This window comes from Lissotriton helveticus, chromosome 7 (genome assembly GCF_964261635.1).
Source record: "Lissotriton helveticus chromosome 7, aLisHel1.1, whole genome shotgun sequence".
NCBI classification, from domain to species: Eukaryota; Metazoa; Chordata; class Amphibia; order Caudata; family Salamandridae; genus Lissotriton; species Lissotriton helveticus.
The window spans coordinates 1033373583-1034527015 of record NC_136068.1 but is presented as its reverse complement, the minus strand read 5'-3'; the positions used below and the strand labels follow the sequence as shown (position 1 = coordinate 1034527015).

Sequence of the window (1153433 nt, the reverse complement as noted above, 5' to 3'; positions counted from 1 at the left end):
GAGGTGATCTCCGCACAATGGGTCCAATACGGTTGAGGCAGTTTCCTTCTCTCCTCACAATGAACAACCAGCAAGTGCAGCATCCGAATCTGGCATCTCTCAGGTTATCCGCCTGGCTCCTGAGTTCAAATAATTTCAGAATCTAAATATTACGCCGGATTGTAGGGCCATTCTGGCTCGGGCTCAGGCACACAGTACCAACAAGACATACTCTTTAAAATGGAAGAGGTTTTGCATTTGGTGTAAAACTCAGAAAATACATCCTTTTTCTTCTTCTCCAGTACAAATATTCCCTTACCTTCTCCATTTGGCAAACTCAGGCCTTGCTCATGCCTCCATCAGAGTTCACTAGGCGGCAATATCCTGTTACAGAAGATCTTCTTCTGGACCTTCTCTCTGGTCTCACAAATTGATCAAACAATTTCTTAAAGGCCTCTTCAGGATTTTTCCTCCTGTGAAGACTTTACCTCCTTCTTGGCAGTTCAACACAGTCTTTAATCAACTCATGAAACATCCCTTTGAGCCGATACACAGGGCTGATCTTAAGTACCTCTCTTGGAAAATGGCACTCCTTCTCACACTTACTTCAACAAGACGAGTAAGTGAGCTCCAGGCTTTCTCAATTCAAGAGCCTTTTCCGCAGTTCAAACAGGACAGAGTAATATTACGAACAAACCCAAAATTTGTACCAAAGCTCCCGTCGGACTTCCTTCTCAACAAACCTGTAGTCTTACGCTCTTTCTTTCCAAACCCCCACACCACGGAAAAGAAGACTCTGCATTCTCTGGATCTTAAACGCTGCCTAAAGTTTTATATTGAGAAGACGAAAACCTTCCGCAAATCCAACCAGCTCTTGGTGGCCTACAGTAGACCTAGAAAAGGCCTTCTACTCACTAAATAAAGTATTTCTCGCTGGATCTCTGCAACTATTTCATTCTGACTTTTCAGCTATTTTTCCTGTCAGAAATGCCAGCCTTGTTTAATAAGTGCCCTTCCTGTGGGAAGAAGATGGCTAAGTCCAATCCGTACTTGGTCTGTATTGTTTGCCTACCATATTCACACAGACCTGACAAGTGCTACTACTGCCAGCAGTTTTCCAGAAGAACCCTTTGTGAAAGGGAGAAGATCAAGCTGCATGCCATGCAGGAGAGAGGAAAGGTGTCTGTAAGTGGCCTGGAAGGGCATCCCTCTAAAGAGCCCTTCTCTCAAAGAAGGTCAGAGCACAAGAAAAAGGGAGAAAAAAGAAGGCATTGGTCGAATTCGCCATCGAGGGAAAGATTAACATCGAAAATACCACTGTACTCTCCTTCAGCCTCTAAGTCTCCAGTGTTGCAGTCGGCATCGAAGACCATATCGCCATCAAAACGGACTTGCCAGGTACTGCAAAGTCTAAATCTAGACACGTGGCAGATTCCCATCGGCTGACGTCGACCCCCTCACGTAGACGGTCCAAGTCAGGCTTGCCTACGATGGGCGAGGGCAGACGTTCGATGTCAAAGACTCATTACCAACAGGGGCAGTCGCCATCAAAGACCTCAGTGCCGATGTTGAGGACACTACCGACATCGAGTGCACCTCAGAGATTGACGCCCGAATCCGACGCCAAAGACTCATTGTGGGTAATCCTTGTTCACAGTCTATCGATTACTTCATCGCCGACAGGAGGGCACACTCGATCATCGCTGCAGAGAAGATCGCCGTCGAGAAGATCGCCGTCAAGAATGGCTCAGATGAGCAGGTCCCCTTCCACATCGAGAAGAAGGTCACCTTTGACATCGAGGAGGTCACAGTCGAGGAGGTTGACGTGGAGACCTACATCCGCATGCATGTATCCACCTCATAAAAGACAGAGAATAGATCGGTCACCAGTGCCGGCATCGAGGGGCCCTTTGACATCAAGGGAAATTCAGGATCTAACATCTAAGGGCATGATGTCGAGGAGTGCTTCATCCTCCCTGGACCTATGGATTGTTCAGATCATGCCGGAAGGCTCCCCGGCTCCAGAACACCATACGCCTCAGACTAATCTTTCTCTGAGATGGTTGGAGAGCATAAAGGACTGGAAGATGAGAAAAATTACTCCTGGCTCAGAATATTCTCAAATATATCTGCCTTCTCATTCTCCGGATAGGCAAGTACTACCTGCCACACCTCAAAGGTTTGCAGCTTTGAGGAGACATAGATCAAGGTCTCCTATTAGTCACTCTAAGTCTAGATCTCGGCACTGTTTGCCTACAGAGCAAAGACACAGGTCTTCTTCATGGTCCTCTGATTCCAGATCTTCAAAGGCCGATTATTCTCCTACTCTGTCCTCTACTCCACCAATCAGAGTATCGACAGTGGATGATATTGTTACCTTTAACATGGCACTGTGTAGGGGGACTACAAAGCTCAACATCGAGATGCCTACCTCTTTTCCTTCAACATCGGTCATATTTGAGGCTCTTCATCATAAGTCTTTCTCTAGACCTCTACTCCCTTTGGTTCCTGGGCTGCTAGAACTGGCTCTCCATAAGATTCTAACGCCGGCATCAGTAGAAGCAGCACCATCACGGATAGTGAAAAAATACAGAGCCCCAGAACAGGACCCACTTTTTCTGAGGTCTGATCCTCCACCGGACTCTGTCATATTGTCAGCAGCCAGGAAAGCGCACACAGGGACCTCATCTGCTGTGCCTCCCGACAAAGACAGCAAAGCCATGGACTCTATTGGTAAGAGAATGTGCAACACCTCTGCCTCTTACATGAAAGTGGCCAGAGCTTCTGCACTGCTGGGTCGATATGACCGGTCGCGATGGGACTCTCTCTCAAGGTTTACAGAGAAGTTACCGTAAGAAGATCAGCAGGATTTTCAGGAGATCCTGCTTGAAGGAGGGCTTGTGGCGCATCAGCTTATCAGCGCTGCAGCAGATGCCTCAGACCTTGCTGCTCATGGTTATTGTCATGGTATCTGCACTATGCGATCCTCCTGGCTTAGACTCACAGCCTTGAAACCAGAGGCCCAACACAGAATTCTCAACCTTCCCTTCAATGTTGCCTCCCTCTTTAGCTCTCATGCGGATGATGAGATGTCAAGGATGAGATCAGAATTGGACACCTTGAAGGCTGTTGGTTTAAAGAAAAGGAAGGACTTCCGATGTCGTTACCAACCTTATGATCACTGAGAATACCAGCAGAGGGTTCAAACCCCTCATTGGTCATCGCAGCAACCCCATGCGACATCGCATTACCACCAGCGACGGCCTGGCAGAGGAAAAGGGGGCTCTCGGCAGACAACCCCTGCGGCAAAATAACAGCCTAAGCTGTGAGTTCTTGCTTCCCCCAGCTTTGTTACCCGCTCCGATGGGGGAAGTATACGTTTTCACTTGGACGAGTGGATCAAAATAACGCAGGACAACTGGGTACTCAATATTGTGCGGAATGGGTACTCAATCAGATTCAATTCTCCACCACCGTCTGTGCCTCCTCGGAAAATCCCAGTAAATCGGGTAGATATGCTGCAGGAGGAGGTCTCCATCCTGTTACAAAAACATGCCATTGAAAAGGTTCCCTGGCAACAACATTGGCAGGGGATCTATTCCAGTTACTTCTTGGTTCCAAAGAAAGGTCCAAACAAGGAGGTCAGGCCGATACTCGATCTCAGACTCTTAAACAAATTTGTCCTCAAAGAGAGATTCAGAATGTTGGCATTACACCAAATAATTCCACACATTCATCAAGGGGACTGGATATGCTCCATAAACCTTCAGGATGCTTATTTTCACATCCCAATTTCTCAAAAGCACTAGAAGTTTCTACGATTCAGGATGGAGTCAGACCATTTCCAGTTCAAAGTCTTTCCTTTCTGACTCAAGCCTGCTCCTCGCACCATTTAAAAATGCATGGCAGTGGTGGAGGATTTCCTGCGAAAGCAAAAGATTGTCGTCTGTCCTTACCTAGACGACTGATTACTCAATAGTGCCTCTCCCGGGCTCCTGCAGGAACATCTGAGATACTGCATACAACTCTTAAACCACTTGGGCCTGTGCATTAACTTCAAGAAATCTATCCTCAACCCAACTCAGAGGATACACTACTTAGGCGCTACTCAAGACGCTGCAAACGCAAGAGCGTGTCCTTCAGAGGAGAGACTATTATCAATACTCTTCTGCAAACACTTCATCCCACGGCCAGGCAGGTATCCTCTCTGCTGGGCTCGATGGCGTCATGCATATTCCTTGTTGAAATGCCTGGCTACCGATGAGACTGTTAAAACAAGCTCTATAGGACCAATGGTCTTAAGTGTCCAACTGTTGGGAGAACACCGTAACTCTTCCTCACGCAGTCCAAATCTCAATAAGATGGTGGATGCAATGTTCTCATCTGCTGAAAGGAGCTCCCTTCCACCAGGAAATCTCGAAACAAACTCTTGTCACAGATGCGTCCCTTCAGGGCTGGGGTGCTCACAACGGATCTCTTCAGGTACAGGGCATGTGGTCAGAAAAGGAAAAAATCTACCACATCAACATGTTACAACTAAGAGCGGTACATCTGGCTCTGAAAGGTTTCTTTGCCGCCATAGAGTCACGTTCCCTGTTGGTTCAGATGAACAATACCACAACGATGTATTACCTGAACAAACAGGGAGAGACCAGATCCAGACCCCTGTCTCTGGAGGCTCAAGCGATTTGGAAATGGCTACTGGTGAGCAACATGTCCATATCAGAAGTTCACCTTCCAAGCGTCCTCAATGCACAATCGGACTACCTAAGCTGCAATTTCGTTGGAGCGCATGACTGGGTGCTAAAAGACGAAATAGCACAAGACATTTTTGGGAGCTGGGGTTCTCCAGGCATTGACTTATTTGCAGACGCGGCAAACACAAAATGCCACGCCTTCGCATCCAGGTAACCTCAGCCAAGCTCCAGAGGGAATGCACTTTTGATCGACTGGACAGAGAAAATACTTTACGCCTTTCCACCAGTCCCTCTCATACCACTGGCGATCAACAAACTATACAGATACGGGACAGGGATGATCCTGATTGCACCAGAGTGGCCTCGCCAGTGGTGGTACCGGACCTGCTACACCTGTCCAAGACACCACACAGGAGGCTGCCATGCCATCCGGATCTGTTAACCAAGTCAGGAGGGAAGGTTTTTCATCCCAACCTTCCATCACTGAGATTGGCAGCATGGCTGCTGTGTTCCTCCAATATGGCCACTTAGGCCTCTCGCAGGACTGTATGCAGATCTTAAAGGAAGCGAGAAGGCCTTTGATGAGAAAGTCATACACTTTCAAATGGAAGCGCTCTTATCTGTAATGCACAGCTAGTGGACATAACCCTGTCGTGGGCCAAGACAGGTTTTTCTCCCATATCTTTTGTACTTGGCTAAGGCAGGTTTACAGTTCTCCTCTATTAGAGTATATCTGGCAGCAATTACAGCTTATAGAAAGTCTCCTACTCAGGCTTCTTTCTTTCACATGCCAGTTGTTAAAGACTTTCTGGAAGGGCTAAAAAAGGTCTACCCATCAATTTGGTTACCTTCCCCTGCCTGGGAACTTAATGTTGTTGTCTCGAAATTAATGCCCCCCCCCATTTGAACCCATTCACAAAGCTTCTCTGCAGCACCTCTCTTTGAAGGCCGCTTTTCTAGTGGCAATTACCTCTGCACGCAGAGTGAGCCAGATTCAGGTGGTATGTTTAACAGAGCCTTATCCTGTTTTCCACGCTAACAGAGTGGTTCTGAGTACTCACTCGAGATTCGTACCTAAGGTCATCTCAGATTTTCATATCAATCAGTTGATCACCCTTCCCACATTTTTTCCAAATCTTACCACACCTCCTGAGAGGGTGTTACATACACTTGATCTAAAAAAGGGTGCTAAAATTATATCTGGATAGAACGAAGGATATAAGAAAGTCGGACCGTCCCTTTGTTAAATAGGGTCCATTGCACACTGGTTTTCCCTCTTCTAAAAGGTCCATTGCTTGATGGATAGTATTTTGTGTCACATTATCTTATCAGCTAGCTCACAAGCAGCCCCCTGGCAAGCCAAGTGCTCCCTCTACGAGGGGTAAAGCCGCTACTACGGCTCTGCTTAGAAATGTACCTATTCAAGAGATATACAAAGCAGCTACATGGCGCTCAGTCCACACCTTTGCCCGCTATTAACCCCTTCAGCGCTAATGACAAGGGTAACTCGTCATGGACTTTCCATTGATTTCAATGGAAAGTCAATGAGAGAGTTGGGCATGCCTTAGCGTCCAAGTGATTAATGCTTAGATTCTGATACTTAGGCTGATGCTCAGTTTGGGCAAGCGTCCTTGAGGAATTTATTTGGATAACGAATGGTTCAGAATATGATATTATGCAGGTATTCGTCCGCAGGGTTCAGGGGATGGGCTTGTTACTCTATTCAGTGTTTATGACTATTAAAGAGTATCCCGTAGAAGAGAAGGATAAGTTACCTACCTGTAATCCTAGTTCTCTTCCAGGGGTATACTCATCAAAGTCATAGGCAACCCCCCAACCTCCCCAGACGAAAACCATGTCTATAACAGAATGTTTTTTCCTCATGTTCTTTATACGATGTAATACACAGTTAAAAAGACCTGACCTAACTGTCACCTGTGAGGCATGATGGGAGGCTGGAGGTCTTAAAGGCACAGTGCCAGTTTTCTCTGAGTGTTCTATATGCAGCCTTCTAGGCTAATCTGCCTGCTATCGCCTTGCCTTTTTCTTAGAAAATAAAGGCGATGTTCAAGCAAGTAGGGAGTGCATTTCTCTATGTCATGGAAATGTTATTTAATATGATTTATTGCAAACGAAAAATACAATGCAATTTTGGCATATTTGAGCCTAATTTTGGGTTTTGGGCTGCATATTTATATACATGTGTGTATATTATATATATGCATATTATTTATTTATTTATTTATTTATATATATATATATATATATATATATATATATATATATATATATATATATATATATATATATATATATATATATACATTAGCTCCACACTTGCCTCGTAAGAAGAAAGAGAAAGCACTCTTCAGGGGCGAGTTCAAGATTTTTACTATGAACTCACAGTGGCCAGACGCGTTTCGGCAGTCGCCTTTGTCAATGGTAAGGTAAGGTAATTTTTATTATGCATAGTTAATTAAAACCAGTGCAAACATTTTACAGAACAGGTTAAATATCATAAAAGAAGTTGTATCTTTAAAACGTCATTAAAAAAGCAAACAGTAAAAGCCCAATACAAAGTTCCAGATGCATTCCTTTTGGGTAAGAGCAGGTGTCAATAAGTTCAAATTGGCGTCTATATGTTTTACTGTGTAATGTTTTTTGGCAGTTTCTGCTCAATTAGCGCTAGGAACTTTACATACCTGCAGTTTAGTTTTGTGTTTGCAGGGTTAAGACAAGCCAGTACTGCTTGCCTTCTAGTGCGAGTTCCTAACTGTTTAAGCTGGTCCTTTAAGAACAGCTGGCGTGCTGGCCTGAACTCTTGGCAGAGGCAAGTCATATGAAGTATGTCGCCCTTCTCTGTATTGCAGAAGGTGCAGGCATCGTGGCCATTGATCCTGAGCCATGGTGGAAAGTGCTCTCTAGTAGGCAAGACCCCTAGTCTGTATTTCAGAAACTTCAGTTTTATTGTCTTGGGATAACCCTGGCTGAAGTATGGTTGAGGTGTCAGGGATTTATATGTGTTTATGGTCATCCATGCATGGTTTCTTTTAGCAAATGACTCTTTATCCTCTAGTAGTGAAAGAGTTTTGACAGTTTTCCAAACCAGTTTTTTGAATGCTTTGTGTCCGAGTTGCATATCCCAGATCTCCGTTAGTTTGGTGGCCCCCAAGGCTGTCTTCAGGTAAGATCTTGCCTGAGATGCGTCCCTGCTCTGAATGTCTTGCCATAACAGCTCATTTAAAGTATTAGTAGTAGCAGAACGAAGTTTATGGCAGCAAATGATGTAAGCTCCCTGTCTTGCAAGAGCTTGTTTTTGTAGTCCAAATTCCAGCCTGAGTTGGGCGGGCGATGTATAGGGCGGGAGCGAAAACATTGTTCGGTAAGCTTTTGTCTGGATTAAATCCAGATTCTTGGCATCTCTCCCACGTAGAGCCTCACTGCCATAGCAGATGGATGGTAGTAGCTTAGCCTGGATGATTTTCAGATAAGGAGTCAAAATTGGTCCTATTAGTTGGTTAGCTATGCTTTTTAATGTGGCGGCAATACAAGATGCTCTCCTTTTCGCTTCCAGCTTTTGCTGTGAGAATGAACCGTCTTGGTCGAAGATGACTCCCAGATATTTATAGTCCGAGGCTGGCTCAATTTTTTGGCCGCCCAGAGTCCATATCTTGTGCGGTTTTTTGTGTATGTTTATTGACAGTGCGAGTTTTGCTCTAGTTTATTTTTAGTTTGTTTTCCATGGCATAACTATGCATTTGAATTAATAGTTGCTTGAGGCCGATGTAGGTATGGCTCAGTAGCACGACATCGTCTGCGTACAGAAGGTTGCTCAGAGATTTCCCTCCCAGCCTCGGGGAATGGGAATTGCAAGTGTTTAATATGCCTGGTAGATCCGCCATATACAAATTAAACAATATTGGGGCGAGCACACAACCTTGCTTAAGGCCTTTGGTGGTGCGGACTTTAGATGATAGATGTGTGCCGCCTCCTAGCTTCACCTGCACCCAGGTGTCAGAATGGAGAAGCTTCAGCATGCTTAGCGTGGAATGCGGTATTCCCCATTGTGCCAGTTTCCACCAGAGTCTATCTCTATCAATGTTATCAAATGCCGCACTGAAATCAATGTAGCACATGTGCAGTGGCAATTTCCGTGTTTTAGCTGCGTCGATCATTAGTGAGATGGCCAGAATATTGGTAGTTGTTCCAGTCTTTTTCCGGAAGCCAGTCTGGTTTAAAGGTATAATCTCATTAGAGTCCGCCCATGAGACAATCTCCTCCAGGATTGTACCCGCAAAGTATTTTGCCTCGTTATCAAGAAGGACTACTAGACGGTAGTTGTTTGGATCCGTTTTATCGCCTTTTTTGTATATGGGGACGATTGTCGACCCTCTCCAGGATTCTGGGATTCTATTTAGAAGTCTGACTTCCCAGAATAGCGGTTGCATGATAGTGGCCCATTCTGTGCTCTTTTCCTTGAATAAAGCTGGTGGTATGCCATTGGGACCTGGAGCGCCTTCTTTCCTGCCCTTGCGAATTTGTTTTGATATTAATGATATTTGCTGAGAGGCTGATGCGACCATGATACTTTCCGGTAGGCCTTGCTCCTTCTTAATCTGACACTCCGACGGGGGCGTTATGCAGTGGGGCTTTTTTTTGTTGGATTCTTGAGCTCCTGGCTGTTCCAGGTGATTGTTGAAATGGCTGGAAAGGTGGTTGATCCATGTCTGTTCCATGATGTGTGAGCCTGGTTCTTTATATTCTGGACGCAGAATCCTATTCACTGCTTGCCAAAAGCGTGCGCTATTACTGCTTTTGGTGTCAAATAGCAGTTTTGCCCATGTTTCGTTTTCAGCCTCTTGTTTTATGTTCCATTTTGTGCATCTGAGTTCCGCTCTTTGTTTCCTCAGCTCTATCCGAAGGTACGAATTCTCAGCTGATGATCTTAGCTTCCGTAGAGTTGAGTTAATTTGTTTTTTATGTGACCTTAGTTGTGCTCTCTGACCTCTTTTTAAGTTGGATATGGTGCCCTTATTAGGAAGATTGCTTTTTTGGATGGGGTTGGTTGCCAGATCTCGTAGCAGAGACTCAGTGTATAGCTCCCATTGTTGGATGTGCCCAACCTCGTTGGATTGTAGTGTGTTATGTAATGTAAGGGCAGTTTCTGCCAGAGATGTTAGATTGGTTGGCGTGCATTTAAGTCTTTTTTGATTGATGGAATAAATAGCCCCTATCATTTTGTTTGGCTTAAATGCAGTGGACATTTTTGTCGTTAAATGGCATTCCTGGGGGGCGGTGATCACTTTCGCCCTTGTCCCCCATTCTGAATCCCAGGATGTGGGGAAATAGGGCCAAGCTAGCAAATGTATAATCCAGGATGGAGCTCGCTGTTTGTGAGTAGAATGTTTCTACAGGCGGCGAGTCGGTGGAGAATCTTCCGTTTAGTGCCCGAAGATTATGATGTTCTAGGTCTTTGAGTAGAGCATTGTTTAAATGCCTTTTCCAGCATAGCGGAGAGCTTTGTAAAGGTATGGTGTACATTTTGTTTAAAGCCAGAGCCTCTTCTTCTGATGATGAACCAAGCAAGTTTTGATTGAAATCCCCAGTCAAGAGTAGGAGTGGTTTTTCCATTTGAGAGACATACTCCGCTAGTTGGTCTGAAATTGAGTTAGAGTCATTGACTCTATGTTTGGGGTGAACATATGCGTTAACCAGGCAGATCTCTTCTTCTTTGTTGCCAAGCTGTAATTTTATCTTTACTGATAAAGTTGTCGATGTGGAAGATTTCATAAGAGCTGCCGATGAGATTGTTGTGTTAGATATGTATGTAGCCAGGCCTCCTGACTGGTGACCAAATCTGTTGACTCTAGTTGCTGCAGATGAAAAGCAAGTGAAGCCCATGATGTGTTGTGGAGATGTTAACCATGTTTCTTGCAGCATAACTATGTCAAATCGAGAAATATACTTTTGGAAATGCATGTCATCCATTTTTGATGAGAGGCCGTTTATGTTCCACGAGCAGATGCCTATTAGTGGCACACTGCCCTTTGTATCGTCTGTTGTCTGTTGGTGGCATCAGGTCTCCTCGGGGCGTAAGAAGATTGTTCGAGACAGTAGTTCTCTTGTCAGTGCTTGGTTTTGATGAGGGGCTCCCCTCAGTGTAGCTTCTGTCCGTTCCCACGGTCTACATGTATTGTTGTTTGGCTGGCTTCCTCTCGAAAGGTTAGTCGTAGGGAGGGTGTGTGTCAATGGTAAATTGGCGCGCCCGAAACGGCCATTTTTATGTCATTTCAATTCCGACAGCCCACATGCATAGAAAGAGGACTACACGTACAAATACATGAGCGCCATATTCAAACATGTTTTTACAATGTTAAACATATCATATACTTTTTCATACGCACATTCAACCCATAGATGGGTATTTCTATGTCTGATTTGCAATTATACTTCCATTAATTCTGCAAATTACATCGTACATGGCGGAAACTTCCATAAAGCCCTGAATGGGCATATCCTCAAAATCTATACATGTGTACTCCAAAATCAAACAGAATCAATGCATTTGATACTGATCATACATAAATACATTTCACTGTTCTCTCAGTTCCCCAGATGTACTGCCAGTTCCTCATGAGTATTCAGACCTTCAGGGTGTTTTGTTTGCAGGTCTATAATATACCTAGACTCTAGTCTTCTTAATGTCATCACCCTATCTCCTCCTCTAGGGTGTAATGGGACATGGTCTACTGCAAAGAAAGACAAAAGATTCCTGTCACTATTGTGTTCTTTCTGGAAGTGGCGGGCTACCGGATAATTCAGAACCCTCTTTTTTGTTTCGTGGATGGTACTCCCGATATATTGGAGTCTGCCCTGAGACAACTGTCCGATGAGTCTTTTTATGAGAAATCAAATAAAAGTGTGTATCTTGCAAGCATCAACAATTGTCATGCAATGTTGAAAAGTTGGTATGAAAGGGGTTTGATTGTCACAGAGGAGTACTTGTTTCTAAGAACGCTTAACCCCATCACACCATGTTTTTATCATCTACCCAAAGTCCGACAAGGACATAGTCACACCGCTGGGTAGGCCGATTGTCTCTTCACAATCGAGTCTCCTGGAGCATATCTTCATCTACATTGATCATTTTCTGTTTGAATTCGTGTTGCTATTGAGGTCCTACGTGAAAGACACTAAGGATTTTTTGAAGATTATAGAGAATGTACATTGGCAGGACGGAGACCAAATGATTGTCCTAGATATAACTAGCTTATATACATGCATTGCACATCACGATGGCATGAAGACTGTGAAATATTTCTTGCAGAACAGGCCAGCCAAATTTGCACACCATAATGATATGGTGTTGGAATTTTTAGATTTTTTTATAAATCATAACATCTTCTTGCACCAAGGTCAGTATTACCATCAAACCTCTGGGACTGCGATGGGCACCTGCTTTGCCCCCAGCTATGCGAATTTATTCGTAGGCTGGTGGAAGGAGCAGGTGGCCTGGGCGGTGGAAAACAGCGATGGGATACAGAGGATAGTTGCATGGCATTGGTACATAGATGACCTCTTCATCATTTGGAGAGGGTCTCCCGAGAGCTCTGGGGAGTACATCATGAAATTAAACACAAATGATTTAAATCTCAAATTCAGTGCAGACATAAACTCATCTTCAGTAAATTTTTTGGACCTAGAGGTGTGTGTAATAGATGGTATTTTGAACACCAAATTGTTTCGGAAACCAACCGCGGGTAATTCAATATTACATGCGCGGAGTAGTCATACTGTGAAACTGATACAGAGCATCCCCTATGGGGAGCTCTTGCGTATCAAAAGGAATGATACAAGGGGAGTGGACTTTGAAGTACATGCCTTGGAATGTATGAATAGATTCAGAGCACGGGGATATGAGGAATCTACACTCCAGAATGCATTGAGACGAGTGAATAAAATCCCCAGGAGTCAATTGTTGAAAGAAAAGACCAGAGTAGCTGATGAGAATAAGTTCCGTGTGATCACCACATTCTCAGACGATGTGGGGGTCTTGAGACGGATTTAAAAAAAAAACTGGAACCTTTTGAGATTGAATCCAGTTATAGGGATGGATATACCAAGTCAACCGCTACTCACTTTTAGAAAAGCTAGGTCGCTAAGAGACTCCCTTACCAGCAGCTACCAGAGCAAGGAGGTGTCGATTTAAGGGTGGGCGTAGAATGCGTAGTGGGGCTACGCGAAGCTACGCAAAGTAGGCGTGAAACTACGCCCACCCACGCACTTCGCGTAGCCTCACTACGCGCCGCCTGCCCCCCCCCTCCCCATCATACTTAATTTTTGTAAATAATAAAAGAAAAGTAAATAAAAGGCACTTACCTTGTCCGTTGTGTCCCGGGGCTCCCTCTTCTTGTTCGCGCCGCCGTCTTCGATCCCAATGCGCATGCGCGGGCGGCCGCGCATGCGCATTGGGATCGAAGACGGCGGTGCGAACGAAAAGAGGGAGCCCCGGGACGCAGCGGACAAGGTAAGTGCCTTTTATTTACTTTTACTTTATTATTTACAAAACTTAGGTATGTAGGGGAGGGTGGGAGGGAGGCGGGTGGCGGGCAACTTCGCACCGCCACGGTGTGGGCGTAGTGTTGCCTACTACGCCTACTTTGCAAAGGGCGAAGTAGGCAACACTACGCCCACTCCGTGGGTGGAGCGAAGTCCTTCGCCCAGGGTTAGGGTCGAACCTGTTTGCTAATAGGATGCAGGGATTTTATCTTTTCGGGAAATGCAAGGCCTGCTCTGCAAGCAAAAAAGTCCTATCATACAAGATTCCAGGTACAGAAAAACCTAGGAAAATAAAGAAATTTCTAACGTGCAGTACACCATAAACTGTTTACTGCTTGGTCTGTCCCTGCGGACTCCAATATATCGGGAGTACCATCCACGAAACAAAAAAGAGGGTTCTAGAACACACTAAGGCTATAAAGAACTCTGATATGAATTATCCGGTAGCCCGCCACTTCCAGAAAGAATGATGCAAACAAGGTGGTCCCAGATACTATGTCAATTAAACCAAATATAAATGATATCACAACTAGATTCAAAAAGGATAATACAACATTGTTTTTAATCACAACGTGTACAGAAATATTCAATAAAAACACTTTTCATAAAAATTTATCAATATTTAGTCATCGATAATGCCCCTAACAGAATGGAAAGGGAAGGGTGGTGATTGGAAGGTGAGGGAGCTATGCAACTAAAACAACAAAGTGGTCAGAAAGACCTCAATGAAACGTTACTAATAATTAATTAACACAGGCAAATGATCAAAATTCATAAATCAATATAACAAACACATGCCTAACAAAACAGAATCACAAATGATAAATGGGGAAGAAGGCTGGATGTGAAAAAAGTGTCGACGTTTCGACCTAAACTGATGCAGGCGGAGAATAGGGCCTTGCTAAAGGGTCTTCATCAGGACAGGGATACGGGAGGGGCAATAAATTTGAATTGGAGTCTTGCAGATTGAGTGGAAGCCAGAAATGCTGGAGGTACACCGTTCAGTATAACTCATCAATTTGGCATAATCACATGGTAAGTGAAGGGCCTACTTCATAAGTCACAGTCCTGGGGTCAATGGATGAAAGGCTAACCCAGGACGGGAGTCAATAAAATGCTGAGAATAATGAATTGCTGCAAGGTGGAGCTGTAAGGTCTAAACGGGGATCTGGTGTGTGTAGTATACGTTCGTGGGGATCAGTATCTTTTTAAAAAACAGGAGGGTCCCGTTTCTGAAGACAAGAAATCCACAGTGTACGCGGGGACCTGGTAAGCGTCTTACAGCTTCATGGGGATCGATCAAACGGCCGCGTGAGTCGGTCCGATTTTCTGAAAAGATGATTTCCAAGGCTAGCGTGGGGGTCTGGTTTTGGAATTCCAAAGTGCCTTTTATTTACTTTTACTTTATTATTTACAAAACTTAGGTATGTAGGGGAGGGTGGGAGGGAGGCGGGTGGCGGGCAACTTCGCACCGCCACGGAGTGGGCGTAGTGTTGCCTACTACGCCTACTTTGCAAAGGGCGAAGTAGGCAACACTACGCCCACTCAGTGGGTGGAGCGAAGTCCTTCGCCCAGGGTTAGTGTCGAACCTGTTTGCTAATAGGATGCAGGGATTTTATCCTTTCGGGAAATGCAAGGCCTGCTCTGCAAGCAAAAAAGTCCTATCATACAAGATTCCAGGTACAGATAAACCTAGGAAAATAAAGAAATTTCTAACGTGCAGTACACCATAAACTGTTTACTGCTTGGTCTGTCCCTGCGGACTCCAATATATCGGGAGTACCATCCACGAAACAAAAAAGAGGGTTCTAGAACACACTAAGGCTATAAAGAACTCTGATATGAATTATCCGGTAGCCCGCCACTTCCAGAAAGAACACAATAGTGACAGGAATCTTTTGTCTTTCTTTGCACTAGACCATGTCCCATTACACCCTGGAGGGGGAGATAGGGTGATGACATTAAGAAGACTAGAGTCTAGGTATATTATCGACCTGCAAACAAAACACCCTGAAGGTCTGAATACTCATGAGGAACTGGCAGTACATCTGGGGAACTGAGAGAACAGTGAAATGTATTTATGTATGATCAGCATCAAATGCATTGATTCTGTATGTTTTTGGAGTACACATGTATAGTTTTTGAGGATATGCCCATTCAGGGCTTTATGGAAGTTTTCGCCATGTACGATGTAATTTGCAGAATTAATGGAAGTATAATTGCAAATCAGACATAGAAATACCCATCTATGGGTTGAATGTGCATGTGAAAAAGTATATGATATGTTTAACATCGTAAAAACATGTTTGAATATGGCGCTCATGTATTTGTACGTGTAGTCCTCTTTCTATGCATGTGGGCTGTTGGAATAGAAATGACATAAAAATGGCCGTTTCGGGCGCGCCAATTTACCATCGACAAAGGCGACTGCCGCAACACGTCTGGCCACTGTGAGTTCATAATAAAAATCTTGAACTCGCCCCTGAAGAGTGCTTTCTCTTTCTACTTACGAGGCAAGTGTAGAGCTATTATTGAAGCGGGAGACACCACCCGTGAAAGCACCCGTTCTCGAATGCGTGAAGCTGATGTAACCAAAGGAGCTTTTTATATATATATATTCAACAGTCTTTTCACAAATATCCTCCGTACGCTCTCAGGAAAAGAGCTTAAACAACAAGTTGTCTTAGTAACACAGGTTTATTCCACACAACGTGTTTCGCCTTGCAGCTTGTTCACGTGTAGAATTTGCAAAGACCAAACCATACTAATAAAGTTAAGTGTGAACATAGAAGAAGGACCAAAGAAAGTACATGGTGGCCATCTTGGACTAGTCAATTGCAAACATTTCACAATCATGATCTACTTTCTGTATAAATCCTGACAAAGATCAACATTTCATGAAAGCAAATTGCTAAATCACGAAGTAAGATCAAATGATTAAATGAAATGAAATTACAGTGGAATATTGTTGCAAAGTGTTTTACAAATAAAGCTTCAATGGCAAGTGCCCTGATATTGTAAACACAGAAGAAATCATGTCCAAGTACTGGTTAGCAATATACCATGAATGAAATAATCTTCACATTATGCCGTTGATATACCAATAAATTAGTATACAGCGACGGGTAATTGGCAAGTGCCCACTAACCGCAAAAGTCAAAATTACAAAATAGTCCTCAAGGTCAAATTATCCATTTTCGTAACCGTGAAATAAGTGAAACATACGTGGTCTTCACTAAGAAGTGCAAAGGTTAGGTACGCCCTTGAAAGTGAATGTTCGTGAGTGGGCCCCTTCCTTTCCTCCTAAAAAGAAAGAAGAAAGAATTTAAAGTGAGACAAAAATAAAAAACAAAAGAAAACATTCTAAAAGTTGCATCATAAAACGAATCATTCAATACACTAGAGAACCCAAAATTAATTACCTGAACCAACTACTGTAAATACTGTCAATCTTTTAGATGTATTGCCAGTTCCTCGTCCATGTTAAGACCTCCAGGGGTCTTACTTTGAAAATCAATAATATAACGTGATTCCTTTTTTCTGAGAGCTAGAGTCCTATCCCCTCCTCTCACTTTGTTCGGAATGTGTTCCAAAATCAAATAGCTGCAATCGGAAACACTGGAGAAATGGTATTGTTCGAAGTGTCTAGCTACAGGATATTTTGGATCATGGTTGGTTATTGCCCGAAGATGTTCTAAGACCCGCTTCTTGGCAGCACAGGTCGTGCTGCCAATATACCACAGTCCACAAGTACACATGATAACATAAATGACAAAAGCCATACCACAAGTGAGAAATTGAGTCAACTTTTTGGTCACGCCACTGTAGGTCACTTTATCTTTGTATGTGCTGTTTTTACAGGCCTTGCAGTGGCCACATGGATAAAAGCCAACTAATCCATGCTGTGAGCTGGGAGATAGAATGTTAACATCATTCCTAACCACTAAATCACGTATATTTCTACTACGTCTATACGTGATATTAGGTCTTTCTGGAATTGTGTTCCCCAGTATACCATCCGTTTTTAAAATGTCCCAGATCTTGGTAATGATTATCTTCACTTTCTGAGAATCGGAATTGAAGGTACGGATCGAACGTGTGACATCTGTTTCGTTTGGCACCACCTTATTGTGTTTGTCACCAAGGGTATCACTTCTCTCAACGTCTGCCACTCGTTTAAGTGCCTTGGTAAGAACCCACTGTGGGTAACCCCTTTTTTGAAATCTTTCCACAATATTAGTTTTCTCCTCATTAAATGTTATGTTCGAATTGCAGTTTCTCTTAGCCCTCAGCAGCTCGCCATACGGAATGCTCCATTTCAATGATTCAGGGTGGCTGCTGAGGGCGTGCAGAACACTATTCCCTGCGGTGAGTTTTCGAAACAAAGAGGTGCAGACAGTGTCATTTACAATTTCCAATTTAACATCAAGGTATACAGCCATAGTATTACTGATGTCCCCTGATAGAAAGATGTTATAACTGTTGGAATTCAATTTCTCAATGAAAGATTCTGCTTGTTCCCTGGTGCCATTCCACACAATGAACAAATCATCAATGTAGCACAGCCACATGATGATATTGGTCAGATCTTCTGACAGGGTCGTGCTAGTAAGGATTTCCTGTTCCCAAAACCCCATGAAAAGGTTAGCAAAACTTGGTGCAAAGCACGACCCCATCGCAGTACCCTTGATCTGCCTGTAGAGGGCGCCATTGAACGAAAAAATATTATTTTGCAGACAGAATAGTATCATCTCTATTATCATTTTTGTTTGTTCCCTCCCACATTTGTGTCTGAGATCAATAAGTCCTTTAATCACACATTCGTGAAAAGTATCCACATTGTCGTGGGGGAGTATAGGCATGAAGGTAGATTTTACCTTGAAATTGGTTTTGGCGGCTGCACTATGTTCACATCTCATGTCATTTAGCAACTGTGTGGCTCTGATGTGTGTATCTGGATCTTCGGTGGTGTTCTCTAATTCTGCAATGGTAACAAGAGTGTCCACATCACCTAGTTCCAAATGCAAACTGCTAGTGTCATTATCCGCATTGGACACAGATCTAACATGTTGTCCTAATCTTTTTAGTTTGTGCCATTTCCTCAATTTCAATTTATATATATATAGATGCATGTTTACACAAGACTAGTCCTTAGATTTGGTTAAACACGCATTAATATATATATTTATATAAGTGTATATGCATATATTTTTTATTAATGCTCCGGGGTCCCCGCATGTGGGCGAGACTATTCAGTGCTTATGACTTTGATGAATATGCCCCTGGAAGAGAACTATGATTACAGAAAAGTAACTTATCCTACATGCACATTTATCAGTGCTGTAATGCTTATAGTACATATAGAGCTCATGTGCCTTTATTCATGTATAATACATGAAAAACTACAATACCTAAAAGCCTATCTCTAATATCCATGTTAAAGCAGCTTTTTGAGTTCTGACCTTACAATATGTGGTCTCTAAATGGTACCCCAAATTAGAGACACCCCAACATTTACCTCAATAAGAGTTTCCACATTTCACTATATTGGAGATGGTAGCAAACCTCAGTTTCATGAGGCAATGTGTCCCCATGTTAGGGCACCTCCCAAAGTATAATTAATAACTCAGTAAATACAGTTCATTTAATAAATGAGTTAAGATTGAATGGACCCACTCAATAACATAGTTCTAGACCAATGAAACATAAAGGGTTTTATTACAGAATTAAATAATAAAGCTGTACAGAATCAATGCCATAAAGGCTCAAAATGCATAATTATGCAGGGTATGCATTAATCAGAAATTATTCTAAGTCTCAAGTGGGCAACAAAATCAGGAAAGAAACGGACAGCTTCCATAGAAGTATTCAGAAAAGCTTCTGGCTCATCCTCAAAATCGAGGGTTTTAGTACATTATTTTTACATATGTAATTATAAACCACAGTATCACTATGGTGTAAGCAAATGTAACACTTCATCACCAAATCAGAGAATGTGAAAACTGTGTCACATTGCCTTAACACCGAAGCACTAATCCACCACATGAATAATAATTCAGCTCCCTCTAATCTAATGTCGTCTGGAGACTTTAGAACTAGATACATGAACAATAATACGTTATGTGAATGAGCAGAGTAAAGTGAACTAATAGAAAGAATTGTGATTGTTACAAATCATGGCAGAACAGGGAAATTTTCAACAAGGGCATAATAAACCATTACACCTCAGCTTCAGTGCTGGTGCTATAGAGTTTTGGAGGAGAGAAAGTGGACGGGATGCGTGGACCAGGATGAGTGACAGACGACCTCCATTTTGGACATGTTGGCATTTGCACTAAAATGTGGCCTAGCTAAGAAACACTAGGAATACTCACTTCTACACGTCATTAGAAAATTGGTTTCAAAACTCAATAGCACTAAACCAGTTCATACTTGTAAAATCGCATGTGAAAATGCATTCTGCAAATTATTAATTATGCACAAAAATATACATTCATAAAAATCTTTCAAATTCTCCCTCTGATTATTCTATAATCACTAAAAGCAAATAATAAAAAGTTTAATGAATTAAGAATGATAAAATAGTCTGCATCACTTTCTGTTTCTTCCTGTTTGACTCCTCCATCATCTCTAGTTGATTGTAAACAGAATCCTTGAAATTTTCTATCTCGAGCATGTCTTCTGTCTTTCACCTTAAAGATTTTTCTTCACCTTTACCCTCAAAATATGTAAAACAAAAAGGAAAAAAACATCAGAAAATTTCACCAGGAGAACCAGGACAATTGGACAAATCATTATAATTATTACAGGGGCTATGATTAGTCTTAATGTCACCCTTCCCTAATTATCATTCCATTCACCAACCTTGCCAAAACCCTTCCCTATCTCACTAACCCAGGAACCTACTATTTCCCATACATCATACTCTTTTAAAGCTTGGACTTCATGAGAATCATTAGTAACATTTTGGATATGCACATTAATAAAACTGCTATTATCAGGTATAACAGTGCTCTTTGTGAGAAGGATATCGAGAGCTAAGCGGTTTTGAATATTCATAGCTCACATTGCAGTTAGTTCAGAATTAATTTGAGCCAAGGCTCCAGCTTTATTAGAAGGAAGCCTATCATCAAGTGTAGCCCAATGTCTAATTTTCACATAATTCATAGCCACGCCTATAGTTGGAATAATAGTGTTGGGCCCTGGTTACGAGTATAGGTGTTATATATTGCATGTGATAAATACCTTTACCATGAGGTAAATTACTTACCGGTTGCGATAAATAACATCTGTTACAAGTGGAGAATAACCTGCGGATTTTGATGTTTAATGCACCAAAATCCGCATGGTATGGTTAATACTGTATGATATTCCCCCGCTAGATTTTGGCAGGTTTGACCGGCTGAAATTTAACAAAAGTGGAGGTATTTAATGCATCCGATAATTATCGCATGCGTTAAATACCTACCAACTCGCCATTCCAACCCATGCGTAAACAGGGGTCTGCGCATGGGTCGGAACATACTGACCACCTCAAAATCATTTAAATGTGTAATTTTAGGTAACAGATAATGTGTGTGAATTTGTAATTTTATGATGAATAATAGTAGTAACCAATGAATTAATGATGTTGCATTTAAAATAGATGGCAAAATGACTGAAATTGTTTAGAAGTATAAGTAATAATGTAGTTTAATTTTGCCCACTTTCATGGAGTTACCATTTTATTTAAATGGATGAGTTTTTGTGTGTTCTGTTCATCTTGTTCCTGCTCATTTCCCTCCCACTCAATGTCCCTGGCAAGTTTTCTCTCCCACAGTTGTATGGAGCACAGTGCAGTGCGACGTAATTGTCTTATTCCATAGAGGGTGTGAATTATGAATTGTTCCTGGTGTAATTTTGCTTGAAGGCCATGTCCACTGGAACGGTACGGTAGCACATTAATGTATTTGTGTTTGTTAGAGAATGTTTCATATTATGTTTTGCATCTCCAGATTTCTGTTGCTGTGGAATGTAATGAAAGATTTCAATTATTCTTAGAAGTGGGATTGTGCTTTATACTTGTTTGTGATGATCCATTTTCTGATTGTCGAAAAATGTACTGTTGATAATCACGTTATGCTGAATTTGCAGTTTCTCTCATTGTTTATGTGTAAACGTTGTATGAAAACACCTGTTTTTATGTTGATGGGGGCAACTTTTACTTTTTCTCATGGAACTCTGTGGTTTATTTTTGTCCATAGAACTCTGTTCACGTGGGCAAGTCTTTACATTTCTTCATACTTTTGTAATTTGTCCTTTTAGAAATGCGGTTAGTATTATTTATTGGAATATGACAATTCTGATTTCTAATTTTGTAATGAATTTGAGCCTTCATAACAAGCAAGAATTTATTTGTATTACCTATCTTATATTTATAAGTATAACTTGGATGACTAACTCTAGTCCCATAACCGGATACACGGAATTTCAGAGGCCCGCCGAAATGGCAGGAAAACTAGGGAGAGCCAAAGGAGGTCTTTCAATGTTTGTCTCAACCGATATTCCATGGCAAGCTTCAATAATAGACCTCGAGTCCTCTTGGCTGCAATGCGTTAAACTCGAAGCCCCGCTTCTCACTTGTCTGCTGATACTTAACATCTATATTCATCCAGTGTTCAGCCCTAAAAAGATATGTGTAAACCACTTATTAGCAACAATGACAACTCTAAAACTTGCCTACCAGGACGCAAATATCATCCTGTCAGGGGACTTTAATATGAACTTACTGCAAGCCACTAACGAGCGTACACACGCACCGAAACAACGAGATACGCTCAGCAAGAGATGTGCGGCCAGTCTGGCGGAGCTTTCGATTAGAATGCTAAACGGGAGCAGCACAACAGATTGTCCAGCTGCACACACCACTCACTCATAAATCAGCCTCAACAATAGACTACACCTTCACGGATCACGAGTTCTTCCCCTTTATCACGAATTTCCAAATATTGGATAGGACCGAAAGCGACCACTAACCGCAAACATTTATGTTACTAATTAACACAGACAATGTAGTGCCATCCAGAGTATTATCACACCAAACACAATGCTTCAATTTAAAACTTCTGGCATGGAAATCCGAATCGATTAACGACATCATAGGGACATGCACCAACCTCTTAGAAAGATTTTAAACAGAACCCATAAACACTCAGGCATGGGAGCTCTTTACCCTAGAATTAAATCAAAAATTTTGCAAGCGGGCCATAGGAAAAAAAGGAAAAAGACACCAAGGGGCTGAATGGTTCACAAAAGACCTCAGGATGCAAAAACAACAATTGAACAAACATCTCAGGCGATTACGCACCCAGTGCTCTGCCCCCTCCCAGGACCTCTTGCAACTAATCACCAAAGCCAGAAAAGACCTAAAAAAAGACATTAAGGCAGCAAAAAATGCGTTCCATGAACAACTCTGGGCCAAAATCCACCATTCCACCAAACAAAGGGACTCTAGGCAGTTCTGGGCAATAATCAACCAGTTAGCAAACGGCAATGTTAATGTTAGTGTTAATGTTAATGTTAATTTTGCTTGTATAGCGCATGGCTGCCCCAGCAACAGGGCGTCCCAGCGCTTGCAGACAGACAGGCCGGTGAAGCACAGCCGGGTAGGCGGAAAATGAGATCACTTTAAGGCAGCCGGTGAGTCGACCTCCCTAAATGGAGGCGAACAGACAGGTTTTAATTTGTTTCCGAAAGAGCCAGTGGTCTTGTGTGGCGCGTGCCTCAAATGGGATGGAATTCCATAGGGCTGGGGCCATGGACTTGAAAGATCGGCCACCTGCTCTGCTCCTGCGTACCCTGATGGTTCGTGTCAAGGTGGAGATCTGCAGAGCGTAAGGCCCATATAGGGGCGTAAAGGGTGCAGAGTCCCTACAGTATTTGGGGGCCCTGACCATGTAAAATTGTGGGTTAAACAGAGGGTCTTAAATTCAATTCTTTGTTTCACAGGCAGCCAATGCAGCCAGCGCAGGAGATGTGAGGTGCGACAGTGTTTAGGTAGGGCAAAGATCGTGCGGGCAGCTACATTTTGAGCCTTCTGAAGTCTTTTAGGGACCGTCTTGTTGGTTCCTAGCAATAGTCCATTACAGTAGTCTAGGTGGGATAGGACCAGGGACTGGACTATTACTTGATGGGTGGGTGGCTCGAAGATGCCCAAGATGGGTTTGAGGCAGCGTAGGCGGCCAAAACAGGTACCAGTAACCCTTTTTGCATGCGACTCAAAAGATAGTGAGTTGTCCAGTAAGACCCCCAAATTCTTAACTACCTCCTTGGGTATCGGGGGGACCCATTGATGGAGGCCACCACTGATGGTCCCACTTCTGTGAGTCACGACCCATCAGGAGCACCTCCGTTTAAGAGGAGTTAAGTTGGAGATAGTTCTCCGTCATCCAGTTCGAAATGGCCAAAACGTCTTCCTGAAATTTGGCCTGGTCCAGCATGGTGTTATTAGAGATGGTGAAAATAAGCTGCGTGTCGTCTGCATAGGAGATCATTTTGATCTTTCGTTCCTTGGCCAAGAGGGCCAAGGGGCGGACGTACACGTTAAACAGCGTGGGGCTGAGGGCAGAGCCCTGAGGAACACCGCAATTGAACGGGAACCTGCTAGATGAATAAGGTGGAGCATGAATCTGAAAGGAGCGGTCAGATAGAAAAGACGCGAACCAAGCCAGGGCCCCACCACTGACCCCGATCTCCCCGAGACGATTGAGCAGAATCTCGTGAGAGACCGTGTCGAACACCGCGCTCAGGTCAAGCAGGATCAGAGCTGAGGTGTCCCCTAGGTCTTGTGAGGCCCTCAGTTGTTCCGTGACTGCCAGTAAGGCTGACTCCGTGCTATGTTTAGCCCGGAAGCCATTTTGTGACTCATCTAGGATCCCGTTAGCTTCCAGGTAACTGGTCAGGATGGAGTTCACATGTGCTTCCATCCCCTTGGCCAGGTACGGCAGAAGGGAAATGGGTCTGAAGTTTTCTGGGCGGGAAGGATCCAGAGTGGGCTTCTTCAGCAGAGGGATAACTTTGGCATGTTTCCATGACCTGGGGATTATAGATGACTGAAGTGATCTATTGATCAATTCCCGTCCCTCACTCAGGATGGAGTCCTGGAGTAGCCTAAAGGTGTCAGGTTTAACAGGATCATCGGGAGACCCAGACTTCACCTTTGTGGCCAGGAATTCGAGATCTTTATGGGCCATGGGTGGGAGGGTTTGTAAGGAATAGGGGGAGTCAAGAGGACAGGTCGATTGGCCAGAAGTCGAGGCAGACCTTCTAATATCCAACAAATTATAGATCTCCTGAACTTTATTGATGAAAAAATGGGCCAGATCTTCGCATTACGAGTTGGAGGCAATTGTGTTGTTAGTACCCTCTGGTGCTTTGGTCATGTCTTTTATCAGGGAAAAGATGGTTTTAGAGGGTTTGGGGCTGGAGTTAATCATTTTAGTATAGAATACAGCTTTCGTTTTTTGTGTGAGTTTATGACATGCTTTAGTGGCTGACCTATAACTGTTCTTTGCTAGAGGGTCATAGGAACGCCTCCAGTCGCGTTCGAGGTTCTTGCAGTGCTTTTTTTCTGTTGCTAGTATCTCGGTGTACCATGGGTGCGACTGCTCGCGTTTGGGCCTGGACATTTTTTTGGGGATGTGGTGGTCAAGCGAGTTGTTGATCCACCCCCTATAGGCTTTGTCTGCTTCCTCCAAATTGCTGGGCCAATCCGGGCGTGAAGAATTAAGGCTGGACTCGAAGCTGGTAGTGTCCAGTTTATGCCAGGGGCGCCTCCAGGGGGGGGGGGGGATTCTGCTGAGAGGTGGCTAAGGTGCTAATGCATATGTGGATAAGGAAGTGGTCCGTCCAGATGAGAGGAAGGGGGGCGTGGACTTTAATTCCCTCAATGTTGGAGAACACAGGGTCAAGCAGGTGACCTGCCAGGTGAGATGGACCTTTGACTAACTGAGTTAGCTGGCAGGCTTCCAAGTCTCCCAGGAAGTTAGTAATGTCATGGGAGTCAAGTCGCTCCAAATGCAAGTTTAGGTCTCCCAATATACTGAAGTTGGCTGTCTGCAGGGCAAGGGTAGAGATGGTCTGGGTCATAGCTTCCTGAAAGGTTCTCGCTGACCCAGGGGGTCGGTAGATAAGGAGCCCAGTGAAAGTAAAATTGTCTGATATCTTGATCTTGAATAAAGTGCATTCGCAATCAGGTATTATCACGGGGGAGAGAGTGCAGGACAAGGCGGATTTGGATATCACAGCTAGCCAACCCCCCCTCCCACTAGGCCTGTTCTGAATAAACATCGAGTAGCCTGAAGGGAGGGCCAGGACCCGAGTGGCAGTCGAGTCGCTGGTTAGCCAAGTCTCAGTTAGGAAAAGTAGTCCGGGGACCTATCCATGAGGTGCTCGAGTATTTCTTCATGGTGTTTTACCCGGGACCAGCAGTTCAAGCTATATACATTACGATTTGTAGGCTTGGGTGACTCTGAAGGTGTCTGGGCGTCCTCTGTGGCCCTGAACCCACATTTATTGCACCTTATGCATGGGGTATCTGGGTGCCAGAGATGGTCAGCGCAAGGAGCCCGGTTGCGGAGGGCAAACAGATCCTCTCGGGAGTAAGGGGGCAACTGTACCGTCCGACAGCCATGGGTTCTGGCGTCTGGCGTTGGACTGGCGCGGATGGGTGCAGACGGGCTTGCCTTTGGCGCACCTTCGGCGCGCCCGCTGCGCGGGAGTGCTGGCATGCCGACTATGATGGCGCAGGTTCCGCCTCTGCCGGAAGTGGGACACCCTCGGGGGGCCGAGCCCAGGTCTGTTCACGCCCTCCACTCAATCGGCACAGGCTGTGGTGGAACGGGGCTCAGACCGGAAGTGAGGGGAGCAGGTAGGATCCGAGTTAAAAGTGCAACTTTTAAAAATATATACAAGTTTTAAATGTATCTTTAAATGCAAAAATTTCCAAGTGCAAATACAATCGCCGCACTGCCGCCCACTAGCACCTTACTGAGCTGGCGCGTCCGCAGCGCGGGAGTGCTGGCAGGCTGACTATGAGGGCGCAGGTCCCGCCTCTGCCGGAAGGGCGTCACCCTCGGGGGGCCGAGCCCAGGTCTGTTCACGCCCTCCACTCAGTCGGCACAGGCCGTGGTGGAACGGGGCTCAGACCGGAAGTGAGAGGACCCGGTAGGATCTGAGTTAAAAGTGCAACTTTTAAAAATATTTACAAGTTTTAAACGTATCTTTAAATGCAAGAATTTCCAAGTGCAAATACAATCGCCGCACTGCCGCCCGCTAACGCCTTACTGAGCTGGCACGTCCGCAAGAACCGGCATTACAACTCTGACATCATGGAGGACTCCTGGAGTGCCCACATTGATTACCTATACAACGATATGTCAATGGTTCGTCCGGTAACTCATGGCCCAGAACCAGGCGAGAAGTTAATTGTAGCAGGCCCCATCAAAATCACCCCCAACTCTGAAGCATTCGAATATTCTCCGCAAATCCGGAAGGAGCAATTACTAACAATCATAAAAAAACTGAGACCCGAGGGAGCCCCAGGACCTAACGGGTTGCCAAACGCCTTGTTCCAGCATAATCCCCTATTCTGGTCTGAACTCCTCACGCCACTTTGTTCTTCAATCCTAGCTTCTTCTACCATCCCAGATTCCTGGAGGGGCAGTATTTTAAATCCAATATACAAGTCGGGTGCCCGCTCCGACCCCTCCAACTACCGTCTGATAGCCTTAATTGATGTGGAGGCTAAAATGTATGCATCAAACTTGCTGGCTGACTTGGAGGACTGGGTTGGAAGCAGTAACCTCATCCCCTACACCCAAACAGGATTCAGGGCAGGGATGGGCATACTCACGAACATCTCTGCGGTCACCCTGCTGGCCAACCAAGCACTCGAAAAGTCCAGGCCTTTGTATGCATGCTTCATAGATCTGAACGATTCAGAAAAGGGGGTGGTGATGAACAGAGTGTCTGAATTAAGCAGACCACTCTTACCCAGTCCAAAGATCAGGGCTTGATCCATCACCGTTATTTAGCTCACTGCCCCATCCCAGCTCAGAACCTGGCTATATGCAAATTAGTCTGTCCCTGGCCCAGTGCATCATGGGAACAGGGCAGACCAAACTACCAAGCCAATTCTTCACCAGAAAGGAGACAAGCTACCGGGGACCGGTTTCTGGCATTTCAGCCTCGTCGGCCCGGCTTGCTTGAATCCTGATGGAGCAGTGAGCAAGGGACTCATGTCTGAGTATACCCTGCCACACCTATAGTGGCCAAAAACGATTCAGAAAAGGGGGTGGTGATGAACAGAGTGTCTGAATTAAGCAGACCACTCTTACCCAGTCCAAAGATCAGGGCTTGATCCATCACCGTTATTTAGCTCACTGCCCCATCCCAGCTCAGAACCTGGCTATATGCAAATTAGTCTGTCCCTGGCCCAGTGCATCATGGGAACAGGGCAGACCAAACTACCAAGCCAATTCTTCACCAGAAAGGAGACAAGCTACCGGGGACCGGTTTCTGGCATTTCAGCCTCGTCGGCCCGGCTTGCTTGAATCCTGATGGAGCAGTGAGCAAGGGACTCATGTCTGAGTATACCCTGCCACACCTATAGTGGCAAAAACGATTCAGAATAGGGGGTGGTGATGAACAGAGTGTCTGAATTAAGCAGACCACTCTTACCCAGTCCAAAGATCAGGGCTTGATCCATCACCGTTATTTAGCTCACTGCCCCATCCCAGCTCAGAACCTGGCTATATGCAAATTAGTCTGTCCCTGGCCCAGTGCATCATGGGAACAGGGCAGACCAAACTACCAAGCCAATTCTTCACCAGAAAGGAGACAAGCTACCGGGGACCGGTTTCTGGCATTTCAGCCTCATCGGCCCGGCTTGCTTGAATCCTGATGGAGCAGTGAGTAAGGGACTCATGTCTGAGTATACCCTGCCACACCTATAGTGGCCAAAGACGATTCAGAAAAGGGGGTGGTGATGAACAGAGTGTCTGAATTAGGCAGACCACTCTTACCCAGTCCAAAGATCAGGGCTTGATCCATCACCGTTATTTAGCTCACTGCCCCATCCCAGCTCAGAACCTGGCTATATGCAAATTAGTCTGTCCCTGGCCCAGTGCATCATGGGAACAGGGCAGACCAAACTACCAAGCCAATTCTTCACCAGACAGGAGACAAGCTACCGGGGACCGGTTTCTGGCATTTCAGCCTCGTCGGCCCGGCTTGCTTGAATCCTGATGGAGCAGTGAGCAAGGGACTCATGTCTGAGTATACCCTGCCACACCTATAGTGGCCAAAAACGATTCAGAAAAGGGGATGGGGATGAACAGAGTGTCTGAATTAAGCAGACCACTCTTACCCAGTCCAAAGATCAGGGCTTGATCCACCCCCTTTTCTGAATCATTTTGTCCACCATAAGCGTGGAAGGGTATACTCAGATGTGAGTCCCTTGCTCATTGCACCATCAGGATTCAAGCAAGCCGGGCCGACGACGCCTGAAATGGCAGAAACCGGTCCCCGGAAGCTTGTTTCCTTCCCAGTATAAGAATTGGCTTGGTAGTTTGGTTTGCCCTGTTCCCATCATGCACTGGGACAGGAACAGACTAATTTGCATATAGCCAAGTTCTGAGCTGGGATGGTGCAGTGAGCTAAAAAACGGTGATGGATCAAGCCCTGATCTTTGGACTGGGTAAGAGTGGTCTGCTTAATTCAGGCACTCTGTTCATCACCACCCCCTTTTCTGAATCATAGATCTGAAAGCAGCCTTCGACAAAGTCCCAAGAGCCAATCTATGGGTAAAAATACACAACTGGGGTGTTCCAACCAAACTCCTGGACGCCATTATCAACTTGTATTCCCAGACGTGGGTTCAGGTCAGGAAAGGTGACGGGCACAGCATAACCAAAAAGTTCCAAACCCTTAACGGGTTAAAACAAGGGTGTGTGCTGGCACCCTGCCTCTTTAACATCTATATCGCCAACCTAAATAATCAACTACGGTCAATTCCATCAGACCCCCCCAAAACTGGGTAACGTCCCTACACCCAGTCTTCAATATGCGGGCGATATTGTGCTCCTCGCTCTAACACCTGTAGGTCTGCAGCGATTCATCACCAAACTAGGAGCTTACACCAACAATGCCCAATTAACCATCAATCACCAAAAATCAAAAGTGATGTGTTTTGCCAGACGAGTTAAAATCAAGGCCCACTGCAAATTCACCTGGTACTTGGACGGGCAACCTCTGTCCCCGGTAGACTCATATAAATATCTAGGTTTCCTAATAGACCGCAACCTTAACTTCCAATTACAACTGGGGCAAGGCTGTACCAGACCTAAACAACTGCAGTTCGCCTTCAGAGTCTTAAAGAAAAAACTCACAGGGTGTTCTACATGCCATTTGCTTAAAGTTATTTCAGCAAAATTCTTACCCTCGATTTCATACAGCTCGGAAATCCTAAATATGAAAGATGTCATCTCCCTAAACTCAGCACAATCAACCCTCTTCAAGGTCCGGTTCTCAATCCCCCGACACATTTCACAATCCCAAATTCGTCTTGAGTACGGCCTGAGAAACCAGACTCCCGACAGACAAGGGGCATTAGCTAAATACTACTGGAGAATGAGGGATGCAGAGGACAACACCCTGGCACACTACTGCTGGAAGGAAATTTAAACCCAACCCAAGCTTAGTAACTCAACGTTCAGTGTTCTGAAAGACTCCCTCATGGCATTGCAGGTCGAGAAGGCCTGGCTCACCCTCCCCACCTACTCCAGTTTCAAAACCGTAGTGAATAATGCAATCAAAAGGACCTCCCTATTAATGGACAAAACAGCTGTCTCAAAAAAAAAACACGCCTGGGCCGTGATTCAAGGCTACCAGCGGCTGAAACCTCAACCACATTTACTTGACCACTTCTCCCAGGAGAGAAAACACTACGTAACGTTATTGCGGCTGGGGTCATTCCCATCAAAAGACCTGACACCAAAATGGAAATACCCCTGGCAATCCAAGGATTGTCGCTTATACGGAGGATGGGACGAGTCTCTCTTACACTTACTATGCATATGCCCTTCCCTGGTAGTGACCCAAAGAACGGTCCTCCGGGAAGCCTTCAGGAAGGAACAAATACGGACATGCAAAGCAGCCGTCATCCAATGCCTGGGGGGCTATCAACCCAACTGTCCTGTACAGCAATACATTTTCTCAAAAGAGCAGCAAAAGAACTGGAAAAAAAGGAAATTTTCCACTAATTTAATAAGTTCCAGCATCCCCATCAACGGCATTGTCTAAATGTTTCAAACTCTTCTGTTTTTGAATTTAAAATGTATTTTTACTTATGGTGGTTCCCCACCCTTTTATGATTTTTTAATGAAACTAAATAAAAGCATTTATGACTGACTTATTTCTATTACCTATCTTTTATTTGTCATAAAACTATTTAAATTCCTGTTAAACTAGAACTCAGTTCTTGAGCAGACCCAGTCCCTATTATTGATTTTACTCTGCTATTTTTTCGGGCTGAATGTTGTGGAGAGTGGTGTCTCTTATCGCACAATCAAGGGTGCTTGAGCCAGATCGTGGAGAGGTAAATAAAAGTGATCAAAATATTGGTGTTTCGTAAAATGTTGGGGTTCGGGCTCCCACAATAGCTTCTAATATATTTAATGCTATCTGTCCAAATCTATATTTCACTCTCTTCAAACCAACAGCAGCATCCACTCCATTGACAACTCTAGTATCACCAAAGCAAGAAAACCAAATCCAAACCAATTAAGGGGCGAAGTAAAATAAACAGTTATACCACACACATAATACATTCTCTCAGTAGTGGCTCTTCACCAACCAAGAAATCACTACTTACAACATACCTTTTCACACATTCACTGTCTCCCACATATTTAACGTTTCCAATTCTTGTAGGTTCATGGCACACCATACATATCTCACCTTTTCTGTCCATTCTCAAACTTGGATGCAAATTTGACAATCTGAATTTTTCCTCGTCTTTAATCTGTTCTCTTATCTTTCTCTCTTCTCTCCAACACTTCACTATTTTAACCCTCCTCTCATTGTATTTTTTATTAAACACATGCTCTTCATTCTTCAAACCACATACATCCTTTTGGTTAGCAATTTTTATTTTCTGCTTAATGTGTGCATTCATACTCAGAAATGTATCATAATATTTAAGACCTTATTAACACCTTCATGCTCAGAATATGGAGACCCTCCAGTGAAACTTTGAAATCCGACCGATAAAGAGAAAAAAACAAAACTAATTTTTGTTAAAAATACTACCAAACACATTACACCACAAGCTAAAGGATAACAGCAATTGTAAGTAAGTAGTTGCACCTTCACTTGCAGAAAAGGGAAGAAAATACATAGCAGTTTTTAATATTCATAATCTCAATGTCTTTGTTCGTCATTTTTGCATAAGTATTATGAAATCCGCTTGCTAAACTTTCCCTACGTGTCAATGTGTTATGTTTTACTTCATTATGTACTATAGTTAATTCAACCTTTGTGGCGGTATACCCACCGGATTTATTTATTTATTTTATTTATTTTGAGAGTTTTATATAGCGCGAACAAGATCTTTGCAGATAACAGAGCGCTTTACAAAGGCAGGTGGAGGGCAGGGGAACAAGGGGGCATAGTGGGGAGGTAGCTCAACATGATCATGTACATAGCACCAATACAGTATATAACATAGTACCAATATAACGTATAGTACAGGTATGAGGTAGCGGGCATAGTTGGAGCGTAAGTCATCAACAGGTTCATGTACATAGCACCAATATAGTATATAACATAGTACTCATATAACGTATAGCACCAATATAGTATATAACATAGTACTCATGTAACGTATAGTACAGGTACGAGGTAGCAGGCAAAATTGGAGCGTCGGCCATCCACTCGCTGTAAATAAACACGTGCATAGGAATATATAGGCAGTATCATAGCGCCAGACTGGTAATACTGTTCTTAATGTAAAACACGCGAAATTGTTCAAGTGTATTTAGCCATAAGGATACTTTTAACTTCTTTCTTAAAAAGAAGGGAGGAAGAGATGAGTCTTGTTTCAGGAGGAAGTGCGTTCCAGATCCTGGGCGCCATACCAGAGAAGGAGCGTTTGTAGGTTTTTTCCTTCCGGAATCTTCGCGGTTTCAGCAGAAGATTGTTCGAGCTCCTGGTGGTTCTGGACCCACCTGAGATTGTCAACTTATGAGTGAGGTAGCTGGGTGATTTCAAGTGTATAGCCTTGTGCGTCATGCGGATAAAGTAGACAAAACAACAGACCAACAAAGATTATTAGTACCAAAAATAAAATGAGCAAAAATGACCATGAAACGCCTAAAATTAAAAAAAAATTCATTAAAACAATAATAATTTTTTTCTTATTTTTCTTAACACTATAATCAAAAAACAAATTACATTTCGAAAGTTTTTTTACCTCAAGTTTCAGTACATTCAGTTTATGTTCTTGAAACATTTTCTTTCCTATCTTTCTTTCTTCTGTCTAACCCGTCACAATTTTAACTCTCCTCTCATTGTCCTCTTTATTAAACTCGTACTTTTCATTATTCAAGCCAAATACATACTCTTGGTTAGTATTTTCATTTTCTCCTTAATGTGTGCACCTGTTTCAAAAATATACCATATCTAAGACCCTTATTAACACCTTCATCTTCAGAGATATGTAGATCTTCCAGTGAGATCTTGAGATCTAACAGATCAGGAGACAAAGACAAATATTTGGACAACTAACCCCAAGTTGGTCGTCCGCTTGGTGGCCCGCGTCTTTCGGAACCCTGCCCCAACCTGTTCCGAAAGTAAGGAACTAGGGAGTTGTCTTCGATGAAAACCTTAACTTTGTTGCTCATGCCAACCAAATAGCGACTACAGCCTTTCATAAACTGCGACTAGTAAGGAAAATCATCCCCTTCCTACCTGATAGTGCCGCCAAAACCCTGATAAGTTCCCTGGTGTTATCCTCACTGGACTATTGCAACGGCCTTTTTGCCAATGCTCAGATCCGTGTAATCAACAAAATGCAGACTATTCAAAATGCGGCAGCAAGACTCCTCGCCAGAATTCCCAAACATAAGCCCATTGCTGATACAATCAGAAACCATCACTGGCTCCCAATCAAAAACCGGATCAAGTTTAAGACTCTATGTATCGTATACAAAGCACTGCATAAGCAAGGACCTCAGTTCCTTAAAGACCAGTTGACACCCTACTGCCCCCCCAGATTACTGCGATCCACTACCCTTAATGAACTAGTGGTGCCTCGTACCAAGACCGTCTCCTGAGGAGACCGCCGGTTCATGGTCACGGCACCAAGACTTTGGAATACCTTGCCTCAGTCGATTAGGACAAGTCACTCTCTCTGGTCATTTCGTAAAAAGCTAAAAACTTGGCTGTTTAATCAGTAAACCCTCATGAACTAGCTGTGGAGAATTTTGCAGAAGTCGCAGCGCCGAGACACCTAAGGGCAATTGTTCGCGCTTAATTAAATATCATAAATAAATAAATAAATACATTTTTGCTAAAAATACTAACAAACACTTTACGCCGGTATTTGTAAATAGGTAGTACCTTAACTTGCACAAGAGGGAGGAAAAGCGCATCATGTCAATGTGTTATTGTTACTTCATTATGTATTGAAGTTAATTTAATCTTTCTGGAGTCATACCCCAACGGAGAAAGCAAGACTCAACAACAGACCAACTAAGATCATTAGAGCCATTAATAAAATGAACAGACTGATAATTTTGCAACAACTGCTTTAAGCCATTTTCTGTTGCGACTAAAAGCAAACATTATTGTGAAAACCCCAAAATTAACAAAATGTTTCTTTAAAACAATGATAATCTTTTTCTTCTTATTTCCTTGAAAACAATAATCCAAGACCAAAATAAACTTCAAAGGAGTCTTTTAGTCCCTCGGGGTTTCAGGTCATGATCACAAAAGATTTTCTTTCTTCTTTCTAGCTTTTTGAAACGTTTTCACAGTTCCTATTTTCCCTATTCTTTTAGATTGTTTTCAATGTGGCGCTTCGTCTTCTGATTCACTTTCAGGTTCACTTCCAAAAGTGTATTGGCAATCATTTATTGGTCTCGCACTGACTCCTTCTTCTTCAGATATTGATGCTACATACATCCTCTCAGGTGAAGCATACTTTCTATGCCGAGTTCTTTCTTGCTGGTCTTTTAGGTGCTGGTGATTCATTTTCACTAGAGTAAATAACAAGGAGGCCCCCTTCTGTTTAAGGTCTGGGACCAGGGGAAAATTGTCAAAGAAAAGTACAAAGGTCCCTGAGGGAGCCACAGAAATGGTCTCAGGTGTTCAACAATGCCCATATAAAACCTATATGTTATGATAATACCAATCTCACAGTGATCAGAACCTCCGATACCCTACGAAAGTGCCTCAGGGCGTGTTATAGATACAACAACTCAATGATTGCAGCTCACACTCGTATAAAAATCAAAACATATTAGCAGTAACTCAACATATAATTACTTAAACAAGTGAAATCAAACAGAGAGAAAAAATGTATATTTTCTGGAACATTTGAAAAATGTTATTTATTCAGTGGTTTGTTCAATTATTATTTCATGCACCAGACTGAATAGATGCATATACAATACAACAAAGATTTTATACAATTTTAATTAAAAACACAAAATACGGCGATGATTTAAAATGTTCATGGAGAACAGGTGTCGACGCGTCGTTTCGGTTAAGATTCAAATTAAAACCTTCATCAGGACAGTTTCTATAAAGAATCAACAATTACTAATCCATATGTATAAAGTACAGTTTCACATCATTTAACAACGTTATCATTGTTTTTTCTTTTCTTTTTTGCTCTCTGTTAGCTTCATGCTAAGAGTTACAAGCACAAATTTAAGTGAAAACAGATACATTTTTTGACACATTTCGTTATCCCTAAAACATGAACTCGGGAGGTAAAGTTGTTGGTATTATCAAAAAGAATCGGTAGGGCTAAAACTATATAATATATATTGCTATATCTGCACATTATCTCTACGATAAATGAGTGTGCTTACCTCACTATCTGAGGGTTATGATTTTCTCAGAAGTAGGTAGGATGAGCCCGTTTCCTGGGTTAGGCACAACAGAGCTAGGATGGTATCCTGCTTTCTCAGTTCTAGGTATACTTTGACATGCCTATAAGTCACGTTTCTATGCTCCACTTCACTAGCAACCACCCCCCCTGTCAGGTCAACAACATTCCCTTTGGTCAATTCCTGAGACTTAAAAGAAACTGCACTACTATCCAGGATTTTGATAAGCATGCAGTAGCCTTAAAATCTAAATTCATTGACCGAGGATATCCAAAGCGCATGGTGAGGCACGCCTACAAACGCGCAAAATATTATGACAGAGAAATTTTACTTAAGAATAAGGAGAAAAAGGACACCAACCCCCAGCCTATTATTTTTGTAACAATTTTAATCAAGTGAGTAATAAACTAAAGAATATAATAAACAGGAACTGGCACTCAATAAATAATAAACAACAGGAAAGAGTACCCAAACCGATGTTCTCCTTTCGCCGTAATCGCACAATCCGCAACAGCCTTGTGCATACATATAGAGAAGTGAGAACCAACAACCAACCGTGCATTGATAATGCTCCTCTACCCACTTGAACATTTCCATGCTCTGGTTGTGGTAACTGTAAGGATATTATCCGTGGTAGCACAATTACCAAACAGAACGTAGTGATAAAACCAAGAAGTTTTATGAATTGCAGGACAAGAAATGTAATTTATCTTATAAGCTGTCCCTGCGACCTCATCTATATTGGGGAAACATCCAGAGAAGTACGCACCCGGATGAATGAACATAGATCAGCCATACGAACAGATAAAAAGGGTGCACCCCTGACTGAACACTGGAAGAAAATGAAACATGACATAAGCGACTTGAAATGGTGCTGTTTAGAAACAGTAACCATTAACGCTAGAGGCGGTGACCTCAACCAGAAAAGAAAAAAAAGGGAACAATATTACATGTCCAGATTCAATAGTGTCCGTATGGGCCTCAACAGCAGAGAAGACTGGGAGCGTATTATATGGTATGATACATTAACAATGTGCTGTAAAATCAAGAAGATAGGCATGTCCTCCCTCAGCCTGGTATAAATGAAGAGATAAAGACATTCGTACTTAATAATAAGACACAAGGTCACAAAAAATTATTTTTTATAATGTTAACGCCATCAAAACATTCCAAATTTATATATCAGTCTAGTGTGGGAAACGCGACCACTGGACCACTATTGAATATGTCCCCTGGCATTAATTTAAATGCCTTTTTTTCCAGTTCCATTTCTATCTATTGGAGAAAATAAAATAAAGCAATATACGCGACATTCCTGGCAACTATTGTTCTCTATGTAATACGTTTCATGTAATATATATTTCTTTCGAATATGATAGAGGACAATGCACAACACATGAACATCAGGAGTAGAGTATGACTAAATTATAATTGTAATACAATATCAGCCGTACCACTAGACCTCCTTTATAAATTTGAATGTTGATTTAAGCACTGTATAAAGTTTGCGCAAGTCAACAAACATCACGTGACCCACAGTCGTCTTATCACAAGCCGTAGCACAATAGCCAATCAGTGCCACTCTCATAGACAGGACGAATCTCGGGCAGAATGTTTAATGCTGAATCGCTTAAAGTACGCGCGAGTTAGTAACTATCATGTGACCTATAGTTGACCTATCACCAGTCGCAGCGCAATACCCAATGACTGCCATGTTCACATGAAAGACGAAAAGCTGGCGGCTCTTGACGATTTATTGAAATATACAGAACCCCCGGGACGCTGTTATAACAGGAGCAGGGAGGCCGAATCTATGAAAGAAGGTAAGGAGGGTCTGTAGGATGGGGCTCCGTGTGGCTGAAATACTAATTAGTTTTATATTGCATGGCCTCGATATATAATATGCTCAATCTATGAGTTTTCAACACCATCCCTTATTTTAATATATAACGACTGACCCAGGCATAAGAACAGCCATGTAAAATTGTTTAACCAACGGAAGAAGAAACGTTCCGTCCTTAATAGTAAGGATGTTTCTTGAAAACCCTTTGTAAATTAACGTAATATTGCATGGCCTCGATATATAATATGCTCAATCCGTGAGTTTTCAACACCATCCCTCATTTTAATATATAACGACTGACCCAGGCATAAGAACAGCCATGTAAAATTGTTCTAACCAACGGAAGAAGAAACGTTCCGTCGTTAATAGTAAGGATGTTTCTCGAAAACCCTTTGTAAATTAACGAAATAATGGAACAAGCAAACTATAAGCCCCCAGATTAGAAACCCGGTTAATTTAATGGTAGATAAACAATATATAAAAACATGGCGTGATGGGTAAACGGGCCACCTCGCTAGCAATCTGCACGGACTCCCACTGTGAAAGCTTGGCATCCTTTTTCGTGGAGAAGGTGCGGGTAATCTACCGAGGGTTTTTGCCATCTGTGCAAGATGACGAGCCCAGGGCTGTAAGAGTTTCGGATTGCGAACCTCTGTCCTCCTTACCTGCTTTATCGGTTGAGGCGTTTGATATTCTGAGCCTCAAAATCAAATCTGGCTCTCCTCTAGACCCTTTGAAGCCAGAGTTTATTACCCTTCTCCCGCCTCTATGCCGTGAGCCGATTTTGGAGTTGATCAACCTCTCACTAGTTGAGGGCGTGGTTCCTGCCTCCTGGAAGCAAGCAGTGGTCAGCCCCATTTTGAAGAAGCCTAGTCTTGACCCTCTGTTACCTGAGAACTACCGCCCCATCTCCCTCCTGCCCTGGACCGCCAAGGTCACTGAGGCACACGTAAATTCCATCTTGTCTGCCCATCTCTCTCGCAATAATATTCTTGACAAGAGTCAGAACGGTTTTCGCGCACAACACAGCACCGAAACTGCGCTGCTCTTTATGAGCGAACATCTGCGTTCGGTGCTGGATGCGGGGCAGACAGCGGCGCTCCTTTTGTTAGACCTGAGCGCCGCATTCGACACGGTGTCTCATGACATTCTGCTGCGGAGGCTGGAGGAAGTGGGTCTTGAGGGGAAAGCTCTTCAATGGTTCCGCTCCTTCCTTTCGGACCGGTTTTTTAAAGTGGCCATTCCACCTGGTCAGTCCTCTTTCCACTCTTTGGGACTAGGAGTACCTCAGGGCTCTGCGCTTAGCCCCACTTTGTTTAACCTGTATGTGAAACCGCTGGCTGCTGTCGTCAGACAAACTGGCTTAACTATGACATCGTATGCCGACGACACGCAGCTGGCGGTGACACTCAGTGGGGACCCTGAGGTGACTGCCCCCAGGTTTCGCGCAGGGCTTTTAGCCGTGGCGAATTGGATGCGTACTAACTGCTTGCAGTTAAACGCTAAGAAAACCGAAGTCCTGATCTTAGGAAAGCAAGCGGAACTGTGGGGTGATCAATGGTGGCCTATTGAATTGGGGGTGACTCCCATCCCAGCGGCCGAAGTAAAGAACTTGGGGGTCTGGCTGGATTCCAATCTCTCTTTTACCAGCCATACTAAGAAGATTGCAGCTACCTGCTATGGTATTCTGCGAGGACTGAGACCAGTCCTCAAATTCTTCAACCCCCCAACTCGGCAACTGGTGGTCCAAGCCGTGATTCTCTCTCGGCTGGACTATGGGAGTGTTCTGTTGCTTGGTGTCAACCAGACCGAGGCCACCAGACTGCAGAGGGTGCAGAATGCCGCTGCGCGGGCCATTGTGGGCCTCCCGAGACGGTGCTCTGTATCTGCAGTTTTAACCTCCCTTCATTGGCTGCCGGTCAGACAGAGAATTAAATTCAAGGCACTCTGTCTGACATTCAAGATCTTGAAATTTTCATCACCTCCTGCCTTGGTGGGTCTTGTCTCCCCATATGTTCCCAGGCGGTCTCTCAGGTCGGAATCTCTTCATCTAGTGAGTGCGCCTAGATTCAGACTGAGTAGGATGGGCGGCCGTTCATTTCGAGTTATGGCGGCTGGATTATGGAACTCCCTTCCTGTCCACATCCGTGCCCTTAATAGCCTGACTCTTTTCAGACGCGCGATTAAAACCTATTTGTTCACCTCTGTTGATTGATCGTGTTTCTTTTCAGCGGTGATTTGTTGTGTTGTGGTACTGGATCAGGCGCCAGGACGCCCCTTCGCTGGGGCAGCTGTGCGCTGAATAAAAGTTACTAACATAACATAACATAACATAACATACTGAAGAAAGGTTTTGTATTAACAGAAATCGCTGATTTATTTGGGAGGTTAACCCCCGAACCAGTAAAACGCAACACGACACGTTAAGCCAATTGAAAGGGCCCGTGACTACAGCGATTTACCATACAGCGATAGATGGTGAGTATGAGCATGTCTCATGCATAGAATAGAGGCAACAATGGATTCTAGATACTATAGACAATCTTGTGCCCTTACTTTTTATCTTCAGAAATAGTAAATTGAAAACACAACCCGATACCGGTGGCTCCTGTTTAACTAGCGTGAACTATCAACAAACTACATTAAGGTATTCTTCCTTTCCCTTCTTAAGTTATTGCACAGGAGAAGGTGTATCATAAGAAAAAGGGTATGCACCTCTAATTTACATACTTTCAATTTTACGTGACTTATAGGCATGTCAAGGTATACCTAGAACTGAGAAAGCAGGATACCATCCTAGCTCTGTTGTGCCTAATCCAGGAAACGGGCTCATCCTACCTACTTCTGAGAAAATCATAACCCTCAGATAGTGAGGTAAGCACACTCATTTATCGTAGAGATAATGTGCAGATATAGCAATATATATTATATCGTTTGAGCCCTACCGATTGTTTTTGATAATACCAACAACTTTACCTCCCGAGTTCATGTTTTAGGGATAACAAAATATGTCAAAAAATGTATCTGTTTTCACTTAAATTTGTGCTTGTAACTCTTAGCATGAAGCCAACAGAGAGCAAAAAAGAAAAGAAAAAACAATGATAACGTTGTTAAATGATGTGAAACTGTACTTTATACATATGGATTAGTAATTGTTTGTTTCTTTATAGAAACTGTCCTGATGAAGGTTTTAATTTGAATCTTAACCGAAACGCCGCGTCGACACCTGTTCTCCATGAACATTTTAAATCATCGCCGTATTTTGTGTTTTTAATTAAAATTGTATAAAATCTTTGTTGTATTGTATATGCATCTATTCAGTCTGGTGCATGAAATAATAATTGAACAAACCACTGAATAAATAACATTTTTCAAATGTTCCAGAAAATATACATTTTTTCTCTCTGTTTGATTTCACTTGTTTAAGTAATTATATGTTGAGTTACTGCTAATATGTTTTGATTTTTATACGAGTGTGAGCTGCAATCATTGAGTTGTTGTATCTATAACACGCCCTGAGGCACTTTCGTAGGGTATCGGAGGTTCTGATCACTGTGAGATTGGTATTATCATAAAATATAGGTTTTATATGGGCATTGTTGAACACCTGAGACCATTTCTGTGGCTCCCTCAGGGACCTTTGTACTTTTCTTTGACAATTTTCCACTGGTCCCAGACCTTAAACAGAAGGGGGCCTCCTTGTTATTTACTCATTTTTACTCAGCTTGTTAGCTGAGGAGGCAGTAGGCCAGGAATATTTCTTTTCCCTTTATAGTACGGATACTAGACCACCTAACAATCCCTGTTCCATATTGAACACCATGGAAGGGATTAAAACACTGAGCTATACAGAAGATGAGTTCAATAGGATTATAAACGGTCCTCCAGTAAAGAATATATCTACTGTTCGCCTTGATAAGACAGACGAGGAACAGTGGCGAACACTGTGGAATTTAAAAAAAAAGGGTAGTTAGAGCTGAATTACACGCAGATTTCTTGGTAGAGTACTGCAAGAAAGGGATAATACCCAAAGGTCTTCAAATGGCAAATGAACCAGGTATTTTTATTAACAATAGAAGGTTTATCGAGAATTGGACGCTGGTGGCAAATCGATGTAGCCGCGATTGGATACTTCTCATAATTGAGACAGCTCATGCAGTGTTAGTAGTTGAACGTAAAGAAATAGAAGAACTAGAAACCAAACTTAACGACAATACAGCACTCCTAGAAGCAAAACAGAAGCTAGAAGAAATCGAGAAAGATATCGCAGGCTACAGCGATTACTTAATAAATAAAAAGATCAATAAATTGCGTAAAGACATCACGAACTATAACTTGGAGTATGTTTATCCATATCTCCAGAAAGACTTTTATGATAGACCTAAAGAGAATTATCCACAGCGCAGACATTGGCACAACCAGCCCCGAAATTTTGCAAAGAAAAAGGTTAGATTTTTTGATACCTCCTACACCAGTTCGGATTCGGAAAATGAACAACACAACGAGAGTAGGACCACAAAGGAGAGAGAAACACCATCAGGCTCCAATCAAGAAGGCCTTTCTTTTTTGGAGCAGCGCCAACAAAACTTTGGTCCCCCGAGAGGCAAAGGAAGGGGTCGTGGGAACTACAACGCCACACCCCAATTCCTACGACGTCCTCATACAAGGAGCTAGAAACATTGGGACTAAGTAGTCCCAAGAAAGCCCCTATAATCAACCTTTCTAAACACGTGCTATCTAGTCATGAAATCACACTCTTGGAAAAAGGCTTAGGTTTCGCAGTTTCCTCGACAGTTGACAGATACTCATTAGAAAGAGACCTTCAAGGCTTCTTTAGAAAAATTAGATTGGCAATCTTTTTCGAGGGAAAAGAAAGACAGACCAGAACAAATAAATCTGGCCTCAAAAACAAATCCTCCTGATCCCCAAATATTAACATGGTGCCCAGAGACATCGAAGCCTTTGAACGCAGCGTAGACAAGAGCGTGGATGATCTCCTTAAACGTAAACATTGGACTAACCACAACCTTAGTAAAGACGAAGCGGCAGCATTACAAGCACTACAAAACAATGCCGATCTGACTATCAAACCAGCCGACAAAGGCGGAGGAATTGTGGTGATGGATACTGCGGATTATAATGATAGGATGCAGTATCTACTTCAAAATAGAGATCACTACACATTAGCTAATATGCATGAATGGACATCACTTAAGTCACGCATTAATACTCTCTTGGGACAAGCTAAGGACGATGAGGTCATCTGTGATGAAGAGTTTTCTTTCTTAAATAATCAGAATCCAACCATCCCGGCTCTATATGGGCTTCCTAAAGTCCATAAAGACATCACAAATCCCCCAATGAGGCCCATCGTCTCCAGCATAGGCTCATTAACTGAGCCATTAAGTAAATATGCCGATGTATTTTTACAACCTTTAGTGACAACCCAAAAGGCATACATCAAAGACACAACGGCAATCATTCAAAAATTAGAAGGCTTAGAGTTTAATCCCGAGAATCAGATCCTTGTTACTTTAGAGATCGAGGCGTTATACACAAATATACCTCAAAACGCCACGATAGAAATGATAAATTCCATGGTTAATACTGAGGACAGAGATCACACTGCCCATGAACAGTTTATTATAGATTGTGTCACGATGGTACTCGAAAATAACCTGTTCTTATTTAATAAAGACCTGTATAGACAAACAAAAGGGACCAGCATGGGAGCCACCTGTGCCCCAAGTCTGGCCTGTCTATGTGTATCACAATTCGAGGAACAACATATATTTAACCAGGTATCACCCTTTTATGAGAATATTTCTATGTGGTCCCGTTACATCGACGATGTTTTTTTCATATGGACTGGACCAGTAGATATTCTGATGGAGTTTATCACCTGGCTCAATTTAGGGGATGATAATTTAAACTTTACATCTCACCTAGACAATCAAAGTTGCGAATTCCTCGACCTAATAATTAAACACACTGATGGATTTTTAAATGTGGAATTATTCACAAAACCAACAGATAGGAATACTATGCTCCACTTCACTAGCAACCACCCCCCCTGTCAGGTCAACAACATTCCCTTTGGTCAATTCCTGAGACTTAAAAGAAACTGCACTACTATCCAGGATTTTGATAAGCATGCAGTAGCCTTAAAATCTAAATTCATTGACCGAGGATATCCAAAGCGCATGGTGAGGCACGCCTACAAACGCGCAAAATATTATGACAGAGAAAGTTTACTTAAGAATAAGGAGAAAAAGGACACCAACCCCCAGCCTATTATTTTTGTAACCAATTTTAATCAAGTGAGTAATAAACTAAAGAATATAATAAACAGGAACTGGCACTCAATAAATAATAAACAACAGGAAAGACTACCCAAACCGATGTTCTCCTTTCGCCGTAATCGCACAATCCGCAACAGCCTTGTGCATACATATAGAGAAGTGAGAACCAACAACCAACCGTGCATTGATAATGCTCCTCTACCCACTGGAACATTTCCATGCTCTGGTTGTGGTAACTGTAAGGATATTATCCGTGGTAGCACAATTACCAAACAGAACGTAGTGATAAAACCAAGAAGTTTTATGAATTGCAGGACAAGAAATGTAATTTATCTTATAAGCTGTCCCTGCGACCTCATCTATATTGGGGAAACATCCAGAGAAGTACGCACCCGGATGAATGAACATAGATCAGCCATACGAACAGATAAAAAGGGTGCACCCCTGACTGAACACTGGAAGAAAATGAAACATGACATAAGCGACTTGAAATGGTGCTGTTTAGAAACAGTAACCATTAACGCTAGAGGCGGTGACCTCAACCAGAAAAGAAAAAAAAGGGAACAATATTACATGTCCAGATTCAATAGTGTCCGTATGGGCCTCAACAGCAGAGAAGACTGGGAGCGTATTATATAGTATGATACATTAACAATGTGCTGTAAAATCAAGAAGATAGGCATGTCCTCACTCAGCCTGGTATAAATGAAGAGATAAAGACATTCGTACTTAATAATAAGACACAAGGTCACAAAAAATTATTTTTTATAATGTTAACGCCATCAAAACATTCCAAATTTATATATCAGTCTAGTGTGGGAAACGCGACCACTGGACCACTATTGAATATGTCCCCTGGCATTAATTTAAATGCCTTTTTTTCCAGTTCCATTTCTATCTATTGGAGAAAAGAAAAGAAAGCAATATACGCGACATTCCTGGCAACTATTGTTCTCTATGTAATACGTTTCATGTAATATATATTTCTTTCGAATATGATAGAGGACAATGCACAACACATGTAACATCAGGAGTAGAGTATGACTAAATTATAATTGTAATACAATATCAGCCGTACCACTAGACCTCCTTTATAAATTTGAATGTTGATTTAAGCACTGTATAAAGTTCGCGCAAGTCAACAAACATCACGTGACCCACAGTCGTCTTATCACAAGCCGTAGCACAATAGCCAATCAGTGCCACTCTCATAGACAGGACGAATCTCGGGCAGAATGTTTAATGCTGAATCGCTTAAAGTACGCGCGAGTTAGTAACTATCATGTGACCTATAGTTGACCTATCACCAGTCGCAGCGCAATACCCAATGACTGCCATGTTCACATGAAAGACGAAAAGCTGGCGGCTCTTGACGATTTATTGAAATATACAGAACCCCCGGGACGCTGTTATAACAGGAGCAGGGAGGCCGAATCTATGAAAGAAGGTAAGGAGGGTCTGTAGGATGGGGCTCCGTGTGGCTGAAATACTAATTAGTTTTATATTGCATGGCCTCGATATATAATATGCTCAATCCGTGAGTTTTCAACACCATCCCTTATTTTAATATATAACGACTGACCCAGGCATAAGAACAGCCATGTAAAATTGTTTAACCAACGGAAGATGAAACGTTCCGTCCTTAATAGTAAGGATGTTTCTTGAAAACCCTTTGTAAATTAACGTAATATTGCATGGCCTCGATATATAATATGCTCAATCCGTGAGTTTTCAACACCATCCCTCATTTTAATATATAACGACTGACCCAGGCATAAGAACAGCCATGTAAAATTGTTCTAACCAACGGAAGAAGAAACGTTCCGTCGTTAATAGTAAGGATGTTTCTCGAAAACCCTTTGTAAATTAACGTAATAATGGAACAAGCAAACTATAAGCCCCCAGATTAGAAACCCGGTTAATTTAATGGTAGATAAACAATATATAAAAACATGGCGTGATACTGAAGAAAGGTTTTGTATTAACAGAAATCGCAGATTTATTTGGGAGGTTAACCCCCGAACCAGTAAAACGCAACACGACACGTTAAGCCTATTGAAAGGGCCCGTGACTACAGCGATTTGCCATGCAGCGATAGACGGTGAGTATGAGCATGTCTCATGCATAGAATAGAGGCAACAATGGATTCTAGATACTATAGACAATCTTGTGCCCTTACTTTTTATCTTCAGAAATAGTAAATTGAAAACACAACCCGATACCGGTGGCTCCTGTTTAACTAGCGTGAACTAGCAACAATCTACATTAAGGTATTCTTCCTTTCCCTTCTTAAATTAATGCACAGGAGAAGGTGTATCATAAGAAAAAGGGTATGCACCTCTAATTTACATACTTTCAATTTTACGTGACTTATAGGCATGTCAAGGTATACCTAGAACTGAGAAAGCAGGATACCATCCTAGCTCTGTTGTGCCTAATCCAGGAAACGGGCTCATCCTACCTACTTCTGAGAAAATCATAACCCTCAGATAGTGAGGTAAGCACACTCATTTATCGTAGAGATAATGTGCAGATATAGCAATATATATTATATTGTTTTAGCCCTACCGATTGTTTTTGATAATACCAACAACTTTACCTCCCGAGTTCATGTTTTAGGGATAACAAAATGTGTCAAAAAATGTATCTGTTTTCACTTAAATTTGTGCTTGTAACTCTTAGCATGAAGCCAACAGAGAGCAAAAAAGAAAAGAAAAAACAATGATAACGTTGTTAAATGATGTGAAACTGTACTTTATACATATGGATTAGTAATTGTTTGTTTCTTTATAGAAACTGTCCTGATGAAGGTTTTAATTTGAATCTTAACCGAAACGCCGCGTCGACACCTGTTCTCCATGAACATTTTAAATCATCGCCGTATTTTGTGTTTTTAATTAAAATTGTATAAAATCTTTGTTGTATTGTATATGCATCTATTCAGTCTGGTGCATGAAATAATAATTGAACAAACCACTGAATAAATAACATTTTTCAAATGTTCCAGAAAATATAAATTTTTTCTCTCTGTTTGATTTCACTTGTTTAAGTAATTATATGTTGAGTTACTGTTAATATGTTTTGATTTTTATACGAGTGTGAGCTGCAATCATTGAGTTGTTGTATCTATAACACGCCCTGAGGCACTTTCGTAGGGTATCGGAGGTTCTGATCACTGTGAGATTGGTATTATCATAAAATATAGGTTTTATATGGGCATTGTTGAACACCTGAGACCATTTCTGTGGCTCCCTCAGGGACCTTTGTACTTTTCTTTGACAATTTTCCCCTGGTCCCAGACCTTAAACAGAAGGGGGCCTCCTTGTTATTTACTCATTTTTACTCAGCTTGTTAGCTGAGGAGGCAGTAGGCCAGGAATATTTATTTTCCCTTTATAGTACGGATACTAGACCACCTAACAATCCCTGTTCCATATTGAACACCATGGAAGGGATTAAAACACTGAGCTATACAGAAGATGAATTCAATAGGATTATAAACGGTCCTCCAGTAAAGAATATATCTACTGTTCGCCTTGATAAGACAGACGAGGAACAGTGGCGAACACTGTGGAATTTTAAAAAAAGGGTAGTTAGAGCTGAATTACACGCAGATTTCTTGGTAGAGTACTGCAAGAAAGGGATAATACCCAAAGGTCTTCAAGTGGCAAATGAACCAGGTATTTTTATTAACAATAGAAGGTTTATCGAGAATTGGACGCTGGTGGCAAATCGATGTAGCCGCGATTGGATACTTCTCATAATTGAGACAGCTCATGCAGTGTTAGTAGTTGAACGTAAAGAAATAGAAGAACTAGAAACCAAACTTAACGACAATACAGCACTCCTAGAAGCAAAACAGAAGCTAGAAGAAATCGAGAAAGATATCGCAGGCTACAGCGATTACTTAATAAATAAAAAGATCAATAAATTGCGTAAAGACATCGCGAACTATAACTTGGAGTATGTTTATCCATATCTCCAGAAAGACTTTTATGATAGACCTAAAGAGAATTATCCACAGCGCAGACATTGGCACAACCAGCCCCGAAATTTTGCAAAGAAAAAGGTTAGATTTTTTGATACCTCCTACACCAGTTCGGATTCGGAAAATGAACAACACAACGAGAGTAGGACCACAAAGGAGAGAGAAACACCATCAGGCTCCAATCAAGAAGGCCTTTCTTTTTTGGAGCAGCGCCAACAAAACTTTGGTCCCCCGAGAGGCAAAGGAAGGGGTCGTGGGAACTACAACGCCACACCCCAATTCCTACGACGTCCTCATACAAGGAGCTAGAAACATTGGGACTAAGTAGTCCCAAGAAAGCCCCTATAATCAACCTTTCTAAACACGTGCTATCTAGTCATGAAATCACACTCTTGGAAAAAGGCTTAGGTTTCGCAGTTTCCTCGACAGTTGACAGATACTCATTAGAAAGAGACCTTCAAGGCTTCTTTAGAAAAATTAGATTGGCAATCTTTTTCGAGGGAAAAGAAAGACAGACCAGAACAAATAAATCTGGCCTCAAAAACAAATCCTCCTGGTCCCCAAATATTAACATGGTGCCCAGAGACATCGAAGCCTTTGAACGCAGCGTAGACAAGAGCGTGGATGATCTCCTTAAACGTAAACATTGGACTAACCACAACCTTAGTAAAGACGAAGCAGCAGCATTACAAGCACTACAAAACAATGCCGATCTGACAATCAAAGCAGCCGACAAAGGCGGAGGAATTGTGGTGGTGGATACTGCGGATTATAATGATAGGATGCAGTATCTACTTCAAAATAGAGATCACTACACATTAGCTAATATGCATGAATGGACATCACTTAAGTCACGCATTAATACTCTCTTGAGACAAGCTAAGGACGATGAGGTCATCTGTGATGAAGAGTTTTCTTTCTTAAATAATCAGAATCCAACCATCCCGGCTCTATATGGGCTTCCTAAAGTCCATAAAGACATCACAAATCCCCCAATGAGGCCCATCGTCTCCAGCATAGGCTCATTAACTGAGCCATTAAGTAAATATGCCGATGTATTTTTACAACCTTTAGTGACAACCCAAAAGGCATACATCAAAGACACAACGGCAATCATTCAAAAATTAGAAGGCTTAGAGTTTAATCCCGAGAATCAGATCCTTGTTACTTTAGACATCGAGGCGTTATACACAAATATACCTCAAAACGCCACGATAGAAATGATAAATTCCATGCTTAATACTGAGGACAGAGATCACACTGCCCAGGAACAGTTTATTATAGATTGTGTCACGATGGTACTCGAAAATAACCTGTTCTTATTTAATAAAGACCTGTATAGACAAACAAAAGGGACCAGCATGGGAGCCACCTGTGCCCCAAGTCTGGCCTGTCTATATGTATCACAATTCGAGGAACAACATATATTTAACCAGGTATCACCCTTTTATGAGAATATTTCTATGTGGTCCCGTTACATCGACGATGTTTTTTTCATATGGACTGGACCAGTAGATATTCTGATGGAGTTTATCACCTGGCTCAATTTAGGGGATGATAATTTAAACTTTACATCTCACCTAGACAATCAAAGTTGCGAATTCCTCGACCTAATAATTAAACACACTGATGGATTTTTAAATGTGGAATTATTCACAAAACCAACAGATAGGAATACTATGCTCCACTTCACTAGCAACCACCCCCCCCTGTCAGGTCAACAACATTCCCTTTGGTCAATTCCTGAGACTTAAAAGAAACTGCACAACTATCCAGGATTTTGATAAGCATGCAGTAGCCTTAAAATCTAAATTCATTGACCGAGGATATCCAAAGCGCATGGTGAGGCACGCCTACAAACGCGCAAAATATTATGACAGAGAAAGTTTACTTAAGAATAAGGAGAAAAAGGACACCAACCCCCAGCCTATTATTTTTGTAACCAATTTTAATCAAGTGAGTAATAAACTAAAGAATATAATAAACAGGAACTGGCACTTAATAAATAATAAACAACAGGAAAGACTACCCAAACCGATGTTCTCCTTTCGCCGTAATCACACAATCCGCAACAGCCTTGTGCATACATATAGAGAAGTGAGAACCAACAACCAACCGTGCATTGATAATGCTCCTCTACCCACTGGAACATTTCCATGCTCTGGTTGTGGTAACTGTAAGGATATTATCCGTGGTAGCACAATTACCAAACAGAACGTAGTGATAAAACCAAGAAGTTTTATGAATTGCAGGACAAGAAATGTAATTCATCTTATAAGCTGTCCCTGCGACCTCATCTATATTGGGGAAACATCCAGAGAAGTACGCACCCGGATGAATGAACATAGATCAGCTATACGAACAGATAAAAAGGGTGCACCCCTGACTGAACACTGGAAGAAAATGAAACATGACATAAGCGACTTGAAATGGTGCTGTTTAGAAACAGTAACCATTAACGCTAGAGGCGGTGACCTCAACCAGAAGAGGAAAAAAAGGGAACAATATTACATGTCCAGATTCAATAGTGTCCGTATGGGCCTCAACAGCAGAGAAGACTGGGAGCGTATTATATAGTATGATACATTAACAATGTGCTGTAAAATCAAGAAGATAGGCATGTCCTCCCTCAGCCTGGTATAAATGAAGAGATAAAGACATTCGTACTTAATAATAAGACACAAGGTCACAAAAAATTATTTTGTATAATGTTAACGCCATCAAAACATTCCAAATTTATATATCAGTCTAGTGTGGGAAACGCGACCACTGAACCACTATTGAATATGTCCCCTGGCATTAATTTAAATGCCTTTTTTTCCAGTTCCATTTCTATCTATTGGAGAAAATAAAATAGAGCAATATACGTGACATTCCTGGCAACTATTGTTCTCTATGTAATACGTTTCATGTAATATATATTTCTTTGGAATACGATAGAGGACAATGCACAACACATGAACATCAGGAGTAGAGTATGACTAAATTATAATTGTAATACAATATCAGCCGTACCACTAGACCTCCTTTATAAATTTGAATGTTGATTTAAGCACTGTATAAAGTTCGCGCAAGTCAACAAACATCACGTGACCCCACAGTCGTCTTATCACAAGCCGTAGCACAATAGCCAATCAGTGCCACTCTCATAGACAGGACGAATCTCGGGCAGAATGTTTAATGCTGAATCACTTAAAGTACGCGCGAGTTAGTAACTATCATGTGACCTATAGTTGACCTATCACCAGTCGCAGCGCAATACCCAATGACTGCCATGTTCACATAAGAGACGAAAAGCTGGCGGCTCTTGACGATTTATTGAAATATACAGAACCCCCGGGACGCTGTTATAACAGGAGCAGGGAGGCCGAATCTATGAAAGAAGGTAAGGAGGGTCTGTAGGATGGGGCTCCGTGTGGCTGAAATACGAATTAGTTTTATATTGCATGGCCTCGATATATAATATGCTCAATCCGTGAGTTTTCAACACCATCCCTTATTTTAATATATAACGACTGACCCAGGCATAAGAACAGCCATGTAAAATTGTTTAACCAACGGAAGAAGAAACGTTCCGTCCTTAATAGTAAGGATGTTTCTTGAAAACCCTTTGTAAATTAACGTAATAATGGAACAAGCAAACTATAAGCCCCCAGATTAGAAACCCAGTTAATTTAATGGTAGATAAACAATATATAAAAACATGGCGTGATACTGAAGAAAGGTTTTGTATTAACAGAAATCGCAGATTTATTTGGGAGGTTAACCCCCGAGCCAGTAAAACGCAACACGACACGTTAAGCCAATTAAAAGGGCCCGTGACTACAGCGATTTGCCATACAGCGATAGATGGTGAGTATGAGCATGTCTCATGCATAGAATAGAGGCAACAATGGATTCTAGATACTATAGACAATCTTGTGCCCTTACTTTTTATCTTCAGAAATAGTAAATTGAAAACACAACCCGATACCGGTGGCTCCTGTTTAACTAGCGTGAACTAGCAACAAACTACATTAAGGTATTCTTCCTTTCTCTTCTTAAGTTAATGCACAGGAGAAGGTGTATCATAAGAAAAAGGGTATGCACCTCTAATTTACATACTCTCAATTTTACGTGACTTATAGGCATGTCAAGGTATACCTAGAATTGAGAAAGCAGGATACCATCCTAGCTCTGTTGTGCCTAATCCAGGAAACTGGCTCATCCTACCTCCTTCTGAGAAAATCATAACCCTCAGATAGTGAGGTAAGCACACTTATTTATCGTAGAGATAATGTGCAGATATAGCAATATATATTATATCGTTTTAGGCCTACCGATTGTTTTTGATAATACCAACAACTTTACCTCCCGAGTTCATGTTTTAGGGATAACAAAATGTGTCAAAAAATGTATCTGTTTTCACTTAAATTTGTGCTTGTAACTCTTAGCATGAAGCCAACGGCGAGCAAAAAAGAAAAGAAAAAACAATGATAACGTTGTTAAATGATGTGAAACTGTACTTTATACATATGGATTAGTAATTGTTTGTTTCTTTATAGAAACTGTCCTGATGAAGGTTTTAATTTGAATCTTAACCGAAACGCCGCGTCGACACCTGTTCTCCATGAACATTTTAAATCATCGCCGTATTTTGTGTTTTTAATTAAAATTGTATAAAATCTTTGTTGTATTGTATATGCATCTATTCAGTCTGGTGCATGAAATAATAATTGAACAAACCACTGAATAAATAACATTTTTCAAATGTTCCAGAAAATATACATTTTTTCTCTCTGTTTGATTTCACTTGTTTAAGTAATTATATGTTGCGTTACTGCTAATATGTTTTGATTTTTATACGAGTGTGAGCTGCAATCATTGAGTTGTTGTATCTATAACACGCCCTGAGGCACTTTCGTAGGGTATCGGAGGTTCTGATCACTGTGAGATTGGTATTATAATAAAATATAGGTTTTATATGGGCATTGTTGAACACCTGAGACCATTTCTGTGGCTCCCTCAGGGACCTTTGTACTGATCATTTTCACTAGAGTAAACTTCAATTACTTCAGATTTTTCATTGATCAGTTTCAGTCTCTCATTTTGCCAATAGTTTCTTTAACTGGTTCTTTTCAGTTACTTGTTTACTTCAGCCCTTTTGTCCTCATGAGTGACTACTACTGAATCTTCTCCACTCACTGTTGAAACTCGACCAGCATCAGCAGCACAATTCACTTTGAACTGCTTACTTCATTTGGGGTTTATTGTGACTTGAATTTTTAACTGGAGTTGCTCACTGTTTGGATTAGAGACTACTACTTCTTTTAGCCACTCATGCCTTTGACTTTAACATTGTAACATCTCTTCAGTCTGATCCTTACTTTGAAACTCAATACTGTTATTGGTTCCTTCACCCAGATCTTCACTTTCATCGAACATAACTTCATTAACTTTGTTGTCTCACCAGTTTCAGATTTTCCACCCACCTCTGGATCCACGCTGCAAACTTGAGCTTGTCTCTGTGAATCAGTGGTTGTTTTCTTCACTCTTTTTATGTGAATAGTGCGGATCCATTGTGGAAATCCAGCACACTTCTCAGCATGTTTGGCACTAATGTCACTTGATATAAGCCATCTCCAAGCAACTCTTCCAAACTTGTCTTCTGAGAATCACCCCATCTCCAGGGCCTAAAGTATGGCACTGGTCTTCCTTCCTATTGCCAAGGTCACCTGATGAGATATAAGTTTTACCATATCAGCCAGCCAGCCAGACCTTTGCAGTAATCTACAACGATGTAATTGAACAAGTATCAATCAATTTGTATTTGTAATGCACGCTCATCACCCCAGGGGGTATCCAGGTGCTATGTGGGGAGAGGCTTATTCGAACAGCCAGGTCTTGAGGTCACTCCTAAATTCAGTGATGGTGGTGGCGGTTTAGAGGTGGATTGGGAGGCCGTTCCAAGCCTTGGCAGCGAGGTGGGAGAAAGCGTGTCCTCCATCTCGGATGCGATGAATGCGGGGACGGTGGTGAGGGCCAGGGAGGCCGACCGCAGGTGCCTGGTAGGCTGATGAAAGGCCAAGCGATTGTTCAGGTATTCTGGTCCCCTGTTGTGGAGGGCTTCGTAGGAGTACATGAGAAGTTTGAAGTGGCATCTCTTTTTGATGGGGAGCCAGTGAAGGCTGCGGAGAGGGGGTGATGTGGGATCGTGTAGGCAGGTCCAGGATAACTCTTGCTACATCGTTCTAGCTGGTTTAGAGGTGCTTGAGGAGGAGGGTGGTGGATCCTGCGTAGAGGGCGTCTCTGTAGTCAAGACGACTGGTGATGAGGGCATGTGTGAAGGTTCTTCTGGTGTCTGTTGGGATTTATCTGAAGACCCTATGGAGAATTCTGAGGGTGTTGAAGCAGGTGGAGGTGACCAAGTTGACCTGTAGGCTGATGAAGAGCTCACTGTCAAGGATGATACTGAGATTGCAGGCATGTGCGGTGGGGGTGGGAGCTGGTCCAAAGGCAGACCAGGAGTTGTCCCATGGAGAGGGGGTCTTCCGAAGAGGAGAACTTTGGTTTTGTTGGAGTTGAGTTTGAAGCAGTTGGCTTTCATGCAGTTGGTCATAGCATTCTTGAAATTCGCTTTGGTGGTGTCCGTGTCATTGGTGAGAGAGAGCATGTGCTGGGTGGAGTCCGCATAGGAAATGATGTTGAGGCCACAGCTGCGGGCAATGGGTGCCAGTGGCGTCATGTAGACATTGAACAGTGTGGGGCTGAGTGAGGAGCCCTGGGTTGCGTCGCAGATGATGCTCTTGAGAGCGTAACTGTACGGCAGGAGGTGGATTCTCTGTGTGGGCCTTGTGAGGAAAGAGGATATTAGCTTGATGGCATTCCTGTGGATGAGGAGGTGGTGACAGACTGTGTTGAAGGCCGCTGACAGGTCGAGGAGGATCAGAACTCATGAGTCGTGGTCCAAGATGTCTCTGACGTTGTTCTTGGTGGCTATAAGGGCGGTTTCAGTACTGTGGTTTGAGTGGAAACCATACTGGGAGTGTTTGAAAAGGTGGTTGGATTCCAGGTAGTCTGTGAGTTGGGGCTTGATGACTTTCCCCAGAACCTTGGCCAGGAAGGGGAGAAGCGAGATGGGGTGGTCGTTCTTGAGGTCTGATGGGTCGGCTGTGGGTTTCTTCAGAAGTGGTATGACTTTGGCGTGCTTCCAGGATTCCGGGAAGGTGGCGGAACTGAACGCTGAGTTGACGACACTGGTGAGCGGGTGTCCGATTGCTTTGTGTCCAAGGTTTTTTTTGTTGTTGTAACTTTTTATTATATAAAACAGAAAAAACAAGAACACATCAACATACATTCAAGGCAATACAGCAATAGTACATCCATTAGGTCTGTGCTCAAGAAGGACGGGAGATACATGACAACAGGAGAGAAAAGTCTTCGAATATAGGCAAGGGGGGGTCAAAGGCAAAATTGCATATAACAACACAATGTACCACACCTTAGAAGGAATGCAGGTCAGGGCGATTGAGAAGGACTAGGAATTTCTGTGAGTGGGGGCGTACAGATATCTCCCCGGTACAAGTTCCACTGGTCCCAAATCTTTCCCCATTTTCTGGGTCTGCCTCTTGCTATATATACCGTCTTCTCTCTGAACATGCACCAGTCCATACTCTCTTTCCAAGCAGTCACTGTAGGCGGCCTCGGGGACCCCCACAATTGTGCAATATCCCGTTTGGCAACCATATTGGCAAGAGTCACCCACCGCAGCTGCGACACGTCATAATCATTCGGACCCCATACATTCAACAAACATTGCCGGGCTTCTGGCCTCATCACAACACCCGTTACTTCATTCATCACATCATGTATACGGTTCCAAAATCGCACCACCTCAGGGCATTCCCATATGAAATGGAGATAGGTGCCAAGGAGACCACAACCACGCCTACACAAGCCATCCATGGAATAGCCCATATGGATCAGACGGGGGCCGGTGACATAGATTCTGTGGAGGATCTTGAGTTGGACCAGACGGAGACGGGCCGGAATCGCAACCTCCCTGGGAGAGGAGATCGCGGACTGCCAGTCCTCATCATCTAGTTCAATGCCATCGGCAATCCAGGGTTCACGAAGGCGATCAAGCAAACTCGATCGGTCATTAATCATCTTTTTATAAAACAAGGAGATAGTACTGTCTGGCACATGACCGTCTAATATACGATCTTCGAGGGGGGGAGGATTCCGGAATATCACTACCCACGGGAAACACAGAATTCAAAGCATGGCGTACCTGGACATAACGAAATTTTTCCCTATCACTCAGCTGATATTCCGCTTGCAGGTCCGGAAAGGACTTAACTCCTCCTTTAACCCAGAGATCACGCACTTTACTGATACCGATCGTGTCCCATTTATCAAATCCCTTCGTCTTCCATAGACAACCCAATTTTGCAGAGGCATAAAGCGGAGTTGCGCCAGTTAGTGTATCGCTCCAGCCCATAGCCGCCGTCGCACTATGCGTGACCCGCACGGCTATAGCGGAAGGTCCCGAGAGTTGTGAACGGGAGGATCTCGAGTAAAGCGCCCTGTAGTAATCACCAACCGGGAGCAGCCACTTATCCATTTCAAAAGCCGGATTCAATGCCGGACCATACATCCCGTGATTAATGGCAGCAAGTTGGGAGGCCCAATAATACCTACGAATATCCGGAAGGGCTATGCCGCCATCATACCAGGGAAGTGTTAATTTAGAAAGAGCGATGCGTGAGCGTCCGTCCCATAGCAATTGCCTCTGCAGCGATTCTATCTCCCGGAAATATTTCAACGGGATTACATCAAAACTATTCTGAAGTGCGTAGAGAAACCGCAGTAAGGAAATCATTTTAAAGAGGGCTGCACGCCCTAGGGGAGACAACGGTAATCTGTGCCAGCGCGCTACATCTGAGCGCAACCTATGGAGTGGAGGGAGTAAATTACGTTCGTAGCGAACCGCCGGATCCAACGAAATAAACACACCCAGGTATTTAAAACCAGACTGCAACAACTGGATGGGACAGCACCGCGGTAAACCAGGGACCGCACCCGCGAGCACGTAGATATAGGATTTTGACCAATTGATAACAAGGCCCGAGTTCTTCCCGAAGGAGTTAAGCACATCAAACAATACGTTAAGCGATTTTTGGGGAGATGTGAGGTACAATAAAATATCATCCGCATATAAGGAGATACGATCTTCAAATTCCGGAGTCCAACGGATGCCCTTCATCGAAGGCTCCCACCGTAGCCAAGCAGCGAGTGGCTCCATCGCAAGAGCAAAGAGAAGTGGGGATAACGGACCACCTGCCGTGTGCCCCTCCCGAGAGCAAAAGGCATAGAAACACGACCATTAACCACCACCTGCGCCAGTGGCGTTTCATACAGGAGTTTGACCCAACCAATAAAGCCAGCGCCAAATCCAAACTTGGCGAGTGCGGCCCAGAGATACGACCATTCGATTGTGTCAAAGGCCATCGTGGCGTCTAAGGATGCCAAGATGGCTGGTTCACGCAACGTCGGGGCCCTCGCGAGAACACCATGCAAACGGCGCAAATTTAATGCCGTGTTACGATGAGGGATAAAACCCGACGGATCCGGATGGATCAGGTCACTGATCACCGCAATCAGACGATTAGCGAGCAGCTTGGCGAGGATCTTAGGCTCCGCATTTAAGAGCAAAATGGGTCTATAAGACGAGCAGCGATCCCGTGGCTTGCCCTCCTTGTGGGTCACCACAATGGTCGCAAGACGCTGGTCCCTAGGGAGGGAGCCATTTTCTCGCGCAGCCAAAAACATATCTCGGAGATAGGGAGCTAGAATATCAGGGCGTAATTTATACAATTCTATTGGAAGGCCATTGGGACCCAGAGCCTTGCCGGAATGAATGGAGCGCAGCGCGAGAGCTACCTCATCCACCGAGGGTGCGGCATCTAAACTATCTCGATCTGATTCCGACAAACACAGCAGCGCTATACCTCTAAGCAACAACTGAGAATCCTCCTCGGGCCTGTGGGACACCGAGGTATACACCTCTCGGAAATAGTCAGCAAAGCATTCAACAATTTCAACAGGGTCCGTTACACACATACCATCCAATTTCTCAATCACCGGAACCACACGACTCGCTCTCTCCCGTCTGTCCAGCCAGGCAATCAATTTCCCTGCTTTATCGCCCACGTCATATAACCGTCCCTGCTGTTCCCTACTCATCAGCTTGGCCGCATCAGTAACCAACGTTTTATATTCCAATTGTTTGAGGTGGAGAATATGCAATGCTTCTCGAGTCACATCTCGCTCCAATGCAGTCTCTAATTCTGTAATTTAAGTCTTGAGATGAACAATTGCCTCAGTCTTACATTTCTTGGCACACCCAATCAAAGACAATGCCTGTCCCCTGATAACAGCCTTGAAGGCTTCCCACAGCGAAACAGGCGAGGACACAGAACCCACATTTTCAGTAAAATACAGATGAAATGATTTAATCAGTTCAGTGCGAGTTTTGGGGTTAAGAAGATACCAGGGGTTAATCGGGGCCATCCTCCCTTCAGCGCCTGTGTTAAGAGTAAAATGAAACCAGATAGGGGAATGGTCTGATATACCCCGGGCCAGGTGTTTAATCTCTCCAATCGAAGTGGACAGGGCAGCCGGTATCAGGATATAATCCAGTCTAGAAAGACTACCATGTGCTCCCGAATGGAAGGTAAACTGAGTCTGCCCTGGATGCATTAGCCTCCAACAATCTACAAGCCCCAATGTTTCCAGAAAGTCACCCAACCAGGATTGCGCAGCAGGAAGGTCTCTGGGCGGATAGCGATCCGCTCTTCCAGAAATGACGGAGTTAAAATCACCACCCAATATCAAAACACCCTCCGGGAGACCCAACACCATCCGCCCCAGGTCAGCAAAGGTCGTGGATTGTAGACCAGGAGGAATATACACTGACACTAACGAAACCTTCTTTCCCTCCCACCGCCCAACAAGTGCAACATATCGACCCCTGGCATCAAGGACTACATCATCAACCTCTAAGGGGAGGGAAGTCCTAAGCAATATACCCACCCCTCTAGAACTAGATGTAAATCCAGAATGGGCAGCAAGACGATAACCCCGTCTATTAAGAGCGTGACAAGTATTCCCAATCAAATGCGTCTCTTGTAGCAGAACAACGTCGGGCGAGAGGCGCCGCAAAAGCTGCATAACCACCCCTCTCTTTATCCGATCACCCAGCCCATTCACATTCCAGCACAATACCCTCAACCCCCTACCCCCCATCCAAATCTACAATGAACTCCCATCTCAAAGCGAGCATCACACCAATGTCAGAAATAGTGAAAGTTCTTTGCCTTGAAAAAGAAAAAACAAACAATCCCAAAACAGTTCCCTCCCTCCCCCCAATGTTCCCAGCACAACTCCCCCCCACCCTGCACCCCTGCACAGACTCAGAAGCCACCCCAATTTGCAGTGTGCCTGTCGCCCTAACAAGTACAAACAAACAACTAGTCTACACAAAGACACCCCAGAGGAGGAAAGGGTCCCGCCATCCCCGCTACCTCCCAGGATGCGAAGGGAACGATTAAAGAAGTCAGTGAGTTTCAGCTGTTAACGGTGAATAATGTTCCGGACACAGACGCCATAGTTATTCTTGGTCCATTAGACCCCCCTCAGCGCCACCAGTATGGTCCTGATCAGCACGGCGAGCCGGTAAAGCGTCCAACCAATCACTCGCTTCCTCAGGCCTGACCAAGAAGAATGTTCGATTGTCGTGTTCAACACGGAGTCGGGCCGGAAACAGCATCGCATATTTTAACTCCATGTCCCTAAGCCGTCGTTTCACCCCTTGAAATCCCATTCGTTGTTTCTGGACCGACTGGGAAAAATCCGGGTAAAAGTGCACAGCAGCGTTCTCGAACTGCGTAGGACCGCCTGTCCGTGCCGCCTGCAAGATGGCGTCGCGATCTCTGAAGTTGAAGATCCGTGCAATAATCCGACGGGGGGAAAGCCGGGCTTCGCCTGTCCCCCCGGCACCCTGTGTGCACGTTCAATGGCAAAGAATTTGCTCAGGCCCTTGGGTGCAAGATGATTGAGGATAAGGTCCTCCACTCGAAGATCAGTGGAGAGTGAATTAGAGTCTTCCGGAACACCAATAATACGCACGTTGTTGCGCCGTGCACGGCCTTCAAAATCCTCCAAGCGACGAGTAAAGAAGTCATTGGCAGTTCTAAGATTGCGCACTTCTGTTTGCAGGTCGGACACATCCGTTGTAAGGCTAGATGTCTTTAGGTCAAGGGACTTCACCCTCTCGTTTGTCTTGGCCAAATCAGTTCGAATGAGGTTGACATCAATGGCCACCGTGTCCAGCTTCAGAGCCAGAGCTGCATATTGTTGGCCAATAGAGGACTTGATACCAGCAATGGCGCCCATCACGTCCTGTAGCGTTAAGTCTGCCGATACAGCGGGATCGTCAACAGCCTCCTCGGGTGTCCTAGGTGTGTCACCGGGGGATCCTTTAGAAAGTGTGTAACGATCCATGACATTCGTCTGGGTTGAGCCTCCACGGAAGACGGTCTTGACTTTCCGTTTGTCACCCTCGGGCTTGCCCGACATGGCGAGCCGGGTGCCCCGAAGGGAGGCTTGGGATCTGGTCCAAATGGCTCCTTAGAATTCACCCACAGGAATACCAGAGGCAGAGTTGAGTCAATTTGTGTTCACAGCCAACCCGTCGCTAGCTCTAAGCCCAATGAACCAGCCCGGTCAGCCGTCACCCCGCAGATAGAAGACGATGTGCAGGAGAAACGAAACCGAAAGTGAAGTGAGGCTGTGAACTGATCCCCGCCAGCCGTTGTTGTTGAATTACGACCTGGGTAAAGCCACAACTCAAGGTCCCGGCGGTTCCATGGAGAAGGCCACAAACTTCCGGACGGCATAACTCGGTGACCCTGCGTCCGATCCCGACCCAGAAACCTGCTAGTACATCAGCCGGGTAGTGTCTTCAATGATCTTCCATCAAATCAGGATATTATCCAGGATAAATGGGGGAGGCGACAAGGGTCCTCGGGAGCCCTGTGCTCACGCGGCCATCACGGATGCGTGCGAAGCTCCTCCTCCCCCTTTGTGTTCAAGGTTGATGTGTGGTGTGAGCAGGGATTGGTTGGGGCTCCAGAATGGATGGAGGTTGTGGTTTTGGTGCAGAGAGGTGTCAAATCGGTCAGGAGGTATGGCGGAAGGATGGTGTGAGGAGCAGGGCATGTCTGGCTGCGGCGGTTGGGGTTTGAAGTTTTTGTACATGTTGGCAATCTTGATGTGGAAGAAGTCTCCGAGTGAGGTGCTGAGGGACTGGGAGGGCTAGATGGGGTTTTCAACAGCATCTTGGGAAGAGATTCCTCTGACGATGTGGAATAGTTCTTCGGTGCGATGGGTGGCCTGGAGGTGGGAGGCAAGTGGGCTTTCTTTGCTTCTATGACGGTGTGGTAGTAGGAATCTGAAAGAACAGTTACTTATACATTCCTTACCTTAGAATTACCCCCAGGCAGACTGGATCCGGAAAGTTTTTCGTCAGCAGTACCCCTGCGTATCGAAAGGTGGCGTTGGTCGGCTCCGCGTTTGTCGTTGGCGTCGTGGTCACCAGGATGACATCGCGGTAGCTACATAGACGCCGCCCTCACGCGCTGACATCAGATCTTTCTTTTTCTGCACCAGCCAACGCAGATCTGGAGAGAGCGGTACCTCTAGTAACTTTTTGACTGACTTTTTGCCGAGTTTTGTCGACGTAGTTTTTGAGTCTTCGACTCCTGGTGCACGTCAGGGATGCCCGGCTTCAAGGCTTGCGGTTCCTGTAGCTGACTGATGTCTGTGATGGATCCGCACCGCGTGTGCCTGTTCTGCCTGGAGCACGACCATGACCCCAAGTTGTGCTCCGACTGCCGGACCATGAATCCGAAGACTTTGCGGGAGCGGTCCCGAAAGCTTCTCAAGGCCCGGCAGTCGGCTCCGCGCCGTTCCAGGTCCCGGTTGCGTGGGAGGTCGAGGGACCGGTCGCGGAGTCATCATCATCATTCTACTTCCAAGTCTTTGCACTCGGGATCAGGTAAGTCGAAGCACAAGAAGAAGTCGACGAAGCATTGCCGCTCTTTGACTTCTCCCCATCCGTCGGCCGACTCGACAAGGGATGCAGGTGTTGCCCCTCCCATGGCTCTGCGTGCGGAGCCCGTAGGGTCTACTCTGAGTTTCCCTGCCTTCCTGGTACATGGAGCGAACCCTGCCCAGCTTTGCCAATTTTACAAAGTGATGCATGCCATCTTTGGGCAGCCCGACTCCGCAGCACTCCTTCAAGCCCTGTGGACTTGGCTGGGTGCCCTGAGCCTTCGATGCTGGTGGCTTCGACCCCGGCATCACAGGCTCCCCTTGGATCCAGGCCTGGATCCGGATCAGCGCTGGTCGACCTAGTTATGCCTCCCCCGGAACTGATTCCACCTGCACCCCGTCCGCAACGGGCGTCAGCTGTGTACCCAGCCGATGTCGACCCCGGCCTTTACCTCGATGTAGATATGGAGCCAGACCGGCATCGACTGACGCCGGATTCGGCGCCAAAGGGTACTTTTGTGCTCTAGTTCTACCCTGGCTCTTTTAGACCAGATTGGCAGCCAGAAGAAGGTGAGGAGGACTGGGAAGGTTCTGGAGACTCTTTAACTGACTAGTTGGGTTATGAATCCGACTGGAGAGAGGAACTGGGGGAAGCCAGTGGTCTGGATACTTCACCAGATCTTGGTATGTTGTTTCCTCCTACCATGGCCACGGAGAAGGGTGTGTCTAACGCCGTGGTGTTGCGTAGGGCGGCCGAGGATCTCCACCTCGAGCTACATATGGTGGCAATCAGGAATTACTTCCTGACAGAGGTGCTTCAACCGGCAGCAAGCTCTTCGGAGCCCCTGCTACCGTTTAATTAAGCCCTCGCTGACATCCTTTTGGGCACCTGGTCCAGGCCCAACACAGGCCCCGGGCACCGGGTGACCCCTCTTTCCTCTCCCAACACCCCACCCCTTAGAGCTTGGTGGTCCAGGCCTCCACCTCTAAAGGCGCATTCCTTAACGCACCACCTGATAGGGAATCCAAAAAGCTGGACCATCTGGGGAAGAAGATGTTTTTTTCCTCCTGCTTGGGACTGCGGTCGGTAAACTCCGCATGTCTGTTGGCTGTTACTCCGTGTGGGATACGGTGGCGCAAGTGCTGCACCAGGGTCCGTAGGAGGCCCAGGCCATACTCTCCCACGCAGTTGTTGAAGGGAGGGACGCAGCAAAGTTTACCATCCGCTGTGGGCTGGATATCGCTGACTCACTAGGAAGGACGATTTCCACATCGGTAGCCCTTCGATGCTATGCCTGGTTGAGGGCGACTGGTTTCTCAGGGGATGTCCAATCCACTCTTATGGACATGCCTTTGGTGGTTGTCGACTATTCGGCGACAAGGCAGACAACGCGCTGGATCACTTTAAGGACTCTTAGGCTAAAGCCGGGGCCTTGGGCCTCTCCACCACCTGCCCTGTGCAGTCCGCTTTTCACCCCTTTCGTGGCTGCGGAAGGGGTGCCCCGCCACGTCCCATCTCAAGCCAGCGCAAGCTGTTCATCCCCTGCGCAATAGGGGACATGGGAACCACCGCCTTGGTTCTTGGGGCCAGCGGGCGGGCCAGTCCACTACAGCCCCCTCTGCCGCAGCCTCCAAACCATCCTAGTCCAGCCTTCCAGGGCCACCAATCACCAGTAGGTGGCAGGTTTTGCCATCACCTCCCCCCACTGGCGCACCTTTATGTCGGACAGGTGGGTTTTGCAAATAGTCCGAAGGGGCTACTCCTTCCCCTTCAAGACTACCCCTCCATCCATGCCACCTCAGTACCATCGCATGTCGGAGTATCATCTGGCCCTCCTCCAAAAGGAAGTTTTGGCATTCTTGGCCAAGGGAGCCATCAAGTGAGTTCCTGTCCCAGAAATAGGTTGTGGTTGCTATTCCCACTACTTTCTGATGCCCAATAAGGACAAAGGCCTACGTCCTATCTTGGATCTCAGGAACGTCAACCACTTCCTCCGGAGTAGAAGTTCAAATTGTTGATGCTAGCTCAGGTCCTGTCTGCCCTCGACCCTGGAGACTTGATGGCAGTGTTATACTTGCAGGACCCTTATTTTCACATCCCCATCCTTCCTGCCTACTGGCGTTACCTGTGGTTCACGGTAGGCCACGAGCACTTTCAGTTTACCGTGCTCCCCTCTGGTCTTACCAGCGCCCCTCGGGTGTTCACGAAAGTGATGGCGGTAGTCGAAGCTCATCTGCGCAGATCAGGGTTTCCAGTCCTCCCCTTTCTTGACGACTGTCTGTTGAAGGCGGGCTCGTCCCAGGCTGTCGTCTCCCACCTCCAGACTACAGCCGACCTCCTGCATTCGCTGGGGTTCTCCATCAACGTGCCAAAGGTACATCTGACTCCCTCTCAGAAGCTCCTCCTCATCGCAGCGGTTCTGGACACAACGCAGTTTCGGGTCTATCCTCCCGAACAGTGAGTCCGGGATATTTGGGCTATGATTCCGATCTTTCAGTCTTTATCCCGGGTTTCAGTCAGGATGACCCACCAGCTACTTGGCCTGATGGCCTCCTGCATCCTGCAGATGGCATATGCGTGCTCTGCAGTGGGACCTGAAGTTCCAGTGGGCACAACATCAGGGGTACCTGTTCAATTGCATCCAGATCTCGGTGGGCACTGCACACAAATTGCAGTGGAGGCTAATGAACCAGGATTGGGTCGACAGCAGATCTCTCTCCCTTGCCCCAACCAGAGTTCACAGTGGTGACCGATGCATCACTTCTGGGATGGAGCGGCCACTTGGGGGAGGTGGAGATCAGAGGCCTCTGGTCTCGGACATAGTCCGGGCTCCACATTGACCCTCTGGAGCTTTGGGCGATTCGTCTTGCACTCCAAGCATTCCTTCCCTCTGTCCGGGGAAGAGTATTGCAGGTGTTCACAAACAACAACACTGCCATGTGGTACTGCAACTACCAAGGTGGGGTGGGGTGGGGTCGTGGACCCTATGTCAAGAGGCCCTCTTTGCCTCTGGACATGGCTGGAACATCAGGGCATATCCCTGGTGGTTCAACACCTGGTAGATTCGCTGAACGCCAGGACAAACGAAGTCAGCCGCACATGCATGATGGATCACGAATGGCGTCTTCACTTGGAGGTGGTGCAAGGTCTCTGTCAACAGTGGGGAGATCCTTGGTTAGACCTATTCGCCACCGAAGAGAACACGGCGATGTCAGCAATTCTTTGCGTTGGAATTTCCAAGGTGGCAATCACTAAGCAATGATTTTCGTTGAGAGTGGAGTTGCTGTTTTCTATATGCCTTTCCGCCTATACCACTTCTGCCCAGAGGGCTGAAGAAGATCAAGGGAGACCGGGCCTAAGTCATTCTTGTGGATCCGGATTGGGCACGAACAGTCTGGTATCCTGAGGTGCTACACATGGCTATCGATCCTCCGATCAGACTTCCTCTTCGGGAGGATCTTCTGGCGCAGCAGCTGGAGACGGTCCTTCACCGAAACTGTCCAGCCTCCACCTCCTTGCGTGGAGATTGAGTGGCAGCAGTTGACGTCGTTTGACCTGCCTCCCGAAGTCTGTGATGTTATCTTGGCAGCCCGGCGTCCCTCCACTAAGACAGTATACGCCTGCAGATGGAACACATTTGTGGCATGGTGGACAGCAAAGGCTGTGGAGCCCCTTTCCGCCCCTCTTTCTGAGGTCCTCCTATTCCTCCTTTCTTTGGTCCAGCAGGGCTCTGCTCTGGGCACTCTAGAGGGCTACCTCTTGACCATTTCAGCCTTTCTTGGGCTTCCTGATCAGCCTTCTCTAGTCAAGTCCCATGTTGTAAATCGCTTCGTTAAGGGCATTACTCATCTTTTTCCTCCTGTTCCCTTCGTAATGCCCCAGTGGGATTTGAACTTTTTTCTAACATATCTTATGTCCTCGCCCTTTGAGACGCTACATAACTGTCCTCTCAGGCTTCTGACCTTAAAAACTGCTTTTCTGGTGACCATCACCTCTGCGCGCAGGGTGAGTGAGCTCCAAGCACTTTATTCTAAGCCTACTTTTCTGACTGTTCATCCGGACAAGGTTGTCCTTCTAACTCGTCCTTCCTTCCTTCCTAAAGTGGTTACTCCTTTCCATATTGGACAGACCATCACTTTGCCCACCTTCTTTCCGCCTCCTTCCAAAGAAGAAGAGAAGCTCCACTGACTCGATCCAAAGCGTGTGCTTTCCATTTACTTGGATCGTACAAAACAATTCCGGGTGGATGACCAGCTCTTTGTGGGCTACGTTAGCGCCAAAAAGGTTGGGGCATGCACATCGGACCATTTCTAGATGGGTTGTTTTGTGCATCAAAGCATATTATTCCTTGGCAAAGAAGGAGCCGCAATTGGGGTTGTGCGCCCATTCTACCAGGGTGACAGCAGCTACCACTTCTTTGGGACGTGGAGTCCCCCTTAATGACATCTGTCAGACAGCTACGTGGGCAGCGCTGTACACGTTCACAAGACACTACTGCCTGGACAGCCAAGTCCGGAGAGACGGCTACTTTGGCCGTTCTGTTCTCCAGGACTTTCTGGTGTGAACTTGGTTCACAGACCCACCTCCGGGATTGGTATTGCTGGGGCATTTATTCTAAGGTAAGGAATCTATAACTAACAGTTTCTTTCGGATTAACAAGTTACTTACCTTCGGTATTGATATATCTGTAAGAAACATAGGCTAGTTATAGATTCCTTACCGCCCCACCCATCCTCCTCGTTCTGCGAACTGACTTCTAGGGTTAAGGATTACCTTTCAGAGCCCTAGTTGTGCGCACCAGTGGTCAGTGTCTTGCATGGCTCTGCGCTTCTGGCGTGGAAAGTCGTGTACAGAACTGACGTCAGCGCGCGAGGGCGGCGTCTATGTAGCTACCCCAACGTCATCCCAGCGACCACGACGCCAATGACGAATACGGAGCTGACCGACGCCGCCTTTCGATGCGCAGGGGTACTGCTGACAAAAACTTTCCGGATCCAGTCTGACGCCTGGGGGTAATTCTAAGGTAAGAAATCTATAACTAACCTATGTTTCTTACATGTATATCTTTATTGAAGGTAAGTAACTTGTTCTTTGAGGGCAGTCTTGAAGGCTGTGCTGTCGGCTGGCTCTTTGCTGGCTCACCAGCGTCTCTCCAAAGCTTTGCGTTTTTCTGCTTTGCATTCGGGAGTGAACCGGTTGGCGTGCTTGTTGGTTCTTTTGTTTCTGAGGTCTTTGGTTGAAGCGATAGAGTGTGTGCTAGTGGTGATATATTCTGATGGGTAGGGTGACGGCTTGATTAACGTTGTCGGAAGTTGTTGGATGTTTGTAGGGTGCTGGTGTTGAGGGTGGTCATCCATTGGGATTCGGTAATGCTGTCCAGCAGAGTTGGGGGGGCGAGGTGAAGGTGGCCTGTCAATTGACAGTGATGGTGAAATGGGCAATGCTGTGGTCCATCCAGGTAAGCTCAGTTGTGTGGTTGTACTGGATTTTTTTGCTGGGTGTGAAAATGGGGTCGCGGGTGTGGCCAGCGGTGTGCGTGACGTTGGGGACGATCTGCTTGAGGCCAAGTTTGTCCATGGCGTCTAGCAAGGTGACTGAGTTTGTGTCTGAGGGGTATATATATCAATCTCATTGCTCTGCCCATCAATACTTCATTGGGTGAGAGACCTATCTTTTTGTCAGGGGTACTTCTGATACTCATCTAAACATGAGGGAGAGCATAGCGTCAGGCCAGGTTAAACCTGTGAAGGTCCATTCTGTATCCAATTTGTTCTTTGTGGCTTTAGTTATTCTTTCTTATGCATCAGAAGATTGAGGATGATAACTGTAGGGAAAACTCGGGTCAATTTAAAGAGCTGTACAAATTAACTGAAAAATCTAATTTTTAAAAAGTGAACCACAACAAGTCTCAAACGAAGATGGCAAATTAAATATTGATATTAACTCCCTCAACAAACGTTTGGCAACTGTTAGGCTGTCTTATTTTTGGGTGAGATTAGCTTCAACCCATTTAGAAAACAAGCACATTATCACAATAATATATTTGAGGCTATTATAACCGGGCATCTCGACAAAATCCACTTGAAGTCTCTTGTAAATGGGCCTTCTGATTTGCCAGTGTGAATCATCAAAACGTTTGTCTTGTGGCTCTGATGATTCCTTTCACATATGAAACAACAGCTACACAAATCTTCAGCAACATTTCTAAAATGTATATTTTCCCAATATTTATAAAAAGTTTTCACCATAGAGTTTTTCCCTGAGTGTGACTGGTTGTGTAAATAGCGGGTCATAGAATGTAACATAGTGTCAGGTAGTGTATTCAAAAGTGACACACTGATCCAGATAATTTCTTTTGTAGCCTAATCTTTCCCGTTTTATTTTCTTCTTTTCTCAGGCTTCCGATTCAAGATCTCTTAATTTACCCAAAGATGTCTGAACAGAATTTAATAGGAAACAACTCATACATGCTGTGTTTTCAATAGAGTTTTCTCTTGCTTCAACTTGGTCTGTTCTTTGAGTCTCTGCCTTTCGATCAATATTTATTTACAAGGGTGACCATGTCTTCCAGCTTTATGGGCTGCACACTTGGTTACAACAGTCTCTTTGGCTATTGAACTGCTTTCAACAAATCAAGCATGTAGAGACAATTCTGTTTGGGAGCCAAGAAGATGTCATAAAACCTCTCCGTGATCACAGTTGCCCAAAATCATGAACCACTCCAAAAACATACTGCCTGTCTGTATAAATTGTGACATTTAAAATTTCTGAGAGGCAACAAGCTCTTGTCAATGCAACCAGCTCTGCAAATTGTGCTGGGACTACATTTGGCAGATATAATTCTTCAAGGTTTTCAGAAATGGAACATACTGCATAGGCAGCTTTTAGTGCTTCATACTGATCTCTTTAACAAGAACCATCAACAAATAAAGTCTAAAATCAGATCAGCCAATTCAAGAGGAATTGGCTGATCTGATTCCATGCTCCCATTGGCTGATCTGATTCCATGATCCACTTCCATGCTAATGACAAGGTCAGCTCGTCATGCAGTTTACTGTAGCTGTGCTTATGACGAGTTGACCTTGTCATGAACAATGGGAATTGATGATGTTTAGCACCCAGCGGGAATTGCCTTAGCAGGCAAGGTGTTAATATCTGGTCTTGGTTTTGTACATAATTATGTGACATTGATGCAGTCATGTTCAGGTTCTTCATCATCATCATCATCACTTTTTCCCTTGTCTTCACAATCTTTGTTGAAATAGGAAGCAGTGTCATAGGAATTCGAGAATTACATCTTCTGATTGGGATGTTTTGAGCTGCTATTATGAAGTGTTCATATCTGGTCAGTCGACCGTTCATCATTTTTTCTGCGTTTGTGTATGAGTCAGCAAAATCTCAACAGAATGTGGAACAAATACAATTAATGTGTGTCCCATTACACTTTCTTTACTGTGTTCAATTGCAATGCAAACAGCTGCAGCCAATTTCAAACATCTAGGAAGGCCTAAAGCTACTTGATCCACTTCTCTGATGACAAAAAAGATAACATTTTAAAATATAGTCAGGCATTCCAAGAGTGAGTGCATTACACAAACTGTCTCTTAATACCCGGAAGGCTCCTAAGCATTCCATGTCAAATGGTACGAGATCTTAAATGTCACTATGGGTTAACCTTACTAACGGTTTTGCAATCCAGGAAATAATTTGAATCCACTGACACCAGTAACCTGCAATTCTCTAGAACATTCTCACCTCCCTCTGGGTGGTAAGAGGATTGATTTCTAGAATTTCAGAAAGGTTCTTTTGAGACTTTCCTTGTCCCCTTTTCAATGTGATGACCAAGAGAAACCCCTTCCATTTACTGTACTGGGATTTTGTAAGGGAAACCTTGTGACCACTGACAGCCAAATGATTCAAAAAGGCAATTGTGCCAAGTTTACAGTCTTCTTTTGTCTTGGATGCGACCAGTAGGTCATCAGTGTACTGCAGCAAGACTGACTTACAGGGCAAAGTCAAATTTTATAGATCTTTCTTCAAGATTTAGCTAAAATTGATGGACTTTTCGAATTTTCATGTGGAATTCGACAACAAACAAGAACTTTATTTTAAAATTGGAAAGCGGGTGCGTCGCCAAGATGTCAACAGAGTAGGAGCGGTTCTTTCCCACTCTGTGACCGGCCGCCCGGTTTTTAGCCCTAGTTGCCCCTACCTGCCCATCAGAGCCTCTTCTACAGTAGAGTGAGCAGTACTGACATGGCGGAAGACATATGATTGGCTGCGGGGAGGATACCTGCACTCTCGTTGGTGTATGGAGGCCAGCCTGAGTGGTCTGGGTCCTCTCTGGGGGGGTGCTTGAGCTGGTGAAGGCCATATTTTCCTGGTGCTGGGCTGTAGCAGCTCCTCTTCCTTCGCCTGGGAATCGAAATGCCCCGTGCATTGTCACGGTGTGTCTTCCATTGGGGAGCAGCTGCTGGACTGCAAGGCCTTGTTCCTGTCTGGAGTACTCATATGCCGCTGTTAAACAGATCCCCCTCCTGTCGTGTGGGGGTGGTGCCTTTCCCCTTGCCTGTGGCAGCTAGGGCTTGAGGCCTGGCGGCCCGATTGATTTAGCCCAGGAGTGACTTGACAGGGCCTGCTGCGAGTGTCTGCGGAGCCGCGGAGATCTTGGGGAGCCAGCCCAGGGTTAAATGGAACTACTGCCTTTGCCCCGCATCTGAGTGAAGCTACTGCCTCTGTCTGCCTCCCTCATCTGAGCTGAATCCAGACTGACCCTGGTGCCGCCACCCAGGAGAGCTAAATTTTAACACATCTCGAAGCAGCACCTGGGAGATTTCCTGGGCTTGGTGAGGGCTGTAACAGGGACTGGCATTGGTGCCCCACCCCATCGGGACTGGCATGGTGCCCCACCCCCTGGCAGTGACGGGGGAGCTGAGAGCCGGTGGCCACCTAGCAGTTAGAGAGGATGTTATCTCTGGAACGGGGCTGGGGACCCCTCCCCTGCCCTGTGGACCTGGGGCATGCAGCAGACAGAGGTCTTGCTACACACTGATGAGTCTATGGTTCAGCCGGGATGGGGCCTGTTTCACGCCACGATAGTGCTGTCATAATTGACAGTACACTGTGTCGACATCTGCAAATCTTGGGGCCTGTGGAATAGAGGGGAGACAGGCCTTAGTTGCCTCTGGGACTCACCCTGGGCATGATTTTCTGTGTACATGGTGGCCCACAGGTCACACAAAGACTTGAATATAAAAGAAATGCTCAACAAGGAAAGCAGACTCCCAAGGTGTACAGAGCTCAGAAAGGGGGAATGTAAAGAATCCTCCCCTGGTGGCACCTTGTAAAAAAAGGGCTCGAAATATACGGCACCAAAGTGAGGTACAGTATGAATAGAGTCCAAGGGTCTCCAGAGGTTTGGTAGAGGTTAAAGTTAAATAGAACCTTACTCTCTAAAGTGTTAGCTTGGTTGAGCAGTAAGGCAGTATCAGAGGACAGTGTAAAGCATTTGATCTGTATCAACAACTAGAGAGAGATGGCTAGTACAAATACTCTCCCGCCCCCAGGGTAGAACCAAATTAAACAACAAGAGAGTATGTACAACAACAACAATTATATATAAGCAAAAAAGAGGTTCCTTTTCCAGGAAATAGCAATCGAAAGTGGCTACCGGCGCATACCAGTGCTACATGCAAATAAATCTACTGTGTCAGTCGGAGGGGAAATGGTGTGCAACCCAGATGAAAAGAAGAACCCTCAGGCACCCTCCGCAGATGGGTAGCCGTTTGTCTTCATTGGGTTCTCAAGTTAGTGCATGTGAAAAACATCATACTAAAGAAAGGTGCAAATTAAAATGAGTATAGACCACACCCTCAACCAACATTTTTAATAGAGGGGTGATTCGAACTCAATTAAAAACAATGTGCAAGAACGGACATCGGGAGTTAAGCAGATTTGAGCTCCCTGTCCTAAAATACGGTCGACATGTTTCAGCTATCTGGTCATTTTCAACCCAGCATTCCTCAGGACCAAAATAGTAAACTCACCCAACCGGGCAGTACACGCCCTAAAGTGCCTACTCACGGTGGGTGGATATTCACAAAAGAAACATTGATACCCACTTGAGGATCTATGTCTTGTGCAAACCTCTATTCAACGAGGTGTACGGAATCTGTAAAGAAACCCATAAGACACATTTAACGAACAGACACTCCACTGTCGTATGCATTTAACCATCATATTTTTGAAAAAACATTTTTAATACTTTCGGACCCCATCGCTTGCCCAGTGACACAGTCAAAAGAATAAGGTGATGTGAAGTCCCACCACAAAGTACTTCCAACATTACCATAGCTGTTATGCTTAGGAGGTATAAATCTACCTTTGTTGTTAGCCTTACTCGCTTTGTTCAAGTTTACGCTAATTATCTGAACACTTATTTCAGAGGTGAACAGTATAAGTCCCATATAAAACCTCTGACATTTGTTTCGTCAGTGGTCGGGTTTATGGACTTTAATATTTAAAAATTAACAGAAATCCTTCGAGAAATGTGCGCAGTCTTGAAAGTCTATATACACAACTACATTCAGCCTCATACACTAGAGACTGAAATCTCCCATACATTCTAATCATGTTATGGCACAAAATGGCAACTCACTTAGACGTAATTCCATGATAATCTCACGTATAATGAGGTCTGAAACTCTTCTTACCGGGCTGTATTATAGAGGGAAAAGAAGCAAAAGAACAAAAAGAAACGTCCTTTAAACTACAAAACTCTCTCTACAGATAGAGTCTTAAGAAATATCTAATACAAGAATGCCAGTGCATGTTGTTGGCTTATACCTCCTAAATAGAAAGACTTACTTCAAAACTCCCCAAATGAAGACTCCATAAGACCGTGGAGATGGATATCTTCACGGCAGCACCTGTTGGCAATTAAACGAGGTTGTAATTTAAACCTATTATGACACACTCGACCTACTCGGTTAAAATACCCTTCACAACCCTTCGGAGCTGTCAAAAACTTCACTAGATACTATATCTAGAGAAACGTTAGTGTTTCTAATGAGGAGTCTTTTAGAAACCCCAATATTTGTCACAAACACAAGTGACCAAATACGTATTGTAAACACTCAGTCGGTCAAGCGGCAAAGTATACTAATAAGCCGGTTGTATGTGTTGTGAAAGTATCACTCGGTCGAGTGATACAATAAGCCTCACAGAGTATTCAAAAAACGGGATTAAATGCTCACAATGGCGAAACCACTTACTATTAGGCTGGCGACTCCCCGTATTTCCACCTAGGAACGTCTCATCCACGGCTCGGAAGACGATTCGGGCCGCGATTGAGCCATGTCTTTCTACTTCCTGAATGGGCGTGGTGGTCATGACAAAAAACACTCTCCATTTAAAGGCACAGTATCGCCGTACACTCTCAGCCCTACAAAATGTATAAATTACCAGAGACTGAATTAACCGATAGCGTCTCTCTTTGGAAAGAGGAATAGTATCTTTATTAAAAAAAAGGCAGAGAAAGACGCATGTGATATCTCTCCACAGGGATTTAATAACCTCTCAGTAAATCACAGTGCTGAGTCAAAATTCTATATATATGGTACAAACAGATTATAAAATTATACCGGGTCCTCAAAGGTGAAAAAAGGAACAGAAGGAAAGAAGAGAAGAGCCTCAAATCATTGCACATATAACCAGATGGCACTCAATGTAAGGAAATACCTGTTGGCCTTACTTATTGAAATGGCGGGGCAGATTAGCGCTTCATCACTGTCCCCCACGGTACCTCATCATTGAGTCCTTGTCAGTGGGTTGCCAGACGGTGTACCCACCTTTGCTCCTTTTCAAACAGGGTATTCTCATTACTGTATTCCAGATGTTCTATAATCGACCATTTAACATCATTTGGACTATGTCCTTTCTCCAAATAATGCGCTGTCAATTTGGTTGTATTTCTCTGGCATCTGATATTGCTGCGGTGTTCCCCTATGCGCAGTTTAATTTTTCGCGTGGTCATTCCCACGTAACGAAGCATACAGGGGCACACTATCAGATAAACCACATTGCATGTGTTACAGTTTGTATGAGTCCTCAGATGCCAGGTTTTTCCTTCTTCCAAAGCCAACGTTTTAGTTGCTGTTGTCAGGTGGCAAACACTACACCCTCCACATGGGTAATGTCCCACTACTGGAGGTAGTCCCCAAATGGAGAGTACATTCGCATCCCGATTGGGAACCTTTCTCTCAGTGGGGCGAGTCCGTACAAGTGCATCTTTGAGACTCCTCTCTCGTTTATAAGAGAAAAGCGGTTTTTGCCATTGAATGCCATTGCTTGTCAGGATTCGCCAATGTTTATTTATTGTCCGACTCACTGTGTTGGAAATGTTCGAATAAGTGGTGACACATGTCAGTGGAATTTCAGATTCTTCCTCTCTTACATTTTCCTCCAATAGGGCTTCACGATTTTGGTTTCGTGCTCGCTTGCAACTTTTCCTCAAGATCGGTTCTGGATATCCTCTGTGTGAAAGTTTCTTTGTCAGATCATTGGCCAGGTTCTTAAAATCAGTAATACTACTGCAGTTCCTACGGATACGTAGGTACTGGCCAAATGGGAGATTCTCCCGCAATGGACGCGGATGAAAACTAGTGAAGTGCAGTAAATTGTTCTTACTGGTCGGTTTATAGTATGTTTTGGTAGTGAGGTGGTCACCAGTCCTGGTGATTGTCACATCCAGGAATTCAAAACTATCCCTACTGTGATGGTGAGTGAACCTTAAATGGGGATCACAGGTGTTAACCCAATCAAAGAAGGCCAGTAAGCTCTCCTCTGACCCTTTCCATATTAGTAGCACATCGTCAATGTACCTTTGCCACAGGATAACATTGAGATTGTATGGGTTGGTGTTTGCCAATATGTGGGTCTTTTCAAAATTATGGACATAAAGGCCAGCTATACTTGGAGCAAAAGTACTGCCCATAGATGTACCTGTCTTTTGTAAAAACAAATCGTTTTTATATTGAAAGAAATTCCGTTTTAATGCCAGAGTGGCACACTCAATGACAAATGTTTTGGAGGTGTTATAATCCCAAGGGGTTTCATCCAAAACATCCGCCAAAACCTTCAGGGTGGCATCTTGGGGAATACAAGTATACAGGCTCTCTATGTCTAGAGAGACTAAAAAACAGGGTTCCTCTGGAAGTTTGACAGTTAGGAGCATAGACAATAAACTCTTCGTATCCTTGATATAAGTGCATGTGGACTGTATCAAGGGCTTAAAGAAAAAGTCACAATATTTGGACAAAGGTTCTAACAAGGACCCTATACCCGCCACTATAGGTCGTCCTGGAGGGGGTAGACGGTTCTTGTGTGTTTTAGGTAAACAGTAAAAGTATGGACCTTCCCTTCAGAATTTGTCAGGAAATCCGCTTCATGCTTACTTATACATTTATCATGTTCTGCAGTCATCACCAACTCCACTATCTCATCCTTGAGGGTGGCAGTTGGGTCTTCCATCAGGACTGTGTAACTTGAAGTGTCGCTGAGAAGACGTCTACACTCAGCTTCGTAAGCTATCGTATCCTGTATAACAATTCCCCTGCCTTTGTCGGCACTCTTAATCGTTATGTCAGGATCATTTTTTAACGATTCGATTGCTTTATATTGTGCTCCAGAAAGATTTTTGTACATTGTAGGTTCTTCCACCAGTTCAACTTCCCGGAACACTGCCTGTTCAAAGGCAATTAGTTAGGCAGGAACTAAATGTGCAGGGGGAGTAAAAGAGGACCTATTTCTAAAGTTCGTGTCGCTGTTATTAGTTTGACTGTCTGTTGATTCACGACTAGCAAAAAAAGCTTTCAAACGTAATTTTCTAAAGAACTCAGTAAGTTCACACAAGAGTTTGAAGCGATCTAGTCGTGCTGATGGTATAAAACCTAATCCTTTCTCCAAAACTGATTGTTCATCCGTGTTTAGAACCCTACTAGATAGGTTGGTCACTAAGCTTATGTGTTGCTGGGACCCGCTCTCTGTTCCTGTGTCTTGCTGCGCGTGTTGTCTCCCACCACCTCCGGTGTCTGCCAGTGCACTTGATTCCCTCCCCGTCTCCTCCCCCGCCCTCTCTGGCCAAACCCTAAAAAATGTGGGGGATACATATTAGGTTGGTACTGAGGGGGTGGTGGTGGTGGTGCAAAATGCGGATTCCAACTCATTTGTGGTGGAAAAGGTGTTGGAGGATACGGATAAGACTGGAAATCACCATGTCCAAATTGAAATTCCAGTGGGTCAAGCACAGGTGCCTATCCCAATAAACAAAGGGGAAGGGGACGGGGCAGAAGAGCACAGAACTATTCCAACTGGTCCCCGTATCCACAATTTGAACACGCGCAGCAAGACACAGGAACAGAGAGCGGGTCCCAGCAACACATAAGCTTAGTGACCAACCTATCTAGTAGGGTTCTGAACACGGATGAACAATCAGTTTTGGAGAAAGGATTAGGTTTTATACCGTCAGCACGACTAGATCGCTTCAAACTCTTGTGTGAACTTACTGAGTTCTTTAGAAAATTACGTTTGAAAGCTTTTTTTGCTAGTCGTGAATCAACAGACAGTCAAACTAATAACAGCGACACGAACTTTAGAAATAGGTCCTCTTTTACTCCCCCTGCACATTTAGTTCCTGCCGAACTAATTGCCTTTGAACAGGCAGTGTTCCGGGAAGTTGAACTGGTGGAAGAACCTACAATGTACAAAAATCTTTCTGGAGCACAATATAAAGCAATCGAATCGTTAAAAAATGATCCTGACATAACGATTAAGAGTGCCGACAAAGGCGGGGGAATTGATATACAGGATACGATAGCTTACGAAGCTGAGTGTAGACGTCTTCTCAGCGACACTTCAAGTTACACAGTCCTGATGGAAGACCCAACTGCCACCCTCAAGGATGAGATAGTAGAGTTGGTGATGACTGCAGAACATGATAAATGTATAAGTAAGCATGAAGCGGATTTCCTGACAAATTCTGAAGGGAAGGTCCCATACTTTTACTGTTTACCTAAAACACACAAGAACCGTCTACCCCCTCCAGGACGACCTATAGTGGCGGGTATAGGGTCCTTGTTAGAACCTTTGTCCAAATATTGTGACTTTTTCTTTAAGCCCTTGATACAGTCCACATGCACTTATATCAAGGATACGAAGAGTTTATTGTCTATGCTCCTAACTGTCAAACTTCCAGAGAAACCCTGTTTTTTAGTCTCTCTAGACATAGAGAGCCTGTATACTTGTATTCCCCAAGATGCCACCCTGAAGGTTTTGGCGGATGTTTTGGATGAAACCCCTTGGGATTATAACACCTCCAAAACATTTGTCATTGAGTGTGCCACTCTGGCATTAAAACGGAATTTCTTTCAATACAAAAACTATTTGTTTTTACAAAAGACAGGTACATCTATGGGCAGTACTTTTGCTCCAAGTATAGCTGGCCTTTATGTCCATAATTTTGAAAAGACCCACATATTGGCAAACACCAACCCATACAATCTCAATGTTATCCTGTGGCAGAGGTACATTGACGATGTGCTACTAATATGGAAAGGGTCAGAGGAGAGCTTACTGGCCTTCTTTGATTGGGTTAACACCTGTGATCCCCATTTAAGGTTCACTCACCATCACAGTAGGGATAGCATTGAATTCCTGGATGTGACAATCACCAGGACTGGTGACCACCTCACTACCAAAACATACTATAAACCGACCAGTAAGAACAATTTACTGCACTTCACTAGTTTTCATCTGCGTCCATTGCGGGAGAATCTCCCATTTGGCCAGTACCTACGTATCCGTAGGAACTGCAGTAGTATTACTGATTTTAAGAACCAGGCCAATGATCTGACAAAGAAACTTTCACACAGAGGATATCCAGAACCGATCTTGAGGAAAAGTTGCAAGCGAGCACGAAACCAAAATCGTGAAGCCCTATTGGAGGAAAATGTAAGAGAGGAAGAATCTGAAATTCCACTGACATGTGTCACCACTTATTCGAACATTTCCAACACAGTGAGTCGGACAATAAATAAACATTGGCGAATCCTGACAAGCAATGGCATTCAATGGCAAAAACCGCTTTTCTCTTATAAACGAGAGAGGAGTCTCAAAGATGCACTTGTACGGACTCGCCCCACTGAGAGAAAGGTTCCCAATCGGGATGCGAATGTACTCTCCATTTGGGGACTACCTCCAGTAGTGGGACATTACCCATGTGGAGGGTGTAGTGTTTGCCACCTGACAACAGCAACTAAAACGTTGGCTTTGGAAGAAGGAAAAACCTGGCATCTGAGGACTCATACAAACTGTAACACATGCAATGTGTTTTATCTGATAGTGTGCCCCTGTATGCTTCGTTACGTGGAAATGACCACGTGAAAAATTAAACTGCGCATAGAGGAACACCGCAGCAATATCAGATGCCAGAGAAATACAACCAAATTGACAGCGCATTATTTGGAGAAAGGACATAGTCCAAATGATGTTAAATGGTCGATTATAGAACATCTGGAATACAGTAATGAGAATACCCTGTTTGAAAAGGAGCAAAGGTGGGTACACCGTCTGGCAACCCACCGACAAGGACTCAATGATGAGGTACCGTGGGGGACAGTGATGAAGCGCTAATCTGCCCCGCCATTTCGATAAGTAAGGCCAACAGGTGGGATGCGGCGGGATGCCTGGCTTTCACCTTGGGGATGCCCTGTAGGGGCTATCTCACAGGGAAAAGCCAGGACGGGTTCCCAAGGCAAAGCGCTTAGAGACCCCTGGGTTATAAGCGCTATATAAATCCAAACATACAAACATACATACAGGTATTTCCTTACATTGAGTGCCATCTGGTTATATGTGCAATGATTTGAGGCTCTTCTCTTCTTTCCTTCTGTTCCTTTTTTCACCTTTGAGGACCCCGGTATAATTTTATAATCTGTTTGTACCATATATATAGAATTTTGACTCAGCACTGTGATTTACTGAGAGGTTATTAAATCCCTGTGGAGAGATATCACATGCGTCTTTCTCTGCCTTTTTTTTAATAAAGATACTATTCCTCTTTCCGAAGAGAGACGCTATCGGTTAATTCAGTCTCTGGTAATTTATACATTTTGTAGGGCTGAGAGTGTACGGCGATACTGTGCCTTTAAATGGAGAGTGTTGTTGCCCCGATCACGTGTTTTTTTGTCATGACCACCACGCCCATTCAGGAAGTAGAAAGACATGGCTCAACCGCGGCCCAAATCGTCTTCCGAGCCGTGGATGAGACGTTCCTAGGTGGAAATACAGGGAGTCGCCAGCCTAATAGTAAGTGGTTTCGCCATTGTGAGCATTTAATCCCGTTTTTTGAATACTCTGCGAGGCTTATTTTATCACTCGACCGAGTGATACTTTCACAACACATACAACCGGCTTATTAGTATACTTTGCCGCTTGACCGACTGAGTGTTTACAATACGTATTTGGTCACTTGTGTTTGTGACAAATATTGGGGTTTCTAAAAGACTCCTCATTAGAAACACTAACGTTTCTCTAGATATAGTATCTAGTGAAGTTTTTGACAGCTCCGAAGGGTTGTGAAGGGTATTTTAACCGAGTAGGTCGAGTGTGTCATAATAGGTTTAAATTACAACCTCGTTTAATTGCCAACAGGTGCTGCCGTGAAGATATCCATCTCCACGGTCTTATGGAGTCTTCATATGGGGAGTTTTGAAGTAAGTCTTTCTATTTAGGAGGTATAAGCCAACAACATGCACTGGCATTCTTGTATTAGATATTTCTTAAGACTCTATCTGTAGAGAGAGTTTTGTAGTTTAAAGGACGTTTCTTTTTGTTCTTTTGCTTCTTTTCCCTCTATAATACAGCCCGTAAAGAAGAGTCTCAGACCTCATTATACGTGAGATTATCATGGAATTACGTCTAAGTGAGTTGCCATTTTGTGCCATAACATGATTAGAATGTATGGGAGATTTCAGTCTCTAGTGTATGAGGCTGAATGTAGTTGTGTATATAGACTTTCAAGACTGCGCACATTTCTCGAAGGATTTCTGTTAATTTTTAAATATTAAAGTCCATAAACCCGACCACTGACGAAACAAATGTCAGAGGTTTTATATGGTACTTATACTGTTCACCTCTGAAATAAGTGTTCAGATAATTAGCGTAAACTTGAACAAAGCGAGTAAGGCTAACAACAAAGGTAGATTTATACCTCCTAAGCATAACAGCTATGGTAATGTTGGAAGTACTTTGTGGTGGGACTTCACATCACCTTATTCTTTTGACTGTGTCACTGGGCAAGCGATGGGGTCCGAAAGTATTAAAAATGTTTTTTCAAAAATATGATGGTTAAATGCATACGACAGTGGAGTGTCTGTTCGTTAAATGTGTCTTATGGGTTTCTTTACAGATTCCGTACACCTCGTTGAATAGAGGTTTGCACAAGACATAGATCCTCAAGTGGGTATCAATGTTTCTTTTGTGAATATCCACCCACCGTGAGTAGGCACTTTAGGGCGTGTACTGCCCGGTTGGGTGAGTTTACTATTTTGGTCCTGAGGAATGCTGGGTCGAAAATGACCAGATAGCTGAAACATGTCGACCGTATTTTAGGACAGGGAGCTCAAATTTGCTTAACTCTCGATGTCTGTTCTTGCACATTGTTTTTAATTGAGTTCGAATCACCCCTCTATTAAAAATGTTGGTTGAGGGTGTGGTCTATACTCATTTTAATTTGCACCTTTCTTTAGTATGATGTTTTTCACATGCACTAACTTGAGAACCCAATGAAGACAAACGGCTACCCATCTGCGGAGGGTGCCTGAGGGTTCTTCTTTTCATCTGGGTTGCACACCATTTCCCCTCCGACTGACACAGTAGATTTATTTGCATGTAGCACTGGTATGCGCCGGTAGCCACTTTCGATTGCTATTTCCTGGAAAAGGAACCTCTTTTTTGCTTATATATAATTGTTGTTGTTGTACATACTCTCTTGTTGTTTAATTTAAAGCATTTGATCTACACACTCAGTCAGCAAATGAATCCACACACTCAAGAACTGAACTCTAGGCCAATAGTATTGTATAAAAACATATACTGTTGTTTTATTCCTAGAACCAAGCAAGCCTGGTACAGGTAAGCATAAAAATACTATTCAGTGGTAAATTACTTGTATGAACACATTCAATTGAATGGGATTTTTAAGTAAAATGCAGTTAATTACTTTTCAGATTACTTTTGCCAACACAGGACTGGATCCTAGATTCAGCCCTGGGACATTTCCTGAAAACAGGTGAGTAAATGCGTTTTGGTTAAAGGTATGATTTTTAAAGAATACTATTGCATTTCAAAAGTTGACACTTAGAAACTTTTTCACATAGAATCACCAATGTTATCCTATGGGAGGAAATTCAATTAGCAGGAAAGTTATGTTATCAATATGTTTTCTTACTGAGTGCTGGATCCTAGATTCAGCACTGGGACATTTCCTGAAAACAGTTAAGAAAATGTGTTTTGGTTATTCGGCTGATTTTGAAGGAATATTTGTCGTTTTCAAAAGTCGACACTTTGAATCTTTTTTTATTAAAAACAAAATGTTATTTGTCAAGATGCACATATATTGCAGGGCTTTGCATTCCAGAGACAACTGCTCAATCAAACCATACAAGTATCATGACTTTGACATTTTTCCTCTTGGATATAATAAAGCATAGATAACAATATAAAGATTGCCCCAAGTTCCTCCCGCCCCTGTCCCTCCCCCGATTGCACCGAGTCCTCATAATCCTGCCCAAAGCTTGTGAATATAGCAGGGGGATCTACCCCCCTCCCGAGTCTCCCCCCACACAGCACCTCCGCACTCCAAACATGTGCATATGAGTTATCCCAGCGGGTGAGCCTCTGTTGCTGATATCGGTTTCAACAGCAGACCCCGATAATCCGCCCATCATTTCCAAATCTTGTAGTGTTTGTGCGGGCAGCCCCTAGCAACAAAAATGTGATGTTCCAGCCCCACACAAAAGTCCAGGCCATTCATCCATGCAGCCACCGAGGGTGCCCTCAGCGCTTTCCACGCCTTGGCTATGTCCCTTTTCGCTAGAGTAAAGCCCAATTGCATTAGATGCCACTTGTAAATATTGCCTCCTATTCCTTCCATACCATGGAGCAGGGCCAGCCACGGTGTGCGGGGGAGTTCCCACCCCAGAACCTCATAGAGGCAGGTAAATACCCCCCTCCAGAAACGGTCTTGGGAAAGACAATGCCAGACTGAGTGGATAAATGTGCCTTCCTCTTGGCTGCATCCAAGACACATAGGAGAGGCTATCAGCCCCGCCTTCCACAGGCGCACTCGTGTAAGATAAACCCTGTGTAAATATTTGAACTGGACGAGGCGGAGTCGTATTGCTATTGCCCCCCCGCGGAGCAGCCAGGACCTCAGTCCAGTCATCCTCCTCCAGTGGACATCTCCCTCCCAGCCCCCCGGAGTTTCTGAAGCGTGAGGGAGCAACGGGTAACCAGAGACTGATAAACTGATAAATCTGGGAGATTTTATGGTCTTTTAGGTCCCTCATAAAAACTTTTGCCTCCATTGGGCTAAAATCCGGCAAAGACTCTATGCCTTCCAAGCTGGGAGACAGGACGTGCCTAAATTGAAGATAGCTAGATAACTGTGACTGTGACATGACCAATTCTTTCTGGAGGTCCTGAAAGAATTTGAGCATCAGCCCCCTCATTACATCACCCATCCCCACCCCCGGAAGCCCTATAGGGCCGCCAGCTGTGGCAGGCACCCATTATTACAGAGGGGAGTCTCCCGAGTCAGCGTGTTCCATCACCACATCCGTCGTAGCGCCTGCCTCCAGATCTGGAATACCACCCGTGTAGCCGACGGAAGTCAACCCCGCAGAGGTGCTGAATAAAGAATTGTATGTAGCAAATGGTGTCCCATGAGTTGCCGCTCCACCACGTATGCTGGGAAATCTGTATTGCCGTACCACCACTCATTGAGGACCGGCAGATGCGAGGCTTGATAGTACGAGTGAATATCAGTGGACGCTAGCCCCCCACAATAAGTGGACAAGAAGCAGGTTCTGCAGAGCCACTTGCACCCTTCCCCCCTCCCATAAAAACTGCCCAAGCGCTGCATTCACCTGTCAGAACCATCAGGACGGGATAGGATAGGGGTGATTCTGTAACTGATAGAGGAGCCGGGGAAGCGCCACCATCTTAAAAATAGCCGATCTGCCATATATTGACAGGGACATTCGGGACCAGGACTTGATGTCTTCACATATTCATTCCCACACCGGAACCAGGTTACGCTCCCAGGAGACCGCTGGCACATCTGACCGAAACACGCCTAGGTATTTCAGTCCCCCTACCGCCACCTGGACAGAGGAGATACACGCGCCCACCCCGTCCGAATCCTGAGAATCCATAACGTGGACTTCATATATAGTCCAGATGTCTCCCCAACGATCTCCATGATACACAGTAGCCGTGGCCCCGTTTTTGTCCACAGCTGTGAGAAAAAAAGGGCGTAGTCCGCATATAATGCGATCCTATCTGACAGTCCCGTAGCCCATTCAAATCGCTGTAGCTGTGCATTGATGCGCACCCATGCAGCCAATGGCTCCATAGCTGGAGCAAATAAATAAGGAGACAGGGGACATCACTGCAGCGTGCCCCGCCTGATAGAAATAGAGGATAAGGTCGCAACAGCCACCCGCACCGGTGCTGTCAGGTAAGTGTATAATAGCGTTAGATAGGAAAGGATGTGCGATCCAAGGTTGAGACTTTGCAGCAATGCGAATAAATACACCCAGCTCAGGGAGTCAAACACCCTGTCCATATCGGCCAGTAAGAGCGCCGGTAACACCAACTGCCGGATAGCCGCCATCGCCACATGTGCCCGCCTGATGTTATGTCTGGTCGCCCTCTGGGGCATAAACCAAGCCTGTTCAGGGTGGACTAGGGTAGTAATGTGGGGCAGAAGGTGATTGGCCAAAGCTTTGGCCAGAATTTTTGCCTCCACATTCAAGAGGGAAATGAGGCTATACGAAGCATGCTGCTCCGGGAGTCTGCCTGGCTTATGGAACACAACCACCTCCGCATGTCTCCAGACCGGGGGAAGTGAGCCCCCTCTCACGAGCCTCCTCCTCCACAGATCGATAATGAGGGGCCAACTGCAGGAAATAGCATTTAAAGAATTCACTAGGGAACCCATTGGGCCCCGGCGCCTTCCTGGGATTAAGTTCACCCAAGGCCGTGCCTAGCTCCTCATCCATCAGTGGCAGCTCCAACCGGTCCCTTACCTCATCCGAGACGGCTTTGGGCAGAAGATCAGTTATGAATTTATCTATAGTGGTAGCGTGTAAGCATTCCTTGGAAGCGTACAGATCCGTATAATATGTAGAAAAGCTTTCCGCATGGGTCAGGGGATCCGTAAGTGGTTCACCCGCTTGGCCCAAGACACCTGACAGGGCCTGAGAATGGAATGTCCTCTGACAGAGTCGATGTAGCATCTTGCTGGATTTGTCTCCCCATCGATATACCCTACTACGCGTCGACAGCCAGGCTTGGCAGGCCTCGTCCATCAGAAGGGAGGCATAGTTCAGTTGAGCCAGCAATATCTTTCTCCGAACCTGGCCGCCTCCTGCCTCCTGACTCCTGCTTTGGAATGCCTCTATGCCTGCCTCTACCTGCAGCAGCTCTTCCCTGCGCTCCCTACGTGCTGCCATGCACCAGGCAATGTCTGCCCCCCTCTTTGGGTTTCAGTGCCTCCCATAATGTCTCTGCTCTAGGAACTGGTCCCTTCCCTGGGGTGGGTACACCCCCTATTCTGCCACTCTCCAGTGGGAGAGGGGCAGGAGCCTGTCCCTAGTTGGCTGGTTCTCCCCATCCTCAAGATGGTGGGACTGGAGGTTGTGCTTCACCTCGCCTCCCCCTCCTTAAGGGTAGAGTTGGCAGAGGTGGGCATACCTCTCTTCCTCACTTTGTTTTTCCCGCTGGGTCTCCCGTCCAAAGTGGGGGGTAGAACCAGTGAGGACCAGTTGCTGAGTACAGCAAGTGGTCTGGAGAGGCTCACAAAGACGGTATGCCTTTGAAGCTTCTCCTCCATGAACCCTGCCCATCCTGGGGGAGGAGGCTTGGCACCTCGTCCCAGGATGTGCTTTGTTTCAGGCCCCCGAGAGCAGCAAGCTCTCGGCCCAGGAGTCCAGAAACATGTCTGGTGGTAGCAGCCACTCAGTCAGATCAATGGGAGTTGGTCGAGTTTCAGGGGGCAACTCTAAGAAGCCTTCTATTGTGCATTTTACATTAAATCCCACACTGGCATCAGTGTGGGTTTAATGTGCTGATAAGTTTGATACCCAACTTCCCAGTCTCCAGTGCAGCCATTATGGTGCTGTGGAGTTCGTAATGGCAAACTCTCAGCACCATATACTCTTAATGGCAGCACTGCACTTACAGTTCCCAGGAATGGACCTAGGTACTATAGGAGTACAGGGTGCATGCACCTGTACCCTCATCACTGGCATAGGGCACCCAGCTAGAGTGGTGACTGATGTATGCCAGGGCAGTGTTTTGTGGGCATGGCACACAGGGATGTGTCTCATGTCGACTCTTCACTTTGTTCTGCACAAAACACACAGCCTGCAAAGGCAGTGTGTGAGTGTCAGGGTACAGGGCCTCTAAGGGTGGCACAATAAGTGCTGCAGCCCTTAGGGGCCTTCTCTGGTCACAGTGCCCTGGGTACCTGTGGTAACATTTACCAGGGGCTGACCTGTGGCCAGAGATGCCAATTGGGTTTAGGCTTCAATGCAGTTTTAGGGAAGGAACACAGGCCTTGGGTACCTGATTGGCAGGAGCCCAGGGCACACTCAGTCAAAGCACATCAGCATTTCAGCAAAAAGTGGGGGCATACCATGCAAGACAGAGGGCACTTTCTCACCCTCCCCCCCCACGAAAGATGATGAGACTAACCTTGCCCTAGGAAGTCTTCATTATATAAGTGGAAGAATCTGGAATGTCCCTCTGCATTGGCATGAGCAGTCCCAGGTCTGTGTTCCACTTCAAAGTCCATTCCCTGTAGGGAGATGGACCACCTCAACAGTTTAGGATTTTCTCCTTTCATTTGCATTAGCCATCTGGGGGGTCTGTGATCATTTGAACTAGGAAGTGAGTACCAAACAAGTATGGCCTCAACTTCTTCAGGGACCAAACCACAGTAGAGGCCTCCCTCTCAATTGCACTCCAACGCTGCTCCCTGGGGAGAAGCCTTCTGCTTATAAAAGCAACAAGTTGGTATTGGCCTTCATCATTGGTCTGGGATAGGACCGCCCCTATCCCTAGCTCATAGGCATCAGTCTGCACTATGAACTGCTTGGCATAATCTGGAGCTTTTAGAATTGGTGCTGAGCACATTGCTTATTTAAGGGCGTCAAAAGCCTTTTGGCAATTAACTGTCCAGTTAACCTTTTTGGGCATTTTTATGGAGATGAGTTCTGTGAGGGGAGTCACAATGGAACCATATTCCTTCACAAACCTCCTGTAGTACCCAGTCAAGCCAAGGAATACCCTGACTTGGGTCTGGGTTGTTGGAGCTCCCCAGTCCAGGATGGCCTGGATCTTGGGCTGTGAGGGCTTTACCTGGCCTCCACCAACAAGGTGGCCCAAGTAAACCACAGTGCCCTGCCCTATATGGCATTTTGATGCCTTGATAAGCCTGCAGTTTTCAGAGATTTTAAAACCTTCCCAAGGTGGATCAGGGGACCCTGCTAGGTGGAACTAAAGTTAGCAATATCATCAAGATAAGCTGCACTAAAGGACTGCAATTCAGCAAGGACTCGATTCACCAACCTCTGGAAGGTGATAGGGGCATTCTTTAAACCAAAGGGCATAACAGTGAACTGATGTGCCCATCCGGTGTGGAGAGTACTGTTTTTGCTTTTGCTCCTGGGGCCATGCCAATCTGCCAGTAACCTGTAGTTAAGTCAAAGGTACTTAGAACTTTGGCTGCCCCCAAATTGTCTATCAACTCACCTGCTCTTGGGATAGGGTGAGCATCTGTCTTGGTGACAGAGTTGAGCCCTCCATAGTCCACACAAAACCTCATTTCTCTCTATCCACTCTGTGGATGAGGTTTGGGGACCAGAACCACTGGGCTGGCCCAGGGGCTCTCAGAGGGTTCAATAACCCCTAACTCCAGCATCTTGCTGACTTCAGCTTTGATGCTTTCCTTGACTTGGTCTAACTATCGATAGATCTTGTTTTTGACATGTGCACTGTCACCAGTGTCCACATCATGGGGACACCAGTTTATCAGACCAGGGTTCAGGGAAAAGAGCCTAGAATACTGTTGCAAGACTTACTTGCAGTCCGTCTGCTATTGGGCAGAGAAGGTGTCTGAAAAGACAACTCCCATCTACTGACCCATCTTTTGGGCTATAGGAGAGGAGATCAGGGAGAGGTTCACTCTCTGCTTCCTGTTTCTCATCAGTCACCATCAGCATGGTGATGTCAGCCCTGTCATTGTAGAGCTTGAGGCAGTTCACATGGATAATCCTTTTGGGTGTCCTGCTTGTGCCCAGGTCAACTAAGTAGGCGACCTCACTCTTTTTCTCTAGGATAGGGTAAGGGCCACTCCATCTATCTTGGAGTGCCCAGGTTGAAATTCAACCAGTGCAGCTTTTTGGTCATACCGGTGCTTCGGAAGCTCCTGGCTGGCCTCAAGATTCTTGGATGCCTTTTCCATGTACTCAGCCATTCTGGACCTTAGGCCAAGCACATAGTCCACAATATCTTGTTTGGGTTCTTGGAGAGGCCTCTCCCAACCCTCATTCTCAAGACAAAGTGGTCCCCTCACAGGATGACCAAACAGAAGTTCAAAGGGGGGAAACCCTACTCCCTTCTATGGCACTTCTCTGTAAGCGAAAAGCTGGCATGGCAACAGGACATCCCATCTCCTCTTGAGATTTTCAGAGAGTCCCATGATCATGCCTTCCAATGTCTTGTTGAATCTCTCAACACTCAACAAGGCCACTGGTTTGTGAGTGATATGGTGTAGTAAACTTGTACTGCACTCTACACTCCTTACACATGTGTTTTAGGTAAGCAGACATGAAGTTAGAACCTCTGTCTGAAACCACCTCCTTAGGAAACCCTACCCTGTTTGGGACCCACCCCCCTGTGCAGGTTTTTGGTTCCCTTTGGAAGACTCAGACTTTTTATCTTGGGGATCCTCACCACCTTTCCCCTGGGGAGGTTTTGTAACCACTTTCTTCTGGTCACCCCCAGTGGTTGTCATTGTCACCCTAGTCTTGACCCAGTGGTCTGCCTTCTTTCCCAATTCTTGGAGAGAAATTAGACCTAAGTCTACCAAATGCTGATGTAACTTTTCATTCGTGCAATTACTTAGTATATGTTCCTTCATAAACAAATTGTAAAGTCCAGTAAAGTCATGCACATTGTGTCCAGTTAACCAACCATCCAGTGTCTTTACTGAGTAGTCTACAAAATCAATCCAGAACAGGGTTGGGGTTTTGTGAGCCCCCCTGAATCTAATTCTGTACTCCTCAGTGTTGAGTCCAAATCCCTCAAACAGAGTTTTCTTCATGAGATCATAGGACCCTACATCTGGCCCAGAGAGGGTCAGAAGCCTGTCTCTGCAGTTACCAGAGAGCAGGTCCCACAGGAGTGCCCCCTGAGAGGTTTCGTCACCTTTCTCATGTCACAAGCCCTCTCAAAGGTTGTGAACCATTTGGTGATGTCAGCACCCTCCTCAAATTTAGGGACAATCCCTTTGGGGATTTTAGGATCATAAGATTGCTCTTTATCCTTATTATTTGTATTGCTGCCACCATTGATGGGTGTTAAACCCATCTCCTTTCTTTCTTTTTCTAGAGCCAGCAGTCTGGACTCTAGGTCCACAGTTTTGGCCAGCCTTGCTAATAGGCTGTCCTCCCCATTGGGGGTGTCCCCAATGTCCTCACTGAGGCCTAAGCCACCTGTCTGGCCTCTAGTTCCCCAGGGGTTGATGTTTGGAGTTAATGGTATGGGGGCCTTTCCTCCCTAGGGATGATTGGAGGGGGGCCATTATCCCCCTGATTCACTTCCCTTTTCTCCTCTGACTGGTCATCACCATGTTCAGAGTGATGGGCCTTGACATACTCAGCCAGGAGCTCCTGGAGCCCTTGTTTGGTTGGATGTTGGCCCATTGGTATATTTATAAGTTTACGTAAGGTCCTTATCTCCTTGAAAGACAAGTGTAGATAAGGGGTGAGGTCGAGCTCCTCAACCAGGTCTTGCATGTTAGTGTTACTTTCACTAGTAGCTGGGTTCTTTTGAGACATTCTAACAAAAAGTTCGAACCCCTCTACCCTTGACTACAGTGACGTTTTAATTTTTCTAACAACTCTAAAGGGACTTAAGCAAGGCCCTGACAAGACTTTTAGTAGTTTGGAAAATAAATGCCAATTAAATAAAATCTGAATTCTAACGGCAATTTAAGAGTTCTGTTGTGTGATCAGATGGTAACCAGGTAATCCAACAAATGCAAGTTTGTATCCCACCACTGAGTGTGTATAGATTCCAAGGGTCTGGCAGAGGTTAAAGTTAGATAGAACCTTACTCTCTAAAGTGGTAGCTTGGTCGAGCAGTAAGGCATTATCAGAGGACAGTGTAAAGTATTCGATGTATATACTCATTCAGCAAATGAATCCACACACTCAAGAACTGAACTCTAGGCGAATTGTTTTGGATAAACAAAATATACTGTTGTTTTCTTTAAAGAACCAAGCAAGCTTGGTACATGTAAGCATAAAAATACTTTTCAGTAGTAAATTACTTGTATGAACACAGTTCAAAATTGCAGTGTAGCTTGTACTGGTTTTGATGACAGTTTTAAGTAAGCAGTTTGCAACACATTGCAGGTACAGTACATTCAATTGAATGGGCTTTAAAGTAAAATGCAGTTAATTACTTTTCAGATTACTTTTGCTAACACAGGACTGGATCCTAGATTCAGCCCTGGGACATTTCCTGAAAACAGGTGAGTAAATACATTTTGGATAAAGGTACGATTTTTAAAGAATATTATTGTATTTCAAAAGTTGACACTTAAAAACTTTTTCACATAGAATCACCAATGTTATCCCACGGGAGGAAATTCACTTAGCAGATAAGTTATGTTATCAATACTTTTTCTTACTCATTGCTGGACCCTAGATTCAGCACTGGGACATTTCCTGAAAACATTTAAGAAAATGCGTTTTGGTTATTCGGCTGATTTTTAAGGAATATTTGTAATTTTCAGAAGTCGACACTGACAATTTTTGGGAGAAAATATGTCAATGTTATTCTATGAGGAAAAATGAGTAATCGGTTTCGAGGTAATTAATCGGTATTTTGAGTTAGGGTTCTGGGGTTAGCCTCAGGGGTCTCCCAGGGTGAGTGATGCACTGTTGTTGCACCCTCAGCAGCACTAGGGCGTCCGGGTGCAGAGTGTTGAGGCCCAATGTTATCCTATGGGGGATGGGGGACTCCAGTTGATGGCTGTTGGGAAGCAGGCCACGAGGCTTTGGGAGAAAAGCTTCTAGGGTTAAGCTCAGGGCAAGTTTGGGAACCAGGTTAGCACAAAAGGGGCACCCTCAGCGGCTCTAGGGCGGCCGGGTGCAGTGTGCTGTTTTGAGGTCGGGTGCCCTGTTGATTTCAATGGAGATTCTCCGGGACAAAGAAACACTGCAGGCTCGGGGATGAGGATCTTCCAGGACTGACCACCACTGCGAGGGGTAAGTTGGGATGTAGAGGGGTGGTTAGGCACCGCTGGGTTGGGCACACAAGGCCATGGGGCGTGGCCTTTGGACATCAGATTTTCTTACCCGCTCAGGTCACGGTGGAGGGGGGGGGTCCTCTGGGTTGAGGCTGCAGGCGTCATCTGAAGGCTTGAGGCAGGTCAGGGGTCACCGGAACTCGGTTCAGGATCGCCGGGGGGACCTCTTTATAGTGTTTGTTCACTCAAACACGGGCCAGGCTCGGCGGGTGCAGAGTGGGTGGATTTGCGGTTTCTGGCCGGCACCAGAAGCTGCAGTTTAAACACGTCCGGTGTTCATGGGAAAAACAGCTTGGAAAGTGAATGCAGGGAGGTCCTTCAGGGTTTTTGAGGCTGCTGGCCACTAGACATGCCGGGGTTTCACAGGAGCAGATTCGAGGGGAGACAGGCCTGTCGGGCTGGGGCCAAAGTCAGTGGGCGTTGTCCTCTTGTTAGCTTCTGCACGTCTATTCGTCCGTTTTCTTTTCTTGTGATTGCTGGATTTGAGCAAGGAAGGTTCAGGGTGCCCCTAAATATAAAATGTAGGGGTGTTACAGGTAGGTAAAGGGCAGGGACCAATTGTTCCCTTCCCTGGGGTGGGTACAGCCCCCTATTCTGCCACTCTCCAGTGGGAAGGGGCAGGAGCCTGTACCTGATTGGCTGTGTCCCCCCAGCCTCGAGATGGCGGGACTTGAGGTTGTGCTTCACCTCGCCCTCCCCACCTTAGGGGTGGAGTTGGCAGAGATGGGCACACCTCTCTTCCTCACTTTGTTTTTCCCGCCGGGTCTCCCACCCAAAGTGGGGGGGGTAGAACCAGTGGGGACCAGTTGCTGAGTACAGCAAATTGTCTGGAGCGGCTCACAAAGGCGGTATGCCTTTGAAGCTTCTCCTTCGTGAAACCTGCCCATCCTGGGGGAGGAGGCTTAGCACCTCGACCCAGGATGTGCAATGTTTCAGGCCCCTGAGAGCAGCAAGCTCTCGACCCAGGGGTCCAGAAACATGTCTGGTGGTGGCAGCCTAGGCAGCCACTCAGTCAGGTCTCTGGGAGTTGGTCAAGTTTCAGGGGGCATCTTACATTAAATTCCACACTGGCACCAGTGTGGCTTTAATGTGCTGAGGAGTTTGATACCAAACTTCCCAGTCTTCAGTGCAGCCATTATGGTGCTTTGGAGTTCGTATTGACAAACTCCCAGCACCATATACTCTTAATGGCAGCATTGCACTTACAATGCCCAAGAATGGACCTGGGTACTGTAGGGGTACAGGGCTCATGCACCTGTACTCTCACCACTGGCATAGGGCACCTAGGCTAGAGGGGTGACTGATGTATGCAAGGACAGTGTTTTGTGGGCATGGCACATGGGATGTGTGCCATGTTGACTCTTCACTTTGTTCTGCACCAAGACATGCAGCCTGCAAAGGCAGTGTGTGAATGTCAGGGTACAGGGCCTCTAAGGGTGGCACAATAAGTGCTGCAGCCCTTAGAGGCCTTCTTGGTAAATGGTACCACAGGTAACCAGTGCCCTGGTTACCTGTGGTACCATTTACCAAGGGGCTGACCTGTTGCCAGAGATGCCAAATGGGTTTAGGCTTCAATGCAGTTTTAGGGAAGGATCACAGGCCCTGGGCACCTGATTGGCAGGAGCCCAGGGCACACTCAGTCAAAGCACATCGGAAATTCAGCAAAAAGTGGGGGCATACCATGCAAGAAAGAGGGCACTTTCTCACACACCTCCCCAGGAAGGAAGGAGCCCCCTGTGACAAAGGCCTTCATGGAGGAGCTCTTTGACAAAATGTGTCAATACTTAGCCCTCCTCCGCGCAGAAGTCTACAAAGACATAAAGGAAATTTGGCACGAAATGGGAGACTTGGGACAAAGGATCTGCACTCTGGAGGAGACCAGTCTCACAATGGGAAGAGGAACTAGATGCCTATAGGCAGGAACTGGTGGACTTATGAGACCAAAACCTTATGCTGCAGGCATATATAGAGAACCTGGAGAACAGGTCTAGAAGATCCAACATCCGCATTTGTGGAGTTCCCATGGGGCCGAGAAGGAAGGATAATGAACTGTAGTGAAATGCCTTTTCCACAAGGCTGTCCCCAACCTTGCAATTGCCGACATGCAACTCGACAGAACCCACAGGGTCAATAGAGCCCCCAGCGCAGACAGTGCTCAGCAGGACATCCTGACTTGCTTGCACTACTACAGCCAGCAGGAAGCTATAATGGAAGCTACACGCCAGATGCCTGCCATCCAATTTGAGTGCGCTATAGTACATCTCTACCAAGATCTAGTCTGGGCACACTACAACATTGACAGCAACTGAAACCGCTCACTCAATCAATCAATCAATCAATCAATCAATCAGTAAATCTATCAGGATCTGTGAAGGACGGCTGCTTCACCCATGAGGGTCTCGAGGCGCTGTGGGATCATGCTGCGGGATCGTGCTGCCTGTTGCTATTGGTTGAGCAACCAGGTCTTGAGTTTCTTCCTGAACTGCTGGCGCGAGGGTGAGACTCTGAGATCTAGGGTGAGGGTGTTCCTGGTCTTTGCCGCCAGGTGGGAGAAGGAGAGGACTCTGCTGCTTGTACGCAGAGGTGTTGGGCAGCTGTTAGGGAGAGGGATCTGAAACTGAGTTTTCTTGTGGGTTGGTGGAAATTCACTTGTTGAGATCGGCTAGTCCTTCGTTGTGTAGTGCCTTTTAAGTTGGGGTGAGCAGCTTAAACTGGCATCTCTTTGTGGCTTGTAGCCAGTGGAGTTTCCTGAGGTGGGGGGTGATGTGCATCTGTGCGGGAGGGTCCAGGATGATTTTGGATACTCTGGAGTTTCCTCATGAGTTGGGCAGTGATTCATACATAGACGGAGTGGCTGTACTCGAGTTTACTGGTGATGATTGCTTGCATGTTGGTATGCCTGGTGTTGGATGGGATCTATCTGAATGCCTTGCTGATCATACAGAGCAAGCAGAGGAGACAGTGCTGACTTGCTTCTTCATGGAAAGCTGGTTGTTGAGAATGATGCTGCGCTTATGGGCGTGTTCGGTGAGTTTGGCCCAACCTCAGATGGCCACCATTTGTTGTTCCACAGGGTGTCTTTTCCTTTTCCGAAGATGAGAACTTCTGGTATGTCTGTGTTGAGTTTGATACAGTTGTTGGTCATCGAGACCGTCACATCTTTCATCCATCTTTGGAACTTGTCTTTGATGGTCGTTAGTCAGGGAGAGGATGTATTGGGTGTCGTCGGCGTAGAAAATGTTGAGTACGTGGCTCCTGGTGTCATTTACACATTGAAAAGGGTCGGGCTGAGGGATGAGTCTTGAGGTACACCGCAGGTGATGTTCTTAGGGAGCGAGGAGTAGTGAGGGAGGATGCTCTTCTGTTTCTTTCTGTGAGGTAATATGAGATCCATTTGAGGGCAGCTCCTTGGATTCCGATTTGGTAGAGTCTGTTGATCAGTGTGTGGTGGGATACGGTGTTGAAGGCTGCTGAGAGGTTGAGGAGGATGAGGGTGGCGGTCCCTCCGTGATCTAGCAACATTTTGATGTAGTGTGTGGCTGCAACTAGAGCTGTCTCTGTGCTGTAGTTTGCTCTGAAGCTTGCTGACATCCTCTAGAGTAAATTAGTAAAGTACCGCAGGGTACATAAACCCTTTCCGATTATTCTACACCTGGACTGGGGAGGCACACGCTGTCCGCTCCCTCACAGAGGCTGCTACAATTATCAATCTTCCGGAACTGACAGACTTGGCTGCACACCCAGGCACATCCCCCAGGGTGGAGCATCTGCAGTGGCGAGCCGGGGGTGGACCAGAATGCCACGGAAGACATTGACGGGAAAACCTTCATATGACAAGATCCAGAGAGAATGACAGAAGTTCCTGAACAGGTCACAGGCAGACAACCGTGAGACCGAATTATGAGACTAGAACCAGCGGGCTTGGTAACCACGAGATGGTGGGGGCCGGGTCACTAAACAAAGGTGTTACATTATCCACATCGCTGCTTGGTAGTTTCCCCTCCTGTGCTGGACAGCAACGAAAACGGGTGTGGTCATGACGAGCTCAGCTCGTCATGAGCACCTGAGAGGTATATGCCATGACGAGCTGAGCTTGGAAGGGGTTAAAGCTTACCAGGGGCTGGGCCAGAGGGAGGATGGTAGACACACTGAAGGCTTTATAAGATGGACCACCGACTATATGGGTATATTACTTATTCACAATCAGTATGGATTGCGCAAGTTGGTGGGAGTGTAAGGTTGTTAATGTTTATTGTTATGTTACCAAGGGAATTTGTGTATCACACCTCACTACAACGACACGACTCCCACAATGCACTCGCTTATAAACACATAACCCCTGTCCACATCCACAAATGGGGAGATTTGGCATTCCCATACATACCAAATGCTGTGGAAGCTTATCCTAATTACTACTGGCCTTAACACCCCAGCAAGCGCGGCTCAAGGTTGCGGATGCTTAAAAACTCAGCATATGACATATGTATATTGCAAGAAACCCAATTGCCTAAGGAGGACTGGACCCAGCTGCATTCGCATCGGTTTGCTCAACAGGTCCTATCTTCTGGACCAGCAAAGAAAAGGGGACTGCCCATACTGCTAGCCAACACATTCACAGGTAGATTACCTCCACTGTGGCTGAGCTAGCGGTACACATATTACACCATACCTGAACACTCACACTTTGCAATGTCTTAGCCCCAAATGATAACCAAGAAGGGTTTATTTATGTGGCTCTGTCTCAAATTATCGTAACCCCTGATGCAGAGATTCTTCTGGGGGTAGATTTCAACATGGTATTGAACACAGACCTTGACCTCTCACACACAGAATAGGGTAAAAGGGAGCATTTGTTGTGGCAGCCCGTGAGTGGTTAGTGGATATATGGCAAACACACTGCCCCATAACTAGGGACTATACATTCTTCTCAGCCCCATAACTAGGGACTTTACATTCTTCTCAGCATCACACCAGACTTACGCTTGGTTTGACTATTATCTGAGCACAACACAACTCGTGCTGAAGGTACAGCAAGTTGAAATAGGGGTTAGCTCCCTGTCTGACCATGCTCCGGTGTTGCTTACAATTATTGATCTTGATCTACCCCCTCTCCCGACAGTGACACTGGAGACTAAATGATACTCTCCTGAGGTGGGAAGAGGTTGTGGAGTCCGTCCACACCCGTATTTCATCATAAAGGGTCAAAATGAGGGGTTTGTCTCTCAATTAGCTACACTAAGGCAGTCTTGAGGGGTGAATTTATAGCCACTGCAACCACACTCAATATAGATAGGAGAGTGAAATGAAGACAGTTAGAGGGGTCAGTGAGCAATCTTGAGATCCAACACACAAGAGCATGCTCCCGAAGAGTTTGGCACCAGCTCACAGTAGCGAGGCAACAACTAAAAGTCTTGGATTGGGATGCCACAGAATACGCATTATTTCATAAATATTATATCGAGGACAGAGTGGGCTAACTATTAGTCTGTAAACTCAGGGCAAAACAGCAAAGGAATAACATTTCTTAAATCACCACTCAGACAGGGGACACGACATACGCCCCCAGAGGAAATAGCAGAGGCTTTCTGCGTATACTACTCCACACTTTATTCCGCAGTCCCTCTCCCACCGAAGACACCCAGACATAGCTAGACGCAATATCATTGCTGTCCCTCACAACACCACACACAGAGGATCTGGAGGGAGCCATAAAGGTGGAAGACGTCATCACTAGCATATCCAAACTACACAAATCTTGACTAGGCTAAACAACTCCTTTGCTGATATGGCAGCACTTACCCCAGTGATGCAGACTGCCTTAATTACAGGGATCCCTAAGCCGGGCAAGGACTCCTCCACTTGCTCATCATACTGCCCTATTTCACCGCTCAGTGTAGACATGAAGATCTTCATTGGCATATTGACCTGATGGCTAGCCCCATATATGTAAGATCTTATAAGTCTGGATCAGCCTGGAATCATCCCAGAAAGGAGATGTTCTGATAACACGAAACAAGTCCTACACATTATAGACAAAACTTCTTGTGCCAAATTGTCAGCCTTTTTTCTATCTATCGATGCTAAGAAGGCATTTGACCGAGTACAGTGGCCCTTCCTCAGAGAGGTCCTAACATGAAGTGGAATGGGTCCTAAATTTAAAAAATGGGTGTTTAGTGGCTATAACTGGCCTGATGTTCAGGCCCAGTTCAACTGGAAATCAGGACCCATTGCGATACAGAGTGTCGTGTTTTGGCAGCTCCTGAGTTAGCGTTTAGCACAGCTACACGGTCTTTTCTGTTAACTTGACCAAAACGAACGGGGGCCATTTTGAATCCCTCTGACTTCCGTTTCCTATGAACGCTGCCTCGTGGTCAGTGTGCCCTTTCGTCCTTTCTCGATACCCATGGTCACTAGTCTGCTCGGCAACAGGCTATTTTTAGTACTGGTCAAGCGCACATGCGCACTACGCACCAATTGGTCACTCTTTAGGAATGTTCACACTAACTGACCAGTGCTGTTGAAACTCCTCCCACATGTTGGCTGTGTTCCAAAAATGACCTTATATGTACCTAAAATGTGTAACTTGTACCCGCCTATCTTTTTATTGCTATTAAACTGTATAAAAGAGGTCGCGCATCGATGTTCGGGGTGCTACTTCTTACATTGCCGAAGGGTGCTGTAGGAATGTATCACCACCCCATGGGGTCTTAATAAACTTGTCTTTTACCTTTTCCAGTGTCCGTGCCAACTTCTATACTAAGGTGTTCGAGAGTTTAGCAGAGTATGTAGGCCTGATTTGAACCCTATACCACAATTGGCGACCACGAAGGGACTCATCGGCGACTCGGATGCCCGAAGGAGAGGTCGTGACGAAGGTCAGGAAACTCGCCATGGACGCGTACGCTGCCACTGAGTGACCCGAGTCTCGGCACCCACGGTGTGTTTTCCCGTCCTTCCGATCTGACCTTCCAGGTGGCGCCGGTCTTCGACTGAGATTCTGATCTTGGATTGTCGTGATGTGCCGTTTTGGCTGATTTGACCACAGAACTTGGCAGTTGGACTTTGGACGTTTGAAAAGAAAATTGGTAAGCTTTTGATTGGTGAGGTAGTCTACTGACGCTTACTGTGGCTTTTTGAAACTTTGAATTTGAATTTGAATTTGTTAGCTAACGTTTTGAATCTTTGATTTTGAATTTGAATATGTGAAGTGCACCTCACATAGGCAGGCATGTAGGGATATTTCTCTGATTTATTTGATTTGAACAGTGCACCGTGTTAGGTGGCATTCTTGTAGTATCGCGTTTTCGTGGTACTTTTTGAAACATGCCTGTTTTTAGCACACTCCGTAGGATGTGCTGTTCTGAAAATGGTACCAATTATCGATTAAGTGCAAAACAGCCGGCTCCCCCAGAGGGGACTCCAAATCGTGAAATGTATGTCAAATTCGGTATTCCACCGATAATGTATAGTACATTATGGCATAAGTATACTAAAACTGATCGTGAATTACAGTGGCCACTATATGGGTCGTTTGACCTTCGAAAGGTACAGTATGTAGAACAGTGTTTGTTTCAGCGAAGGTCTAGGCAAGATATGTTTGATTGTGTGCGTATGTGGGAGAAAGAGGTGCGTGAACGAGCGAAGCGTGAGGTAGCCTTGGCGGAGAAAGTGCAGCAGAAGGCTGCACATGACAAAGCTTTACAGCTGCAGGAGAAGGAATTACAGGAAAAGAAAGAGAGGGAGAGACGAGAACGAAATTTACAGGTTAATGGTCAATTCCCTATCAGGCGTCCTCTTTATCCGGTCCTTACTAATGAAATAGATGATTTTTCCTTACTAGATCGTTGTCCGCCTCCGTACGTCGTACCTACGGCTCCGAACGAGGACTCGGACGAGGATAGTGATCGAACACAGCGTACCAGGTTACATGCGGAACGAGCTGCGGAATTACGCTCAGTTGCACGAAAGCTAAATATTAATACTGTTACTGTTTCTGATGTTACTAAACAAATGGAACAGTGGCCTGATAAGGAACGACTGTATTTTTTAGATCATTTTGGAGATGAAGTTGTTGAGCGGTATAGAAAATATTCTCTCGAGTTAGAACCAAAGGAGATATCCAAGAGTCGTGAGAATTTTCGTAAAGGTCTTTTTGTTCTTTCAGATGCGGACGACTTCTTCAAGCGTTTGATTGAACTACGTAATGAGGCGACACGACTACGGGAGGTGGCAAAGTCGAAGAATTCGTCTGCGTCCGGAGCGACGGGGATATCCAAAGAATGCCCTATCTTTGAAACAGATAAGATCGCTGCGATTAATGTTAGACCTATGCGAGAAGCTGCGCCTTTATATGTCCCTCATAAAGGGGATGGCACAGATGATGATAAAAGATCCAAAGACGCGAAAGGGTATTTTGTATATAATTGGGTTTATACGCCTTGGAATAGAGCAGATGTCATGGCGCTTAAGAATGCTTTACCTGATCCCCGTAAAAACCCTGCGGCTTTTTATGAAAATGTTGAAAGTGCAATTTCTTCGTGTATCATGACGTTAGTTGATATTGATCTATTTTTCGGGTTGATATTGCCCCCTGATATGTGGAGAGCGATTCGTAGGTTTGATGACCTCACGACTCTCGGGGCCACTTGGAAAGATCTTGTTCAGGCTGATTTAGATAGAGAACCAGCATGTAAGCCGTGTCAATTAATATTAGACCTTCCAGGGGCCATACTGACAAAGCTAAAAACTCTTGCCCCCGCTAAAAAGATTGATTGGACTATATTAGCCTCTTGTAAGCAGAAAGCGGATGAATCAGTTTCCGATTTTTTCTCTCGCTTCGAGGAAGCATTCCATGATTACAGTGGTCAATTATTGACAGAAGATACTGGCAGGCATCTATTCGTTGATAAGTATGTAGCTAATCTCCTACCGGAGATTGCGAAACGATTAAAAGCGAGTGAAAGTTCATGGACCACAGCAACCCCTGCTTCTTTATTGACTATGGCTCAATATTATGAAAGACAGGAATTGGAGGCGAAAGAAAGTAGTGAAAAGAAGGCGAAGGAATTGAAAACGAAGGTAATGTTAGCTCAGGTTCAGGCTACGAGAGGGAACAATAGAGGGGGGCGAGGATCGTACAGTAATGCTCCTCCCCCTCGTTCTGACATTTCTGTGAATCAATGTGCATACTGCAAACAGTTCGGGCATTGGATTGCAGACTGTCCGGTGTTTCGAGAGCAGCGTAATTTGAGGGGACGAGGAAGTGGAAGGTCTAGAAGTTATTATGGAGGGTCAAGAGGAGGTTATGGCACGAATGATCGTGGGGGATATGGAGCAAGGGGTCGTGGTCAGTCAGATTATAATACGTTTGATAATCGCAATCAATATCAGATAAATGAGGGTGGTCCTGCTGAACTACGGGATGAGCATTACGCATAGGATTGCGTAGGATGGGGTGTGGAATCGGTTGAGGTACCAGTTGATCAAAGGGGTCCATACATAGAAGCACATGTTCTGGGTTCCACTGATCAATTTCTGGTCGATACAGGAGCTACTCGTAGCGCTTTGTCCAAATACTTGGTTCCAAGGGCTCCCCTGTCTGGCGAGGTAATTACAGCAATAGGGTTCGATGGAACACCTACTTCTAGCCCACTGTCTCAACCAGTTACATTTCATGTTGATAAATTTGCTGCCCCTTGTCCCTTTTTGTTGTCTCCAAATACACCAGATAATATTATTGGACTCGATATGTTAAAACACTTTCGAGCTACTACTCGCTGTGCCCCAGAAGGAGTGCGAGTTGTGTTGAATGAGAATTACCCGGAATTAGAGCGAGTGTGTTTTCTCCATGAATCTGAAGTTCTGGCCTCCTTACCGAAAACGTTGTGGGCCACTTCCGATACGGATGTAGGGCAGATGATAATTCCTCCAGTGCGTATTACTGTAAAGGAGGGAGTATCTCTGCCACGTGTCCCACAATATAAGATTTCTAGAGAAGGTGAACTTGCTTTGATACACATTGTAGATGATTTAATTTCGGCAGGAGTAGTTGAGGAAGTCCCCTACAATGTTTGTAATAGCCCAATTTTACCAATCCTTAAAAGAGATACAGATGCTAAGGTTTACCGTTTCATTATTGATTTGAGGGAAATAAACAAGATAGTAGTGCCTCAGTATCCGGTGGTGTCTGACATCACCACATTGCTTACGTTGGTTCCACCGACGGCAACTACTTTTACAGTCATCGATTTGAAGAATGCCTTCTTTTCGATCCCTGTACATCCTGACAGTCGATATCTATTCGGCTTTACATTAAATAATAAATCGTACAGATTCTGTCGAGTTCCTCAAGGCTATACTGAAAGTCCTAGCATTTATAGTCAGGCATTAAAAAGACAGCTTGATTCCTTTGACTTACAGGAGGGAATGGTTCTCATTCAATATGTAGATGATATCTTACTTGCTGCAGACACGCCGGAACAATGTGAGAAGAGTACCTTTTCCTTGCTTTCCTTCCTGGCCAAACATAATCATAAAGTTTCGAAGAAAAAGCTGCAATATTGTAGACCAAAGGTGACCTACCTCGGTCATCTTTTGTCTAAGGAGGGCCGTGCATTGACACCAGATCGAATTCAAGCAATTCTAGATACTCCAGTCCCTCGCACTCAGAAGGATGTTCGCGCCTTTATAGGTTTGACGTCTTTTTGTAGGCAATGGATATTGGGGTTTTCACATATTGTTAAACCATTGTTAGCATTGTTGTCTAAAGATACACCGATTCCCATTGAATGGACGGATGAATGTCAGAATGCTTTTGAACAATTGAGACAAGCTCTTTGTTCTGCACCAGTGTTAGGTACACCTGATTACACGAAGGTTTTCACATTATATGTACACGAGAAGGATGGGTGCGCATTGTCAGTCTTAGTGCAGACACACGGAGACAAACAGAGGCCTTGTGCATACTTCTCGGCGGTACTCGACCCAGTGGCTCGAGGATTGCCTGGATGTTTTCGAGCAGTTGCAGCAACAGCAGTTGCGATACGACAAAGTGAGGGAATAGTTTTGTCGCACAAATTGTTGGTGCTAGTTCCCCATGCGGTAGATGCGTTACTGAATCAAACGAAAACGCAGCATCTAACCAGTGCCCGTCTCACAGGATATGAGCTAACGTTGTTGGCGCCTCACATCACACTAAAACGATGTGCAACACTAAATCCTGCTACTTTATTGCCGGACCCTGTTGCTGAGACCCAGAAGGAAGAACAACATGATTGTGTTTTTCTGACTGAGGAACAGACAAAGGGTCGTATCGACTTACAGGATACGCCATTTCCAGATGTAGATGGGGAACTGTGGGTTGATGGATCGTGCGTGAGGTTACCAGATGGTACGACTTCCGCAGCTTATGCGATCACGACACTTAAGACTGTGGTAGAAGCAGCACGGATACCCCAAAAATCGGCTCAAGCAGCTGAGTTGATAGCCTTAACGAAGGCATGTGAGTTAAGTGCTGGACTATGTGTGAACATTTATACGGATAGTCGTTACGCTTTTGGAGTAGTGCATGATTTTGGCCTACTTTGGAAGGAACGAGGATTCCTGACTTCACACGGAGTACACATCATGCATGGAGAATTGGTACGCGATCTCCTTAATGCACTGTTATGCCCAGAGAAAGTTGCAATAGTCAAGTGCAGTGCACACAAAAAGGTGACGGACAAAATAGGACAAGGCAATGCTTTTGCAGACCGTATTGCAAGAGAGACCGCTATGCTGCAAAATAATTTCCCCATGTATGTGGTGAAGTCACAAGCTGAACGGTGGCATGATGCTAGAGAAGAAATATTAGATATACAGAAGTCAGCATCAGAGGCAGAACTTGTGAAATGGGCCACTGAAGGAGTATTGGATGATGAGGGTTGCTGGCGTAGTAAAGATATGGAGAGATGGAAACTACCAATGGCCTATTTACAAACAATGGTGCAAATGACACACGGGCTGGCACACATTGGAGCTCTCGCAATTACTAAATTGCTTACACGAGTTTGGGAAAATGCTAACATTGCTAGCACGGCTAAGAGAGTAGTGCAGACCTGTCTGATATGTTTGCAGCACAATCCTGGACAAGGGACTCATACTCCTAAAGGTGGGTTTGTTCCACCTACTGCACCATTCGAAGTACTACAAATGGATTACATCCAGCTGGAGCGCTGTAATAATCTCAAGTATGTCCTAGTAGTGGTGTGTGCCTTCAGCAAATGGATTGAGGCTTACCCTACGAAAGACAATACAGCATTGACAACAGCTAAGGTGTTACTCAAGGAATACTTCCCGCGCTACGGAGTTTGTAAACTTATGTGGAGTGATAATGGCCCTCATTTCATTGGAAAAGTAGTGGAATATGTCCTGAAGGGATTGGGAATCAAGCAACGATTCCATGCTGTCTTTCATCCGCAATCAGCAGGTTTAGTAGAACGATACAATGCAACTCTGAAGCTGAAGTTAGCAAAGATAGTGGCATCGACATCTCTGAAATGGCCGGACGCTTTGCCTCTGGCATTGCTGTCCATTCGGTCAGTGCCACATTCTCGATCTGGCCTCACACCCTACGAAGTGGTGTTTGGAAGGCCTATGAATATTTGGGGGGTTCCAAAGCCTCGTTTGATACATGATATGCTTTGTATAATGATGAACGATTATCTGGCACGATTAACAAATGATTTGCTTTCTATTCATCAACAGGTTCGAGAGGCGCTCCCTGATAACTCCACTGGTGAGGCTCACGATCTCCGCCCTGGAGACCACGTGATGGTCAAAGTATTTGAGCGATCCAGCAGTTTGGAACCGAGATGGCATGGCCCTGAGCAAGTGCTGCTGGCTACGCGAACTGCTGTGAGAGTCACCAACAAGAAGCGGTGGATACATTCAACGCATTGCCGACGTGTCTCTCCGGATCTGGTGAGCCCTGTGGTGCTATCCGACTACAGAAAGATTTTGGATACAGAAAAGAGCCCAGCTGTCACGCCTGATGAATTGGAGGGAGCCTTCCCGGACCACGTTGTTTCAGATAAAGTGAAGTACAATCTACGCCCCAGGAAATAAGATTCCTTTTGTGTTTTTGAAACTGGTTGGTAACCGCTCTGAGGTTTGTGAAACGGAAGCCGGGAATATCAAGGGGGGGGGATCAGTTCTGCCCAGTGTAGCGACACCCGTCTTGAATCCCGGAGAACAAATCAACGGCAGCCTCGGTTCAGAACCATCGTTTTATTTTTTCTCGCTTAGTGTTGCTTGTGAAGAGTATTGTTTTGTGAACTATGGCATCTCCTTCGACACAAAAAGGGAGAATTCTTGGTGCTGTTTTGTTTGTCTTGACCGTAGTGGTGATCGCAGTATTAGCCTGGACTATAGAACTATTGTTTCCTGTACGAGAACATTTGCTGCCCACCACTCCAAGTCCATCTGAACATTTTCATTTCACTCTGCCTTTTCACGAAGAAAGACATAGGCAGACTTATTTGAACAACAGCTTTATTAAGATTTTGCATCATACTCATAATATGACCAACACGTCCAATTGTTGGGTATGTGGAATGTTGCCCGGACACCAGAAGAAGGGAGGAACACCACTCATTCCTCTCCCGTTTTCTCATAATGGTTCTTGTCATGCTTGGTACACTCTTCTTTTTACTCTGCGATGGCCAACGAAAGGTGGATTACTTTTTCGGTTGAATAAAATATGCTATAACGATAAAGATGGCTATCCACACGCTGAAGGAACTAAATTCGAATGGGAAGAATATCGTCCGGACAATGTTTCTGCACCTCGTGTATATACGAATCAAAGACTTATAAATGTGACGGGCATGCATATAATAACCGTTATCGATACAAAAGCAGATTTGTGTATTAGAAATAAAGGTACAATCCCTGTAGGCCGCAGTGAATGTAATATTACACTTACCTTTGATACACCAACTGGAATTGCATTTGTAGCTTCACGTAACACATATTTCATTTGTGGAAATAAGGGATACCATCGTCTACCGTTGGGATGGTTAGGAACGTGTTATATAGCTTTTGTATTACCACCTGTATTTATTGCTCCTCCCATGTACCACAATGATTATGTTCTGTACCATGATTTCATACTGAACAGAGTAAAACGAACAATAGATCTTGATGAAATAGACCAGACTGATACCACATTACAACAATATGTAGATTTCAATTTGGGGTTATTTTCATTCGTAGGAGCTGCACTGAATAGCAGGAAGATAAGGCGGCTTACACGTGTGGTGGAAGCCGTCGCTAATGAAACTGCCTCTGCTTTAGGGAATATTACTGAAGAATTACAAATTACCAGAATTGTGGCGCTCCAGAATCGAATGGTTCTAGATGTGATACTAGCTGATAGGGGTGGAGCATGCCGCGTCATCGGAAGTAGTTGTTGCGTTTACGTACCAGATAACTCACCTTCTGTATATGATTCGATTACAAAATTACATAAGATAGCTGCTGAGATCCACCCAGAAAATGGAACATGGACCTTTTCTGGTTGGTTCTGGACCCTGCTGTCATGCCTGTCATGTACACATTGCAGGTCGCCAAGATTCCGTCCGAATTGAGGGAAGTGAGCGGTGGTTGGCGGTGGTTGGCAAAAGACGTGAAGAGCAGAATGCGCATGCGCGGGAGAGTAGCGTTGAAGACAAAAACCCGCCCTAAGCGCACAGGAAATTGCTTCGCGTTTAGCTAGCCTGAGTTTGTCGTTCCGGGTTCTTTGGCGTCCGAGGAGAGAGGAGTTAGGAGTTTGGCGTTCAGGTACCGTGCAGCGTCTTGCTTGCAGTGACGAAGCAACTAGCTTCAATATCCTTCGTTCTGTTGTTTTATTATCCGTTTGGAATTTTATTTACCCGCGGTTTGCGGTTGTCTTCTTGGTTGGTTATTGAGTTTTCCTTTTGGTTATATGTCGACCGGGTTCTTTCTGTTCCTTCATTGATTCCGGTCTTGACTTTGGATTTATTATGGTGCACCTATTCGGTGCTCAGGGTGAGTGAGTATTTCGAGGCATAAGTAAGAACATTACATTGTAGTAATAGCATCTAATGAGAGTTGTTTTTGTATTCAAGGGTTCAGACACTAAGCCTACAGTCAGCGCAGTACAGAGTTCCTGTCGTTTCTTTTCCTATGATACACTGTTCGTGTTTTCCTGCCATAAGGTATTACAGAGAATCAGTATCTAACACATAGAACAGACACGGGGAGGGGTTGGTTTTCATTATTGTTTATTTTATATTTCTGCAGTGCCATAGCAGTGAAGTCTACTGATCCAGCGCTAACGAAGACTGTGGTGTGTCTGTCTTATCTTCCCCCCTCCTACCCTTGTTTTGTTCCCCTGTGTTCCCTGGGTTACGCTTTGGGCGTTAGTGTTTTGTCCTGACGCCCGGAGGGTGATCAGGGGAAGCAGGGTGTTTAGCGTCGTGGATCCAGGACTCTTCTGAGACATAAGGTGCGTGCATGACACCTGCTTAGTACTTGGGGTTGGAAATTATTAACGATTCTCTGTGTTTTTATTGGAGTACTATTTTTCCTTTGTTTATGTATTCAATGTGGCCCTACATTATGTTCTGTATGTATCACAGCCTGTATTCCGTCCAAACGAGCTATTGTCAAGCAAGAGAAAATGATCAATGATGAAGTATTGAAAATAATGGCTATTGACATTGAGGATGAACATTCCGACTACGTTCACTATGAGGTAGCTTTTGCTAAACGCTAAAAGGGCCGTCTGTCGTGTTTTGGCAGCTCCTGAGTTAGCGTTTAGCACAGCTACACGGTCTTTTCTGTTAACTTGACCAAAACGAACGGGGGCCATTTTGAATCCCTCTGACTTCCGTTTCCTATGAACGCTGCCTCGTGGTCAGTGTGCCCTTTCGTCCTTTCTCGATACCCATGGTCACTAGTCTGCTCGGCAACAGGCTATTTTTAGTACTGGTCAAGCGCACATGCGCACTACGCACCAATTGGTCACTCTTTAGGAATGTTCACACTAACTGACCAGTGCTGTTGAAACTCCTCCCACATGTTGGCTGTGTTCCAAAAATGACCTTATATGTACCTAAAATGTGTAACTTGTACCCGCCTATCTTTTTATTGCTATTAAACTGTATAAAAGAGGTCGCGCATCGATGTTCGGGGTGCTACTTCTTACATTGCCGAAGGGTGCTGTAGGAATGTATCACCACCCCATGGGGTCTTAATAAACTTGTCTTTTACCTTTTCCAGTGTCCGTGCCAACTTCTATACTAAGGTGTTCGAGAGTTTAGCAGAGTATGTAGGCCTGATTTGAACCCTATACCACAATAGGGGCAGACGCGGACGGTAGTGGAAGTACCGGCCGGGCGGTGACGTGGGGAGGGGCAGGGTGGGGGGTAGTAATGTATGCATTCAGGACCATAACACGTAAGTAAACATAAAAATAAATTAAACTAATTTTGTTGCGCGCACTGCATCACCAAATGCGATGCAGTGCGCGCAACGAAATTCGTTTTATTTATTTTCATGTTTACTTACCTGTTAAGGTCCGGAATCCATACATTACTACCCCCCACCCTGCCCCTTCCCCTCCCCACGTCACCGCCCGGCCGGTACTCCCACTATCGGCCGCGGCTGCAGAGGGGTACCTGTCAGGGCTGCCACCTGTTTCCGCTTCTCTTTGCCATTTATATGGAACCCCTAGCAGAGCCAATCCGTAGAAATCCAGACATTACTGGGGTAAAATTTAGGCAAACGGAACATAAATAGCGCTTTATGTGGATGTTTTTGTGTGTAAAGTACATGCACAAAAGTTATATGTGCTAGCACTCAGCACTTATTGGATGACACAGGTCACCCATCATTAGCTGAGCCTATTATCTTGGGCATAACTTCACCTCACCAACTTGGGTATTAAACTGTGTTTGACGGTTGAATACACAGCAGTTCAGAATTATGATGATCTTCTGCACATGACTCCAAAAGACCTGCAAAGCTGGCAGATGGGGGCCATTCATATTTAGGGCTTATGCAGCGATTAAGATGACCTTTCTGCCTAAAATACTGTATGTTATGCAAGCGATCCCCCCGAACCACCTCAGGGTGTGTTGCTTGCGATACAATGCTCACTAGAGGGATTCATCTGGAAAGGGAAGAAACCTGAATGTCAAGGCGGCAACAATATGCTCCCCCATCAGATGCAGGACTGGAAATCTCTAACTTCGGCCGTCCAGCTGACCCCTTTTGAGAAATAGCTCCTCACCAAAACCGATGACAAGTACTTGATCTCCGATCTCTATAAACTAATTCTAGAAGCGATCCCGCAGCCATGAACAGCTGCCCAGAAAAGATGGGAAAACGAGCTGGAACGCACACTCACAGACAAAGAGGGGAAGGATATATTCTACCGCACCCACACAACATTGACCTGTGCCGCAGGGTGGGAAGCCATGATTAAGTTCCACATTACTGGCGTTACTCTCCCAACCAGATTTATCAATGGTATCCAGTTATGCCTCAACGGTGTTGGAGAGGATAGGATAAGCATGATACACTCACACACCTCATGTGGAACTGCCTGAGCCTAAGGACATATTGGACAGTAGTCCTTCACAGCATTAACAGTATCTTACATACAGACATCCCCCTGTTTCGAGCCTATACCTTACTGAGTGCCTAATGCGCTCAAATTTCCACTACGCTCACACCAGGAAGAACAATAGCTTTGGCGTAGGTCATAGTTAGGCAGGCCGTTGTGGTACTTTGGGCCAAAGATACTGTCCCGGATTATGAGGTATGGTTGTTCGACTTCTGGAACTTGCTGGGAATGGAAAAGATATTGGCTGCTCTTGCGGCAAAAGAGGCTGTCTTTGAGAAACTTGGGGATTCGGTTTAGCTTTCCTACAACAAGACTATAGCCTCAATGGGCGCTCTGACTCACAGTACTACTGCATAGCTATACCTTCTGATACCTAGAAGATTTATCAGATTCGGGGAACCATATGATATTCACTAGCGGGCCACTCTGAAGTGGACATGGACAATTGTGGGAGTCATGACCAAGGTGGCGTGCCGTGGGCGGTGCAGTTTAAGGAGTGGTGGTGGGATGAGTTTTTGTTAGGAATGGGGCTGCTGTTTTCTTCTATTCCTAATTTTTTCTTGTTTTTGTAATTTCTTGGTTGCTGTGTCCACCAGCCTTTGATTGTAGGTGGTACTGCACTGTATTCCAATATACAGATTTAAACCAAAAATTGGAAAACAAATAAAAACTAACTATCCTCATGAAGAGGAATATAGAAGAATGCTTGGCATAAGTCAGTAACTGAATACCATTCTGCATGTGATGGAATCTGTATTAGATCACTGCTGGATCCTATACCACTCGACAATATGGAATCACTATTCTATTCATTCTTCCTGAATCCTGCACAGTTCATCATTTTCCACTCAATTTCTTAATTTCCATCACGGAAGTGTTGTAAAAAAAATCCCTGTTCAATCATTCTTTCAATTACAGGCTTCTTTCTGCTTCTCTAGAAAGTTTGTAATATTTAGTTCTGGGAAAACAGCATTGGGTTTTACTTATTTAGTACTTTTAATAACATAATCTCTTTATCAGAGAAATGCAAGACCACTTCTTCGACAGCATGTCTTAAATCCTTAGTCAAATCATAATTAGTCAGGACTGAGAACATCTGAACTCTTGAATCACGTGTTTTAATTTTAAGCACAGAATATTCATCTTGCTTTTCAATTGCAACACCATCTGGTTGCAATCATGCAGTTCATCTAGCAGAGTAAGTTTATGCCCAACATGTTTACAGGAATTCAATCACAAAGAATGAACTGATGAGTATTTTCCATTGACCCTATTTTAACAGGTACATCTGATATGACCTGATCAAAAATGTGTTTCTTGCCAATTACTACATCTTGGACTTCTTTTCCTGGGAGAATTAGGTGTGGGACTTCCTCAGAACAAACTGTAGACTGGGTAGCTCCTGTATCCATTAAGTAAGAAACAGGGTGGCCAATGACTTCACCGTCAGTATATGGGCTACTCTGGTCTACCTCCAGGACTGTTCCAAGTAGACATTCTTTCTCCACGCTAGGCACCACCAATGGAAATTATTTCGACAACTGAGGAAAATTATTGCTCATCTTTAATGAACTCTGTTGATACCGTGAATTATATGGTATTTTATTTTCATTTTTTTCTGCAACACTAAGGCTGTATGCATATTCATGGGGAACTATGTTTGATAATACGCACTCTGCACAGAAGTTGGTTGGACTAGGACCAATGACTACACACTTCTCTGCATTTGGAGAACAAAACCATTTTGGAGTCAATCAGGTTTTTGTCTACATACCCACTTCTAGTGCCTGATTTTACAGCAGAAGAGTTTTGCATTGTTTTTCTTCATTATATCAATGTTTTGCATTTATTCCAGAATTATTCACCATCCCCCTTCAAGGACCCTATGCACTTAGCAGGAAGAAAACCAGGAGAATTCACCAATACCCTGTTGCAATGGAGTGGGACCCTCTCCTGCTGGGCTTCCGGGAGCAGCATACACTATATTTAAATCTATCTCAAGCTTTACTCCCTACCACTCTGAGAATGCAGTGAATATCCGCCCCTCCTGCTGGTACCTTTTTTATGGCTTGACTTAGTTGCGCACACTTCACCTGGTGTGATAACACCACAATTTAAAAACAAGTTTTAACAATATATTTCAGTATTTATTTCTGCGTTTTCAAAATTATATTCTTTTAAACTCAAAGACAATTTTACATCATTGTGCATTACATTGTCAATGTATAATTAGATTGATCATTGGATCATTATTAACTTTCATATACATGTACAAAAATAATGTTAACAGTCATTTTTCACAAAATCAATTGCTGTTCAATGTTGGCGCCAACATAGGAGGTACTATACGATTCCTCCTCATCACCTGGTTGTCCAGAATGCTTGACTCTTCCCTAACATTCCAATACTCCTTTGTCTGCTCATCTCGACTGTCATTAGGTTGCCATCCATCCCTAATATTCTCCTTCACCTTTCTCAACACCAAATCATCTTCCATGGCAACATCCCACTCTTCTTTCTTTAAAGCTACACATTCGTGAACTGCACATTCGACATCCACATGAGTTTCTAGATCTACTATTTTAACCATTTGACTCTTGGTAGGTAAACAAGATAGGCAATCTGCCACTACATTCTTGAAACCCTTTAAGTATTCTAATTCAAAATTATACTCTAAAACAGATAAAATCCATGTTGAAATCCTCGGAGTGACTCCACCTTCTAACCCTCTGCCACCCTCAAACATCATATGATATCATGTGCCCCAAATACGTAACACTTTTCCTCCTAAATTGACAATTTTCACGTTTAACAGTCATCCCACACTGTTCCAAGCATCTCATAACCTCTCCCAGCAACTCGTCATGATGTGATTCATTCCTTCCAGCTGGGAAACATCCTAAACAACGAAGTGTGAACTACGACTTACCTGAACAGCGATGTGTTAACAACGAAGAATCTCATTCTACGAAGTCCTGAACCACGAAAGTCTGAACCACGACTTTTGGGAATAACGTAGAATCACATATTACAGACACAGACCACGACAGACTTACGTCTTGTTTGTTTCCAGGAAGCTTACGTCACTTCTCTCCGCCTCCATATCCCTCATCTTCACTTTGATTAGGCAGAGTTGGTGTGTTACGTCACTCATCTCCGCCCCCTCACCCTTCCGAACTGCACAGTAGTGAAAGTGCTAATGCCTCACATCAATCTGTGGCACGGTAATCATTTTCGCCCTCCATTCCATTTGAAAGGCATTTCTTGAATCATGCTGACGGGCAACGTGAACTGCCAAGGTCAGCCAATACGTCTTGTTTGCACCCTGGCTGGCGGACTAAAAAGAGTGTTGGGAAGTAGTCTGTTTATCATCCTGCTTGTTTGTACGAAGTGGGAATTCTCTGGCATTATCAGGTAGGTCATTCATTTGAATCAATGAATTTAAAAACGTTAAAAAAAAACGGTGTTTTGTTTTTCTAAATTCGTGGTATTGAATTTGTATTTAATTTGATTTAAGCACAAACAGGTAGTTAGGACCTAAGGGAATTTTTAAAGACCTAGCTCCAATATGTTCCCTAGAGACTAATAACAACAATTATACCGGAGGGTCTCACACAAAAAAGTACGCAAAATGTATACACAAAAAGGAGTAACCTGAGACAGCCTAGACATGTGTGTATCTAGCTAGGGTCATCCCTGTGCTGGTCAGGGAAGGATGCCCATCAGTCACCACACGGAACCGCCCTTCATCATTTGGGATTCCCACAAGACCACCACCGGAATAGCCCTTCAACTGTCACGGACGGGGGTCCAGATGATAAAAGGAGCTCCACCGCCGATCAGTTGGGTCAAAAAAGTGGTCTTGCTACTCAAATTGTGAGGATCTTAGCACACATACCAAAAAACGGGGGACTGATGTTGCAGTGCTCAAAATGTGTAAAAAGTAATAAAGAACTAGGTGATTCTAAAATAGGATGAGGGGGTACTGATAACTTTATTCTGGTGTTACCCACTCTTCCAGAGTTAAAAAGTAGTCAGTAACAGCCGCTATATTATGGACTGCCTGGATGTTTTATATGGTCGACATGTTTCAGCAATTAGTGACCAGTTTGTCATTGCTTTCTTCAGGATCGTATTTACTGCTAGCTACTGCAAAACTAGTGATAATGAAAACAAAAGAATGTGCTCAAAATCAAAAACAGATACAGAGATCACCTGATAAGACTAGGTGTTCATATTGTTCTTCTTCCCTCCTTTCAAGTGATACGAACTTGTAAGAGGTGAGGACCTCACCCCACCTGGCCACGGCTCAGGAAAAGGGGAGCACCGCTCTCTCCATCGGTACTCCTGGAATTGGCATCTGAGCCGGGGATTTGTGTTAGACCCTCCGGTTTAATTTGATTTAAACATTTTTACTTCAAGACAAAAGGTTGTAGGTATGCTATGGGTAATGGTTGGGAAGTAAATTAATTCTTGTTAGTCCGGTATTTAAAAGTATATCTTTAATTAGGAAAAGACGTTTTATAAAGTAATCATCACTTAAAACGAATTACAAAATATTAATCTATTAATATATATTTTTTTAAATAAAAGCTCGTGCTTAATTTATTTAAGCCTTACGAGTCAACTGTCCTTGATTATGCTTGTGCAGAGGGGCACAGCTTGATGTGTTTGTGTTTGTTACTTGTTAGATGATTAAGAAGATAAGACTTTAATCTCCCTCTGCTTGATTTTGCACGTTGATGGGCTTAAAGATGTTTATTTAAGAGAAAATACTGGCGTGAATTAGTAATGGGAAATGTAAAATATTTTCGTTGTTTAGGAAGTCATTGTAAAATAAGAAGTGGTTAAGCATTGTTCGTTGTTTAAATTTCGTGGTTTAGGAAGTCGTGGTTTGGGAAGTCGTGGTTTAGTCATACATCCCTTCCAGCTATCATAATATCATCCTGGAAATACAATACATCACTTAAACCTTCAAATATTTTTGTCATCACCCTCTAAAAAACTACTAACGCAGATGCCAGCCCAAATGGCATTCGTAGATAACGAAATGTGCCTAATGGAGTGACAAAGGATGTCAGGTGCCTGGAATCCTTGTGCAGGATTGATTTTGTGATACGCTGCTGTCATATCAGCAACCGTAAATACCTTCCCTCTTGACATGGCCCGTCTTTGCCTGCACCACTTGGGAGCCTGCTGAGACTGTGAGCTCACCCCTGCAACAAGCATCACTGTCCCTGTCACCACCATCTTCGCTGCTGCTGGGAGGTAGGTGATTACACCTCCCAGCAAGCCTTGCGCCAGGGACGCCGAAACGACACCAGGGACGCGCCAGGAGGTGCCCGTCCTTACCTGTCATCGCCCGGACGAGGCTGGGCTGGGCCACCCACCTAACACTACAGGGTTGAAACCTCAGGCCACATGTTACAAAGGTACTGTTGTCGACCCACCCTTGTTATTCCACGTATTTTTGGACTCCTAGCTGGACTTGTAGCCTATTTTCGTATTAGCCATTGTAGCTCTGTTGGGGCTATAACTGTCTGCAGCACCATTTTTGATTTCTGATTGTTTAATTGTGTCATGGGGAAAAGGAAAGGGACTGAGACTGGGCTGGGAGGTGCTTCGAGGAAAAGATCTAAAAAACTTCCCCAGCCGCTGGCAGAGGGAACTGGGTGTTATGGGGGGGCAGGAGAGGAAGTCCTCAGCCGCATTGAGAACATTGTTGCCGACTGTGAAGAGCTGCTACTTTCATCTGCACCAATTCCTACCACCCGCACTAACGATACCATCCACACCAAGTCCCCTTGTCCCTTAAGCTCCACTGGACCCACTGCCATAGGGTATGGGAATATCCCTAACCTATTTAAGAAAGCAGCAAAGAAAAGTAAAATGCCCTCAGCCACGGGAGTGCGCAATAGCCACACCTCAAGCCCCCGTGCGCTCAAAGGGAAGCGAGTCCTTCTGCTAGTGTTACACTAGACGAGCTTCCTCTGAGTAATCGATATTCCCTTCTTGCCAACGAGCCACCCACAATAAATGTGCAAACTAACACGGACTGTACTCATATATTTAATAATGACATACGCTTAAACACCTCACAGGGAGCTAGGGAAGCTGACCCCAGCCCTATACCCTCGAACCTTGATCTCCAAAGAGAAATTATAGCCTTAATATGTAGCATAGAGGCACTAACCACCTTGGTATCTAAACTCTACCAGCAATTAGATGGAAATAGAAGATTACACTTGCCGCCGCTACCACTTCAATTACCTACATTATCCCCCAATGCTGGCTCAAAGATGGAACTTCCAAAGCCCCCTAGAAAACAACCTGATTGTAATGACTTGCCCCTGTATTCTGACTATCAACTTTTGCACAGAACAAGAGAAACTAACATTACGCTTCTAGAGCAACATAGGTTAAACACTGAGCACGGTAGGAAAAACTTGGGCTTGCCACAGGACCAAGATGGGCATGGGCTAACGACAGGGCCAGTTTTGTTGAGCATGGCCACAAGTTGCAATAGGGTGTCCCTACTTTGCCAGCTTTCCTCACTATCCCATTGCAAGCAAAACAATCCATTATCGTTACCAATATACATGACCAATGTTCCTAAAGTAGACCCAAAATATAGTAAGTATGAGAATGTTGATGCCTTAAAAAACAAAGCCATCAATTGGTCTGCTGCAGTGATAAGCGTGAATGTTTTGATAATTGTTGCTTATCACTTATTATTTTCGTACATTATCTCTCTTTTCTAAAAGACTCAAGAAGTATTTTTATACTTAACTATAGGAATGTACGTCAAAATTGATTATATACCAGAAGAAAATATTTTCTAAGTGTTTTTGCAGACATTGGCTTTTCTGTTTCTTGTGGATACTGCACTGTATTATACTGTAAATATTGTATGTTTTATCACTTGTTGTAGTTTTCTGATTTAGTGCTTCCCTTCTCTCCATGAATGATTGTTTATCGTATGGTTGTGATATGAGTGTGATGATGAATGTTCATCACTAGTTCTGATTTTGGTCAGGAAATTGTTTTTTATATGTTTGTTTTTGTAAAATGAAAAAGTATCTCTTGATGAAATCATAAATAAGAATAAAAGCTATCAACTAGCATTCAGTCTTGAATATTTTCTCATGTACTGTTTTTGAATTTATGTTACTGCGGTATTATCAGTACTGGTAATTTCTCTTTTGTTATGATCAATTGGTTGAGGCACATTGGGGGGTGTAGATAAGTAATTAGAGACAACATTGTATATGCCAAAAGATGCGTCTCAAACCAGAGTACAGTTGATGCATTCGTGTTAAGACTAGCTTCTGAGCACCTGGTGCACGATCTAATTGCCCTAGAGGCTAGGTCTTACCTAACCCCATTTACGAAAATAAGGCTGAGATTTAGCATCCCCTCAATATCAGACCAAGCCGAAGATGAGTGCCAGTCTCCTGGGGATTCTCCTATGTCATCCTTATCGCAGAGTGACTTACTAACTCCAGTCCCTAATAAGGCTTCCTTGAGCAGCTCTACCATAGGTCCTATGCACATCACTGACCGTGCAAACTCTTAACTTGATGAAACTTCTAGTGAGCGAGAGAGTACGATACATTCCACACAGATGGCACAGGTCTCTGACCCATCATTAGTGTTGAATGATTGCACCAGGGCTAGTGGCCCGGATATAATCATTGATTGCCATGTATCGCCCAAATTGAACGTTCCAACTCCTCTCCCGATTCTCACTCCTAAAGACTATGGGCAAATGTTGAGAATCATCTCTTGAAACGTGGCGGGCATAAGGGGGAAGCTTGATTGCCTGCATTAGCTGGAGCTCATTGCGCAAACTGAGATATGCATTCTCCAAGAAACCTGGAGTTTGACCCCGCGTTCATTCCAGGGTTTATGACCTTTCACAGACCTGCAACACCATCCAAACATGGACGGTTCTCAGGAGAGCTGCTCATACTTGTAAGTCTCACATTAAATTGTGATGTAAAAGAGTTGGTTACTAATAGCCCAGATATTCTCGAGATTAGGTTAATCAACAGCAAGGGTAAGATGTCCGATATATTTAATGTATATGCTAAGAGCACCAGAGGTGGTAGTTCCCAACCCTCCAGGACCTGGATAATTTATTGGAAGCCAGGCACGAAAGCCATCCACTAGTAGTTTGTGGTGATTTCAATATAACGTTTGAGCCACTCGATTAGGCAGAGGCCAATGATGTGAGTGATGAGGACAAACTTTGGAGGGTTCCTCCTTTGGAGCTCACTCCGATCAAAAAATGGTTGCAAGCTGCACTTCAGCTGAATGCGATAACCCTAGAATATAGGTTAAGGGCTACCAACGGTAAAACCATTTCTGACAGAGGAGGAGGAATGACCTTCACTGGACCAAATGGGTCAAGTAGGATTGACTATTAGTGGATTTGACACTTTGGCCCTTGGTACAGGACATGGCTATAGTCCCGTCCTGTGACAGCGATCATAACCTCCTTATTCTGTCTATTGATAACCTTTGGGGTGGCACTGGGAGTGAGCCTCCAACACCATTAAGTACAAAGATTCTAATCCCCTCAAACGATAAGCGCTGACTTAAATGGCCTATGGCTCTGGTGGATGAAACAAAGATCCAATCGATTAAGGACGCCCTTGCTGAGCATTTAGCCTCCCTAATACCAGTGACCACGGAATTTCCTATTTAGAGCAGTTGTAGTACCCTCCATATGGAATTTTTTGATTGCTTGGCCTGCTTCTTCTATGCCCCGATTACCAAGACCAGGTTATCTCAGGGAAGGCCTCTGGGAAGACATTCATGGTATAACAAAGAGTGTAGGGCCCTGAGAAGGAGACTGACTGTTGCTATCAAGAATAGAGAGCTAGCCAGTATTCGCAAAGCTAGGAAAGAATACAAACAGGTGCAGGGCAAAGCCAAAAAAGAATGGGATGATAAAGAGATGGGAAGAGCTAGGAGAGGCAATCGGGCATCCTGACAGTCGGATGTTTTGGTCCCTTGTGTCTAAAAGTAACTTTGAACGCACACCTCTCTTGGCAAACAACATTCCGGCTGTAGAATGGCTTAAACATTTTAGTGAGTTATACTCTAATGGTCATACCAATGACAGTTCCCAGATGTTCCACGATTTAGGTGTTCCTACATGTACATTCACTAGGGAGGAGATAATGCGCTCCCTAGATGCCATTGTTCCTGCAAAAGCCCCCGGTCTCGATGGCATCCCTGGACACCTCTTTCGTGCTGATAGGGACAACTGGGCAACCTATTTCATGAAATTGGCCAATGATATTGCTGGCGGGGGGAGCATTCTGGACACCTGGAAGGGGGCAGAAGTAGTACCCATCTTCAAGAAAGGGGACAGGTTGAAGCCCGCCAACTACCGTCCAATTAGCCTGATAGATTGTGACCAGAAGGTCTTCTGCCGTTCGCTCCTTGATAAAATCCAGACCTTGATGTATGAGAATGACATCCTCTCTCCTCTCCAGGCAGGCTTTCGGCTGAAGACTTGCACCATCGATCATGCGTTTCGCCTTGTTATGCTGTATTGGAAGGTAGTTGTGCTGGGTAAAGGCAGTTTATATCTTGCTTACATAGATCTCAAAACAGCTTTCGACCTCGTCCCCAGGGATCAACTTTGGCAAGTCCTTCGGGACATGGGAATGCCTTTGGAAATCCTAGAACCACTAATTTGGCTGCACGAGGATAATTTTGCCTGTGTGAGGTGGGAAAACCAGGGTCAAACCACTGAGCCATTCAAGATCGACGGGGGGTACGCCAAGGGTGTGTCCTGGCCCCCACCTTCTTTTCCCTATATGTAAATCAGGCGGCCGATCTCTTGTGCTCCATTCTGGCAGACGCTCCCTCGTTGGCAAATCACAAAATAGCTACAATATTGTTTGCGGGCGACACCCTTTTGGTGTCCAAAACTCCCATGGGCCTACGAAAACTTTAAAATTATTTTAAGGCCTTTTGTGATGTGAGGGGTTTGGTCATCAACACTACTAAAACCAAGTTGATGATGCTAAATCCCCACAAATCCTTCAAAGGTAACTTGGTTTTAGATAATGTTCCGCTCGAACGGGTTGGTTCTTTTGACAACCTGGGAATCAAGCTGTCTGAGAAAATGGCCTGGAAGAAACCTAGAGAAGGTGTCCCTGAAATTTTCCCAGCTAACCGGGGCCTTGCGGCGGGAGCATTGCCTTTCTTATACCAAGCCTGTAGCCCCCGCACTCAAGCTGTATAGTTGCCAGGTAGTGAGTAGTGTGCTTTACGGCGCAGATCTGGGGGGGTTCCATAAATGTTAACATTCTTTCAACAGTGGAAAACAAGTTCCTTAGGAGCTTCGTATAACTCCCCCAAAGCACTCCCCTTGAAACTTGACCTGGGTGTCAAGTCAATTAATGACCAGGTGAGCTTACTCCCACTGCTCTTTTGGCATAGAATGGTCACAATCCCTGACCTGGCCCTCTATGCTGCTGCTTTTACTGAAGTTTCTGCCTTGGATAGAAACCATACCATTGGGTGAATTAAACACATAGACACCATCCGGGCAGGCATTGGTGTGCCTAAGGAGCTAGATGGTCTCCCTCCCACATATGCCAGGGATCAACTAAAATCGCAGTATTGGGCATGGATAGAACAGAAGAATTTCATGAAAATCCATCATGGCTGTTTAACTGATGTTTTTACTGACATAAAATCCATCAGCCGGCTAGAAAGCTATTTTGATTTTATTAAAGTGCAGGCAGATATGAAATTGTACACCCAGTTCAGACATGGCTGTCTACCCATTATTGCTTTCACTAATTCCTGGCTAGCAAACAAAACACACACCAAGGGCAGTCCCTCTTGTCCATGCCTGTATGAAACAATAGGCCATGTCTTTTTTGCCTGTGATGCCTATGCCAGACCTAGAAGGAACTGGCTAACTCCGTTATGTAGATAACTTGGGACACGCAGCCACAAAGACGCCCTATGCATTTTAAAGTCAGACGTGAGACCACTCTATGCTTGTGCAACTGCAAAACTTCTGGGCCAGTTCTAGACCATTAGAAGGAGGGTTATATCTACCTCCCCGACTGGTATGAATAAATCAAATTGAAATTATAACGATTAGTCCAGTCGGGTGAGTACTCTGCAGTAGTATTTTGGCCTGTAAATAATTGCTTTTATGTCACTATTTGAAGCTTTTTATCTTTTTTATTGGCCACTTGGGGCACAGGTTTTAAAATGGCTGTTGTTGCATAATCGGGCCTCATTCATTAGCAAAATGAGATATAAACAATATTTATCAATGCACTAGCACTTTAGCTTTGTCCCGATAGGCAGAATCCTTTAATATTGAAATCTGTTTAGCTTTGTTATCTTATTCTGTTTGTACATTTGTATCATGAATTTGCCAATTTTAATTCCTCTCTTTGTATTCCTAAGAGTCTTTATAGGGAGCATTTCACAGTACCTTTCATCCTGAGCACTGTCAACCAAGTTGCATGTGCTTGCTTCTTTTATGGTACTGTAAAACTGAAAATAAAGACTTTGATGATGATGATGATGACATGGCTGAAAACATTTCAGAAATATTAGGGAGTGGTTGTCTGTCAACCCAAATATTTCGATTGAGATCTCTCAAATCTATATATAACCTGATCTTACCACCCTCCTTGGGAGCTACGACGATTAGAGCCAGCCATTCCGATGACTCAATGTGCTCGATTATACCTTGACTCAATAATTTCTCTTCCTCCCCTCGCAAAGATTCTTTCATAAGAAGAGGGACATTGCGTACCTTATGTACCACAGGGATTGCTCCTTTTTTAAGAATAATTTTATGAGAAAATCCTTTCAATAGACCCAAATCATCACTGAATACACAAGGAAATTTCTTCACCACCCACTCATCAAATGTATCCAAAAGAGTTCACACCTCGTGACTCAGGTAATGACAGTATGACAGGGTCTTTCGCATTAGGATTTAACATTATCCCCAAATTCTTCTGATGGCGCCATCTCAAAAGGCTGGAGCCTTAATCAGTTAAATATACTCGTTCATACACTACTTGTCTCTTGAACGATATATCCATCCATCTCATACTCTATTTTTTTCCACCATATCCTACTGCTTTTATGTCCGGTTCGGACCAATCATCATATAATTCTTTCGATAATGTGTCCTTTGACACCAAAGTGTACATACTCCCTGACTCAACCAACAATGTGGTTTCTCTAGCTTCCCATCACTTTCTTTCCTAGCAACATTGGATTCCTTAGTATCTGTTACATTGTTGGAAACAACACACACCTCCTCATAAATAGGTACGATACCTTCGGTGACATCTTCACATACTTCCTCAACTTCTTTAACACTCCCTTGTTTATATCTAGTCCTACACATTTTTAAAAAATGACCCTTCTTCCCACAATTACGGCATACAACTCCTCTTGCTGCACACTTAAAGCTTGTCGCAATATGCCCAGGAGCTCCTCAATGGAAACATTTTATCTCCATTGTAGGAATTTCTTTCTTCCCAACGTCATTTTTTGTATTTTTCTTTATCCCTTCAGTGTCACTTTCTGCAATGTCTTTGGAAACTAGTTCCTGAACTTCACAAATAGGAGTGCACTCTTTTTCAATTTTAGTTCCAGCTTTAAACGAGGTTTCCATTTCCTTCGAACATTTAGCAGCTTGCTCCATGCCCTTGATAACTTGAATAGTTCCCTCAAGATTGAGATCTCGCAACTTCTTTCTCTCGTTTATCATTAGTACATCTCACAATCTGATCTCTAATGAGAGAATCAGCCAAATTCTCAAATTTACATGTTAGAGATAGACCACATAAGGCTGCTACATATGTATCAATATTCTTTTCCAACAATTGTACTTGTGTGAAGAATTTGTCGTTCCATCACAACATTAATCTTAGTAATAAATGGTACATCAAGCATCATTATGGACATTTCATACACATTGTTAGGCTGCCCATCTCCCATACCTAAGGAAACCTCTGGTAAGTTTTCATATAGTCTCCTTCCCTCTACTCACAGATGGTGTAATAAAATAGCTTGACGCCTAACAGGCCCATACCTATCACCACCTATAGCCAAAATGTAGATGAAACATAATTTTTTCCATTGTTCCCAAGGAACAGGTGGCGATCCAGGAGTGGCAAAAATGTCGGTGGTGAAGCCATAGCTTGGTCAGACATGTTGACTGCAAAGGAAAATAAAAGACTAAAACAACTAACTAAAACAAAGTAGTAAAACAACAAATTAACAAAACAGGTTAAATCAATAGATTAAAATAATAAATATTCCAATCTTTATGTGAGCCTATCTTTAGTCTTTCTTCTGTATTTCCTTTGTAACTCTTATTCTTTATTGGTCTTTCTTCCCAGTTTATGATTACATTAGCCCTATTTGCATTTCCACAGTGTTCCACCCAGACTTGTCCCCGGTTTGAACTCAAATTGCAACAGTATGATGTGTTAGATGTGGAGTGGAGAGTGGACACCTCACAGGGAAAGCAGGGATGGGTTCCACAGCGGTATTCGTACAAGCGCCTTGAGACCCTTGCGGGTGAGTAGTGCGCTATACAAAAATCAAATCAATTTACATTAGATATGTGGGGTGCCTTTGAAATCTTCACACACATGTGACACAATCCTTGATTTTAAAGATGTGCTGTGCCTTTAAATCTCTGCATGTCACACATTTCCAACATGAAGTGCTTTGCATTTGTCAATCATTAAATGACTAATGCCAAATTTAATGTACGCATCTTCCGCACTTCAAACTACATGGAGAGCATAAAACTACAATGCACGGCGATGTGATCTTTTTGTTTTTTATTACGCGTTACACTCGCGACTGCACTCGCGCGTCCTTCAATGCTCAAAGCCTGCCTTGCGATCGAGAATGCTGAATGTTCACGCTTCTTGTCCACTGTCGCGCGTTACACTCGCGACTTCACTTGCACTTTCTACAATCCTCAAAGTCTACCTCGCGCTCGGGAAGGCCGAGATCTTCCCGCACAGTTTTAAATGTCCACAACTTTAACGATAACCACAGTTTCTTATGATGAGATGAATTATCACGCAGTAGATAGTTTAAAATCCTTTGAGTATCCACCATGCTTCTTCAACTATAAAACAAAACATATTGGGTGATCTTACCGGAAATGTAGATCGTTCTTATAATTTATAGGGGTGGGCGGAATTTGCATAATCGCAGTACGCAAACCTTCGTGAAAACGTCCTGCGAGCACGCGGAAATGTCGCGTAGACGCGGAAGTGCTTCTTCCGCCTGTTTGTGATGTTTTTTGCGTGATCGCGTTGGAAATGTGTCGCCAACTTGCCCATGCAGTCGCTAATGAGCATGGCCATCTTGTTTTCACTTGTCCCGCCTGCTCGCGATGCTATTTCCTGTTCCGGGTCACGCAATGCATGCCCGCGCCCGTTCGCGATAAGTATTTCTTGTTCGGGAACGCGTATTACGTGTTCGCAATGCTTTCTGCGTGCTCGGGGGGAATATCGCATGAACTTGCCCATGCGGTCGCAATGGGCGCGGCCATCTTGTTTTTCACTCTATTACTATGGTTCTGGGGCCTGATTTTCAATCCTCCCTCTATTTTTTCAATCCTTTGTTTCTGGAAACTTTTTAAAATCTTTTTTATTTATTATCTCTCACTCTATTTTCCTGATACTATATTTTTTGCTTTTGTCTACTTTTTGTGTGTTTTTAACTACTTTTTCAATCTTTTTCTATTACCTGCTTTTTTCATTTCTTTTACTTACTTTTTTAATTTTTACCTTTTCTTTTCCACCCCCCACCTACCCCAGAACCATGGCAAAGGGCCACATGGCTCATCGCAGCCAGAGCCGCGACCGCCTTCCTTGCGGAAGGTGGCGCCCACAAGAGGTGCAGGCACGGACCTTATTTGGGGAGGTAGAGTTGGCCGCACTGGTTTTTTTTGTGCAGCGCCACCTCCCCTTAACCCTGGCAGCAGGCGGCAGGCCTGGGTCCGGGTACGGGCTCCGGGAGAAGCGGCAGCAGTGGGGAAAGGTGCTCCAGGCAGTGTTTCGCTGCTCTGGTGTCCGGCGCACCCGGAACCAGTTGACGCACCGGTGGTCCGATATCCTGGATCGGGAGCAGGACCTGGTGAACTTGCTAGGAGTGGAGGTCCCGGGTCTTGTTGAGTAGCTATTTAATTATTACCACTTTGTGTCTGTTGTTCTGCTCTGTGTTATATATTGTGAATATATTTTTTTCCCTACCAGCTAGAATGCTGCTGCTTACATTACAGGTAAATTACGTTTAAAAGTCTTCTGTGATTGTAATGACATAGGTGCTCTGCGCTACTAATATTACTTATTTCCAACTTTGCGTTTGTGCTCATTTTGCATGATTATGTAAGAGTTTATTTTAGAGAACTTAAGTTAGGTAATGCTAGAGGGACTCTAGTCCTTCCTTTGTCCTGCTCTATAAGATATAGGGGTGGATTGATACTTAGGTTTAGTTACTTATTATGAGTTTGTAATTTTTTAGTGGTCTGCGTGACGCCCCCTCTGTTATGTCATGTGCTACTGAGTGCTGCTAGTGCTTACCCCAGTCCTAAGTAGAACATTTTGTAGTATGTTCAGTGATTGGTAATAGGCTTAGCACTAGCAGAACATCAGCATCAACCAACCAACAATTTGGTGTATGCAAAAATGTAGGCATGTGTCCTCCATTTATGCATTTTTGAGGACTAAAAAAAGTGGAAATGCTTACTTAATGTACAATTGGAATGCCTGGAATAGGTGGGCTAGGTCAGGTGGTACGTACTACTTAGGCTTTGTTAGTATTCTGGAATCAGAATGGAACACTGGATTAGTGTTGATAAATAATAACTAGTCGGTTCGTGAATCCCCCGATACTACTTGTCGACCGGATTAGATAGGTAAATTTTATTGCAATTGTTGTTTACATAAATGTTTTTTGACCGTCTTTTAAAAATATTTTATTTGTTTCACACCAATCATCAATGTTTGTCTCTTTCTTTCTGATATCTTTCATGATCCGCACCCAGGGGAAAGAAGACGGGGTGAGAGTCGGCGGGAGCAGATGAACACCAAGGACAGGAGGACCAGGACGAGGGCTCTTATGCTGGCCACAGTAAGTCTTCCTGATTTTAATATTAATAATTCTTATTCACTAACTTTTTCTGTACCGTATTTTTTCTGAACTATTGTTTCGGTTTCCTTTTTTTTTTTTGTCGTCACAAAGAATATCCAGTTACAATGTGTATTGCAGTTGCATTCTTTTTTTTTTTAAGAGCTCCCCCCCTCCCCGGCACCATATTTTACAATCTGTGCATTCTTTTCAAACAAGCGTATTCGGAGCAACAAGGAAAATTAAAAGAGGAGGAAAAAAGAAAAAAAAGAAAGAAAGGAAATTCCGGATGAGAAAAAAGAGTAGAGAAAGGGAAAAAAGAAAAAAAAAAGATTAAAGAAAATAAAAAAATAAAAACATCAGAAAGAGAAAATAATCAAAAACCTTTGTATAATCAGCAGCATCTTGCTGGACATTGAAGGGGAGACACTTGGGAATGCCAGACCGTTAAAACACCAGTAGTAAGGGTTACTAGAGGGAAGGCATCTTCAGTTTTGTACCCCCTCCATCCAGTTTCCCAGCAGTTCCCAAACCGCCAGTCCATTTTTCCTGGCGCGTTTACCTTTTTTTGCGTAAATAGCCTTTTCTAGTAGAAAGCAATCTGGCCTGCCATTGCGCGAACGAGGGCGGAACCGGATCCTTCCAGTGGGCCGCAATACAGATCCTATAGATAGTCATTGCCACGAAGATCAGAGGGCCCCCTGCCCGATTACTGATATCCAACCCCAATAACACCATAGCCGGAGATAGTTGAATACCTTGTCCTAGCACCACCCCTATAAAAAATTGAATTTCATCTAAAAGTGATTTTAGCTTTGGGCAGGTGGCGAACATGTGTACCTGATCCGCCAAATACTCTAAACACCTAGGGCACAAGGTACCGCTCCCGGTTCCCCACTTTGCAATTCTGCTGGGTGTGATGTAGAGAAAAAACTCTGTCTTGTAAAATTGTGCCTGCAGTTTTGTGGACAAATACAATTTGTGAGCTAGATTTAATGCAGAGCAAAAGACATTCTGGCTAATATTCAATTGTGTTTGCCATTTCAAGTCTAATTTTTCCAAATCATCAGGCATTTTATCGTTCAGGCTTGAGTAGATTGCTCCTATCCGTGGTAGGTTAATCATCTGAAGTCTATCAATAATTTCTATTTTATCAAATCTAGCTCGGCCGCCAGTCGTATGATCTATAAAGTTTCTAACTGCGTTATAGTGAAAGATCTGATTTTCCTCGATTGAGAACTGTGTCATTAGCTCCGAAAAGGACTGGGTCCCCTCCCGGTTAACCAGATCCCCCAGCTTAGCTACCCCAGCATTGTACCATCTCTGAAGATATGCATCATTAAAAATTAAGGGCAGCATTGGGTTATCCCTGGTTGGGGTATAGTAGTTCAATCTGCCTAGCCCCAGAAGTTTCCAGACCTTGCAGAAAACCTGGTATGCATTTTTAAGAGACTTAAACCGGACCCGTTTAAAATATCCAAACTCCAACTGTCTCCAGAGGCATCTCTGAGTTTTTCCCCCAGTAAGACCATATAAGGTGAGGGGAGTTCAGGATGTGTCTGGCTGCTAGTACCATGCAACAAGTAAGGGCTATATTGTAACACCGTTGCCCAATAGTACTGCCTAAGGTTTGGCAGCGCCCAGCCCCCTCTCTCTTTGGGTAAAGACAGCAGTTTGTAAGATCTTCTTATGTTTGAGTACGACCAAATAAACTGGCAAAAAATGTGCTTGAATAACTGGAGGATTGAGTTACTGAATTCTATAGGGATAGTTCTGAAAAAGTATAGTAGTTTTGGTAAATAAGTCTTTTTTACCACATTGCTCCGTCCAATTATGGTTAGATGAAGATTGTCAATTTTTTTCAATGCTTTTTTTGTATCAGCTGCTAATGGGTTCAAGTTCTGTTCGACTATTAAACATAAGTTGGTCATGATAGTCACCCCCAGATATTTTGCTTTTGTTACCACTAGGCTATTAGTCCAGTTTATGTTTTTGTTTAGAATTATTTGCGTTTTCATTTTATTCAGGGCATACCCAGAAATTTTCCCAAATTCCTGTGCTTCGACTTTCAAGGCCTTAATGGCTCTTTTGGGGTCAGGGGTCACTATAGCCAAATCATCGGCATATGCCATAACTTTGGTACTTATACCGTGTCTGACATCTGCGGGAATTTCGGCATTTGCTATTATTCTAGTGATGAGTGGGTTGATATAAAGAGCAAACAAAAGCGGGGGGCAAGGGCAACCCTGCCTCGTTCCACGTGAGATGCTTATAGGTTCTGTCAGATTACCATTGATCATAATTTGGGCTTTGGGGGCTTTGTAAAGTGCCTGAATTGCCTGAAGCATATTGGGGCTGATGCCAGCTCTCTTTACCACTTCCCATAAAAATAGTCAGGAGACCCGATCAAACGCTTTTTCAGCATCTAATAGAATTAAGGAGATCGGGTCTCCTGCTACCCTTGCAGCATCGAGTAGCATGATTGCTCGCCGCACGTGTTCGGTAGTTCTTTCTTGGGTATAAATCCATGCTGCCACTCAGAAACAAGGTTCGGAATACTTTGAGATATCCTACTGGCTATTATTTTGGAGAATATTTTAGAATCTGTATTGATTAGGGTAATTGGCCTGTAGGATGCCATTTCAGTAGGGGACTTATCCTTTTTAGCGAAGATTAAATTTTTTGCCAGAGACCACGAGGCAGGGGGGGGGGCACCGCCAAAGATTGAGCCCACCATTAGAGTAAATATTTCTTTAATTTGTAGTTCAAAGACTTTATAAAATTCTGCGGGTATAGAATCTGGGCCTGTGGCTTTTCCGTCGGGCAAGCTCTTGATTGCGTTAAGTATTTCTTCCCATGCGGGCTGGTGTTCCAACTGGTCTTGCTTGCTCCAATGGGCTAAGTGTGGGAATTGTTACAAGATCTAAATAACCAGAAATGTCTGGACTCCTGCTTTCCACAGGTCGGATATTTTCCTCGGTATAAACATCCCTGTAGAAGCTTTCAAAGGCTTTGTATATTTTAATCGGGTCTCTAGTCACTCCCTCCGAAATAGTGTTAATCTCCGTTATCATATTCATTGTTGTCTGTTGTCTAGTTGCTAGTGCCAGATGGTGCCCTATTTGTTCTCCACATTCATAAACTTTCCCCCTAGTTGCGGCCCATTTTTCCGCCGTTTTTTCTGCAAAAATAGAGCTTATCTCCGCCTTTATCACTGCTATAGCCTGCTGGATTGCCTCTAACCCCCCTCCTGTTTTTATTACTTGTGCCAAATTAGTTTCTTCCGCTATAAGTTTTACCTGAAGTCTCTGTACTTGTATTTTTCCTGTTTTATTTTTCTTGATTGAAAAACTCAGGGTCTCTCCCCTAACCCCAGCTTTAAATGCATCCCACACTATCATAAGAGTGGCTGAGCCTAAGTTTGTCTTCAGGAACTCCTCGATCCAATTCTGCATGTGTGCCTTATAATTGGCGTCGTATAACAGTGCTTTTTCAAAAGACCAGTTATTCCTACTTTCTGTTTTTAAACCTCCCACCTGCAACATTAGTGGATTGTGATCGGACATAAATCTTGGCGAGATTCCAACGCTCGAGGTGCTGATCAGTGGTGGAGAAATAAAAAAATAATCTATTCTGGAGAGTGACGCATGAGGATCAGAGAAAAAAGTGTATCCATCTTGCTTAGGTCTCAGCTCTGCCCAGACATCATCAACTAAGCCATGAGTTTCTGCCAGATTTAGCGTGGCTTGGAACACCCTTGGTTTTCTCCCGGAATAACTCCAGTCCCTCTTTGACTGCCAGGCAATAGGAAGATTTAAATTAAAATCCCCGCAGAGTATAATGGGAGTCGGCCAGTGAGATAGTTCCCCTGTCAGCCAATTTATAACCCCTGGATCGTCCGAATTGCTACCATAAACGGAGCACAACGTAAACTTGCAGTTTGAAGCCTGCGAGCACTCCACAATAACCCATCTGCCAAGGGTGTACGATTTAACTCTATCTACCTGGATAGCAAGTCTGTGGTTTGCCAGTACTGCTACACCTTTTACTCTAGCCCCCTGAGTTGTGGTCCCAATTATTTTATACCCAAGTGAATTAAGAAGATGCTTCTGTCCCCCCTCAATATGGGTCTCCTGAAGACAAACCAGGTCCGGGCCCAGAGACCGTAGCCCTTGTGCGACTTTCTGCCTCTTTGCCGGATCATTTAAACCGCAAATGTTGACAGACATTATTTTAATTTTGTTTGTATTAATCATCCCAACTCTCTGTTTCTTTTAGCCTTTCTCCAGTTCCGTCTTTTTCGAGTTCTTCTTCTACTCATTTTTACCGCTTTTTCCAATACAATACGACTGTGCCCTGTGCCCTACATCAAACTGACCTTTAGTGCCCTTTGTGCCCTTCCCTTTACTTCTCTTTGGTGCACCCTAAACCTCCCACCCCCCTCCCTTATTGAGCAGTCAAGATGAATCTGAATGATGGATGTCAAGTGTGAGGTCCAGCCACCCAGCCCTGAAAAACCAAAACATGAAGAAAAAAAAGGAATCCCAAGCATGCCAAATGTGAAAGGGGTCCTAGTATCTTAATCTAGGCACCGAAATGTTTTAGTACAAGTCGATGTCTTAAGAGTGTTTAGTTCAGTTCTTCCGCTTCCTTTCTGTGATTTCCTTTAAGAACTCCCCAGCTTTGACTTCAGACTGAAAGACTCTCGTTCTCCCCTTGACAATAACCTTCAGTCTAGCCGGGTTCATTAAATAGACTTGGGCACCTAATTGTTGAAATGGGGTGATCATCTGGCGCAGTCTCCATCTTCGCTCTACCGTTGCATGGCAAAAGTCGGGTTTGGAGAAAAACTTTACCCCATTAACCTCTGTCTGAGAATTAGGTCTTGCTTTGTCGTAAACCATCTGCCTTAGTATGAAGTTTCCAAAAAAAAACAAAAAGACTCTGGGTTTGTCGTTGGAGCTACCCTCTCCCCGCCTGGCCTTGATGTTAAAGGGAAACCGATGGGCCCTTTGTATCTCCATGTCCCAGTTCCAGGCAGTCTCTGTAGGAAATGCAGCTAGCAGTAGTTTGACTATGTATCCTCTGGGGTCCTCTCCTTCGACCCCCTCCGGAATCCCCAGCAGTCGCAGATTATTGCGGCGTTGTCTGTTTTCTTGGTCTTCTAGTTTGGTCATTACATCGACTAGACAAGCCTCGTGCGAGCTCCTCTGTTCTTTAGCCTTCTCAGCCTCCCCCTCTAGAATTTCCGTCCTGCTTTCCACCATTGCCACCCTGTCGCCGATCTCCGTACAGGCTTTATTGAGCTTCCTTATCCCGCTCTGCAGTTTCTTGGAGGCCGCCTTGGCGAAGGTATTATCTGAACGCACTTCTTCTTGGAATGCTTTAATGGAGTTTAAGATCGAAGCCAGAGTGGGCAAGTCCGTTTCGCTGCTGCCCCCAGGGGCTGAGTCGTCCTTCCCGGATGGCGGGATGCTAGAGGCAGGTGAGAGAAGGCTGGGGGAGTCACTGTAGTCCCATTTGAGTTGGTTCCTTTTTCGCCTAGAGTGCCTCTTCCTCATAACAGTGTCCGCGGCTTTGTTCTGGTTATTCTCCTCCTCGCTATCGATCTCATCTGATTACACATCCTCAGCTGAAGAGGGGCCTTCTTTTCCGGAGCCTGAGTCAGACAATGATCCGTCTGATACAGAATAGAAATGATCTGTGTTAGGATCTGGAGTGTGTGGCTGTGTGCCCATCCGAGTGCCCCCGTCTGCCAGATTTCCTCCTTGCTCATCTGTTACGATTAGGGCTGTATCTGGGTCTATTATTGGTTCGCCTCCTTCAGTTAGATCCTTTGGCATAGGGTCCTGGGAAGCTGTCACTGTTAAAGCATCTGCCGGTGTTTGCGGGGGTGCGTCTGCTGTAGAGGATTGGTTGTGCTGATCTCCTGGTTAGCTGGGTTTGCGGGTCTTATCACAGGAAAGTGACTGCTAATAGAGAGAGAGTGGCCTTGTATTACCGGGTTTGGTTTGGTAGTCTTTTTAATAGCCCCCAAATCCCTCTTACCTTTCAGAGATCTACCTTCTCTCCCTCTTTTTCACCCTCAGCCTGCATTGCGGATGTTTTGGCTTTCGTTTTCTGACCCCTCGTGGTCATCCTTGTAGCCAGCAGCAGGCTCTTGAGTTTCACGGCTGCTTGTCCAGATCCGAGCTCAGGAGCAGCTGCCTTGCCGCCGAGAGCTGCTAGGATTGACACCGTGACCGTGAGAAAAGCTTGATTATAATATGGTGGTGACCGGGCTCTTAGCAACACTTCACCATATAGCTTCACTCGCAGGTGGTAAAGCCTTCGACCTTTGCTTGTGCTCATTAGGCTTAACACAGTGCTGCTCGGTGATTAATGAACTGGCCGTCAGCCCGCCAATCAGCCTGCTTAGTGCTCCGCATACAATGCTGCTCCGTTATCGAGAAAAGTTTCCCAGTCCTTTGATCCTGCCAGCTGTCAGCCTGTTATCCCGCCAAACAGCCCGCTCAGTGTTCACTTTACTGATAGCTCCGTACTCCACAGGCGTAGCTTCACTCGCAACCCTGCTGCTCCGAATTGTTGTCAGCCCATTAATCAACCCGCTCCGTACTCCACAGTCGATGCCGCTCCGTAGGTGAAAATGCTTTAGCTTCACAGTCCTCCAACTTCAACTTTATCAATAACGTAAAGACAATGTTTAGCCCTGCTGCTCTGTAGACATGAACGAAGATCAGGCTGAATAGCTGTCAGCCCGTAAAGCAGCCTGCTCTGTGCTCCACAGACAATACCGCAAATGTTTAGCTGCACTCGCACAGCCCACTCAGTGACCCTGCTGGCTGTCAGCCTGTCAAGCAGCCCGATCCGTGCCGAGTAGCTGTCAGCCCATCAAACAGCCTGCTCCATACTCCACTCCAATGCCGCTCCGTAAGCAGAAAATGTTTTAACAAACAGCCCGCAGATCCTGCTTTGGAACTTCAACTTTTTATCGATAGCGGCTGACAGCCAGCCCGGCAGCCAGCCCGCTCAGTGCTCGCGCCCAGTGCTGCTTCGTGGACGACGATCGACGAACATCTGGGATCCCCCAGCATGCATCAGTGGCGAGGTGGCTGGATCGCGGCTCCTCCTCACATGAGCTCCATCACTGCTCGCCCTCTATCCTTGTTTCTGTTTCCTAATGCTATTTTTTTACCAACAATGATCCTTTGATCTAGACTATCTGTTTCTAAATTCTTATTATCCCTGCCTCTGCTATGACTCCCTGTACTACTACTATTAGTCTGTCTGTAGCTAAGCTTGCCCAGTTGGCCACTCTTTATTTAAAAGGTTTTAAATGAAACTCAGATTCACCAGTAGCTCTAGCCATTGAGTCCAGTCCTTTGGGTTGTCCTCTTGTACTCCTTCTAGTCTTCTTAATCTTGAGGCTTTATTAATCTTGAGGCTTTTCGACGATTCCCACCAACAAAATGCCCAACCAGATTTTACTATTTTGATAGAATAGGACATACTACTACTGTTGTAGGGATTTTGCACATACAGAACTTTGCACAAGAAAATAGGATGTTGGTGATGGGAGGTTGGTCCTTCCTCACACCTCAATCAGAACCCACCACAATCCCCTGCCCGACTAGTTGTAGTAGTGTCTCATAACTATTAGCTCTCCGAACCCCCACCCAAGATACCCAATGAGTAGCAACCCAGAACATAACACTCCCGACCTCTCTGTCGTGGAAGCAATGCACATGCACACCCTTCCTTTCGCTCGCTCACTTGTGTAAGTCCAGCCACACCAAATACCACCGCGTCTATGTAAGTTCAAAAGTTTTATTTGCAACTGACAAGCTCTGTACGTTGTTCTATAATGCAGCATAAACAGCAAAATGCATAAGATTAAAACAATAAACATTGTTACACTTACAACAAGTCCATAGAACGAAGGAAACAAATGCGAAATCATGATAATAACTGAACAGGGATGGAAGCACCACCATCCTCTTGGTAGGAATTTAGTTTATATAAGATTATAAATGAAGATCTCTTAGCGAATTCTGGGGACCCCTCACCTTAGAAGAACTTATTACTGGTTACTTCATAAGCTCTGCAAAGCTCTGGTTCGTAGAAGGGAATCTTCTGTCTGTTATGAAAAAACGGTGCACGTTAGTATACTGCAAGCATTTCTCAGTCGTGCCAAAAAGTTTAGCATTTTTATGGCTAGCAATATGGACTTTTTTTTTTAAGTCCTCATACATGCCACCAGAAGATATACACTCTAGATGGGATCTCTCTGCGCCTTCCACACAAACAAACTCGATTTCCGCCCCCGGTGTCTGTGTACGGCATACAGGGTTCACCCAGAGGTAAGGCTGTCTCCTTGTCCAACTCCCGTTCCCCTCAATGGACAGTCATAGGTACCAGGGAGGACAGGACAACAAACCTCTGGCATAATCATTGGACCAATATTAGTTCTTCGTCCAGGCCACTAATGCGGACCAGATTTTATTGGCACTCGCTTCGTCACAAGCCATGTCTGACTGACTGATCATCATGATGTTTTTTAAACAATCAGCAAATATGGGTGGAGCCTCCGACTTCCACCCTCTACAGATTTCTCTCCTCACAATAACTGTCACATAGAACAAAAATTGTGAGGCAAAGTTGTTCATATTGTAGCCAGGTGGCAACCCCAAAAAAAACCAATCTAGGGCAGCATTCGATCAGCCTTGATAGGACCTCCTCTAGAAAGCTAGATACAGCCGCCCAATACCTGGAGATCTCTGGACAGTCCATAAACATATGTCGATCGTCCGCTGCCGGATATTTACATCTGGGACAATAGTAAGTATCCGTTGTCACCTTAGATAGTTTAGCCGGGGTCCAATACGCCCTATAAGCTGTAAAAAGGTGATTTCTTTTCAAGTTTGCTGGTTTAATTACTCTCTGAGACATGGAAAATGAGTCACTCCATATTCTCTGTATCTACTCACAACTTCCGGTAAGAACATTACCCTAAAGCAGAGGTCTTCAAACTTTTTTGCTCTAAGCCCCCCCAAATAAAATATTTTGACACCAGGGCCTCCCTCCAAACCTTTATGACAAGGATTGGGGAGGGGTAGGGTAGAGAACAGGGGGCGGGGCTTATGAGATCATTTCTGGGAGATGTTTTTTATGCCATATATTCCACAATAAATGTAAGACTTACAAAATAGCAAATTCATTAAGCAAAAACATGAATTAACCAAGAAAAGCTCTGCTCCCCATAATTTGGTGTCTGTGATCCTTTCTCACTCCTCAGATCAATGCAACTGCACCTGCTATAGTAATGATAACCATGGCCCTGAGCAGCAACAAATATACCCCAATTACATTACCCAAGGTGAGATTTTGTACGACTTAGAAAAATTAAGTGATTCACCAAGAATCACAGGATGTTTAGCAAAAGCTGGGACTTGAACCTTAGTTCCCCTGTTCCAAATTGAGCATCTCTCATAATAAGGCCACATTTCCTCCCCCAGAAAAACATGTGTTGCCCCCCTTTTTGCAGCAAGGGTGCCTGTGGTCCTAATGCTAACAATGTAAATTAGCTCACATACCCTTTTTATTTCTAAAAAGAAATAACTTGAATACAGTCGGCCCCTTAGACCAGTGGACCCTGGTGCTGCTGCACCTATTTCACCTGTGATCAGTACTGCCTCGCCAAGTGGGATGTCTCCTCTGCCCTTCGTTAAAAACATGAGCTCTCATTTTGTCCCATCCTAGTCACTGTCTTCTCTCTGATGCCCCCAGAAAGGTGTCTCCTCTGCTACAATGTAAACAACCTTAGATCATTACTCAGAGGCCCAAAGCAACTCTGCCAAAGCAAGTGGCCACTGGACCCTACTGTAATAATAATCTAATAGTACGCATAGTAAAACAGACATGGGGTTTAGCCCTTTATACCACTGGGACCTGGTGTCACAGCACCTGCTGTACTAATCGTATCTACAAATCTGATTACATAAAAATGTGTCATATTGTGTGTGTGTGTGTATATATATATATCACAATCCAAAACGTCATACATTAGAAATACTGTGCACATCATGCAATTATTGACACTTATGGTATCAAAAAATACCTGCATCATACATCAGTGCATGGAAAATGCATTAGCGTGATTATAATGAGAACACCGAAATCCCCATATCACTATTAGATCACATAATCTCAACATAAACACAGAGTAAGCAGCGTACTGGTGCTCCTCTTAGTTATATTGCCATTGAGTATCCCCAGGCTGGGCACAAAGGCACCAGCGCTTTAAAAATTGGTAATATGGGGAATTTAGTAGTTCACAACGAGGATTGCATTGGCCATGGAATTTGGTGCTGTTTCATCGTAGCCTCAAAGAGACTGTGAAGTCGTTAATTTCTCCCGCTCTGCGAGGAGTATAGTGCAAAAACACTGGGAGTCTTCCAGCTGTAGGCAGAGTGGAGATGCAGGGGCTCTACGAAGGGCCTCATTAACAAGTTAATGGTCTTCTAAAGACCTGTGAAGTACTCGGGTGCGGCTGTGTGTGTGCCCAGGAGCTGTCTCACAGGGGGGGGGAGGGGGCTGAAGCCCTTTGAGCTCACATACCAGTATGGTGCGTTCAGGAATGCGCTCTCTTCAAGCACTCGTCAAGATCGGCCCACACACTTCGACATGGAGCACGTTGTTAGCAAGGCAGCTTCGTTTAGGAGCTGCCTTGCAAGGGGGGTTCTTTTGCGGCTGGCGGCAATGTCACACACAGAGGGATGGTGCCTCCGAGTGGCACTCAACTCTAGTACTGTGCACGTTGTGCCTCTCCTGCCTGGGGGCCGCACTGAAGAACCCACACACCGTCACTCCGTTTATAGGAGGGGGGGCACTCTGTTGTAACATGAAACCAGGTTCTCCCCAGCAAAGCGCTAGACACTCTGTGTGACAAATAGCAAATAGTTGAGGACGCATTCGCGCCCCCCTGGGAATGCAGCCACGGACCCCCAGGGGGGCGCGCCCCACTGTTTGAATACCACTGCCCTAAAGGTTCGCCAGTTCAAAATCCAAGCTATCTTTTACTCCAGTGAATGTCCTATACCAGAAGGAGACCTCCCGTTTCCAAACTCCACCTCTACATATGGAATCGAGGGGCAAGCTATCCTCTCCAGTCCCCCATGTTTGTCTTGCCCACCATGCAGAGAGCTGATAAAACTTAAATCTGGTTAAGGTCCCGTTAGTTAAATTCGTAAAGGACTCCCAATTCATGAGCTGAGAGTTTAGGCAAAGGTCACCCCACATCTTAAAACCAGCCGCTTTAAGTGGCTGTGACAATTGATCTAAGAGACATTCTGGGGTGCCAGGGGAATCCCAAATTGAAGCCTGTAGATTGTAGAATGGTATCCCCAAGACTCTCCGGATGTATCCCCAGGTCTTAAGAGCCGCCAACAAGATCTTAAGACTGACTTTTTTGTAAAATTTGGGGTCCCCGAATTTAAAAAGAAAAAATTCCAGACCCTGTGGCTGATCATGCAACATTGCCTGGAAAAGGCGGCCCTGTGAGGAAAAATCTAATTTATTGGCCAATATTCTGAAATTCTTAAAGTGGAAGGCATGGCAATATAAAATAAATCGGGTAGGGCCAAACCTCCTATCTTGAGCCCTCTCCTCAATTTCTTCCAGGCTATCCTGGGTGTTTTTGCGGCCCTTATGAAAGATCCGATCTTCCCTTGAAGGCTAGCGATATCCTTAGGATTAAATGGTAGCGGGATTGTATTAAAAAGGAAGGTCGTTTTAGGGAGGATCGTCATTTTCACGAGATTAACTCTCCCATAGATATTCAGTGGCAAACTTCCCCACCTTAACATTAACTTACACACTTCATTCGCTACCTTCTGCCAGATGATCTTAGGGATATCAATCAGTTTTTGGGTTAAATATATTCCCAAGTACCTAATCTTTTCTTTAGCCCCCTGTATGGCAGTTAAATTATTCCATCCCATTATATGTTTTCTCCTTGTGGATTTTGTAACCAGATAAACTTCCAAATTCCTCAGCCAGTTCAAATAACCGCGGAATTGCATCAATATGGTTTTAAGTGTACAGGAGAAGGTCATCCGCATATAAAGCGGTTTTAAGCTCTTGATCCGTGATTTTAAAAGGTAAAATAATGCTGTCCGTTCTAAGTGCACAAACAAAAGGCTCGATATAAATATCAAACAATAAGGGGGACAGGGGACATCCCTGCCTGGTACCTCTAGAGATGCTAAACCATTCTGATAATCCCCCATTAACTAGAACCTTTGCTCGAGGGTTCAGATATAAGGATTTAACTACTTCAATAAAAATCGATGGAAACCCGAACCTCGTCATAGCAGCCCAGAGATACGCCCAGTTAACCTGGTCGAACGCCTTAGTGGCGCCGATTGCTATGAAGGCAAGTGGCAACCCCTTCTCCTCCGCAAAATCTATTGCCCCTATTACCTGGAAAGTACGCTCATTGAGCTGCCTCCCAGGTGTAAACCCTCTCTGATCTGGGTGTATAATTGTTTTTATAATTCTGGCTAATCTAGTGGCCAGTATCCCAGAAAAGATCTTCAGATCAGAGTTTAACAATGAGATTGGTCTGTAAGACTCAATTTTTTGTGGGTCTTTATTTTGCTTAGCAATCAAAGTTATAGTGGCTTCTGACCATGATGGGAGGATACTATCACCTTGTATAAGTATTGTATTAAAAAGTGTCAATAGCACTGGGACAACTGTCTCTAGGATGTCGGAATACACTTCAACCGGTAGGCCATCGGGACTGGCGGCTTTACCTTGGTTCATTTTTTTAAGTTGTTCTCTTATTTCCCCCTCCGTGATTTCACTGGCTAAATATATCTTATCTGATTCCGACAACTGGTGTAGATCTCTCCGCTTTAACCAGGTACTAACTTCTTCCGATCCGTGCCTGATCTCTTCTTGGTATAGATCCTGCATAAATGCTCTGGCCTCCTCCCTGATCGACTCATCCTCTGATATCAATAGACCAGACTCTCTTTGGGTCAAAATCTTCCCGTGATACTTGGCATTGGAGCCGCCTTTTAGGAGCCCTCACAGAGGCGGCACAACAGCTAGTTTTTACCAAACCAGGAAAACGAAACGATACTATGGCTCTTCCTACTGTGTATATTATTTTTTATTTTATTTTCTCTTATTTTGAATCCCTGCACCTCTCCTTATGTCTATTTTTTTCTTTTTTCTATTCCCTTCTTGTCTTTTCCCTTCTTCTCTTCTCTTCTTTTTAAAATCTTTTTCCTTTATTTTAATATTCCCACTCACCCCAAAAAAAATTCTCTTTATTTTTCCCTTTCTCCCTTTTCCTTCTTTAAAATTCTCACGCTCTCTTTCCCCCGTCCTCCCCCACTCTCTCCAAGCTCTCCAAACCTCCCTTCTCCCTTGTGATCTAAAGTAAGACTTATCGGCCTTTATTTATTGCCCTTTCATCTGGGATAGGAGGTCATCAACATCTTCGGGTTGGCTGCAGGTATACATTTTGTTCCTCCACATTATTTTCAATAAAGCGGGGAACTTCATTTGAACTTGCGCTCCGAGCGATCTTAGTTCAGGCATTCTGGAGCCCAGTTCCCACTGCCTTTGCGTGGTTCTTCCCCCAATGTCCGAACGGATTTGATAAGGGTTGGCCCGATGATGGAGAGTAGAACGAGATAAGCACCTACCTAAGATTAATTCCTTAACACTATAGGTCTGGAAATTAACAAGAATTTTCCTGGGTGCTTTCCTGTCCGGGTGCAGCCAGAAGGGGTCCCTGTGCACCCTTTGTTTCTCGGCCTCCAAATCAATATCTAGCAGATCTTTTAAGACCCCATCTCTTAATAACTTGCATACAAATCCCTTAATATCATCCATCTCCTCCCCTTCCGGAATCTTCAAGATTCTAAGGTTATTCCTATGGGCCTGCATCCCCAGCCTTTCCATATCCATCAGAAGAGACCGGTTCTGGGTCTTTAGGGCATCAATATCTTTGGAGTTCCCTTGAACAGATTCCAACAATGTGGTAACTTTAAGCTCAAGTGATCCTGTCCGTGTGCAGATGTCATCCAGTCTAGACTCGAGGGCATCAAACTTATCGTGAATACTTTTTTTATTGTTTTCAGATATCTCAAACTTAGTCATAAGGTCCCCCCTTAATTACTGCAGCAAGGAGCCTAAACTGTCCCTATCACTGTTAGGATAGTCCGACTGCGGCAATTCCTCCCGGACCTGGACTTGAGCTTGTGTTTGACATTGGGCATTGCGGTCTGCCTCTAGAGACTCATGTAAAAGCTGAGGGTCAAAAGATACTAAAGGAGCCTGAAGGGCTTGTGGAAGGGGGAAGAGATCGACATGACTAAGTACTGATGGACCCACAGGTGGATTCACAATAGGGTCCTCACTTGGGCTCTCCAAATTCCCTGAGTCCGGCATGCTTTCTAATGATGCATAGCGGTTTTCAAGCACCAAGGGAGGGGCGCTATGCTCCTGAACCGATATAGCCATTTCAGCTGCCCTGTCAGAGCCCACAACCTGCTCCATAATTTTAAAATATGTCTTGAGAGATGGGGTATTCTTTTGAGGTGGTTGAAACGCTTTAGGACCCTTTCATCTTTTGATACCTCCAGGATTTTTCTTTCTTTTATATGTGGTTAATGGTGTCAAACCCTCGCTCTCAAAGCAGTCCAAAACCCCCTTTGACCTCAAGTCTTGTTGAGATTTCAACTGATATCTGTTTCTGTTTTTCCTCGGGGGTGACGGTGATAGCTCTCTCAGGCCCTGCGTACTTAACACTATAGGACCTTTGCTGCTGTTACATTTAGAAAACAATGCTGACTGTAAACTAGACTTCTCTGCCCTTCCTAAGTGCTGTACAACTTCCCCCCCCTACTCGAGGGGTTAACTGAATGGACCTCAGCAGACTCCAGATCCATACAATCCAACTTCAGCACCCCCCTACTTGGAAACTCCTTACCGGGCTTAATTGTGAAGAATTGGGGTACTGTTGTAGATAGTCTCTGCACACCAGCCCACGAAACCGTGTATACACGAGAGCAGCCCGGGCCCGGCACCAAAGACTGCTCCGGCGTTCTTCGAACCGCTGCGCTGCTATGGAGCCTGCTTCCTGCAGCGCTTGCTCCACCTCCACATCGCTGCCCATCCGCCGCTACAGGGTCCTAGCGCCGTGGAGCGCTGCAGCTTCACCGCGAGGTATGGGAGCCGAAAGAAAGAGAGAGGAAACCGGGTTAATCCTGTACCACGCCAAAATGCCACAAAAACATCACCTTCTTACCGGGTAAGTTATAAATAGGGCTCCCGGTTTTCCGTTTAAACAGATTTTTACATATAAATACAGACGGAAAACAAGTTTTCCTTTGTCTGTATTTATATGTAAAAACGGGTAAATACTAGCACATTTTGCAGCGCTGCCGTGCTCCAGCAGAGAGTTGTAAAACAGGATGGTATGGTGATTGCGAGGCGATTTACTCTGTCAGTAAATCATTATTTATAACAAAGCCTCGTTAGCAAGTGAATGGTCTTTTAAAGACCTGTGAAGTACTTGGGTGCGGCTGGAAGCTCAAAAACTGTGTGTGTGCCCGGGAACCTGTCTCTGCCTGGGCTGACACACACAACATAGGGGGAGGTATTGTGAAACTGTCCAGCTGCGTATATAAGGTCAAGCTTGTCCCTCGGTGCTACCTTAGCTTCAGCTCTGGAGCTGTACGCCTGCCAAGTATGGTAAAGTTCAAGTGAAGAAAGTGAACTCTGTAAACTGTGTCAGCGTAACTCCTCTGGTTGTACAGTTCACGCGGTTTGCATACAGTGTGGCCTTCTGTTACCATTCGACACCCTTATCTACACAAGGTAGAAACTAAACTGCGCAGAGGGGGACGTGAACTCTGGGATACATTTTCTAATGGCGTGTCCCTTTTTCATAATAATTAATACATTGTATTCGACCATCACTTTTATGTTGACTTCGGTAACGCTGAGCTCATCCATCTATCAGGAAGCAGCTGTTTTCAAAAACATGAAGTTGTTGAAAATTATCTTCGCTCTGACAATATCTTACCTGGCACAGCAGTCCAACTACCTGATTCTATATGCTGTTTACTGAAATGCTTCAGGTTTGCATCAATTCCATAATTCATTTCAACAAAACTGATGGTTTTCCAAAGACTGTTATGATCAACTAACATTTTTACTGGGTTCCAGCTTTGTATCATATATGTTGAATTATTAAATGAAAAACACACTCCAAGAAAAATTATTTCTGGATCATGCGTTAACCCTTCAATAATTAGGACAATCCACAAACACTTGTCTTAAAGGGGTCTAAAATCTTTTGTAAAAAGTAAGCAAAAAACAGATGGAGGGGTTTAAAGTTTGTGTTTAGAAGCCCACCCCTTGTGCTGATTTATACTCTACTGTGAACAGAGTTCAGTCAAACCTGTACTGTTAAAATGGGGTTTCTTTTGCCCCTGTGTGTCAGGCCATAATTGTGGTCAGGATCTCAAGCTGACAATAGCAAAAACAAAAATATTAATAACTATGGAATTATAAGGAAACAGTAAAGTGCAAGCCACCCTCACTGTGCATTCTGTGTCAGTTACGGTATGGAAAATCCCGAAATTTTTCCCAATTCAAAAATGATAACATGCAGTTTAGAAAGCAGTGTTGGGCACAGACAGACATGCTTTTTCAGGCAGCATATTACACTTGTCTGGCGCGTAATTTGAATTGAGTGTTTATAGTGAGGCAGTGTATTTTGTATCTGAAGGCAGTGTGAGGTTCTCTCAGTGGGGTAGTATGGTGTTCAGTGTGGGAGAGGATGTGGCACTCTGTGCCTATGACAGAAACTGCAAGGCAATAAGACAAATGGTTTTTGATAGCACGTCTAGTTGTATTTGGGACATTCTGCAAATGGCAACGTTTTCAAATGAATGTATTGTGTTGACCAATAACAAACAGGTGAAGGGGGCATTGTCAATTTAAATAAATGTGGAAAAATACTAGCTGCAGCGTCGTCTTGTACTTGTGGGAAAAATAAACGTGGATAAATACAGATAAAATGCCCAAAAAATAAATATGGATAAATACAGACGGAAATGGCAAAAAAATAAATACCATAAAACCGGGAGCTCTAGTTATAAAGATCCGACTGGGCATAATTAATCATTCCATGTCGCTTTTCTGATTATGTGCGCCGTGTACTCTGTGCCGCCTCACTGAGCTCCTGCGACCGGCGTCAGCCTGCCGCCGCCATGGTCCTCCCTCGGCTTGCCTGCCGCCAAGCAATATGGACTAACACCAGAACTCCATAACAAAGTGGCTTGTTTTGGTTGACCGTGTATGCAGCGCTTAGACAGTAGCAGTATGAGCTCATATGGGCTCAAAAGAGTCTTATACACAACAAGTAGCGAGGTAACGTGTGCAAAAATAAAAGACACAAAGGTAAAATGGTTGAATGGCTCGGGCTAACTAAGCAAAGACTAGAATGACCCTAGGGACCATATAACTACGAGTGTCTACTCTACTACTACCTGATTTGTACTAGTGATGTATGTTGTATATGTATGTATTACTATTGACTCATTTTTCAATCTTGCTAGTGAAAAATAGGGGGAGGTGTATATGACACATACAAAATGTATAATGTTTTTTCTAGGCGCATGACCGACCACCATTGCTGGGGCCAGTGGCGAAGGCGACTCGGCTGGTGACAGACAAGAGGATGTGGCAGTTGCAGGAGGAGCTGCAGGGGATGAGCCGGCAGCAGTGGAAGGCGGTGGTAAGTAAGATTCCAAATCCTTACTTATTGGCACTCACTGCAAGGGTGTACTGTTTCCTGTAGTGTTGAGGCTTCCTAAGTAAGAAGTTGTTGTGAACGGTTGAAGACACCCTTTTCTTATTATTAGTAAAGCATTCATGGCGGGAGTAACCAATGGCCTCTTCTATCTGATTTCAAGTCAGCTGTGAAAGTTTTATGGAGAAGACTAAAAGTCAGATCAGATGACCTTGTTGGATGGGTTGAACGAAAAGGAAAAGAAAGGTGGAAGGAAGAAGGACGGGCGAGATTTAATATTTATGACTGACAGAGAAGGATACGTGGGATGCATGCATGCATAGGTGGCTGATAGGAATCAGATGGATGGTTGGTTGAATGCCTGAAACTCCCACAAATGTTAAAGGCCAAGGAAGTGGGAGGATAGATACATACAACAAATGTTATGTACTGTGCTTGCTAGTGCTACCGTGCCACTATGTGTAGAATTAATTTGTCTTACTGCTTTGCTAAGAGTATATTTTACAATAGGCTTGTTTTTTCTTCTTGATATATAGCTACTCCTTCCAAGGGGAAACCTGACAGGAAGGAGTTGGCCGCCAAGGCACGCGCCGGAAGCTGGAGACCATACAACAGGAATACCGTCGGCTGGTGGTTCTGGAAGAGGAGGAGGAGTAGGCGGCAGCAGCTGCAGCCGCCTCCAATACCCCGGGCCCCAGCCACCACCCTTCAGTGTTATGGCACCACCGTCTGGCAGCCGCCCGCCGCCGCCCCTCCTCTGAGATCACTGCTGCCCCCCTGTGGATGCAACTGCCGCGCATTGAAGCGCCGTGTTGCCCGCCTAGAGGAGCAAGTACGTGTCCTCCAGAGTCGAGCCCGCTGAGCATAAGACCCTGTTCTTTGCTCCTTTTTTTGTTTCTTCTTTTGGTGGGTGGGAATGGGGCGTTGGGGTTTCTTTGGACAATTGGACATTAGATTGAACTTTTTCTTTATGTACATTGGTTGGGATTAGAGAGAGGGGTGGGTCAGGTGTTGTGGGATTTTTTTTAACCCTGGGCGTAGTGTGCGGAGTGGGGCTCCGCAGAGCTACGCGAAGTGGGCGCAAAACTACGCCCACCCGCGCACTCCACGTAGCCCCACTACGCGCCGCCCGCCTCCCTCCCGCCCTCCCTAAATATTTAAATAAAAGGATAGAAAGCTTTTAAAAACACTTACCTTGCCCGCCGCGTCCCCGGGGCTCCCTCTCGCCGTCCCTGGATTCGCGCCGCCGCCATTTCGGATACTAATGCGCATGCGCGGGTGCCCGGGCATTCGCATTTCTCATGAGAAATGCGCATGCGCGGCCGCCTGCGCATGCGCATTAGTATCCAAAATGGCGGCGCGAATCCAGGGACGGCGAGAGGGAGCCCCGGGGACGCGGCGGACAAGGTAAGTGTTTTTAAAAGCTTTCTATCCTTTTATTTAAATATTTAGGGAGGGCGGGAGGGAGGCGGGTGGCGGCCGGCTACGCACCGTCTGCGGAGCGCGCGTAGTGCCACCTGGCTACGCCCGCTACGCAAAATGCGTAGGAGACGGCACTACGCGCACTCCGTGCACGGAGCGTAGCTGGCCGCCACCCTTAATTTTTTTACACAGTTTATTTTTGTTAGGGGATTAAATTATATATTTCTACATTACATAGGATGTTGTTAATGTTTTGTGGGTGGAGTTACTGTTTTACATCACACTGTTTCCTTACTGGTGCAGGGCCGCTCACAGCCAGTGTTTGATTTAAATAATTGGCTGACTTTGTAAGACACAAACAGATAGATGCGGCACCCCTCACTGAGTGACTTGTCCTACTAGTACTGTCAGTCTCTTCTAGTCTATGCATTCTGAAACTGGACTCAAAGGGGTGTATGAAATTGAATTAATGAAAACATGTCTATTATTAATTATGTCTCCCCCAAACTTCTCTTACCATTGCTTGATGTTTAACTTAGGCACAGCGATGGCTGCATGGTGATAATGGTTTTCTTTCCTAACATGCTATGGTTGTGGTCATAGTACTAGTAGTAGACATTGGCAGCAGCATTTGCAAAAAAGAAAATGAGACAGTCAGTTGCCTGAGAGAGACTCTTCGAGGAGTAGTACAATGAAGTACACTACAGAACTTACTGCAAAACAATAATATGCAAAAATACAACAAAACATAATGGTGGTGGGGATAGCCTAGTACACGGAGTAACAAACTATAGTTGTGTTGAGTCACTTAACTAGGCCTACAGTACACTGGACACAAGCGTAACCATTAGTGCCGTGAAGGAGGATGACAACAAATCCAATCGATGCCAGCAATTAATGCTGATGTATTAGTTTCCTTTGGTAAAAAGATTACCTCACAAATATACTGCTCATTGGTGGGCAAGCAGAAGAAGATCCGCGCCCTGCCTTATAATTGAAGTACTGTTGCTTTTGCCACATCCGCCCCAGCAAGCGTGTGATAAATTATTGGTGTACATTTAATTTAGTCACACCTCAATAAGTCACACAGCTCGGGGGAAGAGGGTTAGGGTTTGTTGAATGGATGGGAAGGGGGGTTTGGGGAAAGGTTTGACACAGAAAAACAGTACCCATGGACAAACAACAAACAACAGAATCTTTGTAGTCTACCATATCAATATGTTGAGGAGGAAAAAGGAAATGCATGCATGATGATGATGATTGATAAGTAGACCCAGATTACATACAGTTTGTGTTCAGTTGTAATGGGCTTACTTTTACAGATAGCAAAGAAAATTTTAAATATCTGTAAGGATGAATTATAAACAGAGAACAAACCTAATGATAACTATAGTAGTCATCATCATGTTCCACTACTTTTGGAGGGACTAGGAAAGATTTTATTTTTTCTTCTATTTTTGCATCATCCAATCACCAACTGTCTTGAGGGCAATGGATTTAGGGATATTCAGGAGTGTACTGTGAAATGCAGACAGCTGAAACTCGTATATTGCAATAAAAAGAGTAGAAGACAGTGATGATGGATTTGTTGTGATTCGAAGTTTCTAACCAGAAAGACAGACACACAAATAAAAGAAATTAAGGGAGGAGACAGTAAGAAGTGCAAGCCTAATTGTCAGGGAAGTATAGCTCGTCCTTAAACTCTGGGGGTTCAACCAGAAGTAGGTAATCATCATCTAACACACTTCTTCCGTCACTTGATCCGCTGTCCTCATCTTCCTCCCTTGATTCATGTATTGCAGAATTCGGTGTTATAAAGTGCTGATTCATTTTGATCATGGTTAACCTCTCCACGTTTATGGGCGAGAGACTGGTCCTTCTCACTGTTACAATGGAACCAGCAGCACTGAAAACACGTTCAGAAGAGACACTTGCGACAGGGCAAGCCAAATAGTTTATCGCCAGCCTGCTGAGCAGTGGCCATTGGGCCCTTTTCCCATACCAATACCACAATGGGTTTTGATCAATGTACACCTCTGTTGGGTCGTCCAGATAGGCCTGGACTATCCGCTCAATGTTCAATGGTGCTAAACTTTTTTCGGGCTCTTTTCTCTTTGCATCAGCACTGGACTTACCAATGCCTAAATGTAAACAATTTTACTGGGCCTAATGATCCAGTTCTTGCTGTTGTCGATAGTGTTGGTGAGTGTTCTGAGCCAAACGCACTGCCCTCAGGCTCCGAAGTTGAACTTGACGCCGGATGCCCTGCTGCAGTACTTGTTGTGGGTTTATCTAACAGGCTTTTAATTAGCAGCCGTTCATTTTCCAACATACTCGCTGACTCAGCTATCCACGTTTTGTAGCGGGCAACATCCATTTCTGAAAAAGGAATTCATGTCTTCAGTGCCCATTTTGTCCGTGGATCCAGAATTGTGGCACAAATGTAATGTTCTTGTGACAAAATCTTATTTTGCACCCTTGTATTGTCAGCTAAGCGACGGGCTAAGCTCTCCACCAACTCATATGCTTCTTTTTTTTCCTCTACACCTTTGTATGCTTCAGACACCTCCTTCAACTGATGCTCTAGTATTTGCAACAATGGGATAGCTTGGTCCATAGTACAGTCCTCCTTGCTGACTTCACGTGTGAAGACCTCGAAAGGAAGAAGTATCTCAGTCAGACATTTAAATAGGCACCATTGGTCCATCTGAAGGGTCATGCCTTCCACAGTAGCATCCCCTCTTCGCATGACATATTCATTGATTGGCCTGTACTGCTCCAACAGACGGTCAAGCATTTAATAAGTTGAGTTCCAACGTGTTGCCACCTCCTGGATGAGTGTTTTGACTGGCATTCTATAGTCACGTTGAATGATCCTCAGCTGCTTCCGAGTTTTAAAAGAATGGCTGAAATTAGTGCATATTCTTTGGCAGGTGGTCAGTAAGTTGCTGACTATTAGCTTCTTTTTCAGAAAGTCTTGAACTATAATGTTAATGTAGTGCGCCAAACATGGAACCCTGAAAAAGGAACCAAGCTCATTGGTCTTAACTACATTACTGCCATTATCTGTGGAAACAAAACCAATCTTAAGCCCTCTTGGGCGCAGCCATTCAAAAACCTTGCAGCGAAACTCTTCCAATATGTTTACAACAGTATGAGATTTCTCCATGGCGAACATGGCTACAGTTGCATGTTTTCGAGTATCTTTAAAAATCTTAGCTGTGTCAACAGCACCTACTTCAGATAGCTTATCTCTAACCCCCACAAAAGAGACCCAGTGTGCAGTGATGCACATGTAATCAGTGGCTTGACAATTGGTCCATATGTCTCCTGTCAGGTGGATATTGTGAACAGCACTCTGCTGCAAAGCTTGTCCAACCAATTCCAGCACATCTTGATGTAGTGCTGGAACAGCAATTCTTGCGAAATAGGACCGGCTGGGAACCTTCCATTTAGGGCAGATGGCTGACACAAATTCAAGGAAATCCACCCCTTCCACAAATGAAAAAGGGAGAAGGTCCAGCGCTAACATTTTAGCCAGCTTCGCATTGTACAAGCATGCCGTTGGGTGGTTGCATCGGTACTTCCCCTCCAACCTATGCATGCTCTCAATGGTAGGCTGGATTATTTTCCTTTGTGGTGCAGTTGTTTTCTTCAACCCAGTTAGGCTCAACAACATACTTTGTTTCATTGCAGTACTCTGTCACCTTGGTGTCTCAGCCTGACTCTGAGTATGGCTCTTACTGCTGTGCCACTGAGATGTTGTTGAGGATGTGGGCAGTACCACTACACTACTGGGGACAGGGCTAGAAATGTCTCCCTGATGTTCACCTTCCACCGCGATAATATCATCCCCTGATTCTTCATGCCCAACAACAATGGGTTGAGTTTTACTTTGTTCTAAGCGAAGTAGGTGAGCCTCCCACATGATAGTGTGGTGTATTTTGAGATGACTTGTTTGGCCACCGGTACCATAGTTTGTCCCAAGCTTACCCTGCCTAACAGCATGTCGACAAATTGAGCATATAGTTATGTTATGCTCCTTACTGCTAACCGAAAAGAAGTCCCAAACTGGGGAGGAGAACTTTCTGGCGCTGCTGGATGTGCCACTTTCAATACCAGATGAACTGGAGGGTGTGCTTGGAATGTGACTCTGTGCAACTACACTGTGACTTCTACCACTCCCTACTGAGATGGTGGTTGAGCTGGATGTAGGTCCCTGCCGGGCCTTTGTAAATGCAAATATGGAAGCTGGAGGTCGTGGTGGTGTTACCTGTGTTGGTGGTAATCGTGCTACATCCCTCACAGCCATTTTGGATAATGTAATAATGTTGGTCTCCATCTCCTTTGGGCCGGGAGTGATGTTCGTGATGACTGGCTTGTCACAATCATCCCCCTCTTGTACATCTACCTCTATAACTCTAAGGCTTTCTGGAACCTTCCTTTTCACTGGCCTTGTCTTGTGGCGTGCATCACTCTCAGACTGAGCTGGTGGCTTCCAAGTGGCATCTCGATCATCAGAAGCGAGGCTTGAAGAAGAAGATGATGACTAACCCTCCTTTTCCTTGCTGAGGGTCTGGAAGACTGGATCTTCTGAAACAGTGGTTTGCTCCACTTTGTCTGCAGGAAGCTCAATTTCCTGAAATGCCCCTACTTCAGGAGGAACAACTACTATTGTGGGCTGTTGTTGTGGCTGTTCTTACGGCTGCTGCTGTTCTTGCGGCTGCTGCTGTTCTTGCGGCTGCTGCTGTTCTTGTGGCTGCGCCTTCTGTTGCACACTTATCTGCTGAGTTTCCGCCTGCGTTGATTGTCTACTACTTTGCGATAATGACATTTCAACATCGCTGCTCGTTAGTAGACTGGCTACCTCTGCGACATTCATAGGCTTGGGCCTAGGTTGGTGGGGTTGGTCCGCTGGTGCGACGGTGCTGCTCCCAGCTTGGTTCCCGGACAACGCTGCTGCAGGCGTAATTTGTTTGGTCCCAAAAAACACATTGGCCGGCACACCAATCGTGGTTAGTGTCACTTCCTTTTTCTGTTCCTTCTTCTTCTCACCAGCATTTTTCTTGGTACTGGAATAACTTGTACCTTTCTATGGGGCCATCTTCTTCAGATGTCAGGCAGGATGCAGGTGCACAAGTTGCAGCGATGTCTGTGGTCACACATGGACGTCCATCACCACCCCCTTTTGTACCGCTTTGTTCGCCATAAGTTGGCAGGGTATGCTCAGACGTGAGTCCCTTGCTCACTTTGCCACTGTATTCAAGCAAGCCTGGCTGAAGACGGCTGTAATGCCAGAAACTGGTCCTATGAAGCTTGAATCCGGTCCAGGGAAGCCATGGCTTGGCAGTTCGGGCTGGACTGTTCCCATGAGGCACAGGGTCAGACTGATTTGAATATGGCCATGTCTGAACTGGGGTGGCAGAGTGGGCTAAAGAACGATGATGTATTAAACCCAGATCTGTTGACTGGGTGTGAGTGTTTGATTGGTTTAGATGCTCCGTCCATCACCACCCCCTTTTGTTCCGCTTTGTCCGCCATAAGTTGGCAGGGTGTGCTCAGACGTGAGTCCCTTGCTCACTTTGCCTCTGGATTCAAGTAAGCCTGGCTGAAGACGGCTGTAATGCCAGAAACCGGTCCTAGGAAGCTTGAATCCGGTCCAGGGAATGCATGGCTCGGCAGTTCGGGCTGGACTGTTCCCATGAGGCACAGGGTCAGACTGATTTGCATATGGCCATGTCTGAACTGGGGTGGCAGAGTGGGCTAAAAAACGGTGATGGATTAAACACAGATCTGTTGACTGGGTGTGAGTGTTTGATTGGTTCAGATGCTCCGTCCATCACCACCCCCTTTTGTACCGCTTTGTTCGCCATAAGTTAGCAGGGTATGCTCAGACGTGAGTCCCTTGCTCACTTTGCCACTGGATTCAAGCAAGCCTGACTGAAGACGGCTGTAATGCCAGAAACCGGTCCTAGGAAGCTTGAATCCGGTCCAGGGAAGACATGGCTTGGCAGTTCGGGCTGGACTGTTCCCATGAGGCACAGGGACAGACTGATTTGCATATGGCCATGTCTGAACTGGGGTGGCAGAGTGGGCTAAAGAACGGTGATGGATTAAACCCAGATCTGTTGACTGGGTGTGAGTGTTTGATTGGTTCAGGTGCTCCGTCCATCACCAGCCCCTTTTGTACCGTGATGTGGTGCGCAGCAGGACTTCTGTCTGGCAGTACAACGGGTGATGTTGATACCTCCTCCTCTCTCTTTTTGTGCATCTAAAAGCAAATAAGCCAGGAGAAGAACATCAGTGAAATGTTGCATTTGTTGTTGTGGTTCAATTACTACTAGTACAAACAAACAAATAAAAGATATAGTCTAGCCATTTGTGAGACTTTGTCAACAAGGGCTATGGTATACTACTGTGTACACACTACACTCCCAGGAAGTATAGGAAAGAATAAGAATAACAACCAAAATACAAATGTAATGGAAATGAAGTGGACCCTGTTTGGCATTAAATTATGTGACCATCACGTCATTCAGGGAGCTGCTGCTGGCAAAGGGGTTGGATAGAAGCAGTAAGCCAATAGGAAAACCATGCAGGCCTATATGGCAAAAGCTGCACACTAATAACACCCACCAGAAAACGCCACCAGCCACATGGACACTCACAAATCACAAGCAACAAGCAGGAGGCCTGGGAAACAATGAACTGACAAAAGGCCTATAAAAGCCAGGCAAAGGATGCATGCTAAACCACATTGCTTTGCCGTTTTAATGCAATAAAATGCAAAAACGAAAATCCACAGGGCAAAACAAGGTCTGCAGGGTGCACACCAACACACCAGACACACACAACAAAGGCATTTCTTTAACACACACCCAAAAACAGAAATACCCCCCATAAAACACATTTTCCAACACAATCCAATGCCATCTATGCCATAAATGATGTTTAAATTCAACAGAACACACAGAAACACTTGTTTAATGCACCTGTGGCTACATACTCTGAGCCTACTGGATGAAAGCAGGCCTGTTGGCAGACAAGGCCACACAAGCTTGCAGGCCTAGGCTTCAAAATGGCCACCAGCCACATGTCCAGGCCCACCCAACTACAACAAACAGAAGACAGACAATGCAGGCCTATTGCAAAAAGCGCACAACCTGCCTTCAAAATGGCCGCCAGCCTCGTGGCCAGGCCCACAACAAGAAGCCTAGGCCACAAAGGAATACCATGCAGGCCTATAGGCAAAAGCAGCACCCTAATAACTCCCGCCAGAAAAGGCCACCAGCCACATGGACACTCACAAATCACAAGCAACAAGCAGGAGGCCTGAGAAACAATGAACTGACAAAAGGCCTATAAAAGCCAGGCAAAGGATGCATGCTAAACCACACTGCTTTGCCTTTTTAATGCAATAAAATGCAAAGACGCAAATCCACAGGCCAAAACAAGGTCTGCAGGTAGCACACCAAACCACCAGACACACACAACAAAGGAATACACACCCAAAAACAGAAATACCCCCCAAAAACACATTTTCTAACTCAATCCAATGCCATCCATGCCCTAAATGATGTTTGAAATACATTCAACACACACCAAAGGAACAGTTGCTTCATCATGCACCCACCCATGACTAGCTCTGGGCCTACTGGCTGTGAAAAGTTGGCCTGATACATGATGCTCACTAGTTCTAGTGATCACCTTGTATCAGTCCAAACAACCCTTATGGTGATTGGTTGTAAGTCAACCTTATAGACCAGCTATCCTAATGGTAGCATGGACAAAGCAGTCTTAGGCTAAACTCTTTTGGCATGTGAAGCCAGCTGTTTTACCACAATATAACCCCTTGAATACCAGATGAAAGGACACCACACAGGTTGTTATGAAAATAAACAGTCTATTTATTAATAACAACACCTCTGAACTCTTTATGAGGTCAGAGGGCTAAGCACATGACAATCTCTTACGAAAAATACGACAAGTTGCACGAAATTACAATGGTGCCCTAGGGGCACGACAAACCATATACTAAGTAAGTGGAATGTGAAAGTCGATAAAAGGAATGGAGCTGTCCAGAGGCTGTTGGATCGATGGGACCACGCTATACTAACTCTAGGTAAGTAATAGGAGGCCCACGGGACTCGTGTGCAGAGTGTGAACTCACACGCGAGATGTGTAACAACGTCACGTCTCTGGACAGTACAGTTCAAGTTGAAGGTAAGTACGGACAATCCTGACTAGGTAGGACTAAAACAACTGTGGAACTGGACACTAGGACAGTTAGACTACCCTTGAGCACCGAAATGCTCTCATTACCTCACCCACGGGCTGCGGGTGCATAGGTGCCAAAGTGTGTCGGGTTCTCGCATTGAAGTCAATGGAGCCTGAAAGAAAAGATGCTGCAGGCGACCAGGAAGAAGATGTCCGGTGCGATCCAAGGGTGGATCGGTGAAGAAGAGGACCTGAAAGCAGAGGGGACAGTGTTCAAAGTCACTAGCCAGTGACCGGTGTGGAACCAGGAAGGAACCAGGTGCTGTCGTCGCGATCAGGTGAAGAGTGGACGCTTGACTCTAGAGCCACGTGGACCAGGAGGTGTCTTCGACGACCAGAATGGAGGCACGAGCTGTACCACGCAGGCTCTCGCTGTCGGCGGTGTCGGATCCGGATTTGGAGTCAACAGGCCTTGGCAAAGGCAACCCACGCGGTGAGTGGAAAAGACGTCTGGTGCGGACTAGGAGAGTCCGGGGTGCCCCTCTTTTGGAAGGGAGCAAGGGCCAGTCTGGAGCAACCAGACCAGCAGTGAAGATGCAAAGGTTCGTCGTCTAGGAGGCCACTAGCCAGCCGGCAAGTGACCAGACAACGCGTCGAGCAGCAAACAAGCAGAAGGGCCCCACGCAGATCTCGTGAAAGCTGGAGGGCTGATCTTCAGTGCAGGGGCTGCTCGGGGCTGGGGCTTCTCAATCCACAGAGCACTTGGTCGAGTTTACCTCGGGAGTCGTGCTGGAAGCGAAGTGCAGTTTCTTTCAAGATGGCCGGTCCCACGTGTCTCGTCGCACCCACGGGTCTCAGCTTTGCTGCAGATGTGAGTTGAGGTCGGAGAGGTCTGGGAATCCGGGTCTCGTCGGGCTCTGAAGTCTGGATCCTCGAGGGAAGACGACAAAGTGAAGCCACTGGATGCTTGATGGTGCCTGCAGTTGCAGGGTGGACACTCCTTGCCCACAAGGGAGATTTCTTCAGTCTTCTGTGGAGCAGAACGTTGAAGTCCAGAGTTTCTTCTCGTAGAGTAGTTCAGGATTAATCTAACTTGGAATGGGACCAGCTCCTACCTTTATCCTGCTAAAGGGGTCTGCACTACTGACTAGGTCCCTCCCCTGGGTGGGACCAGGAAGGGGGTGGTTACACCCCCTCTCCTTTGTCCGGTTTCCCGCCAGAGCTGGGGCTGGAGTGCCCCAGCAACTGGTTTGAACCGGTGTATGCACAGGGCACCTTGTGTGCCCCAGGCATGTCTCATTCCTTTCAGGCCTATCCTCCCCAATACACAAAATCCTGTCTGGGGTGGTGCTAGCACCTCCCAAGGCAGGAAACCCTTTGTCCAAGCCTCCCTCGCTGGAAGGACTCCCAGCAGCAGGAGGTCAGACTTGTGTCTGTGGTGGCAGCATCCATTTTGTGATGCCAAGGCTCGAGTAACTTTAACTGAGGTTCTCAGTTACATACATGTCGTGCCCCTCTAGAAGGGTGGAATGCTACCCCCGTCGCCAGAATTGGCGAGGGGGTAGTATTCCAATTCATATGACACCTTACTCGACATGTTTTGATAATGTTATACCAGAGTTAGCATTTAACCGCGAGGTTGATAATGCACTTAAGAGTATATGGTATAGCGTTATCATGGAACAGCTATTAGGACTTGGTTCCGCAAGCTGCAAACGGGCTCAGCTCATGCCAGAGCACCATCTCACATAATTCCAAGCACTCTGCCTTCAGGATTGATAAGGCCTTCCATAGGAGTGACTGATAGGAATATATGTGTCCATTTTAGGGTTAGATATAGGTATACTATATCTATAGCAAAGGGTGATTACACCACCTTGCCCCAGCTGTCATGCAGCCAGTTGTGTCAGTTTTAGATGGCCAGCCAGGGGTGGCATAATACATGCTTCAGCCCCTGGTAGGTCCTGGGTATAACCTATGCCCTGGGTACAGGGGCTGATAAGGTGGCCCAGTATCAATTGGTAAATGCACCTAAAGTACATGGTTGTCAATTTAGAGAGAGAACAGTTAGGCTGTGGGTCTGATTAGCTGGCCCACAGCCAGGGAAAGTCGTAAACCAGTGAAGCAAAAAGCAAAAATCTGGGGTGACCATAGGATTGCAGACCCCACTCTCCTACATAACCCCCCCAAACTTAGGGACATTAAACTAACCTTGACCAGGTGAGTCTTCCTGTTCTAAGTGGAAATACCTGGAGAGACCATCTGCATTGCCATGGTCAGTCCCTGGTCTGTGCTCCACTGTAAAGTCCATCCCCTGTAGGGAAATGGACCACCTAAGAAGTTTGGGATTTTCACCCTTCATCTGATTTAGCCATAAGAGGGGCTTATGGTCGGTCTGAATCTTGAAGTGAGTTCCAAACAAGTATGGCCTCAACTTCTTCAGGGCCCAAACCACAGCAAAGGCCTCCCTCTCAATAGCTGACCAACGTTTCTCTCTAGGGGTCAGCCTTCTGCTTATAAAAGCAATGGGCTGGTCATGACCATCAATATTCAGTTGAGATAGAACAGCTCCCACACCCAACTCAAATGCATCTGTTTGGACAATGAAGGTTTTGGAGTAGTCAGGACTCTTGAGAATAGGTGCAGTACACATGACCTGCTTTAGGTCATCAAATGCCTTCTGACAGCTAACTGTCCACTGAACTTTCTTTGGCATTTTCTTGCTTGTCAGGTCATTAAGTGGTGTCACAATGGACCCATAATTCTTGACAAACTTTCTATAGTAACCAGACAGGCCCAAGAAAACTCTGACCTGTGTCTGGGTGGTTGGAGGAGCCCAGTCCTTTATGGCCTGTATCTTGCTCTCCAATGGTTGAACCTGGCCTCCACCCACAAGGTGGCCCAGGTACACAACCTGACTCTGCCCTATCTGGCACTTAGTGGCCTTGATAGTGAAGCCTGCCTTTTGCAGGGCCTCCAAAACTTTCCTCAGGTGGATCAGCTGATCCTCCCAGGTGGAGCTAAAGACAGCAATATCATCTAGATATGCTGCACAAAAGTCATCCAACCCAGTGAGAACTTGGTTCACCAACCTTTGAAAAGTGGCAGGTGCATTTTTCAAACCAAAGGGCATCACCACACATTGGTTATGACCTCCTGGGGTAGAAAATGCTGTTTTGGCCATGGCATCCTCAGCTAACCTGATCTGCCAATAACCAGCTGTTAGGTCAAATGTACTTAAGAAAGTTGCCGAAGCCAACTTGTCTATCAGTTCATCTGCCCTAGGTATTGGATGGGCATCTGTCTTAGTGACAGCATTGAGACCCCTGTAGTCTACACAAAACCTCATCTCTCTCTTACCATCCTGGGTGTGAGGTTTTGGCACTAGAACTACAGGACTAGCCCAAGGGCTCTCTGAGGGTTCAATGACTCCCAATTCCAACATCTTTTGGACTTCTTTCTTAATGCAGTCCCTGACGTGGTCAGGTTGCCTGTAGATTTTACTCTTGACAGGCAGACTGTCACCAGTGTCCACCTCATGGGTGCACCAGTTTGTCTGACTGGGGGTCAGTGAGAACATTTGTCTAAAGGATTGAAGAACCTGTTTACAATCCTCTTGTTGATGTTCAGAGAGGCTGTCAGAAAAGACTACACCATCTACTGACCCATCATCAGGGTTCTGAGTGAGCAGGTCTGGGAGAGGGTCACTCTCTTCCTCCTGCCCCTCATCTGTGGCCATAAGCAAGCCCATGTCTTCCCTGTTGACAAATGCCTTGAGCCTGTTTACATGAAGCACCCTGTGGGGGCTCCTGGGAATTCCCATGTCTACCAAATAGGTGACTTCTCCCTTTTGCTCAATGATGGTATGGGGTCCAGACCATTTGTCTTGGAGTGCTGCTGGGGCCACTGGCTCCAACACCCACACCTTCTGTCCTGCATGGTAAACAGTTAGGACAGCCTTTTGGTCATGCCAAGCTTTTTGAAGTTCTTGGCTGGCCTCAAGGTTTTTGGATGCCTTCTCCATGTACTCTGCCATCCTGGAGCAGAGACCAAGTACATAGTCCACTATGTCAAGCTTAGGCTTTTTGAGAGGTAACTCCCATCCTTCCTTCACAAGACATAGGGGTCCTCTTACAGGATGTCCACACAGAAGCTCAAAAGGACTGTAACCAACCCCCTTCTTTGGGACCTTTCTGTAAGCAAACAGGAGGCAGAGTAAAAGGATGTCCCATCTTCGCCTAAGCTTTTCAGGTAACCCTTTTATCATCCCTTTGAGGGTCTTGTTGAACCTCTCAACAAGCCCCTTGCATTGTGGGTGATAGGGTGTGGTGAATTTATAATTGACACCACACTCGTTCCACATTGCAGTCAAGTATCCTGACATGAAGTTTGCACCTCTGTCAGAGACAACCTCCTTAGGAAACCCCACTCTGGAGAAAACTCCAAGCAGGGCCCTGGCCACAACAGGAGCTGTAGTGGTCCTAAGGGGAATAGCTTCTGGATACCTGGTGGCATGATCCACTACCACCAGTATAAAACTGTGCCCAGATGCTGTTGGGGGGTCCATTGGTCCAACAATGTCTATCCCCACTCTTTCAAAGGGTACCCCCACCACAGGTAGTGGTATGAGGGGGGCCTTTGTTGTGCCACCTGATTTGCCACTGGCTTAGCAGGTGACACATGAGCGACAAAACTCTTTAGTGTCTTCAGACATATGAGGCCAGTGAAAGTGTGGGGCAAGCCTGTCCCAAGTCGTGTTCTGGCCTAAGTGACCTGCAAGGGGAATCTCATGGGCTAAGATGAGAAGGAAACCTCTAAGAGACAAGGGGATGACCAGCCTCCTGGTAGCACCAGGCTTGGGGTCTCTTGCCTCAGAGTATAGGAGTCCATCTTCCCAATATACCTTATGGGCACCTGTAGCATTCCCTGCAGCCTCAGCAGCAGCCTGCTGTCTGAGGGGTTCAAGAGAGGAGCAGTCTAATTGGGCCTGTCTCAAGTCTGCCCTGGAAGGTCCCCCTGTCCCCAGAAACTCAACCTGATCAGGTTCAAGCTCTTCTAGGACAGTTCCTTCTGGGGTCTCTGGGTCAGCATCCTGAGAGGGCTGATCCTCAGCCTGAGGCAGGGGGGAAGGCTCTGCCTTAACCCTACCATTCCTTCTCTTAGGTAGTGTCTGGTCCATTCTTCCAGGATCCAGCACTTGTTCAGCTGGGCATTTCTTGGCCTGTGACATAGTCACAGCAAGGACATGCGAGGAGAGACCTAGCATTTCTACATGAGTCCTGTACTCCACATCTGGCCACAGTGAGGATTCCAAATCACTGCCCAAAAGACAATCTACTGGGAGGTCTGAACTAACTACAACCCTTTTGAGGCCAGTTACCCCTCCCCAGGAGAAATTAACAACTGCCATACTGTGATTGGTAGTGACATTGCTAGCATTGGTCACTAGGTAATCTGAACCTAGCATGATCTGGTCAGGGTCCACAAATGTTGGTGTCACCATGGTGACACTGGCACATGTGTCCCTGTAGGCCTGAGCCATTTTTCCATTGATTAAAGGTGTGTGTCTGTATTTGCCCAGAGTACTAGGACTTACAGTAAAGGTCATATCCATGTCCCCAGTAAAAACAAGAACTGCCTGAGTAGGAATTCTGACTAAGTCAGAACCCACCTCAGTTCCCAGGGTTAACCCAACTATAGCCTTGGGAGGTACACTACCACTACTAACTGTACTAGGGGGTGCAGGTGTCTTAGGGACAGTAGTGGTAAGAGTTTGGCCTTTCTTGGTGCACTCACTAAACCAGTGAGTCTTACTTTTACAGTATTGGCACCATGGTTTCTTGGGACCATCATTCTTCTTCTTTTGGGAATTTTGGGACCCACCCTCCTTAGGTTGTTGGGGCCCTGTTGAAGACTTCTAGTCATTTTGCTTATTCTCATTACCCTTCTGGTCTGCTTTCTTCTGTCCACCGCCCTGGTTCTGGTTCTGCTGCTTGACCCTTGTCCTGACCCATCTGTCTGCCTTCTTTCCCAATTCTTGGGGAGAGGTCAGATCTGAGTCAATCAAGTGCTGATGCAACAACTGGTTCTGACAATTATTTAAGATTTGCTCTCTCATAATTAGATTATACAATCCTGTGTAATCAGTAACTTTACTTCCCAGTAACCAGCCTTCCAAAGCCTTTGTGGCACAATCAACAAAGTCAGTCCAATCTTGAGCCTGAGTTTTCTGGGTGTCTCTGAACATTAACCTGTACTGTTCAGTGGTTAAGCCAAACCCATCAATCAGAGCAGTTTTCAAGACTTGATAATCATTAGCATCCTCATCTCTAACAGTGAGGAGCTTGTCTCTACCTTTACCTTCAAAGGAGAGCCACAATATAGCTGCCCACTGACTCTGGGGTACCTGCTGTACTTTGCAGGCTCTTTCCAAAGCAGTTATCCACTTGTGGATATCATCTCCGGTCTTATAGGAGGGCACTATTTTACTCAGGTTTCTAGTATCAAAACCTCTTTCTTTATCCTTAGGGATATTGCTGCCACCAGTGGGGACTACCCCACTCAACTGTTGCTCCCTAGCAAAGGCAAGCTTTTCTTTGGCTAGGGCAAGTTCTTCCCTTTGGATCCTCAGATTAGCTTCCTTCATCTTTGCCTCATGCTCTCTCCTCTGAGGGGAAGTCATCCTCCTCTGAGCAGATGCATGAGAGGCACGAGAGTGCACAGATCTATTGGAGTCCCTAGAATGATATCTATCTCTTCTAACTCCATAGTTAGGCCTGCTTAGGTTCAGCACTGGGGGTCCCCCAGCTCCTTCCCTATGTAGGTCTAAGTTGGCCCTTGTGAGTCTGCTGACTATCACAGAACCTTTGTCTGCCTCATCCCCAGAGGGTTCCTCATCCTTCTCCTCCTCATCTACATCTTCTGTTTCAGGGAAATCTGGATCACCACGAGTACCTTCTAAGGGGGGCATGCTCCTATCTGGATTAGAGGGGTCTGTGTTAGCAGCCCTTCTGGCATCATATGTCTCTAAGAGACCTAACAGAAAAGGAGTGGTAGGGTTAGAACCCTGTTTCAATTTCCTGGAGGTACACAATTGTCTCATCTCCTGGAAACTGAGAGCTGCATATCTGGAAAGGACCTGCGGAGGGTCACTAACCACTAGGGGAGTCTCTGAAGACTATCCATGGGTAGCCATGCTTTCTAGTGAGGTGTAAGTGATGCACCTACCTACACTATGGGTTTTCCTACCGATCCCTTCCTAAGAGTTGTAGTCAGGGTGTGCTAGGCCCTTTCTACTACAACAGCTGGTTCAGTAGAACTCAGAGTATTTCTAAGCTTGTTATATGTACCTATGGTACCTTATGTGATCTTTCAAATGATATTTCAAGATTATATTTGGTAAAAACAACAGCAAGCTCAAATCCCAACCGCTGCACACCAATGTGAGAAGTTGGCCTGATACATGATGCTCACTAGTTCTAGTGATCCCCTTGTATCAGTCCAAACAACCCTTATGGTGATTGGTTGTAAGTCAACCTTATAGACCAGCTATCCTAATGGTAGCATGGACAAAGCAGTCTTAGGCAAACTCTTTTGGCATGTGAAGCCAGCTGTTTTACCACAATATAACCCCTTGAATACCAGATGAAAGGACACCACACAGGTTGTTATGAAAATAAACAGTCTATTTATTAATAACAACACCTCTGAACTCTTTATGAGGTCAGAGGGCTAAGCACATGACAATCTCTTACGAAAAATACGACAAGTTGCACGAAATTACAATGGCGCCCTAGGGGCACGACAAACCATATACTAAGTAAGTGGAATGTGAAAGTCGATAAAAGGAATGGAGCTGTCCAGAGGCTGTTGGATCGATGGGACCACGCTATACTAACTCTAGGTAAGTAATAGGAGGCCCACAGGACGCGTGTGCAGAGTGTGAACTCACACGCGAGATGCATAACAACGTCTCTGGACAGTACAGTTCAAGTTAAAGGTAAGTACGGACAATCCTGACTAGGTAGGACTAAAACGACTGTGGAACTGGACACTAGGACATTTAGACTACCCTTGAGCACCGAAATGCTCTTGTTACCTCACCCACGGGCTGCGGGTGCATAGGTGCCAAAGTGTGTCGGGTTCTCGCGTTGAAGGCAATGGAGCCTGAAAGAAAAGATGCTGCAGGCGACCAGGAGGAAGATGTCCGGTGCAATCCAAGGGTGGATCGGTGAAGAAGAGGACCTGAAAGCAGAGGGGACAGTGTTCAAAGTCACTAGCCAGTGACCGGTGTGGAACCAGGAAGGAGAGTCCGGGGTGCCCCTCTTTTGGAAGGGAGCAAGGGCCAGTCTGGAGCAACCAGACCAGCAGTGAAGATGCAAAGGTTCGTCCTCTAGGAGGCCAGTAGCCAGCCGGCACGTGACCAGACAACGCGTCGAGCAGCAAACAAGCAGAAGGGCCCCACGCACATCTCGTGGAAGCTGGAGGGCTGATCTTCGGTGCAGGGGGCTGCTCGGTGCTGGGGCTTCTCAATCCCCAAAGCACTTGGTCGAGTTTACCTCGGGAGTCGTGCTGGAAGCGAAGTGCAGTTTCTTTCAAGATGGCCGGTCCCACGTGTCTCGTCGCACCCACGGGTCTCAGCTTTACTGCAGATGTGAGTTGAGGTCGGAGAGGTCTGGGAATCGTCGGGCTCTGAAGTCTGGATCCTCGAGGGAAGACGACAAAGTGAAGCCGCTGGACGCTTGATGGTGCCTGCAGTTGCAGGGTGGACACTCCTTGCCCACAAGGGAGATTTCTTCAGCCTTCTGTGGAGCAGAACGTCGAATTCCAGAGTTTCTACTCATAGAGTAGTTCAGGATTAATCTAACTTGGAATGGGACCAGCTCCTACCTTTATCCTGCTAAAGGAGGCTGCACTACTGACTAGGTCCCTCCCCTGGTGGTTACACCCCCTATCCTTTGTCCGGTTTCCCGCCAGAGCTGGGGTTGGAGTGCCCCAGCAACAGGTTTGAACCGGTGTATGCACAGGGTACCTTGTGTGCCCCAGGCATGTCTCATTCCTTTCAGGCCTATCCTCCCCAATACACAAAATCCTGTCTGGGGTGGTGTTAGCACCTCCCAAGGCAGGAAACCCTTTGTCCAAGCCTCCCTCGCTGGAAGGACTCCCAGCAGCAGGAGGTCAGACTTGTGTCTGTGGTGGCAGCATCCATTTTGTGATGCCAAGGCTCGAGTTAACTTTAACCGGGGTTCTCAGTTACATACATGTCGTGCCCCTCTAGAAGGGTGGAATGCTACCCCCGTCGCCAGAATTGGCGAGGGGGTAGTATTCCAATTCGTATGACACCTTACTCTACATGTTTTGATAATGTTATACCAGAGTTAGCATTTAACCGCAAGGTTGATAATGCACTTAAGAGTATATGGTATAGCGTTATCATGGAACAGCTATTAGGACTTGGTTCCGCAAGCTGCAAACGGGCTCAGCTCATGCCAGAGCACCATCTCACATAATTCCAAGCACTCTGCCTTCAGGATTGATAGGGCCTTCCATAGGAGTGACTGATAGGAATATATGTGACCATTTTAGGGTTAGATATAGGTATACTATATCTATAGCAAAGGGTGATTACACCACCTTGCCCCAGCTGTCATGCAGCCAGTTGTGTCAGTTTTAGATGGCCATCCAGGGGTGGCATAATACATGCTTCAGCCCCTGGTAGGCCCTGGGTACACCTATGCCCTGGGTACAGGGGCTGATAAGGTGGCCCAGTACCAATTGGTAAATGCACCTAAAGTACATGGTTGTCAATTTAGAGAGAGAACAGCTAGGCTGTGGGTCTGATTAGCAGGCCCACAGCCAGGGAAAGTCGTAAACCAGTGAAGCAAAAAGAAAAAATCTGGGGTGACCATAGGATTGCAGACCCCACTCTCCTACACTGGCTACCCACGACAATAAAAAAAAAAAGAATGATAAGTACCAAAATTGTAGTTGCAGCAACTGCAATGCCCCCAATCAAACAGACACAACACCAACTTACTTCTAAAATATCAAATTCAAAAGTCCTCAAATCCAATGATAATGATGCAGCAGACACAAAGAGTGATCCTTCCAGCTCAAAATCCAAAGGCAGAATGAACAGGAGATTGACAAAGCACTGGGAGGAGCCTGCTGGACAGGAACAGGAAGTTGGAGACTCTGTGGCACTTCCTCCCTCTCCACCCCAAAGTTTGTTTTTTTATAAAGGGCTCCTTGCACAAAAAAGGACAGCCAAATGTCCATCTGAGGAGTTTTTTTCATCCAAATCATCATTTACAGAAGGTTTTATGCTGCTAGAGATGATATTCTTCTCCAGATTGAAAATTTTGCGTGTTCGAGGTTGTGAGCTTCACCACACTTCTGCCAGATGTTGATGGCACGTCCAAAATGATGTGTTCGCGATCTCACGCTCTCTGTCGCGATGGAGATTGACGTGTTCGCGACCTCACGCTCTCTCTCGCGTTGGAGAATGACGTGTTTGCGATCTCAGACTCTCGCGGTGTCTGATGGCGAGGCGAATGACGTGATTGCGAACTCACGAGAGATAGTGCGACCGGCTACCAACATCTCGTGGAGCACGCGAATGGATCGGAAAACTCGTCGGTGAACGTGGGGATGCCAGTAAGGCGATCGCACGCGCGTGAATGCATGTTCAAAGCGCGAACATGAAAAAAATCTCCGCTACGCTGCAAATCGCAGACATTTTGGCATTTTCGCGCCCTCCGCGGAACGCGAAAATGTGAAAATATTGCAATTTCCACGAGCGGAACGGAATTTGACGCCCACCCTAGGACCAGGGGTGAGGACATCAGTAGTCCGCCCCCTGCGCAGACACAGCTTGTCGCCAGAAAATGTAGGAATCACACAACAGCAAGTGTGAAATTGTAGAATTTATTCCAAGTGGATGTCCTCAGCAGACAGCTCCCTACACGACGCTGCCACATCAGTATTACCAGTTGCTGTGGAACTTAGAGGAACTAGCACTCTAAGTTCTACTTGGAAATTCTACATCAATTAACAGTATGTGGTAAGTATTACAGTTTCCCTGGGTGGCAGCTTAGCCAAGGTCCAAATACGGAAGCTACTGACATTACAAGTTTGCAAGCTGCAATATTGATGTCTTCATGTTGCGTTTTGGAGACTTTTCTGTTGCAGGCGATAGACCCACCACACAACTGGGGCGCCAGTATTTCAGAAGTGTGGGGACGATATGTGGTAGGAAGTTTGTGGAACCCGCAGAGTCTGGTACTTTCCCTCACAGAAATGTAAAGAAAATGCTACATTATAGTTTATGTATGATGTTTGCAAGGCCTTCTGGGTAAGAAAACTTGGTGACATCTGCACACCCCTCTGAACCTCCCTGGATGTCTACTTACAGAAATGTCTTGAAGTTATCATTCACTGAATTTGAGTGCAGTGTCTCCAATAGAGAAAGCACATTTATACTATCGAGAATATTTGCAAATGGAGAAGTGTTAAATTGATAAATGGTAAATAAACATGTACGTAATAGGTACCAAATTACCATTGATACTTTGCAGTTGTTGGTTTTATTATTTCGACTTTTGGATTAAAATTGCAAATAAAGGTAGACCCTCACTCACAGTGTGGCATACTTCCACTTTGGATCCTTCCATCTAACACACATTTTGTATTCTGTAGCATTTTTATAGCACACAAGTGCTTCAAGCATGCATAGTTTACAGGCAGAGCTGCATACATGGTTAGAGAAGTATGTGTTTATAGTATGACCTATTTGAGTAATAATAAATGCAGTGATAGGTGTGTACCGTTCCTCATTATATGCAGTACCTTGACTTTAATGCACTTATATTGACAAGCACAGAACATTCACCATGTTTTGACGGAGGATAAGGATGACAAGCAGGCCACATTTATAACCTGTCTGACTAGTGGTGGATTCAGTAATCTTTGGGGTACTCTTAATTTGACTGTCTGCCTTCTACCAGCACAAAATTCCTATGAAAACAACCCTAAGCATAAATGTGACTATCTTCATGTCTCTGTCTCACTAGGAATCCTGACTAATGTGGATGCCAAGTGGACCTTTCCTAAGGACTCCCCATGGTAGCCTACTTAGGAAGAATAGTCTTTCATGCTTCTTTAGCTCTATCACTGCCCTAAATCCAACTTCTTCCACTGTGTGGTAGTAATTTGAGGGGCATCTGAGTATGTCCTATGGCCCATTCATTGGACATAGGGAAAATAGATACATTTGAGAATTAGGGTAAAATCCTGGGGCTGGCTCTCCTAAATTCCCTAAAAAGATCTTCCAGAAAGACTAAAGACCTTAGTGATTGGTAGGCTACTCTGTGAAAACATGGCGGATGTACCATCCTTTGTTATAGGCAGTGTATTCACTGTAATGTGCTGATAATATGGTGGACAGAGCATTCATTACGTTTTGACAGAGGAGGAAGGTGGTTGTTACAAGGCAGTATGGGGCCACCATAGGCGTTCATCTGAATATGCAGAAATTATAGAAGACGATACAGTAAGTCTTCCTAATTGACAGAGGGACATGTCACAATTTTCACAAAAACAATGCTGAAGAATATACATTTGAATCAGAAGAGCATGTAGAATTGCTTGGTTTGATTTCTGCACTCAGTTGCCGGCAGGGCAATTTCTACTTATTTATATGACTGCTGTGAGGATTACCTGCAGCACTGGCCACTTTCCAGTGCCTGTATTTTCCAAATTAGGTGGAACAATTTGAAAGACTGCTTAGCAAGTAAAGTAATGAGCAATGAAAGGTATTTAAAATCACATACTCTGACTTCTCCACTTTGAATCAGTTTTCTGGAACTTCACTGTTGTGTGGTATAAAGTGAAGTCAGTTGGCAAGCACATGCCTGGCTGAGATGGGCAGTGGGAACAGTAGTAGGGACTCTCCTACCTCTTTCTTTGCTGAGTACAAACTGCATCTGCCGTACAATTGACTCTTTTACATTGCTGTAAGAATGCCGTCTGCAAAGTGCTGACCATGTAGCCCTGCAATCTTCTTCACAACAAATAAAGTGGGGGTTACTGCTTCTACAGGAGTAAGACCATCAATAGCAGCCAATTCAAAGCCAAAGAAGGACATCAGTCTTCCTGTGGTAGTCTGAAAATAGACAACAAATGCAATATAGGTTGTCAAATGGACATCCCAATTTTGACACCATGTGCCAGCTTTACGAGTTACATCATATGGTTGAAGTAGCTTGTCAGTTTTTCTGACTCTATCCATGTGCTCATTATAATCAAGGATACAGTTGGACTTATGCCAACTGACTTTGACCAGAGAAGTGCTCTCATCTTGACTTGTAGTGAACACTCCTACTTTCCATCTATTTGATAATTTCACAGTCACTAGTTGTTTCAGCACAATGAATTGCTTTGACCTTTTTGAAGTTTATTACAAAAGAAGAAGCTCATGAGGGTATTCTTTGTGGAAACTTTGAAATGTACCTCCAGCCACTGTGCCAGCATTGTATAGCTTAGGAACAACTAGACGCCTATATTGAAATTGCCCTCATTAAAGTTATAGCTTTTATGAAAGAGTGATCGAGCAAGCTTCCATTCAGTCTCGTCAATAATTCCTAACGTGGGAAGGCACTCGTCAGGATTTATACTGGAGTCCTTCCAAGTATACACTCTTAGGCTGTATGCATAACCAGTTGAGGTCTCATGCAACTTGTACATCTTGATGCAGTAAAGAAGTTATCTTGCTTGGTCTGTGCTTCTTAAATAGCAGCTGTCCATTGTACAAGATCAGGCACTCGTTGACCACTGTATTCTTACCTGGAGTATAACTCCATGGAAGCTTGTCAGACAAAGGTTTCATGACAGGTCTAATGTATAACCAGCCATGGCCTGAATGGTCAAATGTAATGCTGCAGAGTTATCATTGAAGTGTAGTATATAAGGCAGAATCAAAAACAATATTTGGTCATGAAAGATGGAAGATGGTGTTACCCAAACCATTCAAGAAGACTGTAGTGTTAGTTTACACAATATCTCCATGAGCAATGTAAGGTTCCAAAATATTTCCAGCTCCCCAAGTAGAGTGGGATTCCCCAGGCTTGCATTACAGCGAGGAACAAGAGTACCTCCATCCTCCCTCAGAAACTGTTTGGCACACTGATATTTTTTAATAGTCTTTTTATTAATGGCTTCAACAGACATCTGCTCAAACAACATTAATATCCCTGGAAACCATGAAACATGTTCTCAGTAAGCAGCCCACAATGAGCCCAAAGCGCCCAACTAACCAGAACAACCCCAGCCGTCCCAAACCAGTACCAGGTAGCCAGCTGCTGTCATTCAGCCAGACGAGAGTTCATCAAGAACACACACCCAAAATCTAAGACCAACATGTACATAGGTCACAGTTGTGGGTTCCATCGCTCTAACCACCTCCTCACGGTACCCAGCATGTCGTTCCACCATGTCCTCCCAAACGCTAGCTCCCATCCTGCGCAGTCTTTTAGGGGTGCCACATTTTCTCAAATGTTCGAGGACAGCCAACCATCTGGTCTGCCTTCTTGCACCAATTGAGATTAATTTCCCTATCCTGAAGTGCGGGTGCGATGGGACTCCCCCATTTCTGAATAACGTCGCGTCGTTCCAGGGCCACATTGCAGAAGAGCAGTGTTCACCTTTCTAGCATTTGCTCCCACCCAGGGAGCCAGGGTAATCAGTTGTACTGAATCTACAGCTCTGTCACCTCAGACATGCGTACTCTCACTTTATTCCAAAATCTCCTCAACGGCGGGCACTCCCAAATTGCATTCAGCCTGGTGCCCTCTGACTGCATCTCCTCAAACATAAGGCAGACTCTCCACGTCCCCATCTCTTTGCAGCAATTTCAGTTGTAACAGGTGGAAGCCCGCCCATATGGCCTCCTCCCTTGGGTAGCGGCAGGCATCCCCCTACCCATCATCCTCCAGCCTCCCCAGGTCCTGCTCTCCACCTGTCTCTGAGTGTGACTAGCGTGGGCAGATTATGGGCCTTCAACGTGGTGTGGATCAGGGAGACAGCATGCGCAAGTAAGGGTGAAGCCAGCACCCGAAACTCCAGAGCCTCGTGTTTCTCAATGATATGCTGCATCTGCACATACTGGAGATATTGCACCCCTGACAAGTCATACTCTTGCCCAAAATCCTGTAGTGCCACCACTACCTGACAAGGGGGCCATTATGTGCGCGAGCAGAAGAGGCATTAAAGTTTTCTCAGACTTATACCCTGATGACCAATTTCTCACACCATGGAATGAAGCCTCTACATTTATGGATACATTATTATATTACCAACTATGAGCAACATGCTGGGTGCTACACAATAACTTCCCTGCCCCTCCACCAACACTCCCCTGCACTGGAGCAGATGCTCGCATGCTCATCCTCGCGGAAACTGATTACCCGCCTATATAATCACATGCAAAGTTCTTTCCCAATTGTTACCCGAGGGTCAGAGAGGTATGGAACATGAATCTGGGCTCTCCCATGTCAGACGAACAGTGGGCCTTCTGCTGTGGCCAATTAGAAATGCTATCCCCAAACTATCGGCTACGTCTCATTCTTTTAAAATGTATTCATAGACTATACTGTACGCTCGTACAGCGGTGAAGTGCCCCACTCAATACCTTTGCCCATCTGGTATGGGACTGTCCAAAAGTGATGGCGTTCTGGCGTGGGGTGTATGCTATCATACATGAGGTCACTGGTACACCTGCTTACTCCCATATGGTTGGGCTGCTTGGATATGAAAAGGACATACCTACTGCGAATCTTCGCGTCACTGCCATTTTACTTTTCCTGGCCAGGCACAGGGTGGCCATGCATTGGGGCAGGACGCAGGCCCCAACCACTCAGGCATGGCTAGAGGATGTGTCGTATTGCCAGAACAAGTCTCCCACTATGCCTATTAGACCTCGTCCTAAAGACATATGGGAGCCTTTCACTGCCTTCCTCTGACGGCGTGCCACTGAACCACCTGAGCCCACGGAACGTGGGCAGGTGCCCCATCACCACCTCCGGAGGACCCTGCCCCAACGTCACATTGACTGCATTTTCATGTATATGGACTAGATCGTACTGACACTATTCTCTGACAGGCTTGCTGCCACTGTGGCTTGTGGGGGCTTCGCATGTGATTATGATATTGATGATTCTTTAAATGTAAAGTGTGCTTGCGGCAACCAGACTAAAGGTGTATGTATTCTTCAATTTAGTATGACTGTAACTGGTATGTTGTTTATTATTGATAAATGCCAATAAAAACACAAAACAATAAAAAGTCTCCCCTCCCAGCCCAAAATCACACTGCCTTCTGCCATATATCCGTATCCACATATGTCGGTGAGGGGAGCGGATGTGTCCTCCCCAGCCATACAGCTACCACAGGTGGCCCAAAGGTCCCCGTCTATCTATCTGCCAGCAAGGAGGATTCCTGTTGGTTAGAGAAAACCCAGTCATTTGCTACCACCAAGTGGGCCGCACAACAGTAGTTTCAGGTTGGGCAGGGCGATACACCTGTCCCATGCCATCCTAGTCTGCATCACCAGGGCAGTATGGGAAGCTCCCCATTCCATAGACGTGTTCCAGTAACCTCGTCCACCTGTATGAATAACCCCTCTGGCACTACAGCTCCTTAGGGGTGACTTGATAATATTTCAAAGGATGATTTAGACTTGTCAAAAGGGGGTTATTTTGACAGGTTGAATTTGCAGTTTTAAACTGCACAGCCAGGCTACAATGATAGGCCTGGAGATATGCCTGACAATGCCACTGCAGTGGATAGGACAGAGAGTGCTGCAGCAGTCCACTTGAAGTGTTTAATTTTCAGCCCCTGGGTGTGCTTGGAAACTTGTATGAGGGACCTAATGGCAAATTTAATACACCAGTTTGGTGTATACCAATTTTACCATGTTGAAAGGAGAAGCACAAGCACTTTACCACTGGTTAGCAGATCTAAAGTGCACAGAGTTCTATCACCAGCAAAAATAGCGTTCAGCAAAAAGGCAAATAAATCCAGGGTGACCTAGCAGAAACTGCAAATTTTCAACTGAGGACCTCTCAGTATTGTCAAGGTGTGAGGAATCTCCCAAAATCGAACAACAAGTAGTAGTGAGGTACATGTTGGCCCTCAGGGCTTAGATGAAACACTTCAGGAAGGAAAACACAGAGAATTGTGAGGCAAGCCAGGAGGTGGTGAAATAGTGGTATGACCAGAAAGCCACTCTGGTTGAATACCAACCTGGCCACAAAGTGTGGGTCATGGATCCACACAGGACTGGTGGGCAGGGTTCTAAGAGGTCAAAGGAAAAAAGAGTAAGGTTACCCACCTAGTGGACCTCCAGGCATACAGGAACCCTTAAGGGAACTACATGTGTGTCATCTCAAGCCACACTTTGAGAGGTCTGAATTAACAATGCTCATGGTGACACGCTGGAGGTGAGGAGGAGGACAGTGAAGCCCTCCCAGACCTACTGTCTTCCAAGAAGCAGGATGCGTCAATGGAGGGAATCATCCTCTTCTCCACCCACAGAACAGCGGAGAGACTGTTGTCAATTATTGGGACCATTCCGTTCTCTTTTCTTACGTACCCTAGGGCTCACCAATTGGTGCACCCATCATATGGATACCGGGCACTGCATGCCTGTCAAAAATAACATTTGCAGTCTGAGTGACAAAGTGAGAGCCAGCATCAAAGATGAGGTTTCTGATTATGGGGTGATTGAGCCCTCCGCTATTCTCTGGCCCATTTGAGTGGTTTTGCTACCAAAGGCTGCCCCCTAGAACTTAGGACCTGTGTAGACTATAGGGACCTCAAATAGGTCACCTAGACAGATGGTCATCCCAGTCCCAGGCCTAACAAGCTCATTGATAGGTTAGGGGCTGTCAAGTTCTGCAGCACCTTTGATTAGACAGCAGTGTATTGTCAGATTGTCCTAAATGAAGTGGCTTAGGGGAAGTCAGCATTTGTACTAGTGAGCATTTATAGTTCAGAGTTATGTCCTTTAAAAGGACAAATTCCCCTCTATTTTCCAGACACTGGTCCACAGGGTCTAGCTGGGCAAAAAGCTCAAGTGCAGCTTACCTGGATAACACTGCTTTATTTAGTTCCAGCTGGGATGACTGCCCTGTACCACCTCAAACAAGCAGACCTGACTATCAAGGCCATTAAGTGCCAGATAGGTCAGCGCTCAATGGTGTATTTGAGTCATCAAATTGGTGGAAGCCATGTTAAACCTCTACAGCCCTAGATACAAACCATTATGGCTTGTGCAACTTTTCAGACCCAGGTAAGAGTCTCCTTAGGCCTCATGGCACCATTGTTACCCACTGATTGAGAGGACTTCCGAAAAACAGTCAAGAAAGGTGATCTGGACAGAGGTGTCCCAGAAAGCATCTGATGCCTTGAAGGAAGACATGTGTTTAGCACAAGTACTTAAACTACCTGTCTTCAGTAAGGAACTCCTTATGCAGACAGATGCTTCAGGGCATGGTATTGGGGCTGTCACAGCTAAATGAGGAGGGCCTGGACCAACTGTAACCTTTATAAGCAGGCAGCCACTACCCAGAGACAGCCGCGGCCGGCATGACTCGCAGGTGGAGGGGGGGTTGCGTGGGGGATAAAAACTTACATTCGGCGGTCCTCCTCGCAGGAAGCAGCCGCAGGCAGCCTCCCTCTCCTCCCTTGGCAGAGTTGTAATTGACTGGGACGCCATTCGCACAGATGTCTATGGGGAGGCCGTTTTCTCCATGCAGGCTGCATGCTGCTTACATGGAGAAAACAGGAGAGTGTGCATGACTGGTTTGGTCGGCCAAACCAAAGCTTCAAAACCACAACGAAGCTGAACTGCGTCACAAGTGCATTTTCAATTTCCATGAACGAAGCCCTTTAAATACACTAGCGGAGGTTGATTATGTCACATACACTACAGGAGTCTTGTGTCTAACACGGAAGTCGGCAGATTGTTTTTACACGCGGTGAGTTGTGGAGGCTATTTTGAGATCAATACCATGGTTTTCACGTTCTACTGTAGTAGCTGACGGGAGGTTTCCATTGTGCCTTACAGAGCCTTGACGAACTGGTTATTTAAACCACGGTGCGGCAATTTTTGAAACTGGTTTGACTGCAACCGGGTAAGATTACTGGCAGTAGATACTGTTAGGCCTGCTTTGACTTTATAACTCGTGTTGCGGTGCGAGTTGTAATACCAGATATCCTTTTTATTTCAGCCTTACTAAGTTCCTTTAATATTCGAATTCATTTGAAAGTTGCTGGGGTAAGGCAGTGTTGTAGCTGTTTATTCACTCACGTTGGGGTGTGGTAATTGGAGACAGCTGACATTCTCAGAGACACACTTTCACATATTGTTTCACATGGCACAGTGATTCACGTAGGTAACTTTCCATTATTAGATTGGGTGAATGGCTTTCCTACACCCTCCTTCACATCTCTTTTTTTCATCTATGAACATTTACGAGTGCAAATCCTATTTAGTGCTTTGTCATTATGGTAACATGTTTCTCATCTGAATATTCATTTCTGTGTTGTAGCTCAGGATGGAGGACATCAAGACACAATTGACTGTTTTATTTCTTATTCCCTGACGAAGGGTTTAGTATTAACCCAAAATGCATTGGAATTGAGTTCATACTTTTCATTTTGTAAATAGGCAAAATATTGTTCTATGTTGACTTGTGTTATCTCAACGAATAACGGTTTTGATTAATATTTACATGGTTATAACTCATGGATGGAAGTGATATTAACTTAGCATGGAGTTGTTAACTAAATTTGCCGTAAAGATGATTCTTGTTTATCAAACATGAATATTCTGTTTAACTCTAATATTTGAAGTGTGTTTACATTTGCAGAGACATTATTGTCGGCAGCTGTGCTTCACGTAGGTTGTGGTTTTTCCACCGCCTTGTTCTTTCATTTTCGTATCTGGTTAGGGAAGTAGGGCTACATCCCTTCACGTGAATATACGCAATAAATAGGTAAAAGATTGGATAAACAATATTTACAGCTAGAATAAATCATCTTAATTCGTGGTGTGCAGGCCCACTCTTTGAATTAGTATTTATAAGTATGGCATCTAAAAGTTTAATGTCACACATATCCTTACAATGTAAATCTCTAAAAGCTATTTTCTCTGTTAGAAGGTAGGTTGTTCCATAAGAAAACACTGGGTCACATTACTTCCTTTGATAATGCTAATTTTATTTTGGGAATATATTTCTTATATAATTCAAGCACTCTTTTTATTAGTCATTTCAAATCTAATTTAATGGTAAAATTGAATTTATGATAACTCTTAAGGAAAAGGCACCTTTAGAAAGTTACCCTTTCCCTGCCTAAAGCTTCTGGTGGCCCCTTTTCATTTTTTCTCCCACTTCTCCTAGCTAGTAAGTAGCATTTGTATAGGTATGAAATGCCTCCTATGAGCAAACAATAGGCTTACATGAATGGATAGAGATTATCATTCTGAACCTGATAGAATATGCAGAGTAGGGCTGTGAAGATCCTTTTTAGGTCGAGCCTGGGCGGCGTATGTGCTGCTCTGTGAGGAATGCTGTATTAAGGAATGGAATAAAAGCTCCTCCCATTTCCCATCCATCTTTTCAATTGGCTCCTGTTGCAGTACTTTTAAAATCATTGCTTTTTATTCCTGAATAGGCTTTCTAGTCCCATAACAACTGGACTTTTTACTTGTGGTATTACACGGTCTGCTTTATCTAGTCGGTGAGCATAAATTTCTTTAATGGTAATTAATGTAAAGAGCACAGAAGGTACGCCAGCTTTAGCAATGGCGGACTTTTTTTTGTTTTTTAGTATTTGCAGTGCGCGCTTTCACGTTCGCTTAATGGGCATTGGCTATAAATATGCCTCCCCAACCCTCTGCACAGACGCCATGCGAAGCAGGCGCTGTTAATTAGAGAAATCTGTGGACACTTCCTCCATTGTTTTCTTATTTGTGGCTCGTGGCACAACTTTATTTTTTTTCTTCTTCAATTTGTTTACTTAATTTTCAGCAGTAACAATGGTGCCTGAGTGTGTATGCGCAGCTTGCCAAAATGCTTTTTTAGTAACTCAGTGCGATAACTTTGAAGTAAGCTCAGTTCCTTGCTCCCTCCCCCACTGCACAGATGCTGCACTTCATGGTTCGTAAAGCGGGCAGTGGTAATTTAATACATCTACGGAGGCTTCCTCCATGTTGCATTGTTCCCCCTCCCTACCCCATCCATGCACTTCGTGAGGCTTCATTTTTTTTGTTTTTTAGCAGACGCAGTTTCCGCTTCATGGTGTTTACATATTTTGTTTGGTTTTATTTTTCCTATTGGGGCAGTCCTCAGCCTCCGTTAAAGGTATCCCCGCATCTGTAGCACAAACGGCATCACTTCTCAAGTTGCAGACTCGCCTTTGCCGCTTTCAGGATCGCCACCCAGACATGGGCGAGGGGGAGGAGGAAGATCAAGGATCTGTGAACCTCTCCGGGGCGTGGGTCAGAACATGGTTAAACTAAATACAGACGTAGAACAGTTGTGTATACACATAAGGTATTTTTTATTTATATTTAATATTCATTTTGATCAAATATACTTGGTTACTTGAGACCATTATTAGTGTGGCCCGCCTTTTTTTTTTCCTATTTGTGGCTCGCGTTTGTTTTGACCCTTTCCCCGCAGTTGCCTGTTCTGTTTTCAGTAGGTGACCTGCATTAAGACAGTTGTCTCCTTTTTCCCATGGGTTTGGCAACTAGCAGTTCAGATGTTTTAGTTGTATCTATTTTTTTGCATTAGCTTTGCATTGCACGCTGCTGTTTTATGTTAGTAAACTAAACTACCTTATCTTCTGCAGTATACAACAAACTGCAATGATGGACCCTTCCTAGAGTCAGCACCTGACTAACTTTCTCCCAATAATATTCGATATCCCTTAGATTAGTATAGGGGATTGTGTGCACACTGAATGGCACCCATCATCACTGTGCCTGTTCCCTCAAGGAATTTCAGTACAATGGAAAAACAACAGCAAAGGTGCACCACAACAAATAAGATAATAAGTGCAAGAAGTATTTGAGCACAATAAAGAAAAATAACATAAAGGAGTATTGTTAGTCTTCTTTTAATCTTTAATTTTCAATTCGCAGTGAAACAAAAACAGCCGACGCGTTTCGTCCCGAGCCGGGACTTCTTCAGGGCTGTCGGTAAAAAACATATACATACAATCAATTTTGTGTTCAACAAATAACTTACAATCTTACAATCTAAACAACGACAGACAAGTTAAAAACTAAAAACTTCCTACGATAGACATGGAGCTATTTACATTGATCCTTGGGCTTAAGTCCACAGACAATCTTTGCTCTTAGGGTCAAAGCCAGGCATCAAGATGTATACATTTGTGAGAGCAATTTGATATGTTAAAAAACAGATATACAGACATTATATACATGTACACAAAATCATTTTCTGATAATTACATTACAACCCAACATATTCTATCTCAGGAGGGATAGATATGTACAAAGCGCCTCCAGTATATGCTTGAAGCACCAGGAGGGACCAAGCTGAAAACGGGAATGAGAAAATTTGAAGAAAAAAGGCAGAGTAAACGAGAGGAGGCCCCATAACATTCATGTCAACAATGTTCATTGGTTCCTTTCCCTGCTTACCATGGCAGGCATACAAAAGGTCCTAATCATTGTTATATATCTCCGTTGTCTCTCTCCTGTCCTTCTGCACTTGCAGACTTTTCCCTCTTCTCTTCTCACACGAACTAGTTGCTATTCAATCACATGAGGCTTGGGGGCCGCAGAATAAAGTGGGCTTTTATTCTAGTTTGGCTTTTCTGAACCGAAGATAGACGTCTTGTTCAGTCTTGCTTTAATTGGACCTTTCCTTTATGGTCACGAGGCCAGGTATATTATTATATTTACCCTGCCTGCAACACCTGTAGTTACGTTTTTTCATCGGTCTTTAACTAGATTAATCCTAGGATTGATGAGACTATATATTTCATGACTCATCGTTTCCCCTTCAGGGATTTATATTGTCTACTGCAATAAAAATAGGAATGCCTTCTAATTACATTCTTCGTGGGAACATAGGCAAAGATGGCCGCCGCCATTTCTTCTCACCTCTTATCCCTTACGTTAGGGATAAATTCACCCATGTACAATAGACGCATTATTCTTTGGAAATGTGTCTTTTCTTCCCATCTGCATTAAGTTATCCTATTAGACAGTACCAGATGTGTTTATTTTTAAGACACATATAGAAATTGGTCTGTTGTTTATCGTTTTTCGTTGCACTAGGATATATATAGCCTACAGGGCCGTTTACAGCATTCAACGGACCCTTGGGGTTAATATTTAAGGGGGTACACTTATCACACAACGAGGTGCTAGGGGGTTAGAATCTAGATATTTATGCCCCACTTAGCTACTCTAAGATGGCCGCCGTCATTATATAGGCGTGTATGGCGAATTGTTGACAAACTGACGCTCCAGTCGGTACTACGTTTGGCTGCTTAAAACTAAGTTCTTCTCACCGGTGTTTTATTCCTGACTTTTTATTTATTCAGTGGGACGTATGGAGAATATTTAGGTCCGTCCATAGGACCATCGCTGCATTGCGGTGATTAGGAAGGGCGGACAGCCTTTTAATAATAAGGCACACAGGGTCGGATCACGGTACCGTATTGATAATTACGGACATCAAGAAGGGCGGGCACCGCTTAGGGGCAAGGAATACTGCGTGAAAGGTAGCTGCCACACACCACTCTAAGATGGCCGCCATCGCCACACAGACTCGTGTGTTGACACTGCGATTCACCGATTCCCGGCGCACAGGAGCCGGCACGACTGCCTCAGGTGCGGCCCCTTAACCTAATTGCTCCCAGTATATAACAGGGAAGATGGGCCCACTACAATCGTACACATCGTCGCTGGGGGTGTTTCGCTGCAACGAGGGGTGTGGATGGACGCCGGTCGTTTTATCAGGAACGGTGAGTTTGTTATGTTACTAGGTAACTCCTTGTAAATATTGGATTTCAGAATTGGTACCTGTTTTAGGTCGTTCTCTTGCATTACCTGCCCAGCAAGAACTTTTGTTATTAAGTTCAAATGCACCATTGCCCATTATTGGTTTTTGGCTAAGGGGATATATCTATGGATAGTCAAATCCCCCCTTTACAATTTGGAAAATTTAAATATAGCCTATTACCATGACTAGCACCCCCACTGAATAAAATCAGAATAGCCAATAGACCATTCACTTTGGTAATATTAGTCACACCACTGGACCATTCACCAGGTGTGATTATGACTGACCAATGCCTAGAGGGTGGGATACTATTTTTAAAATCTATACTGCAATGTATGCTATTAAGAAATATTTTTTGTTGCCTGAGTTAGTGACACCCCACCATAACAGAAGATTATACTTATTCTCTCATTTGCCAGACCTGCTGTAATACAGTGCCCACACCCTAACCTTATGGACAAAGAGGACCTCCAGTCCTCCGCTAGAACCACAGATCACTCAGGTAAAACCTATTCTCTACCAGCTTTGGTCTCTGTGATTTCCCAATTTGAAACACCTTGCAGAGAGTATATTCAATTCTTCCTCCTTAATGTGTTTTCAGTAGTTGACCTAAGAAAGCTATATGATTAAGGTGACAAGATCGTGCTCACCATTCAGGAACATTGGATAAAGACTGCCATCTTCGCCGATTGGCATGTTTCCAGTAAGTAGATTATGGAAGAGGAAAATTAGATTTAAAAGACCGGGCTTTACTGTCCCCCCTCCCGGTCTGCCACTTACTCATTGAGAATTATAAACTTAAATGAATAAACTCTAAGATGTTGATTCTTGCTTTTTCATGTCCCCGCCAAAGGTCCAATTGTCTTAAATTCGACATTGCAACGAAATCATATACATCAGGAGTTAAGTAGCTGGGAAGGTAATCCTTGGACTCCAGTTCCCTTGACATTATCCTGCCTCCATAAGCGACGTATTATAAGACTTAAAGGTAAATGTGCGTTGATTTCGGTTTAACAAGGGTATTGGTCGCTGGACGTAGTTGGTTACTCTTCTCACTGGGTCCCTTACTAGATGTAACTAGCCCACTCCTGTTATGGGGCCTCCTCTCGTTTACTCTGCCTTTTTTCTTCAAATTTTCTCATTCCCGTTTTCAGCTTGGTCCCTCCTGGTGCTTCAAGCATATACTGGAGGCGCTTTGTACATATCTATCCCTCCTGAGATAGAATATGTTGGGTTGTAATGTAATTATCAGAAAATGATTTTGTGTACATGTATATAATGTCTGTATATCTGTTTTTTAACATATCAAATTGCTCTCACAAATGTATACATCTTGATGCCTGGCTTTGACCCTAAGAGCAAAGATTGTCTGTGGACTTAAGCCCAAGGATCAATGTAAATAGCTCCATGTCTATCGTAGGAAGTTTTTAGTTTTTAACTTGTCTGTCGTTGTTTAGATTGTAAGATTGTAAGTTATTTGTTGAACACAAAATTGATTGTATGTATATGTTTTTTACCGACAGCCCTGAAGAAGTCCCGGCTCGGGACGAAACGCGTCGGCTGTTTTTGTTTCACTGCGAATTGAAAATTAAAGATTAAAAGAAGACTAACAATACTCCTTTATGTTATTTTTCTTTATTGTGCTCAAATACTTCTTGCACTTATTATCTTATTTGTTGTGGTGCACCTTTGCTGTTGTTTTTCCATTGTACCTTATCTTCTGCCTTGCAAACTGAGTTGCTTAAAAGTGTTTCACTCACTAAGGGCCCGATGTAGGTAAAACGCATTTACCGATTTTAAAATACCGAATCGTACCAAATCGGTATTTCAAAATCGGTAAATGATATGTAGATAAAAAAAATCGGAAATTTTCCGAATCGGTAGCAATCGGTATCGTGAGTCGATACGTACCGATTCGGCAAGTTCCGAATCGGTATAAACAGAATCTGCCACCACCGAATCGGAAAATACCGAATCGGTAATAGCAATACACCCCTTGGGCCAAAAGGCCAATAGGAATGCATTATAAATACCGAATTCGGTAAATGCCGATTTGTCGAGCAAGGAAACTGAAACTAAAGCCATCAGCCAATGAGGTGGAAGCACCCTCCCCCACAGGGTGTGGCAAGCCAGGCAGGTGCAACTCATCAGAACTTTCTGGAGAGGCAGCCTGAGCTGAGCAGCCACAGTGAGCAGCAGTATCCAGATCCCTGTAAAACATGGCAAGCAGCTCTGAGAGGCAGAAGGCAGAGCGCAAGCGGAAGAGCAAATTCAGCACCATGGAGCTGCAAGTGTTGGTGGAGGAGGTGGTGAGGGTACACAGCCAGCTGTATGGAAGGCTGTCCCTCACTGTTCCAGAGAGCACTAAGAGGAAGCTGTGGATTGAAATTGGGAAAAGAGTAAACGCTGTCGGTGTCACCCACAGGAGCCTGGACGACCTCAAAAAGAGGTTCTACGACATCCGCGGCGTCACTAAAAGGAAACTTGCCGAGCTGCACAAGCAGGCTGGACTAACTGGTGGAGGCAAGAACCGGGCGCCACCCCTCACTGAGCTGGAGGAACTTGTGGCGAATACCATTGAGCGCGCGAGTGTTGTGGGAATTGGGGACCTGGATAGCTCATCCCGAGCTACAGCTACAGGTAAGAAGCATGCGCAACTTGACACACCATACCAGACATCTCCCCTTTAGACCAAATGCACAGCCAAACCCCAGCCCAGTACTGCTAGCAACAGACATGATCAATGCATCATGCTAAATGCAGTCAGCAAAAGTACCCTAAAATGCCACTGCAGAAGCGTAATAAAAAGAACTGTAATACTGCATCAAAGTATTAGTAATGAGATGTGCAATGTTTTAATAGTAGTGAATGTAATACATTAGCAATCAGTTGACAAATGCCTCTTTATACCTAGGGGCACCATCAGGCGGGGGAGCAGCAGCTACTCAAGCACCAGCTCCAGCACCATCAGCCAGTGCGGTGGCAGTGCCAAGCACCAGTGTACATGTACAGGAGGAGGACAACAGCAGCGCCCTGGGCAATGAGGAAGACACTGGACATTCCCCACATTACCACACTCCCCCAGACTGTCTCTGTCTCAGACGCCCCCATTGCATTTCTCCCCGGAGAACTCACCACCACAGACCCACCCTGCACCGGCCACATCTCCTGCCAGGAGGAGAATTGTTGCACCATTAAACCTCATGGAGGGAGCAGCGGGTCAGGCTCCAGCACAAAACCCTGTAACACCTGTGTCACCCCAGCACACACAGCAGGGCAGCAGCAATCCCCGGAGGCCACGTGCATCCAGCAGTGCACATCCAGCACAGGAGGGCAGCGTGTTCCGAGGGCTGGAGGGCAGTATGGTCAGAATCCAGAGAATGCAGGCAAAATCAATCTTGGCCTGCCATCGCCAGTTGCGGCTGCACAACCTGCAGATGGGGGAGATGGCACAGGGATTCAAAACATTTGTTGATAGCAACAAGGACATTGCAACAGGTATAGGGAGAATGACCACTGCCATCACCCAGCTCTGCAATAAAATGGATGAACACGAGCACTGTCGCCGCAGGGATGCCCGCATGCTGAATAGGTCTATGAACCGCCTTGCTGCTGCAACCGCCCAGCTATGCCAACGTGGGGCAAACATGGAGGGCAGCCTCACCCAGAACATGGCAGAGGTGACTAGGGGCATGGCCCGCATTACCAACGCAATGGAGACATTACTGATATCCAACACAGTTGTTAATCCCGCCCTGGGCCTGGGCGAGGCTGGGGACAGCAGCAGCCGCAGCAGCCCGGCCAGCGCAGTGTTTGAGCCGCGCCGGAGCAGCAGGCGCTCAGCTGAGGCTGCTGGTCATACAGAAGGGGGTGAGCCACATCCTAGTGGGGCTGCTAAGCGCAGCAAGAAATAAGACTGCCAGGGCGGGTGAGGCCACCCGGACAATTGACATTTGACCACATCTTGTTTACTTTTTTTTTTGTTGCACATCAGTGCAGTAACGTTGTTGCAACATTATTAAATTTCTTTTTTGAAAACATACATTGACCTGTCTGTGCATCTGTACTCACTCAGAAATAGTTGGCTGTTATCTCCTCACGCCTGTATCTGCCGTCACTTGGTGCACTCCAGCAGGTAGTGGTAGTGGCACAGCATTGTCATCGTCAGGGTCCTCGTAGTCGGACAGATCAACCTCAGTGCCTTTCCTGACTGCAAGGTTGTGCAACATTGCACAGACAGCAATTATTTTGCAGCAGGTGATGGGGGTATATTGTCTAGCACCTCCGCTCTTGTGCAGGCATCTGAACCTGCTCTTCCAGATGCCAAAGGTCCTTTCCACTACATTCCTCGTGCTTTTGTGGGCACGGTTATACCTCCTTTGGCTGGGTGTTGAGGGGTTCAGGTAGGGGGTGAGAATGAACGAGCGGAGGGCATATGCACTGTCGCCTAGAAGGAAAAGGGGTGACATTACTCACATGCATACATGTACTTCATACTGCTATTTACGTTATGGGGGTCTGACACTGTGTCTTACCTAGGAGGTATCCTTCACCAAATTCCCCTGCCATCAGCCGTGCATAAATTCCGCTATTCTGGAAGATATAGGAGTCGTGGGTACTCCCCGGAAACTTCGCCACCAGGTCAGTGATGACACCCTTGGCATTGCAAATCACCTGGACATTTATGGTGTGCCGTGACTTCCGATTGCGGTATACGTATTCCGTGTCAGCAGGGGGGCAAATCGGAATGTGTGTGCCGTCTATGCAGCCAATGATGTGGGGGAATCCTGCCATCTGGTAGAAGTCAGCTTTAGTCTGTACCAGTTCTGCATGGGTTGCAGGGAAGGAAATGTACTGGTCCATCCTCTGGATCATGGCGTCAAGGAACTTGTGGAAGAACCTTGACAGGCTGCTCTGGGTCACCCCTCCTGCCACAGCAACTACACTTTGATAGCTGCCAGACGCCAGCAGGTGTAGGCAGCATAGCACCTGCACATGCACAGGGATTGCGTGTGCCCTTGGGGTGGGGTGCTGCAACAGGGGTTTGAGGTCCCTAATGAGGTCTCTGATGGTCTCTGGGTCCAGCCTGTACCTCTGTAGGATCTCTGCATCAGTGAGCATGGACAGGGTGATCCTCTGTCTGTACACCTGCTCCTCTCTCTGCCATTCCCTCTCTCCTTCCTGCTGTAGCCGTAGCCGTCTTGCTATGACATAGAAAGCTGCCATGTTGCAAGTAGAACTGCATTTTGGGTCCTTTTTTATAGGTTGCACCTGGTTACCACCTGATTCCAATCCATGGTAATTACCGAATCTGAAATACCGAATTTGAAGCAAATTCGGTATTTCAGTGCTTACCTACATCTCAATCTTCAGCTTTTCACAACGAATCGGATTATCACCGATTCGGTAATTATACCGAATCGGTACGTTCACGATTCTGTAAAATCTCCGATTCGGTCGAATACCGATTCGGAAAAAATAAGGATTCTGAAAAATCTCCGATTCGGTATTCTACCGATTCGGAGATTTTTCTGATTCCTTATTTTTTCCGATTCGGGATTTTACCGACTCGGTGACTTTCCGATTCGGTAATTTCACCGATTTTGTCGGATTTCGGCCTCCTACATCCCGATGGCTCAATTCCGATCGGTAACAGCCGAAAATACCGATTTTCGGCCGTTACCGACCGACCTACATCGGGCCATTAGTCTTTAACATGTAATAGTGGCTGAGGCACTTCCTCTATGATACGCTTGTTCGACTAGGACTGCGTATTTGGATGGCTAATCCTAATTAGTAACAAGTATTTGCAATGCAATAGGTCTCGCCTTTGCGAGAGTTTGAGCTATTGGCATTGTAAATGACAATGTCTTTTATTCATGGGTTGTTTTTTAAAACATAAATAAAAGGCATTGTCATTTACAATGCCAATAGCTTTCGCAAATGCGAGACCTATTGCATTGCAAATGCTTGTTTACCTTAATGTGTCAAATTCTTATTCAATGTCAGATCCTGCTTGACAGGTCTGCTGGGGTTTTTTCATATGTACTTGGTGCGCACTTCAAAGAGACCTCCCCATTCACAGGCAAATGTTATCTGAAATTTGGGCAGGGCCCTTCATTTGTCCCCCCCAGACAGACAGGCCCCAATCACAAGGAGTCTCCTTTTGACATGAAAGTGTCAAAGCCTGTTTGACAGGTCTTCGGGGTTTACATATAACACTTCAGGCGCACTGCAAAGGAGGGAAACATGATACCAAAACGATTCATGTGTATTCACTGCTGGGTAGCTGAAAGGACAAACTTCTGTCTCTGAGGTTGGTGTGGGTACAGGACGTGCCTCAAATTGGATTTTAGTGTTAGACCTGGGAGAAAACTTGGATAACCATATTACACTCCCCCAGACACCCCCAGCCCTCAGAGCCCAAGTTTAGGGTGGCCGAGACTTTTGCCATCTTGAAAATACCCAGAGTGGGTATGGTTAGCCTCAGGAACATATACCCTATTGGTTAGGGCAATCCCAGGGGCATTCCTTAGGTCATGCCAGAAATAAATCCGGGACCTACTAAACTTCAGAACACTTTCTGGATCTGTAAAAGAACAGAAGAGGAAGACTGGATTATCTGGACTGCTGTCTGTGACCAGATGAGGGCCCTGAAGACAGGATTGTGCTCGCTCTTGTACCCAGGACAAAGAAGTGGAGTCCAGGGGTCATAAAACTTACATCCTGTTAAACCTGCAAGGTTACAAGCTACAAGAGGATCTTTTCCTAACAGTTCAGCTGGCAAGTTGCAACTGGTCTTGAACTGGACTTTCCTGTTAGCCTTTGCTTGCCACCCTGTGAGTCTTTAAATGCTTCCCATGAAGTCCTGGCGGGCTTTAGAAGTGTACCTACAGTGCATTGGTCAGTGTCAAATTGCACCTAGATTATGTGGTACCATGGCCATTGACTATCACTAGTACTTTGTGCTTTATGACGGTATTTCTATTTAATCTTTATTCATTCATATATCCAATTCTCTTTATTGGAACGTTATCATTTTGAAGTCATTTTAAAAAAATGATTTATTTATTTTATTGTTTAGAGGAACATTGCACATTGTACAGTACAACAAGGTTGAGGATAAAAGTCGCACTGCAAGGACAAATCTAATCACATAAAATATCACATAGCATATCAGTACAATCACATTTCCAGCACATATCTCCACAAAATGTGGGTCTCTGAGCTGATGACAGCGCTCAACAGCAGGTTCAAGGGGCTATAGTTTAGTCTGGGCCTCGGCTCGGCCCTCAGTGGGCATAGGTGAAGTTGCTAAGGGGTCACCATCCCCGGAGCCACCCACTACTTGGTATGGTGCTGCACCTCGCTACTCTGCCAGATAGGCAACCAGCAGGGCCAAATATCCTTTGGTCTTGATCGCACCGATATTAGTTCCCAATAAGTCTGGAGGAGTACTTGGCAATAAGCTGTATCACGCAGCTATTGATTAAGCTGAGGCACGGGGCATCTGCCTCATTGACTAGCGACCCTACCCTTGCCCAGCAGAAGCAGGATTGCGGTCAGCTTGCGGACATCTGAGGGGATATCTTTCACATAGCCTACTAGGTCTGGGCGGTAAATTCCGCTCCCGAAATTTGCGGAATTTGGGTAATTTCGTGTTCCGCTGAGAGTGCAAAATTACCCGAAATTCTGCGTTCCACGACTTCGTGAAACATTTTTGCTTGTTCGCGTTCTCAAAGTGCGTGTTCACGAGATATTTCCCCCGAGCACGCAAACAACGATTGCGAACAGGAAAAAAGCATCGCGAACAAGCAATTCCGCGTGTTCTCGGAGATTTTTACCATTTCGCGAAGATTTGCGTCATGCAATGACGCAAATTCCACCCACCCCTATAGCCTACAAAACTACTAGCGGTGACCGCCAGGGCACAGGACCTGTAATCAACGCAGTAGAATCCAACACCCCCACCCAAAAGCATGCGACTGCCAGGTACTCCCAAACTAGGTGTAAGAAAGTAGTGGTGGGCATAGCACACCGCAAACAGCGGGCATCATTCGTTAGTCCCATCCTATGCCAGTGGCAAGTGTGCAATATACTCTATGCAAGTATTTAATTGATCATTCGCAGTCTATAGTTTGGGTAGAGGGCCCTGGACTGGGAGAAGCAAGGACGCCAATGGTCCTAACTAATAGGAGCTTCCATGTCGGCAGACCAAGCGGATTTTACAGTGGGAACATTATTCAGGGCTCTGTCCTGCAACGTGGCATCAAGTTGAGTGATGAGTTCATATGGGGATGGGTTAGCGAGCAGCAGTTCCAAGGCTTGGATTGTCGGGGAAGGAATTGTGCATAGCTCGGATGGCTTTGTGAAGCTGATGATATGTAAGTACATCTAGAGGCATAAGGTCTGGGTCATCAACTATAGTCGGAATAAGAAGTGGCCTTTTGGTTAGACATCCCCAAAGGTACGGAGTTGTAATTGTCCAAAGTGTACCAGCATCCGTAAGGCCATGGATCAGGGAGTGCCCAGCCAGCGATCTGGTCAGGGTATACATGCATTCTAACCCTGCGTGCAGTCTCAGTCTGTCCCACCCCATATTGCACAGGCTGCCGTGTCAGTCTCAGTCTGGAGGGCACTTCAGTGGGGTGGTACAGGACAGCACCAAGGGAGCTATTCAATCATGTTCAGTGACCAAGTTAGGTTGGTACTGTGTGGGATGCAGTAGGTGGGCAAACCACGCTTGTACACAGTAAAGGTCCATATCTGGAGCACATAGACCATCCTTCTCGAACAGGAGGGCCAACACTTCCCAGGCTACTGGAGCTATTTACCTGCTCAAGTTAAAGTTAGCAGGTTGGACTATAGACGTTTGCAAAAGTGGGGCGTAAGCGCGTGGATGCTGAATAAGTACAAAAAGTTTGGGAGCATTGCCGTTTTAGCAATAGAAACTCTTCCTGCAAGGGATAGCGGTAGCCTTGTTCACTCTGGCACACGATCCTCCAACCACATCAGTAGTCTACCATACTTTGCCCTCCAAAGTTCGTCCACGTCCCTGCTGAGCCAGATTCCTAGGTATCACAGAGGTGCCCTTGCCCACTGCAGGGAGAACTCAGAGTCAAATGGTTGCGTGGCTGGGGTATGCAGAAACATAACAGATTTGGACCAGTTGATTGTGATTCCGGCATGTCCACGAAAGTGAATAATTCCCCGAATGATAAGAGCAATATTGGTTTTGGGGTCACTTACATACATAGCAACATTGCCCGCATACATAGAGACCAGTATTCTTCTAGGGTAAGTGCAAGCTGTCGATGAGACTGGTGCTGCCATAATCTGGCGGCAAAGGGCTCCATTGCACAGGCAAATAGTATGGGTGCCAGATGTCATCCCTGCAGGCTGCTCCTTGATATTGTGAAAGGAAGAGTGATTCAGCCATAACACCCAGATAGGCCATGGTTGAGTGTAAAGCAATTTAATGAGGCGTAGGAAGTTGCTACTTAGTTCAGTGTGGGCCAGATGATGGAAGCCATTCCAAAGAGCCAAATACCTTGGTTGCTTCAAGTAGTACTGCTGTAGTGATAAATTGGGCATCAGCTGAGCGGAGAAGTGCAAATAACATTCACAAGTTTTGTGCAGTTGTTCGGGCAGGAACAAAACCAGATTGGACTGGGCGAACAATGTGGGGAAGTAGTGGAAGAAGGCGGGGGGCAATCAGTTTGGCCAAGATTTTACTATCTATCTCAATCATGCACAGTGGTCTATAGGAGTCACAGTAGTGGGGGGACTTGTCCGGCTTCAGTACAGTAACAATAAGTGTCTCCTGAAGGGAGGGTGGAAGTATTCCACGCCCCAAGGACTCTCCATACATGATCAAAAGGTGGGGGGGGGGGGCAAGTAATGGAGCATATTATTTATAAAAGGCTACTGTTAAGACATCCAGACTTTGTGCCTTGTCTCCAGGCATGCTTTGGATGACCTGCACAATTTATGTAGTTGTGAAAGGGACATCTAGAAACTGACAGTGCAATCATCAAGCCAGAGTAATTGACTGGTATTAAAATAGGAAGTCAGGGCGGTAGGGTCATGTGACAGCAAGGAGGTGTATAGGACAGTGTAGAACATGGCCATGATGCGGCAGATATCGTCGGGACCTATATGGGCTGTCTGTGGGTCATCTACCAGCTCCATGATTTGGTCACTAGCCCAGGGTTTGTGAAGTAGCCTAGCAAGTGTTTTACCCCCCCCGTTCCCTTCCCCAATGCACTAAGCAACTGCCTCCTTACCAAGATAATGTGTCTCCCTGAGCCCCGCCTCCTCATACTCCAATAATTTACTCTTGAGGGACGCTAGGGTGTTAATGTCTTTAGTGTCGTAGAATTGAATTTCTAGTGCTCGTATCGGTTTCCAGTTGTGTAAGGTCCCTATGCAATTCACGGAGCACTTAATGATACAATCCCCACGGATCAACACCTTAAAGGCCTCCCACAACGTGTAGGGAGAATCACCAGAGCAAGCATAATGTTCAAAATAGTCAAGTATGGCCTTTCTGATCTTGTCCCTAAAGATGAGAGCACCATCAGATGCCATACCTAAGTGAAGAAGATCGGGTGGTCTACATTTGGACCATATATCAAGGATAGTATAACAGAGTGCCCTCACAGTGTCCCTGCCAGAATGGTAAACCTACCCTGTGTATTGCACAGGACCTGGCGCATTTACCAAGGCAACACCTTCCCAATGAGTTCAGCTACCCCCACATGCACAATTTGAATAATAAATAGATGTGAGTATCTGCGATCCATCCTGTGTGAAGTTCGGAGCGGCTAGCATCCATCAAGTGTAGCTCCTGTAGCAGGCATGTGTCAGGCATATGTCTGTATGATGTCTTTGCAGGTTCGCAAGCACAAGCAGAGTTTTGTACTGGTTATTGAGCCCCTGACATTCCAGGTTAAACAGTTAATAGTGGCCATCAAGTGTCAGGGAGTGAATCCTCAGAGGCCAGCACATTTCACCCAAGGAGCAGATGTAGCATTTGCAATTGATGACTGTGCACCTAAAATGGGGGAAACAAATTTTGAAGAACAAGCAATAAATAGACCACTCAACACCCACCTCCCTGTCCCTGTAACTCTTCCACCTAGTCAAATGTCCTACTTCCCCACCCAAATAAACATATCAACAGACCAAAGATCTGCGTACTGCTCCAACATCATTGGGGACCATACAAGGCTCATCCTATCCCAGGAGACATGCAGACCTCCGCCAATTAGCACCACTGCCTGTAGTTCAAATAGGGTCAAAGACCAGTTGCCCCACTACTTCCATGGCCACCCTGCAATAAAAGCATTATCGTTTACAGGTAATAGTTCATTGTTGTCACTGAGGCAACCTCTTGGTGAACCCCCTGGGAAGGGGAGTGTTTCACAGTCGAGAAATCTAGGACATGAGCAAACTTTGTTTTAGCTCTGAGGTCTGTGAAGTAGTAGGACTTCTCATTATGGTTGATGCGAAGCTTGGCCAGATAAAGCAGTGAGTAAGGGGCACCAGCCTTCTGCAGGGTTCACATGATGGTAGAAATTCCTGATGTGTAGGCTGTGCACTAAGGTGAGGTCCAGATTCAAGGAGATGGCGTTCCCCTGGTACTGGATAAGCTAGTGTTCCCTCTGCAGTAGCTGGACGGTGTCTCTGTCCCTGCAGTTCAAAAGTCAGGTCACTATTGCATTGGCGGGGCCCCAGGAGGTAGATGTGGGCCCAGGGATTGATGAGCCCGCTCCACAATAAACATAGGTGAGAGGTAATCTCCAAACAGCGCCCTCAGCATGGTTTCAACATAAGTTTCCATCCTGTCCATGGCTGTGGATTCAGGTACTCCAACAATGCACAGGTTGTTCCTGGGAAAGCAGGCCTTGATGTCTTCACTTTTGTTTTTTATGGCTTCCTGTACTTTTTCCATGAGAAGAAGCTGTTCTCCAGAGGGCGTGTACCCTTCCTAAATGTCAGACATGCAGCATTCCGGCTGGTCTAAGCACTCCTCATGTTTTCCACCTTTTTTGAAACCAATGGTATTTAGGCTGTGTTTAAGATCCATGAACATGGATTTTGTGTCCTGAGCACATGTAACATCTCCATTCTCCTCTGCATCTTGCACAGAGTCCCTCAGTTCCAGGTCTGCTGCATGCGTAAGGTGCCGAGGTTCAAACAACAGTTTGGCTTGTTTATTAACACTTTTCCCATAATTAAAGTCTGTGATCTCTGCGGGTCACCAGTAAAGAAGGATGTGTAGCAGAATTTCCAAATCTGGTGAGCCAAAAACTGTAGTGTTCAGGGTCCCACCACTCCCCAAAGGTCAGTCATTGGGGGGGCTCGAGCAGACCCAGCTCCTGTGTCTTGCAGGCCTCCTGTTCCAGGCCTGCAGTGCTTCATAGCACAAAGTTCAATGAAGAATTCTTGCAAGCACTGTTACTCTGAGGGCTGCTAGGTGTACCAGGAGATGGAGCTCTTGTAGTAGCAGCGCTAAGTCGAGGGTGCCCCCAGCTGCCATAGCCAGGGTCCCGACACTCCACAGGGGTCACCTGCGGGGGAGGGCACGAGCAGACACAGTTGCACATGCACAGTGATGGCAGCTCTAGAACCAGCCTCCACATATAACCTCAAAAGGAGCTGACTGGTGTCAGCAGGCCGGTTCCCCAGGCTGCTGTGGGGGGAACCCCTAGTGAGTCCGGAGGAGCCCTCAGCTGCGTTGAAGGTCCCCCAGCGCACCCAGCTCCCCTCTCACAGCGATCGGGTGAAACCCCGTGAGCTGATCCCTGCTCCTCACCTGACAGTCACTGTTTTCAGGCGCACACATGGCCACTATCCGACTTGGCAGCCACTGATGTCGCCTCCCAGTAGTTCTCTGGTGTAATCTGCGTTAAGGGGAGAGCATTGCGCCCTGCTGCACAGCACAACTCACAGACCTCAGATGGATGGGCGAGGCGCACCGTTCAGGCCACTAGGCCCCAGAGTGACGGCCCAGGTTATGTGGCTGCGGCTCAGGTCACGAAGACAGGCAGGAAGACCATGACAAGAGGCATTTAAATGCAGTGCGTCTTGTAAAAGTGTCATAGTCGCTACTTTCCTGCATGATAACCAACAGATTAAGCTCCCAGGCCGGCGGAGGCTCGCTACGTGGTGGCCATCTTGCTGTCAGGCTCTCTAATGCCCCCCATTTTGTTAATTAACTTGTTCTCCATTTTTCTATATCGTTTTGGGATATTTATTGTTTTGCATTTTGACTTCATTACTGCTATAGTCAGGGCACAAGTCCTAAAAAAAGAAGTGGGGGGACGCGGACGTCACAACAGGAAGTGACGTCACGAAAGGTAGCGTGTACTCAGTTGCAGTTTATAGTTACCGAGCTCCCGGTAAAATAAGTGGGGGGACGCCGTCCACCCGCGTGGTACCCCGACTCGAGCCCTGGCTATATAGTACTGCATACATACAAGCTAGTCAGGGCCAGACTGACTACCGGGCAGTTTGGAATGCTGCCGAGCTGGGGGCTGATTTCACTGCAGTGGGAGCTGATTTCGTTCATGGAGACCTGCGTGTGCTTCGAAATAATTAAAGCAAAACGAATTTCGTTTAGCACATGCAGGTCTCCATGAACGAAATCAGCCCCCAGCTTAGCAGCATTCCAAACTGCTCGGTAGCCAGTCCGGCCCCGAAGCTAATGAGTGCTATGGATCCTCAGTGAGACAATGTTGAAGACCTTTCTTGTCACGTGGACCAAGATCTGCATTCCAGCAACTTCAGCAGATGCCTTTTTTGCCTTTATCCACGAGACACTGCTGTCAAGGTAAGGATTATATACTTCTTTTACAGTGTTTGTGAGCTACAGACATGTCTAAACAACAGGAAACATAACAAATCTACCTTAACTGTATAAAACACCAAATACACAGTGATTTTTAAAGATGCAAAATAATATTTATTTTTAAAAAACACCACAGAAATTTACTATAAAAAGTTTGAAGGCATTAGAATGGACAGTCGTTATACAAAAGAGTAAAACACTTATAATGTCCCTTCGGAGAGCTTTAAGCAATTGTATCAAAAGGTTCAATTTCTAGTGAATGCCAACTTTGTGTACACATTTAGATGAAGTGCCTTAAAGCAAAGCCTTTGCTGGCTTATAACTTCAATGTACTTGATCCAGAGTGATATCAAAGTTTATTTTCAGGGTGAGCAACTATTCACTGTCAAAATAGTGACAGCGTCGTATTTTACATCTAGTCCCAGCATAAATAGTAACCAAAGTATACTCCTTCCTTCGTGAGAGATCTGTAAATTGATTGGTCTCTGATGGCCTTTTCTGATACATCACAGTGTAGACCAATGTCAGGGTGTCTTAATCCCACAAGAGCCTTGGATGACCCACGGTTGCTCTTTCACGAAGATGCTAGTCTGCAGCCTTAGTAGGTTTGTGTTAGTTTCCAATATACTGTTGTTTCCCTCAGCAACATTTTAACAAGTATTTAGACACGTAATACTTCTCTGCTGTGAATTTCGTGATATGGGAAGTAGGCCTGGATCGAACACTGTTCCTGGCCAGCAAACCATATTCAGGTATAATGGAGGCTTACTGTGGCTACTTCTTCTGTGTGCCAGTGGTGGTGACTGATAGACTGCCCTGCCCACAGTGACCCTATTGAGGTCTGGGTGAGGTATATCCCCGTAGAAGCTTTGGTCAGGTTTATGAAGGGCCTGTCCTATGAACAAGGTTTAAGGCCTGTGTTTGAAGAAATGGTCCTTGAGTGGTGATGTTATGCAGAATTTATAGGCATCTGCAGATCCTCGCTGAAGACAAACTTTGTAAACCTCTGATGCTCCCAAGCACATGCTCCACGAACATAGACACCATGTGCCCAAAGGTTACAAGCGCATCTGCCATGGTCTGTTAAAACGGTCAAGCTCCAGATATTGAGCGGTAGCTCGGACTTCTTGACTGGACATATACCTACTGAACTAGCCCGGGGTGCCTATTCCATCTACTACGTAGCCTTGTGTGATTTGGCTATGCTGTCAGCTGTCTAAGCCGAGGAGAAACCAGCGTGCCTCTATGCCATCCATTACATTATGTTCTTTTGAATATATCCGTTCTAGATGATCATCTTAAAATGAGTTTCCTTTGCCTGAGTGTTCAACTATCTCCACAGGTGTCGCAAGAATTGGAATGCTTTCAAAGTTATCCAGGAAATGGCCTATGTCAAATTCCCCTATTACAACTGTGTTTGGAAGCCGGTTTGCCACATATTCTTGACGGTGTCTCAGATCAAAGCATCAGTTCCTATCATTTAGCAAGTGTGGAGATGGTGTGCACTAAGCCAGAAGTAAACTATTGCCTTTATTTTTTCTTAGATTGTCATGGTCAATTGTTTCCTTCAATTCAACCCTTGTGGAACTTGTGCTGCTTGTTAGAAGCAGGGCACAGTGTAGTATGTGCAATATAATTCCTGTGAAAAATCTGAGATTTTGACACCCCCTTATCCACATTTAAGAAGCTAAGGCTTCAGGTCTACAGACTTAAGAAGGTCGTGCTGTTTGTAGCCATTCGCGAAATGTTATAGAAAACCCAATACCAGCTCATCCTTTCAGATGAAGCAGGTGCATGCATGCACTGGCAATTTTTTGTTTGAAGCCACTGATATTAACATTACTTAACACAGCTTTTCTCAGACGGACCCGTCTTCTTTAAACCCGCCAATTGACTGTTTTCTGCAGAGTTGGCCACCTAAAAAAAATAAGCCAAACAACTCGTCCCCACCCCTCCCCACCTCCATCTCGTGTTTAACTGCTGTGCACCATAATGGGTTCAAGGTTTTCACCAGACTAGGTAAACATGCTATTTTGTGTTGTGGTACCCCTATCCATTAAACTGCAGGTTTTTTAATGTAATTTGGCACTTGTGTCGGCATATGGCTATGTTACCTCGCCTTATATAAGCACCCGCCATGGCAAATACCACCTTTTACCAGGAACTATGGACCAGTCATTTGCATGCTCTGACACATGGGATATGTTCAATGCAGTTCTGAAAAACATGTGCCTTCTCTTCCCAGGGAGAATGCAGGATATAGTACCACAAACTGGAGAGTGTCACTCATGAACCCACCGAGCATGGGTGTAGCTAAGTAACTGAGGCAAAAAAAAAGTGGAAGAACAGCCAAAATGTACCCTGTTAATAGCATCAAAATACTTAGACAGGCCTGGGAGAAAGAGCCCGATCAAGAGGCCCTTCACAATACTCTTAAAAGGGAAACGTTCGAGACACCCCGTCCCTCCAGCTATGAACAGAGCAGGGACAAAATAGAACAGTTATGGCTGCTTTGTTAGTCGTTCAGCTCCATATACTGGTGTGTCAGTGACATTTCCCCATATTCTATTGGTTGTTCAGGAACACTAGTGAGACAGGAATTATCTTGATCGTCGCCAAATCTGAAACTAGTGTGTTATATTCAGTATTGTTGTATAGTGGTGGGGTGATTGGAACAGTATAAGCAAACAATACCTTGCAAAGTCCTACTGCTGTATAAAGGGTTGTGACCAGTGGGCCTAAGCCGTAAGATCTACCTGCAGAGTACAGATTAAGGGACTGTTCTCCAGTCCTAAGTCCTCCATAGCAAGACTGCGATAACAAAGACATCAGCAGCAACGCCCATACTAACATGACCAGAGGCACACAGTACACAGGTCAGTGTCCCAAAGCACCGGACAGCAGGGTGCAGCCCAGTCAGGACTTAGATGGAAAACCGTTTCTTATGCAGCAATCAATCAAAAATCCGAAAACAATGTATCTTGACCAATGGCATGCATGCCGTTTATGAAATTAAGGCCACGGGTTTCAAGTCTACACAGAAAGGACTTCCTGAAAGGAAATGCCACCTCTCTCTGGTTTTATACAGTAAGCACTGAACATATAATTTTATTTTGTAGCATGTAACACACTGTTATATACATTCGTCAGTAATATCAGTTCCTCCACATGATGGGAGAGACAGTCTTCATATGGACCACGGGTCCTTACCATGTCTAGAAAAGAAGCAAGGGTGAGCTGTGGGAGCGTGAGCAGCAACGAAGGGCCATTGGCATTAGGATAGGATAGGGCTGACTAGAGGCAGCAAGAGCTACTAAGGTCAAACGGGGAGGTCAGGGAGCAGTAGGGGGCTGTGATGACCACTGAGGGATGGATTGGTGGCTGTGGTGAAAGAGACAACGTAGCTGGAGGACAAGAGGCTTGAGGAGGATCAGCAGCAAAAAGGGATGGCTTGGAGCAGCAAAGGAGTAAGGAGCTGGAAAAAGGAGTATGGGGAAGACACGCTGGCACGAAGAAAGGAAGGATTAAACGCAGCAGGGTAGTGGTCAGAAGGAAGGTAAAAGAGGAAACGCAGCAGGTGAAGTAAGGTCACAATTTTATCATGGGAGGAGCAAGAGGGGAAGATAATTGGTGAGAAAGGTAGCATGGTAAGTAAGATGGGAACTGCGTAGAGTGAGGGACAACAGAGGAAGCTAAAGGGCTAGTGTGTGACGGAAAGTGACGGAAAGTGGCAGAAAGTGGCAGAAATGAGGCAATCTGGGAAATACATATGGCTTAAGGGATAATAAGGTGTAGTGAAGATGAGGAGGGCAACCCAGGGGCAAAGAGCAGGGATGGGCACGATAGGCAGATAGCAAGGGTCAGCAAAGTAGGGCATGGGGTAGGAGTTGATGTACAGAGCTGAGGGCAAGTGGGTGGGTGAACGGGAGGGGCAGTAAGTGACAGCAGTATGTGGGGCAGTATGTGGGACAGTATAAGAAGAGTCAGAGCAAAAAGGGGGTGATCAAGAATAAAAGTTGGAAGGGTGAGGAGCAGCAGAGGGAGGATACAGAGATGCCCAGTGAATGGTAGTAGCGGAGGACAAAGGGAAGCAGATGGGGCAGCATGGTAGGGACAGGGGGCGCAAGAGGTAGAAGAGGAGGGAACAGGGCTGAAGGTATGAAGGGCGGTCAGGGAAAAGGTAACCAGAGTGAAAGAAGGTCTATGAGAGAGACAGGGAGCGGTAAGCAGTGGTGGGAGACTACACTTAGTGTGAGAGGTGTCATGGCGCAGCATGCTGCCTCTCAGATGAGGCAGTCTTTACATTTACATATAAATACAATTTGCACAATAACAAAATAAATAAAATCATGTCGCCGTGGCAGCAGCAGAGCACGGGCGGCACGTCCTTCATTCTTTAAAAAAATATGTTACAAAATAATATACTTTTTCATATATTTCTTACTTAGATTTTAGTAGTTAGAAAACACTCTATAAAAGAAACCCATAGTCAGGCTGGACGCAGGAAGCCCTTGACGGGTCTCTTTCAGTCTGTCACTACCTGGGATGGAGGATAGTACTTGGGAAGTGGGGAAATAGGAAGCTCTCTTCTCTTGTCAACGCAAACAAATCCAGTGCTTTCCGTGAAGGTAAGGAGTCTGTGAAGAAAGGGCTCTGTTCTAGTATACTTATTAATGTGGAACTATAAACTTCAAGGTGCAAGGTTTTGGTGAAGTGAGGAGTCCAGCACATCAAGGTGCTTGAAGGTGGCTGAAGGCTTGGATGAGAAGTTGACCATGACTGGCTGAGCACCGTTCCTTCATGCATGACGTTATGGTTTTTGTGACAGTCTTGGTCATGCGTGAGCAAGTGCTCCATATTCATGATAATCTTTGGTGAAAAGTTGCCCGTGGTGGGAAGAGTGTCACACTTTCATGTTATTCTTGTAGAAGATATAGTACACGGCAGGACGAACATTGTCTTTCCACAGTGTGGTGGGGAGACTTAAATAGTAATTTTTTGTGTAGTCAAACACGGTTTGCCCAGTACCAAAATATCTTGGTAATCATGGTAAAAGCGCGATTAAGTGTCATGTTTTCGCTGCATTTTAAAATGAAGGGTTGGCCATCACTGTGGACGTGCAACCTTTTAACAGTAATGTTGGTTGAAGAGTTGGCCACAGTTGCGTGATACGACGTTTTCACTGCATTCTTGGCTTGCCATTCCTAGACAAGTTTTTCTAAGGTTTTCTTGGCTTGGCCATATTTGGACGAGTTCAACATTCTCTTGGTTACCACGGGTGGGAGGTTAGGCTTTTCTGAAGAAGCTGCATGTGTTCCTGTTTCGGTTTGAAGAATTGACCCGTACTTGGCAATTGTTCACATCATTTTGTTGGCTACAGAATTGTACATAGTTGGGTGCATGCCACATGTACAATGTAACCATAGCTGAAATATACGACTTGGATTACCAAGTGGCACATTTTCATTATTATGCTGGGTGAAGAACTGGCCAGAGCTGGGTAAGTTCTTACAACATTATCGTGGCTGATGGTTTGGCTAAAGATTCCTAAAGTGTCCATGCACATTTTGACTGAAGCATGCCATGCTTGACTGACTGCAAGACTTTCAGGGCATCCATGGATAAAAGGTTTGCGGATGAAAGGTTTTCGTGCCAGTCTTACCTTAAGAACTGGACATTAGCATGGGGAGTTCCAAGTCTTAAGTTTAGACATAACTGGACAGTTGGCTATTGCTTAGTGGTACATGTTCATGCAATCTAGGATGAACAGTTGGACTTGGTAAGGCAACTGCAGTTTTCTATATAATTTTGGATAAAGAAATAGCCAAAAGTAGATGACTTTCCAAAGAGTTTGTTTTTGAGAGAGGCTTTGAAGAAATATTTGTTATGGATGTTTGATTGTGACGTTTTTTAACTCAAATTTTCAGATTTGTAGGTTCTAGTTTTCGATCTGAACTGAAAGCAGCATGTTCTTAATAGAGGCATGGACTTGTGGAGGAATGGTAGAACAGTGCCAAGCCTTCATAAAGCAGACCAGTGTCTGCAGTGTGGTTTATCTGGCAAACCATGGGCAAAGAACAAAATCTGGAAGAAAAAAAAGCAGTTTTCAAGACTGTTCTGAATTGCTAGCCAAAGAATGGAGCTGGTGTTGTACAGAGTTCACCTCACCACGTGTTGAACTGCACCCAAGGGATATCAACCCTGGTCTAATCAATGAACACTGTGCTGGAGGCGCAGAGGGAGATCGGGGTAAATAAAAGGGAGCTCTGGGTTTTAACAGGGCCAAGCTTCAGGCAGAAGATGCATCGGTTCCCATAAGTCTTAAGGAGTTGGAGCATGGACGGAAAATGGAAGCTCCAGATGTCAAAGTTACGCAGGCTGGGGTACATCGATGTTCCATAAGAAGAAAAACTGCTTAGGTGCGTATAGTTTCCAGTACCATCTCTTTGGTACTCCCTCACCACTAATGTTACTGGCCCAACACTAAATACCCTTGTACTAGGTGCCCCTGCACCTTATTCCCTGTTTATGTTGTCCTTGCTGCTCCTTCAATCCCCTCCTAGGGTGCCACCTTTCCAGGCCTGTGTTGGATGGTGTTCTCCCCATTGCCGACATTGGTCAGTTCCTCGTAGACACTGCCTCGTCAGCTAATCTTTTCTACTTTGTACCCGATTTCCTTTCCCTTGGTCACTTACTTGTGCCCCAACACCTTTCCTGGACAGATTGGGTGCCTTCCAACCAACCCACCACTACCTCCTCCCTCAGCAGCCACAGCTCAGCACGCCCAGGATCTTAATTGGGTCCAAGCCATGATCCCATTCCCTACAGCCCAGTGGCCCCATCAGTAACCCCAGCCCCTGGCACCTAAACCCCGACAGATGCAGGAGGTTGTTGAGTTAAAATCCATGCCACCCACACTTGGAGCCCTTATCCATCTTCCTTTGAGTGCCTTGGATCAGTCTAATCCCTACCCACTTTATTGGTTGTGCTCAGCATTCACAGGAGCAAGAAGCTTCTAGGGCTCCGTGTCCTGCTCGCCTCCCTGAGTGTCCCAGTCCTCAGGGACTCCTACCTGATGCATACACTGGATAACTCTATCCTCCAGCTGTAATTATTCAGAAAGATCAGGAGCTTTGACTCCATGCCCTACCCCCATTCCAGGAGCACTCCTTCCCTGGTGCATCCTCCTCAGTGCTCCCAGTCCCCCGGTGTCCTCCTTAGCTGCCGCTGCTCAGCATGCCCAGGAGTTTGTTGGGCTCCATGCCCTGCTGCTGGGCCATCTTCTGCACATCAAAGCCCAGGTGCATCAGGAACTGGACAGCATTCATCTCCTGCCCCGTGAACTGGTCCCGGATGGTGGGGCATGAGGGGTTACAATGGGGCCAGGGGCAGCTATCCACCAGATGCGTGGGGCACCCCTTCAAGGGTGTTCTTCCATTTTTGTTGCTGTCGTGGAGACTCCGGTCCCAGCAATGTAGAGCCCGTGGCAGAGATGTGCCCTTCACCTGAATATCCATCCAGTGGCTGCCAAAGCAAGGAGTACAGATTAGTGACCACCAAAGGATGACATTGAAAAGGGGGAAGAGATACATGGACAAGAAAGCTCATGAGTGGAGGAGGTGCATAGACGAAGTAGGGAAGAGAGAGGCACAGCGCAAGAACCACCGAGATTCGCAAAGAAATGTAGAGAGGAACTAATAACTTAGCAAGGAGGACCGGACAGTGATGCGTTGGGGAGAGAAGGAGCAAAGATAAGTAGATTAAGATGAGATGAGGAGAGGAGAGGAGAGAGACAAATAGGAGAGAGGCAAGTAGAAAAAAAAAGAAGACGACAGAGCGAGTAAAGAGCAGGGGAGGGAGAAGTTCATTACCTTTAACTCCCGCTTCCCAGCTCGATAGCTTATCTAAATTAATATGCTCTCTATTCTCTATCAAAATTTCCACTGTTTATTTAATAGTTGTACTCAAAAGCAACAGCAGAAGAGGGAGGGATGTGTGTGTGTCTTGTACTATATATATGTCACCGTAAAAAACCAACGATTATAGTGAAGTTCTAGTTAGCGATGAAAATAAGAGCTTCATTTGTTAAAACAACAGCAATTCACAGAAAAAAAAAAAGGTAATTTGACGTTATAGGTAGGTGTTAATAATGAGATAAAAACTAACGTATAAAAACTGGAAACCACTGAACTAATTATAACTTGCACTCAAATCATGCATTGCTATTCACACATGTATTTAATATAAAAGCCTGGTAATGTCGACTTACTTGTGAGGGCATGCTCTATGCCGTCATGCCCTATGCCGTTTTCCTACAGTTGTACAGTTTGTGTGCTTGACAATCAAGCATCCCAAAGACTGAGACCACAGGGCTTGGCTAGGAGGTGATGATGGTCACTCAAAACGCAACCCTTATAGAGAGAGTGACTGCTATCATCTTACCAGTCTTTGTAAGACTGGCTATGGAGACAGCATAGACGTACAGGGAGGTCACCCCCTCACTGGCATTTCCTCTTTAAAAAGTTCTCCCCGACGCCACTGAGAAACTAGTTACATTCTTGTAACAATAGTTTTGAAGCTTGAAGCTTTTTTTAGATTCACATGTTTTGTATTATCTTACAATCTAGTGGTTGGTCCTAGAAGTGTATATATAAGTAGTGAGAAACATACTTCCCTATTAAGTCATGGAGGTGTCTGCCTGCTTGTCTGCTTGTCTATGGTCAGACTCCCACCACTCTGGCCTGCCTAGCCCAGCCTGCAGCATCTCACAAACTGGAAGGTATAGGAGGCGCACTTTATCTCAGAGAAGGCTTGGGCGTGTGCCATCAGGCCGATGTAAACCTTCCCACCACTGTCGCCTGCCCACTTGACAACCCACATATCTAAGTCTGTGGGAAACCAGGGAAGTAGCTGTTTGCTTACCAATCATCCGTAGGAAGGGGAATAAAAAACAAAAAAGATACTCAAAGATGGATGTACTTTTCTGAATAGTCTCAATTCAAGCACCATACATTAGTGCATTCAGTATCTAGTCCTTGTTTTCGTAATTTATACTACAGGACTCACAATACAATATCCAGAAGACAAATGTAAACATTACTAACAAAACTTTTGAAAACTACAGACCATCGTAAAATAGATGATATAATAGGATTAAAAGCACCCCTGGATAAGACAACAATATTGAATCAGAAGCTAGTACGAAATATTACATAATGAAATACTCTTAATAGATTCTGTGATATGAATAGCTTGAAGGAAGCCTACGTGGATGCTACATCAATATGAGATTAACAATTGTTAAGAGACAAGGAACATTGAATTTCACATGGGACGCAGACGTCACAGTATTAGCCCCATGTGCCACATCAATAAGATTAATCAATCTGTTGACTATAAATGGAACAGTTTGCCCTTAAGTACCAGGCCAAATTTAAATACTTTGAAAATGCAAACACTATTTGTTTACGTGCATCAGATCTAAGAATGCATTGTGTCACAGCGCAATGATTTAATCCCGGAAGTCGGCATATCAGCATGATCCACTTTGAGCAAGGTGGTGTATACTTAGGGCAAAAAATTTAAAGTGGGCCTCAGTTTCCTTAACTGATGGTCAGAAAAGGCACTGGTTAAAAAACTTCAGACCATACAGAATGCCGCGGCCAGACTTCTGTTCAACATCTCCAGAAGATCAAGCATAAGACAGCACCTTCGCGATCTGCACTGGCTCCCTGTAGTATACAGAGTGCAATTTAAAGCTCTCACTCTGGCCCACAGAGCCCTGCACGGCCAGGGTCCATTGTACTTGACGAAGCGCTTTGCGTTATATGCTCCAAGCAGGGCGCTTCGCTCAGCCTCACAACGCCGGCTGGTGATTCCTAGATTTCGGAGAATACGGCTTGGCAGTCAGTCCCTTTCTGTGAAAACAGCTAAAGCATGGAATTCCCTTCCCCTGGATTTATGCAACATTCACGACTTTAGGTTACTTAAAAAACAACTCAAAACCTTCTTCTTTAACCTTCCAGCTTAAACTTCTTTGCCCTGCCAGGATTCGGTAACTTTGCGCGCCAGGATACTCTTGAGTAATTGTGCCCGATACAAAACGCTTATAACATAAAATAACTCCTCTGCTAAACCATTAACCCCTTTCTATTTTGCAGTCACAGAGTTAACGGGGAGGGTACCATTTCTAAAGCGAAAATATAAGTTTTGGCTTTATGGGGGTGGGGGTGAGGGGGGTTATTCTATCCATGTAAGGCTCATATTCTGGAAGGCATATTTGGATTAAGAACCCCACTATCACACCCTCCGGTCAGGCACCCCGCCAAGTTTCAATTACGATGTGCTCTCAGGGGATCCTCTTAATCTGAGTAGCCATGTTACTATCCCACATTTCAAACAAAGGTAAACGACTACAAAGATCATTTACCATCTTTAGCTAAGACTTAGGTCTGTTCTTGTCGAGTGCAATCAACTCTTTCAGCACCATCCTGTATGGGGAGGACCAGACTCTGATCCAATATTTTATGATCCTTAAATGATCAGTATGATCAACCCTCTGTAAATCCAGGTTACATCTCAACAGTAACATCGGGGTACTACTTGGTAAGTTCAGCAGAGACCGTAGGAATTTATTTTCCGTATGTACTAGGGGGCTAGTATCACTGTATCTCCAAATTCAGACCCAGCGCAACTCTATAAATGTCTAGTACTGGGGAAAGTGCCCTACTGGAAGCACAGCTATACTTTATGACTGACAATCGATGTTGCATCACGGATTGGCTTGTTTCAAGTTGAGGCTTACGCAACAATTTGTCTGATCGTGTCACGCCCAAATAATCAAAACTCCGATCATTCGGCCCGGCGACAGCACAGCTCCGCAACCTGGGCATATCCTACTCAGGGGGCCATCCCTTTCACTTAATTTTCCACTTGGAGGGAAAACTCCTCCAACTTCGTTCACTGGCAGAGACATGCCGCGTACTGGGAATAGATCCTCCGGCGAAGCAGCGGTCCGAAGACACACTACCTACCTCACAAAGAGCAATGAAAAGCGGCTGGCAGAGAGTGGGATGACGCAGTGCATTAGCACAGCCAAACCCGGAAGAGTTTGCTAAGGGACGGCAGGCAGCTTTTGACGCTATCCCTTCCACATTGGCTAAACCCGCTACCCCTTCAACCCGGACTCAACTTTTGCATGATGCACAGATAAGAGTGGGGCGGCGGTCGGGGGGAAGGTCGTCGAGCCACTGACCACACTACATCACCCCCTTGGCCCTACCATGTGGTTTTGTTATTCCACAGGACTAGAAGAAAGAATGTATTTCTATTTTTTCTCATTGTTGTTGTTTGTTAATTTGAAAAGGGAATTTGTTGAGGTCCACACTCACCCATACAGGGGTAGCGCTACCTTCATACACTGTGCTGACACCAAGCTCTGTATAGCTTCCTGGGTTCCCGGGGGCATGGGGGAGGTAGAGAGGCGGGGTTAGATGGAGCAGGCACCAGGTCATTGCCCACATGAGAAGAAATACTCTTAGCAATTTAACACTTAATGTGCATGCGATAACAACCCAATCAAAAGGCAGACGATACTTTATTACCTTGAGGCCTCCCGAGCAGATATCTACCTACTGCAAGAAACCCACCTCTTACAAGGGGACTCGTACTACTCTAATGCCCATAAAACTTATGCCAGGCTGGCCTATTTTTTAGGCACCAAGCAAATTCTCCCACTCACACAAGACGTTGATATACACACTGCGGTGCTGTCCGACCACGGAGCAGTCACACTCTCACTTTCTCTTCCCCCGATTGCTCTCCCCCAAGTACTGGCAGTTGCTGGATTCAATGCTACTCCGCAAGGCGGTCAAGAACCAAATCTAGCACGCACTTGAATACTATCTCACACATAATGATACCCCCGGAACTTCACCAGCGACACTATAGGGAGCACTTAAGGCTGTCATTAGAGAGGAATTCATTGCTATTTCGTCAGCAGACAATAAGATGCGCAGGAAAAAAAGGGAGGACCTCACCGGGCAAACCAGGGAACTCTAACGCATATGCACGGGAGCACCACAGGTCTGGCGCCAGCTGTCCAACATGCACACACAATTAGCAGCTCTAGACACAGATAGGGCAGAATACTCAGCCCTCCGCCACTCATATTATATCGGGGGAGGTAAGTGTGGCCGACGCCTGGCTAATATCCTCCGGGCTAAATGACAAGAACAGGGAATAACTGAGATTTATTCCCCTGCAGGGAACCTGGTCATGGACAGCCCAGACATAGCGAAACCTTTCAAGGACTTTTATGAGCAGCTTTATGACTCCCAATGCCTAGACAGTGAGGCCGGATCCCAATATCTGAAGGGGGCCAAGACCTCGCCTCTCATCCCAGATCAGGCAGAGTCCCTCGACGAGGATATTAGCATCGAGGAGTTATCTTCGCGATAGCGTGCCTTAAACCTGCGAAGTCGCCGGGTCCAGATGGGATCTCAGCTGCCTTTTATAGAACCTTTTGCTCAACTCTATCCCCTGTTCTTACAAAACTCTATCATTCTTTTTCAGAGCCTGGGGTGATCCTGCCTGGCATGCTTCAAGCCTCTAAAATAGACCTCCCTAAGCCTGGCAAGGACATACAACGCTGCAGCTCTTATCGGCCGATTTCCCTCTTAAACATCAACCTCAAATTATACACGAGTATCATAGCCCACAGAATCAACGAATGCCTCCCCTACCTAGTAGGCCCTGACCAAGCAGGTTTCATTCCCCCTAGACAGGCCAGCAATAATACAAAGAGAGGCTTGCATATTAGTGACAAGGCAAATAGGTTTCAGAGGGAATATATGCTCTTAGCTGTCGACGCCGAGAAGGCGTTCGACGAGGTCCATTGGCCGTACCTCGATCAGGTACTGACACACTTCGGGTTCCGAGAAAAATGCAGAACTCTCATCCTAAATTGCTACCTAGCCCCTTCAGAGTCGGTCCGGATTAATGGCTTCACCTCAACCCCCCTTTCCACACAAAGAGGCACCTCCAGGGCTGTCCGCTTTCGCCCTTATTATTCGCTTTGTATATGGAACCCATGGCCCAGAGGATCCGAGATCACCCGGACATTGTCGGCCTTCCATTGGGTGGAGATAGGCTTTCCATCAGTCTCTATGCTGACCTGGTATCCCTGGTGAATCAGATTACTTCGCTACCGGCCTTTATAGGGGAGCTGAAGGCTTTCGGGCAGTCTCTGGGTTTCAAATCAACATCAGTAAATCCCAAGCAGTCAACCTCTCGGTGCCTCGGGGTACAGTGGACCTCCTCGCGTCCCAATTCCTAGTGCCTTGGGCCCCAGAGACTATTCCGTATCTGGGGGTACAACTAGCCAGCACAATTCAAGTGACAATAGACAGCAATTAAAGGGCACTTTTCCAACAAATACAAAATGACCTGAGGAGGTGGAAACACCATCGAATTTCTTGGTTGGGACGGATAGCGGCCTGCAAGATGACGCCCCTCCCCAAGATATTGTATCTCTTCCAGACCATGCCCCACTTTCCCCCTCAGGGTACGATTGCTAAACTCCAATCAGAATTTGCGCAGCTCATCTGGCAGGGACGGAAGCCGCGTATGAAGCACTCCTTGAGCTATCTCCCCGCCGGAGGGCTGGGAATCCCGGATCTGCAACTATATTTTAAAGCTGCGCAGCTGTGAATAACTGGCTCTTCTAGGATAGAGTGGTGGCAGGTCCAGCTCTCTGAAAGATCCCATTCCTCCCCAAAACACACAGGTCTTGGAGTCTGTACCTGTCCCCAATAACCTGAACAACAATGTCAGTCTGGGACAGTGTTAGCACCAGAATGGGTCTGACTACACATCCGTCCCCGCTGTCTCCCCCGGTCGAGAACCCGGGACTTCACCCCGGGATCTACAGCAGCGGATTTCACAACTTGGAGGGCATCGGAATGCAGCTCCACAGGACTCAGAGTGCCTGCTCTGATTCCCCCAACTACAGGAGGGCTTTGGGCTCCCTGAAATGAAACAATTTCACTATCTTTAACTGAGACATTGGATCCTGCATTCCTCCCAACTGTGCCAAAGCACAACGTCGCTTGACTCAGTATGAAAGATGGCTCTTGGCCAAATCGTCTGATAAAGGCATGATCTCAGAGTTATATAGGATCTTGCTTCAAACACAGACTCACACCTTCCACGCTGGGAGGGTGCGTTGGGAGCACGTAGTATGGCCCTTACTGAGACACTCACTTAGATCACATCACACTGGTATTACATACCAGTCCAAATAAATAAAACCAAGCCTTCACATAGTGACAGCTGCTGGCGGGGCTGTGGAAACAAAGGGTCCCTAATTCACATTCTTTGGGACAGTCCACAAATTCAGAAATATTGGATACAGGTTATTGATGATATAGATAAACACTTGGACACGCAGCTTCCACGGTTTCCAACTTACGTACTGCTGGGCCTCCCAAACCCATTAACATACCCTCTGAAATCCATTTGCGGCCGACAGATTGGTATGGTGCTGGGAGCGGCAGCACAGGCCATCCTAGCCCTTTGGAGCACAGGGAATATCCCTACATACACAAACTGGTTGCACAGAATATGGCACATTTTAGGAATGGAGAAAATCTCCATGACATTAGCAGGGAAGGGAGACGAATTCCAGGAGGTATGGAACCTTTATGTGTTGCTACTGTCTCACGAATTTCATGAGTTAACATGCCCCAAATAACTCAGACTTTTATGCCTCTCAGAGGTACCCTAACAGGAGTGACCCACAGAGAAATTATCGCATTTATGCACACACATGGGTGCAGACATCGCATATGGGTGAGTGGGGACGAGGCGGTGGGAGTTGGGGGGAATTCGCTCGTGGCCGTTTTTTTTCTCTTGTTTTTCTTTCTTCCTTTTTTGGGTTGTTTATGTACCAGTCGCAGCATGGCATACAGCCAGTCTCGCTTTCAGACGTTTGTATGCCTCAAAGTCTTATATTAGCTGCTGTATTCGCTTGGTATGCTTGAAAATATCAATACAAGATTTAAACCATAAATGCACAGAAAGGGTTTAGGGCCATAAATTTGTTTTTTCCTGCTTTTATTTCGAGACCTCTCATTTCACGTTTTAAAAAAAATTCTTCCAACAATACTTGGAGACCAAAGGGGGTATGTGATTGGAGTAGGGTTTTTTCAGCAGACATTAGCACAGGAATGTGGAAGTTTGCTAATTTAGGTACATCATGTTGGCACCTATTCAACCATTCCACCAGACCTTTAATATATAAACTGAAGAGGATAGGGGCTAATACCCACCTTCTGTAACACCACAGTCTATGGGAATTCTGTTTGTAAAGTCTTCTTAGTTGTTCAACCTCACTTGAGCAAAGGTGCAAGTGTATGATCAATAAAGATTATTAAGAGGTCTTTAGGGATATTATATTGTTTCAAGACATCCCACTGGCCTTTCTTAGGAACTAAATCAAACGTGGCCTTCAAATCCATGAAGGCCACATAGAGGTGATCTTTTCTTAGAGTACTTCAGATAACTGAAAATCAAACACCTGGTCCAGGGTACTAGTTTTCTCTCGAAATCCAGCCCTTACGTATATGCAAGTAAGGACGTTGTGTTGTGACTGCTTGCAACTCACAAACTCTCTGCAGGAATGGGATTATAATCCGAATGGCTATGTTGTGTTATACCATTGAGCCTTGCCTTATGCATAGGCCTGAAAGGAGACTTCATGAGCTGTGTTAGCACTAGGTTTATGTTCTGCAGTGGTATGGGTACAGACCTTGTTTTAGTCCCCCCTTCTAGGAATCGGTTGATCAATGGTGTGGTCAAGAAACTTCTTCCTACAACTCCTATTTATAGGCCATTATGGCTGTGAGGTGTACCATATGCGTAGGCCCTTATATCGCAGGTGGGTAAGGTACTCAATCACTGTAGCGTCCTATGTCCAACTTTCCCCGAGTTCCACCCTATCGCAACAGTGTATGAAAGTGCTCCATTTTTCAGGGTGGCATTTTCACATAGTGAGCCTTCTTGCTTCTCTTAGGACTTCCAAGATTCTCTGTGGAAGCCTTGGGAGTCCGCACTCTAGGTTCTCGGGTACCATGCTCCTAGGTGGAGGATTTCCATCTCCAGGTGATATACCTTCCCCTCTTGGATTGTTACCTAGTCCTGATTAACTATTAGTCTTGCCAATCTGTCTTATGCCATTTCCACAAGATGAGTGAATCAAGTTTTCCTGGCCCACTGCTGTGCGATCAGGATTGCTGTCAGGGTCATTTGTCTGCCTCTCTCCAACAGCACTGGTATCATCAGGATTCAGAGAAAGGTGTACACAATTTTCCCTGTGTATCAGCAAGGCATTCCCACACAGGTGATGGGGTCCCTAAATACAACAATTTGCCATTTTGCTTTCCCCTGTGTTGCAAATAGGTCTAGCTGTAGTTTGCCTCATCTTCTCTCTAATATTTATTGTTTTAGCTCCCACTAGTGTTAGGCACTTACTTGCCTCCTTAGCGTGTCTGCCTCCGTTTTGGGAATCCTGCTCAGTTCACACCTGCTAGTGTTCTTGTTCTCCAAATGGCCCTCTTCCATATGTCCTGAGCTAGCTGGTATAGTGTGTGCAACCTTCTTCCCCAATTTTCAGAGGTACAAATGTGGTTGTGTTGCTTGTCTGAACTTTGACTGTTCTCCCCAGATATGTGTGTGCAAGGCCTCAAGGGCCAAGAAGATATCTTCAGCTCCATTATATTTATGTGTTTCACTCATTCTTCTATGCTCCATAGGCCTCCCATGTTTAGCTTCCCCATGTGGGCCCACAACGTGTTAGATGCATCGGTTGCGATGGTTACAGAGGGAGCTGGTTGTTTGAAATACATGCTCAATGGGTTGTTCTTCACTGTATCTCTTTGTGCCTTCTCTGTGAAAACTACTAGATCCTCCCAACACCTGGTTGCCTATGTGACCATCGGCATCGCTCCTAGAGTGTTCTCCTATGTAATCTTGTGCAGGCTATTAGGAAATGGATGATTGCATCATGGCCATTAGTTTCCCCACCATCCTCACAGTCAGTGGTTACCTTTTCTAGCAAAGGAGAGCTTTATCAGTAAGTGCCAGGTTTCTCTCAGTAACTGGGAAGGCTTTCACCTCCATGGAGGTTAGCCTTACCCCTAAAAAGTATGTTATCTCTTTGGTACTGAGGACGATTTCTCCAGGTTTAAGAAAAACACCAATCTATGGAGTGTCTCCATAACATTGTTTATGCTCTCCTGGCAGAACCTAAAGAATTTATAGCTAGGCGTCCCGGCAAGAATAAACGTGTATTCCCTATCTCTGCAAGTTTGTCACAACTACAGCGAGACACATTGTGAAAACCCTTGATGCAGATTTTATCTTGAGGCACACTACCCTGAACTGGTAGTGTACCTTGTCCATAATGAACTGCATTAGAGTAGACCCATTGGTATTTTTCTTTTTCGGACCCTTTCACTTATTTCCGTTATATAGGTTTGCTTAGACGGTCCTTGATCTCTTGCCGCAGACACATCATCTCTTACTTGTTGCAAGTTTTTGCTTTGACCTGATATCTTGTAGGAATTCAAAAAAGTTCTCTACAATAGCTGCTTTGAATAATAGTCCATTTACCTCAAATGATGGTTTTCCATTTCTGGAGAAAACCTCAGATTCGGTCCCCTGTGAGTGTTGGTTTGGAGAGTGGTGTAACAAGGGACGTGCTCGAGTGCCCTGCTTTTCTTGGAATGGTCTCCTTCTCTGGCTATTTCTCGAATGGGCTGCCTTGGCATACTTACGTATTGCCACTGTGAAAGAACACTTTGAGAGGTAGGTTGCAGCGTGGAGCACACATTAGGAGGGGGAGGGAGGGGTGACAGGTTATAATCCACCTCTAGGAGGCACACTTCTTATAGGTGCTGATACTCCTCGAAAGGCTTCTCTGAATTGTAAGGCACCCCTTGCCTTTTCTGTTTCACTGCCCTTTTCCGTCTTTGCAGTGAATTGTCCACTACTGGCTCAAAGAGGTTTTCGCTTATAAAAGCATGTTTACAACTGCTGCCTACACTTCATGCAAAAAAAAAAAAAAAAAGGAAAATGCTACTTACCAGTATGCATCTGTTCTTGGCATGTAGAGCTGCAGAGTTCTACACTTTGCATTTGATCGCCACCTGGTGTTGGGCTCGGATGATTGCATGATGTTGTCGTCTTGGAAGAAGTCTTTTGTAGTCACGAGATAGGTGACTCCTCCCTTGGACGATAGTGTGCATGGGCATTGGCTCCATCCTTAGATTGTTTTTCGCCATGATGGGAAATGATGGAGTTAGTAGAAATAAAGAAGGGATGTCCATGTGTATATCTAATTAAGATGAAACTGGAACAGATACAGGTCCCGGGGAGGCAGGATGGCATGTAGAACTCTGCAGCTCTACATGCCAAGAACAGATGCATACTGGTAAGTAGCATTTTCCGTTCGAGGAATATGAGCTGCAGATTCTACACTTTGCATCGATTGTGCAGCAGTGTCTCCCCTAGCGGTGGTCACGTGTATCCATTGCATGGTTTGAAAGAGAGTTTTTAGGACAGCTTGGCCTACTGCAGCTTGCTGCTTGGCTTGCACATCAACACAGTAGTGTTTAGTGAAGGTGTGTGTTGTAGACCATGTTGCTGCCTTGCAGATGTCTTCTAGGGGAATGTTCCCTAAGAAAGCCATGGAGGCTCCTAGTTTGCGTGTGGAGTGCGCTCTAGGAGGAACTGTTAATGTACGTTTTTCTTTTTGATAGCATATTTGTATACATTTTACAATCCACCTTGCAATTCCAGCTTTAGAGATGGGGTTGCCCTTACGTGGTGGAGAGAAAGCTACAAACAGTTGCTTTGTTTTGCGAAAGGATTTGGTCCTATCTATATAATAGTGAAGAGCTCTTTTAACGTCTAGGGTGTGTAGAGCTCTTTCTGCTACAGAGTCTGGGTTTTGGAAAAATACCGGTAACTCTACAGATTGGTTTAAATGAAACGGAGTAATGACTTTTGGAAGGAATTTAGGATTTGTTCTGAGAACTACTTTATTACGGTGTAATTGTAAAAAAGGTTCTTGTATAGTGAAAGCTTGAATCTCACTAACTCTCCTAAGAGAGGTAATAGCTACTAGAAAAGCTGTTTTCCATGTGAGGAATTGCAGTTCACATTTGTGTAGAGGTTCAAAAGGTGGTCCCATGAGCCTTGTAAAAACAATGTTTAGGTTCCACACTGGAGAGGGTGGTAACCTGGGAGGAATGATTCTTTTTAATCCTTCCATAAATGCTTTAATAGCAGGCACTTTAAATAAAGACATATGTTGTCTATTTTGTAAATATGCTGCAATTGCTGCCAGATGTAGGTGTATAGATGAATATGCCAAGTTACATCTTTGTAAATGTAGAAGGTAGCAAATTATATTTTGGATGGAAGCCTCTAGGGGATCAATTTGGTTATTGTTGCAGTAAATGCCAAATATTTTCCATTTAGCAGCATAACAAGCTCTAGTAGTAGGTCTCCTGTCTTCTTTAATGATATTCATACAGTCTGGTGGTAGGTTAAGATAACCAAACTCTAAGACCTCAGGAGCCAGATCGCCAGATTCAGTTTGCTTGGGTCTGGATGTCTGATGTCTCCATGGTTCTGCGTTAGCAGGGATGGTGTCAGACGTAGTTTTTGGTGTGGAACTAGGGATAGTTCTAGCAGTGTTGTATACCACGGTTAGCGTGCCCATGTGGGAGCTACTAAAATCAGTTTGAGCGACTTTTGTCGTAGCTTGCGCACTATTAGTGGTATTAGTGGTAGTGGCGGAAAAGCGTACGCAAATCTGCCTGACCAGTTCATCCATATCGCATTGCACTTGGACAGCGGGTGTGGAAACCTGGCGGCGAAGGTTGGGTATTTTGCGTTTGTGTGTGGCGAACAGATCTTTGTCTGAATGACCCCACTTGTGAAAGAATGGTAGAAGAACTTGCGGATGTAGTTCCCATTCGTGAATTTGTTGGTGTCTGTCGACTTAACAGATCTCCTACCTGATTGTGAACTCCTGGAAGGTGTTCTGCTAACAGATATATGTTTTGTGTAATGGCCCATTTCCAAATGTTCTGTGCAAGCTAGGACAGCTGTAGAGAGTGTTTCCCCCCTGTTTTTGTATATAGTACATTGCTCAGAGAAGTCTCGAGGTACCGACGGACAGAGCGGAGCATCCACATCCTGAGCACGGTCCAGGTGAGGTGAGGTCCAGTCCCCGGTCAAGCTGGCTGCCATCTGCATTCCTTGATGCGGAGGATCCGATTTCTACTGGTTGTATTTATTCCAACTTTCTCATGTTATTACTTTCATGAATAACAGCAAGTATTTTGTTTAATGTTTGTCATATGTTCACTAATTAGCACTGTGTATGAAGTAGCAAATTATGAGAGCAGAGGCCCTGAAGAAAGCCTAGGGATTTTTAGCCCGTCTGGCTGAAACATGTCAGCCCTTTTTTGGCAGTTATTTGTTTAAACTGCATTTTGAACTGTCCGGTGTTTAGTTAGGGGATGTGCCCGCATCTTTAATAAAAGGTCCTTTATCTTGGGGCACACCACCCTATTTTAATTCACCACCTCACAGTTTTTTGTGTTTTGCACTGCTTCTCTTCCTTTCTTATCTTCTCGGTGGTCAACTAAGTAGTTGTTCACTACGTTTCTCAGAGTGAATGTGGGTATGATCCAGCCCAGTACTTCTGGAATGGTGTTCTCTATGATCAAGAGATACACCATTCCCTTAGCTGGTTGACCAAATGATAATATTGATCACCACGAGAAGTTGATGGTTATCAAGACTGTGTATAAGGCGGATCTTTACCACATATCACGTGTAGTGTTTTGTTCTTTGGTTTAGAGTTCCTTGTGTTGTGGCTTTTCTCTGCGATATAGGCAACACTTTACCTTAGAGAGAGTGTGATTGGCCTGCCACAATATTGGCATTTGAGACCCCCGGTTTGTTGTGTTGTTTATAAATATAGTACATGGCTGTCATGTTGTCCGTCCAAATTAAGACAGCTTTGTTTTGTACTTGTACTTGTAAAGTTTTGAGCGCTAAGAATATTGCTAGTAGCTCTAGGTGATTGATATGGAACGATCTTTGTTGAATGGACCATTGCCCTTGAGTTGTATGATGTAGGAGATGGGCTCCTCATCCTGTGAGAGATGCGTCTGCTGTAAGTACTATTTGTGGAACGGGTTCGAGGAACGGCCACCCTTTTGTCAAGTTTTTGGTGTTCCACCTCTGCAGAGAGCGATGTGTGCGGCTGTCCACCAACACCAGGTCTGTTAGTTGTCCTTGAGCCGGATTCCACTGTTGTGCTAGACATTCCTGTAATGGACACATTTGCAATCTTGCATATGGTACAATAAAGATGCAAGATGCCATCATGCCTATTAGTCTCGGAACACTCTGGCAGGGGGAGAGAGTGTTGATGTTGAAACTTTGGGACTAAGGCTTGAATGCTCTGTATCCTTGCTGGACTGGGATACGCTAGAGATGTAGACGTGTTTATTGTAGCCCCTAAATATTGATGTATATGAGAGGGCTGTAGGTGCGACTTGGTGTCGTTGATTGTGAACCCTAAGTCGTGCAATGTTTGAATTGTCTGAGATGTGTGTTGGACACACTGATTGAATGACTTGGCTTTTATGAGCCAATCGTCTAGATATGGGAAGACATGTATCTGTTGTCTTCTGAGATGTGCTGCTACTACTGCTAGGCACTTTGTGAACACTCCTGGTGCAGTTGTTACCCCGAATGGAAGGACTTTGAATTGATAATGCTGTCCTTCTAGTACAAACCTCAGATACTTCCTGTGAGAAGGATGTATAGGAATGTGGAAGTAGGCGTCCTTTAGATCTAGTGTTGTAAGGAGGTCGCCTTGTTGCAGCAATGGGAGCACTTGTTGTAAAGTGATCATATGAAAATGATCTGAGTGTATATAGTGATTGAGAGGCCTGAGGTCGAGAATTGGTCTTAGTGTCCCGTCCTTTTTGGGTATTAGAAAATACAGCGAGTAAACCCCTGTTCCTTGATGTTGTAAAGGAACTATTTCTATTGCATCCTTTCGAAGAATTGATAGGACTTCTTGTTTAAGTAGCGGAAGATGTTCTGCGGACATTGGACGCTGCCTGGGAGGTATGTGTGGAGGGGTAGCTGTAAGTTCGAGGCAGTAGCCATACTGGATAATTTGTCTTACCCACCTGTCTGTTATAGAATTCCAGAAAGGTAGGAACTGTGTTAGTCTGCCCCCCACAGGAGTGGAGTGCTGTTGGGGGAGCAGAGGGAAGTCACTGTTTTGTGGTGGAAGAGGTCTGATTATTGTTGTTACCTCCTTTATTGTTGTTGCCTCTATAACCTCCTCTAAAATATCCTTTACTGAAGGATGTCTGTGTATTGGGTTTGAAGGAAGCTGTTTTGTCTGCTCCAGTCTGTTTGGAGCCTCCTGTATAGAAGGAGCGACGAAAGGAGCCTCTAGCTTGTGTGGATTGCAAAGCTCCCATAGATTTGGCTGTATCAGTGTCTTTCTTCATTTTCGCAAGTGCTGCATCTACCTCTGGTCCAAACAATTGATGTTCCTGCTTAAATCCTGAAATGCGTAGCCACGCATGATATCTAAGTAGTACACTAGTGTTTACAGCTCTAGATGCAGTGTCTGTTACGTCAAATGCGCACTTGATTGAGGCATTTGAAATTAACTTGCCTTCTTGTATAAGGTCATTTGCCTGTGCCTTATATTGGTAAGGTAGATGTTGTAGTAGTGTCTCGAACTGATCATAGTGAGCCCTGTCATATCTTGCAAGGAGGGCTTGTGTGTTAGCTATACGCCATGTGTTGCTAGCTTGTACCACTATCCTTTTGCCTGAAGCATCTATCACCTTAGATTCGTTATCAGGGGGTGGTGCTTCACCTGATGTCTGCGAGTTTGCTCTTTTTCTAGCATTTGATACAACTAGGGAATCTAAGGGTAGCTTTCCTTTAATGTAGGCAGGATCCCAGGAGCAGGCATGTACTTTTTCTCAATTCTGGGGTTTAGAATCCTAGCACGTACAGGATCTATAAATACTTCTGGAGCATGTTTGATAACCCCTTTAATCGTAGGCAGAATTTGAACAGACCTTTGTGATTGTTCAAACGTATCTAATAAGAAATCTTCCTCTGTCTCATCTGAATGCATGGTGACCCCATGATAGATGGCAGCCCTATTCAGTAGGTGCCCAAGACTAATATTGTCTTCTGGGGGAGAAGGTTTTGATGGATATGAATGTGGGTCAGGAATATCTGGCACATCTTGTGGGTTTGGGTATTCCCATCTGGATCAATAGGGTAGGGAAAAGGCTCATCTGGGTCTACCCCTCCCCCTATGCTACACTCATCATCATTTGGAGGTGTATTTGGTGAAGAATGAGGAGGAGAGTTTTCAGGAGAATTTTGAGGCGAAATGTTAAGTGGTATTTAGTCAAGCAAAAATTACCTTTGGGACACCTTATTCAAGTGACAAACGTTCAACAGATAAATGTTAAGTGGAACAGGAGATGAAGGAAGTATTGCAGAAAAAGGGTGCATAGGAGATGTGGCAGAGTCCTTCTTCTTGTCAGGCACTGCAGGTGTAGGTGCTGTGTCTGACTTCCTCTTTCTGTGTGGTGTAGTGGATACATGACCCGTCTTTGGGTCAATGTAGATCTTTTTTAGAGGATCAGGTTGGAAAAGGTCTTCTCCTTGTGGAACCTTTGCCGGCGTCGATTTTTTCGGTTCCGGGCGTGGTTGCTGCTGGTCTTTAGCCTTAGGAGTTGTTACTGTGTCCTTTGGCGTAGATTTCGGCACCAAAGGTATTGCCTTCGGAGTCGTAAGCTGTTTCGAGGACTTGAGGTCATCGGAATCAGGCCTTGCAGGTTTCGGTACCAAAGATATTGGCTTCGGAGTAGAAGCTGGTTTCGTCGGCCTCGAGGCGTCAGACGCTGGCTTCATAGTTTTGTCTTTAGAAGTCGACGGTTTTAGCGCCGGGACTTCTTTCGGTTTCGGTGCAGAGGGAGCTGGTGGGATCGGCACGTGAGGCTTGCTCGTTAAGGAGCTACCAGAAGGCTTGAGTATTTTCTTCAGAGCCGGGCTCGATGGTGGGGCTTTCAAAGTGTTTTTCGGTCGCAACTGGGCCCCGGAGGTGGAGTGTTGACCTTTGCCTTCGATTAGGGTGCTGGGTAGGGGCAGTAGTACTCACGCACTGACCCGATGGTATGGAGTCATCGGAGTCGTCTGCCCTGGATACGATTTGGAGATAGTCTGAATCTTCTTCGGGGGCGAGCAGAACTTCTTCGTTGAAGATATCCACCGGTTCCGGAGCCGATCTCTGCATGTCGTGTCGACGGGCCCTCCGATCTCGAATGTTCTTCTTGGATCGAAAGGATGCACAGGCTGTACAGCTGGATTCATCGTGTTCTGGCGATAAGCACAGGTTACAGAACTTGTGATGGTCACTGTGTGGAAACTTTGCTCCACACCCGGGGCATCTTTTGAATGGCGTCCTTTCCATGAGGTGGAGGCCTCACGGCGTGGATAGGCCCAACGGCCCGCGTCGACGACCGGAATTGAGCTAATGGAGTCGAGTTGACGTTTATCGATATCGAAAGTAGTTTGGTGAAGTTTGAATACGTTTTTACGCGTCGAAGTACTTGAAAAGTAGATTTCGGAGCGGAAAAGTTTCATCCGAACCCAGTGGCGGAAAAAAACAATCTAAGGATGGAGCCAATGCCTATGCGCACTATCGTCCAAGGGAGGAGTCACCTATCTCGTGACTGCAAAAGACTTCTTCCAAGACAACAACAACATGAAATCGTCCGAGCCCAACACCAGCTGGCGATCTAATGCAAAGTATAGAATCTGCAGCTCATATGCCTCGAACAAAATGATACTCTTGCCTATGCATGCCTTCATAGAATGGTGCCTGCACATAGCTCTCTGCGTCTGCCACAAACAGTGCCGATTTTAGGCAAGTGTTGGAGATGCTCTTGCCCTCCGGGAAGACCTTCTCTGCATTCTTCATCTACTGCTCAGGTATGGGATTCATTAGTTCTCCACCTCCTTCCATTGTAGGTGGCCATACCTTCAATGTCATTACCATACCATACATTAAAGTTGGCAATGCACCACAGGGTTGAATCAACCTCACGATTTTTTGACCCACCATCTTCATGCTCTTCCTGTCTGCTGCTGGCCTATGGTTGTGGGAACATTGGACTTTTGCGCATTCACGATGATGATGATGATGATGGAGTCTGCTGTTATTCTGTCTTTAAGGTAGGCCATGTCCTGGAAAGAATACCTCTACTTGTTATCCACCCTGGGTGTTGCGACTTTGGCCGAAGCTGGATGCCTAAAGGAGCATTTCGCAGACACTATTGAGGTCGCCCCATGTCGGAATTTCAGCCCAGCTGAATCCTGTGACCCCCTGAGAAGGATGATGCCCAGCTCTTCACTAAGACAGGCTTCCATGTGAAACATACCCACAGTTAACTGGGGAGTTCGATCATCCTAAGGCAGAGGTTTTCGAACTTTTGTAGGTTGAGCCCCCAGCTCAATTTTTTTAGCTGTTGGGCCCCCCCCACCACCTGACAGAAATTTCTGGACTCTGGTACACTACATAATTGACCGCTGCATGCATATCCAGGGCCATATCCAGCAAATAATGTTCAACACAATAAGAGCGTTTAAGAGCAGGTTTATGAGTGGGTGTGCTGAAATGACAGGTTATTACAAAGCTCAAACAACCATTTTCCTAGATAAAATGTGCACAAATTGTTTTTACTAGGATGCTTTGTTTTACACATGACATTGATTGACACCACCAACATAAATGTGACGGGTGTGCCTGTTTTTCGCCACAGACGGCCAATCTGTGGATGGATTTTTGCTACTGCCTTCCACAGGTTGTGCTCCACATCCAGATCTACTAGGAAGTGCCGCAGCATGGCACCGCTAGCCCTTTGGCTGCGGCACTTCCGAAGCACAGGGATGCAACATATTTACAAGAATATGACGCATAGCTGTGCTTCCCCATGCGCTGGCGCACAAACTGCAGCTATGCGCTGGCGTAGGCATCCTTGCATCATGATGCAAGGATGTCTGCGTCATGGGGAGATGGAGAGATTGTTTTTGTGCAGGAAGGGGCACCTTCCTGCACAAACAATCACTACAGGCATTTCCCTCTTTCAATACATGCTGTAGAATGCAGCACGCATTAAAAGAGGAAACAACGAGGAGAAACGCCTCGCTAAGCCACCTCTAGGGTGGCGTAACATTCAGATGCATTTCCAGATTCACGATTCCTCGTAAATCTGGAGATGTGTCTTGTTTCATGGGCGTTGCTTGGGAACACCCACAGCAATACCCATGGTACAACCCTTCAACACAAAGTGCTCAGGATCGAGGCTGCCTCCCGTGGCGCGAGCGGGCAAAAGCTGAAGAATTCACTAAGGACCACATTGCTGTTGATGAGCTCCGCTGCCAGCATGATAATAAATACCCCTGGCCACCAAGCGACCATCCCATCCAGGCCCACCACCGCTTCTGGATGGCGGCGCAGTCTCTCAGAATGTGGTTGTGAGACCTCTCACTGAGCAGCTGAGCCAGCCTGAGAGTCTGATTCAGGTGGGCGGTCACAAAGAGAGGGGAGCCAGGTAGAAGCTGTCGCGTGAAATGCAGCTGCTCTCGAGCTGCAATTTCATTTCAAGTAAGCGCGTGCCTAACGCTGGAGTTAGATAGGGGCGTAAAATAAGAGTACTTGCTGGTCATAAAGTTTCAATTGATTTGTGCTCCCGGCTTACCTTATGACCTTTTCCAAGTTCCACACACACACACACACACACGAGTCACACCCTCACTTGAAGCCACAAACCGATTTGTACATTGCGGCCAGCAGTGACACACACACACACACACACACACACACACAAAACATGCATGGCACGACACCTTTTCAGGCCGGCTGGTTTAATGTGATTTCTCTATGCTGGCCTAAAAGCTCACTTGACACTGTTTTACTAATGCCACTACACATGATCTTCATCTTCCACATAATTGCCCACTGGCTTGAGACTGCCGGCCGTGATCAAGTGTGTACCTCACAGGGCCTTAGGCTGCCTTGCCCAAAAGCCTGTGGTGCGTGCTGCAGTCTGCGGCCATTACTTTTCATTTCACCTTGGGCCTTTCAACAGCTCCAAATATCTTTTTACTCTGGCGATGATAGGCAATTAAATACAGCGCTCACAAGAGGCTGGTGGGTGTCTCTTGAAGGTGGTGCCCATGTTTGTGATGCGGCTGGTAGCTGGACGTATGCGTGTGGTACATGAATGCTAATTAAACTGATTTGAAGTGCATCAAAACTACACAATTAAATGGAGAATGCAGGAGTTTATTCTTTACATTAACTAATTCATGCTGGGCAGGCTCAGGTTGAACGGGCCATTCCTTGAAGCACTTGGAAACAACTGTATTAAGTGTTGAGAGAGACGTGTTTATAAAATTATAAACACTATGGTGCCCTAGCTGCATGTTATGCCTAAGACTTCTCTGCGCTTCAGCCTGGGGCATAATGCATTTCTGGTACTTGGCAGCAGTTTTAAGATTTTCTTGTTGCACAAATTTAATGTAATATGTTTTCCTAGTCTTCATGGCTTGATTTTGTTCGCAAGAAAGTGTCATTCATACGTGTTGAAATGTCACTAATAATTACCCTGAAATTATGAAAATGTCACACAGCAATCTGAAACCTTGGCAGCTACGCAGGTGGGGGTTAATTCATAGAGCTGAAATGCTTCAGCTGCAGTGAGAGGCAGGATGTCTCCTCTACTATAATATCGAATGAAGAACAGGCCTTGTTGTTCGTTTACCTTCGGTTTTAGCAGAGGAGACTTCCTGCCTCCTCACTGCAGCTGAAGCATTTCAGCTCCATGAATTAACCCCCTCCTGGGACGGTTAACATAACAAAGCATGGGCACTTCGTGCCCAGTCGATTTCCCCTCCCTCCTTCCTCCTCCCTCCAGCCGTACCAGAGTTCTCTAAGACGCAGGGAACAAAAGTAAAATTAGAGTGGAGTGCGCGCTCCACAGTTTGAAGAACTCTGCCCTAAGGGATTCTGGCAGATTCACCACCGTAGGCACACTAGGATAGGGAGCACTACGTAGGAGCATAATTATTATATGCAACCATATAATCCATGTAACAGCACAATGGTTGAACTGTTGATTTTCTTTACCATTCTTGGGTTGCAGATTACTCTGTATGGTTTCCTTCTATTAATAACTGCAGCACACATATTCTACACAAGAATCTTATTGCTCCAATAAATGTTTGAAGTGACAATTCGAGAATTTCTTGTGTCTACCTTTGGGCATGCACGAGTTATCAAACCAAAAGGTTTAGATCTGCTTCCACGATTAACTTGGTGAGTCAAGGTTGTCATGTTCCGAGGTTACACATGCCACCCTGTTGCCTTACTAGGTTAGGGGTACAGATGGTACTCTGTGAGCTAGCCATGACTAAGGGCAACATATCCTTATGGTGTGCGTGGACTCAGTCTCATGCAATCTTGATGTTTATGTTGTCCACTTCTTACTGTGAATCATACAACAGTCTTCTTCTTGGGGCTCTGCTATAGCCAGAGATTCCATCTCTCTGTGTTCCTCCTCTGGGTCCTTCTCACTTTGAGGCTTCAAAGTGGAATATGAAATCCCTTATGGGTATTATTGAACAACTTTTCCAGCCTCATAATGGCCTGCATTTTGGTCTAGAGCCTGCCCTTTTCCTCTCGATGTTGAGCGCTCACTGTTTGGCTTTGAGGCCCTCCTCTCTGGCACAGAGCCCTCAATTTCCTGAGGCAATTTTGTCCTGCTCATGCTCCCAATGCCGTTTTGGAGTCCAAGCCATTTCCGTGGTTTTACCACCAATGGTGTCTTTCGACCCTTGACAGTTGGGGTTCTTTATGTTTGCACTTGCCCTTGATCACTTTTGGCTTCAGTGTCGGGCAGCCTTGTAGGACTTTGTGTCCCAATCCTTTGGCTCCTCCCCAACGAGCACCTGTGGTGCTATATGTTGCTTATTTGACGCTCTTTCTTTGGACATCCTCTTCACCATCTTCTCCTTCACTGTTTTGGCAATTGCCTTTAGGTCTGAGCCCTCCTGCGGTCCCATCTTAGTTTCCTCGAGGTTCTCATCTCGCAACAGCCCTCGGTTTTCTGCTGTGACTGTACCAAGACATATTAGCCCATCTCCCTCTCTCTCGCTCCCTCTCCCTCCCACCCTCCCTCATCTACAGGGTCTTGGATAAGAACTCCACACGCACATCACAGCCCTCTTAGCTGTGGTCCTATGACAAAGAAAGGTTCCACACCTCGTGCCTGTCCTTCTGGGTAAACTTGAGGGAAGGGGGGGGGGGGGCAACATCTAAATGGGGTAATGCCCATACCAGATGTTCATTGTCTGACCCTCATAGTTGATGCCCTTCTGATCAAGAAATCTCAAAAACTCTTAATTTTATCCAGATGAAAACTCTGTTCCCTCAACATTATTCTTCTACCCTTTCTTTTTTTGTTGATGATCCCTCTGTCAAATTTCGATTTTCCCCTGAATATCTTCTGTGCTGTTAGCTGCTTTTCCAGACCCAATGGCAGATGGTGACCACACAGAGGGATTTCCGCTGTGCAGTCTGACATCAAAGAAGGTGGACAGGACACCAAATGGTGGATGTTAGCCACAGAGGGGGGAAAAAGAAATCAGACTACAAGAGTCTATTCCAGTCCCAACTGCTAGGGTGGAATGATGCTCAGCATGGTAATCCAGAAAATATTCATGCTGCAAAACTCTTCTTAATGATGCAGTTGCCAACCAGAAGGTGTTTTTCAGTTTTAAACTTATCTTATGCATTGGTTCAAAAGGTGGCTTAATAAGCCATGCCAAAATCAGGTTTCAACATCACGTAGGGGCTGGTATGGCATGAGGTGGGTATTACCTTCTAATCCATTCAAGGAATTGAATAATAAATGGGATTAAAAAATTGGTCTCTGATCCAAACCTTTAGCTTAGGCTAAAATTGCAGATAGAGTCTCATCACCATTCAATTTTCTGCTGAATTTAAATATTGGTAATGCGATTTCAGGAGTAATGCTACCAGTTGAAGCCTGTGAAGATTGAGGTGATAAGATTGCATTTTTAACAAGTCTTTGTATGGTGGCAGCTTGGGCAATTTTAACAGATGAGAGTACCATGTTTCTCACGCACAGTTGTTTTCAGAATTGTCTTCATAAAGGACATTTTGAATAATCAAACATGTTGAAAGGAGTAGCATAATGGGGAAAACAGAAGCAAATATCCCTTACCAACATTTTGTTTCTCTGTAACTGCATACAGGCATTACCACCCTCAAAGTGTTGGCATTTCACAAAATAGTGCACCACACAGGTTGAATATCCTTTCCAGCAGTGCTTTTGTGTTTTTAAGCTCACACTCTAGTGATGTTCATACTTGCCTGCTTAAAAGGGTGTAGGCTGTCCTCTAGTGGCAGGTAGTTTTCTACAAGTGTTATATTACTTTGTATTACCCAATGCCATATTTCTTATGCCAGTGGGCAAGGTCTTGCCATTCCGTTTGTTTAGCTAGAATATTACTATTGTATTGTCTGTCTGAATGTGTACTATCTTGCTCTGACTCTTGAACATTTTTAGTGCATAGAACACAGTCTTAACCAGAGAACTTTATTTCCTTGACTGCATCCTGAGAAGACCACCATTGGCAATCCAGAGTATGGTGCATCTCTAGTGATGGTGGCTGTTGGGACTAGTGTTTTGAAACGTCTGCCCATTCATATATCATTGTCTGTCCTCTATTTCAGTGTCTTTTACACTTTATTTGTAGCAAAAATGACATCTTCCTATACCTTCTGAACCTGAAATAATGGGTGATTTTATCATTCTTAAACGGACTCATGACTTGCATATGGAATTAGGGGAATACAGGACACCCACATCCCTCAATAATCTCACCTGATTGCTCCGTGATCCCTATCCCACCAAACCAGTTCCTACACAGCAACTATAGAATACTTGTCAATTCAACACCACACAGTTCTTTGATGTTTAGTCATAATTAAATAATAGCTATTTTTCAGCTAGACTTCTCTGTACGTGTATTCTTTAAAGCATGGCACACTTATCTACTAAACAGGATAGTGCAACATTGCAAGGTGGAAACGGGTCAGGAGCAGAATTTACTCGAGTTTGACAGTGCTCTATTATTGTGCAAGGCACTATAGGAACCTCTGCATGCAACTCCCTCAGTCTAAATATTTAGACCTCCCAGCTTCCTTTCTCCTGTAAAAGACAATTCTTATTTCAAGATATTGGAAAAATTGCTCTCCATGTTGAAAGACATGTATGGCACAATGAAGGAATACAAGACGTTTTTCTAGGTCTTGAGGCAGGCAGGGAATAATGAGGAGTGGGTACTAATTACCCCTGGTGTCTCAAGGACACTAATTCCCTCGACCATGTACTCCTTTAGTACTAAAGTCTCTAAATTGGTAGCTTGGATGAGATATCAAACTTTATTTGCAGTAGTGGCAACAGGTTTAAAATACAGTATGACAGTAACTGCACAATAAAATACCTAAAGAAATATGATCACATCACTTCCATACTGATGGAACTCCATTTGCTCCCCCTGCCGACCCCTACCATCTTCAAGTCCAGCTGCATAATTTACAAAGCCATCCTGACAGGCACACCCTCTTTATCTTGCAGACAATCTTGCGATCTCTAGTGGTTCACAGCACACCCGCTGCCTGAGACTCCATCAGACTGTTAAAAATACAATTATTTAAAAAACAATTCTTTAAAGAACAGTACATTACAATGTATTCTTGTCCACAAACCAACTACCTCTCCCATTACTCTAAGCAGATGTCCATCAATGACCCGCATGAGGATTGTGTGTGGTGCTTGTCTTCCAACCATGACGTCGATGGATGTCCATGCTGCAGGAAGATGAATCCGAAGGCATTGAAAGTTGAGAGGCGAAGTCATTTATAGCCAAGATAAGAAAGGAAAAGAAAGCGGGTAGGAGAAGATCGAGATTGAGATTGAGATTGAGGTCTCGTTCCGAATCCAGATCGGGGTCAAAGTCGACGTCGGGACACTCGAAGCCGAAGAAGCATAAGAAAAAGAAGCATTCCTCAAGGCATCGATCTGAAAAAGAAGAGGCGCCGAGATCGACCTCGTCTCGACGTCACAGACGTCACAGAAGGGATCATATCTCTCCTTCATTGTCAAATCCAGTCTCTCCAGAGAAGTCAGGCTTCACCTGAAGTCTCTCTGCGTTGATCACCGACGCCGGCTTCATCTCCGGTTCGGTCCATTCTCCGGATCCGAATGAAGATCATCATGTGCCGGAGGAAAAGGAGCAACCAGAAGATGTTTTGATGTCGGCGCCGGCTGGCCCGAATCCAGGAACACCGACTTCGGAGACAGTACCAGGAGCTTACCCTTCATTCCCAGCTCCAGGACAAGACCCATCGCGTTTCCTTAATGCCATGTATGGTGTCTTCGCAAAAGCAATGTTCCCCTCTGGTGCGCCTGCGGGTCCCATGGGTCCATTAGCCTTTAATTTGGGGGTTCCTCAGGCCTATGCTCAGGCCCCTTTCATGCCGTTGGAGTTTCCCGGCACCGAGGGCTCAGACGCTGTTTGCATCTTCACCGGCGCCGTCTGTTCGGCCTCGTTCTGCGCAAGCGGCGCCGTCGGATCCGTGCACGACGCCAGCCCCGAATCCGACGGAGTCGGTTGTGGATCCTTCGACGTCTGTTAAGAGGATTCGATCCAGGAGAGAGGCCCAGAGGGTTTTAGAAGAGGAGCGTTATCATGAGGAAGTTGAAGAAGACGAGCTGCTGGATTCAGAACACTATTTTGCTGAATTGAGGGAGGCCAGTGGCCTGGACATTTCACCTGAATGGGAGTTTTCACCTGATTCCGAAGCACCATCAAAAGATGTAGCCCCCTATCATGTGGGTGTAAGAAAAGCAGCTGAATTGTTAGACATTCAACTCCCTACCACTGAGTTGAAGTCTAATTTGTTAACGGAGATTCTCCATTCGCCTTCTTCAGTTGTTGAGCCTCTTTTGCCTTTCAATGAAGCAATTCTTCAACCAATTATAGAGGTCTGGCGAAAACCTAATTCTGCGCCTGCAGTTTCAAGGTCTATTGCTCGCAGATATAGAGTGGCTCCTAGTGATCCAGAGTTTTTATCTTCTCATGTGTCACCTGAGAGCCTAGTGGTTCAGGCTGCATGCTCAAAGAGATCTTCGGGAGCTTTCCCTCAAGTTCCAGCTGACAGGGAATCTAAAAGAATTGACCAGTCTGCCAAGAAAGTATTTTCCTCTGCAAGCATGGTGTTGAAATCTACGAATGCTACCTGTTTGATGGGAAGGAACATCCATGCTTTGATGGATTCATCTAAGCAGTTGCTGCCTAAACTGAATGAGGAAGATAGGAAAAACTTTCAGGAAGTTTTGAACGATACCCAGGCTGCTGCACGTCAAGCCATTCAGAGTGGCTTGGACACGGCTGACTCGGTGGCAAGGATTATGGGTTCTGCAGTGGCTACTAGAAGGGGCGCATGGTTGAAGTCAACTGACTTTTCATCAGATGTGCAGGCTACTCTGATGGATTTACCATTTGATGTTTCTGGGCTCTTTGGTAAAAAGGCTGACGCTGCCCTCGAGAGGTTTAAAGAAAGCAAGGCCACAGCAAAATCACTTGGCTTGCAAGCGCAATCTAGAGGTTCCTTTCGTAGATACAGAGGATTTGGGAAGTCATCCTTTCGTTCTTTTGGACAGCCTCGTCAGCAGCAACAACAGAACACTCTATACAAGTTGTATAGAGGAAAGAGTAGAGGTCGTCCCCGAGGCCGTCAGCCCTCCTCCTCCTCTTCTTCCTCTACCTCCCGGCCTATCACCGCAGCAAAGCAGCCCTAGATTCTCCATTCTGGATCATGTTTGTCCTGTAGGGGGTCGGCTTACACTTTTTCTGCAAAATTGGGAATCGGTTACTACAGACCTATGGGTACTCAATCTTGTAGAAAATGGGTATGCTCTTCCCTTTCTGGAATTCCCTCCAAATTACCCTCCTTGTCAAGGGGCTTGCTCGGAAGAACATCTCCATCTCCTACAGGAGGAAGTTCTGACCTTGTTAAAGAAAGGTGCGATAGATGTGGTTCCAGAGCAGGAAAGGGGTCAGGGATGCTACTCCCGGTTTTTCCTGATTCCCAAGAAAGATGGCAGGTTACGTCCAATCCTGGATCTTAGGATCTTGAATCTTTATCTGAAACAAGAGAAGTTCAAGCTGCTTACCCTTGCGCAGGTTTTTCAGGCGCTGCTGGAAGAAGACTGGATGGTGTCCATCGACTTACAGGAAGCTTATTTCCACATCCCCATCCTGAAGTCGCATAGGAAGTATCTCCGTTTCACGGTGGGATCGCAACATTATCAGTTTGCGGTTCTCCCGTTTGGACTTACTACTACACCTCGAGTCTTCACCACGGTGATGGCAGTGGTGACAGCCCATCTCAGAAGGTCGGGGATTCCAGTTTTCCCCTATCTGGACGACTGGCTGATCAATGCCGAGTCTCCAGAGAAGGTGCTTCATCATTTGCAGGTGACAACCCAGCTGTTGTACAAATTGGGGTTTTCGATAAATTTACCCAAATCTCACCTGGTGCCCTCACAGCGCAACCTGTTTATAGGGGCGGTACTGGACACTGTCTGTCGAGCATTCCCTCCACCTCAAAGGATTCTCGACATTCAGGAACTGATTCCCTTGTTTTACAATGGAGCGGTCGTTCCAGTCCTGAAGGTCCTTAGCCTGCTCGGTCTGTTTGCTTCCTGCATTTTGTTGGTCAACCATGCACGCTGGCACATGAGGGCGCTCCAGAGGTGCCTCCGCAGGAAGTGGTATCAGCACAACAGAGATCTCAGGGAGTCAGTCAAGATCTCCAGAGAAACTGCAGCGGATCTGTCTTGGTGGAGTGTGGAGGGCAATCTGTCTCAAGGAAAGCCCTTCCATCTGCCTCCATCGGTTGCCACAGTGATAACGGATGCATCCTCCATAGGGTGGGGTGCTCATCTGGGGGATCTGGAGGTCAAGGGTCTTTGGCCTCCAGAGGAAAGGTTGCTTCACATCAACCTTCTAGAGTTACGGGCGATACGTTTGGCACTCAAGGCCTTCCTTCCTTCCCTTCGTGGTCGGTTCAAGTACGGACAACACGACCGAGATGTGGTATGGCAACAAGCAGGGAGGAGTGGGGTCACAGTGTCTCTGCAGAGAGGCTCTGCGTCTCTGGTCCTGGGTTCAGGACCACCAAATTTGTCTGACGGCAAATCATTTGGCCGGAGTGCTGAACGTGCGTGCAGACAGTCTCAGTCGGCAGTTCTCAGCTGACCACGAGTGGAGGCTTCATCCAGAGGTAGTTTGTTTCGTCTTCCGGACGTGGGGAACTCCTCGGGTGGACCTGTTTGCCACTCACGAGAACAATCACTGCGCGTCATTCTGCAGTCTCCAGTATCCGGTGCAGAGAGCTTTGGGGGACGCGTTTCAGTTGAGTTGGGGCTCACAACTGCTTTACGCGTTTCCTCCCAAACCCTTGATTCCTCGGGTTCTGAGGAAGATTCGCCAAGATTGGGCCCAAGTTTTATTAATCGCCCCGGATTGGCCAAGAAGGGTGTGGTACACAGATCTTCTCCACCTCTCCTCGTGCCCGCCACTCCATCTCCCTCTCAGGGCAGACCTCCTCTCTCAGATGGATGGGCAGGTTCTACACCTCCACCTCCAGAGCTTACACCTTCATGCCTGGAGATTGAACGGGACAACCTGAGTTCTTTTTCTCTCCCGCCTGACGTGGTGGATGTTATTCTTTCAGCCAGGCGACTTTCCACCAAGTCAATCTATTCTTATAGATGGTCCAAATTTGTTTTGTGGTGTGGAGAGAAATCTATTGACCCCCTTAAGGGCTCGTTTGTCCAACATACTTCAGTTAGCTCTTTCTTTGGCCCAGCAGGGTTTTGCTGTTGCAACTGTAAAAGGTTATTTATCGGCTTTGTCAGCATTCCTTTGTTTGCAGGACCGGCCGTTTTTGTTTAAGTCACCTATTGTGTTACGTTTTATAAAGGGTCTTATCAACAAATTCCCTCCTACTCCATTTATTGTGCCTCAATGGGACTTGAGTCTTGTTTTAACCTACTTGATGGGTTCACCTTTTGAACCTTTACACAAGTGTCCCATTCTGTCTTTTAAGACTGTTTTTCTTGTAGCAATTACCTCGGCAAAGAGGGTAAGTGAGCTTCAAGCTCTTAGTTCAAAGCCCCCATTCTTGACCATTCATGCTGAAAGAATGGTACTCAGGACCAGGGCTGCTTGTCTGCCTAAGGTGGTAACTCCCTTTCATCTGGAGCAGTCCATTACCCTTCCTACCTTCTATCCTCCCCCTCACCCTTCCAAGGAGGAGGAGCGGCTTCACAGCCTGGACCCTAAGAGGGCGGTGAGCTTTTATCCCGATAGGACTAAAGACTATTGTGTGGATGACCAGCTCTTTGTTGGATTTGCTAAGAGCGGTGCACAAGCGCACGCTATCAAGATGGATTATCCTGTGCATTAAGATCTGCTACCCCCTGGCTGGTAAGGAACCTCCAGAGGGTATAAGAGCTCACTCTACTAGAGCAAAGTCTTCTATATCTGCTTTGTCTAGGGGTGTTCCTGTAGAGGACATTTGCAGAGCGGCAACTTGGGCCTCCCTCCACACTTTCACGAAGCATTACTGCTTAGATTCCAAAGTGAGGAGGGATGGCCATTTTGCTCGTTCTGTTCTTCAGGATTTTCTGGTGTAGAAGAGTGGACGCCCTCATCCGGGAGTGGGGGGCTGCTGTGGGATTCTATTCACAAGGTGAGGAATCCACTGGCAGATGTATCCATCAGAAGAACAAGTTACTTATCTTCGGTAATGCTTTTTCTGGTGGATTCAGTATCTGCCTGTAGATTCCTCACTAACCCACCCGCTTCCCCGTTGTCCACTCTTCTATACCTGATAAGTGTATATTTGTAATTTTCAATGGAAGTGTTTAATTGTTCATTGGTTATTGCATTGATTTCACATTATGTGTGTTGGTCTGAATACTGTGTACTATGTATACTGTGTCTATTTATGTCGGTCCGTCCGTGTGCCTCGGGGGCACGGAAAAAAGGGCGGTACTGACTTCATAACGCCGACGAGGCCCTATTATGGATCCGGTGAAGTCAGCGGGGTCGCGAGCGGAGTCGTACCTTCTGTGACGTCGTCCATGACCTCGCCGGCATGGAGAGCTACAAAAGTTTCCGATTGGCTGCTGCGCAGGGGATATACACAAGGTGAGGAATCCACAGGCAGATACTGTATCCACCAGAAAAAGCGTTACCGAAGGTAAGTAACTTGTTCGTTACACTCACTGTCCACCACTAGGTCTTAGGTCCAGGTGCTCACTACCGGGCTATGGACCAAGCATGCAGAGGGGCAGGTCAAGAGGGCAATCAATGCAGGTTCACCACCAGGTAGTCCATCAGAGTCTCCAGAATACCATAGAATCTCATGAAGGAGATTATAATCTTGCGCTCGGGTCAGTCTAGGTTTTGGAAATATTGCCCTTTCGGCAGGGCCACCCCAGATTTTTGTGTCTTTTGCTGAATCCTATATTTTTCTAGTTGTAGAACTCTGTGCTCTTTACCCCTACTAACCAGTAGTAAAGTGCTCGTGCTCCTCCTTTCTACATGAGGTCATTGGTGTACCTAGAGCCTATATGTTAAATGTTACAAGTGGATTACAGCATCCACTGTGCTATCCGCTACAGTGACAATGTAAATATGAATGTAGGTCTGACACCAGCAGCCTGGCTGTGCACGTGTGAATAGCAAATTTGACCTGTCAAAATAACCCTTTTTTTATGACGGGCCTAAACCGTCCTTTTAAATATTTATAAGTCACTCCAATGTAGGCCTTTTTTCCCCGTAGGTCAGAGTGCATTTTATTTAAAAAGACATGTAAATGTTTAATGCTAAACACGTCCCTACAGTGAAAATGCCCTGAAAGCTATTTTTACTGTAGCAGGGTTGGCCGTTCCATAGGAAAGCCTTGAGGTACAGTATTAAGTTTCATTAATGTCATCTCCTCCTAGGAAACAGTTACAAATTTAATTTTTTGACTTTTTGAAACATTTATTACAAGCCTAATTTACTGGTGAAGTCAGATTTGAGATAAATATTTTGGAAAGATGAGTTTTAGAAAGTAACTTTGTCTTGCTCGACGTTCCTGGAAGCTAAATCTGCAGTTTGCTCTCACCCTTCTTCCAGCCAGTAATTAGCATTTCAGTGGGCATGAGGGAGGTATGAACTTCCTTACAGGATAGGGACAAAATGCTTTGGGAGTGGGGAGGTGATGTTGTTATGGCCTTCACTTGTCCCAAGTACTTGATTATTTTCAAAGAGGTCTACCCTGTCACGAGCAGATATAGCCAAACCCAGGCCTGTACCTTTCTATTGTCCGCCAAGCCAGAACAGCCTCCATCACGGCAGGTCTATTGTTGACATCATAGTGTCCGATTCTGATGAAGTGTCAACCTGCTTGAATGTCTGATGGGGTTTTTCATGCAACATTTGGGACAAACTTCAAAGGAGGGAACCAGAAGACCAAAACATTTTTGCCCAGAGTTTGTTGGAAGTACAAGGAAAGTACAGTACCGTGGTAAAGAATTCAATGTTAGGGCGGATGATCCAGAACCACGACGAGACAAAGTTTGTCCCAAGGTTCAGGAACCGGTTATGGACAGAACCAGACAGGGTGTCCCAAGACCTAGATGGAGAGTCCTGTGGTCAAAGGTAGCAAGGGGCCCAGAATGGGCAGTGGGCAAAGTCCCAGAACCACGAAGGTGTGTCAGAAAAGAAAGCCCACCAAGGGGATCAAGGCCTCAGAATTAGTTCTGGGAGAGGACAGAGCACGTCCCAGGACCTCTGACCCTGCCAGCAGGTAGGTCGCTCCCCCAGCTGCCAGACGGTCCTCCTGACAGTGCCCTCGCTACTGCTGCTGCCGAGTAAGTCCTCTGTGCCTGTCGCCTCCCTCGCTCTGCTGCCTGTGCCCTTGTGACCCCTCTCCCCCCGTTTTTCTTCCGTGCCCCTGCCCCCTGGTGTCCCCTTCGTTTTGCTGCCTGTGCCCTTGTGACCCCTCTCCCCCCGTTTTTCTTCCGTGCCCCTGCCCCCTGGTGTCCCCTTCGTTTTGCTGCCTGTGCCCTTGTGACCCCTCTCCCCCTGTTTTCTTCTGTGCCCCTGCTCCCTGGTGTCCCCTTCGTTTTGCTGCCTGTGCCCTTGTGACCCCTCTCCCCCCGTTTTCTTCTGTGCCCCTGCTCCCTGGTGTCCCCTTCATTTTGCTGCCTGTGCCCTCATGTCCCCCTCCCCCGTTGTCCTCCGTTCCACCTTCCCGCCGCTGCGTCCCCGCCCCCCGCTCTCCCACTCGCTACCCCGCTCTCAACTGCTCCTCCCTCCCACTACCCACTTAAATGGAGGCCGCACAGCGGCCGCGCCGCTGGGGCACCGAAGGCACGCCCGTCTGCGCCCGTCCTCACCTGGATCGCGCCCAGTTCCAGGACCCCTGGCCCCCACCAAAGCCAGTCCACCCGACGGAAATACGACGCCGCCACCCTCCTCGCTATCGAGCTACCCCGAAACGCACCCACGGAGCCTTCACCTGCCATGCCTGCAAATTCACCTGCCCTCGGACCTGCACCGCGCCCGCCAGAACAAGCGCCAACAACAACCACCTCGAGTGCATCCTGCTCAACACCCGCTCCGTCCACAAACACGCCGTCGAACTCTGGGACCTCCTTGACACAACAGCACCGGACGTCGCCTTCCTCACGGAAACCTGGATGAACACCTCCTCAGCCCCCGACATCGCCATAGCCATCCCGGACGGCTACAAGATCACCCGGAGGGACCGCGTCAACCAAGCCGGAGGTGGCACCGCGATTGTCTACAGAAACACCATCCGCATCACGACCAACACCGACGACACCCTCACCGCCGTCGAGCACCTTCACTTCCAGATACACACCGACCCCAAGACCACCCTCAGAGGTACTCTCATCTACAGACCCCCGGGACCACGCACACACTTCAGCGAAGCCATCGCAGACTTCATCAGACCGCTCGCTCTCACCTACTCCGACTACATCCTCCTAGGGGACCTCAACTTCCACCTGGAGAACAACAAGGACAACAACACCACCTTCCTACTAGACAACCTCGCCAACCTCGGACTCAAGCAACTGGTCAACACCCCCACCCACTACGCCGGCCACACGCTCGACCCCGTCTTCTCCTCCAGCTACCACATCTCCTTCAGCCACGCCACTGAACTTCACTGGACCGATCACAGCTGCGTCCATTTCAACTTCAGGAAAACCACGACCCACCACCGCCCGCAACAAGCCCCCTTGTAGATGCTGGAGCAAGATCACCACCGACCAGCTCACCACCTCCCTGAGCCAAAACCCACCCACCAACGAAGCAGCCCGCAACCTCACACAGTGGATCACCGACTGCGCCGATGCCCTTGCACCACTGATTAACCCTCCAAACAACCCCGCCAGCAAGAAAGTCTCATGGTTCATCAACGACCTCAAAGACTCCAAGAAATCTTGCCGCGCCCTCGAGAATGCCTGGCACCACGACCAGTCAACGGAAAACATGACAGCCCTCAAGAACGCCATCCGCAAACACCACCAGCTGATCCGCACCACCAAAAGGTCATCTTTTAGAGAACGACTGGACAACAACACCCACAACAGCAAGGAACTCTTCAGCATCGGTTAAGAGCTCTCCAACCCCAGCGCCAACTACGACATCACGCCATCGCAAGACCTCTACGACTCACTCGTCACGTTCTTCCACCGCAAGATCGCCGATAAACATGACAGCTACAGCGCTCAGACCATGTACCCAACCACCAAGCCAGCGCCCCCCACCACCACCCTCTGCACCTTGACCCCCGTCAGCACGGAAGACACCACCCTCGTGATGAACGCCATCCACTCAGGCTCCCCAGCCGACCCCTGCCCACACCACATCTTCAACAAAGCTGACTCCATCATCGCACCCCAACTCCGGGACATCATTGACAACTCCTTCGCATCCGCCACCTTCCCGGAGAGCTGGAAGCATGCGGAGATCAGCGCCCTCCTGAAGAAACCCACCACAGACCCCACAGACCTCAAGAACTTCCGCCCCAGCTCGCTCCTCCCCTTCCCCGCAAACGTCATCGAGAAAACCGTCAACATTCAGCTGACCGCCTTCCTCGAGACGAACGGCGCCCTCGACCCATCACAGTCCGGATTCCGAGCGAACCACAGCACCGAAACCACCCTCATCGCAGCCACCGACGACATCAGGACCCTGCTTGACAACGGGGAAACTGCTGCCCTCATCCTCCTCGACCTATCGGCTGCTTTCGACACGGTCTGCCACCGCACCCTGACAACCCGCCTCCACCACGCCGGGATCCAGGGTAAGGCCCTGGTATGGATCACCTCCTTCCTCTCCAACAGAACCCAAAGAGTCCGTCTCCCGCCCTTCCGCGCAGCGGCCACCAAGATCATCTGCGGCGTACCCTAAGGCTCCTCGCTCAGCCCCACCCTCTTCAATGTCTACATGAGCCCCCTCGCACGCAAGCACAACCTCAACATCATCTCCTATGCCGACGACACCCAACTGATCCTCTCCCTCACCAATGACCCCGCCACCGCCAAAGCCAGCTTCCAGGAAGGAATGAAAGATGTCGCGGCATGGATATAGCTCAGCCGTCTGAAACTGAAGTCAGACAAGACGGAAGTCCTCATCCTCGGCCCATCCACCTCTGCCTGGGATGACTCCTGGTGGCCCCCTGCATTGGGCACCGCCCCTAAACCCACGAACCACGCACGCAACCTGGGATTCATCCTGGACTCCTCCCTCACGATGACCAGGCAAGTCAACGCCGTTACATCTTCCTGCTTCAACACCCTCCGCATGCTCCGTAAGATCTTCCAGTGGATCCCCACTGGAACCAGGAAGACGGTCACCCAGGCCCTCGTCACCAGCCGACTGGACTACAGGAACGCCCTATATGCTGGGACCACTGCCAAACTACAGAAAAGACTCCAGCGCATACAAAACGCATCTGCACGACTCGTCCTGGACATCTCCGACACAGCCACATCTCTGCCCACCTGAGAGAACTGCACTGGCTCCCCGTCAGCAAGAGGATCACGTTCAGACTCCTCACCCACGCACACAAGGCTCTCCACGACATGGGCCCCGAATACCTCAACAACCGCCTCACGTTCTACACACCTTCCCGCCAGCTCCGCTCCGCCAGCCTCGCCCTCGCCACCATCCCACGGATCCGCAGAACCACCACCGGAGGAAGATCTTTCACCTACTTGGCGGCCAAGACGTGGAACACCCTCCCCACCCACCTACAACTGACCCAGGACCATCTCTCCTTCGGGAAGCAACTCAAGACCTGGGTTTACGAGCAGTAGCGGCCTCCCCCCCCCCCCCCCCAGCGCCTTGAGGTCCTCATGGGTGAGTAGCGCGCTCTATAAATGTTCCCGATTGATTGAGCCCTCCTCTCACACCTGCCCAGGCCCCTTAAGGCCTTGCTGGGTGCATCCCAAATCATTCTCCATCTTGTGAGTTGCAGCCTACCTGTGCCTCAGATTGCAGTGAGCAGAGTCCAGGAAGTGGTTAGGAGACAGACTAGTGCTGTCTCTTCCCAAGACAAAAAGTTGTTTAAAAAACGATTTTCAATTTCTGTGTTTACTGTCTATGCCTGTGGTTGTTACAGTTAAAAATTTTAGTTTTAGCCTCCCTGTAATTGCATATTTTATCACCTGTGTTGTGTTTTAAATGTGTGGTTTCCCCTGCCCATGATTGCCTCCATGTAGTGTGTTGAATTGTGGGATTTCTAGTCCAACCTCTGTAGTTTGTCCCTCTCATTCCTTGGTGACAATTCTGTTTTCTCTCCAAATTTCTCCTTTGCTCTGTGCTAAGACCTGTATGTTAAAACAGTGCACTCCGAGCCACCATTTTGTGGCCAGTGAAACCAGCCCCCCCCCCCCCCCAAGCAACAGGGATTTTTCTACATCAGAGGGTGCTTCTGTAAGCTGTTTAAACTGTGTTTTACTAGGGCCTGTGCACTTCGTTTTTGGGCCAGCAGGGGAGTGAAGTTTTATTCAAACAGTATAGTTAGATTTCAAGTTAGTGAGGCCCTTTACCTGCTGAAGTCCAAAGTGTGGATTGAGCCTGTCTGTCTCCTAGGAGATTCTGAACAGGAGAAGTAGCTTCCAACTCCCTGGCCAGCAAACCTTGTCTGAGGACGCTGGGACCTTATATGGTCTGCTAGTGGTTGGTACATGTCTACACTGATTGGTGGTTGTATCTGGTGTTTCTATTGGATTAGGGTTAATGTCCTCATTGGTTGGGTGTTTGAGGGTTCTGATTGGTTTCTGGGTCTGTAATTCAATCATTGTAGGGTTGGGGCTAGGGTTAGGATTTCTATTGGAAGTAGGGACTAGGGTTTCCTATGTTATTGGCTGTTGGGAGTAGGGTTGGGCTAGGGTTAGACCTTTAATTGGAAGTAATGATTAGGGCTACTGGTGTGATGGGTTGCTGGACTAGGTGTGGGACTTAGAGTGGGGTTAGGCTTTCTATTGGAAGTAGGGACTAGGGCTACCTGTGCCATTGGTTGCATTGACTTGTTTTCGAACTACTGGTAGGACTAGGGCCTTTATTGGATGTAGAGAGCAGGATTTTTTAACTGATGGGGTGCTTGGACTAGGTCTAAGAGTGTCTGTAAGGTCCAGGTCTCCTATTGGTTCCTAGATTTTAGGCCTAGTGTTGTGATTGGATAGTGTTAGGGCTAGTGTTAGGGCTAGGGTTCCCATTGGCTGAAGGGGTCACCTGATTACTAGGGCTATAAAAAAGCCAGGCTTAGGGCATCTCAGCCCGGGCGTCGAGGCTAAGGGCAGAGAAGACAAGGGCAGTTTCCTGTTTGAGCCTGTTAAGGGCAGAGAGGACAAGGGCAGTTGCCTGTTTGAGACAGTCGAGACTGGTCGGGACTAGGGCCAGAAATGCTGCCCTTTTTCTCATTTAGCAATACCCAGCCAACACCATCCACATCCACAAACAGAGCAACACACTCACACCAAATGTACACCTCGCACAACACTATGCCCAGATTAATGTACTAGCCTGCACTAGAAACCCAACCAAACCACATCTACACACCCTACTATCCCAACTACCACACATATCCACCATCACCTACAAACAGTACACAACTCTATCCTATACCACTAAACAATACACTCATCACTAAAACAACACCAATCAACACCATACATAACTACATCCCATTCAGACACACTCTCCCTGCTGTAATTACACCTAACACACCACCTTTTATCACTAACAAACGTATAATCATCCTTCCATCAGTTGTTCAACAAACACCCTCCCCCCTCCCTTCTACCATAATAACACTAATGCACAACACACACACTGCACACCACCACACTTTGTAACTCTTGCAACACATATACTTTCAATGTAATTATGGATCTACAAATGTATCACTTTCTTCTAATTTAGCATTTCCAATCACTACCCTATCTCTCATCCTATACATCTATCAATATATCCTCTACATCCACTCTCATTTATCCCAAACCCCATACCACTACTATGATTGCCAAAATAACCATTTCTAGACCCTCCTACTCTACCCCTCCTTGTATAATCTGACACCTCTTTTACTATACCGATCCCCTAAAACAAACCTTTCTAAACACTTTCCTCTGAGTCCTCCCCTCCAAAACTCCGATTTACTCATCCAAAAGCCTCTTCCTATTGCTAAGACCTAAAAAAAAAAATCTTTCACTCTTTAATCCCTCCACTATCCTTTTCAATAGAAATTAACAGACTAACATGTTCACTTCTCAAATTCCATAATAAACTATACTAATATACTACCCAAATAACTGAATAACATATCCACTACTCAAATTACTTCTTTTTTTTGTTTTTTTACTATACTAATTTTCAACAGTAATCCTTTATGGGTTCCGGAGTGGCGTGCTATTCGCCAGAAAAGCGATTCAACACCCATCAGGGGTAACAAGCGCTATATGAATGCAAATCTTTCTTCCCCTTTTATCCCTCTGCTATCCTTCTCACTCCAAGTAACTGACTAATATCCACCACTGAAATTACTTCATATTTCACCATATTAATTCACCACTAATCCTTTGTAGGCTTCCTAAATAGCATGCGTCAACAAGCGCTATATAAATACAAACCTTTGTCCTCCTCTATCCTTCTGCTATCATTCCAAATCTAAATAACTGACTAACCTATCCACCACTTAAAATGTACTTGCATGTTTCACTATACTAATTCAACAGTAATCCTCTATGGGTCCCGGAGTAGCATGCTACTCGCCGAAAAAACGCTTTGACGCCTCGTCAGGGGTAGTAAGCGCTATATAAATGCAATTGCAATTACAATACAATACAATAGCCAAGAGACTCCATGCAGGGTCAAGGTGATGCTGAAGCGTTAGGGGATGACTCTGCTGAGGCAGTCATGCTGTGAGGAAAATCTGAGCTGAAGTGGTTTGCAGCTCAGAAACCAAGTGCACATTAAATTACTTTCATCCCGGAGGTGCATAGCCCCGGACCTTCTGAACAGATAATGAAATTGGAATCCCCTCAACCCAGCCTTGAGTGTCAGCTGATCAAATACATTTGGGAATTTTCTGGAGCTTCTCTATTGCAGCTAATTCAATAAGAGCTTTCCCTCATCCAGAAGGAATGCCGGTTTCCTCTGTCTTCCTTATCAAAAGAATAATAGTAACTGGTCATGTTCCCCATTGCCTTCTGTCATACCTTACAAACTAAGCCACCAAATAGGTTTTATTAAATGTTTGGAAGGTTGTACAGCACACTTGTCTACTCCATGTACCTATTATGTTTTGAGTCCTAGGAACCTCACGGTGGATACGAAGTTAAACTGACCTTCTCATAGTGGTTTTTGCCATGAGTAAGTCCACTTTAGAATGTCTATGGACATGTCTGGGGAGCTCTGGGGGTGGTAGCAATGTGGAATTTTATAACATCTCGATGAGTCAGGAATATGTGGAGCAGCTCTTACATGGATCTTCTTTTTCCTCAGAGGCACATCTCCAAACCCTCCAACATGATTTGCAGCGTCCCCCAGAGATCTTCTCTCAGTCCACTGCTCTTCATCATCAACAAGACCCCACTTGCCAACATTGTCGGAAAACACTTAGTCTCAACATCATTTTTTACACTGAACACACAGATCATACTCCCCCCCTCAACACCCCCCCATGAAACCGCCAGCACCCGAGCGAAGGTCATCACCCTCTAGATTAACTCAAAGTGCCTAACGTTCAACTCCGAGAAGACTGAGGTGAAACTCTTCGGAAGAGATCACACACTCTGGTCCTTGGCCTGGTGGCAATCTGAACTGGGACCAACCCCTACCCTGTCCAGCCAAATCAGGAATCTAGGGATCATGACTGAAGCATGTACCTCTATCCAGCCAGGTTAACTCAATCACCTCCTGTGGCTTTCAAACCCTCAAGAGAGTCTTCAGATGGATTCCTCTTGACACTAGTTGATCCATCACCCAAGCCATACTACTGGAACATGCTGTACATAGGAATCAACGCCCATCTTACCAAGAGGCTCCAGATCATGCAGAACGCAGCAGGCAGACTCCCTCTCAACCTCCCACTCCGCAACCACATATACCTCAAAGACCTCCACTGGCTTGCCAGCCACAAGTGCACCATTTTCAAACCACTCACACACTGACACACACACAAAGGGTTGCACAACTTGGGTCCCACTTACCTGAGTAACCGCATCAAAATTCACACTCCCAACAGACACCTTTGCTCTACTAGCCTTCTGCTCACTTCCGTACCACACACCTTAAGAGCCCGAGCTGGCAGCTGCTCCTTCTTGTGACTGGCTCCTAAAGCCTAGTGCAAACTCCCCTTTCTCATTAGCACCACCAGCTCAGTCCTATATTTCCACAAGAAACTTAAACAATAGCTCTTCCAATACACCCCAGGTAGGGCTCCTTCCCCTTCTCTAAAGCACCAGGATACACAGCCGGGTGATATACATGCTCAGCAAATACACATATCATAACAAGGGAATTTCTCCACATGGGAAAATATTTCTTACTGCAGAAATAAATAAATAGGCAAGTGAATTTATAACTGTTGAGCAGATTTTCCATCAGCAAATATACACATATACATTTGCTCATGCAAAAGTTGAATTCACAAATGTTTGCTAGGTGTACACCTGGAAACTTACGGCTGTTGCAGATTTCCATACCTTTTGCTATAAACTCTTGTGAATTCCTGAAAGTTGCAAATCTGCAGAACGTCAATGACCTGGGGGGTGGTGGGGGGTGGGGATTTCTTTCAAAACTGGGCCAGTATCAGTTTTGTGCATCCCATATTGGTAGTACACTGATTCCCTGCTATTCTTTTTTGATTACTGGCATGCATCAAACATGTTTGATTAAATTATTTGTTTGAAAAAATGCACTGTAGTTCAGTAAAGCGATCTTCAACCTTATTGTAAAGTTTTTTTTTTTTAAAGTTTCAATAATTATTGGGCACATTTTATTTTGAAAACAAATTTGACAACAGTGTAGCAAACCTGTCTGCAGCCTTCATCATTTTTGTCTCAGTTGCAAATATCTTTGGGGTACATGGTTTTCTTTCCAAATAAGAACACCATTCTGCATGCATTATAAAGCAACATTCTGGAGCAGTATAAATAGCCCCAAACTGGTAGATTTTGCAAAAATATACACCATTTTCTAATGAAAGCACAGTCATACATGCAATCTGAGCTTAGAACTGACTGTATATTCTAAAAATGCTCACCCTAACAGTAAAGGATTTTCAGTAATGAAACATGTATACCATTTTAAACATCGGACATATAGATGCATATTTTTTTCTTAATAGCAGACAATCCTCTTTCTCAAAACCATACAGTGGCACTGTAAACTGATATCCAAATAGTTTATACTGCAAGGGTTGGCTATTCGACTGTGAACAAAATTAACATGCAAACTTTTTGTCCTCAACTCCAAACACTATATCCAGTGTGTTAGGGATAGGACTTCCACGCCCCTGGTCTGGCTCTTGTTTCTTCTTTGGGCTTGAGACACAGTAATGAAAAGGTCTTTAGCAGTTTGAAGTAGATCTGCAGTTAGTGACAAAAAGGTGTTTGCTGTCTGTGCAGATTCTAGAGTTTTTACTAGAGGTTTCTCTGTGGTAAGTTTCTGAATAACATATCTCATCTTGGCAGTACCTCTGAACCAGGACACTGAATACAATTTGGTCATCTGTGAAAAACTATCCTGATCAGAGAATCTCCTCCATATATAGTGAATCTATTCTGAAGCCAATCTATACATTTTTGTGTTTCCTTTCAGATAAAAAGGTCATCAATTATGTTAAGAGATGCACAGTCTTCACTCTCAAGTCTTAGAGTATCAGGCCATATTAAATATTGCTTTCTCTCTCAAAAGAGTTGCCTCTTTATTATTGAAAAATTCTGGTCCATTGGAATATCAAGCAGCAATATATTTAGCACTGTATAGAACATTGGATTGTGTCCAAGAGTGGAGTGGCATTCAATCAATCAATCAATCAGGGAATTGTACGCGCGCTACTCACCTGTGAGGGTCTCAAGGCGCGGAGGGGGTGGGGGGGGGGTCCGTAGAACTGTTTAGCCGGAGAGCCAGGCCTTGAGGGTCTTCTTGAAGGTGTTCAAGAAGGGGGCGGGTCTGATGTCTGCAGCCAAGACCTAGAACGTGCTACCAGCAATGTGAGAGAAGGATCTTCCGTCTGCTCTGGCTCTGTGGATGCGTGGGGTTTCGGCCAGTGCCAGATTGGAAGATTGAAGGTTTCTTTTGGGTACGTGGAAGTTGATTCTGTCATGGAGGTATTTGGGCCTGTTGTTGTGTAGGGATTTGTAGGCGTGAGTGAGGATTTTGAAAGTGACTCTTTACTCCACTGGGGACTTTGTAGGTGTTGGCTGATGCGTTTGTGTCGGGGGATGCCGAGGACAAGTCTGGCAGCGGAGTTCTGCATTGTCTGGAGTTTGTGGAGTAGGGACTTGTTGATGCCGGCGTAGAGTGTGTTTCCATAGTCCAGTCTGCTGGTAATGAGTGCGTAGGTGACAGTCTTCCTTGACTCAGGGGGATCCACTTGAAGGTCTTGCGGAGGGTGTTGAAGCAGCTTGAGGTGACGGCGTGAACTGTCGGTTCATGGTGAGTGATGAGTCAAGTACGATGCCGAAGTTCTTGCCATGGTCTGAGGGGGTAGGTGGGCTTCCGAGGGTGGTCGGCCATCAGGTGCTGTCCCATGCAAAAGGGGTGGTGACGAGGACTATAGTCTTCTCGGCTTTGAGCTTCAGGCAGCTGTTGGTCATCCAGACTGAGACATCTTGCATTCCTTTCTGGAAGTTGAGTTTGGCAGTGGTAGGGTCTTTGGTGAGGGAGAGGAAGAGCTGGGTGTCATCAGCTCATCGTAAGATACGATGTTGAGGCTGTGTTGTCAGATGATGGCTGCGAGGGGGGCCATGTAGATGTTGAAGAGGGTGGGGCTCAAGGATGAAACCTGTAGGACTCTGCAGGTGATTTTCGTGGGGCCAGAGAGGAAGGGTGGGAGTCTGATCCTTTGGCTTCTTCCAGTGAGGAATGATCGGATACACTCCAGGGCTGTTCCTTGGATGCCTGCGTCATGTAGTCTGGTGACTAGTGTGCGGTGGGAGACTGTGTCGAAGGCCACTGATAGGTCGAGTAGAATGAGGGCTGCAGAGTGGCCTTGGTCCAGGAGGGTGCGGATGGCGTCTGTGGCGGTGAGCAGGGCAGTCTCGGTGCTGTGGTTGCGTCGGTATCTGGATTGTGACGGTCGAGGACGGCATTCTCTTCAATAATTTGTGTCAGTTTCCTGTTGACTGTTTTCTCTGCAACTTTGGCTGCAAAGGGGAGGAGCGCGATGGTCCGATAGTTTTGGAGGTCAGTGGGGTCAGCTGTAGGCTTCTTGAGCAGGGGTCGGACTTCTGCGTGCTTCCAGTCGTCTGGGAAGGTGCCCGTTTTGAAGGTGGTGTTGATGGTGCTTTGCAGTTCGGGTGCGATTGCGGCCGCAGCTCTGTGGTAGATGTGAGAGGGGCAGGGGTCAGTGGGCCCCACCCCCCCGAATCCAGTTGGAGATGGTGGGCTGGCTGGTGTTTCTGCTGGGCAAGGGCCATCTGTGGCGCCTGGTGGATGGTCTATGAAGTTGTCGTATAGGTTTTTGATCTTGAGGTGGAAATAGGTTCCAAACTTGTTGCAGAGGTCTTGGGATGGGGGGATGTCTGTGGCTTCGCAGCGTGGGTTGGTGAATTCTTAAATGACACTGAAAATTTCCTTGGAGTTGGCCAGGATTTTGTTGTGGATGAAGTTCCTCTTGGTGGCTCTGATCTGGTTGTGGTAGTCCGTCATGGCGTCCTTGTAGGAGATGTGGTTTTCCGTTGTCTTGGTGTTTCTCCAGTTCTTCTCCAGGCGTCTGCAGGTGCGCCTGGCTTCTTAGAGAGCGGTGGTGAACCAGGTGGCTTTCCTGGGGCGTTGTCTGTCTGGGTTGCGTAGCGGGCAAGCTTGTCTGCGCATTTGGATATACAGGTGTGGAGTTCTCTGGCTGCGTCGTTTGCGTCGGGTGCCCAGGTGTGGTTGTATCGGGTGAGGGTGGAGTTAAGTTGCTCATCGGTAACCTTGCTCCAGTTCCTTCATGGTGGGCATGGGGCTGGTTAGGGTGCCTTGGGTTTGTTGATGGCGAAGTGTACGCAGTGGTGGTCGGTCCATGGCGGTCGCGTTGTGTGGCTGAATTGGACACGGTTTCCTGCCGCGAAGATGGAGTCGAGGGTGTGTCCTGCTCTGTGGGTCTGTGTGTTGACGAGTTGTTTAAGTCCGATGCTGGCAAGGTTGTCACGAAGGATAGTGGAGTTGGGGTCGCTGGGGTTGTCGAGGTGAAAGTTCAGGTCTCCAATGAGTATGTAGTTTGCTGAGGCAATGGCGTGGAGTGCGATGAAGTCGGTGATGGTGGTGGCAAAGGGTGTTCGGGGGTCTGTAGACGAGGGTTCCTCGGAGTGTGGCTTTGGGGGTGGTCTGGCTCTGGAAGTGGAGGTGTTTGGAGGAGGGGAAGGTTTCGCTGGAGGTGGTGAGGCGGAGGATGCTCTTGTGGGCGATGGCGAGGCCCCCTCCTGGGTGGTTTGGGTGGATGCATTTTAGGGTGTCGCTGGCTGGTGCTGGCGTCGGCTGTGTGATGGAGGCCGGGGTAGCGTTGAGGATCTGGCGGCAGGAGAACTGGCCATGGGTCGTGTTCGGCAAGGCCGGTGGGCATTCTTCCAGGGTTGAGTGCAAGGAGGGTGGTTGTGTCGTAGTGATGGGTAGTGGTAGGTCCAGGGTTCCTGGCGCTGGCCGGGAACAGGCGCAGAAGGGCTTGCCTTTGGCGCATCGGCAGCGCGCGACCGCTCAGCGGCTGCCATTAAGTAGGGGAGGTGGGAGGGAGAAAAGACTGGGAGGCGGGAGCGGGGAAATTCCAGGGGGGAATTCCGGGGGGGGAGGGGCCGCAGGGGCAGCAGCGGCGAAAGGAACAGGCTGGTACGAGAAAATCAAAAAGTGGTGTAATTAGAGCAAGACCCAGATGGGCACAATAACAGTGGCCCAACGGGGAATAATTAAAGAAAGAAACGGCTGAGAAAGGTTACGGTGGTTGCAGGCAGTCTGGTCCCAGTTGGAGTGGGCAGCAGGCGCAGGTGCGGGCAGCAGCCTCGTACCTCCCAAGGAAGAGTTCGGGGTCTGGAGGCAAGAGATGGCACAGCAGAGCTGCGGGGATAGAGTGGACCTAGACTGAGGGTCGGAGCACAGCATTGAAACTTGTTGAAGGCGTGGCTTCAGAACAAAATAGTTACCTGTAGGAGTAGTTTGCAGTGAAAGAATTTTCTGGATTCGCATACTGTGCATGATTTCATGGTTTAGTGGTTGGGTCCAGAATTCTTCTGCTACCGCTTTTTTTTTTGGGTTCCTGGGCGACCATTTCGTGTAGTAGTCCTTCCCCGTTCACCTGCTCTAGGAGAGAGTTTATTTGGTCATCATCTTCAGATTCTATTTTTCCGGTCTGTTGGCGACCTTGTTTTGTGGTGGCTTCCTTGTACTTATTTTCTTTGTTTCTTATGGTTTTCCCATAATCCTTATTTCCAGGGAGATTAGAGGGTCGCATGTGAATCCAAAAAAACTCTTCAAGCTGCAATACCACTCCTACAGGTAAGTAACCATTTCATTTTGCAACATGAATTCTTTCTGGATTCAAATACTATGCATTGAGGATATAGCTATATTGTTTTCCCCTAGGAGGCTGGATTGGAAGGAGTATGGAGAGGAAAACAGATGCTTTAGCAACTTTGATCCTACTTGAGTTTCCTTATTCACTTGAATGTCCACGCAGTAATGTTTTGTGAACTTATGTACGGAAGACCATGTGGCTGCCATATAGAGGTTTTTAATGGATATGTTGCCAGATTGGCTCCCTTTTCCCCCTCAGAGAATGGATCTTTGTGTTAGCCATGTGCCAGCTGACTGGTAGTATGTTTGGATAGGTTTCACTATCCATCTTGCGAAGGTTCCTTTAGTGACTGTTGCACCCTTGTTGCTCATGGCAAATGAGGCAAAGAACTGGTTTGTCTTCTTGATCTCTCTTGTTTTCTATAACACATTACTGCCTTATTACGCCTAGCCTGTGTAGGGTTCTCTCCACCTTTCTTAGGGTTTTGGAAGAAGGCTAGTAGCTGCAGTGATTGGTTCACAGGGAAAAGGGAAATTACCTTTGGTAGGAATTGTAGGTTTGTCCTCATTACCACTCCGTCTTTAAGGATCTGTAGGTAGGGTTCTTGTTTTGTGAGCACTTGTAGTGCTATAACCCTTCTTATGGAGGTGATAGAGATTAGGAAGGCCATCGTGAGAGTTCGGTTTTGAAACCGGCTTTGTGCGTCGGCTCCAAAGGGCTATCGATGAGCTGAGTCAGTACTAGGTTCAGGGTCTAAAGTGGTGTGGGCACTATTGGTGGCGGGGTTATTCTTTTTGCCCCCTCCTGGAATCTTGTGTTTTGAAGAAACTTGTACCCTTGATTTAACTGGTGTAATGGACTATGGCTGAGAGGTTCACCTTTAAAAAAGCTTATGACACCCTCATCTAGCAGATGGATAAGTTACTTAAGCACTGTGATGTCTTGAGTCCACCAGTTTTTGACCCCTTGTTTGCTGCACTAGTTTGTGAATCCGCTCCACTTTACAGTGTAGCATGTCATTGTGTTTCCTCTTCTTGCTTCCTGAAGTATCTCCATGCTCCTGTGTGGTAGATATAAGATTGTTAAATTCTACTTCTAAAAAACGCTGCTGCTAAGATGAGTTCTGCTGGTACTGGGTGGTACATTTGCCCTCCTTTCATCATTAACAAGCCCATGTGCAGAGGCAGTTTTATTATTCTGTCCTGTGCCATTTCTACATGCTCAGAGAACCAGGACTCTCTGGCCCATTTTGGGGCAATCCGAATTAGTATCAGTAGGGCCGGTCTGCGTCTGTTCAGTGTCAGCGGCATTATTAGAATTTGCAGAAAGGCACACGCAAATCTCCCTGACCAGTTTATCGACAGGGCATTCCTCTCTGACCCCTCTTGTGGGTAACTGGATGTGCATTTTTTGGCATTTTGCATTGGTTTGTGTTGCGAAAAGGTCTATCTTTGGTGTTCCCTGTTCTTCAGTATTTGCCATTTCAGTTTTCACTCATGTGAGAAGTTTTATTGTGTGCTTAGCCTGTCCACTTCTGTGTTGTGCACACTGGGCACCTTAATGTTTACCAACGTTATCCTCCTTTTGGATAGCCCGTTTTCAAATGTCCACTGCTACCTAGGATAGTGGATGCAACCATGTTCTCCCGTTTTTTTAAGGTAGAGCATTGTGGTTGTGTTGTGCATCTGGATTTGGACTTCTTGTCCCTTGACATGTCTTTGGAAAGCCCTTAGTGCCAGAAAAAAAAAATCAGTTTGCGCTATAGAATGTTTATGTGCTTCACTCGTCCCTCTGGGCTCCATAGGTCTCTGATGTTTAATTTCCTCATGTGCACTCTCCACTCTGTGTGAGATGCATGCATTAGGATGGTCACTGATGGAGTTAGGTGTTTGAAAGGCCTGCCCACTGTGATGTTCTTCATGTTACACCTCTCTATCTCCTTTAGTACCTTTGCAATGGCAACCACTAGACCCTCCAAACATCTGGTTTTCTGTGACATTGTCCTTGTAGCCACTCTTGAAGAGGTTTCATCTGTAACTGTGCATATGGCACCAGGGGGATGCAGGATGCCAACATGCCCATTACCTTCCCAACAGTTCTCACTGTCAGAGACCATCCCTTCTGGTAAAGTGTTAATCTTAGGAATGCTTTGGCATTGTTTGAGTTCAGTGTAGCTCACGGGAAAAGTATTTTCCCTGTGTGATGTCAGTAATGATTTGCCCAGGTTTATGGAGAATCCAAGGTTGTAGAGCGTTTGCATGACAGTTCTTATGCTATTTTGGCACTGTGTGAACGATGATGCTTTCACTAGCCAGCCATCCAGGTAAGGGAAGACATGGATTCTTTACCTTTTCATATGTGCTGTGACTGTCGCCAGGCACTTTGTGAACACCCTTGGTGCTGATTTTATCTTGAAGGGAAACACTGAACTTGTGCCATGTTCGGTTAATGACTAACCTTAGGAGTTTCTTGTGCTTCTTGTTCATTGGGACACGCAGTTACAAATCCTTGTAGTCTATGGCCACAGCATAGTCTCCCTTGCCAAGGAATAGAAGGCCTCCTAAAGTTTTAATGAATTTGTTTAAGGTGCATAGTTCCAGGATCGGTTTGAATGTATTGTTCCGTTTTGGTACCAAGAAGTAAACTGAGAAGATTATTTGAACCTCTTGTGATTTTGGTACCCTTTCTATTGAGTATTTCTTTACAAGGCTTGCCGTCTTCTGAAGTAAGCGCACCTTTTCTTCCTTGTTGCAAGGCCTTTTCCTTGATCTCATGTTTGGAAGATTTAGCAGATCTACTCAATATCCAGCTTGTATTATGTCTAGGACCCACTTGTCGAGGTGAGCTTTGCCCTTCCTTCAGGAATACTCAGACTGCCCCACCCCACTCAACAGGGCACCTTTCCCTCTGGGCCAAAAGGTCTGCCTCTGTGTGCCTGGGTATTTCTACTGGGGTGGTTCATTTTGTGGTGTCACGCGAGTCACAAAGCTAGTGTGGGGACTCCCCTTCCCGACGATTTCCTTCTTTGTCTGTCTCACTCAGGAAAACTCCCATGAACTGGAGTGACCCCATGATCTTCGCTGTGACAGTGTCTCTCTTCATCTTTGGAAGCGACTCTTCCACTGCTGGCCAGTAGACGTTGTCCCCTGTTAGGGGCATGTTCAGTACAGGTGCCTGCACTTCCTGCTCTTGAAACCCTAGATCCACAGTCATGTGTGTCTTCTGAAAGAGCTGCCGGCTGGTAGTGTCAGCAGCGTCCAGTGCTGGCTTGAGGCATGTGTTTGTGATGAATTTGTCTTCTTATACGTGGGTCTTAGCCCTTGCCTGGTACAGTATCCAGGTCCAAAGCATGGACCTCAAGGTCCTTCTCCATCTATTGCTTTTAAGGCATGTAAAAACCCTTGAGGGATTCCATGATTTCCCTCTCTCTTGATGAGGGCTGTATTTCGGCTAAGAGTTTAAGTTTTTCCTCTCAATGTCAAGGGCCTTTTCGTTGATGTCAAGGTCTTTTTCTGCACCAAAGTTTCTTTCTCTCTCTGCTTTTTATTGCTCTTTATTGCTCCTATGCTTGCGTTAAGGTCAGTTCAAAAGGTCAACCGCCAAAGGTGTCTTTTTCAACTTCAACCTTTGCGAGTCTTTTTGTTTTCCCTCGATCACTGTTGGTTTTGGTCTCAGGACAGCGTTCCTTTTTAAGCCAGTGTCTCGACACTACGCCACTGCACCCTTCTGTTACCGGGACTTCTTCTTGTCACCCGTTGAATTTTTCCAACATCTCCTTCTCTGTCTCAATTATCATTTTGATGTCAGAGTCTTCCCTTTGTGCTACTTCTGTGTGTTCGAGCTTCTAATCGCTTCAGAGGTAGAGGTCCATCAGGGATGTCTTTGCCTTCACCATGGCGTAATGTACCTACCTCTGCTTTTTCCTTATTTTCAGTGTATTCAACTGAAATTCAACGCACGCGTTGATGTCCATGCAGTGTGATGTCCTTCTGGCCATTCTTTCCCCTTGTGGTCGATTTCTTCCTGATGGTTATTTTTTTGTTGTTAGTGGAAACGATGATGTCTCCTCGTTATTGCTGTATTTATTGATGTTCATTTTTTGGTATTTTCCTCCAAAATCCTTGGTAAAAAAGAATAGTTATTCTAATAAAAATCTTCTATGTCTTAGCTCTGTTTTCAGACTCAACGGCGGAAAGAAGAATCTGTATATGGCGACCAAACAAATGGGCTTCCAGGGCGGGTGTCTGACGTCACAGGGGAATGACTACTACACCAAATGGACACCACCCAGCAAAAAAAAAAAAAGAAGGAACAGGAGGGGATCCAACATAAGAATTACCAGATGGCGGAATATTGCACAACATGTGAATCCAGAAGAATCACGCTGCAAAATGAAATGTTCAACACTTATTTTGCAGGTTTCCTTTCAACATGTTTATTCTATGCCATTTCAGGACCGTCTACAAGTTTGCATGTTGTCTGACATACAGAGACAATTGGCGTTACATGTGTTGTTGAGGAGGTTAGTAAGTCATGTATTACTGTGGCACTTAGTCATAACTTTCTTAGGCAAGGTCTTCATCAAATTTTCAACAAATGACAATCCCAGTTGCAACCATTAGATAGAAGAGATTGCAAGGGTATGTGATCTATGACACAATCAAGCTAAAAAACCTAGAAAAGGTACCAAGCTGCAAAATCAGGGTAGAAACAAGAGATCGAAAAGTTAGTGACAAGAGACAGGAGGAAACAAAGATATACTGAAGAGAACAGACCCAAGAATGACTTCAACATTTAGAGATATAGCTGTCAAGTGAACAGGCCATGCATTATACCATCAGCCAGTCCTGGACGTTTAACCAGCAGATTGCTAAATATAGCAGGGGAAGCAAAACATTTTCAAAATGAGATGTTTTGAAGAGTGGATACAAGTAGAGACACTCACCTCTGTGTAATCAGCTCATGCGAGAGGCAGGCTGCAGCAAAGGTAGCCCTGCGGGGAAAAAGGCATGGGTCAGATGGCTCTCAACTCTCATTGAACCCATCAAGGGACGTGCGCTATGCCATGTAGTAGCTCAAACATACTGCAGTACTGATAAGCAAGCACTGAAGCAGCACTGTGAAGCACTGCATGGGGTCTGTACTTTAGGCCTTTGTGGTTCCTGTGCCATGCATTCCATGAAAAGAGTTCTGTAGTGATTTCAGGCTACACTGGCATTGTGCAGATCATGCAGGAATGCTACATTACTTCACTTATTTCACCCATGCAAGCACTTCCAAGGAGGCAGCATCGCTCTGCTTGATGGAAGGGAAGCAGTCAGAGTATGTCAGAGGAGGAGTGTGGGAAAAACTCCGTCGTATGAAGAAATGTATGTCTTTTGGGGGTGGTAGGATTGAGATTAAGACATTGCGCTCTAGCAAGAGCAGGGAGTAGTTTGACTCTGCTGCAGAAGGGGGTAACCGTGTAGGATCTGGGAAGGGAAAGGATGAGAGCAGATTAGCTCTGGAATAGGGGTTGGGCTTGGAATTCAGCTCAGGGAAGGAGGGGGTAGGGTTGCTCTTACTAGGGTGAAGGCAGAAAAGTCTAGCTAGGGGAAGTAGAACACTATTCTGGCTCCAACATGTAGAAGAGTAGTCTGGCTGTTCCAATGGAGACCCATGTGGAATTCCAATTGCACCTTAACCAGGGTCTAATGAAATAGAATCCTTACTGCACATTGATTTTGCATACATTGTTGCTGAACAGTCATTATTTAATCAAATCAGAACTGATGGGGTTACATATGTGCACTCAGAAGAAATCTACATGCAGCAGAGGGCCTTTGGTCAAGAAAAAATAGTCCCTACTTGTGACATATGGTTTGCACTGGCTACGTGCAAGCAGATGGTGTTTCGCCAATACATGCACTGAAAAGAGATTTCAGTGGATTCCACCAGTTTGTAGTTCATACTCATCCCAAATAAGTAGACTATTCCTTATTTTGTCTGCCGGGCACATGTAGTAAAATGTCCCCAGTCTCATGTCACATAATATTTATAAGGTTCACTTAAAGTCACTGTAGCACTGTTGCTCCTAAATCTAGTGGAAAACCTTTGCAAATCTTCAAATGAAATGTCAGCAAGGGGCTTTCTCGTTACCACTTCCACAGGACTGCATCCAGAATATGGATCTCTGAACTCTGTTCCTGCAACACAGCTCACCAAATACTGCTCCTCTGGACACTTTCCTCTCACACACCACCCTACCCAAAGCTGCTTTATTATTACTGTGCCTCCACATGCTCACTCACGTGACATCCTTGAGGGTGTTTCTTAGTTCTCGACCCAAGTCTTGGATGTAGACCCACTGGCCCTCCTGCACCCGCTGACCAGTCAGGTGTACATTGTCCACAGTGAGCTGTGCCTCATCAAACAGCCATTGCACCACGAACACTGGGCTACGCAGTGTGGGGTACAGCTTGTATCCGAAGAAGCAGTGCCACTCCTCTCCTTCTGGGTACTGTCGCCGACACCGCTCAGGCACCATTCCACTCCAAAATCTATCAATTAAAGCAAAGAACGGGTGTGAGGACCGCAAACTGCACTGCGCTATCCCCCAGCTTTGAACATGCAATTCCCTTTAAGTTGATTGCCCTGTGAGATAGGACAAACAGTGCCAACACAGTAAGAATACAATATTATCCAAGTTTGAATGTTGAGTGCCCTGTGGGTATGAATATGCATTGCTGGTTAAGTGCAATTATATAATGCCGTCAGTATATGTGTGATGATTTGTGGCTGTAAATGAGTGATGGATAAGAAAGCACAGTATTGAAAGGGTTACTTACCTGTAGTAGTAGTTTTGCAGGTTGAAGACTCTCTGGATTCACATGTTGTGCATCATTTTAACATCTACTGGTTGGGTCCAGAATTGTATCTACTTTTCTTCTTTTTATGTTTTTTTAATGGGCGCTGAACATTGGGCGACATGCTCCTCCTTGATGATGTCAGACTTACTTCCAGGAATCTTCATTGCATGTTTGCAATCTTCAGATTCTTTTTTATCTGACATCCTTCTGTATGTTGCTTCCCTTGTGTCTTCATAAAGTATCTCATCCTTCCCATTGTTAATCTCTGTGCTAGTTTTCTGGCGGAGCTAGGAGGGTGATGTGTAAACCCAGAAAGTCTTCAAGCTGATAAACTACTGCTACAGAAAAGTAACTTTTCATTGTGCATTGTGAACCTTTCTGGATTCACATGCCGTGAATATATCGTGTAGCATGGTGTTCTCTTTTCCTGTGGGAGGTTGGGTAGAGAACATGTTTGTGTTTGCAAACCGGTGTTTCGGTACCATTAGTCCACCCCTTCTTGCTTGCTTGGATGTTAACACATCAATGCTTGGTAAAGGTGTAAGAAGGACCATGTAGATGTTGACTGAGATATTGACCAAGAAAGCTCGAGTTGTCCACTTCTTCCTTGTGGAGAGTGCCCTGGGTTTTTCTTTCAGCATTACTTATGCTGCTGTGTGGTGTCTCTGTATTTTCTGAACTATCTATCTTGGTATGGTTCCCTTTATAACTCTTACATCTGTTTGCTGGGACGAATGAGATTAAGACCTGGTTGGTTTTCCGGATTGATTTAGTTTCCTGTATGTAATACATCACCACTCTCCTGATGACCAGCATGTGTAGGATGCATTCTGCCGAGACTTTGTTTACTGGAAGAACCCTGGCAGTTGTATTGCTCAGTTAACGTGGAAATGTAATACAACTTTGGGCAGGAAATTGGGGTTAGTTCTCATCACTATCCTGTCTTTGTAGATTTGAATGTTCGGTTCCTGCACAGTCAGTGCTTACAGTACGCTCACTCTGCTTAGTGATGTTATGGCTACCATAAAGGCAGTCTTTAAAGGTAAGCAGTTACAGTCCTGTACTGTGCATGCACTCGAATGGTGGTTTCATCAGTTGTGTAAGTACCAGGTTATGGTTCCTTGTGGGCGCTGCTCTTGGCGGCACAGTCTTTTCAATTTTTTGGAGTAATACTTATGTTTTTACTTCCTTTATATTTCCATGTTTATTTGGGCAGCATTGATCTTGAAGATATAAGAATTCTGACCCTAACAACTGAGTGATTTTGTTTCCGGGTGAAAAATATTGTCCTCCTGCATGGTTAGAATGTCCTACTGGGTTGATAGTGGCATCACATGTCCCAGTGCCAGTAGGTCAGATCACCATGCCAGTCTGTCTCATGAGTGTCATGGTTGACTGTTTACATCCCTCTCAAACTCTCTATTACCAGGATGATCAGAGGAATTGATGGAAAAGCATATGAAAATTGCCTTGACTATTCCACCAATAGGGTATGCACCATGGTCCTTGGGTTTAGGTATTTAGACACAAAGCTTTGGCATTTTGCTTTCTCTTAAGTTGCAAATAAGTCCACGTGTCGCCACCTTTTGAAGATCCTGTGTAGTATCCATGGGTTTAGCTTCCTTTTATGGAATGCACTTTTTTTATCTGCTTAGTCTGGCTACCTCTGTGTTCTCCGTTCCCGACAAGTGTATGGTTACCAAAATTATGTTCCTCTGTAACGCCCATTTTCATATCTCCTATACTAGGCTGTGTTGTCCATTTGTATTTGAACAACCTTCCCCCTGTCTTGTGATTGGAAGGCTTTAAGAGCTAGGAAAACAGTCTTGAATTCCAGGGTATTTTTGTTTTACTGCCTTCTCTAGGTTCCACAGGCCCCTGATGTTCAGACTGTTCATATGTGCTCCCCATCCAATGTGGGATGGAACCATTATATGTTAACAGTGGGAGCTGGTTGTTGTAAAGGTCTGCCCACTGTGATGTTCTTCCTGTTCCACCACTATATCCTCTTGTGCACGGTCTGAGTTACAACCACCAGATCTTACCACCTCCCAGTTGTTTGTGACCAGTAGCACTGTAGCAACTTTTGAAACGTCCTCTTGTTGAGCCTGGCATTTGGTATGAGCAGCATACATGATGCCATCATGCTTATCAGTTTTCCCACTGTCCTCACTGTCAGAGCTTGCCCCCTTTGGTAGAGGCGATATTGTTCTGTCATTGCTTGAACTGTCCTTCGTACTGGGAATGCTTTTTCCTGTTCCGAGTCCAATGTGACCCCTAGGAAAATCTTCCCCCTTTCTGGTTCTGTGGACAATTTTTGTCTGTTAAAGGAGAATCAGAGTCTATGCAGTGTTTCTAAGACCATGTCAGTGTTGTCTTTGCACTGCTGGTATGATGGACTTTATGAGCCATCCTACAGGTAGGGGTAGATGGGACTCCCCTTCCTTCATAGGTATGCTGCTACAGTGAACAGGCATTTTGTAAAGACAGAGGGTGCAGATAAGGGCTGAACTGTGAACAATTAATGAACCTTTTCTACTATAAATCTTAAGAATTTCTCATGTCTTCAGTTCATCAATGTTTAGGTACGAGTTCATGAGGTCTATAGCTGTGTAGTCCCCTTTCCGAAGGAGTGGGATGTCCTTTTACAATGTTGTCATCTTTGAAACTTTTGTGTAGTGTTGTACATGTTTAATGCCCTGAGATCCAGGATGGGTCAATGACAAGTCTGCATTCATTACTAGGAAATAGAGGGATTAAACCTCATCCTCTTTTTAAAGCTGCCACCTTTTGAAGGATGCTGATTACTCCTTTTCAAATGTATTGTGTTGATGTTTTGAGGTATCACCCTTAGTGTGATGTTGGGTGGTGCTTTCAAGAGTTTCATACAATATCTGTGTGAATTATGTCGAGTATGCACTAGTCGGAGGCGATGTTATGCCATTCCCATTGGCATCATCGGACTGTGCCTCCTATGGTTGCTATGTGTACGGATGGCTGGTTTGTGGAGTCACTTGCTGGTGTGTGCAACCCCTCTTCCTCATGCCCGCCCTTGAACTGCCTCAGTTCCTGCACTACTGCCTCTGTCTGTGATGGTGTACTGTGGCTTGGTTGCTACCTACTTAAGGACGCAACAGAGGTGGCGCCGCGGCCAGGGCGACTGACGCTGGAATCTGGGGACCACGGTTCGATCCCCGGCTCCGGCGGCAGGTTAGCCCAGCACCATGTGACTCTGGGCAATAGCTCGCTTAATCTTCCCGACGGCCCCCCAGCGCCTAGAGACCCTTACGGGTGATTGTGCGCTTTACAAATGTGGACTTTACTTTAACAGAGGTTGGAGGTTGTGAATCCTCCCTTAAAGGCGTTCTCCTTCAAGGAGTAGATCCTACCTTGAAGTGGCCTCTGAATTGTAGAGTGCGCAGAGTTTAGTCATCTCATTGTCCTTTTTCATTCTTAGGAGGGAGCCATCTACTACTGTTCCAAAGCACGTGAAAGGAACGTTCACCACCACCTCGTTTCAATCCTGATACCCTTAGCAAGAAGTCGCTCCCGAGTGTGGCTCCAGTACACAGTTGTCTGCTGGAAGTGTCTGCAGCATTAATTCAGGCCGGTGTTACTAATGGTCTCCCACTCCGGGTACGAGTACTCTTTTTCAATAGAAGTCGCTCCAGAGTGTGGCACCAGTACACAGTTGTCTGCTGGCAGTGTCTGCAGCATTAATTCAGGCCGGTGTTACTAATGGTCTCCCACTCCGGGTACGAGTACTCTTTTCCAATATTGTTCTGAAAGGTAATGCACAAGGCTCTCCATCTCCTCCCACGGTCGCAATTCTCCATTGACCGGCAGAAGAGTGCTCCATCTTAATGGCCACCATGTAAACCTGCCTTCTCTCCCTTTTGGGTGCTGGGTCCACTGATGTTGGTTAATTTGCCCTCTTCCAGGCCCCACAGACTAAGATGGAGTCAGCAGGCACTGATCCCCTCGTGTAGTTGGTGTCCTGTGTGTAGTGCCTGTATTTGTGGGATAATAGCCTTGGCACAGCTGACCCATTTAAGGCCTTCAGCACACTTGGCAGCATCAGGAAGATCTGGCTCCTTCTTTGAGATGGAAAGACTTCCCTTGTCTTTCTTTAAGCTTGATTCTGTAGGGGTTGCTGCGTGTTTCACCACAATATTGTAAACCTAGAGGTCATGTGGAAGCAAGGGTCCCGAGAGGTAGGTTTCCACGCCTTCCTCAGGTGAGTGAGTGTCGATATGTTGCTAATCCTCAGCGGTGTCTGCTCAAAAACCTATCCTAGTACCATCCGTCGTAGAATTCTTTGTTGAAGCTGAAGACTTCCTCTCCTTCTCTTCGGCCAGCTCGGGTATTTCCGGGGGCTGTAACTCCAGTTCTTTGGCATTCATAGCAACCTCGGCTGGTGTTTCCTGCGAGAGCCGGAGTGGGATCTTGTGTCCCTTCAAGGAAATGTCAAACTCCTTCTACCTCTTGATAAGAGCCTCCATTTTGGTCTGAGGTGCCTTTTCTTCCGTTAAATGTTGAGGACTTTCTTTTTGAAGTGTAACCCTCTTGGGCAATTCCTTCCTCTTGTGTTGTAAATCTCATTTAGGAGTCAAGGCCGGTCTTGAGAGTTTGCCTCCAACTGTGTCTTTCTGCTTAGACCAGAGGGGCTCTTTGGGCTTTTGCTTTGCCTACGGTGCCTTTGAAGTGAAGGTTGTCTTCTGTCTGGAACTGACCCATTCGGCTCTGTCTCTGATCTACCCTGTGGGGTCTTGTGGTTCCACCCTTCAGTGTCTTTTGACAATGGTCTCTTTGGCACCTTCCCCTTCTCAACATCAGCCATTTCATCGTCTGAATCTTACTGCTACACCTTCTCCAGGTCGTTGTTGTAGGTCTCTGTCCTCTAGGTAGATTTCTGTGCCTACCTCTACTTCGACCTCACTTTGGGGATCTTTGGTCACAGGTGTTGCAGCCTTCTGGCATGTGGCCCTTGGATAAGCACAAGATGCGACCTTGATGGTTATCCTTCTACGCAAACTTGTGGTGGCATGTAGGGCAGAACCAGAATTGCATATGCTCCATATGCCAACGCATTCTCCATGCCGCACGATCAAGAACCTTGTGGCCTCCTGGTTTTGTGGAACCCGGAGGTCTTCAATGTGAAAGACACCATTTCGTCAGTGTTGATTGGAATCCAATGGTTTTTTCAGTTTGTCCTAGTTTTTTGATGGAAAAAAACGTCTTTCTCCAGTTCGTCCAGGAGCTATCTTCACTGCCTCCAGATCCAACAGTGAAAAACAGAATCTGAAGATGTCCGCCATGCAATGGAGCTTCCTGTGCGTATATTTGATGTCATCAAGGAGGGATACCAAATGGTCGACGAATAGACCCACTCAAAAAAAGAAAAAAAAAAAAAGAAAAACGACAAGTAGAGACAATTCCATACCCAACCAAGCAATGGCAGAATGATGCGCAGCATGGGAATCTGGAAAGACTGATGCTGAAAAACCTTTCAGTTTAAATAATTTCCTGTGGGTAAAGACTGTGTTCCATGTTGTTATGAAAGCAGTATTTGGTTTTCATGCATACTACTCAGTAAGTGTGACATAAGGTCCTGAAGGTATGAACATGCAGGGTGATAAGAATTTGTATTGCCATGGAGGTTTTTATGATGGTGAGGTGAAAGACCTTAAGAGTAGATAGGAAGCTTTAAAACATGAGTGGCAACAGTGGTGGGTGGAGTTTTATTTTATTTATTTGTGTATTTTATATAGCGCACAGCGGGGTGTCCCGGCGCTCAAGCTCACACTACTAGATCTTGTATTAGGACATTTAGCAGAAGAGATACGTTTTCAAAGCTTTGCGGAATGATGATTCCTCCTCGATCATACGGAGGGAAATAGCGAGTTTATTCCACTGATAGGAAGCACACACCTGAAAAGTTTTGCCCCAGAGCTTTCTTGAATCTGGGGATTGACAGCAGATGTTTTGAGTTAGAGCGAAGATGTCTAATCTTGCTATAGGGTCGAAGGCAGGATGAAAGATAAGCAGATCCCTGACCGTTTATTGCCCTATGGGTTAGTGTGAAGGCTTTAAATTCTGCCCTCTTCTGAACTGGTAGCCAATGCAAACTCCGTCGGTGAGGTGATATATGTTCCCGCAGGGCAATCCCACAGACCAGTCGGACCGCCGCGTTTTGAACAATTTGCAGCCTATGACATAGGCCCGCGGCAAGTCCAAGGTATAATCCATTGGCATAGTCTAGATGAGACGTGATTAATGCCTGGACAATAGTTCTCCTAGTGTTGCTGGGAAGATAATTAATGAATTTTCGAATCATCCTAATTTTTGAAAAGCAGGCAGCTGACACAACCTGTACTTCGTTGTGAAAAGAGAGATTGGTGTCCCATCTAACCCCCAGATTGCGAACTGAATCCCTGAGCGGGGGAGCTACACTCAGATCTACTGGCCACCAAAGATTTGAATCCAGGGGGGAAGATTGATGGAAAAACAAGACTTCAGTTTTCCCAGCATTCAGTCTCAAAAAATTATTATCCAACCAGCAAGCAATATTGGGCAAGCAATCTTTCAATGGGTCAAAGGTAGTTGAGGTCGGGGCATCGTATGAGAACAGGAGCTGAATATCGTCTGCATATGACGTAACTAATTCCTGACTGAAAAATTAGCTCAGCCAAGGGGGCGAAATAAACATTAAAAAGGAGGGGGCTCAAAGAGGAGCCTTGGGGAACACCCCATTTGAGCGGGAAAGGAGGAGTGAACACCGCTTGAGTGCGGTTAGACAGGAAAGAGGACAGCCAGTCCAGAGCTTTACCCTGAATGCCTATTGACCGGAGACGATCTAACAGGACAGGGTGAGAGACGGTGTCGAATGCTGCGGAAAGATCCAGCAGCACCAACACCGCTCTTGAACCCCTGTTGAGCGTCCAGCGTACAGAGTCAGCCATCTCTATCAGGGCCGACTCGGTGCTGTAACCAGATCTAAATCCATGCTGGGAATCATGGAGTAATCCGTGAATTTCTATAAAGTCTGCCAATTGCTGGTGTACCAGCCTTTCGAGGATCTTGGCTGGGGCAGGGAGTAAAGAAATAGGCCTATAATTGGCCGGATTATCGGGGTCGGCGCTGGCTTTTTTGAGAATGGGGACCAACCGAGCATGTTTCCATGAGTCCGGAAATACGCCAGTCCTAAGGGAGTCGTTTCAGATGCTGTTAAGGATAGGATTAGGAAGAGGGGCGAGCACTTTATATTGCTTGGCCGGCCAAGGGTCCTTCGGCGATCCTGATTTACACTTAAAAAGCTCTGCAAGAGAGCGATCTAGCGACATCTCTTCAAATTCTGAAAAAACTGGGGCTGAAGCAGGATGAACAAATAATTTATCTCCTGTTCTATTGCGGTCGCTGTGAGGAAAAGAATCGTAAATAGCAGCTATTTTCTCCTCAAGGTAATCGGAGAGTCGAGTACAGAGAGACTGAGACACCGGGGGTTGGCGATTGAGGGCCTGAGGTTCAGTAAAAGTTTTTACTGTATTGAAGATCTCCCTGGCAGAGCCTTGCGCCTTGTTGATTTTCTCCGCAAGGTAGCATCTTTTATGATTTATAATTTTTTTCCGATATTCCTTGAGGGCAGCCCTGTATTTGGATTTACTGTCTGTGGAATAAGACTGTCTCCAACTACGGGTTAGGAGTTAGGGAGGGCAGCAGTGAGGAGCAAGAAGGCAAAAGGAAAGAGCTATAGCACACATCTATGGTGCTAGAGATGAGAATGGCATTTATGAGTTTATGGTTGGGTTAAAGTAGATGTAAGGAGAGAGCTTAGGTGGACGGTGGAATTGTGGAGTGATGAGAATGGCGCAGTAGTGTAAGTAGTGCGAATGGTGCAAACAGTGTGCTGTGAAGCCCATTCTAACCAGACTTTCAGACATCCTGGGTGGTGGTCTCTGCACTGTGCATAATGTGATGAGAGTAGATGGTCTCAGTAAAGTGAAGTCAACTGTGTTGTATTTTGTCATACTATAAGTGGTGAGGGTGGTACAGGAGTGAGGTTGGCGCAGTAGTAGAACGGTGTCTATTGTGTAGTACTATGGGTGGTGAGGCTTATGCACCTTTATAGGTTGTCCGGGGGATTCATTGCCCTCACCTGACTCCTCTGCGGATGGCTTCTGTAGGAGGGCAGGTGATGGTGTCAATGCAGTCTGTTCTACGGTACTGTTTGTTGTCCAGGAACCAGCCAGAGTCAGACAGGCCCCTCACCTGTATCCCAGGATATCCCAGCTCCTCCAGCTGCTCTGCCACCCGATCCACGTTCAGCAGCACACCAGTGCCACCAGCACTACAACAAAAAGACAACCAATTAAGGATGACCCGACAGAAACTTAACCAAAGAGAAATCAGAATGCAGGTAACCATCTATTAAGAAATTAGTGGGACAATCAGTTGACTGAAGAAGAATTAAAGGCTCAGCCACCATTCATTGGGCAATCAGTCACGCAAATGGGTGGTGTCTGGTGTAAGCAGGCTGAAGACTGCGAGGTAAACAGCTGAGCGCATTCTAAGGTTTTGTCATGAGAAGAAGATTATTTCAGAGGTATAGAGCGTGTCAGGGTGTATGGCATCTGGGGGTTGCAGCCTAGTTTTCCTTGTGTTCTTTTTCTATATTGGTATATTCTTCTATAAAAAGGTTTTGACTCCTCTGCTGTTCGGGAGGTCCGTCTTGCTGGGCAGCAGCTGGAGATTTTTTTTTTTGCTGCTTTAAACATGAGACCCTTCAAGCTTGCACCGCTTTGCTCATTAGACACCAGTGAGTAGGTAATTGACCAATGAAAAATTTCAGAATGAGCATTCACCGGGATTGACAATTGACTCACTCATGAGGAGACACATGGAAGGTAAACAAAAGAGGTAACGAAGAACCCACAATCAACCAATGTGAAATCAGAGGGACAGTCAATCGACCAAGGAGAAACTACAGGAACACTCATACTACTGATGGAAAATGCAGGCAGAAAATGGCTCACTCCGCTACTATGGTAAGAGAGGATTGCACACATTTAGGATTGGTTGGCGATCTGAATGCCAAAGTCTCTACTCGCAGTGTAACGCTGTACTCTAAGGCCTCGAAAGAGGAAGCTTTAAAAATTCCCCCGCTATGTTTCCAAATAATATTCGGGTAGATAAAAGAGGCTTGATCCTATTAGAAGGCTTGAGAAGTACAGATCTAAATGCCAATGAGAGAACAGGAAATTATTTTCCAGCATATGTTATGCATAACTTGACTTCTGGTGGGTCTATTACCAACTACTTAATTATTTCAGCTGATACTTTCAATAGGTTGTCTCATATGGAAGTTCTTGAAAAACTCTTATAGCAATAATATGCAGATCTCTTGTAAAATTGAGGTGACCCCAACAGAAGTAGGCTGGTGGAATTTTAAAGATAAATCTGTAGGTTAAAAAAAAAATTTGAATATACTGGAACATCAAAGCAGCTTCAAAATTAAAAGAGACACTAACAATACTAATAGGCGATTAGCAGCATATGATAACAGGAGACCACCAGCCTGCTCAGCCAGATCCATTGGTATCTTACGGTTGCGTAAAGATACTTTGGTTTCTTTATGTAAAGCTAATTATTGGATACCACATCTAAACCTGGTAAAACTTTTAAATGGGTAAATAAATAAACTAGTGAGGGCTCAAGCAAAAAACATTTCCTAAGGCAAGAAAAGGAAGATTACAGCTTGGTCCAGTTAAGAGGCCGCCTCAAAAAATTATGGTAAAAGGTACTGGGAAATAATCTCAGATAGCTGTGGCTCTAGGGTAAAATCCCTCCCAATTCCCATAAAAGAAGAAGTCTGGAAATCGTATCTCGTAGATCTTTATTCAGCCAACTCTAATTCAGTTTGGTCTTGCTTCTCTAGATTCTGGGAGTGTAGATGTTTTACTTATAGTCATGCTCCTCTGATGAGTGAGGAGGTAGGACTCATTAAAAGAACGAGAGCTTCTAGAGCAATGGGTCTTGATGAAATTCCCAGGTAAATAATTTAAAAAGAGCCGATGTTGTGGGCTACATATCTTGCTCACCTTTTAAATTACTGCTATCAGCAGAGGAAGACTACCCCCCCCCCCCCCCTTCCTGGTCTGGTAGAGTTTTATTTCCACTATTTAAAAAGGGGCCTAGATATCTTCCAGGTAACCACCACCATATAGCTTTACTAGATGCCGTAGGGAAAGTATTTGGACACAGTATTTTGGAACATCTAACTGATTGGGTGGTGGAGGAGAAAATCCTTCCCATAGGACAAGCATGATTTAGAAAAGAACACTGCACCTTGGATAATAACTGTGTGTTGAAATTAATATAGGAGAAGTCCCCTCTTATTCAAGGGTCAAATATATGTGGCATTTATGGATTTTTCAACGGCCTTTGATAAGGTAGACCGGCCAACACTCTGGGATAAATTACAAGAAATGGGAGTGCCTTCCCCTGTGTATCTCTTATTATTGCTTTGCACTTTCATATGTGGTGTCAGGTGCTGCTAGGGGGAGATCAAGGCCTATCATCCAAGCAAGGCAGTTTGTTAGCCCCGCTACTCTTCTCTTTGTACGTAGCAGATCTACTCAAATGCTTCACTCCTCAGGTGAGTGATGCGCCAATGATAGTTGGCTGCCCTTTTTCTTGACTGATGTATGCAGACGATATTGTAATTAAGGATTTGACTCCCAATGAGTTGAATAAGAAATTGATGTCCCTGTAGAAATATACAGTGGTACAGTATTTGAAGATAAACGCCTCTAAAAGTAAAGTCTTGATTTTAAAAAGAAGGAGAAGAAAGATTCACAATTTTATTTGGAGAATTGGCTTAGATAAACTTGAGATTGTCGATTCCTATCACTATTTGGGGAAATTAGTAGCTGGTAAAACAAAGGACAAATGCCACATTAAACACAGCTCTTGTAAAGCTGTCTCACATGCAAATGGTCTACGTGTATTTTATAACGTAATGGGTCGAAGGCATTTTTTGCATATGATATCTTGTTTTTAAAGTGAAAGTCCCTCTAATACCATTATATGCTATTCAATCTAGCAAAGTAGGAAAATGGAGTTTCTTGAGAAGATAGAAGGCCGGATCTTACGTAAATTATGTAATTTTAACACATTGGTCCCTACTCCAGCTATTCAATTGGAATTTGGTCTGATAAGCAATTTTTTCAAGGATTAGCTAGAGTGATTTGGTGGGGCTATCAGCTGAAGAATAGTGAATCAAATACAATAAGGGGTCTCGTAAGTCAGGAACTTTTTGGTGCAAAAGCAGATAAATATTTCTTCTCCCGTGATTTTACTTTTGCGTTGAACCACTTTGACGCATATGAGGAGCTTGTAATTTCTCTTCCACTCTTAGAATTCAAAACTTTTAAAAAAACATTAGTATCATAAGTTTCCAAAGAGATCTCAAGTACTGTAGGATGAAGAAAAGATTGGAGATCATAGCCACATCAAGTAACCCAAGAGTTGCCCAGAAGTATTTAGCCTGGGATTTGAATCATGGTATTCGCAGTTTGTTGATTTTATTTCGTATGAATTTACTTCTGTTAAAAGAACTAACGGCAAATTGGTCTACCTCTGCGAAAACAGGGAGATGCTGTAATATGTGTAATTTTGGCATCCAGAACCTTAATCGTATTCTGTTTGTTTGTCCAGCCCTGTTACCACATCGCCTTCGTCTGTTTCAACCAATGTTTATACAGAATTATATCAAAACTGTAGTGAGTTTCTCTTTAAAGAATTAAATAATATGTACAAAACCATTTATTTCTTTTAAGGAGTTTTTTAATCTGTTTTAATCTCTTAGTATACTGCTATCTGAGAGTAAGCTAATGATAGGACTATTTTTTCAGTAGTATAAACCATCTTTATCATCTATAGTTAGAAAGGAGGAACTTGTTTTAGGAGGTTGTAACTTAATACTGTCATGTGGTTACTAGAGACATTGTGGACATTTTTAAGTTAGCATGAGCCCGGTAGACATGATGCTGCTTTTGCGCACAACCCTGCATGTCTATTTTGCACAACTCAGTTTATGCCTTTCACATGAGAACTCTCTGCTGTGCACATTCTCTGCCTGTTCCTGGAGTTTAGTCTGAACATAGTGAGCAAGGTCGATAAACACAGACTTTTGTTATCTGATCAGTCCCTAGCACTTAGATAAAACATACCAATGCAGCTGTTTTTGCTGGAGACTCGTACTTCAATACTATGAGGATTCATGCTTAGATAAAACATACCAATGCAGCTGTTTTTGCTGGAGACTCGTACTTCGATACTATGAGGATTCATGCTTAGTTAACACAACATGGAGAGGAACCTTTCCAGGGAGAAGATCAACCCGCACCTGTGATGTAGAAATATGATCTATGGCCTGAGTTATGGGGTCTGCTGACAAAGCCCAGAGATCTTCTATTATATAATAATACTTCTGCTTACTAAGTGGAGGGTGGTTAGGCCTTATAGTCCATTATCCACGGTCTTTATAAAATGATATCTCCATTTATGATATATGACCTTGCTGCAATGCTAACTGTATTGATATTATGCCTTTTGCTGCTGATGGTGGCTTGTATACTGCATTTTAGAACAAGTTAGTTAAAATAAATATTTTCAACTATTTTCGTGTTTCGGTCAGATCTTATTGTGGAGAAGTATGAGAATGTGAGTAAAAAGGTGTGTCTTGTTGCCGTGATTCCTGAGAGATCCAGGAGTGTTATGTTCTGGGGTGTCTAATCATTGGTTTCTCCATTTGTGAGTAGGAGAACAAGTAAGACACTTTAGCTAGTCGGTCCTGGGCTTATAGATACTAAGGCGGTAGGAAGGCTTAGCCCCTATACACCGAGGTCCCATAATCCTGCGCATAGTTCTGTGCCGAATCCCTGCAACATGGCGCTCAATGTTTGGTCTGGTACTGATTCGCAAGACCCCTGAATAGTGCTTGTCCATAATACCATATCACTAATTACCGGAGAAGCCCGTGGTGCGAGGGATTGACATCCTATATTAGAGATTATAGGTTTTTAGGTCTCGCGACCTATCGATGCGCGCATGCGCATCGAGCGGAGCGAGAATTCAAGTGGCGAAAACATCATGAAACCACCAGCTTTTTGCTGGCGTTTTCATGCAGTTCATGTGAACCACGTGAGCAAACATGCACGCGCATTCACGGCCAGGGCTTCTCCTCCCCTAATTATTCATGGCCGGCCGCAGGCTGGCCGTACTTTCACTTTCCCGCTTCTCCTCCCCTAATCATTCATTCCCGGCCGCTCACAGCACATCAAAGGGCTTCGCCCAGCGTGCGCTCTGCATTCTCTCCCCAGCCAGCTTCCCCCATCCCTCGCACCCCCTCCTCCTTCAGGCCCCCACCATTTGCTTCCATAGCTTGCAAAGACCTCACAGAGAGCCTTTGACGGTATTGTCCTTGCTGTTTGCAAACATCGCATGTCTGTTTTCTGCCTCAGCAGTCGGTAAGCCAGCTGGCGCTTCATGCTTTTACTGTAATTTGCTACATTAGTATTTTTTCCCAGTGAGTCATTCTCAGCACTCCAATGGAGATCATAGTTTGCTTTCAATTCTCCATCTCTGGTCTGTACTTCGAATGTACGTTTGTGGTCTTTCACTAGCTCCGCTACCTAGTTTCTCTCGTAACCCTCCCACACTAAAATCTGCTGCAGCTCGGTGTCACGTCTGCTTCAGCTCACCCAGTTTTCTCTTTCTTCACCATCACTCTCCCACCACCTTTGCCTCTGCCAAAGTTGATTCTTTTTAAATTGCGCTAGTACAGCACATGAAAAACAATAATTTTTTTTAATCTATAAAATTGCGCTCGTACTTGCAAAGCCATCAATAGCCGAAACCAGTCGTGCTTTTAATTGCTTTCAAATTACCCACAATGCGGAGTCATGCAAGGTGCAGACTCCTTGAAAGATCAGAACTAAAACTTAAAAATGCCTGTCGCCGATACAGGCTTTGCAAATGCGGACAACAATAAAAGCTACTGCCATCCGAAAAGCATTAGCAAAGCAAGAGCAGATTTTGCCAATGCTGGTTCGCTCCCTGTGCCACTACAAAAACTAGCCACCTGCAAATCCGTTTTGGCCCCGCCCCTTAACTGCCAGTCTGCCTCCCCTCTGTAAGAGAACAAGCAACCCCAAAAGCGTTGACCATGTGGGGCTTCACCATTTAGGTGCAGCTCGAGTCCTACGGCACAGCGAGCTACGGTAGCCCTCTTCTTGCGGCACTTAAAGCTGCAACTGTGGCCAATTCACAGCTTCTTTTCAACAGGTAAAAAAAGTGGGAAGAGAAACCTTTTAGGAAATTCACTGCAGCTGATCTTCCAAAACCATTTAAAAACAGAACAAACCCTGATCACTATAGAAGCTGCATGGCACGGGAACCTCCATTTGAAAATGGTCAATGCTTGAATAACTGCATCAGCGTCAACACCGTCGTGAAGCAGTCTCTTAATTGTAGCATCTTAATTCCCAATCACGCTGCGAGCTGGCAGGCAAATAGCTCACCAGATTGAAGTGAACATTAATTACATTTCATCATGACGCAGAGTTCTTCGGTGCCATGCGGGTGTGGGATGCTTAAATAAATAAGTCTTCACCACGGTCGAAATGCCTCTTACATTAGTTAAAACTTGTAGAACTTGCAACAATGGTGATAAGAAACCTGGAAAATTGATTCATCTAGATACGTTACACTGCAGAGGTTACTTTAACTACACGTGGTAGGCGAGCATTAATTAACGCTAAATAGATTAAAAGCACAAGTCTCAAGTAATACATACCAAAATACATTTTCAAAAACAAAGTAAAAAGAAGCATACAATCAAACATCTTGCGAAAATGAAAAATACAAGTGAAAGGTCCGATTCTTAAATCATTACGGACTGTACACACTGCAATTACAAACCACCTGCTTTCAATAGGGAACATGTAGCAACAAGCATTGGCATTGCCAATAGGTCTCGCTTGTGGGACCTTATAAGTATTTAGTTTTGCAGCACAATATCCTTGTTGCATAATCGGATATTGTGCTGCAAAACTAAATACTTATAAGGTCCCACAAGCGAGACCTATTGGCAATGCCAATGCTTGTTTAAGCTTGGATTATAAAAGGTTTTGTTTTTTCATATTTGAAACCCAGGGGAAACATCCTTTACAACGCAACTTTTACCACGCAGTGCTATTACAACGCAGGTTTTACAACGATAACCATTACAACGCATTGCGCTGGGGGGCGCTCTATGATAGGGAATAGATTTAATTTACTATCCAACACCTTCCCTAGTGTCCACGGGGACTGGAGTTGGAATAGTAAATTAAACTATTCACTATCCAGCACCCCAAAGCGCTATGCGTTGTAATGGTATGCGTTGTAAAAACTGCGTTGTAACAGCATGCGTGGTAAAAGCATGCGTTGTAACGTCATACATCCGAAACCCAGTGTTGCCCTTCCATTTTTTGCATTTTCCTCTCTCATTAGATAATGGCTATTGCTACTCATAATCGCACAGCACTGACTGCTCATTTGACACAACATGGAGTCCCAGTTGCGGGGGAAACCATTATATTTGTGGTTGAAGCGAACGCTGCTTTTCTCTTCTAGGTTTTTGTATTCTGGGGTTAAGTTCCCGGCAGTGGAAGGGAATGATGATTTCTTTCATGAATATGAACACATTGCGGTTACCCGGGATTATAGACCTTATCGGTCACTTGAAGTTCCGTTGTCAGCTTGGGAGCCCATAATCTGGTTGAATGGCGCCCTACCTCACCCTGTTACAGTAGTTTGTTTAGGCCCTTTATTGTTCAACGGGCCACATGGCCCTTTTTGGCGGGTTTTACACCACACCCAAATTATTGTGGTGTTTCACACGCAGAGCTGCGAGACTTACATGAATCGTTAGTTAGTATTCACATAAGTGTGGTACAATATATGTCCCGCATGATCCAGGTGACTCCGGCTAGAGCCCCACCTCAGCAACCAGGACATTGTGGCATGGTTATTAGCCCGATCACGATTAATTTAGTGATGGGGAAGCGTCCTCAAAATAGAGATAAATTGCCGTTCTGGTTAGCCGAGCGATTTGAGCAACTTGGTGCTGTATTTCCCAATACTTCTCCTTTGGATAAAAACAGAATTGTTACCATGAGTTTTCCAAAAAACCTTTTCCCACTTTGAATGATTGCACCGCCTGGGGGAAGGTGTTTGCGGCGCTGTATTCTCTATGCTTTGGCACCCCCTCCATGACAGTGCTTCTGACAGTTCTTAAGAAAGTTCAAGAGGAGCACTGGGTATAGGCCGCCCTGGAGTTGGGGATGAGACTGGTTGGGGTGTTCCCTAGAGTCTCTGATATGATACTTGGCAATATAAAAGGAGAAACGGTTAGTTTGCAAGTGAGTCAGCACCTTGAGGCAGTAGCAGACCTTGATAAACAACGCAAATTACCTAAGATTATCACTAAGGTGTATAAAGCATTAGGGCGTAATAATTTGGGGAATAAACCTTTTACTCAGCCACAAAATAAACCCCCTCCTGAAAAGGAGGGGCGTCCATTCTTTCCTAAAAATAAATTGGAACAAGAATAAACAACAACAACAGCAGACGCAAGGTTCACGTGCTGGTTCACAGACACTTGATGCTTCAGAGCATAGGTATGATTTGCGTGACCGCTCTAAGCTTAAGACGCAAGAGTGGTTTCAGGTTCCTGATCCCCGTTCTCCTCATTCCTTGCATGACTCGTCGGATCAACAGTCTGGTGGAGGGGAATGTCAAGATTGTAGAAAAGGCGAGACCACGCAACAACGACGTGATCCGCCACACCAGTTTGATGTAAAAGCCAGACCGGATGGACAACTGCCATATCGTGCCCAGTTTCAGAAGAAAAAAGTTACCGCTTTAACAGCGAAGTATGCCTCAGACGGTGAGAACCCTGCTACTGGATTGGAGATGGGCTGTGACACTCCTAGCTAGCGTGGTGAAAGTTACCAGAGGTTCTCCGTCCTTGTCTGGAGGAGAGAGCATCCGACACATTCATTACTGTGGAAACAGCTGATACACAAGTTGCACCCCCAAATTGAAGGTGATATACAACGTACAATTAAGGGTATCTTTTGAGATAACCTTACCTTGTCTTATGACATATTGTTGGCAGAGGCAGACTGGCCTCCTCCATTTGTTTTAGCGTCTTCCCGCGGAGAGGACAGGATACTCCAGAGCTTTTCAAATTAGGTCTCTGATGAGACTAGCCAGGCTTATGCATCGGAATTGGCTTTAGCCCTAGTGTCCGCTGTGTATCGCAATGAGGTGGGCTGGGATAGAGATTCACTGGCACATGAGATCCCTTTGCGATCAATGCTGCAGCCTCAGGCGCAGTATTAGATCAGACGGGAGGCGAAAGCGTCAGTTAGTGACATTTTGGCCCAGTTGGAATATTAGGGTGTAACAGAACCCTGTGTTTCATCAATGAATAATCCTCTCTTTCCGATATCAAAACCGGACGGTTCATATCGCATAGTTTTGGATCATAGAAATTTGAACAGTCATGTTCGCACTTTTGCCGTACAAAACCCCCACAGCTCTGCGTTAATAAACAATATTGTCCGTAAAAAGTATAAAACCACTTTGGACATGTCCAATGGATTTTACAGTCACAATTTGGCTCCTGAGAGCCGTGACTGAACCGCATTTACTGCGGCTGGCAATCAGAAAAGATTTAAAAGGTTGCCTTTTGGGCTAGAAGAATAGTCCTGGTGCGTTTGCTGCGCGTGTTGTGTCACTTTTACATGACATAGATCCTGATGCTTTCTCTTATGTCGATGACATTTAGTTGACTGATGACAATTTGATACCGCATCTGGTGCCTGTTGACCGCATCATCTGGTCCTTTGCAGACTTACGGCACAAATTTAATTTTGCAAAGTCGCACATCACCTATTTGGTGGTTCTCTTTTTGGGTTACAAACTCAACAGTGAAGGAAGGGGGTTAGCTCCCCACTTTCTGGAAAAATATGCTCTATTAAAGCCTCCTTCCATTCTTAAGAAGTTTGTTGGGTTTTTTGAATTTCGGGAGGACATACATTGCTGATTATGCCCAGCGTATCAAACCACTTTATGATACAACCCTCCTTTTTGTCTTCCAGCTGGCTTCCGGAACATACAGAAATTCTTCGGTCTTTGCAGTTTGGTCTGCAGGCGACCAACTATCGTGACAACACAACTAACTTAGTCATATGGATTGTACCAACTACAGTGGGTTTCACTTACCTAACGTCCAATGAGGGAGATACGGTCCCCATTGCCTACACATCCCATTTGCACACCCCAGCCAAGATGCGTTTTCCACCCGTTGAGAAAATTACTATAGCAGTACAGATGGAGATCCTGAAGGAACACTCTTTGGCTCAGGGAAAACGCATTTGTATGGTATCACCTGTGCCTAATCTAGAAGCGGTCACAAAGGCGAGCGTACCGAATTCTAAAGCCTTACACCTGCGTTGGATACAGTGGGCAAGTTCTTGGACATCGGCTGAGGTCACTTTCATCTTTGACCCATCCTTGCAAACGCAGGAGATTTTACAGTATGAACAGGCTCATACTGAGCCACAGTTTTCGCTTCCTCTTGTCCAATACAAATGTATAGTTTATGAGCAGCCGGCCGTGGATTACAAACATGCTTACTCGGCTGCATATGCTATTGGGGCGGGCTCTATGGTTGACGGTGTGTTTAAGTCTTCCTTAGTCCACACACATTCTCCTGGAGACTGCACAGCTCAGTTGGCTGAGCTGCAGGCTTTAGTATTGGCTCTCAAATTCACTGATCCAGATGTACCTACTCCTACAGTGCGCAATGTTTTCTATTTTGTACAGTCGTTTAAAGACAATAATTATTTTGGTCTCAAAATGACTTGCGTGCAACCTGTGTTCCACTGCCCACGGTACCCTTCTATTGGGCCTTGGATATCTGCCTCTCCACTACATCAGGCGCGGACCTGGATTATGATCTGTTGGTGGGTTCCTTGCTGGCCCATGACCAGGACTGTTCTGGTGACGCCCGTATGATTGTGGACAAGTACGAGAATGTGAGCGAAAAGGTGTGTCTTGTTACTGCATTTCCTGAGAGATCCGGGAGTGTTGTGTTATGGGGTGTCTAATCATTGGTTTCTCAATTTGGGAGTAGGAGAGCGAGTGAGACACTATAGCTAGTCGGTCCTGGGCTCGTGGGTACTAAGGCAGTAGGGAGGCTTAGCCCCTATTTACCGAGGTCCTATAATCCTGCGCATAGTTCTGTGTATGTGCAGAATCCCTGCAACAATACCTGCTTGCATCTTTGGCCCACAATATTGATTACGTCCAAGAATATAAAATATTGGGCTTACTTGCAGACTTTCATTATGGCTGCCAGTGTTTTTATACTGTCTAAAATCATTTTACACACAACTTTTGCTGCTAGGGGTAGTGGAATTATGTTGTTTTAAAATGGGTTTTTCTAATGTAATTACGCATCAATGCCCTTTTACTATCATGGCCCACGGGAACAGTTTTAGTAAGTTTGCAAATTTTGGGGCTATATGAAGATTTAGCCACAAATGTTATCGATTTCGCTCTCTTTAGAATAATTTGCACATACATTTCTGCTGCTATGTGGTTGGATTTGTGCTCGAAACTGTAACTTTTATGAATTGCCCTTATATGGAAGTTTTAATAATAAAATTACGTGTGTATTTGACTCAATTTATCTGTTGCGGTAAAGGATTTAAATATGTAATATTACTATTCGGTTATAATCGGGACCATCTTTTTGTATATTCTGTTTTATGTTAATGTGGACCTCATTAGAAATCCAAATCTTAATAAAAGAATTGAATTGAATTTGCTCACTGACTAAGTAAGATAAGACTTCCTATGGAAGATCTCATGGCAGACAGGACAATTGTCGAGCCGATTAAGTTAGATGCACGTTCCCGACCAACCACTAGATGGCAGGAGTATACAAAGGATAACAATCTATAATCAACCAATTTACAAAACCAGAGAACATTTTTTCTAACACGGGGAAGCATCACGACGAATAGTGGGGTAATAAATAACTCCAAGGGTAATCAGTCAACTTTTGAAATTTACAGGGTCATGCAGACAACCATTAAGAGATAAAAAGGTAGACCATTTTCCAATTAACACCGGTCGGACGGGTCACAACAAATTAAGAGGCATCGAGAAAAGCAATAAATGAGGAACTGAAGTCCTAACCAGGACTAATGATAAACCATTGGACATGTAATCTCCTAACTAAGAACCACTGACCCGGAATGCAACGGTGAAGTGATGATTGGACATTGAATCTAACTTCAGAGATGAACAATGGACCAGCAAGAATCAGAAGCAGGCAACGGGCCATGGAAAACCGATGAGAACTTTGTCAGGGAATCAATGAATGAGGCGATAGAGGAATAAGCAACAGCCACTGATTAGCAAAATTGATCGGCATTCAACCTATGAGCAATCACTGGACAGGCAAACGTGTAATCATCAATCAGGCAAACGGCAGTCACTCACTAACTAAAGAGCAGCAAAAGAAAACAACGGTAAATTCAAATGATAAAGAGGAGCCACACGGGCGGCCAATAATGAAGAAATCAAATGACAAGTAACCGACATATGACAATTCACATGAGTACTTAGACTTGCAATAAGCTAGTGAGAAATCAGAGGACAGGCAGCTGACCAATGAACCCGCAGACAATGAGGAACCTCAACTAGGGAACAGACCAATGAGGAATTGCAGGAAAATTACAAACTAACAACATAAGGATGGGCAATTGACCAATGGAGACTCAAGTAGAAGGAAGTTGCCCAACATAATTGAGTTATAGGCAAGCACCCAGTGAATAATCACTCAGAATATCTATGACAGGCAACTGACAAATAAGGACTCATGGGGACAAGCACTTGGCCAAGTAAGCCTCACAACAACTATCTGCACAATATGCTGGACCCTCCTTTTGTCAGAGAGCAGTAGTTGGTGTAAAAAAGGCAGTGGATCTAATTTGTCCCTCTATCTGGTAGGTTAGGTGCTTGCGAAGTGTCTAACTACAAGACTTGTATTGAAGGCTTGACTCTATTAGAGATAACAAGCCCTGACGAAGTTGATATTCTCGACGAAACTCATTAGCTACTGGGAAGAGTCAGCTTTGGTGAACAAGCAAAATAAATTCTTTGTGAAGGCCAAGATTTGAAATAATAATTGACGTGTGGAGTTCAAAATCTGAATGAATACATCAACTTGAGAATCTATTGTGATTACAAACTGAACATACATACTATCAGTGTGGGCCAATTGGGTTTATCTGAATACTTTATTTAAAGTCACTTAGGTAATTATTAAAATTAAAGTCCTCTCGTTAGAAATGGGATTTCCAGTTGGCTGAGGCTTGCACCAAAGTCAGGCATAAACCACCACTCTAGTCAGGGCAAGGGAGTTTAAAGCCAAAGATAACCCCTGCTCACCCTCTAGGCAACGTGGCGCGAGCAGTAAGGCTTATTGCGCGCGCACCCAGCAACAACACCCAAGGCTCACCACAAAGGAAACTCCACACAACGTTATATATAAAAATAGCCTTTGTATTATACCAAACACATTAGATAAAAATACACACTTTACAATGTGCCAACAGGCACGGGCAGAATTTACGGGGGCTATATGTACAGGACAGGGCCACATGGACCACTGCCAGGAATAAGCACTTTTAGAACTAGAACACTTGTTGGAATTAGCACTTTGCACGGATAACCCTTAGCACATAGAACAATTGTAAAACCAAATAGACAATAAAGCACACAACCAGTAACCACTGGTAACAGGCAAGTACCACCTACGCAACCCTAACCACCTTAGGAAAATATTACGCAGGGAACCAGGACCTCACTAGCAACACCTGTACTAGGAAGAACAACCACCTAAGTATCACAATACATTTAGGGGTATAGGCATAAGAACATTACACTTGATGCATCACAACATTCAGAGGTGTAGGGAAAAACACATGATGCATAAACATACATTCAACGGTGTAGGGAAAAGCACATGACGCATAAAAACACATTCAGAGGTACAGCAAAGAACAATTGCGCAGGCCACAACCTGTAACTGTCCCCAGGCCAACTGGCCTCTCTGGGGCTGAAACGCCCTGTGTCCCAATGGCAGGGGGGCCTAAACTGAGCAGATGCCCACTAAGTGCTGGGCAGCTGTAGGATCTCTTCTGGGCTCTTAACAAACAATGGGACCCAAGCACGACGTGGGAGCCTCGTAGGCTCTAAAAACAAAATGCCCCAGGAGCATTGGAGTCCCCCCTCTGGGGACTCGGAATACCAAAATGCCCCCTGAGCCTCGTGGGCTCTCAAAACAATGCGGGCGGGAAGCCTCGGGGCTCGGAAGAAAGAATGCTCAGTGTGGGGGGGAGCAGCCCGCTGCCTGCCGGGGTCGCTCTACCACCCAGAATGCCCCTGCAATGTAGGAGTCCCTCCCGGGGGACGCGAAATACCTATGATGCCCTGGAGCCTCTCAGGGCTCGTAAACACATATGCCCAGGTCGTGGGAGTCCCACTCGGGGGACTCGAGATTTCCAAAATGACCCCGGAGCCCTCGTGGGCTCGAAAGAGAGATGCCGCCAGCCGTTGGAGTCCCGCTCGGGGGACTCGGAAAATACTGGTGCGGGACAACAGGAGAGCGGCCCTCTGACAACCGGGGCTACTCTACCCTTTTCTTGGACACTGCCCCCAAGATCAGCTCATACCACTGGGGCGGCGGGCACCGGCAATGTGCCCCGACGCCCCCCTCTCCCCCGCGCAGATGCACACTCATCGGGTCACTTTTGGACTCTTCTCGTCCTGCAGCTGGCTGTTCTCGGTGGGGGGACACGCACAGGGCTTGACCGCCGATGCGGAAGCCCTGCCTCCTCTCTCCGGCCGACTTCCTCCTCTCTACACCGGAGCACGGGTGGGCTCCCATCGACTTCCGGTTTTTGGAGGCAGTACTTGCGGCAGCCCTTCCAGGCAATGCAGGCTGGGGGATAAATCAACCGAGGGGTAGGCTTCCTCGAGTTAAATAATAAACTGGGCCACACGAGGGGTAGGCTCCCTCTTTAATTTAAATATAAAGCGGGCTGGCCACCCGCTAGCTAAATTATGCCACGAGCGGCACAAATGCAAGGTGGGCACTCGCTTGGGAGCACAAAGGGGGATCCCCGCGCTGGGGAATCCCTCGAGGACGGGATCACCGCGCCAGCGGTGCAACGCGCTCTCTTGGAGGGGGAGGCCAGCACTCCCCAGGCGCTGCAGGTCAAAGGAGTCCCCAAAAGCCCAAGGACAGAATCCTGTAACAAGAAGGAAGGTAGGGGGGGCCAGGCTGGGCCCATGGTCCAGCTCACGGGGCCCTCCAGGCAGGGAGGCAATCCCAGTGGCGGTATCCTCCTGGTGCCCAGCAGCAGCAGGCCCCCCTCCTCTGATCAGGAACAAGAGAACCTTTTGCAAGGGGACACAGACCCTTTTTATACAGTAAATCTCTTTGTCTGTGTGCAGGGTCGGGGAAAAACCAGTCACAGCTGGTTTTGGAGCACTGTGATGTGCTCAGCCACCCTTCCTATTCACTAGTTAGGCTAGGGTCATCAGTCGCATCACAGGGGGCGGAGCCAGCATTGTGTGGGGAAAGCCCAGCCCTATTCAGGTCCCAGGTGCACTCCTCCCCAGCCATCACACATGCAGATCTCCCATTCACCACTGGGGCAGACCCATCCTGACTCCTGGAGCCTGGCTCACCAGCCAGCTCCAGCCAATCACATGCCAGACACAAATTACACAAACATGCCAACTTCTAGAAGTGGCACTTCCACACTGGACACAATCACGCCGCATACATCATTGCGCAGCATTTAATCACATGAGTCCGCACATACCAAACTCGCACCTGCACTCCCCACGCATCAGGAACTAACATGGTCACACACATTCCCCATGCATTCCTATGGGAGGGCAGGCCAGCCTCACTACACGCACGCACTTTACCCTGGGACACAGGGGAAAAAGTGCGAAGAAACCAAAAATCACTACCACCAATACACATTCATAAGCAAAAAGTTTAGGGGTGAACCTGCCAGAAGGGCCAAGTCCAACACCTCTGTAATATCTTAAAGCAGGGTGGACCAGCTATTATGTTATTTTTTTTCTGACCTCTCCTTTATTTTTCATCTTATGAACGTGACAATCAGAGACTGCTTCTCATGTATTGCATGCAAGGGAGTAGCCAGAAAATTAAAATGTCACCACAAAACCTCTAATTACACTGGGTTGGAGATACAAGTAAGTCCAACCCTTCCTAGAACAATTGGATTCACCCGTATATCCATCTTTCTGTCCATTCTTCCTCATACCTGCCCTCCAACCATCCATATTTCTATTTTTTAATTATTCAGTACATTCTTTCACCTTTCCATCCACCTATCTATTCACACATTCATCCTTTCGCCCACCTAGCCACCATTGGTTTTTCCATCCGCCCATGCTTGATTATTCTATCAATCCATTCTTTCACCATCTCGTCCGGCTAATGTGCATTCTGTTCACACATCCATTCATTCATCCACCCATATCCATCCTTTCAACTCTTTCATCCATTCTTCCTTTCACCCATCCATCCACCCATTCTTTCAAGCGTTCTTGGGCCCTTCTGTCGATCCATCCGTTCTTCCTTCTTTCAGAAATCTTTACTTCATTTGCTCTTTCCAACGTCCCATCCTACCACTATTCCTTTCTTGCAAGTTTCCTTCCACCTTTCCTTCCGACCAACATTTCTTCCTTCTTTCTTTCTCTGCTCTATTCGTTCCAATTTCTATCTACCATCTTTCTTTCTCTCTTGCACTCTCTCGGTTTGCTGCTCTTTGCCCTTTTTTTAATATTTTCATAATTTCTTTCTTAGTCTTCTGGTTCACTTAGCAGACATACCTCAGCTCTGCCATGGTATTACCTTACTGTGTTTTCTGATGCTTTTATGCATACCAACAAATAGGAGAGACCAATAAAAAATTCTTTTTTTTTTGCAAGACCCAGCTTATCAGGCTTTCGGGACCAGTTGGAACCCCCACTTAAGCTGTCAAAGCGGGTGGGTCATGACGCCTCTGGTTACATGTTTATAGCAGAGCCTAGGTTACAGCAGCAAGGTTCCACCAGCATAATTTAGAGAGACTACTGCTTATTCATCCAGGAATATGGTGTGGTGGCAGTGGGGTCACGCTGTGAGTTTCTAAACTCTACTCTCCCCAAGGGTACACATTGACTGCTCAATTCTACTTCCCTTAGGGAGTCAAAGGCGCAACAGAAGTACCTTGGTTAGCCAACTGACGTGTGACAGTATAGGGACCCTTGGACACCTGTAATAAACAGTAACTACACCGGCTCCGATTGCCCCTGCATTCCAAGAAAAGGCCTTTAACAACGCTATACATCTCTATAGCCTGTCTCCTAATTAACTTATTGGACAGAAAAAAAGTTACTTCAGTTCACTGACACATTTAATGATGAATAGCTCAACTTTAGTTTCAGCCTCTAGCTCACTTGAATTATACTTCAGTACTCTATCCTTGAGCCTTCCCGTAGCCAACGTGCCTGCATCATTCCCAACAGTACTTGAAAGACAAAATGCAGGAACACTTGGATCTCTTTGCAGATGTAATCATGCTTGGACATTGCGACTCTCCAAAAGATTGTCAGGGACTGTAGGTCACGGACCACAGCTGTAAATATATCTTAAAATTCCCTGTAGGTGGACTGCCGATTTGGTACTGTAGGGTTCAGATTCTCTTCCTTAGCTAAAACCAAGATCGCTGAAAGCAAGTCCCAGGAACTTCATGCAACTTCCTGCACACTTTAAAACAGATGCTCTCAATCCCATAGCTAGCTCTGGTAAACATCAAAACATGCATTGTTGCCCTGATTTCTGAGCAAGCTAAAAAAAAAAAAAAAAAAAAAAAAAAAAAGTGTGAGATTCCTGATCTCCGTATTGCTAGCTTCCACACATCTTTACACATGTTCAAATCCCTGATCTCATAACTGGCACCTGCATACCTTTAAAAAAAAAAAAAAAAAATCATATAGAGGACTCCCGAATACATAGGAAAATATACAGATGTCCTGATCTCCTCACAGATTACTCTCAAACGCCTCTAAATATGGAGAGTTGTCCAGTTTGAACCCCTTGGCCGCGGCGGTAATTTTGCCGCGGTGCTGAAGGGGAGAGGGGTCCGCGCGGCGCCGCCATGCTCGTTATGGAACCAGTCTATCGCGAGCCACGGGCGCGCTGTGCTTGTGACGGAGTAGTTCCATCACGGCCCCGCCCGCTCATTAGAACGGCTGCGCAGGCATGGAATTCCTGCAGCGTGGGCGGGGCGGCCGCACTGTGACGGAACAACTCGGTCACCAGCACAGCGCGTCCCTGGCTCGTGACGGAGTAGTTCCGTCACGAGCACGGAAGGGATTAAAAATTGCTAACACACACCTTAAAACAAGCCCAGATCCCCTCCTTGCCAGATAAAAGGTTTGATCACTTGCAGGCGCCCATCTCTTCCCGTCTCACATACATAAACAGATGCAGGTGCTCTATTTACCTCAAAACTGGCTCCCTAAATCGTGTGTACATATGCCCGACCCTCTAGCTTTCCAATTTATGTGATAGTGTGTTTCTTCCTCAGGCCACACTTTCACACTCCTCGCCCTTACTGCATCTTCTCTTTAGTGCTGAAACCTTATAGGTACTAACCTGCTTCCAGCCAAGAGCAGCACCTTGGCATTATCCAGGCCCTTTCGAAGAAGCTCCTTCACCACTTCCTGGATGATCAATGCGCCCATAAAAGCAAATCCACCTGGAAACAAATCTTTACATTATTCCAGTTGTCAACGGCCACCCACGCCTTCAATCCTAATAAGGTACTCATCTATAAATATGGATACCAGTGGAAATCAGATCAGTGGTGGGAGGAAAGGGGCAAAGATAGGGTAGGAGCAGCAGAATCAGAGTAAGAGACCAAAGATGCTTGCAAGGCACAACAAGCAAAGGGTAAGCAGCAAAGCAAAGCGTGGTTCATTTTATAGTACAACATAATTTAGAGACATCTGAAAAGGCAGGGCCAGAGAGGTGCATCCAGGGCAGGGCCAAAGACCGCAGAGCGCTGTAAGGATAATGTTACTTACCCAGTAAGCATCTGTTCTTGGAATGTAGAGCTGTAGATCCACATGCTTTGCATACTCCTGCCATCTAGTGTTGGGTCTGGATATTTGCAAGTTGTTTTTCTTCAAAGAAGTCTTTCAAGTCACGAGGTAGGGACGACTCCTTTCGGTGATAGTGTGCATGGGCATCGACTCCATTGTTAGATTGTTTTCCCGCTGAGGTTGAGAATGGAGTTAGTAGGTAAAGAATAGAGATGTCCGTGCAAATGTATATGGAGTAAAGGAGAGAACTGCAACAGGTACAGTTACCCGGGGAGGTGGGTGGGCGCATGTGAATCCACAGCTCTACATGCCATGAACAGATGCTTACTGGGTAAGTAACATTAGCCGTTCGAGGTATGTGAGTTATAGATCACATGCTTTGCATAGATTATACAGCAGTATTCTCCCAAAGCGGTGACTGATCTGTAGCTGTTGGAGTTGTCTGAAAAAGAGTTTTAAGTACTGCCGGGCCCACGTTAGCTTGTTGTCTCGCTAACACATTCACCAAACACTATTGTGTAGATGTGTGCGGTGAAGACCATGTTGCAGCTTTACAAATGTCAACTATGGGGATGTTTCCTAAGAAAGCCATAGTAGTCTCTATTTTGCGAGTGGAATGCGCTCTAGGGCATATTGTTAACGTTCTCTTTGCTTTTGCATAACAAGTTTGAATGCATTTAACAATCCATCTGGCAATACCTGACTTGGATATGGGATTGCCCTTGTGTGGTGGTGCACAAGCAACAAAAAGTTGTTCGGCTTTACAAAATGATTTTGTTCTTTTGATGTAATATAAAAGGGCTCTTCGAACATCTAAGGTGTGTAGACCTCTTTCTGACACTGAATCAGGTTGAGGTAAGATTACAGGTAACTCAACCGACTGATTGATGTGCAAGGAAGAAACTACCTTAGATAGAAACTTGGGGTTAGTACGATGAACCACTTTGTCTCCGTGAAGTTGGAAAAAAGGTTCTTTTGTGGTTAGTGCCTGTAGTTCACCCACTCTCCTCAGTGAAGTGACTGCAATGAGGAAAGCGGTTTTCCAGGAGAGAAACTGTAGTTCACATTAATGCATGGGTTCAAAAGGTGGGCCGGGCCCATTAATCGTGTGAGGACTATGTTAAGATTCCACAATGGGGCAGGTGGAAGTCTTGGTGGGATAACTCTTTTAAGTCCTTCTATGAAAGCTTTGATTACTGGCACTTTAAAAAGAGATAGGTGTTGCCTATTTTGTAGATACGCAGCTATTGCAGCGAGTTGTAGTCGCATAGAAGTTTAAGCTAGCCCTACTGCTGCAAGTATAGCCAATAACAAATTATATTTTGTATTGAAGCATAAAGAGGGTTGATGATGTTATTATTGCAATAGATAACAAAACGTTTCCATTTAGCTGCATAACAGGCTCTTGTAGTAGGCCTTCTGGCCTCTCTAATGAAGTTCATACAGTCTGGTGGGAGATTTAGATAACCACACTATGATTTCAGGAGCCAGATCGGGAGGTTCAGTAGTGTGGAATCTGGGTGTCTGATTTCTCCATGGCTGTGTGTGAGGAGACTGGATGTGAGGTGAGATTTTGGTGTGGAAGTAGTGACAGCTCCAACAGGGTTGTGAACCAAGGTTGACAAACCAATGTCGGAGCTACTAGGATCAGTGTGAGGGATGTTTGCCCGAGTTTCCGAACCACTCATGGAATGAGTGGGAGAGGCGGAAAAGCGTAGGCAAATATCCCTGACCAGTTTATCCATGGTGCATTGCCTTTGGAGAGTGGGTGTGGGTACCTGGAGGCGAAGTTTGGGCCTATTGCGTTTTGGTGTGTTGCAAAAAGATCCATTTGAGGAACTCCCAAACTTTGAAAGTATGGGAGGATAACTTGAGGGTGAAGTTCCCATTTGTGGATTTGCTGTCTCTGTCTGCTGAGATCAGCAATCTGATCGTTCACTCCTGGGAGGTGTTCTGTGAGGAGATAGATTTTGTGGTGAATCACCCACTTCCAAATGTCTTGAGCCAAGTGCCACAGTTGGAGAGAATGTGTCCTCCCCCTGTTTTTGTATATATAATACATAGCTGTCATGTTGTCGGTACGAACTAGGACAGCTTTGCCAATAAGGTGAGTCTGAAATGCTTTGAGAGCTAGAAACACTGCTAGCAACTCTAGATGGTTAATGAGGAGAGTTTTTTTACTGTTGACTCTACAAGCCTTGTACTGTGTGATGCGAAAGTGATCTCCCTCCTCCCCCCAACCAGTGAGGGACGCGTCAGTTGTTCGCATTGTCTGTGGAACAGGATCTATGAGGGGCCGTCCTTTTGATACATTTTGTCAGTTCCACCACTGCAGAGAGCAATGAGTATGTCCACTTACCAACACTAGATCGGTTAAAAGACCCTGTGATTGGTTCCACTGACTAAACATTCCTGGAGGGAACGCATGGGATGCCTGGCATGGGGAAGGATCATGATGCAAGAAGCCATCATTCCCAGCATTTGCATATACACTCGAGCTGGCAGCGAGTGAGTGAGCTGAAACTGGAGAACTAGAGCATGAATATTGCGAATTCTGACTGTATTGGGGAAGGCTAGAGCACTTTGAGTATATAAAGTGGCTCCTAGATAGTTTTGAGTGTTGGAAGGTTGAAGATGTGATTTCAACACATTGGCTGTGAACCCCAGTTGTTGCAGTAACTGCAGTGTCCTGGGAGTGTGCTGGAGACACTTTGGATACGTACTGGCTTTGATGAGCTAGTCGTTCAAGTAGGGGGAAGACATGAATGTGTGGTCTTCTTAGGTGAGCAGCGACCATTGCCAGACAATTTGTAAAGATTCTGGGAGCTGTGATGACTCCGAACGGGAGTATCTTGAACTGGTAATGATGGCCTACTACCACAGATGTGAGAAATTTGCGATCAGCGGGATGTATTAGAATATGGAGGTAAACGTCCTTTAAGTTTAGAGTAGACAGAAAGTCGCCCTGTTGTAGGAGTGGGAGCCCTTGTTGAAGTGTTACCATGTGAAAATGGTCTGATTGTATATAACAATTCAATTCTCAGAGGTCCAAGATAGGTCTGAGAGGACCTTCCTTTTTGGGTATTAGAAAATAGAAAGAGTATATGCCCAACCCTTGGTATTGTAGTGGTAAGGGCTCTATAGCTCCCTTCAAAAGGAAAGACTGAACTTTTTGCTTGAGGAGGTGTAAGTGGTCTGGTGACAGTTTGTGTGAACTTGGAGGAATGTTTGGAGGACTGTTGGTAAACTGCAGGCAATAATCAGAAAAGATAATTTCCAATACCCATTTGTCTGTAGTTATTGACTGCCAGACAGGTAGAAATTGTGACAGACGCCCCCGACAGGTGTTAAATGGTCGGAGGGGAGGGAGTTGAAGTCACTGCTTGGTATTGGAGGGGGGGGCGGGGGGGGGGCACGTGTGTTGGAACCTCTAACTCTACCCTTGCCATTGTTCCCTCTGTAAACCCCCTCTGAAGAAACCCTTAAAGGCAGAGGGTTGATTGTTGCCTTTGTAGGTTGTTCAGGCAGTGTCTGAGGAGGATTTCTATGACTCACCACGATAGAAGGAGCGCCGAAAGGAACCACGGCCTGAAGGTGACTGGAGGACTACCATGGATTTTGCCACCTCTGTGTCCTTTTTCATCTTTTCCAATGATGAGTCTACTACAGGGCCAAAGAGGTGCTGCTTGTCAAATGGTGTGTTAAGGATAGAAGCCTGAACCTCGGGTTTAAAGCCTGAAATGTATAACCAGGCATGCCGTCTTAAGAGGACGCTGGTGTTAATAGCTCTAGCCACAGTGTCAGCTGCTTCTAAAGCGCGCCTGATGGAATTATTGGAGAGAAGCTGTTCCTCCCGCACTAGGTCTTGAGCTTTGGCCTTGCGCAGCAATTGCTTCATTTCATCCCAAAGCGCCCTATCATACCCAACTAAAAGTGCTTGGGTACAGGAAATGCACCAAACGTTTGCAGCTTGGGAGGTTATCCTTTTTACAGAGGCGTCTATTAATTTAGACTCTCTGGGGGTGGAGCATCCCCTGACATTTGGGGAATTGGCCCTCTTGCGTGCATTAGACACAACTAGAGAATCTAATGGTCACTGTCCCCGATTTAAGCTGGGTCCGATGGTGCAGATTTAAATTTCTTAGCTACCCTAGGGTGATGGGATCCTGTTCTTCCTCTGCTCCTATGGCTTCTCCGATTTCCTGTTCCGACTCTTCTCCAAAGAGGTCCGGAATGGAACCTGTGTGTTGGCTCTGCATGTGGTGATGTAGAGCCCGACGATCGCGAAGCATCTTCTCTGATCAGAAAGCCATACGTGCTTCGCAATCCTGTCCTTTGTGCTCCGGTGACAAGCACAAGTTGCACACTTCATTTGAGTCGGTGCACGTAAATTTTGCGTGGCACAGAGGGCAGAATTTTAATGGAGTCTGTTCAATTGACTGTGAGGCAGCCCGATGCGGGTAGGCCCAACTGCCTTACACTAGTTAACCATTTGAAAGAAATTGAGTAAATACGATGCACGGAGAATAGAAATACGCAATCGAAAACAATACAGTCGAGGGTGAGTGTATTGTGCACCGAGGGGACCCGAGAAACAGTGTCGAACCGGAGCGCAGCAACTCATGTCCAAACCCGATGGTGGAAAAAAGCAATCCAACAATGGAGTAGATGCCTATGTGCACTATCACCGAAAGGAGGAGTCACCTACCTCGTCACTGGAAAGACTTCTTCGAAGAAAAACAACCTGCAAACATCCAGACCCAACACTAGATGTCAAGAGTATGCAAAGCATTTGATCTACAGCTCATATGCCTCGAACATATAGTTTTCCACAATCATCTCTGCAATAACTAAAAATAATACCCCTCTCTCATTTACTACATTCAACTTTTTGCTCACCCCTTGTTATTAAAGGAAAAGCCGACAGGTAGCCAGCTATTGCGTATTAGGGGAGGGGAATCTATGTTTAGGGGAGATTATCTCATTCCCAGTGGAGTTCAGTTTATGCTTGGCACTATATACCACCTCCAGTACAGTAAAACTCACCTTTCTCCGATTTAGGTGTAGCTCCACTCCACACATCGCTGGAACAGTACGGAATGAACCTGGAGCAGGGAAGATGCGGTTAGCGAAGCATCAAAAACAGAGGGAGACAACTCTCAGACAGAAGAAAGATGCAAAGCAAAGGTGAGACATGTTACTGACAAATCCTTAAGAGAACAAAATAATGTACAGAGATGGAGACAAACCACAGATAATAAATAACTCTCCTACTGGGGTACGCAAACTATTAGCAGGAAGAAATATTCACAATAAGAGTGACAGAAAAACAACGAGAATTCAAGAACTACAAATGGGGAAGAGGTACAGTTGAAGTCAGCAACAGAAAAAATAAAATCAATAGAAATGAAAATTGCCAACTGATAAAGACAGAACAACAGCGTAAGAGAAGGATAGAATCCCCATAGCCCCCAACAAAGACAGGTCACCCCCAAGCAAAGTACCAGGAGCAGAGAAATATAACCCATGTAGCACCAACAGAGCAAAAATTACACCAAAGTGAGATATACATCCACCACAAACAAATAAACATGCAAAAAAGAGATACACAACCAAGAGGGAGATATTTCCCCGAGAAAAAGAGATGTAACCAACAGTGAGAGCTATATCAACAATAGAGGGGACGAAACCACCAACAGACAATAGGGAAACACTAAAAGAGAATATATAGTGCCTGTGGAAAAAAATAACCACCAACTGCGAGAAAATAAATAACCATCAACAGAGAGAGAACGCTATACCACTAGGTGAGAGAGTTAACAAGAAGAATAGTTATTAATCACCAACACAGAATAAACCTTCCTGTTTCCATACAAACTGCCCCAATGCTTCTCCAGTTTAGGGAAGAATTTACATCTCTTTAAAGAACACTAGATCACAATGCAGTAACAATCCAGTAACTATCTACCTCTCCTATAGCTTGTTGACTGTATGCTTGTTGTACATATGCGAAATTTGATACTATACTGCACAGCGAGCAGAGTGCCAAATCAGATGCTTAGTGAGATAAACAGCCAACAAAAGATTATCAACCCATAGAAATATACACCACAACGTGAAGGCAACAAATCCATAACAGAACAGAGCTACGCCCTTCACAGATTGCCATTTCCCAAGTCCTTGTCCATTTTGCTCCTTACACCATGTTTGCATTCCACCAATGAGGATTCTCTTCGGGCTGAGAGGACAGGATGCCACTTCCTGCAAAATGAAAAAGAGGTGAACATGATCAGCATCTAACTAAAAGGGTCTCTGTGATTATTGGGCCTGGGCAGATATAAGGCAACCAGACTATCATACGGTGTCTGTTTTGATATAAGGGTCCATATAATATATCCGTGTTGTGTGTGGAGACTAAATGCAGCCTGTATTCGTTTTGCATGCGTCAGGAAAAGATCTACAAGAGTACTGTCTTGGTGAGTACTTGAGAAGTGAAGAGGTCTCTGTGGATATTGGAGATATCTACAGGAATTGGGGAGAGGCAAATAGGTTAGGAGTGTACATGTGAACTCTGTAATCCAAGGATTTAGGCAATGGTAACGGTACTTCTGATTAATTATAGGGTTGTGTCACTGCAGGTTCTTGTGATTTGTTTGCGTCTTTGTTATCGTATAGGACACACAAAGGCTCTTAGTTACAGAATACAAAATCCCTTCTCAGGAAGGATTCAGCTTACCAGTTTTTGATCTTGGCCAATCCCTGGAGCTCATGAAACTTCTCATGGTGCGGTACCGGGTGTCACAGTTCTCCCTGCTAATGCAGTACCACCCCCCTAAAAGAAGAAAAGAAAAAAAAGGAATGTGGCGCTTATTGCTACATAGAGAAAGCATGCAAGTCTTGAGCAATGACATAAGTGCAGGGGTGGCAACGAAGATGCAGGGACAATGAGAGAACTTTTTGGAAATGTATTCTTCAAAATAGAGTTATGGTAAGGAGCGCAAGAGAAGAGCTGCTCCCAGGATAAAAGTCAGCACTAGCTGACCTCAGACATTGCACCACTCAAACCTACACATTTCTGTCACCCACACACTAAGGGACATCCTTCACATATACACATTCCATGCTTCACGGACCACGCTACAACAAAAAGGCCCCCAATGAGCAGTAAACTGCTAAAACAGTGGGCCGCTAGTCCTGGCGAAAGGCAGTGCCCTAAGAAAGGAAAGTGCATACAGCGGAGCACAGAGCCCTCAGTGATTGACATGGTACACAAATGAAAGCATGCAGCTACTAGCAGTAACAAGCATTGGCAAAGCGAAACCGTCTGGGTTGCATTTGCGTTCCCGACTAAAACATTTAAACGGCTTGATGGAGAAAAAAAAGCATGATATATATATATATCTATTGCATCAATGAGATAGAGAATTTAATGTGTATTGACTGACTGAGTGAACCTTTTAGATTTCAAAACAGTCCACGGGCATTGCAATGCAAGCAGCCCACAAGAGGCACAATGATACACCAGACAGCCAATAGCAGGAGGTGAAAGAGTGCTACTTCACTGGGTCCAGCCAAAGCCCACTCTGTGTAGATTTTAAAGAGTTAGTAATAGATAATGAGACTGCTGTGGTGTCAAGCCAGATCTAAAAAGGATAGTGCTTGACTACTGATGTGCACAAAAAGCAAACGGGAACAAGCAACACTTGACAAAGAGCACAATACAGTTGCTAACAAGTTTCAAGGTACTAATATAAAAAGTGTGCATCCCATGACAAGCTATACTGCAGGCAAACAGGACAGAATGCCTCTGCCGGTCGGGCCAAGTATTAATAATCCGGAATATGCATTTGTTGGTAGAGTATGGAGGGGGATTATGCACTAACATAGGAGAAATAAAGTATGAGCATCATCTGGAGCACCCCTTCATTTTTTTGTAAAATTAATTGTAGGATAACCGGGCTGGCCCAGAGTCAGTGTGCAATTCTGCATCTACCATCTAGGAAGCACCATCACTGTATGGCTGGTCCACAGAGAAGTGCGGGAGAGCTTCAACCTTCAGATAAAATCGCATGGGTTTGGCGAAAGGTCGAAAGACCCAAGGCACCCAAAATATATATATATATATATATATATATATATATATAAATACATACACACACACACACACACACACACCATTTGGTACCCAATAAAGTGAGTTGTACTCGCTGTCTCACCCTTAACTCCTGCATTGCTTCCTATTTGGTGAACAATGGTTATGGGCCGGGCAAGAAGGGGAAATTACAGAAAATAAACAAGGCTGACAGATACTTGTTCACTTTTTTTGTTCCCGTTTCTCCCTGCATGATCTGCAAGACCAGATGTACCAAATAGCAAGATACACATGATGGTGGGCACACCTAGTGAAGAAAGATCAAACCTAGTAAAGAAATTGGCCCCGTGGAGGAAGGTGCAAGAAGTTATGGAGGAGACCTTAAGGTCCAGGACAAGGGAGAAACAAGTACAGGCTTCCATTTAACCAATTTAGGCTTTTTTGTAGCAAGCATAAAGGGGTGGAGGTATTCCCCAGTGGATGGTTGAGTTAACGAAAAGGAAGCATTCAGGCCCGGACTGGCCGTTGCGGGCACCGGGCAATCCCCCGGTGCGCCGAAAGGGTGGGGGCCGGTTTTGGGCCCTGGGGGCCGTTTTTGTTACAGGGCCGTTTTTTGCAGCATAGCTTCAAAATCGGCCCTGTAACAAAATCGGCCGAAAACCGGCCCTGGCAAAGAGCTCGGTCGCACTCCCAGGGGGCCAGTCGAGCACTTTGCCAGGGCCGGTTTTGGTTCTCAGTCCGGCCCTGGAAGCATTTGAACATGTATATGTATTAGTTTGGTTGACATAGTCTGCAAGGCAAAATAGCTATGTGCAGCAGTTTTGTCAGTACAGAGCATGGAAAAGTCTCCTTTGAAGTGTGTGCTATCAGGCATTTGTTGTGGCTTATGCGGTTAAATCCCATGGAGATTCATGGGAATCACGCCAGCTATGCTTCGTCCTCTGGTTTTGGGGTGGGTGTTTCTAGTGTGTGAGGAGCACCAAGCAGAGACTGGATGCAGACTGATTTGAGGAAGAGCATTTTGTGGCAACTATCTGAGTTTGCCTCTCTGTATTTTACAGGCAACCTCCTGCATTAGAGGAACTGTAAGGGCAGCATGGTGTGTTAATCTGCAATTGTGTTACTTGTTTGTGAAAATGTGTATACAATTGTATATACCTTCTGATTTGAAGATGAAAAAAATGTGTTATTGAACAAGCAAGTAGAAGACCGAAAAGGCATGTAACAATTATAACCAATATGAATAAATGAGTTTGGACTGGAAAGTCCAGGGACAGGAAAGGGGATGATCATTGGGTATTGCATTCAGAGGTGAAGTGGATCAGATTGGTCCCGGACAAGAGAAAAAGGGACAAAGGATAGATTAGGGTTTTATAATCAGCATAAAAAAAGAACTGGAAGGTGCCAAGATAGGGTGAGGGCAGCCCACTTTGATGACTGAGGTAGAGAAGGAAGGTGTATTTAAACATATTGAGTTTATTCAAGGAATTCTGCAAGAAAAAGGAGTCAGGTGCTGCAGTTTTTTGCAGGAGCCGGCGTGTCTCATTAGTCTCTTGATAGCCCTACGGAGGCTAAGTTAATGTGTATTTCTATGCACGTTTTCTAATTTAAAAAAAGTTGTAAAACAACAAAAACCCACAGCACTAAAATGTTCTAGTTTTTCATAAATTACCCAAGTAGAACGTGCACCGTCACAGATTTCAGAGGTCATCATTGACATATGTGATGTCATAAGCAATGCTTCACAGTGGTGCTAGTTATACTTAGGTCATTTATGTATAACCAGTTAGTTTCAGTGTTTTTTGTTTTAAAACTTTTTTCTTTTCATCAGAAGAATTACGTGTAAGTCCCTGTAAATATTCGTTTTTGCAAGTGAATTTCAAATGTATTTTATTTTACGTAAGAAAATGTCACTACCTTACTTGCATAGAACTACTTTAACCTTTGTGTTTTTTCAGTGGGCAATTTGGAGAAAAAACTGCTAGAGAGCATGAAAGAGAGAGAAAGAGAGAGAAAAAGGAAAGACCTTGGGGGCCTCTATTGTGTCCACAAGGTTTGTGTTTTAAACGCCTTGTTTGGAAAGTGAAGTGTTGCAGTGCTACTGGGTGCCTCTTTCAAAGTTATGACACCCAACGTAACTAGGAGTAGAATAAACATGAGTTAAACATAACGATAACGGGTACATAGGTGACGTTACAAAGTTTCTTAACTTCTATCACTGCTGCCTTGGGTGACGTTCCTCCCTTTTGCGGAAGGGAAATCCCTAAAAATAAATTTGCAATGGTCTTTCCTCAGGGTAACCCAGTTTTTCGTGATTAAAACAAGTTTACCGGCAAACGTCAGTACGCCCCACAGTTTGGCACATCACATGTCAATTGAAACGGGACAAAGGGCAATTCTAACAAGGAGACATTACTTCCAAAAGTGTACAGCATGCAGCCCTACAAGAAGCGCCAGGAACTAAAACCCGGGACCATGCGGCGTGAGGGTGTAAAGCGTAAGGGGCGTGAGGCGGGCCGGTCAGCTAGATCTGGGGGAGAGGTGGCGATGAGGGCGGGGGCGAGGAGTCACTCACCTTCTAGGAAGACCAGCCAGCGCCGACTGCCCTTGGACTCTTTAAGGTAGAAGCTGCAAAGAAAAAACAAATAGAACTTTTCAGTGAATGGGCCGATTGATTTCCGGGGGGTAGAGGGTAGTGGGCAAAGGCGTGAGGGAATCCGGAGGAGGGGGTGGGGGTCGTGGCCGGTAACCACAGCCTGCAGCGCGCCCTCATTAGAATATCAAGAGAACGATGAACAAGGAGTAAAAGTGCTCAGCTGTCAGCATCGCTGAGCACGGCTCTGGATGAAAGGCTGCCTGGCGCGGGCAGACCCTCAACCCCGGCCTTTCATCCGCAGCCAGCCGCGCGCCGCCAGCCTTTCATCGGCCGCCAAGAGAAACGCCGCTCCCGAGGCGCTGCCATTCCAGGCGTGTTTGGGGAGCGCGGGAGGGGGCACGCGCACCGGGCGACAGGGAAATCCAGCGGGCGACAGCACTCGCAGTTCACCCGGTCGGCGCGCGACGGCCCATTCAGGATTCAACAGCGCATTAAGGACTCAGCAGATTAATGGTCCGGCATACCTGATCAAAGTCCGTCTGAATGAAGGATACAACAATAACGCACGAACGAATGAAACTAATGTATGGCAGATGTGCAATTAATATTAACAGTAATGCTATATTAATGTACGATTCAATTTTACTGTGGGAACACGTATTAAAGTATCATTCATTTATGCACAACGACCTACAAATATGTATGCACCAATTCATACGAATACACATTTTAATATTAATCATAATTGAGATGATGGCACCGAATGTGCACTTGACTTCTGAATTACAAGTAAAGCGCTATTGCCCTCTAGTCAGGGCAGTAGCGTAACACAAAAAGATGAGGGGGCCTGGAGTCCCATATACCTTAGAGACATGCATTGGCATTAGGTGGAAAGGGTTGGGTCCCCTCCCCCCCGTTGCCGTCGCAGGGGCCAATGTTACTTCCTTGGCTCGGGGTTTTAACACTGTTAGGGGCCACGGGGCTTTACCATGGTTACTTTCAGATCCTGCATTTATGGGCTTCAGTGGAAGTAACATAAGCAGCATAAGGGCACCCAACAGCAGTTAGTGCCCGACAGCAAGCAGGTGGGAATTCAAGCTATAAAAATGCCGGTCTCAATAATCTACCCATCTCCCATTATTGAACACACTTGCACTCAACCTAGAATGTGTGCATAGAGCAATACAATAATAGTTATATTTATGACGGAGTGACTTGGCTAATGTGTATATTAGGTTTCCTAGATCATTGCAGGCCAGACCCAATAACAGGCCTGCCTTTTGGCTAAGTTCGTAGTATAGAAATACCACATACATGTTAGTTCCCCGTTACTTCTTCCTCGGTGTCGGGTGCGCAGCATAACCCATAAGTAACAGCCACTGGAATTTCAGTTAAACTTATGAAGGGCTATCTTTTGCTCCAACTGTATAATGAATACGTACCCGTTGCTTTTTTCCCCCAGTTTCTTGCACTTTATAATGTTTATAGCTGGATTTTGCCGCTGGAACATTTGTTAAACTCATGAAAGGTTATCTTTTTATTCTTATTGTATAATGAATTTGTGTGCGTTGTTTTTATGGATGTTTTGTATGGAGGTAGTTATTGAAACTGTTAATATCTTTTCCTTGTATTTTTTTTAACTACTGTTAGGGCTGATATATTCAACTGAATAAAGCTTTTAAACTGAACAGCCACTCACATCTGTGTTATGATCTGTTACGGAGTACTATAAACTTTGCAGAAATAGAAGTCTGTCCTCGTATTCTCGAACCTCCTATAGCCCGATCCTCCTTTGTAGGAGGACCTGGAGGGCTAGACAACTAGACACACAGAACCGAAGGTCGATTGATGGGATGCGTGCTGTGTAGGGCTGAAGTGAGTGTGTGCGTGTGTGTGTGGGGGGGGGGGGGGGGGGGGGGGATTTCATAGTGAAGGGTTATACATCGCCAGTCCGACTTTCGCTTTCAAGTAAAATGAGTGAGCTTGACTCCTCCTCCCCGATGGGTTCAGAAGAAATCCTTTTTTATAAAAAAAAAATAGGGCCAAATAGTGCATTTTACAGCATAAATTTCACACGCATTTGTTACAAATTAATAGGGTTAGAAGTCAGTTCTGATGGATACTCACAAAATACATTCTTGGGGTACCAATCCATTATGAGCTTCTCAGTGGCGTCGGGGTCAAACACCCTCCAAAAACTTAGACAATATTGGGGTCTTGCTGTGCATGGTTTAGCTAAATAAACCAAAAAGTCTACAGAGCAACACACGTTTGCAGGCAGTTCAAATAACCTAGGTGTGTAGTTGGACAAGGCACAAGACTGTATACAACACCTTTCTTCACTTCTACTTCCCATGTCCTTTCACTTTCCTATACTGCCATCTCATATATAACATATGTGGGAACATGCAACTCATGTGTAAAAGTCGGTCTCTAATTTATTTATTACAGGTGGCATTTGACGTCTCTAGTCTGTAATGAAGAAATTAAGTAGCTGCTTAAGTGTAGTAAACTGAACTTCTGACGCCATAATGCTTGCTGCGTGAGCCAGCAGCCATGGGGAAAGGCAGGATACTGGCAATAAATAAAGCTACAGTTTAAACTGCAAAAAACGAAACCTGGGTTTTCCACCTTCCTTTTTATAGGCGAACAGTAATAAGCAGAAAATATATTCATGGTAACATCTAGTTTTTGCACCTGTAAGTATAAGAAAGGTAGAATCTCTTTCTGCATGTATCTACACATTTCGGGCTACTACATTATTTTTTTAATCAGACTTATTAAACTGATTCAAACTTATTCTTGCAACAAATATCTAACTGATTTTTGGTGCGTTTAATTTCACACTACCAATTCTACATTTATTCTTCATGTCATCAAACATTATTTCTCTTTTATATGAAAGAGCAACACACAAAATATTTAATCAGTTTGTGGGAAGGGTGATAGTGTGGCCATGTATTATAAGGAATAAAGTACTTCCTGCTGTACATTATAAGGATATTGTAAATCACAACGGAGCTCCATGACCTTATAAAGAAACCAACTCTGCCTTCGGCATAGTTCCTCTCTATGGTCACAGAACTCGTCAGTGATTTGCAATGTCCTTATAATTTAAGGCAGGAAGTACGTTATCCAATATGTTATCTCACTCTCTCTTAATATATATATATATATATATATATATATATATATATATATATATATATATATATTTTTTTTTTTTTATTTGCAAATGTGCAGTATGTTATGAAAACTTTCGTTGAGGGTAGGAAGAGGTTATTACCCACAAGAGGCAAAGCCTTGAGTGGGTCATGATGCCCCTCATCAATGGTAGTAGTATATTACACTCTGCTCACCTGCATATATGGTTTATGTTATGGCACTTCTCATGTTTTAATTAGCAATAAAAAGGTATTTCACAAAAAGCCTGATCCAAGTGTTCAAGTTTGTGCAGCGAGGTAAAAGCACACCAAGTGACCTCCTGACTGTTACAATGTCTTCGTGAAGAGAAGCAACTGTAGTATCTAATCTGTAAGGAGGTAAACAGGGTTTTTCCTCACATTAATTTAGCTGTAGTGTAGAATGAGCTAGGAATTCGACCATTGCACCATAGTAATACATGTGTTAATATGAGTTTGTTGGTGTATTTGCTCTAAATACCAAGTCTTATGGACTATGGTTATTTTCACAAACATCAATTGTGGGTTATTTGATTACGGTCCATGGACAGTTCACCCACCTGGGTTAGAGGACTGTTTGTGGACTAATTGACCAGCTATAAATATCTCTAACACTCTAAAAAAAAAAAAAAAAAAAAACCACACACACACACACACACACACACACACACACACACACACACACACCCCCCCCCCCCACCCCCACCCCCCTTTTAACTCTTTTTTTCACGCACACATAACACTTTTTTGCACTACGGTCTATTAAAAAATGACCTGAATTGACTTACACCAAAAGAAATAAAGGCACTTGACTGAGTAAAGTTCTAGTTTCATGCCAAGTTTAGTGTAGTTCCATTCTGCATTAATTTTCTCATTTTTTCTCCTATGGGAGTCAAAATTGGAAACACTGCTTAATTCACCCCACACCACTTTTCAGTGACCCCAATTCGATGATTTTGCATGGAACCCAAAATATCAAGAGTAAGCTTAACATGGTGTCTGGCAGTGGTTGTACAAATCTGTAAACCTATGCCAAGGTTTCTATCAAATCTAATATCTTTTAATTCACCCCTTATACATTTCTCTATAGGTAAGTGATGCCCCGCACCCAAATAGTAGATTACTAGATGACAGGGTTCCCTGGTTTATACAAGGGTAATCACTAGTTGTCAAGGATACCTTCCTGTACTAGTAGTTTGCAGCTGATATCAGACCCACACCCTAATAAGAAGATGCCCACCAGAAGCGGCAGCAAGTAGTTATTGATTTCTTCTGTCTGACAGGGTAGACCTAGAAGTTCCACCTGCCATCAGATGCCATGGAGAGCCCACCTTAGGGTTCCTCGTCACATGCCAAGGATGGCCACCTAATTTAATGGAATGGAATCTCACTATATGCCAAGCATCATCACTTTTAACCAGGTGAAGGTGCTCACCAGATGTCAGTGATCATTCATCTTTGGCACAGATGTCCACCCTGTGCCAATGATGTACACCCTATGCTATTAATGGCTGATTCCTAGCAAGAATAGGCACTTGATGTCAGTGACAGCCCCATCCTGTCACACACACACATATACAATACATTTCTCGCTCCACCTACCTGTCCCTCACTCATCTGTGGTGCTTGGACTATCAACCAAAAATGTTGTTGTGCCCCTCCTTCTTAGGAGCTCTGCTTGACCTAGTCTAGTCAGGTTCTGGTATTGTCTCTGGGCCCACACATCATGGTGCTTGGCATCTCCCAGTGCTGGAGAATTCTTTAATTCCCTTTCTTCAGAACCCAGTATCAAGGATACAGGAACCACCTGCGAGAAAAGGAACAGGTGGAAGCAGCAGAGGCGGCCACACATTCTCTGCCCTCACCCAGGTGAGCTCCTTCTCCCCCTCTTTAGCGGAGCATTGCCTTGGCTCAGCCAAGGAGAAATACAAATCAGGATGCTAGGCCGTGTTTCACCTGATTTAGAGTGACAATTAGAAGTGCCCCACACATTACCTACTGGCGGTCGCCAGTAGGTAGTTACAGTTATGACCCGATCCCCCCCCGGCCAAAATGTAATACAGAAGGGGGGGGCCAAAAACCCCCCTGCCGTGCAGATTTTGGGCATGGCGGATATACTTAAGAGGGAGAGGGGGCCACTCACCCCCTCTCCCGGGCTGATTTGGGGCCCCAGGGACCCCATCCCCCAGAGCCCAGCTGATGTACTTAACAGGGAAGGGAGGGGGCTGCGCAGCCCCCTCAGGTGGACCACATCGCTGGTGCCCGGCCATTATAAAAAAATTAGGGGGGGGGCTGCCCTGTGCAGCTCCACTCCCCGGGTCGCGTTCGACCCCATGGACTCCATCCCCTCGGGTCCGCCTTGCATTGGAAAGGGAGGTGGGCCACGTGCCCCCCCCTCCCTCCCGGAGCCATTATTGAGCCTAGGGACCCAATCCCCCAGGCCTGGGCTCCTATGTCCTGGGGTGCGCACTCTCCGGGATATAGCAGTTTATCTGCCTGCACAGATGGAAAAATTCCTTTTGCTGGGAGCAGCATTTTTTGCTGCTCCCAACGTGCGGGAGCAATACCTGCTGCCAGGTGAGGTGGGCCCATTGGTGCTTCCTCCCGCAGCCCCCCAAAAAACTGGGTGCCTTGGGTGGGGCCAGGGCATCCACTATTGACTGGCCCCAGGGTCAAAATTGGCCCTGCAGGGGAAGCCACATGCCCCCTTCCCTTTCAGTAATTGGCATGGCCCCAGGAGATGCCGTGTACCCTCACCGTTCCTCACCCCGTTTTTCCCGCCGCTGCGTCCCCTGCGGCCCACCCCCTCGCTCGCCAATTCGTCCACTCCCACCTCCCAGCTGCTCCTCCCTCCCACCTCCCCCTCTTATGGTGGCCACGTGCAGCGGGCGCGCTGCTTGCGTGCCTAAGGCAAGCCCGTCTGCGCCTGGACCGCGCCGTGCGCCAGAACCCCTGGCCCCGCGAACGCCGCGATGCCCGACACCGCTACGATGCCAGCACCTCCACGCACTCAACACCAGACAATCACACACCTGCTTCCTGGCCACCCCGAAGCGCAGACAAGGACCCTTCTCCTGCCAGAACTGCAGCTTCAGCATCCAAACCGCCAAGTCACCCACCGTTAACGAACGCAACCACCTCAGATGCATCCTTCTAAACACCCGCTCCGCCCGCAAACACGCCGTTGAACTCTGGGACCTACTTGACACAACATCCCAAGACGTAGCCTTTCTGACAAAGACCTGGATGAACCCCTCCTCGGTATCCGCCATAGCCATCCCAGACGGATACAAGATCACCCGCAGAGACCGCACCAACGGAACAAGAGGAGGAATCCCCATTGTCCACAGGAACACCCTCAGTCTCGACCAACACCGACGACATCCTCGGCACCGCCGAACATCTGCACTTCCAGATCCACACTGACCCCAACACCACCCTCAGAGGAACCCTAGTCTACCTTGGCCACAATTCAGCGACTCCATCGCTGACCTCGTCAGTACACACGCCCTCGCCTCCATAGACTACATCCTCCTCGGGGACTTGAACTTCCACCTCGAGAACAACGACGACACCAACTCCACCCCCCTGATCGCCAACATCGCCAAACCTCGGATTCAGACAGCTCGTCACGACACCCACCCACTCTGCCGGCCACATGCTGAACCCAATCTTCTCTGAAAGCTCTCACCTCTCCTTCAGCCACACCACCGAACTCCATTGGACCGACCATCGCTGCATCCACTTCACAGACCCCCCCAGGATATAGCGGCATGGATTCGCAAATTTAGCGGCACAAATATGGAAATTTAGTGGCACAAATATGGAAATTTAGCGGCATTTTTGTGGCACTTTATTTTACTCATAATCATTTATTTTCAGCCTTAAATCAATGGAAACTGTTTTAGCAGAGTATTCCACTTTGAATAGGCAACCCGAGTTATTTGGCCAATGTCCGATGGAGCTACCTGATAGCTACAGAGGAGATGGGTTTTGGGACTTCCCCTCGACCATCACCTACCCAGCCGGACTTTGGACAGACTTTCCTTTCGTCTCTCTGCTTTTCCTACTATCCTTTTACCCTTACCCCCTTTCCCTCTACACTTCAATCATCTCGTCTTCTATGCTCTTGCATTTGTTTCTCTAGCATCTGATGTAAATTGGAAGTGATGTAATCTTGTAATGTAATTTTTGTGGAACCTCATGTAAAGCGCTCTGATACCTCCGGGTCTAGCCAGCGCTATATAAATCTCTTAAATAATTAAATAAATAAATAAACCTGGAATATGAAACAAAGGAAGCAGCCCACAGGTGACGGCTGTTATCCCTTGGAAATGCAATTCTCCATTTGCTTTAGTATAGGTTGGTAGCAGTTATCACACCTTTTGACTCATTGCGGGACCGGTGTTTGGCACATCCTTAATCCTTTTCTCGCCTGAGAGTCGGAGGGAGGCTGGACACCGCTTTCGTGGACAGGCCATGGCCCGTTGAACAGGTCCGAGAAGGCCCACTGTGAGAAGGTCCAAGGAAACCATCTCGGTATTTACAGATTTTGCATAGGTGACATCAGAGTTGAGTATTTAAGATAACATGTACTGTCTATAAAAGTCAGGAACAATTTAATTGATATTTTATATAAGTGGAATTTAAATATTTATTGTATTGCAAAAAAAAAAAAAAAAGTTGCAAGAGTAATGCTGGTCGCCTCAAATGGATAAGACGGTTGTGTCAAAGTACAAGTACAAAGTGTAAATTAGCTGCTAAAAATTTGAAATATGCCAAGTAGCTACTAGTTCCAGCAAACTTTCTGACAGAATGTGGGTAAAATTAGGTATTGCAGTTTTGGAACAGATACAGATGAATTCTAATGATGGGCGGGTCCCTTAGTTATGGATGTGGTCAATCCTATTTCGTTGCCATCAAGAGAGGGAGTAGGGACTGATCCCAATGAAAATCGAGTAAATGTAGGTAAAATACGAAGCAGTGTGTAAAAGAAGAAGAAAACTAGATGGGTGATGTCAGAATAAATTTGGGTAGAGGTGTCAAAGTTTAATCGAAGTTTGGATGTTGTAAATCAGCTGTTATGGTGGGAACAAATAAGCATGGAACTAACAAAGGATAGCAGAGGTGGAGTCAAACAGGGAAGCAGGCAACTTAAACAAACAATTTAAGGTAGCGAGTCATGGTGTGGTTATGAGAGAACATGATGAACAGAGGCAACAAGAGTTGGGCATCTTCTGTGTTTGGTAGGTGCGTACATCATTACATCAATCAATTAAACACTCTAGTGTGGGGATTTTGTGGCAGTTAGTTCATTTTCTTTTACAAGTCATAGAGATAGTGTCTGACCCTTTACCTTGAGGAGACCTCACATTGACAATGCAAAGACAGTGCACAGGTTATTTTGCTTTAACATTACAAATAGCCAATGTGGCCAACGGTACTTCCACAAAGCGGAAGTACCGCTATATCCTGGGGGTTCTGCCTAACGGTGAGTGACATGCGCGAGTACATGCAGTGAGCTCCCCTCACACCCATCTCCCGTCACTTTCTCTTCTCTGCCACGATCTATCATTCCCTGTTCAGTTATTCATTCTGTCACTGTGTTCTTTTCAGTCACCATTTCCCACTCTCCGTGCCCACTTTATCACTCTACTCGTCTTTCCTCCCTGCCACTATGTCCCCTTCCTTGTCCTCCTCTCTCTCCCTGCCAGTCCCCTTCAAGGTGTAACTTTATCTTGTTCAGTCACTCCATTTTCTGTCCCTCTCTCTTACTCTGTGTATGCATTTATTCCTGTCATTATTCCTTCGTATCATCCTATACTCTCTGCCACTAAGCCCAGATGCCACTACTGTTTGTCACTATCTATGGCAACACTTCTCACCATTTCACCCTTTCCCCGTTTCTATCTCTGTCTTTACCACGACCTCTCTGTCCTTTAAGTGTGACCCCAGATGAATGGCAGTTGCACAGGTCAGTACGAGCAGAAACGGTGATCGTGGGGGTTTGTTCTACTCCCAATGGCAGTGCCTAATTTGAGGCCATCCACGCTATGTGGTAAGGCCTCTGCTGCCCCCACTAAACTGGAAATCCAGGCATGGGGTCAGGGTTCACGGGCGTCTAGCACAGTCTCTGTTCAGACCGCAGCGCCCCATGTGTCGTTAACACAGTTATCACTTCGCAAGTCTGCATTACATCCGGGATGTAAGGGGAAGGTTTAGCCCTGTCGCAGCACCCCCTGAGAAAGATTTCGCAGGCACTTTTGTAAAAATTGCGGCATTTTTTTTTACAAAAGTGCCGATTTCGCGGCAATCTGCGAAATCGCGAAATCCTGACTTCACCTTCTGGAAACCCACCAAGCACCACCGCACCCAACAGATCCCTCGCCGATGCTGGAGCAAAGTCACCGAATACCAGCTAACCACCACCCTTGCCCGGTGCCCACCCGCCAACCCTACACCGCCGCCCACAACCTCAGACAGTGGATCGACGACTGCGCCAACATCCTCGCCCGATAAAGAAACTTGCCAACAGACCCACCAGCAAGAAAGCCAGCTGATTCACAGAGGGCCTCCAAGCAACCGTGCAGAAAACTAGAGAAGAAATGGCTCCGTGAACCGACACCGGACGACTACGCAGCCCACAAGACCGCCACCCGCAGACACCATCACCTCATCAGATCTGCCAAAAGGGTCTCCTTCAAAGACCGCCTAGGTGACAACACACACAACACCAAAGAGCTCTTCAACATCGTGAAGGAAGTCTCCAACCCCAGCTCCAACACCAGTGACATCCCACCCTCACAAGACCTGTGCGACTCTCGCCACCTTCTTCCATCACAAGATCGCAGACATCCACGACAGCTTCAACATAACGATCGCCCCGACAGCCACGGAGGCCCCCGCCCCCACAGTCACCATCTGCACCGATCCCCTGATCTCCTGAACCAACATAAGCGACGACGACACCATCAAAATCATGAACACCATCCACTCTGGATCTCCATCAGACCCATGCTTACACCACATCTTCAACATAACCAGCATCACCATCACACCCCATCTCCTGAAAACCATCAGCATCTCCCGGAGAGCTGGAAGCACGCAGGGATCAACGCCTTACTCAAACAAGCATTTGCAATGCAATAGGTCTCGCATTAGGATAGTTTGAGCTATTGGTATTGTAATTGACAAATTTTGTATTTATGTTTTGTTTTTGAAAATAGCAAAATTAATAGCTTTGTCATTTACAATGCCAATAGTTATAACTTTCGCAAATGTGACACCTATAGCATTTGTAATGCAATATGTGTTGTATTTACGTGACTTACATGTATTGATATTACAAAGAACAATGGGTTTTAATTTTTTTTCAATAATTAATACTTAAATAAAGGTTATTGTAATTTATAATGGCAATAGCTTAAAGTTTTGTAAATAACTTTTGTGAAGATTATGTTTAGTGTATTTTATTGTGACGAAAATCCAAGAACAGAAGTGAAATATTAACATCTTTTTGTTACATTTGTAATAAAGCTTGAAACATTGAGAGAACATATTTGAACCCGGTGTTGTTGAATGGTTGCACATATTTATGCTGTGGTGGCGCTGAGTGATGTGATGGCGAACGAGTGATGCTGTAGCGTACATTGATGCTGTGGTAGCACATAGGGATGTTCTGGTGCCCCTGAGTGATGCTGTGGTGGTGCGGAGTGATGCTGTATGCTATGCTATATTTTGTTTTGCTATCCTATGTTTTGTTTTGTTATGCTATGCTATGTTTTGCTATCCTATGCTTAGATTTGTTATGTTATGCTATGCTGTGTTTTGTTATGCTATGCTATGCTATGTTTTGTTATGCTATGCTATGCTTTGGTATGCTATGCTATGTTTTGTTATGCTATGCTATGTTTTGTTATGCTATGTTTTGTTGTGTTTGGTATGCTATGTTTTGCTATGCTATTATATGTTTTGTTTTGCTATGCTAGGTTTTGTTGTGTTTTGTTAACCCCTTGGCTGCTGGGGAAATTTTCCTGCTGTGCTGGGGGCAGGGGGGGGGGAGGGTGAGGAGGTGTGTGAGTGTGAGGGGGTGTGAGGGGGTGTGAGGGTGAGCGTGTGTGGGGGTGAGGGTGAGTGAGGGTGAGTGTGAGAGGGTTGTGAGGGTGAGGGGGTGAGGGTGTGTGAGGGTGGGTGAGGTTGTGAGGGTGAATGAGGGTGTGTGAGGGTGAGAGGGTGTGTGAGGGTCCGAAGTAAATGGTGGCAGGGCAGACATCATAAGAGAAGAGACTGCGTCGTGATAGCGTTGGTCAGTTTCAGAATCAGGAGGGGCAGAGTCAGCACAGTCTGCGAGGGATCAACGTGCTTAGAGGCAAATCATAGCGGATGTAGCATTGCAGGTAGCAAGTCGAGTGTTTTCAAGCTGAGTGTCCCTAGAGAGATGGCAACACAACAACAGCATTTGAGGAGCAAGGCTACTGTAAACAAGCACAGTAGGCTTTCACCTTCGTCCAGAAAAAAAAAAAAGGAGAAAGGTGCAGAGAGCGCCGAACAAAACACGGCTTCCCCGCGAAATGGATGCAAAAAAACCCCAAGGTCTTGGCATTGCTGGGGCGAGGGATAGCGCATTCCTTTGAAGTTTGATGCCAAGGCTCAGTCAAATGTTGGTGTGCCATGTGCACGCGGGTGGGCGGGGGAGCGGCAGCCTTTGAAGTCTGATGCCGAGGCATAGACAAATGGTGGTGTGTGATGTGGCTGGCTCTGTGCATGCGCATAGCTCACATGAATTGAGGCTAGGTAGACTTTTCTTTTCCGCTTACTAAAATCTCGCCTATTTATCCCTTCGGGATATAATAGGCGAGACCTAAAAACCAAAGGCTGACCTTAAGGACCTCAAGAACTTCCGACCCATCTTCTTGCTCCCATTCCCAGCGAGGGTGATCATTGAAAAGACCGTCAACAGACAACTGACCCGCTACCTCGAGAAGAACAGCATCCTGGACCCGTTCCAGTCCGGGTTCCGCAGCAACCACAGCACCGAAACTGCCCTCATCGCCGCCACCGACGACATCAGGGCCCTGCTGGACAACGGCAAAACCACGGCACTCATCCTCCTGGACCGGTCAGCCGCCTTCGACCCGGTCTGCCACCGCACCCTAAGCACACGCCTCCACGACACTGGAATCCAGGACAAGGCTCTGGACTGGACCAGCTCCTTCCTCTCTGGCAGAACCCAGAGCGTCCGCCTCCCCCTTTCCGCTCCAAAGCCACAAGATCATCTGTTGCGTTCCCCAGGGCTCATCCCTCAGCCCAACATTGTTCAACATCTACATGGCCCCGCTCGGCCACGTCGCCCGACTGCATGACCTCAACATCATCTACGCTGACGACTCCCAGCTGATCCTCTCCCTCGCCAAGGACCCCCTCACCGCCAAAACCAACCTCCACGAAGGAATGAAAGCTTTCGCCGAGTGGATGAAGAACAGCCGTCTGAAGCTAAACTCAGAAGTCCTCATCCTCGGCTCCACCTCCTCGGCCTGGGACGACTCCTGGTGGCGGACCACACTGGAAGCAGCACCAACACCCACCGACCATGCATGCAACTTGGGTTCATCCTAGACTCTACTCTCTCCATGACAAAATAGGTCAACGCAGTCTCATACTCCTGCTTCAACACCCTCCGCATGCTCCGCAAGATCTACAGGTGGATCCCCACCGAAACTAGAAGAACGGTCACCCAGGCCCTCATCAGCAGCAGATTGAGTCCTAGGGGGACGAAATCAGCCCAGGGAGGGGGCCTGTGCATCCCTCCTGAATGATAAATCCAGAGAACCCTGAGTGATGTCGTCCCTGAACCAAATTGGCCTGGGGGGGTGGAGGGGTGACACATGTCCCCCTCCTCCTCATTTTTTATGGCTGGGCCATGGGAGATGGGGTCTTTTGGGCTAAAACCAGCCCAGGGAGGGGACTGTGTGCCTCACTCCCCATTTACTATATGTCTGGCCCCAAGGGATGGGGTCCTCGGGCCGTAATCGTCCCAGGGAGGGGGACTGCGTGCCCTCCTCCTGGGTTGCATGCACTGTGTTGGGTGCCTACAGGGCGGGGGGGGATTGGCCACAGAGTCTGCAGACAACTAGACATTCACGTTGGAGGTTGGATTGACGTAATGTAATTAAATACTACATAACATTAAAAAAACGAGAAATACTCTAAAAAACAAAGGTTATAGCAGGGCACAAGTTGGGGGTACACGCGGGTTGACGGCACCACCCACTACTTTCACAGGGTGAACGCCGTCCACCCTGCCAAGAATTTGGGCGCCACTGAATAATGTGCTGAACTCGTCCCGGTGTACTTTCCAAAGAACCTGGACACTTTCAGCAGCGCCTGCATATTGTCTGCTTTCCATCTGCAACAAGCAACAACGTGCAGGCAGGGACGGGGCTTTCTTATTTAAGACTCCTCCTGGGCCCATAACAAAGGCCGAATTTGAGGAGTCATCAGGCCTCATTTTGTTTCCAGTCTCCTGGCTAGGAGTCAGGAGCCTTACACCTGATGCAAATAAAGCGGAGGGGAAACAAAGGCTCACACCTTGTTAGAACTTCACACATGCTTAGATGCAGCTTTTCACTTTGTTCAGTCCCTGTTTAGGAGATATGCATGCACTGTAAGAATGACATGTGTTGGTCTTTCCCAGTATTTGCACAAAACAAATTGCATTTATATAGAGCTTACTGTCGGTGAGGAGGTGTAGAAATAATTTAAGTACCACTATTTTTTAGGTCTCACCTACGCAGCGCGCAAGTGCTGCATAGGAGACCTTTAGCCGTCGCTCTGCTCTTTTTGGAAGCACATATTTGTGCTTGTGGTGGCATCCACCTTGCGGGAGCGCGCAGGGGCACGCCACAAGCTGGAGTATGTGCTTCCAAAAAGAGCAGACTGCTCTCCCCAGCGCACGCGCACCACTCGTGGGCTCACCTCTGCTCCCTACCTCATCTACCTCTCCTCGCCCACGCGTCCCGGCCACTCACTCGCTCCGCCCTCTCAGTCTTCTTTTTGTTTTGCTTGTTGTTTTTAAACAGCTGTTTGTGCACGTTCGTGCATTTCCTCAATTCATCCATTCCTCAATTCAACCGTAACCCCGCAGGTAACATTTTAATTATAATCAGTGCGACATCATCTGCAGCGAGCGCCAGAAATTCAGATTTATTGGTGGGTTTGTGAAGAATGAAGTACAAGAATTTGTTCGGAGTGTGCGACCGGCAGGATATGGCTAAAAGTCAGATGAAGAAAGATAATGGGCCCACCCTACTAAAACTCTGGCGACATCATTGGAAGGAGATGTGGTCACGTGGCTATGATGGAAGGCGTGTGGGGGCTTGGGTTCGAATCCTTGCATCGGCACTTCAATGAAAATTACCGGAATGTGGCAATTTCCTTGTGCTTAAATTACAAAGGAGTAATTGAAAGGCTCATTTCCTGTACCCGAACTAGTGTAATTTTCTCTCAAGAGCCCCCCCATTAATGTTGGTTTCTCTGGTGCTTGCCAGCTAGGTTTGTGCTTTATAATTATGACTAAAGTGAACTCAACAAGTTCACGTTAACCCCGGAACATCCTAGAATCCACCCCACGCTTTAGAGGGCCGATCTGGTCAAGTGCTTCACATTTGCCCCTTTGTCTTTCTGACGTCACCACAGGAAGGCGTCATTCTAATTCTGGAATCCACCAAGTTGGCCATTGCGCATAAGGAATTGAAAAGCAACTTCCTAATTGGGAACTGTTTGCTAGACAGTTCCTTTGAGGTATTTGGTGGATTAAAAATATATTTTTCGAGCACACATTTCTCCTGAAAATCTTGTTTTTTGGGAGTTAAATTTGTGTAGCGCTTCGGGCCCCTGAAAAGGAGCAGCGGTGCGGAACTGAACAGGTAGCGCTCTGCACCACGAGGGGGTGCTTCGTGGGAAGGTGGCTGCCATTTTTTGTTTGAATATTTTTATTGATATTTCAACTTATGGTAACAATACAGAGCCGTAGTTGGAGGGGGGTAAGGCCAAGGTTATTTTTGCGATGTGCAGCAAGGAACAAGTACAGTGACAGCATTATACATTACAATTTTCTCCATTCCTAACCGTCGTTGCTGAAAAGAAGAAAGACGTCACATGAAACGAACAACAGTTCCTCTCTACGCTCCCCACTGGGATGTGTTGTCTGTATCTACATAGTCCCATAACCATCAGCCAGAATAGAGATGGCTTTGAGTGATCGAGTCAGTGGGACATAGCATGCGATTGTGGCTCATCGCGTGTAGCGAGTGTATGTCCAGTGGGATGGTATAGGGGCAAGGTGCCATTGGAGGTCGTTATAAGCGCGGTACTGACTATTCCGTGTACAGACATCCCTCGTTAATTATTCGGGGGGAGAAGGAAAGTGAAAAGCATGTCAGACATGTTTCTACATCACAAGGATGTAGGTCATGTTCACGAGGCGTAGCGCGCAATGTATCTGTCCGTCACTCAGTGAGTCATAGTGGGGTCTCATCGTTGTCATTCCAGCCTCGTTCGCTCCGTAGGAGGAATATGGAAACAGGGAAGGGGTGGGGTCATCAAGCTCGGTCACGTGTTGTGTGTGTTGCGGTGGGAGCGTCGCGACATGAGCAGGTCTCAGGGAGGTCATCAGGTGTGCTTGTCGCTGCTTGTCTAGTTCAAGGAGGGCGTGGGGGCGTACGCAGGAGGTGTGAGACTTGGGGAAGGCATGGAGGGCGTCATCTCGCCCGTTAGAGTGTGGTGTCATCTGAGGGCGTGGCAGTCTCCCCTTCTGGTGGTGCATGTGTATCTCAGCCAGGGGCGTCAGGGCCGTTGTCCACGTCGGCTGCCTCTTCTATGGCATCTCTATCCCTTCTGGGGGAATTGTCAGGTGTGAGGTCTCCCAGTGATTGGCATTCCCTATGGAAGGAGCTGAGTGTGTTGTCCCATAAAGTTGCTATTGGGAACTGTCACAGACCTGCTATCTCCTCATTGCGGAGGACGATGCTTTCTGCCCTTGCCCAGTTGTCGAGGGAGGCGCGCCAGTGCTGTGTTAGGGGTGGAGTTGTGCGTTTCCAATGTTTGGTGAGCAGTCTTTTGGCTGTAAGGAGGCCAAGGTCCCAAAAACAGGAGGGGACTTTATTAAGGGCGGTCCTCTTGTAGAGGCCCAATAGGCATGCCTCCCATGTGTGCGGCATTAGCATGGCCGTGCATCGCTCGAGAATCAGCAGCACCGACCACCAGTATGTTTGTATTCGTGGGCATTGCCACAGCATATGTAGCAGGTCCGCTCCAGTAAGCGCACATCTCGGGCAGCTAGCCGTGGCACCTGGGAAATATTGGTTGATTTTGTCTGGCGAGAGGTATGCCCTGTGCAAGATGTAAAATTGAATCACCTTAAAGCGTGCGTTGCGAGGGACGTTTTTGGGGCCTGCTAGTACCATCGCCCACTCTTTATCCGTCCAGTTCCTCCCCCTGTCGGTCGCCCATTTGGCACGCAGAGGTTGTAGAGCATGCTGTGTGTGTGACAATAACGCTTGAGCTAGCCAATGTATCACATGCGAACCATTCCCCATGACGTGCAGGTGTTGTATCAGTTGATGTGTGGGGGGCTCATCAGTGATGTTACCCCACCGTCTTGTGTATGCCGCCACAATGGAGGCGTGTTGTAAGAACTGTCCCGCCGGGATGCCCGTGTCGCTGACTAGTGTCGCAAAGGGGATTAGGGTTCCGTCGGCATACAAGTCCGCCATGGTGTCCACTCCAGAGCGTGTCCAGTGCGGCTGTGGGAAGGTGGCTGCCATTGCAATGAGTTCCACGTGGGAAGCAATTTGGGGTGATGTATGAATGACCAGAGTGGCGCTTTTAACCTCTCTTGGGACTTAGCACTTAATATTGTGATGGTGGGAAGGAGAGGGACAGATCAAGTGTGTGAATTGCACATTAAGTAGTTGAAAAGGCACCACATTTTCTCGCATCAGTTTCTCATTCAAAATCAAGCGGCAAACATCTTCAATTCCGCACCTGTAATCAAACTAATGTTTACCGTATGTTGTGTGCAGGTTGCATTATGACAAATCTGCAGTCATTTGTGCTTCCAGTTTCTTGGAAAAACAATCCAAGAAGCTGGAAGCACAAATGACTGCAGACTTGTCATACTGATGCGAGAATATGCGGAGCCTTTTCGGTTATTTTGTAGCTATTCCATTTAGGCTGTGAGAAACTTTGTGAGATTAGCTCTCTCCTATACAACATAATGTCCACATGTACATGAACCACTTTCTTTAACCTCTCGCACTTTCTGATCTAAAACGATTCCATTTCTACTACTGATTTGTATTCGCTCTTTATACTGGGTGTATCTGATGTAGTTTTTAAACAAATGAAAGCAAAACATGTCTCTTGGGTATTGTACCCTCTGTGTGCGCATTGCATGTGATGAAATATCATTCTCTGCTGCCAAAAATCCATGTGCCAATACATTGTATTTGGTATTGTAGGAATGTAAATATAGAGGTTGGTTTTAATTTTAGGATTAGAGGTTTTAAATATTTTGCAATTTTGCATATTACAGCCCTGATGAAGCTCATGTATGAGAGAAACACGTTGGCTGTTTTAAATGTGAACAAATATTGAATGAATAACCTTTTCAAAATACTTCAGCTGGGATAGTCTTGAAACATTGGCCTTTTTTAACCAAAAAGCGTTACTAAAAATTGAACATACATTTCTGTTGCCCTTTGTCATATTGTACAATTTCCCATGCTGGGCTGTTGGATATCTAACCCAGAGAGGTGGGCAACGATTCAATATACAAAAGGGAATTTGCTGGTAGTGCGGTGCTTTGGTCTTTAGCTTTCCTAGTTATTTGACTCTATTTTAAGACTTCTTTCTGAAGTTCTAACAGTGGTTAATTCTGATATCCTGTGTTTTCAACGAACAGCACTAGGCATGTTGGGACTTACAGTTTTACTTTTTAACTTATGAAACTAAAACTCGTTCCCTAAGGTAACTGTAACTCTGGCCCTCGCCATGCACTGCTAACTTCACACATATTACATTACTCATCACATATTACATCACTCATCACATATTCTATGACATTATTGATAATATCACAGCAACATTCGCTAAAAAATGAATGTGCTTGGCGGGGCCGCGATTTATGGTTACCTTAGTGTAGAACATCTAGTTACTTAAGATAACTAGAACCACTGAAGTTCTATGGTTTGTGTAAAATGTGGACCTAACTATAACGTCCCTGTAACCTTTGGCTTTTTAGTGAATATATACATCTGCTTCTGAACAGTTCTGCTGGACTACTATGCTCGCGCTTAGTTGTGGGAATACAGGAGAGCAATTTGTTAACTTTATACTATTCCATCTCACTTCCTCAAGCGGTGCACCATTAGAAGATTCGCCACTCTGAGGGTGGGGAGATCAGCACCCCCCACCCCCTACAAGGACTTGCACCACGACTGGAAGCTGTGCAAGTTCCACTACAGCTCTCTCACCTCTTGCACAGTCTTGAGCCCATACTCAGTAAAACTTGTATTATCTTCATAATATGTATATTATGTAGTTACCAGTACAAACTACTACAGCAGTACAAGCTTCCTTGCATACAAGGGATGCAGCATAGATGTCAACTGTTCAAGTTAGCCTATTACACAAAACAACTTCCCTCACACTCCTAGAATCTGCAGAGCATGTAGCAGAACTAAAGCTCCCAGTAACAGCTACATCACAGGAAGTAGCAGTAAACACTTTATTCTGTCACAGAGACGTAGTGCAAGATTCACACAAAGTGAGCACAGGGCAGCAGCAACACAAGCCCTTCTCATACTAACACAATACATAAAATACAACAGTTTATGTTCAGTTTACACAAGTAAATGCGACTATCGTTAGATAGTTGTGACCTATAAACTCACACACTCGAAACAGCAGAAGGCAAAAGTAATTCAGTAACTTTAAAGTGCTAGAGAGAAAACCCTTGAGGTTTTGCACCCATAAGCCTAAAACGTTCGAGCTAAACCAACAAAGCAACTACCACATCCCAAAAGGAGCAGAAATATTTTCCCTTCACCTCGCAGCTGAAGAGACAGGATTGGAGTGGGGTTGTCTTTCTTATGAAGTACTTACTAGTCAACCCCAGTTACCGAATTATGCTCACATCCTCTCCTGTCACCTTCTTGCCTTTAGCCTGTAAGAATTGCAGCTTTTTCTTTTAGCCTTTTTGGTCTCTTTTCAGTCTTGTCACCCTCCCATCACTTGTTGCTTTTAGGTGGCACCAAAGAAATCACCAAAAATAATTCATTACCAGCAGCGGTGAAAGCTTCAAGCACAGAACAGGAACAGACTTGAACTCCTTTCCTGGACTTGCACAGGTGGTATATGTATGGCTTGGCAGTGGTGGGTGGCACCATGGCAAACCTCTTTACTTCTACTTAAGCTCTAACCAGGGGACTTTGCTTTTGCAGTTGTTTTACTGCAGTAACTGCTTGCCTCTTAAGTGCAGGTCTTCCTGCTTATCTACTGTGCAGCTAGCTGCTGGCTTGTGACTAAAAAAATCGACTAGCTACTAAGCTACTGTCTGTTTATTAACATTCCCTGTGCCAGGTTGGCATTGCCTGCCCCTACTTTAACGTTTGTATTGTTTTGCGGTTTGCACATTAGTGCAGCCCCTACTAGTTATCCCATTAACATTACTTTCTTCTTAATGGGTCTGCTTATACACGTGTTTAATGTGGTCCCTGCTTATTTCCCGCATCGGTTTTGTTTCGATCCACCCTTCTGTTAAATTAGGTGTTTTTGCACATGTTTTTAAAGCAGTCAGTGGAAGCTACAGTGCCCTTTGTTGCATGCAGAACACGCAACAATCAGAAGAACCTGTATTCTTAGTTAGGCAGATCGCTAAACAAAATAGACAGCATAAGCACCCTATCCGGTCTGCCTGCAAGCACTTGCAACAGTCTGAGTTTGAGATCATTCTAGATTAAATATCTCATAGGGCACTACTGAGTCAGACAGAGTAAACTCCACCCCTGATCTGGAGTCAGTGTATATTTTGCAGTGATCCTGCTCACCACTCACATTTTCAATCCAATGACTTACCAAAAAGAGTCCCTCTTGACTCTCTGAAGATGTTAAGGTGGGATGGTAGATAAGACGGCGTGGATGGTAGCTACAGAGTCCAGGAAGGGTTTAACCAACGCTTTCACCAGAACTACGTGATCCTCAGTTGGAATAAACGGCACAGCGGCATGAAAAAACATTTAGCTTATAAAATAAAGATTTCACAACCTGCTCCATTGCATGCTGAGATCTGCATCCAACATTTTTTACCACCTTCTTTATTGGGAAAGAAGACTCAGAGACAGATGGGGTATGTGGGTGGTGTCAGAGTCTTAACCAGATGTTTAGGGCCAAGAACCGTCTTTGTTTGCCATTAATGTTTAAACTGTGAATACTTATCCACTTTGAGAAACTGGTTCTTTGTAATTACTTGGGGCACACTTTGGATAAACCTGATCATCAACAACACAGAATGAAACACCGGTAGTAAGTAATCTTAGATCATGGCAATGACCAGTTTGATGATGTGTATTTTACATTTTTGGCACAAGGGAGATATTTGGAGAGATAATTTGGGTGTTTTAAGTATCTATCCCCTGTCAGCAGGGAAAAGGTCAGCCTAACTAACAGCTTGCTTTGATAACAAATTCACCGAGCAAAGCTGTAACATGGCACCATAATCAAAGGTGTCCAAGATAAGGGACAGTTTGGATAAAGACTCAACAGATAAAAATCTACTCTACGATAGATGGATGTTCCTATCCAAAAACATAGTAAGAGGTGAAACCTGAATTTGTTTGATATCCAGTGCCCGATTTGGCCAAGGACTCTTCCGTTTCCACCTCAGAAATGGAACCAAAAATACTATTCTCACTGTATGGGATAAAATATTGGTGAATGATGATGCCAGATTCCACAACCACCTTTGATTGTTGGTGCTCATCAATACCATCTCAGGGCACATTACCTTGATGCCCACAATTAAGGTAGGCTCAAAAATCCTGCCTCAACCATCAAAAATCAATAGGTCAAAGTCAGACTTTTTTTCTCCGACACAGTAGTAGCCACATGCGTCATCCTTCCAGGTTACTAATCCCATTCATCATCCACATGCTTACCCTCAGACACCATAACCTCATCGTTCACCCCCCCCCCCCATTCTAATGGCATCCAAAACTACCTTTGGTAATGTGGAACCATTGAGGTAAACAGTTACACTGATGATAGATCTGACATGCAGAAGCAAAGAAGCTTTACACATGACTGGCGCTTGACCTCTACCCATTTCCTTAAAAACTACATAGATACTGCACCTCTCGGTCTACTGCTTTGTAGCGATCTTACCGCACGACTGCACCTGGAGGGAATGTGATGGTGCATAAAGAAGACCTACATGTAGTCTGTCTTTCTTCCAGCTTTGAATAAGCTTGAAATGATTTGATGTGACTGACAAATCTGCCTGCTGAAGAGAGTTCCCGAAGGACCAGAATCCGCAATGGAAAGAGGAATCATTGACCAGTTCCAGAATGCCTTCCAGCTCTGTACAAAGATCATGGATGCCTTCTGGGAGAAAACGCGATTGGTCCAGTAGTGGAAAGAGAATGATGATGATGCATGACAAGCAGAGTGAGCAGCTCTTGAACAGCGGTTCTGGCTGGCAAACATACTCCTACTGCAATGAAGACCTAACCCTTTTCAGTCCAGGGAGCAGCCCAAATGAGTACTGTTACCTCTCCCCCACCCCTCTCCCCCAAATCACCTCTAACCAGCAAAGTATAGATCATGGGTCAAAGATCATGGTTAGCTTCTAGGGGTGTAGAGAGAAAACTCTGCATGTCCAAGAACAAGCACAGCATCAAAGGTCCTGTATTGCTGGATGCATTAGATCATGAACTAGAGACATTACAATCCCCTAAACCTCCAGGTTCTAGAGCCTCGTCAGCTCTCAGCGCCACTGAAGGGGTGGCCCAGGTCTGGTGGAACCTACACATGAAACCATTTATGGCTGCAGCCAGTGATACCAGGGAGTGCAGCACTCAAAGTTCCAGTGCCAGAGCTAACCTATCCAACTTGTCTCTAAGTACCCGTAGACAGCAAGCCGGAATCTGAACATTTTTCAAAGGCCTATTCCAAGATAATGGCCCGCAAAGGTTCCATCCCCCCTAGGGTAAAAAAACCAAGACTACTATTTTCTGGGATTCTGGGTAAATGGCAACTAAGAAACTACTCAGTAGCCGGAATGAGAACTGTAAGTTTATGTGGCCACTTGGGCACCATCAGATATTTCTGACCATTGACTTGACTCAGTCTTAAAAGCCCAATGCTATCAAACGTTGTTCCTCCCAATTCTAGTGGGCTCTTCTTGCTTTTTGGCCCAAAGTTAAAATTCATACATTTAAACACATTCACTTTCTGTGTGGTGTAAGCTCTGTTCTAACCCTAAAGCCCTGATCCCGACCAAAGTGCCCATGTAACTTACCCACAGACTTGCAGTGTGTTGTATTTGACACTATAGATTAACACGAGTTTGCATTTTGAGTCAGAACTCAGAAAACCTCAAGCGCAGGCACTTCAGATTTTTGCTACTCTAATTGCCCACCTAGTCCACGGGTGTTTTCAGTACTTATTCATTTCTGAAACAAATCTCAGTTATTGGGCATTGACCCGTTGCGAATGTAGTAATTCCTCTCCTACAGTGTATCTATCCTGATAGCCAACCCCCACACCCTTCATTCGAGTAAAGCATGACTTCAGGACCACACACACCACTGGAGGGTCTGACACTAAGGTGACCTCGGCCATCCTTTCCAAACAAAAGTATCCAGGGCCCTGGGACAAAGAGAAAAGTCCCCAGCAAATAGATACAAACCTGTATTCTGCATGCCAGGGGCTGAAGAAAAGACCCAACACTAGGCTGAACTCACACCCAACTGATGCTTTTCTGCAAGTATTTCTCATTCAAACGTAAGAGCTCCAGTACCTGCAGCCGCAGTGCCACACGCGCACAGAACACGTACAGCAGATAAGGGCTGTACCTTTGCAAGTGTTTCCCACGCATTTACAGGTCACATTCACTTGCTCACAAGAGAGGGGGGTGGAGTGGGTTTTACCGATGTAATCTGCTGCACAGGTGTATGGAGGGGGCAGCCTTCGTGCTCAGCTCATGTCCTGGAAGAGGCTTCCTCTGTGAGCTCACCTCCTAGTCTGGAGCCTTCTACAGAGCTCAGGATTGTGAAACCCTTTGAAAGCCTGGATTATGAGATTTAAGTTGGCATTGTTCACTTAGGGGGTGAAGTGGGGGATGAAATTGAAAGGGGAAGTGAGTGATGAGATCATGGAAGAGCCTGGAAGAAGTCTGCTCGGATTTCAGCACACATTTTAATTCTACTGGAGACTATTACCAAGGCCCTGGGACAGAGAGACATTAGCTTGTTTTGCTGCATCGAATTCATGCCTTGGATGGGTGGGGCATAATATGGAGAATAAGCACTGTATGTACCACATTCTGTTGCATTATCATTCAACTATCACCATTTAACACACTGCGATACTGACCTAAAAATACATTGCAATGCTTTTGAAATTCAGTGGACTACTGTAAGCAAGGAAGTTACTTACCTTGAGATTACATCATACATAATACATTTCACCATAAAGTTAATTTAAATGTGGAAATATATATATTGGTGTTTTAATTTAGTCAAGCACAGAAGTGTCTGCCCTAGCCATCACTTTCATTTTATTAGCACGTTGTTCAGTTATATGGAGACTGCCACACGTTTCTGGCATTCGACTCAGAAATCTGTGGAGATATTAACACATCGGTCCGAAATGCAGGCAACAACGTTTTTACTACGGCCTTTATCTGCAATTAGCATTGCAGCATGAGTTGTAACTTTTGATCAGTTTTAACTAAAATATTTTACAGTGTAATCTGCAGGTCGTGCAGAAAAGGATAGATTTTTGAAACAGACCCCCTGTATTGCAGACTTTGTGCTGCACAGACTAATGCAAGAAACACGTGTGATCTGCACGAGGAATGAAGGCATGCAGCTATGAACAGGGCCTCTGGAAGTATGGGACAATGCAGGACCACCTTATGTGGTGGGAAGAATGAAATATGCAGCTAGAAAGTACAACACCTGTGGAATTATAAAGCTTTTAAAGCGGTTTACACGTATCAATACGAAATGGATCCCGATACTTTAGAGACTGTAGAGGGATTAAGAAAAAATGTTCCCAAGCAGCAAATAGTCAAAATATTCTTCACGGGCAATTTATGAATGTGTCTTTCACGGAACTCAACTAGTTAATGCCACAGTTTCTGCCTGTTAATATAAAAAGCTTAAATCCACATCAACAATGTTCTCTCTCTGGATTACTAATTCCTCCCACCAGTTACTATCTTATGTCGCCAACTGGTCACAGAAAGGAGGCATCGCAGCAGTCCTATGACTTTATTAAGTGCAAAACATGACTGCTATTTTTCGGCAAAGCCTTCAACTGGGGAAATAGATATATACACACACACATAGATACATATGCTGCATGTATATATACACATTAACTTTTGAAATTCTAATGTTCACCTCAGTCTACACGTTTTAAAACTGGTCTCCTGCAGGTCAGCGTAAAGTCTGCTTGCAGTTTTAACAAGGAACTTCTGTGAAAGCAAGCCTTCCAACAAGAAACAGAATTGTGAAACAGTATCACACGTGATAGATTTATCCACTTGTCTCATTAGAAAGTATTTGAAGATTCAAGTCATCGGATTCGAGAAAGAGATGAAAGAATTTTGGCCTTATTGTAAACTGTTCTCTTGAAATAATTGTTTTGCTGCTTTGAGAACACAGTTGTAGACGTTAATTGGCATCAACAGTGGAACTAATATTTTTCATCACAAAGAATATCATTCTTTTCCAGCTTTAAATACGTATGTATTCCATAAATCCATTTGGGAGATTACCACACTCTACAGAAAATGCTCACTTCTTTAATGCCAGAGTACAGGAATCAATGTTAGCGATAGCTACTTAGCTTTTGTAGTGTCATAAGTACTTTATTTCATATACCGTACTTGTAGTAACTTATATGTCTGATCAAAAAAAAATGTTTCTTAACAGTGTATGCAGCCGGTGGCATATTAACAGATGCATGATTTTGCGAAAAACATTGCTAGTTTCCGTGGCCAAGTCTATAACTAATTAATTGTACGGGTTTGCTGAATACATCAAGAAATGCACGAGGTGCGTACGCTTTTCACTATAAAGAATGAACTAGGCCCACATACTCCGAGAAATGCACAAAGCATACTTATCCCTATTACAAGGAATGCACAAGGCTACAGAATTGTAAGAGATCCACTTTAGTTGCACTGTAAGAAAGACACGAGATGTGCATAATGTGTGATGAGACCCACATGCCAAGTTACAGAATAGATGCTGCTGATCTGCAAAAGAACTGAACAAGACATTGATGCTATGCATTATGAGGAAAGCACGGGATAGGATTGGCTCGCACTATAAGAAGTGCATGGAGTAAGAAAGATCAAGATCCATGTTCTGTGCTATAAGGAGTGCACAAGATGAATGTGCTTGCTAGCAGGTCGAATACAGGTGAAGGTCAGCATCTAGTCAAATGTCAATTTTAGGCCAATTAATGTAGCACAAGCAAGCCTGAAGGGTTATAGGACTACCAGCCTCTGATCTGCGGATCTATCATGTCTCAAGATAAAAACTCAAGACTTTTTCTTTCGTTATTTGACAGAAGTTAGGATGAATAGCCATAGGGTCACCGGTTTCATTTGGAGTTTACATATTGTTCTGTCAAGCCATCTCAAGCTCAAAGCCATGGCAATCCAGGAGGAGTGATGCACCAGAAAGTTTGTGTAGGATAAGATATGTACATGCCAAAGTTCGGTACAACCGGTATTGTAAGTTGGGAAGATGGTGAAATCTTAGTAGAGATTGCGGCGAGTAGGCGGCTGCCTGACGCAATCGTATTTTTTTAATCTGTGTTAGCTAGAAAATTGAAATTCTGCGCTTGTGAATTACTAAGTGCTGGCAGCGCTCCTTATCTTTTTAAAATATCGTAATCACTTTTAAACTTCACTTGCCTGCTGGTCTGCTCTCTCCGCTGTTACCCGCCTCGGTCCCCGCAGCTGCGGCTGTTCGAGTGGAGGGCGTGGTTGTCGGAGAGCAGACCACTCACGGAGCATCACCTGGGTAGAGGGGGCGGAGTAGCTTCCCACGTCGCACCCCACATAACTGGATGTCAGAGTGTGGGCGCGCCGAAGGCGCGCCAAAGGCAAGCCTGTCTGCGCCCGTCCGGGCCAAAGGGCTAGGAACCCTGGCCAACGGCGGGTGTATTCACCAGCTTCACTCCAAGCCCTAAACTCTATTGATCTTACTACGAGTACCACACCCTAACGAAACTTAGCCAATTAAACATCTTAAAAAAGAAAGGTGACAACACCCCGAACCAGGAAAACCAGTACATCAAGTAAAATCAACTGCCAATAAACAGACAAAATTAAAAGTGGCTACCCTCAATACTCGTTCGCTACAAAAACACCACCTTGAGGTCTTTTCCCTGCTTCAGGATGGAGACCTTGACATCTTGGCTTTTACCGAAACCTGGTTAGGGGAAACATCTACACCCGACACCCCGTTCACCTGCCCCAGGAACCCTCCTCTGATCTTATGCTTACTAGCTTCCCCACACTGGACCCTGTTTCCCTCCGCCAAATCATGACTTGAATTAAGACAGGTTCCCCTTCAGACCCCTACCCCCCCAAATTCTTCACAATGGCACTCCCTGCCTTGGAAAGCCATATCATCTCCATGCTTAACTACTCCCTGGAGACTGGGCATACGCCATCTAACCTAAAAGAAGCTAGAGTCATACCCCTTCTAAAGAAATCTGGGGCGGATGTGTCCAATCTTAAAAACTATAGGCCCATATCCCAGCTACCCTTCCTTGCAAAAGTCCTGGAGCAACATGTCCTCAAATCACTATCCTCTTTCCTGGAGGACAACCAACTCCTCCACGCTCGCCAAGCAGGCTTCAGAGCACACCACAGCACTGAGCTGGTCATGCTGACGGTGCTTGACGAACTTAGATCCATGGCTGACAGTAAAAAGCCCAGTGCCCTGATCCTATTGGACTTATCAGCGGCGTTTGATACTGTTAGTCATGAGATACTACTGACCAGACTCTCTACCTTGGGCATCAATGGTCAAGCACACCAATGGCTCAAATCCTTTCTATCTGGCCGGTCCCAAAGGATTCAGCAGAGTGAGCAGATATCAGATAACGGGCTGCTTAGTTGCGGCGTCCCTGAAGGTTCCGCTCTATCTCCACTACTTTTTAATATTGATTTGCAACCACTGATAGTAGCTTTAGCCAACATGGACTGCAAAATATTCAATTACGCTGATGACACTCAACTCCTCCTCAGCATACACAACAACCCCCTCGCCCAAACACATGTCCAAAATGTGCTCTGATTCACAGTGGGTTGGATGTCAGCAAACTCGCTGAAAATCAATCCAGACAAAACAGAGATCTTGGTCATCCCTTCTATCAACTCCCCTTGGAATGATCACTTCTGGCCCCAGGAGCTAGGCCCCACTCCTACCCCGGTGCCGGTCGTGAAGAGCCTTGGTCTGAAAATTGACTCAGAGCTCTCAATGGCCAATCAAGTCCCCTCGGTGGTCGGGACATGCACTGGTCTGATCAGACAGATGCGGAAACTCGCCCCCCTTTTAACCACCACCTCACTACAAATGATAGTTTCGGCCACCATCGTTTCAAGGTTGGAGTACGGCAATGCCTTATACATGGGCCTCTCTCAGAAACTATTACATGTAATGGGGTGACCCTATAACCCTCAGAGCCTGGGCGGGTAGTAAATTGAATAATAATGGTTCTGTCGGTGATATAGTACTTTGTCCCTAGTCAGGATACAAAGATAGCAGTATGTTTATCAGAACAATTAAGTACACTGACCACAAGATAAAACAGGAAAGCGAATTTTTACTCAAACACTTTCATATTTTGAATTTGAAACACAAAAAACTACAGATGCTGTCCCTAAAATACACTTAAAACATAATTGACACATAAGCTTTGTGCAACACTTGATATACACTTAAAACAACAAGTAAAATTGTAAATTCAGATACTCATTGACGAAAGCAACTACATATACAATAATCTGATAGGCACAACAATCTGATCTTGGTTCCTAGGAGATTTTGAGTAGTTGGTTCATATGAGGAAGGATTGCGTCTACGTTTCGAGATCCCCTACAGCAATCGGAAGGTTTAAAGACACGAACGGCTTGTACTGTAAGTAAATCAAGAAATAATCGCTTCACTCTGCCTCCTGTATAAATAATCATTGCAGAGGTATGAGGAAGATCTACGCAGTCTGAGTCGGCTGACCGGCAGTAGGTTTGAGAAACAGACCAGGACTCCAAGTGGAGCAAGGTCCACAAGAGGCTGTCCTACATGTATACAGTCCTGATGAAGACCCGCTCTTGATGCGCTAAATCATCGCATCGTTCCCCAGGGTCGAAACGTCGACGCAATCCTTCCTTATATGAACCAACTACTCAAAACTCAAAATCTCCTAGGAACCAAGATCAGATTGTTGTGCCTATCAGATTATTGTATATGTAGTTGTTTTCGTCAATGAGTATATGAATTTACAATTTTACTTGTTGTTTTAAGTGTATATCAAGTGTTGCACAAAGCTTATGTGTCAATTATGTTTTAAGTGTATTTTAGGGACAGCATCTGTAGTTTTTTGTGTTTCAAATTCAAAATATGAAAGTGTTTGAGTAAAAATTCGCTTTCCTGTTTTATCTTGTGGTCAGTGTACTTAATTGTTCTGATAAACATACTGCTATCTTTGTATCCTGACTAGGGACAAAGTACTATATCACCGACAGAACCATTATTATTCAATTCTCTCAGAAACTAGCCAACAGACTTCAGGTGGTCCTCAATGATCCAGCAAGACTGGTCTTCAGGCTTCCTAGAAGATCCCATGCCATCCCGTTGCTACACAAATTACATTGGCTCCCCATTAGGCAGAGAGCGAAATTCAAGGGCCTCTGCATCATCCATAAATCAATCTACGGCCTTGCCCCGAACTATATAAAAGAACGCCTGGAGGCCTATGTGCCTGGTCGCACATTACAGTCCTCCAAGGCTGGTCGTCTATCCTGCCCCCGATATAAGCTTGCATCAAAAGGAGGCAGAGCCTCTCCGTCTTGGCCCGCCAGCTCTGGAACGAGCTTCCTGAACATCTCCGTAAGGAACCTTCCCTGCTTCGTTTCAGAAAACAGCTCAAAACTATCCTGTTCAGAGAATCACTTAGCATCAACCCTGTGTCGTCTAGCGGTCCTCCTTTCTCCCTCCCTAGCGCTGAGAGACCTGCTGGTGATTCAGCGCTATACAAATGTCAATTAACAATAACAATAACAGATGGGGCCCACTGGTGATTCTTTGAAAAATTACTGGTCGCATTGGAGGACTAGCAGGGTGACAATACTAGCAACCAGTCAGGATATGAGCTGGACAACAAAATCAACAGATAATATGGATGAAGGAGAAGGCAGGTCCCACCCATTATAATAAGTGGACCCAAGGAGGGGACTCTTTAGTCCTCTACAGAATTATGGTAGACCCCTTTGTTCATGGAGTTCAGCATTGCTGAAGTGAGGGTGAAAGAATAGATGTCATAGGGTTGTAAATTGTAAGGCAATGGATTTGAAACAGATGAGGATAGACCATGTGCCTCAACCCACCATCTCCCCATTCTCCACCCATTCCCAAGTCCATGCATTGTCCTTACCCAGCTGGGCTGCCGTCGTTGCAGGTGACCGATGTGTTGTGCAGGAGGTGAAGCTTCATGTCGTGCTCCAGCTTCTGTGCTGAGCAGGGGTAGAGTGACTGTGCCAAACTCTTTATTTGGGCCATGAAGCTGTCCATGTTTCCCTCCACTGCTGTGAAGTCCAGTGGGAAGCTCTCCACAGGCTGAGCTCCTGAATCACTCCGGTGAGTGCTGCTGGGCACTGGTGATTGTTGCCCTCGCCTCCGCCAGCTCTTTCTACTCTCACCAGTCCGAGGACCCCCCAGCAGGAGTCCTAGAAACAGCAGCACCTGCATCGCCCCAACGTCCATCGTTCAGTTTTGTCAGCAGGTAGAATTCAAGAGAAGCCACTGGTACCACAACCTACAGGACAAGGAAAATAGCATTATTAAAGTCCCACAGCAGACCAGAGGCAGAAAAAGCCCTCAACTATGAGCAATCTCAGATGTAGGAGACCAGGTATGACTGACGATTATGGACGGTGTATCTTAGTGAACCTAGACACTGTGGTACCTCCTCGGATGATCTGGAAGAACAGGCCTTACAAACCGATCAGGGGAGGTGTTGGGGTGAACAGGGACACCGATAGCTCCTATGAGTGCGGCTATTATTATGGAGGACATTCAGACAGTGGGCAGCCTCAAATGATACAGGGTACAGCCATTACCAAGCAATACAATGGTTAAGCACAGACAGTGGGCATAGATCACACTCTGGGACAGCCATGGAAAGCGGAGTTTAGTAGTTGAGTATTTGAAAGTAAATGGGGTGGCTCCCTAAAATTATTTACAGCTCACTGTTGTAGCAATTTTACCATAGTGTGGAACAAATGGCATATTGTGCACTGCACTATGCTGTTTTACTGGAAGAACCGAAATTAGAATTTGCACTTCTTAAACTTCCCAGTGCTGTGGAGCTGTAAAGTAACGAGCCAAAAAATACATTGCCCTGGATGGATTGTACTGCACTGCTCAAAGAAAGAGCAACCATCTGCACTTCCAGAGACTTCTGCACCGCAGCTGAGGCAGCGCCACAGACTAAGGGTCGACAGAGGGAGCTCCTTCCTCTGAGCTTTGAGCTCAGATACTGGCTCACAGATGTCGCACACACTTCTGTGTGTACCCTCATCAGGTGCACGTAGCACACACCAGGACAGCACAGCAACGGCTATCTCTCCAGAGCCATGGAGAACGTGTAGAGTTGGCACTTGCACTGGACAGAGAATGGCAGCGAAACAGTTTGGAGGTTGCAACTACCGCTCTTTCTCTGCAGGAGCCTTCCCAAACCCTGGACCTGAATGCCCCCTTGAGGTGATCACTCTTCGGGAGGGGTAGTCATGACCCCCCCCCTTCAGAGACTGGCTTGCAGGGTCCACCTGCCAAAAGCACGGAGCACAGTTACTACTAGCCTGTCATTCTACAATACAATCCCCTAAAGACATTATGCTTCTGAACTCAACGATCAGAAGCACCCATCCTGGCTTGCCGATAACCACCACCTCAAACTAAATGCTCTGAAAATTGAGTTCCTTCTGATCTCACCTCCCGCGAAAATCTCTACCACTCAAACTTGGCTTAAGCACCTAACTGCACTCAATGTCCAACCGACCATCGTGGATTCAGCAAAATCCTGAGGCATAACACTTGACGCCAATCTCAACATGCAGCAGCATATCAGCGAGGCAACTAAGGGAGCGAACTTCCAATTAAATACCTTGAGGAAACTTAAACCCTTCCTCCCAGCCAAAGACTTCCAAACTGCAGTACAAGCACTAGTCATCCCTCGCATAGACTACATCACCATCGCCCTCTGCGGTCTCCCCCCAACTACAACTGCACCCCTAAGAGCTTCGCTAAACGCGGCAGCGAGACTCATCACTGGATCTAAAAAACACTCACATATTTCCCCTGACTTTAAATCCCTGAACTGGCTGCCTTTTGAAGCCAGAATACATCTGAAAATTGCCTGCATGACGCACAAGGCTGTACACCTGTACTCACCCGGCTACCTCACTCAGAAACTGACAATCTCTGGCGGCTCCAGAACCACCAGAAGCACAAACAATCTTCTGCTGAAGCCTCGAAGATTCCGGAAGGAAAAAACTTACAAACGCTCCTTCTCAGGAATGGCGCCCAGGATCTGGAACTCACTCCCTCCTGAAACCAGGCTCATCTCCTCCACTCCTCTTTTTAAGAAAGAAGTAAAAGCTATCCTCATGGCTAAATACACTTGAACTATTACTTTGGACCTTTTAAGACTCTGCGTCGATCTGTACTACTTGTTTGATCTCTTTGTCCATTTGTATTACTTGTATTATCGACTTACCGGATTGTCTATGCTCCCTCTTATTTGTACTTTTTGTATTACTGACTTACCTGCCTGACTATGCTCCCTCGTGTACCTACCCTACCACTCACTTATTACCTACAATTACGCTATGCCCAAATGCCTGTTAGGCACTCTCCTGTTCTTACCCCTTGCCTTTGTAAAGCGCTCTGATATCTGCAAAGATCTTGTTCGCGCTATATAAAACTTTAAAAAAAATAAAAAAAAATAAAAAAAAATCTTTGTAGGCACATCTAGCCAGGAGCAGCAACCCCACCAAGGGGACAGACCTGGGGATAGAGTCGAACTATAGCTCTGCTAGTGGAACTACTGGTTGGTCCTTAGAACCAGCCGTTCCCTCTACAGAAGGACGTTCTTTGTGACACACTAAATGTGTGCCACCTGCAGGGTGATACACAGTGAGCGGACTTTTTCAAATGTGCAACAATAATATAGTGGAGGTGCAGGGGCGAAGGCAAATGCTTAATTGCCTGGTGGTACGCCCTCATACAAATAAAGGAGCATCCACTTCACATTACACTGGCACAACTGTGTGCCTGCACCGTGATACACACGTGTCCGAGGCCACAAAAATGCCCCAGTGGTGTTAAAAAGTGTCTGCAGACCTGCCGTGCTCCTGGGAAACTTCCATTTCATAGTTTAGGAGAGTTGTGGATGCCTGTTTTGCTTCGGGGTAGACGACTTAAGACAGGTTCATGTGCTCAAGTGAATAGTGTTATTATGGGGTAACCCAGTATCCCTCAGAACCTGGGCAATACAGTTTAGTGTATACAATGGTTCCGTCGGGTATGTAACCCGATTGCCTCAAGTGAGCAGAAACTGACTGAAGAGAGCGCAGGAAGAGCAACAATTAATTAAGACAACTGTGTGACTAAAATAAGGAAGATAGATAGATGCAGGTGATATATTGTGTTACTAGGAATGTGCTTACTGCACCATTAGCCTTAATCATTTAGAGCTTTTTGGAGCCATTGGTCCATGGGTGAGATACTACTCACTGGGTGTCCTCTTTGGGGAAGATTTCATTCAAAACCATATTTGATGCGGGTAAATGGTTTGGGCTACTCCCACGGAAGAGTTGATTAAGTGGAGAGGGCGACGAAGAACGGATAAGAACTGTTGAGTTTACAGAGTTAACTTCTTTAGTTATAAAATGGAAAAACGAGACGTCATTTGAATGTACAATTGACCTGTGAGCAAGCATGAGGCATATCACGCTGTCTATGCCACTGGGTCTGCTGTTATGGTTAGGAGAGCCATGTACACTTACTATTTGTTTCTTTTTCCCATTCCTCTGATTGTTTTAAAAATTGAAGTGTTGCAGCCGGCCCACAGGGTTGTAGGCTCCGCATTGTGTAATGCTCCCTGCTGCCAATAAACGTCTTACAAAAAAAAAAAAAAAAGTGGAGAGGGCGATTCTTGCGACCTTCCAACAATACTCATGTGGATTTAGCTTCAGTAGTGGGGGTTCTGCACATGGTGTTCTACAGAGCGGATTCAGGTCTTGAGCTCTTTCCATGGGCCTTGTGTGCTGTTTGTCTATTGAAGTGAGTTGTGTCCTATTGTACCTTTTGTAGGCTGTAAGGTGATATTCTACTGAATGGATTTAAGTAGCAAAAGCAGGAGACCGTATTGTTGTGGTTCACTAGATGTTGGGGTCCAGAATTTTGTTTTCCGGATGTTGGGTTTAGTGTACAAACAGGTGATGTCCTAGTGCCTAAGTGATAGTGAATTGCCAACCTTTATACTGAGTCCCTTAATGTCTAGGCTGTGCAACCATAGTGTGATTTGTTTATACACCACTGATCTCAGTGGAAACATTGCCAAAAAGTGGTGCTGCAGCAAAGAGCAACTATAGAAAGGGGTCATTGCCAGATTAAGCAGTAACTGACTGGAGAGGGTTCTAGACTGAAAGAAAATTGTTGAGCCACAGGTTCTAGCTAGAGCAAAGTATTGCTTAAGAGAGTCGCCAACCCTATACAGTGCAGAGAACTGCTGAAGTGTGATACAGGTCCTAGAATGAGTGAAGAACGTTCAATGGAAGATGCAATCCATCGACAGAGCAACAACTGGGTGAAGAAAGTGATAGGCGCTAGAGAGAACAAAGATTTTCTGAAGAGAAGTGCAGTTACTGGGCTGAAAAGAGAAGGGTTAGTGGCATTCTCAGCAAAGAATTACTAAGAATAAAATTGAGGTTTTAAACCAAAAAAAGTCTTGACTGAAGAGACGTGTAGATACTGCAGTATCAAATAATTAAGGGAGATGCAGGTACTAGACTGCGAAAAACACTGACTGAAGAGAAGGACAGAACCTAAACTGTGCAAAGAATTATTTAAGAAAGTGCAGATGATAACGAGAGCAATGCTGACTGTAGACACCAGGCATAGGAATTCCAGAAGAAAAGTGCAGGTTGTTGACTGACCAAAGAGTTGTTGAAGAAAGGTGCAGGTACTAGAATGGGCAAATACTGCTGAGGAAGAAGAAATTACTTAAGAAAGGGACTGATCAATGACCAACATGTCCTTAGCTGTTTAAAAAACATGACGAGCCTGATTCACAGAGGTAAGTTACACTTTTGAGTAAATTCAAACTTTGTAGTAAGTTTTCTAATTTCAGTATTCACAAATTCAGGGTGTACATTTACTACAGAAGAAAGTTACATGTCTCCAACCCCAGAGTGATGCAGTTGGCTTACTCTTGTGTGGAAGGGTCATGTCCCTCCTTAAATGCTGCCCTGACCTTCCCCAAACCCATCTTACTTCTCACTAATCCCATCCCCTTTAGTTGTAACTCTGCCCCTTTTCCCACCCACTCCCCAGTGTTCTTCCCACATTTACTACTAACATCTGAACTTAAATTTGCGGAGAATCCGTAGTCGGTGGAGAATTCAACTCATACATATAGGTAAAACGTACATTTTGTTGTACTACAAAGTGAAGTTTGAGAATCAGTACCATATTCTTTTTTTCCAGTTCAATACAGCATGCATCCTCTATACACAGTGGACACACACTCAGGTCTTGCCTGAACAAGGCAGCCTCAAATCCTACCAATTTAGCAAAGACCAGTATAAAGACCTGGACTCTCCGCAAACTTGTGTTAACTTTAGGGGCCATGAAGATGCCCCATTTAAAAAGAAGTCAGCAAACTGAAGCAGAGTGAGAGAAGGGAAAAAAAGTTTGCTCATGTAAACAACCCAATGCTGGCCTAAAATGAACTGAGACTACACAGATTACCACAATAACCCAAAAGGCTGCCAGCACTCATGCAGCGACCGAAAAAAAGGATTTGACACTTCTGAACACTTGGTGTGTCTCAGATCACGGAGACGCGACCACAAAGCAGGATTTTAGCACTATATAGACCACCTAAATGGGTGTTGAACTGAGCAAAGATCTGAAGAACAGAGGTATGATGGTAGACTCAGCAGAGAGCTGCCGAAGATGGAGATACTAGACAGATTCAAGATTTTCTGAAGAGAGATTCAAGTGCTTGACTTTGGAAAAAGCAGCAGAAGAGTGCTAGACTGAGAATTGAATTGCTGAAGACAAGAACGGGTGCTAGACTGAAGGGAGATATGCACCCCTATGGCTGAAAATGGAGGGGACTGTGCAAAGGATTCCACGTAATAGATTGAGCAAAGACCTGCTGAAGATAGGTGCAGGAGCTAGGCTGATCAAAAAACTACCAAAGAGAAATGCGGGTGCTAAACTGGCTGAAAAGAAAACTATATACTAAGCTGACATTACAAGCTGAATAGAAGAATTGAGCATGTACAATATAGGGCACAGGGTTCAGAACAGATCATTGTTTACTTTATACTGGTACACTGAATATAAGGAAGTCAGTTCTGCACAATCACAAGCACTCCCCAGTGCAACAATCCCCAGTGAACCCAACAGCTACTTCAGCCAGGCTACTTCATCATGCTGCCACCCGGTACCTCTAGCGCTCCTTTTAACTCTGTCTGTCATTGGTACCATGCAATAGAAAAACAACTAAACAAATCCATAATAATCAAAGAGGGTGTCAAAGGGCTTGGTGGCTAGATGTGAAAGGATGGGCATGGAGCAGACGCTGGTGGTGAGAAGAGAGGTAGAGGCTGGTGTTTAGGCAGAGGTTAGGCGTAGTTAAGAAGACTCTGCGGGGAACATGATGAAGTTGGTTGGCTACACTGGGCGAGGATGGGTCAATATACCTTTAGTATATTGGCAATAGTTGATTGGTGGATGGCTCAGAAGTTGGTGGTTAGAGGGATTGATGAATTTGACTGATACAGTGAGAGGTCGGTAGGCGCTTGGAAAGATTGGGTCGGCAGCAGGGTCTCTTGCTGGTGCGTAGAGGAGGCTGGAGTAATATATGGAGTAGTAAGTGGTTGACTAATACAGTTGGTTGGGTTTACGTTTGGAGCATTTCAGTGGTATGTGAAGACCGGTTGGATTGGTATAGGGAGCAGGGGTGGGGCTATGGGTATATCTACTAGACGCAGGTGGCTAGAAGGGGCAGAGATTGGTGGGTATGGTCGGTAGATGGGGCAGTGATAGACTGGTGTAGGGAGCAGGGACGAGTGGGTATGTGGAGACTATGTGCAGATGGGACACAGGCAGTATCAACACAGATAGGCAGTAGCTGGGGTCTAGAGTGAGCAGTTGTCTGTGGATAGAGGATGCAGTGATGGTGGAGTTGGCATTTGAAGAAGAGGTCTGTGGGTACTCCGATACAGGTTGGGCGCGTACATTAGACAGTGGCTGGTGGTTAGATGGTGCGGACAGGAGTTAGTTGATAGCTGGGACAGGGTCTGTGGTTACTACATAGTGGGCACCCGCTGGGTAGACACTCGGGCGGGCTTGGTGTATTCCCCCTTGAGAGGGTCCCGAGCCTGTTACTGGGCAAAGGGAGGGAGGGTCACCTTTGGCAGGCGAGAGATTACCCGTCTTCTCCAAGCGGAGCTCCTGCAGCCGGGTCCTGCGTGCGCCCCTCCAGATGGTTTGAACCGCTGCGGTATTCGTACTGCTCTTAGCCCGGGATCTGTACAACTTCTAGGCCGAAAGGTGGGCATGTCCTAGCCCGGTGTCTGTACATGCCCAAACCTGAGATGCATGCAGTTCCGAATTCATGCAGCCGGTAGCCTGGCACCTTCAAACGCCCACAGCCAGAGCAGGCAACCTTCCTCTCCTGGTGTTTGCTTTGGGCTCCGCAGCTTCTTGCCCAGTAGTTGCCAGTTTGCAGTCCTAGCACGGCGCTCCCAACCCCTATTGGGCTAGTGGGGTCCCTGCAGGCCGGTCCCACATACACTTTTCTGGGGCGTTAGCAGCTTTTATGCTCCAGGCCGGCAGCATACGGTGCTCTTCTGCACGCCCCTGTCCCAGCTCGGCATCTGCGTCTCAGGTTAGACTAGAACCGGCCATGGCAGCGGGGTCACGTCGTTCTGGGTGCCGAGGTTACTGACCTTTGTCCTTGCACTCGGAGCCTTCCTATCCTCTGCGAGCCGTCTTTAGCCTCTGGGTGCTCACTGTGTCTCCCTGTCTCTGGGGTCTCTCAGTGGGGTTCGTTCTCGGCGTCTCCCTGCCCCAGCCTCTGGGGTCCTCCCTCCAGATCGGAGCCTTGAATCACCTCTGGTTTCTGCCTCTCCCTCCCTGGTCTCTTTTTGGCTCAGTGGGGTTCCCTCTCCTCACATTGTCCAGGGTTTCCGAGCCCCAATGATTCCGGGATCTCTGTGAGGTCTCCCGAGTCGCTGCCGCAGCCGTCCCCTCACTGCTCTTCGTGGCTCTGAGGGGCTCGCCCTCTCGGGACCTCCTCCTCACTCACTCTCCAGCAGTCTCTGCCTCCCTCAGTCTCTGTGCGTCTCTCTTGCCTTTGGGGATCTCCTCCCGACTCCCAGGCGGTTCTCCCAGTCTCTGGGCTCACTCTGGCGCGGTCGCTTGTGCAGTTGGTTGCTGCGGGGGCCGGCTCGGGGTGTGGGTAAGGGGGGGCGGGAGTGCCTTTGATGTGGTCGAGGCTCAGTGCGGCCCGGATGAGGCATCTCCCTCAGCAGTAACATGAGGCGGGCAGGGCGGGCTGATGTCAAGGGAGGGGGGAGGCACCAGGGACTCCACAAGACCCCCTTTCATGGGGGCTCTAGAGCAGGGAAATGGGCCTTGGGGGTTGGGTATCGGTACCTGGAGGGGCTCGGCCATTAGGGATGCCGAGTAATGCTCCGGACCCCCTCTCACCCTCCCCCGCAAGTTTATAAAGTACTCTGTTTTCCAACTTTGCTACCCAGTAAACACTGACGAATGTAGATCTATGACTGGAAGGGAAATGAAACCTTTACTCTTTCTAAAACTTCCGCCTCCGACTTCCCACCTATAAACGAAGCCCAGTACCCAGAAACAGCACAGATCTCCTTTACACCTCCGCCGCCTTTGCGATCCACGCTGTGTCCCATGCTCACAAAGCAGAGAGTTTATGCAACACTTAGTATATGGTCCTCATGGTAAATGAACCCCCACATTCTTCAATGCCGCCCCCTCCTTCACCACTTTGGGCCAATAACTGTTGGTTCTTGCAACACCATTGAAGAAGCTTGTTTCAGCGTTTAAAGAGGTCACAGACCTTCCTCACAACTCACCTCTGCATATAGTCGTTGTCCTCCTTACAGAGCTGTGGTGTCAGGATGGGAGCAGCTTTGAAGGACGCCGGTGAAAGCACCCAGACCTGCCCAGAGTCCCTCTGAGCGCAGCGAGGGGCAGTGTAATCCCAGTTCCCTGGGACATGGGGAGTTTAAAGGCAATTGGTCATTCCCCATAGCCAGGATTGTCATGGTCAGTGCGAGCACCATAGTCAGATACTATTTGGAGCTTACTGAATTGTCAAGTGCCTCCTTATTTAGGTCCGAGTCGACAGCACAGCTGTCTGCAGATATAATGTTTACACTATACCCCGAGCGGCTTTCGGTTAGCTTCCTTTCATCATTGGCTCATGACACTGTCAGATTTTAAATCAGACCAAAGGATTATTTCTCTCTCACCTCATATATTGAGTGTTTGGTATATCATTCCACTTGTATGGAGTAACTCCACTGCATTCAATTGCACGAGGGACTGGTTTACAGCTAAAAGTACAGGCAATCATCATGTATTGTCACATTCAAAGCCAATAGGTCTGGCTGTAATGTGCAATCGTATGGATGCAATTTTTTCAGGCCTCTGTTTGCATGCATGCACTAAACCAGTCTGATTGGCAGTGCCAGTGCTTGTTAAGATACAACTTACAGGTCAAACAGTGAAGGCATGGTCTTGGAGTGTGGTTTGAGGTAGAATGTGAGGAATTACCAAGCACTAGTATCATATACAAAATACAGGTACAGGCGGTGCTTTTTCTGTATAAAAAGAGAAGCCCATTTAAATTAAGAAAGATACATAATAGCTATGAAAGTTCAAATTGAATTTTAGTTGATATGAATAGGGTTCTGGACTCTGACTCAGGCTTAAGCATAAGAGATTTTATGTATTTTTTGTAGAAAAAATACAAATCTGACTGCAATGGTTAATATTAGTGAAAGCACAGGGTTTGGTTTGTAGATGACAGAGGTCCGACCAATTCCTTTTTAACTCACCTTTTGTTAAATGGGGCACGCACAACACCAGCTGGTTGCTGAACAGGAGGATTGTGATGTTTCAGCTCTGTTTTCGCTGGTATCTTCTCTGATCGCAGTCGATCACTTCAATGGAAGTGTGTGGCTGTGAGAATCACAGCGCTCTGAAATGGGTGCTGCAGCACTATTCTTTGTGTGGTCAGCAGCCCCATACACTCTTGCAGACCAGTCAGCTTGAGCCACAACGGGGCCAAGGAAAGGGGTGAGGAATGCAGGACAGGTTATGCGCTTGGAGGCTAACAGACCTTCAACAAACAGGTAATAAGAAACACTTATCGTAAAAGGTTGGATGTGATAGGGAAGAACAACTCACTGGCCTCCAGAGCCTAATTGCAGCACATAGTTTGAGTATTGATACACACCAAAGAGTTGGTGGGCTCCGCTCTCTGCAGTCTTTATGGACCAAGGCTCTGGGCTGAAACTGGGCAGATTCTTCTTATGCCATACATTGCATATCCTTCTCTGTTCCTGTTGCAGCAATCAGATGTCCCATAGTGTATACTTTAGTTCTTCAGGGAAAGACAGCAAAAGATACCTGCCTCGAGTTAACAGCCTTTTACTGCACGTGTACAGAACTCTTTCAGGTCAAAAGGTATACTGAGAATAAGCCAAACAATCAGCTAATATTTAGAAACAGCAGCACTAGGCCAGACCACAAGTGACAGCTCAGTCATAAAGTTCTCCTCAAACATTCGGAGGGAACCAAACATGAATAATGCAGTTTCCTGTCCTAGGTGATGTACATTTCAATGGTAACTAGCTAGCACAGGAGCACTTGCCAGTCCAGCACTCTGTTGAGGAGAAATATCCAAAGCATGGAAAGCACCAGTCAGAAAACTGATAAAAAGTTCAATACTGGACCCTCCGAATGAGAAAATGAGGTGCAGAATGGCACTTGGATATTCTGATGGGCACATCCACCCTAAGCCGATGGTTGAAGCATCAAAACCTGCTCAAATCATCATGGGGCTTAGTTAATGGACAAATAAACAGGAGGGGGGAGGTAGAGTAATAGAGAAGGATTCTTACTCCACAGACTTAGTTGCATAAACAAAAGGAATCCAACTAGGGGTGTTAGGGAAGTGTTCACCACAGTGGTATGGGAGCACTTAGTGTTTTGTAAAATACCCCTCACACACCAAAAGGCCCCTTGGTGTCATCCTTCATCATAGGGGTCTTCGTACCCCTCTAACGGAATGCGGCGTGCTACGACCTACGACTACGCGGGAGCACTTTTAGTTATGACTATATGTGGTGCATGTGATTGGGGATATTTTATGTGAGTGGTGGGATTTTAGTGAAAAGATTAAAAAATACCTGGCTCGTGGGTATATTAGAATTTTTTTTAATTCATAACCCCGGGCTGGTACTATTAAAAGAAGTGAAGTGCGAGGTTAAACCTGTCATGTTAATGGACAGTACCTCATGTGTCCGTCAACGCGTAGTCGTAGGTCGTAGCACGCCGCATTCCGTTAGAGGGGTGCGAAGACCCCTATGATGAAGCATGACACCAAGGGGCCTTTTGGTGTGTGAGGGGTATTTTACAAAACACTAAGTGCTCCCATACCACTGTGGTGAACACCTGCTTAGTTAATGGAGACATTACACTGTCTCAACGTAGGTCACCGCTCCTCTCCAAGTCAACCCCACCAATACACTTAGCCTCATACTCTGTACAACTGATCTGCAATGGAGATGGGTGTGGTGTTGTTAAAACATCAGATTATCCTACATACCACCTATGTGGTTTGAGTCTGCAGTCTTTTCATTAAGGTTTTCTTCCGTTTTTTTGTCCTTCGTTTTATTCTACCCCTTGGTCACAACACACCACACCACTAATTGGACTTGCTGCACGTATGTACCTCTGGGTTATTTCAAGGAGCTGTACACCACTATTAAGCTACCTAAAAGCATTTTGAGAGTGGGATTCACCAATGTTTTATGGGTAGGAAGGACAAGCTAAACAGTGCTAAATTGGTGCTCCATAACATTGTTCAATATTACAGCACTGGTGTTCAGAGTTGATGGTGAAGCATCAGTGGGAGAGGATGGGTGCCTGACCGGAGCCTAAATGTGCCCTTAACATTTGACTGCCATGATGAAGATAGCACAAAAAAAGAAGAATGGGACAGTACGTAAGCTGTACTGTGTGGAGCCTTCAGTCCTCTGTGACCTTGACTAAGTCTACCTTCGAGATAAGAATTGGAGCGGTGAAGGCACCTTGGGGCCCAAGAGCATATTTGCGTCATAGCTCTGCAAGCACATCAGATTCTTCTGCTTCTTGGCTTAACCTCCAGGAAGTTTGCCACTTGGTGACAGACCCAAGATTGCATCCTAATACTGGAGGTAGTTCCAGGGGCGTAATGCAAGCTCCTCCAGCCCCTGTGGCGCAGGTTGGCCTCCAACCCTGCCGCGGGCCCCCGAACTGTCAGGGGGCCTCCATTCAGCCTAAGTGAAATGAATATCTGTGAGATATGGGAGACTTAGGAGCCCCTCTTAATATTCTGCAGGGAGTCCCCATCACTTCGCATTATGCCACTGGGTAGTTACAGGCGTCTTCTACATAGATGAGGTATATGAAAGTGTGAACTTTCAAAAGACCAGCAAGTGGGACCTTTCAGACAAATGGGACCAGCCACACTGCTGGCCCTCGCTGGTCTTAGCAAAGCCCACCTTGTCCCATAACCAGCCATTCTGCCAGCCCAGAATCACCATCTCTGTACTCTTGAGGGGTATTTATGAGCTCATACTGTTTCAGTTTATGCTTCCCACTCTCCACTTTACTTCCATAGGGGCACCTCACCCATCCCATGCCATGCCTGTTATTTCCACATGGTCCGCTCTCCTTGACTACCACACAGTATCACGCTATTTGTAAAACACAACCCAGAGAAAAAATTGTTGTTCGATAGGCCCCATATCACTAACAGTTCTCTCAGGGATAACCAAATGTCACCTAGCACGAGTACAGTTGTATTAAACGTTTACACTGAAAAAGGCAACACATAATAATGCTGTGCAATACAATCTCGACCATTGTCAAATCAAGCAGCATTTGAATTTTGCTTAGCTTGTGCTAAAATACTTTTTAATGAAACACCATCAGGGTAAGGAAAATAGGTACTTTCTGTATTTTGAAACAATATTCAGTCAAGCAAATGTGTTGTGAAATATCTAGTATCTCAAGTAAGACCTACTTTAACTACTTCCAAGATGACTACTTGCTGACACAAGCACCGATATTGGGACTAAAGTATCATGGCTGCATCATCATGCTATGATTATGGTTAAAAAGAGGGCGTACTGCACGTTTCTAGAACTCAGTGCTCCTGTTCTGGGTTTTTGTTTACCAACTCTGGGAGTTGTAGTACTGGTTTACTTCAGTTAGTTCAATTGAATCAACACCTGAAAACTCCTAAAAAGTGTCGGGAACAGAAAACTGCAACCGTCTACCTATATGTATTAATTACCCATGTCAATATTGCCTTCAACAAATCTGTGCCAATTTCCGCTTGAGGTACAAAGCAAATGTTGCCTGAAAAATAGTGAGTTTGGGAACACATTGCAGGTGTCATACATTTAAAACAAGTAGGAGGGAGCACTGGACTCCCTGCTAACATCCTCTGCTGCACATATTTTCAGCTCTTATAAAAAGAGACTTTCTAGGAAGAGACCCCCCCCCCTGCCTTTTAGGAGCTCAGTCCTCCCAGGTTTTTGCCCGAGATCCCTATAGACTTGTCCACCATCACAAGAATGATGGCAGCTCACCCATTACTGCCCAGGAAGGCACTCAGTTCTCCCTTTTAGGTGCCAACATCGGTTTCCTGTTCGTGGTCTCTGGCTTCAAGTCACATGCCCCTGAAATCCCTCTCCTCGGCAAGGCCATCAAAAGCAACCTGGACCTTCCTGCCGCGTTTTCAATGTGAGCACTTCCCTTTCTTTGTGTAAACTTCCCTTCAGCCTGATTAAATATCAAAACTAGTGCTTTATTTACAAACACGTTGCTCTAGAGTCTAGACTGTGCAAGGGAGGTGCAAGTGCAGTGCCTTGTTTATCCGTTTCTGCACCGCCAGAGTACAATTGGAGTATTCTCTTCTCACCAGCTACTAGTCTGTGCGATTGGGCTACAGGGAACAGTTCACCCCTTTCACTGCTACCAAGAGGCACGTTGCATGCGTGGCATTTGCCAACTGCCCTAATTTTTTTTAGCCAGAAGCAAGTTGCATTTGTAGTTTTCCATCTAATATACACAATTGCTCTAGCATACCATCATACACCCTGGTGTAGGCTAAAAACCAGGTCTGCTTCAAGATGTTACATGGCATGGACCACTTCGCAACAATGACCCTGAGGGTATGTGCGAGGCCTTTACTAGGAATCCTTGGAAATCAAAGGATACAGGCCAATAGCTGCTAGTATGACTTGTGTCATTTATCACGGGTGTCCCACAGACACAATATTGTGGCACTCCAAGAAAGTACTCACTTTTAACACTGCTCTCTTTCAGAGCAGGTAGAGTGAGCAATGAAGGCCTACTCCAGAAGAGGAAGGTGGAAACTCCGAATAGAATATCTCTTTAATAACTTGAATGTCCAGGCAGTATTTGGCTTTAGAAAAAGGAATTTATTAATAAGTAAGCAAGTACACTTAAAAGTAAAATTTACTAAGATAACCAGATTGTCCTTGCTCTGCCTAGGCCCACGTCAACACCCCGAGCTTTTTTAGATCTACATCACACTTAGTGCTAGAAATCCAGGTACCAATTGAGTTTCACGGAGGAAACTTAGGGTGGACACAGAACAGTTCAGAAGTACTGAGGTTTTGGTCCAGTCAGTGAAGAGGAGGTTCCAGACAGAAAAGCACATGCCACGTGCAGCATAAATTTGGCATCACAGCGCAGCATACATTTGGCATCATAGCAAAATATATTGAATAAACACGAGTGATAATATACACACATATTCGTTTTTAAAAAACTGCATGAATGTATGTATAATTTAATTCATGCAGTCAACGATTTATGATGATATGCCAATACAATTATTTGAGATATTTTAACAAAGTCTGTTTTCACTGCTCGTAAAGACATCACATGCCATTTTTGTAAATACATGAGCAATATGGTGCCTCACTATCAGCGAGCAAGGCTGCAAGGACAGCCGACACGTGTCTGATTCGTGTTATGGTAGCACACAAATACATTTGAAGCTGGGTAATAGTCTGATGCCTGCTTCCATTCAGATTGCGTCAGTACCTTATCCATACCCGGTTGAGGAAGGATAAAAATATATGTTTTAATAATGTTTATATTAAACGCTTGAATATTTTTTCTACATTAATACGGTTATTCATATATGTAATGCGTTTGAAGTGAAGCACTTTCCCCAATGATGCTTAGACTAGAGTTGGAATAGTAAATCTAACCCCTTTGAAGTCCAACACTTTCCCTGCAATTGCGTAAACTAGAGTGGGAACATTTTATCTAATATTCCCAGACTCCAATACTGTTCCTAATATTGGTTAAAGATATTTTATAGCATTAGTTTGTTTACTATTGTTTTTTTTTTTTTTAAAGGATTATAGTATTTTTAGTAAATGTGTTTGTGGGATAAATTTTTTGGGGGATAATCAACTTTATTGAGTATATGAAACAGCAAAAGAAATTAATTGGTTGCAGCTCGTGAATCAACACATACGTCGGATCAGAGTCAGTAAGACATATAGGCAGGGTCAGTCCATTCCAGTCCAGCAGCTCAGCTTGTATTACAGTAACAGCGGAACATAACAGCGGTACATCGAAAATCATGGCGGAATCATGTTGAACTATTTCCCCCATATTTTGTGGAATAATTCTGGAGAGCCTCGGGCTTCGAACAGGGCCTCCTCCTGGGTGCCACACCAGTCAACCCCCGTCCTCCACCCCTTCACAGCCGGTGCTGCGGCACTCGACCAGTACCTCGCTATGTCTCTTTTGGCCACAGCCACCGCCGTCCCCAGCAGGCGCCTGTCCATCCTGGAACCACCCAGGCCATCAAAGACCCCAAGCAGCATCCGCAGTGGGTCATGGGGGACCTCCCATCCCAGGGCTTGTGTGAGTTCCCGCTCCACCCACCTCCAGAACCTCACCACCACCGGGCAAAGCCACACCATGTGGTAAAAATCAGCGGGGGATGAACCTCATTTCGGGCAGTCTGGGGAGGGTCGCAAGCGGGCATGGAAGAGTCGCTCCGGGGTGAGGTACACCGCATGTAGGTAGTGCATCGGCACCAGGCGTAGCCTGGAGGACGTGGTCATGGTTCTGGGCGCCATAAGGGCATCCCTTCAGTCCGCCTCTTCCAAGGGGCCCACCCTGTGCTCCCATCGAGCGCGCAATTTATCAAAACGCAGGGCCGTTGTTCACGAGGACCGTTCTAGTGATTGGCGCCAAGGTCTGTGGCACTGGGCTGCCATATAGGAATGCTTGGAGCTGTGGAAAGTCCGTAGCCTCAAGCTCCACATGGTATGCTGGGTCGGACCAGCTGCCTGTATACCAGTCGTGGATGACAATTAGCTTAGTGGCAAGGTAATAGAGGTAGAGGTGGGTCACCCCTAAGCCCCCATCGAAGGGGGGGGGATGCGGGTGTGCGCCAGGGATATCCACAGACGTCCGCCCCCCAGAGGAATCAGGACAGGAATCCATCAAGTTCGCGAAACCGAGGGGGATGGAGGTGTTTTGTAGAATGTAAAGTAAACGGGGGAGGACCATCATTTTAAAAAGTGCGCTTCTCCCTAGGGGGTTGAGGGCAAGGGTTTGCCACTTTTTAAGATCAGCCTTCATCCGGACAACCAGAGGCGTGATATTCAACGCCCATTCAAGTTCCGGCAGGAGGGCCACCCAGGGATTTAAAATTTTTAATATAGAATTTTTGAGCAAAACTAATATATTTTGTAATTGAATTGTGTATATTTTAATGCTATATCTCTTTCTCTCTCCGTGTTTTTCTGGCTGTCACCATTCACCTGGCCAAAGGGCATGTCGTCTGTGCAGATTCAGCTTGTCCGCTAGAAATTCTTCTAACACGCCTTGTTATCATTCGTATGTACAAGGAAGTCCGATGGTTGTTTGAAAGTTTTAGCATTTATTCACTGAAAGTGCTCATGCTACTCAGGCTCGTTTTGGCTGTATCATATCCTTGTTCACAGTTAGGGAGGTGCCATTTTGTTCGCATATTTACATTGCAATGATCCGTGATATCATCATTAAAAAGGCGGACTTAGACTTTTATCGTACTACTATCAGACACAATCACATATTAAAATTAAAATTAAATGTTTGTGCCACTTGAAATCACATAAAGTTAATTAAAATCATTATAAAAGCATAACATGCCTTTATGCTTTCCAGACATTGAATTTGGTAATAGGGTGTTTTGAAAATGGGTAAAAGCTAACGTTATGCCTTGTAATAGTTTTAATGAATTTTATATGATTTCAAGCGGCACAAATATTTAATTTTAATATATGATCATGTCGGACAGCAGCACGATAGGAATGCAAGTCACCTTTAATTTTCAGGATGATGTCACGGGTCATTGCAATGTAAATATGGGAACAAAATGGTGCCTCGCTAGCTCTGAACAAGGCTGTGATACAGCCGAAATGTGTCAGGGTAGTACGAGCATGTTCAGTGAATAAATGCTAAAACTTTCCAGCAAGCACCAACTTTCTTGGACGAGTGATAACAAGGTGTGTGAGAAGGATGTATATTATTATATATTTTTTTTATAGTCGTACATTTCAAATATTTAAAAAATACAATTCATAAAATATATTTTTTTTATATTTGTATTACACTATATTTATATATGCCTATATAACCACACACACACGTGTTTTTATATAAGTATATATTGTATAAAATATTAGTGGTGTTATTTAATTGACATTATTTTAATGTTATATATTATATTTAAGATTTTCTACTTTAAAATGTATTTTTTTTAAAAAAAGTATATTTTTGTATGTTGTTAGACAATATTTTTTTTACTTACCATTATAAAGTATATACATATTTGACAAAATATTTCTGTCAACTATATTTTTTACCACAATATTGAATCGTGATCCATGTCAGACCTGTCCATATGCGAATCCATCGACATCTGCCAGAATATACATGTGTTTAAGATCTATAAAGGGTTTGATCTAGCCTTTCTTGACTAGTAAGCCTATCATGGTACACTTGTTACACCTCCAATTTAGGAATGCCTTTGGGGAGATGGCTGGTGTAAAATCTGAATTCATGTAGATGGGTGTGAAAGGCAAAGGGAACAAACACAACCCACTTCCCCCAATCACTCGATCCCAGATTGACAGGGTAACCCTGGTGACAGGGTGAAAGTAAAATCCTGATGTCGTTGGTGCATGTTGACCACCATGGTACCTGCCAGAGTGGTATGGCCACAATGCAATCATCTATTAGGAACCAGTGTTTCAATGTTTCTGGGTTCCCCCGTTCAACCAGATGTCTCAGACCTTGCTGTAGTGGGTAGTTGCAAATCTTGCTTGATATCCTAGTGGTCTTTCCAACCAAATGAAGTTATTGTTAGCTACTTGCAATGGTTTTAGAATCGTGAAGGGCAAGGCCAAACCAACGGTCTGAAATAGGTATAAAACCTAAGGAAGAATATTTATCTTCAAAGTCGCCACCCTGCCAAGCCAGTAGGTTTTTCTTTGTCTATGTGAGCAAACAAGCTTAATTCATATTTACTGCATGATGTGGCCCAATTGAATCTCCAGGGTATGTGACAGACTTGGCATTACAATTCAGAGAGATCAGATCTTATAGTAACAATAGTTGTCTTTGCTGCTGAGACAGAATCAAAGCTTCTGACTCGGTTATATTAATTTTAAATCCTGATACTGTTCTGTGTCTCTGAATTTACTCCAACAGTGGAGGTAGCAATTGCTCGGGATGATCCAGGGTCATCATAAGATCTGTGAAAATTGTCAGGTTACACTTTTTTAACCTCCACTCCACACCCTTGATGTTCCATCTGCTCCCCACTGCTTTCGTCAACGGTCCCAGAGTTAGTGCAACGATAAGTGGGCTTAAGGGGCAGCCTTCTCTGGTACCCTCTAAATCCTCATGGGTGTTGACCAAACATCATGTAACTTTGTTGGAGGCCTGTAGAGAGGCATATCTTACTAATACCCATGTAAGAAAGTGTTTCCAAAGCTTATTCTACACAAAACCTCCGACACAAATGACCAGTCCACTATATCAAATCCTTTTTCTGCATCAAGTGAGTACAGTATGGTATTTGTCATTTTCTTTTGGCGCGTTCTATAATGTGAATGAGTTTTTTATAGTATTATCCCCACGTTGCCACTGAGGATTAAAACTAGACTGAACCAGGTCAGCCATATCCAGCATGAGTTTGATAAGGTGCACAGCTAATATAATTGTAAATATCTTGGAGTCCATGTTCAAAAGTGATATGGACCTGTATGAAGAGCAGATCTGCTGATCTTGGCTCTACTTAGGAAACACTATAATCACTACATCCCTCATCGAGGGAGTTACTGGGCTTATATTCCAGAAACTTAAAAACAAAACCTCACAAAAAAAAAAAAAAAGCCAGACCTGGACAAAAGACTGTCGTATACCCATCTGGCCCAGGCGCCGTGCATACTCTTAACTATTGCCATTATAACTTCCTCCACAGAGATAGGCTATTTGAGTGCTGCAATTTTATCCATGGGCAGGCTTGGTTTTAGATTGGTTTCAAAATAGGCTTCCATCTGTAATGCATTTCCCTCCTCTTTAGCGTAGAGAATTTTTCTTTTTTAGGGAAGACAAAAAGGTCCTAGATATTTTGATGTATTCTGTTATCTAATCACCTGTTGGGGAGAGTAAGACCGTTAACCTGTCCTTTGTTATACATGCTCCGAGTTGAGGCTAGTGGTTCCCCGGCCTTCTTATTAATTGAATAATAACTTTTGAGCTAATTCGTAGAAGGATATGCTCTGCTTTATCTATCGAAAGCCTTGAGGTGGACCCATAATGTTGAGAACCAACGCCACACCTTATTGGTCTTCTTTTTCTAGGCTAATGAGTTGCGATCCAATGTTTGCTGTCTTGGCAATCCTTACCTTTTTTAATGTGAGCAGTTTCGGATATAAATATTCCCCATATAATTGTTTTAAGAATATCCCATACCATGGCGGCAGGAGTCTCTGGGTGTGCATTCTCTATATGTTCCTTAATGGCAGTTGACAGCATTTCCTTTACAGTATGGTCATGGAGGAGGAAATCATTAAGTTGCCAGCAGTGGTCTGTAGTTGGGAATTTTGCAGGCCAGTACATGAGTGTTATCAGATATGGTTGACAATCCTACACCGATTGTATGCATACAGTTTTATGTATGAGGAAGTAGTAGGTGTAATCATATTAATCATCATGTATAGCACTGTGTGTTAATCAGCCCCACTTCCTCTAGCCATGCCCTAAATTACCCACTGGTTGCCCCACCCCATCATAAATGGAATGCCATCTATCATATCCGTTACTAAGTTACAACCCCCTTCTATAATAGCATCCCAATCTGCTGCTTTAAAAACTGTCGATAGGTTGGCTTTGAAGAAGTGTTATTGTCCAGAGCTAGGAGGGTAGATTGACAATATGGTATAGGTACAGCCCTCGACTTGTGCTACCACTCCTGACATTTTCCAGCCTCGTCTGCAAAGGATCATTTGAGCCCCAAGAGCTACTACATTAGAAAGCTACTCCCGCTGATTTGGATGTGTGTGAGCATAACAAATGATTGGGAAAAATCTAGATTTTAGTCTGGCCAAATCGGATTTCACAATGTAGGTCTATTGAACGAGGCATATATTCCATTTATCTTCTTTTAATAGGTTTAGTATTGTCTTTTTTTGTCAAACATTTGAGTCCCTTCTCATCTAAGCTAATTATCCTCCCTACCGATAAGTATATGCATCAGGCCTGTGAACACTTTGTTGGTTATCCCCCCACCTTAGCCTTTCCCTCTGCCACCAGAGACAGTCATTCTTCTGCTCTTGGGTGCACTAGGAATTGCTCTCAACTGTCTAAGTAAGGTGTTCTTGGGATGGTTTATCCCCCACCTGATAGGATCATTGAAAATGTTTCCCTTTTAGCCATGGGAAGCCCATCCTCAGCAGAACTGTTCTTCCCACCCTACAGTCCCCACTCAAACATAACTTTAAACTCATCTCCCCTAGACTAGTCCGTGGTCATCAAGTATCCCAAGAGTCCCATGAGGCTCCCCCCTGCTCTTCTAAGTAGGTCTTATGTGTGATACCCAGGAATAATTGACAGTACTTTGCACCAGAAACAGACTCAAAGTTTCCGATTTGCCTGTGGCATCGCCGATGTCCCCTAGGCATTCTGCTTCCTTCTTCTGGAACTTCTCCAATTCTTGTAGAGCATCTATTTTGTCTTTCTTGATCTCCAATGCTCCCTTGTCTGGCAGACCGGTTGCTGTGACGGCTCATTTGATGGACGTCAAGAGACTGATGTCTGTAAGACTCCAAAAATCGGTTAGCTTCGTCCAATGTTTTAACCAGGTGCATTCAGCCTTGTCATGTGAAGATGAGGCAGAAAGGGTGATCCCATAGGTATCAAATGTAGTTTTTTCAAATACAGTCAAATCCTCCTTTTTAATGTTGCAGCCACCAAGTCTTTAAAAGTCGTTACCTATTTGGGTAGCCCTCTCTATTTGGCAGATCAATTCTGCAACCAGTCAGTTGTGTTCTGGTCTGACAATATGGCTGTGGTGGAGTGCATTAATAAACAATGTCCAATGCGCAAAATTATTTTGTGGCTTCTGAAGGAGATTGAGTTGGCAAGCCCGAGGATGAATGTATTATTTAGGGCCAAGCATGTGCCAGGCATCTTGAACAACGCAGCTGATGCATTGTCTTGTTTCAAGGTGCAGGGTTTCAGGTTCCATCACCCAGCAGCAGCAGCTTCACCTACGTCATTCCCGGACCATCTGTGGCAGATTGGTGCCCCAGTTTACCAGACTTTGTGGCAGCCAGCTTATCCCCTAGGACAGTGGTTCCCAAACTTTTGTGACCCGTGGCTCCCTTGATCTAATTGGCAGTTGGCCGTGGCTCCCCTCCATTTTTTTACCGGTGGACGGGTGGGTTGGGATGTAAGCCCGACTTCGGGAGTACTTCCTGTTTTCCTTAAATTAATTGGGATGCAATGAAGGTATTTAATCATATTTGTAACAAAATAAAAAGATAACAGTTGTAAAAGGGGAAAAACAAACTTTTGTTTTATGCGCTGATACCTTTTCTCTCATCGAGAATGTAAATGCGTTGTGAACTCAGGCGTGGGAGACTGTATTGAAGCCAGTGACCATACTGATGTTTCAGTAATATTTGAATGCCTTCCCCTTTCAAGGACCATCCGAGAGTTCTACTGGGTTTGGTCTAGAATAGTTTAGAAAAATGACGAAGGCCCTGTCTGTAAACGCACATTTGAAGATGTTTTTTAAACAAAATACACTTTCGCCCTTAGTCTGCTTCTAGTGTTCATGCCTGCTTCCATCGTGCCCTCAGACTACCCTTCTGTCCGTGCCTGCCCCCATAGCCCTGACTACCCCTTCGGTCCATACCTGCCCCTGTGCACTCTGACTCATCAATAAATAAAGTAAAGTGCAGCATTCCAGACAACCAGTAAAGGTCAGAAAAGTTCACATATGCACAAAGCTCGCAACACCCATTGGACTCAGAGATTCAGCCCCTGACCTCGACCCCCCTCCTCCCCCTCCCCGTCGTGTGTGGCAGCCCAGGATGAGACGGCATCCCGGGTGCACACACAGCCGCACCCGAGCACTTGACAGGTCTTTTAAAGACCATTTACATGTTAATGAGGCCTTGCTAATTTTCACCCCTTCTAAGAGCCCCTGCAGCCCCACTATGCATGTTGCCCAAATCGTGCCGCGGCGTCCCTGGCAACTCTTAACGGCGCACCAGGGAGCCGCGGCGCACAGTTTGGGAACCACGGCCCTAGGACCAGGCGGGCTTACGAAGGGGCGTTCTGTGCTTACTGTGACTTCTTAAGGTGATGGGAGAATGGCTCTTGGTTTAACTGAGCCTCAATTATGGGTTTTTGGTGGCCCTGAAGAGTGAGGGGCATTTTGTGGCTGCATCGGGTGTCACATAGCAGCGATTTCCTTTTTTGCAAAGATGCTCGGGTACCCTGACAGGACCAGGTCCTTCCTAGTTCAGAGGACGGTGAAGGGTTGGGGCGCCTGGAAGATTTTACGCCAGATACCAGGCATCCCATTGACAGGGGCAAACTAACAGCAATATTGAAGTAATTGGGGGCAGTCTGTGGGTTCTTGAGGAAAGTCAGTCTGTTTAAGGCGGCATTTACCCTCACCTTTTTTGGTGCTTTCCAGGTGTGTGAACTGGTGGCCAGGAAAAAGAAGGACTTTAGGGGGGGATTGCAGTTTGCAGACGTCCATTGGTTGGATGGGTATGGCTCCTTGGAGATTAATATTCCCAGGTCCAAGACTGACAAAGCTGGGAGGGGCGACCACATCTTGCTAAAAAGAGCCCCAGATAATTCATGCTGCCCAGTTAAGAAACTGAAGGTGTTTTTGTCTGGCCACAGTCAGGGGGGGGTCTTACTGGTCCATGCTGATGGGACCCCCTGACCAGATACCAATTTTGCAGAATCCTTAACAGTGTCCTACAGGTGGAGGGCTACGATTCCTTGGAGTTTGGGTCTCGCTCCTTTAGGATTGGGGTGGTAACAGCGGCAGCAGTAATGGGGCTCCCAGGCGTAGCAGTGCAGAGGATTGTTAGATGGTCTTCGGATTGTTACAACCGTTATGTGATACTGCATAGGTTATGACTGTGGTACCAGATTCTTGATCCCACTTTCCTTCTGTCCCACATGTTCAGATTGTGGGTGTATTGAGTCACACAATTGTCTGGAAGTCTTGGCGGCCCCTGTCCACGCGGAGGTGACCAGGATCACAGATGTTCAGGTTCTAGGCCATTCCTAGGTCCGCCGTGCTAAGGAGAAATATCTTGCAGGCGACTTTGCAAACAGAGCGCTGCAAGCAGGTTACAGCCTGCAATTTCATGGCCAAGGGGGATTGCAGCTGGCCCAGCTGAGGACTGCTTTGGACATGATGATAACCAAGAGGGTCACGCACCCCAGTGTCATCATACTGTATTTGTGTGGCAACGACTTGGTGCATGTTGGACGTCTCCAGCTGTTGGAGAGGTTGATAACTGAACTGGGTTTCTGGCTCGAAAGTTCCAGCAGGCGGTCATGGCATGGTGACACATTATCCCAAGAGTGGAGGGGTGGTAAACCGATCTGTGCCATGAACCGTTCGGTAAAGCGAGTAAATAATAAAACTAGCAAAAAAAATGTGATCACCTAGATTGTGGTCGATCCCTCAGGGGAGTGTTTTCTTGCAGGATGGTGTGCACCTTTCTAAGGTTGGAAATTATATGTTCATTAAGAATATTTTGGCCTGGCTCGTGCATCACCCTTGGTAGAGGAGCGGTCCAATTTGGCAGGGGGAGGGGAGAAGGTAGTAGATGAACTATGCTGACCTATAGCAGGTAATGTCAATTAGGCAGTACCTTTCCTTACATTTACACGACAGCAGGGTCACCAGCCACCCACGTTGAAAGGATACAGGGATGTGGGGGTTGTGAGCGACTACTGGCACCTGGACCTTATGGCCAACCACCTGCGCATGTGCAATGGGCATGCCTAGCATTGGCCCTTGGGAGGGGGGGGAGGGAGAAGTGATGGGTCAGGGATGGGTATCCGGGCAGACGGGCTCCTTGCACAGGGCACACCCCGAGGGGGGATGTGATGGGGGTGGGTGGGGTACTCCCCCAAGGAAGTTCCCACCTCGTCATTGGGTGGAGAGGCTGGGCCTAGACCAAAGAGGTATCACAGGAATCTATTATGATCTCACTCGAGGCATAAGTTGGGATACCCAGGAACATGTCTAGATGGTGGTAGGACGATGATGTCTTGTGTCTCTGTTAAGGTTAGGCATGCATCACCTGGTGTAGATAATGATGTAAATATGAAGGGTTTACATATGCAAACGGGGAAATGAACTGTGATTTTGCTTTCAATAACGTTTGTAATAAAATACAGCCAGGGGATCGTGCGGGATCCTTGGACAGGTGGTCACTAGGAGAAATATGACAAAATTGTTTATGCAAACTCAAGTTTCACCACAGTACTGTCATATGGAGGTATCTTGTTCTACTTCCGGTAGATACGTGCATTTAAAATAAATAAATAAATAAAGAACAGCTCGTCCTCCCTTTCTTTGTGCTCCTATTGACAAATTAATCATCCCTTTATGTAAAACATTGCTACATAGGCTAACAAAAGGCAGAAAAATGTTGTCATGAATGTGTATTTCCATACAGTGACGCATATAGGTCATTACACCGATTAGTGCCTCCTGTATTTACCCGTTGGTAATTTTTTAATAAACCAAGAATATCATCTAAATAAAGGACACCTTTGTGGTTTTAAAGGGGCGGCTCCTCATTTAGGGCGGAGAAGCGTTGCCCCACTGCTTTCTCGCAGTGTGAGAAGCAGAAATATAAAATGATAATAACTACCATTTTATGTTTCTGCTTCTCGCACTGCAAGAAAATAGAAGGGTTTAGTTGGGGGGCAGGTCTGCTCTAGGGCAGGGGAGGAGTGGCTTGCCCACTGCCGAGGGCGCTGACTGCTTGGTCAGCCCTCTGGGGCCGCCCAAACCAGTCATGCGCACTCTGCCCTTTCTCCATGTAGGCTGCAAAGAAACCTACATGGAGAAAATGGCCTCCCATAGGCACGTGACTGGGTGCCGTCCCGACCTATCACAATGCTGCCATTGGCTTTGGGGAGGGAAGGGAGGCTGTGGGCTTCCTGCTCCTGCCAGAGGCAGGAGAGCAGGTCAGGAGCAGAGACGATGCAGGACCCAAGAAGGTAAGGTTATTTTATTTTTTTAATTAACCCCCCCATGCGACCCCCAGTGCGCCCCACCCGCGAGTCATGCCGGTCGCGACTGTTGGTTTATCCTAAGGCTTTTGTAACCAGCAAACTGGATCATAGCATTATCCAGAAAAAATATGAAATATCAAAGAACTCCCTCAGGTCAGGCACAGCCCGAGTCCACCCTGGTAGTACCATTTTACCAGGGTGGGGCGAGGTGGCAAATGATGAAGCATGTCACATAACTTGAGCGAGCTATCCTCGTCCAATTCTCGAAATTGCCTAGAAACTGGGAGTAAAGTAGGTAGCTGTAGCAGGGATGTCAGTACATCCTTCTTTATGTTTCACTAATTAGCCTACTGGGGTTATAGCGTAATCCAAGGATGCCACACCACTTTGTGGTTTGATAAGTAATTAAGGGCAGGCGTGAGCCCACCAATGCCCTTTATCTCTCCTCTTGTGTGATATAAATCTCTCAGATCTACCCATAGCCAGTCACATTCCTCTATGTTAAGCCTACTTCTGCTCCTCTTTAATAGTGACACCATAGAGTCCCTCTCAGGGGAATATACCACATGTTGTTTATTTCTCTATTGAGCAATAGAATCTGGATGGGCATGGGATAAAGTTACTCTTGGATGGTTTTTGATTAACCGTTAACTGCTTCATAAATATCAAAAAACGTTTCTGTTCATCGCCCACCCAGACATTTAAATTTTCTAGTGTGTTTTCTAATTTGCCCTTTAACTCAGTAGTCCTTCTATAGTCACACTGTGTCCTTTCTGTTTTTTTTGTCAAATTTGGATGAGAACCCATCATATCTTCAGGAACAGGTAGAGGACATACTTAAGCCAGGGAGAAGATCAGCAAACTATGATCACTAATGGGGCATCCACTACCTTCAAATTACCCAATAAATAGAAAGAAGAGCAGCCGACCACCACATAATCAAAAGTTGCACCTCCCCTTGAAGAGTTACCTGTGTATTGTGCAGGAAAGTCTGAAGGGATTCTCCCATTCGCAATCCAGTCATTACGTTTCAATTGATCAAATAGAAGCAACCCTCTCTTATCAGTTATTGGTTAGGAGCATAATTGGATATATTGCAATTTAGATCCCCTACCGAAACTACATGGGGAACCTGATCCTTCTCCTGATGGTTTTTGATAAAGGAAAAAAAAAAGTTATGCATTAGATCATCATAGGATGCATCAAGCAGAATATAAGAATTTACCTAATAAAAAAAAAAAGAGATGCACCGCGCTCTCTGCCAGGATGGAACAAAGTTACCGCCATAAATAAATCAGAGGAATCTCTGTAGCAGTCATACTTCATTTTAATCTATTGGACAGGAGAAATGCTATTCTCCCCATAGCGTGTCCCCTCCTAGAGGGTCTAACTTTACAGTCAAGAGTAAAATAATCGTCACACTGAAATTCCCTATCACACCATTTTCCTGGAGGCAGATCACTTCCGCTTTGAGGGAGCTTAGGAATTGCAGCTTCTCCCAACTATTCTTTATTCCTGCTGCATTCAAGGAGACAACCTTTAGCTCATTGCTAACTATGGAGCAGCAAAGAGCAATTTGTCACATATGCACTTTTTAGAACACCAGGCAACCAATGCCATCTTTTGAGTTTCATATGGTGCACTTCGGTCAAAGATTGTTATAGGTTCCCTGTATGCCACCTGTCTACCATTTTTTCTGCGGTGTACTTGCAGCCCCTGAACACCAACCATCTGAGCACCCCTAGGGGTGTATACGATCACCTGCCCACTCATTACCCTGGCATCAGTTAATGCTTGCCAAACCTCCCCGCACTAAAAAAAATTGAATTCTTCAAGAACTTGTGTGTCATCCTTGCTCAGGGGCTATGCCCCTGATTCTCTCTGTATCATTCAAATTTAAGTATATGTGCCCACGAAGCAAGCACAACTCAGGGGCAGTTCAGAGTTCACCACTAAAAGGTCCGTTTTAGTGCGTTTCCTCTGTAGTGGGCACCGTTTTAACTATATCAAGACAAGCTTTCATTGAGTGGGCCCTCTTCTCTAGCACCTTATAGATTTAACGAAGGGCTAAAATGAGCGCTAATGAGCATTTCCACTGGCGGTGTGTCTTAGTTTGGTGACGTCCTCTTGGTATGGAAATATCCCCTGCCTGGTATACAGGCTTGTGCCCTTGACAAGTGCCTACCTGCATATAAAACTCGTACCCCGACCATTTGGCCCTGGTGTCACTCTAATCTAGTGTGTGCTTGGAGGCCTTCGCTTGTCACTGAAAACAGGAGGTCCAGGACATGTCCTGTGCCCTGAGCGTGCCCTCGTAGGCGACAGTGAATACTGTTGCTGTGTTGGGTCTGTCTCATGAAGCAGTTGTGGAAGGATACGGATTCAAGAATTTTAGTTTGACTTGCCCTTTTTCTCTGCTTCAACTCAATCAATCATTTGTGAAGCGCGCTACTCACCCATGAGGGTCACAAGGCGCGGAGGGGGGTGTGTGGGGGGGAGCTGCTACTGCTCTAACAGCCAGGTCTTGAGAAGTCTCCTGAAGGTCAGCAGGCCCTGGGTCAAAGAGTGTGCAATCCCTCTCGTATAGAGTTCCAGAGTTACGCGAAACCCCGAACCCTGGCACTGTCAAGTACATGTAGAATGAGATGCTAGTAGGACTTTGTATGTGGGCTGTGTGCCAAAGCAAGTGGGATCCCTTTCGGCACAAGACAGGAGGAGAGGACAGTGGAAGTGTAACGCCTGCATTCCAGTGGCGAGAGGAAGGAGACCCAGACACTGAAGTGACTAGGATAGAGACAGGGCGGCCTTTAGAAATTCCATGGACACCTCATTAGCGCGGGACTGTTAATGAGGTCTTCCTAAGCAGGGATGCGCACTGCTATTTAGGGGTGAAGGGTGAGACTGCAGCGACCAGAGCAGGCTGCTGTCAAGGGGTTAAACACGCCTCCGTAATACTAGTGGAAGGAAGGAAGAGTGCAAACCTTCCCCCGATAGCCCCGAGCGGACAGAGGGGCTGAGACTGACCTCCACATGGGGAAGAGGGAACTCCTGCGCGACAGACGGAATTTAAGTCAGGGTTAAAAAAATAAACACTGCAGAGCATCTCCACAGTTGGAGAGCCTTGTTTATTTAGGAAATGGAGACCCGAAACCCTTGAAATATACACTCTCCTTCCTTCCTGGGCGAGAAGGGTCTCTGAACTTTGCTCCACTTAAAAAGAGGCGCTCCACAGACACCTTCAATCACCAGGGCACCCATAAATATAGCATCAAAGCTGGCCAATCCACTAGGCATCCCATTATATTCAGCAACACACCCGGGCCTCCCGTAACATTCGACACCTAGCAATCCTAAAGGCATCCCATAATATTCGAGCATAGCTCGTACTTCTGCTCCTAGCATCGCTTAATACCGCTCAGCATTCATTACATACCCTCCCGCTCCCTCCGACAGACCGCAGTACTAGAACATCACAAACACCCTAAAACCCTGGGGCGTCCCAAAATAATCGTGACCTCCTCCCGGCTTCCCAGAACACACGCCTCAAGTCCCACCGGCATCCTATAACACTCTGAGCATCAGATACCCTTTAAATGCCCTAGGCATCCCTTAATGCTCTGCACCACATACTGGCGCCCCATAACATTTGGCACCTTGAAGCCTTTAAATACATCGAAAGGCACCCCATAATATTCCGAACAACCCCAGCCCTGATCCTATGGACATTGCAGAGTAAACAGTCGCACATTCCCGTCCACCCCTCTGAGCACCACATACTCAGTCCTCGCAGAGGCCCTGAACATTAGAGCGTCGCGTGCTCAGTGCGTCGCAGAATCCTGCGCAGCGCGCTCTTCCAGCCTACCGGGAATACCAGTTCCATTCTACTCCAAATGCCATTCCCTTCTCTTCCTCCTTGTATCCTGGAGCACCACCGCCTTCCAGTTCTCCCACCATTCCATATCCCTCACAACTAATGTTCCAAAACGCGCCCGTGTCACAGGGCGCAGCATCCTTGGTTCAGTTTTCACTTCAGCACTCAATGTATGGGAACACTTGCACCCATTGAGTTTCACTGAGATGAACTCGGACTACAACTCCCAGAAGCCATTGCTATTTTACATTACTCGAAGCGGCATTGAGTCGCACTGGGCGCACACATCCTCCAGTGGCAGGCGGGACAAAGGCAGAGGGCCCTCTCCAGACGTAAGTACTGCCCGCCCCGAGTATCTTACCTGGGACTCCTGCGGCCTGGGTACGGCCTCGGTTGTAAATGGCTCCGGCGATCTGGTTCAGCGGGAACGTGGTGCTTCCTGGGGCTGCCACTTGTGTTCCAGGCTTGACGTTTCCTCCCTCGTGAACTGGTCATCGGTGCTTTATTTTCACGCGGGTCTGTTACGGGACAGAATGAACTTCACGTGCTGCGTTGCTCTTCTCAGTCCTACTGAATGTGATGAACGCTGGGTCCAGCTCGGGAGAGAACCAGCCCAAAGGCCGGCCTAGGTATGGGGTTTGTAATGGGAAGGGGCCCTGATACTAACCCTATGTCAGAGTTCAGCAGGTGCTCCCAGGGAAGCAGCGCCCGGACAGACCCGCTTCTAGGCGCAGCGAACAGGGGGAGGAGATTTGGGGGTGGATTAGGGGGAAACATTAACCCTTTCTATCACCCCCCTCATTTGCTCATTAAGGCCCTGTTAAAGTCATCAGCGCAACCCCGCCCACAGCCCTCTGCGGCTGATTGAGCGGTAATTGGAGGCTTAAAAAGCTTTTCAAAGGGGACCCTGATCCCTCTCCCCAGGGCACAGATTAAACCAGAGCATCGGTTTCCGTTCAGAGGCTTCCCAGAATGCGATCAAGTGTCTCGCCCAGTGGGGCGCCCAAAAGCTTCTGCACCCAGTCAGGAGGGGGACATTATATATCTGTTCTTACTTCAGTTACTTGGGCGCCCCCCTCACCCAGGATTGTACAGTACGCATTTAGTGTCAATCATTTAAGAGTGTTGTTTGGAACCGCCTCCCGATGCTGCAGGCATTATTGGCGGAGTTAAAGGTACTTCAGTTTTATTACAAACATAGACATGTGTAATGAAAAGGGTGACTGTTCCATTCATTTTAACGAGAACCGTCAGTGGTGGTGTTAAATGGCAAGGTCTTCTTTACCCAGCCGCGAGTCTAGGATTTTAGGGCCAGTTTACTAAACCATATTGTTGTTGAGCAGTGCATTACTAAGAGTTTGTGGCCACAAAATGATGTTGGTCCATGCAGTAAGGCACTTTTGTGGGCTCGAGAAGATTTTTAGTCTTTGAAAACACATTTTGAGAATCATTTGGGGGCGTGAAAGGAGCATCATTCCGTAATGCGACTTCCAATGATAGTTACCATTGACAAGTTACGACTCAATGGGTTGGTGAAAACAAAGGCGTCCCAGGGAACAGTTTCCACTATTATGAATCATGTTGGGTATCCTTGTGGAGAAGTTGACCCTGGACCACTACCTGCTCCACCCACTGTGTTCCCAGATGGGAATCCTTATGTTTTTGTATTTTTTTTAAAGCTGTACCTTTCCCTTTAATGGGTACTGGCCGCGTTATAAAAACAATTCCCTTTGGAAAAGCAAATGTAAAGATGGTAGTCTGCTTGCTGTCCCTTTCAGGCCACCACCTCTCCATTCACAGGGGTCGTACATTGCGACCTGCCTGATTAATATTCATTAGGCAAGTCATTTGTGCGGCCCCCTCAAAATGTGCAATTTGTGATGCCACCAATTGGTATATAGAATGCCACATGAACTACCTACCTATTTTCAAACCAGTTAGTGTGTGAATTGCATATCCTAGTTTGTAAATGGCTCTTAATACACTGGGTCCCAGTGTGGAATAACCCAAACCGAATCTCTATGGATGCCCACTACTGCTGGATACTTAGTTCTTTGCATCGTGCAGTCGTTGTGTCACAGATGTTTGTGACTTTCTGTCTAATGAGTTCAGTTGTATTTGTGGTGCATGTGTCTTTTTAAGTAGTTAGTGCTTTACACCCCGGTAGCAGCAGTGCAAGCTTCCTTTAGACATAAAACACATCTATTGCTTGACAGTAGCATGTCTAGCTTCCCTCACACAGGGAGGTGGTCAGCAATGAATGGAAGCCTTTTGTCTGGGCCCTAGAGCAATCCTTGATTATCAGGGCCAAAATGGAAACCAAATTGCCACTGGAGAAACATTTCCAATTTGTCCCACAGTGAACCGTTTGAGTGAACTCAGCAAGCTAATCTAGTTCTGTCCAGGTAGCAGGGCTTTAAGTGGGCCGGGTTTCACCGGGTCTGAGCATCAGCAGTTTTTTTAAGGAGGCCTCGAAACGGGTCTCTATCGGGCTCTGTTTTGTACCCTGGCACAGGCGGTCCGTATTTTTTTCGAACGTTATAGGGGAAGGGAAATCCTTTAAAGAGAGTCATTTTCTCTCTCGATTTCCCTTCTCTTTTTGAAACTCAGGAACAGCAACATTGTCGTGGTGTCACCAGGGCTTTAAGTGGAAGCTTTTTCAATATTAATACAACTCATAGTTGCTGCTTATTTATCTTACGCAACTAACAACCATTGACAAAGTCAATAGTCCTGACTTGAGGTATGATGTTACTTGTTGTATCATATATCCTGAAAGCAATGACAGAAACACCAAAATACCAGTCGGGTGGCACACTATGCTAAGCACAAATTTTTAGCTTACTTGTTTTTAAGCCACGCCCTTATTTACATTGGCCACGCCCCCTTAAGAGACCCCCCAGTTTTGTCATCCCACTTAAAGCCCTGCCAGGAAGTTTGGGCAATATTAAATTGTAGACAAATGGGCTGGACCTGTGTAATGTGCAGTTTACACTCTGACTTTTTCAGCGACATGGGCTAAAATCCTTTGGACTCGCAGGCAGTTCTGAAGGGGTACTGATAAAACATTCCACAACTTTAGGTTCTCCAAAAGTGTGCGGGGTAATATTTCTTCAGAGCACATATGTGGGCTGACTTAGTATATGGTGCACACTTATTTAAGTGAAGCACTTTGCACTAAACCAATCAACCCATATGGTGATTTTAGTGGTCTTATGCAGCCATAGAAAGCTCTCTAAGTGGTAGCTATGGAGAGCAGCCTTCATATGGCCAGGTATTGCAGAGTCCGCTTCTCCCAAGATGACATTCCTTCCCCATCAATGGCCCCTTGGGAACCCCAAACCAACCCCACTTTTCCCAGAGGCATAGAATTTTTTAATATTTACAATACGCAGAAAAAAAAACCTCCTTCAGTACTAAAACTAAATTATGTAAATGTTGTTTTCTGCGTACCCTGAATGAGCCTACAAGCAAGGTCAGGACTGGTCCAGCTATATGCTAGGTCCACCCCGCTTACCAGAGTGACCTTGCACAGGAGGCCCTGTTGCCCAGAAGATCACTTCTCTTGGGCACCCCCACACCCTCAAATACTACCTCCAAGGAACTGTGCATTATGCAAACTTGACGAACATGCGCCTGTGCGGGGATTGGCCCAAAGGCCTGCCAGAAGCGGAACTTCCCACCCGCACCCTCCAGCCTACAGGTCATAAACTGCCCCTGGAGTTCTATGAGAGACCACTGTCCCCCTCAGGCGTCCCCATTAACAATGGTGATGCCTACTAAAGATGGTAAAAATGCCCACCAATCATGACCTTACCGCCACAGGACAGGATAGTTGACCAACTATCTGCCTCCCCCCTCACCTCAGAGACGCTCGAAGGACATGCCCTGTGTCTCATCCCTGCCAATCATGCTAGAAAGTTCTCTATGAACATTGCATTGCCCAGTTTTGAGAGGTGAACTCCATCCTGCAGAAAAACCCTCTCCCCCTGGATGCACCCATGCGCAATGGTTTGAAGCCTTGGAGTCCTAAACAACTTATCAATCCTTTTATTAATTCTTTTAACTGAGTGGTTCAAAGCCCAAACTGACTCACCCCGCCATTGGAACCTGGGAATGATGTGGGACCATGCCATTACCGCCTGGGGGCACTTCTTTCCCAACCATCCTATCCCTGTGATCAGTGCCTCAACTACGCCCTTCCTGCTCAAATGCGCCAGGTCATTGCCCCCAGATGCACAATTACCATGGCGGGGGCATGTGAGTCTTAGCTAGCAGAACCCCCCACCGGGGTGCAAACCTCCTTGCCCATGCAATGATACATAGAAACCTGCCTCACGGGCCCTGTCTTCATAGATGCCTGTGAAAAAATGATGTTTCAACCTGTTCATGGCCAAATGACCTACTATCCAAACTTCTATTCGACCTGGCCGCCCCCAGGTGGGGACCTGGATTGGGCAAGGCTCTGGCAATCAGCACATGATGGTAAGCTTCCTTCCTGCGGCACAGGACATGCAAACTGTGAAAACAGAAACACTGTCATTAGACATAACATACGTCAGAGTATGTGTAAACGCACATATCGATTGTAACAATCAGAAGACCAACGACCGATCCACTGTACCTCCTGCCTGACAGGCCTCTAGCCATGGCCTCAGTGGCTGCCCCAATCCTAAAAGAATGGGTACCGAATTGAGATGGATCCAAACCTGCTGCCCCAAGTGCCAATGCCGAACCTTGCCAAACTGAAATTTTGTAAGTGGGGTGCCATCTTCGTGAATTAAAAGTGGACCCTGTGGTCTGTAGGCCAAAAAAGACTCTTAAGTTGCCCACTGGAAAGCATGCGCTTCCTTGAGCTTTGGGCAGAATGACATGGTCTCCCCTACCCTTTTGGTCTGTTTTGGATCCTGGGATTGATAAAAAATAGTGAGCCCCCTTGCACTTGAGCATGGCCAAATTGGAGCCCCGCGTGCCAGTCTTGCTTGTTACGCGCTACCAGCTCTCCAACCCTGAAAGCGCTGTAGAAGGCCAGGGAAAAAGCCGCCCTGAAAAGATGAACCTCCCTGGTGGATCTACATACCATCCCTAGTGCCCCCAATACGGCTGACAATGTGTCAATGCTAATCGGGCGCCGGACATCAGGCTAGGGACCTTGCAAATGCTGCCACCCCTTCAGAGCCCTTTGCACTATGAAAGTGCTGGTGGGATCGTTATGACCCCACATTTTTGAGAAAAAGATATCGCCACCATGTGGCGTCTAGTAAACGCTGAGGAACACCCCCATCCCTGTTATATTATGTTATGTTAACGTGGCTTGTATAGCAGGCAGCTGCCCCAGCAAAGGGGCGTCCCGGCGCTTTCAGCTACAAGGTGAAAGATGCACAATAATCAGAAACATAGTGACAGCCAGAAGTACCATAAGTTAGGCTAATGGGAAGAGGAAAGTCTTGACAGCTTTTCTAAAGGCAAGTAAACAATCAATACCACGGATCTACTCCGGCAAGGAGTTCCACAGCCTAGCTGCCAGATAGCGGAATGAACGCCCTCCCGCCCGGCTGCGCTTAACCCGAGGGAAAGTGACCAACTGCCAGTCCGCCGACCGCAACCTGCGTGTGGGAACATACAAAGTGAGCAGATTGCTCAACAGGCTGGGATGGGCTGATTTCACGATTTTAACCGATAGGCACAGTGCCTTAAATTGAATCCTACACTCCATAGGAAGCCAGTGCAGTTTCCGGAAAGTGTCAGCAGCAGAGCAGAATCGTGGAAGACCTACAAGCGCTCTTGCTGCGGCATTTTGGACGCGTTGTAACCATTATATTTCGGTCTTATTAGCCCCAAGTAAAAGAGAGCTGGCATAATCAAGGCCTGAAAGAATAGTAGCCTGCATAATCAGCTGACGTGTAGTGGGATAAAAAAATTTCAAAAGGGGCTTAAAACCCCGCAACAGGCCGAAACAGGTGCCGGCGACTTTCCTAGTGTGGTCCCGGAAGCTAAGGGAAGCATCCATCCAGACCCCAAGGTTTTTGACCAGAGTCTTAGGCATAGGAACCGCGCCCAGAACAGTTGGCCACCACTGCTCGTTCCAGATATTAATGTTCTTCCCTACCAACAAAACCTCGGTTTTGTTGGCATTAAGTTGCAAACAGTTAGAAGCCATCCAACGAGCCACAGCCGCCATCCCATCTCTAAACCTAGAGGCATTAGGAGAAAAACCTTCCACCAAGGTGACAACCAACTGCGTATCGTCGGCATATGAGACCATAACAAGGTCCCATTGCCTGGAGACCGCAGCCAAAGGTTGGGCATAAAGATTTAACAAAGCCGGGCTCAGGGCTGAGCCCTGGGGAACTCCCTGATCAATGGGGTGGGCTTGGGAGAGAAACGGAGGAGCGGACACTCTGAAAGATCTCTCGGTCAAAAAATATCTGAACCATTCCAGGGCTGACCCGATCACTCCAGCTTCCTCAAGCCGCTGTAGCAAGATGTTATGTGAGACCGTGTCAAAGGCGGCACTAAGGTCTAACAAAATAAGTGCCGCACTTTGACCGTCATCGAGAATGGACTGCAGATGCTCAAAGGTAGCCAAGAGGGCGGTCTCCGTACTGTGTCCTGGTCGAAACCCATTCTGAGAAACATCCAGAATATCATTGGATTGCAGGAATTGGGTGAGCACGTTGTTAACATGAGCCTCTGCGACCTTTGCCGCCCAAGGGAGCAGGGAAATAGGCCTGAAATGTTCCGGCTTGGATGGGTCCAATGTAGGTTTTTCAAGAATGGGGGACACACAAGCCTGTTTCCAGAGAGCAGGTACAATAGCAGTGGAGAAGGAGGCATTGATTATATTACGGAGAGGGGCCTGAAAGATGGAAAAGGACTCTCTAAATTGAGAAGGCCTCAGAGGGTCAGCAGGTGAGCCAGTTTTAATGTTACCACTCAGCCGAGTGAGCTCCTCCTTCGACAGATGAGGAATGGCTGACAACGTCTGCCTCGGTCCAACGTCTGGGGGCACTGAGATAGAGCAGGAGGGGGCTGAAGGGAACGACTGATAGATGGCACGCACCTTTTCTACAAAAAAGGTGGCTCAATCATCACACTGCTGTGCCGAAGATATAGCAGGCATCGAGGCCTTCTTAGACCTGAGATCTTTAAGGATCTTAAAGATACATTTTGCTGGGTTAGGACTCAGCTTGATTTGACTCGAGTAGTAGTCAGCTCGAGATTTACAGATAGCTTAACGGTACTGTTTGATGGTGGCGAGATAGCACCATTTTTTCTCAGGATCATAGTCCCTTCTCCACTCTCGTTCGGCTTTTTTACATATTTTCCTCAATACACTCAAGGAGTCTGTGTACCAGGGACTAGTAGTGGAAGATCGCCACTTGAACCATTTAGCAGGGATCAAGGAGTCAAGACCGTGTTTTATCCAGTCACAGAATAAGCCATAGTCAGATTTTGAGTCGGATAAAGGGCCCAGAGGGTTCCTGCGTAGAAAGTCGTGGAACTCCTCAATTTTCAATTTACGCCAAGGACGTTTGAGAACAAGTTTTTCAGAATCGTTGAAACAAGGTTCTGTGAGCGGAACAGACATGGCAACCAAGGCATGGTCAGTCCAGCCCATAGGAGAAGGTGTTATCACCTTAAAAAGCTGGATATTATACAATATAGGGTCCAGCAAATGCCCTGCAATGTGGGTGGGACCGGATATAAGTTGATTTAGCTGAAAAGCCGCCATGTCGGCAATAAAACTTCGAATTTCACTGTCGTGGGTTAAGTCAAGATGTAGGTTCAGATGCCCAAAAATACTAAAATTGGCCGGGCCCACAACAAGCGAGCTAACTCTTTCCAGGAGCGCATTTTAAACTTGGCAGGAGACCTGAGAGGGTAAGGTGAGGGCTCACAGAGATCCTAAAACGGGCACATTCGCAGCCTTCAATGGGTTCCTTGATGAACAAGCAAGAGTAACAAGATTTAAAAATAACTGCAATGCCCCCTCCTCTGGATTCCCTATTGACCATGCAAATAGAGTATCCGGTAGATAAAGCTAGGTTGGGCTCCGTTACCATATCCTCGCTTAGCCAGGTTTCACACAAGAAAAACACATCAGGGACTTCCTCCATGACAAGATTGTGAATTTCCAGGTAATGTTTAGCCAGCGACCTCACATTAAGCTGCATAATTTTCAGCCAAGTCTGAGGCTGGGCGCCCGGAGTACATGATATAAGTGCAGGGGTAGGTATAGCGTAACAACAGGCCGGACAGCTGGCAGAATCTTCCCCTAAGTTAAATAAAATTCCTCCACAGCAGATTGATCCAAGTTGATAGCCAGGAGTTCTTCCCTAATGTAAGAGTGCAGACGGAGCTGCTTCCGGCCAGGGGTTCTGGCGAGAGGCGACGTACTGGCACGGACGGGCGCAGACGGGCAGGCGGGCTCCCGCACCATAGCCCCCTTAAGAAGGAGAGTTCAACAGCTAGACCGCCGACCAAGATGGTGGCTAGCCGGAAGTGAGCACTGCGCCGAAAGCGTTCAAGACGCCCTCCACATCAATCAGCCTAAATGGCTGCGGTGGACCGGGGCGTTTTGAGCAAAGTATCAAAGTATGCAAGGTGAGGCAAAAATAGCTTCTGACAAATTGGATTAAAATTTATAAATGCAGGCAAACATGACGCGAAAATGCAAGCGATAAGACAAGAGGTTACAGGTTAAAAATACTGGCAAAGTTACACACACCTCACTAGTAGCAGCAGGAGCACGTCCGAGCACCCGATTAAGTACTCGGGATGCTGGGAAGTGTTCAACAGCTAGACCGCCGACCAAGATGGCGGCTAGCCGGAAGTGAGAACTGCACCGAAAGCGTTCAAGACGCCCTCCACATCAATCAGCCTAAATGGCTGCGGTGGACCGGGGCGTTTTGAGAAAAGTATCAAAGTAGGCAAGGTGAGGCAAAAATAGCTTCTGACAAATTGGATTAAAATTTATAAATGCAGGCAAACATGACACGAAAATGCAAGCGATAAGGCATGAGGTTACAGGTTAAAAATACTGGAGATGGTTAGTACCACCAAGATGGGAAACAACTCTAAAAACCCAATGTTACCTGTCAGACCAGACTCTGCCCACCAGGCTGGCCAGCACTGTGCTGCCCAGCGTTGTGCTGCCCACTCCAGGCCTAGAATGGCTCCAAACCCCTCACTTCCTGCAGCGTCTGTCATTCGGCCATGCTCCCCGGCTAGACCTGCCGGGACCTGGCCACATCACAGTGCCATTGAAATTACGCAGAAATGCCATCCAAATTTGCATATCATGTCTAACCTTGCTGGACAACCGACTGCAGTGGTGCTTTTCTTTAAAATCTGACATTGCCTGTGCAATGGAATGTGAGAATGGGCGGGCCATGGGGATAATTTTTAGCGCAAATTGGAGCTGTCCCACCGTTTTTCTTATAGCTGGTGCAAGGTGACCTTTTCTTTGCCCAGGCACTCCTGTAACGCTAAGGTGAAAGGTCAAGAAATCAAAACCCCCTTTTGCTAGTATATTAAACATTCCGACTTTTTAACAAATGATCTGTTACACACTGGTGCCCCTTTAATGACATGAGATAATTGTCTATTGTGTTCTTCCGCTGTGTTGTTTGTCTAATGAAGGTTAATTGCTTGTTTATTTTACGTGATTTGTCTAATGAAATGTTTTTCATGCCTTTTTAAATTGTATGCAACAAATTGTTGCTTTTAGGAATGAAACTGTTTGTATTGTGTTTTTAAAGAATTTACAATAAATTACTGAAAGAAATTTGGCACACAATGAGTATATATACTAATTTTTAATTTCAATTTATGTTTTGGTGATATTGTTTGATCATTGGAATGTACGTATGAGGGTGAAGTGATTTATCTTGCTAAAGGGGATTTTGATATCTTGACCTTGGTCTCCTTGGTGCCCCACCTCTTTTTGTACTAAAGGGCCCCTCTCTTTAATTGAGATATGCTAAGGTGAAAGCCATCACTTTGCCATGTGGGAGTCGTGATACCCGGTTCACAGGATCCAATTTTATGCCCCAAAACTCAATTTTTGTAGTCAGCCCCACTGTCTTTCCTGTTGCTAGGGGGACCCCGAATTGGCGCATGAGTTATCAAAAGGCTCTTAGGGCTCTGCCATACTCCTGTGACCCTGGGGCACCAAAAAGAAGGAAATCATCTAAGTACTACAGCACCCTTCGATGCCCAGTCATCTTCTTGAAAACCCATTCAAGAAAGGAGCGACATTTCTCAAAGTAGGAGCAAGAGCACTCCATGTGCATGCACTTGACCATGTAATATCTCCCATCCAGTTGAAAACCTAACAAATGGAAATCCCATGGGTGCACTTGCAGTAGGCAGAATGCTGATTCGATGTCAGACTTTGCTACTAACGTGCCTGGTCTCAGCCTCTGCAGCATTTCTATCGCCTGATCCAGAGATGCATATTTCACAGTGCACAGGGCCCCATCAATAGCATCATTCAGTGATTGGCCCCTAGGAGCAGAGAAGTTATGAATTAGGCAGAACTCTCTCCCTCAGCGGTGAACAAACAAAACCTTCCACCGGTACAGTATCAAATGGGCCATCTACCCTCCCCAACCGCAACTCCTTCACAACTTTGGCTACCGCTGCCGCCTTGTTGTACCTTACTGATTGTGGCAGTAAGATACCCCTATGTAGCCAGGTGCAGGAATCCTAAAACCATTCTTGAAGCCTTCCAAAACAATATGGGCTGTGTTTGGGCAACTATATTTATTCAACCATGGTATCAAAGCCGTTGTCCTTATCACGGTGTGAGCCTTGGTGAGGAGTAAATCCTCATTCTTGCTTTTTACCTCCTTTTTCCCTTGACTTTTTATAGCATTTTGATTCAGGGTGTGAGGTGAGGCCACAGAAGGAACATGCATGCTTAAATCTGCATGAGCCCGGGGGCCTGGTGCAGGTTCACCTATTGAAATCCCAGCAAGCCCGCCTTCTGCCGCCCCCCCAACCGTGTTAGCAAATGAGCCCACTCGAAAGGACTGCCCTCGTATATTATCTTGATTCACAGTTTGATTCACAGTTTTCATGTGACACAGCCACATGATGACGTCAATCTTATCCCAGGTTAAGGCAGGGTCAGTTGCTATCGCCCTCCTGAACTCCTTGGCATATTCTTTCCATCCCACTCCCCCTATATTCATCATGCGCACAGGCAAACCTATTTTGGTAGCACGCCATCTGCTCGCCTAACCCAGGGAAACGTTCCACTGTTATTGCATGATAATTTGGGAACCCTTTTATCCAATTCACCAAAGTTTCCTCAATCTTCTTCTTGGGAGACCATTTACCCCAATCCCTAAGTCTTTTTGCTTCTTCCTTCTCATCTTTATCAATTAATAAGGAAAACATATTCACATATTCCCCTTTCCAATTTTTAGTTTGAGCCTAGCGTTGCAGCCCGCATGCGCTGCTCGCTATGCAAAGCTTGCACTAGTCAAGTATGCTGTGGAAGCCTCGATAACTCTTCTCCCATATTTTTGATTGGCTGGTGTCATTGTCCTTGGTAAATACTGGCTTCCGATTGATAATGAGGTTTGTTAGTCCCTCCTTGTTACCGCCCTTTCGCCTTTTGTTACCTCCCATGAGGACTGAATCTTTTACTTGTGGCGTTACACTGCCTCCTTCATAAGTCGGCAAGCACATTTTTTTTAATTTGCAGCACGGTCCGCTTTCACTTTAACATCCGCGCTTATTTTTTAAATTAATTTTCAGCGCAAATGCTTGTTTTGATATTTACGCTCAAGCGAAATCATGTTTTAGTGTCATTCAAATTAGATTTTTAAAACTGAACGAAGGATGCTTTTGCCTATGCCCATCAGGAGCGCAATTTCTACTTTGTTATTAATTTCATACATAGATTTACATATGTGTTAAACATGCCCAGCGGATATGCACGTTCTGCTGAAAAAACAAGACTAGGTTTATGGAAACCGCGCCTTCTTCTCAAAGTTGTCATGTGATGTAATGTTTGATTCTGCGGGTACTACACTATAGGTTGACTTCTGGTGAAAACATCCAGTGGCTTCCTCTTCCACAATGATACCTTTTGCAGGATTGCTACAGGGTCCTCAGCGCATAGTAAGGTTTTATTGCGGCCGGGTGCATCAGGTGAAGTAATCAAATCGTCCCCTCCTGCAAGATTAATGCTGGTGGCCTCAACACTCTTGGAAGAAGCAATCATATACATCAATGAAGTGTTGCCAGAGGCACCGGAAGCTACTGGCTCACCCATTTGTAACGCAGCACCAGGGTCATAAGGAAACGAGGGGACCCCCCCCGCTCCCTTGCACGGTAGATGGAAGAGTCGCCCAACGCACTCAGTGAGGAGCTCTCAGGCCAGGTTACTGTGTCAAGAACCTCCCCTTCCCTCTCAGCTCGTGCCTCTCCCCTCGCCCCCACACTACATGGGCATATATTACGCCACTCCCACGGACTGCCCTTGCTGCTGTCCCTTGTTTTAGGGGTCATAAAGGCAGCATCAATAACAGACATGTTTACAAACTTTTCATTCATCAGCCCTCAGCAGCAAAAAGGAGGCTTTTGAGAGCTTAAGGATGGGCCAAGGCATTAACCCAGTAATGTAATTCACAGTTAAAGGGTGTCTGATGTCACTCCCACTATCCCTTTAGTGAATTGTCTACTGGGAGGAGCCTAACACAATATTCATTGCTCAAACGTTCACCCCTAAAGTTAGGCAACGCATTTAGAAATAAAAGAGGTAATGCCTCATTTTAGTTTTAAGGTTTTAGAAAACAAGCATTTGCAATGCAATAGGTCTCGCATTTACGCTAGTTTAAGCTATTGGCATTGTAAATGACAATGCTTTTTATTTATATTTTAAAAACAAAAACAAAAGTAAAAGGCATTGTTATTTGCAATGTCAATAGCTCAGACTCGCGTAAATGCGAGACCTATTGCATTGCAAATGCTTGTTTTCTTTTACTTCTTGTGAGGGTTAGCCTTAACTGCGACACTGGAGCGTACGCGCAGTGGATGCGCGCAGCGGGCCGCTGGCGCGCTGAAGGCGCACCTAAGGCAAGCCCGTCTGCGCCAGTCTGGCCGGGTCCAGGGGCCGGACCCCTGGTCCAAAGATGAGATATTCCGCATTAGAACTGCAATCCCTAGCCACAGGTAAGCATGCACTTAATAACAATGCCATAGCCAAATTAAGCACCGAAAAAATCCTGTGGCACAACGGGACAGTTAGCCATACGAGCCTGAGACCAGCACCTCACAATAGCATCAGGTCAGGGTACCCTCCTGGCTTAAAAATAGCAGTCTTAAATACGAGATCTCTACAGAAACATCATCTGGAGATCTTTGCGCTTCTCCAGGAGGGGGTTATTGATATACTGGCACTCACGGAAACTTGGTTAGGTGACACATCTGTCCCGAATATCATCGCTGCCCTCCCAGGTGACTTTGATGCCCTCTGGCACAATAGGCAAGATAACAGGAGAGTAGGGGGAGTGGCGATCCTTTGCTACATCAGGATCATGGCCACCAAGATAACAGCAGAGAGCGTAGATAACACAGATATGCTAGGAGTTAAAATCTCCTTTAAATCCTCTTGTTTCCTTCTCCTGGCAGTCTACCGCCCCCCGGAGGCAAGCCCTGGGTTCAACAACTACTTCACAGAGACCGTGTCTGACCTCAGCACACGGTATCATCGACTCGTGGTGGTTGGAGACTTTAACCACCATTGGGGAAAAAACTCCACGAGAGCCGCATGCCAAACAGCTTGACATGGCAATGTCCTCCATGGGGCTCCATCAACGGGTGGATCGCCCAACCCACATTAAAGGGCACACTTTAGATCTGGTCTGGTCCTCTAACCCTCGGGATAGGCTAACTGACATTTGGCCCTGCGCCTGATCGGACCATTCGTTAATCTCGTGCTGGGTTGCAATGGATAGCCCAGTTTCACAAACTCCTCTCAAGTGAAGGAAAGTGCGGAGCTGGAACAAAATTCAGGCAGATAACTTAGTGGATACACTACAGAGGCTACCTTCACCCAAATTTGAGGAAGGTAACATTGACTTAGAAAGCAAAACTAACACCCTACAAACTGCTATTGAGCGGGTAGCTGCAGAACATAGCGAAAGAAGTAGACATAAAGGCAAGGGGCCCCCCTGGTTTAACGAGCCACTGAGGGAAAGCAAACAAAGCCTCCGCTAAGCCGAGAGACGGTGGCGGAAGCTTACGACCCCGCTGAACTAACAACCTATAAATCTCTACTCACATTTTATTAAAAATCCATCATATCAAGGAAAGCTGAGTACTATGCAGCGCGAATCACCGACGCGCCAAATATACAAAAGGAGACTTTTAAGATCTTGAAAGAACTCAGCAAAAAGTCAGATGCAAACCTCGCAGTAGCACCCACTGACTGTAACATCCTACAGTCCTTTTTCCTCCAGAAAGTAGCAGACATCCTCCTAGAGATTGAAAACACCCCATCACCTTGAGCTCCCTGGAGCTGTCCACACCCCTACCCCTCACTGGTCATCTTCTTATTAGCTTCCCTCAACTAGACTCAAGGTCTTTAATACTCCTGGCAAATGGCACCAAATCAGGCTCTCCTGCCGACCCATGTCTGCCACGTACCTTCAGGATGGCGCTCCCTGCCCTGGAAAGTCAGATTCTCTTCCTCCTGAATAATTCCTTGGCGACTGGCCAGGTCCCCGTAAACCTGAAGGAGGCTAGAGTTACTCCTCTGTTAAAAAAACAAGGGGCAGACCGGACTGAACAAAAAAATTATAGGCCTATCTCCCAGCTCCCTTTCCTGGCAAAGGTTGTGGAGCAACACATCTTGAAGACCATCTCTGCATTCCTGGAGGAACACAAGCTACTCCAATCCCACCAGGCAGGTTTCAGAGCCAACCATAGTACAGAGCTGGTTATGTTATCAGTTCTGGACGAACTTTGGATTAAGGCCGACAACAAAGAATCGAGCGCCCTGATTTTATTAGACCGGTCAGCGGCGTTCGATACGGTCTGCCACACAAAATTATTGACCCGGCTGGCGGACTTGGGCATTCGGGGGCAGGCCCACAAATGGTTAGAATCCTTTTTATCAGGACGAGCGCAGAGGATCCAACTGGGCGAGCAGGTATCGGAAAAGGGCAACATCTCGTGTGGGGTCCCTCAGGGCTCCGCACTGTCCCCTCTCCTCTTTAATATATACCTACAACCTCTGGGGGCTGCGCTAGCCAAAATGGACTGCCGAGTATTCAACTACGCGGATGACACCCAACCCATCCTAAGGATCGATAATTCGGCCCATGCCCAACAGTCAGCCCTGAGCATACTCAGGTTCACAGTTAACTGGATGACTGCTAAGTCCCTAAAAATCAATCCAGACAAAACTGAAGTCCTAGCCATCTCAACTAAAAACAACCCCAGGCACAATCTGTTCGACTCTGAGCTCTCTATGACCTATCAAGTAAATTCTGTGGTCGGAACATGTATAGGTCTTCTAAGACAGCTGAGGAAACTGGTCCTTCTTCTTTCGGTCTCGTCAATGAAAACAATAGTATCAGCAACTATTGTTTCAAGACTTGACTACGGCAACGCGCTCTATGTCGTGCTACCCCAGAAACTTACTAACAAACTGCAGGTAGTGTTGAATGACGCAGCCAGGCTAATCTTTAAGCTGCACTGAAGAACTTGTGCCACTACCTTGCTGAGCAAGTTCCACTGGCTGCCTATTAAGCAAAGAGCGAAGTTTAAGGGATTGTGCATTACCCACAAAGCTCTATACGGACACGCCCCAGGGTACATAAAAGAACGTCTACTCAAAATATGTGCCAGGGCACGTGCTGCACTCAGCGGAAGCTGGCTGACTGACCTGCCCACGTTTTAACACTACATCCAAAGGAGGGCGAGTGTTTTCGGTCCTTCTGCCACAACTTTGGAATCAGTTCCCCGTTAATCTCCGGAAAGAACCCAGACTTCTCCCCTTCCGAAAACAACTACAAACTTTCCTTTTTAGGGAACCATTAGATACGGCTAAAAGACCTTTATGTACCTGGAGACTTTCCAGCCTTTGACTGTGTTTCTTCTCTTTCCAAAGCGCTAAGAGACCTGTCGGTGTACACGCGCTATACAAGAGTAAATTAACATAACAAATTAACATGTGTCTACCCAGACAATCTCTGGAGGACTATAGCTCTCCCAAACCTAAGCTTGGTAACACTTGCATCATGCCTGCTACCATCGCATCCTTTTTCTTGGCGTGCTCTCCCTGCATTGTTGTACTCACTTTTTGCAGCTCAGGTCCACCATTGTCTTGCACTGGACCACTTTGATCTGCACCGCCGGTTGCCACACTACCCGCAGCTGCTGGAACTGCCTCTACTTTCTGTGTCCCCGCCTGCTTTAACCCTTCAACTTGTGCCACCTGCCTCCTGGCCCCCTCCAAGGCGTCCCCCTCGTTCAGCCAGGCCCAATTGCCCACGGAAGTGGTCCATGTCCCTGCCTTAGCTAACCACGGGAGCACCGCTGCTAGACTGGTCACCATATGTGGGTGCCCAGGCACACCCCTTGCTGGGGCCTCGCAGGGGACCGAAACTAGCTGGCTAGGGGCCCCTTCAAAACAGGGATCTCCTGCTGGCACCACAATGACCGGTTGACTGAGGCCCCCGTATCTCCCGGCGTACTCCCTGCTGGAGTTGGCCCATTCACCCCTTCAGATGGGAGTCCTCCTCCCGCGGCCGAAGGCCCTGCAGTCTCCACATCCAGTGACCTCGGGGGCAAGGGCCCCACACCATGCCCACTTGGATTTAGCTTTTTGAGGACCGAACGGAATGCAGCTCTAGGGGCTACCCCCGCTCGCCTAGGCCTTTCCTATGCTCCATCCTGTGCCTCAAACCGATTCCTCAAGTCCATGAGGGACTGCCCCATATCTTCCATCCTACGTATCATCGCCTCCATCTACTCCTCCATCCTTGAGCGTTTCTCTCACCTCTTTACCTTAGGCGCTATGACCCATATAAGTTTATACTAGTAATTTTATGGTGGGTTGGTTGACCCAACTAATCACGCACTGTTCACTTGATGCTTCCGCATTTAATTCAATTTGTTGATTTATTCACCATACTCCAAATTTTTCTTATTATACTTTGTTTTATTCAATGTTCAAATTATTTTCTGTTGAAATCATATTTTTTCATCAACTGATTGTTCATAGGTACAAACAAAATTTACATGGTCTCGATTATATCTCGATACATCTGTTTGATATTATTCATTTTTCCATGGTCACAAACAATTTCTTATGAAGCCCAATGCATTTCGGCACCCGAGCGGTGCCTTCATCAGGGGCAAACCTAAGGAAATCAATAAATAAAATGATATCAGTAACCATCTTTATTACACCTCATGGGGGCTTGTGTGAGTACTAATGGTTATATATATATATATATATAACCATTAGTACTCACACAAGCCCCCATGAGGTGTAATAAAGATGGTTACTGATATCATTTTATTTATTGATTTCCTTAGGTTTGCCCCTGATGAAGGCACCGCTCGGGTGCCGAAATGCATTGGGCTTCAGGGGCAAACCTAAGGAAATCAATAAATAAAATGATATCAGTAACCATCTTTATTACACCTCATGGGGGCTTGTGTGAGTACTAATGGTTATATATATATATATATATAACCATTAGTACTCACACAAGCCCCCATGAGGTGTAATAAAGATGGTTACTGATATCATTTTATTTATTGATTTCCTTAGGTTTGCCCCTGATGAAGGCACCGCTCGGGTGCCGAAATGCATTGGGCTTCATAAGAAATTACCATTAGTACTCACACAAGCCCCCATGAGGTGTAATAAAGATGGTTACTGATATCATTTTATTTACTGATTTCCTTAGGTTTTCCCCTGATGAAGGCACCGCTCGGATGCCGAAATGCACTGGGCTTCATAAGAAATTGTTTGTGACCATGGAAAAATGAATAATATCAAACAGATGTATCGAGATATAATCAAGACCATGTACATTTTGTTTGTACCTATGAAAAATCAGTTGATGAAAAAATATGATTTCAACAGAAAATAATTTGAACATTGAATAAAACAAAGTATAATAAGAAAAATTTGGAGTATGGTGAATAAATCAACAAATTGAATTAAATGCGGAAGCATCAAGTGAACAGTGCGTGATTAGTTGGGTCAACCAACCCACCATAAAATTACTAGTATATACTAAGGAGTGACTAGCCTTAATAATCACAGCACCAGTGGATTAATAGCAATAAACAAGAATACAACGGAGTGCTCCACACAAACCCCATAACCATCAATATAAGTTTATAGCACACTAAACCTTAGTCAACAAAATGACCAACCACCTGTGTACCACAACCCCTCAAACTGACTATTCCAAAAACCAACTGGATGCCACAGTCCCTAGCAAATGACCAGCCTACTTCACCTGAACAGGGACCAGAACCACTAAACCAACTAAACTTAAATGGCAGTCCCAGAAATAATGATCTCCCCGAGCACCTATTACAATACTAACATTTTGACCAGCTGATTTATAATTTTTAAATTGGAGTGCAGCGGTTGCCACATCAATTTCCTATAGTCCCAGAAATAAAACAGCTGTTGGCCTAGCAGGCCAACATATTGCCCCTCACCTGAAAAAGGGGACCTCCCTTACAGCCACTTCCACTCCCAGATGACCAGTAAGCCGCATAAGCAGCCAGAGCCACTTCTGCAATACCAATAATGCGGGGCAGATGAGTATATACTCGAACCTGTGTGGCTCCCAGCTACTGTGTGGGCAAAAAAGCAAAACAGCTGATCCGCGTTTTTCTACTGAGCAGCCAACCTGCAAGGAAGACAAGAAAAACACAGGTTAGATGAAAAAGCAGCCAGAGCCACCACCGCAATACCAATCATGCGGGGCAGGTGAGTATACACTCTAACCCGCATGGCTCCTAGCTGCTGTGCCAACAATAGATTCAAACAGCTGATCCTCGTTTTTCCCCGCGAGGAGCAGCAGAACTGCCCGGAAAACACCAAAGGAAAAAACTCCGCCCCAAATTGAGGCAGGAAATTCCGTCGCGTGGACTGAGTAGTCTTTAGTGTGAGGAGCGGCGAGGAAAGAGACTGTCTCGCTGCTCTGTTGGCTTCTTTAAAGGGTCGGCTCGTGACCTGCTGTGACCGGCAAGATCCGGCTTAGCCCAACCTCCCACAGCCCTTCACTAACCAAGCAGGAGGCGAGTTAAGGGCTGGTGCCAGTGGTGCCATCTATGCAGTCACCAGCCCCGCCCCTCAACGGCATCCGGGACCTGCATCAACCGCCATAGATGCGGCGTTCCCAAGTTCCCGTTTGGCGCCTTTGCAGGCTTAGTCCAGAAGGAGTGGTAAGCAGCTTGTTTTACCAGATCTAATCATATAGTGTAGATTAAATGAAAAAGAATGACACACTGTATTTATAAAAGTATGTCTATTTATTATACAACACTCACTAACACATTGGTATATCTCCTACCCGGAGATATCAGCACAAATACACACAATACTTCAATTGAAAGCAAGTAAGTGAGCACAATACACAGTGGTCTTCAGGGGGAGACCAAACCATATATTAAGAAAGTGGAATGGGAACTGCGATCAGAGTCAGGACTTGGACCAGGAGACTCAACAGAGCTGGGGACACAAGGAAGCACCCAAGGTAAGTTCCCAGGAACCCCACGGAGGCTGTGTGCAGAGTGGGAAAACAGCCACATACTCAACAGAAGTCAACGGGAAAGTCGCAGGTGCAGTTTTGAAGAAGAGCCCTTCCTAGTGGACCCTGGTGAAACCCGGTTTAATGCGGAATGTTGGAGAGTCACCCCACCCGTGGATACTCAAGGATACCTACACCAGGGAAGCCAGGTGCATAGGTGCGAAGTGACGTCGGAAACCACAATAGACCACAATGGAGGACTTCAGAAAAGATGCCGCTGGTGAAGACTGTGCAAGAGTCCAGTGGAATCCAAGGGTGGATTCTTGAAGAGAAGAACCTTCAAGCCAAGAGAACAGAGTCTATGCCACTCTGAGGTGACCAGGAGGCATGGGAGAGCAATGACCACTGATGACAGAAGATGCAGGTGTTATGACTGTGACGTCACTGCAGCTGTGAGGACAAGGCAACTCTGTGGAAGACCAGGAGCCGTTCATGAGCTGTCCCACACCGGAAGTTGAGAACCAGGGGGGCAGGTGTCCGCGAGAGCACCAACAAGCCTTGGCAGCAGCAACAGACATGGAAAAGGATAAAGGAGCAACATTGGGACCAGCAAGGTCCAAGGGACTCACCAAGTGCAGGAGTGCAGGAGAGTCAAAGCAGGCCCCTAGCAAGCTGGGGAGCCCCCTGAAGCAAATGTAGGCCCGTGAGAGGTCACACAGGCCGAAGGCACAGGAGTCTCAAGAGTACCTTAAGCAGCTCTCTAAAGATGAAGGCCCACGGTGCAGAGGATGCGATGAGGATGAAGATCTTGGCAGGAAGAGATCCTGGAGCTTCTTGTATGCCAAAGATCTCAGGAGTGCAGAGCCAACCATCCTTGGCAACGTCATGTCTACGTGGTGCACAGGGGTTCGGTCCCAGTGGTTCCGACGATGGATAATGGCCTCAAAATTGCAGAGAAGACAGGTCAGGCCTCGAGGGAGATGCCGAACCTCCACCTGTGTTTCTGAGCTTTTCAAAGTCTGTGGGACTTTAGAAGCAGCAGACCAGTCTGCTTCATTGCTGTGCCTGCAGATGCAAGGGAGTGACTCCTTCACTCCATGGGAGATGACTTCAGGTGTCCTTGATGCCACAGATCTGTTGAAGATCCTGGATGAAGCACAGACACAGTAGACCAAAAAGATTTGCAGAATAGCAATACCAGGACCAGCAGGAATCTTATGTGATGCAGTCTTGGTTCTATGTGAAGCCCAAGTGTCCAGGCAGTCGAAGACTGACATGGTTTCAGGCTTGAGTCAAGTCCGACAACGAATCCGAAGACCCACCCACAGGCAAGCCCTTTTAAACCCTAAAAAAGGGGTTAGGCCGACTCAGGGGTCCCTCCCAGAAACTCCCATGCCATTTGTCCTTTGTCCAGTTTTGTGCCTGAGCGGGAGCCAAGGGCTCCCAGAACTGGTTCTAACCAAACGTGCCCTTCAAAGCAGTCTTGTGGCGTGGCAAGCACCCCCACCCCATCCCAATACACCAAGTCCTGTGTGAGAGGTGGTCACAGGAAACCGATTGTTCTACCTTTCTCTGCTCAAGTTTAGCTCCGCAGCAGGAGGGCAGAATCGTGTCTGGGGTCGGCAGCACCACTACTTTGCTGGCAGACCCTGGAAGGCTGTTACCAGGAGTACTGGGGGCTTTCCAGAGGAGCCCCCCAGTGCATGGAATCATACCTCCAACACCGATATTGTTGTAGGGGTATGATTCCAACATGTTTGATACCAAACATGCCAAGGTTCGGCACAGCCAATATATAGTTAGCCATCGTGTAATAAGCCTGTGACAGGAAACCTATTGTTCTACCTTCCCCTGCAGCAGGAGGGCAGAATCATGTCTGTTGTCAGCAGCAACATTAGCTTCCTGTTATACCCTGAAAGGCTGGTAACGGGAATACAGGGGGCTCCCTTGGTGAGCCCCCTAGTACATGGGGTTCTACTGGAATCTGTGTTGGGGTAGGATTCCAACATGCTTGATACCAAACATGACCGGTTTCGGTGCAGCCAATATATAGTTAGACATCTCGTAATTGACTTGCTGTCGCTATAAGTATTGAATGGCTGACTGCACTTACAAAGCCTGGAAAATTGACTCTGGGGCTTGTAGGGGGTGTCCTGCTCATGCTGGGCATCCTCACACTTATAACCCAGCACGCTGCCTTCAGGATTGAAAGGCCTGCCTTAGGGATGACTTATAGGTTTCAGCAGCCAGGGTGCCTGACTCCGGACCACAGTATTCACGATTCGATCCCCAGCATCGGCGGCAGGTTAGCCCAGCACCATGTGACTCTGGGCAATAGCTCGCTTAGTCTTCCCGACGGCACCTAGCGCCTTGACACCCTCAGGTAATTGTGCACATTACAAATACTGCATTTCATTTCAAGTGTAGTGATGTCAGATATAAGGAAGCAATGGCAGGCCTGTAGTCACAGTTTGAGTGGTCTCTCATAGGTGGCATAATACATGCTGCAGCCTATGGGAGACCCCAAGTGTACCTATGCCCTGGGTACCTTAGTAACATATACTAGGTACTTACATGGGTATACCAGTAGCCAATTGTGAATATACCAAAGTACTTACCATGAAAAATATAGGGAAGAATCACAGAGGCTGGGGTCCTGATTAGCATGATCCCAGCCAGACTAGTCAAAAAACACACTGACCCCTGCAAAAAGTGGGGTTAACCATGAAAGCAAATCCTACTTTTATACATGGCCATAAAGAAATGATGTGCTAAAAACAAAAATAGTTTAATGCACAACAGGCACATATGTGTGCTGCAGGAGATGAAGTGCCTTTCTGATACTGCATGCCCCACTTAAGAAATGTCTGTACAAAATCCCAAAACAAGAGAAATCACATTTTTTTTCCAAAATGTCAAAGTATTTTATTGTTATTTGGGGCTACAAAGAGAAGGTGGAGGAAAAAAATGCGGGGTATCAGACAGTCATAATGAGAAAGATACTTGTGGAACAATAGTGCATTCAAGAACGGTACCAAATATAATTATCCGATTGCAGATTTACACACATTACTGATTACAAGGATATTGATTGTGAACCCAGGGTGGGGTGGAGGGGGGTTGGAGGAATAGGACGGGGCTAGGGGGAGAGGGATGACCTAAGGGAGCCCCAGAAAGAGAAGAAACCGGGCTAGAAGAAAGGGAGAGAGAGGAAAGAGATGTCTAGATAGAAAAGCAGTTGGGAATGTGATGGTATGTATTGTAATTATTAGGCACCTTAAAGCAGGTGGGAGATTGGGTGAGCTCCAACGTTCAAGGTAGGAATATTGTGGTTTGCCGACGACCTCGCGCCACTAAAGAACCCTCCCAGCAGACCCAGAAGCAAGAAGGCATCCTGGTTTACCGACGACCTCAAGGACTCCAAGAAGACCTGCCGCACCCTCGAGAAAGCCTGGCTCCTCGACCGGACCACCGACAACATGACCGCCCTCAAACACGTTACCCGCAAGCACCACCAGCTCATCCGCACCACCAAGAAGAAATCCCTGAAGGAACGACTGGACAACAACGCCCACGACAGCAAAGAGCTCTTCACTATCGTCAAGGAGTTCTCCAACCCCAGCACCGGCACCAACGACATCACTCCGTCACAAGACCTCTGCGACTCCCTCGCCTCGTTCTTCCACCGCAAGATCGCCGACATCCACAACAGCTTCGGCGCCCCACCCACGCACCCAACCGTCGAACCAACGCCCCCCACCGCCACCCTTCACACCTGGACCACGGTGACCACCGAAGACACAGCCTGCACGATGAACACCATCCACTCCGGATCACCGACCGACCCGTGCCCACACCACGTCTTCAACAAGGCCGACTCCACCATCGCACCCCAACTCCGGAACATCATCAACGCCTCCTTCAACACCGCCACCTTCCCGGAGAGCTGGAAGCACGCCGAGATCAGCGCCCTCCTGAAGAAACCTACAGCGGACCCCACCGATCTCAAAAACTTCCGCCCCATCTCGCTCCTCCCTTTTCCTGCTAAAGTCATCGAGAAGATCGTCAACAGACAGCTGGCCGCCTTCCTCGAGACGAACGGATCCCTCGACCCCTCGCAGTCCGGCTTCAGAGCCAACCACAGCACCGAGACCGCCCTCATCGCAGCCACCGACGACATCCGGACCCTGCTCGACAAGGGGGAAACAGTGGCCCTCATCCTCCTGGACCTCTCCGCTGCGTTCGACACGGTCTGCCACCGCACCCTAGTCCAGCGCCTCAGCAACATCGGTATCCAAGAGAAGGCACTGGAGTGGATCATCTCGTTCCTCGCCGGAAGAACACAAAGAGTCCGCCTCCCCCCGTTTCGCTCCGAGGCCACCGAAGTCATCTGCGGCGTCCCGCAAGGATCTTCACTCAGCGCCACCCTCTTCAACATCTACATGAAACCTCTCGCAGCCATCGCACGCCAGCACAACCTCAACATCATCTCTTACGCCGACGACACCCAGCTGATCCTCTCCCTCACCAGAGACCCCGACACCGCCAGAACCTGCCTACACGAAGGGATGAAAGACGTCGCCGAGTGGATGAAGGACAGCCGCCTGAAACTGAACTCGGACAAGACGGAAGTCCTCATCCTGGGATCTTCGCCCTCCGCCTGGGACGACTCCTGGTGGCCCCCAGCCCTGGGCACCGCACCCAAGCCAACCGACCACGCACGCAACCTGGGCTTCATCCTGGACCCCTCCCTCTCGATGACCAGACAAGTCAACGCCGTCTCCTCATCGTGCTTCAACACCCTGCGTATGCTTCGCAAGATCTTCCGCTGGATCCCGACCGAGACCAGGATGACTGTCACCCAGGCACTCGTCACCAGCCGACTGGACTACGGAAACGCCCTCTACGCCGGAACCACAGCCAAGCTACAGAAAAGACTCCAGCGCATCCAGAACGCCTCCGCCCGACTCATCCTGGATGTCCCCCGACGCAGCCACATCTCCAGCCACCTGAGGAACCTGCACTGGCTCCCCGTCGACAAGAGGATCACGTTCCGGCTCCTCACCCACGCACACAAGTCTCTCCACGACCTGGGCCCAAAGTACCTCAACGACCGCCTGACCTTCTACACGCCCACCCGCCAGCTACGGTCCACCAGCCTCACCCTCGCAGCCGTACCACGCATCCGAAGAGCCACCGCCGGAGGAAGATCCTTCTCTTACCTGGCTGCCAAGACTTGGAACTCCCTCCCCATCCACCTTCGGCTGACCGAGGACCATCTCGCCTTCAGGAAACAACTCAAGACCTGGCTGTTCGAGCAGTAGCATACCCCTCCCCCCAAGCGCCTTGAGACCCTCCCGGGTGAGTAGTGCGCTATACAGATGGCATGATTGATTGATTGATTGGTTTAAGGAGGTTTTATTTTTTGCATGTATAAGTATAAACTATTCCATTGTTTCTGAGACGTCTGGTTAGTGTAGGTGTTGTTAGCGATGGCATTATCCACTCATTTCGTGAAGCAGACCCACACCCACCATTTGTGATATGAGAGGGTTTAGAAGGATTTCCATTGTATTTAATTCCTATTCTTAATAGGAGGTCCATGAGGCTCATGTCTGATTGGTTTGGTTTCAAGGTGGTTGGATGGGCCCTGGTGTATAAGGTGACTGTAAGGACATTTAAGACGATATCAATGTTGAAGATTGCACTTATGGTCTTCTAAATTTTGTTCCAGAATTACTAGAGCTTACCCAAATTGAATACCATATGTGTAAGGGTACCTGGGGAGTTTTGGCAGTTTCGGCAAATGTCTGGTTGTAGAATCCCAACTTTGGAACGTTTTTCGGAAGTCCAGTAGGCTTTATGTAGGATCCAGTATTTATCTTTGGGGAAGATTTTATTTTTGACAGATATGTCCAGATTTGTTTCCATGGAAGTTCGTTTTTGTTGTTGTTTATTTTTGAGGAGTTCAGTGACTTATAAATTGAAGATGCAGCATCAGGCATTTTAGACAGTTTAAGAAGTTAAGGGAATTAGGTCTGAGTTGTGTGGGATAGAGTTCCTTTTCATCGTAACCTTCAGTTTGAGGAAGTTGCAGAATTCAATGTTTTTGAAGTTGTGGGATTTCTGTAATTCTGCAAATGTTTTGGAAATGTTGGTGAGCCAAGATCTTTGAGGAACAAAATATTATTAGATGACCAAGATGGGAAAGTGCCATCTATTTAAATTTTTGCTTTGTTCCACAGGGAGGCAACGTCTGAGTTTTGGATTTTGCAATGATTTGAGGGCCGAGATAGTGTTCTTGAGAATAGTGTGAGAGTGTTGTAGTGGTGACGTTTTCAAAGTGAGCAGTGAGATTAGGGCATATGGGTTTATCACTGCTTCCTCAATATAAATCCAAAGCAGAGCTTCTAGTTGTGTAGGATGTAACCACCAAGTGGCTTGTTTGATAACAAAGGGAAGTTAGTAATTGAAAAAATTGGGAATGTTAAGGCCTCCGTTTAAAATTCTGTTAGTTTCTTGAGTGCCAATCTCCCTTTCTTCCCCTTCCAGAGGAATTCAGAGATTTGGTGTCAATATTATTAAAGAAGGTGTCCAATACTTGTAAGGGGGAGCAGGGAGTAATAACATTTATTTGTGGGGCAATTATTTTAATATATTTCATGCAACCCCACTGTGTTCTAAATTTCGGCAACTAGGCTGTCAGTGTCTTTTATTTTCTTTTGGAGATATTCCTCAATTTGTTTTCTTTGTGTCTTCAAGGTTGTTTTTAAAGAGTAGCCCTAGGTATTTGACTTCTGAGGATTGCCAGTGTAGTTTGGTTTTGTTCACAATGGATGGGAGAGTTAGGTTGTTCAAAGGGGAAATTTGGTCTGATCAAGATTTAAGGAGTAGCCTGAGACTTGAGTGTAAGATCTAATTTTAGACAGGATTGCTGGGATGGGAGTATCAGCTTCTTGTGAGAAAATGAGTATGTTGTCAGCACAGGTGACAACTTTGTAGGGAATCTTCCCAATGAAGATGCCTTAATGTGTATGTTTGTTTGTTCTGATGGAAACAAAGCTGGGTTAGATGATTAGAAGATAGAGAAGGGGGAAGGGGCAGCCTGCGAGAAGAATGCTAGAGTTATTTGGTTAGTCACACAGCTGTTTGTTTAGAGTGATCCAGAAATTTGGGCCTTCGGCCTTAGCGATGTATTTATTGATAAAATAGAGTGAAGGAGTGATTGGTTTTAACTTGGTTGATTAGCCACCTGCAATCATTGTTGTGGGTGCTGTCCTCAACTTCTATATTCGCTTTATTAGTTATCAGTTTAATGACCCATTTTTTTTTTTATTGGCTGGGGAGGCGGAGACGCTCCGTATACCTTGATATCATATGGAGTTGCATTCTTTTTGTCCCAATTTAGTTTCTTGCAATAGTATTATATCACCTTTGAGTTTAGTAGAGTAATCTAAAACTTTCCTGCGTTTTACAGGGTGATTGATACCTTTGGTATTGAGGGAGAAAACCTTTAGTGATATTAGCCGTAATTCTAGTTGGTGTTGAGAGGGTCCACGTTAGCACATGGGTCCGAATTAACACCACATCTTATCACTAGAGACACACATAATGAATGTCATTTGGTATGTTAAAGAAGCATAGTTGTGGTGATTGGTGGAGTGCTAGTGGGGAACTAAGGTGGCGTTTGTACCAGCAGTTGATTTAGCGAAGTGTGATGATCGCGATTGTGCCATGTGAATGAAGGAAAGACAGTTTATAGAAAATGAGAATGGACAGTAAAGAGAATGGACAGTGAAAGGGTAATCAGAAAATGAACAGTGGAAGGAAATAGGATGAAAATAAAACCCCTTAACCCGCCCATATCCCACCCACTAAGTACCTTCTGGGAGATGAGAGGAGGTGGATGTCCCTGGGGTTCTGTCCGCTAAAGGAGAAGGGAGAAAACATGGAAGCAGCAATCGCCACAAGGAGAGAACAACCAATACCAATAAATTGTCCTTAACATGAAGTCGTATCCTATGCATTCAGTGTACAACATTAAAACATGCTGTATTTAAAATTCTATGTCAGGACCGGAGGAGAGGATTATGCGTAACATACTTCTCTTTATTTGGTAGCAGCAGATTTTCCAAAGATATGCAACAAACTACCATTCCCATGAAGCTCTGGGAAGGAGAAAAACATCAACATCCAATGGGAGAACAGCTCCCTGCAAGCACCAATCTGGTCCACATAGTTTATAATATAGTCCGTCAACCGTGTTCCCTATTTCTTCGCTGCCCGCAGCCATACGATAAGTGACTCCTCATTGTCAGCTTGTTTCCTGTGAATTTTTCATGATTTTCATTGTTGGTTCCTAGATTGTGTATTTGCTATATACCTTTGCTTTGTAAGCCGGTTTAATTTCCATTTTGCTTTCTTTGATCACTGGAATGCTCTGCGCTCTTTCGCAATCGTGCTTCTTGGTGCAACTCTGAGATGCACCGGGGACCTCCCACCGCTAGAGAGTGCGCATGCGTTGCACCAGACTTGCGGTTTCGCTTTCCTTGATCGCGGGAACGCTCTGCGCTCCTTTGTGATTGTGCTTTTCGGTGCGACTCTGAGGTGCGGTGGGGACTTCCCACCACTAGAGGGTGCGCGTGCATCATGCCAGACCGGCGCTGTGGCATGGCTCTTTTCCCCTCATAGCGGGAGCGGAGCAGCGTGATGGAGCCAAGGAGCCTGCCGCCTGGAGAATGACCCCCCCACAGCGGGGTCTGTACAGCCCAGTTGGGCTTTAATTACAACAATCTTTCCTGACACCCGTACAGGGTCTTGTAAGCACTCCAAACCAGAATAGTGCTGACCAATTTCAGACATGCTTGACCCAGATGAGGTCCTCCACACGTGTTCTTCCGAATGGGCCCCTTCTGACAAGGTTGCAAGTTATGTAGCGGGCCGCATTCGCAAGCCGCTGGAGAAGGAATCGCGCAGTTGCCTTCAGGCAGAGTGCCCTCATCTTCTCTTGAGGGCAAGGAGGCCCTCACCCCTGAGCTGGACCCTCGAATTACCACCTTCCTTCAGGAGTTCATGAAGGATCCAAGAAAGGAATAGATAGGTTCTGGCGGGCGTGCCAGGACAAACTCCTGGATGTCTTCGGCCTATTGACAAAAAGTTTGGACATTGCAGAGGATGCTAAGTCCTCTTACTCTTTGATTTCCCTGCATGTTTTGTCTGGTTAAGCGCAACGTGCCATCATATTTTAGGAACTGCAAACTGCGCCCTGTCAACAGAGCGCCCTCGCTCTTTGTTAATCAAGGTTGACCCCAAGCAGGGGGACTTGACTGACTCCGAGGCAGGGGCGGTTGCTCGGGGGGTGGAGGGGTGTCTCTTTGGGGAGCCCTTTATCAAAGAGCTGGGCAAATTCGTAAATACTTTCACCTCACTGGACAAAGCCCAGTCATCCATTAAGAGAGTTTTTCATTCCTTTGTTTTCCATGGGACCGAACAAGGCAGGGGCCACCCGTCTGACAGTGCACAAGCACACTATAGCTCCAAAGGACAAGGCTCTTGGCAAGGCCATATCAAGACCAAGGCTGCTTCGCCAATTTCTACCGACAAGAGGAAAGCGTTTCAGAGGCAGGGGTGGCAGAGGAGCATCGACTACCAACTCTTCCGGTGAGTGTTCTCCCTTCTTCCGTTCTAAGTGTAGGGTGCCGGCTGGTGAATTGTACCCAGGCTTGATAGTCCATTAACAGGAATGCATGGGTGCTTCAAATGATCAAGGGGTTCCGCATACAGTTCCACAGCTCTCCCAGGCAGGTTCCCCGCCCATGTCCAATTCAGTTTTCAGACTACCAGGCTGGGTTGGTGGACACAGAGGTTGCAGCCCTCCTCTCCAAAGGGGCTATCGCCCACGCAATGCCTCACCCACAGGGGTTCATCAGCAATATCTTTCTAGTCGACAAGACAGGCGGGGGCTAGATGCCAGTCATCAATCTCCGGGAATTTAACGAGTTGCTGGTATAGTGTCACTTCCAAATGGAAGGTATCAATCTCCTGCGGGACGTCTTACGTACGGGGGATTGTCTGACCTGCCTCGACCTCAAGGATGCGTATCTGGCGATCCCAATATTCCCACCACACAAGCGTTTTCTGCAGTTTCTTTGGCACCACAAAACCTTTGGGTTTACCACTCTGCCTTTCAGACTCTGCTCCGCCCCTTGGTGCTTCACCAAGGGTTTCAAACCAGTTGTGGAGCATCTTCGAGTGCAGGGAGGCTGTCTTATTGTGTACCTGGACTATATGCTCTTCATGGATCAATGTCCTTGGAAACTGTCTCTCCACTTGCAGTTGGCAATCGACCTCCTACAGGGCCTGGGGTTCATCATAAATGAGAGCAAGTCTTTCCTGATCCCCTTCTAGAAAGCGGTCTTTCTGGGTTTCTTTATAAATACCGACTCAGCCACCTTCAATCTTCCGTCTCAGAAGATGACGAAGATATGCCACCAGTTGAGGCGTATCTTAGCCAGACAGAGGGTCTCTCTTCGGCAGATCGGTCGTCTAGTGGGCCTCCTCTCCTCATCTATTCAGGCCATCATTCCCGGGCCTCTCCACTACAGCGCCCTGTAGCGTCTGAAAGCTGCCCATTTGCGCAAGGGCCTCACTTGCTCTCAAATGGTTGCCCTGTCTGACGAGGCATGCCCCGAGATACAATGGTGGCTGGATCACATGGACGCTTGGAATTGCAGGGCAATTTTTGGTTCTGCCACAGACCTGGTCATAGAGTCGAACGCGAGCTGGTCAGGCTGGGATGCTTGATGTGGAGAGTTCTCCACCAGAGGGTTGTGGTCTTCAGATGAACAGAGCTTACATATCAATTGTCTGGAACTCTTAGCCGGGTCCTTAGCGGTCCGCTGCTGGACCAAGTATTTGATCCAGTTGTGCGTTTTCCTCAAACTGGACAACGTTTTATCAATCATTTGTGTGGAACCAGATCCAAAGTTCTTTCCGATCTAGCCGCCCAGTTTCGGCAGTTCTGCCTAGATCATCAGATTTCGGTCACAGCGGAATATCTACAGGATCAGGTGAATCAGGTGGCGAACTTCCAATGTCGTCATTTCAGGGATTCCAGTCTTTGGAAACTTCACCCAGAAGTATTTTTGATCCTGAACGACTGATGGGGCTCCTTCTCGGTTGACCTTTTGCCACCAGGATGGATCATCAGCTACCAAGGTTTTTCAGCTGGAGGCCCGATCCGTTGGACTGGAGCTGGAGCCGGGAAGTTGGCTACGCCTTTCCCCCCTTTGCGATGATCACCAGGGTGTCGGCTTAGGTCCGCGTCCGTGAGCCAAGCTGGTTCTGGTCATTCCCATTTGGAAGTACCAATTGTGGTTTCCGGTTCTTCTGGAACTTTCTTGGAATTCTCCAATCCGACTCCCCCTGTTTAGAGCGCTTCTTCTCAATCCGGACTTGCTCCCTCACGAAATGGTTCTGGACGGGTCTCTATCTCTCATGGTGTGGTAGATTTTAGGGGACCATGGTCGGGTCTGGGCCTTTTGTGCTAAGCTGAAAGCGTCTTGTCAAGAGCATGGGCCAGCAGTACCAACTAGTGTTACTCCTCAGCAGGGGCAGGTGGTCCTGTTTGTGTTTGCAATGGGATCTTGATCCTGTGGTCACTGAAGTAGTTCATGTACTTAATTTTCCAGCCGGTTTGGAGGCAGATGGTTTGGCCTATAGGACTATGCCAGTGGAGGGCTCTGCAGTGGGAGAACACCCTTTTGTGTGTCGTCTTCTCAGGGGGATGAAGCTCTTTTTGTCCCTGGAACCTGGAACCTCGTTACTCCACTCTTTGGGATGTAAAGCAGGTGATTTATCTGTTTTTTATCCTGGCAACCGAACGAATACTTGTCCAGGAAAGAGCTGTCTGCCGAACTTGCAATGTTACTTTGCCTGATTTCACGTCACAGGGTGTCAGATGTTTGAGCCCTAGTTATTTCGGGCAGAACTTTTTCTCTGTCCGGGGTCTCTTTCACAGTAAGTAGAAGGACTAAATGTAACACCACGGTCATATCATACCCAGTGTTTCCGAAGTTAACAAAACTTTGCGTGGTGCAATGTCTTAAGGCATATGAAGAGATGTCGGAAGAACTTTGTCCCCAGGGGAATGACAGCTCCTCATAGCTTTGAGGAAACTGCACAGGGTGGTCTCTTCTCCTACCATAGCCCGCTGGGTTTGGTGAATGCAAGAGGCTGGTATTGATCTCTCTTGTTTTGGAGCTCATTCAGCACGTGGCGCAATGACTACAAGGGCCTTTGCTCTGGGTGCCAGATTTGAGGATATAATGAATGCAGCCAACTGGTCTTCAGACTCTACCTTTCAAAGGTTTTACTTCAAACCAGTCTTGGACATGGCTCACTTGGTTGTGAGCAAACTTTAACCTAGCATAATCCTCCCATCTGCTCCTGACATAGAATGAGAAATTTCCTAGCTATTGTAACAGAAAGTTTCAATGTTATTAAGGACTCAGATTATCCTACCCACTTAGGCATATATTGATGACCCTCCCCGTCACTAGTAAGTATTGATTTTTATTCCAGAATTACAACTGTATAATGTTTCACATGAGCTTATTTACACTGTTACTTCTCATTACTGTTCTTTGCCTTCAGTTGCTTTTAATTCTGTATATTCCTCTGCAGAGTCTATCTAGTCCTGGGTTTTTGTTCCCGACAGTAAAGTTATGCCTTGTTTTGTAGAGACAGACAACAGTAGAAAGGATGCATAAAGATGGAGCTTAGGCGTGACTCACACGACGAAAGAGCCAGAGGGAACATGAACTAGGAGAAAAGCTGGCCTAACGGCTAGGGCGCTCGACCTCGGACCTGGGGATCTGGGTTCGAGTCTCGGTAACGACGCCAAAAACCTCCTGTGATTCTGGGCAAATCACTTAATTTCCCCGTGCCTAAAATGAATGCGTGTCCTCATGTAACGTAACTGGTGCTATGTAAAGCGCTCTGATACCCGATTCAGTTTGGGTCTAGTTCGCGCTATATAAAACTCTGTAAAAAAAAACTATGAACATGAACTATGTGGACCTGATTGGTTGGTGCTTGCAGGGTGCTGTTCTCCCATTGAATATTGACGTTTTTCTCATTCCCAGATCTTCATGGGAATGGTAGTTTGTTGCATATGTTTTGAAAATCTGGTTGCTGTCAAATAAAGTGAAGGAAGTTAAGCATAATTGTTGTGTTTACTTTATTTTGTCATGATTCTATTATTACATACAATATGTTCTATGCTCCGCACCCTGCTATTTGTCCCCTCTAGCTGTGAATTCTAGATTGCTGAGAGGACGTTAGAAGCTGGACGATGGGTAAAAGGTCTCTCCTTCCTGCTGTACCAGTGTTTTTTAACATGGAATAAAACTTTATCTTCTTCACTCGTGTCCGATTCCACTTTACAAGTGGCGACGAGTGGAACACTGGGGAATCAATGCATGCCTACACGCTTAGCCGAGCCGTTTCACAGAGCCGCCTAATTCTGGCCAGAATTAAACTGTACAAATGAAGGACAAGTCGAAGGAAGGACAAGAACTATACAGTCTTCAGTTTGGCAGGTCGTATGTTATTTTTTTACTGCCCTGATCTGCCTTTAATACGGTATTGCGATATACCGTTACAGATACAGCTGTTAGAATTTAAGGGGCACAAGTGCTTGTGCCTACCTGGAGGTTACTTGCACTCCAGCACTGTTCACAGCGATCTCTAGAACTCCGGCTGTGGAACACGTGCTGTGGTTTCTGTGCGTCCACACAATGCATTGTGGGGCGTTTTCTTCATGTTTGGGGTCATGCTGCGTGACCTTACGCGGTGCCATTTTGGAAACCTCCGTAAATCAATCAGCGCGCTGATGCGCACACCCTTTCTGCTTAGTTGCTCTTTGCTTGTGCGATAATGGCATTTGCAATTGCGGCATTTGGAAGTGTGATGAAACCCACGCTTTCGCATCTTAGTTCGTCCCTTTAAGCACACGGTGATTGTCACTACATGTAAGTATTTTATTTTTAGTGTTTAAAGCTAAGACAATTTAATTATATCTTCTATACTCACCATCATTAAACAATACATTTCACAGTGAACTAGTACTTTTGTTAGGTGAAGTAGGGACGCTGTAAAGTATTGTTCTCAAGTGCCATGGCTAGTCAAATTTTTTATCTTCAACCACCCCAAGCATTTTGGCCAGCTGGAGGAAACCCCTGCATGAAATGGACGGAGTGGAAGGCCTATTTTCCGAACTTCATTTACACCATCGACGAAGACGGGGAAATGACAGCTGAAAGGAAAAAGTGGATTTTCTTACATTCCGTTGGTCCAGGTGGTTTGAAAGCTCATAAGGAGATTACTAAAACATCAGAGAGTGGTGATGGAAATGTATTTGATGCCATAATGAATGATTTAAACAATTATTTTGCACCTAAAGTGTGTATGGGTATCGTAAGATAGCAAATGCAAGAAGCAAATGATACTATGGATGAGTATGTCTCAGCCCTGAGAAAGTTAGCCGCAGATTGTAAATTTGATCATTTAGTGGATCGGTTTATCAGAGATCAAGTTGTGATGCATGCTAAGGATCCTGCTATCCAAGAGAAATTATGAATAAATGGTGAGGGTTAGTTAAAGGATATTTTGAATATTGTTAGGAAGGCTGAAATGTCTAGCAGTAGCGCTAAGCTTCTCAAACAAGAAGCTAAGGAGATTCAAGTTGATGTAATTTAGTAAAGTTAAAACAAAGAGTACTACTAAGCCCAAGAGGGAAATTGTTAATAACCTAGACTTCATCAAGCCGAACAATTTGAGGTGTTTCCATTGTAATAGTTCTTCACACATAACTTCCAGCAAATCCTGTCCTGCCATTAAGCAGAAATGTTCCTGTTGCGGGGTGATTGGCCATTTCGCCAAGGTTTGCAGGAGGAAAGGTGGCGGTGATAGAGCGCGCGAGGCCACCCGACCAACAGTTTTCGCCGTTTCCGGCTTCAGGGCCCATATACTTTTCAAATCACCATATACATCAATCAGGTGACTTCACGAGCTCTATCAAGTTGGTGTGTGTGTGTTCCCTGCTACCAAATTTCGGTGCACCCGACTTACCATCCACCGATGCGGGTGCCTAATGACCACAATGAATCAGGGGCCTAGCTGTAAAAGGAAAGGCAGCAAAATACAAACCCAACCAATAACATTCAAATACTATTTAAATGACCACGGACAACTGGAAGTTTTAAAATGTTTATCTAAAGTTCAATATTTTCTTGCATGAGGTACAGTAAAATAAGGCAATCAATAACCAAGATAACGTAAATCACATAGGCAGAAAGAAATAATGACAGAGTAATCATCAAAGTACTAATAAATTGTAACACGAAATACTATGTAAAGTCAGTATTATCTAAACAGGGATAGACTAAGTGTGTGTGACTATAGGAGAGCCTATAATGAATAACACGCTTCACTTAAGGTGAAGGGGCCTTTGAACAACCTAAGCAACGAAGTTCTAGACCATATCAGAAAATGACACACTGCTATGCAAAATATGATTTCTAATAAATGAGAAGACATAGGAATAACTTTTCAAAATTATAAATGACTGTTCAATAGTTGCGGAAAGGCATGGAAATATAACATATGCAATGTTAATCTTTATTTAAGCAAAAGTTAGAAAATCAGAAGGTGCAAGAATTTCAAGAAGTTCAGAATAATATTTACCTAGAAAAGGTGTGGAAACCAAACCCTGGCCACGGGTCAGTTAAGGACAGGAAACCCTCAAGGAAGGATACCCCTCAAAGGACAGCAGGTGCAGAATGGACACCCAGGATAGGACAGGATACCCTCGGAATAGGAATCAGGACAGGACCCTCAGGACAGGACAGCAAACCCTCAGGACAGGACCCTCTTCAGGACAGGACCGGAACCCACAGTTCGGAAGCAACGCCTGCGCTCCACCCGCTCTGCAGTTATCGATCAAGACCCCGATTGGGTCAGCGAACTCCCAGCTAAGTGCCTTGCCAGCACTTTAAGGTTCAGTAAAACCTTAGTCTATGGTCAAATTCGGACAGAGTGCTCCGCAGCGCTCTGTATCTTCAGTCACCTATTGAGTGCGTTGGGTCAGTGACAGGTCAGCTAAACCAGACAAGTCGGACGGTTCACTAGGTGAACCCAGGGTAGATATACAGTTTGGGGACAGTGTACCACCCCCCAATGTTGCAAAGTGTCAGAATCCCTCAACTTCGATTGGTCCTAAGGTAGGGTTTGGGTAACACACCAATCACAATACACGATTTGAAGCCTTCATTTACATATTTGGGTACCGCCTAGCAGATTTGGGGTTCCCATGAGCTAACAGTAGCACAAAAATACAATGTATCATATAAGAAGCCACATTCGCTGTTCTCGCAGGGCAGAGGTGACTTTCTCAGGAGCATCTCGCCCATCACTGCCAGCTGGCTATGTTCCATCAGCCAAGGTCCCTCGTGCTGCCGAATGTCGCACAGGCGCAGAAGGGACCTCCAATATGGCTCTCCTCTCACTCAGACCCCCATTTCCCGCGGTACATGAAAAGTAAGCGAAAACAAATTAATACATAATAATGTCATTAGGAAAACACATCACAGGGTTTGTACCTTTAATTCATCATCAAGAAATAAACTTAATTGCATTAAATGTTAGCTACATTGACACAATCACAAGAGCAGTGGCACGAGCAGTACCACATGATAAGCACAGCTATGAATTACGCATGCGCATAACTTTCCCTCCACTTCTGCAGACGCGTCAGGACACGTGAGTGTGGCTGACGCATGCGCAGTAACTAAAATACAAGCGGCGGCCATTTTAGAGGACGCAGATTAAATTCATTAGAAATACACATAGGCAAGCGTCTTAAACTTTTACTCAAACTTAATATAAATGTTAGTAAGACGTACATTTATTACCTTGTTATACATAAACGAGGTTCTTGATTTCGGCAAGCCGCAAAATATGCGAAGCTTTGCTTCATCAATCCCCTCTTTGATGATATTTACTATCATCACAAATTATAATGGAACCAGATGCCAACTTTCTTTCACACTTTATAAAGTTCTATTTCTTCCAGCAACCGCTCTAACTTTTCTCTTTCAGTTTTAGCAGGGTGAGAAGTTTTCACCTTTTTGTATATCTGATCATTCACTTCCTCTAATTCAATCTCATCCACACTTCGTTTCACTCCTCTTGCATTTATTTCGTGCTTTTTGGTGCGCTTGCGGTATTTACAGCATAAGAAAATGGAAAGTATAATAAGACCTATAATACCAATTGGCATCAGAATTTTGAATAATAAGCTTTTACCTATGCTAGCAAGCCAATGACCTACATTTGAGAGACCATCTACCAGTCTCTTCCAGGCACTATCAACCTCGAGTGGTTTAAGTTCCTTTGCCAAATTAGTAATGTTTTTCACATATCTTTTGATCTGTACACTTTTGTCCGGAATATAAGTGCAACAATGTTGCGCCTTCAACATCCGGCAGACTCCGCCCTCTTTCGCTAATAAGGTGTCAAGAGCAAGTCGATTTTGTAAAACCATTGATCTGATCGCAACCATTTCAGTATTGACCAGCAGAAATCCATGAGCTGTTTCAGTAGACAGCACATCTACTATAGTAGACAATTTGCAAATTCTGTGAGTGTTCAGAACCACTCCCACTCCAGGTATCAGTGCACTGAAAATACTACCCATAATTTCACCTATACTTTCTCTTTTACTACGCACTAAGCCGTTAGTATCTTCATTGCTTCCAGCTTTTCCATTCACATGGTATATTTTCGGGAAAACAATGCCAAAGTAGCAGCTTCCATACCAGTGATCCGGCAATTTGAAATAAGCCTTGTCCCCACAAATATAATAAATTCCAGGAAACACAGGCTCTGACCCATTTTTGAAACCCCAACCTCCAATTACCTTGTAATTATGTTCGCATTCACTGGAACCAATGAAAACATTGTTATAATAGCTAGTCTTCTCGCGGTGAAGACATAGCTTGCCTTTCTTTTCAAAATCCAGCAACAGAGCAGGACCCGCTCCACCAGATGAGGTGCCTTCCATGTTTTCTGCCCACTTTGGCTTTTTGTGACTTTCGTCATTAGCCTTCTTCTGAATTTTAATTCTCCTTTTCTCTGCCATGTTCAGGAACATCTTTTCCTGCTCATGCAAAGAACAAGTCAAGTTATCTCTGTGTGCGTCTGCTATGTCAATGTTCCCTATAGTCAGAAAGTAGTCTCCCATATATCTTATGGTGTCAGTTTTGGTATGTACAGGATTCAAGTTCCCACGTATAGGTAGTTCAGAAAAGATCACGTCATTGTTAGAGTAATAATACTGTAACGGTCCCCTTTTGTAAAATAAACTAGCTAAAATGCTACAGGAAATTCCATATGTTAATGGCAGATGATGGTATGTCACGCCTTCAGCCACCGAAGTAGGTAGCTTCATGCAGACATAGCAATCTTCAATTTCCATAGTTTCTACATAGTGTATTAACAAGTTTGCGAAAACATTTAAATGTGTCCTGTTCTTCATGCCATGATAATGCAGTCCTTTCTCATCTGATGCTTCTAAGTCTCGTTTAGTTTGTCTCAATGCTCTCTCATGTCTTTCTACACTCTGTGTTGTTAGCTCCTCACTGTCAGTATTTACAACTTCAGTAGGGACAATGTTAGTATCTTTACTTACAGCAAAGGGAATGAAAATTGTTAATCCTATCCAGATAACTATCAGTACTACTATACTACATATACACACCTTGCAACACGTCTTAAAACGGCTGCAACTAGGACTACCATTCACTGTTGAATCAGACATTTTAGCTCAGTAGGAGTGTTCTCACCCCTCTTTTTTACTTTTTACACAACTAGCTTACTTTGTGCAAATTCACGGTGGTTCGTCTTCCTCTTCAGCTGAGTACTCTGGGACAGGTTCTCCGTCGCTTACGTCAGTTATATCAAGATCTTCAAGTTCTTCCAAAACCAGTGTCCATTCAGGAGACTTGTACTTTTTGTTTTGTCTTTTTATTCGTTCACTCCTTCTTTTGGAAGAGTCTTCTTCTTGCTCTGCTATTCGAGCACTTCTTCTTGCTTCTGCACGTTTTTCTTCCACTGTCTTTATCCTTAGTCTCAGTCTTTTTACAAACCTAGGCTCAAGGTGGTTTCTTTTCTTTAGTCTCTTAGTCGGTACTTTGACTTCACTTTCTTTTCTTATTCTCTTGTTCTCTTTATCTTGTGGTAATTCTTCTCCACTTTCTTCTTCTACTTCCCTTATCTGACTAGTTCCAGGGCTAGCATCAAATTCTTCTGCCTGGTTGCTAATCTGGCCTTGTTCAGGAATATTTTGTTTTTGGCTTTCAATTGTCTCTGTTTCTGTTTCTGTTTCTGTTTCCTGAACCCGTTTTTCTAACCCTATCTGATCCTGTTCAAGCACTTCGATCTCTTGATTTTCTTCTGCTCGAACTATTACTCTATGTCTAGTCTGTCCCTTATCCACATCAGGAGTTAGCGGAGGAGTATCAAACACTTGCTCTGTATCCTGTACTTGTTCAGTATCGGGTACTTGTTCAGTATCGGGTATTTGTTCAGTATCGGGTATTTGTTCAGTCTTATTCACTGAATCTGTATTAATCACGTGCTCTGTCCCTGTCTGACCTTCTCCTTCCTCAGTTTTGATTTTAATCTCAAGTGGCTGAGGTTCTTCGCCTGTGCCTTGCTTTTCCTGACTAGTCCACTCTCTACCTTCACTAAGTCGTTCTCTTGTTCTGATAGGATCTTCGGTCAGATCAATCATCGGTATCCATTCTTCTGGCCATATGCTTGGCAGCTCGTCTTCAGCTACTCCTGGCTCAGTTTCCTGGACCTCTTCAGCAGGCTGGTTTCTTGGCAGTTCGCAGTCAACTACTCCTGGGCCAACGTCTGCTGTTCCTGCAACCTGACTGGTGCTGGGCTGCTCGTTGTCAGTTGCTACTGGTCTGACTTCTTCAGGGTCCTCTGCTGGTTGCCCTGGTTCTTCAAATCCTTTGTCTGGCAATACCTTCTGGGTGTGTCCGGCGTGGATCCACTGGGGAACACCTGCGACTTTCACTGCAGTGGTTGTTACCAGGATTACTTGGCGTTTAATTCCCCACCTTGGTGCCAGACAGCTTGATCGAGTGTGCTTCTTTATTTTGACCCAGTCTCCTGGAACCAAGTTGTGGAGAGGAGTCGTTGGATTAAGGATGCCGTCGTCTCCAATCTGGCGAGAGATAGAACGCACTTGGTCACCCAATCTTCTGCAGTATTCAAGCACCAAATCATCAGTAATACTCAACAGTTTGCTTCCTGGCACCCATGCTTGTCTCATCACTCTTCCCATAATGATCTCATGGGGACTTAGGCCTGTCTTGCGGTCTGGAACACTTCTCAGCCCCATCAGGACCAGGGGCAGGGCCTTCACCCAGTTCATGCCAGTAGCATTTGTCAGCTTTGCTAGTCTGTTTTTGATAGTTCCATTTACTTGTTCCACTATTCCAGAAGCCTCTGGGTGGTATGCACAATGGAGTTTCTGCCTTATTCCAAAGGCCTTACAGAGTTCAGCCAGTATGTCATTCTGGAAATGTCCACCCTTATCTGATTCAATAATGCATGGTATTCCGAACCTAGGTATCAGTTCTTTTAGTAAACACTTCGCTACTGTCAGTGCGTCACTTTGAGGAGTAGGGTAAGCTTCTACCCATTTTGAAAATACGCAAACAATGACAAGGACATATCGTTTCCCTTCACAACGGGGCATGGTGATGAAATCAATCTGTATCTTTATAAAGGGACCCCCTGACCTCCCAATCTTGCTCAGTTCAACCATTGTCCTCTTGCCTGGGTTCATCTGTTGACATGACAGGCACCTCTGGCAGAGGGACTCTGCTACCTTCCTGAACTTTTTACTGTACCATGTCTGTTGAAATACCAGAATCATGGCATCCCTACCAATGTGTGATCCTTCATGTATTAATCTTGCCATTGTGCCAAGCAAGTGTCGGGGTAACACAGGCATACCAGTTGGGCCCAGAATCACACCATCCACACGTCTCGGTCTACAGCCATCCTCCTTCCATTTCTCCCTTTCTTGCCAAGGAGCCGACTCCTGCCACTCTCTCACCTCATCCCATGTAGGCACTTCCTCAAACACCTGAAGCTGGCAGCTGGTTCCTGGCCCCCCTCGTTTTGGATTTACAATATACCGATCTTTGGCACACCATTGAGCCACTCGATCAGCATAATCGTTTCCCAGAGATACTCTGTCCATGCTCCTTTGATGAGCAGTACATTTTACCACTGCCAGTTCTTTGGGTAACTGGATGGCCTCTAAAAGGTCATGAACAACTTTTGCATTCCGAATGGGAGTACCTGAGGAAGTCATGAATTCCCTCTGCAGCCATAATTGGCCAAAGTCATGCACAACGCCATAACAGTACTGACTGTCAGTATACACTGTTATGCGTAAGTCCTTCCCAATTTTGCAAGCCATTATCATGGCTATCAATTCGGCTACTTGTGCAGACTTGATGTTATATAGGTAACCTGCTTGTTCAATTTTTGTGAAAGACACTACTGCATAAGCAGCACTCAAGCCTCCTAATTCATGTCTTAGGCAGGAACCATCCACAAATAGTTCTTTATCATGCTCAGGCAATGGTACTTCTTTTATGTCTGGGCGTGGCTTGGTACTGAACTCTGTCAGATCAATACAATCATGTTCATCATCATCCCCACCTTCCATTTCCAAGGGGTCGGGGAGTAAGGTGGCAGGGTTCAGAATACCGCACCTAACAATGCTCACATTTGCTGCACCCACAAGAATCCTCTCGTATTTAGTCAGCCGACTAGGGGTGAGATACTGTGTTTTAGTTCTGGTCAATAGAATTACCACCCCATGTGAAACATACACGGTCACAGGATGTCCCATGACAATGGACTCACTCTGCTCCAAACTTGCACAGGTAGCAGCTACTGCTTTCAGACAGCCTGGTAACCCAGCAGCTACTGGGTCCAGGGTGGCAGAGAAATAAGCCACAGGCCTCCTGGTCGTGCCATGTTCTTGAGTCAGGACAGACAATGCGCAATTATCGCGAGTGTCACAGAAAAGGGCAAACTCTTTGGAATAATCTGGCATTCCCAACGCAGGGGCTGTACACAGACAGTTTTTCAATCTTGTGAAAGCCATTAGACTTTCATCGTCCCACTGTACAACATCTGGCATTCCTCTCGTGGTCATTCTTATCAAGGGCCTGGCTAAGGCTGCAAATCCCAGAATCCACTGCCTGCAGTACCCTAATACACCCAGGAACATTCTGACTTCTTTTTGAGTACGGGGCAACTGCATTTTCTGAATTATTCTCACTCTTTCTGATGTGACTTTTCTGACACCCTTTTCTATCTGGTGTCCTAGATATTTTACTGATTTCGCACAGAACTGTAGTTTGTCAGGGGACACTTTATGCCCTTTCTCACACAGATGATTTAAGAGGGCAATGGTGTCAACTACACAGTCCCTGTGACTTTTAGACGCCAGTAGAAGGTCGTCTATGTACTGCACTAACACAGAGTTCCCAGGTAGGATCAAAGTCTCTAGACATTTTTTCAAGATCTGATTAAAGATAGAGGGGCTCTCTGTATACCCTTGAGGGACCCGGTTCCAACAATACACGTGACCCTCGAAGGCAAATGAGAAAAGAAATTTGCTGTCGGGGTGCAGGGGTATTGAAAAGAATGCATGACACAAATCAATCACAGTGAACCACTCAGCATCCCAAGGAATCTGGTACAGAATTACTGCAGGGTTCGGGACAATAGGGCAGCAAGGAACTACAATTTTGTTAACCTTTCTCAGGTCCTGCACTACCCTATACTTGCCACTAGGCTTTTTGATGCCCATAATCGGTGAGTTGCATGGGCTGCTCATCACTTCCTGTATGATGTTTCCTTCCAATAATTTTTGTATTTCCAGAGTGACACCTGCTTTCACCTCAGCATTCATTCGGTAGGGCCTAGTGTTAGGATATACTGCATTGTCCTTGATGGCTATTTGTATGGGGTCCACATCTTTCATCAACCCCACATCCTTTCCAGTGAAATCCCACACCTCTGGCTTTACGGCTTCCTGTAGTTCTTGGGGCAAGTCCTGCAGGGTCAATCTTTTAATTTCTGAGTCAGGTCTAAGCAACAATAATTTATAAATGCCGTCTTCATCTGGGGTCTGTATTTCAACACCTTTTGGTGTGCAAAAGATGGTACAGTTCATTTTGCACAGCAAATCACGTCCCAGTAGATTCACTGGACTGGTGTCACAGACGACAAATCTATGCATCTGTTTAAAATTTCCAATTGAAATCTCCATTGGTTCGGTAACAGGAGTACTAATCAATTGATTAGATACACCCACTACTTGGATATTTTCTCCCGAGAGGGGTAGGTTTGGAACGTCCACTGTTCTTACAGTAGAACGGGTAGCGCCAGTGTCCAACAGAAAGGTGACATCATTTCCGTCAACCTTTCCTTCAATATATGGTCCAGACTGGTCTACCGGCAAGGAAGCGCCAAGTACGCACTCCTCGTCCTCCCCTCTCAGGCCCCGTCAGTCCTGATCATTACAAAGGAAGGTATCATTCAGCAGATACTGCGAAGTTGCTGTATTTCTGTTCTCCCCGCTTTCCCAAACCTCTATCTCTTCATTTTCTGCCTGTCTTCCCCTGTATACCTGTTTGGGTGCTCGAGGCACCTGAACTGTTTTTACCTGGGGTTGAGTCTTTCTTGGTCTTTCTTTCTGCGTCTGTGGAATTAAATCAGGAGTTTTCTCATTAACATCGACTAATTGGGGACACTCGTTTCGCCAGTGTCCAATTTCGCCGCACTGATGGCAGGGAAATTTTTTCATAGCCTCTTCCCTGCTAAATTTGGGCCGGGGCTTTCCTCCACCCCCTCCCCCAGGACCTTTGTTCTCAGCATTTTTAACCATGTTACTCAATTGTTTTTCCTGCTGTTCTGCGAGCTTCACCTGAGCCCACATCACCTTTTCCTTGAGGGCCTTTTTCTTTTCTGCCATCTCATCCTCGCAGTACTTAGCGTACCGCAGGACCTCATCCATTTTTTTTGTATGCCAACAGATTTTATTATCTTTTATCCACTGACAAATTTCAGGTCTTAAACCATTTACAAACCTGTAAATAAAGTGCGTCATATCCTTCAGGTCGATGTTATCAATACCACTGTATGTTTTAAATACCTGCAATAACCTCTCATAGAAGGAGTGCACTGTCTCGTCCCTTTCCTGTGTTGTTCTATCTATTTTTGTCCAATCAGTTTCCTTTGCGGGCACCTTTTCTTTCAAGTGCTGAATTACTTGCTCATATTTTCGCATGACATCTTTTGATGGCTCTCCAGTTTCCTTGTTTCTGGGGTACTCCTCACTCGGCCAGTCTATGTTTATTTTACACTGGGTCCATAAATCTACTGGAACCACAATGTCGAAAAACCCATCCAGGTCTTTCCACAGACATTTCTGTACCTTCACGAACCTTTCCACCTGCCGGTACCAGTCAACTGGTTTCTCTCGTAATTTTGGAAAATCGTTCGTGAAGGACACAATATCCTGCCTAGACCAGGGGACATGCACATATTTCCCTCCTGGAACTTCGCGCATGGGGCATAACTGCTCAGGTTTTTCTACCTCTCTTAAAGCAAACTCAGGAGTCACTTGTCGGGAGCGAACTTCTTCCCTCTTTTTCGCCCACCTGCTTCTCCATTTTTCCACATCTCCCCATTTCTGCAGTACCCCCATTAATTCTTTAATCTGCAACTTCTTCCCTGCCACATTCAGGTGTTCTATATCTTTGTCTGAGAAGTCTGCTCTGTACGGTTTCTGTAAGGGCTTGGATTTTGAGATATCTACCCCCATACTAACTGCTGTTTCGGTCAGTTTTTCGTGGAGTACTCTGGTGTTCCTTGTAAAGCTTTTACATATGAACGATAATTCTTCTTCAGAGTAGGTATTCAATCGATCCAACCCCACATTTCCTGCCATTAATTCTTCTATTTCAACCCTCAGCTTGTAGAGGTCTAAAGGCTTTGTTTGCGGAGTCTGCTTCTCTAATTCACGACTCCAACTCTCAATTTCATCCGGAGTTACCAGAGAGACATTCCTAGTACCTGTTGCTGTCTCTAATTTAATTTCTTTTGTATTAAAAGGGTTATACCTCTGCTGTATTCCCTTTCCAGTCTGTTTGTTTGGCAATTCCAAGAATGCAACTTCAGACTCGCACTCACTGGACTGATCATCTATGATGATTGGTTCCTGTCTCGGGGTTGCTATGACTGGGGTCATGACTGGAGTAATCGGATTTCCCTGACCATTTCCGTATAACGGGACTACCGGTCCAATAGTTACTGGAATAGTCAATGCCTCAGGACTGGTATTTATCTGAGAAATTTTCTGAATTATTTCTGTTCTTTGTCTAGCTAGAGCCTCTTGCTCCTTTTCCACTAGTACCCTTCTTAGAGTTGTGTCATGTAATATCTGTGGGGTCAACGGAGGAGTAAAACTCGGGGCAGTAGGATGCGTTTCACTTGGTCCTCCCCCATAATTTGGTTTCGGGAATAAAGTTCCAGTATTAAAAGACCTGCGCTCTTCCCCATATGGAGGTTGAACAAAAGGCAGTCCTGAATTCGAGGGTTTCTCTTCATTTTCATACAAGGGTCTGGGAAAAAAGGTTTTTGTACGTGAATATTTTTCTTCTTGACTTGCGGGCACTTTGGGATATATATCCCTTGTTTCCGTTAGTTCAGGTTTTTCAGGATAGGGCAATACTTGACCACCCCCTCCCAGTCCCAGGGACCTGTCTTCTTCCTTTAGGAAGTGGCGTCGGGGAACATCTCCTACACTGGAAGGTCGGGTTCCCTCATTGTAAGGTGGCGGACTTCTGGTACAGATGTCATCTATTAGTTCATCATCTGAATCCCCCAGGGCCCCCCAATGCTTACATTTTTCAGTACTTTTCTCACCCGCTCCAATGTTATGACATGCCGGCATCATGGGAAACAGACCCTCAACAATCATGCTTTGTCTCCACTGTTTCATCCTTTTATCCCTGGATTCCTGTTTCTGCCTGGGGTACCACTTGGTCAAACCCTTGTCCATTCGGGGTCTTTCTCTTTCAAAAGCCTCAATCTCCCATTCCTCTAATGCCTCATACTGTGTTAGTCTTGGTCTGGGATGCAGCTCATTCATTCGGGTTCTTAAATTAAATAAGATCCTACCATTGAAAGTACCATCTAACGGAAAAGCCAATACTCCGTCATCTTTTGTGTACTTCACCCAATTCTCCAGCCACACACAGGTATTGTACCCTCGGTCAAACATCATGAATGAGGCGGGAGTATTGGGTGCTGGGACAAGAACACCTTCCCTCGATTTAATCGGTTTGTCCGTTTTAAAATAATTTTTCACCTTACTTACAAGGGACATTTTTCTCTTGGTTCCGTACATAATATCGTATCTGTTAGCCTTCCACTGATCCCTTTCAAACCCTAGATGCCTCGGATCAGGTCGCGTCTCTGTAGTCCGCGAGTGCCACATACGACTTCTGCGCTAACTTTGTTTACAAACTACCTCCAATCAAAACGCGCTTCAGAAAATTCGTGCAACCAATGGGTGCGCGACACAAAATAAGCTCCGCCAATGGGTGCGCGGCCCCTTCGTGAGACAGTTCCCACGCTCCGGCGCTCACCCCTCCTTTACAATTTCAGCTCCGCTACCCGCCCGCTGTTTCTACCAATCCCAGCGCGGCACAGAGTGACGTCAGAGGCGCTTCGCGACTGACTCCCTCCCTTCACAAGGTAACGGAAACTTTCTTTCTTTTAAAGTGCTCAGTGCTTGGTTATTTTACAACAAATACACATTCGCCACAGTGCTCAAGTGTCTAGATAGAGTAAGAATTCTTTTACAGCAAGTAAACTACTTCCATTTACTTTTCACTCGCTGCGGGCAGATCTCTTCCGCCTACCCTTCACTCTAGCATCGGTGAACCTGTTATTCCCCTAAACTCATCCACTTCTTTCCGGGATATATTCCGAGTTTAAGGTTTCTCAGCGGACCCCTCTGCTTTCACGCTAGCTCCGAGGAACCTGCTACTCTTCCGATGTGACCCTTACTAGGTTACGCCACTATGGGAATTTTGCCAATGAACCCCGTTACTGTCATTTATTCACACATGTATTCAGAAAACCCTAGTTAGTGCTTCCCGGTTATCCTAACCTGCACCTAACTTTCCTCGAACCTGTGACCTCAGGACAATGGATTCTATTCACCACTTGCCCTTTCAATTCCCCGGGGAGTTCGGACAACAAGAAACAAGACGGTTGACAATTGCATGGATTAGTACATATAACAATATAAGAACAAGAATAACGGTAATACAGTAATTCATGAATTATTTTTACAAAATATTATTCGTGCGTATTCACAAGAGATTGATCAGGTCTCTTAGAACAGCCGCTCTTATAGCAGCATTAATATAATAGCAGCTTCCGACTTATCTAGTCCAACTAATCCTACCTAACCTTTAGCTAGTCCCTAACCATCCTCTGATCTACCAGAAAAACTGATAGAGCGCGCGAGGCCACCCGACCAACAGTTTTCGCCGTTTCCGGCTTCAGGGCCCATATACTTTTCAAATCACCATATACATCAATCAGGTGACTTCACGAGCTCTATCAAGTTGGTGTGTGTGTGTTCCCTGCTACCAAATTTCGGTGCACCCGACTTACCATCCACCGATGCGGGTGCCTAATGACCACAATGAATCAGGGGCCTAGCTGTAAAAGGAAAGGCAGCAAAATACAAACCCAACCAATAACATTCAAATACTATTTAAATGACCACGGACAACTGGAAGTTTTAAAATGTTTATCTAAAGTTCAATATTTTCTTGCATGAGGTACAGTAAAATAAGGCAATCAATAACCAAGATAACGTAAATCACATAGGCAGAAAGAAATAATGACAGAGTAATCATCAAAGTACTAATAAATTGTAACACGAAATACTATGTAAAGTCAGTATTATCTAAACAGGGATAGACTAAGTGTGTGTGACTATAGGAGAGCCTATAATGAATAACACGCTTCACTTAAGGTGAAGGGGCCTTTGAACAACCTAAGCAACGAAGTTCTAGACCATATCAGAAAATGACACACTGCTATGCAAAATATGATTTCTAATAAATGAGAAGACATAGGAATAACTTTTCAAAATTATAAATGACTGTTCAATAGTTGCGGAAAGGCATGGAAATATAACATATGCAATGTTAATCTTTATTTAAGCAAAAGTTAGAAAATCAGAAGGTGCAAGAATTTCAAGAAGTTCAGAATAATATTTACCTAGAAAAGGTGTGGAAACCAAACCCTGGCCACGGGTCAGTTAAGGACAGGAAACCCTCAAGGAAGGATACCCCTCAAAGGACAGCAGGTGCAGAATGGACACCCAGGATAGGACAGGATACCCTCGGAATAGGAATCAGGACAGGACCCTCAGGACAGGACAGCAAACCCTCAGGACAGGACCCTCTTCAGGACAGGACCGGAACCCACAGTTCGGAAGCAACGCCTGCGCTCCACCCGCTCTGCAGTTATCGATCAAGACCCCGATTGGGTCAGCGAACTCCCAGCTAAGTGCCTTGCCAGCACTTTAAGGTTCAGTAAAACCTTAGTCTATGGTCAAATTCGGACAGAGTGCTCCGCAGCGCTCTGTATCTTCAGTCACCTATTGAGTGCGTTGGGTCAGTGACAGGTCAGCTAAACCAGACAAGTCGGACGGTTCACTAGGTGAACCCAGGGTAGATATACAGTTTGGGGACAGTGTACCACCCCCCAATGTTGCAAAGTGTCAGAATCCCTCAACTTCGATTGGTCCTAAGGTAGGGTTTGGGTAACACACCAATCACAATACACGATTTGAAGCCTTCATTTACATATTTGGGTACCGCCTAGCAGATTTGGGGTTCCCATGAGCTAACAGTAGCACAAAAATACAATGTATCATATAAGAAGCCACATTCGCTGTTCTCGCAGGGCAGAGGTGACTTTCTCAGGAGCATCTCGCCCATCACTGCCAGCTGGCTATGTTCCATCAGCCAAGGTCCCTCGTGCTGCCGAATGTCGCACAGGCGCAGAAGGGACCTCCAATATGGCTCTCCTCTCACTCAGACCCCCATTTCCCGCGGTACATGAAAAGTAAGCGAAAACAAATTAATACATAATAATGTCATTAGGAAAACACATCACAGGGTTTGTACCTTTAATTCATCATCAAGAAATAAACTTAATTGCATTAAATGTTAGCTACATTGACACAATCACAAGAGCAGTGGCACGAGCAGTACCACATGATAAGCACAGCTATGAATTACGCATGCGCATAACTTTCCCTCCACTTCTGCAGACGCGTCAGGACACGTGAGTGTGGCTGACGCATGCGCAGTAACTAAAATACAAGCGGCGGCCATTTTAGAGGACGCAGATTAAATTCATTAGAAATACACATAGGCAAGCGTCTTAAACTTTTACTCAAACTTAATATAAATGTTAGTAAGACGTACATTTATTACCTTGTTATACATAAACGAGGTTCTTGATTTCGGCAAGCCGCAAAATATGCGAAGCTTTGCTTCATCAGCGGGAGAGTGAAATGTGTAGATGAAGCTGAATGTAGTTCTAGTGATGAAGAGTCCAGAATCAAGAAACTTAGCATAATGGATTGCATTAATTAAAGGCAAAACCTTGATTTCAGAGAATTGTTTCTTTTAAACATTAATTACAGTAATGATTCATGCAGGAAAACCCCTTGTGTTATGTGCCCATTGGGGGAGTTATTGTACAAATGTATGCAAACTCTGGTTCTCCTTACACCATTGTGGATGAGGGAACCTGGCAGTCTTTGTTTGCTAAACGGTTAAGGGATAGACTGCTGGAACCGGATATTCACCCAGGGAGATATTCTGGTGAGAATATTGACATGGTGGGCTATAGGTCATTAGTCTTCAGGTTTAAGAACAGGGAAGCAATTGGCAAGTTGTATGTTGTTAAGAAAGGACTTGCAGTTTTAGATTGCAAGGACCAAGGATATTTAGATATTCTTAATCCCAAAAGCCCCAATCCGGTCATGGTCCTAAATGACAGTGAGCTACTTTGCAATGAGATCTTGAGGAAGTTCCCTAAGATTTTTAGTGGAGATATTGGGCATCTCAATGATTTTGAGCATCTAATTGTTTTAAAACCTGATGTGTGTCCCAAGATGCAGAAGGTGAAGCACATTCCTGTTCTACTTAGAGAAGATGTTGGGAAAGAATTGGAGAGACTTGTCAAGGCTGATATCATTGAACCAATTGAATCGGCTGAATGGATTTCTGCGATTGTGGTAGCCATGCTTAGCAATGGGAAATTGAGATTATGCATTGACCTCAGGCACCTAAGCAAACACATTGCTGTGGACAAATTTCCCCTCCATAAAATCTCAGAGATGTTATCCCTTGTTAAAGATGCAAAATGGTTCTCATCCATTGATCTATCTGCAGCCTACCACCAGATTTCCTTGGCTAAAGAGAGTAAACAGTTCACAGCATTCGTTACTCCTTTCGGATGCTTCCAGTACAGGAGACTTCCTTTTGGCCTAGCTTTTGCTGCTGCCATTTTTCAAAGACTTCTGTATCAACTATTTGGTAAATGCAAGAATGTAAGGTGTTTCCAAGACAATATATTTGTTTTTGGCAAGGATAGGCAGGAACATGACAAGCTCTTAGAGGAAGTACTAGCCATTTTGGAAGCTAAGGGGTTGAATGTAGCACATTCCAAATGCCAATTTGCTGTAAAATCTATTACATAATTGGGCCATGTCCTTCGTGGTGAAGGTATTTCCCCAAACCTTCTTTGATTGATGCTATCCATGATGCTCCCAGCCCAAAGAATCAGGAGGAGGTTAGATCGTTTCTAGGGCTTGTGGAATTCTATTCAAAATTTGTAAAAGATTTTTCCTGCAAAGTTTTTTGCATTAGGCAATTAATTAAAACCAGGGTGAAATTCCTTTGGGATAAGGAGTGCCAATAAGAATTCGAGATTATCAAGAATGCTTTTGTTCATGCTCCTGCACTCAAGGGGTTTGATCCTGAGCTGAACAATGTGGCTGCTGTGGACCCCAGTAATAAACGGCTTGGTGGCGTTTTATCCCAGATAGGTATTGATGGTAAGGAAAACATTATTGCATATGCATCTCATGCTTTGTCTCCCACCGAGGAGAAATTCTCAGTTATTTAGAAAGAAACCCTTGCATGATGTGTGCAGTGACCACAAGCCTTTAGTCAATTTACTGACTACTGTAGGACTTTTCAATGCTTCTGCTAGAATAGCGAGAATGTTGATGTGCTTGCACAACTTTATTTACAAGATTGTATATGTTCCTGGGAAGAAGAATGTTATTGCTGATTTTTTTTTGTCCAGGTTACCTGTTGATTTGCGTGAGTGTGATAGTAGCGACTTGAATTATGAGCAAATTGCTTTAATTCATGACCAAGGGTTGCATAACTTAAATGAGAAGGAATGGGTGAGACTTTACAGTTTGGACAAGGAGTTGGAAAGCTTGTTGGAGTTTGTTGAACGCGGTTGGCCAAGGAAGACTAGTGTACTGGATGTTTTGAAACCCTTTTAAGAAATTCGACACAAACTTTCCATTGTCAAGGGGTTCATCCATAGAGGTGATGGAATTGTTCCACCTTCCTCTTTGAGGTTTGATATTGTCAAACTGTGTCATCAAGAGCATTGCGGTATTGCCAAAACTAAAGAGAGGGTCAAACAATGGTATTGGTGGCCTGGAATGGATGTGTTCATTGAAAGGAGTGTATGGGATTGCATGTGGTGTGCCAATTCTGACAAGTCTCTTGTTACTCTAATACCCAACATGTGTGACCCTATAGTACACACTAAACCGTGGCACACTGTGGCTGTATATATCATGGGACCTGTTGGTGCACAAGCAAAGTATATCATTGCTCTCATTGATGCCTTTTCTAGATGGCCTGTCATCAAAGTTGCTAATAAGATTACCTCTGAAGAAGTTTTGAAATTTCTCAACAGGGTGTTCATTGAAGAAGGGTTGCCTGTTCAAATTGTTTCTGATAATGGCATTCAATTTTTGTCTAACGTTTCTAGGGAGTATTTTGACAGAGTAAGAATTCGGCATAGGACGACTTCCCTATAGAATCCCAGCTGTAATGGCGTGATTGAAAGATTCAACAGAGTACTGAAGAATGCCATTCAAATGGCTGTTAAGAATGGTTGTGATTGGGAGGTTCAAGTTTTCAGGACCTTCATGATGTACAGAACCATACCTCATGATGCCGTGGAGGTCTCCCCTTTTGAGGTCATGAGAGGACTTGGTGCCAGAACCAATTGTAACCCTGAATGGATGTTAGAAGCTTCTGTAGGTTTGTGCCTGTGGTTGTTGTGAGATCCAGAATTGTGGAGAAGCGCAGAAAATATAAGGAGATTTGTGATAAAAAAAGAGGTTCAGAGGGTGTTTCCATCAATGTGGGTAGTTGGGTCAAAATTAAAAAACCTTGAAAAGTGAGAGCCAATTCTCTGAACCTTTGAGAGTTACCAAGGTTTTAAGGAATGCCGTTCAGTTAAGTGATGGTTAAGTATGGAATTTAAGACATGTGACTGTTTTCCAGCATGGTTCGAACTCTATAGGAAGTGGTAACGTTGGTTGCAGTGACATGTCCAATGTTTCAAACGCCCATTCAGAGTGGGATGTATTCAGTGAGGATTCTGGTGTGAGGCATGCTGTCACTGATGTTCATAAGGATTCCACTACTGTTAAAATCGATAAACTTTAGGTGTACATAGGTGGCGTTCATTTATGTTCACCACAGCCATATTATTAAAAGTAAAATGACGATCGTGAACATTGCCTGCGCCATCTTCTTTAGTGGGAATTTCTATGTGCACGTAGGCTGCAGCCATTTTATCCATCACAGCCAATTTGTACTCTGCTGGTCACCTTTGTGTCACCCTGCCCTTACTAGCATCCCTCTGACCAACCTGGTATGTGAGCTGGGGGCTATAAACTATTGCCACGACAAACATCAACACCACTTTCTGCCACAAACTCGTTTTTCCTCTCATCTCTGTTTACAGGCAAACCCATGGACACTCTTACACAAACAGGTTCCAAATACCAAACAGACTCTTGCAAACATGGTTTATTGCACTGCACACAGCAAGACTTGTTTTGCCAACAATGGGACCTGTTTTTATCAACAGAACAGACTCTTAGATCTGGCCAGTCTAACATGTTTTAGACCCTGAAGCAAGGTCCAGCTGCAAGATTAGATTGTCTGTTTTGATCTGGGTGGGAGGAGAATTAATGTTGGGCTTGTGCAACCATGTTGATGAAGCAATGTTGGGCTTGTGTAACCATGTTGATGAAACAATGTTGGGCTTGTGTAACCATGATAATGAAACAAATGCATTTTGTCTGTATAAAAGGAAAGAGCTAAATGAGTTGTCACCAGAACACCTCCCTGAGACATCCCGGTGTCTGCAGTTGACGTGGTCTCCTCTTAAGAGTAATAAATCTTTTTTTTGCCTTCCAGTTTCCAGTGCCTGCCTCGTTATTTTGATAGCGAATCCAAAGTGAATTAAAAGTGACCCTGCGCCGGACAGCATTGGGGGTCTTAGGAGACTCGCAGCTTTTCACAAATTGCCGACCCAACGTTGGGGCCCATCAGAGACACGTCGTTCCGGTAGAGAGGTCCTAATGATGGAGTGAACGACTAAATGATTGGAGTGCACCTGCCTGAAAGAGACCCTCGTCTGGCTGCCGATCGACTGAACTTCACCGGTTCCGAACGGACATCTCTCGAGTGACCTGCAGTCCTGACTGGGACCTTACAGGAACGCTGCATTGATTGTTGGAGTAAGAGGACAACCAGGCGCTGGAAGGGGAAGGCGAAGAACTGTCCATACGGTCCGGGTAAGGTCGTGAAAAAACGATGTAAATTGATTGATTGGTTGATAGAAATACTAGTATTCCTTTTTTGAGTTATTTGAGACATTCCCTGCTTGCAAACAACGTAGAATAGCAATATTCTCTTTTTGCAGACAGCGAAGGACAGGTAGTGCAGACTTTTTGTCTACAATTAATTGATATTCATTTTGACCGCTAAATACGTCATGCCTGTTTTCTCTAGATTGTTTGATTGTTTTGGACCTGACCGTTTGTTAGGAGGTTAGTCATCCGGCACTGCCGGAAGGCACCCCTAACAAAGACATGTACTTTAAATATGAATTAGCCTTGTGAATATTGATGGATTAATTGTTTGAACAGAAGTTACTATTTGCAAATAGTAAAGGGCAGGTAATGCAGACTTCTTGTCTGAATTTAGGATTAATTGAGAGATTTATTTTAACCGATATCCATCATTCCTGTCTTTTCCAAAGTTGTTGAAAAATGTTTGTTTAAGCTCGAATCGTTTGTTAGATATAAAGTACGGTATTTGTCCCATAATGTGTGGCTCATTGTGGAACAAAAACACAAAGAACAAACTCGATTTTCAGTGGCCAGTATAATGAGTAATTCAATTCTAAAAAGTTAAAAAGATGCAGTACGCAGAAACAACGCTAAACGAATAGTCAAGATATGTTTTATTTATTTGCATAGATCCTGGCATTAAGATATGTCAATGAAGAGGATAGTAAATTCAGCCTCTTTTACTTCGCAGCTCCCTTGAAGGAGCAAAAGCACACATTTTTCTCATTGAACATTTTGGTACTACTATTGTATAGTTTCCAAAGGAGTACTTTAGCCAGATATTGATTGACTGTGAGCCCCAGGTGCATTCTGGTTCTTGGGGTCCTAAACATCGTAATCTTTATTTTGCACACCATGTGTTTCACCTACCTTCCCACCCACGTTCCACTCTAATAATCATTAGACAGAAGTGAGATGTACATCTATTAAATGAAAAGAGAGAAAATATCTTCCCTAACACATTGCTTGCAAGGCCAAAGTCAGGGCGCGGAGAAACATCACAAGAAAGCTCATTTTAAGTATTAACATTTGATGTCCATGCACAAGTTACATGACTTGAATGAGCATTTAAGGAAAGTCTTGCTCTGTTTTAACCACCCACAACCTCCTAGGCAAAAGGTCATCTGTTTAGATTGTAATATGGAAAAGCTTTTCTAGGCACCGCATCTTAGGAGTCAGGCGCAAACACATATTGCTGGTTTTAGAAAGTCTCAGCTTCTTTTATGTCATATAGAGTGGTGCACCCTGCACAAGCATTTAAGGCATGTCCTAGTCAGTGGTTGCAGAGTCCATGGGTAGGTCTGCCAGCCCTGGCAGTTACAAATCTGTGGTTTCCAGGCAAAGCTGTGCCCCCACGTTTTATTGAACTGGAGCTGCACGGTTTCCCCCATCCGTCCGCAAACTGATCTCCATGCAAACATTAAACGAGTTTGTTAGTGGTCTTGCCACTGTAGCCAAGATGTACACCCTTAGAAACAAGGATGCACCCAATGAAACTTGCCACCTACTATAGCTTCCCTATTCTGTGAATGGGGACAGCCCCAGACCACTGTAGATTGTTTTTTTAATGAAAGCATTAATCCATCATCCCCCTGCCTTATACTGAATACCTCTGGCATCTGACCTTTTCCTACACGCTGTCTGTAATGCTGCACTTGAATGATCCATATAGTGAACGGTCCACCATTAGTTAACCTTGCCGCACTAACAATCTTTCTGGGCTTCAATACCAAGGTGCCAAGGACTGCATCTCAGAAATGAGTCTGGTTCATGGTGGGTTAAAAATCTTCATCACGCATATTGATGTGCTTTAGATGCTCCCCCCCCCCCCCTTTTCTTTAGGTTATAGCGGTGTTTCAACTGAAGGTTGGAAAGTCTTAGCACACTGTCTTTTAAGCGAAAATAGGCTAGTGTTATGAAATTGTGCATTGTGTGTAGGGACTATCTCGGAGTGCGTGAAATGTTTGTATAGTATGTACATGTACGTGTCATGTGCATATGGGTCAATATGAGTACGCTTATGTATGGCTGGGTTGCTAACCAGGTGGCCAATGGGATGTGAAAAACAGGCCCGAACCTGGTGCCCACATGCGAAAGACAAGTAGCATTTTTATTAAAATGTGACACATTCCTTATTAAAAATGTGTCCCCTGGAAGCCAGTGAATGGGAGGGTAGTTTACATCAGGAGCCTGAAGGTTTATTGCAGTACAAAGAGCCCGGCTCCAGCAGGTATCACAAGTGTGCGACCTTTCACTTTTCCTAGGAACACTTTCTATCCTATTTAGACTGAAGTAACACACACTAATGAGAATGATGAATTTGATTGATGTACTGACCAAATGGAGAAGTGAAGGGTCCCCTGGGTTGGGGTTCATCCTATCTCCCTCCGCCCAGTTGTTAGAGACATTGTCATGTTTCAGATTTACCCCTCCTTCTTCTATCCACATAGAAACATTAGAGCTGTACCATTGCATATCTGACTGGCATCCCTACTTTACACCTATACCTCAACTCGGACTATCGTTGCTAGATGTTGGGGGGCACCACTGTGAGTATTAGTACGACTGTGCTTGTGTCCAGCCATTAAAAAGAGGAAATGTTTTCAAAAGGAGGTCACCTGCTTAGGTCATCTACTGTCAAAAAGGGGGGAAGGAAGGAGCCTGGCCCCTGGGTAAATTAAATGAACTATGAGATGCGCGACGTGCATGAAAAAGTCCTTTTGTGCAACTAACACTGTGTTTTTCTTCGGTTTCTGTGCTTGGTACATGTATTGTCGTGTCCTATTCTGTATTGTGTGTATACAAAGACTGTGCGTTTTATGTTTTCCTTTGGCTTATGTGCTTATTATGCGAGTTGTCCTGTACTGTTCTACGTGGTAAGTGCACTGGATAGCTTGTTGTTGTGCTCTCTCTCTCGCTCTCTCTCTCTCTTTGAGCCTACACACGCTGTCCAGGAATTACCATGCTGGGACCAATTCCATAAGACAACCGGGTGGACTCACTCTTAGCCATTCACTTCACGGAATACGCTTTTGAATAAATGAAGACACTGTACCTCACAAGTACACGTCTAATTGGCTTTAACACAACAGTGTTTGAACAAATTGACAGGAACAAAATACCATATTATGCCATGTTACTGCCCCTCCTTTCTGTAAAATTATGCAATTTAATTGGCTGAAAATGAAAGGATGGGTAGACGACTGATGTCCCCTAATCTGACCCTTAAAAGGGAGCTATATGTCGGTGGCTTTCGTTTGAATACCTTAGTGGCACCACCATCATCGTTCATGTTACCGCAAACATTGCATATAAGTTGTAGGGACATCGCAAGTCCTTCATTAACTAGTGAAGTATCTAGGTTGTAAAGGATGATGTAAAAATAAGAATAATGTTTACAGAAAATGATTTGAACTAACCTGAAAGGAATGTTGTAGTAAGCCCTGCTGAGTGGGTACTAAGGTCAAGATGTTTAGTTAAAAGTAAGGAACATTGACAGGATAGGACAGTGCTCATCTGTGTACTTTATGGTGCACAATACTAGGAAGGGTACCTGTATGCCCATGATAATAGCGCATCACACTTTTTATTTTGGTTAGCAGATCTTGAAGAAAATATAGCCTGCAGGAATGTGTTTGTAACAACAGGTTTCTGATGGAGAAGTCAGTTTAAATTTGACAGGCTATATAAGTAATCATTTTTTCCAAATTACCACAACCATAAACGTAAAAGGAATGGACACAAGAGATACTACGTATGCTGGAAATTCCTAGAGGTGTTTGCAGACCAGCACAACAGTGAAGGTTCATGAGTGAATAATATACACAGATGTAAAGATTCAGAGTATACATATTATCTTCCTTTTAAGTAAATGATAAATATTTTCCCAGCTGCTTGGGATTGGGAGAGAAAACTAAATTGTGTAACGTCTTCCCCTGCCAGTTCTCTAAAAATGTGTTTTATACTCACTACTAGATTCAGGACACCCTCCAGTCTTTGGAAGAGAGAGGTCGGACATGATGCTCAGCCTGGCTGCTTGTCATGAAATGCCTATGAACACGACCAAGGTGGAGCCGCAGAGCAAAGATATGCTGGACGAGGCACTATCACCGACAAGAAGAATGAAAGAGAGAAGGGCTGTCCAGAAGCCCCCAGCCTGTTGGTCTACTTGTGCCTGAAGTCTCAGCCCATTGGGCCTAATTGGTGGGCTCACTTGTGTGGAGTATCTGCCCCCCTTGGTCCATCTCCAGTCTGACCCCACTCCACCCTCTCTTCCTTTGACTCTCCCAACCCCCTTTTTGACATGGGGTTTTAATCCACTTGATGAAGGAACAGTGCACGAAGATAGAATAGGGTTAGTAGGAGGGATGGACTTCACGGATCAAGAATAGGGTGCAGGTACCCTGTCTAAGGTACCAGCAATAGATTAGTTAGTGAACAGGGCAAAAGGACTGTGATCCCAGAGAGAGAACGACCTCGCCCTGCAACGTGGAATCTGGATCCGAGCTGGACGCATAGCTCCACCGCCGGTGCTCAACAACGCCAACGCTAGATGAACAATGGGAGCCTACCAGTGATGGCTCACTGTAAAGGACACTGGAAAGAAGAGCTTTGACAAATATCATTCCCTGACCATCAATTATATTAGGTTGAATTTCTCTCCCAATCACCTTGTATTCATTATGCCCCAAATGGACAAGAAAAAGGTTTTCCTTTGAAATTCCACATCAATTGCATCCATAGTGTCATTGTATTAATAGCATAGGAATATCACACCATATGAAAGAAAGAGTAAACTGTGTATCACAAGGATTATACAACGCCAGTTGCCCTCATGAATATACTTATTAGTTTGGCTCCTCACACAGTCCAGTTCTCAATAATGCACTTAGTGGTCCTTATCCTACAAAACAATTAGTATGATAAACTCGTTTTTGTGTTGGAATGAATTTACTGCATCATCTAGGAATTATGCTCATCACCAAGTTTAAACGTGTGGTACAGCAAATACCCTTTTTTATACACTATCTCCCAGTTTGTTACATTCACTGCATAGGTTATTGACAATGCTGTTTGTACTGATAGTGATCTTCTTCTCCTGCTGTCTGTGCATCTGCCTGTACAACCTGTATGCCACCAAAGACTACAATGAACAGCCCAACTGCATGTTTAGCTATGGGGCAGGAAGTAAAGGGACTTATGGCGATAAATATTGACAAAGAAGAATGGACTCTATAATGATACCATCCTCTCCTCTACCACCCTCATTCCCCTCCAAACAATTATCAATGTTGGTTACCCACCCTCTGCTTCATGTATAATCATGTTAACTTGTACACCACCACAGCAGATGAACCTGAACAAAAATGACCTAGCCAATGTTAAAAAGTGGGGACTGTTAAAATCGATAAACTTTAGGTGTACATAAGCGGCGTTCATTTATGTTCACCACAGCCATATTGTTAAAAGTAAAATGACGATCGTGAACATTGCCTGCACCATCTTGTTTAGTGGGAATTTCTATGTGCATGTAGGCTGCAGCCATTTTATCCATCCCAGCCAATTTGTACTCTGCTGATCACCTTTGTTTTACCCTGCCCTTACTAGCATCCCTCTGACCAACCTGGTATGTGAGCTGGGGGCTATAAACTATTGCCACGACAACCATCAACACCACTTGCTGCCACAAACTATTTTTTCCTCTCATCTCTGTTTACAGGCAAACCCATGGACACTCTTACACAAACAGGTTCCAAATACCAGACTCTTGCAAACATGGTTTATTGCACTGCACACAGCAAGACTTGTTTTTGCCAACATTGGGACCTGTTTTTATCAACAGAACAGACTCTTAGATATGGCCGGTCTCACATGTTTTAGACCCTGAAGCAAGGTCCAGCTACAAGATTAGATTGTCTGTTTGACCTGGGTGGGAGGAGAATTAATGTTGGGCTTGTGTAACCATGTTGATGAACCAATGTTGGACTTGTGTAACCATGTTGATGAAACAATGTTGGGCTTGTGTAACCATGATAATGAAACAAATGCATTGTGTCAAACCTGTATAAAAGGAAGAGCTAAAGGAGTTGCCAGCAGAACACCTCCCTGAGACATCCCGGTGTCTGCAGTTGACATGGTCTCCTCTTAAGAGTAATAAACCTTTTTCTTGCCTTCCAGTTCCCAGCGCCTGCCTCGTTATTTTGATAGCGATTCCAAAGTGAATTAAAGGTGACCCTGTGCCGGGCAGCATTGGGGGTCTTAGGAGACTCTCTGCTTTTCACACTACTACTTCTGAAGCAAATGAAATTGTTAACAGTGTTGATGATGTTTTGGTGGGGCGAAGAATGGAGGTTTGTTCTGACTGTGAGGTAGGTGGTGAAGGTGAGCGCACTGTGGAGTGTGACAAGTGGGTACGTACCAAACCCAAATGGATGTCTGTTTTTATTTGTGATAGAGTATGTAAATAACTCATTTTAGTTCATTCCTATGGATGTTCCTTTCCAAGTGTGATTCATCATGTTTTCAACTTAATTCATCTTGGTGATGGTATTTCTTTTCGTTATGGAATATCTATATATTATTTGTTTTCTGTTTTAATATTTTTTTTGTGTTTACTTTCTTTTGTCATGATTCCATTATTAAATACAATTTGTTCTATGCTCTGTGTCCTGCTATTTGTCCACTCTAGCTGTGAATTCTAAATTGCTGAGAGGACATAAGGAACTGATCGATGGATGAGGGGTCTCTCCTTCCTGCTGTACCATGTTTCTTAATATGGAATAAAACGTTACAATAATCCTCACCTCCGAGTCCACAATTGAATTGAAACTTTCTGTTACTATAGCTAGGACATTTTTCATTCTCTTTAACATGAAGTTGTATCTTATGCATTCAGCATGCAGCATTCAATATACAAATTCACTATATTCAAAATAGCAGTGTCCTAAGAACAATGCATCAGGTTTCATAAGGTAGTAAACCGAGACCATGACTGGTGCCAGTGGAGATATCTACAGGGAGTAGACATAGTCTTATAGTTTAAATATCGCAGTGAAGTAAGCATCTCCCCTGGTTTGCGGAATCAGCTGTTTTGCTAAATATTTTTAAGGGCAAACATTAATCCAATGTAATCAAGCACTGTTGGTTATCTATAGTTTTCCATATTTATCGTGTCTATAATGAACAACATCGCATCCATAGTTAGCATCCAGAGTTAAAGTGGGGCTATGCTAAACGCTAGTCCTAGCAGTTACAGTATCCGCAGGGGTTGGTTATGGCCTGGGATCGGATCGAGCAGCCAGGTGCTGGGGAGGAGATTATTGAAGGGCCTGTTCGTGCGCAAAGGATGAAAGGGCATGTGGGTTCGGCACGGGATGTGGCTCCGGGGCATGGTCGCGTTGAGGATGCTTTATGACTCTAGCATGTGTGCTTGGGGGCTGCCAGCACGAGGGGGATGATAGCAAGGTCAGGGAGACGTGCAGGTGATCAGCAATGTTACGGAATGGCCACAGTGTCTAAAATGGCTGCCGCTTACGTGCTCACAGAGGCCTAAGTTGGACAAGATGGCGCCGGTAATGTTCACATCACATTCTAATATTCAACAGTCCTTCCTTTGAACATGCCTAGTCATCTTGTCAATCTATGTCAATGTTCATAATATTCTGTATCTCTCTGTCATACAATGCTTTCATATTTTCAAATTTTGTGTCCAAAGTCTTAGGGCATATTGAGTTCATAAAAAGAGAGCATAAGGGCGGTATGCATTGTATCCCCAGGCAGCAACCACATATTACAAAAAACTGGCACCAATATTATCATCAACAGTTTCCAGCCCCATTCTTTCAAAATGTTCCAAAACCAGCTTCCAAGTGTCCAACCTTCTTGTTCCTGGTGGATCTCTGATGCCAGTCTGTGAAGGTGTTCGATTGCTTTGTAGACGGATGGTGAGTAGTCTGGGACAAAGGTGCAACAGCTGGCACCCATAATGCGGCATGCTCCTCCACGATCCGCTAGTACCACATCTAAAACAAGGCGGTTCTGTAAAGCCACCAGGCAGACCGCCTGCAGCTCAGCTGTGTTGTTGGTGAGGATGCTGGTTGTGATGTTCAAAGCTGTTTCGACTGCTTGGGTCAGATGTCGGATGGCTCGACTGTTCGCCATCAGACCCCACAGAGGGATAAGTCCTTTTGCTGCATCGAGGAACTGTGTGGAGTCTGCTTGTTCTGTGTCTTTGGAGCGCCTTTCTCTGTGATGGCCGGCTGGCGCTATGTAAGTTGGAGGGAGATCAAAGGCGATGTAGCATGTGCCCCCCAGCCTTTTGGGAGCCAGGTGTAGGCTTTTGTACCGCAGACGAAGTACATGTTTGCTGATGCAACAAATGATGGGGGATCATCAGTGTTCAGAGTCCTTTTTATGGAGTAGGAACTGTGGCCCATGATTTTCGTCCCATGGCCCTCGATGCATACAAGGCCTGAGACATTTACCACAGATAGGGCCACAGTCAGAGTTGCGGCAGTTCGTTTTCGCAAGAACGAGAAGGTGGGTCTGGCTGGGTTGTTGAATACTTGCATTTCAATCCGTTCTTTTTCAGGAATGTTCATTTGAAAGGTTGCATTTGATGTCGGAGGGCAAAAGGGGGCAGATGTTTATCCAATTTTGTTCAGCCAGAACTCGTTGTAGAACGGTTTCATCGTTCCATCAGATGTAGTATTGTCCTTGTAGTTCTCTTGCAGGAGCATTAACCAGGCAAGGCAGGACCCATGAACAGAGAAGGGTGAAGGGATGAAAGGAATAGAATGTTCAGTTGCATGTGGCAGCAGCCCACAGACCCAACAGTTCGTGGCATTGGCGGCAAGATTGTGCTGATGCAGTAGTTGTACAAAGGAGTTGTTCCAGAATTCCTTGCGTCGTTCTCGGAGATGTGGTGACAGTGATACTAGATAATGTTCTTTCTTGGTGGTGGGCTGCATAGTGGGTAATATTGTCTGGTGAGCAGGAGCACTCTCTTCTATGATCCAGACTGTGACCATTAGTAAGAGGCAGATGAGGGATGCAATGAAAAGTACAATTGTCTTTGAACTATGCAGCTTGGCAGTCTTGGAGTACTTGTGGTGGGTCTTCGGTCGTCCGGGATCTTCCATCATTTTCAAGAGGCTCGTTGACTGGCAGGACCACATACTTTGTCTAGCGTTTCTCCTGGTAGCCTTTTGTAGTGTTAGCTACCGTTCTGAGACTTTTGACTCAGTTAGTGGTCTGCTTCGTCGGAGCACTCTCTTTTTGTCGCAAGTTGTACCCTTTTCCGGATGGCACAGTGGGATCGGGAAATTCTGCCAGTTCAAGTGTCTCTATTTCTGGGTAACAACTCAGGGCTGGTCGGGAGCTCTTCTTGGGTGTCCACGTCTTCATTCGTTGCCAGTGTTGGGGATATTCTATTGCAGTGATGTGCATGCAGCCAATTTTTCTTTCCTTCCACTTGAAGTGCAGTTCGGGTGGTGATCAAGACTTGCCAGGGGCTCGTCCACCTGGGTTACAAACTCTTCGACCTCTGGAAGTTCCGTGTCAGGACGAAGTCTCCAGGTATGATATCATGTTCGGGACCCCTGGATGCGTCTGGTATGGCTTGCTGCACCTGTTGGTGGACAACAGTTAGTTCTTTGGTAATATTATGCAGGTAATCAGACATTAGAATGTCCGGGACAACATGGATGGAGGTTGGCTTCGGCGCGGCCCAAATGTTCATTGGCCGGCCAAAGACAACCTCGTACGGAGTCAAGTGGTATCTGGTTGGGGTGGAGCGCATTGATTGCAATGCCAGTGGGAGGGCATCAGGCCATTTCAGTCCTGTGGTGGCAACTATCTTTGCTAGTTTTAGCTTCAGTGTGGCGTTGTCTTTCTACCAGGCCCGCAGATTGGGGGTGGAAAACTGCGTGGAACTTTTGTTTTACTCCCAACCCTTTCAATATGAGTTGGATAACTTCGGCTACGAAGTGGGGGCCATTGTCGCTCCATAAAATTCTACAAAGGCCATAGCGTGGGAAAAACTCTTTCAACAACACCTTTGCAGTAGCGGTGGCGGTATTGTCGCGAGTGGGGTAAGCTTCCACCCATTTGCTGAATGCGCACACAATAACCAGGACGTATTTCAGACCATGGCACCTTTCTAACTGAATGTAATCCATTTGGAGGATTTCAAAGGGATGGTCGGGGACCCCAAACCCTCCCCGTGGTACTACCGCCCCTTTCCCTGGATTGTGTTGTAGGCATACCATGCATTGTTGAACTAGGCATTTTGCTGAATCTGCTATCCTGTCATTATGCCATACTCTAGTAATCAGTTCGGTCATGGGAGCGGATCCTATGTATGCGGGTAAGTGTGCCATGGTCAATATAGGGATCAGATACGCGTTAGGTAGCAGCCACTTGTCTTTGCCTTTTGTCCTCCAGCAGCCTTCATCGTCTTTTAGTCCCACCCGAGCCCATTCAGTCAGTTTGTGTGGTGTACTTGTCAGTTGGATATCTATTATAGTGGTCCTAGCGTCTGTCCATTTCTCTGCTTGTGACCTGGTCACATACATTCGTGTCGTCGTTCTGTTTTCAGCTGTGGCTCGGACAGTGATGTCAGCTAGTGCATTTCCCTGTCCTATAATGTCTGTTACTTTCTTATGTGCTTGGCATTTGATTACTGCTAGCTGTTTGGGGAGGAGGACTGCTTCGGTCAGGGCGGAGACTAGATCTCCATGTAAGATCGGTGTGCTGTGTGAGGTCAGGAATCCCCTTTCTCTCCATAGGAGCCCAAAATGGTGAACTACCCCGAGGCATACTGGCTGTCCGTGTAAATGTTTACTGCTGTCCCTGCTGCTAAAATACATGCTTGTGTGAGGGCAATCAGTTCTGCCGCCTGTGCGGATCGCTGGGTAATGCGGGCGGTTTCAATAATGGTTCGGGCCGTGGTGACGGCATTGCAGCTGAGGTGGTGCCGTCAGGGAGTTTGATGCACGAGCCATCTACCCATAGTTCCCCATCAGGCTCTGGGAAAGCAGTGTCTCGGAGGTCTACTCTGGTCTGTTCGTCAGTAAGGGTCACACAGTCATGTAGGGGAGTTCCATTAGGGTCGTTTTCAGGCAGTGGTAACAATGTAGCCGGTCAGAGTGGTGCATCGTTTCAGGGTAATGTGTGGTGCCAATAGGGTCAACTCGTATCCGGTCAGTCGTGCACTAGTCAGGTGCTGGGTCTTGGTCTGATTCAGGAGGGTGTCAACAACATGGGGTACTGATACTGTAAGGGGGTTGGAAAGCACAATTCCTTCACTCTGTCGTATCGAAACTGCTGCGGCTGCAACAGCTCGTAGGCAAGCTGGTAATGCTCTGGCTACGGGGTCAACAGCGGCTGAGAAATAGGCGCAAGGGCGCTGTTTGGGGCCAATCGATTGTGTCAGGACAGATAATGCACATCCCTCTCTTTCGTGTGTGAAAATGGAGAATGGTTTGGAGTAGTCTGGGGTTCCTAGAACGGGTGCCGAACAAAGGGCATCTCGCAATTCTTTGAAAGAGGTCTGGCATTCAGGGGTCCAAGGGAGGGGAAAGGGAACATCTTTGGCTAGAAGGGAAAGTAGGGGCTTAACAATGAGACTAAAGTTCGGCAACCACTGTCGGCAGAATGAGGTGAGGCCTACCAGAGAGCGGACTTGCTTCTGGCTCTTAGGAATGGGAGTGTCTAAGATAGTCTGGATTCTGTCAGGTGTGAGTTTTCTCCCTTCCTTTGATAAGAGGTGTCCTAGATATGTCACTTGGGATTTACAAAACTGCAACTTCTTTCGGGAAACTTTGTGACCATTCTCTGCAAGAAAGTGTAGGAGCTGGATGGTGGCTGTGACTGCAAGTGGAGTGGTGTCGGCTGCTAAAAGGATATCATCGACATACTGTATCAACACCACTCCGTCCGGTAACCGGCATGTAGCTGTCTTTTGAGCGCCTGGCTATAGATATTCGGGCTTTCGGTGTACTCCTGGGGTGCTCTACAAAATCTATACGAGCGGAATCTTAGGGTGAATCCGAAGAGGTAGCGGCTGTCTGGGTGAATGGGTATGGAGAAGAAGGCATTTTTGAGGTTAATGACAGTGAAGGTGGTGGCAGTGGACGGGATCAGGGTCAGGATGGTGGTGATGTCAGAGACTACAGGGTATTGTGGCACGACTATCTGGTTGATCCCTCGTAGGTCGATAATGAAGCGGTACGCTTTCTCATCTCCCTCTCCTTGCCTTTTGTTGATCGGCAGAATTGGGCTGTTGCAGATATTGCTTACTACTTCTTCTACTACTCCTACGTCTACTAGCGACTGTATTATTTCAATCAGTGCTTTCTCGCCTTCTGGTAATATCTTGTACTGGGGTACTTTCGGTAGGGTCGCGTCCTTTCGTACAGTCACATGCACCGGGTCTATCATCATTCGTCCTACGTCTGAGTCAGCTTTCGCCCATAAGAGCGAGGGTAAAGTATCAAGTAGGGACATGTCTGCGTCAGTAATGGGGTACATGTGTCGGGAAGGGCAAGATCTGAGTAGGCTGGGGTTGTCATATAGGATGACTCGGACTCCGTCGGGCGAGCACCTGATAGTTGCTCGAAAATGCTTCAGCAAATCAAGACCCATAATGGCGTCTGGGGTATTGGAGGAGAGGAGGAATGTCGTGTCAGTGACATTGTTTTCAAGGTCAAAAGGGATCGGTTTGGACAAGGGGTTGGTGGAGGGTGTACCATCAAATCCTATTGATGTCACATGTGAGCCAGACAAGGGTGCCCTTTGAATCAGTCGTTTGGATAATGCACTACGTGTTGCTCCCGTGTCTACCAGAAATGGAGACTTCGTGCCTAGGACCTTTGCGGTAACATAAGGGCCTTGCTGGTCAACATAATGCTCGACTGGATCCCTTCCTTGCCCTTGGCAGTCCTATGCAAAGTCATATGCGTTATCGTAGTCAGATTGCTGGTACTGATTCTGTCGGGGACGGTCAAATGTATTCGTTCTACCTGGTCTTTCGTCACTAGCGTCGTTTGCGTACCCTCGTCCACGTCCTCTATTTCTCGGTCCATTCGCTAGTTCTCTAGTCTCTTTGTTCCTATTCATGTCTAACAGGACCGGACATTGAGACTTCCAATGTCCGTACTCTTTACAAAACGCACATTGGTTCTCACCTAAGTCTCTACGTCCAGCGTAAGGTACGGGTGCATTGTTACTGGGCAGTGGAGTTCTAGGAGTATTCTGTTGATGACTTCCCTTGTATTGTTCTTTCCCTATATTCACGCCTTGTAATTGAGATATCATAACTCGTTCCTTTAAATCTTTCTTTTTCCTTTCAGAAGCTCTATCGCTTTCATTCGTCTGGTGTTCGTAATACTGGGCCATTTGGAGGATGGCCGCGGGCTTTGAGGCAGCCCAACTGTTTTCACTAGTTTGCAATTTCTGCGAAACTTCCGGTAATAGACCTTTAACGTAATTCTGTACAAACAAGTGATGTCCGGTTGCAGTGGTCATGTCCTGTCCACTGTAATCGGAGAACACCGTTTCGACCCGGGAGAAGTATTCAGAGACGTCTTCTTGGGGTTTCTGGCGGCAAGCTGTTACTATAGACCAGTCTACCTTTTTCTCGGGGATTAGGGTCTTTACTTTTTGTATGATCTTATCTGGGAGGTCTAGTATGGCTTTCAGGGGTTTCTGTCCAGGGTTTCGTTGCTTATCTAGGATGTCGAGTTGTTCCCAGATATGTCCGAACAGGTCAGTGTGGTTGATTTTCCGGATTTGCTTCCACACGTCGGCTGGCAGACATAGCCCAAAGAACAAGTCGATGTCGGCAAGGGTCATAATTGTCGACCCTAAAGCGGTACCTAATTCCGTGTAGAACGCGGGGGGATTCTTTCTCAAGTCCAGCAAGGATTTGCGGAACGTCAGGATGTCCTGTCTATCCCAGGGCTGATATACCCAGTTGTAAACTACTCTTCCTTTTGCGTCCTGGTGATTTATGTTGTCGTGAGTTCCCTGTCCTCTAGGGGGAACCCAGTAGGTGGCAGCTTCCTTTATGGGCATCATATTGTCTAATTTCTCTATCGGGGGTTCAGCTATTACAGGTGTGGCGCTCTTGACTATTCGCCCTTGTTCTATAAGGTGGTGGAAGACTTCTAGGGTGTAGGAGAAGAGTTCTGCTACGTCACATTCGCTCTCCTCTCCCGTGTCCACCTTTCTATATAGAGTCATGAGTCGGTCAGGTCCTACATTCTTATATTTTTCTTCATAAGCCGTGAGGGTGTGGTAACAGAAACGCACAACGAAGTGTCGTTTGTGATTGTTGGCATAGGAGTTACACGTATCTGTTATGTACTCTTCTGTCTCTTTTCTGTCAACCAAGGTTTTAACTATTTTCTCTATGCCGGCTCGCTCATTTTTGCTCAAACGGGGAATTCTCGCCGGTTCTTTCTCTTTGGTTTCGATCTTTTCTGAGGTGCCTCTTGACAAGGTGTTTAGCACGAGAGGCTCGGTTGGCGCGGAGGCCGTGGGTACCGAGGCCCTGGCACTACCTTCGGTTAAGTTATGGGGTTCTAGGTGCTGTACTAAGGGATGGGTAGGGGCATAAGGAGGAGGCATATAGATGATTGGGGGACCTAAGAGTAAATCATTGTCTGTCCTTTGCTTCGATGGGAGCTCAGGGTAAAGCGCTGAGGGTGTTCTGACAGGGCAATGGCCTGAGGTTTCTGATTCTTGTTCTTTTCTAGCTTTTTCTCTTTCCTTTATTTCTTCTTCCAACTTTTTACCAGCTAAGTGAGCTGCTTTTCGTAGCTCTTTATCGATCTTTGCTTCGTCTCTCTTCTTACGTTGCGTTGCTTCTTTTCGCCACATGCCGAGACTATCAAGCATGGTTGGCGTGGTTTTATTTTTGCGAAGGGCTATCTCTAGCGCTTCGATTTTAGTGAGGTCAAAAGATCTCATCAGTGGCCACTGACTTTCTCGATCTTTCTTAGTATTTTTATGCCATAGTTTGCTGTAAGCTATGGCGACTAGTCCATATCTAACATACATGTCCTTATTAGGGGTGCCTTCCAGTGGAGCTGGATGATCTACCTCTAATAAATGATCTGGGTTGAACCAATTACCAATCAGTGGGGAGAAGATAGGCATGACGTATATCGGACTAGTGAAGATCTCAAATAATGGTGGACAAAGGTCCGCACTACCTATCCTTCACTACCTGCAAAGACTAGACAGAATACTTCTATTCTTCGTTGTTTACAAACAGAGAATGTCTCAAAAAGAACCAATATATCGATTAGCAACGGAGGCTAAACAAACCAATCAATGAGTAATACTAGTATTTTCAAAACAATCAATCAATCAAAAACAGTCGTGCTGCACGACCTTACCCGGACCGTATGGACTGTTTCTCGTCTTCCACTTCCAGCGCCCGATCGTCCTCTATTCTCCGTTATTGCCGCGGCACTCCTGTGGGATCCCAGTCAGGACCGTAGATCACTAAAGAGAGGTCCGTTCAGAACCGGTGAAGGTCGGATGATCGGCTGCTAGGCGAGGGTCTTTCGGGCAGGATCTCTTCCCGATGGTTGCAGTCGTTCACTCCGTCGTTAGGACCTCTCTCACTGGACCCATGTGTTGCTGATGGGCCCCGCGTTGGGACGCCAATTGTCGAATAAGCACATTTTCCCCAGATATCCTCAAGCACTGCTTGGCGTTAGTCGCCTCTAATTCACTCCGTATTTATCAAATAAAGAGGCGGGCGCTGGACCTGGAAAGCAGGAAACGGGTTTATTTCTTTTAAGGAAAACACGTCTGATCGGACAGGCAGAGTGTCGTCTCGAGGTGCTCTAACTGCATCTCTGTGGCCTGGCCTTTTATACACATTTGTAACGTTTTATTGTAGTGTAACAAAATTCCTTGCATTACTTTGATGCATTGTCAAACCATCTTTGGAATCCCCGCTTCAGGCCCGTTCCCACACATATCAACAGTAACTGTCCCCCACCCCGGTCTCAGTAGGTGATTGCTATTGCAGCTGGGCATTCCGGCAGGAGCTGAAATGTACGCAATCGGTCGGATCTCATGGGGACGCGTCATTGATTAATTCCGGCCCCTTTGATGGGAGGCGAGATCTTACTGTACGGGGACAATAAACTGTATCCGCAAGGGTTGGTTATGGCCTGGGATCGGATCGAGCAGCCAGGTGCTGGGGAGGAGATTATTGAAGGGCCTGTTTGTGCGCAAGGGATGAAAGGGCATGTGGGTTCGGCACAGGATGTGGCTCTGGGGCAGGGTCGAGTTGAGGATGCTTTATGACTCTAGCATGTGTGCTTGGGGGCTGCCAGCGCGTGGGGGGGTGATAGCGAGGTCAGGGAGACGTGCAGGCGATCGGCAATGTTACAGAATGGCCATAGTGTCTAAAATGGCTGCCGCTTACGCTCTCACAGAGGCCTAAGTTGGACAAGATGGCGCCGGTAATGTTCACATCACATTCTAATATTTAACAGTTAGTGGATTAGTGTCATGCCTGCCGAGCCTCGTACTGTCAGACCAGCCGATCCACGAGAGACGTGGTTGGCAAAAGCTTGGTTGGCGGAAATTTGTGGTCAGGATAGCGCACGCGTAAAGAAGCACGCATGCGCACTATCGCTATATAGGTCTTTCGTTTTTCGGATACGACGCTTTGCGTTCCTTCCGGGTTCTCAGCTTAGCTTCCGGGTCACGGTGGTGGCGTTCGGGCTTCGGCGGATTGGAGTTCGGGCTTCGGCGGATTCCCTCTTCATTCCAAGCGTTAGTCTCCTGTTCACGCTCTCCTACTGCCCAGATAAGTACGAGTGCGAGTTGTTTGTCAGAGTTGATCTCGGTTGATTGTCTATCCAGTGCAGAGTCGTCACTGGAGATTTTCTGTTCAGTGTATCATAGTTCTCATTACGGAATTTAGGGAGAATGTTTCCCGACCACAGTGGTGGCTAGTTATTTGTTTACCAGAGATTCTTAGAGTTGGAATTGGAGCTCCAGGGAGGTTTCTATATCTTGTTTTGCTGACATAAAACAGGTACAACCGCTCTTCTATAGATCAATAAATATAAGAGGTAACATAAAGAAGTACTGATTATATCTTTCGTGATTCTAGGGAAAATTACAGAGATGTGGGTGTGACTTCTTGTGGAGAAACAGGGAGTCATTCTTCTTAAAGACACTGGAAACATTAGGTACATGCATTTCAGTATGTCAAAATAGATAGGTAAACATATGACACTCTGAGTGACAACCTATTATCCCTATCGTATAGGAATCTTCTTTTATAATTCACACTACCTACCTTTCTGTGAAGACAACAGAAGTGAAGCTAGGTACAGGTAGAAGCACGGCACGCAATCCAGGTACCCCATATCTTGGTTCAAGACATACACTATCACCTCTTTATTACCACATTATTCTAATCACTTTCTCTTTATTCATAGGAGGGTTTCTGAAGAGATAGTGAGTGATGACCAGTTCTCTTCGCATCCTGGATTTTCAGTCTCTGTGTCTTCCCCATCTTTCCTTGTTTTGTTTCCCTGTGTCCCTTGCACTGGCATCATCTCTTATCACCAAGTATATAAATATCTCATTGGTGTAGAGTGAACCGGTGTAGGGGAGGTCAGGAAAGAGCTTCAAATCTGTGGTGTTTCCGAGACAGCCATCAACAGGACACGACAGAACGCAAAGCCTTTAACATATACTGTCGCCTAAACACCATGGAAGTGACGCTATCCGATTTAGCCAACATGATGGGTAGTCTTCAGTTAGAAACCCAGGCCTTAGCCACTCGATTAGATAGAATGGATAGGGATGGAGGTGGGACAGCCTCGGGCTCACAAACACCAGTTATACAGGTAGTTACCCCTACTCCCCCTTTGCCACTTGCACCTCCTGAACGCTTTGCAGGAGATCCTACTAGATGTGCCGCCTTTATCAGTCAGTGTCAATTGCACTTCATGTGCAAACCCACTTGTTTTCCGACTGATCAGGCAAAGGTGGCTTTTATGATTTCATATTTAGGAGGCTCAGCTTCCAATTGGGCAATACCATTGATTGAACGAGATGATCCGTTGTTGTTGGATTATGCTAGATTCAAGGGCGAATTACGCAAATTATTCGATAAACACACCTTCACCCACGCGGCGGATACCGAGTTACTTCAGTTGAAACAGGGAACTAAGGATTTGCCTACTTATATAGCAACCTTTAATCGTCTAATGGCAGAAGCTAGCTGGCCCCAGGAGAAACGTAGTGCTTTATTTTATAAAGGTCTACGTGATGAATTAAAGGATGCTTTAGCTCATGTAGTAGATCCCCCTGATTCCTGTCCTGAGTTGATCGATTTGGTGGTCAAGTTGGATCATCGTTTGGGGGAACGCAGGAAGGACAAGACAAGATATGAATATAGTAAGACGTTTTATAGAGAACGAAAGACTGACACTGAGTCCACTGCAGCCTCTCCTTCAGAAGGAGTAGAACCTATGCAGATAGGGAGTGTGAAAGGACCAATCAGCGAAGCTGAACGACAAAGAAGAAGGGATCATAAGCTTTGCTTATATTGTGGCAAGGCTGGTCATTTCCTACGAGAATGCCCTATCAAACCTAAACAAACTAAAAGGTCGGAAAACTAATAGACCCGAAGCCAAAAGAGACTGAGGCATCGGGTCATTCAGGTTCTATAGTCTCCTCAACCTCTCTCGTTCAGAGTCATTTCATGGTACCTTCTTTGTTGCAGTGGCAATTTTCTCAGACCCACATACCCATTATGGTAGATTCCGGAGCCTCCGGGAATTTCATGGATTTAGACTGGGCTCAACAACACAAAATACCTACAACACAAAAAGAAACCATAGAAGAAGTATGTACCATTGATGGTAGCACGCTAAAGTCAGGACCCATTACACTTACTACTGATAGCGTTCTAGTGACCTTAATGGATATCCATACGGAGAAAATGTTCTTTGATCTAATACAATCCCCGCAGTTCCCTATAGTATTAGGTCTACCCTGGTTACGAACCCATAATCCGTCTATTGACTGGCAAAAAGGTATTATCGAGTTCAATCCCGAAGTATGTGGAGATCATATCAAACAATCCGAGACACAGGATACTCCAGATTGGAAGGCTGAACCACCTTCTTTGCATCAAGAACAAGAGGCAGTTCTGATAGGTGGTAGTGCTACCCAACATACAGAACTGCAAATTGATGAACCAGACAATTCATTGCCGGATGTCTATTTGCCTTTTTCATCCATTTTTGATGCCAAGGAAGCCACCTGTTTACCCCCGCATCGGGTATATGATTGTCGAATTGACTTACAAGCAGGAGCGCGCATTCCCACTAGTAGGGTTTATGCGTTGACCGAAAAAGAGAATGTGTATTTAAGGGAATACCTAGACAAGATGTTAGAGTTGGGTTTCATAAGGGTGTCTAGATCTCCCGCATCCTCAGCCCTTTTCTTTATACCGAAACGGGAAGGGGGCTTGCGGTGTTGTATCGATTATCGCTCACTCAATTCAGTTACCATTAAAAACCGTTATCCGCTCCCTCTCATCTCCTCCTTCTTAGATCAAGTAAAGACAGCCAACTTCTTTACTAAATTAGATCTGAGAGGTGCATACCACCTAGTAAGAGTAAAGGAGGGAGATGAATGGAAGACGGCTTTCTGTACGAAATATGGACTTTTCGAGTATTTAGTCATGCCGTTTGGTTTGTGCAAGCCCCCTCGGCCTTCCAATATTTCATAAATGACATTCTGAGAGACATTTTGGATCAATATGTCATTGCTTACATTGATGACTTACTGATATATTCGAGTACAGTGCAGGAACATATCCATCATGTCCAATCTGTCCTACAAAGGTTACGGGACAATGATCTGTTTTGCAAACTGGATAAGTGTTTTTTCCATAGGTCACGAGTGTCCTTTCTGGGATATATCATTTCCTCTCAAGGATTGGAAATGGATCCCCATAAGGTACAAGCTGTGGTGCAATGGACTGCACCTGCCTCAGTGAAAGAAGTGCAACAGTTCATTGGCTTCGCCAACTTCTATAGGCGCTTCATTAACCACTTCTCAGACATTGTGACACCTATTACCAAACTATTGAGAAAGGGAATTCCCTTCATCTGGACATCTGAAGGTGAGGATGCTTTCCAGACTTTAAAGAAAGCTTTCACGAGCGCGCCTGTTCTGAGGCATCCTGACCAAAGCAGTCCTTTTGTGGTGGAAGTGGATGCGTCACAGGTAGCTGTAGGGGGTGTGTTATCACAGATTCATCCTGACTCCGGAGAACTGCATCCAGTGGCATTTTATTCCCACAAGCTTACTGCACCCGAAGTCAATTATGCGGTAGGGGAAAGAGAGCTGCTTGCAATAAAGAAAGTGCTGGAGGAGTGGAGACCTTATCTGTTAGGCACTAGATATACGGTTACCATCATCACCGATCATAGAAATCTCCAATATCTTAAGACAACTAAAGCCCTTTCTATGAGACAACTGAGGTGGACACAATTCTTCAGTGGGTATGATTTCGAGATACATTTTAGATCAGGGAAAAAGAACGGGAAGGCTGACGCCCTGTCCAGGTTAGGTTTTGAACCCTTACCTTCAATGGACGTACCACCTTCTATTCTGGATACCAAAAAGATCATAGGGGCAACCAGTAAGGAAGAGAGATTCTTGAGGGATGTAAAAGACTCACAGCAAGAACCCCAAACCCTAGAATACTTGAGGAGTCAAGAAACCCAATGGAGGGAGGGTCTAGGATATGTACACGGAGGTTTATACATTCCCACAGAGCTATTGAGACAACAAGTTTTACAGTGGTGTCATGCACAGGGCTTAGCGGGACATCCTGGATGCAAGAGAACTGTAGAACTGGTAAAACGGTATTGTTGGTGGCCCAACATGTCACAGGATACACAAGAATTCGTGAAGACATGCCATGTCTGTGCACAGGGTAAAGCCACACACACCAAACCAGTGGGTTTGTTGAATCCGATTCCTACCCCTCCTGGTCCATGGCACACTGTGTCTATGGATTTTATTGTAGAATTACCTCGAACCAGTACAGGAAACACTGCAGTGTTAGTGGTGGTAGATTTGTTTACAAAAACTGCCCATTTCATTCCTTTGCCTGGTTTACCCTCTTCTATGAAGCTTGCTCAAGTGTTTTTAAAGCACGTAGTTCGATTGCATGGCATACCCTTTGTTTTGATCACAGATAGGGGTACCCAATTCGTCTCACGATTCTGGAAACAATTATGTGAGTTGTTACAAGTGGAAGTACGTTTGTCATCCAGTCACCACCCACAAACGGATGGACAAACCGAAAGGGTCAATCAGAGCCTAGAACAGTTAATCAGATGCCAATGTCTCCAGTCTATGAAAGAGTGGGATGAAGTCATCTGGTTAGCTGAGTTGATGTATAACAACAGTCATCACTTTTCCACTTTATTCACTCCTTTCTATGGTTCCCATGGGTTTCATCCTAGAGTGTTACCTATACCCCTTTCTATCTCTTGCAACACTCCCTCAGTATCTGCTATGGTTCAACAGCTACAGACTGTACACAATTCTGTTTCTGACAATTTAGACAAGGCTAAAATACAATATAAGAAGGGGGCTGATGCACACAGAACACCAGAACCAGTGTATAAGACGGGAGACCAGGTATGGCTGTCCTCCAAACATATTGCTTTAAGAGGGGCTTGCAAATTCCAACCTAAGTATATCGGTACTTTCGTTGTCTCTAAAGTCATCAATCCAGTTGCCATGAAGATTGACCTCCCTGTGTCCATGAGAATACACCCTGTGTTTCATGTTTCGCTCCTGAAGCCCGTTGCACCGGGTACTCGTTTGCCAGTCAATCCTCCACCTGTTATGGTGGATTCAGATGAAGAATATGAGGTAGAAAGCATTATCGACTCCCGTAGGAGTAGAGGAATATTGCAGTACCTTATACATTGGAAAGGGTACGGCATTGAGGAACGCAGTTGGGAACCTGCAAGTCAGATCCATGCACCTAGATTGGTGCGTTTGTTTCACAGACGACATCCAGGAAAGCCCAAACCTGTTGGGGGGAGTTTGGGAGGGGCGTACTGTCATGCCTGCCGAGCCTCGTACTGTCAGACCAGCCGATCCACGAGAGACGTGGTTGGCAAAAGCTTGGTTGGCGGAAATTTGTGGTCAGGATAGCGCACGCGTAAAGAAGCGCGCATGCGCACTATCGCTATATAGGTCTTTCGTTTTTCGGATACGACGCTTTGCGTTCCTTCCGGGTTCTCAGCTTAGCTTCTGGGTCACGGTGGTGGCGTTCGGGCTTCGGCGGATTGGAGTTCGGGCTTCAGCGGATTCCCTCTTCATTCCAAGCGTTAGTCTCCTGTTCACGCTCTCCTACTGCCCAGATAAGTACGAGTGCGAGTTGTTTGTCAGAGTTGATCTCGGTTGATTGTCTATCCAGTGCAGAGTCGTCACTGGAGATTTTCTGTTCAGTGTATCATAGTTCTCATTACGGAATTTAGGGAGAATGTTTCCCGACCACAGTGGTGGCTAGTTATTTGTTTACCAGAGATTCTTAGAGTTGGAATTGGAGCTCCAAGGAGGTTTCTATATCTTGTTTTGCTGACATAAAACAGGTACAACCGCTCTTCTATAGATCAATAAATATAAGAGGTAACATAAAGAAGTACTGATTATATCTTTCGTGATTCTAGGGAAAATTACAGAGATGTGGGTGTGACTTCTTGTGGAGAAACAGGGAGTCATTCTTCTTAAAGACACTGGAAACATTAGGTACATGCATTTCAGTATGTCAAAATAGATAGGTAAACATATGACACTCTGAGTGACAACCTATTATCCCTATCGTATAGGAATCTTCTTTTATAATTCACACTACCTACCTTTCTGTGAAGACAACAGAAGTGAAGCCAGGTACAGGTAGAAGCACGGCACGCAATATCCAGGTACCCCATATCTTGGTTCAAGACATACACTATCACCTCTTTATTACCACATTATTCTAATCACTTTCTCTTTATTCATAGGAGGGTTTCTGAATAGATAGTGAGTGATGACCAGTTCTCTTCGCATCCTGGATTTCCAGTCTCTGTGTCTTCCCCATCTTTCCTTGTTTTGTTTCCCTGTGTCCCTTGCACTGGCATCATCTCTTATCACCAAGTATATAAATATCTCATTGGTGTAGAGTGAACCGGTGTAGGGGAGGTCAGGAAAGAGCTTCAAATCCGTGGTGTTTCCGAGACGGCCATCAACAGGACACGACAATTAGTAAACATAAAATGTTAGTGAACGTAGTATGGTAATTAGCCATTAGTGAGCTATTAATTAGTTAGTCATTAGACAATTGACAGAAGCTGAGTGTTATGTTGAATACTCACGGCCACCATGTCCGGGTTCGCAAGCATGCGTGATGCACACATATTGAGGGTTTCAGACGAGTGTTGGAGGGATAGGTTAGTGTGTTAATCAGGAGACTAATCGAAAACTGAGGACTGAGCCGGGTGACAATTCGAGCCACCTTAGGCCATCCAATTGCAAGGGCATATTTGATTGTGATATATGGTGCTGTAACGAGATATACATTGATTCACTTTATATGTCCATCTTTTGTTGCATGTATTCGTCTAGGAATGTTGTTAGTTAACACTAGTTTTACATTTTGTGTTGATGCATATTTCCTGTCATTTTCGCTTTGTCTTTTAAGAGTTCATCACAACTTTTTTTGTTGCTACTAATATAATGCTAAATATGCCAGCCTACCATGATTACTGTTTACTTAACTCATCTCTAAATTTTCAAGGAATGATTACTAATAACAATAAGCATTGGCAAAACCAATAGCTCTGGTCTTGCCAAGCGGGTATGGTGGTTGTTTTTTATTGCAAGTATATGCTCCAAAAATACAAGAAGAACAGAAAGTACAGTCATTTTAAATATGGCAGTCATTTCCTTGAAATAAAAAATAATAATACATTAACCTTTACATATCATTTTAATAGAAAAGTACAGGTTTTCTTTGATGCAAGTGCACTTAAAAGTGATATAGGAAACCTTTCGTTTTAATGCACTTCACAGGAAATTTTGACTTATACTGGCACAAAAAAGTACTATTGTCTTTGAATGGCTGTAACCTAAAGACCTAGTTTAAACATATGGATGATTAATAAAAAAAAAAAGAATAAATAAGGGAAAGAAAAAAACACTGGCATAGTATTGGCCCAAGAACGCTTGCACTGAAGTGCTCTTCTTTATAGATGGCTGTGCATAAGTGAACAGGAAAAAAATGCTATCACTCCCAGTGCAAGAAAGCCAATGATTCTAGTAGGCTGACCCATTGAGACATGCTGTGTACTGTGGTATGTACGAGCAAAATGTCAGTGACAGTTGAACAGACCAATGGATGAAGAGGACTGACCCATCGTCCATTTATGTATGAATATATGTATTTTTATTCATGCATTTGCTGCTGGTTGTATGACCAACTTGAAACAGCTAAAGCATTCCCAAGACCAGAGGTAAAAACGTCTCTATTGCGCATTGTGAAAGGTGATAGCACGTTGTGTCAAGAGACTGTCCAGGGTACTCAGGATACTGGGACTGGTTCAGTTTATTTATTATGAGCGCAGAGGTATTAGATTTATACATTAGGGTACAGCTACTGCCATAATGCCAATATCCACATTCCCCACTACGAAAATACTCTTCACCAAGACAGCATCTGCATTGTCCCAGTATGTAAGTCAGTACAGCTGTGCTAGAAACAACATTATAGTTGGTATGTAACATCACCTGCACGCTCGAAACCACAATGGCCAGTATGAAAAGCACCATTTTGTATACCACAAGCAATACTTCCCAGGTATGTCATGCCAGGTTGCTTAGTTAATTTATTCTATTTAGCGTATGTGTGCAGAGAACTACTGCCCTGCAGGTATCCAAATGGCCCTGTTTGTGAAGTGGCTGAGGGCTGCTCCTCCGTATCCTTTTGTAGCGATAGATGAACGAATGTGCCTCCATCTTTCTAGGTGCTACTTTAGTTTTCCTTCCTGCAAGGAAGCAGAGTGGGCCCCTCACAGAGTCACCACTGAAGTCACCTGTAGCGGAACTGTACTACGCCACTATCTATGCATATGTAATCTGGCAGTGTTTTACTGTCCACTTGTTTTTAAACACAGAACAAACCACCTGTAAAAGTGTCAGCCTTTGAATGAGGGAAGCAAGGGGGTTACTGAGGGGGGTGTGGAAGCTTGCATGAGGCTATGACAGGAACGGGGCCATGGGTGTGTTCAGGACTAGATAATGGTGAGCCACCCAGCACTATGTACACTGCAGCCTAGCCTGCAATCTACATAGTAAATTACAGTGCACTCAGTCTGCCAGTTCCTCCCTTGCACACTTCCATCTCTCCAGGAGTATCAAAGATTCTCTGTATGTCTTTGTAAAGCTGTTCCATTTTGTGCTTTTTTCCAAATTGCCCACTGTTTTTCCTCCAATAGACTCAACAGTTTGTGAAACTACTAGAAGCACACTATCTTTCAATGAGAGATGTTCAACAAAGAACCAAGCTAACTTTGGTTAGCCCAGGCTTCTCATCTGTGTCTCCTCAGAAACACAAATACTGGTCCTCTGAGACAAGAATACCCCAAAACAACACCCCTAGTCTTCCCTCTTCAGTCCTGCTGCAGGTAGGTGGTCCATTTGCCTGCAAGTACTCATCTGGCTTATGGAACCATTCTTCCAGCTCTTACGAGTCCAGAGATATCAAAATTTATAGTTGAGTTGAACCGTAACTCTGAAGTTCATCGCATAGATGGGACTGGAAAAGCATTAGGGTCCAGTGACTGGCCACAGCTCATGGCTGCACATGCTACCACAAAAGTGTGACCACAAAAAGCCCCTTTTTAAGTAAAGGCCCCTAAACTGTGGTTCCACCGGTGGCATTACTTTAGTTGCTGGTCCACTGCCACACCTGCCTATTATTTGAAAAATTGGGTCCTTAACTGATATACTATGTTTGGACACATTATCAACTACCTCGTGCCATTAAATCCATTACAATTGAATCAAGTCTCTAAGCATTCCTAAAGTCATCATCTTTATTTTTCTTAGGTGAGACACTATTTGTTTTGCAGGTGGGTCTTTGGGCTTTAGGACTTTTTGACACTGTTTCGGGGAACTCAGAAGAAGAGTCTTAAAACCAGAGGGTTCCCATTTGCCTCCAGTGCTGGAGACAATTGAACAAGAGATGAAGACATCACAACAAACTTGCTACATTGTGTGCCAAACAATTTAGTAAAACTCTGGAGTCCCCAAAAATTAAGGAAGAGCATCCTCATAGGATCACACTGGCCACAGTTACTTAAACATTTGAAGTTACTTCTCGGTCATAAAAGGTGCAAACATCCGCTGGTTTTCTGTGTATATTGTATTTTGTTCCAGAATTCAAAACGTTATTTATAAAAAAACTTATTTTCAATATTATGTTAAACAAAAATGCGTTTCTCTAATTTGGTACAGTCCAGTTTTAAGCAAGTATTGTACAATCAGTTCTTGATGGAAAAAAGGTAACATCTCCTAATAACACTACATTAAGTATTAATTATAAACATATACAAAAGGATTATATATCTTTAATTACAGCAATAACAAGCATTTACAATGCAATGGTTTCGCCTTTGGAAAAGTTAGAGCTATTGGCATTGTAAATGACAAAATTTGTATGTATGTGTTGGTTTTGAAAACAGATAAATAAATGGCATTGTCATTTACATTGCCATTAGCCTCTGCAGTCACTATGCAGTCCCTAGCAGTCCCTAGTCACTCTGCACCCCCTAGTCACTCTGCACTCCCTAGTCCCTCTGCACTCCCTAGCCCTCCCTAGTCACTCTGCACTCCCTAGTCACTCTGCACTCCCTAGTCACTCTGCACTCCCTAGTCACTCTGCACTCCCTCGCACTCCCTTGCACTCTGCACTCCCTTGCACTCTGCACTCCCTAGCAGTCCCTAGTCACTCTGCACTCCCTAGTCACTCTGCACTCCCTAGCACTCCCTAGCATTCTGCAGTCACTCTGCACTCCCTAGCACTTTTCCTAGCACTCCCTAGCAGTCACTCTGCAGTCCCTAGCACTCCCTAGCACTCTGCAGTCACTCTCCACTCCCTAGTCACTCTCCACTCCCTAGCACTCCCTAGTCACTCTCCACTCCCTAGCACTCCCTAGTCACTCTGCACTCCCTAGCCACTCTGCACTCCCTAGTCACTCTGCACTCCCTAGCACTCCCTAGCCACTCTGCACTCCCTATCACTCTGCACTCCCTAGCACTCCCAAGTCACTCTGCACTCCCTAGCACTCTGCAGTCACTCTGCACTCTCTAGCACTCCCGTCACTCTGCACTCCCTAGCACTCTGCAATCACTCTGCACTCCCTAGCACTCCCTAGCACTCTGCAGTCACTCTGCACTCCCTAGCACTCCCTAGCACTCTGCAGTCACTCTGTACTCCCTAGCACACCCTAGCACTCCCTAGCACTCTGCAGTCACCCTGCAGTCACTCTGCAGTCCCTAGCACTCCCTAGTCACTCTGCACTCTCTAGCTCTCCCGAGTCACTCTGCAGTCCCTAGCTCTCCCTAGTCACTCTGCACTTCCTAGCTCTCCGCACTCCCTAGCACTCCCTAGTCACTCTGTACTCCCTAGCACTCCCTAGTCACTCTGCACTCCCTAGTCACTCTGCATTCTGCACTCTGCACTCACCACTCTGCACTCACCACTCTGCTTACCTCACTGGTGAGACTTATTGCGACTAAGAAGAGGAGAATTAAGTAGCATCAAAACTATCTCTCGAAATCAGAAAATGTCATACGTAGATCCCCAAAAAAATCTGAGTAGTACACGCGTCTGGTTATGCATGGACATGGAGAGAAGACAAGCATTGGAGGAGACAAGATGGTAAGGACTCTCAAATAACTAAGAAAACATACTTATTGAAAATGCAGACCAGTCAACTTATTTCATATTAATTGGCTCCTTCGACGTGTGCAGGACCTCCGCACACCTACATGTTCAGAGAACAGCCTTCACAAAAGGCCATTTAGATAGTAAACAGCGACACAGCTAGACTGATCTCTTCTGGTGATGTTTACATCTACCTTAGAAAGCTTACCGTGATGTACCTTCTCACCGTGAAATGTGCACTTAAGCAATGCCATTCCAGCTGCGGAGAAAAATTTGAAGGGAGCTAAAAACGAATGGCCACCACAAACTACGTAACAAATGAGATTGGATGATGACAGGTACCTTATTTTCAAAAGGTTAACACAAAGTTAACTACCTATGCTGCGGAGACGTTCAGACTCAAAAGACATTTATTACAAATATGGATTTCACCCTCAACCAATCATCCGACAGCCAGCACGGCTGCTCCCTCCGCTTGTTTCATTTGTGCTCCTCCATCTCGAAAGGGTTGTTTGCCAATATACTCAATTTCATCCTTTCGCTTCAGATGTATAGGTTTTGTTACGCACAACGTATCCCTGTACATCACCCCAAGCAATTACAATGCTCGGGACAAACTTACCACTGAAGTTACATAAGACGAAGCATGAAATAGGCCTTCCTCCCATACTTGTTGTGCGTTTAATCTACAACCTTAATTAAGTGCATGCCCAGACGTGGGTCCCATGTTCATCCGTGCCACTGAAACCAAGCTTCACCCGGCTGACGAGCCCCATTTAGGGTGATAGTGGTCTTGGTTTGCATGTTTCCTGGTCCAGGGACGACCTGACCTGGCAATTCCGGCTGAGCTGTTTCTATTGGAGCAGAGCTGAGAGTGATTTGCATATGGCTCGGTGAAAACAGAGGTGGTATGGTGGCCAAAAATGTACTATTGGTTGTAATGCTCTCCTGAGCAATAGCCCGGGGTTAGACTTATTGCAAGCATTCCTCCCATCATCTTTTGTGTGTTTGAAGCATTCCATTGGAGGAATCTTCATGTCCATCGATGAGTAAAGTTACGTTCAAAATTGCGTAAAGGGAGCTCTGAGGACCAGTTGCCAGGAAGCCAATGGTTAACCTTCATCTTTGCTCAGTTAGGACAAACTGCAGGCAAGTCTGCACTCAGTTCACTATATCTGGGATAGCAAAGCTCGTCAGTAATAAGAGCGACTTTTGGTTAATGAAAATCATCCCAAGCTGCTAACATTTTTAGTGGTGTAACGCCGACCACATCAGACAAGATTACAGTAGTGGGCACCATATGCAAACCGTGATCTCCTCAGTGCATTAGACGGATACCAGCATTAATTTAAAATAAGCTTTGTCAATTTGAAATGCCTCTGCATGGGTAATGCAGGACAGTGATAGTTGCAAAGCCCCCGACACCAAGGTAATCATATTTCTAATAAGTCTTGCAAACCCCAAATGATTTATCAATCCCATATCAGCTTTTGAACATCGGTATACGAGTCCTGAAAATACACACATTGTCTAGAATACACAGTCTGAAATTTGGTCTAGATATATTAATTGACCCAAGCAAAAGCTTCAAATATAGTGGCTGGGATGCTCATAGGAGAGCTACTTACAGATAGCTGGAGAGCTACAAGTAGCTTATGAGCTACTCAAAAGAGAAGTCTTCACGACACCAACCATTTTTAAGCCCTCAAAAGCCCATCTTGCATTCCGACTTAGGTCACCCATGTCAGGACACAACACTACCATTTCCATCATTATTATGGCCTATAATTCAGTGATCATCTGACCCCACCTGAAAAAAAACAATCAAAACCATCAACAGACCCCATTCAGGACCTGGAAAAGGAATTTGGAAAATAACGCTACGCAGTATCCGACTAGATGCACGTAAAGGAGAAGGATGCAGCGGGATTCATGAACCAGACCAATCCCACCAACCACAACAAGATTACTGCTAGTCGCGCGACTATGAAATGCGTTAAAAGTGAAAACCTTGGACACTGAACATAATGAAGCTTTCCAACCAGTGTACACTGGAAACAACAAACCAAGATAACAATACCCGGGGAACTTCTCATTGTCAATTATTGGCCCTTATGCAAAGGCGGGAGAGAAACATCAGGGTCCAAGAAGTGTAATGGAGCATATCTGGAGAAAACACCACATGCTCTCTGACAAAGAGTGATCTATTTGCTGTGTGCATTGGGAAAGTCTTCAGCTGAGATCTGCTGCTCTCTTCCAGTCACCCACAAAAGATGCGCCTTGACTACACCAAACCCGGTGTCTTACAAGAAGCCTTGCAATAACAAGGCCAGCTTTTAATGACCATTCTGTCTAGTTCAACTCTGTAAGAGAAGTCTTCTTCGGTAACGCTACTTATCGAAGGGTGATGGGCAGACGGAAGACATCATGTGCCTTCCCAACTATGAGAACCTTGGGGCAGGCACCCGATTACCGTGTTGTAGTAATCAGCTGGTTAGTGATTGTCCATGCTTTGTAGATACAGAACTACATGCAACCTTTGCATAACTGCACAAAGACGTTTTTAAGAAATCTCTGCATGCACTCTCTATACAAGCACCGGGGAGGTGCTCCATGGTCTGCCCATCTCATCTAATCTAACACTGTGCTCACTGGGCCGATCATGGCTTAGAAAAGTTAGCTCAGCAAATATATCATTAGTGAGCATTGGAAACACTCAAGTTGTACACCACACACAACACACTCAAAGACCACACAGACCCTCTCACACTCTGCTCAACCAGGTGAAGTGTCAGTGCCTACTGCAGAACACTCAAAGCTATGAACCTCCCCAAACAACACGGACTAGAGGAAAAGGCACCCCTTCAAAGCACACCGACTTTGAACCAGCAGCCACTCTGAGCTTCCCCTCAAATGTTTGAGCGCATTGCTCCTTAATCTCTCTAAGTAGATGTCACACCACAAACTTCAGGAAAAATCCACCAGACACATTCAGTTTGCTTCAATATTACAACTACATATCTTACCTCTCAACTATACAACCGGTTTCATATTAATACCAACAACCCAAATGGACGCTCCTGGTCCATGCAATATCCACACATCCACCAGAGGACCAGCTGTGCACTAAGACGAGATTGCATTCAATGCAGAACCGCAGACCTAGATTAGAGAGCAGTACAGCAAGCCTCATTTACAAGCCCTATCTGGTGCTGCCTTTGGGACTTAATCCAACAAATGAACACTGCAGCTAGCCACCACTAGTCTACAGAAAGATCATGAGCGCTCAGTGGTGGAAATGGGGTGGTAAGTATATCAAATACACGGCCCTTGAGCCCGCCAGATAGAGGAGTGCACAGGGAAAAGCAGAAAGAAGCAGGAATAGAAAGAAGGGTAGCACACAGAGGAGACAAGGGCAACTCCTTGAAAAAGAGATGCAAATAGTGTTTAGCATGCTGAATATCAAGGGTGGAGTTGGAAGAGGTGAAGGACAAATTGGGGTATGGAATTCAAGAAAGAGCGGGATTGTTGAACTAAAATCTGGGCCCAAAATCCACAACAGTGAAGGCGGAAGATGCACACCTGAAGCAGGTGAACAAATGTAGAGGTGGAAGGGAACGCTAGTCATGGAACAAAGGGGGAGAAGAAACCTACAAAAGGGGGAGACAGGCTAGGCAGCAGAATATTACAAACAGGGTGGACACTCCACCCAGTGCAGGGCCCACACTGGAGACCCTCGCACTAGGCCAGGACAGAGCCCGCACCATTAATGGAGAATAAAAGAGCAGGCCTTACAACCCTATATGATGTGGAAGACTACAGGCGAAACCAATAACGATTGTATCACTTTTTATCGATAATAATGTGAATAGCGAGGGCTCGCAGTGCAGTAACAGCAGGTGTGAGCGGGTGCACAGTTGTTATTTCTCCTACAGCCAGTTGGTAGATCACAGCACCATGTGAGGAACACGGGGTGGAACAAAGTAAACAGACTCCCCTGGTGTACGTGAGGCTTCAAACTGACCAAAAATAGGTGGAAAAGGAGCAAAATGGGTATGAAACCGAAGGGAGAGGTCGTTGGGCGCCGTGCGAGTCGGGGTGGTGGGGGCGGGGTGCAGGAGGGGGAGATGACCCGATACTTGGCAGGTTTCGGAGGGTTAGCTATGGGGAGGTGGCCCTGAAGTGAAGCCAGAGGTCCGAGGAGGTACAGAAGGGGAGAGAAGCTGGGGTCACAGAAGGAGAGAAGCTAGGGCCACAGAAGGAGAGAAGCTGGGGCCACAGAAGGGGAGAGAAGCTGGGGCCACAGAAGGGAAGAGAAGCTGGGGGCCACAGAAGGAGAGAGAAGCTGGGGCCACAGAAGGGGAGAGAGAAGCTTGGGCCACAGAAGGGGAGAGAAGCTGGTGGACACAGAAGGAGAGAAGCTGGGGCCACCGAAGGGGAGAGAAGCTGGGGGCCACAGAAGGGGAGAGAAGCTGGGGGCCGCAGAAGGGGAGAGAAGCTGGGGGCCACAGAAGGGGAGAGAAGCTGGGGGCCACAAAAGGGGAGAGAAGCTGGTGGCCACAGAAGGGGAGAGAAGCTGGGGGCCACCAAAGGGGAGAGAAGCTGGGGCCACAGAAGGGGAGAGAAGCTGGGGGCCACCAAAGGGGAGAGAAGCTGGGGCCACAGAAGGGGAGAGAAGCTGGGGCCACAGAAGGGGAGAGAAGCTGGGAGCCGGTCCCCTGTCTTATTAGACGACTGAACAAGCTCGGGCAGTATGGTTTAGGTCCAGGGCTCCACCATTAACAGTTGTTCGATTAATAGGGTTTCGCAGCATGGACAGCAAAAACAGCTCCACAATACAAGAGGTGAAGATAACACATCACGCAGACGCATCATTACGCAGTGCCACGGCCAGGGCGAAACCTAAAAAGTACAAACTCAACATGCAAAATATGATCATAGCAAAACGTCCTTCCTAGGACTCTATGCATAACAGAAGTTACAAATTCATGTGCCTGAGTTACCAAAAAATCATATGTAGCTAAGCCTCGCATTAATTGAACACATTGATAGTCGTACATTTCTTGGTATTCATTCCATAGATTGTGTAATTGATCCGCCTGATCTCTTACCTTAAATGAGACTTTCCAGCTGTGCGGGGTGTCAAATTCCAGTCTGTTAGATGGTTAACAGTTCCATAATATATTATTTTTTGCCATCATTATTGCCCACTACAGCCATAGATAATTTACTTTTCCTAATTGCTGTTAATTAGTTGTATCATTAAAAAGATATATTTCTGTTTTCGGGTTACATTTATTCTGTTAATATCCCGCCACCATACTGATGTTACTGGGCAATATAGAAAGTGTGGGTAGCTTGATATCTCCAACGCTTCCCCTGGTCTAACAGAATCAGTTGTCCATCTTCCTGGGTGCCCAATACAGTTTGTAGGTTAGCACTACATTTTGCAAGTACATTGAGAATAATATTCTCATTTAGTTCAGTTTCCAGTCATTTGTTTCTAAGAAGTGATGGCTGTTGTCAACTTTCAAAAAGTTTATATATTTTAGAGCTCAAATCCATTTTAATTTTCCTAACGGAGGAAAACCAAGGCCTGTAGAAAGGGGATAAATAATAGGGTTTGTGTCTGCTTTGTCATCCTATCTTTTAGTTTGTAGATAATTCTTGGGGGTAGGGAAATTGTGTTTCCTTTTCAGAGGATTAGGAAACATTATGCTCTTTATGTCTGCATTGCTGTATAGTGATTATATCACAATCTATCCAAAATATTCAATATATTCATTTTGCACCAGGATACGAAGATGTTCAATAGAGGAGCCTCTGACAATTTGAAGAAATTCGATTTTAATGTTTTCATTTGAAACCTAAAGGCATGATCCAGAAAAAAAGGCCTGGGACTTCATTACGAGTGCCCACCGATGGAGGCGGTAACAGGAGATACTGATTCCATCTGAATTATGAAGTCTGTGGGAAAACTCAGATTTGTTAGCTTCTACCTGGAGATTTCGGCTGTTGAAATCTCTTGCTTAAAGGTGCGGGATATGTTGTGATTGCTAATTCCCCTGATATTTCTGTGTGGACTTTCAGGATCAAACTTGTAATGAGGCAGATTTTCCTCAACTCTAATTTTACTGGTACTCTCGGTATTGATCACTCACTGGAGGGAAACATCACTTACAACAAAACTTTTACAACGCACTACCATTACAACGCGGTCATTACAATGCAAACCATTACAACGCATTGCGCGGGGGGGCGCTCTAGGATAGGGAATAGCTTAATTTACTATCCAATAACCTTCCCTAGTGTCCACGGGGACTGGAGTTGGAATAGTAAATTAAACTATTCACTATCCAGCACCCAAAAGCGCTATGCGTTGTAATGGTATGCGATGTAAAAACCGCGTTGTAAAGGCAGGCGTTGTAATAGCCTGCGTTGTAACATCATACATCCCTCACTGGATGGGGAAATACTGGCGCATTTCCCAGGCCAATTAAAATAGGGGCCCAAATGTCTATGCGCTTGGTTTAATGGTTGTCTACTTGTGCATAGAATTATAGGAACTGGCCAGTTTTTAATAGCTTCACTTTTGGTGTCTCTAACGATGGTTTGGAACAAATGTCTAGCCATGAGAATGATTGTGGCCGTCTTGATTTGGGAAGCCGAATCTACCTTTCCTAAATGTGATTTTAGACATACTAATGTATATTAGAGGGGCCTTTTTATGCATACATGACAATTGCATTATAGGTGTTCTAGCTTGAGGTATAGAGAGTTTTTACCTAAAGTATACATTTTGTACTGGTCAAAAGATCCCCCCAATCACATTCTCAAGTCTTATAGGTGCGTCTAGAGCTGCTGTGCCCGAGGCTTTAAGGGCTGTGGTCGCAGACTGCTGTAAGTAGGCCTCGCTGGACGTATCAATGGTCGGATCTCTGCTATACAGGGAGGTGTAGAAAGCCCTAAAAGCTTCCGCTATCTGATCATCGAGTTTGTTTGCTAGGAGGCATCCTGTTTTGTTGCCCCCTACATAATATGTGTGTTTGAGCTGTAGTGCTGCGTACTCAGCTCGATCCAAGTCCAGGTCCCCAAGTTGACCCCTGGCCGCCTTCAATTGCCGGCAAATTCTGGGAGGTCCCGTGCGGCTGTGAACCTGTTCAAGTTCCGTGACCTGGGCCGCAAGCATTTTTCTTTTGTCTTTCCGCTCCTTGTTTTCCACTGCCGAAATCGCAATCAATTCCCCTCTCACTATCACTTTGAGGGCTCCCCCACAGCGCCGGAAGAGGTGTGTCGGGTCGGTCATTAGTCAAAGGATAGTCAGTAATGCATTTACGCGAGGGACTGTGAGAGACAATAACACTGCATCGTGGTCAGTAAGCGCGGCAGGGACTATGTCCACCACATCAACTATTGTATTAAGCTCTGAGGACCCTATGAAGTGGTCCAACCTGGCATATGTGTGGTGCACATGCGAGTAGAATGAGTAATGTGTGCTCTTGGGATGAGCCTCCCGCCAGACATCTAGTAGCCCTCTCTGACTCAGCCAGTTCCTCCCCTCAATAGATATCGCTCCTGTCGAGCCATAACGGTGGCCCGAACTATCTAACTCTGAGTCCATAACGAGGTTGAGGTCCCCGCCTATAAGGACAAACTAGTCCTGAGATTGTAAAACTTTAGACAAGGCTCCCTTGAGAAAGGATTCCTGACCCGTATTGGGAACATAGAGTGATCCTATCACCATAGTCATGTCGTCCACCCTCAATGTGTGTGCCAGAAATCTGCCCTTAATCTCCGCCACCCTGTAACCCATAACACACTGACAGTGTCTAGCATCTAATATGGCAACCCCTGCTTATTTATCAGCTGTAGAGGAGTAGTATTGCTGGGGAAACGCACAGGAACAAATTCTATGCCAGTCTCTAGATAATAAGTGTGTTTTCTGCAGGAGAAATATGGAGACCCTGGAATTCTCTAGATATGACAAGTTGGCTCTGCGCTTTATGGGGTAGATGAGCCCCTTGATTTTGAGGGTAATCACCTTCAAAGTATGTCCCGTCATAGTGTCAGGGTGGGATAAAGCCGCTCTTCTTGGGAATCTCCGCCAACTCGAAGTGCCTTGCTGGGGGCCTCCCCCAGCGACACACTGGTTCCTGCCCTGTGCCCCCCCAATGCCGCCTTCCCCCCCTTTCTGCAATAACCTTCCCCACACCACCCCCCCAGCCTCTCGCCCCTACATGCCCCACCAGCCCTCCACCCTAACCCCAACTAAACAAACCCAAAAAACCACCATTATCCAGTGCCTACTGTCCAGAGGTACCAGCACTTGGAGAAAGTAAAGATAGTAGGGTTCACGTGTATCCTGGTCAACCTTGGCTCCCCCCCTCACCCCTCCCCCAGGGACAGTCGTGTCTCAGTGCTATGAAATCCCCAAATGCATCAGCTCAATCACTCAGAAGTTGAGGTGTCTCGCTTCACCGCCTCCAGGGCCGATGCTCTCTCCTGTGATACAGTTTCTTGTCCGGCCTCGTTCCGGATGTGGGTGAGCGTCTACGTCCCACTGTCTACCAACCGTTCCCTGTAGGCTGTTGCGATGATAGGGGGGAGGATTCCTGACTGCGGCCCGCTAAGCCTAAAGTTCGCAGGTTTCTTGGAGTGATCTCAGCTGTTGCAGCTTTCCGTTCCATCGGAAAATGATGCGGAAGGGATGGCCCCGTGCATACGGCACCCCTTTATCCTTTAAGTAGGACGTGACTTCCTTGAAAGCTTTTCTCTTTTGCAATGTTATGGAGGCCAAGTCTTGGTATAGCCCTACGGGATGATCATGGTACTGGATAGGTTGCTTCTTCCAGGCTTTCCGTAAGATATGTTCTTTTAACACAAAGTCTGGCAGAAAGGCAAGAATGTCCGGTGGTGGGGCTGGTGCCCGCCTCCCAAGCCTCACCCGATGCGCCCGGTCTATATGGAGAAGTGTGGCTCAGTGGTTAGAGGCGGCAGACCCGGAAGCTGAGATTGACCGTGGACCAGGGTTCGATTCCCCGCCTCGGCGGGTCTCGGGCTCAAAAAAAAAATTCCACGGACTCGACAATTCTCGCTCCGGTGCCTACTCAACTCACGGGGTCACACTCTGCGACTCTGGGCAATAGCTTGCTCAATCTCCACTACGGCCCCTCGCGGCGGGATGCCTGGCTTTCACCTTGTGGACACCCTGCAAGGGGTTTCTCACAGGGGAATACCAGGACGGGTTCCCTAAGCAAGCGCTTAGATACCGTGTCGGTGATTTGCGCTATATAAATACATGTACATTTACATTTACATTTACATCTCAAAATCCGAGGCCTCACCAAGGATGTCTCTGAGAAGGCCTTGGAGATAGCCAACCACCTCTGACCCCTCTTCTTTCGAGGGAACCCCTCTGACGCGGATGTTATTGCGCCGAGACCTATTCTCCAAATCTTCGGTATGCGCTTGGAGTTCCACTTGCTGATCCTTGATGCGTATGATTTCTTGTTGCAGACCCTCAATTTCTTCGCTATTGGAGCGTTCGCTGTCCTCGATAGCTGCAACCCGCTCCCCCAGTTCGTCAATATCCCGGCGGATTTCACGGCCCGCGCCTGCTACCTCCTGTTTGAGTGACTGAAAATCGTCGCGCAGTGTGTTGAACAACGACTCCAAAAATTCTTTATTGATAGGTGTGTCTTTAGATGATTGGTCTGGTGGAGGTTGGGAAGCCGGCTGAGTCGGACCCTCCTTGTCTACAGTCATAGGGGACCTGGTAAGCATTTCTTTGAGGGATCTCTCTCCTTTCCGCCTCATGCCGGCCATCTTGTTGCCCCACCACAATCCTGATGAGCGGCTATAATGCTCTGTCGCAAGAGCCCCAGGACCGGCGGGTTCGCCTCAAATGAGCCGACCGGCTGTTCCGACCTCCCTTCCGTGCAGCCGGCCATGAACTGACCTCTCGTTCAGGCCCCTCTTAGCGCCTCCTTGCATGCGTAACTTGCGACGGTCTTAGTCCATATATGACCCCCTCAGTCGATCCTGACTTCACCCGGCAAGTCTAGTGCTAGGCCCAGTGCAATCCCCGGGCTCAGGTCTCAAATGTGCTGGTATCAGGGCCCACCCTCGAAGGCCACCCTTCGGGTGAGTAAGAGTTGTCACCGTCCGTCAGGCCCCTCTTGCTCTCTGATCACCCGGCCTGGACAACCGCTCCCCCAGCCACTCTCTGCGGAGGCCGCAGGTCGCCACTGTCTTCGTGCCTAAGATAAATAGGGGCGCTCACTCTCCTCCGCGCAGGCCCCTACTATGGGATTTGGCCCCATTGCCACTCTGATAACAGCCACCAAAGCGAGGTGAGCAATGCCTAGCGTGGTCACAGATGGATCCACCTCCCGCACCTCCACGTGGGTGCAGCCTGCAGGGGGTCGGCACCGTAGGCCCAGGATCCTCGGGCTCGATTTTCACGCTCCCAGCGATCCGCTCTGTTGCACTGCTGATGCTTTCCGTAGCCCGTAATCTTGCCTCGACACCACTGCCGCCACTCCCCTGCAGCGTGTGGAAGCAAGCGGGCGGTGCCCAACGGGGCACAGCTGAGGTCGCCACCCGCCCTTCCACTTAGATGCGGCCTACCCCACAGGCCCAAGAGCCTCGGCCTCAATTTTCCGCTCCCGGCGAGTAGCTATCTGCTCTGCGGCGCTGCCAGAACGCTTCACCGCCCATGGCTTCACCTCTGCACCGGCGCCGCCGCTCCCCTGCAGCGCCCAGAAGCAGGCAGGCGAAGCCTCACAGAGCATAGCGGACACCGCCCAAATTTGCAGCAGAGACATAGGGAGACCTTTTCAGCGCCCAAGCTGCCCGGGCGCCATTTCACAGCCTCGGGCCGTTCGCTGCAGCAGAGTCATTCGGGGGCACTGCGCTACACCAATGTCTGCTCCAGGTAGGCTCCACCACTCTACACTGTCCCCCACCAAAAGCTATAGCATAACTGGGGATATTATGCTTAGAAATTGGCCCGGAGAGGGGATCGGTACGAGGAGCCTCGAGTCCTTGCGTCCTCTCAAGTCGCCATCTTGGCCGCACCCCTCCAGTTCCGTTTTTAACCACAGAAGGTTCCAAAAAAGTTCACCAGAATTTGTATTTTTGGGATGAAGGTTTGTGGTAAAGAAATTGTCAACAGCATATTGTCAGTGAATAACAAACGATAATAATTTTAACTGCTCTTTTTACATACTCATTGATAAAAGTCCTACTGTTCTTAGAATTATAGCATTGAGTGGACATTGAGTGTATAGTCCAATTTAAAGTTTCAAGCTGCATCTGAGCTTCTAGCTATTACTACCCTATACATTAACATTGACTGCTCAACTTCAGTGCTTGTTAAGAGTTCAGTGACCAATGTGAGTACTTTAGGTATCTAATTGGTGTTCCTGGGTAACCATTATTAAACAACAATGCCCTCTTAGGATCCTGCTTAGCATACAGCTGCCTGTCTCATGCCCCAAGCAAAGCCTTCATAGGAGAACATACAAAAGAAGAAGGTCCTATCATCTTGTGGGGCTGAGGTACGACCACGTACATAAATACAGTGTTTACTTTGTACGGTGCTATGTAACAAATAACAAAGTCTTCTATGGCCAATTTGATCTGATATGAAAATATTTGGGTATCCTGTGCAATTTACATGAACTCTTGTGAGTACAATTTGCTCTACTTCCTAAAACGCCAGACAGAATTCTAGAACATAAAAACTGGCTATGATAAATTAGTACTGTGCTCTAATTTATCAGCAGCCTAGGACAACTCAGTGGGCTTGAGCCTGGTAGGCTTTAGGTGAGAGGATGTATCCTTATGGCTAGAGCAGTCGACCTTGAAGATGAGGGACCAGGTTCGAGTCTCGGCAACGACGCTCAACATCCTGTGATTCTGGGCAAATCACTTAATCTCCCCTTGCCTAACACAATTGAATGTGTCCTCCCGTAACGAAACTGGTGCTCATGTAAAGCGTTCTGATACCCGATGTTCCGGGTCTAGTACGCGCTATATAAAACTTTATATATATATATATATATATATATATATATATATATATATATATAAAGGATCCAGAGAACATGTCCAAAAGCCTAAATTATCTAACATCTATCACCCAAAATGAACAGGATTCCCACCAAAGTAAAAGTGAAGAGTCAAGTGACCATGGACTAGCAAAGTTTCAGTTTTGGGTTAATAGGTCTAATAGGAGTCCTCCCGTTTGGGTTCTATAGATACTGAGCACAGCTCTTGGTGGGACCAATTTAGGCGCACTGACCATCTTTTAATGCAGGGCTAGATAGAGTATTAGACTAGATACCACTTTTTACCAAAAGTACATAAGACTTTAAACAAACCTCCCGGGAGGCCTATAATTTCCAGCTGCGGTGGCCTTTATGAAAACGTATCAAGCTATGTGGATTTCTTCATCGCTCCATTAGTACCAACATTAAGCTCCTACATAAAGGATACGGGTGATTTTCTCCGCACTTTAATGGAAACAGAATGGCGGCCGGATTACATGTTAGTTACCATCGATGTGGTGTCATTGTACACTTCTATTAACCACGACATTGGACTAACAGCCATCAAATATTTCCTGGACCAACAACCAATTACCCAGAGAGAACATTCAAAAATGATCATAGAAATGATCACACTGTGCCTGTTTAACAATATATTTTTCTTCAACAAAACCATCTATAAACAATGCTGTGGTACAGCCATGGGAGTTTCCTTCTCTCCAAGCTACGCGAACCTCACCATGGGGTGGTGGGAGAAGAGCGTGGCTTGGAGAGAGGAAAACGACCATCACATGGCCAAGGTAGCCCTTTGGCTACGTTTTATAGACGATCTGTTCCTCTTGTGGAAGGGTACCGAAGCAGAATTCCTTACATTTTTCAACATCCTTAATCAAAATTCAGTGGGGTTAAAGTTTACATACACCATCAGTGCAAAAGAAATTGTATTCCTAGACACAAAGGTGTACATAGCAGATGGAAAGATTCAAACAACCGTACATAGAAAAGAAACAGCAACCAACAGCATTCTTCACGGGTTAAGCTTTCACCCAACAAAACTGAAGAAGAGCATTCCGTATGGTGAGCTCCTGCGGATGAAAAGGAACTGCTCCGAGGAAAAAGAAATGGAACTGAAATTCAAGGAGACGAGAGAACGCTTCAAACAGAGAGGTTACAAAACATCAGATCTTAAAGCATGTGAAAATAAAGCAAGATGTAAATCAAGAGAAGATACTCTCATCAACAAACAAAGCATTGTTACCACACAAGATGTTGAAGCCAATAAAACATCAGATCAACCCAGGATGGTTATGACTTTCAGTAAGGAAAGCTACAGGATACAAAAAGCTATGATGAAGTACTGGCATGTACTCCGTAAAGACCCAGACATTGGAATAACAATAGGAGACCATCCTCTTGTCTCCTATAGAAGGGCACCCAACCTGGCAGATCAACTAACTCAAAGTCATTTTGAAATCAAAAAACCAGAATCTTGGATTGACATTAGAAAACAAGGATTCCATAAATGCACAATCTGCAAAGCATGCAAAATAGGACGCAACGTCAAAAATCTAAAAGATGCGGCAGGCAAAAACTTCATAATCAGAAGCAACATTCACTGTGACACGTCGTTTGTTGTTTACATGATCCAATGCTATTGTGGCAAATCCTACATTGGAAGCACAACTTGCTCCGTTAAAACCAGGATATTACAACATATTCGTGCCATTCAGAACAATGACCACTCTTATGCCATTGCAAAACATCTGGCCAATCATGACAACAAAACGTGGCTAGATGTGAAATACTTCGGACTCGCAAGTGTACCACAGCATGAAAGAGGTGGTAATCGCATTCAAAGACTGCGACGGCTAGAGTCAAAACTAATCATCAGATTTAGAACAAAACAGCCTGCTGGCCTCAATGGCGATGAAGAACTTCATGTTCACTTATGATAACCATGCCACAGACCGAATCCTTCATGAACCGGACTTATTATTAGTCACAAATGATTGTTTTGCTGCTTGCCATAGTCATGTAAACTGAGTTAAAAATTGATTTAATTTGTGCCAATAATTTAAGTTAAAAAGCGGTCGTTGTGAGCAGTTGTCAGCATTGGGGACGCAGGGCACTCAGCCCTCTATTGTTCAATGGACTTTTTTCCATAAAGTTACGCATTGAATCAACTCTCAGGTAAATAGAGAGCGGATTACATGCGCACGTGTAACCACGAGCGTCATCAAGCGGAATTGTCCTAGTAAACTGGGGACACGCTTTTCATGCAGTAACGCCAAACATCGCCCCAACACTGCAAAAACTCACAACTCCCACACAAACACGTAAGGCACAAAAGTAAGTAAAACTACATGTCCCAGCATGCCTCAACCAAATATGGGTGTGCTCAATGGCCCAAAAGTAAAGAAATAATGAAGGGACTACACAAACTAGCTACCGTGATCAGGAACTACGGTTCGAAACGCGTAGGGTGTTTGTCACTTTTGAATAATAAAGAAACTGCAACTTACTTCGAGGTGTGTGCAGCGATTTTTTGGTATTTTACAAAATGGGATACTGCCCTGGTCCCATCGCTGGCACCAACTGAACAGCGCTCCCGCTGCGACAGGACAACTTGTATGCAATATATATATATATATATATATATATATATATATATATATATAAAGGATCCAGAGAACATGTCCAAAAGCCTAAATTATCTAACATCTATCACCCAAAATGAACAGGATTCCCACCAAAGTAAAAGTGAAGAGTCAAGTGACCATGGACTAGCAAAGTTTCAGTTTTGGGTTAATAGGTCTAATAGGAGTCCTCCCGTTTGGGTTCTATAGATACTGAGCACAGCTCTTGGTGGGACCAATTTAGGCGCACTGACCATCTTTTAATGCAGGGCTAGATAGAGTATTAGACTAGATACCACCTGAAGTACGTCCCCAGAGATACCACAACATCAGTGTCTGAAATTGACCATCACAGTCAGCCTTTTTTGTTTGCTGAGATGGTGCTAATTTCTGGAAGCTTTAGAACAACAGGTGTAGAGTGGTTGAAGAACTTAAAACAATTGTATTGCTAGAATTGCAAGTGCCTGGAAAAATTAAGACAGTTCATGAATCAGGGCGACTTATTGTACCCAGCATAACACTACCCAAATGCTTCGGTTCAACAGAAAAACAATTCCATGTCTCGCTGGGTCCAGACAATTACAAATACAAGTTCCACCCATATTTAGGGATAATGTCAGGATCACCATTAATTTGCAGTCCTAGATTGGTAAGCCACAAATCCTCTATATTCTCGTCACACAGATGCTCTTGTGTTTGTTCTAGCCACTAAACGACAAGCTCATTGTGGGTCTGGTCTGTGATGGCAGACTCCCTCGAGACAAGCTCAGTTCAAGCTTTAATTAACTGTTCCTAACTCTTTGTCCTCTTGGTCAGGCGCCTGCTTGTGATGGGTGTTTGCTTATGCCATTCCTGCTTAAGTTGGGTCTATTTTTAGCGTACAGTGTTACGCAGGATTCTAGTTTGTGGAATGTATGAGCTCGTACTGGGCGGGGGTTCGGTAATGGCAATAGCAGGGATACCTTGAGTCAAAAAGACATACTGAACATCTGACGTTTTATGTGAAGGAATTCTTGGAATAATCTATTTTGGAGCCAAGCGTGTGGTCCTTCATTACATAGTGACAACGCATTCCATTTAATTAACCCCCAGGTGCATATGTGTATTTCAGTAAATACACCAAGGACTATTATTAAAGAGATTTTCTACCATTTAATTAATTCTTAAGAGGTTGAGCCAATACAGTCAAAATGACACAGATTGGCTGGGTTTTAGAACAGCTTGTAAAGAAAACAGTTTTTTGTCCTGGATAAAAACACACTTGGGTCAAGAGCTGACAACTTCTAACCGGCACGTATGTTTGGCACACCTGCTGAGTAACAACGCTCTTCAAAGGTGCGCAACCTCCTGAGCATTTTTCAGGATCTGACATCCACATGTCATAGCTTTATGGTTGGCAATGTGTCTTGTCTGGGGTAGTTGAACGTAAAAGTCACTGGTCATGATCTTCATAACTGCCATCTTGGAATGTGTATGTAATGAGTACACAACTGTTCATTTGTGAGTTTATATTTGAGTTTATGTATTTTTATCCTTCCAAACAGCTTTACGAACACGATTATTACAGAGAAAGAAACTTGAACTTTAATATAAAGAAAGCTGTATTTTGTTTAAAGCTTGACCTTTGGCTATAGTACTTTAGACAGAACATTGACTTCTACTGGAATATTATCTAAGTACCCCCTGAGGAAAATGTGTATTGAATACCTCTCCTTTTTCTGCTCATAATTTCGAGTAGGTAATCTTTTACAATATCATTTTTTGCATGCCGTTTACTTTGTAAGTTGAGGAACTTCTGTTCAAACTAGCATTGACCGTCTCCTGACATAAGGACAATTTTGACAAACGGACTGGCTGACTAGATGAGCATTTGTCTCCTACCTTGTGTATAGCTATCATTGCAAATTCTTTCACCGTAAACAGGGGAGAGATGAAGCGATGGATGATACTGATTGGCCTTAAACTGGCAGTCAATTGCAAATTTGGAATGCTATCCATGGTGAGTTTATCTACAATCAAATTGTTATACAAACAAATAACCCAGGTAAACAAGAACACTTGTAGGCAAACGGAGATATATCACTAGCAGAAGTTTTGATGTCTTGGCAAGTGACAGTTCGATTTTCATCACAAGAAGATATGCCAAAGGTGCTTTAGCAAATGAGATAACTAAAGAACATGAAGTAGCAAACATCATCTTAGATAAGAATTATAACTACAGACAAACTAAGAATTGAAACAAGAAATCTCAGAAGTGTAAAAGGGCTGAAATACATGTTAGTGGTGTGGATATCCTAAGTAGGAATACATGTTATAGGTGTGGACGTTCTAACTACAATTCCAAGTGTAAGGAGTGGCCTGAACAAAATGATGACTAACAAAGTGTGGGATTATGGTACATTGTGAGTAGTAAGTAGAGAGGCATTTATAGAACTATGGGCCTCATTTTGAGTTTGGAGGGCGGGTGTATGTCCGTCAGAGCGGACAGCCAGTCTCCCAAACCTAGAGATATCTGCTGGCCCCACATACATCTGTTAACATTGGCAGAAATTATCATTGCAAAAATAAGCATTGGCAAAGCCAATCAGTCTCGACAATGTGAGAGCTATTGGCTTTGTCAATGTTTTTCAGCACTGCATGGCCAGACGGTAAGTGTTCTCTAGGTGTATGTAGCACCCAAGTGCCTGTAGCTGATGCACCGTTACTCATTTGTGTAACCACGAGCATCCTAAATTAAATTTACCATTTGATAGAAAGCAAAATACAATATGAAATTAGTCAATTCTCTTTAACGAGTGCTGCCAAATGTACCTAGTAAAATCATGATACTTATTTTGCTCACCTATCAAGGACAGAGGATACTGTCTGCCTTAGTGCAATTCATACTTGTGACTTGCATGTTACACACACATGCATGCTGCAGGCCCTCAACCCACTGAGCAATCTGACTGACTAGAAGTATCAAGCCAATAATCATTGCATGCATAGATTCAAATTCAAGAATCCTTTATTAAATGTATTTCCTCTTCCTACAACATGGTGTTTTGTGGGTCACTGTTGTGTCTATCTGGTTTGACATAAACATTGTGTAATCTGACCATACCTCTCTTCCAGTCAGTGAATTGGATTTACAATGACCACCTAGATGTCAAGGCTTATTGCAAGAAAGTGGTAAACCAGCTCATTAGGCCACTGTACTGTTATCACCAGGCCACATGGCCTAATCTTGGCAGGGCTAACTAGGCCTTTGGATGCTCTGAGGTTGATAAAATTAATCCTTTTAATTTGTGTAACAGTAACAAATTCTTGCAGTACTTACATTTGTCAGCCTTAAAGCGTTATGTGATAGTATTGTATTATTTTTTTACCATTGTTGTTATTATGGTTCGCACAGGGCTTGGAGACCGTGCACATGCAAAGTGCCTCTTGGTGCCTGTGGTAGGTTGAAGTTATCAAAATCTGAGTAATGTGAATTTACTTGGGTGCTGGCATCAACATGTACCAACCCTACATCTTAAAGATGGGGTGCCGTCTGTTGAAAATACCTTTGTTTATTTTATCTTGCTGTATGCCTTTTACTGATCATTTGCTGTTAACCTGTAATTCTGTATCATAACAAACCATGTGCTTTTTTAAGTACTGTGCGCTGTATTCTAAACCACAAAGCGCTTACTATACATATGTACTCCAATGCCTAGAAGTGCAGTTGTGGGCATGTGGTGCTTTGCAATGACCATCTAGTGAATTGAAACAAGCCCTTCCCACAGTCTGTTTTATTAGTAACAAGTGTACCCATTATGATGTGTTGTTGTTTTTTGTCACTATCTTGGGGGTCGGGAGGGGGTTGAGAATGAATAATGAATGAATGAATGAATGAATGCGTGCAGAGCAGCTGAAAACAAAAGCAATCGCGTGAGCTTGCAAGGCAATGGAGACCAAGGAGTGTTTTGCTGATCGACTGTGCATTGTATTGTAAACCAAAAAACGCTTACTATAAAGATGCACTCCAGTGCCTAGGAGTACAGTTGGTGGCAGGTGGTGCTTTGCAATGACTTTCCAGTGAACTGAAACAAGCTCTTCCCACAGCCTATTTTATTAGTAACCAGCGAGCCCGTTATGATGTGTTCTGTTTTTTGTAACCACCTTAGGAAGGACCGAACTTACGGTACCAGGCATCAGGTATTTCCCTGATTGGCTGGAAGTTTGGGGGCCAGTTTTGCAGTGGTGGGGGCCGGTTTTGTTACTGGGCACCGGTTTTGCAGCGCTGCACCAAAATCGGCCCCTAGTAACGAAAGTGCTTCTCATTTGTAATGCGTCCCTCTACCCCTTTTTTCGGGCTGGTTCGACATAATTGTCAGGGCTGCTTTGGGTTCCCAGACATACCCTGATCTCAGTGGTGGGGAGGGGGGTGAGAATGAGTGAGTGAAAAGCAGCTGAAACGAAGCAGTCACTTGACTTTGCAAGGCAATGGAGACCATAGAGGGGAGTGCTGACTTTCTCGCTCTCTCCCCTCGAATGCTCTCCTGGTAATTGAAAAACATGCTGTGGCTTGAAAAACAAGATAAGAATATGATTTATAGGCCTGTTATCTTATGGTCGATAAAGCACAGGGCAAGCAGCCACAGGGCGCTGGAGGGACAAAGCGACAGCAGGACGAAGGCGATTGAGGGACAGGATAAGAAAAAATTTCGAGTGGGTAAGAGCAGTTTCATGGCTGTCAGAAAACCACAGGGCAAGCAGACACGGGAGCGTGGGATGGAGGAAGTGACAGCCGGAGGAGGCTGCTTGGGAAAGCGGACGAGAAAAGAACATAATTTACAGGCCTGTTACAGAAATGGCACGGCGCTCGGAGTGAGTGACAACACAACCGCTCCTGAGGTGGGTTTCTTAAGCAAATTAAATAAAAGTTCTTACAATGGCCATTAAATGGAGGGATGGAAGGATAGAAGTAATTGGTCCCGGCTCTCAGATAGGGCTGAACACAGGAAGAGGGATGACACTTGCATGCCATGGGCAAATGGGGAGAAAGATTAGGAGAGTGACGATGGAGCCAGCAAATGGGAAGCCTATGGGCGAGCTGAAGCCCACAAAGTATATACAACATGTTTCTTTTGAGACAGCGCATGCACTCTCTAGAGCCGAGACCTAAAAATCATCTGAAAACCCACTCTAAATTAAGCGGATGGTCAGATGACTAAACTTAGGACGGCCTGTAATCTGTCATGCCATTGTAGGAGAATAATGGCTACAAAGCTGCAGTAGTCTCAGTTATTGACTTATTTGCGGTTGGACTCTGAGTTCGGCAAAACGATAGTACTCCTTGCCAAACTGTAAGTCACCCTGTATAGAAAGATTTAAAGATTTAGGTTGGTTGTCTGGAATGAACACAGGTTGAACGAAATATGAAAAATTGTATTGATTTTGAATAAATACTTAATTTTTGGAAGCCATTGAAACCTTTTGTATGCCCTGTTGGAAGCTTTCCAATGCCATGGAAATGCTTGACTTTTGATATCATGGGACCTATTGGGTCAAGTGATGGTTCACACCATGCTACTGTGGTCATGCCTGCACAACCACAATTCTTCTCAGGCTGACCTGCTCCCGGGAAAGTGTGTTGTCTGGTTGGCAGTGAGGCCATGCCACCCACATCATCTGCAGTGAAGCAGCCATCCTAAGGCGGGCTCTCCCCAATATTACTGCCTACTCTCCCTGCTGTGCTGTCCTTCCATTCCTAGGAAACAGCCCATGGATGTGGTGGCAGAGTGGGTTCTGTCTACATCATTCCATTTGCAGCCTTTTATGGCATGGGGTTGCAGGCACATGGTGGGAAAGATGGGCTCTTCTGGCATTCAAATGGGGTGGAGTAGTGCAGATTGGCCAAGTTTTGTGTTTGCCATTAGGTCTCATGTTTCATTGGAGCTCATCCTACTGCGTTGTACTGTGGTATGCCTTTTTTTTTATCTTCCATGAGGCAGACATTCAGCAGGTTGTATAGGTTAGGTCGTGGCACTGAGCAACTGGCTAGTCTGCTCCCTGGATTAACCACCATTTATGATGTGTGTGGACAGGGACAAATATGGCTTTGCATGGGGTGTATTTGCGGGGAGGGTGGTGTTGTATTTGTCCTACTGGTCTCATCTGCGAACCTTTGTGGATGCTCACCTATTTGAAGAGGAGATGGTGATAAATAACTACAGAATAGTGGCATTTTCAGATGGGGTGGCTGCAGATGCACCCCAGCGCAACCAGTCGGTCACTTATGGCAAAGTTTCTTGTGCTTCTTTAACAGTCAAAACTTACTGGATTGACTCCTTTTTATTCTGTTTTACCTTTGATTGTCAACACTATCAATCTTTCCTTGAGATTTGGTGTGGCTGGCTTCATGTACTGAGTTAATGGAATTAATTGTGTCTCAGTTGGCATCATCTAACAATGCCTCATGAATTACAGTCAGAATTAATAACCACACAACTTCAACCAATTCATTATTTTATTTTGATGTTTTTACTTTTTGTTTCAGGTACGCATTTTGTTTTATTGTGTTGGTTTATTACATTGAAACAATAATTCTACTAGGCTAGATGCACACCACTACCTGTAATGGAGACAGGCAGCATGTCACAGCCACCAGGGAACTGGTTTTACCAGGCAAAAAGTGGAAAAAGCTATTTGACTCATGTTTAATTGTCTTTGGAGGGAAAACATTTTATGCAGCTAGGAAACTGGGAGTTTGACTGCATATCTTGGTATAGAGGGCATGAACATTTCAGAACGGTTAGATTAATTAAATATTGGCAACTGAGAGGGGGACCTAGAGCTTTGTATGACATCTTGGCTAGATCTACATTTGGGGCTCCAATTAATGTGGTTTAAAGAGCTATAAGGTCTTTGCATAGCACCAAAAAATAACAGAAGGAGTTCCGAATTAAGTGCCCAATTTGAGTATAAAGCCAGGACTTGTGAATTTGGAGACCTAGCAGGGTCTTGAAACAGCGACCAGTTAGTATGCTGCACAAATTACCTGAGTGTACAAGAAAAGCTATTGACTAAGAATCCAGACTTGAAAGAAGCCATAGCCACCATAAAAGGGATAGAACACACTTTTGGATGGCTGAAGGAAATGAGGAACTAGAACAATAAAGTTACAGATCTTGCTAGAGGAAAATAATACAATAGAAGATAAAAGTAAGACAAACATATTCCTCTGTGCAGAAAAGGAATGTGGAGGGAAATGAGCGCAAATGCTACAGACGTGGCAGCTGGTTTCTCCCCTAATAGCCCATCCTATTTTTATTAAGAATGTAATTTGCAGGAATTAAGGAAAGAAGGGACATTACGCAACAGCAATACGATTGTGAGAAAAGCTGTTAGGAGTAATGGAGGAACTGTACTTTGTACACAGTGTCTGAATCAGCCTCCTAATCCCATCAGTTTTGATACATTTCCAACAGGGTTTCTGTGAATCTTCACGCCATGCCTTATTCAAGGGCTAACATAGGTGTTTTTTCTTAACACCCCTTCTTAACTACGTTGCATGGAGGGAGTCATCCATCGAGCCACTTCAGTGCAAATATGACATAGCAGCAGACCAGGGTATGTTAGCTGCCACAGTCTTCCACCTGTATATTTAGACCGGGAGATAGAGACCATGATAAGTGCTCTATTTACTCTTCTCCCACCTAAGCATGCAGGAGAAAGAGGATAAGACAAAAGACTGATGTCTTGGTGTCACCATCCCAACTGCAATGATGACACCGGGGCATCTGCCAGCTGCCCCAGTGTCCCTTGCTGAGAACACACTACCCAGACAAGGTGGCAGATCAGTGATAGTGAGACAACCCATCGTGGAACTTTAGCATGGCTAGATCGGGTTTGTACATGGGATGCTTGACAAGGCTGGTGACAACTTCCCTACATAATGTTGGTAGAAATTAAAAAAAGCGGGGGGAACTATGGGACACAAACTTTACCGATTCTTGGGAAAGTCCTGGAAGGATATGCAAGAGAACCTTCCTGTGTCCCTAGGCAATGCAGAGTGGAGGAACGTTACAGACCACACAACCCCAGTAGCTATTGAGCAAAGCAGGCAGATAGAGGGGCACAGTCACTCTCTCTGGTCCTTGTGGAAGTTAAGGGTGGAATCTAAAATAGGGGGCCAGGCGGCCGTCCTAAAGGTGGGGAATGTTGGTGAGAAGAAAAGCCAATAGGGAGGGCTAAGGAAGGGTTATTTATTACATACCATTCTTTGGCAAGCCAGGGGTTGATTGATAAATACCCCACCCCCGTGTCCTGGCCAGGCCAGATGGGTTGGTGGTAAAGGTCTTTTTATTTTTTGTTTTTTTTATCAATCTCTAACCCGTATAGAAAAGAACTGTATAAAGCAGGCCCACTTCTGCATTATGCAGCATTGGCTCAACCACTGTGTATCCTGTTGCTTAACCCTTTTTGTAGATGTGAGACCTGAGTGCAAACCTTACCACGAAACCCAACGCATCGGTCTCCTCAGCCCAGCTCTCTAAATAAGTTAGAACTACAGCTAGGTCAAGAGTCGAGAAAGGGGAACCTGCTTCATCACCAAAATCTCATTGTACCTACAAAGTGCCCCAACATACGTTTTCTTCATCCCAGACGTATGTAGTGACAATCACTTTTCACATTCTCAGCGAGTGCTGATACTGGAACCATTTGCCTCATTGCTCTTGCCCTTATGGTTTCAGAGTTATTGCCTGTTAAAAGTACAGTCCATGCCAGCTTCAATCGGGCCAGTGGCTACTGATGATACCCAGTACTCAAGACTACTATGGGTGCCTCCAGTCCCCATGCGTGCCCACCTCCTCCCCTCCACACCTCCAGAATATTTCTCTTGCAACTGGTATTTATGTATATGTTATTTCTATTGTGTAAATCTATCCAAAAGACAGCGGAGCACTAGTCATGGTCAAAGACAAGCATAAGGTCAATGAGTAATAGGAGAGGAAGCTGGGTTGTGGATGGTAAATTCATTGTGATGTAATGTTCTTTAAAGAAGTGAGTCTTCAACTCTTTCCTAAACTGGAACAGTATTGAGACGGTCCAGATGGAGACACAGACGAGGCCCCAGATCCTGGGTGCATAGATGGAAAAGGCCTGCAGCCTTGTTTTTTTCTTCTTTTTACACTTTTTAGTCTGCTATCTGATGGTGTCCTGGTTGTAGGTGTGCCAAGAACCAATCAAGATTGTGAGCTTGTCTGCAAGATAAGTAGAGGTGCTGGTGGGGATAGTTTTGTAAATAACGCAGCTGGTTTTGAAGATGGTGAGGGCCAGCAAGGGAATCCAAAGGAATTCCATCAGGATCAGGGTGAAACGATCATATGTTTTTAGGCACTGGATGGTACAATCCTTGTTAAAGGCACCTGAAGATTTTGGGACATAGTTAGAGCTGTAAAACTGTTTGCTTATTTAACTAATGCTCTACAAAAGTTTGATATTCTTTTAACTATATTTTATTATGGAACACTACATTTCTCTTGGTCAGTGTGCCGCTCCCTCGCTGCTGCCGATTGCTTATTGATACTGGGACTGCCATAGTCCCCCAAGTGCTTTAACTCTCAGTTCTGTTGCTGTATTTCTTAGTGTTCCATTTTTGTTGCCGCTCTCACTGAGTTTTTCTGCTCCGTGCCCTCCTGCCTCCTGCTAGTCCCTCCCATTTGCGAGGCCTACTTATGGAGACCGCCGCATAGCTCATGTGAGCAGCTCTCCGACCTCTTGGTCAGTGTGCTGCTCCCTCGCTGCTTCCGATCGCTCACTTGTACTGGGACTGCCAATGTCCCCCAAGGCTGTAAATCTCTGTTCTGTTGTTGCTTTATTGTATTTTTCTGTTTTTGTATTTCTTGCTGTCCTATTGTTCACTGAAGGCGTGCCCACCGGTGTCTGACCCCGTCCAGCTCCAGGAATCTTGGCCCCACTGATACACCACTGTCACCCGAAGACACACCGCTGCCGAACTCCAAGCCCTGGACCTGGGACTTTGCAACAACTGCTGCGGTTCCTCTCTCCGATCCACAGTAAGACCTTATATGTGCCCACATTGCCTCTTCATTTGCAACTCCAAAGCTCCAGCACACACGGCAGCCACCACCATGCCTACCATGTCAAACCATCTCCATTGCCTCCTGCTCAACGCACAATCTCTCTGCAAGCATGCCACCAAGATTTGGGACCAAGATTGGGTCATCCCCAACATTCTCTTCCTCACCAAGACCTGACTCAACCCTGTATCAGCACCCAACTGCTACAAGACTGCCTTTTGCGTGGTGAGCTGGTCCCATGTGGTGAGCAGGTGTTTGTGTTCCTTCTTCGTGGGGTTGAGATGGCTAAGGAGGTCAGTGGGTTGGAGTTCAAAATTACTGTAGATGGTGGAGGTCTTGTAGTGGAAGAGGTCCGTCAAGGAGTCGCAGAGTTCCTGTGAAGGGGTGATGACATTTTCGGAGTCTGAGGGGCTGGAGAACTCTCCAATCATATTGAAGACGAGCTTGCTTCGATGCGTTCAGCCAATATCACCAATGCGAGAAGCCTTTTTTTAATTGTACATTTTTTCAACATAAAGGAAGTGCCCTAGAGACTCCAACTTCCTGTTCCTGTCCAGCAGACTCCTCCCAGTGCATTGTCCATCTAATAGTCACTTTTCATTTAGATTTGGAGGTGGAAGGATCACTCTCTGTCTACTGCATATGTACTATTGGATTTAAGGACTTTTTTTTTTAGATTACAAGTAAATTCAAAAACTCTTGTATACGGTGTTGTTTGTTTGATGCGGGCATACACCAGTATTTTTTTGTACTTTTTGTTCGGTTTTTGAAATGTATTGTGTTGGGTGGCCTGCAGTTTCAGTAGTTAACTTTTTGTATTTCATTTTCAGCTTTTATAAAGGACAAATGTTGCACAGTTCAGTACAGTTTCTCCATGTGTGTTAAATTTGCAATATTTGTTTATTTTACTATGTGGTCTAGTCTGCCAATGGGCCATCCAGCCAGTAGGCACAGAACTAGTTATCGGTGCATGAAACAACTGTTTCTGTGGTGTATGTTGTTTTAAAACCTCATTTTGGGCTGAGATGGTATTGGATTATATTCAATCAATCAATCAATCAATCAATCAATTTAACTTTAATCAATCTTAAAGGATAAGAACATAAAAGTACAATGCCTCATAAAATACATATCCAATCATACACTACAATTCCAATAGATTTAAAAACAGGTAAATACAGATAAAAACCATAGATAAGAGAAATAAACTGAAGCTAAAATACACTCTGTTAAACCATACTAGATTCATCCAGTTCGCAATGTAATGTGCAAAGACGCCAAGTGCAAAACATTGAATTAAAAAGCAATCCATCTCCTAGTTAATAAAGCCATACATATACAATTTACAAAAAAATATACAGTTCAAATTTGATTGAGGGGAGGTAGCATCACATGAACAAACTGGCAGTTCATTAATTGAGTACACACCCGCCAGAAAATCCAGCATGCATGGGATAAGATTTAACCTGAATCGCACCAGTACATATCGATGCCGGATATTTGTTACAAAGGACAGATATGAATTTACTTCATCAGGAATAGCGGGAAGACCCAGGTATATGGCTACCATGGTTTTGGCACCATTTTGTGCATATCTTTTATTTTCCCAGTGCGAACTATGGCAGGATTTGATTTCAGATTTGGAAATAGACTGATACACCAGTGGATCACTCTAAAGGGATTCAAGGCCCACTAGTGGCAATGATTCTTTAACATATTAAAGCCATAGTACCTTATGGGCCTGCTCAAGGGTTAAACAATCCCTAATGATGCTTTCGGTTAATCCCACAGTGTCCCTCCGCCAAATAGAATGCCATAGTAAAACCGGGGCAAGGGATATCAAGTCAGAAATATCTTGAACCATCAATTCTTGATGCATGTTAAAATTTGAACAGCTTTTGGGGAGAGATAAAACTTTCTTATAAAAACCATCTTCTAGACTTTGCATTCAACTTCGTTATTCCCCAGATCCCTGCCCATTATGTAGCTGATGCAATAGTTTTTGTAGAATATAGCTTTTTATTTGGTTCCAGGGGCTTAGTACTCAATCTTTTCGTAAAAGAAAATATAGACATGTTGCTCTTTTCTAATGCATTACATCTGTTCCTTATCATATTCAACCATGTTCCCGAACTATTAAACAAAACCCCCAAATATAAAAAGTCTTTGTGATTTTGACCCTACGAGAAGCAATATGGAAGGAGGGTAATCTTTTTGGTAGTTTCCCCGTAATTAACATTTAGCTTTTAGATTTGGTAACCCACAGGTCCAACGACACCATATAGGACACATAATTATCAATGAACCATTGTAACGCTAAACCGGTCCTGTCTATCACTACGACGTTGTCTGCATATAGCAATGTGGGTGTACGTATTTTATTTACCAAGGGGACATCAGTTACAAATTGATCCACTGCTGATTCTACACCCTTAGTACAAAGTGAGAACAAAAAGGGGTCCAGGACACACCCCTGCCTGATACCCCTGAGAATAAGAAATGACCTGGTACATTCCCCCTGGCTACCATATATGACACACGCTGAGGATTGGGAGTATAGTTGGCGTATAAAAATATTATGTTTTCATCCACACCCATGTCCGTCATGATACTCCATAGCTTACTATGGGAGACACAGGCGAACGCTGCCGAGAGGTTCATAAGAGCCATAAAGCTGTTTCCTTCCATGGCTTTGGTATACTTGGCTGCAATTAGATTCAAATTTAAACACTGATCCAAAGTCCCCATCCCTTTTTTAAAACCATATTGAACAGGTATTAATATATTTTTATCGGTAGCCAAATCCTCTAGTCGGTCCATTAATTTGAATGTACCATCCAAAAGTGAGAAGGCGCTATAATTTTTGGTCAGTGATTTGTCCCCTTTCTTATGTATTGGTACAATAATTGTCTTTTTCTATGAGATGGAGGACCCACTACCCTACCGTGATTTCTTTAAAAACATTTGTTAAAAAGGGGATCCAGAGGTCAGGGTTTTCAAAGAAGAAATCAATCGGGGACCCGTCAGGGCCCGGGGCTTTAGTGCTGCTATATTGTAATTGACCACATTTAACATCTGCCATAGAAAAGATAATGGGGGTGTATGAATCAATGGTCAGAACATCAGTAGTTAGTCTTTCCCTTTAAGAGCCCAACCCAAAAGTATTTGAATAATGAACAACCCCGGAATCCTCCCCCACATCAGCATTTAAAGATGGCCCTGTATCTTGATTCAGAAATTGTGTATTAATTATAGGCCAGAATTATTTTGAATTTTTTGAGTATGCGGCAGTTTGGAGTTTATCCCAAGCATCATCCTTCAAAGCTTTAAGTCTACACCTCCTACTTTCCTTATATTGGGAGCAAAGGTAAGTAATCAATGCCTTGTCTCTTGGGTTTTCCTGTAAAGCTGTATGTAGTTTACTGAGTGCCTTGGTGCAACTAGCATCAAACCATCGAGGAACCAAGGCTTGATGTTTCCTCTTAGAGGTCCTTAAGTTGCTTTCAACTGCACTCAGCAATGAAACAAATGCCTGGACTATAGCTGATGGTTCGCTGTAAGAATCTAGGCAGGTCCATATTTCCTGCTGCGTGTGCTCAACTATTTTGGGTATTAATTCAGTTTTATTTATCTTAGCCCATTTACGGACTATACCATTAGTTCTTGCTATCGTTGGCGCTGTAATTCTCCTATCTGATGATTTGAAACAACCTTTCCAAGATATTTGGAAAGTAATCGCAGCATGGTCACTAAAGTCTGTAATAAGGATTTCTATCTGATTAAAAAACGTATTTAAGGGCAACGCGACCAACAGGTAATCTATGGTAGTACCGTAAATTGTATCTCCAAAAGTTTTTGCCAAGGTACCCATAGACTCATGAATTGGATTAAGCATTACCAGGTTTCTTGTGATCAAAAGCCTATTCAGTTTTTTGCCATATAATGTGTGTGAAAAATGTATTGCTACCATGCCATCTTCATCAATGAAGCCACATAGGGGTGTTGCTGACCTACTACAACTATGAGCATTCAAATCGCCCAGTCAGACTACATTCAAGGGGTTATGATTAAGGCTCCCTGTTTTCCGTTTTTACGGATTCTTACAGATAAATACAGACAGAAAACAATGTGTTTTCTGTCTACATTTATTTTTAAAAGTTGATAAATACAGAAAATTGTGCTACTTTTAAGTGACTCTCCGTGCAGTCTTTCATGAATTATAGCCCAACAGCTGAGCAGATGAACAACATGGGAAATTAAAAGACAGGATGAAATATCTTCAAATATTGGCATGTGTGAATGTGGTATTATGCTAGTATTTACCAGTGGATTTATTGTTAGGTAAATATTTGGCAGCTTAAATAGCTAAACACGACAGACATTAAAGTATGAGTGCGGGTCTATCAGTTAAATAAATGTGAAAATGTACAGTTTTACAACTTCATTTATACGCAAAACACAAAATAAATATGGATAAATAGAGATAAATTGGCCCAAAAAATAAATATGGATAAGTACAGGCTGAAATGTTAAACAAATAAATACCATGAAACCAGGAGCACAGTTATGATGCATCTTTATTGCCTTATCAATTGCACATTCTAGTGACTCAACTGCCTGGGACATGTTGCCCTCAAAGTTATTATTATAAAAGTTAATTAGCAAAATGTCCTCTGTTCCAGGCCCACTGCAAACTATTAGATGGTAATAGGAGGACTCCTCATCAGTCCTGACATTTTTTACCATATTGTGATTCTCATTAAGGTCAGCAATCCCCCTCTTGCTTGCCCTGATTTTGAAGGGGTTGCTAGAGTTTGAATTGAACGAAAGCCATCAATGTGAACAGCCTCAATTTCCCATGTTTCTTGCAGGCATACTAGATCATATTGTTGAATAATCCTAAACCAATCTTGATTATCCCGCTTAGATCTCAGGCCGGCGATATTCCAATATTTTGATTTAATCAGATTACTACTCTGATTTAATGGTAAGACAGCTGAAATAGAGTCTGCCACCTACTGGGCCTCACTGTGCTGTATGATCTGGCCCGACTTGCAAACCACCTGTCAATCGCACACATTAAGCCCTTCCAAGGCAGCAAATTTATTGGCCAATGGTATGGCTGCTATTTGTTTTAATCACTCAGGGGCGGTTAGGCGTGGAGGCGCAGGGTTGTTATTGAGCCCTCTACCAAAGGTCATGGGACCTTGCGATCTATAAAAGAACCCTAATGGTAAAGCATAAATCTGTGTTGATGCAAGAGGGCCATTAGTAGTATATCCAGAAGGTGTGGGTTGTTAAATTGATTACAATACAATCCCTCCCCGATTGTCTTAGAGGGGTTACCCACCCAATTGACTCTTCTAGCCATGATAATCTGGCTTGCTAAATTGGAGCATTCGTAAGCATCAACATACTTTAACATCCAATGCAAAGATTTATTCATCAATTGGTGTGTGGATTCTAACTGAGCATTTTGCAATTGCTGGGTGTTTGCTTAAAAGGATCACGTATGGGCACGCAGCCAGGGGAGGTTTAAATTAGGCCTATTCTCTAATGAGTAACCTGTACGCCCCTCTCCAAGTATATTGCCTAAATCTAGATGTAACTGCAGCATTATGTGTGTATGTAGCCAGTCGAGACTGAGCGTCAGGTTTAGTGAGGTGGTTGACCTGGTCAGTTGATGTCAGGCTGCTCAACCTCGATTCCTCAGGATCGTGCCGATGCTCAATGGGGGCCCACCTCTGAACCACCCGAAGTCTGGACGGTGTATACCCACAGACTGTTGAGGTGATTGAGCAGGGGAAGGACAGGGTAGGAACAGCAGGGAGGGACAGCTGAGAAGGAATAAAGAAAAACAATATAAGCGTCTACGTTTCTTTTCCTTTACCCTCTAGTTCATACATAACCCCTCTATAGAATAACCCATACCTGAAACAATAAAGAAGTATAGCTGTCTACAGAAGAGAGAAGAGGGTGAAGGCAGGTTTATGATACAGCTATCAATGAAAGCAAAAACATGAAAGAATGGTTAAGAGAGAGATTCTTTCTACTACCCCGAACACTTCTTCTATGCTTTGTTGATCCTCATAACACACCTATCAAAAAGCTTGTATCATACAGGTTACTGCCAGTCTGTGTCTTCACTACCCCTCTAGAATGTTCTCTCTCTTCTGGAATAAATGTAACATAGGACAAAACCATTAAAGCATGGAAGAGCATAGATAAGGCTTTGTAAACAAATAAGGGTCTCTGACCAATTCAAACAATAATGATCAAGAGTTGTTAGAATCCAATACTCCTGCAAAGTCTCAATGTTCGCAGGTATTCCTCGCAAAGCACAACAAGGAATTACTGCCACAATAAAGGTTAACTCATATGGTTCCTATTATTTCCATAAAAACGATGTCTGACCATATCCAAAATTGCATGCACCAGTATAGTGCAATCCCTCTTGATTCTGTGATCGCAGGCGCCGATTATTTCCCTGCATGAAACCGGTAATCCCTCGGTTTCTCCACAGGGAAATGGCCACTCAAGCACCACGGAAGGCACCTACGCTCCTCTGCAAAAGATCGCCAGCCGGCAGATCCCAGCCAACAAAGGAGTCACTGCAAGACGGTGATGAAGTCACCGTAACTAAAGGCTGTGGCTTAAAGTTCCCAGGAGGTGTGCCTAAGCCCTCTTACCGCCCTTGACGAAGCGTAGAATCCTGGCGTAAGAAGTCTGACTCTGCAACCAAACGAATAATCGGCTGTGCAGCCCGATGTCTGTCGGTTTTTGACTCTGTTCCCGGCGTCGCACCCGAGTCACGTAATGCGGCTCGCTATGGATGCCAGGAATTGTAGTTTGTTTCTGGCATTTCGGAGCTCGGTATGCGCTGAGAAAAGTTAGTGCGCTACGGGCATCCGGATTCTGACAGTTGAGATAACATTCCTGTGACCAATACACATGTAATCTATGAATATATTACGTTACAACACAAGCAAATACATCGCATGATTTTACAACGCATTCCATTACAACCCATACCCTTACAATGCATACCATTACAACGCATAATACTTTTAGCGATACCAAAGGGGATGATGGACTGAGCGCTTGAGCAAATTAAACACTCAGCCCCAGTCAACTGATCTGGGTTTAATCCATCATCATTCTTTAGCTCAATCCACCACCCCAGTTCAGACATGGCCATATGTAAATCAGTCATCCTGTACCTCATGGGAACAGTCCAGCCCGAACTGCCAAGCCATGTCTTCCCTGGACCGGTAACAAGCATCCCGGGGCCGGTTTCTGGCTAATCAGCCTTCATCAGCCAGGCTAGCTTGAATCCAGTTGCAAAGTGAGCAAGGGACCCACATCTGGGCATACCCTGCCAACTTAGGGCGAACAAAGCGATACCAAAGGGGATGATGGACGGAGCGCTTGAGCAAATCAAACACTCACCCCCAGTCAACTGATCTGGGTTTAATCCATCATCATTCTTTAGCTCATTTCACCACCCCAGTTCAGACATGGCCATATGTAAATCAGTCTGACCCTGTGCCTCATGGGAACAGTCCAGCCCGAACTGCCAAGCCATGTCTTCCCTGGACCGGAATCAAGCTTCCCAGGACCGGTTTCTGGCATTACAGCCGTCTTCAGCCAGGCTTGCTTGACTCCAGTGGCAAAGTGAGCAAGGGACTCACGTCTGAGCATACCCTGCCAACTTAGGGCGAACAAAGAAAAACCAAAGGTGGTGATGGACGGAGCGTTGACAATACAAACACTCACCCCCAGTCAACTGATCTGGGTTTAATCCATCACCGTTCTTTAGCTCACTCCGCCACCCCAGTTCAGACATGGCCATATGCAAATCAGTCTGACCCTGTGCCTCATGGGAACAGTCCAGCCCGAACTGCCAAGCCATGTCTTCCCTGTACCGGAATCAAGCTTCCCAGGACCGGTTTCTGGCATTACAGCCGTCTTCAGCCAGGCTTGCTTGACTCCAGTGGCAAAGTGAGCAAGGGACCCACGTCTGGGCATACCCTGCCAACTTAGGGCGAACAAAGCGATACCTTGCTCACTTTGCCACTGGATTCAAGCTAGCCTGGCTGATGATGGCTGATTTGTCACGGTCACACACAACCCTAGTCATGCTAAGTGATATAACTGCATTTACCTTGTTAACAGTGTAATTATTCACATATGTCTGAGCTCTTAAATAATGTACATTGTCAAAGAAACATAACTGACTGTTCGTTAAAGCGTCATTGATTTGCACTAGGCCTTTTTCTCTCATGTGCAAGTTGGAACAACAGCACCTTTCAGTTAACATGTGCCTTCACTGAACATCTGCTCACATGGCTCACGCGGCTCACGTGGCTGAAGAAACCATATTTAAGCCGCTCGCGATTTGAATCCGACGCTTAGTTTAGTCGGAGGAATACTCATTGCATGCACTCCTGCCGGTCCAGACATCGCGCCTTGTTTCCCCGACTATCCTGCATTCCGGATTCGATTCCCTTGTCACTTCCTGGACATCGACCTCAGAGGAAGGCTCCTTGGCTCCGGAGAGGCACGCGTCGTTCCGAGGCTCGCGTTGCTGGGGCAACGTGAAAACAAAAGAGAAACAAACAGATAAGTGACTCGTCGAAAATACAGAGCGTATTATTTAAAATATATCGATGTATACTATTCTTTGGAATATACAAAGACTGATTTTAACAAATATCAAAGAGCTCCTAGTTGATGCAAAATCAAGATTTACAGAAGAGAACGAACTCTAACTTTCACATAGATATTTCTTAAGAAAGACTTTTTAATACAGACTTTCGGTTACCTTCATTACTTACGAAATAGTGGTAAGAAGAATTGCCACAAATCAGAGGTAATAGTCGGATACAGTGCAATCCATGGACACCATTGTACATTTAAGAGAGAGTATTTGTTAAAGTGTCTATGTTTTATATTTCTTCACAGGGCTAGAGATATGTGCTTATTGTCACAATTCGCTCCCTGTGCTCTCGTACCCACCACCAGGGAGCCACATAGTGGGACTTTCCAGTTTTCTAATAGGCTTCCAGACCCTCCCCTGCATGCATATCCTGACTTCCAGCCATTTGGACACTTACTGGGAACTGACATCCATTCTCAATCCATGCCAGGTTTTGTGAAACCCAGCCTGCTTATACTTGAAGCCAGCCTACTCATGCCTGAAACTCCATTACCCAGAATTCCCTGCTCACTGCTTTGTCTCCACCTCTGCAGGCCAAGGATGGGTGGCTGAATTCAGCTCACCTGTGGCTGGCTGCTGCTAGCCTGCTCACACCTGATGCATATGATTATTGTGAGCTCTTTTAAGCCCCAGCTACCTTCAGGCCAAGGTTGGTCATTGTAGCTGTTTACCGGTGAGACCGATCCTTGTTTCCAGTGCACCCTGAGCTTTTACTATTGTTTCCAGTGTTTCCTGAGCTTTAGTTATGCCTTGTTCCTGAATTAGCACTGCCTGCAGTGCTACCCTGACCCCTGAGACTTAGGATTCGTTGTTCCTGAACTGCAGCAGTTTCCCTTCTCCTGAATTAGCACTGCTTGCAGTGCTCTTATTTCCTGAGTTCCTGAGCTATAGCTATTCTTTGTTCCTGTTCCTGGGCTTCAGCTATTTCTTGTTCCTGATTAGCACTGCTTGCAGTGCTCTCTTGACTCCTTGACCCCTGAGCTGTAGCTATGTCCTGTTTCCTGAAGTAGCATTACCTGCAGTGCTACCTTGACTCCTGAAGCTTTAGTAATTTCCCTGTTCCTGAACTAGCACTGCCTGCAGTGCTACCTTGACTCCTGAAGCTTTGCTAGTTCCCTGTTCCTGAACCGGCACTGTCTGCAGTGCTGCCTTGACTCCTGAGCCTTAGCTCACTTCTTGTTCCTGCCTTCTATGCTACTTTGTTTTTCTTGAATCTTTAACCTGCACTATTCTAGTATACCTTTGTAGCCTCTCCTTCTGTACATCCTTTTCCAGTCCCTGCCTTTCTTCCCATTTCCTTGGTTCCAGTTCTAGTTTGCTGTCTTTCTATTCTGCTGTCTTGCTTCTGTTACCTTGCATGTTTGTTACCTACTTTCTGCCAAGTGTCCCCTGTGATTTCCTTCCTTTCCTGTTAAGCACTCCTCCTTGCTAGCTCCGTGTCTATTGTGCTTGTATTTAGTTCTACCCCCTTGCTGTTACTGCCTTGCGTGTTCCTGTTTGATCTCCAGGATCCCTGGGGACAGCTGACTGTTGGTGTTTCTTGTTCACTGTGAGTATTGTCTTTGAGTTACATTTATAACATCACCATAGGTATAAGCTCAACAGACCCTGCCTTTGCATGCATATCCTACATGTGGGTATTTGTAGTCAGTATCTGTAACAGCAATTGTGGGTAAGAAACTTACTGAGCTTCAGTCTTACCTTGTGGAGCTCCTGAGTGCCCTACCCCTCAACCCCCTTTATTGTTAATGTTGTTTCATATATATATGTCTTGCACGTCTGTCCTGGGTGTAGTTAGTCTGAATGCTAAATTGCCTTGTGAGTGCCCTTCCTTTCTGAGTCTTACCCATCGTGTTCACTTGTACAGGCTTCCCCTTTGGATCCCTTTTTCTCCTCTGACTCCCTGTATGATCCTGGGCAGCGCTGTACTCCTCCTTTCTGTGTATGTCTTCTACCCAGTTCCCAGTCCTTGCCCAAGTCCCTGACTGTGTTCCCCACATAGTCCCAGACAGTCCCTGACAGCTTATTAAACAGAACAGCGAATATCTAAAAGTTGTGAATACTTACCTTGGGTGCAGCAATAATTGATCTTAGGTAAACATAGTGAGAGAGCCTTAAATATTTTGGGTAGACTTTTCAGAAGTGTGTTACTGTTGATTATAATTTCTGTTTTCTAATCATTTTCTTAGATACTTTTGAGAGCTGCCAGACAGAAGGTACCGTGTAATAGCAAAAGAAAAGGTTGACAGGCAACAGCGCGCAATCAACACGCAAACAAGATTTTCTCTTGTCTCTTTGTCTCCCAATTCACCTTTCCCTTTGGAAGCCTATTGAAATTACAGAGTTTATTGATCTCTGTTATTCGATTGGTTTTTGGAGGGATTTGGATTCGTTCATCTCACAAGAGCAAAAACAGGAGTTCAGGTGAGTGGTTGTTGTGACATGATTAGCCAGAAACCAGTCCCAAGATGCCTGTTTCCAGTCCAGGGAAGACATGGCTTGGCAGTTCGGGCTGGACTGTTCACATGAGGCACAGGGTCAGACTGATGTGCATATGGCCATGTCTGAACTGGGGTGGTGGAGTGAGCTAAAGACTGATGATGGATTAAACCCAGATCAGTTGACTGGGGGTGAGTGTTTGATTTGTTCCAACGCTCCGTTCATCATCCCCTTTGGTATCTCTTTGTTCGCCCTAAGTTGGCAGGGTATGCCCAGACGTGGGTCCCAAGCTCACTTAGCCACTGGATTGAAGCTAGCCTGGCTGATGACGGCTCATTAGCCAGACACTGGTCCCAGGATGCTTGTTTTCGGTCCAGGGAAGACATGGCTTGGCAGTTCGGACTGGAATGTTCCCATGAGGCACAGGGTCAGACTGATTTGCATATGGCCAAGTCTGAACTGGGGTGGTGGAGTGACCTGAAGATTGATGATGGATTAAACCCAGATCAGTTGACTGGGGGTGAGTGTTTGATTTATTCCAATGCTCCGTCCACCATACCCTTTGGTATCGCTTAATACTTTTAGGGCAACTGTAGGGTGAGTGTTGGATAGTGTAGGGGTACAAATTACTATTCCCACTCCAGTAAGTGCAACAGTAGGGTAAGTGTTGGATAGTGTAGGGGTAAAAATTAGTATTCCCACTCCAGTGAGTGCAACAGTAGGGAAAGTGTTGGATAGTGCAGGGTTAAAAAATGACTATTCCGATGTACCTCAAAACCCATACGCACCCTAACACTAAAACATCTCCATTACTTACCTTAAAATGCATTGTAATGGTATGCGTTATAATGGAATGCATTATAATGGCAAGTGTTGGAATGGCATACGTTGTAATGGCAAGCGTAATGACATGCGAAGTAAAGGCAGTTGAGTTGTAACAGTTGCGTTGTAAAGGTAGATTGTTGTAATGGATGTTTCCCGTAATCTATACCTTGTGATAACAAATTCGTAGTATTACTCAGAGCAGGCCGCTGTGACCATGATTGCATGTGGGTACTACTAAACCCTCCCCTCACAAATGACTTCCTGTCCTCCTGAATGTGTGGTGGAGCCAAAAGGCGCTCAGTCCTAACCGCAGGTTGAGGGATGGCATTGGAAGAATCTTTGAATTTGTTAGACAACAAGACCTCTGGCGTCTTAGGAGACCTTATATGTGTACTACACCCTTGCCTGCTAAGTAGAGCTAAACTAGCTTCAATTCGGTTCAGATTGTCCATTAGGGTTACAAAAGATGAGAGATAGTTTGATCCAGAGCTATAGAAGTTCTCACAGGCTCAGTCTCAGATGAAATCCTTAAGGGGCGGTCCTTCCCAACAGCAATGTTCGATTTAACAAGTCTATGGAGCCTACCACGCCTCTTCTTTTTCACTGGAGGCTCATTAGATGACTCATCATTACCACTGCCGCTTGCCAAAGGTTGGCAGTCCAATACCTGGTCACCAATTAGAGCTGAGAGGTTAGCAACTACTCTCCTCGAGATTTCAGCCATTACTGGGCATAAATAAGGATTTGTTAAGCTCACCTCTCCGCCAGGCAGCCTTCTTTCTGCAATCTCAATTTCCTTCGATAGGACATCTGCAGCTCTCAGGAGGAAAGAGTCCAACGTGTTAACAGCCTCTGACCCTTGTTCACATGGTTTGGACTTTCGTTTCCCCATAGTAGCAAGTACGCCCTTATAAATCCAGGTAAAAATTCAGGGAAGCCCACGTTAGAGGGGGCCCTGCCCAGACTCCTCCGGGCTCCGACAGGCGACCCGGGCACGTCCCCGTGCGCGTTCCGCGCCGTTTGACCGCTGGCGCACTATGAGCGCAGGGGCTCACGGCACACCGAGTCCTCCCGTGTGATTCTGGCCGGCCCTGTAGGAGTCCAGAGCAGCAGTTCTGTGGTGGTTTTATATTGTATTTCATATTTTTTTAACGCAAAAAGTCTATAGGTGGGGTAATATTCGATATCTTGGGAGGATGTGTTGTAAAATGTTTATAGCTCAGTTCATATTGGTTTTGGCATTGATGAATTAATGGTAGTGTTTTCTTCAGTGTTGCCATGCCTACTTTGACTGGCCAGTGTGGATGTGTGTGTGTGTATGGGTGTGTGTGTGTGTGTATGTGTATTTGCCATAGGCCACCATTGTTTTCTTTTCTCCATTTCATGTGGCCTGGGGCTATTTTGTGTAGTCAGTGTCCATAGGCCTGCATGTGTTTTGTTTTCCATGCTTCCTTGATTGCTGCTGTTGTTGACCAGCCAGTGTGCTTTTGCCATAGGCCTGAATGTGTTGTTTGTTGTGACCATACCTACTTGGTTGCTGTTGTTGGTTAACCATAGGGCCGACGGCCATTTTCTTCAGCCACCCTTTTTCCAGTTTTCAAAGCCATTTTCTAGGGAGATTTCTAGGCAAGGACTATGCCTTTTTTTGTACTGTTCCCTGATAGCAGTTTAATAACATTCTTGAGAATTATTGTTATATATGAATATTATGATTATGAACAGTGTTTTATATTCTATACATTTTTTTCACCTGGACTTCCTTGCCGCCCAGTGGGTTTCTAATAGTCTCCTAATACCTAATATTGTTTGAAATTATTTTTATTTTGCGTTCATTTTTTTAATTCTATCTTTGTTGCTGTTTTACATTTTCCCATCGTCCATCTATCCACCCCCTCCCTGACAGAAGCTCACAACCGCATAATAGCAATAATATTTTAAGTATTATTCAATTTTCCCCTGGACCTCTCTGCCTGCCATTGGTGCACACAAGCGTTAATTTTTTAAGGATTATTCCATTTACTCTGCACCTCCCTGACTGCCACAGGTCTCCCTTGAATGCATATAAAGCAAACAGTTCCATCTGTATGTTGTTATCCTGATTGGAAATTAAATATTATGTTATGATGGTGTGGTTTGACTTTGGAATGGATACACTATTGTTGTAAATTATTTAGGATAACAACTTAAGTAGCCACACTAAATTATATTGTCTTTGTCTGTACTAATTCAAACTGTAACATTGCCACATTTCCTAAATGTTTTTCTTGCTTGTTTGCGTTTGGGTGAAAAGAGACACCACCCACTGTACTGCCAGACAGAAGGCCTATACAAAGTGACGTGACCACACAGCACAAGACGTGAGTCCTCCAATCTCTTCCGCTTGTGCAGCTAAGTGCCACTGCCAACTGGCAGCTTCAGGATTGCCCCACAGAAAAGTGCTGCCAAAAAAGTGGCCAGTGAGAAAAAGCAGCTTTCTACTGCTGGTGTGCAGACCAAAACCTTTTTCCGGCAACTTGTGTCTGCCGCACCAGCCTCCTTGGAGCAAGCTGGGAGCAGAACTCCTGCATCAACAGCACCACCCAACCTAAGCCCAAGCCCATATCTCTCAGTGAGGCAGCGACTGCAATCCTGGCGGCGCCAACAAGCAGTGACATTGAATTGGATTTGTCTCTTTCGCAAAGTAGTACTCAATAGTTGCAGGAAACTGAGCAAAGTGGACAACAGCCGCAGCCATCAATAGTATATCTTCCTGAAGAAGGAGCAGAAAAGGAGGTTGAGCTTCCTGCTGAACAAGAACATCCTCTTTAAGAACCATTGGCTTCCAGATCTATAGCAAAAAAAAGGCAGGCTACTCCACCATCTTCTCCAAACCCCCCTTCTGATGATGCGGACATAGATTGGACCCCAGCTAAGTCTGGAGACATGCCAGGGGAGGCAAGGGAAAATGAGAGTTCCTGAAAGCTTTAAATTACGGAATGGGGTCAGGACGACGAGCCAGTCATTCTCACAGAAGCTGTCCCAGAGGAAACCAACATTACGCCTCTTCCTACCCAAGTTGCTCTGAGGGATGGGGCACGGCCGCCAGCACCAGTTCCCATATTTATAAGGCCCCCTCTGAGACTTTCATCCACCACTACCTCAGTAGAAGTACTCCTTGCTGAGAGGTAATCAGCAGCACACCTGTCTATCTCCAGTTCTTTGAGCATTTGCAATGGCACCAGTGGCCCACTAAAAAAGTTCACCTCCCAGACTGGGACATTTTTGCGATTAGCAGTGAGGAAGATAACTTTGCAATATGCTCCATTTGCCGCACAAGTGTTCTTCGAGGTAAGCCTGGTTTACACTATGATGCTAGAGGCCAAACCTCTCATATGAAACAATCTGCTGGGAGGTGCACCTTCAAAAACATGCTGCAGGTAGTGGTGAAGGTGAGCGAGGTGAATCAGCTCCAATCACAGTGGGAGGTGAAGGTGATGAGGAAGAAGAGGGTGACCTCTTAATACAAAGCATCCCTGTCCCCAGCAGTTTTCCGGTATCGGCCGCCTCCGAAACCTTTCAATGGCTCAACAGTTAGATGGAGACACCACAGCAGCATACAGTGATAGTCCTAACAAGTAGCACATTGAGTCTACCATCTGCTGGTTCTTCTTCTTCTCTCCGGAAGTCACCTATGTCAATGGCACCAGAAAAAAAAAGAATCATGGCTACTATTACAGGCATGTATAGGCAGGAGGGGCGGTACGAACGCCACCACCAACTACAGGTTTGTGCAACGGAAAGCTGGCTAAAATGTTAGTGCTGGACCTCCTCTCCTTTTATTTTGTGGAAGGAGTGGACTTTTTAGAATGTGTGGCGGCCATATGCCCAAAGTGAAGGTTCGCTGCTGGACCTATTTTGCCAGAGTTGCTGTTCCAGCACTTCATCATGATGTGCTGCAATTGGTTGAACAAGTTTTGCAGCAGAGTGCTGTTCACAATATCTACATGACGACAGACTTGTGTACCAGTTGTTAAGCCACTAATTACATCTGTGTCACTGCACACTGGGTCTCTCTTGTGGCGGTTAGGCAACAGCTATCTACAAGTCTTAGCGCTGAAGACCCTTTTAAGGGCCTTCGGCGGCATGCAACAGGAGACCTGTTCACCATGGAGGTATCCCATACAGCTGTAAACATTTTGGAAGACGTTAACGGCAAGAAGACATAGTCAGCAACTTACTGACCACATTCAGAAGAATCAGCATCAATTTCAGTCATTCTTTTAAAGCCCGTAAGCAGTTGAGGATTATTCAGCATGCTAATAGAGTACCAGTTATTGCCCTAATACAGTAGGAGGCCAACACGTTGGAACTAAACCTATTTATTACATATTGCAATGTCTGGTAAGCAGTACAAACCGATCAATGACTGTCATTCAAAGAGGAGGGGATGCAGCTGGGAAAAGCATGAGCTTGGAGATGGACAAATGGGCCTAGTCAAATGGCTGACACAGATGCTTCCTCTTGAGGTTTTCACACAGGAAATAGCAAGAAGGACAGTACGATGGGCAAAGCTATCCCGTGGTTGCATCTGCTATTGGACCAATTAAAAAAGGTGTTTGAAAGGTTTGCAGGTGTGAATGAAAACGAAGTAGTGCTTGGCTTGCTTGAGAACTTAATTCTTCGCTTGACTGTTAATTAAAGGCTGCAAAGAGACATTGTGTCTTCCAAACAGTAAATCTGTGCCACCATACTTGATCTACGGGGAAACAAAATACTGGTCACTTTCATTCCTTTATCAGAAGGGGACTTTTCACAATACAAGACGTGGGTTGTTGAGGAAGCCAGAGACCTGTAAAAAAGAACGGCTGGAAAATAAAGTCTCACTCTGTGCTATTCTATTCTTCGGTTGTAGAGCGCTTGGCTACCCATCTGGGCCTTTCAGAGCTAAGATAGCCTGCAGATAACATTCCAGTCAGCCATGTTCATTGAATAGGGCAGGTTTTTAGCAGTTTTCTAAATTTGTGTTCTGACTCTGTTTTCCGTATATGCTGTGGGAGGGAATTCCAACATTTTGGGGGCAAGAGCATCCTCCCCTCCTTGCTCTGTTTATACTTGGTATAGAAAATAGTTGATGGCTTTTGGAGCCAGGCATTCTTGTTGGATCACTGGCTATTAATAATCTTTGGATCAGCTCCGGGCCCTTCTTATACGTAGCACGGTGAGCAATGCATAGAGTCCTAAAGTTAATTCTTTTGAGTATTGAGAGTCAGTGCAAGTGTGCCAGAGCCTTGGTAACTAATTGGTGTTTGGGGAATTTTCAATAGTGTAAGGGCTGCAGCATTCTATGTAATTTGTAACCTTTTTATGAGTGTTTTGTGGCTTCCCAAGAATAGAGAGTTCCCATAACCCAATTGTGAGAGGACTAGCCCTTGTACGGCCACTTTGCATGATGATTCAGGAAGTCATTTCAATAGCTTTCTCAGACCCCTTTATAGGCCGAAACATGTTGTGCTGGTATTTTGATTGGTCTATGTTGCCATTGAGAGCTTGTTGTCTAGCCATAAGCCTAGACTCTAGACCTCCACTTTGGGTGAAGGTTGTTTGCACATAAAAATTGGCCTATTGAGCTCCATCCACCACCTGGCAGGGTTATTGCTCATCACCATGACCTCATTTTTCTCCCCATTTAGTTAAAACTGCTGATTGACATTCAGTCTACAACATCTTTTAGGCAGTTCTTGAGCTGGTTGGACGATCCGTCCAAGAGAGGGAAAAAATTATCTGGGTGTCATCAGGGTAAAATATTGATGACAGGCCATGGGTCTTTATAATCTCTGTCAGAGGAAGGACATAGAGATTAAGCAAAGTGGGGCTCAATGATGACCCCTGCGTTACTCCACATCCTAGGGTAACTTTCTGAAAATGAAGTTTCCTCACAGACTTGGAAGGTTCTATTAGGGAGGAAGGAGGTGAGCCATTTTAGATCTGGTATGGCTATCCCTGCCTCATACAACCTTTTTTCTAGCACTGGCTGGGAGACTGTCAAAAGCTGCCCTCAAGTCCAACAGGATCAGGGCAGCTGTCCCTGCTTCATCCAGGATGGCTCAGAGTACTTCCGAGACTGCAAGCAGGGCTGTTTCCCTGCTGCTACCCAGTCTAAAGCCTGTCTGAGATGGATGTAAGATGTCATTTGTCTCTAGGCATCGCAAGAGATTTCTGTTTACAAACTTTTCTCTTTTTGCTAGGACCTGGGAGGAGGAAATTTGGTTAATAATTTTCACACTTTAGGGGGGGTCTGCTGCTGTCTTTTTTAGCAATGGATTGACAATGGCATGTTTCTAGGCTGAAGGGACCATTTTGGATTTGAGTGAGAAGTTAAACATATCTCTTAGCAGAGTTATAACTTCCTTCCCACCTTCAAACATAATGTCCGTGGGAACAGGGTCCAGCGGAGAGCCTGATTTTAAGGATTTGAGAATCTCCAAGGTGTCTTCTTGGGTCATTTCTTGGAACATGCTTAATTGATCATGCTACCGTTGGGGAGGAAAGAAGGAATTGACTGTTTCTTTCACCCCGCCAAATGTAAGGCGAATACTGTTGACCTTCTCCAAAAAGAAGTCTGCTAGCAAATTACATCTTGAATCTGAGGGAGGGTGTTAAGTAAACGTCGTAGACTTGAAGTTGCAGGAAAGTAGGTTTATTTTCATATATCAAGCACCCACAACCAGAGTCATTCAGTCGTGAAGAAGCCAACGTCCGGAATGACGTTCAAGGAATCTTCACGACTGACGACGACAAGCACTGGAATGAAATGCATTTCATACGCATAAACGAGTCTCGTGCTCCCATGAGACTCGTATTAAAGCAATATGTAATTATTCAAACTAGGGGCGGCCAGTTGTACTTTTTCAGGGATTCATAAGACTGCTTACCAGATTGAATAGCTCTTTGGAGGAGTTAGCAGCATTGTCAATCTTTGAGGCAAAGTAATTGACCTTAGCCTCCCTGATGGCATAGTGATATGTTTTTACTGCCTTCTTGTAGTTGATTTTGCTAGTTTCTTCATAGCATTCCCTCCAAATTCAGTCAGTCAGTCAGTCAGAATAACTTTATTTCGCCGACATGATGAAGGCATAAAAGTATACTACATATATAAAAGGATAAAAGATAAAATCATTCCACATCCTTACAGTATGATACTTTTTAAGATACCATAGCTATACAATTTCAAATTTTATGATACAAATTCATACTTGATTAAGTTCATATTATAATTAGTTGGATCCGCAGATTGAACGTCTCTTTTTTAGAGCAGTTAAAAGAAAGGATGCCACAGAGACACAAATAAAGGGGTCAGACATCGCTGTAAATAGTAAAAGACCACATGACATTGTCTAAAGTTCATTTTTCACAAAATGGGGATAATAAACCTCTTCCTCTCATTATGGTAATGTTTACAAAAAAGAAAAAATTAATATCCTTCTGTATTGACTGATTATCACAAGTACAGAGTGGGAGATCAGCAGCAACATAAACATTACCAGGAATACCCAACATTAAAGGAATATAGTTTAGAAGGAATCTCACCAGGATGTACCTATGCTGTAGATTAGTTAAAAAGTTGGGTACGTTGATTTTTTTTTCTCCATTTGTGAGATAATCGGTACAGTTAGATATATTTTAACTGTTGACAACTTGGCGTTTAAGATCTCCCTTCCAATCTGCATATTATATAATAGCTGGGCTTTCAGATTGTTCTTAGAAACTAAACAGCAGCTGATAGGATCTAAAAAAAAGGTGATGTAGCCCGTTAGCTTTTAAAGTAGATTCAACATATCGTAACCAAGTTATGTTACTCACCCCATCAAGTTTCAGCACATCACTTATAATATCTCTCGTCAGTGTGAGGGTCTCCTTTTGCCATATTGAGTGCCACAGTAATATGGGCGCCAAAGAGATTTTATCAGAAATGTAGGGGGCTGTCAATTCCATATGGCATTTAAAATTGGCGCAAGACTTCGGTAATGAGAGTAACTTTATGGTTTAAATCTTTTATTGAAATTTCACAAAGAGCAAAACAATAGGACCACAGTATTTCATGTAAGCATAAAGAATCAGGCTCCAGAGTGGGAATGATAGGCCTATTCAATGTCAATCGGAGCCAATCAGTAACGCGGGTCGTTGGTAACAACTGAACATAATACAACATGACCCTCCCCTCCCCCCCTTGTCCACAAAACAAAAGAATATCGCCATCATCGTAAGGGAGAAAAGGGAATGGTGGGAGCATCAGCGTCTGGTTCTCAGTTTGTGCTGGGACGCTTTCTGTTTCGTAATCGGTGTGTCTGCCAGCCGGAGAAGGCGTAAGTATCGTGGGCAACTCAGTTCCCGGAATTCTTCTGTGAGTAGCGTTAAGAATGGTCGCCACAACTCTGGGGATTCATCCCCACGCCCGGCCTGTGCCAGGGACATCTTTTCCATACCGAGCACCATCCACAGCCTATGTAGCCAACCTGTGTGTGGGGGGGACATGTGATGTTCTCCAGTGGGCCAGGATGTTTTGCGTGGCCGCCCCAATGCAATAGCGATGAGACGGCCCCTTCGGGACTTTAGGGGGTCCATCAGGGTATTGGGCAGTCCTAGCAGAATGTAGGCAGGGAATCGAGGAAGTTGGGTATCTAGGTGGGAGTCAATGTCATCTAATATCGGGTCCCAGTATCCCCGTAAGCGGTCGCAGCTCCAAAGTAAGTGTTCCAATGTTCCCAGTTCCCAACACCCTCTCCAGCAGCAGTCACTAATGTGGGGGTCCATTTGGTGAAGACGCTCCGGAGTGTGGTACCAATAGGTAGCCACCTTGGTCAGGGTCTCAGTCAGCCCGCATCATATGCGGAGTGTCGTGCTCTGTGATAGATGCCGCTCCACTCTTTGTGCGTTAGGGCCCGTCCAAGTTCCCGTTCCCACCGACACCTGCCCGTGTTATATGTGTGGATGTTTGTGAGGAGGAGGTGTTGGTACAGATCAGAGATTAACTTTTTCTCGGAAGTGCGGGTGACCAACCATTTCTCATAGGGAGTAAGGTGGCGTTGCGCTCCGGGTCTAATGTCAGGGTGGAGAGCCCAGTGTCGTACTTGCAAATAAGCTAATCTGTCCCCTTCAGATATGCTATAGTCTTCTTTTAACTGTTAAAAGGAGAGGATACCTTCCAAGTAAAATAGGTGCCCTAACGCCTTGCAGGGAGAGCATCTCCAGTTCCCGAATGCCTTCGGGTCGAGGCCCGGGGTGAACTCGGGGTTGGCAAATAACGGCGTCAGGGGAGAGGGGAAGGTCGCCAGTTCGTGTTTGGTGGCGACTCGATCCCACACCTCCATGACCGTGCCCGTTATGTAGGATGCGTAGAGGTTAGGTGGCCGGTGGCGCTTGGGAAGAAAGGGAATCCCTTGAAGGGGCATGCCTGCGACTGCCTGGTCTTGGAAAAGCCAGTTCTTGGCCGATTCCACCTGATACCATTCCACCAGACACCAGAGCTGTGCTGCGTAAAAGTACAGCTCGAGATCCGGTATTCCAACTCCGCCATGGGCCGGTGGGAGCACGGCTATGGCCTGTTTGAAACGTGGTCGGCGACCCTGCCAGATGTAGCGCGCCAGTTCAGATTGCGTCTACTCGATCCAACCTTTCGGAGGCCGGATGGGGGAGTGCTTGAAATAGGTAAAGGATCTGGGGCAGGAGAGTCATCTTGGAGGCGGCTATCCTCCCCATTAAACAACAATAAGGGAGTTACACCTGGGGGATACACCCAGCCTCAGTAGAGGCGAGTCTGTGTGTTAGCCACAATCCAAAGAAAGGACGTCCTTTGTCCTTAAGAAGACCCCTCACTCACCAACCTAGTTGGTGGCATGCTTCATCATCGGGGTCCCACCCGGACAGCCGAATGCCATCCAGGTGTGCTGCGACACCTGATTACAGTGGAGCTGGTTTTATTTCTTTTATGTGTGAAAGGGAAAAGCTAAGTGTTATAAAAAATATCCGGAACTGCCCACTTACGTAGTTTATTCTGGGGTGTAACGGATATAGTTAAAAGAAAGGAGGCACCTGTTGCCCAATTAGGAGAGCTATCGGTGAAAACTATTTGGCGTGTGGGATAAAAAGGTCTACATGTTTCTACCTATGTGTCAAATTAACAGGTATTCGTCAGGAGCACTCGCGGTGACGGTGTAGGTGTGAACGGCGCCCCTCTTTCCTCTTACAAATCGTAACGAGAAAAACACTGGTCCCGGAGTGGCTCATGGAGCATTGAACATAAAAGCTCCTAGTTTTTTCAACAGACTAAAGAAGAAACCCTTTTCCTGGAGATTCATTTTGTTTCTCCTACTGCTACCTACGAGGATAGGGTGCGCCTTAGCGTGCGCATACCGTCCCGTAAGTACCCCACGGTCCCGATGATGAAGCATGTCACCAACTAGGTTGGTGAGTGAGGGGTCTTCTTAAGGACAAAGGACGTCCTTTCTTTGGATTGTGGCTAACACACAGACTCGCCTCTACCGAGGCTGGGTGTATCCCCCAGGTGTAACTCCCTTATTGTTGTTTATTGATATATCTAAGGGGACAGGGAGTCCCTCTCCTGCCTTTTTAGGCGAATACCCTTTCTCTCCCTACTGATAGGCTATCCTCCCCAGCCAGGAGAGGGAATGGCGCTTCCATCTCCGGAGCTCCTCGCGGATCTGCTTGCGAAGTCTGGCATAGTTCACCTCCACCGTGGTTGGTATGGTGGGGCCTATAAGAACTCCCAAGTACGGAACTGCGGTGCCAGACCATTGCATGTCATGTTCTTCCTGCACTGCTGCCGGGGTATCGGGCGACAGCGAGACGTTAAGGGCGACCGATTTGTCTGTATTGATTTTAAAGCCGGAAGCTTGTGTAAAACTATGGAGCTCGATAAAGAGTGCACGTAGCGATTGGACGGGATCTGTAAGGGAGAGTAAAATATCGTCTGCGTAGAGGCAGATTTTGTGCGTGTCCCCTCCGAATGGGATACCCTTGATAAGACCATGCAGCCTGACCCGCTGTGCTAGTGGTTCCATATACAGGGCCAACAGTATAGGGGAAAGGGGGCATCCCTGCCTGGTCCCCCTACCTATCTGGAAGCGAGGGGAGGTATGCCCGTTAACGCGTACTGGGCTGTCTATAGCAGTTTAAAATACGAGTGCAAAGAACGTCCCCAAAGCCAAAGTGATGGAGGACCTGTTCCAGGTAGGGCCAATGCACCCTATTGAATGCCTTTTCAGCATCGATTGTGAGGAGCATGCAATCTGGGCGCGTGCGCGACCCTGCTTCAATGAGGTGTAGAACTCTCCTGGTGTTGTCGCTCGTCTGTCGTTGGGGAATAAAGCCCGTCTGATCTGGCTCCACCAATTGTTGCATGTACGATGCGAGCCGGCTTGCCAGAATGCCCGAATATAGTTTAAAATCAATATTCAGAAGCGAAATCGGCCGGTACGAACCACAGCGGGTTGGGTCTCTGCCGGGTTTCGGTATGACCGAGATCGCCGCCTCTAGGATTTCAGCGGGAATCGCACCAGGTTGTGCAAAGGAGTTAAAAAGATCCCGCAGCGGGGGGGCTACCTGATGGCAGAATGTTTTGTAAAAGATTGCTGGGTTACCATCGGGCCCGGGGGATTTCCGGAGTTTCAAGCGGGAGATCGCTGACACCACTTCCTCCAGGCCAATGGGCCTGTCCAAGAAGTCCGCTTGGGCTTGATTCAGTGACTGTAGGTGACCGTCCCGCAAGTAGTAGTGGCCCGCTTGTAGATCGAGTGTGTCGCCAGCATAGAGGGATCGGTAGAACGCCCCGAAGGTCTCCGCTATTGTCTCGTCATCCGAGACTAGATCACTCCGTTCCGTGTGAATGGCCTGCACCCCCTGCCTCTGGCACTGTTCCTGTAGTTTGGTCGCCAGCAGGCGACTGCATCTGTCCCCTCCCGCGTAGTAGGCCCGGCGAAGGCGGAGGGCCGCGTATTCCGCTGCGTCCTGGTCGAGAGCGGCTAGCATCTTCCTTTCTGTGCATAGTTGATGCCAGGCCCGCGCCGCCCCTGTGCGCTGGTGCATTTGCTCCAGCTCTGCCACCCGCAGCGTAATTTCGGCTCTTTTCCGCGCTCTCTCCCTGTTGTTGGCCGTAGCGATAGATATAAACTCGCCCCTTAAGACCACTTTAAGGGCAGCCTATTGAGTGGCCCATGTGGTATCAGTATTGTTGTTGTGTGTCAGGAATTGTGTGATAGCGAGTTTGATCCGGTCTACTGTCGAGGGGGTGTGAAGAAGGGCTTCCCTGAGGCACCAGTGTCGCTGTGGGGTCGGTGTGGCCGGTAAAAGGAATGTGGCCGTTACCGGAGAGTGGTCCGATAGGGAGGCCGGCAGTATGTCCACCTCCTGCGCTCGTGATACCAGCGGGGAAGTGCAGAGGAGGTAGTCTAACCTGGCATAGGACTTATGTGCCCCAGAATGGTAGGTGTAGGCGGTACTGCACGGGTGTAGGTGTCTCCATAGGTCAGTGAGGCCGAGGTCTCGGAGATGTGCGTGTCCAGATTTGGAGAGGGCCCCCACCTGTCCTGTCCTCTGATAGGAGCGGTCTGCAGTGTTATGAAAAACTAAGTTAAGGTCACCCCCTATCAGTAGGTATCGTTCGGTGTTGGCCGTGGCCGCCGCTAATGCTGTCCGAAGAAATGGCTCCTGCCCCTCATTTGGTGCATAGACCGAGCCCATTAGCAGTGTCAGACCGGCTACTAGGAAGCGGTAGACTAGCAGCCTTCCCTTCAGCTCCGCCTCTCGTTGTACAATTTTGCCAGGGAATGATTTGGCTACCAAGATTGCTACCCCAGCCACTTTCTTGGAGGAAGACGAGAAAAGTTGTATGGGGAAGGCTCAAGTTTTAAGTCGGTGTTGGACTCTGGGCAACAGGTGTGTCTCTTGGAGCAGGCAAATGTCAGCTGCGGAGTGCTCTAGGAGGGACAACACCGCCCGGCGCTTAATGGGGTTGTTGAGCCCTCTCACGTTCAGAGATGGTACTTTAAGTCTGGCAGGTTTCATCCTATGTCAGAGTTGCATCCAATGTTCTGAGTGATATGCAAGGTGTAAACATAAAGAAAAGAAAAAAAGTGGACAAGGGGTACCACAACAACAACATTCGGCCCGCCTCCAGTCCCTAACTTCCCCCCATGCCCCCCCAACCCTCCCCACCGCCTCCCCTCCAAAAAAACATCCCCATCCCTCCCCCCTCAGAACTCCCAACTCCATCTCCCCCTCCCTCCCTCCCCCTGCCCCCGCCATCCCCGGTGTAGTGCCCCAATTAGTGAACATAGTCCCAGTCCTGCCTCCTTCCGAGCAGGTCTGTGGTGAGTTACCTGTGTGGACGTCCGGCCACGTCGTTCCCCCCGGTGCCCCCCACCCCCCCGGACCTGCGGAATGAGTGATGCTGGTGTTTTCTCCCCCCGGAGGCATATTAGTCTGTAAGAGCAGTGTCTTTGGCCACCTCCAGGATGGCGTTGTCCATCTCTGTCTTGATGGTGTGCGCGTCGGGTCTCGTGTTTGTTCCGGGTGTCCGCCGCCAGACAACTTGCCAGCCATCCCTAGACTGTTGTCCAGGTCTCATCGGTGATGCCCCCTCCTCAGGTTGGCTGATGCCCAGCAGGTTGCATGTTTCTTGCAAGGAGCGGAGCTGATGCAGGGCTCCATTCCATTGGAAGATGAGTCGGAAGGGATGACCCCAGGCATACGGCGTCTCTTTGCTCCTCACTAAATAATTAAAAGGGCTTGACCGGCGAAGATGGCGGTCTCAGCTTTAGCGTGCTCCGACCAGCCAGCCAACATCCTGATTGAATATCCTGCCTTCGGACTTGTTTCGCAGCCAGCCCCTGTGTCGGAGAGCCGTACAACATCAGCGGGCTCTCCGACGTGAGCCAGGGTCTTTGAAGTGTGGCGGCAGCGGCAGTAGCGGACCCGTGACTTTGGGCGGCCTGGACGGAGACGCGCCGTGAAAGTCCGGGCCTTGATTACTTTGCGGGGCCGGGCGTAGAGGCTCGGCGGACGGAGCGGCTGGGAGACGCGCTGCCGGTGGTTGGTGCCCGCAGGATTGTGCCGGATTTCCCTGATTCCCCCCCCTATCTCCTGGGGGCAGAGCTGCAGCGGGGGCATGTGGAGAGGCGGCGGACGGCAGGGAGATGCACACGCAGGCAGTGGCCTGACTGCAGGGGCTGAGGCCTGGTGCATGAGGGCCTTGGAGGGATGACGGCCATCTTGTGCTGTCCCGAGGCGGCGGTGAGTGCTTAGTTGGGCAAGGGGGTGTGGCAGTGGATTGGGGACTCCAGTGGGGGCCCTTGCCCCCCCTGTTAAGCAAGGCCCTCGGGGGTGAAGGACGGTGGGGGAGGACGGCTGGCTGTTTTGTCTATCCGGGAGGCATTTGCCACCTGCAGAGAGGCCTGGCAAAGCTGTGATAGACCTGGACTCCGGCGTTCTAGCTATTGGGCTGACTTTGCGCTCGACCCCCTTAGTGGTTGCCCTTGAGTGTCTGGTAGCAGCACATACGTCGGAACTATGACACGAGATAAAGGCGGGGGAGGCCACACCAAGCAGGGGACCATAGACAAATTCACCGGAACGGGTGCTGCGACGGGGGCTACGGGATCGCAGAGCCAGGTGCCAGACAATGCGGCACTCATGGCTTCCATCACTCAGTCTAGAGATATGCTGGACGATAAGATCGGGCCATGGGCTCCGATGTTATGCTGCTGCGGCAGGATTTGCGTGATGCTGTTGAACGCATCGCAGGGACTGAGGCCCGCATATCGAAGGTGGAGGATGATGTCACGACCCTAAAGAAGAAAGTAGCAGCTATGGAGAAGATTCAGAAGAGTCTCGCGCTGCGGGCTGAGGATGCCGAAGGGAGGGCTCGGCGCAAAAACCTTCGATTCATGGGATTTCCGGAGGGATGCGAGGGAGATAGCGTGGAGCTTTTCTTGTTACGGTGGTTGGAGAGCTGGCTCCCCACTATGCCCTCTCCCGCTGCTTTGTTGTGGAGCGCGCACATAGGGCCCTTATGCAGAAGCCCCCTCAGGGAGCATGGCCGCGGCCGATCATCGCCAAATTCTTGAACTATATGGACCGCGATACGATACAGAAGCAGGCCAGGGTTAAGGAGTCCCTCACATGTGACAATGCAAAGATCCTTATTTTCCCAGACTACACGCGCCTGGTGCAGCAGCAGCGACATTCCTTCCTGGTGGACAAAGCTCGCCTCCGAGACCTATGCGCTGTTATATTCAGCCCACCTGAGAGTGGTTTACTGATCTCGCACCTTGTTCTTTGACACTCCTGAGGAAGTCTTCACATGGACCGATGAAACTGTGAGAGTGCGGGTTCATACACCACCTGGCCGAGATTCGGATTCATTGTCAAGTGAGGTGGCACGCAGGGGTCCCCGATGTCAACAGCAAGGCAGCAGTGGATCGAGATCTAGGCGTCGTTCTCTGTCCGGCTCTGCCCTCAGGCAGAAGGGCCTGTCATCGGGGAGGCAGGCATCGGCGGACTGATCGACACGCTCAACAGGGACTGAAATTCTGGTGACTGTTTCTTGGTGTCCGTATAGGCATACATATTGGGCTGAGTGCCCGGTCACGTAGTGGTGGGTGGGAGGGGGTGTGGCCCAGGGGTTATGGGTGGTCAGTTGGGGATCCATTGGAGGGTTTGGTACCTGTCCCTCAGTTGGGGACATGGCACCTATCCGACCGCGACAGATACTTCCATGTTAGTGAGGTATGGGGTAGGGGGTGTAGGGGGGATGTTGGGGGGGTTTGTTTACTTTGTTTGATTGTGCAGTCACGCTGGATGTATGGAATTCATGGTATTCTCTGGGGAACACATGCATAGGCCACGGGAGTGTTGGACGTCAGAAATGTCTGGTACGGCCGTGGAAGGGCGCTAATCCCAGGGTCCCTGTGTGTAGTTAGCTGGAATGTTCAGGGGCACTGGATAAGGTGCAGCGAGGGGCCATTCTTCAGTACGCCAAGTGGGCTGGGGCTGATGTGCTCCTCTTACAGGAAACACACCTGCTGGGTTCTAGGGCCTTATGTCTCCAGCGGTATGGATATCTTCAGGTGTTTCACGCGGGGTTAGCGATTCTGATCCATCGTAGGGTCCCGTATGAACACGAGAGGCTTTGGTCAGACACACAGGGCAGATATATCTTCATACAGGACAGGGTTGGGGGAGAGGTTTTGATTCTGGGAAGCGTATATGCCCCCCCCACCGTTACAGTGGTCATTAGTGGAAAGGCTCCTCACACTATGGGGGGGACATGCCTTATACATTCTCTGTGGTAGGGGGAGACTGGAACGATGTGGTGGACCGGGGTTGGGATAGGTGGAGGAGTGGGGATGCGGCCGGGGTGGGCGAGACTCCTACCAAATTACATTCCCTAGTCACAGGGCTGGATTGGACAGATGTGTGGAGAAACCTACATGGCCCTCGCAGGGAATACACATACTTTTCCATAACACATGACTCTTTCTCGAGGATAGATTATGTATTTGTCCCCATGAGGGTGGTACACAGAGTATTGTCAGCGAGTATTATCCCCAGAGCTTTGTCAGATCACTCGCCAGTAGCGATCACGATTCGAATCGGCCCGGGGCAGCAGCCTCTTCGGTGGCGCATGTCAGGGTGGCAATTGCAGAAAGAGGAATACCGGGATCACTTGGTTAAGGAGATAGATAACTATTTGGTGGCTAACGTAGGCTCAGTTGAGTCCCCGGCGGTACTTTGAGAGGCGTTGAAACCCACCTTGCGAGGGGTGGATATCTCCTGGTGTGTGGCCACGCGGAGGGAACGACAGGAGGACCTAGTACGTCTGGAGGCAGATATCGAGGCGCTGGAGCGTAGGGGTAGGGTGGCCAACGGAGGCCCGGCGAGGAGACAATTGGCTTTGGCTCAGCAGCAAAACGCAACGATACTTATGGACGAGGCCCGTCAGGCCTGGCTGGCAACGCGCGTAGTAGGGTCTATCAATGGGGGACAAGTCTAGTAAGATGCTCCACCGCCTATGCCAGGGTACCTTTCACACCCAGCCCTGCCGCGGGTCCTCGACCATGCGGGGGAGCCAATTCTACAGCCCTGTGCTATTACCGAGAGCTTTGCGGCATACTTTGAGGACCTGTATTCACCCAAAGAATGTCTTGAGGTGGAGGTTATTGAAAAGTTCATCGATGATCTTCCACCTAGGACCGTCTCGGACGAAGTATGAGAGGAATTAGACAAGCCTCTGTCAGATGATGAATTAGGCATGGCCCTGGGGAAGTTGAATCCTGGGAAGGCTCCGGGTCCTAATGGGTTCCCCAGCGAGTTTTTTAAATGGTTCTTTGTGCAGTTGGCCCCATATTTTCGGCCGGTGGTGGAGGAGGCGCTGGAGTGCGGCTTGCTTCCCCCAGACTGGAGACATGCGGAAGTGATGGTGTTCCACAAGCCGGGTAGACCTCCAGAGCAGCACGCATCATATCGCCCCATCTCCCTACTCAATGTTGAAGCAAAGGTGCTGGCCAAGCCGTTGGCCAACCGGTTTAAGCCGCACATTACAACCTTAGTACACCCGGATCAGGCTGGGTTTATGCCACAGAGGGCGACCCACCACAATATTAGGCGCGCACATGTTGCTGTGTCGGCCTGTGGGCGGCTCGGGGAGCCGGCTGCGCTACTACTGGCCGACATGGACAGGGCCTTTGATTCTTTGAGTTGGGTGTACCTGTTCGCACTACTGCGGAAACTTCACCTGGGCCCGTGCTTTCTGGCCTACCTGCAGCTACTATACACTAACTCGGTGCGGGTGGGGGGGGCATTTCTCGCTCCTTCTCTATCCAGCTGGCCACGTGCCAGGGCTGCCCCCTCTCACCATATCTCTTTGCACTCGCCATGGAGCTGCTGGCGGCCTGGGTGCGTATAGAGGCTCAGCTTTGGGGGTTTCGATGGGCACCAGGTCTTACTGATAAAATAGCTCTATACACGGTCCTATTCTTTTTGACTGACTTGGACAGGTCGGGCCACGATTGATGGACCTCCTGCGGATTTTTGGCGAGACATCTGGGCTGTATATGAATCCTCGTAAATCTACATTGTGGGTTCTGGGGGGTAGCCCGGGAGTGGGAGGATGGGCATCAGCCCTTCAGCTGGCGACAGGGGGTATGAAGTATCTGGGGGTTTTCTTGTCCGATGTTCCGGCTATGTCCAGAGACCGCAATCTGACTCCAGTGTGGGAACGTACTAGAGAAGATCTTAAGGTGTGGTCCCGTATGCCCCTAACGATCTTCGGTAGGTCGGCCATCTTTAAGATGGTGGTGCTCCCTCGTCTCCTTTACCAATTGCAAAACCATCCCTACCAGATTTCACCCTCATGGTTCAGGCAGGATAACTCGACATTGGGAGGGTTCCTGTGGGCAGGGGGCGCGGTTAGGGTGGCCCTGCGCACCTGTTTCTTATCCACATATACGGGTGGCCCAGCTACCTCAGACGTCCTCTCATACTACCAGGCTGCACACCTGCTATTCCTCAACGATTGGTGGTACGGGGATAGGAATGACCCGGCATATGCGGTTGAGCGGCAGCTCATGGGCAACAAAGCTCTACACACATTACTGTACTCCGCGCCGCTTCGGAGGATGCTGCTCCCCGGCCACGCGAGTGGTATTTCACGTTTGGAGGCAGGCCCAAGGTAAGATGGGGTGGTGGAATGTCCTGAGTAGGGAAACTCCTCTCTGGGGTAACGGGCGCTTGCCTCAGTTGGCAGCTCTGCAGGGCTTTCAGGGATGGTATTGTATTGGTATCTCGGTCCTGGGTGATGTGATGGCTGACCTGACACTTAAATCATTCCAAGATCTACAGGATGAGTTTGCGATGCCACAATCTCAGTTTTTTAGATACTTGCAGTTCCGACACGCGCTGGTGCCTAGTCTGGAGGGACTGGAATCTCTTCCTGATTTCAGCCCCATTGAAGCTAAGGTCTTTATGGGGGAATTACCTGACCGCAAGATTTCTCGTATATACCAGACATTGATAATTCACTGTTCTGAAAATTTGCTGCGGCTTAAGACGGCATGGGAGGGGGATGTAGGGGAATTGGAGGAGGAGGACTGGGCGGAGGCATTAGCAAGTCCGCGGGAGCTGCAATAGCCACGTGCCTGCGTTTGATTCAATTCTAGAATCTACACCGAGTGTATTTTACCAGAGTGCTCTTGTGGAGGGCGGGAATGATTGGATCCCCCGAATGTCTACGATGTGGGTCAATGGAGGGAACTTTCCTGCACACAGTCTGTAGTTGTCTTTCGTTGCACAGATTTTGGAGAGGGGTGTTCTCCTGCCTATCAGAAGCGCTGGGATGGGAGCTTCCCCGCACGCTGCGCTTGGCCCTGCTACATGTCATGGAGGGGATTGGGGCAACACTTATAAGCGACACTTCCTGGTGCTAGGCCTCACTTTGGCAAAGAGGGACATTGCCAGGGATTGAAAGGCACCCCGGGCGCCGTCGCTGGCTGCGTGGAGGAATGGGATAGATTATTGTATGGATCTCGAGCAGCCGGTCTTCATCGCCAGGGGGTGCCCCCGAAAACATTATAAGATTTGGAAGAGATGAGCGGACTACCGGGGACTTGATTTAGATCCACCGCAGGAAAGGGATGTCCATTTGTTGGCTTGATGGGTGTGCGGCAGCTGGACATTGGTGCGTGACTGATGGGCTCTATGGGTGGCTCCAGAAATGTACTAAATTTGCTATTGGGGCGTGGGCGCAATTGGGGGGAGGGGTGAGGGGTTTGTTCAATTATGGTTTCTCACATATACAAAAGTCAACGTCTTTTTTTTTTTTTTTTTTTTAAACCTTTATTTGCAAAGTAAGGACATATACAGACCTACAACCACCAAGGCCGGTCAGTAATACGAAACAGTAAAAATAAAGCAGTACACAGCTCATCAGCCGACAACCCGAGGGTCCGGCAGCGGAAAAGCATGACGTGGTTAGGAGCGTCTGGTAAATGAGGAGGAATAAAAGGTTTTCATTTTATAACACACAAGGAACAAAAAAGAAAACCCAGAAGAAAAAGAAAAGAGGCAAATTTACCAATATAAGGGCTGCTACGTGTGATATGAGGGGGACAACGAAAAGCAAGCATAAGGAAATCATGAAGGTGGGGCGTGGGGACCAAGGGCGAGCAATATTTTACATCGAACAAAAAGTAAAAAATACCGGAACGTACAATCAGGGATAACCTGCATCAACATGGGACTCTACAAAAGGAGGGTCACAAAGCCCACCACAATACGAATTCCACTGACCCCAAATCCTACCCCACTTCTTAGGCCTACCCCGGGAGACGTATACAATTTTTTCCCTAAACATGCACCAGTCCATGTTCTCCTCCCAGGTCGAGACCAGTGGCGCCCTATGAGACCCCCAGAGTTGAGCAATATCTCTTTTGGCAATAATATTTCCCAGTGTGACCCACTGAGTCTGGGCAACGGTGCAGTCATTCGGTTCCCAAATATTCAGCAAGCAGCGCCGGGCCTCAGGAAGTAGCCCAACGCCCGTCACCTCTCCCATCACCTCATGCACTCGAGTCCAAAAAACCACTACCTCCGGGCACTCCCATATAATATGGAGGAAAGTAGCAAGCAAACCACATCCACGCCGACATAGCCCATCCATCGAGTAACCCATATGCATCAATCGTGGACCCGTGACATAGGTGCGATGAAGAATCTTTAGCTGCACCAGTCGGAGACGCGCCGGAATAGCAACTTCCTTTGGGGAGGAGACTGCAGCCTGCCAGTCTTCATCGTCTAGCTCCAGCCCGTCACCAGTCCATGCCTCACGCAGCTGTATAAGAAGGTCCGAACGGACATTAATAAGTTTCTTGTATATGAGGGAGATAGTGCTGTCGGGGACATGTCCATCAAGCACTCTATCCTCCAAGGGAGAAGACTCAGGGATCGAGGTGCCAGCAGGGAAAACTGAATCGAGCGCATGGCGGATCTGAAGGTATCGAAAATATTCCCTATCACTCAGCTCATATTCCCGTTGTAACTCGTCAAAAGTCTTGACTCTATTGGTGGCCCAAAGATCACCCACTTTGCTGATACCAATAAGGTCCCACTTATCGAATCCCTTCGAGGACCACAGACCACCCAATCTCTCAGATGCATAGAGAGGAGTCGCCCTAGTGAGGTTATCAGTCCAACCCGTGGCCGATGTTGCACTATCCCAGACACGCAGTGCCACTGCAGTGGGGCCTGTCAAATACCTCCTGTCACTCTTGGAATAAAGCGCTCTATTATAATCGCCCCCCGGGAGTTGCCACTTATCCATATCATAAGCGGGATTAGGGACAGGGCCATACATGGCGTGATTAATAGCACTCAACTAGGACGCCCAATAATAACGTTTGACATCCGGTAAAGCTATCCCACCATCATACCAGGGCAAAGTCAATTTCGCCAGCGCTATACGCGGTCTCCCGCCCCAAATCAATTTCCTCTGGAGACCCTCGATTTCACTAAAATAGCCAGCCGGAACCAGGTCCAGCGTGTTCTGGATTGCGTATAAGAATCGGGGAGAGACATAATTTTAAACAGGGCCGCCCTCCCCATGGGGGAAAGAGGCAGTCCACACCATGCCGCCACATCCGACCGAAGCCGGGCAAGCGGAGGCAGTAGATTACGCTCAAATTGGACCTTAGGGTCCATAGAGATGTAGATCCCCAAGTATTTGAAACCACCACTGGAGACGGGTATAGGGCAGAAGCGAGGCAGAGAAGGTTGTCCAACCGCGAGCGGGTAAATACAGGATTTAGTCCAGTTAATAACCAAACCAGAATTCTTCCCGAAAGAGCTCAGGACATCAAACAGGACTCCCAATGACTTACGGGGAGAGGTGAGGTACAATAGAATATCATCAGCATAAAGTGATACCCGATCCTCAAAGGTAGGAGACCACCGTATGCCCTGGAGCGAGGGCTCCCAGCGGAGCCACGCGGCAAGGGGTTCAAGAGCAAGCGCAAAAAGAAGAGGCGACAAAGGGCAGCCCTGTCTTGTGCCACGTCCGAGGACAAAGGGATCCGAGGCCCTTCCGTTAACCACCACCTGCGCAAGCGGTTGTTCATAAACCAACTTAACCCATCCAATGAACTTAGGACCAAAGCCAAATTTAGCGAGGGCAGCCCACAAATAAGGCCATTCCACCGTGTTGAAGGCCATCGAGGCGTCAAGGGAAACCAAAATGGCCGGTTCCGCAAGAGACCCCGCCCTGGCCAGAGCACCGTGTTAACGGCGAAGATTGAGTGCAGTGTTACGGTGGGGGATAAACCCAGATTGATCAGGGTGCACCAATTCGCCGATCACCGTGATCACACGGTTCGCCAAAATTTTAGCAAGAACCTTAGGCTCCACATTCAGAAGCGAGATCGGCCGATATGACGAACAATGTTCCCGGGGCTTTCCGTCTTTGTGGATGACCACAATGGACGCCAGTCTCTGATCTCGGGGGAGAAGCCCGAGATCTCGCGACGCCAAAAATATCCGACGAAGGTACGGCGCCATTTTATCAGGACACAACTTATACAGCTCGACTGGCAAACCATTAGGGCCCGAAGCCTTACCAGAACGAAGTGCACGGATAGCGAGCGCTACTTCATCGGTAGAAAAATCCGCCTCCATAAGCTCTCTGTCCGATTCCGAGAGACTAGGCAACGCGATATCGCGGAGCAACAGGTGCGAGTCCTCCTCAGGTCTGTCCGAGACCGGCGAGTACACCTTCCGAAAATGCTGGGCAAAGACCTCAACGATCTCGACCGGGTCCACAACTCGCACACCATCCACTCGCTCAATAACAGGCACAACACGATTCACTCTATCCCGCTTATCAAGCCAAGCAAGCAATTTCCCCGCCTTATCACCCAAATCATACAAGCGTCCCTGCTGTTCACGATTCATCGCTTTAGCCGCATCAGTCACCAGAGCTCTGTATTCAAACTGTTTAAGCGCCTAGGAGTGTAGGCTATCAGGCGTAATCACAGATTCCATCTGTTCTTCCAATTCAGAGATATCGTTTTCAAGCCGTACCACTTCTTTAGTTCTGCGCCCCCTTTCGCTGGCAATCAAAGAGATTGTCTGACCCCGGATCACAGTTTTACACGCCTCCCACAGAGTAACAGGGGAGGATACTGACCCTTCATTCTCAGCAAAATAATAATCCACACATTTAACCACTTCCTTGCTAATGTTGGGGTTACGAAGATGCCACGGATTAATGGGAGCAACACGACCCCCGGACTCTAGCCGCACATCAATGGTGAGCCATAGTGGGGAATGATCTGAAATCCCCCTCGCAAGATGTCTAATTTCTCTCACGGAGACCATCTGTGCCGCTGGAATAAGAATATAATCGAGTCGCGATAGACTACCTTGGGCCCCCGAGAAAAAGGTGTAATGGAGCTGGCCAGGGTGAAGTTGTCTCCAACAATCCGCTAATCCCAGTGTATCCATGAAACGGCCCAACCATAACTGCGACGTGGGGAGGGTTCTACAAGGGTGTCGGTCCTCCTCTCCACTGACCACTGAGTTAAAATCTCCACCCACTACTAGCAAACCATCGGGGAGCCCCAGGATTACCCCACCCAAATCCGAAAATGTGGTAGACTGTAAACCAGGGGGAAGATACACAGACAAAATGGAAATCGTCTTCCCCTCCCATCGACCCACGACACCAGCATAGCGACCCCTATCATCCAGCACCTCGTCATCTACCTCGAGGGGGAGGGAGTTCCTAACCAAGATACCCGCCCCCCTTGACCCAGTGGTGAATCCAGAGTGGGCCACCAAACGGTAGCCTCTTCTATTCAGCGCACGGCACGTATTGCCCACCAAATGCGTTTCTTGTAGTAGAACAATATCCGGGGAGTGCCGCTTCAAGAACTGCAAAACTATCCCCCGTTTAATGCGATCCCCGAGACCATTAACGTTCCAGCTCAGCACCCTCAGCCCCCTACCCCCCATCCCAGACAAAAAACAACAGTCCCCCTCGCCACAGAGCAAGCACAAAGGATAAAAGAGCGACCAAGTCAGAGCCTCGAAATAAACAAACAAGAAAAGACCCCCCCACCATCCCCCAAAGAACCCTCAACACACAACCCCCCTCCCTGCACCCCTGCGGTAGACCAGAAAGCCACCCCAACTTGCAGTGTGCCTGTCGCCCCATTAAACTAACCTACAAGAAGAGAGAAAAGTGTCCCCTGAGGAGGAAGAGTCCCGAGTCCAACCACCCCCGGGTATCCGTTGCGTATAAACAGCGCTATCACAGAGCCACTGCAAAGCGTCCAATAATGGCTCATCGGCACCGACTCACTACTCCAGGTCTTCCAGGCCGCCCTCGCACCCCTCATATTCTCCGAGCTAGTATGCTGTGTCGGCAAAGTGTCCAGCCAGTCACTGGCCGCCTCAGGGCGATCAAAGAAAAATGTACGTTCGTTATGCTCAATCCGCAGGCGAGCCGGAAAAAGCATGGCATACTTCAGGTCCATGTCTCTAAGGTGTCGTTTCACCCCCGTAAAGGCCATACGTTGCTTCTGCATTGCCTGGGTGAAGTCTGGATAGAAGCTGATCGAAACATTTTCAAACTTAGTGGGACCATTGACACAGGAGGCCTGCAGGATAGCGTCTCTATCTCGATAATTAAAGATCCTGGCTATGATAGGCCTCGGAGTGGCCCCAAGCTTGGGCTTCCCGCCCGGAATCCGATGAGCGCGCTCCACTGCAAAAAGACTACTAAGACCCTTTGGTGACAAATAGTTCTGGATAAGGTCTTCAACCAGAAGATCCGTCGGGACTTCCGTGGAAGTCTCCGGAACGCCCACGATGCGGACATTATTTCGTCTGGCCCGGCTCTCGAAATCATCCAGCCGACGGGCAAACGAGTCCTTGGCCATGCGAAGATCACGGACCACGGTCTGAAGATCTGGAACATCTGTAATTAGGCTTGCCGTCTTCACATCCAAAGATTTGACCCGTTCGTTGGTTTTCCCCAGGTCTGTCCTGATAAGGTTGACCTCAATCGCAACCGTATCCAACTTAGTAGAAAGAGTTTCATATTGCTGCCCCATCGCAGTCTGGATATTGGCAATGGCGCCCATAAGTCTGCTCCTCATTCACAGGGGTACCGTCACCAGCCTCTCCGGGGGACTTGCTCGATCCACCCGGGGATCCCTTCGGGCGAGTAAAGCGGTCTATAGTCTGGGTCTGAGCGGCTCCCCCTCGATTCGGGCCTCTGGTGTTGCGCCTCTCGGGGTCCGTCCTGCCCGTCATAATGGTCGACGAGCTCCAAAGGGTCTTCCGAGATCTAGTCAGAATGATTCCCCCTATGGCAAACTGAAGGAATCGAGAGGTCGAGGAACGACAGCCGAATGAGAGTCTGCGACTAGAGCAGGGCAGCAGTATCTACCAGCAATGAGTCGGCATCAACAATGACCGAAATCGAAACCGAAAGTACCACAGGGGCAGCGGAGGCATCTCTCCAGCCGTTGTTGTTCAATTGCCACCTGGGCACCTCGGGAACTCGAGCCCCTGGATGGCCACTGCCATAGGCCTCAGATTATGGAGTGCAACAAGTCCAGTTCCCGGCGGCCAAATCGAATTCTGGAAGAAGCTTTCGATATCAGCAGGGCATCAACGAAAAGCACCCGTCGTCTAAATCAGGATCTGTGTCAGGATAGATAAGGGTGGCGGAAGGGGTCTCGGGAACCCTCTGCTCACGCGTCCATCTTGGATCCGCGCGTAGCTCCTCCCCCGTCAACGTCATTTTTATTGTATGATTGATGAGTGCAGCAGTTTCCGGGTTACGCAGCTCTGCAGTGTTTAAGTGCAGTGACAAAGCTTGTTTTTAAAAAAAAAAAGTCAACCACCCCCATATTCCCCTGTTCAGTGACAATTTGGGGTTGTTTCTGCAATTTCGGACCGGCCACAAGGATAAAGGATTTGGAATAATTAACTTTCGGTACAGTTAGATATATTTTGACTGTTGACAACTTGGCGTTTAAGATCTTCCTTCCAATCTGCATATTAGAGAATAGCTGGGCTTTCAGATCGTTCTTAGAAATAAAACAGCAGTTTATAGGATCTAAAAAAAGGTGATGTAGCCTGTTAGCTTTTAAAGTAGATTCAACATATCATAACCAGGTTATGTTACTCACCCCATCAAGTTTCAGGACATCACTTATAATATCTCTCGTCAGTGTGAGAGTCTCCTTTCGCCATATTGAGTGCCACAGTAATATGGGTGCCAAAGAGATTTTATCAGAAATGTAGGGGGCTGTCATTTCCATATGGCATTTAAAATTGGCGCAAGACTTCGGTAATGAGAGTAACTTACATTTTTTTTATCTTCAATTGATTGGAGTTTTGTACATCCTCTAACTCCCCAGATGGCCGCTCCATAAGTGGCAGCAGACACCGTCTTTGCTTCATACAATGTTTTTATAACATCCAGCGGTTTTAGACTGTTTTTTTTTATAAACGTAATTAAAGCCCCAATATTCTTTTCCATCTGGGTCGCTCTATTTACAATCATGTTTTGCCAATTAATTTGCCTAACAAACATGATCCCTATATAATTAAAAGAGTCAACGCCTCCCATATTCTCCTGTTCAGTGACAATTTGGGGTTGTTTCCGCAATTTCGGACCGGCCAAAAGGATAAAGGACTTGGAATAATTAACTTTCGTTTCGTTCGTTTCATAAACTTTTATTCGATTGCCATTTGTTTTTGCAACCATAAAAAGTACAAAAAGCAGCTAAAAACATTTTTATACATTTTAAAAAGACGTTTACAGAATAAAACTATCATGATTTAAGGAAAAAAAATTATAATTACTCATGATTGCGTCGATATGTGATACAGGTTTTTAGAAAGTTTACAATGTACTTTGCAATAAAACTTGACTCCAGGGATTGCAAGGACAGGTATGCAGATTTATAAGATCTGAGACCTACTAATTTAAGAACAGGCAAAATCCAGACCTTTCTGGGGAAAGAATAAAATTTACAAAAGAATAAAACGTGCATTGTCGATTGGGATGAAAGATCGTCACAGGGACAGGGAATAAGTGTATGAGACCAGTCTTGAGTATTAGGGAAAGTAACTAACCTGAAAAAGAGATTAAAACGAAACCTGGTAAGGAGATACTTTTCATAATTGTTTAAATAAAAAGTCAAATATGGTTGTATACCCAGATGGGTCTGGACAGCGATAATTTGAGAGTTTGTAGGTTTTGCCAGTTCTATTACACTTCGGAGAGCTCTAAGGTGACTCAAGCACAGTTTTTTTAGCTCTTTTCTTGAAATGTCACCCATTGAGGGAGGGTCTAAAAAGAAATTGCTGCGGTCCATATCTCGGCTAAAGTTCCTTATGTATACTAGCCAGGATATTTACTTTCATATCCAGCGAGTTCATATATTGCGTGTAATCCAGCACTAAATGACGCAGTGCATTACTCGTACGTCCTATGAGCACTGCGTCATCCGCATAAAGTAATATAGGTATCGGTTTGGCGTTTATATAAGGAACATCTGAGGTGGACTCCCTCAGAACAGCTTCTACATTATTAGTGTAAAGTGCGACCAGGAAAGGGGCTAAAACGCACCCCTGCCTAACACCTCTCATGATTTTAAAATATCTAGTGCATTCACCATTCCTTACATATCAGACACAAGCTGAAGCACCTATGTATAGGTCACGAATGATGTTGATAATATTCTCGTCAATCCCCATGACCCCCATGATCTGCCACAGCCTAGACTGTGCCACGCAGTCAAAGGCTGTGGACAGATCCCTGAAGGCAAGATAGAGGTGGCCTTTTTTAGCTACAGTATATTTCGCTATAATTAGGCTCAGATTCAGGCACTGATCGACAGTGCCTTTCCCATGGAGTAGTGTGGCTCACTGGTTAGAGGTGGCAGGCCTGAGAGCAGAAGTCAGCCTGGGACCAGGGTTCAATTCCCGACGCGGCAGGGTCGAGGACCTTGGTCAGCGGACTCGATAATTCTCGCTTCGGTGCTTACTCTAATCAGGGGTTCCACTCGGCAACTCTGGGCATTAGCTTGCCTAATCTCCACAACGGCCCCACCAATTCCGGGGATACCTGGCTCCACCTCCGGGGACTCCCAGCAAGGGACCATCCCACAGGGAAAGCCAGGACGGGTTCCCCAGAGTTATACAGCGCCGGGACGCCCCGTTGCTGGGGCAGCTGTACGCTTTACAAGTATTTACATTTTCTAAAACCAAACTGACTGGGGTTATAATATTCTTATCCAAGGCCCATTTCTCCAACCTATTTAAAAGAAGGCGACCCATTAACTTAGCAGTCGAATCTATCAGTGAGATAGGTCTATAGTTCTTCGGAGTTGACCTATCTCCCTTCTTATAAATGGGGATGATTACTGTTGTTTTCCATGACGAAGGGGCAAAGTTTGGGCAATTTTATTAAAAACATTTGTTAGGAGCGGGGCCCATAAATCTTGGTTCTCCAAAAACAGATCAATGGGCACTCCGTCCGGTCCTGGTGGCGCAGCAGACAGGGGTAGCAAATATGCAAGGCAGGACCGCTGTCGTCCTCTGAGCATATTTTGAGTTTCCCGACCGCCAGCCGTTTCATGGGGTTGAGCCCACCATGAAAAGGTTGGTGGTGGGGAAACAAAGGGGGCCCGCCACCATGGGCATGCATTTAGGGTGCACAATATGTGCCTATCTGTTTGCATGCACCCTAAGTTCCAGCAGGACTTCTCGGTCCATGCCGTGCAGGAACTCCTTTTGCATTCCCATTGTGGTGACCGTTTTCAGGGCACTGCAGTGGGAACGGCAAAAGAAAAGCCCATCCAACACGAGTTGTACTTGTAATCTGGCGGGCGGGCCATGCACTTGTTTGGCGGGGCTGTGCCGGCGCAAAGCCGTCACAGCACCACCAAACTCGTAATCCCCCCTCAGATTTAACGACCAGACTGATATCATGTTTAAACAGAAAGATGGATAAACCATGAGTTAAGTTATTGTTAATTTCCAACATGGTGCAGCTATATTTTCAATTGTATTGCAGCGCACTATTCAGTTTAATATGCTTTTTTGTATTTACATATTTTTATTAAGGCAGTCAAACCTGGGTGTAGGAAGCTAGCTCTTTATATAGTGGACCAAAATGAGGTTCACGGTGTAAAGAGTCCAGGAAGCCCTCGTTGGTTTACAGAGGCAAAAATAATAATGTAAAATTCTCTCTTTTGTGATAGTGTGGGTGAACAATGTAGGCTTATCAGAGGGTGGTGTTAAGTATTTCTTGTACTCACAGAGGCAATAAATGAGACACACTCAAGAATAAATCCAAGACCAATTTAGAAAAATTGCAAATTTGTATGTACTGTTTGATACCAAGAAATTTGTTATCAAGTAAGTTCATTTTTAAATATGAAGTTTTATAGGTTAGTAAAATGGTCACTTAAATGCGTCGTTACAAAGCAATGCTTCCCTTTTGAGAGAAAAGGCATATGTTGCATACAGTTAATTATGGTCAGTTTCTGGGCGTCTCCTTCGGGACTTAAAGTCAAAGGGGCCAAGGTCAAAAGTACCACCAGTAGTTGCGCGTTACCTGGCCTGGGCCATCTGGGCGCCAAGGTGCTGTTCAGGTTGGTAGCTTTGGCGGACTTTGAAAAGCTACGGGGGCTCTTCTGCATCTCACCTTAACTGCTCCCTTGTGCAGGCTGCTTCGAGGTCTTCCGGTGGGCTCGCTGGTGCTCTCCGTCCCCCCTCCCGCCGCCGCAGCCACAGCCATCGCGGCCGCAGTGTGGAGGTGGGGACTACACACCCCAGGCTGCACAGCGGCATAGCGGCGGAAGCCGCCATCAATACTTCCACGCACGGAGGCGCATATAACCCGAGGCTAACCCCGGCAGAGCGGGCGGACTTTGAAAAGCTACGGGGGCTCTTCTGCATCTCACCTTACCTGCTCCCTGGTGCAGGCTGCTTCGAGGTCTTCCGGTGGGCTCGCTGGTGCTCTCCGTCCCCCCTCCCGCCGCCGCAGCCACAGCCATCGCGGCCGAAGTGTGGAGGTGGGGACTACACACCCCAGGCTGCACAGCGGCATAGCGGCGGAAGCCGCCAACGATACTTCCGTGCACAGAGGCGCATATAAACCGAGGCTAACCCCGGCAGAGCGGGCGGACTTTGAAAAGCTACGGGGGCTCTTCTGCATCTCACCTTACCTGCTCCCTGGTGCAGGCTGCTTTGAGGTCTTCCGGTGGGCTCGCTGGTGCTCTCTGTCCCCCCTCCCGCCGCCGCAGCCACAGCCATTGTGACCGCAGTGTGGAGGTGGGGACTACACACCCCAGGCTGCACAGCGGCATAGCGGCGGATGACGCCATCGATACTTCCACGCTCGGAGGCGCATGTAACCCGAGGCTAACCCCGGCAGAGCGGGCGGACTTTGAAAAGCTACGGGGGTTCTTCTGCATCTCACCTTACCTGCTCCCTGGTGCAGGCTGCTTCGAGGTCTTCCGGTGGGCTCGCTGGTGCTCTCCGTCCCCCCTCCCGCCGCCGCAGCCACAGCCATCGCGGCCGGTGTGTGGAGGTGGGGACTACACACCCCAGGCTGCACAGCGGCATAGCGGCAGAACCGCCATCGATACTTCCGCGCACGGAGGCGCATATAACCCGAGGCTAACCCCAGCAGAGTGGGCGGACTTTGAAAAGCTACGGGGGCTCTTCTGCATCTCACCTTACCTGCTCCCTGGTGCAGGCTGCTTCGAGGTCTTCCGGTGGGCTCGCTGGTGCTCTCCGTCTCCCCTCCCGCCGCCGCAGCCACAGCCATCGCGGCCACAGTGTGGAGGTGGGGACTACACACCCCAGGCTGCACAGCGGCATAGCGGCGGAAGCCGCCATCGATACTTCCGCGCACGGAGGCGCATATAACCCGAGGCTAACCCCCGCGATGTGGGACCGCGCGCGGGACCAGCCGGGCTAAGCCCGGGCAAAGGGCGGGCCGTCTGTGGCCGTCCGGGGCAGACCGAGGCAGGTCAGGGCCGCACATCTAACATCCGGCCTTCAAATACTGCATTGCGTGAAAGGCATAAAAGGACAAAAGGTATACTGTGGGGTACATGGGGGGGGCCCTGACAGCCCAGAAGTCCTGATTTTGTTTTAATTTGACTTCTATTTATCGCTTCACTCTAAATTAGGCCCTGTGAGTCCCCTTAACTACTTGTTTGTATTAACAATGGGCAAGAGAAAGTCTATGGAAGGGGTGGTACAACAGTCACAATTAAAAAAGGGGAGAAAGGCGAAAAAGATCATCCATCCTGGTTCAAACTGTACCCTAACACGAATTGAAGCTCTTGTGAATGACCTTGAGGAAACCTTGGTAGAAAACCCTAATACCCAACAGGAGGTGAGCCCTGATCCTCGAGTAGAAGGCCAAGGACAGCGACGAGGAAAAGTGATCACTGCTATCTTTAACAAAAAGCCCTCGCAAAACACCACAATCTGTATTGTTCATAATCCACAAGAGGGTACCCCTGGTTTAGACATACCTGAAATCTCTGAAGAGATTAACTCTGTAAATGCTATGCGTGGAAATACTGATCATGGGGATATTCCAACAAATGTAGGGGAGCTAGCTATTAGCTGCACCAATAAATTTGCCGTGTTGAAAGGTGAATCAAGGGAAGCTGCAGATATAATTGCGCAGGCTGCCTAAAGGGGTACCAGGGCCAAGGACGTAAGCGTAGAATCAGAAGAAGACGGCCCAAAATGTGGGTCTTTCAATAGGGTTATCCTGAAGAAATTAGAGAAGCTAGAAAGGGATATGGTCTTCATAACTTCCGCAGCCTAGAACAGCCGCACTAGTTACGACAACATTCAACTCAATGAAACCCTCAATTCCCGGGTTGCCCCACGAGGGTGTACTACCAAAAAAAGGGCCGGTGGTCCGCAGTTTGGGGGTTATGGATACACCCGCGGTACAACACGGTCGTAGCACTATGTCATATGCTGAAAATGTGAAGTCACGGGGTATAGTACCGGGAAACAAGCCCTTACACCAGAGTGTACTACCTCTCAAGGATATAAGGTTGGGAAGAGATGGGAAACTTAAGGTAGGCCAAAATACAATACCTCAACCAAGTGCTACAAGAAATCCAGGCACAACAGGCTATATGACAGGGGTTCCTAAACTAAATCTGAACTCAGGGCACGAACCAAGAGAATCTATCCACAACAAAACCATCCACTGGATTAGATATGTGAGGGGTTGTAGATCCATCATCAGGGAGGACATAATTAGTGTCAAGAGACTGTCCCTGTTCAGCTCCCACACAGATTGTATCGAAATCCAACTTTGTAATAAATCATTGGCAGACAATCTAGTGGCTCTAGAGTTTCGGACCTGCCCCCCGAAACACTCTAATATCCCGATTAGATCCTCCCCTTTGTGGTCAATAACAAAAGATAATGATCTTTCGGATTTAAACAGAATAGATTGACTATCTAAAGATAACTGTAGTACCAATCTGGAAAGTAGCCTTAACATGTGCACTGATGGAAACACACTTACTATAGTTAACGAACCCCTTGGCCCCTACAGTATAGATCCCCCAAATCAGAACAGAAGTGAAGTAAAGTAAAGTCCACATTTGTAAAGCGCACAATCACCCGTAAGGGTCTCTAGGCGCTGGGGGCCGTCGGGAAGATTAAGCAAGCTATTGCCCAGAGTCACATGATGCTGGGCTAACCTGCCGCCGGAGCCGGGGATCGAACCGTGGTCCCCAGATTCCAGCGTCAGTCGCCCTGGCCGTGGCGCCACACCTCTCCCACAGGCACAATCCGTATTCTCTCCTGGAACATTGCAGGCCTAAAAAAAAATTGGCAATCCCAGAATGGAACGATTTTATTGAGAAGCATGAGGTATGCATGTTCCAGGAGACCTGGAGTACGACGCCCCTGTATAAAACAGGTTATTCCACCTTTTTTGTCCCTGCTGTAAGTCAAGGCAGGGGCCGTCCATCAGGAGGACTTATTATATGGGTCAAGGTAACATTGAACTGGGATATTACCCGCCATAATTCAAACTTAGAAGATATCTTGCACTTATCATTCAGGGGCCCCCTGAAGGGTAATAGAGTAGACTTGTTTAACGTGTATGCTAGAGGAATGCCAGCCTCTAAAAATTTGGCCACAATATCATTATTGGAATTATCCTTAGAGGGCACCCCCCCACGATCCAACATCATAGTGGGAGGAGACCTCAATTGCACGTATGAACCCCTAAGAGAGGATGGTCTACTGGGGGTTATTGAGGAGGATAACAAACAGTCTATTCCTCCACTGAATTTGAGACCTATTAAGAGATGGTCGGTTAGGGCATTGCAGATCAATGCCCTTACATTGGAACACAATCTACGTGCACTAAACGGCAGAACGACCTCGGACCCTAATGGGCCATGACTTTTAAGAGCCCAATGGCCAGTCTCGTATTGATTACATCCTCCTGGACACAAGATTATGGGGGAATGTGGTTGATATGGAAGTTAAACAGATGCCGGATAGTGACCATAATCCCCTCTGTGCAGAAATTAGATGGGATCTAAAAAGGAAAGCTCTAAGTAGCCTCCCATGCACTAAAGAAGTAGTCCCATCTAACTGTAATAGAAGGTTAAAGTGGCACAAGGTGGCTGTGACCGGGTGTACGGGTGAGGGGTGAACCTTAGGACCGAGAATAGGCTCTGGGACAGGTCTGATAGGCAACTCCGGTGTTGAAGCAGAAACTGACTGGACAACAGGTCTCGGGAGTAAGGACGGTTTTATTGGTATAGTACGTTTAGGGTTTGGTTGCAATGTTCTCCTGGTCCTAAACGTAAGTCTCTCCCTAGCAAAGTGACTGGGATCCGTCTCTGAATCGGGGTATTCTCCTTCTCCGGGGTCTTTGGTCTTCCGCTCTTGTCCTCAGGGTCTGGTCAAGGTAGCGTCTCGATGTTCCGGAGCCCATAGAAAGGAAGACCAACAGAGAGGGAACCGTTAGTTCTACAGTCTTTGGGGGACTTGCACCTTGGGGCCGTGTGAAGTGGAGAAAGGTCACCAGTGTCGGATTTACTATTATGTAGTCGGTGACGTGGGGAGGGTACAGAAAGTGAGGGTTAATCGCGGGGTAATGAACACAAGAGGAGAGGGGTACGAGGAAACACAAACGGGGTTTGCTATACACTATTTACACGCACGCCGTCTTCCCACCCACACCGCCATACGGTCCCGTACCTGGGATAGCCACGCTCCTCCCCCGGGAGAGTGGCACGGCGGCTCACAGGGTCGTTGGCCTCCTGGCTCTCCGTGGGGTTCGTCTCTTTCGGCCTGCTCTTCGGAATTCCTTCGGTGTCCTTCTTTTCCGACTTCTCCGCTTCTCTTCAACCGCTCTCCGACGCCGCTCCTCGCCTCCTCCTCCTCCGAGGTGATGTCACACGTTTCTGTCTGTACTTCCTGCTCTTTATCCAATCTGGCCTCGCAGACGAATACAGGAGGAGGGGTCCCCACCTCCTCAGAGTACGCCCAATTAAAGGCGCCGCGCTCTTCTTCCACGTCGTCCAGTCCTGTATCCCAGGGGTCAGTCTGTAAGGAAGGAGGTATGACAGGATCAGTAATGGGAGACCACCAGTCCTCGGTAGCGCTCCGCCTCGCATCTTTACATTGGCATGTCAAGAGGAAACTCTGACTAGTATAGGCCTCTTGGTGGCATTAAAGGGTGTGGAACTTAATATGCTCAATGTTTTGCATGTTGATATCCCTAGTTTAGATCTTAGCAAAACTTACAGGGATTTCATAGAAAGCATGGGCTCCTTTTTTAAGACCACAGGACCCAGAGGACGAAAATACAATTTATCTAGAAATGCTAACCCTTGGTTCACAGTAGACTGTAGGAAAAACAGAAAAGCCAATTCATTAGCTGTGCGTAAAAAGGATCCCATAGCTTTAAGGGTAGCTAAAAGAGAATATAAAAGCACAGTAGAATTGGCAAAACAGACATGGGAGGAAGATCATTGGCAGGAACTTAGGAGGGCAGCCTTCCAAAAAGACTCAACTGTTTTTTGTGATCTAATAAATAAATCATCAAGAAGGGGAGTGGACTCTGTCCCACACCATATAACTGAACAACAATGGCACTCCCACTTCTTGAATCTTTATTGTTGTGAGGCTGACTACGAACAACTGTTAGATGCACAGCTACAACCAGAGCCAGCCAATTTGAACACTGAACCAGCTGACCCCTTTACTTTTCTTGAGGTCCAAGCAGCCATTAAAAATATAGCCCCTGGAAAGGCCGCTGGTCCGGACGGCTTGCCTGGCGACCTTTTACTACATGATCCGACCCTATGGGCTAACCTTATTTTTCCTCAGATGAATCTCCTGGCACAGGGCTACCCAGTCCCTGAGTCGTGGAAAGGAGCAGAAGTGGTCACAATATTCAAGAAAGGGGCTAGAGAGGACCCTGCCAACTACAGACCGATAAGTCTGATTGATGTAATCCAGAAGGTGGTTGGCAGGGTTCTCATATCTAGAATGGTGACATGGCTAGAGGAGGGAGACATCCTGACACACCTACAAGCGGGGTTTAGGCAGAAGGTGGGCACAATAGACCAAGTCTTCCGATTCACAGCGATATATTGGAAAACTGTCTCCGTTGGTAAAGGCTCATTATATCTGGCCTTTATAGATCTGAAAACCGCCTTTGACCTTGTCCCGCGCATTAAACTATGGCAGGTACTTCAGTACATGGGCTTCCCACGCTACCTCCTTGAGCTTGTAAAAAGATTACACGATGGAACCTATGCAAGGATCAGATGGGGGAGTGAGGGTCAACTAACTGATAAAATACCAGTGAACAGGGGGGTCCGCCAGGGCTGTGTGATGGCTCCCACTCTGTTCTCCCTCTTTATAAATGGGGTGGCAGACCATTTGAGGGAGGACCCAGTGGGCGCCCCCACCCTGGCGGGTGAAAAAATACCAACCCTCCTTTTCGCGGACGATACCCTCCTAATGTCCAAAACCCCATCTGGTCTCCAGAAACTTCTGGATAGGTTTGATATCTTCTGTGAGGAACGTGGGCTAACAATCAACACCACAAAAACAAAACTAATGGTATTGTCCCAAACCAAGAGACCCAGGAAGATCAATGTGGCACTCAATGGATCCTTATTGGAAAAGGTGGACGCCTTTGACTACCTGGGAGTAAGGGTAAATCGTAGAATGAAGTGGGACTCCCATCTAGCAAAAATGCTCCTAAATCTGAAAAGAGTTACGGGAGCCATCTCTAGAGAGCATCGAGCCTCCACCAGTAGACCCATTGCCCCTGCCCTTGTTGGTCACGAGGGGAAAGCACTGGCCGCAGCAACTTATGGGTCGGAACTATGGGGTTTCGACAATATTCAAGAACTAGCCAAAATTGAGAATACGTTTTTAAGAGACCTGGTGGGCCTCCCAGTTTCCACCCCCCTGAAACCATTACTTCATGACATGGGCCGCCGCTCAATTAAAGATATTGTTAGCCTCCGTCCATTATTATATTGGATGCGACTGAGAAGGACACCGGAGCTGTCACCCTATGCAGTAGTCTTAGATGAACTCATTACCCTGAACAGGTTGGCAAAGATTGTATGGCTGAACAATTTGAGGGATCTGGCTATCAACGTGGGGCTAAGTGAAGCATGGCTGTCCCAATCACCGCCCCCGAAAGAAACCATCAAGAAAATATATTGGGAATGGGTTCAAGCCAGGGAGCTCGAAAAATCAAATTGGGGTGTTCTAACTGATCAGTTTCTAGAGTGTAAGCCAGTGAGGAAGTTGGAACCTTTTTTAGATATTATCAAAGCACCCAGGGACAGAACCCTGTTTTTAAAAATTAGACATGGAACACTCCCCCTGAATGCATTTACCAGGCGCTGGAAGGCTTCTCTGTCTAATCATGCTAGCTGCACAGGATGTGCAAACCCCACCGAGTCCTTAGCCCACTCCTTGTTTGCTTGTAGAGCATATAGTGGGCCCAGGAGAAGATGGTTAAAGCCAGTTTGCAGAGAACTGGGAGTCAGGCACCACGCGACGGCACTCCGTATATTGGTAACGGACACAACATCTATGATGGTCGTCTGTGGAGTCGCAAAGTTCCTGGGAAAAGCTTGGCAGATACGTTCAAGGCTAGTAAAATTGAGAATGGGGTAGGAAATTGTGTATGATAATTAATCTAACTACCCAAAGAAACAAATATCTGTAGTTCTCTGTCTCAAGGTTTTTTACTCACATCTTATTTTTAACTGCTTATTGTCTCTATGTGCTGAATAAGGATTTTTTTTAAAGGTTTTATATTCTTTTATGATGAAACTGTATGTACTTTTATGATAACTTTTATCGAATAAAGTATTACAACAACAACAACAGCATAACGTCAATGGAAAGGAGTGGAGACACCTGGAACCGGCTGCAGAGGGGGACTAGGAGCTCCCAATGGGGGTCTCAGGTCACAGAGCTCCTGGTGTCAAGAGGGCACTGCTGCTTCATTGGTACCCAGGCTGTGGCGCCCGGGTTGGGTTTTGAAGTGGAAAGGTCGGATGGGCTCTGTGCATCCTAAGGGCCTCCGGTTGTCAGCCTCGCCAGTTGAGGGTGCAAAAATCAGGACTGATGGGCCCCTCTGGTAATGGGTCTCTGAGGTACTGATGTCCCTTGACGGCTGCTCAGTCTTGTTGTTGTTAGAGTCCCAACTAGACGTAAACAGTCCTTGGCTGCTGCAAGGGGTCCACTACCCCAGGAATTGGTCCTGTGCGGCTCATGTTGGTCCTGGTGTCCTCTCACTCGTGAGGACAGATCTGGCATTCAGAAGCACATGTGCCACTTGCTTAAGGGCTGCTTCGTCGGGTTGGCTTGGAAGTGGCAACTCAGTGAACTGGACTTTGCTTCTTCAGTGCCTACAGACTGCAGGGGGGAAGAATCTGTACTCCAAAGGAGATTGCTTCAAATTTATGAAGGGACTGGCAGTCTATCGGCCGTCATTCAATAGCAGTAAATGGCAGCTTTAGGGGTTGTGTGTATTTCGACTTGTGGATACCATTTGCAGGGGGAGGAAGAGAAAGGGGGAAGGCATTAAGCACAGTATTTGAGCCCTTGCTATGTCTATCCCTTAATTGTAGATCTCTTAGTAAACACAGCCTAGAAATACACAACCTACTTCCTGACCAGAAACCGGTGGGGTTGTTTCTGGTGGAAACTTTTATCAATGAGCAATCGGCTCTGGATGTTTTGGAAGCACTGCCTGAAGGATATGCTGTTCTGAGGGTTGATAGACCCGGGCAGATGGGGGGGAGGGGTGGTTTCGCCGTGATATTCAGGAAAGAATTTCAGGTGAGGATGTCTAAACTAACGCTGCCTAGCTGCGAAACAGCCTTTTTCAGTCTGACTATTAATAGTGTTAGCTCCATTGTAGGGCTTCTTTTGTATAGACCCCCTGGCCCGGCGAGAATCTTCCTTGATGACCTTGCTGAGACAGTGCCTCTCTATACTATCCTCTACCCCAACTTTATTCTGTTGGGGGATTTGAATCTTCATTTGAAAGACATAGAAAATAGAGAAACCAAAGAGTTGATGCAAGGGCTACGGGTGATGGGTCCAACAGACTTGGTCAACACCCCCGCACACAATAAAGGCAAGACAACATTTTTACCAACAGTGCTCTGGTAGAAGCCTTGATGCCTGTGTCTGTAGTGTGGTCTGACCATTTTATCCTCCCTTTCAGGGTCTGTAACACCAGAAAGGCTCCTTGTAATTCCGGAAAGCGTTCCGCACCCCTAATGGTTTGGAAATGGGATGCGTTGTGTACTGATGCCTTTGGAGATACGCTTGCTTCAAGTATCCCAGTTTTAGGGACTGACGTCCAAACTGCAGAGGGGCAAGTCTCTCTTTGGATTAAGGAGGCAGTGGATTCCATAATACCCCCGAAACCTGGTAAATGTACTCGCATCACTCCTTCTGCAAGATGGTTCTCTGAGGAACTGGCTCTCCTAAAAACTGATTGTAAGCTCCTTGAACTCCAATGGAGGGGGAACTATTCAAATGAAAATAGGGTGGTATACCTAGATGCTCTCAGGTTGTATCACCAACAAATTAAGAGAGTATGGAGGGAGTTTTATACTGAGAATATTGAAGCAGAAATAAGAATATTTTTAACATAGTGAAACAGCTGTCCTCTCTAGATCGGGTGACAGCCACTGTGCCTGCCTCTATTGATCACTGCAATAGGGTTGCAGATTTTTTCATGGGTAAGTTTGATACATTTTACACCTCCTTCCCTGAAAGTAGCAGGAATTATACCCCGACTCCTGTCACAGATGCTATGAGAAGTGAGGACAGTTTTGTTTTTCCCCTGCCTGGAGGAAGCAATGTTCTTAAACTCATGGAAGCAGTCAAAATCCGGATCGCCGTTGGATTCGATACCCCCAAAATCCGTGCTGCTAGGGAAAGAAGCAATTGCTCCAGTTCTCACCAAGCTTCTGAACCTGTCTTTTAGTTCGGGTCAGGTTCCCAGCAATTGGAAGCATGCTATTGTGGTACCACTGTTAAAACAACCTTCCTTAGATCCTGCTCTCCCAGAAAACCTGAGACTTATTTCTCTAATACCCTATGCTGCTAAAATCGCTGAAAAACATTTAAACAGTCAACTGTCCATATTTCTGGAAGAGAGACAGGTGCTCCATGAAACTTAGTCGGGATTTAGACCACGACACAGCACCAAGTGGGCCCTTCTTCTTGCTTCAGAGGCTCTGAAAACTGCTACCGATGAAGGTAGAACTGCTGCTCTGATCCTTCTAGACCGGAGTGCTGCTTTTGACACGGAAAAAACTTAAGACGTGGCTCTTCCAGTATCCCCCTGGTGGCCAGAAGTAGGCCTTCGTAGCGGTTCCCGTGGGGTCCTAGGCTGTAGGGCGGGTGGGTGACTGGCCACTTGTCAGGTACTATTGGTGTTGTAGCGTGGGGTAGTTGCTCAGCGCCAGGATGAGTCTCTCAGTCATGCAGGGAGACAGGGTTTCACACCAAATGTCCACAGCAGTCTTGAGTTCTCATTGTTTCCTGGCTCTTCTTTGTCGTCTGCCTCTGGATCCATCAAATCTGAGTTCAGAGGTGCCTCCTAAATACTCAATTTAGGGTCATTAAGAAGAAGTGACAGGTAGCAGCCAATAGGCTACTTACTTTTAGAATGCCTACACTCTCTATATGACCACTTTCTGAGGAAAATGGACATAATCCTAGCCCAGGGAACCAAGGTCAACCAAAACTAAGATGGTGGAATTCTAAGTTTCGTGTTCGCATCAGGTATCCCACTTTAGGGGTGGAACTAGCCTGACTAGCTAATTTTCCAAAGAAAAACCAAAGGTGATGATGCACGGAGCGTTGACAATACAAACACTCACCCCCAGTCAACTAATCTGGGTTTAATCCATCACCGTTCTTTAGCTCACTCCGCCACCCCAGTTCAGACATGGCCATACGCAAATCAGTCTGACCCTGTGCCTAATGGGAACAGTCCAGCCCAAACTGCCATGCCATGTCTTCCCTGGACCAGAATCAAGCTTCCCAGGACTGGTTTCTGGCATTACAGCAGTGTTCAGCCGGGCTTGCTTGACTCCAGTGGCAAAGTGAGCAAGGGACTCACGTCTGAGCATACCCTGCCAACTTAGGGCGAACAAAGAAAAACCAAAGGTGATGATGCACGGAGCGTTGACAATACAAACACTCACCCCCAGTCAACTGATCTGGGTTTAATCCATCACCGTTCTTTAGCTCACTCCGCCACCCCAGTTCAGACATGGCCATACGCAAATCAGTCCGACCCTGTGCCTCATGGGAACAGTCCAGCCCGAACTGCCAAGCCATGTCTTCCCTGGACCGGAATCAAGCTTCCCAGGACCGGTTTCTGGCATTACAGCCGTCTTCAGCCGGGCTTGCTTGACTCCAGTGGCAAAGTGAGCAAGGGACTCACGTCTGAGCATACCCTGCCAACTTAGGGCGAACAAAGAAAAACCAAAGGTAATGATGGACGGAGCGTTGACAATACAAACACTCACCCCCAGTCAACTGATCTGGGTTTAATCCATCACCGTTCTTTAGCTCACTCCGCCACCCCAGTTCAGACATGGCCATACGCAAATCAGTCTGACCCTGTGCCTCATGGGAACAGTCCAGCCCGAACTGCCAAGCCATGTCTTCCCTGGACCGGAATCAAGCTTCCCAGGACCAGTTTCTGGCATTACAGCCGTCTTCAGTCGGGCTTGCTTGACTCCAGTGGCAAAATGAGCAAGAGGCTGCCTCTATACTAATGCTCTCCTAAAACTGTTGACAATTGGTCGATATTCACGTTGATACTACAGACAATTGCACTGACAGCTATTCAGCTTTTAGGTCTTGTACGCCATGCTGATGACTACTGGGTGACTTAGAGTGGCAGTGTGCACATCAGTTTCAGAACACCTTTTCACAAACTAAATTGAATCATTACCCTCTCAATTATGTGTGTAGTGGGTTATGCACAGCACTTCATACATATTATTTAAATTAAGGTTGGCCGTAAGGTGAATGTGTAGTGGTTGGAATGGGGCATGTGTAGAATCCTAGCCGGAAGTATGCGCTATCGCCTAGAGACGTTTCTCAAAGGCGATTGAGCTAGGGCACTTTTGGTGCTAAATAAGTATATACCAAGGTTCTGTGTAAAACATGCAGACATGTATGTTTCCCAGTTAATGTATGTCTGATAATTATATTTTCAAACAGTGAAATTCCTCAAAAGAGGTTGTAGTGGTGTTTTAAGTTGGGACTTTTTTGCCGTGTCAAAGTGTTCTGTTATCTATACTACTATAATAAAGGAAGAACTTTCAGCCTTTGAGGGGGGTAAACTCGGAAACCACAGCGCCAATCCACACACCCGATACACCGTTGGAATCGTCAGGGTGTGTAGATGGTTATAGGCTATATAAATAAAAAAAAAAAACGTGATTTAAAAAATTGACAGGAAAAAAAAAAGTAGTCCCTCCGAAGTAGCGCCGGCTGTGACGTGCGTGCTCACGTCAGGAGCGCGGGGAGGAGCGGCGTCCAGGAGCGCGATGAGGAGCGGCGGACATGGCGCGGGGGAGGAGCGTAGACGTGAGGAGCAGCGGACAGGCCAGCGGTGGGGCGAGCAGTGGACAGGCTGGAGGAGCGGCGGCTGAGGTAAGGGAGCGGCGGACATGGCGCGGGGGAGGAGCGGTGACGTGAGGAGCAGCGGACAGGCCAGTGGCGGTGCGAGCAGCGGACAGGCGAGAGGAGCGGCGGCTCAGGTAAGGGGACCCATGTCGGGGCAGGCGGGGGTCGGGGCAGGCGGTGGACGGGCCGGGCGGGGGCCTGGGCTGCTGCACAATGTTGGGGCGGGCGGGGGGCGGGGAAGCCTGTTGCACCCGGACAAGGTCGGGACGGGCTGCTAGTGTGCATATAAAATGTCTGTAAAATGTAATCTTGCCAAGAACAATCCTGCCTACATATCCTATCTTAGAGTTGTGATGCAAATATATAAATATCATGGCTCGTACTCCACGGGTCATAATTGGCTCTTTGGGTAATGTCTTTAGCATGAACATGTTCTCTCTATGCAGAAAAAAACGCTGTGCACAGGCAAATACCAAAGAAAACTAAGAGGCTTAGGCACTTTCCACACCCCTAATTTTCTAGTATTTCCTTGCGTTTCTTCATTCAGTACTGGTATATTTAAAACATTGAGGTGTCTTTGTGTGTTCTTGGTGGCTTTATGCGGTCCTGGTGTACTTGCCCTCTTCTGGGATTGTTTCACAGTACGCAGTGGAGTCACCCCATCTCATTGCCTTCACACCATCCCAGCATTTTAAATCATCCTTGTGGCTTGTAGGCTTTACACAACTCAGTGGCCTTTCACAGTCCCGACTCTTCATGCATTCCAGCATCTTTACTCAATGTCGTAATAATAGTAAGGGATTCTCTGTCTCCCTATTGTGTCGTGAATAACATGCCAGCCAGCTTCTCTTATGGCACAACTCATTACCTTACAAAGCAGACATTACCTTAATGCAAAAAATGTGGTTAAGGAATTTCCTGCTGGTTATTGCCCACTTATGGGTGAGAAGCACTATACGGGTAATACTGCACCTCTCAACTTATCTCGGGCATTGGCATATTATTGTTAAACATGCATTGCGTTCCAAATAAAGGCCCGAGTGTCAATGACTCGCAGGAAAATAATACATAAAAATTGCAAATTATTGAGTGCTGATCAATACACAATTTTCCTCAACCTTTAACTACTGCTCTGAATATTGTTTCTCGTTTGATAGTTACAAATTGAATTTTTCAACCAACCAACCTTTTACCTTTTTTGTCGTATTTACACTTGGCATTTCATTTAAGCAATGAAGCAAATTCTACGTTTATTGTGAGTCGGCTTGTTTTTTTTGTTATTTTAGTCTGATGGGTGGAAATTATATAGCATGGAGACGAATCGGCATATTGCCCTTTTGGACACCTTTCTAATTTAGTTCCTGTGCTCAATTTTATTTAGGAAAACACTTTCAGCAAAATGAAAGCCTGGAAGAGTCCTCAACCAATACATTTGGCACATATATGTGGTCAAATAGTGGTGACAGATAAGCTCAAATGCAAATGTACCAGGGTACAAATTACTTTTGTGCCAGGAATCTGTACTGTTCTATACTCAGTTTACTTATCCGAGCAAATCTAAGGCTGTGTACATTTTTCATCCCATTTATCCATTTTCGTTCGAGCATTTTACCACCAGCTGAAACCAAGCAAGTGTGTGGGAAGCCATGAGAAACATTTGTGCTCTGCTCAACACTTAATCGCGTTAGTGCTAAAACGTGTTCAAATGCCATTTGTTCCATTTAACATCCTAAGAAATTTCCCTCGATAGACTTGTTCATCAAGCTCATAGGAAGGAAGAAAATGATGTGCATTTAAAATATACAGTCAAGTCAAGTCAAGTCAAAAGCACTTTATTTGATTAATAAAAATCATAAAAGTATACTATACAATAATAAATAATGCCAAATTTACATCAATTTACCAGAAAAACAGGTTAAAAATGATTTCCACATTAAAATCACTTCATCACTTCATTGTTACTTAATAAGTCAGATACTATGGCATTATTGTATCGTATCCGCCAGTCTAACTTTCCTGCAGCGAATAGATACTACAAGGAAATTTGCAACACCAAACATAATCACGGGGAGTTCCATTAATTGCAGGTAAAGTAGAGCTGGCTTAGTTTGTAAGTATCCCTTATCTTTTATGAATGGAAGAATAAACTTTTTCCTACCTACACTGTAAAAGGGACAGAAGAATGTAAAGTGCATTGTGTCTTGGTGTGAGTGGCCGTCACACTTACAAGGGGCAGCATCCTCAGGCCTACACCACCCTTTAGGATCAGATAAAAACAAATGGATTTGGTTAAATCGGAATTTCGTTATCAACCATCGATGGAAAGGGACCGTTATGGTAGTAAGGTATGGTTGAATGGATAAAGACGAGATTAAAAGATAATGTGCCCTAACCGTAGGTTTACTTAGTTGCACAGATTCCCGCTCCTGAGCTCCTGCTCTCTAAACTTGGTAAAATGAACTTTGACCCATTTTAAATCAGCATTTAACAGCCCCTCTGGGTTTGTAAAGATCTCCGGGCGCCCCAATTCCCTGGAAGTTGTTTTAATAAAAGACAACCACTGGATTTCCTTTGCTTTCTCTAATTTCATGCAGTCCCTTATAATCTTGTGATTCAGAGTAAGTTTTGGATTCAGCCATGTTTTTATCCATAGTAAAATAGGGGCTATACTTATTATATCAGAGATATAGCCCATCTCTAGCTCTTGATGAACCGCAAAGGTAGCTGTTGAATGGGGGAGAGCTAAGAGGGCACGGAGGAATTTATTTTCCTCTTTCTGGATAGGCTCAGGTTGTTTATACCCCCATATGGCAGCCCCATATCTTGCAATTGAAATGGACTTTGCTTTGTATATGGATAAAATTGCTTCACACCGTTTCCCCCCTAACCGCTTGGCAAAATCTAATATTGCAGCAGAGGATCTTCTCACCGCATTAACTTTAGCGGTGAGTTGTGGGATCCATGTACCTCTATCGTCGAACACAACTCCCAGGTACGTAAATACTTTCACTCTAGAGATCGCACAAATGATGTGCATTTAAAATATACAGTCAGAATGTAAGACATTCTCAAAGTGTATGTGTAAGAGTAGGTTTTACAATGGAGCCAAATGTCTTCATCCTCGCCCGGGTCACAGCAACCTGTAAAGCGTGCAGACATGTGCTATATATCTGCCAGTTACTCAAGAAAGACTGAAATAATGCTAAGCATAATCTTATGTGTCTGTCAGTGAACATTTCTTTTTTTGTTGTTGTAACTTTTTATTACATAAAACAGAAAAAACACATCAACAAACAGTCAAGGCAATGTAGCAATAGTACATCGATTAGGCTTGTGCTCAAGGAGGATGGGAGACACAGGACAACAGGAGAGAAAATTCTTCGAATGCAGATAAGGGGGGGGGCAAAGGCAAAATTGCATATAAACAGCACAATGTACCACAGCTAGAAGGAATACGGGTCAGGGCGATTGAGAAGGACTAGGAATTTCTGCGAGTGGGGGCGTACAGATATCTCCCCGGTATGAGTTCCACTGGTTCCAAATCTTTCCCCATTTCCTGGGCCTGCCTCTTGCTATATACACTGTCTTCTCTCTGAACATGCACCAGTCCACACTCTCTTCCCAAGCAGTCACTGTAGGCGGCCTCGGGGACCCCCACAATTGTGCAATATCTCGTTTGGCAACCATATTGGCAAGAGTCACCCATCGAAGCTGCGAAACGTCATAGTCATTCGGACCCCATACATTTAACAAACATTGCCGGGCTTCTGGCATCATCACAACACCCGTTACTTCACTCATCACATCATGTATACGATGCCAAAAACGCACCACCTCTGGGCACTCCCATATTATATGGAGATAGGTGCCAAGGAGACCACAACCACGCCTACACATCCGTGGAATAGCCCATATGGATCAGACGGGGGCCGGTGACATAGATTCTGTGGAGGATCTTGAGTTGGACCAGACGGAGGCGGGCCGGAATCGCAACCTTCCTGGGAGAGGAGATCGCGGATTGCCAGTCCTCATCATCTAGTTCAATACCATCAGCAATCCAGGTTTCACGAAGGCGATCCAGCAAACTCGATCGTCATTAATCATCTTTTTATAAAACAATGAGATAGTACTATCCGGCACATGACCATCCAATATACGATCTTCGAGGGGGGAGGATTCCGGAATATCACTACCCACAGGAAACACTGAATTCAAGGCATGGCGTACTTGAACATAACGGAAAATTTCCCTGTCACTCAGCTTATATTCCGCTTGCAAATCCGAAAAGGTCTTCACCCCTCCCTTAACCCAGAGATCACGCACTTTACTAATACCGATCGTGTCCCATTTATCAAATCTCTTCGTCTTCCATAGACAGCTCAATTTTGCGGAGGCATAAAGCGGAGTAGTGCCTGTTAGTCTGTCGCTCCAGCCCATAGCCGCAGTCGCGCTATGCCATACCCGCACGGCTATAGCGGTAGGTCCCGAAAGTTGTGAACGGGAGGATCCCGAGGAAAGCGCCCTATAATAGTCTCCACCCAGAAGCAGCAACCTATCCATTTCAAAGGCCGGATTCAGTGCCGGACCATACATCCCATGGTTGATGGCAGCAAGTTGGGAAGCCCAATAATACCTGCGAATATCCGGGAGTGCTATGCCGCCATCATACCAGGGAAGTGTTCATTTCGGAAGAGCGATGCGTGAACGTCCGTCCCATATCAATTGCCTCTGCAACGATTCTACCTCCCGAAAATATTTTGACGGGATCACATCAAAACTATTCTGAAGTGCATATAAAAATCGCGGTAAGGACATCATTTTAAAAAGGGCCGCTCGTCCCAGGGGAGACAACGGTAATCTACGCCAGCGCACCACATCCGAGCGCAACCTTTGGAGTGGGGGGAGTATAATACGTTCGTAGCGAACCTCCGGGTCCAGCGAGATAAACACACCCAAGTATTTAAAACCAGACAGTGACAACTGGATGGGGCAGCCCCGCGGTAAACGAGGGACATTACCTGCGAGCACGTAGATATAGGATTTTGACCAGTTGATAACGAGGCCCGAGTTCCTCCCGAAGGAGTTAAGCACGTCGAACAATACGTTAAGCGATTATTGGGGAGATGTGAGGTACAATAAAATATCATCCGCATAGAGGGAGATACGATCTTCAAATTCCGGGGTCCAACGTATGCCCTTCAGTGAAGGTTCCCAACGTAGCCAAGCGGGGAGTGGTTCCAACGCAAGAGCAAAGAGAAGCGGGGATAACGGACAGCCCTGCCGCGTGCCCCTCCCGAGAGCAAAAGGCATGGAGACACGACCATTAACCACCACCTGCACCAGTGGCGTTGCATACAGGAGTTTGACCCAACCAATAAAGCCAGCGCCAAATCCAAACTTGGCGAGCGCGGCCCAAAGATACGACCATTCAATTGTGTCAAAGGCCATCGTGGCGTCCAAGAACACCAAGATGGCCGGTTCACGCAACGTCGGGGCCCTCGCGAGAACACCATGCAAACGTCGTAAATTTAATGCCGTGTTACGATGAGGGATAAAACCCGACTGATCCGGATGGATCAGGTCGCTGATCACCGTAATCAGACGATTAGCAAGTAGCTTGGCGAGAATCTTAGGCTCCGCATTTAAAAGCGAAATGGGTCTGTAAGACGAACAGCGATCCCGTGGCTTGCCCTCCTTGTGGATCACCACAATGGTCGCAAGACGCTGATCCCTAGGTAGAGAGCCATTTTCTCGTGCAGCCAAGAACATATCTTGGAGATAGGGAGCCAGGGTATCAGGGCGCAATTTATACAATTCTATAGGAAGACCATTGGGACCCAGAGCCTTGCCAGAACGAATGGAGCGAAGCGCGAGAGCCACCTCATCCACCGAGGGTGCGGCATCCAGACAATCCCGATCTGATTCTGACAAACACGGCAGTGCTATATCTTTAAGCAACAGCTGAGAATCCTCTTCGGGCCTGTCAGACACCGAGGTATACACCTCTCGGAAATAATCAGCAAAGCATTCAACAATTTCAACAGGGTCCGTTACACGCACACCATCCTATTTCTCAATCACCGGAACCACACGACTCGCTCTCTCCTTTCTGTCCAGCCAGGCAATCAATTTTCCTGCTTTATCGCCCACATCATATAATCGTCCCTGCTGTTCCCTACTCATCATCTTGGCCGCATCAGTAACCAAAGTTTTATATTCCAATTGTTTAAGGTGGAGAATATGCAATGTCTCTCGAGTCACATCTCGCTCCAATGCAGTCTCTAATTCTGTAATTTCTGTCTCGAGATGAACAATTGCCCCATTCTTACATTTCTTGGCACACCCAATCAAAGACAATGCCTGTCCCCTGATAACAGTCTTGAAGGCTTCCCACAGCGAAACAGGTGAGGACACAGAATCCACGTTTTCAGCAAAATACAGATCAAATGATTTAATCAATTCAGTGCGAGTTTTGGGGTTAAGAAGATACCAGGGGTTAATCGGGGCCATCCTTCCTTCAGCGCCTGTGGTAAAATTAAAATGAAACCAGATAGGGGAATGGTCTGATATACCCCGAGCCAGGTGTCTAATCTCTCCAATCGAAGGGGACAGGGCAGCCGGTATCAAGATATAATCCAATCTGGAAAGACTACCATGTGCTCCCGAGTGGAAGGTAAATTGAGTCTGCACTGGATGCATTAGTCTCCAACAATCTACAAGCCCCAGTGTTTCCAGAAAGTCACCCAACCAGGAGTGCGCAGCAGGAAGGTCTCTGGGCGGATAGCGATCCGCTCTGCCAGAAACGACGGAGTTAAAATCACCACCTGATATCAAAACACCCTCAGAGAGACCTAATACCATCCGCCCCAAGTCAGCAAATGTCGTGGATTGTAGGCCAGGAGGAACATACACCGACACCAACGAAACTGTTTTCCCCTCCCACCGCCCAACAAGTGCAACATATCGACCCCTGGCATCAAGGACCACATCATCAACCTCGAAGGGGAGGGAAGTCCTAAGCAATATACCCACCCCTCTAGAACTAGATGTAAATCCAGAATGGGCAACAAGACAATAACCCCGTCTATTAAGAGCGTAGCAAGTATTCCCAATCAGGTGCGTCTCTTGTAGCAAAACAACGTAAGGCGAGAGGCGCCGCAAAAGCTGCAGAACCACCCCTCTCTTTATCCGATCACCCAACCCATTCACATTCCAGCACAGTACCCTCAACCCCTACCCCCATCCAGATCCACAATAAACTCCCATCTCAAAACGAGCACCACGCCAATGTCAAAAAAGGTGAAAGTTCTTTGCCTTGAAAAAGAAGAAACTAATAACCCCAACACATTTCCCTCCCTCCCCCCAGTGTTCCCAACGCAACTCCCCCCCCACCCTGCACCCCTGCACAGACTCAGAAGCCACCCCAATTTGCAGTGTGCCTGTCGCCCTAACAATTACAAACAAACAACTAATCTACACAAAGAAACCCCAGAGGAGGAAGGGTCCCGTCAACCCTGCTACCCCCCAGGATACGAAGGGAATGATCAAAGAAGTCAGTGAGCCGCAGCCGTTCACGGTGAAAAGTATTCCGGACACAGACGTCATAGTCATTCTTGGTCCATTAGGCCCCCCTCAGCGCCACCAGTATGGTCCCGGCCAGCACGGCGAGCCGGTAAAGTGTCCAACCAATCACTTGCTTCCTCAGGCGGGACAAAGAAGAATGTTCGATTGTCGTGTTCAACGCAAAGTCGGGCCGGGAACAACATCGCATATTTTAACTCCATGTCTCTAAGCCGCCGTTTTACCCCTTGAAATCCCATTCGTTGCTTCTGGACCGATTGGGAAAAGTCCGGATAAAAGTTCACAGCAGCGTTCTCGAACTGCGTAGGACCGCTTGTCCGTGCCGCCCGCAAGATGGCGTCGCGATCTCTGAAATTGAAGATCCGTGTGATAATCGGGCGGGGGGGAAAACCGGGCTTCGCCTGTCCCCCCGGTACCCTGTGTGCACGTTCAATGGCAAAGAATTTGCTCAGGCCCTTGGGTGCAAGATGATTGAGGATAAGGTCCTCCACTCGAAGATCAGTGGAGAGTGCACTTGAGTCTTCCGGGACCCCAATAATACGCACGTTGTTACGCCGTGCACGGCCCTCAAAATCCTCCAAGCGACGAGCAAAGAAATCATTGGCAGTTCTGAGCTGGCGCACTTCTGTTTGCAAGTCGGACACATCCGTTGTGAGGCTGGCTGTCTTTAGGTCAAGGGACTTCACCCTCTCGTTCGTCTTGGCCAAATCAGTTCGAATGAGGTTGACATCAATGGCCACCGTGTCCAGCTTCAAAGCCAGGGCTTCATATTGTTGGCTAATAGAGGACTCGATACCTGCAATAGCGCCCATCACGTCCTGTAGCGTTAAGTCCGCCGATACAGCAGGATCGTCGACAGCCTCCTCCCGGGTCTTAGGTGTGCCACCGGGGGATCCTTTAGAAAGTGTGTAGCGGTCCATGACATTCGTCTGGGTTGAGCTCCTCGGAAGGTGGTCTTGACTTTCCGTGCTTGGGATCTGGTCCAAATGGCTCCTCAGAATTCACCCACACTAATACCAGAGGCAGAGTTGAGTCAATTTGAGTCCACAGCCAAACTGTCGCTAGCTCCAAGCCCAATGAACTGGCATGGAAGCCAGCCCAATCAGCCGTCACCCCGCAGAGGGAAGACGGTGCGCAGGAGAAACGAAACCGAAAGTGAAGTGAGGCTGTGAACTGATCTCCGCCAGCCGTTGTTGTTGAATTACGACCTGGGTAAATCCACAACTCAAGGCCCAGGCTGTTCCATGGAGAAGGCCACAAACTTCAGGATTGCGTAGCTCGGGGACCCTGCGTCCGATTTCGACCCAGAAACCTGCTAGTACATCAGCCGGGCTGTGTCTTCAATGACCTTCCATCAAATCAGGATATTATCCAGGATTAATGCGGGAGGCGGCGAGGGTCTCCGGGAGCCCTGTGCTCACGCGGCCATCACGGATGCGCGCGAAGCTCCTCCTCTAGTGAACATTTCTTAATATCTAACTTGCCCATTGGTTAGCTCGCTTATCTATTACGTCTGATCATCCTTCAATTGACTCAGTGCAATTCGATAACATTGTTTTGTAAAAAATGGTACGCGTGTGCATTCTGCATCAACATTCATTACATTTTTGAAAACAGTAATCTAAATAAATAATATTGCAAAAGGAAGCATACATAGCTCTGGATTTTAGCTCATTAGAAGGGTATAATAACAAAACATAAGAAATGCAGCACCTGGAAAAACTCACTCGACTTTGATGTTGTGAGTGTAATACATAAACAGAATGCTTGGTTGTGCTCCACATGTGCAGTTTTTATTATAGAATCTGCCACCCAAGCATGACCATGGATGTCTGAGTAACTTACGATCAAATGGTAAGTGTGCTCAGGGTCCTCCCTCAGTGTGCGTTATAGCTTGCTGCATCCGCAATCATGACAGAAACTTTGCAATCACACGTAAGCACCAGGCCAGAATGAGATGCCTATAAATATTGTCACTTAGGATAGTTTAACAATTGTGCATGTTGAGCAGTGTGGATGAGGGTCAAGTCGAAGCCACATTGGACGCAAGTATACCAGCGTATAAGCATATAAAATATGAGCTTGAACTGAGAATGCAGAATCATATAGCTTTATTTTCATAAATGTTTGAGAGAACATGCTCCATTGAGTTTAACATTGTTCCAAATTCCAGCATTTATCTAGTGGTGAGTCACAGGACAGGAAATGGACTTCAGCGTCTGCCATTTTTGTTCCAAAGAAATCAAACAAAACATTGCCTATTGTTCCTAACACACTGAACTCTTAAATCCCTTCCTAATCTGTGTAGAAGAAGAAGCAATATGCACCACGCAAGTGGGATGGTTCTCCAAAACGTATGCAATGAGGCCTTGAAAATATTGAAAGAGTCTGCAAGTTCACATCTAAAGGAAGAAATTTCCATTATGCATGTGCCTGTATTATAAAAATATTTCCTGTGTGTATGTAAGTGGATTATTATTTGGGTGGGCAGTCACCCACCTCCGGTAATAATAACTGTACCATATCAGGATGAGTCCAAATGTCAATAAATGAATCGGAGTTCAACCCCCTAGTAGCTACCACTCAGAGTAGACAATGTTAAGAAAGTATTAAAGTCAAAACACCAAACATCGGAGGCTTTCCGACCGAGATCGTAATAAGCCACTAAGTGTTTATGTAGTATGTCAGTTTTGTAAAACAATTGCCATCAAGTCTAAAGTCTTTAATGAGATGGCTACCCTGGAACAAATTGAATATGTTAAATTTCCTAATGCAAGCGACTTCCGCCATATAATAAAGGGACCATCCAGTAAAGAAAATGAAATTCATTCTTTACCCATTCCTGCATCTATAACAGTCACCCTTTCTGAGCCTGCAGCCACTTTTCTGCAATGGCCAATCTCCATTAAAACCTATATGGCTCCCGACGCTGTTTTGCACCCGGCCGCTCCCGTCCCACTGGTGGTGTAATGCTGGTGCCTCCTTGGACCTTGCCCACCACTCACCTTAGCTCCCAGAGATTGGCCCTGTAAGTCGATGTTTTGTGAGGAGTGCAGTACATGAAAAATGTAGTGCTATATAGTACATTAGATTCCCAAGTTAGACTAATGTTCTGATTTGTTACCTTTGCCTCAAATTGTAAAGTGCTCTGATATCCTTCGGGATCAAGTTCGCGCTATATAAAACTTCATACATAAAATAAATAAATAAATTACACTTCAAGGCTGTGTGAAGGTTTTTTAAAGATTGTTCGCATTCATCGTCAAACGAGCTACTTTTTGTTTGTTGGTCATTACGTATAATGCGGGTTTAAATTTTTTTTGCATCAGATAGTATGAGCTCAAAGGCCGAAACCATGCAGTCGGGTAAGGCTGGGTCTAAACAGTGCATTATCTCCCCAGAGCATTTAACAAGTAAATTGGCCAAGAACCTTTTAGGGTCCACACTTTCCCACTTCAGGGCAATACCATTCTTTCTTGCAACCACAGGATCTACTGGGTGTTTGAAAACAGACTAATTTTTCTTTGATGTGGGAACAAGAAAAGTTAATGCAGCATGGTCACTATAAGAGTAGAAATCAGCCTTAAAACTATTAAAGAGCCCTCTTATCCAATCTGAGACCAAAACATAATCAAGGGTAGAAGAAATAGAATGATTAAAAAAGGTATCTCCTAACTGACCAGTTAAGGGTTCATAGGTGTTCAAAAATACAAGATCATTAACAGACAACATTCTGGTTAGAGCATTACCATACTCTGTATGATTAAAGTGAAGGACACTCTCCCCCTCATCATCATAGACTCCACACACCAAGGCATTACTATTGTCACAGGGATGGGCATTAAAGTCCCCAAGCCAAATTATGTTACATGGTTTATGGAATTTTGCTTGCACAGCATTAATATCTCTTTCTAATGGGACCAGGCCTTCTGCCTGGTTAATTCCAAAATTATTATTATAAAAATTAATAAGAAGCCAGCAAGAATCCATAGAATATTCTATCAAAATTACATGGTAAAAGGGCGACGTATTAGGAAAACTCTTCGCCTTAAAAGGGAAATCGTTAGAGAGCAAAGTCAATAAGCCACCCATTGCCCGACAGGCCGACCTACAGGAGACGCAATTGCAGGAGTATAAAAAGAACGTTATCCATTCACATTTATTGGGTCAACCTCCCAAGTTTCTTTGAGACACACCAGGTCTTTAGTTGTCAACAAGGACAGCCATTCTATGTTGAGCCTTTTTTGATTATAGCCAGCAATATTCCAGGACATGACCGCTAACGACCCTAAATGGTTCTCACAAGGAATATATGTCTGGGATGAGTCTAGGTTGTCCAACTGGGAGACCATTGGACCTTGTGGAGTTACAAGAGCTGGGGCAACCACAGGATGATGCACCCCTTCATTATGTGGCTGTACTTTAAGCATTAGTCCCGGGCATTGTAAGGTAAAGTTATTATTTAATACTCAAGGATTCTGTACAGCCTCCCTTGGGGCCATGGATGCCAGCGCCATGCTAGGGGATTGATTTGTAGCAGGCCCTCTGTTATCTGCTTGTATTATAGTAGGAATAAGTCAAACTATGCCCTCCAAGCCAGAAAGTGTTTCAAACATATTATGTAAAGGGAGACTAAATTGTTGGTGGATGGTAGGTATTGTAGGCCTAGGTAATGAGGGCTGATATCCATGGGGCCTAGGAGGATAGAAATATCCAAGGGAAAGAACACTAATTCTGTCTTGTGACACATGGTCACTACCAAGTCTGCACAAGATCTCACTTACTAGTCTCGGTGACCTAAAAGTGAGAACAATGCAGTCACCAGGCAGTGTTGTTTCTCTTCTCCCTAGCCAGCCTACTCTTCTTACCATCTTAAATTTGCCAAACAAGGCCTCTGTAAGCCCGGTTTTGGTCCCGAGCCAGCAGAGAGCCTTGTTTCTCAGTATCTCCCAAGATTCAATTACCTGCGTGGTGGGGTGTGGTGCGTTTGCTAAAATAATAGTGTATGGGGTAGCTTCAGGAGGCAAGTTCAATCTCGCCTCCTCCCTTCCCATTACAACTGTATCTAAAAGGAGTGGCATTTGGATTTTACTAGACTTAGTGTGAGCCAAAATAGGATTAACTAAAAGGCCAGTAATTGGTATGGGTTCTAAAGGCCCATCATTTAAAGTATGCATAGGGTTTGCCTCGGAGGACGATGTCAAGGCTCCACCAATCTGAGGAATTGCGTATAGAGTTAGTGGTGTGTGCTCCATGTCCCTTCTTGAGCAAGTCCTCAATAGCTGTTACTCTGATCAGCATAGCTTCTAGGGATACTGTATCCATAGTCTCTGGAGCATTTGTACCCAGGCCTTCCCCTATAGAAACAGTAGGCTGTGATGGCTCATTTAGGTAGTTTTCTTAATTCAAAGTCCAGAAGGTCTAATCGACCCCAAAGTTCAGCAAAGCTGTTGTTGATTAGTTCTTTCAATTGAACAAAAGCCAGACCTGTGGTAAATTCCCCAGTAGTTGCAGGTACAAGTGCGGTGAACTCTAGAGCGTTACTTATAGATGCCAGTAAGGAATCATCGGTCTGTGTACCAATAGTGCAAGTGCTGCAGATTTGGGGCTCCTCATGATTCGATCCCCACACCCGCTCCGGTTGCTTAGGCTGCTTAGGTTTCCATACCCTTCCCCTTTCTCTGCTTCTCTGGTGGCTCAGTTGACTTCTCCCTGGAATTAGTCAAAAGGGCTTGTCATCTTGTAGCTAGACCGGGACCAGTAGGAGTGGCAGGGGGTACCTCCAAATCCAATTCGGTTGCAGAAGGGGGCAGGTGCTGATTGTCAGCGGTAGAAGAAAGACAAATACTAAGTGCCCCACCCACGATGTTAGGGCTTAAAGAGAGGCCTAGGGAAGAGCGCCTCTGCAATGATAAAGGTTCCAGGGACAGTCGTCTCTCAGTAAGTTCGATCTCATGTGTGAGCAATGACTCTGCCCTAATAATAAAGGCATCCAGGGTGCCCGCCACCCCCTGGGTTTACTCATTATAATAACAGGGGACGTCACGTCTCAAAATTTAAATGAAGGAGGACGGTAAAACTAGCGGGAGAGTGAAAAATCCCCAGTCAGAAGACGCATTAATGTAGCCCACTGACCCGTTAATGGCACGGATCACAATATGCTCTCACACAATGTCGCAAGTGTCACAAAATGCCACAGATGGTAAAAAGTAACTTAGGGGTCACAGCCCAAGCCCATCTAGATTGCCATTGTAGATTGCAGTCTGGAGAAGTAAGGGGGGTAGCCCAGTCCTTTTAGAGCACCTCCAAGTGCTGATGACTAGCGTAGGTGGCAGTGAGGCTGGGGGTTGTGGTCCTCCTCTCTTTTCCCCCTTCACGTTAATGAAGAGGCGGCAGCAAAAACAGAGAAACAGTGTACTGGCTCACTCCAAATTCTTTTTTTATTCCCCTTTTCAGTTTTATGAGCTCTGGTGAGAACCATGATGCTCTTTCTCTGGAACGTTTGGAGTTCTGTTGTCTAAAAGGAGTCAGAATGTTTGAGGCGTTCCTGTATCTAAAGCCAAATCTCCAACCATTTCAAGGGTGTAGGTGGTGAGCATGTTTCTCCATTACCCTATGTCCATCATTTACTAGTTCTGTCGAAGCTTGGACTGGTGAGGTGTGAAAAATGTTGTGTTTATAAAACACACCTGAAAGGGGATTAGTTTATGATCACACCATAGAATCTCTGTTGGCTCCCCTGCATTTAACTCAGGTATGTTGGGGAATATTGGGTCTAATAGGTGGCCATCCTTATGGGTAGGGGGCTTAGTCTTGGAGTGTTAGTTGGACCGCTGCAAGGTCCATTATGAAGTTTTTAGTGATTTTGCAGTCAATGTTTTCTAGATGCATATTTAAGTCCCCTAGAATGGTGAAGTTAGCGGAAAGTAGACTGTGTTCTGCCTCCATGTTGGGATGAATCTGTATAAACTGGGTGGCTGGGCCCTTGGGGCAATATATTTGTAAACTTGAGAAGGTGAAGGTCGCAGACATTTCTAATGTAAAGAGCAGGCTTTCAAACGCAGGTAACGATATGGAGTTAGATTTTATTTAGCTCCTATTTATAGATTTTCCCCTTCCCTTTTATTTCCTTCCTTGTCACCCCAGGCCTTTGTTACTCCAGGGCAGAAGTTCTGAGGTGCTGCTTTCAACTTCCAGAGAGGGCAGTGCTGCGTCTCACAGCAGCCAACACCAGAAACAACAACACCGGCAACGTCAACAACAATAACAACAGGAACAGAAGAATCAGCCCCAACCACTGCATTGGCTTTGTTTCGAGTGGCAGGGCTTTGGTCCAGTGCAGAGGTGACGGCAAGAGAGGTCGAGCGAGTGGAAGCTGTCAGGTTTTGATTCATGGTTTGGCGCGCCTACCTAATATTGGGACTACGAGTCCCAGAAGTCCTAGTGGCAGGTAGGAGGGACCTATATCAACACAGCGGGACCGGAGGTCGGGTTGCTTTGGATTCGTTTTCGTTCTGGGTTGGAGAAAGGTGCTGATGCCCATTGCCTTGCTAATCCGTGGTGCTTCGCTGTTCTGGTACGAATACACGGAGTGCTTTGCGGGACCCGTATCGGGGTCGGACTCAAAAGTGCAGTGAGAGGCGTTACGGCTCTGACGCCGTGGAGCGGCTGTGGAGCTTCTCGGAAGTCGTTCGCGAAGACACAGCCTCCTTTCCTGTTTTTGGTAACTTGGTTATGAAGTCACGCGTCGGCTGATGCGTGAAGACTAACGCTGTGGTGCTTCGCGGTTCCTGATGCGAAGACACAGCTTTCCTTTGAAACTCAGCCACCGCAGTGGTGCGGGTCGTCTGGACTCCTGTTGAGTCCCTTTGGTGCTTCGCTAGTCCTAGCGTGAAGACACAGGCTCCGGGTGGTCCTATGAGTATCGGGAGAGATTTTCCTGTGGAGGAGTGTTTCGGAACTATTGGAAGAGAGCGCTCACCCTGTACAAGGAGCCCATTAGGTTGTTGACTCCGGTGTGGTGGGGTAAGACGAGTTGGTTCTCTTCCCCTGGAACCTCCTCGGTTTTTTCTTTTCCTTTTCCACTTTCTGATTTCCATGACGTGGTTATTGAACTATGGATATTGATGTAGGCTTCTGTGACAATAACAGAACAGGGGGTGTTGTACTGTTTGTCTGCTAAGAGACTACGGATTCTTAGAGACCTGACGTTTTCCTTGAGATCCTCAGTGTGGGTGCCATCGGAACACCCGGGGGCATCGCACAGGAGGAAAGTGTCAAATGACAGGGAGGTCCTTCCCGCGAATCCTCTTAGCAAGGTAGGAGTACAAACGTATCTCATCTTAGAGGTAGCCAAGGGCCTAGGAGTGGAATTAACGGGCTCTTTTCTTTGTTTTCCAGATTGATAACCCCTCTTGGCCGCATCATCTCGGCCCTTCACATTTTCCCCCGCCAGATCGCTCTTAAGCTGGGTTGTTTAGGAAACCTAGCTTGGGGAGGTCTGGAGGTGGACCCATTGAGCATCGCCTGGATCCTGAAGAGCGTGGAAATCTGACAGAAGCACCAGTGACCATTCAGAGGATGTTCCTGGACTATCTGGATGACCCAAGTGAGGTCTATATGAATCAAAACCCATTGGTGGATTGGTATGGGAAGATGTGCCAATGGCCAGAGCTCAACAGGCTGGCAATAAAGTATCTGGCTTGTCCGGTAGGCAGTGTTTCTGCTAAGTGTGTGTTCAATGCCCTGTGCCAGTTAGAAGGACCAGTCTCTTGCCTCAAAATGTGAACAGATTGACCATGATCAAAATGAACCAACTCTTCATACCATACAATTACACGGTCACTGAAATACCACAGGAGGAGGATGAGGGTGATTGGTCAGACTCAAGTATGTTAGCTGACTAACTTCTGGGCAAACCACCTGAGTTTGAGGATGAACTCTACTTCCCTGACTGAGAAGGCCACTATAGAACTTTTTAATTATTTATTGTGGAACTGGTTTCACACACATAAAATGGGTATATAGCTGGTAAAACATTATGTGTGTGTCTGACTTATGCAGCCACACCATTTTTAGGCACATCTATGTCCGGGTTGGAGTTGGGCCAGTGTGTAGTAAAGAGGCCTCCCCATTCCCTTCAGGACATTGGAGACAATGCTGGTCTCCCTCCCATGCCTATTCTTCTTTTTTCCACCATCTTGCATAGCTGCCTCAGTAGATCATTTGATTCACAAGACTGACAAATTACAATGTGTTGCTTGCATCAAAGAGGAGTTGTGTACCTACTACCATGCTCGAATTGGAACAGGTAACTATTGCACCAATGAGTGATATATCATTGAGTGATTGTGAGTGATAATTGATGAGCCATGCGGTGTCAGATAGTAAGGGAGGGTGTTCAACTTATTTGTAAACTTTATTTAGATGATTTGTAATGTTTGGAGCCTGATGGGTGATAATTTTTCCTTATGGTGATTGGCCCTTTAACACTTAGTGAGATTTACTTGTAGAGTCTATCCTTTGGTTCCGGTTCTTCTGAGACCAGACCAGTCACTTTGGTAAACAAACACAAAATACTCAAATTCTGTTTCTCTTCTTGTTCTTAAACGGCAGTGCCCTACAAGTCTAACTCGCTCGGGTCTAAACGTAGTTGGACTGATTCCTTACTCTGAGACAGGATGAGAATGGAAAAATTCAGGGTGGGACTATCTCAACTACCAGAAGAAACATGTTATTGACTTCAAAGGGAAACCATGATGATGATGACTCTGATGCCTCCTCAGCTCTGTGGACTAGTAAGATGTGCAATGATTTGAGAAATGCTGCAGAGTGTGTGCTGACTCAAATGTGAAACCCCTGATAATGTGGTTGTGGTCTGGAGAGGGCCTGTTGCTTGTAACTGGAGACAGACTTGTGAAGCCACATCATCACAGGATGCACCCACTCAGCTAAATGTTTTGATGACAGTTGTGAGATTGATCAACCTGGTACATGCAGCTACTTGTCCGTGATTGGTTATAAATTACTCTCACTTCTCAGTTAATCTATAGCACATGAGTCATAAAATTAAATGAATGATTGCGGCAGCCTTAAGGGGTAGTGTGTCAAGGAGACTCACTCCTCATGAAGCTTACCTTCTGTCCTTCTCCTTGACTCTACAATATTGTTTCTGTTTTACGATCAGCAGGCCTTCTCCTCTGCACGAAAGACGAATGCTCCATAACACTCCTGCTTACCATACCAGACCGGTTCAGCCAGGCACCCAAGAGTGACACACATTCCAAGAAGAATGCAGATGCACTACCCAATTTTGCAATACAATATAATTTTTAGAACTGTGTGGGTTCACTCCTCCATAATTTGTATTTTTCAAACCTAGATGAGAAAACATATAGATATATAATAATAACTTGGGTCTCTGCAGCTGAAGGACTGTTTTGCAATAGATTAACTGAACTGTGTCATACTAAGTCCTTCATTTCCTTCCACAACAAATTGATGATGCTGTGTTGCGCATCGCCCTGATGAATATTGTAGTTGTATAGTGTTTGTCTTTGTCACACCTTTCCACAAATCTCCTTTCCTATCCATTCATCAAACCTCTAACCCTCTTCCTCCGGGCTGTGTGATTTATTGAAGTGTGACTTAATTTACACTATAAATCGATCACACACCTGGTGGGGAGGTTGTGGTGAAAGCAACACCAGCTCAGTTCGGGATCTTCTATTACCTGGGCAATAGCTCACACCAGCCCCATTACCCACCCACACATAAAAGGGATCCATATTTTAGATATAGAAGAACATCATTCATCAAAATAATCATTCAGGCTTTGTGATGTATAAACGCTTAACCATGTCCACTTCAGACTTTGAGACCACTTTTCCTAACTCAAGGATTTCATAACTTTAACTTTAATTAAATACTAGCTCCCCATTTCACAGAAGAAGTTACTATTGCTAGGTTTTGTTATAATATCCGGTATTCTTGTGTCATGGTGGAAGTAGTCTGGTCTCAGTCTTTGTGAAGCTACCTATAATATAAATATATAATCCACTAACTCTGTGTTTTTCTTTTAAATTAACCTTTTTTATTAATCCCTCAGTTGGAGCTCACCTCGGTGGTAGTGGGACCTAGCTTGTGATGCCTTCCCTGTTAGCGCACTAGCGTGCTACTACTACTACTACTATCACTACAACCATTAAGAAAGCACCATGGGAAAGCCTGAAGTAAGCCATTGCTTCATCTATTCAGGTAAGAGAACTATGGAAAGAATTGAACAAGTTTAGTTAGTAAGTAACTTACTTCTTCTGCAGATAAGTAATTATTTATCTAGGTTGTAGTAGGCAATACAGGCATTGGCAGGAAACCCCCCTAATGGTCAAGGCGGTAGTAGGACAAGGGTATAACTAACTATGAGTAACTGGTATACACTTTAAGACACAGCTTTCCAAACTGTGTGGCGCGACACGTTACTGTGTCGCACCCCGTACATAGGTGTGTCGCGCCAGTCAGGCCCCCCAGTCAGGCCCCCTCAAGGCGTGCATTGGGGCGCATCTCGCAGATCCGTGACTAATCTCTGGTGCTGCAGGCCACTTGCGGCGACTTCCAAAGGGGAGGCAATGGAGCTCGTCACCAGGACCCAGCGTGAGCTGCTTTGTAAATCAGAGCAGGGGTGTGTCTGCTGAGTCATTTGCATATCCAAAGATCTTTCACAGTGGGCACTAAGAGGGGGCTCTAAAATCTAATGGGTGGCGGTGGGAGGCACTATTCAGGACATAACAAAAGAACGTATGGGAAGGCTTTTACAGTCGCTACGCATCTGAATTGCTTTCTTGCACACTTCCACTTCCACACTCACTGATTTGAACAAATTACAAAAGCAAACGTTAAGTTACATGAGGCAATAGTGACAATTGTGAGCAAACAAAATACAAGAGGTAGCAAACGATACATTACAGGAGGAAAAAGTGATGTGTACAGGTTACAAAAGCGTACAAATTACAAGTAGAGGTATAATACTGCAATAAATGGAGGGCACTCAAACACAAGAACAAACGTTACATGAGGCAATGGTGGCACTTGCGCAAGTATCGAGAGCAAACAAAATGTAAGAGGTAGCAAACAGTATGTTACAAGAGAAAAGTGACGTGTGCATGTTACAAAAGAGTACCAGTACTGGACAGATGGCTCAGTGGGCTGTAGGCCACCGGTTCGATTTAAGGCAGGCTGAAGCAGCAATGTAATCCTTAGGCGGGTGATAAAATGCATGCAGATTTCGTGCATACAACCTTGGCAAGGTCAAAAAGCTAACCCCGCCCCTTGTTCCCCCTTAGCCCGCCCTAAACTCCGCCCACTGCTCCTTTTGGTGAGTACATGCACTTATTTTTTTCCATTAAAGCACTGCAACACCCATTGGGCCACCCCCCCCTCGTTTGTGTCAGCCCGGGCTGCGACAGCTTCGTGGGCTGGCGATGTCTAATTGCAGCGGCACCCAAGTACTTCACAGGTCTTTAAAAGACCGTGTACTTGTAAATGAGGCTTTTGTTGTGTTTTCATCCCTTTTTACAGCTGCTCTGGTTACAGCTGGAAGAATTAGCCCCCCCTCCCAAATTTGGCACTAGTTGCCAGCCTGATCAACATGGCATAGAATCCTTCCTAGGAAACATCTTCAGACCCTCCTGTAAATGGCTGCAACAAGCAAGAGGATGTGTCCTAACGGCTAGAGCGGCCGAGAATCCTGTGACATAGAGAACAAGGAGAATTGTAATTGTTTGTTTTGCTTAACTTCTTTGGTCAGCGCGCTCTGCACAGAAGTAGGTTTTCCTTCAATCTGGAATAGTCATCGCCCGTCAGAAGTAGGAGCGACTCACCGAGGTGAGAAAAGCCCGCCTTTTACGAAGCAGGTATCTGCTTCTAATTTCCAGAAATCACGTACTTGGGCAACGTCTTGGTTGCTGGAACATGGCATCCGTACCATCGACATCAGGAAAGAAATCAGATTCATGATCTGTGCACATTGTCCAGTGCCTTGTTGTAGCCAGGCGTCGGAGTATGCTATGCACTTTATCAATCAATGTTTGTAAAATGTGCGAGATCTAAGCATAATGCATAAGTTTAATTCCGTCATCAGTGTCTTTAAAATTTTTATTTTATTTACTTTTCTTTCTGTGATTGTGGGAAAATCACCTAATCTCCCGGTGCCTAAAATGAATGTAACACAACTGGTGCTCGTGTAAAGCGCTCTGACAGCTTCGAGTCGAGTTCGCGCTATATAAAAAAAAATACATTCGAATGTGGAGTTGTGTGTGGGTGGGATTGTGTGTGTGGGGTTGTGTGTATGTGGGGCTGTGCGTGTGTGGTTGTGTGTGTGGGGTTATGTGTGTGTGTGTGGGGTTATGTGTGTGTGTGTGGGGTTATGTGTGTGTGTGGGGTTATGTGTGTGTGGGGTTATGTGTGTGTGTGGGGTTATGTGTGTGTGTGTGAGGGGTTATGTGTGTGTGGGGTTGTGTGTGTGTGGGGTTGTGTGTGTGGGGGTTGTGTGTGTGGGGGTGTGTGGGGTTGTGTGTGTGTGGGGTTGTGTGTGTGTGTGGGGTTGTGTGTGTGGGGTTGTGTGTGTGTGGGGGTGTGTGTGGGGGTGTGGGGGTGTGTGGGGTTGTGTGTGTGGGGTTGTGTGTGTGTGGGGTGGTGTGTTACACAGTTAAGGGCTATTTACATGTCCCTTGTGCCGCCGGTGCATCAATTTAACCATGCAAACCACCCCCCTTAGGTGGTTTGGGCTTGCTCGCTCGTGTTACCGTGTCCCTGACATTCTTTTCGCAAAAAGGTATGTCGCCAACATGAAAAGTTTGGTAAGCTGTGCTTTAAGATAAGTGGATTTAAAAAACTGGGTGCGTAAAAAGGCAGCAGTGCAAAGTAAAAGTAAAACACAAAAACTACTTCAGGAATAAAGTATAATAGAATAAATTTGCCCTCTGCTTTTTCACAACAAATCCCACCCTCTCCACCTAACAGGGCTATCCTTTCCCCAAACAAATAAATATTGCCCCAAACAATGCGCAATTGCCCAACAAAGGGGCCGATTAGGATGGCGGTTAATCCGCATCCTTCGAGCCGGCGGAAGCCACCGCCGGCCTGGAGGATGCGGATTCACCGCCTCGGCCACAGACAACACCCACCGCCAGATTAGGATGGCGGTGGGATTGCGGTGGGACCAGCGGCGGACGGCTGGTCTGTCCGCCGCTGATCCGCGGGGTGTGGAGGGCTATTTGGTGACGGTGTCTGCAAGACACCGTCAGCCAAATTAGGATGTGCACGGACACATGCTTTTCCGCGGCGGCTTTTCCGCCGTGGAAAAGCATGTGGACATTGGTGTTTGGGGGCCCGTTGCGGGCCCCCAGGGTGTCGGGAGTGGGGGGGTGCACATGGGGGGTACCTATGGTACCCCCCAACATTTACATGCACAAAGCAGCAGGCACCGCGCGGTGCCTGTCGCTTTGTGCATGTAAATGTAAAACATGCAGTTTTAACATTGCGGCGGGTGCTGCTTGAAGCAGCACCCGCCGCAATGTTAAACATACAGGATGTGACCGCCAGGGTGGCGGTCACATCCTAATTTGCACGGAGGGACCGCCGCTGCCCCTGCAGACGGTCCCTCCACCTCTGGGGTGGCGGACGGACGCAGGTCCGTCCGCCATCCTAATCGGCCCCAAAGAGTCCAAAATTCCTTACTGCCATTCCTAATTCCAACCCTTTCCACCGACAACAAAAGTCCTTCACCACAAAACAAAACAAAAAATAAAAACAAGGGCTCAGATTAGGGTATTTTCAATGCGGGTCCTCAGTTCTTGCTGTTGGGCCTCAAGGTGTGCCAGCTTTTGCAGCACACGGCGTTGGAACTGCTGGATGGAGGTGCTGCCGGCTGGCTGGAGGAACTGAGTCCCAGGGCAGTGGCAGATGCTGCCGCCTCCTCCTCCTCCAGAGCTACCAGCCATTGGTATTCACCCTGGATGGCCTCCAATCTCTGCTGCAGCAGCCTGGCTGCTATTTTCTGTTGTGTTGGTGGTGAACCAGCAGGAGTAGCTATATCAAGAAAGAAAAATAAAAAGACAAATTGTAAACAATACTTTGTGCAAACAATTGTTTAAACTTACATAGTGGCATAGTAGCAGTATATTGCTGGTCCCCTAGGGACATTAGAATTTTATGTGATTAAGAGTCACAGGGAAATTCTTTACCTGCCTCACATTAAAGCACTGACTGGTTGAAAGGAATTAAAACAGAATAACACCAGATTAAAAAAGCAGATTTTTTCTTTTGAAGGATTTCCTAGTAAAAAACTAAATAGACACTTTGTGTAGAAAAATAAATTGCCTCTCATTAATGAGTAAGGTATCTGCACTATGGAGTACAAGTATTCTTGTGCTAAATTAATTGAGGCATGCTAGCTAGAGTGGTGGGTACTTTGCTACTCTGCACCTGGGGTGGCTGTAATGGACAAGTATCTTTCTTTAATTCCAATGGCTCTGCTCTTCTTCAAATGCCTTTCAATTCTACCCAAACTCTAAAGAGGCAGATGAATGATAATGGTACTACTCACACACGCAACTTATAAAATGCGGATAGCCTGTCTGACATAAGTAGACGATGGGAAAAGCGATACACTGCAGAAAGGAACAGGATATATATATTTTATTTGGCATGTTTGTCACAGAGTATCTCATCAACAAAACTCGAAATCAAGCACTTAGCCCCACTTTACTCCCTGGCCTCGCCCCCACCACAAATTAATTGCAACAAATACATTTGCTTGGCAGTAAAGAAAGAAATCTTAACTTACTCTACTGCAGGGTAAGTTAGAGGGATTAGGCTGGGTAGGTAGATGTTTTGCTATAGAATTGTGAGGTTTCACTGATCATCATCATGTGCCTAAGCTTTGGCTTAGTCACTGTAGTTGACAAATGTCAAAAGGGAAAAATTTAAACTGGTGTAAATCCGTTATGGAAACCATGAAATATATGAATCACTTGTCCCGAAAAATGTGGCACATGCCAAGACTGGATGAAAACATTTTTGGGGTGGGGTGGGGTGAGACCGAACTTAGGAAAGAATAAAGTAGTGAAATACTAGAAGGTGACTGAGTGGGCACTGGGAGGGAAGGAAAATACACCTTGTTTTCGGTTTGCAATGCATTGAGAACTTTGTAAATGCAGCAATAACTGAAGCAGAAGCGCATTGCACAGTCAACACTACAGTGCTGAATTGAGCCATGCTACAGTTAGATTATGGGTGGCGAAATGCTAAGGACAGGGAGGCGATGAATGATGATGGGTGGAATACATAGCTTCCTCGCTTAATGAATACAGTGAGTATACTAGTAATTGTCAATAAGCAAGCAATGTGACTTGCAACCACCCATCCCTGCCGCCACTGGGACTCCCTCTCCAACCGCCTCCGTGTCTGGTGCACTGGTGCTGGCACTGGTGGTTTCTGCGACTAGAAAAAACATTACTCATTTTAGATGCCAGATAAGCCCCCCTTATTATTTTGTTAGAACAAAATACAACCGCAATACATCACTACAGTTTGGTTAGCAATATCTTCTATTGAAAATATAACTTTGGGCATTTTGTTGGTTGACAATGGTAGAGAAGCCAGGCAGTCAAGCCAATCAAAAACTTTACATAATGGAGGGGCAGAGCTATGATGACTTTAAGTCATTGATGCACAATGAAGGCGTGGAATAAATTGGTCAATAAAGGAAATATGGACTTGGTTGGCAAATGTAATGGGACTATCCTCATACTACTTCCCTGCCATGTTGGAATGTTATCGAAACTGCTCGTATACTGAATAATAATACATCCAACACAACATTGGGGGGGGGGGGGTACACTGTGACCATGGTCATTCTCTTGTTTTTCTGTTTGAGCAAGAAAAAGTAAGCCATCTCAAGAAAAATGCGTAAAATAGTTTACCTGGGCCTGCAATCTTCACAGTAGAGTACATAAAGACTGGTCTTTTAGGTGTACAGTACCAGTCCACAAGATATATAAGGGGAGAGGGAAAGCTTACTAACAAAACAGAAGAAAGCTACAGAATAGTCAGACAGGAGGAAGTCCGCTACAGAAACATGAAATAGAAAAAAAGGATATTGCAAGTATACCACACATTTAACAAACCTTAGAAAGAAAGATGAGGAGTTGTAAAAAAGGAGACAGTCACAGTATAAAGAAACCCCAAAAGCATGTATTCTAAATGGGGAGAGGTAAAAGTTAGGGAAATAATAATATAATCAGGAGGACTTACTGGGGCCAGCAGACCCATCAGTCGCAGATGCAGCGCTGGTGGTGGTACTTCCACCTGTTGCAGCACTGGTGGTGGCAGCCTAGGATTCAACCTGACTCTCCTCCAATGCCCTCTTCTTGCCCTTGGGTGCTGATGAAAGAAATAAAGATGATAAAACAATAGGTTAGTGGTGCAGTTAATCTCCTAATAAATATCTTGACAAGCAAAGGCAAACGCATAATGAACAAGTTACTTACCTTTGGCAATTTTTTTTATTTTTTTTTTATTTTAAAGATTTATAGAGCGCATAGTCACCACGGGGGTATCCCAGCGCTAGGACCTTGTAACTCATGGGGAGGGAGCAGGAAGGTAGGAGACCGGTTTAGGGGAAGAGGAGAGTTTTAAGGGTTTTTCTGAACCGGAGTAGATCAGGCTCTGTTCTGAGGTTCAGGGGGAGTGCGTTCCACTTGAGTCCGGTGTTTACCGAGAAGCGACGGCCGCCTATCCGGGCCTTTTTCACCTTGGGGATCGTGATAAGGTTTCCGTGCTCTGAGCGGAGCGCTCTCGTGGGTCTATAAGGGGTGATCCAATTGTTTAGTATGGGGGGGCCGGTGTTATGGAGGGCCTTATGGGCCAGGCAGAGGGCCTTGAACGTGACCCTCTCCTTGATCGGGAGCCAGTGTAGCTTCCTAAGAGCGGGTTTGGCCGATGATCTGGCCGGGGTGCTTGTTAGGAGTCTGGCGGCGGCGTTTTGAGCCTTTTGCAGAATTTGGAAGGTGGATTCCGGGGCGCCCAGGTAGATGGCGTTGCTATAATCCAGCCTGGACAGGATTAAGCCCTGGATCAGCATAAGGCGCGACTGGGGGGGTAGGAGAGGGATTACTTTCCTACAAGATTTGAGTAACCCGTAGCAGGTTCCAGCAGTCCTTCTGGCTTGGGTCCGGAAGGTAAGGTCGGTCTCCAGCCACACACCGAGGCTCTTGACCTCCTTTTTGGGAGTAGGAGGTGCGCCCATGCAGGCGGGCCAGAGGTTGGAAGGGATGTTGACAGTTTTTTGTCCAAGGACCAGGATCTCTGTCTTGGAGCCATTAAGCTTCAAGGCGGAGTCGCTCATCCACTGGTATACACTGGAGAGGCAGTCGTGGAGGTTGGAGGGCTCGAGTTTGGGGTGGGAGAGTGTAACCACCAGTTGTGTGTCGTCGGCGTAGCTGACGATAGTGACTCCGAAGGGTGAGACAAGTTCCTCCAGTGGGGCCATATAAACGTTAAATAACGTAGGGCTCAGAGAGGAGCCCTGTGGCACACCGCACTGGAGAGGGATGGAGGATGAACGGCTTTCGCCTTCCCATACCTGATAGGAGCGTCGGGAGAGAAAGGACGAGAGCCACATCAGGGCTTTGCCCTTGACCCCGACAGTCCCGAGGCGGTGGATTAGAACCTGGTGGCTGACCGTATCAAAGGCCGCACTCAGGTCTAGGAGGACCACTGCCACTGATCCTCCTGAGTCGATAATTTCCCTGGTTCTTTCCACTGCCACAAGGAGTGCCGTGTCTGTGCCTTGGCCAGGTCTAAAGCCAGTCTGCGAGTCGTTGAGGAGATGGTTTGACTCGAGGTATTGTGACAACTCTTTGTTGACTAATTTTTCGGCAACTTTGCCTATCCAGGGGAGAAGTGAAATGGGTCTGTAATTGGAGAGGTCGGTAGGGTCAAGCGACGGTTTCTTGAGAAGCGCTTTGACTACGGCTTCCTTCCATGTGGAAGGGACCACTCCTTGTTCCAGTGAGCTATTGATCAGGGCAGTTAGTTGAGGGACTATGGTCTGCACGATGGTTTTTGCGAAGCGTATGGGGACCGGGTCGCTAGGGGCTCCGCTCTTGGTTGAGGTAAATGTGAATCTTACTTCCTCTTCTGAAACTGGGCCAAGCGACTCTAGAAAGGGTTTGTCTACGGAAGGCGCTTTGTCTACGAGAGGCGCCTGCTCCTTGGCTCTTTCTGAGATGTTGGGGTTGGCAGGTGGGAGGGAGGAGAGTATTTTTTTTATTTTTTCATCGAAGAAGGAGGCCAACATGGCACATTTTTCCTCTGCTTCTTTGGGGTCCATGGGTTTCTGGGGGGGGGGCAGGGACACGGAGGAGTTCTTTAAAAATGGAGAAGGTCTCCTTGGATGAGCAGGCAGAATTTTTTATCTTGTCTTCAAAATAAGTCTTTTTAGATGCATTATCTGGTAGTGACTCTATCTAGCTGAAGATTCTTTAGCTTTGAATTTCCCTGGCCTCAGGCTGGATCCTGAAACTTTTGCTGAGTAATACCCCTGAAGTAGACATGTGCAAAACTAGGGACCTGAAAAGGGGAAACCATCCTAGTCCTACAATATTGTTCTGCAAAGCAGGGAGGCGTGGGTGGGGCTGCAAGGAACCTGCAGCTAGATTGAATTGAATTGAATTGAAAGAGTTCTTATATAGCATAAACTGCCACCCTACGGGTATCCTGGCGCTTTAGACTGAGCGAATTGACCAGAGTATAAATAAATCAGGATATTGGAGGGAAAGGAAGATCAATCCCTAGGAAAGAGCCAGGTTTTAAGACTCTTTCTAAACTTGATCAGGGAGTTAATTTGTCTGATACTCTGGGGTAACTCGTTCCACAGATGGGCACCAGACACATTAAGTGCCCTCCCTCCCATCCTAGAACGTTTGAATCTGGGAATCGCCAGCAAACTGGCACTAGAGAAGCGAAGTTGCCTCTTGGGCTGGTACCAAGTGAATTTTTCACGCAGTGGGACTGGATCCAGATCGTGTACCGCTCTGTGCACCAAGCAGAGTGATTTAAAATGGACCCTTTCCTTGATGGGCAGCCAGTGTAGGTCTCTCAAGGCCAGGGTAGTGGATGATTTATGCTGCCTATTTAGCACCAGTTTTGCTGCTGCCGACTGGACTCTCTGCAACCCCTGAAATATGTACTGTGGTGCTCCCAAATACAGGGAGTTGCAATAGTCCAGCCTGTTTATCACTGTGCTTCTAACTACAAGGGAGCACAAGTCTTTTGGTAGTAGTGGGAGTATCTGATGTAACATGCGCATCAGGGAGAAGCACACGCTGGCGGTCTTATTTGCTGTGACTCCATTTGAAGATTGTCATTGATCAGAATCCCCAAATTGCTAACAATGCAGACCGGAGCCAGCGGTTCCTCCTCAGGGTTAAGCCTAAACTCCAATGGTATGTGTTTGGACATCCTGACAGAGGAGCAGTACACCACCTCAGTCTTTCCACCATTAAACGGTAAAGAATTTCTTCGGAGCCAACTAGCCGTCCGACGCAGGCACTGCTGGAACATGTCCATGGATATTGCATGTTCTCCTTCAAAGGAGAACACCAGTTGCGTACCTCACTGCCTGACAGATGTCTTGGACTGGATCACCCCGAGCCAAGGCCGTAGTCGCAGCCTTTCCCCTGGTGGAATGGGCTCTTAATCTCTTAGGGGGCTGCTTCTTTGCCAAGTCATAACAGATTTTTATGCAGAGGACGGCCCAGCGAGAGATGGTCCTTTTCTGCACTACCCTTCCCTGTTCCAATGTACCCCACAAAGAGTTGGTCAGCCACCCGGAACTCTTTTGTGCGGTCAAGGTAGAACAATAATACTCTGTTTGGGTCCAGCCAGTGGAGACGCTCCTCTTTCTTAGAGGGATGCGGAGGAACAAAGAAGGTGGGCAAAGTGATGGACTGACCAGATGGAATGGGATCACAACCGTTGGGAAAAAGCAAGCCCTGGTGCGAAGCACCACCTTGTCCGGAAAGGACATAAGGTAAGCAGGCAAGCTAGATAACATCTGCAACTCACTCAACCTCCGGGCAGATGTAATCGCCACTAAGAAGCCTGTTTTGATGGTCAACAGCCAGAGGGGACTATTGTGCAAGGGCTCAAAGGGAGCACACATAAGATAGGTAAGGACCAAATTAAGGTCCCACTACAGCATAATAAAGAGCATGGGAGGAAATAAGTGAGCCAGCTCTTTTAGAAACCTATTTACAATAGGAGATTTGAAGAAAAAGGACTGGTCTTGCAGCTGCAAAAAAGCAGACAGAGCAGAAAGGTAACCCTTGAGAGTTCCCAAGACAGAGCCCTGCTGGGCAAGGGTTAGAAGGAATAAAAAGGACAGTAGAAAGAGAAGCAGAAAGAGGGTCAATGGACGTTTCTGTACATTATAATACAATTTTTTGCCAACAGCATTCATATACCATCTTAGTGGAGGGCCACCTGGCCGCCAGAATAACGTTACAGACTTCGGGAGGAAGGTCGTAAGCCATCAACTGTTGCTGCTCAATCTCCACGCATGGAGGGGCAGAGTTGACAGGTAGAGAGCCCTCCAGTGCTGATGCGACAGAAGATCCTCCCAAAGAAGCAGCCTGATTCGAGGATTGGTCCTCATCCTCAGAAGCTCTGGATACCCGACTCTACTCGAACAAGTCCGGAACCACAAGAATGACTTGGGCCCGATTGTTTCTGATCTTCTTCTGAAGCCTGGGCAGGAGTGGTATGGGCAGAAAGGCATACAACATGCCTCAGCTCCACTTGCAATGAAAGGGGTCGCAGAGCAAAAGCCGCTTTGGAAACTCCAGTGCGCAGTACCGCTGACACTGCACGTTCTCTTCGGAGGCCAACAAATCTAACCAAGGTTATCCCCACTGCTGAAAAAGACCTTGCACCACCTCCAATTAGAGACACTACTTGTGATGCGCTAGGCATCGACAGCTGAATTTGTGCGCCCTGGCATTCAGAGAACCTGCCAGGTGTTGAACTAACAGGGTTATGCCCTGCTGCTTTAGCGATGTCCAGAGATGAAGGGCCTCCGTTGGAGACCAGTATCCCCGGATCTCCACCTCTCTCAGATGGCTGCCACATCCCAGAAGTAACGCATCTGTCACGACTGTGAGATCTGGTTGGGGAAGGGAGAGAGGTTTGCCATTGACTCAATCACAGTTCGTTAAACACCACTGCAGATCCTTTGCAGATCTGAACCACGTCGGTGTGATTTCCCGGTGCTGTGCCCATTGGAACTTCAAGTCCCAGAGCAGAGCCCACATATACGCCATCTGGCATGTCTCTCCAACAGGATACAGGAGGCCAAGAGGCCCAACAGACTCATAGTCCGTCTCACCGAAATCTGGGATAGAGGCTGAAACAGTGGAATCATAGACCGAATATCCTGGACTCGCTGCTTTGGAGGATAAGCCCGAAACCACACTGTGTCCAGAACAGCTCAGATGAAAGGGATCATCTGAGATGGAGTCAGGTGTGACTTCAGCACATTTGTAGAGAACACCAGCAAAAGCAGAAGGTTCGCTGTAGTCTGAAGGTGGGAGACAACTGCCTGGGGGGAAGATGCCTTCAAAAGCCAGTTGTCGACGTAGGGGAAGAATGACATCCCTAATCTGCACAGATGAGCACCGACCACTGCAATCACCTTGGTGAATACCCAAGGGGCACTGGTAAGGCCAAAGGGGAGCACAGTAAACAGAAAGTGCTTGTGGCCTACCTTGAACCGCAGGTAACACCTGTGGCCCAGCAGGATAGGAATGTGGAAATACGCATCCTGCTGGACCAACGCTACAATCCAGTCTTCCTGGTCTAGGGCAGACAAAACCTGAGCCAGAGTAAGCATTTTGAATTTCTCCTTTCTATAGCTCCCTTGGCCAAGAGAGCTGTAACGTCCTCTTGGAGCAATTTTAAATGATCCTTTATCAGCCGTTCCTCATTTGGCAGAATGAGAGGAGGGACAGAAAGGAAAGCCAGAGAATAGCCCTCCTGGACGATCTGCAAGACCCACTTGTCCGATTTTATGGATCTCCAGTGGGGGAGATGATGACAAATTCTCCCACCAACTGGAGAAGTGTGGTCCTGCAGAATCAACCTAGGAGTGCTTGGAGGTTACGGCTGCTGGGGGCAGTGTGGCTGACGACTTCTGGCCTCCAATCTGAGCTCAGAATCCACGGCATACACGTCCTTGCACGGCTTGGGCAGTCTGTGCAGGACGGTGGCTAAGATAGGGTTGACGCAACTGAAAACCCCTTCCGTTGCCACGTAAGCGGCAAAAAAGAAGACTGGCCACGGGGAGTGGAGGAGAGGCCCAAGGATCTGGTCATAGCTCGAGAGTCCTTGAACCTGACCAGTGCAGAGTCTGCCTTTTCCCCAAAAAGGCGGGTTACATCAAAGGGCATGCCCCTCAAATTGGCTTGGACATCGCCTGAGAAGCCAGTAGCATGAAGCCAGGTTTGGCGCCTCAAGGCCACCGTTGGTGAAATTGACCTACCCAGCGAATCGGTTGTATCTAGACCGCACCGTATGGTGAATTTTGCTGCATTTCTCCCATCCTTGACAGCTTGTAAGAGCCCAGCCTGGGCCACCTCTGGGACTTGTGGCAGCACTTGTGTAACCATCTCCCAAAGGGAATGGGCAAAACGGCCCAATAAGCACATGGTATTCACCGACCGCAATGTCAGGCTGGAGGAAGAAAACAACTTCTTCCCAAATGCATCCAACCTCTTGGATTCCCTGTCCGGAGGGGCAGAGGGGAACGCACCTTGGGATGTAGAGGCCTGCACCACCAGACTCTCTGGGGTGGGATGTTGCCTGAGAAACTTAGGGTCACCAGGTGATGGGGGATGGTGGCGTGAACTCGTCCTATTCACAGGAGTCCCTGTCCAGGTTTGGATCATGTTCCCAGAAGGATGTCCATAAGTGCTTCATTAAAAAGCAACAAGGGTTCTGAAGTGGAAGCCCCAGGTTGAAGCACCTCAGTCAGGAGATTAGTCCTAACCTGCACCGAGGGCAGCTCCAGTCCAAGGACCTCCACCACCCTCTTAACCAGCATGTCATAGGATGCCCCCGCCTCCGTAGCCACTGGCGGAGAGATCGTGACAGTATCTGGAGACGTATCCAGTCCTCTGGCCTCCTCAAGTTCGCCATACCAGTCCAAATTCTCCTCAGAGACTTCCTGTATTTCAAGAGGGTCCCCTGACCCCTCACATTTCTCTTCCAAGCCTAGCACATCCTCAAAGTGCTCAGGCAACAACATAGAACCTCTGGGATCTGTAGACATCGGACTCTGCGTCGATCGATGACAATCCGGCTCAGCACCATCTGGGATGAGGATGGGGCTTGCGCCACCGATGGGCCTCGTGACGTCGCAGGTACTTTCTTCGGATTTGATGCCGGGGAAGGTTACGTTGGCACAGCCAGCATCGAACCGGATCCAGGATCACCATGGCCATGGTCGGAGCCGATGTTGTCGAACCCAATGGGGTTCCTTCCGACTCTGCAGGGCCCAAAGAATCACCAGTCACTCCGTCTCCCAGAAAGGGGGGGGAGATGCGAAGTCGACTCTGGCTCCACGGAGTCAAGCCTAGAGTGTTGGTGCTCCTTACCTCTCTCGACGACGGACGCCAGCTGAAGTGAAGTCGAAGTCCGCTTGAACTTCTTCTTATGCCTCTTCCCTGAGTGTCCTGAGGACCTCGAATGGGAGGAAGAGGACTTAGGACTCCGTGCGCAGTCCCGCAAACTCCTCTTCTTTGATTGGGACTGTGACCTCCTTGGAGTCTCTTTTGACGGTGTCGACTGCGGGCCCGTGAGTAACTTCATTGCCCGCTCCCTCAAGGTCTTCGGAGCCATCACCCGGCAGTCTGGTCGCCCTCGAGACACCATAGACATACGCGGTGGGGATTGGTGACCGGCATCATGGCTTGAAACCTGTCTTCCTCGAAGACATCCCTCGCACACGAAATCGGAATCATACAAATTTTGACAAAAGTTTAGAAAAGGTCTGCCAAAAAGTGGCAGAGGGGTAGCTCTTCCCAGATCGTTACTTAACTGGCACAGAAAGAAAATAACTGAAGTCCTGGGTGGCACCTATATAGGCATCACAACGTCATAACCAATGCCGATGATGCTGACAACGTCATGCGGAGTCGAATGGAGCCACCCGATGTCACGCGCAAGGGGTATTGCTCAGCAAAAGTTTACTGATCCAGCCTGACGCCTGGGAAATTCAAAGATAAGGATTCTGCAGCTAAAAGTCTCTATCAGATATTGTACTTTTCTAAATCATATTGCCTATAGTATTAGTATCAAGTTGTGTTATTCTTATTTTCCTATACCTAAGCCCTATTCCAAATGTCCTAAACTACTTTTGGAACTACAACTGCATTGCAATAAATGCTATTTTCTTCTCAACCCCCTTTGATGGGCCAACTAAGTCGCCCCTATAATTGCATAGATTCATACTACACATCACTGGTATATTGCTTGGGAGTGAATGAGCTACATAAAGAAAGGCACAGAGACCGCTAACTGACTGATATTACTACTACTGTCATCTTAGTGACATGACAGAAAAGTATGCATGGCTTCTTAAATAATTAGCCAAAGCGAGTGCAGACGAGTACAATTAGGTAGCACCGACCACCTGGCTAGTTCAAACTGGATCAATTCAAATTTGTAATGGAAACTTAACTTAGCTCTGAGTGTGAGCAACATGCTATTTTGAAAAAAAATTAGCATTGTAGAACACAATAAATAATTATTCACCGAGCCTAGCCATCTCGACATCGAGCAGGTCCTGCTCTAGGTCGAGTTTCCCGTTCCAGCGGTGTGTCAACTGTTGCTGTGTGAGCTTGACTCCAGTCCTCCAGTACACTCACTGGCACACCCTCCCCCACAGCAGCCGACACTCCTGCAGGGCGTACCCACTCCTAGGCCTGCTGCTTGCTGCCAGCATGGAGGGGAGGTGGCACTGCACCCCCTCTGCCTCTGAAAAAACAGGGGAGCTGCACCCCTTGGTGGAACCTGCAAAAACAAGGTGTGCGACTATCAGCGGCACTGGCACCGCCGCTTCCTCTCTTGCCCTGCTCTGCCATGGCACTGGGTGGAAAAAGTACAAAAAGGTATGAAAAAATACATAAACCCAAAGACACACACTGATAAAATGAAGGTAAATGAGGGGTGGGTAAGTGGGATAGGGGGAGGATTGGAAACATTTAGAATGGATGAAAAAATCAGGCCCAGATCATGCAGACACCAGAAAGCAGGTAAAACAAAATGGCCATACCCATGCAGACTGCGTAGTGCTGTTTCTGCTGAATTGGCAGTGGAGATATAGCTACGTGCATGTGAAAGGCAGTGCAAACGGGCGAATGAGTGCTTACGCCAGCTTGCAGAGTTCTGCTGAATCTCGCAGATGTATTTGGGCATTCCATGGAATTAATTGGAGCAAAACTCTGCGATATCTGCCCAGGTCTAATTTCTAACAGGTAGTCCTGGTGCCCTCTCAGAATTGGACTATAATACTTAGATTCTTATATATACTTAGATTCCATCTGGCAGCCCTAAAAGCAGCCCTCCACTCTGGTGCTAGACTAGTATAATGCTCAAGGAAACACAAACACATTGCTTCCTCTTGATTTTTCATGGAACTATGTTATATTATGTTATGTTAAGTTACATTATGGTGTTGGTGTTTTATAGCATGCTGATCACCCATGTGGGTATCCAGGCACTCTGTAGCATGTATGTGAGGTAAGCCCTGGGGTTTACTTGAAAGCCAGGCCTTCAATTTCTTGCGAAAGTCAAGAAGAGAGGACTAGGCTCTGAGGTGTTGTGGGAGGTCATTTTGGGCTTTTGCGGCCAGGTACGAGAAGGCACGGCCTACTTCTCTGCTTTTGTGTATGCGTGGGTGTGTGCTAGTGGGAGACAGGCAGACCAGAGGTATCTGGAAGGTTGGTGAAAGTGAATATGGCTGTTCAGATAGGCAGAGTCAGTGCTGTGGAGAGATTTGTAGGTGTGGGTGAAGCGTTTGAAATGTGCATCGAGAGCCAGTGGAGTTCTCTAAGGTGTGGTGTGATGCTTGGTGTGGGAGGTTGCGGACTAGATGAGATGCTTCATATTGGATGGGCTGCAGTCTTTATGTGAGCTGGTTGGTAATCCCTGCTTACAGGGTGTTTCCACAGTCTCGCTTGTTGGTGATGAGGACTTGATTGATTGTATTCCTGGTGTTGTCTGTTAACCACTTATAGAGGGTGGGCTGGCTACAAGGACCCAGTTAGGTCAGATGAACTGAGTACCTTAAATCTTGATTGTGAAGCACTGCGTAGATCTGCGTTGAAATATGCGTTGTGCAGCCGAGGTAATGCATTGGTTACGAGACGCGGCGGTGCTGCAGTGCACGTTCCTGTTGCATTACCTTCAAGGATCCCATCGACAGGACTTGCGATGCAACGTGATTTGCAGCTGGGGCAATGCGCCAAGTCTGTTGGTCGGTGAAGCTGCGATGCAGAGTTTCGGTGTTCTAGTCAAGGCTGCCGCCGTTGAGAGATTGGAGGACCTGCGCTGGTGAAAGCATCACACAGCGGTGGTTCCGAAGGCAATACTTCGGTCCCAAGATGCAAGTTGCAGCAGTGATGCAAGTCTTTTTCAGTGAGTCCAATCCATGCAACAGTGGAGAGGCATTGATTCTGCTCGGGGATGTGCCGCTTAGCCAAAGAGATGCATTGGTTCTGCTCAAGGATGCGTCGCTCACCAGAGAAGATGTGTTGGTTCTACTAGCAATGCAATTTAGGCCCACTTCCAAGGATCCAGGACTGGGGTGGCGCCTCTTGGCATTGTCGACTCACAGATGGCAGAGTCCAGGTGTTGGAAGCCTATTACCTCCCTGAGGCTTCAAATCAAGAGGCCAGCTACTAGCCCTTGCAGTCACTCTGGATTCTTGGGTGAAGCAATGCAAGTCCAGTCTTTCTCACCCAAGCAAGAGGGCAGCAGATCACCACAGCAAAGCAGGAGTCCAGCAGTGTGCAGTCCAGCAGAGTGGCAATCCTTTATCATCACAGCAGTCCTTCTTGGTAGAGGATATACAGATGCAGAAGTGTGCTGAAGTGGTGGTGTCTGGGGTACAGTATTTATAACCAGTGGTGTCTTTGAAGTGGAGGAGACTACAAACACAAGCCTTTGAAGTCCACAGATGTCCCCCCTTCCGGCCCTGGCTCCAGGCTTGCTACAGGGGGTACGCAGCCCTTGTTTGTGTTTGGACAGGACACATTCTATTCAGGTGTAAGTGAGACTGTGCCCAGCACCTCCCTCCCATCCTACAAGCGATGGCCCATTGAGACACCCACTGTTACTGCCTAGGAGAAATACAAAGAAGTCCAGCTGCCAACTACACCTAGTCATGTTATCAGAAGCAGGTTAAGGCTCCAAATGGCTAAGGCAAGGACAAAGTGGCATTTTCAAAATTGTAAAAATCCGAAAAAAACACCAGACTTGAAGGGTTTATCTCTTTCCAATTGGAAATTACACTTCTAACATGTAATAAGGTAATCCAATGTTATCCTATGGGTGAGATAAGCCTTGTAGTAATGAAAAATACATTTGAGAGTTGTTCACCAGTAGGACATGTAAAACCTAAAAATATATGTCCTCCCTTTTAAATACATTACACACTCCTCTGTGGGTTGCCCAGGGCCTAACATGGGAGTGACTTTTATATGTACAAAAAAGGAAGTTTTGGCCTGGCAAAAGGTTTCTTTTGCCAAGCTGACATGGCTGTGCAAACTGCACACACTGGCTCTGCAATGGCAAGCCTGAGACATGGTTAAAGGGCTACTTAAATGTGTGGCACAGCAGTACTTCAGGCCCATTAGTAGCATTTAATTTACAGGCCCTGGGTACATGTATTACCATTTTACTAGGGACTTGTAAACAAACTATTATTAGCTCAAACCCATTTGACATATTTACCATGTTAAGAGACAATCGCACATGCACTTTAGCACTGGTAAGCAGTGGTAAAGTGCTCAGAGTCCTAAAGGTAACAAAAACAAATTCAGCAGAAAGTATGAGTAGGAAGACAAAAGGTTTGGGTGTGGCTCCGAGGAATGGGCCATTTTCAGCCAATATATTTCACTAATCTAGCTTGCTCTGTATATTCTGTACTTTGTAAAGCACTCTGACTCCATTTGGAGTCAAGTCTGTGTTACTTAAAACAGTCAATAAATAAATAATAATAATAGACTGAACACACTCAAAGGAGTCATATCATAATGCAAAGATCAATATAACACCTCATTTCAAAGCACCCTTCAGCGAACTGGGCCACTAGTGGTGGTGTTGCTCAGAGAGGCACACAAGATGTTGCCACCGTTGACCTAGTCCCAGCAACACTGAGGGGCTGGAAGAGAGCTTGAAGCACAGCAATAGGGCAACCGTGCAACTATAAAGGAGCTTATGTATTTAGCTCTGTTGCTTCAAATGGGGAACCCAATACAAATTCTGTTTAGAGAAAAATCTCAAAGATTGTTTATTTCTTTATAAAACATTCATAAATATTTATTTTGTAACTGTACATATTGTACTAATAACACTGAGACTGGATGCCACAACCAGATAGGAAATCAAATCACAATAGACTTTACATTTCATAGACTCAAACATGCAATATAGAACTCCATATATACAACAAAACTGGTACTACTGAACATCCAATCCCATAGTCTGACTTTACAAATTCAAATTCTTTAGAAAAATTAAAATTTCAGTCCCCTTTTAATTTTTTTTTAGAACCATCATCAGGACAAGATAGTAGTCTCCAGTCAATTCAAATCCTCAGGACTGAAACACATTTTTTTTAATATTTCCACAAATTAGTTGAACCCTGTATGTTAATTTGACACGAGTAACAATATTTGACTGAACGGCACCAGTTTAAAATCTATTTGTAATAATTCTTTATAGACTTGCCAATTAGAAAAGAATAACAATTGTTCATTTAGTTGAAATTATCGAGCGACATCTATATTCATTCTACTATTTATTCCCGAAAACACCAAATAGCTATCCATATTTTGTTCGCACCAACAACTATCGATAATTCACAATATAATATTGAAACTGCTCACCAATGCATCAATATTGTTTACACGATCTCAACAAAATACTTATGCAGTGAATAGCATCAGTCACTAATGGCGTCATTGACCAATGTAACTCTTCATTTAAACCACCCTTCAGTTTAGGTCATGTGTTCATTATACCTGGGATTTGCATATGTTTAGTAACCACTAATATTGAGCTGACACAAGCATACACAATGCAGTTGTATCATACTCACACCTTTCCAGGGCTCATAGATTAAAGGTAGGACTACAGGCTGAGCTGATGCTATCACACATTCAGCGAAGTCCATGGATTAAAGGTAGGACTACAGGAAGGGTTTCCAGTTTTCCCAATATGGCTGCAGACATGTGACTGCACTCATCCATGCCCAATACTCACGAACATGGTGCCAGTGAGAGGAGGAGGTATCATGGACTCTGGTGCCGCTCAGAGAGGCACACAAGATGGCTCCTTCCTCTGCCTAACCCCAGCAACATTGGAAAGCAAAAGAGAGCTTGAGGCTTGTGGGCAAGCCCTTGGTACAGGCCTTGAACTGTGATGCAGCATGAGAGTGGTGATAACATCTGCCAGTCGGTGGTGTTCTGGTTGCTGTGTGAGAAGGGAAACCCTTCAGTTTGTAAAGAAGAAAGTCTGTTTTTACTTTGTGGAGATAACTGGGCAAAAAAAAAATGCAGATTAGTAAATCCTCCAATAGAACCAACTGAAAGGAAGAATAAAATGCTGAGGGAGGTGCTCCTACCCCCTCAATATAATAGGGAAAAAGTGGAAAGCAAGCTGATCCCCTCTAGGCAAAACACCTTGAAGGGCCCTATAGGGAAACCATCCATGGGAATAAAGATAAAAGGATGCATGCCATTGGAGGGTGGTGCTCACCTACTGGGTGGTGTTTTCAGGTCTGAGTTTCCATCGGAGAGAGATTGATCCCTTGGGAGAACAGAGACAGAGGGAAGGGACACATCATAGGTTTCCTGTATGTGCTGGTGGCAGTGGTGAAATGTGTTGTGCACTATTTAAGATAACAGCAGCTGTGTACACCAGAGGGAGGGCTGAGAGCATATAGCTGCTCTGGGGACAGAACCATACTAGGGGATCTGTATGTTTCCCCCACAGCATCACACTCTATAGGACCAATGCAGGTGTGGAAATGCTAAAGATACTGGCCCACTATTGGCACCAAGACCCAGGTGTATGCCCACCAGGAAATGATAAGTGTGAACTGTTGGATCATTTTTGGACCTCTAGAGTGGTAATGACGAGAGCCAAGAAGTACCCTAACATAAAACAGCTGCAAGGGGGGGTGCGGACAGCAAGAAAATAGATGGGATTTTGTAGCAAATTAAAAGTGATGGGTCCCCGAAGAACCTGGAAGGTGAACTGGACAATGATGCACACAACACGGTGACTAAAAGATTCATACAACGATTTTTATCTCTGAAATTAAAAGTGAGATTGGTGTTTTTAGAAATAAACTGAATTAGAATCTCTGGGACATTACAACTGATGTTTCAGCACTTGGAGGTAGAGTCCACTCTCATTAAAAATAAAATGGACTGCTGCACTATGGCCCAGGAAGAATTCATAGAGCGGCTTCTATAGTTGGAAAAAGCTAATTGTGATCCTATAGGAGAAACAAGAAGATCTGGAGAACAAAGCCCAGAGGAATAATATCCAGGTGAGAGAAGTCCCTAGGGCGGTAGAACACAGAAACATCAAGCCTTTGTGCAGGAGCTATTCCAAGCCATTCTGGAGAATGGATAGAATTCCCCAATTTGAAATGATAGAGCCATACCATAGTGCATTTCCACTACTAATGGCAAGAAATGCATCATGGTGAAGGCCTGAGATGACAGAGGCAAATCGTAAAACGGAGCATCACTGCAGCTTTTTTGGCATTCATCATTGATCACTTTCCACTTCCGTCTAGTGCCTAATGAGATTCCTTCCAAGCACAAAAAGGTTTAAGTACAAGTTGGTCCACCAATTCTGCCTTCACTTTACATGGAAATATAATCAAGGGTCCAGAAAAGTATTGAAGGAATCCCAGGAAACTCTAGAACTCAAACAGAACAGCAGGCAAACAACCATGGGGGTTGAAGGGCGAGGGTGACAAGCAACTGCAATGTGATTTGATTTGATTTATAATTTCATAAAGCGCGTGAATGCCCTTGGGCGTCTTGGCGCTGGGTCAGAAACAGGAGACTCGGGATCCAGCCAGGTTAGATCTAACTAGCCGTAAACAGCCAAGTGTTCCCTTCCTTCCTGAAGGAAAGGAGAGAAGGACTGTTGTTGATGGAAAAGGGGAGAAGGTTCCAGGCCCTGGCTGTTTGCAGTATGAGGCTTCTTCCTCCCCATCTTGCCAATCTGTGTTTAGGCACCTGAAGTAGTTTCGCTTGACCGGATCTAAGAGTCCTAGTGGGCTCGTATGGTTTGAGCTGGGTTCTCAGAAACTGAGGGCGTGATCCGTGCAGCGCCTTATAGGCCAGGCAGACCGATTTAAACTTCACTCTTTTGATGATAGGAAGCCAGTGGAGGGATTTTAGTCTATGGGTAATTGACTCATGCTTAGAGACGCCCAGCACCAGCCTTGCTGCTGCGTTTTGCAAGCGTTGTGAACTTAAATAGCAGAGCGTGAGTTCATGGAGGTGGGGAAGGACCCTGGAAAAAGAAGTGATACTGTCCTGGAGAAGAGCAACAATCAAGCAGCTGCAGAGAGTGGGCGTTGCTTCAGTGCAGGTCCCCGAGGACGTAGCCAAAGAAGGATCCACTGTGTGATGAATAAAGGGGACCACACAGATATTTAGAAATTGGAGGAAGAGATCTAGAATGAGATAGAAACATTTTGCAGTCTGTGTTAGGCTGTAAATAATGGCAATGTGGATTAGATTGGGTAAATCAGCAGCATAATTTAGACACTTAGCACTTGGTTTTGCTACTGTTACACTGAATATTGAGTAAGAAAGAGTCATCAAAAACATATAAATCGTTAAAATGTTCTCGGGTGGGCAGGCTATCCAACCCATATATAAGAGAAAATTAATTGTAATGGGAGTTTTAAAGGGAGTGGAAAGACCACAGGGGATGTAGAGGAAACGCTTCTGAGTATCCAGCCCTGAAGTTAGTTCACTTCTGTTTGATCAGGGTTTTACGAAGGTTTGAAATTGGGACATGGAAAGAAGTTTGCATGCAGACCTGGTACCCACTGATTCTTGATCCCATAACTAAATATACTGGGAAAAGAATATGGGAGGTGAATAGATGGGAGAAATCGCTCCAATGGTAAATTAGAAGAATACCGTCTGTGCTTCACCAATTGTAAATATCACTGCATATAATGTTAGGGTTCTTAACTGCCCTGCAAAAGGCTTGGCATTCTGGGAGAAATGGAACGTATCCTGATGTATATATGTTTCCTTTAGGAGACCCAGCTCCTACAATCAGATTACCACTTAATGATTAAGGGCCTGATCTATACTTTTCCTCAACACCAAATAAGGCAGCAGTAGTGGATATACTCAGTGCTTGAAATGGAAAAATAGAAGAACAGGTCCTCTGCACCAGAATACCTACTTGTTTCTGAGAAGTGCCGGTACTCTCCAACTAGAAGTATTCGATTTCTCTTGAGAAGTGCCAGTACTCTCCCTTTCAAAATAAAAAAGTGCCCGTACTCAGTACCGGACAGTACCAGCCCATTTAAAGCACTAGATATATTTTTATCCAGATATCTAGAGTTTAAAGTGCAGGCCTCACATTCAGATAAGTAAGTGAGGTGGTTCCTCTCAAATAGTACACTTAAAGAGGTTGATGGAGCAAGGTGAAGAACAATTTTTGTCCAAACTTGTGAAGTCAATCTCTCATAACAGTAATTAAATTAATAAGCTTGTGGTGAAAATTATTAATCAACTTAGTTTAAGAATACATTCATCAATACACGCGGGATAAACTAATGTGCTTTATGTTGCAAACGTAAGAAAAAAAAATAATAAACTAACTTTGTCTATTGTCTTTGTCAGTATTAAATGCGGCTGTTTAACTAATGGCATGTGCTTATTTTGTGTGCTTATGTTATGTCCTTTCTGTGACAAAAGCTCAAGGAGTTCGTGCAGTTCCTAAAGGAGAAGTAAATATAATGCTGCCTGATTGTGCTCTTGCTAGGTAACATAATTAACAGGATTAATTAGTAAAGGGGGTGGGTAACAGAATGGGTCTCAATTCTTTAATTGATTGATGTCTTGTGTTTGTTTAATAATAGTTTCCAAAGTGAGGCCTAATGGTGGTTCAGAAAACATGTCTGACAGAGCTGCAGACGCAAAAGCTTGTCCAGAGTGAAGTCTTTGCACATGCGTAGCTGTGAAGATTTTTACTGCATTGTCATCGTTTATTGAAAAAGCAGTTCTTTGGCTGAGTTGAACGTGCTCATGGAGAAAAGGCTCAAGGACAGAAACTTAAAGTGTCTGCCAGGCTAGGAAGTAAATGTTCGAAACTCGAGGAAAAGTAACTTTCTTGAGGAAGCTGAAAGATGTGGAAATGAAAGACAATAGGGCTTATGTGAAGCCAGGCCCTGGTCAAGAATCGGAGATGACCTAATGTATTTTATCATGGACTGACACAGGACACTCAATGAAAAGCTCGGATTTGCTTCAAAGAATGTAAAATGTAGAAAGTTTAGCTAGAAAGAAAGGTATAAAACCTGACACTATGAGCAGGAAAAAAAGGCTCGCTGCTAAAAAAAGTTTGCTGCTACTCTTACTTTCCGATTCCTGATTGACGTGACATGCTGTTGGACTTTTGGCGCACGTAAGGACAGCAGACTTTAAATGATTTTTCCTTTCTTGGTGAAGTGAGAAATAAACAGGGAAATAGATTTAGGGAATGGAAACTGTTATTCTGCTAATAATTTGTGGTTCTGAACTTGCTTTGAAAATGTCAGTTTATTAATTCATTTCCTTATTAAAAGCTGCTTTCTTCAATGCTTATAAAATAAAGATTCTAAAACGTAAATGATTTTTCTTTATGAAAAATAAAGTTAATAAAATTAGATTTGAAAAGACAAGCTGGTCTTGTTTATTCATGGTCTAGTTACCATCAGTTGATCCAATCGCCTTGGTGGTCTGATTAATAAATAATAAATGTTAAATCCATGGTAAAAATAGATAAACAGCTGTTGTATATAATTTTGTAAATAATATGTGAGTAGTTTAGTTAATCATACCACCCCAAATTCAGTTGCTCAAAAATTGTCTCATTGGTATTATGGGCCTTTATTTGTGTTTCATGAGTATTGGTGAGTATTGAGGTGATAGGTAGCGTTTTTGAGACAGTTTTTCAATATGAGCGCTGGATCAATTACTTGGTAGCAGAGTTAGGATTTCTATGGTAATTAGTATGTTACATGGTAATACATAGGATTGATGTCTAAAACATGTTAAGTTTGGTCAGTTGTTATATGTAGTCGAAAGGTTTTTCCCAGCCGTGTGAAAATTCCTGGTTTGTGCCGGCATGAGAAGTGTGACAGGTGAAGTTACACAGTGCATTTGTTCTGTTTCAAAATAGTGGTATCGCCGTATATCACAAGTGTTGTGGTCGTACAGCACAAGTTTAGGGATTTTAGATGTGTAAGGTAGAATGCATAGTGAGGATTGTCTATGAAATCGTAGCTTTCGAGTATAGGGACTGATGTCCTGTTTTAAAACTCATTGTGTAAAGGGTAGTAGAAATTATCTAAGCTTGAGTGAAGGGTAAGGAAGCGTCGTCTATCTTACTGGCGAGTGAGGATTTCTATTGGTGGGTTAAAGTCCTACTAAAGATTTCTGTATGCATGGTTAGGGATTTTTCTGTTTGAATGTGCGTAAATGAATTTGTAATGTACGATCAAGTGAATCTCTGAATTGTCTCTAAGGAGGTGTAAAATATCTCTGTATGTGCATTTAGAGAGAAACGAGTTCGTTATTACCTGCTAGAAGGGTAAAGTAGCCTTACTTTATCAACGAATTTAAATATTCTGTGAAAATAGTGTTGTCTATTTCACGTGAAAAGAATACTTGAATGATTGGAAAAGCTATCACTTTATTTTAGCGAACAGACAAATGGTTTGTTTTTGTGGAGTTATTAACAGAATTCAATTGAAAGATTTGTAAATATGGCGCTTTTAAAAAAATTGTAAAGGAGGGGTTCAGTTTAAGGAGTGGAGTGAGGGACAGAGCAGCTGCAGCGGTAGCATACGTCACAAGTGTTGCGCTGTGATTGGCTAACATACGTCACAGTTTTCGCGCACAGATTGGTTCATGTGACTAAGGCAAGCTTACAGCTGATTGGCTCATCCTGAAAAGCAGTAATTCTATTGGTTGAGCAAAACAGTGACGAAGCTTAACTTGATTGGTTTGTTGGTAAGTTTCGCGCACGGATTGGTTGGTGTTGGGGAATAACAATGAAGTTGTTACGATCTTTACCGAAGTAAGGAAAATTGTTTAAAAACATGGATTACTATTACATGAAGGAGAAAAAGAAGCTTACATGGTTTCAGAAATTGAAAAACAAAATTAAACCTGACAAGAAAATTTCAACGCGGGGTGGAAGATTAATTCATAAGTACAAAACACCTGCAGCTTATATGTTGGGTGAATATGGTTATCATACTTGTCTGTGGATTGAGAATTGGATGAAGTATACTGAAAATGATGGTGTATTAGCATGGCCGGAAGATGGATCATTTAACATAGCTGTTTTGAAAAATTTAAGAGAAAAAATGATGAAACTCGTACCAACTCAATTTGAAGTTTTAGTTGAATGGGAAGATGAAATGTTTGAATTAGAAAGAGAGAGTAGAAGAATATCAAGGAGAACAGGATTAGGTCTTAATAGAGAAACACATGAGGATAGAATGCGTCGATGGAGAAGTGCAGACATGTGTGATGGCTTGTACCCAGTGAGACTAATTGATGAGGTAACTGGACAAAAGAGTGCCCAAAAGAAAAAGAAAAATAGTGAAGAAAGTGATTCGGAAGATGCGGTATTAGAAGAAATTTATACTAGAAAACCGCCACCTTATCAACCAGTTTGTTCATGGACTTCTCCAAGTGCCCCTCCAAGAGAAATTATTGATGAGACATCTCCTAAATCAAATCAGAATGATAGAAAAACACCTGAAAGAGTAGAAACAAGACGTAATTCAAATATATCAGGAGAAAATAGAAATTATACTGAAACACCAGTTCAAAGAAATGAAACCCCAAGAAGTGGAAATAGAACAGAAAGGTATGAGGAATTACCAAATACCTCAGAATATATTCGTTCAAAGAATGAATTAAAACAGCAATTAACTAAAAGCATGGAAGCAGTAACAGTACCTGTAACGATTGGACCTGTTCTTCCAGTATTTGATCAAAAGGAAATTAGGCATTCAGCTTTAACTGTTCCATTAAATTCAGAAATACAGAAAGTGACTGAAACATTTTATTCAGACTTGTCTGAAATACATCGAGAGAAAATAATGATGCCTGACTTAACTTTTAATCAAAGTTTGTCATGTAAAACTCCATCTGGTGCAGAATCTGACTCTGAAACTCCGGAAAAGAGTCTGAGTAAAATAGATTTAACACAAACCCAAGAATGTAAATTACTTGATGTTGCAAAATTGAAAGCAGATTTAGAGGAATTAATAATTGGAATGATTGGAACTGACAGATTAAAGGAATATCAGGATGATGAATTATTATTTATTTGCAAAAGCATAACATGGATAACGAAAAACAAATATGATCAATTAGAGGATATGGCTCTTGAATTAGAAGTAGATTTAAGTAAGCAGAAGAATTTGCAGAAAACTTACAGGGTGGATTTTTCTGAAAAAGATATTGAAAATATGAATAGCACAGGAAGAATAATTCACATAAAAGACTTAATTGTGATTTTGAGAAAATGGGGTGAATTAAGTAAATGGAGAATGAAATGGACAAAGAAAAGAGATGAAGACAGAACAAGTTTAGCTTTTCCTATCAGAGAAAAAAAGGAGGAAGTAGTACATGAATTTCCAATGAGAGAAATACCGGGAGGAGGGTATGTGCATGTCCCTTGGACAAGACAGGACATTTTACTGTTTACAAATGATTTTCCTCGATTAAGAGAAAAACCTGTAGAATGGTATCGACAGGTAGACAGATTTGTGAAAGTTTCAAAAGTTTTGTGGATTGATCTCGACGGATTCTTTGACATAGTTGTCCCATCAGATCTTTGGGCAGAATGTAAAACTACTATAAATTGGCATAGAGAAGAATACCCTCGAAATAAAGAAACAGGTGCTCCTTCACCAGAGGTAATGAGAAAGTACGAACAGGTAATTGTGTTTTTGAAAAACAAGATTCTCCCAAAAGAGATAGATTGGGTTAAAATAGATAGAACAAGCCAAGAGCCAAAGGAATCAGTACATTCATTTTATGAAAGATTACTGCTGGTATTTAAACAATACAGTGGTTATGAACATTTAAGTGAAAAAGACACGAGCCATTTGATATATTATTTGTATATGGCTTGAGATCTGAAATTAGTGAAATGGTAAGAACTGGAATAGTTGGTTGGCAATCACACACAGTAGATGATATCTTGAGAAAAGCAAAATACTGTAGTGATGAAATAGATGCTAAACAAAAGAAGTTGAAAGAAAAGGCTATGTGGGCACAGGTAAAAGTGGCTGAACAACAATTAGCAACTTTAGGAAATACAAATATTGATCAGAATCAAGGGAAATTTAAAGGAATTTATAATAAACCAAAATTGATGGGAAATATAGAAGAGTTAAAACAGAAACTCCCATGTTTTAATTGTGGCGAAATTGGACACTGGAAGCGTGAATGCAAGAATCCGCCCAGAAATCATTTAAAAAATGCATCATTAAATCCACAGATGCAGAATGAGATAAATCAGCAGCAACAGCTACAGCGACAGGTAGTGATTCAGCAAAGTCAGTTACCACAACCGCCACTTCCAAACTGTGTAAATGTGCAGAGATACAGTGCAGAAACAGGATTCAGCGGAGGTGAACAGGTAAATAGATCGCCAAGAGTGAATGTGTCGAATGTGTCCCAACAATATTGGTTGAAAGAAGATGGAGGGAGTGAATCTGAAGAATATTTCTGACGGTGCCTGAGAGAGGAGGAAGAGTGTGTGCTTGGAGCCACTCTTGAGGTAGATCAATCTGGTCCATTTGTAAATGGTAAAGTGAATGATGTAGAAATTACTTTCCCAGTGGATACAGGTGCTACCCGTTCTACTGTTAGATCAGTGGAAATAGAAAACCTTCCTCTCTCTGGAGATAAAATCCAAGTAGTAGGTGTAGCTAATCAGCAAATAAAAACAGATCTAACTGAACCAGTTGAAGTTTAAATAGGTAAATTTAAAGACATACATAGATTTGTAGTTTGTGATAGCAGTCCTGTAAATCTGTTAGATAGGGATATCCTGTGCAAAATGAATTGTGCAATATATTGCTCACCGGATGGTATTGAGCTTCAAACTCCAGAAGAAGATGGGCATTACAAATTAAAAATGTGAATGTCTGAAGCAGTAGAAAGTAAATCATTTCCTGTGTTTGATAAAAATGATCAACCTGGAGTATTAAAAGACACAGTGAATGTACAAATTTGGGATTTCACTGGAGATGAAATGGGTTTGATGAAAAATGTAGATCCAGTAAAAATATAAGTAAAACAAGGAGCAGATTATCCAAACATTCCTCAGAATAAAATGAAAGCAGAAGTAATTGAAGGTGTTACCCCTGTAATAGACAAATTCATAAAACAAGTTGTTCTAAAAGAAATTGAGAGTAGTCCATGCAATTCACTGATTATGGGAATTAAAAAGCCAAATGGAACTTATAGAATTGTTCAAGACCTGAGAAAGGTTAATAAAATTGTTGTTCCATGTTGCCCAGTTGTACCAAACCCATCGGTAATTTTATATCAGATTCCGCATGATGCAGAATGGTATACAGTAATTGATTTGTGTAATGCATTCTTTACTGTTCCATTGCATCCAGAAAGCCAACAAATTTTTGTGTTCCGGTTCAAAGAGCGTATTCTAGCATGGTGTAGAATCCCTCAAGGGTACACCAAAAGTCATTCTATTTTTAATCAGTCGCTAAAGAAATCATTGGAAAATCTAGATTTACCTGGAAAATCTACGTTAGTGCAGTATATTGATGACGTCCTTGTGGCTGCAAAAACAAGAGATAATTGTGTAACAGATACCATTACTCTTTTAAATCATCTGGCAGATGAGGGACATAAAGTATCTCCTGCAAAATTACAGTTTTGCAAACAAGAAGTAAAATATCTTGGTCGCAGAATTGCAAAGGGAGTCAGACAAGTGACAACAGAAAGAATAAAAATGATTCAAGCAATGCAACCTCCAAAAACACAGAGACAAGATAGAATGTTTCTAGGAATGGTAGGTTATTGTCGCCAATGGATTAGTGGGGTTTCAGTAATCGCAAAGCCACTGCAGAGACTAACAAAAGCAGACATAAAAGACCGATTAGTTTAACAGAAAATGAATTAGAAGCTTTTGAACAATTAAAGAAAAGTTTGTGTGAAGCTCCAGCCTTAGGAATGCCTGATTATGAAAAAGAATTTGAGCTGTATTGCAGTGAAAGAGAAGGATGTGCATTATCAGCTTTGATTCAAAGACATGGAAGACTGAGAAAGCCAATAGCATATTTCTCAGCTGTTCTTGACCCTGTTGCAAAAGCATTACCAGGTTGCTTAAAAGCAGTAGCTGCAACAAGTGTAAGTTTGGAACAAAGTGAAGGAATAATAATGGGATTTCCTGTAAAAGTATATGTACCACACTCAGTTGATATTCTTCTCACTAGAAGCAGAACACAACATTTGACAAATAATAGGCTAACAAAATATGAAAAGGTTATCCTTGGCTCGGACAATGTTTCAATTGCGAGATGTGTGAATTTAAATCCTTCCACATTATTACCTGACACTACTGAAACAGAAATCGGGGATGAGGTTGATCATGAATGCCTGGATGTATTAGAATATTGCACTAAACCAAGACAGGACATAAAATATGTCCCATTAGCTGAATCAGATTATGTTTTATTTGTTGATGGTTCATGCTTAAGAACAGATGAAGGTGTTCTGAGTGCAGCATATTCAGTATGTACAGTTGCAGATGTAATTGAAGCTTCCTGTCTCAAAGGAAATCGTTCAGCTCAAGTAGCAGAATTAATTGCTTTGATTTCTGCATGTGAATTGAGAAAAGAGTTAAAAATTACCATAGTGACTGATAGTCAATATGGTTATGGTGTAGTCCATGACTAGGGCCAGCTCTGGTCTCAAAGAGGTTATTTAACTTCTGCGGGATCACCAATAAGAAATGCACAGTTAATTAAAAGATTGATTGATGGAATTCAGCTACCAGAAAAAATTGCAGTAGTGAAGTGCACAGCACATAAAAAAGGTGAGGATTACATAACAAAAGGAAACTCATATGCTGACTCAATAGCAAAATTCTGTGCAAAACATAATGTGTCCGTGAATCGGGAAAAAGAAAATGAACATGTTTTGAACTCACTTATGCTAACATCTGTAGTTGAGACTTGGCAGGGAGTAAAATAGTTGCAAGATGAGGCAAATGATGAAGAGAAAAACACATGGTTAAAAGCAGGATGCAGACAGAGAGAAGAAGATGAGGTTTGGGTTTACAAAGATGACAGACCAGTACTGCCAGATAGTATGATTTCTGACATGGCACGCATGTACCATGGTCCAGGACATATTGGTAGAGATTCAATGATTAGATTATTCAGACAAACATGGTACAATCCAAAATTCAGAATAATTGCAGAGTCCCTTAGTCAAAGATGTCTTATTTGTCAACAGATCAACCCAAGCAGAAAAACTGTTGTAAGCATGGGAACCTTAGGACGGGAGGGTGGTCCATTTACCAGAATACAGCTTGATTTCATTGACATGCCACCTCACAACAAACTCAGATATGTCTTGGTGATAATCTGTTTGTTTTCAAGATGGGTAGAAGCATTCCCAACACGCCGCAATGATTCAATTACTGTGGCAAAATTGCTTTTGAGAGAAATCATACCAAGGTATGGATTTCCAGTGACGATCGAGACAGATCGTGGCACACATTTTGAAAACAGATTGCTAAAATTGATTTGTGAAGCACTGGATATAAAGCAAAAATTACATTGTGCTTACAGACCAGAAGCATCAGGTGTTGTTGAGCAAGTGAATGGTACAATAAAAAACTGAATAGCAAAGATGTGCTTAGCAACAGGAATGAAGTGGACAGATGCACTTCCACTTGTTTTGACGTCTTTGAGAAGCATTCCAGATAGAAAAACAGGATTGAGTCCTCACGAGATACTAATGGGCAGGGTAATGAGGCAAGCATTTGTTCCAGTTGATAAACTGTTGAGCATTAATGATAGCATCATTATGGACTACTGCAAAAATCTATCTGATGTGGTGACTTCTGTGTTCCATCAGGTGGGAACTGAAGTAATTACAAAAGAGAAAGAACAAGCACATGATCTGTTACCAGGAGATTGGGTAAGAACAAAAGTACATCGAAGAAGAAATTGCCTAGTACCAATGTGGCAGAAGGCAAGACAGGTGATATTAGTCACAACAAATGCAGTAAAGTGTAGGGAATTGAAGAGATGGATTCATGCTAGCCACACCATACGTGTGCCAGCACCTGAGAATCCTGACGAAGGTGAAACAACAGCTGATTCAGATTGAGAAGAAGAACGCCTCTCACTGGAAGAGGAATTAAACCTTCTGTGTAAAACTAGGTATGTTTTAGTGGAACTGAGATTCGAACAAAATAGTGCCCTACCTTGTCATGCAAATAGTATCAGTACATTATCCACCAATGACTGCCCGCTGGAACCCCCCCATTTATCTCAAAACGTTAATACCCAAAGTATAGCACTCCCCCAGGTCTCATCCGTTAAAAGGAAGTACGACGGGGATAAACACAATGGGAATCATCCAAAACTACAAAAACTGTCCGTAATTCCCCCTTAAACTTAGAGGCCGCAAAAGAATTAGACCACCTAGTACTTCCCTCGCAGTTGGCTTTAATGTCCCAGATTGAACTACTGGTTAAATCTATTTTATCGCCGCTGTTGGAAAAATTAAACACTCTAGGGGACAGGCTGACGGGACTAGAAGAAATGATCAAGGCCAACTTGCCACCCACTAAAATCTCTGTAACATCTAACTGTCCACACTCACCTGCTGCCTCCGAAGTGCCTACCCCATTTACACAAAGCATTAATGTCGAAATTCAGCCACTAGCCCTTAATACTTCAGCTCCAAATGCTTCTAAGATCCCTTCTAAACCTGTATTAGCACAGTTTACTGCTCCTAGAGCAGAGCTTAATAAAGCACCTTACATACACCTACCACCGGAGGCTGCCCCATTTTGTGTATGTTCTTTCGGGAGTACCAGCACTCACTTATGGAAAAGTCGAAAGACAAGAAGATCTACTAAACAAGGTTATGTTTTGGTTAACAAAAAATAGACCTTTGCCAACCGACCTTAATGGAAGAATAGTGAGTGTCAGAAGGGTGGGCTGGCTAGGTTCTCTCCCAAAAGACATTCCTGGTGATCTAGTGCTAGTTAAATTTAGGTACAGACATATTGTCCCGTACCTCCAAACATGGCTCCCCCAAGAAGGAGACGGCCCTATATCCACCTGGGATTTACATGACTTTTATCCCAGTTCGTCATGCCACCTGCTACCAAGACCAAAGTCAGTGTATAATTATTCGATGGGTAGAAGCGCCTATGTATTGAATGGTAGTAGCTTCTCCGCTTCTAATCGATTTGGGCCAATGTACAATAGCCATAAGCATGGAAAGTTCTATTAATTTGCTCCCCGTAAGTGACAATCTGATGCAATGGTAGACCTGCGAATGCTAATCCTGTGGAAAGTACGTAAACAATAATGAAATTATTCCTACAGGCTGGGCCTAAGTTTTTTTTTAACTTGTACATACTTTGTGCTACTGCATGTTTTGTTTTATGATTGTTTTTAACTGTACGCTTTTATGATTTTAAACCAAAATCGAATAAAGCAAATGACTGACTGACTAATATTAAGAAAGTCCAAAACATGTTCAAGGGTTGAAAAATTATAAATTTTGGGTATTGTTTGGTGATTTAGAAATCACCAGATGAGGGAGTTGATGGAGCAAGGTGAAGAACAAGATGTTGTCCTAACTTGTGAAGTCAATCTCTCATAACAGTAATTAAATTAATAAGCTTGTGGTGAAAATTATTAATCAACTTAGTTTAAGAATACATTCATCAATACACGCGGGATAAACTAATGTGCTTTATGTTGCAAACGCAAGAAAAAAATAATAAACTAACTTTGTCTATTGTCTTTGTCAGTATTAAATGCGGCTGTTTAACTAATGGCATGTGCTTATTTTGTGTGCTTATGTTATGTCCTTTCTGTGACAAAAGCTCAAGGAGTCTGTGCAGTTCCTAAAGGAGAAGTAAATATAATGCTGCCTGATTGTGCTCTTGCTAGGTAACATAATTAACAGGATTAATTAGTAAAGGGGGTGGGTAACAGAATGGGTCTCAATTCTTTAATTGATTGATGTCTTGTGTTTGTTTAATAATAGTTTCCAAAGTGAGGCCTAAAGGTGGTTCAGAAAACATGGCTGACAGAGCTGCAGACGCAAAAGCTTGTCCAGAGTGAAGTCTTTGCACATGCGTAGCTGTGAAGATTTTTACTGCATTGTCATCGTTTATTGAAAAAGCAGTTCTTTGGCTGAGTTGAACGTGCTCATGGAGAAAAGGCTCAAGGACAGAAACTTAAAGTGTCTGCCAAGGCTAGGAAGTAAATGTTCGAAACTCGAGGAAAAGTAACTTTCTTGAGGAAGCTGAAATATGTGGAAATGAAAGACAATAGGGCTTATGTGAAGCCTGGCCCTGGTCAAGAATCGGAGATGACCTAATGTATTTTATCATGGACTGACACAGGACAGCCAATGAAAAGCTCGGATTTGCTTAAAAGAATGTAAAATGTAGAAAGTTTAGCTAGAAAGACAGGTATAAAACCTGACACTATGAGCAGGAAAAAAAGGCTCGCTGCTAAAAAAGTTTGCTGCTACTCTTACTTGTGGGAGAGGTGTGGCGCCGCGGCCAGGGCGCCTTGGTGGTCTGATTAATAAATAATAAATGTTAAATCCATGGTAAAAATAGATAAACAACTGTTGTATATAATTTTGTAAATAATATGTGAGTAGTTTAGTTAAGCATACCACCTGATTCAGTTGCTCAAAAATTGTCTCATTGGTATTATGGGCCTTTATTTGTGTTTCATGAGTAATGGTGAGTATTGAGGTGATAGTTAGCGTTTTTGAGACAGTTTTTCAATATGAGCGCTGGATCAAGGTTACACTCGCAAAAGCGACTATGTTCCCAATGCGGCTCAGAAAAGATATCTCAGAGGGACTCTGGAATACATTTTCCATAAATCTATGGGCCTTATTATAATACAGGGTGGCTAATTTTGATCTTGAGTGTATCAGGAGGGGCGTGACTTTTAGGCAGCCAAGATGGCTGCAAGAAAGTGGAGCTCTAGAGACCAGACTCCAGTGCCCCAAATATCCACCCACACATCTACCGCTACCTCTTAATAAGTGAGATGCTGATGCAACAGCCAGCACAACTTCCATGAAATTGATAATAAAGAGCCCATCGGCAGCAGGCGGGGCTCCTGGGCAGAGGCCTGCACAAGACACTGAAGGGCCTAGATTTAATCCGGCAGCCAGGGTCTAATTTACTCAATCACACCATGCACAGGTGGCAAGCCAGACTGATTCAGACTAGTGCCATTACGCACCCTTCATAGATCCTACAACTCAAGAATTACAGAGTGGAAGATAGATTAAAATACCTGATTGATAGGGTGCAGTCAAAGGGGCAGTTTCCTTTATCTACTGTGGGCATGCCCAATACTGACTGATGCTCTTCGGGTTGGAGGTATGGGTTTGTCTGGGGTAGGTAACAAATGGATGGCTCACCTAAGTCAGCATCCTCAATATCTGAGAAAACGGGGGCCCATCTAAATACTGAACACTGTTTATCACACTAGGCCTAATGAATGCAAAAAAGCAATGTTGCTCGGAAATGAGGAGCAACTTCCCCACCAGATTAGGCCACTTGGAAGGAACATAAGGAGTAGTATATGTTGGTGGGAAAACCTATGTCTATGAACTTAACTCTATGAATGCATTGCTGCCCAAACAAGTGAACTATAATATGGCAGCATTGGCAGACTTTCAGGGGGATAATGTTGATGATGTAATAATTAAGTGTGTTGGGGTGACGCATAATTATTGAGACAATATGATTAGTTCAGTCATAGACATAATAACGCACTTGGCCTTATGCATGGTAAAATATGCATTCTATATTGTTATGAAGTAACCCAACTCTTGTAAAGGTGACTATTATCTTACTCTGTTGAAAGTGAAAATCAATTAAAAAGTTGTTTAAAAATGGGTCGATTTGTAGATCCATCTCAGGCTAAATACTGTGGATCAAGCAAATTATAGAGGGTAATAAATGGTTGGAGAATCTGGGTTTTGTGGATTTATGGTGGATTTATGGCGGTAGTGACCCGATTAGACGTTGCTACTCCTATTATTTGGGAGTGCATTGCACTTACACAAGGTTAGTTCACCTACTTCTAGACAAATGTTGATGTTTATGGTATAGGAAGTAGAACAGGGGCTTCTTATATTACAGGACTTGTCAGGATTTGCAGAAGTTGAATGGCAGAGTCTGATGACAATCCATTGACTCCCCGGATGTAGTTCTACCCATATGTGAGCAAATACAGATAGCAGGACCAAATTCTGGTTGGAAGTGGGAATGAACGTGAGAGGGAGAAGTGGCACCAGCAGCGCCACAGTCTTGTCTGATGTACGTCTCTCAAACTGCAAGGGACTCACACTTAAAGGTTAATGTAAAGAATTTACTAGATATGTGAATAACAGACACACGTTTACTGTAGTTCACAGGGCAATGAAATAAAAAAGGTAATTCTTCATTATTATGTTTAACGGCTTCAGAATGGCGCACCTCAGTGTACCTAAGCCAACATTGAGGAAGCTGGCATCAGAAATGGTGAACTCCAGGTTGAAAGTAATCCTGGAAAAAAAGGTAAGAGGAAGCAAGGGACACAACCCAGCAAATCAAGTTAAATCGTAATCCACATGCAGGTCAAAGTTAAAGCTATTGCCAGCCTTGGCAGGGAACCGAACAAGGAGCAAAACAACAAGCATGAAGGACATTTAATACAGTGAACAAAATATAGCGACAGCCTAGGAGCCAATACACCATGAGAACCTGCCAGGCTCTTTCCCAAGGGAAGTGAACTGTTTATAAAGCAGTGCTGCCACTCATGATCTAGAATCATCACCCCTAACCCTCCAGGCTAGCAGTCGTGTAGCTTACAGCTACACATGGTGCTCTGCCACAGTCTCATGGGGATTCTAGTGCAAATGCTATTGCATCTTCTTCCCACATCAGGTCCACATCTCTGCATACCCTGCTTATTCCGGACAGGACCACAGTACTCTTACAAGCACCCTAAAATAAAAAGAGAGGATCCTCAGAGTACCATGGACTATGGAGACTTAATGAGGCACTCCTAAGGGACCTGCTTGTGCATAGAAATATAATATTGTATATCGCGGGCTACCTGAAAAAGAACGATCATCAAGTGGGAACTGTAGAGGTATGGGTTAGCTTCAAAGTTGTGGGCCTTTATAGCTAAAGCCGTCCTATTATAAAGAATACTCGTTACTACTGTTAATTATTTGAGACAGGAATTTTAAATGGGGGAGGGCAAGCACAAAAAGATGCAGTTGCAGTAGGCACGGCATATTGTGATGGCCTTAAGGGGTCAGCTACGATATCTAGAGTTGGATATGGCTTATTATTCAATGACCTGTCTAAATACAACCAATATAGTTAGAGAAATAAGGATAGCAAACTGTTGGTGAATAAATTACAGGCCATACAAGCTTGTATCTGCATAGAAGAGGTGAGGGATGCAGCCACTGGATAGGATAAGCGACGTAGCTTCCCCCAGACTTATACACAGCAGATAAGACACATGCCACAGACGGAAGAATGTCTGGATGATAGAAGATTATCAACAATTGCAGAGTTTGATAAAGAGAATTCTATAAACTTTTGGCCCCCTACTAATATAAAGTCTGACAAGATCTACGAATGAGGCATACATAACCATTGTACAAAAAACAGAAAAGAATCCAAAGTTCCTTCAGTCATATCAGCCCATGTTCTAACACAATCTACAAGCCAAGCTTTTCTCTAAAATACTATTTTGGGAGACTAGATATTCTCTTGCCTGACCTGATGCACCCAAATCAGATAGGGTTTGTTAGGGGCAGAGAAATGGGAGAAAATACCAAAAAGAGCTTACATATTGTGGACATAGCCCAGAGTAGCACTAAAGAGACAGACCTCCTGTCCTTAATTGCTGAGAAGGTATTTGACAGGGTAGATTGGTTATTCCTGGCAGACAACTTAAAAAAGGCAGGCTTCTGATAGAGACTTCTGGCTGCAGATTCCTCCCCTATTGAAAATTCCCTAGATGTCAGAATGGATCTGGAAACTTTTCAGCAGTTCTACTGCACTCCAGTAGGTGGCACCGTTCTGCTCTGGAAATTAATTGTAAAGCCTACCCTGCAGAACTTCCACTTGGTGGGATCAGTTTTTAGGTCTCGCCTAGCGTTACTGAGCACATGCTCAGCTCACTTGGCGAGATTTATTGTAAATGAGGAGTTTGAGAAAAGGGCTTGAAGCCCCGCCCATTATTTCCATTGGCCGGCGTCACTGTTTATGTGACACAGTGGCCTGCCATTGGAAATTAGGTGTTTGGGTTGCCTCCCTTTCGCTTTTTGTGCCAGCACACCCGGACTGGCTTGCCTGCTTTGCTTTTGCCGCAAAGCACGTTCTTATCTTTATGGAGCCATGTGTTTCTAAGTAGAAATACTTGGCCCCATAAAGACAAGAGATCCCCATGCTTTGGCTGCAGCGCTGTCCCCGCTTAGCTTCTCTGCCATTTCCTGGCTTTTGTTGTCTTTCACTGTCTGACTTTGCCATAACTTTCTATCTCCCCTTCTCTCTTACTTTCACGTTCAAACCTTGCTTCTGTAAGTCCCTTTCTTTCACCCCACTGGTCTTGTCGTTTCATTCGCTCTTTTGCCTTGCCTTCCTTACCTCCACTGCCTGGCTCTCTTTCCCTCCTTTTTCTCTAAATCTGTCTTGCGTTGTTTTTCTCTTTTACTCGCTTTCTCTTGCTCGCTGCATCTTTACTGCATTTCCTACATTAGTACAGCCATCGCTCTCCCATTCTCACTGCAGCTGACGTACCTCAGTGTATACATTGGATAACAGGCTGTTTAGATGCACAGTCACCCCACAACGCACAGGTGCCAGTAAGGAAGAAGTGACCCTGGGCGCTGCGGCCTGCCGTGTTCGGGCCACGCGTTGTGTGTGTGTGGGGGGGGGGGCGAAGGCGCTGCTGACAGAGTGGAAAGTGCTTTTGAAAGCAGGGTGGAATTAGCGAGGTCGTGAGTCGGCAACGTAAGGTAAGACAATCCCAAAGCAAGCGGTGGATGTGTTTCTGCAGATTCCTACCTCCCCATCCATGCATGCACACCTTGAAATGGCATAAAAGGCCTGCAAGCTTGTTCCTCTGGAGACAAGAGGGTGTTATCACGCCGGACAGCTCGCCACCAAATGTCTGTCCAGGCCGCCGATCACTCGGGAGATTATTTGGATGCATTGGGGTACAGCTCCCTTTTTAGTAACCCAGAAAAAATTGTTCCTTCGCATAAGCTGCATATAAAGAAGGCTTTTTTAGATTCCAGAATAAAGCTTAGAGCTGAGGCAGAAGAGGCGAAAATTACGGTAAGAGCACACAATCTAATAGTAACCACTGATGGTATGGAGCCTTACTTGCGCCTAATGCACAATGCCCAGGAGAGGTATTTTATATGTCGTTTTAGGCTCAATTTATTACCGTTTTTATTAGCATCCCCTATGGGTTTTAATACTTCAATTGAGCAGAAGGGAGCCTGCGGCTGCGACAATAGGTCTCTGCAGGATTCCCTTCATTTTGTACTTTTATGTCCTATTTATTCGATGCTAAGGCGAACATTTTTAATCAGGGTTATTAAACGTGCTAAAATTAGACATGCCAAAACAGCTTTATTATTCTTGCAACAAGTCAATGACCCCTGGGTGTTATGTTGTGTAATTAACTTTATTAAAATTGCAGTGAGATTAAGGAGGTCCCTAGGGGATGAGTAAAAATTCTTGTGATCAGCCCTATATATTGTGTATAGTACTGCACTATGATTAGTTTTATACTATGTATTGGATTGTATTATGTAAACTGATTTTTATTAAATGTATTGCAAGTCGGGTTCATTGCGGATTTAATTGTTTTTTTAAATTGTATATAAACATGTGCTTTTATGATGGTTTTTAACCGTCGAATAAAGAACTCTTGACTGACACTCGGGAGATTATGCATACTACACTTCTGGAGGAGGGGACTTGGCAGTCATGAAAACTGAACTTTATTTTTCTTTTGTGAACCTACAGAACATTTCTCTCTCCCGAATCACTTCGAATCAAAATATGGGCAGCTGAGTAGTCGCAGTTTATAGCTGCATTAGCGAGGTCGTGAGTCGGCAGTGTAAGATAAGACAATCCAAAAGCAATGGGTGAACGTGTTTCTGCTGATGCCTCCCTCCCCAACCATAACAAAAGCAAGATGTGCCGGAAGGAAACATTCACATACTGATTTGCTTTTCCAACGGTGTCACATACATGAATACTTAATTATTTGTAGTCACAGGAATTCAATATAGGACAATATGAATGTATCAAAAGTATATAAGTTTTAATTCTTATTCCACATGTAACTTTTCTATTAAGTAAATGTCTGGCAACAAAATACTACCCATACAATCATAATACATTAAATGGTACTACGTAAAACACCTTTCGCATAAAATATGGACATTTGATTCAACCACATTCACGTGAATTAAACACAGTGCATTGGTAAATTAAACTCCAAATAATTTTGATATTTATGCAAAAACGGTGTCGCGCGTCGACGTTTCAGTCCTCCGGTGGTCTAGTAGATCCTTAGGACCATCTTCAGGACAAAACAGTTGCACAAGAGTATCTAATATATGAAAACAACAACAATGAACATAAATAATACCCTGTGATACAAAGAGAATTATGTAGTCTGCTCACACCACAAAGAAAAACAAATAGTGTCTTACCACCACTAAATCAAAACAAACAATCACCACATCACCACTCCAGGGCGTGATTCAAATTTACTGTGAATAACCTAACCATCCATTAAAGCCACATTTAAAAGTACAAATCACCCAACTGACTCATGCTACTTACACGTCTCACAAATTAGACCTAATCGCAGTCTGTAAGAGGAAATGGAAATGTCAGTATCCTGCACCAATGAGTTGGTGAAACCTAACTAATACACCACTGAAAAGATATTACTCACGTAAAAACAAGCCAGACTGGTCATCTAGAAGACAACAACATAAATCGTAATTACTAACAGATCCATAATTCTTATTATTCACCACCGCTAATGGAACACCAATGTATACAAAGAATTATAAAAAACACTCACGTAACGAAAAGCCACAATGCACCCTAAAATTACAAAATGTTACACAAAATTAGCATCATGCGTACGATACGCCAGAGTTTATATGTAGGTCAACAAGGTAAAGATCTACAATTCCTAGCTGATCAACTTACTTAAGCGGCAGAAGAACCGGCTTTGCTCAGTCCCGGGACGCCCGACAAACAGTTCAGGAATCGTCGGTAAGGTCGGTTGAGCCATCATTAAGACGCCAAGGAAACGATGACGTCAATGGGTAGGAACAGCAGCGGCCATATTGGAGTGGACCTAAAGTATCTGGCCGCATAGGCATATCCGAGTTCGAAATACTTTTAAACACATTCAAAAGTGACATAAACTGAATAATACGATTGCACAACATATTCATTACAACAAATACTGTCAGATCTGGGACAGCGACATTAACAACAATGAAGGGGCTAACTCATACAACGAAAACAGACACTCAGCCGAGTGTTCACTAAGCAGCCAGAAATAAGCAGGACCAAGACCCATATTTATGAAAAATTCTGAAAAATTATATATATAAAAAAATTATGAAAAATTAAAAATTACCATTAGTGAGTTATCAACAACTACTGTTGTCCTGGAAACACTCAGCCAAGTGTTTGCCAGGGCACCCAATATCTAATATCAGAAAATGGAAACTCAAGGTCACATATTTTACAGCTCAACTAGAATAAACGATATTATAAGGAAAGTCAACTATGTCTATACTGTACACCATAATTATCTTAAAGTAGCCAATGTATGCCATTCAATTAAAGCGTTCAATCCAGTTTCGACCGCGTTGCAAGACCAAATCCATTTATTCTCTTTCCCTCCCCAACCATGCATGCACACCTTGAAAAGCCATGCAAGCTTGTTCCTCGGGAGACAAGAGGGTGTTATCACGCCGGACAGCTCGCCACCATATGTTCGTCCAGGCCACCGATCACTCGGGAGATTATGCACACTCCACTTCTGGAGGAGGGGACTTGGCAGTCATAAAAACAGAACTTTATTTTTCTTTCATGAACCTACAGAACATTTCTCTCTCCCAATGCACTTAGAATCAAAATATGGGCAGCTGAGTAGTCGCAGTTTACAGCTGAACTATTTGAGACTGTCTGCAAACGTGCTCTCCATGGTTACCTCTTCTACTATTTCTCTCTTCTCCTTGTTCGATCCCTTTATCTCTTTTTTTCCTGTCTATCCTGCCTTTTTCGCCTCGCCGCTCATCTGTTGGTCTCGTCCACCCTCTGTCATTTTCTCCTGCCCTATCTTAACTTCTGTGTCTTTGTTTGCTGTCATCCCTTATTTCTCTCTCTCTCTCTATATATATATATATATATATATATATATATATATATATATATATATATATATATATATATATATATATATATATATATATTCTGTATTACCTACTGGCGGTTGCCAATAGGTAGTTATAGTTAGGACCTTGTTTCTATTCAAAAAGCATTTTTTCTTTTCCCATTCTCCAACTTAAAACGCGCCACGGGACGCATTTGCACAGTGGTAAAGGGAGGGGGTGGGGCCTGAGGTGACATGCGTGCAAACACGCACTGTGGCGCGTTTTAATTTGGGGAATTAATTCCCCTTCAATCCTGAGGGTCCCTGGGGGCCAACTAGCCCACCAGGTACCTCCAGTAAGCGCCACTGCGCTGCGTTGCAGAGAGGTGGCCCAGGCCATGCCCCTTTTTACATCTTTCTGCAATGCTGCTCTGTGGTGCTTATTGGAGGTACCTGGTGGGCTAGTTGGATCCCAGGGACTCTCAAGATTGAAGAGGAATTAATTCCCCAACTTAAAACGCGCCACAGGACTCATTTGCACAGTGGTAAAGGGAGGGGGTGGGACCTGAGGTGACATGTGTGCAAACACGCTCTGTGGTGCGTTTTAAGTTGGGGAATTAATTCCTCTTCAATCCTGAGGGCCCCTGGGAGCCAACTTGCCCACCAGGTACCTCCAGTAAGCGCCACAGACCTGTGTTGCAGAGAGGTGGTCCAGGCAAAGCCCCTTTTTACACCTCTCTGCAACGCAACTCTGTGGCGCTTACTGGAGGTACCTGGCGGGCTAGTTGGACCCCAGGGATCATCAGAATTCAAGGGGACTTAAACCCCCAACCTACAACGCGCTAGGGGGTGCATTTGCAGAGTGGTGGAGAAAGGGGGCATGACCTTTGTCTACCTCTCACCAATCCCACTGCTTGGGGCTTACTGGAGGTAAGAGGTAGGCTAGTTGGCCCCTAAAGGACCCCCAGCAGCGAAGGGGACTTCAAACCCCATCCAAGAGCGTGCCAGATAGCGCGTTTGTAGAGTGGTGGGCAAAGTGGGCCTGGCCTGGTACGAGTACTTACCAGTGCTGCTGTGTGGGACTGACTGGAGGTAATAGTTTGGGAAGTTGGCCCCCAAGGATGTCCTTGGGGGCCAACTACCCCTCTTGTTACCTCCAGTAAGTCCCAAACAGTGGGATTGCTAAGACATCTTCGGAGGCCATGGGCCCCTTTGTCTACCACTCTGCATACGTGCGTCGTGGCAGACTACAGGACGGGGGATGAAGTCCTATTTAGTCATGAGGGAGTTTGGGGGCCAAGAATCCCTCCTGGTACTTCCTGTAAGTCCTACACAGCAGAATTCCTGAGCGTTGGTTGGACGCCCAGCACCCTTTCTTCACCACTCTGCAAACACGACTACTAGTTAAAGTAGCATATTTCTGCACCTCTGACTTAGAGGTAGTTTTAATCCCTGTGCCCTATTATGTACTAGGGCCTTACAGAGGAGGTCATGCTAATCACAGAGGTACCCCAACGCATAGTGTTCCCTAGTGTATGTAGGTGTTTACACTGTATTCTAAGTGTCTTTTAGCATAGCACTGGCTCTAGACCTGGTTAGTCAGAGTTAGTTACCACCAGTTGTGGGCACAGGATGATTTTGCAACAAGGCCACTTTCTGCTCCTCTGTTGGTTCTTTCTGCACATGGCTTGCTACTTCCTGTACTTTTCTTTGTCTTTGTGGACTTCTGTTTCTTCTTTCTGCATTTCTTTTGCTTCTTTCTGTGTGTTTTTTCTTCTTTCTTCATATGTCCTACCTCTGTAGGCATGGTTAGAAACTAGCATTTAAAAAACCTTTGAAATTCACTTAAAAAAACATAGGTTTCAGGCACGTTATAGTTAGAAATTAACCTTTAAAAAACCTTAGAAATTCACTGAAAAAACCATAGGTTTCAATCACCTTGTAGTTAGAAATTAGCATTTAAAAAACCTTAGCAATTCACTGAAAAAACTATAGGTTTCAGGGATGTTATAGTTAGTTGGACTTTTTACTCGTACAAAACCAATGAAATTCGCCGTTATAGTTTGTTCAGCTAACTATAACTTGCGCGCCCGCAATGCACTGCTGATGACGTCACTTATTACATCACTCATGACATGGTCAGTGACATCACTCATGACATCACTGATGACACCTCAAATTACATCACTGATGACATCATCCAGTGAATGTGTGTTTTTCTCAAAATTAAATATTTTTTATATATGTATATCTCAAGGTCGATGGTAGAATAAATGGGTATATAAGTGTCTAAATGGATGATTTTTTTAGTGTAAAATTGATTGTATAACGGGCGCGCGAGTTATAGTTAGCTGAACTAACTATAACGGCGAATTTAATTGGTTTTGTACGAGTGAAACGTCCAACTAACTATAACGTCCCTGAAACCTATGTTTTTTTCAGTGAATTGCTAAGGATTTTTAAATGCTCATTTCTAACTATAACGTGCCTGAAACCTATGTTTTTTTGGAGAATATATTTATATTGTCATCGCCATCCTCGCTTCTCTTCCTTTCTCTTTTCTCTATCATGCTCTCACCAGACTACTTCTGTTTCTCTACCACACCTGCTCCCAGAATGTGGCCACTTTCTTTACATTCTCTGATCTCCTCTTTTGCCTAATCTCTCACTGCCTTTCTCCCTGTTTCAATCCTGCATTGCTTCTCTGCCTGCCTCTATCAATTTATTTTCTCCTTGACTTTTCTACGTTTTATGGTCTCAATCTCTGTGCCTCTCTCCAGACTGCCAACCCATCGTTCTTTTTATTTCTCACTCCCCACCATCACTGCCTGCCTCTGCTTTTCGTTGCCAAAACACAATTTGCTCTTGAGTATCCATTTCGAATCTCGCATCCAGCAGTAATGTTTTATTAGAAATCATGCAGCAATTCGTTTAATCAAACCGTGGGGAAATGTGTCACTAGCTCAGCCATTTTAATTCCAGGCTGTGTGTTTATCCTGGCCCTATACGGAACTTTTAACTGTCCGGCTTCACGGAGGTCCCCCCAAACAACCCTTTCTCACATTGGCTCAGGGGAGTTCGGGTATACACACTACTTAATCAGCTATAGTCAGGGCTTTAAGTGGGGGAGGGGCTGAGCCCCCCCAGTTTTTTTAGGGGGCATCGAAAGGGGGCTCTAGGGGGCTCTATTTTCGGGCCTCAAAGGTCAACGGTAGGGTGAGCAGACGTCCCGATTTTTGTTTGGTGTTACTAGTGTGGGTAACATGTCTTGGTAGTGAAATACTGCCAATTTTGTTTTTCACTATTGAAAGGCTATCTTGCCCATAGGATAACATGGGGGATGCTGTGGGACATGTTTATCTGCATATATTCTATTAGCAATGCTTCTACCTTAAACATCTACCTGCAGCAGCATTTTTGGAAATGAAAGTTAACCAGTGAGCATCTATTTCGGCCTGCTGGAGCTGGGAGAAACAAATTCCCTTGGCGTAAAGACAGCTCTCCTAAGCTACTTCCAAAAAGTTGGACTCACAAAATGTCTGCTACATGATATCTTGATTGCAGTATGTTCAGATGGAGCAGCAGTAATGTTTGGTAAAAAAGGAGGAGTAGTAGCATTGCTGAAATCAGAATTTCCAAATCTTGTACTGACATGGCACTGTTTGGCTCACAGACTAGAACTTGCTGTGGCAGATACAGTTGATGAGGTTGCCAGGGTCAATCACTTCAAGATTTTCATGGACTCATTGTATGCCACATACAGCATGTCACCACAAAAACAGAGAGAGCTAAATCTGGCCGCCAGCGAGCTAGTGTACAGCTTCAGAAGATAGGGAAAATGCTTGATACTAGATGGGTAGCATCCAGTTACAGATCTGTGAAAGCTGTTTGGAACTGCTTCCCTGCCTTGTGCAAACATTTTGAGAATGCTTCTAACGACCCATCCAGACCCATAAGAGACTGGAGTAAGTATGAAGGTCTCTTGAAGAAGCTTGCATCCTATTCTTTTATCAGAGATTTGGGGGTAATGTATGATGCACTTCAAGAGCTCAAAGACTTCTTACTCTCCTTACAGAGGAGGGACATTACAATTGTTAATGCCCACAGACTTTTGGTTAGTCAAGTACGTATATTTAGAGCAATGAAGGACTCACAAGGGGAGTTTGCTTCTGCGGCTCAGAGAGCAATTGACGAGGGCAAATTCAAGAATGTTCCTCTTTTCCATGGTAGAAGTAACTCTGTTGCCCTGAATCCAAATCAGTTTTACCAAAGTCTGTCTGTAAATATCAATAAACGATGGGCCCCGGATTCTGAGAAAGAACTTATAGCCAGCTTCAGTGTGCTAGATGCAGGCAACTTGCCTTCTGGTGATGAATGCATTCTTTATGGTGAAACAGAGATCCAGAAACTGTGTTCAGAGTTTCAGCTGCCAGCAAGAGATACTATCCAAGCTTTCAGACTTTTCAAAGATTTCGGTGGAAAGAAACCCTTGAAGCATTATAAAAAGTTAGTAGTTTTCACGGAAACCCTGCCAGCAAGTAATGTGGATTGCGAGAGAGGTTTCAGCGCAATGAACTTAATTGCTAGTCCAACAAGGCCCTCTCTTCTTGTAGAGACCATTTTTTCATGCTTATGGGTAAAACTCAATGGTCCTCCATTTGAAACACTTGACGCAAAGCTGTATGTAAAGAGTTGGCTGGTAGAAGGTCTGCTGAAGAAAATTGTTGTGAGAAACCCCAACAAAATAGACAGTGAATATCTTCAAGGGTTTTGGGAAATCCTGCAATAGATTTCTAAGTAATGTAAATAATTTTTACATGTTTTTTTAAAGTGTTTGGTATTTTATGGCTTATACTTAATAAATATACTTTTTTGCCTATTTTATTATCCTTTGCTGGATGCGACTTCATGATTTTCTTAAGCACACAATGCTAGTTATCTTGATTTAGACCACGCCCCTACTTGGATAGGCCACACCCCTTTAAGAAATTTGTCACGTCCCTTTTAGAGCACCCCCAGGTTTGTTTTCCCACTTAAAGCTCTGGCTATAGTGCACGTGCTCTCTGGAGGGTCTGCCTGCACTCTGTGCCTACATCAGATGGGGAGATGGCCTGTGTCACCCTATTTGCGAGACATTGTCTACCTTCTCATTGGACACAATGCAGCACGTTATTTACCTCTTTCCCACTAGTAGACGACCCTCCCCTGCACATGGCCCCCTGGTGTCAAACATTGCGTTGATGCCTTTTGAGGAAGTTAGACTTCCTGGGGTTCATCTTTTACAAACTGTGGTAGAGCGGAGCCCTACTGAGGATACCACTGTTTCTTCAGAAACTCCCTGAGTTCACAGTCACAAACTCTGACTGCCATTTTACTTCTGTTGCTAAAAGAAGGTAGTATATTTGGTTTTCCAAGGGGTAGGTCAGCTGTCCCTGCGTGAGACCACTGTCCGCAGTCTGGAGAGACGGATTCGAGGGAAGCTAGCAGACACTGCGTGTGACTGCTCTTCGCGCATTCTGGAGAGAGGGAGGCCAGCGGTCACTGCGTGAGACAACTCTGTGCGCATTCTGGAGAGGGGGAGGGAAGTCAGCTGACTGCGTAAGACCAGTCTTTTGTGCAGCCCCGACCACGGGTCATGCTGGGGGAGGGAGGACCGCGTTCCCTGGGTGAGGGCTGTCTGTGCGCAGTCAGGTCTGAGTGAGACCATGAGAGGCCAGCGGTCACTGCGTGAAAGGGCAGCCGGATGCGCGTGAGACGCAACGGTACCGCCAGACCACTCTGTGCCAGTCTAATGTTAGGGGAAGGCCAGCAGCCACTGTGTGAGGGCACCCTGTGCGCAATCTGGAGAGAGGGACACGTGAGGCTAGGGAAAGCCAGCGGCCACTGCGTGAGAGTGCAGTCACTCTTTTTTTTTTGTTTGTTTTTTAAAGCAGATTTATATAGCGCAAACTCGACCCAAAGGTATTGGAGCGCTTTACATGAGAACCAGTTATTTTACACAAGGACACATTCAGGCACGGAGAGATTAAGTGATTTGCTCAGAATCACAGGATGTGGACGCGACCCAGAGGCTCGAACCTTGGTTTCCAGCACCAAAGTCGGCAATCTAGCCAGCAGACCACATCCTCTCCTCATCTTCTGTTCTGTGGAACAGAAGAGTGCAAACAGGTCTGTGAGAGGGAAAGGAGGAGTGACAGGCAGGTCATGCATCTATGTGTAAGTCTCATTCATTGATGCAGCCCTATTAAACTTTCATGCAGCCAGCCATCTTGGCCATCCCCTCCTAAGATTACTGGGTGGTCTCACTAACGCTGCGTTTTAGTGTAGAATCTCTGCAGCTACCCTGTATTTATTGTAACCCCAGGCTTTGAAAAGTCTTTGTGCTGTCGTCCATGGCAGGATTTTAGCCCTACTAACTAGAGGCATTAAAGGATGCTCTCATTTGAATAGACTACTGAAACCCATGCATATTTTCTCCTTTAAATGTCAATTTGGAGCTTTTTAATGAACATAACTTCTGTATTTAACATTTTAGTGTGTGCATGCCTTGGTTGTATTGTACTTATTGTACGTTATTATAGTATTGGTACTATAATAAAGGGAAGCGACACATACGGTGACCTGCCTGGAGCCCTCCTTAAGTTGCTGCGACACCACAGTGCCTATAAATCAACAAGCATTTGCAATGCAATAGGTCTCGCATTTACGCAAGTTTAAGCTATTAGCATTGTAAATGACAATGCCTTTTATTTATGTTTATAAAAACGAAAACAAAAATAAAAGGCATTGTTATTTGCAACGTCAATAGCTCAAACTTGCACAAATGCAAGACCTATTGCATTGCACATGCTTGTTTTCTGTGCCACAAGATGCGGATCCAAAGCTACCTGTCATCTCTTTGAGTCCCCTAAGTCTTCCAAATTTTTTGGTGTCTTCAAGAAATGTCACCTCCCAAAATGGCAGGTTTTAAACCATGTAAGGACTGTTGCAAACAAATGTCTGTGATAGAGCGTCATTAGATGTGTCTGGTGTTGAGTCATGATTCTAAGGCTTGCAGTCATTGCGCGTCAATGAACCCAAAGGCCATGCAAAAGTCTGAGGCGAAAGCACCGAAGACTTCGTGACTAGATTGGTCTAAGTCAAACGTTTGATCCTGGTCCTGTTGCAGATCCAGAAGTTGCAGGAGTCATTCCAGAGGTTGGTCTTCATCTCAATCAAAGTTGTCGGGTAAGTCAAAGACAAAGCATAATAAATCAAAGTGGGACTCTGCCCCTTCCCACACTCACATTCTTCTGAGAAGGAGCAACACCATACATCTCGGTCTTGCTCCCAAAGTTGTTCAGCGCTGAAGTCTATCCAACAACTTGTTCCAGCACAACTTGAGTTTCCAAGGCTGTCCACCACTCCAAAACAGATTGAAGAGTTTTTTGAGCCCCTGATCCAACTCTTTGGATCCTTGCCAACTCCTTGTGGTGCGCCTTCAAAGTGCATGGAGTTGAGAGGTTCTCCATCTGAAACACTGCTGGCGGATTTGCCCATGGACACCCTGAGACCATCACAGGGCCTCCTCCAGCTCCAGTTTTAACCCCCTTCTGCTGACACAGTCCACGCCAGTTTCTGGAACTTCAACGCCAGAAGACGAGGTACCTATTGCAATCTATTGTACTGACTCTGAGTCAGTGCAAGTTCAACCTCGACCGAAGGTGGACCTGGCTGTTGTTGAGGCACTACTTCCTCCACTCAACCTGTCACTTCCAAAAGGGAGAACGCATACTCTGCATTCCCAGTTTGGCACGGATTCGGACCATGATTACAGTGCTGCTGATGGAATTGGATAGACATACCATGAAGATAATTGGTATGATGACCTACAAGAGGCTAGTGGCCTTGATAGCTCCTCTGAGTCGTGGATCCTCTCACCCCCTTGTCCTGCCACTAAAGAGAGCACTTCTTACACATGGTATGTGTAGGGCAGTCAAAGTCCTTGATCTCCAGCTCTCCACTTTTGAGGTCAAGACCAATGTCCTGACAGAAGTTCTCTGCCGAGGCAGGCATCCACTTTGCCCCTCATGCCTCCCAATGAGGTACTTAACAGATACCTTGTTGAGTGCATGGGGCCATACCTTGCTCTGGCCCCCAAGTCAACTTCTAGATCGTAAGACACCACCACCCTGCCCCGGGCGACCCTGTGGTTTTATCTCAGTCCCCCTTCCCCTAAAAGCTTGGTGGTGCAGGCATCTACAAGCAGGACAAACCCAAACATATTTCCACCCACTCCCCCTGATAGGGAGTCGAAAAGAGTGTAGACATTTGGAAAGAGAGTCTTCTCATCGACCAGCTTGGCACTTATATCAGTGAATGCCAGCGGCCTCCTGGGGCGCGATTCCCTCACCATTTGTGATTCGGTGACTCAAGTTCTACAGGTGTTCCTGAAGATCTCAGACCTGTCCTTGCCCAGACTAAACAGGGCAGTCATGAGGCGGCCAAGTTAATAACTTGTGTCGCTTGAACATGAACAAATGGGCTGGCCATATTGGGCGGGCCATTGGCACTAGTGTCTCCATGTACTTGGCTGCGGTCCACTGATTTTTCAGGCGATATTCAGATGTCCCCCATGGATATGCCCTTTGATGGGACTCGCCTGTTTTGGGACAAGGCAACAGAACAGTTCAAGGAGAGGAGGGCCACGGCACGCTCCTTGGCCATATCTGCCACACCTTTCCAACTGCATCAGCCCTATCTTTCTCAGCTTCAGCAAAAGCACACCAGAACGGCCGCCAATGCAACCTCAACAATGTGCCTAGCAGTTTCACGGTCGAGGCCTAGGGGCTCACTGCCCCTGTAATCAAGGTCAACACGCTGCCCAGTCCACTGTCCCCCCTCTACCCCTACCTACCAAGCCCCTTTAGCATGCCCTTAGCGGGCACAACTACCTGCAAGGAGGCAGGATCTAACTTTTCTTTTCTATTTGGGGGCCGTAACATCAAACAGGTGGGTCCTGCAAATTGTTCAGAATAGGTATGTCATACCCGTTCTTTCCATGTTGATGCACATCCACAGCCCCCTTCAACGGCTGAGAGAGAACCATCTGTCCATTTTGCGGCAGGAAGTGCAAGCACTCTTGGCCAAAAGGACAATCAAGAAGTTGCCTGCACCAGAAGAAGGTTGTGGTTATTATTCCTGCTACTTTCTGGTGCCAGAGAAGAGTAAAGGCCTTTGTCCTATTTTAGACCAATGTCCTCTCAATCTCTTCCTCTGGAAGAAAAAATTCATGAAGCTCACACTGACCCAGGTCTTGTCTGCTCTGGACACTGCATGGTGGTGTTGGACCTGCAGGACGCTATTTCCATATACCCATCCTGCAGGCCCATTGGCGCTACCTGCGGTTTGTGGTGAGACATAAGCATTTCCATACCTATGGGGTGCTGTGCTCCCTTTGGTCTCACCAGCACCCCATAGGTATTCACTAAAGTGATGGCAGTAGTGGCAGCACACTTTCAGATGTCATGTGTTCCAGTTTTTCCCTACCTCGTCAACCGGCTGTTGCAGGTGAGCTCACCCCAAACAGTTGTCAGCCACCTCCAGACTACAGCTAACCTCCTGTCATCTTTGGGGTTCACCATCAACGTGCTGTCACACCTGACTCCTCAAAAGTTCCCCTTCATCTGAGCCATTTGGACACAATTCGGTTTCGTACCATTCTCCTGGAAAGGACATTCAGGCTATGATCCGGATCTTTCAACCTTATTTCTGGATTTCAGCGAGGGTGACTGGGTGGCTGCTGTGCATGATGGCCTCCTGCATCCTGCTGGTCAAGCAGCCCAGGTGGCATATGCAGGCTCTGCAGTGGGATCTGATGTCTCAGTGGGCCAACATCGAAGGAACCTCTTTGACAATGTTCAGATTTTAAAGGAGTCTTTAAGAAATCTGCAGTGGTAGTTGTTGGACTGCGATTGGGTCTGCGGCACGCCCATCTCCCTTCCCAACCCAGAGCTAACAGTAGTGACCAATGCATCACTTCTGAGTTGTGGTGGCCATCTGTTAGAGGTGGAGCTCAGAGACTTATGGCAGAGTCCTGGCTCCATATCAACCTTCTGGAATTGAAAGGCATCTACTTGGCTTTGAAAGGGTTCCTTCCGGCCATCACGGAGAGGATGGTTCAGGTGCACACAAACAACACCACCGCCATGTGGTACTACAACAAATAGGGCAGAGTGGGATTCACAGACCAGGTGCCACGAGGCCCGCTCCCAGTAGCAGCTCCTACCGGATGGGAGTGGTGGGGCAGGAAGGGTGGGGGGATGAAAAAGTTTTTTAAAAATACACTTACCTGGCTACGGCTGGTCGCCACCTGTTCTCCGCCCTCTTCATCTTCGGCAGGGCCATCGCCTTTCCTCTGTCCTCTTCATCTCGAGTCCGGTAGCAGGAAGCACCTGGTCTCCCAGGCTCCCCACAGCCAAACACAACGCAGCAATGCAGCTTTGTGATTGGTCTGAGCGCCTTGGGTCGGTGCTCAGACAGGCAGTGGGAGCCTGGGCATGTTTTTGACCCAGGCTGTAATGCAACCTGGTGAGGAACATGCAAAGTGCGCATGAGGCTCTGGCTGACCCGAGACAGCTGGCCAAAGCTCCATTCGCACTTAGGGTGCGCCCACCACTCCTCCCCCTGCAGTGCTCTGGCATCATGGAGCCTAGCTCGGCCTGCACATAACCACCTGAACCACTGCAGTAGGAAAAATAAAATGATAACGCTGTGTTATTATCATTTTATTTTTTCTTCTTGAACTGCTCGGAGAGTAGTGGGGCGACACTCCTCCACTTTAGCGGAGGAGCCTCCGCTGCCTGCCTATCTGGAAATGGCTGGACCACCAGGGAATTTTCCTGATGGTAAACTACCTGGCAGGATCGTTTAATGCCAGGGCAGACAAGCTCAGCTGTTGACACCTAGTGGCAGTTACACCAGGAGGTGATGCACAGGCTCTTTCACAAATGGGGAGAACTTCGGCTTAAAAATGTGCATTGTCAGCGTGTTGCCGATGCCACTAACCTGTTGTTAGACTCAAGGCTCAATCCACAGGAGTGACGAGAATTCTCCCAAACTCCTTTGAACAGTCCAAGGATGAGCACATAAATTAGTCTCACACCCTTATACTGTTCCTTGGAGATGTGGGGATTCGAAGCCAAGGTGGAGAGTCTTCTTATCCCCCAGCCGGTTTCCCTCAAGGTGGACCAGAAATCAGGAGGGTCTAACCTACAGGGAGACACAAGATAAACAAATATAAAAATCCTTTATCTCTCCCACCCAAGTAGTATAGAACAAAGGTAGATTCAGTGCACGCTCTACAGAAACGCACTTTTCTCTTACCGGCTGGACATCCCTTGATGTCTTCTAAGAAATCCAAACGGTGGTCAGGAAAGTAGGTAAATACGTCTTTACCTATCTAAGTCACAAGGCACTCCTGTGAGTTCCAACAAACAAGGAAATAAGGGAGGGTAGACAAATTATCGGACCATAACCTCCAGCAGAGGTCTACTGCAGGAGTCTTGTGTAAATAACAAGGAAAAAACGGTTTTAAATTGAGCACAGCGTAAAAAAGAAGTATCAGGCTCTACCAAGCCTATCCTAAACAAAACTTAATCTATCTAGCTGTGCTAGATAGGGGGTGAGAGAATCAAGGAAATACAGCGGTTATAGAGAAACGCTGTAGCGTAATTTATGTTCAGGAGAAGTGGCTGTGTTGTTGGCAAAATACAACAAGCATTGGAAATGCAATAGGTCTCGCAATAGAAAAGTTTGAGTTTTTGGTGTGGTAAATTTAAATATTATTTACATTTTTTTTATGTTGTGCAAATTATAAAAGTTTTTTTTGTTATTATAAATGCCAATAGTTATAAAATTATCAAATGTGACATCTATAGCATTAGTAAAGGTACATGTTTAGTTTTCCCCTGTCTTAGATGTATTGATCTGACAAATCACAATGTTTCAAAAATTACTAGCTTTGTTATTTACAATGCCAATAGTTTTATCTTTCGCAAATGTGACACCTATTGTAACACAATATGCGTTGTAGCACTGAGTGGTATTTGGAGTGTATGTTGCATTGAGCGTAGTGTAATTATGTGGCGTGTAATTATGTGGCACTGAGTGGTATTTGGAGTGTATGTTGCATTGAGTGCAGTGTAATTATGTGGCGTGTAATTATGTGGCACTGAGTGGGATTTGGAGTGTATGTTGCATTGAGTGCAGTGTAATTATGTAAATTGTAATTATGTGGCACTGAGTGGGATTTGGAGTGTATGTTGCATTGAGTGCTGTGTAATTATGTGGGGTGTAATTATGTGGCACTGAGTGGTATTTGCAGTGTATGTTGCATTGAGTAGAGTGTAATTATGTTGCGTGTAATTATGTTGCACTGAGTGGTATTATGAGGAGTGTATGTTGTATTCAGTAGAGTTTAATTGTGTGGCTTGTAATTATGTGGCACTGAGTGGTATTTTGTGGAGTGTGTTGCATTCAGTCAAGTGTAATTATGTGGTGTGTAATTATGTGGCACTGAGTGGTATTTGGAGTGTATGTTGCATTGAGTGCAGTGTAATTATGTGGCGTGTAATTATGTGGAACTGAGTGGTATTTGGAGTGTATGTTGCATTGAGTAGAGTGTAATTATGTTGCGTGTAATTATGTGGCACTGAGTGGTATTATGAGGAGTGTATGTTGTATTCAGTAGAGTTTAATTGTGTGGCGTGTAATTATGTGGCACTGAGTGGTATTGTTTGGAGTGTATGTTGCATTGTAATTATGTAGCATATAAGTATGTGGCACTGAGTGGTATTGTTTGGAGTGTATGTTGCATTGTAATTATGTAGCATATACGTATGTGGCACTGAGTGGTATTGTGTGGAGTGTGTGTTGCATTCAGTAGAGTGTAATTATGTGGTGTGTAATTATGTGGCACTTAGTGGTATTTGGAGTGTATGTTGCGTTGAGTGCAGTGTAATTATGTACAATATAATTATGTGGCACTGAGTGGTATTGTGTGGAGTGTATGTTGTGTTCAGTAGAGTGTAATTGTGTGGTGTGGGTTCATTGACATTAAGTAAGGCAATGGCTGAAGAAGTGCAAGAGAGAGGGGGAAGGAGAGAGAGAGGGGAGTGCAAGAGAGAGGGAAGGGGAGAGAGAGGGGAGTGCAAGAGAGAGGGGGAGAGAGGAGTGCAAGAGGGAGAGGGTAGTGGGAGAGAAAGAAGATGAGGAGAGCGCTGGAAGAGGGAGAGAAAGAGGGAGTGTGAAGAGGGGAGAGAGAGAAGAGGAGGGAGAGGGTGGGAAGAGAGGGAGGGAAGGAGCGAGAGGGGTGGTAGAAAGAGTGGGAGATAGAGGGAAGAGAGGGAAGTGGGAGGGAGAAGAGGGAGGGTGGAACAGAGAGAAAGAGGGAAGAAGAAGAGAGCGTGGGCGAGAGACAGAGGGAAGATGGAGAAAGGGAGGGAGGGGGGATGGAGGGAGAGATGAGGGAGTTATTGAGTGAGTGTGTGTTTTTAGTTAAGTTATGCTGAGTGTTTTCCCGGCACTTTCTGCACTCTGTAGTAAGATTAACTCGAAGCCTTCAGGAGGAACAGGAGAAATGAAACAGAGGCTCAGAGACAAGGGAAAAGAACAGATATGGGACTGAGGAAGAAAGGGCAACCTTTAGGGATGGAGTGGTTTGTCTCCAAAAAAGGTATGATCTTGTCTGAAGCCTGGGTGTTGCTGAGAGTTTTGTTCTGCGCAAGTCTTTGCCTAGATCTCACATAAAGTGTTTTATGTCTGTAATTAGTCCTTCTCATTAATACACTTAAAACGTTTTAGTGAAAAATAAATTATCATTTTATGAATCAGTTGTTTCCTAATAGGCAGATACCCCATTAACATGTGAAATAAAATACATACAATATTGCACGTGAGGTGATTGCATATGGAGGAAGGAACTACACGTACCCACAGATGTCAGTGAGAAAAGTTCACTCGTGTGTGCATTAAATGTGGGCAGATCTATATTACAAGGATAGAAATCTGACCACTGTGCTATGGTTTTACTCCGAAATATTTTTCGAGGGGGCGGTGTGGCGAGCAGTGAATTGCAGGGGGCAAGCGTGATTAAGGACAGCTGGAAGCCGTGCCACAATGTAGGGTTTCCTCTGGTTTAATGTTGTACCTGATAAAGTGAGACAGAGAACCCAGCCGCAGAGCCAAGCTAAGCCCACCCCCTCCTCACCCGGGCTGTGCCCACTGGGCGGATATACTTGGACCACGACATCGGTGTTTGTAACAGAGACCGGTCATACACTCGTCACACACCGGCTGCCATTAAAATGCCATTAACCCACCTTGACCAGCACTGATCAGCACGGCACATGCTTAATTTTCCTAACACAAAATATAGCGCTTCCGCGTCTAGTCAAGGGTGCCTAGCGCTACATAACTGTAATTTCAATGCAGTTCAATACAGCGCCTAGGCGGATGCCATCTTATTTCAGGAAGATTTGGAAATAGATAGTATTTCCAGGAAACCTGTTGTAAGCATATCGATGTCAACTATATCATGAGGCAAAGAGATGGTCACGAGACGTCCTCGGGTTCCGGGAGGCGCGTGCTGACTCCTGCCTGGCGATGTACCCGTGGGAGAAGATACTGCATCGACGCACGATTTAAAATGCTGGAAGAGAGAGGCTTAGATAGAGAGCAACGGAGGCCTGGGTAGGTTAAACAGAGAAGGGCAGAGAGAGAAACAAAGAGAGGTAGAAAGGGGAGGTAACAAGAGAGAGAGAGAAAACGGGCAAGACATGCAAAAAGAATTGGAGAAAAAGAACAAGGGAAGTAAGACACAAATAAAGCTCGATTTTAAAAGGCAAGAGTGTTAGATTGAGAGCGAAGAAAGGGTAAAATGGAGAAAGTGAAATATGAGCAAAGAGAAATAAGTACGGGAAATGCAAGCGGCGGGGGGGCGGGGTGCAGATCCCTTTAAAGTAGCTCATGGCCTCGCGGCCCTGATAGTGAAAGCAAAGCAATTAGGGGGGAGGTGGGAGGGAGGCTGATGGCTTTGATGTGTGAGCGCACGCTGATAAGCTTGTGGGAGGGAGGCTGGGCTGCCTTTGATTTGGTAATGCGAGGCAGGCAGGCAGGCGGCTGGTGGCATTGTAGGGCTCAGAATGAGAAGCAGGAGGAACAAGCAATAGCGACTCTGTAGACATAACATCATTTTACTTAATATACCTACATTTCTGTTCCACTAAAGAAAAAGTGTATACTTTTCAGATCACGTTAAATTTTGTGGCTATATTTATTTTATATATTCGCCCAGTCTACGGTATGAAATCAGGTGACGTGTGTGCTTCTTGTCCATTACAGCACTCTAATTTCATGTGTTCCCTAAATACCATGCGGGGCAAAAAATTAAGCGATCTAAAATAAAAGACAAGAAGGAGATGCATTCTGTTTCTACTTCGCTCGGATAAGCGCGTCAGCAAAACATATCGCGTTGTTTCATATAATTACATTATGTGATATTGACACGCCAGGGCGCAGATAAGGAAAGTGAGGCGGTCGGAGAGACAGGGTTAGAAATACAGAAGGAAGTAACGGAGAGAGGCATCGAGAGACAGAGTTGGAGGAGCGAGAGACAGGGATAGAAAGACAGAAGGAAGTAACAGAGAGAGGCATCGAGAGACAGAGTTGGAGGAGCGAGAGACAGGGATAGAAAGACAGAAGGAAGTAACAGAGAGAGGCATCGAGAGACAGAGTTTGAGGAGCGAGAGACAGAAATAGAAAGACAGAAGGAAGTAACAGAGAGGCCTCGAGACTCGAGAGACAGGGTTGGAGGAGCGAGAGACAGGGATAGAAAGACAGAAGGAAGTAACAGAGAGAGGCACTGAGAGACAGAGTTTGAGGGGCGAGAGACAGAAATAGAAAGACAGAAGGAAGTAACAGAGAGGCATCGAGACTCGAGAGACAGGGTTGGAGGAGCGAGAGACAGGGATAGAAAGACAGAAGGAAGTACAGAGAGAGGCACAGAGAGACAGAGTTTGAGGAGCGAGAGACAGAAATAGAAAGACAGAAGGAAGTAACAGAGAACAAGACGGAGGGCATTGCTGTGGGGAGGGGGAGGAGAAATGCGACACGGGGCAGAGCAGGGAGAGCGGCGAGTGTGAAGCAGCAGGGGCCTTTGAAGTGAAGCTAAGCTTCACTTCAAAGGAGTGGGAGGAGTGCTGCTGGGGAACAGATGGCGATTTGATGATGTGCATGCGCATTTTAGGTCAATGCGCTTGCGCATTGACCTAAAAGCGCACGGGCACAGCATCAAATCGCCAGTCTAGGTAAACCTTGTTTAAGCCCCTATAGTCTCGCTCAATGCGCATGCGCATTGAGAGGCGAGACCTAAAAAGGTCTGCCTCTTAAATCAAGGGGATTACGGGAGCTTGAGTTTAATTAACGCGGCTGCGGGTAAAACACTACCTTACCTGCGGCGGCGAAAGTCAGAGTGAAACATCTGGCAGTTTCAAAGGTAGCCGCTGCGGGAGTCAATAAGTCCGCCAGGGCCACAGAGGGAATTCACTGAAGCAGCGGGAGTCGAGAAAACCGCCGCAGCCACTGCGGGAGGTAAAAGAAACTGCAGCGTGCAAAGGATTGCTGAAATCACTGCTGGAGCTAGACAGGAATGAAGGACCCGGCTGAGGGGAGAAGTACCGAAGAGTCCAAATACCGGGAACACATGGTAAAAGTGAAAAAGGACGCTGCGGTTGATCGCTAATGAGCTAGCTGGATGCTAGAAAACTGGAAGGGGTGTGGTACAGGACGAGATCTGAAGCCAAGCAACAACGCTTCGGGTACTCGGGATTTTAAAGCAAGGGAGTGCTAACAAACTCCACCTCTGGCAGCGCGGTGAGGAATTATCAATAAAGTGTTGTTCTTTCTATAGAGCCAGCAGTGACGTTTCCCCAGTATCCCAAGAGATCGTGCAAGAGGCTTGATGCCTAACAGTTCTCCCACCCAAAGGCCTATTCACAGGACGGGGTTTAGAAGGGTACAGGGAATGAAACCTCCAAACTAGAATTGGGGCATGTACGTTTTCAGCTGGTTCCCAAGATCGGTCTTCTGGGACATATCCCACCCAATCTATTAAATAGTGGAGTTACCCCTATGCCTCCGGGAATCTAGGATTCGTTTGACTTCATATTCCATTTCACCACCCACTAAGATAGGAGGAGGAGTGTTGTCAGGTTCCTGTGAGGGTATATATTATTTAAGCAAAGAAGTGTGGAACACTGGGTGGATCCGCATTTCATCAGGTAACTCTAGTCTTAGGGTAACAGGGGAAATAACCTTGTTGATAGGATAAGGGCCTATATAGCGGGGCTGTAACTTGCGCGGACCCTTGAGTCTTAAATTCTTAGTAGCTAACCAGACTTTGTCACCCACTTTATACATTGGAGCCGGACTGCGGTGTTCATCTGATTGTTGCTTCATTGCTTCTTTGGCTTTTTGTAATTCCTTTTTAGCTGATTTCCAAATGTCCAGGACAGTATGGTGATCTTGTACTGAAAGGATGTTCAACAAATGTAGGGGCAAGGGAAAGGGAGGAAGTCTGAGATGATGAGCATGAGCAAAGAAAAAGGGAGAAACCCCTGTGGATAAGTGAGTGGTATAATTGTATGCAAACTCCGCTATAGGAAAGGCCTGTACCCAATCAGAGGTGATAGTTGACAATAAACAGCGTAAATACTGTTCCACGGTCTGGTTGGTTCTTTCAGTCTGTCCATCAGTCTGCAAATGGTACGCTGTGGACAGTCTATGATCTATTCCCAAGGAGGTGCACAACCCTTGCCAAAATCGTGAAATGAATTGGGCTCCTCTATCAGTTATAATGACAGAAGGGATACCATGCAATCTAATTATCTGTTCAATAAACACCTGGGCCAATTCTTTGGAGGTAGGGAGCTTCTTTAACGGAATAAAGTGAGCCATTTTAGTGAACATATCTACAACCACTAATATGGTATTGTAGCCTTGCACTCGTGGTAATTCTGTGATAAAATCCATACTGACTGAATGCCAAGGAACGGATGGAATGTCTATAGGTTGGAGTAGACCTACAGGGGCCACGTGTAATGACTTCTGTCTAACACAAATAGGACATGATGCGACATAAGCCGAGAGGTCTTTATTCATGCCTCTCCACCAAATCCACCGTTGGCATGTCTGTATTGCCTTTTCTCCACCAGGATGTCCTGCAAGGGAGGTGTTATGACACCACTGGATTACCTTATGGTGTAGTTCTGCGTGCGGCACATTCAATGGGTTGTTGTGGAAGTACAACCCGTCTTTAATGCTGTGTTCTGGTTCTTTCATCCACTCTAGTGGAGAAATCTCAGAACAGGCGGTCATTAACTGGGTCAAAAAGGGAGGTGACAGGTCCCCTGTTTCGCCCACTCCTATGATCTTATGACAAGGGATGAGTGGAGGAGGTTCATGAGCTTTTATTCTTTTTCCCAATCCCAATCGGGATAATGCATCAGCCTTCCCTTGTTGGGATCCTGGTCGATATGTTATGATAAAGTCAAATTCACTAAAGAATAAGACCCATCTCATTTGTCTTGGTGTTAACGCCTTGGCCGACTTAAAAAATTACAGATTCCGGTGATCTGTGTAGATGGTAACAGTGTGAGGGGTTCCCAAAAGATAATGCCTCCATTCCTGGAAGGCAAGTTTTATAGCTAGAAGTTCCCGCTCCCAGATGGTGTAATTTTGTTCAGCAGGAAGAAGTGCCTTAGAAAAGAATCTACAGGGTGTAGACAGCCCGTGACAGGATTCCTTTGGGACAAAACACCCCCCAAGACATGTTGAGAGGCATCCGCCTCCACATAATAAGGTTGTGTGATGTCTGCGTGACGTATGATGGGGGAGGTGGTAAACCTCTCTTTGAGTTGAGCAAAGGCCTGCTCGGCTTCTTTAGACCAACTAAGGATAAATCCTTTGCGGAGCAACCGTGTGATGGGATCAATGGGATCTGAGAAATGCTCAATAAATCGTTGTTAAAAGTTGGCAAACCGTAGAAAGGATTGCACCTCCTTTACATTACTAGGGCTAGGCCACTTAACCAAGGCGTCAATTTTCTTGGGGTCCATATGTATACCTTCTGGTGAGATGACGAATCCTAGGAATTCCACCTTGTTCATATGGAATGTGCTTTTATCCAATTTAGCGAATAACTGGTTATCTCTCAATCTCTGCAGTATTTTCTTAACATGCTCAACATGTTCTAGTTCAGATTTTGGAAAAATCAAAATATCGTCTATGTAGACGATCACGAAAAGGTCAAGATATTCACGTAAAATGTCATTGATAAAGAATTGGAAGGCCGCAGGGGCATTGCAGAGACCGAATGGCATGACGCAATATTCGTACAATCCGAATTTAGTTCTAAAAGCAGTCTTCCATTCGTCTCCTTCCTTGATTCTTATCAGATGGTATGCCCCTCTAAGATCGAGTTTAGTGAATACCTTGGCCCCACGAACCTGGTCTGACAGGGCTGAAATGAGAGGCAGGGGATACTTATTTATTATAGTAACCTTATTCAAGGCTCTATAATCTAGACCCACCTTCACGTTTAGGAATAAAGAAAATGGGAGAAGAAACCGGGGAGGTAGAGTGTCTGATGAATCCTTTTTGTAGCATCTTTGTAATATACTTCTGGAGGTATTCTGTTTCGGGTTCTGTCAAGGCATATACGCGACTCACCGGCAGTTCAGCCCCAGGAATTAAGTCTATTTTACAATTGTAGCTCCTATGAGGAGGTAAAGCAGTAGCCTTAACTTCATCAAAGACTTCTCTATACTCATGATAGAGAGGAGGAAGATTCTCCTCTGCTGTCTCAAGGGCACAACACATTGGAGTTTCCCATTTGTTGGCTTCATTATAACAATGCACCAAACAGTAAGGTGATTTTAAGGTGACTTTGCGTGAGTTCCAATCTATATGGGGGTTGTGAGTCTGCAACCATGGAACCCAAGAATCGCTTTAAAATTGGGTGTATCGATTAAATCAAAGATAAGGGCTTCAGAGTGTCAATTACTACACACCATGGCGATTGTGGGAGTGTGATATGTTATCAACCCTGATGATAATTCGGTCCCATCGACAGCCCTTACAGGCTCTGGTTTAGCTTTAGGCAGAAAGGGGATACCGAAGGTACGAGCTAGTTGAATATCTAGAAAGTTACCGGTAGCCCCCGAATCTAGGAGGATAGACAAGGCTTTTCTTCGTTGAGGGGAAACTATAAGTGTAACCGCTAGAGTAAAATGCCTTGCCACCGGGGCATTGATACTGGCTGCTTCTTGTGAGACCTGAAGAGTCAGACAACTTGAAGAATCAATCTCCGTTTTCCTCAAGTTTTCTAGTTTTCCGACAAGGGGGTATAGTACTGGCTCCCGGCAACGTTTCTGAGAGTGGGAGTAGTCTTGGCAGGACACGCCCTGGCGTAATTTTCCCCTATGCCACAGTAAAGGCAAAGGTTATTCTTTCTGCGTTTCTCTTTTTCTTCAGGAGTCAAAGGTGCTCTCATTCCCCCTATTTGCATAGGTTCATGCGTGTCTTTGGTTTCTTTTCCTTCCTTCTTCTCTCCTCTGACTAATACAAGACGGGTCAAACTTCTTTGAGATTTTTCTCCTTTGCACTCACTTAACCTGTGATTGAGCTTTACTACCAGATCTATGAAAGCATGACAGTCTTCGGGAGGATCTATGATTTGAGAAAGAAGATCCTTTAGGTCATCGTTTAACCCTCTATAGAATAAGGATGTCCTCTTTTCCTCAGGCCACTGAGTTTCTACAACTAATCTATTAAACTCGGTAAGGTAAGTGAGGAGGTCCTTGGACCCTTGTCGTAAGTTTAATAACTCATTATCACTGGCTTGGAAATATTTATGTCGAGCAAAAAGGCTCCTCAATTTATCTTTGAATAAAACAAAATCATAAAGAAGGATATCGTTATTTTCAATCAAAGGCACTGCCCATTTAGCAGCATTGCCTCCTAAATACGTAATCACAAAGGCTACTTTGGCTGAGTCATCGGGAAATGCAGAAGCCTTACACAAAAAATGCAGATGACACTGATTGATAAAGACACTATATTTGGCACTGTCTCCATAAATTCTTTCGGGCACTGCCAAGGGTACTGGAACTGGTGCAAGTACAGACACTTGAACTGTTTGTGGATTAACTGTGCTGGTGGGGGCAGGTTCTATGTCGGGCGGAGGGACAGTGAAATAAGCAGGCTGGATATATGTGCGTTTGTTCTTTTGTATTGTGTCGCCTACATTGACAGTAGAAGTGGATTGGCTTCTGCTCTGGACTAATTCTGAATGGAGTCGCTCGTTTTCTACTCTCAACCTCCCTACCTCACTTTGTATGTCTATCAGAGCTGCTGCCAGCTCTTCTACAGTGGGGCTCTGGAGGGGGGTTTCCATGGAAGCATAAGCCCCTTCCGTATTCATCGTCGCTCGGGTGGACTTAAGTCGTGGGCTTGGCTTTCTGTTGCCGATGCCACTAACCTGTTGTTAGACTCAAGGCTCAATCCACGGGAGCGACGAGAACTCCCCCACACTCCTTTGAACAGTCCAAGGATGAGAACATACATTAATCTCACACCCTTATACTGTTCCTTAGAGATGTGGGGATTCGAAGCCAAGGTGGAGAGTCTTCTTATCCCCCAGCCGGTTTCCCTCAAGGTGGACCAGAAATCAGGAGGGTCTTACCTACAGGGAGACACAAGATAAACAAATATAAAAATCCTTTCTCCCTCCCACCCAAGTAGTATAGAACAAAAGTAGATTCAGTGCACGCTCTACAGAAACACACTTTTCTCTTACCAGCTGGACATCTCTAGATGTCTTCTAAGAAATCCAAACGGTGGTCAAGAAAGTAATATGTTAATGGGTGGTCAAGTTCCGGATTCTTTTGGGGAGGGGACCGTTGTTAGTTTTCCTAAAAAAGGTAAAGATTCAAAAGACCCTAACTCATACCGACCTATTACACTACTCAATACCGACTATAAGATCCTTACGAAATTACTAGCAATACGTTTTAATTCAATTGCAACAGATCTTATCCACCCAGATCAGAATGGTTTTGTGGCAGGCCGGCAATTAGCAACTAATACCCATTTTCTTACAAAAGCGTTAGATTATTTTCAAGTTAAAAAAGTCCCGGCCTTATTTTTATTACTAGATGCGGAGAAGGCTTTTGATTTAGTAGTCTGGTCAACTTTATTTGTTATTTTAAAATACTTTGGTATCCCTTCACAAATTATTAGTTTAATTCAAAATTTATACACGGGTGCTAGAGCAAATATAATTATAAATTCTGCTATGGTGGGCGCAGTTTCGGTCGAACGGGGCACCAGACATGGTTGCCCCTTATCCCCTATCCTTTTTGCTTTTTTTATTGAACCGCTAGCCATTGCTATCCGTGAATCTGTAAATATCCCTCCACCTATTACATCTATGGCAAAAATTAAACTCTATGCCGATGATATCATGTTGATAATTAAGACGGATATCCATTCTCAAACCGCTGTCTTGCAGCTCTTTGAAGATTTTGAGGCTCTAGGAGGATACCGAATTAACAAAAAAAACCTGAAATTTTAGTATGTGGAGGAGGGGAGGTGGTTTTACACGCGGATTTAGCTGGCTGTATCAATTCAAGACCAAAACGATATTTAGGGGTTATGTTTTCTACCTTGGTTTCTGAGTTATTTACGTTGAATTTTGACCCACTTGTACGAAAAGTCCAATCCTTATTTACTAGATGGGGCTCACTACCACTTTCTATTATGGGACGGGTGGCACTGATAAAGATGTCTGTCTTACTACTATTCAATTTTTTATTTTCAGCTGTCCCATGCTTTCTACCCAGTAGCCTTTTTTCCAAAGTAGAATCTCTATTTTCGAATTTCATATGGGCTAAAAAACGCCCCAGGATAGCAATAAAGATACTTTACGTAGACACTGAACTGGGAAGCCTATCTCTTCCCAATCTCAGAGATTATTATAGCGCATATTTTGCTCAGTATTTAGAACGATTTAAATCAGAAAAACAGAATCCAAATTTTTTTATAAATTTTTTCTTTGACAAAATTAGTCAAGAGGCTCAAATCCCTGTTCCTTTGCACATCCCTAAATCACCAAAACTTACTCGATATAAAATAATGTATTGGTTTTTTAAACGTCGGGACGCTCTCCTGAAAAAATATTCTCTTCCGCAGTTTAATTCTAGAACTCCTCTAAGGAATGCTCTCATTTTTATGAGAATTAATATCGGATCAGATATTGTTTGTCAATGGGAGCGAGCAGGGTTTAGTACTTTATTTGACTTTATAAGAGAAGGGACTTGGCTGTCACCAAGAGAAATGCAACAATTAATCCCAGGGAAGTTTATGTTATTTAACTCATATGTTTCGATTTTTAAAGCTCTGGGGCAAGTGGAAGTAAGAATGATTGATTCTCCTTGTCAGCTGTGGGTTGATCTATTTCTGATTTCTCAGAATAAGAAACCAGGAGCATGGAAACGGTATTTAGCTCAATACACTGATTTGGACCTTAGTGTAAGATCCATTAAAAAATGGCAAGAACAAGAAAATCATGTTCTTACCATGAATACCTGGAACTGTATAAACAAATTGAATTTCAGTGTTCTTCGTGGATCTAATTGGAGAAGAATGATTTTTTTTACTAAATGGCTTCTTTATCGAACTCCTGCTGTCATCTCAAAAATGTATACGAACGTTAGTGCTGTCTGTTTTAGATGTAAGCAGCATAGTCCTGCTAATTGGTCCCACATTACAGTTCACTGTACTAAAATCGTTCCTTTTTGGACTGAGATATTCGAATACTTACAAAAGTTTTGTGGGATTCAGATTGATTATAATGTTAAGTTAATACTTTATGGATATGACAATGAACTCGGCCTGTTTGGACAGTCGGTTAAATTATTATTTATTGTGATGGCAGTTGCGAGGTCCTTGGTTCTGCAGAATTGGAAATCAACTCAAGCTCCTTTGTTTAATATTTGGCTCCGGAAAATGAGAAATGTTAGAACAAGCAAATTTCGTTATGCAAAGCGAATTGGGGGGATAAGGAAATTTGATAAAATTTGGAAATCATTTTTTGAGTAATTTTGGAAACTGTATTATGTAAACTGATTTTGAATTGTATGGATGTCAATATATGCATTTTCTTTACTAGTTGAAACTTGATACAAAAACTTCAATCATAAAATGTGTTAAAAAAAAAAAAGAAAGTAGGTAAATACGTCTTTACCTATCTAAGTCACAAGCCACTCCTGTGAGTTCCAACAAACAAGGACATAAGGGAGGGTAGACACATTATTGGACCATAACCTCCAGCAGAGGACTACTGCAGGAGTCTTGTGTAAATAAACAAGGAAAAAACGGTTTTAAATTGAGCACAGCGTAAAAAAGAAGCATCAGGCTGTACCAAGCCAATCCTAAGCAAAACTTAATCTATCTAGCTGTGCGAGTAGGGAGAATCAAGGAAATACAGCGGTCATAGTGAAACGCTGTAGCGTAATTTGGGTTCAGGAGAAGTGGCTGTGTTGCGGGCAAAATACAACAAGCATTTACAATGCAATGGTTTTGCCTTTGACAAAATTAGAGCCATTGGCATTGTAAATGTCAAAATTTTCACCTATGTTTTTTTTTGTAAAACAGATAAACAAATGGCTTTGTCGTTTACTAGTAAATAGCTTTATGGTTACGAAATGTGAGACCTATTGCATTTGCACTTATACACACATAGGTATATGTACACAGAGCTATACACACACACACAGAGCGCCTCCTCTACACACATTGACAAGCTTTGTATACACAGCTACATACACACACAGCTACAGACATGCACAGTTACACACACACACACAGTATTATACATACATAGCATCACACATACATAGCATTACACACAGACAGCATCACTCAGCTCCTGGACACATCTGCACACATACACAGCTACAGACCCACACATACACATAGCATAATACACATATAGCATCACACACACATACACAGCATCACTTAGCTCTTGTACACATAGCTGCACACATACACAGGTACGCACAGTCCGTCAGCCTGCACTCACAGCCTGCACTCACAGCCTGCACTCACAGCCTGCACTCAGTCTCACAGGCACGAAAACGGAGGCACAAGCAGGCAACAGAGTCACGGCACGAAAACGGAGGCACAAGCAGGCAACAGGGAGACACGAAAACGGAGGCACAAGCAGGCAACAGGGAGACACGAATTGTAACTTTAAATAAAAGCAACCTTTCTCACCGATGTGTCTGTGTGTATTTATTTATTTAATTCTATGTCCGTGTGTCTCTGGCATCTTTCTGTCCGGGGAATTTTTGTCAGGAGAAGAGTGGCGGCTCCAGAGTGTGAGGTGAGGGCAGAGGGCTGCGGGTCTGGGGTGGGCTGCAGGGGGGGGGGGAGATGTGCAGGGCAAGAGGGGGTCACTGGAGGCTCCAGGATGTGTCGACGATGCACGGAGTGCTGGGGGTGTAGTGCCTTGTGGGGGTTGGATGGCGCTGGAGGGATCTAGCCGGATGCGGGGTCCTCTCGTGGCTGAGAGTGCTGCAGGAGCCAGGCAGTGCGGGGCAGTGTGCGGGCCCCCCCTCGGCAGGAGATGTGCGGGGGAGGGCGCATCCTGCATCAAGGCGGCAGTAGTGAAGGAGTAGGGGCAGGGGAGGGGTGATTAGCCAGGGAGGGGGGGCAGAAACGCAGAAGCGCTGAAAATATCGCAGGGCTGGGACAGAGTCCGTGTAACTGGCAGATCCCGGCTTCCAATGTTACTGAGGTAGCTCAGCGGGTTAACGCGGCTCCTTCTCGTAACTGTACATGGTAATGGGCCATGTTCACACCCTGTTGTTGATCAGTCTTCCCACTGCAGTACACGGTGGAGTATACTTAGCCACCCTCATTAGACAGATGTTGCAGCAAACCTCTCCTACCAACATCTAAACGTAGCGTCGCTCAATCCCTACGTGCCTCTTGGTGAGAATGAATGCCAATGGGTGCTGTTGGGCTTCTAGGGGGGACTTGGGTATTATATAAAGCAGCTTTTCCTACATGGCAAAGTACTGTTTCTTGCCATGTGACCCTGCTGGGCTTTTTTTTTTTTTTTTTTTCTTTTTTTTTGATGTTCAACCGTATTTATTAAAATTATTGCTACAGTTTACATAGTGTGAACTCTCCCTTAGCATGGTAGCACTTTACATGAGCATCAGTTACATTACACAAGGTCACATTCATTTTATAGTCACTGAGAGATTAAAGTGATTTGCCCAGAATCACAGGATGTTGAGCCGGCGTTGAGACAAGAACTTGGCTCCCCAGTTCCAAAGTAGACTGCTCCCCAAAAATAGAAAGAGAGAGAGCGAGAGAGAGAGAGAAAGTGAGGGGGGTAACTCTCTCTCTCTCTCGAAGGTGTACAGATCACCCACTTTCTACTGCACCCAGCACCCTGTCTGCTGTGGGCAGACTGGTCAAAGCATGGATTAGAGGCAGGCGGCGCGACTGATCCGTCTATAGAGAGTGTCCAGATGGGAGGATGCTGTTTCTGGACTGCTTTAATCTCTCCCAACACTTCAACATGATTCTGAACTCTCTCCCATGCCCCGATTCCTCCTTGTCAGCCCTCCCACCCAGTTTCTACCCCTTGGTTCCCAATGCCTCTCTATTCTCTTCCCATTACCCTCCCGCCAAAAGCCTAGGCCCAGATGTTCGTAATGCCCTTCAGTGAGATATCAGGGTTTTGGGTACAACCACGCCACGCACAAGACTTTCCCTCTATTTCCACTAGTCACAGATTTTGGAATTTCCTGTAAATTGGGAACATCTTGTAAACTTCCTGCAGTTTTTCCAACATGGTCTAATGTTTTGTATTTCAAGAAGGCGACAGTCAGCGAAAGCATCATATGTTAACAAAGGAGTAATGAACAATGTTAAGGATCCAGGGCCATGGCTACAGCTGACTACATCTGACAGTACTTCATATAAACAGTCCAGCCATAGCACGGTAGTGCTTTCTGGACTCACACGTTTGTTGAATATGTGGATGGCAGTACTTAATTTGAGTTTGTGGCTGCTGGTGGAGCCCACTGATATTCTTTTTTTGTGACTGACACTTATTCTTCCTCATCAGACATTGACCACGAGCAAGAGAGGGTAAAACAAACCCACTGGAAAGAGGAAAAAAGAGACATATGGAAACACCCTCACAAAGGGAGAGAGCAGGAATCTGCAAGAGATAAAGTGGCAGGGCGTCTGGTAGTGCATTAAAGAGGCACGGGATAGAATCAAAACTAGCATTCATCGTGCTGACCGTTAACGGCACCAGTCCGGGGTGTCTGAGTGGAACTTTTGGCACTGACGCTCATTCCGGGTGGTGTAGATACACACTCCAGCCCATATATGACATTTGACTTCCACAGCATTAGTGCATTTTCTCTGCCAACCTAACATGGCCTTAATCCAAAGTTCAACAATCCAGTTGGGGGGAGCCTAATAAAAAGTACAAGTTTAGATATGTATCACATGCACTGTTTCACTGAACTACACTGTCAGTGCACAGTCTTAATATCTGAAAAGGCTGAGGACCATAACAGGCAAAAAATCGGGAAAGACTGCTGTGAAAAGGTGCATTTGCTACAATACCTCCAGAAAAACCCAGAACAGCACTGTACATTACTGGAACCTGGGGACCCCCCTCCCCCACCCAATTGGCACTGAGTCCTCATTAGAAGCCAAGGACCCCCGGCCTACGCAATTTCTATGATTTGAACCTCAAAACAATACATAAAGGTATACATCAAACAAATGCTCAAATATTCAAATATTATGTCTAATTCACAATCCAATATATAAAGTTTTCACATTTTCAGTTTTACTTCTTTATTTACAGATAGTTTATAATGTGTTAATTTTCATATTTAATTTTGTTAAACCGTTGTGACCCACGTGAATAGGCCTCACGGACCCTAGGTGTAGAACCACTTCTCTTGCATACAATAGGTAGTCAGTCTAGTTATGGATGGCTAGGACAGTACTACAATGATCATTCATTCTACATTAGCTATTGATGCAGCCATAACGAGTGATGTGTTTTTCTCTGTGTTTTGTTTCCTACCGCAGTAATAACATTCGAAATGTTACAGAAGAGGTCTAAAGGTTTCAGCACGTGAAGCCAGTGACCTGAATAATACGTGCGCTGTGCTTGGACAGATGTCAAGTACGTCATATCCCGTCTCACCCACAGCCTGGCCCGCGTGTTTTGACAGCCCCGCATGTCTTTATATGCAGGGCACTCAAAAGCCGAACAAAAAGACCCCTGAGAATGCAGTTGTCCGGGGGCGACCGCTTGAATTCGCCTTCTCCTTTAGCACTTAGGTTGAAGTAACAAACGCGAATGTAACACAGGGATGTAGAATTATGGATGCACGAATGCATGAATGAATGATTGTTTGAATTAGGATTTTTTTTGCCGGTTGGTGGGGCGTTTAGCACACCTTACTCAAAGGTTAAAACAGTGCAGTATACAGAGCACTGCTAAACTTGCGGCTCCGCGCGACAGCCCCGTTTCGAAGCACCATGGTATGCGATGGTTGCTTGGCTCAGAGCAGTTCGTTCATTTGGTTTTTTTCTTTTGGGTTGAATGTGGTTTTATGCGCAGGTAGGTATGAATTATCTGCGCAGTCCTTTCCCGAATTGACTCGGAAATGTCAGCGTTTGCATACATTTACTCTTGGCTTGAGATGGGTTACCGGAGAAGGGGCTGCTTTGTGCTTCGGTACAAAGCGCCCCATTGCGTGGGAATAGAGCCTTTCTTCACGGCAGAAAGAACTCGAGTTACCAGTTCTGATTGGAATCCCGCCGTTTCGATGGTATTTTGCTACTCACCGGTACTTGGAACAACTTCCAGAATGCACTGTTATGCTTACTGAGAACCCTAGCCACGAGCTTGTGCGCGTCAACTCGTATTCCATTCGTGAAGCGTGATTTTTACTCCGTTGGACGCATGCGCCGTGCGGATTCGCTCCAGGTATAGCTAATACTTGCCGAAGAGCAGCCTGGGATCTGTAGTTCTCCATTTCCGTCAGAACAGTGAATTAGAAAGTGAAAATTGCATAACTAGTCAGTAGATCAGAGTAACTTTGATTGCTCTCCTCCTCTCGAGTGTGCGTGGGATAGGAGGGTACCTCTGAATGAAGCGTGTCCACTAGTCCTCCAGACCATGTTAGGTACGGGAGGCGAACGGGTGGCGTGTTCGGCGGCCGTCATGGCCCCTCTGAGTCCGAAGCCCATGCGTCGGGTTAGGCTGTTCCCCCTCTTCTCTCTGGGGTCACCTGCGTGGAGCCCTCGGTTCCATCTGATCCTCCTCAGCTTCCGTTCAGTGCGAGTGGGCGCGCGCTGAGTAGCCATGAGACTTCCTGTATCGAGTGCTTGTTTCAGCTGGCCCAGTGCCCTAATGGATAAGGCATCAGCCTCCAGAGCTGGGGATTGTGGGTTCAAGTCCCACCTGGGTCGCATCGGGAGATTTTTATATCCTGGAGAAAATAAGAAACTAGCAAGATCACAATATTAAAAAACATAATGTTCAACGAAATGTCTCCGAGTGTCCGTCTTTGATATATGAACGTCGTGATTTTTTAATTCCGTGTAAAGGGGCTGCCTAGTGGCACCTACCACAGACTGGATGGGCGCGTGTGTGTCTAACTGGCGACCTGCTGAAATGGACAGAAGACATTATTTCCCAGCAGAAGACCCAGCCGCGGCGAAAAAAGAGTGGGTTCCGCGCCCACTGCTCTTCCCCTCTACTGCTTACGGGCTCCATCACTCTTTTCTAGATCTTTATTTTCCGTGCTCTTTTGTTTGAACTCCTGAAGATGAAAGGTAGAGGCAAGAGCCAGCCAGGCTGTGATGCTAATCTGAGCACGCCACTCGGCCCCGCACGGCTCGGTTGTCTACATGGGGGCATAACGGGAAGAGGCAAGAGCCAGCCAGGCTGTGATGCTAATCTGAGCACGCCACTCGGCCCGCACGGCTCGGTTGTCTACATGGGGGCATAACGGGAAGAGGCAAGAGCCAGCCAGGCTGTGATGCTAATCTGAGCACGCCACTCGGCCCCGCACGGCTCGGTTGTCTACATGGGGGCATAACGAATAACGTCATTACTATGTGGGTTCTGCACACATAATCAAACCCTTACTTCCTTATCAGACCCGATGACAGACTCTTTCAACTTACTTTCGTTCCGTTTTAGCAACACGGCTTGGTTTTCAAATTATACTGGGGCAGGGTCAAGACAGCACGAGAAGCGGAAACCACGACCTCCCGGCCTGTTTCCAATGCCGGACCAGATTCGGGGGCGTTCCCGAGAACAGGCTTTCGGCTGACGTCACCAAAATGGAAAAATTCTCGGGAACGCCCCCGAATCTGGTCCGGGATTGACGGACAGAGCCGTCTCCCAATGGCTAGCCTCCATTTATGGAGCTAGCCAATGGGAGGAGGGGGCGAGTCCCTGTTCCCCACTGCAAAACATAAGATTTTGCTAGCGCATGCGTACTTCGTACGCATTGCCGAGGCAAAACCTAAAAAGGGCTGCCTCCTAAACCAAGGGGATTACGGGAGCTTGATTGTAATTAAAGCGGCCGCGGGTAAAACACTACCTTACCTACCGTGGCGAAAGTCAGAGTGGAAATGCTGGCAGTTTCAAAGGCAGCCGCTGCGGGAGTCAATAAGTCCGCCGGGGCCACAGAGGGAATTCACTGAAGCAGCAGCGGTAGTCGAGAAAACCGCCGCGGCCACCGTGGCAAGTAAAGGAAACTGCTGCGTGCAAAGGATTGCTGAAATCACTGCTGTAGCTACACAGGAAGGAATGACCTGGCTGAGGGGAGACGTACCGAAGGGTCCAAATACAGGGAACACGGGGTAAAAGGGAACAAGCATTTACAATGCAATGGTTTCGCCTTTGGAAAAGTTAGAGCTATTGGCATTGTAAATGACAAAATTTGTATTTATGTGTTGGTTTTGTCATTTACATTGCCATTAGCTTAATCTCTCGCAATGTGAGACCTATTGTACCCTACGGACGAGCTCAGCAGACAGCAATTACTACCACACACACACACACCCAGAGCCCCACACACACCCAGAGCCCCCCACACACACACACCCAGAGCCCCACACACACACACACCCAGAGCCCCACACACACACACCCACCCAGAGCCCCACACACCCACCCAGAGCCACACACACATCCAGAGCCCCCCCACACACACACACCCAGAGCCCCACACACACACACACACCCAGAGCCCCACACACACACACCCACCCAGAGCCCCACACACCCACCCAGAGCCACACACACCCACCCAGAGCCACACACACCCACCCAGAGCCAAACACACCCACCCAGAGCCCCACACACCCATCCAGAGCCCCACACACACACACCCAGAGCCCCACACACACACACACACGCCAGGCGAAACCTAAAAAGTATAACAAATGAAAATGCAGAAGGAATAGGCAATATACAAAATGTACAACCTCTTTTTACAAACTACTGTAGCAGAACCACAACAGTGCTAACCTGAACATTACAAAAAAAGTGCAGTCTATTCTACGGACTGAAAATCACTTTAAATGCTTTCGACTGTCTCATGGAAAGAATATAAGAAGTGTGTACACAAAATCACAAATTTAACATAAAGGTTTATCCACCCACTCCTTGACCACCGCTTCCCACAAAAATCCACTGGCCAGCAGTAGTAGAGCCTCGCTTTAATAATCCCTGCGCATAAAAGGGTGAGGCAACTCACAATCATAGCACCTTTACACGTGAATTGGAGGTACAGGACGCACCTAACTAGGAAGCACCAGAGGGTTTATGGTTATGAGTAGAGCAAGGCTCAAGAATGAGTGCAAAAAAGTTGGTGGCAAGGTGGAGGGAGTTCGGTGAGAGGTTGCAGAAAGCAGCAACGTGACGAGAAATACATGAGCCTACTCCATGTTTGAGGAAATAAGATTCTTAGTCCGTGTCGGATCAAACCTTTGAGTGGGTACTTGCGCACTCAACGGCATGGGATACGTCTGCCGCGACAGGGGACGCGAGTTTCCAACAACGGGTGTAAGTGTCAGACACCGAGTTCTGCATTTAGCCCACACTAACACTGCTGCTACCAAACTGGCGTCACGGGCATCTTTAAACATTTTCCATCCAAAGTTATGCAAAGAAGTGAGCAGTCTCCCTACATCGAGAGAGACACAACATAGACTAAACAAAGCAAAGGTGCCATGCCCAACTACACAAAGGTGCACACCCTGACGTTCCCTACACAAAGCCCACATACTCACAAAGCAAAAGTGACACACATAAACCGGCCTACCCCGCATCGAGACAAAATGCAGACTACAAAAAGCAAATGTGGCATGCATGTACATACCAACATTACCCACATACGAACTACACACACCGCACAGAAAGCAAATGTGGCATGCACGTACATACCAACATTACCCACATACGAACTACACACACCACACAGAAATCAAATGCGGCATGCACGTACATACCAACATTACCCACATACGAACTACACACAGCACAGAAAGCAAATGCGACATCACATACCTCACATAATAAAAAACACCCCACACTCTGCAGATATCGCAAACTGTACACGGAGTCAATGCGTTATACTTTAACACAGGCCACATACAAGGACAGCATGCCACATGAAGTGCACTCCACAAAGGCACGCTTTATATAGGTCACACTAAATCCACTCACATATTACACACACTCATTTGCAATCACTCCACGTAGCATAGATGTTAGTCAGACACGGCAAGCAGCGCCGTTTCACATACCTCACCCTAAATCTGACACTAATCAAACTAATGCACTAAGCGCATAACCTATAAAAACACATCATGCAGCTGCTCACACAGTATTCAACAGGTAGCAATCAGCAGTTAGACATACCGTCGGAAACATGTCTCCGTGGTTGGCAGGGACAGTGGCCGGGGGGCAGTGGCGTGGGAGGTTGCAGCATAGCGCGGGCGGCACACGGACAGCGAGGGGGGGCGGGAACGGGCAAACGGACAGCGGGAGGGGGGGTGGGAACGGGCAAACGGACAGCGGGAGCTGGTCCTCTGACCATGCTTAAAGGAGAACAAGATCTAGGCCATGGCTGCACTAGCCCCAAACCCTCCCAGCTCGTTTTGCGGCTTCCCCTTTAAGTGCCCACCTCTTGAACTCATGCCACCCTAACGGCACCTTGTGGTGGCGGGGTTATATGACGTTTTATGGGCATGCACCGTTGCACTAAATAATGTGTCAACGCCAATAGCAGTGTTCACAGGGAGTGGGTTAATTGGCGAGTTGGGCCTTCACACGCTTTCCGTCGCCTGCACACCTCACCATATGTCGTGATAGGGCTGGGTCCCGTGATTTCTGGACACACACTCCTGGCCAAGTGAGGCCGAGTCCGGGATCAGTCCCAGGAGTTACGTCCATGCACTGCCCCTTCCCCTCCTGGAGGGAGCAGACTATTCACTTCGCGTGCAGCATCCGTGCTGACTCGCCAATCGCAGGTGGAGCTCAGCTCACAGTTCAAACACCCTGCGGTTTCCAAGTGTAAACATGGGATGGAGGGGGAGTGGGGGCTACAGGACCTGCCCATCCCCACAAACAGGGCTTCAGAGATATGATAACAATCACCCCCACCCCTCTCAGGGAGCTGCGCAAGAGGTAAACCCAACTGCACCGCCCCGGGCTGTCCAAACAGACAAGTCCCCACCACACCACAGAGACAAACAAGCCTCGCAAACTACCCGGAGCCAGCGACACCGCTCACAAAGAGGGCCGCACCGGCCCCGCGGAGCACGCCGTGCGCACGGCCGGCACTACACGGGCACGGCTCCCGCCCGAGAGCACTGGCGAGGAGGCCTGGGCGCAGCGAGGGAGAGAGAGAGACGGAGCCGGCTCAGACAAAGAGCAGCGAGGCACAGTCCCCCGGACAGATCCCAGAACCCCGCGTTGTGCTTTTTCCAAACCAGACTCTTGGCCAAGATCTTCCTGCCGGCACCCATCCGTGCTACCAGGTTGAAGTTCACACCAGGCAGGGTCAAAGAAGCTCTGAATTTCTCACGTTCGACAACAACCATCGGTACCGGTACACTGAATTTCAAGAATATATTGCGCCGCAAAGTGCCACAGATATATATAAAGGGGTTATTTTTTCTTAAACTGTAGCCGGGACAGCGCCTCACAGGATCCCAGGCTGGCGGCGGTGATCTTCACGGCGGGAAAAAGACACGGCAGGGAACAAGGCATGAGCGGCCAATAGCAGCGCGGCCCTGGGTTGAGGGGGCGGGAGAGCGCCTCACAGGATCCCCAGGCTGGCAGCGGTGATCTTCACGGCGGAAAAAAGACACGGCAGGGAACAAGATGCGGGAGTGGGGCGGAGCCCAGAAAGGCATGATGACAAAAGGGGCGGGACTTAAAAAAAAAACAGAAACGCCTCCGAATCGCGTTCTGAGGGGATAGAGTGATTGACAGCCAATCTCTTCCAATGGCTAGCCTCCATTTATGGAGCTAGCCAATGGAAGAGAAGGCGGGACAAAGCCCCACACTGTAGGATCATAAGATTTCGCCCTGCGGGAGCACTGCTACGCAGTGCTACCACCAGGGCGAATCCTAAAAAGGATGCTGCGGTTGATCGCCAAAGAGCTAGCTGGATGCTACAAAACTGGAAGGGGCGTGGTACAGGACGAGATCTGAAGCCAAGCAACAATGCTTCGGTTACTCGTGATTTTAAAGCAAGGGAGTGCTAATAAACTCCACATCTGGCAGCGCGGTGAGGGTTTATCAATAAAGTGTCATTCTTTCTATAGAGCCAGCACTGACGTTTCCCCTCTATCCCAAGAGATCGTGCAAGAGGCCTGACGCCTAACACAGCCCTTCTGAGTGTTGGACCTTCCATGGCATCTTTCGATCGGAGACGCATTCTGCCACAAGTGAAACCTGGGACTCCTGCATGCCTTTCTGCTGATACCACTCCTGCACCAAGTTCGGAAGAAGATCAGGACTGACTAGGCCCAAGTCATCCTAGTGGCTCTGGATTGGGCACGGAGGGTATAATATCAGAACAACTGAGCTTGAGCATCTATCCTCTTATCAGGCTGCCCCACCAGAAAGACTTGCTGTTGCAATAACAGAGCAGGGTGTTGCACCCGGGCCTTAGACATTTCCACCTTCAGGTATGGATATTGAGCGAAGAGATGGTTGATGTCATCTTGACAGCCAGGCGTCCCCCGACAAAAACTGTATACACCTGTCGTTGGGACAAATTTGTGGCTTGGTGAAGTACTCAGCAGATGCACCCCCTCCAGGCAAAGTTATCTGACGATTTCTTGTTTTTGTCCTTAGCCCGGCAAGGCTTTGCTCTCGGCACAGTTAAAGGGTATTTTCAGTCTTTTTATGGTTGATGGATCAGCTCTCATTGTTTGTTTCCGGTTGGTATGCACTTCTTGAAAGGTTTACATTTGTTTCTTCCCTCTCCTTTTGTCATGCCACAGGGGTGCCTTAACTTGGTACTTACATCTCAGATGTGCACGCCCTTTGAGTACTTCACATATGTCCCTTGTGGCTTCTCACCTCAAAAAGGTGTCCTCGTCGCCACAAAATCAGTGCAGTGTGTGAGTGAACTTCAGGCTCTTTGTGCCAACCCGCTGTACACCAACTTCTTCCCAGACAAGTTGTTTTTGTGGACACAGGCATCCATCTTTTCTAAAGTTGTGACGCCGTTCCATGTATGTCAACACATAACTTTGTTGGCATTTTATGCTACACCTTACCCCTCTAAGGAGAAGGAAGGACTCCTCAGTTTTGACCCTAGGAGCACTCTAAGCTTTTATATTGATTGTACCAAAGACCACTGGATGGACAATCAGCTCTTTATGGTGTTCTGTAGAGCAAAAAGGAAGGTGGTGCAGAAAAGAGCCATCTCCTGCTGGATTGTGCTTTGCATTAATATCTGCTGTGCACTGACCAAAAAGCAGCTTCAAGAAGGACTTCATGCTTAGTCCACCAGGGCTAAATCTGCTACCACTGCATTGGCACGCAGAGCCCCTCTCCTGGACATTGGGCAGGCGGATACGTGGGAGTCCCTCCATATGTTCACGAAGCACTATTGTCTCAACAGTCCGGTTTGCAAAAAGGGAGTTTCTGGCTTGAGTCCATTCACAGACCCACTTCTGAATAGGTACTGTTTTGGTATCTATTTAAAAGGCGAGGAATCTGGCGCTTGAAGTATCTGGAAAAGACCCTATCTAGCCATAGATCCTAACCGACCATCTCCTCCTTCCCGTTCTGTGATTGGACTGTAATTGGTTTTAGGATTCAAAGTTAACTTGTCTAAATCAGAAAGTCTAGCTATTAGAGATTTTGATCAGACATTGACACCTTTCAGGTGGGTTGAAAAGGATGTATAGTGTCTGGAGACAGTTGTCGCAAGGACCCTACCATAAGCCCTCAATAGAAATGTGAAATGGATCATATACACAATCAAAATGGACATTTCAAATTAGTGTAACTATAACGTATCCTTGCTTGGGAAGACAGCAGCAGTCAGGGTGACTGTACTACCCAGAATTCTATATTTGTTTCATACGCTTTCATTCACTATTCAAAGGGCTCATGCCCAGAAATTACAGGATGTATGAGCCAGTGTACTAAATGTTTTTTTGCAGTTGCAAACAGTCTGAATCACTGTTTGTGACTGCAAAAACATTTTTACAATGTACTAAAGCCATTTTAGGAATCAAAGTGGCTTTGTGACTGCATACTGAATCACGTTTTAGAAGAGGCGTGTTGTTGGTGTCCATTGCAAATAGTGATTTGGTTTCAGTTGTGTCAAGCTTTTGCATCCAACTACTGGCTACTCTCTGACAAGCTTTAAAAAAAATTCTTTTTAAGCAAAGCACTGTTTTCTTTATTGAAAAGGTGCATTAAAAAAAAGTTTACTTTCTTAAAAGGCAATTACAGATATGGCAGCTTGCTCAACTTAAGCAAGACACCATCCTTGTGATGGCCTCTAACAGTCATGAGGTAGATTAGATTATGACCCACTCCGAATCAGAATTTAACGAACCGACCTTTCAGCACATTGGAAAGTTAGTGACATTGGTTGCAAAAATACTGGCCAAAAATTGTAACCAGGTTTTTGCAACCAATTTTTAGTACATCGGGCCCTGTGTTTGCATTACATCTGCCAATGGAAGACACCAAGAACTGGGTGTAGACAGGGAACATGTAAAACCTGAAAGAAGGCTCGTGTTTACCCTATATGCTCAGGTACTACCAGACATCTCAGGTACAATTCTTGTTAGGATATATAGATGCATAACAAGAATGATGCTATATAGATCATGCGGTCTCAGGAAGAGGTTTCGGATATGTAGCACAGCTGCTTAGACTTCAGAGGGATATGCACCTGTATATCTTCTGTGACAAAAGCCACCTTGAGGATGTGGGATGCAAAAAGCACTGAGGAGACACAGGCTTCTGTCCGACTCCATAGCCTTGATAACGTGGGGCCAGTAATGAGATGAAAAGGATGCTGTGAAGTTGATACGTGTGCTATGGGCATACCTGCAACTCCTTCTGTTCTCACAGGACAGCTAACCAGGAGGCCAAAGTGGCCAATCCAAAGACTGCACACGCCAGCAGAAAGGCCACATAGCCTGCTTGCCTGAAAGAGTAGAGCGCCAGCTCCCTAGATAAGTCTGCACCAAATATAAAATAATAAAAGATACATAGTTCTGAGCCTTATTTACTGTTTCTCTAAAATGGCACCCTCTAGTCTGCGTGCACACCATGGTGTTTGCCTTTTGACTTGTTTGAGACTGACACAGACGGTCTACATTACATACCAGTCCTCAAATCCTTATTTAGAAGATATCACCCATCTTGGAATAATTTATTATCCTCATGGGCACAACTAGATCCAAATTTTGGGGGGCTAACACTTCACATGCTGGAGGCGGATCCAAAATCAGAGTCAGACTACACATTGCTTGTGGGACATCCTGGGGTAATTGTTTTGTGATATAGAACAGCTCAATTTAAAGCACGCTGGGCCTCTAACATTAAAGTATTCATAATAGTATTTAACAACTTTTACAGGAAGTTTAGGACTCTCCTTCAAGGAATTGTAGGAGAAAAAATAGTAAAAGGTGTATTTTTTGTAAATAGAGTGTAATGTGTTTACCTACTCTCACATGCCATTTATCTTTATAATTGTAGTTTTGTCAACAGTAGTGACATAGGATGCCCAGTAAAAGACCCGAGGTCAATTGCATTGGCCTTAGCACATTAGACCTTCAAAATACTCTCAGAAGATTTTTAGGTTTCTTCATTTTCTCACCTCCCAGGGTGTTTCGAAAAATTGTGGCAAATATTGTGGTTTAAGCACATTTCTATAGTTATTGTTCTACTGAATGATTGAAAATAATATGTAAAGTGCACTGGTACCCTAACAAAGTAACCAAGCAAGGAGAGGTGGAGACTGCACTAACGTGTAAAAGGCACGTTTTTTTTTGTTGTTTTTTTTTTGAAGGACAGAAGATTGGAGCTTGGGAGCCAGAGAGTTCCAGTGCTTTGATGCCAGAAAGGGGACGCATCCGTGTCAAATAGGCACATGCCTGATTTTAGGAAGATGCAGGCAGTTTGCTACTGCAAAGCATAGGGTCTGGAAAGAATATATAGCGTGATTCAATGGTTAAGAAGCAGAGGACCTATTTAATGGAGAGCTCCAAGATCTAAGCACTACACTTTGAAATTACATCATTTCACATTCAAAAGGCAATAGACAGTAGGACGGACGTGAGAAGAGATGGTGAAGCAAGGGGGCAATCCTCATATGAGTCACACAAGAGGGTTTTGAATGATTTGAAGGCAGGAAGCACAAGTTAGACTTTCCAATATCTTGTTGTGAGAAGTTAATTGAATTTATACCAGTCCTATGATTGTAAGAGAGGAGAAAAGGGATGATTTTGCATAGCATGGGAATGTTGTAAAAGCAGGTAGAAAATATGCCTGATCTGTTGAAAGAATTAGAAAAAGTAGTTGAAAATTAATCCAGGATTTGTTGCTGAGTCAATCCGGAGTGGGTGATGGGTTCAGCTCCTCCACCACCAAAGTAAAGACCATATCTATTTAGTGAAGATTCCCTGAAGATGAGGCCCTCTGTGTTGTCACTATTGAGTTTTAATTAGACTTGATCCAGGAGGCAACTGCTAGAAAGCAAGATCATATTTCCTCTTGGGCAGACCCCAGATCATTGCTGAAGAAAATGATCCTTAGGATATCATCTGCGTAGAACAACATAGAGAAACCGAAGGATCGTATAAATAAAACAGCCTTTACTATGCGGGCTGAGCCACGTGTGCCGTTTCCCCACAAGCTAAACCACGCTTGCCATAACCACGCATGTGCCTCAACCATGCATATGCTTGGTTAAGGCAGTGTGCAGTCTAGCTGTCTAAAAGGGCGGGGAGACTGACTGGATGTGTCGGAAAGGACACGGCCGAACGGGTAGCAGACAGGAATACGGACAGGTAAGTGGGATGGGGCCGGGTCAGTTTTAAAGGGTTGGGTGTCGGTTTTAAGGTTCAGGGCAGGGGTGGGGGCTTGGGGTAATATTTGGAAGATGACAGAGTTTCCGGTTTTCAGACTCAGGGTGGGGCGAGGGGATTGGGGTAATTTTAAGGGCTGGGTTTGGGGGTGGTTTAGAAGTGTGTGTAGGTTTTAGGGCTCAGGGTAAGGGGGTCAGGGTTGTTTTAAGGGCTGGAGAGAGAAGGGTTTTAGGCCTCAGAGTGGGGTTAGGGGTAGTTTTGAAGGCAGCACAGGGGTACGTTTTAGGCTGCAGGGAGGGGGGGTCCGGGTAGCTTTTTCTTTTTTTTAAAGAGGACAGGGTTTTAGGACTCAGGGTAGGGGTAGTTGTAAGGGCAAGACAGGGTTTCCGGTTTTAAGACTCAGGGCGGGGTGAAGGGGCGAGGTAGGGGAGATAGAAGATTAGGGCGGGGGAATAGTTGGGGTAGTGGTGAACTTAACAACGTACATTGCCTTACAAAACATGCCTTTACAATAAAAATGTCTGTGGTAAAAGCATGCGTGGCAAAAGAATGTGTGGTTAAGTCGCGTTTCTAGTTCGGACTGCGTTGTAGAGGCACACGTGGTTTAACCGTGTGCCTCCATCATATAATCATAAAAAGAGAAGCCCTGAGGGCTTCTGCAAGTGAGAGTTTCGAACATGACTAAAATAGGGGGAAGGGGACTGTTTATGACCTCTCAGATAGAAAAAAGGTAAGCTACATCAGGGTAGTACTTTCAGTGCTACATTGTTCCAAATGATTGATATTTTAATAAACATTTTTATAACGTTTCAAAACAATCACGTTATTACAGTGCATATGAATATCACCCTAAAGAAGTTGATCCTAAACCTTTGACTCCTGATGACCCCCATTGAGTCAAATCAAATCAAAACGACTTTATTCGGTTTTGCATATAGAAAACCATAAAAGTTACACAACATCCAAAACTGATTTAAAACAAAATACATTAAAAATACAGTTCATATCAATAAAAAGAGAGGAAGATGGATCCGTTAAAAAACACATGTACCACAAATTTAAACAGAAAGTGCCTTCTACCAATGGGATAGCTAGATTTCCAAGCAAGCGCTAGTTCTCACCGCAGATTTTAAATATCCTACGATGAAAAAAAATACAATCTGTCTTACACAATTGCAGATACAAAAGCGCTGGGCGAGCCTGATTAAAATTCAGCCTCTTTAAACGTGGAATAAAAAATATCTCTGGGGTACCTCATTACATTTACAGAGTAGCATAAAGTCTAGCAAGTCCTGTGGTGACACACCGTTGCAGCCACAGGGTGCTAACACCTGTCCTCTACTACACCCTATTGGAACGGCAAGTTAAAAATGAAAAAGATCCATGCGAAATCTGGACAAAAAGAAAACGCTTGTATGTGGCCAATGACCCCAGGAGATAAGGCTCTGTTGATGGGTTGGTTTTTAGTGCCAAGAATTTGCGAACACTGGGTTTTCGCACTTCCAACTCATCTCTTTCTAGCTTCCTTATGCAGCTGAAGGCTTTCTTAACAAACTCCACGTCCTTTTTTACAATGGTATCAGGCTTTAAAAAAAGATCGGGGCGCCCCAGCTCTGCAAAGCAATCTCTGATATATTTCAACCACAGTATTCAGGACATATAGTCAAGGCTCATACAATCCGTTATAATCTGCTGGCTTATAACTAATTCCTTATTTAGCCAACACTTGAGCCAGAACACTAAAGGTCGCAAAGCCGGAGTGTCACATAAAAAAGGTATCCCCAGTTTCTCATGAACCACCAGGTTTGAAAGACCACTTGGCACACCCAACAAACGCTTTAACTTCTGTGGTGGTATACCTCCAAATTTCACTGCCATAGCAAGCTATTTCTACGCCTTTGGCCTGATAAATTTTCAACATGGCTGCAATTGGGCGCTTACCCATTGTTGTGGCAAAGTTGAAAATAACAGCAATTACCCTTGTGAACTCCCCCTTTTTCTTCTGGATGAGAGGCCCCCACTTCAGGCGGTCATCTAGTAGGACCCCCAGGTATGAAAACACAGTCGTCACGGGGGACCTTTTCTGGTCCTACCGAGAAAGAGTACTTTTCTTAGGCCGCGTTCCCATCCTGTGATATATACGATTTGGTGTTATTAATGGCCAGATGTTGAGACCCCATAAAATCTAAAAAGGTTTCAAGCAGGGATTAGAGTCCCCTAGCGGTTCTGGCTATGAGAACCGCGTCATCCGCATATAGTAGGATGAGAAGGGTCCGTCCCCCTACATTCGGAAAATCTGCCCCTGTGCCAAACAAAGCTCTATCTAGATCATTTATGTAAAGGATGAACTAAAAAGGGGCCAAGATGCAACCTTGACGTACCCCTCTCCTAATTTTAAAATCCCTGGAGACTCGGAGATCCTGAGCATAACTAACATTCGCCTTGGTATCCCTGTGCAGATCCTCTAGGAAGTTTACGATATTGTCCTCCACCCCCATGGCTCTCATGGACTGTCACAGCTTGACCCGGTTGACGCAATCAAGCGCAGATGAAAGGTCCATGAAGGCCAGGTAGATCATACCTGGGTGAGCAATCGTATACTTACCGAGGATCAAGTAAAGGTTAAGGCTTTGGGCCACGGTAGACCGCCCTGGGCGGAACCCATATTGATTATCCGAAATAATCTTATTCTCCTCTGCCCAGGAGGATAATCTTTCTAGTAACACCCCTACCACTACCTTTACTACTGAGTCAAGAAGGGAGATCGGCCTATAGCAGAAGGTGCTATTGCGATCCCCCTTCTTGAACACCGGCACGATGGTGGAAGTAGCCCAGATATATCAGGGCAGCCGTACCTGGCTGCGGCATTGAGTACTGCCACAAGGATCGGAGCCCAAAAAGGTGGGTCCGATTTATAGAGATCTGGGCGGATACCATCCAGGGCTGTGTTACATGTCAGGCCAGCGATCCCGGTCTCAACCTCTTTCTGCTCCAAGACCACAGTGACGGTATTAGTGTCCCTGTCCGTCTGTTCTGAATGAACCATGGAACCCTTGAACATAGATTGGAAATGGGATACCCATTCTTCCTCCAAGATATGTGAGCCTAAGTCACCACCTTTAACTATCTCAAACAGTGGTCTGTTGACAATGCTCCAAACCCTGAGCTGTTCCCTAAGTTACTCGTCTCTAGCAGCTCCCTCCTGACCTCCTCCTTCAAAGAACCCTTGAGTGTGGCTAAAACCTGTTTATATTCCGTATGGCAGGCACATATATGCGATTGATTTCTCGGGGTAACCTTCAGAGCTTCCTTCAGCTTCCGTGCCGCCTGGGAGCAAGATGAATCAAACCACCTCGGATTTGAAGAAACTACCCTACGTGCAGGTATACTTAAAAGTTCTCCTGCCTTTTTGGAAATTACGTTAAAGGCACTAAGAACATCCCTTTATGAGGTACCTGGCGAAACAAAAAGCGCAATTTTGGCAGCACAGGAATCTTTTACCTCACTGTAAAAGGCATCTGGGGTAATCTGTGACCATTTAAGACGGGCCTACCGTCAGTTGGTCTTAACATGCCCATTGTCACCACCCTAGATTTTCTAAATAGAAGTGGGCCACTCAGTTGTACACAGAGAGGGTTATGATCACTGTGAATACTATCCATAATGGTGAATCTGTGAAATAAGGACTGAAGAGTGGATGAGATTAAAATATAATCAATGAAGGATCCACTACCTCTCTCTTTAACCCCTTCCATGCTGATGACGAGCTCAGCTCGTCATCAGCGTTACCTACCGTGTGCTGATGACGAGCTGAGCGGTAAATTTAAAAATGCTGCATACTGCGGGAAAAACAGCCGCACGCATGCGGTTAAAGGAAGGAATAGGGGCTTTACTATATGGGCCGGAGAGAGACATCAATGACAAAAGATCAAATTTGTTAAGTAAGTTGTTCAGTTCTTCCCCCTGAATAGAGTGCTCAAAGTGGAACCCCCGCATTCGTGAGCATCCCAAGTTGGCCATGTGAAGAGAAACGACAGGTAAGTGGAACCAAGACTTTATTTAACGTCCAGTTACAGCAACTCCCCGGCAGCAACTGCCAAGGGAAGAATCAACCAAGTGTTCCACGCAGGGAACATTCTATGTAGAATGCAGGGAGAGAGAGAAATCCCAACACACCTCCCTTTCTTCACAGAGAAAACAAAAGAAGAAACAAAGAAAAAAAGAAAAGGAATGCAAAAGAGAAAAGGAAAGAAGCTAAAGGAGGAAGGAAACGAGATAATAGAATGCATCAATTCATAATGAAAAGCAAACATTAGATAATTCAACACAATCAATTATATTGAAAAGCTAAAATTAGATAATTACAACACAACATCATTGCACCCACTACGTGGTATAGAAATTACATCATCACATAGTCTTGAAATTTGGCAGGAACAGATCTGACTCTGGAGGAAGTTTCTCTCCTCGGAAAGTTCCTATCAGAGCGCACCACACCACCCACCTTGGGATCGGAAGGAGAAATACTGACCCCCAACCGCTTCCTGACACTCTCAACCATGGGGCCAGGAACGATAGAAACCATACTCTTACTCCAAACCCTTCCATCTTCCAACACCACCACATAATCCCTCATAGCAGCCACTTTCTTAGGAGAATAAAACCGTGACTCCCCTTTGCGGAGAAATCCAGGTTTCTTTATCCTCACCCAATCACCCACCTTCAGCTTGCAAGAAGACAACACGTCCGATCTGGTATCATACTTGCTCTGAACTGAAACCCTGACATCAGCAACTCTAGCTAAACCAGCAGCATCCACAACCTTCCTGGACATCCACTCTTTGTTCAACTTGGTACCAGCGACCCTACCACGCAACAAAGTAAAAGGAGCAACACCAGTTGAAACATGTGGAGTGGTTCTTACAGCCCACAACATGTCGGCAACTGCTTGACGCCACTGCAAACCATTCACTAAAGCCAGTTGAAGATGCTCTTTGACAACACGGTTGAAACGCTCAACCAAACCGTTGCTGCGAGGGTGATAGAGTGACGTGCAAACGTGTTTAATACCACCTTCTTTGAAAAACGAAGACATTTCAGCGGAAACCAACTGCGTACCATTATCCAAAACTATCTCTTCAGGAAAACCCTCCCTAGAGAAAACATCACGTAAAAATGAAATCACCACAGAAGAACTGATGGAATCAACAAATCTTACTTCAGGCCACTTGGACATATAGTCAATCAACACCAAGATAAATTTGGGAGTCGAACCAACGAGACCATAAGGTCCAGTAATGTCCAAAGCCAATTTGGACCAAGGAACACTCTTCACAACGATAGGTCCAACAGGCAGAGGATGGGTGACTTGTGACTTATCACTGACAATACATTCACAGCATTCACAAACAAAATGTTCAACATCCTTGTCCACAGATGGCCACCAAAAGTCCTGCCTCACTCTGCGCTTCATAGACCGAATGCCTGGATGACCTTCATGAGCCAAATCAAGAATCTTCCCACGAATAGAAATAGGAACTACCAATAACCCACCCTTTCTCAAAATACCATCAACAAGAGACAACTCATCCTTGACACGCAAATAAGGAATAATAGTGGCAGGACAAGTTTTTTCACACGGCCAGGTTTTGGAGAGAAGATCAATAACAAACTGCATGTCATCATCAGAAGCAATCCCTTCCAACCACTCACACTCCGAAAGAGCACATCCAACAGAGTCACATAAAGAATCAACAGCACAAACTACTTCCAAATCATCACACGCAACGCTGTCGTCATCATTGGAAAGAGGTAGTCTGGATAAATAATCAGCAACTAAATTCTTCGCCCCAGCCACATATTCAAGCTGATATTGGAATTCCTGTAATCTGAATTGCCACTTGGAGATCCTTGGAGTTGCCCTGCCACCACCCTTGGTTGTGAATAGATCAATTAAGGGCTTATGGTCAGTTCTCAAGATGAACCTGTTCCCCCACAAAAAATTTTTGAAATGCAAAACTCCCCACCACATCGCTAGAGCTTCTTTTCAATGGTAGAGTAAGTTCCCTCAGAACCCCTCAAAGTTCTGGAGGCAAAAGCAATGGTTTCTTCGCGACCATCACCCCTTCTCTGCATGAGGACAGCCCCCAAACCCACATTACTAGCATCGGTGGAAAGAATACACAAGTCATTGATGTTAAATAACTTCAGAGGGCGAGCTCCAATAATCTCATGCTTGATGACATTGAAGTTGCTATCGCAATCATTATCCCAAACAAACTTGACATTTTTCTTGAGTAGACCACGCATAGCAGCGGTCTTGGTAGAGAAATTCTTTACAAATTTGGAGTAATACTCCACCAAACCAAGATATGAACGTAATTGATCCTTGTTCGTAGGAACAGGAGCATTTTGAATGGCATCAATGATCTTGACTTTTGGTTCAACCCCATTTTGGGAAATGTGGTGACCAAGATAATCTACTCCGTCTTGAAGAAATTTGCATTTATCCTCCCTCAAAGTTAACCCACTAGACTTAAGTATGCTGAGAACTAGTTTAACGCGCTCATCATGTTCAAGTTCGGTTTTGCCATGAACCAGAATGTCGTCCTGGAAAAAGACAACACCAGAAATGTTCTTGAACAGGTTGTTCATTAACCTCTGAAAAACAGCCGAGGCTGAAGCTGAGCCAAACGGCATGCGGATGTATCGATAAGCTCCCTCCGGAGTTACAAAAGAGGTACGGTGCTTGGAATTAGGACATAGTTTAATCTGATGATATGCGGATGAAATATCGAGGGAGGTGAAAAATTTGGCACCTTCGAGGGTGGCTAACATTTCGTTGATGTTTGGGAGTGGTTGCCGGTCGATCCAAATATTGGCATTGAGATCACGCAGGTCAACACACATCCTCAAGCACTTATCAGATTTCCTCGCCAAAACTATGGGAGCAAGCCACTCAGAACCCTCAATCGGCTCAATTACACCCGCAGCGCATAACCGCTCTAATTCCTTCTTTAATTCTGTACGTAAGCTTAAAGGCACTTTCCGTACCTTATGGGCAACTGGAATGGCACCTTCTTTTAAAATTATTCTGTGTTGGAAACCCTTGAGTTTCCCTAATTCCCCACTGAAAACTTCAGGAAACATGAGAGCCCACTTGGTGTTAGACACATGAGACACAGCAAGGGTCTTAGGTGATGCCAATATCGAAGAGTAAAACTCTCATAATTCACTGCGAGATATTACCATGTTTGGATGGTTGGGATCTAAGACAATGTTCAAATCTCCTTGTTCATCCCACCCCAACAAATTGGTACCATCCTTAACTATGAACACTATACAGGTAATGCAATCACCATGAAACTCAAGTTTGACGGAACATTTTCCCAAAACTTCAACCCTTTTGCTATTATAAGCAAAAATCTTGATACTAGAAGGTTCCAAAAGTACATTAGAAAGTTTTCTAAAATCAGTAAAATTCAACAAAGTAAAAGGAGAACCAGAATCTGCAAGGAATTTGCAGACAACTCCATCCACAGCTATTAAACAAGAAGGAGACTTTCTTTTCCGAAGGCCAGACAAAGCGGACAGTTCTACTACTCCGGCCTCATGCGAAGCAGAAGACAGCATCAATAGTTCATAACATTCTTCATCAGATTCTCCTGAAATATTCTTTACAGAGGGAACGGGCTTGTTTGTAGAAGTAGCTTTGCACATGCGGGAATAGTGACCTTTGTTCCCACATTTGTAACAGGTTTGATTGAGAGCAAAGCAAAATTTAGCAGAACCCAGATGTGACCTACTGCCACAACGAAAACATGTTAATTCATTTTGCACAGATCTGTTTCTGGAAGAAATGTTAGATGGAACAGAACGAGTAATGTTAGGCAAAACAGAGGCTTTAGATTTGAAAGGAGGTTTGGAATTCAATAGTTTGACTTCATAAGAGGAAGAGTTAGTTGACGAGGATGGAGAGCTCATTTCCTTAACACAAAATTGAGAATGTTCAATACTTTTGGCTAAAGTGAGGGCAGTCTCCAAATCAGGATCGCCAGAAGCAAGTAGTTTCTCTTGAATTTTCTTGTTGGAAGTCCTTTCAATAAGTTGATCTTGTATGATCTCATCTCTGAATTCCCTGTAGTTGCAGTTGATAGCCAAAATGCGAAGAGCTGCCACAAAATCATCAATTGATTCACCAGGAGTTTGGGCACGTTGTAGAAATGTATGGCGTTCGAGTACAACGTTTCTCTTGGGAGAAAATCTCTTGTCAAGAGTTTTGATCAATGTGGCATATTCGTCAATAAGAAGTGATTCCCCAGCATCACCACCACTAACTGTAATGCTGACCACTTCAAGAGTCAAAGTTTTTAATATGTTTCTGCCTTCATTGCCAAGATTATAGACAAGCAGGGCTTTTTTCTTTTTGCCAGTAAAGGTATCGCCATTGATAGATTCCAAGTACGCTTCAAAGGTGTCTTTCCACTGCTCCCACGGTATAGGGGGAGTGCCAGCAGTCTGTAAGAAGAGAGGAGGAGCCAAAATTCGATCCATTGCGTGGGTGAGTTGCTGCCACAGTATACACAACAGAATAAAATTCGAATTATTATTTTTTTTTTTACTTGAAATTATTCACAAAATCATGTTACTTTAAAGGTAATAGAATGATGTTTATAACACTGTTGTAGTGCACAACAATTATGATGAAGAAACTCTGCTCAGATTGTCAAATAAAAAACGTTACGCTAAATAATAGCGTTGTGCCCACATAATATTGTTCACAAAGGAAGGAAATGCAATTCTGTGTACATTAGTGTAGAATCAAATATTGAAAGTGTTAGGAGATGAGCTGTGCGCATCAGCGATAAAATATAAACACAAACAGCTGTGCGCTCAAAATCGGTAAAATTGTGCTGTGCGCATTAGCATAGGGTAGAATCCACTGCGTGGCTAGCATTCGGTTGCTAGGATGCAAGTAAGCCTTAAAATGGCCGCCACACGCAACGTGGATTGTCCCGCTGGCGTCGTCAGGCAGGTCAGGCACGGTCGCGTAATAACGCGAGAGCAGTGCAAAGCTCAGTCGCGCATAGAAAACGAAAAAATTGTACCTTAATCTTTCAGTCGGGAAGTAAGGAGGGGTTACCGGGCAGTTTGGACACCTTTGGAAGCTTCGAAGATGGGTCCTGGGTTGAATGGCACTTTACTTCAGAAAATGTCGATTTCAAATTTCGACGAAGAGCAGAACAGGTGCAGAGATCTTCCTCCGAGTTGGGGAGGCTGGAAGCTGGAATCGATCGTCGCCACTGAAGAGAAGCGAGATTCACACGACAGGTAAGTGGAACCAAGACTTTATTTAACGTCCAGTTACAGCAACTCCCCGGCAGCAACTGCCAAGGGAAGAATCAACCAAGTGTTCCACGCAGGGAACATTCTATGTAGAATGCAGGGAGAGAGAGAAATCCCAACACCATGATTGTATGCTTAGGATCTCCACAGGGGTGGATATTGAAATCACCCATCACAATTAAAGTGTGCAATGTAAAACTGCAAGACTGCCTTAAATAGGAGCCCAGTTGGGTAATATTGCATTCCCCCTGGATACTTGTCGTAGCATTATGAAAATTAACCAGGCCCATACTAGTGTTCCCCGGCTTCAAAACAATGGCTTGAAGACCCAGACTTGAAGATGGAAGGATCCAGGTCCGGCAGTCCACTGCCAGAGATATATATAGCCAGACCGCCCTTGGCTCTGCCACAGACCGACAGGGAGACTGGAACGGAAAAAGCCTTGAATCCCTCCCAAAATAGGTTACAGTTCACCAACCATGTCTCCTGGAGACAGATTACAGAAAATTGCTTGACGAACTGCTGCCATGTGGGATCCTGGAACTTATCTGCCAGGCCTGCGAGGTTCCACGACAAAACATTGTTGTCAAATATACGGGGGACCACCTCACTCTGTACAATTGGGGGGTGAACCTTCTGGTGTGGCTTTATCTCGACTACAGGCACTGCAGAGATATGCAGTCAATCGCACTCCTCCAACCCTGAATGTGTAGAGAATCTGTTAAATAATGCTAGGGGAGGAGCAGAGTAAAACCCAGCAGACTGATTTATGCTGTGTCCTACTTGTGGGTACCATTTCTCATTTGCCATAGAGGGCTTTTGTGTCCACCTAACTCGAGGAGTATCCATGACGCTAGTCCCTGGGTTGTACCTTTGTTTATCAGCTCTATAGAAAAAACCTAATAATAATACCTGTATTAAAGCCCCATGATTTGCTGGGCCTACGTGCGAGTCCCTGGACAGAATTCTTTCGGCCAGGGATGGACTGTTAAAATTCACAATAACACAGTCCCCCACCGGGTTTCCGTGAGCTGCCTATCCACCCAACTCGGCACACCATGATGATATTATCATGGTGGCATTGCGAATGTACACTAAGAAATCGCAAATTACCACCAACTTGTAGTTGGTGGTAATTTGCGATTTCTTTTACAAATCCACTTTTTGGCATTTGTAAAGGTGCCATGTGGCGCTCATACATGCCCTTAGGGCATGTATGTGCGCCAAATGCGCACACATGTACATTTCATGTAAATTTCAGGGGTGCAGCAGGGTGTCCTTAAGACACCCTTGCACCCTTGAAATTATTCTCAATTTTCGATTAGAAAATTGCGAATCGCAAATTGAGAATAACTTCACATTCATTCCTATGGGCCTCCTGGCCCATAGAAATGAATGGGAAATTATTTCTTATTTGCGAATTCGCAATTTTCTAATCGAAAATTGAGAATAATTTCAAGGGTACAAGGGTTTCTTGGGGAGGGCGAATTCTGGTGATTGCGGCAGGGCCCTGTCGCGTATCCAGGAGATGGCCTTACATTTTGGTGTTCCTCTGGCGCCAGAGAAAACGGTTGGTCCCAGCTGTTGCCTGACGTTTCTGGGGATTGAGCTGGACTCTTTACAGTGGCTGGCGCGCCTTCCGAGGGCTAAGGTGGCTGAAATTCTGTCATGTCTACGGTGGGCGATCGAAGAAAAGCGAATCCCTTTGAGAACGGTGCAGAAACTCTTGGGTTTCCTGAACTTTGCGTGTAGAGTGTTAAGAGCAGGGCGGACATTCTGTAGGTGGCTCGGCATGGCCATGTCGGGGGCAGTGCTTCCACACCACAGAGTCAGGATTTCCATGGGGGTGCGGGCTGATTTGAGGACCTGGATAACATTTTTGACTGATTTCAACGGAGTGTCCCTGGATTTTGATGAGGAAAGGGCGGTTTGGCAATGTCAAATTTTCTCTTGGTCAGCGGGGTTTGGAATTTTCTGGGACGGGAGGTGGTGCACTGAGAGTTGGCCTGCTCACTGGATGAAACAAGGGAGGAGCATTGCTTTCCTGGAATTCTTTCCTTTGCTAGTGGCGCTGGAGGTTTGGGGGAGTGAATTTCGGAATAGATCAGTGCTCTTCCATGTTGACAACATGACGGTGGTGGACCTGGTGAACCGCCAGAGAGCCAGGGACCTGAGAGTGCTGCGAATAATGACATTGCAGATGCTTTGTCTCGTTCGCAGTGGCAGCTGTTCCGGCACGTGGCACCGGGAGCGGATATGTGCAAGACCGAGCTGCCGGACGGCATCTGGGCCTTGGGGGAGTGAGGATGATTGGCCTGGTGGAGCGTTCAGTTGCTGATACCACGAGGAAGACATATCGGCTGGCATGGTCAGAGTTTGGTGCTTTCATGAGGTGGAATCCGGAGTCAAGTCTGTGTGACCGGTCAGAGGTGGAACAGGGCGTTAAGCGTTTTGTGCTGTGCTGTATTGATAAGGGGTTGACTGCGGCTACGATATCTGGGAAGCTGGCGGGGATCTCTTTTTATTGTACTTTGTTTCTGGGGTTTGATCCGACGAAAGATGTGATTGTGAGCAGGATACTCCGTGGATGGGGTAGGGAATGCAGGGGGGGTGGGTAGACTGCGTGAGGCAGTTACTTTTGAGCTGTTGGTTCGGCTGGTTGGGGTGTTGCCGGAATGTTGCTACGATCTTTTTGAAACGAGGATTTTCCGTTTGTGTATGGTATGGATATTTTTTGGTGCGTTTCGAGTGTCTGAATTGTTGGGTACGTGGACGACGGCTGGCAGGGTGTTTGAGGAGATTTGTGTGGATGGGGGGGCGCCTGGGGATTTGGTTAGGGTGCTCGAAGACGGATCAGATGGGTAGGGGTAAGTGGGTGTGGCTGAATGAGGCGGATGGTGGGATGGTATGCCCGGTGGCCGAGTGGCGGGCTTTCCTGTGGGCGTCGCGGGTGACGCGAGGTGAAATCTTCTGTCATACACGACTGACTGCTGGCCAGTTGCTGGCAGTGTTGCGCATGGCTTTGCGTAGGCTGGGTTTGGATGCTTCTGGTTTCGGGACCCACTCTTTCGTATCGGGGCTGCGACAGCTGCGGCTCGCTTGGGGTGGTCCTGGGACAGGATTAGGAGGATTGGAAGATGGAAGTCGCGCTGTTGTGAGCGATATGTGAGGAAGTAAGACGGTCGCAGGTAGTCGGTTGGCTGGGACGTGGGTTTATGTTTTTGGTGCTAACATATTTTTCTTTCGTAGGTTGCGTGGGTGGACCAGGCTCTAAGACGGTGACCTGGATTGTGGGGCACTCTTTTGTGCACTGGGCATCTAAATACGTGGAACAGCAGGTGTACGGCCGTAACCTGGGACTGAAAGCACAATTCCACAAGGTACACTGGTGGGGAAAAGGTGGCATGCGATGGGGGGCACTACTGCCCTGGCTCGCTAAAATGGTCCCGCAAAAAGGATGCCCGGACCTGTTGATTATTCATCTGGGAGAGAACAATCTGGTGCAGCTGTCAGGTTTGGCGCTTGTACAGCTGATGCAGAGGGACCTGGAGGTATTGAAGTCAAGGCTTGCAGGGACTTGCATTGCCTGGATGGAGTTGGTGCCCAGGAAACTATGGAGGGGGGGCAGGGAATCACGGGGCAATGGAGAGAGCACGAAGGAAACTCAACAGGGCAATGAGACTTTTTTGCAGTGACAAAGACATTAAGGTGATCTCGCACGAAGGCATTCGACTGGAGGAGCCGTTCGTTTTCAGGGACGACGGAGTGCATCTGTCTCGTTTGGGGAATGCGTATTACATGATGGAGATGAGAGATGTGGTGAGCAAGTTGTCGAACGAGGCGATATGATGTAGCAGGGAGTGAGTGCGGATGGGGTGCTGGTTGCTTGGAACGGCGGACCCGTGGGGGGCGGGTGGGCAGGGAACCACCCTACAGGGGGTTCCCTGGTTGGCGGTACTTTGAAGGGAGAGGGGGGTCAAGAGCGGGCACTCCCATCCCTTGGGGGGGGGGGAGTTTGAATGGCAGATAGGGGCATGACTGGAAGGTCACAGGATCTGGCAGGATGACAGGTGATTGATGGATATGAATGAGGACGGTATGGGGCATGGAGTGGTTCTGAGGATGTAGAATGGGTGAACTGTGTGATAAGAGAAGTGTTCTGAGGGGTTTTGAAGTTATTTATTGTTGATGTTTACTGTTTGTAAGATTACGCAGCCTGGTCTAATAATTGGCCTTTTACGCTTAACACTGCGTGGTCTGTTTATTGCGCGATGCCGGGCCCCGGGGGAAGCAAAGTCGCAGACTAGTCTTCCCCCGGGGTCATTCGCGCAGGGGATAGGACAGGCAGGGGAAGGGGAGGAGTTAGGTGGGAGGGTATAAGGCACAGGGGAGGAAGGGGACTTCCTCTTCCTGTTTGCCTGGCACCATCGGGAGGGTTTAGCGAAGGCCACCCACCCGCCCTACAGTTGGGGTGTGTTTGTGGGTTGGTTTCTGTGGCATGCCAGTTTAGGCCAGAGCTGCGTTAGGCGTTACTTTGAAGGGAGAGAGGGGTCAAGAGCGGGCACTCCCATCCCTTGGGGGGGGGGGAGTTTGAATGGCAGATAGAGGCATGACTGGAAGGTCACAGGATCTGGCAGGATGACAGGTGATTGATGGATATGAATGAGGACGGTATGGGGCATGGAGTGGTTCTGAGGATGTAGAATGGGTGAAGTGTGTGATAAGAGAAGTGGTCTGAGGGGTTTTGAAGTTATTTATTGTTGATGTGTACTGTTTGTAAGATTACGCAGCCTGGTCTAATAAATTGCCTTTTACGCTTAACACTGCGTGGTCTGTTTATTGCGTGAAGCGTATCCGTTCGAGGCAAACACAAAAACAAAAATATCAGAACCTGAAACACAATGTGAACGAAGCACGGCAGACAGTCACAGAGAAAAGCCTGTTTTTAGCTTCAAACACAAAAGAGAAGGAAACAGCTGACCTGAAAGGAAAAGAAGGGGTACAATGTAGTGAGTCAGGCTTTTCTCGAGCTTCAGCACGTCCATAAGTGGGTCGGGGGAATACGCCTTTGGCGCGCGAAGACAGCTTTGCCTAATGAGTCAGCGCGGGGACGCCAGCTTCGCTCAGCCGCGCTATAATGAGTCTTGAAGGTAAATCCTAGTTAAAGGGAAAGACTTAAGAATCCCAGAGCGGAGTCGCCGAGACTGCAGACGAACATGTCAAAGATCCTCACAAGTCTCCTAGGGAATCCACGACCGATGCCGCTCATCGGTCTGATGCTCCACGCCGTCCAGAATCCCGATGCACACACCGAGCAGGCACCGGCATCAAGAAAAACAATGACCAGCAGGTGGGCCATCGGCACCAGGTGAGGGCGGGAGAAGCACTGCAGTGGGCCGCCATCCGACTCCGGCTGCGTGTAAGACTGGAGGGCCCCCTCCTGGGCTAGTCCAGGTCCGCTGAGGGAAGACCGCGTCTCTCCACTCTCCTCTAGAGCGTTGCCGACCATTGAGTCACTAATGGAAGCCAGGGACCCCCAAGCAATTTTTTATATTTAAATTTCAAATATTAAAATAGTAATTCACAAAAAAATATACAGACAAGTGCACGCCAAACAAATACTTAAATTACTAAAGATTTTAGTACTTTATATCAAAAGAATTAGCAAAAATCCAGGAATTGACAAGTATATTGCAGGGGCATACCTGCTCATGCAGCTATGCCCTCACAGGAGGCCTGCTAGAGGGATGTCTTACCTATATCCCATGCAGTGTCTGTGGGCATGGCACACAGGGATGTGTAGAAAAGGAACCCAGAACAAATGTCCTAGACACTGTGTGCACTACGGTGCCCTGAGGCTGCTGCGTAATCCAATGAAATACAATAGTTTCAGGGTGTGGATCCATCCGTGAGCCAATAGGCAAATATTTGGATACCTTTCTTCAATCTTTGGTGCCAGCAAGCCCTTCATATGTGCATATAAAGGCCGTCGCCGACTGGATGAAGACCAGCCATCTGAAGCTGAACTCGGACAAGACGGAGGTCCTCCTCCTCGGCTCCAACCCTTCAGCCTGGGACGACTCCTGGTGGCCGACAGCACTGGGGGCAGCCCCGACACCCACCGACCACGCACGCAACCTGGGAATCATCCTCGACTCAATGCTCTCAATGACTAAGCAAGTCAACGCCGTCTCCTCCTCCTGCTTCAACACCATCCGCATGCTCCGCAAGATCTACAGATGGATCCCGACAGATACAAGAAAGACAGTCACCCAGGCCCTCATCAGCAGCAGACTCGACTACGGAAATGCCCTCTACGCGGGAGCCCCGACCAAGCTCATCAAACGACTACAACGCATCGCGCCTCGGCATGACTGATCCTCGACGAACCATGCCACGACCACACCACCCCCCACCTGAGAAACCCACACTGGCTCCCCGTCAACAAGAAGATATCCTTTAAGCTCCTCACCCACGCATCCAAGGCACTCCACAAGACCGGCCCAGCCTACCTCAACAGACGGCTCTCCTTCTACATCCCCAACCGCCAGCTACGCTCCTCCGACCTCTCACTCTCCACCGTCCCACGCATCCGAAGAACAACCATCAGTGGGAGATCCTTCTCCCACCTTGCCACCAAGACAGGGAACACCCTCCCACTGAGCCTACAACAGACACAAGACCTGCAGAACTTCAAGAGGATACTCAAGACCTGGCTGTTCGATCAGTAGCAGCCCCACCCCCAGCGCCTTGAGACCCTCGTGGGTATGTAGTGCGCTTTACAAATGATTGATAGATTTCTTGAAATTACTCAGTAATGTACAAATTGAAAACAATCAAGTATTGTGGTTATGCACGGTGGATGTAGTAGCACTTTACATATTGATACTGCACCAGGAGGGTATTAAGACAATAGAATAGTCACTATTGAACACTGAAGAGTTAAAAGCAAACAAAGTTTGTTTGTTGGAATTATTGCATTACAGTTTGTTTCACAGCTACTTTAGTTGGAATGGATACTTTTACATGCAGACTAATGGCACTTCTATGGGCTTTTCAGGAGCCCCCAGCTATGCGAACATCTTCATGTCCAAATTTGAGACGGACCACATCTTTGCTTCTGAGAAATGGAACAAACACCTCATTATGTATCGTAGATTCATAGATGACATTTTCTTAATTTGGAATCGCACCAAACAGGATTTACAACATCAAGTGGAAGAACTCAAACAAAAAAAAATAGACTCCGGTTTACACATACCATTGATAAATCTCACATCACATATTTGGATGTAGACATATCAATCACCGACACAGGATTGAATACCAGGGTATTTAAAAAAAATCAACAGGCTGGAACAACGCGCTACTATACAGTAGCTTTCATCCATCAACTTTAAAGAAACACTTGCCTTTCTCTCAGTTCACACGCATTGAACGAATTACATCCAACCCGGAGAAATTAACTGAAACTATGCAACAGTACAAAACTCAATTCCTAAAACGTGGGTATCTGCAAGAGGTTTTAGACCAAGCTATGGAATACATAGAAGCCACACACAGGACGAGGCTATTAGAAAATAATGTTAAAGACCACTGAATGGAGAGGTATTTGTTTTGAACCTTTTCAACAAAATCACCAATCATAAAAAGGATGTTCTCAGGAGATGGGAACTGTTACAGAAGGCACCAGATTTGAAAGGCATGTTCACTCAACAACTATTATTTGCATACACTAGAACCAGTAATTTGAGAGAAATGTTGTCTACACTCAAAGACAAAGCTCAAGGATCACACAAGGGGAACAGGGTCAAGACTGATTTGCATATGGCTGGGTCTGAACTGGAATGGCATGGGGAGCAAACAAATAATGGATTTAGGCCCAGATCTCTGTACTGGGGTGAATGTTTGACATTGTGCAGCATTCTGTCCCTCAGTTTTTTTTTTTCAAGTATACAGCATCAGCACTCACCGAATAACAATGACAGGCGTCTTTGGAGTAACATGGACTAATTACTCACGTTTTTTCGCACGGCAGCAAAGTCAAACTACCTGCTTTGAAAAAATAGGAAAGTGGAGCTACTTATGGGGCACTTGCGAGCTTCGTTATGGGAACGAGACTCACTCACATAAATCCTGTTTTTGATTCAGCTTTGTTTTTGGAGTAACACGGACTAACCATTTACGATCGCTCATATGGTGGTGAAGTTCAAACCACAAGCTTTTAGGTCTCTCCTAGGCAGCGTGCATGCGCTGCTCTAGGAGATGACCTTTAGAAATCGGTCAGCTCTTTTCAAGCACTCGTGCTTGTGCTGGCATCCACTTTGCGGGAGCGAGCAGCGGTGGTGCTAATTAAAAACAGATGGCCTGCGTGCCGCTGCTCGCTCTCGTCGAAGCCAGCACAAGCACAAGTGCTTCACTAGGCTTGTTGTTTTAGTGAACCTCTTGTTGAGTGCAGAACTCTGATGTTGTTGTTTGTGTTTGCAAACTTTACCGCTCCTAAAGAAATGCGAATTATGGAAATTAGTCAGCGAGAGCTGTTTAAAATCATCCTCGGGTAAAACCGATTGCGATGCTGCTTGCATGTGGCATCACTTGCCTGAAATTTGATGTAAGCCTCTGCCTGCACTCCCGGGCTCATCTCTTCGGCATCTCCGCAATGAGGAAGTACCCGCCGTTGCTCTCCAGGAGTTACCAATAGCTTTTGCCGTGCGATTGAATCGTCAAGTGTGCGCTTTGCATGTTGGTAGTTGTAATTCTAAAATATGGTATACATTGAGCTTAAACTACAACTAACAACATGCAAAGCGCACACTTTCATCAGCATTCAGGCAAGTGATTCTACACGCAAGCAGCATCACGATCGGTTTTACCCGTGGATGATTTTAAACAGCTCTCGGTGACTAATTTCCATAATTTGCATTTCTTTAGGAGCGGAAAAGTTTGCAAACACAAACAACAACATCAGAGTTCTGCACTCCACGAGAGGTTCACTAAAACAACAAGCAGTGGCATAGCCAATAGGTCTTGCCTTTGGGACCTTGTAAGTAAAAAAATTAAAACTGAAGTAGAAGACTTCACGTTTACATTTACTTCGTATTTAGGAGGCAGTAAATGTAAACGTGAAGTCTTACATTTCAGTTTTTAAATTTTTTTACTTATTCATTATTTTGTCCTTTTTTAGGTCTCGGCCTGTGTAGGCTGCGCTTTGCGCAGTCTCGCTGGCGAGATTTTATGTTTTCCAGAGTGGGGCTTGAACCGGCCCCTCTTCTTTATTGGCTGGCTTCCTAAACAGAGGATAGGCATTGGAGAAGGTGAAAACATTAGCAAACACCGAAACGCCGCGTCGACTGTTTTTTAACTTTTTGTAATAACTGTGATGATAATATTCCATGTTTTTAACTATAAAAGTTATATTTAGAGTGTAACCCGAAGGGAGGAATTAAATAAATATCATTCTTTTTTTATCGAATTTGGATTGTATGTCTAGTAATTAGTGACACTTGCCCTAATGTTCTGAGTTGTTTATATAATGTGTACATATGACAATTCTAGTTAATAACACCTGAAAAAGTGTAGCATTGGAGCACTCTCTCTTAGTCTCCTCAGATAACTTTGTTTACGTCACTACAGGGTTTTATATTTGTTGTTTGTCACTAACCCCCTTCCCTGTCAATAAGCATAGGGGTATCTTCCTAATTTTTGCACGAAGAGGGGCGTCTGTCCATTTAAGCCCCGTCTTTTTCGGATTGAGTGGCGTGTTTTTTAAGTTCTTTCTCTCCTCTTCCCATTGGCTGGAATTTTACATTCCAGCAAATGGGAAGAGGAGAGAAAAAAAAACAGGCCCCCCCCAGTCAGAAAATGATGCGGCGTTTTGGAGATCCATTTCTGGCCTGCGAGCGGAGAGGGCGGTGCAGCGACTGCTGGCTCCTGTGTAGAAACGTGATAATCCATCTTAAGGGCGCTCGGTCTGCTGATTATTTAAAATGTGTCTGCGGAGTCCTAAAAGTGCTGTCACGGGCCTTTAGTAATTGCGACTGATATGCGAACCGAGTCTCCATGTTGCCTGCGCCCTCTCTGCTGTTGCCAGGTTCCTCCCTCTAATCCTCTACCCCGCATCCTCCAGTAGTGATATTCTCCCTTGCACCAGGCCGGGTTTATCTCAGCCTTTCCCGGGCCACCTTCTCCCCGTGCCACCAGGCCTCTCTCTATCTACCCGTAGGCCGGTAGCTCCTCACCTCTCCGTGAACTGCGACGCTCGCCCACTGGGCTTTGCTGCCGTTGCCCGGGTGCTGTCACGGCTTCCCAGCCCCACATGCCCCGCACAATAAGACAACTTTATAAGGAGGAAGATCAGCGTCCAGGGCAAGGAAAGGCGGGGGAGGGAGGGCAGGACCGGGGGTGGGAGGAAAGGGTTGAAGGGGTGGGCGAGAGACATGGCAGTTGGAGGGCTGGGCTAGGGGGAGGAAAAGCGGCAAAGACAGAAACAGGGCTGGTGTCAAAGACACGAGATGACAAAAGCTTGGGACTGAAGGGGAAGGCGAGGTGAGAACTGAGTGCGCCCCAAACCGAAAGTGGGAGATGTTTGTGGCAAGAAAGGGCGGTCGAAATAAATGAGGGACAACTTTGCGACTGAGAGCAGTACACTGTATGATGAGGTTAATAAAGCAAAAGACGGGTTAAGGGCCAGTTTTAGAGATAGCATAGAGTTGGGAGGGCTGCCAAAGGGGAGGAGAGAAAGGATGAGGGGCCAGCCTACAGGAGGGGTTATAGGAGGCGACGTAGAGAAACAGAAGGGCTGGTGTGCGAAAGCTTTATTAGCACTCTGGTGTCAGTATTTCAGCTTTGGGTGGAAAGTAGAGTACAGGCCTGCTGGACCTGTGTCTCGTGCACGGACAGGGGTGGACTTGGTTGTATGGGGGTGCTTTGAACTTTTTTTTCGACATTTCCCTGTTGTAGATAGTCCTGCTTCTAGGCAGGATGTTTGCCTGTTGTAAACTCGGCAGGGCTGGGTTAACCTTTACTCCCTCAGCAGAAAAATACTGTGTAACCTGGTTCCTATTCTTCAAGCCTTTGCTGACTCTTGGAATTATGCTCTGGGGCTCTGTGTATGTAGCTCTGTGTGTGTGTGGCTCTGTGTGTGGCTCTGTGTGTGGCTCTGTGTGTGTGGCTCTGTGTGTGGCTCTGTGTGTGGCCCTGTGTGTGTGTGTGTGTGTGTGTGGCTCTGTGTGTGGTTCTATGGGTGTGGCTCTGTGTGTGTGGCTCTGTGTGTGTGTGGCTTTGTGTGTGTGGCTCTGTGTGTGTGTGGGTGACTCTGTGTGTGGCTCTGTGTGTGTGGCTCTGTATGTGTGTGGCTCTGTGTGTGGGTGGCTCTGTGTGTGGGTGGCTGTGTGTGTGGGTGGCTGTGTGTGTGGGGGCTGTATGTGTGGGTGGCTGTGTGGATGGCTCTGTGTGCGTGTGGGTGGCTCTGTGAGTGTTTCTGGGTGCAAATGCAATAGGTCTCTGTGCGTGGGTGGCTGTGTGTGTGGGTGGCTGTGTGTGTGGGGGCTGTGTGTGTGGGTGGCTGTGTGGATGGCTCTGTGTGTGTGTGGGTGGCTCTGTGTGTGATTCTGGGTGCAAATGCAATAGGTCTCGCATTTGCGAGAGATTAAGCTATTGGCATTGTAAATGACAATGCTATTTATTAATATGTTTTAAAAACAAAAACATAAACAAAAATAATGTCATCATCATCATCATTTTATTGTGTGATTTATTAAAATCTTTACAATATTCGCAAAAAATAACAGCAAGTACAAAAGGCTAGTGTAAATGAAAAAAAATCAGAATAGTCTGTCTCAGAAAATGTCCTCTCTGTGATCATGTATCTTGGATTAAAACATACTGAGTCTGTCCTGTGTCAAGTCGTACGCTTGATGACCTTTCTATCACCTAGTGATCAGTCCCTGGTCTACTTTTTGTTCGGGCGGCAGGTACCTTTATCTGTTCCGTATCTTGTAACAGCTTTGTTACCTTCGCCATAAATTTGACTCCCCGGCATGAGAGAATTGGTGAAACCCCACTCAGCCAACATATCACCGCCTGCCTACAGGTACGGATCTTCAATGTATTGAGGATTGCACGTAGATATCTTCTTCTTAAAACCTGCAAAGCTGGGCATACACATAGCAAGTGTGTCACTGTTTCCTTCTTGTATCCGCATAGGCTGCAGTTAGCGCTTTCGAGTTGGTGTTTCCAAGAAGGCCTTAGATCTTTTGAGTGGTGCATGCCATGTCGGTACGCTATCAAAGATTTTTTTAGATATTGGCAGTAGTGTAAGACTAAATAGACTTGTGGTTTTTGGGTAGTGTGTGAGTTGACTACTGTCCAGGCGTTTCGCCGTTTAGTTAGAGTTCTTTTGTCTTTAAGCAAAGAAATCCTTTATGTTGATCCGTTTACTACTTTGCAGAACTGTTTGTGGTCGATATTTTTTTCCACACTTCGAATAGGCCCAATGTTGTCAAACTCGTGCTGAGAAATTTTCCCCATTGGGTGGTGTTGGGTTTGGCTTCCTGAAAATGTATTTCCTCCCAGCAAAGATTGTCCAATGACTCACTAGGGGCAGATCGAAGCTTGTGGCAGTATTTTGCAAATGTGGACTTCGACCTGATTTCTTGATTCTGCAGGCCAAATTCTAAACGAACTTGGGCTGGGGCGGCTGCGTACGGCAACCCAAACACAACTTTGTATATTTTCTTTTGTAAGTTGTTTAGTATCGTTGATTCACCTCCAAGCCATGCAATTAGTCCATAAGACAAAGTTGGTATGATTTGTGCAGCCATTACTTTGAGTAAGTGCATATAATTTGGGCCTCCCACTGTCTTTTGCAGTTGCCTATATGCGTAAATTAATGATTGCGCCTTCCCTCTTAATACCTGTATATGCCTTTTTTTTGTTTTGCCCCGCTCAATGGTCATCCCCAAATATTTGTATGATGCCTGCTCTTCGAGAACAGAGTTGTTGATTGACCATCTCTATTTTAGTTTCTTCCCCTCCACAATTCGGAGCACTTTTGTTTTATCTTTGTTCAGCTCCAGGTTTTCTTGTGCTAAATATGAGGCTAACATGTTAACTAAGCGTTGCAGACCGACTGGGGTTTTGCTTAGTAAAACTATGTCATCGGCATACTGCATTATGGGCACAGGAACATTGCCAAATTTCGGTGCGTGACTTTCCGTTGCATCTAAATTACATCCAATATCAGCAAGGTATAAATTAAAAAGACTGGGGGCAAGGACGCAACCTTGTTTTAAACCGTCCTGTGTCTCAATTTTGTGAGTGAGGCTGGTGCCGTTCCCTTGTTTAACCTTCGCCCATGTTTCACTGTATAGCCTGGTTATTGCATTTATTAAATTATCTGGCGTCCCCCACTTTCTTAATTTACTCCAAAGCCTTGGCCTGCTTACATGGTCAAAAGCTGATTTTATGTCGACGAAGCAACCGTATAGTTGTTGTTTTCTTTTTTGGCGTTTTCCGTTAGCAGGCCCAAGGTGACCAGGTTAGTGGTTGTCCCCATCCCTAGTCTGAAATCAATTTGAAACCTAGGGATTATGTTGGTCGATGTTTCCCAGTTCTGCAGCTCTTTCAATAGGCATGAGGCATACAGCTTGGCTTCGACATCTATTAACCACATGAGCGCTAGCGAAATTCCCCTCCTGTGCTCTTCTTTACAAAAACCCATTATTCATGACGAGCTGGGCTCGTCATGAGCGTAGCAGGAGGCTACCTCATGACGAGCCCAGCTCGTCATGAGCGTCGAAGGGGTTAAGGAGATTAGTCGGTAATTTCCTGGATCTTTCCGGTCCCCTTTTTTATGGATTGGATGGATGATGTTTCCTCTCCATGTTGCCGGAAGAATTCCTTTTTTCAAGATGTGATTGAATAATGTTGCTAAAAGTTCGGCCCAGAAGTCTATGTTTGTTTTGTAGACTGCTGTTGGGAGACCATTCGGTCCCGGTGCCCCCTCTGGTTTTAATTTTTGGATTAGCCTTTTTATTTGAGCCCGAGTGATCAGTACTTCTTTGAATTTGAGGTTTGTTTCCAGAATTACGCTGTTGTGCTGTCTTGAGCTGTCAGCATTGATCTCCATTGGTGCCCCTTGTTGTTTTTTTTTTGTTCTTTGGGGTTCCTTTGTTACGTAAAGGTTCTTCACATGTGTCCCCCATTCCTTGTTGCTGATACCCAGATCCTGTTGCAGTGCCGCTCCCAAGTTTAGTTCATTAATGATTGCCCAGAACTCTCTGGAGGATGCTTTTTTATTTGAGGACAGTAGCTTTACCCAGACCCGTTCTCTGTGTTGGGCTTTTGCTATCCATAGTTTTTTCCGGTATGCCTTTCTCATGCTTCTGAGCTCTATGGGGTTTAGGAATTGTCCCTTTGCGGCTGATCTTTGTGCCCTGGCCAATTTTCTTTTTTCTTGTTTTAATTCCGCGTTAAACCAGGGCGCTGGCTTTCCTTTTCGATCTCTAAATGCTATCGACTGGACTGAGTGTTTTTCCTTAAGTTCCTCCAGCAAATTTTCCCAGTTGTTTATAGGGTCTCCGTTTTCTAGGCTCCCGAGTTTTAACATAAAATTGCTGGCTGTGGTCAAAATATTCTGTGTTTCTCCACCCCTCCATTTTATTTTCCGCAGGTTAAATTTTTCTGGGTGTTGCTGTAATGAGCTTATTCTCTCTGCTCTTGGAACTGCGATAGCCATCCTAATGATTTGAGGGAAATGATCGCTTTCTAAGCGCTGAACTATTAAATATTCCACTATTGAATTTATCAGGCTCACACTTACCATTGTGAAATCTAGAGTCGATTTTACGTTGCTGCTCACATAGGTAGGGCACGGCTGAGAGTGGCCTTTTTTCTTGCTGTTTAATATTGTTAAGCCCATTGAGGTTATATTGCCCCATTCGATTTGATTGGCCCCGAGTGCTGCCCTTTTTTTCCTATTCGGTCCACCCCTATCAGTGCTAAGTAGATTGGAATTAAAGTCTCCCGAAATTATCATAGAGCTTAGTTTGTTGGTTTTTTGTAAGGTTTTAATAAGTTTGAGCAGTGTTTCCAATTTTTCCTTTTTTGCTTTGCGGTCTGGGTGTATATAAATGTTTAGAAGTAACAATTGATACTGGGGCTGTATTGTAATTTTTATTGCTTGAACCCAGTTTAGCCCAACGTCCAATATTTCTTGATTCCAGTTATATTTTTGAGAAACGAGGATTGTTAGACCTCCTCGTGGGTGCCCATGGTTTGCATGCCTCTCTGCGAGTATGTGATGGTCCGTGAAACCTGGAATACCTGAATCAATCAAGTTCCAGGTTTCTTGTAAGAGTATTATGTCCTGTTCATCAAAACATTTTTGCGTTTCATGGTCCTGCTCCATGCTGCTAAAACCATGCACGTTCCAAGAGCATAAGTTAATTGATTCCGCGGTTGTTTCTTCCTTCTGCCAGAGTTTTAGTCGTTCTCTGGCTGTGGTCGTTATATCTGTTCTAGGAACACTTTTCGCTTAGTGCTGACGGGATCCATGACCAGTCTTGATTACTGCAGTGAAGCCGATATGTGATTATCTGATTTTTTAAGATGGATTTTGTTTCTATTCTTTTGCCCGGAGATGTTGCTCGGGCTGCTTGTAAGCATGATTTTGTGTTGGGCCTTTGGGACTCCGCGTCCTTATGGTGATCTAAGTTATTGTGGAGGGGGTAGGGGTATCTCGGTTGCTTATGTTGCTGTAAGTTGATTCCCCAACTCTCAAATATTGCTTTGTGAGAGTAGATTTTTACTGCCAGCTCTTTTGATTTCCAGGTGGTGACTGAGTTTTCTATTTCTGGCCTAACTCTATTTTGCTGGAACTCTACTGCTTCCATGTCTTGCGAAGCTATTCTGCTGAGTTCCGGGATTTCCTTAAACAGTTTTAGAATGTTTCCTCTGTTGAGGATGTCCTGCCTTCCCTTTGTTACATATTCTGGGATAAAAGTCACAACAGGTTCGATTTCGTCTAGTATTCGTGTTAGGTTACCCACCTGGTTCCTTGAGTTGATTTTTGTTCTTAAGGGCCCTTTGATTGGGTTAGTATCTTTTACATGAACTGTTGGTATCTCAATACTTTTTTCTGACTTCTTCACAAATCTAGTTTCTGTGTATTGTGCTGATTGCTCAAGTTCGGGGAGGTCACCCTTTTTTGTAACACTCCTGCCTGTTGCGTAGGTGGTAATCTTTAAAACTCTCTGATCTAGTTCAAGTTTAGGGGTTTTTAGTTCCCTTGTGACGGTGCTTGGCGTTTTGCTCCGGTGGCTATTGTTGGATTTAGGTGATTCCTCAGCTTCTTTTCTTTGAAATGGGGGTGAGCTGGCCTCTGTGCTGCCAGCTTCTTCATGGATGTCCGGGTCCTTATCGCGTTCGTTTGAGCCGTTGTCCACATAATTTCTTATTCGTACTGTTTCTTTTGTTTGACATCTGGGAATATTTGGGCCTTTGGTTGATTGTTTGGATTCCCTTGGCCCGTTGAAGGTTATTACTTCTGATTTATATATTGACTCCACCGTTATTGAGTTCTCAAACGAAAAACTAACCCTTTCCAATTATTGTTGGTCCTGTCTACTGTTGGGAGATTTCAGCATATCCTTATTTATTTCAAGACCTTGACTTACGTTCTTTATAAAAATTGGAAAGATGTGTTCTGGGGCGACGGTGTGTTTCTTTTTTTGTTTGGGCCGTGCCTTCCTGGCTCTCTTTCGTTGACGTTTTGTTAGTTTGTCCTGGTGATCAGATGGCGGGGTAGGTGAGCCTTCGCAGGTTTGTTCTTCTTGGCTTTCCATCGCCCCTACATCTTGGCCTATGGTTGTATTCTTCCGAGCCCCTTTGGTCCGGGATTTGTCGTCCAATTTGGGCATTTGGAATTTCTTCATTCTGGGTAGTGTCCTTGTGCTCCCAGTTTCCCTTTTGTTCGCATGTAGATTTCACTACTCCCAGGATGTCATTTAGGATCTCTGGGAGGGATGCCAGTTTTTCAATTATACTACCACAGTTGCAACGACTAGATTTAGCGTTGTTTTTGGTTTGTGTTCTGTTTCCTGGAGTTATCTGGTCTATATTTATATTTATGTTTTTTCCGCGTTTTCCTTTTTGACTAATAAGGTCATTAATGTGTATGCCTTAGAGCTTATGTTTGAAATGTGCTCTGCGATGATGTTTATTAGGTCTATTTGGACTTCCATTTTGTCCGATTGAAAGTTTAATGCCCTTATTGCCTGATCCAATGTGCTAATTAGGGCCTTCACCCAATTTGTGTTGTGTTGAAAACTAACTCTGTTCTCTAAGTTTACACAGGGCTGTTCGATCCTGCTTGCCGATGAAATTGAAATGTGATCAAACTGGGCATGCTTGATTGCCTCACTGCCGACACTACTGGTGTCGTCAATCAGAATTCTGTGGCTGCTACCTCGGTCCTCTAAGTTTCGCGGTGTTGATGCCACTAGCTCTTGAGTGTGCACCTTTATAGTGGGTTGTTCCGTTGTAGATTGCCCGAATTCTAATGCTCTTTTTGTTTTTTTCTTAGAGGGTACTGTCGGCTTTGGGGTATTTGTGGTTGGAGGGAGATCTTCCATTTCTGCCTCCCCTTCGAGTCTCTAGCTTGACAAACCTACCAAGTCTGCCCCCTGAAGTGTTTTGTTGCACTTAGTATAGTCTTTGTGGCTTATGTTTTGAGAACCTGATATAGCAAAGATATTTTCAAGCGACTCTAGACCCTGTGATGTTAACAGGTAGGATGCAGGTCTGTGCGTGCCCTTTGTGTCTTGAGTGCTTAATTGGGTTGAAATTTTGAAGTCCGCTTCTTTTTTGGAATCCGTGTTCTCAGGGGGCCCAGTTGTTTTGTGCACTTGGGCCTGCACGATTTCTGTCTGTTTTTTCATAATGTTGGTTTTCGCTGTCGGACCTATTATGCCTTGTGAGTTTACGGCGCTCTCGTGTGGACGTTGGTCCATTTGCTTTGTTTCCTTGTTCGAAACCCCTGGTGCGAGTGACGGTTTGATTATATCTGGCAGAATTGGGCTCGGGAGATTTTGCGCCTCCACTGTAGCAGCAAAAATCGCCGAGACCGGATCTTTTAGGAAGAAGAATTTGCGAATTTTTTGCTGCCGTTGATTACCTGTCGCTGAACCGGGATTCTCAGGTATTGCCACCAACTTTCCCGTGTCCAACCTCTCCCATTCTCCCTGTGCCACGTACTCGCCGTCAGATGAAGAAATAGAGGCATCTTTGGGGACTGGTTTCGGGTTCGTTTTTTTTTGCTTTTTGCTGGGAGCAGTTTGCCGTTTTTTACCAGATCTCATTCTTTGTTTTTTTTTAGTTATATAGATAAATCTTGTTATGTGTGTGTTTATTTATTTTGTTATTTATTGGTTTACCACTTCTTTTTGCCTTAGTCCGAGCCCCTGGGCTCTTACTTTGCTGCTGCCTCTATCGGCCGCAGCGTTCGTGCCACGATGCTACCCCTCTCACACTTTGCCTTCTCGCTCGGGCCTGGGGATGACTTGAGCCTCACCTCCTTTGTTCCTTTACTCAGCCGTCCGCCGTCCGCAGTTGCAGCACACGTTGTGGGGCTCACACTCTCTCCTTCCAGGCTGCCTCTGCCCCAGTGCTTGTTGTATACCGGCAGAGCCCCCGCAGCACAGCACAGGACCTGCCGCGGCCTGCTGTCTGCTTCTGTCTGCTTGTAGTGTGGAAGCACGACAATCAAAGATGTTGTCAAGATTAATTTATTACTTGCATAAAAGGGGCCCGCAGGAGCGGGAATAAGAACACTATACGCCACGGGAGTCATCTGTCAACTGTCAGATGGTTGCCGTGACGTCACATAAATACACCGTGAACATTCCATGGTGACACCGGGTGATGTCAGGCCATGGAAAAGGAAAACATACTGTGATGTATAACCAAACACCTAGCAACACAACATTAGAAGATACAACATCTCCCTTTTTTCCCATTTGAAAACAAATACAATTTTACTCCATAACATAGTCTTTGAATCTTGCAGGCAAATTTATAACTCTACCCCCTCTGGATGATAAACCCCTTGCAGGTTCGACTTCAGTGTCTCTTGTGCATGCTGCAAGAGAATTAGTTCCACCTATGCCAAGGCCTACTGCAGAATCACCCTGGGTTATAGCCCTGTCCCCTCTTTCAGCAGAGGATATCCTTGAACTTTCTCCCAGCGTTGGAGAAAAGGTCGGGCTAGTCATGTTTTTTGACAGATTTTGACATTCAGAAGTGACCTCCCATTCAAGCACACTGTTGTCAAAATTTTCTCCTCCATTATCTCCCTTTCTCATTATTATCTTCTCTTGTCCTTGTTTAAGTTTTACCACATCGTCTTTACTGCGCCATCCTTCGCCTTCTATGTATACAGCACCACTCGAGGCTTTACTGACTTTCATGGGTTTACTGAACCTTGTTTCCCCCTTACACACAGTACCTGGCTTTTTTAACAATACCCATTCTCCGTTTGTTATATGTTTGTCTTTTGCCCTGTTTGTCATATCAGAGTATGCTTTGTTTTTTATCTGTTTCCTTTCAATGTTCTCTTTCACCTTGAGCTCTTTTTCACATACTTCACTCGCTTTGTTAACTGTATCTTTCCATTCACCTATCTTTGGTGTCATTATGTCCACGCATGACCTCCCTCTCATCAAGAAAAATGGGGTATAACCAGTGGCATCTTTTGGAGTATTGTTGTACGCTTTTATTTTCACTCTTATGAATTCTTTCACGTCCATGTCGTTTGCAATGGCCATTTGAATGCCATCTTGGAAGAATCTGTTTAGTCTTTCAACTTGGCCGTTGCTCTTCGGGCTGTACAGTGGTGTTTTTTCCTGCGCAATACCAAAGTTTTCCAGAAATTCAGTCATTTTTTGTGACACCAATTGTGATCCATTGTCCGACACCAGGACCTTCGGTTGACCTTCACTGTCAAATATTTTCTTTAAGAACCTTATGACCACGTCAGTAGTTACCACATTCACAAATTTATAGGACACCCATTTCGAATAGTAGTCTGTTAAAACTATTAAGTACTTGTACTCTCTTGGCAATATGTTGAACGGTCCTGCAAAGTCTATAGCTACCTTGGCCCAGGGTCCATCTGGAATTTCCACCATTTGCAGTTCATTCTTCTCAACCCTCCAATGCTTGTCTGACTTTAAGCATTCCTCGCACTTATCCACATAGTTCCTGATTTCACTATCCACCCCTGGCCACCAATAATGCATCTTAGGACGTTTCTTGTTGCAGTGGTACCCGGATGTCCTCTGTGAGCCATCTTTATTATTTTTTCTCTGAGTTCATATGGCGGCACAAAAACTTCTCCCCTTTTTAAAAACCCATTCTCCAATGTTAGCTCATTGCTCACCTGCTGGTAATTTCTTAGTTCACTTGGGAGATTCCTTACGTGCGGCCATTCGGTTCTGACATACGCATTTACTTTGGCTAAAATATTGTCCTTTTCCATACTCTCTCGCCATTCCTCGTCCGTGATTGACCCTTCGCATCTTATTGTGGCATCAATGAGTGCCACCACGCATTCTGTATCATCCTGCTCTTACTCTTTCAAATTTTGCACGGGCAAACGTGACAAGCAATCCGCTCTACTGTTCTTGCCCCCTTTTATGTGCTCAATTTTGAAGTTAAATTCCTGTAGTTTCGACAATAACCTTATTAGTCTAGAACTAATATTTCCGTTGCCTCTTCCTTCGCCGTCCATCATGTATATTAATGGTTTGTGATCGGTTACAGGAGTGAAACTTTTTCCCCATAGATAGTCTTTGAGTTTGTGCACAGCCCATACGCATGCCAAAGTTTCTCGCTCGATCGTGCTGTAATGAACCTCCGTCTCATTCAATCTTCTGGAAATGAAGGCAATTGTGTTCTCCTCACTTCCATTCTTCTGACAGAATACAGCACCAATCCCCTCACTGCTTGCGTCTACTGTCACAACGTTGTCCAAAAGTGGGTCATAGGGTTTTAGGGCAGGTGCATTTGCAATTTCACTTTTGACTGTTTTGAATGCTTTTTCCTGCTCACTGGTCCACTTATACACCACATTCTTTTTCAACAGTTTTCTGAGCGGTTCCACTTTTTCAGCATACTTTTGTATGAACTTTGCGTAATATTCACTCAGTCCGAGGAATGATTTGAGGGATTCTTTGTTCTTTGGTTCCGGGGCTTCTCTTATTGCATGTACTAAATCATCCTTTGGTAGGATTCCCTCCGCTGTCAATACATGCCCCAAGTACTCAACCTCCTTTGTCATAAATCTGCACTTGTCTTTTGAGACAGTCATCCCTTTCTTTTGCAATATGCCCAATACTTTTCCAATTAACCTTATGTGGTCTTGTTCTGTCTCTGAATGTAAAAGAATGTCATCTTGAAAGGCTTCTACACCTTTCATTTCCCCAAACAAGACGTCCATAAGTTTTTGAAAAACTCCTGAAGAGGAAGCTAAACCGAATGGGAGCCTCACATACCTAAATGATCCAAACGGCGTGATGAAGGTGGTCAGTTTTTTAGACCTTTCTGATAGACTAACCTGGTGATATGCAGCTTTTAAGTCAATCAGTGAAAAGAATTTAGATCCTGAAATTGACTGGAGAATGTCCTGAATCTTTGGTAAGGGATGACAGTTTATGATTATGTTTTTATTTAAGGACCTCAGGTCCACACATAACCTGATGTCACCAGTTTTCTTTTTCTTTGACACCACGATAGCAGAAATCCATTCAGACTCATCCGCCTCCTCAATCACCCCTTCCTTCGTCAATTTCTCAAGCATTTCTCTCAACTCTTTCCTTATGGACAATGGTATGGTTCTTACCTTGTGCTTACTTGGCATGGCACCTTCTTTCAGCTTGATGTCATGGCTGAAACCTTTCACACACCCAATTTCATTCTTAAATACCTCTTTATGCTTTTCAAGAGTAGTTTTTAAATCCACATTATTCTCCTCTACATTTATACTATTAATCCATTCTTCTCTCAAGACAATCGGGTCTTTAGCTCCAGGTATCAAAATGACACCCAGCTGGGCCAGATCCCTCCATCCTACTAATATCCTCCCCTTTTCAGCTACATATATTTTGGTTTCAATAACTCTTCCCTTAAAGCTAACTGTGTCATTGAAGTATCCTAACATATTTATATCTTTCTCCCCGAACGCTTTTGGGTTGACATCAGATTCCATTAGTTTAACATTCTGCCATTTTTCTTCAAAAAGAACATCTGAAATGGTTGTTATGGGTGCTCCTGAATCAGCGGTAAACTTCAGTTCCACCTCACCTATTTTCACATCACCAATTGGACCCTTTATCCTACCTTCCTCCATCTCAACATACAGAACAATATCTGCACACATTTCCTCGTCAAAACTACCCACCGTATTTATGTTTACATTATTACCCATCCTTTTAGTTTTGCATAAGGTAGAATAATGTCCGTACTTTTTACATTTGATGCATTTTTTACCGATTGCAGGACAATTTTTGTGATCGGCTAGATGCTCGCTAGACCCACATCTGAAACAGCTTAGTTGCTTACCTCCTATCTTCCTCTCACCCAAATTCTTTTCATAAACTTTACCATCGCCCTTCCTTTTATCCTGTAAATAAAATACATTTGTGTTATTCCCTGCCACTGATAACTCTTTAGTAGATACTAGCGATCTTTCGATTCCCCTAGCAATATCTATGACTTCTTGTAATGTAGGTCTCTTGCAAGCTAACAGCCTTTCTTGCACCTTTTTTGAATAGCAATAGAAAACAATTTGGTCTCTAATGTACACATCTGTCATTTCTTCGTATTCGCATTCCACAGCAAGAATCCTCAAACATGCAATATACTCATCGATTGTTTCCCCTTCTTGTTGTTTCCTCAGGGCAAACTTATGTCTAGCAACCATAATATTGTTCTCCTCATCGAACTGTTTTTCTAGCCTTTTTAAGGCTTCTTGGTATTCATTCAGTGGCACAAATGTTCCTGGTGGACTCTCATATTCAGGCAGGCTGTCAAAGACATCCTGGCCAGCCTTCCCTAATAACCCAAACAACAGCGAGCATTTTCTTTCATTGTCAAACGCTTTCCAATCAATAGATACTATATAATTCTCAAATGCCCTTTTCCACTTTTTCCACTTCATCGTGGGCTTCCCAGGCTCCTCTAAAAAACGTGGAGGTGCACATATGTTGTTGCATTCTGCCATATTTTCCACAGATTTTTATGTTAGATTTCCACAAATTGGCCTCTGTGCTTATTTGATTTTAAATGCTCTTGCTATCGATGTTTACACTGTGTTTTAAATGTATTGCTTACTTGGTTTCCAAACACTCGGTTTTCTCCTGCACGTTATTTCCTTTCCATGCGCCTATCGTCTAATATTTATTTTCCTTTGACGAGTATAATTTTCAAAATGGCCGCACGCAGCACACGTTTGATGACGTGTCCTGCCTTGATCCAATGGTTTTACACTCCCGGCATGCTTCACGCGTCGCAGCTGAGGTGGCTGATTGACTGCGCTCTCAGCTGTTGCTCTGACAGGGAAGCGCGCCAAATTCAGTGACAATAACACGCCAGTTACTCCAGTGCAGACACGTCGGATTTCTTTCAGCCGTTCGCAGATCCTCGCAGCCAAGCTCACTTAATGCGCATACTTAGATTCCTTCACAATGCTCTTTTAGACTTCACCGTCTATAATCTGCGCGCTGCTGGTTTATTTAAATCTGCCTCATTTATCCGCCGGGCTCTTCTTTCAGTCGGCCATGCCATACACAGGTGTGTACTTACTCCGTGTGGTTTTTTTTTTTCGAATGTTCTCTACACTCCCTCGCTTTTAAGTTGGATCACAAGCTTCTTCAATCAAACTTGCCGATTTCGACACTTCATCCGCAGGCCCCTTTACGGATCCCACGTCCTCGTCGCCAATTGTAGTGTGGAAGCACGACAATCAAAGATGTTGTCAAGATTAATTTATTACTTGCATAAAAGGGGCCCGCAGGAGCGGGGATAAGAACATATGCCACGGGAGTCATCTGTCAACTGTCAGATGGTTGCCGTGACGTCACATAAATACACCGTGAACATTCCATGGTGACACCGGGTGATGTCAGGCCATGGAAAAGGAAAACATACTGTGATGTATAACCAAACACCTCGCAACACAACATTAGAAGATACAACACTGCTTCAGTCAGCTTCTGTCTGGCGCACGCCTCCTCGCCTCACCTCGCCGGGCACCTGGGCGATTCAGTACCAGATTTGAGAGCTGCCCACCAACCCCCGTCTGGAGCCGGGTCTGGAGGGGCAGGGGAAACAGCAGCGACAGTGATGGCGGTAATGATGCAAGTGGTGGTAGTGGCGGGGACAGGGGAAAGGGGTGTTGGGCGGTCGACGTTCGCCTCTCACCCGCCCTCACAGCGCGCCTCCCTCCAGCACGCTGCTCTTGGGACTCCTGAGAAATTTTCTCGCGGCTCCGGCCACCCAGGTGAGGCGTTCGCGGGTTCTGGCCACCGGGGGAAAGCGTTTGCGGCTCCGGCCCCAAAAAGGAATGTTCACGGCTCCGGCTGCCCAGATGAAGCGTTGGCGGGCTCTGGCCGCTGGGGGGAAGCGTTTGCGGCTCCGGCCGCCAAAAAAAGGAATGTTCACGACTCCGGCCGCCCAGGTGAGGCTTTCGTGGGCTCCGCTCCGCCTGCTGGGGGGAAGAGTTTGCGGGTCCGGCCGCCAAAATGGGAGTGTTTGTGGCTGAAGCTGCTGAGGGAATCGTTGCAGCTCCGGCCGTGAAAGAGCGTATTCACGGCTCCGGTCCTAGCAGTTAGAAGGCACCCCCCTCCTCCTGCAGCTGCTGCGGCGGCGACAGCGGTGTTGTTGTCACAGCGCTCCACTCACACCGCTCGCGGCCCACAACTCACAGCTCCTCACAACGGCGTAGCTCAGCTCTGTGCTATCCTTCCTAGGGAACACTCTTTCTTGGCGGAACTAATGTCATGAGCAATGCCAATAACTCTAACTTTAACAAAGACGAGACTATTGCATTGTAAATGCTTGTTAAACGTGGTAACACTGAATGGACATTAGTTGCACCTCATTAGCACCAGTTTTACACCAAAATATAGCAATAGAACGCAAACAGGTGACCAGTGCAGATTTGCTATAACTCTTCAATCCCTGAGGGTACATACCCTGGATAAATGTGATGCATGGCTAAACACTTATAAGATCTAAAAAACGAGACCTATTGGCAATGCCAATGCTTGTAAGTTCTAGGTAAACACATCAATGATGAGGCACATACCAGTGTGCTTACTTAAACGAGGCTTACTCTTAAAATTCTTGTTTTTGATTCAGTTCACTTTATTCACTGTTTCTGGCGTGGTTTTCACAAAGTGACCTCGAGCAGCATGCTGAGAAATTGAATTCCTTTACAAACAATGATCATAGCAGGAGTTAAACTCGCATGTTGGGATTACTCACTTGAAGAGGAGCCATCGCTTTTTTCCTTCTAGCTAATATTTCACCATTCCATTAAGTATTATTTTGCACAGGCTCAGTTTTCACATTCCTTGCAGTTTACTTTACTACTTGGATAGACCTATATGTCGAGTCACATGTCTAACTTCAAATAAAAATTCATGTATTATGTATATTTTTCATTATAGTGACCCCTGATGACGGGTCCTTCTGACCCGAAATGTATTGGGGTTTTGAACAGCGAGTTACAAGAGAATAGTTGAACTTTCATGTTGGACAACACAAATGTCAAAACAACATTCATGAAAAGCATTCTCCATCTACAATCAACTGGATTAAAGAATTGGATTGTCTCCTTGTTATAATTCAATTTTGTACAATTTCATTTTGTATGATTATGAGAAGACTGTTTCAACTATTGTATTTAATTGGTTTATGCAGCAGTTTCGGGGCACACAGTAGTGCACACAGTGTGTATGATATTTGTTCTGGGTTCCTTTTCTATTTCATTCAGCATTGGGTTAAGGTGGAGCGCCCTTTCCACGGTTTGCACACAAAGTTTGTTTAAATATTTTAAAATATTTTCATAAAAGTTCTTAAGATTACTGTTTAGAATTCAGTAGATATAGAGTGCATTACTACCAATCTTTATTACACAGGGATGTGTGCCATGTCGATTCTTCAGTTTGGTCTGCACCAAAGCACGCAGGCTGCAGTTGCAGTGTGCATGTGCTTGGTTAGGGGTCCCTTAGGGTGGCACAAATAATGCTGCATGCCTTAGGTATCCTCTTTCATCACAAGGCCCTTGGTAACAGGGGTACCTTTTACTAGGGACTTGGCTGTGGGCCAAAGTGGTGCCAATTGTGGAAGCAAAACAGTACAGTTTAGGGAAGGAGCTCTGGCACACAAGACCCTGTTTGGCAGGGACCCTGTGCTCTTCCAGTTGAACTTATATCATTTTCTGGGTAAATAGTGGGGGCTAACAATGTTTAAAAGAGGCACTTTTCTACATGACCCTCCAAGCAAAAGAGGATGAGACTAGCTTTCCCCTAGAGAGTCTTCATCATCTAAGTGGAAGAACCTGGAAAAGCCATCTGCATTGGAATGGGCAGCCCCAGGTCTGTGTTCCACTTCAAAGTCCTCTCCCTGTAGGGACATGGACCACCTTAGCAGTTTGGTATTTTCAGCTTTCATTTGCATAAGCCATCTTGAGAAGCCTGTGTCAGTTTGAACAGGGAAGTGATAGCCAAAGAGGTACATCTTCAAGTTCTTCAGGGACCAAACTACAGCAAAGGCTTCCTTCTCAATAGCACTCCAACGCTGTTCCCTGGGGAATAGCCTTCTACTGATAAAATCCACTGGCTGTTCTTGACCTTGGTCATTAGTTAGGGATAGGACCGCTCCTGTTCCATGTTCAGAGGCAGCAGTCTGCACAATGAATTGCTTGGCATAATCTCAAGCTTTCAGAACAGGAGCAGAGCATATTGCTTCCTTCAGTGTGTCAAAAGCCTTTCGACAGCTCACTGTTCAGTTCAACTTTTTGTGCATTCTTTTGGAGGTCAATTTTGTGTGGGGTGCCATAATCCCTCACAAACCTCCTGTAGCACCCAGTCAAGTCAAGGAAGGCCGTGACTTGAGTCTGGGTTTTTTGGAGTCTCCCAGTCAATGATTGTCTGGAGTTTGGGCTGTAAGGGTTGTACTTGGCCTCCACCAACAAGGTGACCCAAGTATACAACCTTTCCTGCCCTTTCTGGCACTCTCTTGCCTTGATAGTGAGGCCTTCACTTGCCAGAGCCACAAGTACTTCCCCAGGTGGATCAGGTGTTCCTGCCAGGTGGTGCTAAAGACAGCAATATCATCTAGATATGCTGTACTAAAGGATTCCAATCCAGCAAGGGCTTTGTTGACCAACCTTTGAAAAGTGGCAGGTGCATTTTCAAACCAAAAGGCATGCAGTACACTGATAATACCGATGTGGGGTTGGAAATGCTGAATTTTCCTTTGCTTTTGTAGTCAGACCTATCTGCCAGTACCCAGAACTGAGATCAATGGTACTCAGATATTTGGCTGGTCCCAACCTGTTGCTTAATTAATCTGCCCTTGGAATTGAGTGTGCATTGGTTTTGGCCACAGCACTGAGGCCCCTATAGTCCACACAAACCCTGATTTCTTTCTTACCACCCTGGGTATGATGCCTGGTGTCTAAGACACCTGGCTAACCCAGGGGCTTGCTAAAGGCTCTATGACTCCCAATTCCAGCATCTTGCTTACTTCAGCTTTGATGCTCTCTTTCACATGATCAGACTGCCTGTATAAGTTATTCTTGACAGGTAGGCCTTCACCAGTGTCTACAACATGAGACAGTGTGACTAGGGGTCAAAGAGAAGAGCTCAGCAAACAGATTTAGGACTTGCCTGCAATCAGTGTGCTGGTGGGCAGTGAGGGTGTCTGACAAGACCACTCGTTCCACTAACCCATCATTTGGATTGTTGGTCAGGGGGGTCAGGGAAAGGTTCACTCTCTGCTTCCAGATCCTTACCTGTAAACATGAGCATGGTCACAGCTGCCCATAGTAGGGTTTAAGGCGGTTGACATGAATGACCCTCTTGGGTTCCCTGTCAGAGCCAAGATCCACCAGATAGGTGGCCTCCCATTTTCTTTATAGGATAAGACAGGGCCCAACCCACTTGTCCTAGAGAGCCCTAGGAGCCACTGGCTCCAAACCGCACAGCTCCAAACCGCACACCTTCTGCCCTGGTTGGAACTAACCATAGCAGCCTTTTGGACATACCATTGCTTCTGGAGCTCTGGGCTGGCCTCAAGGTCTTTACTTGCTTTCTCCATGTACTCGGCCATCCAGGAGTAGAGGCCAAGTATATAGTCCACTACATCTTGTTTCAACAAGAGGTCTCTCATATCCCTCCTTCACAAATCAAAGGGGTCCCCTGACAGGATGACCAAACAGAAGTTCAAATGGGGAGAACCCCTCTTCCTTTTGTAGTGTTTCCCTGTAGGCAAAAAGCAGGCAGGAAAGTATGACATCGCATCTCCTTTTGATTTTTTCAGGGAGTCGACCAATCATGCCTTTAATGATTGGTCGACTGGTCTTGTTGAATGGTCTTGTTGAATCTTTCAACAAGACCATTACATTTTGGGTGGTAAGGGGTAGTGAGCCACTAAGTCACTTCACACTCCTTGAACATGTGTTTGAGGTAGCCACTCATGAAGTTTGTACCTCTCCCTGACACCACCTCCTTGGGGAAACTTACCCTGGTAATGATACAAATGAGAGCCCTAGCCACTGCAGTAGAGGAATAGCCTCATGGTACCTGGTGGCATGATCCACTACCACCAGTATATGTGTGTTTCCTGATGCTGTAGGACGGTCAAGGGGACCAACAATGTTCATCCCTAACCCTTTCTGTCCATCACCACCCCCTTTTTGTAATTATTTTGGCCACCATGAGTGTGGAAGGGTATGCTCAGACATGAGTCCCTTGCTCATTGCACCATCAGGATTCAAGCAAGCAGGGCCGAAGACGGCTGTAATGCCAGAAACCGGTCCCCGGAAGCTTGTTTCCTTTCCAGTGAAGAATTGGCTTGGTAGTTTGGTCTGCCCTGTTCCCATGATGCACTGGGCCAGGGACAGACTAATTTGCATATAGCCAGGTTCTGAACTGGGATGGTGCAGTGAGCTAAAAAACGGTGATGGATCAAGCCCTGATCTGTTGACTGGGTAGGAGTGTTCTGATTAACTCAGATACTCTGTCCATCACCACCCCCTTTTTGTAATTATTTTGGCCACCATGAGTGTGGAAGGGTATGCTCAGACATGAGTCCCTTGCTCATTGCACCATCAGGATTCAAGCAAGCCGGGCCGAAGACGGCTGTAATGCCAGAAACCGGTCCCTGGAAGCTTGTTTCCTTTCCAGTGAAGAATTGGCTTGGTAGTTTGGTCTGCCCTGTTCCCATGATGCACTGGGCCAGGGACAGACTAATTTGCATATAGCCAGGTTCTGAACTGGGATGGTGCAGTGAGCTAAAAAACGGTGATGGATCAAGCCCTGATCTGTTGACTGGGTAGGAGTGTTCTGATTAACTCAGATACTCTGTCCATCACCACCCCCTTTTTGTAATTATTTTGGCCACCATGAGTGTGGAAGGGTATGCTCAGACATGAGTCCCTTGCTCATTGCACCATCAGGATTCAAGCAAGCCGGGCCGAAGACAGCTGTAATGCCAGAAACCAGTCCCCGGAAGCTTGTTTCCTATCCAGTGAAGAATTGGCTTGGTAGTTTGGTCTGCCCTGTTCCCATGATGCACTGGGCCAGGGACAGACTAATTTGCATATAGCCAGGTTCTGAACTGGGATGGTGCAGTGAGCAAAAAAACGGTGATGGATCAAGCCCTGATCTGTTGACTGGGTAAGAGTGTTCTGATTAACTCAGATACTCTGTCCATCACCACCCCCTTTTTGTAATTATTTTGGCCACCATGAGTGTGGAAGGGTATGCTCAGACATGAGTCCCTTGCTCATTGCACCATCAGGATTCAAGCAAGCCGGGCCGAAGATGGCTGTAATGCCAGAAACCGGTCCCCGGAAGCTTGTTTCCTTTCCAGTGAAGAATTGGCTTGGTAGTTTGGTCTGCCCTGTTCCCATGATGCACTGGGCCAGGGACAAACTAATTTGCATATAGCCAGGTTCTGAACTGGGATGGTGCAGTGAGCTAAAAAACGGTGATGGATCAAGCCCTGATCTGTTGACTGGGTAGGAGTGTTCTGATTAACTCAGATACTCTGTCCATCACCACCCCCTTTTTGTAATTATCATGGTACCTGGTGGCATGATCCACTACCACCAGTATATGTGTGTTTCCTGATGCTGTAGGACGGTCAAGGGGACCAACAATGTTGATCCCTACCCTTTCAAAGGGAACATCAGCCACTGGAAATGTGATTAAGGTGGCCTTTGAGTGCTCTCTTGTCTTGACACTGGCTTGACAGGTGGGCCAAGTTACAAAACTCCTTCACCTTCTGGTGCTCTCCTGGCATTTTGAAGTGGCTGACTAGGCTACAAGTTTTGGTCTGGCCAAGGTTTCCGGCTAGGAGGATGTCATGGGCCAAAGTGAGGAGGAATTCCCTAAACACTTGAGCACTACCCCTTTCCTAGTGGTACCGGGTGTGGGGTCTCTGTCCTCAGTGTAAAGGATTCCCTCCTCCCAATAGGTCCTGTGGGAATCACTGATATCACCTTCCTGTGCAGCAGATTGCTGTTGCAGGCTTTCAAGAGTGGGACAGGTCCTCTGCCCCTAGCACAGCCCTTGCCAAGAGAGTCCTCCTGGGCCGAAATGCTCAGCCTGGTAAAGCTTCGGCTCCTGAAGTTCAGTTCCCTCCAAGGCTGACTTTTCTTCCTCCTGAGGAGAAGGGTCAGGTGTCTGATTAAAAGCTAGTTTCCCAGTCTTCCTGCCATTTTTTGTGGAGGGCTTGCCATTATTCCAGACTCCACAATCTCATTTTCACCCTGGGCTCTGTTGTGTGCTGTGGGCTTTACACACACCCAGTGTGGGATTCCAAGCATGTCTACATGGATCCTCCGGTCTGCCTCAGCCCAAACCGAGAACTCCAAATTATTGCGAAGCAAACAATTAACTGTTATAGATAAAAGAGACTGCTACCGCTTTCTTTCCAGCTACACCGTCTCAATCAAAGGACACCATCCCCACATGATGGGTTTTAGTATTAAATCTTTTTATTGAAAGAAAGTCGCACATACATGAGTCAGTAGCATCAATCGCCGCCATCACATCAATTCCATAGCACAATGACAAGAAGGAAAAAAAGCTCCGCAAAGCCAACCGTGTCAGTGAGAGTTTCAAGCTGCGGCCAAATAGGCTGTGCTAACATCATAACCTTGACAGAACAAAGATCAAAAGGAAAAAATGACGCAAAAACCACCCCCTACCCTACCCTACCCTACCCTCCCACCCGTGTTCCAAGTCCACCACCCATATCATGCACACTATTGCAACTTTCATTCCTTCCCCTGATGCTCAGAATTAGAAAGGCGTAGCAGCCGGAGGTAACGAGGACAGGTAACCTCATGGAATTCCGAGGCCAGTAGCGACAAGAAGGGTTGCCAAAGCTCCCCATACTTGGAACACTCCCCCGCCAGGGTCAGTGAAAGCTTCTCCATCCCAAGCACATGCCATAGGCGGTGAAGCCAGCCATTGAATGTAGGGATGCGGTCAGTCCGCCAGTGTGTAAGTGTATTCTGCATGGCAGAGCCCAGTGCCATTGCTATCAGCCGTCCTCTGCGAGATCGCAGAGGATAGGTTAAGGGATTAGGGAGCCCCAGGAGAACGTACGTGGGGAGGCGCGGAATATCTGTTTCAAAATGTTCATCTAGCTCATCTAGTATTTGTTTCCAATAAGTCTGGAGGTGAACACATTCCCACAGTAAGTGGACCAGGGTACCCACCTGCCTGCATCCCCACCAACATGTTGCCTCGTTGGTGTGATCCATCGCGTGGACCCGTTCAGGGGTATAGTACCAATATGTAGAGATTTTAGTGAGAGTGTCAGTAAGCCCCATATGATACCCCGAATGTCTAGCCTTATAAAATATTCCCTCCCACTCTTTATGGCTTAGTGTCCTACCCAGATCCGTTTCCCAGCGCGCTTTGCCCGCACTGTATGTATGAGCGTACCTAGCCAGCAACATCTTATATAAATCTGAGATTAGTGTTTTGTCCGTCGTGCGAGTAATCAGCCAGCGTTCGTAGGGCAGAAGATGTCTGTCGGCCATCAGGCACACCTGGTCACTCAGTGCCCAATGTCGCACTTGAAGATAGCGCAACCTCTCAGTCTCTGGCATCTCGTACGTTTGCCGAAACTGGGCAAAAGGGACCACACCCTCTGCAGAATACATGTGAAAGAGGCAGCGACAACCCGCTGGTCACCACCTCGCATAGGCCACCGCGTTGGTGCCGGACGTTTAGTCGGGGTTCTCTATCAAAGGGGTAAGCGGAGACGAGAAAGTGGTGAGTTTGTGTCGTACATTGGCTTGGTCCCAAACTTCCATGGGGACTGGTGTGATATGAGACGCTTACAGATTGGGGGGAGATGCTGTTTCCGGAGAAATGGAATCTCCTGAAGGGGGCGGCCAGCCACTGCTTGATCTTGAAATAGCCAATGCTTTCCGGACTCCCACCTACTCCACTCCACTAAGAGACACAATTGAGCTGCCTGAAAGTAAAGCAGAAGATCTGGTACCCCTAGTCCCCCATCCTCCGGCGAAAGCGTCGCTAGTCTTGCTTTTAGACGCGGCTTCCTCCCATTCCAAATGAAACGGGCCAGTTCCGACTGAGTCTGCTGTATCCACCCCTCTGGTGGCCGGAGAGAAATGGTGCTGAACAGGTATAGAATCTGGGGGAGAATGGTCATCTTGACTGCAGCTATCTTACCCAACCAAGAGAGCGGGTAATGTTTCCACCGCCCCAATTCCCACCCAATCTTCTGCCGTAGTAAAGTATAGTTAATGTTAACCGTATCCTCAAGCGAGGGGGCCAATTGGATCCCCAGATACGGGATAGCCCCCATTGCCCATTGGATGGGGAACGAGCGCTGCAGATGTTCCCCAGAGACAGATCAAGGGCCTCCGACTTGCCCGCTTTAACTTTGAAGCCAGAGCATCGTGCAAAGAGGTCTAAAACTGCTAGGCAGTCGGGCAATGAATCACGCGGTTTAGACAGTGAGATCAGAACATCGTCCGTATAGAGGCTAATTGTATGGACATAGCCCCCAAATTTGATCCCGCCACCTGTGGCTGGAGCTGCAGCTTCTGTGCTAAGGGCTCCATATAAAGAGTGAAAAGGAGGGGCGACAAAGGGCACCCCTGCCTGGTGCCTCTCTCAATGGGGAACCGGGGGGACATATACCCGTTAACTCGCACTACAGCCGTCGGAAACTTGTAGCAGTTCAGTATATATGTGCGAAATTATGTCCCTAAGCCCGCCTTCTCCAACACCTTCTCCAGATAGGGCCAGTGCACCCTATTGAACGCTTTCTCAGCGTCGATACCCAGCAGTAAAAACTATCCGCGCGTTCGCGCCGCTTTTTTCGATTAGATGCAGGGCCCTGTTAGTGTTGTCCGAGGTTTGCCGTTCCGGAATGAACCCTGCTTGGTCTGGATCGATTAAACCGCCCATAAGGGGCACGATTCTGGCCGCCAGGATCCCCGTGTACAACTTAAGATCCACGTTAAGGAGCGAGATGGGGCGGTACACTCCACATTGCGACGTATCCTTCCCTGGCTTAGGGATGACAGCTATGGAGGCCTACAAGAGGTAACCAGATATAGCCCCAGGCTCTGAGAAAGTATTAAAGAACCGCATAAGGAGTGGGGCGATCTGCGCGTGGAATGTCTTCTCAAAGACCGCCGGGAACCCATCTGGGCCAGGCGCTTTGGCCACCTTAAGTCGCAAGATGGCAGAAATAATCTCTTCGAGCCTGATGTCGCACTCTAGATGCTCAGCCTGTTCCTTCGTGAGGGCAGGCAGTGGGACGGAGGCAAGGAAAGCCTCCGCAGCCACACTATCCAGGGGATCGCTAGTATAAAGGTCAGTGTAGAAGTCGCTAAAGGCCGTCGCAATACCCGTGTCATCAGTGACGCACCTGCCGTCTGGACGACGAATTTCCCTAACAGTTTGCTGCTGGCGAGTTTCACGCAACCTATGGGCTAACAGTCGCCCGCACCTATCTCCACCCGTGTAGTAGATATGTCGGAGTATCAGCACCGCAAATTCCGCCCTATCTTGATCAATAGCTGCCAGTTGTTGCCTCACTGCTTTAAGTTGTCGCCATATACGCAGAGCCCCCTTGCGTTGGTGCATTTGCTCCAGCTCACTCGTGCGTTGTATGAGTTCTTCTCACTTGCGACTACGTTCACTGTTATCAGCCGCAGAGATTGCAATAAATTCCCCCCTCAGGACCGCTTTCAGTGCTGCCCATTGCATAGCAAGTGTGGTGTCTGTGTTGTTATTGTGCGAGAGGTAGCTCGCGATAGCGCCCTGAATTTTGGTAACCACTTCCTTACGATGCAATAGGGTCTCCCTAAGGTGCCATGTTCGCTGCGCGCGCTGCATTGGGGGGAAGGCGAAGACAGCTGTCACTGGAACATGGTCGGAGAGTGATGCGACCCCGATCTCCACCTCGGATGCCAACGCTCCCAATGAAGCCATCGCTAGCAGGCAGTCTAGTCACGCGTATGTTTTATGAGCATTAGAATAACATGAGTATGCACGGCTCTGGGGGTGGAAGCTACGCCATAAATCAGTAAAACCTAAGTCATGAAGATGGGTGAGCCCCTCCGCAGAAAGAGCGACAGTTTGCGACATGATCTATATAGGATATTGTCAAACACTATATTTAAGTCCCCTCCCAGCAAAATGTGGTGATCTGGTGTGACAGTAGCATCTGTGAGGGCAGACTGGAAGAATTTTTCTTGGCCTTCATTAGGGGCATAGGTAGAACCAACCGTGAACGTGTGATCACCCAGTGCAAACCTGTATGTCAGCAGCCTGCCTTTTATCTCAGCCTCTTTCTGTTTGATCTTCCCCTGAAACCTCTGGGCCACCAGAATGGCTACTCCTGCCGTTTTGTTGGGTCCCGAGGAAAAAAATTGGCGTGGAAACTTGCGGGATCGCAGGCGGTGGTTATCCCTCTGCAGGAGATGCGTCTCCTATAGGAGACAAATGTCCGCCTGTGCGCCTTGCGTTTAACCGGGTTATTCAACCCCCTCACATTCAACGTGAGGATCTTAAGTTCTGCGGGCAACATCTACTCTACTGGGTGGCCCGGAGGCGGGAGAGCCGCGCTAGCGCAATGAAGCCTAGGAACCAGGGGCGCCAGCTGTCTCAGAAGGACTAGGAATCGTGCATCAATCACACCCCCATGTGCTCGGTGGACAAGGAACACTACCCCCACCCAACAGCCCTTCCCAGAAAACACTACCCCCCCCCCCCCTAACAAGAAATTCAAAATCCAAGAACACATTGTCCATCATCTGCCTAGGTGATTGGGAATGTAGTATCACGGGATAATGCAATCAAGTCACAACAATACACCCCTCCGGCCGACAACCTGGCTAGAAAAACAAACAGTCACATAGCCGCAAGGGATGGGAACATGAAAGTCAGCTGGGATGGGGCGAGGTCAGCTCAGATACGACTGCTTCCACAGCTGCGCGCTGACCATCCTTGATCTTGGCCGCAGGTGGTTTCTTTACTCAGCGTCTTCTACCTTGTTGGCACCACAGGGATCCAGAGGCCTCTGCTCCCCCAGAGTGGCCCGCCGACTCCCCCTCCTCCGCTGGCGGATCTATACCCAGCAGGCGGCACGCCTCCTTCAGTGATCGGAGCTGGTAAAGCTTGTAGTCTAGTTTGAACACTATGTGGAATGGGTGGCCCCAACTGTTGTGCTGTTGTAGGTACGCTGTAACAGGCTTTAAATTCCGGCGTTTCTGCAGACTGATTGCTGACAAGTCCTGGAATAAGACCGGTGCTTGATTTCTGAAGGACAGGGGATGTAGCTGCCTAGCTTTCTGGAGGATGTCCTCTTTTGTGCAGTAATCTTGCACGCAGACTAGAATGTCCAGTGGAGGGGTCGACATGGGTCACGGGGGTCCCACCCTATGTACCCTATCCAGTCTGAGCTCCGACTCTAAAGGGTGGCCCAAGATGTGATTGAAAATTTCTCTTGTGAAACAGATCTTTGGTATCTTCAGTCAGCGTCACACCTCGAATCCGCAAATTATGGCGATGAGAACGGTTCTCCAGGTCCTCCAGGTGTGTTTGCAGGTCCACTTGTTGATCATGTATCCGCAGTATCTCCTGCTGTAGAGCCTCGATTTCAGTATCTCTCCCATCATTTTTGGTTTCCAGCTCAGCCACATGCTCCCCTATGCCGTCCACATCTTTGCGAACCTCCTTGAGCTCCTCTGAAAATTCCTTTTTAAAGGTGTGGATATCGCCCCTCAAAGTAGTAAATAATGACTCCAAGAAGGCTTTAGTAATGGGTTCCGAGCTGTCTGCGTGATCCGTGGCCGGGTGGGCAGTGGTCGCAGCCATGCCAAAAGAGAACTGGGGTTTTTTAGAGTTAGGGAAATACTAGGCGCACTGCTCACGGTGGTGTAAGTGGTACTGATAGGTCAGGGTGCAAATAGGTGAGGGGATAAATGCCCTAAACCCCTCCAATTGTGTGCTGAGCACACAACATACAATAACAAGAACGAAAACCTAATGCACACCAGTAATAGAAAGTATAGTGAAGGATGTCTCAATGGACATTATTATGAACAAGTAACAACATTTGCAGAAAAGGAAAACGAAGGTGATGCGATTCCTCTTTTATTGCATGGATGGCCAGCCGACACGTGTTTCGCCGTCAAGCGGTAACAATGCTTGCACGACTCCTCAGGGCTGGGGAGGATACAAAATCCATAATGGAATATAATGTCCACATGAAATTTAACGTAAACTTATTTCATAATTATTTGTGCATCTAGTTGATTCTAGTGCAAGTGCAGGTGCAGGTGGAAAACATGATAGTGGCGAGTGACTGTCTTGTGGAAGCACACAAAACAAAAAATACCGGCCCCAGAAGGTGTCTAGATGGCGGTGCATGAAGGAACGTGATTCCCATTGGGCACGTCTGTGACGCGATCTATATGACTTGGGAGATATTAGTGAAACTCTAGTTCCCGTGACTAAAATGTGAGCGGTGGATGAGACGGTAGTGCAAGGATAAAAATCATTTATTTATAACGCCATCCTGTGGTCAGTTAATTCTGAACAAAAATAAAAAGGCGAAAGACAGGGGTGCGCTTCCTACCTGTAGCGCGAAGGTATTGAACCACAGGTCTGTAGCATTACCAAGGGGAAGGAAACAAAGGGACAAAGGAAATATCAGAACCAATGTTCGCATGGTAAGACGACATAGAGCACTATAAACAAGTCGTGAGCAGTGTTAGGGAATAATAACACTAACAATATGAAAACGGTGAAAAACATCATGAAGCTCACCGCTTTGCCGGTGATAATTCCGACCCGGCCCCGCTCGAGACCAGGTTTAGTCTTTTCGTAGAACTTTTGTGTAGCTCCAAACTCGTTAGGGGTTCATAAAATAATGATGCTAGATGGGAGCAAATAAAATAGCGCATTTGTAAACCACCAGGTGCTATCTGAATCGCAAAAAATATATATATGGAAAGGGGGCGCACAAATTAAACAATATGCACAACATTGTATTAGGTGTCTCACCTTTACGGTAGGGAAATAGTGCTCTGACCGCCTGTAGTTCATCGGTATCACACAATGGTGAAAGCATCCACTCAGAAGATTCTTGATGATAAAAGATTATTGTCTCAGCATTTGCAACTGAAAATCATGTAGTTGCATTTCAGGAATACGATCTGTATGTAACAAAAGATGGAGTGAGAGCGTCAGTATGCTCGCTCCAGTAACACATGTATGTGTAATCATTTTGATATTTGTGAAAAGATCGGACCGAGATGGATAGTGGTCAGGACGATAGGAAAGCTCATAAACGTACCCGTTTCGTGTAGCGAGAGCCGGCAGGACGAGTAATCCCACGGGAAGGTTCCGGGTGCGGACACGTGATGCCGACCCGGAAGTCGTTAAGTACTCCAAAAGGGAAGGACCTGTATGAGAAAGACTAGAGCGGCAAATAAACCGGAAGCGGGTGCGCCTCTAGGGAATATTAAAACAAATTGGACGAACATGAAAAAATCAGATTTGTTTAGATGTATAGTTACGATGGTCTTCGAAAAAACGGGTATAAAAATAAAATAAACATGCAAAAGTGTTTGGACATGCATCTGATCCACACCATGCAGTGGTGGTGGTACGATGTATACGAGCCTTACATTTTTGTAACATTTGAGTCAAATTATTTCTGTACTTATATTTGAATATACATTCGACAAATTAAAAACAAGTAGTTAACGTGACAATTGCAGCAATTCGCTGTAATATACCAGAAATTACATAAATGCCCAAAACTTGGGAATACAGTGAATGCAATACCATTGTGACATAAAATCATGCACATATGTTTATGATAGTACACTGAGGGACCATCCTATTTGTACCAATGGATGCCCCATGTAAACCTCATTGGGGGTGACTGAACGTAAGACTGGTATTAAAGACATAGTAATAAAGTGTAGGTAACAGTACAACCACTACAGTAAATGACAAAATAATTGTATGTGTCCTAGCTTCAGATGAAGTATTTGTGTGCATATTGGTGCACATGTATGCAGGAATTGTGAATAGAGTGGTTTAATCCCCTAGAAAAAATTGCATCTCTTGGTCATAATTGAACCCCTGAGACACGGTACGAAGGCGGAGAATCCACATTGCCTCCAAACGTCTCAATTTCAATTCTCTGTTTCCGCCTCGTACTCCGATTGGTACAGTGTCAATCCCATAAAATGAGATTTGTTTGTCCAAAGATTGTTCACCGCACGCAGCCGCGTGTAAAGCAACGGGGTACCTTGGATCCTGTTTGTGGATAGCTCTAATGTGCTCAGCTATCCTTTCTTTAAGGGGGCGGATTGTGCTGCCCACATACATTTTTTTGCATGTGCATTCGATGATGTATACTACATAGCGTGTAGTGCAGTTGATATTGGTCCTGATGATATAGGTCTCTCCATTGGTGTCATGAAATTCAGTAGTTTTGTTTTTAGCCCACCGGCACATAGAACAGAACCCACACTTATAGAAACCTATGTTTCGTTTGGTTAGCCAGTTGTCCTTTGTGTTGCTGCGAGGGATCGTCGGGCTCAATCTATTCCTCAAGGTCCTACCTCTCCTGTAGGTGATCTGTGGATATTCTCCTACAAAGTCTGAGATGTTCTTATCTTTCTTGTGGATGTTCCAGTGTTTACTGAAGGTTCTACGTAATGCTTGGTGATGGTTGCTAAAGTCAGTGATCATGCGGATAGTCCCAGGATCACTTGTCTTGTTGGTGGGTTTGTCTTTCAGTGTGTCTGTTCTTTTGATTTTCATGACCCTAGAAGTTGCTGTCTTAAGTAGGTCATCCGAATAGCCTCTTTTCTTAAAACGTTCCTGCATTTCCCTCAATGTGTCTTTGAAATCTTGATCATTACTGTAGTTTCTGCGAGCTCTTAGGAATTCACCAAATGGTATAGTACTAATCTGGTGGGATGGGTGAGCGCTGCTAGCGTGCAGAATCGCGTTGCAGGCAGTGTTTTTTCTGAAAAGTTTACTGTTCAGTTTATTGTCCGAGATGTATATTTCCAAGTCAAGGAACTCAATTTTGTCAAGGCTAGCCTCCATGGTAAAACTCATGTCGCACGTGTTGTGGTTTAGATGTCTGTAAAATTCCATCAAGTGTTCATGTGTGCCAGACCAGATCAAAAAACAGTCGTCTATGTATCTTCCCCAAAATACTATTGAGTCTATAAATTTCGCTCCTTTGGTACCCCAGATAAGGTCATTCTCAAGTGCGCCCATGAATAAATTAGCGAACGAGGGGGAAAATTTCAAGCCCATGGCGACCCCTTTTATTTGTCTGTACCATGAGTTGTTAAACATGAAAATATTGTTATTTAAGATGAGTTCCATCATGGAGACAAGCATGTTGGTGTGTTGCCACATGGTGGCTGGTCGTTTCTGTAAAGTCTTGGTTATAACCTCCAGTCCAAGTTCCGGTTTGATGCTAGTGTACAGAGCTACCACATCCATAGTAACTAGAAAGTTGCCTGGCTGCCATTGAAGATCAGAAAGAATGCTTAATATATGTTTAGTGTCCTGGATAAAGGATGGTAGATTGCGTACCAAGGGCCCTAAAAATAAGTCAACATATTCTGCTATTCTTTCAGTTGGACCCCCTATGCCAGAAATGATAGGTCGACCGGGAGGAAAAGGGAGATGTTTGTGTACCTTAGGAAGGGTGTACAACCAAGGGTAGGACGGTTTGAGTACCTTCATGTAAAGATATTCATCTTCATTGATTAGGCCTTTGTCTTTCCAGGTAATGAGAGATCGATTGATGTTGGTGGTTAGAGATGCTGTGGGGTTGTAGTCAAGATGTTGGTAACATGTGTTGTCTTGCAGCTGACTGAGAATTTCCTCATCGTAGTCTGTTTTGTTCATAATAACAACATTCCCTCCCTTATCTGCCTCTCTGATAATTATTTCATGATCTTTTGTGAGGCTGTTCATGGCTGCCCGTTCTCCTGTTGTCAAATTATCCTTGTATCTAAAGGTGCGTTTCACACTTTTTCGTTCTAGTTTGTCAATGTCCTCCAATACTCTTTTATAAAAGTTATCAATAGAATTGCCTCCTGGTAAAGTTGGAATCCATTTGGATTTGGATTTGAGCCCACTGACAATACTAAAATCTGATTCAATGTTAAGTTCTTCTAGTAGAGTATCCATATCCTGGGGAGTTTGTTCTACATCAGTTAGAGAGAGTAAGAGGTGTGTAGCTTGAATGTCATTGATAGTTAAAACACCAGGTTCAAACTGAGTGGGGATGTTCGTAGAGTTTTTATTAGACATGATTTTGTTAGAGAAATGCTTTTTCAATTTCAATTTACATGTAAATTTGAACAAATCAATCTTTAATCTACAGATATCAGTGTTAGCGAAAGGGTTAAAGTTAAGACCTTTGCTGAGAAGGGAGATCATATTGGGGGTCAGGGTTTTTGATGATAGGTTAATAACCTGTACCTCCCCCTCACTCGGAGACCGGCGAACCTGAGACACATCCGGTGATACATGCGATCATGCACATGGGAGTAGGAAGACACTTAGTGACATGGCTCTATAGAGCGATACGATCGCTAATCCTCCCATCCCTCCAGTCTTTACGCCAGAAGTGGGAGACAGACTTCGGCAGAGTGGTCCATGATGGGGAATGGAGATCAGCCCTGGAATTTCCCAAAAAGGTTTCCAGGAATGCTAGGTTCCGTAACATACAATTTAACGTCCTACACAGGGCCTATCTCACACCAGACCGCCTCCACCGATTCTTCCCGAATACCCACTTTGAATGTCCCCGGTGTCAAACCCCGGGAGCAAACTTCAGACACATGTTCTGGGATTGCCCCACTCTCCGCCAGTATTGGGCCATGATCCACCGAGTGCTGGAAGAGGTTACGGGCATTGCCACCATGAACACATGGGAGGCATGCGCACTTGGAATTTTCCGCAAACGGAAAACTGAGAAAACGCAATGCCGATTCCTATCACTAGCAATCCTCCTAGCGAAACGCAGTATTGCCATGCACTGGAGGTCCCCGACGGGACCACCAATGGCAGCATGGATCGGTGCGGTGCATAAATGGGGTAAGGCGGAGGAAGAGATACTCCGGGAGGAGGAAGTACGGGGACATCGCAAGCATCCTATATCCCTGGAGTGGGCGCAACTACTTCACACCTACACACAGGCGACACGCCCTCAGGAGTCACCTACACCCTCGCAATCCCAGGTACGACTGACGACACCAACCCCCACGTTTACATAATACATATCACGGATTCTACGCACATGTTATGGACGACCGCACTCAGCGACCCCCCGACACCCAGACACGACGCACTGACACTTGCTATAGGCTTACACCCAACGACCTGAGAATATGTAATCTACGTTTGGACACGGTGACCTAGAAACCCCCCCCTCCCGTCTTTCCCACACTCCCATCCATCTCCCGAGTTAACCAGTTCACCCCCATTGTTCCTGGGTATGGCGACAAGATCGATTTAGACAGAGTGTAACCCGTATGTACTACTTACGATTTGATTTAGCACATAGAGACATCACGAGGCCACATATAATGGTGGACCACACCCACATGGCTGATGCCCGAGACGCCTCCCCACGGTACCTGACACAACATGAGTTCACCCTCCCACGAGTGCAGTTAACAGACTGACATGTTTGAGACGGATCCACCCATGGGGAGTGCAGATGTAATGATGGGATGCCGTGTGATATGTGCTTCCAGTGCACACAGAAGGGGACGATAGACAGACAACGGCCCCGAACTGTGAATTACCTAACAGTAATCAAGTCTCCAGTTGTATCTCAATGACTTTAATTTTTTGTAACGCTTGTTCACCTTGATTGATCACTGCAGTATTGCTTCTGTAAATGTAACCAAAAAAAACCAATAAACAAATTCAAACAAAAAAAAACCTGTACCTCCCCCTCCTGTGTGTCAGTTACTGCTGGTTGTTCCCGGATCTGAGTTTCTTCCGGTAGTCTTCTACACCTCCCCTTCCTGCCCCTGCGGGTTTTGGATCTAGTGTGCGAATGCCTCTCCTGATCCGCTGAATTTCGCATAAAAAAGGTGTTGTTTCGCTATCTGTTCTATTGGACTCGTCCTCACTGACACTGATAGTGCTAAGTGATGTGCTGCTTGACGAGATAGAGCTAGCATCAGTTAGATTCGCTTTATCTCGTCCCTTTTGTGTTGATTTGTTAATCATGTAGTCATATTTCCTGTCATAAGTGAAAATTCTGCCATCAGTGTAGTCAGCCTCTGCGGACCTCCTTGAGGGGAATGTGGGGCGCTGTATTAGGGCGCTGAGAGGCAGTATGGACTTCTGGGCCTCTCTTCCGCTGTCTGTACTGGGCCGAGTGGCGCTGTTGAAAATGGTGGCACTCCCGAGACTCCTCTATTATTTTAGAACGCTGCCGGTGTGGATCCCGCAGGGTATCTTTAGGGAGCTGAAGACGTTGGTGACTGGCTTTCTCTGGGGCCACGGTCGCAGACGGGTGGCATTGACCACCCTGCTGAGACCCAAGTGTGAGGGGGGGATGGCCGTCCCCGACTATGAGTTGTACTATCTGGCAGCGCAGCTCCAGGTCCTGACGCAGAACGTGGCCAGAGAATTCAGGGGGCCCGAGGATGGCCGGGGGGTCGGCGCTCAGAGGCATGTCCTGTCGTCTATTGTGATGCAACAGAGACTGGCCAGTAGGGACATCACGATGGAGGAATGGACACTCAGATTGTGTTGGAACAGGTACCTGAAGAGGGCTGGGAAGCGCCGGCCGTACGCCCCGGAGATTCCGTTGGGTATGCTCACTGCCTTACCGCACGGAGGTGATTGGTCCCAATTATTAGAGTGGGAGGACCTGGGCTTGCAGATGGTAGGAGACCTCTATGTGGACGGGACGCTGGCCCCGTTCCAGACCTTGCATGAGCAATTCGGCCTGCCGAGTGGTACCTTCTTGCTGCATGCGGCGGTTGTCGCGGCTCTGCGGAAGCATTGGGGGGGCGGATTGGCTGAACCGGAGGTGACGGCGGTATGCCAATATGTGGTGATGGCAGCGGGCACCGTCAAGGCGGTGACCTGCCTGCACAATAGGATGTTAAACGAAGGTCTGGCCCCGTTGGTCGAGTTGAAGTCGCGCTGGGAGGCGAGCATTGGTAGGCAAATCCCGGACTCTGTATGGGGTCAGGTGCTACACAGGGCCTGGAAAGGGACAAGGAATGCGAGATTCCAACAGGTGCATTATTTTGTGCTTCATAGGGCGTATTTGACCCCGGAGAGGTTACGTCGTCACTTCCAAGTGCTTGATGCCATGTGCCCGCGATGTTTAGAACCTGAGGCGGATCTTGACCACATGCTGTGGGGTTGCCCGAAATTGGGGGACTACTGGTCTGAGGTGGGGGACCTCTTGAATGCTGTCACGGATCGGGAGGTGGACTTTGATATGGCCACATGCCTGCTTCTTTGGTTCCCGCATACCAAAAAGACCAAGGTTACGAGTAAATTCATTGGGTTGGGACTGATACTGGCACAGCGAGAAATCACTTGGCATTGGAAGTCTAAAGAGGGGCCGTCTGTACGGAGGTGGAGGAATGAATTGGTGAAGTGGTCGAGCTGTGAGAGTGTGTCACGAATGCGCCAGGCGACTAGAACGGGTAATGAGAAGAGCTTGGACCTGGCACGGTCATGGGAGCTGGTGGTGCAGGCATTAAGGGACCACCTGACTGAAGGCGAAGACACTGATCAGTTATGAGCAGGGATTCCGTGTGACTACTTGTTTGTTACAACTTCCTGGTAGTTGTCACCCTAGAGCAGGAGGGGGATGGTGGTACCCGCATTAGCAGCAATTGAGGGGGAGGGTTCAGAGTAGGAGTCGTAGAAGGGGGTGGTTTGCCGGCCAGCGGCGACCTCCCGGTACCGGATGGCCCAGGAAGGTAGTCGTGTTGATTTCGTGATATGACATTGGAGTGGCCTAGGATTGGATGGAGAGGGTGGGTTGGTTGTTCTGGGATAAAAGCAGAAAAGAAGTGCTACACTTGACCTGTGTCCCGAATAGGGCACGCACCGAGGTACCTCCAGTGAACTGACTCATTGACGCGCCGCCCAGCCTCCGGGATGTGGGCTAATTGGTTGTGTATTGTATTACTATCGTACTGTATGCTGGGTACCGTTGGTGTATGGGTTGGCTTGTTGGATGTGTTTCTTCCTGATTCTGCAATAAAAATATATTTAAAAAAAAAAAAAACACTGTAGTCAGCCTCATCTCTTTTCAATTGTCTGGCTTTGCGATTTTTTATCTCATTTTGGTGTTTGAGAAGAATCTCATCTAGTGTTGTGTAGTTTTTAACAGTAGATTCTGGACGATTAAGGTCTTTAATCTCCTGCTCTAAAATGGCAATTTCGGCTTGGAATTTGGCGACCTTACGGTCAGAACTCTCAATGAGAATGTCCATGAGGATATTGGAATTATTAGTCAAGGCCTCTTCCCATTTACCCAAAAGATCGGAATCCAAATTATCATAAGTGGGGAAGATCTGCGCTCTTAAGCCTCTGGGTATGCGTTTCAGTCTAACATATTGTTTCAAAGTGGTGCCGTCCTACCACTTTGAATTTTCCAATTTCTTCAATTTCTCAAGTCTCATGAATTTGTCTCTGAGACCTTCTTCCTTGGTGTTGCTAGGGGCATTACTGGTTGTTGCTCTGTGTGTGGACATGCCTTTGGCGAGATTGTCAAAGAGTTCTTCAGCAGCTTTATCTCTATTCATGATAAAGAATAGAAAGTGCTATTCTTTATGAACCTGTTGAGATGCGTGGCGGCTGCCTCCCTATTCAAAAAGCAAAGCCAAAAGAGAACTGGGGTTTTTTAGAGTTAGGGAAATACTAGGCGCACTGCTCACGGTGGTGTAAGTGGTACTGATAGGTCAGGGTGCAAATAGGTGAGGGGATAAATGCCCTAAACCCCTCCAATTGTGTGCTGAGCACACAACATACAATAACAAGAACGAAAACCTAATGCACACCAGTAATAGAAAGTATAGTGAAGGATGTCTCAATGGACATTAGTATGAACAAGTAACAACATTTGCAGAAAAGGAAAACGAAGGTGATGCGATTCCTCTTTTATTGCATGGATGGCCAGCCGACACGTGTTTCGTCGTCAAGCGGTAACAATGCTTGCACGACTCCTCAGGGCTGGGGAGGATACAAAATACATAATGGAATATAATGTCCACATGACATTTAACGTAAACTTATTTCATAATTATTTGTGCATCTAGTTGATTCTAGTGCAAGTGCAGGTGCAGGTGGAAAACATGATAGTGGCGAGTGACTGTCTTGTGGAAGCACACAAAACCAAAAATACCGGCCCCAGAAGGTGTCTAGATGGCGGTGCATGAAGGAACGTGATTCCCATTGGGCACGTCTGTGACGCGATCTATATGACTTGGGAGATATTAGTGAAACTCTAGTTCCCGTGACTAAAATGTGAGCGGTGGATGAGATGGTAGTGCAAGGATAAAAATCATTTATTTATAACGCCATCCTGTGGTCAGTTAATACCGAACAAAAATAAAAATAAAAAGGCTAAAGACAGGGGTGCGCTTCCTACCTGTAGCGCGAAGGTATTGAACCACAGGTCTGTAGCATTACCAAGGGGAAGGAAACAAAGGGACAAAGGAACGTATCAGAACCAATGTTCGCATGGTAAGACGACATAGAGCACTATAAACAAGTCGTGAGCAGTGTTAGGGAATAATAACACTAACAATATGAAAACGGTGAAAAACATCATGAAGCTCACCGCTTTGCCGGTGATAATTCCGACCCGGCCCCGCTCGAGACCAGGTTTAGTCTTTTTGTAGAACTTTTGTGTAGCTCCAAACTCGTTAGGGGTTCATAAAATAATGATGCTAGATGGGAGCAAATAAAATAGCGCATTTGTAAACCACCAGGTGCTATCTGAATCGCAAAAAATATATATATGGAAAGGGGGCGCACAAATTAAACAATATGCACAACATTGTATTAGGTGTCTCACCTTTACGGTAGGGAAATAGTGCTCTGACCGCCTGTAGTTCATCGGTATCACACAATGGTGAAAGCATCCACTCAGAAGATTCTTGATGATAAAAGATTATTGTCTCAGCATTTGCAACTGAAAATCATGTAGTTGCATTTCAGGAATACGATCTGTATGTAACAAAAGATGGAGTGAGAGCGTCAGTATGCTCGCTCCAGTAACACATGTATGTGTAATTATTTTGATATTTGTGAAAAGATCGGACCGAGATGGATAGTGGTCAGGACGATAGGAAAGCTCATAAACGTACCCGTTTCGTGTAGCGAGAGCCGGCAGGACGAGTAATCCCACGGGAAGGTTCCGGGTGCGGACACGTGATGCCGACCCGGAAGTCGTTAAGTACTCCAAAAGGGAAGGACCCGTATGAGAAAGACTAGAGCGGCAACTAAACCGGAAGCGGGTGCGCCTCTAGGGAATATTAAAACAAATTGGACGAACATGAAAAAATCAGATTTGTTTAGATGTATAGTTACGATGGTCTTCGAAAAAACGGGTATAAAAATAAAATAAACATGCAAAAGTGTTTGGACATGCATCTGATCCACACCATGCAGTGGTGGTGGTACGATGTATACGAGCCTTACATTTTTGTAACATTTGAGTCAAATTATTTCTGTACTTATATTTGAATATACATTCGACGAATTAAAAACAAGTAGTTAACGTGACAATTGCAGCAATTCGCTGTAATATACCAGAAATTACATAAATGCCCAAAACTTGGGAATACAGTGAATGCAATACCATTGTGACATAAAATCATGCACATATGTTTATGATAGTACACTGAGGGACCATCCTATTTGTACCAATGGATGCCCCATGTAAACCTCATTGGGGGTGACTGAACGTAAGACTGGTATTAAAGACATAGTAATAAAGTGTAGGTAACAGTACAACCACTACAGTAAATGACAAAATAATTGTATGTGTCCTAGCTTCAGATGAAGTATTTGTGTGCATATTGGTGCACATGTATGCAGGAATTGTGAATAGAGTGGTTTAATCCCCTAGAAAAAATTGCATCTCTTGGTCATAATTTAAACCCCTGAGACACGGTACGAAGGCGGAGAATCCACATTGCCTCCAAACGTCTCAATTTCAATTCTCTGTTTCCGCCTCGTACTCCGATTGGTACAGTGTCAATCCCATAAAATGAGATTTGTTTGTCCAAAGATTGTTCACCGCACGCAGCCGCGTGTAAAGCAACGGGGTACCTTGGATCCTGTTTGTGGATAGCTCTAATGTGCTCAGCTATCCTTTCTTTAAGGGGGCGGATTGTGCTGCCCACATAATTTTTTTTGAATGTGCATTCGATGATGTATACTACATAGCGTGTAGTGCAGTTGATATTGGTCCTGATGATATAGGTCTCTCCATTGGTGTCATGAAATTCAGTAGTTTTGTTTTTAGCCCACCGGCACATAGAACAGAACCCACACTTATAGAAACCTATGTTTCGTTTGGTTAGCCAGTTGTCCTTTGTGTTGCTGCGAGGGATCGTCGGGCTCAATCTATTCCTCAAGGTCCTACCTCTCCTGTAGGTGATCTGTGGATATTCTCCTACAAAGTCTGAGATGTTCTTATCTTTCTTGAGGATGTTCCAGTGTTTACTGAAGGTTCTACGTAATGCTTGGTGATGGTTGCTAAAGTCAGTGATCATGCGGATAGTCCCAGGATCACTTGTCTTGTTGGTGGGTTTGTCTTTCAGTGTGTCTGTTCTTTTGATTTTCATGACCCTAGAAGTTGCTGTCTTAAGTAGGTCATCCGAATAGCCTCTTTTCTTAAAACGTTCCTGCATTTCCCTCAATGTGTGTTTGAAATCTTGATCATTACTGCAGTTTCTGCGAGCTCTTAGGAATTCACCAAATGGTATAGTACTAATCTGGTGGGATGGGTGAGCGCTGCTAGCGTGCAGAATCGCGTTGCAGGCAGTGTTTTTTCTGAAAAGTTTACTGTTCAGTTTATTGTCCGAGATGTATATTTCCAAGTCAAGGAACTCAATTTTGTCAAGGCTAGCCTCCATGGTAAAACTCATGTCCCACGTGTTGTGGTTTAGATGTCTGTAAAATTCCATCAAGTGTTCATGTGTGCCAGACCAGATCAAAAAACAGTTGTCTATGTATCTTCCCCAAAATACTATTGAGTCTATAAATTTCGCTCCTTTGGTACCCCAGATAAGGTCATTCTCAAGTGCGCCCATGAATAAATTAGCGAACGAGGGGGAAAATTTCGAGCCCATGGCGACCCCTTTTATTTGTCTGTACCATGAGTTGTTAAACATGAAAATATTGTTATTTAAGATGAGTTCCATCATGGAGACAAGCATGTTGGTGTGTTGCCACATGGTGGCTGGTCGTTTCTGTAAAGTCTTGGTTATAACCTCCAGTCCAAGTTCCGGTTTGATGCTAGTGTACAGAGCTACCACATCCATAGTAACTAGAAAGTTGCCTGGCTGCCATTGAAGATCAGAAAGAATGCTTAATATATGTTTAGTGTCCTGGATAAAGGATGGTAGATTGCGTACCAAGGGCCCTAAAAATAAGTCAACATATTCTGCTATTCTTTCAGTTGGACCCCCTATGCCAGAAATGATAGGTCGACCGGGAGGAAAAGGGAGATGTTTGTGTACCTTAGGAAGGGTGTACAACCAAGGGTAGGACGGTTTGAGTACCTTCATGTAAAGATATTCATCTTCATTGATTAGGCCTTTGTCTTTCCAGGTAATGAGAGATCGATTGATGTTGGTGGTTAGAGATGCTGTGGGGTTGTAGTCAAGATGTTGGTAACATGTGTTGTCTTGCAGCTGACTGAGAATTTCCTCATCGTAGTCTGTTTTGTTCATAATAACAACATTCCCTCCCTTATCTGCCTCTCTGATAATTATTTCATGATCTTTTGTGAGGCTGTTCATGGCTGCCCGTTCTCCTGTTGTCAAATTATCCTTGTATCTAAAGGTGCGTTTCACACTTTTTCGTTCTAGTTTGTCAATGTCCTCCAATACTCTTTTTTATAAAAGTTATCAATAGAATTGCCTCCTGGTAAAGTTGGAATCCATTTGGATTTGGATTTGAGCCCACTGACAATACTAAAATCTGATTCAATGTTAAGTTCTTCTAGTAGAGTATCCATATCCTGGGGAGTTTGTTCTACATCAGTTAGAGAGAGTAAGAGGTGTGTAGCTTGAATGTCATTGATAGTTAAAACACCAGGTTCAAACTGAGTGGGGATGTTCGTAGAGTTTTTATTAGACATGATTTTGTTAGAGAAATGCTTTTTCAATTTCAATTTACGTGTAAATTTGAACAAATCAATCTTTAATCTACAGATATCAGTGTTAGCGAAAGGGTTAAAGTTAAGACCTTTGCTGAGAAGGGAGATCATATTGGGGGTCAGGGTTTTTGATGATAGGTTGATAACCTGTACCTCCCCCTCCTGTGTGTCAGTTACTGCTGGTTGTTCCCGGATCTGAGTTTCTTCCGGTAGTCTTCTACACCTCCCCTTCCTGCCCCTGCGGGTTTTGGATCTAGTGTGCGAATGCCTCTCCTGATCCGCTGAATTTCGCATAAAAAAGGTGTTGTTTCGCTATCTGTTCTATTGGACTCGTCCTCACTGACACTGATAGTGCTAAGTGATGTGCTGCTTGACGAGATAGAGCTAGCATCAGTTAGATTCACTTTATCTCGTCCCTTTTGTGTTGATTTGTTAATCATGTAGTCATATTTCCTGTCATAAGTGAAAATTCTGCCATCAGTGTAGTCAGCCTCATCTCTTTTCAATTGTCTGGCTTTGCGATTTTTTATCTCATTTTGGTGTTTGAGAAGAATCTCATCTAGTGTTGTGTAGTTTTTAACAGTAGATTCTGGACGATTAAGGTCTTTAATCTCCTGCTCTAAAATGGCAATTTCGGCTTGGAATTTGGCGACCTTACGGTCAGAACTCTCAATGAGAAGTCCATGAGGATATTGGAATTATTAGTCAAGGCCTCTTCCCATTTACCCAAAAGATCGGAATCCAAATTATCATAAGTGGGGAAGATCTGCGCTCTTAAGCCTCTGGGTATGCGTTTCAGTCTAACATATTGTTTCAAAGTGGTGCCGTCCCACCACTTTGAATTTTCCAATTTCTTCAATTTCTCAAGTCTCATGAATTTGTCTCTGAGACCTTCTTCCTTGGTGTTGCTAGGGGCATTACTGGTTGTTGCTCTGTGTGTGGACATGCCTTTGGCGAGATTGTCAAAGAGTTCTTCAGCAGCTTTGTCTCTATTCATGATAAAGAATAGAAAGTGCTATTCTTTATGAACCTGTTGAGATGCGTGGCGGCTGCCTCCCTATTCAAAAAGCAAAGCCAAAAGAGAACTGGGGTTTTTTAGAGTTAGGGAAATACTAGGCGCACTGCTCACGGTGGTGTAAGTGGTACTGATAGGTCAGGGTGCAAATAGGTGAGGGGATAAATGCCCTAAACCCCTCCAATTGTGTGCTGAGCACACAACATACAATAACAAGAACGAAAACCTAATGCACACCAGTAATAGAAAGTATAGTGAAGGATGTCTCAATGGACATTAGTATGAACAAGTAACAACATTTGCAGAAAAGGAAAACGAAGGTGATGCGATTCCTCTTTTATTGCATGGATGGCCAGCCGACACGTGTTTCGTCGTCAAGCGGTAACAATGCTTGCACGACTCCTCAGGGCTGGGGAGGATACAAAATACATAATGGAATATAATGTCCACATGACATTTAACGTAAACTTATTTCATAATTATTTGTGCATCTAGTTGATTCTAGTGCAAGTGCAGGTGCAGGTGGAAAACATGATAGTGGCGAGTGACTGTCTTGTGGAAGCACACAAAACCAAAAATACCGGCCCCAGAAGGTGTCTAGATGGCGGTGCATGAAGGAACGTGATTCCCATTGGGCACGTCTGTGACGCAATCTATATGACTTGGGAGATATTAGTGAAACTCTAGTTCCCGTGACTAAAATGTGAGCGGTGGATGAGACGGTAGTGCAAGGATAAAAATCATTTATTTATAACGCCATCCTGTGGTCAGTTAATACCGAACAAAAATAAAAAGGCGAAAGACAGGGGTGCGCTTCCTACCTGTAGCGCGAAGGTATTGAACCACAGGTCTGTAGCATTACCAAGGGGAAGGAAACAAAGGGACAAAGGAACGTATCAGAACCAATGTTCGCATGGTAAGACGACATAGAGCACTATAAACAAGTCGTGAGCAGTGTTAGGGAATAATAACACTAACAATATGAAAACGGTGAAAAACATCATGAAGCTCACCGCTTTGCCGGTGATAATTCCGACCCGGCCCCGCTCGAGACCAGGTTTAGTCTTTTCGTAGAACTTTTGTGTAGCTCCAAACTCGTTAGGGGTTCATAAAATAATGATGCTAGATGGGAGCAAATAAAATAGCGCATTTGTAAACCACCAGGTGCTATCTGAATCGCAAAAAATATATATATGGAAAGGGGGCGCACAAATTAAACAATATGCACAACATTGTATTAGGTGTCTCACCTTTACGGTAGGGAAATAGTGCTCTGACTGCCTGTAGTTCATCGGTATCACACAATGGTGAAAGCATCCACTCAGAAGATTCTTGATGATAAAAGATTATTGTCTCAGCATTTGCAACTGAAAATCATGTAGTTGCATTTCAGGAATACGATCTGTATGTAACAAAAGATGGAGTGAGAGCGTCAGTATGCTCGCTCCAGTAACACATGTCTGTGTAATCATTTTGATATTTGTGAAAAGATCGGACCGAGATGGATAGTGGTCAGGACGATAGGAAAGCTCATAAACGTACCCGTTTCGTGTAGCGAGAGCCGGCAGGACGAGTAATCCCACGGGAAGGTTCCGGGTGCGGACACGTGATGCCGACCCGGAAGTCGTTAAGTACTCCAAAAGGGAAGGACCCGTATGAGAAAGACTAGAGCGGCAAATAAACCGGAAGCGGGTGCGCCTCTAGGGAATATTAAAACAAATTGGACGAACATGAAAAAAATCAATTTGTTTAGATGTATAGTTACGATGGTCTTCGAAAAAACGGGTATAAAAATAAAATAAACATGCAAAAGTGTTTGGACATGGATCTGATCCACACCATGCAGTGGTGGTGGTACGATGTATACGAGCCTTACATTTTTGTAACATTTGAGTCAAATTATTTCTGTACTTATATTTGAATATACATTCGACGAATTAAAAACAAGTAGTTAACGTGACAATTGCAGCAATTCGCTGTAATATACCAGAAATTACATAAATGCCCAAAACTTGGGAATACAGTGAATGCAATACCATTGTGACATAAAATCATGCACATATGTTTATGATAGTACACTGAGGGACCATCCTATTTGTACCAATGGATGCCCCATGTAAACCTCATTGGGGGTGACTGAACGTAAGACTGGTATTAAAGACATAGTAATAAAGTGTAGGTAACAGTACAACCACTACAGTAAATGACAAAATAATTGTATGTGTCCTAGCTTCAGATGAAGTATTTGTGTGCATATTGGTGCACATGTATGCAGGAATTGTGAATAGAGTGGTTTAATCCCCTAGAAAAAATTGCATCTCTTGGTCATAATTTAACCCCTGAGACACGGTACGAAGGCGGAGAATCCACATTGCCTCCAAACGTCTCAATTTCAATTCTCTGTTTCCGCCTCGTACTCCGATTGGTACAGTGTCAATCCCATAAAATGAGATTTGTTTGTCCAAAGATTGTTCACCGCACGCAGCCGCGTGTAAAGCAACGGGGTACCTTGGATCCTGTTTGTGGATAGCTCTAATGTGCTCAGCTATCCTTTCTTTAAGGGGGCGGATTGTGCTGCCCACATACATTTTTTTGCATGTGCATTCGATGATGTATACTACATAGCGTGTAGTGCAGTTGATATTGGTCCTGATGATATAGGTCTCTCCATTGGTGTCATGAAATTCAGTAGTTTTGTTTTTAGCCCACCGGCACATAGAACAGAACCCACACTTATAGAAACCTATGTTTCGTTTGGTTAGCCAGTTGTCCTTTGTGTTGCTGCGAGGGATCGTCGGGCTCAATCTATTCCTCAAGGTCCTACCTCTCCTGTAGGTGATCTGTGGATATTCTCCTACAAAGTCTGAGATGTTCTTATCTTTCTTGAGGATGTTCCAGTGTTTACTGAAGGTTCTACGTAATGCTTGGTGATGGTTGCTAAAGTCAGTGATCATGCGGATAGTCCCAGGATCACTTGTCTTGTTGGTGGGTTTGTCTTTCAGTGTGTCTGTTCTTTTGATTTTCATGACCCTAGAAGTTGCTGTCTTAAGTAGGTCATCCGAATAGCCTCTTTTCTTAAAACGTTCCTGCATTTCCCTCAATGTGTGTTTGAAATCTTGATCATTACTGCAGTTTCTGCGAGCTCTTAGGAATTCACCAAATGGTATAGTACTAATCTGGTGGGATGGGTGAGCGCTGCTAGCGTGCAGAATCGCGTTGCAGGCAGTGTTTTTTCTGAAAAGTTTACTGTTCAGTTTATTGTCCGAGATGTATATTTCCAAGTCAAGGAACTCAATTTTGTCAAGGCTAGCCTCCATGGTAAAACTCATGTCCCACGTGTTGTGGTTTAGATGTCTGTAAAATTCCATCAAGTGTTCATGTGTGCCAGACCAGATCAAAAAACAGTCGTCTATGTATCTTCCCCAAAATACTATTGAGTCTATAAATTTCGCTCCTTTGGTACCCCAGATAAGGTCATTCTCAAGTGCGCCCATGAATAAATTAGCGAACGAGGGGGAAAATTTCGAGCCCATGGCGACCCCTTTTATTTGTCTGTACCATGAGTTGTTAAACATGAAAATATTGTTATTTAAGATGAGTTCCATCATGGAGACAAGCATGTTGGTGTGTTGCCACATGGTGGCTGGTCGTTTCTGTAAAGTCTTGGTTATAACCTCCAGTCCAAGTTCCGGTTTGATGCTAGTGTACAGAGCTACCACATCCATAGTAACTAGAAAGTTGCCTGGCTGCCATTGAAGATCAGAAAGAATGCTTAATATATGTTTAGTGTCCTGGATAAAGGATGGTAGATTGCGTACCAAGGGCCCTAAAAATAAGTCAACATATTCTGCTATTCTTTCAGTTGGACCCCCTATGCCAGAAATGATAGGTCGACCGGGAGGAAAAGGGAGATGTTTGTGTACCTTAGGAAGGGTGTACAACCAAGGGTAGGACGGTTTGAGTACCTTCATGTAAAGATATTCATCTTCATTGATTAGGCCTTTGTCTTTCCAGGTAATGAGAAATCGATTGATGTTGGTGGTTAGAGATGCTGTGGGGTTGTAGTCAAGATGTTGGTAACATGTGTTGTCTTGCAGCTGACTGAGAATTTCCTCATCGTAGTCTGTTTTGTTCATAATAACAACATTCCCTCCCTTATCTGCCTCTCTGATAATTATTTCATGATCTTTTGTGAGGCTGTTCATGGCTGCCCGTTCTCCTGTTGTCAAATTATCCTTGTATCTAAAGGTGCGTTTCACACTTTTTCGTTCTAGTTTGTCAATGTCCTCCAATACTCTTTTATAAAAGTTATCAATAGAATTGCCTCCTGGTAAAGTTGGAATCCATTTGGATTTGGATTTGAGCCCACTGACAATACTAAAATCTGATTCAATGTTAAGTTCTTCTAGTAGAGTATCCATATCCTGGGGAGTTTGTTCTACATCAGTTAGAGAGAGTAAGAGGTGTGTAGCTTGAATGTCATTGATAGTTAAAACACCAGGTTCAAACTGAGTGGGGATGTTCGTAGAGTTTTTATTAGACATGATTTTGTTAGAGAAATGCTTTTTCAATTTCAATTTACGTGTAAATTTGAACAAATCAATCTTTAATCTACAGATATCAGTGTTAGCGAAAGGGTTAAAGTTAAGACCTTTGCTGAGAAGGGAGATCATATTGGGGGTCAGGGTTTTTGATGATAGGTTGATAACCTGTACCTCCCCCTCCTGTGTGTCAGTTACTGCTGGTTGTTCCCGGATCTGAGTTTCTTCCGGTAGTCTTCTACACCTCCCCTTCCTGCCCCTGCGGGTTTTGGATCTAGTGTGCGAATGCCTCTCCTGATCCGCTGAATTTCGCATAAAAAAGGTGTTGTTTCGCTATCTGTTCTATTGGACTCGTCCTCACTGACACTGATAGTGCTAAGTGATGTGCTGCTTGACGAGATAGAGCTAGCATCAGTTAGATTCGCTTTATCTCGTCCCTTTTGTGTTGATTTGTTAATCATGTAGTCATATTTCCTGTCATAAGTGAAAATTCTGCCATCAGTGTAGTCAGCCTCATCTCTTTTCAATTGTCTGGCTTTGCGATTTTTTATCTCATTTTGGTGTTTGAGAAGAATCTCATCTAGTGTTGTGTAGTTTTTAACAGTAGATTCTGGACGATTAAGGTCTTTAATCTCCTGCTCTAAAATGGCAATTTCGGCTTGGAATTTGGCGACCTTACGGTCAGAACTCTCAATGAGAATGTCCATGAGGATATTGGAATTATTAGTCAAGGCCTCTTCCCATTTACCCAAAAGATCGGAATCCAAATTATCATAAGTGGGGAAGATCTGCGCTCTTAAGCCTCTGGGTATGCGTTTCAGTCTAACATATTGTTTCAAAGTGGTGCCGTCCCACCACTTTGAATTTTCCAATTTCTTCAATTTCTCAAGTCTCATGAATTTGTCTCTGAGACCTTCTTCCTTGGTGTTGCTAGGGGCATTACTGGTTGTTGCTCTGTGTGTGGACATGCCTTTGGCGAGATTGTCAAAGAGTTCTTCAGCAGCTTTGTCTCTATTCATGATAAAGAATAGAAAGTGCTATTCTTTATGAACCTGTTGAGATGCGTGGCGGCTGCCTCCCTATTCAAAAAGCAAAGCCAAAAGAGAACTGGGGTTTTTTAGAGTTAGGGAAATACTAGGCGCACTGCTCACGGTGGTGTAAGTGGTACTGATAGGTCAGGGTGCAAATAGGTGAGGGGATAAATGCCCTAAACCCCTCCAATTGTGTGCTGAGCACACAACATACAATAACAAGAACGAAAACCTAATGCACACCAGTAATAGAAAGTATAGTGAAGGATGTCTCAATGGACATTAGTATGAACAAGTAACAACATTTGCAGAAAAGGAAAACGAAGGTGATGCGATTCCTCTTTTATTGCATGGATGGCCAGCCGACACGTGTTTCGTCGTCAAGCGGTAACAATGCTTGCACGACTCCTCAGGGCTGGGGAGGATACAAAATACATAATGGAATATAATGTCCACATGACATTTAACGCAAACTTATTTCATAATTATTTGTGCATCTAGTTGATTCTAGTGCAAGTGCAGGTGCAGGTGGAAAACATGATAGTGGCGAGTGACTGTCTTGTGGAAGCACACAAAACCAAAAATACCGGCCCCAGAAGGTGTCTAGATGGCGGTGCATGAAGGAACGTGATTCCCATTGGGCACGTCTGTGACGCGATCTATATGACTTGGGAGATATTAGTGAAACTCTAGTTCCCGTGACTAAAATGTGAGCGGTGGATGAGACGGTAGTGCAAGGATAAAAATCATTTATTTATAACGCCATCCTGTGGTCAGTTAATACCAAACAAAAATAAAAAGGCGAAAGACAGGGGTGCGCTTCCTACCTGTAGCGCGAAGGTATTGAACCACAGGTCTGTAGCATTACCAAGGGGAAGGAAACAAAGGGACAAAGGAACGTATCAGAACCAATGTTCGCATGGTAAGACGACATAGAGCACTATAAACAAGTCGTGAGCAGTGTTAGGGAATAATAACACTAACAATATGAAAACGGTGAAAAACATCATGAAGCTCACCGCTTTGCCGGTGATAATTCCGACCCGGCCCCGCTCGAGACCAGGTTTAGTCTTTTCGTAGAACTTTTGTGTAGCTCCAAACTCGTTAGGGGTTCATAAAATAATGATGCTAGATGGGAGCAAATAAAATAGCGCATTTGTAAACCACCAGGTGCTATCTGAATCGCAAAAAATATATATATGGAAAGGGGGCGCACGAATTAAACAATATGCACAACATTGTATTAGGTGTCTCACCTTTACGGTAGGGAAATAGTGCTCTGACTGCCTGTAGTTCATCGGTATCACACAATGGTGAAAGCATCCACTCAGAAGATTCTTGATGATAAAAGATTATTGTCTCAGCATTTGCAACTGAAAATCATGTAGTTGCATTTCAGGAATACGATCTGTATGTAACAAAAGATGGAGTGAGAGCGTCAGTATGCTCGCTCCAGTAACACATGTCTGTGTAATCATTTTGATATTTGTGAAAAGATCGGACCGAGATGGATAGTGGTCAGGACGATAGGAAAGCTCATAAACGTACCCGTTTCGTGTAGCGAGAGCCGGCAGGACGAGTAATCCCACTATTCCTGCATACATGTGCACCAATATGCACACAAATACTTCATCTGAAGCTAGGACACATACAATTATTTTGTCATTTACTGTAGTGGTTGTACTGTTACCTACACTTTATTACTATGTCTTTAATACCAGTCTTACGTTCAGTCACCCCCAATGAGGTTTACATGGGGCATCCATTGGTACAAATAGGATGGTCCCTCAGTGTACTATCATAAACATATGTGCATGATTTTATGTCACAATGGTATTGCATTCACTGTATTCCCAAGTTTTGGGCATTTATGTAATTTCTGGTATATTACAGCGAATTGCTGCAATTGTCACGTTAACTACTTGTTTTTAATTCGTCGAATGTATATTCAAATATAAGTACAGAAATAATTTGACTCAAATGTTACAAAATGCAGTGGTGGTGGTACGATGTATACGAGCCTTACATTTTTGGGAATACAGTGAATGCAATACCATTGTGACATAAAATCATGCACATATGTTTATGATAGTACACTGAGGGACCATCCTATTTGTACCAATGGATGCCCCATGTAAACCTCATTGGGGGTGACTGAACGTAAGACTGGTATTAAAGACATAGTAATAAAGTGTAGGTAACAGTACAACCACTACAGTAAATGACAAAATAATTGTATGTGTCCTAGCTTCAGATAAAGTATTTGTGTGCATATTGGTGCACATGTATGCAGGAATTGTGAATAGAGTGGTTTAATCCCCTAGAAAAAATTGCATCTCTTGGTCATAATTTAACCCCTGAGACACGGTACGAAGGCGGAGAATCCACATTGCCTCCAAACGTCTCAATTTCAATTCTCTGTTTCCGCCTCGTACTCCGATTGGTACAGTGTCAATCCCATAAAATGAGATTTGTTTGTCCAAAGATTGTTCACCGCACGCAGCCGCGTGTAAAGCAACGGGGTACCTTGGATCCTGTTTGTGGATAGCTCTAATGTGCTCAGCTATCCTTTCTTTAAGGGGGCGGATTGTGCTGCCCACATACATTTTTTTGCATGTGCATTCGATGATGTATACTACATAGCGTGTAGTGCAGTTGATATTGGTCCTGATGATATAGGTCTCTCCATTGGTGTCATGAAATTCAGTAGTTTTGTTTTTAGCCCACCGGCACATAGAACAGAACCCACACTTATAGAAACCTATGTTTCGTTTGGTTAGCCAGTTGTCCTTTGTGTTGCTGCGAGGGATCGTCGGGCTCAATCTATTCCTCAAGGTCCTACCTCTCCTGTAGGTGATCTGTGGATATTCTCCTACAAAGTCTGAGATGTTCTTATCTTTCTTGAGGATGTTCCAGTGTTTACTGAAGGTTCTACGTAATGCTTGGTGATGGTTGCTAAAGTCAGTGATCATGCGGATAGTCCCAGGATCACTTGTCTTGTTGGTGGGTTTGTCTTTCAGTGTGTCTGTTCTTTTGATTTTCATGACCCTAGAAGTTGCTGTCTTAAGTAGGTCATCCGAATAGCCTCTTTTCTTAAAACGTTCCTGCATTTCCCTCAATGTGTGTTTGAAATCTTGATCATTACTGCAGTTTCTGCGAGCTCTTAGGAATTCACCAAATGGTATAGTACTAATCTGGTGGGATGGGTGAGCGCTGCTAGCGTGCAGAATCGCGTTGCAGGCAGTGTTTTTTCTGAAAAGTTTACTGTTCAGTTTATTGTCCGAGATGTATATTTCCAAGTCAAGGAACTCAATTTTGTCAAGGCTAGCCTCCATGGTAAAACTCATGTCCCACGTGTTGTGGTTTAGATGTCTGTAAAATTCCATCAAGTGTTCATGTGTGCCAGACCAGATCAAAAAACAGTCGTCTATGTATCTTCCCCAAAATACTATTGAGTCTATAAATTTCGCTCCTTTGGTACCCCAGATAAGGTCATTCTCAAGTGCGCCCATGAATAAATTAGCGAACGAGGGGGAAAATTTCGAGCCCATGGCGACCCCTTTTATTTGTCTGTACCATGAGTTGTTAAACATGAAAATATTGTTATTTAAGATGAGTTCCATCATGGAGACAAGCATGTTGGTGTGTTGCCACATGGTGGCTGGTCGTTTCTGTAAAGTCTTGGTTATAACCTCCAGTCCAAGTTCCGGTTTGATGCTAGTGTACAGAGCTACCACATCCATAGTAACTAGAAAGTTGCCTGGCTGCCATTGAAGATCAGAAAGAATGCTTAATATATGTTTAGTGTCCTGGATAAAGGATGGTAGATTGCGTACCAAGGGCCCTAAAAATAAGTCAACATATTCTGCTATTCTTTCAGTTGGACCCCCTATGCCAGAAATGATAGGTCGACCGGGAGGAAAAGGGAGATGTTTGTGTACCTTAGGAAGGGTGTACAACCAAGGGTAGGACGGTTTGAGTACCTTCATGTAAAGATATTCATCTTCATTGATTAGGCCTTTGTCTTTCCAGGTAATGAGAAATCGATTGATGTTGGTGGTTAGAGATGCTGTGGGGTTGTAGTCAAGATGTTGGTAACATGTGTTGTCTTGCAGCTGACTGAGAATTTCCTCATCGTAGTCTGTTTTGTTCATAATAACAACATTCCCTCCCTTATCTGCCTCTCTGATAATTATTTCATGATCTTTTGTGAGGCTGTTCATGGCTGCCCGTTCTCCTGTTGTCAAATTATCCTTGTATCTAAAGGTGCGTTTCACACTTTTTCGTTCTAGTTTGTCAATGTCCTCCAATACTCTTTTATAAAAGTTATCAATAGAATTGCCTCCTGGTAAAGTTGGAATCCATTTGGATTTGGATTTGAGCCCACTGACAATACTAAAATCTGATTCAATGTTAAGTTCTTCTAGTAGAGTATCCATATCCTGGGGAGTTTGTTCTACATCAGTTAGAGAGAGTAAGAGGTGTGTAGCTTGAATGTCATTGATAGTTAAAACACCAGGTTCAAACTGAGTGGGGATGTTCGTAGAGTTTTTATTAGACATGATTTTGTTAGAGAAATGCTTTTTCAATTTCAATTTACGTGTAAATTTGAACAAATCAATCTTTAATCTACAGATATCAGTGTTAGCGAAAGGGTTAAAGTTAAGACCTTTGCTGAGAAGGGAGATCATATTGGGGGTCAGGGTTTTTGATGATAGGTTGATAACCTGTACCTCCCCCTCCTGTGTGTCAGTTACTGCTGGTTGTTCCCGGATCTGAGTTTCTTCCGGTAGTCTTCTACACCTCCCCTTCCTGCCCCTGCGGGTTTTGGATCTAGTGTGCGAATGCCTCTCCTGATCCGCTGAATTTCGCATAAAAAAGGTGTTGTTTCGCTATCTGTTCTATTGGACTCGTCCTCACTGACACTGATAGTGCTAAGTGATGTGCTGCTTGACGAGATAGAGCTAGCATCAGTTAGATTCGCTTTATCTCGTCCCTTTTGTGTTGATTTGTTAATCATGTAGTCATATTTCCTGTCATAAGTGAAAATTCTGCCATCAGTGTAGTCAGCCTCATCTCTTTTCAATTGTCTGGCTTTGCGATTTTTTATCTCATTTTGGTGTTTGAGAAGAATCTCATCTAGTGTTGTGTAGTTTTTAACAGTAGATTCTGGACGATTAAGGTCTTTAATCTCCTGCTCTAAAATGGCAATTTCGGCTTGGAATTTGGCGACCTTACGGTCAGAACTCTCAATGAGAATGTCCATGAGGATATTGGAATTATTAGTCAAGGCCTCTTCCCATTTACCCAAAAGATCGGAATCCAAATTATCATAAGTGGGGAAGATCTGCGCTCTTAAGCCTCTGGGTATGCGTTTCAGTCTAACATATTGTTTCAAAGTGGTGCCGTCCCACCACTTTGAATTTTCCAATTTCTTCAATTTCTCAAGTCTCATGAATTTGTCTCTGAGACCTTCTTCCTTGGTGTTGCTAGGGGCATTACTGGTTGTTGCTCTGTGTGTGGACATGCCTTTGGCGAGATTGTCAAAGAGTTCTTCAGCAGCTTTGTCTCTATTCATGATAAAGAATAGAAAGTGCTATTCTTTATGAACCTGTTGAGATGCGTGGCGGCTGCCTCCCTATTCAAAAAGCAAAGCCAAAAGAGAACTGGGGTTTTTTAGAGTTAGGGAAATACTAGGCGCACTGCTCACGGTGGTGTAAGTGGTACTGATAGGTCAGGGTGCAAATAGGTGAGGGGATAAATGCCCTAAACCCCTCCAATTGTGTGCTGAGCACACAACATACAATAACAAGAACGAAAACCTAATGCACACCAGTAATAGAAAGTATAGTGAAGGATGTCTCAATGGACATTAGTATGAACAAGTAACAACATTTGCAGAAAAGGAAAACGAAGGTGATGCGATTCCTCTTTTATTGCATGGATGGCCAGCCGACACGTGTTTCGTCGTCAAGCGGTAACAATGCTTGCACGACTCCTCAGGGCTGGGGAGGATACAAAATACATAATGGAATATAATGTCCACATGACATTTAACGCAAACTTATTTCATAATTATTTGTGCATCTAGTTGATTCTAGTGCAAGTGCAGGTGCAGGTGGAAAACATGATAGTGGCGAGTGACTGTCTTGTGGAAGCACACAAAACCAAAAATACCGGCCCCAGAAGGTGTCTAGATGGCGGTGCATGAAGGAACGTGATTCCCATTGGGCACGTCTGTGACGCGATCTATATGACTTGGGAGATATTAGTGAAACTCTAGTTCCCGTGACTAAAATGTGAGCGGTGGATGAGACGGTAGTGCAAGGATAAAAATCATTTATTTATAACGCCATCCTGTGGTCAGTTAATACCGAACAAAAATAAAAAGGCGAAAGACAGGGGTGCGCTTCCTACCTGTAGCGCGAAGGTATTGAACCACAGGTCTGTAGCATTACCAAGGGGAAGGAAACAAAGGGACAAAGGAACGTATCAGAACCAATGTTCGCATGGTAAGACGACATAGAGCACTATAAACAAGTCGTGAGCAGTGTTAGGGAATAATAACACTAACAATATGAAAACGGTGAAAAACATCATGAAGCTCACCGCTTTGCCGGTGATAATTCCGACCCGGCCCCGCTCGAGACCAGGTTTAGTCTTTTCGTAGAACTTTTGTGTAGCTCCAAACTCGTTAGGGGTTCATAAAATAATGATGCTAGATGGGAGCAAATAAAATAGCGCATTTGTAAACCACCAGGTGCTATCTGAATCGCAAAAAATATATATATGGAAAGGGGGCGCACGAATTAAACAATATGCACAACATTGTATTAGGTGTCTCACCTTTACGGTAGGGAAATAGTGCTCTGACTGCCTGTAGTTCATCGGTATCACACAATGGTGAAAGCATCCACTCAGAAGATTCTTGATGATAAAAGATTATTGTCTCAGCATTTGCAACTGAAAATCATGTAGTTGCATTTCAGGAATACGATCTGTATGTAACAAAAGATGGAGTGAGAGCGTCAGTATGCTCGCTCCAGTAACACATGTCTGTGTAATCATTTTGATATTTGTGAAAAGATCGGACCGAGATGGATAGTGGTCAGGACGATAGGAAAGCTCATAAACGTACCCGTTTCGTGTAGCGAGAGCCGGCAGGACGAGTAATCCCACTATTCCTGCATACATGTGCACCAATATGCACACAAATACTTCATCTGAAGCTAGGACACATACAATTATTTTGTCATTTACTGTAGTGGTTGTACTGTTACCTACACTTTATTACTATGTCTTTAATACCAGTCTTACGTTCAGTCACCCCCAATGAGGTTTACATGGGGCATCCATTGGTACAAATAGGATGGTCCCTCAGTGTACTATCATAAACATATGTGCATGATTTTATGTCACAATGGTATTGCATTCACTGTATTCCCAAGTTTTGGGCATTTATGTAATTTCTGGTATATTACAGCGAATTGCTGCAATTGTCACGTTAACTACTTGTTTTTAATTCGTCGAATGTATATTCAAATATAAGTACAGAAATAATTTGACTCAAATGTTACAAAATGCAGTGGTGGTGGTACGATGTATACGAGCCTTACATTTTTGGGAATACAGTGAATGCAATACCATTGTGACATAAAATCATGCACATATGTTTATGATAGTACACTGAGGGACCATCCTATTTGTACCAATGGATGCCCCATGTAAACCTCATTGGGGGTGACTGAACGTAAGACTGGTATTAAAGACATAGTAATAAAGTGTAGGTAACAGTACAACCACTACAGTAAATGACAAAATAATTGTATGTGTCCTAGCTTCAGATGAAGTATTTGTGTGCATATTGGTGCACATGTATGCAGGAATTGTGAATAGAGTGGTTTAATCCCCTAGAAAAAATTGCATCTCTTGGTCATAATTTAACCCCTGAGACACGGTACGAAGGCGGAGAATCCACATTGCCTCCAAACGTCTCAATTTCAATTCTCTGTTTCCGCCTCGTACTCCGATTGGTACAGTGTCAATCCCATAAAATGAGATTTGTTTGTCCAAAGATTGTTCACCGCACGCAGCCGCGTGTAAAGCAACGGGGTACCTTGGATCCTGTTTGTGGATAGCTCTAATGTGCTCAGCTATCCTTTCTTTAAGGGGGCGGATTGTGCTGCCCACATACATTTTTTTGCATGTGCATTCGATGATGTATACTACATAGCGTGTAGTGCAGTTGATATTGGTCCTGATGATATAGGTCTCTCCATTGGTGTCATGAAATTCAGTAGTTTTGTTTTTAGCCCACCGGCACATAGAACAGAACCCACACTTATAGAAACCTATGTTTCGTTTGGTTAGCCAGTTGTCCTTTGTGTTGCTGCGAGGGATCGTCGGGCTCAATCTATTCCTCAAGGTCCTACCTCTCCTGTAGGTGATCTGTGGATATTCTCCTACAAAGTCTGAGATGTTCTTATCTTTCTTGAGGATGTTCCAGTGTTTACTGAAGGTTCTACGTAATGCTTGGTGATGGTTGCTAAAGTCAGTGATCATGCGGATAGTCCCAGGATCACTTGTCTTGTTGGTGGGTTTGTCTTTCAGTGTGTCTGTTCTTTTGATTTTCATGACCCTAGAAGTTGCTGTCTTAAGTAGGTCATCCGAATAGCCTCTTTTCTTAAAACGTTCCTGCATTTCCCTCAATGTGTGTTTGAAATCTTGATCATTACTGCAGTTTCTGCGAGCTCTTAGGAATTCACCAAATGGTATAGTACTAATCTGGTGGGATGGGTGAGCGCTGCTAGCGTGCAGAATCGCGTTGCAGGCAGTGTTTTTTCTGAAAAGTTTACTGTTCAGTTTATTGTCCGAGATGTATATTTCCAAGTCAAGGAACTCAATTTTGTCAAGGCTAGCCTCCATGGTAAAACTCATGTCCCACGTGTTGTGGTTTAGATGTCTGTAAAATTCCATCAAGTGTTCATGTGTGCCAGACCAGATCAAAAAACAGTCGTCTATGTATCTTCCCCAAAATACTATTGAGTCTATAAATTTCGCTCCTTTGGTACCCCAGATAAGGTCATTCTCAAGTGCGCCCATGAATAAATTAGCGAACGAGGGGGAAAATTTCGAGCCCATGGCGACCCCTTTTATTTGTCTGTACCATGAGTTGTTAAACATGAAAATATTGTTATTTAAGATGAGTTCCATCATGGAGACAAGCATGTTGGTGTGTTGCCACATGGTGGCTGGTCGTTTCTGTAAAGTCTTGGTTATAACCTCCAGTCCAAGTTCCGGTTTGATGCTAGTGTACAGAGCTACCACATCCATAGTAACTAGAAAGTTGCCTGGCTGCCATTGAAGATCAGAAAGAATGCTTAATATATGTTTAGTGTCCTGGATAAAGGATGGTAGATTGCGTACCAAGGGCCCTAAAAATAAGTCAACATATTCTGCTATTCTTTCAGTTGGACCCCCTATGCCAGAAATGATAGGTCGACCGGGAGGAAAAGGGAGATGTTTGTGTACCTTAGGAAGGGTGTACAACCAAGGGTAGGACGGTTTGAGTACCTTCATGTAAAGATATTCATCTTCATTGATTAGGCCTTTGTCTTTCCAGGTAATGAGAAATCGATTGATGTTGGTGGTTAGAGATGCTGTGGGGTTGTAGTCAAGATGTTGGTAACATGTGTTGTCTTGCAGCTGACTGAGAATTTCCTCATCGTAGTCTGTTTTGTTCATAATAACAACATTCCCTCCCTTATCTGCCTCTCTGATAATTATTTCATGATCTTTTGTGAGGCTGTTCATGGCTGCCCGTTCTCCTGTTGTCAAATTATCCTTGTATCTAAAGGTGCGTTTCACACTTTTTCGTTCTAGTTTGTCAATGTCCTCCAATACTCTTTTATAAAAGTTATCAATAGAATTGCCTCCTGGTAAAGTTGGAATCCATTTGGATTTGGATTTGAGCCCACTGACAATACTAAAATCTGATTCAATGTTAAGTTCTTCTAGTAGAGTATCCATATCCTGGGGAGTTTGTTCTACATCAGTTAGAGAGAGTAAGAGGTGTGTAGCTTGAATGTCATTGATAGTTAAAACACCAGGTTCAAACTGAGTGGGGATGTTCGTAGAGTTTTTATTAGACATGATTTTGTTAGAGAAATGCTTTTTCAATTTCAATTTACGTGTAAATTTGAACAAATCAATCTTTAATCTACAGATATCAGTGTTAGCGAAAGGGTTAAAGTTAAGACCTTTGCTGAGAAGGGAGATCATATTGGGGGTCAGGGTTTTTGATGATAGGTTGATAACCTGTACCTCCCCCTCCTGTGTGTCAGTTACTGCTGGTTGTTCCCGGATCTGAGTTTCTTCCGGTAGTCTTCTACACCTCCCCTTCCTGCCCCTGCGGGTTTTGGATCTAGTGTGCGAATGCCTCTCCTGATCCGCTGAATTTCGCATAAAAAAGGTGTTGTTTCGCTATCTGTTCTATTGGACTCGTCCTCACTGACACTGATAGTGCTAAGTGATGTGCTGCTTGACGAGATAGAGCTAGCATCAGTTAGATTCGCTTTATCTCGTCCCTTTTGTGTTGATTTGTTAATCATGTAGTCATATTTCCTGTCATAAGTGAAAATTCTGCCATCAGTGTAGTCAGCCTCATCTCTTTTCAATTGTCTGGCTTTGCGATTTTTTATCTCATTTTGGTGTTTGAGAAGAATCTCATCTAGTGTTGTGTAGTTTTTAACAGTAGATTCTGGACGATTAAGGTCTTTAATCTCCTGCTCTAAAATGGCAATTTCGGCTTGGAATTTGGCGACCTTACGGTCAGAACTCTCAATGAGAATGTCCATGAGGATATTGGAATTATTAGTCAAGGCCTCTTCCCATTTACCCAAAAGATCGGAATCCAAATTATCATAAGTGGGGAAGATCTGCGCTCTTAAGCCTCTGGGTATGCGTTTCAGTCTAACATATTGTTTCAAAGTGGTGCCGTCCCACCACTTTGAATTTTCCAATTTCTTCAATTTCTCAAGTCTCATGAATTTGTCTCTGAGACCTTCTTCCTTGGTGTTGCTAGGGGCATTACTGGTTGTTGCTCTGTGTGTGGACATGCCTTTGGCGAGATTGTCAAAGAGTTCTTCAGCAGCTTTGTCTCTATTCATGATAAAGAATAGAAAGTGCTATTCTTTATGAACCTGTTGAGATGCGTGGCGGCTGCCTCCCTATTCAAAAAGCAAAGCCAAAAGAGAACTGGGTTTTTTAGAGTTAGGGAAATACTAGGCGCACTGCTCACGGTGGTGTAAGTGGTACTGATAGGTCAGGGTGCAAATAGGTGAGGGGATAAATGCCCTAAACCCCTCCAATTGTGTGCTGAGCACACAACATACAATAACAAGAACGAAAACCTAATGCACACCAGTAATAGAAAGTATAGTGAAGGATGTCTCAATGGACATTAGTATGAACAAGTAACAACATTTGCAGAAAAGGAAAACGAAGGTGATGCGATTCCTCTTTTATTGCATGGATGGCCAGCCGACACGTGTTTCGTCGTCAAGCGGTAACAATGCTTGCACGACTCCTCAGGGCTGGGGAGGATACAAAATACATAATGGAATATAATGTCCACATGACATTTAACGCAAACTTATTTCATAATTATTTGTGCATCTAGTTGATTCTAGTGCAAGTGCAGGTGCAGGTGGAAAACATGATAGTGGCGAGTGACTGTCTTGTGGAAGCACACAAAACCAAAAATACCGGCCCCAGAAGGTGTCTAGATGGCGGTGCATGAAGGAACGTGATTCCCATTGGGCACGTCTGTGACGCGATCTATATGACTTGGGAGATATTAGTGAAACTCTAGTTCCCGTGACTAAAATGTGAGCGGTGGATGAGACGGTAGTGCAAGGATAAAAATCATTTATTTATAACGCCATCCTGTGGTCAGTTAATACCGAACAAAAATAAAAAGGCGAAAGACAGGGGTGCGCTTCCTACCTGTAGCGCGAAGGTATTGAACCACAGGTCTGTAGCATTACCAAGGGGAAGGAAACAAAGGGACAAAGGAACGTATCAGAACCAATGTTCGCATGGTAAGACGACATAGAGCACTATAAACAAGTCGTGAGCAGTGTTAGGGAATAATAACACTAACAATATGAAAACGGTGAAAAACATCATGAAGCTCACCGCTTTGCCGGTGATAATTCCGACCCGGCCCCGCTCGAGACCAGGTTTAGTCTTTTCGTAGAACTTTTGTGTAGCTCCAAACTCGTTAGGGGTTCATAAAATAATGATGCTAGATGGGAGCAAATAAAATAGCGCATTTGTAAACCACCAGGTGCTATCTGAATCGCAAAAAATATATATATGGAAAGGGGGCGCACGAATTAAACAATATGCACAACATTGTATTAGGTGTCTCACCTTTACGGTAGGGAAATAGTGCTCTGACTGCCTGTAGTTCATCGGTATCACACAATGGTGAAAGCATCCACTCAGAAGATTCTTGATGATAAAAGATTATTGTCTCAGCATTTGCAACTGAAAATCATGTAGTTGCATTTCAGGAATACGATCTGTATGTAACAAAAGATGGAGTGAGAGCGTCAGTATGCTCGCTCCAGTAACACATGTCTGTGTAATCATTTTGATATTTGTGAAAAGATCGGACCGAGATGGATAGTGGTCAGGACGATAGGAAAGCTCATAAACGTACCCGTTTCGTGTAGCGAGAGCCGGCAGGACGAGTAATCCCACTATTCCTGCATACATGTGCACCAATATGCACACAAATACTTCATCTGAAGCTAGGACACATACAATTATTTTGTCATTTACTGTAGTGGTTGTACTGTTACCTACACTTTATTACTATGTCTTTAATACCAGTCTTACGTTCAGTCACCCCCAATGAGGTTTACATGGGGCATCCATTGGTACAAATAGGATGGTCCCTCAGTGTACTATCATAAACATATGTGCATGATTTTATGTCACAATGGTATTGCATTCACTGTATTCCCAAGTTTTGGGCATTTATGTAATTTCTGGTATATTACAGCGAATTGCTGCAATTGTCACGTTAACTACTTGTTTTTAATTCGTCGAATGTATATTCAAATATAAGTACAGAAATAATTTGACTCAAATGTTACAAAAATGTAAGGCTCGTATACATCGTACCACCACCACTGCATGGTGTGGATCAGATGCATGTCCAAACACTTTTGCATGTTTATTTTATTTTTATACCCGTTTTTTCGAAGACCATCGTAACTATACATCTAAACAAATCTGATTTTTTCATGTTCGTCCAATTTGTTTTAATATTCCCTAGAGGCGCACCCGCTTCCGGTTTAGTTGCCGCTCTAGTCTTTCTCATACGGGTCCTTCCCTTTTGGAGTACTTAACGACTTCCGGGTCGCATCACGTGTCCGCACCCGGAACCTTCCCGTGGGATTACTCGTCCTGCCGGCTCTCGCTACACGAAACGGGTACGTTTATGAGCTTTCCTATCGTCCTGACCACTATCCATCTCGGTCCGATCTTTTCACAAATATCAAAATGATTACACAGACATGTGTTACTGGAGCGAGCATACTGACGCTCTCACTCCATCTTTTGTTACATACAGATCGTATTCCTGAAATGCAACTACATGATTTTCAGTTGCAAATGCTGAGACAATAATCTTTTATCATCAAGAATCTTCTGAGTGGATGCTTTCACCATTGTGTGATACCGATGAACTACAGGCGGTCAGAGCACTATTTCCCTACCGTAAAGGTGAGACACCTAATACAATGTTGTGCATATTGTTTAATTCGTGCGCCCCCTTTCCATATATATATTTTTTGCGATTCAGATAGCACCTGGTGGTTTACAAATGCGCTATTTTATTTGCTCCCATCTAGCATCATTATTTTATGAACCCCTAACGAGTTTGGAGCTACACAAAAGTTCTACGAAAAGACTAAACCTGGTCTCGAGCGGGGCCGGGTCGGAATTATCACCGGCAAAGCGGTGAGCTTCATGATGTTTTTCACCGTTTTCATATTGTTAGTGTTATTATTCCCTAACACTGCTCACGACTTGTTTATAGTGCTCTATGTCGTCTTACCATGCGAACATTGGTTCTGATACGTTCCTTTGTCCCTTTTTTTTCCTTCCCCTTGGAAATGCTACAGACCTGTGGTTCAATACCTTCGCGCTACAGGTAGGAAGCGCACCCCTGTCTTTCGCCTTTTTATTTTTGTTCGGTATTAACTGACCACAGGATGGCGTTATAAATAAATGATTTTTATCCTTGCACTACCGTCTCATCCACCGCTCACATTTTAGTCACGGGAACTAGAGTTTCACTAATATCTCCCAAGTCATATAGATCGCGTCACAGACGTGCCCAATGGGAATCACGTTCCTTCATGCACCGCCATCTAGACACCTTCTGGGGCCGGTATTTTTGGTTTTGTGTGCTTCCACAAGACAGTCACTCGCCACTATCATGTTTTCCACCTGCACCTGCACTTGCACTAGAATCAACTAGATGCACAAATAATTATGAAATAAGTTTACGTTAAATGTCATGTGGACATTATATTCCATTATGTATTTTGTATCCTCCCCAGCCCTGAGGAGTCGTGCAAGCATTGTTACCGCTTGACGACGAAACACGTGTCGGCTGGCCATCCATGCAATAAAAGAGGAATCGCATCACCTTCGTTTTCCTTTTCTGCAAATGTTGTTACTTGTTCATACTAATGTCCATTGAGACATCCTTCACTATACTTTCTATTACTGGTGTGCATTAGGTTTTCGTTCTTGTTATTGTATGTTGTGTGCTCAGCACACAATTGGAGGGGTTTAGGGCATTTATCCCCTCACCTATTTGCACCCTGACCTATCAGTACCACTTACACCACCGTGAGCAGTGCGCCTAGTATTTCCCTAACTCTAAAAAACCCCAGTTCTCTTTTGGCTTTGCTTTTTGAATAGGGAGGCAGCCGCCACGCATCTCAACAGGTTCATAAAGAATAGCACTTTCTATTCTTTATCATGAATAGAGACAAAGCTGCTGAAGAACTCTTTGACAATCTCGCCAAAGGCATGTCCACACACAGAGCAACAACCAGTAATGCCCCTAGCAACACCAAGGAAGAAGGTCTCAGAGACAAATTCATGAGACTTGAGAAATTGAAGAAATTGGAAAACACCACTTTGAAACAATATGTTAGACTGAAACGCATACCCAGAGGCTTAAGAGCGCAGATCTTCCCCACTTATGATAATTTGGATTCCGATCTTTTGGGTAAATGGGAAGAGGCCTTGACTAATAATTCCAATATCCTCATGGACATTCTCATTGAGAGTTCTGACCGTAAGGTCGCCAAATTCCAAGCCGAAATTGCCATTTTAGAGCAGGAGATTAAAGACCTTAATCGTCCAGAATCTACTGTTAAAAACTACACAACACTAGATGAGATTCTTCTCAAACACCAAAATGAGATAAAAAATCGCAAAGCCAGACAATTGAAAAGAGATGAGGCTGACTACACTGATGGCAGAATTTTCACTTATGACAGGAAATATGACTACATGATTAACAAATCAACACAAAAGGGACGAGATAAAGCGAATCTAACTGATGCTAGCTCTATCTCGTCAAGCAGCACATCACTTAGCACTATCAGTGTCAGTGAGGACGAGTCCAATAGAACAGATAGCGAAACAACACCTTTTTTATGCGAAATTCAGCGGATCAGGAGAGGCATTCGCACACTAGATCCAAAACCCGCAGGGGCAGGAAGGGGAGGTGTAGAAGACTACCGGAAGAAACTCAGATCCGGGAACAACCAGCAGTAACTGACACACAGGAGGGGGAGGTACAGGTTATCAACCTATCATCAAAAACCCTGACCCCCAATATGATCTCCCTTCTCAGCAAAGGTCTTAACTTTAACCCTTTCGCTAACACTGATATCTGTAGATTAAAGATTGATTTGTTCAAATTTACACGTAAATCGAAATTGAAAAAGCATTTCTCTAACAAAATCATGTCTAATAAAAACTCTACGAACATCCCCACTCAGTTTGAACCTGGTGTTTTAACTATCAATGACATTCAAGCTACACACCTCTTACTCTCTCTAACTGATGTAGAACAAACTCCCCAGGATATGGATACTCTACTAGAAGAACTTAACATTGAATCAGATTTTAGTATTGTCAGTGGGCTCAAATCCAAATCCAAATGGATTCCAACTTTACCAGGAGGCAATTCTATTGATAACTTTTATAAAAGAGTATTGGAGGACATTGACAAACTAGAACGAAAAAGTGTGAAACGCACCTTTAGATACAAGGATAATTTGACAACAGGAGAACGGGCAGCCATGAACAGCCTCACAAAAGATCATGAAATAATTATCAGAGAGGCAGATAAGGGAGGGAATGTTGTTATTATGAACAAAACAGACTACGATGAGGAAATTCTCAGTCAGCTGCAAGACAACACATGTTACCAACATCTTGACTACAACCCCACAGCATCTCTAACCACCAACATCAATCGATTTCTCATTACCTGGAAAGACAAAGGCCTAATCAATGAAGATGAATATCTTTACATGAAGGTACTCAAACCGTCCTACCCTTGGTTGTACACCCTTCCTAAGGTACACAAACATCTCCCTTTTCCTCCCGGTCGACCTATCATTTCTGGCATAGGGGGTCCAACTGAAAGAATAGCAGAATATGTTGACTTATTTTTAGGGCCCTTGGTACGCAATCTACCATCCTTTATCCAGGACACTAAACATATATTAAGCATTCTTTCTGATCTTCAATGGCAGCCAGGCAACTTTCTAGTTACTATGGATGTGGTAGCTCTGTACACTAGCATCAAACCGGAACTTGGACTGGAGGTTATAACCAAGACTTTACAGAAACGACCAGCCACCATGTGGCAACACACCAACATGCTTGTCTCCATGATGGAACTCATCTTAAATAACAATATTTTCATGTTTAACAACTCATGGTACAGACAAATAAAAGGGGTCGCCATGGGCTCGAAATTTTCCCCCTCGTTCGCTAATTTATTCATGGGCGCACTTGAGAATGACCTTATCTGGGGTACCAAAGGAGCGAAATTTATAGACTCAATAGTATTTTGGGGAAGATACATAGACGACTGTTTTTTGATCTGGTCTGGCACACATGAACACTTGATGGAATTTTACAGACATCTAAACCACAACACGTGGGACATGAGTTTTACCATGGAGGCTAGCCTTGACAAAATTGAGTTCCTTGACTTGGAAATATACATCTCGGACAATAAACTGAACAGTAAACTTTTCAGAAAAAACACTGCCTGCAACGCGATTCTGCACGCTAGCAGCGCTCACCCATCCCACCAGATTAGTACTATACCATTTGGTGAATTCCTAAGAGCTCGCAGAAACTGCAGTAATGATCAAGATTTCAAACACACATTGAGGGAAATGCAGGAACGTTTTAAGAAAAGAGGCTATTCGGATGACCTACTTAAGACAGCAACTTCTAGGGTCATGAAAATCAAAAGAACAGACACACTGAAAGACAAACCCACCAACAAGACAAGTGATCCTGGGACTATCCGCATGATCACTGACTTTAGCAACCATCACCAAGCATTACGTAGAACCTTCAGTAAACACTGGAACATCCTCAAGAAAGATAAGAACATCTCAGACTTTGTAGGAGAATATCCACAGATCACCTACAGGAGAGGTAGGACCTTGAGGAATAGATTGAGCCCGACGATCCCTCGCAGCAACACAAAGGACAACTGGCTAACCAAACGAAACATAGGTTTCTATAAGTGTGGGTTCTGTTCTATGTGCCGGTGGGCTAAAAACAAAACTACTGAATTTCATGACACCAATGGAGAGACCTATATCATCAGGACCAATATCAACTGCACTACACGCTATGTAGTATACATCATCGAATGCACATGCAAAAAAATGTATGTGGGCAGCACAATCCGCCCCCTTAAAGAAAGGATAGCTCAGCACATTAGAGCTATCCACAAACAGGATCCAAGGTACCCCGTTGCTTTACACGCGGCTGCGTGCGGTGAACAATCTTTGGACAAACAAATCTCATTTTATGGGATTGACACTGTACCAATCGGAGTACGAGGCGGAAACAGAGAATTGAAATTGAGACGTTTGGAGGCAATGTGGATTCTCCGCCTTCGTACCGTGTCTCAGGGGTTAAATTATGACCAAGAGATGCAATTTTTTCTAGGGGATTAAACCACTCTATTCACAATTCCTGCATACATGTGCACCAATATGCACACAAATACTTCATCTGAAGCTAGGACACATACAATTATTTTGTCATTTACTGTAGTGGTTGTACTGTTACCTACACTTTATTACTATGTCTTTAATACCAGTCTTACGTTCAGTCACCCCCAATGAGGTTTACATGGGGCATCCATTGGTACAAATAGGATGGTCCCTCAGTGTACTATCATAAACATATGTGCATGATTTTATGTCACAATGGTATTGCATTCACTGTATTCCCAAGTTTTGGGCATTTATGTAATTTCTGGTATATTACAGCGAATTGCTGCAATTGTCACGTTAACTACTTGTTTTTAATTCGTCGAATGTATATTCAAATATAAGTACAGAAATAATTTGACTCAAATGTTACAAAAATGTAAGGCTTGTATACATCGTACCACCACCACTGCATGGTGTGGATCAGATCCATGTCCAAACACTTTTGCATGTTTATTTTATTTTTATACCCGTTTTTTCGAAGACCATCGTAACTATACATCTAAACAAATCTGATTTTTTCATGTTCGTCCAATTTGTTTTAATATTCCCTAGAGGCGCACCCGCTTCCGGTTTATTTGCCGCTCTAGTCTTTCTCATACGGGTCCTTCCCTTTTGGAGTACTTAACGACTTCCGGGTCGGCATCACGTGTCCGCACCCGGAACCTTCCCGTGGGATTACTCGTCCTGCCGGCTCTCGCTACACGAAACGGGTACGTTTATGAGCTTTCCTATCGTCCTGACCACTATCCATCTCGGTCCGATCTTTTCACAAATATCAAAATGATTACACAGACATGTGTTACTGGAGCGAGCATACTGACGCTCTCACTCCATCTTTTGTTACATACAGATCGTATTCCTGAAATGCAACTACATGATTTTCAGTTGCAAATGCTGAGACAATAATCTTTTATCATCAAGAATCTTCTGAGTGGATGCTTTCACCATTGTGTGATACCGATGAACTACAGGCAGTCAGAGCACTATTTCCCTACCGTAAAGGTGAGACACCTAATACAATGTTGTGCATATTGTTTAATTCGTGCGCCCCCTTTCCATATATATATTTTTTGCGATTCAGATAGCACCTGGTGGTTTACAAATGCGCTATTTTATTTGCTCCCATCTAGCATCATTATTTTATGAACCCCTAACGAGTTTGGAGCTACACAAAAGTTCTACGAAAAGACTAAACCTGGTCTCGAGCGGGGCCGGGTCGGAATTATCACCGGCAAAGCGGTGAGCTTCATGATGTTTTTCACCGTTTTCATATTGTTAGTGTTATTATTCCCTAACACTGCTCACGACTTGTTTATAGTGCTCTATGTCGTCTTACCATGCGAACATTGGTTCTGATACGTTCCTTTGTCCCTTTGTTTCCTTCCCCTTGGTAATGCTACAGACCTGTGGTTCAATACCTTCGCGCTACAGGTAGGAAGCGCACCCCTGTCTTTCGCCTTTTTATTTTTGTTCGGTATTAACTGACCACAGGATGGCGTTATAAATAAATGATTTTTATCCTTGCACTACCGTCTCATCCACCGCTCACATTTTAGTCACGGGAACTAGAGTTTCACTAATATCTCCCAAGTCATATAGATCGCGTCACAGACGTGCCCAATGGGAATCACGTTCCTTCATGCACCGCCATCTAGACACCTTCTGGGGCCGGTATTTTTGGTTTTGTGTGCTTCCACAAGACAGTCACTCGCCACTATCATGTTTTCCACCTGCACCTGCACTTGCACTAGAATCAACTAGATGCACAAATAATTATGAAATAAGTTTACGTTAAATGTCATGTGGACATTATATTCCATTATGTATTTTGTATCCTCCCCAGCCCTGAGGAGTCGTGCAAGCATTGTTACCGCTTGACGACGAAACACGTGTCGGCTGGCCATCCATGCAATAAAAGAGGAATCGCATCACCTTCGTTTTCCTTTTCTGCAAATGTTGTTACTTGTTCATACTAATGTCCATTGAGACATCCTTCACTATACTTTCTATTACTGGTGTGCATTAGGTTTTCGTTCTTGTTATTGTATGTTGTGTGCTCAGCACACAATTGGAGGGGTTTAGGGCATTTATCCCCTCACCTATTTGCACCCTGACCTATCAGTACCACTTACACCACCGTGAGCAGTGCGCCTAGTATTTCCCTAACTCTAAAAAACCCCAGTTCTCTTTTGGCTTTGCTTTTTGAATAGGGAGGCAGCCGCCACGCATCTCAACAGGTTCATAAAGAATAGCACTTTCTATTCTTTATCATGAATAGAGACAAAGCTGCTGAAGAACTCTTTGACAATCTCGCCAAAGGCATGTCCACACACAGAGCAACAACCAGTAATGCCCCTAGCAACACCAAGGAAGAAGGTCTCAGAGACAAATTCATGAGACTTGAGAAATTGAAGAAATTGGAAAATTCAAAGTGGTGGGACGGCACCACTTTGAAACAATATGTTAGACTGAAACGCATACCCAGAGGCTTAAGAGCGCAGATCTTCCCCACTTATGATAATTTGGATTCCGATCTTTTGGGTAAATGGGAAGAGGCCTTGACTAATAATTCCAATATCCTCATGGACATTCTCATTGAGAGTTCTGACCGTAAGGTCGCCAAATTCCAAGCCGAAATTGCCATTTTAGAGCAGGAGATTAAAGACCTTAATCGTCCAGAATCTACTGTTAAAAACTACACAACACTAGATGAGATTCTTCTCAAACACCAAAATGAGATAAAAAATCGCAAAGCCAGACAATTGAAAAGAGATGAGGCTGACTACACTGATGGCAGAATTTTCACTTATGACAGGAAATATGACTACATGATTAACAAATCAACACAAAAGGGACGAGATAAAGCGAATCTAACTGATGCTAGCTCTATCTCGTCAAGCAGCACATCACTTAGCACTATCAGTGTCAGTGAGGACGAGTCCAATAGAACAGATAGCGAAACAACACCTTTTTTATGCGAAATTCAGCGGATCAGGAGAGGCATTCGCACACTAGATCCAAAACCCGCAGGGGCAGGAAGGGGAGGTGTAGAAGACTACCGGAAGAAACTCAGATCCGGGAACAACCAGCAGTAACTGACACACAGGAGGGGGAGGTACAGGTTATCAACCTATCATCAAAAACCCTGACCCCCAATATGATCTCCCTTCTCAGCAAAGGTCTTAACTTTAACCCTTTCGCTAACACTGATATCTGTAGATTAAAGATTGATTTGTTCAAATTTACACGTAAATTGAAATTGAAAAAGCATTTCTCTAACAAAATCATGTCTAATAAAAACTCTACGAACATCCCCACTCAGTTTGAACCTGGTGTTTTAACTATCAATGACATTCAAGCTACACACCTCTTACTCTCTCTAACTGATGTAGAACAAACTCCCCAGGATATGGATACTCTACTAGAAGAACTTAACATTGAATCAGATTTTAGTATTGTCAGTGGGCTCAAATCCAAATCCAAATGGATTCCAACTTTACCAGGAGGCAATTCTATTGATAACTTTTATAAAAAGAGTATTGGAGGACATTGACAAACTAGAACGAAAAAGTGTGAAACGCACCTTTAGATACAAGGATAATTTGACAACAGGAGAACGGGCAGCCATGAACAGCCTCACAAAAGATCATGAAATAATTATCAGAGAGGCAGATAAGGGAGGGAATGTTGTTATTATGAACAAAACAGACTACGATGAGGAAATTCTCAGTCAGCTGCAAGACAACACATGTTACCAACATCTTGACTACAACCCCACAGCATCTCTAACCACCAACATCAATCGATCTCTCATTACCTGGAAAGACAAAGGCCTAATCAATGAAGATGAATATCTTTACATGAAGGTACTCAAACCGTCCTACCCTTGGTTGTACACCCTTCCTAAGGTACACAAACATCTCCCTTTTCCTCCCGGTCGACCTATCATTTCTGGCATAGGGGGTCCAACTGAAAGAATAGCAGAATATGTTGACTTATTTTTAGGGCCCTTGGTACGCAATCTACCATCCTTTATCCAGGACACTAAACATATATTAAGCATTCTTTCTGATCTTCAATGGCAGCCAGGCAACTTTCTAGTTACTATGGATGTGGTAGCTCTGTACACTAGCATCAAACCGGAACTTGGACTGGAGGTTATAACCAAGACTTTACAGAAACGACCAGCCACCATGTGGCAACACACCAACATGCTTGTCTCCATGATGGAACTCATCTTAAATAACAATATTTTCATGTTTAACAACTCATGGTACAGACAAATAAAAGGGGTCGCCATGGGCTCGAAATTTTCCCCCTCGTTCGCTAATTTATTCATGGGCGCACTAGAGAATGACCTTATCTGGGGTACCAAAGGAGCGAAATTTATAGACTCAATAGTATTTTGGGGAAGATACATAGACGACTGTTTTTTGATCTGGTCTGGCACACATGAACACTTGATGGAATTTTACAGACATCTAAACCACAACACGTGGGACATGAGTTTTACCATGGAGGCTAGCCTTGACAAAATTGAGTTCCTTGACTTGGAAATATACATCTCGGACAATAAACTGAACAGTAAACTTTTCAGAAAAAACACTGCCTGCAACGCGATTCTGCACGCTAGCAGCGATCACCCATCCCACCAGATTAGTACTATACCATTTGGTGAATTCCTAAGAGCTCGCAGAAACTGCAGTAATGATCAAGATTTCAAAGACACATTGAGGGAAATGCAGGAACGTTTTAAGAAAAGAGGCTATTCGGATGACCTACTTAAGACAGCAACTTCTAGGGTCATGAAAATCAAAAGAACAGACACACTGAAAGACAAACCCACCAAAAAGACAAGTGATCCTGGGACTATCCGCATGATCACTGACTTTAGCAACCATCACCAAGCATTACGTAGAACCTTCAGTAAACACTGGAACATCCTCAAGAAAGATAAGAACATCTCAGACTTTGTAGGAGAATATCCACAGATCACCTACAGGAGAGGTAGGACCTTGAGGAATAGATTGAGCCCGACGATCCCTCGCAGCAACACAAAGGACAACTGGCTAACCAAACGAAACATAGGTTTCTATAAGTGTGGGTTCTGTTCTATGTGCCGGTGGGCTAAAAACAAAACTACTGAATTTCATGACACCAATGGAGAGACCTATATCATCAGGACCAATATCAACTGCACTACACGCTATGTAGTATACATCATCGAATGCACCTGCAAAAACATTTATGTGGGCAGCACAATCCGCCCCCTTAAAGAAAGGATAGCTGAGCACATTAGAGCTATCCACAAACAGGATCCAAGGTACCCCGTTGCTTTACACGCGGCTGCGTGCGGTGAACAATCTTTGGACAAACAAATCTCATTTTATGGGATTGACACTGTACCAATCGGAGTATGAGGCGGAAACAGAGAATTGAAATTGAGACGTTTGGAGGCAATGTGGATTCTCCGCCTTCGTACCGTGTCTCAGGGGTTAAATTATGACCAAGAGATGCAATTTTTTCTAGGGGATTAAACCAATCTATTCACAATTCCTGCATACATGTGCACCAATATGCACACAAATACTTCATCTGAAGCTAGGACACATACAATTATTTTGTCATTTACTGTAGTGGTTGTACTGTTACCTACACTTTATTACTATGTCTTTAATACCAGTCTTACGTTCAGTCACCCCCAATGAGGTTTACATGGGGCATCCATTGGTACAAATAGGATGGTCCCTCAGTGTACTATCATAAACATATGTGCATGATTTTATGTCACAATGGTATTGCATTCACTGTATTCCCAAGTTTTGGGCATTTATGTAATTTCTGGTATATTACAGCGAATTGCTGCAATTGTCACGTTAACTACTTGTTTTTAATTCGTCGAATGTATATTCAAATATAAGTACAGAAATAATTTGACTCAAATGTTACAAAAATGTAAGGCTCGTATACATCGTACCACCACCACTGCATGGTGTGGATCAGATGCATGTCCAAACACTTTTGCATGTTTATTTTATTTTTATACCCGTTTTTTCGAAGACCATCGTAACTATACATCTAAACAAATCTGATTTTTTCATGTTCGTCCAATTTGTTTTAATATTCCCTAGAGGCGCACCCGCTTCCGGTTTATTTGCCGCTCTAGTCTTTCTCATACGGGTCCTTCCCTTTTGGAGTACTTAACGACTTCCGGGTCGGCATCACGTGTCCGCACCCGGAACCTTCCCGTGGGATTACTCGTCCTGCCGGCTCTCGCTACACGAAACGGGTAAGTTTATGAGCTTTCCTATCGTCCTGACCACTATCCATCTCGGTCCGATCTTTTCACAAATATCAAAATGATTACACATACATGTGTTACTGGAGCGAGCATACTGACGCTCTCACTCCATCTTTTGTTACATACAGATCGTATTCCTGAAATGCAACTACATGATTTTCAGTTGCAAATGCTGAGACAATAATCTTTTATCATCAAGAATCTTCTGAGTGGATGCTTTCACCATTGTGTGATACCGATGAACTACAGGCGGTCAGAGCACTATTTCCCTACCGTAAAGGTGAGACACCTAATACAATGTTGTGCATATTGTTTAATTCGTGCGCCCCCTTTCCATATATATATTTTTTGCGATTCAGATAGCACCTGGTGGTTTACAAATGCGCTATTTTATTTGCTCCCATCTAGCATCATTATTTTATGAACCCCTAACGAGTTTGGAGCTACACAAAAGTTCTACGAAAAGACTAAACCTGGTCTCGAGCGGGGCCGGGTCGGAATTATCACCGGCAAAGCGGTGAGCTTCATGATGTTTTTCACCGTTTTCATATTGTTAGTGTTATTATTCCCTAACACTGCTCACGACTTGTTTATAGTGCTCTATGTCGTCTTACCATGCGAACATTGGTTCTGATACGTTCCTTTGTCCCTTTGTTTCCTTCCCCTTGGTAATGCTACAGACCTGTGGTTCAATACCTTCGCGCTACAGGTAGGAAGCGCACCCCTGTCTTTCGCCTTTTTATTTTTGTTCGGTATTAACTGACCACAGGATGGCGTTATAAATAAATGATTTTTATCCTTGCACTACCGTCTCATCCACCGCTCACATTTTAGTCACGGGAACTAGAGTTTCACTAATATCTCCCAAGTCATATAGATCGCGTCACAGACGTGCCCAATGGGAATCACGTTCCTTCATGCACCGCCATCTAGACACCTTCTGGGGCCGGTATTTTTGGTTTTGTGTGCTTCCACAAGACAGTCACTCGCCACTATCATGTTTTCCACCTGCACCTGCACTTGCACTAGAATCAACTAGATGCACAAATAATTATGAAATAAGTTTACGTTAAATGTCATGTGGACATTATATTCCATTATGTATTTTGTATCCTCCCCAGCCCTGAGGAGTCGTGCAAGCATTGTTACCGCTTGACGACGAAACACGTGTCGGCTGGCCATCCATGCAATAAAAGAGGAATCGCATCACCTTCGTTTTCCTTTTCTGCAAATGTTGTTACTTGTTCATACTAATGTCCATTGAGACATCCTTCACTATACTTTCTATTACTGGTGTGCATTAGGTTTTCGTTCTTGTTATTGTATGTTGTGTGCTCAGCACACAATTGGAGGGGTTTAGGGCATATATCCCCTCACCTATTTGCACCCTGACCTATCAGTACCACTTACACCACCGTGAGCAGTGCGCCTAGTATTTCCCTAACTCTAAAAAACCCCAGTTCTCTTTTGGCTTTGCTTTTTGAATAGGGAGGCAGCCGCCACGCATCTCAACAGGTTCATAAAGAATAGCACTTTCTATTCTTTATCATGAATAGAGACAAAGCTGCTGAAGAACTCTTTGACAATCTCGCCAAAGGCATGTCCACACACAGAGCAACAACCAGTAATGCCCCTAGCAACACCAAGGAAGAAGGTCTCAGAGACAAATTCATGAGACTTGAGAAATTGAAGAAATTGGAAAATTCAAAGTGGTGGGACGGCACCACTTTGAAACAATATGTTAGACTGAAACGCATACCCAGAGGCTTAAGAGCGCAGATCTTCCCCACTTATGATAATTTGGATTCCGATCTTTTGGGTAAATGGGAAGAGGCCTTGACTAATAATTCCAATATCCTCATGGACATTCTCATTGAGAGTTCTGACCGTAAGGTCGCCAAATTCCAAGCCGAAATTGCCATTTTAGAGCAGGAGATTAAAGACCTTAATCGTCCAGAATCTACTGTTAAAAACTACACAACACTAGATGAGATTCTTCTCAAACACCAAAATGAGATAAAAAATCGCAAAGCCAGACAATTGAAAAGAGATGAGGCTGACTACACTGATGGCAGAATTTTCACTTATGACAGGAAATATGACTACATGATTAACAAATCAACACAAAAGGGACGAGATAAAGCGAATCTAACTGATGCTAGCTCTATCTCGTCAAGCAGCACATCACTTAGCACTATCAGTGTCAGTGAGGACGAGTCCAATAGAACAGATAGCGAAACAACACCTTTTTTATGCGAAATTCAGCGGATCAGGAGAGGCATTCGCACACTAGATCCAAAACCCGCAGGGGCAGGAAGGGGAGGTGTAGAAGACTACCGGAAGAAACTCAGATCCGGGAACAACCAGCAGTAACTGACACACAGGAGGGGGAGGTGCAGGTTATCAACCTATCATCAAAAACCCTGACCCCCAATATGATCTCCCTTCTCAGCAAAGGTCTTAACTTTAACCCTTTCGCTAACACTGATATCTGTAGATTAAAGATTGATTTGTTCAAATTTACACGTAAATTGAAATTGAAAAAGCATTTCTCTAACAAAATCATGTCTAATAAAAACTCTACGAACATCCCCACTCAGTTTGAACCTGGTGTTTTAACTATCAATGACATTCAAGCTACACACCTCTTACTCTCTCTAACTGATGTAGAACAAACTCCCCAGGATATGGATACTCTACTAGAAGAACTTAACATTGAGTCAGATTTTAGTATTGTCAGTGGGCTCAAATCCTAATCCAAATGGATTCCAACTTTACCAGGAGGCAATTCTATTGATAACTTTTATAAAAGAGTATTGGAGGACATTGACAAACTAGAACGAAAAAGTGTGAAACGCACCTTTAGATACAAGGATAATTTGACAACAGGAGAACGGGCAGCCATGAACAGCCTCACAAAAGATCATGAAATAATTATCAGAGAGGCAGATAAGGGAGGGAATGTTGTTATTATGAACAAAACAGACTACGATGAGGAAATTCTCAGTCAGCTGCAAGACAACACATGTTACCAACATCTTGACTACAACCCCACAGCATCTCTAACCACCAACATCAATCGATCTCTCATTACCTGGAAAGACAAAGGCCTAATCAATGAAGATGAATATCTTTACATGAAGGTACTCAAACCGTCCTACCCTTGGTTGTACACCCTTCCTAAGGTACACAAACATCTCCCTTTTCCTCCCGGTCGACCTATCATTTCTGGCATAGGGGGTCCAACTGAAAGAATAGCAGAATATGTTGACTTATTTTTAGGGCCCTTGGTACGCAATCTACCATCCTTTATCCAGGACACTAAACATATATTAAGCATTCTTTCTGATCTTCAATGGCAGCCAGGCAACTTTCTAGTTACTATGGATGTGGTAGCTCTGTACACTAGCATCAAACCGGAACTTGGACTGGAGGTTATAACCAAGACTTTACAGAAACGACCAGCCACCATGTGGCAACACACCAACATGCTTGTCTCCATGATGGAACTCATCTTAAATACCAATATTTTCATGTTTAACAACTCATGGTACAGACAAATAAAAGGGGTCGCCATGGGCTCGAAATTTTCCCCCTCGTTCGCTAATTTATTCATGGGCGCACTTGAGAATGACCTTATCTGGGGTACCAAAGGAGCGAAATTTATAGACTCAATAGTATTTTGGGGAAGATACATAGACGACTGTTTTTTGATCTGGTCTGGCACACATGAACACTTGATGGAATTTTACAGACATCTAAACCACAACACGTGGGACATGAGTTTTACCATGGAGGCTAGCCTTGACAAAATTGAGTTCCTTGACTTGGAAATATACATCTCGGACAATAAACTGAATAGTAAACTTTTCAGAAAAAACACTGCCTGCAACGCGATTCTGCACACTAGCAGCGCTCACCCATCCCACCAGATTAGTACTATACCATTTGGTGAATTCCTAAGAGCTCGCAGAAACTGCAGTAATGATCAAGATTTCAAAGATACATTGAGGGAAATGCAGGAACGTTTTAAGAAAAGAGGCTATTCGAATGACCTACTTAAGACAGCAACTTCTAGGGTCATGAAAATCAAAAGAACAGACACACTGAAAGACAAACCCACCAACAAGACAAGTGATCCTGGGACTATCCGCATGATCACTGACTTTAGCAACCATCACCAAGCATTACGTAGAACCTTCAGTAAACACTGGAACATCCTCAAGAAAGATAAGAACATCTCAGACTTTGTAGGAGAATATCCACAGATCACCTACAGGAGAGGTAGGACCTTGAGGAATAGATTGAGCCCGACGATCCCTCGCAGCAACACAAAGGACAACTGGCTAACCAAACGAAACATAGGTTTCTATAAGTGTGGGTTCTGTTCTATGTGCCGGTGGGCTAAAAACAAAACTACTGAATTTCATGACACCAATGGAGAGACCTATATCATCAGGACCAATATCAACTGCACTACACGCTATGTAGTATACATCATCGAATGCACATGCAAAAAAAATTTATGTGGGCAGCACAATCCGCCCCCTTAAAGAAAGGATAGCTGAGCACATTAGAGCTATCCACAAACAGGATCCAAGGTACCCCGTTGCTTTACACGCGGCTGCGTGCGGTGAACAATCTTTGGACAAACAAATCTCATTTTATGGGATTGACACTGTACCAATCGGAGTACGAGGCGGAAACAGAGAATTGAAATTGAGACGTTTGGAGGCAATGTGGATTCTCCGCCTTCGTACCGTGTCTCAGGGGTTAAATTATGACCAAGAGATGCAATTTTTTCTAGGGGATTAAACCACTCTATTCACAATTCCTGCATACATGTGCACCAATATGCACACAAATACTTCATCTGAAGCTAGGACACATACAATTATTTTGTCATTTACTGTAGTGGTTGTACTGTTACCTACACTTTATTACTATGTCTTTAATACCAGTCTTACGTTCAGTCACCCCCAATGAGGTTTACATGGGGCATCCATTGGTACAAATAGGATGGTCCCTCAGTGTACTATCATAAACATATGTGCATGATTTTATGTCACAATGGTATTGCATTCACTGTATTCCCAAGTTTTGGGCATTTATGTAATTTCTGGTATATTACAGCGAATTGCTGCAATTGTCACGTTAACTACTTGTTTTTAATTCGTCGAATGTATATTCAAATATAAGTACAGAAATAATTTGACTCAAATGTTACAAAAATGTAAGGCTCGTATACATCGTACCACCACCACTGCATGGTGTGGATCAGATGCATGTCCAAACACTTTTGCATGTTTATTTTATTTTTATACCCGTTTTTTCGAAGACCATCGTAACTATACATCTAAACAAATCTGATTTTTTCATGTTCGTCCAATTTGTTTTAATATTCCCTAGAGGCGCACCCGCTTCCGGTTTATTTGCCGCTCTAGTCTTTCTCATACGGGTCCTTCCCTTTTGGAGTACTTAACGACTTCCGGGTCGGCATCACGTGTCCGCACCCGGAACCTTCCCGTGGGATTACTCGTCCTGCCGGCTCTCGCTACACGAAACGGGTAAGTTTATGAGCTTTCCTATCGTCCTGACCACTATCCATCTCGGTCCGATCTTTTCACAAATATCAAAATGATTACACATACATGTGTTACTGGAGCGAGCATACTGACGCTCTCACTCCATCTTTTGTTACATACAGATCGTATTCCTGAAATGCAACTACATGATTTTCAGTTGCAAATGCTGAGACAATAATCTTTTATCATCAAGAATCTTCTGAGTGGATGCTTTCACCATTGTGTGATACCGATGAACTACAGGCGGTCAGAGCACTATTTCCCTACCGTAAAGGTGAGACACCTAATACAATGTTGTGCATATTGTTTAATTCGTGCGCCCCCTTTCCATATATATATTTTTTGCGATTCAGATAGCACCTGGTGGTTTACAAATGCGCTATTTTATTTGCTCCCATCTAGCATCATTATTTTATGAACCCCTAACGAGTTTGGAGCTACACAAAAGTTCTACGAAAAGACTAAACCTGGTCTCGAGCGGGGCCGGGTCGGAATTATCACCGGCAAAGCGGTGAGCTTCATGATGTTTTTCACCGTTTTCATATTGTTAGTGTTATTATTCCCTAACACTGCTCACGACTTGTTTATAGTGCTCTATGTCGTCTTACCATGCGAACATTGGTTCTGATACGTTCCTTTGTCCCTTTGTTTCCTTCCCCTTGGTAATGCTACAGACCTGTGGTTCAATACCTTCGCGCTACAGGTAGGAAGCGCACCCCTGTCTTTCGCCTTTTTATTTTTGTTCGGTATTAACTGACCACAGGATGGCGTTATAAATAAATGATTTTTATCCTTGCACTACCGTCTCATCCACCGCTCACATTTTAGTCACGGGAACTAGAGTTTCACTAATATCTCCCAAGTCATATAGATCGCGTCACAGACGTGCCCAATGGGAATCACGTTCCTTCATGCACCGCCATCTAGACACCTTCTGGGGCCGGTATTTTTGGTTTTGTGTGCTTCCACAAGACAGTCACTCGCCACTATCATGTTTTCCACCTGCACCTGCACTTGCACTAGAATCAACTAGATGCACAAATAATTATGAAATAAGTTTACGTTAAATGTCATGTGGACATTATATTCCATTATGTATTTTGTATCCTCCCCAGCCCTGAGGAGTCGTGCAAGCATTGTTACCGCTTGACGACGAAACACGTGTCGGCTGGCCATCCATGCAATAAAAGAGGAATCGCATCACCTTCGTTTTCCTTTTCTGCAAATGTTGTTACTTGTTCATACTAATGTCCATTGAGACATCCTTCACTATACTTTCTATTACTGGTGTGCATTAGGTTTTCGTTCTTGTTATTGTATGTTGTGTGCTCAGCACACAATTGGAGGGGTTTAGGGCATATATCCCCTCACCTATTTGCACCCTGACCTATCAGTACCACTTACACCACCGTGAGCAGTGCGCCTAGTATTTCCCTAACTCTAAAAAACCCCAGTTCTCTTTTGGCTTTGCTTTTTGAATAGGGAGGCAGCCGCCACGCATCTCAACAGGTTCATAAAGAATAGCACTTTCTATTCTTTATCATGAATAGAGACAAAGCTGCTGAAGAACTCTTTGACAATCTCGCCAAAGGCATGTCCACACACAGAGCAACAACCAGTAATGCCCCTAGCAACACCAAGGAAGAAGGTCTCAGAGACAAATTCATGAGACTTGAGAAATTGAAGAAATTGGAAAATTCAAAGTGGTGGGACGGCACCACTTTGAAACAATATGTTAGACTGAAACGCATACCCAGAGGCTTAAGAGCGCAGATCTTCCCCACTTATGATAATTTGGATTCCGATCTTTTGGGTAAATGGGAAGAGGCCTTGACTAATAATTCCAATATCCTCATGGACATTCTCATTGAGAGTTCTGACCGTAAGGTCGCCAAATTCCAAGCCGAAATTGCCATTTTAGAGCAGGAGATTAAAGACCTTAATCGTCCAGAATCTACTGTTAAAAACTACACAACACTAGATGAGATTCTTCTCAAACACCAAAATGAGATAAAAAATCGCAAAGCCAGACAATTGAAAAGAGATGAGGCTGACTACACTGATGGCAGAATTTTCACTTATGACAGGAAATATGACTACATGATTAACAAATCAACACAAAAGGGACGAGATAAAGCGAATCTAACTGATGCTAGCTCTATCTCGTCAAGCAGCACATCACTTAGCACTATCAGTGTCAGTGAGGACGAGTCCAATAGAACAGATAGCGAAACAACACCTTTTTTATGCGAAATTCAGCGGATCAGGAGAGGCATTCGCACACTAGATCCAAAACCCGCAGGGGCAGGAAGGGGAGGTGTAGAAGACTACCGGAAGAAACTCAGATCCGGGAACAACCAGCAGTAACTGACACACAGGAGGGGGAGGTGCAGGTTATCAACCTATCATCAAAAACCCTGACCCCCAATATGATCTCCCTTCTCAGCAAAGGTCTTAACTTTAACCCTTTCGCTAACACTGATATCTGTAGATTAAAGATTGATTTGTTCAAATTTACACGTAAATTGAAATTGAAAAAGCATTTCTCTAACAAAATCATGTCTAATAAAAACTCTACGAACATCCCCACTCAGTTTGAACCTGGTGTTTTAACTATCAATGACATTCAAGCTACACACCTCTTACTCTCTCTAACTGATGTAGAACAAACTCCCCAGGATATGGATACTCTACTAGAAGAACTTAACATTGAGTCAGATTTTAGTATTGTCAGTGGGCTCAAATCCTAATCCAAATGGATTCCAACTTTACCAGGAGGCAATTCTATTGATAACTTTTATAAAAGAGTATTGGAGGACATTGACAAACTAGAACGAAAAAGTGTGAAACGCACCTTTAGATACAAGGATAATTTGACAACAGGAGAACGGGCAGCCATGAACAGCCTCACAAAAGATCATGAAATAATTATCAGAGAGGCAGATAAGGGAGGGAATGTTGTTATTATGAACAAAACAGACTACGATGAGGAAATTCTCAGTCAGCTGCAAGACAACACATGTTACCAACATCTTGACTACAACCCCACAGCATCTCTAACCACCAACATCAATCGATCTCTCATTACCTGGAAAGACAAAGGCCTAATCAATGAAGATGAATATCTTTACATGAAGGTACTCAAACCGTCCTACCCTTGGTTGTACACCCTTCCTAAGGTACACAAACATCTCCCTTTTCCTCCCGGTCGACCTATCATTTCTGGCATAGGGGGTCCAACTGAAAGAATAGCAGAATATGTTGACTTATTTTTAGGGCCCTTGGTACGCAATCTACCATCCTTTATCCAGGACACTAAACATATATTAAGCATTCTTTCTGATCTTCAATGGCAGCCAGGCAACTTTCTAGTTACTATGGATGTGGTAGCTCTGTACACTAGCATCAAACCGGAACTTGGACTGGAGGTTATAACCAAGACTTTACAGAAACGACCAGCCACCATGTGGCAACACACCAACATGCTTGTCTCCATGATGGAACTCATCTTAAATACCAATATTTTCATGTTTAACAACTCATGGTACAGACAAATAAAAGGGGTCGCCATGGGCTCGAAATTTTCCCCCTCGTTCGCTAATTTATTCATGGGCGCACTTGAGAATGACCTTATCTGGGGTACCAAAGGAGCGAAATTTATAGACTCAATAGTATTTTGGGGAAGATACATAGACGACTGTTTTTTGATCTGGTCTGGCACACATGAACACTTGATGGAATTTTACAGACATCTAAACCACAACACGTGGGACATGAGTTTTACCATGGAGGCTAGCCTTGACAAAATTGAGTTCCTTGACTTGGAAATATACATCTCGGACAATAAACTGAATAGTAAACTTTTCAGAAAAAACACTGCCTGCAACGCGATTCTGCACGCTAGCAGCGCTCACCCATCCCACCAGATTAGTACTATACCATTTGGTGAATTCCTAAGAGCTCGCAGAAACTGCAGTAATGATCAAGATTTCAAAGATACATTGAGGGAAATGCAGGAACGTTTTAAGAAAAGAGGCTATTCGAATGACCTACTTAAGACAGCAACTTCTAGGGTCATGAAAATCAAAAGAACAGACACACTGAAAGACAAACCCACCAACAAGACAAGTGATCCTGGGACTATCCGCATGATCACTGACTTTAGCAACCATCACCAAGCATTACGTAGAACCTTCAGTAAACACTGGAACATCCTCAAGAAAGATAAGAACATCTCAGACTTTGTAGGAGAATATCCACAGATCACCTACAGGAGAGGTAGGACCTTGAGGAATAGATTGAGCCCGACGATCCCTCGCAGCAACACAAAGGACAACTGGCTAACCAAACGAAACATAGGTTTCTATAAGTGTGGGTTCTGTTCTATGTGCCGGTGGGCTAAAAACAAAACTACTGAATTTCATGACACCAATGGAGAGACCTATATCATCAGGACCAATATCAACTGCACTACACGCTATGTAGTATACATCATCGAATGCACATGCAAAAAAAATTTATGTGGGCAGCACAATCCGCCCCCTTAAAGAAAGGATAGCTGAGCACATTAGAGCTATCCACAAACAGGATCCAAGGTACCCCGTTGCTTTACACGCGGCTGCGTGCGGTGAACAATCTTTGGACAAACAAATCTCATTTTATGGGATTGACACTGTACCAATCGGAGTACGAGGCGGAAACAGAGAATTGAAATTGAGACGTTTGGAGGCAATGTGGATTCTCCGCCTTCGTACCGTGTCTCAGGGGTTAAATTATGACCAAGAGATGCAATTTTTTCTAGGGGATTAAACCACTCTATTCACAATTCCTGCATACATGTGCACCAATATGCACACAAATACTTCATCTGAAGCTAGGACACATACAATTATTTTGTCATTTACTGTAGTGGTTGTACTGTTACCTACACTTTATTACTATGTCTTTAATACCAGTCTTACGTTCAGTCACCCCCAATGAGGTTTACATGGGGCATCCATTGGTACAAATAGGATGGTCCCTCAGTGTACTATCATAAACATATGTGCATGATTTTATGTCACAATGGTATTGCATTCACTGTATTCCCAAGTTTTGGGCATTTATGTAATTTCTGGTATATTACAGCGAATTGCTGCAATTGTCACGTTAACTACTTGTTTTTAATTCGTCGAATGTATATTCAAATATAAGTACAGAAATAATTTGACTCAAATGTTACAAAAATGTAAGGCTCGTATACATCGTACCACCACCACTGCATGGTGTGGATCAGATGCATGTCCAAACACTTTTGCATGTTTATTTTATTTTTATACCCGTTTTTTCGAAGACCATCGTAACTATACATCTAAACAAATCTGATTTTTTCATGTTCGTCCAATTTGTTTTAATATTCCCTAGAGGCTCACCCGCTTCCGGTTTATTTGCCGCTCTAGTCTTTCTCATACGGGTCCTTCCCTTTTGGAGTACTTAACGACTTCCGGGTCGGCATCACGTGTCCGCACCCGGAACCTTCCCGTGGGATTACTCGTCCTGCCGGCTCTCGCTACACGAAACGGGTACGTTTATGAGCTTTCCTATCGTCCTGACCACTATTCATCTCGGTCCGATCTTTTCACAAATATCAAAATGATTACACATACATGTGTTACTGGAGCGAGCATACTGACGCTCTCACTCCATCTTTTGTTACATACAGATCGTATTCCTGAAATGCAACTACATGATTTTCAGTTGCAAATGCTGAGACAATAATCTTTTATCATCAAGAATCTTCTGAGTGGATGCTTTCACCATTGTGTGATACCAATGAACTACAGACGGTCAGAGCACTATTTCCCTACCGTAAAGGTGAGACACCTAATACAATGTTGTGCATATTGTTTAATTTGTGCGCCCCCTTTCCATATATATATTTTTTGCGATTCAGATAGCACCTGGTGGTTTACAAATGTGCTATTTTATTTGCTCCCATCTAGCATCATTATTTTATGAACCCCTAACGAGTTTGGAGCTACACAAAAGTTCTACGAAAAGTCTAAACCTGGTCTCGAGCGGGGCCGGGTCGGAATTATCACCGGCAAAGCGGTGAGCTTCATGATGTTTTTCACCGTTTTCATATTGTTAGTGTTATTATTCCCTAACACTGCTCACGACTTGTTTATAGTGCTCTATGTGGTCTTACCATGCGAACATTGGTTCTGATACGTTCCTTTGTCCCTTTGTTTCCTTCCCCTTGGTAATGCTACAGACCTGTGGTTCAATACCTTCGCGCTACAGGTAGGAAGCGCACCCCTGTCTTTCGCCTTTTTATTTTTGTTCGGTATTAACTGACCACAGGATGGCGTTATAAATAAATGATTTTTATCCTTGCACTACCGTCTCATCCACCGCTCACATTTTAGTCACGGGAACTAGAGTTTCACTAATATCTCCCAAGTCATATAGATCGCGTCACAGACGTGCCCAATGGGAATCACGTTCCTTCATGCACCGCCATCTAGACACCTTCTGGGGCCGGTATTTTTGGTTTTGTGTGCTTCCACAAGACAGTCACTCGCCACTATCATGTTTTCCACCTGCACCTGCACTTGCACTAGAATCAACTAGATGCACAAATAATTATGAAATAAGTTTACGTTAAATGTCATGTGGACATTATATTCCATTATGTATTTTGTATCCTCCCCAGCCCTGAGGAGTCGTGCAAGCATTGTTACCGCTTGACGACGAAACACGTGTCGGCTGGCCATCCATGCAATAAAAGAGGAATCGCATCACCTTCGTTTTCCTTTTCTGCAAATGTTGTTACTTGTTCATACTAATGTCCATTGAGACATCCTTCACTATACTTTCTATTACTGGTGTGCATTAGGTTTTCGTTCTTGTTAGTGGTCGCAGCCATGTCTTTATGTTGTTGGCTCGCCTGGGCTTTAGCGAACAGGTCCTTCACGGTTTTGTCTTTGCGGACCCTCGAGGTGGACATAGCATGTTTCGTGCGCTCCGGGGAGTCTCCCGCCCAAGCAGCCCACTAGGCCTTCCCACGAGTCAATCCACCACTCTTCGTCGGCGTGCTAGCCGTCCCACACCAACTAAACGGCACCGGTCGCAGCGTCGGTTCCACCTCCGTAAAGGCCCGGTCCTCTACCGAGTGATGGCTCTCGCTACCTCCTTAGGCTGCCCACTTGCCAACTACAGGCCGAATGACCGCAAGAATGGCCTCCAAATCTTCCAGCACCAAGAGTGTCCCCAGAGCCAGGTCTTCTATCCTTTAGGTTCTACCAGTTATGTGGCGCCCAGCGGCCTCCTCACCAAGTTCAGGGCCCACCTCGTGTCTCGCTGCGGCCCAGATCTCCGCTCACTGCTTGTGCTGCGCCGGTCCCCCGGTCGCCTCTCTCCATAGGCCGACCACTTCCAACAGCTTCCCTGGGCCTCTTTGCGGGTCTCGGAAAACACCCCTAGGCTGTGGCAGTACTCACCACTGGCTAGCCTCCTCCGGCAGTCGCTGGTGGCCCTCCTTTGCCGCTAGTGTCCCGGGACCGGCCAGGCGTCCCCTGCCGTCGCTGGACACCAACGTCCTTTCGCCTGGGCTCCACACGTGCTCTCCACTACGCTGTCACGGGGGGCCCGATCCGGTCCTCTCCCCACACAGGCGCGTCCCGGACCCCGTCCGGCGGCAGGCAGCTCTCGGGGGTCATCGCCCCCAACTCTGGGCTCTGCCAGTCGTGGCGCCCAGCGTGCTACCGGCCTCCTCCCCAGGCCCAAATCCCTCCTTCGGCCTCTCTGCCGCCTGGGCCCTCACACAACACCTGCACCACACCGGACTGCTGTTCACTGCTCCTGGGGGTGGTCACTGCCTCCAGCTTCCCTGGGCCTCACCGCGGATCTTTACTGCCTGCCCCTGGCCCCGTGGCAACACTCACTCTCTGCCTGCCACCTCCAGCATACCACTGTTGTAGGCCGCGATCAGGCTTCCCCTGGCCACCGTCGATCAAGGACACCGCCTCACCTGGGGGCAACCAGCAGTCCCGACCACCCAGCTGTGATGGGCTCCCCCTCGCTGGCTCCTCACTCGAACGCTGGAGGGCTCGGGCACCCCTGCACGGCCCTCGACCGCGTGCGCGGCACCACAGTCCGCTACGGAGCCCCTCAGAATGGCGCTTCGGTCGACCTTCTTCACGGCTCTCCCTCCAAACTTGCCCAGCCTCGACTTGCAGGCAGCCTCCGCAGCTTCCGCAGCCTCTGTGCTATCGCCCGGCCTCCGATAGGCAGGACAGCTCCAGTCTTCGCCTCCGGGCCCTCCGCACACTGGAATGGGAGTTTCCTCCCGCGAGGAAGCGCCAGGCCCCGTCGCACAGTTCCGTGGGGAAGGGGCGCGCTCCCGGCCGTACGCTCAGCCTCGCCCGAACACCACTCGCCGAAGCCACCACTCGGCCACCAGCCGGCTAAGCTGTCCCTGCGACTGGGACCGTTCTCTAGCTAGGGTCAACGGACCCGTAGACGGCCGAAACCGGTGCTTTGAAGTGGGCATCGGCGGGAGCAGGAGAGCGATACGTCTGCTCACGCTGCCATCTTGGCCACGCCCCCCCACATGATGGGTTTTAGTCACTTTGTTAGCATTGATGACTGGATAGGTCCTTCCAAGCAGACACTGTTCTGAGGACAGTAAAAAATAAGGAGCAAAAGAGGGAATGTAACCAGGTTGCCCTCCACTCAGAATTACAAATAACATGGTTATGCAGAACACATTACAGTCTTTATAAGTTATATATAATGGGTAAATTATATACTCCAAGGTATGGCTATTCTAAAGTGTCTAGTCATGCCTACCTCTAAGTGTTCTTCATTTAAAAATTATCAACCAACCACAACTAATCTCACCCACCAAAGAAGAAAAAGTGTGAGAAAAGTCAGAAAGTGCCTCACGTAAGCACCATCCATGGAGCTACTGGTTGGTACACACCAGTTTGCTCTTTCTGTCATCATTGGCAACTTTCCTGACAGAAAGAAAAAGTGTGTGCCCTAATCTGTAGGCTCATGTGAAGTGGTGAAGAAATAATAATAACTTGTAAATAATAGTGAAATCTATTATAAATCTAAGCCCCGTAACGTAAAGAGGTGAATAAATCTCCTAATTAAAAATGTGTTATGAACATCTAGTCCACACATATTTATTTCCATAGTTTCCACACTCAAATAAAAGAAATGTCTGTGTTCCCTTCTGTTTGTCTCTGGCACTATCATTTCCTCTTGTACCAACCATTACAGATTTAAAGCATTAGTGAGTTGGAGATGCGTCCCCGTGCCCTGATGAAATTGCCAAAAAGTGTTTGGGCAATGAAACTTGTCGGCCGTTCAAGCTAAGATGGTCTAAACATGCCATTTATTTTAATCCAGTAAATCAATCAGTCAGGGTTTTATAAAGCACACTACACACACGTGAGGGTCTCAAGGCACTGGGAGGGGGGGTGCAGCTCCGGTTCAGCTGAAGAGCCAGGTCTTGAGGTTCTTCCTGAAACCGTGCAGGGCATGGGAGCATCTGTTGACTGGGAGCTTGTTTCAGGCCTTAGCTGCGACGTAGGAGAAGGCTTCTGCGGATGCGGGGGGTTTCTGCAAGGGCGAGGTCGGCTGAGCGGAGGTTTCTTTTGGGTAAGTGGAAGGAGACTCTCTCGTTGAGGTACTCGGGTCCGATGTTGTGGAGGGATTTGTAGGCGTGGGTGAGCAGCTTGAAGGTTACTCTCTTCTCCACAGGGAGCCAGTGGAGGTCTCATAGGCGTTGGGTCATGTGTTCATGCCGCGGGGTCCCGAGGACGAGTCTGGCTGCGGTGTTCTGGAATGTTCAGAGCCTGTGTAGGAGAGTTCTGTTGATACTGGTGTAGAGGGCGTTGCTGTAGTCCAGCCTGCTGGTTATGAGTGCGTGGGTGAAGGTATTCCTGCATTCCGGGGGTATTCATTTGAAGGTCTTACGGGGATGCGAAGGCAGTTGAAGCTGGTGGAGGCGATGGAGTTGATTTGCGAGTCATGGTGAGGGAGAAGTTGAGGATGATGGTGAGGTTCCGTGTGTGGTCTGTGGGGGATGGTGGGCTTTCGAGGGTGGAAGGCTACCAGGGGTTGTCCCATGTGGAGGTGGAGGGTTTGAGGACGAGGACCTCTGTCTTCTTCGAGTTGAGCTTCAGGCAGCTAATTCTCATCCAGGCAGCGACGTCCCTCATTCCTTCCTGGAAGCAGAGTATGGTATCATCGGGGTTCTTCGTGAGGGAGAGGATGAGCTGGGTGTCGTCAGCGAATGATACTATGCTGAGTCTTTGCTGTCTGCTGATGGAAGCGAGGGGGGCCTTGTAGAGGTTGAAGAGCGTGGGGCTGAGCGCCGATCCTTGGGGTACTCCGCAGTTGGTCTCTGTGGGTTCGGAAAGGAAAGGGGGTAGTCTGATCCTTTGGGTTCTGCTGGAGAGAAAAGATTGGATCCAGTTGAGGGCGGTTACTCGTATCCCAACGTCATGAAGTCTGGCTGCGAGGGTGCGATGTGAGACGGTGTCGAAGGATGCGGAGAGGTCTAGTAGGATGAGGGCTTAGGTGTGGCCCTGGCCGAGTGCATGCGGATGTCGTCAGTGGCGGCGAGGCAGTCTCGGTGCTGTGGTTGCTGCGGAATCCGGACCGGGAGGAATCTAGGATGGAGTTCTCTTCGAAGTAGGCGGTCAGCTGGGCGTTTACTAGTCTCTCTGTGATTTTGCAGCGAACGGGAGGAGAGAGATGGGCCGGTTGATTTTCAGGTTTGTTGGGTCGGTGGTGGGACCTTGAGTAGGGGTTTCACCTCTGCCCACTTCCTGTTGTCTTGGGAAGATGCCCGTTTTGATGGAGGCATCCTACTTTGGGTGCGATGGCGGCCCTGTGGTAGATGTACGGGGGCAGGGGTCTGTGGGGGCTCCTGAGTGGGTACTCTTCATAGTCGGCGTGGTGTGTTCTATGGTGGTGGGATTCCAGGTAGTGATGGTCGGCTCGTTGTTGGTGGTGGGGAGGGGGGGTGATGTCAGGTGTTTGTTCGCTAAAGTTGTTGTAGAGGGCCTTGATTTTCAGATGGAAGTATGAGCTGAGCTTGTTGCAGAGTTCCTGGGAGGGTGTGACGTCTGTGGCTTCGCTCGGGGATTTGGTGGATTGCTGTATGACGTTAAAAAGTTCTTTGGCGTTGGTTGCTTTGGTGTGGATTTTGTTTTTGATGAAAGTCCGCTTGGTGTCTCTTATGTGCTGGTGGTATTCCTTCAGGGTGTTCCGTAGTTGTTCAGGTCTTCTGTGGTTTTCCGGTTTCGCTAAGTCTTCTCGAGTCGTCTGCAGGAGCGCCTGGCTTCTCGGAGTTCAGTGGTGAATCAGGGGGCCTTCAGGGGGTGTTGTTTGACAGGGTGGTGGAGGGGTGCTAGCTTGTCGGCACAGCTTGAGATCCAGCGGTGGAATTATTTGGCTGCAGAGATGGTCGAGGCGTGGGGGGTGCTGTTGAGGTGTTCCTCTGTGATATTGCTCCAGTTCCTTTGGGGCAGGCACAGGGCGGGTTTGGGTGAGGTGGTGGTGTTGAAGGTGAAGTGTATGCAGTGGTGGTCCAGTTAGAGGGGCTGGGTGGTGTGGTTGAAGTGGATGTTTGTCCCTCCTGCGAAGATGGGGTCGAGGGTGTGTCCTTCTCTGTGAGTGGGGGTGGTGACAACCTGCTTCAGTCCAAGGTTGGAGAGGTTGTCAAGGAGGGTGGTGGAGTTGGGGTTGCTGCGGTTGTTGAGGTGGAAGTTCAGGTCTCCGAGTAGGATGTAGTCCGTAGAAGTGATGGCGTGGGGTGCGACGAGGTCGGCAATAGCGGTTGCTGACTCGGTGCGAGGTCCAGGGGGGTCTGTAGGAAAGGTTGCCGTGCAGCGTGGTCCTTGGGCTGGTCTGGATCTGGAAGCGAAGGTGTTCAATGTTGGAGTCAGGGTCACTTGTCGTGGTGGTGAGTCGGAGGAAGGTCTTGTGTGCGATGGCGAGTCCTCCTCCTGGGTGGTGATGGTAATTTTTTCTCTAGACCTTGTATCCGTCAGGAATGGCGGTGGCGATGTCAGGGTGGAGATGGCGTTGGCAGGTTTCTGTGAAGAAGGTCACGTCGGGCAAAAGGATAAGGTCCCAGATCTGTATGGCATGTCTGTGCAGGGAGAGTACGTTGAGGAAAATGCATGTCAGGGCTATGGTGGTGCGGGCGTCCAGTGAGCATTCTGCGGTCGTGGGGGCGCTGTTGGTGGTGAAGGATCATCATCAGTGCCTGCAGGAGAACTGTCCGTGGGTGGTGTTAGGTGTGGATCTCTGGCAGTCCGTGTGTCTTCCGGGGGTGGAGTGAGTGGTGGGTGGCAGAGTCATATCGGCGGGGCTGGAGGGTCCAGGGTTCCTGCCGCTGGCAGCGGTCGGGTCGCGGACGGGTTTGCCTTAGGCACGCCTTCGAGCGCGCAGCGGCCGCCATTAAGTTATGAGAGGGGCGTGTAGCTGGCAGGCGGGAGCGGGGGTGGGAACGACGGGAAAAACAGGCAGGGGAAACAGCGGATGGGCGAAAATAACAAAAATAAACAAATTAAGGCACAAGGCACAGGATACACAATGTGGGCAATAAGACAGCAACAATACAGAAAAACCAAGACAGCAAGGAAAATAACCGGAGATAGTTACCTGCATAGAACGGTCTCGAACCCTACCAGGGTGGGGCTCACGGCCGACTCTCGGCGCAGCAGAGCACAGCGGAGATGATGGGGAGAAGAGCGGGCCTGAGACTGCGGCCCTGAGACTGCGGGTCATCGAGTGTGAACACTATGGAAATAAAGTAAGTGTGTAATAGATGTTCATAACTCATTTTTTATTACGAGATTTATTCACCTCTTTACATTACGGGTCTTAGATGTATAATAGATGACACTATCATTTACACACTATTATTATTTTTTCTCCACTTCAAATGAGCCTAAGGATTAGGTCACACACTTTTTCTTTCTGTCAAGAAAGTTGCGAGAGATTACAGAATGAGCAAACTGGTGAGTACCAACCAGTAGCTCCATGGATGGTGCTTATGTGAGGCACTTTCTGACTAAGGTGCCTATGTCCACATCCCCTACTAGAGTCGCCTCAATGAGCTCTTTGGCATAACCAGTGTTCTCCTGAGATCCCAACTGGAGATTGGCAACTACATTTACTGCAGGTGGCCTAGGGGCATTTTTCTTGTTTTTACAGCCAGTCTCTAGTTCGATGCCCAAGTGACCTACAGACATGACACCAAACCTTCTTGGGGTCATAGTTTTCCCCTGGTATACAGCCTTTGGCTGTGAAGAGTCTATGGGTTCATTCTCCTGAACAGGTTTTTGAGGGTCTACCAGGAATTTATGTAAATTCTCTTGGTAACGATTACTTAAAAGATGCTCCTTCATTATCAAATTATAAAGCCCTTCAAAGTCATGCACATTGTTACCATCTACCCAACATCCTAGTGATTTAACTGAGTAGTCTACAAAATCTACCCAGGTCTGGCTCTGGGTTTTTCGAGCCTTCTTGAACCTGATTCTATACTCCTCAATGGTGAATCCAAATCCCTCAGTTAGGGGACCCTTCATAAGGTAATAAGATTTGGCTGCTTTCTCACTGAGTATCATGAGTCTATCCCTGCACTCTCCTGAGAACATTTCCCACAGGATAGCACTCCACAGCTTCCTCTGGACCTGCCTGCTAAGACAGGCCCTATCAAAAGCAATGACCACTTGGTGATATCATCACCCTCGAAGAATTCTGGGACAAAGCCTTTGGGGATTTTAAGGATCAAAAAAATCTACTTTCTCCCTGTTTATTATTGTGCTGCCACCAGAGATGGGTCCTCGTCCGAATTCTTCTCTATAGCGAGGCATTGTGCTTCTATAACTGCCCTCCTGGCTAGTCTTTCCATAGCAAGCTCCTCATCTAAGGGTGCTTCTCTGTCTTGGGGTGCTATACTATCACTCCCATTGTCAGTGTTTTGATTTTCTAAAAGAATAGAATCATCCTCTGGATGCTCTTTGTCATACTCTGCCAAAAACTCCTGGAGCTGGGATTTGGTAGGGTTTGACCAAGTATTGAGGCCATAGGTTTTACACATACCTCTAAGCTGTTTAGTATTTAGAGACAGGTAAGGTGTGCGGTTGAGTTCCTCCACATGTACCAGCTCTTCTAGGTTACTATTTGTAGTACTCATTATTCTTACTAAGTAGCTAACTTTTTGGAAAGGGGAAAAAACCTAACAACACTGGTTTCCTAACTATACTAAGGTTTGGACTTTTAAAACAGTTGTACTAAAAGGGACCTAACCAGAGCCCTGACAATTATTTTTTAATTTGTAAAAATAGTCAATTTGTAAAAATACAATTTAACTGAAGGCAATTTTGGGATTTATTCCTGTGGTCACTTATTGCCAGAGTGGTCCAGCAAACGCAAAGTTGTATATCCCACCGCTGATTCCATGAATATAGGAAGTTGGCTGTCTATATACTATACCAAAAAGAGGTATAGTGTGCGGAGAGTCCAGTGGATCCCTAGAGGCTTTACAGAGGCTAAAGTAGATAATATTAACGCTTTGTTGTGTGATAGTGTAGGGGAACAGTTAGGCTTATCAGAGGGTAGTGTTAAGCGTTTGTTGTACACACAGTGGGCAAAAATGAGACACACACTCAATAACTAAATCTGATGTCAATTTAGAGAAATAACACTTGGGTATGTTTATTTTGTACAACCACAGAACTTCGAATCTGGTAAATACCTTTTGCTATAGAAATACTTTACAGTTTCAAAAATGGACACAGTGCAATTTTCTGACTTTGCAATGTTAGCCTATGTGAGGAAGAAAACATTCAACATACAGGTAGATAACATCGACTTACAAAACCAGTTTTCTGGAGTTAAGATCAGCGTTGGCCAAGGTTTAGTTAATTACCAACAGTACACCACCAGCGACACAGGGGCGGCTGGGTGCAGGGTGCAAGTTCAAGGTCGGACTTCCAATAAAAATCAATGGTGACTAGGGCAATTGGTCAGAGGTTCCTTACAGGTAAGTAGCAGCAGCTTGGGGGTGGGCAGTCTCCACGGGTTGAAGCAAGCACTGGACAGGGCCCAAAGCAGCACCAGCACTACTTAAAAGCAAAGGAGAAAGGGCACATCAGAAAAGGGCTTCAGGCTCAGGCCAGGAAACCAGCAGCTGGAGAGGTAAGTTGCGATGCCCGGGTATGCAGAGGCACCCTTGGTCTTCTACACCAAGGACGGATGGGTACAGGGGTGTCTTTTGGCATTAGAAACAGTTTAAAGGATCAGGTCCCGATTAAGAGGGTCTCCATGCAGAGGTTGCAGGTGATGTCGAGGAGTCTGGGAGAGGTCTCGGGCTCTGGATCACTGGGGAACATTGCTGGGACCAGTGGTCCACTCGGACTCAGGCCGGAGGCATTGGGTGCGGAGATGGAACCGGGGGCAGCCTTCGCCGTTCTTTAGGTCACAGAGTCTTTACTTTGAAGATTGCTGCTTTTTTAACAGGCCCTCTGTTCTCAGGAGATTTTGGTCTTTGTCGAAGGCAGGCACTCCTCTGAAGGTTTTGGAGGTCGATGGGCTGCAGGACAAGTCGTCTTTTGGGGCAAGATCGTCGAGGGCCTCTTAGGTCCAGGGTCTGGAGATGCCACTTAAATACTGGATTATGTGGTGTTCAAAGCAGTGACAGGTAGTGGGCAATGGGCCCATTACCTGATGTGTCAACACCCTCTATTATGCCCACCTCATGTGGGACAGGGACAAAGTCCTAGCCCTGATTGGATAAGTCCCACCATCTTCAAGAAGGTGGGGTTTGAAAAGTGTACTTCACCGCGCCTACAGCACCTGAGGGGTGATGTTGGCAAAGGAGGTTACACCTCCTCTTCTTTCTAAGGTTTCTCAACTGTCCTCCCACAAATAGGGGTTGAGGACAACAAGGGGGCCTGCTCCTTCTAACAAGAGAGGCTGGGGTTGCATTACAAAGGCGGAAAGACCTTGAGAAGCTCCCCGCCACAGATGGCTCTTCCTGACCAGGGGAGGTTGAACACCTCCACCCAGGAACGGCATTGTTTTTTACCTCAGATCGCGCAGGCACTCTCTCCATGAGCTCAGAACATTGTCTGGTGGTAGCAGACTGGCTTAAGCCAGTCGGTTACCACTCTAAGCATTGGTAGATTTCAGGGGACCCCATCTAAGGGGTTCTTTGTATGCAATTCTGACACTGGAATCAGTGCAGGTTTATTATGCTGAGATGTTTGGGACCAAACAACCCATAATTAAGTGAAGCCATCAAGGAGCTGGGGAACTCGCAATGACGAAAGTCAAGCCCATGTACTTAAAATAATAAGAACAGATGATGGACAGAATGCTGAATCAATCAAACATTCACCCCCAGTCACAGATGTAAGGAATCTGAAATGAATCGCCTTTTCCAGACACTATAGACATGACAGTCAGTTTGTTTTTATACTGCATTTGTAGTACAGGTTTTCTTGGGTTCTATTTGTCGTTACGAAGATAAGGACTACAACTCCCATGAAGCAATGGGAGTTCTTGTAGGCCTGATGCGGTATTCATGAAACTTTAAATATGGATGTGGCACGTCGGCGAGGGTGCGTAATTTGAGCTGCTACACTGTAGATTCAGGAACTTCGAAGTTTGCTACTCGTCCGCGAAGAAGACTCTCCCTTCGTTTTCCGCTTCACTTCCTTGAGCGGATTCCAGTGAATAGCTTAATTGTGAGGAGCTCTGCGAGCCTCTACCTGGGTGGGGGACGGTTTTACTGTTTTTTCCTTGCTCTTGTGAGAAGTCTGGAGCTGGGCTGTGTGGGACCATGTTTCAATGCTTTTTGTCCGCGTCTGTGCTGTCGGGCACTGAGGAGTAATTCCAAAATAGGTGTGTCTGGAATCATTTAAAGAGCGCTCTCTGCTGCTAGGATAACAACGACTGTGGTGAGGTAACTCCAGTCGTTTTTTTTTGCTTTAATACCAGAGTCTTAGTAGGAATTCTTGCCATTCATTTCGCCTTCATTTGAGAATCGGTTATGCACTAATAACCAGGAACCCTTTTGGTTTTCTTATCCTTATATTCGTTTCATGTTGCTTAAATCGCTAAGGAGCAGAAGGCGTATTATTTCTATGGGATGAACACAGAACTAAGACATTCAAATTAACAAAACATTATTGGCTGCTCAATACAAGGAAGAACATTTTGGTTTTCTTTCTCCTTGTTAAAGGCTTTTGAGTTTCCTAACTGCTTTTTTTTTTTATTTCCTGGGTTATGTATCACAAATGCAAAAATAAATGGGTTTCTTCTGTTCAGTTTGTTGGTAATTTAGTCATACCATGAGGTGAATGATTTGATGCCTTTTCTGTTTCCAGGTTTTGAAGGCATGAGAATGTAGAATTGGTTTATATACACTGTATGGAAGAAGTGGACTCGTTAGTATTTGTTAAGTAGTTTTCGGTATGTGAGTGAAGTTGCTCGTTTTTGCATAAAGTCAGTGAGCAGACGGTGGGGAGGCCTCTGGTACGTCTGTGTCTGGTGGAAGTGCTGTTAACAACGCATGTCTAATTTGTACATAGCTATATGTTTCATTCGGGCCTAGTCCATATTGTTGCTGTAGTTGGGTAAGCGGCATTACTGTGCCTTTATCCCATACGTCACCCACTGTGGATATACCAATATTATCCCTCTGCGTAAACCCTTTACTGCGTCTTAGTATTCCCAGAGCCTTGGTGTCCCAAAGTGGGGTAAGCTTAGTTATAACCCCTTTCCACCCCAGTTTTGCCTGTGCCCTGTATCATATGGCGACCGTTTGTTTCGTAGGCCCCTCTAATTTCGATGCGAGTCCTCTTTTGTAGAGTACTGCTAGCATATTATTCGTGCCCAGCTGCACCCTATCTGCCCTATATGCTGGATCATCTTGGGGAGCGTGTATCCATTGATTAAGGGTTTTAAGTTGCTCTGCCCAGTAATACAGTTGTACGTCCGGCAGCGCTATCCCCCACGTCATACCAACTTCTGTGCAACTTAATCTGTGCTATGCGAGCTGGGCGGGCACCCCACAACAGGGTCGGCACTTGTGCCGATATTTGCTTAAAGTATCTGGGTGGAATCGGATATGGCGCATTTTCAAGTGCGTAAAGAAATCTCGGCAGTTCCATCATTTTGTATAGTGCTGCTCTCCCCAGAAGCGTGAGGGGCAATGACGCCCAGTGCCCGAAGTCCCGTTTCAACCGTTCCAGAGGTGGAGCCAGATTTTTCGTAAAAAAATCCGCTGGTGTCTTTAGTAATGTGAATACCTAAGTATTTAAAGGAGTTCCCCGTCAGCACCAATGGGCACTCCACAGGGAGCAAGGGCTCTGGTCCCTGCAGTGTGTAAAGTACCGATTTGGACCAATTTATCGTATATCCTGACGCTTTCCCGTGAGTGTTACACAATTTAAGGAGTTCTGGAATACCGTGTTCCGGGTCCATCAGATAGACTAACATGTCGTCAGCATAGAGCGATAGATGTTCTTCCCATCCCCCCCCAGCTAATTCCCTTTAACAATGGGGTCGTCCTAATTAATGTCACTAGTGGTTCCAGTACCATTGCAAATAGCAACGGAGACAATGGGCACCCCTGGCGCGTTCCTCTCGTCAGTTCTATCGTGTGTGATAAATGGCGATTAGCCGTAACCTGAGCCAGTGGCGCCGAATATAACAATCGAATCCAGGCTCTGAATTTTGGGCCAAACTCCATATGAGTCAGGGCAGCAAAGAGATATTGCCAGTCTACCATGTCAAATGCCATTTTCGCATCTAACGATAAAATCACCGCCGGCTCCGACAATTTCGAAGCCCGTGCGAGCACTCCATATACGTGCCCGATATTTAGAGCTGTGTTCCTATTTGGCATGAAACCCGACTGATCCGGGTGGATCAATTGTGGGAGGTGGGGCATTAATCTGTGTGCTAATAGTTTAGTTTTGCTTCGGCATTCAACAGCGATATCGGGCGGTAGGAAGTGCATTCTGTCGCGGGTTTGCCTGGCTTTGGAATCGCCACTATTGTCGCGATCCTTTGATCCAGGGGGAGCACCGCATTTTTTAAACTGTCATTATACATCGCTAATAGGGGTAGACTTATGGTCTCGGTCATAAGCTTGTACCATTCTATTGGGATCCTGTTAGGGCCCAGGGCTTTTCCGGATTGAACCGATCGAATGGCCGTTTGAATTTCGTCCTGTGTCAGGTCTGCTTCTAATTCTAGGGCTACTTCAGGAGGGAGCGTCTGTGTTTCGATGTGACTGAGTGATTCCAGTACTGCAGCCTCCAACAAGGTCTGATTTGATGTATAGACCTCTTTAAAATAATCCGCAAGTATCTTTACTATCTCTGCAGGGTGTTTCTGGAGCCAGCCCTCCTGCGTCTGTAATTGTTGTATTCCCCTGGAGCCTTCCCTTATTTTGTCCAGCTAAGCCAACATTTTGCCCGCCTTTTCTCCCACCTCGTATATTTTATGTTTTGGCGTCGTTATGTTGCCAACAGTTATATTTTTCAGATGGTCCTTGTATTGCTGCTGACATATGTTCAGGGAGTGTGTCGCGTCTGGAGAGGGATCTGTCATATGTGTCGTGTTCGCTTCCTGCAGCTTTAGTTCCAATTCACCCAACTCTCTCTGTTGTGCCCGTTTGTACCCAGTGATAGTTGCAATTGCCTGACCCCTAAGGACTGTCTTTTATGCTTCCCATACTATGGACGGTGAGTCAACTGAAGCAGTGTTTTCCTCAAAATAATGTTTAGTAGTATTTTTGAGTTCCTTCCTAATGCTGGGAATCCTAAGATCGGCCGGGTAGATAGGATACAGTCTCTTACGAGATTTCTCCCGGCAAGAGAGCGTTAGTAACACCGGGGAGTGGTCTGAGATGCCCCTGGGTCTTATGTCAATCTAGTTGACGTTATGCATTCCAGATGCCAACATCAGGAAGTAATCTATTCGTGACAAACTCTTGTGCACCGCGGAGTGGTACGTGTATTGGCAAGCTGCGGGGTACATAGTCCTCCAGACATCTACTAATCCCATAGCCTCTAAAAATCCCTGTACCTTAGAAGATCTGGATGTCTGTGGTCGAGCTGGAAGCCTATCCTTCATCGTGTCTATTGTTGTGTTGAAATCCCCTCCTATAATAAGATCACCTTCTGGTAGCGCTAGTATGAAGTCTCCCAGTGCAGGCAGTGCCACTGACTGAAGCGCTGGCGGTATATATACCGTTACTATATTCAGGAGCCTACCCTCCCATTGCCCCTGTATCGCCGCAAACCGTCCCTGGTCGTCTATCTTACTCTGTAAAATTATAAAGGGGGAGGTTTTCTTGACTAGTATACCCGTCCCTCTGGAACCTGTGGAGAACTCGGAGTGCACCGCCATTCTGTATCCCCACCTATCTAGAGCCTTACATGCTGTCCCTGTGAGGTGTGTTCTTGCAAAAGCACTATTACTGGGCCCTGTCGCTTTAGTGCCTGTAATACTAGGCCTCTTTTTATTTTATCGCCTAGTCCCCTTACATTCCATGTTACTATTCGTAGGAGGGCCACCAGATTTTCCTGTGTCAGTGCCTCTGTATGGTTAGTTGTGAATCCAGTGCCATGAGTGACTCGCTGAGGGAAGCGGAATCGCCTCCTTGCCAAACCAGTAGAGTATCCGTTAAGTATCCTCGTATGTAATGTGTCTACCCTATTGAGAGCTATTCAAAACCAACAAAACAAAACGATATTAACTTCACCCTTCACCCCTGCCCCCCTCCCTGCCTCCCTGCTGAACGGACTTGCAACCGCCCGCCTCCCCAACTTAGCAGAGTGTTTCGCCCCTCCCCAACCCATAGTACTTGCTTGTTGGGGTAAAAGTTCCGGAAGAGCTGCGGCCCTTCTTGCTTTCCTAGGCCCGCCTCAGTCCAGTGTCCATTTCCGGCTCGACCTTATTGTTTACAGCAACAGGTAGTCCCTCGGGAGCCGGATATTCAAGGGCTCACTACACGTTCATGTTCTACATTTCTCGCGTTCTGCGAATCGTCTGGCGCTTCTTGGTGCGATGCTTGAGATCCAGGGTGGTCATCTTCCTTCCGAGGTTGGCGATTTTGGCTTCCATGACGGGGGCCCTCCACTGTTCTCCAGCCCTCTAGCCAATCATAGGCAGCTTCTGGTGTCTCAAAAAAACACGTTTTCTTGTCAGCTACTACTCTGAGCAGCGCTGGGAATAACATTGAGTAGGGCAGTTCTTGTGCTCTTAATGCCTTTTTTACATCCATGAAACTTCTCCTACGACGGGAGACTTTGGCCGTATAGTCAGGAAAAAAGGCAATCGTAGAGTTATGTATTCTGATTGGCGGGGAGACCAGATTAAACAGTCTGGCCAACACCGGCCTCGGAGCAGCTCCGGGTTTTGGTCTGCCTCCGGGTACCCTATGCGCTCTCTCCACGGAGAAGAAATCCGACAGTCCCTTGGGTTGCAGTCTTGTTTTGATTAGCTCCTCCACGTAAAAGTCCATTGCTTGGGTGCCTTCAGTCTCGGGAACCCCAAGAATGGGCACATTATTCCTTCTTGAGCGCCCTTCCTGGTCGTCCAATTTCTCTTTCAGTTGCTTATTCTCCGTCTGAATGTGGGTCATTGCTCTCTGCAGGTCCGATGTGTCCTCCACCAGGGACTTGGTAATTACCTCGATCTCTTTAACCCGCTCTGTCATTTTGTGGAAGTCTGCTCTCAGCAGCGGGACGTCTGTCCCCACCGTAGTTTGCACACTGGATAACGCTTTCATAATGTCCTCTAGCGTCACCTTCTTTGTTCCATCACCATCAGGTGTCTTCCCCGTAGAAGGGCGACCTTCCGTCAGGGGCGGGAATTTTTTTTCGAATGTGTACTTGTCTAGCTTCGACTATGTCGATTGATTTCTGGGGCCCCTTCCAGACATGGCAGCCCTGTCTGTTGAGTAATCCTGTAGCCTTTTCACTGATGATTGCACTCTAGATCCCCGGTGTGCGCTAGTCGGTAATCGTGCCAGCGACCACTACCTACTGCCTAATAGTGAGTCCGCTTGACGAGCCCTGCACAGTTATGGGTCCTGTTATTTGACTGCCGCTGTGTTCAGCTTCGACATATGCCGGTCCGCCTTGGTATAGTGCTGACCTGATTCCCCACTATCACCGTCCTGGTTTCACCACTGTAGAGCAGCGTTGTGTGTCCGTGCCGGAAACCTAGCCTCTCTGGGCACCTCTACCACTGACGATCCCTTCACTAATGGAGGGGAGACCGTTCCCAATTCCTGACAATGTTCACCGCCACTAGAACATGCACAGCTGGCCGTTTGGTGCGTTTGGTTCGTGTGGTTTGGAGCGGTCACTCTCTGTCCCCTTTGCAGGCCTCTCACGTGTGTTTTCCTCGCCGGATCTTTCCCCCGTTCCAATCCCACTTGCCTCCTTTGCCCCGGGCTATTTCGTTGCTGGGGTGCTCACCGTTGTTATCGCAGCCGCTGTCGCGTCTCTGCATCCACACCCCTCCGTCTCTTGCCTTCGGTTATTGTTCGGTCCTGTGCTGTACAAAAGGTAGGTCGCCCCCGGGTCCCGCTACACGCACCTCAGTTTGTTCACCTTCAGTAGGGGGGCGATGTGGTGGGAGGTCATGAGCTCACTCTTCGTGCGTTGGTAGAAACGCCGCCTCCACCAGGTATGCTGTTATTTCTCGCCGCAGCGCTCAGCGGGCCCGGTGGGCTTCCGGCACCCGCCCCTCTCGTTGCGTTGTCCGGGGGGTACCTGTTCTTCCTTCGCCTCTCGTGGCCGTGTTAATGATGCCGCTGTCGGTAGTCGAGAAATCCCAGCCTCTCTAATTGTTTTTGCTTCGCCGCGCTGTGTGGCCCCGCCGTAGCCCAATACACCTTCTTCCGCCGCCGCGGTTCTCTAGGTACTTTAGGGCGCGGCTTCTTGCAGTGGGTTAGGCCTCAAATTACTGCTTTCTGTTTCTCACGGTTACCGGCTCTGTTTTGGGTCCGGATTTCTCCCGGTCCTCGCCTCCTGGTCCTGGACGTCGGCCGCAGCCCCCGGAGCTATATTTTGTACCGGATCAGCTTGCGGATTGATGCGAAGCGCCGCGATGTCTCCAGAGCTCTTCGACTACGCGGCCATCTTGATCGGCTGCTAGCCACGTCCCCCGTCAGTGGGACATTTTGATTGAAGTTACCGCAAGCCAGTAGTGGTTAGTGAGATTCAGGCCGACCCCATGGATTTAGGAGCAATCAGAGCCCCTCTCTCTAAGGAAGAAAGAGTGGCACATAGACGTAATGGTTGATGTATGTATGGTGGGGAAAAAAGGACACTTTGTCCGGGAATGTCCCAACCAACCTAAAGCACAGTCTTCGGCCTATCAGAACAAGAAACGTGCGGTATCGGTGGTACAATCGAAGGATAATACCAGTAAAACCCCTGTGTCAGAACAGGAACCTGAGGGGAAAGTTTCTCCTCTCTCCTTGAATACTGACAAGAATACTGAATCACACATATTAGTCCCCATGATGTTGCAGCCAGAAGAAAAATAGCATCAAGTAGAAGTGATGATAGACTCAGGGGCCACTGGGAATTTCATAGATCTAGGATTGGTGCAGAAGCTGTCTCTAACCACAGTCCCTCAAGCTTTTCCAGAAAAGGTGTTAGTGGTTGATGGCGAACCGTTGAAATCGGGGCCCATAACTGAACAAATGGCGCCAATTACACTTCTTGTAAGGGAGAACTTACATCATCATGTTGAAATCATTACCTTGAATATTATAGAGACCCCACAGTACGACATCATTTTGGGTATGCCTTGGCTTTGACTTCATAACCCATCCATTGATTTGAAGAGTAAGACATTGCATTTCCTGTCTGAGGAATGTCAGTCTCGGTGCATACAGGAGTCTCCGGCCCATATGTTGGCAACAGGTTCACCTCTGCTGATAGCCACAGCAGCTGAGAAGGAAACAGAGTTACCTAGTTATGTAGCTTATGGCAATGTATTCAATGAAAGACAGGCAGAAAGATTGGCCCTGCATAAGGAGTACGATTGCCAAATAGATTTAGTGCCCAGTGCTACTCTTCCTTCTTGTAGAGTATATGCTTTGTCTGAACCAGAAACACAACACCTGAAAGAGTATTTAGACCACTACTCCTCTATAGGGTTTATAAGACCGTCCCATTCTCCTGCTGCCTCTCCTCTTTTCTTTATTTTCAAGGCTAATGGCGAGTTACGTACCTGTATAGACTTTTGCATGTTGAATAAAAATACCATTAAAACAGGTATGCTCTCCCCTTGATTTCTGTTCTCTTTGGTCGGGTTAAAGAAGCCAGCATTTATTCAAAATTGGACTTAAGGGGAGCCTATCATCTGGTGCGAATGAGAAAAGGGGATAAATAAAAGATGGCTTTTAAGATGAGATATGGGCTTTTCGAATATACTGTTATGCCGTTTAACCTGTGCAACGCACCAGCGGCATTTCAGTATTTTTTGAGCGATGTCTTGATGAAATATCTGGATAAATTTGTAGTTGTATATATAGACGACATCTTAATATACTCAGCTAACGAAGAATAACACGAGTTACATGTGGTGTTGGTGTTGAAGAAACTAAGAGAGCATCAATTGTTCTGTAAATTAAGCATGTGCGAGTGTCATGTGTTGGAGGTGGAGATTTTGGGGGTTCTGTTGTGTCCCTCTGGTTTTCGTTTTGGCTGAGAGAAAAGTGAAAGTGGTTCAAGATTGGCCTGAACCTCAGAGTGTGAAAGATGTACAGAGCTTTTTGGGGTTTGCTAACTACTTTAGAAGATTCATTCACAGTTTCTCTCAAGTACTGGCACCTATCACTGGCTTGTTAAGAAAAGGTGTCCCTTTTGTTTGGTACCTCAAAGCCACAGAAGCCTTTTTTTTCTAAAAAGAAAAAGCGTTCACCTCTGCTCCTATATTGAGTAAAAACAAATCCTGAAGCACCGTACAGAGTGGAAGCACATGCCTCGAATGTGGCGGTGAGAGCCATTTTGTCACAAAAACCCGGCTTGTCAGAACAGCTGCAACCAATAGCTTACCTGTCTAAAAAATTCAATAGCGTTGAAATGAACTACACAATAGCCAAGAAGGAATGGCTTGCTATTAAGCGTTCTTTCCAGGAATGGAGACAGTATCTGTGTGGAACTCGGCACACGGTCACAGTATACCTCAACCACAGGAATCTACAATTCATGAAAACAGCAAAACAATTGACTCAAAGACAGATGTGATTGATGTTGTTTTTTGCCGATTATGATTTTGTAGTCACTTATCGTCCTGGTACTGAGAATAGAAAGGCGGACGCCTTATCGAGACAATCTGGCATTAACAACTTACAGGATGCAACCATGGAAACTATCATTCCTCCATTCAGAGTGGTGTGTGTAGTCACCATAGAAAACTTTCTGTATGCGGTCAAACAAGCCAAACCATTTCTCACATGGGATTTATGGGTTAAGCAAGGTGAACATCGGTACCTCAAACAAGGGTGGCCCTTCCACAGTGGCGGACGGTGACATTTGAAAGTGGTGGGATGTAAAATGATTGTCATACTTCACAGTAGCGAGCGAACTGAACAACCTAAGGTAGGTTCGGGGGGTTCTCCCCCTGAGAAATGTTTGAAAAAAGAGTGGAAAAATGGTGCATTTTCAAGCAAATTTGATAAAGCAGGAAGGTTAATAAAGCAATTGTGAAAGTGTAGTTATTACATTATTAAAGAGATGTCATATAACATAGGTAGCTGCTTATTCAGTATAACCACAGAGCTTCATAACAGACTTTGAGATATAATGCATTTCTGAGTACCTCACAGATGTTTTTATTCAACAAAGAACTAAACAGGTTGCACACTAGCACCATTCAACATGTTTACCTTTTGTATCTAAATTTAGCACGTCTGTCTTTAAGCACAGCAAATTTTTCAATTACTTGAATGTGAAAGTCAGCGATATTTTGAACTAGCTTGCTCTCTATAGAGAGCATTGCCAAAGCATTGTGTCTTTCCTGAAGCATGGTGTTCCTCAGTAATGTCTTAATCCTCTTTAAGGCGGAAAAAGATCGTTCTGCCTCTGAGGTTGTCATAGGAGTGGTAATGACAATTTTTAGTAAAGCCACTGTCTATGTAAATGTCTTTTCCATATTAAGTTCATGAATTAAAGGGGCGCTAGAGGGCGCGCCAACGGAATGGCCGCCTTGCAGTGAGGCTCCCGTCCCCTGTAGCATTTATCCTGCTGAAATCCTGAGCTATCGGAGGAAATGCAGTCCCAAAAGCTGATAATTTGATAGCTTTGGTGACCCCTCGGACTCGGTCCGACTTTGACCCGGTTGCACACCCTGGTTACGGAGCGAGCGGCTGTGCCAGATTTCCCCGGGACTTGCACTGGAGCTGCTGGGCTGTGGAGGAGCGGCTGCAGGGGCTAGGCAAGACCGGGGATCGCCACGAGAGGCTGGGCCTCGGCGTCCGGCCTACATTCAGAACATTGCGGTGCCCGGTTCCGCGGTCGAGTGCGGACTGGCGTTGGCCTCGCGGCTACTACGGGACACATCATACGAGGGCGAATTTCAAAGAGGTGAGGCGGGGGCCACGGGGGCTGTGGTGGCTGTGGCAGGCATATTCCCCTCACCGGCTCCCATTGCCGAATGTTAACTGCGGAGACCTGTAGGGTGCTGGGAAGCCCCTAGGGTGCGGGTGTACCTGGTGACCCTGCCCGCACCCCATTGAGGATCCTTGGGAGAGACTCTGCAGCGGAGAGATAGTTGAGCCCTCGGGGGTGTGTGCCCGTGTGGAGCGGTCTGCGGCGCATATCGGCTTGGCTGGTAGAGAGGACGGGCCTGCTTGGTCGATGCGCAGGCCTGAAGACGGTAATACCGCAACACGACAAGCTTATAAGGTGGGCCCAGTCGGAGGGGCACTGACCGCCGGTCTGGGGAATTGATTACTTAGAGGTGGATTGTGCGTTTGGGGGGTGGACTGTGTCACTCTGCTAGGACGTTCTGATCGCACTTAATGCCCCCCGAGCACTGAACACTGCGCAGTGGAAATAGCTGGTTCGAGCTACGGCAGCGATCCGAAAGGCCTCTAGGGTGAGAAATAACGGACTGCTCATATGTGTGACACGTATAATTCCTGTGGTGGTGGTTGTTTCGAACTTACAGATGGCCTGAAGTAGCGCTGTGCCCACCATACGAATATAGGGCATATTTATGACAAGTTCCGCTGAGAGACTTGAATACCTAAACATTGAGGGCATAGTGTGCACTGAGAAGAGACACAATGGTGAGACAGGAGAGTCGACAAACACGACTCACCTTTGACACTACCAAAAAGGGGCCTAAGACGCCGGTGGCGGAACCCACAACAAGCGGGGCGACTGTGGCGGGTGGTGCTGCCTCCCCCCCCCCCGCGGGCTCAGACATGCAACAGATCTTGCAGGAAATGCGGCAGGGGTTTGCCACGATGGTTGACAAAAATGACCGCATGTCATCGAGGTTAAATGCCTTAGTCCACAAGGTGGACCAACACGAGGAGAGGATAAAGATGGCCGAACAGCGTATATCGAACACTGATGACACTACGGCAACTCACACGACGCAACTGGCCCGAATGGACAACCTGCTCCGGGTCATAGCCGCGAAAAATGAGGATTTGGAGGCCCGCAGCAGACGCAATAACATCCGCATCATGGGGGTTCCGGAATCCGCGGATACAGGCAGGTTGGAGCTCTATGTCGAAAAGCTGCTTCGAGCAACCATGGGGGGGATGCATTCTCGGCGCAGTTCATTGTGGAAAGAGCGCACAGATCTCTGGGGCCTGTACCTAAGCTTGGCGCCCCACCGCGACCCATTAGCGCGCACCTGTTGAACTATCGTGATCGCGATGTGGCTTTGAGAGCAGCTCACACCAAGCAGACGTTGTCGTACAATGGTGTGAACTTTTCGATCTACCCGGATTTCACTCAACTAGTACAGGAGGAGAGACGCAAGTTCCTAGAGGTTAAAAAGAAGTTGACAACTGCGCCGATAGACTATGCATTGCTCTATCCAGCAAAGCTCCGGATTACGCACCAGGAAACACAACGTTTCTTTACGAATCCCCAAAAATGCGGAGGACTACCTAAAATCTGCCAGGAAAGCACAGAGGGGGGAATGGTCAAGATGCAGCCCGCAGAGATGGTTCATCGGATGTCGATCAGGAGGATTGAGTTGCTATATAAGACCCTATGTTTATATTTTTGACGCACTGCTGATACACTATACTCCTGGGTTCTGAGGGGAAGTGAGGACTAAGGACCTGCTACAATTCCAAAGTTGGGACTCGTGAGCTCACTCTGATGGTAACGTATTCCAGGGTCCACTACCCCTCCTCGAGAGGGCAGGTGGGCAGGGGGTGGGTGGTTTCTTCTGGCATGTTGGGGTTGCTTCAGTGGGGGGGGGAGGAGGAGAGGGAATTGTTCGCATTGGTTCATTGCACTGCTGATTGGTGATGTGGGGGGGACGGGAGTTGTGGAGAGAGGGGAGGGAATGGCAGGCATGGTTGGGGACTGCCAATTGGAGGGTGGAGGGGGGAGGGGTTGTTATCGTGAGACACAGTTCAAGACACAAGGCCGAACTCACAGGTGTAGATGGAACTATACTGGCATGACAGGGACAGAATCCTTGGTAGTGATGTTTCCGAATGTTAGGGTCGCGGATGGCTGATGACTCAGGGGTCTCTCATCTTACGATATTATCCTGGAACATAAGAGGTCTTAATGACGCCCGGAAGGGTAGGAATGTATTGGCTTATCTAGATCGCCAGCAGGTGCACATAGCGTTGTTGCAGGAGACTCATCTCTCACCTCGGCAGCCTCCCACATTTGCCAACAGATGGGCGTCAGTTAGAGTGTTTTCCTCCTACTCCTCCTATGCCAGGGGAACTGTTATTTTGATTAAAAGATCGATACGCTTTACACAAATAGGGGCACTGAGCGATGCGGAAGGTAGATATGTGATAGTATGGGGCAGGATTGGCACAGACACGGTCACGATTGCTAACTGTTATGCATCGAATGTTGACATACCGGAGTTTTTTACAACACTGTGGGAAAAGATTATTAATATAGGATCCATGCACATAATATGGGGCGAGGATTTTATTGTGGCTATGACACCAGCGTTGGACAGAACAAATGGCTGCGGACTATATCACAAACAATCTAGAGATACATTGCAGGGTATAATGGAGGAGGGGGGCTTGATAGATAGTTGGCGCTATTTACACCCTGGTAGGAGGGAGGGAACACACTTCACATCCCACACTAACACCTGGGCCCGGCTCGATTACTGCCTGCTATCTAGGGAGCTCAGTACAGATATGGGTAAAGCATTACACCTCGCTAGGACATACTCTGATCATTGCCCTGTGAAGGTACAACTGCGTCTCCCGGGGTATGATGGTGCTAAGCCCCCATCAAGGCTGCAGCCTACTGCACTATTAGATGACATCTTTAGAACTGAATTGGGCGTAGATATTGCTGCATTCTTCCCCCGTAACAAAGGCACGGTGGAGAGTGTGGAGATAATATGGGAGGCATTCAAGGTCACAGTTAGAGGCTATTGCATCTCCAAGAGCTTTGGGGTATTGCGTGACATTAGGAGCTCCTTGCACAGGCTGGAACAGGAATTCAAAGCGTTAGAGGTGCAGATGCTTCGAAATGGCGATGGAAGGCCACATAAGGAGTTTAGAGTAAAGTTATCTGAGTTCGAAGAGGAGGCGGCGAGAGAGGTGACATTTTGAGGAAAACACTGGGTGGTCCGCCGCTACTGCGAAGGAGAAAGACCGGGGCGAGCAATGGCAGAACTTATAAGACATCCGAAGTTTGGTAATAACATACTAGAGATCCAAGGACAGGCTGGCGAGAGCCACCAAGATACAGAGGGGATTTTGCAGGTACTTCGGGCACATTACGAAACACTATATGCAGCACAGGGGCAGGTAGGAGCAGGGGCTGACGCATACGACGTGGGGCTATGCTGGCTAAGCGACGTACACAGGAAATTCCTCGGGGGGCCTCTAGAACTCGACGAGATAAGGGAGGCAATTATGTCATTGAAGAATGGCAAGGCGGCTCGTAGTGATGGACTACCTGCCGAATTCTACAAACAATATATTGACATAATGGCCCTAGTGCTAAAGGAAGTCTTCGAAGAGTCGCTGGAGGTAGGAATAGTGCCTCGCTCGATACGAGAAGTAGTTATTACTTCCCTATTAAAACCCGGGAAAGACCCCAAAGAGTGTGACTCATATCGCCCGCTGTCCCTCATAAATTGCGACGCTAAAATTTTGGCGAAGGTGCTGGCCACACGGCTCTCGCTCCTCATGACACGAATAGTGCTCCCTGACCAATCGGGGTTTGTTCCGGGAAGGTACACAAGTCACAATCTGTGCACGCTTTTTTCATTGATCCGCACAATAACGCCAGAGCTACCGGTGGCTGCAGTGTTTTTGGACGCCACGAAATCGTTCGATTCGGTCAAATGGCAATTTTTATTTCAGATCCTACGTCAAATGGGATTCCCCCGCATATTTATTTCATGGGTAGAATTGCTTTACACTCAACCCACCGCCAGGATACTGGTCAATGGGTGCCTATCTACACCCATATTGATCACAAGGGGTACCCGGCAGGGGTGTCCGCTCTCTCCCCTGCTATTTGCAATTGTAATAGAGCCCCTGGCTTGTAGGATACGACAATTGCATAAAGAGAGCGCATTTCAGTGCTTTCAGCAACAGATAGGGGTGTCGCTATATGCAGACGATGTGACTCTGTATGTACGCGACCCTCAGACTAATCTTAATCCACTACTACGAAAATTTCTTGTGTTCGGAGGGTTATCAGGCATACAGATCAATTGGAAGAAGTCGCAATTCTTCCCGCTTACTACCGCAGTGAGGCGGTTCCAGCTGGATTTCCCTCTAGAGTGGTGCAGCTCGGATCTTCGTTATTTAGGAATACAAATCCCTACGGATAGAGAAGAGACACTCCGACTAAACTATGGCACGGCAGTCACCAAGTTGGCGGATAGTGTAACACGTTGGATATCCCTACCACTTTCCATGGCGGGTAGAGCGTCACTAATTAAGATGGTCGTCTTACCTCGCTTTCTTTATCTGTTCCTCAATATACCCTATTACCCTGGAACGTTTTTCTTTAAAACACTGCGGTCGGAATTGTTGCGGCTGTTCTGGGGGGGTAAACAAGCACGCCTGAACTGGGCGACTGTGACACTACCATACGATAAGGGAGGGTTCGATATGCCCGATTTTGAAGTCTACTATATGTGCGCGCAAGCGCATTACACGTATCATTGGATGGTCCCCACACCTTTCATGCCACAACTGGCAGCGGAGGACTGGGTGGCTCACCCGCTTCCACTGGCTGGTCTTATACATGGACACGTGGAGGATTTAGACACACAATATACCACAGTGGCATGCAGCATTGATGCCTGGAGGCGTATAGCGCGTAAATTGCAACTCCAGTTGCTATAATCTCCGCAGATACCGCTGAAATACCATCCGCAGATGCCACTATTGCAGGAATTGGGATTTCAGAGACTGTGCAGGCAACTTGCAATCACTAAATGGGGCGACCTGTTTTTGGAGGGGCAACTCCGTAGTAAGGATCAATTGTTTCAAGACGCTCAGCCCACCCCCCTAGAAGTATTCTATCATATTAGGCTGATACAAGGATTGAAAAAGGTATTACCGAATTATCCGGCAGAACCAGTCATCACTGCCCCGCCACATGGCATGCTTAGCTCACAAAATGGCGGACACCTGGTATCGATCATGTACAGAAGCGTTAGGGCACAGATTCCGGTGGCGGACAGCACTGCGTGTTTACGCTGGAGCGAGGACTTGGGAGAGGAAATATCAGAGATGCAGTGGGGATATTGTTGCTCCATGACGGCTAACATCTCGGCTAGCTGTAGACTTAAGATAATACATTACAAGTTCCTACAGCGCTTATATTACACGCCAGCACTGAAGTTCCGCTTTCGGTTGTCAGAAGATGATAGGTGCCTTCGTTGTAAGGCAGAAAGGGCAGGTTTTTTACATTTAGCGTGGGAATGCCCTGGAGTGTGGGAATATTGGACGGCTGTGCATATGGCACTGCAAGCGATGACAGGGCACACATTTGATAGAGATCTGCTCATTATGCTCTTAGGATACACAATGTCGATACCCAAACAGCTTCGGAAGCTAATAGACATTGCGCTACTACTTGCTAAGCGTAGAGTAGCGTGCCAATGGGGACGAGGCAGAGCACCTAAATTCAAAGAATTGCTTGCTGATCTTACGCACTGTCAAGAACAATGCGCATTATATGAGGAGACACAACCGATGAAGTGCAGACCTAAAGATATCTGGGCCCCCATTCAGACATACTTGATAGGTGTCACACATACCTTAGATGATGCAGCCTTGGTTGATAGCGGCGAGAGTACGACTACAGGACACCAACTGAGAAATAGAGGTGCTGGTCTCACTGAGGAGAGATCATATAGATGATATGTGTGCTGTGTGGATGGAGATAAGACTTCCACTGTACCATGATATCTTGACGGAGGTACTATCTGGCGCATATTCTGTGTCACCCAACTCTTGATAAGCTACGATGGTCAATGAATGGATCAGGTGATTCAATGTGAACCTCTGGTGATGTACCGTGTTGTTCTTGATTCATAATGATTGCTGCCTGCCGATAGATGCCTACCTGCTTAGATATTGTTGAAAACACACTTGCCTGCAAATGCTCAGACCCGCTATACTGATATTGTTATGCCAGTTATTCATGCTTATGATGTAATGTCCTTGAAGTGTCTTACTTGTTGTTACTGTACTGCTGAAAATCACAAATAAAGTTTTTTTTAAAAAGTTCATGAATTAAAGACAGCAAAGACCTGGCATCTTTGGCTTTCCGCTACACAGGCATTGAGTACAGTACAGTAAACTCAGTTTTCAGGTCCTCTTGGTTGAGCATCGGCTAAGCTTCCACAGCCTCATGCAGAGCATGCTCAGGGAAGGATTCATCATATTTTGCAAAGTATTTACTTTTCAATAATGCAGCACTCTCCAAATGTTTTGTGAAAGCAACACGCTCTTGTGCATGCACAATTACAATGTCACTTATCTCTTTTACTCTATGGACAAGAGTGGTGATGTTTTTCCTGTGGTTTGAAAAAGTTGAAGCCGCTGGCAGTTGGCTGTCTAAATTGTCAACCTCATCTCTCACTTTGTTTATGCTTCCGACAAACTCAGCGGTATTTCTTTTCACAGAGACAGTATCTATGTCTCGTCCTTGTAACTGATTGACTGATTGTAAAAAATCTTGACAGCTGACATTATCTTGTCAAATAAAAACAGAAAGAACTGAAACTCTCTATCTTTTAGTGTTCTAGCAATGCCATGGGCTTCACTGTGAGTTTTGAAATCAAAGGTTTCATTGGCTTGTGTGGCTTTAAAACTTTTCAAAAGGTCCTCCCTTTATTGAAATATTAGTTGGACTGTACGTATGTTATAGTTCCAACGAGTTGAGGCTCCCCTTGGAACCCTTTTGTCCACAATCTCCTGAAGTGCTTCCATTCTTTTTGGGGAACGTGAGAAGAATACGGCCATGTCTCCTACATCCTGGAAGAAAATTTGTGTCTCTGAGATCTTTGATACTGCCTGTTGCATAATAAGATTAAGTTGGTGGGCGTAACAGTGCACATAATGAGCATACGGGAACACATCTCTAATTCTTTTCTGTACTCCACCATGGCTTCCACTCATTACGGACACACCAACATAGCTTTGTGCAATAATTTCTTTTTTATGCACCTCTGGAAAAATGAAGTTCAGTTGACGCAGTATGGCTGCAGTAATGGTTTCTGCAGTAGAGTCTCTTAAATGAGTGAAACCATAGAACCTCTCCACAACTTTATAGCCATTGTCCAGGTACCGAAAGACTAATACGGACTATGTTTGTGTGGCCACATCAGTGGTGTCATCAGCCTGAATAGCCACAAAGTCTGTGTTTTGCAACTCTTGGACAATATGGCTTCTCATAATTTCTAGCATACACTCAAGAAGTTCATTTTGTATTGTTTTAGAAGTGCCCTTAAAGTCTGTAGCACTTGCTAAATGTGCTTCCATTTCCTTGTCTATGCTTGCTACTAAATCCAAAAGTCCTAAGAATATTCCAGGATTTGTGGAACCTTCTGATTCATCATGGCCTCGCAATGCCAATTTGAAAGCACCACAGAAACGAATGCAATCAATTATTTTTGACAGTATGTGTCTATTCCTATCAACTGTTTCATTGTGTTTCTGTATTGTTTGGCGATATGCATTGTTTATGTGCTGCTCAATCGGTGCGTCTCCCAACATTCCCAGTCTCGTCACGTTTTCCATATGCTTTCTTGTGTGTGCATGCTTCTTTATTTTTTCAGACAGATGCTTCATGTCTTTCACTCCTTCTCTTGTCCAAGGAAAGTCACCATTAAACAGCAAGCAGGGGAAGCAGAACAGTCTGTTTTTTGAAGGGCACCCTGTAAGTATATCAGCTTTTGTGTTTGAGAAGTTACGTTTGTAAGATTTTCCTCTGTCCTGGGTAACTTGTTGCAGTTGTAGGTCAGGCCGATCAGGTCCTAATCTCTTTATCTGTAGTTTGTCTTCTAGTGGCCGTGCATGGAATGACCGTGTAATTAATTGTTCTACCATATTCATCATGCCGATGCTGTCCTTACCAATATGAAAGAAGCCTGTCAATAGTCAAAGTACAACGTATAAGATTTGGTGCAATAATCTCAAAATTCAGTACTAAACATATATCTGGTGCATTACCACAATATATCTCCAACAGCTCCCCTTTGGACAACAGGACTGCTAAAAATACAGCCTTACTGCCTGCTTCCTCTGTGTGCCATAGTGGTTGCTGAAGGCACTTAAACAGACACTGTTTGAGGGCTTTGAACAAGGCAAGGAATAGATAGTGCCTTTAACAACCATTATTGCCCAAAGCACAGTGCTAAGGCTCAGTATTCCTAAATTCCATCCACTGAGGGTACAATGTTCAGAATGTGCACCCACCTCAACCACCATGTAGAGTGAGTACAAACATAGCCCTAGCTCCAATCTAAAAAAAAAATATCATCAGTTTCCTTACCTTGAACACGGTTGTTTGCTGGGTCGTAGCCGGGATGAAAGAGCAGCAAAGGAGGTTGGGGCCTCTTGTTCTTTCTCCAAAAATTGCACAAAAAGTTAGGTAAAGTTCAGGTTGTCAGGTTTACCAAGTGCTGAAAATAAAAATACAACAATTTATTTTTGAAATATTCGGGTAATCAAAGAAAGACTTAGGGGGGGGGACATAACACTACAATTTTTACCCTGCAGTTTGCATGCATGCAGCTCTTAGATGACACTGACAGTTAATACTAGCTCACTGTTGTATGTTAGGATTTTTACTTACAAACTGCAAGTAACAATATGATCTCTCTGACAAATGTAGTAACTCACTGACCTATATACATCATGTGCATTTTGTTATCTGCATCAGGTACATGTTCTTTGCAGCATGCACATTAACCTTCTGCGCTACCTTTCCATGAGTCAAAACTTCCATTAGACAAAACTCTGATCTCTCTCTAGGAAGAACATTAATCACTGGCTCGCAGAAGCCTACGAGTGCAGGAGCACAAGGGTTCGAACTGTATCAATTTCATTAAAATGATGACTCCTATCTGGCTCTCTGTCACCCTCTCACTCCTGCCTTGTCCTGCCGGCACCAATCCACCTCTGATTGGCTCGAAGTTCAATCAGGGCCCTTGCACCACTCCTGGCCAGGGGCTTTTTCCTTATTGGGCTTATGTGTTGCAGAACTCAGCACCATTCAGACGACTTGTGCAGCAAGCGGCCTGCAGGGTGAAAATGTGCTGGCCACAATAGTTCAACTGTACAGGAATACCTGAGGGACATCTGATGGCTATGATGGGAGGGGGTTGAAGACTTGGGGTATATCGGGTGGGGTTGGTTAACTCACAAATGTCGATATACCAAAGTGTGTGATACGATGCATTCACCCTACGCATTCCCATATGATTCAGATAGATACTCAGTAGTATAATGGCGCAACTGCATTCTCAGTGGGCTATCTGATAGCCCACCGAAAATGCAGTCGCGCCATCAGTACATGGGTACCCAGTGAGTGGCTAGAGTGCTTGTTTTTTGATGTTCAATGACTGAAATATAAGGTAATCTTAATTTTAATATTTAAGAAAACAACAGATGGGCTAGTGTTCTCCCTGGAGCCTCTTTTTACAGCTCTCTCTTTGTAAGGTGGCAAGAGTTGGTGGTTCTCTAATGTGTACTTGTCCACGCAAAAGAAATGCTCATCCAATATTGTGAAAATAAGAAAACTTTTATCAACTATAATGATGCATGGTTGAAGAAGCTGAAATTAGAAAATTGTATTAAATCAATTAAATACGTAGTAAAAGGATGACATGTGGTGTTTCAATTCATTTTGTGGCCTGGTGAGCTTGTCACCATTATCTAAACAAAAGGTTTGCAGTATTCAGTAGTGTGCTGAATACGGCTATAATCTCCAGAGATATTTTAAGGTAATGGTTGATTGAGAAATTAAGAGAAATGTGGCTACTAATGCATGCATCGGTGCATTACTTTCCACAGTTAGCAGAGGCAGCAGGGAGGCCTCATGATGTCGTCCCTGTTCTTTAGGGTACACCAGGGGTCTCCAACCAGTAGCTCGTGAGCTAACTCTGAGTAGCTCACCTGTGTGCAGCCCAGCTTATCAAATTAGAAAGATTTTGCTTGGTTGGATTAATATACATATGAAGAAATTGAAATGATACTGCACTAATAATATTAGTAGCTGGTAATGTGTTTTATTGAACATAAGTAGCTCTCAATACAGAAAAGGTTGGAGACCCCTGGGGTACACATACACAATGTGCTGGGCTAGTAATGCCGGTGCGAGGCTTATCTTAATACAGATGCAGCTCAGTCAGTCTTGTCATCATGCCACATTGGGAAGGTACTCCTCTTCCTTCCTCACTGGGACAGAAGGTGGCAGGCTGAGGCGGGGCAGCTTGCAGGCGCCTCTGATTAACACAATTAACTCTACAAGTGGGGTCAAAACTTCGACAGGTCCGAAGATAGGGGAGAGATGAACACCGACAGAGGGGAAAATCGAAGCCAAGATAAAATGGCGGAGTGTGTAAGTGCCAGAGCTGCCGACTGGGCAACTGGGTTCGACTCCCGGCGTCGACTCAACATCCTGTGGTATAGGGCAACACTTAACTTCCCTGTGTCAATATACAAACCCGACCTTGTGTATGGTAACTGTTGGCAAGTTGGCGCTATATAAAATAATTTTTATTTTTAGGAAAGATGCTTCTAAAACTGGACATAGTCAATAATGTGGAGCTGCATCCATGAGACCGAGGGGAGTAATCATTGTCACACTAAGTACAACGCGGCGCTGTGAGTTGCCCATGGACAAATCGGGATAAGTGTCACGACTGCAGCATCTGATCACATCGCGATACAAGTGATTAACTCACACAGCGCTACAACATAAACACTGATTAGCCCACCACGGTCACACCTTAAAACAACAGCGACGCTGTGATTAGCCCAGGATCACCACGGGGATACAGAGTAGGCAGCGGCGCTGTGTCAAGGAAGATGCTACAGGGACATGGACATTCACCACCCTTTGCGGCGTGCAGTATTTCAAATTGGGCTGATTTATTGCATCCGGGAGAGGCCGCCAGGGTGGGATATGGTACCGAGTCCGGCGCCTACAGTACCGTCCGAGACCGAGAGATATTTCTCCCCCTCACCCCAACTAAAAACACGGGTAAATGAATGAAATCCTGGTTGCAGAAAGAAAGGTCCGTGGCGTGAAATGTGGCTTCGGAATCGCAGGAGTGAGTGTTTCACATCTTGGAGTCGGGGCCCGACTCCAAGGTGTGAAACCGTAACACTCCTGTGATGCGATTCCGAAGCCACATTTCACGCCACGCCACGGTATAATATCTCTCGGTCTCGGACCCTGGGAGATAAGCAGCAGTGCACTGTGAGTGAGTGTGCAGAGCTGCAGATGTGTGTGCATGTTTTTTTTTTTGGGGGGGTGGCATAGATGCAGGGGGGGAGGTGGCGAGAGGACGGTGAACGGGGATATTATACTCAATACACACTAAGATGGACTAATCTAAATATAACATTTTAAATGCTCCTGGCAGTGAACTGAGTGAAGTATAAGAGAGTGACAGAGCTGTGAGGCGGTCAAAGCATGGAGCTCAGGGCCCAAGTCTCCACATGCGTGTGATTTCATCTTGGTCAACATACAGTCAGACACGATGAGACACCATGATGTACAGTAGCGCGATTAGGTCGACTGTCGGACTTTATTGCAAACTAGCAGCAAATGCAATTTTATGATATTAATTATTCGAAGCAAGGCTAGAAGAGCCGCTGCGTTGCCAGTGACTGCCTAGTGCCTACGTATAAAGAAGAAACGATCATGCACCAGCGCCGCCGCCATGTTTGAAACAATAAAACTACAGAACTGAGACCTGACTGTGTACACTACAGTTAAGTTAACAACTTAAAAATAAAAACGTACGTTATCAGATACTGTTGAGGAAGTGTGTACACTAACTCCCTAACACACACGACACCGGGTGGCACGAGGTCTCAAGACCTCGACTCTAGTCTCGTGACTGACTAGTCTGTGTGTGGGTGGTATAGTGTGCCAGGAGCGGTGACGTGCCGACAGCGCAGAGAACTGGCCAGTGCTTGCATGCCACCACCCGGCGCGCGGCACCATCCAGGCTGCCTGGCTGAGCAGTGACTGCTCTCAGCCAATCCTGGCGCTGCATTAGCAGCACCACTGCGCCAGGATTGGCTAAGAGCAGGGTTACTGCCTGCCCATAATCAGACCCGGGGGTCCGGGTCCCTCGTCCTCTGAGTTGCAATAGGGGAGGGAGGGGGGAAGGTACTGTACCGTGTGGGCATGCGCGGGCCAGTACTAACAATACCTAGCCCAAAAATTGACATGCGCACACTGCAGCTGCGCTCTTTGTGCTGCGCTGTCAATCAGTGCTGCAGCCCCACCCCCACACCTTCCGCCATATCAGGCTTGTCCCGAAGCTCTCTGAGTTGCCGCAGACAGTGCACTCAGATTAGACTCCTCAAGATTAATTTTATTATTTTGATCATGAATCCTGCCTGAATCGTGTGATGGTCGTCCATGGCTAGTGGGGCATTGCCCCAACGCCCCCAAAGGAAGCACCGCCACTGCCCTTCCATAATAACCAACATTTTTTACCCTTGAAAGAAATGCAACTAAAAGCTTTCAAGTGGTGTCATCAACTGAAAATGGCAGGACACCCTGGATATAAAAAAAACACTTGAGCTTATTCAACAATATTTTTGGTGGGGGTCCATGAGGGACATCCTCCAAGCATGGATAAAAAACTGTGATGTATGTGCTAGGACCAAAGCTAATCATTCAAAAGCAACAGGACAATTGATACCAATGCCAACCCCTGATCAGCAATGGAAAAGCATCAGCTTGGACTTCATCACTGGGTTACCAAAGGGTCATCCATCCATCTTAGTGGTGGTAGAGAGTCTCACAAAGATGGGACATTTCATCCCATGTTGTACTTTATCCATGGCAGGGCAACCGGCACAGCTACTGTTGACTAATGTGGTCCGGTTGCATGGATTACCAGAAGTCATTGTCTCGGATAGAGAGCCTCAGTTTATGTCCAGATTTTGGCAAACATGGTGCAAAACCCTACAGATCTCTTCAGCTCTGTCTACAAGCTTTCATCCTCAAACAGATGGACAAACCGAAAGGCTTAATCAAACTCTTAAGAAATCCTATGAAAAGGGATGGTGCACCAGAATTAACAGTCCAAGGAAGCTGTCGTATTTTGAAAAAATCCTTTATTGTTTTCAATCTTTTAAAAGGCCTCAGCCAACGCGTTTCGTTCCCATATGAACTTCGTCAGGGCTGAAAGAGCACAAATAAAAACACTAAATACATGGACATACATAACACATAACAAATAACAAAGTTATATACACAAATATGTACATAAGTATATAGACAAAAGAAACATTCATAACTAAATTACAATTAATAAGATATTAACAGAACGGGAGAACAAATATAATTGCACAGAAATCAAAAGTACAAAAAGTCAATCAAAATTCAATACCCCAAAGGGAAAAGAATGGGGAAGAAATAGGTAAAAAAAGAGAAAACGTGGGAGGAAAACTCAAAGAGTTGTTTTCTCTTTTGTCTGATTTCTCCCTATTACATAAAATATACTTACATGACCTTGCATGTAAATAAATATGTTAAAAGAAATTCCTTAATTGACAATTTTATTCGCAATTCGCCCATATATAGACCAGACAGAATAAGAGAGATTTTAGAAAAAGAAGAGAATAAAGAGCAAAAAAATAACAAGATACAAAAGGAAAACAATTATGTATAGTACATGAAATACCTCACAGAAAGTAAAGAAGGGGGAACACAAAGAAGAGAGAGAAAAGAAAAGAGAAACAAAGAAAAGGAGAGAAACCCCAAGCAGAAATATTGAATCAAATATTACATCTGAAAATGGCAAAATTACCTGCCACCCATTTAGATCAAAATTTTACATGTTAATATACGCAAAAACCTGCTGTTGGAGAATCAACAGGACCAAGGGAGAAAGATATATGGCATCTACATCTTTGCATCCGGTAATACCCCAGTAACATCAACAAAAACAAAAAAAGAAAAAGAAAGAAGAAAAGAATCAAAACTATAAACTCACCTAGAAGGTAACTTGGAGACACATAAGGCAGCCAAGAAAAATATATAAGTTGAAACCTCCAGGTTATCGGTAGATCAACTTCTGAATGAGAGAGTATGCAAAGAATCTGATCCAAAGTCTCAAATGAGTACACATGAAAGCACACAATGACGGACACAGGTACACTGACACCGACTAGAATCCACAGTAGCCAGTGACCGATAGTTAATTAGTAAACACAAGACCAAAAAGCAAGAAACAAAACGTCTCACCTTAAGATGAATCAATGAGACGTGTTAAGTAGGGTTTCTACCGCCAATAAGCGTCACCGGGCAGGAGTCTTCACGGTCCAGACAAGAGAGAACCACCAACGTGGTTATATATCTATGTAAAAATATATAATGATCTATCACATGCCCTACAAACCCAGAGATTGGATACCTTTTAAATACTACAACAAATTATCCCTCATTAATAAGCAAGGACAAAAAGAGTCATCTCTACCAGTCACCACACAGTTGGTTGGACGAGTCTTGAAAAACTGTCATAGAAGAAGGGGCACCTAACCCATCATAACATAAAAACAATACAGCAAAGACATGCTCACCAGTATAAGCAAGGAGATGAACCAAATTGGTTGGTATGTCAAATACTAGACCGTTCAATAATAACAGAACTGTCATAAAGAAAAAGCAAAAAAGAAAACAGAATGAGATCGGATCCCACGAACATAATTACTTTAACACACAAACTCGATAAGCATATTATAAAGACGTATATCTTATAAATAAAGTACAAACACACCTATTTAGAAATCGATGACCACCTCTCAAAAAATTAGCTATGGCCCATAGTGTTCTGAAAGACGAATATACACAAACTGGGGGTAGAAACTGGTAAAAGAATAACAAAGCATTAGTGTATTGTTAAAATGACATGATAAGCCATGAACTATATCCACATGCCCAACGGATCCTAGAACAGTATAGGATAATGATGTTACCTGCAATTGAGCACAATAACCGTGGGATAGGGCATATATAAACCTGCACCACCAGTAATGTTCTCCCCGTATAAATTCTTATTTTCTGTATGCAAAAGAAAACAAGAAAAAAGCAGTGTCTGAAAAAATCCAAACACAAATTGCATGTTTCATACATAGTGCATCGAAATGAAATATATGTATTCTAGAGTACGAACATCAAATACATGTTACTTACATAGTACAAGAGAATATAATCTATCTAATACGAACGAAGGGAGATCAATTGTCACCCGTCGATTAAATAATAAGAGAACCACGTTTATAATGTGCATATCACGATAATATAACATGTAAAAATGGCTTAACCTCAAAAGCTCACAACATATGAGGAGGAAATGCTCAGATAAACCGCCATCCATGCGCATAGATATTTCACCCCCTGTAGCTGCCACTCGTGGAGTAGGTATATGAGAGTATATAAACTCCCGCCCACCCGATTCCGAGTTGAGTGTAAGCAAAGCGGTAGAAAACCAAACTAAAAGAACCAATTTCTCCTCCCCTGGTCCAGTCTATTGTTTGCAAAAACATACCACGCACACCCTCTTACCCGTGGTTCCTAGGTCCGTGTCTCCAAACCCGCCGCTTCAAAGAACCCGCAATTTCCATCAGGCAGGTAGAAATAGGACGTAATTACCCATAAGCCACCCATAGTATCACGTGGGTGTTGCGAGCTGGCGGTAATCCAATGCTAGGCACACAAGCGCCATATTGGAATAGACAGTAAAAGGGCATACTAGTATATACGGAACAGAGACAGAAGTATCTGGGCACATAAGGCAAACAGAACAGTGTGGATCTCACATGTAGGACCCTAGGACCTAGCTCAGCTATAGGTGTATGATTGCTTTGAATCAGTGTACCTTCCAGAAAGAAAAATTTCTTTCTAGTGTCCCCTCACTCACCGGGGTTTCCCCACGGTGACATGCTTCATCATTGGGGCCATCCCAGTTCTCTACGAAAAGGGGCGTGCTGCGACTCACGAACTACGCAGGAGCACTTGAGTGTGAATGACTATGTGTGGTGCAGAAAAAGTGGTGGAGTGGGTGTGTGTGAATATTAAAAATACCGTGCCTAGTGGGCCTAACTGTTTTATTGAGCTCCTATGCAGGTATATTAAAAGTGGGGTTAATGTCACTATAGGGCAACCTATAATGTGATTGACTCAGTGATCGATATGGTCGACATGTTTCATGCTTCCCCAAGCATTTCCTCGGGACCATACAGGGACCAGCCCTGTATATGCCACTCCTGAATCCCAATTTTGGAAACAGTGAATTTACAACAATAAAATAGTGATTTTAGCATGCATTCATATACATACGTTCCTCTTAAATAGAAGGTGCTGAAAAATAAAGCATATCATTAATAACAAACCTTCCCTGTGGGAAGGCACACATAGTATATTCGCATGCCGCTCGCATTCTGTGCTTAGAAAGATGGTTTGCGCCATAATGGCGCGTGCAGGCTTACCAAACTTAGTCCAAAACGTTGTGGTGTATGTTCGTGAATTCACACAATTAAACAAGACAGGACTTAATGTGACCAAACACTTGACACACATAACATATAGTAGGTAGACAGATAAAGGAAAAAGAGTCTCCAATAGTTACTTATTAAAGCGAAAAATGACACTTCATGGTCTCGCTGGGGGGTCAATTTCACTTATGGGACACACTGCTGTGAAACGATGAATACATACAATGTTTGTTAGGTCAATATCAATAAGGCCTTAGAGTTCGTAAATAGTTTCAAATTGCGCCGTTTTCTGGACTGGCTTTGTCCGTTTTAACAAGCGTAATGTACTTACTTCCTAGCTTGTGAAATCGCGCAAATGTACCTACTCAGTACCTCCACGGGACCGCATCTTACCCGGCCCCTGTCGGCGTATTGTTTTTGTAAGCCTCTGTCTCTGGACGGGGACGGAGACGCCCACCGGGACTAGACTGTTACATATGCGGCGGCCATCTTAGGAGTATGCCATTGTCCGCGAGGGATGGAAATTGAAAACGGCTTATTTTCTCGGAATTGCCGAGAAATGGTAGTATTTCGAACTTTGTAAAGCGGAAAATACGGCCTTAGGTTACAGATAAAACCTCAGGTCGCGTAATTAATTGTGCATTGTTTTAAATACGTTACCCTATAATTCAGAAAAATACAGGGGAGAGTAATTACAGATTTTATGAGTGGTTGTATCCACGGAAAAATTAATGATAATAGGTGGTGGTTTATATAGGGATTACTTTGATATTTCAGAAAAATATAGGGGAGAGTAATTACAGATATTATCAGTGGTTGTATCCACGAAGAAAATGGTTTACACAGGGATTAATTTGATTAATACTCTGTATTAGTCCGAATTAACAAGGAATCAATGGTGATAACATTAGGGATTATAGTCAATGGTAGTTTCATTCGAGATATTCGAAGTTCACATTAAGTTGGGGAGCAATAGCTTGGAATAGGTTCAGTGTATCAGAAAAATAGGAACATCGAAAATACCCTCAATGTTATTATCCAAACATTTTGATGTTTATTTGTGTGGGAAGAGAAAGTTCATATGAATGCACCCCAAGGGATGTCATCGTTCAAAACATGCGTATCTGTGCGTAGTTTGAACACCCATCTTTGTTCGCGCTCATGAAGAAACCTTTCTTGATTTTCTTTGGTCTTGGCAGTTTCCAACACTACCCACCTCATGTCGTTGGGAGTGTGATTCGTTTCAATGAAATGGTTTGTCATTCTTGTAGTAGTCCTTTTGCACCTGATTGTGCTCCGATGCTCCACTATCCTGGTGCTCACCTTGCGTGTGGTCATTCCGATATAATGCAAATTGCAAGTGCAGGTGATTATATATACTACCCCACTTGTGTTGCAATTTGACATCTGTCTCAATTCCCATTTGGTTCCGTCATTAAAATTCACGCTCTTCGTGCTGGTTGTAAGGTGGCAAACACTGCAGTTATTACATGCATAGTGGCCCATGGGTAGATTTTGCTGTCTGGCAGGAGGGTGATTGGATTTAGGACGAGTGTGGACCAAATGATCACGGAGGTTCCTGGCTCGACGGTGGCTGAACATTGGAACTGGTATAGTCAGTTCTCCACTGTTGACGATAGGCCAGTGCTTCTTCACTATTTTTGTCACTTGGTCTGATACTTTAGTGAATGTTGTGATGCAGATCGGTCTTTTATTCTCAGTTGTATTTCTCACTTTTGGTTCCAACAGCGCATCCCTATGATTGTTAGACGCTCGTTTGTTCGCATTTCTTACTATCTTCTTTGGATAGTTCCGTACTCGTAGTTTTTTACTCAGATCATCCGCTTGTCCTTGATAGTCATCTTTGCTTGAACAGTTTCTCCTCAACCTTAGGAACTGTCTGAAGGGAAGGTTCTGTTTCAGATGTCTTGGATGGAAGCTATCATACGTCAGTAGACAATTACGTGCAGTAGCCTTGAAATGTGCAGTGGTCTTCAAATGTCCATCCTCTGCCATGATGTTGAGATCCAGAAACACTAGATGGGATCTACTCAGGATTATGGTGAATTTGAGGAATCTGTCCTGCTGATTGAGCCATTCGAAAAAAGCATCTGCTTCATTTTCATTGCCATTCCATATTACCAGGACGTCATCGATATAACGTTTCCACAGTGTAATATGTTGTCTATAGGGATTATTTTCGTGCAGTATTTTTGTTTTCTCAAGATGGTGAACGTAGAGCCCTGCTATGCTCGGCGCAAAAGTGCTGCCCATGCTCGTCCCATGTAGCTGACGGTACAGGGTCTCCTCGAACCGATTTTTTTTTTCGGTGAGTGCCAAGCGACAGCATTCTAGCACCACATGCCTTGGGGTTTTGTAATTCCACTGGGAATCAAACAGAACCTCTTCAAGGATTTCCAGGGTTTCTTTGTGGGGGAGGCTTGTATACAAGCTCTCCACATCCAGACTTATGAGTATGTTTGATGTGGGTTCGAAGGTCTGTTCCTTTAATAGGCAGAGTACATCTTTCGTGTCTCTTAGATAGGTGTCAGTTTTTTGTACCAGTGGCCTTAAGAAAGCGTCGGCAAACTTGGAAAGTGGCTCAAGGATTGATCCGATGCCCGAAACTATGGGTCTGCCCAGTGGTTTTGTCAGGCGCTTGTGGATTTTGGGAATCGTGTGAAAGTAAGGGGTAACTGGTTTAGTGCTTACCAGAAAATCTGTTTCTTTTTTACTTATCCAATCGTTGGCCTGTGATTCTTCAATGAGGTATGCTATGGATATCCTCAAACGTTCAGTGGGGTCATCTTTAATGATAGTATAATTCCTGGGATCCCTCAGAAGGCGAAGACACTCCTCTCTATAATCAGCAGTGTTCTGTAACACAATAGCGCCACCCTTAACCGCCGGTTTAATAGTTAACGAGCTCAGATTTGATCATTCTTGGATGGCTTGGAATTCCTGATTGCTCGTGTTATGGAACACTTTCACTGTACGTGGGTCTAATTCCTTTATTTCCTTCATAATTGCTTTTTCAAAGGTCAGAATTTCGACTGGTAAATTTCCTGGAGGTGGAACAAAAGTAGACTTTTTCTTAAGTCCTGTGTCTGTAGTGTCCATTATTGTTTTGTCCCTGAAAAAGACTTGGAGTTTCAGTTTTCTTACAAACTCCTTTAGTTCACAACACAATTTAAATTTGTCAACATTGGCAGTTGGTACGAAACCCAAACCTTTATTGAGAATTTGGGTTTGGATTTGTGTCAGTGCTGTGTCGGATAGATTCACTACTAGATCTGTTGTTCGCTCGTCGATGGTTCCGGGGGTCCCTTGCTCCGAGTGTGTGGTCCCTCTGTTGCTAAAATTTTAATAGGAGTCTACGAATACTTCGTAAAGGTTCAGCGTATCGAACAGGCATTATCTATGCATAGTCCTCCATATGCTAACATAGAAAGAAATGCACCTCCCCATCCGTATTATGTCCTAGGTCAATCACCCTCAGATTACAAATCCACCTAGATTCTTTGTGTCTCAATAAGAGCTCCCTATTTCCTCCTCTTACAGGTATTGGGACATGATCAATCGCATGGAACCAGAAAGACAAGTCATCTGGGTGTTCCTTCATGTAGTGCTCAGTAATTGGATATCTGGTGTCTTTAGTTTTGATCGCACGTCTGTGTTCCTGCATTCTGATTTTAAGACTACAGATCGTACTACCAACATAGATGATCCCACATTTGCAACCTAGTACATACACTACATGTGTTGTATTACAATTGATAAAATAACCAATATTGTATATTTTATCAGCGTTATAGCTAAAATTGAGCGTTTTGTTCTTGCCTATTGGACAAATGTTACACGATCCACAAGTAAAGAAACCTTTAGGTTTCGCTGGTAGCCAAGTGCCTTCAACCTTGGGGGTCGTCACATAGCTTGGACAAAGTGTGTTCCTCAATGTCTTGCCCTTCCTTTAAGTTATAGAGGGTTTGTTTTCAATAGATTCCTTCAGGCCAGGTATTTCGGTCAGCAAATGCCAATGTTTGCGAAAGGCATTACAAATATCTCCACTGTGTCTGTTGTACTGAGTGATAAACCTGGCCTTGGGATTCCCACTACTTCTTTTTAGTTTATCCTGGAGAGTCACTTCCCTGGTCATATTATGAATTCTCTTTTCAGCTTTTTTCAGGGTCTCTTGCTCGTAACCCCGTCTGGTAAACCTTTCAACAGTATCCTTAATATGGGTACTGAACGTCAAGTCAAAGTCAAAAGGTTTTATTTGCATATTTTGTTAAAATTGTTACAAAATTCCTATAATAAATAACAGTACAATTTTATTATTAAAATGCTAAAATTATTGTCTCTCGGCCTCTGTTTTGTGTGTGGCAGCGTTCATGAAATACGAGGGTTGGAATTACCCTTTTTGCCCGCCAACTGGGAGTCCTCCTGTTCTGTTAGTTTATTTATTTATTTATTTATTTAGAAGTTTTCTATAGCGCTAACAAGACCCGAAGGTAGCAGAGCGCTTTACAGTAGAGGGAATGAAAAAGAGAAAAACATGACACAAATCCAATAAAAGCAATCAGCGAATGACAATTTGGAATGAGGAAAAAGTTCGGACAGCAGGACTTCTTGGTCCAGGATTCAACGTTACCGCATGGATTCTGGAACGTTTGCTGATCCAAGTTACCCACAACCAAGGGAGCGGATAAGGCACAAGGATTTGAGTTGGCTCTTGAATTCTGCATAGGACAATATAGTTCTGATGTGCGGGGGGGTGGCGTTCCATATTTTGGGGGCATTTCCTGAGAAAGAGCAGTCCGCAGTTCTCTTCTTTCTGGTTTTAGGTAGGACGAGCAGCAGGGAGTTAGAGCTTCTCAAATTTCTGGCTTGGCCTGCTTTTTTGAGCTTGTTTGCCAGGTATTCCGGTTTGCCGGTGTGGAGGGCCTTGTGGGTTAGGCAGGCCGTTCTGAAGGTACTCCGCATTTCCGCAGGGAGCCATTCGAGTTCTTTTAGTGCCGGGGAGATGTGGTCAGATTTTTTGCAGTCTGTGATCATTCTCGCTGCCGCGTGAAGTGTTGTTTTTAGTGGGGCCAGGTGCGATTTGGGGATGCCTGTTAGGATTGAGTTCCCATAATCCAGTCTTGATAGAACTAGAGATTGCGTGGCTTGTTTGAGGTCCTTTTTAGGAATGTAAGGTTTAATTTTGTTCAGAAGTCTGAGGTTGAAAAATGCGCTTTTCGCCGAATTCTTAATGTGGTTTGTCAGGGTTAGTTTGGGGTCTAGGGTGAAGCCCAGGGATTTAACGGAGTCGGCTAGCGTGAGGTTACCTTTGAGAGCTTCGCTCGACTTTAGCCACTCGGTGATTTGAGGGTTATCTTCTTTGTTTGAGATGAGGAGTGTTTCTGTCTTGTCGGGGTTGAGTTTCAGGTGATTCTTTGTCAGCCAGTCTTGAACTTCATTTAGGACATCGTTGAGTCTGTGGATGTCTTTAAGAGAGGAGGTTTCCAGGTAAATCTGCGTGTCATCCGCGTAGAGGTGGAAGTGGATGTTGGCGTTCCTGAGTAACTTGGCGAGCGGTTCCATGTAGATGTTAAAGAGCTGAGGAGAGAGCACTGATCCTTGAGGGACACCCTTGTTGACTTGCTGGGTATTGGAGGTGAAGTTCTTAATTTTTATTAATTGCGAATGGTTATGTAAAAAGGAGGAAAACCACTTGAGAACTACCTCGCCAAGGCCGGCTCTTTCTTGAAGAGTCATGATGAGGAGCTTGTGGTCCACCGTGTCGAATGCTGCGGAGAGATCAAGGAGTATGAGGAGGCAGCACTTGTCAGCGTCAAGAGATCCATGAATGTCGTCTATGATGTTCAGCATCGCGGTTTCTGTGCTGCGGCCTTGTCTGAAGCCGGATTGGAGCGCGTCCAGGAGATTGATGTTGTCCAGATGTTGCGTCAGTTGCAGGAGTACACAGCGTTCAAGTGTTTTCGAGAGCAAAGGGAGGTTGGATATCGGTCTGAAATTGTTCAAGTCAGTTGAGTCGAGACCGGGTTTTTTCAGCAGAGGAGTGACTTGCCCCATTTTTAGACAATCGGGGACCACTCTGCTTTGTAAGGAGCTGTTTATGATTCTTCCCCAGATGGGCGCTAAGGTAAGCTTCATTTTTTTTATTAAAGAGGGGGGAATGGGGTCTGAAATATGTGCTGATGGTTTGGAGGTCGAGATCAGCGAGATTATCTCAGCTTCCTGGACGGGGCGAAAGCTTAGCCAGGGGGAGGAAAAGGAGTCGGATGGGAGTGCCAATGGGGTGGCCGAGTTTCTCTTCTGGAGGTGTGGGTTGTTGATGTCTAGAGATAGTTCGTTTTTTAAGACCTTATCGTTGAAGAAGTTGGCGAAGTTATCACAGAGTTCTTTGGATGCCTGCAGGGTTGAGGGTAGGGGCTTTGTTGTTTGTTGTCTGATTATGTTGTAGAGTTCTTTGGGTCTGTTTTTGGATTTGACCAATGCCTCCCGGAAGAAGCTGGATTTCTTGTTTTTGATATGGTTGTTGTACTTCCTGCGGGCTGATTTTTGTTGGAGGCGGAGAATGACGGTTGGGTTGTTTCTCCACTTTCTTTCTTTGGCTCTCAAGTTTCTTCTTTCTGCGTTGAGGTCCGCAGTGAACCAGGTTCTAGATGGAGTGGCTCGGCTTCTTTTGAGCTTTAGAGGAGCCAGATTGTCGAGTATGGAGACTAACCCCGAGTTATAGTGGTCGACGAGATCGTTGGTCGAGAGGTGCAGTTTGTTATTTGGAAGAAGTGAACTTAGTTGACCTTCCAGGATATCTTGGGGTACTTGGGAGAGGTTTCTCGACCATTTAGGGGGGTGTTGCGGAGGTTTAAGCGAGATGATAGGGTGACTGATGTGAAATAAGATCATGTGGTGATCTGACCAGTCAACTGGTAGTATGTGGTTGACCGTGATAGAATTCTTTTGGGCAATGATGGCATCCAGTGTGGCTCCTTTGTAATGAGTCTCCTCAGTACAGTGTTGGGTGAGGTTGTTATCATCAAGGAGGCTAGATAGCGATCTGATTAGAGGGTTATGGGTCTCGTTCCATCGGAGGTTTAGATCACCAAGAATTAAGTTTTTGGAATCGCCAAGTGCATCTTGTGCAATCAGGTTTGATAGTTGTTCTCCAAACTCATTATTTCTGCCCGGGGGGTGATAGAGTAGGTGGCACAGTAGAGAGTCGTTGTCTTTTGTCTTGATGACGGTGGATAGACATTCAAAGGAGTCGTACTCGAAGGAGGAGGTTTCTGTGATGCTCCAGCTGTCCTTGTGGATGATAGCGACCCCACCTCCTCGTTGTTTAGTCCTATCTTTGGAGATGAGGGAGAAACCGGGTGGAACCAGGATGTCTAGGCAGGGAGGGGATGTCTTATTAAGCCAGGTCTCCGTGAGGAATGCAACGTCAATGTCATGTGTGAGGATGGCTTCGGCTAAGTCCGTTGCATGTAGAGAGGCCGATCTGCAATTGATTAGGAGGCAGTTGGTGAATTTCTCCTGATTGCTGGTGGTTCTATCTTTAGTCTCTCTAGGTATAGCAGTGAGGACTGGTAATCTCTGTGGTTTGACGATGGGTAGGTCTTTCCGGTGACCTGTGATAACTTGGATTTTGGATTTAGGTGACTCAGCAATGGAGGAGTCGTAGGTGGCGGCTAGTAAGGCTGCTTCCCTGTCTGACATAGGAGCTTCTGATCTAAGCGGCCTGGAGGTCGGGTGTTTTGAGCCCGCTGGAGTGGGAGAAGAAATAGAGGACAAGGGTCTGGTGCAAGGGGCTCTTGTTGTTTCGTTTTTTTTTTAATCAGAACCCTGGTCCTTGGGGAGGGGGGCGCGAGGCTGGGCACTGAAGGCTTTTAAGGGCCCCTGGGTGATGATGGTTTTGGCGTGGAGGGAGGTCCGGGGAGAGAGTTTGTGGGGGTTGCAGACTATACCAAGGTTAGAGAGGACTTCTGATAAACCTTGGGTGATAGTGTTGACCTGGTTTTCCAGGGCTGCGAGCCGTTTTGATATGGACTCAAGGGAGGGGATGTGGGCATCCGGAGTGGGGCCGAGTGTGTTAGGGTTCGAGAGAGTGGGTTGGGAGATAGGGGTCAGGGTGAAGGACGGGGGGGTGTTCAGGGGAGGGCCATGAGGGGGTTTAGACAGAGGGGAGGTAGGGAGGAGGACAGGAGGGGGTTTGGACAGGGGTGGTTTGAGAGTTGTAGGGAGACTCGAGGGGGAGAGGCTCGTTGGCTGAAAGCAGCCTGTTGGCGTGGGGGTGATTGCTGTAGGAGGCTGTCGTAGACTGACGTTGGGGGAGGTGAGGTAGTTGGGGGAAGGGGTAGAGGAAGGGGATTGAGTGTCCTGTTCATGTTGGGTGGCTGTGCGTGGGGGGTGAGGTATGGCTGGGGGAGGGGGGCCTGTCGGGCTGGATAAGGGTTGCGGAAGGGCGTATCAAGGTCTTCTCTGTTAGTTGTGGTCGTGGTCGGAGGCGGCGTTGGGGCGAGGTTAGGGAGGGTGGGAAGGGCTGACCTAAGTGCGGGAAATATGGAGTCGAAAGCTTCCAGGTTCTCGTTGTTGGCTTGGATGAGAACCGTGCCATTGGAGAAGATGGTCACGGTTATATAGCCTCTGCCAGCTGATCTGAACGGGAGAGTCGCGGTTAGTTTGCAGCTGTGGAGAGTGGAGGTTGTTTTGGTGATAAACATCCGCGATCTAATCGTGGAGACCCAGTATTCCGGTCTTTCAGTGTGGAATATTAGGTCCATCTTCGTCGGTCCATTGGAGGCCGAGTGGTAGATGTCAATGATTAGGGTTTCTTTATGATTGCGAATGAGTTTCTGCTTGAAGGTGCGTCGCAACTTAGTAGAGAGGAGTGGGGGGAAAATGATGGTAAAGGAGTTCCGACTGTGAGGTTTAAGGTGGGCAAGTGGGGCTGGTGGAGGAGGGGGGGGCTGGTCCCGGGCCATCGTGGGTGTGGTGGAGGGGGGAGCCTTATTAGGTAGTGGTGTGGCGCTAGGGTGGCCCGGAGGCAGGTCGAAGGTGCGGTTCAGTAGGACACATGGTTAGGAGTCATGTGGGGCATTGCAGGCCCTCTTGGTCCGCTATTTTGAGCAACGGCGTGCAGGTGATGGTCGGGGCAGGGCAGTTAGACCAAGTGCCTCTGCCTAGGTGGAGGGGGGGGATCTCATTGCCCCATGTTATGCTTCCCCGTGGCAGCCAGTGGCACAGGAGGGGAAGGCTAAGCTGGTTAGCAGCTATTATGAGTAAGCACTTTATTAATGTGTATGATGTTGGTTGTAGAAGTTTTCTTGCTTCTGCCAAGAATTTAACTCCACGGCATGCCAGAATTATGGAGGTAACTCCGAGCCAGCTTGTGACTGCGTGTCTGCAGAATCGAATGTTTAACACATTGAAGATGGATTTCAATAACAGTCGTCTCTGGCTTGTCAGGGCCGGACATATACAGAAAAGGTGGACAAGGGTTTCGTTTTTTTACCCGCAAAGGCGACATTGGGTCGTCTGGTGTGTTGCTTTCCACGCCGGTAGTAAATCCTTTGTAACATGCATCCCCATCCAATAATCTATAAAAGCCTTTTTTAGATGACCACTGAAGTAGGATGTTAAATATGAGTTTATTTTTGGGGTTGTAAAAGAGTTCATGATGGTCCAAGCATGCCGACATATTGACAATAACTCTTTGTCTTCCAAAAAGGATTTCCATTTTGCTGCCGAGTTAACTAATTTTTTTAGACTTGCCTTATCGGTCCCAGATTTCCAGACAGCTTCCAGTTCTAACTTTTCCACGCAGAGTATCAGATACTTTCCCCAATTGTTCACAGATTCAGATTCCCCCCGTTTTTTTATTTCCTCCCAGCTTAGCCAGTCCAATGTATCTGGATCTGCAGATCTAAGTTTGCAACAGAATTTCACGAAACCGCTCATGCTCCGAAACTTCTGGTTTTGCAAACCAAATTCTAGCCTTACTTGGGAGGCTGAGGCGGATTTTGGCAGGTTGAAAACCGCTTTGTAAATTTTGATCTGTAAATCATTTAAAAGTTCCACCTCCTTGCCACACCATGTGACTAGGCCGTAAGATAAAGTAAGCATAATCTGCGCTGCCATCGCTTTTAAAAGATGGTTATGGTTAGGGCAATCCATTTTTTCTTTTAGGGAGCGATACGCAAAGATTAAAGATTGTGCTGAACGTCAACTCCTCACTGCAGTTGCGTCTAATTCTAGTCATTTCTACAAAAGGTATGTTGTTTATCACTGATTTAGGGTGTGCACTTGTAGCATGTAGTACCGCATTACATGCAGTGTCCTTTCTAAAAAGTGTACTCTCTATTTCACCTGACTTGATGTATAATTGAATATCGAGAAAGTTAATATGATCCTGATGATATGTCATAGTAAATTTGACATTATAGTTGTTGTTATTGAGGAAAGTGACATATTGATTAAGTTGTTCTACTGAACCTGACCATAAGCAGATCACATCATCTATGTACCTCCCCCAGTACACGATGTTATTGGTCCAGGGGGAGGCACCTCTGCTCCAAGCATGCTCCCTCTCAAACCACCCCATGAAGAGGCAGGCGTACGAAGGAGCAAACTTGGAGCCCATCGTAGTTCCACGTAATTGGTGGAACCAACGTTTGTCAAACAAAAAGTAGTTGTTGGTCAGGATGATCATGATCATAGAGACAATCATCTCATTATAATTATACAATGCAGCGTCATCTATATCAAGAAAGGATCGAATAGCCCTAATGCAGTGGTCTTTGTCAATGCAGGTATAAAGACTCTCCACATCGAGAGTTACGAACATCAGGCCATCAGACCAGTCAAAATCTTTCAGTTTGGTCAGAATATCTTTACTATCCCTCACATAGGAAGGCAAATTGGGAACATAACTCTGGAGTTTGACATCAACAAATTGGCCCAAGATTTGTTTGGGGCCGATAGTTCTAAACCAATGCCTAAAAAAAACATTACCACCACATTAACCCTTAAAGGTATGTTCCTGAAGTTAGAACGTCTTCGCAAACAGGAACTAAGCAGTTGGTGGGATGGTGTGACATTGGAACAGTATAGGAAAAATGGCAAGATACCGCGAGGTTCGCGAATCTTGATTTTTCCTACATTTGAGGACTTGAGTAGTGACCATCTAAAAGAGTGGGAGTGTAATTTAGAGGGTGCCTCTGTTACGATGATGAAAATTCTGGTAAGACACGCGGCTGAAAAAGGTGAAAAACTACAAGCTGAGATTGAAACTTTAGAAAAAGAAATCAAAGAGATGCCTGAAAAGGATTTAATTGAGAAAAATTATGCCATATTAAAAGACGTGATGGAAAAACATCAGATTTATCTTAAGAATAAAAAATTAACAAAAATTAAAAGAGATGACAGAGATTATAAGGATGGGAGGGTGTATACCTTCGCCCAAAAATTTGATGGCATACAGGTTACAGATGACACCAACAAAAAAAGAACAAGGGATAGCAGAGAGGAGAGTGAAGATACAGGCTCAAATAGTAATCTCTCGATGTCATCGCAGAGTAGTATGGCCTCCAATACCACTGTTCCGGATGTCCCTTTAGAAGAGGGTGCCACTTCCTTTCAAAAGGAATTGGCAAAACTCAGAATAAGCAACCGCCTACAACCGAAAAAGGAAATAACAAAAAAACAAGGCGGGTGGGAGGAGAGCCAAAAACAGATACAAAAGGGAAACCAGGGAGCAATCTAAATGTGGGTATGAGATCAAAGAAGTAAATGTTTTGAATACTTGTGATACTGCTGATATAATGCTGTTGCCTGATGTTAATACTGATCAAAAAATTGTAAATCTTTCAAATAAAACTCTGGATGCTGAGGAAGTAAAGATCCTGAGTAAGGGTCTCAATTTCTGTCCAGCACAGGAGGGGGACTTTGCAAACACTCACATTGATCTTCTCAAATTTGTTAGGGTACTGAAGCTAAAAGATTACTTTGCTAACAGGCCTCAAGATTCAAGGGAGACTGTAGATCGATCGAACATAGGCATCCATACAATAGGTGAGGTACGTGGGGTACATTGTCTTATGACCTTGAATTAAGAGGAAAGCATGGATATTCCCATGTTACTCAGGGATCTGAACATATTACAGACAACCAGTACAGATACCGGCCTTCGTTTTCAATCAAAATTTACCCCAACACATTTCTACCATCACAACATTGACATCTTTTACGACAAAATTACCCAGGAACATCACGATTTAGAGAAGCCCAGAAGGTTCACTCCTAAGACATCTTATAACATCACAGTGGCAGAGAAACAAGCCCTTAACCCCTTCGATGCTTATGACGGAACTGTTCCGTCATCAGCGTCGGTTGGGCTGTGCTGATGACGGAACCGTTCCGTCATGACCACACCCGTTTTTCGAATCTTCAGCACAGCGCGAAAATTCGCGCCGCGCTGAAGAGGTTAAGAGACTGAACGATGATAAGAATATCGTAATCAGGGAGGCCGATAAGGGTGGTAACATCGTTATAATGAACCACAGTGATTATATGGGTGAGATAGCAAGACAATTTGATAACAAACTGTATTACAGGGAAATGCCCAATAACCCAATTGCTGACAGTGTTCAATTGATTAATGCCCACATTAGTGACTGGAAAGAAACAGGCTCCTTATGGAAGAAGAATTTAGGTTCCTACGGGTAGAGTCTCCATCCTTCCCTTGTATTTATGTACTTCCTAAGGTACACAAAGGTGGACAGTTTCCACCGGGTAGGCCCATAATATCGGGAGTAGGATCACCCACAGAAAAATTATCCCAATTTGTTGATGTCAAACTCCAGAGTTATGTTCCCAATTTGCCTTCCTATGTGAGGGATAGTAAAGATATTCTGACCAAACTGAAAGATTTTGACTGGTCTGATGGCCTGATGTTCGTAACTCTCGTTGTGGAGAGTCTTATAAAGACTCTCCACAACGAGAGTTACAAACAGAATATCTTTACATTGACAAAGACCACGGCATTAGGGCTATTCGATCCTTTCTTGATAGAGATGACGCTGCATTGTATGATTATAATGAGATGATTGTCTCTATGATCATGATCATCCTGACCAACAACTATTTTTTTGTTTGACAAACGTTGGTCCCACCAATTACGTGGAACTGTGATGGGCTCCAAGTTTGCTCCTTCGTACGCCTGCCTCTTCATGGGGTGGTTCGAGAGGGAGCATGCTTGGAGCAGAGGTGCCTCCCCCTGGACCAATAACATCGTGTACTGGGGGAGGTACATAGATGATGTGATCTGCTTATAGTCAGGTTCAGTAGAACAACTTAACCAATATGTCACTTTCCTCAATAACAACAACTATAATGTCAAATTTACTATGACATATCATCAGGATCATATTAACTTTCTCGATATTCAATTTTACTTCAAGTCAGGTAAAATAGAGTACACTTTTTAGAAAGGACACTGCATGTAATGCTACAAATGCACACCCTAAATCTGTGATAAACAACATACTTTTTGGAGAAATGACTAGAATTAGACAAAACTGCAGTGAGGAGTTGATGTTCAGTACCCATATTAAGGATACTGTTGAAAGGTTTACCAGACGGGGTTACGAGCAAGAGACCCTGAAAAAAGCCGAAAAGAGAATTCATAATATGACCAGGGAAGTGACTCTCGAGGATAAACCAAAAAGAAGTAGTGGGAATCCCAAGGCCAGGTTTATCACTCAGTACAACAGACACAGTGGAGATATTTTTAATGCCTTTCGCAAACATTGGCATTTGCTGACCGAAATACCTGGCCTGAAGGAATCCATTGAAAACAAACCCTTTATAACTTACAAGAAGGGCAAGACATTGAGGAACACACTTTGTTTGAGTTATGTGACAACCCCCAAGGTTGAAGGCACTTGGCTACCAGCGAAACCTAAAGTTTTCTTTACTTGTGGATCGTGTAACATTTGTCCAATAGGCAAGAACAAAACGCTCAATTTTAGCTATAACACTGATAAAATATACAATAATGGTTATTTTATCAATTGTAATACAACACATGTAGTGTACGTACTAGGTTACAAATGTGGGATTATCTATGTTGGTAGTACGATCCGTAGTCTTAAAATCAGAATCCAGGAACACAGACGTGCGATCAAAACTAAAGACACCAGATATCCAATTACTGAGCACTGCATTAAGGAACACCCAGATGACTTGTCTTTCTGGTTCCATGCGATTGATCATGTCCCAATACCTGTAAGAGGAGGAAATAGGGAGCTCTTATTGAGACAAAAAGAATCTAGGTGGATTTGTAATCTGAAGGCGATTGACCTAGGACATAAAACGGATGGGAAGATACATTTCTTTCTATGTTAGCATATGGAGGACTATGCATAGATAATGCCTGTTCGATACGCTGAACCTTTACGAAGTATTCGTAGACTCCTATTAAAATTTTTGCCTGAATCTTTTAACATTCTTCTCTTTCGCAGAGAGCATTTGTTTCGAAACTAAGGGGTAACATGGACAATCAATGTGCTGGGCTCAGCACTAATTTTTCCTTGCTTTTTCAAAAAAAAGGAATCCTGTCTAGTCAACTATACTTAGGATGTATAATATGTAAATACTTGCATTTAGATAAATCTGAGATACTGATGTTTTTTGTGTATTTGGATGTGTACATTATGCTTCCCTTTTTTCTTCTTCTTTTTCCCTTTTGTTTTTCTTCTCTTTTCTCCTTGTTTTCTCTTATGCTTTTCACTACACTAAGATGCTCTCTATTTGTCTATTTTATTATATATGTTCCTGTTTAATTTAGGGGGCTTCTGTTATATCACTGACATTACTCATCAGGGTGGGCTACTCTATTTTAGGCATCCTGTACATCTTCCATCCAATTGGCTCTCGATACACTTTGTGGTTTGTATATTTTTCAATCGTGAACTTTCTACGTTAGACTACTTTTATTCCACTAGCCCATGTTATGTATTGCAGGCTTGCAATTACAATATGGTTATTTTTCTACATCAGCCCGCATATAACATGTGGTTTTCAGTGTGCGCTTTTGAAGGTTCTGAGTTGCACTCCCGCTAAATGGTTTGGACAGGTATACCCGGTGCTGATGGATTTTCTTTTCCAAAATGGTGCATCTCCATACACAATTAGTTTGTTTATTTATTCTTGACACTCATGTGATACCTTGAGAGCCCCTCTATCTGTATGTGTTAATTTGTGGTACTCGTTACACATTTTTTCGTTTTTTCAATCTAGACTATTGCTGGGGAGTCTTACTATATTGTTGCCCACGTATGTCGCTTGCCGTATGTGCCCAGATACTTCTGTCTCTGTTCCGTATATACTAGTATGCCCTTTTACTGTCTATTCCAATATGGCGCTTGTGTGCCAAGCATTGGATCACCGCCAGCTCGCAACACCCACGTGATACTATGGGTGGCTTATGGGTAATTACGTCCTATTTCTACCTGCCTGATGGAAATGGCGGGTTCTTTGAAGCGGCGGGGTTGGAGACACGGACCTAGGAACCACGGGTAAGAGGGTGTGCGTGGTATGTTTTTGCGAACGATAGACTGGACCAGGGGAGGAGAAATTGGTTCTTTTAGTTTGGTTTTTCTACCGCTTTGCTTACATTTAACTCGGAATTGGTTAGGCGGGAGTTTATATACTCTCATATACCTACTCCACGAGTGGCAGCTACAGGGGGTGAAAAATCTATGCGCATGGATGGCGGTTTATCTGAGCATTGTCTCCTCATATGTTGTGAGCTTTTGGGGATAAGACATTTTTACATATTATATTATCGTGATATGCACATTATAAACGGGGTTCTTTTATTATTTAATCGACGGGTGACAATTGATCTCCCTTCGTTCGTATTATGAATGAATGAATGAATAATTCTTTATTCGGTTTTTGTCATGTATAAAAACCATAAAAGCAGTATCACATATAAAATCTTTCACATTTTAACGTTTAAAAAAAAAGAATTACAATTCAGTAATTAATCAAATATATGACATAAAGAGAACCCCGCCTTGCTTTTTTACATATAGATTCAGAATTGGCGATGCTTCTAAATTTTGGTAGGCGATATTTACAAGTTTAATCGATGTCAAAAAATACATTTTAGGAACTTAACAATATACTTCGATGTCCATTGCTCCTCCAAAAACTGCAGGGATAACAAGGCTGGGCGACATCTTCTGATACCCCTGAGTTTTAATAGTGGGATCAGCCAGATCTTTCTATGCCCGCTATAAAATGTACAAAAAAAGAAAGTATGAATTGTTGCCTGAATAGAAATTTCGTCACACGGGCAAGGTGTTTATATTGAATCCCAGTTATTTCTTGTAGGGAAGGCAACCAAATGTTGTAAGAGATTTAGGGCTAGATGTAGGTAAATGATATTTACCGATTCATAAATACCGAATTTTACCGATTCGGTATTTATGAATCGGTAAATATTAAGGGGGGAGATGTAGGTATTTCCAGATGTGGAAATACCGAATCGTTAAAATTCGGTATTTACCGATTCGGTAAATACCAAATCGGTATTTCCTATTGATTCCTATGGGCTGTGAAGCCCATAGGAATCAATGGGAAATACCGATTCGGTAATTACCGAATCGGTAAATACCGATTCCAGCAAGGGTGCAGGGGGTGTCACTTTGACACCCTCTGGCACCCCAAAAATAGGCATGTGCGCCATGTGGCACACAGACATGCCCTAAGGGCATGTCTGTGTGTCACATGGCACAGGTGTGCATGCACACATGTGCATGCACACCTGGATTCGGTATTTTACCACCCAATTGGATTGGGTGGTAAAATACCGATTCTTAAAGCCCTGTGGCACTCTGACATGTGCCAGCTACATCTGCATTTACAGAATCGGTATTTTACTGAGTCTGTATTTACCGATTCGGTAATGTTACCGAATCGGTAAATACAGAATCGGTAAAATACCGATTCTGTAAATGCATGCCCTACATCTGAAAACTCTAATACTGGTCAGAAACGGCCAAAATCGGCCATTTCCGACCGGTAAATGGCCTCCTACATCTGGCCTTTAGTCTGAACCTAGTCAGAAGAAATCTCTCAAAAATCGTAAAATCGTGTGTCAAATATGGCTGAATGGAAAAAGTAATTTGTACAGATATAGAATGTTGGACAGAAGGTTTAATAGCTTCTTTAGTAATCCGTAATTCCTCTAAGTGTGTTAGTGACATTGCTTGTAGTACCTTCCTCGATATTTCCAGGATAGAACATGGGACTAAGTAATATTTTCCCAATCCATCGAATTTTATGTGAGTTATCCAGAGTCATACTATCTGCTATTAGTTGCTGGGTGAACAAGTTTTTTTCTGTCGACCAGATTTGATGCCACAGAAGCAGTGGATGGATTTTGGCTAAGTCTGAAAAATGGGGGATCCCCAATTCTAGATGGCATGAAAAAGTGGAGACACTCTTTGGTACAGCTAGGAGAAATCTTAAAAAGGCATTTTCCGCCACTTGGAGGATGCTAGTATTTGCATACCCCCATACACTGGCCCCATATAGGGCCACTGATTGACATTTGGCTCTATAGATCGTTAGCAATTCCACAGGCGGCCTTTTTCCTAAAATTTGTGCAAAGTTCATGAGGGCCATAATGGCTCTCATGAAATGATGTTTTCTGGCCTCAATTGCGGGTTTCCAATTTACTTTTTGATCGATAATAATTCCCAAATATGGGTATTGTTCTGTGGTCGCAAGTTTCTCCTTATTTAAATAGATGTCTTTTATCCCTTTTTTCCGTGGACCTGCTATCATTACAAAAGTTTTTTTGATGTTTATATGCAGGTCCAACTTTCCCATAAATTCGGAATATCTATCCAAAGCCTTCTGAAGTTCCCGGGGTGTTCGGGCCAGTATCACGGCGTCGTCCGCGTAGAGCAGAGCGGGTATCGGACGATTTTTTATTTGTGGAAGATCCTGGCCCCCCTTCAACATGCACAATGATGGGACACTAAAATAGTGCCCCCAACCATGGCACAATTGCTACTGCATTTGCAGTTTTCATTCTTCATTTTCTTCCGTTTGAATCTGATTAATCCATGTTTTAACTTCTTTACTCATTTATAATCACTTTTAGTCCACGTACAAGTTTAAAGCCAATTTCCTGGGTTTCTCATATTTTTTTTTTATTTATTTTTTTTTATTTTTTTTGAAGACCTTTATTTGCATCATTAGGATAAACATGTACGGGCCTACAACCAATCCGGCCGGCCACAAATCAAAGACAATCAAGAGGCAAAAGAGGCAACACGAGGCCAGGTGGCAGGCAAGCACACATAATCGAACAATGCTAGAAATGGGATAAGCAGCAATAACGGCCCAACATCAGGATCAATGAGGTCTATTTTATAATGAGGGGACAAGGCTCATGGCTGACTCACAAATACGGAAAAACCCAGAAACAGGATTATACCCATGCCAGAACGAGAGGAGGAGGGGGGGGGGTGGGGGGGAGGAGGATGTAAGGGCATGATACGACCATAGCACAAAACAGACGCAAAATGTAGTGGAGAAGCATACAAGTGCTACCAAGATCTAATGACCCCTACCCAATAACACGCTAACGGAGGCAAGGGGAACGGAAAAATGTACGAATCAAGCCCACTTCTCACAATACGAGCCTGGGAAAAAGGGGGAAGGGGGGGTAAAAGGGGGGGGGGAAGGGAAGGGGGGGAAAAATAGGAAGGAAACTAGGGGGAGGAAACCAAAAAAGGACAGAAAAAGGGGAGGGAAAGGAAGGGAGAAGAACAAAATAAAGAAAAATAAAAGTGAAACACAATCGTGCGAGACGGGCGCCACCCCGGGCCAAGCAACCCGTGGCTAATAGTACAGAAGAAAGTGGTAGCTGGCGAAAAGAAGGGTATGGCAGTCGCAACGAAGCATCGAAACCGAGAAAAGTGGCAAAGCAATAGACCCCAACCCACCCAAGCCTGAGAAGCGAGGACAGAAGCGGCACCGCTATAAAGGGATAGAAAAGGGCCATAGAACCAAAAGAAAACATCTGAAAGACCCCACCCACCCGTCCCACCCCGCACCCCTGCAGAAGGCTACGGCCTACCCTCCAAACAGCGTGCCTGTCGCCCTAATCCGAAACCCGAAATATAGTGAAAGAAAAGTAGAGGAAGAAGACAAAAAGAGAAGGAGATGAAATACAAAACAAAAAATAAAGTGTGAGGGAGGAGCCAGAGGATATGAACAAACACATTCGGCCACGACCCTCCCCGGCCAACAAATGAATAAGTATCAAATCAGTACTACACCTTCACATACAGCAAGAACCACAGGGAGGGGGAGGAGGGAGAGATCGTAACGTTTCACCGTGTCAGGAATACAGACATCAATGCAACGGGCCGGTAGACCAGCAAACTATCATGTCGTGCAACTCACCCCCAACCCTTCCTGATCACGAAACCAACCCAATCAAGGATAATGTGGAGCGGACCACCCAGCAAAAAATAATCATAACGTAGTCCAGAGTCACGATAATGATATAAATCAGGTAGAGCTTTCGTACGGAGGGAATACAAAAAGTCAATTAAGCAAGTCAATTGTAGCAGTAACGACAAGGCAAGCAAAGGCAAGCCGGAGTCCAGGTGCGCAGTTCGACAGTACAAAGGTATCCCTCCAGAACAAAAGTTCGAATCCAACGAAGCGGGAGCAAACAGCGGCCCACCATGAGTCCCAGGCACCCGGGAAGGAGCAGATCTCCGCGGCGTGTGGAAGTCCTCGGAATCCAGGCGACGAGGAAGCAGAGGGTCAAAAGTCACCGGCCCATCAAGCGGCCGAAGAACAACAACAGCAACTCCTGGCGCAGCCGAAGGGTGTGAAGCAATGGCGGCATCAGGACGATAGGGGTGCATGAAAGAGCGGCGGCCCAAAATGGCGGCGAGCCACACGGGGTCAGCAGAGGCACCGGGGGCCAAGACAGCATACAATGACATCAAGGCGTCCAGGACATCTCCGGGCGTGGGCGCTCGAGTACACACCCAGGCCTCTGCACAATCCGGCCGGCAAGGAGCATCGGTGCAGAGCGGAGTGCCCCCCACGTTGTCGGCAGCCATCTTGTGAGTTTCGCCGCCCCACACTCCACCGTGGGCCCCCAAACAGTTCCCAAATGTAGGACTTTACAGACCCCCGGAGGCTCCCAACAACGGCCTCACCGGCACAGGATGGGTGAGCGCCCGATGGGGGGGGATCCTCTCCGAACAGCGGCAGGCCCCACAGGCGAGAGCCAGGCGCGGGGTCCAGGACCGCCGGACAGGACAAAGGCGAAGGGACCCCTTCACACGGTCAGCCCCCAACACAACTCGTCCCCCTCCAGCCGCACGGCCCAGTCATCGGGCCGGTTCAGGATCTCCGGGGCACACGCACAACGGTTCCCACCAGTGGCTCACTTTCGCGGCCGGGGCCGGCAATCTCTTCTCCGCCGGTCGGGTCGCGCAGGAATCTCTTCTCCGCCGGTCGGGTCCCGCAGGTGAGGTCCCGGTCTCGAGTGCCCGGAGGCCCCAATCTCACCGAGAGCACAGCTGCGGATCCACAGCACCCAGGGACCTCCGGATCAGACGGTGAGTAAGAGTGGGTGTTCAAAGTTCGAATTCTGTATGGAAGTAGCGTCGCAGTGCAGGATATATGACAGGATAGTCGAAGTTAGCCGGAGGGTCGACGGAGCCGAGCTAAAAGGCGGCCATTACGTCCGCGAGCTAGGCTCCTCCCCGGGTTTCTCATATTTAAGATGGGCCATCCGTGCCTCTTCATTCAAAAATATGTACTAGTGCACATTTCATCCAAAGCAGTTTATTTAAAAACACCCAATGCATTTCGAGCCCCCATGGGCCCTTCGTCAGGTGTAACTGCTGCTAAACGTTCATCGTCCTTCCTGATCTGACAAAGAATGGCCAGCTCCAAGCCGTTTGTGTAAAGTGTAAACAGAAAGGGGGCCAGGACACAACCTTGTCGAACTCCTCGTTCTACTTTAAACGGCGCCGACAGCTCACCCTTTACCCCGAACCTCACCCTAGCGGAGGCATTGGAATATAGTTCGCGCAAGAAATTTACCAGTGGTAAATGGACCCCCATAGCCAATAATACAGACCAGAGTTTGTCATGAGCAGCGCAGTCAAAGGCTGCGGACAGATCGACATATACCATATACAGACTACCTGGCTTTGCACACACATACTTGCCCAATAGCATGGACAAGTTTAATGCCTGTTCAACTGTTCCATGGCCCTCGCGGAACCCAAATTGGGTATCCGAGAGTACCTTACCATCGTCCGCCCACTGCTGGAGACGCTCGAGGACAACTCTACCCGCCACCTTGCCCAACGAATCCAGCAGTGAGATCGGGCGATAGCAAGATACCTCCTGCCGGTCACCCTTTTTAAAAATAGGGACCATGATTGATTGGCTCCAAGAATCCAGTAAGCCCACCTCCAATGCTGCCTTAAGTACCCTAGTGAGTAATGGGGCCCACAACTCTGGGTTCAATTTAAATAGATCTATCGGAACCCCATCTGGGCCAGGGACCTTGCTGTTTTTGCTTGCTTTTAGGGCCTGAAGTACCTCATTGATGGTGATTTCCAATGTAATTGGGTATCTAAGTGCAGGTAACACCGTTATAAACTCTGATTCCTCATCCGTGTTAATAACACCCTTCTCAAAAATCTTTGAGAAGTGCGCCACTCATACCGGTTCATCAATAGCCACATCTATGGCAGGGAAATCTTTATTATTTGATAGAAAAGGGGACTTGATTACAGTCCAAAACGCTGCACTGTCTTTATCAGTACAGCTTTTATGCAATTTGTCCCATAATGCGTGTTTTAGTTCTGATTTTCTCTCCTTTATTGCTGTGTTATACTCCCTCCTGAGGGTTGCTATTTCCTGTGCCACTCTATTAGTTTTTTGTAGGGCTATTTTTAATTTAGAGTGTGCTGCTGTACATCTATGATTAAACCACCCTACTTTAATCGGATGGATATTTTTTAGCTTTACAGAAAGTGCCTCTTTTATTACTTTTAGAACCACCCCAAAATTACTTAGGACATCCTCCACTGATGTTGACAAATCTAAACATTTGATAATTGAGGGGTAAGCAGTTTTTATGACTCTCCTTGAAATGTCTAAAGGGTCAACTTTCTCCCACTTTATGGAAAACCCATTTAATCTATCCAAAAGCAGGGTGCTTTGAGTCAGTGCACTAGCTATAGTTTGCATACTGTGGTGGTAAAGTATACGAAATTCCTAACTGAGTGCACAATGATCACTTAATGTATTAATCAGTGTTGCAAAGCTCGTGACACGGTTAGCCAAAGTATTTGATATCAGGATGAAATCTATGGTGGTCTGACTCCCCCTCCCAAGGAATGTTGGATCTAGAAGCTGACTTGTCGCATTCCTTTTATTAGCAATTGTAATATCAAGATCGGAAAGGATTTCATTTAAATAATTTCCGGTACTTGAATGAAGGAAGTGAACTATATGTTCTTCATTTTCATCCTCTATCCCGCACAGATTACTATTGCTATGTGGGCATGGGTGATGATTGAAATCCCCGCCCCAAATGATAGTTACTCCTTTCTTGTAGCCCCTCGTCAAGGGAGATAATTTACAGCGCAGATTACACAGAACCTTCAGCAGTTCTCCTTCTGGTAGATTATTATAAAAATTTATCAGGAAAATAATATCCTTACTGTTAAAACGGAGACTTAGTAACTGGTAATTCAATTCCAGTTCTACGGGCGTTATTTTCACCCCCCCCTATCGTATTTGCCACAAAAATACATAGACCACCTTTCGCCCTGCCAGATGCTACAGCCAAAGCTGGTGAAAAGTAAGTTTTATAGCCAACCAAATGTATTTCAGTGGTGGACCAAGTCTCCTGGAGACAAATTATGTTATTATTCTGGATAAAATGTATCCCAGTACCATCTTCTACCTTAGAGCGAAGTCCAGCTATGTTCCAAAAAAGAAACTTTATCAGAGGGCTCTCATTAACAGTGTTGTTATTCAATAATGTAGGGGGACATACTGCCTGTTGGTCATTAATTGTACCAAGTTCCCCCGCCTGTTCTGCTACAATGATAGGTGGAACATCTTCCAAAAGCATAATGTCATTGTCACAGATTGCAGGACTGCCTAGCCTGCTTTCTGTACAGTTTACTTCCAGCAACGGAATATCAGCCGGCATTACATTTAATTGATTACCTGCAGAGCCGACCGTTGGAAGTTCTAGAGTTGAAGACTGTTTAGATGACAAATCCTCCACAGCGGCCTGATTTAAAAGTCAATCAACTCCTTCCAACCCAGAGAGCGTAGAGAAATAATTACAGGTTGGAACATTAAATCCAGGAAGGTCTGTGCTACGGCCCCAAGGGACCCGGGGTCTTGGAGGATGGGCCAGCAATGACTGTGGGTAAAAATAACTCAAATCATGTGTGGAGATTTCTTCCCCACCTCCCACAATATACCAGTCACTAATGTGTTTTACCACTCTTCGATCCCTAAAATTAATGATAATGGCATCCCCCCTTACATCCTTTGGTCGATGCCTAACCCAACCAAGTCTGCTAACTTGGAGAATTTCTCCATTTAAGTTAGCAGGTAAGGGCCTATTTTTACCCAGCCAGTATATTACTTTATTTTTGAGCTCTTGATGGCCCTCGATTTTTCCTTCCATTAATTCCGGGACCCCGGTCAAAACCACGACATAGGGTGCGGCTTCAGGGGGAAGGTCTATCTTTTCCTGGTTTTCTCTTCGGCTCTTAACAGTGAGAGGGGACCTAGTTGCTGCTCTTTGTGAGGGTCCCTGCTTGATTACCTGCCCTTCCGTTCTTTTTCCTCTAGGGGTTATAGGTCCTATATCTTTAGGATCTTGTACAGGCAATGAATCCTTTTTATGTGTATTAGGAGTTGGTGTCGGCCCTAATGGGGTATTACGGCTGGGTGGATTGTGTCTAGATAATGCTAAATCCTTAATTCTGTGTGCTTTAACGTTTCCTTTTCAATAGACCCTAATTGTTCACCAATTCTTTTGACTCTCTCTACTAATGGCAATATTAATGATTTAAACAACTTCTCCATATTCCCCATTAGATCTTTGGTAGAAAGGGGCGGCGGGGAATGATGTTCTGGAATGAACTTAGTCGTAATTGTTTGTATATTTCACAGGGGGCTATGAGATGTTTTTGATGTTTTTGCACTTCTGCCACCTTTACTGACCCCCCTCCACTTTCTTTTTTTTGCAAAAGGACCTGGGGCTATGTTTTTATTATGGATTTTGTCTTTCAGAGAGTGCCTTCCAGATTTTATGGGTGGTTCTAACTCAAATGGAGTATCTAGCAATGGTTGTGAGATTGAGGCATTTTTAATTGACTCGGATGGGACTATTTGATTTTGTTGTAACTGCAGGGCATCGCTAGTCCCTCCAGACTGATCGTTTTCTGTTCAAGGATTTGGGGGAGTGATTGCTAATTGAACGGGGCCCAAAGATGATCGCTTATTGTACGAGAGTTCCTGAGAGAGGCGCTTTCCTCAATAGCTATTTCTTTATCTAATGCGGAAGCCGCCCTAGTAATAAAACTATCTAAGGTCCCTCTAACGGAGCTACCCGCCAATGATGACCTCCCTTTGCTAATACTTAAACTCATATTCCGTTTAATTACTTGAAAAAGATAAAAAAACGAATATCAAGAAACAGCAAATACAGCAAAATAGTAAGAGCAAAATAGGTGAATGGCTCAGCCTAATACTAACAATAGTTACAGTGGGAGCTCGGGCTGTAATTATAAGTATGTAAATGATGTTATTCCAATAGTAATAGAAATACAATTTATTGAAGGTATTAGTCTTACTTTGAATGTCCCAGACCAAATATTAGATGGGTGGCCCAGCCCAGCCTTGGCCAGCCCCGGACGGCCACAGACAGCCCGTCCTTTGCCCGGGCTTCGCCCGCGCGCGTCCCGCGAAACGCAGATATGGGCGTGATGAAATAGGGGAGGGTGGGAGCGGGAAGAGGACCAGCTGCGGCAGATGACAGGCCGCAAAGCATGCTGGTCCTCGCAGTCCCGCAAACCAGCGATGTCCAAGAAAGTACTGGCCCAAAATCGGCAAAAGTTCCTAGCTTGTTAGAAGCACTCCCAGCGTCCAGCAAAGACTGTTTTTGCCCACAAACTACGACTGCGAGCGGCGCCCGCGGAGCGTGGGCCGTGAGTCGTTATGAACTGTGGGAGGGTGCGGGCAGGAAGAGGACCAGCTGCGGCAGATGACAGGCCGCAAAGCACGCTGGTCCTCGCAGTCCCGCAAACCAGCGATGTCCAAGAAAGTACTGCCCCAAGATCGGCAAAAGTTCCTGGCTTGTTAGAAGCACTCCCAGCGTCCAGCAAAGACTGTTTTGGCCCACAAACTATGAATGCGAGCGTTCGTATTAGATAGATTATATTCTCTTGTACTATGTAAGTAACATGTATTTGATGTTCGGACTCTAGAATACATATATTTCATTTCGATGCACTATGTATGAAACATGCAATTTGTGTTTGGATTTTTTCAGACACTGCTTTTTTCTTGTTTTCTTTCGCATACAGAAAATACGAATTTATACGGGGAGAACATTACTGGTGGTACTGGTTTATATATGCCCTATCCCACGGTTATTGAACTCAATTGCAGGTAACATCGTTATCCTACTCTTCTAGGATCTCTTGGGCATGCGGATATAGTACATGGCTTATCATGTCCTTTTAACAATACACTAATGCTTTGTTATTCTTTTACCAGTTTCTACCCCCAGTTTGTGTATATTCGTCTTTCAGAACTCTATGGGCCATAGCTAATTTTTTGAGAGGTGGTCATCGATTTCTAAATAGGTGTGTTTGTACTTTATTTATAAGATATGAGATTTTATAATATGCGTATCGAGTTTTTGTGTTAAAGTAATTATGTTCTTGGGATCCGATCTTATTCTGTTTTCTTTTTTGCTTTTTCTTTATGACAGTTCTGTTATTATTGAACGGTCTAGTATTTGACATACCAACGAATTTGGTTCATCTCCTTGCTTATACTGGTGAGCATGTCTTTGCTGCATTGTTTTTATGTTATGATGGGTTAGGTGCCCCTCCTTCTATGACAGTTTTTCAAGACTCGTCCAAACAACTGTGTGGTGACTGGTAGAGATTACTCTTTTTGTCCTTGCTTATTAATGAGGGATAATTTGTTGTAGTATTTAAAAGGTATCCAATCTCTGGGTTTGTAGGGCATGTAATAGATCATTATATATTTTTACATAGATATATAACCACGTTGGTGGTTCTCTCTTGTCTGGACCGTAAAGTCTCCTGCCCGGTGACGCTTATTGGCGGTAGAAACCCTACTTAACACGTCTCATCGATTCATCTTAAGGTGAGACGTTTTGTTTCTTGCTTTTTTGTCTTGTGTTTACTAATTAACTATCGGTCACTGGCTACTGTGGATTCTAGTCGGTGTCAGTGTACCCTGTGTCCGTCATTGTGTGCTTTCATGTGTACTCATTTGAGACTTTTGATCAGATTCTTTGCATACTCTCTCATTCAGAAGTTGACCTACCGATAACGCGGAGGTTTCGACTTATATATTTTTCTTGGCTACCTTATGTGTCTCCAAGTTACGTTCTAGGTGAGTTTACAGTTTTAATTCTTTTCTTCTTTCTTTTTCTTTTTTCGTTTTTGTTGATGTTATTGGGGTGCTACCGGATACAAAGATGTAGATGCCATATATCTTTCTCCCTCGGTCCTGTTGATTCTCTAACAGCAGGTTTTTGCGTATATTAACATGTACAATTTTGATCTAAATGGGTGGCAGGTAATTTTGCCATTTTCAGATGTAATATTTGATTCAATATTTCTGCTTGGAGTTTCTCTCCTTTTCTTTGTTTCTCTTTTCTTTTCTCTCTCTTCTTTGTTTTCCCCCTTCTTTACTTTCTGTGAGGTATTTCATGTACTATACATAATTGTTTTCCTTTTGTATTTTGTTATTTTTTTGCTCTTTATTCTCTTCTTTTTCTAAACCCTCTCTTATTCTGTCTGGGACTATATATGGCCGAATTGCAAATAAAATTGTCAATTAAGGAATTTCTTTTAACATATTTATTTACATGCAAGGTCATGTAAGCGTATTTTATGTAATAGGGAGAAATCAGACAAAAGAGAAAACAACTCTTTGAGTTTTCCTCCCACGTTTTCTCTTTTTTCACCTATTTCTTCCCCATTCTTTCCCCTTTGGGGTATTGAATTTTGATTGACTTTTTGTACTTTTGATTTCTGTGCAATTATATTTGTTCTCCCGTTCTGTTATTGTCTTATTAATTGTAATTTAGTTATGAATGTTTCTTTTGTCTATATACTTATGTACATATTTGTGTATATAACATTGTTATTTGCTATGTGTTATGTATGTCCATGTATTTAGTGTTTTGATTTGGGCTCTTTCAGCCCTGACGAAGTTCATATGGGAACGAAACGCATTGGCTGAGGCCTTTTAAAACATTGAAAACAATAAAGGATTTTTTCAAAATACGACAGCTTCCTTGGACTGCTAATTCTGGTGCACCATCCCTTTTCATAGGATTTGGTATCTGTCTCGACTGTGGAGCGTTCATGTGGCAAGCTCCGGATGTTTTTGTGCACAGTGTCAGATTGACTATTCAATACTGAAATTTAAGTGCGAAACCTTGGTCAGCCACAGTTGTGTTGTTCAAAGTCTTAAGAAATACCTGCCCTGTTATGCCGAAGAAGCCGAAGACTCATGGGTGTCCTTGTTATGGCTGGCTGAACTGGCATATAACAATGCTGTGCATAGTGGTATTGGCGTTTCTCCATTATTTGGTAACAGTGGTTTCCAGCATCTAATTTTCCGATTACCATTCCTTTGACACAAGGGCCATAGCCGTCTGTAAATGCTCATATTAAAGACATGAAGAACATACTTAAAAGAATACAAGTCCTTTTAAATCAAGCAAAAAAACAATACAAAAGACGGGCCGATAAACATTGCAAGGAAGAGACACAGTTCCAAGTTGGTGACAAGGTGTGGTTATCAACAAAAAACATTTGGTTCAAGATGCATAGTGTGTTCCACCCTAAATACATTGGTCCCTACATAGTGCTCATACAGATAAATCCAGTGGTGTACAAGTTAAAGTTCCCTATTACATTAAGAATACACCCTGCGTTTCACTGCTGTTTGCTAAAACCTGCAGGAAAATCAAGATGTAGAGCAGTTCCACCGTTCATGAAGGATGGTCAATTGGAATGAGAAGTTCGAAGCATCAGAGAGTCTAATTATCTGAAGGGCCAGTTAATGTACCTAGTATCCTGGAAAGGTAACACCTCAGAGGACGATTCCTGGGAACCCTGCTCTAATGTGCATGATCCTAGGGCAGTGAAATCCTTTCATTTGGCTCACCCTTCAAAGCCAGGCCAAGGAGGCGTCTGGGAGGGGGATGTACTGTCAGGAATCCGAAATAAAGTAACTTTTCCAGACACTATAGACATGACAGTCAGTTTTTAGGTATACCGCATTAGTAGTAAAGATTTGCCTGGGTCATATTCGTCGTTACGAAGATAAGGACTACAACTCCCATGAAGCAATGGGAGTTCTTGTAGTCCTGATGCGGTATTCATGAACCTTTAAATATAGATGTGGCACATTGTCGAGCGTACGTAATTCGAGCTGCTACACCGTAGATTCAGGAACTCCCGAGTTTGCCCCTCGTCAGCGCAGGAGACTCTCCCTTCTTTTTCTGCTTCACTTCCTCGAGCGGATTCCAGTTAAAAGCTTTGTTGTGAGGAGCCCTGCGAGCCTCTACCTGTGTGGGGGACTGTTTTCCTGTTTTATCCTTGCTCTTGTGAGAAGCCTGGAGCTGGGCTGTGTGGGACCATGCTTCGAATCTTTTGTCGGCCTCTGTGCTGGATACTTTTGGGTGCTAAGGTGTAATTCCAGAATATGAGTGTCTGGAATCATTTAAAGAGCGTTCTCTGCTGCCAGGATAACAACGACTGCAGTGAGGTAACTCCAGTGGTTTTTTAGGTCGAGGACCATAGGCTGCGCTTGCGCGGTTCGGTCCGAAGATTTAATGTTTCTTAGTTAGGGGGCTTGAACCCGCCCCTCTTCTCCATTGGCAGGCCTCGTAAATGCTGGCCAGCCATTGGAGGAGAGGGGCGTCACTCCGTTCAAGCCCCGTCTTTTTCGGATTCGGGGGCGTTTTCTTGCTCGTCTTTCTATTTTGTAAGCCCCGCCCCTTTTCTAGTGGTGGGCGTTACACCCTCCCTCTCGCCGAGCTCCCAGTCTATTCCTCCTGTAATGTACCTTTTGCTACCTCTTGTATTTTGTTTGCTCACAATTGTCACTTTTGCCTCATGTAACTTAACGTACGTCTGCTTTTGTAATTTGTTCACTCGTAATCTTCTCATGTATCATTACTGTTCCTATTGTGAAGCGCTCTGACGCCTTCGAGTACAGTCCGCGCTATATAAAAACGCATTAAATACATAAAAATACCATCACCCTGTGTCGGTGTCTGGACTTGTTAGGGGTAGGGAGAGCTGCGGTGTTACTGACCCTGATTTGTGCTTGTTTGTAAGCCGCACACACGGCCGGCAGTGATGCGCAGACCTGGACAAGAGAGAAGCTGAGGTGAAAGCTTGTTATTAAAAGCCTTAGCTTGTGAGCTACGCATCCGTGTCCCCTTTCCATTTCCAAGCCTTGACAGAATTGACCAGTGAAGCAAAGTAGATCTGCGTGTGCGCTGTGTTAGTGTTGGGCATAGGGCAGGATGAATGCTGTTCCCCAAAATGGCGGCGGAGGGAGGACGGAAGGAGATGAACGAGATTAAGACCCAGTTCACCACCCGAGAAGGCCTCTACAAGCTGCTGAGCTACTCCGAGTACAGCAGTCCCAACCGGGTGCCTTTTAATTCGCGGGGCTCCAACCCCGTCAAGGTTTCCTTCGTCAATGTCAACGACCTGTCTGGCAACGGGGACCGGGTCTGCTTCAATGTGGGCCGTGAGCTCTACTTCTATATCTACAAAGGCGTGCGCAAGGTGAGGTTTGCAGGGGTCTTGGGATGCCACAGGAGGTGGTGTTAGAGGGGTGCAGTCCGTGGGGAAGTTCCACCCTGTGGGCGGAGCTATAGTCAATTTAGTGCTGACTTTTGGAGGTTCTGTACTTTGGGACGTTGTTACCCTGGGCGTGTATCTGTCTCTCTGTACCTTTGTTTGTGAATTGCTGTTGTTGGGTTCTATATGGTTTAGTGGTTGAAGACCTTTAGTCCTTAGTTGTTGCTACTTAGGGGACTGTCTCTTTCGAGATGCTGCTCCTTTGGGAGCGGCTGGCCATATGAGCATTGCTTCACTCGCTTTGTGGTGCGTGGTGTGTTCTACCCTTTGGCTTGTCTCCTGATGTTTTTTGTGGTGGGGGGGAACGGTTGCTTTGCGGTGCATATTTTTAGGGCCTTTTGGTCCTGTTCGTTATAATATTTTTAGTTCGTGGTTGATTTTCAATGTTTGGTATACTGTCCTTCACAGGTTATGATCCTGTCCTTCGCCAACCTTCACCCAACTCCCTCATCAGGGGCACTTGTCCCAGTTGTATGATACAATGGTACAACTATGCTGCTCTAGTATTTGCTTCCTTTGGTTGTGGGACTCGGTTACTACCGCCCTTTACTCTTACCATGAGAGCCCTCTTACTTCCCGGTCACCTGATGCGTATATCTGGCTCCAATCACAGGCGGGCACTCTCTACTTGTCATCAACAGCATGTACAAACCAGTCCGGGGGCAGGCACTCTTCATGGTAGGTGACAGAATGCAAATGAGGAGTTTCAGAGGCACAGTGTATTTACTGTTTTATAAGGCTTTATTGAAAGAAAATGATGACAATCAATTTTTATTAATCATTGCAATGTGTGGCTCTGTGTGTGCTGTGTGTGTGTGTGTGTGTGTGTGTGTGGCTCTGTGTGGGTGTGTGTGTCTCTGTGTGCGTGTGTGTGGCTGTGTGTGTGTGTGTGTGTGTGGCTCTGTGTGTGTGTGTGTGTGTGTGTGTGTGTGGCTCTGTGTGTGTGTGTGTGTGGCTCTGTGTGTGTGTGTGTGGCTCTGTGTTTGCGTGTGGCTCTGTGTGTGTGTGTGTGGCTCTCTCTGTGTGTGTGGGTAGGTGCAAATGCAATAGGTCTCGCATTTGTGAGAGATTAAGCTATTGGCATTGTAAATGAAAATGCCATTTATTTATCTGTTTCCAAGACCAACACATAAATAAAAATGTCATTTACAATGCCAATAGCAATTTGCAAAGGCGAGACCTTGTGTGGGTGGGTGGCTCTGTGTGTGGGTGGGTGGCTCTGTGTGTGGGTGGCTGGCTGTGTGTGGCTGGCTGTGTGTGGGTGGCGGTGTGTGGGTGGCTGTGTGTGGGTGGCTGTGTGTGGGTGGCTATGTGTGGGTGGCTCTGTGTGGGTGGCTCTGTGTGGGTGTGGGTGGCTCTGTGTGTGTGTGGGTGGCTCTGTGTATGTGTGGGTGGCTCTGTGTGTGTGTGTATGTGGGTGGCTTTGTGTATGTGTGTGTGTGTGTGGGTGGCTCTGTGTGTGGGTGGCTCTGTGTGTGTGTGGGGGGGGCTCTGTGTGTGTGTGTGTGTGTGTCTCTGTGTGTGTGTGTGGCTCTGTGTCCGCGAATACTCTCTACTACTCTCTAATGCTCACCTATTGCCATTGTAAATGACAATACCATTTATTTATGTTTAAAAAAAAAAGAAAAGAAGAGGTTCCCTTGAACAGAATTGAATTAGTAAACCACAAATAAGGTAGTGTCGAGAACGATTGCAAAATATGTATATATAAAAACACAGTTTATTGATTACACAATAGTTAAAAAAGTGGATAACTAAAAGACCACTTAACACACATTTAAAAACAAATGACAATAAAATATCTGATATTCAATATTGACCAGCAAAATTGATACATAGAGACAGAAAACAGTAAGACATTGAACTTGTACAATACTAAGTGTATATTCAAACTCAATTCCTGACACCGAAGTTATGCACACTACAATACAATGTGTCAACAAGGATATCCGAGTCATGAATTATACTGAAGATTGCGTCGACGCGTTTCGGTGGTTTTCCAAAATTCTGTCCACCTTTATCAAGACTACAATTGATATCTGTCGTAGTTCAGGGGTCAATATAATCTCCCTAAAAAAGTGGATACACAATGCATTAGAATAGATACATCATCTTTCCGTATTTTTAGGATTGTTCTAATCTGATACAGTAGATGGGTAACAATGCCAGGCTCATTACAAAAATGGAAGTCTTCCTAATACATTACGATTGATTTTGCATTTTCTAATTGAGCTTCTAAATGCCAAAAAAACACAGTCAGGTATAACCTAAATACAGAGTTCCTATACAAGAACAAAACTATTCATTTTCTAATATGCTAGAACAACCGTCTCTAACACATACATTTCTATATTTCTGAGAGTCAACTAGTCCCCTGTTTTACTTTACATATCAAATTCAAAAGACCTGAATTGCCATCTAAAAAAAAGGGGAATTTTTATTTTTGTATACCTTTTAGTTGTATTTGGCGTTGTTCTAGTTAGCATGTAAGGTTGTTATTCCTATTTAATAGACACAAAAGGTGGAAATTATGTCCTGCATGCTATGTTTTACATGACTTGTTTGGACTTGTTTGGACTTGTTCCGACGCACATTGTATGCTCTTGTTTAGTTACCTTTAGGTCCGTTTTTGAATGCTGTTAAATTTTCATCATTTTCCCGAGAGCATATGGTTAAAATAAAAAGCTGCTGGCTTCATATGTCCGTTTAAAATTTGCGTGTCTAAATCGAGTTAACAGAAACTGGCGAATACTTAATTTTAACTCTGAAAATCAACTTAACAAACCTTTGTTCTCATTTCGGAGAAATAAAACACTCCGTAATTCCCTGGTACATACCTACAAGCCACCCATGGAAACCCAACAAACATTGACTGGCAGTAGGGCAACGGGCAACCACAAATGTGGAACCTGCTCCATCTGCCCCCACTGTATTGCAGGCACCAGCCTTGATTTCAACGGGAAAACCCTGACTTCCAAAACTTTCAACAATTGCAGGAGTCAGAATGTGGTATACCTGCTAGTCTGCCCCTGTAATCTGGGTTATGTGGGGGAGACTAGCAGGGAACACCGACTCAGAGTTTTGGAGCACAAATCAGCCATTCGTACAAATAAATGTAATGCGCCATTGACAGAGCATTTTAGACAGCATAGTCACTCTTGCGATGACTTGCGGTGGTATATCTTGGAGAAGATTAGAACCACCAGACAAGGAGGAGATACCGATAAATTAAGAAAAACCCGGGAACAATGGTACTTCTGCTTTTTAAATACCATTCATAAAGGCTTAAACACCAGGGAGGACTGGACGAAATGTATCTAGTCCAACCCACATCAGTTTTAATTTAGAGCTTCGAATACTCTGACAGGCATGATGTTTTTCATTTTTAATGTGTCTGCTGCTCCATATTTGTCAGCATCAGGAAAGTGTGCCATCACGCCCCTAGTTTTTTCCACTCTACAGGGACATCGATAGGTTATAGACACCCCCCCCTCTTATATTTTTCTCGGGTGGTGTAAATAGGCATGACGTTTTTCATTTTTAATGTGTCTGCTGCTCCTTATTTGTCAGCATCAGGAAAGTGTGCCATCACGCCCCTAGTTGTTTCCACTCAACAGGGACATCGATAGTTTATAGACAACCCCCCCCCTCTCATATATTTTTCGCGGGTGGTGTAAATAATTGTGATACCCCCTGTCGGCTGCAGCCCGACAATTGTAATTAGAATCGATAGTTCGGTGCTCTTCCACAAACACTTCTAGTAGAACAAAAACACAAAGTTATGGACCCGGTCCAATGGGACTCAATTTGAAAAAAGCACAAATCTATGTACCTCGCCCAATGGGATGTAGGCATTACAAGCCAGTTCATGTAAATACCCTTGATCGAAATATCCTACTCTGATTGGCTCCCACATGGACCTATGACGCGTCAGATACGGTATTTAAACAAGGCGTTTTCCTCCGTCTGGTAGACTCTACGTAACCAGAGAAGCAGGCAGACCTTCGCGACTGAAGAGGTAAGCGGACACGGAAACAAGGAGGAATGGTTAAGGCGAGCTTTAGGATTAAGCGTAGCACTTCTAACAGCTTCGTTTGTACTTGTCCCCTTTCTCTCCATTTGTAGTGAAACAAACATTTGTTCACGCCGCAAGGACATGACGTAAGCGCCCCTGGCAAATTTTAAAGTAAAGAAAAAGTGTACTATGAGGCTTAACTAGTCGGAGCGAGTGCAGCCATCATTTAAGCACTTAAGAAACAGGTATGCCAGCCCTCCAATAAATCTAGACGACAAGCAATCAGTACCTTTCCTTTACATACAACGATCATTTGCTCACCCCTAATAGTCGCTTACTGCTTTATTTGCAGGATAACGTACCTGCAACTCGATTTAGACACGCAAATTTTAAACGGACATATAAAGCCAGCAGCTTTTTATTTTAACCATATGCTCTCGGGAAAATGATGAAAATTTAACAGCATTCAAAAATGGACCTAAAGGTAAGTAAACAAGAGCATACAATGTGCGTCGGAACAAGTCCAAACAAGTCATTTAAAACATAGCATGCAGGACATAATTTCCACCTTTTGTGTCTATTAAATAGGAATAACAACCTTACATGCTAACTAGAACAACGCCAAATACAACTAAAAGAAGAAGTGGGAATAGGAGTCAAACGTAACAGCCCCGTCTTCTCTAGAGGTATACAAAAATAAAAATTCCCCTTTTTTTTAGATGCCAATTCAGGTCTTTTGAATTTGATATGTAAAGTAAAACAGGGGACTAGTTGACTCTCAGAAATATAGAAATGTATGTGTTAGAGACGGTTGTTCTAGCATATTACAAAATGAATTGTTTTGTTCTTGTATAGGAACTCTGTATTTAGGTTATACCTGACTGTGTTTTTTGGCATTTAGAAGCTCAATTAGAAAATGCAAAATCAATCGTAATGTATTAGGAAGACTTCCATTTTTGTAATGAGCCTGGCATTGTTACCCATCTACTGTATCAGATTAGAACAATCCTAAAAATACGGAAAGATGATGTATCTATTCTAATGCATTGTGTATCCACTTTTTTAGGGAGATTATATTGACCCCTGAACTACGACAGATATCAATTGTAGTCTTGATAAAGGTGGACAGAATTTTGGAAAACCACCGAAACGCGTCGACGCAATCTTCAGTATAATTCATGACTCGGATATCCTTGTTGACACATTGTATTGTAGTGTGCATAACTTCGGTGTCAGGAATTGAGTTTGAATATACACTTAGTATTGTACAAGTTCAATGTCTTACTGTTTTCTGTCTCTATGTATCAATTTTGCTGGTCAATATTGAATATCAGATATTTTATTGTCATTTCTTTTTAAATGTGTGTTAAGTGGTCTTTTAGTTATCCACTTTTTTAACTATTGTGTAATCAATAAACTGTGTTTTGATATATATACATATTTTGCAATCGTTCTCGACACTACCTTATTTGTGGTTTACTAATTCAATTCTGTTCAAGGGAACCTCTTCTTTTCTTATTGGTTGGTTAACCCTACTTCCCTTGATTTTTGTTAAGGGGTACCTCTCTATTTTTCCCTACATAAAAAAAAAAATGTCATGAGCAATGCCAATAGCTTTACCTTTAATAATGCTGAGACCATTGCATTGTAAATGCTTGTTTTGCGTTCTTACCAGATTCTTAGTAGGAATTCTTGCCATTCATTTCTCCTACATTTGAGAATTGGTTATGCACTAATAACCAGGAACCTTTTGGTTTTCTTATCCTTGTATTTGGTTCATGTTGCTTAAAACGCTAAGGAGAAGAAGGCTTATTATTTCTATGGCATGAACACAGAACTAAGACATTCAAATTAACAAAACGCTATTGGCTGCTCAATACAAGGAAGAACATTTTGGTTTTCTTTCTCCTTTTTAAAGGCTTTTGAGTTCCCAAATTGCTCTTTTTGATTTCCTGGGGTATGTATCACAAATGCAAGAATGAATGTGTTTTTACTGTTCTGTTTGTTGGTAATTTTGTCATACCATGAGGTGAATGATTTGATGCCTTTTCTGTTTCCAGGTTTTGAAGGCATGAGGAAGTAGAATTAGTTTATGTACACTGTATGGAAGAAGTGGACTCGTTAGAATTTCCTGAGGTAAATGAGTTTCCATTCATTAGAGAGACTTTATGCGAGTAGTCATAACCTTGTTGGTCATTACTATTTTTCTTCTTTCATGTGTTATTTCTCCTTCCTTGCTGTTCCCTTCCAAATACATTTCCCCCACTTGATTACTCTAACACTCCGATATTTTAGTATACAGGATTGGGGGTATCAAGAGGTGGACCTATTGTGCGTTTAACGTATCCTGAGGAGTTCTCTCCGCGATCAGCGCACGAAGGTCTGACAACAGATCTGGGTTAAATCCATTGTTTTTTTGAACGCCAAGCCATTCCAGTTTAGACCCAGCCATATGCAAATCAGTCTTGACCCTATTCCCCATGGAAACAGTCCAGCCTGAATTGCCAGGCCAGGTCTGGGCATACACGTCCCACTCGGTGTGACAAATTAAAAAAGAACAATTGATGGGCAGAATGCTGAAAAATGTCATACATTCACCCCAGTACAGAGATCTGGGCCTAAATCAATTGTTTTTTTGCTCCCCATGCCAGTCCATCATCTGTTCTTTTTGGATTTGTCGCCCTGATAGGCTGGGTCTAAACTGGAATGGCGTTACGTGCAAAAAAACAATGGATTTAACCCAGATGTGTGACGGGGGGTGAATGTTTGATTGAATCATCATTCCGTCCATCATCTGTTGTTTTTACATTTGTCGCCCTAAGTGGGATGGGTATGCCCAGATGTGTGTCCTGTGCTCACTACACCACCATATTCAAGCTATCCTGGCCGATGAGGGGTGAAACCCCGAAACCAGTCCTATGTTGCTTCTTTCTGGTCCAGGGAGGACCTGGCCTGGCAGTTCAAGCTGGACTGTTCCCATGGGGAACAGAGTCAAGACTGATTTGCATATGGCTGGGTCTAAACTGGAATGGCGTAGCGTGCTAATAAACCAATTGATTTAACCCAGATCTGTCACGGGGGTGAATGTTCGATTGATTCAGCATTCCGTCCATCATCTGTTCTTTTTGCATTTGTCGCCCTTAGTGGGAAGGGTATGCTGAGACTTGGGTCCCGCGCTCGCTGCGCCACCAGATTCAAGGTATCCTGGCTGATGAGGGGTGAGACCCCGAAACCAGTCCTAGGATGCTTGTTTCCAGTCCAGGGAGGACCTGGCCTGGTAGTTCGGGCTCAACTGTTCCCATGGGGAACAGGTCAAGACTGATCTGCATATGGCTGGGTCTAAACTGGAATGGCAAGGGGAGCAACAAATCTATGGATTTAGGCTCAGATCTCTTTACTGGGGTGAATGTATGACATTGTTCAGCATTCTGTCCATCAATTGGTCTTTTTGGACTTGTCCCCCCGAATGGGACCAGTATGTCCAGACGTGGGTCCCGTGCTTTCCATGAAACTGGAGTCAAGCTAGCCAGGCTGGTGAGGGGTTAAACCCTGAAACAAGTTCTAGGATGCTTGTTTCCAGTCCAAGGAGGACCTGACCTGGTAGTTCGGGCTGGACTTTTCCCATGGGGCACAGGGTCAAGACTGATTTGCAAATGGGTGGGTCTAAACTGGAATGTCAAGGGGAGCAAAAAAAATGACCGATTTAGGCCCAAATCTCTGTACTGGGGTGAATGTATGACATTGATCAGCATTCTCTCGATCAACTGTTCTTTTTGCATTTGTCACCCTGAGTCGGACGGGTATGCCCAGACGTCGGTTCCTGTCCTTTCCATGCAATTGGACTCTAGCTAGCCTGGCCGATGAGGGATGAAACCCCTAACCGGTCTTAGGATGCTTGTTTCCAGTCCAGGGAGGACCTGGCCTGGCAGTTCGGGCTGGACTGTTCCCACGGGGAACAGGGTCAAGACTGATCTGCATATGGCTGGATCTAAACTGGGATGGCATGGGGGGCAAACAAACAAGGAATTTAGGCCCAGATACTGTGGTGAATATATGACATTGTTCAGCATTCTGTCCATCAATTGTTCTTTTTGCATGTGTCACCCTGAGTTGACGGGTATGGCCAGACGTGGGTCCCGTGCTTTCCATGCCACTGGAGTCATGCTAGCCAGGCTGATGAGGGGTGAAACCCAGAAAGCGGTCCAAGGATGCTTGTTTCCAGTCCAGGGAGAACCTGGCCTGGCAGTTTGGGCTGGGCTGTTCCCATGGGTAACAGGGCCAAGACTGATTTGCCAATGCTGGGTCTAAACTGGAATGGCACCGGGAGCAAACAAATGATGTATTTAGGCCCAGATCTCTGTATTGGGGTGAATGTATGATATTGTTCAGCATTCTGTCCATCAATTGTTCTTTTTGTCTGTACTTAATATGGCATCTCTGGTCACTTACAATATCCAGGAATCGACAAGGATATTGCAGGGGTATATCTGCTCATGCTGATATACCTTCACAGAAGATATAGTGCACCTTACCTTAGGGCTAAGGCCTGCTAGAGGGGTGTCTTACCTGTATCCCATGCAGTGTCTGTGGGCATGGCACACAGGGATGTGTGCCATGTCAACTCCTCAGTTTCGTCTGCATCAAAACATGCAGGCTGTAGTTGCAGTGTGCATGTGGTTGGTGAGGGGTCCCTTAAGGTGGCACAATGTGTGCTGCTGCCCTTAGGGACCCTTTTTAGTCACAGGACCCTTGGTACCATGGGTGCCTTTTACTTGGGACTTATATGTGGGCTAAAGTGGTGCAAATTGTGGAACCAAAAAGGTACAGTTTATGGAAGTTATGGAAGAAGCTCTTGCACAGGGGACCTGGTTGGCAGGGACCCTGTGCACTTCCAGTCGAAGTTACATCATTTTTCAGGCAAAAGGTGGGGGCTAACAATGTCCTAAAGAGGCACTTTCCTACAGAAGCCATTTTGATCATGAGCTAAGACAGAGAGTAAGGGCAGCAATATATTGGTTAGCACCTTTCCCTGTATTTTTTAGTGTATGTTAATCATAGAGAGTGGTCGCTTCAAAGTCCTATTAAAACTATTTAACGACCAGATTTCAGAATCACTACTAGAACCTCTGTCATTTGGGGAAGCATGAGTAAAGTTCAAGCTTGGTTATAGACCTCTTAGAACTGAGAAGGCAGTAGTCTTTTTGTACACAGAGTAAAATGTGTTTGGAAGGCCATTCCACCCTGGGTTCTGGCACCTAGTTAACTTCTCTAGCTTGCCTAGTTTCAGCCAGGGCTAGTGGTGCCTCCAGAGCAAGTCCTTGATCTTCTTATTAAATGGGGAGAGCCTCATGTCCTTAGAACTTCAATAAATGTTGCCTATATCTCACATGGTAGCGCATCCAAGGAGGTGTAGTAATGATCAAAAATGTCATTGATGTTGGTCTGTGCATAGTGCACACTCCGGTTTATCTCCTCAAAGCATCACCACTGGAAATTGGGGCACCTTGGAGGTTCAGGAGCTTGCTAACAACCTGCCACAACTCTCAGAGTTGCTTGGCTGTGAATTCCTTGTAAGCAAATCAGTCCAATCTATGTTTGATAATCTTGTACCTTTCCCTCATGCTAGTAATCTATTGCTGCTCGTAATGTCAACCCCAGAATCCCTCAGAGGAGTACACATGGCATCCTCTGCCTTGCATACTTCCCTCTCTAACAGCAATGGAGCCATAACCACTATCCTGATAAATACTCCCCAAAACATTAGCCTTAACACTTAAGATTCAGTCAGCATGCTCCCTGATGTACCTCCATTTTCCCTACAATAGTCCACATTGGCATCCCTCCCCCCTCCCCCTCCCCCTATAAAGCTACATCTCCCAGCACAGCCACCTGAAGTTTCCATGTGGGAATGCTTAAAGGCAATATACTCCAGCCAAGAGCACCCAGTGGGCTTATTATTTTGTATACGTTCTGAGCTTCAGCCACAAGTCCCATATTCAGGCGAGTTTCCGGGTCATCTGTGTTGCCACTAATCACCAATGTGCTGTCTCTTAAGCCACTGGTGACAATCAAGCCCAGTGATTCATGGAGTGCCTCCACTGCTAAGGCAGTCCTCTCAGCTTGTGCAGAGTAGCAGATGGTCTGTCAACCTTTCGTGTTTTATCCTTTGTTGCGGTCTAAATTTCAGTCTGTTCTGGGATGATCAATACATAGGGCTGCCAGAGTTTGTCAGAGCTTCAGCCTGTTTCCATACTGCTGATGTATCAGTGGAGATGTGAGATTTCCCATTGTGTAAGACTTTCAGTTCCGCTTGGAATGATAACATGCATCTCAACAAGTTCAACCCACAACGAGGGAGAGACATTAGACTTCATCATAGCGAAAACGAACACTGAATCATTAGAATCCATCACCCCATGTGACTGGACGCACCAGTACAGCATTCTCTTCTCCATCAATATTGAGGTCGCTCCAAAAAGGGGCCAACCCCCAAACACAAAACAATGGAAAAGGAATATACAAAATATTAACCCCACCACCCTAGTAAACCGATGCAACTCAGCCCTAATCCCCAAGACAGACATGGTTGACGTCCATGAACTCACAGTCTTTTACAATTCCACTATGCTTGAAATTCTTGACTCTATGGTGCCCCTCCAAGAAAAAAACGTTTCCTCAAAAAATCTCCAAACCATGGTTCAACGAGAACCTGAACTCTGATCGGCGTAAGCTAGGTAAGCTAAGATCAGCCGAGAGACTGTGGAAATCAGCACCTGATCACCTGCAGGTGCAAATCTCTAATGCCACGAAGGGAGCTAATCATCACCAGATGAGTATACTAAGGAAACTTTAACCCTTCCTCCAACAGACTGACTTAAAAATGGCGGTACAAGCCCTAGTGTTATCAAGATTGGACTACGGAAGCACCACTCTATGCGGTCTCCCCAAATACAAGCTGGCCCGGCTGAGGGTATCGCTTAACGCTGCGGCCAGATTGGTCTCAGGAACTAAAAGAAATAACCACATTTCTCCGACCTTGAAAGCACTTAACTGGCTGCCCTGTGAGGCAAGAATACACCTAAAGATTGCCTGCATGACCCATAAAGCCCTGCATAGCAATACCCCCAGTTACTTAGCACTAAAGCTAGAGTGATCGGGAGGATTGCAGACAATTGTGAAGTGTGAGGTTACTACTACTGCAACCACAATCCTTCCATAAAAAGAGACTTGGTTGCAGAGCTTTTTCAGGGATCGCACCAAAGATTTGAAACTCCCTACCTCCATTGGTACGTGGAATCTCATCCTTTACCTCCTTCAAAAAAGAAGTAAAAATGCTTCTAATGAACATCCTAAGACTAACAGTCACCTATGCTATCCATATTTAACTGTCTACCTCTTTTGTATTGAATGGCGAATACAGAATGTATGTATACTACCTCAGACTCCTAATGTTTAATAACTGTGTAGTGAAGTGCTCTGATTCCCTCGTGGATCATTCTTTGTTGACTACTAGTCACTTTTGCTATCCATATACTACTATCTACCTCTTTTGTACGGAATGGCGAATACCAAATGTTTTCATACTACATCAACCATCTAATGTTTAATAACTGTATATTATAAAGCACTCTGATACCCTCGTGGGTCATGTTCGCGCTATATAAAACTTTATGAATAAATAAAATCTGAGGTATAATTTAGGGAGTTGGTTCTTTACTTCTAGATATGTTCTCCTCTGTTGTTGCACCATTGGAGTGTAATCAGGAAAAATCAATACTTTTGCACCATCAATTGTGAATGAACCAACCAGGTCAGTCTGGAGCTTTTGTGGTGCCCTGACCCAAAGAGCCTGGCTATCTAGAATGACTAAACGGTGAACTTGGGCAATTGCTTTTCTTCACTGTGACTCCTTTTCCATGATCATGATATTTGAGAGCAACTTGAAATAATTGTTCAGGAAGCAAACTGTGCAAAAACCTTTGTTGTGTATTGTTTAATGTAACATAACAATGCTCGATCTATAACAACAAAAAGCATTATATAGGAGGCTCAAAACACCTGCTTAGTCATGCTTGCCGACCACACTGTTAACTGGAATCGAGGTTTTTGTCACAACATTGCCATGGTCTATTTCATAGCACAACTATGATTATAGTTACCTATTCACCCTCTGAAAAATGCAGTGAATAATGCCGACAGTCTCACCCATAGCACACTGCAGGGCCTCTTCAAGGAGCAGAACATGGGGAAAATTGTGCTGCCTACCCACTTTTTGATATTGCTGGGGTCATGTCACCTAGCACACTGCAAGATTATGCCTCTTTGGCGGTAGTATAACAATTTACAGATTATAGGCCTGGCGTGCCCTCCAGACAGCAGTAGTGATAATAAGGTCCTGTGTACCTGTTCAACTGAGAAGAACTTGGTCAGGCAATAGGTTGCAAGTGTTGTCCTTAGTCTCCCTTCCAAGAAACGTGCAGTGCTAAAGCGCTTAGTTCATTTGGTAATGCCCCCAATCTGAACATTGGTCCTCATAGCTTTTCCTTCTGCATCATCAACCTAGTATTCAAGGAATGAGATTCTGTCTTGCACATTCTCAAAGTGCTTCCTGAGGACTCGGATCTAGTCAGTTTTGATTTGGCTTCTGATACTGAAACTGCCACTTTCTTCTGATCCGAGTTAACCCAATGTCAAGCACAAGAGAGTTGATCTTTGCTACCAGTGCTGCATGATTATACTATAGCCACTTTCCCGCTTTGCCGCCAGTGACTCACCTGTACTCCCGGAGGGCAGAGGAGCTCCACTCAGTGCTTGGGGGGACCACAGACACTAGCCTTCTTAGCGCCGGAGAACGCGCTCAAAACAGAGATGCTGACCTGCGGCAAGCGTAGCCGCTTTCCCGTTTTGCCGCCTGTAACTCACCGTGACTCCAGGAAGGCAGAGGCGCTCCACTCAGTGCCTTGGCGGACCACAAAGACCATCATTCTAACCGCTGGAGAACGCGCTCGAAACAGAGACTCTGACCTGCAGCAAGCGTAGCCGCTTTCCCCCTTTTCCGCCTGTGACTCACCTGTACTCCCGGAGGAAAGAGGAGCTCCACTCAGTGCCTGGGGGGACCACAAAGACCAGCATTCTAAGCACCGGAGAACGTGCTCAAAACAAAGACACTGACCCGTGGTGCAGGCCGCGCCAGGGCAAAGGGTGGGCCCGTCCATGCTCATCTGAGCTCAGAAAAGGCTGCGCTCGCCCCCCCCTACCATCTTCTATCGGATTCAGGACCTAAGGTACTTTATACTCTTCCTGTATTTGTCGTCGTTTCTTTACTGGCAGTTTGATACCATGGGCAGAAGGAAGGTCCCGGTGGAGAAAACAGGGGGCGGGAAAGTAGCAACCCTCTGCGGGTTTCTATTACAGGCAGCGAGCATTCTCTCACATGAAATTGAACTGACAGAGAGACGCCTATCTATGGAACTGTAGTGTAGACCTAAACAGTATCCTGTCATGCAGAACCTACGACATTTACGGGTAACATATACTGTGGGTCTGGTGGCAGACTGACTCTGTACACCCCCACCGCATATATTAGCCTATGGGCTGCATTAGCTGGCTCGCAGTGCCACTAGAATCTCCTGTTATCAGAGAGAGTCGTTTTTGCAGCTTTAGAACACAATAACCTCAAACTCGTGGAAACAATATATTACTTTTCACCCAATCGCACGTGCTTGCTTGTTTTTGCTCTCAGAGAGATACAGAGAAGAAACAGTCGAACGTGTTTACAATAAGAATTTATTGTACAGTAGTTCTTCTCATGTAGAATAAGTGCGCGGTTACGACTAACACAGTAGCAGAGATATGGAACCAGCAGTACAGTGAATAAAAAGAAATAGTATTGTTCTACCATTTTGCAACAGTCATGAACCTATTCATGAATATAGAATGCATTTATAAAATAAAGTGCGTACTCCTAAGATGCCTGACTAGATGTACCTAAGTGTACTAAGCATATGAGTAGCTGCTAAAGAGCCTAAGCCTAAGAGCCAAGAATTCCGCTAGGCTTTAGTCAAACCCCCATACCTGAATAGTGAGAGAATGGGACTTCGTCCTGGACTTGAGCTGGACACCCCGCAAGGGATCGTCAGACCACTGTCAGCTGGAGCGATATCATGTCGGAGCTGCAGCGTCTCTGGTCAGTGTGTCGGCCTTGAAGTCTCGGTTCCTTCCTTCTTAATGATAGCAAGAGGTGCTGTATTTATACAGTCTATGTATGAGTGTCACCCATTGTTCAGTATGAGGATGATCTTGGGGATTAAAACTTTGTGCGTAGATAGGAGAGGTGAAGAATGCCCCCCAAGAGAGTGTACTCATAAATTATTCATATGTTCTAAGGATGACGTCTTAGCAATATCGATCGGGTAGAACCCACCCTCGTCATGAACTAGTTGAAAGGTTTAGTTCATAAAAGGCTGCAGCCCTTATAAGGTGTGATATCCTTCTAAGGCGTGATATCCTTCTAAGGCATTCTGTCCTTATTTGGAGTTATGTCCTTATAAGGAGCGTTCATATGAAATAACGGGAGCTGATGTAGGGAAAGTGTACGATGTTCCCTGAACCTATGTGAGGGTACCGATATGAAATATAATACCCACTCCACCTAATAATACAGATTTTTTAAATACACATTGATAAAAGTGTCAGTGCATAAAATTATCAAGCAGTCATTTAAAATGTTTCTAAAAAATTTTAAAAATCCTCTAAAACAGTTTAAAAATGAGGAAAAGTTTCTTTGGTAATGTTTAGCATTGTTGTAAAGTTCCACAAATCACAGTTCGATCACACAAGTTGAACTACTGTAAGCATACTTAGAAGGCCATGCTCTGAGATAGAGAGTGTCAATTTGAAAGAATTATTTTGAGAGAAAATGAAGGGAAAGGAAAAAGTTCCATATTCATTCCCAGCACATGGTGAGCCAGATTTAGATTAAATGTCCTGGCTGGGAGACATAACATTGTTGCTGCCTGCTATCGTAGGGGACAAACATTGTAGTACCTCGCATAGCACGTCAAGTGTGCATACATAAAACTCCTCAGTGCTGCCAACAGTTGTTGGTGAGGCAGGCGGTGCTGTATTCAATACCTCGGTGCCAAGGGTGGAGCTGAAATCCAACTCGGTCAAGGGCACCTGCGGATCCTCGAGGAATGCATTCATTAAGATGGGAATACGCTAGGGACAGAGTTGAGCATGGGACCGCAGTGGTTCCAGCCTGGAGTCTAAGTCCGCTGGCGTCTCCGTTAGAGGTGTTAGACAGATGTCTAACTCGCATTCTCCTTCGCAGAACAGGCATCGGAATATAGATACGATGCAGTCGTCGTAGACTGGTCTGAAGGTCAGGAACCAAGACACACTTAGTTCTCGAAGGCAAAGCACACATAGATGTTGTACCATGCACTCACGGTAATATCTTTCCAGGACAGCTTTCGCAATCTCACTGGCGGCTGGTCCGTCCATTGCGATCAGGTAAGCGACAAGCAGGATTCCAGCTACAGCAAGCAGTATCAGAGGTAGACCTCCAAAAATGCTTCCATACTCGTATCAGACATGTTAAAGATACTTCCCACCATTTCTACGAAATGTAGGGGGCGATTGGTGCGGATTAGTGCCTGTATCTCTGTCAAGGTCCATGCAACTTGCAATTCAAAGGTTTCTCGAGCGGAGGTTAACAGCACGGTTTGCTGCAAAAGCATGGCTTTCATTCTGCTCAAAGCATCAACCTGTATCAACAAAACATTCAGTGAAGGCCATACTAGCGCCTCCCTGGCTGTATCTGTCGGAGGAAACAATACTTGCATACAGCAAGTAACCCTGGTGTTCATAGTGACCAGATATGCAACGCCTGGAAGCATGCCACAACAACCTTGATCGCTCAGCAGCAAGTAACTCCCATTGGAAAGTAACTCGAACACTGGCAATATCAAGGCAGCTGGTGTTCCTTTCATGTGGCAAGACAGATTTGAAACTGAACCATTACAGGCTCCGTGCAAAACAATGTCTTGGCATATGAGAGAACCGCTTAAAGTGTTCTTGCAGTTGGTACCACTAAGAAACACTTCTCGATCCCCACTCTGGCATTTATATGGTAAATCCCAGGATTTCTTAATGTATTCTTTATCCAACCTTTCATATCTGCCTGCCTGCCTGCCTTTGCTCAAGGCAATAGTGAAACTGAAATTTAGTGACTGGGAGAGTGATTCAGCTGTGGATCAGCCACTCAGTTGATGGTAATTCAGCCACTGTAAATGGTAGCCTGTCCAGTTTCTCAATTTGCAGGATTGCATATTTAGCTCCCCTTTGTGCCATTTCTATCTGTGTATCAGTTAGATTATATTCTGAAAACAGAGACGTACTGTTTATAAAACGCCAAGGCGCAAACCCTGCACGCAAAGATTGTAGGGTCCAGCTCAATAACATGATAGAACGTAACTGTAATTGGCCCTGTTGTAATATAGCTAAATCCTGTTCCAGTATGTCTGTAGCAGAAGATACAATGTTGCCCAATGAATATACTCTGGAAGTCAAAGTTGTTAACCCATTATCCACTACAGCAAAAGCTTTGTCTAAGTTAATACAGTCTATTTCCCGTATTCTCTCTGCGGCTTCTTGTTGGGAAATCTTCCAGATTTCATTAGAGGCTGCATAAATGCCTGCATATATGAAAAGTTTTTGAGGTTGTTTCCTAGGTCCTAGTAAAAGGTCCCTAAGATCCATATCTTGTGAGAGTAAAGATAAGTGTTGTTTCACATCTGCAAGTGTTGAGGTTTCTAGCCATTCTAGGCACGACTTCCCAATGCTATAGGATGTCACTACCCCTGGATGTTCTCTCTGTATTCTGTTCTCTCTGTACATATTGATAATCGGGCATATGCATACTGAGTCCCTTGATGATATGTAGGAACTGTTTATGACATGTGTTTGTGTCTAAGGGCCAAACCACCCACTCCTTCCAGATTGGGTCTGATCTATTGTACTTTAGTATGTCATCAATTGTTGCCTCTTCCTTTAAAGAAAAATTCTGCCACTCCTGTGATGGTGTAGGAAATGTTTGTGTGTTCAGGTCCTTAATCTTGGCTATCCCAAGACAGGATGTCTGTTGCACAGTATCATTTAAAAAGATCATCTGCTGTGGAATGAGGCATGCTCTAAATAATGTTTCTGTACCCTGGACTTGCCAGTCTTTTGTACCCCAAATCGATTATGTGTCAATTTCATCTTTCCATAGGTTGAAACCCTGTTCGGACAATTGGGCCAAAAAGGAAGCAGAGTAATTCTGTTTAGTATTGGTTAACAAAATTTTCAGTGATGATGATGGTGCAACCTTATAATAAAATGAGGCTGGATCTGTGATGTTAAACCCTGAAAAGCATGCAAATGTTTGTACAAACATTTGTGAACTACTTTTTGTTGGTGTTGGGCAATGTTACCACTGATTGTATTCAAATACATTCCCAGGTGAAATGGATTTGTGCAGAAAATGATGACCAAAATGTTGATAACAGTACAATTTGTCAAAGTCCGACGAACCCTCTAACATTTCTGTATTAAAAAATACAGCAGTTTTTTCTAGATCAGATAACATGTTATTAACTGTTTCAGTGTCCCAATCATCAGAAAATGTACTTGAGGTAATGAAATCACTTAATGACATTTTAAATACATGATTAATTTTTTTACGTTTGGTCGGTCCGAATATGTTAAAAATCAACCTTAACCCATACAATACCTTGAGGTATAGGAACAGTTGTGATGTTCAATGATGACAAGTCTCTTTGTTCACGATGTGACAATGTGTGTGGCTTCAGGAGGATGTTGACCTTTCGGGCTGTGGAATCTTGTTGAAGATAATGTCCATTAATAAGCATGCTAAATGTCAATACTAAACCTAGCCTTAAAAGAAAAAAGATTATCCCGGAAATTACCCAGAGTTCAATCCAAGGTGATACCAGGTATGTTTTTTGAAGAAAGAAAAGAAGGTTCTTTAATTCTTGCTTCAATGGTGTTTTGGCTGGCATCATTTCCGGCTCGCTTGGATCCAGTGAAAACGTATCAAAGTTAATGAAATAGCCAGAAGCTGTTCGATCAATTATTTGAATGGCATCAGGATTGGTTGAAATGTTATTTTCCTCTCGATGAGGCATGTTGATGTAGGCACTGTGTTAGGTCTAATTGCAACTTGTGAATTATTCAGATTTTCATCTTAAATTTGAATGTTCAGTTCAAGGGAAACAAGTTCCATAGCACTGTTGCTTAGTTAGTCCTTCATTCCGTACAGGTGGCTCTTCAAACATGATGAGTCTTTCTGTTTGAACTTCTTGGATTGTAGCTAGAGGAGGACGTCTGCTACATCGGAGTCTACTGGGCCTACTGTTTAGTATCAGCCATATAGTGTGGTTTGATTAGGTCAATTGAGACAAATCTTTTCTCCTTTTTTCCGGCAAGAGGCAGTAGCAGCACAGTTCTTGTTCTGTATACTGCAAGGACTGGTACAGGTTTTCTGTAAGACGGTCCAAATTCCTTTTTGTCCGCAATTTTCTCTCTGCCCAGATCCCCGACTTTGGGATCCAGACAGGTCTTGCTGTGACTACCTTGACTTCTTCAGTGGCGGTCTGCTTTAGATGGACATTGCTTTGTTTTTGTCCTGGATTCATTCAGATCCTGTAAAACAGCCAAACGATCATGGCTATCAAATGGTTTTTCGTCCATCACTGTGCCTTCACATTCAAGATCAGGTACCCACATTCGTGTCCCAAAGAGGACCTCATATGGAGTGTCTCCCCCTAGAGAGTTTCTTGGCGGATTATTTAATACCCACTGAACCCCGTAAAGGTGTGTGACCCAACTACCGCCCTTGCCCAATACCCTAGCTGTTAAAGACTGCTTTAAGTCCCGTTTTTTTCTCTCCACAACACAATTTCCCTCAGGATGATAAAGAGATGAGAACCGCAATGCTACGCCCATTCCTTCCATGGCCTCTTTGTAAGCCAGAGAGCTAAATGCAGGGCCGTGGTCAGAGTGTAACATGTGACATGCGTATGTACCGATGAAGACTCGCAAATCTCATATAACAGTTTGAGCGTCCGCAGAACGCTGGGGCCTAACCCATAGAAATCCTGAGCAGGAATCTACTGCTACCATGATGTACCTGTATGCCCCGTCCGTTTGTAAGGAGCCACAGTGGTCCAAGTAGACACATACGAGAGGTTAGTCTGATTTTAGTAATGGCGTCTGTGCCGGGTGTACAACGGTGGAGCCTTTCATCTGCTGGTAGATGTTGCATTTCAAGACATAGTCCTTAGTTTGCTTAGTTAAGCCTGGCCACCAATAGCGTTGTTTTAGTAAAGAAAAAGTCGCATTTATGCCTGTGTGCGCAGAGCCCAAACCCTCGTGTGTAGCTAGTATTAAACCTTGCCTGTGATCCATACTTGGTATTACTCTATCCCTCACTCCAGGAATCTGAGCATATAGAATGTTTTGTGCATCTAACTTGTAGGAGTATTTGAGTGGAAATTTTTTAGGTACTCCTCTGCTGCCTTGTCGGGATGAAATGACAGCTACCATTATTCCTCCGTCTATCCTCGTTTTTGAACGAGTCAGCGCAGCTACAGAAGCTGTGCGAACAGCCCCTTTTGCGGCTTCATCAGCCAATTAATTCCCTTCAATGTGCACGCCATCACATTGATGACTCAGTGTATAAATCACGTGAGTCCTTGGTAGTTCGGATTTCAATACTGCTACCTGTTCCCATATCATTTTGTGCTTTATTGTGCCACCTTTTGCATCTTTAAACCCGTTCTGCTCCCAATGTTGTAAGTACTCATTGTACGACTGTACACAGTAAAAGGAATCACACACTATTAGTGTGGGGAATTCATGATCCGTATTTACAAGTGCCAGTATCAGGGCTTTTAATTCTGCCAACTGAACCGTGCAGTCGCCTAGAGATTGCGTTTTTGTGCAACTAAGATGGAACTTGCCGTCATGCATGTGACCTTTTACGATTGCACACGCTGAAAGATATTGTTGCGTACTCCCTATGGACGGTTGCACAGATCCTTCAGTGTATATAATATATTCATAGTGTTCAAGAGGCAAGATTTCATTTGGTAGAGGAAATTCTTGTTCATATTGCAGGAATGCCTGTGTTTTTAAACTGGGATCAAATCTGTATTCAACATCTGTTGCAGTTAGAGAATTTGCCCATTGTATCCACCTGGGATATAACACTTTCGCATTTGGGATGCTGGCCTTTGTAACAGCTTCTAAAGATGGTACTGGAGTTACAACAATAATGTGTTTCCCCTGAGCCAGTGCTCTTTCTCTCGCTACCTCTGTCTGAACTGCTGTTAGGATTAATTCTCTGTTGAAGAGAAATGCATTTCTGCATTTGTGTACAGGTTTGATTTATATGCGATTGGTACTGTTTCTCCTTCATTAAAGGTTAAATAAGTGTACCCGCATTGACCCACTATGATTCGGATCACTAAGTGGCATACGTTTACGCGTGTTTGTAAGTGTTTGGAAGCAATCATGTCTTCCTGGACTAAACAAAGAATATTAGTATGTTCTTGTGTCCAATTTTTGACCGAAAAGTCAGGTTTTATTAAGTCATAGAAAGGTTTTACCCTTTGTGCCTAATCTAAAATGTATGTCCTGCCGAAACTTAGGAATCCAAGTATTGATTGTAAATTTTTTAAAGATTTTGGAGGTTGGAGCAGCGCACACTTTTCTAAAAAGTTAGCTGCCAGACATTTGCCTTCACTTGACAGCTCATATCCCAAAAATAGGACATTGAGGTGGGCGATTTTCGACTTTTTAAAGTTGAACTTGTAGCCCTCAGCGGCAAATCCCATAATAATGGTGCTTACCATGGTCAAGTGCCTCATCAAGTCGTCGTCTGTCAGATAAATATCATCCACATAGGACAAAGCTTCTTCATCAAATTTGTGAAGTAACACTGTTATTCTTGCTGAAAATACACCTGGGCTGTTTTTGTACCCTTGTGCTAGACTGAGATTCCAACGCACTGAAGGCGGTCGGATACCTGCTTTCAGGCGCTATATTTTGGCAGAAAAATCCGTTTGAGATATCAAGAGAGGTTTTGTATTTTTTGCGCACAATGTTATTTATTAATGCGGCACTATGTGCATTTTGGACAGCAAATATCTTTGTGCATGAGTGTAAATGTCTGTAGTCTAGAACTAGACGATATGTATTGTCTGGTTTAGCAACAGGAAACAAAGGATTGTTCATTGGAGAGGTACATTTTTCACTTACCCATTGGTATTCAAGTTGATCTAGGATCTCCCTGACCTGTTTTTTAGCTTCTTGCTTTATAGGATATTGCCTCTGAGCATTAGGTGAAACTTTTAACAGGATCATGTGGTATGTTGAGTTCTCATCCCACCCTGCGTGATTTTTGTACAGTGCTGGAGCTTGGACTACTGCCCAATCCTGTTCATAAGCATGTTTTAAGTGAATGGGAACATAGTTGGAAAATGCCGGAAAAATTATACTTTCCCCCCCTGGGTCACTCCATAACGAATGCAGGCAGCCAATCTTGTTCTGCTAACAGGATGTCATACCAGATGATAAGTTCTTCCAAAAAAGAGCTTTTAATTTCCTGGGCTTGTCTCCCTCCAACCGTAGTGTTACTTCATATAACCTATGTGGGACGCTCATCCTGGTGTCTGGTGTTTCCACTGTGATGTAATCATTTAACTCCGCTGTCACCAGAAATTCCTTCAAGTCCAGGCGAGCTATTGTTACTTCTGCCGTGCTGTCTAGCATCGTTAGAGCCCATTCCTCGTTCAGAAGTTGTGTCCTCAGAAGTCTGGGCATGTCTGATTTTCAGACCAACTTTCTTTTTCTTAAATTGAGGTTTTAGATTTTGCTTATCTCCTTTTTTAGAAGTAATGTCTTGAGCGCGTTGCTTGTCTCCGGACTGTGTGTGGTCCTCTCTGTGTTCTGACCGTCCTTCTCTTTTGGGGCCTTTCTTCGAGCCCTGAAAGCAACTAGAGGAATGTGTGTATCAGTATCCTGATACCTGTCAGGTTTTCTAATATTATCCCTATTCCTGAGGTTATACCTCTTTTCAGAGGGCTCCTGTTGAGGAGGCCTACCTCGGGACTGAGATCTCTTATCTTTAGAGTTTTCTTTTTTTATCCCCACATTTTTTTAGATGAAGTAGGTGTTTGTTTAACAGTGTCCTTCTCAGGACTGCTGTGTAGTTGAGGTTTTAATGCTTTCCCCCCAAACTATCCCTGCCTAGTTCTACGTATGCAGTTTCAATTATTTGGGTAGTTCAGCCTCTTGAATTAACAGGCCGACCTCCCTTAGGCGTTGGCGGATAGCCACCGATGCTGCTTCCCCTTTTATGTTAGCTAGTATTATGGCTGATACCTGGTCGTAGTCATTTAATAACTTCATCCCTAAGTTTAGGGCAGGTTCTTCTCCATAGTCGATTTGTATTTGTCTTAATACATCTGGTATTACTGCTATTGAAGGAATACCATGAATTCTGGTATATATGGCAGCAGAGACTGTACCCCAAGAGGTGCAATCCCCTAACTGTGGTGTTATCCCCATGGGCAAGCAGATTGTTAACATTCTGTGTTTTTCAAATGGTGTTGTATTTGGAAAAACCGCTTCTAACTGGGTTATTTTTTGTGCTACCCAGAAAGGAATTTTTTCACGTTTTGTGGGCACTTTGCCCATTACCGCGTGTAATGTTTGTGGAGTAATTTTAGTACCTGAGCTCTGTGTAGGAGCTGCAGTAGTTGTAGTTACTGTAGGTTGGACTGCAAGTTTCCTTAAGACAAAATGTGTCATATTTCTGTCGAGTTTTATCAACTCTGTGAGTAGAACAAGTAATTTATCGCCTGGCATTGTGTCAATGTCTGGATGTGATCCATAGGTCGCTAATATCGTCCATGTTGCTCCTGGTCTTCCTAAAGGAACAAGCCTTGCTCTTGTTCTTATGTGGGGTAGGGCGCCATTAAACCAGTAAATATGTTCCTGGAAAGTAAGAGGAATCTTAGTCTCCTCAAACGGAGTGTAAGCCGTTCGAACTTCTTCATGTGTGTAATAATGAAAAGTTTTTGTTATAGCATTTGCTTCAGGGAATGTAACCCATGAGTAGAATACCTCTGTTTTGAAATCTTCGCGTGCCTCTATCACAAATATTACTACACATCCTCTGGGTGGTAACCCATGTTTGAGTAGTTTGACTGTAAGAGTTTGTCTTACTTTGGGTGCAATATATATTGCATCTGCATCTGCATCTGCCTCACCAGACCTATTAAGTCCCTGGGCTAGATGGTTTAAATCTCCCTCTTGTTCAACCATTGTGTTTTAGAACACAGGCTAACTTTCCAAGGAAGTTTATGAAAGTGTTAGACCTGTCAGCCTTTGGGTGGTCCCTCCTGTCATTATTTATTTTGTCCCCTTTTTGCCCCTCATAACCTTCATTTTTTTTTATGTCCACTGGGAATTTTTCAGGTGCTGACCAGGGGGTTAGGTGCTCCTTGACCCCATGGTTCCTCTCAGACCCAGGAATCCCTCCTTTTCTGAGGTAAAGCCTAGATGCCTAAAATGGTGGACAGTAACTGCCATAACGGTCACCTCAGGAGAAGGACCCATAGGTTAGAATAGGGACATTCCAGAACCTTCTGGACCCTGCTGGACCTTTTGAGGGGAGCCTATATAAGGCGGAATGTTAGGCGGCCATTCTAGAAGTGACCAGTGAGAGCACAGAGTGGAACTGGTGAGGAGAGAGGCGACTCTGAGAAGGAGGACAGCGCATTACAAGGAGTGGGATCGACCTGTGGGCTGGCTGATCTCCTGTACTGACCTGACCCCTCTTGGGTTGACCAAACCCTGCCATAGCAGTCCACATCTAAATTTCTCAAAAGACCCCCGTGTTATTCCAAATGCCCTGGGGACCCCGTACTGAGTTGCTACTGAGGAGCTGAAGAAACCTAGCTCCGAGGGGTCATCCCTAGAAACCGCAGAACTTGACTCGCCCCTTGTCTTGCTTGCGGGGAGTTATCCGGCCCATTTATCAAGGACTCACCGCGTGTGGGTCTTGCGGGGCCAGCTGTCGTCCCTGTGGGGCAGAGGCGCCCTATCCGGCGCGGATTCCTTCTGTGTGCTGGCGGAAGCAGGACCCGGCAGAGGCTCTGCGACTTCTGGAGGAAGTCTGAGGGGCGTCAGAAGAGGCGGACCAGCGTCGAAGGAGGCCGGACGTAGCCGGGGAACTTCCTGCGTGTGGAGACGGCGAGGAGCGAGCAGCCTGTGAAGAAACGCCGTGAGTAGTGCGGCGGGGGCTGTCACTTGCGCAGGCCCAGAAGCGCGGTTCTCAGAGGAGTGTACCGCGCGGCAGTGTCTGGCTTCTGCGCAGGATCTGGGGGTGAGATGGCCCGACCAGTGACGGAGGCGCACAGGGAAGAGGAGTGTCAGGAGGCGCTGTTGTGTTTCCGGGCGCTAGTGACAGCCTGAGATTGTCCGGACATCGAACTCCCCATAAGTAAGCTGAGGGCTCTTGACTGGAGGGAGGTGAGGAGCGAGACTGGGACTGCAGCGGGACAGCGGTTTTAGCCGTGAACTCTCACCCAGGCTACAGAACAGTCCCCAATTGATGGGCGGTGGCATTAACATTACCCCATAAGATCGGGTCCTCCTGTCTTCAGAGTCTACCTGTTTAAACAAGGTTAAATGCGTAAGATGGTTTAATTGTCCTTTACTAGAAACCCCAGAACCAGGGCTGAACTGGGGATAAGAAAGTGTGTGGGGCTGCATTTGACACGGGGCAATCAGTGCCCGTTAGGAGTCAAGGTGATTCTTCTAGCCTAATGTGGGGTTGGAGCAAGTCAGGATAGCTTTTATTAAATGAATTAACATCCTGTCTGTCTTCACTCAGACCCCCAGCTGAACGCACCGAGACATAAGGGTGCCATTATTGGAACTGTGCTGAGAGCCTGTGCAACCTGTTGGTAATGTCCATGAGACCTCAGGGGTAATGTACAGCCCTGCTTTATTGTAAAGAAGCTTGACAATTGCTGATACCTGATCTAAGTTTGTAGAGTATATGTACTGCTGGCTTGAGATACTGAATTTATCGCTCAGTTCCCTCCATTTAGGAAAAGAGAAGAAAGTTATGTTAATGTTCTATCGAAATTTGGCACAAACTAATAATTGAATGTGAAGATATTTAATGTACTGTCGCTGAAATCTGCCGTAATCTAACAAAGAGTTTTTATAAAGCAGAACGTATTTTTCTAAAACTGGTGTAGTGTTATTTTTCAATGGATGAACGCTGAGTTACTAAGGGGTGTGGCGCAAGCTTTGCACTTTGGCCTCTAGGAATTGACTGTCTTACACTGGGCCAGGCTACCCTATGTGATCTAGAAACCTTAGGTCCAACAGAAAGGTTTTATGCACAATTTTGGGAATTTTCCTTTCAAGCTTGATTAACCAATAGCCAATACATAGGATAGCTCTCCTACACAGCTGTGGCGGAGTTTTTACCCACCTACTCCAGACGTCTCTGGGTTTTGTAAGTAGGGTCCCTGAGAATAAGCACGACTCAGCTACTCACATTCTACTGTTTGAGTAAGTGCGCCATGTCTATGCCATGTTGGGCAATATTAGACCACGTTGGGCGCCATATAGTGTAGTCTCAAAAAGTACCCTGTCAAGCAAGACCTATGACGTTTACGGATAATATATACTGTGGGTCTGGTGGCAGACCGACTCTATACACCCCCGCCGCATATATTAGCCTATGGGCTGCATTAGCTAGCTCAGAGTGCTACTAGAATCTCCTGTTATCAGAGAGATTAGTTTTTGCATCTTTAGAACACAATAACCTCAGACTCGTGGAAACAATATATTACTTTTCACCCTATCGCTCGTGCTTGCTTGTTTTTGCTCTCAACGAGATAACGAGAAGAAACAGTCGAACGTGTTTACAATAAGAATTTATTGTACAGTAGTTCTTCTCATGTAGAATAAGTAACACAGTAGCACAGTAGCAGAGATATAGAACCAGCAGTACAGTGAATAAGAAGAAATAGTATTGTTTTACCATTTTGCAACAGTCATGAACCTATACATGAATATAGAATGCATTTATAAAATAAAGTGCATACTCCTAAGATGCCTGACTAGATGTACTAGTGTATCTAGCATGTGAGTAGGTGCTAATGAGCCTAATCCTAAGAGCCAAGAATCCTGCTAGGCTTTAACCAAACCCCCATACCTGAATAGTGAGAGTGTGGGACTTCGTCCTGGACTTGAGCTGGACACCCCGCAAGGGATCGTCACACCACTGTCAGCTGGAGCGATGTCATGTCGGAGCTGCAGCGTCTCTGGTCAGTGTGTCGACCTTGAATTCTCGGTTCCCTCCTGCTTACTGATAGCAAGAGGTGCTGTATTTATACAGTCTATGTACGAGTGTCACCCATTGTTCAGTATGAGAATGACGTTGGGGATTAAACCTTTGTGCGTAGATAGGAGAGGTGAAGCATGCTTCCCTGGAGAGTGTACTCATAAATGATTCAAATGTGCTAAGGATGATGTCTCAGCAATATCGATCGGGCAGAACCCGCCCTCATCATGAATTAGGTGAAAGGTTTAGTCCATAAAAGGCTGCAGACCTTATAAGGCGTGATGTCCTTGTAAGGCATTCTGTCCTTATTTGGAGTTATGTCCTTATAAGGCGCGTTCATATGAAATAACGGAGCTGATGTAGGGAAAGTGAACGATGTTCCCTGAACCTATATTAGGGTACTGATATGAAATATAACAGAACCACTTCTCTTTTCTAATACATCACCACCAGGGACCACCTCAATAAATACCTCACACAATTTACTAACTCAAGAGGCCCTACCAGATGATCTCCCAGCTGGTCAACAGGAGCCCACACTTGCTACTCAACACTCCACTTCCTTTGACGGGAGAAATGATGACCTATTACACCTTACTAACTTTGTAACTGTCCCCCCAGCAAAGCGCAGTAGGGGTACTGGGGCTGACAAGCCGAAACCACCTAAAGACTCTCGTAATTCCACTACCTCTAACCGTGATCGCTCCACCCTGCAAACCAGTCTTTAACAAAACTTTTTTGGATGAAGTAACTAAATTTATGTCCACCTGACTTGAGCCCATTATGTTGAAGTTAACTAAAATCGAAGAAAGATTAGCTGGTTTAGAGGCCCAAAAAACATCAGCCCCGTTACTAAATGCCACACTCTCTGTTGACATACCTTCGGTGGCCACGAAGAAGCCCGATTCCGCTGCGCCCGTTGTTCATGGCGTAAATGCTTTTTTGTCCCGGGGCTTGAAAACACAGCTTCCTGCACGGGATGATTTGGGCCCCCCTCCCCACGCTCAAGTAGATGAACACCTGAAGGCCTGACCTACAATCCCCTTAGCCAGAAGGGACCATAACTACCAAGCACCGCGAGGACTGGGAGAATTAAATTCGGGTTCCTACCCAGTAGGAATTCAAGGCCCATACGTAGCATCAGGGGCAAATTACTCACATCAAGTCCTCCATCTCCCACCGGCATCTTCACCCCTTGTGCTGGTCCTGGTGAATGTTCCTCCTCTGCGGTACCAGCAGTACGAATCTACTACCCAGCTAATGGACATATGCCTCCACTGGCTATCAAATCAACTCACGGACTGGAGCACGGGAAGCCATCGGCTAGCAAATCCGATCATTAAGGCAAGGAGAGGGGACTGTGTGGTGATACATTTTAATGGACCATTCTTTGTTACATCACTTCTTGATAATCTTTACAGAACACCCTTCAGAAGTACCCAGATCACCCCTTTAGAACTGGAGTTCTTCTATAAGCAGGGTCCTCCTCGAGGCCTCACTGAGAGGGGTGGCCGTGGGCCAACTATAAATATGCCACGACACCCGAATTATGCGACTACTGCCCCGGGTGACGGGCTACATAATAGATTTACTCCCCCTCTCAGACCTGGAAGCTGGTGATTGACCATCAACAACACTTCCTCTCCAGTTACCTCGCTAGCTAATTTCGCCTCTGGAGTACAGGTGCCCTCAACACCCCTGCAAACAACGGGATCTGTGGTTAGAAACAGATCAGTCGGCATCATGGAATGTGGCAGGGATCGCCGCTAAAGCTGGAAACCCTGAGTGGCAGAGTTATTGATCCAGGTTGGACATTATCTGTCTCCAGAAAACATGGGCGAAGGACCCGCCATTCTTTGGAGGGTACAGTACATTTCACACCCCAGCGACACCTTCAGTGTCAGGTAGGGCCAAAGGGGGGTCTATTAACCCTCATATCCAACACCTTAGCTCTTCAAGTAAAATTGGTAGGCGCCCACAATAACCACTCCCAAATTTTTAAATTGAAGCCCACAATTGATGACCCCTGGTTCTTAATTAATTTCTACAACAACGAATTCGGGGGAAACATGAAACAAGTGGCAGATGACTTAAATAAGGAGCTTGGCTCACTCGACTCATGTCCTCATAAGGGCCCATTTTGTTTAATCTGAATGGGGGATTTTAACACACATTTGTCTAAGCACAATGAGGTGAGGGTGTGTGGGCTGGATGATTCCCAGGGAAACCCCCTCCTCCATTTTACACACAGTAATTATAGTGACACCCTTAATATCTTACTTTATTCGATGTGCCTGAGCATAATTAACAACTCAAAGACTGGCCTGATAGAGAAAACATTCAGGAGGAACAACTGCAAATCCACAATTGATTTTGTCCTAGTTTCCACAGCACCACGAGATAGAGCGGAACATTCAGCTAATCTGTTTACATCATATAGTGACCACGCAATCTTTATACATCCATATTAGTCTTCCCCCAAAAATTTAAAGATTCCAACAGTTAATGGGCGACATTGCACTATCCAGGAATAACGGATACCAATTAAAGTGGGCACAGGTCATGAGGCAGAATCTGGCCCCCGCAATAATAGCCCAAGTAAGGGACAATATTTAAACTGTCTGGCTGAGGAGTCCTCCCCCCTCTACTAGTCACTCAGTTTACAACCCTACTATCCTAATTAAAAGTCGCACTTACTCGACATAAGCCAGCAACCGATTTTCAAATGCCCGTGCTGGTTTAATACATCTTGCTCTCTAGCAAAGAGATCCCTTGTTACTGCTTTAAAATCCCAGCCCTGAGATGTGGCATTGGTTAGAACACTAAGGTATGAGTACAAACAGACCAGAAATATTTGAGTAAGAGAGATCAGGGAAAAGGCCTGGGAGGATTTCAAAGAAGCTGCCAACTCGGGTAATGGTAGGGAGTTCTGGAAAGTGATAAATGCCCCTTATTTTAAAGACACAAAAGATCCATCCCTGGACACGCATGTAGAGGAAGAGGCATGGATAGAGCACTATGAAGGTATCTTTGGGCCAAAATCGATCAGGGAGCCCCCTTTTCCTGCCCCATCGTTCCTCCTTCCTAGAACACTGACATTTACGTTACATGAAGACAGAATAGGGTTTGCACCCCGGGAAAGGCCCCGGGACCAGACAGGATCCCAATTGATCTCTTTCAGGCCAACTATGATGTCTGGGTCCCCTATTGACAAATGTCTTCAACAGCATAGCGGTAGAGCCCCCCCCATCCTGGAAACACATTGTCATAGTCTCAATTTTCAAGAAGGGAGACAGGGGTAGCCCGAAAAATTATAGACCTATCTCCTTTCTTGACACAACTTCAAAATGAATGGGCCGGCTGTTATTAGTCAGGCTGGAGGATTGGGCACTGGAACGAAACATTTTAATGCAGGCACAGTACGGGTTCCAGAAAGGGAAGGGGACAGTGGACCGATGTCTCAACCTCACGCTCTGCATAGATAAATATACAAAGGCTAAAGGAGGTAAGCTATACATGGCCTTTATGAACCTGTCAGCCGCCTTCGACTGTGTGTCCTATCAGAAACTATGGCTGATTATGGAGGAAATGGGGATAGATCCTCGGTCATCTGTTTCATACGCCAGTTGTATGCAAATGCCACCGCCTCCGTGAGGTATGGCGCAAACGGGGCGTGTACGCGTTAGTTAAAAATCGAGAAAGGGATCAGGCAGGGATGTGTCCTCTCCCCGTTTCTGTTTTCCATCTATACTAACGGGGTGGAGGCAGTCCTGTCTGGCTGAACCCCAGACGTGCCTATATTCAACAACCTCCGCCTTCCTATCCTGGCCTATGCCGATGATGCAGTTTTAATTGCCAGAACAGGGGAAGCCCTCCAGAGCCTCATAATAACATATGCCTCATTTATGGATTCCCTAGACCTTCGAGTTAATGAAACCAAATCCTTTGTCATCGTAGCTGGAGCTCCTAGAGGGGTAAAACCTCCTCACTTCCAACTGGCCTCTAAGGAAATTGAAGTGGTTGACTCTTCCGCATACCTGGGAGTTTTGTTCGACAGTAAACAACCTTGGTCGAACCTGGTGGCAGCAAGAGTCCTGGGTATGGAAAGAAGCCTACAAGTTATAAAAGGTTTCACTAAGAAGCAGGGAGCCAGCCCTCTGGACACGATTAAAAACATCTACCAAACCAAAACAAAGGCGGCTGCAATTTATGGGGCGGGCGTCTGGGGGATGGCCCAGATCGATCAACTTCAGAGAAAGGAAGACACCTTTTTCAAGGTTAGGGTCTCATTACCATCTTCAGCCTCCAATTATATTTTACACCTTGAATTTGGCCTTCCCTACTTGTCCTATTCTATCAGACTTGCGCCGATCCTGCTGTGGCATTCTATTTGGCGGAGGTCGACAGTTAATTTAACCCAATGTATAATTGGTGATTGTATGAAGCTGGATGGCCCCAGTAGGATCGGTTGGCTCGGATATGTGGAAGCAGAACTCTCCGCTATCAGGCAAGTAGACCTGTATAGAGACCCTGCTTCCTGCAGAAAGGTCCCTAAACAGAAAATAATCGAGCTATTTATGCAGAGGGCCAGCTATGCTCTTTGTAAACCATGTTTTTATTGTCATTTAAAGTTTACAATAACAGATTGCATTAGGATACAGTTGGTTGGATTGCAATTCTCTCAGTTTACATCATGGTACAGTGCTATTCATACAATAGTTAGTCAGTTATCTTGGCAACAGTAAGGCTTGATGCTAAGTGATTGCCATATAGAACTGGGATGCGAAACTGGGGGGGGGGGGGTGTTCATGGAATTCTGGGTAGCATGTATACCACACTAGTTGGTACATCTGTGCGCTACTAGAGATAAGGGGAAACATATAGTTGGTCGCGGTCCGACATCTGGCCTTCGGGTGTGGAGTAGTGTATGGTGCTAAACACCAGTGATTCTACGTGTACGCTGCGGGAGGAGATCCGGGGTGTGTATTTGCGGACTGAGTTGGTAATTGTGAGGTCATTGATATGTGTGTGTCGCAATCTGGGTTATCACGGGCGGTGACTGTTTGAATTGGTGCAGCAATAGGGCCCACTCCATGGAAATGGGAAGCTTACATATCCCTTTCACCTCTTCCTCTCGTAGTGTTTCTTCCTCTGCTGCTGCCCATTTGTGTACCGCTCCCACCCATATCGCGATCGGAAGGCCTGTGGGGGGTCGCCAGTGCATGGCTGTGCTCCGTTTAACTAGTAAAAGGGCCAGTGAGATAAACCTAATGGCCACTTTGTGTTGCTTCTGTTTCCGAAAGATACCCAGTGCACAGGCTTCCCAGGTGGTCAGGTGTGTAAGCCCGGTGAGCTCTCCGAGTGATTTGTGAATGTTTTGCCAGTATGATTGTATGGTAGGGCAGCACCAGAACATATGATAAAAACCTGCTTCCTGTGAGTGGCATCTAGGGCAGAGGAAGTGGGTGTCAGGATAAAATCTTTGGAGGCGGGCTGGCGTCAGATATGCCTTATGTAGAATATAGAATTGTATATTTTTAAAGGGTGCGTTTCTAGACACCTTCTTGGGGTATTCGAGAGCCCTCTCCCATTCTTTCTCATGTAAGGGGTGCCCTAATTCTTCCTCCCAAGTGGTCCGCAGGTTCTCTAGGGGTCTGTTCGTAAGTTCCCGTATGGCTTTATAAAGCCATGTGGTTAGATGTCATCCCACTTCCATATATAAGATTGTATTGGGCTCTCCTGTCGAAAGGTCGTGATACAGTCGGTAACTTTCGAGTAGATGGTGATGAAGTAGAAACTGGCCAGGGGGGAGATCGTAGTCGTCTATAAGTCGTTGGAATGGTCTTAGCTGTCCGTCCTCGAATAGCGACTCTGCTTCGGTTATACCACAGTCCGTCATTGTGTGGAGCATGTTAGGTGCCTAATAGTGTTCGTGTTTGGGCCATCTGACCAACTGTAGCAAAGGAGAGGATGGGGGTTTCCCTGGTGACATACGGTGTATCCTTTACATGCACTTGTGCGCCTCTGCTACTTGTAGGGGATATGTCTGTCCCGGTTTAGTGCCTGGTACTAATAGGTGGCGGAGTTCTGGGATGGGCACCCGACCGGCTGTGGTGTATGTTTCACCTATGTGTCTGCCTGCCGTCCAGTAGGATAACCACTGCAGTTGTGCCGCAAGGAAATAGGATTTGAAGGACGGGGCACCTAGTCCTCCTTGCATGGTGGGTAGTTTTAGTTTCACCAATGCTATCCTATGTCTGCTTGTTCCCCATATTAGCAAACTGAGGAGTGAGTCTAAGTTTCTGAAAAAGGTTCTGGGCGGGATTATCGGCAGATTTGTGAAATGGTACAGCAACCGCGGGACTATTATCATTTTGACTAGAGCCACCCGGCGGATCGGGGCTAATGGGAGGTTCCACCCACTGATCTGATACCGGCCAATGTCCGACGGTGATTGCCTTCAAATATGTCGGCTGGGGAATGGTAGAGTCGGATCCCGAGGTATCGGGGGACCTCTGCATTAGGCCACTGTCTGGTCACCCAGCCAAATTTCCCGGGCGGAAGGTTCGGGTGTAATGGGTATATTGTGGATTTATCCCAAGCCCGGAGGCGTCAGCAAACTCTGTCAGTGTTGCCCAAATGGGTGTGAGATCCACAGTGATGTCTCAAATATATAGGAGACGCTCATCGGCATACATGGAGACACTGTGTATGGTGTCTGCTATGGGAATGCCCCAGTGTTCCCACTCTTGGCGCAACCGTATAGCTAGGGGTTCTACAGCGAGGGCAAAGAGTAGAGGCGATAGTGGGCAGCCCTGCCTCGTGCCTCTCTGTACCGCAAATTCTGATGCGATGTACCACCCGATGCGAATACGCGAGGTGAGTTTGGTGTATAAAAGTTGTGTGTACGCCGTGAGGATGGGACCGAGTCCTGCTCGTTGTAGGACCGAAAAAAGAAACTGCTGTGTGAGGGTATCGAAGGCCTTCTCAAGGTCTAGGATAAGGTAGGCTGTCCGGGAATATGTGTCACCGACTTGATCTTGAACATGGAATAGTCGAAGTGTATTCTGGGATGTGTTCCTGCCTGGGACGAATCCGCATTGGTCTGAGTGAACTAGGGGTTGTATGATTTGTGAGTATCTGTCCGCTAATATCTTTCCCAGAATCTTACAGTTGGCGGACAGAAACGTGATGGGACAATAGGAGGCCATCTGTTGGGGATCGCGGTTTGGTTTCAGGAAGGTCACGATAACGGATTCCCGAAGGGATCTCGGCAATTCTCCTTTTTCCAATGCGATCACAAACATCGCCACCAATCGAGGGACCAATAAGGGGGAGAAGGTGGTGTAATATTCTTCGGGGAACCCGTCTATCTCTGTATCTAATGCTGTTCTGTCTGCCTTTGTAATTTTGGGGATTGTCAGGGGGTCGATAAATTGGTCAAGTATGCACTGCTCGGTCGGTGCTGGGCTATGGTAAACCTCCATGTAGTAATGATGGAACGCCAAGAGGATCTCATCTTGGGACCGCACTAGGTTTCTGAGGGGGCATATTACTTCTGTTATGGGCCTCACATCAGTGTCCTGTTTGGCTAACCATGCCAATAATGTGCCAGTTTTATCCTGCTCCTTATGCATCCAGGTGGCATATGCCCTAAAACTGTACCAACGGAGGTCGACGCAGGCCGCTTGATATTCTGTCTTAGCTTTGCCCACTTGTGTCGCCGCTTCATCAGAAGCATCGTCTCGTAGCGGTGGCGAGTTGCTTTTCAGCTTTGGTGAGTGCCTGTTCTAGTGGCCGTTTTACCCCAGCTACTTATTTACTACCTTCTCCCCGAGCCACTACTTTGAATGTGTCCCACTCCACTAATGTTGAGGACGCCGTCCCTGTGTTATTGTCGAAGTAGTCCGGGATACTTTGTCCCTGTTCGTGCTTGAAGGCTTGATCTGTTAGGCAGTCCCATGGTAGTCGCCATGTGGGGACTGGGGGGTGTGGGGGTCTCCAGTTTAGTCACAGCATATGGGCGTCATGGTCAGAGATAATCCTACCCAAGTAGTCTGTGTGTTGGACCCTGGGCTGGACCGCCGCCGTTATCAAGGAAGAAACGGACCAAATGCTGCGAATGGGCATCATAGAGCCGTCCATCAGTAGCTGGAATTCCCCCATTGTCCTGGTTCCGAAGCCAGATGGCTCAATAAGATTTTGTATAGATTTCAGGGAGGTCAATAAGATCGCAAGTTTCGACACCTACCCTTTGCCCCGTGTAGACGAGATGGTAGGACGCATAGGTAAAGCCAAATACATAAGCACCCTCGACCTATGCAAGGGCTATTGGCAAATCCCTCTCAGAAAGGAATTCAAAAAGAAAACAGCCTTTTCAACCCCCGATGGTCTGTTTAAGTTCAAGGTACTGCCCTTCGGACTTCACGGGGCCCCGGCCACCTTCCAAAGGGCCATGAACCAGGTCCTGCAACCCCATTCCCAATATGCCAGAGCCTACCTGGATGACATTATCATATATAGCAATGATTGGACCCAGCACTTACAACACCTACAGAAGGTCATATCATCCCTTCGGGCTATGGGTTCACCATTAATCCTGCAAAGACCACCCTGGCAGCCCAAACGGTGAAGTATTTAGGGTACTTACTAGGCGAAGGTGTGTTATCAGACCCCAAAACACAAAAATAAAAGCCATACAGTCCATACCATTTCCTCAAACTCGAAAAGAACTCCGTGCCTTTTTAGGCCTTCTGGGTTACTATAGAAGGTTTATACCCAACTTCTCCCAGACCACTGTTCCATTGACCGATCTCCTCAAGAAAGCCACAAAAACTGAAGAGGCCTTACGACATCCCACTCCCCTGTTGTTACAAGCTTTTAACAGTCTCAAACAGTCCCTAGTGTCCGAACCGGTACTAGTTAGCCCCGACTACACCAGACCATTCATTCTTCAAACCGACGCCTCGAATCAGGGCTTGGGGGCAGTCCTATCACAGAAGGATCATGTGGGGGTCGAAAAACCAATCCTCTACCTTAGCAGAAAGCTCTTTCCTAGAGAGATGAACTATGCGGTGGTCGAAAGGAAGCACTGGCTATCAAATGGGCAGTGGAAAGCCTCTGATATTATTTGGAGGGTCGGGAATTCATCCTGTATACAGACCATGCCCCGTTGGAATGGATGGCCAGAAACATGGGACACAACGATCGTGTCCTAGGTTGGTTCCTGTCCCTACAGCCTTACAGGTTCAAAACCCTACACCGGAAAGGGGTGGATCAGGGAAATGCAGATTATCTTTCCCGGTATCCTCCCCCAACAACCCCTACAAGAAAGACTGCTAGGGGAAGGGGATGTGGAACGGAATCGTCCCCTACTTCCCTTGGGCGCTGGCTCAGCATGAACTCCATAGTCTGAACCCGACCTTACCGCGTCCCTGGCAACACGGACTCCTCCCATTTCTCCTCCCTTGCAGGAACCTATCGCAACAGACGGAAGACCGGAAGCACCTTGTTCCGACCCCAGAAGTCCCTCCCTCGATCCCGACCCGGAACCCGGAAAAGCCGACAGAAGCGAGAGGAGAGCGTTCAAGGTGGCGGACTCGTGGCAGGAGACAGCGTGCGGAGAACCTGAGGTGGAGAACGGAGGTAGCGTGTGCGGCGGAGAAGAGAAGACCAGAGGCAAGGACGAGGACAACTGGACCGAAGACTGGTGGAGTCCCCAGGAGGTGGCTGGAGAGCGGCCGCAACTCGCGGGAGAGTTGCGGGGGGGCATGTGAGTACCCTGTCTCCTAGCTCACAGGAGGATTTGTATATTAGTGTATATAGAGTGTCCCCTCACCTTGTAGAGCATTAATGCACTGTATATATTGTATAGACCACGTCACGAGCCCGGTAACATAGAGAACCCCACACCTAAAAACCCTCGACACTTCCACCCTCTTCCCTCCCGTTCTTTCTCATTCCACTTCCTACCCCTACCGTCCCGTTCTTCACGCTCGTTTCGCCCTACACACACCCCTGGTGTTGGTGACAGTACTCAAGCAGTCCTGCGTTTGAGGACTAATCGCCCTGTTCTCTCTCTCTCTTATATATACCTCCAAGGACCACCGGAACCGCCTGTAGAAGAAGGATCTACTCCAGAGACGTCCAGCCTAGCAGAACCCTTCACAGACCTTCCCTCTTCCGACGACTCTACTTCCAGGAACGTTTTCTTCACCCCAACCCTCAGCTTCTTTACCTCCCAACCCCCCTAACTGTTGTGAAAACAATAAAGCAAGCTACGTCATAGCTCACTACATCCGGCCTCGACGCCTGTTATTCCGGTCCGCTCGAGCCCCTAGCCCACAGTCTTGCTCGGTGTTCGGGGCGTGTATACTACCCAGTAGTACTCTAGTAGGGCATATCTACCCTCTTTGTCTACCACCCGTCTCATTTCCTGGAATTGAGTCCCTGGACGAACCCAAATCAGTGCCCTGCGTGTGTATGCAGAGTATGACGTGGCACATATGGTACCGCGCCATTTGGTATGCAGTTTGCCTATCTCAGCCGTGGTGAGATGCGTCTCCTGCAAAAATGCGATCTGAGCATTCTGGCATTTTGTATATGAGTATATAGCATAACGTTTGCTCAGCGTGTGGAGGCCTCTGGCGTTGAGCGTGAGGATGCTGATGTCAGTGTTCTGTGTTGTTATAGCCATGTATGGTTGTTAACACACGCTAGAGTGGCAAGTATCAGCCGGGGTGTAGTGACCAATGACTCCCCAGTGGAGTGAGGTACCTATGTGATACATAATGTCGCCCATACATACATTTCGAGTAGCCTGTTGTGTGAAGTTCCATGAGGGGACGGGACGTTTCTGAACAGGGGTAATAAACTGTACAACTGGTGTCGGGAAACAGTCCCAATACCGAGGACCCATCGCTGGTAATGATGCATCCAAACCTACTCTCTCAAAAGAGGAGAGTATAGCAATATGTGGTGGGCGTGATAGTGCGTACGTGCGAGGCGAGTCGTTGATCTGGCCTTTGTAGGATCATTGGGCATCCCCTGGGGCGTGTCAGATCATGTCTATGTGGCGTGCGCTCAATTTGTGAGCCTGGGTGGTGCAAGTCCTTACTGCGTTCTCCTTGGGATCATCTCATGACAAGAGGGTGGTCGATTGCCCATCCAGTATGGCATCTGCTGTCTGAGGGGTGACCAGGGTAGGTGTAATTGAATCAGTTCCAGACAGTGTTCAGTCGCTGTCATCCTCTCCCTCTGACGAAAAGATGTGTGGGGGTCGATCTATGATTCTGCTAGGGGGGAAGTCTGTAGGTCAATCACCGCTTGTAATACCTCCCGTCGTTCCTTCATAATTTGTTCTAGGTCTGGAGAGTTTTGGGTGCAAGTCCCGGCAACTTTATTCGCCTGCCGTGTTGCTGTTTCGGGTTGCGTCTCCTGGTGCGTGGCGTTTTGAAAGGAGAGCCTCGTGCTGTCTCAGTTCTGGGTTGATGCGTACAGTGTTGACCCGCCCATTTGTGCCCTCATTCATCATTTTTTTTGTTTAAATATCCTTTATTAGGGGTATAGGAGAAGTAAAACATGAATAGTACAGTACATATAGCATTACATCACAAAGATGTCTGTCAGGTATACGGGGCCTAGCACCCAATGCTCTGGTTCACTTTCTTCATACTTCATGACTATATTTGCCATCACAAACGTTTCAAACCATGTTCGTGTAACAAGGATATAAATTCCGAAATAAACATCAAGGGAAGGAGGGGAGGGTAGGGAACAGGGGACATAAGAGGGAAATCAGGAAGGGGTGGATATGGTCGGCTAATGCTGGAGTAAGATGTGTGTGTCTTTGTGTGGGTGTGTCGTCATGAGGGACGTGGGTGTCACTCAGAAGTGTCAAACGAAGTGGGCATGGCCTGGGGGGGTGGGAGTTCGTCGATCACTACAGATATCGGGCATGAAGGGGAGAATGTGCCGGTGGGGGTGCCACCATAGGCGATCTCATGGGGTATGTACAAGGGGTGCATCGTCGGTATTGTCCGGGTGGACGACTCCTGACGTGGTTTGTGCGAGAAGGTGTTCCCTGTGAAAAGAGAGGAGCATTGTGTCCCAGAATTGCGCAATCGGGAATTGACGGAGGCCTGCCGTTTCCTCGTTATGGAGGGCGGTGCTTTCCGCCTTAGCCCAGGTGTCTAGGGATGCGTGCCAGTGTTCTGGTAGTGGCGGGGCAGACCTCTTCCAGTGTTTCGTGAGCAATCTTTTTGCCGTGAGGAGGGCAAGGTCCCAGAAGCGAGAGGGGGCTTTGTTTAGTGGAGTCCGCTTATACAGGCCAAGTAAGCATGCCTCCCACGTGTGCGGGATCGTCATGCCCGTGCATTTGTCTAGTGTCGTCAATATCGCCCCCCAATATGTCTGAATCTGTGGGCACTGCCAAAGCATGTGTAGTAAATCTGCCCCTTCCAGCGCACATCTCGGGCACGTGGCCGCCGCTCCCGGGAAATAGCAGTTAATCTTACAGGGCGAGAGGTACGCTCTGTGTAGTATGTAGAACTGTATTAGTTTAAAACGCGCGTTCCGTGGCACTTGTCTGGGGCCCAATAGGATCATCTTCCACTCCTTATCCGTCCAGTCCCTCCCTCTGTCAGTGGCCCAATGGTCGCGCAGTGGTTGCAGCGATAGTTGTGTGTGTGACAGCAGCGCCTGGTGCAACCAGTGCACCACATGTGTGCCATCCCCCATGACATGCAGGCTCTGGATCAATTGGTGTATCGGAAGTTCCTCCGTGATGTTGCCCCACCGCTGTGTGTACGCCAACAGGATTGAGGCGTGCCGTAAAAATTGACCCGCCGGGAGACCTGTGTCTGCCGCTAGCGTTGCAAATGGTATCAGGACACCATCGGCGTACAGGTCTGCCATAGTGTCCACCCCCGTGCGCGTCCATGGTTCTAGCGCTGTTTCCGTGACTACAGAGGTGGACCAGGGGGTGCCCAGTAGTGGTAGCGCCGGGGCGTATGGCTTGGTCGCCCTCGTGAGCCGTAGGCTTCTGACATAGCAACGTATCGCCACGGCGACGTGTAACTGAGTGGATTTCCTTGGGTTTGTCAGGGGGTGGAATGTGGCATGTATCCGCGTGAGGGAGTATATGTCCGTGTTCGTAGCAGTGTCTCCTAAGTGGTTGCCCGCTAGCCAGGCAGTGACCCATTGTAGCTGGGCCGCCAGATAATAAAGTTCAAGGTTCGGTACCGCAAGGCCTCCCTCATCTACTGGGGCATATAGTTTCCGGAGGGCTACTCTAGGCCGGCCTGCGTTCCATATCAGGTCTCTGACCATTGAGGCCAGTTCCCTAAAGGTGCGCGCCGGTACGTACACCGGCAGGTTGGCGAAATAATATAAGAGTCTGGGGAGTACAATCATTTTGGTCAGTGTCACTCTACTCGGGACATTGAGTGGCAGGGATTTCCAGAAGGTGATCTGGGATTTTATTGACGTGATGGCACGCGTCAGGTTTCCATCTAGAACATCTTGTGGTGTCCTGTGGATATGTATACCCAGGTATTTGAACGTCGTGTGGTGCCATGGCAGCTGTTCCCCATTGATCGTGACTCCGGGGTCAGGGAGGTCAGGGTTGAACGAGTAAGCACCTGACTTGGCCCAGTTAACCTTAAGGCCTGACATGGTCTCAAAGGATTGAAATATCTCCGAGAGGCGCCGGGGTATGTGGGTGAGGTCCCTGATGTATAATAGGAGGTCGTCCGCATATAGCGAGACCGTGTGTATGCCGTCTGCGAGCGGGATCCCCCAGTGTGTATCCTCTGCGCGTAGCAGTGCAGCCAGGGGTTCAATGGCTAATGAGAACAGCAGCGGGGATAGCGGGCAGCCCTGCCTGGTGCCGCGTTGCACTCTAATGGCGTCCGAAAGTAGCCCGCCCGTGCGAACTCGTACCATCGGGCGCCTATATAGTAATCCCACCAGCTCAATGAAGTCGTCCCCGAGATCAAATCTGTTTAGCACTGCCAGCAGATAAGGCCACTCGAGCGAATCGAACGCCTTTTCCAGGTCCAAAACTAGACAGCCCGAGCTGGGCCAATCTTGTATTGCATACTGTTGGACTCTGAATAATCTACGGATATTTTGGGAGGTGCATCTGGAGGGCACAAAGCCGTTCTGGTCATCGTGTATTAAGCCGGGTACCAGCCCTGCCAGTCGTCGGGCCAGAGTCGAGGCAAGGATCTTGTAATCAGTGTTAAGCAACGCTAGGGGCCTATACGAGCCGAGTTGTGTTTCGTCTCTGCCTGGCTTCAGGAGGGACACCAATGTTGCTTCATTCATGGACTGGGGTAAGGCTAAGTCTTCCAGCGCCGCAGCAAACACCCTCAGGAGCTCCGGGGTCAGGATGTCAGAGCATGCCTTATAGTACTCCGCTGGCAACCCATCAGGGCCAGGCGCCTTGCCGTTCGAAAGGGCAGAGATGGCGTCGCGGAGTTCCTCGGCAATCAACGGCGACCCCAGGTCCTCACGTTGATCATCTGTCAGGGTTGGCAGCACGATGCCTTCCAAATATGTGGCTATAGCCGATGGTGTAGTTAGTAGTCGGGACTTGTATAGCGCACTGTAATGAGCCACAAAGGCCTCGTGTATCTGCGCCTGTGTGTACACCACCGGGCCCGCCAGCGATTGCACCGCCGCCACCGGCGTGACACGTTGTTCGCGTTGGATCAGCCACACCAGCAATTTGCCTGGCTTGTCTCCAGAGTGGTGAGTGCGGGCTGCGTGGGCCTTGTAATTGATATTTTTCAAGCTGTCAATCAGAGTAGCATGCTCTGCCCGTGCTTGTAGTAACTCCGCGGTGGGGCCAGCTGATGCAGTCTGCTCCAGCCGTAGCAGGTCAGATTCAACACATCTGAGATCCGCCTCCAAGCGTCGCCGGGAGTGTGCTTGAGTGCCCAAACATTGTCCCCTGAGGACCACCTTGAATGCGTCCCATTCAATCTGAGGAGTGGATGCCGAGCCCGTGTTATCTTCGAAGTATTGTGCCGTATGTGTGCTGATGGAACCCCTGAACGTGGCGTCCAGTAGGAGGTCTGGCTGTAACCGCCACGTGGGTATTGGTGGTCGAGGGCGATCCCACCGCAGGTCCAGGAGGTGGGGGTTGTGGTCGGAGTGTGTGCGCCCCATGTAGCATGTGTCCGTGACAATGGGCAAGAGTTCACTAGAGACCATGAAGCGATCAAGGCGGACATGCAGGGTGTGTGCCCCCGAGTAATATGAGTAGACCCTGGAGTTTGGATTGCGAGAGCGCCATGCATCTTGCAAGCCCCATTGTATGGACCATGCCTGTAGCGCCTTTGTGGTGGCCTGTGCTGGTGAGTTGGGTAATGAAGGACGAGAGCGGTCCAGTGCCAAGTCTAGCGAGCTATTGTAGTCCCCGCCAATGACCCAAGGGACCCCATGCCAGGGAGCTAGTGTGTGTGATAAGCTTGTGAGAAAATCCGCTAACCCCGTGTTGGGCGCATAAATGGAAGCGATTACCATCTGGTTGCCATCCAATTTACCGTGGATAGCCACGTACCTGCCCTCGGGGTCTATATGTACATCTTGTGTGGTCCAAGGGATGCCCGGTCTGACCCATACCAGTGTACCCCTGGCGTATGAGGAGAACCCCGTAGCATAAAGTTGTCCGCGCCACCTGCGCCGTAGCGTAGCAATTTCAGTGTTGTTAAGATGGGTTTCCTGCAGGAGGGCAATTTGAATGTGGTGGCGTTTGAGGTAAGAGTATATTTGGTAGCGCCTGGACGGTGTGTGTATACCTCTCACATTCCATGTGCATATCTTAAAGGGGAACATTATGGCAAGTGAACCAACCCTCCCGTCTGTCTCTACCACCACCCCTCAACACATGCCCGCATATCATCATTAAATCAGTCCCCGCCACCCCACTAACATTTGACGTGGCGCTCCAGTGCCCTGTGACCATGGGAGGGGGGAAAAACATGGCTATCGAAACCGTAAACCATTGAACAGTATGAACTTGCAAAATACCAAAAGGTCGGATGCAAAACGTGCTCCCGTCCATACTCTCTAGGAGAGCAACAATGTTCAAGTCTAAGGGGGTGGTTGTGCTACATGCACAGGATCAGAAGGATTATGTCAATGAGTTTGTGTAGTGAAGGCTTATTGCCTTCCCGGGGGGAGCGATTCAGTCAAAGCCGCCCTCGTGTCGGAAGATCCCAGCACATACATGGTAAGATGCCATACATTACGTGTTCCAGTCGGGCCACCCTCAGGCAGGGCAAAGTGTCTCCGCAGCTGCGCTCCGTCCAGTGTGGGTTCCCATTGCCAGTGCTGGGAGTCATAACCATCGATGAGACCCTCGGGGGATGCGTCCCAAGGGTGCAGTACGGGAGACGAGGGGGCTTGTCCGCCGCTGCGCTCAGGGTGCATCGCAGTCGTGGTGACGTTGGTAATCTGTAATGGTCACTTGTATGCATTTCCGTGGGGAGTTGCATCCGGCGCCTGCTTAGCTGATGTAGTCTGCCGTTTGGGGGGTGACATCAGGTCGAACATCCGATGTCGGGGAGTCAGGCACTCCATAGATTGCTTCGTCGTCGCTCTGAAGGCCTTGTGTGCCGCCGCTCGCCACCTCGCTCCGCGCCGGGGAGCCGCTGAGTTCCATGACGAGGCGGAGGGCGTCTCGCTGCTCTTGTCGTCTGGCATCCGCAGGAGGGGAGGGCTGGGTCGCCACATGTGAGTTCGGTTGAGAATTCCGGCGGGGCCGTCGTCGCCGTCTATGATTGCCGGGATATCGCCGCGGCGCAGGGCCTGTCGCCGTTTTGGGTTCTGTGTCTACCCCGCCGTCTAGCCAGTTTTCAACTTCCATGGGGTCTGTGAAGAAATGGGTCCGTTCACCCGCCACGACCCTCAGCTTCGCAGGAAAAAGAAGGGAGTATTGAAGACCCATCTGTCTCAGTCGCTTCTTCACTGCTAGGAAGTCATGCCTCTGTCTCTGGACCTGTACAGTATAGTCCGGAAAGAACATCACCGTTGCGTTCTCTACGCGGACCTCTTGGAGCTTGCGGGTCTCTCGGAGTATAGCATCTCTGTCGCGGTAGTTCATTATGCGGATTAGCATGGGCCTTGGGTTGGAGCCTGTCGTCAGAGGTTTGGTGGGGACCCTGTGCGCCCGCTCAATCACGAAGTGTGGGGAGAGAGATCCTTCCGGCAGGAGGCCTCGTAGCCATTGTTCCATGTGGACCTCTGGGGACCTCCCCTCCCATTTCTCCGGAACCCCGACTAGGCGCACGTTGTTCCTTCGGGTCCTGCCTTCCGCATCCTCAGCTCTGTCTTCCAAGAACTCCACCCTGTTCAGCAAGTCCTGGATGTGTTTATGCGACTGATCCGTGCGGGGTTGAAGTGTCTGCATCGCGTCCTCCAAGGTGGTGGTGCGTTCCGCAAGCTTCTTGTGATCCGCTCTCAGGTGCGTGAGATCGATGACTACGCTGTCAATTTTGGTGGCCAGGGAGGTGCGGGTTAGGCTCAATGATTCCTCCAGTCTCTCCATTGCCGCCAGCATAGTGTCTAGTTTGGCCGCCATCTGGTCCGAGTCGGTGTGCTTCCCGGTTTTATCCATCTTGGCCTTCTGGCTAGCGTTGCTGGAGCCAGTTCTCGTTTTGGGCCCGTTAGACATCTGCGTCACTCCCTCGGGTTCGGCCAGGCAGGCCACGTCGTCCTCAGGGTGTTGGGTCGTGCGGTCCGCAGTCCAATCGTTGGGTGGGCATGCGCTGTGTAACGCGCGTGGACCCCGTGGCGACACTACTCTGTGGACCGCGGCGTCTTGCGCTTGGCAGGTCGGTGTGGTCCGGCCAGTGCGTGAGGGAGGGCAGGCGTGTGGTTCGGGTTAGTCACTAAAGCAGGCCACGGGGGATCTCAGCGGCGCACTCCTGGCGCACGTTGGCACGCAGTCGCTTCTGGGGTGGGTCCGGGGGTGATGCCACGGTCTTACCGGCACTCGTCGCCACGGGGGCTCGCCTCACGGGTCTTGTCGCCAGGTCTTCGTGGTGGCCTCGCTGCACTGTCGGCGTTTACCCTACGAGGGAGTGAGGCAGCCGGGCTGCAGTGCATCCATGCAGCCGGTGGGTCGGGCCGCATCAGCCGCCGCTTGGTCACATGAGGTAGGGTGCAGGAGCTCCACTCCGTGAGGCTGTGTGGCTGGCGGGGTGCCCTGGTGAGCAGTAGGTCGCTGGTGCAGCCACTGTGAAGAGCGGGACGGACTCGCGCCTCTCCTGGCGTTTTGCGGCCTGTGCTTCTGCTGGGCTGTGTTCCGGGCCTGCGTCCTTGGCTGAAGCCGCGGTCTGTCCTGCGCGCTTCCCCAGGCAGGGAGCGAGGAAGGCGGCAGCAGTCCGGCGAGAGCTCCGGTGCGTCTCAGGAGCGCCGATTGCACTCAAAGTCGGCCAGCAGGCCGGTGGCGACGTCCGGTGTTGGCGCCGGTGAATTTCGCCGACCGCAGGCGGCGATTATGCGGATAATTGCCCCGGGAAGGCAGGCCTGGCGCGGAGCTTCACTCCAAGGCGGCCATTCCCGTTGCGTGCGTAGCCACGCCCCCGTGCCCTCATTCGTCATTTGCGAAAAAGATAGCGGAGCCATTATGGAGAACCTTGAGGCGGGCTGGGAAGAGCAGGGAGTATTGTATATTGTTCACTCGCAATCAAAGTTTTACCTCCAAAAATGATTACCTTTGTTGCTGCACCGCTTGTGCATAGTCGGGGAATATCATGATCTATTTATTTTCCACGCGTAGGGGGGCTGCTTTTCTGGTTGCTCGACGTACGGCATCCCGTCAATGGAGAAGAATGCTGTTCGGTCAGACGTGGGGGTGAAGGTTTTCACCCATGCTTCTAGGTATTCCAGCGGGTTTGCGCCATCAATTCCCTCGGAAGACCCAGCACGCGGATATTGCAGCACCTCGAGCCCCCTACTAAATCATTTGCACGTTCCTCTATGGTGGTTAGGTGGCTCAGGACATCGTGCAGTGTCTTCTGATGTGCCTTGACGGTGGGTTGCAGGTTGTCCAATGTTTTCTCCCCTCCCTTCACTTTGTCTGCCAATTTGCGGTGTTCATCCCGGATAAGGCTGACATCCGTCACGAGGGTGCCAAGTCGCTCTTCCATGGACATCCTGGAGAGTTCAATGGCAGTTAAGACCTTATCCAGTTTGTCCGAAATTGACAGGTCGGGTTGAGGCACAGTAGTTGTGGCCCATGTCCGGGTATTTGTCATGTTCTCTGGGGTGGTCTCGGGCACTGTGGTATGCTGTGATGTTCTCGATTTCCCCATTGCGTTGGCTGAGGAGGTTTCACGCGTTGCGAGCGCTGTCAAGGGTGGCGGAGTGTGTTGCTCACTGTGAGTATGACCCGATGCTGGATTGTGTGGTCCCGTTGGAAAAATGACATTCACCGGGCAAAAGAGGGAGCTTGCAGCAGTTCAGTGCACGTCTGGAAGTGGGAGGGGATCTTCGTTCCGGTTACTTCAGCGTTCAGCTTGCCTCCTTGCGGTTGTGGAGAAGGGTGGGTGCTGCAAGAAGAGGAGTGGTGCGATTTGCGTGTTGTTACGGGGAAGAGGTCCTTGCGGGGCCACAGGTGGTCTAATAGCCAGGTCTCATACCTCGCCAGTACCTCAGCGGTTAGATAGGAGCAGGGAGAGTCAGGATTATAGAGCGCCATTATAAGGTGAGGCAGCAGCCGCCTTGAGGGTGTTAAGTCCTTGTTGCAGAGGGAGGGGATCTCTTTAATTCTGTCTCTCGATGAGGGGAGTCCACTGCTCACCTCTGTCCCGACGGTGCCGTATGCCCCAGGGGTCTCCAGAGATTCAAATTCAGTTCTGCCATCCGCTGCAATCCCTGTGCGCTATTTTAGAGTCAGGCGACTTTTACTGACCGGGGTTATCTCGCATTTCGCTGCTGGGCTGGAGGCAGCAAACGGTACCCCGGTTCCTGCATATCAACGGGATAATGGGTCTGTGAGGCAGTGAGAGAAGGGCTGTGGCAGCTAAAATGGCGGGCTGTCACCTATCACCACCGTCGCTGTTCGCCTCCTCGCGTGTTTCCCAGAGCTCGCGTCAGGTAGCAGTAGTGTCGGGGTGCCCCCTCACCTCCGCTGTGGCTGTGTTGACTTGCCCATGTGCTTCTTCTTGCGTACGTCTCGGGGCACCGATCTGGACTCCCAAAGCCCGCAATCAGAAACTGGCGGGCGCCATCCTGCCGCCGGGAGCCTGCGTCCTGATTTTCCTCGTTTTGCTGTTGGGAGTGCACCTTGTTGAGAATTCATGGGACCGCTTGATGCAGCATGTGTTCCATCACCTGGCTGGTGTCTGGACAGATCCGGGCGACGCTAGGAAACGGGCAATATGCAAGCCCAATTGCAGAGCCTCAGCAGGACATGTCTGCCATCATAGCCTGCTTGGCCACACCCCGAGGGCCAGCTATGCTCATAAGGAAAATCACTGCCAGGTGAAATCATTCACAGCCTATGCTCTCATTGCGCGAAGAGCAGGGGAAGCCTATTCTTACCTTTCACGTATCACAATAGCCCACCATAGATTAATTTTGTTATGTTTCCGACTGAACTTCATTCCACTGATGCTTGGGTTTCCAGAGAGAAAGTTTAAGTATGCTGACCTTAGCCTTTGCCCCTGGGACAATTCTTCACCTCAGGCCAATTACACCTGGTACTGTTTCGTAAGTTTTAGAAAAGTGAAAGAGAAAGTTTATCCTCCCTATCTTAAGATGTTACAATTTCAAACAATGTGGGGTGGCAATGTACTTTTTAAAATCCTTATCTAATTCTTATGTATGCTTCTCGGTCGCATCATTTTTGTGGGCTTGTAGCAGAAAAAGAAAGTAGTTGGGTTCGCTGTTTTAATGTATCATAAGGGGCATCTAAGATCAAGTATAATTTTAAATTGTTTTTATGCCCTTTATAATACCTGTGTGTTATGATGAAATTGTGTTTTTATGATCTATTTTTATACAGATTGAATAAAGATTAAAAAAAATAAAAGAAAAAGATTATACTGTATAGTGAGCAATATAGGTTCAATTTGTCAGTAATATCTACAGTTGCAGTTCACCCCTTGCCTCCATGCCTTAGTCTTCAATTGGCAGCTTTCTCCAGCTTCTTTCCTTCCCTCACTGGTTCTGCCAATCTTCCATGTATATCTTCCCTTCCTCTTTCTTGCTGCCCATTTCTTTTTCTGACTGATTCCTTCCCTCATACACTCAGCTTTCCCTCTGCTCACTCCCTCACTCCTACAGCCTGTTATTTTCTCTCAGTGGCTCTGCCCCACTTGCATCCATTTTCCCTCCATGCTGTAACTTCCCATAGTGGTACAAAATGGGGTGGTGATGGACGGAGCATCTGAACCAATGAAACACTCACACCCAGTCAACAGATCTGGGTTTAATCCATCACCGTTCTTTAGCCCACTCTGCCACCCCAGTTCAGACATGCGGTACAAAAGGGGGTGGTGATGGACGGAGCATCCGAACCAATCAAACACTCACACCCAGTCAAAAGATCTGGGTTTAATCCATCACCGTTCTTTAGCCCACTCTGCCACCCTAGTTCAGACATGGCTATATGCAAATCAGTCTGACCCTGTGCCTCATGGGAACAGTCCAGCCCGAACTGCCAAGCCATGCCTTCCCTGGACCGGAAACAAGCTTCTGAGGACCTGTTTCTGGCATTACAACCGTCTTCACCCCGGCTTGCTTGAATCCAGTGGCAAAGTGAGCAAGGGACTCATGCCTGAGCATACCCTGCCACACTTATGGCGGCCAAAAGTGGTACAAAAGGGGGTGGTGATGGACGGAGCATCCAAACCAATCAAACACTCACACCCAGTCAAAAGATCTGGGTTTAATCCATCACCGTTCTTTAGCCCACTCTGCCACCCCAGTTCAGACATGGCTATATGCAAATCAGTCTGACCCTGTGCCTCATGGGAACAGTACAGCCCGAACTGCCAAGCCATGTCTTCCCTGGACTGGAAACAAGCTTCCGAGGACCGGTTTCTGGCATTACAGCCGTCTTCAGCCCGGCTTGCTTGAAGCCAGTGGCAAAGTGAGCAAGGGACTCACGTCTGAGCATACCCTGCCACACTTATGGCGGCCAAAAGAGGTACAAAAGGGGGTGGTGATGGACATAGCATCCGAACCAATCGAACACTCACACCCAGTCAAAAGATCTGGGTATAATCCATCACTGTTCTTTAGCCCACTCTGCCACCCCAGTTCAGACATGGCTATATGCAAATCAGTCTGACCCTGTGCCTCATGGGAACAGTCCAGCCCGAACTGCCAAGCCATGCCTTCCCTGGACTAGAAACAAGCTTCCGAGGACCGGTTTCTGGCATTACAGCCGTCTTCAGCCCGGCTTGCTTGAAGCCAGTGGCAAAGTGAGCAAGGGACTCACGTCTGAGCATACCCTGCCACACTTATGGTGGCCAAAAGCGGTACAAACAGGGGTGGTGATGGACGGAGCATCCGAACCAATCAAACACTCACACCCAGTCAAAAGATCTGGGTTTAATCCATCACCGTTCTTTAGCCCACTCTGCCACCCCAGTTCAGACATGGCTATATGCAAATCAGTCTGACCCTGTGCCTCATGGGAACAGTCCAGCCCGAACTGCCAAGCCATGCCTTCCCTGGACCGAAAACAAGCTTCCAAGGACCGGTTTCTGGCATTACAGTCGTCTTCAGCCCGGCTTGCTTGAATCCAGTGGCAAAGTGAGCAAGGGACTCACGTCTGAGCATACCCTGCCAACCTATGGCAAACAAAGTGGTACAAAAGGGGGTGGTGATGGACGGAGCATCTGAACCAATCAAACACTCACACCCAGTCAACAGATCTGGGTTTAATCCATCACTGTTCTTTAGCCCACTCTGCCACCCCAGTTCAGACATGCAAATCAGTCTGACCCTGTGCCTCATGGGAACAGTCCAGCCCGACATGGCCATATGCCATGTCTGAACTGGGGTGGCAGAGTGGGCTAAAGAACGGTGATGGATTAAACCCAGATCTGTTGACTGGGTGTGAGTGTTTGATTGGTTCGGATGCTCCGTCCATCACCACCCCCTTTTGTACCACAAGTAACTTCCCATAGGCTTGCCACCTGGCCAGTCTGTTACCAAAATGGCAGATATTTTAAGTAAGGGCTGGTAAAAAAAACTCTTGTAACTGAACAAAAGCTCATAGTTATTCCTGTGTGAAATTCAAGTTTTAAGAGGTTAATCTGCAGATTTTCACAGAAACAAATTTTTACCTTAGACTTTTCAAAAGTTACTAAAAACTCAGCAATTTGTGTTGCCGTGCAGTGGAAGGCCCTTTGCAAATGGTGATTTGTCACCATTCTGTTGCTTATTTCTGTATTTGGGTGTTAAACTGGCACTAATGGGTGCAACCAATGCTTAGACACTGTTAAGTGTAAAAATGACAAATTAATAAAGTAATAGTATCACAAAATGTGCCTCATTATATCGCATAATTTGCCTTCTTGTCACATAATTTACTCACTACACAAACAATAAGGAACTACAGAGGGAAAAATACGAACAGTTCGCCCTCCACTCAACATATATTCACTTCACGTTTTCTCAGCACCATTTTTGTTTGTTCTGGACACTTTCTGATTCTTTAAGGCAAGATGGTTACCAATGATGAAACAAGTGGGCATAGCTGGTGAGTACCAATCAGCAAGCTTTATTGGTGGTGCGCACGTGTGGTCCCATCTTGCCCTCTCATTATTTTTCTAAGTTCACATACAGATTGATGTGATCTGTTTCTGATACATGTTAAATTGAAATATTTAGAGGCAGAAACGCATATCCAACGAAGTATCAGGTTTATTCTCCAATTAAGTACAACAGCCACATCCAGGAGCGTCGCACCCTCAGAGACAACTGACAGCAACCGAACGAACCTCCGGGGATGCACACTCCATGCGCAAGTGAAACAAAGAATGTCATGACATCAATGGTTACATTAGGCAAATACAGCAAGTTTAAACAGTAGCAATATTATAACTATTACATCACCTCTCCCCCTTAATAAACAAAATAAATAAATCAACAAAATTAACAAAATAACATTACAAACGGCATAAATTCAGTAACCATTACAGTATTAAAAGGTAACAAAATCCTTGAATCTCGTAGGTAGTTTTCTTACACGAAAACCTCGAGGACTACCTCTATCACCTTCAATTTCATTACCTGATGAAGGCAAAAGTGTTTGATTACTTAAAGGTGTTTGACTTTCACCATTGCTCAACCAGTACAACCAATCGAGCCCCTCCTCCTACATCAAAGAGGCTTTCTTGTTTCTGATTACTTCAGATAGATTTTTAGACACTTTAACTAATTGCCTTTTGTTCCACCAGCCTTTAACTTGAAGGAAGGCAGAACCCTTACTGACTTTACAAACCAGAACAGGATTAGAAAAGATGGATTCCCCTTTTCTGATTTTAAAAGGTTTTTTAAATAAAACCCAGTCACCCACCTTAATTTCATCATTGGTCGTAGAACACTTACCATCAAATTTCTTTTTTCATTTTTCTCTTGACTTAATTCAACATTCTTTCTCAAATTCTTGTCCTCAGCAACACATGTTATTTTACTACTTTCTAACCAAGAAGGAAGCAAATTTGTTTTAGCCTTTCTGCCCCTCAAAAGCTCAAAAGGAGAGTTTCCTGTCGTACAGTGTGGAGAAGTGTTGTAATTCCACACTTTCTTTTCCAAAAATGATTTCACATCCAGACCAGCCGCCTGTGTTGTCTGAATCCCCTCTTTGAGAACTTTATTGCCTCTCTCTACTAACCCATTAGAAGTTGGAGAATATCTGGCTACTCTTAAATGTTTGATATCATGATTTTTAAAAAATGAGCACATCTTTTCAGACACAAAATGAGTCCCGTTATCAGTAACCCGAGATTTAGGTTCCCCTTCTAAAAAAAAAACCTTGTTCAGAAAAGCAATTGTATTGTGTGTGGTCGGAGTATCCACAAATTTATAGTGCATCCACTTAGAGTGGTAATCCACAGCTAAAATCAAAAACCTCAAAGACTCATCAAGAACAATATACGGTCCAGAAAAATCCAGACAAACTTTTTCCCAAGCTTTTTCCAGGAAAATCAGTAGGGTGAAGTAGAACCTTAGGAAGTTTTCAGTGTTTATCTGATAGTAAACATTCTTCACATCCATCCACCAAACTTTTTACCTGAGCATCTAATGAAGGCCACCAATAATGAAGCTTGACTCTCATACATGTCTTTGTCACCCCTAGATGTCCCCCAGGAGCAATTCTGATTAAAGCATTTCTTAAACTAGATGGTGGAATAAATTTGTCACCTCTTAAGATCAAACCATCCTTAACAGATAACTCATCTGCAACTAAAGACAAATTCCTTAATTCGCAAGATAAATTTCTAGTATCAGGCCACCTAAACGAAGAAAATTCTATGACTTTAGTTAAAACGTCATCATTTGCATATGCATCTTTCCATTCATATTCAGAAATAACTGAATTACAGTTTTCCATTGCATCAAGAACAGCAACACATTCCACTTCGTCTTCCTCCATATCATCCTTATCATCTTTTTCCATCAACATTCTAGACAAGCAATCTGCTAAGAAATGTTAACCTCCTTGAATGTGTTTCATCTCAAAGTTATATTCTTGTAACTTTGAGACTAAACCTGTCAGTCTTGCAGACATATTATTACTAGGGACCTTAGAAAAAATAAAGGCAAGCGGCTTATGGTCAGTCAAAATTTCAAATTTTCTGCCCCAAATATACATCTTAAATTTTTGAGCCGCCCATACACAAGCCAAGGTTTCTCTCTCAATTGTACTGTAATGTTTTTCGAAAGATTTCAGAGACCTTGAAGCAAACGCTACAGTTTGATCCTTGCCGTTAACTTTCTGACTAAGGACAGCCCCCAGACCCCTCATGCTAGCATCCACTGTAATGACTGATGGAAAATCGTCACGAAAAGCATGTAAAGCTTGACCTGAAATAATGAGTTCTTTCACTTTCCCAAATACCTGCTCAAAATCTTGTGACCAAACAAATTTTTGTCCTTTCTTTGTAACATTCTTAGGGGTTCTACAATTTGAGCATAGTTGCATACAAATCTCGCATAATATTCGGCCAGCCCCAAAAAGGAACGAAGTGTATCTTTGTCTTATGGAGCCTTTGCTTCTTTAAGTGCTCTGACTACAGAAAATTTAGGAGTAATACCTTTGTCAGACACTGTATGAACTAGATCGTCAAGTTCTTTAACCCCAAATTTGCACTTATCAGCTCTAACTGTCATACCATGGTTGCCTAGAATAGAAACAACTTGTTTTAACAATTCAACATGTTCAATAGAATCTTTGGAAAGAATTTATATATCGTCCAAATACGTTTGAACGCCCTTAATTCCTTTAAAGATGGTGTCCATCAATCTTTGAAAAATTCTAGCTGCAGACGCCAACCCAAAGGAAAGCCTCAGGAACTTGGAAGGACCGAAAGGTGTACCGAATGTTGTTAACTCCTGAGAGTCCTCCGTTAGTGGAATCTGATGGTATGCAGATTTCAGGTCGATTAAAGAAAACCATCTAGCCCCCCCTAAATTTGCCAAAAGATCATGTATCTTAAAAAGGGGGTGGCAGTCTACCACGATGTTCTTGTCAAGCCCCCTCACATCCACACATAAGCTAATTTCTAAATTTTTTTTCCGAGCGTCCACAATGGGGGCCACCCATTTTGAGGATTCCATAGGTTGTATGATCTTTTGTGAACATAAATCTTCAAGCATGGTTTTCAGCTCTCCCCGTGCACTCAAGGGGACAGGTCTAACCTTATGAACCACAGGAACCTAATTTTTTAACACAACCTATCTGAATACTGAAAACAGATTTAAATTCTGATAATAATCTCTTTAAATCTGAAGACAGATCATCTCAGCTGCATACAGGCATATCCTTAACTTTTATAGGGTTTACATCACCTGGAACTAAGTACAATCCCAAACGGGCTAGATCCTTGCATCCTACTAAGTTTTTTCCCTTAATTGCTACATAGAATTTTGTATTCATTTTTCTTTCGCAAATTACAACATCAGCCATAAAAAATCCCAACATGTCTATGTCTTTCTCGCCAAAGGCCTTTGGATTGACATCAGTTTTTAATAGACACTTTATCTTCCCACTTTTCCCCCAAAAAAGTGTCTCGAAGTACTGTTATTGGAGATCCTGAGTCTGCCATAACGTTGGTTCCTTTACCGTCGATTAATGCTGTACATAATGGGCCCTTAATCTCCAAAGGTTCTTTTGTATAGTCAACAGTTAAAAGTAAATTGTCTAAAGACTCTGGGCACTGATTCATTTCAATGTCCACACTTCGAACCGAAACTGATTACTTATGACCTCTGCAGAGCTTTTGAAAATGACCCATTCTTTTACAAATAGAACAGCGCCTTCCTAACGCAGGCCATCCCTGAAAATTTCCGATATGTGTTTTTGATCCACATCTGTAGCAATATGGTTGACTACTTTTTTGTACTGGCTTTGATATTTTTCCTTTTGAGTCAATAGAGTATAATTCTTCTTCGTAACTCTCTTCCAATTCTGAAATTAAATTAACATTGGATGCTGGTTTACTTTGCATAACCTTAGTAGAAATTGTAGAACGTTCTATACTTAACGCCATATCAATAACTTTAGAAAGAACTTTTATAGTGTTTACATCACCTGGAACTAAGTACAATCCCAAACGGGCTAGATCCTTGCATCCTACTAAGTTTTTTCCCTTAATTGCTACATAGAATTTTGTATTAATTTTTCTTTCGCAAATTACAACATCAGCCATAAAAAATCCCAACATGTCTATGTCTTTCTCGCCAAAGGCCTTTGGATTGAAATCAGTTTTTAATAGACACTTTATCTCCCCACTTTTCCCCCAAAAAAGTGTCTCGAAGTACTGTTATTGGAGATCCTGAGTCTGCCATAACGTTGGTTCCTTTACCGTCGATTAATGCTGTACATAATGGGCCCTTAATCTCCAAAGGTTCTTTTGTATAGTCAACAGTTAAAAATAAATTGTCTAAAGACTCTGGGCACTGATTCATTTCAATGTCCACACTTCGAACCAAAACTGATTACTTACGACCTCTGCAGAGCTTTTGAAAATGACCCATTCTTTTACAAATAGAACAGCGCCTTCCTAATGCAGGCCATCCCTGAAAATTTCCGATATGTGTTTTTGATCCACATCTGTAGCAATATGGTTGACTACTTTTTTGTACAGGCTTTGATATTTTTCCTTTTGAGTCAATAGAGTATAATTCATCTTCGTAACTCTCTTCCAATTCTGAAATTAAATTAACATTGGATGCTGGTTTACTTTGCATAACCTTAGTAGAAATTGTAGAACGTTCTATACTTAACGCCATATCAATAACTTTAGAAAGCGAGGGGTTCTTGCAACTTAAAATTCTCTCTTTCATTTTTTGTGATGCGCAATCACAAACAAATTGGTCGCGAATAATGTCATCTGCCAAAGGGCCGAATCCACAAGTGGTAGCATGGACCCCTAGCGCTAAAATATATTCCTCTTCTTTTTCTTCTTCACTCTGTTTGCGTTTATAAAACATATGCCTTCCTAGCATTATATTAGGAGCTTCAGAAAATAGTTTTTTTAGTCTAGCAATAGCCTCTAGATAAGTGTTCCATTGCCTGTCTCCGGATTGTCCAGTGGGATGAGGAATACTTTGAAAAATGCGCTGGGCTGCTAATCCTAAAGTTCCAAAAAGAAGTGCAATTGGCTACCAAATGGTTCTTAAACAAGCAGAGCCACTCTTCCCAAGGTAAAGTAGGTTTCCCTGGTTTAGCCAGAAAAGGTGGAGGTTGAGTAATTTGATTAATATTAGGAGCAGCCATTGATACTCAGGTAAGATAAAAAAATATATATATTTAAAAATGATGCAACTTAAACTTTAATATTATTATAATATGATAATAATATTAATAATGTGTGCGCCTCACCGTAGTGCGCAAATGGAAACTAAAAGAATTGATCCTGTAATTATGAAGACCAATTAAGTTGTGCGCATCACCATATCTTGAAAACAATTCTCCTTCAAGTTAATTTTGACTTCTTCCCTTGAATTATCTTTCGCGCTTCAGAAGGTTTTATTTCTTGAGAATGACTGCTAAAAATAAAGCTTTTTGCACGCGCTAATGCAAGGCTTAAACAAACAATTACAGTCTCGAATCTGAGTTGACACGCGCAGCTTGATTTCACACATGCTCAGAGCAGACTTTGAGAATCCAGTCTCGCGCTTGACTTGACGTCCACAATAAAATGAGCTCATCCTTCGCGCACTGATTGGTTGCTTGAAAGTGGCATGTGTTGCTGAGCTCGCACTGACTGCGTTCAAGCTTCAATTACAGTCCTTTAAACAATGTGTGATGCGCTGAGAATATAAAAGTTAATTTCTACTGCCTCTTTAAAAATGCCGCTCTCTCCATTGTTACGTCATTGAATGCTTGATATGCGCATTAGCATAACTCTTTAGTCCGGCGTCATGAATACTTAGACGTAGGCGGAGTGCGTGAAAGGGAGCGCGCTGAGAGCACGAGAGTCGAAGTAACGTTTATGAACAGCGCACGATGCAGCGCGTGAGTTTACGCTTTTCCTGGAATAAGCTTAACTTGAAGGGGATAAAAAAATGTTTTTATCCTACCAGATGGTCGATACACCCCCTTGAATCCGTACTTCTGGAAAATCAGGAAGGACTCTCCGGGGTTGAAAATCGATGACAGAAAGGACCTTGAGTGGATTCACAGCGAGTGGCTGAAGATTATCCCCAATCGTCGCCAAGTTGTTACGTTGGAATATTTAGAGGCAGAAACGCATATCCAACGAAGTATCAGGTTTTTTCTTCAATTAAGTACAACAGCCACATCCAGGAGCGTCGCACCCTCAGAGGCTCGGTCAGCAACTGATCGAACCTCCGGGGATGCACACTCCATGCGCGAGTGAAACAAAGAATGTCATGCCATCAATGGTTACATTAGGCAAATACAGCAAGTTTAAACAGTAGCAATATTATAACTATTACAATACATTATTCACAGCTTCACTCCTTTATGTTTGATAGGGATATTTTAGCTCAGTGACTGTCATCTGTAAAACATATATTTTAGAAATTTAGAGGCAATAAAGTGGGAGGTCACTACCTCTGATTCTAAGTGAGGGGTGTATATGGAGAAAGAGTTCAGCACCCCTACCTCCACTTATAAAATTATCCTCAAAAGAGGTGTGTAGTATATCACTTTAAGATATAATTCTTAGCACATGGTTATGATCTAGAACTGCAGAAGTGTTAGTTGTGTAACATTCCTTAGGTAGCAGTTACATGAAAAGAAGTCCTGACTGCTGTACACTTAATTCTCCTGTGCTGGGGGTTTAAATAAAGAACCTACTATTCAGAAGATTTCCGGTGATTCTTTTAATTGCTACACCGATTTGGCGATGAGGGACAAGGAACCCCCAGTACTCATCCTATTAAGGAGATATATTTTCAACTTATGAAATTTACGAAGATAGAAGTGCCAAAACCGCAAAGGAATACGAGTATTGAATCTACTAAAGAAGCTGCTTCAAACTCTTCACAGCGTAGCAGTTACGTGCCTTTTCAGAACATTCCGCTGTTAATTGCTACAACAGAAAGTGGACCGTGACAGACAACTCGTGAATTCGTCAGTTTGTGCGTTTTATCATGTTAATCATCGACTTGTTTAAACATTTATATTAACATTAATCAAGCGTTAGCACCGTTGTTGAGACATCGCTATTTAAATTTGCTTGAAAACGCATACTGCCGAAAACTTTGTTTACTTTCAATCTTCCCAGCGCGGGCCTGCTGTGAACGCTCTCTCTGTGATACCGGCAAAAGCATTGTTTACTCTCAACCTGCCCGGCGCGAGCCTGCTGTGAACGCTTTCTCTGCATTGTTTACTCTCAAGCTGCCCGGCACGAGCCTACTGTCAACGCTCACTCTGTGCTAGCGCATGAATTGTTTACTCACAAGTTATCCAATGCTCCCTCTGTGACAGAGGTGTGCTAGCACAGCTCCTGTTTCTTCGTTCAACGCGCTGATGTAATTGAGTTAGCGTAGAAGGTCATGCAACATGACACTGGCAGACATTTTTTTTTATTCTACTGACTTGTCTACAACCAGCGTTTACTTCAGGACCACAATTCTTCATTTTAAACAGTAAGACTATTATTTTTATTACTGATTTGGCACGTTATCTTCATATTTACATTTAATTTTACAAAATGAATGGAGAAGCCAGTACAGCCTCTACATCAAGAAATGTTGTTTCACATTATAATTCCAGCATTACTTTAAGTGATCCAATGGAATTTTTAGTTAATCCAGGGGAGCCTATTATTAGTTGGCTAGACTGGAAAGAGTATTTTTTTAATTATATTGCTACTTTGGAGGATAATGGCAGTGTTATGTCCCCGGAAAGAAAAAAAAGAATCTTAATGCACTGTTTGGGACCTGAAGGTCTCAGAGTATATTTACAGATGCAAAAGACAGAAACAAGTGGCGATTTTGATGTTTTCAAATGTGCTATAGCGGATTTGGATGATCACTACTCACCAATTGTATGTGTTGCAGTTTCTAGACACACTTTCTACAAATGTAAACAAAATGCCAATGAGTCTATTGAGGATTATGTTTCTGCTTTGAAAAATGTGCCCATTAAGTGCAAATTTGGTTCTTTACATGACGATATGATTAGAGATCAAGTAGTCATGTGCACAAAAAATAAGAGTATCCAAGACAAACTATGGATAGAAGGCGATGCATGTCTCAAAGATATAATCACTTTAGTTAAATAAACAGAACTTTCGGAAAGGTGCGCGAAAGCAGTTTCCCTAGCCAATGATCCAGTGACTGTTCACAAGATTAATGACACTAGAAAAGATAAAAGTTCTAACTTTAAACAATCCAAACAATATCAGAATTGGAAGCCAGCGAGTTAGAACTGTCTATGGAGGTGTGACAGGCTTTAATCAAGAAAATACAAAGAGAAGAAGGAAATAAATGAAAAGAGACCGGTAACTAGAACATGGAAAACTAAAGGACTGTCCCACCAGCCTCAGCACTGAAATAGCTGTGCACATGTGGTCAGACAAATGTCATTCACAGAGCAAGGGAGTCAATGACTAAAGTGGTGTATATATATATATATATATATATATATATATATATATATATATATATATATATATACCAGTAAATATACCAGTGTATGCCTATCAGACCTTCTGAAGAGATTCTAGAAATAATTATTACAGTGCAAATCGTGCATCCCTCAGGTTTTTCCAAATCGGAATATATACAACGGGCAGATTTACTAAGATTTTATGCCATGTTTGCATCACAAAAGTGATGCTAATTGGCGCATAAACTTTTTGTATGATTTTCTTTTCAGCACTAAACTTGTTTAGCGCTGGAATTAGCATGAAAGTAATGTAAAGAAGTGCATAGCACTGCTTTGCATTACTTAGCACCAAGGGGGCGTACAATGGGTGGTGCATGGGCGTTCCCATGCAACCTCCCTGGGTTTCTGACCCTAAATCCAATTTACTAAATAAAGTAGGCAGGGTTTACAGTCAGAAAATAGCACACCCTTCAACCAGGCGCTATGAAGGAGAATGCTTATTTTCTTCTTTATTTTCTGACATCGCTTGTGTGCTGCACTGTACAGCACAAATACAAAGTGGGAAAATGTTTAAAATTAATCTTGGCATAGTATTTTGTACTGGAATGGTATCCTTCCAGTACAAATCCTATGTGTGAGAAATTGGCAAATCTGGCCCACAGTCTTGATTAAAATCTCATCTGTGAGATCGCATGTAACAAAATACGTCTGGAGGCTTTATCAGAGTGCAATAACAACCCATCCTTAATGACTTATTGGATTGAAAAGGTGTATTTCATAATAAATAAATCGGGTCTACTGCTTGTGTCAGAATTTTTCATAAGAGATACATCAGACCTGTGATATAATAAATCCCTTTTCCCCAAAAAGCTTGAGGTGAGATTGTGACCGAGGGAAAACATGGAGCCAAGTGAGAGATCAGAGTCTGAGGGGGAGATGTGATTTTTCGGGGCACTTTGTTATTCTGGTGCCACCAGTGGTGTGTGAGACATTACTAAAATGTGTGCCACCCGTAATGCTCTGCATACTTATGCAGTAATGTACTCTTGCAGCTTTTCCCCCTCCACCTTTTTCCAAAGCTCCCAAGCGCCCCAGGACGATGCATGAGCAGCACAGCCTGTCTGTGTTTGAAATTTTTTATTCTGGGACTTACAGTCTTGAAGTATTGACGGGGTACATAGCACTGCAGGTCTCAGAATGCAGAAACCAGCCTTGATGCGCCACTATAAATGGAGCTGGGAAGCTTGCAACCTCCTCTAGTCATGTCACCACTGCACATCCTAACCCAACTCCACACAGCCTCCCAGACAGGGACCGGAAGGGGCAACCCTCAGGGCTCTGTAGGGAAGTGCAGAGCGTGGGGTGAGATAGTTAGTATGAAGTGCAAGGAGTCGGAGCTGGAACAGGTAAAGTCCCAGAGGGACAAAGCTTAAATACAAAACCTTTCTCTCAGCCCATTCCTGCAGACTTCCCAGAACACGTCAGTAGTTGCAGACTGATGGCCCTGTACATGGATGCTGGCTGACGTTCCATTCTTTGTTAAAATCTACAGGTAAGGATTGTGTCATTTAGAATAGTATCTGGTCTGAAGACAAAAGCCACAAAATAGGAAACGATTGGCCAGATTGTTACATTTCCTTTACATGTCTGTCCAAACATACAGAAACAATGCTGTGATTGGAAATATCCACCCGCTAAAAATATATATTAGGAAAAGGCCCTATTCATACTAAATATCAACTTTGAACCTCAGCTAGCGCTCCAGTGTGTGCAAAGCTGTTGTGAAAGGCCAGGGTTCACAAACCTCGTCGTCAGGCTTGTCACCTTCCAAAATTACCCTCATCAGAAAACTAGTGATTTGCTGCAGAGGATGGATCAACAAACTTTTTCAGCCCAATTATAAGGGAGGTACACCAAAAACAGCTTTACTTTATATCACCGCCTAGTGCTTCTGTACTAAACAACTTGGAAGTTATTTTGCCTAAAAAAAGTTTATAGTTGTCCCCCGCACTGCCCCACAACGTATCCCTGCTGGCAGCTGCCACTGCTTCCAGAGTATGTTAATGTCTGACAACTCTTTGTTGAGGGTGGATCTGCACACCGTAATCAATTGTGAAAGTATCCTTGTGTCTCCTTAGAAATTTTTTGCGTGCTCTCTAGAGTAAGATGTGTGTGCCCAACTCCCTCCTGATTAACAAACAGGTAAATATGAGCCCAGGGGTGCCCTGGACTACTAGAAGCACAGCTACTAGGCGTTAAGCCTTAACAAGCTCAAACAAGTGTTTAACCGTATTTCATCTGCATAAAACATGCAATTTATTGGTCAATAGATAACCTCATCATCAAAAACAAGTAGTATAAAAGTACATCATTATACATTTATGTTCAATGTTAACAAAAGTAACAGAAAATATTCAATCATCATATTTTCAACACTTGCTGTGTAATAACAACGGCATAAGTATTGTTGCACCAAATTAATGTCCGAAGTCCCAATGCATTTCGGTTTGCAAAATGAACCCTTCGTCAGGGGATCAATAGTGTGAAATCAAAGGTACAAAAATTCGTGGAATGTTGACTTCTTGTAGTGCAGATTCAACAGGATCTATAAAACAGCAACAAAGGAAACTGTATCAAATTCTCACATAAGTTCAGCAATGTACTACTAAATACTCGGGAGTGCCACCGAGAAAAAGAAAAAGAACACCAAGCTTAAGAAGAGATACCTCTTAATGTGAATATAAAGACAGCCTTATCAAAGTGGTGTGTCTGCTCAATGTTTGAAAGGTGCAAAGTCAAGTGATCGTATAAAAAGTCATGCAGGTGAAAAGTATCCAAAACGAAAATGCTCGCGGTGTTATAATTAAAGACTGTCACCAAAATAAAAATCTGAAAAGAAGACTGCATGCTCAAAAAAAGGATATTCGTACTGCGGTAGAAAAACGCCCTGATGACGTCACCGAGACCAATACTCCAGCGATGATACTGCTTCAAGTCTCAAGTCCTGCAAACATACGGACGGGAATTGTTTTAAACTAAAGTGTGGGATTAATTATGAAAGAGAACCAAAAGTGCATGATAGACAGAAGCTTACCGCCAATAATGGCCAAAAGTGCCCGATCCGCTAATCTCAGCTTGAAAACAAACTCTCTACAATGGAAGTAGAAACACACTATGAGTAAATAAGCCTAAGTGCCAAAAGCCTAAAGAAGTTCATCATGTCGGATTAAATAGATACACCGACCTGCAGCCGCCAACGCCGACACCCTGTATGAATCCAGTGATGCGAGTCCGCCCATCTAGTCACGTGCGGAACTCGCCGGATATGAATAGATATGCTAAACACTAAAAGCGGACTACTGAAAAATAAGTGGTTCACTGTCTCGGTGCACCAAAGTACTAATGCGCGGAGAGTAAAGTATTCAACAAGTGAAAGCGTGAAAGAGACGTTGAAGGAAACCTCTAAGTTAGGACTGTTGATAAAGCAAAAAAACGTGGAAAGTAACGAATCGGTAAAATATAATGTAATAAATCCAAGAAATAGAATAAAGCGAGAAAATAGGAGAATCTCAAGAAATCCTACTGAAAAAGGATACATATTTCAAGTATTCACGAATGAACAACCAGTGTTTGTGCAGTAGAGAAAAAAATTAGTGTGATTAAAAATATGTGCAGTGAATCTCAGTGTACTCCCTTACAATCTAGTAAGCATACATGTGTTATTAAAGAAAACATAATAATTCGTAATGGTCATTTAAACCTCCCGGGATCACAGTTCCTAAAAACTTTATCCAATGAGTCTCCCTCCTGGCTAGGAGGGTGTTCAGGTCCATTCCTGGAGTATGCACAATGCGTTCTAAAACTGTATACCTAAGCTGGGGGATAGTATGTTTAGCTTCTACCCAATGTTTGGCTAATGAGGAGTTTGTATTGCGATTCCTAATGCGACTTTTATGCTTCACTATTCGTGTCTTTATTTTCCTACTGGTACGGCCTACGTAAACCAGTCCACAGGGACATTCGATCGCATATATCACTCCTTCCGTGTTACAGTCTGCGTTGTGTCTTAATTTAATGCTTACACCCGTGTGTGGATGCATACATTGATCTCTTGTGATGACATTGCCACATTGTCCACAGTTGTAGCATTTCAACATTCCTTTTTCTTTTTGTCTTACATTATTTTTAGGGGATTTCAAAAATTCTCTTAGATTCTTGGTCCTGGTATGTGCGAATAGTGGACAACCATGAAACACTGTTGCAAAGTCTGGTTCGTTCTCAATAAGTTCCCAACGGTTCCTGATTACAGTCTTAATTTGTGTGGTTTGGGTTGAATTCTTGATGACAAATACTTCTCGTTTCATAGGTATCTTTTCTTTGGGTGTCAATAGTTCTTCACGAGATTTACATGACAAGGTATGGACAGCTTCTCTAAGTATTTGGTCTGGGTAACCTCGCTCCTTGTATTCTTGAGTCTGTTTTTGAATATCTTCCTTACATTGATCTTCGTCTGATGTAATCCTCTTAATTCGCATCATCTGTGAGATGGGGAGGTGTTTTTTCAGGCTGTACGGATGAGCGCTTGTGAAGAGGAGCACGTTATTAACGTCTGTCAGTTTCCTGTATACAGATGTTGCTAAGCCAGTTGTTGTTTTCCTTATCTCAATGTCCAAAAAATGGATTTTCTCCTTATCAATACTGTGTGTAAACCGAATTCTGGGGTTCAGTTCATTCAATTTGGAAATACTATCTTCCAATAGTTCTCTGGTACCTGTCCAGATGACTGTACCTCAAAAATACTGCTGCGTGATTTTTCCACACCAAATTAGATATTATATGTTGGTCCTCAAAGTGAGCCATGTAGGTATTTGCATATGACGGTGCTCCTGGAAATCCCATCGCTGTTCCAGTGCGCTGAATGTAAAACTTGTCCTGCCATGTGAAATAGTTGTGGTAAAGTGCAAAGTGTAATAATTCTAAAAGAAAGATTGCCTTATCATGATCAATTCCAGAGTGTAACAGTCGCCATTCTATTGCCTCCAATCCTTCCTTATGTGCAATTGAAGTATATAGTGCGACCACGTCAATGGTGCAAAGCCAAATATCTTGGGTAAAAAGATGTTTCTGTGTATCCAATTTTTTTAGACAGTCAGTTGTGTCTTTGACATATGTGATCCAGGATTGAACCAACGGTTGTAGATAGAAATCAAGATAATATCCCAGTGACTCGTGAATGGATCCGCACCCTGCTACGATAGGTCGAAATGGTGGGTGGGTTCTGTGCTTGTGCACCTTTGGTAGCATATATAGGATAGGTACTTTAGGTGTAGAGTTGAAAAGAAACTTCTTGGTGTTCTCATCTATGATACCCGATTCAAGAGAACTAGATAGAAAATCCTCTAATAACCTCAATAATTCATTTGTTGGGTCATGTTCCAAGGGAAGATAAGTATCTGCGTCCTGTATGTGTTCAAGCACACTTTTATTGTAATAATCGGTGTCAAGTACCACCAAGGCTCCTCCCTTATCTGCCGGATGAAATGTGATCGAGGGGTCCTGTCTCAGCTTATTTAAGATACGTCGCTCCTTAGGACTGAGATTCTGATGCTGTTTTGATCCATATTTGATTCCTTCCAAATCCTTTTTAACAAGCGTTTCAAAGGTGTCAAGTGTCTTGTGGGAGACTGGTGACAGAAATCTGCTCTTAGGTCTGAATTTTTTTTGTTCTGGTGTTAATTCATCTTTGCTGGGATTAATGGTAAAAAACCACCTCAATCTCAACTTGCGCATGAATTTGAAGAGAGCTACCTCCGTCTCTAGTGCATTTGACGTGTAGGATGGAACAAAAGAAGTTCCTTTATTGAGTACCTTTATCTCTTCCAAGGTTAGATGTTTTGATGAAATGTTTATAACCAAAGAATTCACTTCTTCACACTCCTCTGCGGCCTTCCTTGCTCTTTTGTTACTTTGGGTTTTTCCACGCCTGATGTTTCGTCTGGGGATACCGATGTTTTGTCGGGTGGGATTCTGGTCAAGGGGCCCTCCCCTAAAAAAGGACCACTACTTGTGGAGGTGGTGGCTGTTATGTCTGCAGTTGCTACTGTGACTTGTGCCAGGATAGCAGCTGGCCTCTGTAGTGAAAGGTCCTCATCCGGTACTATACTCTCTTCGGATGACGTGGCTCCAGGTTTCTTAAAAACCCTCCTTTGTGCGTATTTCTCGGCCCATGTGTAGACCTCATCCAGTTTGTAATCAATCGTGTCCCGTCGGAACTTGCGTGTCTTTCTTTCATGCACCTCCTTAGCGTGAATGTCCAAGTTTTTATTGATCTTATCAAGGACTTGATTCCAGTCCTCCTGTTCCATGCGGTGACTGATTTCATCCTTCAGTTTATTAATGTCAAACAGTAATTCTCCCAAAAGAGACGATATCTCTTCAATAATAAGCAAAATAAGATCAAGGGAACACTTGTTCAGAATGGCGTTCCATCGTGCCATAAAGGATTTATTGAATTTAAAAAGCATCGGGCGAAGAGCAATCCTCAAGCCTCGGGGTATGCGTCTGACTTTATGGTATTCTATCAAAGTTGTTGCGTGTAATCTTTGATTTACTTCCTTTCTCATTAGGTATTCAAGTTGTTTCAGTTGCTGCGTTGTAGTTCCTGAGGATGTGCCATATTCCCTAACTTCCTTAACTAATGCATAAATTGTTTCAGCTTCTTCCGATGAGTGAACTTTCGTTTCTGCCTGATTTGTAGTAAGGTTCGAAATGTCCTGCCAGGACATATTTACTCTATGGGTGCTGATCCACTAGGGGGCACTGTGGGTATGAAAAAGTCTTTGTTGAGGGTGGATCTGCACACCGTAATCAATTGTGAAAGTATCCTTGTGTCTCCTTAGAAATTTTTTGCGTGCTCTCTAGAGTAAGGGGTGTGTGCCCAACTCCCTCCTGATTAACAACCAGGTAAATATGAGCCCAGGGGTGCCCTGGACTACTAGAAGCACAGCTACTAGGCGTTAAGCCTTAACAAGCTCAAACAAGTGTTTAACCGTATTTCATCTGCATAAAACATGCAATTTATTGGTCAATAGATAACCTCATCATCAAAAACAAGTAGTATAAAAGTACATCATTATACATTTATGTTCAATGTTAACAAAAGTAACAGAAAATATTCAATCATCATATTTTCAACACTTGCTGTGAAATAACAACGGCATAAGTATTGTTGCACCAAATTAATGTCCGAAGTCCCAATGCATTTCGGGTTGCAAAATGAACCCTTCGTCAGGGGATCAATAGTGTGAAATCAAAGGTACAAAAATTCGTGGAATGTTGACTTCTTGTAGTGCAGATTCAACAGGATCTATAAAACAGCAACAAAGGAAACTGTATCGAATTCTCACATAAGTACAGCAATGTACTACTAAATACTCGGGAGTGCCACCGAGAAAAAGAAAAAGAACCCCAAGCTTAAGAAGAGATACCTCTTAATGTGAATATAAAGACAGCCTTATCAAAGTGGTGTGTCTGCTCAATGTCTGAAAGGTGCAAAGTCAAGTGATCGTATAAAAAGTCATGCAGGTGAAAAGTATCCAAAACGAAAATGCTCGCGGTGTTATAATTAAAGACTGTCACCAAAATAAAAATCTGAAAAGAAGACTGCATGCTCAAAAAAAGGATATTCGTACTGCGGTAGAAAAACGCCCTGATGACGTCACCGAGACCAATACTCCAGCGATGATACTGCTACAATCTCAAGTCCTGCAAACATACGGACGGGAATTGTTTTAAACTAAAGTGTGGGATTAATTACGAAAGAGAACCAAAAGTGCATGATAGACGGAAGCTTACCGCCAATAATGGCCAAAAGTGCCCGATCCGCTAATCTCAGCTTGAAAACAAACTCTCTACAATGGAAGTAGAAACACACTATGAGTAAATAAGCCTAAGTGCCAAAAGCCTAAAGAAGTTCATCATGTCGGATTAAATAGATACACCGACCTGCAGCCGCCATCGCCGACACCCTGTATGAATCCAGTGATGCGAGTTCGCCCATCTAGTCACGTGGTGCGGAACTCGCCGGATATGAATAGATATGCTAAACACTAAAAGCGGACTACTGAAAAATAAGTGGTTCACTGTCTCCGTGCACCAAAGTACTAATGCGCGGAGAGTAAAGTATTCAACAAGTGAAAGCGTGAAAGAGACGTTGAAGGAAACCTCTAAGTTAGGACTGTTGATAAAGCAAAAAAACGTGGAAAGTAACAAATCGGTAAAATATAATGTAATAAATCCAAGAAATAGAATAAAGCGAGAAAATAGGAGAATCTCAAGAAATCCTACTGAAAAAGGATACATATTTCAAGTATTCACGAATGAACAACCAGTGTTTGTGCAGTAGAGAAAAAAATTAGTGTGATTAAAAATATGTGCAGTGAATCTCAGTGTACTCCCTTACAATCTAGTAAGCATACATGTGTTATTAAAGAAAACATAATAATTTGTAATGGTCATTTAAACCTCCCGGGATCACAGTTCCTAAAAACTTTATCCAATGAGTTTCCCTCCTGGCTAGGAGGGTGTTCAGGTCCATTCCTGGAGTATGCACAATGCGTTCTAAAACTGTATACCTAAGCTGGGGGATAGTATGTTTAGCTTCTACCCAATGTTTGGCTAATGAGGAGTTTGTATTGCGATTCCTAATGCGACTTTTATGCTCCACTATTCGTGTCTTTATTTTCCTACTGGTACGGCCTACGTAAACCAGTCCACAGGGACATTCGATTGCATATATCACTCCTTCCGTGTTACAGTCTGCGTTGTGTCTTAATTTAATGCTTACACCCGTGTGTGGATGCATAAATTGATCTCCTGTGATGACATTGCCACATTGTCCACAGTTGTAGCATTTCAACATTCCTTTTTCTTTTTGTCTTACATTATTTTTAGGGGATTAAAAAAATTCTCTTAGATTCTTGGTCCTGGTATGTGCGAATAATGGACAACCATGAAACACTGTTGCAAAGTCTGGTTCGTTCTCAATAAGTTCCCAACGGTTCCTGATTACAGTCTTAATTTGTGTGGTTTGGGTTGAATTCTTGATGACAAATACTTCTCGTTTCATAGGTATCTTTTCTTTGGGTGTCAATAGTTCTTCACGAGATTTACATGACAAGGTGTGGACAGCTTCTCTAAGTATTTGGTCTGGGTAACCTCGCTCCTTGTATTCTTGAGTCTGTTTTTGAATATCTTCCTTACATTGATCTTCGTCTGATGTAATCCTCTTAATTCACATCATCTGTGAGATGGGGAGGTGTTTTTTCAGGCTGTACGGATGAGCGCTTGTGAAGAGGAGCACGTTATTAACGTCTGTCAGTTTCCTGTATACAGATGTTGCTAAGCCAGTTGTTGTTTTCCTTATCTCAATGTCCAAAAAATGGATTTTCTCCTTATCAATACTGTGTGTAAACCGAATTCTGGGGTTCAGTTCATTCAATTTGGAAATACTATCTTCCAATAGTTCTCTGGTACCTGTCCAGATGACTAGTATATCATCAATGTACCTCAAAAATACTGCTGCGTTATTTTTCCACACCAAATTAGATATTATATGTTGGTCCTCAAAGTGAGCCATGTAGGTATTTGCATATGACGGTGCTCCTGGAAATCCCATCGCTGTTCCAGTGCGCTGAATTGAAAACTTGTCCTGCCATGTGAAATAGTTGTGGTAAAGTGCAAAGTGTAATAATTCTAAAGAAAGATTGCCTTATCATGATCAATTCCAGAGTGTAACAGTCGCCATTCTATTGCCTCCAATCCTTCCTTATGTGCAATTGAAGTATATAGTGCGACCACGTCAATGGTGCAAAGCCAAATATCTTGGGTAAAAAGATGTTTCTGTGTATCCAATTTTTTTAGACAGTCAGTTGTGTCTTTGACATATGTGATCGAGGATTGAACCAACGGTTGTAGATAGAAATCAAGATAATATCCCAGTGACTCGTGAATGGATCCGCACCCTGCTACGATAGGTCGAAATGGTGGGTGGGTTCTGTGCTTGTGCACCTTTGGTAGCATATATAGGATAGGTACTTTAGGTGTAGAGTTGAAAAGAAACTTCTTGGTGTTCTCATCTATGATACCCGATTCAAGAGAACTAGATAGAAAATCCTCTAATAACCTCAATAATTCATTTGTTGGGTCATTTTCCAAGGGAAGATAAGTATCTGCGTCCTGTATGTGTTCAAGCACACTTTTATTGTAAAAATCGGTGTCAAGTACCACCAAGGCTCCTCCCTTATCTGCCGGATGAAATGTGATCGAGGGGTCCTGTCTCAGCTTATTTAAGATGTGTCGCTCCTTAGGACTGAGATTCTGATGCTGTTTTGATCCATATTTGATTCCTTCCAAATCCTTTTAAAAAGCGTTTCAAAGGTGTCAAGTGTCTTGTGGGAGACTGGTGACAGAAATCTGCTCTTAGGTCTGAATTTTTTTTGTTCTGGTGTTAATTCATCTTTGCTGGGATTAATGGTAAAAAACCACCTCAATCTCAACTTGCGCATGAATTTGAAGAGAGCTACCTCCGTCTCTAGTGCATTTGACGTGTAGGATGGAACAAAAGAAGTTCCTTTATTGAGTACCTTTATCTCTTCCAAGGTTAGATGTTTTGATGAAATGTTTATAACCAAAGAATTCACTTCTTCACACTCCTCTGCGGCCTTCCTTGCTCTTTTGTTACTTTGGGTTTTTCCACGCCTGATGTTTCGTCTGGGGATACCGATGTTTTGTCGGGTGGGATTCTGGTCAAGGGGCCCTCCCCTAAAAAAGGACCACTACTTGTGGAGGTGGTGGCTGTTATGTCTGCAGTTGGTACTGTGACTTGTGCCAGGATAGCAGCTGGCCTCTGTAGTGAAAGTCCTCATCCGGTACTATACTCTCTTCGGATGACGTGGCTCCAGGTTTCTTAAAAGCCCTCCTTTGTGCGTATTTCTCGGCCCATGTGTAGACCTCATCCAGTTTGTAATCAATCGTGTCCCTTCGGAACTTGCGTGTCTTTCTTTCATGCACCTCCTTAGCGTGAATGTCCAAGTTTTTATTGATCTTATCAAGGACTTGATTCCAGTCCTCCTGTTCCATGCGGTGACTGATTTCATCCTTCAGTTTATTAATGTCAAACAGTAATTCTCCCAAAAGAGACGATATCTCTTCAATAATAAGCAAAATAAGATCAATGGAACACTTGTTCAGAATGGCGTTCCATCGTGCCATAAAGGATTTATTGAATTTAAAAAGCATCGGGCGAAGAGCAATCCTCAAGCCTCGGGGTATGCGTCTGACTTTATGGTATTCTATCAAAGTTGTTGCGTGTAATCTTTGATTTACTTCCTTTCTCATTAGGTATTCAAGTTGTTTCAGTTGCTGCGTTGTAGTTCCTGAGGATGTGCCATATTCCCTAACTTCCTTAACTAATGCATAAATTGTTTCAGCTTCTTCCGATGAGTAAACTTTCGTTTCTGCCTGATTTGTAGTAAGGTTCGAAATGTCCTGCCATGACATATTTACTCTAGGGGTGCTGATCCACTAGGGGGCACTGTGGGTATGAAAAAGTCTTTGTTGAGGGTGGATCTGCACACCGTAATCAATTGTGAAAGTATCCTTGTGTCTCCTTAGAAATTGTTTGCGTGCTCTCTAGAGTAAGGGGTGTGTGCCCAACTCCCTCCTGATTAACAAACAGGTAAATATGAGCCCAGGGGTGCCCTGGGCTACTAGAAGCACAGCTACTAGGCGTTAAGCCTTAACAAGCTCAAACAAGTGTTTAACCGTATTTCATCTGCATAAAACATGCAATTTATTGGTCAATAGATAACCTCATCATCAAAAACAAGTAGTATAAAAGTACATCATTATACATTTATGTTCAATGTTAACAAAAGTAACAGAAAATATTCAATCATCATATTTTCATCAGGCGTGGAAAAACCCAAAGTAACAAAAGAGCAAGGAAGGCCGCAGAGGAGTGTGAAGAAGTGAATTCTTTGGTTATAAACATTTCATCAAAACATCTAACCTTGGAAGAGATAAAGGTACTCAAATAAAGGAACTTCTATTGTTCCATCCTACACGTCAAATGCACTAGAGACGGAGGTAGCTCTCTTCAAATTCATGCGCAAGTTGAGATTGAGGTGGTTTTTTACCATTAATCCCAGCAAAGATGAGTTAACACCAGAACAAAAAAAATTCAGACCTAAGAGCCGATTTCTGTCTCCAGTCTCCCACAAGACACTTGACACCTTTGAAACGCTTGTTAAAAAGGATTTGGAAGGAATCAAATATGGATCAAAACAGCATCAGAATCTCAGTCCTAAGGAGCGACGCATCTTAAATAAGCTGAGACAGGACCCCTCGATCACATTTCATCCGGCAGATAAGGGAGGAGCCTTGGTGGTACTTGACACCGATTTTTACAATAAAAGTGTGCTTGAACACATACAGGACGCAGATACTTATCTTCCCTTGGAACATGACCCAACAAATGAATTATTGAGGTTATTAGAGGATTTTCTATCTAGTTCTCTTGAATCGGGTATTATAGATGAGAACACCAAGAAGTTTCTTTTCAACTCTACACCTAAAGTACCTATCCTATATATGCTACCAAAGGTGCACAAGCACAGAACCCACCCACCATTTCGACCTATCGTAGCAGGGTGCGGATCCATTCATGAGTCACTGGGATATTATCTTGATTTCTATCTACAACCGTTGGTTCAATCCTGGATCACATATGTCAAAGACACAACTGACTGTCTAAAAAAGTTGGATACACAGAAACATCTTTTTACCCAAGATATTTGGCTTTGCACCATTGACGTGGTTGCACTATATACTTCAATTGCACATAAGGAAGGATTGGAGGCAATAGAATGGCGACTGTTACACTCTGGAATTGATCATGATAAGGCAATCTTTCTTTTAGAATTATTACACTTTGCACTTTACCACAACTATTTCACATGGCAGGACAAGTTTTACATTCAGCGCACTGGAACAGCGATGGGATTTCCAGGAGCACCGTCATATGCAAATACCTACATGGCTCACTTTGAGGACCAACATATAATATCTAATTTGGTGTGGAAAAATCACGCAGCAGTATTTTTGAGGTACATTGATGATATACTAGTCATCTGGACAGGTACCAGAGAACTATTGGAAGATAGTATTTCCAAATTGAATGAACTGAACCCCAGAATTCGGTTTACACACAGTATTGATAAGGAGAAAATCCATTTTTTGGACATTGAGATAAGGAAAACAACAACTGGCTTAGCAACATCTGTATACAGGAAACCGACAGACGTTAATAACGCGCTCCTCTTCACAAGCGCTCGTCCGTACAGCCTGAAAAAACACCTCCCCATCTCACAGATGATGCGAATTAAGAGGATTACATCAGACGAAGATCAATGTAAGGAAGATATTCAAAAACAGACTCAAGAATACAAGGAGCGAGGTTACCCAGACCAAATACTTAGAGAAGCTGTCCATACCTTGTCATGTAAATCTCGTGAAGAACTATTGACACCCAAAGAAAAGATACCTATGGAACGAGAAGTATTTGTCATCAAGAATTCAACCCAAACCACACAAATTAAGACTGTAATCAGGAACCGTTGGGAACTTATTGAGAACGAACCAGACTTTGCAACAGTGTTTCATGGTTGTCCACTATTCGCACATACCAGGACCAAGAATCTAAGAGAATTTTTTAAATCCCCTAAAAATAATGTAAGACAAAAAGAAAAAGGAATGTTGAAATGCTACAACTGTGGACAATGTGGCAATGTCATCACAGGAGATCAATTTATGCATCCACACACGGGTGTAAGCATTAAATTAAGACACAACGCAGACTGTAACACGGAAGGAGTGATATATGCGATCGAATGTCCCTGTGGACTGGTTTACGTAGCCCGTACCAGTAGGAAAATAAAGACACGAATAGTGGAGCATAAAAGTCGCATTAGGAATCGCAATACAAACTCCTCATTAGCCAAACATTGGGTAGAAGCTAAACATACTATCCCCCAGCTTAGGTATACAGTTTTAGAACGCATTGTGCATACTCCAGGAATGGACCTGAACACCCTCCTAGCCAGGAGGGAGACTCATTGGATAAAGTTTTTAGGAACTGTGATCCCGGGAGGTTTAAATGACCATTACGAATTATTATGTTTTCTTTAATAACACATGTATGCTTACTAGATTGTAAGGGAGTACACTGAGATTCACTGCACATATTTTTAATCACACAAATTTTTTTCTCTACTGCACAAACACTGGTTGTTCATTCGTGAATACTTGAAATATGTATCCTTTTTCAGTAGGATTTCTTGAGATTCTCCTATTTTCTCGCTTTATTCTATTTCTTGGATTTATTACATTATATTTTACCGATTCGTTACTTTCCACGTTTTTTTGCTTTATCAACAGTCCTAACTTAGAGGTTTCCTTCAACGTCTCTTTCACGCTTTCACTTGTTGAATACTTTACTCTCCGCGCATTAGTACTTTGGTGCACCGAGACAGTGAACCACTTATTTTTCAGTAGTCCGCTTTTAGTGTTTAGCATATCTATTCATATCCGGCGAGTTCCGCACCACGTGACTAGATGGGCGTACTCGCATCACTGGATTCATACAGGGTGTCGGCGATGGCGGCTGCAGGTCGGTGTATCTATTTAATCCGACATGATGAACTTCTTTAGGCTTTTGGCACTTAGGCTTATTTACTCATAGTGTGTTTCTACTTCCATTGTAGAGAGTTTGTTTTCAAGCTGAGATTAGCGGATCGGGCACTTTTGGCCATTATTGGCGGTAAGCTTCCGTCTATCATGCACTTTTGGTTCTCTTTCGTAATTAATCCCACACTTTAGTTTAAAACAATTCGCGTCCGTATGTTTGCAGGACTTGAGACTTGTAGCAGTATCATAGCTGGAGTATTGGTCTCGGTGACGTCATCAGGGCGTTTTTCTACCGCAGTACGAATATCCTTTTTTTGAGCATGCAGTCTTCTTTTCAGATTTTTATTTTGGTGACAGTCTTTAATTATAACACCGCGAGCATTTTCTTTTTGGATACTTTTCACCTGCATGACTTTTTATACGATCACTTGACTTTGCACCTTTCCGACATTGAGCAGACACACCACTTTGATAAGGCTGTCTTTATATTCACATTAAGAGGTATCTCTTCTTAAGCTTGGGGTTCTTTTTCTTTTTCTCGGTGGCACTCCCGAGTATTTAGTAGTACATTGCTGTACTTATGTGAGAATTCGATACAGTTTCCTTTGTTGCTGTTTTATAGATCCTGTTGAATCTGCACTACAAGAAGTCGACATTCCACGAATTTTTGTACCTTTGATTTCACACTATTGATCCCCTGACGAAGGGTTCATTTTGCAACCCGAAATGCATTGGGACTTCGGACATTAATTTGGTGCAACAATACTTATGCCGTTGTTATTACACAGCAAGTGTTGAAAATATGATGATTGAATATTTTCTGTTACTTTTGTTAACATTGAACATAAATGTATAATGATGTACTTTTATACTACTTGTTTTTGATGATGAGGTTATCTATTGACCAATAAATTGCATGTTTTATGCAGATGAAATACGGTTAAACACTTGTTTGAGCTTGTTACGGCTTAACGCCTAGTAGCTGTGCTTCTAGTAGTCCAGGGCACCCCTGGGCTCATATTTAAATGTCTGACAACTGCCAGTATTCCCATGGTGTGCTCCAGCTTCGACTCTTGAGCTGCAGTGAATGTTTGTGACAGCTCTCCTGCTGCGTTCTGGACTGCCCTTCACTGCAGGCGTTTAATCTTCCTCGATTAGCATTTTTAAAGACAAAAACGGGTCTTTAAAAATGCATTGAACAGCGCAGCTTAATCAGTACTGCCGCATTTCAAAGACTCGAATTAAGCACTTCACAAGTGCAGAGGAATCCTTTGTGGTGCGCGGTGTTTAAAGGTCTCTGCGCGGAGATAAATGTCAGCGTGCACGCGTGCTCAGGCGCGCGGTTTACAGGGAACTATTCGACAAGTAAAGGGTTTGTTTCCGAATAGGTACGTGAGAAATTGGATCAGAAAGCTCCCATTGGCTGGCATTTTCATTTTAAGTGCGTATTGGAAGTTGGTAATGCATAACTTTTAAAGACTAATTTCTATTGGCCAACCTTTAGATCGTCTTTGCGATTCGTGCATGTGACTCCCTTTGTTGCCTGTGGGTGTGATTTGGAAGCGTACATAGCAACCAGCGTTGTGTCAGAGTCCATCGCAACCAACGTGCGTTTTTGGTTAATTCCAGCGATTCGCACGCTTGTGTTCGCATTCACATCCCACTGTGCGTTTCGTTGATTACCAGCGATACGCACGTTGAAACCTGACAGTGCGTCCCGCTTACATATCAGTGATACGCACGCATAAAGTTTCTTTACCTTCCTGCACGCTTGAAACTCAACAGTGCGTCCTGCTGACATCACAGTGATACGCACGCTTAAAGTTTCTTTATCTTACTGCCTGTGCATTTTTTCGTTAACTACAGCGATACACATATTTTAAAACATCTGCCTGTGCGTTCTATTGTTACTACAGCGATACGCACACTTGAAATTACAGGGAATTAACCCATTTTCCTGCCTGTGTGTTTCGGCTTCACAACAGCGATTCACACGCTTGATTTTAAATAAGTCATAATATCGTTTAAATAAAAGTAATTGTCCACTTCAAGCATTATTTTAATATTGGTCACAGCATAGAGCAACGATATTGTTTTGTTACCTTGACTTTGTGTGTTCTTTTTATTGATTGTTATCAGTACTGATGGCTAATGCACAAATACAACAGATTACCCAACCCCCACCTTTCCTCAGTAAGCCTGGTAGTCCTGAAATTATTTGGTCAGAATGGTTCAGGTTATTTGAGAACCACCTAGTTGCTATTGATGCTGTAAATTATCCTGCGGCTAGAAAGTTTGCATTTCTTTTTGGATGCCTACGGCAAGCTGCACAAAGAATTTTCCATAGTATTGTTCCAATTCCTCCTCCTACTTCACATGCTGGTGATGGACAATGAAACGTCTATTTGGAAGCAGTCGCTAGATTGAAAAAACAGTTTTCTGAAGAACCAAATATTATGTTAGAAAGACATAATTTTTATTCAAGGAAACAAAAGGAAGAAGAAAAAGTTGAAGAATACATATCTGCACTCAGGGTTTTGGCAATCACGTGTGATTTTGGCCCCTTATCTGATAATTACATCAGGGACCAATTTGTTTTCAATTGTGCTGCACGCAAAATTAAACAGAGGATTTTAGGATGTAAAAACCCGTCCCTATCTGAAGTGATTGACTTGGTTTTTAGTATTGAGCAATCCACTTTGTCAAGCAAGGCGATGCTAGATACACCTAAAAGTGGAGTTAACTTTGTTTCTTCTTCCGTAATTGATAATGAGGGTTCCATATGTGCAGTAAATGCTAAAAGTAAAAATGTCAAGTTCGGTCAGAAGAAGCAACTATTTGTTTGTTATAGATGCGGTTCTAAAAACCACATAGGGAATTCTCCTAATTGCCCAGCCATTAACAAAAGATGTGTTATTTGTAAGAAAATGGGGCATTTCCAAGGGGTATGCATAAATACTAAAAGATCTGTTAATGTGAATTGTATCGACCCTGATGTTGATTCCTGTAGTAATTCATTTAACAATATTGTTGTTACAGTTGATTGTATCGATGATAAGGACTCCATAAAAGGGCCTTTGTGTTCTGCTATTATTGATAATGTTCCTTTGCAGGTGATGCCTGACTCTGGCTCTCCTTTTACTATTCTTAGAGATACTACTTTTTATGAGCTTTGGACCAGGAAAGTTGATCTCATCCAATCTGAAGTATCCCCGAAAGCATTCGGGGAAAAAGATATAAATATGATTGGTTATTTCACTGGCCAGGTGCAATGTCTAGGAAGAGATACCATGACGAAAATGTATGTTGCAGAAAAAGGGAAAAACATCATTGGCTGGAAGGATCTAGCTCGCATGGGTCTTTATTTAGTTCCTGGGGATGAGAATCCAATTAAAGTTGGGGATCTACCGGTATGCAACGTTGAGTGTAGTTTGTCTGATTCAGATTCTAAGGTAGTAAAAGAAGTGATTTCCAATTATAGTTTGTCTAATTCAGATTCCAAGGTGGTAAAAGAAGTTATTTCCAATTTTAAACCAGTTTTTTGTAAAACTGTAGGGTCAGTTAGGGTTTTGAACATCGCATTAGAATAATTCCTGGAGCTCAACCCATTTCACATAAAGTTCGTTCAGTGCCTTTGAGTGTAAGGAATGAATAGAAAGCTACTTTGGAGAGTTTTTGTGAACAAGGTATCATGAATGAGTTTTTTGGTTGAACAAGGTATACCTACTAATTCTTCACAATGGGTCGCACCCATCGTCGTCGCACGAAAAAAATCGGGTAAAATTAGGCCGTGTGCGGACTTGAGCGCTTTGAATAAGAACATTATTGTAGACTGCCATCCACTCCCTAAGATTCACTAATTACTGGCAAATTTAGGGGGGGGGGGGTAAATGGTTTTCTCTGATCGACTTGAGATCAGCTTATCATCAAGTCCCTCTGTCTAAAGTTTCACAAGAATTGACGACTTTTGTTACGCCTTTCGGGGCGTACAAATTTTTGCGTCTTCCTTTCGGCTTGGCGTCGGCTGGAAGTGTTTTCCAGAAACTCATGGATTCACTCTTTCGGGAGGTTAAAGGGGTGCAGGCCTATTTAGATGACATTTTGATTTTTTCAAAATCATTTGAGGAACATAACATGATTTTGAGGCAAGTTTTAACAATTTTGATGTCTAAAAATATAACAGTGCATGAGGAAAAATGCAAATTTGCAGTTCAGGAGTTGGAATATTTGGGGCATACAGTCTCGAGTCAGGGGATTAGGCCAAAATTTTCAGTTATTAGAGCAATCGAAGATGCCAAACACCCTACGGATAAAGATTTGTTACGGTCCTTCTTGGGGTTGGCGGAATATTACGCCAGGTTGGTTCCTTCTTATGCTCAAGTGGTCATGCCTTTACGCATGTTATTAAAGAAGGGCGTGAGTTTTAGTTGGTCTTCTGATCTTGAAAATGTTTTCTGTGAAGTAAAGAAATTGATTGTTTCTGCTCAAGCCTTGCATGTGTTCAGAGATGATTGTATTTCCATCAGAACGGTTGACGCTAGCATATCTGGGCTTGGGGCAGTCCTGACCCAAAGGGTAGGTGGCTGCGAAAAGACAGTGGCGTTTGCGTCTAGGTCACTCAAATCGTTTGAACAACGGTATAGTACCACATCGAAAGAGAAGCATTGGCATGCGTATGGGCTATCCAGAAATTTAAAATGTACATCTGGGGTCGGAAATTCGAGCTAGTCACTGATCATAAACCTCTGATATATATTTTTGATAAGGTCGGCACTTCTTGTTTATCAGCTAGACTTATGAGACTTGTATCTAAACTTCAAGAGTTTCATTTTTCAATAAAGCATATTCAAGGTGGGAAAACATTTCGAGCTGACTGCCTCTCCAGGTTATCTATGATGAGAGATGACAATGAGGATATTGCACCTGTGACTTGCTCCCCTCCCTCGAGCTGAGTGGTCGCTCCCCAGTGTCCCCTGTGATACCTGGTATCGTTATAGCGCTTTGCTTTTCAAAACTGCTTCCTATCTGTGCCTGCTGCCTGCCTGATCGCCGCTAAGCTCACTTGCATTTTGAATTGTTTATTTTGCCGAATTGAGACTGTTTGCGCGCTGTGCCGCTTTGAATCACAGAATTGCAGTATTGTTTGTGCCTACTACCTGCCTGATCGGCGCTACGCTTACCTGCATTGTAATTCTGCATTTAGGACTTATTTGACTCTGCTTTGCGTGTTTGCTGTGCTCCCCCCTCCGCCTCCATTTTGTTTGTTGTTTGTCGTCGTCAGAAGCCCGCCCCGCCTCCCAGCTGAGACGCCCTCGCCCCTCCCCCCCACCCTCAATATATGACAGGAGTTCCCGCGCGCAGCGTTTACGCGCAGCGACCGCGCCCAACCCGCGCCGAAGGTGCGCCAAAGGAAAGCCCGTCTACGCCCGTCCGCGCCTGGACCGCGCCCAGCGCCAGACCCCCTGCCCCTCGCGCTGCCCAGCCCATTCGCATCACCTACGATGCCGCCTCCCTACTAGCCCTTAACCCCGGTCGCGCCCCCAACTGCGTCCAAGCCGCACCTGGACACACCCATGGACCTTTCTCTTGCTACTCCTGCAAATTTAGCGGCACCGACAGCATCTCCGCTACGACCACACCACAGTCTCCCGACCCCAATCACCTACAATGCATCCTCCTCAACACCCGATCAGTCCACAGGCACGCCATTGACCTATGGAATCTACTAGACACCATTTCTCCGGACATCGCCTTCCTTACGGAAACATGGATGAATGCTTCCTCCGCACCAGACATCACCATTGCCATCCCCGAAGACTATAAGATCACTCGCAAAGACCGTACCAGCCACACAGGAGGAGGAATCGCTATCGTCCATAAGAAATCAATCCGCATCTCAACCAGCTCTGACGCCAACCTCGCTAACTCCGAACACCTTCACTTCCAGATCCACATCGACCCCAAAACCACACTCAGAGGCACCCTCCTCTACAGACCACCAGGTCCCCGCGCAAAATTCAGTGAAGACATCACGGACTTCATCACTCCTCACGCGCTCCCCTCCAAAGACTACATCCTTCTGGGAGACCTCAACTTTCACCTTGAAAAGACCAACGACCGCAACACCGCCACCCTCGTGGACAACCTCGCCAACCTCGGACTTAAACAACTAGTCACTTCCCCCACCCACATCGCAGGTCACACACTCGACCCCATCTTCACCTCCAGCAACCATGTCTCCTTCAGCCACACTACGGATCTCCTCTGGACTGACCACAGCTGCGTTCACTTCACCTACAACAAGCCGAAACCCATCAACCACCCCCAACCAACTCTGCAAAGAAACTGGAACAAAATCACCTTCGACCAGATCTCCTCATCGCTTCTTCTAAACCCCCCAGCCCTCTCTTCTAACGCTGACGAAGCCGCCGCCAACCTCACCCTATGGTTATCCAACACCGCCGACACCTTAGCACCACTGAAAAAACGTCAAAGCAAACCTGGCAGCAAGAAGACCTCATGGTTCAACAATGATCTCAAGAAATCCAAGAAACTCTGCCGCTCCCTTGAAAAGGCCTGGAAAAAAGACCCAACCACCAGCACCAAGGACGCCTTCAAAAGCGCCACCCGCACTCACCACCAACTGATCCGAAAAGCCAAGAAAACAGCATTCAAGGATCGACTTAACAACAACGCCCACAATAGCAAGGAACTTTTCAACATCGTCAAGGAATTTTCCAATCCCCCGGCCAACTCCAACGACATCACCCCCTCTCAAACCCTCTGCGACTCCCTAGCCTCATTTTTCCACAACAAAATTGCAGACATCCACAACAGCTTCGACAACCAACCCGGAAACCAACCCATCCTACCATTTGCTGAGCATCTTCCGCCCGTGAACACCCTTAACGACTGGAACCCAATCTCCACTGAGGACACCATCCGCCTGATGAATTCCATCCACTCAGGATCCCCCACAGACCCATGTCCTCACCACATCTTCAACAAAGCAGACTCCGTCATAGCACCGCACCTCCGAGACGTCATCAATTGCTCCCTCAACTCCGCCACCTTCCCGGAAGACTGGAAACACGCTGAACTCACCGCCCTTCTGAAAAAACCAACAGCGGACCCAACCGAACTCAAAAATTACCGCCCCATCTCACTTCTTCCATTCCCGGCCAAAGTCATCGAGAAAGCTGTCAACAACCAGCTCGCCGCCTTCCTCGAAGCCAACAAATCCCTCGACCCCTCACAATCTGGCTTCCGAGCAAAACACAGCACTGAGACCGCCCTCATCGCAGCAACAGACGACATTCGAACTCTACTGGACAAAGGAGACACAGTCGCCCTCATCCTCCTTGACCTCTCTGCAGCTTTCGACACAGTCTGCCACAGCACCCTTTTACAACGCCTCAATAACATCGGAATCCAAGGAAAAGCACTTGAATGGATCTCCTCGTTCCTCACCGGAAGAACCCAGAGAGTCCGCCTTCCACCATTCAAGTCCGAGGCCTCAGGAGTCATCTGCGGCGTACCACAAGGATCCTCACTCAGTCCCACCCTCTTCAACGTATACATGAGCCCCCTCGCAGCCATCGCACGCCAACACAACCTCAACATCATCTCCTACGCTGATGACACTCAACTGATCCTTTCTCTCACCAATGACCCCAGCACCGCCAAAACTAACCTACACGAAGGAATGAAAGAAGTTGCCGAATGGATGAAACAAAGCCGTTTGAAACTGAACTCAGACAAAACAGAAGTCCTCATCTTAGGTACATCCCCCTCTGCATGGGACGACTCATGGTGGCCGGAAGCCCTCGGAAAAGCACCCACCCCGACAGACCACGCACGGAACCTAGGCGTCATCCTGGATTCTTCACTCTCAATGAACAGACAAGTCAATGCCGTATCCTCTTCCTGCTTCAACATTCTTCGCATGCTCAAAAAGACATTTCGCTGGATCCCCTCCGATACAAGGAAAACAGTCACCCACGCTCTGGTCACGAGCCGACTGGACTACGGAAACACCCTCTACGCAGGTACTACCGCAAAACTCCAGAAGAAACTCCAACGAATCCAAAACGCCTCAGCCAGGCTCATATTAGACATCCCTCGCAACGAACACATCTCTGGTCACCTTAAAGACCTCCACTGGCTACCCGTCAATAAGAGGATCACCTTCCGACTGCTTACCCACGCACACAAATCACTCTACGACATCGGACCAGATTGCCTCAACTCACGACTGTCCTTCTACACCCCCTCCCGCCAACTACGATCCTCCAGCCAAGCCCTCGCCTCTGTACCTCGCATCAACAAGACCACCATGGGAGGCAGATCCTTTTCATACCTGGCTGCTAAAACATGGAACTCACTCCCCGCTTACCTTCAGAAAGCAACTTAAAACGTGGATATTTGACAAATAATCCTCCTCCCCTCCCTAAGCGCCTTGAAACCCTATGGGTATGTAGTGCGCTATATAAATTCTATGACTTGACTTGACTTGACCTGATGATATTGAATGCGTTACAGTGGTGGATGCTGTTTGTGAGTATGATTCTGTTTTGTCAGAAAAGGAATGGAATTTAGCTTGTGAAAAGCATACTGTTTTCCAAAAGGTTATTGATTATTCTATGAATTGTTGGCCTGAGGCTAGAATCTTGGTGGGGGATTTACGTGTTTTTTCTCAGATTTCTGTAGAACTCTCAGTTGAGAACGGTATTGTTCATTGAGGTGATAAATTTGTGCCTCCTGTTGGTTTGCGTTCTAAAATTATTAATGAGGCACACCGAGGTCATTTAGAGGTTACAAAAACAATCATGAAGATAAAACAACACTACTGGTGGCCTTCGTTAGATACTCAAGTGAGGAAGGCCATTAATGATTGTCCTGAGTGTCTTCTGTCAGATAAGCACTGGCAAACCTTGAAGGTTCCTTTACATCCAACCGATTTTCCTCATTCTCCTTGGGAAAAAGTTGGAGTAGATTTTTCCGGTCCATATTCTGTGTTAGATCAAGATAAGAAATACGTTATCTTGCTAATTGATTATGATTTGAAATGGATGTATCACAAATTTGTGGAAAGTCCTGATACTGAGTCTACTAATGCATTTTTAAGCAAAATCTTTCATGTAGAAGGGTCTCCAAAGGTTATTGTTACCGATAACGGTACTCATTTTGTATCTAGGAAGATGTGTACATTTTTGAGTGAATTAGATATTAAGCAACTTAAAGTTGTGTTATATTTTCCTTCATCGAATGGATTAGTTGAGAGAGGGAATAAAGTGATAAAGGAAGGAATTCAAACAGCGCTCTCCTTTAACTTAAATGTTAGTGAGTTCATCAAACAATAGGTTTGGAGTTATAACAATGCACCTCACTGTACCACCAGGGTTTCCCCTTTTTCTTTGTTAAGAGGCAGGGAAGCTCATTCTGTTTTGTTTCCATCTTGGTTGCAGAGCATTGCTGGTGAGAAAGTAGTTGACTTGAGAATGGTACGGGAAAACGTTAGTGAGAAGCAGGGACAAATGAAAGTAAACTTTGATAAGAAATGCAATTCATCTGGTACTGACATTATGGTAGGTGATTGGGTTCTGATTAAGAAACCATGCAAAGTTAAGAAAAGGGGAATCAAAATTTTAGAATCCAGCGCAAGTGGTGACGGTTAGCAGAGGTGGAGTTTTTATTGACAAGAGGCAATTGGTCAAGGTATCTCCTGACCAGGTGAGGATTATGCAAGTCAGATGTAGTAGGGGAGAAGAGGATTTAGATTGGAGTCATTGGCTAGATTTGTCGCGTAGGGACAACAATATCGCGTAGGGACAACTGATCCTTGCGCGGCTAGACTACAGTAACACGGTCTATCTAGGAGCTCCTGAAGCCACTATGGCTAAACTTCAGCGTACGCAAAATGCAGCTGCCCGGCTCCTTATGAATCTCCCTTCCAGAGTCTCAGCCAGACCAGCGATCAAGGCCCTCCACTGGCTTCCAATACGACAAAGGGTAGAATTCAAGGCCCTGTGCACCGCACACAAACTTCTCAACGGTCTCGGCCCTGCTATCCTGAGAGACCTGGTTACCCCCTACAAGGCCCCCAGGTCCCTAAGCTCGGACAATGAGCGTCTGGCCAACGTCCCCAGATACAGGAAGGCACGCACCGGCGGTCGACGCTTTTCTGTAAAAGCATCCTCAGGATGGAACTCACTTCCTCGCCCCCTGAGGCTGGAACCCAGCCATCTCCTTTTCCGGAAAAAATTGAAAACGCTGCTGTTCCCAAAATAAAGTCCCCTCCCCCCTCTGGTCTCCACAAATGCTACAGCACGGGGATGCCTCCGGGTCACCAGGCGCTCTATAAATCGCTAAATAAATATCTCTTCTCAGTCATGTGCAACTTCGGCTGTTTCTTCTTCCGGTTCCTCTTCTTCTCATTCAAACGTGCAAAATGCTTATACATGCTCTTCACGTGGCTGTTCAATTAAAGTACCTTAAAGATTTGATGGTTTTGTAAGATATTAGAAAACATGCATTATTTATTTATTTATTCATTTATTTATTTATTTGTTGTTTGTTTTATTGTAAGGGGGAAGGTGGTGTGGTAGCCAGAGTACATCACGCGTGGGTCACGCGATGTTATTTATTGAATATGTCACATGCATGTTGCGCGTGTGTGTTAGTGTTGTATTTCAAATGTACACTCACGCGTGTTGGGTCTGTTCAATGGAGGTTCCAACGACGTTTGGTCAGTCACCGTTTGGTCTTCCATTGAAGGGACGCTTCGCGCTTGGGTGGAGTTATTCTTTAATAAACTTCCACTTCAAACAACTACGATTTCTTGGAATTTATGACTGCTACATATGTCCACTTTAAATATACCTCTCTGCTGCGTGTGCCAGACTAGGACGACCAGAAATATACACATCTCCTGAGGGCATAAAGAAAGAGGATATAGGTTGGATTAAATATAACTTCCGGAACCTGCTGGAGGCGGAAAGGGAGGAGCCAGAGCTAAGAAAACCAGGTGTGAGAAGCAATTATGGTTTATTAACTTCTCCATCCATTGAACCGTATCTAAAGATTGTTACCAAGCCGTTTCACCGCTTCTTGTTGGTTAGATTTCGGTTCAATCTTATTCATCTTACTTTGGGTATATTCCCCAAATGGGGGAAACCGGAAGATGCTGCAGCATGTTCTTGTGATATGTTCTCTACACAAGACACCCTTCATCTTGTAATGTTCTGTGAGCATTTTTCAGAGGCGCGTAAAAAAAAATTAAACCCAATATTACGTGATGCCGGATTTGTACAAGTGAGGCCTGCCCTTCTATATTTGCAAATGCTTAGTAGCCTGCATGTCACTTATAGCGTAGCGAGTTTCCTGGTGGCTGCGGCCCGGATAAATAATAAGAGACTTATTTGTATGTAATTATATAGTAGGACTAATAGGGGGCTTATGGTTTTAATTTGAAAAATCCAATGATGCACTTTAAATTGTACTCGATGTACCCCTGATTCTTTTTCCTTATTGGGCTTAGGACATTTTAGGAAAACTGTATATGATATATTTTTTTTTTTTTTTTGTTTGTTTTTTTGAAAACCTTTATTGTGCACGAAAAGAGAACAAATACGGGCCTACAACCATCAGGTCGGCCACGGGACATTTAAGCACAGACGCAATCAATGCGGTTCCACAGCGGCAGTAGGCAAAATAGCAGCAAATAATAACAGTTACACTGAATGGAGTCATGCCGTCAAGGAAAAGGAGCATTGAAGGTTAAATTTCTAAGATTAAATTGAAATATAAATCAGTAAAGAATAGAGTCAAGAAGAACTGAGTCCGGACATTAGTTTCATAACAGGAGCAGGCGGCATAAATAAGGACAACATTAGGAAAAAACACCCCGTCAATATGGCAGTACCATACAAAACAACAGAAGCTGCAGTCCACATGTACGTACCACCCTCAGCGCCACCCACTCCCTACTAACCCATGTTGCATACCCAGAACTGAAAACCAGAACAGGAAAGCGCAGAAATTAGAGAAATAAGGCCCATAGAAACTAAAGAGGAAAACTAAATCTACCCCCCCACCCTACAACAATCCGGAGGCTACGGCCTACCCCCCCCCCCCCGGCAAAGTGCCTGTCGCCCAGTAAAGAACCCGAAATATAGAATAAGAAGAGAAGAGAAAGAAGAAAAGATAAGAAAATAAAGATGTTCACACTTGAAGTATCGGGAGGAAGAAAAGAACAAGCTATTCTACCATTCCCAAAAGAGAAAAGAAACGGGGGAGGAGCCCCAACACTAACAAGACACCCGGTCCTCCAGCCATGTATAGCTCCCTTTACCGAATGAAACAATAAAATCGAGAAGTACACTACCTAAAGGAGAATCGAATCAGATACATTCGGGTCCCCGAGGCAATACTGGGACGATCACCCCGGCCATAAGGGCGTTAACAGGATACGCAGAGTCCCACCCCCTGTGCGAAAGTACCAGGACAGACATCAGGAGCCGAACAAACGTGGGGAGCTACAACCACTACAGACGCCAGAAAGGCTGCACAGTTCGGAATCATACCAGCTAGTCAAACAAAAGTGAACCCCCAGAGATCCCCAGCGCTAATCAGGCCGCAAGCGACCACTACATCATGACGCCCAGCAGAAGCCCGCCCCAGTCGGAACAGAGGGACAAGATGGCCGCCATAATGAGAACGCAGACAAAGGAGAGCAAGATGGACGCTACCCTAAATAAATAGCCCCCCTGCCACAACAAACTCCCAGAACCAGCAGACAGGAACCAAAGAGAACGTGGCGGAGCCGATAGCCCGCAGTATATCAGGGTAGCCAGTAAATGGTGCCGACTGTGCCATTGACAAGGGTCACAATACCCCGAAGGACGCCATGATTGTAAAGCAGAACTACTACTAGCAATAATAGAGACAGATGGGGGGAAAACAATCTACACCATACTTATGATCCATGCAACCAATACGTACAACATTCCAGCCTCAATCCCCACCAGGCAAAAAAGTAATACAACCAGGAAGCCGTCTAGCCCTGTCCCAATCTCAGGAGCCCCCCCGATCCCAGCCCACGATGAATGCCACCTCAATCACCACCTCCGACCCTGGTCCATCTCATCAAAGTCGCCCACCCGCAAAGCAGTCCTCAATAAAGGAGATTGTCATAGGAGGCTCGGGCCCATAGCACCAGGAGCACACAGTGAGACAGGATAACGTTATGCAACAAGCAATGGTTCAGAGAGCAGAGTCATAACAGCAGGAGCACCCCGTTAGTGACATAGGGAGTAAGGAAGGAAATCTATCCCCGGAGTCCCATCAAGGAGCGAAGAGGAGGAGGGCCACATCGCAGACACTCGGACACCGCCAGCACCTCAAACATTCTCTACCCCAGTATCGCTAGCAAATAGTTCCATCAAAGAACCAACCATTGGGGAGAGTAAGCAAGCAGTATCCAATGTGAAATGCAAAAGTCGGGTCCCTCAGAGCCCACACCCGCCAGAATAGCAATGCAACGAGGGGAGCGTCTAGCCCTGGCCCGACCTGGGATTCATTCTATCACCCAACCAACTTGGCAGTCCGAAGTAGTACGAGTCAATGAAGAAATATGGCCGCTCCGAGGATGGGGGAGGTGCACAATCGCTGAGAGAACATCGCCTGTCCCCCGTTGGTAGTAGTCCCTTAGTAAAGCGCTCCTCCGAGGTATACAGGCAACAAAAGTCACGATACGGGGAAGACAAACTGTTCAAGGAAGGAGCAGGGGACAGGGCTGGGGAACATGTCAGCGGTGAAAAACACAGCGAAACCGGTACACGAGGCAGGCAGCCAGTCGGAGAACAAAGGGGAGACAATGTTGCATCAGCAGTCCTGACGGGCGGCAACAGTTCCTCAAAAGCCTCAACACTAGTTCCCGCAATCGCTACAGTAGCACCAGAAGACAGTGAAGGGCTGGCAGACTGCAGCAAAGTCAATTCCAAACCCTGCCGGGGGTGGACTCCCTGCGCTCGGCTCACACCATGGACACAAGCATCAAGTGTCCCGATCAGCACATTGTAGCTATTCCGCATCTCCGATTGCACATCAGCCAGGATCGTCATAACATCCCTGTAGGTCCATACCGGCTGTAAATCACGTAGGTCCGCACTCCCAGAGGAAGAAGCAATTACGGCCCCCTGCGCGAAGGTATACTCGCCCCCCCAAGAGGAAAGCACAGTGTTATCCCCACAGTGCCGGAGATCGGGCACCGCCATCTTGCCCACAGTCCACGGGGTGCTGGGAGGGGGAGAAACGAGGGGTCGCGGGACCCGATCAGGAAGCGGTTGTTGTCCCTGTAGCAAACCGTACCTCCTCCTGTATGCCACGAAAGCAGAGGACAGCCGGTTGCGAGGGAGACGGACAGGACCGTGAGGAGCTCACCGGTAGCAGGCACAACAACAAGGAAAGCCGACCAGCATCATGGCGGCCACAAACAAAGGAGACCGTGCAAGTCTTCTCACAATCGTCCCGGTGCAGCTCCGTGAGCTCTCAGCAGGGCCGCGACAGCAGGTGTAAGCCAAGCAGCAGTTGGGAGAAATCACCCCCGTGTGATATTCAGCCGCCGCTGCAGAGTAAGTGTCGCGGGGCAAGCGAGATCCGGCAGGCGCCGAGGAGCGGGCGGAGACCCAGGGCAGAGGCGATCCGTCCAGGAACACAGGACTCCGGGCGGGCGGAGAGATCCGAGGGACACCGTCAGAATCGGCGCCGTTTCCCGCACATCGCGGGCTAAGGGGTCCGCAGGATAAAGGGCAGGATGTAGGCGCGGGTCTCTAGAGCCGGCGGAGCCGAGCGACCACACGTCCGCTCAGGTCGCCATCTTGGCTCCTCCCCCCGTATATGATATATTTAATGTTTTATTTTTTTATTGTATATAGTGCACGTATGAACTGTAACAAACTAATGCTTATTTATTTTTTTAACTATTTTTAAATGTGTGTGTGGTTGTATGTTTTACTGCACTGTCTTTTATGATTTTAACTAATCGAAATAAAGAGCTTTGACTGACTGACTGACTGACTGACTTCTCTGCTACATTCTCTGCAAAAGCCTATTGTGATGTGGGTGTATTCCTTTTCGTGTGCATGCTGCCGTGTCGTTCATTTCTGGACGGGGAGGCTGGCTTTACTTCACACCTATAAACCCTGCAACATTGCCAGTCTGGCTGTTGATATGCAGATACAGCGATTAAGTAATGAAAGGGCCATGCAGGGGGCTGCTAAAATGCATAAAAAGGTACACAGATAAACACAGAGGTTTACTGTGAACGCCGGGACTTTAGGGCGGACAGTGTAATACACTGGGTGAACCTGGGTCACTGCCTGGCAGACTCAGCCCAGCCCACTCACCTGACGGGGGGCGAGGGGGTGGGCTGAGGCACTTGGATGTTGAGCGCGTGGATCTACTCGACCTTAAATTGTTCATTCACCGACACCTCATGCGTAGGCTTCAGTGGACTCGCCCTCTCAGCAAAGCTGCACCAATCTCTCGGAAATGTTTACTTGCCTTCAACTTCAAAGCCCAGGAAAGCCAGAGTGAATAAGTACAGCGGTGACAATGGAGCTGAAGGGCGGTGCCCATAAATCTTAGGCAAGTAAGTCGGCCCATCTTTGCTGGTAGCTCACCGATCCACGAGGCAGAGCAAATACCTGCGAGGTGTGAAACTGTCCCAGGATGCTCACTTTTTACAACTACATGTAGTACAAAAAATATGCAGAGACCGAGAGTTTTCAGGATGTGAATAATCTGAAATGTCTGTCAGTAACTCTCTCTCGCGTTATTCCCTCTGTAGGGGCTCGAAGCACTTAACAACTGATTAAAAGGAGCGCCCACGTACAGCAGTCCAGTAGTTTCTCACCCCTCATTCACGCTTCCACGGGATATTAACGTGGTGCTCACGGGAGCCCGCATTATGGGATCGGGACGTGTTCTCGGCCTCCAGCGGGTGGGGTTGGCCTTGTCGATGATCTCTGGCCTGGGTTCTACGTGAAAATTAGTTCCGAATTTTAAACAGATGTTTGGGCCCAAAGGAATGCGATCAGAGGATTGGGAACTGGGGGCCTGGGGGTGTCACTCGTCATGGGGTGCCTCTCCCTTTTAATGCTTCCGTTTAATCACATGAAAGGCTCAGATCTCTCTGGTGCCCCGAAATCACTCCCAGGTGGAATTGACGCTCTCATCTCTTCCAGCTGGAAGCCGGGAAAACAGATGGCAAAACACTACACAAACAGCAGCAGGAGGGGATGATTGTTTTCTTTTACTGTCCCTCCCCCTCATCTTGTTTCCAGTGCTGTGGCAGGATGGCTATCCCATTTAACAAGCATTTGCAATGCAATAGGTCTCGCATTAGGAAAGTGTGAGCTATTGGTATTGTAAATGACACATTTTTTAAATATGTGTTGACTTTGAAAATATATAAATTAATAGCATTGTTATACACAAAGCCAATAGCTTACACTTTCCTAATTCGAGTCCTTTTGGGTGGCAATGCTTGTTGGTAGCAAGCAAGGACAGTGCTGTTGTGGTGCTGAGTGATGATGTGGTTGGGCTGAGTGATGTGGTGGTGTCCCAGAGTGATGTGGGTGGTGTCCCCGAGTGATGTGGTGGTGTCCCCGAGTCATGTGATGGTGCCCCCGAGTGATGTGGTGGTGTTCCTGAGTTATGTGGTGGTGTCCCTGAGTGATGTGGTGGTGTCCCAGAGTGATGTGGTGGTGTCCCAGAGTGATGTCGTGGTGGTGGCGTCCCTGAGTGATGTCGTGGCGTCCCTGAGTGATGTGGTGGTGCCCCTGAGTGAAGTGGTGGTGCCCCTGATTGATGTGGTGGTGTTCCTGAGTGATGTGGTGGTGTCCCCGAGTGATGTGGTGGTGTCCCTGAGTGAAATGGTGGTGTTCCTGAGTGATGTGGTGGTGTCCCAGAGTGATGTGGTGGTGTCCCCGAGTGATGTGGTGGTGTCCCCGAGTGATGTGGTGGTGTCCCTGAGTGATGTGGTGGTGTCCCTGAGTGATGTGGTGGTGTCCCTGAGTAATGTGGTGGTGTTCCCGAGTGATGTGGTGGTGTCCCCAAGTGATGTGGTGGTGTCCTTGAGTGATGTGGTGGTGTCCCCGAGTGATGTGGTGGTGTTCCTGAGTGATGTGGTGGTGTCCCTGAGTGATGTGGTGGTGTCCCTGAGTGATGTGGTGGTGCCCCTGAGTGATGTGGTGGTGTCCCTGAGTGATGTGGTGGTGTCCCGAGTGATGTGGTGGTGCCCCCGTGTGATGTGGTGGTGTCCCCGAGTGATGTGGTGGTGTCCCCGAGTGATGTCGTGGTGTCTCCGGGTGATGTGGTGGTTTCCCTGAGTGATGTGGTGGTGCCCCTGAGTGATGTGGTGGTGTCCCTGAGTGATGTGGTGGTGCCCCTGACTGATGTGGTGGTGCCCCTAAGTGATGTGTTGGTGTCCCCGAGTCATGTGGTGGTGTCCCCGAGTCATGTGGTGGTGTCCCTGGGTGATGTGGTGGTGTTCCTGAGTGATGTGGTGGTGTTCCTGAGTGATGTGGTGGTGTCCCTGAGTGATGTGGTGGTGTCCCAGAGTGATGTGGTGGCGTCCCTGAGTGATGTGGTGGTGCCCCTGAGTGATGTGGTGGTGCCCCCGAGTGATGTGGTGGTGTCCCCGAGTCATGTGGTGGTGTCCCCGAGTCATGTGGTGGTGTCCCCGGGTGATGTGGTGGTGTCCCTGTGTGATGTGGTGGTGTCCCAGAGTGATGTGGTGGTGTTCCTGAGTGATGTGGTGGCGTCCCTGAGTGATGTGGTGGTGTCCTTGAGTGATGTGGTGGTGTCCCTGAGTGATGTGGTGGTGCCCCTGAGGGATGTGGTGGTGTCCCTGATTGATGTGGTGTTGTTCCTGAGTGATGTGGTGGTGTCCCCGAGTGATGTGGTGGTGTCCCCGAGTGATGTGGTGGTGTCCCTGAATGATGTGGTGGTGTTCCTGAGTGATGTGGTGGTGTCCCTGAGTGATGTGGTGGTGTTCCTGAGTGATGTGGTGGTGTCCCTGAGTGATGTGGTGGTGTCCCCGAGTAATGTGGTGGTGTCCCTCAGTGATGTGGTGGTGTCCCTCAGTGATATGGTGGTGTCCCTGAGTGATTTGGTGGTGTCCCACAGTGATGTGGTGGTGCCCCGAGTGATGTGGTGGTGTCCCTGAGTGATGTGGTGGTGTCCCTGAGTGATGTGGTGGTGTCCCTGAGTGATGTGGTGGTGTCCCTGAGTGATGTGGTGGTGTTCCCGAGTGATGTGGTGGTGTCCCCGAGTGATGTTGTGGTGTCCCCGGGTGATGTGGTTGTGTTCCTGAGTGATGTGGTGGTGTTCCTGAGTGATGTGGTGGGGGCCTAGAGTGATGTGGTGGTGTCCCTGAGTGATGTGGTGGTGTCCCGAGTGATGTGGTGGTGCCCCCGTGTGATGTGGTGGTGTCCCCGAGTGATGTGGTGGTGTCCCCGAGTGATGTCGTGGTGTCCCCGGGTGATGTGGTGGTTTCCCTGAGTGATGTGGTGGTGCCCCTGAGTGATGTGGTGGTGTCCCTGAGTGATGTGGTGGTGCCCCTGACTGATGTGGTGGTGCCCCTAAGTGATGTGTTGGTGTCCCCGAGTCATGTGGTGGTGTCCCCGAGTCATGTGGTGGTGTCCCTGGGTGATGTGGTGGTGTCCCTGAGTGAAATGGTGGTGTTCCTGAGTGATGTGGTGGTGTCCCAGAGTGATGTGGTGGTGTCCCCGAGTGATGTGGTGGTGTCCCCGAGTGATGTGGTGGTGTCCCTGAGTGATGTGGTGGTGTCCCTGAGTGATGTGGTGGTGTCCCTGAGTAATGTGGTGGTGTTCCCGAGTGATGTGGTGGTGTCCCCAAGTGATGTGGTGGTGTCCTTGAGTGATGTGGTGGTGTCCCCGAGTGATGTGGTGGTGTTCCTGAGTGATGTGGTGGTGTCCCTGAGTGATGTGGTGGTGTCCCTGAGTGATGTGGTGGTGCCCCTGAGTGATGTGGTGGTGTCCCTGAGTGATGTGGTGGTGTCCCGAGTGATGTGGTGGTGCCCCCGTGTGATGTGGTGGTGTCCCCGAGTGATGTGGTGGTGTCCCCGAGTGATGTCGTGGTGTCCCCGGGTGATGTGGTGGTTTCCCTGAGTGATGTGGTGGTGCCCCTGAGTGATGTGGTGGTGTCCCTGAGTGATGTGGTGGTGCCCCTGACTGATGTGGTGGTGCCCCTAAGTGATGTGTTGGTGTCCCCGAGTCATGTGGTGGTGTCCCCGAGTCATGTGGTGGTGTCCCTGGGTGATGTGGTGGTGTTCCTGAGTGATGTGGTGGTGTTCCTGAGTGATGTGGTGGTGTCCCAGAGTGATGTGGTGGTGTCCCAGAGTGATGTGGTGGCGTCCCTGAGTGATGTGGTGGTGTTCCCGAGTGATGTGGTGGTGTCCCCAAGTGATGTGGTGGTGTCCCCGAGTCATGTGGTGGTGTCCCTGGGTGATGTGGTGGTGTCCCTGAGTGAAATGGTGGTGTTCCTGAGTGATGTGGTGGTGTCCCAGAGTGATGTGGTGGTGTCCCCGAGTGATGTGGTGGTGTCCCCGAGTGATGTGGTGGTGTCCCTGAGTGATGTGGTGGTGTCCCTGAGTGATGTGGTGGTGTCCCTGAGTAATGTGGTGGTGTTCCCGAGTGATGTGGTGGTGTCCCCAAGTGATGTGGTGGTGTCCTTGAGTGATGTGGTGGTGTCCCCGAGTGATGTGGTGGTGTTCCTGAGTGATGTGGTGGTGTCCCTGAGTGATGTGGTGGTGTCCCTGAGTGACGTGGTGGTGCCCCTGAGTGATGTGGTGGTGCCCCTGAGTGATGTGGTGGTGTCCCGAGTGATGTGGTGGTGCCCCCGTGTGATGTGGTGGTGTCCCCGAGTGATGTGGTGGTGTCCCCGAGTGATGTCGTGGTGTCCCCGGGTGATGTGGTGGTTTCCCTGAGTGATGTGGTGGTGCCCCTGAGTGATGTGGTGGTGTCCCTGAGTGATGTGGTGGTGCCCATGACTGATGTGGTGGTGCCCCTAAGTGATGTGTTGGTGTCCCCGAGTCATGTGGTGGTGTCCCCGAGTCATGTGGTGGTGTCCCTGGGTGATGTGGTGGTGTTCCTGAGTGATGTGGTGGTGTTCCTGAGTGATGTGGTGGTGTCCCTGAGTGATGTGGTGGTGTCCCAGAGTGATGTGGTGGCGTCCCTGAGTGATGTGGTGGTGCCCCTGAGTGATGTGGTGGTGCCCCCGAGTGATGTGGTGGTGTCCCCGAGTCATGTGGTGGTGTCCCCGAGTCATGTGGTGGTGTCCCCGGGTGATGTGGTGGTGTCCCTGTGTGATGTGGTGGTGTCCCAGAGTGATGTGGTGGTGTTCCTGAGTGATGTGGTGGCGTCCCTGAATGATGTGGTGGTGTCCTTGAGTGATGTGGTGGTGTCCCTGAGTGATGTGGTGGTGCCCCTGAGGGATGTGGTGGTGTCCCTGATTGATGTGGTGTTGTTCCTGAGTGATGTGGTGGTGTCCCCGAGTGATGTGGTGGTGTCCCCGAGTGATGTGGTGGTGTCCCTGAATGATGTGGTGGTGTTCCTGAGTGATGTGGTGGTGTCCCTGAGTGATGTGGTGGTGTTCCTGAGTGATGTGGTGGTGTCCCTGAGTTATGTGGTGGTGTTCCTGAGTGATGTGGTGGTGTCCCTGAGTGATGTGGTGGTGTCCCCGAGTAATGTGGTGGTGTCCCTCAGTGATGTGGTGGTGTCCCTCAGTGATATGGTGGTGTCCCTGAGTGATTTGGTGGTGTCCCACAGTGATGTGGTGGTGCCCCGAGTGATGTGGTGGTGTCCCTGAGTGATGTGGTGGTGTCCCTGAGTGATGTGGTGGTGTCCCTGAGTGATGTGGTGGTGTCCCTGAGTGATGTGGTGGTGTTCCCGAGTGATGTGGTGGTGTCCCCGAGTGATGTTGTGGTGTCCCCGGGTGATGTGGTTGTGTTCCTGAGTGATGTGGTGGTGTTCCTGAGTGATGTGGTGGGGGCCTAGAGTGATGTGGTGGTGTCCCTGAGTGATGTGGTGGTGTCCCGAGTGATGTGGTGGTGCCCCCGTGTGATGTGGTGGTGTCCCCGAGTGATGTGGTGGTGTCCCCGAGTGATGTCGTGGTGTCCCCGGGTGATGTGGTGGTTTCCCTGAGTGATGTGGTGGTGCCCCTGAGTGATGTGGTGGTGTCCCTGAGTGATGTGGTGGTGCCCCTGACTGATGTGGTGGTGCCCCTAAGTGATGTGTTGGTGTCCCCGAGTCATGTGGTGGTGTCCCCGAGTCATGTGGTGGTGTCCCTGGGTGATGTGGTGGTGTTCCTGAGTGATGTGGTGGTGTCCCAGAGTGATGTGGTGGCGTCCCTGAGTGATGTGGTGGTGCCCCTGAGTGATGTGGTGGTGCCCCCGAGTGATGTGGTGGTGTCCCCGAGTCATGTGGTGGTGTCCCCGAGTCATGTGGTGGTGTCCCCGGGTGATGTGGTGGTGTCCCTGTGTGATGTGGTGGTGTCCCAGAGTGATGTGGTGGTGTTCCTGAGTGATGTGGTGGCGTCCCTGAGTGATGTGGTGGTGTCCTTGAGTGATGTGGTGGTGTTCCTGAGTGATGTGGTGGTGCCCCTGAGTGATGTGGTGGTTTCCCTGATTGATGTGGTGTTGTTCCTGAGTGATGTGGTGGTGTCCCCGAGTGATGTGGTGGTGTCCCCGAGTGATGTGGTGGTGTCCCTGAATGATGTGGTGGTGTTCCTGAGTGATGTGGTGGTGTTCCTGAGTGATGTGGTGGTGTCCCTGAGTGATGTGGTGGTGTCCCCGAGTAATGTGGTGGTGTCCCTCAGTGATGTGGTGGTGTCCCTCAGTGATATGGTGGTGTCCCTGAGTGATTTAGTGGTGTCCCACAGTGATGTGGTGGTGCCCCGAGTGATGTGGTGGTGTCCCTGAGTGATGTGGTGGTGTCCCTGAGTGATGTGGTGGTGTCCCTGAGTGATGTGGTGGTGTTCCCGAGTGATGTGGTGGTGTCCCCGAGTGATGTTGTGGTGTCCCCGGGTGATGTGGTTGTGTTCCTGAGTGATGTGGTGGTGTTCCTGAGTGATGTGGTGGGGGCCTAGAGTGATGTGGTGGTGTCCCTGAGTGATGTGGTGGTGTCCCCGAGTGATGTGGTGGTGCCCCAGAGTGGTGCCCCTGAGTGATGTGGTGGTGTCCCTGAGTGATGTGGTGGTGTCCCTGAGTGATGTGGTGGTGTTTCTAAGTGATGTGGTGGTGTTCCTGAGTGATGTGGTGTTCCTGAGTGATGTGGTGGTGTTCCTGAGTGATGTGGTGGTGCCCCTGAGTGATGTGGTGGTGTTCCTCAGTGATGTGGTGTGTGAGGGTGAGGGTGTGTGGGGGTGTGAGAGGGTGAGGTTGAGTGAGGTTGAGAGGGTTGTGAGGGGTGTGAGGGTGTGAGGTTGTGAGGGTGAGTGAGGGTGTGGTGTGAGGTTAGGTGAGGGTGTGAGGGTGAGTGAGGGTGTGTGAGGGTGTGTGCTTGTAGGGGGTGTGAGGGTGAGGGAGGGTGAGGGTGACGGTTGTGAGGGTGATGGGGTGAGGGTGAGGGTGTGTGAGGGTGTGTGAGGGTGAGGGGTGTGAGGGTGAGGGAGGGTGATGGTTGTGAGGGTGATGGGGTGAGGGTGAGGGGGTATGAGGGTGAGGGTGTTTGAGGGGAGGTGAAGGTGTGTAAGGGTGAGGAGGTGTGAGGGTGAGGGTTCGAAGTAAATGGTGGCATGGTAGGCATCATAAGACAGAGAGAAGAGACTGCGTGGTGACTGGGTTGGTCAGTTTCAGAATCAGGAGGGGCAGAGTCAGCACAGTCTGCGAGAGTTCAACGTGTCTAGAGGCAAAGAATAGCGGATGCAGCATTGCAGCTAGCAAGTCGAGTGTTTTCAAGCTGAGTGTCCCTAGAGAGATGGCAACACAGCAACAGCATTTGAGGAGCAAGGCTACTGTAATAAACAAGCACGGTAGGCTTTCACTTTCGTCCAGAAACAAGCTCTCGGCATTGCTGTGGCGGAGGGGGGGAGGGGGAGCGGCAGCCTTTGAAGTCTGATGCCAAGACACAGACAAATGGTGGTGCGCGATGTGCACGCGGAGGGCGGGAGAGCGGCAGCCTTTGAAGTCTGATGCCGAGGCACAGACAAATGGTGGTGTGTTATGTGGCTGGCGATGGTGTGCACGTGCATAGATCACATGAACTGTATGCGATCCACAGCCGTTTTGGTAGACTTTTCTTTTCCGCTTTCTATAATCTTGCCGGAGCAATGCACAAGTGCATTGGCACAGGCGAGACCTAAAAATGGAGTGTAAACAGCATGCCCACTGCATGATTTCATGTTAAAAGCATATTACAGGAACCACTACCCATCAACAATTCTTCCCATCAATGCTAACAACCCTATGACAGACCACAAGAGACACAAAAGCATAGTAACAACATAATTAACGATCTCTACTGCTTCTGCATTCGAGGTTACAATGGAATCTAACATAAGGAGACAACATCACTCAAACAACAGATAGTCTCATTTTCCCAGCTCCAACAAGTTAACCGAACTGGTGTGTTTGGTTACTAGATGAGCCAATGTCATTGGGTCACAGATTCCAAGACATCTGCACACACCTTTCTTTTGTAGTCCTTAATTTTCCTTTTTCATGTCTATTTTCACCACGTCACACCCAGTGACGGCTCCTCCGCTAAGGCGCAGGAGCGTCGCCTCACTGCTTCAGCCGCAAGCTGAATGCAAAAAATAAAATGGAAATAACCTTTGTTATTATAATTTTGTTTTTCGCATTCAGCTTGCAGCTGAAGCCAGGCAGGATTGGGCTCCCCTCTAGTCACAGTGGTAGAAGTGGCGGCAGCACCTAAAGTGTGCATGACGCTTTCCGGCCGTCTCGGTCGGCCAAAGCCGGTAAGAGCAGTGGGGCAAGGTGAGGGGGGAATTCGAGAGACGACCACGAGGGAAAAATAAATAAATAATTAATTTTCTCTCATAGTCGTTTCTCAAAATCCCCCTCAACTGGCCTTAGCGCTCCTACCTGCAGCGGCCGCGGCTGCTCATGCGCACTTTGCATGTTCTCCCTGCATAGAGAACAGGTACCGCCTGCCAGCACTACAGCATACAAGACAGCGGTGCACCAACAGGACCCAACACTGTGTTAATATGGAAAATTATGCATTCATCCATAGCTGCCAAGGTCTCAGATTGTTAAGTGTGATATTTTCATAATTTCAGTGTAATTATGAGTAACATTTCCATGGCCATGAGTGACACTTTCTCGCAAGCAAAATCAAGCAATGAAGATGAGGGAAACATATTAAATTTGAGCAACAAGAACATCTTACAACTACTGCAAAGCACCAGAAATGCATTAAGCCTCAGGCTGCATGAAGTGCTGAGAAGTCTCAGGCATAGCTGTTGTAGTGTTTGTAATTTTGTAAACAAGTCTATCTCTTTACTTACAAAGTTGTTTAAAGGTCTTCAAGGAATAGCCTCTTTAACTTGAGGCTGCCCAGCATGAATTAGTTAATATACAGAATAAATGTCCTGCTCCATTTTCCATCCACATGCTCCAATGATTAGTGTATTTTTGATGCACTTCAACTTCAGTTTACTTAGCATTCATGTACCACACATATATGTCAGGCTACCAGCCGGGCACCACCTTCAAGAGACACCCACCAGCCTCTCGCGAACGCCGGATTCAATTGCCTATCCTCCCCAAAGCAAAGGACAGTTGGAGCTGTTAGCTTGCGGAGGGTGAAGTGAAAACTAACAGTGGTAGACTACAGCACACACCCCCGGGCATTTGGGCAAGGCAGCCTCAGGCACTGTGAGGCACACAATTGGTCACAGCCCACGCGGCCGTCAGCCTCGAGCCAGTGGGCAGTTATGTGGAAGATGATAGCTCATGTGTAGTGGCATTAGTAAAACAGTGTCAGGAGGTATTATCTAGCTTTGTGAACTTTATGTCCAATTTGGGCCTTACAGTAAACGCATCTAAAACATTAATTTTAAAATGTGGCCCAGAGAGCAAAAGGTGTTGTACGTTCTTCCTAGAAAAGAATCGTCTAGACTGCGCTACTACCTTTTCATACTTGGGGGTCTTATTGGATCGTACTTGCACGTGGACACAGGCTGTTAATTTAAGGAGACTGTTATTCTCAAAGTCACTGGCAGCCCTGTTTAAATTTAGCAAGAAATTGGGCAGATGCCCTCCCTCAGAACGACTTCAAATTTACAAGGCTAAATGTGTCGCAATAGCGACCTATGGAGCGGGTATTTGGGGACATGTAGATATGACATCTCTACAGAGGGCCGAAAACAGATTTCTTAGATACCTGCTTGCCGTCCCGGTTAGTGTCTCTACTTTCAATTGCCACTCGGAGTTAGGTATATATTATATAGCGGATGTCATTGGCATCCAACCAATTCTCCTCTGGCATCATGTTTGGACTTCAGAGAAGACTGTTTTAAAGGGAAACAACCTTTACAACGCAACTTTTACAATGCACTACCATTACAACGTAGTCATTACAACACAACATCCCTTACAACGCATGCCATTACAATGCAACCATTACCACGCATGACACTACAACGCATACAATTACAACTCATTGCATTACAACGCAGTCATTACAACGCATACCATTACAACGCATACCATTACAACGCATAGTACCCTTACACTATCCAACACTTACCCTCCTGTTGCACCCCCTGGAGTTAGTATAGTAATTTTTACCCCTACACTATCCAACACTTACCCTACTGTTGCACCCCCTGGAGTTAGAATAGAAATTTTTACCCCTACACTGTCCAACGCTTACCCTACTGTTGCACCCCCCTGGAGTTAGAATAGTAATTTTTACTACTACACTATCCAATACTTACCATACATGCAATGTAATGGTATGCGTTGTAATGGTATGCGTTGTAAAGGTAGTATGCGTTGTAATGGAATGCGTTGTAAAGGTAGTTTTAAAAAATGTGTTGTGATGGCATGCATTGTAATGGAATGCGTTGTAAAGGATGTTGCGTTGTAAAAAATGCGTTGTAAAGGTATGCGTTGTAAAAGCATGCGTTGTAACGTCATACATTCGTTTTAAATCGAGAAATGATAATTCATTGCTGTGGGTTACATGGGGTATCACTTATAAGTTGGCTCAGTTATGTCAAGGAATTCTTTTGTAAATTAGGACATCAAGAATATTTTGATAACCCCAATACCTTGACTAAAGTAAATAGGAAAGTTTTTAAACTTAGCTGTTTGCAGTATCTAGAAAATATTAGATTAAATACAGAGATAATAAAAAGCTCTGTTCCTGCCCACCAAAACATCCTCACTACTTTTAAGTTGCAGTCATACCTTTTGTATCCTCTGACTTTGAAAGATTTTTACTAACACGTTTCAGGATGGGCATTGTCCATAGATCGCTTAGTTTTCCAGCAATTAACGATTGGTCCAGGCAGCTGTCTAATTGCCCATGCGGCGATTTGTCAGCACAATCCACCATGCATGTTTTATTCTTCTGTACATTTTATACAGTCCAGAGGAAAAGGTGGATCCTCCCGCTGCTTAGAACACTAGGCCTGCGACAATGCCATCCTACATTCATAGTCATGCAATCCCTTGAGGAAGAATTTGTAATTTTATCTGTTTCGTTGTTTTTAAAGTCTGTTTTTAAGTGTAGAAAATCTATTCTGATGTAAGATTTTTCACTGTATAACTTATTCCATAATTTTGTGGTTTCCTATCTTTCTGTAACATGTGATTTTATTGTTTTATAAATATGCTTTTATGATTATTTTATAATCGAATAAAGCTCAACTGACTGACTGACAGTGTCATGTGAGCATTTCGGCTAGCACAGAGAAATTATGTTACTTCAGCCGGCCTGAGAAAGGTGTCATGCCTATGGTGTGTGCGTGTCACTGACTGGCCGCTATGTTCAAGTCTGTGTGTGCTGCAAGTGCGGGTGTGACTCATGTGTCCGTGGAACTTGGAGGAGGGCGGAAGGCAAGCGGAGCACAGATTTGCAACTTTATTACCAGCAACTCTCATATTATGCCCCTCACTGACTCCAGGGCCAGGCATACACTTACTTGAAATGAATTCAGCGGTGGCCAGCTCTAGAGCAGCTGCATTTCACGCAACACTGGCTGTCTGGCTCCTATCTCTCTGTGGTGACCGGCTGCATGAATCAGGCTCGCTCGGGACAGTTCAACTGCACAGTCAGGGGTCCCGGTGCTCTGGGGCCACTAATAAACAACTCCGGCCACTGCAGTCTGTCCGGGCGTTCTGAGCAACTCTGCCACTGCCCAAGCCATGGTGGACTCGGATGGGTCGGTCGCTTGTGACGTGGCGGGCCACAGGATTCATTACCGCGCCAGCAGCAAAGCTCACCCACAGCAGGGGCCCATTTCTGAATTCAGCTGCTACCTGCTCGTGCCATGGGAGATGGCCTCGACTCCATGACTCACAAAAGTGAAAGTATGCCGCACTGCAGAGGAGAGATTCAATCGAGACGTTACACTGTAGCAAGCAGCTCGGCAGACTTCTTGGGTGCTGGGCTCTGAGCTGCCTGCCTACCTGTGCCACTGACACTATTGTTATTATAATAACAGCCACCACTCGATGCGGACCATCTCACTGAAATGCCTTAGTCTAATGCCTGATGCGTAGTACTTGGCAGGACCGTACATCAATGAAAATTAAATATCGTCTTTATTAACAGATTCGCCCATTGAGAACTCTACATCAACCTCGACTTGCAAATATGTAGTTAGGCTGGCCCTGAGGCCCAGGAATGCTGATTGATGGGTCACAGGTGGGAGGGTGCGTAGCTGGCAGGCAAACACTCAGGCAGAAAACTCTCGATCAATCCCATAGATAGGTGCACTGACATTACAATGGTCAGGGGAGATTGCCCCAATAAAGCACACATGGCCAAAGGAGGTACCACACTCTTAAATACACCATAATGCAGATGCCACATGAGATAGGAACACATAGCCAATCAGAACGTAGCACACATAGTGATCACTCACTCCCCATGCCAGACATCTGGATACATTCACCACCGGCTATACTGTGTCCACACGAGGTCGAGACCCACCTGTAGACCTATTGACCATTAATTTATGATTCCAAAGGCAGCAACCAACATTCCTCACCCTATATGGCACTCTGGAAACTTTTTATTACTTGTTGTATATTTTATATAAGAAGAACACAAACCAAATGTAAATTGAGACAGTCCTCAAACCTAGTGCTTATAATTGTTCTCCTGGCCGAACTGTTTAATTAAACAAACTGTTCCTGCTTTGCCAAATGCCACTTGTCTTTTGCTTTTTTCTAAGGAATTCTAAGTTAAGCAACATTTTTGTGAGCCAGCCAGGAGGATTGGGACCTCATACTGACTGCAGCCAAAGGAAGGTGACCCTGCCCGGACGGATTCACGTTTGTGCAACAAGAAATGTGGGCAGACACCGCAATTGATTGGAAGTTCTGCTGAATCCCCGAGGTGGAGGTCAGTCCTGAAACAGCTGTCATAGAGGATAAGAGACTACACCAGAACCTAAAACGTAGTCTAAAGCATTTGCCTTATGGTAAACTAGGGAGAAGCGTAAAAAGATAACCTGAGCACCCTTCCACTGACAGGGTCTGGCATATTATCTTTTTTATATGTCCTAACTGTACCAGTCTTAAGGCGGCTTTGAAGGCGTTCCCGCGAACGTCACCTTTGTTCGATAGCTGATGTTGACTAAGGTGAATATAGAGTATATTGTGAATATAGCCATTGATAACTCCCAGTAGGCTGATTTATGTGACAGAGCTATCCTGATTGGACAGAGTTGACACCTGAGTCTCATAGTTTTTTAGATCAACGGTTTTTCAGTGTTAAAGAGGTTTCTTAACACCCATAGTATCTGGAAGGAGTTGGGAGGTGCATCGAGCTAGACCCGGGGCTGTACAGGGTGGAATTGGGATAATGGAAAACTCAGACCCAGGAAACTGAGGGGTCAGTGATTCCAGAGTTATTACTAAATGGTTCCTATGATTACTACCTTTGTTTTGGACCAGATAGTGGCAGACTATCCAGCAGTTCTGGATTACCAAAAATTGTAATGTGCAAACATTTGAGATCGTGCAGATGCTATTCTAACATATCGCATATTGGCCCTATGTTGCAATACTACATATGCAGTCTTATCTTTTGTTACTGAAATGCTCGTTTGAACTGTTTGATGTAAAAGTTGTAAGCGCTGAGTTCAGAGTACGGAATTTATTTATAAGAGTGCACCCCATACAATTTTCCTCCAATTAGTAAAAACAAAACTGAAAAAAGGTATTTGAATTGTGGTTTTCCAAATTACTAAAATTGCCATGGATTCCCCATTAAACATACGGAAACTAGGTTCCCTAAACAGATAAATGGAATTAATACGTTATGCCAAGAGTGGCATTTACACATACAGGCATACACATTTCCTTGGCCTAAGGAGGGATCATTTGAAAACATATATAATTGAACACACTAAAACACATGTAAAAGCATGCAGGACAGAAGAGAGACAAGCGAGTCAGTGTTAGAATTGTGGGCTATCTTGAAAGAGGCTCAATCCGATAACCCCATGATGCCAATAGTGAGCAAGGCGTCGCACCTCCCCCACCATATGCAAGGATGGATATACTCACAATAAATCCCCCTGCATTAGGATATTGAAAACCAATCATAATAGAAATCGGCGAGTCCCTCACAGAAAGAAGGTCATTCAGGTCTAAACCCAAGAAATCAAAAAGCAAACAAGCCCAGATGCCTCCAGCACAGTCCAAGTTCTTAGGGAAGGTCCCCAAAAGCTTGACTTCCATCCACCACTCTTGAGACATGACAGCTCAAAGGAGAGTAAAATACACATTGTTAGATTTGGGGGTCTCTAGTTGGCACAGGTAGGTACTTGTGAGAAATATGGACCCTCTCCTCTAGTCAGAACAAGGGGATTACACTCCTAAAATAACCCCTACTCACCCTCTAGGCTGCGTGGCGCGAGCAGTCAAGGCTTATTTCAGAGGCGTTGTAAGTTAAGCAGTTGTGACCACATACAGTAACCCAGTGATAACACTACAAAATGGACACCACACAGGTTTTATATAAAAAATAAGTAGACTTTATATAGAGTTACCACAAGACCATAAACAACAAAAATACACACTCGGATTACTTTAAGATGGTAGATTTAAGCTTAGTTCGTTCAGTTCTTAGATGCGACACTCTGCGTCAATGTACCTTAAGTTGCGTTGCGCTTCCACGACAAGCAATGCCGCAGCGATGGGAAATGCGGCAAAGTCAGGTTCAAAGAAATAAAGACGGGAAGATCTTCCAGATGCGGCACGCTTCTCGGGGATACGAGAAGTCCTCGGATCGATGCGTGGACTGCAGCGTTGACACCCTTACGATGCGACGGCAACAGCTCCAGTGGCGACGCTCTTCTCCACGATGCATGAAGCTTCCACTTAATGCAACAACTACAGTGGCGACATCCAGGATGCGATGGCAGCAGCTCCGACTGCGGCGCGCTTCTCGGGGATGCTAGGTGCTCTTGGTCGATGCGGTGCAATGCGACAGTTCCAGCGGCGACACCCTCCTTCTTCGGAGTTGCGACGGCAGGCACATCGACCTCGTTGCGAGATTCTTCTCCTGATGCGGTGCAGTGCGACAGCTCCAGCGGCGTTACCCTCCTTCTTTGGAGTTGCCACGGCAGCAGCAGCGACGGCGACACGTTTCCTCTTAGTTGCGGCACGCTTTTCTACGATGCAGTGCAGTGCGACAGTTCCAGCGGCGACACCCTCCTTTGGAGTTGTGACGGCAGGCACAGCGAAGTCGACACGCTTCTTCTCGTTGAGTCACGCTTCCAGCTCCTTGCGACACGCAGTTCCTCAGAAGGCCCAAAACAGCAGCAGGCACTTCCAAAAGAACTCTGGGGAGCTGGGGGGTGAAGTCTGTTGTCCCTGAGACTTCAGCAGGAGGCAAGCTCTTTTCCAAGCCCTTAGAGATCCTTCACAAGTTAAAAGCAAAGTACACAAAGTTCCTTTCTCCTTCCTTTGGCAGTAAGGCAACCACTGCAGGCCAATCCCCCAAGCAGCACTTCAGCTTGGGAATAGTCTCTCCTCAGTTTCTTCAGGTTCCTCTCTTCAGTAAAGGTTTCCTCTTGTAGTCCAAAGTGATCTAATTTCTTGGGATCAGCGTCCCAAAATTTATACCCCAAAATCCTTTGTTCTCTGAGGGGAGAGGGGCCTTTGCCCAGTCCAAACCAGTTCTGAAGCACTCTGTTTACCAGACTTCTCCTCTTCTTTCACAGTGCAGGGCAGAAGCATCAGACGCCCCACAGGAGGTGGAGCCAGCATTGTGGAAGGCAAGTACAGTCCAGGAGAACTTTGTTGACAGGACTCCTTCTCTTCTTTCAGTGTGCAGGGCAGAGACATCAGCCACTCCCCAGGGGGTGGAGGCAGTATTGTGGAAGGCAGGCACAGACCTATTCAGAGTTCAGGTGCACTACTCCCTCCCATCTAGATGCAGATCTCTCTATTCACCGCTGGGTGACTCAACCTGTCTACTGGAATTCCCCAGCCCTGTCACTCACAGAAACCAGACATAGGAATACACAACCTAGCAGAGACAGGTTTGAATGGTTAGACAAGCAAATACCTACTTTCTAAAAGTGGTATTTGCAAACACAGAATATTAAAATAAACTTTACTAAAAGATGTATTTTATTATTCTGAGTTCAGGCATACTAAACTCGATTTTCTACCATGTTCTCTGAGCCTGTTAGGATTATAAAATGTAACAATTCTAACAGCCCATTCTGGCCTATGGAGAACAGGTAGCCTTGCAATAGTGAAACACGAAAATGGCTGTAATTCACTATTAGGACATGCCACACACAGCAGGGCTTGTCCTGCCTTATACTTACAATGCACCCTGCTCTTGGGCCTACCATAGGGGTGACTGATATGAAGAAAAGGGAAGGTTTAGGGACTGGGAAGTGGGTGCACTTGCCCAGTCAGCATGACAGTACCAGACTGCACGCAGGATCTACAATGGCAGACCTTAGACACATTTTACATGGCTGCTTCTGTGGGTGGTACAACCAGTGCTGCAAGCCCACCTGCAGCATTTGGATTACACGCCCTGGCACACTCAGTGCACTAGACTAGGGTCTGACAAGTAAACCAAAATAGCCAAACATGGAATCACTAACCCATACATCAATTTACAATAGGGAGCACTTGCACTGTGGCACTGAATAGCAGTGGCAGAGTACCCAAAGCATCTAATACCAGCAAAAACACATGAGGCAACAGCAAAAATGGAAGGGAGACCCACGCCAATGGTGCCAGGTCTAACGCACATTCACACTGGTTCAGGCAAGTGTAAACAAGTGTCAGGGAAGTTTGTGGCAGTTTGCAATAGCGATTCAGAGAGCTATGGAGATAAAGGGAGTTCCAGTACCTCAGGAAACTATGATGAGGGTAAAGCTACAGGGTTTGCCCAAGTAGCAAAAGAGGAAGCGGAGAGCGAAGTTGAAGGCGAAGCCAGGCTAACAAAAGCAGTCCGTAGCTCTGAGCAAAAGGGACAGACAGACAGCGCGATAAAGGGAGACATTAATGGAGACTCACAAGAGAAAAGCCACTCAATCGAGAGTTAGAGCAAGAGTACAGGACAGAGCACTCTCTTCATGAGGAAAGCTCGGGCAGGTACCGGGCGCAGTGTTGGGAAGAGTCGGGGGTAGATCAAAAGCTACTAGCAGGTCTCAGAGTCACATCGTTCGTTAGACATAAGAGTGGGGCTGACCAAACGATAAAGGAACAAGGCAGCCTGGTACTTACCCACCCAAGATGCAAGAAAAACAAAATGACACCAGTGTGTGCACGCAAAGGAAGCAGCGACGAGGATACTGGTTGCTCCTCATTGGTTCACAGCAAAGATAAATCTCAAGGGAGATAATAGCCAAGAAAAAAAGGCAAGACTTTTGTGTACTCGTTTTGCGACCTATTAGCAGATTGGACTGAGGAAAGGGACCAATATTAGTGACCAAGGGAAGAGTTGGTTGAACCAGAGGACATGTCAGTAGCGAAGGATTCCATCAGGCATGAATGAGGAAACCCTAGTTGGGACTTCCTGTATATGCAGCAATGGCTCACAAGGTGGGAACGCTATGTTGATGAGAAGCCCATAGAGTCACCTTGTATGAGAATATGCAGCTATTACAGAAGTCCATGGCGAAGATTAGATACATGCCATTGTCACAGATGGACAGAGGATTTGCGGACAAAGGCTCCATCATTGCTGGATGGAGCAGGGAAATGGATTATATGCTTCAAGAAAAGCACCACAGATACCAGCCTAGTGATAGGGGACATTAAGAGTCTTCTAAGCAGTCTAATTGGGGAGCAAACTAACACAGTGTTCACCCAAGCTTGCATTCCAGTAATCACGCAAACAGACACCCAGCAAGACGGGCTGAATTTAATATGCACGGGCACCAAATCTGGACTGCCTTGAGAGGAATATTCCCGGACTGCCCTGATGTAGGAAGGCTAATGACAGAGATCATGAAGCCAGAGGAAAGCATAAATGATTCCTAAATAGAATGAGGGATAGATGTGGGACAAGAAACCAGACAACCGTGGACCTAAACGGGCCCACAACTCATATTTTTCCACAATGTTCTTAAAAAAGGGTTACCCACAGAGATAGAGTAGCCTGGACAGCATAGTTGGTTTGGATACCAAATCCTGACGAGGGATACAAGCTCATATACTCCACTACCATAAGAAAAAGCAACAAAAGAAGAGAAGCAGAAGCAGACCCAAAGAGACACTACAAAATTAGTTGAGCAATAAGTTGAAAAAGACTGCCCTTGAGGGAGCAGCAATGGCAACCATGCAGATGGCACCAGTCACAATGGGGGCTCCACCGCGAAACTTTAGAGGGTTCTAAACATGCAGTCCAGGAGCACGAAGAGGTTATGGTAGTGGAGGCCAGAAAGGCTGGTCGAAACCAGACCCTAGAGAGTGCTACTGTTGCCGTAGGGGAGGTCACCTGGTAGAGAGGTGCCGGGAAAAAAAAGCAAAAACAGCAGAGGCTAGTGAGGATGAGCCAGCCACCACAACGCCCCACAAAGTCCCACCTTACTACCAAGCACAGGGTAATCAGAACGTACCATACACTCAGTTGCAGGGAGATCCAACGGCGGCCACAGAGCCAAAGCAGGGATTAAGCAATTGGGCAAACACATGGGAGAGCAGCCACAGACAGGGAACCCAGCACAACAGGGACCGAGGCCACAACCCTACCAAGGAGGCGTGACAGTGTGGGGATGTAGCGTCTTTACGCAATCACAGAGCCAAAATACACTGTAAAATGGGCCCCCTCAGTGAATAAAGATATGAAATAATAACACCAATGACCTAACCCCCTGTAGTTCACATCCGATAGTAAAGACAAACAGCATCCCTCTTCCCCCTTTTCCATAACAGAAAGGACTACAGACAGCAATGTGGGTCCAAACAGTTTTTACTTGCTTCCAGGAATTCAGAGTTGCTGTGGGCTGTGTCAATCAGGTGTCCACACTAAGTTCGTCATCAACAGTGAGTCCTTGGGAGCACAGGTTGCCTAAAGCGCCTACAGAAATTAGGCCCCACTCTGTTGCTGATCCTCCAGAGCAGGGTTCACTAACCACAACCCAGAGTCAGGGCAGTTTGACTAGGGGGTGGGAAGGAAAACTGTTTTAAAAAGCCAACACTTAGGTCCCACAGCCAAAGTCTAATGGGACACATTCCAATCACCAAGTAAAAAGGAGCTCATTTTAAGGGCATCATCCCCATGCTCAACAATTCCTTCATGGCGTGTAGTCCAGACAGCGCCTCTAAATGCTACAAAAGCCTGAGATGCAATGGAGGCCTCCCTTTCAGTTATGAACAAAGCCATTTTTGATGACAGGAACCAATGTTTTTCTCGCACCTAGGATGGCAAGATCCTAAAACTCCACAGCCCCCACATGCAAGAGTCAATAAGCCAAGACGCCTCTGTGTAAGGTGACTCCGTTTTTTTGGTAACCTGTCCTGGCAGATTTTGGTGGATCAAGCCCTTATCCCAGGTTTTTGGCGAGATCCCACTGAACTAGTGTTTAGGAGTTTTGGTGCAGGAATAGGTGGGCAGTCTTTTTATAATCAGTGTATAGACATAGTTAGATTTCCCTTAGAGCACAGGGGTCGGCGATTGCTCTGCTAATGGGCGGTGCCTTCAAGGCATTCTGCAACCCTTTGCCACGTGAAATTGTAGTCCTACTCCTATTTTTTTAAAATGTCACATCTTTTTGGGCTTTAAGAAATCTGGTAACCCGCCTCAGCGTAATGATGAGCTTGAGCCTGCAGACAGGGTTAATTTAACCTTTCAAGGTGGGGTGAGGCACTTGGGAGAGGGGGTGCCAGGGACAGAAGCTTTCAAGTCTCTACCCCTGGTCCAGATGGATTGCAGGGCACTAGGTATACTCCTTCCTGGCTCAACCCCCTTCAATTCATAATCTCCAACATTGCAAGAACAACCAAAGACAACAGTCGGCCCTGAATTTGGACCCCATAGGGGGTGGTAAGGGTAGCAACTGAAGAACCACAGAGCATCTACTGGACCCTCTCCTCAAGGGGCTAGGGAAACAATACATTTTGGGATTTGGGGTGACCTGACCTGACCTGGTCAGAGCCGGTCGCTCCTCCCGCCGCGTGGCCCACCCCGAGTGTGTCCGTTTCCGCTTGCCGCCACCGCTGCTGCCAAGTCTGTATCTGCCCCTGAATTGTGCCTGTAATTGCTCCTTGCCTAGTTTGTATCTGCCCCCGGATTTGTGCTTGTAATTGTTCATTGTACTTGCTCCTTGCCTAGTTTGTATCTGCCCCCGGTTCTGTGCCTGTAATTGTTTTTTGTTCATCCACTGTACCCCTGTTCCCCTGTTCCCCTGTGTTGCGCCAGGATTGTTTCTTAGTATTGTGCCTGTACTCGTTCAAGTGATCGTTTGCTTTGTTGTGCCCCTGTTCGCTTCTGTGCCTCCACCGCTGCTTCTGACCCACCCCGCTCCCTGCCGCTGCTCCCCCGCGGCCCCACCCCCGTCCCCTCCAGAATCACTGCTCCCCTCCCCACTCGCCACCCTGCTCCCGCCTCCCAGCTGCTCCTCCCTCCCACTGATCACAAAAGGTGGTGTCCGCGAGGCGGGGAGCTGTGACCTGACCTGACCTGGTCAGAGCCGGTCGCTCCTCCTGCCGCGTGGCCCACCCCGAGTGTGGCCGTTTCCGCTTGCCGCCGCCGCCGCTGCTGCCAAGTCTGTATCTGCCCCTGAATTGTGCCTGTAATTGCTCCTTGCCTAGTTTGTATCTGCCCCCGGATTTGTGCTTGTAATTGTTCATTGTACTTGCTCCTTGCCTAGTTTGTATCTGCCCCCGGTTCTGTGCCTGTAATTGTTTTTTGTTCATCCACTGTTCCCCTGTTCCCCTGTGCCCCAGTGTTGCGCCAGGATTGTTTCTTAGTATTGTGCCTCTACTCGTTCAAGTGATCGTTTGCTTCGTTGTGCCCCTGTTCGCTTCTGTGCCTCCACTGCCGCTTCTGAACCACCCCGCTCCCTGCCGCTGCTCCCCCGTGGCCCCACCCCCGTCCCCTCCAGCATCACCGCTCCCCTCCCCACGCGCCACCCCGCTCCCGCCTCCCAGCTGCTCCTCCCTCGCTCCGCCCCCCCCACTCTCCACTTATGGCAGAGTCTGCACGTACGCGCAGCGGGCGCGCCGATTGTGCGCCGAAGGCGCGCCAAAGGTAAGCCCGTCTGGGCCCGTCCGCGCCTGGACCGCGCCCAGCGCCAGAACCCCTGGCCCCCGCAGATGCCAGCCCACCCGCCGGACCTACGACGCAGCCACCCTCAACGCACTCAACACCGGGCGGGCCCCCGGCTGCCACCGAGCCACCCCAGGATGCACCCACGGACCCTTCACCTGCCAATCCTGCAAGTTCTCCTGCATCCGGACCTGCACTGCACCCGCCAAGCCGAGCACCAGCAGCAACCACCTGAAGTGCATCCTGCTCAACACCCGCTCCGTCCACAGACACGCCGTCGAACTCTGGAACCTCCTTGACTCCACATCCCCAGACGTCGCCTTTCTCACGGAAACCTGGATGAACGCCTCCTCAGCACCCGACATCGCCATCGCCATCCCGGACGGATACAAGATCACCCGGAGGGACCGCGTCAACCAGACCGGAGGAGGCATCGCCATCGTCCACAAGAACACCATCCGCATCACGACCAACCCCGACGACACCTTCACCGCCGCCGAACACCTGCACTTCCAGATACACACCGACCCCAAGACCACCCTCAGAGGCACCCTCATCTACAGACCGCCGGGACCACGCACACAATTCAGCGAAGACATCGCCGACTTCATCAGCCCGCACGCCCTCCCCTCCGCTGACTACATCCTCCTTGGGGACCTCAACTTCCACCTAGAGAACAACAACGACCGCAACACCATCACCCTGCTGGACAACCTCGCCAACCTCGGACTCAAGCAACTGGTGACCACCCCCACCCACTACGCCGGCCACACGCTTGACCCCGTCTTCTCCTCCAGCAAGGACATCTCCTTCAGCCACGCCACCGGACTCCACTGGACAGACCACAGCTGCGTCCACTTCAGCTTCAGAAGGACCACGCTCCACCACCACCCGCAACAGGTTCCCCGCAGAAGCTGGAACAAGATCACAGCCGACCAGCTCGCCACATCCTTGAGCCAGAACCCTCCCGCCAGCTCAGCGAACCCCAACCAAGCCGCCAACAACCTCACAAGGTGGATCAGCAACTGCGCAGACGACCTCGCTCCACTGAAGACCCTCCCCGTCAGACCCGGCAACAAGAAAGCATCCTGGTTCACCGACGAACTCAAGAGCTCTAAGAAGAACTGCCGAGCCCTCGAGAAAGCCTGGCGCAGAGACCCGACACCAGACAACATGACCACCCTCAAGCTCGCCACTCGAAAACACCACCAGCTGATCCACACCACCAAGAAAACCGCATTCAAGGAACGACTAGACAACAACGCCCACAACAGCAATGAACTCTTCAACATCGTCAAAGAGCTCTCGAACCCTAGCGCCGGAAACAACGACATCACCCCATTGCAAGACCTCTGCAACTCGCTCGCCTCGTTCTTCCACAGCAAGATCGCAGATATACACAACAGTTTCAGCACACAGCCGACGCACGCTACGACCACACCAACGCCCCCCACCACCACCCTCCGCGCCTGGACCCCGATCAACACCGAAGACACCATCCGCACAATGAACTCCATCCACTCCGGATCACCAACCGACCCCTGCCCTCACCACGTCTTCAACAAGGCCGACTCCATCATCGCACCCCATCTCTGGGACATCATCAACACCTCCTTCGACACCGCCACCTTCCCAGAGAGCTGGAAGCACGCCAAACTCAGTGCCCTACTGAAGAAACCATCAGCGAACCCCACCGACCTCAAAAACTACCGCCACATCTCGCTCCTTCCTTTTCCTGCCAAAGTCATCGAGAAGACCGTCAACAGACAGCTGGCCGCCTTTCTCGAGACGAATGGATCCCTCGACCACTCGCAGTCCGGTTTCAGAGCCAACCACAGCACCGAGACCGCCCTCATCGCAGCCACAGACGACATCCGAGCCCTGCTCGACAACGGGGAAACAGCGGCACTCATCCTCCTGGACCTCTCCGCGGCGTTCGACACGGTCTGCCACCGCACCCTAGTACAGCGCCTCAGCAACATTGGAATCCAGGAGAAGGCACTGGAGTGGATCATCTCCTTCCACGCCGGAAGAACCCAGAGAGTCCGCCTCCCCCCGTTCAGATCAGAGGCCACCGAAGTCATCTGCGGCGTACCACAAGGATCATCGCTCAGCCCCACGCTGTTCAACATCTACATGAGCCCCCTCGCGGCCATCGCACGCCAACACAACCTCAACATCATCTCCTACGCCGACGACACCCAGCTGATCCTCTCCCTCACCAACGACCCAGCAACCGCCAGAACCAACCTACACGAAGGGATGAAAGACATAGCCGAGTGGATGATGAACAGCCGCCTGAAACTGAACTCAGATAAGACGGAAGTCCTCATCCTGGGATTATCACCCTCCGCCTGGGATGACTCCTGGTGGCCCCCTGCCCTGGGCAGCGCACCCAAACCAACGGACCACGCACGCAACCTGGGCTTCATCCTGGACTCCTCCCTCTCGATGACCAGACAAATCAACGCCGTCTCCTCGTCATGCTTCAACATCCTACGCATGCTACAGAAGATCTTCCGGTGGAGCCCCACCGAAACCAGGAAGACAGTCACCCAGGCGCTCGTCACCAGCCGACTGGACTACGGGCACTCCCTCTACGCCGGAACCACAGCCAAACTTCAGAAAAGACTCCAGCGCATTCACAACGCCTCAGCACGACTCATCCTGGACATCCCCCGACACAGCCACATCTCCGGACACCTGAGAGACCTGCACTGGCTCCCCGTCAGCAAGAGAAACACATTCCGACTCCTCACACACGCACACAAATCTCTCCACAACCAAGGCCCCAGATACCTCAACGACCGCCTGACCTTCTACACTCCAACCCGCCAGCTACGATCGACCAGCCACGCCCTCGCCGCCGTTCCCCGCATCCGAAGAGCCACAATGGGAGGAAGATCCTTCTCCTACCTGGCGGCCAAGACGTGGAACTCCCTCCCCATCCACCTCCGTCTGACCCAAGACCACCTTCAGGAAGCAACTCAAGACCTGGCTGTTCGAGCAGCAGCGGACCCCGCCCCCCCAAGCGCCTTGAGACCCTCCGGGTGAGTAGCGCGCTATACAAATGCCTTGATTGATTGATTGATTGATTGGGATTCAGGGAAATGCCCAAACTAAATTAAAAGGCGAAACCGCCCAAAATCAGCCCAAAGGGAAGATTCCAGATAAAAGGTGGGTACAAGATCAGCAAAATCAGGTATCTGAGGCAACGACGGAGGTCCACGCTACACACCACATGCCGGGAACAGGGAGGTGCCCAAGCACCAAAACATGTTCACTGGGCACGTGACAAACACCAGGAACACCAACCAACAACATGCACATATAGCAATACTAAACTACACAATGCATAGCAAGTGCAACAGGGAATAATATGAGAAAGAGGTAGCCCCCAGCAGGAAAATAGCCTCTGTAAGGGGCAGACAGAAATTAAGCTCTTAGGCACTAGGCGAGGCGGCCTTTGCAGAACTAGTGAGCAAGTGGATCTTTTCCTACCTCGCCCAGGTATGCTCACAACAAGGAAGACCAGCAGTCAGAGGTACCTGTAACATAAAAAGATTTATTGCGCTCAAGCGGGTTCACCACCTCACAGCCCCATGTGGCTATGAGAGAAGTGGACAACTTACACAGTCATAGACAGCCTTATATACTCTTGTGCTGGAAAAAGCATAGGTGGGAGTGGATATGACAAATTAGCAACTGCCAAGGATGATTAATGATCCCCAGACGATATCATGTACTGGTCAGGACCAGTAACTCTGGAAATATGTATACTTGGCATGCAGAACACAAATATAAAGATTACTCACTAAATCCCATCAGTCATCAGTAATCATGTGGAACAAGAAATAAAGCAGAACTGTGTATAACTTGTGGCAAGTATAAACATAGGCTGGCCTGTGGTTACAGAGTCAGGCGCTCACTTGATTAGTCATCTGGAAATGGAACAAAAGATCTCATCCTTTGTGTCAACAATAATTTGTTATGTACCACAATGAGCCGCTCCCAGTCTTAGTGTTGCTAGTGTAAGTGCAGTGTTTAAATTGTGAGTGCTGGCCTCTCACAAAAAGTGAAGGACTGGTCTCACACACCACCGGGTGTCATGTTTCATCATTGACCAGTCCTCGCCCTCTAAAAACTTGGTTTGATAGAGGGCGGGCATACACCTGACGACAGGGATGCACTTCTAAACTAAGTGAGGGCCCAAAGAAAATAGAAAGTGAGTTAAAAGGCCATTTTGGATGTCAGCTTAAATTTTAATAGTGCCGGCATCCATATGGTAGTTAAAATAAGATGATCGGTGTCATGGGGATATTAGTGTCCCCCCACCACTGTGAATGAGGTCAACATGTTTCTGCTTGTAGGCCCATCTGGGTCCGCGGCATTCATCAGAACCTTGAAGCAACGGGCTCCACTTTTACCACACTATGATGAGAGTGTTCCACTTAGTGGGGTGATAATGGTCACTCTCCACTTCTGAAATGGCTAAATCTTGTATGCCCTGAGATCAGGTCAAAATGGCCCCATAGGAGGGAGGGGGCAGATGAACCCTTTAGGTCCAAAAATGTCCAATGACGTGATCTCCGCCTCTAAGCCTAGGACTGCATGCCTTCGCTCCTCGCTGAACAATAATTTGTTACCATCAGCAGTCTTTTGTTAGCTGTAATACATTTGATATAAAGTTAAACAAATGAGTCATTGACCTTTCGGCAATGTACCCTGCTCTACTTGCATGCTATAAAGTAAAGTACAAACATATGCTCTGGGGTCGTTTGGTATATCAACATTTCCTTGTGCAGATGAAGCGGCCACATTATAGGTGCTGAGGAGGCAGACTAAAAAAGGCTAACACAAAATGGTCGCTGGAAAATACAAAATGGAGGAGCTTTCGTCCATTACTAAAAACTGTATTTCCACAATCGACCCTTTGGACGCAAGGTCCAACATTTTGTCGCGGCCTTACGGCACATGTTCATAGATAGGCCGGCTGTTACTATAGTGGGCCTCATTGCGCTCATTAACATAATCAACAGTATTCGCGTTTGAGGGGGAGTTATCTGAAACATCAATATCCATCAATTACTTTGTTACAATATCTCTCATTATAAGAGCATTAGTCAGGGTCACTGGGGGCATCGGGGCGGTTTTAGCAATCGTCCTAAACACTGGCAGCACAATGGCAGGCAATTAATGAGGACACAGCACCCAATCACCACAAGGAAGATAGCTACTAGGAACATCCCTATCTTCCAGCCCCATGCAGATAAAGCGTTCCAAAAAGAACCTAAAGGATCCCATGGGCCAACATCACCATGGGCCTGGGCTCCTATATCATACAGTCTCTTGACAGCTTTCCTAACTGATGTGGAGGAGTCAGGTATATACGTGCAGCAGGAGGCAACGCTCACCCTACTGACTCCACCCCGTTTTGCTAACATCATGTCTAGCACCATCCGGTTCTGAAGAGAAACCAATCTGAGAGCCTTGAACTCAACTGTGATGTTCTCAATGATCCCTGCTGTCTCTTCTACAGTTGCTTCCAATAGACGGGATAACCTGCGAACGTTTCTGGAATTCATGTCAGGGCCATACCAGGGAATAAAGGCCTTTAGGACATCACCAGCTGTCTCAGATACTGTATCTCCTTGATCAACACTCCTCCTACCCCCGAGAGTTCTGGAGGCTCTATTTACTTCCGCAGTACTTTTTACAGACATTGCTGGTGTTACAAGACCTAGATGACAATAGCCACCCCAATTCACTGGTAGCCAAGTATAGGCCCTGGAACCACAAATGAAATAAACTGAGTAACCAACGTAAAGTGGAACAGTTATTTCCTGGGAAGTCACCTCAAAAGTCATATTGCAATTGGTACTATTCCCCATGTTGGCAGTACGGTTACTTCTAATACATATACTCCCAAGCACACTACGCTGCCTCATCTTCAAGAAGGGTATTTCCCTGGTGTCCCTATCAAGCGGAGGTGCACTGACATTATTCACTAAAAATAGTGGGGTGAATATATTAGAAAAGGGGAATGTTGCATTGGGCAAGACAACTTCAGTGCAATTCCCTACCTTGAGGATGTCATCATGGTAACAGGTGTACAAGGAGACAGTTGATGTTCTAGTGGAAGAACGGGAAGTTACTAAGTTGCTCTAGACCCCTATTAGCTCAATTTTCAGCACTACAATGTGCAATGCATAACAGGATGCTTCGAATGGCAGGGGTACTTGGAGAAGGGGTATTCCTTTGTCTACATAGGCTGAGAATTGCATGCAGATCCAGCAATTATTTTTATCAATTACTTGATGGGTCTGATGAAGTAGGGTAAGGAAAGAATTAAGACGCATTTACTCCCTATGATCCAAATCCTCTGGTGTACTGTAACTGAGGGGACAAAGTCAGAGGGGAGCTCTGAGGGAAGCGGGGCTGTTTTTGCAATAGGATGGTTGAGCTCTAGAAAATATAATAAGCCGATGACCAAAGACATTATACAAAATAACAAACATAATATGCATAGTTTGGAGTACCAATGCCCTTTCTTGTTCAATTTAAGGGTGGAATATGTATTCTCCATATCTAGCAAAGGAAGGTGTCTAGTTGTTCTTTCAAATAGCAATACCATTCGAAATAATGCTTCAGAATTTTGAAATATACAATCCTACATGTGCGGCAGTTCAACAGTGTTCGTTATAGGCCTCACTGTTACAGGCCTTGCAATTGGTAGTATTTAACAAAATTCGACCTCGCACCCTCTCCTCCAATGGGTCTTTTGGCTTGGGAGGTATTCCTTTATTCTCTTTTCAGATCTTTGACGGCAGTGTCCTTATTTTACTAACCTCACTGCACAAGTTAGTCCTTTAAAGTTGGCACTATTCAGTGCGTGGCAGTTGGTGCTTGCTCCGTCCTAAGCACTCTTCAGTTTTCTTGGGCATAGATTGTATCCTGATGCAGTTCATTGATCATCAATGCATGCAGGAGTGCAGTCACCAGTCTTTCGGTCAGAACGGTCCTCTTCCGGGGGCAATTTTGGCCAGAATGGTGGTGCTCTCTTCACATTTGATAGATGAATCCAGTTTTTGTGTCCATCACATCAAACTGCTGTCTGTGTGATTTATAGAACTTGCGACGGCCCCTTCCATCTGGGCTGGAAGCTGTTCTTCCTTACAAAGTTTTTGGTCAGGAACCAATCCCCGGGCTTGATGTCATGTACTTCTTCTTCCAGCGGCGGGGACCAAGTGTCGCTGACCTGTTGGCGAATGGTAGACAGGGCAGAAGTTAGTTCTTTGAAATAATCCAATAAAGCAGAATGCGTCAATTCTTGCAACTTTGGTGGAGAGGCAACCTATACACATTTGCTGGTTTCCCCATAAGAAGCTCATATGAAGAGAGTCTGTTTTTGGACGTAACAGTTGTGCTCATGGAGAACAAGGCTACGGGTAAGGCATCTACCCAACTGAGAGTGCTTGATGCGCATATTTTTTGCAGTTTATTGTTCAATGTAGCGTTGCAGCGCTCTACAAGCCCTGCTGCTTTTGAATGATAAACTGAATGGAATTTTTGTTTTAGCCCCAATCCTTGACATACTAGATCCATTATTTTATTCGAAAAATGTACCCCGTTGTCACTTCAGTGACTTCTGGCCAAACCATGGCGAGAGAAGTACTCTTTCAACAACGTCTTGGCTGTGCTTAATGCGGTGTTATCTTTCAAAGGGAATGCCTCCACCCAATTACTGAAACTACATATAATGACCAAAACATATCTTTTGCCATTGGCAGGGGGCATTTCTATGTAATCCACCTGAAGGCATTCAAAGGGGTATTCCGGCAATTTGAAATGACCAGGTGGTACTTGTATCCCTTTTCCTATATTATGAAGAGCACACGTCATACAATTCTTAGATAATTTTACAGATGTCTTTCTTATGTTTTTGTTGACCCATATGTTTTCAATTGTATTTGTCATCCCATCATCCCCCAGGTGTGTTTGACCATGAACCATGTGAAGCATGGGTAGTAGAAAACTATCGGGCAGGACCCACTTTTTCAAATGCCCAAGTGTATGCATCCAAGCCCCTCAATGTGTGTCAAAATAATATCCTTCCTTAACCCACTGCTTCCTCTCATCTTCACTGGCAAATGCTTGAATGTCCTTTATCTCTTTGTAAGGATCGATGTCTGTCTCCTCCTTATCAGCCTTTGCCACTACATGTGTTCAGGTGTACTCATTCAATGCAGTGTGTCTTGCTGTTTCGTCGGCAAAGGCGTTTCCCTGACCTATATGGTCTGTGATTTTCTTGTGTGAGCTACACTTCATGATAGCCAACTTAGTCGGTAATGCAAGAGCATTTAGTAGTCTTGTAATCAAGGTGCTGTGCTGTATTTTGGCACCTCCAGAGGTAATGTACCCTCTCTCTGCCCATAATCATCCGAAGTTATGTGCCACCCCCCAGGCATACTGGCTGTCTGTGTATATGTTTACTGCTAACTTCTCTGATAGTCACATGCTCTAGTTAAAGCAATTAACTTGGCTGCCTGATCAGACATTTGTTCTATTTTACATGTTTCAACAACTGTTTTATTTGTTGTTATTGCATAGTCTGTAGAGGTAGTTCCATCTGGTCTCTTTAGACAAGAGCCATCCACAAATAGTGTTCCATCGACCTTTGGCATAGGTATATCTACCAAATCTACTCGACCTTTCGTTTCAGTTTCAGTGACAATCACGCAATCATGTTGTACTTCATCCTGCTCCGAAGGGAGAGGCATCAGAGTAGCTGGATTTATAGTATTACACCGCTGCAAGGTCACGTTAGTGGCCATTAGTATTAGCTCATACTGAGTCAACCTAGCATTAGTTAAATGCAGAGTTTAAATCAGCAGTATGTCTACTGAATGAGGTACGTAAACCCTAACTGGATGTCCAAGGACAATAGACTGCCTGTTTTACTGCAGCAGCCGCTGCAGCAATATTTTTTAGGCAATTTGGTAGGCCTCTTGCTACCGGATCCAATATTGAGGAAAAATCGGCGCATGATCTATTCTTCTCTCCATTTTTCTGTGTTAGTACAGCCATTGCGCACCCTTCTCTTTCATGCACGAACAATGCAAAGTTTTTAGTGTAATCTGGTGTCCCAAAGCAGGTGCGTTGCATGAAGCAGTTTTTAAAGCCACAAAGCTATTCTGATGTTCTTCCTCCCAAGGGACGGGATCTTTCACATCCTTGTGAGTTAATGACAGTAATGGTTTGGCCAGATAAGAAAAATTTGGTACCCATTGTCTACAAAAAGTAGACCATTCCAAGAAATGCACGCAGAACTTTTTGAGTTCTAGGTCTGGGAATGTTCTGCACTGTTTGTATTCTGTCAGATGATAATCTCCTCCCGCCTTTCGACAGGAGATGACCTAAGTAGTTTACCTCCTCCAGACAATACTGCAGCTTAGCTGGCGAAACCTTGTGTCCATGCAAAGCGAGAAATGTTAAAACATCATGCTTAGCCTGCTTACAAATGTCTTCTGTCTCTGCTGTGATCAGTAAGTCGTCCACATATTGCAGTAATACTGTACCTGATGGCAACATACAGTTATCTAATTGTCTTTTTAATGCCTTGCTGTAGATGCTAGGACTTTCTGTATACCCCTGGGGAACTCGACAGCATTTGTACGATCTTCCTTGGAAACTGAAACTGAACAAATACTGGCTATCTGGGTGTATGGGAATACTGAAGAAAGCATTCTTCAGATCAATCACGGTAAACCACTGGGCTGAAGGTGGTACAGATGAAAACATTGCAGTAATGTCGGGTACAACAGGGTATTGTGGCTCCACTATTTTATTTATGGCTCTCAAATCAACAATCATCCTATATTTGACCTGCCCTGTTCCGTCATCACGTTTAACCATAAGTAAAATGGGACTATTACATAGACTGCTGGAAACTTCTTGTATTATTTTTCGTTGCAATAAGTCTGATATTACTAATTTCAGACCCTCCTCACCTTCTTTAGGTATTTTGTATTGGGGAATACGTGGTAATTTAGCATTTTGCTTTACTGTAATATGCACTGGCTCAATATCAATATCCATTTTTCCTACAACGTTTGGTCCATGTGCCCATAATTTTGGATCAATATCCCGCAGTTCAGGTGGTATGTCATTTTTGTCTGAAACCATGTATTGTCTAGATAGCGCTGTTTTCTTACAAGTCAGGTAGACACCATCTGGTGTATAGTATATAGTACCATACATCATCTTCAAAGCTTTTAAGCCAAGCAAATTTAGCGAACATTTCTCTGTTAATACAAATGGCATACTCCCTGTTATAGGACCAATTGTGAAGTCCAATGTTCGTGAAATGGGGCTTGTGACAACGGCATTGGAAAATCCCACCGATTTATCTAATTTTCCCGAGAGAGGAACATGGGGGAGCAAGCGGTGGGAAATGGATGTATGAGTGGCACCAGTATCTAGAAGGAATTATTGCTCTTCACCTTCAACTACCATTTTTTCAAATGGCCCTGAATAATCCACTGGTATCTGCACTCGCTCCCTGTCCTCTCCTGGGCATCTCTATTGTGTCCAGTCCTCATTGTCATACTGTGCATAATCCTGGGTGAAATACGCATTATTTCTGTTGTCAAAATAATTTGTCTGTTCAGCGTCACTGTAATTTCTTTGTTGTCCCCTACCTCTCCCTCTGTCGGCAAGGGGAGTTGTGTTCCCTCTGTAAGTGTTTGCATTATTTCTCATAGTCTGACCCTGGGCCTGTAACAAAGGCCACTCATTCTTCCAATGTCCCTCCTCATAGCAAGAGGCACATGTATTGTATCCTAACCCTGCTCTATGATGCGCCGGTGCTGAAGCAGCTCGACCAACCCCACGACTACGTCCACCTCCCCTCTGAAAATTGGTACGTCCTCTCGACCTTCCTCTGTCAGGAAAAGCTTGCTGCATTAATGCTTTTGTTTTTAATTCCTTCATTTGCTTATCCGTCTTTCCCTTTTCTACCATTCTCTTATACTCATAATAGCAGGCCATTGTCAATAATTCAGCTGGATCTTTAGCAGTCCAGGTGCTTTCGTATGTCTTTATACTGTCTGATAAGTCAGGTAAGATATTATGAACAAACTGATTAGCAAAAATGCACTTTCCCTGTACTGTCTGAATGTCTTGTCCACTATATCCTTTAAAGACCTCTTCTATTCTGCTGAAAAAGTCAGTCACTGCCTCTCCCTCTTTCTGTCGACATGTGGTCATTTTATCCCAATCCACTTTTTGTCTGGGCAAAATGTCCTGCATTTGTGTTATAATGTGTCCTGGTAAAAGTTTTAATAATTGTGGCACATCCCCTCCTGCTTGTCTACCATTATCTGCAGCTACTATGTTTTGCCAGTTAATAGTTGCACAATTTTGATCACTGACTGGGTACCATATTTCTTGTACTACTAAAAAAGCGATGTCTTTTAGTATCATAGGTGTTAAATTTAGAGCAGATTCAAGTTGTTCATAAAAAATCTTTGGATTACTTCTAGGATCAGGTAACTATTTTTTCATGGCCAATAAATCAGCCCTGGTCCAAGGAGTGTGAACAAATTGTGGAACAGGTGGGAGGTTTGCACCTCCCGGATTAGCAATTGGGTGTACCTTTCTCATAGGGAAAGCTGAAGTATCATCTCTGGGCCATAATGTTGGTGGATATGCTTTTGTGTGGCACCACATACAATGGTATCTAGCTCTTTTTGGAACTGATAGCAATCATTAAACGCATCTTTACATTGTGCGTTCGTTAATACGGAGTGGTCACTATCCTTCCACAATATATTCAACCATTCTGATAATTTGAAAAGAACAGTTCTGTCCTCTAGTAAGAGATAACAGTGATCAAACAGTCTATCCGCCATATTATTAACTGGGGTGGTGTGGAGTGCAAAAAAAGGATGGATTTCGGCCCAGATCTCTGTACTGGGGTGAACGTATGACATTGTTCTGCATTCTGTCCATCAACTGTTGTTTTGATTTTGTCACCCCGAGTGGGATGGGTATGCTCAGATGTGAGTCCCATGCTCTCCACACCACTGGAGTCAAGCTATCCTGGCTGAAGACGGCTGATAGCCAGAAACCGGTCCTAGGAGGCTTGATTCCAGTCCAGGAAAGACATGGCTTGGCAGTTCGGGCTGGACTGTTCCCATGAGGCACCATTAACCAAATTTTAATTAGCGAAACATGCAACAGAACAATCTCACCAATCCGTGGTGTTCCTTGAATCGTCCGACTGTTGGTCTTCAGACAACACGTCTGTTTCAGAAGGGATCAGCTCGTGGACCTCTGCCGGGGAATCCTGTGTCAAGAGGCCAGTCAGGACTTCAGACGGCAGCTGCTGTGGAGAAATGCTGTCTCCTTCGTGCAGGGGCCCCTATGATCAGTCGGTCCTCAGTCGCACCTCTCAACCACGGACTCAGCTAGCCGTTGTATGTCCCATGGAGAGATCCCACCAGAGTCGCCAATTTGAGGAAGTGGATCTTTTCCTACCTCACCCAGGTATGCTCACAACAAGGAAGACCAGCAGTCGGAGGTGCCTGTAACATAAAAAGATTTATTGCGCTCAAGCGGGTACACCACCTCACAGCTCCATGTGGCTATGAGAGAAGTGGACAACTTACACAGTCATAGACAGCATTATATACTCTTGTGCTGGAAAAAGCGTAGGTGGGAATGGATATGACAAATTAGCAACTGCCAAGGATGATTAATGATCCCCAGACGATATCATGTACTGGTCAGGACCAGTAACTCTGGAAATATGTATACTTGGCATGCAGAACACAAATATAAAGATTACTCACTAAATCCCATCAGACATAAGTAATCATGTGGAACAAGAAATAAAGCAGAACTGTGTATAACTTGTGCCAAGTATAAACATAGGCGGTCCTGTGGTTACAGAGTCAGGATCTCACTTGATTAGTCATCCTGATATAGAACAAAAGATCTCATCCCTTGTGTCAACAATAATTTGTTACCATCAACAGTCTTTTGTTAGCTGTAATACATTTAATATAAAGTTAACCAAATGAGTCATTGACCTTTCGGCAATGTACCCTGCTCTACTTGGTGCTATAAATTAAAGTATAAACATATGCTCTGGGGTCATTTGGTATATCAACATTTCCTTGTGCAGACAAAGCAGCCACATTATATGTGCTGAGGAGGCAGACTAAAAAAGTCTAACACAAAATGGTAGCTGGAAAATACAAAATGGAGGAGCTTTCGTCCATTAATTAAAACTGTATTTCCACACTAGCGTTACCCATAGGACACTTGCTAAAAGCCACAATTCTATCCCTCCCTGTACTCATGACACCCCCTCACAAACATACCTAACACCGATGTGATCACTCAATATCGAAATGTCGAAGGTCCAAGAGCCACCCAAGTAGAATTGGGGAGGGGGAGCTCAACGGCTTATAAAATAAGACCTATTGTAGTATCGTTCCTATACCCCTTATAGGTTCTGCACATTGGAATAATATACACTATAGTTTTGACATAGGACTGAGGTCAGTATGTCTCTATCGAGTACATTAAACTTAATTACTTGTGTGGGCCAGCTGGCTCAGAGGTCCCTAGAAACTTCTCAAATGAAGAAGAAGGGATTAGTCTTTGACAACCGCATAAACATGATAACTTTGTTTCCCTTACAATCGGAACGATTCTCTCAGAATCGTGGAAACAATAGATAATAGTTTCACTGTCAATCGTGCATGCTTTGTTTCTACAGAGTTACACAGAAATAGGTAGACGGGCGTTTCAATGAAAAGGGTTTATTGAACAGTCTTATTTCTTGTGCAAGAGATATAAACTGCTACAATCGTAAGACAGAATGCGAAGTATAATACATACAGCGTAAGCAGTAAGATAAAATAATACTGCAATAGCATCGTTTGTAGCTATGACATATATTCATAAAAATACATACATAAATAACACAGGCTAAAATGTGAATAATCATCTGGTGCGTCTAAATAGTTCTACCCCAGTGCACCTAACCTAAATGTAGTATGAGGTAAGAAGTAGGTGCTGTTTTCTAAAGTATAGCTAGTTATAGTTTAGTATTGCCCAGATTTGCAAAGAGTTCCTCTAGATTCTAGTTTGCTCCATACCGTAGACTGAGAGAGGTTGGAAACTCTTTCTGGGTCTTGATCTCTAACACCCCGCAAGGGAGTCAGAAACACTGGAGCTAGATTCTCTGCGAGGAGGATGACAGTGTCTGGTCAGTGCGTCAGGCGGGGACTCGAATTCCTTCCGAACTTGCCGTGGCAAGCCGTACCATGCAAGTATGCAGCCGAGCCGTGGTTTGCCAAGGTGGTTAGGAATGCCAGTATTTATGTAAATGTCGGGCAGAGGAACGTCATGAATGAACCCATAAGGAATAGATGTTCATGCATAATAAATGAGTTCTTGGAGAAATCAATAATCCAAGTAGAGGAAGTCCTAAAGGATTAAGAGTCTGGTTTTCCACTTGTTGTGACGTGGATGGACGAATGTATGTGACCATGCCTGTATTTGGCTAGCATGGGTAATACCTAAATAAGGGTTGGATTTCTATGCCTAAATAAGGGCAATGAAAATTGAACCTATATTAGGGCATAAATCGGGAAACTTATATACAGTATCAAAATCGACACACAACACCCACTCCAGTTTTGTATGAACGACATTACTAAATTCTAAACATGCTAAACATATCTAAAATAGAGTTTCACATGAATTACTGAAAACATGTCTAAAGCACATTGTAAAAATGCATTAAAACTATTGCTATGCATGAGATGCAATGGTGCTGTACATATCAAAGCAATGTTTCATTCTAAGCATATGTTGACATTGAATGCTAAATAAATGAACATGAGTATATACATCATTATGAAATGGCTCGTAAGTACAGAAAAGAAAAGGTCTGAAACCATTTCATGTCAGGGTACATGAATCAATTGTTGACATGGTGGCATATTGTCTATGGAGGTTTTTCAAAGAATACTGTTCTCCATGAATAGTTCTACTATAAGCAGATTACTGTGCCAGAAAAATTCAAATTTAGAAAAAAAAATTAATCATAGGAAAAAAAGTTCAAAAGTTAGTCTCTGTTTTGAAAAAATGAAGGCCAAATTCAGAGTTTCTCGGTACACTGTGTGCTAAATCTTCAATTTCAATTGACAAAAAGTTGTCTACCGTTGTAGGTGAGAGTTGGAATACCTCGTTTAGAAGATCAACCGCATATAGATGTGAACTTCAGCATTGGGAGCGTCAGCAATGTTCATATCCGATGTCACCTGCGTGTCCGTTGTTTCCTCTCGTACCTCAGCAGCAGCAATTTGCGTCTGTGAGATTTCAATGAATGCCGTCATCAGGATTGGTAGCCGCTGGGGACAACACACAGCATGGGCCGGAACTGGGGTGGCAGAGTGGGCTAAAGAACGGTGATGGTTCAAACCCAGATCTTTTGACTGGGTGTGAGTGTTTGATTGATTCAGATGCTCCGTCCATCACCACCCCCTTTTGTACCACTTTTGGCCGCCATAAGTGTGGCAGGGTATGCTCAGACGTGAGTCCCTTGCTCACTTTGCCACTGGATTCAAGCAAGCCGGGCTGAAGACGGCTGGAATGCCAGAAACCGGTCCTCGGAAGCTTGTTTCCGGTCCAGGGAAGACATGGCTTGGCAGTTCGGGCTGGACTGTTCCCATGAGGCACAGGGTCAGACTGATTTGCATATAGCCATGTCTGAACTGGGGTGGCAGAGTGGGCTAAAGAACGGTGATGGTTCAAACCCAGATCTTTTGACTGGGTGTGAGTGTTTGATTGATTCAGATGCTCCGTCCATCACCACCCCCTTTTGTACCACTTTTGGCCGCCATAAGTGTGGCAGGGTATGCTCCGACGTGAGTCCCTTGCTCACTTTGCCACTGGATTCAAGCAAGCCGGGCTGAAGACGGCTGGAATGCCAGAAACCGGTCCTCGGAAGCTTGTTTCCGGTCCAGGGAAGACATGGCTTGGCAGTTTGGGCTGGACTGTTCCCATGAGGCACAGGGTCAGACTGATTTGCATATAGCCATGTCTGAACTGGGGTGGCAGAGTGGGCTAAAGAACGGTGATGGTTCAAACCCAGATCTTTTGACTGGGTGTGAGTGTTTGATTGATTCAGATGCTCCGTCCATCACCACCCACTTTTGTACCACTTTTGGCCGCCATAAGTGTGGCAGGGTATGCTCAGACGTGAGTCCCTTGCTCACTTTGCCACTGGATTCAAGCAAGCCGGGCTGAAGACGGCTGGAATGCCAGAAACCGGTCCTCGGAAGCTTGTTTCCGGTCCAGGGAAGACATGGCTTGGCAGTTCGGGCTGGACTGTTCCCATGAGGCACAGGGTCAGACTGATTTGCATATAGCCATGTCTGAACTGGGGTGGCAGAGTGGGCTAAAGAACGGTGATGGTTCAAACCCAGATCTTTTGACTGGGTGTGAGTGTTTGATTGATTCAGATGCTCCGTCCATCACCACCCCCTTTTGTACCAATCATGGGAGTGTTAGACAGATGTCTAGCACGCACTTTTCACCGCAAAGCAGGCAGCGTAGAACAGGTAAGATGCAATCTTGCCAGATTGGTCTGAATGACAGACCACATGTGGTATTTAATTCTCTTAGACGAGGTAAACCCAAATTTTGGTTGATGCGCTCACGACACCTCATCTCCAGTAGAGCTTTCTCTATGGTGCTTGGAATGACGCTGGTGATTTGGCTTGCCCTATCGTAGCAGTAGGAATAACAAGCCTTGGCATAGCCAATAGGTCTCGCTTTTGGGACCTTATAAGTATTTAGTTATGCAGTACAATATACTTGGTGCAACATCATCAACTATTGCATGGCTAAACACTTATAAGGTCCCAAAAACGAGACCTATTGGCTATGCCATTGCTTGAATGCTTTGAACATGATTATGAGTGTAAGGACAGAGTGGGGGGCAGGGGGGTAAGCATGGTGAGCTTTGAACCTGATGATAAGTGTTAGGTCAGAGCGGAGGGCAGGGGGATAAGCACGGCGAGCTTTGAACCTGATGATAAGTGTTAGGACAGGGCAGGAGGATAAGCACGGCGAGCTTTGAACCTGATGATAAGTGTTAGGACAGAGCGGGGCAGGGGGATAAGCACAGCAAGCTTTGAACCTGATGATAAGTATTAGGACAGAGCATGGGGCAGGTGTGTAAGCATGGCAAGCTTTGAACCTGATGATAAGTGTTAGGACAGAGCGGGGGCGGGGAGGTAGGCAGGGCGAGCTTTGAACCTGATGATCAGTGTTAGGACAGAGCAGGGGGCAGGGGGGTAAGCACGACGAGCTTTGAACCTCATGATCAGTGTTAGGACAGAGCGGGGGGCAGGGGGGGTATGCACGGCGATATTTGAACCTGATGATAAGTGTTAGAACAGAGTGGAGGCAGGGGGATAAGCACGGCGAGCTTTGAACCTGATGATAAGTGTTAGGACAGAGCGGGGGCAGGGTTTGTAAGCACAGTGAGCTTTGAACCTGATAGTAAGTGTTAGGACAGAGCGGGGGTCAAGGGGGTAAGCACGGCAAGCTTTGAACCTGATGATCAGTGTTAGGACAGAGCAGGGGGCAGGGGGCTAAACACGCGAGCTTTGAACCTGAGGATAAGAGTTAGGACAGAGCAGGGGCAGGAGGGTAAGCACGTCAAGCTTTGAACCTAATGATAAGTGTTAGTACAGAGCGGGGGCAGAGGTGGTAAGCACGTTGAGCTTTGAACCTGATGATAAGAGTTAGGACAGAGCGGGGGCAGTGGGGTAAGCATGGCGAGCTTTGAACCTGATGATCAGTGTTAGGACAGAGCAGAGGGCAGGGGGTAAGCACTGCGAGCTTTGAACCCGATGATCAGTGTTAGGACAGAGCGGGGGTAAGCACGGCGAGCTTTGAACCTGATGATCAGTGTTAGGATAGACCAGGGGGGTAAGCACGACGAGCTTTGAACTTGATGATAAGTGTTAGGACAGAGCGTGAGCAGGGGGGTAATCACGGCGAGATTTGAACCTGATGATCAGTGTTAGGACAGAGCGGGGGCAGGGGGGGTAAGCACGGCAAGCTTTGAACCTGATGATCAGTGTTAGGACAGAACAGGGGTAGTGGGGAAGCACGGCAAACTTTGAACCTGATGATACGTGTTAGGACAGAGCGGGGGGCTGAGGGATAAGCACGGTGAGCTTTTAACCTGATGATAAGTATTAGGATAGAGCGGGGGCAGGGGGATAAGCATGGTGAACTTTGAACATGATGATAAGTGTTAGGACAGAGCGTGGGCCAGGGGGATGAGCACGGAAAGCTTTGAATCAGATGATAAGTGTTAGGACAGAGAGGGGGTAAGGACGGCGATAAGCACGGTGAGCTTTGAACCTAATAATAGGTGTTAGGACAGAGCGGGGGCAGGAGGGTAAGCACGGCGAGCTTTGAACCTGATGATAAGTGTTAGGACAGAGCAGGGGGCAGGGGTGTAAGCATGGCAAGCTTTGAACCTGATGATAAGTGTTAGGACAGAGCGGGGGCTGGGGGTAGGCACGGCGAGCTTTGAACCTGATGATCAGTGTTAGGACAGAGCAGGGGGAAGGGGGGTAAGCACGACGAGCTTTGAACCTCATGATCAGTGTTAGGACATAGCTGGGGGCAGGGGGGGTGTGCACGGCGAGATTTGAACCTGATGATAAGTGTTAGAACAGAGTGGAGGCAGGGGGATAAGCACGGCGAGCTTTGAACCTGATGATAAGTGTTAGGACAGAGCGGGGGCAGGGTGATAAGCACAGTGAGCTTTGAACCTGATAGTAAGTGTTAGGACAGAGCGGGGATCAAGGGGGTAAGCACGGTAAGCTTTGAACCTGATGATCAGTGTTAGGACAGAGCAGGGGGCAGGGGGCTAAACACGCGAGCTTTGAACCTGAGGATAAGAGTTAGGACAGAGCAGGGGCAGGGGGGTAAGCACGTGAAGCTTTGAACCTAATGATAAGTGTTGGTACAGAGCGGGGGCAGAGGTGGTAAGCACGTTGAGCTTTGAACCTGATGATAAGAGTTAGGACAGAGCGGGGGCAGTGGGGTAAGCATGGCGAGCTTTGAACCTGGTGATCAGTGTTAGGACAGAGCAGAGGGCAGGGGGTAAGCACTGCGAGCTTTGAACCCGATGATCAGTGTTAGGACAGAGCGGGGGTAAGCACGGCGAGGTTTGAATCTGATGATCAGTGTTAGGATAGACCAGGGGGGTAAGCACGACGAGCTTTGAACTTGATGATAAGTGTTAGGACAGAGCGTGAGCAGGGGGGTAATCACGGGAGCTTTGAACCTGATGATCAGTGTTAGGACAGAGCGGGGGCAGGGGGGGTAAGCACGGCTAGCTTTGAACCTGATGATCAGTGTTAGGACAGAACAGGGGTAGAGGGGAAGCACGGCAAGCTTTGAACCTGATGATACGTGTTAGGACAGAGCGGAGGGCAGAGGGATAAGCACGGTGAGCTTTTAACCTGATGATAAGTATTAGGACAGAGCGGGGGCAGGGGGATAAGCACGGTGAACTTTGAACATGATGATAAGTGTTAGGACAGAGCGTGGGCCAGGGGGATGAGCACGGTGAACTTTGAACCTGATGATAAGTATTAGGACAGAGCGGGGGCAGGGGGATAAGCACGGTGAACTTTGAACCTGATGATAAGTGTTAGGACAGAGCGGGGGCAGGGGGGTAAGCATGGCGAGCTTTGAACCTGATGATAAGTGTTAGGACAGAGCGGGGGCAGGGTGGTAAGCACAGTGAGCTTTGAACCTGATAGTAAGTGTTAGGACAGAGCGGGTGTCAAGGGGGTAAGCACGGCAAGCTTTGAACCTGATGATCAGTGTTAGGACAGAGCAGGGGGCCGGGGGCTAAACACGCGATCTTTGAACCTGAGGATAAGAGTTAGGACAGAGCAGGGGTAGGGGGGTAAGCACGTCAAGCTTTGAACCTAATGATAAGTGTTAGTAGAGAGCGGGGCAGAGATGGTAAGCATGTTGAGCTTTGAACCTGATGATAAAAGTTGGGACAGAGCGGGGGCAGAGGGGGTAAGCATGGCGAGCTTTGAACCTGATGATAAGTGTTAGGACAGAGCGGGGGCAGTGGGGTAAGCATGGCGAGCTTTGAACCTGATGATCAGTGTTAGGACAGAGCAGAGGGCAGGGGGTAAGCACCGCGAGCTTTGAACCCGATGATCAGTGTTAGGACAGAGCGGGGGTAAGCACGGTGAGCTTTGAACCTGATGATCAGTGTTAGGATAGACCAGGGGGGTAAGCACGACGACCTTTGAACTTGATGATAAGTGTTAGGACAGAGCGGGGGCAGGGGGATAAGCACGGTGAACTTTGAACATGATGATAAGTGTTAGGACAGAGCGTGGGCCAGGGGGATGAGCACGGAAAGCTTTGAACCTGATGATCAGTGTTAGGACAGAGCAGAGGGCAGGGGGTAAGCACCGCGAGCTTTGAACCCGATGAGCAGTGTTAGGACAGAGCGGGGGTAAGCACGGTGAGCTTTGAACCTGATGATCAGTGTTAGGATAGACCAGGGGGGTAAGCACGACGACCTTTGAACTTGATGATAAGTGTTAGGACAGAGCGGGGGCAGGGGGATAAGCACGGTGAACTTTGAACATGATGATAAGTGTTAGGACAGAGCGTGGGCCAGGGGGATGAGCACGGAAAGCTTTGAACCTGAGGATAAGTGTTAGGACAGAGAGGGGGTAAGGACGGCGATAAGCACGGTGAGCTTTGAACCTGATAATAGGTGTTAGGACAGAGCAGGGGCAGGGGGGTAAGCACGGCAAGCTTCGACCTGATGAAAAGTGTTGGGACAGAGCGGGGGCAGAGGTGGTAAGCACGGCGAGCTTTGAACCTGATGATCAGTGTTAGGATAGACCAGGGGGGTAAGCACGACGAGCTTTGAACTTGATGATAAGTGTTAGGACAGAGCGTGAGCAGGGGGGTAATCACGGCGAGATTTGAACCTGATGATCAGTGTTAGGACAGAGCGGGGGCAGGGGGGGTAAGCACGGCAAGCTTTGAACCTGATGATCAGTGTTAGGACAGAACAGGGGTAGTGGGGAAGCACGGCAAACTTTGAACCTGATGATACGTGTTAGGACAGAGCGGGGGGCTGAGGGATAAGCACGGTGAGCTTTTAACCTGATGATAAGTATTAGGATAGAGCGGGGGCAGGGGGATAAGCATGGTGAACTTTGAACATGATGATAAGTGTTAGGACAGAGCGTGGGCCAGGGGGATGAGCACGGAAAGCTTTGAATCAGATGATAAGTGTTAGGACAGAGAGGGGGTAAGGACGGCGATAAGCACGGTGAGCTTTGAACCTAATAATAGGTGTTAGGACAGAGCGGGGGCAGGAGGGTAAGCACGGCGAGCTTTGAACCTGATGATAAGTGTTAGGACAGAGCAGGGGGCAGGGGTGTAAGCATGGCAAGCTTTGAACCTGATGATAAGTGTTAGGACAGAGCGGGGGCTGGGGGTAGGCACGGCGAGCTTTGAACCTGATGATCAGTGTTAGGACAGAGCAGGGGGAAGGGGGGTAAGCACGACGAGCTTTGAACCTCATGATCAGTGTTAGGACATAGCTGGGGGCAGGGGGGGTGTGCACGGCGAGATTTGAACCTGATGATAAGTGTTAGAACAGAGTGGAGGCAGGGGGATAAGCACGGCGAGCTTTGAACCTGATGATAAGTGTTAGGACAGAGCGGGGGCAGGGTGATAAGCACAGTGAGCTTTGAACCTGATAGTAAGTGTTAGGACAGAGCGGGGATCAAGGGGGTAAGCACGGTAAGCTTTGAACCTGATGATCAGTGTTAGGACAGAGCAGGGGGCAGGGGGCTAAACACGCGAGCTTTGAACCTGAGGATAAGAGTTAGGACAGAGCAGGGGCAGGGGGGTAAGCACGTGAAGCTTTGAACCTAATGATAAGTGTTGGTACAGAGCGGGGGCAGAGGTGGTAAGCACGTTGAGCTTTGAACCTGATGATAAGAGTTAGGACAGAGCGGGGGCAGTGGGGTAAGCATGGCGAGCTTTGAACCTGGTGATCAGTGTTAGGACAGAGCAGAGGGCAGGGGGTAAGCACTGCGAGCTTTGAACCCGATGATCAGTGTTAGGACAGAGCGGGGGTAAGCACGGCGAGGTTTGAATCTGATGATCAGTGTTAGGATAGACCAGGGGGGTAAGCACGACGAGCTTTGAACTTGATGATAAGTGTTAGGACAGAGCGTGAGCAGGGGGGGTAATCACGGGAGCTTTGAACCTGATGATCAGTGTTAGGACAGAGCGGGGGCAGGGGGGGTAAGCACGGCTAGCTTTGAACCTGATGATCAGTGTTAGGACAGAACAGGGGTAGAGGGGAAGCACGGCAAGCTTTGAACCTGATGATACGTGTTAGGACAGAGCGGAGGGCAGAGGGATAAGCACGGTGAGCTTTTAACCTGATGATAAGTATTAGGACAGAGCGGGGGCAGGGGGATAAGCACGGTGAACTTTGAACATGATGATAAGTGTTAGGACAGAGCGTGGGCCAGGGGGATGAGCACGGTGAACTTTGAACCTGATGATAAGTATTAGGACAGAGCGGGGGCAGGGGGATAAGCACGGTGAACTTTGAACCTGATGATAAGTGTTAGGACAGAGCGGGGGCAGGGGGGTAAGCATGGCGAGCTTTGAACCTGATGATAAGTGTTAGGACAGAGCGGGGGCAGGGTGGTAAGCACAGTGAGCTTTGAACCTGATAGTAAGTGTTAGGACAGAGCGGGTGTCAAGGGGGTAAGCACGGCAAGCTTTGAACCTGATGATCAGTGTTAGGACAGAGCAGGGGGCCGGGGGCTAAACACGCGATCTTTGAACCTGAGGATAAGAGTTAGGACAGAGCAGGGGTAGGGGGGTAAGCACGTCAAGCTTTGAACCTAATGATAAGTGTTAGTAGAGAGCGGGGCAGAGATGGTAAGCATGTTGAGCTTTGAACCTGATGATAAAAGTTGGGACAGAGCGGGGGCAGAGGGGGTAAGCATGGCGAGCTTTGAACCTGATGATAAGTGTTAGGACAGAGCGGGGGCAGTGGGGTAAGCATGGCGAGCTTTGAACCTGATGATCAGTGTTAGGACAGAGCAGAGGGCAGGGGGTAAGCACCGCGAGCTTTGAACCCGATGATCAGTGTTAGGACAGAGCGGGGGTAAGCACGGTGAGCTTTGAACCTGATGATCAGTGTTAGGATAGACCAGGGGGGTAAGCACGACGACCTTTGAACTTGATGATAAGTGTTAGGACAGAGCGGGGGCAGGGGGATAAGCACGGTGAACTTTGAACATGATGATAAGTGTTAGGACAGAGCGTGGGCCAGGGGGATGAGCACGGAAAGCTTTGAACCTGATGATCAGTGTTAGGACAGAGCAGAGGGCAGGGGGTAAGCACCGCGAGCTTTGAACCCGATGAGCAGTGTTAGGACAGAGCGGGGGTAAGCACGGTGAGCTTTGAACCTGATGATCAGTGTTAGGATAGACCAGGGGGGTAAGCACGACGACCTTTGAACTTGATGATAAGTGTTAGGACAGAGCGGGGGCAGGGGGATAAGCACGGTGAACTTTGAACATGATGATAAGTGTTAGGACAGAGCGTGGGCCAGGGGGATGAGCACGGAAAGCTTTGAACCTGAGGATAAGTGTTAGGACAGAGAGGGGGTAAGGACGGCGATAAGCACGGTGAGCTTTGAACCTGATAATAGGTGTTAGGACAGAGCAGGGGCAGGGGGGTAAGCACGGCAAGCTTCGACCTGATGAAAAGTGTTGGGACAGAGCGGGGGCAGAGGTGGTAAGCACGTCGAGCTTTGAACCTGATGATAAGAGTTAGGACAGAGCGGGGGCAGAGGTGGTAAGCATGGCGAGCTTTGAACCTGATGATAAGTGTTAGGACAGAGCGGGGGTAGGGGGTAAGCACGGCGAGCTTTGAACATTATGATAAGTGCTAGGACAGAGCGGGGGTAGAGGGGGTAAGCAGGATGAGCTCTGAACCTGATGATCTCTGTTAGGATAGAGCGCGGGCAGGGGGGAGAGCACGGCGAGCTTTGAACCTGATGATAAGTGTTAGAACAGATTGGAGGCAGGGGGATGAGCACGGCGAGCTTTGAACCTGATGATAAGTGTTAGAACAGATTGGAGGCAGGGGGATAAGCGAGGCGAGCTTTGAACCGGATGATAAGTGTTAGGACAGAGCGGGGCAGAGGGGGTAAGCACGGCAAGCTTCGACCCTGATGATCTGTGTTAGGATAGAGCGGGGGCAGGGGGGTAAGCACGGCGTGCTTTGAACCTGATGATAAGTGTTAGGACAGAGCAGGGGGAAAGGGGGTAAGCATGGCAAGCTTTGAACCTGATGATCAGTGTTAGGATAGAGCAGAGGGCAAGGGGCTAAACACGGCAAGCTTTGAACCTGAGGATAAGTGTTAGGACAGAGCGGGGGCAGGGGGGTAAGCACAGCGAGCTTTGAACCTGATGATCAGTGTTAGGACAGAGAGAAGGCAGAGGGGTTAAGCACAGCGAGCTTCGAACCGTAAGTGTTAGGACAGAGCGGGGGCAGGGAGATAAGCACGCCGAGCTTTGAACCTGATGATAAGCGTTAGGACAGAGCGCGGGGCAGGAGGGTAAGCACGCCAAGCTTTGAACCCGATGATCAGTGTTAGGACAGAGCAGGGGCAGGGGGGTGAGCACGGCGAGCTTTGAACCCGGTGATAAGTTTTAGGACAGAGCGGGGGCATGGGGGTAAGCACGGCGAGCTTTGAACCTGATGATCAGTGTTAGGACAGAGCGGGGGCAGGGGAGTAAGCACGGCGAGCTTTGAACATGATGATAAGTGCTAGGACAGAGCGGGGGCACAGGGGGTAAGCACGATGAGCTTTGAACCTGATGATGTCTGTTAGGATAGAGCAGGGGCAGGGGGGAGAGCATGGCGAGCTTTGAACCTGATGATAAGTGTTAGAACAGATTGGAGGCAGGGGGATAAGCACGGCGAGCTTTGAACCGGATGATAAGTGTTAGGACAGAGCGGGGCAGAGGGGGTAAGCACGGCGAGCTTCGAACCTGATGATCTGTGTTAGGATAGAGCGGGGGCAAGGGGGAGAGCACGGCGAGCTTTGAACCTGATGATAAGTGTTAGGACAGAGCAGGGGGAAAGGGGGTAAGCATGGCAAGCTTTGAACCTGATGATCAGTGTTAGGATAGAGCAGGGGGCAAGGGGCTAAACACGGCAAGCTTTGAACCTGAGGATAAGTGTTAGGACAGAGCGGGGGCAGGGGGGTAAGCACAGCGAGCTTTGAACCTGATGATCAGTGTTAGGACAGAGAGAAGGCAGAGGGGTTAAGCACAGCGAGCTTCGAACCGTAAGTGTTAGGACAGAGCGGGGGCAGGGAGATAAGCATGCCGAGCTTTGAACCTGATGAAAAGCGTTAGGACAGAGCGCGGGGCAGGGGGGTAAGCACGCCGAGCTTTGAACCTGATGATCAGTGTTAGGACAGAGCGGGGGGCAGGGGAGTAAGCGAGGCAAGCTTTGAACCTGATGATAAATGTTAGGAACGAGCAGGCCAGGGGGTAAGCACGGCAAGCTTTGAACCAGATGATCAGTGTTAGGGTAGAGCAGGGGGCAGGGGGGTAAGCACGGCGTGCTTTGAACCTGATGATAAGTGTTAGGACTGAGCGGGGCAGAGGGGGTAAGCACGGCGAGCTTCGAACCTGATGATCTGTGTTAGGATAGAGCGGTGGCAAGGGGGAAAGCACAGCGAGCTTTGAACCTGATGATAAGTGTTAGGACAGAGCAGGGGGAAAGGGGGTAAGCATGGCAAGCTTTGAACCTGATGATCAGTGTTAGGATAGAACAGGGGGCAAGGGGCTAAACACGGCAAGCTTTGAACCTGAGGATAAGTGTTAGGACAGAGTGGGGGCAGGGGGGTAAGCACAGCGAGCTTTGAACCTGATGATCAGTGTTAGGACAGAGAGAAGGCAGAGGGGTTAAGCACAGCGAGCTTCGAACCGTAAGTGTTAGGACAGAGCGGAGGCAGGGAGATAAGTACGCCGAGCTTTGAACCTGATGATAAGCGTTAGGACAGAGCGCAGGGCAGGGGGTAAGCACGCCGAGCTTTGAACCTGATGATCAGTGTTATGACAGAGCGGGGCAGGGGGGTGAGCACGGGGAGCTTTGAACCCGGTGATCAGTTTTAGGACAGAGCGGGTGCATGGGGGTAAGCACGGCGAGCTTTGAACCTGATGATCAGTGTTAGGACAGAGCGGGGGGCAGGGGAGTAAGCGAGGTAAGCTTTGAACCTGATGATAAATGTTAGGACAGAGAGAAGGCAGAGGGGTTAAGCACAGAGAGCTGCGAACCGTAAGTGTTAGGACAGAGCGGGGGCAGGGAGATAAGCACGCCGAGCTTTGAACCTGATGATAAGCGTTAGGACAGAGCGCGGGGCAGTGGGGTAAGCACGCCGAGCTTTGAACCTGATGATCAGTGTTAGGACAGAGCGGGGGCAGGGGGGTGAGCACGGCGAGCTTTGAACCGGTGATCAGTTTTAGGACAGAGCGGGGCATGGGGGTAAGCACGGCGAGCTTTGAACCTGATGATCAGTGTTAGGACAGAGCGGGGGGCAGGGGAGTAACCGAGGCAAGCTTTGAACCTGATGATAAATGTTAAGACCGAGTAGGGCAGGGGGATAAGCACGGCAAGCTTTGAACCATATGATCAGTGTTAGGATAGAGCAGGGGGCAGGAGGGTAAGCACGGCGTGCTTTGAACCTGATGATAAGTGTTAGGACAGAGCAGGGGGAAAGGGGGTAAGCATGGCAAGCTTTGAACCTGATGATCAGTGTTAGGATAGAGCAGAGGGCAAGGGGCTAAACACGGCAAGCTTTGAACCTGAGGATAAGTGTTAGGACAGAGTGGGGGCAGGGGGGTAAGCACAGCGAGCTTTGAACCTGATGATCAGTGTTAGGACAGAGAGAAGGCAGAGGGGTTAAGCACAGCGAGCTTCGAACCGTAAGTGTTAGGACAGAGCGGGGGCAGGGAGATAAGTACGCCGAGCTTTGAACCTGATGATAAGCGTTAGGACAGAGCGCAGGGCAGGGGGGTAAGCATGCCGAGCTTTGAACCTGATGATCAGTGTTATGACAGAGCGGGGCAGGGGGGGTGAGCACGGCGAGCTTTGAACCCGGTGATCAGTTTTAGGACAGAGCGGGGGCATGGGGGTAAGCACGGCGAGCTTTGAACCCGGTGATCAGTTTTAGGACAGAGCGGGGGCATGGGGGTAAGCACGGCGAGCTTTGAACCTGATGATCAGTGTTAGGACAGAGCGGGGGGCAGGGGAGTAAGCGAGGCAAGCTTTGAACCTGATGATAAATGTTAGGACAGAGAGAAGGCAGAGGGGTTAAGCACAGAGAGCTGCGAACCATAAGTGTTAGGACAGAGCGGGGGCAGGGAGATAAGCACGCCGAGCTTTGAACCTGATGATCAGTGTTAGGACAGAGCGGGGGCAGGGGGGTGAGCACGGCGAGCTTTGAACCCGATGATCAGTTTTAGGACAGAGCGGGGGCATGGGGGTAAGCACGGCGAGCTTTGAACCTGATGATAAGTGTTAGGACAGAGCGGGGGTAGGGGGTAAGCACGGCGAGCTTTGAACATGATGATAAGTGCTAGGACAGAGCGTGGGCACAGGGGGTATGCACGATGAGCTTTGAACCTGATGATGTCTGTTAGGATAGAGCAGGGGCAGGGGGGAGAGCACGGCGAGCTTTGAACTTGATGATAAGTGTTAGAACAGATTGGAGGCAGGGGGATAAGCACGGCGAGCTTTGAACCTGATGATAAGTGTTAGGACAGAGCGGGGGCAGGGTGGTAAGCACAGTCAGCTTTGAACCTGATCATCAGTTTTAGGACAGAGCGGGGACAGGGGGATAAGCGAGGCGAGCTTTGAACCGGATGATAAGTGTTAGGACAGAGCGGGGCAGAGGGGGTAAGCACGGCGAGCTTCGAACCTGATGATCTGTGTTAGGCTAGAGCGGGGGTAAGCACGGCGAGGTTTGAATCTGATGATCAGTGTTAGGATAGACCAGGGGGGTAAGCACGACGAGCTTTGAACTTGATGATAAGTGTTAGGACAGAGCGTGAGCAGGGGGGTAATCACGGGAGCTTTGAACCTGATGATCAGTGTTAGGACAGAGCGGGGGCAGGGGGGGTAAGCACGGCTAGCTTTGAACCTGATGATCAGTGTTAGGACAGAACAGGGGTAGAGGGGAAGCACGGCAAGCTTTGAACCTGATGATACGTGTTAGGACAGAGCGGAGGGCAGAGGGATAAGCACGGTGAGCTTTTAACCTGATGATAAGTATTAGGACAGAGCGGGGGCAGGGGGATAAGCACGGTGAACTTTGAACATGATGATAAGTGTTAGGACAGAGCGTGGGCCAGGGGGATGAGCACGGTGAACTTTGAACCTGATGATAAGTATTAGGACAGAGCGGGGGCAGGGGGATAAGCACGGTGAACTTTGAACCTGATGATAAGTGTTAGGACAGAGCGGGGGCAGGGGGGTAAGCATGGCGAGCTTTGAACCTGATGATAAGTGTTAGGACAGAGCGGGGGCAGGGTGGTAAGCACAGTGAGCTTTGAACCTGATAGTAAGTGTTAGGACAGAGCGGGTGTCAAGGGGGTAAGCACGGCAAGCTTTGAACCTGATGATCAGTGTTAGGACAGAGCAGGGGGCCGGGGGCTAAACACGCGATCTTTGAACCTGAGGATAAGAGTTAGGACAGAGCAGGGGTAGGGGGGTAAGCACGTCAAGCTTTGAACCTAATGATAAGTGTTAGTAGTGAGCGGGGCAGAGATGGTAAGCATGTTGAGCTTTGAACCTGATGATAAAAGTTGGGACAGAGCGGGGGCAGAGGGGGTAAGCATGGCGAGCTTTGAACCTGATGATAAGTGTTAGGACAGAGCGGGGGCAGTGGGGTAAGCATGGCGAGCTTTGAACCTGATGATCAGTGTTAGGACAGAGCAGAGGGCAGGGGGTAAGCACCGCGAGCTTTGAACCCGATGATCAGTGTTAGGACAGAGTGGGGGTAAGCACAGTGAGCTTTGAACCTGATGATCAGTGTTAGGATAGACCAGGGGGGTAAGCACGACGACCTTTGAACTTGATGATAAGTGTTAGGACAGAGCGGGGGCAGGGGGATAAGCACGGTGAACTTTGAACATGATGATAAGTGTTAGGACAGAGCGTGGGCCAGGGGGATGAGCACGGAAAGCTTTGAACCTGATGATCAGTGTTAGGACAGAGCAGAGGGCAGGGGGTAAGCACCGCGAGCTTTGAACCCGATGAGCAGTGTTAGGACAGAGCGGGGGTAAGCACGGTGAGCTTTGAACCTGATGATCAGTGTTAGGATAGACCAGGGGGGTAAGCACGACGACCTTTGAACTTGATGATAAGTGTTAGGACAGAGCGGGGGCAGGGGGATAAGCACGGTGAACTTTGAACATGATGATAAGTGTTAGGACAGAGCGTGGGCCAGGGGGATGAGCACGGAAAGCTTTGAACCTGAGGATAAGTGTTAGGACAGAGAGGGGGTAAGGACGGCGATAAGCACGGTGAGCTTTGAACCTGATAATAGGTGTTAGGACAGAGCAGGGGCAGGGGGTAAGCACGGCAAGCTTCGACCTGATGAAAAGTGTTGGGACAGAGCGGGGGCAGAGGTGGTAAGCACGTCGAGCTTTGAACCTGATGATAAGAGTTAGGACAGAGCGGGGGCAGAGGTGGTAAGCATGGCGAGCTTTGAACCTGATGATAAGTGTTAGGACAGAGCGGGGGTAGGGGGTAAGCACGGCGAGCTTTGAACATTATGATAAGTGCTAGGACAGAGCGGGGGTAGAGGGGGTAAGCACGATGAGCTCTGAACCTGATGATCTCTGTTAGGATAGAGCGCGGGCAGGGGGGAGAGCACGGCGAGCTTTGAACCTGATGATAAGTGTTAGAACAGATTGGAGGCAGGGAGATGAGCACGGCGAGCTTTGAACCTGATGATAAGTGTTAGAACAGATTGGAGGCAGGGGGATAAGCGAGGCGAGCTTTGAACCGGATGATAAGTGTTAGGACAGAGCGGGGCAGAGGGGGTAAGCACGGCAAGCTTCGACCCTGATGATCTGTGTTAGGATAGAGCGGGGGCAGGGGGGTAAGCACGGCGTGCTTTGAACCTGATGATAAGTGTTAGGACAGAGCAGGGGGAAAGGGGGTAAGCATGGCAAGCTTTGAACCTGATGATTAGTGTTAGGATAGAGCAGGGGGCAAGGGGCTAAACACGGCAAGCTTTGAACCTGAGGATAAGTGTTAGGACAGAGCGGGGGCAGGGGGGTAAGCACAGCGAGCTTTGAACCTGATGATCAGTGTTAGGACAGAGAGAAGGCAGAGGGGTTAAGCACAGCGAGCTTCGAACCGTAAGTGTTAGGACAGAGCGGGGGCAGGGAGATAAGCATGCCGAGCTTTGAACCTGATGAAAAGCGTTAGGACAGAGCGCGGGGCAGGGGGGTATGCACGCCGAGCTTTGAACCTGATGATCAGTGTTAGGACAGAGCGGGGGGCAGGGGAGTAAGCGAGGCAAGCTTTGAACCTGATGATAAATGTTAGGAACGAGCAGGCCAGGGGGTAAGCACGGCAAGCTTTGAACCAGATGATCAGTGTTAGGGTAGAGCAGGGGGCAGGGGGGTAAGCACGGCGTGCTTTGAACCTGATGATAAGTGTTAGGACTGAGCGGGGCAGAGGGGGTAAGCACGGCGAGCTTCGAACCTGATGATCTGTGTTAGGATAGAGCGGTGGCAAGGGGGAAAGCACGGCGAGCTTTGAACCTGATGATAAGTGTTAGGACAGAGCAGGGGGAAAGGGGGTAAGCATGGCAAGCTTTGAACCTGATGATCAGTGTTAGGATAGAACAGGGGGCAAGGGGCTAAACACGGCAAGCTTTGAACCTGAGGATAAGTGTTAGGACAGAGTGGGGGCAGGGGGGTAAGCACAGCGAGCTTTGAACCTGATGATCAGTGTTAGGACAGAGAGAAGGCAGAGGGGTTAAGCACAGCGAGCTTCGAACCGTAAGTGTTAGGACAGAGCGGAGGCAGGGAGATAAGTACGCCGAGCTTTGAACCTGATGATAAGCGTTAGGACAGAGCGCAGGGCAGGGGGTAAGCACGCCGAGCTTTGAACCTGATGATCAGTGTTATGACAGAGCGGGGCAGGGGGGGTGAGCACGGGGAGCTTTGAACCCGGTGATCAGTTTTAGGACAGAGCGGGTGCATGGGGGTAAGCACGGCGAGCTTTGAACCTGATGATCAGTGTTAGGACAGAGCGGGGGGCAGGGGAGTAAGCGAGGTAAGCTTTGAACCTGATGATAAATGTTAGGACAGAGAGAAGGCAGAGGGGTTAAGCACAGAGAGCTGCGAACCATAAGTGTTAGGACAGAGCGGGGGCAGGGAGATAAGCACGCCGAGCTTTGAACCTGATGATAAGCGTTAGGACAGAGCGCGGGGCAGTGGGGTAAGCACGCCGAGCTTTGAACCTGATGATCAGTGTTAGGACAGAGCGGGGGCAGGGGGGTGAGCACGGCGAGCTTTGAACCCGGTGATCAGTTTTAGGACAGAGCGGGGCATGGGGGTAAGCACGGCGAGCTTTGAACCTGATGATCAGTGTTAGGACAGAGCGGGGGGCAGGGGAGTAAGCGAGGCAAGCTTTGAACCTGATGATAAATGTTAGGACCGAGTAGGGCAGGGGGATAAGCACGGCAAGCTTTGAACCATATGATCAGTGTTAGGATAGAGCAGGGGGCAGGAGGGTAAGCACGGCGTGCTTTGAACCTGATGATAAGTGTTAGGACAGAGCAGGGGGAAAGGGGGTAAGCATGGCAAGCTTTGAACCTGATGATCAGTGTTAGGATAGAGCAGAGGGCAAGGGGCTAAACACGGCAAGCTTTGAACCTGAGGATAAGTGTTAGGACAGAGTGGGGGCAGGGGGGTAAGCACAGCGAGCTTTGAACCTGATGATCAGTGTTAGGACAGAGAGAAGGCAGAGGGGTTAAGCACAGCGAGCTTCGAACCGTAAGTGTTAGGACAGAGCGGGGGCAGGGAGATAAGTACGCCGAGCTTTGAACCTGATGATAAGCGTTAGGACAGAGCGCAGGGCAGGGGGGTAAGCATGCCGAGCTTTGAACCTGATGATCAGTGTTATGACAGAGCGGGGCAGGGGGGGTGAGCACGGCGAGCTTTGAACCCGGTGATCAGTTTTAGGACAGAGCGGGGGCATGGGGGTAAGCACGGCGAGCTTTGAACCCGGTGATCAGTTTTAGGACAGAGCGGGGGCATGGGGGTAAGCACGGCGAGCTTTGAACCTGATGATCAGTGTTAGGACAGAGCGGGGGGCAGGGGAGTAAGCGAGGCAAGCTTTGAACCTGATGATAAATGTTAGGACAGAGAGAAGGCAGAGGGGTTAAGCACAGAGAGCTGCGAACCATAAGTGTTAGGACAGAGCGGGGGCAGGGAGATAAGCACGCCGAGCTTTGAACCTGATGATCAGTGTTAGGACAGAGCGGGGGCAGGGGGGTGAGCACGGCGAGCTTTGAACCCGATGATCAGTTTTAGGACAGAGCGGGGGCATGGGGGTAAGCACGGCGAGCTTTGAACCTGATGATAAGTGTTAGGACAGAGCGGGGGTAGGGGGTAAGCACGGCGAGCTTTGAACATGATGATAAGTGCTAGGACAGAGCGGGGGCACAGGGGGTAAGCACGATGAGCTTTGAACCTGATGATGTCTGTTAGGATAGAGCAGGGGCAGGGGGGAGAGCACGGCGAGCTTTGAACTTGATGATAAGTGTTAGAACAGATTGGAGGCAGGGGGATAAGCACGGCGAGCTTTGAACCTGATGATAAGTGTTAGGACAGAGCGGGGGCAGGGTGGTAAGCACAGTCAGCTTTGAACCTGATCATCAGTTTTAGGACAGAGCGGGGACAGGGGGATAAGCGAGGCGAGCTTTGAACCGGATGATAAGTGTTAGGACAGAGCGGGGCAGAGGGGGTAAGCACGGCGAGCTTCGAACCTGATGATCTGTGTTAGGCTAGAGCGGGGGCAAGGGGGAGAGCACGGCGAGCTTTGAACCTGATGATAAGTGTTAGGACAGAGCAGGGGGAAAGGGGGTAAGCATGGCAAGCTTTGAACCTGATGATCAGTGTTAGGATAGAGCAGGGGGCAAGGGGCTAAACACGGCAAGCTTTGAACCGGAGGATAAGTAGTGTTAGGACAGAGCGGGGGCAGGGGGGTAAGCACAGCGAGCTTTGAACCTGGTGATCAGTGTTAGGACAGAGAGAAGGCAGAGGGGTTAAGCACAGCGAGCTTTGAACCATAAGTGTTAGGACAGAGCGGGGGCAGGGAGATAATCACGGCGAGCTTTGAACCTGATGAAAAGCGTTAGGACAGAGCGCGGGGCAGGGGGGTAAGAACGCCGAGCTTTGAACCTGATGATCAGTGTAAGGACAGAGCGGGGGGCAGGGGAGTAAGCGAGGCAAGCTTTGAACCTGATGATAAATGTTAGGAACGAGCAGGCCAGGGGGTAAGCACGGCAAGCTTTGAACCAGATGATCAGTGTTATGGTAGAGCAGGGACCGGGGGGGTAAGCACGGCGTGCTTTGAACCTGATGATAAGTGTTAGGATAGAGCAGGGGTAGGAGGGTAAGCACGGCAAGCTTTGAACCTGATGATACCTGTTAGGACAGAGAGAGGGCAGAGGGAAAAGCACAGCGAGCTTTGAACCTGATGATAAGTGTTAGGACAGAGCGGGGCAGATGGGGTAAGCACGGCGAGTTTTGAACCTGATTTTCAGTGTTAGGACAGAGCGGGGGCAGGGGGTATGCACGGCGAGCTTTGAACCTGATGATAAGTGTTAGGACAGAGCAGGGGCAGAGGGGGTAAGCACGGTGAGCTTTGAACCTGATGATAAGTGTTAGGACAGAGCTGGCGGCAGGGGGGTAAGCAAGGCGAGCTTTGAACCTGATGATAAGTGTTAGGACAGAGCGAGGGCGGGGGGTAAGCACTGCTAGCGTTGAACCTGATGATCAGTATTAGGACAGAGCAGGGGCAGGGTGGTAAGCACAGTGAGCTTTGAACCTGATGATCAGTTTTAGGACAGAGCGGGGACAGGGGGATAAGCACGGCGAGCTTCGACCCTGATGATCTGTGTTAGGATAGAGCGGGGGCAGGGGGTGAGCACGGCGAGCTTTGAACCCGATGATCAGTTTTAGGACAGAGCGGGGGCATGGGGGTAAGCATGGCGAGCTTTGAACCTGATGATCAGTGTTAGGACAGAGAGAAGGCAGAGGGGTTAAGCACAGAGAGCTTCGAACCATAAGTGTTAGGACAGAGCGGGGATAGGGAGATAAGCACGCCGAGCTTTGAACCTGATGATAGGCGTTAGGACAGAGCGCGGGGCAGGGGGGTAAGCACGCCGAGCTTTGAACCTGATGATCAGTGTTAGGACAGAGTGGGGGCAGGGGGGTGAGCACGGCGAGCTTTGAACTTGATGATAAGTGTTAGGATAGAGCGGGGGCAAGGGGGAGAGCACGGCGAGCTTTGAACCTGATGAAAAGTGTTAGGACAGAGCAGGGGGCAAGGGTGTAAGCACGGCAAGCTTTGAACCTGATGATCAGTGTTAAGATAGAGCAGGGGGCAGGGGGCTAAACATGGCGAGCTTTGAACCTGAGGATAAGTGTTAGGACAGAGCGGGGCAGGGGGGTAAGCACAGCGAGCTTTGAACCTGATGATCAGTGTTAGGACAGAGAGAAGGCAGAGGGGTTAAGCACAGCGAGCTTCGAACCGTAAGTGTTAGGACAGAGCGGGGGCAGGGAGATAAGCACGCCGAGCTTTGAACCTGATGATAAGCGTTAGGACAGAGCGCAGGGCAGGGGGCTAAGCACGCCGAGCTTTGAACCTGATGATCAGTGTTAGGACAGAGCGGGGGCAGGGGGTGAGCACGGCGAGCTTTGAACCCGATGATCAGTTTTAGGACAGAGCGGGGGCATGGGGGTAAGCACGGCGAGCTTTGAACCTGATGATCAGTGTTAGGACAGAGAGAAGGCAGAGGGGTTAAGCACAGAGAGCTTCGAACCATAAGTGTTAGGACAGAGCGGGGATAGGGAGATAAGCACGCCGAGCTTTGAACCTGATGATAGGCGTTAGGACAGAGCGCGGGGCAGGGGGGTAAGCACGCCGAGCTTTGAACCTGATGATCAGTGTTAGGACAGAGTGGGGGCAGGGGGGTGAGCACGGCGAGCTTTGAACTTGATGATAAGTGTTAGGACAGAGCGGGGGCAGGGGGATAAGCACGGTGAACTTTGAACATGATGATAAGTGTTAGGACAGAGCGTGGGCCAGGGGGATGAGCACGGAAAGCTTTGAACCTGAGGATAAGTGTTTGGACAGAGAGGGGGTAAGGACGGCGATAAGCACGGTGAGCTTTGAACCTGATAATAGGTGTTAGGACAGAGCAGGGGCAGGGGGGTAAGCACGGCAAGCTTCGACCTGATGAAAAGTGTTGGGACAGAGCGGGGGCAGAGGTGGTAAGCACGTCGAGCTTTGAACCTGATGATAAGAGTTAGGACAGAGCGGGGGCAGAGGTGGTAAGCATGGCGAGCTTTGAACCTGATGATAAGTGTTAGGACAGAGCGGGGGGTAGGGGGTAAGCACGGCGAGCTTTAAACATTATGATAAGTGCTAGGACAGAGCGGGGGTAGAGGGGGTAAGCACGATGAGCTCTGAACCTGATGATCTCTGTTAGGATAGAGCGCGGGCAGGGGGGAGAGCACGGCGAGCTTTGAACCTGATGATAAGTGTTAGAACAGATTGGAGGCAGGGGGATGACCACGGCGAGCTTTGAACCTGATGATAAGTGTTAGAACAGATTGGAGGCAGGGGGATAAGCGAGGCGAGCTTTGAACCGGATGATAAGTGTTAGGAGAGAGTGGGGCAGAGGGGGTAAGCACGGCGAGCTTCGACCCTGATGATCTGTGTTAGGATAGAGCGGGGGCAGAGGGGTAAGCACGGCGTGCTTTGAACCTGATGATAAGTGTTAGGACAGAGCAGGGGGAAAGGGGGTAAGCATGGCAAGCTTTGAACCTGATGATCAGTGTTAGGATAGAGCAGAGGGCAAGGGGCTAAACACGGCAAGCTTTGAACCTGAGGATAAGTGTTAGGACAGAGCGGGGGCAGGGGGGTAAGCACAGCGAGCTTTGAACCTGATGATCAGTGTTAGGACAGAGAGAAGGCAGAGGGGTTAAGCACAGCGAGCTTCGAACCGTAAGTGTTAGGACAGAGCAGGGGCAGGGAGATAAGCACGCTGAGCTTTGAACCTGATGATAAGCGTTAGGACAGAGCGCGGGGCAGGAGGGTAAGCACGCCAAGCTTTGAACCCGATGATCAGTGTTAGGACAGAGCAGGGGCAGGGGGGTGAGCACGGCGAGCTTTGAACCCGGTGATAAGTTTTAGGACAGAGCGGGGGCATGGGGGTAAGCACGGCGAGCTTTGAACCTGATGATCAGTGTTAGGACAGAGCGGGGGGCAGGGGAGTAAGCACGGCGAGCTTTGAACATGATGATAAGTGCTAGGACAGAGCGGGGGCACAGGGGGTAAGCACGATGAGCTTTGAACCTGATGATGTCTGTTAGGATAGAGCAGGGGCAGGGGGGAGAGCATGGCGAGCTTTGAACCTGATGATAAGTGTTAGAACAGATTGGAGGCAGGGGGATAAGCACGGCGAGCTTTGAACCTGATGATAAGTGTTAGGACAGAGCGGGGGCAGGGTGGTAAGCACAGTGAGCTTTGAACCTGATGATCAGTTTTAGGACAGAGCGGGGACAGGGGGATAAGCGAGGCGAGCTTTGAACCGGATGATAAGTGTTAGGACAGAGCGGGGCAGAGGGGGTAAGCACGGCGAGCTTCGAACCTGATGATAAGTGTTAGGACAGAGCATGGGGAAAGGGGGTAAGCATGGCAAGCTTTGAACCTGATGATAAGTGTTAGGACAGAGCATGGGGAAAGGGGCTAAACACGGCAAGCTTTGAACCTGAGGATAAGTGTTAGGATAGAGCAGGGGGCAAGGGGCTAAACACGGCAAGCTTTGAACCTGAGGATAAGTGTTAGGACAGAGCGGGGGCAGGGGGGTAAGCACAGCGAGCTTTGAACCTGATGATCAGTGTTAGGACAGAGAGAAGGCAGAGGGGTTAAGCACAGCGAGCTTCGAACCGTAAGTGTTAGGACAGAGCGGGGGCAGGGAGATAAGCATGCCGAGCTTTTAACCTGATGAAAAGCGTTAGGACAGAGCGCGGGGCAGGGGGGTAAGCACACCGAGCTTTGAACCTGATGATCAGTGTTAGGACAGAGCGGGGGGCAGGGGAGTAAGCGAGGCAAGCTTTGAACCTGATGATAAATGTTAGGAACGAGCAGGCCAGGGGGTAAGCACGGCAAGCTTTGAACCAGATGATCAGTGTTAGGGTAGAGCAGGGGGCAGGGGGGTAAGCACGGCGTGCTTTGAACCTGATGATAAGTGTTAGGACAGAGCGGGGCAGAGGGGGTAAAAACGGCGAGCTTCGAACCTGATGATCTGTGTTAGGATAGAGCGGTGGCAAGGGGGAGAGCACGGCGAGCTTTGAACCTGATGATAAGTTTTGGGACAGAGCAGGGGGAAAGGGGGTAAGCATGGCAAGCTTTGAACCTGATGATCAGTGTTAGGATAGAGCAGGGGGCAAGGGGCTAAACACGGCAAGCTTTGAACCTGAGGATAAGTGTTAGGACAGAGTGGGGGCAGGGGGGTAAGCACAGCGAGCTTTGAACCTGATGATCAGTGTTAGGACAGAGAGAAGGCAGAGGGGTTAAGCACAGCGAGCTTCGAACCGTAAGTGTTAGGACAGAGCGGGGGCAGGGAGATAAGTACGCCGAGCTTTGAACCTGATGATAAGCGTTAGGACAGAGCGAAGGGCAGGGGGGTAAGCACGCCGAGCTTTGAACCTGATGATCAGTGTTATGACAGAGCGGGGCAGGGGGGCGGAGCACGGCGAGCTTTGAACCCGGTGATCAGTTTTAGGACAGAGCGGTGGCATGGGGGTAAGCACGGCGAGCTTTGAACCTGATGATCAGTGTTAGGACAGAGCCGGGGGCAGGGGAGTAAGCACGGCGAGCTTTGAACATGATGATAAGTGCTAGGACAGAGCGGGGGCACAGGGGGTAAGTACGATGAGCTTTGAACCTGATGATGTCTGTTAGGATAGAGCAGGGGCAGGGGGGAGAGCATGGCGAGCTTTGAACCTGATGATAAGTGTTAGAACAGATTGGAGGCAGGGGGATAAGCACGGCGAGCTTTGAACCTGATGATAAGTGTTAGGACAGAGCGGGGGCTGGGTGGTAAGCACAGTGAGCTTTGAACCTGATGATCAGTTTTAGGACAGAGCGGGGACAGGGGGATAAGCGAGGCGAGCTTTGAACCGGATGATAAGTGTTAGGACAGAGCGGGGCAGAGGGGGTAAGCACGGCGAGCTTCGAACCTGATGATCTGTGTTAGGATAGAGCGGGGGCAAGGGGGAGAGCACGGCGAGCTTTGAACCTGATGATAAGTGTTAGGACAGAGCAGGGGGAAAGGGGGTAAGCATGGCAAGCTTTGAACCTGATGATCATTGTTAGGATAGAGAAGGGGGCAAGGGGCTAAACACGGCAAGCTTTGAACCTGAGGATAAGTGTTAGGACAGAGTGGGGGCAGGGGGGTAAGCACAGCGAGCTTTGAACCTGATGATCAGTGTTAGGACAGAGAGAAGGCAGAGGGGTTAAGCACAGCGAGCTTCGAACCGTAAGTGTTAGGACAGAGCGGGGGCAGGGAGATAAGCATGCCGAGCTTTGAACCTGATGAAAAGCGTTAGGACAGAGCGCGGGGCAGGGGGGTAAGCACGCCGAGCTTTGAACCTGATGATCAGTGTTAGGACAGAGAGGGGGCAGGGGAGTAAGCGAGGCAAGCTTTGAACCTGATGATAAATGTTAGGAACGAGCAGGCCAGGGGGTAAGCACGGCAAGCTTTGAACCAGATGATCAGTGTTAGGGTAGAGCAGGGGGCAGGGGGGTAAGCACGGCGTGCTTTGAACCTGATGATAAGTGTTAGGACAGAGCGGGGCAGAGGGGGTAAGCACGGCGAGCTTCGAACCTGATGATCTGTGTTAGGATAGAGCGGTGGCAAGGGGGAGAGCACGGCGAGCTTTGAACCTGATTATAAGTTTTGGGACAGAGCAGGGGGAAAGGGGGTAAGCATGGCAAGCTTTGAACCTGATGATCAGTGTTAGGATAGAGCAGGGGGCAAGGGGCTAAACACGGCAAGCTTTGAACCTGAGGATAAGTGTTAGGACAGAGTGGGGGCAGGGGGGTAAGCACAGCGAGCTTTGAACCTGATGATCAGTGTTAGGACAGAGAGAAGGCAGAGGGGTTAAGCACAGCGAGCTTCGAACCGTAAGTGTTAGGACAGAGCGGGGGCAGGGAGATAAGTACGCCGAGCTTTGAACCTGATGATAAGCGTTAGGACAGAGCGCAGGGCAGGGGGGTAAGCACGCCGAGCTTTGAACCTGATGATCAGTGTTATGACAGAGCGGGGCAGGGGGGGTGAGCACGGCGAGCTTTGAACCCGGTGATCAGTTTTAGGACAGAGCGGGGGCATGGGGGTAAGCACGGCGAGCTTTGAACCTGATGATCAGTGTTAGGACAGAGCGGGGGGCAGGGGAGTAAGCGAGGCAAGCTTTGAACCTGATGATAAATGTTAGGACAGAGAGAAGGCAGAGGGGTTAAGCACAGAGAGCTGCGAACCATAAGTGTTAGGACAGAGCGGGGGCAGGGAGATAAGCACGCCGAGCTTTGAACCTGATGATAAGCGTTAGGACAGAGCGCGGGGTAGTGGGGTAAGCACGCCAAGCTTTGAACCTGATGATCAGTGTTAGGACAGAGCGGGGGCAGGGGGGTGATCACGGCGAGCTTTGAACCCGGTGATCAGTTTTAGGACAGAGCGGGGGCATGGGGGTAAGCACGGCGAGCTTTGAACCTGATGATCAGTGTTAGGACAGAGCGGGGGGCAGGGGAGTAAGCGAGGCAAGCTTTGAACCTGATGATAAATGTTAGGACCGAGTACGGCCGGGGTATAAGCACGGCAAGCTTTGAACCATATGATCAGTGTTAGGATAGAGCAGGGGGTAGGGGGGTAAGCACGGCGTGCTTTGAACCTGATGATAAGTGTTAGGACAGAGCAGTGGGAAAGGGGGTAAGCATGGCAAGCTTTGAACCTGATGATCAGTGTTAGGATAGAGCAGAGGGCAAGGGGCTAAACACGGCAAGCTTTGAACCTGAGGATAAGTGTTAGGACAGAGCGGGGGCAGGGGGTAAGCACAGCGAGCTTTGAACCTGATGATCAGTGTTAGGACAGAGAGAAGGCAGAGGGGTTAAGCACAGCGAGCTTCGAACCGTAAGTGTTAGGACAGAGCGGGGGCAGGGAGATAGGCACGCCGAGCTTTGAACCTGATGATAAGCGTTAGGACAGAGCGCGGGGCAGGAGGGTAAGCACGCCAAGCTTTGAACCCGATGATCAGTGTTAGGACATAGCGGGGGCAGGGGGGTGAGCACGGCGAGCTTTGAACTTGGTGATAAGTTTTAGGACAGAGCGGGGGCATGGGGGTAAGCACGGCGAGCTTTGAACCTGATGATAAGTGTTAGGACAGAGCGGGGGTAGGGGGTAAGCATGGCGAGCTTTGAACCTGATGATATGTGTTAGAACAGATTGGAGGCAGGGGGATAAGCACGGCGAGCTTTGAACCTGATGATAAGTGTTAGGACAGAGCGGGGGCAGGGTGGTAAGCACAGTCAGCTTTGAACCTGATCATCAGTTATAGGACAGAGCGGGGACAGGGGGATAAGCGAGGCAAGCTTTGAACCGGATGATAAGTGTTAGGACAGAGCGGGGCAGAGGGGGTAAGCACGGCGAGCTTCGAACCTGATGATCTGTGTTAGGCTAGAGCGGGGGCAAGGGGGAGAGCACGGCGAGCTTTGAACCTGATGATAAGTGTTAGGACAGAGCAGGGGGAAAGGGGGTAAGCATGGCAAGCTTTGAACCTGATGATCAGTGTTAGGATAGAGCAGGGGGCAAGGGGATAAACACGGCAAGCTTTGAACCTGAGGATAAGTGTTAGGACAGAGCGGGGGCAGGGGGGTAAGCACAGCGAGCTTTGAACCTGATGATCAGTGTTAGGACAGAGAGAAGGCAGAGGGGTTAAGCACAGCGAGCTTCGAACCGTAAGTGTTAGGACAGAGTGGGGGCAGGGAGATAATCACGGCGAGCTTTGAACCTGATGAAAAGCGTTAGGACAGAGCGCGGGGCAGGGGGGTAAGCACGCCGAGCTTTGAACCTGATGATCAGTGTAAGGACAGAGCGGGGGGCAGGGGAGTAAGCGAGGCAAGCTTTGAACCTGATGATAAATGTTAGGAACGAGCAGGCCAGGGGGTAAGCACGGCAAGCTTTGAACCAGATGATCAGTGTTATGGTAGAGCAGGGACCGGGGGGGTAAGCACGGCGTGCTTTGAACCTGATGATAAGTGTTAGGATAGAGCGGGGGTAGGAGGGTAAGCACGGCAAGCTTTGAACCTGATGATACCTGTTAGGACAGAGAGAGGGCAGAGGGAAAAGCACAGCGAGCTTTGAACCTGATGATAAGTGTTAGGACAGAGCGGGGCAGATAGGGAAAGCACGGCGAGTTTTGAACCTGATTTTCAGTGTTAGGACAGAGCGGGGGCAGGGGGTATGCACGGCGAGCTTTGAACCTGATGATAAGTGTTAGGACAGAGCAGGGGCAGAGGGGGTAAGCACGGTGAGCTTTGAACCTGATGATAAGTGTTAGGACAGAGCTGGCGGCAGGGGGGTAAGCAAGGCGAGCTTTGAACCTGATGATAAGTGTTAGGACAGAGCGAGGGCGGGGGGTAAGCACTGCTAGCGTTGAACCTGATGATCAGTATTAGGACAGAGCAGGGGCAGGGTGGTAAGCACAGTGAGCTTTGAACCTGATGATCAGTTTTAGGACAGAGCGGGGACGGGGATAAGCGAGGCGAGCTTTGAACCGGACGATAAGTGTTAGGACAGAGCGGGGCAGAGGGGGTAAGCACGGCGAGCTTCGACCCTGATGATCTGTGTTAGGATAGAGCGGGGGCAAGGGTGAGAGCACGGCGAGCTTTGAACCTGATGAAAAGTGTTAGGACAGAGCAGGGGGCAAGGGTGTAAGCACGGCAAGCTTTGAACCTGATGATCAGTGTTAAGATAGAGCAGGGGGCAGGGGGCTAAACATGGCGAGCTTTGAACCTGAGGATAAGTGTTAGGACAGAGCGGGGGGAAAGGGGGTAAGCATGGCAAGCTTTGAACCTGATGATCATTGTTAGGATAGAGAAGGGGGCAAGGGGCTAAACACGGCAAGCTTTGAACCTGAGGATAAGTGTTAGGACAGAGTGGGGGCAGGGGGGTAAGCACAGCGAGCTTTGAACCTGATGATCAGTGTTAGGACAGAGAGAAGGCAGAGGGGTTAAGCACAGCGAGCTTCGAACCGTAAGTGTTAGGACAGAGCGGGGGCAGGGAGATAAGCATGCCGAGCTTTGAACCTGATGAAAAGCGTTAGGACAGAGCGCGGGGCAGGGGGGTAAGCACGCCGAGCTTTGAACCTGATGATCAGTGTTAGGACAGAGAGGGGGCAGGGGAGTAAGCGAGGCAAGCTTTGAACCTGATGATAAATGTTAGGAACGAGCAGGCCAGGGGGTAAGCACGGCAAGCTTTGAACCAGATGATCAGTGTTAGGGTAGAGCAGGGGGCAGGGGGGTAAGCACGGCGTGCTTTGAACCTGATGATAAGTGTTAGGACAGAGCGGGGCAGAGGGGGTAAGCACGGCGAGCTTCGAACCTGATGATCTGTGTTAGGATAGAGCGGTGGCAAGGGGGAGAGCACGGCGAGCTTTGAACCTGATTATAAGTTTTGGGACAGAGCAGGGGGAAAGGGGGTAAGCATGGCAAGCTTTGAACCTGATGATCAGTGTTAGGATAGAGCAGGGGGCAAGGGGCTAAACACGGCAAGCTTTGAACCTGAGGATAAGTGTTAGGACAGAGTGGGGGCAGGGGGGTAAGCACAGCGAGCTTTGAACCTGATGATCAGTGTTAGGACAGAGAGAAGGCAGAGGGGTTAAGCACAGCGAGCTTCGAACCGTAAGTGTTAGGACAGAGCGGGGGCAGGGAGATAAGTACGCCGAGCTTTGAACCTGATGATAAGCGTTAGGACAGAGCGCAGGGCAGGGGGGTAAGCACGCCGAGCTTTGAACCTGATGATCAGTGTTATGACAGAGCGGGGCAGGGGGGGTGAGCACGGCGAGCTTTGAACCCGGTGATCAGTTTTAGGACAGAGCGGGGGCATGGGGGTAAGCACGGCGAGCTTTGAACCTGATGATCAGTGTTAGGACAGAGCGGGGGGCAGGGGAGTAAGCGAGGCAAGCTTTGAACCTGATGATAAATGTTAGGACAGAGAGAAGGCAGAGGGGTTAAGCACAGAGAGCTGCGAACCATAAGTGTTAGGACAGAGCGGGGGCAGGGAGATAAGCACGCCGAGCTTTGAACCTGATGATAAGCGTTAGGACAGAGCGCGGGGTAGTGGGGTAAGCACGCCAAGCTTTGAACCTGATGATCAGTGTTAGGACAGAGCGGGGGCAGGGGGGTGATCACGGCGAGCTTTGAACCCGGTGATCAGTTTTAGGACAGAGCGGGGGCATGGGGGTAAGCACGGCGAGCTTTGAACCTGATGATCAGTGTTAGGACAGAGCGGGGGGCAGGGGAGTAAGCGAGGCAAGCTTTGAACCTGATGATAAATGTTAGGACCGAGTACGGCCGGGGTATAAGCACGGCAAGCTTTGAACCATATGATCAGTGTTAGGATAGAGCAGGGGGTAGGGGGGTAAGCACGGCGTGCTTTGAACCTGATGATAAGTGTTAGGACAGAGCAGTGGGAAAGGGGGTAAGCATGGCAAGCTTTGAACCTGATGATCAGTGTTAGGATAGAGCAGAGGGCAAGGGGCTAAACACGGCAAGCTTTGAACCTGAGGATAAGTGTTAGGACAGAGCGGGGGCAGGGGGTAAGCACAGCGAGCTTTGAACCTGATGATCAGTGTTAGGACAGAGAGAAGGCAGAGGGGTTAAGCACAGCGAGCTTCGAACCGTAAGTGTTAGGACAGAGCGGGGGCAGGGAGATAGGCACGCCGAGCTTTGAACCTGATGATAAGCGTTAGGACAGAGCGCGGGGCAGGAGGGTAAGCACGCCAAGCTTTGAACCCGATGATCAGTGTTAGGACATAGCGGGGGCAGGGGGGTGAGCACGGCGAGCTTTGAACTTGGTGATAAGTTTTAGGACAGAGCGGGGGCATGGGGGTAAGCACGGCGAGCTTTGAACCTGATGATAAGTGTTAGGACAGAGCGGGGGTAGGGGGTAAGCATGGCGAGCTTTGAACCTGATGATATGTGTTAGAACAGATTGGAGGCAGGGGGATAAGCACGGCGAGCTTTGAACCTGATGATAAGTGTTAGGACAGAGCGGGGGCAGGGTGGTAAGCACAGTCAGCTTTGAACCTGATCATCAGTTTTAGGACAGAGCGGGGACAGGGGGATAAGCGAGGCAAGCTTTGAACCGGATGATAAGTGTTAGGACAGAGCGGGGCAGAGGGGGTAAGCACGGCGAGCTTCGAACCTGATGATCTGTGTTAGGCTAGAGCGGGGGCAAGGGGGAGAGCACGGCGAGCTTTGAACCTGATGATAAGTGTTAGGACAGAGCAGGGGGAAAGGGGGTAAGCATGGCAAGCTTTGAACCTGATGATCAGTGTTAGGATAGAGCAGGGGGCAAGGGGATAAACACGGCAAGCTTTGAACCTGAGGATAAGTGTTAGGACAGAGCGGGGGCAGGGGGGTAAGCACAGCGAGCTTTGAACCTGATGATCAGTGTTAGGACAGAGAGAAGGCAGAGGGGTTAAGCACAGCGAGCTTCGAACCGTAAGTGTTAGGACAGAGTGGGGGCAGGGAGATAATCACGGCGAGCTTTGAACCTGATGAAAAGCGTTAGGACAGAGCGCGGGGCAGGGGGGTAAGCACGCCGAGCTTTGAACCTGATGATCAGTGTAAGGACAGAGCGGGGGGCAGGGGAGTAAGCGAGGCAAGCTTTGAACCTGATGATAAATGTTAGGAACGAGCAGGCCAGGGGGTAAGCACGGCAAGCTTTGAACCAGATGATCAGTGTTATGGTAGAGCAGGGACCGGGGGGGTAAGCACGGCGTGCTTTGAACCTGATGATAAGTGTTAGGATAGAGCGGGGGTAGGAGGGTAAGCACGGCAAGCTTTGAACCTGATGATACCTGTTAGGACAGAGAGAGGGCAGAGGGAAAAGCACAGCGAGCTTTGAACCTGATGATAAGTGTTAGGACAGAGCGGGGCAGATAGGGAAAGCACGGCGAGTTTTGAACCTGATTTTCAGTGTTAGGACAGAGCGGGGGCAGGGGGTATGCACGGCGAGCTTTGAACCTGATGATAAGTGTTAGGACAGAGCAGGGGCAGAGGGGGTAAGCACGGTGAGCTTTGAACCTGATGATAAGTGTTAGGACAGAGCTGGCGGCAGGGGGGTAAGCAAGGCGAGCTTTGAACCTGATGATAAGTGTTAGGACAGAGCGAGGGCGGGGGGTAAGCACTGCTAGCGTTGAACCTGATGATCAGTATTAGGACAGAGCAGGGGCAGGGTGGTAAGCACAGTGAGCTTTGAACCTGATGATCAGTTTTAGGACAGAGCGGGGACGGGGATAAGCGAGGCGAGCTTTGAACCGGACGATAAGTGTTAGGACAGAGCGGGGCAGAGGGGGTAAGCACGGCGAGCTTCGACCCTGATGATCTGTGTTAGGATAGAGCGGGGGCGAGGGTGAGAGCACGGCGAGCTTTGAACCTGATGAAAAGTGTTAGGACAGAGCAGGGGGCAAGGGTGTAAGCACGGCAAGCTTTGAACCTGATGATCAGTGTTAAGATAGAGCAGGGGGCAGGGGGCTAAACATGGCGAGCTTTGAACCTGAGGATAAGTGTTAGGACAGAGCGGGGCAGGGGGGTAAGCACAGCGAGCTTTGAACCTGATGATCAGTGTTAGGACAGAGAGAAGGCAGAGGGGTTAAGCACAGCGAGCTTCGAACCGTAAGTGTTAGGACAGAGCGGGGGCAGGGAGATAAGCATGCCGAGCTTTGAACCTGATGATAAGTGTTAGGACAGAGCGCAGGGCAGGGGGCTAAGCATGCCGAGCTTTGAACCTGATGATCAGTGTTAGGACAGAGCGGGGGCAGGGGGTGAGCACGGCGAGCTTTGAACTCGATGATCAGTTTTAGGACAGAGCGGGGGCATGGGGGTAAGCACGGCGAGCTTTGAACCTGATGATCAGTGTTAGGACAGAGAGAAGGCAGAGGGGTTAAGCACAGAGAGCTTCGAACAGTAAGTGTTAGGACAGAGCGGGGATAGGGAGATAAGCACGCCGAGCTTTGAACCTGATGATAGGCGTTAAGACAGAGCGCGGGGCAGGGGGATAAGCACGCCGAGCTTTGAACCTGATGATCAGTGTTAGTACAGAGTGGGGGCAGGGGGGTGAGCACGGCGAGCTTTGAACCCAGTGATCAGTTTTAGGACAGAGCGGGGGGCAGGGGAGTAAGCGAGTGTAATCCCTGGATACCTCGGGATTGAGTATAGAAGAAAACCACCCCGACTTCTGTACTTGCAATGACCCACGAGATCCGGTTATACGGTTAAACCAGGTTTAATCAAACAAAAGATGAACTTTTAGTCGCAGTACAGTGCTGGGTTGGTGCATGGGCTTAAGCCCTTTCCTTCCAACCGTCCTCTGCACGAATGCCGGTCCCGGCATTCACCAACAGAGGGCACCGTGCTAAGTAGTGGCCGACAATGCCACTCGAATGTTGTGGGGGAGTACTGCTTCCTTCTTGGCTCGTCCTCCGCATCAGTGTCGGTCCCGACACCATCCAACGGAGGGCAATACACACGAGCTTTAATCCAGCTCGATTCCTTCGAGCGGTCGTTTGTTTGAAAGAATAAGTTGATGCAAGATCCTCGCGCACTCAAATACCCTCGAGCGGGGACTGTGGCAAATAGCGCGTTGTAGCGCGAGACACAGCGCTCGAATACCCTCGAGCGGGGATTGCTGCAAATAGCGCGTCGTAGTGCGAGTCTCAGCGCTCGATACCCTCAAGCGGGGACTGATGCAAGAATAGCGCTTTGTAGCGCGAGTCTCAGCGCTCGATACCCTCGAGCGGGACTGATGCAAAATAGCACTTTGTAGCGCGAGTCTCAGCGCTCGATACCCTCGAGCGGGGACTGCTGCAGATAGCGCGTTGTAACGCGAGTCTCAGCGCTCGATACCCTCGAGCGGGGACTGATGCAAAATAGCGCTTTGTAGCGCGAGTCTCAGCGCTCGATACCCTCGAGCGAGGACTGCTGCAGATAGCGCGTTGTAGCGCGAGTCTCAGCGTTCGATACCCTCGAGCGGGGACTGAGGCAAAACAGTGCAGCTTGGTAGAAGTGCGGCTCGCCTGTTTCCTCACGGGCGGACACACCAGCTCCTGAAACGGAGTGCTCGTTAACCCTCGAGCGGGGACTGTGACCTACGGGTCTCAACAAAGTACGTCGGAACGCTCCTCGCGGAGCTTACAAAAGGCTGGTTCAAGAATCAAGGTCTCACCTTGCAGAAGTGCTGGCTCGCTCCACGAACTCCAATATCCGACGCCTTCCTCTGCGTCCGTTGTTGGTTTTATGCCGGTTTGCAATGCGCCTGCTCCTGACTTGGCATTCTGGGTACTGTAGTTCTTGAGCTAGCTGGTCTGGGGGTTGTAGTTCTGTCGACTGGCCGGCAGCGCTGTGGTCCCGTTCTGTGTCCTAACAGTGAGGCAAGCTTTGAACCTGATGATAAATGTTAGGACCGAGCAGGGCAGGGGGATAAGCACGGCAAGCTATGAACCAGATGATCAGTGTTCGGATAGAGCAGGGGGCAGGGGGTAAGCACAGCGTGCTTTGAACCTGATGATAAGTGTTAGGATAGAGCGGGGGTAGAGGGGTAAGCACGGCAAGCTTTGAACCTGATGATACCTGTTAGGACAGAGCGAGGGCAGAGGGATAGGCACAGCGAGCTTTGAATCTGATGATAAGTGTTAGGACAGAGCGGGGGCAGATGGGGTAAGCACGGCGAGTTTTGAACCTGATTTTCAGTGTTAGGACAGAGCGAGGGCAGGGGGTATGCACGGCGCGCTTTGAACCTGATGATAAGTGTTAGGACCGAGCAGGGGCAGAGGGGGAAAGCACGGTGAGCTTTGAACCTGAAGATAAGTGTTAGGACAGAGCTGGGGGCAGGGGGTAAGCAAGGTGAGCTTTGAACCTGATGATAAGTGTTAGGACAGAGCGAGGGCGGGGGGGTAAGCATGGCTAGCTTTGAACCTGATGATCAGTGTTAGGACAGAGCGGGGCAGGGTGGTAAGCACAGAGAGCTTTGAACCTGATGATCAGTTTTAGGACAGAGCGGGGACAGGGGGATAAGCGAGGCGAGCTTTGAACCGGATGATAAGTGTTAGGACAGAGCGGGGCAGAGGGGGTAAGCACGGCGAGCTTTGAACCTGATGATCTGTGTTAGGATAGAGCGGGGGCAAGGGTGAGAGCACGGCGAGCTTTGAACCTGATGATTAGTGTTAGGACAGAGTGGGGGCAGGGGGGTGAGCACGGCGAGCTTTGAACCTGATGATCAGTGTTAGGACAGAGAGAAGGCAGAGGGGTTAAGCACAGCGAGCTTCAAACCGTAAGTGTTAAGACAGAGCGGGGTCAGGGAGATAAGCACGCCGAGCTTTGAACCTGATGATAAGCGTTAGGACAGAGTGCAGGGCAGGGGGGTAAGCACGCCGAGCTTTGAACCTGATGATCAGTGTTAGGATAGAGCAGGGGGCAGGGGGGTAAGCACGGCGAGCTTTGAACCTGATGATAAGTGTTAGGACAGAGCGGGGGTAGGGGAGTAAGCACGGCAAGCTTTGAACCTGATGATACCTGTTAGGACAGAGCAAGGGCAGAGGGATAAGCACAGCAAGCTTTGAACCTGATGATAAGTGTTAGAACAGAGCGGGGGCAGATGGGGTAAGCATGGCGAGTTTTGAACCTGATTTTCAGTGTTAGGACAGAGCGGGGGCAGGGGGTATGCACGGCGAGCTTTGAACCTGATGATAAGTGTTAGGACAGAGCAGGGGCAGAGGGGGTAAGCACGGTGAGCTTAGAACCTGATGATAAGTGTTAGGACAGAGCTGGGGCAGGGGGGTAAGCAAGGCGAGCTTTGAACCTGATGATAAGTGTTAGGACAAAGAGAGGGCGGGGGGGTAAGCACGGCTAGCTTTGAACCTGATGATCAGTGTTAGGACAGAACAGGGGTAGGGGGGAAGCACGACAAGCTTTGAACTTGATGATACGTATTAGGACAGAGCGGGGGGCAGAGGGATAAGCACAGTGGGCTTCTAACCTGATGATAAGTGTTAGGACAGAGCGGTGGCAGGGGGATAAGCTCGGAGAACTTTGAACATGATGATAAGTGTTAGGACAGAGCGTGGGCCAGGGGGATGAGCACGTCAAGCTTTGAACCTGATGATAAGCGTTAGGACAGAGCGGGGGCAGAGGTGGTAAGCACGTCGAGCTTTGAACCTGATTTTTCAGTGTAAGGACAGAGCGGGGGCAGGGGGTATGCACGGCGAGCTTTGAACCTGATAATAAGTGTGTGGACAGAGCTGGGGGCAGAGGGGTAAGCACGGCAAGCTTTGAACCTGATGATAAGTGTTAGGACAGAGCGGGGGCAGGTGGGGAAGCACGGCAAGCTTTGAACCTGATGATGAGCGTTAGGACAGAGCGGGGGCAGGGGGTACGCACGTCGAGCTTTGAACCTGATGATAAGCGTTAGGACAGAGCAGGGAGCAGGGGGGTAATCACGTCGAGCTTTGAACCTGATGATAAGCATTAGGACAGAGTCGGGGCAGGGGTGGTAAGCACGTCGAGCTATGAACCTGATGATAAGTGTTAGGATAGAGCGGGGGCAGAGGGGGTAAGCACGGCGAGCTTTGAACCTGATGATCAGTGTTGGGACAGAGCGGGGCAGGGGGGTAAGCACAGCGAGATTTGAACTTGATGATCAGTTTTAGGACAGAGCAGGGGCAGGGGGGGTAAGCACGGCGAGCTTTGAACCAGATGATCAGTGTTAGGACAGAGCGGGAGCAGTGGGTAAGCACGGTGAGCTTTGAACCTGATGATCAGTGTTAGGACAGAGCAGGGGGCAGGGGGTATGCATGGCTAGCTTTGAACCTGATGATAAGTGTTAGGACAGAGCGGGGCAAAGGGGGTAAGCACGGCGAGCTTTTAACCTGATGATAAGTGTTGGGACAGAGCATGGGCAGTGGGGTAAGCATGGTGAGCTTTGAACCTGATGATCAGTGTTAGGACAGAGCAGGGGGCAGGAGGGTAAGCACGGCAAGCTTTGAACCCGATGATCAGTGTCTGTCAGATAGATATCATCGACATATGACAATGCCTCGTCATCATAAATTTGTAGTAACTTTTCTTGAGAATAACCCTGGGCTGTTCTTGAACACTTGAGGGAGTCGACAGAAGTGACCCTGTGTCCCCATTATTAAGAAAGCTGTCAAATACCTACTTTCAGGTGCAATGTTTTGACAAAAGAAACCGTTAGAAATGTCTAATGTGGTTTTGTATTTTTTACGCACAATGTTATTCATTAATGCTGTACTATGTGCATTTTGCACTGCAAATGTTTTAGAACAAGAGTTCAGGTGTCTGTAATCCAAAACTAGATGATATGTATTGGCTGGTTTGGAAACAGGAAACAAAGGATTTTTCATTGATGAGGTGCATGTTTCAATCACCCTTTGGTTTTCAAGTTGTGCTAAAATCTCTGTGAACTAATTTTTCGCTTCTTGCTTAATTGGATACTGCCTTTGTGCAGTAGGTTGATTATTTAACTGGATCGTATGATGAGGTGAGTCCTCATCCCATCCTACATGATTTTTATATAATGCTGGTGATGGGCAAATGCCCATTTCCTGGCATAAGTATATTTTAAATGTATTGGAACATGATTGAAGATGGCTAGCATAATGATGTCTTCGCCATGTGGGCAATCCCAGACAAATTCTGGTGGTCAGTCCTGTTCTGCTAGAAGTATATCATAACCCTTGGAAAGGGCTCCCAAAAGAGTGCTTTTACTTTTCTTGGTATGTCTCCCTCCATCCGGAGTGTTATTTCATATAACCTAAGTGGAGAACAAACCCTGGTGTCTACAGTCTCAACCTGAATGTCTTCATTCAAGTCCACTGTCTCCAGAAGTTCCTTCAGGTTCTGGCGAGCTATTGTTACTTCTGTTGGGCTGTCCAGCATTGTCTAAGCCCATTCTCCGTTCTTGAGTTGTGTTCTCAGAATTCTCGGCATGTCTGATCTTCAGACCTGCTACCTTCTTCTTGGAGAATTGAGGTTTTGGCTTGTTTTCCTGAAAGTGTTGATCGTCGTTGGACTTCACGCGTTCTTCCTTTTGATCTGACCGTCCTCTTCTTTCCGATATCTGAAAGGTACGAGAGGAATGTGTATCAGTATCTTGATACCTATCAGGTTTTCTCAAATTATCCCTATTCCTGAGGTTATACCTCCTTTCAGAGAGCTCCTTTTGAGGAGACCTACCTCGGGATTGAGAACGTTTCTCTTTGAAATTTTGTTGGCTATTTTCCCACTTCTTTTTAGAAGATGTAGGATTGTGTTTAGTAGAGTCCTTTTCAGGACCTTCAGACAGTTGTGGTTTAACTGGTTTCCCACCCAAACTGTCTCTGCCCAATTCTTCATCGGATTTTTCAATTATTCTAGGTAGTGCATGTTGTTGTTCTGTTACATAAAATTCCCTTAATTTCTGGCGGATCGCCACTGATGCTGCTTCTCCTTTAATATTAGATAATATTATTGTTGAGAGCTGGTCGAAATTTTTCAGTAATTTCATACCAAAATTCAGAGCAGGCTCTGCCCCGTATTCATTTTGAATTTGTTTCAGGACATCAGGTATTACCTCCATGGACGGAACCCATGAGTTTTAGTGTAGATAGCAGCAAAGACTGTACCCCAAGAGGTGCAGTCTTCCAGATGTGGTGTGATCCCCATTGGTAAAAAGATTGTTAGGATTCTGTGTTTCTCATAAGGGCTAATATCAGGAAATACTGCTTCTATTTGAGTAATTTTTTGAGCTATCCAGAATGGAATTTTTTCACGTTTATGCGGGCAATTTACCCATGACTGCGTGTAAAGTCTGAGGAGTGATTGTTTGTGTATTCCCCTGGTGAGAGGTTTGTTTTGGAATAACTAATGGTGGTTGGACTGTGAAAGTCCGCATGACATATTGGACCAATTGTCTGTAGATTTTGATTAACTCTTTGAGTTGAGTGAGTAATTCTACGTCTGTCATTTCTTCGATTTCAGGATGAGGTGTGTAACCGGCTAAAATCTTCCATGTTGCTCCTGGTCTACCTAGTGGACCGAGCCTTGCAATGTGATTGTAATGTTTTAGGGCGCCTTTAAACCAGAGATCATGCTCCTGGTATGTGAGAGGAATCTCAACATCCTTGAAAGGAATATATTCCTCAGGTGGATCATCTTTCTTGTAGAAGTGAAACATCTGTGTTACTGGATGTGATTCTGGGAATACTATCCATGAGTAGAATACCTCTGTCTGATAAGATTCATGTGCCTCTATCACAAAAACTGCTCTACCACCTCTTGGTGTTAGGCCTGTTGTATAGCGTTTTAGGACCCTAGTGTAATTTACCTAATGATGCCCTTATATAGGTATAATTCACCTTGCCCTTATATAGGCATAGAAATCATAACCATATTTAGACATAACCCATCCAGTCCAAATACAGGCAAAAGAACTTACACTAGTTCCAAAAAGCCACAACGATTTCTTGGAAAACTCGGCTTCAGCAGTCAAGGACATCCCCTTTCTTGAATATTGATTTGTCCTAGAAATCATGGCGTTTTCAAAGAACTACCATTCCCTGGGGGTTCTTTGGTGACCTTATTATGTCCGACTTTATGTCAAACCAGGCACCTTCAAGGTATAAATATGTCCACACTTGCCGTAGCAAACACACAGTGGTTTGGAGCAGTTCAACTATCTACTTGCCTGACGCAGCTCGCTAAAGCAAGTGCCGAAGGAAGCCGACCCTCCAGCTGACGCACTGACAGAGAGGCTGTCTTTCTCTCGCTGAGAATCCAGCTCCAGGGTTTCCAAGCTCCCCTTGCGGGGTGTTGGGAAATCGAGTCCCGAGACAGAGATACCAGACCTCCTTCATTCTAAAACCAAGGTACGGATCTGATTAGACCCTAAGAGAAATCTTAGATAGATTCTTGGCAAAGAAACTGAACCTATGCTACACCACACTTACTTCTTCCCTCGTACTAGACTTAGGTTAGGTACATTGGGGTAGACGTATTTTAGAAGCACCAGTTGAGTACTTTTAGTCTTTGTTATTTATGTATGTATTTTATGGCTTAGAAACCATACCATGCTTTTACATTATTATTTTATAATACCCTTCTTGCTGTACGCATTATACTTTACAGCCAGTATTACGATTGTAGCAGTTCATTTCTTCTGCATGAGAAAGAAGACTGATTAATAAATACTTTTATTGAAAACGCCAGTCTCTCAATTTCTGCACCACTCATGAAACGAAGCATGCATGATTGACTGAGTGAAATATCTATCTATTGTTTCCACGACTCTGAAGATACGTTTTATCTTGAGGAAACAAAGTTGCCATGTTTATACGGTTGTCAGAAACTAATCCCTTCTTGTTTTTCGAGAAAGATTCTAGTGACCTCTGAGCTAGTTGGCACTCACAATTAAGTCTAGTATATTCGATAGAGACCTAGTCGACCTAAGTCCTACGTCACATCTATAGGATATATTATTCCAATGCGCAGAGCCTATTGGGAATATAGGAACTACACTACATGGCGCCCAACGTTGGGCAAGGCACTAATTTAATGCTAGATACCACAGTAACTCAGTCGTGCTTTTCACAGAGACCCCTTTTTCCCGTAACATACTCCAATAGACGTCTGGTGTGGGTAAAAGGATAAAATATCCACCATAACTCAGTAGGACAAAGAATCCTATGTGTTAGTTTTTGGTTTGTTCAACGTTGAAGGATACAGTGTTCCAAAATATTGTGCACCTTATCTTTGTTTCCTTGAAACTTGCTCTTCAAACTTTCAGTCAACAAAATGAGTGACCCCGAGAACGGGGGAGATGCAGTAAATGCAAACCAACCAGGTTTAGACGTTATAGGTTTCCAAGAAACCGATGCGGATGCTATAAACATCCCGGAAAACGTACGGAAAACCATTACTTTGAAGCTTATAGCAAATGTCCAATCACCAAGAGGCGGTAGGGTAATTTTTGTCATAGAGGCACATGAATATCAGCAGACAGAGGTATTCTATTCATGGATTGTCTTCCCTGAAGCAAATCCAAGAACACATGTGTTTCACCACTACAAAGAAGAGGAAACTCCAACGGAATACACTCCTTTCGAGGATATTGAAATTCCATTATCATACCAAGAGCATGCGCTCTGGTTTAAAGGCTCCCTACAACATCAAAATCACATTACCAGGCTCGGTCCACTAGGTAGACCAGGAGCAACATGGCCGGTACTAGCCAGCTATACACCACATCCTGCCATTGAAGAAATGTCAGGTCCAGAACTATTAGTTCAACTAAAACAATTTATCAAAATACATAGACAATTGGTGCAATATGTCATGTTATGTTATGTTATTAATATTTGTACAGCGCAACAGCTGCCGCAGCAAAGGGGCATCCTGGCGCTATGAGAAGGCAAACACAACACAACATCAGTCTGGCGCGGAGAAGAACCTAATTTTAGACAAACAATAAGGTTTTGATAGCGCGTCTAAACTGAAGAAGGTCATCAATTGCCCGAGTCTCAGAAGGGAGAAGGTTCCACCACTTCGCTACAAGCAACTAGGAGGTTTTTATTACTTCAGAGTTCTTGTCAAACGGCGCCGGGAACCACAAGAGGGAGACCGGTACCAGCTAGGTGTATCCGCCTACATTTCGGTACCAATACTTGTATCTCCTCCCGGTTACCACTTGAATACCAAACACTTGTGATTTACTGAAATACTTACACGATTGGAACATATAACCTCTGGATACGCCCTATGCCGCAATCGGGTCAATACCCACACAGGGTGCCACTATAGGGCGGTAACAGATCCGCCACGCATGAGGCCCTGAAGATTCGCAGTCTGTTCCCTGCGATGAAACACGTGTTGGCCTTTACAAAGGAACAATAAACAAGAATACTACAAACAAGAAAAGAACGTTTCTACACTGAATTGTGTCATTTAACTGCTTACCTATTCTCGATGTCAATGATTTATGATTGATGTGCTCAAATTTTTTTCTAATACCTCCTTCCGATTCCACTATTATCAAGTATCAATTGCAACTGTATAGTGCAGGGGTTTTGCTGTGTGTTATTCCACCACTTCGCTGCCAGTACTCGAAAGGAGCGGCCGCCAGTTCTACTCAGCCTGAAGCGTGGAACCACTGCCAAGTTCTGGCCCAAAGATCTCAGAGTCCGCAAAGGGACATAAGGAATTAAAAGATTCGCCAGAATTTGGGGAGACATACCTTTGAGGATTTTAAATGCCAGGCAGAGAACCTTGAATTTAATCCTCTGAGTTACAGGGAGCCAATGAAGCGAGTGCATCGACTTGGAGCCCGAGCACCGTCTAGGCAAACCTACCACTATTCTGGCCGCAGCGTTTTGAACTCGCTGCAGCCGAATAAGTTCAGCCTGATTTATCCCGGCCAAGAGCGACCTGGCGTAGTCCAGTCCAGACAGTACTGATGCCTGAACCACCAGCTGTCTGGTGGGGGCATCAAAGAATCTCATTATAGGCCTTAGTCCTCTAATAACGCCATAGCAAGAGGCCGCCACCCTCTTGGTGTGGCAGATAAAACTAAGTGTTGGATCAAGCCAAACCCCAAGATTTTTTATCTCCGATACCGGAGAGGGGGTCACACCCAGTTCAGAAGGCCACCAGTCGTCGCCCCACAACCCCGCTTGCTTGCCTACCACCATGACCTCTGTCTTCTTGGTGTTCAACTGGAGACAGTTAGAGTTCATCCAATTGGCCACTGCCCGTAAGCCGTCCCGGAACCTGAGGGCCTCCACATCAGAGTCCCCACTCAACGTGACCGCCAGCTGCGTGTCATCAGCATATGAGACCATCGTCAGGCCCCATTGCCTGACGACCGCAGCCAGCGGTCTCACGTAAAGATTAAAAAGAGTGGGGCTCAACGAAGACCCCTGTGGGACCCCCAGAGACAACGGGTACGGTTTAGACTTGCCAGGTGGAATCGCAACCTGGAACGACCTATCCGTAAGAAAATATCGAAACCAGCATAGGGCAGAGCCCTTGACTCCTACTTCCTCCAGTCGCTGAAGTAAGATCCTGTGCGATACAGTGTCGAACGCGGCACTCAGATCTAATAATAATAGTGCCGCTGTCCAACCCGCATCAAGCACAGATCGCAGATGTTCGACCATGGAAAGTAGGGCCGGCTCCGTGCTGTGGCCCGCACGGAACCCATTCTGAGTTGGGTCTAAGATGTTAGCTCTGGTAAGATGGTCTGCCAGGATACCGTTCACATGGGCCTCAGCAACTTTTGTGGCCCAGGGAAGCAAGGAGATCGGGCGGTAGTTCTCAGGTTTGAGAGGATCGAGGGTAGCCTTCTTCAATATGGGTGTGACTATGGCCTGCTTCCACCTAGTAGGCACTACACCTGAGGATAATGACAGGTTGATTAAAGACAACACCGGAGTGCTGCATAGCGGCAGCATAGTCCTAAGCTGAGCCGGTTTAAGCGGATCTGCAGGAGAGCCCGACTTAATTTTTAAACTCAAGTGATCAAAAGCCTCCCTTGTCATGGAAGGCAGGGTGTCGAGACACTCACTATCTCTCACGACACAGCTGTCTCGCACTAAATTGGACGAGACCATAGGGAAGGTTCGATATATGGCTTGCACCTTCTCGAGAAAAAAAGAGGCCAGACCCTCACAATGGGAATCTGAACATATTTCTACAGCCGTTGTCCTCTTAGCCACTAAGTCCTTTAAAACCTTAAATATAAGTTTCGAGGGGTTAGGGCTATTCAGAAACTCCTGAGCATAATAAGCTGCACGGGCTCTGCATACCGCTCTGTGGTAGATCGTAGTTTTAGCAAAGGAGCAGGCCTTAAGCTCAGGATCAAATGATTTTCTCCAAAGCCGTTCAGCCTGCCTACAGGCTCTTTTAAGGGACGCTAAGGTATCGTCATACCAAGGGCTATGCTCTTTAGCGCCCTGTTTAGACCATACCAAAGGGATCAAAAAGTCCAGAGCGCGAGAAATCCACACACAGAAAGCGTCGTACCCATCATCGACATTAATGACCGGGCCCAGGGGCGCTTTCTCCAAAAAACGATAAAAGTCTTCCAGTTTTAATTTATTCCAACGGCGTTTAAGGATTGTTTTATCCTTAGATATAAAAGGAGGATCGGACATAGGGACAACCATCTTCACCTGCATATGATCGGTCCAAATCAACTGAATGGACTCTAACAGTCCAACCTGCTATCAGGATTCCACAGCAAACCCTTTACCAGGGGAACACAAATAAAATTACACCACAGACTATACAATCAGTCATTGATAAATTACCCGCAAAACGGGAACAAATTCCATTTTGGTTAGCTCAAAAGATTACTCAAAAGAGGCAGTATTTCCAGATAGTACACCTCATGAGAAACACAGAATTTTAACAATCTGTTTATCAATCGGGATAGCACCAAACCTGGAGGACTGCGACACTTGAGGTACAGTCTTTGCTGCAATCTACACAAAAACTCATGGTGTTCCGTCTATGGCGGTAATTCCAGACGTCCTGAAACAAATTCAAAATAAATACGGGCAGAGCCTGCTTTAAATCTGGGTATGAAATTACTTAAAGATTTGAAACAGGTCTCAGCTATAATATTAGCTAATATTAAAGGTGAAGCAGAGTCCGTGGTGATCCGCCAAAAATTAAAAGAACTTGATGTAACTGAGCAACCATATGAATTGGCCAGAATAATAGAAAAATCCTATGAAGAACTAGGTAGAGATAGTTTGGGTGGGAAACCAGTTAAGCCCCAACTAACAGAAAGTCCTGAAAAGGTTTTTATTAAAAACACTCTCACTACTCCTAAAAAGAAGTGGGAAAATACTAGACAAACACTTCCTAAAGAGAAGCGTTCTCAATCCAGAGGTAGGTCTCCTCAAAAGAGGTATAACCTCAGGAATAGGGATAATTTGAGAAAACCTGATAGATATCAAGATACTGATACACGTTCCTCTCGTACCTTTCAGACTTCCTCACAGAAATCGGAAAGAAGATGACAGTCAGAACACAAGGAAGAACACGTGAAGTCCAAAGACGATCAACACGTTCCAAAAAATAAGAAAACCCAATTCACCAAGAAGAAGGTAGCAGGTCTAAAAATCAGACATGCCGAGGATCTTGAGGACACAACTCAAGAACGGGGAGTGGGCCCAGACAATGCTACACAGCGCAGCAGAAATTACCATAGCTCGCAAGATCCTGAAGGATCATCTGGAGACAGTGGACTTGAATGAGTACATTCAAGTTGAAACTGCCGATACCAGGGTTAGTGTACCCCATAAGTTATATGAAGTAGCACTCCGGATGGAGGGGGACATAACTAGGAAAATAAGAGCACTTTTTTGGGATAAGCTCTCTAAGGGTTATGACATTCTTCTAGCTGGTCACCAAAATTTGGCAGGGAATGCCCACATGGCGAAAGACATCATTATGCCAGCCTTCTCTAATCATATTCCAATATATTTAAAATACACCTATGCCAGAAAATGGGCTGTGGCCCAGGCTCCAGCATTATATAAAAATCATGTAGGATGGGATGAGGATTCTCCTCACCATAAAATCCAGTTAAAAAATCAACCAAATGCTCAGAGGCAGTATCCAGTTAAGCAAGAAGCTAAAAAACAGGTCAGGGAGATCTTAGATCAATTTGAATACCAAGGGGTAATTGAAACATGCACCTCATCAATAAACAACCCTTTGTTTCCTGTCTCCAAACCAGACAATATATATCGTCTAGTTTTGGATTACAGACATTTAAAATCTTGTTGCAAAACTTTTGCAGTACAAAATGCACACAGTGCAGCACAGATTAATAACATTGTGCGCAATAAATATAAAACTACATTAGATATTTCTAACGGTTTCTTCTGTCAAAACATTGCACCTGAAAGCAGGTACTTGACCGCTTTCTCAATTATGGGGACACAGCGTCACTTCTGTCGTCTCCCCCAGGGATTTCAAGAATAGTCCAGGGTTATTTTCAGCCAGAGTAACAGAGTTACTACAAACGTATGATGATGAGGCATTATCTTATGTCGATGACATCTATCTAACAGACGATGACTTGGACAGGCACTTGAACAGAGTGAACACCATAATACTTGGTTTCGCATCTGAAGGGTACAAATTCAACTTTAAAAAATCAAGAATTGCCCACCTCAATGTCCTATTCTTAGGATACGAACGTTCAAGTGAAGGCAAAAGCCTGGCAGCAAACTTTTTAGAGGAATGTGCGCTGCTCCAACCTTCAAAAATGCAGAAAAACTTACCATCAATTCTAGGTTTCCTAAATTTTGGAAGAACTTACATTCTAAACTACGCAGAAAGGGTAAAATCTCTCTACGAATTAATCAAACCTGATTTCAAAACCACAAATTGGACTCAAAAACACACAGAAATTTTGCGTTCAGTGCAAACAGACGTTAGCATTATCACATTTACAGACACGCGTAAACGTACACAACCTTGTAATCAGAATAATCCCAGGAAGATGCGGATTTATGTACTTAACCTTTAATGAAGGTGAAAAAGTACCAATTGCTTACAAATCACACTTGTACACACAAGCTGAAATGAAATTCACTTCAACAGAAAAAATTCAAACTGCAGTAGCAAAAGAGAGTGCTCTCGCACAGGGTAAACACATAATGGTCATTACTCCTGTACCTGCCTTAGAAGCAGTGACAAAAGCAAGTATTCCGAATGCAAAGGCTTTACATCCGAGATGGATACAATGGGTTAACTCTCTTGCTGCAACAGACGTTGAATACGTTTTTGACCCCTACTTGAAAACTCAAGAATTTTTACAATACGAACAAGAATGTCCTCTGCCCACTGAGATTCTGCCTCAAGAACAGTACGAATCTATAATTTATACAGACGGATCAGCACAGCCCGCATTTGAGGGTAAACAAGCTTATAGTGCTGCGTGTGCAATTGTCAAAGGTCGCTGGCGCGATGGTAAATTCAGACCTATGGTCACTAAAACACAATCTCTCGGAGACTGTACAGATCAGCGAGCTGAACTACAGGCTTTCAAGATGGCACTTGAAAATACCGATCGCGAATTCCCCACACTCATAGTGTACAATTCGTATTACTGCGTCCAATATTACAATGAATACTTGCAGAACTGGGTTCAAAACAGTTTCAAAGATGCAAAAGGTGGCACAATCGAGCATAAGTTGCTTTGGGAACAATTAGTTCAATTACTGAAAGAACTACAAAAGACTCACGTGATTCATACACTGAGTCATCAACGTGATGGCGTTCACGTTCAAGGGAACTCATTGGCTGATGAAGCCGCGAAGGCAGCTGTGCAAACGGCTTCCGTAGCTGCAATCACTTGTTCAAAAACAAAAATAGACGGTGAAACAATGCTTGCTGTCAATGCCACAAGCAAAGGGAGCGGTGCAGCGTTACCCCTAAACTATCCACTCGAATATGCATACATAATTGATGCCAACTCCGTCCCTTTTGCTAGAATCCCTGGAGTGGGGGATAGAGTAATCCCAAACAGGAGACGTAGAGGAGCTTTGATACAAGAAGCACATATGGGAGAGGGTCTGATACATCAAGGGATCTCTAAATCCATTATGGAATTAAAAGAGACGTACTGGTGGCCAGTGATGAATGCCCGCATTCACGAGTTTGCAATTAATTGCCATGACTGCAATAGAGATCGCAGCAAGGAACGCCGCCAGATACCTGACTACAGTGTAGCCAGTCCAGTACAGACACCATTATTAGACAGCATTAGGCTTTTTACACGCAGACGTCGCTATGGACGAATGCGGTCCCACAACTATTAGGACAGATTCATTTGAATGTGGCCTCAGCGCTCGGCTGACGCCCAAACTGTTATAAAAGATTTGCGAGTCTTTATCGGCACATACACAATCGGCACGCTACATTCTGACCAGGGTCCTGTGTTTAGCTCTCGAGCTTACAAAGAAGCCATGGACAATCTGGGCGTTGCATTGCGGTACTCAAGTCCATTCCATCCTGAGGGAAATTCTGTAGTGGAAAGAAAAAACTGGGACATAAAGCAATCTATAACAGCTAGGGTATTAGGCTCGGGTGACGGGTGGGTCACACATCTAATAAGTGTCCAACGTAGTTTAAACAATCTGCCAAGAAATCTCTGGGTGGAATCACTCCATATGAAATTCTTTTTGGTATTAGAATGATTGTCGAAGACCTCGATCATCATACTTCATTGGTAGAACAAAAACCGTTTGATATCAAAGACCATTTGGCTGTTTTACAGGACTTAAATGAAACAAGAAGAAGTCCAAGCAACACATTACACAAGCCAACGACCACTGAAGAAAAAAAACACCTGTCCAAGCAAGGAATTTGGGCCTTCACGCAGAAAACCAGTACATGTGCTAGCAATCCACGGATCAAGTACAGTGTTACTGCCGCCCCTTGCTGGAAGAAAGGAGAACAGGTTTGTATCAATTGACCTGGTAAAACCACATCATGTGGCCGATAATAAGTAGTTGGCCCAGTGGACTCCAAAGATGTAGCAGACGACCAAATCTTGCTACTATCCAAGAGGTTCAAACTGTGAGACTCATCACCTTTGAAGAATCTGCAGTAAGAAAAGAAGTACTGAGCAATAAAGCTATGGAACTTGTACCTCTTGAAACCCAAATAACAGTTTTTCAAGACCCTCTGTCTACAATGATATAGCCTCGGACTATACTAATATGACAAGGGACTAAGCAGCTCCAGCGGTTGCGAGTAATCCTGATGCCATACCAACAATAGACAGAACTGCCTCTGGCAATTTCAGAAACTTTGATACGTTTTCTGAGGATCCCAGTGAGCCCGAAACAACGCCAGCAAATAAAACTTTCAAAGACCAAGTAACAGAACTTTTTCAGCAACTAGAAAATACTTATCTGATTTCACCATGGGTTGAATTTTGGATTGTGTTAGGCGTACCTTTTCTCCTACTTTGGCTCATTCTTGTATTAAGTTTGGGAAAGCTGAGAAAATGGAAAATATAGTAAAATGGACACAGCATGTAAGAACATCAACTTGCTCCTGAAGCCACACAAATCATCTCATCGTCAACAAAGAGACCTGTCATCAGTGAACATCACAGCCATTCCTATACCTGGTGGTATAGCATGGGACAGAACTGATTATGACATTTATGGTCCTGCCGAGCTGTTGAAGATTGCACATCAATTTAAGGTTTCCTTGAGTGACTTTGTTTCACCCAGCATATTTTCTGATGATTGGGACTTTGAGACTGTTAATAATATGATGTCAGATTTAGAGACGTCTGCAAAGTTTACAAACCATGAATATTTAGAAGGTTCATCAGATTATGAACAAAGGTATTGTTACAATCACTATGGGCATCATTACCTGCACAAATCTGCAAACCCTAGAAACGTTTATACTTATAATCAATGGGAACATTGTTCAACGCCACCAAAGGGCAGCTCAAAAACATTTTATGACAAATTTTCCATACTTCTCAGGTTTTCATACCACAAATCCAGAAACATTTTATTTTAAAAATGTTAATAAGACAGGAATGAAAAGCATGTTAACAAATACAAACAAATTTATTCAGCAGCCTTTTATGCCCAGCTGTACTCTTTAGGTTTCAACTTCTGGAGTGACAACATAGAAACAAAAACTGTCTGGGGCTCAAAAGACTGGCAAGTACAGGGAATAGAAGCTTTATTTCGAGCCTGTATTATTCCTGAACAAATAATGTTTTTGAATGACACTGTCCAACAAACATCCTGTCTCGGCCTAGACAAGATAAAAGATTTAAACAAACCGTCCATACCTGTACCTACAGCTGATAGTAGAAACACTTCAGAGGGAGGGGTCGACGTAACATCGATTTTAATCAAAAACAGAACTGATCCTGATTGGAAAAAATGGTTAATGTGGCCTACAGACAAGAATAACTGTCAAGATAGATTCCTGAACAAGACACAAGGGTTTACAGTAACTAGGCCAGACCCAAAATATGTCCAGAGATAACATCCACGAATAGTAACAACATACAGTGTAGGAAAACTATGCCTTAAATGGCTACAAACATCTACACTTACAGAGGTTAAACAACACTTAACTTTACTTAAAGATGGCTTTGATTTATGAGACTTCTTACTAGGGCCTCATAAACCACGTCAGAAACGTTTCATATACGCCGGTATTTATGCTGCTTATAATGAAGCATGGAAAGTCACGCAAATGAAAACTGCAGAATGAATACAAGAAATGGATCGTATTAATTTAGAGAAAGCTCTCTCTGTAGTTGATAATGGGTTAACAACTCTGTCATCCAGAATGTATTCTTTGGACCGCATTGTATTCTCTGCCATAGACATAATGGAACAGGACTTGCTCATGTTATAACATAGACAGTCTCAATTGCGTTCTATAATGCTGCTAGGCTGGACGTTACAAAATCTTTGTTCAGGCTATGTGCCTTGGGGTCTAATCAACACCACTTCATTGTTTACTGGATTTAACCTTACAGATAAACAAATCTCTTTGGCACAAAGGGGAGCAGACTATACGGTGCTGAGCATAGAAAAACTGGAAAGATTACCATTGACTGTTTCTGAGAAACCAGCCATAGAATGGATAATACATGGCACCATTACGTTGCCAGTGACGATTTTCCAGTTTCAGTATTGCTTGAAACACATACTAGCAGGCCTGTATGAAATGTTGGGTAAAGATTACATAAAGTCAACCTGGAATTTACCATACACACACAAATGTTGGAGAGGGGGAAAAGAAGTATTTCTTAGTGGAACACAATGTAACAGCGCACTAAGCGGTACACTTTTATGTCAGGGTATTAATTTACATGGAGCCTGTGATGGTTCTTCGACCAACTTATCCTGCCACCTGCAAGGTTCTCCGGCAGCAGTGATAGATCCTATTTTTGGGCAGCTTTCCAATGGGAGCTATATAATGTTGAATGATCACAGCTGTTGTGGAATGATGCCAGGAATTGCCTATCTTGTAACTGTGTCAGCCAGGGTCTCTTGTTGTATGCAAGTATTGTTGCCTAAAGCTAAGACAGACGGGGAGTCTCCGCTATGGCCTTCACTGAACATCTCTTCTATTCGAATTGATACTTTAAGCAGAATGAAAGCCATTTTTTTACAAAAAACTGTGCCACTGACCTCGTCCAAAGAGACGTATGAACTACAAGTTGCAAGGTCCTCTGCAGAGATACATGCCCTTTTATCCACAAACTGTCCAATACAATTCGTAGAAATGTTAGGTCATATCTTAAACATGTCTGATACCAGTGGTATTGTACATGTATTTAAGACAATTTTTTCGGGACTGTTAGCACCTTTTGAAGCAGTCCTCTGCATTTTTCCAAACTTCGTGCACTCTGTGTTCGGCGGCCTGCCTCTCATTTTGGGACTCGTAGCAGGAATACTATTCTTGTTTCTTCTGCTCCGATATGGCAAGTCCGGTCAGCAGCGACACCTAGATTACCATAGAGAACACTCTCCTGGCAATGAAGTGTCGTGAGCGCATGATACAGATACTGGGCCTGGCTCGTCTAAGAGACCTGAATACCACGTGGTTCCTATCATTCCGAACAATCTGGCAATATTGCATCTTACCTGTTCTACGATGCCTGCTATGTGGAGAAGAATGCGTGTTAGATGTCTGTCTAACACTTCCATCAGCACTGCCAACGGATGTTGATACCCTGCTTGGTTCGGTAACGGCCCATGCATCGTGTTGTCCCCAGCGGCTACCAATCCTGATGACGGCATTCATTGAGATCTCACAGACACAATCTGCTGACGGTGAGATACGTGGATCGACAGGCACACAGGTACCACCTCCGTCTACATCTACGACAAACATTGCTAATGCGGCTAACGCTGACAGTGATGCCTCACATTTTTGTGCTATCGGTTTACTTAATGAAGTGGTCCAACTTTCACCTACTATGGTAGACGATTTCTTTACCAGCTTAGAAGATTTAGGGCCAGATGTAGGAGCCCTAATACCGGTCGGAAACGGCCGATTTTGGCCGTTTCCGACCGGTATTAGGGTTTTCAGATGTAAGGGGCTGAAAATTACAGAATCGGTATATTTACCGATTCGGTAATTCCAAATGTAGGTGGCACAGTTTACAGTGCCACAGGCCCTTAAGAGTCGGTATTTTACCACACAATCCTATTGTGTGGTAAAATACCGAATTCAGGTGTGCATGGACATCTGTGCATGCACACCTGTGCAATGTGACACACAGACATGCCCTTAGGGCATGTATGTGTGCCACATGTCACACAAGCCTGTACTTGGGGTGCTAGAGGGTGTCAAAGTGACACCCCCTGCACCCTTTCAGGATTCGGTATTTATCGATTCGGTAAATACCGAATCGGTATTGCCCATTGATTCCTATGGGCTTCAAGGCCCATAGGAATCAATGGGCAATACCGATTCGGTATTTACCGAATCGTTAAATACCGAATCTTACAGATTCGGTATTCCTGAATTCGGAATTACCTACATCTGCCCCCTTCCCATTTACAGACTCTTAAATACCAAATCGGTAAAATTCGGTATTTAAGAGTCTGTAAATGGGAATTACCTACATCTAGCCCTTAATGTTTTCTCCAAACAACGAGAATGACTTTTGAAGTTAGCACACAGCGTTCTATGGGACTCTGTATTCGACCTTCACTTTTCAAAACAAAACTTCCAACTTTAAGAACCCTATTTTTCTACGATTTGACTTTTTCCAAAATGTAAGTTTTTTTGGCACAAAGTAATCTGATTAAAGTAGAACTATTCTTATAGAACAAGAATTCTTTGAAACACTTCCAAATGACAATATTTGACCTTATCCACAACCTAAACAGTATATATATTCTGTCATGGAATGGTCTCGACCTTTCGTCTGTATTTCAGAGCCATTTCATAAATGTTATTTAATGACTCATTCTGATAAGCATTTTTCCAATGTCACACTACATGCTTTGAATGAAAATATTGCCTTTTTAAAATGCGTACAGCACAAATGCTCATTTTCGTGTACAACCATTTCGAATGCATTTTATGTATTTTGGGTGGGACTGTAAACACATGCTTTAGATATGTTTTTGCTTAGTATTTAGTTATATCGAACATAATAAAGTGGAGTGGGTGATGTATAGCGTTTTAGGACCCTAGTGTAATTTACCGATTCATGCCCTTATATAGGTATAATTCACCTTGCCCTTATATAGGCATAGAAATCATAACCACATTTAGACATAACCATCCAGTCCAAATACAGGCATGGCTACTTCCACTAGTTCCAAAAAGCCACAACGCTTTCTTGGAAAACTCAGCTTCAGCAGTCAGGGACATCCCCTTTCTTGAATAATGATTTGTCCTAGAAATTATGGGGTTTTCAAAGAACTACCATTCCCTTGGGGTTCTTTAGTGATGTTATTATGTCCGACTTTACGTCAAACCAGGCACCTTCAAGGTATAAATATGCCCACACGTGCCCTAGCAAACACACAGTGGTTTGGAGCAGTTCGACTATCTACTTGCCCGACGCAGCTCGCTACAGCAAGTGCCGAAGGAAGCCGACCCTCTAGCTGACGCACTGACAGAGAGGCTGCCTTTCTCTCGCTGAGATTCCAGCTCCAGTGTTTCCAAGCTCCCCTTGCGGGGTGTTGGGAAATCGAGTCCCAAGACAGAGATACCAGACCTCCTTCATTCTAAAACCAAGGTACGGAGCTGATTAGACCCTAAGAGAAATATTGGATAGATTCTTGGCAAAGAAACTAAACCTATGCTACACCACACTTCTTCCCTCGTACTAGACTTAGGTTAGGTACATTGGGGTAGACGTATTTTAGAAGCACCAGTTGAGTACTTTTAGTCTTTGTTATTTATGTATGTATTTTATGGCTTAGAAATCATACCATGCTTTTACAGTATTATTTTATAATACTCTTCTTGCTGTACGCATTATAATTTACAGCCAGTATTACGATTATAGCAGTTCATTTCTTCTGCATAAGAAAGAAGACTGTTCAATAAATACTTTTACTGAAAACGCCGTCTCTCTATTTCTCTGCACCTCTGATGAAACGAAGCATGCACAATTGACTGAGTGAAATATCTATCTATTGTTTCCACAACTCTGAAGATACGTTTTATCTTGGGGAAACAAAGTTGTCATGTTTATGCGGTTGCCAGAAACGAATCCCTTCTTGTTTATTCGAGAACTTTTCTAGTGACCTCTGAGCTAGCTGGCACTCACAATTAAGTCTAATATATTCGATAGAGACCTAGTCGACCTAAGTCCTATGTCACATCTATAGGATATTTCATTCCAATGCGCAGAACCGATTGGGAATATAGGAACTACATTACAGGCCATGTTACAGTCCGGAGTCTACTGCACATGAATCAACAATAATGCCGTTGACTTTTAAAACCAAACTACCCCCCTCCCTCCCTCCTCCCGATTGCGTTTATGCTGCCACTAACAATGAATTACATGTCCAGAATAGTACACTGAGTCCATCAAACACCCTGCCAAACCCACACTCTACCCACCTATCCGACTGGCAAAGGAGCGACCCCCTCTGGCGGCGGGTCAAGGTCCAGCCCACGGCAATCCGCCCATCTTTTCCAGATCTTAAAATGTTTGCGGGGGCAACCCCTGGCAATAAAGATCGGGAGCTTGAGCCCCATACAAACGTCCATCCCATTCTTCCATGCAGGCAATGATGGAGCCCGGGGCGCCTTCCATGCCCCGGCTATGTCCCTCTTTGCCAGCGGGAGACCCAGCAGCAACAGATGACGCTTATATCTATTGCCCCCAATACCCACCAACACATGCTGCAGGGCCAATCGCGGTGTGCTCAGAAGCTCCCATGCCAACACCTCCGACAGGCAGGAGAACACCCCCCTCCAATATCGATGTAGCGCCAGGCACCCCCAGACTGTATGTAGAAGTGTGCCCTCATCTGTCCCACAGCGGAGACACTCAGGGGAGCCAATCATTCATGCCCTCCACAGGCGCACTCTGGTGAAGTATGTACGATGCAAGTATTTGAACTGTACTAGTCGTAGGCGTGTAGATATTACAGCCCCCCACGGGCTCGCCAGTGCTTCCACCCAGTCCTCTTCCTCGAGGTCGCGCACATTCCCTTCCCACGCAGTCTTGAGCCTCTGTAGGTCAGTGGAACAATGATGAACTAAGGTCTGATAGATGCGAGAGATCTTGTGATCAGGTAGTTCTCCCATAAACACCTTAGCCTCTATTGGACTAAAGTCGGGCAGGGACTCCAGACCCTCCAGGTGTGTTGTCAGTGCGTGCCTAAATTGCAGGTATTTGAAGAACTGGGACCGCAGCATCTCATCTTCGTCCCGAAGATTTTGGAAGGATTTGAGTGTCAGGTCTGTCATCACGTCTCCCAGGGACAGGATTCCTATAGAGTCCCAATCCTGGAAGCCCTGTAGTGCTGCCAGAAGGTGCAATCGCCCATTTCCCCAAAGAGGAGTCTCCCGGGTCAATACATTCCGCCACCCCATCCTACTCTGAGCCCGCCACCCCTTCCTACTCTGAGCCCGCCTCCAGACATGAAACCACCTGTGTAGCTGAGGAAGGCACTTTTGTAACGACGCAGAGTACAGCAGCGTGTGTAGGGACCTAGTACCCATCAGGTGTTGCTCGACCGCATAAGCCGGGTCCCCTCTGTCCCCGTACCTCCACTCATTAAAAACAAGTAAATGTGCCGCCTGATAATAGGAGAGGACATCCGACGTAGCAAGCCCCCCAGTGTATGTGGATAGGAAGCATGTGCGCAAGGCCACACGTACTGCACCCCCCTCCCACAGGAACCCACCCAGCACCGAGTTAACCTGCTGGAACCAACGGGGCGAAATCTGGTAGGGGTGGTTTTGCAATTGATATAGAAGGCGGGGAAGTGCTACCATTTTGAAAATGGCCGACCTGCCATAAATCGTCAGGGGCATGCGGGACCACACCTTCAAATCCTCCCGTGTACGCTCCCACACCGGGGCCAGATTACGATCTGTAGATACGACTGATGAATCCGATAGGTATACCCCTAGATAATTCATCCCCCCGACGCCAGTTGAAGGGCCGAGGCCCAGTTTCCCACCTGCCTTCCACTGACCAGTACCCACAGCGTAGATTTGCCAGGATTCATATGGAGCCCGGAGGTTTCACCAAAGATCTGCAAAATACGTAGCAGTCGTGGCCCGACCTATCTAAGTCGGTAAGAAAGAACAGGACTTCGTCCGCATAGAGTGCTATCTTATCAGTGAGACCCGGTGCCCGTCTGAACACCATGAGCTGAGCATCAATGCGCACCCATGCTGCCAATGGCTCCATGGCGAGCACGAAAAGGTAAGGGGAGAGGGGGCAGCCCTGCCGCGTGCCCCGCTGGATCCGAAAGGAGCGGGAAATTGCCCCCCCCTCGCACCGATGACGTAAAGTCCGTATACAACTGCTGCAGGTAGGCCAAAAAACGCGGGTCAGAGATTAAGGCGTTGCAGCAAGGCAAACAAGTACACCCAGCTCTGGGAATCGAAGGCCCTATCCATATCTGCTAACAGTAATGCTGCCGGTTCCCCTAGCTGCTCCCAGGCCGATATCACGACATGCGCCCGCCGAATTTTATGGCGGGTCGCCCTCTGGGGCATGAGTCCTGCCTGGTCCGGATGAACCAAGCCCGTGATGTGCGACTTAAGCCTTTTGGCCAAGGCCTTGCCCAGAACCTTGGCTTCTATATTGAGCAGGGATATAGGACGGTAGAATACATGCCTCTCTGGGGGTCTGCCCGGCTTGAGAAACACCACCACCTCCGCGTGTCTCGAGTCCGGGGGAAGCGAGCCACTCTCACGTGCCTCCTCCACAACCGGTCGAAAATGTGGGCCCAGCTGCACGAAAAACCGTAAAAAAAATTCACAAGGAAAGCCATTCGGGCCCGGAGCCTTCCCGGGATTCAGCTCCCCCAGGGCCATGCCCAATTCATAATCTGACAGGGGTCTGCCTAGCTGCTCCCGCACGTTGTCCGAAACGGTCCGGGGGGAAGGTCATTGATGAACCGTTGAATAGGCTCCTCCGCGAGACGTTCCTTGGGTGCATACAAATCCTCGTAATACGCCGCAAAACTCTCCGCAAGTGCTGGAGGCTGAAGGATAAGCGCCCCCTCCGGGTCCAGTACTTGGGGCAACGGCTGGGCGTGCAGGGTACCTTGGTGGAGCATCTTGCTTGATTTCTCCCCCCACTGATATACCCGACTACGCGTGGCCAGCCAGGCCTGTCATGCTTCGTCCATCAGTATTGCGCTGTACTGCTACTGAGCCAGCACCAGCTGTCTTCTAGCGGAGCCGCCGTCTGCCTACCTACCCCTGCGCTCCAGCGCCTCCATGTCAGCCTCCCGACGCACCAAGTCCTATTGCCGCTCCCTCCGCGCCGCCACGCACCAATGGATGTCTATGCCTCACAGCGTGGGTTTTAATGCCTCCCAGAGGGACGCTGGGGATTCTACTGACCCTACATTAGTCACTAGGAAGTTATCTATTTCCTTGGTCAAGTGCTCCCTGTACTCCTCCTTCTGCAATTGCCACCCGACATTCGCCACCTAAATGGCTGCCTACCCGGGCCTATCTGGAACGTAAGGGCTACTGGTGAGTGATCTGACAAGGCTCTGGGCAGAATGGTTGCTGACATTATCCTATGTGTGAGCCCCCTGGGAACAAAGATGTAATCTAACCTGGAAAACGAGTTGTGTACTGTAGAGAAATAGGTATATTCCCGGCGAGGGCCATGTATGTGTCTCCACACATCTATCCAGTCAAGTCCTGTCTCTAGGGAATGGAGTTTAGTAGAGGGGCCACCCGCCTCGCCAGTCTCCCCGCTCCTCCTCCTGTTGTGTCCCAGCTCCATCACGTCATTCCAGTCTCCTACCACTACAGAAAGAGTATCCGGCATGTCTCCCCAGAGCGTTAAAAGTAGTTCCACCAGGGACCACTGTAGCGGCGGTGGAGCATAAACACTGCCTAACATCAATATGTCACACCCAACCCTACCTTGTACTATAATATACCTGCCCTGTGTATCCGACCGGAGTATCTCATGTACATATGGGACCCTACGGTGAAGCAAGCCCCGTGTAAACCCCGAGTGGAATACTTGGTGGTACTCAAACCGCTGCAGACATAAAGCTTTCGTGGCTAGCAAGTGTGTTTCCTGGAGCAGGAGCATGTCGGCCCCGGCCCTCTTGGCAAACTGAAGAATCGCCCCTCGCTTCACTTTATCCAGCGCCCCGCGCACATTCCAGCTAACTATGCGCAAGAAGCCAGAGGCTATCCGCCCTCCCCACTCCGCGCCAGACATGGTGAAGAATCTCTACCTTCGCTACGGGTGTCTCCACGACCCAGCTTGCAAAAAATTTGGCAAGCAATCAGCACAAATATGCAATCAAACAAACCCCCCAACCCTCCTACCCCCCGACTCCCCCTCCCTCCCCCCACCTCATACCTCACAAACATGGAAGCACCTGTCGCAGTCGGATCGTAGCCTAGACCCCAACCGGGGGTCAAGGACCACCCCTCCAATGGATCCCCAAGTAACTACCCACAACTCTCGGGCCTCACTCCTACCCGCCCACCTCCGCGTGGCCAGGCTCCCAGCCCTGAATAAAGACAAGCCTGACTAGACATCCAGATACAAAATGCAGAATCTCATATTCCGTTGGGCCCAAGAGTCATTCTGCCAGAGTTTGCTTCTCCAGCGACGGTCCCTTCTGCCGGAGAGTAGAGCCAGATCTAGATCTACGCCTGGACCGTGACCTTCTATTACTTCCTCGTTGGCCCCGGAGGCCCCCTCGGGCTACCTCACTCGATGAGGAATCAGAATGTCTGCCCGGTGGTGTGTGGACTCGCACCCTCACAGTTTCGTCCGTCCACTTAAAGACTTGCTCTGGAGAGTCAAAGAACAGCATACGAGACCTGTAGATGACCCTCAGCCGGGCTGGGTACAGCAACTCATATTGAAGCTTGAGGTCCCGCAGGCGCGCTTTAGCCGCAAGGAAGGATTGTCGCTGCTTCTGCACCAGGCGTTTGTAGTCTGGGAAGATAAGATATTCGCATTATCATAGGTGAGAGCGGTCTTGGCCCTTGCCTGCTTCAGGATGGTGTCTTGGTCCATATAGTTCAGGAATTTGGTGATGATTGGCCGCGGGCGAGCTCCCTGAGGAGGTTTCTGCATAAGAGCTCTGTGGGCCCGCTCCACCACAAAGCAGCAAGAGAGCGCGTCCGGGGATAGCCAACCCTCCAGCCACCGAGCCAGGAATCGCTCCACGTTGTCTCTCTCGCATCCTTCGGGGAATCCCATCAAGCGTAAGTTATTTCGCCAAGCCCGTCCTTCGGCATCCTCAACGCACATGGCCAGACCTTTCTGTATCTTCTCCATGGCTGCGACTTTCTTTTTGTGGGTCGTGACGTCGTCTTCTACTTCCAAAATGCGAGTCTCTGTCCCGGTGATGCGCTCCACCGCATTCCTCAAGTCCTGTCGCAACAACATGACGTCTGATCCCACGGCCCCGATCTTGGCGTCCAGCATGTCCCTGGACTGGGTAATGGCCGCCATGAGCGCCGCGTTGTCAGGGACCTGGCTCTGCGGCCCTGCTTTCCAGGCCGCAGCGCTCACCCCCGTGAACTTGTCGATGGTGCCCTGCTTGGTGTGACCTCCACCTCCTTTATCCCGTATCATCTTAATACAGTGGGTGTCCCCGAGCTCTGGGAGCAACTCCTCTGTGGGCCAAACGTGGAAAGCGGTGCAGGGGTCAATCGGCATAACTTCTAGACCAGTAGTCGCTGTTCAAAGAGACTCAGGTGGCCGTGTCTGTCACGGGGGGCCCCCAAAGCTAACACCAAATCACCTCTCCCTCAGTCCTGGAGGGCTGCACCCCACTCCACTATGGCCACCGACGTGTGGGAATGGCCACAGCAAGGACCAAAGCACGGCTCATGGCCCCTAGAACACTGTTGAGAGGCCTGGCTGCGACCAGAAGGAGGGCCGCGTCCACCTCAGGCCCCACCAAAGTTGCTACCCCACAGTAGGTACAGCTAGGGCCAGGCTGCCTGAATGTCTGCCGCAACACAACTTGAGGGACCAACCAACCGTGGGATCATGGGGCCCCTCCACTCCTCACCAGCACTGTGGCCCGACCTGGCCGCCGAGCTCGCCCAGGGCCGCGACAGATGCCCTCCAGGGAAGGAAACCTAACGGGGAAAGGGAGGGCGCCCCCCACTCCACGCTGGTCCACTCCTGCCTGCCACACCATGCCGGGGTCCAGGTAAATCACCGCGGCCATCCGGAGCTCCACAAAATGGCGGCCGCTCTCCTGAGGCCTCCCTGCCCAGAGAGGCAGTCACAGCAATCCAGCCATCACCAGTCCCTTTGTTGTCTGCCCCCTGGCCACCGCGGCTCTGCCTCCTCCAGTGCCACCGTCTCAAGGGGGGGGAACACACCAGCACTGGCGTCGGATGGCCGAGAGCTCCGCCCCCACGAGCCACGCCTTGCCAGTCGTGCCGACCCTCAGTCACTCGCTGCCGGCCAGACAAATAACGGGAGGCCCGGCTCGATCCCCGCCGTCTTACGCTAGGCCACCACTCCTCACCAGACTACCACCAGCGCCACCGCTGCAGATTCCAGGCTTCGGCTGCTATCGGAGAATCACCCAGGCGAGCGGTGAACTCTCCGGGATTAGATGCACCACTCGGGATGTCCAGAGGAAGGATAAATTAACAGGATGTTAATCGGCTGGTCGGAGCGCACCTACTACACGACCGCCATCACCGCTGGCCAACACTACAGGCCATGTTTTATAAGTTTTAGAGTGATGGCTTTCCTTAAATTAGGAGGGATGATTCTAGCATCCTCATCGGTTTCATCAAAGCCGGTAAAATTAAAAGCTGCAGCGACTTGGTCGGTTACAGCTCCACCAGTTCCGGTGTATGTGCCGTTTTCGGACATTGTTTAATGAAAAATGAAGAGCAAGTTTCAAGGGAACAAAGATAAGGTGCACAATATTTTTGAAACAATGTATCCTTCAACGTTGAACAAACCAAACAGCTAATACATAGGATTTTCGTCCTACTCAGCTATGGCGTATATTATCCCTACCCACTCCAGACGTCTTGTGGAGTATTATGAGTAGGGGTCTCTGAGAAAAGCACGACTGAGTTACTTCAGTATCTAGCGTTAAATTAGTGCCTTACCAAACCGTTGGGCGCCATGTAGTGTAGTTCCTATACCCCTTATAGGCTCTGCGCTTTGGAATAATATACACTATAGTTTAGGCATATTAAACTTAATTACTTGTGTGTGCCAGCTAGCTCAGAGGTCACTAGAAACTTCTCGAATGAACAAGAAGGGATTAGTCTCTGATAACCACATAAACATGACAACTTTGTTTCCCTTAGAATCTGAACAGTTTCTCAGAATCGTGGAAACAATAGATAACAGTTTCACTCAGTCAATCGTGCATGCTTTGTTTCTACAGAGTTACACAGAAATAGGTAGACGGGCGTTTCAAGAAAAAGGGTTTATTGAACAGTCTTATTTCTTGTGCAAGATATATGAACTGCTACAATCTTAAGACAGAATGAGAAGTATAATACGTACAGCGTTAGCAGTAAGATAAAATAATACTGCAATAGCATGGTTTGTAGCTATGACATATATTCATAAAATACATACATAAATAACACAAGCTAAAATGTGAATACTCATCTGGTGCTTCTAAATAGTTCTACCCCAGTGTACCTAACCCAATTGTAGTTCGGGGTAAGAAGTAGGTGCTGTTTTTTTTAGCCTAGTTTAGCTATAGTTTAGTATTTGCCAGAAGTCCCTCTAGGTTCTAATCAGCTCCATACCTTAGAATAAGAGAGGTTGGAATCTCTTTCCGGGTCTCGATCTCCAACACCCAGCGAAGGGAGTCAGAAACACTGGAGCTGGATTCTCTGCGAGGAGGATGACAGCGTCTGGTCAGTGCGTCAGGCGGGGACTTGAATTCCTTCCGAACTTGCCGTGGCTAGCTGTGTCGAATGTGTAGCCAAGCCGTGGTTTGCCATGGTAAGTGAAGTTATATATATACCTTGAAGGTGTTTAGGAATGCCAGTATTAACGTAAAAGTCGGGCAGAGGAACGTCATGAATGAACCCCTAAGGAATAGACGTTCATGCATAATAAATGAGTTCTTGGAGAAATCAATAATCCAAGCAGGGGAAGTCCTAAAGGCTTAAGAGTCTGGTTTTCCAAGAACTCGTTGTGACGTTGATGGATGGATGTAGGTGACCATGCCTGTATTTGGTTAGCATGGGCAATGCCTAAATAAGGACTGGATTTCTATGCCTAAATAAGGGCAATGTGAGTTGTGCCTATAAAAGGGCATAAATCAGGAAACCTATATACAGGTATCTAAATCTACACACAACAGTGGATGCTGCTTCCGGGAATTTACCACATGGGCATTATTGAGTATTACCACGTAGGTGTTACCGCATGGGTGTTACCACGTGTTACAGTGTGGTTGTTACTGCATGTGTTACCGTGTGGATGTTACTGTTGTATTTCTATCTAGGACCCTAATTCGATATTCCTGATTTATGCCCTTATGTGGTTATAATAAATATTATCCTTATAAAGGCATAAGAATCAAATCCATATTTAGTTGTAGCCCATGCAATCCAAATTAAGCAAGGCTACTTCCCCAGACTCCTAGAGAATACAACGAGTTCTTTAAACAAAACAAACCTCCAGCAACCTGGGAAATCCCCATGCTTCTGTTTTGATTTGTCCTAGAACCCCTGCGAACACTGAAAGAACGGCCAGTTCTTAGTGACATCTTTATTGACGTCTTATGTCCAACCTTACGTCAAACCCGGCACCTTTCAGGTATAAATATACCAACGTTGCCTTAAGCAAACACACGGTGGTTTGGAGCAGAGCGGCTATCTACTTGCCCGAGAGCACAGCTGATGCGAGAGCCCACGGACGCCACCCCTCCCTTTTGAGGCACTGAGAAAGACGCTGTCTTTTTCTCCAGCTGAGAAAATCCAGCTCCGGTGTTTTCAGCCGCCCTTGCGGGTTGCTGGGATATCGAGTCCTGAGAGAGATATACCAGACCTCCTGCTTTCTATTACCCAGGTACGGAGCTGACTAAACCCTTAAAGAGAATTCTTGACTCAGATTCTTGGCAAAACCAACTTACCTTAAACTGCAACTTACTTACTCCTTCCCACGTATTAGGCTTAGGTCAGGTACACCGGGATAGGCGTATTTAGAAGCACCAGTTGAGTACGTTAGTCAATGTATTTAAGTATGTATATATTTTATCCATTTTAAAGTATCATATGGCTAAGAAACCATATCAATGCTTTTACAGTATTATTTCATAATACTCCTTTTACTGTACGCACTTTACTTCATGTTAAGTATTGCAATTGTGGCAATTCATTTCTCTTGCATGAGAAAGAAGACTGCTCAATAAATAACACCTTTTATTGAAAACGCCTGTCTCTCTATTTCTCTGCACTCTGGTGAAACTAAGTATGCACAATTGACTGAGTGAAATCGCTGTCTATTGTTTTCACATGACTCTAGAGATACACTTTTATTCTGAGGGAGCAAAGTTGTCATGTTTATGGTTGTCCCTTCTTGTCTATCCAGGGAGGTTAAACTCCTCCTTGTTTATTCGAGAAAGTTTCTAGTGACCTCTGAGCTAGCTGGCAAAACTAATTAATTCTAATATAGTCAGTAGAGACCTAGTCGACCTCAGTCCTACGTCTACACTGCTGTTTATATTATTCCAATGCGCAGAGCCTATTGGGAATACAGGAACTACACTACAACATTTGGTAAGGCAATAATCTAACGCAAGACACTAGAGTAACTCAGTTGTGCTTTTTCACACAGAACCCTTTTTCCCGTAAATACTCCAAAAGACGTCTGGAGTGGGTAAAAGGTTAAAATCCGCCGGAACTTAGTAGGAAGAGATTCCTATGTATAGTTTTTGGTTTAGTCAACGTTGAAGGATACAGTGTTCCAAAATATTGTGCACCTAATCTTTGTTTCCCTTGAAACTTGATCTGCAACAAAAAACTTTCTGTCAGTAAAATGCCTGACGGAGACGAAGAAAGAGATGCTACAGCGTCTCAACAGTTGTTGGATGACACGAATATCCAACAGAATGACCCGAATGCTATTTACATTCCGGCAAATATAAGAAGAACTAGGAAGAGATAGTTTGGGTGGGAAACCAGTAAAACCCCAACTAACTGAAAATCCTGAAAAAACTTTTATTAAAAATAATCTAAATACTCCAAAAAAGAGTTGGGATGGCAATAAACAATCCACTCCCAAAGAAAAACGATTCCAGTCCAGAGGAAGGTCTCCTCAACGGAGAGAAAGATCTCCGGACCAAGGACACAAGTCTCCCCAGAGGGAGCCCTCGGAGAAAAGATACAACCTTAGAGATAGGGATAAATTAAGAAAACCTGATAGATATCAAGATATTGATACACGTCCCTCTCGATCTTTTCAGACTTCCTCACAGAAATTGGAAAGAAGAGGACGGTCAGAACACAAGGAAGAGCACGTCAAGTCCAAAGACAAGGAACCTGCTCATCAAAGTAAAAAATTATAATTTCCAAGAAAGAAGGTAGCCAGCATTAAAATAATTAAACATGCCGAGGATACTGAGGACACAACTGAAAAACGGAGAGTGGGCTCAGACAATGCTAGACAGCGCAGCAGAAGTGACCATAGCTCGCAAGATCCTGATGAATCTTCTGGAGACAGTGGACACGAATTAATACATTCAGGTGGAAACTGCAGATACCAGAGTTAGCAAACCTCATAATATATACAAAATAACACTGTGTATAGAGGGGGACAAGACTAGGAAAGTAAGGGGCCTCTTTTGGGATAACCTTTCGAAAGGCTATGACATCCTGTTAGCTGAGAAAGACTGGCCACCAGAGTTTGTCAGGGAGTGCCCTCATGGCAAAGAAATGATTATGCCTGCCTTCTCAAATCATATTCCAATTCATAAAAAATATACATTAGCAAGAAAATGGGTGGTGGCCCAAGCTCCTGCATTATATAAAAATCATGTAGGATGCAATGAGTACTCTCCTCCTCACAAAATCCAGTTAAAAAGTCAACCCACTGCACAAAGGCAGTATCCTGTTAGGCAAGAAGCTAAAAAAAGTCAGGGAGATCTTGGATCAACTTAATATCAGGGGGTGATTGAAACATGCACCTCACAAATGAACAATCCTTTGTTTCCTGTCTCCAAGCCAGGCGATTCATATCGTCTAGTTTTGGACTACAGACACTTAAACTCCTGTTGCAAAACATTTGCAATACAAAACTCACACAGTGCAGCACTAATGAATAACATTGTGCGGAAAAAATACAAAATGACATTAGACATCTCTAATGGATTCTTTTGTCAAAACATTGCACCTGAAAGCAGGTATTTGACCGCTTTCTCAATAATGGGATCGCAAAAACACTTCTGTCAACTCCCACAGGGATTCAAGAATAGCCCAGGATTATTCTCAGCAAGAGTAACAGAGTTACTACAAATATATGATGATGAAGCATTATCTTATGTTGATGACATCTATCTAACAGATGATGACCTGGAGACTCACTTGAAAAGAGTGAACACCATAATACTTGGTTTCGCAGCTGAGGGTTACAAATTCAACGTTAAAAAGTCACGAATTGCCCATCTAACTGTCCTGTTTTTAGGATATGAATTATCAAGTGAAGGCAAAAGCCTAGCAGACAACTTCTTAGAGAAGTGTGCTGTACTCCAAGCACCTAAAACGCTGAAGAACTTACAATCAATACTAGGTTTCCTGAATTTCGGAAGAACATACATTCTAAATTATGCAGAGAGGGTTAAACCTCTCTATGAATTAATAAAACCTGATTCCAAACCAATCAATTGGACTCAGAAACACACAGAAATTTTAAGATCATTGCAAACAGACATGTTAGCTAAAACAAAATTGCAAACACGCGAAAACATACGCAACCTTGTAATCCGAGTCATCCCAGGAAGATGCGGATTCACGTACCTGACCTCTAATGAGGGAGAAACTGTAGCAATAGCTTACAAATCACACTTGTACACACAAGCAGAAATGAAATTCAGTTCTACTGAAAAAATTCTAATAGCGGTTCAAACTGCTGTAGCAAAAGAAAGAGCCCATGCCCAAGGCAAAAGAATAACTATTTTAACAGCAGAATCAGCCCTTGAGGCATTACCAAGCCCACGCAATTTGACTGCTGTGGCATTAGGTCCATAATGGATACAATGGGAAAATTCTCTTGCTGCAGAAGACGTGAAATACTATTTTGACCCGATAATGAAAAAACTAGAAAATCTAGAATATGAAGAAGAATATCCTCTGCCAATCGAAATTCTGCCTCTCGAACAATACACATGTGTAATCTACATGGACAGATTTGCACAACACTACGATGTAGAGAAAAAAATCCTACAATGCAGCGTGCGCGATTGTTAAAGGTCGCTGGCGCTTTGGTAAATTCAGACCATTAATTACCAAAACGGAATCACTCAGAAACTGTTCAACTCAGCGAGCTGAAATAAGATCTTTAAAGATGGTGCTTGAAAATGCCGATCATGAATTCCCGACACTTATAGTGTGCGATTCGCATTTCTGCATCAAGTCTTACAATAATGACTTGCAGAACTGGGTTCAAAAGGATTACAAAGATGACAGGTGCCACAATAAAGCATAAAAAGCTTTGGGAACAGGTAGTTCTTTTGCAGAAAGAACTACAAAAGACTCACGTGATACATACACTGAGTCATCAACGTGATGGCGTTCACGTTGCAGGGAATTCATTGGCTCACAGAGCCACAGCGGAAGCAGCTCAACCGGCTTCGGGAGCCACAAAAAAGCGTTCAGAAAAATACATAGACGGAGAAAACTATGCTTGCGGTAAAAGCGTCTTTAAAAGGCGACTATGCAGCATTACCTCTGAACTATCCACTCAATAATACATACATAATTGATGCAAACTCCGTTCCTTTTGCTCAAATCCCTGGAGCCGGGGATAGAGTAATTCCAAACACGAACAGGAGAGTCTTTTTAATAGCAGACGCACACATGGGATTGGGTCTAAGGCACCGAGAGATCAAGGAATCTCAGAAAGAATTGCAATCAGAATACTGGTGGCCGGGGATGAGCCTGCAACATTACAAATTTGCAATAGGCTGTCAAAACTGCAACAGAGATCGCAGTCGTGAGCCGACCGGAGTATTGCCAGGACCCTTCTATTAGAAAGCATAAGACTATCTATATGCAGAAATCCAGCAGGTGAAATGCGTCCCATTAATGTTTAAGGCTAGATATACTTAAAATGTAGACCCCAGCGCTCGGCTGACGCCAAACTGTTATAAAAGATTTGCGAGTCTTTAGCGGCACATACGTAATTGGTATGCTACATTCTGACCAGGGTCCTGCATTTAGCTCTAGGGCTTACAAGGAGGCCATGGCCAGCATGGGCATTGCATTGCGGTACTCTTGTCCCTTCCATCCTGAGGGAAATGCGGTAGTGGAAAGAAAAAAACGGGACATAAAGCAATCTATAACGGCGAGGGTATTAGGTTCGGGTGATGGGTGGGTCCAACATTTAACAAGTGTCCAACGTAGTCTTAATAATCTGCCAAGAAATTCTCTAAAAGGTCTCAGTCCGTACAAACTATTGTTCGGTACTAGAATGCACATTCAGGACCTTGATAGTCACACTTCAGTGGTAGAAGAAAAATGCTTTGATATCAAAGACTGTTTGCCTGTTTTGCAGGACTTAAATGAAACAAGACGAAACCTGAGCAACATAAAGTTAAAGCAACAGCCAACAGCCACTGAAGAAAAAACACCTGTCCCAGCAAGACCTGTCTGGATTCCAAAGATTGGGGATCTGGTCAGAGAGAAGATCGCGGTGAAGAAGGAATTTGGGCCTTCTTACAGAAAAGCAGTACCTGTCTGAGCTGTCAGCGGAACAAGATCAGTTGTACTACCGCACCTTGCTGGTAAAAAGGAGAACCGAGTTGTATCAATCGACCTGGTAAAACCACAATCATGTGGCCAATAATAAGTAGTAGGCCCAGTGGACTCCCAAAAAATAGCAGAGTACCAAAATTTGCTGCAATACAAGAGGTTCAAACTGAGAGACTAATCACATTCGATAAACCTGCAGTGAATAAAAAAGGACTATACAACAAAGCCATGGAACTTGTGCCTCTTGAAACCCAAATTGCAACAGTTCGTCAAGAAAAACCAGTCTACAACGATGTAGCCTCAGACTATGCTAATGAAACAAAGAAAAATCCAAAAGCAAATGAAAATCCGGAAGCAATTCCAACAATTGACAGAACTTCATCTGACTACTTCATCAATTTCAATGACTTTTCTGAAGATCCAAGCAAGCCTGAAGAAAAGCCAGCCACAAAAACTTTCAAAGAAAAAGTAACAGAACTCTTTCATCAACTCAAAGAAACCTATCTGATTTCTCCATGGATTGAATTTTGGATTGTGTTAGGTGTACTTTTCCTCCTGCTTTGGCTCATCATGGTTCTTTGTTTGGGACAATTCATTGAAGGAAAATACAGTACAATGGACACAGCAAGTCAGAACATCAACTTTGTCCTAAAGCCTCACAAGTCATCTCACATCGAGAAAAGAGAACTATCATCAGTGAACGTCACAGCCAATCAAATACCCGGTGGGGTAGCATGGGACAGAACTGAATTTGACATTTTTGGCCCGATTGAGCTCTTGAAGTATCCACATCAGTTCAAGTTTTCATTAAGTGACTTTGTAACACCAAGTACTTTTTCTGATGATTGGGACTTTGAAAATATTAATAATATGATGTCAGATTTAGTAATGTCAGCCAAATTTACAGAACATGATTATTTACAGGGTTCATCAAATTAGGAAGAAATGTACTGCTATAATCACTTTGGTCATCACTATTTGCATAAATCTGCACAGCCTAGAAATGTTTTTAATTATAATCAATGGGAACATTGTGCAACACCGCCTAAAAGCAGCTCAAAAACGTTTTATGAGAAATTCCCATACTTCTCGGGGTTTAACACAAGTGATGCAGAAACGTTTTATTTTAAAATGATAAATAAGACAGGAATGAAAACAATGCTGACAAATACTAAATTGATCTATTCTGAAACTTTTTATGAAAAAACGATTACATTTGGTTTTGAATTCTGGAAAAACAACATTGAAACAAAAACCATCTGGGGTACAAAAGAATGGCAGGTCCAAGGTTTAGAAGCATTGTTTAGAGCCTGCATGATCCCAGAACAATTAATATTCTTGAATGACACCATTCAACAGACTACCTGTCTTGGCCTAGCCAAAATTAAGTACTTAAACAAACAGTCTATTCCAAAGCCCATACCTGATAGTAATAGCACTACTGATTTGGAGATAGACGTATCCCATATTTATACCAAAACAGAACACATCCTGATTGGAAAAAATGGTTAATCTGGCCCACAGACACAAATAACTGTCAAAATAGATTCCTGAACAAAATACAGGGGTTAAAACTGAACAGGCCAAATCCAAGATACTCCCAGAGACAACATCCAGAGATAGTTACAACATACAGTGTAGGGAAACTATGCCTCGAATGGCTACAGAAATCCACACTGGCTGAAATTAAGCAACTCTTGACTTTACTTAAAGACGGTGCTGACTTGCGTGATTTCATACTGGGACCACGCAAACAGCGTCAAAAATGTTTCATAGCGGCCGGTATATACGCTGCGTACAACGAAGCTTGGAAAGTAATGCAAATTGAAACAGCAGAAAAAATACGAGAAATTGATCGTATTAATTTGGAAAAATCACTTTCTGTTGTGGACAATGGGTTAATGACTCTGTCCTCCAGAATATATTCACTGGACAGTATCGTATCATCTGCTATTGATATAATAGAGCAGGACTTACTAATGTTACAACATGGTCAGTCCCAATTACGTTCTATTGTACAGCTTGGCTGGACGTTGCAAAATCTGCGTTCAGGCTACGTACCATGGCGTTTAATCAACTCAACATCATTATTCTCTATCTTTAACCTTACTGATAAACAAATCAGTTTGGCACAAAAAGGAGCAAACTATACGATTCTGAGCATTGAAAAACTTGAGAGATTACCATTGACAATGTCAGAAAGACCAGTCATTGAATGGATAAAACACGGAATAATTACAATCCCGATAACAACTTTCCAATTTAAATATTGCCAAGAGTATATACCAGCGGGCCAGTATGAAAGGTTGGGTAAAGGGTACATCAAGTCAACATGGAAATTACCTTATACACACACATGTTCCAGTGAAAAGAAAAAGAATGTATTTCTTAGTGGTAAAAATTGTAAATGATCACTAAGCGGTACACTTCTGTGTCAAGGTATTAACTTGAATGGGGCCTGCGAAGGGTCTTCGAATAACCTTTCATGTCACCTGCACGGCACTCCTGCAACACAGAGAGAGCCATTCTTTAGAGAGCTTTCTAACGGGAGCTATATTCTAATAAATGACCACAGCTGTTGTGGCATGGTGCCAGGAAAAGCCTATCTCGTCAGCGTTAGTTCCATGGTCACTTGCTGTATGCAAGTATTGTATCCAAACAGCACTCCAGACATGGAGGCGGCAATATGGCCTTATTTGAATATCTCTTCTATTCGAATTGATACTTTAAGCAGAATGAAATCCATTATTTTACAAACAACTGTGCCTTTGACCTCGTCTAAAGAAACGTATGATCTGCAAGTCGGAAGGACAACAGCAGAGATACATTCCTTATTATCAACAAATTGCCCCGTGCATTTCGTAGAAATGTTGAGCCAAATCTTAAACATGTCAGATACCAGTGGCATCGCACATGTATTTAAGACGATTTTTTCGGGACTGTTAACACCCTTTGAAACAGTTCTGGGCATCTTTCCCAATTTTGTCCATTCTGCCTTTGGCGGCCTACCTCTACTTTTGGGACTCGTAGCAGGAATTTTATTTTTGATTCTTCTGCTCCGATATGGCAAGCCAAGCCGCAGACAAGACTCCAGCAACGATGGACAAAACGATCCTAGCTATACGCTATCGGGACCGCATAACTAAAGTCCTCGGAATAGCCCGGCTAAGAGATCTGAATATGACCTGGTTTCTTTCATTCAGACCAATCTGGCAAAATTGCATCTTACCTGTGCTTCGATGTATGCTATGCAGAGAAGAATGCGTGTTGGACGTCTGTCTTACACTACCATCAGCAGTACCAATGGATACAGATACCTTGCTAGGTCCTGTAACGGCTCATGCATCGTGTTGTCCCCAGTGGCTACCCATTCTGATGACGGCATTCGTTGAGACTTCACCACTACGAGTATGTGGCGGTGGGGTACGAGATGAAAGCAGCACCACACAGGTACAACCTTCTGTGAGCATTGCTGATCCTGACATCGATGATAGCAATCATTCTCACACATGCACTGTTTCGGCATTTTCAAACTTGGTCGAACTTTCACCTGATGTCGTAGACCAATTTTTTGCGAGTCTGTCTGAAATGATGTTCTCCCCTGAACAGAAAGAATAACTTTTAAAGCAACGAGCACACACCGTTCCCTGAACTCTGAATTCGGCCTTCAGCTTTGATAAACAAAAGCTACTGAAAACATTTGGAACTATTTTTTTCCCCCGAAAAACGAAATTATTTCTTTTTCACTTCCAAAATATTTACCTTTTTCTGGCACATGTACTCTGCTTAAAGTAGAACTATTCTTAGAGAACAGAGCTTCTATTTTAGGAACTCTAGAGACAATATTTTTCCTCAGCCTCTAGCACATGTACACCGTTTGTATTATTATGTGATGGAATGGTCTCGACCTTCTCTTCTGTATTAAGAGCCATTTCATGTGTAATTTTTTCAATTCATTCAGCTGATATATATATGCATTTTTAACTGAATGATACCACTGCTTGAAAAGCGTACAGTACCAATACTCATTTTCGTGTCTTTACCATATACCATTTCGAATGCGAATTATGTATTTTGGGGTGGGTTGGAAAACACGTGCACCATTATATGTTTACTACTGCTTAGTTTTAGTAATGAGGGACATTAGATTGTGGAGTGGGTGTTGTATTTCTATCTAGGACCCTAATTCGATATTCCTGATTTATGCCCTTATGTGGTTATAATAAATAATATCCTTATAAAGGCATAAGAATCATATCCATATTTAGTCGTAGCCCATGCATTCCAAATTAAGCAAGGCTACTTCCCCAGACTCCTAGAGAGTACAACAAGTTCTTTAAACAAAACAACCTCCAGCAACCTGGGAAATCCCCATGCTTCTGTTTTGATTTGTCCTAGAACTCCTGCGAACACTGAAAGAACGGCCAGTTCTTAGTGACATCTTTATTGACGTCTTATGTCCAACCTTACGTCAAACCCGGCACCTTTCAGGTATAAATATACCAACGTTGCCTTAAGCAAACACACGGTGGTTTGGAGCAGAGCGGCTATCTACTTGCCCGAGAGCACAGCTGATGCGAGAGCCCACGGACGCCACCCCTCCCTTTTGACGCACTGAGAAAGACGCTGTCTTTTTCTCCAGCCGAGAAAATCCAGCTCCGGTGTTCTCAGCCGCCCTTGCGGGTTGCTGGGATATCGAGTCCTGAGAGAGAGATACCAGACCTCCTGCTTTCTATTACCCAGGTAAGGCGCTGACTAAACCCTTAAAGAGAATTCTTGACTCAGATTCTTGGCAAAACCAACTTAACTTAAACTGCAACTTACTTACTCCTTCCCACGTATTAGGCTTAGGTCAGGTACACCGGGGTAGGCGTATTTAGAAGCACCATTTGAGTACGTCAGTCAATGTATTTATGTATGTATATATTTTATCCATTTTAAAGTATCATATGGCTAAGAAACCATATCAATGCTTTTACAGTATTATTTCATAATACTCCTTTTACTGTATGCACTTTACTTCATGTTATGTATTGCAATTGTGGCAATTCATTTCTCTTACATGAGAAAGAAGACTGCTCAATAAATAACACCTTTTATTGAAAACGCCCGTCTCTCTATTTCTCTGGTGAAACTAAGTATGCACAATTGACTGAGTGAAATCGCTGTCTATTGTTTTCACACGACTCTAGAGATACACTCTTATTCTGTCATGTTTATGGTTGTCAGAAGCTAATCCCTTCTTGTCTATTCAGGGAAGTGAAACTCCTCCTTGTTTATTCGAGAAAGTTTCTAGTGACCTCTGATCTAGCTGGCAAAACTAATTAAGTTTAATATAGTCAGTAGAGACCTAGTCGACCTCAGTCCTACGTCTACACTGCTGTTCATATTATTCCAATGCGCAGAGCCTATTGGGAATATAGGAACTACACTACATTACCACGTGTGCAGGGTGAGTATTACTGCGTGTGTGTTACCATGTTGGTGCTACCACGGGTCTCCGGCCTGCTTGATGAGCTTGCACGGCGCGTAGATGGAATACGAAGAAAGCGCTGAGAAGAAACTAACATAATGTAAAATATATCCGGGGGACTTGGGATGCGTTCCAGAGGGGACCCTGTGTAGCAAAGAGCGCTTGTTCTTTTCAGGGTTACCGTGTGGGTGAAAAAACATATTATCATGTCCATCTTATCACAACTACATCGCATGATACGCAGGAGTAATGCAGAATGCAGGAGATCACGTAATCTCCCCGTGCCTAACAAATATCAATGTGTCCTCATGTAATGCAACTGGTGCTATGTTAAGCGCTCTCAACATAATGTCTTATTGTAACTATGTTGATTTGAAAAGCTCCGAGTCACTCAGCTTCGGGTCAGCCAGCCATCGCAGGCTGAAGTACATTCGTGTTTAATGTAAACTGGGGGCGGATCACAGGATCGGTGCAGATGCGCCCAGTGTGTATTCGGTTTGCTACCTTTTAATCTTATGGTTCGCCCTGCAATCATATCCTCGTTAAATTACAATCAGACATTTGGGAGGCAATAGCATCCCATATATCAGAACCTAAGTGACTATGCATTATCACCAGTGAATTATAACAGCTGTCTAGCTTGCTGAAATTCTCCTTTCCATTTTCTGTGCTTAGTTACTTTGGTTGTTACGATTAGCGGAAGAGTGTGTCTGGCGAGTCACAGCACAATGTATTCAAGAGTACGCAGCCCTGGTGGTTTTACCGCTGACATTTTAATTGTGCCAGCTGCAGGTTTTTTAGTGCAAGACTTTTGGGCGCGACAATCCTTTTTAGGATCAAAGGCATGTTCCCTGTCGTTTGTTCTCGCACCTCACTTCACCCCTAGGTGCTGAACCACACATTATGAGTGCCGCCTTTTTTCCTTAGCTGTTGGCTAGCTTTCCTTTTTAATAAGTTGACTTAGCTTTTGCGAAACTTTACAGCCACATTGCCAGGTTGCGCAGTACTAGAGGGGGTGCGCCAGGGATCAGCATGGCCACAGTAGAGGTTGGCTTATAACCATTCGGGTGCACTATCGTTTGCTAAGGTTTCACTCTGAGTGGTTCATGAAAACGTGCACTGCCCCTAACACAGGGGGTGCAGGCTAGGTGCTCACAATGTCCCTGGAGGCTACGCCAGGAGTGGAGTTGGGACAATGTATCTCCAAATGGCTACACCACCGGATATGAGTATCAACTGTTTTTTCACTTTTATTAGCCTATTTTGTGAGTAGAGGACTTGAGTTGCTGTGGGGGTGGGTTGTACGGTCTCATGACTTAGTAAATGGGGCAGGCATGTGAATTTTATCTCTTATTAAAAGGGCTAAGAGCACTAAGCTTCTGTGTTTTTGTGTTCCTTTATGTATGGCCGGATCCATGACTGTGATACCCGCGAATTGATTCAATTGTCAGGGTATGCCCAGACGTGGGTCCCTTTCTCACTTTGCCACTGGATTCAAGCCAGCCTGGCAGTTCGGGATGGACTGTTCCCATGTGGCACAGGGTCAGACTGATTTGCATATGGCCATGTCTGAACTGGGGTGGCGGAGTGAGCTAAATAATGATGATGGATTAATCCCAGATCAGTTGACTGGGGGTGAGTGCTTGCAATGTTCAACACTCCGTCCATCATCCCCTTTGGTTTTGCTTTCCACACCGCAATGACGGCAAGATACCTGGGAGGTGATCCACATCGCAAAGAGGACAAGATGTGGACAGGAAGTGGGACCGGAAGATCCAGGATGGGTGTGGCAAGCGGAGGCATCAAGAGTGATGAGCAATCAAGAGAAGGCCTCAGAGGTGCCAGCATGCATGGGTGAGATGCTGCGGCCCATACACTGTCTAGGTGTCTTGGTTGGGTATATATATAGACAACCAGAATTTGCCCTCAGTAGGGGTATTTAGCAGTCCGCTACGTAACAAGGGTATATGTCTTTACAGCATGACCATATTCAGGGGCAACAAACAGTTGCAACACCTCAGCACCCCCTGTTTTGAACTGGTATTCTGCTATTAAGCAATATCTTACGGCGCTTGTACACGCAGGTGCCATTTTAGCGGGTACTGCGTGGCGTTGGGGTGCTCCGTAGTATATTTTTTTCCTGCTGAAGGGTTCGGGAAGCAAGCAGGTAGTTAGTAAGGGGAGAGGTTCATTCGGGGCCTATCCCAGAACCTAGTCGCCAGGTGTGTGTTTTCATATTCCTTGGCTATGTTTATGGGAGATCTTGGGGCGTGTGGGGCACTCTCTGCGTAGTCTTCCAATTCGTTCTATTTTCAGGATCAGCCGGTTATTCCGGTACGGCACTAACCCTGTTGAGGTGTGTGCAGTTACACTAGCAATCAGTCTCATGGCTGGTGCAACGTCTCTGTCTGGCTCATCGTGTCTCTATCAATTGAGGCCGTTTATTGGCTTCCGGATGGTATGTTAATCTCCTCTTCGTCCAGCTCAAGCTTAAGTAGACGGGTGCACAGCGGGTACAGAAGTCCCTTGAGGTAGCCTGCCCTGCCAGGAAATAGGCAGAATGCCTTCACTAGTATTCAATACAGGCACCCTGAGCGGGTTCTGGAACATATTGGTTACTGGAGCATCGGCCACCGTGGGTAGGGTGGGAGATGATATCACCCCTTTTGGGGGATGTTTTGGCTATGGGCTGCCGTGGGCAGGGCACACGTCAGGTATAACAGAGTTATTTCTGTGTACGGAGGGTGGCATGTGCCAGGCAATATTAGGTACCAGCCAGTAGAGGAAGTAAGGGCAGTGGCTCCAAAGTAATCTGCAAGGCTTCCGGGGCAGCACATTTTTGCTAATTCAGCCATTTCAGTCTCTGTTCTCCCCTCAACATCAGCGCCAGTGTACCTCCAAGTATTTATGGACCTTATTGTGAGGAGGTCTCGCGCAGGGCGACAGATTCCCTAGAAACGTTTTGAGTTCCACATGCTGTACAGCACCCGGAACAGTGGTTGGGTTAGGTTATACCAAGTGAATTTGGGCAAGCCCTCCTTCCAGTGATGAGAAGGACAATTTCCGCATAAAGCAAGTCGGCACAGTAGGGCATAGTTTAAGGCACACTGGGCCTGGGTTGTAAGCGAGGATGAGGTCGAAGGTGCTGCGGGGATGCATAGGCCGACTTTTGCCAATGGCATGATCAGATGCATACACTGCTCTAGACGGGGTAAAGAAGTATTTCTGAAAGCCTATGGGCACGGTTCAATAGGGCAAGGAGCACAGCATGACCTTTCTAGATTTCTGAAGGGGGAGGCCAGATAGTCGTCAACTATACTGACCTTTGGCGGTAAGGTCATGATTGGTGAGCATAGTTTTTGGTCCTTAGCGTAGGCTGGAAGGATGCGGGGGTAGGGAGGTCACGCTTCCATTTAGGCTGGTTGGCCAAACCCTGCACTCGCATGCGCTCAAGGGCGCAAGGATGCCTAACTGCAGCGGCCCCCTTTTTATGGAGTTGACTCTTTAAGGGCATAGGGGGGGGCCCGGTGGAGGTATCCATCCAGTAAGCTGGACCCCCTGCGCAAGGTCATTCCGGTTGGAGGTTGGGAACTAGCTTGATCTTGACCTAGGGCGCTAGTCATTGACCTTGCCGAAGGCTCTAACAGGGATACGCAGAAAGAGAATATCTTCATTGTTTAGCTTATGATAGGAATGTATATGTATTAGAAGCATGTTAAGGTTAGACAATTGACAGCTTGTACCTATCAATGCATAGGACTTTCTGCATATAGCGTGCATAATGTAAATAATAATATATTTTAAAGTTTGCTTATTTTATGTAATAAAATACGGCCGGGTTTTACTACCCCTAATCCAAAGCCAAAGCAGTGTGGTGCTTGAATTGTTTGCCTGGTGGGTAATAGGGGTTGTGAGCATCATGGGAGCCCTAAGGGTGACCACCCCCAAGGGTTTGAGGGTGAAGAGGAGGGGGACGTTAGGCAAGTACCAGGCCATATACCATATAGAGGGGCACTGCGTAATAACTCGATGATTATCTCAAAACTGGCTGCAACGAATCCTATCATGATTGGTATCAAACATGTTGGAATCATACCCCCACACCGTAAATGGTGTGGGAGGTATGATTCCAAGCACTGGAAGTGCCCTCCATTAGAAGTTAATGAAATGAAAAGAACTTTTATATAGCGCGGTAGCTACCCTGAGGTGTCCTAGCGCTGCGGACAAGCGTATGTAAGTGAACGATGGAGACCTAGTCTGATTTATTGAACAACAGGGTTTTCAGCTTTTTGCGCTGCAGACAAGCGTGTATAAATGAACGGTAGGGACCTGGTCTGATTTATTGAACAACAGGGTTTTTAGCTCTTTGCGCTGCGGACAAGCGTGTGTAAATGAACGGTAGGGACCTAGTCTGATTCATTGAACAACAGGGTTTTTAGCTTTTTGCAGAAGGACAGTAGATTGGGCTCTGATCGCAGGTGGAGGGGGAGGGAGTTCCAGAGCCTCGCTGAGTTGTAGGAGAACAAACGGCCCCCACATCTGGCTCTCCTGATCTTGGGTACTGTGACGAGGAAGGAAGAAGCAGATCTGAGCTGTCTGTTGGGGTGGTATGGGTGATCAGAGAATGATTAATGGTGGCACCCATTTTCCAATAGGCACTGTGGGCGATACACAGGCCCTTGAATTCGATTCTTTTCCTGACTGGGAGCTAATGAAGATTTTTTAGTTCTGTTTTGACAGGGAGTTGACAGGGGATCTGGAGGAGGGTTTGCGCAGAACAGTTCTGGGTGATCTGGAGCTTACTTAGGGTGGGTTGGGGGGCCCCTAGGTAAAGGGCATTCCCAAAGTCCATACGAGACAGGATGAGACCCTGGATCATAATCTGCCTCTCCTTGAAGGGTAGTAGAGGGAGGATTTTCCGGATGAGCCTGAGTATACCAAAGCAGGTGGCTGAAATGTTAGCTGCTTGGTTCATTCGGGGCCTATCCCAGAACCTAGTCGCCAGGTGTGTGTTTTCATATTCCTTGGCTATGTTTATGGGAGATCTTGGGGCGTGCGGGGCACTCTCTGCGTAGTCTTCCAATTCGTTCTATTTTCAGGATCAGCCGGTTATTCCGGTACGGCACTAACCCTGTTGAGGTGTGTGCAGTTACACTAGCAATCAGTCTCATGGCTGGTGCAACGTCTCTGTCTGGCTCATCGTGTCTCTATCAATTGAGGCCGTTTATTGGCTTCCGGATGGTATGTTAATCTCCTCTTCGTCCAGCTCAAGCTTAAGTAGACGGGTGCACAGCGGGTACAGAAGTCCCTTGAGGTAGCCTGCCCTGCCAGGAAATAGGCAGAATGCCTTCACTAGTATTCAATACAGGCACCATGAGCGGGTTCTGGAACATATTGGTTACTGGAGCATCGGCCACCGTGGGTAGGGTGGGAGATGATATCACCCCTTTTGGGGGATGTTTTGGCTATGGGCTGCCGTGGGCAGGGCACACGTCAGGTATAACAGAGTTATTTCTGTGTACGGAGGGTGGCATGTGCCAGGCAATATTAGGTACCAGCCAGTAGAGGAAGTAAGGGCAGTGGCTCCAAAGTAATCTGCAATACACAGGCCCTTGAATTCGATTCTTTTCCTGACTGGGAGCTAATGAAGATTTTTTAAATGTTTTGACAGGGAGTTGACAGGGGATCTGGAGGAGGGTTTGCGCAGAACAGTTCTGGGTGATCTGGAGCTTACTTAGGGTGGGTTGGGGGGCCCCTAGGTAAAGGGCATTCCCAAAGTCCATACGAGACAGGATGAGACCATGGATCATAATCTGCCTCTCCTTGAAGGGTAGTAGAGGGAGGATTTTCCGGATGAGCCTGAGTATACCAAAGCAGGTGGCTGAAATGTTAGCTGCTTGGTAGTTGAAGTTCAGAGACTTATCCAGCCAGACACCCAGGCTCTTGATTGTGTCCTTGGGTGTGGGGGCAGGTCCAAGACAGGATGGCCACATGGAGTCAATAGAGGGATGTGGGGAGTTACCAAGGACTATCAGCTCGGTCTTGTCTCCGTTCAGTTTGAGACAAGACAATGTCATCCATGAGGTCACCACTTTTAAGCAATCCCTCAGGTTGCTGGGCCTGGCGTGAGATTGGTTCAGAGCCACCACTAGCTGAGTGTCATCCGTGTAGGAGATGATTTTTAACCCGAAGGGGTGGACAATCTCAGCTAGGAGGCTCATGTAAACATTGAAGAGCGTAGGGCTCAGGGAAGAGCCCTGCGGGACACCGCAGCCAAGAGGTTTGCTGGGAGAAGTGATTTCAGCCTCGAAGACTTGAAAGGAGCAATCAGACAAGAAAGACTCAAACCATGTGATTGCTTTCGTTGAGATTCCTAGATTGATAAGTCTGTGCTGTAAGATGTTGTCATTTACAGTGTCGAAGGCAGCACTTAGGTCAAGGAGGATAATGGCAGCAGTGCCTCCTTGGTCCATGATCTTCCTTGCCTCCTCTGTCCCGGCAACGAGGGCGTTCTCAGTCCCCTGCATGGGTCGGAACCCTGTCTGGGAGGGGTCGAGCAGATGGTTGATCTCGAGGAACTCTGTCAGAATCTTATTGACGTATTTCTCAGCGATTTTGCTAAGCTCGGGCAGTAGGGAAATAAGTCGATAGTTCCCTGGGTTGTTTGGATCTAAGTTTGATTTTTTAAGAAGGGCTTTGACCATGGCCTGTTTCCAAAGGGGTGGGACGATACCCGTGGCTAGAGAGGCATTGACCAGATAAAGGATGGTGGGGAGAATGTGCGAGGAAACTGACCGCAGGGTACACGAGGGTGCTGGACCATTAGGGGAACCGGATTTCATCTGAAATATGATGGTTTCTAGTGTAGTGGAGTCAAGAGAGGGGAGGTTTTCAAGAGTTGCAGGGGGGTAGTTCCCAAGCTCAGTAGGTTTACTGTGTGTAGTGGGGATTTGAGTGTGGGAGAAGGAGGAGTAAATGGTTTGTATTTTATGGTGGAAAAACTCTGCCAGATATTTACAGCGGAATTGGGCATTGTGGGGGTTTTGAGTTTTTTTTGGGAGTTTGAGGAGGGTTTTTGCAATTTTATATATTTCCTTGGGCCTGGGGGCAGCTGCATTAATTCTATTTTCGAAAAAGGTCGCTTGCGTGATTCTAATTTCATTTTTATAGGTTTTTATCGCAGCTCTATGTGCGTTTTTTCTGGTAGATGAGTAGTCCAGACACCATTTCCTCTGCAGTTTTTTACATTGGCGCTTTCTTTCTCGTAGATCCTGGGAGTACCAGGGGGCTGTCCTGGTGCTGCGCTTAGATTCAGTACATTTTATAGGGAGTACCGAATCTAGTGAGTGTGTGATCCATCTATTATAGTTTCCATTGGCTAATATGGGGTCGGGGTTACAGTGTGGTCTGGAGATTTCGAGGGTCGCTGCCCATTCAGCCTGGGGGAGTTTTGACCAATTACGTTCCCTCCGCGTAACTATGGTGGAGGAGGGGTGGGTGGGTGGAGTGACCAAGGAGACAGGGATCAAGAAGTGGTCCGTCCATGGTAGGGGGAAGGGATTCCTACTAGGAGGTCTGCACAATTGCTAAAAATAGGATAAAGAAGATGACCCTTAGAGTGGGTAGGTTTCAGCACTAATTGTTGGAGTTGTTTGAGAGAGTGGGTTGGGACTGATGGCACACTTAATGTGAGTATTTGGGCCTGCTGGGGGGTCGGGTTGGAGGGTGGGAGGAGGCTGGGCGGCTAGCCAGGGACGCATGACACATCTCCCTTTCCTTCCTTTTCCCTCCCCCCCCCTCGGCAGCTGCCCGAGGAGACACTCGGTTAATCCAACTAGAGGAGTGGTGCGGGCAGACACACAATTGACAATAATGGGTGGGGGGTTAGTTGGGGTAGGTAGTAGTTGTTTTCTTTTACGAGCGGGGGGTATGGGTTTGCAGCAATAGGGGTTGGGCTGAACGACTGCTAGTAACACACTGCAAAGGGCACTGAGTGGTTGCAGGAATGACAGCGCTGAGTTGCCGGCCACATACTCATTGCATATTGTTACACCGTGCTATTCTTGAGCGCCGCCGGGCCTCCGGGATGTCGGCAAACAGGCTGTGTTCAAATCCGTGATTGTGACTGTATGTGCTGTTTCAATTCCGGCGCCCGGCCTTACTGTGCTGCGAGAAGTGCGCCCTGTAACTTGTTTGACAACGAAATAAAGGTTTTTGAAACTAAAAAAAAATAAAAAAAATAAAAATAAAAATTGTTGGAGTTGTAGTGCTGCAAGGTTGGTAGTCAGTTCTAGGGCAGTGTGATCCGTGGTGTCATCAAAATGGATATTCAAATCCCCTAGGAGCGTATAGTTTGGTGAGCTGCATGCTCGGTTGGCTATAGAGGAGGGCAGACAGTTAAAAAATTGTTCTACGGTCCCAGGTTGGCGATACATGAGTATTCCTGAGAGGGTGCTAGTGGGGGAGAAGTCTAGGGAGGCGCTAGTGGGGAAGAAGTCTAGGGAGAAGGAGAGGCTTTCGCAGTTGGGTATTGGGTTAGGGGAGCTGCGGCAGTCATAGCAGTCTTTGTAAATGATAGCTAAGCCACAACCTCTTCCTGTTGAGCGGTCTTCGCGTAAGATTTGGTAGTCGCCCGGTAAAGCTTGGATGATATCAGGATCTGACTCGGTATGGAGCCTAAGAATGGGCGTAATTTGCGAATTCGCGGTACGTGAAATCACGCGAAAGCGAATTCGCGGTCCGCAAAATCCGGGAATTTGCGGATATTTTTTATTTTTGCGTGTTCGCGGGTTTTTTTTCAGCGCGGCTACCGCAAAGTTACCCGTGCGGTCGTACATGGGCGCGGCCATCTTGTTCGCGTTGCGTATTTCAGTTTCCGGGCGCTAGTTGCACGCTCGCGTTGTGCATTTCCTAAGTGCGGGGCGCAATTGCTTGTTTGCGTCCGTTTTTGCGTGCTCGCGGGGGAAATATTGCGCGAACTTACCCACGTGGTCGCAATGGGCGCGGCCATCTTGTTTTTCATTCATTGCTATGGTTCTGGGCATGCTTTTTCAATCCTCCTTTAATCTTTGTAATCCTTTGTTTGTTTGAACTTTTTAAATCTTTTTTACTCATTATCTATCTCTTTATTTTTGCACATCTATATTTTGTGTTTTTTTCTACTTTTGGTTACTTTAAAACTACTTTTTTTAACGCCCTTTTCTTTTACTTACTTTCCCTATTCTTTCCTATTTGATTTCCCTTTAACTGTCCAGGACCATGGCAAAGGGAGCCGGGAAAAATCTGAAGAGGAAGGGTCCCGCACCCCGTAGCCGGCTCCCTTGCGGGCGCTTAAGGGGGGAAGCAGTAACTGCCCGGTAGATCTTCAGCGGGGTGTAGGAGGCCGCACTGGTTTTCTTTGTCCAGCGCCACCTCCCCAAGACCGTCGCGGCAGGCGGCAGGCCCGGTACCGGGTACGGGCTCTGGGAGCGTCGCCAGCTATGGGGGAAGGTGTGCCGGGCCATTATTGGGAGTCTGGGGTCTGGCGCACCTACAACCAGGCGACGCACCGGTGGTCCGACATCCTGGACCGGGAACAAGACCTGCTCGACTTGCTTGGCGTCGAGATCCCTGGGCTTGGTGAGTAGTAGTAGCTATTTAATCACTACTTTGTTTTCTCCTGCTCTGTGTTATGATATTGCAAATATTTGTTTTTTCCGAAGAGCAAGAATGCTACCTATTACATTGCAGGTAAATTATGTTTCAAAAGCTTCCGTGATTGCAGGTGCTCGCCTGCTCACTGGCGGTGCTACTATGCATACTTGTTTTCAATTTTGTGCTCATTTGACCTGGGTGATTATGTATGTGTGTACTTTACAGAAGTGCGTAATGCTAGACACTAGAGATTACATTGCAGGTAAATTATGTTTCAAAAGCTTCTGTGATTGCAGGTGTTCGCCTGCTCACTGGCGGTGCTACTATGCTTACTTGTTTTCAATTTTGTGCTTATTTGGCCTGAGTGATTATGTATGAGTGTACTTTACAGAACTGCGTAATGCTAGACACTAGAGACTCAAGTCCAGTCCTTCCTTTGTACTCCTGCCACTAAGAAGAGATAGTGGTGGTGGATTGATAGTTTGAGTATATTATGACTGATGGTTATTTAGTAGGAAACTTTTTATTGGTCTGCAATCATGATGGACTGTGTCTGTCACTTCGCGTGCAGCGGAGTGCTGCCTGCCAGTCCTAGTAGAACCTTTTTGTAGTTGGTTTAGTGAGTTACATAACAATCCAAGTAGACGGTCCGCGAATCCAGCAATACTAATATCCTAGTAGACCACATCAGATAGGTCAATACATTTAGTGCAATTGTTGTCTATTTCCCCGAAATAATTTGTTATTGTTTTTTTTAAATGTTTGATTTGGTTGACAACAATCATCCATGTTTGTGTCTTTCTTTCATGTTGTACATCAGCTTTCCCCGGGGCAAGAGGACAGAGGAGGAGGTAGCGGCGCCGGCTGAGCAGGAACAGGAAGGCCAGGATAGGTCCGCCGAGGGCTCCTCTGCTGGCCCCAGTAAGTTTTTCTGTTAATATTATTAATTATACTTCCCTATCTTTTACAGCACCTATTTATTCAAAACGTTCATCATAATTCTATTTTTTCCTAAATCGTCTTTGATCTTCTTGTAGACTATTTCTAAATTCTTATCCTGCCTCTACTATGACTCTCTGTGCTACTACTAGATTATTATTAGTCTGTCTGTGTAGCTAGCTAAGCTTGCACAGTTGGCAAAGTGCAGTCCTCTGGGTTGTCCATAATGTCTATTGAAGTCTTATAAATGTTTATGCTTTGACAATTCCCAACAATAAAATGTCAATGGCTACCAAGAATAAGATACTAGTTTACTTTTTGATTGGGTAGAAGGACATACTACTACTGTTGCAGGGACTATTCTGCACATACAGAACTATGGACAAGAAATAGGGCATTGGTGATAATAGGCGCAGTTAGACTTTCCACATACCTCAGTCATAACAGAAGTTGAACTCCTAATCTCCTTACTGACTAGCTAGTGTGTCAGAGTCATTATTTAGCTCCAGAATGCAGCGATGATCCCCAATGATTATACAACACAGAACATAAGACTACGAAGTCGGAGTCCCGACCTCTCAGAGTCACGGACTCATGCTTGCAAATTGCAAACCCTTTCGCTCACTCACTCATGACCAAAAACCACAGAGTCTGTGTAAGTTTTAAAGCTTTATTAAAAGTAAAACAACTAGCTCTGTGTGTACTCTGTAAAAAAATAAATTGTGCATTATATAAAAACATTTATTAAAATCAACTTCATAATATAAGATAAACGATGAACGACTGAAAAGTGGCTGATTTCACACATAAATTGTGGGAGAGCCCTCACCTGGTTGGAACTTAAAGTCTTGGTGGGGATGAATCGTTGACAACTCTGACTAACATTCATATGATCTTGCTCTTGTTCATAGAAGGGAAGCTTCTGTCTGTTATGAGAAAAATGGTGCGTGTTAAAAAGCAAGCATTCATCAGTTGTGCCAAAAAGTGTAGCATCACATGTTATGGATAAGCATAAATAAAAAACACCCTTCCCTGAAGAAAGGGAAACTAGAGAGTCACAAATTATTAAATTTGTTTATGTAGTACTAGTAACATTTTTTCATTCCTAGACAAAATAGGGAGTGGTGTATATGGCATCTAAAATATTAAATGTATTTTCTAGGCGTAACACCATCGGCACAGCCAACCACCAGTGCCAGGGCCAGCACGGAGGTGGTCACTCCAGGGGCGGATGCGGTGCCACAGCCAGCAGGAACTGCTGTGGGGGATGCCACGGTAGTGGCGGGCAGTGGTAAGCTATTATATTCCTTACTTAATGAGATTGCAGAGTGGGCTCTCTGCAGGGGTGTATATGTTGTACAGTACAAGTACACTTTACTGGTAGGAAGACTTACAAATTTAGAACTAAGTTTTTGTCAACCAGGTAGAAGACAATCACCCTTGACTTCTCATTAGCAATAACATTAGCTGCGGGAGTTGACGAGAAACCAATGGCCTCCTCTAAATTTGACTTCAACTCAGCTGTGAAAGTTTTATCGAGAAGCCAAGTCAGATCAGAGATGAACTTGATGGATGAGATGAACGAAAAGGGAAAGAAGGGTGTAAGGAAGGACAAGTGAGATAAAATAGATGACTGACAAAGAATGATACGTGTTTTTGAATGCTGCCCGAGGTGGCTGGGAATCTGATGCATGGCCGGTTGAAGGCTGAAGCAAGGATGGGTGGAAGGAGAATAAAAAGAGGACTGCCTGGGTGGGTGAAACAGAAACTGTATGTGTGCGCAATATATCCTTTGGTTCAAATTCAAATGCAAGTCAAGCACGGATGCATGGCTGGAGGTTTACAAAATAAAATAAAAAGGTTGTTTTTTGGTGAGAAAAAGTATGGTTTGTCCAGTTGAGAGTCAGACATTAAGAAGAATGATTGACATTTACTTTGAATGGATGGATGCCTGGATGGTATCTTCCTCATAGATAGCATAGGTGTATGTAGACAGCGTAGACGGTCACTGGATGAAGAGTGTTACATTGAAGAGCATGTAACACCGCACGTCCGTGCCAGAGTAGCGAAGCCGACGAAAGAAGTTGTAATTTTTCAGAATACTACCATGACTAGTAACAGTAGTTTGCAAGCACAGCATATATCTGGCGATTACAGGGACCACTCACTACCTCTATTAATAATTTTTTTACAACTCTGTCATTCATGTGTGGCCTATCGGTGTTCCACAATCAAAAACAAAACACCTAAAGTCATCCCATATGTAAGCAAATATCCTGTGAAGGGATAGATGATCATCTTATTTATCCTTTTGTAGTAGTCAGGGGCAGGGAAGGGTGAAAGTTAAATTAATTAAGCAGTAGCCCTTGTAACAGAGTATGACCAGTGCCACCCGTAATAGAAAAGTAAGAGCTTCACCACCTGCATGTACTGGACTGGTAACAGTAACGCAAGTCTGTGTCATCATGGCTTGCGTCTGTTTTTCTCGGGTGCAAGTTGACTGCGCTGGCATTATGCCGGCTTCCACAAGTTTACGTACCAATTTCGCTAAACAAGAGAGAAGAAGAAGACTGATGTACTGTCTGAGTCTAATGTGGTGAGTCCATATAGTGCTAGTAGAATTCCTTAAAATCCCACTAATGTTAGAGCAGAGGCCGACAAAGTGGGAGGTTAGATAGATACATGCCACAAATGTTATGTACTGTGCTTGCAAGTTGCTAGTGCTACTGTGACACAACTTTCTGCTGAATTATTTGGTGTTAATCTTAAATAGCATTGGTTACAGTATGTTTTTCTTTCTTCATATAGATACTCCTTCTAAACTAACACGGAAGGAGTTGGCTAGACGGGTCCGGCAACGGAAGCTGGAGGCAAATGTCGCAGAATATCGGCGGCTGGTGGCCCAGGAGGAGAAGGATGACTCTCAGTCAACAACATCCATGACAGCTGCATCCTCCTCCGCTGCCCCTGGGTCATACAGTCAGCGCAAACCTCCAGCGGTATGGAGCCACCCGCCACCGCCGAGCAGCAAAAACAACAGCTGCCCCCCACAGTACCAGCAAGTGCAAGGCTCGTGTGCACGATTGACCCTGCAGGAGGTGGCGAGGCTGAAAGCCCTGCTCAAGGACCTCCGGAGAGAGCAGCGTGACCACCTGGCCAAAGGGCACCACCGGCGGAAGTAGAGAGACTGTCCCTTGCCCCTTTTTTAAAGACTTTTGGGGGGGGTGAGAATTGGGCATTGGGGTTTTTGGACTGGAGATATTGATTTCATGGACATTGGTCGGGGTTAGGGAGGGGGTGGGTCGGGTCTTCTTGTGGGATAGTTTATTTTTGTTAGGGCTCAAATTATTATTTATTTAAACTTAAACATAGCATCCGCGTTTTTTTACTGTTTTGTGGGGGAGGCAGGGGGGGTTAACTGTTGCGTTTGTTTTCCTGAAATTTAACTGGCTGGTTGATTCAAATTGTCTAATCGCCCAAATTTGTACAAAAGTGCCACTGACAGACTTAGTGAATTCAATTGTCCTACTACTTTACTAGTACTACCGTCAGTCTCTCCTCCCTTCCTACTCCATTATTCTTCCTCCCCCAAAAATGCTTATCTTACCTGTGATTCATGTTTGAGAATAGGGCTAGGCACAGGGCTGGCTGCATGGCAAATGGCGATTAAGGTTGGCTATGGAATCCTGGACGGATGAAATGTCATCGTTGTGGTGGTAGTAGTAGTGGTACACACTGGCAGTAGCAGCATATGAAAAAAAAGGAAATCAAACATTGAGTGGCCTGAGCGGAGCATTAGAACAGTACGATTGATAGTACAGTAGACAAGAACAGTGCCATAAATTGTAGCCTAAGCAATGCTAAAGTATTCAAAATATAAGTACTAGTTGCGTGGAGTATGGCTACTACAAGAAATAGTAGTGAAGGTCACAGCAGCGTAAACATTTGTCATGTGTAGGAGGAGGATGTTGTTGATGATCAATCCACTTGATGGCACACAGAAATTCTGATTTGATTTGCAAATACTCATGGGTGTGTGTCAAGCAGAATAAGAATAAGAATATATCCTCGGATTCCTTCACCAGCCTTGAAATTGATTTTCTGTTGCTTTGACCTTATCCTCCCCAGCAAGTGTGTGGAATTATTTTTGTCATTTAGTCACACCTCAATGAAAACCATAGAGCCCGGGGGAAGAGGGTTAGGGTTTGAAAATTGGATGGGAATGGGGGGTTTTGGGAAAGTTTTGTGGAGAGAGGAAAAAAAACCACAGCATGGACAAACAACAAATGAAGAAAAACAAATCTTTGGATACGAAGATATCCATAAATCTTTTAAGGGACATAAAGGAAGTGCACTGCATGCATGAAGTTGTTTGCTAAATGGATTGTTAGGTTACTGAAAATTAGTACTTACTACAACTTTCTAACTATGAAGAAACAATTTGACAGTACAGGGCTGCAGTAAATTACGCAATTTCACTTGCCTATCTGCCCTCAGAGAGAATAAACACTTAGTACATTAAATTGGTTTTAAAAATAGCAAAGAAACTTATCAAATAGCTGTAGGGATGAATTTGAGGCAGAGACCAAACGCACAGAGTCACCACACTCATAGAAGTTCACAACAATAACATTATTTAAAAGATAAGAAGTGAAGAGGATACTGTAACTGTATGTTGTAGTTGTCCTGTTCAATTTGGGAAGTTGCATGCATCCAGCCATTCCTTTTATTCGCGGTACTCCTCCATTCCATCTGACGCTCCGTCGATCAATCTTGGTGACCAGAGACAATGTCCACTACCTGCCTGGCGGATGCGGAATTGCAGATTGCTAATGGTAAGCCTGAGTTAATGTTTTTCCCATCGCACGTGGTAAAAGCCGGCCTGTAATTGTTGATGGAAAAACAGGAAGGGATATTAAAACACCACGGAGAAAAAGTATAAGGTACGGTGTGTAGTGCAAAAATAACACTTTCACTTTCAGAGGCGACAGTATTACATACAAGCATCATTTCTAAAGTGCGTACTCTGAGTCTCCTTTTCAAGGATAGTAATCAGCACACAGCAGGCCAGAGCCATGCAGACGGTCAAGGCAGGCACCACTGAGTGAACCAACCTGATGTAGCATACCTCTTTGACACAGACAGACAAAGCATATCTAATTTTATGCAGAAAGCCACATAGCCGCAATTTAATTTACATGAACTGCTGTCTGCACTCTGGCATAACAACACTACACTGGCTCGACCACTCCATACCACGACTATACAGACATGTAGTTCTGCTGTGGTTGTTGTTGACTTGTTTACCTGTTTGCCACTCACGAAATGGCCATAGTTCTTCCGTAAACCGACGATGATGATCCATCCATCCCAGTGAGTGACTGTAAAGAATAAAGATATTATGTAACTTTGATCATCAAGACTCTGTTATGTGGGAATCTAGGACCCTAGTGTAATTTTCCCGATACATGCCCATATATAGGTATAATTCACCCAATCCTTATATAGCCATAGGAATCATTGCCTTATTTAGTCTTAGCCTGTACAGCCCAAATACGGCATGGCTACTTCCACTAAACTCCGAGAATCCACAACGATTTCTTGGAAAAACCAGCCTTCAGCAGTCAGGGACTTCCCCCTGCTTGAATACTAAATTATCTAAGAACTCCTGAAGTTTTCAAGGAACTGAGGCACTAGTGACGATATTATGTCCAATCTTACGTCCAACTCGGCACCTTCAAAGTATAAATATGCCTACATTTGCCCAGTCAAACACACGGTGGTTTAGGAGCAGATCAACAAACTACTTACCCGATGCCCTTCTGCTGCAAGTGCCAAAGGAAGCCGATCCTCCAACTGATGCACTGAGAAGACGCTGTCTTTTCTCTTGCCAAGAAATCCAGCTCCGGTGTTTCCAGGCTACCCTTGCGAGTTGCTGGGAGATCGAGTCCTGAGAGAGAGATACAAGACCTCTATCATTCTAAAACCAAGGTACGGAGCTGATTGGACCCGTAGAGAATTCTTGGAACAGATTCTTGGTAGAAAATTACTAGACTTAAGCTACACCACACTTACTCCTCCCTCGTACTAGACTTAGGTTAGGTACACCGGGGTAGGCGTATTTTAGAAGCACCAGTTGAGTACTTTTAGCCACTATTTTATCACTGTATGTATTTTATGAATTTTATGTATTCTATGTTTATGGCTTAGAAACCATATCATGCTCTTACAGTACTATTTTATAATACTATTCGTATTATATGCATTGTACTTCTTAACTAGCATTTCAATTGTAGCAGTGCATTTCTTATGCTTAAGAAATAAGACTGTTCAATAAATACTTTTATTGAAAACGCCCGTCTCTCTATTTCTAAGCAACTCTGGTGAAACGATGCATGTACATCTGACTGAGTGAAATAGCCGTCTATTGTTTTTCCGCAACTCTAGAGATACATTTCATTCTGGGGAAACAATGTTGTCATGTTATATGAATGTCAGAGACTAATCCCTTCATGCACAACAAACAAACAGCAATTGCTTTCATCAGAGCCAGACAGCCAGTGTTGTCCACTGCATGCCATCTCATTATTCATAACCTGTTCCACTTTTTATCTGCATCTTCTTGTTCTTAAAGTGAAGGCCCACAGGGCAGCCTCTCGTGTCAATTTCAGAAGTAACAGTCAGCAATCAGCATATAGTCAGTAATTCCAGTCCCACTTCTTTTGAGGGGACTCGTCTACGAAGCGACAGTTTCTTGATTCTGCGTAATCCAGCCATCTGCCTTGAGGGAAATGGATAGGGTGAGTCTGGAGGAGGAGGGTAGAGGAGCATGACTGAGTTGTGAACTTGTGAACTTCAGGAATGCAGACAGCGGCACCTTCAATAAGGAAATAAGACGAAGACAGTGCTGCTGATGGATTTGTTGTGATTAGAGTTTTATTGTGGTAAAAGTTGCAAAACAAAGAAAGACACACAGGAATAAAAGTGAATAAGGACGAAATAAAAGGAAGTCTGTATTTCAGACCTAAGTGTCAGGGAAGTAGAGGTCGTCCTCAAACTCTGTGAATTGAAACGGGAGGAGTAGGTCAGCTAACCGAGAAAAACTTCCGTCACCTAAGTCGGTGTCCTCTTCTTCCTGCGTGGATTCACGTATTGTGTAATCTGGTGGTATGAAGTGCTGATTCATCTTGATCATTGTTAACCTCTACATTTTTGGGCGAGAGGCGGGTCCTTTTTGAAGTTACAATGGCACCAGCAGCACTGAAAACACGTTTAGAAGACAGGCTTGCGAGTGGGCAAGACAAATAATTTAGAGCCAGCTTGGTGATCAGTGGCCATTGACCCCTTTTCCCATACCAATGGGTTGTGATCAATGAAGACTTCTGTTGGGTCATCCAGATAGGCCTGCACCATCCACTCAAGGTCATCCAGGGGAGCTCCACTTTGCGTACCATCTGTGGCCTTTGCATCAACACTGGAACGAACAAAGCCAGTGCCTTTTTGTACCGTGGATCCAGAATAGTGGCACAAATGTAATGTTGTTCACAATGTATTCCTTTAAGCCTTGCATTGTCAAGTAGGCGGGTTAATAAGCTCTCCGCCAACTGATATGCGTCTTGCTTGTCAGTATCATCTTTGAACGTTGAAGACACCGCCTTCAGTTGGTGGTCTATTATGCGCAACAATGGGATAGCTTTGCCCAAAGTACAGTCCTCCCTGCTGACTTCACGCGTGAAGACCTCAAAAGGACGAAGCATGTCTGTCAGGGTTTTAACTAGGTCCCATTCCTCCACCTCTAGCCTCATGTCTTTCATAGAAGAACCTCGTGCGTTAAAAACATACTCAATGATTACCAAGCACTGCTCAAACTGACGCTCAAGCATGTAGAAGGTTGAGTTCCAACGTGTTACCACCTCCTGGATGAGTCCTCTGACTGGCACTCTACGGACACGTTGAATGATCCTCAGCTGCTTCCGGGCCTTAAAAGAATGGCTGAAATGTGTGCAGATTCTTCGGCAGGTGGTCAGTAACTTGCTGACTTTGTTTTATTTTTTCAAGAAATCTTGAACAACAATGTTAATACTGTGCGCCAAACACGGCACTCTGAAATAGCCACCATCATTCATGGCCCTAACTATATTACTGCCATTATCCGTGGAAACATAACCAATCATGCGCTTTCTTGGATGCAGCCATTTAAAGACCTTACTGTTGAACTCCTCCAAAATGTTTACTGCAGTATGAGATTTCTCCATGGCAAACATGGCTACTGTTGCATGTTTCCGACTAGCTTGAAAAATTGTGGCACTGTCAACACCTCCAGATATCTTGTCTCTAACCCCCGCAAAAGAGACCCAGTGTGCAGTGATGCACATGTAATCAACGGTTTGGCAACTGGTCCACATGTCTGTTGTCAGGTGGATAGTGTGAACAGCACTCTTCTGCAAAGCTGCCCCAATCACCTCCAGAACATCTTGATGTAGTGCTGGAACCGCAACTCTGGCAAAATAGGACCGGCTAGGAACCTTCCATTTAGGGCAGATTGTTGCCACAAATTCTAGAAAACCCACCCCTTCCACGAAAGAAAAAGGGAGAAGGTCCAGCGCTAACATTTTAGCCAGCATAGCATTATAAAGACGTGCCGTTGGGTGGTTGCATTCAAATGGCGCCTCCGACCAAAACATGCTTTTAATGGTGGTCTGGACCGTTTTCATATGTGATGAGGAGGATCCAGACCTCTTCAACCCAGTTAGGCTCATCGATGTACTTTTTCGCATTGGTGTCTCTACCAGACTACTGTGGCTCCTTGATGTTGCTGGGGTAGAGGAGGGTGTGGGCGCTACCACTGCAGTGCTGCTGCCAGGGGTACTGTGTGTACCAGAAAAAAATGTCTCTTGGTTGTTCACAGCCCCCTGCACGATCAGCTCCTCCTCGTCATCAGATGCAATATTAATGTCTACATTTGGATTTGTACTTTTGGCTTTCCAGATGTTACTTAGGTGCGCCTCCCAATGAATAATGTGGTGGTTTTTCAGATGACCTCTCTGGCCTCCAGTACCATAGTTGGTACCAAGCTTACCCCGACTAACTACTTGTTTACAAATCGAACAAATGACTAGGTTTTCCGCCTTTTTGATAATACTCAAGAAGTCCCAAACTGGGGACTGGAGATTTCTGGTGGTGGTGGAGGTGCTACTTTCAATGCCAGATGTAGTGGAGGATGGGCGTGGCTGAATTTGACTCTGTTGTGCACTTACAGCACCACTACTTGAGGTAATGGAGGTCGAGCTGGATGGAGGTCCCTGCCGGCCCTTCTGACGAGAAAATATGGAAGCTGTAGGTTGTGTTGGTGTAGTAGGTACCTGTGTTGGTGGTGGTACCAGTGCCACGCCGCCCACATCCTGCACTGCAGCATTTCGGGATAGGGTAAAAATGTCTGTCTGCTGCATGCCCGCTGGGGCTGGAGTGACGACTGTGATGACTGGGTCGTCATCGTCAGACTGTTCATCAGCAGCAGAATACACCACTTCTACTTCTTGTTCGTCATCATCACCCATAAGTGAAAGTCTTGCGGGAACCTTCCTTTTAGCTACCTTTGTCGGCTCATGGCGTGCCTCCCTCTCAGACTGCATTGGTGGGTTCCAATCAAGATCTAGATCATCAGAAGGAAGGGGGCTTGAAGAAGAACTTGTACTAGCCCTCCTTGACCTTTTTCTTGCTGGGGATCTGGAAGACAATGGATCATCAGAAGGAGTGGTTTGCTCAGGTGATACCTCCGCTTGAATCTCGATTTCCTGATGTGCTCCTACTTCTGGAGGAACAAGCGTTTTGGGCAGTTGTGCGACTCCATGCGCCTCTACTTGCGCCTCTACTTGCGCCACTCCATGCGCCACTCCTTGCGCCACTCCTTGCGCCACTCGTTGTGCCACTCCTTGCGCCACTCCTTGTGCCACTCCTTGTGCCTCTCCTAGTGCCACTCCTTGCGACTCCCCTTGCGCCTCCCCTTGCGCCACTCCTTGCGCCTCTCCTTGTTACACCTGTGGTTGTCATTGCGGCTGTGGATGAACACTCGTCAGATGAGTTACCCCCTGCGTTGATTGGATGCTACTTTGCGATGAGTCAACGCCAACATCACTGGTCGATGGTGAAAAAGCAATTAGAGAGGCTGCCTCTGCGGCACTCATGGACTTGGGCCTAACTTGGCTTGGTGGCACTGAGACCAATGAAGCGGAGGTGCTGCTCCCCGCTTGGTCCCGGCGGACACCGCTGCTGCAGGCGTAGTTTTTTTCCCAAAAAAGTGTCTCTCCGCACACCAGTCTCCTTGGTAAGTGGCACCACTTGCTTCTGCTGCTCCTTCTTACTGGCAGTGGCACTGGCAACTTTCTTGGTAGAGGAGCTACGGCCACCTTTCTTTGGGCCCATCTTCTTCAGGTGTCAGAACAGCCGTACGCAGTTGCACGAGTTGCAGAGTTGTCTGTGGCCACCACACGTGACGTTGTGCACATACCGCAACAGGACTTCTTCCTGGCACTACAACAAGTGATGATGATGAGGATGATTTTGTCAGTCTTTGTGCACCTAAAGGAAAGGAAGCCAGAGGAACATCAGTTAAATAAATGTTGCATATGTCGTCCTTCAATTAATATTTGCAACTAGGCATTTATTATTATTAACACAACACACCCAAAAACGGAAAGACCCAAAATAAAAATTGCAATTCTAATCCAAAATGGATGTTTAAATTAATAGAAGAGAGAGAGACCACACAGAGAGAGTTGTTTCATTCACCACTGAGTACCCCTGGGCATAATGGATGAAAGCAAGGCAGACTGGTTGCAGGCCTATGGCACAAAGCACACTGCCTGGTTTCAAAATGGGCCCAAGACCCCCACCCACATGGCCAGGCCCTGGACCAGGCCTCATAAATGGCCCCCACCCACATGGCCAGGCCCTGGACCAGGCCCCAACAACACCCAAAAAATCGAAATACACACAAAAATCACCCCAATCCAATGGTATCCATGCCCTAAATGATGTTTAAAATCAAGAGAACATACAGAAAGACTTGGCCCATCCACCACTGACTACCCCTGGGCATAATGGATGAAAGCAAGGCAGACTGGTTGCAGGCATATGGCACAAAGCACACTGCCTGGCTTCAAAATGGCCCCTAGAACCCCACCCACATGGCCAGGCTCTGGACCAGGCCCCAACAACAACCAAAAAATCGAAATACAAAAAAAAATCACCACAATCCAATGGCATCCATGCCCTAAATGATGTTTAAAAATCAAGAGAACACACAGAAACACTTGGCCCCTGCGCCACTGACTACCCCTGGGCATAATGGATGAAAGCAAGGCAGACTGGTTGCAGGCCTATGGCACAAAGCACACTGCCTGGCTTTAAAATGGCCCCTAGACCCCCACCCACATGGCCAGGCCTCAAAATGGCCCCCACCCACATGGCCAGGCCCTGGACCAGGTCCCAACAACACCCAAAAAATCGAAATACACACAAATAATCACCCCAATCCAATGGCATCCATACCCTAGATGATGTTTAAATTCAAGAGACCCCACAGAAAGACCACTGACTACCCCTGGGGATGTATGACGTTACAACGCATGCTTTTACCACGCATTACACTTGGGGGTCCAGTCCCCGTGGACACTAAGGAAGGTGTTGGATAGTAAATTAAAACTATTCCCTATCCTAGAGCGCCCCCCGTGTAATGCGTTGTAAAGGTTTTCGTTGTAATACTTGCGTTGTAACAGCACTGCGTGGTAAAAGTTTCGTTCTAAAGGATGTTTCCCACCGCTGGGCCTACTGGCTAGTGTGGCTTTAACACGCACCCCAAAATTACAAAAAACATCCACATAGATATAATAACAGTGAGCTATTCAATTCCATGCCATCCATGCCGTAAATGATATTTAAGTTCAACAAAACTCACAGAAACAGTTGTATCATGCACCCAAGACTAACTCTGGCCCTACTAGATACTTTGGTTACCCACAATATATTTTAATTATTTTTTAAAAAGTTGTGAAAAAGTTTATAAATTGTAGTTGCAGCAATTGCAATGCCCCACACAAACAACACCAACTTACTTGTAAAATCTCAACTCCAAAAGTGATCCAAACAAAAAGTCCTCAAATACAAATATCCAGCAGCAGCCACAAAGAGTAATCCTTCCAGCTCCAGATCCAAATGAAAAGTGACAAGGACATGGACAAAGCTCTGGGAGGAGTTTGCTGGACAGGAACAGGAAGTTGGAGACTCTGGGGCACTAATTTCCTCCCAAACCCCCAAAAATGCACTCCTTGCACAAAAAAGTGCAGCCAAATGTCAATCTGAGGAGTTATTCTGATCCAAATCATCAATTTCAGAAGGTTTATGCTGCCAGTGATAGATTTCTTGTGCAGAATTGCAATTTTTGCTATTTCGGGAAAGCGAGAAGTACAAATCTCCAGCCGGAAGTCAGATGCTTGGCGCATCTACGTGTTCGCAATTGTTTACTCTCGCGACGCGTGATCGCGGGCCCTTATGACGTATTCGCGTTCTGAGCATCTCGCAATGCAGGATGGCGGGACGCTATGACGTACTCGCGGTCGAAAAGTATCGCGCGAACACGCAATGACGTACTCGCGGTCGAAATGTCTCACGCGATCACGCAGCAAGATCGAAAATGGCGCCGCGCACGCAAACCGGGAGGAAAACAATTCGGCAAACTCAGAATCACGGTAAGTCAAAGCCGCGCGCGCGAGATTGTATTTTTGAAGCGCGACCAAGCAAAAACAATCCGCCAACTCGCGAATTGCAAATTCTTTGACAATTCCGCGCGATTCGCGGACTGCGAAATTGACAAAAATTTGCAAATTCCACGAGCGGAACGGATTTGCAACCCATACTAATGGAGCCAGGTTTCTGTCAGAAACAGAGCATCAGGGTTTAGTTCATCTAGAAGCAGGGAAATCTCTGTAGTGTGTTTGGAAAGTGATCGGCAGTTCAAGAGAAACATGTTTCGCTGTGTGTTTTTGATTGGGGGGTCGGGGTGATGCTGAAATCCGCAGTGTGGACAGATTGAGCCTTGTTCAGCTGGGTTCCATGATGAGAGGCAAGGGACTAGAGTCTTTCCTCTGAGTTTGAGTAGAGAGTTAGGGCTGTAGCTCCTGACATGGGTGGGAGAAAGACCAGGGGTCGTGGCTCCTGGCCCCGGCGGCCACGGACGGGCGCAGCAGGGCGAAGACGGGCGCAGACAGGCTTGCCTTTGGCACGCCGCCGGCGCGTCCGCTGCGCATAGCGTGTGACATGCAGCTTTTATACAGTGGAGTTGGTCGTCCAATGAGGCTGCGCCCTCCTCCCCTCTAGCCCTGAAGTAGTAGATGTGCCGCGCCTCCCTTCACAACAATCGGGAATAATTCTCATGGTGGACCGGGGAGAATGCGGAAGTACCAGGTGTCAGAGAGTGCAAGAGAGCGAGTAGGTCTTACTTATGGTATTTTAAACTGTGATTTCTTCAGTGTTCAAAGGTTTTTTTTAAAGTTACAGCGGTTAAAAGCACAATACAATAAGGACCGTTCCGTGGTGAAGTGCAAGCGTTCTGTTACAGCGCGCGTCCGCTGCACGTAGCGTTGACATGCAGCTTTTATACCGTAAAGTTGGTCGTCCAATGAGGCTGCGCCCTCCTCCCCTCTAACCTTGCTGGTCCCGACATTGCTCCTTCTTCAACTCCTGCCTTGGTAGCATTCGCCAAGGCATGTTGGGGCTCCCAAAGCGAACAAAAGAGATGATGGATGGAGCACTGAAACTTTTCAGACACTCACCCCCAGTCAAAGATCTGGGTTGAATCCATCATCATTCTTTAGATCACTTCGCCACCTCAGTTCAGACCCAGCCATATGCAAATCAGTCTTGACCCTGTGCCTCATGGGAACAGTCCAGCTCGAACTGCCAAGCCAGGTCTTCCCTGAACCGGAAACAAGCATCCTGGGACCGGTTTCTGGGTAACACCCTTCATCAGCCAGGCAAGCTTGAATCCAGTGGCAAAGTGAGCAAGGGACCTACGTCTGGGCATACCCTGCCAACTTAGGGCGAACAAAGCAAACAAAGGAGATGATGGACGGAGCGCTGAATCTTTTCAGACACTCACCTACAGTCACAGATCTGGGTTGAATCCATCATCATTCTTTAACTCACTTTGCCACCTGCATGGTGAGCAAAAAAATGATGGATTTAGGCCCAGATCCCTGTACTGGGGTGAATGTATGACATTGTTCTGCATTCTGTCCATCAATTGTTGTTTTTGCATTTGTCACCCCCCGAGTGGGACGGGTATGCCCAGACGAGGGTCCCGTGTTCTCCATGCTACTGGAGTCAAGCTATCCTGGCTGAAGACGGGTGAAACCCTGAAACTGGTCCTAGGATGCTTGTTTCCAGTCCAGGGAGGCTTTAACCTAGCATGTCGGAATCCACTATATCTCCGTGGAAACAGGTGTGGTTAACAAGCTCAATGCATTTCGGGCAGTTGTGCCCTTCGCCAGGAGTCTAGAACATAATTCAAAGAAACTCATCAGTTACCATATGTAATCCTCAGTCACGCATATATTTTCAGCATTTCGAAATGACCAGGTTATTTTGGCCCTGTACTCCACCCTGGTGCTGTTTGAGCCCAACAGTGCTTCTGCCGGCAGATATATATTACCAGCTCTCTCAGTCCCCACTGTCCGGTGCTGGCCAGACCTTTTCCTGTGCCAAAGGCCTTGCCAATCATCCTGCCACCACCACCGTCTTTGGCATCACAAGCACCTACTTCGGATCCATTGCAGAAAGGGACACATTTCCCAAAGACAATGGCCCACCTCGTTAGTTCCAGGTGTAGGTACAACAGTTGCTGCAGGAAGAATCCCTTACAGATCCCTTTCTTGTACAAGTATTATGCCAGGTTTTAGGGACTTTTTGGCTCTGATTCAGACCCTAATCAGAAGATCAACATTGTTTATCATGCTGAGGATGATGATAGCAGCGAGGCAGGCAATCTTCTTCCCCTTAAGGGCACGGATAGTGATGCCTGTTTAGCCCTGCAGAATGCCAATGGTTCTCTGAGGTGGATCTGGCCTTTCCTTCGACATTCATTCATAGCTGTCCTATATCAATCAATCAATCAGGGGTTTGTTAAAGCGCGACTACTCACCTGTAAGTGTCTCAAGGTGCTAGGGGTGGGGGGGGGTGCAGGTTCCATTCCATCAAGGAGGGGGTCTGTCGAAGAGCCAGGTTTTGAGGTTTCTTGCGAAGATGGGGAGCGATGTTGTCTGTCTGAGGTGGAGCGGAAGGGCGTTCCATGCTTTGGCCGCGAGGAAGGAGAAGGAGCGGCCTCCCGATCTGGTCTTTCTGGTGCGGGGGACCACGGCGTAGGAGAGCTGGGCTGATCGTAGGGTCCTTTGGGGTGCGTGGAATTTGAGTCGGCTGTTCAGGTATGCTGGTCCGGGGCCTTGGAGGGCCTTGTGTGCGTGGGTGAGCATCTTAAAGGTGATTCTCGCCTCGACGGGGAGCCAGTGGAGGGTGCGCAGGTGCTGGGAGATGTGGCAGTGTTTTGGCAGGTTGAGGACCAGTCTTGCGGCGGCGTTCTGGATGTTCTGTAGCTTGCGGATTAGGTTTTTGTTTATTCTAGCGTAGAGTGCGTTGCCGTAGTCGAGTCTACTGGTGACCAGGGCGTGAGTGACTGTCTCTCGGTGTTCGAGGGGGATCCATTTGAAGGTCTCACGGCGGAGGGTGTGGAAGCAGGAAGATGAGACAGAGTTGATCTGGCAGTCCATTTTGAGCTCGGAGTCCAGGATGATTCCCAGGTTGCGTGTGTGGTCTGTGGGGTTTCCGAGGGCGGTGGGCCACCAGGTGTCGCTCCAGGCGTCGGGGTTTTGGCCCATGATGAGTACTTCTGTTTTGTTGGTGTTTAGTTGTAGGCAGCTGTTTTTCATCCATTTGGCGACGGCTTCCATGCCTTCTCGAAAGTTGCGTCTGGCGGTGTTGGGCTCGTTGGATAGGGAGAGGATGAGCTGGGTGTCGTCTGCGTATGGCACGATGTTGAGTCCGTAGGGTCTGACGATGGGGGCAAGGGGAGCCATGTAGACGTTGAAGAGCGTCGGGCTGAGGGAGGAGCCCTGGGGGACTCTGCAGGTGGTAGGTGTGGGGTCCGAGAGGAAAGGGGGGAGTCTGACCCGCTGCGTCCTGCCGGAGAGGAAGGAGCAGATCCAGTCGAGGGCCTTGTCCTGGATTCCTGCGTCGTAGAGTCTGCGTATTAGGGTGCGATGGGAGACTGTGTCAAACGCCGCTGATAGGTCGAGGAGGATGAGGGCTACTGTTTCTCCTTTGTCCAGTAGGGTGCGATTGTCGTCTGTTGCGGCAAGGAGGGTGGTTTCCGTACTGTGTTTTTTTCTGAAGCCGGATTGGGAGGAGTCGAGGATGTTGTGTTCTTCCATCGCTCTCACCTCTGGCTCCAGCTCTCGTCTTTCCTCCCTGTGTCCCCCTCCATCCCTCTCTCCTCCGACTCAAGCTCTCGTCTTTCCTCCCTGTATCCCCTCCGTCCCTCTCACCCCTATACAAAACCACAAGGCCCTTAAATTAATGTTGACGGTAGACAGAGAAGAAAACTAACTAACCTCACAGAAATCCTCCAGCTGGCATGCTGTTCGTGGAGCTGCTTTTCCCTTTCGATGAAGCGTGGATGGATCGGAATTTGGTCACCTGGAGCAAAGAAGCTGCTGAAACTGTGGTGAACAACCAGGTTGCCAACCTCCATCCTCTGACTCCTGGGGACTGGAAGTTTTTTATGGCTCAGTCCTCTCAGGAGAGTCTTGTTACTCAGTCATTCTCTAACATCACCCAGAACCCAGATTCTTTTCCTTCCACTTCTACGGATAGTGAGTGAAAAGGTTTGAGTCAATGGGGAAAAATGTTTGTCCTTTGCTCCATGAACAAAACTTGCTGTCTAGCCCATTACCACAATGCTCTGTTAGAAATTGCGCAAATGGTAATTGACAATCTTCCTGACCAACTTCATAACCTTTTTGTAGAGGTTGTGCACGATGGGCAAGATGCACTCAAACAGATTTTCCACCCAGGCCTGGATGTGGTGGAGTCTCTGACATGATCAATCTACTGTGGAAAACCACTGCCATTTCCTTATGCATTCCACTGGCATTTCTGTAGTGTCCAGGCCAACATTTTAGACATGCCCTTTAATTGAACTTGCCTCTTTGGTAAAAAGGCTGTCTCTGCACTGGAATGCTTCAAAGTAGGTCGGGCCACAGCTCGGTCCTTTGGACTAGATTCCCTGGCTCACAATTTCATCCGCAGGGCTACATGTTTAGGGTATTTTCCCAGGGTCAGACTTTTCACAGAGCCTGCCCTCGCAACCTGTACAGCAACCACATAAGTTATTTTGCTGCTACAGAGGGCATGGTGGCTCCACAGTTCATTGTGGTCTTCAGTAGCAGTCTTTTTGTAAATCCTTCCCACAAAACTTCTTTAACTCACCCTTGAGGTAGCAGGTGCTGCTTATAGAGGGGAGAATGTCCTTTAATTTACCCCACTGGCAGTCCATCCCCACGGGGGATTGGATCCTTCAGATTGTCATGCAAGGCTACCCCCTTGCCTTCCAGCACTTGTCTCCTCCCATCTCCTGTTCCCTCTGTTTCTTTCTGCAGGAGGAAGTTATTGATTTACTGAGCAATGGGGCCATGAAGTTAGTATCAGAGAATGAAATCGGTCAGGGATACTACTGATATTTCTTTGTTCCAATGAAGGTTGGTGCCTCTGTATCATTCTGGACTCATGCATTCTGAATACTTTCCTCTGAAAGGAGAAGTCAAAATGCTTTCCTTCAGGGGGTTCTTTTGAATCTGGAAATGGAAAAACTAGTGTTCTTCAACTTCCAGGACACATACTTTCATACAGCAATACTGCCATCACACAAGACTTGTGTGTCGTGGTGGGCTTTAACAACTTGTGGTCATTTTGTTTGCACTAATGATGCAGCGCTACTCCAAAAATTATTTCTGAAACCATATCACTTATCCTTGAAACACCAAAACATACATTCACTCACCAGTGGCGCCCATATCACTGTGAGTTCGTACACACAATTTCTATCTCACTCTTGGAATCAGTGAATCTCAATGGAGAGCTGCTGTATCATAGCGAAATGCCTAAATTAACTAAACGTTTATATTATATACATCTGCAGTTTTTGAAAGTTTACCATGGTTTTATCATCAGAAAATATACATTTAGACATATCGCCATAAGGGTCGATGAGTCTGCTAGTAAGAAAATTAGGCGTAGGAAAACTCGAGACCAGCTTTAAATTCCCATTTATCTAATTTTATTAGAGCAATTAACATGTCTAAAAGTTTATTCTCTTTATTTATTTAATCTTCAAATGACATTTAAATGAAAGTCTTCAGTTTAAAGACAATTAATTTAATTTATTTTAGAAAATTTCAGAAATAACGTTAGCATTTTAGGTTCAGAACATAAGTATTAGCAAAAGACAGATAGTTCCCAAAGTCCATTCTCCTAACTCCCTAACTAAAATCCCTCACTAAAGTGCCATTCCTGCAAAGAAAAGTCATAAGTCGAGAAAAGGGGTCTTACATCACAGGAACATCAGCAATCCGACAGCATCTCTGGAGGAAATTAAGAAGACGTTTTTACTCTGTAAAATCAGCACTTTGTATACCTTTTTCACTAGCTCTATCTATCTAAAAGAGTAACTTTTAAAGAAAAGTCGAGTCCTCATTGGTCAGTTCAGGGGTGGATGAGCATAACCTCATCTCCACATTATACAATTTCTTCCTGTCATGGTTTTTTTTAATGTCCCCATTGTCTCTTCAAGTCCGGCCTAGTCGAGTTTCCGTAACTCGCAACTTCAAGTAAAATTCTGACGTTCAGAACCATTGCTCTCATCTTTTGGCAGTAATCTAGACTTCCAGGCCACAGCGGCCTTGAACCGCCTTCCGCACAGGCCCAAGCAGCTCACATTCATTCTCATCTCTTCGGCTGCGCATGCGTTCTGTCTTTGGCTGTCACAGTAAACTAGTGACTCCATTTTGTCACAGGCCTCTCGAGTCAGAATGGGAACTATCATAGAAACAAACACAAATAAACGTTCCAATTTGAAAAATAGCCTTTCTGTATACCTCCCCTATTAGTAGTTACCTAGCGGATAAGCGACACTTATGCGTAATATACTCACTTTAGGTCCCGTTTCTGGCCACAAATACATAAACAAAAGCACATTTATGCTTCATTCCATTATATCAATGCAGCATATTAGTACGGAACACGACAAAATTACATAGTTAGTTTATTATAATTGCAACATAACCAGAGTTTAGTTTCCCACGTGTGTATATGTCCAAGTTTGTATTCTAGGTTGGTTATTCTCATGCACCACTCTATTAATTCAGATTACATGTTATCAAAGTGTGACTTACAAGGGGTATACAACATTTTGCTTCTCCACCTTGCTCCATCAACTCCCCCCTTAGGTAATTTATCACCAAATATCTCCCAAAATTTGCAAATTGTATTCAAAACATGTTCCAGGTTCTTCAGGTTAATAAGCCTTTATATTTTAGTATCTTTTTCTTTAGTCTCTTTAAAAATCTTTTCTTGAAACTCCTCCATTTCTATGTCACCCTTTTCTCTTTCCCTTTCTCGTTTTTCTTTTTTCTGTATATGCAGCATAATCTTATCACTAAAATAGCTAATAAAGTAAAGTCCACATTTGTAAAGCGCACAATCACCCGTAAGGGTCTCTAGGCGCTGGGGGCCGTCGTGAAGATTAAGCGAGCTATTGCCCAGAGTCACATGGTGCTGGGCTAACCTGCCGCCGGAGCCGGGGATCGAACCATGGTCCCCAGATTCCAGCGTCAGTCGCCCTGGCCGCGGCGCCACACCTCTCTGACTGTTACTGGAATTAGTATTTTGCCTATATTTGAACTACCTATTTCTTGAAACCAATGTTTAACTGCTGTAAAACCTCTACTAAGACGATCAAGAATACCATCAACCTCCAATGGTTCAATTTCTCTATGCAAATTTGTAATGTTTAATATGTATTTTTCAATATTTTGACTTTAATTTGGTATATAGGTACAACAATGCTGCACCTTTAATATCCCACAGACTCCTCCTTCTTTTGCCAATATATTTTATCAAGAGCAAGACGATTTTGCATTACCATAGTTCTCATAGCAATCATTTCGGTGTTTACCATTAGGAATCCACCTGCTGTGTCTGTTGACAAACGATCTACTATCGTTGACAATCTTCGAATTCGATTTGCATTGAAAGATATTCCCACTGCTGGTATCAGTGCTCCAAAAACATCACCTATTATTTCTATAACACTCTCTCTCTTTCTACGAATTAACGGTTTACCTATCTCATGTATGCCATTTGTTCCCCTATCTACGTGAAAGATTTTTGGAAAGACCAAACCCATATAGCATGTCCCATACCAATGGTCGGGCAACCTGGAATAAGCTTTGTTCCCAGAGATAAAATAAATTCCAGGAAAAACAGGATCATCTCCTCCTTTAAATCCCAAACGACCTATTATTCTATAGATAGATATCTTTACATTGACTCGCTCCTACAAAATATTGTCATACACAGTATTATCCCTCCTAATACAGAATTTTCCCATCAATGGAGACGCTTCGCCCGCGAGGAAGGGCGCAACGCTGGGTGAGCACTGAGGCCCAGGAGAACGCAGGGCCAACACCGCTGAGGAGGCTCCGCCCCCTTTTGACCGGGGACTTTTAAAACTGCTCGCCCGCGAGGAAGGGCGCAACGCTGGGTGAGCACTGAGGCCCAGGAGAACGCAGGGCCAACACCGCTGAGGAGGCTCCGCCCCCCTTTTTCGTCACTTCCTATTAAGGAACAACCCACTAACGCCCCGCGGGACGCGCGCGGGCGGCGCCGGGCTAAGCCCGGGCAAAGGGCGGGCCCTCTGTGGCCCTCAGAGGCCCGATAAGGACGGGACGGGCCACCCCCCTTGGCTCCTACTGAACAAGGTATAGTGAGACTCTGACCTACATTTCTGCTTACACTGCAGAGACACCAGGACCTCCATTGACTTTTTTGCGGGGCTTTGTTTGCTGCACTGTCGCCATGTCTATTAAGGGGGCTTTCAATCCCAGTACTCTCCCAAGTGATTCTAGTAGGGGGAGATTAGATTGCTATGTAGACAGGATAGACAGGGCTTTATTACCCGTCATTCATGATTTGGAAGACTTAGAAACTTGTTTGCCTGCTAATAGCGTAGCCTGTAAACATCCTGAGGTGCAGCTAGTCGACACAGCATCTAGTTTGTCCTGGTTGGAGGATTTGAACGCCCTATGTCACGTTCGATATGCACCAGTTGAGACCATAGCAAACCCTCCTCAAGTCCTATCCAGTCCAATACTTCCCGTACATCTGCTGTCTAACTCGTTATTGAATGTAAATGATAACATTCTGGTTGCCCCACTCTTATCCCCGTTAGTAAAAGTAAACACTAAACAACTAGGGCACCCTAAAACTCCTATGGTCATAAGAAAGCGCCTGGGGATAACAGCACGGGAGGGAAGCTAAACTGCTTAAGCCTTGCACAAGTTCCTTAATGTCCGTCAGCACCCCACTTTCAGTTTCCCAGGCCCGCGATAATATCAATTCTTTGCACCCCCCACCAGGCAGCCCTTCTGGCCCTGATTGAACGCTTGGTCACCTCTCTACTATCCCCTTTGATTGCTAGAATCAACTCCCTAGGGGATAGGTTAAGGGACATAGAGACCCTATCTAGGGCACCGACTCAACCTAACAAGAACCTGGCAGGATTGAGCCAACCACAGTCTTTATCCGCTACCGTGGTTTCCAAGTTAGCTCCCCAAAGAAGTAGCATCCCTTCTAACAGACCAACGGTCCCACAGAACCGCCCATGTATCTCCTTGTTATCCGACACCGAGCCAATTACCACCAAGAATATCTTAGCTGATGTAGGGGTGCCAAATGTTCCCCCACCTTATGAGGAGAAAACTACTACTACTAACCTAGAATACACTAAACATATACATCTGCCCCCAATGGCCGCCCCCTTTGTTTGTGTTCTCACTGGTGTTTTACCAATTACAAAGGGAAAAACCGAGAGACCAGAGGATCTAAAACACAAGGTCATCTACTGGCTGTCTAGGAATCGACCCTTGCCAGCGAATATTGATGGTGCCATTCGAAGTGTTAGAAGGGTGGGATGGCTCGGCCCCCTTCCAAAGGACCTCCCAGGTGACCTTGTGTTAGTTAGATTCTGGAGCGATCGGGTGGTGCCTTATTAACAAACTTGGTTTCCACAATTAGGTGATGGCCCGATCTCTGTCTGGGGACTCCATGAAATCTACCCTAGGTCCCGCCACCCTCGGCCCTTAAAGACAAGACTAGAGAGAAAACACCACTTTCCAGAAAGAACTAATTTAGAGATTAATTATCGGCCGGATCGGAGTGTATATGTACAGAATGGCTTTAACATCCCCATCCCAAATTATTTCTCATGAGGTGTTTTTTAGTAGTGGTATTCTGTGATTAGTAATTTGTTTGAATTGATTTAATTATGTCTTAAACTCATCATCAACTATTGTAATGAAATGGTTTTTAATAATGTGTATATAATGAATGTTGCTTTTATGATTCTTATGTATATTACTGAATAGCTATTAGAAATCGATACTAAAATAAGCTGTGGGTGGAAATTTCCATAAAACGTTTTTCCTGTCGGCCTGTTGATGAAATTAACTTAGCACTTTATGTCACATTCATATATATGATCACGGTTATTTTTAATGTATTGTAAATCCTAAATATGTAAATATGTACAGTGGATTTTTATGACAATTTATGTACTTTATATTGGTGTATACTTTTATGACTCCTTTGTGGAATCGAAATAAAGTTATTTGATGATGATGAGTGTCAATATTTATAGCTACATTCACATTTCTTTCATCAATATTTTCATCATTGAATGTCCAATATTTTGATTTCTCATGTTTCACACTTTCTTTACGCTTATAAGCTATTCTTCTTTCTTCAACCATGTCTAAAAATACTTTTTCCTCCACTCTCATTTTACATGTCAGATTATTCTTAAAAGCATAGTCATGACTTAATTCATCCATTTCTCGAAAATATTCTCCCATAACTGCAGCAGGCTTTCTTTTATTCAATGTCTTATCAATTTTTAATTATGCAAATACTTCATCTGAATTAGAATAATGGTATTCCAATGTACCTGTTTGGTAAAACAGGCTTGTATATATGTAAGTGGAAGGTGATGGTAGGTCACCCCTTCAGAAACAGATGCAGGCAATTTTACAAATACATAACAATCACTTGCATGCATTGTTCTAACATACTCTGATAATAATTTTGAAAAAGTATTCTTTGAAAAATCGCTTATCGAACTATCATGATGTATCTCTGGCCTATATACATGCTGGGTTTTTTTTACACAGCAATTTTCACTGACAATTTTTCTTCGACCTTGTGTCACCTACAGTATTAATTTTGTCTACATAGTAAGTTTTGTTGCTTTTAACAATATTTCTACGACCTTACGTCACTTACATAATTAATTTTGTTTTTTCTCTAACAAGCTTTCTTTGACCTTATGTCATTTACAAATTTTCACTTACCTCTATAATACCTTTTCTTTATCAGATTTATCAGGATCTATTCTTTTTATCTTATATTTTGAGCATCCGTGGTTCTTTTCAATAATTCGCCTCTTTACTCACTTTTCCCACTTGTCTTTGGGCAACTCAAATCCTCTTGGCTACTGTTCACCTCCTCAATTGACGGTAGGACAATATATGTCCAGTCGGGTGATTAGTACTTCTGATTTGGTCTTCTAACTCTTTTGGGTCTATGTACCACCTCAATCTTTCTTCTCAAAGGTTCTCTTTGACTTGTTATTTCATGAACTTGCTCTTCTTGCTTTCTTTCTCTGTTAACCAGTTTGATTTTCAGCTCATCAATTTTCTTAGGCCATTTATCTCCTTTACAGAGTCTTTTTGTCCTAGGCTCTGTGGTGTTGTGTTCCACTCTCCAGGCCCTTTTTCTTGGACTTCTTCTCACAGAGGTTTCATCTGTACTGTCATCAGTTTCGCTGTCAGTGTCTTCGACAGTTTCATTTATGATAAACTTCACAACGTCTCTGTCTTTTCCAGAGTTAATTTTCTCTTCTGACAGTTCTTTCACTCCTTAAGGAACATTTCCATAACTCGTACTTGGATTCTCATCCTTGTCGTGATTTACTTCCGCTTTTCCAGTATCAGGATTTTCGTTCCTATCTTCCGAATTTGCAGACTGTTCTTCAGAGTTTATCTGGTGACCAGTTTCCTCTTTGTTCTGCTCACTATCCTCACTGATGTTTTCCTCTACCAATTCTCGATCTTCAGATTGATCTTCAGAATGTGGTACTTTAACAGTTTCCTCTTCTCCTTCAGACGCAGAACTGGCCTCTGAAACTTCTAGATGTCGACGTTCTTGTCAAGCTTCAGAATCTGGACCTTCGTCTGGTTCACCTTCAGAGTCTGAATCAGTGGTGCTTTCACCTTCGTTTGGATTTTCATGTTCAGGCACACGGATTGTATGGCTCGCGTGAACCCACCTTTTTCCTCCAGCACATTTAACTGCAGTTGTGCTAACCAAGATAACCTGTCGTGGTTTCTGCCAACGAGGCACCAAGCAATTTCTCCTGCGGTGCAACTTGATTCGGACCCAGTCTCCAGGCACTAGGTCATGAGCTGGCTTTTTCTCTTCCGTGTCTGAATCAATTCCCACCTGATGGAACACAGAAGTCACTACATCAGGCAGATTTTTGCAGTAATCCAGTATGATGTCATCACTAATAGTTAATAACTTATCAACTGGTACATATACCTGTCTCATTACCCTGCCCATCAGAATCTCATGTGGCCTCAGTCCAGTCTTTCTGTCTGGTATGCTCCTCAAAGTCATCAGAACAAGGGGCCACTTCAATCCTGTTGCCAAACACATTTTTGCAATCCTGTTTTTAATTGTCCCATTTACCTGCTCAACCACTCCTGAAGCCTCAGGCCTGTATGCACAGTGTAGTCTTTGGCGTATATCCAGTGCTTCACATACCATTTGTATGAGCTCATTTTGGAAATGGGGACCACGGTCCGTTTCAATGGTCACTGGAAAACCGAATCTAGGTATTACCTCACGTAGAAGTAATTTGGCAACAGTTATTCCATCATTCCTCCTTGTGGGGAAAGCCACCACCCACCTTGAGAATAAACAGACAATCACCAGAACATATCTGAGTCGATTACACGGTGGTAACTCGATTAAGTCTAACTGCATTCGTGTGAATGGACCTCCCTCCCGTTCCTATGGTTCCCAGACTCACAATTGTCTTCCTGTTTGGATTGAACTGTTGGCACACCAAACACCTCTGGCACAAACTCTCTGCAATCATCCTAAATTTGGGATTGTACCACGTTTGTCTAAACAGACGCAACATAGCATCTCTTCCAATGTGAGCTTGACCATGGTATGCTCGGGCCATATTTGAGATCATGCTATCAGGTATTACTGGTCTTTCATCTTTGTAAACCCAGATTTCATCTTCCTCTCTTTGTCTGTATCCTGCTTTTAGCCAAGTATTTTTCTCTTCCTCATCTGCTTCTTCCTGCATTTGCCTCACTTCCTGCCAAGTATCTACTACTGTAGTTAGCATTAAAGGACTTGGAACATGTTCTTTCTCTCTTTCCTTATTAATTGAATGCAAATTCTTTGGACAGTATTTGCAATTGCATCAACATAATGATTACCTCGGGTGATATAATCATCCCCCTTTTTGTGTGCTGGTAAATGAATTGCGTCGATTAGCATTTTTACAAACTCAGCATTTCATATGGGAGATCCTGCAGAGGTCAAATAACGTCTTTGTACCACAGTTGCCCATAATCATGGACAACTCCAAAGCCATACTGACTGTCAGTCACTATGGTGACTTTGATCTCCTTTCCTAATTCACATGCTCGAATCAAAGCAATAAATTCCGCTATTTGAGCAGAACGGATCCCTTTCAGACAGGATGCTTCCAGTACTTTCGCTACAGTGCACAAGGCATAGGCTGCACTTAAAGCACCTTCATCCGTTCTCAGACATGATCCATCCACAAACATCACATAATCAGACTCAGGTAATGGCTCATCTCTGATATCTGGTCTTGGTTTTGTACAGTATTCAAGAACATCCAAACATTTGTGATCAACCTCGCCTCTCACATCAACTTCCTGAACATCAGGTGATAGTGTAGAAGGATTTACATTTACACATCTAGAAATTGTCACATTTTCTGCTCCTAGAATTCGTCCTAGTGAGGAGAATCTCCACTGAGTGAGGTACATACACCCTCACAGGAAATCTCATCACTATCCCTTCACTATCCCTTCAATCTGTTCTATACTGACACTTGTAGCTGCCACTGCTTTTAGACAATCTGGCAATGCCTTTGCAACGGGGTCCAAAACAGCTGAGAAATATGCAATTGGTTTTCTCAGTTTTCCATGTCTCTGAATCAGTACTGACAATGCACATCCCTCCCGTTCACTGCAATACAGTTAAAACTCTTTTTCATAATTTGGCATGCCTAAAGCTAGTGCTTCGCAGAGGCTTGTTTTAACTGTTCAAATGCTTCCATTTCAGTTTTCGTCAAAATAATAGTGTCTCGAATATCTGCTCTAGTTAACCTCTGCAATGGCTTTGCAATCAATGAGAATCAACTAATCCACTGTCTACAGTAACCTACCATTCCCAGAAACATTCTCACTTGCCTTTGAGTTTTTGGTGGTTTCATTCCCTGTATCATTTTAATTCTTTCTGCAGTAACTTGTCTAACTCCTTTAGCAATCTTATGACCTAAGTATTGCACTTCTCTCTGACAAAATTGTAATTTCGATGGAGACACTTTATGTCCTTCTTCAGCCAAATGATTCAGCAATGCAACAGTATCAGTTATGCATGCGTCTTTTGTCTTTGATGCCACTAGAAGGTCATCAATGTATTGAACCAATACGGACTCTCCAGGCATGCTCAAATTCTCTAATGACTTCTTCAGCAATTGATTAAGGAATTCGGTACCATGCCAAAATACGATCTCCAAACCGGAATGCAAATATTGGCTGGCTATCTGGATGCAATGGAACTGTGAAAAACGCATTACACAGATCTATGACTGTGTACCACTCTGCATCGTAAGGGATCTGATATAAAATCACTGCAGGATTTAGTACAATCGGACAACATGGGACAACTATCTTATTAACTTTTCTCAGGTCTTGCACAATTCTAAAGGTTCCATTTGGCTTTTTCAATCCCATTGTTGACGAATTACAATGACTACTCTCTATTTCTCTCAGTATTCCCTGCTCAGTCATCTTGTTAATCATTGGAGTTATCCCTTCAATTATTTCTGCAGTCATTTTGTATTGGCGAACATTCGGGTAATTCGCACCTTCTTTTACTGAGATTTTTACAGGGTCTATATCTTTCATCAATCCAATATCTTCTCCTGTCAAATCCCACACCTCCTCTTTCACTATCTCTTTTCTCTGTCAAACACAGGGAACAATTTATTCTGCTCAGCCTCAACCATGAGCATAGTCATTTAATACAGGCTATCTTCATCTGGGGTCTGCAATTCTATGCCATCCGGTGAACAGTATATGGCACAGTTCATCTTACACAAAATATCTCGGCCTAACAGATTCACAGGACTGCTATCACATACCACAAATCGATGCATATCTCTAAAATGTCCAATCTCTATTTCAACTGGCTGAGTCAAAGGTGTTTTTATCTGTCTGTTAGCTACACCTCCAACTTGGATAGAGTCTCCTGAGAGAGGAAGATTTTGAACTTCCACTGATCTAACAGTAGAACGGGTAGCACCAGTGTCCACGAGGAAAGTTATTTCTACATCATTCACTTTTCCATTCACATATGGACCAGACTGATCTACCTCAAGAGTGGCTCCAAGCACACACTCTTCTCCCTCTCTCAGGCACCGTCAGAAACGTTCATCCGACTCACTTCCACCCTCCTCCTGTAACCAATACTGGGGACACGCATTCACTCTGTGCGGTCTTGTTACCTGATCACCTCAGCTGAATCCTGTCTCTGCACTGTATCTCTGTTGGTTTACACTGTGTGGAAGTGGCGGTTGTGGCACCTGACTTTGTTGATTTACTATCTGCTGTGGTTGCAGTTGCTGTTGGTTTACCTCATACTGCATCTGTGGATTCAATGAGGGGTTTTCTGGATTAACACTTGGTGGACACTTACACTCTTTTCTCCAATGCCCTAATCTGCCGCAATTGTAACAGGGATATTTCTTTTTCAGTTCTTCAATGTTTCCTACTAATTTTGGTTTTACAAAATTACCCTTTGGTTTTCCCTGATTTGCATCAGTGCTCTTATTGTCTAATTGTGCTACATGCTCTGCGACCTTCACCTGTGCCCACATAGCCTTTTCTTTTAATTTCTTTTGTTTTGCATCAATTTCTTCACTGCAATATTTGGCCTTTCTCAATACTTCATCAACTGTGCTCGACTGCCACCATATTAGAGTGTGTCGGATCATGTCTCCGATCTCTGGTCTCAATCCATACACAAATCTATATACAAAGTGACTCATATCCTTCTCACTTAACTCTTCATATCCACTGTACTGTTTGAATACCAGCAACAGTCTCTCATAGAATGCATGTACAGATTCTTTTGGCTCTTGGGTTGTCCTATCTATTTTAACCCAGTCTGTCTCTTTTGGTTTAATTTTATTTTTCAAAAACACTATCACTTGTTCATATTTACGCATCACATCTGGTGATGGAGCACCTGTCACTTTGTTTCGGGGGTACTCTTCTCTTGGTCAATCTACTGATATTTTACATTTTGTCCATAAATCTGCTAGCACAACTATGTCGAATAATCCATCCAAATCAACCCATAATACTTTTGAAACTTTCACAAATCGATCCACCTGTCGATACCATTCCACTGGCTTTTCTCTCAATCTAGGGAAATCATTTGTAATGACAAAATATCCTGTCTTCTCCAAGGAACATGCACATATCCTCCTCCAGGCATTTCTCGCATGGGAAATTCATTTGCAACTGCCTCTTTTTCCCTGACTAGAAACGCTAAAGTAGATTTAATACTATTCTTCTCTTTCTTTTTTGCCCATTTAACTCTCCATTTACCCACATCTCCCGATTTTCGCAACATCACAATAAACTCCTTTATCTGTGTTAATCTTCCCGCAGTGTTCATGTTCTCAATGTCTTTTTCTGAAAAATCTACTCTATATGATTTCTACAATGTTTTATTCTTGGAAAATTCTACTCCAAGTTCATTTGCCAATTCCTCCAATTGATCTTGCACTGTCTTTGCCTTCCACGTTATGCTTTTACACATAATCATAAGTTCATCATCTTGGTACGTTTTCAATTTATCGGTTCCAATTGTTCCAATTATTAATTCTTCCATGTCTACTTTTAACCTAGCTACATCCAATACTTTAGAATCAAGCTCTTTTAATTTTAAAGTTTTAATCCAATCACTTAGTTCTTGGTCTGATGGTCCTACAGGGGTTTGCTTTAAATCAATTTTCTCTACACTCCTTTCTGGTGTAGCAGAATCAGATTCCGCTCCAGTTGCATATTTATAAGGTAAACTCTGATTAAGAGTTAAGTCAGGCGGATTTACATTGTTTACTCGTTTTACTGCTGTCTTGGCCACGCGGACCAATCCCAGCGCGACACTTTTGACGTTACCAGCGCTCCGGCTTCTGCAGCGCCGACTGACCCCTCCCTTACAGGGTTTTTTCAAGAAGCCGTATTTACAAGATATTTTACAAAATTCGGTTAATAACTTACACAAAACAACTTCATTTGTCTGTTTCGCTAAACAAAAGTGATAGTTTTCTCAATCACACAAGTATTCTGTATTTCCAGTAGACAGCGCTTACCTCTTCTCTACCACAGAATTTTACATTCGCCGATAAAGCAGCGCTTACCTCTACCTTTACCCTTCTCACAACTCGGGTTAAGCTCCATTACTCTCCCAGCAGTAAGTTTTAAACCAGGATACGCAATGATCCCTATACTTGAAGGCTAAGATTTTATAGACTGTCCTCGCTATACATTTATCCTTTCACATGTAGTGTCCCTAAAGTGATATACGACGATACCACCGCAGTATACGACAATACTACTTCTTTGAAACAGACTATGCGATGTGCGACTTCATTGCCACACTTCCTCTGTCTGCAGACAGAGTGACCAGCTTCACGCAATACTCGGAAGCCTTTTCAGGACTACATATAACGTAATACAAACTCAACAGATGTTAGTCATAATTCTGTACACCAAAAACCCTTATATAGCACTTTATACATAAACCTAGCTCATTTTCTATAGCAACCATCCTCTGCACCAAGTTTATAACTGATGCAGCACACTCCAAAAATAATTTCTGAAACCATATCACTTATCCTTGAAACACCAGAACATACATTCACTCACCAGTGGGGCCCATATCACTGTGGGTTCGTACACACAATTTCTATCTCACTCTTGGGATCAGTGAATCTCAATGGAGAGCTGCTGTATCATAGCGAAATGTCTAAATTAACTAAACGTTTATATTATATACATCTGCAGTTTTTGAAAGTTTACCATGGTTTTATCATCAGAAAATATACATTTAGACATATTGCCAAAAGGGTCGATGAGTCTGCTAGTAAGAAATTTAGGCGTAGGAAAACTCGAGACCAGCTTTAATTTCCCATTTATCTAATTTTATTAGAGCAATTAACATGTCTAAAAGTTTCTTCTCTTTATTTATTTAATATTCAAATGACATTTAAATGAAAGTCTTCAGTTTAAAGACAATTAATTTCATTTATTTTAGAAAATTTCAGAAATAACGTTAGCATTTTAGGTTCAGAACATAAGTAGTAGCAAAAGACAGATAGTTACCAAAGTCCATTCTCCTAACTCCCTAACTAAAATCCCTCACTAAAGTACCATTCCTGCAAAGAAAAGTTATAAGTCGAGAAAAGGGGTCTTACATCACAGGAACATCAGCAATCCGACAGCATCTCGGGAGGAAATTAAGAAGACGTTTTTTTACTCGGTAAAATCAGCACTTTTTATACCTTTTTCACTAGCTCTATCTATCTAAAAGAGTAACTTTTAAAGAAAAGTCGAGCCCTCATTGGTCAGTTTAGGGGTGGATGAGCATAACCTCATCACTAACATCAGCCACCAAGTCTTCACAAAGGTGGTGTTGATGGTCACAGCACATCTGTGCAGGTTGGGTATTCAGACTGTGATTCTGATGTTTCAGGTGGGAATCTCTGCTTCTGATAGTCCTTCATCTTATGGACCTGCTCACCTCTTACATTCTTCTGCTGCCTAACATTCAGTGGTATATGTGTGCACTGCAGTGGTGTCTCTATTGTCAGTTGGCTCAGCTCTATGGAGTCCTGAAGGACAGAATTCAAATTCAGATTTCCCTGGAAGCAGCTCGAGAGCCCTGGTGGGCGCCCGTAAAGGACCATCTTGCAAGCAGGGAGGTCTTCTGCCCCCACAAAAGTGGCCGCGGTGGTTACCTATGCTTCTTCCCTCGATTGGCAGTCAAAAAGAGAGGCATGTGGCCCTCCACAGACCAGAAATTACATATCAAGCTGCATGAGATTCGGGCAATCTATCTGGCCCTCAAGGCATTCCCATCTTCTTTCCACAGTCAGGCAGTTCATGTCGTGACAGACAGCATGACCACATTGTGATGCGCCAACAGGCAGGGTGGAATGGGTTCACACCCCCAGTAACTGGAGAAATTGAGGCAGTGATCCTGGACTCTGTCTTACAATGTCTGGCTTCATGTGAACCACCTGGTAGACATATTTAATATGCAGGCTGATGATCTCAGTCTGTGTCAACTTGCCAAACAAAAAAAAGTGGTGCCTGCACCCTGAGGTGGTTCAGTCTACCTTTATCCACTGGGACAACCTTCCAGTGGACCTCTTTAGAACTCAGGAGAACACACACTGTCTAGTTCTGCGCCCTACAGTTTCCATTGCAGGGAGTCCTCAGAGATATGTTCCATCTGAGGTGGGCCTTAATCTCCACTATGCATTTCTTCCCATTGCTCAGATTCCACGGGTTATAAGGAAGCTACGTCATTACCATGCACAGATTATATTAATTGCATCAGACTGACTGCAGAAGGTGTGATACTCGGATCTGCTCCACCTGCTGCTCTGCCCTCTACCTATGCTCAAGGTGGACCTCCTCTCACAGTGGAAGTGGCAGATCCTGCATCTGAACACCCAGATCCTCCACCTTCATGCCTAGAGATTGAGCACCTTATTGTGGTGGTCATGAGTTTGCCTGTTCGTGCCCATGGCCAGTTATCCCTCACATCTGCTTACTTTTAGGACTGAGTTCTTGATTGCCATTATCTCGTAGTGGCAATTTGTCAAGCTTCAGACTTTGTCACTTCATTTTTCCAAGACAAACCCGTCCTTCAGGTTAAGGTTTACTTCTTGCCAAATGTAGTTACCCAGTATACGAGTCTCAGTGCATAAGTCTACAGCCATTCTAAATACCTCTGCATAGCAATAACAAGGAGAGATCCTTTGCATCACCTAGATCATTGCATGGCATTTAGTTTCAGTATTCACAAGACCTGTGAGTACCGGATTGCGATAATTTTTTCCTTGGCTTTGCTTGTTGCAAGAAAGGTAGGGCAATTCAGAAGCGGGCTATTTCCCACTGGACTGTGCATTAACATCTGCTATACTCTCATCAAGAAGAACCCTTCTGGGGACATCAGAGCACATTGTACCATTGCAAATGCTGCTTCTTCGGTGCTATCCAGCAGTGTGCCTGTCCTAGATATCTGCCAGGCTGCAATGTGGGCTTTAGTCCATGCCTTCACCAGGCGTTATTGACTCATCACTAAAGTTCGCAGATATAGCCATTAACAAGAGGACCCGTCAAGAACCCAAGGTAACCAGGAGCAAATAGCAAAACCAGACTGAGACAACAGCTTTCTGATTTGATGAAAAAGTCCTAGCCCATATTTTGTTTGAACACATTTCGAGCGGAAAACATAGTTCAGCCAGACAATTAAACAAAATGTAAAACAACATGTCAAAGATAAGTCTAAACTTTTAAATCCTCATACAGAGTCAGCTACACATATACTTCCTGACCATCCTCCATTCTCATTTGCAAGTTTTTGTCAGCCCATGATCATACTGATACGCAAGTCTCCAAGCATCCGCAGAACCAATTTGGGGCTCCACATGTGGTTGTGAGGCCCCCAGGAGTCTAGAATTTACCCACCTCCTTTGAAAGTCCCACTCAGATCGGAACCTAAACAACTGTGCCAGAGACATCCCCTGCAGGTCCTCCGAGCCCCAAACAGAGAGATTTGAATGGGCAACCGGGCCATAGCTTGGTCCATGGCTCACACTACATCTCTCTCACCCCAAGATCCACAAGAACGGAGCACCCAGCTCCATAGAAAACCAAGACAGTTGTGTCAGCACCTCTCGTAGCCCCTTGTCATGAACTTGAACTCCAAAACCCCTGGGGTTCCAAAAATGAATAGGCAATTGAGTGTAATAAGTTTGTACGAGATGCCTAGGTGACCAGAAGTATCAGTGCCAAAGATGAGCCCATCATGCCTCAAAAATGCAACAAAACTCATGCATCACTGCAATTTCTGTTGAACTTCTCAGTTGCTAAGGGCGTGAAAAAAAGGATAGAGAACTGACGTCCGTGCGCTGAGCTGGCGCCTTATACAACTCCATGATGTCCTATTTGGGAGGAGTCAAGACACCACCTTTCAGCACAGGTGAGATATTTTAACTTTCCAGATCCAGCAGGAGAGTCAAGAGCTAAGGAATAAGATCATTGATAGAGTATCCACCAGAAATATATATATTTTTTAATGAAGTTTTATATAGCTCAGACTCAACCCTAAGGTATTGGAGTGCTTTACATTAACACTGGTTACATTACACAAGGACACATTCATTTTTTGTAGGCACAGGGAGATGAAGTGATTCATCCAGAATCACAGGATGTTGAGTCGACGCTGTGACTCAAACCTGGTTCTCCAGTCCAAAGTCAGCAGCTCTGGTTGTTATGCCATATCCTCCCCCCAAAGACTGTTACTTAAAGTAAGTATGAAAACACTCTAGCCCCAGGATGATCCAGAGGCGAGGGGCACCATGAGCAAGCTAGCCTCCAACACGATATGCTAACACAAGAGAAGCTACTCCCAAACAAGATGACCGTAGGTACTCTAAATCTTAGCTGTGAGCTGGCATCTCATAAAAAGTGAAGGACTGGCCTCACACACCACCTGGTGTCATGCTTCATCATCGACAGTCCTCACTTCTAGAAACTTGGTTTGGTAGAGGGCGGGCCTTCACCTGAAGACAGGGAGGCACTTCTAAAACTAAGTAGAGGCCCATGAAAAGTGAGTGAGGTTTTAAAAACCATTACACTTACCAAATTATGTTTAAAAGAGAAGGTGGCAATATGGTGTTAAAATAATGAGTGTGTGAGCTTGGGGTATTTATTGTCCTCTCACTGTAATGAATGTGGTCAACATGTTTCTGCCCCTAGTCCCAAAAGGGTCCGCAGCATTCATCAGGACCAAGATAGGGCTCCGTTCTTACCAGGTTTATGGTGAGAAAATACCACTTGGTAGGATGACTTTTATCACACTCCACCGGAAACAAGCATTTGCAATGCAATAGGTCTCGCATTAGGAAAGCTTGAGTTATTTGTCTTGTACATGACAAATTTGTTATTTATGTGTTATTTTTGAAATTTGTAAAATTAATAGCTTTGTCATTTACAATGCTAATACTTTTATTTTTTGACAATGTGACATTTTTAATGCAACATGTTTTGTATTTACGTGACTTAGAAGTATTGTTTTTACATATAACAATGTTTTTTTTAAAATAATTAATAATTAAATAAAAGTTATTGTAATTTATAATGGCAATAGCTTAAACTTTTGTAATTAACTTTTGTGGAGATTATGTTCAGTGTATTTTATTGTCACTAAAATATAAGAACAGAAGGGAAATATCAACTTTTTTTGTGACATTTGTAATAAAGCTTGAAACATTGAGAGAACATATTTGAACCAGTTGTTGTTGAATGTTTGCACAGATTGATACTGTGGTGGCGCTGAGTGATGTTGTGGTGGCGACAAGTGATGCTGTGGTGTTCAATGATGCTGTGGTATTGCATAGTGATGTTGTGATGCTCCTGAGTGATGCTGTGGTGCCCCTGAGTGATGCTGTTGTTGTGCGATAGATAGATAGAGTGAGGGCGATAGATAGCTAGAGGGAGGGGGAAAGATAGATAGAGTGAGGGCGATAGATAGATGGAGTGAGGGCGATAGCACAGGATAAGAGAACAGGGAGTTAAAAAGGATGCGGGGTGGAAGAGAACAGCAGATCGGCACAGGAGAAGAGAACAGGGAGTTAGAGAAAGAGGTGGGTGGAATGAACCACAGTTTAGCTCAGGAGAAGAACACAGTGAGTTAAAGAAGGAGGTTTGGTGGAAGAGAGCAGCAGATTAGCACAGGAGAAGAGAACAGTGAGTTAGAGAAGGAGGCAGAGTAGAAGAGAGCAGCAGATCAGCACGGGAGAAGAGAAGAGAACAGGGAGTTAGAGAAGGAGGTGGGTGGAAGAGAGGGACAGATCAGCACAGCAGAAGAGAACAGGAAGTTAAAGAAGGAGTTGGGGTGGAAGCGAGCAGCAGATCAGCACAGGATAAGAACAGGGAGTTAAAAAGGATGCGGGTGGAAGAGAGCAGCAGATCAGCATAAGAGAACATGGAGTTAAAGAAGGAGGCGGGTGGAAGAGAGCAGCAGGTCAGCAGAGGGCTAAAAGAAGAGAACAGGGAGTAAGAGAAGGAGGTGGGTGGAAGAGAGCAGCAGATCAACACAGCAGAAGAGAACATGGAGTTACAGAAGGAGGTGGGTGGAAGAGAGCAGCAGATTAGCACAGGCGAAGAGAACATGGAGTTAAAGAAGGAGTTGGGGTGGAAGCGAGCAGCAGATCAGCACAGGATAAGAACAGGGAGTTAAAAAGGATGCGGGTGGAAGAGAGCAGCAGATCAGCATAAGAGAACATGGAGTTAAAGAAGGAGGCTGGGTGGAAGAGAGCTGCAGGTCAGCAGAAGGCTAAAAGAAGAGAACAGGGAGTTAGAGAAGGAGGTGGGTGGAAGAGAGCAGCAGATCAACACAGCAGAAGAGAACATGGAGTTACAGAAGGAGGTGGGTGGAAGAAAGCAGCAGATTAGCACAGGCGAAGAGAACATGGAGTTAAAGAAGGATGTGTTGTTGAAGAGAGCAGCAGAACAGGACAGGAAAAGAGAACAGGGAGGTAGAGAAGGAGGCAGGATGAAGAGAGCTGCAGATCAGCTCTGGAGAAGAGAAGTGAACAGGGATTTAGAGAAGTAGGTGGGTGGAAGAGAGCAGCAGATCAGCACAGGAGAATAGAACAGGGAGTTCGAGAAAGAGGCGAGTGGAAGAGAACAGCAGATTAGCGTAGGAGAAGAAAACGGAGTTACAGAAGGAGGCGGGTTGGAAGAGAGTAGCAGATCAGCACATGAGAAGAGAAGAGAACATGGAGTTAGAGAAGGAGGCAGGGTGGAAGAGATCAGCAGTTCTGCACGGGAGAAGAGAAGAGAACATAGAGTTAGAGAAGGAGTTTGTTGGAAGAGAGGAACAGATCAGCACAGCAGAAGAGAACAGGGAGTTAAAGAAGGAGGTGGTGTGGAAGAGAGCAGCAGATCAGCACAGGCGAAGAGAATAGAATAGGGAGTTAGAGAAGGAGGTGTGGTGAAAGTGAGCAGATCAGCAGAAGTTAACAGGGAGTTAAAATGAAATGCAATGCAATATGTTTCTCATTCGGAAAGTTTCAGCTATTTCTATTGTAAATGACCAATTTTATTTTAATGTTTTGTTGTGAAAAATAGTGAAATTAATTGCTTTGTCATTTACAACGCTAATAGTTATAACTTTTGCAAATGTGACACCTATAGTATTTGTAATGCAATATGGGTTGTATTTATGTGACTTACATGTATTGATATTACAAACAACAATGGTTTGGAGTTGGAGGATGTAGTTGGAGGGAGGAGTTGGCTTGTTGAGTTGGAGGGTGGAGTTAGCTTTTGAGTTGGAGGGTGGAGTTGGCTTTTGATTTGGAGGTTGGAGTTGGAGGTTGGAGTTGGAGTTTGGAGTTGGCGGTTGGAGTTGGAGGGTGGAGTTGGAGGGTGGAGTTGGAAGGTGGAGTTGGAAGGTGGAGTTGGAGGGTGGAGTTGGAGGGTGGAGTTGGATGGTGGAGTTGTAGGGTGGAGTTGGATTTTGAGGGTGGAGTTGGAGTCTGTAGTTGTAGTTTGCGGGTGGATTTGGAGGCTGGATTTGGAGGCTGGAGTTGTAGTTGATGGGTGGATTTGTAGGGTGTATTTGGATGTTGGAGTTGGAGGGTGGAGTTGGATGGTGTTTTTGGATGGTGGTGTTGGAGGATGGATTTGTAGTTGGAGGGTGGAGTTGGATGGTTTATTTGGAGTGTTGAGTTGGAGGGTGTAGTTGGATGGTGGAGTAAGAGGGTGTAGTCGGAAGGTGGATTTGGAGGGCATAGTAGTACTTGGATGGTGGATTTGGATGGATGATTTTGAGGGTGGAGTTGGAGGGTAGAGTGGTGGACGGGTAGAGTGGTGGCGCTAGAGTGGTGGCGCTAGAGTGTGGGCGCTAGAGTGTGGGCGCTAGAGTGTGGGCGCTGAAGTGTGGGCGCTGAAGTGTGGGTGCTAGAGTAGTGGTGCATAGAGTGGTGGATAGGGTGGTGGATAGAGTGGTGGATTGGGTGGTGGCGGATAGGGTGATGGCGCATAGAGTGGTGGCGGATAGAGTGGTGGCAGATAGAGTAGTAGAGTGTTGGTGGAGAGAGTGGTAGAGTGGTGGTGGTAGAGAGAGAGAGAGTGAGGTAGTGAGGTAGGGAGAGAGAGTGAGGTAGAGAGAGAGAAAGAGGTAGTGAGAGAGTGTGTGTGTGAGAGTGAGTGTGTGTGTGTGTGAGAGAGTGAGTGTGTGTGAGAGAGTGTGTATGAGAGAGAGTGTGTGTGTGAGAGAGAGTGTGTGTGTGTGTGTGAGAGAGAGAGAGTGTGTAAGAGAGAGTGTAAGAGAGAGTGTAAGAGAGAGTAAGAGAGAGAGTGTGTAAGAGAGAGTGTGTAAGAGAGAGAGTTTGTAAGAGAGAGAGTGTGTAAGAGAGAGTGTGTAAGAGAGAGAGTGTGTAAGAGAGAGAGTGAGTAAGAGAGAGAGTGTGATTGGCCAGTGGCTTGGGGCAAATCTCTTAAGGTATTAAGCTGATGTTAATGAGGTGAAATCATTGCCACGCAGTGTTGACAAACTGCTAAGTAGTACTGCTTCAAAGTGTGTTTAATACGCCGCATAGTTTGCCTCTTCGTGCCCCATAATTTAGTCAAGCCTGACACGTGATTTGGTTCTCTCTTCCACATAATTCCTCTGGCCCTAATTATAACCCAGAGCTTAAAGTGCCGAAGGTGAGGTATCATTGCTTTGGTAACTGTTTTTTAAACTAATTACATGATTTTACAAAACCAACGCCAAAGGTTTTACTCACAAATTGTCTTCCCTGGAGAGTCATTGCCACTGTCAGAATGCAGGGCAAACAGTATCAGTGCATGGGAGGACGGGGGCGTGGCTTAGCAGCCGATGACGGTGGCTGCCTAGGAGCCGAGCTCAGCCATCGAAACCCGGAATTATCCTGTTGTCCTGAGGTTCATCACCCCCTGACCCCACCACTTTTGAGGGGAATGAGGCGCGACTAACTGGGCGCTATCGAGGGAACGGAGCAGCCCTGGGATCGGCGCTCGGCCGGTGTTTTCGCGGCTGGTGCCGGGAGTGAAACGGCGTAGGCAAGATGGCGGCTGAGCCCGATCACTAATCAGAGGAGGGGCCCCCCGACGATCGCAGCCACAAGAGGAGGGCAGCGAGAAGGACGATACCTGCGCTGCGAGCAACTACGCGCCCTGCATGCTGCCGAGGTGGGGAGCGGAGCAGAGCGGTACAGACCCTGGCTGGCGCTGCAGCGGCCCGTTGCTGACGGGAGGCGGAGGGCGAGGCATCGCCGGGGCCACTTCGAGGCCCAAGTGATGGAAATCAAGTGGCAGAGCAGAGCACGCCCGTCTGTGGCCAGTTGGAGAGAGGAGTGGTGGGAACTGCAGGATACCCCCCCCCCCCCGCGGCCTTCCTGACGACTGGGGACCAGCATGGAGCAATGTCAAGATGGCGGCTGGGCAATGGCGAGGGAGCTGCCTGCTAGAGTGGTGGAGATAGCTGACTGATTGGGCGGAGTGGCTGCAGAGAAGCGGTCGAGGCGGACGACGGCGGAGAGCTCTGGATTGAAGCGGGGACGCGAAGACAGGGTGTTAATTGCCCTGACCCAGCGTAGGTGTGGTGTGACCCCCGGTGGAACAGCGGTAGTGCCCAGAAGACTGCGTTGGGGGGTCGGGACTGCTGAGGAGGCCGGGCAGCGAGAGCCCGACAGTGCACTGGTGAGTGGTGTGCGGGGGACCTGGACCCATGGGCTGCGTAGGTGGGCACGGGTTCCCGGGGCCGCTGCGCTCTGCGAACCGGGGCGCGGGAGAGCGGGGACGCCTACGGAGATCGGCAGAGACCGTTGCCTGAGAAAGCAATAACAGAGGCCAAGAAGCTGACGCCTGCAGGGAGGTGGACCACAGTGGACTGCGGGCTGCACTCGAGAGCAGGGGGGGCCACAGACGAGACTGGGTTGGCTGTGACTGTGTTTGTGTTGCTACCCAGGGGAAAGAGAGCTGCTCGGTGCTGGAGAGTTGGACATCTGGCAAGCACCTGCTCATGCTTGAGAGCGAGACTAGTCGGCGACTTAACGCTGATGGGAGGAGAAGTAGGACTTGAAGTGGCCGTAGTGGAGAGTGGTTTTGGGGGCTGTGAGCCAAGTTGTGATGGCAGGAGCGGCTGATGGGATGGGACGGTCCTACGGGCATGTTCTTTGGGTGTTTCTGATACCCTAGTTGGTGGACGAGAACTGCTGATCATAGCAGATTATAAAGGAATTCAAGCCGTCTAAGGCGGGGTACAGCCACGGACACCTGCCCCCGAGGCGGGGTGGCGGCAACGCGCTGTTTCCGACTCGGCTTGTGGGGCGGTTGCTGGACTGTGCAGAGTTGGGCAGATAGCCGCTGAAGACTGCTCTCATGGGGAAACTGAAGGGGATAAAGGAGGGAGCTCAGCAGCAATCGGACACTGAGGTCACTAATCAGGCGGAGCAGACCGCGCCCGAAATGGCGCAGGAACTTACTTTGCAGCAGCAGGTTAATAAAATTTTGACAGCGATAGCAGACTCTCGCACTGCTCTCCAGCAGGACATAGCGCAGGTGGCCACAGGGTTGGGGCTCCTGCGGGCGGACCACTCTAAACTGGTGGACAGGGTAAAGGCTGTGGAGGGAACGATCCAGGTGGTGGCACCGGCACAGACCGCACTGAAGGCCACGATGGCGGAACCATTGGATCGTATCAGGGCACTAGAGAAACGTGCAGAGGATGCTGAAAGCAGAAATAGGAGGAATAATATACGCATAGTTGGGCTGCCGGAAAAAGCAGAGGGGACAGACATGGTGCAGTACCTCAATAACTGGTTGAGAGCTGAAGTGGCCCCGGAGGGACTGTCTTCCTTCTATACCCTCGAACGGGCCCACCGAGTGCCTGCCAAACCCCCACAACCGGGGAGTCCCCCAAGACCGGTGGTGGCCCGATTACTGCACTTTCGAGATAGGGCTCTGCTGCTTCAGAGAGCACGCGCTGATGGCCCCTATCATGTGGGGAACAGCAGGGTCAACCTGTTCCCGGATTATACTTTTGAAATTCAGCGGCGACGAGCGTCATTCCTTGCCGTTAAAAGGGAGCTACGGGAGGAGAGCCTTCAATATTCCTTGTTCTTTCCGGCCAAACTACGGATAATTGTTGATGGCAAGACGTGGTTTCATGAAACCCCAGAGGAAGCTTGCGCATGGTTGGAATCCTACAGAGCTGGGAAGGATGCACAAGTTCCGGGAACTAGGGACACCTCTGAAGGGTTGCCATAGCGTAGATCGTTACGACCTCAACGCAGAGGGAGGGGCTTGAGGCGGCCATCTGTGTCGCAGACTGAGGTGGTGCGGCAAGGAGAGTTAGAAGCGGTAACTGCACTATCGGGGGGACGGAGGGTGCAGTCTCCAATGGGTACTGACTCAGACAAAGATAAGGAACACTCGGATACAGAGGTCTTGGAGGTGGACAGTGTACGGGTACCGAAGATTACCCCGGCAACGGCAGGTGGAATGCTTGATGAGTGATCAGACGCAGTAAAGTTGGAGCAGGAACTGTTGAAGGAGCTGTTGAGAGTCTTAGATTATGTGGAAGGGGAGGCCAGTGCGGCTTTCGTTAATGCCTAGGGAGATTCGAGGTGGTGAATGGGGGGGGGGGTGGGGGGGGGAAGGCATGAGGCGTCCAATTGCTTAGGGTTTTCGGGGCGCGATGTGAGCAGAGGTCAAGCTGCAGACCGCGGGCGCTGAGCTCCCCTCATTGCCCATAAGGCAGGCCCTCAGAGATCGCTGGCGGGCTTGGAATGGTGGTGTGCGAGCGGCTTGCTTTCACGTCGGATGGGGGGTCGGGGGAGCGAGCGAGTGGGAGGGAACGAGCATATGGGATGTGAGTGAGAAGTGAGGCCAAGCGCGCGCTGGCGAAGCTTCGCGCTTGAATGCCTCAAATGCATTAGGGAGAATCCGCAATCCAAAACCTCTTGGTAGGATTTGCGTGTGGCCCTCTATATGTCTCGACAGCAATGCGCATGCGCATTGGCAGGTCGAGAGCTAAAAAGGACTTTCATCAAGCCTGTAAAACAGAAATTGTGAGAAAAATATATAAAAGAGTACCATAAAAACTACAATTAGGAACAACGGTCATTAAAAGAAACATTCATAACCACATGCACATGTACGTTACGTGAGTGGCTATATGTGTGTAACATGTGTCATCCAACTATGAACACACCAAAACTGGAACACATTTTTATGTGAGAAAGTTTAATGACCGTTGTTCCTAATTGTAATTTTTATGGTACTCTTGTATATATTTTTCTCACAATTTCTGTTTTACAGGCTTGATGAAAGTCCTTTTTAGGTCTTGACCAAAAGCATTGCTTTAGCAATGCTTGTTTGTCGAGATTCTAGTAAGCAGTCCGAAAAGTCTACCAAAACGGCAGATTAGCAACAGTTCATGTGATCTAACAGTCTTACTTATGACAAAAGTATGGCACACCTGAAGTCATCTTGATTGGAATAAAGTGTTAACACTTAAAACATTTAATTTGCAAAGGAACAAAATGAGGGGGTTCATTTTGCCATAGAAATTATGATTAGTGCTGAAGAAAGAAAAATTAGGGCACATTTTGAGTGACTTCTCAAATCCTCATATTTCATTAAAAAAATTCTGATATGCAGTCTCCCAAGATGGCCACCAGAGACAAAAGAGCCCAAATGTAGCCCAAAATCAGCCAGATGTAGCCCAACTATAGCCCAATGACAGAATGTCCCAGAGTGTTCTAAAGAACAACTAGAACGCTAACAGTCTTACTTATGACAAAAGTATGGCACACCTGAACTCATCTTGATTGGAATAAAGTGGTAACACTTAATACATTTAATTTGAAAATGAACAAAATGAGGGGTTTCATTTTGCCATAGAAATTATATATATATATATATATATATATATATATATATATATATATATATATATATATATATATATATATATATATATAAATCACCAAAATGCCCAGAAGCATTAGGAAGCACACACCAGCGCTCTGCACTCCGGCTTGTTACTGCAGCCTGTCATCATGTTTCACCCTTTAATGATTTGCCGACGCGTTTCAGAGTATTTCAACCCCTTCTTCTTGGGCAGCAAAAACGAGTCTCAAGGATTACATCACTGTGTTTAACTGGCTTTTAATTCATTACAGGCCCCCCAGTGGGCTTATGCTCAGTGCAGCTTCACTGGTGACTATGGGACATGTAGTCCGTGATGCACAAAAATCATCGTCTTTCAGTAAGTTCGAGTCCTCATTTTAATTGATGCTTTTCATTATTTACCTTCAGTAGGCAGTGTTACAGTCCAACAGGCTTGTTTTAGCAGGGAGCGCTGTGCCAGATTCAGTCCCAAACAGTTTGTGACTTCCAGCCCAATCCGGCTGGAAAGGCATGTATCTCTCCACCCGGTGGTGGTGCCTTCCTCACGGCCGGGCCGCCGTGTGCAAAGATAAATCACCAAAATGCCCAGAAGCATTAGGAAGCACACACCAGCGCTCTGCACTCCGGCTTGTTACTGCAGCCTGTCATCATGTTTCACCCTTTAATGATTTGCCGACGCGTTTCAGAGTATTTCAACCCCTTCTTCTTGGCCAGCAAAAATGAGTCTCGAGGATTACATCACTGTGTTTAACTGGCTTTTAATTCATTACAGGCCCCCCAGTGGGCGTATGCTCAGTGTAGCTTCACTGGTGACTATGGGACATGTAGTCCGTGATGCACAAAAATCATCGTCTTTCAGTAAGTTCGAGTCCTCATTTTAATTGATGCTTTTCATTATTTACCTTCAGTAGGCAGTGTTACAGTCCAACAGGCTTGTTTTAGCAGGGAGCGCTGTGCCAGATTCAGTCCCAAACAGTTTGTGACTTCCAGCCCAATCCGTCTGGAAAGGCATGTATCTCTCCACCCGGTGGTGGTGCCTTCCTCACGGCCGGGCCGCCGTGTGCAAAGATAAATCACCAAAATGCCCAGAAGCATTAGGAAGCACACACCAGCGCTCTGCACTCCGGCTTGTTACTGCAGCCTGTCATCATGTTTCACCCTTTAATGATTTGCCGACGCGTTTCAGAGTATTTCAACCCCTTCTTCTTGGGCAGCAAAAACGAGTCTCGAGGATTACATCACTGTGTTTAACTGGCTTTTAATTCATTACAGGCCCCCCAGTGGGCGTATGCTCAGTGCAGCTTCACTGGTGACTATGGGACATGTAGTCCGTGATGCACAAAAATCATCGTCTTACAGTAAGTTCGAGTCCTCATTTTAATTGATGCTTTTCATTATTTACCTTCAGTAGGCAGTGTTACAGTCCAACAGGCTTGTTTTAGCAGGGAGCGCTGTGCCAGATTCAGTCCCAAACAGTTTGTGACTTCCAGCCCAATCCGTCTGGAAAGGCATGTATCTCTCCACCCGGTGGTGGTGCCTTCCTCACGGCCGGGCCGCCGTGTGCAAAGATAAATCACCAAAATGCCCAGCAGCATTAGGAAGCACACACTAGCGCTCTGCACTCCGGCTTGTTACTGCAGCCTGTCATCATGTTTCACCCTTTAATGATTTGCCAACGCGTTTCAGAGTATTTCAACCCCTTCTTCTTGGGCAGCAAAAACGAGTCTCGAGGATTACATCACTGTGTTTAACTGGCTTTTAATTCATTACAGGCCCCCCAGTGGGCGTATGCTCAGTGCAGCTTCACTGGTGACTATGGGACATGTAGTCCGTGATGCACACAAATCATCGTCTTTCAGTAAGTTCGAGTCCTCATTTTAATTGATGCTTTTCATTATTTACCTTCAGTAGGCAGTGTTACAGTCCAACAGGCTTGTTTTAGCAGGGAGCGCTGTGCCAGATTCAGTCCCAAACAGTTTGTGACTTCCAGCCCAATCCGGCTGGAAAGGCATGTATCTCTCCACCCGGTGGTGGTGCCTTCCTCACGGCCGGGCCGCGGTGTGCAAAGATAAATCACCAAAATGCCCAGCAGCATTAGGAAGCCCACACCAGCGCTCTGCACTCCGGCTTGTTACTGCAGCCTGTCATCATGTTTCACCCTTTAATGATTTGCCGACGCGTTTCAGAGTATTTCAACCCCTTCTTCTTGGGCAGCAAAAACGAGTCTCGAGGATTACATCACTGTGTTTAACTGGCTTTTAATTCATTACAGGCCCCCCAGTGGGCGTATGCTCAGTGCAGCTTCACTGGTGACTATGGGACATGTAGTCCGTGATGCACAAAAATCATCGTCTTTCAGTAAGTTCGAGTCCTCATTTTAATTGATGCTTTTCATTATTTACCTTCAGTAGGCAGTGTTACAGTCCAACAGGCTTGTTTTAGCAGGGAGCGCTGTGCCAGATTCAGTCCCAGTTTGTGACTTCCAGCCCAATCCGGCTGGAAAGGCATGTATCTCTCCACCCGGTGGTGGTGCCTTCCTCACGGCCGGGCCGCCGTGTGAAAAGATAAATCACCAAAATGCCCAGAAGCATTAGGAAGCACACACCAGCGCTCTGCACTCCGGCTTGTTACTGCAGCCTGTCATCATGTTTCACCCTTTAATGATTTGCCGACGCGTTTCAGAGTATTTCAACCCCTTCTTCTTGGGCAGCAAAAACGAGTCTCGAGGATTACATCACTGTGTTTAACTGGCTTTTAATTCATTACAGGCCCCCCAGTGGGCGTATGCTCAGTGCAGCTTCACTGGTGACTATGGGACATGTAGTCTGTGATGCACAAAAATCATCGTCTTTCAGTAAGTTCGAGTCCTCATTTTAATTGATGCTTTTCATTATTTACCTTCAGTAGGCAGTGTTACAGTCCAACAGGCTTGTTTTAGCAGGGAGCGCTGTGCCAGATTCAGTCCCAAACAGTTTGTGACTTCCAGCCCAATCCGTCTGGAAAGGCATGTATCTCTCCACCCGGTGGTGGTGCCTTCCTCACGGCCGGGCCGCCGTGTGCAAAGATAAATCACCAAAATACCCAGAAGCATTAGGAAGCACACACCAGCGCTCTGCACTCCGGCTTGTTACTGCAGCCTGTCATCATGTTTCACCCTTTAATGATTTGCCGACGCGTTTCAGAGTATTTCAACCCCTTCTTCTTGGGCAGCAAAAACGAGTCTCGAGGATTACATCACTGTGTTTAACTGGCTTTTAATTCATTACAGGCCCCCCAGTGGGCGTATGCTCAGTGCAGCTTCACTGGTGACTATGGGACATGTAGTCCGTGATGCACAAAAATCATCGTCTTACAGTAAGTTCGAGTCCTCATTTTAATTGATGCTTTTCATTATTTACCTTCAGTAGGCAGTGTTACAGTCCAACAGGCTTGTTTTAGCAGGGAGCGCTGTGCCAGATTCAGTCCCAAACAGTTTGTGACTTCCAGCCCAATCCGTCTGGAAAGGCATGTATCTCTCCACCCGGTGGTGGTGCCTTCCTCACGGCCGGGCCGCCGTGTGCAAAGATAAATCACCAAAATGCCCAGCAGCATTAGGAAGCACACACTAGCGCTCTGCACTCCGGCTTGTTACTGCAGCCTGTCATCATGTTTCACCCTTTAATGATTTGCCAACGCGTTTCAGAGTATTTCAACCCCTTCTTCTTGGGCAGCAAAAACGAGTCTCGAGGATTACATCACTGTGTTTAACTGGCTTTTAATTCATTACAGGCCCCCCAGTGGGCGTATGCTCAGTGCAGCTTCACTGGTGACTATGGGACATGTAGTCCGTGATGCACACAAATCATCGTCTTTCAGTAAGTTCGAGTCCTCATTTTAATTGATGCTTTTCATTATTTACCTTCAGTAGGCAGTGTTACAGTCCAACAGGCTTGTTTTAGCAGGGAGCGCTGTGCCAGATTCAGTCCCAAACAGTTTGTGACTTCCAGCCCAATCCGGCTGGAAAGGCATGTATCTCTCCACCCGGTGGTGGTGCCTTCCTCACGGCCGGGACGCGGTGTGCAAAGATAAATCACCAAAATGCCCAGCAGCATTAGGAAGCCCACACCAGCGCTCTGCACTCCGGCTTGTTACTGCAGCCTGTCATCATGTTTCACCCTTTAATGATTTGCCGACGCGTTTCAGAGTATTTCAACCCCTTCTTCTTGGGCAGCAAAAACGAGTCTCGAGGATTACATCACTGTGTTTAACTGGCTTTTAATTCATTACAGGCCCCCCAGTGGGCGTATGCTCAGTGCAGCTTCACTGGTGACTATGGGACATGTAGTCCGTGATGCACAAAAATCATCGTCTTTCAGTAAGTTCGAGTCCTCATTTTAATTGATGCTTTTCATTATTTACCTTCAGTAGGCAGTGTTACAGTCCAACAGGCTTGTTTTAGCAGGGAGCGCTGTGCCAGATTCAGTCCCAGTTTGTGACTTCCAGCCCAATCCGGCTGGAAAGGCATGTATCTCTCCACCCGGTGGTGGTGCCTTCCTCACGGCCGGGCCGCCGTGTGAAAAGATAAATCACCAAAATGCTCAGAAGCATTAGGAAGCACACACCAGCGCTCTGCACTCCGGCTTGTTACTGCAGCCTGTCATCATGTTTCACCCTTTAATGATTTGCCGACGCGTTTCAGAGTATTTCAACCCCTTCTTCTTGGGCAGCAAAAACGAGTCTCGAGGATTACATCACTGTGTTTAACTGGCTTTTAATTCATTACAGGCCCCCCAGTGGGCGTATGCTCAGTGCAGCTTCACTGGTGACTATGGGACATGTAGTCTGTGATGCACAAAAATCATCGTCTTTCAGTAAGTTCGAGTCCTCATTTTAATTGATGCTTTTCATTATTTACCTTCAGTAGGCAGTGTTACAGTCCAACAGGCTTGTTTTAGCAGGGAGCGCTGTGCCAGATTCAGTCCCAAACAGTTTGTGACTTCCAGCCCAATCCGTCTGGAAAGGCATGTATCTCTCCACCCGGTGGTGGTGCCTTCCTCACGGCCGGGCCGCCGTGTGCAAAGATAAATCACCAAAATGCCCAGAAGCATTAGGAAGCACACACCAGCGTTCTGCACTCCGGCTTGTTACTGCAGCCTGTCATCATGTTTCACCCTTTAATGATTTGCCGACGCGTTTCAGAGTATTTCAACCCCTTCTTCTTGGGCAGCAAAAACGAGTCTCGAGGATTACATCACTGTGTTTAACTGGCTTTTAATTCATTACAGGCCCCCCAGTGGGCGTATGCTCAGTGCAGCTTCACTGGTGACTATGGGACATGTAGTCCGTGATGCACAAAAATCATCGTCTTTCAGTAAGTTCGAGTCCTCATTTTAATTGATGCTTTTCATTATTTACCTTCAGTAGGCAGTGTTACAGTCCAACAGGCTTGTTTTAGCGGGGAGCGCTGTGCCAGATTCAGTCCCAAACAGTTTGTGACTTCCAATAATGAAAAGCATCAATTAAAATGAGGACTCGAACTTACTGTAATGAATTAAAAGCCAGTTAAACACAGTGATGTAATCCTCGAGACTCGTTTTTGCTGCCCAAGAAGAAGGGGTTGAAATACTCTGAAAGTGATGTAATATGTGACGTCATCAGCAGTGCATTGCACGCGCAAGTTATAGTGAGTCCAACTAACTATAACGTGGGAATTTCAATGGTTTTATGCGAGTAAAATTTCCACCTAACTATAACTGGTGTGAAACCTATGGTTTTTTCAGTGAATATATATATATATATACATATATATGACAATAAGTAACCTTTGAACTGTCTCGGCACTGTCCATTAGACCAAGACCTTCAAATAGATTTGAGAGGTCTTGGTCTGCAGAAGATTGAAGTCAAATGTAGACTTTGCGCAAAGAATTGTGTGATTTGCTTCTCTTTATGTGTCCATCACACCATCAGGACAAATTCCCCTTTTTTGCGTTCCGGCGCCCCCCTCTTCCCTGTCCATTAGGCCAAGGCCTTTAACTTGAGCGGAGCCAATGGGCTTGCGGTAGAAGAACGGAGACATATGTGGACTTGCTGCTGGTGTCTGGGTGCAGAGAAAGCACATGCTTCAATTTCGTTTATTAACTTCCTGTACCCCCTATGCACTGTCCTTTGGACCTAGGCCTTCAACATGATAAGAGCCAAGGTGCTTTCTGCAGAAGAATGAAGTCAGAGGTGGACTTGGTGCAGAGAAGACCACAAGGTTGACTTGTTTCCTGCATGTGCCCTTGACACCATCAGGACAAACTCTTGTTTTTAACCTTCCGCACCCCATTCACTGTCCATTAGGTCGAAGCCTTCAGCTTGATATGAGCCAAGGTGCTTTCAGCAGAGGTAACAGAGTAATGTGTGGTCTTGCTGCTCGTGCTGAGGTGCAGAGAAGACCACAAGGTTCATTTGACACCATGAGGACAACTTCTGTTTTTTTTATCTACCTGTGCCCTCTCTTCACTGTCCATTGGGCCAAGGCCTACAGCTTGATGTAAGCCACAGCACTTTGTGTGGATAGACATATGTGGACTTGCTGCTCGTGCTGGGTTTGGAAAACCCCACAAGACTCACTTGTTTCCTTCATGAGCCCATCACACCAACAGGAACAATGGCCTTGTTTCACTCTACTGAAATAAGTAACCTATATGCTATCAATAAGCCCCCCTCTCATCCATTAGGCTGAGTGCACCCTCACTCACCCTCACACCCTCACCCACCCTCACTCACTGTCATTCACCCTCACCCACCCTCACTCACCCTCACTCACACCTCCTCACCCTCACACACCCTCACTCTCACACCCCTCCACCCTCACCCTCACACCCCCTCACCCCCGTCACCCTCACCCTCCCTCACCCTCACACACCCCCACTCACCCTCACAACCTTACACCCTCACAACCCTCTCACCCTCACCCCCCCACACACCCACACACCCTCACCCTCACACACCACATCACTCAGGAACACCACCACATCACTCAGGGACACCACCACATCACTCAGGGGCACCACCACATCACTCGGGGACACCACCACATCGCTCTGGGACACCACCACATCACTCTGGAACACCACCACATCACTCAGGGGCACCACCACATCACTCAGGGACACCACCACATCACTCAGGAACACCACCACATCACTCAGGAACACCACCACATTACTCAGGGACACCACCATATCACTCAGGGACACCACTACATCACTCAGGGACACCACCACATCACTCAGGAACACCACCACATCACTCAGGGACACCACCACATCACTCGGGGACACCACCACATCACTCGGGGACACCACCACATCACTCGGAGACACCACCACATCACTCTAATACACCACCACATCACTCTAATACACCACCACATCACTCAGCCCAACCACGTCATCACTCAGCACCACAACAGCACTGTCCTTGCATGCTACCAACAAGCATTGCCATAGCCAATAGGACTCGCATTAGGAAAGTGTAAGCTATTGGATTTGTGAATAACAATGCTATTAATTTATATATTTTCAAAGCCAACACATATTAAAAAAATGTGTCATTTACAATACCAACAGCTCACACTTTCCTAATGCAAGACCTATTGCATTGCAAATACTTGTTTCCAGTGCAGTGTGACAAAGGTCATCCCACCAAGTGGTATTTTCTCACCATAAACTTGGTAAGAACTGAGCCCTCTGTTAGTCCTGATGAATGCTGCGGACCCTTTTGGGCCTAGGGGCAGAAACATGTTGACCACATTCACTACGTTGATGAGACAATAAATGCCCCAATCTCACTAAATTCATTATTTTAACACCATATAGCTACCTCCTCTATTAAACATAAATTGGTAACTGTAATGGTTTTTAAAACCTCCCTCACTTTTCACGGGCCCCACTTAGTTTTAGAAGTGTTTCCCTGTCTTCAGGTGAAGGCCAACCCTCTACCAAATCGAGTTTCTAGAGGGCGAGGACTGTCGCTGATGAAGCATGACACTAGGTGGTGTGTGAGGCCAGTCCTTCACTTTTTATGAGATGCCAGCACTCACAGCTAAGATTTAGAGTACCTACGGTCATCTCGTTTGGGAGCAGCTTCTTTTGTGTTAACTTAAAGTAAGCACCCTGTTCTTCAGATACTTAAATCTGAGTATGCAATATACACAAGACATCTACATTTCTAGACCAAAATCCGAGCCCTATAAAGATCCATGTTTTACTGTACTACAAAAGAACTGTTTTGGCCAACTAAAGATTAAAAGTCCCTTTGGTAATGTCAGTGTGATAATTGCTCTTCCCTGTAACAATGCTGACAGACTCGGTATGATTTCCTTTACAAAAAAAACTCTGTCATAGGCGTCTTGGCCAGTGCTATGCGTGGTGATGATATGTTGCGCATTGAATTAGTGCTAGGCTCTGTTAGCGCGTTTAACCGCATGCGTGCGGCGGCTTTTTTCGCGCTGTGCGGCTTTTTTTAAAAAGCCGCATTACATGACGAGCTGAGCTCCTCATGAGCATGCGAGCGGCGCAACTCATGACGAGCTCAGCTCGTCATGAGCATGGAAGGGGTTAAGGACCACTCACAGTAGCACTTCTTTTAGCGTGGGCAACTACTGCTCGTATACCCTGACTATGAAATTGCTAATGGTTGGTGGCAGCTAATTCTATTAGAGAGGTGCACATCTTTTTTACCTGGATTCTGTATGGGGAATGCCATGTTGCTTCTACCTGTTAAATTCCCATAGTTGTTCATAATTGGGCCCCTTGATCACCCCTGAGTATGTGTTGTGTGTGCATCTGAGTACAAGGCTACATGTGAGGTGGGATTCACAGGTTGGTGTGCCCCCTTGTGTGTATGAAGCCCCCACAGTTGTTGGGTGTCCTGTAAAGTTAGATGCTAGTCAGACATTGTCCCTTCCCCCATATGAGCTTTCACATCACTGAACTCTTTACAGGTAGACATTGGATACAGGAAGCTAGTGCAAGCCCTACAATGCAAATACATTACCCACAGGGAAGGACAGCTAGAGATGAACACCAAGCTAGACTGTTTCAGATCCCTTCCCAGAAACTATAGCCCAACATACATCACCTTACTGGAATACACAAAATACAGGCTTAGTGGCTGTAGGAGAGTAGGGTCTGCTATCCTATGGTCACCCCATTTTTTTGCTTTTTGCTTCACTGGTTTTCGACTTAATGTGGCTGTGGGCCTGCTAATCAGACCCACAGCCCTGCTGTTCTCTCTCTAAATTCACAACCATGTACTTTAGGTACATCACCAATTGGGATTGGGTCACCTTATGAGCCCCTGTACAGTGTACTATAGGTACCCAGGGCATAGGTGCATCCAAGGCCTATCACGGGCTGCAGCATATCTTTTGCCACCCCTGGCTGGCCATCCAAACTGACACAACTGGCTGATCACTCAGCTGGGGCAAGGTCGTGTAATCACCCCTTGCTTAGATATAGTATACCTATGTCTAAACCTATATCTGGACACATATACACCTATAAGTCACTCCTATGGCAGGCCTTAACAATCCTGGAGGCAGTGTGCTTGGTTTTATGTGAGATGGTGCTCTACCATGAGCTGAGCCTGTCTGCAGCTTTCGGAACCATGTCCTTATAGCTGTTCTAGGATATTGCCATGCCATATACTCTTAAATGCATTATGAACCTCGCGGTTAAATGCTATCTTTGGTTTGCTTTATCAAAACATGTCGTGTAAGGTGTCATACGCTTTGGAATACTACCCCCTCGCCAATTCTGGCGACGGGGGTAGCATTCCACCCTTCTAGAGGGAGAGGACATGTTACTTTCCTTAAACCCTGTTAAAGTTAATCAGAGCCTCAGCATCACAAAATGGATGCTGCTGCCACAGACACAAGTCTGACCTCCTGCTGCTGGGAGCCCTTCCAGCGAGGGAGGCTTGGACAATAGGTTTCCTGTCACAGGGAGGTGCTAGCACCACCCCAGACAGGAGATAGTGGATTGGGGCAGGGAGGGCTGAATGAAACGAGACACTGCCCGGGGCACACAAGGTGTCCCATGCATAGTCCAGTTCAAACCGGTGCTGGGGCACTCCAGCCCCAGCTCTGGCACGAAACTGGACAAAGGGAAAGGGGTGTAACCACCCCCTTCCTGGGTCCCACCCATAGGAGGGTCCTAGCAGGTAATCCAGCCCCTTGATTTGGAATAAAGGTAGGAGCTGTGTCCTTAGACTTTAGATAATCCTGACTGAAACTCTGATACGAAACTCTGGACCCTTCGACATCCTACTCGACGTAGAAGACTGAAGAATCTCCCTTGGGGTCAAGGAGTGACCACCCTGTGCAATCAGGCACCATCAAGCGCTCAAAGGTTTGCTTTGTTGTTGCGCCCGCCGGAGCTCGAACAACAGAGACCGACAGGAACCGGACTTCCAGACATCCAACAGCCCGATCCACAGCAAAGCTGAGACCCATGGAGGAGACGTGGGACCGGCCATCTTGGAAAGTCAGCGAAGTGCTTTCTGTGCAGCTCCTGAGGCACCCTCGAAGCTGTGCATTGGGGATTGAGAAGCCCCAGCCCCGAGCATCAAATGCACCGAAGATCACCTCTCCACACTCACCGAGTGCTGCGTGGGGCCCTTTTGCATTTTCCTGCTTGACGCGTCTGTCCGGTCACTTGCCCGTTGGCTAGTGGCCTCTGTGACGACGAACCTTTGAATTTTCAATGCTGGTCTGGTTGCTCCAGACTGGCCCTTGCTCCCCTGAAAAAGAGCAGCCCATCAGACCTTGCTGGTCTGATCCAGAAGCCATCTTCAATTCCTGCGTGGGTTGCATTTGCCAAAGCCTGTTGACTCCGAATCGAGATCCGACACCGCCGACAGTGAGAGCCTTCGTGGGACAGTCCGTGCCCAGCGCCTGGTCATCGTCGACACCTCCTGGTCCACGTGGCAGCGGAGACAAGCTTCACGACATCACCTGATCGCAGCCCGACATCGCCTGGTTCCTTCCTGGTTCCTTCCTGGTCACTGGCTAGTGACCCAGACTCTGTCCCCTCTGCTTTCAGGTACTCTACATCTTCGATCCACCCTTGGATCCAACCGAACTCTTCTCTCCTGGTCGCCTGCAGCATCTTTTCTCCAAAGCTCCATAGAACTCCACGACGAAACCCGACACACTTTGACACCTATGCACCCGCTTCCTGTGGGTGAGGTAACGCGAGTACTGCGGTGCTCCTGTAGAGATTTACATCCCTAGTGTCCTAGATTTAAGTGGTTAAGTTCTAGTCCAGTCGGAAGACTTCCAAATCTGCAGCTTTCTAACTTTACGCACCCATTGACTTCTATTGGTGCACGCGTGTGCATTTAGACACTGCACCCGCATCCTGTGGGCCTCCTACGTCCTAACTGTTGTTAGTCCAGTGTAGCCCCAGCGATTCCCAAGGCCCTAGGCCTTACCATTGTTCGTGACGTGGTTCTTATACCACTATTTTAGTATATGGTTTTACGGGCCACCAGGGCCTATCCATATTTGTGCAACCTTTGTATGTTATATTAAGTTACTTGTTATACGCTTGTGCTCCTGTGCTCATAAAGAGTTAAGGGGATCTATTCAGAAATAAATACATATATATTTTGAATATATAACCTGTGTGATGTCCTTTCATTTGGTATTAAAAGGTTTCCATATGGTAAAACAGCTGGCTTCACATGCCCTCTTGAGTTTAGCCTAAGACTGCTTTTGTCCATGCTACCACTAGGATAGCTGGTCTATAAGGTTGACTTTACAACCATCACCATAAGGGTTGTTTGGACTGGTGCAAGGTGCTCACTAGAATAGTGAACATCATATACCAGGCCAACTTCTCACAGTGGCCACAAACTGAAGACCAGTACAGGTCTCCTCCTTGTCATCTGATTTGACCTCAAATCAGTGGTCAAAGTGCATTAAAAAAAAATAGGAACTGTGATGTTGTGTGCAAAGGGGCAGGGTGAATGAGCGTCGGGGTGGGTTAAAGACTTGGCTTTAGAAACAAAATGTTCTGTACCTTTTTCGGTCTTTCACCTTTAGGTAACTACATATAAAATAAGGCACAGCTTAAGTGAAAAATAAATGCAAGTTAAGTTAATCAGTGGGAAATAGATTATTGTATTATGAAACCTCTATTAGTTAATGCACGGCATAGGTCTGTGTCTGTAACCAGGGAGCCGTAGAAGTGACTCCTGGTTGGTACAGTGAAGAATCGTGACTGGTACATGTTTAGTGCTACAAGGCTCCAGTCTGTGACAGAAAGGACTGTGAATATGCAAGTTATTTTAAACATGCACTACACACAGTATAATGTAGGCTGCTACAAAAAGCACAAACAGGTTTAAGATTTTTTTAAAGTGATTCTACAATATAGATTTTAATTATAACCAGACTGTATATAATGCAACATTTTTTTATAACTGTCCTTTAAAAGCACACACTTCACACCTCTGCCAGTAACGCCCTTGTTGTACAACTCAAAAAGAATATGTCATCAGGAAGCTTCAAGTGATTCCACTAATTAAAACCAAACCGGCTTACAAGCACCCTTCACATTTGCAGACTGACCAGTTGCGCACATTTACATTTCTTTCAGGTAAGCAGGCACCCTGGCAAGACTTGTTTGGCTGTCTGCGCCTCCCTCCGTTTCACAGCACAGAAGGTCTCTGCCTTGCACTTTGGGTGAAGCATTTCAACTTTCGAAATTAACTGTCTTGTGACGATTGTCTTTTCACAAAAATTAGGGGAAAAGACTTTTCTTAAATTAAAAAAGCATGGGCAAGTCGTGCCCCTCAGATCCTGTCCACTTCGACCACTGTATGAAATGTAATTTCAAGCATGTTACGATATCTTTTTGGCGCCTCGCACAAGTCCACACCGTGCTCTTTGGTACTGTGAACATTTACTCCCACTCCTCAGGCATTGATATCAATCAGCAGAGCGCTTTTTTGCTGAATCTCTACACTGAAATATCATCATTTTTGCATGTACTTCAACAAATATACCCTCTAAATTATTGTGAATATGCCTTTGTATGAAAACAGAAAAGTAATGTCTCTATCGTGCTGCTTTGTCCTTTAGTTGTACTACATTATTAAAAGAGGTTGTCAAAGTGGTATAATTTATGCTAATAAAGTTAATTTGCAGTTAGGTTTTAACATTTTAGGTTCTTGATCTGGGTCGTACCAAATGTCTATGTCTAAGAGTGAACCACACATTAAGGAGTGCAATGATACTTTCAGCACATTTTTAACACATACAAAACAGTCACTGAGGGGCAGCGTTCGTATTAGGGTTGCCACGTTGCCAAAGAGCAACGGAGGTCATTCATTGCACGTTACTGATCCTACGACTCCAGCGACTGAAGTGTTAATAGTTTAACTCCTCACTTAAAGCTGGTTGACATCAAAGTGTGAAGCAGTAAAAACCCCCTTGTTTGATCTGTCATGGGGAAGCAGGTCTGACCTCTTTTCTGACCTTTATCCTTTCACCAACAGTGTTTGAGCAGGGTTTTGAGTGCCTGAAGAGGACCCGTGAATTTGGACACAGAATTAACAGTGCAAACATTGAATGTAAAAGTGAGGAGAAAGCCCTTTTGTGAAAAGTGTTAGGTGTCAGAAACACGGAGCTGGAGGCCGAGGTGGATACAGGGTCAGAAGACAAAGTGAAGTGAGGCATGAACGTATTGAGCATTCCATTAGAGGTAGAGGGCCATTTGTATTAAAAAAAAAAGAGTTTTGCAATTCTCAAATTGCGAATCGCAATTAGTGAATCGTAAAATGCAATGTATGTAGGATTTGCTAAAAATTTTGCGAATCCTACTTATTCCTTATTTGCGAATCGCGAATTTAGATTCGCAATTAAGGAGTACCTTCCTGGGAAGACTTTCTTAATTTGCGATTACCAATTAGAGAATCGCAAATTGAGAATGCAATTTCAAGGGTGCAAGGGTGCCAAAAGGACACTCTGTTGCAATCCTGAAATATGCATATGTGCACATTTTGCGTACATACATGTGTATGTGCGACGTATGGCACTTTTTAAAAATCAAAAAAGTGCTGTTTTAAAGAAAATCGCAAATTACCACCAACTTGAAGGTGGTGGTAACATGCAATTCCTTAAGGCCAAATAGCAAATTTCTGGTGCTTCCATAATTGCATTTAAGGAATCGCAATTTGCAATTCCTTAATAGCATTCGCAAAATAGAGAATCGCAAATTTTGCAATTCTCTATTTTGCGAGGAGCTTTTGGTATGATACATCCCAAAAGGCTATTTCTAATTCGTAAACAGGCCGGTTCTGAGAATCTGCCCGTTTGCAAACAGGAAAAAGGCTTGATACATATGGCCCAGAGTGACCCAATTCTGAAAAGTAAAATCCCGGACAGGACAGCTATAGAAGTAGGACTGAAGGTTGACAATGATCAAGTTATATAGCTGACCTGTCTCAATCTTCCGTAGCCTTGTAAATGTACATGTATGTATATGTATATATATTACTTACTGGCAGTCACCAGGCCGTTGTCAAATTGAGAACCTAGTTGCCATAGGAAGAGTGTTTTTTGTTTTGCTAATAACTTTGGCGCCATTTAACGGATCTTCACAACATTTTCAGAATTAGTTTGCCAGTCACTTCAGCTACTGTCTGGAAAATTTCGGTCATGGACGTCATTTAGTGGTGGCCAGGGAACGCTGCTGGGACCCCTGACAAGCCCCTTGTGAGCCCTGCCACTGCCTTTGTGACCCCTAGCATCAGCAGTGGCAAAATCAGTGGCAGGAACAGAAGCAGCTCATCTTTATGAATGGTGGTGAGGGCTTCACTGACCTTGTTTTTTGTAAATTTTTTATTATACTAATAGTAAATAATATTACATTATTCACTATTAGTTTAATAAAAATGGAGTACAAATAGCTGGAATATGACTTTTCCTTGCAGCTGGGGTAAGTACAAAAATAACGCTTTTAAATATATGTATGTTATGAGCGTGCTTGCTGTTTTGAGTGTGTTTATGTAAGACCAAGTGTGTGTACGTGTGAATGTGTGTGCAAGCGTAGGCAGAGTGTGATTGTATGTGTAAGTGAGTGTGTATGTGTGAATGTGTGTATGTACAAGCATATGTATGTGTGAGTGAAGGTCAAGGGGCATGTGAAGTCACTTCCGCTACCCCTGGAATTTTGGTGAATTGATATCCATGATTTAGGGATGATCTGTCAAGAAAAAGGGCGGGTCCCAAAACATGTCTCCCCGCATGCAATTTCCCATAGAGATTTTAGTCACGACCGCTGCCCCGAACCGCTGACTGAAATTTCACCAATTTTAGCAGAAAGCTAGATCTTGGTCCAGAAAAAGTGCTTTTTCTAACTTGGTGTAAATCTGTTAAGTAGCTTTGGAGTTATTTAAGTAAAAATATTTATGTATATCAAGACACGCTGGTCCACCGTGGTGGATATGCGGATCCACATGCCAACAGCAATGCTGTGATTGGCTGGCTGCAACCTGAGAGGAAAGTTGCGGCTGCCTTTTTGTGCATCGGGACTCAGTTCCTGGGGGGAAAATACAACTTAAAAGTGATAGAAGGGATCAGGGTAGAGTTACTATGACCCCATTGGACTGATGGAGAGGTTTGGGAGTGACCCCTCATGGGTAAGAAATCGTCCAAAAATATTTGTGTGGTCTGTGGCAGATCCAAAGATTCAGGCCCCAATTAAACAAGCACATACACCCACTCACAGACTCACACAGCTACTTATACACACTTACACACCCACTTACACACCCATACAGCCACTCACATAGCCACTCACTGACCCACTCATGCACCCACTCACACACACAACCACTTAAATACCCACACGACCACTCACACACCCATACTGCCACTCACATATCCGCAAAACTGCTAAAATACGCCCACTCTCACACCCATACAGCCACTCACACACCCGCTCACAGACCTACAAAATCACTCACACCCACTCACAGATCCACACAGCCACTCACACATCTACACACAGACTCACACGCCCACTTAAACACCCACACAACCACTCACACACCCACACAACCACTCACACTCATACAGCCACTCGCACTGCCACTCACACCCACAAAACCACTAAAACACACCCACTTACAGACCCACATACCCACTCGCACACCCACACACCCACTCGCACACCCACACACACACCCATACAGCCACTCCCACACCCACAGACCTACAAAATCACTCACACCAACTCACAGACCCACACAGCCAATCACACACACACTCACAATCTACTCAAAGACTCACACACTCATACTACCACTCACACACTTACTCACACTCTGATACAGCCAGTCACACAACCACTCATGGACCCACAAAACTACTCACTCACACACCCACTCACACACCCACTCACACACCCACTTACCCACCCACCCAACCACTCACACACCCACAAAACTACTCACAAACCCACACAACTACTCACACTCCCAATCACACACCCATTTACACACTCACATACCTATACAGCCACTCACACACCCACAAAACCACTTACACACCTACGCATGGACCCACACAGCCACTCACACACCCAGTCATATACCCACACAACCACTCACACACCCATAATGCCACTAAAATATGCACTCACACAACCACTTAAAACCCACACAACCACTTACACACCCACTCACACACCCATTTACACTCACTCACACACCTACAGAGCCACTCATATACCCAAGCAGACCCAAAACACCACTGACACACCTACTCACAGACCCACGCAGCCAATCACATACCCAGTCATATACCCACACAACCACTCACACACCTATACAGCCACTAACATATACATTCACACAACTACTTAAAAACCCATAAAACCACTTGCAATCCCACTCATACACCCACTCCCAGACCTATAAAACTACTCACACAACCACTCACACACCCACTCATACAACCATACACTCACTTACACACCCACTCACAGACCCGCAAAATCACTCACAGATCCACACAGCCACTTGCACACCCACCCACTCACACACCCACACCCACACAACAACTCGCACACCCATGGAACCACTCACAGAACCACACGCATACAGGAACTCACACACTCACTTACACAACCACACAACCACTCACAGCCACTCACACAGCCACGTATGTACCCACACACCCATACAGCCACTCACACACTCACTCACAGACCCACAACACCACTCACAGAACCACACACATACAGGAACTCACACACTCACTTACACAACCACACAACCACTCACAGCCTCTCACACACCCACACAGCCACTCACACACCCACTTATGTACCCACACACCCATTCACACACCCATACAGCCACTCACACACCTACTCACAAACCCATTCCCACATACATCCACTCACAAGCCCATTCATGCACCCATATAGCCACTTACACAGTCACTCACATAGCGACTCACATGCCCACACACCGCTATAGATACACTTATAGAAATTGCAATAGCATATGTTCGTATATAAAAGTGTTGTTGTCTCAGAATTGAATGTGTGCTTTTGGTTGGGAACAGATTAGAGGATCCATAAAATTAATAATTTAAAAAAAGAAAGACTTTGTGTATTGCATTTATAGAAAGACTATATAAGTTACCTTACCTTAATTATTTAATTTTTAGTTTTAAAATATATAATAAGTGTGAATAAAATGTATTTATAAACTTTTGAAAATGTATATTAGTAAACTGAACTAATGGGTCAGTCAAAGTAAAAAGTTACTTTATTTGGTTAGTTTAAAACCATCAAAGTGCAAATCACAGAGCATAACAATTCATAAAACAATACATTAATACATAAACGTAATCACATTAACACACCTTTAACAAATTTCCTGTACACCACCATGAGTAATGTACTCCTACAACGCAAAGTTCCTTCGGAGTTTAATAAATATAAAAGATAAAAGATTGTCCTAGTCTGAAGTCCGCAATTTACATAAAATTTTAAAAAACCAAATAGGTATTCAAACCAGGGGCTGCCCTCGGAAACATTATAAGATCTGGAAGCGGTGGGCAGACTACAGGGACCTGACCTTGGAACCTCCCATTGAAATGGATGATGGACTGTCTACTGATAGAGACCTCGGGGCCTAGGTGGCTCCATGACACCTGTTTTTGCTTTAATGTATATAATGCGGCTGATTGTGATCACGTGCACCGGGTTAGGGCGGGATAAGGGGTGGGTAGTGGGGAATATTAAGATTGTTGGGGGGGGACAGAGGGGTGGGTGGGGCCAGTTAAACGTTTAAGCTATGCATATACTCTATTGTATGTAGACCACTGACGTGTTCTCCTGATTTTGGAGGACTGTACATATGATCTGCTTAAACTTCTAATAAACACGGTTGTGAAAAAAAAAAATAGGTATTCAAAAAATTCATATAAAACAGTCCTCGCTAAGGTTCAATGAGCCTGTTCCTATGCCTAATTGCTCCCATTATATAACTTGCAACCCCAAAGCACACCACTGGGGATGCCAACATTTGGAGGTATGCTAGCGCTGGCCTGACTTGCTCAAAGTTACGCCCTCTTAAAAGTGGAATTATAAATTTCCTGCGTAACAAGACATAAAAATCGCAGAAAAATATCATATGTAAGGTATTCTGTTCAGAGAAGTTGTCACAAGGACAGGGACTCAATGACCCTTCTTTAAAAAATCCCTTCGGAAAAGCCAGTTGCCAGGGAACCATATTATGCTTATATCTAATTAAAACAAATAGATGGCAAGGTTTATTTATATATGTTAAATATGGTTGCAACTGTCTACCTAGGCTCAACATGACAACACTTCTCACAGTAGGTTTAGCCAACTCCCTTTCTTCCCTTATTAGCTTGGATCTATCCAAAAACTGCCACTTCAAATCTCCGATGGCCGACTTACCAAGAGCTCTAGGGCTCAAAAATAAGTCAGGACATCCAAGAGATTCCATCTTAGTCTTGATGTAACGGACCCACGGTATGTCTAGCCCTTTATCTAGGAAAATGCAGTCTTGGATAATCAACTGGTTTAGATTGGAGTTGGTTGAGCCCAGATTTTCGGCTGCCTGGATTTCTCCAGTCTCAATATAACCCCATATGCCACTCCCATAAGTCACCATAGGGAGACACTTAGAGTTATAAATCTTCATGAGGGCCGGAGGTGGTTTGGAGCCAATTCTTTTAGCAAACGCTAAAATAGCCCCCGAAGCTCTGGCTAACATGTTCCTCTTGCGCCTATCATCAAAAGGCACACCTAGATATGGGAATGCGGGGACCTTAGTTAATTCCATACCCTTGCAAAAGAATTTGGCTTTCCTTGCTCTACCTGAGCCAATGGACATTGAGTGTAACTACTTAAAATTCGTAATTAAATCTAGAGAGTCCATAAAATCAGTAAAACAGTCTAAAAGGGATTGCAAGCCTCTCGAAGTCCTTGCCACCAAGACCGCGTCATCGGCATAGAGTAACGCAGGGATCATTTTTTTGCCAGCTCTTGAGACGTCTTTACAGCAGGAAGACAGGGTGTACCCTTGTTTGTTGTTGTAGAGTGTAAACAACAGGGGAGCTAAAATGCACCCTTGTCGGACCCCTCTTTTTACAGCCCAAAAATCAGTTAGGCTGCCATCCTCGTTATAACGCACTGCGGCTGTAGTGTTTTCATGAATAGCCACCAAGAAGGAAATCAAATCTACATCCAAACCAATACTGTGAAGGGTCGCCCAAAGCTTAGATCTATTGACAAGATCGAAAGCTGAGGTTAGGTCCATAAAGGCCAGATGTAGATCCCCATGCTTTGCGACTATGTACTTCCTAATCAATAGGTGAAGATTAAGACATTGTCCCAATGTGCCTATTCCCTGCCTAAATCCATATTGTAGATCCGAAATAATATTATTTTGATCTAACCAGTCTGTTAGGTGAGCAAGGACAACTTTCCCCATTATTTTGGCCACTGAGTCCAAGAGAGATATTGGCCTATAACAGGTTGGATCATCTCTGGCTCCCTTTTTGTAGATCGGGATAATTACTGCTTTGGTCCAAGATGGGGGAAAGCCGACCTGACTAGCAGCATTAAAAACACATGTTAAAATGTTTGCCCGTAAGATAGGATCTGCTCTGTAAGGATCATCCAGTACACCATCAGGGCCCGGGGCTTTCCCACTAGATGTTAACTTAATTGCCTCGGCGACTTCGTCCAATGTAAAGGACGGGGGATTCAAAACACAACCCCTGTCGACAGGCCATTCAGAGGATCCGTGACTCTCATCGCTATATACGCCCCTAAAGTGTTGCACCCACCTCTCAGGGGAAATAAGGCAATCTCTGACAGAATTAGAAGATTCATCAAATATAGGGCTGTTCACCACGCTCCAGAACCTAGAGTTGTTTGACCGAACACTCACTTGGCTAAGCTCATCCCATGCCATCTCTCTTAACTGCTTTTTCCTACTGTCAACTGCAGCTTTATATGCTCTCCTTGCGAGCCTAACCCTGTCAGCAACCCTTGGTTTCCAATTAAGCTCCTCCAGGAGTGTTCTATGGACACTCATGCAACTTTCATCATACCATTTATTATACTTAGGGGGCCTCGATTTGCATGGGACCGTCAGGTTAACAGCTATTTGCCTTGTGATTCGGTCAAACGCACCTAAGATTGATAATGGATCGGAGTCCTCGTCCGCACAGATTCCAAACTCCTCCACACAATCATTAGATAATTTTTCAAAAAAACTATCCTGAGCGATTACTTCCCATTTCAACCTGCGTGCTTGATCCTTTGGGGCGATGTTAATGTTAGTCATGTGAGCCAAGGATTTAACTTTCTCTGTAGCCGAGATGTTAATATCCAGGTTCAGAGGGTTATGGTCGCTTAAGCAGTTAAACATTACGCCAAATGTGTCTAGTAAGTCCGTCAATGAGCCTGAGACTAGAATATAGTCGATGGTGCTTTGGTGTCGTTGGCCAATAAATGTAGGTATAGAGGGTGAAGTATCCGACTTCATTAGGCAGATCAAGTTGTGGGTAGATAAAAAACTCTCTAGGAAGGTCCTGGAGGCAGTGTGTTCAAAATGTATTAGCCCCTGTGAACCATGCTCCTGTTCCAATCTTGTCAGACGATTGATAGGACAAGCATGAATGTTAAAATCTCCCAGGACTAATACGTGGTAGAACACATCAACCTTGGCCTCATAGTCTGCCAAGAAGGCGGTGAGGGATCTTAAGTGCTCAAGATCATCGCTTCTCAAAAAGGAATTCTAACAATCAACCACTAAAAAACTCAGTAAATTCTTCCCTGTTAATTCAGCTGCCAAAATATTGGGCGAGCTTGAGTCTATTAACTTAGCTTTGTATAATAGTTTGAGATTAATTAACAACAAAAGCCTCCCACTTGCTCTCCCCATACTAGATGGAACAGCATATTTACAAAAAGATACAAAAGCATCCAAGAAATAGGATTCTTTAGAATCCCAAGTTTCCTGCAGGGCTATAATATGGTGGCTAGCGAGAAAGAGTTCCCAGGTGGTACCCCCCTTTTAGACACAAGACCTGCTATGTTCCATGATAACACGTTTAAATAAGATCCACTGATTGACCGCCAAATAGAGTTAGAGTGAGAGGGTACTGGAAATATGGGACAAGGCTCTTCGGCAGGAGGGGTTATTATAGTTGGAAAACTAGTTATTGGGGGAAGTATTTCTTCCTCCACCATTTCCCCCAAGTTCGCTTCATCCACTATAGCTGAATTGAATTGATGACAGGTAGTCAGCCTAGAGCGTCTAAACCAGACAGAACCTCAAACCTATTTGAGACTGGGATATAGGGAGTTATCTCCTTCTGGGTTCTCAATGGGGGGGTTATAAAAATAGCCAAGGGGCAGGGCCTAGATGGAAGCAACAGATAGTGGGTACAGATCTTGGGTCATTAGGATCATATGGGTAACCGCGGGACTTCGAAAGTTGACGACAACACAATCCCCCTCTATGTTCTATTGCGACTGCCCCACCCACGAAACTCTACGCACCATCAGAATGTTATTACTCAGGGCCACCCTAAAACCTTTATGTCTGGATAGCCAATCAACAGTTTTGTTTCTCAATTGAGTCCAGGATTCGGTCTGGTCAGTCCTAAGCGGAGGGACACCAGCCAAGACCACAACCAGAGGACAAGCCGGCGGCGGCAGATCTAATGTGTCTCCTGCTGGCTTTGTAATCGCATGGTTTAAAGTAATAGAACCATCTCTATGACGATCAGGTTCAACCATAGGTGCCCTTGATGGGCCCTCCAACATAGGCAGAATATGACCACCTGAGCAGGACACAAATGCCTGGCCACCTCCCCCTTGATATACTGAGCTCAGCTGCGAGAGAGACCCCCCTGGGCCTGGAGTTACGTGCGGCACTTGCGATCTTATAGTGCACGCCTCACCCCTATGGTTTTTTGCCGCCCCATAGGACACATCCCCATTTCGAGCACCAGCGGGTCCACTGCTTTTTGACCGGACCGGCACCATAGAGTCCATGCCTCCCCCTAGTGTTGTTATGGGTACCAGCTACATCTGAATTTGTTACCGCTTCAGCACCTTTTGAGAGGAGATTTAATTTTTCTTAAATCATCCCTAGTTTATTCCAAAAGGGGGCAAGGAGGGTAGTAATGAAAGTCTCCAGGCGCTTCCAATAAGCCGGATTATCTTCATGTTCTACCAACTTGGACATGTCAGAATTATCAATTAGAGACAGACCTTTATCTGGTTTCAGGAACGACTTCCCATTGGCCCCCAGAGAAAGATGTTTAACTTTAGCTTTAGCTCTGCCCTTCGAAGCTACTCCACCCCTTGTACGTTTTGCCAGTGGCTCCCCAAGTCCTCCCTCATTGTTATAGCCCGATCCCGATGTGGAAACATTAGTCACCCCTTCACTATCTTTGGCAGATCTTTTAGCTCTAGTAGCTCGAACACCTTGGACTACCCCGGGTGTATTTAGATTTTGGGCCTTGATTTGGGAGAAAGTCGGAACAGCAGAGTGGTCTGGGTTCTGCAGATGGGGAGATCCTACAGGGATCACATGAGCACTCGACCTAGGTGAGTTAATAAATTCCATGACATATCGTCCCTAGATCAGAGATGCGATCTGTACCCACCATCCCAGCTACTTCTATTGATTCTATACTTGAGTGAATCAAAGTATGCGGCACAGCCACTGGTGATTTAGCCATTCTCAAGGCCCCCAGTGACGATCTTTTTTGTGCCGCGTGTGACCCCAAGGAAAGTCTTTTTTCAGTTAGCTGAATTTCGTGCTGGAGAACAGATTCAGCCCTTGTTAGAAATGCATCCAGCGTACCCGCCACTCCCCCCCCCCCTCTGCCCAGTAGGTTTACGTTTAGTAGTCATTTACAAAACACAACTCAAACACAGTATCAAAGTCAGGACAATATTGAGACAATTCCCCACTGGTCTACAGACTTATACTAAATATAGCAAGGACTAGCGGCTTGAGTCTTAAAGTTCGAAGTTCAAATACAAATTGAAAGTAGTGCTACTAACCAAGTCCTCAAGGTAGGGGGAGACCAATGAAAGGGAGGTGGCCAAGCCCTGCCTCCTCTTGGCTACGACGGGCGCGGACGGGCCCGCCCTTGGCCCGAGCTTTGCCCGGGCAGCGCCCGGGCACGCCCGCACGCGTCCCGCGCTGCGGGAGCTTCCGAGCGTTCTGTTTTTTATTTTTATTTTTTTAAAATTTTTTTTGAAAACCTTTATTGACATCAAAAAGGAGAGACAAGTCAAGGCCTACAACCCAGCCGGCCGGCCGCAATGTACAAAACAGTCAGGAGTCATCAGGCAAATATCACATAATCAATCAATACAAAGCAGAGGCCGTACAATCATAAAAGGGGAGAGAAAAAATTCAGGAACCAAAGGGCTAAAACACAGGAGTAAATAAGGCTTAATTTTATAATATGGGGAGAAGACATATGACAGGCACACTTTCAATACGGAGGCATCCGATATCCCGTAATCAACTGCAACATTAATAAGGGGGCATGGGGCCAGAAGATCGGGGGGGATAATACTAATGCATTCAAGAATTCAGGATATGTGAGACACAATCAGCCCCTGAGCATTCTTCTCGTAACATGCCCGCCACCCAAGACACTACCAAGCCAGAACAGAGGGATCGGAAAGACAATAAACCAAAACCAGCTCGTCATAATAACTTCTAGGACACCGAGAGGAAAAAGGGGGGGGGGACGAAGTAGGGAAGGGGAGGGGGAAGGGAAGGGAAAACGGAGGGAAGACAAAATAAGACAATAAAAAGGGAAATAAAGAAATAAGAAAAACGAAAGGAAGAAGACACGCCGACCCAGGCCCCCCGTGGCAGGAAAACAGGAGACAAAAGGAGTAGCGGCCCAAGTGGGGGTATGGCGATCGGGGAGAAAGACAGCCGAAACCTATCAGGAGGATTAACGACGCCACACCCCCCACCCGAAACACACCAGAGGAGGTCAGGACAGACGCGGCCTCACGAAAAAGAGATAGAAAAGGGCCATAGAACCAGAGGACAAACAAAAAATAGTACCCAACCCACCCGTCCCACCCTGCACCCCTGTAGAAGGCTATGGCCTACCCTTCAGACAGCGTGCCTGTCGCCCTAAACCAGAACCCGAAATATAGCGAGAAGTAAGAAAGAAGAACGAGACAAAAAAAAAACAACAAAAGCGAAGAAAAAAAGACAGGAGGGAGGAGCAGAATAACTATAATCCGAACGGGCGGCCGCAGCCCTCCGCCCAACCAGAAAAGCACAGTCAAAAACAGACCAGGACGACACCCCATCACTCGCTATAAAACATTAAGAGAAGGGGACCGCCCACCTTTCTACGATTAAAAACAATGATGCTACTAAATCGTATACCGGGAATCAAACAGAAGTCGTACATTTCACCCCCAACCCTTTCGAGCGACAAACCCCCCCCACCACATGGCAATGTAAAACCACATACTAAATACGAAATCAGCATATAGTCGAGTGGAATGGTGACTAACATAGCTACGTGGGGGGTAGATAGATCCACAAGGGAGCAATAGTCCGAACCAAAAGTGTAGATGCATCAACAATCGCAGCACGATCAGTGTAAAACAGGAGTTCAGTTGCGCCACTGGATCGGACGAGGTGGCCCCAATTATAGACACAGGCAAAGTCGTCGAAGCAAGCACAGGAGGCAGTCCACCAATAGTTTCAGGCAACAATGTTGAACATGGTCGCAGTACAGCATCCAAGTCCCCGGGGTCCGAACCATGAAAAGCAGGGCGCCCCAAAGTCACCGGCGCACTACACGATCTTCGATCAGTGGCGGAGACACTCAAGTCAATCGAGGGGGGCGAGGCAATGAAGTCATCGAAACAAGAGGGCGACAAGAAGAAATGGCCGCCCAAAATGGCGGCAGATCGTGGCGGACCCACCGAGGCTCCCAGGGCCAGGGAAGCGTGTAGGGATCTCAGGGCTTCCAGGATATCTCTGACCGTCGGCTCACGTCCACCAGATCCGCTCCCCACACGATTAGGCAACACGGGCCCGCCGCCACAGGGTGATTCTCGTTCCAGAGGGTCGGCCGCCATTTCGTGAATCAGCCCAATCGCCGCCCACCAAGACCCCCGGAAATAACAGTTCGCAAATGTAGGACTTTACAAGCTCCGGGGGTCCCAGCAAGGGCGGCCTCGATGCCAAAAGGATATCCGCCCAAAACGGGTCTCCGCCAGCACCAGCCCCGGCGCCCCAAACAAGCGGAGTCCGGGCCCCAAGGACCAGGGCCACCGGACCAAGCAGCGGCGGAGGGAGACCCCTTCACAGAATCAGGTCCCGGGGCCTCTCACCCACGTCGGCCGCGCGGCCACCAGGGCAGGCCCGGGTCAGGATCGCCGGGATCTTCGCACATCGGCTCCCAACACTGGTTCTCGCTCTCGGCCGGGGCCGAGAGCCGTCGGATCCCGCCGGCCAGGTCCCGGTCCAAGTCTCGCAGAGGCCCCGAGCCACTGCACACCGAGACCCCGGGGTCGGATGGTAAGTACGAACAAGCCGTTATGTTTCAATGCCCCAAAAGATGTGTCGTCCTCGGACAGGATAGAAGACAGGATAGTCAATCAGGACGGAGGGCTGCGGGAGCCGAGCTAAAGGGCGACCATCACGGCCGCGAGCTAGGCTCCTCCCCCCTTCGGAGCGTTCTTAAGCGCCTCCTGGCGCTTTTGGATGACGCCGTAATGGATCACCTGCCGGGAATGGTAGTCCCCGGCCGCCTGCTCGTGTCCAGTCCCGCTATCACGAGACCTCGCGGTTGTGAGGATATGGGCAGCGTCGCGGTCCTCAGGGTCTGCTGCTGAATACTGGGAAGGTGAGTAAAATCCCCCCCAAAAATGTCAGCAAGTTGTAGAGGCGTCCCGTGCTGCGGGAGCCTCCGAGCGTTCTTAAGCCCCTCCTGGCGCTTTTGGATGACGCCGCAATGAAGCGTCAGCCAGGAATGCTCGGAATGGTAGTCCCGGGCCGCCTGCTCGTGTCCAGTCCCGCTATCACTAGACCTCGTGGCTGTGAGGATATGGGCAGCGTCGCGGTCCTCAGGGTCTGCTGCCAAATACTGGGAAGGTGAGTAAAATTCCCCAAAAAGATGCCAGCAAGTTGCAGAGGCGTCCCGTGCTGCGGGAGCCTCCGAGTGTTCTTAAGCACCTACTGGCGCTTTTGGATGACGCCGCAATGGAGCGCCAGCCAGGAATGCTGGGAATGGTAGTCCCGGGCCGCCTGCTCGTGTCCAGTCCTGCTATCATGAGACCTCGCGGCTGTGAGGATATGGGCAGCGTCGCAGTTCTCAGGGTCTGCTGCCGAATACTGGGAAGGTGAGTAAAATCCCTAAAAAAGATGCCAGCAAGTTGCAGAGGCCAAATTGTAATACAATTTATATTTTTTTTAAATAGTGGGGGAGTGGCCAAGATGGAGAGCGGGTAAGACGTTTTTCCCTGAGGCTTCCCGCTCCCGTCCGCCCGATCTGGCCTGCATCGGCAAATTATTCCTGCCAGCGCCTAGAATTAAGCGGGGAGTTGATCCCGTTTCCCCACTCGCTTCTGCATCAGCCCGACAATTGGCATCGGAGAGTCCTGTGACGGTGTAAAGAAGGTGCGAAGTGGACGCCTGGCCTGTACTGAAAATGGCGCAGAGCCCTGAGAGCCGTTGGGGCCGGTGCCAGGGATAGCAGACACCGGACCGTTGGTGGCCCGAGGCACAGCACAGGAGATCAGCGACTTGGTGAAGAGGACAGCTGGGGCCCAAGCAGAGCATGGGCCGGACGGCACGACGAGAGGCCAGGCTGTCAGGCCTCCTGGTGAGACACTTGTCAAGACAGCACGGGCCCGGCAGAGGGGTTCCGGGACACCTGCACCTTGATCGCCAGCGCGGCAGACCCGGGGCTTGAGGGGCGGCAGAAGATGCCCGCTGTGGTTGGCCCCCCCCCCCCCCAAGAGACTAACCTAAGGCATCAGCCGCTTGGCGCGCTCCGTGACCGCATGGGGTCTTTGGGGCCGGAGAGCGCTCCTTGCGTCGGCCACGTGCTGATCGATGGGGGTGAAGCCCCTGATGTTGGCTGAGGGTGCCAGGAGAAGCAGTAGCCAGAGCAGGTCTCCGTCAAGACTGTGAGCAACCGGGCCCTGGGGGAAGGCCTGGTGTAGAGGCCGCGTGGACACTTGGGTCACCCAGCTGAGGCGAAGCTCCCGGGTTGCAGCGCAGCCAATATCCTACACGCCGGAGACCTGGGGGGCCAGCGAGACAGGAGGGAAAGCACAAGTGGATCACCCAACCACCACGGAGCAAGCATTGGGCAGGTCAGAGTGGGGGACATTTGAAAGGAGGTGGAGGGGCCTGCAGCAGAGGTGCGAAAATCGCACCTAGCCGGAGGAGAGAGCTGGATCCCCCTGGCAGCACCCGGGCCTAGGAACCTACGCGAGGCGGCAGCAAGTCGCATAAGCAAGGACATCCTGTGGCCACAAAGGCAGGAGACCCAGCATCAGCGATAGGCTCACGAGAGGGGCCACAGGCACATAGGAGCTGGGGGTGGACATCTGCGACAATTCCTGCATACTGGCCAAACAGTGGTGAGAGGGCCAGTATTTCTGTCCCTGCCTCAGTGAGGGGCGGCGAAGCATTCGCTGGGTAAAGCTCAGACGTGTGTGCAGCAGGGGGGAGGACTGGACCCTTAGTTTCTCCGCCAGAGAAGCAGTTCGATGCGGGGGCATACTGATCTCTCCTGGACCTGCAGGAGAGGTGTGAGTGGCTGGAAAAGCGGTGACAGCGTAACAGGCCCCCATCATGATGGGAGGGCGAGGCGGCTTCTGAGTGGGGGTGCGCCCTCCGGCCAGGCCAGAGAGCAGGTGTGATGGACCTGGTTCACGTCAAACGCTGGAAAACAAGTGCCCATCGAGATAGCAGCCACACGGGGAGGAAGACAGGCCTTGCCAAAAGCTGCTGCCATAAGAGGGGCCATGACCACGGCAAAGGGCAGAAGGACCACACTCTGAAGGACATGCTAGTTAAAACACCGCAACCCAACAGCGGGGAAGGTCGACGCTCTCCACAGGACATGGATTCCCAGGACGGCCTAGTCACACGGGCCATTCTGGAGACACTTTTCGGCACATTGCGAGATGTTTTTAAGACACTAAAAGAAGAAATTGCGAGGGAGATCAAGGAGGTACGGCGAGACATCAACACCGTGGGCGAAAGGGTGTCATCCATAGAGGACCAGGAACAGGCACGGAGAGAAGAAATAAAACAGCTGCAGCAGGAAGTACTCAGGCTCCGGGGGCAGCACATCAACCTCCAGGCCCATGCGGAAGACCTGGAGAACAGGTCACGATGCAATAACATCCGCGTCAGGGGAGTGCCATCAAAGGAAGACGGTACAGATATCACAAAATACCCACAGGGCCTGTTCCGGAGCATGCTGGAGGTCCCGGAAGATTTCGAAATCAAAATAGACAGGGTGCATCGGGTGAGCCTACCCCGCCGGGCGCCTGCGCCCCCACCTGATATCCTGGCCTTTCCCCGGACTTCCAGCTCAAAGAGCTCATCCTTCGCGCGGCCCGAGATAAGCAGCCCCTACAATACCAGGAACATTCTATTGCCTTGTACCAAGACCCTCCAGAAATGCAAGGATTTTGGCATGGCCACGGCGCATCTCCGCAATCAGGGAATTCCGTATTCTTGGGGCCACCCATTCCGGCTAATCTTCAAGTATCAAGGTAAATTGCACCAACTCCGCTCTTTACAAGACACATGCAAGGTATCAGGCATCGAAGGCCCGCGGCAGCCAGAGGAAAAGGCATCCAGCCTGGGCAAGCTCTCCAGCAAGAAATGGCAAAAAAAGTCACCTGGCGCCAGAGAGTGGACCAAGCACTACGCCTGGATCCCACGGAGATGGCGCAAGAACCGCAGTCGGGGCTGGAGACACTATCCCGAGAAACATCCCCTCATGAAGACTAATGGACTCAATGAAGGACAGATAAGTGACATTCGCAGGGCTGAGGAATGCCTGTTGGTCAATCAGGAGACATGCGGGGGCTGGGTCGGGAGCGGGGCACATGGTGGGAGCGGGGAGTATGGGACGCAAGGCCACATGTTGCCCGTAAACTTTGACTCTACTACGGACTCACAAAATGCGTTGGCGAGCCCGGAACAATATAGGACTGCGAGAGGTACCTTGTTGGGGTTAGGGTAGGACATGGAGGTCACGGGTGGGCGGGGTCGGGATGTTTCTGGGGTGGGCTCCTGGTCTGTTGGGGGAAGCCCCATTTGTTGGCTTGTTGGGGTTAGGGAAGGGGGCGTCCGGTATCCTAACTGTTTTTCTTGTAGGAAGTCCCAGGTGTACACAACGCACCACATCATGTGCCCATCCATGGGTGTTCGCTGCACCACCTGGCAGAGGGAGGGAGTGGTTATACCTGGAATGGGGGCCTACCATGAGGGCTGCGCTGGCTTACATCATTGCCCTTTGTCATGGCCACTAAGGAAGTGAAAATACTCACACTCAATCTTAAAGGGCTCAATAACCCTGTTAAACGACGGGCCATAATATCCTAATTAGAGAATGCGGAGGCTGACATATGTCTCTTACAAGAGACACACCTTCTCACCAAGGATTGCCACCGTATGCGCTCGAGAACATTTCCCCAGCAATATTTTTCTTCCTCAGGAGGTAAAAAGGCAGGGGGGGCCATACTCCTATCCAAGAGCTGCAAGGGGTGGTGAAAGAGAAAGTAGCAGAGATGAAAGGGAGACTTTTGTCTTATACTGTGCAATTCGGGTCCCAACATATCATGATAGGCTCCATATACGCCCCTAACTCAGGGCAGGAGAGCTTCCTTAAAGCAGCCTTAGCAGACACACTGACTCCTCAGACCCATATGACACTAGTAGGAGGGGACCTGAACATGATCATGGACTCGAACAGGGACAGATCACAAACCTCCTACTCCCACAGGGGCGAGATGATGGGGGAGTGGAAGAAATGGCTACAAAAGATGGGACTAGTAAACATTTGGAGCGAGGCTCCTCCAACTTCCACACAATACATATTTTTCTCCCACACACATAAATCCTACGTGCGTATAGATTACTTGCCGGGTACTGGAAAGATCAACAAGGTAGTCACGTCTGTGAGCATTGAACTGGCTGCTCTCTCAGACCACGACGTGCTGGTCGTGAACATATTTCTGTCAATGGGCCCCTGCCAGGCTGGCTGCTGGAGTCTTAAAGAAAGTATGCTCCATCGGAAAGCAGTGGAGCAACAACTCACTGAGAGGATTCAGGACTATTTCGCCCTCAACGACACCCCAGACATAGCACCAACGACTTTATGGGAAGTAATGAAAACAGTGGTAAGGGGCGAGTTAATCGCAATAGCAGCAGCAGATAATAAGGAGCGCAAAGACTTAAGGGCATCCTTGTCCGCTCAAGTTTCGGAGCTCGAAAGGCTTCATCGTCGGACTGGCGCGCCACGGATCTGGAGGCAATGGAAGGCAGCCAGGGCTCAGCTAGCTGGGATAGATCTGGACAGAGTGGGATATGCGGCGGTCAGACTGAAACACTCTTACTACGTGGGAGGTGATCGCACGGGCCGCCTCTTGGCCAATAGACTCAGGGCCCAAAGACAACGGACCCAGGTGTCCTCGTTACTGGAGGGGGGTCGGGAGGAGATGACAGGGGATCAAGAGATAGCTCACACTTTCCGGGAGTTCTATGAAAAATGATACGCAGCAGAAGCCACACCGGTCTGGATCCCGAAGCCTACTTCCAGTCTATCAATATGTCCACGCTCACCCCGAACCAGGCGGCAGCGCTGGAAGTCCCCATCCGGGTCGAGGAAGTAGTTACGGTGATCTCAGCGCCTCTAGGTGCTCAAGTCTCCCGGCCCGAATGTGTTCCCTGCCCTTTTTTATAAAACAATTCTGCCATATCTTGGCTCCGAAAAATGCCAAGACTGTTTAACTCCTTCAGGAGCGAACACCTGATACCGGGGACAATGCTAGGGGCGGCAATAGTGGTTTTGCCCAAGCCGGGCAAAGATAGACATCAAAACACTTACCGGAATACTAGCCATGAGACTAGGCCCCTACATACGAAACTTGATAGAGCCAGACTAAGCAGGGTTTATTCAATCTCGCCAATGTGGGGAAAACACCAAGAGAATACTACACCTCATTGACAAGGCACACCAAACACAAATGGATGTGCTTCTGCTGACAGTTGACACTGAAAAAGCGTTTGACCGAATGGATTGGCGCTTCCTCGGCCACACAATAACCAAATTCGGGATAGGGGAGAAATTCCGGGATTGGGTGGGCTGCTGCTATAACGGACCTACAGCATCGATTAGCGTGAATGACATTTCCTCTCGCCCATTTGTCATACAGCGGGGCACACGCCAAGGCTGCCCGCTATCACCTTTGCTGTTCGCCCTCTACATTGAACCCCTGGCGCAGAGGATCAGAGATAATCCTCGCATTCGCGGAATCCCTTTTGAGGGAGAAACACATCCGATTAGCCTCTATGCGGACAACGTGATAGCGGCATTGACGGAACAGAGGGACTCGCTGCCTGCCTTTCTGGCACAATTGGATACATTTGGCAAAATGTCAGGCTTTTGAGTCAATGTGAGCAAATCACTCATCTTAAACTTAAATCCAGCATCCCCTACACTCAATCCGGGGGAGGAATGGCTCTCTGGAATCCACATAGTGGACTCCATCCCCTACCTGGGATTAGACATGGCAGCAACGGTGCATTGCACAACTCAGTTGAACTATGCCAAACTAGCACGACAGGCGAAGAATGACTTGGACGCCTGGAGCAAACACCATCTCTCACTGCTAGGAAGAATAGCATCGGTCAAACTGTCACTCCTGCCCAAGGCACTGTATCTGTTTCAGACCCTCCCAGCGACACCCCCCCGGAGTGATTTACCTCGCTGCAGCGGGACATTAACCAATTTATCTGGGAGGGGTCAAGTCTGTGGATGAGCAATGTTTTGGGATATGGGTGCCCGAGCAGGGGGGTTTGGGGATACCGGACCTCCTCAGTTATTACAAGGCGGCCCAACTGCGTTACTTAGTTGAATGGGCAAGGCCAGAATCCGAAAAGTGATGGCTTTTTCATGACCTAGCCCCAGCCGGAATTCCTAACTGGAAGATCCCCTTTTTGAAGAAGGCCCAACGCCCATGCAGTTTACTGGGGTCCCCCATAACTAAGGCGGCGATGTCGGTTTGGGATGGGGTGGCGACAACGAAGAATCTCACAACCTTCCCGTCTCCCTCTACTCCCCTGTTCGGGAATAGCGAATTTAAACCTGGCATGTCGGACAAATCTTATACGACGTGGCGGGACACTTCTTGCTGCTCAGTGGGGCATATTTATTTTTTGTTGTCAAATCTTTTTTATTTCACCCCCATAACAGGGAGTAGCAATGAGATGACTAGTACACAGCGTTAAGCCTACAACCCAACAGGGCCGGCCACGTTATGACATGAGAAAATGGAATAACGTTGACAATGATCAATCAAAAGGTTTGTACACAGCGTTTCACCTACAACCCATCAGGGCCGGTCGCGTCATACTCAGTCAACAGGCTCTGTGTAGTCTCCGCCTAAGATGACTCGGTTCCAAGAACATCTGAAACCTTTAAACCCAAAGGGTTAGAACTATAAGACCAAGAGGGTCAAAACTTCAGTAGAATGACAGGAAAGAGGATAGCAGAGTAGGGAGAACAGTTGGAGTAAGCGAAAAGAGAGAACTAGGAAAGAGAGGAGTCATAAAGCGCCAAGAGAGGGGGCAGAGGGGGGAGGTGGAAGGGCATCGCGTCAGCTATCTGAGCAGTTAGTGTCATTGATAGTATTTAAGACCTCACACACCAAGACCCTATGCCAGCAGTCTGCCTGGGTCAGGGGGAACCACTGCATCCTCCACTAATCTTTAGCGCCCAGAGCTTAGGGGGCATGTGACGCGCGTTCTCTACTGCGCACAGGTAGTTCACCAGGGGCTGCCACACCGCTTTGCAGCGCACATCTCGGGCCTGCAGCCGGGCTGTGAGAAGTTCAAATGTCATGACATGCCAGAGGCGCACAAATCACGCAATTATGGGCGGAGCTTCCGCCTTTTTCCAGTATAAAGCAATAAGCTGCCTAGCAGCTCCCAGCATTGGAGTGCCAGCGCCAATTCGCTCTGGGTAAGGGCCTTCAGTCCTGCAAGCTTGATACCCAGTAGTATTGTACAAGTGGCTTCAGGCAGAGGAAACCCCAGTACCCTCCTAATGTGACTTAAGACCTCCTTCCAGAAGAGGGTCAGCAAGGGACAAGTCCACCATATATGCAGGAAATCCCCAGTCGCAGACCAGCACCTCCAACACACAGGAGAGGAGTTCAGAAACATTCTATGCAACCGCTGCGGTGTGTAATACCACTGAGTCATCATTTTGTATGCATTCTCTTGTTGCGATACACTACGGTAAATTCGGGGTATATCACGCCATAGTCTGGACCACTGTGCCGAAGTGATGTCTACCCCCGAGAGGGAGTGCCAGCGTTGCTGGTATGTCTGGGAGGGTGGAGTGTGCGGGTGCTGTAGAATCTGGTAAATTTTGGAGATCAGTCCCTTCGTTTCCGTAAAGGAGCGAGCCAACCGCTCAAACGGAGTAAAGGCGCGTGTGGCCGCATGGTACGTGTCATCGGCTAGCACCCAGTGTTTCAGTTGAGCGTATTGCAGTCCGGCCTCAGGTGGCACTCAGACTTCCTCCCTGCAGTCCGCAAAAGTCTTGAGGGAGCCTCCATCGAACAGATCCGTGAGTACCCTACAGTTGCCCTGAGGCCACCTACGGAAAGCCCCAGTCCGATGCGCCGGGGGAAAACTTGGATTCCCTTCGATAGGGGTGTGTGGCGACGGAAAGGTTGTAAGGCCCTTACGCACCGCTATTCTGCCCCATATCTCCAGCACCGTTTTCGTGGGCACCGCCAAGTATGCGCTCGGAGATCGCCCCACCCTAGGCATCCACGCCAGACCCCAAATGGTGCGCCCGGTCACTGCCCTGTCCATGTGGAGCCACCCCTTTTCGCTCTTCGTTACACCCCACTCCACTACGTACCGAAGGTGTGCAGCCCAGTAATACTCCACCAGGTTGGGGCAGGCCAGACCTCCCCGATCCCGAGGCGCCAGCAGGAGAGCTTGAGAGAAGCAAGGCCTCTCCCCCCCCAAATGAAGTGGGGCATATTTTTGGTCTTTCTAGAGTCCTATCATTTTCCCAGATGAAGCTTGAATATGGGTTCCCTGTATCCGAGCGCATGCGAAACTGGCAATTACGGCATTGGGTACTTCAAAAGGAGGTGAGAGAACAGGGGGGCAGATGTCTGACTAAATAGGAGAAATGGCTCATTACTAAACTCTCTGATAAGGGGCTGATATCTGAAATGTACGACATGTTTAGACATAACTCACCGCCACAAGCCACGCCGAGCCAGAGGAGATGGGGGAAAGAACTGGGAGGGGGATCTCACACAGAAGGACTGGTAAGGGATCTACTATAGGGCAAAACACATGGCCCGGAATGTAGCTAGTATAGAAACTGCCATGAAAATCGCTACATGTTGGTATCTCACACCTGCGCGTCTACATAGAGGCAACCTGCACAGGAGTCCAACTTGCTGGCGCGGCTGTGACGGCGAGGGAACGCTCTTACCTATTATGTGGAAGTATCCTCTGCTGTCCAGTTATTGGTCAACGATCCTAGACCAGATAGATGAGCTGTTCAACACACAGATTACGAGGATTCCTGTCTATGTTGTTCTGGGCCTTCCTAATCCAATCACCTATCCCCTTAAGAGCACGAGAGGTCGTCAAACGGGGCTTGCACTAGGGGCAGCACTGCAAAACATTTTGTCGCACTGGGGATCCTCCACTCCTCCCACTCACAGGTTTGCTGCATAGGCTTTAGTACATCTTGGGGATGGAACGTATCTCAGCTACTCTGAATAAATCCACCGGCTTCTTTCAGAAAATCTGGGGCCCATTCCTTAAGCTGCTCTCATCAGAATTCAACGAGATTACCCAGCCCAAATACCTAAGAGTGTTATGTCTCTCAGATCTCTGGATGGACCCACCAATCTCTCCTGCCGATTCACTAGGGATTTTGCAGATACAGAAACAGGACTTACTCATTGTGTTACAGGGAATACCGGACGGGGGCTGGAGGGAGAGTTAATGTTTTTGGGTTCCAACCATGGCAGAGCTTTTCATGTTGTAATCCACTCATCTCTGTGTATTTGCTTTCTCTATCTCCTATTTTGCGATGTTGACATGTCCTATCCTGCTACGAGACCAGCTGTGGATTGTATACCTTTTTAGGTCTCGCTTGGCGTTAGCAGCATGCATGCGCAGCTCTCGCCATGCGAGAGCCTTTTGGAATCGATACGGATTCCAGATGTGCACGCGGACGGACAGAGTGCCGCTCTGTCCGCTTTTAGCCCCGCCCACCGGTACTGGATGCTTTACTCGTGATGTGAGACAGTCTCCGGGATGTAGTATATTTTTCACAATGGCGACAGCTTGTCTTATCTTCTCTTCGCTTCACTCCTCCCTTTTCTCAGGCAGCTGCTAGCCTGCCAGAAATAGCTGCAGCTGCTGCGGGAGGTTAATGATGTCAAGCAATAACAATTCTGACCCGGCCATTAGAATTTGCACTGTTTATGTAAGCCCGCATTGCCGGATTTCTCAATAATCTTTTAGCTATATCTTAAAAAAATAAAGCTGTCCAAAAAAACAATATGCATCTAGGCGTTTTTCAAAATGAATTTACAGTGTTATCCTGGCCACCTCTCAGGTACGCTTTAAGGTGGTGTCTGGATTAGTCATATATTCTGGGGCAACTTGTGGTTTATGGTGAGAGAATGGTAGCCTCACTTCTTCTGCCCCCAGTATTCCTCCATGAGAGTGTCTCCCATGCTGTTTGAGGGGCTGGGGCCCGTGTGTGCAGAGGACGAGGTGACCTAGTTTAAAAAATTTTATCACTGCCCTGTGCATGTCGTGTTACTGGGGTGATTTATACCTTAGTGTAATGCTAAAACCCCTATTCCACAGCCTCGAGAAGAACTTTGCACATCACCAAGGATGAGAACTCGGTGCAGTGTATTTTTCAAGGTGGCAAAGCTCCAAGACTAATATATCACAGCATTGAGCACTCTTCAAAGCGTGCACCGTCCACTTCACGCTCCTGTGTATGACTTGCATGCCAAAGCACACATGGAGGGTAGGGCTCTGCTCAGCAGCAGTTTATAATATTTGACTGATTTCCTTAACTTGTTTTCTTTTGTGTACCGTAAGCGATTTTACGCTGTACATTATTTTATGGCACAGACCAGGTATTTTGTTAGATTTGTCTGCAACGGTTTAGTAAACGTTCTGATGGACTTGTGTTTTTGTTCAAGTAAGCTTTACTTTGGTTCAGTTTCACCAGCCAGGCAGTCACCCAATTTTGCATTTGAGATATGTAGTACTCGACCAGCTAGGGGTTTCTGAGAGCTCTGCTATGGCTACATAGAGGGCCGAGGTCTGGGGCTTCTTTATATGTAACACAATACAAGCGAAGGAAGCGTATTTTGCTACCCTTAATCAAGAAAAATAATATCACCGACCTTAGGGTAGCATCCAGTATGTGCCTTCAACTCAGTAATGATGAGTCTATTTTTGCATAGGTGCATTCTAGAAAACCGATGTCCGTGCTGGCCTTTCCATGAACACGGTCTAAATTTGAATTATATTTGAACAGTTCTGCTCTGTGCATGGCTGTCACGTTATGGCCGTTATATTTTGGATGTTAAACATATATTTGTATTCATTTAATGTTTGTAAATAGTTATATGTTTCATTTCACATTGTATGTGGTTTTTATTGTGATTTAACAGACTTTTATGGATACCTTTGTACCCGAATAAAGATTAAATTGAATTGTGTTCTTTTTCCTACGTGTTCTGTAACTGCTTACTGATTCTGTGTCACTCTCTGCATAGTCTGTGTCATCCCATGTGCGTTCTTTTTGATGTGTTCTCTGATCGCTTACTAATTCTTGTCTTCCTGTGTGTGTTCTGTTCACTCATGTGTGCTGTGACTCCTTACTGATTCTGTGTCAACCTGGCTGTAGACTGTGACATCCAGTGTGCATTCTGTTTCCTCATGAGTGTTCTGTGTCTGCTTACTAATTCTGCCTCTTCATGTGTTTGCTCTGTGCTTTCACTTTAAGGTCGGCCTCACACCTTTCTTTAGACTGGCTGCGTCTAAAAAGGGGCGTGGCTGCCATTTAAGTGAAAGTGCGGCATGAGGTGCTTTTACAAAGCAGCATTTGCAATGCAATAGGTCTTGCATTTGCAAGTGTTTAAACTATTGGCATTATAAATGACAATGCCTTTCATGTATCTGTTTTAAAAACCAAAACATAAATAAAAAGCATTCTCATTTACAAAGCCAATAGCTCAAAATCTTGTAAATGCGAGACCTAATGCATTACAAATGCTTGTTACATTGTGTTTTTGATCATGCCTCTGTATAGTTGTCTAACTCTTGAAAACTCAATAAATACATTTAAAAAACAGTGAACGTCACTAAAAACCAAAGGTTACCGGGCGTCACAGTTAGGCAATAGCATAAAAAATGGAGAACTTCACTGAAAAAACAAAGCTTACAGGGACGTTATAGTTAGGTAGTTGCATTACATAAACCATAGAAATTCACTAAAAAATTAAGGTTACAGGGACGTTATAGTTAGGTTCAGATTCTACACACAAAACCACAGATATTCTGCAGTTATTGTTACCTGAGTTAACCATAACTTACGCCCTCAACAATGCACTGCTTATGACCTCTCATATTACATCACTAATGACATGGTCAGTGACATCACTGATGACATCTCAAAGTCCTCCAGCTAAGTAAACTTCAATATACTTCATAAAATACCATTTACATTTTTTTAAATAGGAAAAGGATACAGGTGACAGACATACTGCAGAGAGCTCACTGTAACCTTAACTACTAAATTCACTTAGCACCCTGGAGAGAATTTTCAGTGGGTAGTCTTGTCTCTTCTAAACCTCTACTCTAAACATAAATGACCAAAATAAGGTGTCTAACCATACAGGCTTTCTTGTCTATCTCACTTCCCTGCTTCTTATTGGCTGAATTTCCTTCCTATGGAGTTTTTTTCTTCACTATGGTCCGAATGGATCACTTGTGTCCTTCCACTGCTTGCAGTCAGAGAACTACTATATTCTTTTTCTTTCCGCACTCCATGGGAGCGCATGTGTTTTCTTGTCCTCGCTCACATGTGATGCTTTCCCCCTCAAATTCATCCCCCCTCTATGCCCCTCAACATGCTCCATTTTGTTGCTTCCCCTTTATCTTGTCCATTGCTTCTCTCATTAAATCTGGCTTTCTAGGTCTCACCTACAATAGCACATGTACTGTTGCTGTGAGACGTATTGTTTGGTGTACAGTGGGCCGGGACCCTGCCCACAGCATTCCGTTGCTTGTTTTAGTTTTCACTCTCCTTTGCTGTCTTTCTATTCATTCGCTCCTGTAGGCTTCCCTTGTTTTCTTGTGGGTGCCACTCCCTGAAGCATGGATCAAGTACATGTTCTTTCCCGTGTTTTGGCACACACTATTTTATTTATCTCTGTTTCAGTACATTATCTTAACTTCTACCCACATTAAACATGTTTGCTTTCATCTTCTTGTTGCTATCTCCTTTCCTCCTTTTTATTTTTGTTCATATTACTTCTGTGTCCACTTAAGAATTTGAGGACACTTCATCTGTTTCACATTTTGTCTGTTGCTTTCTATATTCCTAATGTTTGGAAACACATTATTTAACCTTCTTTATAAACACGTGTATTTTGCTGTGCTCATAAGTTTCAGTTTAATGCAGTATTATTAAGTGTTATGTCTTTGCTCATCTTCATATTCCTAGCTCCATTCCTAGTTATTCTATTTTCTATTCTTACATATATCACTGTATACGTATGTTACCTTACGTGCCCAAAAACAGACTTTCAGTTTCATACATTCCCCATTAAGCATTATATGTTTGCCTATCTTCATGTGCGATTAAGCATTTGGGGTGTTTAATCAGTCCACCAGAAATCTTGAAAAATATCTTGAGAAAGTCCATCCTTTGCTATGAACACAGACATAGCGAGAGTTTGACTTTCTCTGATATTTTTCAAGATTTCTGGTGGATTGATTAAACACCACATGGAGCTCTGTGTAGACAGTCACCATCTAAACGTACCAAAGTGGAGGCAACTCTGGAGGTTTTATACAGCATTATATACCCTCATGTGGAAGAGGTAGAGTGACCTTTCATAGATGATATCCCAATGGAATGCCTGAGGTACACCCTTGAGACAATTTGCCTTGAAGGGGAGATTTTTACGTAATAGGCCTGAGCAAGGTGGATATTATAAAGTGTATCCACCCAAACGCGTCAACGAAACTTGAAGGCATACGCTACAGTGTACTGCCAGTTCCTACATCCTACATGACAATGATTTAAATCATGGACACTTAGTGACAAAAAACAGTAGAAGTGTCTTATAAAGACCTCCGAGATGGTAGGTAGAAACGGGTAAGCTTTATTTCCGAAGTCGGGTGCTGCACAGAGGACGATCATGCAGGAACTCCTCCACCTCCCAGCACCAGCCTCAACAGACCCCAGAATCCGAATTCAACATTCTAATATACAGAACATAAGGAAACAGAATGTATCAGTCTAGAGCAAGTGACAGATACAAAGGAGAAGGTAAGATATAACACATTTTCCCTCCTCCAGACAATGATCACAAAACCATACACAGACAACGAATACACAGCTACTGGGACAATGACACAGAATACAGGGACACACATAGACAACGACAACTAAAAGATACTCTACAAAGCAAACATAAAGGAATATAGATTCAGTTTAGAAACCGGATGGATCTCACAACATGTTGCATACTCATACGCAAGGAAATATCCTGGGACATAACTTCAGAATCAGTTTGAACAATTTGGTGATGGTCAGCTTGGTCATCTTGAACAACTTGGTGGTGGTCAGCTTAGTCACATACCTCTTTTCCCACCTTCACTACTCTTGAACAGTTCCACAAGTGCTCCCCAGTGATCCTAACTGCACACCCACATACTTTCTTGACTCATACATGATCACCAAACTTGTTTTTCCCCTTTTGAACATGAACAGAAGATTTATCACTTACTAGGTCCCCAGCTTGTACCCTTACAGACTTCACCCCTTTTATTTTTATCATATCAGCACGTTTGTTTATCGGACCAAGACCAACATTCTTATTGACCAAACTCGTTAACTGTTCCACATCAGACTCACTCTTCAGGCATTTGGACAACTACACTGGACGAAAAATTGTTTAGCTTTTCTACCTCTCAACAATTCAAAAGGAGATTCTTTCGACCATTTGATGCACTCCCCAACCATCCCCTTCATTCTTTCAATGAGACCATTGGTTTGTGGGCGTTACAATGAGATCTAGAGATGTCTCACCCGAATGATTCAAGAAAACCCTGAAACTAGTGGATGACAAATTGAGTGCCAAAATCAGAATTGAGGGATTCGGTGAATCCTTCCCTCAAAAACATATCTCTAAGGAATTCCACTACTGTGTTACAACTGGGCTCTTTTGCCAACTTAAGCTCTGACCATTTAGAACAGCAATCCACCAGTACAAGAATATACTGAGAACCTCCAGGTAAGGAATCATAGGGACCCATGACATTGATCCCCAATTTTACCCCTGGTCCCAACAGGCATTCAATAGGAGTGAGGGGAGGAGAAGAAACTTTCAAACTTTTGTTTGCTGATGCATATACACAACAAAGTGGAATCCACTCAAGGTGGTGGTGATCCCTAAAGTGTTGGGGAAGCACACAGTGTTGTTTAAATGCCCCTCACACACCAACAGGCCCCTTGATGTCATGCTTCATCATCGGGGCCTTCGCACCCCTCTATGGGATGCGGCGTGCTACGACTCGCGGATACGCAGGAGCACTTTGAAGTGGACTATGTGTGGGGGTGTGTGTGTATATAGGATCAAAAATGTGAGTGAGGTGAGGTGTTATAGAACCTGGTCCTCACTCAGGGAATTTTTCCATGGGTGTGTTCTTCTGAACACACCCTTAACTTTGGTACTTCAATAGAAGCCACCAAACAATCCCCGAAGTCTTCCCCCATGAGGGCAGCGAGCATAAATTCATTGTCCGCATTACCTTTACATGGAAAATGAGGAAGGAAGTCAGCACAGTTTACCTCCCGCTATGTTAACAGTGTCAAACTGTAACTATAACAATTTTGTAGAAAGTCTCAGAATTCTAGGGGTACCACATTTGCTCCCACCTCCACTCAAAATAGGCACAAGAGGCTTGTGCTCTGTCTGTAAACAGAAATACCTATACCACATGTATCACCGTAATTTTGCAATAGCCCTCCAACAAGTGAGCAACTCTTTCTTTATTACCGAGAATTGCAGCTCAACATCTAGCAAAACCCTTGAGGTGAACGCAATGATAAATTCAGCTTCACTTTTTCTTTGGGTGAGGACAGCCCCCAACCCCACCTAACTGGTATCCACTGTGATGCAACACGGTAGTGAGGGATCAAACAGCTTGAGGGCCGCCTTACTTTCACCCAACTGGGTCTTAATTCCTGTGAATGCTTCATCAAACTCTTTGTCCCACATGAATGTAGATTACTTTTTAGGTTTTGCCTGCACAGTGCTTTCACTGTGGTTGAGAGATCTATTGTTTTTAATATGAACTTAAAAGGGACTTACATCCCACCTCCTCTCTTTCCTGGCTTATCATTGGTTCCTGTTCGTGCCACTAACCTTTCCCCCATTTCTATTGGCTGTAGCATATTTTCCTGCATTTACCAATGCTTGTTCCTCGTCTTCTTCTCTTATCAGTTTCCACCGCCGAAATACTGTTAACATCCGCTTTGGTGTAACTATATTTTCATAAAGGTTTGCCTTTTACCATTGCAGCATATTTATATAACAATTTTTAAGAGATTAAGTGATTTGCATAGAATCATAGGATGTTGCACAGCGCCGCTGAGACTCAAACCCCGATTCCCCTCTCTCAATTTAGCAGCTCTGCCCCTGCGCCACATCCTCTCTACTCCGGTGTTATCTGCCAGGGGGCCCTTTCCTTCTCCCAGACGAATATTGATGAAAACAGCTCTTTATTTATTACATAGGCAAAACCGATGCATTACCAATACTTGTTTAGCAAGCTACTGATAGATCTCACTCTGGTTGCCTAATCGTGAATAAAATGAGAATTGAATTCACACAAACCAAGAAATGTCTTGGCATCATTCATGTCAGTAGGGGGAGATGCATCAGCAACAGAATTCACCAATCCCGGTCTGGGTTTAATACCTTCCTTTGATGCCACATGTCCCAGATATTCAACTTCACCACTCAATAATTGGCACTTATCTTTCTTTAGAAATCTTTTTAATGCAAACAAAAGAGCAATGACATTAAACATTACACCTAGTGGCATCAAGACATATCCATACAGTAGCAATCACCCCTGTCCGCATCTCGGAACCCACGATCACACCCCGCACACCTCCACTCAATTCATGGGCCAACAGTAAACTCTTTAAAGGCTTCAGAGAGAGATGGTATCACAACAAAATGCCCAAGACCAGGCCACTAAATATAATGAGATCAGAATTGCAAGAGCTGATGTAGTAGATCATCTTGATGGTATATTACGAAATAAATGGGAGGCTAGTAAGTTAGCTCATTACAAATATGGAGAGGGATGCTGGAAGTTACTATTCTGTAAGTCGAGAGTAGAGTATTCTAAAAACATAATCAGAGAGATAGTATCTAAAGGAGCTGGCGGGCGATATAAAGAGGACTCAGATATAGGACTAGCATTCACGGATGTTTTTCAAGAACTATAAACAGAAGATCTTATAGTCTATGAGATCCAGGGGCAATAAACAAGTTAAAGAGATGGATGGCCTACCTAATGAGTTTTATAAAACGCTATCCAATGAATTAACTCAAGTTTTGGCTGACTTGATAGGTGGGATATTTTCCCAGGGTCATGAGATTCCACAATCTTGGGATAAGGCCGCTATCAGTCTAATTTTGAAACCCAAAAAAGACCCTAAGAGCTGTGAGTCATATAGACCGATTTCGCTGTGATTATAAAATGTATACGCAGGTCTTAGCGAAGAGGTTAGAAAGAGTTACTGGCTTGTTGGTTCAAGAAGATCAGAATGGCTTCGTCAAAGGACATCAGTTGTAGGAGTTAACACATGATTTGGTAGCTGCTAAAGATATGACTATAGAGAATAAATTGCCATTAACTGACCTTACATTCGACGCTGCAAAGGCCTTTGACAGGGTAAGTTGGTCTTTTTTTAAATCAAGTCATCCATAAGTTAGATCTGGGTGAGAATTTTGCCAGCGCAATCAACTCAATTCATAGTAAACCAACAGCCAGGTTTATAGTGAACGGGAACCTGACTAAATGGATTCATATATAGAGATGGACAAGACATGGGTGTCACTTATCCCCCCAGCAGAAGACCGAAATCATGACATGGAATACACAACTGAATTGCTCCCTTCTAAAACAAGAAATAAGATACTTAGGGGTCAAGGTGGTCTTGGATTTGGCTAAGATGGCCCAGGTCGACTTCGGGGAAAAAAGGAACAAGACTAGGATTTTATTAAGATCTCTGGGCTGTCTTCCGCTTCCAATTATAGGTAGATCCAACCTGGTAACATTTTTAACTCAGCCAAAGTTTACTTTCATATTTAACATGGTCCCCCTATTGTTTAAACTAAAATGGATAAAAAAAAACTACAAGGAGAAATAACAAGCTTTATCTGGTCATGTAAGGGAGTGAGGATTGCCTGGAAGAAACTTTGAACGTCAAAATCAGAAGGAAGCATTGTAGGGCTAGCTTTCTGTCTATACTGCTGGGCTTTTCAGTTAAAGAATCTAAGATTTCTTCTGTCCAACTTCTCTTCTTTTCCTCCTAGTTTCCAAGCCATGATAAAAAAATCTTCCGTATGGAGGTGAATTTTTCTCCTTAAATATGGACATCCAACATTTTTCAAGAAGTTTAGATTAAAGATCTTAAATGCTGTGTGTGAGCTTTTGTACCAGGTTAGGCGAATTATGAGGATACCCTACTACAGTACCTTTCCACCTATATGAAACTCACATGGGATTCTGGATAGCAGTTCCATTAATTGATGCAGGAATAAATAAATGGGAACAAATTATTGAAGAAAATAATGTAGTCTCCTGGGAATCTCTGACTGCATCCACAAATCAAAGGCCATCTAAATTGAAGTACTACCAACTATTAAGCTGGGCACATGGTCTAGGCAAAGATAGTGACAGAAATAGTGAGTGGTAACATAAACTGTAGGGGACCCCCTCCTCAACGTAAAGAAGTTTCAAAGTGGTACTGGATGATGGTGAAAGGCAAGGAGGGAGACTTTTACTTTACCAGAGGAGATCTGGAGGGGAGACCTGTCAGAGACAGAGTTAACACACTTATGGCAAATATTGATAGTTACTTTATGGTTGGTAATAAAAGCTACACCTCTCAGAAGGAACCATTTGTTTACAGTACACAGGGCATATTGGACTCAAAAGATTTTATCAAGGATGGGAGGTCGAACAACCAAAAGCTTGCCTTACATGTTCCATGGAAGAAACAGAGGATGTACACATGTTTTGGCAGTGCCCATTGATCCAGGTCTTTTGGCAAGAAGTTGATAAGGCCGTATCTGAAAATCTGGGAAAAGAGATCAAAGAAAGCTTTGAACATGTGATCTTCGGGGTCTCACCAGGTGATGGGCCACTGTTAAAAAAAAAAAACAAGGCATGCATCTTTGCTTTTCATCTCAATCTTATTGGCAAGAAGATACATTTGCTTGAAATGGGTATCCGCTTTACCACCTGGTTATATGGACTGGGTAAGGTATGTTAAAAGAGTAAGGGCCAGATGTAGGAAGGCTATTACCGGTCGGTAACGGCCAAAATTAACGAATTTTGTCCGTTACCGACCGGTAATAGGCTTTTCTGATGTAGGGGCCGAAATTAAGGATTCGGTAATTTACTAAATCGGCAAATTACCGACTTCTTAAAAAACGATTCGGTAAATTACTGATTTCTTAAATACCGATTCGGTAAATTACTGAATTCCTAATGAAGGGAGCACTTAAATGAGTGCTTATCCCATGTTAGGATTCGTTATTTACCACCAACTACAGGTTGGTGGTAAATAACGAAAAAAAACAAAAAGCAATTTTATCCAAATTGCTTCAGTGCCATGTTATACATGCCCTTAGGGCATGTATGTCTGCAACATGTGCACCCATACACAATTGAGGGGTGCAACAGGGTGTCAAAGTGACACCCTGCCACCCTTCAATGTTTTCCCCATTTTACCGAATCGGTATTTACCGATTCGGTAATTGCCATTCATTCCTATGGGCCTCCATGCCCAGAGGAATGAATGTCAATTACCGAATCAGTAATTATAAGAGCACTTTTGAGACAATATCTGCATAAGGTCCAAAGATTACGAAATAATCAAAAACCATCACAGAAAGGGGAGAAACACCCAGGTCGATAAGAATCATCTTTTGCGTGGTTTTCCAGGGGCCCAAAACAAGAAATCCAGGAGAAAATGGTCGGAAGCCCTGTGCAAAAAAAATATATATATATATTCTACTCCTAGTGCCTTTCCTGAGCTTATACCTCTTCTGCTATTCTTTTGTGAATGAGGACCAAACAAATAAAGAAATCCTGATTGGTACCTACAATTGGGGCAAATAGTTTGCCCCGATATTCATTCTATGTCCCACAGATTTTGGTCCATTTTTTCAGACAGCCCCTACTTTCATAGACCACTTTCTCTGTCAACATGCACCAATCCATGTCTCTTTCAATCGTTCAGGTGCGGTGCTAGCTCTGCTCTCAACATTCGTACTATGTTCTATTAGCCACCATTAATCCCAGCGTCATCCAGAGCTGGTCCATAAGGGTGAGGTCAGTTGCGTCCCAGACATTTAGGAGGCACCACCTAGTGGTTATCTCCATGTCGCTCCCACAGATATTTAAACGGGCAACCACTAACCCCAGGAACTGCTGAAGTAATGGGCAGCTCCATAGCATGTGAAAGAATGTCCTCTCCCGACCACATTTCTTAGGGCACAATGCGGTCTCTGTCCTACCCATTTTCACAATAGTAATACATGCATAAGAACAAAAGTTACTTACCTGTAATCTGTGGTACTCCAGTATTGGTATCTTTCATAGATTCACATGCCTGAATCATTCCCCGTCGTCGGAGTGGGAGTCCCACGGTACATAAAAATAGCAATAATTATGCATATCATAGGTACATCCTAGGTAGATTAGAACCAGGAAGTGAAAAATCTAGAAATCAATAGGAAACATCTTTTCACTAGCATGACTTGTCAAAGTCATTATATATTGTCCAAATTCGCCTTGATAAGGCAGTCGTCTAGATAAGAAAAAAATCTGAATTCCTTCCAGCCGAAGGTGTGCAGCCACCGGTGCTAAGACCTTGGTAAAGACCTGTGGTGCAGAACGTAGTCCGAAAGGCAGGGCCTTGAACTGTAAATCTCTGCCAGCCACTCTGAACCTCAAGAACCTTCTGTGTCTGGGTAGAATTGGTATACGAAGATAAGCGTCTTGGAGGTCGAGGGTGGTCATATGATCCCCTGCCGTGAGGAATTGAAGGATCTCCTGAAGAGTTAACATCCGAAAGGACAATTCTTTGAGATATTTGTTGAGGGAGCAAAGATATAGAATGGGACGCCCTTCCCCTGATTTTTTTTTATCAGAAAGAATCTGGAATAAAAACCGGTTCCTCTGTGCAATTGGAAAACTACTTTGATCGCTCCTTTTCATAACATCAAATTTATTTGGACAAAAAGCTCCGAGAGGTGAGCTGGAGGTGGTCCTTTGGGAGGATAATTTGGAGGGAATTTTACGAACTCTAAAACATGGCCTCTGGCTACAATGTCCAAGACCCATTTGTCTGTTGTTATGTGTGACCAATTTGAGTAGAAACGGGAGAGTCTTCCTCCAACTTTTAATGGGGTAAGCGGTTGAGCAGGTGGCAGGTATCACTGCTACTTGGGTGTATCACGGCCTCGGTAAGTTGACTTGCTTCTGTTTTGTGAGTAGGAGGAAGATGGTTGCTGTCTGAAAGACTGTTGGCTTTGGGAAGAGTAATGTTGGTTACTTTGATAAGACTGATATCTTTGCTGGTTATAACTTCCTTGATTAGAAAAGGATCCGCGGCCTCTGGCTCCACAAAAGGGCTGCTTACGAACCTGAAGAGTTCAGAGCAACCTTCTTGTCTCGGTATCCTTTTTAATCGCCTGTAGGGACTTGTCAACATGCTGACCAAAAAGAGACTCGCCATCAAACGGCATATCAATTATTTTAGCCTTAACCTCTTGGCGAAACGATGTTGATTTCAACCTGCCCTGCCTCCGCAGGACTGCGGCACATGCCAGTTGTCGAAAACCTGTGGATGCAACATCCACTGATGAATCAATAATCTCAGCCGAGATTCGTTCCCCTTCCTGAAGGATCTTAAGTGCCTTTGACTTAGAAGGTTCAGGCAACATGTCGATGTAGGGAGAAATGTCAGACCACATCTGTCTATCGTATCGTCCTAAGATAGCCAGAGAGTTAGCTGCACGGACGGTCGTTGCTGCCATAGTGAACACCTTCTTCCCAATAACGTTCAAACGTCTACCATCCCGATCAGGAGGAGCTGACAGTGGAGAAGAGGGATTCCGCTCTCGTCGTTGAGCTGCTTGAGCGATAACAGAGTCTGCCTTTGGTTGACCTATTAGACATGCAGGGGAATTGTCCAGTGCCTTATATTTTTTATCAAGGCGGGGCAGAACCGCAGGAACAGTAGCAGGAGCTTTCATAACCTTTAATCTTTCCTGCCAAATGAAATCAATGAACGGAATAGACCGTATTTGTTTTCATGGTTGATCCTTAAAATCATAAAGGAAACAATCATCCTTCTTTGTCTCCTTGGGAAGAAGAAAACGCTGGGTAGCTCTCTCCATAAGAAGGTGAAAACCTCCAATGTCAACAGGAGGAGAGTCGGCAGGAGCAGGAGTTGAATGAGACAGAGTTTGTATTCGGTAATCATACTATTCGGTAAGGAGTGATCTATCATCCTATTCTCCTTCCCCCCTATCGTCGTCAGAGGTGTGAACGTGTTGGGAGTGATGCGAAGGAACTGGAGAATGTGGCCTGGGCGACCTCAGGGCTGATGAGGATTGAGGAACAGGTGTGGGCGGTAAAGAAGCAGCCGATTCAGATGGGGGAAATGGCGATAGTAATCATACAACATATACTGCAGATTATTTAAAAGAGCCAAAGGCATTTGGGCCATATGGATTGGATCTTGAGCTGGGGTAACCATTTCCGGGCCAAAATCTTCCTCTTGATCCACATCCTAATATTTAATTAAAAGTTCTGAAGGGCTTCTGGCAGTACGAACTCTACCCCTTCATCTGATTCATCTTCATCCTCTCCAGAGTCTAGCAATGTTTCCGGTAATCTGAGAGGAACTTTAGCTGGCAAAATGGTAATTGGAGAAAGGACCTCCAACGAAGAACCACGCCTATGCTGCAAAGAAGACGTTGTTGTTGAGGGAGGCAACTGTACAGACACTGCCGTAGACGGCGTAGAGTTCATTGCCGGCATAGATGAAGACCAAACTTGAAGAGCCGTACATGAAGACAATGGTAGGGTTGGCAAAGCAGCCGTTGACAGAGTAATCGTCGATGAGGCGGGTGTCGACGGAGTCATCATCGACGGGACGACCTTCGTCGACGAGGCAGTAGTCAACGAAGCAGATGTCGACGAGGCCATAGTCGATGACACTCTTTTGATCTTCGTCATCGAAGGAACATCGACGGTAGATTTCACCTCCCTTGTCGACGGGACAGGTCTTACGGAGGCGGACACCAGCGTCGACGGCGAGCCCGCCGACGACATTATCATCTGTAACTTTGGTGATGAGAAAGTAGTAGTCGACGTCGTCGCCACGGAATGCTTCGTCGACGAAGGAGTCTTCGTCGAGCTTGTCGACGAGGGAACCCGATTCTGAGGTAAATCCTTGTCAGAAACTTGTTCGGAAGCTTGAGACTTCGTAGTATTCCTCGGGGCGTAGAAGGCAGAGTCTTACTCTTAGAAGGTTGCACAACCTTTTTTGAGGTAGAAGGCATCTCACCACTCGTGGAGGAGTGTTGTTTCTTAGCCACCTTAGCCCCAGGAGAAGAAACTTCCACCTCAGCAGAGGAGGTAGTCTGAAGAGAGGCAATACTTCCAACTTCAGATAAGGGATTGTCCTGGTCTTTAATCTTCTGTAGCCACAGAAGCAGACGTCCCTCTCTGTCCCTCAGAGTCTTTTGAGGGAAGGTTCTACAGATCTTGCTGTCGCAGGGATTCTGCTCCTACACAGAACTGTGCATAGAGATTTGGAACCTCAGTGAAATACGGTGTGCCAAAACTCACCTTAGTATCCAAAATCCCCTACCAGACTAGCAATCAGTGTCTCATTGGTTCTTCCATACCCCCAATGATTAGACAACCCAGAACATGGACTTAGAACACCACAGGTAACGTGGAACACATGGACATTTTTTCGTTATACTATCATACCAGTCCAAAACGAGGAGTAAATGAAGACACGTTCAAGTTTGAAATATTTATTTCTAGTGCCGTGTTCTCAAGCGCAGTATCTTAGCTAATACAAGAAAACATATTATAAGCAACAAAGTTATCAGCATAGTTACTATTCCATAAAATACAAAGGGAGAAAGCATGTTAAAATGCTAAAGGGAAGAAGGCTAAATTACACCTCAGTCTTACCCTCCCTTGATAATATATTATATTATATCTACAGAAGGTCTCTTTGGGTTTACAATGAAGCCCCATACCTCTGGTCCTAGTAGAAAGGGATCACATCATTTTCTACGCCAGCTCTCTGAATGCAAATGTTCTCCAAACTGTGTGTGCATGCTCTGCGCAGTGCATTATTAAACGCTCCAAAATCAGAGGTGGCCACAGCTGCATATGTGTTATGTCTAGGACGTGCGCTGATCAGACCGAACAACAACCACTGTGTGGAAATAACCTTGAAGGCCTCGGCACTCACTGTTCAGACATAGCTTACCAAGCAGGGCTGATACTATAGGAAAACATATTATTCTCATGTGAAGCAAAATATTCTGCTAGACTCTAAACATTTATAATATTGTGTGCCGTGTGCAAAAGCAGCAGAGAGGAAAAATGGCGTTTAAACTTCTAATAAGCTCATGCTAACTTAACACAGTGTAAAGGCAAAGCCCATCTCCATGACAGTGCAGTCTCTGATGGTCAGGATATAAGCAGTAAATTCACTTCTTGTGAGGATCTTCTGAAAATAGCCGGAGCTTCCCACAAGACTCACAAGGTCGAAAGAGAGATTTCTATGAAGTAGACATCATAAATGGAGAAATTCCAAGGAGAAAACTGAGAAATACTGAGCAGAGCTCAGGGAGACTCCCTTCACACGACATGCGGTAGAAAATCTGAGAGCCTAAGCCTCTGAGGAGAACATTCTGGAGGGTGCTGTTGCCTGATTGGCTGTAGTTTGGACTATATATAATGACTTGGACGAGTCATGCTAATGAAAAGATTTTTGCTGTTGAGTTCTAGCTTTTTCACTTCCAGGTTCTAATCTACCTAGGATGTACCTATGTTATGCATAATTATTGCTATTTTTATGTACCGTGGGACTCCCACTCCGACGACGGGGAATGATTCAGGCATGTGAATCTATGAAAGATACCCCAATACTGGAGAATAGCATCTATGTAGGATTTTTTGTTGCACTAGATGGAACCTTGACCTTATGGCCACCCCATGCGGCACGCCAAAGCATCGGGCCACTCATTGTCCTCCAAGCCCTCAAGATCAACCTCCCAGTGTTCTTTCAAACAAATCAAGGGAGTTGTTTATCAATTTATGGTAGGTAAGGGAGATCACCTTCTTGGGCATGTGATCGTCTAATAATCTGTCTTCAAGCAGGGACAATTCCGGGATGTCTTCACACCTTGGCAGTGCCTTCTGCAAGGTGTGGCATATTTGTAAGTACCAATAGGTTTCAGTGGGCACCAATTGGTACTCATTATGTTAGTCAGAGAATGAAATCATTCCACCTTGTGTCCACAGGTCTCCCACCTTAGATAGGCCAATTGGATACCACTTGTCGAATCCCTTTTATGTAGCGTGGGTGCCTAGCAGAACAGTGTCCCACAGGGGAGTGGCTCGTGTAATCTTGCCTCGCTAACCCGGAGCATTCAGTGTGGTGTGCCAAAGGGTAAGTGTGACTGTAGTAGAAGTAGGGAAGGACGTTGTGCGAGTTCTAACATTGATGGCTCTGAGGTAGCCCCCAGGTTGCATGTTTCTACTATCTGATAAGCTGGTTCGTTCTCCGGAAGATGGATACAATGGTTAATGGTGACAAGCTGAGCTGCCCAATAGTATTTTTGTACGTCAGGCAGGGCAATCCAGCCATCGTAACAGCTTCTTATCAATTTCTTAAGGGCTGTTCGTGGGGGACCCCATCCCAGAGTTGCGTACATGTTTTGCTTTTGATCACTTGGAAATAGGATGGCGGGACAGAGTAGGGTGTATTTTAAAGCGCATATAAAAACGGGGCAGAGCCATCATTTTAAATAAGGCAGCCTTCCCTATAAGTGACAGTGGCAGGGTCCTCCAATGCTGGACATCTCTCCTAAGGCACATGAGCGGAGGCTCAAGGTTATGAGTGTAGAAGGTGCGTGGGTCTTTGGTAATATAGATCTCTAAGTAGTGGAACCCATTTGTAACAAACCAAGCCGCACAGTCGCTGACTAAGCATGGTACGTTTCCATGCAGGAGATAGATCCGAGACTTATTCCAGTTAATGGTATATCCGTAAAAGTGGTGGAAAAAAGTGAGTATATTCATTATTCTGTCAAAAGTAAAAGTCGGGTCAGTGGCATCGAATAGGATGTCGTCTGCATAAAGGGAGATCTTCCCCTCTCAGTCTGCAGTCCATCTCATCCCTCTTATTAGGGGCACGCCTCTAATCCAAGCAGCCAACAGCTGCAAGACAAGAGAACATTAACAGGGAGAGGGGACAACCCTGTCTCATGCCTCGCCTGAGTAGGAATAACAGGGACATGACTCCATTCACTCTTACCTGAGCCAGCGGGTCAGTGTATAAGTGCCCTATCCAGGACATGAAACGAGGGCCAAATCCTGGTTTAGACAGGACTTCCAACATGAATGTCCACTCAGTACTGTCAAATGCCATACAAGCATCAATGGAAACTACAAGGGCATCCACCTGGAGCTCACCAGCAGGGCCCAGGATGCCGGGCAGTCGCCACAAATAAGTGAGGTGTTTCTCTCCAGCATGAAGCTGGATTAATCCAGAGGAAACAGCATTTGAAATACTTGTATTAGTCGCATAGCCTATAGTTTCAGGCACAATCTTCCGGCGACTTTCCCTCTTTGTGAATGGCAACTATACTTGCCAACCTCTGATCCTTGGGCACAAGGCCAGATTTGCAGCTTTCTAGAAACATTTGCAGGAGGTGTGGAGCGACCTTTGAAGCGGTAAGCGTGTAGAGCTCAATGCGTAGGCCATTAGGGCCCACTGTTTTGCTTGGATTTAAGTCCCGGATTACTTGTGTTACTTTGCTTTCTGCAAGTTCCTGTTCCAGGAGTACCCTATCTGTCTCTGGAAGGCTTGGTAGCCAGATAATCAATAGTCACTCGCGAGACTCCTTAGCCATGGCCATAAGTACTGGGATGTATAGGTGAGTGTAGTAGGCCGCAAAGGGATTCGCCACACCCTGCCTAACTTTGATATGTTTGCCTTTATTGATCAGTATCTCTAGTACCCTCCGATTTGCTTTTTCCCTTCTGTCAAGCCAGGCCTGGAGCTACCCCACCCTGTCGCCCACCTCATAGCTGCGCTGCCGGCTTACCTGGTGGGTGGCCCTAGCTGCCGCTGTTGCAGAGTCCTTGTATTCCTTTTGTTTCAGGGATAAGCTATGGTGTACATCCCTTTGTTCAGTGTTAGTGAGGTGGGATTCTAACTCCTGGATTTCACAATCAAGCATGTGTAAATGGGCCGTCTTTTCCTTTTTGTGCCCCGCTATTAATGACATGCCCTCACCCTTTATGACTGTGTTATACGCCTCCTGTAGGGTCTGCGACAAGGTCACCAGATCTTCATTTTCCTCAAAGTACTTCTTTGTGGCCTAATAAAGGCCCGCACAAATGCAGGGAATTATTACAATACCAGCACAATTCGCTGGCTACTACTTCAAGCAACCAGGCCGTAAATGGCCCAGACTGGGAATGATCAGAGATGTCTGTGGTGGGATGGCAAACCTCCCAGAAAGGAGGCAGCTGGTGAATTAAGGTGAGTATTTAATCGATGCGTGAGAGGCAGCCATGGGCTCCTGAATGGAATGTGTATTGTTGTGTTGCGGGGTTAAACACACACCATGTGTCAAGGACTCCAAGAAGACCTGCCGCACCCTCGAGAAAGCCTGGTTCCTCGACCGGACCACCGACAACATGACCGCCCTCAAACACGCTACCCGCAAGCACCACCAGCTCATCCGCACCACCAAGAAGAAATCCCTGAAGGAACGACTGGACAACAACGCCCACGACAGCAAAGAGCTCTTCACTATCGTCAAGGAGTTCTCCAACCCCAGCACCGGCACCAACGACATCACTCCGTCACAAGACCTCTGCGACTCCCTCGCCTCGTTCTTCCACCGCAAGATCGCCGACATCCACAACAGCTTCGGCGCCCCACCCACACACCCAACCGTCGAACCAATGCCCCCCACCGCCACCCTTCGCACCTGGACCACGGCGACCACCGAAGACACAGCCCGCACGATGAACACCATCCACTCCGGATCACCGACCGACCCCTGCCCACACCACGTCTTCAACAAGGCCGACTCCACCATCGCACCCCAACTCCGGAACATCATCAACGCCTCCTTCAACACCGCCACCTTCCCGGAGAGCTGGAAGCACGCCGAGATCAGCACCCTCCTGAAGAAACCTACAGCGGACCCCACCGATCTCAAAAACTTCTGCCCCCATCTCGCTCCTCCCTTTTCCTGCTAAAGTCATCGAGAAGATCGTCAACAGACATCTGACCGCCTTCCTCGAGACGAACGGATCCCTCGACCCCTCGCAGTCCGGCTTCAGAGCCAACCACAGCACCGAGACCGCCCTCATCGCAGCCACCGATGACATCCGGACCCTGCACGACAAGGGGGAAACAGTGGCACTCATCCTCCTGGACCTCTCCGCTGCGTTCGACACGGTCTGCCACCGCACCCTAGTCCAGCGCCTCAGCAACATCGGTATCCAAGAGAAGGCACTGGAGTGGATCATCTCGTTCCTCGCCGGAAGAACACAAAGAGTCCGCCTCCCCCCGTTTCGCTCCGAGGCCACCTAAGTCATCTGCGGTGTCCCGCAAGGATCTTCACTCAGCCCCACCCTCTTCAACATCTACATGAAACCTCTCGCAGCCATCGCACGCCAGCACAACCTCAACATCATCTCTTACGCCGACGACACCCAGCTGATCCTCTCCCTCACCAGAGACCACGACACCGCCAGAACCTGCCTACACGAAGGGATGAAAGACGTCGCAGAGTGGATGAAGGACAGCCGCCTGAAACTGAACTCGGACAAGACGGAAGTCCTCATCCTGGGATCTTCGCCCTCCGCCTGGGACGACTCCTGGTGGCCCCCAGCCCTGGGCACCGCACCCAAGCCAACCGACCACGCACGCAACATGGGCTTCATCCTGGACCCCTCCCTCTCGATGACCAGACAAGTCAACGCCGTCTCCTCATCGTGCTTCAACACCCTGCGTATGCTTCGCAAGATCTTCCGCTGGATCCCGACCGAGACCAGGAAGACTGTCACCCAGGCACTCGTCACCAGCCGACTGGACTACGGAAACGCCCTCTACGCCGGAACCACAGCCAAGCTATAGAAAAGACTCCAGCGCATCCAGAACGCCTCCGCCCGACTCATCCTGGATGTCCCCCGACGCAGGCACATCTCTCAGCCACCTGAGGAACCTGCACTGGCTCCCCGTCGACAAGAGGATCACGTTCCGGCTCCTCACCCACGCACACAAGTCTCTCCACGACCTGGGCCCCAAGTACCTCAACGACCGCCTGACCTTCTACACGCCCACCCGCCAGCTACGGTCCACCAGCCTTGCCCTCGCAGCCGTACCACGCATCCGAAGAGCCACCGCCGGAGGAAGATCCTTCTCTTACCTGGCTGCCAAGACTTGGAACTCCCTCCCCATCCACCTTTGGCTGACCCAGGACCATCTCGCCTTCAGGAAACAACTCAAGACCTGGCTGTTCGAGCAGTAGCATACCCATCCCCCCAAGCGCCTTGAGACCCTCCCGGGTGTGTAGTGCGCTATACAAATGGCATGATTGATTGATTGATTGTCAACAAGGCTGAGCACCGCTATAAAATCAACCAAAGGTCAGCGGGAGGACCTGGCCGGGCGAGGGGGCCAACAGTTGTTGGTGTCACAAAGGTCTGTATTAAAGTCACCTCCCAATAGCAAGCCAAATTTAGGAAGCTGAAGGAGGAGTGCACTAAGATCGACAAATGCTGCATCATGAAGTCGTAGGGGTATATAGAGTGAGATTATGTTGATGATCATAGTGACCTCCCACTGTCACGAGAGCGCCGCATATCTCCCGTGTGTATTAGGCCAGGTGTTCTGTGTGATGAATGGCAGTGACTTGCGCATAAGGATACCAACCCCTCTGGAGCCTGTTGCGTAACCCGCATAGACAACCATTTGATATCCCCACCTCTCTAAGGCATGATAGGTATTTCCCTGAAGGTGAGTCTCCTGAAGAAGAACCATGTCAGGAGAGTGTCTCTTGAGGTATTGTAGTACTAATCCATGTTTAATTGTATCACCTAACCCAATAACGTTCCAGGAATGGATTTTGAACCTAGGAGTTGCTAACGTGTTGGCCATGGATGTCAGGTGTCTTCAATCAGAATGTTGTTCTACCTGATGGTATGCAGAGGCAAGATCGAGCTTGGAAAATAACCTTGCCCCAGCAGTGTGAGCAAATAAGTCATTGATTTTGGGCAATGGATGAGAGTCCACCCAAATGTTATGCGCAACCACCAACGGAGGACAACCACAAAGACGATTTAGCAGGTTCTTTGATACCTCGCTCACACAAAGCCTTAAGGTCCTTCTCTAGGTCATGTCTGACACTCCCCTTATTTGTGTTTGACCAATATTGCTCCTTGTTTTACCCTGATTTTATGGTTGAACCCTCTGATTTTAATGCCATATCATCACATTCGATAACCAGCACCTACTCTTTCGCTCCGTGTCTGAGAACCATTCCAAACTCCTTTTACACTCCAAAACATCTTCTATGTACCCTAAGAGTTTAAACCTCCATCATTCATAGGAAACAGGTGAACGGTCAGGTGGGAACAGGGTCCTGTCACCTCTAGTTTCTTTAAAAAACATTTGACTGATCATTGTTATTCTGGCACCTGAATCCACCAGCAGTGTAAGAATCTTATCACCAACCCAAATGTCCCCTGTGGGACCTACACAAGATAAAGGGTCACCCAAAATAGGAGAAGACCTTTTACCTCGGTCAGGCGATATAAGAGCGGGAAAATCCTCCTCCCCCATGGTGAGCACAAGCTCATGTAAACCTTCTATTTCAGAATCAGATTCTGCATCGCCCTCTAACTCCATTACACCTGCTACCAATTTCATGGAATTGTTCTTCTTCTGGCAAACCTTTGCAAGGTGTCCAATTGTTTTGCAATAGTTATAAATGGCATTTTTAGCTAGACATGTTCTACCACTCTTGCAATTTGACGAATTACCACAATGGAAGCAAATATGGAGGGAAGAACTTCCATTTTTAAGTGTTTTTTTATTGCTGTTTTTTGGTTAAAATTTAAACCCTTCCACAAAGATTTGCCAGACTTAACCACATTACCCAAAGGTTTTACGTCAAATTCCTTGACAGAGATTTGAGAAATCTCTTTGCTCTTAGCTATCTTGATGGATTCATCAAGAGAGGGATTACCCATAGACAACAACTTGTCTATGGGTAATCCCTTATGTATTTGCTTATCTTTGCAATGACTAACAATCTGGTCTCTAATCAATTGGTCCATAAAGTAGTCAAACTAACACTCTGAAATCAGTCTGCATAGAGCTCAGATGTAGGAATCTACATCCTCAGCGACACTCTGTTTTCGTTGAAAAATGTGTGCCTGAGGATAATCAAGTTGCCGGTTGTCAAACCTCAATTGAAGTTTTTTTTAACAGCAACTCGGTACTCATTAAGAATTTCACCTTCATCTAGTACTAGTTCGGGCAAATGTTTGAACGTTGACCTTCCTTCAAAACGAAGGGGATGTTTTTCTTTCAGCTCTGATTCTAGAGGCTTCAATCGCCCCTAAGTATGTCCCAAAGGCATTAAAATCAGACACGCCATCTGATGGGTGGTTCGCACAGTGATTCTAGAAAAGATGGTGGGGGAGTGAAGGACTGCATTTTAAATTAACAAGCGTACTGAGGAAAAGTCAGAAAGCTAATAAAGTTCACCAGAGCCGAGCCGATGAGCATGAAAAGAAATAGAAACTCCTTGGGCATTTTCTATTATTTAATATATCTGGGTTGACTGTATTGCATCACTTACAATGGAAATATTTACTCCTTCTATTCACCCTAATCGCACAGGGCCCTCCTACGATTAGAGTAAACTCTCATGTAGTTCAATATCTCAAATAGTCTGATCCATAACCTAAAGGCATAATTCTTTCCTAATAAATCTTTTTTTCTGACAATAGGAGGGGGGATTCTAAAAATTCCCAATCATCTCCATCAATTACTAGCTTGGGACCAAATTCCACCCAATGCACAGTCTCAATGAAGAAACATGGACACAAATGAAAGTCTCATTCTATTTAGACTTCGAAAGTTATTGTATTGAAGAATCAAAATTCATTTGTATAAACAATCTCTTTAGCATTTCAGTTATAAATATAACAGTTTTAGTAAGAGCACTCAGTATTTGTGCAGAAACAATTCAAGTCACCTAAAAGAGGTACAATGTCCTACCCATAAGATAGTAGGATGGTTCTTCAGCTGACATCAATAACCTACTTTGATCCAGGAAAAGGAAGATTTAAAGTCTCTAGGGGCATTGTCCATAAAACTAAGGAAGGAGAAGTTCAGGTTTGGCATGAAAGGTTCTCAGTCCATCTGCTACTGACTGTAGCATCACGGTGTAAATATAAAGGAAAATATTTAGAATCTTTAAAGATCCTTCTGCATGGAAATAAATGAAGTGCAATAAAGCATTGCATTAGTCCTTAAAGCACAAAGTGCATAAAAGAAAATAAATCAAGTGTGCATTCAAGAAACAAATTTGAGTGTGTTACCCTTCTTCCAGGGTTTCTTCTTTTATAAGTTCAAAATGAAATGTCCATGTCGTGTTGTGTAACACCACCATCGAAAAGACCATCATCTGTTCAGGATGCACATTAAGTCATCTAAAGAATAGCAATATAGGCAAAGTTTCCCATGTATGCCATGAGAACGGAAAGATTAGCAGGTCCACATCGGCTGTCTAAGAAAAACATAATAGCAACATACAGCGTTGTAGGTAACACAGTCAATGGTACGTCCATTCCCATGGAAAAGGAATTATGTAGCGAACACGGAATGCACAAATGGCAATATGAAATGCAAAATTTTTTGTAGTAACTAAGCCACTGTTAAAAATCAGAGCAAAGCTTTAACACTAAATATGTCGTAACACGAAGCCTTTAACTTGACTCCACGTTCACTTCATTTAATGCATTTGCGAACATTAGTCTTTTTCTTCTACAGATTTTATTTCGTCATAGAATCTGCATTGGGAATCTTCCAATTCAAGATCATTCCTTTTTGATTGACAAGAACGTACAAAGGATGTATCATTATTGGTGTTAGTACTGTGATTACTAATACATTGTATACATTTCTGTAGCAATTAGTAGGATCCACCAGGCTTAGCACCGTATATATTTTGTTCTTATTGTTTGTTTATTCATTCTTTCCGTTTAGGAATATTTATTTAATAAGTTTTCTTCATTTCTTCTTCTTTCCAGGTTTGGGAGGCCGGGACCAGCATCACAGAATGTCCCTCGGACAGAGAAGAAAAGACACAGGCAAGTGTCCAGTCTTACATTTCAATTATCACAGCAGGAGAGGGGTGGGGACAGGGGTGAAAAAGGTTGTGAGGAATAAATCACCCAAACACTCCACCACCAGGTGTATTTGTCTTCTTTTCTTTATGCTTTCTTCCCAAGTTATCAGCACTAGATTTTAGATATAAGAGATGAGGAGCCTTCAAAAAGTTAAATCATATTTCTCTCCAAAAGGGATGATGTTCGTTTTAAATTAGGGAACAATTCAAAAAGTAGATTTTTTTTAGAAACATTTCTTAAGACCACATACTGAGCCCTCATTTTTTAGGTCTCGCCTAGGCAGCGCGCATGCGTTGCTCTAGGAGAGGGCCTTTCGCAATCGGTCTTCACTTTTCAAGCACTCGCACTTGTGCTTGTGGCGCCATCCACCTTGCGGGATCGAGCAGCGGTGCGCTGCTTGTAATTAAAGTGGCCTCGGCACTGCTCGCTCCCGCAAGGTGGATGCCGCCACAAGCACGAGTGTGAGTGCTTGAAAAGTGAAAGTAGTGGTTTTCCCTCACCTCCAGTGAGTTGTAGCCTTGTACCTAATTTGTTTACATTTAGATTACTAAATCACACCAGCTTCCGCAAGCAACCTTCATGCGTGATTAATCAATTAATCTCCCCATGGTCCCCCTGTTTACTAAAAACAGGGTGCTAAGGAACATTCACATGCTCTATAAGAAGGGACCACCCCGTTAAATCTGTTTTGTGTTCAATCTACTCGCCATTTTTTGTTTCTAATATTCAGCCTCTTTCTGCTCTCCCATGAGCCCCCTTTGAGATCCTCCTCTCCTTTTGCATTCTGCCAGCACCCTCCTACCCAATAGTCGTCCACCACCACCACCACGTCCACCACCACCACATCCACCAGCACCACCATGTCCACCACATCCACCACCAGCACATCCACCACCACGTCTACCACCATGTCCACCACCACCACCACATCCACCACCAAGTCCACAACCACCACCACGTCCCCCACCACCACGTCCAACACCTCCACCACATCCACCACCACCATGTCCACCACCACCACCACGTCCACCATCACCACGTCCACCATGTCCACCACCACCACCACCACCACCCGTGATGGGTATAGTGTCACTGGAGGGCAGGGGTAATAGGAGTGTCAACCCCAGCTGTACATGGGACATTTAAGGGTGCATTGGCTGCGAGAAGACGGGAATAGGGGCTAGAAGTATTACACCAGACCCAAGATACAATTTGAAGAGGCAAATGTCACAGGGGCTCCTGTAAAAGCACTCGCAGCATCTCTACCTCACAGTGGCATACCTGTACGAGCCACTCACTCAAAACAAGCATTGGCATAGCCAATAGGTCTCGCCTTTGGGACCTTATAAGTGTTTAGCCACATGCAACACTTAATGTTGTTGCACCAAGGAAATTGTGCTGGATAACTAAAAACTTATAAGGTCCCAAAGGCGAGACCTATTGGCTATGCCAATGCTTGTTTATACTGGGGAGCCCTTGGTATTCTCTGTTTTCCGTGCTAGTAGTCACCCTCCTCCCGGTCCAACGAGCACGTACCTGTGCTAGCCACGTTCCTCCTGTAACGTGGCGGGGCATCTCATGGCTTCGGCGGTCTCCGGATCCTCTCGTCTTCTTCGCGGGAGTTGTGCTTGCCCGATACAGCAGGTCTCTGAGGTGGGAAGGCGTCCTCGTCTCTCTTCGGCATCTCCTGTCCTGCTTTAACCCTTTTCCTCCTTCGAGGCTCCCAAACCACACTGGCCATCAGGGAGAAGGATTTTATTGGTTTGAGACCTGGTCACGTGACTTTCCGGCCCGTAGCTCTTAAAGGACACCTCCACATTATTTTCATCATATTCTTCCCAGGGGTTTCCGTAGTCTAACAAAATCAGCAGGCTGTCTGTCCAGCTTCCTCTACCTGTCTTCCGGTCGAAGGCTTAAAATACAGAACAGCAGTTTCAGCGTTCTTTAGTTCCGGATACCACTGAACGTCACTGGTATATTCTTCTGACCCTGCTGTCTGACAATTTCCTAACCATTTGCATGTATTTGATAATCCCTTACCTATCAGTTCCCAATTCCCACAAGCCATCAGCTTCTAATTCTTTAAAGTCAGGGTTTAAATCAATAATCTTTCCACTATAAGTCTGTAAGACTTTGCTTCTGCTGGTATGTATGCACAACAATATTGAATTTTCAGTAAACACCAGACTCCGCCTCCTTTTGTGAGTAATATGTCAGTGCAAGTCACTTTTGGATAACCATTGATCTCAGCACTAACGTTTCCTCATTTACTACTGTAAAACCTGCAATTCATCTATAATTGTAGACAGCTTTCAAATTGTCTGTGCATTTAATACTACTTCTATTGAGGGTATCAAAAACCCAAATATGTCACCCCTCTTTTTGTTCTCCTATTAATGTTTATAATTTTGTCTTTTATTCTTTTGACATAATACATTTTCGGAAACACTAGTTCCAGATTGCAAATTCCATACCAATTTCTTGGCAATCTGTAGTAAGCATTTTCCCCACATATATAATAGACTCCTGGAAAACAGGATCTACTCCTTCTAAATATCTTACCCAGTCACAGTCCAGGGTGCCACAACTCTCACCAGGGAGGCCCACCACCCTGCAGGGCAATGTCTGCTGCGCCGCACAGGCAGGAGGCCCACTTAGGTCAGGCTCCTCCTGTTGTTCAGGGCATGAGCAGCCGGTCTAGGTGGCCTCGGGCGGTCCTCGGCAGGCTGCAACCCAGGCCAGCAAGGATTATGAGTGCTCCTCTACTAGAAGGGGGCCGTTGGCAAGGCCCACACACCAATCCCCTGAGCCCCTATGCGGGCCCCAAACACTCACTCATCTTGTGCTGCACCTCCAGGGGCCGCAGCTCTCAGCTTTCGACTGTCACGCCCGGCACCGCCGGGCTCTCGTTTGCAGGGGCACATGGCACTGCAGCTCAGCTCCACCAGAAGGCAAGTGATCAAAAACAAGTATTGCAAATGCAATAGGTCTCGCATTAGAAAAGTTGGAGTTATTGGTCATGTAAATGACATATTTTATTTATTTGTTGGTTTTTAAAATTGCTAAATTGATGGCTTTGTCATTTACAATGCCAATAGTTATAACTTTCGCGAATGTGACACCTATAGCATTTGGAATGCAACATGTTTTGTATTTACGTGACTTAGATGGCAGCTCTGGTCGTTAGGCCACATCTCTAGAGAGCAGGAGAGTGCAGCAGGGGAGAGAAGCACAGCAATGCAATAGGTCTCGCATTAGGAAAGTTTGAGCTATTGGTATTGTAAAGGACACATTTTTTATTTATGTGCTTGTTTTGAAAATAGCGAAATTAATAGCTTTGTTATTTACAATGCCAATAGTTTTATCTTTCGCAAATGTGACACCTATTGTAACACAATATGTGTTGTGAGGGTGAGTGAGGGTGAGGGGTTGAGGGTGAGGGGTTGAGGGTGAGTGAGGGTGAGGGGTTGAGGGTGAGTGAGGGTGAGGGGTTGAGGGTGAGTGAGGGTGAGGGGTTGAGGGTGAGTGAGGGTGAGAGGGTGAGGGTGAGTGAGGGTGAGTGAGGGTGAGGGTGAGGGGTTGAGGGTGAGTGAGGGTGAGGGGTTGAGGGTGAGTGAGGGTGAGGGTGAGTGAGGGTGAGTGAGGGTGAGGGGTTGAGGGTGAGTGAGGGTGAGGGTGGGTGAGGGTGAGGGGTTGAGGGTGAGTGAGGGTGAGGGTGAGTGAGGGTGAGGGGTTGAGGGTGAGTGAGGGTGAGTGAGAGTGAGGGTGAGTGAGGGGTTGAGGGTGAGGGGTTGAGGGTGAGTGAGGGTTTGAGGGTGAGTGAGGGTGAGGGGTTGAGGGTGAGTGAGGGTGAGTGAGGGTTAGTGAGGGTGAGGGTGAGTGAGGGTGAGGGTGAGTGAGGGTGAGGGGTTGAGGGTGAGGGGTTGAGGGTGAGTGAGGGTGAGGGGTTGAGGGTGAGTGAGGGTGAGGGGTTGAGGGTGAGTGAGGGTGAGGGGTTGAGGGTGAGTGAGGGTGAGGGTGAGTGAGGGTGAGGGGTTGAGGGTGAGTGAGGGTGAGAGGGTGAGTGAGGGTGAGAGGGTGAGGGTGAGTGAGGGTGAGTGAGGGTGAGTGAGGGTGAGGGTGAGGGGTTGAGGGTGAGTGAGGGTGAGGGGTTGAGGGTGAGTGAGGGTGAGGGTGAGTGAGGGTGAGTGAGGGTGAGGGTGAGGGGTTGAGTGAGGGTGAGGGTGAGGGGTTGAGGGTGAGTGAGGGTGAGGGGTTGAGGGTGAGTGAGGGTGAGGGGTTGAGGGTGAGTGAGGGTGAGAGGGTGAGGGTGAGTGAGGGTGAGTGAGGGTGAGGGTGAGTGAGGGTGAGGGGTTGAGGGTGAGTGAGGGTGAGGGGTTGAGGGTGAGTGAGGGTGAGGGTGAGTGAGGGTGAGTGAGGGTGAGGGGTTGAGGGTGAGTGAGGGTGAGGGTGAGGGTGGGTGAGGGTGAGGGGTTGAGGGTGAGTGAGGGTGAGGGTGAGTGAGGGTGAGGGTGAGGGGTTGAGGGTGAGTGAGGGTGAGTGAGAGTGAGGGTGAGTGAGGGGTTGAGGGTGAGGGGTTGAGGGTGAGAGGGTGAGGGGTTGAGGGTGAGTGAGGGTGAGGGGTTGAGGGTGAGTGAGGGTGAGTGAGGGTTAGTGAGGGTGAGGGTGAGTGAGGGTGAGGGTGAGTGAGGGTGAGTGAGGGTGAGGGTGAGTGAGGGTGAGGGTGAGTGAGGGTGAGGGTGAGTGAGGGTGAGGGAGGGTGAGGGTGAGTGAGGGTGAGGGGTTGAGGGTGAGTGAGGGTGAGTGAGTGTGAGGGTGAGTGAGGGTGAGGGGTTGAGGGTGAGTGAGGGTGAGGGGTTGAGGGTGAGTGAGGGTGAGGGTGAGTGAGGGTGAGGGGTTGAGGGTGAGGGGTTGAGGGTGAGTGAGGGTGAGGGTGAGGGGTTGAGGGTGAGTGAGGTTGAGGGTGAGTGAGGGTGAGGGGTTGAGGGTGAGTGAGGGTGAGTGAGGGTGAGGGGTTGAGGGTGAGTGAGGGTGAGGGTGAGTGAGGGTGAGTGAGGGTGAGGGTGAGTGAGGGTGAGGGTGAGTGAGGGTGAGGGTGAGTGAGGGTGAGGGTGAGTGAGGGTGAGGGTGAGTGAGGGTGAGTGAGGGTGAGGGGTTGAGGGTGAGTGAGGGTGAGGGTGAGTGAGTGTGAGGGTGAGGGGTTGAGGGTGAGTGAGGGTGAGGGGTTGAGGGTGAGTGAGGGTGAGGGAGTGAGGGTGAGGGGTTGAGGGTGAGGGGTTGAGGGTGAGTGAGGGTGAGGGTGAGGGGTTGAGGGTGAGTGAGGGTGAGGGGTTGAGGGTGAGTGAGGGTGAGGGGTTGAGGGTGAGTGAGGGTGAGTGAGGGTGAGGGTGAGGGGTTGAGGGTGAGTGAGGGTGAGGGTGAGTGAGGGTGAGGGGTTGAGGGTGAGTGAGGGTGAGTGAGGGTGAGTGAGGGTGAGGGGTTGATGGTGAGTGAGGGTGAGTGAGAGTGAGGGTGAGTGAGGGGTTGAGGGTGAGGGGTTGAGGGTGAGTGAGGGTGAGGGGTTGAGGGTGAGTGAGGGTGAGGGGTTGAGGGTGAGTGAGGGTGAGGGGTTGAGGGTGGGTGAGGGTGAGTGAGGGTGAGGGGTTGAGGGTGAGTGAGGGTGAGTGAGGGTGAGGGGTTGAGGGTGAGTGAGGGTGGGTGAGGGTGAGTGAGGGTGAGGGTGAGTGAGGGTGAGGGTGAGTGAGGGTGAGTGAGGGTGAGGGTGAGTGAGGGTGAGTGAGGGTGAGGGAGGGTGAGGGTGAGTGAGGGTGAGGGTGAGTGAGGGTGAGGGTGAGTGAGGGTGAGGGTGAGGGGTTGAGGTTGAGTGAGGGTGAGGGGTTGAGGGTGAGTGAGGGTGAGGGTGAGGGTGAGTGAGGGTGAGTGTGAGGGGTTGAGGGTGAGTGAGGGTGAGGGTGAGTGAGGGTGAGGGGTTGAGGGTGAGTGAGGGTGAGTGAGGGTGAGGGGTTGAGGGTGAGTGAGGGTGAGTGAGAGTGAGGGTGAGTGAGGGGTTGAGGGTGAGGGGTTGAGGGTGAGTGAGGGTGAGGGTGAGGGTGGATGTGGTGGTGGATGTGGTGGTGGATGCGGTGGTGGTGGATGTGGAGGTGGTGGTGGATGTGGTGGTGGATGTGGTGGATGTGGGGTGATTGCGGCTTGCAAGCTTATTCCGCTCACGTTATGCAGTTTCAAACATGATTGCCACTATTACTCTCAAATTCACTTGGCAGCAAACTGGTGAACTAATTAAAAGAAACTCGTATTCAGCGTTATGGCCGGTACTTTATTCCAGCAAAGTGGCAAGCCAGTACACACCAATGAGCTAGTAAAGCTAAAAACACATCACATGGCACAATTGCTGGCTGAGCGAGCAGAAGTAAGCCAAACAGCTTTCCCGTAGCTAAGGAGAGCTGAGCTCTCTTTGTAGCAGCACGCATAAGAAAAGTCCCGTATTTTCACCAAAACACTCTCTGATAATGATCAGCCGAATTCAGAAGGCTTCCTGCCCTCATGTATTCCCAAGAGAGCAGTAATCTTATAAGGAAATGCTGTCATCACACCTAAAGCTACGGATGAGGAGAGCTTGCTGGAAGACATTCAATTAATGAAAAAAAAAAAAAGAAAAGGAGACACGGCCGGCCGGCCGTGAACTGAAAGCACGGCCGGCCGGCCGTGAAAAAGCCTTTGATGCCGCAGGGGGTAATTGGGGGAGGAGAATGGCTGGGCTGAGGCACAGCGCCAAGCCTTTGATGCAGCAGGGGGCGGAGCGGGAAGAGCTGCTGGCGGCACTAAGCTGACGATTTGATGCTGTGCACGCGCATTTTAACTAATTGCGCTTGCGCATTGAGTTAAAAGTGCACATGCACTTCATCAAATCGCCAGTGAATCGCCAGTGTAGGTAAGCTTTGTTTAAGCCCCCATAGTCTCGCTCTGCTCAATGCGCATGCGCATTAACAGGCGAGACCTAAAAAGGGGGGGACAAGCCCCAGCAGCACACAAGCTCCGCCGGGGCGAGAAACCCTTAGGCAGTTCTCAGGTCGATGGAGACAACAGTCCCCACACCAGACCACCCACTACTGTTCGCTGGCCCCGACACTGGGCACTGCCTCCGCTATGGGGCCGTTGGCATAGCCTGCGTCTCAGTCTTCGGAGCCCCGACTGGGCTCCAGTGCCCCGTATCACCTTGCACTCAGCTCAGTGGGTGTGCCTCCGTACCTCTAGCACTGTCCGGGCAACTTTTGCGATGTCCCCGGCAAGATTGTGCTGATAAATGTCAGGCCGGCGCGGAGCTCCGAGCTCACATGTCTGCCATTCTCGGCTCCTTGCCCCCCCCCCCCCCCCCTTTTTGACCTTTTTACTGCTGTTGCCAGCTAGCCATCAGCATCACTTGTATCTGATTGTTCAGAACTTTCAGAAATCATTGGTGGTACTCCTTCTACAGTTAGGCAGCATATCAGGATATCACTTATTCTGGGGCAATGGTCTCCAGGTAACATTCGTCTTTTCATTGCACTGCACCCTTCGTTGGAGTTTGCACCTCTCGTAGCCAACTCTCCTTGCTGCACCCCTTTAGATGGAGCAGTCAACTCTCTCTGACTCCCCTCAGGCAAGAAAAATGCATATAAAAATGCAGCTTCGCTACCTTGATCCCTCTGTCCCACTGCTACCACCGACACATGAGGAATAGGCACTGATGTATCATTCAGGGGACCTGAGGCTTTGTGAGCGTGTACAGCATGAACCCTGTTTGAGAGACCTCCACATGTAACAGCTGTGTTCATAATGAGGATCGCCTTATATGGCCCTTTCCAGTGAGGTTCCTGACACATTTTTTACACGTGTTTCTTCACCATTACACAGTTACCAGGACAGAGGTCATGACACTGCTCCGATTGTACTGCTTGAGCTGCCTCTCCAGCCTGCCGAGAAACAGAACGTACCACATTAGCAAGACCTTTGCAGAAGTCCAGTATAAAGTCATCAGTAGTGTTTTCTAGAGCATTTGCGTAATAGCTGGCAATTGCATCAGACGTCCCATGATCACCTCATGAGGAGATAGTCCTGTTCACCGACCTGGAGTAGTCCTCATACTCATACAAGTGGCAATGCATCTGGCCATTTCAGATATTTTAAAGCAAAAACCTTTGCCAAGCTGGATTTTAAAGTGCCATTTATCAGTTCCACCAGCCCTGAAGGTTCTGGATGGTAACTGCACTGAAGCTTCTGATCAACCTATAATGCTGCACATAACATTTTAAGGACATCATTGTTAAAATGAGCCCTTTGTTCTGACTCCAGAGTGGTCGGAAATCCGAAATGCTGAATCAGTTCTCTCAACAGTAATTTTACCACAGTCAAACTATGACCTCCTCTGCGAGTGGGAAAAGCTTCAACCCACTTGGAAAATATACATACAATTACCTAGACATATCTCAGACAGTTGCACAGGGGCATTTCAATGAAATCCAATGGCATCCGGTTAAAATGACCAGCTGATTTTCCAATATGAGTCATAAGGACCTGTTTTTTCCTTCCTGGAGTCTGTTTTTGACATACTCTACATTGCTTATTCGTTAAATCTGTTTATTGACAGTTTACCCTTTCCATAGCAGCACAGGAAGAGTACAACAACAGTAGTGCATACATCATAGCTACACAATCCACCTCCAATCACAGAGCGACTCTAGTTACATTAAGCATACAGTGTGTCTAGAAATGGGAAATTAATTTTAGTGCAACGCTGCTGCTGGTTCTCCCTTGGGAACCAATCCACATGCGTGGGATATTTGAAGGAGAGTTTTCGTATGTATGTATTAGCCCGTTAAGTGACCCAGGTAGGGAGCTGCCCTAATTATATCTCTGAGGGTGTGGTGGCTGATGTGCTTTGCCAATTATACCGCTACAGCAGTCTGATCCTCCTCCCTTGTGTGGAATCCCCAGATGTTACATCTATCTTCTGCAGATCTGTTAGAATGGATTTCCATTTGACTGATAGAGGGAATTTGCGGAGGCCCAGTAGGTCCTCCCTGCGCAAGGCAACACTTTCAGCCCAGGTTCAGTTAAGCAAAGAGTGGCGCCATGATACTGCATACGGAACACCTGATGCTCTCCATTGTTTTGTGGTTAGGCGTTTAGCAGTGGCTAGGCCCAGGAAGCGGGAGGTAGCCATGTGTTTCCTGCCCCTTTGGAACGAGTGTAGGAGATAGACTTCCCATTCGAAAGGGGTGTCCCGCTTGGTGCAGTGTGCTAGGGTGGTGGCCACTTCAACCCAGTACCTAGTGAGTTCGGGGCAGTGCCATAACATGTGTAGGACATCCACATTAACTAAGTGGCATCTGGGGCATACAGAGTCTGTGCAGTGAAAGTACATTTTGATTTTGGCTGTGGTGAGGTATGTTCGGGATAGAATGAAAAAACCGAATCTGACGGAAACACTTATATACTATATATTGATGACACAAAGTCTCTGCAGTTACTCTGAATCTAGGATAGTACCATACTTGTGGGAATTAGTGTACCATCACATCTATCCCTACATGTGCAGGACCATCGTAATGGTGTACCATTGGTGGTAGCAAACTATCCAGCAACATTGGCCTACCATCAACATAAATCCACTCTTTTAGTACATCCCGCGTGTATCCAACTCTGCTGTTCTGGTTCTTATTACCTCATTCTGTAAGTTACTCACTCCCTCCCACGTATCTAAGCTGACAACATTATAGATGAGCTGTGGTGTCTAAAAGCTTTATTAAGACTTCTTCATTGAATGGGTGTCCATTCAAGGCACAGTAACATGCCATCTCATCTGCAGCATGATTTCCCAGTCACATAGTCAGTTCCCTGATGGTGTGCACTAATTTCACAACAGTAATTTGGGCTGGCAACTATAGTGACTGCAAAAGGTTCCTTACACAGTCTCCATTTCTAATTGGTGATCTAGCAGATGTCATAAACCCACGCTGAGACCACAGTAGCCTAAAGTCATGTACAACTCCAAAGCTATACTGACTATCAGTATAAATAGTTACTCTAAGCTGTTCTGAAATGGTTCACGCTCTTGTCAACTCTACAAGCTCTGCCACTTGCGCAGAAAATACACTTTGCACTATGAGGCTTCCACAATTCCTCCAACTGTACAGACTGCATACACAGTTTTCCAGATTTCCATCATTGTCTCTCAGGCAAGATCCATCCACAAACAACAGGTGATCTGATTCAGGTAATGGAACATCAGAGATATCAGGACCCAGCTTTGTACACAACTCAGTAACATCCAGATAATCATGTTCCAGTTCCTCCATCATATTGTCCTTTCCTGGGCGTGGCTTGGAGCTCGGCAAGATGGCTGCACTATAGTGCTGCTCTGCCAGCCGCCAAATAATATCCTGCAGGTATCCTGTCCCCACCTGGCCATCTGGAGACGAGTGTGGTGGGAATCCGATGCACGTCTGACAGACCGTACGAAAAGTTGCTTTTCTGGCCCGTGAAGCAGCTGGAAGGCGGCCGATTACACAAGAGAAGCCCCGTCCAGGTGAAGATGGCGGCGATGTAATCCAGGGAGATCGGCTTTGCTGGGCTCTTCTTCCACTTCGAGCCCGCCTATCGCGGACCCCGGGGTGTGACGGTGAGGGGCTGGGCTTGCCAGCAGAGGGGAGAGGCGGCGGCACGTCTGGTGCGGCAGACTGAGGCCGCGGATACCACACCGGCAGGAACAGGGGTGAGCGGCGCCGCGAATCGGGACACTGCGGCAACTTGAGCGCCCAGCTCCAGTCTGTTGTGCGGGCCCCGTGGAGGCCACGATCTCCGCCGCTGCGCTGCCGCAGCCTGACTGCTCTGGGGACGCCCGTTACTGTCTGCCCAACACCCGCTTACAAAGTGAACTACACTGTGCCCGCCGCGCAGATTTACTTTGCCCCACGTCGACTGGAGGATCCGGCTGCGAGGTTCTGCGGCTATCGGAAGAGATGCTTTAATGGCGGCGGAGGCCTAGCAGGCAGTCGGACGCTGGGTTCTCTGGTCCCGCGATTTGCGGGGGGGGCCTGGCACCACTGGAGGCTCTGCGCTGTACACGGCTGTGATTTGATGTTTAGGAGCTGCTGCGAATAAGGTGGGCCTGCGGTGAGGGGGCACAGGGAGCCGGAGTTGAGTGAGCTCTCCTCACACTGGCCCAAATGGAGATCGCCTTCTGAGACCACTACACCAGCCTCCTGCATAGCTGGGTGCACTAACTGGGCTGCTGCCAAGTACCAGGACTTGGACTGCTGGGGCGCGTCAAGGGCGCTCCCTACTCATCCTTGGTGCCCCCAAACGTGACTAGCGCATGTGTGAAGCAGCGGACATTTTGTGCACTCAGGACTGACATCGTGCTCCCTCATGTGTTGGGCCTGAAGTTTGCGGATCGCGAGGTCCACACAAGTGACGTGCCGCAGCACTGTTGAGCCACGAACGGACAAGTGTAGATATACTTGGTGGTCTACATAACTGACGTCTGACTGTTTCTTATGACAGGTCACTATGGGGAAGCCGGAAAAGAACTAACCGCGCCTGAACTTCAAACAGCGAAAAAGCGGTAAATCATCGCAGACCGCGGCTTCTGATTCTGAACTGGAGGCGTCATCACAGGGGACCACAGCATTGGAGAAGTCACTGGCCGCCATCCAATCTAGTTTGCAGGCCATAGACAGGAAGATAGAAACCCTCAATGGAAGGATGGATCATTTCTCGGCGAAGCTTGACAAACAGGCTACAAGACTTGGTGAGGCTGAACAACGCATCACAGACGCGGAAGATGGACTACAGCAAGTGGCGTCCAAGACAGAGGACATCACGAAGATACTTGCAGTAATACAAGCCAAAAATGAGGACATCGAAGAGCACTCTAGGCGCAACAATATCCGCGTCCTGGGCCTCCCAGAGTCGACAAATGTGGGGCGCCTGGAAGACCACATGGAAACAATGCTGCGTGATATTTGTGGCAGCGGAAAACTATCACCTCTATTTGCAGTTGAACGCGCTCATCGATCTCTAGCGGCCCGGTCGCCGCCCGGCTCCCCGCCGAGGCCTATCATTGCGCAACTATTTAACTTTCGTGACCGGGACACCATACTGCATGTGACACGTCAGCAAGCCACAGTAACATATCAAAACAATGTACTGTCGTTTTACTCTGATTTTACGGCAACTGTTCAAGCAGCTAGGAAGGAATTCCAAAATGTCAAAAAAGCCTTTGTAAAGGAGCAGATTCCATATGCCATGCTCTATCCTGCGCGTCTGCGCATCGGAGACGCTGAGGGCGGTAAAATATTCACGACACCCAAGCAGGCGATGGACCATGTGAAGTCCCTGCGACGGAAGTCACCGGACCACACATCTGATATTGATGACTGAATAGTAAGGAGACCGAGAACTCATGCCCCATATCTGTACATACCCCGGCGTTGAGTCTAGCAGGGGGGCTCGGAGGGGACTGTGGTGCTGCCACGTGGGGCACAATTTATGGCATATTTTGCTCCACTGTGTATAGATGTGACACCGGCCATCATTACCTGCATGTGTAAGCCGAGAGTTGTGGTCTTTCTGGAGGGGTGTTGTGGTGTACAAGGCTGGCAGGCATGTGTGAGGACTATTCCCCTTTTCTCATTTGTGTGTTGTATGGTTGTAGACTGATGCTTTTCATTTAACTCAGGCAATAGGGCGGACAGCTCTACTGGTGGGGTGGGGTGTATATGATGGCGGCCTCCTCCCTAATCGATTTGGGAGTAGATTTTGCCACTACGTTCCCCCATGGGTATTTCCCATCTGATGTGTTTAATTATGTTGTTCTGGTTGGGGAGGGTGTTGTCTTGGGGTCAGGTCTTTGGCAATGTTGGGCTGCTGAAGTGGGTGGGGGGAAGGCGGGGATGGTTTTCTTTTGGCTCAAGACACAGGTACTGCAGAGGTTGGTGTGCTACTATTACGCAATTGAATGCAAGCAGGTCTTCATGCACTAAGATGGTAGTTCGGTTAATTCATTCAAATTTCTTTATTCGGTATTTCAAAAATAGAAATCCATAAAAGCAATACTGTACATATTATTACGATGATAAACAAAGAGTCAATAGTACAGTATAACTAAAAAGACATAGTTCAAAAGAATGTCACTTCGCGTTCCATTAAAAGCATTAATCTTTGTTTTACAGGTGTCCCTTTACAGGTTTTTTCTATGTTTAAAAATGCATTTCAAAAAGTTAACAACGTGATAACAAGTGGTTTCCGACTCTAAAAACTGAAGGCGCAGCATGGCGGGGTGGCACTGTCTAACACCCCACGATTTTAACAATGATAGTAGCCACAATTTGCGATGATCATTATAAAATTTGCAGAACAGGACAGTATGTATGGTGGACTGCACAGATTTATCGTCACAGGGACAAAGGCCTAGAATTGGGTCCCAAGCATTCATCGTGGGGAAAGCTACTAACCGATGGAAAAGGTTTAGTCTGAATCTGGTTAGTAGAAGTCGATCGAAAATACCTATTTCAAGCGTTAAATAAGGCTGGATGGTAAAGGTAGTCTGGACCATGATTGCGTGATGGACAGAGGCTTTCCCTATTTCACTGGCAAGCCTTAAGCTATCTAGATGGCTCAAGGCCATTTCTTTCAGATCTTTCTTAGATATCTCACTGATCTTTGCCGGTGTGAAGTAAAAAGTCTCTAGGCCTAGGTCTGTGAGAAAATTTCTAATGTAGGCAAGCCATCTTATTTTTAGTGAATAATCTAGTGTTCGGTTAATATGTCCTTTACCTGTTAACAAATGAAGGGGGCACTGTATAAGTGCATAACATGGAATGTCCGTGGGCTAAACTCACCTAAAAAGACGAGGCAGGTGTTGGCTCAGCTAGACCGTCATGGGGTGCAGATCGCCCTACTGCAAGAGACACATCTGAGCAAATTCACAGAGGGAAAAGTAGCGCGCAGATGGTCGACGTTCCGGTTGGCCTCCTGTTATTCCACTTATGCTAGGGGGGGTCCTCATTCCTTCCAGCCCATCGAGACACGTGTCGACACAGAAGGACGGTTCGCCATGGTAAATGGCAGACTGGGACTTCTGAAAGTCACAATAGTGAATATTTACGGCCCTGTGGTAGATGACACAGCGCCTTTTCTGCAATTGTTTAACGTGTTGCGCACATGGCCGGAGACAGAGATCATCTGTGGGGGCAACTGAAATACACACCTAGATCCCCTAGTTGATAAGTCCAATCCCGCGGGTGCGCGCATGGTTAAAGTAGCAAAGTGTATACGAGATTATATGCTGGAGGCGGGGCTCATTGATATCTGGAGGTCCCGCAACGTGGACGTTTTAGAAGGCACACATATCACACCTGCATTTATCAGTTGGTCCAGACTCGACTACTGGCTACTCAGCAGAGAGGCAAATGGGTGGGTGGAGAAAGTACAGACGCTTCCGCGCACCCTATCAGACCACAACCCAGTGGTCCTTGACTTAACACTTCCTGCTAAGCCGCGTCGTCCTTTCACATGGCGCTTCTGGGCCGACGCCTATTCGGACCCGGTCTATACTGAGACAATTCGCATTGCTATCTCCCAATACTTTGAATTGAATACGGGTTCCGTTGATAGTCAGTCAACTCTATGGGAGGCTTTTACAGTCACAATAAGGGGGGTGTGTATAAGTACTTCGTCGGGTATTCTCAGGGACCTGAGGGGGCAACTGAGCAAGCTTGAGGGACAGATAAGGGATCTAGAAAGCAATATTATAGGATGCCATCACTTACCCTGCTTGCACGCTTTCAAGAACACGTGGCGGAATACAATACAGTGGCGGCCTCAGAGGTAAAATACATGTCTAGAAGGTATCTAGCTAAGGCCTATGGAGAGGGTGGGTGTCCGGGCAAGATGCTAGCTACTAGACTCAGGGACAGCGATGATAGTCCCCCGATACAGCAGATAACTGATGACTCTGGCACGTGTCACCACACTCAACATGACATTGTGGAACAGTTCCGTACCTTCTATGAAACCCTATATACATCCCGAGGGGGAATGCCGGAGGCAGTTATGGGCGAATACCTGGAAGATATCGCCTGCGCGTGGCTATCGAATGTACACAGGAAATACTTAGACCTGCCCATAACGGAAGAGGAGGTAAGGGAGGCCATACTATCCCTCCCGAACAACAAAGCTCCGAGCCCGGACGGCTTGACTTCGGAGTTTTATAAAAACGTTTGCAGATCTTCTGATACCGCATATTTTGGTAATGTATGCGGAGGCCCATGATACGGGGTGTCTTCCCCCATCTCTGCGCAAAGCGCTGATAATTACCTTGTTAAAGAAGGATAAACCCCGCTAGATGTGAGTCATATCGACCATTATCGCTAATTAATTTGGATGCCAAAATACTTGCGAAAATTCTGGCCACTAAATTGCAGCCCTTAATGCCACTGCTCGTGCTCCCTGATCAATCCGGCTTCATTCCGGAGCGCTCTACCTCTCTTAATCTCCGCATGATCTTTGCAATGTTTCATGTACTCAACCCAACCTTACTGGCCACCGCAGTTCTTTTAAACGCTCCACAAGCGTTTGACTCTGTTGAATGGAAATACATGTTCTACATTTTGGGCAGAATGGGCTTCCCCCGAGTCTTTATCCGTTGGATTCAGGTGCTATATAAAGATGCCTCTGCAAGAGCGCGGGTGGGGAGTTTGACCTCTGAGCCGTTTGCTATAACCCATAGGACCCGTCAGGGCTGCCCCCTGTCCCCTTTTCTTTTTGCCTTCATGCTTGAGCCCTTAGTGTGCAAGATCAGACAGTCTCACAGAGCCGCTGCCCTGAACTTTCATTATCGTCCGGTGGGCATCTCTCTCTACGCAGATGACATGGTCCTTTATGTCCGCGAGCCACAGCGCTATTTGTCTCTTATTATACGGGAGTATATTAAATTTGGGCTCTTCTCTGGCCTCCAGATCAACTGGGGAAAATCTGTACTTATCCTGTTAACAACTGTCACATCCCCGCCCCAGGTGGAATATCCGCTACTGTGGTCAGCAGACCCGGTTAAGTATCTTGGTGTTTGAATACACAGGGATCCTGAGGTGGTAATTCGGGAAAATTATGGCCGCGCATTTTCAGCACTGGTACAACAGATAGATCGGTGGGTCTCTTTGCCCCTTTCACTGGCAGATAGAATTGCAGTAATTAAGATGGTAATCCTCCCGAAGTTTTTATACTTATTCTGCAACATTCCCATCAAATTGACGAAACATTTTTTCAAGACAATCCGGACGCAACTGTGTGGGGGAACAAACAGCCAAGGATTAGCTGGGCAACACTGACGCTGGCATATGAGAAGGGGGGGTTCAATGCGCCCGATTTCTATGTTTACTATTTATGTGGGCAGGCCCAATACGCCTATTTTTGATTCCGTACTCACGACTTCATTCCTCATGTGGCAGTGGAGGAGGGTGATGCGTATCCAGTCCAGCTGCGTAGTCTTCTTACACATACCAGCAGACACACTCCTAGGTCAGAGATCAACCCACTAGATGCCACCATACAGGCATGGCAGGAAATTGGGAGGAGGGCACATAAGCGTCCTATATACGCGCGGGCTTTGCCTACTGAGGGACATGCAGTGCTGTCGGTGGCGGGAGAATCTGGTTCTGTTTAGGCCCTCAGAGAGGCTGGCCTTCTGCTCCTGGGCGACTTATAACCAGAAGGGAGGTACATTTCAGGGGATGCGTTGAACTACATACAGAATCCCACGCCGCTTTTTCTATTCACCTGCTACAGGCTTCAGCGGGCTGTTAGGGATCACTATCTTAGCTTTCCTGAGGAGCCGGAGACTCTGCATTCGCTGCAAATGCTGCTTGTAGCTCCCTTTAGGAAGAAGCTGCTGACAAGGTTATACAAGACAGTGCAGGAGGAAACGGTACATGGGGTGAGTGGCAGCAGAGATCGCTGGAATGCAATCCTAGATACACAGATTACAGAGGATATGTGGGAGCAAATATGCATGCTAACAGGTAGACTGACATCCAATAATAACCTGAGAATCATCCATCTGAAGTATTTACACCAGGTCTATCACACACCAGACAAGCTGCACAAAATGGGTCTGAGAGAGTCAAGTAGATTTCGGAGGTGTGGGCACAGTGGGGCAGATTTACTCCACCTTGTGTGGACCTACAATATGGTGGAGCAATACTGGGTGGAGGTTGTGAATAGGCTACAATTAATGACGGGCCTTACAATCACCTGCATGCCCTTAGAATGTTTGCTAGGATATGTGCCGAGGTTGAAAGCCACAAGGGGTCGATTTGCAAGAGTGGCGTTACTATTGGCAAAGCGGCGACTCCAGTTCACTTGGGATGGTAGGTTACACCCACAACCGGACCTGTGGATCAAGGACATGGTATATTGCAGGGAGCAATTGGAACTTTAAGCTGAAGAACTTCCTGTATCCTCTCGCCAGAGAGATATCTGGGCTCCTCTAAGGGAATATTTGCTGGCCACAGCTGAACAGTCGGATGAGTAAAACAATGGTGAATTGGGATATAATGCATTACTATCATTAGACATTGCAGGTTTACAATGTGACGTCATTGTGCCTGGAAAATGTATACTGCCACAATAACTGTAGACTATCTGTATTCTTTTTGATTATCAGCCCTGTGTCATAAGGAGCCATAGATGTTTTTGTTTCTGCCTTTGTTTTTTATGGTTCGAGCTGTAGCAATGTTTTGCAGGTTTCTGAATGCTGCTGGTCAATGTAGATTGCTATCCTGGACCAGTGTATGATCTGTTATACGAAATGCTGCATAAATAAAATAATAAAAAAACATTGTCCTTTCCTGGTATAGGCATCAACGTCGCCGGATTCAATACCATGCAACTTTTCAATGTCACATTTTCTGCACCCAACAAAATCTGTTTGTACTTAATCAAATGGCTATTTGTTAAATACTGCGTTCGGCTACCAGTCAGCATGTATTTCTACAGAGTGTGGCACAAACACTATCAATGGATGCCCCATGACAGTACTCTCACACTGCTCAAGACTCACACAAGTTGAGGCAACTACTTCCAAACATCCAGGCAATGCGGCTGCAACATTATCAAGAATTGCAGAAAAGTAGGCAGGTTGCTCCTGTGCATTTGTGTCAATACTGAAAGAGCGCAACCTTCTCTTTCACAGCAAAACAACATAAAACACTTGTAATCTGGCTGGTGCCTGGCATAGGAATTCTTGCAACTCAGTGAATGCTGACATGCAGCTGTCATCCCAAGGCACCGGATCTGACACATCCTTGTGCGTCAATTTCTGTAAAGGTTTTGCTGTGAAAGAAACATTTGGGATCCATTGGCAACAATATCCCACTATGCCCAAAAACATTCACTTTTTATTTTGTGTGACTGGAGGATTTATATTTAAAATTTCAGAGATTCTTTCTTGTAACACCTTTCTAACACCCTTCTTAATGTGTTGTCCCAAATACAAAGCCTCAGTTTTACAGAACAGTAGTTTAGATGGGGAAACCTTATGTCCATTTTCTGCCAGATGATTAAGTAAAGCAATGCTGTCTACTTTTCATGCTTCTTTTGTTGTCGACGCCACCAGTAGTTCGTCAATATATTGGACTAACTGAATTATTTGGCATAACCAGAGACTCAAGATTTTTCTTAAGGGTCTGATTAAAAATCGATTGACTCTCTGTATGCCCTTGTGGGTCTGGGCACCATGCCAAAACATGGCTGCCAAACTTAAATGTAAACGAAAATTGACTATCTTAATGTAATGGGATCGAAAACAGCACCTGGCATAAATCGATCACTGAAAACCATTCAGCTTCACATGGGATTTGAAATAAATTTACGGCTGGAGTCGGTACCATGAGACAACATGGATTTACAAAGGCATTAATTTTGCGCAAATCATGCACAATTCGGTACTTCCCATTTGGATTCTGTGAGCCCATAATCAGTTAGTTATATAGACTCTCCATTATCTCCTTCATGATTCCTTGCTCCATCATTGTCTCAATCACAGGAGTAATTCCAGCAATTGTTTCTGGTGACAAATTATGTTGTGGCGTTGTCGGAAATTCAATATTTGGCTTGAGTGTTATTTTAATCGAGTCAACACCTTTGATCAATCCAATATCTTCACCTGTAAAGTCCCAAACTACAAGTGAAACATTATCTCTAAATTCATTGGGTAAATACTCACTTGTCAGGAGAGTATACATCCCTATAGCTGTTTTCTACTGAGCAAGTTTGAAAAGCACATTCTCATCATTTGTATGGAATTCAATTCCACGAGGAGTGCAATAGATTGAACAATTCAGTTTGCACACGTCTCATCCCAATACGTTCACCAGACTTGTATCACATACAACAAATCGATGTCTATCTTCAAATTATCTTATTTTAACCCTTACTGGTTCTGAAACATGAGTGGACATCTTTTTATTCGTTACTCCAACAACTTGGATTTTTTCTCCCAAGAGAGGTAGGTTAGGGACCTCTGCTGTCCTTACAGTAGAGTGGGTAGCAACTGTGTCAACAAGGAATAAGATTGGATTCCCATCCACTTCTCTATCCATATATGGATCACTTTGGTCTACTTCTAAAGCTACTCCCAAGCACACAGTCCTCCTGCCCCCTCAGGCACTGTCATGCTAATGGGTCCTGATCACTGTCATTCAATTCGTTTGAATAGTGCTGTGCCACATTCTCGTTCTGATAGGAATCTTATTCATATTATACCTTTGTACCTGGACATTCTGTTGTGGCATTGGAGATTGTGGCATCTGCATCCGTTGGCATCCAGCAGAATTTTACATTCTCTGTCCCTGCACATGCTGTGTCTGATCCATGCTGTTTCCTTGAGACTGTGCATACTCTACATTTTGCATCTGATTCCCCATGTTATTCACCACTTCCTCACACTCGTGTTTCCAATGTCCAAGCTTTCCGAAAGCGTGACACGGAGTAGACATTTTTCAATGGAGATGCTTCAATTCCCGTTCTTGGATATATTGGACCACCACGTCCTCTGCCCTGTGACACAAATGTCTGCTGCTGGAATCCATTAACTCCCTGCATCATAGGTACTTGATTATAGTGCCTCTGTACCATCCTGTTTTTCAACTCCCATCAAATTCGGACCTCTCTGAATTGATTTCATCTGGGCTATCATTAGCATCTCTTTCAGGAATTGTCTCTGCACCACTATACTGTTTGACAATCTGCACCAATCTCTCATAACAGGCTTGCACCAACTCTTTTAATTCATGGTTAATTCTGTCAATTTGTAACCAATCAATCTTTTTAGAAGAGACTCTTGTTGTCAAATACGTTACCACTTGCTGGTATTTTCGCATTATATCTAGTGACGGGCTCCTATTCTATTATCCCTGGGAGGTTCTCCCTTCGGCCAATCCACTGTGATTTACACTCTGCCCACAAATCTGCATGAACCACAATTTCAACCAATGTAGTCAAATCAATCCACAAAACCTTTGTAATCTTCACAAACTTTCCAACTTGCCTATACCATTCCATTGGCTTCTCTCCGAGTTTGGGGAAATCATCTGCCAAAGACAAAATGTCTTGTCTATTCCAGGGCACATGAACATAGCCCCCTCCTGGTACTTCTCTCATAGGAAGCATATGTGCATTCCCTATACAGCCTTCTAATCCAAACAGAGATGACTGTTCCTGTACTTTCTTATCTTTTTTCTTCTTTGCCCACCTGCTTTCCTACTTTTCTCGAACTTCCCATTTTCTAATCCATCCCATCATTTCTTTTATTTGCTGTTTCTTTCCTGGTACTCTCATATATTCAATGTCTTTGTCAGTAAAATTCATCCTATATGATCTCTGAAACCTCTTTAAAGTAGTTCACATGTATATATTATTTTTCTGTGCCGATTCTGCAATCTCACATGTGCTGTTTTTGCTCTTCTCGCGATATCTTTACGAAGGACAGTAGTCCCTCTTCTTTATAAGCCTCTAAGGATGGAGTGTCCCTTGAATTAATTCTTCTAATTCTACTTTTAGCCTGCTCACATCTCAGCAAACCCTTTTCTCAGGTTTAGCAATTACTGTAGAACTAGGACCTGTAACCAATTCCGAAGAACCAGTTGGACTAGGAACTGAGGTTGGGAATTAAACCAAATTCTGATTATTTGCAATGTCATTATCTCTGAGCCATTGATCAAATTCTTGAAAAGTTATCTCTATTACTTCTCTTGTATTATTCTTATTCTGAGACTCATTCATGATATTTGCACCTGTTTCAGACTGGGCATTGGAAATAGTGGATTCTGAAACTGGAAAACCCGTTTGTAAAATTCGATCATTAACATTAGTACCCAGGTTGATTAATTCCATCAGCTTCGGACTATAAAAACTATTTGGAATTCTGTACATCTTTCTCTGTATTGGGTCAGTCAAATTTTTTGATTCTGTATGGCATTTGTATTCACAGTATTGTCAGTCTGCTCGAGACCATAGGTGTAGAAACCAAATGACTTGTCATCAAATGTGGCATGTTTCCATTTAGTCCAGTAGGAACAGTCAGGTGATGAACCCTGTTCATTTGTGATCCTGATTTGTAAATATTCTTACGGGCACAGAAAAAGCATCTGGTGAGTCTGAATCAATTACATTCAAAGTACCTGGCATTTCATTTCTCCTAATTACAGGAGGGAAAAATATCTATTTTCTTGGTATCTCATGCATTATTGGAGCATTGGGTACTTGCTTGTACTACATCCCTTCCTGCTGCTTCATTACAAGGAGGTGGGTGAGTCAATAACATCACATTTAAAAAATCATCATCTATGTCATCCTCTTCTTCGTCCTTCTCTTGACCCTTTCTATCTGAATCCAAATGTTTCTTTTTCTCTTTCTTTTCCCTGTTGTCTCATCATTTGCTTCTAGTCCTGGATATACTCCAATAGCATGTAGGACATCTGCTCTCCATATTTTCTGTTGAGCATCCCATCTAGCTTCTGCCTAGTGATCCACAGTTCTATTGTATTCTACCTTGGTATTTTTCTCTACCCTTGTGTTGTGCTATGTGCTCCCATGTGCTGAATGCTTTGAGAACTGTAGGCCTGCAAGGATCATTCATCTTGTATATCCTACATCTCAGATTTTCGAGAATTCTCAAATTGAATGTTCCATTTTGAGGGAACTGTAAAACCTCATCTTTCTTAGTCAATAAGTGCCAGTATTCAAGCCATAGACATGGATGTAATCCTTTGTCTGACATATAATCCTGGTGTACTCTTTGGAGGTACCTATACCTTCGTTTAAAGCTAATACGGTATCTTCCCTTTTAACTAGTTTTCATAAAGCCTGTAAGAACTTCATTTTGCTAGTAACTGTTTACAAATTACTTCGGTAAACTCAAGAAAATTTCTCCCTCAATTCTCAATTCAATCTGTTTGGCAATTCCAACCAGTAGCAGAGCGAAATAATTTACATAGTTAACCAATCCTAGAGTGGCTTCACACCAACCAACTAATGTCAGTGCGGCTCACTGAGACGTCAATCTTGCTCCTCTCAGTAACTCACCCTTCTTCTTAATTTTCTTTCTTTGCGTGTTTTCTTCAACAAAAATTGACACTACAATGCAAGCAACACATATACTGTCTGCCCTACTAAAGGATATTCACTCTCACAAGGTTATCTAAACTTTACTACACATTTGCTGCATTGAGAACCTAGATCCGTAAAACCTCACCCTCAATTGATACCATCATTCTCCGTGCGCCTGAAGATTAACTACACCCATTATTTTGCCACTAACATACCAGAAAACCCTTACTAAGTGTAGTCGATATCTCGTGACCTACAATCAAAACCAGCATACAACTTACGCAGTGTCTTCTACACTGAAGACAACCTGTAGGCAATATCTCGAGATCTCAGGCCACAACGGATTCGTTTACCACGTTACTTCACACCAAAGTGCCACAATCATACTTGGACTTTAACCATGTGGAGTTTAACCACTTCACTCCAATCAACACACAACCATTTCAACAAACCCACACTCTAAGCAAAGCAATAGCAACGCACATCCTCTATTGATACTCACACCTCTCTTGTCGCTGCTACACACCAATTCTTATCCAGAGAGATTTTCCATTCAGCTTTTGCCACATTTTTTTTCCTGCTAAACCAAGAACCTGGGCCTAAAATAATTTGGGTATTCTAAATTCACAACTCTAGTCCGAACCTTCATACTACTACCAGATTTGCTGGAGTATTTTCTATTATTTAATTTATTTTGGTTCACTGTGTAGCATCACTTACAGCGGAAATATTTACTCCTTCCTCTATTCACCCTAACCGCACTGGGTCCTCCTACGATTAGAGTGAACTCCTATGTAGTTCAATAGCTCAAAACTTCTGATCCATAACCTAACAGATTAATTCTTTCTTGATTAATCTTTTTTGTGACAATAGGAGTGGTGATTCTAACCCTCCATTCCCAATCATCTCCAACAATTACTAGCTTAGGACCAAATCCCACCCAATGCACAGTTTCAATGAAAAAATATGGACACAAATGATAGTCTCAATCTATTTAGAATTTGAAAGTTATAATAAAGACTCAAAATTCATTATTATAAGCAACTTCTTTAGCATTTCAATTAGAAATATAACAGTTTTAATAAGAGCACTCAGCATTTGTGAAGAAATAGCTCAAGTCAACTTAGAGAGGTACAACGCCCTGCCACCCGTATGGTAGAATGGTTCTTCTGCTAACATCAATACCCTACTCCGATCCAGGGAAAGGAAGATTTAAAGTTTCTTGGGACATTGTCCATAAAGCTAAGAAAGGAAAAGTTCAGGTTTGGCAAGAAAGGTTCTCAGTCCAACTGCTACCGACTGTCGCATCAGTGTATAAGTCCAAAGGAAAATACTTTGAATCCTTACAAATTAGTCAGCATAGAAATAAATGAAGTGCGATACAGCATTGCAATAGTCTTTAAAGAACAAAGCGCATAAAAGCAAATAAATCAGGTGCGCCTCCAAGAAAAATGATTTGAGTGTGCCCCTCTTCTGGGGTTTCTTCTTTTAGAAGTACATTATCAAACATCCCTGTCATGTAATGTCACACTAAAAAACCATCATCTGTTCAGGATGCACATTAAGTCATCTAAAGAATAGCAACATCGGCAACGTTTCTGAATGCATGCTCTGACATTAGAAAGATTTGCAAGTCCACATCGGCTGCCTAAGAGAAATAATATATCAACATACAGCGTTGTAGGTAACACAGTTCATGGTCCTGCCATTCCCATGGGAGAGGAATTATGTAGAGACAAGAAATATAGATATAGGTATAGCTATAAGGGCTCGCTAGGCTGCCAGTGGACCCCCAGTGTCTGTTGCAACTGAATGCATTGCTTGCAGCAAAATAACGTTCATGTCACAGCCGTTACTCACTGAACTCCACGGGTCAGATTTCAGATAAAGTGATGACGAATGTAGACCGCTGTGTTCGTTGTGATGCTCCGGCTAGATATTGGCAATCGAGAGCCCCCTATTCGAGGTATGAAGTGGGTTCATTGGCGCAGCTCCACTCACTGCCAACTATATTGTAGTAAAGGCCTCCAAGACAGTAGGTAGAAACAGGTAAGCTTTATTTCCAAAGTAGGGAGCAGCATAGAAGATGATGATGTAGGAACTTTTCCGCCTTCTAGCACAAGCCTCAACTGACTCCAGAATACAAATGAAACATTCTAATGTACAGAACATAAGGAAACATTGTTTATCACCACTGTGAGAAAGTGGCCTGGTATACGCTGTCCACTAGTTATAGTGGGCACCTTGCACCAGTCCAAACGACCCTTATTGATGATTAGGTTAAAGACAACCTTTATTGAAAGCTATCCTAGTGGTAGCTATGGAGAGCAGCCTTCAGGCTAAGTCTCAAAGGAATGTAAAGCAGCTTGGTTTACCAGATTATAACCTCCTGAATGACCAATTGAAAGGAGAACCACACAAAGTATAAATAAAGTATATGTATTTATTACTAAACACTCTCTACTAACCTCTTTATGCGATTAGAGAACAAGGCACACAATGTTACAGTACTATAACGACAGTAAATAGCACAATACACAGCGGGCTCCAGGGGAAGACCGAACCATTTACTAAGAAAGTGGTATAACAACCATGACTTGACTAGACACAGTGCCTAGAGCACGTAAAATCGCTGGGACCCCAAGGAACCACACAAGGTAGTGAAACAGTGGACCCACGGGGGGCGTGTGCAGTGTGAGAACACAGCCGTGAGCTCCGTACAACTCTATGGGAAAGTAGCAGTTGGAATTTTAAAGATTAAGGACACTTAGGAGAGGACTTTGATCAAAACCTTTAAAACATAGAAGGTTCTAAGGCCAGCACTCATGTAAGCACTGGAGTACTCGTGTTACCTAACCCAGGGAAGCCGGGTGCATAGATGTCAAATGGTGTTGGGAATCTTTGTCGTTTTCAATGGTGTGATGCTGCAAAGTGCTGCTGCCGTGAAGAGGAAAAGTGTCCGGTGTGATCCAAGCCTGGATCAGAGATGAGAAGAACCTGAAAGCAGAGGGGACAGAGTCTGGGTCACTTCAGGGTGAGCATGGGCTCGGTAGACGAATGCCCACTGATGCCAAGTGCTTCAGGTGAGTTGACGCAATGCTTGACGCTGCAGCCACGGGGACCAGGATACGTCGACGATGACCAACAACCGGAGGTGAGCTGTCCCACGAAGGATGTTGGGTGCTGGGGGGTCAGTGTTCGGGTGGAACACCCACAAGCCTTGGCAACTGCAACCCATGCGGTCAGTGGAAATCAGCTTCGGTGAAGACCAGCAAGGTCCTGGGGACTCTCCAAGCAATGGAGAGTCAGGGCACGTCTAGAGCAATCAGGAAAGCCCACGGAAAGTTAAAGTTACCTTCAAAGGGACCCCAGGCCAACGGACCAGGGATCTCGAGAGGAATCACAAAATACCAGCCCCCGGAACACTCCGGGAGTGTGCAGGCCGGAAATCTTCGGTGGAAACACTGCTCGGGGTCAGGACTACAAGTAGCCCAAGCACAGCCTCAGGGGTCGCCGGAAAGCATATGCTGCTGCAAAAGAGCACGTGCACAGGGGTTCGGGTTGCACAGTCCCCACAAGGGATACGAGCCTCAGAATTGCTGAACCCACCTCCTGTGATGCAGAAATCTTCAGAGTCCTCAGGAGCTTCGGAGATGCAAACCGGTCAGATGCGTTTTGGTGCCTGCTTAGAAGGGGAGTAACTCCTTTACTCCAAAGGAGATTCTTCAGTCGTCCAGTGTCGTGTAGATCGTCGAAGTACTTGGTTTCTGTAGCAGAGTTTAGTCCAGGTAATATCAAAAGTCCTGTAGTCAGGAGTTACTACTTTATACCCAAGGAAGGGGTGGGACAAACTCTGGGGACCCACCTATGGGAGGGTCAGGACAGAAGGGAGGCTACACCCATGCCCTTTGTCCAGTTTCGTGCCAGAGCAGAAGCAAATGGCTCCTGCAACCGGTTTGAGCTGGACTATGCACAGGGACACCAAATGTGCCCCCAGTGCAGACATCAAAGCACTCTGATAGTGCACCCACCCAGCCCCAATACACTAAACCCTGTCTGAGAGGTGGTTACACCTTCCTGTAACAGGAAACCTATTGTCAAGCCTTTCCCTGCCGGAGTTTCGTCCAGCAGCAGGAGGGCAGACTCGTGTCTGTGGCTGGCAGCATCCATCTTGTGATGCCAGGGTCGAGAAAGCTGGTACTGGGTGTACCGGTGTTGTCATATTTATCCCTCTAAGAGGGTGGAATCATACCTCCCCTGCCAATTACTGGGGGAGAGGTATGATTCCAAGGTGTTTGACACCAAACACAACATGTTTCCTTGCAGCCGTTTTAAAGATAGCATTCACCGCGAGGTTATAATGCTCTTAGGAGTATATGGTTGGCTGCATCATAGAACAACCCTGGAGAATTGATTCCGAAGGCTGCAGAGGGGCTCTGCTCATGCATGGGCACCCCCCACACAAAACCCAGCACCCTGCCTTCAGGATTGATATGGCCTGCCATAGGGGTGATTGATAGGTTTATATGTGCAGTGATATAAGGTAGATATAGTGAACCTATATCTAAGTAAGGGGTGCATGCACCACCTTACACAGGCTGCAGTAGCAGACCTATTGTGTCATTCTGAATGGTCTTCCAGGGGTGGCCTAATACATGCTGCAGCCCCTGGGAGGCTTCTGGGGTACCTATGCCCTGGGTATATAGAATACCATATACTAAGGAGTTATAAAGGGTACCCCAGAATCCAATCTGGAGTGTACCTAAAGTACATGAACAACCAATTTAGGGAGAAAGCAGATAGTCCTGATTAGCAAGATCCCAGTCAAACTAAGTCGAAAACCAGCAAAACACCAGGGAAAAAGTGGCGGGAACCATGCAGTCAGATTCCACCTTTATACAACCGCCTCAATATTTTCTTTTACTAGTCAACTTCATTTAATGCACTCCCATTAAGCGTTATGTGTTTGCTTGTCTTCGTCTTGCTATCTGCATTCCTACTTTTTATAGACACTTTTTCGTTGCTTATTCTACAAATAAATATAATGTACAATTTATCACCCTCTTTGCCTGCATAAATAACAAGCATTTGCATTTGCAATGCAATAGTTGTTTATTGTATGGCTATTGGCATTGTAAATGGCAATGCCTTTTATGTAATGCGAGACCTATTGCTATTTGAAAACATAGTGCACGGAGGCTGTAATTAAAGCCTACCGATTAACAACACTCGTACCAGGGGGTGCCGCCATGGGAGGTTACAAAATGAGACAAAGTGGTACTAAGGAGGGACTATTAAGCTAATTGACAAATGAACAGCCACAGTTTACAGTGGTACAGCTTTGGCTACTCACAGTTCCACGGGTTGGCTGCTGAGTAAACTTTAGAAAAAAGCCACTCCTGCCCAGAGAGTCTGGCTCCAGGCCACACTGGTCATCATCGGTACGACTTGCAACTCTAAATAACTAGTCGATTTGGTGACTTACTGGTACGGTATCTAAATCTACTACTAGTAGTACTATCGCCCGAAAATCTCTCCACCCAGTACAAGTAACACTGTCTGGGCATTGGTTGCACCTCATTTGTACAGTTCATCACCCAGATATAGAAATAAGCAACAGCAAGGTGACCAGTCCAGCTTGGCAAAGGGCCTTCCACTGCACGTGTTGCTGCATTTTACGACCATTTTTTTTGTTAAAAACTGTAGATTATGCGGCAGATGATGGATTGCCTGGCAAATCAATAATTATGCAAAACATTTTAGCTGCCGCACAATCGCATAATTCCAGTAGCCCTGCCAATACCTAAACCAATCCAACTGTAGGAGCTATAATCCAAGATGCCGTTGTGTTGTGCCGCACCTAAAAAGTTATAATAAACAGCACCAGCTAAAATTAAAACTAACTATTCTGTGCAATACTACAACAGTTCAGCAAAACCTCCAGCTACTGTACATCAAGATGTTCCTTCGTTATTCCACTGTAGTACAACCTAACCCATTCACCCAAGGGCATCATTTCAGGTTCAACCTCATAAGAAATCATTTGTTTCTTGTTTGTCTTTTAAGATGGGGACACTCCAACACCAAAGCTTATAGGTGAGGGGGGCAACAAACGGCATGCTGTTGAGCAACCAGTTGCTACAAGCAGAGGGGAATACGTTGTTCTATTACGGGGCATTAACACTGTTTTTTTCTCTCCTTCATTCGTTTAGGTTTTGGAGAGACCCACAGCCCCTCCCAGTCCATGGGGGACAATTTTGCTACCTGCTAAGTATGTCATACGTGTGTGTTATTTGTGTCGTTTTTCACTGTGTGTTGATGTTTTTAAATCACATGCTAACCACATATTGATAAAGACAGCTTTTCTATATCCAAACCAGGCACTATGAAAGGCATTACAATTGGGGGTGGGGTCGCACACTACTCACACACCAGCGGTATCGCCCCTAAGGACTGTGGTAAATGTAGTTACGTGTTCCGCGATGCATCTTCTTTCGATTCTCTGCTATCTTCGCTGTCTCCGCCATCCCTGGACACGTGTTTCAGGGTATCACCCCTCGTCAGCAGGGATAGGCCGTGTTCTGGGGTTGCCGGTGGCTGCCAAATATCTGCCAGGTTTAGTACCACTCAGGCACGTAGGTGCGGGGTCCCAGGCTCGTCAGCCAACTGCTCGAGGGAGCTTTAACATTACAATTGGGGGTGGGGGTCGCACACTACTCACACACGGTATACACCTGTTACAATGCATTTTTTACTCCGCACTACCATTACAACGCGACTTTTACTCCGCATACCATTACAACGCATTGCGCTGGGGGGCGCTGTAGGATAGGGAATACGTTTAATTTGCTATCCAACACCTTCCCAAGTGTCTACGGGGACTGGTGTTGGAATAAAAAATTATACTTACCACTATCCAGCGCCCCAAGGCGCTATGCGTTGTAACGGTATGCGGAGTAAAAGTCGCGTTGTAATGGTATGCGGAGTAATAGTATGCGTTATAACGTCATACATCCCTCACACACCAGCAGTATCGCCCCTAAGGACTGTGGTAAATGTAGTTACCCCCGCACCTATGTGCCTCAGTGGTACTAAACCTGACAGATATTTGGCAGCCACCGGCAACCCCAGAACACGGCCTATCCCTGCTGACGAGGGGTAATACCCCGAAACACGTGTCCAGGGATGGCGGAGATAGCAGAGAATCGAAAGAAGATGCATCGCGGAACACGTAACTACATTAACCATAGTCCTTAGGGGCGATACCGCCGGTGTGTGAGTAGTGTACGACCCCACCCCCATTTGTAATGCTAAAGCTCCCTTGAGCAGTTGGCTGACGAGCCTGGGACCCCGCACCTGCGCGCCTGAGTGGTACTAAACCTGGCAGATATTTGGCAGCCACCGGCAACCCCAGAACACTGCCTATCCCTGCTGACGAGGGGTGATACCCCGAAACACGTGCCCAGGGATGGCGAAGACAGCGAAGATAGCAGAGAATCGAAAATAGATGCATCGCGGAACACGTAACTACATTAACCATAGTCCTTAGGGGCGATACCGCCGGTGTGTGAGTAGTGTGCGACCCCCACCCCCATTTGTAATGTTAAAGCTCCCTTGAGCAGTTGGCTGACGAGCCTGGGACCCCGCACCTGCGCGCCTGAGTGGTGCTAAACCTGGCAGATATTTGGCAGCCACCGGCAACCCCAGAACACTGCCTATCCCTGCTGACGAGGGGTGATACCCCGAAACACGTGTCCAGGGATGGCGAAGACAGCGAAGATAGCAGGGAATCAAAAGAAGATGCATCGCGGAACACGTAACTACATTACCATAGTCCTTAGGGGCGATACCGCAGCTGTGTGAGTAGTGTGCGACCCCACCCCCATTTGTAATGTTAAAGCTCCCTTGAGCAGTTGGCTGACGAGCCTGGGACCCCGCACCTGCGCGTCTGAGTGGTACTAAACCTGGCAGATATATGGCAGCCACCGGCAACCCCAGAACACTGCCTATCCCTACTGACGAGGGGTGATACCCCGAAACACGTGTCCAGTGATGGCGAAGACAGCGAAGATAGCAGAGAATCGAAAGAAGATTCATCGCGGAACACGTAACTACATTAACCATAGTAATTGGGGGCGATACCGCCGGTGTGTGAGTAGTGTGCGACCCCACCCCCATTTGTAATGTTAAAGTTCCCTTGAGCAGTTGGCTGACGAGCCTGGGACCCCGCACCTGCACGCCTGAGTGGTACTAAACCTGGCAGATATTTGGCAGCCACCGGCAACCCCAGAACACTGCCTATCCCTGCTGACGAGGGGTGATACCCTGAAACACGTGTCCAGGGATGGCGAAGACAGCGAAGATAGCAGAGAATCGAAAGAAGATGCATCGCGGAACACGTAACTACATTAACCATAGTCCTTAGGGGCGATACCGCCGGTGTGTGAGTAGTGTGCGACCCCACCCCCATTTATAATGTTAAAGCTCCCTTGAGCAGTTGGCTGACGAGCCTGGGACTCCGCACCTGCGCGCCTGAGTGTTACTAAACCTGGCAGATATTTGGCAGCCACCGGCAACCCCAGAACAGTGCCTATCCCTGCTGACGAGAGGTGATACCCCGAAACACGTGTCCAGGGATGGCGAAGACAGCGAAGATATCAGAGAATCGAAAGAAGATGCATCGCGGAACATGTAAATACATTAACCATAGTCCTTAGGGGCGATACCGCTGGTGTGTTAGTAGTGTGCGACCCCACCCCCATTTGCACTATGAAACGCAATTCACGCACCATGAATGAGATTTGTGTGTACAAAGATGATATATTAATATCATTCCTAACAGCGATTGTGGGGGCTTAGGTTCCCTTAACATTGTTTGTGTTTTCTATCCACATATACTATGTGATATTATTCAATTGTATGTATTTACTAACGCATGCTTATTAGTTGCAGCGTCATTTAATATATATTTTTTCACCTAAATAAGGTTATTTAGGAATGGCGTACATAGGGCTAGTCTCTGTGTAGTCCTGACGAAGAGCATTGGGGAACGCTCAAAACATGTTGACCAATACTATGCACATCTAACCCTTTATAGCTAGGTCTCCTAGTGTTTTTACCCCATTTTAGCCTATACCGACTAGGAGCAAGAATAAAATAATTTCGCCCACTAGCCAGGTATTTTTAAACTCACTTTAGTCCACTCCACTCCACTTCCTGCACTACACATAGATCTCACATTAGTGCTCCTACGTAATTCGCAAGTCGTAGCACGCCTCAGTCCGTAGAGGACTGAGATGGCCCCTATGATGAAGCATGTCACCGTGGGGAAACCCCGGTGAGTGAGGGGACTCAAGAAAGAAAAGATTTTCTTTCCTGTGGATTCTCACACTCAAATTGAGCTCAGCGATTACACCTCTGGCTAGGTTCTCTACACGATACTTCGGGGTTTTCAGGTCTACTACAGTTTTTGGAGGGTGGACCTAGCTTATACCTCTACCTCCCCCCCTTTTTCTTCTGAACATGTAAAGTGCACATGACTGTTTGGCCGGCCAAACATTCATGAGGACTTAGGGAGTGCAAACCACTCCTCCTCCTGTGACCCCAGCCCCGCCCTAACCTAGCCCTGTGGTGAAGAATAAAATGATAACATGGTTATTATCATTTTATGTTTCCTTTCTCCTGCTCTAAGAGCAGTGGGCCGACGCTCCTCTGCCTTAGTGGAGGAGCCGCTCCTGAATAAAAATAGAATTTTATTTTTAAACAATTGAATATTATGTGTAAAGGTCATACTGACAGTACTTTTACACATTCATGTTGCTTCAGGTCCCACACCTACTTACGTTGCCTTTCACCCATCCATCCTCTTTATTGGTCACAACTTTGTGTTCCTCTTAATTTTTGCTCTTTTCTCAAATTGGTTACATACACACACACGTACTTTCTCTTGCTTCCTCAAAAGATTGCCTACAGATTTCTTTCCCTTACTCTGTCTTTAGATTCGGAGCTTCCTTCTCCTGCTTTGAAATTATAAAAACACAAGGATATTCACAATTTGTCACGCACTGACAAAAAATTCAGACATTACATTATTTTTATTAACACTGTGGGCCCTATGTAGGTAATCTCGATTTACCTACTCTTAAATACCGAATCATACCGATACGGTATTTAAGAGTAGGTAAATGGGATGTAGGTAATTTCTATTTTTCAATTACCGAATCGGTAAGATTCGGTAATTACCGAATCTGTATTTACCGATTCGGTATTTGCCATTGATTCCTATGGGCCTTGAGGCCCATAGGAATCAATGCCAATTACCTATTCGGTAAATACCGATTCGGTAAAATTACCGAATTTGCAAGGGGGACAGGGTGTCACTTTGACACCCTGTTGCACCCCTCAATTGTGCATGGGTTCACATGTTGCTGACATACATGCCCTTAGGGCATGTATGTCTGCAACATTGCACATTTTTTAAAGCAAAAAAAATGCTTTTTGAAGGGTTTTCATTATTTACCACCAACTTCTAGTTGGTGGTAAATAACGAATTCTTAAACCCTTGTAGCACTGATTACAGTGCTATCTACATGTTAAATTACAGAATCGTAAATTTTACCGATTCGGTATTTTACCGAATCGGAAAAATTACAGATTCGGTAAAATTACCGATTCTGTAAATCGGTATTTTCGGCCATTTCCGACCGGTATTTGCCTACCTACATAGGGCCCTGTGTCTTTACAAATGCTTTGGACGAACACTGCGGGACGCTCCTTTATTTAACATTTGTTTTTGTTTAACATTAATCATTTGTTGTCAGTGCATGTATTTTCATGTCTTTAGCTGACTTTTTACAATTTATGAAGTTTGATGCCTTCCTATTTAAAAATGTGCTATGACAGTGTAAGGTAAAAAAACAAGCCCCTTGTATGGCAGCGCGCGGGGAGCCTCTCGGGCAAACAAATGGCTGGTGTCATTGGGCGCTGCGGTCACGTCGAGAGCTGCTATTCAGTGCACAGAGAGCTGGAAGGAGGGGGGTGGAAGGGGGGTAAAAGCGAGGTGCACTGCGAGACGAGCATAGATAGGGATGAGGGCTGGGGTGCGGGTGGCGTGAGAGTGGCTGGGTCTGGATGGAGGGGGGAGGGAGGGAAGGCGTCAAGAAACACACGGGGCTTCACTCGCTGACATCACATGCGTCAGGCAGATGGCAACGTGACTGCGGGAGCTCCGGCCCTGGAATAAAAGCTTGGAAGAGAGGGAGCGTCATTTCACGGGCTCAAGCAGCAGGGGGCGGGAGACCCTACTACTGCCGCTGCGCGCCCGCGCACAGCTTGTCGCTTCTTGCCCTGCTGCCTCCCCGACAGAGCGCGTGTTAGATGCGCAACACCGGGTGAGTTTGCACGTTTCCTCTTTGGGGGGGGGGGGATTTGTCGTGCCAGGGAGCTGGTCTTAGAGGCGCGTGTACGGTGCGCGTTGACGGGCGTGGAGCCCACGGCAGAAGGGGGAGGGAAAGTGACTCCACGAGGCTTGCAAGGGAGACAGGAGATGGGCACAGCGCGTGAGTATACGTGGTGAATGCGCGCGTTCACCGATCTGACCTGCAGCCTGCGCGTGCCCATCTCCTGTCTCCCTTTACAGCCCTTGAAAGCATAGTCGACGACTATAGGTCTCGCATTGCGACAGCGCTTCGCACTGCGTCGCAGGTGCGAGACCTAAAAAGTACTTATAACACTATAAAAAAATAACTTTAACCATGCTGCAAAGTAGCCACGATGCTCTGCGACATGGCTAAAAGGCATTGGCAAAGCCAATCACTCTGACATAGGCGAGATCTATAGGCTTTGCCAAAGCTTAATTTTCGTTTGTTATTATTTTTGTCCTCTCTCTATGCCTCATGCTAGTCTGTTGGCCCTCCGCCCCTCACCCAACTCCCTGTTGTGCCCCTCACCCCGGACTGAATTTTGCCCACACCTGCTCCTCTTTTCCTCCAGTGAACTCCAATAGTGGTGTTGTCGTTCTTTAAAACATATGTTTTAATGTTTTGGAGGTCCTAGCAATGACAACTTGCTGCCAGGACAGTCCTTTTTCACACTACGCTTTCACACACATTTAAATTACTTTTTTATGCACTACTCCAAGATTGGCATTCACAAAAAAGGCAGCTAAGTCATACTGTAAGCACACAGCCGCGGTGACACATTGCTCTATGCATGCATAGTCCCTATGTGTCAATGATGCATGGTTGTGTACGTGTCAATGCATATTTTTCTGCTGGTGCAGCTGAGAATCACGAGAAGTATCTGTGTTTCTTGCTGATGCTTAACAGCACTGAGAAAAAAGCATTGGCATAGCCCAGAGGTCTGCATTGGCAGCCAAATGTGAGAGCTGTTGGCTTTGCCAATCCTTGTTAGGTTTGGGTTTTGGCAATGCAGCTCTCAATCATTCATATTTCTAACAAATTATTAAGATATGGATATTGGTCTTTTCCTTTCAGCCACTGGTTTGAGATTCTATCAATCACGTCTTGGCTCAGCCCAGTGGCATATAGATTTTTCACCAAATAATTCTGGTTGTTTGGGTGCATCCTTCCTCCTCCACTGAAGTTCTTGCATTGAACTGTAGCCCTCTCTAAGGGGGAGGTGCTTGCCTGGCTCAAAGATGACCACGACCAAGTGAAGCAGTGACTGCCCGGCCTACTATCTGTAACAGTCCTGGCGCACAACGCAGCAAATCGTAACTAGTGGACTGCCATATAGCCTGTAGAGCTGGGGACGGGCATGCCGTAGCAAAAAAGTGCTCCAATTGGAGGCAGTGGAACTGCAGCAAGATCAGCACCGCAAGACGGGCCTTGTGGTGTTGTGGCAGCTGTGCGCTGCGTACATGGTCTACCCGCTTAGAGTTGTGTGGCGGACCCTGCTGCCTGGAGCAGTGATCTGAGGGCGGGGACCTGACTGCCGTGGACGACGGGGAGAAGAGGAGAAGAGGAGCCTCTGTTGCCCTGACAATAGACAGAGACCCCAGGACGGAGTGCAAAGGTATGCTGCAGCGGACGGCAAGCACTGCAAGGATCACGGTACCCACCAGAGAAAGGTTTGGAGGGGGCCTGCTGTGGCACTGCGACGCCTTGGAGGACCAGATCAATCGACTCCTTTGAAGAGGGGTGAACTAGACAGAGCAGGGAGTGTTGTGAGTAACGGGGCAGGCTGCGCACTGCTGACTGGCATAGCTTTGCTGGCTCGAACCTCTACTGCAATAAATCCATCTGAACCACCTAGTGGGAAGTGCGCACAGTGAGCGCTTCAGTTGCATGCTGGGGTAGTCCCACTGGTAGCTAAGGCCATGGAGCTGGTGGGGGCTGCCCTGTGTAGCTGAGAGTCGTGGCTGGCTGGCACCAGCGGAGAAAAGATGAGCCTGAAGACCTCAGCTCCTTATCAGCACCAAACCCCAATGTGGCTAAGCTCTGGAGAGTGTAGCAGTCATAAAAGAGATAGGAGCATCAGAAGTGTGCAGCACTGAACATAACGTAGCCAAAATTTTTCAATTACTCTATCTCACGCCAGTTGACACCGAATAGTTGGGGCACAACATAAGCAAGACGGACAGGACCCAGTCCAAGCTCCAATTTGAATCGCGCAAGACTCCTAGGCCAAGGGAGGCTGACACAAATGCTACAGAATCTGGATCGGAGACCAATGACCGCACCACAGATAGAGCTGAAGCAGATACTCACAGCCATGAAGCATAGCCCGATAAAAATCGTCGGGAAGATAGATGTTCTGTCATTCACAATGGATAGAATGATGAAGAGGCTGGATATCCATACTGAGAGACTGGTCACAGTGGAGAGGAGAGTGTCCAAAGTATAAGATGTGATAGCTGTGGAGTCGACAGCGCCTAAGAAGATGGACAAAATACTCCACATTCGAAAAGCAAAAGCAAAGATTCAGGAGAAATAACATAAGGATTTGTGGTGTAGCAGAGACAACCAACATAGATGATATGGAGCAAAATGTGGAACGCCTCCTAATTGCCTTGCTGGGACGAGACACATTCTCAGAGATCTTCGTAGTGGAACGTGCCCTTGCTCTCTGGCAGCCAGACTAATTCCGGGAGCTAATTCCCACACCTCTCATCGCAACACGTTTAAACTATAGGGATCAGGACGCTGCACTGCGCAGAGCAGGGGACCTGAAAACCTTGAGGTATGAAGGCTCTGATTGGTTCCTGTACCCGGATTTCACGCAACAGGTTCAAGAGGTACGGCATCTATTTGTTCCAGCTAAAACAAAACTATGCAAACTCAGCTGGAACACAGAATGTTGTACCCCGCCAAACTGCGGTTTAGCGTATTTACAGATCCGAAGCAAGTACTCAAATTATTTAAACAGAAGGAGGGAGCTGGGAGTAGACGGAGGATTCCTCGATTCCTCGTGCCACCTCTAAAGATGATGACGACGTGCAAGACACGAAGGAACAGTAGGATGACACTTGTGATTCTGGATGCGTTAGAGGTCAATAGAGTCACAGATGATAGAGTCACCCTGCAGGAGTCCCAGACCAACGGTAGTTGGGACGTTCTTCAAAGACCGGAACTGTGCCTATTACGGTGATCCCTTACAGTAGCTGGAGACTCAAGGTGACTCCCCAATACACTGACTCTGAGCACGAGATGTTGGTAAGACTGTTCCAATTGTGTTTTGGTGGCCCCCTTCTGGCATATGGAACACATGTAGACATAGTGCAGCACGCTGCATCCACTGGACTGTTAAGCCAAAATGTGCCTGGACAGTTGGTAGTGAAAGGTCAAGACTTCTTCATTTAAGCAGTAGGAGCACATCATGTCGTCTGGGGCCGATGGGGAATTTCGGAGCCAGTAACATCCGCCCCCATGTGTGCACCACCATATGTAAACTGTAGTTTTTTATTGTTTTTCGTAGGGGGATTATCGGAGGGTGGGGGAGCGACATGGTTGTGCTATGCCAAGTTTGGGCTTACATAGCGTGGGAAGGATGTTCACTGGGACTGTTTTATGTTTGTCATGTTTGAAAAAAAGTGAAATACACTGTTTGACTGGACATGACCGATGCTTGCAGACTGACGTAGCGCGATGGGAGACGTAGGGCAGACAGCGGTAGACCAATCTCCCAACCCGCGGATCATGTTTCTCACCTGGAATGTGAGGGGCCTTAATGACCATTGCAAAATCCGCAAGGTGGTGGCATATATCTTAAAAGGCATAAAGTGGATGTGGTAATTGTAGAAAACTGTATTCCTCCGTAATAATTGCAACAGGACACCGTAAGTACTGTATGCAGCCCTTTATTTCATCCACCGGTACAAGTTACAGCTCAAATCTGAATGCCGGTCAACCGCTTTCCCTCCGCCTATATCTTCCACTCACCATTCAAACATACACACCCACACGCGGACCACATGCACCATTCAAACATCCACACACCACGCGACAACATGCATTATCATTCAAACATCCACACACCACGCAACAGCATACGCTCGAGAAATCACTTTGTGCGTTGCTACTTGAAATAGACAACACGCGCAACCGCTCGTGTCTATTTCAAGTATCACCACACAACACACCACCCTCCTTTTTATTCATTTTTTTTTTTTTTTTAAGAAAGTACAAAATCCTTAAAACTGGTGGGCAAATTACGAACCCTTGAGCTTCTACTTAAGCATGCAGGAGCAGAAACACATTGTTCACTTAAAGTTGCTACCGAATTAGGTGTACCTATGTACTCACCATTAACATCTAAAAATATATTTGAAAAATCATCATCATCATCCACATTCCTCTTTCCTTTGAATATCGAAACCCTACTAAGATTCCAAACACTCCCATCTTCTACCCGTACCGCATTCTTGAATACCTCCACCACTCTTATTGGATCAGACCAATTTGACAACCCTTTACGTACAAAACCACCCTTCTTCAACCGTACTAAGTCACCAACTCGTGCAAAAACATTGCTGACAGCCTTCTTTTTTAACAAATCATACTTCATCTTTTCTTTATAATTTCCTACTAACCTACGAATCTCCTTCAAATCAATATCAGCAAAATCTGTTTTTGTTTTATTCTTACTTCTTAGCCACCACGGCATTAATTTTGTACTTGGTTTGCACCCTCTTAACAACTCAAAAGGAGACAACAAGGTAACTGCATTTGGAGCTGTTCTGTAAGTAAGTAACATAGATTGTTAAGCCTTATTCCAACATAAGCCTCCTTTAACAGCCAATTGAATTGCCTCTTTAACCACTCTATTAAATCTTTCAATTTGACCATTACCTTCTGGGTGAAACACTGCAATTTTTTTATGAGAAATACCACACCTCGTTAAATACTCTTCCATTTGTTTACTCACGAATTGTGGACCATTATCCGTGACAACTTCCTGAGGAATACCCTCTCTACAGAAGATTTCATCTAAAAATTGTATGATGTTTTCTGAAGTGACTTCTCTAACCATTTTTATCTCTGGCCATTTTGAAAAATAATCCATCAGCACAATACCAAATGAATGTTGATGCTGAAGAATACTAAACGGTCCAATAATATCCATACAAAGTTTACTCCAAGGTGCAATAGGCAAATCCACAGGTTGCGGTATAGGATTTAAAGCCTTGGCCGATTTATCAGTGTTAGCGCATAATTCACAAAGTCTCACATGATATTCAACAGAAGAATCTATTCCTGGCCACCAAAAATTATCTTTTAGATGTCTCCTAGTCACAGAAATGCCAATATGCCCCTCATGAGCAAAATCAACCAACTTCTTCCTAAGACCAAAAGGCGGAATGAATTTATCCCCCTTAAAACAATGCCATTCTCTATAGCCAATTCCTCTCGTATTTTATGATATCCTACTAAACTCCCAACCAATTCTCTTTCTTCCGGCCAACCTTCCAAAATAAATTCTTTCACTTTATTAAGTTCCTGATCCTTCGCCATCTCCTCGTTCCATAAATGCTCATGAATGACAGAATTCTCACAGAACACTAAGTTTACATCACATACCACATGCGCCACTTCACACTCATCAGCATCAACACTGTCAGAGTCTTTACACGGAAGAGGTAACCTTGACATACAGTCAGCATGGACATTAGATTTCCCCGGAACGTACTCCAGAGAATATTGAACATTTTGTAGTCTCGAAGACAGCCTAGCTAGTCTTGATGACAAGGTACGCCCACCACCAGGTGATAATATGTGAACTAAAGGTTTGTGGTCAGATTTGATGGTGAATTTCGTACCCCATAAAAACGACCTAAAGTGTTCAGCGCCCCACACACAAGCTAATAGCTATCTTTCAATCACTGAATAATGCCGCTCAGACTCCCTCAATGTCCTTGATGCATATGCCACAATCCATTCTTTGCTACATTCCGCTTGAATCAGTACAGCACCTAACCCACAAATACTTGCATCAACCATTACAATACAGTGTTTGCCAATCACAAATGGTTTAAGACATGGAGCTTTAGTAATCATTTCCTTAACTGTGTTGAATGTTGTAGTCATGGTATCAGTCCAAACATACTTTGCATTCTTCTTTAATAGATTCCTAAAAGGTTCAATCACAGTTGCATAGTTTGGAATAAACTTAGCATAAAATTCTACTAAGCCTAGAAAAGCAACTAATTGTTCCTTGTTCTCAGGAATTGGAGCCTTACTAATGTTCTCCAAATGTGATCCTTTAGGTTTGATCCCATTTCCACTGAATCAATGTCCTAGATATTCAACTTCTCTTTTCTTGAATTTGCACTTGTTTTCTCGAAGTGTTAACCCTTTGTTTGATAAGGCATTAAGAACTCCCATCAAATTACAATCATGTTCTTTGTCATCTTTCCCGAAAACCAAAATGTCATCCTGAAATGCTATTGCTCCATTGAGACCATTTAGTGTTTCCTTTATCAATCTCTGAAATACAGCAGCAGCACTGGCTAAGCCAAAATGCATCCTGCAAAATCTATACAATCCCTCAGGTGTTATAAATGCAGTCAAGTCTTTAGAATCCTCATGTAGAACAACCTGGTGGTATGCAGAGGCAAGATCCAGACACGAAAGTACTTGTGCATTTGCCAAAGTAGAAACCATCTCATGCAAGTTTGGAAGAGGATGAGAATCTACACATATTGCGTTGTTTAAACTGCGCAAATCTATGCATAGACGAAGATCCCTTCCAGATTTAATTGAAATGACTACTGGTGAAACCCAAGGTGATGATTCTATGGGTTCAATTATCTTCTTGTCACACATGTCATTAAGCATATCTTTGAGTTTGTTCCTGTAAGATAGAGGAACGTTCCTGACCCTATGACGTACAGGTATGGCATCAGAATGTACCTTTATACGGTGCTTAAAACCTTTATATTCACCCAGTTTGTTACTGAATAATGTGGAATACTCTTTTTTTATTTCAGACATCAGTTCCACATCATTATTAGAAACTGGCACAGTAGATATTGTATCGATAGAGTATACTGGAGGATCAGCATTTGGACCTAAATTCATCCTCAACTTCTCCTGATGTGGCCAACCCAATAATGACTCTCCAACCTTCGTAACATAACTTTTCCCGCATGTTTTCCTCCCATGAAAACTCAAATCTGCACTAAAGTACCCAATGAGGTCTAGTTTATGACCTGTGTAGCCACTCGGTGAAATATCAGGTTTTATGAGCTCCAAATCAGGCCAATTTTCCTGAACAAATGTGTAAGGCACAATGGTATACCATGAGCAAGAATCAACTACATTTTTCGTGGATATTAAATAATAAGCACTATGCATTTCTTTTAAATACAAGTTGAGATTGTGTGCGTATCACAGATTAAAAGTGTAACACGCAATTTGTAAGTGTGTGTGTCACAGATGCGTTACTCACACTAATCGTCGATCTGTCGTGAATCCTCAGCAACTCGTAGCTAGTGGGAAACAACAAGTTAACTCAATAACGCTGTTGACAGCTCTCCTCTAATCGGAGCTTCCTCGTAAACAGCCAATGAACATCGAGTTTCCCACAGAGGTTGTGTGCATATGGGTAAAAATGCGCTTCGCATCAACCACTACAATGGCTGTTATCCCACAGAAGGTTGAACTAAATCACCATCGTCCAATAGTAACGTTGGTCTCAAAACACTTCCAAAATCGCTGAAAATGATCATCCAAACGGGGATCCGTTCCCGATCGTCGCCAAATGTAGAAAACTGTATTCCTCCGTAATAATTGCAACAGGACACCAAATATCGTAAGTACTGAATGCAGCCGTTTATTTCATCCACCGGTACAAGTTACAGCTCAAATCTGAATGCCGGTCAACCGCTTTCCCTCCGCCTATATCTTCCACTCACCATTCAAACATACACACCCACACGCGGACCACATGCACCATTCAAACATCCACACACCACGCGACAACATGCATTACCATTCAAACATCCACACACCACGCGACAACATACACTCGAGAAATCACTTCGTACGTTGCTACTTGAAATAGACAACACGCGCAACCGCTCGGGTCTATTTCAAGTATCACCACACAACAGTAATATTGCAGGAGACACATTTAGCCCTATGTTGCAGCGCACTGATAGGTTGCAGCACACTTTCGCAGCGGCGATTACAGGCCACTATTGTGCTGCAGGTTTCTCCTCGCACGCTCATAGGGTCCTCATATGTGTAGACGACAGATCAGGGATCCAACTAAAAGAAGTATGTGTAGGCCCGGGCAAGGGGGGGCAGGTTCATAGTGGCCCTCTGCTGTAAGGGTGACCTAGAGACTACTGTTTGGGATATACAGCCCCAATCACGATGACCCGCAGTTCTACTGCTCTCTTAGTGCTTGCCTGCTTCTGTGGGGTGATTTACCACAAATCTGGGGGGAGATTCAACTGTGTACTAAATCCAGAACGGGATCGTTCGAAGGGTCCACCCCGTTATTCCTCTGCGGCTGCCAGGGCACTCCTTAAGATATAGGAATATATGGGGTTGGTAGACATATATAGGCATCGCTCTCCCGATGGCACGGGGTTTACACATTACTCCGCCATACATGATATCTAGGAGCCTAGTGTCCCGTACTACTGAGTGTGGGCCACTCCTGCATATCTACTCTGACCACTCACCTGAGGAATTGGAGCTGGAGCGCCGTGGTGGAGGGCCGCTGTGTTCACCTGGCGATTTCCCCCTTATTCCTTATTGGATTCGGTTTTCAAGGCAGAAACAGCTCAAACCATAGGGGAATTTTTTTTACCAATAACGAAGGGTAGGTCAATAGCTTTGCCACAGTTTGGGAGACTTTTAAGGTTTATATTAGGGGTATCACAATCTCTAAACATGCAAGAGTGCTTATATTACTGAGGAGCAGATTGTTGCATTTGGAAAGGGAGATGGCTGACATGGAATCAAGCGGTACAAAAAGGGGTGGTGATGGACGGAGCATCTGAACCAATCAAACACTCACACCCAGTCAACAGATCTGGGTTTAATCCATCACCGTTCTTTAGCCCGCTCTGCCACCCCAGTTCAGACATGGCCATATGCAAATCAGTCTGACCCTGTGCCCCATGGGAACAGTCCAATCCGAACTGCCAAGCCATGCCTTCTCTGGACCGGAATCAAGCTTCCTAGGACCGGTTTCTGGCATTCCAGCCGTCTTCCGCCAGGCTTGCTTGAATCCAGTGGCAAAGTGAGCAAGGGACTCACGTCGGAGCATACCCTGCTAACTTATGGCGGACAAAGCAGTACAAAAGGGGCTGGTGATGGACGGAGCATCTGAACCAATCAAACACTCACACCCAGTCAACAGATCTGGGTTTAACCCATCACCGTTCTTTAGCCCACTCTGCCACTCCTGTTCAGACATGGCCATGTGCAAATCAATCGGACCCTGTGCCTCATGGGAACAGTCCAGCCCGAACTGCCAAGCCATGCCTTCCCTGGACCGGAAACAAGCTTCCTAGGACCGGTTTCTGGCATTTCAGCCGTCTTCAGCCAGGCTTGCTTGATTCCAGTGGCAAAGTGAGCAAGGGACTCACGTCTGAGCATACCCTGCCAACAGATCTAGGACCAGAAACCGGTCTTAGGAAGCTTGTTTCCGGTCTAGGGAAGGCATGGCTTGGCAGTTCGGGTTGGACTGTTCCCATGAGGCACAGGGTCAGACTGATTTGCATATGGCCATGTCTGAACTGGGGTGGCAGAGTGGGCTAAAGAACGGTGATGGATTAAACCCAGATCTGTTGACTGGGTGTGAGTGTTTGATTGTTTCAGGTGCTCCGTCCATCGCCACCCCCTTTTGTACTGACATGGAATCAAGGCATCAGAGCTCAGGGGAGAACCATATACTGGGGGACAAATAGAGGAATATCATGAAGCAGCCAATAGTGAAGTCACTCATATGGGTAAATATGCAATTGGAGGCATGGGGAGGAGAGAGCCCAGTTGCCACATTGGCAGCCCTGATGCACCCAAGACGGGAAGCTGAGGAGATTATGGAAATTCAGGCGAGGAAGAGCAACTATTGTATGACACAGGCACATTGCAGACAGGTTTCGTAGATATTATGCCAAGTTGCATCGCACATGTATTACAACAGATGAAGCCTTCACTACTACTTACCTAGAACACATAGCTATGACGTGGCTCTAAACAGAACATAGAGAAGATTTGATGTGGCCCCGCACCCCCGCAGAGATACGTACCACACTTGCAAGTATGCAAGCTGGAAAGGCACCAGGCATAGATGAATTTATGGTGGCCTTCTATAAAGCCTACTAGTACCTGCTCACACCGCACTGATCACACTGTACGAAGAAATGGTAAAGACTGGAGTGATGCTCCCCTCAATGCGAGAGGCCCTGATAGTCACTCTTTTAAAGCCTGGCAAACAACCCGATAGTTGCTCTTTGTACAGGCCCTTATCTCTATTACATGTTGACACTAGGCTATACGACAAGGTATTAGCGAATAGACTGTCTCTATTGTTGCCAGGGGTCCGGAGCAGATTGGATTTGTGCCAGGTCAGAGTATAACAAATAATCTCCGCACATTGTTTGGAACCATGCAGAGTATAGACCCAGATGTGGGGGCTTGCGCTGTTTTTTAGACACTGAAAAGGCGTTTGACTCTGTCGAATGGGTATGCATGCGTGCTGTCCTCCGCCGGATCGGAGTGTGCAAGGTGTTCCTGCGACTGACTGGAGTTTGTACACTGCGTCGGTGCCCCGGATTTGAGTGGGTAATACTGTAACTTCCGTAATTACGATCACTAGGGGCACCCGGAAAGGATGCCCATTGTCGCCCTTTCTTTATGCTCTGGTGGCAGTGCCACTGGCGTGTGCTCTCCGAGAGTACCACAGGCATTGAGAAATGAGCTTCCCTGGCTACAATCTTGTACTTTTGATATATGCCAATGACACGTTATTTATTATATGTCCGGAACCCGGAGAGAAATCTCTCGCTCATACTCAGAGAAGTAGTGCGATTTGGGGGGGCTCTTGGGCGTTAGTGCTAATTGGGACAAATCCATAATTTTCTCACTCACCCTTTACCATGACACGATGACGCTGGAATACCCCCCTGGGTTGGATGAACGAGGCAGTTCGGTATTTGGGTATACAGATTCACAATGATCCAGCAACTGCACTAATATATAATTACGGGAAAGCAACTCAAAAATTCGAAGATGATGTGGAACGCTGGATTAAGCTGCCACTGTCGTTAATGGGACGCGTAGCCAACATGAAGATGGTACTGCTAGCTGGATTTTTCTTCTTGTTCTAAAATATCCCAATGCTCCTCCCACATTGGTTGTTTGTTACATTACGACCTCTGATGCTTAGAGGATGGCCTGGGCTGGAAATCAACCACGGGTCCGGTGGGAGGTCCTTACTATACCGTATGATATGGGTGGTCTAAATGCACCGGACTTTGAATTATACTACAAGGCATTGCAAAGAATTGAATTGAAAATAAATTTATAAACGCGTAACTTTGCCCAAAGGCATCAAGGCGCCTACAAAGAAAATCAGAAAAGAGACAAAGGCTAAAACCCAAGGCTAAGGATATGCTCTGCCAAAGAGCCAAGTTTTTAAAGCCCTTCTGACAGAAGGCATTGAAGGTAGGCTCCTGATCTCCAGGGGAACCATATTCCACCATCTTGGGGCCAGGTTAGAAAAAGCTCTGCCTCCCCATTTGGCTCTGCGCACCCGAGGTACAGTGAGGAGCAGTTTCGACGAGGAGCGGAGGTTCCTTTCAGGTGAGTACAAGGAGAGGAGGTTTTTTATGTCTCCGGTCTCCTTCTTGTTTAACGCACCGTATGCCAGGCATAGCACTTTAAATGAGATCCTAGCCTCAATTGGGAGCCAGTGTAGGGATTTCCTGGCAGCGGTCGCAGACGACCTTTTTGGGAGATCCAGGACAAACTTCGCCGCAGCGTTTTGCACCGATTGGAGACCTCGCAGCAGACCTTTATTGGCCCCGGCATACAAGGCATTGCAATAGTCGAGCCTAGATGTTATCAAGGCCACGACCGTCTGTTTTCGAGCTTGCACAGATAGATAGTATTTGATTTTGCGCAAGATTGCAATGATGCCCCAGCAGGTAGATATGGTCCGCCTTACTTGAAGAGCCATGTCAAGGGAGGGATCAATCATGACCCCCAGATTTCGTGCTGCCCGCGTTGGAGCCGGGCAGGTCCCCAGAGATTCCGGCCACCATTCCGCCGACCAGATGTCATCCTTCTCGCCGAATACGAGGATCTCTGTCTTTTCGCCATTTAGCCGCAGTGAATTGTTAATCATCCAGAGGGCGACTGCCTGTATGCAGAGTCTAAACTTGGAGGCAGAGGAGCTGACAGACTCGGTGAGAGACAGTAGGATCTGCGTATCATCGGCATAGGATACTACCTCCATCCCAAAAGATCTAATAAGCCTGGCCAGGGGGGTCACATAGATGTTAAACAGGGTCGGGCTTAACGCCGACCCCTGTGGGACCCCCCAATTCAGCGGCAGGGATGGAGATAGGAACTCTCCCAGCTTCACTCTCTGTTCGCTCCGGTCCAGGAAGGAAGCTAACAAGCTTAACGCCTGCCCCTCCACCCCTATCTCCCTTAGACGAGATGTTAAGACGAGGGGAGACAGGGTATCAAAAGCAGCTGTGAGATCCAGAAGGATCAGCAACGTACTTCCGCCCCTATCAACCGTGGTGCGGATGTTATCAAGCACCACGGTAAGGGCGGATTCCGTGCTATGACCCCTCCGGAAGCCATGCTGCGAGTGATCCAAGAGACCGGCGGTCTGCAGAAAGGAAGAAAGGTGCTGGTGTAGGTGGATTTCCAGCATCTTAGCGGGGGCTGGGAGCAGCGAAATGGGGCGGAAGTTTTTCAGCACTTCTGGGTCCAATGACGGCTTCTTCAAGAGCGGCTTCACAACCGCTTTCTTCCATTGGGAAGGGAAAGTACCTTCGCTTAAGGCCTTGTTCATTATTTGAAGTAGCGGGGGCAAGAGGGTCTCCTTGCATTGGTTAAAAATATGGAGAGGACAGGGATCGAGGGGCGAGCCAGATTTAGTCTTACTCAACAGGACTTCCAGTTCCTGTAAAGAAAGTGGAGGAAAAGTAGACAGCGAGCTCGAACTTGCATGTCCGACTGGTTCAGTATCGAGGGAGGTCTGGGGAACAAGAAGGACAGGTGGAGATACAGAGATCCTTTGGAGCTCAAGAGTCGCGACAATATCGTCGATTTTATCCTGAAAGAATTCAGCTATGTTATCACACAGCTGCTGTGAGTTAGTAACAGGATCAGGAGTCTTCAGGGTAATTAAAGAGTCGACGATGTTGAAGAGCTCTTTTGATGAAGTAAGAGCCCCAGTAAGATTTGAAAAGTATTCTTGTTTGACTCTAATGAGCTCCGTCCTGTATTCCCTCAAAAGATTTTTATGAGATTCTCTATCCTGCATGCTCCCACTAGATCTCCAACACCGTTCCCGCCTTCTACAGGCTTGTCTCAAAAGCCTTAGGGATTCAACATACCAAGGGGCCGAAGGCCTTTTTCTAGCATTGTAGCGCAAAGAGAGAGGTGCAAGCACATCCAGCGCTGCGGAGGTAACATCTTCGAACCTCTGCACAGCGGAATCAATGTCCTCATCTCTTAAAGTTAGAAGGGTAGAGGTTAAAGGTGCCAGAGAATCATTGGTCACCTTCCTCAGATTCCGCTTAAGTTCCATTTTGCTGGGACCCTTTGGTATGTTATTGGTAGGGATCATCTCCAATAACAGAGGGACGGCGAAGTGATCTGACCAGGAGAGCGCCAAAGGTGCTTCCACTGACAGCCTTCTATCATTTGTGAAAACTCCGTCCAAGGTATGGCCCGCCTGATGAGTGGCACCCTTGACTAGTTGTTGCAAACCACAGGCCGGTAAGGTATCTAGGAGGCATTTGGTGTCATTTACCTCGAGATTTTCCAAGTGGAAATTCATGTCTCCCAGAACTGTGACTGACTCGGATCCAAAATATGGTTCCAGAATAGTAAGCAGATGATGAGTGAAATCCGCTCTAGGCCCAGGGGGTCTATAAATAAGCACCCCCTTAAACGGGATGGAGTGGGGTGCGTTGATGGAAAAATGTAAAGCCTGAATAGCCTCACCCGGAACAGATAAGGGCGTCGTATGACACGAATAGGAGTCCTTATGCAGGATGCCAAGCCCTCCACCGACACGTCCCACTCTATCCAGCCTGACCAAAGTATAACCATCTGGGACCGCTTCGACGAGGTCCGGCCCCGAGGATTCTTTAGCCCAAGTTTCCGTTATAAAGACCCAGGAGGGGTTATATACCTCCACAAAATCCTTAAACGAAACATTATTCCTGATCAACGATCTGGCATTGATCAGGTACCCAAGCTCTCTGGTAGTGTCTGAAAGATGATCTGCCAGGGGGGTTGGGTTAGTATATGCGCATGGGGGCCCAACATCAATACGGTGTGACCTGCAGCATCCACAGATGGAGGCCGATCGTACCGCCTCAGGGGGAAACGTGTGATGGCAGGGTAATCGCCCAGGTTTCAGATCTAACAAAACCTGAAGAGGATATGAAAACCGCCTGGGATGGGTCCCGAGACCGTTGGGCGTCCCCTCGTCCAGCTCGTCCGTAGCGCGGACGGGCGCAGACGGGCTGGACTCTGGCGTGACTCCGGCGTTACTGCGGCACACACGCCGTGCGCATGCGCCGTGCGCTAGCATCCCTGCGTTAATATAGGGCTCAGGCTAGTCAACCTGACTGCTGGAGCGCTAACCTGCACTGGCCTCAAGCGTCCCTTTCTAACCCCATAGATGGCGGCGAGGGTGACGAGGAGCAGACAAAAGACCCGCTAAATCGCGGTGAGGACCCAGTTTAAATGCAAGTATGTGGGCAATTGTTTTAAAAACAAGGTTTACTTAAAATAAAAATCAAAGTAAATGGAAAAACGGGCATTTAAAAATTCACAGCGCTTGGAGCAGAGCGGTAACACGCAGCAGAGAGTAGCCTTATCAAGGCTGACCTTACCTCTAGCCAGCTCTTAAGTATACTGCGCGCTTCACGCTTGCCTCAGTCCAGTCAACCTGACTGATGGAGCGCTAACCTGCACTGGCCTCAAGCGTCCTTTTCTAACCCCTAAGATGGCGGCAAGGGTGACCAGGAGCAGACAAAAGACCCGCTAAATCGCGGTGAGGACCCAGTTTAAATGCAAGTATGTGGGCAATTGTTTTAAAAACAAGGTTTACTTAAAATAAAAATCAAAGTAAATGGAAAAACGGGCATTTAAAAATTCACAGCGCTTGGAGCAGAGCGGTAACACGCAGCAGAGAGTAGCCTTATCAAACATCACTGGCTCCACATTTATATATTGATTGGCCACTGGGATTCCCTTTTTTTTCTTTAGTTTGGTGGTCTTAAGTTATCAAGTGTAAGTCTCAGTTCCTCGCGTTATGGCGTGCTGTTTGGTATCGTAGGGCTTAATTGTAGAAGAACTCTCAAAAACCATCAAAGAATTAGAAGAAGAGATTTTCAATATTCAAAGAGACTTATCAGCACGTATGGATTCAGAAGAATGGGCAAAAAATCTGGAGGAAATAAACAATAAACTAGATAGTTATGGCAATGATCTTCAAGAAAGAAAACTTAGAAAATTCAAGCGGGATACCATTGATTATTGCCTGAACGAAGTGTACACTTGGGCGGAGATGTATGCCCAACGTCGACCAACAAAAAAACAATTCACGTCATCAGAGGGGAGCGTAGTATCTGACGGTGATGTATCAGCATCTAGAGCTCCCATTCAAACCAAAGCAACATCAATACGAGCAGGCAATCAATCAGAAACAGTTGAAACCACCAATCTCCGAGTGCCAACTGCAACTGAGTCTTTTTTATCACAGGGCCAACAACCTGCACAACCACCAGATCAAGCCACTCAGAAAGCAAGTGGAAGCGTTCAAAAACCAGGCGAGGAAAAAGCAAAAGAAAAGAGCAAACCAAATTTCCGGAGTCAGAAAACCTAGGGCCAGATGTAGGTGGCCAATTACCGGTCGGTAACGGCCGAATTCGGCCGTTACCGACCGGTAATTGGATTTTGAGATGTAGGGCCAGTCATTTTACAGAATCGGTAAATTTACCGATCGGTAAATTTACCGATTCTGTAAAATACCGATTCGGTAAATTTGATATGTAGGTGGGACTCTTCTGAGTCCCACAAGCCTTACTGAATCGGTATTTTACCATCAAATTCAATTTGATGGTAAAATACCGATTCCAGTGTGCATGCACATGTGTGCATGCACACCTGTGCCATATGACAGGCAGACCTGCCCTTAGGGCATGTATGCCTGCCACATGGCACCCGGCCCTGTTTTGGGGGTGCTAGAGGGTGTCAAAGTGACACCCCCTGCACCCTTGTGAAATTCGGTATTTACCGATTCGGTAAATACCGAATCGGTAATGCCCATTCATTCCTATGGGCTTCAAAGGCCATAGGAATGAATGGGCATTACCGGTCGGTATTTACCGAATCGGTAAATACCGAATATTACCGATTCGGTAAATGCACATCTGGATTTACCTACATCTTCCTGCTACTATTTAACCGATTCATAAATACCGAATCGGTAAAATTCGGTATTTATGAGTCGGTAAAACAGATTTACCTACATCTGGCCCCTAGTGATTAATATTTCATCAGTACAGCTTACCAATCAACAAATAGAGGTTCTAAATAAAGGTACATCTTTCGTACCCACGTAACAATTCAGAAATAGCTTTTTATAAGTTCATGAGAAACATCAGATTAAAAAAAAATTTCACGAACATCTTACCAGATACAACTGCACCCGAACTTCAAGAATATGTAGAGTTTAAACCCAAAAGTACATTTACTGCGCCTGCGTCACACAAAACTATTGATTTATTCGAAAAACTAATTTTAAAAGATCTACAAAAACTAGATTTCTCAGTCAAGAACAAATCTAATTTCTCTAGAACCGAAAGGGGAACCCTACAACAATTGGCTAATAGAAAAGACCTGACATACCAACGAGCAGATAAAGGGGGTGCCTTGATAATAATGGATACGGTTTACTACCAAAAAAAAGGGAGAGAACATCTAGCAGACGAATCTACGTATTTGTTATTAGATTCTGATCCCACAAAAGAGATAACAAAAACGTTAGAACAAATCTTACAGCATACCCGAACAATGGATTGGATCTCAACGAAAACAGAAGATTTTTGATCAAACAGAATCCTAAACGACCGCATATGTACATGCTACCCAAAGTACATAAAAATGTGATGGACCCCCCCTTCAGACCTATTGTTTCAGGAGTAGGATCCATATTTGAACCAGTTGGAAAATACATTGATTTTTTCTTACAAAAATTTGTGAGCCAATGGAAGACAAATATTAAAGATACTACTGATTTTTTTAAATTACATTAACAATTTGGACACGACTGACAGCCACCAATGGATCATGTGTACCATCGATGTGACCTCGCTGTATACATCAATACCCTTGAAGGAAGTAATCGAAGCAACAGAATGGGCACTATTGCAAATGGAAAACGTGGGGGCGAATAAAGTCCTTTTAATTGAATTACTGTTATTCAGTTTACAACACAGTTATTTTCGATTCGAAGAAGATTTCTTCTTGCAGATCAGTGGGACAAGTATAGGATTCGGAGGAGCCCCAACATACGCTAACATATTAATGGCGTTCTTTGAGGAACAACATATCTTATCCAACAATAAATGGAATGAAGCATTGGTAATGTATCGCTGCTTCATCGACGATATCTTCCTGATCTGGAATGGTCCCAAAACAACATTGGAAGAAAACATTAGACATTTGAATGGAAGAAATCCCAGAATAAAATTTACTCACCAAATAGAAGATGAGGCTATATCCTTTTTGGATGTAAAAGTAGTGAAAAAAGAACTAAGAATACAAACACGGACATTCGTGAAATCGACCGATCGGAACAACACCTTACTGTATCATAGCATTCATTCACCGCAATTGATCAGAAATCTTCCATTCTCTCAAATGCTTGGAAGCAAAAGGATATGCTCAACATCAGAAACACATGAAAATGATCTATGCAGATTAAAAAAGAGATTCAAGGACCGAGGATATCCAACCACATGCATTGACAAAGCAGCAGCAAGATTCAAAACCATTGACCGGAATAATCTACTCATAAGTAAAACCAAAACGACAACGACACCACGCAATGTGTTTGTATCGAAGTTCTCAATGAAAGCTTTCAGCATTAAGAAGATCATTTCAAAGAGATGGGAGTTACTTCAGAAGGATGATGATCTCAAAAATATTTTCCAAAACAAACCCATTTTTGCTTACACTAGGAGCCGCAATCTTCAAGAACAACTCAAACACAAAGAGTTACACGACAACACTCAACACAAAGGAATGAGAAAATGCAATAACTGCCCTCACTGCAACAACGTGATGCAGCAAAACTTTGTAACACACCCCAGAACAGGAGAAAAAAATCGTTTTAAAATTCACAGCAGTGAGGTTACGTAGTTTTCGGCTCTGCTTCGCTACAGCCGCCATTTTGTGTTGCCTCACTCAGGCAGCAAGGCTAACGCGGTAAAATGGTCTTTCTGCCTTTCAGCTGCTCCATGTCCTTTCTGTTAAAGAACAACCTTTGTCCTTGTGTGCAATACTGATGTCAGGGTCTGGCCGAGTTCGCAAAGCCATGTCTAGACTGATTAATCCATGTCTTACTCCACTGTTTGGGTCCCACCATTCTTCTCTACTCTATCTTGTTTAACTGGCCTTCACTATTCTCTTTGTGTGTTCTCTTGTTACATAGCCCTTCTTTTGAAGCATTCTACACATGTTTTGCCACCTGCAAATTGAATTACGGGCACTAGTGTTGATTAACCTGAGGGGAGGAGAGCACACAGGGTCTGAAAGGAGGGTGTGTTTTAGACATCCGATAGCTTGTTTTAGAACTATTCCTATTTGTCAGTTTTGTGTATATTGGGAGTTGTCATTGTAAACTTGTGCTGTATAATAGACTGTGCGCCACGGATTGAAGTGGCAGTCTCTTGAGAACCTACCTGTGTGGTACTTCTTAGATAACTGTACTTAGCTGCAGCTAATAAATCTACTTTTCTACGCCTAACAGAGTGTCTCGTATCTCTGTCGGTCGAGGCAGGTGAACTCGGAGATCTTAGGCGTGCCCTGCGCCGCCTGGCCCATAAGGTCAGGTGCTCCAATTCGCGGCCCAACGTGTGGGCGACTTCAGCGGTAGTAGTTTTTGCCCGAGAGTCGTAAGGAGCTTCGCAAGAAAATTCCGGAGGATTTCGCGAACCACGTGAGCGACCCCTGCATGTCGAAGTGGACCGAAGGTCTTTTGAAGCGTGGCTACTCCTTTCCGACGGCTGCTGACGACTGCTGCCCTGACTGTCGCCCTGCCTTGGCCCTTTGGTGATGATTGGTATCGCGAGACGTTAGACAGACATCTGTTGGCGTGAGAAAAACATTTAGTTAAGTATTTGTGGGTAGCGCCCACTCTCTTCGTTTTTGTTTTTGTTATTCGATTAGCGCGCTAACCGAAGCTAAGGGGTAAGTACGCTTGTGCTGCGACTCTATTGTCTGAAAATCCCTTGACGTTTGTAAGGAAGTCCAGTTCGTTACGAAATGCCTGGATTTAGTAAGTTTAAGAAATTTTGCTGTTTTGGTTGTTCTAGGGATTCCCGGCTAGAGGATTCTTGTCCGATTCCTCCAGTTGGAACTCCTACTTACGAGCTTTACTCGAAACATGGTTTGGGTCCTATTGCTTTTAATGAAACATGGATCCGATATACTAAAAAGGATGGTGTTTTACAGTGGCCACAAAATGGTTCTTTTGAGCCCGATATATTAAATAATTTGGAAACAATTCTATTCAAGAGAAAAGCCCGGCCGGCAATGTTTGACTCTTTTCGCCTATGGCGTAAGGAAGCCAAACAGAAAGAAACTAAGCAAATGAAGAAAGATAAGAAAGAGCAGAGTATGTCGATTCTACAGGCTGCCCAACAGTTTAAAAATGACGAAGCTGATCAGGTGATTGAGGTGTTCAAGTTCAAGTTCAAAAGACCTTTATTCGAATTTCATAAAATCCATAAAAGTTCCGCGATAAAAACAGCAATTCATTAAAATGTACATGCATACAACAATATTGTGATTTAAAATATTTCATGATATAGGGTTCCATACAGTTATAATAAAGTACAATGATATAAAGTTCCATACAATTACAATATAGTGCAATGAGCTCTAATAAGGCTAGTTTCTATTTTCAGGGATTATCCATCGTTTTGCGCACTCGTGTAGCCAGTCTTAAAAAAGTGCTTGTGCGAAAGATTAATTCATAAGTATCCAGGGAAACCAACATACTATACGATTCTTTAAGTGAGAGTGGTCTGTATTTCTTAAAATAAGGAGTTAAGAGCCATTTAATAAATCGAAGATAAAATTTACAAAAGAATAGGAAGTGCAAGTCATCTTGTGTACTAGCACCATCACAGGGGCACGGATTAAAATCAGCACTATGGCGATACCCCAAAGGGAAAGACAACAAAAATTTTACTGTACCCGCCCTTAAGCGAAACAACAGTGATCTCTCCTAACTGGTCATAGGAAGGGACAGATAATTCGGGAGGGGTTGTCTACACAGTTCATTCCCTACATATTTTGCAACACTTGATTTCTGCAATTCTCTTCCTATCCTTTCAGTATTATAAAGTGCGTACAGTGCATTTTTAACCTCAAGTTTATCCTTGATTTCAATTGACATAGGATCAGTAAACAAAGTGCCTCTATCCACTGCATTAAGTGGTTTAAAAACTTCTAAGAGCCATGGAATCGCCATTCCATAATCACAATTTAGACAGTCCTTTATGATATTTTGTGTAAGAACGGCCGCATTATTCATCCAGACTCTAATCCAAAAAAGTGCTGGTCTTGCTCTAATAAAATCACTTATGTATGGAAGATTCAATTCACTATGGCAAACAAAATCAGAGGATTAGATCGGGGCACCCAACATTTTTCTGCAGAAGCGACTTTCCTCTCGTTGTATACAATGGCTGCTTCCCGTCCCCCAGACCTCCGCTCCATACGAGGCAACAGGTGAGCACTGCAATTTAAAAATCTTTAAAATAGCCTTAGTGGCACCAATTTTCTTTGGGCGCGGAAGACTCAAAACAGAATTATTGGCTTTCGAGAACTTGCTCGTGGCGTGGGCCAGATGCCCACTCCACGAGCCGTTCGCAGCGAAAACCAACCCTAGATAGGGAAATGTAGGGACAGATTCTAATTTATCTGTGCCTATCTGTATGGTGTTGAGTTTCCTTTTGCCGGGACCACAGGACATGATAAAAGATTTTTTTAAATTGACCCTCAAATCCAGACCCTCCATAAAATTGACAAAACTATGTACAAGCAGACGAAGAGCATTTGGTGTGCGGGCCATAAGCACCGCATCGTCTGCATATAGAAGCACTGGTAAAGGTTTCCCTAAAATTATTGGAACATCTGTTGTGGCTTTTTTCAGGCAATTAGATAAACCATTAATATAGATGATGAACAACAGGGGTGCTAAAACACACCCCTGTCTCACCCCCCTTGTGGAAAAGTACATTTTGCCTTGCCATATGTGCCTACGTGTTCCCCATCCTATGTTATATGTGCATGATCGATATGCATGTATCCCCCTGTGATCGATTACAGACGCAATTACAGTTGTGTCCAACTCTAGTATGCCAGTCTCCAGTTCTCGTGAAAGCAACGAGTATTAGGCCTATGTTGCCACGTTTTACAGTGTGCACGTTAATTCATTGAATTGTCCCCGTTTCTAGGCCTCAAAAGGGCCCGGACACCAGATTCAAGCTCCAGTCTCCTGAACCCATTCCGAGGAGCGATGCAGCCCCCACCTGCATCCCTGACCCTTCACTTACTTCCTGCCTCGCGGTGCCCGGCCCGGCCTGGCTCTGCCTGCCTGTCTGCCAAGAATATGTTATGCTTCTAGTTATCAGTCCAGCTTTCCTTCTTCACATTCCTAAGCTAACGAACCGTATAAACATCTCCAGCTATGGTCTAGTCTTTCTGTCTCCATGTAAGAGAAATACTGTATTAATACTCATAGAATATTCCTAGCACACGCAATACATGTAGAATAGATGCATGCACCAGTCTTAGTGTCAAGTAGCCTCTGCCCTGATGACATTTAGATTCTATCAACATGTTCTCCAAACACCAGATACCAGATATGCTATAGGTGCATGTCGTCCTGACCTCTCAGACTTTAGTCTCCTCTTTTAGTACAGAAGTCATAGCCCCCAGTTCTCCCCAGATACACGTCATGGCCCGTTTGCGCGCACCACTAGGTTAAAGGTTCCAGCTGCTCAGGTAGCCCCCCTCCATGTTTCCGCCCATTTCATGACACTTCTGTGACGTTCTCATCACATGTCTAAGTGCACGCCCTGTGCACGCCTTCTTTTCACACCCATGTCTCCTTATCTTACGCTTGTCATTAGTTACGCCTACTGTATGTAATGTAATTGAAATGTCTTACTATATATATGTTGAATTATGATGAAAGAGCTGCAGCTGCCATCCCGTGCCTTCGATGTCATTTTATTTCAGGCTGTCCTGATCCTGTCCCTTCCCTTATGCCTGATTAAAGCCTGATAACCTCAGATTCCTCGTATCTTGCCTCTTATTTATTGAGCTATCTGTTATTCTTAATGTATTCAAAAATAGTACCGGTAATTAATTATTTATTTACCACATAAATGGCGCCCGAATAGGGACTTACCTCTTCCCCACGCGCCGGCGATCCAACGCAGGCCCCCTGACCCTTCTACAGCCGTGACGGAACCCTATGCGCAAGTGCAGATATTTCTGCTTCAAGTCTCCCTCAGGCCTACGGAGGAGACGGAAACTGCGGTCCGGTATCCAGACGAGGCGGTGTGGAAGGCGGTTTGTCCCGACCAGAGCCCAAGCCGAGAGAACAAGGTCCGAGGTATCCGGAGGCCCACCTGTAACCGAAGTTTCCGAAGTTCGTAGTCCGACGTCGTAACAGTCCAGTCCAGTCCGAGGCCTTCCAGTTTCTGCTTCCCGGTGAGTACCGTCGCGGGGGAAGTATCTAGACAGGATCATTAGTTTGATCCTGGTCCGTTGGGTTTGGGTACACAGATCCAGTCCGAAGTATTCACCTAGGTGGATACGGGTCCTGACGTGTCTCTTTATGGGACCGGTATGTTCTGTACTGTTTTAGCAGTGCATCCAGTAATTCTAGTAAGTTTCGTTCTCGAGAAATTCATGTGTTCTGTTTTCAGTGTATCAGGTAGTAATTCTGTTCGAACTGTTATTCATGTATTTTTATGTCGTGGTATGAGTGTTTTGTTCGCTATTTTATTACTGTGATTATTGTGTATTGTGTTGCAAGTATATAACCGAAATGCCTCTGTTCTCGAAATTACGTCAGTTAAAGACCAGAAAAGGGTTACTCGAAGAAGCAGTTCCTGTCCCTCCTAGGGACAGTCCAGGACATTTTATGTATCACAAGCATGGCTTAGATGCCATAATATATCTAGATTTATGGGTGGACTATACTAAGGAACTAGAAGAGAAATATAGATGGCCCGTATCAGGTACATGGGATGCCGAGTGCATCATGCGAGTAGAAGAAGCATTATGGAAAAAGAAAGCCAGACAGTCCCAGAAAGATGCCATCGAGTTATGGCGCAAAGAATCTCATAAAAGAACCGAAAAAGAATTCAGAAAAACCGAATTAAGTAGGGAATCCTCAGAGAAAGCCCAAGAAAGGGAATTAATCGAAGAAGGTGAACGAGTTAGAATAGAACAGTCAGATAGACAGAGAAATGCCCTTATTAAAGGCATGTATCCTCTTCTTGCCGAGGGCTTGCCAAAAGCAACCCCGGAAGCACCCTGTAATTTACCGCCGCCATTGGTCCCGACTAAGCTACGTCATAAACCGACTGCAGCTGATATTTTTCTTTCGTCCTACTTGGACGACACAGTACCAGCATATGCAAATCCTGTTCCGCCTGCTCCTGTTAATAATGTAATCCCTGTTCCTCCAGCCGCTGGTCCCGTGGGTCCAGTTAATGTTACAGTACCTGTTACAGCACCCCCGGCCCAGCCTACAGTACATGCACCCGTTATGCCAGTCACTCTACCAGCCCGTACAGTATTCACCGACGATTCTAGTTTAGGAGCCGCGGGGGGAGGTTCTCCTCGTACCCCGCCTCAACCGAAACGTCTGACGCTACATGAGCTAGCGTTACAGCGCACGCCAAAAGTGGCGACATACACAGATCTCAAGCGACTTCTTACTGATTGTATATATGATCCAGTTCCAGGCGAAGATCACATGATCTTATATTCAGTACGTCTAAGACGGGTGGCCAGCTTTTTGACCACCCTGCCCGATATGAAGGAACATCTAGACAGAATATATCGTTTTATCCGTACAGGAGTGATTCCAGGAAGTATTCACAAAGCTATGGTTCAAAGAAAAGTCGAGACTCAGCTCATGATTTTAAAGTTCCTGATTAACTGTTTAATAAGAGAGCAAGATTGTCCAGAAAATGATCAAGAAGAACTGAAAGTCCTGACTAGGTGGAGTGACAATATAGCCGATGGAAAACACAAGACACAAGGTTGTATAGAGAGTATGTACAAGAAAATTCGTAAAGAAATAATACGTATACACCAGAAAGAGGAAGAAAAACGAGCAACCGAGAAAGAGAATGACTCTTCTAGTGAAGAGGTAGACAACGAGAATCCCGACAGAATAGCGTATGTAGGTAGAACTAGACTTTCCGACCGACATTCACGCCTAGATTACAAGAAAGCTTTTCCTCCTCCAGCACCAGAACAGTGTTCTCTTGAGCAAGTATTCCAAGCTACCGATCACATTCTAAAATCACGAATAGGGTATAGCGAGCTTAGTACAATGCATGAACAAGAACTAGCCCGATCAGCAGTCCGATGGACTACTGATTCTACCACGTTTCCAGACGAAATAGTGGCACAAATTTTTCTGAAACTCCCCCCAGCCGAGCAACGTCTGGTGGGTATGTATATGATCCAGCACCTCATTACGCTGTATGAGGAACAACATTCTGATCCAGGTCCGCTACATGATGTATTGAACGAGTTACTCCAATATAGATGGAAAGGTCTAGGTACCGATTTAATTAGTGTCATTCTAGAACAGCGCCACAAATACCGAACGTTTCTGAATCCACATTTTGTTCACGTCTCACCCCCAGAAAGTAAATCATTCTACATAGACAGACAGAATCCGTTACGAGAAGTGCATCCAGTCAAGAAAGAGGGTGGTGGTCTAGAACGAGTATTTGTTTACACCCCTATCACGAAAATAGAACTTTTGGAAATGAAAAAAATAATTCCCTGTCATGATAAAGATCCAGCAGGGTTTCACCGTGAATTAAAGGACATGCTCCGTATGGGAGAATACACGTATCCTGATATCATTAAAATGTTAAAAGTCCTGTTGCCTGCGGGCATATATGAAAAACTCAAAGAAAAAGAATGGGAGGTGGGAGAGAAAAAGATAGATTGGACAGCATTAGAAGCTGAAGATAATTCACGAGTTCCAGGTACCGGTCTTGGGGATAAAGCTAAAGCTTTGCCCGAATTGTTAATCCAAGTTTTGCCAAGATTACTAGCCACGAAAAAGGAAGATTGGGATGCCATCTCAGCCTGTAAACAGAAACAAGACGAAGATACTAGTGATTTTTATTCTAGATTTGAGAAATGTTTCATTATTAATAGTGGTCTGAAAACAAGTAGTGAATCGTACCCTCATCTTTTTGTTACCAAACTAGTCGAGAATTCAAGTCCACAAGTTAAAAATCGAGTACTGAAAGTCGAAAGTACATGGCAAGCGAATACTCCGTCACAGATGCTCCAGATGTTACAGTACCACCAGAACAGAATCAGGGAAGAGCAGGAACACGAAAAGAGACGTATGAAAGACACGAAAATGAAAGTACTAGTTGCACAATCTGTTCCACAAGACAGTCAGAAGAGGGGTCCGAATCAAGCCAGTCATCCTGCAGTTCCCGTTAAAGGGACATGCAATTACTGTAAACAGCCAGGTCATTTTATAAACGAATGTGCAGTTCTGAAACACAACATAGCTACTGGCAAGACTAAAGAAAGACCACGTCCGCCTAGACAAGAACAAGTTTCACAGACTTCCCAGTCACCACAGAATGCACAACAGACAGTTACAGTACCGCAGCCTATCGCTGCCACACAGCACGTTACACAGCAGATGTACCAGTACGCACAGTCAGAGTATCCAGATTATCAGCCATACTCATGAAACAGCCTAGAGAGGGAGGTAGGCTTGCCTCTCATCGAGATTCCTGTAGATCAAGAGGGTCCCTATGTACACAGTCAAGTATTAGGGAAAGACAGAAAGTTTCTGATTGATACAGGGGCAAGTAGGACTACCATCAGTCATGACGAGGTTCCAGGGGCTCCACTCTCAGGCTCTAGAAATGTTTCCCTTGGATTTTCAGGAAAGCCTATTGTTAATGAAATATCGAAACCAGTTACTCTAGAAGTTGGTCCATTGTCCCGAACTACAGATTTGTTACTCACGAAGTCTTGCCCAGAAAATCTGTTAGGCATTAAAACACTGAAAGAATTAGGAGCAGTCATATGCTGCTCCCCAGAAGGGGTCCGTTTGTTTCTCCGTGATTTTAAAGGTCATTATGTATTACGTGATTTTGATCCAAGATTATTGAATGTACCGCAGCATTTATGGGCGCAAGGTCCAACTGATGTAGGTTGTATGCATATCACACCCCATCGTGTTACTCTGAAGAAAGGTGTTGTATTACCACGAATCCGACAGTACAAATTGCCACCTGAGGCTGTAGCAGCCTTATCCAAAATTATTGACGAGCTTATTGCCCAAGGAGTGGTTGTAGAAACTGACTCCAATGTATGTAATTCTCCTATCATTCCAGTCCTGAAACGTACTGATCCCAATGCACCTCCAGTTTATCGATTAGTGATTGACCTTCGAGAACTTAATAAGTGTATCATACCCCAGTACCCAGTAGTCCCTGATATTTCCTCACTCTTGACAGCCATTGATTCTGAAGCCACATTCTTTACAGTTATCGATCTCAAGAACGCATTCTTTAGTGTCCCTTTTCATCCAGACAGCCAGTTCCTTTTCGGTTTCTGTTTAAATGGAAGAAGCTATAAATTCACACGAGCTCCTCAAGGTTTCACAGAAAGTCCTAGTATTTACAGTCAAGCACTTAAAAGACAACTAGACAATATTCACATGCCAACTGACACTGCCCTGCTCCAGTATGTCGATGATCTATTGATCACAGCCCGTTCTGAACGTGACTGCGAGCGTGCGTCACTTACAGTTTTGTATTTTCTGGCCGAGATGGGGCACAAGGTGTCCCCTTCCAAATTGCAATTCTGTGTCCAGCAAGTGGTCTACTTGGGACACTTACTGTCCAAGAGGGGTAGGCAGTTGACACCTGACCGTATCCAGTTAATAGCACGTCTTCCACAACCCAAGACACAGTAGGAGGTACGAGCTTTTATCGGCCTCACTTCTTACTGCAGACAATGGATTCCTCAGTACGCATATCTAGCCAAGCCACTGATACAGTTAACGACACAGGAGGCAGCCGTATCGACTGTCCTCCCTTTATGAACTGACACTGTTCCAGCCACACATAGAAATCAGACGCTGCAACATTTTAAATCCAGCTACACTGTTACCGTCAGTTACTTCAAATCCTGCCACACATGACTGTGTGGAAGTTGTTAACACCATGACAAAGCCAAGACAAGACTTGACAGACATTGCATTACCTGATCCCGACCTGACACTTTATGTGGATGGTTCATGTATGAGAACAAGTACAGGAGAACTAGTAGCCGCGTATGCAGTGACTACTGAAACCGAAGTTATAGAAACACATCGTATAGACACCCTGTCTGCTCAAGCAGCAGAGCTTGTCGCTCTGACCCAAGCCTGCATACGTGCCAAGAACCTGAAAGTTAACATATACACAGATTCACGTTATGCATTCGGAGTCGTACACGACTTTGGAGTGCTCTGGCAAGAAAGAGGTTTTATGACTTCTCATGGAACCAAGATTCAACATGGCCCCCTCATTCAAGCTCTGTTAGATGCAATACATTTACCGACAGCTATCGCAATCATGAAGTGCAAAGCACATACGAAAGTCACTGATATCATTTCCCAAGGTAACGATCTAGCAGATCGAACAGCCAAGCTCACAGCTCAGACTCCAGACATTCCAGTTAACACGACACAGACACACATTCCAGAACAGACTACTTGTATGATAGTTAAGGACCCAACACAAGATGTAATAGACATACAGTTACATGCTACTCCCGATGAAATTAAGAAATGGTCCGAACAAGGAGGGGTCCAGACAGATCAAGGATGGTTGACGAAGGGAAAAGCCACATGGTTTCTCCCCGACTCTATGGTTCAAGTCATTATTAACACCGCACATAGTCCAGCACACTTAGGAGAAAAAGCCATGTTAGACAGTATCCAGAACCTCTGGTTCAACAAGCATTTACGAGCAGCAGCCAAACAGAAAGTCCGTACCTGCATGATCTGTTG

The 1153433-nt window shown here is 45.8% G+C and overlaps 3 protein-coding genes, 1 long non-coding RNA gene and 1 other non-coding gene across 11 annotated transcripts; 3 read left to right on the top strand and 2 right to left on the bottom strand.

Moving 5' to 3' along the window:
- Positions 1-40866: 40866 nt before the first annotated feature.
- Positions 40867-52285, top strand: LOC144769621 (uncharacterized). Of its 4 annotated transcripts, XM_078653788.1 has the most exons (3): positions 40867-45635; positions 45727-45804; positions 45911-52285. In XM_078653788.1, exon 1 carries the CDS (start codon positions 42170-42172, stop codon positions 44171-44173), a length of 2004 nt encoding a protein of 667 aa, XP_078509914.1. In that variant the 5' UTR covers positions 40867-42169; the 3' UTR covers positions 44174-45635; positions 45727-45804; positions 45911-52285. The 4 variants fall into 4 exon arrangements, with proteins under 4 accessions (XP_078509914.1, XP_078509913.1, XP_078509912.1 ...); XM_078653787.1 differs by having other exon boundaries at positions 45727-52285; XM_078653786.1 differs by having other exon boundaries at positions 40867-45804.
- A 140434-nt stretch (positions 52286-192719) lies between these two features.
- Positions 192720-347992, bottom strand: NOTUM (notum, palmitoleoyl-protein carboxylesterase). 3 transcript variants are annotated; one of them, XM_078653789.1, is made up of 11 exons: positions 347603-347992; positions 317353-317733; positions 287189-287241; positions 283258-283353; positions 282722-282782; positions 281568-281626; positions 276073-276175; positions 257353-257544; positions 248640-248888; positions 247295-247342; positions 192720-197264 (listed from the first exon to the last, which is right to left on the bottom strand). In XM_078653789.1, the coding sequence occupies exons 2-11, from the start codon at positions 317679-317681 to the stop codon at positions 196958-196960; spliced, it is 1497 nt and encodes a 498-aa protein (XP_078509915.1). In that variant the 5' UTR covers positions 317682-317733; positions 347603-347992; the 3' UTR covers positions 192720-196957. The 3 variants fall into 3 exon arrangements, with proteins under 3 accessions (XP_078509915.1, XP_078509916.1, XP_078509917.1); XM_078653790.1 differs by lacking the exon at positions 347603-347992 and adding an exon at positions 324626-325676; XM_078653791.1 differs by lacking the exon at positions 347603-347992 and adding an exon at positions 324647-325676.
- LOC144771215 (U6 spliceosomal RNA) lies at positions 345186-345295 on the bottom strand. The gene has a single exon (XR_013599171.1). It is a non-coding gene; the product is annotated as a U6 spliceosomal RNA (small nuclear RNA).
- A 32931-nt stretch (positions 347993-380923) lies between the features above and the next one.
- On the top strand, positions 380924-1090479 carry LOC144767196 (uncharacterized). 2 transcript variants are annotated; one of them, XR_013598094.1, is made up of 3 exons: positions 380924-381025; positions 400733-401112; positions 1090419-1090479. It is a non-coding gene; the product is annotated as an uncharacterized LOC144767196 (long non-coding RNA). The 2 variants fall into 2 exon arrangements; XR_013598095.1 differs by lacking the exon at positions 1090419-1090479 and adding an exon at positions 405145-407337.
- On the top strand, positions 778658-784083 carry LOC144767266 (WD repeat-containing protein 20-like). Its single transcript, XM_078650783.1, has 2 exons — positions 778658-778906; positions 784063-784083. Exons 1-2 carry the CDS (start codon positions 778658-778660, stop codon positions 784081-784083), a joined length of 270 nt encoding a protein of 89 aa, XP_078506909.1.
- Positions 1090480-1153433: the final 62954 nt, after the last annotated feature.

Bases quoted from the DNA above. Each gene is read 5' to 3' on its own strand.
- LOC144767266 (XM_078650783.1), top strand. From the start codon at position 778,658: ATGGCGGCGGAGGGAGGACGGAAGGAGATGAACGAGATTAAGACCCAG. The intron at 778,907-784,062 runs GTGAGGTTTGCA...CCACTTTTTTAG, and splicing joins TCTACAAAGGCGTGCGCAAG to GGAGATTATATTGACCCCTG.
- LOC144769621 (XM_078653788.1), top strand. From the start codon at position 42,170: ATGGTGCCCAGAGACATCGAAGCCTTTGAACGCAGCGTAGACAAGAGC.
- NOTUM (XM_078653789.1), bottom strand. From the start codon at position 317,681: ATGGACGTTGGGGCGATGCAGGTGCTGCTGTTTCTAGGACTCCTGCTG. The intron at 283,354-287,188 runs GTGAGTGACTCC...TTCTTCTTTTAG, and splicing joins CTGGCTGGTCTTCCTAGAAG to GGGGGTGGTACTGCATTAGC. The intron at 276,176-281,567 runs GTGAGTTTTACT...ATTTGTTTCCAG, and splicing joins TACACCTAAATCGGAGAAAG to GTGGATTTGCTTTTATGGGC.